This window comes from Stegostoma tigrinum, chromosome 11 (assembly GCF_030684315.1).
Source record: "Stegostoma tigrinum isolate sSteTig4 chromosome 11, sSteTig4.hap1, whole genome shotgun sequence".
NCBI classification, from domain to species: Eukaryota; Metazoa; Chordata; class Chondrichthyes; order Orectolobiformes; family Stegostomatidae; genus Stegostoma; species Stegostoma tigrinum.
Window position 1 is genome coordinate 48,824,497 of NC_081364.1, and position 1,153,433 is coordinate 49,977,929.

The window sequence follows — 1,153,433 nt, forward strand, 5'->3', positions numbered from 1 at the left end:
CAAAAATATTTGTTGATGAAACCTTACATTACAAAAAAAACTGTTGTTGAAGCCTCCCAATCTTCTTCTTCATGTTTCATGCAACAAGTAATGAATGAAGAAAGCAAGCATAGATATGGAGATAAATATGAAGAAACACTAGAGGGCTTACGCACCCCATTGCTGTGTAGACATGCTGCAGTACCTTTGCAGTGGGGTCAATAATTCTAATCCAAGGCATTTGTCACAGTTCTTAAAGCCTCGACGTGGCAATATCAATTAAATGTATACCCTAATATCTGAAAGTCCTAATTTATGATTTTTTTGGTTAGAATAATTATTGGAGGAATATCTGACAGAATGATTGGCTTACGCAACTCAAGTAGGATCACAAATTTTCTAAAGGTTGCATATACCATATTAATTCATGTTACATTCACCGAGGCAATCCTAATTATCATTTTATAATTCAAAATAGAAATATATATTAGTCAGTAGGTACCTTAGCTTACTATTATGCCTATTTCAATAAATTTTCTTCATATTTATAACATGGCACATGAAATTAATGTAGAACACATTTCTCTTCAATTCTAGACTAAACAAGTCTCATACTTTCAAATATGTATTATTCTGAGTGCCCAATTTATTCTTCATTGTGTGAAGAATAAAAGTTCAACATAAAACATAGAAAATAGAGCAGTACAGCACAGTACAGGCCCTTCGGCCCACTATGTGGTGCCGAACTTTTACGCTAATCATAAGGTCTATCTAACCTCCACTCCTACTTTATACTTATCACCATATGCCTATCTAATAACTGCTTAAATGCCCCTAATGAGGCCGACTCCACTACCCTCTCCAGCAATGCATTCCACGCCCCTACCACTCTGAGTAAAGACCTACCTCTGATGTCGCTCCTATATCTACCTCCACTCACTTTAAAACGATGCCCCATTCCTCCACCCTAGGAAAAAGCCTCTGGCTGTCCACTCTATCTATACCTCTGATCATTTTGTACACTTCTGTCAAGTCACGTTTCATCCTTTGTTGTTCTAAAGAGGAAAGCCCTAGCTCTCTCAACCTTTCCTCGTAAGACTTGCCTCCATTCCAGGCAACACCCTGGTAACTCTCCTCTGCACCTTTTCCAACGCTTCCACATCTTTCCTGTAATGAGGCGACCAGAACTGGACACAATACTCCAGATGTAGCCGAACCAGGGTTTTGTATAGCTGGAGCATAACTTCACAGCTCTTGAATCAATTCTTCTATTAGTGAAACCCACCATACGCCTTCTTCACAACTCTATCCACCTGGGTGGCAGCTTTCAGGGAACTATGGACATGAACCCCAATATCCCTCTGCTCTGCCACACTGCTAAGAATCTTTCCATTAACTCTGTATTCTGCTTTCAAGTTTGTCCTTCCAAACTGAATCACCTCACACTTTTCAGGGTTAAACTCCATCTGCCACTTCTCAGCCCAGCTCTGCATCCTATCAATGTCCCTTTGTAACCTAGAACAGTCCTCCATACTATCCACACCTTGATCCACCTTCACATCGTCCGCAAACTTACTAATCCAATCTTCCATTCCTACATCCAATTAATTTGCAAAACCATAAACAGAAGAGGACCCAGAACAGATCCTTGTGGTACACCACTCATAATTGAGCATCATGTTGAATATTTTCCGTCCACTACCACTCTTTGTCTTCTAAGGGTCAGCCAATTCTGTATCCAATCTGCCACATTTCCCCTCATCCCATGCCTCTTTACTTTCTGTACGAGCCTACCATGGGGAAACTTATCAATGCCTTACTTAAATCCACCGATACCACAACCACTGCTCTACCTTCATCCACGTGTTTGGTCACTTCTTCAAAGAATTCAATAAGGCTTGTGAGACGTGACCTACCCCTCACAAATCTATGCTGACTATCACTAATCAAACTGAGCCTGTTGAAGTGGTCATAAATCCTATCTCTCAAAGCCCTTTCCGATAATTTGCCCACCACTGACATATGTCTAACTGGCCTGTAATTTCTGGGGTTATCCCTATTACCTTTTTTGAACAAGGGAATGACATTTGCCTCTCTCCAGTCTTCCGCTACTCAACCCGTGGACAGTAAGGACGAAAAGATCATTGCCAAAGGCCCTGTGACCTCTTCCCTTGCTTCCCATAGAATCCTTGGATAAATCCTATCAGGCCTGGGGGACTTATCTATCTTCAAGTTCCTCAAAATTCCTGATACATCTTCCTTACTAACATGCACCTCCTCCAGCCTACCAATCTGTTTCACACTGTCCTCCTCTATGACTAGGTCTTTCTCAGTTGTGAATACAGAAGAATATTCATTCAGGACCTCTCCTATCTCTTTAGGCTCTGTGTACAAATTCCCTTTACAATCCATTTCAGCCCTACCATTTCTCTGGCCATTCTCTTATTCCTCACATATGTGTAAAAAGCCTTGGAGATTTCCTTGATGCTATCTGCCAAGGTTTTCTTATGCTCCGTTATAGCTCTCCTAAGCTCTTTCTTCAGCTTCTTCCTGGATAACTTGGATCCCTCTAGAGCTTTTTCCAATCCTTGTTTCCTAAGCCTTATATAAGCATCCTTCTTCCTCTTAACCAGTCATTCGACCTCTCTTGAGAACCAAGGCTCCCTTACTCGACCGCATCCTCCCTGCCTGCAAAAGACAAACCTTTTGAGTACACACATTCCTTAAAAAAATCTCCACATTTCAATAATGCTCTTCCCTGACAGCACTGTTCCCATTTTATGTTATCCATTTCTTGCCTAACAGAGTTATAATTACCCTTCCCCAAATGATAAATCTTACACTGCTGTATGTACCTGTCCTTTTCCATGACTATTGTAGAAGTAACAGAGTTATGATCGCTACCGCCAAACTGCTCTCCTACCAACAGTTCTAACACTTAGCCCAGTTCATTGCCAAGCACCAAATCCAAATTGGCCTCTTCTCATGTTGATCTATCCACATACTGTGTCAGGAATCCTTCCTGAGCGCACTGGACAAAATCCGCTCCATTTGAACTATTGCAACTAAAAAGTTTCCAATCAATATTTGGAAAGTTGATGTCTCCCATGATCACAACCTTGTCACTTCTGCACCTTTCCAGTATCTGCCTCCCAACCCACTCCTCCACTTCTCCGCAACTATTAGGGGGTCTGGAAAAAAGCCCAACAAAGTGACTGCTCCTTTCTTGTTCCGGACCTCAACCCAAACTGACCCTGTAGACATATCGTTCTCGAACTGCCTTTCAGTAGCTGCTATACTCGCCCTGACTAGCAATGCCACCACCCACCTCTTTTTCCACCCTCCCTATTTCTTTTAAAGCATCTAAATCCCAGAACTTCCAACAACCATTCTTGTCCCTGAGTTGCCCAAGTTTCTCTAATGGCCACGACATCATAGTTCCAAGTATTGACCTATGCTCCAAGTTCATCCACCTTATTTCTGACCCTTCTAGCATTGAAGTATACACACATCAAACCATCCCTGTGTCCGTAGTTATGCTCCATTAATTGCATTTCTTTATTAACAACCTCACTCCCTGTTGTAAGATAATAAAGTGTGAAGCTGGATGAACACAGCAGGCCAAGCAGCATCTCAGGAGCATAAAAGCTGACGTTTTGGGCCTGGACCCTGGAAGGGTCCAGCCCAGAAACTTCAGCTTTTGTGCTCCTGAGATGCCGCTTGGCCTGCTGTGTTCATCCAGCTTCACACTTTATTATCTTGGATTCTCCAGCATCTGCAGTTCCCATTATCACTCCCTGTTGTGTCTGTTGGAAGGCTGAATACCTCATCCTCTGAATTACAAATCTGTTTCCCCACCCCCTGCCTATCTAGTTTAAACCATCCTGTGTAGCTCGAGCAAACCTCCCTCCCAGGATATTTGTGCCCTTCCGGTTCAGGTGCAACTCGTCCTTACTGTACAGGCCCCACCTTCCCCAGAATGTGCTACAATTATCCATGTAATGGAAGCCCTCCCTCCTACACCAGCCCTGTTGCCACATGTTTAGCTGCACTGTCTCCCTAGTTCTTACCTCGTTATCACAGGGCACTGGTAGTAATCCAGAGATAACTACCCTGTTTGTCCTGGACTTCAGCTTCCAAACTAACTCCGTGTGCTCATTTTTGACATTCTCAGTCCTTTTTCTACCTATGTCATTGATACCGATGTGTACCATGACTGCTGGTTGCTCACCCTCCCCCTAAAGGATCTTGAAGACATGATCCAAGACATCATGGACCCTGGCACCTGGGAGGCAACATACCATCCATGCGTCTCTTTCGCGTCCACAGAACTGCCTGTCTGTGCCTCTTATTGTTGAACCCCCACTACACTTACTCTCCTACTCTCCCCACTTTCCTTCTGTGCCACAGGGCCAGGCTCAGTGCCAGAGACCTGCCCACTATGGCCTTCCCCTGGTAGGTTCCCATGCTCCCCCCCCCACCCATCCCCCTGCCCAACAGTATCCAAAACAAGATGATAAAATGTGAGGCTGGATGAACACAGCAGGCCCAGCAGCATCTCAGGAGCACAAAAGCTGATGTTTCGAGCCTAGACGCTTCATCAGAGTGGGGGATGGGGTGAGGGTTCTGGAATAAATAGGGAGCGAGGGGGAGGCGGACCAAAGATGGAGAGAAAAGGTGGAGAGGAGAGTATAGGTGGGGAGATAGGGAGGGGATGGGTCAGTCCAGGGAAGACGGACAAGTCAAGGAGGTGGGATGAGGTTAGTAGGTAGGAGATGGAGGTACGGCTTGAGTTGGGAGGAAGGGATGGGTGAGAGGAAGAACAGGTTAGGGAGGCAGAGACAGGCTGGACTGGTTTTGGGATGCAGTGGGTGGAGGGGAAGATCTGGGCTGGTTGTGTGGTGCAGTGGGGGGAGGGGATGAACTGGGCTGGTTTTGGGATGCGTTGAGGTAAGGGGAGATTTTGAAGCTGGTGAAGTCCACATTGATACCATTGGGCTGCAGGGTTCCCAAGCGGAATATGAGTTGCTGTTCCTGCAACCTTCGGGTGGCATCATTGTGGCACTGCAGGAGGCCCATGATGGACATGTCATCTAAAGAATGGGAGGGGGAGTGGAAATGGTTTGCGACTGGGAGGTGCAGTTGTTTATTGCGAACCGAGTGGAGGTGTTCTGCAAAGCGGCCCCCAAGCCTCCGCTTGGTTTCCCCAATGTAGAGGAAGCCACACCGGGTACAATGGATACAGTATACCATATTGGCAGATGTGCAGGTGAACCTCTGCTTAATATGGAAAGTCATCTTGGGGCCTGGGATAGGGGTGAGGGAGGAGGTGTGGGGGCAAGTGTAGCATTTCCTGTGGTTGCAGGGGAAGAGCCGGGTGTGGTGGGGTTGGAGGGGAGTGTGGAGTGAACAAGGGAGTCATGGAGAGAGTGGTCTCTCCGGAAAGCAGACAATGGTGGGGATGGAAAAATGTCTTGGGTGGTGGGTTCGGATTGTAGACGGCGGAAGTGTCGGAGGATATCCAAAACAATATACTTATTATTGAGGGGAATAGCCACAGGGGATCCATGCACTGCCTGCCTATTCCCTTTCCCCTTCCTGACAGTCACCCACCTACCTATTTCCTGTAACTTGGGTGTGACCACCTCCTTATAACTCCCCTCTATCACCCCCTCAGCCTTTCGAATGATCCAGAGTTCATCCAGCTCCAGCCCCAGTTCCCTAATGTGGTTTGTGAGGACCTGAAGTAGGATGGTTGGTAGACACTACACGTTTAGCCAGTACCCGAACATATTAGTTCCTTCCTGGCTCGCATCCTCACCACTCCCACCACTGAAAGCAAGAAGGCTGCTGCTGCACGAGCTAAGTTTTTAGAAGGAAAAAGCCATGATTATTTAAAATTTTTCTGCCAATTATTTTAACATCTTTCACAATGGATTTTTTTTCTATTCATTTGTGGAATGTGGGTGTTGCTCGCGGGCCAGTATTTCTTGCTCATCCCTAGTTGCCCTTTAGAAGGTAGTGGTGAGCTGCTTCTTGAATCACTGCAGTCCTCCTACTGTGGGTTGACCCACATTGCTATTAGGGAGGGAATTATAGGATTTTGACCCAGCGGCAGTGAAGGGATGGTGATATATTTGCAAGTCAGGATGGTGAGTGACTTGGAGGGGAACTTGGAGGTGGTGATGTTCCCATTTATCTGATGCCCTTGTCCTTCTAAATGGATGTCATCGTGGGTTTGGAAGATGGTCTCTGACGGTATTTGGCAAAATTCTGCAGCTCATCTTGTAGATAGTACACATTGCTGCTACTGAGCATCAATAGAGGAGGGAGTGAATGTTTGTGGATATGTTTTTTCCTGCATGGTGTCAAGCTTCTTGAGTGTTGTTGGGGTTGCACTCACTCAGGCAAGTGGGGAGTATTCCATCACACTCCTGACTTGTGCCTTGTAGATGATGGACAGGCTTTGAAGGGTCAGGAGGTGAGTTACTCGCAACGGTATTCCCAGCTTCTGGCCTGCTCTTGTAGCCACTCTGTTAATGTGGTCAGCCCAGTTGAGTTTCTGGTCAATGGTAATCCCCAGGTTGTTGTTAGTGGGGAATTCTATTAGATATTAGATTCCCTATAGTGTGGAAACAGGCTCTTCAGCCCGACAAGTCCACACCGCCCCTTGAAGCATCCCACCCAGATCCATCCCCCTGTAACCCACGCACCCCTGAACACTAAGGGAAATTTAGCATGGCCGGTCCACCTAGCCTGCACATCTTTGGTCTATGGGAGGAAACCGGAGCACCCGGAAGAAACCCATGCTAGATTCAGTGATAGTAACACTATTGAATGTTAATGGGCGGTGATTAGATTGTTTCTTATTGCTGATAGTCATAGGCCTGGCATTTGTGTGGAGCGAACGTCACTTGCCACTTGTTAGCCCAAGCCTGGATCTTGTTGCTCGTGAACACGGACTGCTTCAGTATCTGAAGAATCGTGAACGGTGCTGAACATTGTTTGTCGATGATTGCATATCAGCACTTCTGACCTTATGATGGAGGGAAGGTCATTGATGAAGCAGCTGAAATGGCTGGGCCTAGGACACTACTCTAAGGAACTCCTGTAGAGATGTCCTGGAGCTGAAATGATTGACCTTCAACAACGACAAACATGTTCCTATGTGTCAGATATGACTCCAGCCACTGGAGTGTTTGCCCCCTGATACTCATTTATTCCAGGTTTTTCTAGGGCTCCTTGATGCTACACTCAGTCGAATGTAGCCTTGATATCAAGGACTATCACTCTCACCTCATCTCTGGAATTCAGCTCTTTTGTCAATGTTCAAACCAAGGCTGTAATGAGATTAGGAGCTGAGTGGCCCTGGCGGAACCCAAACTAGGCGCCACTGACCAGGTTATTTATGAGCAGGTGCTGCTTGATAGCTTTGTTGATGAGATCTTCCATCACTTTACTGATGATCGAGAGGAGACTGATGGGACAGTAATTGGCTGGGTTGGATTTGTCCTGCTTTGTGTGTACAGGATGTACTTGGCAATTTTCCACATTGTCAGGTAGATACTAGAGTGTTCTAACTGTACTGGAATAGCTTGGCTAGGGGAGCAGCAAGTTCCGGAGCACAAGTCTCCAGGAGTATTGCCGGAATGTTGTCAGGGCATGTAGCATTTGCAGTATCCTGTTTCTCCAAACGTTTCTTGATATCACATGGTATGAATTGAATTGACTGAAGACTGGTATCTGTAGTGCTGGAGACCACTGGAGAAGGCCAAGATGGATCATCCACTTGGCCCTTCTGCTTGAAGATTGCTGCAAAAGCTTTAGCCTTATCATCTTTTGCACTGATGTGCTGGGCTCTTCCATCATTGAGGATGGGAATATTTGTTGAGCTTTCTCCTTCAGTGAGTTGTTTAATAGTCCATCACCATTCACGACTGAATGTGGCAGGACTGCAGAGTTTAGATCTGATCTGTTCATTGTGGGATCGCTTAGCTCTGCCTATCCCTTGCTGCTTTCACCGTTTGGTGTGCAAGTAGTCCTATGTGGTGGCTTCACCAAGTTGATATCTCATCTTAGGTATGCCTAGTGCTGCTCCTGGCATGCCCTCCTGCACTCTTCATTGAACCAGGGATGATCCCCTGGCTTGATGGTAATGATGGGATATATGCCAGGCCATGAGGTTACAGATTGTGCTGAGAGTACAATTCTGCTGCTGTTGATAGCCCATAGCGCCTTGTGGATACCCAGTCTTGAATTGCTAGAACTGTGTGAAGTCTATTCCATTTAGTATGGTGATAGTGCCACACAGCACGATGGAGGTTGTTCTCAATGTGAAGGCGGGATGTCGTCTCCACAAGGACTGTGCGATGGTGACACTTACCAGTACCGTCATGGACAGATGCAACTGCAGCTGGCAGATTAGTATGAATGAGATTAGTAAGAATGAGTAAGAATGAGATGAGTTTTTCCCTCTTGATGGTTCTCTCATCACCTGCCTTAGACTAATCTCCCAATTATGTCCTTTAGGACTTGACCAGCTCGATCAGTAGTGCCACTGGTGGACATTTAAATCCCCCACCCAGAGTACATTTTGTGCCTTTGCCATCCTCAGTGCCTCCTCTAAGTGTTGTTCAATATTGAAGAGTACTGATTCATCAGCTGAGGGAGGACAGTACGTGGTAATCAGCAGAAAATTTCCTTGCCCATGTTTAACCTGAAGCCATGAGACTTCATGGGGCCTGGAGACAATGTTGAGGGTTCCTAGTGCAACACCCTCCCGACTGTATACCACCTGTGCTGCCTCCTCTGTTGAGCTGTCCTGCAGGACGTAACCAGAGATGGTGATGGTGGTGTTAGTGATGTTAGTGAAGAGGACTTTGCACGGTCAACAGGGCTATTTCTGACATTGTCTTTTCTAGTGCCTAGGTCAATGCCAGGTGATCCACCCAGTTTCATTTCTTTGAGTCTTATCTGAAAGGCTTACTAGGCCATTTCAGAGGGCAGTTGAGAGCAAACACATTGCTATGGGTCTGGAGTCACATGCAGGCCCTTCAGGTGAGGCTGGCAGATTTCCTCCCCTGAGGGACAATAGTGAACCAGATGGGTTTTTCCTGACAACTGGCAATGATTTTATGGCAATCAGTAGATTCTTAATTCCAGGCCTTTTTTGTTTGAATTCCAATTCCAACAACTGCCACGGTGGGATTCAAACTTGCGTCACCCACAACATCAGCTGTGTGTCTGGATTAAGAGTCTAGCGATAATACCACTAAGCCATTGCCTACCTCTATTAAGTTAACAGTAGTGGCATTGATATTGCCCCTGGCATGAACCATGTTTTAAATTCATTTATTAAGATTTCTGTTAATTCTGTGAGTCCAAATTTTGTGTTTGAAAAGATACGATGATCATGGATTAAACTTGGTAGAAATTAAGATGAGGTTGTTAGCTGCACTCCCAATGTGTTTGAATATACAGGTTACAAGCTGGAGTTAGAGATGTCTGCTCTGCAGCCATCAGTTTAATTTTAGTAAACCAAGTGTAAATTTCCTGAGATCGATTAGAGGACGTTGTGCAGTGGATTAACAATTCCCCTTTGTTGAACAGTTGGAAGTAATTGCAGTCTTTCTACTCTTTGTAATTTTAGCATGATGTTCAGAGAATGTCATATTGCATGTAGATGCATAAATACGTATGATAACAAACCCTTTAGCATGACTGAAGGGTATGGTTTTCTCAGTTGACTAATGGCTACAGCGTATTATGGAATAACTTCACACAGCATGGGGTTCAATCCTGTTCCAGTGAAGGTAGACTTGGAGTCTGTCTCATCAGGTGAGGTTCTACAAACTTGAAATTCCCAAGGATGGTTTGTGGAGAAGAAGGCGTAACAAACAAAACACTTAACAGTCACTTTTATGATGCTAACAGTCATTTGCTGGACCACAAATAAACTATAAATAGAGCTCCAAAGCAGATGTTGACTGCCCCCGCCCACCCCCGAGAACTAAAACCAAAAAACCAAAGAGGAGTGCCTTGCCCTACATTCTGTTAAAAAGAATTGTGAAAAGTGGTGTAAACTGCCTTTCAGAAACTTGTAGTGGTTAAATAAAACAAATCCCTGACACTCTACAATAAAGAAGTAACAATTTATTTATCTAAATCTAACAGTGAACAGATTAACTAAACTATTAATAAACAGAATAACCCTCTTCTAACTATTAACTATTCCTAAATAAAACAAGATTCTAATTGTGTGCTGCTCCAATAAATATAAGCACCATTCATATAAAATAAGTAAAATAATTTAGTCAGTCAAAATTATAGCCAGATTAGATGTCTTCCAATTTCCTCTGTGCCTTTTCCATCAAATGTTCAGTCAGGAACTCTTTCTCTGTGAATTCTTCTTTCAGGACTGTTAGCTAGGAGTGCTGTGGTACTGTTGAGAATAAATGGTGTTTTCTGTAAAAGCTGGGTGCTGTTATCTCTAGCAGACGGCAGTTGGCTCTCCTGCCTTTGTCCAATCGCACTCTTCTTCTATACCCATGATGACATATCAATATTTCTCACAATAGGATTGATCCTATGTTGTCAAAACCATTGGATTTAAATTTAATTGGTATCTAAATGCCTTGTTCAAATTGATTGCTAAATTCAAAACTTGTTGTCTTTGTATTAAAATAAAACTGCTGCTTGGCCTGCTAGCGGTATGGCTTTTTGATACAAATGTTTAAATTCAGGTGTACTTTGTTCACCTGCAAACCCACAAGCTACTGCCCACATACATCCTTTTTGAATTTCAAAGCATAGGAAATGCTCATCATCATTTAAAGGGACCATGCACTGCTTTCTTCCCTAGCATTTTACAGACATCAATATTTTACAAACACCAAATTCTAACTTTCTGCCTTCCAATCCACAAGTACTCTACCCAACTTCCTAATGCATCAATAGTTCATAATTGTTTTGGATCACGTGCTTATTGGAAATTACTTAAGGTTTCACATCAATCAGTTATGATCTAAAAGCAATTTCTATGCCTTTCATGCTGTTTAGCCTGCTGATATTGAGCTGAAATTAATGATTTATGACTTGATTAATTCTCTTATAAATGTTGACCCAGTGAGATCTCTTACTCATGTAATAAAGAAATGTATCAATGTGCTTTTCTATCTTTCGAGCTCTCATTTCCACTTATGTTTTCTTTACTTATGGTCTGCTTTTCCTCTGTGCTGCCTCTCTCTCAAATTCAATATCCAAATGGAAACTTGGTTCTGTTATGGTACTTATGGCCAGCAAGTTGTGTGACTTTACTTATGTGAAGTGTTCTGTCCTTAATTAGCCCCATCTTGCTGCACCTAACATTTGGAATGCTCTTATAGAGAAGACAAAAGATGTCTTTTTGCAGGATGCAATTTCTTAAAAGAGATGAGATTCAAGAATTGAATGCTCTTTGTTTCTATTGTGCAATGCTCACCTCCATGTTACTGAATAAGAAAGTGAGAAAGGGTAACAGAGAGAACAAGCAGACGTATTAGGCATGGACGACTTCTGAAAAGTCTCGTTGCTTTGAGCCAAATAAACCAAAACATACAATAAACAAAGGAAGAATTTATATTTCTAACTGGTCTCAGGACATCCCAACATATTTTACAGCTATAGAACTAATCACTGTTGTTATGTAGGAAATATATTTTGCAAATAATAACCAAGTAATTGATTTATACAGTAATGTAAGTCGTGAGGTAAACATTGGCCAACTTTGGCCAAAAGCCATTTCTTCAGCAGTAGTCATCTCCTGCATGTTGACATTCATTTTAAATATTTGAGTCCCCTTTTCCTCAAGGTGTACAGAAGGCATTCAGATGGTGAAAAATTATTAGAGCATGCAGCCAGCCAATCCTATGGCACTACCCTATGGCTGGTGAATATATATCTTCTTGTGTGAGTGTAATCCATTGCATCATGCATCATGATAATGGCATAGGCTCAAAGCAGTAATTTCAGCTTTTAAATGTCAGTATGTGAACTAATACTGTGCAAAAAATGAGTACACAGCCTTTCTTCAGTTGTATCAAGAAAGGAATGATTTGTTTGATTGCTTTGCAAGGTACATTTGTGAAGATTCTTTAGTTTTCATTATTAACATGGAGCATTGTTGACAAAGAATGCAATATGTGTGTACACTTAGTTCAGCATTCTTTCTCTTCATTTGAATCTATATTCTATCAGCTACAGAAATCTTAATTTGCTTTGTCTCTTTGGTTTATTCTTCCAGTCAATACTCCTGCTTTAAATGGAGGGTAACGTTTTGATCCAAAGTAGAAATTGTAACCTAATTGAAAGGCCTCTTACCACCTCCACAGGCATTTGCCCAAGTTGGGTGGGTCCATCACCAGAGTCTGTCAAGTAAACCTTGGTAACATTTTAGCAGCCTCCAGTGGGAACTTGTTCTCCTTGGGAGCCACTTCATGGGTCAGAAAGGGGGCCATATGAGTACAGGAATATATTACTTAAGAGCAGGTGTAGGCCATTGGGCCCCTCTAGTCTGTTCCACTATTCAACAGACCTTGGCTTATTGTGGTCTCAACTCTATATGCTATCTACCCCGAATAAACTTTGATTCCTTTGTTAGTCAAGAATCTATCTATTTTGCCACAGAGAGCTGTGAGGCTGAGTACTTGTGTATATTTAAGGCTGAGATAGACAGATAGATTCTTGATTGGTATGGGAATCAAGAGTTACAGGCAAAATGCAGAAAATGGACTCAAGAAATATTAGATCAGCCGTGATCCTATTGATTGGTGCAGCAGGTTCAAAGAGCTGAATGGCCTACTCCTGTTGCTATTTCTTATGGTCTTATGGCCTTACCTGTTCTTTAAAAGTACCCAATGATTTGGTGTCAATCACTCACTGAGGAAGAGAGTTCCAGACTTCTAACCCTCTGTGTACCCATTGGATTTCAGAAGAATGAGAGATAATCTTAGTGAAGTATGTAACAGCCTGAGAGGACTTGACAGGGTGGATGCAGTAAGGACATTTTGTCTCGTTGGAGTGGTTAGATTTTAGATGCACAGTTTAAAAATAAGCGATTTCCATCCCCCTACCCACAGGCAAAATGCTCTAAATATGCAGCTTTTACAAACAAAACAAAAGATTGAGTTTACTGAAAAAGACATTATAAGGAATACGAAATTATTTGCTTGAAATGTTAGAAGAGGCTGCACAGTGACTCAATGGTTAGCACTGCTACCTCACAGTGCCAGCGACCTGGATTCAATACTGCCCTCAGGCAACTGTCTGTCACATCCTCCCCATGGGTTACCACATCTTCAAGTAAATTCATGGAGCCTAAAACTGAGGCCCTGTCAGCAGCACTGCATGAAGTTCCATTATCTCGAATGCGTAGTTAATGTCAGCAAATGTCTCACATTACTTGCTACCACAACACTATCAACTTGCCAATCTGTTCAATGAAACATATCTTCCATTATTTATTCATCAGCACCTCGAAGAGTCAGGACTCAGGAGCAATACTGAGATACTTTTCTTATCTTCCAACAGACTTTCAAAAGTTCCCAATATCACAACCACTTCCTACTCTTTCCACATACATACAGCTTTTCATGTATGGCCAGCACATTAATCAATCACATTCTTTTACAGTCTTCCTTCTCTCCTGCATGATAAAGTGGTTTCTAACAGGAGAAAGCAGAAAGAAACCAAGGGGCATAACTGCATCATATGTATTCTCTGGAGAAGGTAGTCGTTGACCTCGTTGGGACATCTGACACAGAGATGGTTGTATGTAACATCACATCAGATAATTTAGGATGTGTTCTTCTCTTTCACAAAATCCTACCACCTTTACCTTTCTGCAGAAGTGTCTAGGCCTGAGACATCAGCCTTCCTGCTCCTCTGATGCTGCTTGGCCTGCTGTGTTCATCCACCTCTACACCTGTTGATCCTTACCCTGCTTCCTGGCATGAAGTGAAAGCTCCAAATGATCTGACCACAAACAACTCACTTTCCACCCAACAGGCTCCCTTTCTACAGTTATGCTTTTACATAACCAAAACCTGCCACCTGGCTCTCAGTGTTGCTTCTTGAGGAAGGCAAGAATGGTTACAGAACTCTGAGGAAGAGCCACTGTTACTTGATCTGTCAATCATTACCACCAGCTCAATTAATGGCTGTTCTATTTCTTGAAAGTAATATAGGATTGGAATCTCCGCATGATATGCCATAGGGCACAAAAGGACCTTCTCTACAATATATGGTCAAAATTGGGGATGTACATTGAAGATTGCAGAATGTTCAGTTGCATTTACACCTTGCCCCATCAAGGAGCGGAAGAGGAAGAATAAGTGGATAGAAGGCTACAATAATAATGAAAATTAGTGGGTTTCAGATTTCTGGGCCTCGTGTTGGGAAAGTTGGACTGGCACAAAGCAGACATGCTGCATCTGGACAAGACTCGAACCAACGTCCTCATGGGAGTATTTGCTAGTGTGGTTGGGAGGGTTTAAATTAAAATGGCAGGGTAATGAGAACCTATACATAGTGACAGAAGGTAAGAAAACAAGGTTAAAAAAAAAATCAAAAGACAGAATGGGAAATATGAAAAAGGGGATAGACAGAGAATTCAAGGGCAAGAATTAGACAGGGAATCAATGCAAACAGGATTAAGAATGTTAATGAGATAAACCTTAAGACCTTGTGTCTTAATTCGTAATGTATTTGCAATTAAGTGGATAAATGTATATCATATAGTTGAGGTGTAACTGCAGGGTGACTAGGATTGGAAACAGAATATCCAGGTTCATTCAGTTTTTAGGAAGGACAAGGAGAAAAAGGAGGTGGGTAGCATTGCTGACTAAAGCAGACAGTGCAATAATGAGGAAGGATATTACCTCTGGTAAAGTAGAATCTGTATACATTGATCTTAGAAACAGCCAGAGCAGAAACAATGGAGTGGATTATATACAGACCTCAAAATTGTAGTGGTGACATAAGGAAAGGCATTAAACAGGAAAAAAGACACATCAGCAATAAAGGTATAGCTGTAATTATAGGCAACTCCAATCTGCATGTAGATTGGGTAAATCAAATCAGGAATAATACTTTAGAGAAGGAATTCCTGTAGTATGTACAAAATGGTTTTCTGGATCATTACATTGAGCAACCAACTGGAGAACAGGCCATCCTAGACTGGGTATTGTGAAATGAGAAAGCAAAAATGACAATCTAGTTGTGTGAGGTCCCATGCGGAATTATGATCATAATTCTTTCTTAAATGGAGAGTAAGTTAATTGATTCTGAGACTAGGGTCCTGAATATAAATGATGGAAACTATTATAGTATAAGGCAAAAGCTAGCTGTGAAAAATTGGTGAATGTTACTAAACGTTGGGTAGGCAATGACAAACATTTAAAGAGTGCATGGAGGACCAGAAACAAATTTATTCTCATCGAGAACAAAAACACAACAGAAAAAAGGTGGTTCAACCATGACGAGCAAGTGAAATTAGCCATAGTATTAGATCCAAGAAAGGGGCATACAAATTGGCCAGAAAGCAGCAGCCCTGCGGACTCGGAGCAATTTAATGTCAGAAAAGGAAGACAAGGGGATTGAATAAGAGGTTAAAAACAGAATACAAGACTAAGCTTGGAGACAACATACAAACTAATTGCAGAAGCTTCAACAGGGATATGAAGATAAAATGATTAGTAAAGACAAATGTAGATTCCTCACAATCAAAAGCAGGGAAGCTCTAATGGGAAACAGATGGCAAACCAATTAAATACACATTTTGCTTCTATCTTCACAAAAGAAAATGAGTAGCATCCTAAAAATATTTGGGGAACATAGGGTCTAGAGGTAGGATGGGAGGAAGTTATTATTAGTTGTCAAATAGAGTTGTGGAAATTGATGGGATTAAAGAATAAATCCCCAGGGCCTATTAATCCATTTCCAAGGCTATTTAGAAAACTGGCCCTGGAAATAGTGAATACATTGGTGGTCATCGTTGAAAATTCACTAGATTCTGGAACAGTTCCTATGGGTTAGAGGCTCGCTAATGTAACCCTACTAATAAAAAAAAACGAGGTTCATAGACAAGAGGAAGTTATAAACCGGTTATCTTGATATTGGTAGTAGAGAAAATGCTAGAGTCAAAATGCTTGTCTGACACAGGATTTACAAAATGAGCTCTCACTTTAAAATCCATCATAGCAAGAAGTTACCAGGAGGACGTCCTCTCTGAAAAAATGCAACATCCCCACTAACTCATGGGAATCTCCTGCCCAAGATAATCCAACTTGGAAAATAAGCATCCATCAAGGTACCAACCACCTTGAGCATCTTGGATAGATCCAGGTTGAAGGAGTATGTGATCAGAGTATGCCACCCATCTGCCTCTTCAAAAATCACCTGGTCACTTGTGGCAGAGTCTGCAGTGCCAGCATTAGGCTGTTTAGTCGCCACAGAGCCCACAATGCCAGTGTGGAAGAACACCATTCTCAGTGTTGTGGGGCTGCTTCAAAGAAGAGCATAGCAATGTGCAAAGACTGTTGATTATTCAGAATCGATCTTTGACTGAGATATTCTTCCCTTGTTCAGCATGCTCTTCACTATGATATTTACCTTCTGCCTTCCTTCTCGAGTGGTCCCTCACAAGTCTTTCAGGATTTTATATACAGAATAAAGATTTTGAAAACAGTCCTGTACCTTCCTCTTCTGAATGTGGATGTTATTTCAGTGCATGATCAACTGTTGGATTTCAGAATATTTCCAAGTTATCTTCTATTGGTTAATTCATGTAAGAACCTCTTCCTGTCCCTCCGTGATTACCTGTCTGGCTTCAAGATTTGCTGCTATCAACCATTCTAGTTCAACTCATTTCAACGGTAATACTGCAATTGACTAGTATCACCCATCCCCATTTTGTCATCACATAACAAACAATGCTTTGAATGCTTAACCATTCCATTAACTCTTTCCTTACATCTCGACTAATGTGAGTCCCATGCTTGGTGCCGTGCAGGCACAGACTGCTTTCATTGGGGTAGACTTCATTTGGACATAAGAACAGTCAAAAGCATTTGCAAGACATGCTCTAAGCGAAAGTAGAGGGTGAATGGTTCAATTTGTTAGTCTTGTTTCATGTGTTGTTCGATAAATATGTAATTGAAAGCTTTTATTTCAGGATTTTGACCAAGAGGACACTATGATATCATTTAATAAATGAATTGAAAAGTGGGCAATTGTGCTACAATCCTGATTGGGATGCTTTTGGGAATTTCTTTCTCAGTAGCTGCTCATAAACAGTGGAAGTTGACCCTGAAGGGGGTCCCACATACTTTGTTTCTGCTTCCTCTTCCACTTCCTCTTCTTTTCCCATTTCTCCTCTTCCCAATGTAGCTTTTAGATGCCTTCTGGCATGGGCTATGCCCTCTTGATAGCAAGGCTAAGGAGGCTGTCCACACACAGAACATTTACTTTGGTGAATGCTGGAATGCTCCCCTTGAGTGGTTCTGATGGTGGAACATTGTTTCAGGATCTGAGATGATTGGCTTTTGAATGAAGTATATTTTCCTTCAGTGATCAGGCAGTGGAGTGGAGTTATGAACCATGTGAACACAGCCTATCCTTTGTCTCCAGACAGTCAGCTTCTGATTCAATGTCGTGACCTAATAGCCCAATGAATGATTGACTGCCCTCAGATGAAAGCACTGTGGTGCCATCAGGATAGGGGATATTTGCTGACATAATAATCTAGGAATTGTACACCAACCATACCATAAACCAACTGCACATTGATGGACTGATCGCCCTTGTTAACCCTTTCCCCATTTATATGTGCAACCCACAGAGCCAAATGTATGCAACTGATGGCCCCCTGCATAGAAAATTCCACGACCTAACAGAAAAAGCCACATGCTCACTCCCACTATCTCTGGTTCACCTGTCAAAATCTAAAAAGTCATCAACACCCTTCCAAGAACACACCACAATACTTCCACATGCTTTGCGAAAGCAAAATTAAGCCAAAAATACTTACCTTCAAACTGGATGACTGATCTTTTAAAAACCATTCATGGGAGTGCTCCTCTGCAGCTGAATGTATGTTCCACTGGGAGTGTTCAGGGTATGACCTTAACTTGACTTGTGCAGCCCAACTTTGGAGAATGACTATTAAATCTGCCAGAAAGTCTGATGTCACAATGCTCCCACAGTGCAATTTTCTGTCACACATACTGTATACCCATGCTGACATCCTTACTGGCATGGAGCTCCATGTATACTGCACTGGAAGGGACCACAAGCAGTTCACTGGTCATTTTGATAACTCTAATCAATGTCTCGCAGTTTCACAGAACAAAACAGAACAGAACAAATCACAACAGAACCAAATTTTTCAGCTTGAATCTCGAATGTACATTTATTAGGATTATTGAATTATTTTCCTACACAGTTTGAACAAAATGTTATTATCCATTCATTCTCTTCAATACAGAATAACATTGTATTTCCTTTTGTGGTTTGGCTTACACTGTTTACCTATCTTAACCTGATTTTGAAAGGGGATGTATCCTCTTGGCTCCATTCTGCCGCTCAGCTACAATGAGAAAATTATGATGTTGTTTTTATTACATATCCATGCTTCTCAAGGTTCCCAGAGGGCAAACATAAATGCTGTCACAAAAACATATTTTAGCAGTCAAAAATACCTGAACAGTCAACTGTTTGTTGGGAATTATTTCAAATGTTATACAATGTAAATGCTACAACAGTAATTGACTTACCTCCGTTCATTCGAAGCAAATGACTGTTAGCAGACAATAAATAAAGCTTGAATGATTGGCTGATGAATTTCTGACTCCACCAGAGGGAAATACAGGGCATTATTCTTCATATGGAGCCAGGGATACTGCATTCAAAGACAAAAGCCAGAAAGGGTAACTGCTCTTCAGCAGGCAGTGGGACACATCACTATATTTGGCTAACAGGACCCCTTTAAATGGCAGCTACCAGGCCTCTGCTTATTAATGACAGGTGCCTGTCCTAAGCACTACTGGCCAATCAGAGGTCAGCAGAACAACTCTTAGGGGCAGCCGTTGCTATTCAGCCTCAGGATTCTTCGTAGCAATACTTCAAAGAACAACACTGCACAAGGATTGAACTTGGATATCCAGAGATTGATGATGTTAGCTAGAGTTATAGCTAAATTCCACCATTAATTGAGTAATAGCTCAGTTGAGTTATAGAACATAGAACATAGAACATTACAGCACAGTACAGGCCCTTCGGCCCTCGATGTTGTGCCGACCTGTCATACGGATCTCAAGCCCATCTAACCTACACTATTCCATGTACGTCCATATGCTTATCCAATGACGACATAAATGCACCTAAAGTTGGCGAATCTACTACCATTGCAGGCAAAGCGTTCCATTCCCTTACTACTCTCTGAGTAAAGGAACTTCCCTCCATACCAGGCAACATCCAAGTAAATCTCCTCTGCACCCTTTCCAAAGCTTCCACATCCTTCTTGTAATGCGGTGACCAGAACTGTATACAATACTCCAAGTGCGGCCGCACCAGAGTTTTGTACAGCTTCACCATAACCTTTTGGTTCCCGAACTTGATCCCTCTATTAATAAAAGCTAAAACACTGTACGCCTTCTTAACAGCCCTGTCAACCTGGGTGGCAACTTTCAAGGATCTGTGTACATGGACACAGAGATCTCTCTGCTCATCTACACGACCAAGAATCTTACCATTAGCCCAGTAGTTTGCCTTCCAGTTACTCCTACCAAAGTGCATCACCTCACACTTGTCTGCATTAAACTCCATTTGCCACCTCTCAGCCCAGCTCTGCAGCTTATCTATGTCTCTCTGCAACCTACAGCATCCTTCGTCACTGTTCACAACTCCACCAACCTTAGTGTTGTCTGCAAATTTACTAACCTATCCTTCTACGCCCTCATCCAGGTCATTGATAAAAATGACAAACAGCAGTGGACCCAACACCGACCCTTGTGGTACACCACTAGTAACTGGTCTCCAGGATGAACATTTCCCATCAACTACCACCCTCTGTCTTCTTTCAGCAAGCCAATTTCCGATCCAAACTGCTATATCTCCCACATTATTCCATTCCTCCGCATTTTGTACAATAGCCGATTGTGGGGAACCTTATCGAATGCCTTGCTGAAATCCATATACACCACATCAACCGGTTTACTCTCATCTACTTGTTTGGTCACCTTCTCGAAGAACTCAATAAGGTTTGTGAGGCACGACCTTCCCTTCACAAAACCGTGCTGACTATCCCTAATCAATTTATTCTTTTCTAGATGATTATAAATCCTATCCCTTATAACCTTTTCCAACACTTTACCAACAACTGAGGTAGGGCTCACTGGTCTATAATTACCAGGGTTGTCTCTACTCCCCTTCTTGAACAGGGGAACCACATTTGCTATCCTCCAGTCATCTGGCACTATTCCTGTAGACAATGACGAGTTAAAGATCAATGCCAAAGGCTCGGCAATCTCCTCCCTGGCTTCCCAGAGGATCCTAGGATAAATCCCATCCGGCCCAGGGGACTTATCTATCTTCACCCTCTGTAGGATTTCTAATACCTCTTCCTTGTGAACCTCAATCCCACCTAGTCTAGTAGCCTGTATCTCAGTATTCTCCTCGACAACATTGTCGTTTTCTAGAGTGAATACAGTTGAAAAATATTCATTTAGCGCTTCCCCTATTTCATCTGACTCCACACACAACTTCCCACTACTATCCTTAATTGGGCCTAATCTTACTTTCGTCATTCTTTTATTCCTTAAATACATATAGAAAGCCTTAGGGTTTACCCTGATCCTATCCGCCAGTTGTGAGGCTTGCTTACTTAAGGGTTCTTATTTTGGTTGCTACAAGTTTTACTAGCATCTGAATTGTTGCAGTATTTGATTCTTTGTGAGATTTCCTAATAAGTAGTCAAATTAAAGGTAAGTTGCAGTAAATAACATATAACAGTTTAGTAGCTGTCTATGGCAAGATGCGCTCACAAATATTATAAATGCATATTCCACATCCTTGACAGGATTCTCAGAGTCTTAATTTCACTGTCCTCTGTAAGAACCAAGGCAAAATATTTCTTGATATTTCACATGTTCCTAAATGGTTCCAACTTTATTTACCAAATCGGTTTAATTCTTAGGTGATTGCAAGAAGTTTTGTTCTTTCCTTTATATTGACCACATTTTCATATTCCTTGTTCTCTTTCTCAATGCTCTTTTTTGTTTCCTTTCTATACCTTTTATATTTATATAAATATGTTTTTATTTCCCGTGGTTTTCTTCTATTTGATTTTCTGCATGGTTATCATATGTTTCTTTTTAGAATATCAATTTTGCTTTAATTTCTCTTCATGGAACCTCAGCTTTTGAAACATTGTTTTACTACGACCACTATGTTAATGATCCTCTATTTAAATGTCTCCGACAGCTAGTCTACACATTGGAATGCCTCTTTTTCCAGGCAATTAATTTGTGTGGGTCTTCTTTACATTCAGTTTAGCTAATTTCTAGTCCTACACCTTTATATTAAATTTTGCACCTTCGTTATCAATGTAAACCTAAATAAATCATAGTCTCTAATTCTCTTGTTGTCTTCCTTCAGCTGACTTGACATTTCTTACGTCCATATCCAGGACCAATATTTAACACTGCAACAAAAACAAAGTTGATGGAAAATCTCAGCAAGTCTGGCAGCATCTGTGAAGGTAAAAAACAGAACTAACGTTTTGGGCCCAAAGTGGATTCTGAGGAAGGGTCACCAAACCTGAAATGTTAACTCTGTTTTTCCCTTCACAGATACTGCCAGACCTGCTGGACTTTTCCGGCAACTTTCTTTTTGTTCCTGATTTCCAGCATCCTCAGTTCTTTCAGCTGTATCTAACAGTCCTTTGTTGAACTCATAATATTCTGTAAAGGAATATATCAACTACAGCATACAATATCCAGCAATATAAGCACCAACATAAAAAATAATTTGAGTAACCTACAAATAGTTACATATCTATTTTATACTTGGAAATTATTAAACAAAAAGTAAACAGTTTATGGGTTTAGTAGTCCATTAATTTCAATTTACTTAAGTCATCATGAGCCAAATTTATCCAGAGTGGCAAACACAGTCAGATTACCACTCACCTCCTTTTCCTTTAATCTTTATGAGAGTTCCTCAATTCTGTCCCTCAATTTAGTCTCTTAAAAAAAGCAGAATGGGCATATTCATCACATCTACCATGACACCACAGGATCACTGCTGGAGACCAAATATGTCCCCATTTTACTGTAGTAACTGCTATATTCCAGGGTTTAAAGGTCCCATAGGCAATTTAAGAGGGTACATAGGAAAATTGAGTTTGTAAGGGAAGTGAGCGAGCAAGTAGGGTGGCAGGAAAGTGGATGATAGTGTAGGGTGCCAAGTGGGTGAACAATTCGGGTAACATCTGGGTGAGCCTGTAAGGTGAGAGGTTAAGATACCTGGTGGATGAATGAATGGTTGAGTGGTAGCCTGGTGGGTGACAGGTGGAAGGTATTTGAGTGAGATGGTTAGGTGAGTCAGTTATTGGGAATTGGTTGCTGGCGTGGGTGCAGTCAGTTGTTAGGACTGGGGTAAAGTGCCAAGTGAGGTCAGGTAACAGGGTGAGGCAGTCAGAGTCAGTCTTGTTGGAGTAGTAACATAGTTAGAGTTAGCGCAAGTTTTCTTTTAACCCACGTTTGTCTAACATATTTGAATGAGGAAGGCACATTTTATCATTTCTCCCACTTCAGGGGCAGATAAACAAATTTCAAAAGATACAGTTTGCTGGAGTAGTAGTCATCAGTTTCACTTTAAAGATTCTGAGGCGATAATTCAGCCAATCAAATGAGTAATTCATGAAAATGAGAAATTAAGATCTAGCGGGCAGCAGAGATAACCCCTTTATATCTTTTCAGTTAAGTAGAAGAATTGGAAAGAGAAAAAGACTAAACTCCAAGTCTTAATCACTAAGAAAGGGATGGGGACTGGGTCAAGCTAAAGATTTAGGTTTAACTAACACTAACTTTGGTTTGTCTCTGTTGTGGCACACTCCAAGCTGACCTAAGTGGAATGCACAGGAAAATGGGATGAGAAGACGGTTGTCTTTAAGCCTGGGATTTCCTCCTGTTGCCTACATCATGGATTATTTTCTATAGAGGAGGAAGAGAGGGGGGAGGGTTGGTAGTTTTCTGGATTTCTCTGGTGAAGATGGTATTCAGAACATTGCAAATCTCACTCTCACACTTCCTACTTTTTCTCTCTCTCTCCCACTCCATCTCACCAACTCCCCTCTCTAGTTTTCCCACTCTGTCTCTGTCTCTCTCCCTCCTCCTTTCCAACTAAGCATCTTTCCACATTCCAACTCTGACTCCCTCATTCCCCTCTCTCACTTTTCCATTTTATCTCTCATAATCTTGCTCTGCCACTTAATACGCTTTTTTTCCACTCTACATGTCTTCTACTTTCTATGTCCCTCTGAATCATTTCTCCCATGTCTCCCTCGTCCCTTGCTCACTTTTCGCTCCCTTTCTCCACTACTTGGCCTTTCCCAACCCGTTTCTCTTAGTCGTCCCAGTCTAACTCCATGAAAATATCCAACGGCCTTTGTCCTTCAAATGTTTCTGCCAGCACTATTATCCTGGCAGGTAAATTGCACCTTAACTATGACTGACTAACCTGCTGTATTCATAAAAGCACAGGATTCAAACTGAGTGAGTCCCTGGAAACACTGATTAGCCAATTGGAGCATCCTAGCATAATGGTCAATCAGAACAGCTGCCAGGCTAATTATTTGGAATAATGAAAAATTGTTCAATGCCAAAGGTTTTTGGGAATGAAAGAATTGCTGGAGCCTTCCTTGTACCAGGCTCCCATTACCCTCTTGTCTCTTGTAACACAATTCTCATCCCTGCTGACACAATGGCCTGACTCCCACTACTCCCCCCCGCAATCCCGAGAACAAATAACATCTCCTCCCTCCACTGCACAATAACCAACCACACACTACTGCAGTCTGACTCCCATTCCCACTCCCTTCACCGACCTACTCTTCCCCTCTACTCTCATCCCCAACACCAGCTGTGGCCTGACTCAGGTTCCCCTTCTACCCAGGCTGGTGTCTTCCTGAAAACCTGTCAGAACCTATCCTACAGGCTCACCCACCACCGTCTGAGTGAATCATGCTGTGCTGCACACTGTTCCTCCAATCACACACCAACTTTCTCTCCTGCTTTCATTGCTGATCAGTAACGAAGCCATCATATTTAATGTTTTTTGAGAATTTTGGTTTAAAATTTAGTGTGAAAATTGATTCATTTCAAGTTCTATGACAACACCTAGACATTTGTTTTAAAGGAGTCTTTCAAAGAACATTGGAATTTTTTTTTGAAATGGCACTTTGAAAGTTCACTTGACTTCCGATCATACCTTGAGCTCACTTCTCAGAAATAGCTACTTGCGTACTTCTTGTCACGTGTCTTGTTTCAAAAGTGTTTTGCTCAGAGATCATTTGACTTTTAGTTCGGGAATAAGCCTGTGGAAGAAAGACTCCCTGGCTATTTCTCTCCTTTTTCTGAAACACCGTGGCTCAGAATCCAGTGTGAAACTTGATTGTCTTCTTCTCAATATTATGTTTTCTGAACAATCTAGGTCTGCCAAGACCCCAGAAACAATTGTGCATATCTAACAATGTGTCAGTAGATCAGATTGATAACCTCCCGAACATCCCATAACAAAAACTTTTTTTTTCCTTCAATAAGCATTTGGCCAAAAGAATATTTTTCCAAAAAAGGAGGGGGCAGCACGGTGGCTCAGAGGTTAGCACTGCTGCCTCACAGCACCAGCAACCCAGTTTCAATTCCACCCATGGGTGACTGTCTGTGTGGAGGTTGCACATTCTCCCCGTGTCTATGTGAGTTTCCTCTGGGTATTCAAGTTTCCTCCCACAGCCCAAAGATGTGCAGGTTAGGTGGATTGGAATGCTAAATTGTTCATAGTGTAGAGGGATGTGTAGATTAGTTAGAGGGATGGGTCTGGGCGGGATGCTCCGAGGATCAGTGTGGGCTTGTTGGGCCAAAGGACTTGTTTCCACACTGTTGGGATTCCAAACAAAAATCACAACCAAGAGAAATCCATTGTTGTCCCTATACCTCTTTTTTTGTGTTTTGTGTTATTTATGTATTTATATTTTCACATTGCGAACTGTGTTAATCTGTCCTGAATCATTTTTGAATAAGTTTTGTTTTATAATGAATCAATATTTCTGTGTTTATTAATGAAGTCTAGTTGATGTGTCATTTTTATTTTATATCTATTATAGAGAAAAAAAATCAATTGGCCATACCAAGTAATAGGCAAACATTTAAATTTATGTTGTAACTCATGAAGTAGTGTAGAAAGACAGGACTCCTCTTCTCATCTAAATCATAACATCAAAGTGAGGATTTGCGGTGGGATACCCAATGCTGCCAAAGTGTGGTTGATGATGGGGTAATAACAATCGAAAACAGATAAATAGAAAGCTGACAGGTTTGCTGTGCATTATTAAGCCAAAATGGCTTTGGCTGAGTCTTTTCTGAAGATGGAAAATTTGTTCCTTTTTTTTAAGTAACCAAGGATAACTATCAAAATTGGAAGAGAAGTTGAAGTCAGAATGAAGAGCAGGGGTGAGGAAAGCAGAGATAATCAGGCTAATAGCATAGCATTTGAAATTGAAAGAGAGACAAAGCAATTCAGCTGGTGAGTCAATTGAATTAACTAGAATTCAGTTGCAGATGAACCATCTTGAATTAGAAATAGGAGAAGAAATAAAATAGAAGCCTAGAATTTGAAAGAGAAGCACTTCAGTGCGAGAAAAAGGGAGTTTAAAAGATTGGAATGAGAACTATAAAGCGAGCAGAATAAAAAGGAAAAGACACGAGGCACGAGAGAAAGGGAGTCAGAAAGGGAATACCAGCTTCAAAGGCTGAAAATGAAAGAGTGATACATAGTAAAATAATATTTTTGACTATTATTTGTGGGCATTAAAGGTGGAGAACCTATGGGATATACTTTGAGAAATAATTCTTCTAAAGGAATTCTAAAATTCACTCCCACCAGTCATAAGAAAACACAGAAAGAACTAAAAGCTTGCAGAGGAGGTGATACCCCAGTGGGATTATCGTTAGCCTATTAATCTAATCACCCAGCTAATGCTCACATTCTGCCATGACAGATTGAGGAATTTAATACTTTTAATTCAAATTTTGTGGGATGTAGGCCTCGCTGGCTGGGCCCAGCATTTATTGCCTATACCTAGTTGCCCTTGAGAAGATGGTGGTGTGCTGCCTCCTTGAACTGCTGCAGTACACCTGTTATGGGTTGACCACAATGCCATTCGGGAAGGAATTTCAGGATTTTGAATCAACAACAGTGAAGGAATGGTGGTGTATTTCCAAGTCAGGATGGTGAGTAGCTTGGAGGGGAACTTGAAGGTGATGGTGTTCACATGTATCTCCTGCCCTTAACCTTCTAGATGGAAATGGTTGTGGGAAAAGAAGGTGCTGTCTGAGGACCTTTAATGAATTTCTGCAGAACATGCTGCTGCTACTGAGCATTGGTGGTGGAGGGAGTGGATGCTATTGGCTGCCATGCCAATAAAGTGGGCTGCTTGGTGCAATAAAAACCAAGATTTTAAGAGTGAAATAATGACCATGAAACTGTTGTCTGTTGTCGGAAAAATGCATCTAGCTCACTGATATCCTTTAGTGAAGGAAATTGCCGTCCTTACCTGGTCTAGTCTACATGTGACTTCAGACCTAAGGCAATGTGGTTGACACTTACCCTCTGGGAAACTAGAGTTTGGCAATATAATGCTGACCTAGCCAGTGATGCCCACATCCAATAAATAATAATAAAAAACCTGCCAGGCAGCTGAGCTGGCTGACTATAATGTCCAGATCCTGTTCTGTCAACCCCACAAACCTCAGAAGAGAAACAGAGGGCAAGCAGCCATGGATGATAATGGCCATTAGAAATGCTCCAGGATATTTTCTTCAGGCTAGCAAGAAAATTTTTTAAGTCATTGGTAGACACTTCAAGCTGGAAATTGTGGAGTAAGTGCAAGGCACAAAATGGAGTGCAAAGGATTGAAGCAAAGCCAGGATCCCTCACTGAGAGTACAAAGACCAAGTCATAATTGTGAGTGCATGGAAGCTGAACAAGATACCAGAGAGTTATAGGGATTTCCAGTCAAGAAAAAATTATCCGCTTATTCCTGTTTTACTGCAGGTAAACACATACTTCCATTAAGGAATACTGGAGCCACTCAATCTTTTTTGCTGAGAAAAGACACATCAGGCATCTCAGTGAATGTGAATGTTTCAGTTAAAAATATTGGCGGGAAAGATATACCTGTACTTTTGTAGGATGCACTTGAAGTGTGGCCTAATGTCTCAGATAGTTGACTGATTGTTAAACAAAACCTACCAACAGAAGTCAAATATATTTGGTTATCTGGAACTTTCTTGGATATTTGGGTAATCCAAAGGAAATGTTCAGCAACCCTTTGCTGATCAGGGGTCAGAAAGGATGATCCAAAGTTCAGTAAAGCAGCCCAATCAACTCAAGCTGAAGCTAAAGCCGAGACAATACTGGAAAGTTAGAATATGAGAAATTGGATTCTGATGAAGTGTAGAACTCTTCACAAACTTGCAGGTGAAGATTGCACACTCGTTCAGCAGATAGTGATACAGCCCAAGTATCACCAGAAAATATTATAGATAGCCCATAAAATTTTTATACAGGACATGTGGGAATCCAAAAGACCAAAGCATATACAAGTTAACATTTTTGCTGGCTAGGCCTTCAGATGGATGTGGTACAGTTTTGTAAAATGTGCCATATGTATCAGATTATAGTAAAGGCACAACCTAAAATGAAAATGTCATCTCTAATTCCCAGATCAGTTTTGAGAAAACAGTTAGTATGGTGTTCGTAGACTACATGGGGACATTTACTAAAAACAAACAGCAACGCAAATATATCCCTACTATTTTGGATATAGTTACTCAGTTCCTATTCCCTTGAGAACAGTTCTGGTGAGATATTGGTAGAGAAGATAACCCAGTTCATTACTCAATAGGGATTGCTGTTTGAGATCCAATTGGATCAAGATTCCAAATCTATGTCTAAAATTTTTCAGGAATTTATAGGTTGGCTGGTATAACAGACTCACAGTCTTCAGCATGCCACCCCCAGAGACATAGAGCTCCAGAAGAGTAATATTGAAATCTCGAAACAATGACCAGGACATACTGCCATGAATATCCTTACAATGGAGGCAAAAGGCTGGGATTTCTCTTGTCTACCATGTGGCGTTAATCAAATGAGTCTAATGGGTTAATCTTTTTGAATTAATTTACATCATGTGGTAAGGGGGTTTCTGAAACTAATCAAAGACAGATCTTTAGAACAGAAGGATGAATCTTCCATGTTAGATTATATATCTATTACCTGGGAGTAACTCAAGGGAGCCTGTAAAGCAGCTCACAAGCACCTTGAACTTAAAAAATGGCAATGAAAAAATGTGCTGGCAAGCTTACCAATATCCAAACATTTGAGCTGGAGTGTAGAGCACAGTATTACTGCCTTGAGAGATTGAATACTGAAAGCACAGTTCAGTGATCCATAGAAGAGAGTCAAAAGTTTTGGTAAAGCAATTTATTTGAATGAGAACCAATTTCACTGGAAAAAGAATCAGCTATGCACATGTTGAAGTCATACCACTACTGTGGTGCCCACTTGTGGCACAGTGGTAGTGTCCCCACCCCCAGAGGCCTGCATTCAAATTCCATCTGCTTGAGAGGTATGTAAGTAACATCTCTGAACAGGTTGATTCAAAAACTACCACCATGTGGGGCCCTCTTACTGTGCAGTGGTAGTGCCTTGACCCCAGATCAGGAGGCCTGACTTCAAGCCCAACCTGCCCAGACGCTGAACAAGCTGCTTATTAAGTTAAAATAAAGCAGAGCCAGTCCTCCTCACTTAAAAGAGTGGAAAAGATAGACAAGAAGAAGTGTGTTAGATAGCAAGGGCAGTGAAAGATTGAATAAATTGTCAGCCAAAATGAGGCAGAAGGAGGCTAAAACAATTCCCAATTTGAATATCCTTCTATACAGTTAGTGAACACTGATATATTAGGGAAACTACATACCATGTTTTCATAACTAGATTCACAACAATGAACACAACCAACAAGCTACTGAAAAAAAATTAATGAAATCTGTAAGGACAAAGCAAAATTTACAACTTTAGCCATGCATGATGTCATTGTAGGAGAATCTACTCCTTTTTTGCTAAGGGCCAATGAAACCAGGCCAGGTGAACAACAGAAATCAAATACATGCTGGAAAGCTGCCTAGTTAAAGCCAGTAAAAGTAGCTGGAGTTGTCTAGTCATACTATGCCTCAACCTAATGATTCAATCAGATTCTGCAGAAACTACAGAAAGGCTCATTTAGTTACAAAGACAGACCTCCACCCAATTCCTTGATTTGAGGGCTATATTTGTAGAGTTGGAAGTGACACATTTCTAACCAAAATAGGTTTGCTAAAGAGTTACTGGCTGGTTAATGAGCCATGTAAGTGACCAATTAGGTGGTTTTGTTGTTGTGGTGTTCTCAGAGGTTGGAGTGGGTCCCCTCTGCCAAGTTGGGAACCTTTTAGGTAAACCCTAGTGGCCTTACAACAAGAAGAATATCCTTCTGTTCTGGTGCACTGTTTCATGGAGGCGCTCCTGCTGCTAATGCCCACTCTCAAGACAATGGCACTGTCCACCCTCATTAGCACTCTCCTATTCTCCTACCCCCACCCTTAGTGGTATTTGCTGATTGGAAGAAATGCTCCACCCCACCGCCCACCCCTGCACCCTGGTTCAACTCACCCAATTATGAGGGAGGCCATTGCTCATGATGGTGGTTCTGGCAGCCAGATCTGATTGAATAGTTTCCTTTCTGCAGCCAGGAGGATCAGGAGAGCTCCTTTGGGTTTCGCAAGGGAATCTTTGGTCTCCATGGCACTGCAGTAAGCACCCCACTGCCCCAGATGTGGTCTCTCAGTCTTTAGCTTCCTGATCTCCCAATTCTGGCAGCACGCTTGTGGAACTTCCTGGTAGTAAAATGTGAGGCTGGATGAACACAGCAGGCTAAGCAGCATCTCAGGAGCACAAAAGCTGATGTTTCGAGCCTAGACCCTTCATCAGAGAGGGGGATGGGGTGAGGGTTCTGGAATAAATAGGGAGAGAGGGGGAGGCGGACCGAAGATGGAGAGAAAAGAAGATAGGTGGAGAGGAGAGTATATGTGGGGAGGTAGGGAGGGGATAGGTCAGTCCAGGGAAGACGGGCAGGTCAAGGAGGTGGGATGAGGTTAGTAGGTAGATGGGGGTGCGGCAAGGGGTGGGAGGAAGGGATGGGTGAGAGGAAGAACAGGTTAGGGAGGCAGAGACAGGTTGGACTGGTTTTGGGATGAAGTGGGTGGAGGGGAAGAGCTGGGCTGGTTGTGTGGTGCAGCAGGGGGAGGGGACGAACTGGGCTGGTTTAGGGATGCAGTTGGGGAAGGGGAGATTTTGAAACTGGTGAAGTCCACATTGATACCATTAGGCTGCAGGGTTCCCAGGCGGAATATAAGTTGCTGTTCCTGCAACCTTTGGGTGGCATCACTGTGGCACTGCAGGAGGCCCATGATGGACATGTCATCTAAAGAATGGGAGGAGGAGTGGAACTGGTTTGCGACTGGGAGGTGCAGTTGTTTGTTGCGAACTGAGCGGAGGTGTTCTGCAAAGCGGTCTCCAAGCATCCGCTTGGTTTCCCCAATGTAGAGGTAGCCACACCGGGTACAGTGGATTCAGTATACCACATTGGCAGATGTGCAGGTGAACCTCTGCTTAATGTGGAATGTCATCTTGGGGCCTGGGCTGGGGGTGAGGGAGGAGGTGTGGGGGTAAGTGTAGCATTTCCTGTGGTTGCAGGGGAAGGTGCCGGATGTGGTGGGGTTGGAGGGCAGTGTGGAGCGAACAAGGGAGTCACGGAGAGAGTGGTCTCTCCAGAAAGCAGACGGGGTGGGGATGGAAAAATGTCTTGGGTGGTGGGGTCGGATTGTAGATGGCGGAAGTGCCGGAGGATGATGCGTTGTATCCGGAGGTTGGTGGGGTGGTGTGTGAGAACAAGGGGGATCCTCTTTGGGCGGTTGTGGCGGGGACGGGGTGTGAGGGATGTGTTGCGGGAAATACGGGAGACGCGGTCAAGGGCGTTCTCAATCACTGTGGGGGGAAAGTTGCGGTCCTTGAAGAACTTGGACATCTGGGATGTGCGGGAGTGGAATGTCTTATCGTGGGAGCAGATGCGGCGGAGGCGGAGGAATTGGGAATAGGGGATTGAATTTTTGCAGGAGGGTGGGTGGGAGGAGGTGTATTCTAGGTAGCTGTGGGAATCGGTGGGCTTGAAATGGACATCAGTTACAAGCTGGTTACAAACTTCCTGGTAGGAAGCCTTTTCCAATGTAGTTGAGGAGTTAAATATCAAACACCCCTGTTTTCACCCACATGATTACTGCCATAAGTTTAAATCAAACCTAAGATGATCCATTCACCTGTGCTGTTTTGTTGCAGGATTGATTTTGTGTCTAATTGCATTTGTTTGAAAACCTCATCCAGAAGGTGGTGCCACAGGCTTTTCACTGACAAAAGGGGCTGCATCATTCATGGAAGATTGCACAACACTTCCAGGCACTGGACAAAAATAAATCTTTAGCACTAAGCCTACAAAAGAGCATCTATTTTATATTTAAAATGATCTATCAAATGAAAGTTTGATTGTAACTTTAGGTCAAGTGCTTGATATCTGTGTCAGGTAAACAAGAATTTTAAAATGTGTTATTACAACTCAAAGTGCAATTTGATTATGTCCTTTCTTGCCAGTGTCCTGCCAATGTAGAGAGCAACACTGCTCCCGATGGACACAGCTATCATTCTATAATGTGTTTTCAGCTGTGTTGAAAGGATTCTATTTTTCAGGCTAACTATAGCAATCGCTTGAATGATTTTGTTCTTTGAGTTTTGTTGAATTATTACATTTTGGAAGCTCAATTCAAAATACGATTTCATAATTTTATTTTTAAAATACTGAGCACAAGAATGTCATTAATTCAGTTCTGTGATTTCAATGTGGTTTTTCAAAAGACTACACCCAATTTTCTTCCATTCTTGTCCCTTTTCTGCTGATTAACTGAGCAATTTGCCATTAATTAGCCTGATGAAGCACAAAGAAGTGAGCTGTGCTATAAATTTCTCTTCAGGCAAAAGACAAATTTTGCAAATAAGAACAGCTTCCTGTGCCTGCCAAAGTGATGACACTGTGAATGTAAATTAGCATAAGCGATGCTGACAACTGAGCTATTTCTGTCTCTACATTATGGCTGCTAGGCACTCCAGCTTAAAGATGGCTACAGCTATACTGTGAAGATCTGATATTAATCCTGAAGTACAAGGGAAGGTAGTAAGAGCATGCAGGTAATTTTAGCATTTTTAATAATCGAAGAGTAAAATGAAATATTGACATTTACTATCACAATGGTAACATAAATTCCTCAAATTAAAGACATTTCAGATCAACACCCTCAGTATCACCACATACACCATTTTTTATTGTATTAATTGTGCAGCCTTTTCACACAAATAAGAGAACCACCAAATCCTCTGACCTTAGTTCAGTCACACTTTTAATTGTATAAGCTTAATAGTTTGTGAACATTAATATACTGGTATTCATGACATGGCATCTCCTTACCCATATTACGCCAGCCTAGGTGCCTTACACAATTGTCCCCATCTGTTTGCAGTTTTCCCCTGTGATGTAGGCTGAAAGCATCATCTGTCATTCCCTGAGTTTGGTGCCCTCCAACAAGTCATAAAGCAATATGATTGGCAAATGTACCACTCTCATTACCGAAGACTGTGATCTTCTTATTGCCAAGTCGTGCCTTTCACACCATTCTGTAAGTTTTTCTATAAATGATTTCAGTGTTTGAATCACTTTGTCAATCCATCATATATTTTATGAGGCTTTTAAGTTTTAAAAAGTGTTTAACACAAACATTCTCACCTTTGATGATGGTACTTTCTGCAACAGTGATTCACACCAATACAGACATTCAGCATCAAACACTGGCAAGCCTGCTAGAATTACTGAAATCAGTAAGGTTTGCATGTAGATTAATCATCATAATTTCAACAATAGCTTTTCCTTTTTCAATGCTGGATTAAGACATATGCTTGGCATTTTATCAGGCTGCATTACTTGTTTGACTTTCAGAGACAGTCAGATTGGTAGCCATGGGTCTCCTTGCTGCCCTATGAAAGGCCTACAATTATGTATTGAGTTTGCTGTTAATAATTTTCTCATGTCACCACTCAAAACTTATAGAGCTGAGTTGACACACCCTACAAACAGTAACTTAAGCATTCAGTTTCTGAAGAATTTGTGTTGTGTGGCAAACTGCTATATAGTTATTGTTGGTTTACCACTGCATTATTGGCCCAGATATTCTGGCCTCCAGCAGAAGCCAAAAGATGCATGTAGTGACACACCATTCGAAAGTCCCAGTGCACTGATTCCACAGGAATTACCCAGAAAGTTCCTACTGAAAGTTCCTCTGCTGCATGGGATGCTTTGTAAAAGTAACCGACTGAGTTAGAGTCAGACACTTCAGACAACTGGCAAAGGTACCACTCTGAATTACTTCCAATCACTTATCTGCATAGTAACCCAGGAAATGTAGGATAGATTAAATACTTCAGTAACTATAAAAATAATTATTTTGACTCTCTCCTTGACCACAGTGACAACCCCAATTTACCATCTGACTAAATCCCATCATCCAAATTCCCTTTGATCAACTTCCCTCTCATCCTATTTCACCCCACCCAGCTAGACTTGGCCCTGATCCACCAACTCCATCTGACCAAACCAACTCAGAACCCACTTAGCCACCTTTGGCCCTGTCACCCTACCCAGGTGCCACCCTACTCACTTACCTCAACCATACTTCTTAGTTTCTACGTTCATGGGATGAGGGTGTCATAACTAGGGCAGCATGTATTCCCCACCTCTAACTTCCCAGAGGGTACTTAAGAGTTAAGCACATTGTCATGAGTTTGGAGTCACATATAGGTCAAAGGATGTAATGATGACAAATTTCCTTCCCTTAAGGATATTAATTAACCAAATTTTACAACATTCAACAGTCGTTACATGGTTGCCATTAGACCAGCATTTATTCCAGATTTTTATTGAATTCAAATATCTGCTATTGTGAGATCCAAACACATGATCCCAGGATAGCTTGAGTTTCTGAATCATGCTTACATGCCAACAAATCTATCTGACATTGGCTGCAGCAATGTCCCATCAAAGCTGAACTTAAGCCCCTAGACATGACATGTCCTATACACTATTATCTTTGACAGCTTCCTGGCTTAAGATATATGATTCTCCTTATTGTTTGCGATGGTCTCACAGGACATTGTCCACTTCCTGGACTGTAGTCAGACATATCACCAGACAATGCTTGGCTGAGTGGACAACAAATCCCAGAGACTGACTGGAGTGAAGATGAGCTCCCACTCACTTTCCAACATGGCCACTTAGTTGAATAATAGCGCAGTGTATTTGCCATGGAGGCAGCTGACACATGCTGTAGGTATTCCATTGATGTTTCACTGTACTGTACAGCAAGATTTTACCCCATCCCCAGAGAGATTCCTGCTGATATATGTGTCAAGCAGCCTGTCTGTATGCCTACACATAAGAGAAGCTCGATACAGCAGGACCAGTAGCCATTTACTCTGACTGAAGTGCCAACAGACATGGTACATCATGGTAAGGAAAGTAAAAGCATGGCTGTGAACATCCACGTAGGTACTATGGAAGAGTACAAGCAAGCAGCACTGAGATGCAGATTGGTCTAATCGGTGAGGTGGAGGCCTGCCCCAGTGCACAACCTGTCCTTACAGCAGCCTTTCAATGTCACTTGCCGGTGCACCTCACAAAACACGCTGTGCTTCCAAAGATTTCTGCAAGTGCTTCAGAAAAGTGCCATGATGATCATGACGGATTGGCAAATGTCAAATGACAAACTCTACGGACAAGGGGTACATGCGGCTAGTGCTCCTAAATCATGGCCTGAACTGCTTTTTGGTATTGAACTCAATGAAGTTTCCTCACAGCCAGCAGCGAGACGAAGTTGCCAGATCTGCTCTGACTTCCACATCAAGAATTCTCAATGTAAAGCTGATCTGGAGCAATTATTAAGATATGTAGCTGAAAATTAATGGGGAAAGCTGTGTCATTAACAAGGCATTTAACCGATAGTGCCCCTTAATTGGCAACATACTGCTGTCTTGCCTCAGCATTTGGAAAATACACAAAAGCTACGATGAGTTCCTTCTGATGTCATGACAGGCCTTGCAAGACTTCTCATGTAACTCTGCCACAAATCTCACCATATCCTACATCATTCAGATCCCTATAAGACTCCATGCTGTGGCCCATGTCCAGCATAGAAACTTGACAGGCTCACACCTTTTAAAGGCATCACATACCAATCAGTGTAATGCAACCATGCTGCCTGATATGTGGTCAGCTACTGAATCTCAAGGGCATGTTTGTCATAAACATTGGGTTTGGCAAGATACTTGTGTCCATTTCAATTAAAAGTAGAAGAGAATTTGTGAAAATGTCTAACTGGATCTTCTATTGCACTTATCAGTGCAATAAAGTACCTACATGACAACAGGATGTCATAGGGAAGAGCGTTACGAAGTGATAGAAAGTTAAACAGATCCACTGAGGTAATTCAATTGTAGTTTATAGCACCTCTCATAGCAGGTCACAGTCCAAAGTGATTGTTGAAAAGCAAGGAATAGGAATTTAGAACTCTTTCAGTAGCAAGTCTTCTCTCTGTTGTGTAAAATATGACAGGAGCAGAAGTAAAACTCTCTGTGAAAGGCTAACTAAATTATTTAATAGGGTCAGATATAGCAACCTCTGTAAATATGGATCATTGGTACTGTCATAACCTGAAGGAGGTGAGGATTCATTGAGTTGCACCTTGTAGGTTGTAAATTTAGACACTGTAGATCAAAGAGATTGGAAGCTTTTTGGTATTGAACTCAATGAAGCAGGAACAGGTGAAACTTTGCTGGAGAGGGAGAAATAACTTTGAAATAGTCCCTTAAAAATTACATATTTTCCAAAAGCATAGTGTAGATTTCATAAGGCAAATTTTATTTGTGTTAGTTGCGAAGAAATTTAGTTTTTTCTTTATTTGATGTATCTGTTGTCTATTAATTAATATTTGATCTTTATTGATTTTAGTTAAACGAAAATATTTCAGATGCTGGAAATCTGAAAAGAAACAGAATGTGCTGGAAATACTCAGCATGTCCGGCCACATCCATGAGTTAAAGTTTCATGTTCAAAATGACTTTTCTTGAGAACTGATTTTAGTTTGTTTGTTACAATAAGAGTCTTAAATTATTAAATCTTGTCCATCAGTTAGTTAAGGTTAGGCTTTGTTGTGATTACATGATTTTTTTAAAAATCCACCTCTATAAGGATTACATGTATATGTGCTCCTTCTTGTTACAATATGTGAAGAATACTTCTCTGCACAATAAGATGTTACATAATGGAGATGTTAACTAGAGCAAAAATCAGAAATTAAAACATTTGATTTTCCTGAAGGCAGATACAAGGTCCAGGAAAAGGTGAATACATTTGAACCAGCTGTCTTTGATAAGCATGGATATCATTCTACTCTTACATTTCCCTTCTCAGTGACTCCCACAGCTAGAAAAACAAAGGAACTGAGGGCACTGTTCCTAAGTTTGCAGATGAGACAAAGGTAGATGGAGGGACAGATAGTATTGAGGAGGTGGGGAGGCTGCAGAAGGACTTGGACAGGCTAGGAGAGCGAGCAGAGAATTTGTAGATGGGATACATTGTGGGAAAATATGAGGATATGTAACTTGGTAGGAAAAATAGAAATGGAAAAAGCCTTCAGAAATCTGAAGCAAAAAATATACTTAGATGTTCTATTTCAGGATTCTCATAAGGTTAATGTGGAGGTTCAGTTGACAGGAAGGCAAATGCAATGTCAGATTTCATTTCAAGAAGGCTAGAATACAAGAGCCGAAATGTACTGCTAAGGCTGTATGAGGCTCTGGTCAGACTGCACTGGAATATTGTGAGTGGATTTGGTCACTGTATGTAAGGAAGGATATGCTGTCATTGGAAGGGTACAGAGAGGTTTGAAAGAATTATCCTGGGGATTTGGGGCTTGTCACATGTGATGTGGTTGAAGATTCTGAATTTGAATTCAATAGAGTTTAGGAGAATGAGGGGGGATCTGATTGAAATTTACAGAATACTGAGAGGCCTGGATAAAGTGGATGTGGAGAAGATGTTTCCACAAGTAGGAGAGACTAGAACATGAGGGCACAGTCTCTGAGTGAAGGGACAACCCTTTAGAATTGAGATGAGGAGGAATATCTTCTGCTAGAGGGTGAGTAGTCTATGGAACTCATTGAATTAGAATTAAAATCCCTACAGTGTGGAAACAGCCCTTCGGCCCAACAAGTCCGCACCGAACCTCAGAACATCCCACCCAGACGCATCCCCCTAACCTACACCTCCCTGAACACTATGGGCAATTTTGCATGGCCAATCCACTAACACTGCACCTCTTTGGACTGTGGGAGGAAACTGGACCACCCGGAGGAAACCCATGCAGACACGGGGAGAATGTGCAAACTCTGCACAGACAGTCACCCGAGGCTGGAATCTAACCCAGGTCCCTGATGTGGTAACGCAGGACTGGTAACCACTGTGCCACCGCATCCATTGATGCAGAAGGCCGTGGAAGCCAAATTTTTGAGTGTATTTAAGACAGAGAGCAATAGGTTCTTGATTAATAGGGGGATGAAGGGTAATGGGAGATGGCAGGAGAATGGGCTTGAGAAACATACCAGCCATGTTCAAATGACAGAGCAGACTTCATGGGCTGAATAACCTGATTCTGCTCCTATATCTTATGGTCTTATGGTGTAATGTATATTTAGTGTATTGTAGTCCAAGCTCTATTTGTAGATATAATTTGGAGCCAGGATACTAGTATCTGTTCATTTTCTTTCCTTGTAGGCCTAGAGGTGACTAGCAATGCCTGAAGAATACAGCATTCTACATCATCTTTACCAATGTTAACAAACAATAGCAGAGCCACACATTTCACAAAAGTAAAGTTAGTGATTTTTAAAATGCAACAGTGTGGGTGAGACAGAGTGCACACAAATGAACATTAACAAATTATTAGAGGCACACCTAAATTTGGCCTTCATTACCTACATATTCACATATCAACAGTTATGGAACACATCACTGTCTTGTGGACCTGGAGTTCATTTGAAAATTTGGACTGAAAAAAATGTTGTCCTAAATCCTATCTTCTCCATTTCTCCTGCTCTGAAATCCAGTACATGATTCACTTATTTCTAATTTTCTTGTGTACAAATAATATTCTGTTTTTAAAGTGATGAGCACATAAATATTGTTGCTCCAACAAATTTCTAAAATACTTTTTAATGTTATAGAAGCATCCAAAATGTTGGGATAAAATAATCTGTTGCTAAAGGCAAGTCGGAACAAAATAAATTGTGTTAGCCTTTAAGAGTTCTGTTGTGTGTAGAGCATCTAGTGATCCCATTCCAAATTAAATTTGAAAGCAAATGGTCCAAGTCTGTTTAAAAGCCAGAAAATTGTGACAGGTTATGCATTTGAATTGTTTTGAATGAATTGTGAGACCATAATGAACATTTGATATAAAATAAATGTAGTACTTGGCAAACAAATGCAGCTGCCTAAGCTGTTTAGAAAACTGTAGACTAAAGAAATTAGATGCAAAACGTGCCTATGACCCATTTGCCCAAGTTTACAATCCCTGAATGTCTATTTTGAATCTGCATAACTGCATAATAAATCAATGTTCTTGCGTCTAAGCCAGCAGGTTGACCTTTAATTAACATACAACTTTTATTTGAGTGTAATATTTTTCTTAAAGCTATTAAATTAAGAAAGAGAAAGGAAAATATCAGCAATGATATGATTCTATTTTGGCACAGCATTATCAAACCATATCATGGGATGGGGAGAATCATACTAGAAAGAATGCACAGAAAGCATTTGTACCTACACATCTGAGGAGATTTGTGCATGGAAATGATGATTTATCATGGATATTGAGACAGAACTACGCAATTAATATACACAGAACTTGGAACCATATTGAAGGCAGACACAATCAGGGTGACACTGCAATGCATTTAATGCCAAATATTCCTAGCATCAGCAGAAGATACGTGATCAAACTCCAAAGCTGTGGTGTACAACTGCATTATGCAGCTGGCAAATGCATTGTTTAGTCAATCAGTGATTTCATTCGTTGACCATGGATGAGTCCTAGGGAACAAAAGCCATCCACAGAACCCCTGTTTCGTGACTTCTCTGGCAGACCAAGACACAAGAAGAGATACAGAAGGCAATAAAATATGCACAATGATCAGAATCTTTCCACAGCAGACAAATAAATGTTAAAAGTTCAGATGGCTCAATACTGTTAGAGAAATTCTCATGTACAACGTAGCTAGCCCTGATTATTGTATTTGGCCTTGTTTTATAAAATCCTGACATTTACCGGTTCATTTTATGAAGGATCAGTAGAAAGAGAGGCTACCTTAAACTAGTGACAAAAGAGAACCCCCGCCAAGAATGAAAGTAGATCTCAACTGAAACAACTGTTCACGAAGAGCCTTAAAGTAATGTATAACTTACGAGCTAGTACTACCAATGCAGAAAACTCACTTATTCAAATACAAAATATCCTCACACAATAAAGAAAGCCTACCACTGGCTTCAGCTGAACTTCAAGAATCTTAGTTATTTTTTAACTACAGAAAGGAATAAAACTAAAGTCACAAAACTGCACGAACTTAAGCACCAGAAATGAAGTTAATCATGAAAATACGTTCTTAAGAGCATCTGCAGGCTTCTGCCCAAATCAGGACAAAGAAATATGAATATAGACTGCTTCAGTATCTAAGGAGTTGAAAATGCTACTGAATACTGTACAATTAAATATTTCCAGTTCTGACCTTATCATTGGAGGGAAGGACATTGAAGGAGCAGATGAAAATGGATTAGGTCAATGATGCAATAAGAATCTGGATCAGGAGTCATCCATTTGATCCATTGAATTTGATTCACTATCAATAAGATCATGGTTGATCTGATCGTGACCTCAACTCTACTTCATGCCTAACCTCCAAAGACTCATAACTTATGTGTCAAGTGGGAGCCCCCTTATTCTCAAACTGTGTCCCCTGGTTCTTGATTTCCCCACAAGGGGAAATATCTTTCCAGCATCTACTATGTTGAGCCTCCACTAAATTGAATATAATTCAATAAGATCATTTTGCATTCTTCTAAATGCCAAATAAATAAGGCTTAACATGCCCATTATTTCCTCATAGAAATTTTTTCATTCTGGGAATGAGCTTAGTAAACATTTTTTGAGCTGCTTCCAAAGCAAATAAACCCCTCCTTATGTAAGGAGACCAAAAATACATTCTGTAGTAAATATTCCAATGTGGTCTCATCAATAGTCTGTACAATTGTAACATGATTTCCCTCAGAGATAATGGGAAATGCAGATGCTGGAGAATCCAAGATAATAAAGTGTGGAGCTGGATGAACACAGCAGGCCAAGCAGCATCTCAGGAGCACAAAAGCTGACGTTTCGGGCCGAGACCCTTCAGCTCTCTGATGAATGGTCTAGGCCCAAAACGTCAGCTTTTGTGCTCCTGAGATGCTGCTTGGCCTGCTGTGTTCATCCAGCTCCACACTTTGTTATGATGATTTCCCTCCATCTCCCTTGCAAGAAGAGTTCACATTCCATTGGCCTTCCTAATTGCATGCTGCATGTGCATGCTAACTTCTTCATTTCAGGTATAAGAACACATGGATCCTTCTAAATTCGAGCATTTAAGAATATTTCTCTATTGAAATAATGTTCTGTTTTTCTATTCCTCTTGCCAAACTGGACAACCTCACATTTCTACCCTTATAACCTATCTGGCAAATTTTGCCAACTCACTTAACCCATCTGCATCTCTTTACAAGCTCTTTACATCCTCCTCATAACTTGCCTTCCTACCTATTATTGTGTCATTAGCAAATGTGCCTACAATACATTCAATCCTGTTATTCAGGTCATGAATATAGATCGTAAATAGTTGAAGCGTCAGCACTGTTCCTAGTAGCTCTATTATATAACCAATCTGAAAATGAACATTGTCTCAACTCTCAGTTCCCTGTCAGCTAATCCTCTATCCATACTAACTTAAATGTAGTTTTAGATTTATTGTCATGTATAAACAGGTACAGACCTATGGGAGTGCAGCAACATGTGTATAATGTTGCCACACATGAGGCTATCTTAGGTACAAAGATACCTTAGTACAAAAACTTAGGTATAAAGTAGTAAAAGAGAGAAACAAAGTTAGAAAGTTCAGCATTACAGACTTTATAGAATAAGTAGAAAAATAAAGAAATAAAATAACAGTTAAAATTAAAGACCTTCTTAATGTAAACTAGAAAAATAAAGAAATAGAGTTCAACAGTCTTTCTTGAGTGTTTTGCCATGTGGGACCTCAATCTCCTCTGCTTAGCTTGTTCTCTGGAAGACCAGAAGAAACTGGCGACGTCCCACACCGTCCACTTTTCCTGTGCTGAACTGCGATGCCATCATCTCTGCCGTTGCCACTGAAGCTGCCATCTCTTCCTGCTGCCCCTGGAATGTGCCCAGACAGGACCTGCTTACAGCCTCCGATCACTGGGTATGTGCTCTCACTGCCAGCCACTTCAGATGCCAGGCCAAGAGACTGCCACAGGCTGCCATGACATCATCCTGGGGTGCCGGAACACACCCACTCTGGGCCGAGAGGCCGATAGAAGAAAAGAAATGCAAAGAGAAAGAATCGGACAGGGTGGGCAAGCTCTGCCTGAAATGTCCTGCTCCGCTGCCATCTTAGAATCAAGTCTACGCCCCAACACATAAATTATCATGTGCAGTATTCTTTTATGTGGCGTCTTATTGAATACCTTTTGGAAATCCAAATACATAACATTTGTTTGTTCCGCTTTATCCAAACTGATTGTGACATCTTCAAAGAACTATAATAAATATGCTAAAAATGATGCCTGAGTGCTAATGGCCTGATCAAAATGGCATCCAATGTGACTCACGCAAAAATACTCATGCTGGTACAAATGCCATTCCAATATCAAAATGCAAAAGCCATCAAGAAACCAAGCTTTAAGGAACTGAACTTCACAACCATAATCCTTTTATGTGAACATAAAAAGGCAAATATTACTTTGAATTCAGCATAATTTGAAAGGCAGTATATTCAGCAGTTTCTTACTGAAGCACCAGCTTAACTCAAATACAGTAGAGCTATTAATGAAGTATGGCTTACAACATCTCAGTTAAGCTTTCTATTATAATCACACTACACCTAAACCGGGATTTTGCCACTGTTTAGTGGTACATTGTTTATTATCTGTGGTGTATATTTATGCTGGTGTCAGTAAATGTGAGATTTATGTGGACAACAAGCTACTTTGTGAGTATTTGCTTATAAATTTTGATTATGCTTGAATCATTTTTTGTAATGATGCATCCAAATCTTTATAACTTAATTTCCACCTATCATTCATGTCTTCCAGGCCAAACATTCACACTGGCTGTGGGTACACAGGTAATCTTCTTCTAGGCCACTATCAAAGTTTCTTGAAGCCTATTGGAAACTCTGCTCCAGTTACATGGAAATAATTTACTATCTAGTTTCTCCCCTTTAGGGAGTTGACTGACAATTACTTGTATGGCAACAGACTTGTAATTAACAAGTCCTACTGAACGGCAAATCAATGGTACACTATTGTGTCTCATAATTCTGTTGTGCTGCATGTTGGATAAGTACCAGCATGCCAGTCTGTGCATTACAAAACTCGAGACAGTTGATTATTCCTACTGTTGGGAGCTAAACATGAAGTAGCTATTTTGTACATTTTCCAAAGAGCAACTTGTTTTTAGCTATGAGCTGATGAAATGGGATTTGAACTTTGACTAGTTTTCATGAAAATAATGCTTTTCTAAAAGTACAATCTTCATTGTTTAAAATAAAACTGGCAGTTAATTGGCTAACTTATTTAATTTTTATGCATATTCTTAAAGGTAAATATAATACATTACATAATTCAATTAACTGTTTAACTTATTTTGAAAATAAATTAAAATATGTAAAACAATTACGTAAGAACTTTGCTTTTTTACTGAGTTTTGACATGATATAATTAGTCTGTCTCTGTAATATTCACTACTTAATTATCACACATTCATAGAATTTAACGTCTCAATATTTTTCTATATCACTAAAGCTCACATATATTAGGGCTTTTTTAAAATAAAGAATCTGAGGCATGGCCCATTCTTCATTTGTTGAAACTAGAAACTTTGGAAGCAAATTGCATGGCTTGGTTTGCTACAGTTTTTAAATTCATTCAACCAATCAATTTTGTGAGCAGAAACATATAAGTTGAAACACAAAACTTTAATTATTACCCGCCCTTTGAGTCAGATGAATGATTTCCAGAAGCTATATTTTATTATTGAGTGTGGTATGCAAATGACTTAGAGAAAAGTATTATTCTTGATTTGGGAAAATCTAGTTCTGATTCCAAATGAACAAAGAATAAAATATTCATGACTTTTGTCAAGTCAAACTCTCTTAAATATTAATGACTTATTCCTAGAAGACTTAAAACAAAAGTTGGCAAAAAATACAACGTAAAGTATAGAAATTTTTCTTGTTCATCAAGGAAATACTTGTAGCTCAAGTAGGAACAGAAGAATGTTGATTTTACTCATAAACAGTAGGTCTTTGACTCTACTTATGTAAAGAAAGTAATAGAAAGAATTTAACCTGAATATTTCTAAATTGCTCTTCACAACTTCAGGCTATTCTAAAATACTTATTGGCTACAATATTAGCTTAAAGAGTTGTCAATGCAAGCTTTGGTTTGGTTACAGCATTCCCTAGCTCTGAAAGAGAAGCCTGTGTGTTCAAATTCAACTCCAGATGCTTGTTGAGACGCCTATGCAGTGTTGAGGCATAACTTGTTCAAGAACTTTGGAGTTGTCATGAAAGCTCCTGCCATCTTAGGAACCACAGGTCTAAAAACCTATTTCCTGATACCTTTAGAAATCAAAAAAAAAGTTTTACCACATTTTTTTGTTATGGGGTGTTGATTGTTCCAATTTGTCTTCTGATACAATGGAAGTGCAACAAAGTGAACTACCATGAGACTGACTATGAGCTGCAAGAATTTCTCATTATATTGAAATACAATATAAAATAGAATGATTGTAACACAGGAGAACCTGCTACAAAAAATACTGCTCAGTTCAAGAGTCCTTTCTCTAAAACACATTTGTGGTGACTTCAGTGTGAAACTCTACTGCTGTTCTAGAGGAGTGACCAAAAGAACTTCTCAATATAGTACTTCCTGAACAAACTGCATCTGTCAAGACTCCAGAGATAAAAATGTGTGATTAGTAACTTTAACACGTGCTAGAACACCTGACCGACAGACTCCAGAACATTCCATACCTTCCATAATAACCATCATTGGCCAGGAAGTGTATTTACTTTAATTAGAGAGAAACTCTGCAAAGGAAGAAATCTGTTATTTCCCCTTTAGCTGAAGTGCATGTACATTTTGGATTATGTGGGGGGGGTCAACACTTATATTTTTGAGTTACAAATTTTATATGTTGACTAATTCTGCAACTTCATTCAGAGGGGTTCAGTTCTTTAATAAATTTTGTGGTTCTTCAAAGACAATGCTAAATCTATTGGAGAGAAAGCATGCAATTTGCCATTTCAGGACTCAGGCATGTTATTTTTTATTTCACGTCGTGATCTGTGGGACTCAAATGGCCATGCACTCCTCCTTTCTCTGTGATAGCACCCCCACCAATATCCAAAGAAATTGTGAACTAATTATTGGATTATTTGTTCTGGTGGCTGATGCAATTGAAGGGCTTTTGGTGCTTCCCATGCTTGTCTTATGTGTGTATAATTTATACAAAATAGTATGAATATTGAAGTGCTTGGTGAAGTGCTTCTTTAATTACTTAAAATCTTATGCTGAATTAACTGCCTTGAAATATAGCTGGCCCAATTAGCCTTCCTCATGGACCTGGGAGAATGCAAAGAATGCACATACAGCATGACACTAAGCTGGATGAGTGAAGGAGGGCTTTCAGCAGCAAGCTGTATCTAGCAAATGTCTTCAAAGAGAACATCTCTTACTTCAATGTCAGTAAAGCCGAATACATATGATATCTTTGCTTCACAAAACACATTGTGTCAGAAATCAGAAATCTGCCAACTACTGTTGTCACAAGCACAATCTAAATTGTCCCCATTAGTTGAAGGGTTAAGAACAAGAGAACAGCAATGTAAGACGGCTGCAGAACAAACCATCAGTTATATGAAGAAAGACTTGCTTGATGCAGCAGGTTGTTAGGCTCTGAAATAACAAAGTATGGACCTGGATGAACACAGTAGGTCAGGCAGCATCAGAGGAGCAGGAAAGCTGACGTTTTGGATCTGGACGCTACTTCAGAAATGGGTTAGGGCAATGCGGCTCTGAAATAAAAATAGAGATTGTGGGAGGTGGTGATAGAAGGTGGATAAAGGGACAGATAGGTGGAGATGACAGGTCAAGGTGGCAGGGATGAAACCAGTAAAGGTGAGTGTAGGTAGGGAGTTGGGATGGGGGTTGGTCAGTGAGGAGGGAGGGGTGGGTTGGTGGGAGGGAAGACGGACAGGACAAGGAGGCAGGGATGAGGCAAGTAGGTAGGAAGTGGGGGTGGGCCTGGTCAGTGAAGTGGGAGGAGCTGATTGGTGGGAAAGAAGACACACAGGTCAAGTAGGCGGAACGAGAAGGGTCTGGTCTTGGGATGAAATCAGGAGTAGGGAGATCTTGAAGCTCGTAAAGTCCACTGGGTTCGAGAGTTGCAAGGCAGAATATGAGGTGCTGTTCCCCAGTTTTCGGATGGCATCGTTGTGACACTGGAGGATGCCCACCCAGGATGAACGTGTTGTCCAGAGAGCGGGAGAGGAAGGGAGTTGAAGTGGTCCATGACTGGGGGGTGATGTTGTTTGTTGTGAACCGAGCGTAGGTGCTCCACAAAGCTGTCTCTGAGCCTTCGCTTGGTTTCTCAATGTACAGGAGGCCACATCGGTAACAGTGGACTCAATAGGCCACATTAGTGGATGTGCAGGTGAACATCTGTTTAATGTGGAAGCTATATGGAATTTCAGTACCTAAGAATTTGGTGGAGACAAATACAATTATGGAATTCAAAAGGGAACACATAAGCTCTTTAAGATAATATGTTTGCAGGGCTATAAAGAAAAGGGCCAAGGAAATGAGTTTAGCTGAACTACTCCCATAGTGAGCCAGCACTGAGATAATGGATTGAGTGCTCTCCTTCTACGTTTCCGTGTAGGGGAAGAACAGCATTACCTGTAGCCGTCAAGAGACAATGTAATATTGTCTCATGGTTCCCATGCTTGATTTAAGGGTTATCCAGTTTAATCCATGTATTTTTACTAAGTTGTTATGCAAAAAACCAAAGCATCTAAAATTCCTTTTGACATGTTACGCCATTTAAATTTTAAATTGATTGGCTGCACAGCGCTTTCAAAATTCCCTTTGTCAATGACACATATGGGATGAGATATTTTCCATGTTAGGTGTTTCGTCAGTCCAAGCCTCCATTCTGTCCAGCAACCTAAAAGCAGAATTGAATCATCTACTTCTCTAAATAGCAGATTCTCATCAGGCAACCTTAGCTGAGTTCATATAAATAGAATTACCTAAGCAATTAATGGTGTAGATAATTAGAGAGAGCTGAGACAGAATAATGACCCTCCTCTTAATTATCCCAGACTTATGTGGACACAAATTCCATAGCTTTCACTTTATTGACTTGATTACAGAACACTTTAGACCTTACAGTTACAAGAAGATGGGAAGCAGTTGATAAACCTGTAAATTCTGGGCATGTGATGGCTTGGCCAAATTTAAAAGCAGGACCACTTTATAATTATTTCTATTTGTTTTTTTGCCTGGCAGCTGGCCAATGTGATAGGTTGGTTTGGAAAACAATCGGCTCACATCCAGGAATTGTTGAAATGGTTCACTCTGGAAGGGAGATTTGCTTGTGGTGGAGATAGAACAGCCTAAATTCTGGGTGAAGAGCAGACTGCAGATTGGAGTTTAGGGAGGTTGCCCAAAGGGCCGAAAGAAAGGCAGCAGTTGGCATAAGCGAGTATAAAGGCATTCTTGAGGGCCAAATGAAGAACACTCCAGTTCTTTCTGATCAATATTGTTAAAAGCACTTGCCTTCTGTAATTCACAACCCCCATTACCATTTGTTACCAGGGTTTTCAACCTCCGTGAGCCTGTCCTGCACCTGTTGGATTAAAAATCAGGCTCACAAAAGCATAATGGAAATATGGCTGAAATATGTTAATAATCTTGGGCAATCCAGGCTGCCAAATCAGGATTAGAGCCATGATTAGTTTTATTTAGGATGAATCACTACATTAAGATCAACTTCACCACTAGCACAACCCCACCCCCACCCCCAAACCCCAAAACCTTTTCCTATTTGTCAAGTAGACTTGTAGTTAGTGTGAGTCCTGTATCTCTCCCAGTCTTAACAGCTCAACACTGGCATTTTACGAAGTTTCCATTATTTAAATAAACGCAATACCATGAAATTCATTTAAAATCCTTTCCATTGAAATGTGCCCAAAATATTCTTCAATGTTACCTGAACATTGTCATTTTTGGCGATCAAAATAAATCTAGAAATAAACAATAGTTTAATTTATTCTTCACTATTCCACCATTTATATTCCATTCTGTGTTAACTTCCTGCTTCTGCAGATAAGATAGTTTGGCTAGCAGGTGTGGGTCTCTGACATTTCAAGATAGACCAGCCATACAAACAGATTATCTACAATATAACCAGGTTTAGTGTTTTGACATCTGACTGATTAAAAATATGAGTGCTGAAATTCTGATGTATTGCTAGGGCATAAAACTATTGTTTCTTTCTGGGAACTAACTGGTGGAAGTCTTGGAGGAGAGAGAATCTGTCTTTTTCATGCCCCATTTAGTTTCTGCTTCAAATTTGGTCAGAAATGAGGCGAGGGAGGCTAGACATGCTCTCTCCAGCAAGACTGCACTCATGCACATGATGTTTTTAGGCTAGGATGATATAACTTGTCCTATATTCTGTAATTATTGCCCTAAGAACCAGTCATCTGACTACAAAACAGATAGTTTAGAACAGCAACTGATGAAAGCTGTTATTGAAGATGGATTTACTTTTCAGTATGCTGTTAGGTCGGTCTTTTGTCAAACTAATTTTTTCTTGACTTCTGAGGTTCTTAGTTTTATTTATAATTCTCGTGGCAAATTGTTCCCTGTCTGGGGAATTTGTATAACATGAAAGAGAAATTTACAGTATTGTTTCTGATTGATTTTCCACCTTTATGGCATACACACTGAAGAAGCTACAATAGAGGGCCTGAGAGGTCAAGCTCACAGTGCAGTGCAGAAGATCGAGACTAAACATAGCTTGCTCCAGGGGATTCAAACTCAAAAGACCTCCCTTGAACACATCACTGAAGTAAAGCATAAAGAGGCTTTAAATCAGCATAAGAGACCCAGAAGAGCTTTGCTGCATCCTGCAGGGAGAGCTTCAAACTTCATCATGAACCAAGTCAATACTGTCAAAAACGAAAATTAGAATAACTTGAAATGAATTTTAAACACATCTGCAGACATGTTCTTCCATAGTTAGGCCAGCTGGGCCAATTCACCCATCTTTGTGCTAGAATTCCATGTAATATTTCCTTAGTATGGGAGTATAAATCTGTAAATAATTTTACATTTATGTTTTAACAAATAAAGCAATTTAAATGAATCATTTTGTTTACATATTTCATGCAAAGGACAAAGACATAAGCACCAACTAGCAGAGTGTGCTTGGGAGGACTGAAGCATTTTGTGGGTGGGAACCTGGCAGCTTAAGAGATTGTTGCAACTGAATGATTTAACAGAAGGCAGTGGTGAAGCAGATCCAATAGCTACGTCTTTGCACAGCTATTTAAGCTGTTTATTCACCCTATTTTCCTAAAGTGTTGCTGTTTCAGTACCCATACTTGGATTATATATAATTATCACATCTTTTTGGTATTTGTCAATTTTTTTTAAAGAAGGGTTCTGTTTGATGCTTTAGAGGTTCCAGTAAAACTACAAAGTCATATGTTTCGGAGATAATGGGAACTGCAGATGCTGGAGAATCCGAGATAACAAACTGTGGAGCTGGATGAACACAGCAGGCCAAGCAGCATGTTGGGAGCACAAAAGCAGAAAAGTCATATGTTTCTTTGGCACTGATGTAACTCAGTTTATTAAATACCAAACAATTATAATATAAAAGAGAAATAATTGGAAATAAATGTTGATGTGCTTGCAAAAGCACTTATCTGAACTTTTACAGAATTAAAACCAGCAACTTATATTTTTTACAGTGCCTTTAATATATTTTTTTAAAAAATAGTTTGTTTCAAAGAGCTGTAATCAGGGTGAAATAGATAAAAGGGCAGATAAACATAGTGATCAAACTTTCTAGCAGTTAGATACAACAAAGCTTTACTGTGGACATCCAGTCCCTAAAGACCTGCATTCCCCATGCGGATGGCCTAAAGGGCCTTCGCTTCTTCCTGTCCCGCAGGCCTGACCAGTCCCCCTCCACTGACACCCTCATCTGAACTTGTTCTCGCCCTCAACAACTTCTCCTTTAATTCCTCCCACTTCCTACAGACAAATGGGGTGGCCATAGGTACCCGCATGGGCCCAAGGTATGCCTGCCTCTTTGTAGGGTACGTGGAACAATCCCTCTTCCAAAGTTACACTGGCCCTATCTCCCATCTCTTCTTCCATTACGTTGATGACTGTCTCAGTGCCACCTCGTGTTCCACGAGGAGCTCGAAGACTTCATCCACTTCACTAACACCTTCTACCCCAACCTTAAGTTTACCTGGACCATCTCTGACACCTCTCTCTCCTTCCTGGACCTCTCTGTCTCCATCTCTGGCATCCACCTGGAAACTGATATCCATTTTTAAGCCTACTCTCACCCACCTTCCTGTAAAAAGGCTCTCACCTATTCTCCATTCCTTTGCCTCCACCGCATCTGCTCCTGAGATGAGGCATTCCACGCCCGCACATCCCAGATGTCCTCTTTTTTCAAGGACCGCAACTTCCCCTCCACAGTGATCAAAAATGCCCTCAACTGTGTCTCCCGCATTTCCCACAACTCATCCCTCACATCCTCTATCTGCAGTAATAACAAAACAGAATCCCCCTCGACCTCAAGTACCACCCCACCAACCTCCAAATCCAACGCATCATCCTCCAATACTTCCGCCATCTGCAATCTGACCCCACTACCAAAGGCATTTTTCCCTTCCCACCTTTAACTGCTTTCCGGAGGGACCACTCTCTCTGTGACTCCCTTGTCCGCTCCACACTCCCCCCCAGCCCCACCATACCTGGCACTTTTCCCTGCAACTGAAGCAAGTGATACACCTGTCCCTAAACTTCCCCCCTCACCCACATCCCAGGCTCTAAGAAGACCTTCCACTTCAAACAGATGTTCACCTGCACATCTGATAATGTGATATACTGTATCCGCTGTACCCGTTGTGGCCTCCTCTACATCGGGGAAACCAAGCTTGCTGACCGCTTTGCGGGACATCTACGCTCAGTTCGCAACAAACAACTACACCTCCCAGTTACGGACCATTTCAACTACACCCTCACCCCGCCCCACTCCTCGGACGACATGTCCATCCTGGGCCTCCTGCATTACCACGATGATGCCACCCAAAAGATGCAGAAACAGCATCTCATATTTCGCTTGGGAACCCTACAGCCCAAGGGTTTCAATGTGAACTTCACAAGCTTCAAAATCTCCCTGGCCCCGACCACATCCCAAAACCAGCCCAGCTAGTCCCCACCTCCCTAACCATTCCTCCCACCTCAAGCCCCACCTCCATCTCCTACTCACTAACCTCATCCCGCTTCCTTGACCTGTCCGTCCTCCCTGGACTGACCTATCTTCTCCCTAACTCCCCACCTACATTCACCTTCACTGGCTCTAACCCCACTTCTTTGATCTGTCTGTCTCCTCTCACTCTGTCTTCTCCTTTATCCATCTTCTATCTGCCTCCGCCATCTCCCTGTTTATTTCAGTATCCCCTTCCCCTGCCCTATTTCTGAAGAAGGGTCTTGACCCGAAACGTCAAACTTTCCTGCTCCTCTGATGCTGCTTGGCCTGTTGCGTTAATTCAGCTTCACACCGTGTTATCTCGGATTCTCCAGCATGGGCAGTTCCTACTATCTCAGATACAACAATGTGGCTTGCTAGGCTTAGAACTACATAGCCCTTACATCACTGTTGCCAGGTCAAAATTCAGAACTCCTCCACTAATATCATTGTGAGTGTACCTATTCCACATGAACTGGAACTCTCGCTCACCATCACCTTTCAAGGACAACTAGAAATGTGTATTAAATGTAGCTGACCTAAGCAAGGACTCCAGCATCCTGGGAATGAACTTTTTAAAAACTTAAGAAAGTGAATATCAAAAGCTTGCTATCAAGCAGGTTCTTAAAGGAAAAAGTGCCAGAAGGCATAGGAAATGTATTTCAAAGCGGGGGGTGCTGGGCAGTCAAGAGGCATGACCACTGATTTAAATGAGAGGGAATATAGGGTAATGGGAGCTAAGTACAGAGCTCTCAGAATGCTTATTCAATATGCAAGGCATGTCTGGTGCTCTAATTGTGCCTCCAAAAGATTTACTATCAGTAAGTAAGAAGTAGAAATTCAGTTGTGCTGTAGCATTCAAAAGAGGAATATCACTGTGAACAACAGGAAGAACAGCAACAACGTGTGATGAAACAGCATCTTTTGCCAAGAAAGAGTCCACAACTCTCAGAGCTCTCAGGTTCTCAGATGGATTTCCAAATTGCTCTTTGTTGAAGTTAGGACTCTGAATCTTTTTTTTTAGATTACATTTAGATTACCTACACAGTGTGGAAATGGGTCCTTTGGCCCAACAAGTCCACACCGCCCCTTGAAGCATCCCACCAGACCTACCACCCTATAACCCACACACCCCCGAACACAACGGGCAATTTAGCATGGCCGATCCACCTAGCCCGCACATCTTTGGGCTGTGGGAGGGAGCCAGAGCACCCGGAGGAAACCCACGCAGACACGGGGAGAATGTGAAAACTCCACACAGACTGTCGCCCGAGGCTGGAATCAAACCCAGGTTCCTGGTGCTGTGAGGCTGCAGTGCTAACCACTGAGCCACTGTGCCTCCCAGCCAATCTTAATTGTTATGGATGTCAAATTTCTGATCTCTAGAAACAGGAGGACTAATCTGATCCAGCTAGGTTTACAATTGCTAAGAATTTTGAAAGAAGACATCCTTCTGCACAAACAGCGCTAATTAAAAACAATCTAGATGCGAATTAAGTTAAGAATTAGTGACAACTATCACAAGAAAATTTCAAAGCATCCACTTTGTATGACTGTGGCCTTTTGTCCTACATACAGGTGAGGTAGTTCCGCGCCTGCACAACAGTCATACACCATCTCATTGTCCCTTATTTGTCAGGAGGTGTGTCCTGCATCTCACTGAATTTAGTTAGGTGGTGGCTTGGCAAGATCATTCCCATCTACTTTGTAAACAAGATGATTGCTGGTGATGGTAACCTGGTGTCCAGAGGTATAGCTCTGAGGCGTAACATTGTCTTTAACTTCAGAATGTGTGATTTAACAGTGTGAGCCATTCTTCAGTGAGTTTGTTTGATCCGGGCAATGTGACAAGGATGCAGCATGGTTCACGCCCCGTTTGGCATACATGAATGTAATAGGTCTGCCAATATACTATGGCTCATTGCCAGAAATGATTTCTTCAGGTGCCATGAAGAGACTAAATATGCCTGCTCCACTTATAATGATGTCTCCTATACCTGTCTGACAATTAGAAACTTGGAAATATAATCAACAATTTCATAATCAGTGGCTAAAATAGAGTCACTTCCATTCATGACAAACATATTGTTGATCATATTGCACCAAAGGATTGATGTAGAGATTCTCAATGTTGCTATATTTGGTGGCTCTGATGTGCCTCACACATCCTCACTTAACTTATCAGCATTAATGTCACCATTAATCCCTGATCAACAAAGCAAATCACATACTTGTTGTCTCATATGCACTATGGCCATATGTTCTTGGTGTAATTACAAGAAAATATTCTGGTACCAAACTTCAGGAACAAGTATTTGATTTCTTTTGAAGAAAACATATGTTAAGGAACCAAATTCATTTCTGTTTGTGATACTAAATACTGATACAGCAAGTGTTTCATATCCTGGATTGGAATAATTGGATTGTGCTTGTGATGGATTTTTGGATCTGAATGCAACTGGTTTAAATCTTGCATGATATGTGATCCTAGATCTAATATTGACTTCCATAATTTCCTTCTTTCTTGAGTCAAACAACTGCATGGTGCAGTTTTCTGCTGACAACTCTTGTTCAAGTCTCTCAAATGTAAATTGATTATCCTCTTGCCATACACATAGTAATTTTTTCATTGGGAGTACTCTCAATGAAGATGCTTTGTCAAAAGAGTTCGGACTGTATGGTGCCAAGAAGTTGAAGAATCCAACACATCTGTATCAGTCATCTTGGCCTTGTGGGTTAGGCATGTGACTTTTTCTTTACTTTACCTGGTCAGGATGGGTTCCTGAAGATACACAGCCAAAGAATTAATGTAACTTATATTCACTTGGCATTCATCACAGTGAGTTACCACCATTAGTGAGTGAAGGTTCTGACTGTGCTCTCCTTTGGTTTATCCTTTTATCACAGTAGCATCAACAATTTTAATTCTATCCAAATGCTCAAAGGAACAAATCTTGACCAACGATGAACCAAAAGCCTCTGGAGGCAATGTCTTCCAAATCGCTTTGTGAAGGTAGTGACTTCCGAAGATTCTTTGGTTACATGAACTGACCAATATCTATGTCTAGCATCCAAATTGGAGAAGAATCTAGCTCCTGTGAATTAGGAAATCCAATTCCTCTACAGTTAGGATCTTGTGTGGTCCTCTCTTTCAAGAGAAGTTTAAATGTCTCACATTTAGATATGTGCTGTTCTAATTTGGTATGCACGTAATTGATCTGCACCAGTCTCTGTGGTCATCAACATAACAGATTATGCCACTGCATCCCATGCCACCAAGGTTGCACTTAAGGCTGTAAGTAAATATTGCACATTCTAGGAAGGTTAATTAACAGAATTACGTCTTATCTGAGGTGGGATACTACATTACATTTAAAGCTTCCTTTGGTGTTGAACCTGACAAAGTACAATTGTTGTAAATCCTGGCCTGACTCAATGAGAGTATTCTTGATCTTTTCTGCTATTATGGCTAACATGGCGATCTTTTTTATTTAACCAAGCGATGTATGTTTTGCTGGCTGAGCCAGCACTTATTGCCCATCCCTAACTGCCCTAAGTGCAGTTAAGAGTCAGTCATATTGCTATGGATCTAGACCTCATAAAACCATAAGATATAGGAGCATAGTTAGGCCATTCAGCCCATCGATTATGCTCTGCCATTTGACCATGGCTGATATATTTCTCAACCCCATTCTCCTGCCTTCTCACTGTAACCTTTGATCCCCTTACTAACCAAGAACTCAGGGCTTAAATCCACTCAGAACATAAGAACATAAAAACTAGGAGCAGGAGTAGGCTTCTTGGCTCTTCGAACTTGCTCTGCCATTCAATAAGATCATGGCTGATCTTTTCATGGACTCAAATCCACTTAGCCGCGTTCTCACCGTATCTCTTAATTCCTTTATTATTCAAAAAAAAATCTACCCTAGCTTTAAAAATGTTTACTGAAGTGGCATCAACTACTTCACTGGGCAAGGAATTCCATAGATTAGCAACCCTCTGGGTGAAGAAGTTCCTTCTCAATTCAGTCCTAAATCTGCTCCCTCTAATCCTGAGGCTATCCCCTCTTGTCCTAGCTTCACCTGCCAGTGGGAGCATCCTCTCTACTTCTATCTTCTCTATTCCCTTCATAATTTTATATGTTTCTATATGATACCCCCCCCCCCCTCAATCTTCTGAATTCCAATGAATATAATCCCATTCTACTCAGTCTCTCCTCAAAAACCAACCTTCTTCAACTCCGGAATCAACCTAGTGAATCTCCTCTGCACCCCTTCCAGTGACAGTACATCCTTTCTCAAGTAAGGAGACCAAAACTGCACACAGTACTCCAGGTGTGGCCTCAGCAGCACCTTGTACAGCTACAACATAACCTCTCTGCTTTTAAACTCAATCCCTCTAGCAATGAAGGTCAAAATTCCACTTTCCTTACTAATAACTTGTTGAACCTGCAGATCAACCTTCTGTGATTCCTGCACAAGGACACCCAGTCCCTCTGCATAACAGCATGCTGCAACTTTTTACCATTCAAGTAATGATACTTTTTACTATTACTCCTACCAAAATGTAGGACTTCATATTTATTTACATTGTATTCCAACTGCCAAACCTTTGCCCACTCACTCAATGTATCTATGTTCCTCTGCAAAGTTTTACAGTCCTCTGCACACTTTGCACTGACACTCATCTTAGTGTCATCTGCAAACTTTGACACCCTACACGTGGTACCCAACTCCAAATCATCTATATAAATTGTAAATAATTGCGGTCCCAACGCCGATCACTGACTTGGCCTCCACAGTCTTCTGTGGCAATGAGTTCCACAGATTAACCACCCTCTGGCTGAAGAAATTCCTCCTCATCTTCGCCATCCCTTATTTGGTGAGCCCTTCATCCCCTGGATCATTCTTATAATCTTCTACAAGACTCCCTCCAATGCCAACATATCCTTCCTGAGAACAGAGCCTAAAACTGCTCATAATATTCCAAATGCCCTCTGACCAGAGCTTTTAACAGCCTCAGCTGTACATCGCCGCACTTGTATTCTAGTGCTCTTGAAATGAATGTGTTAGCCTTCCTAATTGCCAACTGAACCTGCAGGTTAACCTTAAGAGAATCCTGAGCTAGGACTCTCAAGTCCCTTTGTGCTTCAGATTTCCAAAGCATTTCCCCATTTAGGAAATATTCTGTGGCTTGATTCTTCCTATCAAAGTGCATAAGCTCACAATTTCCTACACAATATTCCTTGCCCAACATTTTTGTCCACTCTCTTAAACTTTTTAAGTCCTTCCACAGGCTCTCCATTTCCTCAACGCCACCTGTATCTCCATTTATCTTTGTGCCATCTCGAAACTTAGGACCATTGCCCTTGGTTCCTTCGCCCAGGTCGCTAATGTATAATATGAATAGTTGTAGACTCAACACGGACCTCTGCATTACTACACTAGTCACTGACTGCCATTCTGAAAAAGACCCCTTTTCCCTACTCTCTGCCTTCTGCCTGTCAACTAATCCTGTATCCATTCCAGTACCTTGTCCCTAACACATGGGCTCTTATCTCGTTTAGTAGTGTCCTGCATGGCACCTTGTCAAAGGTCTTCTGGAAACCCAAGTAGATCATGTCCACTGACTTTCCTTTGTATAACTTGCTTATTACTTTCTCAAAGAATTCTAAGATATTTGTCAGGGGTGACCTCCCCTTGAAGAAGCAGTGCTGACTCAGCGCCATTTTACAATGCACTTCCAAGTATTCCACAATTTCATCATAGACACTAAAATCTTAGCAATGACTGCGGTCAAGCTAACTGGACTAAAACATCCTGTCTTCTGCCTCCCCTCTAAAACAGGGTATTATATTAGCTAATTTACAGTCATCTGGGATTCTCCCTGACTCCAATGATTCCTGAAAGATCAGCATCTACAATTTCCTTAGTTATCTCCTTCAGAACTCTGGAGTGCAGTCCATCTGGTCTGGTGATACATTTTCCTTCAGATCTTTCAGTTTCTCCAACACCTTATCCTTCATGATGGCCACTACATTCACCTTTGTCCCCTGACTCTCTTGAAATTCTGGTATGCTACTGGTGTCTTCCATTGTGAAGACTGATGCAAATTACCTATTCAGTTCCTCTGCCATTTCTTTGTTCGGCAGTACCACTTCTACAGCCTCATTTTCCAGCAGAACAATGTCCATTCCTTTCTTTTATATATCTAAAAATAACTCATGCAATCTTCTTCCTCTTACTTAGCTTGCCCTCATATTTCATCTTCCCCTTTATTGCCGCTATTAGTTGTCCTCTGCTGATTTTTAAAGGCTTCTTAATCCTCTGGCTTCCCACTGATCTTCACTACATTGCATGCTTTCTCTTTTACTTTTATGCTGCCCCTGGCTTCCCGTGTCAGCCATGACTGTCTCATCCTCCCCTAAATTTCTGCTGTGCCTCCCAAATTTCCCCCAGAAACTCCTGCCTTTGTCTCTACTCTGTCTTCCCTGGTAGGATCTCCTTCCAATCAACTCTGACCAGCTCCTCCTTTGTGTCTTTGTAGTAACCTTTATTCAAGTGTAATACCATTACATCTGATGCAAGTAACCCCCTCTCAAACGGCAGAATCCTTTACTTGCTGTGATCTGCCCGTACCACTCATAAACAAAGCTTTTTACTGTATTTCTGTGCACATGACAATAAAATCATCAGTCAATCGAATTCTATCATATTATGGTCACTGCCCCTTGGTATTCCTTCACCTTAAGCTCCCTAATCAAATCTGCCTCATTGCACATCACTCAATCTAGAACTGCGTCTTCTCTAGTGGGGTCAAGCACAAGCTGCTCCAAAAAAAAACCATCTTGTAGATATTCACAAATTCCTTTACTTGGGATCAACTACCAACTTAATTTTCCATGATTTTTACGTGTAAATGAGATTTGGTAAGGACTACATTTTTTTTCCAAAAAGGGGAAAACTAAAACTGAAACCTAAAGGCAAGTGGGGTTTTTTTATGTCAAATGACAGTGGTTACATGGTTACTGTTAGGTTAGCTTTTTATTCCAGTTTTTTTATTTCATCATCCAGCATGGGGGATTTTGAACCCAAAACCCTAGATTATTAAACTGTGATTACTACACCTGTAACATTACCAAAACGCTGCCAACAAGAAGCATAGAAAACTTACATATTACTTAAATGGGGAAAGACTTCCAAAAGCTGCAGCAGAGATGGATTTGGACATCCTTATGAATACTTCACAAAATACTATCATACCAGTCCAGCAGTTAATAAGGACAGCAAATTGAATGTTGGCCTTTATTTCAAAGGGAATGAGGTATAAAAATAGAGAAGTTTTGCTAAAAGCATATAAGGAACTAATCAGGCCATGACCAGAACTGTGAACATTTCTGGTCGCCTTATTCCAATGAAAGATATACTGGTACTGGTGGCACTACAGAGAAAGTTCACTACTTTGATTCTGGAATGGACAGATTTTCTTTTGAAAATAGGTTGAGTAGGTTGGATCTGTGCTCGTTGAAGTTGAAAAGAATGACAGGCGATCTCATCGAAAAATACTAGATTCTTATGGCATTTGACAGGGTCAATCCTGAAAGGTTGCAACCCCTTGTGGGAAAGTCTAGGACCAGAGCACATAATCCCAGAGGAAGGGATTTCCCAAGTAAGGTGGAGATCAGGATGAATTTAATCTCTCAGAGGGTGGTGCATCTTTGGAATTTTTTACTGCAGAGGGCTGTTGATTTTGGATCGTTGAAGATTAAGGTGGACAGACTTTTAATCAGTAAGGGTATCAAGGCTTTTGGGAATGAAATAAGAAAGTGAGTTAAGGATTATCAAATAAGCCATGATCTCATTGAATGGTAGAGCAAACTTGATGGGACAACTGGCCAACTTTCTGCCCTATGTCATAGCATCTTATGAGCTAGCCGAAGGAAAGCTTAGAGTAAAAAGACAAGGAGATAATATGTTGGAGGATGAGCCTGATTCCAATCAGTGGTTTGATTAACTAAGAATCTTTACTTAGAACCTAAATTTATTGAGGATGGAGTTGGAAGAGGTTTTACCTCATTTGAGAAGGTAGTTGGACAAAAGAAGAAGCCAAAACAGATTTAGTCCATTATGTTTACAATGTTTTTTACAGTTATGATTGTGTTTACCAGTTTGTCAGAAGAACAACTGAAGAATACAAAGGCATCAAACAAGAAATATTTAATGTTTATGAGGTTGTGCCTAAAGCTTATTGATTAAAATTTAGAACTATAGTTAAAAAAAACCTGATCAGAGATTAGTAGAACTTGTAAAGGAGAAATAAATGTTGTGGAATCAGTGGCTTAGATCACTCAAGCTACAGAAAAACATGAGAATGAAAAGGAAATTATGATTATGGAAGAATCGACAAACTAGCCATCCAGCAAGTTTAAAAAATCAATCTAGATGAGCATCAAGTGTTAAAATCAGAGAAGCAGAAGTTCTGGCATTTTCACACATGATGTCTCACACAGGCAATTATAAACAGAGAGATGGCCATGTGTAAGTCAATAAGAAAATTAGAGGAACAAAAATTCTGCAGATGGAAGGCGCACTATTTTTAAAGAATGACAGAAAGACACCAGAGTAATAAAGAAGGAATCTTAGAACTAAACAGTGATACAAAAAATAACATATTTTTATTGTATTAACATTGCACATACCAAACTCAACTACTGGAAATTAAAAGGGATGCTGACTGCAGGAGCAATAACATCTAAGGAATGCTCAGAAGGGCATCAGGAAAGGATATAAGCAGAAAAATTGTAATAGTAGTATGAAGAGGACTTCTTTTTTAGAAGGCATGAAAGGGAACAGATGGCTTAGGACTGTCATGAAAGTTCTCAGTATTTTAATTCAATAGGGGAGGTATTTTATGTTTTGAATATTCCAGAACATGACTGGTCCAAGAAGACAAATGATTATGGCCAAGCTCCAGACTACGTGTGAACTGTGCCCGTAATTGAAAACATCAGGACTGTTGGCCAACTGCCCAACCTCCCCTTCCCTCAACCAAAACCCCCCATCTTGACTGGGCTGAGGACTACACCTACCAACTTTTATATGTCCATTCGGTTGAATAAACATGTAGTATGTTTGCCACATGCTGTAGGTGTTAGGTTGATGCCATGGTGTGTTTTACAGCCAAATTTCTCCTTCCCTACCATGGGACCAATCCCAACTGACAAGTGAGATGAGCAGCCGGACAATGTGTCTGCACAAAAGAATGCCTCAATATGGTATTACTGGGAGCTTTTAGATTCTGACTATTATGACAAAGCATTCACTGTATGGCAAGGATGCTGCACATATGCAAGCAGCAACTAAGTGCAAGTGCACGAGGGGCCCTGAATTGTAGCCTGGTCCAATGCGTGAGCTGGGTGCTTGTCCCAGGGTATAAAACGAGCTTCCTTGAAACAGCTCTTCAATGCCAGTTGCAGCTGTGCCCTGCAATGCAGGTTTGTACTTCCTAAGCTTCATGTAAATGGGTCAAAAAGGTGCCATGGTGATCCTGATGGGGTGACAATTATCTAAATGCCAGTGTCGGTGGACAAGGGATACATGAATAGTGGTGCTCATGGATCATGCCCTGAGATGCTATTTTGTGATCAACAACATGGAGACTTAAAAAAGCTAGCAGTGAGCTAAAGTTGCCAGGCTCATACTCAGACTTCCACATCCAGAATTCTCTACATCCATTTTGCTTGGTGCATTTGACAAAATAGGAAGCTGTACATTAATGAGGCAAGTTGTGCAGTTAATAATATCTCTAAAAAGCAATAATCGCCCTAAATTCACAGCTGCTCATTAAGAAACTCCCCTCAAATTCCCAGAATTGCAATAAAAGATGCAATATGTTGCTGCCTGTGTCAACATAGGCCTTACCAAACTTCTCATGTGATTCTGACACAAATCTTGCCATAATTCACATCTTTAAGAACCCTTTTCCCCTCCCACATTTCTGTTGAAGGGTCTAGGCCCGAAACGTCAGCTTTTGTGCTCCTGAGATGCTGCTGGGCCTGCTGTGTTCATCCAGCCTCACATTTTATTATCTTCCTGTTTAGTGTTGTGTTAGCTCCAAGTCATTTTGAAATATACATTACTGACAATGTAGAAGAAACTGTCAATTATATAGGCCACAACTCTTTGATTTTATAGAAGACATTTCAGAGAAGAACTTAAAATTGTCTCAGTGCAGCTTAATACTGCAAATGTATCATTTAAAAATTGTTCAAGTGCTTGGAGGAGAAAATGCCACTGGGGACACTTTACCTAGAGTACATATGAAGGACACCTGTGGCACTCATGGACTTATGTAAAATATGATTGTGTAACCCATTGCATGTTTAATGTTACTACTGGTCATGTGATATAGAAATAGTGTGTTAAGATAATTTTTGATAGGTAATATAAGTGCCTGTTTATGATATTTTCTTAATCTTTGGAGTGAACTGTAATGTAGGTGTGTGATTTATATATAAGTAATTATTTTAGAAATTCCATCTTGAACGATTGCCATGTAGGTTTTGGTCTGTGTGTATGAGATGTGTTTAGCGATTAAGTTGTCAGCATTTCTGGAGCCATGGTTTTCTGAAACCATCATGCCCAGATGTCCGCGGAGGTGGTCCTAGATGTCCTCGTTTTTCAAGGACCACAACTTCCTCTCCACAGTGGTTGAAAATGCCCTTGACCATGTCTCTCACATTTCCCACAACTCATCCTTCACACCACATACCCGCAGTAACAACCAAAACAGAATTCCCCTCGTCCTCATGTACCACCCCACCAACCTCCGAATCCAATGCATCATCTTCCAACACTTCCGCCATCTTCAATCTGACCCCACTACCAAAGACATTTTTCCCTACCCACACTTGTCTGCTTTCCGGAGGGACCACTCTCTCCATGACTCTCTTGTCTGCTCCACACTCCCTTCCTGCCCCACCACCACCGGAACTTTTCCCAGCAACCGGAGCAAGTGCTACACCTGTCCCTACACCTCCCACCTCACCCACATCCCAGGCCCCAAGAAGACTTTCCACATCAAACAGAGGTTCACCTGCACATCTGCTAATGTGGTATATTGTATGAGCTGTACTTGTTGGCCTCCTCTATGTCAGGGAAACCAAGCAGAGGCTTGGGGACCCAAGATAACAAGGTGTGGAGCTGGATGAACACAACAGGCCAAGCAGCATCTGAGGAGCAGGAAAGCTGATGTTTCAGGCCTAGACCCTTCAACAGAAATGTGGGAGGGGAAGAGGGTTCTTAAATAAATAGGGAGAGAGGGGGAGGCGGATCAAAGATGGATAGAGGAGAAGATTTTTGGAGAGGAGACAGAGAAATTAAAGAAGCAGATATGGAGCCACTAAAGGTGAATGTCGTTGGGGAGGTAGGGAGGAGATAGATCAGTCCAGGGAGGGCGGACAGGTCATGGGGGCGCGATGAGGTTAGTAGGTAGGAAATGGAGGTGCGGCTTGAGGTGGGAGGAGGGGATACGTCAGAGCTCAGGCGTTCAACTCCCCCTCCCATTCCTCAGATGTTCGACTCCACCTCCCATTCCTCAGATGACATGTCCATCCTGGGCCTCCGGCAGTGCCACAACAACACCACCGGAAGGTTGCAGGAATAACAACTCATATTCCACTTGGGAACCCTGTAGCCCAATGATATCAATGTGGATTTCAACAAGATTCAAAATCTCCCGTCCCCCAACCGCACCCCACCCACCACCCTGATTACCCATTGATTCCAGTTTTGCTAGGGCTCCTTGATGTCACGCTCCACAAAATGCAGCCTTGATGTTAAGGGCTGGCATTCTCACATCACTTCTAGAATTCAGCTCTTTGTCCATATTTGACCTCAGGCTATAATCAGGTCAGGAATTGAGTGGCTCTAGCGGAACCCAAATTGGGTGTCAATGAGCCAATGCAGCTTGATAGCACTGTTGATGATAACTTTCACCACTTTACTGATGATCGAGAGCAGACTAATGGGGTAGTAATTGCCTGGGCTGGATGATATCAATGATACACAGGAAGGCAATGTCCTCGTGGTATTATTGCTGGACTGCTAATCCAGAAAGCCAGGTGATTTTTGCTGACCCACGTTTGAAACCTGTTGCAGCAGATAATGGAATCTGAATTCAATAAATATCTGGAATTAAGAGTCTAATGATGGCCACGAATCCATTGTTAATTCTCTGAAAAATTTGTATGGTTCACAAATATGTGAACTTTAGGGAAGGAAACTGCCATCCTTACCTACATGAGACTCCTGACCCACTGCAAAGTTGTTGACTCTTAATTTCCCTCTGGGATGGGCAATAAATATGGACTAGCGAGCAACACCTTCATCCTAAGAATGAACAAAAAGATGGGACTATGTATCTAACTCCTGCTGATGGAAGAACACGAGAGGCATGGCACATTGAGCACTATGAAATGCTGGTGAAAATATCACATAAAACTCATTCTCTGATCGTGACTGCTTGTACAAAACCAATGCACTTCTTCCAGCACCACAGCCTGGTTCTCAGAGTAGACTCATAGAATTGTTCTTTCCAGATGGTTGCTCCCCTCCTCTCTCAGGATTTGCCTTGAAGGACTCCTAGATTCCGGAAGAAACATGCCATCTCTCCGCATTTCCTATCTCTGATATTAATGTCTCAAGTGCCACATCAGAAAATCTAGGAGCCTAATTGTTATTCCATTTTGCTATGTATTTGCTTTGATATGAAATTTCCAAGCAAGTATGCAAGAACTTTCAAACAATGAGTGCAACATCCATTTAACATGTACAAGGTAACAAAAACGTATGAGAACATAGAACATTACAGCACAGTACAGGCCCTTCGGCCCTCAATGTTGTGCCAACCTGCCATACCGATCTCAAGCCCATCTACCCTACACTATTCCATGTACGTCCATATGCTTATCCAATGACGACTTAAATGTACCTAAAGTTGGCGAATCTACTACCATTGCAGGCAAAGCGCTCCATTCCCTTACTACTCTCTGAGTAAAGAAACTACCTCTGACATCTGTCCTATTTCTTTCACCCCTCAATTTAAAGCTATGCCCCCTCACCATCCTAGGAAAAAGGCTCTCCATATCCACCCTACCTAACCCTCTGATTTTTTTTCTTGATGTACATCCTGCTGGGATCTCTGTTAAGCTTGCAGTCTCTCAACAGCACATTCTACTCTGTGTTTCACAATGAAAATATTTCAATTAGTAGTAATATAAAGCCTTTGGCTGGCCTGTCTCAGCAGATAGGCAATTGCACATCGATATCCCTACACCCCAAAACAGAGCTTCCACAATATTTTCACCCTAACTTTACTAATTATTTTAGAAGTTAATTAAATTTAGACCCTAATTTCTAGGAAGTGTCTATATAGAAAACGATTCATTGTTGAGAACATTTAAACGTTAGAAAACTATACTACCAAAATGGCATTAAAAACATGTGCCATTTTTAAGATCTTACAGAATATTTTTACTGATGAAATTTTACAATCTGGTTTCTTCTTTTGAATATCAAACTGTAGACTGCTGGTTTTAGCCAACAGTACTTTAAGCAGCTCTTCAAGATGACAGCACGGCTGAGCATTTTGCTCTAATGTAATGAATTGCCTTTTTTAAATAGCTTCCACGAAGCAACTCTACATTTGGCTTGAGATACAACAATTCATCAACCTTCAGCTTTGCATTTGATCATATCTCTTCAAGTATGTATTTTTGGAGAATATTTCCATTCTCTAAAACAGCAACCAGAAGGTCCTAAAGACAAGTAAAATAATCTTGTTACCCAATTGTCAGCACGCAATAGTATTTTCCCGATCATTTCAAACTCATGTTCTAACTTTTAATCCAAATTCTAGGAAATTCCAATTTATACTGTAATGCCAAGTCTACGAAATTCCAATTTGTACTGTAATACAAATTCTAGGAATTTGTACTGTAATGCCAAGTCTACGAAATTCCAATTTGTACTGTAATACAAATTCTAGGAATTTGTACTGTAATGCCAAGTCTACGAAATTCCAATTTGTACTGTAATACAAATTCTAGGAAATTCCAATTTGTACTGTAATGTTGGAATCAGTTCATTCCATTTAGAAGGGAACTTTCTTTATCCAAATCATGTAGTTTGCATGTTATCCTAACAATATTCAAATAGTGCATCTGCAATTCACAGAAATGAAGACTGAGTAGACCTTTTTTGTGCAAGTTTTAAGTATGCCAAAGCTGGGATGTGCATCTTAGCACCAAGCCATCTTATTGGTACAACAGATAATGTTTAGAAGGGGATTTATTGTGAGAACAGGAGTAAGTAATGTGATAAATATATTTCTCCTCCAAGAACCAGAAGTCATCTGCCTGGGGTTAGATATGTTACTTATATTGAACGCCAAGTCGTGAGACTTCTATATTTGGCTGCTGTTCTTAAACTTCCTATATTAGTTTGTTAACATACTATTACATTGTTTCTGTGTACATAAAAGGTGATATAGAGCAAAAATGTTTATCAATTTAGGTGGCACTACCTTTTGAAACTTAGGAAGACCATTCCCTTGGGTGTGTCAATGGCCATATGGAGTACCCCAAACAGAAATTTTTGAAACTCACATAAAGTTAAGCCTTGTGCAGATTGCGATATACCTGACCTTGAGTTTAGTTTTCAAGAATGCTTGATCAGACTTGCAGATTTGAGCCATCCAAGCAGATAATCAGATTCATCTAATATATGCTGCCAAATTTTCCTGTCAAAGTGTCGCAGCTGTTAATCTCAGTTAATGGCATTTAAAGCTTTCCTTTCACTCCATCCTGTTTACCCATTCCCTTCCCCTCAAGTAAAGCCACCTTTTCAACTCAAAGGATGCAAGAATGGAAGTATTAGTTGCTCATACCTTCTCTGGATTCCCATTCCCTTTTTCAATTGTTTTAATTTTTCAATCTAGATTTCTCCTCAGAGTTAGCGGCCCGCTGTGTGAAGGTTTTAATGGATCAATCACTAACTGTTTATAGACATCCAGTTGATGGTAAAACATACAAGCAGTTAAATACTGAAACAAGTACAGGCATTACTGATTGTCACTTCTGCAATGTATTCACTTAATTAGGGCCTCTTGAGTCTATACCTTTGGGCCAAGTGGTCACGGTCCAAGTTCTACCTGCTCCAGAGGTGTCACGAAACATCTCTAATAACTAGAAAATATCTGCATGCACTGAATAAGTGAAAGATTTAAAATCATAACATTTTGTTATTTATTAAAAACAGAAATATTCCCAAAAACAGATGTGATTCATGAAATAACAGTGGATGCTGAGTGAGTACTTAATTGCATGTGCAGATAAAGTTACCAAACTCCTTTTAAAGTGCATCAGGAGAGTTTTTTGTGCCAGTACTTAGATAGTCCACCTAGAGATGAGGCAGTGCTAGATTTAATCATTGAGAACAAAGCCAGTCAAGTGGCTGCGGTTTCAATGGGTGAGCATTTTGGGAATAGTGACCATAACTATATGGGTTTCAAAGTCATTATGAAAAGGATGGTGTAAAGGTTAAGTGTCCAAACTGGGGGAAGGTCAATTTCAATTCCATTGGACAGTATGGTAAATAGATACTGAGAGAATGTTTTTCGTAGGTAAGTCTTCATTTGGAAAGTGGAGTCTTTTAAAAGCAGTGTGTGAGAATTCAGTGCCAGCATGCTCCTCTAAGAGTCAAGGGCAAGGGCAACAAGTCCAGGGAATTTGGGGATGGAAGCATCTGTCAGGTAAAATGCACCAAATACAGGGTAGGCCCTTCAAAAGTATAGAGGGTTTGGGAATTTGCTTAAAAAGGAAATTAGCAGGACAAATAGGAGCCACAAAATATTTGTGGTGGATAGGATCAAGACAAACTCCAGGGATTTTAATAGAGAGTGGGATCTATTAGAGACTGAAGGAACAACCAGAGTGTGGACCCAATGGACATGGGTGAGGTCTGAAACAAATATTTCTCATCTGTATTCACAAAGGCAAAAGATATTATAGCCAGGGATATCAGTTGGAACAGTGAGTTTCTGGAACACATTAAGATTAATAAAGAGGAGATATTAGATATATTAAACAGATATACAGATGGTTAAATCCCCAGAGCCTGATGAGATGTATGTCAGGCTGCAATGGAGGCATAAGTGGAGATTTCTGCTGTCCTGGTATATATATTTAATCCTTTGCTGGCTGTAGTGAAGTGCCAGATGACTAGAGGATAGCTAATGCAGTATGTTTGTTCAAGAAGGGCAGCAGGGATAGGGCAGGTAATTACAAACCAGTTAGATTGACATTAGTGGTAGGAAAATTTTTGGAAAACATTCTAAAGGACTATCAATATTTGGAAAGGCAAAGATCAATCAGGGAAAGTCAGTACAAATTTGTTACAGGGAGATCTTGCCTAACCAATTTAGTTTAGTTATTTGAAAAGGTGATAAGATGTATTGATAAGGGTAGTGCAGCTGATATGGTTTTAGTGGACTTCAGTAAGGTCTTTAACAAGGTCCCACACAGAAGGCTGTCCCAGAAGATAAGAGCCCACAGGATTCAAGACAGGTTGGCAAACTGGATTCAAAAAACTGCCTAACAAGTAGAAAGTTGGGCATTTGTTGCTTATGCCCAGTTTTTGTTGAAAATGTGCTTTTTGCAGCTTCATTCTTGCTTTCCATTTTGAGAAAGACCCTAAAACAAACACTCAGCTAACATTCTAAGGAGGGGTGTGGATTTTTTTTTACACTATTCAGATAGCTATCCGACCCATGGTATTTCTACTCATGAAAGGCAAACATTAAAAGGAAAACTGGAGTTCTTACTTACCAAATATTCAGACACACCAAAACAGGCAATGATAATAGACAACCAGACAATGGGATAACTGACTTTATTAACTGAAGTATAGAGTGTAACAGTAGGAAGATTACATTGGAACTAAATGAAATATTAGTTCATCTGTGGCTGGAGTACTGTTTGCAGCTCTAATCACTGCACTTGCAGAAAGATGTGATTCCATGAGACAGTATAGAGTTTTACAAGGCAGTTGCCTGGACTTGAGAATTATAGTTATGAAGAAAGATTGGAGGGGCTAAGGTTGTTTTCTTTGGAACACATAAGATAGGGGTGACTTAATTTAAGTATATAAAATTATAAAAGATTTTAGAAAAGGTGGTTAGCCTTCTTTCCTTTGGTTGATGGAACCATAACCAGAAGCATAAATTTCAGGAAGGAGATCAGAGGGAATTCGAGGGGAATTTTTTTTCCCACACAAAGTGGTAATAACCTGGTCCTCCAGTTCCTGTACAGGCATAAACCTTTAATGTTTCAAAATGAGGATGGATATTCACTTGAAATTTCACCTGTAGCCTACGGTTGAATTGTGGGATTAAGGTTGATGGCTATTTGTCTAACAGCATGGGTATGATGATTCTGAGCCTATTCAAGTAGAAAGCTCTGGAGTCATTCAAAGCAGTTAAAGTATTTTCACAAACAAGCATATGTAAATATAAAAATAAACCAAAAGATGCAGGTTTTTAATTATCTCTAAATCAGATATGCTGTTTCAAGCATTTAAGGTCAATTTAAAGAACCCACTTTGTGATCGCAATAATTGTTTGCATATTTTGTAGGACAAAATGGGATACCCACTGTTTGGAGATCATATATGAAAGATTGATAAAAAAGGAACATGTCCTGCTTTCAACATCCTTCCCCATTGGAAATGCATAATTAGAATGCATTTGCACACTGCTCACAACTTGCTGACCATAAAATGAATTGGTTGGACAATCAGAAACAAAAGCTTCAATTTCCAGTCTGCACTGCATGACCTCATAAAATGATGCAGAAGTATCTACATATTTCAAAGTACTGATGAATTGGAAACCCTTGGAAACATGGAATTTAGGAGCAGGGGGAGGCCATTTGGCACTTCAAGCCTGCTCATCCATTCATCACGATCATGGCTGATTGTCCAGCTCAATAGCCTAATCCTGTGCTCCCCCCATAACCTTTGACCTCACTCATCCCAAGTGTTATGTCTAGCTGCCTCTTGAATACATTGAATGTTTTGGCATCAACTACTTCCTGTGGTAATGAATTCCACAGGCTCATCACTCTTTGGGTGAAAAAATGCCTCCGCATCTCCATCCTAAATGGCCCACCCGAAATCCTCAGACTGTCACACTTGGTTCTGGACACACCCAACATCGGGAACATCAGGGACAGACAGGAGATTCTGTGACCACAGAAGAGACACCAGGATGGTGGGTGCTCGGGTCAAGGGTTCTCTGAGCAGTTGCTGAACATTCTGAAGGAGGAAAGTGAACAGCCAGAGGTCATTGTGTACATCAGTACAAATGAAATAGGTAGACAAAGGGATGGGGTCCTCCGAAATGAGTATAGGAAGTTAGGTAAAAAGTTAAAAAGCAGGCTGTCAAGGGTAGTGATATCCAAATTACTCCCAATGCCACGTGCCAGTGAGGATAGAAATAGAAAGATAGGCTAGATGAATGTGTGGCTCAAGAGCTGGTGGAGGGGGCAGGGTTTTCAGTTCTTGGATCATTGGGATCTCTTCTGGGGTAGGGGTTACCTGTACCAAAGAGGCGGGTTGCACTTGAACCAGAGGGGTTCCAACATCCTCACGGGGACATTTGCTCGTGTTATGTGGAAAGGTTTAAACTAGTTTGGTGGTGGGGGAATGGTGGTGGGGTGGGTGTGGAGGGTGGGGCTCTGAGCAAGGGAGACACCATCGAGAAGTCAGGGGAAAATACGGAGCAAGTTTAAATCGAGAGCAAGTTTACTATTCAGGATAGCCAGGGACACAGTAAAGGGAGGGAAAAGAATTCTGGTTTAAAGTACATTTATTTAAACGCACGAGGCCTGGCTGGTAAGGCAGATGAGCTCAGAGCATGGATTGGCTCTGGGGACTGGGATACTATAGACATAACAGAAACATGGCTGAGGAGTTGACATGGACTTCAGCAAGGTTTATGACCAGGTCTTGCATAACAAACTGATAGAGAAGCTAAGACTACGGGATCCAGGGATGTTTGGCAAAGTGAATCCAGGATAGGCTTAGTGACAGGAAACAGAGTGTGATGATCAAATCTTGTTTCTGTGACTGGACATCAGTAGCCATACTATTTCATTCAGTGCTGGATCACTTGCCGTTTGTTGTTTACACTATTGATCCAGATGTGAATGTAGGAGGTATTTTCAGGAAGTTTGCAGATGAAATGAAAATTAATGGGGTGATAAATAGCAAGGAAGAAAACCCTAAACTACAGGATAATATAAACAGGTTGGTCGGATATACTGAAAATAGCAAATAGAATTTAATCCTAAAGTATGAGGTGATGCATTTTAGGAGGACTAATAAGACAAGGGAGCACGTGTTGAATGGTAAGACCCAATGAAGTACAGGGGACCTTCTGTACATGACCATAGATTCTTGAAGGCAACAAGGCAAATAGAGAAGTTGGTTAAGAAAGCATATGGAATACTTACCTTTATTGCTCAACAGATTAAAAGCAAGACCACAGAGGTTATAGGGAACTACATATCCCATTAGTTAGATATAGCTGGATTACTCTGTGCAGTTCTGGTCATCTCACTGTAGGAAGGTTATGATTGCACAAGAGAGGGTGCAGAAGAGATTCACCAGGATGTTGCCTGCGCTGAACCAATTCAGCTATGTAGACAGACTAAGATAGTCTGGAGTTGTTCAATTTAGAAAAAGAAGGCTAAGGGGGTGCGTACAAAGTTCTGAGAAGCATAGGTGGGGTTAGCTAGGAATAAATGTTTCCCCTTATTAGAAGGGTCAATAACTGGGGGCACAGTTTTAAGGTAAGGAGCAAGAGGTTTAAAGTGGATTTAAGGAAAGAGTTTTCACCAAGAATTTTGTGGGTATCTGGAGCACACTGCCTAAAAAGGTGACAGAAATGGGTACACATAAAACAATGAAGAACTACTTGGGTGAATTCATGAAATATCATAGCCAGTGGCCATGCTGAAAAATGGGATTAGAAATGGTTGGGTGTTTGATGATTGGCTAAAGGGGCTCTTCCTGTGATGTAGAAACTCTATGAACTTCAGAGCAAAAGCAAACCATGCAATTGATACCCACCGTCTCCATGATGCAGTGGCAGCAGGACATACATCTACAAAATTCACTACAACTACTTGCCAAGGTTCCTTTGAAAACATTTTCAAAACCAGTGACTTCTAGAATTTAGGAAAGCAAGACTAACCAGTACATTCCCCTCCAAGTCAGATGTAATGGTGACTTAGAACTATTTCAATGTTCTTTACTTGCATTAGGTCAAAATCCTGGAACTCCCTTAGAGTTCAGGATGGCTGCTCTTTGAGCCACATTCTGAAAGGTATTTAGGGAAGGGCAATACATGCAGGTCATGTCAGCAATGACCAAAGCTCATAAACAATTACTTATAAAAAACACATTTGGAGGGCTTGCTTAGTGATCGTATGTTCTTCGCATTTCCTTACTCAGAAATCTTGAATAAAGCCTTTGCCTGAACAGACCTAACTATGTCCTTCATCACTCTCTTACTCCTGCATTAAAAGAACAAATAAAATTGGCCTGTATGTTTTAGATGATGGGGCTTCCCACCCTGCTGCATAAGCATTCAGCGGGGAATGACTCCCTGCCTCACAGCCGTATAGGGAATAATAACTTGTCAGGAAACAGGACTTCCACCAACATTTGGGGGAAAGTCTCACCTCAGAGGGCTGGCAGCCAGTCAGAATGGCAAGCAGCTGTGTGTGTTCTGAGAGCTCTGAAATAGGACTGGGCTGGCACTACAAGCAGTTCAAAGCCCCAGAGTCCAGGACCAGGTAAGTGCAAGTGGCCTTGAGGTGGGATGGGAAGGTGAGACCAGAGGAGGTGGGAAGAGAGAGATATGATGATGGAGGGAAATGTGGAAAGGGGGCCAGTGAGGGAGGCACACACAACTTTTCCAGATGTTCCATTTCTCTGCCACCCCTAAACTCTTTCTGAAAACCTCAGAAGCAAAAGAGGGCAGGAAACAGCCCACTAGGGCCTCAACCAGGGCAAGGGCAGATAAGTCAGCCTAGGCTATGTCCATCCTACCATAAAATTGTGAAAAGGTCAGGACTGAGGGAAGGTGTTAGGGGAGGGTTGTGCCTGGTTTCCCTGCCCTGGCCCATAAACCTGCTAGATTTTGCCTATTCATGTGACGTCTATGTAAATAATAGTCTGACATTACAGACACAGGAGGAATTATAAAGAAATACCTTGGCATTTTTTTTCAAATTTCAGGTAAAAGTGTATGGAGCTGGAAGTCAGATGTACCAGGGTAATGTGCCATAATTTGAGACACTCTAGGTTATTTATTGGAGACAGTTTATAAAAATGCCAAATATATTTTAAATTGAATTTTTATAGAGCCAGAAGGAACAAGAAATACCCTTTCTTGGCCAAGAAATGGATTCTGACTGAGAGCTGCTCTACTTAAGAATGGGTCCCTTCTTGAGACCTTGACCCACTCCCCCCCAACATAATGAGGGTAGGAGACAATATCTTACCAGCAAGCAGCACCAGTTTATTCAGAGATAATGGGAACTGCAGATGCTGGAGAATCCAAGATAACAAAGTGTGGAGCTGGGTGAACACAGCAGGCCAAGCAGCATCTTAGGAGTACAAAAGCTGACGTTTCGGGCCTAGACCCTTCATCAGAAAAGCTGTAGCAGCAGTTTATTATCAGTTTTTGCATAAGATCCAAACCCCAAAATGCAAATCTCTTGTGCGCAGCAATGTCCCAGAAAGAGAGTCTACTAAATAAATGACCAGGAAGTATATTTTTGACCAGCAACTGATCCAGGGAAGCCAAATTTGTCAAGGCAACGGGAAAACATGTCAAATTATATGAGGGAACCTCTAATGTGCACCACAGCAACAGAACTAGCACTCAGTTACCATCTTATTAGCCACTTAGCACGACAAATCTGCACTCCCAGAGCGGCACTGTTAAATTATATGCTCAAATCCTTGATGGGGTTGACTCTACAATTTCATCACTCACAAGCAAGTTTACTACCAGCTGAGCCTCATTCAAGATTTGCAATAATTTCAAGAATAAGTGACAATTTACAGCAACTGAATTTTAAGACATCACATACTTTTCAGCAAAATCCTACAGAGATAATTTGTAGAACAACACTTTACAAGGCTAATGTGATCTTGCACTGCAGTATTACATTTAGTGCTATAGCCAGTTACAAATGTTCACTATTTTATGACAATTTGAAACAAATAACAATTATTCTCCAGATGTAAATTCTGACACTAATGCTATAACATACACTTTGAAAAACAAACCTAACCCTAACCCTATCACAGTTATTAATCTATTTATTCAATTGCTAATCTCTTTCTTAGAGAATGAAAACAAAAAGTTTCAATTACTGTTGAAATCTAGCTTCTTGGGAAGAGTCACTGGCATCAGATACAAATAAAACAATGACTTAATGAGGCACATCAACGTATTAATTGCAGTGATCTGTAAAATGCATTAAAATATTACCAGTTACGTCTGCATTTTGTAATCTACACATAGAATCAATTTCACAAAATCATACTTAACTACATTAAAACATTATAAAACTAGTTTCTGAAAACAGTTTATGAATGTATTCTGAAATGGATACAAAAATATGCTCAGGGAATTAAATTGGATTACAAACATTTGGTTACAACTTTCTTTTCCAACAAAGCTTACTGCAGATTCATCACTTCATGTTACAAAGTGTGTAAGTCCCAGTTTCAAATTCTGTTGGACAAACTGCTCAATAACTGTGTTCTGCAGTTGGGATTGAAAATCCAGCCATTTGACAGTTGTAAAACAGTTGAGCCATCAAAAGTTCTGCAACTGCGTCCAAGCTTTGGAAATTGACCAAGTGGGCTGCAAGAGCTGAAGACTGTGAGGAAAGTTAAACTGAAAATCAGAAATCATAGTTACAAACAATTAGAGCCCACATAGAGAGTCAACATCATTAACACAGCTCTTCTAAAGCTTTATTGCAATTAGAATTATGAGTCAATTAGAGTCATAAAGTTGATTTTCAATCTCCACCTGGAGATGGTTTGGCCATTTATATACTCTAACAGGATTGAAACCTTTGTATTTAACCTGTTTGCAAGATATTGTAGAATGTAATCATAAAATAGATACAGCACAGAAGAAGGCCATTACAGCTGTTGTGAATGTGCTGTCTCTGCAAGACTAGATCAGCAATAGCCAGGTTCCAGCCCTTTCCCTCATGACCAGCATTTTCTTTTCCCTTCAGGTCCTTATTCAATTCCCTTTGGAAAGACTGTTTGGATTTGCCTCCATGACTGTCAGATGGTAGATTCCAGATCCTAACCATTCACTGCATAAGAGTTTTCTCCTCAGGTCATGGTTGCTTCTTTTACCAATTGGCCTCTTTTCTCAACCCTTTAACCAATGGAAACAGACTCCATATCCACCCTGTCCATATTCCTCATAGGTATAACACAGTATGAAATGTCTTCTCAGCTTTCTCTTCTGTAAAGAAACAAATCCAAGTTCTCCAATCTGAGCTTGCGTCTGACGTTTATCAATTTCGTTGAGAGCCATTCTCATTAACCTTTCCTGCACCATCTCTAACGTATCCTGCCTAAAGTGCAGTACACAGAATTGGATACACTAGGTGTAATTTCTTGCATTATCAAGAAAGTTGGGAAAAGATGGCAAGAATGGAAAATTCAGATTCCCAAAACAGAGAAAAAAAGTTCTGATTTTCACTGTGAATTTTGAATCTGGCCAATGAGTGATAACTATTTTATTTCCATGCAATTGTTTCTCATTATTAATTAATCTCACCTCACTTCCACACAGCTTCAAACTGGCTGTAGCATACCAGAAAAATTAGATGCTGCCAATTCTCATCATGAAAGTCAGAGCTGTTGCCTAATGACAGCAAATTACCTATTCCCTCTCCAGGCCTTTAGAAACTCACTACCATTTCCCGGTATGCTCCATGGGCACAGCTCCCCTCCATGTTTTGTCCATACAAGTTGGCATTGCCTCACCGCATCTTCATGGCCTTTCACGGGATAACTCACCTATCAGTTCAGTCCTTCACAATTTCATTTTGGACCCCAAGGACACTTATGATTTATATCCTGAGGAAATGCTTATAGTGAAATGGGTAATTCAGGGTAGAAGGGCATAGAGCATCAGAGGGGAAGCAGGAGAAGTTCTCACAATTGACCTTCACCCTGGCATCTACATGGAGAGGGTGTATGCCCAATGAGGGCATGGCAATTCACAAAGTCATGATCACAGGGAGTAATGTGGGGACAAAAGAGCTGTGATTTAAAGGGAAGAATAAAGGCTGAAAGGTCATCTGGAACTCAAGAGCAGCAACTCGAAAGGGAACATGAAAAATGGGGGGATCATCTCAAGTAGAGTCACTCACTGGGCCATAACGCTGAAACCTCACCATCTTTTATTCGAACTCAAATCTGTAATAACAAGACGCTGCCACCATATGTAGAGTGGACAATGTAAATCATTGGTTTTGTCTTCAGGGATGAACTATAATTCTTTGAAATATGAGACCCTGCTAGGGACAGCTATATTAATATATAGCCATTGATTCAGTCATTTCACCTACCTGGCATTAAGTGATCAGTATGTCATCCACCTGTACGAATGAACATAAAAAATTACAACCTCAAGCAATCATGACCATTACATCGTTTGCATTCCTTGTCATGTCAAATACATAAATATAAATTAGATGTTACCAACTGTCCTAATTGTGACCTTAGTACACAGGTGAAGACAGTGTAGAAAGAGAGAGCAACTACAACATCGTCAGCAAGCCCAGAAGGAAGAGCAACCTCTAGCAACTGCTGCATAACCTGAGAGAAAAAGGCAGCAGGTGGAAGCTCCCCCAAGGGGGGCAGAGGCGAATAGACAGACACTCCATATACTGACTTTGCTGTCATTTTCTGAAGTGGGATTTGTGCTCAGAAGGAGTGACTGGTCATCCCATCCTGTGGCCATCAAGGTTGCAGCTTCCTTTTGTTTTTACACTAGCAGCTTGATCAAAAAGAAGTATTTGAGGATCGGCATGGCATTTCCCAAACTTTATATCACAAAAACATCAGGGATGTCACCAATGCCATTTTCTCCAGATTGTGTCAATTTATATACTTCTCCTGTGATGAAGAGAGTCAAGCCATCCTGGCACTGGACTCTCCAACATTGACACAATCCTCTAGGGGTTGGATACTCTCGAGTGCACCCCTGTGGCTTTCAGAACACCCTTTCACTGATCTACAGCATTCAACAGCAGAAAATGGGTCAGGGTAGTTAAAAGGTATTGAAATATTTGATCATTCATTATCACATTGAATGACCCACTACTGTTCTTATGTTCCTAAAATGCTTCCATTATCTCACTGTTCGGCGCACATGTGATCATTAATGTTATTGTGAAACAGACCACTGTCATCCTTAAGGTGAGTTTCAATGCCTGGGCTGCTTTGGTGGGAGCTGACAAAGTGAGGATGTCCTGGTGCAGAGAAAGTGGGGATCTACAGCAATCTTCTGAGGATGAAGAGGATGAGAATCAGGGCAGTGATGGGAGGAACATCAAAGAGACCATTGTAGAGCCATGTATTACCAATCTCGCAGACATAGTCTTTTGCAACCCAGTTACAGAATGAATGTGCGATGTATGGACTTCTTTTTATTGTGTAGTTTTCTGTTGGATACAAACAGCATGTCTATTGTCTATTCAAAGTACATGTGGCCTGGATATTTTTGCAGTCATTGAAATTTTCTATTGCTGAATAAATGCTTTTTACCCATATGATTGCATGATTGTGATCCCACTTTCAAGTATCTACTCTCTACAGGTCTTCTTTACCATTCAGCAATCAGTGAAACATAGCAATAACATCACATGGAGTTAAACTAAGGCATCAGTCAACAAAACATCCAAACGTTGTTCGGTGCAGCCTCTCATAACAGACTGCAGGATGGGAACAGTTCTGAGGCACTTTCTTCTCATTCTTTCATTGTGGGTTAACCTTTCATGTTTTTGAGTTTACTTGCACTGCTGCATTGCCCTGAACTGCTTAAGTATCCTATTGGTAAACATTTAACCTGAGAGAGGCATTGCTTTGTGCTGCTCCTCTTAGCACATCACTGTGCTGTGAAGGAGAGTGGAGATTTGAACTTCCCATTAAATACCTCCTAGCCTTGAATGGCAGTGCTCTCCCTTGAAAAGCTAACAGACAGAATGAATCTTTGCCTGCAAAGATGTGTGAAATCATCAGTGAATCCATACTCTCACTCACAGGCAGGTGGAAGTGTGAATAATTTGTTCTGGACATGTCCTACCACAATTCATGCACATTGCTTTTAGCTTCCATGTAGTTCGAATTAAAGCACAATAGTGGCGAGAGTCAACGTCATCAAGGTTCAAGGATTCCTGATGTATGAGGCTATTTGCAAAGAGTTGGCTCATTATGAGGGGTGAGCAATGACAAGCTCTCTCATCCTCGGCACGTTTGAAGAGGCTAATCATCTCTTACAGGGACAAAACTTCACTAGACCCAACAGTGACAAAGATACCACAGCAGACATTTGAAGAATGTAGGTGAACCTACATCACCCCATTTTACCTTGCTATTGATGCCGAACACCTAAAGCTAGAATAATGCAGTGCAGTGTGAATATGCAGCGTTCCTCCATTTGTGATCTGCACCAGTTGGGGTTCCTCCCTCACTACACCTTTTTGAGCTGGCTGGCTACCACCACCCCTTATTTTTCAATGATGAAGGAGCCTTCTTTCTCACTACTACTCCTATACTGACTGGAGTCTTCTTTTGGTGCCTGTCACTAACTAGGGATTCTATCTCAGTGTATTCCCATGAAACTACTGTTCTGTGGTAACTGGCTAACTTCTGAGTCCTTGGGAATTCATGCAATTTAACTCAGGTGAGCACAGCTGGGGAGAAATCTTGTGGCCCAGGAGAAGAAATCAAAAATTGGCCAATCTGCAGCCCCTTGCTCCCAGTAGCAGCTGCAGGCTCCATACCTATTGCTGCAGCCTATTCCTTGACCAACACAAAGGCAGGTCAATCAATCAGGATAATGTCCTGATCTTGATAAAAGAAATCACAAATCGTTGAGTTTTAATTCCGTATACACAACAAAATCTAAGCACATGGTTTAGCATTCAAAAGTCTGTCTGTTGCTCATCAAATCCATAAAATGGTACTTAACAGAAGAAGCTCCTGGAAAGAGCTTCCAATTTAGTTCCAAATTCCCATTTTCTCCACATAAGCCTACAAGTTGATTCTCTTTAAGAACGTGTCCAATTGCCTTTTGAAAATTAAGATGGAATCATATTTCACTGCATTTTCATTTCATGCGTTCCAGATCTTAACAATCATGTGTATAAAGAAATTCCTCCCAAGTTTTCCACAGTAGAGGAAACAACCTCTCCGTAACAACACTATCAAACTCCCTAATAATCTTATAGGGTTTCAATAAGGTCTGATTGTCATTCTTTTAAACTCCAAAGAGTACAGGCCCAACCTATGCAACATCTCCTTATAAGATAGTCCCTCCATACCCAGCATCAACTGAGTGAAGCCTCCCTAAAATGCCTCCAATGCCAGTATATCCCTCCTTAAATAAAAGGACCATGACGATTCATAATCTTCTATGTATGGTCTGGCTGGTGCCTTGCATTGCTTTGCCTCCCTACTTTTATACTCCATTTCTTTTGAAGTAAAGGCCAAAGTTCCATTTGCCTTTCCTATTACCCATGGAACTTGGCTGCTAGCTTTTTGTGATTCATGCATGATGAACCCCAAATCCCTCTGTACTGCAACTTTCTCTATTTAAATATTATTCAGCTTTTCTATTCTTCCTGCCAAAGTACAAAACCTGACATTTTCCCACATAACATTCCATCTGCTAAGTTTTTGATCTGATCATAGGAAAAATGTTAATCTACACAATTTGCACAACAGCAGTTCATTCAAATGCAAAAAATTTCCCTGCCACCTTCAATGGTTTGTGCACCCCTAGTTCCCTGTTCCTAAACCCTTGGCATTGTGTCTTGCATTTTATATTGTTTCTCCTTGTTCTCCTACCAAAATGTATCACTTTACACTTTTCTGTATTAAATATCATGTGCCATGGGTCCATTTATTCCAACAGTCTAAGTCCTCTAAGTCTACCACTATCTGCCCGCAGTTCACGATAGTCAAGTTTTATATTATGGGTAAAGTTCAAACTCTTATCATGGAACCAACCAAACATCTGCAGTTCCCATTGTCTCTGACCACAATTTTAACCTCACTGCGAAGCCTCTTCCAGGGATGCCTAGCCTGAAGAAGTTACCCTCCTCCCTCTGGAAATTCTCCAGCATCTGCAGTTCCCATTATCTCTGATCACAATTTTAACCTCACTGCGAAGCCTCTTCCAGGTATGCCTAACCTGAAGAAGTTACCCTCCTCCCTCCGGAAGCTCTCTGACGAAGGGTCTAAGCCCGAAATGTCAGCTTTTGTGCTCCTGAGATGCTGCTTGGCCTGCTGTGTTCATCCAGCTTCACACTTAGTTATCTATGGGCTTTAACCTTACTGACCAGACTCTCATGTGACACTGTACCAAACATTATGTTTGGAAGTGAGGTTGTTCATTCAGAAGCAAGGATGTCAAATTTAAATAAGAGAAATTATGAGCACATAGGCACAACTTGGCAGAGGTTGATTGGGAAATTACTTTAACAGAATGACAGTACATAGACAATGGAAAGTCTTTAAGAAACTATTGCAAGACATACAACAACTACACATTATTTCAATGTACAAAAGCTCAAGAAAGGTCAGTCAGCTGTGGCTTACAAACAGAAGTTCAGCATTGCATAAGAATAAAAGAAAAGGTCGATATAGTTGTCGAAAAGCAGTAATATCTGATGATTGGGAGGTTTGTGGAATATAATAAAGACCAAAAAATGATAAAGAAAGGGAAAACAGAATATGAATGCAATCTATAAAAAATATAAAAACAAATTGTAAAACCTTATACAGGTACATAAAGAGTAAACATTTTGCCAAAATGAATAAGGATCTATTAAAGACAGGGTCAAGATAATTTCTAATGGGGCATTTGGAAATGACAGAGAAGCTAAATGATTATGCTGTAACTACTTTGAGGAAGAGTGAGGGGGGGTGTGAAGGAAATTGGCACCATTAAAAGGAAACTGGTGCTGGAAAATTAATGGGGCTGAAAGTTGCTAAATCTCCAGGGCCTGATAGTCTTCATTTAAGAGTATTGAATGATGTTTGGGAAGCACAGTTGCTCATTGATTAGCACTGCTGCCTCACAGCACCAGTGACCCAGGGTTGATTCCATCTTTGGGAGACAATGTGGGGTTTGCACATTCCCTCCGTGCCTATGTGGATTTCCTCCAAGTGTTCGAGGTTCCTCCCACAGTCCAAGGATGTGCAGATTAGCTGGACTGGCCATGCAAAATTGTCCATCATGTCCAGGGATGAGCAGACAGGGTGGGTTAGCCCTCGGAAATGTGGGGTTACGTGGATAGGGTAGGGGGGTGGATCTGGCTGGGATGATTTTCGGACATTCGGTGTGGACTCAATGGGCCGAGTTGCCTGATTCCACACTATCGAGATTCTATGTGGCTAAAGGGATAGTCAACGCATTGGTGATTACTTTGTGATTAGCTTCTCAAATGATTCTTATAGCTTCAAAGGTTGTAAATATCACTCCAATATTTAAGAAGGGAGCAGGAGAGAAAGCAGGGATTTTCAAACCTGTTAGCTCTGTATCAGTAGTCGGAAAAAATGCTAAAATTTATTATAAAAGTTGGGATACATAAACGTTTGGTTGATAATTATCTGATTGGGAATTGTTGGGCATATATGAATGGCTTATCATTTTTGATAAAATTGTTGGAGTTTTTTAAGATGTTACAAACAAAATTCTTATAGGAAGTCCAATGGACATAATATTATTCAACTTGCCTGTTGCTGTTCGATAGATTTAACAAATTTCCAAATTTGTTGGAGTGTTTTTAAGATGTTACTAACAAAACTCAAAAAGGAAATCCAATGAGCATTATTTTATTCAACTTTTCTGTTGCTGCTTGATAAAGTTAACAAATTTCCTTGGACATTTTAAAGGGCACTTAATAGCCGTCCCTGTTGCTATCTGGAGTCGCATATAGGTCAGACTCAGTTAAGATTGCAGATTTCATTCCCTGAAGGGCATTAATGAACAAGATGTGACAATCTGATTATTTCATGATCACTGGTTGTGGGAGTAGTTTTGTATTCTAGATCATGAATTTCCCCTGTCATTAAACTGCCACAGTGGGATCTAAAGTCTTGCCTCCAGGCGATTAGTTCAAACCTTCGGATTACTAGTCCAGTAATTATTATTCCTGTTCTAATACTGGTTACCGTGCTGATTTGAACTTACTTTACCAAGTCTTTTGCCCATTTTAAATAGAGGTGTAAAACTCAGTCATGCTTTAGACATTTTGAGCCAAAGCTTTGACAGAGTTTATCCTATAGCTTCAGTCAACATTGTAGATGCACAATTTTGCTTTTCTTCCCCTTCTTTTACTGCCGAGCATAGCCACCAGCACCTACACATTTTCTTGAGTTATCTTGCTCTGTCAAGGTCTTGGCCATGTATCCCTGTAATTGGATCATGCTGAGTGATATGCAGAACCTTTGTTTGATCAATAGATAGTGATATAACAGAGGGGAGTTGTGGGACCAGTGACCTTTTCATCAATAAGGTGCTAAATGATTTGGCCAGTTTCATTTGCCTTACCCACAGGTAACAAGTTTGCTAACAGTCAGCAGAAATGATATATACCAGGGTAGGTGGCAGTTTCTAATTCTAACTTCAAATTATTGTCAGTTTTATTATTCCTGTAATTGTTTTGGATTACTGTATTCACATATCACTCACTTCAACAACAGTTACACTGGCAATGGATTGTGACTAGAGTTAAACAGTCTGCAATCAACAGACTGATCTTTCTCACAAAACTACTTCATCAGAAGAATTCAGAGTAGAGTATGCAGATCCATGGACTGCAAAATGGCAGATAATGAGATGTAGGTGCATTGCAAATAAGTGATGTCAGATTTAGTCTTTTAAAGTCTGCGACTTAAAGAAAGGAAAAATTGAAAGACCCAAGAATTTCTTCAGCTGTGGTTTCAGGAAGAAAACTGCTTACATGAAACTCGAATATAAAACCAAAAGGAGAAGAATTGGCTGCTAGGCTCACAAAAAATAAAATTTAAAATATCATCAAGCGTGTGATAGATTCTTATTGTATTGTATCCAGTCCAGAAGCAGGACTTCTGAAGTGCATGTGTAGTGATAGTAACAAGGTCAGCCAGGTGAACCTGATGAAAAGTCCTATTCTGTGGAAGGGTCACCAGACCAAAACATAACTCTAATTTCTCTGCACAGATGCTGCCAGACCTGCTGAGCTTTTCTAGCAACTTCTGTTTTTGTTTCTGAAGAAGAGTCATCTAGAATCAAGCTTGCTGTGTCTCCATGGATGCTATCTACCCACTGTAACCTCCAGCATCTCTTGTTCTCAGAGAATATGAGTTTTCTGATTGGGACTATTAATCTGGTACAATCAGGGAGCCTTGGCAGACAGATTAAAAAGAGGAGTGTCAGCGATTCTGGCATGCTGGGTTCTGACTCTGACAAGACTGTGCCAGAGTCAAGGACTTTTCACATGTAAATAAAGGGCGTCTTGGTGATGGAAAACTGGCCTCTGTGGAGTTATTTCAGTAAGAGTTTTTTTTAGATATGAAAGCGGCATTCCTAAGCTGGATGGACTTGGGCATTGAAGAGCAATGCACAGAGATAAAAGGAAAGGCTTGCTTGGCATGAAAGAAAAGAAACTTCTTGGAAGTAACTTCTAACAATGAAGGAGATGGGAGAGTTCAATTTAAGACCAGAAAGTTGAAAAAGATATTTGATCAAGAAAGAAGGAATGCAGGCATCAAGATGATGATGATTGGTCAGATTCAGAACAGTCTTGGCAATAGCTTTTCAACCTTTGCCTGAACTGAAAGTTAATTAATGTTAGGCAAACCAATGGTAATGTTATTTTCTATTCCAAATTTATATTACTAGAATTACTCCATGTGACATTAAATATTTACTTCATGATCTTGGAAAAAGTTAAAAGAAACAAGAATTTCACTCTTCCGTTGTTAAAACATTGTTAGAAATCAAATATGTGGCTTTGATGTGAAATGATGATATCAAATTCGTTGTGAACATGATAGTTGCGAAATATGATGGAAGTTACGATTTTAGGATGGAATAATCTCTATAAGAGCAGGTAAGGTTTGGTAAAGAGTAGTGATGGCCAATGATATTGGAAAGAATAGTTATGGGAGGTGACAGTGGTATGGGGAAATCCTCTTTATTAATTCCCTGGATGTGGGCATCAGTGGCTTGGCCAGTATTCATTGCTCATCACAATCAACCACATTGCTTTGGGTCTGGGTCATATGAAGGCCAGAACAGGTTACGGATGAAAGTTTCCTCCCCTAAATTATGATAGTGGGTTTTCCTAACAATTGACAATAGTTTCACGGTCATCATTAAACTCCTAATTCCAGCTACTGATTGAACTCATATTCTATCATGTTCCATGCAAGATTTGAACCTAGGTCCATGGAAAATTACCAGGGCCTCTGGATTAATAGCCTCGTGTTAATATCACTTGGCCATCACCTAACTAATGAAAATTTAATACAGGAGGAAACATCACCTTTATCACAAATTGCATGGTTAGAGAAAAATTTAATGAATTATGAACATAAATTCCATGAGAGATCACTTGATAAATTGTTTAACAGGGCCTATCATGAAGATACAAGTCATTTTTCCTCTTTTTCTGTGCTCCTCAGCAGGAATTGCATGTAGAGGGAATGATTTAGCAATGAAAACTTGGAGAGATAAACAGCTGTGCTCACTTTCAATGCTTAAATCATTGACTGTGAGATCATTGAACCTCATCTTGCTTAAATAGGGCTGATGCTGCTAACAATGATACTCAGTCACTTCTGATCCAAAACCTGGAGAATACTCAGCCTGAAGATCATTTCTAGAATCTTTTAGGTGGCATTAGAAAACCTAGGGACAATCTTTCAACTGCTACCTTTCTTCCTAAGTCATGTCTTCGCAGTTCCAACACAATGAAGCAATAGGGCATACAACTGAAATGTACATGTCTCCATTTTAGATACTAGTGAATATCATAACAGAAGTAAATATATGATAACAATTGGCTTCCAATGTATCCTTTTACATCGTTTGTTATATAAATGAGAATATTCCTACAAATCTGCTACAAATAGAGCAATTACATTGACAAACCAACTTTAGTGTCTTTTAAAGACATTACATAGTGAGTTAAAGATGTGATAGCATATTGTAATGAAGAATAATTGAGGGTAATTTGCATCGGTACTGAAGAAGTTGCTAAATCTGCCTTTGCAGTTCTGTTGATAATGTTAGCAACAGTTGAACAAAGTTGGAGAGTCCCAAGTATGTTCCTGCTAGAGTTTGTATATAGGAAGGCAATGGACATGAATTTTATTTCTGTAGTATCGCTGGAGACCTTGCGCTATCTTGCTGGTTATGCACTGCCACCTGCTGCTGCCAACACAGGCTCTCCCCAGAACCTCTTCAAAATGTTCTAGGGTATGGAGGAAGTCTGTGGTGCAGCTGTTTCCTGATGACAGGCAGTCAACCTGCTGATACAAAACCGGGATATGTGATCATTTAGACCATGTTGGTTCCAGCAACAAATAGGTAGGTTATTCTGCAGACAACAAATGCAGAAATATAAGATGGGAGCTGTTTTACTGTTCCTTAAAGGGCAAGGCCATTTTGTGAATAAGGAAATTATACATAAGGACTTCTGCTGAGGTTTCTGGAAAAAAATCTGATTGGCTATTGGTGACAAGGTTATTAATTTGCCAGAGAGGCTGCCATAGGTTCAAGTCTTATGCCAGGATTTAAGCACAAAATCTAGGCTGCCAGTCCAACGAAGTACTGAGGGAGTGCTGCACAGTCATTCAAATGGGGTGTTAAACCAAAATCATGTCTGTCCTCTCAAGTGGATGCAAAAGATCCTGTGGCACTATTTCAAAGGAAAAATGAGTTATGCTGCTGTACTGACAAACTAGCTGTTTCTCACCACCCTGGCATTTATGGAAGCTTACTATGTGTACCAGTTCCAGGAGAAATTAATAAACTGTGAGACGAAAGATGACTTTTGGATGGATAGAAGTAGGTTGTTCGTTATTAAAAAATATTGAATTGGCAAACTGTTATTTGCTCATGAGGAAGGCCCAAGAGTTAGTTGCAGGTTGTTTCTTGGTTCAAAAAAAATGTTCTCTAGGTGCTTTGGCTCTGAGGAGGCCTCATGCTGAAGCAGATGGCAGATGTTGAATGTTAACTGGGGCCTCATAAAGAGATGGCCAGGCTGGCAGGGACCGGCCAGAATTCAAATTTGTTTTTAGACTGTGTTTGGGACAGAGGATTGTACCTGAGAAAATTACAGAATGGGGTTTGATTACCCCCTGGCTGTCCTTTCATCAACAATTTACATGCTTTCCTCACATGGTATCAATAACTACACTTCAAAAGTGTTCCATTGACAGTAGAATGCTTTGCAATGGCTGGTGATTAGGAATGGTGCTAAATAAAGGCAAATCTTTCTTTTCCTCTACAGTGGAACTCCACTGTGTTCAAGTGAATGAGCTAACCTTTTATCTCCGGGCTGGCTGGATGCAACCATTTGTGCCTACATGACTTACCACACTGACTTCCAATCTATATCAGCCTTTAAGGCAAGTGCATAATACCTATAAGCTAGTGGCTATGTCAGATCATAAGGAAATAAAAAATAGGAACAGGAATAGTATATTTGTCCCCCTCGATCTTGCCTCACCATTCTATAAAATCACGGCTGATCTGCTCCAGGTCTCAACTCCCCTTTCATGCCAGCTTCTCACTGCCCTCAATTCATTGTTCAAAAATCTACCTATCTCCTCTTTGAATACTTTCAGTGATCTCACTTCCACGACTCTCTGGGATAGAGAATTCCAGACATTCACTACCCTCTGGGAGAAGAAATTCCTTCTCATTTCAGCTTTAAATGAATGTCTCCTGATTTTATAACTGTGCCCCCTAGTTTGAGGTTCCCCATCAATTGAAACATCTGCTCAACAGCTACCCTAACACGACCTCTCAGAATGTATGTTTTAATACGACACTCCCATTCTTCTGAATATTAATGAGTAAAGGCCTAACCTGTTTAGCCAGATAAGGCAACTCTTTCATCCCAGGAATTAGCCAAGTGAATGTCTCTTTTGAACTACCTCTAGCACCAGTATATCCTTAAATATGGCATCAGAAACAGTGCACAACACTTCAATGGCCTTGTCAGCACCCTATCTAGTTGTAACAAGACTTCCCTATTTTTAAACTTCAACCCACGAGCACTAAAAGCAAACTTCTTTTCGCCACCTTAATTACTTGCTGCACCTACATGCTAACTTTTTGTGTTTCATGCAGAAGAATACCCAGATCCCTCCATGTCACACTTCTTAGAATTTCTCTCCACTTAAATCATAATCTGTCTTTTGATTTTTCTAAGTGGATGATGTCATACATTCCTACATTAAACCCCATTTACCAGGTTTTACTTACTCACTCAACCTATTTACATTCCCTTGCAGATTCCTTATGTCCTCATCAAACATGACCGATTATTGCATCGTCACCAAATCTGGATAAATTACACACTTCCCCTTCTCCAAGTCATTAATAAAGGTGTAAATAATTGATGCTCTAGAATTCATAATTGTCGCACTCCATTCAATTCCTCTTTCATGTCAGCTCCTCATCTTGCCAATGATCTGTCCACTGTGAAAGTTAAACCAAATACTGGTACAGAAGTACCCAAAATGTGCTAGAAAAACAAGTGTTAATAAACATTCAAGTTATTTTGCCAGCTTTTTACTGAGATATGATAAAGAGAAAATGTTTTTAAAATGTTGTGCTTTATTAATTTTATGCACATTTCTGATTGTCATATAGGAGCTAACAGTAAATCTCTGAAGGACTGATGAGTCAAACAGGGCCCATTATTGGAAAACAAATCCATAGATAATAGTTTAAAGGAAGATCCTGGATTGCATCCCCTCACTGTCTTGCAAAAATATTCCGCAATTTCCATTGGCTACAAGATGAAATGGAGCCTAACTTCATCTGATGGCTGTTGACCCCACTAGCTGTTATAAATGCCATTCATCCAACAGGAGGCTGCTTAGAAATAAGTTTTCTTTCTTCCTGCAGTACATCCTATGTTTCCAATGGGTATAATGGCAGCGCCACAATCTCAAAAGAGAGGTAAAAGTCATAACAAATCAAAAATATCAAATATAACTCAAGAAGAGCCCGTGAAAATAGCTCAAAAAACGAGTGCTGGAGCCATTCCAAAGGTATGAACTGAGGTCTTTGATATATTGAAAATAGGGATCAGAACACTACAGGAGGAACACAAGGTCACAGGTGAGCCATGATTGGATGAAACATTGTAATATATGCAGCAGCTAGACTAATCCCTCAGTGAAAACCAAAATCCTTAGCGAGTGAAAAGATACCTGAAGAACACTCCCTTTAATTACCCTTCTATCACTGAGTTCACAAACTGATTTGCGTCAAAACTATTGTCCAGACAATATCCAAAGCTTCTACCTACAGAGAGATAGGCGGGTTGAAAGTGCCATAAAACAAGTTTATGTGAGGGTGAGTTGAAAAAAATACAAGGTAAGGATCTGTGAGAGTTCACCAATGTAATTCAGATCGTGTTTTTATAGTCATGTGTTGCATTCTCCTGTAATGAAAGTGATGTTGTACAAATGCTGAAGGTGCAGACAAACTCATCAGGTATGATGGCATCTGTGAGCAGTCAGATAGAGGCTGGAATCTTATAGGGTTCTGGGCTACAGTGGGAAATGTGGGAAAATCATGCAAGAAGTCCAGTGAGCCCTCTCTCAATGTCAGGAGTAAGTTCTTGCAACTTTACACATCTTGCTTGTTGAAGAGGCATGTTTCTCACAAAGCGGCAGTGAATTGTTATTAAAGGGGATGATTGCTTCTAAATGAACTTATTTATTGCGCAAGACATCTCATTAACAGGCAGCTTTCTAGACATAGATGCATTGGATGCATTGGGTCAGCAGGTGAAACAAACATTTCCTATCCCAATCTCATTTCCTGTAATCCAAATTCATTTCGCAAGTTCAGAAGGTTTTCCTAGAGCCATGTGTGCTTCCAGGTCAACTTTCAGATTGCAAACTGCACTTCCTAGCCTTCTACTTTTGTAGCCAGCAGTGACACCCACGGATCTTATCTCCTGTATATTTGGACATCCTGTACATTGCAGATTTGGCCAATGATTGTATTTGCCAGTGACTTTCCCTGCTTTCCCTAGAATTGAGACATTCCTTCATATGTAGGCCCCTCTGGCATAAATGTTATTCAAGTGTCCATATTCAGGTGTTGTCTTCTGGATCAAGTAGTTTTGTTTAGTGTTACTTTGTCTAAATTTGATCTGCTGTAATCTGATCCCCACAAATGATCAGCATATGTGTAGGCAAAGTATGCAATGCTTTATCACTTTCTGTGACTCGTTCAATCTCTGTCAGCGTAAAGTCAGTGCAATTAACTTCGAGCAATGCGTCCTAGCAGTTAAGTTAACATGCTGCAAAGTTACTGTTTTCCATGACTACATAAAACAATACCCAGACATTACAACTCTTTCTGCCCCTCAGTTTGGTGATTTTTTTTTAAACCTTAGACTTAATGAATGCCCTTCACACTGTGTTCAGGCAATTCCAATGCTCAGAAAAATTGGACCTAATTGGAGCCCTTTCCAATGCCAGGGAAGGATCACTGAACTGATATGGACTGCAGTCCCCAAACATTTGTAGTGATTTCCTTACATGGACTACTAACTCTAGGGCATATGTTAATTTACAACTTAACTGCTCCATTAGGATTTTGTGAAGCATCTCATCAATTAATGTGTAATTTCTTTCATCCACTCCATTACTAAAGGAACGCTGTGCTGCTGTATTCATTACCATGTTTTCACACATATCCCTAAATTCATTCTCCCTCATGGTCAGTTAAGAATTTAGACAATGCCCCTAGTCCAGTCCCTATCATATTTCAATTATATTCTTTTACTCTTGCTCTTTTCTTTTTACTATATATTAATGTACACTGCCTACATCTAGCTGCCATATCTACAAAATGAAAAATAATCTTCTTCTCTTTATACCATAACTTTAAGATCATTATTATAACTTTGTTAATGTCCCTTGCAAATGGGACATTCACCATGAGCCCTCATGATGCCCTGCTACAGCAAAGGTATTTCACTTGACATTACATCTGTGTTGATAAAGTAGTTCAGCAAAACGAGTCCTCTTAATGACTGGTGTATGCCATCATCCTCAAACCTGAAGCAGGTTGAATTCAAGTTCCTTAAGCTGCAGTCTGTATTATTTAAAGGATCTAAGTAGTACTTCTCATACTACTGGTGTGTATCCGCTGACCAACACAGTGCAGTTGGATTAGTCTGTGATTAAAACATTCATTACTAGGTTGAAGCTTCCTGTAAATAGTACAGTTCCCCCTGCCTAAACAATATCACTACCTGTCCTACCAAAGCTTCTGTGTCATACATAATTTAAAACAACTCATTGCCTCATGATGTTTTGATTTTTAATACACGTGTTGACCATATCCCAGATATTCCTGGAATTCATCCTTTTGTTATATTTTCCCATTTCTTGTTGTATGTTATAATTACCAAACATTTATCTATCCTCATGTTTCTGTTCATCTCATTGCAACATGAATCTCAGGCCTGTACAATGTGACAGCATCTTATGTGACAAATACACTGAATATCCAAGCAAGTAAATGGTCATGTCCAAACTCTAAGCGGAGTAGTCCACACTGAAGTCCAAGGAGGTACCTGTCAATCAGGGAGTGCTGCCACAGCCTCCAATCTCAGACCAAGGGTTACGCACAGGAAGGCGTCCAGGTGAGGCAGTCATGATCAAGGGTTCCATAGCTCTACAGCCCAGTCAGTGGGTCACAGTCATCCTGTGAGTCCAGAGCAACCAGCCTGGGGAACACGGCCAGGGAGGTATAGAGATGTCAGTCAGGGTCCTGATCACTAACCATTCAGGTTGTCTAACTAAGCTGCTTCAGTGGGAACAGAGTCAATCCAGGGGCTGTGTTCATGAAGTATTGATAAGAGTTGGGAGGGGAGGTCAAGCAGGGATGACTGCGGATTAAGGGAGGCTGGGGAACACAATTGTTGGGATTTGATTTAAAATGCTCGGGTGCAGAGGGGATTACAGTTGTGAAGAGGGTAACTCAGTATAGGGGAGGGGGACTAGAAAGATGGGAAAGAAAGGGTCATGTGAAGGGAGGGGCGGGTAATCAACCAGGGCTTCCAGGGGAACAGTGCACTCCCAGACTTGGCCTATCGACGTGATTTGCCTGGGGCTGGGAAGGAGGAGAAAGTGGCATGTAGACTCATGTAGACTGATTGCATATGGACCTGCAGAGGTGTGCCATCTACAGGAGTAACAGAAAAGGCTACTCAGTAAGGTATATTTATGCTTAGGAATACACCCAAGCTAAGCATGGATCTTACTGTCTAAGGAGAGCCCACTGTTGCCTTCCAGCTTCCTGTAAAATACCAGTGCACAATGGAATTGAAAATGAATTGTGACTACACCTGGAGTGGATGTGGTAAATGCTTCATTCTGTGAGGGAGAAGGCCTCAAACCTGTGCGATGTGGGGTCTTCAAAGGGAAACACCATTCGGTACGTACCCATAGAGTGAAAGTGAAACAGACCTGTATGCATTGCTTTGTAAACGCACATGGCTTGGGGCACTTCTTCCCCACTAACTGCAGAGACATGCTGGTGATGTGCTCAGCAGCAGCTGCTCCCAATTCCAATCTAGATAAAATGCCGCTGAAATGTCAGTATTCGAGCTGGTGTACAGTGCAGGAGGCAGCCTTGCCATTTTTGCCTTGGAGAAAGGTATTTCTCGTGGGCTAGCTCACTAAAACACAGCCACTGCAGACATGATACTCATACCTGACACCTCCACAGAACTGCTCCCGGTGATCTCCGGCAACAGCCAAGATTGTGTCCACATAGGGGATGAGGCTCTGGATGTTGGACATCCCAGCAACTGTCTTGAAACTTTCAGCCCTGTCAATGTCCTTTTTCTCCTGGAATGAGACAAAAATGTGTGACAGAATGAGATGAAAGTGGATGGCACAGCTGGCTATATTGGTTCAGGTGAGGGAAGCATGGTGATGTGTCCTGAGTGAGAGAGTAGAGCACCGAGATACCATATAAGATTTGGAATTTGGGGTGTCCAGGTGGGTAAGAGCAAGATGGTGACTGTGGTACAGCATGGACCTTGATGAGAAATGTGTGCAGCAGAGATTGAAGGAGTGTATGTCGGCAGAGGGAAGATGATTGCACTTACCTGTTGAAGGGGAGAAGATTATTGACCTTTTGTTTGCACTGTTGGGTGTACACAGTTCAGACCACACTGAACAAAGTGGCAAATCTGGTCCAGGCTGGTAGGGTCTGGTGATGCAACCTCCTGTTGCTGTCCTGGGGAAGGGCAATGGCACTGTCTGTGCCATCTCACCCACCAGGATTTCCAGATCCCTGTCCATGAAACAGGTGCCAATTTGCCCTTGTGTGCCATGTCCAGGACTATTGTGTATAATCATGCAGGTTAGCTCCTGAAAACAACTGCTTAACTGGCATGTTAAAAATAGGGATGTTAAAAAGTCAGGGATGCTGGCATATCCTGGAAATCCCAGCAATGATGCATATCTCTGGCAATGGTAAATTGTAGAATCAGGCCAGCATTGAACTAGAGGGGTACCATTCTGGGCCAATAGCATAAGAAAATTCACTAGGCCTCACTAAGAAAAACCCTTCATGAAATTTGATGAAAATGACAGTTAGCCAAAATATCCCTGACAGTTCTTTTTGTAGGGAAGATTGTAATTGGAGTTACAATGGCAAATACTGGCTTAAATCAACGGCAATTATTTTGCTCAGACGGAATAATTAATATGGTCCATGGTAAGTGTTGAGATATAACTTCCAATCAATGTTTTGATCAATGGAAAATTCACAATGAGGACACAGGTTATGTCATTACTGCACATTTCCTTTCTCTTTTCTCATTGATCCAAAGGTTACAACATAACATTAATTGCTTTACACAGTGTCCAACATAGTCAACAAAATGCTTTCTCCATATTGAATACGTGAACCAGGCTTCTTCAGTAAATAATAACGAATAACTTGTTACATACTGGAACTTATCCAATGAAGATGTAGAGTCAGTTAAAATTTTGAGCTTGGTTTCAGCCATTTTTCTGTAAATAGCTTCAATTACAATGTTCAGTCTGAAATTAACTTAGTTTCCAACCTTCAACTTCAGTCAACTCACCCTCGATTACAAATGTCAACGCAGATTCAAGCCAGTTAGTGAGACAGAACCCAAGACACCTTTCATTATGGGTACTGGTTATTAATTACAGTTTTACGCCTCCTTCTATTCACTAGCCCCACCTGTTCCTCTTTACATCTACCCAGTCAATGAGTGAATCAAATAATCCCAATTATTTTCTTAACTACATGCTACATTAACATATCTACATCTGCCTTCAACCGATTCAATGACTCTGCTTCTACCACTGTCTGGAAAACTGAGGTCCAATGACTCACAACCCTCACAGAAAAGAGTTCTTTGCTTCATACAATAGGAGTGGGGAACACGTGATATATGTTGAACAGCTGGGAAAGTGACAGCAGTCTCTTAAGGAAAAACATCACCTTCAGCATGATAGAGTGGTGTGGCATTGGGTGTCACATACTAGAAAAGTTCTAATTGACATCCAGATGTAATAGGTGAGAGCTGGGGGATGCAGTGATTGTTTATTGATTAAGAATTTGCTTTTGTTTGAAAAGCAAACATTTCGTGTTTACTCCCAGAACAAATGTGACTTATTTTGTCTGTTTTCTTCTTTGCTTTTGCTTTTGTTGATTGGAACTTAATGTTTTCAACAGTTTGAAGGCTTTCCAGTAATATAATGTTCTCCTGCTTAACAGTGAGAAGATGTTAGGCTGTGCTGAACGTTAGGAAATGAGCAGAACTTCCTTGGACAGGGTTCTAAGATGGGATGATGTTACAGATGGGAAACCTGAGTCATGTAGCTGCAATTATAATCTCAGCCAAACAGATAGGTAAAATAGCAACACATATATGAATGTGAATTTCTGTGTGCAATGAACTGTCCTGTTTACAACCCGTGAAGTGGAAGCCTTCATAGGCATTTCCTTTTTGTTCCCCTTCCTCTATGTGCACTATAAAGGCCAGCTCCTAGATACCAGCATTTGGCCTGGTGCACAGTTGATATTTAACTGTGGCCCCAGGGCCAACAATCTTGGAGATCCCAACAGTGGCGATTATTCAGGCATTGCCAAATGCACAGTGGCACAAGTAGGGGCCAAAAGGCAAGGTATACACTTAACGAGACACACTGCAGTGAATTACTTGAGATAACTTGCTAAAGTTCAAGGGGAGAAGCCCTCCACAAAACGCTTACTATTTTAAAAAAAATTCTAGCTAGCTTTCTCCTATCCTCCAATTTCTCCTTCCTTCTTAATCCTTTTGTCATTCTTTGCTCTTCTTCACATTCTATCAAATCTTCCGTCTGCCATCTATCATTTGCAGAATTATGTGCTTTATCTTTCAATTGAATACAACATTTAACTTCGTCAGTTAAGCACTATTTGAGTGTCCTTCCTAATTCTTTCCTATTCACTGGAATGTATCCGCTCTAAGTATTCTGCAATATAGTTTCATACTTTTCCCACTGGTTAGTAGTTGATTGAATATATCCTGCAGTGTAATGATAGCATTTAAATGCAGAAAAATTGCAGAAAGCTTCAAGACAAATAGACTTGAGGGTAGTTTTCCATGAAACACAGAAAGCTAGCACATAGGTGCAACAGGTAATCTGGAAGGCTAATAGAACAGTTGCCCTTATTTCAAGGGTATAAAAGTAACTAAGTCTTATAGCAACCATACAAGATGCTGGTGAGACTATATTTGGAGTACTTTGAGCAGTTTTGGTCCTCTTACTTAAGGAAAGAAAGGACATTGGAGGCAGTTCACTAGAATGGTCCCTGGTATGGAGGGATTTTTTTTCCGTGCAAAGATTAAACAAGTTAGGGCTCTACTCACTGGAGTTTAGAAGAATGAGACATAATCTCATTGAAACAGATAGGATTCTTAAAGGACATAGCAGGGTAAATTCTGAGAGGAAGTTTCTCCTCATTGAAAAGTTTAGGACTAGATGGCATTGTCTCAGAATAAAGAACTTGTCAATTTAAGACTGATATGAAGAGGAGTTTCTTCAAGCACAGAGGGCTGTGGAGACACAATCATTGTGTGTACTTAAGGCTGAGACAGATAGATTCTTGATCAACAGTAGAATTCAAGGGTTACAAGAAAAACACAGGAAAGTGGACGCGAGGAATGTTGAATCAGCCACAATCCTTTTGAATGCCAGAACAGGATCAGGAGGCCTAACAGCCTACTCCTGTTCCTATTTCATATGGCCTTATGATATTTCTGTGTTTCTTACGTCTAAGCAAATGGATTCAGACTTTAACTCCTTTACAATAATTATTCTCTCCACTATTAATCTTCCCCTTAATCAATACTATCTCACTTATTCCATCTTCACTGAACACTTTATATCCAGAAATATGTAGTACCATGCCTATTGGAACTAGAACCAGCTATCACTTTAAACTTTAACAGGCACACAGATGCAGCTTTTGCCAACCAGAAAATAATGTTTATTTTGATCAACCACTGTTTGTGCCTTAGCAAAATTCTTCAGATTGGAGGATAAGAGTGAAACACATTTTCTCCAAGGTTGAAACACAGTTCAGAGCTTCTGTTTTGTAATCAAAAATCTTATAAGAGCATTTCCTCTAATATTTTGTCTGGATTAAGCTAATTTATAGATAATCACTTGGTCAAAGATTAGATCTGTAGGAACAGTCCATTAATACAGTCACACAGTCACAGAGTCTTTGGCTTACCAGAGACTCATTGACCTTAAGCAGAAAGTCAACGGCCTCAAAAATTAACATATCTCAACATACAAAAATCAACATAATCAGACATTGAGATGAAATGCTGTATTTTTAATTGACAATTTTAAAAGATACTCTGAGCAAGGAATATGTATTACCATTAAAGGCACGTTTAGGATAATAAGATTTGAAGTTTCAAACTACAGGTGGTTAATGTGCTCATTTTTGCTTGGGTCTATGATGCAAAGAAATGGGCATTCAACCTTATCAAGCATGCATCTAATTGCCAGTGTAACATCCGAGATTTTCACCTTGGATAGGTCATTCTGTCCACAAGATCTGAACTTCTGAGAGTATTCGCACTGGTTGCAATTTCTAATTACTTTTATACTCAGCTGACAAAATTAATTTACTTATGAAAAGCTAAATAAGCTGACAACTACTTCACAAAAAGGAATAGATTTTTTTTCTCTCCATGCTCTAGGACTCGAGCCAGAAGTCATAACAGGAAGAAACAAAACCTAGGAGCTTAAGTCCAGTTCAAATCATTATATTCAGAAGAAAAGCACTTTAACAAATGTTACAACTCAGAGAGAGCAAAAAGAACTTTATCCATGTTAGCCAGAATACATGTAACGTGGAAATACTGAAAATAGGTGCAGGAGTAGACCGCTTGACTCTTGCACTTGCCCTGCCATTCAATATGATAATTGCTGATCATCCAGCTTTGGCCTCAACTGCTTTCTGTGGCAGAGAATTCCACAGGCTTACAACTGTCTGGGTAAAGAAATTTCTTCTCATCTCAGTCCTAAATAGCATACCTCATATCCTCCATCTGTGAGTCTGGTTCTGAACTCCCCAGACATCAAGAAGTCCTTCCAGCCTTTACCCTGTTGGAATTTATAGGTTTCTTTGAGAACTCCACTATTCTTCTAAAATCCAAATAATATAGTCCTAACTGATCCAGTAAATCTTCATTGCACTCCCACCATAGCCAGAACATTTTCAGAAAAGGAAACCAAAACTGCACACCATATTTGAGGTATCATCTCACCAAAGCCCTACACAATCTCAGCAAGACACTGCTTCTCCCTCTTAAGGCCAACATACTATTTGCCTTCCTCACTGACTGATGCACCTTTAGTGAAGGACAACTAAGTCCGATGTTTAAATAGAATGTAAGTGATAGTGCCTTCTGAGAAGAGGCTCCCCTGCGACCAAAGTCATGTAATTTGAACTCCAGACCATTCAGATTCCCTGATGTTTTGTGTAAATACAGAGCTAGAATTTTATTAAATTCCTTGAATATGGTAACAATGGTGATAGGATACCAGGCCTGAACAAGAATAGCCTGTTGAGAGAAAGTATTTACATTTTTTTCTGTTAGATTAATACTGGAGAAAGCCTCAGTCATAACGACGACTAGACCATTCATTTTAATTCACAGAATCACAAAGTTTGAACTTCATTACTGGTTTAAGAGTCAGTGTGTTAAATATTCAGCAAGTTTTCAATGTATCTGGAGTGCACAGAATGTGATAATGGAACACAAATAAAGTCTTCATTGAACCCAATCCCTTAAAGCCTAACATTATGAATGCAAATGGGATAATAGCCATTAAGAGTTTCAACTTATCTCACCATTCATACTTCCAAACTATAATATGTTTATAAGGGGCTGAAATTAGACTCAGAAGTCATTCGGGTCAGTTTAATGGCCTGAGCAGTAAAGAAAAGCAAAATTTGCCACTTTTAAAACTGATTTCCAGTCGTCACTAACATTTCTAACATAGCCTGCTGCCTCTGCCTCTGAGCGGGATGCTACCACCATATTTCCAAAAGATGACCTTCCCTATTGTGGCGCAGAGATGAGGGTGAGTTTAAGAGGAGAAGAGGGGCAGCAGTACCAAACCTTGGGCAAACACACACTACCATTATACTGAATTCTGACAGGATCAGGCGGCAAGTTTGAATAAGAAGCAGCAAAAACAATCCTCAATGTAGTTGGTCAGCCAATAAACATTTTGAATCTGTATTCTCCACTGTTAAAAGAACATTTCCATGATGAATGATGCTTCCTCCAAGAATATCTTTAATACAACCAGGTAAATGTCCAGTGTGTTTCTGAAGTAAAACAGGATTTCAATGTACTTTCAGATAATGTGTTACAATTAAAGAGAATCATTCTGAATTTCATTGAATGTGCCAGCAATGCAAAGTCTACTTCACTTAACAACTAGTGCACAAATGGACAATGAAAATAAAGTTTAAGTCAGATACAGGGAGATCAAGATTTTAAAAAATAAATCAATCTAAATCAATTTTGCACACAGTTCCTCAGATTTTAGTCAATAATTTCGAATGGCAAGAGAATTTGTCTGCATGCAAAGCTCCTACTGCAAAATGTTGGAAGTCAGGGACACTTGCAGTGTCTGTGTGGACTACAATTGCAGGAAGTGTGCTCAGCTGCAGCTCCTGACTGATCGTATGGAGTATCTGGAGCTGCAAATGGACTCCCTGTGGGACATCCAGGTGGCTACGAATGTCATGGACAGCATGTTTAGTGAGCTGGTTATCCCACCAGTAAGGACTACGCAGGCAGAGCAGTGGGTGACCACCATGAAGATAAGTAAGTGTGGGCAGACAGTGCAGGAGTCTCCTGTGGCCATTCTTCTCTCAAACAGGCAGACCATATTGGATGGTGTTGCAGGGGGATGGTCTCTCAGTGGAAAGCTGCCGCAGCTGCCAGATCTGTGATACCATGATTGGCTCTGTTGTGCAGCAGGCAGGGTCAAAGTATAGACAAGCAGTAGTGATAGTGGACTCTGTAGTCAGAGCAGAATTAGGAATTTCTATGGCTGCAAGCAAGACTTCAGAATGCTATCTTGCGTCCCTGGTTCTATGGTTAAGGATGTCTGTGAGCCAGCATAGGATATTTTGAAGGGGGAAAGGGTAAGCAGCCAAAGCCTGGGGTCCATATTGGTACAAATGATGTCGGCAGAAGGAGAGATGAAGTGCTGCAAAGGGAGTTCATGCAGTTAGGTAGGAAGTTGAAAAGAAGGGCTTCTAGAGTTGTAATTTCAGCATTACTTCCTGTGCCATGTTCTAGTGAGGCTAGGAACAGGAAGTTAATACATTTAAATACATGACTAAAGAGCTGGTCTAGGAGGGAGGGCTTCAGATATGTGGATCACTGGAATGTCTTCCAGGGCAGGTGGGACCTGTATAAGAGGGGCACCAGTCTTGTGGCAGGGAGGTTTGCTTGCGCTACTCAGAAAGGTTTAAAGTAATGTGGCAGGGCCTGGGACCCAGGGCTGTAGGTCAGCAAGTAAAATGACTAAGAAGGAGTCAGAGAACAAAGGGAGTAAGGCTAACAGGAGAACAGGCGGGGAGAGGTTATTCAACACATCGGGACTGGCATTCTGAGATGTATTTGTTTTAATGTGAAGTGTATGACAGATAATCCAGATAAATTTAGAGCCTGGATTAAAACATATAAATATGACATCGTAGCTATTACAGAGATTTGGTTGAGAGTGAGACAGACTGGCAGCTTAATGTTCCAGGATTTAGATGTTTCAGGTGAGACAGAGGTGGGGTATTTGCGTTCCTGATAATGTACTGAGGGAGGGCTCACCAAGTGAGGCCATATGGGTAGTTCTCAGGAAAAGGAAGTGTGCAATTATTTTGATGGGATTGTACTACAACCTCCTAATAGCCAGCAGATGATAGAGGGGCAGATATATGGTCAGATTATGGAAAAATGTGAAAATAACAGTGTTGTTGTGGTGGATGACTTTAACTACCCGCATATTGATTGAGGTTTGTTTGTGGTGGGGCATGGATGGAGTGAGGGGTGTCAGGGGGAGGAGTCTGTTAGGTGTGTCTAACTAGGGAGGGGACCATAGTAGATCTGATATTGGGAATGAACAAGCCAGGTGCTCAAAGTTTCAGTTGGGGGTGGGGGTGTGTTTCAGGAGCAGTGACCATAATGAGAAACTTTATTTACTTTGCACTGAGGAGCTATATGGTAGTTGATGTATACAAATATGCTGCCTGGTGTGCAGTAAATTAGCAAGAAGAGCACAGAGCAGAGAAACAGATTGCAAAAACAGCTTCAACAAAAGCTAAATGTCGTTTAATACGTTTGCAGTGGCAGTCATAATCTTATTGGAAGGAGCCACCATCTGGAGCAACACACTTGCAGAAATTGCAGGGCTACATCCGTTCAGCTGAAGTTACTGAGGAAAAGCAGGATATACTGATTCAAGTATAGAGGGACATTAGGAGTGCATATTCTTAGATTTACATTATTGCCTGCCTACATTCTTCACATTTATACGTGACATAGACAGCTAAGATGAATTCCTGCACTGACTGCAGTTGTGGTCACCACACTTCTATAACTTTGTGGAATGTTGATAATATTGAAGGAATAGGGTGATTATGTTAATCAGATTGTAGAGCTAAATGACACAAGAATAGTTGAGACCCCATAATTTTGAGACTCGATGTGAGCAGCGCTTTCAAATAGTGGTTTTTCTGACTCTTTGGATTGGGACATCCGCTTACACTGAAAATAACAGGGAGAGTGTGCTGGCAGGAGTAGGAGGGATTTAGTCCTATTAAACCCAGAACTACACATTTGCATGAAATCCTGCTGAGACAGACAGCAGGGTTCCTTTTGTTTTGTATTGCTCTCCACCAGCTTCTTCCCCCACTCCATTACGGCCAGCCAAACTGAGAAGCTGGACTTGAGATTGCAGATCACAGGCAGCAAATATTAGGAAAAGGGAGAAAGGGTTTGGGGAAGAGATGGGCAGGGCTCATGACAGCAGGATAAAAGCTGATTTCTTGGGTAGAATGGATGGCAAGAGGAAGCACTTCAACTCCTCTCGACCCAAAAGCAGTGCAAGAAAGGTACTTATTTACCCACTTCATCCACCTGACCCCAACCATCAATCCCTCACTACAATCCTCATCCCAACCTCTCAGTTGGTGCGTTCCTAAGGCACAGAAATCCCCAGCATTATGATCAGAGACCACTTCCTACTGACAAAGAGGGTGGCCGTGGGTACCTGCATGGGCCCAAGCTATGCCTTGCCTCTTTGTAGGTTATGTGGAACAGTCCCTCTTTCACACCTACACTGGCCCTAAATCCCAGCTCCTCCTCCGTTACATTGATGACTGTATCGGTGCAGCCTCATGCTCCCAAGAGCAGCACGAACCATTCATCCACTTCACCAACACCTTCCACCCCAACTTTAAGTTCACCTGGACCATCTCCAACACATCCTTCACCTTCCCGGACCTCTCAGTCTCAATTTCAGGCAACCAGCTTGTAACTGATGTCCATTTCAAGCCCACCGACTCCTACAGCTACCTGGAATACAACTCCTCCCACCCACCTTCCTGCAAAAATTCCATCCCCTATTCCAAATTCCTCTGCTTCCGCCACATCTGCTCCCAGGATGAGGCATTCCACTCCTGTACATCCCCGATGTCCTCGTTCTTCAAGGACTGCAAGCTCCCCCCGCCACCGCAGCAGTGGTCGAGAACGCCCTTGACCGTGTCTCCCGCATATCCTGCAACTCATCCCTCACATCCCACCCCCACAATAACCGCCAAAACAGAATCCCCCTCGACCTCACATACCACCCCACCAACCTCCAGATACAACGCATCATCATCCAACACTTCCGCCATCTACAATCCGATCACACCACTACAGACATTTTTCCATCCCCACCCTTGTCTGCCTTCCGGAGAGACCACTCTCTCCACGACTCCCTTGTCCGCTCCACACTGCCCTCCAACCCCACCACACCCAGTGCCTTCCCCTGCAACCGCAGGAAGTGCTACACTTACCCCCACTCCTCCTCCCTCACCCCCATCCCAGGCCCCAAGATCACTTTCCACATCAAGCAGAGGTTCACCTGCACATCCGCTAATGTGGTATACTGTATCCACTGTACCCGGTGTGTCTTCCTCTACATTGGGAAAACCAAACGGAGGCTTGGGAAACACTTTGCAGAAGACCTACGCTCGGTTTGCAATAAACAACTGCACCTCCCAATCGCGAACCATTTCAACTCCCCCTCCCATTCCTTAGACGACATGTCCATCCTGGGCCTCCTGCAGTGCCATAATGATGCCACCAGTAGGTTGCAGGAACAGAAACTCATATTCCGCTTGGCAAACCTGCAGCCCAATGGTATCAATGTGGATTTCACCAGCTTCAAAATCTCCCCTCCCCCCACTGCATCCCTAAACTGGTCTAGCTCATCCCCACCTCCCTAACCTGTTCTTCCTCTCACCTATCCCCTCCTCCCACCTCAACCCGCACATCCATTTCCTCCCTACCAACCTCATCCCGCTCCCTTGACCTGTCCGTCCTCCCCGGACTGACCTAACCCCTCCCTACCTCCCCAGCCATACTCTCCTCTCCACCTATCTTCTCCTCTATCCATCTTCGGTCCGCCTCCCCCTCTCTCCCTATTTATTCCAGAACCCTCTCCCCATCCCCCGCTTTCTGATGAAGGGTCTAGGCCCAAAACATCAGCTTTTGTGCTCCTCAGATGCTGCTTGGCCTGTTGTGATCATCTGGCTCCACATTTTGTAATCCCCAGCATTATGTTTGGAATATAAATAAAAGGTAGAGTGCAATATCGGTACACAGAGGAAAATGTCAGTAAAAAATTAAAACTTTGAAATGATCATGTTTGCACTGGACCTCCAATTTGTAGTGGACAAGACAAGTCTGACCATTATGGCTCATTTACTAATTTTACTGGTTTTTCCCTTTCGTTGGTATAGGTCTTATTTGTCAAATACAGAGCTTATGAGAGGCTCATGTTAGCGATAATGGGAACTGCAGATGCTGGAGAATCCGAGTTAACAAAGTGTGCAGCTGGATGAACACAGCAGGCCAAGCAGCATCTTAGGAGGACAAAAGCTGATATTTCAGGCCTAGACCCTTCGTCAGAAAAGGGTCCTGCTATGGACTTAATTGGGATTGAAGCAGGAAGGAAGTGTGTTCCCCATTCTCCACCCTTCTGCTTGATTAAATAGTTTAGCCCCATTCCCCTCCAATGCCAGACATGACACCCACCATGGGGTGAGCATTAAATTTTACCCAAAGCCTAAGATTTACAGTTTAGTTACCCTAACAACCCACCTGCCTCCAGAGAGCAGATTAATCATGTGCCACCAATTGCCTGTCCAACCCAGGAGCAGCTGCACTGCTGGTGAGTTGGGGTCAGGCTGTAAGATTACATGCCATTATTTTGGTAAAGAGAAGGGAACTTATCCCCAGCATCATGAGCAATATTTAACTCTCAATCAGCATCACAAAAACCAGATTATCTAATCTTAATCACATTGTTTGAGAGAGTTTACTGAGCACAAATTGTCTACGATGTTCCCTATATTACGACTGTGACTACACTTCAGAAAGTATTTTAGTGGTTGTAAAATACTTTGGAACATTTGATGGTTGTGAAAGGAACTATATAATTGGTAGTTCTTCCTTTTCCTTTTCAACTAATAATCCTATAGCCCATTGATCATAATTCTAAAACTGTTACCAGAAACCCCTTCTCTGCATCAATCAACTCCCCAACCAATGTTGCTTTTAAAAGGCACATCTCTCCTCCTGTCTCCTTAAACTATGGTTCACATTTAGGATCTATGGAAGGATCACAATTCTGAATTGAGAACTCCAGGCAAAGCCAATTTGAAATCAAAGCAGGAAGTGCTGGAGAAACGCAGCAGTTCTGACAGCATCTTGATGTCAGAGTCCAAAATGATATTTTTTCAGAATGGAACCTATCTGTACTTGGTCTTTACATGTCACACAGTGACTGGAACCAAACCATAGAATCTCACAAAGGCATAATAGACTCACTTCTTTGATTCCCTAAACTCAACAGTGACATATCTAAACCCTTCCCTGGATTTAGGCTCAATAAAGGAGAGAATGATTGAAATGGGAGGAGGCCCAGTGCCTATACTGGCTCCTATAAAATCACTTGTTCTCCGACAGATTATTACATACTTATGCTATTTCCTTCAAAATAAAGTATCAAGCTTCTGATTGGTTGGCAGCTCCTGGCAGGCAAAACTTGTCTCAATAATTTCCACACTTCCCACTCCTTTGCATATACACTCGCACTGGAACATTACAAAGACAGAGTATAGAGCAAGACAAACATTGAAGGTTTGTTCTACTATCCTGGAAATCAATAATCTTCCATTCTCTCTTCCCCATCCTCCATTGTTCTCCCAATCTTAATCTCTGCCCCACTGTTCCCCAACCTATTCTTATTTGTCCATAAAACCCATAGGTTCCATACATCCTTTTGCTGCGGATCCTCTCTAAGCCCTATTCCTATTTACAACATTCCTGCTGCTCAGGCCTTTGCAGAAAACACAGCTCCCCATGTTAACACTTTTCTTCATTTGCAACCACCGAATCTCACTCCTTACCATCCTTCCGAACACAGCTGTAAATTCCCACTCCCTCCCATCTCTCTGACACGCCATCCCACAATCCACATTCCTATTTCCACTCTATGTGACACTCCCCTCCTTCTTATTATCTTTGCAAGGCCCAAGCTCTCAAGTTAAGATGCATACACCCAGGATTAGTCTGTACCCTACACCTTCCCTCACTAGGTGCCATAACCAGGGAGAAGTAGCACAGTGCTTTTGGAGCACTACTCCAGGTGTGACATCTTGTTGGCCACCTATTCCCACAAGGTACAGTGAAAAGTTGATGTCGCTGCCAATTCCCAGGAGTAGGCTCTGGGCACAGATCTGATGGTCAGGCTGTTTGTTACCTGAGTCCAGGGGTCTGCTACTGAAGGGGATTGACACATTGTCACTTTTGCTACCTGGATACTGGCTGTGACAGCAAGTACATTGCAACAATTGGGAAAATGCTTAAATTTCCACTTATTACAGCTTTACATTTTATGTGTGAGCATTTAAATGTGTTAGATCTAAACATGTACCATGCTAATTCTGGTCATTTTAAAACAATTATTGACTAAATCAACCTTATCAACATAACCCAGGAACCAATTACAGAATCTTATTCACTCATCACCCAACTCAGATCAGTCACTCCCACTTTCTATTCCTAGCAGATTACAACTACAAAAAGTAAATGCCTTATCTTTCTCCATCACTATTGACTCAATCTACAAACTTTGTTCCTGAACAGCATAGCCTAGGTCACTTTTTGAGTTGAGGTGTTGACATTTGTAGCTCTGCCCCTAGAATCAGCTCCACACTCTCTCTGACTGACCCAGCTCCCCAGGTATTTATCCTGCTGCTGCTGCTGCTCTTTACCCCCAGGTTCACTCTCCTTTACTCTGCTGTTGCTGTCGCTGCTTGGACTGACCTCAGGCCATGTCCCACTCCTCAGGTATTTATTGTGCTACCGCCATTCACCCCAGGTTCACTCTCCCTCACTCTGTTGCAGCAGCTGTCACTGTCGGCTGACCTTAGGCGAGCCATTATGCAAATAAAGAATAATTGAACAAAAGCATTAGCTACTTAAGAAATACAAGCCCCAAGCCATTTCCTGACTGGACCTTGGTCTCCTCCTAATCAGATCAGAATCAAATCATTTTAGACAGCTGCCAATAAAGCATTTCTCCCAACTTTAACGGTTTGAATTCTATGATCATTTACAAAGAAGCAGTGCTTGCTGTTCATCATCCTTAAAGCTGCAGTCTTTTTTTCTATAGGCTTTGATGTAGCATTTCACAACAGTGCATTGCCTTCTGCAGGGGGTCTGTGGCCTGTACGTGTAGCCAAAACATGGCCAAAATTTTACACAGCCAGAAGGATTCCGTGCCTCAGCCAATATTTTGGCAGAGGCTGTAATCTGGGAGTCCTGTGCCTTTCACCAGGGTTGCATAAGGCTATATCTGCAGTTCATATGAGCAGAAGCACATACGTAAGTGTAGTCATTGAGTCATAGAGCTGGACAGTGCAGAAACAGACCCTTTGGTCCAACTTATCCATGCTGACCAGATATCCTAAATTAATCTAGTCCCATTTGCCAGCATTTAGCCCATATTCCTCTAAACACTTCCTATTCATATACCCATTTAAATATTGTAATTGTACCAGCCTCCACCACCTCCTCTGGCAGCTCCTTCCACACAACACCTTCTGCATGAAACCGTTGCCCTTTAAGTCCCTTTTAAATCTTTCCCCTCTCACCTTAAATCTATGCCATATAATTCTGGGCTGCACGACCCTGGGGAAAAGACCTTGGCTATTCACCCTATCTATGACCCTCATGATTTTATAAACCTCAACAAAGTCACCCCTCAGCCTTTGACACTCCAGCGAAAATACCCAGCCAATTCAGCCTCTCCCTAGAGTTCAAACCTCCAACCCTGGCAACATCCTTGTAAGTCGTTTCTGAATGTTCTCAAATTTCACAATATCATTACCGTGGCAGAGAGACCAGAAGTGATGCAGTATTCCAAACGTGGCCTAATGAATATCCTTGACGGTCACAACATGACCTCCCAACTCCTTTACGCAATGCACTCAGCAATAAATGCAAACATACCAAATACTTCTTCACTTTCCTATCTATCTGCAGCTCCACTTTCAAGGAGCTATGAGCTGCACTCAAAGACCTTTTTGTTCAGCAACACTCACCAGGACCTTACCATTAAGTGTATAAGTTCTGCCCTGATTTACCTTACCCAAATGCAGTGCCTCAGATTTATCTAAATTAAAGTCCATCTGCCGTTCCTTAGCCCACCAGCCCATCTGATCAAGATCCCATTCTATTTTGAAGTAATCTTCTTGGCTGTCCACAACACCAGCAACTTTGGTGTCATCTGCAAACCTACTAACCATTCCTCCTATATTTACATCCAAATCATTAACATAAAATACAAAAAGCAGTGGATCCAGTACCCATCCTGTGGCACACCACTAGTCACAGGCCTCCAGTCTGAAAAGCAACCCTCCACAACCACCCTTTGTCTCCAACCTTTGAGCTAGTTCTATATCCAACTGGCTAGTTCTCCCTGTATTCCACATGATCCAACCCTGCTAACCAGTCTATAATGAGAAACCTTGTCGAATGCCTTACTGAAATCCATATAGATCACATCCACCGCGCTGTCTTCATCAATTCTCTTCATTACCTCTGAAAAACTCAGTTAAGTTAGTGAGACACGATTTCCCATGCAGAAAGCCATGTTGGCTATCCTGAATCAGTCCTTGCCTTTCCAAATACATGTAAATCCTGTTCCGAAGGATCCCCTCCAATAACTTGCCCACCACTGATCATCTATTGTTCCCTGTCTTTTCCATACCACCCTTCTTAAACAGTGGCACCACATTAGCCATCATCCAGTTCTCTGGCACCTCCACTATGGCTATCAATGAGACAAATATCTCAGCAAGGAACTAGCAATAACTTTCCTAGCTTCCCACAAAGCTCTCGGATACACCCGAAGAGGTGCCGGGGATTTATCCACCTTTATGCGTTTTACAATGTCTAATACCTTCTCCTCTGTAATGTGGACATTTTTCAAGATGTCACTGTTTATTTCACGAAGTTCCCTAGCTTCCATGTCTCTCTTTAGCGTGTCCCCCACGTCCTGTGGTTCTGCACATAGGCAGCCTTGCTGATTTTAAGGAGCCCTGTTCTGTCCCTAGTTACTCTTTTGTTCTTAATGTATTTGTAGAATCCCTTTGAATTCTCATTATTCCTACTTGCCAAAGCTATCTCATGTCCCCTTTTTCCCCCTCCTGATTTCCCTCTTAAGTATACTTCTACTGCCTTTATGGTCTTCTAGGGATTCACTTGATACCTGCTGTCTATACCTGACATATGCTTGCTTCTTTTTCTTGACCAAAACTTCAATTTGTCTAGTCGTCCAGCATTCCCTAAACCTACCAGCCCCAACCTTCACCCTAACACAAGCATACTGTCTCTGGATTTTCATTATCTCATTTTGTAGGCTTCTCATTTTCCAGCAATCCCTTTACCTGTGAATATCCACACCCTCATCAACTTTAGCAAGTTCTGGCCTAATTCCGCCAAAATTGGCCTCCCTCCAATTTAGAACTTTAACTTTTAAATCTGGCCTATCTTTACTCATCATTATTTCAAAACAAATAGAATTATGATTATTGGCCCTGAAGTGCTCCTCCACTGACTCGTCAGTCACGTGCTTTGCCTTAATTCCCAAGAGTAGGTCAAGTTTTGCACCTTCTCTTCTAGGCATATCCACATACAGAATCAGAAAATGCTCTTGTACACTCTTAACAAATTCCTCTCCATCCAAGCCCTTAACACTATGGCAGTCCCAGTCTATGCTTGGAAAGTTAAAATTCCCTACCATTACCAGTCTATTATTCTTCGAGATAACTGAGATCTCGTTACAAATTTGCTTGTCAATTTCCCACTGACAATTGCAGGGTCGATGGTACAATCCCAACAAGGTGATCACACTTTCTTATTTCTCAGTTCCATTCAAATAACTTCTTTGGATGCACTATCAGAATACCCTCCCTAAGTACAGCTATAATGCCATTACAAATCAAAAATGCTACCCCCATTCCTCTCTTGCCCCCCTTTCTGTCCTTCCTATCGTATTTATATCCTGGAACATTAAGCTGTCAGTCCTGTCCATTCCTGAGCCATGTTTCTGTAATAGCTATGGTATCCCAGTCCCATGTTCCCAACCATGCCCTGAGTTCATCTGACTTACCTGTCAAGTCTTTTGCATTGAAATAATTGCATTTTAATTTATCAGTCTTACCTCATTCTCTGCTTTGTTCCTACCTGTCCTGACTGTTTAACTTACTCCATTTCCCAACTGCACCCGTCTCAGGCTAATCTATTTTCTCACTATCTCCCTGGAACCCCAACCCTGCCCCCAACCCCATTTTGGTTTTAATCCTTCCAATCATCTCTGCAGTTGTTTTCAAACAGAAATATTTCTAATCAACCAAGTTTCTGAACCATGATTCATAAACTTTCTGAATGTGTTGGAATGCTCTAAATCTACTGAAGTTACTTGGCAAGGTAAGGTATCATTGTGGGAGATTTCAGGTACCTCTTTAAGGTTGTTACTATTAATGTACGCAAAAAAAAGACCCGTGGAACTGTCAAGTCATTTAAATCTGTCCTTTAAATTTTGAATAAAGTAGCAACAAGTTTGTAGTTGAAAAGACTGCAGCTACTTCTAACATCAATGTATGTTTGTTGATGTAAGCCTGAAGGCTGCCATTATAAAATTATTTCTGCTTGTTTGCTTCCGAAACCTATCACAGTGAACCTTAAATTTACAATTTCATTGATATTCTCTGTGGCTATAAAAAGATTAGCTGTCTTTGGTGAGGTTGTTATAAATATAGATATTTGTTTTAGGTGAGATCAAGCACTTGAACTGATGTATTGAGTGGACTTTTATCAATGAGAATTTTTTTTTAATAAAGTGTATTTGTAATGGGCTTTCAGAATTTTCATCTCAGCATGCCCCCTATGATCTGCTTAATAGCTTGCTTAAGGTTGGTATGAGTGAGTTGGCATTGAGGCTGCAATGGGAAAGGGTGGCGGGTTGTGGCATGTGTTAACATGTGGCTGTGAAGGTTGATGGGTTTGCCAAGGTTTATGCATTGGCATGGAAGGTTTCCAGGCTATGAATAGAGGGAAGAATTTGGCAGGGAAGGTTTGAGAGGCTGCAAAAGTAGTTGGGGAAATGGTGCACGGGGAGTATTTGTTGAAGGATTTGGAGAGTTGGAGGGCTCAGTCTTTTCCAGGATAAAGTGAAAGAGCATTAAAATGAGTTTTTTTTAACAGACAACGTTTGCACTCAACAGCCCCTGTAGCTGCCTCCACACTCCATATTCTTTCCACAGGCAGTAGGCCCAGCTTCAGCTAGTACCCACCCACCGAGGGAAAAACTTCTGATAGGACCATGAATTAGGTTTGTGAAATCAGGAATTTCCTGACTCAGAAGATGAAATTTGGGCTAAGCCTGTTCAAACAATCAGATTGAAGAACTGACATTGTGTCATGGACAATCTCTACCAAGAAGAGTTAATTTAATACAACATCATCAACAGAAAGCAAAATAATGACAGGGAAAATAGATGTGATTAAGAGAGAATTAAAGGAACCATAGGGAAAAAAATCTTACTTTATCTCCAACAATATTGAAAACCCATATGAACAAAACAAAAGCTTCTGCAAATCAATTACCAGTACCACACATTTGATTAAAAGAACTCATTAAATCAAATTACAGAAAATGTTCTTTCTCATGCAGCAATCAATTACTTTTGAACAAATGAGCCCTAACTTTTTCTGGCATTTTTTGTGGGTGCCTGCTAGGTTAAGTAGAGAACTACATGTCTCTCGTTTGTTTTACTGTCCATTTTTTAAAGGGAAAAACATAGTTAGCTAATTTGCTGGAGTTCTTTGAACAGGTAATACAGAAGGTTGATGAAGGTAGTACAGTTGAGCTGGTGTACGTGGACCTCCAAAAGGCATTTGATGCAGTACCACACAACAGACATGTGAGCAAAGTTATAGCTCATTAAATAAAAGGGACAGTAACAACATAGCTACAAAATTGTCTGAATGATAGGAAGCAGAGAGTAATGGCTCATGGATATTTCTCAGTCTGGAGGAAGGTTTGTAGTGGACTTCCCCAGCAGTTGGATAAAAGGAGTGCTAATGGTGGTAAAGAAGCAATTATCATCATTAGCACAACTCATAAATGTAAAGTTCTCCACTTTGGAAGCAAAAACAAGAAGGTAGACTATTACCTGAATGTCGATCAATTGGGAAAGGGGCAAGTGCAAGTGGGTGTCCTTGTATACCATTCACTGAAAGCAAGCAGCAGGTGCAGCAAGCAGTGAAGAAGGAAATGGTATGTTGATCTCTGTAGGGAGAGGACTTGAGAACAGAAACTGCAATTGTGCAGGTCCTTGGGGAGACTACACCGGGAGTACTGTTGTTTTTTTCATCTCTTTATCTGGAGATAGATGTTCTGTCTATGGCTATAATTCCTGAGTTGGAGAGACAGATGTATAAAGAGAGATTGTATCAGTTAGGATTGTTTTCACTGGAGTTTAGAAGAACGAACAGGGGAGTCTCAGAAACCTATAAAATTCTAAAAGGACTAGACAAGATAAATGCTGGAAGGATATTCCCAATGACTGGGGAGTCCAGAACCGGGGTCAAAGTTTAAGAATACAAGTATATTTATGATTGAGAGGAGAAACTTTTTACACTGAGAGTGCCAAACCTGTGGAATCCGCTGCCATAGAAAGCATTGAAGCCACATATATGCTCCAAGGAGAAGTTAAATATGGTTCCTAATGCTAAAGAGATTAAATGGTATGGGAAGAACCAAGGTACTAAGTAGGATGGTCAACCATGATTATATTGAATATGATAGACCAGGCTGAATGCCTACTCCTACTCCTTTTTTATGTTTCTTCTGCATTATAACAATACTGTAATTCTATGTTTCTATGAAATAACAATATAAAAAAGCTTGTGGATGAGACCTGGCAATTAGACAGCAACTTTGTAATTCCTGTATTTCACTGTGCATGTACACTCTCTGGAAATTGCTGACTGACATATGGCATAATAATAATAGTGAAAGTGTTAACCTCCTCACCACAAAGTTCAGACCATGACATCTGGTAGCTTCCCAAACCATGTGGTACATCCATCTGCTCAGCCTGTATAAAAACAATAATGGAAGGAATGGCTGACCTCTTAAATGTTCAATATGCTGCTGCTGCTGTAAAATGAAGAGGGCAAATACATTAGTTATCTTCTAATAATCTTAATTTCGCAATCGGAAGCATTCTCTATTCAGCACAAGCTACGCATCCCTGCAGTCTGTGATATAGGTTTACATCTGGAATTCAAGGTGCATCATCTAATTAGTAATGTAGCCATAAGTCAAAGTGAATGGACAGCAGAGAAAACTGGCCTTTTATAAAGGACAAACCAGTTTGTCATTTGTCAACAACGAAAATGTAACATCACATTTTGCATGTCAAATAGATGAGTCATGGATCAATAAGATGAATGGCTAGATTCCTGTAGTGTCAAGAATGCTTGCATTCAAAACATGAATATAAGTAATTGTTGAATCGTGTGCAATGGAAGGAACTCAACTGGTTCTATTCTTGCCTTTCCATTATAACCAGAGGAGGCCTGTGGCACATGTGAGGGTGCCCAGAACAAAAGACAAAAGGGGCGCTAATGTTGGTAAAGAAGCAATTATCATTGTTCACACACCCTCTTTTTTGCTCTGAGCATACTCACCATGTCTTTCACTCCCTCCTCCTGTTAATACCATAGAAACCAAAATTTCCCGGCCCCTTTTGGTTCTGAACAAGACTCTTTGGACTTGAAACATTAACAATCTTTCGGCCCACAGATGCTGCCAGAGCTATTGTGTTTCTCGGGTACTTTGATTTTCTTTTTTCTCTTTATTTCAACTTATCAGCATCTACACTATTTTTCTTTTAATTAAATGCCAAAATCACCAGTGTGCCTTTCTCCTGCATGATTCAGAATGATATTGCTAAGTTCATATTGCCTCTGCTCATTTTCCCTATTTTATGTGTCTCTGCCTTAAGTAGGCATTCTGTACTACAGAACTTTGTTATTAATGAGAAACAACACATCTCGTTGAAGCTTTCCACCTTATACTCATCAGGACAATTCACAGTACCAATTTAAGCAATAAATCCAAATTTATAATATATAAATTTATAATTTATAATCAATCAGCAATCTCCCCTCGTGTAATCTTCTTGCTCTTGAAGTCCTCCTCATAGTTAACAATATTGCCAAGTTCTTTTCTTTTACCTCCTCTCATTTTCTTCAGCGGGGTGGCCATGGGTACACACATGGGCCCCAGTTATGCCTGTGTCTTTGTAGGGTATTTGGAATATTCTTTGTTCCAGCCCCTACCCACAATTCTTTCTCTAGTATGTAAAACATAGAACATAGAACCGTACAGCACAGTACAGGCTCTTCAGCCCATAATGTTGTTGAATGATATCATCAGTGCTGCCTCCCTCTCTCATTCAGAATTGGAAAAGTTTATCAATTTTGCTTCCAATTTCTACAGAGCTCTCACCTTCACCTGGTCCATCTCAGATTCCTCCCTTTCCTTCCTCGACATCACTGTTTCCATTTCCAGGGGCAGACTGGCCCACAATATCCACTATAAACCCACTGACTCACATAGTCACCTGGCATATACATCCTAACACCCTGCTTCCTGTAAAGATTCTATTTCATTCTCCCACTTCTTCTGGCTCCGTTGCATTTGTTCTGATGATGCCAACTTCAACAAGGGAGCCTCTGAAATGCCTACATTCTTCCTCAACCAAGGATTCCCAGCACTATGGTTGACAGGGCCCTCAACGGGGTCTGACCCATCTCCCACATTTCAGCCCTCACCCCATCTCTTTTATCCTGCAACATTCAAAGGATCCCCCTTGTCCTTACCTATCATCCCACCAGCATCCTCATCCAGAGAATCATTAGCTGCCATTTCCGCCACCTCCAGTGGGATGCTACTACCAGACACATATTCCCCTCCCTTCCCTTGTCAGCCTTCTACAGGGACTGTTCCCTCTAAGACACCCTGGTCCACTCTTCCTTCACTCCCAACGCCCCCTCACAGTTTCATGGCACCTTCCACTGCAACCGTCTAACACCTGTCCATTTACTCCTCTTTCCCCAGTAACCAAGGGACCAAACACCCCTTCCAGGTGAAGTACTTCACACAGTCAACTGCATTTGCTGCTAGCAATGTGGTCTCCTCTACACTGGGGAAATGAAGCATAGGCTGGGTGGCCACTTCGCAGAACACCTACATTCTGTCTGTAAAAAGACCCTGAACTTCCAGTTGCATGCCACTTTTACACACCAGCCTATTCCCTGGCCAACATCTCTGCCTCAGGCTTGATGCAAGTCTCCAGCAAAGCTCAGTGCAAGCTGGAAAAACAGCACCTCATTTTCTGCTTGGGGATGCTGCAGCCTTTTTGACTCAATATGGTGTTCAACAGCTTTAGAACTTAAGCTCTCCCACGTCCTTATTCCAACCCCCACAAACCAGGTCTTGTTGTCACACAGTCCATCATTACACACCACCCATTTTTAGCCATTAACAGTCCCCATGAATAGCTATTCACCCTCCTAGCCTGATCATTATGCACTCCTTTGTCTGTGTAACTGTTCTCTCTCTTTGGTCTCTATCTCCACCTATCATTTACTGCTTATCCCAGTGCCCCACCCTGTCTCCTGCATATAAGCTGACATTTTCCTAGTTACCATCAGTTCTGAGGAAGAATCATTTGACCCAAAATGTTAACGCCAATTTTTCTCCACAGATGCTGCCAGACTTGCCGAGTTTTTCCAGTAATTTCTATTTTTGTCTACTACCAAGTCTTGTGTCACCTGCAAATTGTGTCCTGAGAACCCAAATCTATACCATTAATGTAGAACAAGAGAAACAGTAGTTAAATCGGACCTGGGGAAACCCCGCTGTATTCTCCTTGTGTCCGAAAAGTTTATAGTTGCATTGATAGGAAGTCCAAAAAACAACTCCACTATTACCCTCTGTTCCTTGTCACTCTGTCAAATTCTCATTCCTGCTACTTCTGTCTGCTGTGTGGTACTTTAGTAAATACTTCTGGAAGTCCATAAACGCCATATCAGCCACATTACTCTCACCAACCCTGTCCGTTAGAACTTAGTGTGGTTAATTTAACACAATTTGCCTTGAACAAATCCATACTGGCTTTCTTTAACTAACCCTCACTTGCCCAAGAGATTTTAGTTTTGTTCCAGATTCTCAGAGTGAGTTTGCCAGAAATTGACTAGGTGTCAACTTTGGTGGATTTCATGGCAAGTTGATCCACATGAGTTCCAACAAGATTTCTCAGGCTATTTTCCAAAACTTGACTGATTAGCACAATATGTCTCTGGTACTCTATCCATCCTATCTTTTCTTTTACCACAAGCAGAAGTACTTGCCACTGATGGGGCCTTACAGGATCCCTGATGCCAGCATCATTTTTAAAGCCCTGCAGTTCTCCCAATCAAGCCCTGTCAGTCCGAAACTGCCCTTCACAATGAACATGGTTGGAGTGGAGCCGAAAATGAATGCTTCTCAGGGCATACAGATGGCACTGCTGACACTTCATTGTAAATACAAGTGCACATTCATAAATGTTTTACTATTTAAGAACTTAGCTATACAGGATACCCATTCAGAATATTATTCCATCCTAGAATTCTGTTTAAGTGAGTGCTACCTTTTTCCCAATGTACAGCATAGCCTAACATTTTCTGATTGTTTAATGTGGGACCAGCACATATAGGAAAGCTTTCAATTGGTCAAATACATTCACTTTTATTTAGCCACAGGCAAAGCAAATGTTGTAAAGAAAACAAAGAAAAGCTGCATTTGCCTCTGGGAACATACAATGACTGCTTTTCAATCGATAAGCTTGCAATCAATGAGTGATCACTGGTTGGAACCAGGCATCAATTAAACCTTGTCAGGCTTGTCTCACTTGATGTTGTAGATGCTGCGTGTAGAAGATGATGCTCAATGTCCTCACTTTCCCTCTTAGAAGACAGCTATCATTCCCCCAGCTCTTCAGAGTCCATCACATCCCCGCAGTGCCTGCCTCAGATGTGTGGAACATACCAAGATAGGATTCTGTGGCATATTCACTCATTGTCTGTAAGCTCATTGATTGAAAAGCAAACAGTTGCTTTATGTTCTCAGTCTGGTTTGGACTGCAAGGACAGCCATCCACCCCCACAAACTGATCCAAACTCTGGAAGTATATCTCCAGCATACTTATTGTCTGTGCCACAGTGGCCCTCATCAAAAAGTCAGCAGTATTGTATCCAGGCTTGACCTCAGCCAAGGGGTTAATGGCCGTGATTACAGAGACAGCCATTACCTCTTGGAAACATCTTGGTAAGGCACCTGGCCCTTGAATTAAAGCTGGAATACTGGAGTTCTCTAGGATATAGGAATTGCAGCACCTCTCAGGGGCACCTGGCTCAGATCTCTAAGAAATGGTACTAGTAATCACAGATGTGCACAGATGTAGTGAAATCTTTTTTATTGATGAAGCCAAGTGCATTATGATATTGATGCTTTCAAAGCAATTTGTGTGCAGTCTATAGCACCTTCTACCTGGGGGAAGCCAAAGTTAAGGTCTAGGAAAATGAGATGTAGTGCTGTGATCTGGCAGAAATTTCATCAGTTACAGACTTGGTCGTGAGATCCCGCAGAGTTTGCCAGTGATTCCTTAAAAGCAGCCAGTTGTATAAGTTTAGTGCCAACTTGATGGCACAGGGAAAGAATGGCCACCCACTCCTTCATGTTGTAGTTCCTGCTCTTGCAGTTGGTACAGTTCTGTGACAGTGCCCAAGAACATCCTTAGTCTGCAGCAACACTGTGCCTTGCTCATCATGTGGGAATGGCATCACTGACGATAGACTCTGGGCTTCCTGTACTTCCTGTACATCTTGAGGGGAACTTCAGCAGTAATATCTTTGTGTAGAGGATGCACAGTACCTGCTGGAATGATGGTCCTAGGTTTGTTGCAGCATCTGTTTCTTTTCAATTTCTCTGTGTCTTCATTGCTTCACCCTAATAAGGACAATATCTTTTGCCGCGGCTGGTCCCATTGGTGACAATTCCAATGAACCCACGTGGGGGATCTAATAATCAGGAACAAAAACAAAGTTGCTGGAAAAGCCCAGCAGGTCTGGCAGCATCTGTGAAGGAGAAAACAGAGTTAACGTTTCGGGTCTGGTGACCCTTCCTCCAATAATCAGAACAGGTCCTTAATAATATGAGCACTTCACATTTGCATCACTCACAAACGATAGTTTAGTACAGTCCTTAAAACAGTGGGACAAGGAGAACTCTGACTAAAAGGGCTACGGAATGCCATTACATGGAACTTTGACCTGAAAACCTTATTCCAATGAATGTGGCACAGACCATGTTACACAAATATAGTAAAACCTTGTAAATTCTGTGTGATTACTGGTGCCTTGGTCCCCATTAGCCATGCATTATCCCAGGAAATCAGTATTGCTGAGAACAACATTTTTCTCACATGAAGAGCATTGGTTGATTATTTGGATAGCAATTGTATGTAAGGATGCAGGGGAAAAGCAAGAGATTGGCATGAAGTAATAATGTTAGTTTGAACAGCAAGTGCACGTGCAATGAGTCAAATGGATTCCTTCTTCACTGTGACAATACCTACAGTTCAAAGTGAGAGAAATTCAATTTCATGCCCTTATGTATCCAATGAGATCTTGGACTGTCTTTGTGCTTTGTGGCAAATATTCTGCCTGTGGTTTCTGAAAGCTTTCTAGTTCCTAAGTGAAAGCTTTTTTAAAGATGGTGTAACATTTTCAATTTTTCAGTCCTGTGGCAATGCTCCTGTTTTAAGGAGGGTTGGAAAATTGTTGCCAGTTTTCTGCAATTTCCACTCTTAATTCCTCCAGCAGACTTCGATGCACCTCATCAAGTCCTGGTTGTTCATTTACTTTAAATAGACAGCCTTTCCAGTATGCCCTCTTAAACCACTCGGTGTCTTACCTACCTACCACCTTTTTCACTATGACTTTGCCAGTATCTTCTTCATCATTTAGTACTTTAGCTGTGCCTCCTGACTCCGTATGTAAATCACCTGTTTGGAAAATGATGACGGAATTAATAGTTCTAAGCAAAACTAAATTCTTTCAAGATTTATTGAGGAGCTTTTAAAAATAGCATCACCAAATCACAGAGTTTCACAAGTGTCTGGATGTTTTAGAAATAAAGAGGTGAGTATTAGTTTGAAGCTTGGACTGGCAGCAAATTAGCAAATTAATAAAACTTGCCTTTTGAATCCAGATGAATTCTGTCCTGCTGTGATGCCAAGCCAGTTTCCAGATAGACCTTGAGATGCGTGATGAAGCAAATTTGAATGGTAAGCCCAGATTCACTGCAGCCTGCATTATTGCTTGAAATCAGAAGGAATACTCATATACCTCTCAGTCCACAAAAACCAAGTGGCTTTCAAAATGTCTATTACGGCAATCTCTTTATGCAATACTCCTTAGACCTCTCAATGCATAGATGCAGTGTGGAGCATGTTTGTCCCATGTCCTGTAAAATGACAACCAGGATCCTAACTTCTTAATAAAAATGATAGTACCTGAAAGCATCAACATTAATGGGACAGTATGGTTCATTCTGAATGGTGTTACCATTGTATTAATGCTGATTTTAAAATTAGTCCCTATGCACTGAATAACAGACCGCAACTGTTCAAGAATAGGTTAATCATTATGGCTGACATATGGCCTTGAAGCCCACACTTGCCAGATACTCAGCTAACTGCTTTTAAAAGGAGCTCAGTGAATTAACTCTAATTCTCAGGATTAATTTCAGTAATCATTGTGAAAATAATTCCTATGATTTCAAGTTAGTGGCAATATTTCCACCAATGAGTTATAGGTATGTATGGACTGAGAAAATGAACGCATCATAAGCCTATGTTCCTCATACAATTTCTTGATTGGCTTGATGTCTGATCTACATATATTGTTATTTTGCACTTTTGTGGGAGAAATATGTTTATTGGTGTCCTGTGGCTATTTTCGCTAGAACGTTTGTAATATTTTTTGCAAAAGGAAATGTAGTTTAAAGTTTACAAATTAATTATAGTCAAAGATATCAGGATTAGTTCACTCGAATTAAAGTGTCCAGTAAGTTGATATGCAGTGAGGTTCTTAACAGTTGACTGTGTCCAAATGTCTCAGGAGCTCAGGCATAGCTGAATTGTTGAAGAAGGTACAGTGATTGTAGCCTGTGAATTGGTTCACTTTGTAGATTTCTTTTGACTCAAACATTTGAGAGATATTGAAATCAGAGCAGCAGCTGTTTAGCTAAGCCTGGAGCTGCCTACACTTCTGATGTTACAAGCAAACTGATGAACAAAAGTCAAAGTTGTGTGAATAAACGGTGATTCAGAAAGACTGGCAATGTGAGCCATATCACTGGGTCATTAATTGAGACATTTGGTTAATAAGGTGGATTTAATGTCTCCTCATCGTAAACCATTATGTTTTATTGCTTAAGCTGGGACGAACAGAGTTGTTGTCTCTGGTTTGTTGCCCGTGCCACATGCTAGTGAGGCAAGGAATAGGGAGAGAGAGGAGTTGAACACGTGGCTACAGGAATGGTGCAGGAGGGAGGGTTTTGGATTCTTGGATAATTGGGGCTCTTTCTGGGGTAGGTGGGACCTCTACAAGCAAATGGTCTTCACCTGAACCAGAGAGGTACCGATATCCTGGGGGGGAAATTTGCTAAGGCTATTCAGGTGGGTTTAAACTAATTCAGCAGGGGGATGGGAACCAAAATTGTAGTTCGACTATAGAAAAGGTTGAGAGTAGGGAGGTCTGAAATAAAGTTTCAGGGATGCAAGATGGCACTGGCAAGCAAGAAGTTGGTTTGAAGTGTGTCTACTTCAACGGCAGGAGCATCCGGAATAAGGTGGGTAAACTTGCAGCATGGGTTGGTACCTGGGACTTCGATGTTGTGGCCATTTCGGAGACATGGATAGAGCAGGGACAGGAATGGTTGTTGCAGGTTCTGGGATTTAGATGTTTCAGTAAGAACAGAGAAGATGGTAAAAGGGGGGGAGGTGTGGCTTTGTTGGTCAAGGACAGTATTACAGTTGCAGAAAGGATGTTTGGGGACTCGTCAACTGAGGTAGTATGGGCTGAGGCTGGAAACAGGAAAGGAGAGGTCACTCTGTTGGGAGTTTTCTATAGGCCTCCAAATAATTCCAGATATGTAGAGTAAAGGATAGTAAAGATGATTCTCGATAGGAGTGAGAGAGACAGGGTAGTTGTCATGGTGGACTTCAACTTTACAAATATTGACTGGGAACACTATAGTTCAAGTACTATAAATGGGTCAGTTTTTGTCCAGTGTGTGCAGGAGGGCTTCCTGACACAGTATGTAGATAGGCCAACAAGGAGCGAAGCCACATTAGATTTGGTAATGGGTAATGAGCCCGGCCAGGTGTTAGATTTGGAAGTAGGTGAGCACTTTGGTGATAGCGATCACAATTCTGTTATGTTTACTTTAGTGATGGAAAGGGATAGGTGTATACTACTGGGCAAGAGTTATAGCTGGGGGAAAGGTAATTACAATGAGATTAGGCAAGATTTAGGGAGCATAGGATGGGGAAGGAAACTGCAGGGGATGGAGAAATGTGGAGCTTATTCAAGGAAAAGCTCCTGTGTGTCCTAGGTAAGTATGTACCTGTCAGGCAGGGAGGAAGCTGCAGAGCGCGGGAGCCGTGGTTTCCAAAGGAGGTGGAATCTCTGGTCAAGAAGAAGAAGTCAGCTTATGTTAGGATGAGATGTGAAGGCTCAGTTAGGGCACTTGAGGGCTACGAGGTAGCCAGGAAAGACCTAAAGAGAGAGCTCAGAAGAGCCAGGAGGAGACATGAAAAGTTGTTGGCAGATAGGATCAGGGTAAACCCAAAGCCTTTCTATCGGTATTTAAGGAATAAAAGAATGATGAAAGTAAGATTAGGGCCAATCAAGGATAGTAGTGGGAAGTTGTGTGTGGAGTCAGAGGAGATAGGGGAAGCACTAAATGAATATTTTTCAACAGTATTCACTCTAGAAAATGACAATGTTGTCGAGGAGAATATGGAGATACAGGCTACTAGACTAGGTGGGATTGAGGTTCACAAGGAAGAGGTATTAGAAATCCAACAGAGTGTGAAGATAGGTAAGTCCCCTGGGCCGGACGGGATTTATCCTAGGATCCTCTGGGAAGCCAGAGAGGAGATTGCCGAGCCTTTGGCATTGATCTTTAACTCGTCATTGTCGACTGCAATAGTGCCAGGCGACTGGAGGATAGCAAATGTGGTTCCCCTGTTCAAGAAGGGGAGTAGAGACAACCCTGGTAATTATAGACCAGTGAGCTTTACCTCAGTTGAAAGAAGACAGAGGGTGGTAGTTGATGGAAAATGTTCATCCTGGAGACCAGTTACTAGTGGTGTACCGCAAGGGTCGGTGTTGGGTCCACTGCTGTTTGTCATTTTTATAAATGACCTGGATGAGGGTGTAGAAGGATGAGCTAGTAAATTTGCAGACGACACTAAGGTCGGTGGAGTTGTGGATAGTGACGAAGGATGCTGTAGGTTGCAGAGAGACATAGATAAGCTGCAGAGTTGGGCTGAGAGGTGGCAAATGGAGTTTAATGTAGACAAGTGTGAGGTAATGCACTTTGGTAGGAGTAACCGGAAGGCAAAGTACAGGTCTAATGGTAAGATTCTTGGTCGTGTAGATGAGCAGAGAGATCTCGGTGTACATGTACACAGATCTTTGAAAGTTGCCACCCAGGTTGACAGGGCTGTTTAAAAGGCATTCAGTGTTTTAGCTTTTATTAATAGAGGGATCGAGTTCCAGGACCAAGAGGTTAAGCTGCAGCTGTACAAAACTCTGGTGCAGCCGCACTTGGAGTATTGTGTACAGTTCTGGTCACCGCATTATAAGAAGGATGTGGAAGCTTTGGAAAGGGTGCAGAGGAGATTTACTAGGCTGTTGCCTGGTATGGAGGGAAGGTCTTACGAGGAAAGGCTGAGGGACTTGAGGCTGTTTTCATTAGAGAGAAGAAGGTTGAGAGGTGACTTAATTGAGACATATAAAATAATCAGAGGGTTAGATAGGGTGGATAGGGAGAGCCTTTTTCCTAGGATGGTGATGGCGAGCACGAGGGGGCATAGCTTTAAATTGAGGGGTGAAAGATATAGGACAGATATCAGAGGTAGTTTCTTTACTCAGAGAGTACTAAGGGAATGGAACGCTTTGCCTGCAATGGTAGTAGATTCGCCAACTTTAGGTACATTTAAGTCGTCATTGGATAAGCATATGGATGTACATGGAATAGTGTAGGTTAGATGGGCTTGAGATCGGTATGACAGGTCGGCACAACATTGAGGGCCGAAGGGCCTGTACTGTGCTGTAATGTTCCATGCTCTAGGTTCTAAGTATAAGGGAACACCAAGTTAGCAATAATGGATTTTGATGGTCACTTTTGTTCAGGTATGGCCGAGGTAGTATCCCATCTATTAATTTTTTGTAGCAGAGATAGTAGGAACTGCAGATGCTGGAGAATCTGAGGTAACAAGGTTTCGAGTTGGATGAACACAGCAGGCCAAGCAGCATCAGAGGAGCAAGAAGGCTGATGTTTCAGGCCGAGACCCTTCTTCAGAAATGAAGGATCCAGGCCCGAAACGTCAGCTTTCTTGCTCCTCTGATGCTGCTTGGCCTGCTGTGTTCATCCAGCTCTACACTTTGTTATCATTATCTATTAATCTTTTGTGTTGCCTTGAATGGAATATTCATACAATGCAAGGAGTGCTACTTTCTATGAGGTAATGAAATCATTTTTGGCCTAGCAATTGCTTAAATTTTCTGAATTCATACTGTACTTAAAAGGAACCATTTTAATATCTGGCAATAGTCCATTTTTAATAAAAAATGAAACATGATAATATATTCTTTTAAGAAAAAAGTTTCTGTCTTCTTACTGTCTAAGCATTACATTCTTCCAAATCTCATAGAAACAACTAATTTTTAATTTTTTCTCACATTCACACTGAGTGTTGTAACGTAAGTCATTTGATGCAATGTAATGTCGGCTTCCCTGACAAGATGCATGCCTGGAGTGATAGTAAGGGATTTGCTTTGATGCCAAGATCCTACAAAGCTATGTGGGTCCCTCTGGCTCTTGCAAAATTTTGTTGCAGGGCTGAGTCTGACAGAGGTTGCAAACCATAGCCTCAGGGAGTTCTATGTCTAGTTCAGAAATAGTGACCATTGAACTATGCAAGAGATAGCTGTTAAGGGGGTGAAGCTACAAGAGGATTAACTTTCCCTTTCCTGGAGCCTTGAGGGTTTGTTCAAGACCATTTCTGTTGGACCATTACTACCCTCAGATGGCAGTAACTGCTCTGCTGCAGTGTGACTTTTAAACCAAGTGAGATGACTGTCTCACTACCATCTTGTCGACATTGGTGTAGGTTTTGGTTAGCCTGACTTAACTCTGGTTTGGAAATGTTCTGAGTCCCTAGTTAATTCTGGATAGAATGTCTCCATTTGTCATGTTTTGGCTGTATCTCTCCTAATCTGCAGGGACGCAGTGTCTTGGTAGTAACATCACTGGGTTACTAATCCAGAGCCATCTAGGATGTGGGTTTGGATCCCGCCATGGGTTGTGGCTTAATTTTAATTTGGTCAAAAGCTGGAATTAAAAGCTGGTCTGTTAGTGACCTGTAACCATAGTCAGTTGCCATTAAAAAAAATTCCAGTTCGCTCTTGCCCCTTTAAGAAAGGAAATCTGTCATCCTTACCTGGTCAGGCCAACTTATGATCCCAAACTCACAGGTATGCGGTTCACTCTTAACTGTCATCTGAAATGGCCCTAGCAAGCCATTCAGATAAAGGGACAATTAGGAATGGGGAATAATTGCTAGCTCACCTGGAGGCACCCACATCCCATGAATGAGTTCAGAAAAAAATACTTTGACTGTCTTTTGACTCTATATCTATTTTCAGTCTGAGTTCAGCCCTTTGAATTTCTAAGGATTTAAATCATTATCCGAATCCTTTTGGTTCCCTGCTGGGAACTCTGAACCTGGTCCAACTTTCTGTACCATTGTAAAGCCTTGATGAAGTGGTTCATTCTGAGGCATTCCCCTTCTTTTGATCGATGGTCACTTTTTTGCCCACATATTTCCTCTTCTTGACCCTATTTACTTTGATCTAATCTAGCCTGGCATTCCATGATTTGTGAGCCATCAAGTCATACAGCACAGAACAGATCCTTTGCCCAACTCGTCCATGCTGACTAAGTTTCCCAAACTAAATTAGTGCCATCTGACTATGTTTGGCCCATGTCCCTCTAAACCTTTCCTGTAAACGTACCTGTCTAAATGTCTTTTAAATGTTGTAACTGTACCTGCATCGACCACTTCCACTGGCAGTTGAATCCACATACAAATCACCCTCTGTAAGAAAACGTTGCCCCTCAGATCCCTGTGAAATCTCTCTCCCCTCACCTTAAAAATATGCCCCCTGTTTTTGAACACCCTCCTCCTAGGGAAAAGATTTTTGCTAATCACCTTATCTTTGCCCCTAATGATTCTATTAACCTCCAAAAGGTCACCCCTCAATTGCTGCAGCTGCTTGTTCTCCATTGCAGTGTCTGTCTGGTCTGGGCCAGTTGGGATTACTATAACTTATGTGTGTCCATATCCTTCCTGAATATAAGGTCAATCCCTGCTATTTGATAGCTCAGGGACATTTCCTATCATTATAGGACCTGAAGCTAAAACATAATGTCGGTGAATCTCATGGGGTATCAGACATGCACTCTTCACCCACCTTTCAGAGCAGCTTGGGGATAGAAACTTCCCCAACTTTAGGGATGGACTTGTCCCTGTGTCTCTGGGAGGCATATGGGGACACCCTTCTCTTTAGCTTTCAGAAAGTTTGCTTGGAGGAAACTTACCCAAGTGGCTAAATTCTGCGTGAAATGTCTCTGTGGGTTCTACTGCATGCCCTGCTGGGTTTGTCTCCCAGGACAGGTCTGGGCAACGTATACCATTCGTTCAGCGTCCCATTTAAGCTCTAGCGTTCTGGCTTGGATTGAGATCATAAGAACTGCCCAATGCTGGATTCAGAGATGACACAGTGTGGAGCCGGAGGAATACCGCAGGCCAGGCAGCATCAGAGGAGCAGGAGAGCTGACATTTAGGGCCAGCACCTTTAAGCCCTTCTGAAGAAGGGTCACGTTCCAAAACGTCAGCTCTCCGGCTTTTCTCATGCTGCCTGGCCTACTGTGTTCCTCCAGCTCCAGACTGGATTGGAATGGCCTTTTTTTCATATTGGAGCATGGCAACCTTCTTTTAGGTTTGGGGTGGAGTCATCTCACCCTCAACTGCCCTCCCTTCCCCTGCCCAGTTGTGGGTCCCTTTTTACCCAACTCTCTTCTCCCATCACGTCATTGATTCTGAAAGAGCTGCTAAGCTTATGGATGAAGTAATTACCATCAGCAACTGCAGCCTCCCTGGCTGTAAGACCCTTTGCTCCTCTGAATGGTGGCCAGAAACATCCCATCACTTGTGCAACTTTCAAAAATATTGTGTAGAGAAGGGGAACATCTCTTCATCGTGTGAGTACAACAAATGATTGTATTCAATGCAATGACAAGGTGAATGGTTAATGTTGGTCAAGGATGATCGGAGTGCAGGAGACACTCCCTTTTTGATGTAATGTGTTGGTGACTCAGCCAGTGCAGTACCTTCACCAGGTCACTGCTCAAGCTGCAATAAGGGTCATGGCGGAACAAAGGAAAGGGCTGCTGAAGATAAAGTTCTGCTGCTCAGACTAGACCATGGACTGGGTCCGCCTGTACAGTACAGAAAAAGTGTGCTGCATCATCTTGGCATTCTGTAGTCTGCAATGACTGGAGTAGGTAACAAGGCGATGTGCTGGATGCTGAAGAATTGGCAAACCGACTACACTGAGCCAAAGAATGAGGATAGTGAGGAGAAGAAGGCTAGAAACATAGAGTCATGGAGCTGTATAGCTCAAACACAGAACCTTTGGTCCAACTCATCCATACCAACTAGATATCCTAAATTAATCTAGTCCTATTTGTCATCATTTGGCCCATAGCCCTCTAAACTCTTCCTATTCATGTACCTATCCAGATGCCTTTTAAGTGGTGTAATTGTACCAGCCTCCACCACATCTTCTGGCAGCTCATTCCACACATGCACCACCCTCTATCCACTCCCTTCGTGATTTTATCAACTTCTATAAGGTCACCCCACTACCTCCTGTGCTCCAGAGAAAATAGCCCCAGCCTATTCAGCCTCCCCCATAGCTCAAACTGCCAAATCCTGGCAACATCCTTGAAAGAACGATCTCAGCATCTTTGGCCATCATTTGGATTCTAGTGTGGGTATGAACTGCAGACTATTTATTTTGTTTCTGTTCACTTTTGGTGTGTGTAAATAAAGGTTCATCTTTGGAACTGAGATAGCACGGTGAGAAGCTGGATGAACACTGCAGGCCAAGCAGCATCAGAGGAGCCAGAAAGTTTGACATTTTAGGTCGAGACCCTTCTTCAGAAATCACTGAATTCTGAATATGGGTCTCGACCCGAAACATCAAACTTTCCCGCTCCTCTGATGCTGCTTGGCCTGCTGTGTTCATCCAGCTTCACATCATGTTATTTCAGATTCTCCAGCATCGGCAGTTCCTACTACCTCACCTTTGGAACTGTCTGATTTTTTTCCTGTTTATGATGTTCCCATAATGGACAATGGTGTAGGTCTTCAGTGGACGATGGGGGCAGACTAGCAGTGACTTAGAGAGAGTATTCAGACAGGGTGTAGCTTCATACAGGGTAAACCGTGTGGCCTATTGGGTAAGCAGTGATGCGGGTGAGCGATGGAGTCATATTTGCGAAGGAGTGTCAGCCATCTGCCATGAGGAGTGTGGCATTGTAGTTGCTGAAATGCTAGATTGTCAATACTTTTCTTGGTGTAGAGTGACTTCTCAAACATGATGTAGGCAACAGGAATTCTGGTCTTTTGGTATATGTCTACTGAGTGGTGCATTGTTCCAGGAACGGCATATAGTTAGATTGGGCTAGAATCGGATAAAAAGGATAATAATCGGATAATAAGGGTGGGACAGGTAATTAATGAGACAAGTTTGGTTAAGATATTGTGAGAAACCTCACTAGACCTCATGACAATAAACCCCCCTGCTGACATTTAAACAAAAATGTAATTTTTTAAAAATTAGATTTGTATTTTTTTGTATAACGTCATAGAAGTATACAGAATTTTTGAATGATTAATGGGATGGATAAAGCAAACTGTTTCCAGAAAGGGTCAAGAATGATTACTGACTGCTACCTTTTCATTTGGAGCTTCATCTGTCCTTTATAATGAGTTTATTTATTTAATCCCATTCTTCCATTCTGGACTACACAAGGAAAGCTGATGTGAGAAATGGATTTGTCAGCTGCTGCAGTGAAAGTGCTCCTTTGAGTCTAAGGTTGAAGCAAAGTAAGAAACAATGAAAATATTTTTCTTTGTTCTTCCCCATCCCTCTCCAATCCTGCCATGTGCTGTAACTGCTCTGGAAGAACCATAGTGATGTTGGAGGAAGTGCTTTGTTTCCAACAATGATATGTGCCAAGTTAGTGGGCATAAAGTAAATCAGTCATAGTTCATTGGTTTATTTGTTTTCACTTTCCCTCCATTTTAAGTAATAACATGTAACATTTACTGACATATGTCAAATATACAAAAATGCTTACACATGAAGGACAGCAGTTCACCCAGAGGTAAAATGACCATACAATAGTAGGCTTATGTAAATGATCAATTATTGATATGCCATCTAATGTTTGTATTAGCAGTTTGAATATTACGTTAACTTGAAATTAATTTTTATTAACTAACCAGGGAACAATTTAGTGTGACGCATTGCAAAACAAAATAGAAAGTAACAGAGTTAGAGAGAGAAAGCAGATGAATTCTCACCTGAAAGTAGAGAAATAATTGGTTCTAGTTAAATTTTTAATACAAATAGTGAGTGAGCTAATTGATCTTTGGCACTATATTTTTATGAAGTCAGTGAGACATTTATTTCCATCTGTAATGATGCAAGTAACAATAATGGTTGGATCTTCTGCTATCACAGAATTCTTTTCCTAACCCAAATAGTCCTTTAAGACTCCCCAGTAATTTCTTACCTTCACACATTTTGGAAAGTTAAATTAAGCTTTTAAAATTAGTTGATTAGATTCCCTACAGTGTGGAAACAGGCCCTTTGGCCAACAAGTCCACACTGACCCTTGCAGCATCCCACACAGACCCATCCCCCTATAACCCACACACACCACTGAACACTATGGGCAATTTAGCGTGGCCAATCCATCTAGTTAGCACATCTTTGGACTGTGGGTGGAAACCGGAGCACCCGGAGGAAATCCACGCAGACACGGGGAGAATGTGCAAACTCCACACAGACAGTTACCTGAGGCTGGAATCAAACCCGGGTACCCGATGCTGTGAGGCTGCAGTGCTAACCACTGAGCCACCATGCCGTCCCGAATGTTATATTCCACAAAATTCCCCAAAATTGTGCATATACCGAGAGGAAAGCAAAAGAGAAGAGAACAGATAGAGTCATAGAGTAATACACATTCTGACCTATTTGCTTTGTAAAGCTAAAGTGTTCGGCTGGTTCATATGGAATACTGACATACGGCAGTTGATCTCAAAGGGGTGAATGGACCATTTCATTAAGTATATTCACTCTTGCAGAGCCTTCTTTTCATTATCATACATCAAATAGAATGAAAGCTCTTGGGTCCTTCAACAATAAGTCACTTACCCAAAGATTTCTTTTTTATTCTCAATGTCCTGTGCTATTTTTATTCTATTATTTGTTCAAAACTTTATGCCAATCAGAATGTTATAAGCTAAAGAACTTTAGGTTTTCCTCAGGCATGGTCATCCTACCACTAAATAGAACCCTTTTCAAAAGGTGCAACTCTTGATGTAGCTGCAGTTAAAACAAAACTCCACTATAAACACAACCAAAACAATGATACACACAATCCATTCTTAGAACTCACAGTGTGTTAATCTGATCCCTGAAGCTTTGGAAATTTTTTGCAATGGTGCCATAATTTAAGTATGCATACCTTATCCAATCTGCACCTAATTTTAAAGATTTAAATCAACTTACTTTTCTAATTCTTTTTCAATAAAAAAAATTGTGTCAATAATTTCCCATTTATAGGTTTAAATTTCAGGATCGCTCTAGTTATTTCTTTCAGTATTCTCATCTCTAATGTATCCATGTTTTTTTTAATGAAAATAAATGTGTGAATTACCTGACAGTAGCAGTGTGAATTTCCCTATAGGAAGGATTACTACAGTTGATAGATATGAATGAACACAAACCAGCAAATTTAGTGATCGCGGTCCTGCTCAGCTGCTCTCTGTCATGTGTTACAATATTTGTTGAGAGTCATTCCACTTTTTGAATTTAACCTCATCGTTGAGCACAAACCTCATCCTGGCAGAAGCCAGTATGCTATTGAAGGTCAAAATAAAATTTTAACATTTTACAGTTTTTAGTAAAATTTACCCATAGCAGTTTTTCCAGCTGTTAGAATCTGAAGCTAAAGAAAATCAACTGATTCAACTGTCATTTTAAAGGAGATGGGGGAATGAATTGAGCATCTACCTTCCTCTGGCTTTGTTTTGGAACCCAAATATCATTCTAAGAATCATTCATTGGCACAATACACCAACAATATTTAATTAAGGGAGTTCAAATAAATTTTTGTCACCTAAAACATGAAGTACATTCTAGATCCTGATTTGCACAACTGGTAGCAGTTCTTATTGCATAGACATTTATAAAGATTGTTTAACAATCATACTCAAGTTTTTATCCTTGTCTGCCAGGAATTCAAATTCAATACAAGAGATTTCTGGGAATATTTCTCTCAGTGATTGTGTGAGAGTGACTCCCTTCTATTGTTAATCATTACAGACTGTTTTGTGGTTTAGCCTGGTTGCTATGCAAATTGATTACATTCCGTCGATGGCTAATTTTACCTTTTTGACAAAACAATTATTACCTGTGAACTGAATACGGTATCAATCTTTATAGATAATGATGAAACTAAATCTCATATAGCCCATTATAGTTCAGTCTGAAAAGAAGAATCAGTCTGCACTTCATCTGGAAATGAAAACTCATTAAATAATTATAAAACTTGAAAACAGCATAATGGTCATACAGATTTCTTTTCATTTTACTTTATTCAGGTTAAAAACAATGAAAATAATGTTGTGTGATGCTAAATACTGTAGATTTAACACCAAACATGATGACCAATCAGAATTTTCATGCTAAATACCAGAACTATTATGAAGGTGATTCCATTATTAACTTTATTTGAGGACTCATGCTCTACGATTGTAAAATTTGGTCTGTTTAGAAGACTGTGAAGATGCCTGACTTTTTATTTCCGAAGTAGGCTACCAAAATGTCACTTCAGACTTTTTGTTTTCAAAAATACTTATTCAGAGAAACAATTATATTATATAAACAGCCACAGCCTTACAGGCTATAGAATTGTGCTGACCTGTTTACAGAGAAGTTACATGTCTGGGCTTGTGGCTCTCAGGAGTTTTGAGTGCTTTAGATATTGTTTGGGAAAGCCAGTTGATGTTTAGCTTGCTCAACTCATCCAGAAGCCACGTTAGAATCCAGGGTGACAGCTAAAAATCTTAGGTAGCAATTCTCCTGTGAAGCCACCAGGGCTCTTCCTCTTAACGTCTCTTGGACAAACAGCTTCTGAAAATACGGTAGTAATAAGCGTATGTGCCAGGTGACCTGTCTAAGCACAGACGGATGCAAGTCGTAAAGCCGTTCAGAGCATTTAATGTTTTATAACTTTTCCTTCAAAAATTAATAAATATTTGGTCAAAGTGTATTTCTTTCATTTTAATCTCACCCAGATAGTTTACTTTCTCTTTCTTTCGCCTGTGTGTGACTGCATATGTGATGGATTGTTTAGAAGCAATATCTGTGCTTTCTTATTTCAGACTGTGTGTTAATCGTCTCTGCATGTTGATTGAATAAGTCTTATTTTTACAACAAAACAATAATTTTGTTGCTGGTTAAAGAAAAATACTTGTTTGTTTTTGTATATTGAAACTATTATTGATAACATAGAACATAGAACATTACAGCACAGTACAGGCCTTTCGGCCCTCGATGTTGTGCCGACCTGTCATACCAATCTCAAGCCCATCTAACCTACACTATTCCATGTACATCCATATGCTTATCCAATGACGACTTAAATGTACCTAAAGTTGGCGAATCTATTACCGTTGCAGGCAAAGCGTTCCATTCCCTTACTACTCTCTGAGTAAAGAAACTGTCCTATGTCTTTCACCCCTCAATTTAAAGCTATGCCCCCTCGTGCTCGCTGTCACCATCCTAGGAAAAAGGCTCTCCCTATCCACCCTATCTAACCCTCTGATTATTTTATATGTTTCAATTAATTCACCTCTCAACCTTCTTCTCTCTAATGAAAACAGCCTCAAGTCCCTCAGACTTTCCTCGTAAGACCTTCCCTCCATACCAGGCAACATCCTAGTAAATCTCCTCTGCACCTTTTCCAAAGCTTCCACATCCTTCTTATAATGCGGTGGCCAGAACTGTACACAATACTCCATGTGTGGCCGCACCAGAGTTTTGTACAGCTTCACCATAACCTCTTGGATCCGGAACTCGGTCCCTCTATTAATAAAAGCTAAAACACTATATGCCTTCTTAACAGCCCTGTCAACCTGGGTGGCAACTTTCAAGGATCTGTGTACATGTACACCAAGATCTCCCTGCTCATCTACACTACTAAGAATCTTACCATTAACCCTGTACTTTGCCTTCTGGTTACTCCTACCAAAGTGCATCACCTCACACTTGTAAGATAAAGTATGTGATTGACCAAATCAGTAACAAAGGTAAAACATTTAAACATATGTTGTTTCAGGGGTAGTACGAACTGCAGATGCGGGAAAATCTGAGACAATAAAGTGTCGAGCTGGATGAACACAGCAGGCCAAGCAGCATCAGAGGATGAACTGGAGACTCATCTAGGATAACACAAAGGTGTTAAATATTATTGGAAGTAATAATCACAAAAGGATAAAAGGAAAGATATCAGTTTTTGTGCATTAAAGAAAGCTCATTCTACTGAAATGGCTGCTTTGGACACAAGTGAATTTATGCAACAGCATGCATTAAATTATGCCTCTTTAAAGCAATTGACTTTTGCACCACTGGTGAATATCGCAGACTGCTTGAGTTTAGACACTAGACCAAAGGCTAGGAAGTCTGTTCATCCGAAACCTGTGTCCAAAAGCTAAGATTGAAATGAGTGAAGAACAAGAAAATGGCAGCACATATAATCAAGAGAAAAATGCACTTCAGAGAGAGAGAAAAAAGAACACTTAAGAAGTTGGAACTAGAATTGCAAAGGGAAAAATAAGAGAGGAAGGAGACAAGGAGAAAGAAAACGAAAAGGCATCAGCTTCCACAAGTTTAAAAAAAGGCTTTTGACTGCAGTGAAAATTCAGGTAAGGAAAGATTAGACTCCAAAACTGGGACCCAGTAACGAAGTGTTTCAATTTGTGCAACCCCTTCTAAAGTTTAAAAAAAAATGTTGTGGAGCAAGTCCTTGTTTCCTTTGAAAATATATCTAAACAGGTAAGGTCAGCAAAAGAAACCTCTAGTCATGCAAAGCAGGCTGACTAACAGAACACATGAAGGTTAAGCCATGCTTCCTGAAGAGGCTACAACAGATTACGGGATTGCAAAAAAAAAGTTAGTCTCTGTGTTGATGACTTAGTCCTGAAGCTTACAGACAGAAATTTCAGAATATCCACAAGTAGCCTAAGCAGACTGTATATAGAATCCAAAAGGATAAAGTAAATTAACTTTGATTATATATGTGGGCAATAAAGGTTAAGGCAATGCAAGGGATCCCTAAGAAAATAATTCTCCTGGGAGAATTTAAATACCATTGGTAATAATCCACATAGAAAATTAATTGAGAATCAATGGTCTGAAAAGCAGCTGAGATCACTGATAATTATGAGCTTGCCCAGAAATCCAAACTGCTTTTTCTGTCACTTAATAAACTTAAGAAGGGTAGAAAGGTGATAGGAAGTGACTAGCCAGGATGAGAAGGAGTAACCAGCAATGCTTTGGGATCTCCACCTCCCACCCACAGGAAAGTTGATGAGGATGAGAGCAATATTGGAATGCCAAGGTGTTCCATTGTCACTTGCTAGGGCTTGTTTGTGAAAATATTTCATTGTGAAGCTTACTGCGTTCTTGGGCTTGCAGCTCTCGGAACTTAATTTGACAATTGCTCACAAGCCAAATGAATTGGTGCTCCTTTAAGTGCTGCTGACGTAAAACAACTGCTACTTTGATTTACAAAACATTTATCAATTAATTGATCATGTGTTTACTCCTGTTATGCAGGCAAACAGCAGGCAATCTCTGTTCAGTCAGGTTCTAGAAACAATAAAGAAGGTTGCAGTGATTGGCAGAAGGTTGGCCAGGTGAATTTCATTGACTATGAGATCCTCAATTGGGGCTGTTAAACTGGGCCAATCAGGGAGCCCTGACTGATAGACATTAACAGGAGATTCAGAGTGTCTCCTCATTCTAGGGACTGGCTCTAAGGTAGCTGATCAGAGCCAGTGTACTGTGCACATGTAAATAAAGGGTGATTTGGTGATGGGATACCAGCCTCTGTGCAGTTATTTCAGAGACAATTAACCAAGAAATTTATTCAGAATGATAATCACAGGATAAAGATTTTATGAGGTACTGGGAGAACTGAGTGTCCCTAAAATAGTACCATGACTAACGTTCAATTCACTGGGAGAGGCAGATGAATTTTAATTGAAATTTGACATTTCATTCTGAAGATGATATCTCTGACAATACCGCATTCTCAGTACTGTGCCAACTTATCAGCTTACTTTGTCTGTTTAATTCCCACGTTGGGAGCTTGAATCCAAAATTAGCTGATATAGCAATCAGAGTGTGACCATCTTGTTAAGCTATCTAAATGGGATAAAAAAATCATCAAAAAATGCATGCTTTTTCATCAATAATAACTATTTTGAGCCTTGCAACTATCCAAAACTAAGTGAAGCAAGTACAATATTTCTGATTTTAAATTATTTAAGCATTCTAAATGATAATCATCACAAAATCTGGAGGAGCTTTTGGTGAAGTTTGTCAAAGTTGTTCTTATCCAGCTCTATAACTTTGCAAGGTTTGGCTCAAACTCCATTTACAGATATAAATTTGTTGAAATTAAGAACTCAGAGCAGAATGGTCCTGAGGAATCAATGTCAACACTGTCATCTCCTGAAAAATATTGTCTGCAGCAAAGCTGCACTTAAAAACTGCATGTGGATTAGTTTTTAAATTGAGAAAAAAGTGGGGTCATTGACCCTTTTTATGAGAAAGTATAGAACAGCCCAAAGGACAAAGGAATAACTTAAAAATTGTCAAGTGGTGATATCAGTCTAATATTTTCATTTATTAGTGAAGGGAAAATAACTGATTTCACAAAAAAGAAGCTAAAGACAGGGATAATGGGAACTGCAGATGCTGGAGATTCCAAGATAATAAAATGTGAGGCTGGATGAACACAGCAGGCCAAGCAGCATCTCAGGAGCACAAAAGCTGACGTTTCGGGCCTAGACCCTTCATCAGAGAGGGGGATGGGGGGAGGGAACTGGAATAAATAGGGAGAGAGGGGGAGGCGGACCGAAGATGGAGAGTAAAGAAGATAGGTGGAGAGGGTGTAGGTGGGGAGGTAGGGAGGGGATAGGTCAGTCCAGGGAAGACGGACAGGTCAAGGAGGTGGGATGAGGTTAGTAGGTAGCTGGGGGTGCGGCTTGGGGTGGGAGGAAGGGATGGGTGAGAGGAAGAACCGGTTAGGGAGGCAGAGACAGGTTGGACTGGTTTTGGGATGCAGTGGGTGGGGGGGAAGAGCTGGGCTGGTTGTGTGGTGCAGTGGGGGGAGGGGATGAACTGGGCTGGTTGACGGATGCAGTGGGGGAAGGGGAGATTTTGAAACTGGTGAAGTCCACATTGATACCATATGGCTGCAGGGTTCCCAGGCGGAATATGAGTTGCTGTTCCTGCACCCTTCGGGTGGCATCATTGTGGCAGTGCAGGAGGCCCATGATGGACATGTCATCAAGAGAATGGGAGGGGGAGTGGAAATGGTTGACATACACCTCCTCCCACCCACCCTCCTGCAAAAATTCCATCCCCTATTCCCAATTCCTCCGCCTCCGCCGCATCTGCTCCCACGATAAGACATTCCACTCCCGCACATCCCAGATGTCCAAGTTCTTTAAGGACCGCAACTTCCCCCCCACGGTGATTGAGAACGCCCTTGACCGCGTCTCCCGCATTTCCCGCGACACATCCCTCACACCCCGCCCCCGCCACAACCGCCCCAAGAGGATCCCCCTCGTTCTCACACACCACCCTACCAACCTCCGGATACAACGCATTATCCTCCGACACTTCCGCCATTTACAATCCGACCCCACCACCCAAGACATTTTTCCATCCCCACCCCTGTCTGCTTTCCGGAGAGACCACTCTCTCCGTGACTCCCTTGTTCGCTCCACACTGCCCTCCAACCCCACCACACCCGGCACCTTCCCCTGCAACCGCAGGAAATGCTACACTTGTCCCCACACCTCTTCCCTCACCCCCATCCCAGGCCCCAAGATGACATTCCACATTAAGCAGAGGTTCACCTGCACATCTGCCAATGTGGTATACTGCATCCACTGTACCCGGTGCGGCTTTCTCTACATTGGGGAAACCAAGCGGAGGCTTGGGGACCGCTTTGCAGAACACCTCCGCTCAGTTCGCAACAAACAACTGCACCTCCCAGTCGCAAACCATTTCCACTCCCCCTCCCATTCTCTTGATGACATGTCCATCATGGGCCTCCTGCACTGCCACAATGATGCCACCCGAAGGTTGCAGGAACAGCAACTCATATTCCGCCTGGGAACCCTGCAGCCATATGGTATCAATGTGGACTTCACCAGTTTCAAAATCTCCCCTTCCCCCACTGCATCCCTCAACCAGCCCAGTTCATCCCCTCCCCCCACTGCACCACACAACCAGCCCAGCTCTTCCCCCCCACCCACTGCATCCCAAACCCAGTCCAACCTGTCTCTGCCTCCCTAACCGGTTCTTCCTCTCACCCATCCCTTCCTCCCACCCCAAGCCGCACCCCCAGCTACCTACTAACCTCATCCCACCTCCTTGACCTGTCCGTCTTCCCTGGACTGACCTATCCCCTCCCTACCTCCCCACCTACACCCTCTCCACCTATCTTCTTTACTCTCCATCTTCGGTCCGCCTCCCCCTCTCTCCCTATTTATTCCAGTTCCCTCCCCCCATCCCCCTCTCTGATGAAGGGTCTAGGCCCGAAACGTCAGCTTTTGTGCTCCTGAGATGCTGCTTGGCCTGCTGTGTTCATCCAGCCTCACATTTTATTATCTAGCTAAAGACAGGGGCAGTTTCTTGTCTTTCCGTCAGATAGGAAAATGATGGTGTATAGCCTTCAGTGGTGTTAATAGTCACTGTCATATTGCCAATGATGCAGGTCAGTCATGTTTGTAATTATCCTCTGAATATACATTGTGATCCAACTTACAGATAGGAGACAATCTTCAATCACAAAAAAGTTGAAAGCCACTGACTTTTTAACTTGTGCATAAAAGTGACTGGCCATTTGGTGTAATCTTTGAAAGGACCGTGATATGAGAGTGTTTTTTTATCATTAGATGTTGCTGAAATATCACTAAAGAATAATGTTTTCAAAAACTTCAATACTGCTTCAAGGCTATTGCTGCACAGAATCCCTTGAGGGCAAACTTGAATCCACAATGAGAGGTAGTTTCGTCTGTGCTTGCCTCTCATTGATGATGCTGCACATCAATATCCTCATGTTATTCTGAGATTCCAGGTACTGGTAACTCACAGGATTTTTACCTCCACTTCCTTCAAAGGTGCAGCAGTGACATAACACACAAAGTTAATCAGCATTTCATTCTTGCTTCAGGAAGGTAATAGATGCTATTTTCCAACATGCTAGCTTGTAGTCCACGGTCTTGTTAAACAATAAGAGCCAACTGGGGAAAGTTTTGGACTTCTCAATCATTTTACAATTCAAACAAGTGCAGTGAACTATAGATTGCAAATTCAGTATCATTTGGACCATGAGCTAGTAGTATTCTGTAATGGGAAAAGGAATTATCAGAGGCACACAGCATTTATTACTCAAATAAATTGTTTTGTTTCCACTGTAGGGAATCATTTCACTTCCTAAAGTATAATACATTTGCTTGAAAGTTACATGGGTTGTTGATTAACCTACAGAATGGAGAAGATGGACTATGTTACAACAAGATGAGGAGATACCAGATTTCCTCTTTTGCACTCTTCATTCTACTGGCACAGGTATTTTTAAAAGATGCAGTTTTGCGAAATCAGTATGTACTTGACTGTATGCAAGCTTGTAAGCATGAACACAGACAGGTATTCTTGAGTTGAATTCAATATCAGTCAGTTCTATTATACCAAAACCGGCCTAGGAAGAAAGTACTAAAGAAAAAAATGCACAAGTCTGTTTTACTTCCCAGCAATGTGCACTAATTCTTACTCAGGTCCCAGGCATGCAGAAATATCCAACTTGGTAGTGTTTTGGAGATTAAACTTCACCACATTAAAGAATCTCCTCAACAAAGGGGAAATACAATGAAGATTCACTAATTGTACCCAAAGGCACTAGTTTTTAAACTGAAGCAGTTGGCTTGAGGTTGTGGCGGGTATGTTCTTTTCCTCCTGGAAAACACTGCTGTGGAACTCCAGTCACTTGCAAAGGTTTTGTTTGCTGTAACAATACAAACACATTTTTCTTTAACAAGACAAGGTTCAAATACTAGACGGTATATTGCAGAGAAATGGGGTGAGATGTTCATTCTGGCAGCTTGTCATAAGCTTTCACACAAAAAAGTTGTATCACATGATCCCCAGGTGAGTTGGGTATTCTAAAACACAGTTGATCAGTTTATGCTTGTCATAGCTACCTTGTACTCATTGTAATAACCATTGTTTTAATGTTCCAGCCATTAACTACTGAAAGATTCATCCTTGATTTTGATGAGATCAGAAGGAGTTTGTTCACACTTCCTGGGTGCCATTGAGTCTGTTGGAAGTCCATGGAGTACAGTATGACTTTACAGGTAATCATTAGCATCCACTTTCAAGACGGTGTGAGAGATGATTGGAACTGCAGATGCTGGAGAATCCAAGTTAACAAGGTGTAGAGCTGGATGGACACAGCAGGCCAACCAGCATCTTAGGAGCAGGAACCCTGACGTTTTGGGCCTAGACCCTTCATCAGAAATGGGGGAGGGGAAGGGGATTCTGAAATAAATAGGGAGAGAGGGGGAGGCAGATCGAAGATGGATAGAGGAGAAGATAGGTGGAGAGCAGACAGACAAGTCAAAGATAGTATCAGTGATAATGGGAACTGCAGATGCTGGCGAATCCAAGATAACAAAGTGTGAAGCTGGACCCTGAGATGCTGCTTGGCCTGCTGTGTTCATCCAACTTCACACTTTGTTATCTTAGACAAGTCAAAGAGGCAGGGATAGAGCCAGTAAAGGTGAGTATAGGTGGGGAGATAGGGAGGAGATAGGTCAGTCCAGGGAGGATGGACAGGTCAAGGGGGCGGGATGAGGTTAGTAGGTAGGAAATGGGGGTGTGGCTTGAGGTGAGAGGAAGAACAGGTTAGGGAGGAGGGGACGAGCTGGGGTGGTTTTGGGATGCGGTAGGGGGAGGGGAGATTTTGAAGCTTGTGAACTCCACATTGATACCATTGGGCTGCAGGGTTCCAAAGCCGATTATGAGTTGCTGTTCCTGTAACCTTCGGGTGGCATCGTTGTGGCACTGCAGGAGGCCCAGGATGGACATGTCGTCTGAGGAATGGAGATGGGAGTTGAAATGGTTTGCGACTGGGAGGTACAGTTGTTTGGTGCGAACCATGTGTAGGTGTTCTACAAAGCGATCCTCAAGCCTCCATTTGGTTTCCCCGAAGTAGAGGAGGCCAACGGGAACAGCGGATGCAGTATACCGCATTAGCAAACGTGCAGGCAAACAGCTGCTTGATGTGGAAAGTCTTCTTGGGGCCTGGGATGGGGTGAGGGAGGAGGTGTGGGGGCACTTCCTACAGTTGCAGGGAAAAGAGCTGGGTGTGGTGGGGCTGGAGGGGTGTGTGGAGCGGACAAGGGAGTCATGGAGAGAGTGGTCTCTTCGGAAAGTAGACAAGGGTGGGGAGGGAAAAATGTCTTTGGTGGTGGGGTCAGATTGCAGATGGTGGAAGTGTCGGAGGATGATGCATTGTATCCGGAGGTTGGTGGAGTGGTCCGTGAGGACGAGGGGGATTCTCTTTTGGTTGTTATTGCGGACAGGGGTTTGAGGGATGAGTTGCGGGAAATGCGGGAGACACAGTCGAGGGCATTCTCGACCACTGCCGGGGGGAATGTTGCAGTCCTTGAAAAACAAGGACATCTGAGATGTACGGGAGTGGAATGCCTCATCCTGGGAGCAGATGCGGCGGAGGCGGAGGAATTAGGAATAGGGGATGGCATTTTTGTAGGAAGGTGGGTGGGAGGAGGTGTATTCTGGGTAGCTGTGGGAGTTGATGGGCTTGAAATGGATATCGCTTTCTAGGTCGTTGCCAAAGATGGAGACAGAGAGGTCCAGGAAGGTGAGGGATGTGTTGGAGATGGTCCAGGTGAACTTAAGGTTGGGTGGAAGGTGTTGGTGAAGTGGATGAAATGTTCGAGCTCCTCATGGGAGCATGAGGCGGCGCCGAAACAGTCATCAATGTAATGGAGGAAGATGTGGGGTTTAGTGCCAGTGTAGGTACGGAAAAGGGATTGTTCCACGTAACCTACAAAAGACAGGCATAGCTTGGGCCCATGCGGGTACCCATGACCACCCACTTTGTCTGTAGGAAATGGGAGGAATCGAAAGAGAAGTTGTTGAGGGTGTTTCCTGTTGAGCTAAATGTCTTTGTTTTTAAAGTGACACTTCTCTTCGTTACTCAAAACTTTTCTGAAATTTCAATAGTCTGTCAGGATGTAGTCTCCATGATCCTCCTTTTAATTAAGGCTTTGAGTAGAACAGGATTAGGCCAGTAAATGGTTCAAGATAATAAAATGTGAGGCTGGATGAACATCTCAGGAGATGCTGCTTGGCCTGCTGTGTTCATCCAGCCTCACATTTTATTATCTTGGAATTCTCCAGCATCTGTAGTTCCCATTATCTCTCAGTAAATGGTTCAAGTTTGTTTCACTATTTAGTTTGATAGTGGCTAATCTGATTCCTCAACTCTATTTACCTGCCTTTGTTCTGTATTCCTTAATACCCTCACATTAGAAATGATCTTGGGAGTAAGCTATTTGGCCTCCATTACTTTCCTGCACCATGGACTGACTACGTCAAATGGTCATTTTCCTCATTGCGCAGCTGTTGATGACAACCTAGGTCTCTCCCACTACTGTCTCAGAAAGTGCAGCATTAACATTAATACTTGCATTCAGGCATGGACATTCTGGGGCATGTCTGAATGATTTGCTGTACGTTATTGATTGTTCTGTCCCTTTGCGAACTCATGTAGTACATCTCTGCACCTGTTCTTGAACCATTTCACTCGACTAAAATCTGCACTCAAGTTCACAGGTTTTGTGATTGTTATAACGTGTGTATTGGTGGCAGCAGTAATATTAGTCAGTGCAAAAATCCTAGCTGTTATAAAGGTAAGCAGCTGTCATTCTTTACTGAAATGCCAGTTAAAGAACAGCTGATGAACCCTGTTGAGAAACCTAATTTTTATCAGGATCTCCCACATAGATTCTCCACTAGGAAAAGAAAAGACTTGGATGCCCTCAGTAACAGCAACATTTCCATTTTTCCTGAGGGTTTCCTGTCCAACATTAATCACTTTTTATTTCAAGGTACATTAGAATATTGTGTACAGTTCTGTGTGCCACACTATTGGAAGGACGCAAATGCATTGAAGAGTGTGCAGAACAGATTTGCAAGATTGGTTCTAGGGATCAGATACTTCAGTTATGAGGAAAGTTTGGAGAATTTAGGACACTTTTCTTGGAGAGGAGAAGGCTAACAGGAGGTCTGAATGAACTTTTCAAAATCGTAGTGGGGGCGGTCTGATCAGACTGGATAGAGAGAAATTGTTCTCACTCGTAAATGGACTGAGAAATACTATTCTTCTGTGGTACCTCTGATTTCTAGAGAACTGCACTGATTATCTGGGAAAGTTTCCTCTACAATGGTAGGCACAAACTTGTTCGAATGTATTCCAGCCAGGTTTATTCCAGCAATAGAAAGTACGGTGATCCCATGATAGTTGGAGCATTCTGGCTTTCCTCCTTGTTTTTGTACAGTGTCATGACAGTCTTATGGAATCCTGCCCTGCTCCCAGTCAGCACTGAAAATCTCAAGGAGCTTAGTATCATGGGCAAGGCCAGCATGCCTCATGGCTTTGGGTGCAATTCCATCAACTTCAGCTGGTTCATGGAGGTCACAGTTTCATCCCGAGGTCAAAGGCCAGCAATCCAGACTGATCCTTGATAATGTGCTGTGTCTGGCCATCGGTGCTGCTCATGGGGGTTTGGCTTTGATATGCTGGTCCATTGATAGAATTTAGTGCTTCATAGAAGCATCTTATGTTGCCAGTATCAGTGTAAAATTTAGTATTTTTTTCTGCAAGTATGATTCACCAGTCATTTTGGATATTCCTCAGTTAACCTTGAAGGACACTGCACCTTTTGGCAGTCTAAGATAACAAAGTGTGGAGCTGGACGAACAAAGCAGGCCAAGCAGCATCTTAGGAGCACAAAAGCTGACGTTTCAGGCCTAGACCCTTCATCAGAAAAAGCTTTTGGCATTCTGCTTTTTTTTTTCTCTCCTGGCCAGTCTGGCTGAGCCAGATGAATATAATGATCTGACCCCTTTATTGCCAGCAGATTCTAGATTTCCCCACTATTTTCATCAAACTAGTCCCTATTCTTTTTTGTGTTGGATCTGATTACCTTGGAAACAGCCATTATTGCATCTTTGACTATTTCCAGAAGTCTTCTGGCGCGCAATGTGCCATAAGGTCGGGGTGTTCAGTTGGGTCTGTAAGTTTACTTGATACTTATCTCTACAATATGAGATTAGCAATTTCTTTGCTGACTTGTTTCTTGGTCTGAGATTCGAAATGGAGGTTCAGCTCTGAGTGAATAAGCTAGTGGTCAAAACTAGGTGGGGGGGGAACATTTTTAAGATGAGAGGAGAAAGATTTAAAAAGGACATGGGGCAACCTTTTTACACGGAGATTGATTAGTGTATGGAATGAACTGCCAGAGGAAGTGGGTGATGCAGTGACAGTTGCAATGTTTAAAATACATTTGGATAAGTACGTGAATAGGAAAGGTTTGGAGGGATACGAGCAAATACAGTTCTGATGAAGGGTCATGACCTTAAATGTCGACTTTTCTGCTCCTCCAATGCTGTCTGACTTGCTGTATTCCTCCAGCTCCACACTGTATGGATTCTGACTGCCAGCATCTGCAGTTCTTGCTACCTCCTACAGGCAGGTAGGGCTAATTAAGTTTGGGATTATGATCGGCATGGATTATTTGGACCGATGGATCTGCTTCCATGCTGCATGACTTGGTGACTCCCTGTTCTATATAACAATTAACACTGGTCATCCTGTTGAGCACTGAAATGTAGTCTATGGGCTGCCTGTGTTTCATGTGGTCTCGAAGTGATCTTTTTGCTGAAAGCTATTAGTTATGGACCCTTTCTTCCAGGTTTTCAACAGTGGATGTCTGTTTTTGTTGCAGTGTGTGGACAGCCTTCTTGGTGGTCATCACCTCACCTGAAGATCTGGCCCTTAAATTACTGCCCCATTTAAAGCCCGCTGAACATTTATGAGCCAGCGCCCTGATATGGAGCAATGGTGGAAAACTGGGTCAGAGCCATGTAACTGAGATAACAAAGTGTGGAGCTGGATGAACACAGCAGGCCAAGCAGCATCTCGGGAGCTTTTGTGCCCCTAAGATGCTGCTTGGCCTGCTGTGTTCATCCAGCTGCACATTTTGTTATCTTGGATTCTCCAGCATCGGCAGTTCCCATTATCTCAGAGCCATGTAACTCCTTGCTCCACTTACTCTCTCCTCCTGCCGGCCCGAAAATCATGCCAACAAGTCTAAAACATGCCAAACTTCGAGAACACGTTGCAACGCAAGTTATGACTGCTGCTTCATATCACAACGAGCTATGAAAACCGATTTTAATTTTATGAATGGGTACCTCAAATCCTTTACACTTCCTGTCTTATCATTAGTTTGCAGTAGGGGGCGCAGAGGGTCGAATTCTGCGAGAACAGCTTTTCGAGTGTGTCCACTCAAACGTTGGGCTTTTTTCCAAATGTAAAACCTTTTATCGGCTATGCCGCAAAGTCTGTGGTAACCTACGGAATTTAAATATCATGTTCAAGAAACAGGTGATGATTTGACATGAAGATTCCCGTGGAAAATTCGTCGTTGATGAGATGGATGACTTACAAAGCTAATATCTCAGGTGACATTCCAAGAAAAAAAATCTCCTGTCAGGTCTAACAAATGTTGTAGATTTTGGAGTCTTATGCCGAGCCTGAAACAACTTCATTTCCTTGGGCATTCTATTTTCAAGAATGACCGAATCCAGACAATCCAGTTTCACAATCTACTGCCAAAATTGTGGACTTTTTCTGAAAAGTAAATGAATATCATCTCAGGAACTAGGAAATTATTCTGAAGAAGGGTCCAGACCCCAAACATCAGCTTTCCTGCTCCTCTGATGCTGCTTGGCCTGCTGTGTTCGTCCAGCTCTACACCTTGTTATCTTAGATTCTCCAGCATCGGCAGTTCCTACAATCTCTGAATTATTTTGCCTTTATGTTTTTGTTTCCTTTTGAACCTTATCATGTTTATAAATGTGATTTAAATAAAAGGGGATGCAACTTCCATAATATCAATACATCTTTTGTTTTCTCTTGTGAAACAAGATTTTACCGTTTCAGTTCAACACTTTGAATCCAGTGTTAATGAAAGGCTGGGAATGTGGTCACTCTGCCCCTCCCTCCCGGTACAGTGCGAGTACAAAGCTGTCACAATATTGGGAGTCAAATCAGAACCTCCAGCGATTAATCTTTGCAGATTACAGAGGTCCCCACCGCGGCCGCATATATAAATGTATGTGCCTCTATCTGTGTTGCAGACCTGTAGTAGAAAGCGGTGGTCATCCATCACATTGTACTGACGGAATTGGGCAGGCAGAGAGAGACACGATGCAGCCTCGATCCCAGACCTGTGCACGTCCCTAATACCTTGTGTCGGTGAGAGCAGGGTTAAATCACAAGAACGTAAGCACTCGGCTTCCTGTCTGCTGACAATCCGTGCAAAGCACAGGGCAGCTCGCTTCCTCTCTGCTTCTATTTACTCGCACGGTGCCTGCAGTTTGCAATTTCTCTTGGTTTATTCAGTGCAGGAGAGTGGGAGCGAGCGAGCAGGTGAGGTGCCACAATGTTGGACCCGTCGTCTAGTGAGGAGGAATCGGAGGAGATAGTTGAGGAGGAGAGCAAGGAGGTGCAGGCTCCGGCGCCGGGCAGTCGGTTGTCCCCGAGCAGGACCAGCGAGAGCAGCGGAGGTTTACAACCGAGCAGCCGGAGCAGCAGCATCCGGCCGTCCAGCCCCAGCCCTTCGGTGGTGAGCGAGAAGGAGAAAGAGGAGCTCGAGAGGCTGCAGAAAGAGGAGGAAGAGAGAAAGAGAAAGCTTCAGTTGTATGTCTTTGTGATGAGATGCATCGCCTACCCATTCAATGCCAAGCAGCCTACAGACATGGCGAGGAGGCAGCAAAAGGTAAGCCAGCCAACAAGGACAAAAAAAAAATCCTGCCTAAACACGTTAGCAAGCTTTCTGGTTACAAGGGGGCTCAGTGCATCCTCTGCAACAGCTTTAACCTCGTGTTAATCAGCTGATGGCAAAAAAATTGCAAGCAGTTTTTGACGTTGCTGATGTCTTCGCTCTGCCGAAGGAGGTGCTGGAAATTGGATCGATCTGGGTGCTTTATTTCGCTTCTCACTGCGGTAGCTGTTTTCGTCCAGTTACAGGGCGCCCAGAGGACCCAGTCTGCAGACAGACACTTTGTTGCACTCGCGCCCTTTAAATAGAGCCAATAATTAGCAGTCCAAGGTGACTTGTTAATCATGGCGGGGAAGCTAAAGACAACTTTGCGGTGGCTTTTCTATTTGAGGCTCCCCTTTCGAAATTGCAAACAGGTCAAACTCTGCCCAGCTAATACAAAAAAGAACTTAATTCCAAACGTACCTCTATGAAAACGGTCTGAGAATTGTCCTTTGTTCTCAGATGTGGCTATTTTATCATTGTCCAGCAGCACAGACTAGGGTGTCGAGTAAAACCCTGCCATAAACACACCCAAGATCGATTTGCGATGTGTTTTATTATGCTATTGTGTAGAAACACTATCCTGTTATACAAATAATCCTACAGTACCTGCGCCCCGATTAGAACATGGGGCGTTATCGTTCCCCAATATTGATTGCTGTCACCGCCAAGTGGCGCTGACAAAGACTATCACTCCCACTGTCAGTGGTAATACATTTCAAAATCAGCACTCGTAATAGCTTGTGTTGAGCTCAGAAATATTACTTCGGGCTGCTACACTATCAACTGAAGAACGTCAAGTACTGATAAGAGCACTCCTTAGTTTATGGACTAGCACTAGCCTGTCCCTGCTTGCGCCGTACTAATATAGATCATTTTTACTATGCTGAGGAATGACTACCCTTCTGTATTGGCTGTCCCTCCTGGCACAGTTGTCATCTGGAACCCTTCAATTTGCTTTAGATTTTGTTTTCGCAATTTAGTTTAGACCCTTAACTCTGAAAGTGGAAAAACTGAAAAGGCTGTTCTCTTGGAGGAATCCTCCTGTTCGACACTTCCTTTCAGTCCAAGCATTAACTGTAAGCAGTTATATTAATTGCTGCTTGGGTATGCCACGTTTCGTAGTATATGATTAATTATTATATGACAAAGTATGTTTAAATGTAAAAGTACACAAATGTGAAAGACTTGAGCAATAAATGTGATTTTGAAGGCTGTAAGTTTCAAGTTCTCAAGATGTAATTTACTACTTTTTTGGTCAAGAAGTAACATTGCATGCAATATTTGCATATATCTCTCTAAATATATTTATGGATCTGAGTAACAAGATAATTCAAGACATTGTTATTGCCAATTGTCATGCAGAAAGCGAGAAAATGAATCGTTTATGTTTACTAAAGGTAAAGTCGTCATAGTCCTAATCTTGTCAGATCATAAAGCTGCTGTCTTGTTCGAGAAAGACAGCTGATGGTGGCTGAATGCCTCAGGTGAGGGGAGAGATTGAGACAAAGGGACCTTTGTGTCTCCTCAGGTATGGGAATTGACCCCATGCTGTTGCTGTCGCTCTGCTCTGTAAACCAGCCATTCAGACAACGGAGCTAACCAAAAGGCTACAGAATTTCTCTAATTAAATGATCAGAAACATTTAATTGCTGCAGTTATACATGTTACAATATTTTATCGAAAATTGAAAGACTTGTTGAGGTAATCTATAAATGTAAGGACAGGTGAGCAAAATATTTCATTGCTAAATCATTGTTTCTTTTTCATCTAATTAATTTATGTATTCAGAATTTTAGCTCAGTCTACAGTGGAAACCCTGGTGTTTATGGAATACCTTCAGTACAGAGAAAAAAAATCTCCCAAAGTGGGTAGAAAACAGAGTGCCATCCCATTTGAGGAGATGGTGGGCGAGATGATACAAAGTGTGGTTAAGGAAGTGGTTTTCAAGGGGATTTTTATAAAATAAATTGAGACAATGGTAAGATTTTAGGGCAAAGATTCTGGTGTGGGACCCCAGACTGTAAAGACATGGGCATCACTTACAAAAACACAGTTTTGGTAGGTACAAGAAAGCGCAGACTCGTCAGCGATTTGGAGCAGTTTACAGAAGTAGGGATGGAAAAAGTCATGAAGAACTTCAAGTTCTACAATCAGAATGTTAAACTTGAGCTGTTAGTGGATTGAGAACCTTTGCAGTTTTGTTATGAACTTGGGTCTAAATACATTTGGCAGGAATTTTGGATGGTGATGATGGCTGGCAAGTCAGTATGAGAGTATAGGAATAGTGATAAAGAAATGGTAAGGCTTTTCAAAAAATCTAAACTGATGTGAGCTTGGAGTGTTGCTTTTTGTAATCAAGAGGGTTGGAATCTCAGCTTGGAATAGCACAGATTGCTTAGGCTGCAATCTTGATCAACTAGAAACTGTGGGGGAAGAAAAGGGAAGATATGAACAGAAGTGGGCCATTTAACCCCTTGAGCCTGTCGTGCCATTCAATGAGATCTGTGGCCTAAATCTATATTCCTGCCTTTGGCCCATATCCCTTTACTATCTTTGCTTATCAGATTTCCATCTGCTATCAACTTCAGTTTTTGGAAGAGTTCCAATCTCTTGTACGTAGAAGAGCTTCCACGAAATTACAATAGATTTTCTGGATATAAACTTTGTACTAGGTTGACTTTGGTCGTACAAATATTTTATCGTGTTTGGCCAATGTATCCATCACAGTTACTCCATGAATGCAAAGTAACAATGTACAAAGTTTAGATATTCTGAAACCAGTACATCCTTGTTTATCTGCAATATAGTTTCTTGGTGAAGTGGCTAATGCATCAGTTTTAAAAACAGCCACATTTAGGACTCCAGAGTGCCCGACTTTAAAACTGTGTGGCAGTCGAACTATTTATCATGTAGTTACAATGAAATGTTTTCTCGTCCGTTCACGTTTTAACGCTAAGTAGACCGTTTTGATTATAAAATTGCCAACTTTTCCACTAATAAGAGTAATCTAAATAAACTACCACAATTTTAAACTATGCAGACCATTAAATAATGAATAATCTATATTCTGAAATGCAGAGTAATTTCTTCTACACCCCTATAAGTGTTGTTGTTGTTATGTTTTAACAAAATGCAGTTAAGTAATACAGGTAATTGTTTATATTAGAGATAACAAGGTGTAGAACTGGATGAACACAGCAGGCCAAGCAGCATTGGAGGAGCAGGAAGGCTGACGTTTCGGGCCTAGACCCTTCTTCAGAAATTGTTTATGTTATCTTTTTAAGCAGATAAGTCTTATCTCAGTAGATTCAAGGACCCATTATATTTGCTCGGGTAATTACAGTGGCTGCAGCAGAGATTTTTCACTTTGCAGCTTTAGTGTGGGGGAAGGCACGTAGAGTAGAAACCAGCAGTGGTGAGTCGAAGCTAGTGATCATCAATTAGTGGCCCGTAATTGCTGGTTTGTTGAGAAGGTTGCCCATGTACCTTTATTGCTGGTCAGGTGAGCATTTCTCCAGGGCCAGTTCATCAATTATTTGTCCTTCTTGCTGACTCCTTGCAGGTAAAAGCTTTTTCAACATTTATCTATTGTTTATAAAGATTCAAACCCATCGGAGCTATTTTCCTGGCATTGTGATCACGTGAGCTTGGTATCCAGACAGACTTGCTACTTTGCTATCCCATTGACCTCATCCTTTTTTTCTTGTTTATCTTGCATTTAAATAGATACTAAACTGTTTACAAAATGTGACTTTCCTAAAGCCTCCCATTGAAACTTGCACATGCCATTGTCCACAGGTCTGAACCTCTTGCACTAATTGCTGGCCTTTCTGTCCTCAAAGGCTACCAAGCAAACTGGATTTGGACCGAGTTTTATGACTCCATTCATTACTGCATTTGGCCTTAAATTAAGCAATCCCAAAACATAACTGGCTTATACATTTGTATTTGTTATAAACAAGATATTAAATGAGATGATGCAAAGCTTGGTAAAATATTAAGTAGTAAGTGTTTTAAAAGGAGGAAAGCAAGATAGGGAGATGCCAATGTGTAGGATTAGAATTAGAATCCCTACAGTGTGGAAACAAGCCCTTCGGCCCAACAAGTCCACACTGGACCTCAGAACATCCCAGCCAGGACCATCCCTCTTTACCCCACTAATCCACACCTCCCTAAACACGTTGGGCAATTTTGCATGGCTAGTCCACCTAGCCTGCACATCTTTGGACTGTGGGAGGAAACCGGAGCACCCGGAGGAAACCCATGCAGACATGGGGAGAATGTGCAAACTCCACACAGCCAGTTGCCCGAGGCTGAAATCAAACTGGGTCCCTGGTGCTGTGCGGCAGCAGTGCTAACCACTGAGCCACCGTGCCGGCGAGTTTTGCAGTAAGGCAACTGAAGACCACAACAGCACTGGGGATGCTACAGAGGCCAGGGTTAAATAAATACAGATTACAGAGGAGATCTGGAATATTGAATTAATTTTCTTGTGGCCTACCCTCTTTATGAAGGCATAATGTTATGATCGAGAAGAGGGAGACTGAGTAATTGTTTAGTCAGTTCTAATCTGTTTGTGCTAACTGCAGATTTCAGTGTACTTCATGTCCTTGATGTGTGACTGTAGTCACATAATGACTTTAACTTGTGAAACGCATAAATGAATCAGGGAAAATATGCAGCCCATTGCAACTGAGTATGATCTCAAATTGAATGTACCACACATTTTGTATGGAACATGAAATTGTTTGAAATACGGCAGTTATGTTAAATTTAAAAAATTCAGAAAAGGCACAGACATTTTCTTAATGGGCAGATGAATATTAGAAAAGCCAAAGGAAATTTTGTCAAAATTACAGTCAATCATTATGAACAATGTGCTCACATGAGAGAATCAGTTCGGCTCTGAGAAAAGCAAGAAAAATGCATTTTTTAAATTAAATTTTACCAGAACCTGTGGATCTTGCATTTAGGTTTTTGATTCTTAAGGGTGTTGCTACTTTACATCTCTCAACAGAACTGTGAAAACTGTCCACACTTCACAGATGTTTTCCATGGTAGTCCAAAACAATTTTTAGAACTTTATTTGGTCAGTCAATGAATGGTAGCAGACATTCAAACAAAATATTCCCATCCTCCGTGATGATGGGCCCAGCACATTGATGCAAAAGATAAAGCTGAAACATTCGTATCCATTCGTCAGCCAAAAGTATGAACGATCCACCTTTGCTTCCTCTTGAGGTCCCCAGAGTCACAGATGTCAGTCTTCAGCCATTAAACTAAAATCATGAGCTGTGGATGCTGGAAATCTGAAACAAAAACGGAAATTGCCGGAGGTATGCAGCAGATTTGGCATTACCTGAGGGAAGAAAGCAGAGTTAATGTTTTGAGTCCGGTTACGCTTCATCAGAACTACTAGTGGCTAAGCAAGAGTTGTATTTATGCTGAAGCCAAAGTTGGGGGGAGGGATATGTGGAAAGAGGAGCAGCAAGCAAATAGGTGGGGGCGGGTGGAAGAGAGAGAGAGAGAGAGAGAGAGAGAGAGAGAGATATGAAGAAGGTAGCTAAACAAGGACATTATGGATTGCAGGCCAGGACAGAAGAAAAGCTGAATCAGTGGTAGTAAAAACTAAGAGTAGGAGAAAATGGGTAAGCTGCACTGAATGCAACACATATAATGTAACAATGGGTCTAGTATCTGCGAATGGATAACTGTGCTAAAAGCAATTTATGCCATAACACGAGTGGGTGGAGGATGGATAAAAATTATGGAAGGTTGGAATCAGACGCCAAAGTTATTGAGCTTGATGTTGAGGTTGCAGGATCTCCAAGTGGAAAATGAGATGTTCTCCGAGTTTGTGCTGCGCCTTGCTAGAACACTCCAGCAGGCCTGCAATGGAAATGTTGGTGTGGGAACATGGTGTGTTGAAGGGGCAGGCAGCTGGAAACTCATGATTTTCATGGATAGAATGTAGGCGCTCCACAAAGCGATCATCCAGCCTGTGCTTCGTCTCCCCAGTGTAGGGGATACCAGATTGTGAATAGTAATATGGGATAGGCTGGATACCAATATACAACACAAACCTATAGTCACAGTTACCCCAACCATATATCCTCACACTCTGCTTCCAATAAGGCTTCATCCCATTCTCCCAGATTGTCCATCTCTGCCTGATCTGTTCTGATGTTGCCACCTTTTGCAAGGAGGCCTCCGAAACGTCGACCTTTTTCCTCAGTTGAGGATTCCCCAGCATTGTGTTTGACAGGGCCCTTAGCGGTGCTCGACTCACCTCCTGCACATCTGCCCTCAGCCCTTCCCCTTTCTCCCACAACAATGAATGGGCCCGCAGCGCTGACATACCACCAACAACACCCAAAGGATTGCAAGCCTCCATTTCTGCCACCTCCAACAAGATGTCATGACCACCATTTCCCCCCCAACCGCCTAGTCAGCATTCTGCAGGCACCATTCCTTCCAGGACATCCTAGCCCATTCCTCCTCCACTCTGAGCACCTCCCAGCACTCTCACAGTACCTTCCCATGCAGTCACAGGAGGGATAATAAGTGCCTGTTTATCACTTCCCTCCTCACCATCCTAGGCCCCTGTCACATCTTCCAGGTGAAAGCAACACTTTGCCTGCTCTTCACTCAACCTAGTCTCCTGTATACTGTTCACAATGTGGTCTCTTGTAAACTGGGGAGACAAAACACAGACTGGGTGACCGCTTTGCAGAACACCTATGCTCTGTCTGTAAAAATCACCCCGTGATTCCAGTTGTCTGCCACTAATGCACTGCTGCATTCCCATGCCAACACTTCTTCTCTGGCTTGTTGCAGTGCTCTAGCAAGTCTCAGCACAAGCATTTTCTTCTTGGGGATCCCGCAGCCTCTGGCTCTCTACATTGAGTTCAATAAATTTTAGAGCCCAATCCCCTCCTTCCATGTTTTTATCCACTCGTAGTTTTCTTACGACAGGGGTTGCTTTTAGCACAGTCAGACATTTTCACACACTCTTAGGCTCATTATCACATTATATGTGTTTAACACAGCTCACTCATTTTCTCCCACTCTTGGCTCTAATTAACTTCTGTCCTGGCCTGCTATTCATAATCTCCTTGTTTACTTGCCCCTTTCATATTGTGTGCTCTCACTCTCTGGGCCCAATCTCCACCCATCTGCTCACCTCCCCTTTGCTCCCCCACCTCTCTCGCAACTTCAGCCTCAGCACAAATACTATTCTTTCCTAGCTGCTAACAGTTCTGATGAAAAGTCACCAGACTTGAAACATTAGTTCAGCTTTCTCCCCACAGATACTGCCAGATGTGCTGTGTTTCCCCAGCAGTTCTGGTTGTATTTTCTTCAACCAATTTGATTCATTCCACGTGATGTTTTAAAAAAAACAGCTAAAGACCTCCAATACTGCAAAGGCTATGGGCTCTGACAACATTCCAGCAATAGTACTGAAGACCTGTACTCCAAAACTAGCTACATTCCACTATGGCTACAACATAGGCACCTACCTAACACTGGAAACCTGCCCAGATATGTCTTGTCCATAAAAATCAGGATAAATCCAAGCAGGCCATTTGCTGGATTGACAGTCTTCTGTTGATTATCATAAAATGATTTGAAAGTGCCATCAACTGTACTATCAAATGGCACTTGTCAAGGAATAATCTGTGCACTGGTTCCCCAGTTTGATTTCAGTCAGTTTCACTTAGCTCCTGACGACACTACGACTTTGAGTCAAACATGAACAAAGGACCTGAACTTCAGAGGTGATTTGAATAACAACTGTTCTTGATATCAGGGCAACATTCAACCAAGTATGGCATCACGGAGCCCTAGCAAACCCAAGTCAATGGGAATCGGGCAGAAAACTCTCTGCTGATTGAGATGTACTTGCCACAAAGGAAGATGGTTGGGGTTGTTTATCAGTTGTCTCAGCTCCAGCACATTTTGTACAAGAGTTCCTCAGGGTAGTGTCCTCCGCTCAACCCATCTTTGGTTGCTTCATTAATGATCTGCCCTCCCATTATTAGGTCCAAAGTGGGCATGTTTGGTGATGATTGCACAATGTTCAGCACGATTTCCAACCCTTCAGACAGTGAAGTATTCTGTGCCCACATGCTGTGAGACCTAGCCAACATTTAGGTTTGGCCTTATAAGTGACCAGTAACATTTGTACTGCACAAGTGCCAGGCAATGACTCTCTCTAGCCATCATCCTTTGACATCATTGACATGAAGTGGGGAGTGGTGTTCCATTTATGAAAAATTGAATTTGACCACCAAAAGCAGGTCAAAGGTGAGAAATCCTGCAATGAATAACTTGCCTCCTGTCTTCCCAAATCTTGTCAAACATCTACAAGGCCTGGACAAGTGAAGTACCAACCACACATGAGACGCTGGAACCATTCAGGACAAAGCAACATGCTTGATTTACACTCCATCCATCACCTTCAACATTCATTCTGTCCATGACTGATCCACAATAACAGCAGCTTGTACCATCTGCAGCCTGTGTTACAGTCACTTGCTAAAGCTCCTTTGACAATACTTTCCAAATCCATAACCGTACGATGTAGAGAGACATAAGTAGCAGATGCATGGGTGCACAAACCATTCCTTGCCTGTCATTTGGTCAAAATCCTGGAACTCCTTTCCTTAACAGCACAATGAGTGTCTCTGCTATCCAAAGGTTGCAGTGGTTTAAGAAGACAGCTCACCATCACATCCAGGCAGTTGAGGATGGTCAGTTAATGCAGGTCTAACCAGTGATACCCACAACCCAAGAATGAATATGTTTGCTTATTTGCACCTTCTAAATCTAGCCTCCATCTTCCTGAACCTGTCTGTGCTGCACCATTGGGGTCGTCATCTTGAATTCTGGTGGCTCATTTCCTTTTTGTACGTTTCAACCAGTTGCAATCTCCCAGAGATTTTGATTTCTAAATCTTAATTCCTGCCATAGTTTCCTTCTAAACTGGGAGGGTCAGCTTCCTTCCTTTTTTTTATTTCTTGTGACAGACCCTAAGAAGGGAAGCCAGCTTTGAAGCTAGTGGTTTCCATCATTTTCTTCAAAGAGTTTCAGCATATTTCTATTCTGTCTGTCAATTATGTTTAGTAGTGATTCATTGTGACATAGCCCCATATCAAGAATGGTTAAGTTCATGTCTTAACTATCTTGTATTCCTAACAGTGCTTAAATAACCATGCAGATTGAGTCAGTGCTGCACTGATGAACACATTGTAAACACGGAGTGGGGGAAGCATGATATTTCAGGCTACTTGACTATTATGTGGTGTAGAAGCACTAATTATCAGTCAAGAAACAACTAACCTTAAAATAAATGTGTTAAGTTAGTGCAATGTACAAAACCCATTATTTACCTCTCCCAAAACCCTCAGTTTGAGTGTTGAAGAAGTGACAATTAATTTGTCTCCCTGGTTAACTCAGGTTAAGTTGCTTTTGAAGGATTCTTCTTTTAAGGTTTGCTGTGTGAGCTGTCGGAGGAAGTGGTGGAGGCGAGAACAATTAGAATATTTAAAAGGCATCTGCATGTGTACATAAATAGGAAAGGCTTGGAGAGATATAGGCAAAATGCTGGCAAATGGGACTGGATAAATTTAGGATATCTGGTCTGCATGGACGATTTAGACCAAAGGGTCTGTTTCTGTGCTTTTCATCTCTATGACTCTATCTGCCAAAGTTGCAGCTTATGATATTTTTGTTGAAATATTCAGAATGGTACATTTACCCACTTAAGGATGTGTTGACTTCCTATCTGAACTTTTCTTGCATTTGGCATAGCATTAAGTGAGGTCTGAATTTTGCATTTGGCAGTGAAGCAACTACAATTGCTGCTGACCCCAAGGAAACTTTTCTCAAACAATGTCCTTACTAATGTATTTTTTTGTTTGGAGTGCGTGGGTGAATTATTTAGCTCCTTTAATTTATTTTTACTATGGCTGTGAGCCTGTGGTAATTTAGAGGCTAACTTGCAAGAGCCCTTGTGGAATTGTAGAATGGCAAGCCTTATGGGAGCATTGCCCACAAAAGCTGGTAGATTGACAGACTTCTTAAGAGCAGAGCAAGTTTGGTGCCAAGTCAAAGGGCTGTCCAGAATTGAACAAGTACGGTAAATAAACAGTAATATAGAGGTATTCTTGCAGGCAGCAAACCAGGAAGCAAAATGCACTGAAACCCTTTTTTTTTTATAATTTGAACTTCCGTATTGCAAAATAAGTAATTAATTGGCGCAGATACAAGCCAAAATATTGTAAGCAACATTTTTACAACAAGTTTTTAAAAATGCAAATGCTTAATATTTCACAAATGTAAAATTGTTTTTAAGATACAGTGACTATGTGTGTAGTTACAAAGGTGGTTACTGCTAATACCCACTTACACCTCATTCAATCAGATATTATATTTTCAAAAAATTTTGCTGTGCAAGCAAATTTATTAAAATGGAAGTTTGCAGCAATTTACTTGCATAAGGATTGCCTTCCGGGAGCATTCTCAAGGTGCTTCGTCTGGAGAAGCATAGAATTATTGACAGAAACGTCTGGATTTTCACATCATTCTGCACGTGTGTGGACTCCTGTTGCATTGGGATTCAGTGCCTAAGGAATACTGATAGTTTTGCCCATTTGCTAACGCAAAGACCAGGCCACAGAGTTTATAACATGCAAAGAGGTCACAAAAACAGCATGCTCAACTGTTTGATTTTTACTTTCTTACATTAAATATTGCATTGCTTACATCAATCATATTTTGTACATTCTAAGTTTCAAATACATAACAGTTTTCACTGATTCTGAAAAGAAGGATTAAAACACACTCTCAGCTGTGGCTGTCAACTTTTGTTATTCTGCAATATGCATTGAATATTGATGCAGGAACAATGTTTATCTTATTTTCACTTAATTGATACTTAACATGACTAGCAAGGCCAGTATTTATTGTCCATTGCTAATTGTCCTTACGATAGTCATCCTTTGACTACTACTGAGTGGATTGTTAAGTAATTTCATTAGGTATTGTAACAGGAAACCACATTACTGCAGGACTCGAGTCACATATTGACCACAACTAAAATTTGTCATGGAAAATCATCATGCTGGACTTGAAATGTTAATATTTGTGGATTTTTCCACACTCTTGAATGTGGCATGGGCAATGGTCAGAAAATTGGCAAATCATGCAAACTTGGGGAAACAAAAACAATAAGATCAAAAATGCTTCCAATTTCCCCCTTAAGCTTTAAGTGGAGACTTCAGAATCCCACTATTGAGTGGAATTTGCCTTAGGTTTATGCATTTGCATTTCACTAATACTGTGCCTTGCTTCACGTATGCCATTTCCAATTTTCCCCTTCTTTCCCGAGCAACTACATGATGTAAATTCCTGACGTGAAAGTGGAAATAAGAATCTCTGTCTGTCTGCCTGCCTGCTCAGGTCATCATCTGACTGTTCTCAGTGCAAAGCTTCTGCATGTTCCATGCACATTCTCCCCCTCAATCCTTGGCAATTTTATGCTGGTGAACAACCAGCCTCATCATATCAGCTCTCAGCCCAACTTGCCATCCCACCTAAGCTCTGCGACATTTTACATTGGAGCTCAGGGACATCAATGACTGGTAGGCTTCTTCTAGGTCACTTGGGTGCATGGACACACCTACATTTCATGCATCTAAGAGGATGATCTTATTGCTTGTAGTTTTCTTTCTTAGCATCCACTCATTTCGTGCTTGCTCAGAGGCTGGCATATCCTTCGTATTGCTGTTCAGCACACAGGGTCTGCAGTGCAGAGGAAGAGGCAGGCAGCTTCTCACCTTGGGGCACACTGAACAGTGAAGGGGTGGATATGTTATTTTTCAGCAGTGTACTATATCAGTGTCACACCTACAGCATATTCCAGCAGCTTAAACAGCAAACACACTGCCTGTGCTTCAAGCAAATGACCATGTGTGAAAATCAAAGGGGATGACAGTAAGCAGCTACTGTCTCATTTAACAAGAACACATTTGACTACAGTCGTGGGCGTTGGCCAGGCTCAGTCAGGTGCTTGGTCTTACCAGAGTCTAGAGATCTGTGCCTGTCTGGTTGAGGGACTGGGCAGCAGCCAGTTCTGCAGGTCAAGTATCGTGATTGGCATTTGCAGATGGTACAGTTAGGGTGCTATTGAGATCAGCTCAGAGGACGATCCCATTTTTTCATGCATTGAGTTAAAGGGAGAAAATGACTATGATTAGAAGTGTGTGGAAGAGAAGTAGTGATAGTGAATAAGCAGGAGAGAATGTGATGTTCCCTATTTAGTGATTAAGGAGCAAGACAGTAAGTCGAGTTAGAGGCTTGGGAGGATGAGAACCATTGAATAGACATGATGCATATGATACTGAGAGGTGTAGCTGTAGAGCCTTGGTGAATCACAGTGGCTGAGTTAGTGAGTGGGAGGCTCTGGGTAACAGAGAGAAGGTGGTGGCATTTACCTTTTGTGGAGTACCGAACATCATTGAGCTTCCTGCATTGCTTTGTGCTTCTTTCAGCCCAGGACACAATGCTGACCCAGGCTGTTATCTGGGTTCAGGCTAACTGGATAAAGGACACCTCTCTTCACCAACACCGCACAAAACAGCACCCCCAGATCTCTGTCTTCAAAACAGGGACTGAGCTTTGCTCTCTGGGCCATGTGTTCAGTGAGAATGATGAAACATTGCAATGTGAGGGACAGTTCCTGGCTTCCTGCATCTGGGATAGTGCAGCTGAGCTTTAAATACGCAACAGGTAGCGTGAATGTAGCAAGGTTCTGGCAGTGGTGAGCACTTGGAGGTGGTTTGGTAGAGGATTAGTAGAAGTTTACTGGAGTGATACCTGGAATGAGTGTATTGTGTAATGAGGTTGGCTAGATTGACTGGGTTTGTGTCCACAGGAGGTTGAGGGGTAACTTGTTGAGGGGTACAAAATCCTGAAGGTCTCGACAAGGCAGATATGTTTCATTTTGTGGGTGATTCCAGGACAAGGGGATACTGTTTCAAAATCAGGAGTTGCCCCTTTTAAGACTGAGACAAAGAAGATAGATTTGTGTTGGGCCAGAGAATTAAAGGATACTTGAATAAGAGCATAAGGCACAAGAGCAGAAGTAGGTCATTAAGCCCATTGGATCTGCTTCACCATTCAATGATATCACGGCTGATCTGATCCATCTTTAACTCTACTTTCCTGCCTTTTCCCCATAACTCTTGATTCCCCAACTAATTAAATATCTGCCTCTGGCCTTGCATGTACTTATTGACCCAGGCTTAACAGCACTCTTGTGCTAATGAATTCCACAGATTCCATTTTCTAGCTCCACTACTCCCTGAGAGAAGAAATTCCTCTTCCTTCTCTTAAGTGAGCTACCTCTTATTTCTAAGATTATGATCTCAGGCTCTAACCTCTCCCGCCAAAGCGGTAAAATCCTTCCCGCATCTGTCTTGTCAAATCCCACTAAGAATTGTGTATGTTTCAGTAGGACTGCTTCTCGTTCTTCTGAACTGACTACAGGCCCAACCTACTGAACTTGTCCTCATCAGACAATCCCTCCATGTAGATGTTAGGTATCAGCCTAGTGAACCTTCTTTGGATTGCCTCTAAAGGAGTATATTTTTCCTTCAATAAGGGGCTCAATACTGTTCGCAGCGTCCATCTGTGGTCTGACTAGTGCCCTGTTTAGTTTTAGCAAAACCTTCACTTTTATATTCCATTCCCTTTGAAACAAAGGTCAACATTCCCTTTACCTAGATAGTAAAATGTGAGGCTGGATGAACACAGCAGGCCTAGCAGCATCTTAGGAGCACAAAAGCTGACGTTTCGGGCCTAGACCCTTCATCAGATGAAGGGTCTAGGCCCGAAACATCAGCTTTTGTGCTCCTGAGATGCTGCTTGGCCTGCTGTGTTCATCCAGCCTCACATTTTATTATCTTGGAATTCTCCAGCATCTGCAGTTCCCATTATCTCTCATTCCCTTTACCTTCCCTGTTATACTCACTTGCTTCAACCAAGTCATTAAAATATAATGTAAATAATTGTGGCTCTAGCACTGATCCCCATGATACACCATTAGTTATAGGTTGCTATCCTGAAAATGTCTCCCTTATCCCAACTCTGTCTTCTTAGTTAGCCAGTCCTCTGTCCATGCTAATATGCTAATCCCAACATCATGGGCTCTTAATAAGTAACCTAACACGTGGTACTTTATCGAGCCCCTTCTAAAAATCCAGATTACCTCCTATCCTTCCTTTTTAGCTGTCCTGCTTATTATCACCTTAAAGAAATTCTTCAGGCATGATTTCCTCTTTGTGAAGCTGTGCTGACTCTGCTGTAACATATTAAGGGTAAATTTGCCATAAGTCCCAGAGGACTGTAGTGTGAGTGTGTTATTAGAGAGGTGTTATGTTTAACCTGAGGATCACCACAGGGATAAGACTGAGAAGGTGGGACAATCATGGTGACCTCAGTAGGTATGAGAATTGAACCCATGCTGTTGGGGTCACTGCATCACAGACTAGTCATCCAGCCAAATAAGCTAACTTACCCCTAAAAATTATATTATGAATTTCTAAATGGACTGCTATCACATCCTTTATGATAGACTCTAAGATTTTTCTAAGGTTTGTTATATATTTAAGGCTCTTGTTGCTCACCTTGATATTAATTGCAAGTTTACCTTCAAAGTTTATGTTGCCCCTCTGCATTTTTAATTCTTTTTTTGTTGGTTTTTAAAATTTTCCAACTCCTCAGGCTTACCATCAATCTTTGCCAAATTATATATTTTTTTCTTTTTTTCAATTTGTTGCTACTCTTAGCTTCCCTGGTAAACTAGGGTTGGCTTATCTGCTTCCTTGAATCCTTCATTCTCGGTGTCTTGCTGTCCCTTTTTGTTGTGGGTATTGTTATCCTAATAGCTGCACTATAATGCTGCCACCATATCCTCTTGATTTGTAAGCTTACATTTTGCCTCTTCTAAAATCACGCCCTACTCAATTATTTTAAAGCCCTCTCCAAAGTCCTGGTTATTTGAATTGCAGGAGTCACGGGCCCCAGCACAGTTCAAGTGAAGCCCATTCCACCAGAACAGCCCCCTTTTACCCCAGTACTGGTGCCAGTGCCCCATAAACTGAAAGTCATTCCACCTACACCAATCTCAGCGACACTTTTTAACTTCTTGACTTTATTTACCCTATGCCACTTTGCTCATGGCTCAGGTAGTCATTCAGAGGTTATTATTTTGGAGGTTCTGCTTTAACTTAGCTGCTAACTTCAAAATCTTTCAGCCGAACCTCCTTTGCTAGACCTATGTGGGCATTGCTGGGTTGGTGAGTATTTATTGCCCATCCCTTGTTGCCCTTGAGAAGGTGGTGGTGAGCTGCCTTCCTAAACTGCTGCAGTCCATGTGCTATAGGTTGACCCACAATACTGTTTGGGCAGGAATTCTAGGATTGTGACCCAGCTGCAGTCAAGGAATGGCGATTATATTTCTAATTCAGAATGGTGAGCGGCTTGGAGGGGAACTTGCAGCTGATGGTGTTCCCATGTATCTGCTGCCCTTGTCCTTCTGGATGGCAGGGATCACGGGTTTGGAAGGTGTTTTTCAAGGATCTTTGAATTTCGGTAGTGCATTTTGTAGGTAGTACTAATGTGATGATGACAATTAGCTCCAGCCTCTCCCTGTCCAAGGTGATGCCTCTTAACGCTCGTACTGGGCAGGCAACACAGTGTTTGGGACCCTCGCTCATGGCTGAAAAGTACAGTATACATTCCCATAACTATGCTGTCCCTACAAAGTACCACATTCCTGTTTCCTCCCCCGACTTGAATGGCTTTCTATACCACAAGCATGGTAAGTTTACTCATCCTCCTTGCAGTCCTGACTCTTGTCTGCACAACTTGCGAAAGCCTAGTCACTGTTGGACAGCTGCAGGGTCTCGGGCTCCTCAATTTATTCTCCCTGGGTCCTTATACCTGCCTCACTTGCAATCCCATCCTCCTGTCCCCAATCACAGGCCAGTTTGGAATATCCTAATCTGAAGGGTCTGACCACCCTCTGCAGGAAAGTGTCCAGGTAACTTTCCCCTTCCCTAATGTGGTGTCATGTCTCCAACTCAGATTCCAACTTCTCAACTGATCTGAAGTTCCTCGAGCTTCAAGCACTTACTGCAAACTTGTTTGCTATGGATCACATTGGTATCTATATGTTGTGATAGCCACACAACACCCTGCTGTCTCATCATCACCAATGTATTTGATTTTGATTATAGAATAATTACTTGAGACTCCCTGCTCTTTATGCTTCCCTGTAATGACGTTTTGTCTTCATGAACTGAAAGGGGGAAAAAAAATCCATCAATATCAATTGAATATTTAAGCAGTTTTTTTTTAAAAATGTAGAAAGAAATACTGCTGTCCTAACTACAACTGAAGACCTTTTGATTTGACTGGAAATATTCCCCAGTCATACTCAATCAGCTTGTTTCTCTGCACTCCTATCACACTGTGATTTGTAATGTCACCTCGCCACTGGTCTCCCTGTGGATCAGCTCTTGATCCACAGCTTTCATCCTCTCCCACTCATCACTTAACGCTGGAGAGTTGGCTTCTTGTGATAAGCCTAAGTTAAAGTACCTTGGTCCCCTTTTTGCGCTGAATTGCCAGTTTGAATCAAATTTCCGACCTGCCCTTTGTCTTTGGCTGATGGTGCACTTGTCTAACTGTATGGTGAATGACTGATGAAGTTGGAATTCAAAACACAAGCATATGAACTGTGATTTTATTGAATAATGGAGCAGGTTTGCGGAGCTAAGTGGTCTACCCCAGTTTTGTACAGCCTGTCATCTGATTCCCAAGAGAGACAACAAAGAGCCTGGTTGTATAATTAATGAAGTGAAGAGTGAAAGATTGTGAGAGAAGTCACTCCCAGCCATGGCACATTGGGCACCATGAATCTCGCTCAATAAAACTGTTTACCTGAAAGTAGGAAAACTCTGTGTTTCTCTGTCGCACAGCTGCTGCCAGACCTGAGCTTTTTCCAGCACTTTTGCTTCAGATCGCCAGCATTTTGCTATTTTAATAAAATGTAGCATAGTTTTATGACACTATTGCAGATTTCTTTAGATAAATTGCGAACTGATGTAGAAGGATTTAAAACCAGATCTCCTGATCATTAGACAACAAAATGTGAGGCTGGATAAACACAGCAGGCCAAGCAGCATCTCAGGAGCACAAAAGCTGACGTTTCGGGCCTAGACCCTTCTTCAGAGAGGGGGATGGGGTGAGGGTTCTGGAATAAATAGGGAGAGAGGGGGAGGCGGACCGAAGATGGAGAGAAAAGAAGATAGGTGGGGAGGTAGGGAGGGGATAGGTCAGTCCAGGGAAGACGGACAGGTCAAGGAGGTGGGATGAGGTTAGTAGGTAGATGGGGGTGCGGCTTGGGGTGGGAGGAAGGGATGGGTGAGAGGAATAACAGGTTAGGGAGGCAGAGACAGGCTGGACTGGTTTTGGGATGCAGTGGGTGGAGGGGAAGAGCTGGGCTGGTTGTGTGGTGCAGTGGGGGGGAGGGGACGAACTGGGCTGGTTTAGGGATGCAGTTGGGGAAGGGGAGATTTTGAAACTGGTGAAGTCCACATTAATACCATTAGGCTGCAGGGTTCCCAGGCGGAATATGAGTTGCTGTTCCTGCAACCTTTGGGTGGCATCATTGTGGCACTGCAGGAGGCCCATGATGGACATGTCATCTAAAGAATGGGAGGGGGAGTGGAAATGGTTTGCAACTGGGAGGTGCAGTAGTTTGTTGCGAACTGAGCGGAGGTGTTCTGCAAAGCGGTCTCCAAGCCTCCGCTTGGTTTCCCCAATGTAGAGGTAGCCACACCGGGTACAGTGGATGCAGTATACCACATTGGCAGATGTGCAGGTGAACCTCTGCTTAATGTGGAATGGCATCTTGGGGCCTGGGATGGGGGTGAGGGGGGAGGTGTGGGGGCAAGTTTAGCATTCCCTGCGGTTGCAGGGGAAGGTGCCAGGTGTGGTGGGGTTGGAGGGCAGTGTGGAGCGAACAAGGGAGTCACGGAGAGAGTGGTCTCTCCGGAAAGCCGACAGGGGTGGGGATGGAAAAATGTCTTGGGTGATGGGGTCGGATTGTAGATGGCAGAAGTGTCGGAGGATAATGCGTTGTATCCGGAGGTTGGTGGGGTGGTGTGTGAGAACGAGGGGGATCCTGTTTGGGCGGTTGTGGCGGGGGCGGGGTGTGAGGGACGTGTTGTGGGAAATACGGGAGACGCGGTCGACGGCGTTCTCGTTCACTGTGGGGGGAAAGTTGTGGTCCTTGAAGAACTTGGACATCTGGGATGTGCGGGAGTGGAATGCCTTGTCGTGGGAGCAGATGCGATGGAGGCAGAGGAATTGGGAATAGGGGATGGAATTTTTGCAGGAGGGTGGGTGGGAGGAGGTGTATTCTAGGTAGCTGTGGGAGTCGGTGGGCTTGAAATGGACATCAGTTACAAGCTGGTTGCCTGAGATGGAGACTGAGAGGTCCAGGAAGGTGAGGGATGTGCTGGAGATGGCCCAGGTGAACTGAAGGTTGAGGTGGAAGGTGTTGGTGAAGTGGATGAACTGTTCGAGCTCCTCTGGGGAGCAAGAGGCGGCGCCGATACAGTCATCAGTGTACCGGAGGAAGAGGTGGGGTTTGGGGCCTGTGTAGGTGTGGAAGAGGGACTGTTCCACGTAACCTACAAAGAGGCAGGCATAGCCGGGGCCCATGCGGCATCTTTTCCCATGACAAGACATTCCACTCCCGCACGTCCCAGATGTCCAAGTTCTTCAAGGACCGCAACTTTCCCCCCACAGTGATTGAGAACGCCCTCGACCGCGTCTCCCGTATTTCCCGCGACATGTCCCTCACACCCCGCCCCTGCCACAACCGCCCAAAGAGGATCCCCCTCGTTCTCACACACCACCCCACCAACCTCCGGATACAACGCATTATCCTCCGACACTTCCGCCATCTACAATCCGACCCCACCACCCAAGACATTTTTCCATTCCCCACCCCTGTCGGCTTTCCGGAGAGACCACTCTCTCCGTGACTCCCTTGTTCGCTCCACACTGCCCTCCAACCCCACCACACCCGGCACCTTCCCCTGCAACCGCAGGAAATGCTACACTTGCCCCCACACCTCCTCCCTCACCCTTATCCCAGGCCCCAAGATGACATTCCACATTAAGCAGAGGTTCACCTGCACATCTGCCAATGTGGTATACTGCATCCACTGTACCCGGTGTGGCTTCCGCTACATTGGGGAAACCAAGCGGAGGCTTGGAGACCGCTTTGCAGAACACCTCCGCTCAGTTCGCAACAAACTACTGTACCTCCCAGTCGCAAACCATTTCCACTCCCCCTCCCATTCTTTAGATGACATGTCCATCATGGGCCTCCTGCAGTGCCACAATGATGCCACCCGAAGGTTGCAGGAACAGCAACTCATATTCCGCCTGGGAACCCTGCAGCCTAATGGTATCAATGTGGACTTCACCAGTTTCAAAATCTCCCCTTCCCCAACTGCATCCCTAAACCAGCCCAGTTCGTCCCCTCCCCCCACTGCACCACACAACCAGCCCAGCTCTTCCCCTCCACCCACTTCATCCCAAAACCAGTCCAACCTGTCTCCGCCTCCCTAACCTGTTCTTCCTCTCACCCATCCCTTCCTCCCACCCCAAGCCGCACCCCCATCTACCTACTAACCTCATCCCACCTCCTTGACCTGTCCGTCTTCCCTGGACTGACCTATCCCCTCCCTACCTCCCCACCTATACTCTCCTCTCCACCTATCTTCTTTTCTCTCCGTCTTCGGTCCGCCTCCCCCTCTCTCCCTATTTATTCCAGAACCCTCACCCCATCCCCCTCTCTGAAGAAGGGTCTAGGCCCGAAACGTCAGCTTTTGTGCTCCTGAGATGCTGCTTGGCCTGCTGTGTTCATCCAGCCTCACATTTTGTTGTCTTGGATTCTCCAGCATCTGCAGTTCCCATTATCTCCTGATCATTAGTCCTGGTTTCTGAATTATCATCCATTAGCAAAAGCAGTGTGCTCCCAAAATTCATGTGATTGGATATGGTTTCCTTTGTGCCATGGTCACTGCCTTACGGGAAGTTATTTTACAATGTAACAAGGATACTCCCTCCGACTGCATTTATTAAATAACAGCATTTCCCCTCTTTCTATCATGCAGCCAGCACAGAATGTGTGGCTGAAAGTGTTTTCAAGATTAGTTACAGCTGTTTCCTTTTGTGATCAGACAGTTAATTCAGTCTTGCATAATACATGATTACAAGGTGTTTACACATGATGATAAAAGAAATTGATGTTTAATTTACGTAGCTTCATGCAGGATTTATTGGGCTCCCCATATGTACAGATAGCTATGTTAATTGAAAACTACAACACAACTCTGTGTCACTTTTAAGAAGTTGCTTTCCTTTTCAAGCATCGTATTGAATGTGGGATCTGCAGTGAAGTTTGTTGATTTTTTTTGAGTAGGGTAGCATGAAGCTGCAAAGGATGGTTCAATTACAGCATGTCCACAACTAATAACAGTTTTTCAGAGAGAAAAAAAAGCAAAGTCTACCTTTTGACTCTATTTTTGAATTTGACAGGTACTTTGCCCATTAGAGAATTCACTTTTATTTGCTAATGTAATGTGTGTGTCACAAAAAATTGCAAAGCCACATAGTTTTGGTTCATGATGTGCCAAATTCAGGGAGCTGATTTTAAAAAAAGAACTCTGTTTAGTTAGACACTAAAGTAACAGATGTGTTCTCTGATAACCACAATCAGGTTTGAGAGGCCCAAAGCCATGTCTACGTTGATATCAATTAAACTTCAATATTGGTTAATATATATTCTAAACACTGTTTTGTATAATTGATGGATACAGTGCATAAAGAAACTTGTATTATCAAGCAAAAGTTATTTCTCCTGTGAAGTGCATTGGAGCATTTTACTATGTTAAATGTTCTATATCAATGTAATATATTGTTGACCTGCCAAAGCCTACCATTTTTCAACTTGTGCTCATGTCCCTTTGTTCTCATTTCTATCCAAATAGCCTGACTGATCCTCTATACCCTTCAACTTATTAATTTTAAAACCTTGGATACATCCCTCTGTAATCTTCTTCTTTTCAGCATTTATAAAGAATACTGCTTGATTTGTTGCAACTAATTGTACTTCGCTCATTTTGGAAATTTTAACATGAGAACTGAGTGTACAGCCACTCCTAAAACACTTAGAGTCAAACTTGAGTCACGGAAGATCCTCAAACAGGTCACAAGAAGCCATTTTCTATGCTGAATGAAGGTTAACAATGCGCACACGTCCCTCTTTTCAATAAAAAAATCATTAAAAAGCTGTAATAATGAGTAGATTCAAAGCAAATTCAGACCTTGTCAACTCAGGTAGCATAGAAAGATGATAGTGTATTATGCCAGTGTCTCTTTAGAGCTATCCAGTTAGGTCGTACTTTCTTGCTCTTCACCACAGCCTTAAAAGTTCCCCTTCTCAAGAATTTACCCAGCACCCTTTAGCAAACACATAACTGTGCTGAAGACAATTGCCTGCATAGCTTAAGATAAAGCACATTTAAAACTCTTTGGGAACTGAATCAGTTATTAAGTGCCTATAAATATGTTGAAATCAGTTTAACTGAGCTATACCTAGTCAAACATTGATTAAAATCAGTGCCTTGGGCATAGCTGTGTTCATATTTTAAAGTACAAAGCTGTAAGCTACAGGACTCGAGCAATTTATTGACCAAGCACGTACAGAATTGTCCTGCTGCCTTGTTAAGTGCCTTTCAAACTATTACAGTCTGAGCAACAGCTGAGAGAACTACCTGAGCATCCACTGTATAACAGTAAGAACTTCTTTTGATGTACTAGTTGTTTAGTTTGCTGATGAGATCTCTACCAGTAGTTTTGAATATAACATTCTAATCAGGCACCATATCTATCACAGTTCCAATTTGTATTATTTTTAGTTATCAACCAATTTTGTTTAAACCTCATCATTCCCCTCTCACCACTCCAAACAATTTTTGAATTCCTGCTCGAGTATAGGTTCTGTGCATCTTGACAATGACCAAAGAGTATTTTCTATGCCATATTTCATACAAATGGCCCAATATGTATGGTGCCCTCCAACAAATAGTTAAATATCAATGATGAACACTGACTGGCACAAGTCGTGTAATTTCCTTTTGTGGAAAATAAGGACTGTATTTCAACAAGATAGATGCGGTTATATTCAACAATTTGTACATAACTAGCGTGTTCAATATAATAAACTTAGCTGAGGTGCTTTGCAGTTACCTCTAACACAAAATCTGACCCTGAGCCTTTTGCTGCATTATCATGTTAGATGGCCAAAAGTTTTGTCGAAGAGATCAGAGGCTGAGGGGTGACCTTTATAGATGTTTATAAAATCATGAGGGGTATGGTTAGGGTAAATAGCCAAGGTCTTTGCCTGGAGTGGGGTAAGACAAAATTAGAGGGTGTAGGTGTAAGGTGAGAGAGGGGCAAGATTTAAATGGGATCTAAGGGACAACTTTATTATGCAGAGGATGGTGCCTGTATGGAATGACCTTCCTGAGCAAGTGGTGGAAGCTGGTACAAATACAACATTTAACAGGTATCTGCATGGGTACATGAATAGGAAGGGTTTAGAGGGATATGGGCCAAATGCTGAAAAATGGAACTGGATCTATTTAGGATATTTGGTCAGCATGGACGAGTTGGACCAAAGGTCTGTTTCCATGCTACACATCTCTATGACTCTAGGTAAGATTTAAGGGATATTTTAAATGCCAAAAAAGGCAGTGTGCCTGAGAGGTTTCGGAAATGAATTCCAAATTTAACAAACATTTGCAATGCCAGTTTCGTGGAACCATTATTGAAAAACCAGTGTTATCTTCCAGGTTTATTAATTGAATTTTACTTACAGCAGTTGCCAGGTTGAATTTGAACCCACGTCCCTAGAACTTGGGACTCTGTATCCAGTTACAGAACCGCTACACCTACCTCGATTGTTGCAGACAGGAGCCCAACCCAGGTCATGGGTGACGTCAAGATTGCAAACAAGATTGAATCTATATTAGTTGTTGGGAAAGAGGGATGGAGTTGTTTGCTAGAGAATGGATTTTGAATCCGAGGCCCAAGGCATTGGTCTCAGTCTTCCGATATTTAATTGAAAGACACTTCTTCTTACCTAACACTGGATGCCGGTAAACAATCTGATAATTTGGCAATAATTTAAAGGTCAATAGAAGTAATTTTAAGTTAGAATTAGGTATTGTCAAAGCCGTGCTTTTGGGTAATGTGCATGCTGTCCCTCAGCAAAAATGAGAAATAAAAATGATCCAAGGGTGGATTCTTTGGGGATATCAGAGTCATGGTCTGGGTATAAGGTGTAAGGATCATGTTTACTGGAATATTTGTTTATTTTTACGATTATATTTAGTGTTGACATCCCATGCAGTAATGTTATTTTGTTTGAATTCTGTCAGGGTAATTGTGATTATTTGATGATTGAGTAACCTTAGCTGAATAGACATGTTCGACCAAAGCTTTCAGATCTGAGTAATGAGTAAGTGGAAAACTTCTACAAAAGCATTACCAAATTAAAGTGTGGTGAAAGCTGCTAATGGATGAGGCAATTTGCCAGTATTTTGTAATTTCCAGCCTTTGTCCACCTTTATGGTATACATTAACTTTCTCTAAATGGCCCTATTTCTTCTTGCAGATATACGAGGTTAAGACGGTCCAATAATAACCTATTCTGAAGCATTGATGTTTGATCTGGATGGTATAGAATGAACCTCATTAGTGTGTTGTGATCTTATTTCTAAAAATAGAAATAACTGCGGGCAGTGCATTTAATTATCTCAGCACCAGTAATTACAGTAACTGGATCTGTTTCAATACAATATTAGTTACCTTTTGACAGTCCTCACAGAGATCTAATGGCGCAACATAATGCATAATGATTTGTAACAGTTCCTGTTCATTTTGAGTGTGTCAGCATGAGCCATATCTATTCATAGTCCATTGAATTAACAGTGAATGCTGTATTAATGTTATGGTGTTTAGAAGGTTGCTTTTGGCTGTCTTTAATTTCCAGAGAAAGGAAGGGGTCATTTGACCAGTGCTGAAGTTTGTTTGACTACGAGCTTGAATGGGTTGATTGTTAGAGATCAAAGGATGTCCAGATGGTTTTACTGAGAAGAGCAGATGATGTTCTAATAGTGCATAGACTAAGAGTCTCCAGATATCCCCAAAATGTGTTGAGAATTTTGTGTTTTTACATAGTCAAAGTTTAAACTATAAATTTACTTTCAAGGTGAAAGAAATTTGTATTTTCAAGAATACTTAATCAACATAGCTACTTGGATACAAGGCCCATGTGATTCACATTGTTATGTTGATGACTTGTGAGATTGGGTTATAGGCTTTCCCAAAATCACTGAATGTCTCAAACAGGAAGGCTAATCTGCCAGGATTTGGGAAAGAAAGAGCAGTTAGGGACCAAAGCCTTTACTTACCAGAAAGCAGGTGGAAGCTTGGTAAAAGATGAAGTTCACCAGGAATTAAAAGAAAACTGGATGATTCATTGAGCTTTAGATAAGAGGGAGAAGTTTACCATAATATTGACCAAGAAAGACATTCATAGGATTAGAAGTTACCAGGCTGTAAAAGGAAAAGAACTGAAGTAATCCCTTGGAGTTCAAAATCATTTTTGACCTATTCCAGAAAATTCATTATTAACGTAAAAAATAGTATGACATACTCATATAAAGCATGGTTATCTGTTGTGCTGAAAATGAAAAGAACGATTTTTAGTTCAATGATTCAAAGTATAAGACATCTATAAAGATGACATGTTTCAATTGTGCGTTGTTAAAAGCAAGATATAAAAATGAGTTCAAGGTTTGAAGTTCTTTTAAAGTTATCAGTCTCTATAGAGACTGTAACAACTGTAAGTTTATGTGATGACTCATTCCTGTTTATGTTGGGGGAGGAAAAACAAGCATTCAGACAAGCTGTTCTGGGAGGTGGGCCACCACCTTCATCTGACAGGGTCGGTAACCTCCCAGAAATACTGACCTGAACAGTGGGCTAACAAAGTGTGGAGCTGGATGAACACAGCAGGCCAAGCAGCATCTTAAGAGCACAAAAGCTGACGTAATTTAATTTCTAAAACTCGTTCAAAGCTAAATCCTTTGTTTTATGAACCATATTTTCAAAAATTCACAATTCACAAATTATTATTGCTCATAAAGGTTTTGAGACAAAAAAGTAACAGAGTACTAACTTTTACAAACTAAAGTTGTTCAGCCAGCATTGATTTCACTGCCCTTTTAAGTTTGAGAACTTATGTCTAATTCTTGGAAGTCATCCCAAACGATCAATAATATGATATGTGAGGCATGAAATTAGCTGGAGGGAAAACCTCCAGAGATGGCTTCATTTTTGGTAGGAGTGCCATGGTTGGAGAAGGGGCAGGGGGAAAATTTGACAAAACACACAACAGTGGTGCCTCTTACAGCAGGTTTAATCACAGTGTTAGTCTTGCACCTAAGAGAATCAAATGCAGAAGTTCAGAGGTAAACAAAGTTAGACTGAGTGAGTGGAACAGAGAAATTGAGACATCTTGACGTCATGCCAACAGCTCTCTCTGAAAAATGCTGCAGATTTTAAGAGGCCAGAAGGAGCAGCCCATGTGGAGGATGAATAGCAGGGATGGCTTGAAGAATAGGTGGCTGGGGATTGAAGATAACGGTTGTAGAAGAAAAGCACATCATCATCCCAGGCGTGGGATTCACTGGGGTTAGGATCCCAGTGGATGAACGGGTGATCATTTCCTGCTACTACAAGGTATTGGAAAATTTTGACAACGTTACTAATTTTGTCAAGTTTGCTTGAACGTTCTACCCTCCTTCCATCTCCTCCCAAAAGGTATACTTATCACTGAGGGAACCTCACCAAGGTTCTTCCTTGCCCTGCAGCCAGCCCACTGTTTGGACATAAGTTTTCAAACTTAAAAGGACAGTGAAATCAATGTTGCCTGAACAACTTTAGTTTGTACAAGTTTGTACTCTGTTACTTTCTGTCTCAAAACCTTTATGAGCAATGACAGTTTGTGAATTGTGAATTTTTGAAAATTTGGTTCATAAAACAAAGGATTTAGCTTTGAACTAGTTTTAGAAATTAAATTTTGTCGCTAACCCAGGTACCTGATTGGGAAAGTTACAAGCAACCCTGAAGCAAATGGAATTCAAAAATCTTGAAGTTAGTTCAAGTTAAAAGCTATCCAACAAGGTCTCTTGGGTAGAATTTTGAAAACAATCTTTGTGCCCATATATAATAACTGTAAACAATAGGCTTCTTCTTTCTTAATATAATAGTCAGCAGATATGCCTTACTTCAGTGAAGGATTTGAATTGTGTGTGTAGCTCCCAGCCCAAAAAAAAGTTAACTGCCAGATTGTAAACAGGTGGTGCTTTGAAGGCCCTGCAAATCTAGGAGAGGAGAGTAGAGAAGAAAATGTGAATGAACTTCCTAGATTTCGTCAGAGAAGGGAAATCTTATCAGGAATTACCAAGTAGGACTGAGGCTACAGCATAAGGATTATAGAGCTCTTTTATGGAACTTAATTAGAAATATCATTACTAATATGGGTTATAGCATCAAAGAATAGAATAGAAAGCAGAATGATTACTTTATACTGTCAAATCATCACGGAATCTTAATGTGAGTGGAAATTTCTTCATTGAATTTATCAGTATGTGTTAACAGAAGCAGGCAGTTCCATTCGGTTGAGGCTTTTTGAAGGAAAAATAGCCAGAAGACATGTTCTAGCTTGCTGCTAATCAAAGAAACCTACCTGTGGTTCTCCTACTGCATTGTGGGAGAAAGCAGTCAAATAGTGCAATCAGCTTAGAGAGACTGACCCAGAATCTGTGAGAACTGATTTGGGAAAAACGGTTTGTATATGATCAAACCCAGAACAAGGCGCTGAATAATCCAGCCATGAGACTTTAAAGAAGATCGGAAACTGCTTAGCTAAAAGCTAATGGAAGGATTCCCATGAAATTTTGTACATTAAGGAATAGCTGGAATACGAAGGAGAATTAGACTATTCTGAAGGGTTATGGCATATAAAATGGATTGGTCACAGGAAAAGTGAATGAACCTTCAAAATTTTGCAACATAATGGAACTCTTAGGGAAAAATTTAAAAAGTAGTACTGAATTTGTATCATTGTTCTGTAGTCATAAATTTACTTTACGTCATTTCTCATTCTTTATACCATAAAGTTTGTTTTTATTACAAAGCATGAAACATTGTGTGGTTAATTCTGTTTTGTTCCTGAATGTTTGTTTGAATTCTTCTTTAAATATTGACAGTCCAAAACAGGATTATCCAAACTAAAGATGTGGCATACGAACATTATTTAACAAAAGCTTCAAAGACATTAATCTATCACTTCAGTTGAATGCTTATATATTTCACACAAAAAACTAAAATCCAATGATCTTTCACCCTCTGATCTGTTAGAAAATGGTTTTTCTGCCTTTGGTGAAAATAACCCTTTGATATGGTTTTGTTGAGTACATCATTATTTTAGAGGCTTTTTGCAAGTTGCAAGCCCAAATCAAACATTTTTGCATGACCTGCATGTTTAATCTACAAATTTCAACAATTGTTTAAAAGTTTTGCAAATCACATTCAAATTTGGATACTATTTTAAAAACAAAATAACTGCACAAGTAAAATGGAAGCTGGGATAGTTGTATTTCAGTAAATCTTCCACTTTTGCTTGCAAATATACAATTGTAAAGTCTAGAATATTGTTATAAAACATTGCATTAAATTATTGCTGTAGAAACTAGCCATAGGAGTAAGCCATTCAGCTTCCAAGTCTGCTTTGCCACTCAGTATGATCGTAGCTGATCCACTATCTCAAAGCTGTATGCTGGCTTTCTCCCCATTCCCTTTGATGCCTTTAAAATCTAAAACAAATCTAACTTTTCCTTGAATATATTCAGGGACCTGGCCTCTCCAGCCTTCTGCATGGTAGAAAATTTCATAGGTTCACTACCCTTTGAGTGAAGAAACTTATCCTCATCTTAGTCTCAGGATATGGCATCTAGGACTATGTCTCCTAGTTCTAGACCCTCTAACCAGATGAAGCAGATGATGTTACAACTTCAGTCAAAGCCCCTCTCATCTTCCTAAATGCTTGTGAGTACAGGCCCAGTCAAACTAATCTCTTTTTTATAAATGAAAACAGAAATGGCTGGAAAAACTCAGCAGGTCTGGCGTCATCTGTGTGGGAGAAAAGCAGAGATGTTTCCGATCCAGTGACCTTCTTTAAGAGAAGAAGGGTCACTGGACCAGAAACATTACCTCTGCTTTCTCACCACTGATGCTGCCAGAACTGCTGGGCTTTCTAGCCATTTCTGCTTTTGTTTCTGATTTCCAGCAACCACAGTTGTTTGTATTTCTTTCTTTTGTTAAATCTCTGCCCGAATCAGCTTGGTGAACCTCTGCTATGCTCCTCCTATTGAGGTTCAATATTAAAGAGGATAAGCTTTTTTTATAACAGCTTAGGACATATTTCGCAGTCTCCATTTATTTGATGAAGTGGAAATTTCTGTCAGCATTGCTAAGAAAAGCAGGAGGAGGTTGCCCACGTGGGGTTTAATTAGCATTTCTAAAGAGCATCCGGGGGACAGCTACATCATTTTTAATTGTGTGTGTGTGTGTGTGTGTGTGTGTGTGTGTGTGTGTGTGTGTATATATATGTGCAGGGCTTATTTTGTCATGTGCAAGAAGGAGAGGTGAATTATCTTTTTTATAACTGTCCTATCTGTAACTGAGGTGACACTTAACTTTTTTTATTCTTTTTCTGTTTTAAAAGTCATTTTTTTAAAAAAATTCATAAGATATCGGCATCACTGGGCCAACATTTATTTCTTATCCCTCATTGTACTTGTAGGTGTGGTGAGCTGTCTTCTTGAGCTGTTGCAGCCCACGTGGTGTAGATATATTAATACTTATAGGGAACAAATTTCAGGATTTTGACTAAGCAACTCTGAAGGAATGGCAATATATTTGCAAGTGAGGATGGCGAGTGGCTCGGAGGGGAACTAGCTGGTAGTGGTATCCCAAGTATCGGTTCCCCTTGTCCTGTTAGTATGTTGTGGTTTTGGAAGGTGACGTCTAAGGAACCTTTATGAATTTCTGTTGTGCATTGAGTACATAGTAGCAGAGATAACATGGTGTGATGCCGGATGAACACAGCAGCCAAGCAGCATCAGAGGAGCAGGAAAGCTTGACGTTTCGTTTCGAGACCCTTATTTCTGTAATGCTGAGGACCGCTGGAGGAGGCTGAGGTCATCCACTTAGCACTTCTCGCTGAAGATCGTTACAAACGCTTCGGCCTTCTCTTTTGCGCTGATTGTGTTGGACTTTCCATCATTGAAGAGTGGGGATATTTGTGGAACCACTTCCTCCAGATCATTGTCTAATTGACCACCACCATTCTTGTCTGGATGTGGCAGTAGATCTGATCCATTGGTTGTGGGCTGACTTAGCTGTATCTGTCACTGGCTACTTGTACTGTTTGACATGCATGTATTATGGCTTCCCCAGGTTGGCATCTTATTTTTATGTATACCTGGTACTGCTCAGGCTATACCATCCTACACTCTTTGCCAAATCAGTCTTGATTCCCTGGTTTTTGTGGTAATGGTAGAATGGGGTACATGCCAGGTTAAGAGTTTGATTGTGATCGAATACAATTGCGCTGCTAGTCATAGCTCGTAGCACCTCACCAACTCTGTCTATGAAGTCCAATTTAAGGTTACCCACAGCCAAGTCTTTTGGGCTAAACCAAATTCTGTTTTATTGCTGTGTTGAAAACTTCAAGGAATGGCTCACAACACTCATTCAAGGAAAGGAACAGATAAAGGAAGGTAGAAAAGTTACAATTTACTTCAAATCAAAGATGTCAGAAATTGTTCATGTGAATTAGCATCTAGTAAGTAGATATCCAGTTGAGGTTCTTTTAGTTGGCATGAGCTCAGTCATAGCTGAATTGCTGGTGAAGGTGATGGTGTCGTAAGTTGGAAATTCATTCACTTCACAGATGAAAGACGATTTCATTCCAAAAATCAGACTTTTGAGAGGAATTGAAACTTGAGGCTAGCATTTACCTAAGCTTTTGAGTTGATTTTCTTTAAGTGTTATGAAAAGACTGATGAACAGAAGTCAAAGCTGTCTGATGAAGGGTCTAGGCCTGAAACGTCAGCTTTTGTGCTCCTGAGATGCTGGTTGGCCTGCTGTGTTCATCCAGCTCCACACTTTGTTATCTCGGATTCTGCAGCATCTGCAGCTCCCATTATCATAGATAGCTGTGATATTGTTAATAAAAAGTCTTGATGTGACTGGAGCTTTGGGTTGAGACAGTTGGTTAGCATCTGGATTTGATAGTCCTCCCATCTGAAGCCATTGCATTTTGTAGCAGATAATGTTTGAGATATTTTGTAATAATGATTCACTGATTTCCTTTGTTAGGAACCAGCTAAGATAGGCATCTCAACTGTTTGATGGTTTCGGCACTATTGTTCACACAGTGCAAGGAGTGTCACATTCCACGTAATGCTTAGTTTGCTTTTGCCCTGGTAATTACTGGAACTTTCAGGGAGCAATAAGCTTGCTTATTCTGTGGTTGATAGCAGCCACTTTAAAATGTGGCAGAAGTGCATAAATTTCAATTAGGATTTTTCTCTTCCTGCCCTCTTGGTATTTCAATAAGTAAATACAGTTCTATATAACCTGGAAACAACAAACTGGTATCAACATCATGAAGATATTGATTTATTGTGTTTTTTTTAAAAAGGTAATTATATCCTTAATATTACTTGGTGAAGATCCATTGTTCTTATTCCTGAATGGGCTGTACGCTTTAGTTTCGTAACTACTTCGGCGTATATTAATGGCTCTCTGAAATAATTAAGCAAGTCACTATTTTATCAAACAGTAGTTGAAGCAGACAGCACACCATGACCATCTGAGGGTACCAGAATGAAGGTCATTGCAGTGAGATGGTTACTCTGTTTCTTGCTGTTCATGGTTGCTGCCGGATTGGCTGAGCATTGTTTTTAAAGGTTTTCAAGTTTCGGCAGTATTTTGTTTTTGTAATGAATATTGACTTGAGCAGAGACGCCCACATTCTGAGAAAAGGATTTTTATTTAAAATTCACAAATTATGAAGGAGATAGTAGGGACTCCAACTGATGCTGGAGTCTGAGGTAACAAGGAGTGGAGCTGGATGATCACAGCAGGCCAGACAGCATCAAACGAACAGGAAAGCTGATGTTTTGGGTCTGGACCCTTCAGAAACGGGGGAGGGGAAGAGGCATTGAAATAAATAGAGAGAGGGCGAGGCAATGACGGAAGGCGGATAAAGGAGCAGATAGGTGGAGAGAAGATGGACCGTTCAAGGAGGCGGGAACAAACTGGGCTGGTCCTGGCATGAGGTCGGGTGTGGGAGATACTTGCATTCCCCATGCAGATGGCCTAAAAGCCTTCTGCTTCTTCCTGTCCCACAGGCCCAACCAGTCCCCCTCCACCAACACCCTCATCCACTTAGCTGATAGGACAGATAAATCATGGATAAATGACTTTGCTAAGCGATTAATCGTGTACTTTGTTTACAGAAATTGGGGTATCAGTCAGTGATGAAAGCTTCTTGATCCCATTATTTTCTGGAGAAAAGGGCAACTTGAAATTAAGAGCACTCGCTAAAATAAACAGCTGTAACAATGTTAGGATTTCACTTCATTTTAGAGTAAGGTTGCAATGAAAGACTGAAACGTAAATACAGCTTATGAATAGGGAAAGGAGGAGTGTCTGTTGGTGGGCGTAGTGAAGGTGGGGGAAGAAAAATGCTGTTCGGGTAATTTTTCTTCATTCCCTTGTTGAAATTCCGTGCACTCATTCTTTTAAAAGCCTTTTGACCTGTTAACTTGCGAGAATTATATTAGTGTTGAAAATAATAAGAGGGGCCCCTTTTTAAGTTTCTTTGTTCATTGAGCAAAGATCATTTGGACCAGGAATGAAACATCGCTCATTCAGATTAAGAAGGGAACCTGGAATTTTAATGTATTTACCCTTGTGACGCAAAAAGAAACCTGGAGTCATCTTTTGTAAAGGAAATAAAGTTTAGAGATTATAATGTGCAATATTGGACCATTTTAATGTGAAAGGTGTCTCCAGGCTCCTCATAAATAGAAAATTAGATAGAAGAAAGCAGAGACATTGTCAAGAGTGGGATTTAAAGCAGTGTTTGAAAGTTTGCTAGAAAAGCTTTCTTCCCATTATTCATGGGATGTGGACATCACTTACATAGTCAATGTTTGTTGAGGCCAATTTAAGATCAACCATGTTGCTGTTGGTCTGGAGTCATGTACCCAGATTAAGTAATGGGGGCAGATTTCCTTCTCTGGATGGCATTCGTGAACCAGATGTGTTTTTACAACAGTTAATGTTGTATCATGGTCACCAATACTGAAAACACCTTCAAGTTCTGTTATTAAATGAATTTAAACTTCACCAGCTGCGGTGGCAGGATTTAAACCAAGCATTATCTTAGGCCCCTGGATTACTAGTTCAGAATGCTACTGTCTCCACAGAGTTTAGAGGAGATTTACGATATCAAACAGGGGGACAGGCAATTAAAGGTTCTCCTACAAATAATGTGTCAGGTTTCTTTGAAATTACAAGCTTTTGGAGTGCTCCTCCTTCAGGTGACTTCACTTGACAACAGACCTGAGCTCTGAAAGCTTGTGATTTCAAATAAAACAGTTGGACTATTACCCGATGTCTTGTGACTTCTGATCTTGTCCACCCAGTCCAACACCGGCACCTCTGCAACATGTCTACTAATAATGGAACAACAAAAGGGTAAGATGAGAAAAAGTCCAAAGTTGAATAACCTTTATAGGAAATAGTGACAATTTGTTTCACCATCCACTGCTGGATCAGTCTGGACCGCACAAAACGTTGGCTCCAGTTGTAAATCTGACTATTCCAGGATTCAATTGCTCACAACATTAGATTGCTGTCACAAATAGGACACTGTGTGAGATGACACCCGACTGTGAGCCATTTGAACATTTCATCTGTTACTTGGTCAAGTGTGAAAGCGTGCACACGTGCACACATTCTCACTCCTGCATATTAGGTGAGAGCCAGACTGGGAACAACCTTCCTGCATTTACCATATGCCCAGAAAGCCTAGAAGTAGGACTCCCAGTCTGAGGAAATGGGATGGGCCATTTACGACTGAGATGGGCAGAAATTTCTTCACCAGAGAGTGGTGCACCTAGGGAATGCTCTGCCACAGAAAGTTGTTGAGGCCAAAACATTGACTGGCTTTAGAAGGAGTTAGATATAGTTCTTCAAGCTAAAGGGATCAAAGAGTGTGGGGAGAAAGCAGAAACGGGGCACTGGGTTGGATGATCAGCCACAATCACATTGCATGGAAGAGTAGACTTAAATGGCCTACTCCTTTTCCTGTTCTCTGTTTCCATGTTACACTATCACGTTACAAACTCTGTCAATTAGCTTTGTATCTTTATTGAACAAGCACATTTTATAATAAATCAGTAGTTTTGTTATTTATTAAAGAAAGTTGGTTGGCAAATTTGGATTCTGAAACAGGAAGATAGGCATGTATGTAATTGATAACTGGATAAAACCGTTAAATATACATTGTGGCAAACAAATTAGTTGGCCTAGAAAGAGACAGTGTGCACTCCTTCAATCTTGGTCATAATATTCACCTTTCTGTTCAGCTCACCTTATGTCCAGTTTGGGTTCTGATAGGGCCAGTCCTTTTAAGGACCTCATTACACCCATCGCCTATGTATGGACAAAAGAACTAGAGTCTTGAGATAATGTCAAAGTGACCACCCTTGGCATCAAGGAGTCACAGTGCAACTGACATTTAATGGAAATTGAGAGGAAAACCTTTCATTGGTTTGAGCCACACCTTGCTAAAAGGAAGATGGGTTTTGGAGGCCAGATTTCTTGGCTCCAGGAGTTTCAGATATTTTCTAATCAGAGAAGCTATGCAGCTTCTGGAGCAGGTGGGACTTGAACCCGATCAACTCCAATGAGAGAGACGTTAACCATCCTCTCTTGACATTCAATGGCTTTGCAACCCTTGACTCTCACGCCATCAACTCTCTGGGAGGTTGCCATTGGCCGGAATCGTAACGAGACCAGCTGTATAAATATTGAGCTGCAAGAGAAGGCCAAAGTTTAGCAGCTCCCCCATGACTAATTCATCTTCTGACCACCTGAAGCTAGTCCATTGTCTAGAAGCCACAAGTTGCGAATATGATACAATCATTCTGGCAAGCAGAAAGCATTCTAATTGTAACAACATTGAAGAAGCTTGACACTACTCTAACGCAAAGCAACCTGCTTAAACCTTACTTCGTTCATCACTTTGAACACTCACTCCCTCTGCCATTGCAGATATTAGCAGCAGAGCACATCATCTACAGCACTGCAGCAAGTCATGTAGACCTCTTCAAAATAACCTTCTAATGCCCTGCCTGCTACAGCTTAGAAGGACAAGGACCCTAGATTGGAACACCATAACCTGCAAGTTCCTTTCCAAGCCATACGTCATGTTGACCTGGATTTATATCACTCTTCCTGCACATTCATTGGTTTATAAAGTCTGAAACACTATTCTCAACTGTTTAACATCATCACCTCAAAGGTGACAAATGCTCGCTTCCCAACAATATCCCACAAAAAATCTTTAATAGCTTCAACATTGTCCCCATACCTTATTTCGCCATTTAATGGCTGTGCCTCAGCATCCTAAACTCCACAGTTTAGAATTCACTTCATAAACAATCTGCCTATTCACCTCCCTCTTGTTTCAAAACCCTATACGTTTTTTCAAATTTTTAGCCACCTATTGAATGGCTGCTTTTCCTGAGAATTCCTATTTTGATTCACCTCCCATGAAGCTTCTTGAATCTTTTTCTGTATAATTGTTAATTGCTTTATGCACATGCTCATCACCCAGCTTTATTATCAATGCACTGTTGTATCTGGAGAGCCCATCCTATTGTAGCTGATGTTTTGAAATCATTTATAGGAATTGTGCAACTGCATGTTGTCAGCAGCATTGAATTTTAACAATGGGCAGTTCTCGAAAGAGAAGCTCGTGGATTTCAGATTGAAGTTGACTGACGTGAAGACAGTCATTATTTGTGCATGTTAGCACAAAGGGAAATAGTAATTAAACATAGAAACAGAGAAGATCGGAGTAGGAGGAGGCCATTTGGCCCTTCGAGCCTGCACCATCATTCTTCACGATCATGGCTAACTCAATAGCCTAATCCTGCTTTCTCCCCATAACTTTTGATCCCATTCACCCCAAATGCTATATTTAGTCATCTCTTGAATGCATTCTATCACTTGCAACAACTACTTCCTGTGGTAATGAATTCCACAGGCTCACCACTCTCTGGGGTGAAGAAATGTTTCCTCATCTCTGTCCTAAATGGTCTACCCTGAATTTTCATACTGTAACTCCTGGTTCTGGACACCCCCACCATCAGGAACATTGGGAAATACAATGCATCTGAATTCAAACAAGAGGTTAGTATTTTTTTTGCAGATTTTTCTGTTTCCTCAGGTTTTTTTTCTCCATTCCAAAAAATGTTAGGACCTGGGGTTAGATTCCCTACAGTGTGGAAGCAGGCCCTTTTGGCCCAACAAGTCCACACTGCCCCTTGGAGCATCCCACCCAAACCCATCCCCCTATAACCCACACAACCCCTGAACACTCCGGGCAATTTAGCATGGCCAATCCACCTAGCCTGCACATCTTTGGACTGTGGGAGGAAACCGGAGCACCCGGAGGAAACCCACACAGACATGGGGAGAATGTGCAAACTCCACACAGACAGCTACCCGAGGCTGGAATCGAACCTAGGTCCCTGGCGCTGTGAGGCTGCAGTCCTAACCACTGAGCCACCGTGCCGACCTGATATGGAGTACTTTCCCATTTCAGGCACCCAGCAAAAGCTGCTGCAGTATTGGCTAAAGTAAATTTAGATGCAGTGTAAAATCTCCTCTTGTCATCCTTTAAGATCAATGATGATCAGTGCGATGTTTGCATCTTATTGTCATCCTTGTCGTCTTTCTTTAGTGAAATTTCCAATGAAGGGTAAGTTGTTTGAACTGTGGTAAATCTCATTTTAAAAAATACAGTAGGGGTTGAAATGAGTGTATGTAATGTAAAGCACACAATAACAGACCAGCATGTTTTAAGCCCAGTTCCTTTTGTCTCTGTTTGTGTAATCGCCCAAGACCAATTTTATCCCTGGTGCATAAGTCATGTTGCCCAGACCTTGACATAAATGTTTTCTGTTCATTTCTCATGCCTGAGGGAGAAATTAATGCTTCAATACATTAAAAAAGTTTATGAAAGTAATGCAAACTGAAAAGTACTTCAGTATGAACTGATGGACCTCCAATAAAACCAATGACGTTCAAAGTTGATTCATGTTAGCAAAAGATATAAGGTGAAATGATTGAATTTGAGCCCATTTTGCTTGATATCGATGTGAACATCTGAAGTAAGCACATTTACATTGTTGCCAATGGAGCATTTCATCATCAAATTGCTTATTCTCAACAGAATAAACAGTTTGTGCCTTTGGATTAGACACCATGCTCATGCTAACTCTACTTTGTATAAGTGGAAGCCACAATTACACACCCTAGTGGTAATCACTCAGCTGGATGAATCAAGTCATTGTATTATCAAATCAAGAAAAAAAACTTTCAACGTAAGTTATTACAACCCACTGTTAGTTGCTATTTTATCGCCTAACTATATTTTTCCATTGGTTGGACCTCAGTCAAATGAAGGTCAAATTAAAATGTACAAGTCACGTTCCATTGACATCACCTAACCAACCACATTGCTGAGAGCCTGGAGTCACATGTGTCCCAGACCAGGTAAGAATGGCAGTTCCTTTCCCTAAAGGGCATTAGGGAACCAGATGGGTTTTCCCGACAGTTGGGTGCGCATGTATTGCTGTTAAGCATTGCAACACCAGTCAGGGAAACTAGTGATTGAGAAAATATTTCTCCCCATCAAAATACAACAAGTGCTCTTATGTAGGGACATCATCTCTGAGAGATACCCAAGGAAAAATCTTATGACTACCATGCCTGATATTCAACCCCTGATATGATTCTGACCAAATGGCTGCTGTGTGGCTAAGCTTACTACCTGTCATTGTGGCTGCTGATATCCTTGTGCAGCAAAAGGTGCTCCACTGTTGGCTTGTTTTATTTCCTGTTCAGGTGAAATACTAATCAACCATTTCGGTCACTTCTGACAGATACTTAATTGAGACTCCTTTTGTAATATCCTGATGTTATCTGAAACAGTACTTAATGGAAATGTGCTTGGTCTTTCCTGCTTTTCTGAAAAGTTAATAGAAATATATAGCTTCTGCCTGGAAGTAATATTGTCAGGAGAAACCACAGTAATCTGAACACTTTTTAAAGTACATTTGAAATCGCAAGCTTCAAAGTGCTGCTCCTTTGTCAGGTGAAGTAACATTGTGATTTACTAATGTTTACATTACTATAAGTAGTGGTTATGTGATGTGCATTCTGATGACTTTTGCAGGAGTCCATTAGTTTCATCAAAATGCAGCCATTTTTCAAATCTTGAGAAAATAGAAGCTTTGGTGCTTTGCAGATTAATGGTGTGCTTGGGAAGTATGGGAAATCTGGCAAAGAGTCAAAAGCTGCCACAGCCCAAGAATTTGGCAGAAGGATGGACAGGGCCTATGGGAGTGAACCATCTTGTTGGCTGTTTGCCAATAGGGTACCCTCACTCCAAACTCCAGCCCACACCACTTCGGTTTCCAGTAGCTCTGGTGCAGCCATGCCCCTTTACTTGCCCCTTTTCAAGAGAAAATGGATGCCATTCTTAAGATCTGAAGTTGATGCACATTAGCTGAGGATGTGTATTGGTGAAATGAGCTACTGTCCATTGTGCTATTGATAGGGGACAGTGAAAGAGGTCAGCAACAGAGTGGGAGAGGTGTAGAGAACTACAGGATCATGCTTATGTACTGAAAAATGTCAGCAGTCTTTGGCAACACTGTTAGACAGGAATCTCCAGAAATGGAGATTGAGAAGCCTATGAAGAAATCTATCTTGGGCACTGGATCAGTAACGGCGCAGATCACTTTGACACCTGCCATGACATCCAATATGGATTGGAGTGCAAAGGGAATATGGCACCACGTTGGAGCCAGAAGAAATGGCTTTATTCTTTTTTTTAAAAAAATCGAATCCCTACAGTGTAGAAACAGGCCCTTCAGTCTAACAAGTCCACACCAACCTTCAAGAGCATCCCACCAAGAACCATTCCGCTATTCTAGGCATCCTTGAACACTACAGGCAATTTAGCATGGGCATTGCACCTAGTTTGCACATTTTTGGACTGTTAGAGGAAACTGGAGCACCCAGAGGAAACCCACGCAGACACAGGGAGAATGTGCAAACTCCACACAGACATTCACTCGAGGCTAGAATCAAGCCCAGGTCCCTGGCTCTGTGAGGCAGCCATGCTAACCACTGAGCCACTGTGCTGCCCTGGTTCTACCATATATAATGGATTTATTGAGAATTTGTCCTGTGCGTTAATTTGATTCTTCATCTATTACTTAGAGTACATGTCACAAATATATAAAAAATGGCCTATGCCCGATTAATTACTTTGTTTCATTTACTTTTGTGCCTACTTTTAGTGTTAAATTATACTGTAAGAAGGTTGTGCCAGTGACATAATATAATGTTGTTTAGCTATTAGAAGATTTTCATTACTTAATGGTACTGTGCAAGCAAAAAGAATTGGTGTGTGTGCAAATGTGAAAGACCAAAAGAGTTGACACATGCTGTGTGAGTTGAGCCAAATTGTGTTTCAAATCTAATTTAGAAATTACAATCAATTTGTCATTCTTAAAGCTTGTACACTTTTCAGTCAAAAGACGTTTTATTGGCTTGCTTGCTTCTGCTTTTTTTTGTATCTTGAAGAAATAAAAGTGCTTCCTTAAGCCTGTCATTTGTTCTTGTGTGAAGTATTTGACAAATGATTGAAAAGGATATTAAATGGGGAATAATGGATGATCAGAAGTGATTACAAAACAACAATGCCATTGAAGGACCACTTGATGTTGAAAACCTACAGATGAAATTACAGCTTTGAATTTGTGCCCATATCTCCATTATTTTTCCAATGTTCTGGCGCATTACCTATGACATTGTTGCATCCTCTCACTGCATACAGTGGATTTTCATGACCTGTGACTCAGCTGGCCATCAGTGCTGGTAAACTACTGCCTGGTTTTCTTCAGGTGGGAAATCTGGTAGGTTTCAAGGAGCGGGTCATGTTAAAGTGTTGTCGGTGAGCTCTAAACTGCAAATCTGGCAGTGATGGTGGTGGAACCCAAGTTAGACCATGTTGCCGTCATATAATTTTGTGCAGCGAACCATCAAATTCCTATAAGATCCTACGTATTACAAAGCAATCATTTGCAAAACGCCCAATGCCCAATTGGGTTCTTTGGCTGCCCAGCGCAAGGTAACGTTGGAGTGGCATTTGGGTGATAACTTCACAACTTCCATTTCACTGCATGACTGTCTGTTTGTTACGTAAAGGACACTTTTTTTTGACTCCTTCTTAATATATTGGAAGCGTTGCATGCTTATTTCTTAACAATGTCAGTGTTTAATCAGTGCAAGTCAGTTTATTTGTGGAAGTCATTTACTCCCCAACATGTATCCCCTCTAATTGGAATAGCTCATGGCTGAATCCTGAGTGAGCTTGTTAAGAAGGATGGAAACACTGCAGCTCAGAGTTGCCAGCTCCTACGTTCCCAATACACTCACTGAGTTAGAGTGAGAACTGTTGAGTTAAAATGTTGCCAGTATCAGGCGTGACAGGTGGCATTGAAGAATGTGTGAGCCTGGTAAATGCTAAGTGTTTCAGTGGTGCAGCTGGGACTTTTTGCAATGTTTTTGTTTTGACATCTGCCCAGATGTAACGAACATGCTTCTGAGGAGTATAAAGCCAACAGGGATTTTGACCTTTCAATCACCCATTCTTCTCAGGATCAGGTGTACCATATCTGTGGGCATGCATCTGTGTGTGAATATCATAAAATAGTGGAAGAATAAAGTTGACGCAATTGAAAAATAGTTACACAGGATATGCCCAAGCAGATTATAACAACATCCAGACGATGCAAGTCATATGAGGATTTTAATGAGGGATGCATGCAAGAAGAACACACCATTAAGGATTATGTTGGGGTTTCTGCTGCCTACTAAATGAATACCTGAAGCTGCAGTTGTCTGTCACTGGTCTCTCTGGGTCTGAAGGGATTTCTAGGGACAAAAGGTAGTTATAGGCAGCCCATAATCAGATGACAGACTGCATCACGTGGAGAGCAGCAGAACTTGACAACTTTAGCATTCCAGCAAGGCGACAGTGGAACAAAGTCATCACTGAATTATTGACCTTGCTCCTGTTCAGGATCATATACAGATGGCTACTACATACATTTGAACTCAGGAGGACCTACGCTCATTGAATATGAGGATTATATGGGAATAGGTTGAAGGCCCTGCACATCAAGCAAGTCATTCCGGAAATTATCACAAAGTACTTTTCCTTTAAAATTATGTGACTAGTTAACTTGTGAATAACTAAGTCTTCTCCCTTCTTGCATGGGTAATAACACAGCCAAGAGTGGCCCAAATGAAAGCAGGAGAATGCTAAAGCAAAATTCCTCCACATTAATTACCACTGAGTGAACCATTTGAACGAGTTTAATTTGGGTTCACGTTGGGAGTGCTATAATTGTCACAGTAGGGTGAGAGATAATTTTTAGCTTTTCTGACATCCTTTGTTGCAGCAGCAACTACACATGATATATATGCTGGAACTTTAAGTGGTCTGCATAATATTTACAATAGAAACTACCTTGGATTTAGACGTTTGCTGGCAAGACAGCTTGGGTGATTTTATAGGCAGATGCACATATAGGAGAGTATCAAGATAATTATTCTAGAACTCTGTAAATAGCATCCAAGCACATCTTAAGGTGTTATGGTCAGATTGTGAGGCTTAAAATAAGTCTCCTCCTCTTCTCCTGTTCTGACCACCTGTTTATAATGAGATTGTGAATTAATTTTTCCTCTTTTGTAAACAGTGTTGTATTTATCCACTCCCTATTTGTGGATTCTGACTTTTGCAAGAGCAGTAACAAAATTGTATTGTTGTTGTAAAGTTAAGCCTGAAGTAGAATTTATTTTACACTCTCTTAGACATGGAGGGGTTGGAGGAGCACTTTGCAACAACGGGCACACATGCCAACAGATAAAGGAAGAGGTCAAATTGAAAAGGTTGTTCAACTCTCAAAAACTGAAGTACAAAGCAACTGAGAGATATCAGTTTATCAATGCTTTTGTATTGAGATAGTGTCCAAAATCTCAAAACTGGAGTTAACAGTGTGGAATTTGTCTGTGGGACAATGGTTAATTAGCTAGCTGGCAGATAAGGTGTAAAGACCTCTTTTTTTGTCTTCTGGTGAGATTAAGTGAAAAGTAACTTCTTCATTTTACTGAAAGACATTTGATTACTTGCAGATTATATAAGTACTGGTTGTTTGCTGTAGTTTGCATTCTAGGGGCTTCTTCCCTTTTGTAACCCAAAAGTTAGATATTTTCCATAGATGTTGTATGGAGTAGCACTGACCCTCAACTGACAGCTATTTCAAGATTGCATTACTAAAAGGAAGTTGGATTTCATCTTGTGGGAGTTGTGATCAAATTTCCTTCAAGGGGAGAGGGAATTGGCTACCATTGAGACAAAGGTTTGTATTGTGCATAACTACTGTGATGAGCCATGGCTCATTTAAGTAGAAAATCATTAGCACACTTTAATGTGTAGGCGTAACTTGAAGCTCTGTTGTGCATTTAGCCACTTCCATCTACGTTGAACAATTGTCTGCTGTAGACACCAAAAGAACCAATCCTTCCTGTATTCTGTTACGCCTTGCACAATTTGTAGTTTGGTCATAATTAAATTGTGAAGCCTTAATCCCTTCATTGGTGAGTTGTAGGTTTTGTGTTTTGAAAGTCAGACAATCATGAGAAATTTAGTTAATCTAGCTGACAAGACAACTCCATGTGGAGAATGATCCCTTCTAATTTCTCCAACTCCCACAAGTTGCTGCTGAAAACTTCAGCAAGGATGAGCTATTTAAGGGCAACTCTTTAACTTGTATGCATCCCAACTTATTGCTTCAATTTCACATTTTTAGACCAACTGATATTCTCAAGTCTACTGTGACAATGTAAACTTCACAAATTCAATAACCGTTCTTGGATTCAAAGAATCACCATTAACTTTCTGCAATAAACTGTTTCTTGGGATGAAAGGGGCAAAGAGAAACTGTTTTGGAGGAATTAAAAGCAACATATGAATTAATCATCCCTGGCAAGAAGCAACATAAACAGGTTGATTCTTGGGACAGGAGATAACAACTGATTGATAACCTGTTGCCTCGTGACAATTGGGCAGTTGAAACTGTTTGCAGAAGGAATGATCAGAAGTAAAGGAGTTCATTGCATGAATAACTGTTTCAAAGGGTAACTAACCCCGAATGCAGCAAGCTACAAGCTTGCGGTCTCCAGAATTGGTATCATGTTGGGGATGGAAGAATCTACTGAATCCTCAATGATATCACTTTACAAACTTGAAAGAGAGAAAATTGTTTAAGAATCCAACAGCAGGGCAGTTTAACTGCAGAGCTTCAAAGAACAATATTGCCTAAGGATTGAACCCCGGACGCTTCCAGAGACAGGCCACTATTGGTTAAATCTTGGCCAGATTCCACCATTGATCGGATAATAGCCAAGTTGGGTTGTGAGGCTTAACTTGCTTACTTGCGGGGTCTTATCTTGGTTGCTACATGCCATAAACTTTACATGATTGCTTTAGTTCTTGATCGTCTGTGAGATTTCCTAATAAGTAGCCGACTCGAAGGTGACTTGTGGTGATTTACCAAGGACACTTTCCAAGGATACTTACCTGGTAACTTCATCTCCATATGACTTGTGGCATTCATTTCCTACTGGCAGAGCAGCTCAGGATGGAATTTTGTTGTCAGTCTCTCTCCCTCTCGCTCATATATAGTGTCGTTCACAAACCTAACTTGGGAGTCATTGTGATTTTAAGTTGGATTATTTTGATCCATATTTATCATTGAAAATGTACATGTGAATCCTTTCTGATGATTCAGTTCTTTCCTCCTTCATCGGTTGTTGATGAAAACAATGAAATTACAAAAATATATTTTCAGGAAATAAAAGTTGTTTCATTTTATTTTCCCCAGTTAGCTTAGAGTGAAATGTTTCACAGTAGCTATCAAGATACACTTACAGAATTGCTTTAATAATGTAATAGTTTCATTAAATGCTTACCTGAAGGAATAGGTCTCTCAACAGTTTAGATTTGTCTCCCATTATGTTCCCATAAGGACCATTAATGTTTAAAAGAAAACCCAAACACCAAGTAATTAACTGACAGAACTCCATTATAAAATCTCTCCTTTTTAAACAATGTAAATTTTGTTGTATATAAAATATAAACAGTCCAAGCTCAAATAACAAGACTATAGTTTACAAAGGCGTACGCTATAAACATAATCCAACGTTTTATACACCTCCCCACCACACAAGAATTATCTTGTGTTATGCAATGTTGAAGGTTAATTCACTTTTCCCATTTTCCTGGAGATCTTGCAAAGTTATAAAGTACTCCTCTGGAATTCACTTTAATTCTCCTCAATATTCCAATTCCTGATTTATGGCAACCCTTCCATTTGCTTTTGGCTAAGCCGCACTCCAGCATTTTCTTAAACAACCTCAGGACTGTACCTACCTGCTTTCTCCCAACCTTCCAAACTAAATGTGCTGATTTGCTTTCTGTCACAAGTGTCCAAGAGGACCACTGCAGATTTTTTTTTTGCTTCAATTAGGCAAATCATTCAACTTCTTTATCCCTCACAAATTCTGAACAGTGCTTAAACTTCATGCAGATTGTGTGTAGTGAACAATGATAATACTTTCTCTGCTTAAAGTGTGGACCTGAGTAGTATTTGCCTCCCCTTGACTCACAACTTCACAAGTTGCAGATTTCTGTTAGAACAAAACTGTATTTACCTTCCCTGAGAAAAACACCTACTCATATGACCAAGAAACAGAATAAGCCCATTCAGCTGCATGACCCTACTCCACCATTTAATAAGAACATGGCAAATCTGATTGTAACTTCAAATCTGTAAAATCTTTCATCCCCTTGCTTATCAAGCATCTATCCATCTCTGCCTTAACTAACTTTTCAGAAAAAAATTAAACGAAGGAGCCTTTTAACCACCAGAAACATCTCTGTGATAAAGTCACATGCTTTGCTATAGTTCAATCAGAGCTGCAAATTTTTACCTTCAACATAACTCTTTGCTTCTGTAATTAATCTGAACAATTTATATTTCTAATAGATGTGCTTGCTTCTCTTTAGACTTGAAGAGTCCTGTTTAGGAACCTCCATATTTACAAGCTAGTCCTACCTTCTTTTCTGGGAGAAAACCCCCTATTTATTAATTACTTTCACATATTTACATCTAAAGTTATAAAATAAACAATTGCTCTTAATTATCATTACCTCAACTTAATGTGTCTTGTTTTTTTCCATTAACTTATGTTGAGTGCCAATTTAAGAAGAAAACCAATATTTATATGTATGAGAGGAGATTGATGGTTGGTTGACAAATGGAATCTGGTATATGCTAATATGTCTCCCGGGGTCCATTTGCCAATGAATTCACATTCTCTCTCATGCGGTGTAAATGTTTGTTTTTCCCTGGAATTCGTATTCTTGTAAAATGTCCTGAGGAGTGCAAGATGAAAAGCCTTTTTGAAAATATCTTCCTTCAGCAATACTCAACCTCTGTACTACCAAAAAGCTATTTGCATTTTTATTTCTTTAAATATATGAATCTTGAACTAGATCTTCACAACACCGAATATGGTTACCTTGAACCAGCTGGGAATAATTTTTATTTTGTTCAGCCTTTGATACGCAAAATCTTGTTGAAATGCATATAGTCTAAAATATGAGGCCAGTGACAACGCAAGAATGCTTATTACTCACCTCTGCGAAAGTTGTGGGTAAAGACCTGGTAATACTCGTGACTGAATTTCTCACTTTCCTGATGGGGGTTAAATCTTGCAATGCTGCTTATCTTGGTTTTTGGTAATCAATTTTAAATATTATCACAAATCACAAACTAAGAAGTTAAAATCATTTAATCTTTCTTTTATCATTTTTCTGATTAAAATATACATGGAAGTGTATCAGTATTAAAAAATGAAATAAAGGTGGTGATATTTAAAAGGAAAAATGTTTTTAATTTTGCTAAAACATCATATTTCATAAATATAAAATGACCACTTTTGGGCCAGGGAGAGTGTTTAAAAGTAGTTTGAACTTAATATGTCTTCAACAAGCTGCAGTACTCCCAAGACATTTACTATGAGATTAGCAATGTAGAAGTGAAGGTCTCTTGTCAATTCTTGTTTGCAATTGTGAGTTGATCTGTGGGAATTTAGCAGTGCTTCATGTGGAGGAGTGCAGTCACTCTGGCTTCTACATTTGGATATTCTGTGCATGTCTAGACTCCTAAAGTTGCTGTCAGTTTCAGTGCGCAGTGATAATGGCAAACATTGATAACTATGTCATCATTACAAAAGTAAAAGCTGGGCTGAATAATTTAATTGTGTGAAAAACAAATCTGCAATTCAACAAGTAAACAAATTAAAAAGGCAAACTTTTTATATTTTTAGTGAATTAGACGTTGAGATACTATCTCCATTCTTGCTTTGAGAAATGTTCTAACATTCTGTGCTTTACACCCACCTTCTATTTGATTGTTCACTCATTGTATAACGGAACTGAGCCCACTTCTGTACCAGAATGTAAATCAATTTCACTATTTCCCATGACACAGAGTCACCTAACAGCTCCCTCACATTCCACAATGGGTAGAAACAGTTAATCATTTGTTCCCGTGCTATGAGCCCATAAACAGAAGTTAACCATGTGAGACAGTGTCTTTCTAGATGACTTTATTACGGACTTTTCCCAAGCTGGTGACCAAAACAACTAAAAGCTCTATTCTAAAGAAAAACCTGTCAAAAGTACTCTTTACACACCCAGTTTAGATTGCTTGGATGTGGATGAAAATTCTAAATATATATTTTAACTATATCCTGATTTTTATAATTTGAACGACCAGTCAAAAATAACTATAGTCCAACATGCATTTTTGTGTGGAAGTTAGATCTGACAGGAAAATTAAAATGATCACTGCAACTGATGTCATTATGTTCTACAATAACGTGTTATTGATATAATGAAATTATGTTCTGACACTATTAAATAGGTATCTACCTCCTTCTGTCACACATAAGTGGTTTTAATTTGTATTTCACTCCTTTATTTCAACTCCTAGCTGTGTGGTGTTTTGTTTTATTCCATTCTGTGCTTTCATTGCTGCGGACGAGCCTTGATCTTCCATTTTTTTCTGTAGCTTCTGCACCTACTGTCATGCTCCACATATCTTAGCCTCTCAGCTCAGCTTTCTGTTTTTGTCCAAAAATTCCTCACCTGCTTCTTGCTACATTGTCCTGTCTCTGCAGTGGAGCCTTCTCCACCTCACAATGACTTCAAACAAAACGTCGCAATCAATTTCAGAATCCAGATGACTTGTGATATGAAAAATCTGCTATTTGTATAAGTAAAAATTTAATAAAGGAATTATATTAACTTTAAAAACCAACTTCCATATTTTACCCTTGTGTAAAGAACACTGAGTTTTCTCATCATTTCACTAACATTACATCTACAGGTGCTTTGAATATCATCACGTGACGTAAATGCATGTTTGCAAGGGCACCAAAACATAAAGTAGGGTTCCCAACACTGGAAACAGGCACAAATTGGAATTTTAAAAGACCCCTTCAGGATGAGCCAAAAATCATCTTTTCTCCAAAAGAAAGGAACAAGACATTGAGCCCAGGAAAATTAAAACATCAGTTTTTTAAAAAAAAGAGAGCTAGAACAAGCACCCGCTGTTGATTGCGGCTGAATACAGTCTGCAAAAAAGGCAGAACTGTAAACTCATCGATCAATGTCAATATTGGTAAGAACAGTGCCAGCAAAGATTTCTTTTAAACAGACTCTGCTTCTGCACATTATAAATGTCTGCTTGAAATCCTCATCCGCATGGGAATACTGAAACCCACACTGGCTGGTTTCAGTGAAATAAAAGTCAGGAGAGATGTAAAACATGCTCCTGTTCACTGGCAGCTGTTTTCCTCGAATTCATAAAAAATCAAGATTTGATTCTTTTCTTTTTGGCCACCTTCCACTACTGATGATGCAAAAAATGTCCTTCACTTTGACCCATGTCAAGTCATAGGAGACCATTGACTGTCTTAGTGCAGTAAAATGATGTTTTGCCGTATGACGACTGAATGAAAGACCAGCTCCCGTCCAGGCTCAGTGGTGGGATGGCTAGTGTTGTGTTCAAAATAACACCAATGGTTTTATTTCCCCATTGCAGCTAATGGAGATTTCAGACTTGTCTTTTTCCTTGTCCCGGAGAATGGAGGAGAACTGCAAACCTTCAAAAAGAAAAGTCAGCCAACGACCTGTCTTCAGACAGACTATGCATGAATTAATACACGTAACCCCTCCAATGGTAACAGAATGGGGCTGATCAAACCTGTTCCCTTCCAACTCCATTTTGATTTAGCCCCTCCTCCCTTTTGATGTTTAGCATTGCCCTTAGCAAACTTTGTATGCAAATTAATGAATTGGACAACACTGTTGATTTACTAGTGATGATCAATGTGTTTCTTTATTCATTCATTGGACGAGGTGTCGCTGGCTAGGCAGCATTTATTGCCCAAAGGGCAACTGAAAGTCAACCACATTGCTGCGGTTCCGGAGATACATGTAGGCCGGACCAGGTAAGGATGCCAGTTTCCTCCTCTAAAGGACATTGGTGAACGATATGGGTTTTTCTGACACTCGTCAGTAGATTCATGGTCAGAATTAGACTCTTACTTCAGTTTGCTTTATTGAATTCCAATTCTGCCATCTGCCTTGGTGAAATTCAAACTCAGGTCCACCGAACATTATCTGTGCCTCCAGGATAACAGGTCAGTGATAATACTACAAACAATTTGTGGTAATGCCAAAAAATACTAAAAACACCATGGTTGATGGAGGAAAAAAATTGTTTCAGTTGCATGTTAAAAACGCCTTTAGATATTTGCGGGGACAAAAAAGAAAAATAACTGAACTTCTTCATTTACAGGAATGTTTTTGGTTGTGTGTCTGTGTGTGTGTATGGATCCTTGGCCAGGTAAATGGGAGTGGGCCTCATCAATATGAAAACAGTTATTCAGACTCATTTTAACCTTGTGAAGGAGGTGTATCCCTGCCTGCTTCAGATCCACCATTGCAAACTGCCATTAGATAGAAACCTGACGGGCCAAGGAGAATTGGTTTGACAGTATTGGCAGTGAAGGATCTGTCTATCATTTGGAGTCAAAACACGTGAAAAAAATCTGACAAAAATAGAGATTAATCAGATCTGTGTCATCCCATATTTTTATGTGGATCTAAATACAGCTTGAAACAATACATCAAGAGATTAGCTCAAGAAAACTGCTGGGAATTAGGTAGTGTGACTTTAGCTCCAGCATAAGTATAACAAGAAGACTTGAGGAAAGTGATTTCATCAGTGAATGCATTGCCCAACTCCGAAGGGAATGTTCTTATAAAGCAAACATTGAAGATTGGTGTCTCTTTCTGATATTACTTTTAATCTGCTTGGGGGACAAACAGCGAGGCAGAAGGCATAGGGAAAGACTAGCATGTTTCACAAGTGTCCTTAGCTGCCGGAGTTCTTGGAAAGATGCTCATCTAAAAGCATATCATTTGTAACAATGTTTCCATCCCAATCTATCAATGCTTTGACAATTAGATAGCTGTCCTAAATACAAATTGCTTCCTTTTGGTCTTACCATTGCTTTACTACAAATTCCAAATATTTTTAAAATTTAAGAATGCCCACTTTATCTATATCAAATATCTGATGATAATAACTAAGAATCAGCCTTTTGAAATCTCCTAGCCACATGGGAGATCATATTGACCTCTTCAGGATGAGCTGGGCGACACGCAAAGAGTCGTTTGTCAGGTCATTATTCAGAATGCTTGTGACCTGATGTTCTTCAGCAAACGGCATGACTCACACGTAGGCAGAGATTGGATGAGAAAATTCACCAGAGAGTGAACATATTGGTTTGACATCAGAAAAGTTGAAATTCACATTAAGAAGTGCAAGGCATGTCAAGAGCATCTGCCAAGTCAATACAAAGAGCCATTGATTTCGCATGAGGTCCCTGCCCATCCCATGTCCAATGTAGGCTCAAATCTATTTTATGTCCCTGAAAATGACTTCATCATCATAGTGATCCTCTCATGCATCAACTGCACAGTATCACATGCAATTTAAGCTCCCATTTTAGTTCATTCAGCGTCCCTAGGGCGGCCATTTCAGATAAGGATATTCAGTTTGCTGCTATGTCAATCCAAGGAATGTGTGAGAAATAACATTCACATTGCTTCTCCATACCATTCCAGGTCCAGTGGTGTCTCAACTCATTTGAATTGGAATTAGCTTTATTGCCACAAATGAATATAGTGAAAAATTCTTACGAGTTGCCAATTATGGTGTCATCTCGGGGACAAAATTACCTAGGCAAAATTCTGCGTACAAATCCTTTGAAATAAATTAGAAAAATAAAGAAACAAACATCCAGCATAGACAAAAATCTAATCCTGAGATATAGACAGAACAAGCGTGATCGATACATTTCAATGTTACATTTGAGCACAACACTCCTGAGTGCATTCACTCCATCAGTGGCAGAACTGTGGTTTGACAGGCAAGGGCATACTAATTTATTAACCGGTACCCAAAGTTCTCATTTCTTTTTGAGACTTGAAGCTGCTTGGAAAACTTCAACAGTAGAAATGCTCATGACCAGCAATTGTAATAAGAATGCAAGAATAGAATTGCCAAAGTTACACACGGAACAACGGGTTCACAATTCAGGACCCCACAGAATATACACGGCAATTAGCCAAGGTGGCCAGAATGTGCTCAGAACTGAGATCCAGTGAGTTTCGTACACATGACAGTGCAATGGTGATATGGAATAGAAGACAAATCGAGTCTATCCGACTACTTTCCTGGCTTTGCCCAAATGAACTTCTTGTAGGGATGGCTCGGGCTCCACCTTTCCACCCTGCTGCCTATTGAAACCATTAAACCCCACCTGGGCTGTAGCTATTTCCATTCCAAATGGGATGAGAAAGTGTCGTCCTGTATAATGGTTAACCAGAGTGGGCAGGCTCTCAGTTTGGAGGAGGTGATGTCCTTTGCTCTACGTTAATCTGTGTACAGTCAAGAGACTGAACATGAGCATGGGGTGTAACAGCTGAAAGACACTCCTATGCCCTTGCTTTTAATTCAATGTCCCATCTCCCTGTGACCTCCATCCTTTGATATAGCCCCAACAACGTGATAATTTCCTGTGGGTGATCCTCCGTTCTAGGAGTACAGGGGAGCATCTGCTATGACATCACTGAGGTTTGGAGCTGCTGACTTCTGGCCAGTGGTTTGTCCCAATCAGCTCCCTAATTGCTGGAATATCTTTTAAGCTTTCCCGCCTCGATAGCTTGTGGTTTTCCCTCTTCTGAACTTGCTTGTTTTCAGACTCCATCTGAAAATGGGAAAATCCCGGCCATAGTTGCATGTTGCATATTGAGCACCTCCCATCCAACCAGCACTGTTTCATCCAGCTCCTGTATATGTGAACTCAAGAATGCAGGTTTTGAACAGTCACACTTCCTAATTAATATACAGGTTAAGAGTGAGCTGACATACAACCAGTCAGAGATAGCTCCCTCATAATGGGTGCCAGTGCCATTTTTATAGAGTGGGTCACTCAACTTATGTTGTGACAAATGTTTTCCATGTTCTGTTCAGAACCCCAGCACAGGTTCAAGTTGTACGTCATGTCCCAAACTTGCTGGCTGGCTGCCTAGTGGACCAGTTTATTTCTGGTGTATTCCTGTTGCCCCTCTTCAGTAGAGCGAGCCCTCAAAATCAGTTTCAAAGCCCATAGCAGCTGAGCTAGTTTATGAGCTCCCCCTCCAGTGACTGGCCCCTGTAGAAATCAGTTCCCTGCTGTGGCTCATGCACACTTGTGTTAGGTATTTCGCCTCTGATCTACCTTACCAAGTAGTCATGGTGCCAATTTGTTTGCAAATTCCTGTTGGAAACGCAGCATTTTAAGATTTACAAATTTGTTCAATATTTTTGATTTCGTCAGTGAGGCCTGGAGTCTGTGTAACATTCTTCTTTTTATTAAAGGAAGAAAAACATGCAAGAATTAAGCTTTAAATAACCCTCATGCCACCCACCTGTCTTTTCTGTATATGTTGTGTAAATTTTAGTATAAGCTGGTGTGTGCTTTATAAGCACAATTTAGGATAGAATGATCATATTTATGACACCAGTTTCATTTCTTGGTGTGTTGACATTTTACCACATCCCACAGATTGTGTCCTGAAGCCCATTCTGTTTATAAGTATATTTTCCTCCCACTAGGATGAAATAGAGTAGAAGGATCATGTCAAACCAATGGGACACTGATCTAGGAACAATATGATGCTTTTATAGAAGCTATTTTATGAGGAAAGGCTGAGGGACTTGAGGCTGTTTTCATTAATGAGAAGGAGGTTGAGAGATGACTTAATTGAAACATATAAAATAATCAGAGGGTTAGATAGGGTGGATAGGGAGAGCCTTTTTCCTAGGATGGTGATGGCGAGCACGAGGGGGCATAGCTTTAAATTGAGGGGTGAAAGATATAGGACAGATGTCAGAGGTAGTTTCTTTACTCAGAGTAGTAAGGGAATGGAACGCTTTGCCTGCAACGGTAGTAGATTCGCCAACTTTAGGTACATTTAAGTCGTCATTGGACAAGCATATGGACGTACATGGAATAGTGTAGGTTAGATGGGCTTCAGATCGGTATGACAGGTCGGCACAACATCAAGGGCCGAAGGGCCTGTACTGTGCTGTAATGTTCTATGTTCTATTATGAAATCATATGACCAGGAAATGCTGGAAGTATTCAACAGGTGTAACAGCATCTGTAGGTAAAGTGTGAGTGGGCCAGATTTGCACAGATTTGGGCACTGTTTAAAAATTACAAGTCGGGCCTAAAAACAATTTTTACCCTTATTTCCGGCAGATCTATTTTTGCAGTCGGGGAAGAGGATTGCATGAGAATCATACAGCAGGAATCCCAAACTCGGCGGGGACATTTGAAATTAGTACAGGGTTTGCACAGATTCCATTTTCACTGTTCCGAGGACCAAGTGTGAATCACAGGTTTATGGAAGAGCTGTAAATGCCTTTGAAGGGTGAATAATTTCTATTCAAATGTCACAATTCGAAATTACACTGCCGCTTTGTTGCTTGTGGTGGAGTGCATTGAATGACATGCTGTCTGGTGTAACTTAGAGAAAAGAACTATCTGTTATTGGCCGCAGTGTTTCACAATCTCCAAACCATTTATTTCAGTGATGCATAGTATTCACATGTTGATTTACAGTTTAAACGTGCTATTAAAGGATTAAACACAAATTGCTGGAAACGCTCAGCAGGTCTGTTTTTCTAAGCAATTTCTGTTTGTGTTTCTGATTTACAACAGTTCTTTCAGTTTCTGTTAAAGGATTAGTTGTCTTTGCTGTGGTTACTGAATAAGTGTTTCCTTTTACAATGGATTGACCACTTGGAGAAGTTATAATTTTGAATGGGCCACATGAATGAGAATTTCCTTAGTATCAAGAGTACATTTGAACATTTTGAATTTGGAGCAGGACTAGGCCAGCCTGTCGCCTGAGTCCACTCTCGCTACCTTCAATTACCTTTTTTCATTCAAGATTCTGTTGAATTCAGCCTTAAGAATATTCAATGGCCCAGCCTTCACTGCTTTTGAGGAATGGAATCGAACCGACTAACAACCTTCTACTCAACAACCCTCTAAGAGAAAACATTTCTCCTTATCTGCAGGCTACGTAAGAGACCCCTTACTTTAGATCAGTTCTTTTTGCCTTCTTCACAAGGGTTAATATCTTTTCAGCATCAGCCCCATTAAGTTCCTGCAGATTTCCCTACTTTTGAGATTGTAGACTTGCTAGCTGAGCTGGTGTGTTTGGTTGCAAACATTTTGTCACCCTGCTAGGTAACATTGTCAGTGCGCCTCTGGTGAAGCGTTGATGTTTTATCCCGCTTGTTATTTATAGGCCTCTGCTTGCTGGGGTGGTTGGTATTACTTCGGGTTTTGTTTTTCAGTGGTTTGTGTTTCGGGTCCAGTTCAGTGTGTTTGTTGATGGAGTTCCGGTTGGAGTGCCAGGCCTCCTGGAATTCCCTGGCATGCCTCTGTTTGGCTCATGCTATCATGGATGTGTTATCCCAATCGAATTTGTGCCCTTCTTTGTCCGTGTGTATTGAGACCAGTGAGAATTGGCCGTGTCTCTTGGTGGCTAGTTGGTGTCTGTGTATCCTTACTGTCAGTTTTCTTCCAATTTGGCCTATGGAATGTTTCTCACAGTCCTTGCATGGTATTTTGTACATTATGTTTAGTTGTATTGGTTGTGGGTATGGGATTCTTTAAATTAGTCAGTAGCTTTCGCAGGGTGGTTGTTGGTTTGTGGGTGCCCTGATACCTAGGGGTCTGAGTCATCTTGTGGTCATCTCTGCTATGTCCCTGATGTACAGTAGGGTTACTAGTGTGTCTGGCCATGTTGTGTCTTCTTGTTGTGGCCAGTCACAGAGATAACGGCAAATTGTGCTTGAGTATCCATTCCTTCTAAAAATTCCGTATAAGTGCTCCTGTTCTGCTTTGTGCAATTCTGGATTGCTGCAGTATATTGTTATTCAAACAGGCCACAACACACTGCTGCAAGCTAGAATTGCACAAAGCCGAACAGGAGTACTTACGTGGAGTTTTGAAAAGAAATAGCTACCCAAAAAACAATCTGACGTTACCTCCGCATCAAACCAAAGCCATGTACAATACTCCGGATCTGGTCTCACCAATGCCTTGTACACTGTAATAAACCATTCCTACTTTTACTTTCCGTTAACCTCAGTAAGTAAACAAGAACATTTAATTTTGGTATTGCTGAAGAAAGATACATGTTGAAACTTTTTGTCTTATGCTCATCAGTGCAATGTGGAAGAATTACCAAAGCAAAGCGAAAACAGTGTTTATATTGTGTGAGAGGAAAGTGCTCGTTGACATTTTGTTTGTCTTCCTATTCACTTCATGTGCCTGCATGCTAACTCTCCGATTCTTGTGACTCCTGAATCCTTTTGCATCAGAGTTCTGTGACCTCGCTACATTTAAACAATATTTTCTATTCTTCCAATTAAAATTGACAGATTTTTATGCTCTCATTATATTTCAACTGCCAAGATTTTTAACCACTTACTTGATATATTTATATCCTCTTGCAGACTCCCTATGTTGTCTTCACTACTGACTCTCACACCCGTATCAGTGAGAGTTCTCTTTGATTATCAGTTTAATTCTTATCACTTCCACGTGGATCCCAGGGTCTGTCCGTTATGGGTGCCAGATGATGAGCGGTGAAAGAGATGGTCTGGGAGCTTGGCTCTGGCACGGGGTGAACGACGGGATATGAAGGTAGCATGGGGAGGGGTGAAGGGTAAATGGTAACAGCTTTTAATACATCAGGGACAAAGGCTCACCTTTTAACAGGCCCACTTCAGCAATTGACCATCTCTATTTTCACCTCTTGAGTAACTTGTAGAGGCAGCAGACAGAACTCAGTCATATTCCTATTCTTGAGAATAAAGATTGTGTATGATGTGGTTGAAGGCGGATGTGCCGCAGCTAAATACTTCCTGACCCAAATCGCCTGTCTCAATGGTAACCATGTGACCCAGCATTTCAGATCAAGGGTCTGTTGTCAAACAGCTTAGGCCAATTTATAAATTATCTGCATGTATCCAGAAAAATCAAATCCCTAAAGAGAATGTTTCATTCTAAACTAAGGCTAGGTTTAAGTTCTTATATTTTACTTAAAGAGAAAATGTAAACATCAGTTATGTAATCAAATACTACTTGATGCATTTTGTGGAACCTCAGTAATCTGCAAATGAGTCTAGAACACAGCAACACAATAGAAACATTATCTAAATCCCACACTGCTATTTGTCTAACACTGATCTTTCTTAAAATTATGACAGTTAATCATTATTGGTTACAACCATGCTCATGAAACTAGAATCTATAAAATTAATTGTTTAATGGTAAAATTTGGGAATGCAATGGGATTAAATATTTTGAAACAAAACCCATTGGAATTCCTAACAGAAATTTTCTTCAATGGCAATTTTTTTTGTGTGCATAAAGCTATTTGGTACTTAATTAAAAACCAAAAGAATTGCGGATGCTGTAAATCAGGAGCAAAAACAAAGTTGCTGGAAAAGCTCAGCAGGTCTGACAGCATCTGTGAAGGAAAAAGACAGAGTTAACATTTCGGGTCCGGTGACCCTTCCTCACAAGTTCTGAGGAAGGGGCACTGGACCCGAAACGTTAAACCTGTTACTTAAATAATTAAGTAACAGAAATAATCATTTGTTGGAAACATTCAGATTAGATAGCACAGCAGGAAATGTGATGCAAATGTTGCACCTTGTGCAGATTTGTATGAGTTGCATGACTGGCAGAGTAAGGAGGTAGACTCAGATGGCATGTGATCGGTGACCTGGTATTCACCACAAGTTAACATACTTAAAATGTATGTTTGTTATTATGGTTGCCAAATGCATTCAATGTAAAGGTGTTGAAACATATGTGCCACCAAAGAACGGGAACACTAGTCTGAATCTATGTCAAACTTATCTGTACAATAGGAAGTTCAGATGTGCAGTGATCATAATTGTTACGTTGTTATCCAAAGTGAAGATCTGATTGACAATCTCTATTCCATCACATACACATAGTGGCCAGAGCAATAACCCATCCCTCCCCTTACCCCTCCCACTGATTGTAGATGATCAGCCATGATCATCATGAATGGTGGTGCTGGCTCGAAGGGCCGAATGCCCTACTCCTGCACCTATTGTCCATTGTCTTATTATGTTTTCTTGTGGAATGGCAATGGACCCCTAGATCTCACCCCTCACCCTCTCCATGTCATTTCCCATACTACCTCCATAGCTGCTCATCCAGTGTGGGCCGTTCCCAGGAACCATGTGGGGATGAAAGAATTGATTTTCTAACAATCTAAGATTGCGTTAACTTAATATACACTTGATGTCAAAAAAAACCTATTTGTGAAGCCCTTCATTAAAATTTAAATTCCCTCAAATAGTCAATTTGTTTTTAATCTTTTAATGGCCACCTTAGGCTGTCAACCAAAATATTAACTCAGCAGCCTTGCTGAGAACAGTGCGTTTAGTGCTTTTGAAACTCAGCCAAACAGCAACAAATGAGAGAGAAACCCAGCAGTCGTAATATAGTTATCTAACTAAACAGGAAATGTATTCCTGGAAGAAGGCAGTGTTCTTGTAATGATGGAATGTCTCATAATCAGCAGTGCAGTGAGACACATTTTAATATAATTTCAGTGGTCTGTGAAAATCAAACTGTGGTGCGTCTTATTCTGTTTAATCAGATTTCTCAACAACTTCCATATCAATTTTATTCTGGGAGGAAGAGAAGGTTAAACACTTGTTTGTACAGTATTATTACATTTTTCTTTTGCATTACTTGACACTTGATAACTGAAGTACAGTTCTCAGCAGCAGTGATGTCCTGTGGGCTGTCATGAAACTAAATTTATAATGCAAGCATTAACTTGCTGTGCCATGTACCAAAGTTCCAAGAAGATGGATATTTATGCATATGTTGTGCTATTGTCAATGCAAAAAAAAAGTACTTTTATTTTATACTGTAGGCAAATGGAAACAAACCTATTCTTGTTTTGGAGATTCAAAGGATAACAGGTCATAATTATGTCCTTTCACCCTTAGAACTGTGGTTTGAATCTACCTGGGGCTGTTGGGATGAAAATGTTCTTTCCTTTTCAAGTAGAGCAGGCCTGATGTAATTATTTGTTGACATTCAACTAGTTCCTAATGAGCACACACACAGCCTAACTAATAACAGGAACAGCCAGGAACTCATTTGGCTGCAGGTATAATTCCAGGATGGTCTGCTATATCATTAGTACCAAAATCGAGGATGCCGCTTGAGTGACTGCAGAACATCCGAAGAGTAAGGCAAGGCAAGTTGTGACCCATCTTGTATCAATAAGTTGGACAAAAACGACAATGACATCTTGCGGGCCGGTTTTCGAGAGCTAAGGAAGAAAGAAATAAGCAGGACCACAAAGGCAGTCAAAATCTGGCCAATAACTGGTGCCACATATTTTTATTTATTTACTGTCTCAAGTATTTTGCTACAAAACGGAGTGAAAACTGTTGTATAGTGTCAGCATTTTCAGTGCCATTGTAAAACACTGAAAAATAAACAAAAAATAGATTACCAAGGCAGAAGAGTAAAGAAATAAAGTTCAACTTTAGAGCCCTTCTTAAGTGCTCAGCCATGGGCATGAAGTGGATACTTGAGTCTAGACGAGTCACCATTCTTCAGAGATAATGGGAAATGCAGATGCTGGAGAATCCAAGATAACAAAGTGTGGAGCTGGATGAACACAGCAGGCCAAGCAGCATCTCAGGAGCACAAAAGCTGACGTTTCGGGCCTAGACCCTTCATCGGAGACCATTCTTCAGTGCCGCCTCACCTCCTGCAATGCCCTTGCTGGACTTTGCAAATGCAGCCACCACTGATGATCCCAGGTCCCACACCAGGCCAGGCTCCACACCGCCACTGCCGAGATTCCGCCCGGGGCCCACCTCGCCGATGCAGCCGCTGCCAATGCTCTTGGGTCATGCACTGAGCCCGAACTCACCTCCACCATTGCCTCCATGAATCTACACCGGATGCCGCTGCTGTAGGGAACTCAAACCCGCCTCCGACACAGAAGCTGTGACTCAGTGCTGGGCCCACCTTGTTGATGCAGAAGCTGCCAGGAGTGCAAACTCACCCCCGATGTCTCCTTCGCAAGTCCGTGCTGTCACACCTCGGCGACATCATGGTCATCGAGCTCTTTACAGGAGGTAATAAAAAGAACCAGGAAAGAGGTTTAAAAAAAAATGTTAAGGTAAATTAAGTACAGGAACAGATTGCATGTGTAGAATGGTGGGAGCGCTTTAGATGGTACATTGGAACTAGAGGTGTACGAACTGAATGTTTCATAACTCAATGTGATCTACGTCCCAAAATTACCATCGGGATGTTTATTAGATCTTGTAAAATGGAGCCATGCCATCTTCACAGGGGGATCAGAACCTGAGTGTTGTCTTGAACCCAGTAACTTGAAGAAGACTCATAATTTCTCTGTGTACAAGAGTTCATTTGAGATGGCTGCACACAGACTAAACATGTGCAACAGTTTCTCTTTCTGCCGTCTAAGGATCTATGTACTCTAGGTTGGCATCTGAATTAAACTTACAGAAGTGTAACTATGTGTATGTTATTTTGTAGTGTCCAAATATTCAAAGTTGAAGTATCCAAAAAGTCTGTTTCTTTCTAAAGTACAAAATGGAAGTATAATCACAGTCTTGAGATTGATATTTCTGGGAGCTGGGCTTTTGTAGGTTAGGAATTCTGCCAGGAGCCAGGTCTTTCAGGGCTGTTTTGTGGAGCTGAGCTAAGGCCACGAGTGATGTCTTGGATAGACCAGGGATCTGTCTGCCAAGAGTGGGGAAAGGAAACTGTTTGGCTGGTAGAATGGAGGGGCTTCAAGAAGAATGATAAGGAGATGGCTGCAGCAGTGTTTAGGGGTGGTGGAGAATCTTTAACTGGATCATTGAAGTGGGAGAAAATGAAGTTGCAAGAGGGAGAGGAGGCTGCAACACAAGTTGAGGAGAGTGCACACAAGAGGAGTGGTGGAAGGAAGAGGGACATGCAGAAGGGAGAGAGTGAGGCTTCAAAGGGGTGATGTGCAGAGGGATGCTGCAAGAGGGATGGGGCCGAAAAGACTGGAAAGAACAGTTTTAAACTGTTAATGAATAAATATTTAGTTCATTGGGAGCCGGGGCAAACTAGCTGTCAGTCATTAAAACTTTCCAGCTTTGTACATATGTAATGACAAAGCAAGTAGCTGTTACCTCATCAGTTTGTGGAAAGTATGTTTAGAGTGATGGCTTCTTGCGAATAGAAATTTCATTTATTTTGGGGGAAAAAACTCTTAGCTTATGCCTGTTGCTTTGTGCCAGTTTAAGTACTGTGATGCCTAAGAAATTAGAACTTTCTTTGGGGCTTTAATGGAGGGTTGGTAATTATTGAGGATACTTAATGTATATGCCAATATATTTACAGAAGGTAATGTTAATGCATGGCTTCATCACTTAACGAAGGAGTTAGTGAGAAGGAAAATAAATGACCCTTGAAAATCAAAATGTAGCTCCTGAGAAAACTTCAAAGAGAGCCCTGGATAAATGCATATTTTGACTTGGTCTAGGTGCTGCAGTCAGTTCACCAAAAATACATATATGGTATCATTGCAAAGATTTTTGTTAGCCATGAGGTTGGTTGGAAGTTGTTGAACATAGATTAGTATACCTCACTGCACGTGTACAAACTACGCACTTCCTAATGAACTCCTTGTTGCAGCGATCTGTTGCTGGTCACCAGATTGCTTCACGGGCTCATGGTTTCATCTTGACAACACCAAGGTGTGCTTCACTGACAGGATGCAATGCATATTACAGAGGCTGTTTCAGCTCTGCAAAAACCTGGGGATGCTGGAACTCCGAAAACGAAACAGCTGGAGGAACTCAGCAAGCCTGGCAGCATCTGTGAACAGAAAGCAGAATTAACATTTCAGGGGTCCAATCTTCAGATTTGTTGAGATTTTCCAGCAATTTCTATGTTCAGCTCTATTTTCACTTTCAGTAAAGTTGTCATCAAAGAATGCAAGCTCATTGAGTACTCTTATCATATGGGACCAGTTCTCCTTTGACTTAAAGCATATTCAGCAGATTTTAATTTTAGTTTTAGCAAGTTTCTGATAAGTTGGACAGGAAATCAACAGTTCAGAACTTAATTTTAGGGAATGGAGTTGGGCAGGTTGAAGAGTATTGGAAGAAAAGCATTTTGATGATGGTGATCATAATTCAGTTAGATTTTGTGAAATTATGAAAATGAGCAAAGTTCTTAATTGGAGAAAAACTAAGTTTGCTAAGCTAGAATTTGATTTGGGTAAACATGGACTGGAAAATATACTACTTGCAGGCAAATCAATGACATGTGAGTGGGAGGAACTGAAGAAGGAGCTAGTGAGGGATCCGGATATATATGTTTCAGTATATAGAGTGAGAAGGTAGCAGTCCCAACATCCCCCACCCCCACCCCAACCATCATCAGTCAGAGATCTAGGAAATGGAGACTCAGATCTTGGTAACAGAATCATGGGATGACTACAGTGCAGGACGCCATTTGGTCGATTGTGTCAGCACCAATTCTCCAAAAGAGCATTTGACTTAAGGCTGTTCTGCACCTTTCTTCTGGTAATCTTGTATATTCCCTTTACAGATTATCGTGTCAGTACTTTCAGATCCTGATGAGTTGAGGACAACAGAAAGCCATGAATAAGGAAAGTGCAGAGGTTAAATCACGGTGGAAGTTAGGAAGGTGAAGTGAGCGCATGAAAAGATATTGGCAAATAAAATCAATGAAAATCTAAAGCTGTTTTACAAAACACAAAGAGCAAAGGATGACTATGGAAAGACTTATGCTCATTAGAGCCTAAAAGTGTAACTTGCATGTTAAGGTGGAAAATATGCATGGATTGTTCGTGAATACTTTAGTTCTGCCTAATAAAAGAAACATGATATGTAAATAAATGAACAAATAAATAGAAACATTATAATGAAGGAGAACTGAGAAATATGGGCAATGATGAGCCTAGTAAAAGTACAGTGTAAGTGTTCTGGCAGCTTTGAAAGTAGATAAATTACCAAGCCTGGATAAAATGATTCCCAAAGCTGTTATGAGAGGTAAGGGAGGATCACAGAAGACTGTAATCATCATTTTCCAATCCAACAAAACGCCAGAGGATTGGAAGACTTTGAATGTTGTAACACTGTTTTTAGAAAGGAGAAAGAAACAGCTGACTGGCCTGTAATTACTTCATTTGACATCAGAGATGGCTAAATTAATGGAAATGGAGAAGTGGTATTAATTGTCACTTAAAAAAGGCACAGATTAGGGACAGTGATAATGGGAACTGCAGATGCTGGAGAATCCAAGATAATAAAATGTGAGGCTGGATGAACACAGCAGGCCCAGCAACATCTCAAGAACACAAAAGCTGATGTTTCGGGCCTGGACCCTTCTTCAGAGAAGGGGATGGGGTGAGGGTTCTGGAATAAATAAGGAGAGAGGGGGAGGCGGACCAAAGATGAAGAGAAAAGAAGATAGGTGGAGAGGAGAGTATAGGTGGGGAGGTAGGGAGGGGATAGGTCAGTCCAGGAAAGACGGACAGGTCAAGGAGGTGGGATGAGGTTAGTAGGTAGGAGATGGAGGTGCGGCTTGGGGTGGGAGGAAGGGATGGGTGAGAGGAAGAACAGGTTAGGGAGGCAGAGACAGGTTGGACTGGTTTTGGGATGCACTGGGTGGAGGGGAAGATCTGGGCTGGTTGTGTGGTGCAGTGGGGGGAGGGGACGAACTGGGCTGGTTTTGGGATGCGGTGGGGGAAGGGGAGATTTTGAAGCTGGTGAAGTCCACATTAGGTTATTAAAGGAAAACAATTTCTAACTAATGTAATTGAGCTTTTTTCTAAAGTTTTAACAAGAAAGTCACTGAGGGTAGAATGTTTGGATGCTACAGGTATTTTAGTGATGCTATTTTCAAGGTTCAGTAGAAGAGATTGGTCAGGAAGGCATAATACCATTGGGTTCAAGGGATAGTGCCAGGTTGATCCAAATTTGGGCTCAGCAGCTATAAGCAAAAGAACGATCGTAGATATTTTTGATATTGGAAAGCTTTTGCCATTGGCCTTCTACATCATTCACTATTGGGTACCTTACTTTGATTGTGCATGTCATTGATTTAGTTGAGATATAGAAAGGCATGATTAAGTTTGTAGATGATACAAAAATATGAAAGAAGAAGAAAGCTGTACCCTGCAGCAAAATAACATACAATGCAGAAAAATGGCAAATGTAATTCAGTGAAGAGATCTGTCTAGTAATACATTTGAGAAGAACAAACAAGATAAGGGAATAAACAAAAGTTATAGACGAATGAAGAATATACGGGAACAGAAGGGCTTTATTTCCATAGACTTCGGCCAGTAATGTGGGGAATGTGTATGTCTATGGACTTGAGAACTGAAGAATGAACATATGGACATTAGTGTGTTGTACAGAATTTATTATGGGATTGATTTGAACTGGAAAATTGGAAATATAAAGGAGACAATGGTCTATTTACCTTAAAAAAGTGACTTTGCAAAGCCGTGCCCAGAAAATTTGCAGAGAGACATAAGGGTGGTGTCTTGCTATCATCATTGTTGAGCAATCGGAGCTGAAAAACACTAATGATGCTATGCTTCCATCAGCTAACAATGGCCTTTCGACTGAAGTAATGGGCGTTCTTTCAGTACAGACCTTGGAAGCATGTGCAGTTGTTGGAATTGTTCGCATGGGTGCAGCTACTGACACTCAGTCTGTAAGACTCGGAGCTTGAAGCTGAATGCACATTACCTACAGCTCTCTCGATGAAACATTTTGAATAAATCTGATTAAGTTTCAAAAATCAGGACTCCTTGTCTGTACCTGAATATTTCCCATCATCTGTGACCAACAGCAACATGAATGCAAGGAAAAGTAACTGAAAAAACTGTGAGAAAGTCACTTCAATCCAACCTTTTAACTTGGTCTCTTGATCCACCAAGTCGTCATTAGATAAGCATATGGACATACATGGAATAGTGTAGGTTAGATGGGCTTCAGATCGGTATGACAGGTCGGTACAACATCGAGGGCCGAAGGGCCTGTGCTGTGCTGTAATGTTCTATGTTCTAATCTGATTGTTGCCTCGACTCCACTTTCTTGTCTCCTTCAATAAGCCCCAATCCATTGTTGACCAAAAATCTGTCAGACTTGAACATATTCAACCAACCAGCTTCCAGTGCTGCCTGCAGAAGAAAATCCTGTAAATTAGTGACCCTGAGAGAAGAATAGTTACATAATACATTTCTTAAGAAAATTAAAACCAGAGTTATTCAGCAAATACACTAGACAACAGAAAAGGTTGTCCAAACCCCCGGCTTCCTAACATGGCTTATGTCACACTCTGCACTCTGCAGAATTGTTGCCTTCGCAGGAACCGGTATAAACTTACTCACACCTTCAAACAAACTCACTTCTCCCCATTTTTCTGTTTGCTAATGTCTAGTGTCCAACTAAATGTCATTTCCGTCAGTCTTCTGAGAATCTCTCATTCAGGTAATGCAGCAAGGTCCCCCCGCAGAGTCCTCCTTCCGTCCTGTGACCCTAAATGCTCGTAGGTCACATCTCCTCTTCAATCAGAAATCCAGCTACCGCCTGTGTTGTGCTTCATGGCCAACAGCACTGTCTAAAGCAGCAGCATTTAATCTCTATGGGCTCTTTCTCCCTTTCTGTGTCCAAAGTTTCTGGAGTCTGTGAGACTGCCCGGAACCATCTGTTCCTTTCCTTTTGTGCTGAGACATATGAGCTAGAACCCAGCCTTCACTAAGCCAGACCCTTCCCCTCCAAGGCTACTGGTCTCCATGGCAACCAGGTCATATTTGCTTATCACTGGATAGGATGAATATTCTATCTCCTCTAATTTATTTTGAATTAAGAGGTAATTTAAAACATAATGTCTTTAGAAAACATCACACTTGTAACATGATAGAATTGGAAAGTATCGAACTTGAGCCCGAACTCTCATTATACCAGGGAATTGTCATAGTAGGAATTTAAGGAAAAGCTAGACAAAAATATGAGGAAAGGGAAATGGAAGGTTATAGTGGTAGATTTAGATGAAAAATGATGGAGGGTCAAATTGTGCATAACCACTGATGGAGTGTCATGTTTCTGTATCGTATATCCAATGCACCTGGCAGGATTATCAATTTGTGGTTGTAATCCTGTGGTAAAAACTGAAACCTGATCTATCCTAGAGTTAACATCAATTTTCTGATGCAAGGAAAACAAAATACCTTTTCACTCGGCAGCTTCAAATACCCGTGCTATCTAGTAAGTTAGCCATTAACCGCATATGGCTACTTAGGAATCCTGATGTTTAAATTGCATTTCTGATTCACACAAGAGTTATGGACACCAGGTTCGGGCAAGTGAACTCCACTGATTCACACAATTTACACAGTCAAATGAAAATACCAGAGGGACAGGAAACCCAAATAAAGTTAGGCAAGGAACGTAATGGACTTATTGTAAGCCTATGAAAATGCTAGTTGAGAATGTGACTGAATATTGACAAATCTCGAGGGGTTCCACAACTAGATATGCAAAGAAATAGGTGAGGAAATAACAAGTGCATTAGTCATAATTTTCCAAAGCTCCTTAGATTCAAGAACAGTTCCCTCTGGATTGATAAATGATAGAGTGCTATTTCCATTTTAAGAAGAGGAGGGGGAAGCTTAATAACTTTCACCTGTCAGTTTATCACCAATCATGAGTGGGCTACTATAATATTTCACCACAGAAAGAATGGAAAAGTATCAGCGGATCAGAGAGAGTAGCATAAATTTTTGAGGATGTTGTGTTGGACAAATTCAATTGAATTTTTTTTGAGGAGATTACCAACCTGTTGATTGTAAAATGTTTATGGATGCTGTGTTAGCGAACTTCCAGAAAGCATTTGATAAGGTTTCATGAGAGCTGAAGTTCCAATGCATTTACAGCAGGAGTATTGGCATTTAAAAAAATTAGCTCAATAAAAACAATGGACAGTAAATTCAGTAAGCGTTGAATAATAACAAAATCAGTAACCTGATTCATTTCCAGCTAAAACCTTGTTCACACAGGAGTCATCAACATCCGAAAGAATCACAATGAAAGCTCATCGGTTCAGTTCTAGGTGACATATGCATGTGAGCTCAACAGTAAATAGCTGTTTGATTGTATTCCTGATAGAATAGACGCATTGCAGTGTTGATGCATTCAACTCTTTAGGTCAATAGTTAATGGTACAAACTTAAAAGATACTTCACGAACAGTTTGATTTGTCTGAAATCTGTGAAGCTTTTAAAATGATTAGCTAGAGTTGATTAAGAAATTAAGGTATTTGCATTTAATGAGCTGCAAAAAGCTTACTAAATTGCTCAAAATAGTTGTTGCACTTAATATGCAATATCTTTGTAATTGACTTCATTAAAAAAAGGGACTTGAGGCTGTCTGTTATAATTGTAAGTCTGGGAACTATATTGGCAGAAATGAGAAATCATGGACTTGGAGGTGTGACATTCGTTGATCATTGGATGAGGATTGGGTGATATGGGAATAGATATTTGTCTAGATGCACAAATGGCCAGAATTAGTTTTAACTTTGGATGAACTTGATTTTCCTCCAGTTTCTCAGCCTTGCACCATTTTTTCTGGTGTTTTTGCAGGCTGGACATGCAAACCTACCCTGACTGAGGTAATGTTTCCTGTTTTAAGTTGCAGACGAAAAACTGATTTCATCCCAGACATCATTTTCATTGGGTGGTGCAGATTCCTGAAAAGCATGTCAGGGTTGAAAGCTTTTGGAAATCCTGCTGGGATATTCGGAAAGGTCATTGGAATGTATTTACGAGCCTTGAAATGTCACGTTAGTTTCTGTCAATGTATTTTTATGCAGTAATTCATCATAGGGATCTGGCCTTCAAAGATCACTTGATCTTTATATTGACCACCCTTGTATTTGTTCACCTGTATTTCACTGCTTTTGCAATGGAAAAAACGCCATAATGCAGTGAAAAATGTTACAAAATGCTGTGTCACTTGGCACTGTTGACTTTTCTATTGTGATTTAATTGGCTGTTCATTTTAGAAAAAGCTTCATGTTTGATAACTATAAAAAGGCTACATTTGAAAAAAAATCAAACCGCCTGCCATCTTGACAAGCACTCAATTTTAAAATTGAAATGCTGTTGTTGTTTTTCTTTTGCAGGTAGTGGTCTATCATTTGGACAGCTGTGACCATTAGGAATGTTTATCTAAGTTTCGGATTTTACCAGAGTAGGTGTTCCATTCACCTGTGAATGGGCGAAAGTTTTAAGAAATTGCAATAAAGACTATCACTTTGATCTGGCTTCTAGTTCATTGACATACTTTAAAAGCATTACTTTTTTTTCACCAGGCAGGACGCACTTTCTTTCTCAGAATCTGTGACATGAAGACTTTTTTTCTTGCAAGGAGTATGTTCTATACGTAGTCCATGCTGTTAGTAGCTATGGAGAATTTCTGGATGCATAGAGGTGACCTGTACTGGCATTAGTGATCAAAGGGTATACAAGGTGGTGTAGAGTTGGAATGTTTGATATAAGGATGCATGGAGGACATGTGTCAATGTATAGAATTAGCAAGGGTGACCTGAGAGGTTGTGGGCTGTGAAATGGTTTGCATAGGAGATGAGATATTTTGAAAACTTGGGTCTAATACTTGTGGATAGGAAGGCAGAACATTAGAATTTGTTTGTAAAATGATAGCTGGGATTAGTGTGTGGTCCCTTTAAAAGATGATGTGCTTTTCTAGGCTTATATTTAAAAAAAAAGTCTGCAGATGCACAGAGAATTCTTAAAATTGAGACATTTGCATCTTAGGCTGTATGGTTAGGGAAAAAAAGCTGCAATTTGTTTTGTTAGCAAGGCAACCAGTTTGAGTATCAGCCAATTAATTTAAACCAGGCACTTGGAGAGTAAAAACCAATTAAATTTAAATGTTATGGCTTTAATGACTTAGGATCATTGGTTTAGAAGGGGTGGACGCTAGGAAGTTGTTTCCATTAGGCGGGGAGACTAGGACCCGTGGGCACAGCCTTAAAATTAGAGGGGGTAAATTTAAAACTGAAATGAGGCGACATTTTTTCAGCCAGAGTGTGGTGGGCTTGTGGAATTCATTGCCGCAGAGCGCAGTGGAGGCCAGGACGTTGGATGCCTTCAAGGCAGAGATCGATAAATTCTTGATCTCAAAAGGAATCAAGGGCTACGGGGAGAGTGCAGGGAAGTGGTGTTGAAATGCCCATCAGCCATGATTTAAATGGCGGAGTGGACTTGATGGGCTGAATGGACTTACTTCCACTCCTATGTCTTATGGTCTTATGGATCAATCCTATTATAAGAAATTGATAGATCATCCATGGTCTAAAAGAAGAGTTATTTGAAAATCAGGGTGAGAGCAAACTGCACGTCTGAAAAGAAATTCACTGGCTCTTACTGAAATCTCTAAGCTATTAGAGTAAGCACTATCTAAATAAAGGTATTACAGCACTCTTAGCTAATATTCCTGACACATGAATTCGACGGAGAAAGGTGTTGCTGAATGGAAAGTAGTGGAGAAGACAAAGAACATTCCAGAACACTTATCTTGGCTATAATTTTGAGAGACAAAGTAATAAGAAAAAAAAACTTTGGTTTAAATAAGTGGGACTTAACAATTATTAGAACAGCATACCATTACAATTCTGTTTTGTTTAGGAATAGTTAGAAGTTAAAGGGGGAATTATTTGATTTTGTTAGTAGTTCTGTTATTTTGTTCACTGTTAGAGTTAGATAAATAAATTGTTACTAGTTGCTTATGAAGTTTCAGGGATTTCTTTCATTTAACTGCTCCTTTTATGACAGATTGGGAGTGAGAGGCTGGCTATACGACTTTTCACACTTCATTTAACAGATTATGAGGCGAGGCGAGCTCCTAGATTTTAATTTTGGTTTTAATTAACATAGTGGGGTTGACGAGCCCTCTGTTACAAATGTTTAGGAAGTCTTTAAATACTGTTTAAACACTGGGATAACTTGTGGAGAACCAAGGCAGACCTTATAATCGATTCAACTCTGCATCCACATTTCTCCTGCATTCTGGCATGAATTTGTATATTGTTCTGCAAGCAAGGTGAAATGACAAAAATGGCATGTGATGTAACAAGTGGGTAGGGTGTGAGCTGTGAAAGTATGCAGATCAGATTTTCCTGAGCCCTGAAGAAAACTGATGTAGGGAGAAAGAATATGTTCTCTGATTGATAGTACACGAGAAGTGGCATCATCTTGGGGATCTGTCATGGTACATGTGTAGATATCGATGAGATAGTAGGAACTGCAGCTGCTGGAGAATCCTGAGATAACAAGGTCTAGTGCTGGATAAACACAGCAGGCCAAGCAGCATCAGAGGAGCAGGAAGACTGACTTTTCAGACCTAGACCCTTCCTCAGAAATGGGGGAGGGAAGGGGTTCTGAAATAAATAGGGAGAGGCGGATAGAAGATGGACAGAGGAGAAGATAGGTGGAGAGGTGGGGATGGAACCAGTAAAGGTGTGTGTAGGTGGGGAGACAGGGAGGAGATAGGTCAGTCTACGGAGGGCGGACAGGTCAAGGTCGGGGGGAGTTGAATGAGGTTAGTAGTCGGAGATGGGGGTGGGGCTTGAGATGGAGGAGGAGGAGGAGGAGGAGGAGGTAGGTGGGAGGAAGGACCGGTTAGGGAGGCGGGGACGAGCTGGGCTGGTTTTGGGATGCGATAAGGGGAGGGCATATTTTGAAGCTTGTGAAGTCCACATTGATTCCATTGGGCTGCAGAGTTCCCAAGCAGAATATGAGTTGCTGTTCCTGCAAACTTCGGGTGTCATCATTGTGGCACTGCAGGAGGCCCAGGATGGACATGGCGTCTAAGGAATGGGAGGGGGAGTTAAAATGGTTCGCGACTGGGAGGTGCAGTTGTTTAGTGCAAACCGAGCGTAGGTGTTCTGCAAAGCGGTCCCCAAACCTCCGCTTGGTTTCCCCGACGTAGAGGAGGCCACAATGGGTACAGCGGATGCAGCATTTAGCAGATGTGCAGGTGAACATCTGCTTGATGTGGAAAGTCTTCTTGGGGCCTGGGATAGGAGTGAGGGAGGAGATGTAGGGTCAAATGTTGCACTTCCTGTGGCTTCAGGGAGAAGTGCCGGGTGTGGTGGGGCTGGAAGGGAGTGTGGAGCGGGGAAGGGAGTCACGGAGAGAGTGGTTCCTCCGGAAAGCAAATAAGGGTGGGGAGGGAAAATTGTCTTTGGTGGTGGGGTCGGATGGCAGATGGCAGAAGTGTTGGAGGATGATGCCCATCCTGCTCCCTTGACCTGTCCGTCCTCTCCTCCCTACCTCCCCACCTACACTCACCTTTACTGGCTCCATCCCCGCCTCTTTGACCTGTCTGTCTCCTCTCCGCCTATCTTCTCCTCTATCCTTCTTGTATTCGCCTCCCACCCCCCCATGTATTTCAGAACCCCCTTCCCCCTCCCCCATTTCTGAAGAAGGGCGTAGGCCCGTAACATCAGCCTTCCTGCTCCTCTGTTGCTGCTTGGCCTGCTGTGTTCATTCAGCTTTCCACCTTGTTATCTTAGATATGGATGATCCAGGTTTATAGATAACTCTAAGCTGGGAGGTACAGTACATTTTGTGGATGGGAGAATTAAGTTATGAAGGGCTAATTGATGGGTTAGGTGAATTAGCAAACCTAAAATAATTGGTGTGCTGTGTAGGGAAGTGTCAGGTTATCCGCCTTGAATGTGAAAAAGATATCAAAATGTTCAAATTGTGAGACTGGGAGCTATGGAAGATCTAAGAAATTTAAGTATTATTACATAAATCACAAAATAAATCATGCGCAGAACACACTGTTTTGATTATACAATGTGAATAAATTATTGGTCTTTATCTCAAGGGAGTTGGAATTCAAAAAGTGAGGAAATCGTGCTTCTGTTTACAAATGCTTACACATACGACAGATGGAGTGTTGTCTTCAATTTTTGACACTGAATTTCAGAGTTAATAAATTTGTTTTAGAAGTTGTGTGCACATAGATTCATTAATATCCCGCCATAAGCACAGCTAAATGATGGAATTACAATAGTTCACATGCATTATACTTGAATTAATCTGCAATTTAAAAAAATGTGAATCAGTGATGGAGACAAGAAAAGTACATTCTGACATAATATGTCAGCTGCACAATGCTAACTTTTTTGGAGTTTTAAAATATTTGTTTTGAAATTCTGTGTTCTTCAGTAGTCAAATATGCAGGATTCATAATGTCATGATTAACACGGTAACTTTTTTTTGAAAGATGAATCGTCATCGCTGCTTACCATGTTGTATCACCTACTTGGTCAATGTGCTTCCACCATCCTCTTTCCTCATAAGAAATCTAAGATGGCATTGCCGGCACATTCAATAATGTGCAGACTCCTGAGCCTGTCCGCTCCAGGCCAGCTGCATCCTTTTCTCCCCCTGCCTCTCCCCCTCCCTCTGTCTCTCCCTCTCCCCCTCTCCCCCTCTCTCCCTGTTCTGTCTTTCTCTTTTTTTTTGCTTTTCTTCATCTTCTGACCTCGTGAGGAAGCTGGAACAGTGTTAGTGGGTCGTCTGCTGCAGCGATGACAGTTCCTGGAGTGGGGACTCCTGGCTGCGGTAGGCCGGGAATGGGAACTCGGGAACTCAGCGGTCATCACCGGTGGTGACAGTGCCAGAAGTGTGGACTGTTGGCAAGGTGGTCATTGCTGTACCCACAGTCATAACTCCTTGAGGCCCAGGATACCTTGCAAAGGCCCTGGAGCTGTATTTGAAGGCCCCTTGAACAGAAGTCGAACTATTTATGTAATTTCTTTTTATCCTTTTTGTACATCAAAATTGCGCTGTATTGCGGCAACGTAGCACTTTTCACTGTATCTTTCCGTATATTTGTGATAATTAATAACTCATTCAATAACTCGCTTGTCATCTAACTGGAGGTTCATGTCTTAAAAAATATATAGTTAATGCAAGATAGCAATTGTATACAAGTTATTTTAACACCTAGCACACAGAGTACATAGAGTCCCTACAGTGTGGAAACAGCCCATTTGGCTCAACAAGTCCACACCACCCCTCCAAAGAGCATCCCACCCAGACCCATTCCCCTGCCCCTGCATTTTCCATGTCTAACCCACTTATAATATTAACATTCCTAGACACTATGGGGCAATTTAGCATGGCCAATCCACCTGACCTGTATGCCTTTGGAATATGGGAGGAAACCCACACAGGCACGTGGAGAATGTGCAAACTCCACACAGACAGTCACCTGAGGGAGGAATTGAATCCAGCTCCCCAGCATTGTGAAGCAGCAGTGCTAACCTGTGAGCCACCATGTTTTAAGATGACATTGTTACAGAGGCCTTGAGGAAGGCCTGGAAGTTAAATCACACTCTTCTGAAATCTTAGGCTGTTCTGCACCAAGTCTATATAATATCATCATAGTGGATGTTGCTTAAGACAGCCCTTAACACTTTCAGATCCTCCAGTAGCTTATTTATCTGACATGGCCTCAATAAGAAAATGCTGCAGTCTGGAGGTATTCTAGCTAACTGAATACTGCAGATACCACATCTTTGATTCCTAGAGTATGGTACTGGCAAGAAACCGAGTGCAAGAGAAATGCTTGTTGCAGAAAGCGAGAGAGACAGGGCTGTTTTTTGAGCTCAGTTTACTGGAGTTAGCAGCATCAAATTTATGACCAGTTTTCTCTTGTACAAAGGTGCATTGCTTGAGGTAGTTTGGACAGGCAAAAATAGGGTTCTGAGCTATGATATAACTGTTGACATATCTCCAATTGCTATGGGAATGATTGTTATTGCTGTACAGTGTTACTCAAGCGTGAAAACATTGCTCTATATTTACCATGATAAGTTCGTGGGGATATTAACATTCCAGCTTTTTAAAAAAGCGTTTAGTTCCAATTATTTAGCTGAGAGTAACAAACACCCTACCTTGGGGAAACACTGGGAAAGTCTGGGATTTGAGCTCTGATTTAATGCTTTAGGCAGGAATGATGTCAGAAATAACAAGAATTTGCACTTGTATTTTATATTTGCTTTTAATGTCACACATGATTTTGATTCCGTCGTTATAGATAAAGAATCACCCACTGATTCCACTGGAGAGAAGTCTGGTAATCTCTGAGAAGTTTTCTTCTGATGATCAGTTCGGGCTCACTTTTCACGTGCAGTTTCATTCAATGTACAGTGTTAAATTTGAAAAAAAAACAGAAGAATAAGTAGCCAGTTGAGATTGCAGTTTTTGACACAATATATCAGCCCTTGAAGAAAATCTAACAGTGATTCATGAGATCTGAGGCATTGAAGGTTTGAATGAAAAGGCCCAGTGGACGAGTAACACGATTTGCTTTGAGAAGATGTCCCCTAAAGTGGATTTGAAACTACACTTTTTATATAGTAGTCTTGAAGATACCTCAAACTGATTAGCTTTTGAAGGTTTCATTGTTTATGTGGGTTTATTTATTGTTGCCTTTGTCTTTTCTAGATAAATAAGCAGCAATTGCAGACAGTGAAGGATCGTTTTCAGGCTTTCCTGAATGGAGAAACACAGATTGTGGCAGATGAGGCCTTTATCAATGCTGTGCAAAGTTATTTTGAGGTAAGATCATTTTGCATGTAATATTTTACTTCTTTCAGTTAAGGTTTTACTCACTTATTTTAGAAAATGGTAAATTTACATTGCAGAATGCTGTGATTGGACTTTTTTCCTGCAAATATAACTTTCCCCCTCCAGGTTTGAGTGCACTGGACAGGATTGCTCGTTTATTGGTGTTGTCCTTCTGTCATTGCAATGTTTAGTATTGTGTTGTTTGCTGACAGGCCACCTAGAGGAGAATCTATGTGAATTAGACAATAGACAATAGACAGTAGGTGCTGGAGTAGGCCATTTGGCCCTTTCGAGCCAGCACCACCATTCATTATGATCATGGCTGATCATCCACAATCAGTATCCTGATTGATGGAATCGCCTCAAACTTTTTTGAATTCGGAGGGGACAAAGATTCTAAACACAATATATAAATAATTAGTTACCGCGTGCAAGTAAGCGCTTTCATCATGTATTTTTGGCTCAGCCTTTAACTAAGGAAAGGGATTTTTTTTCTTTCCAAAATAGATGGATGGTCTAACAGGGATAAATGCACAGCCTCTGAACCCCAAGGAAAAACTCATCCAAGTTTTCAACAATCCCAAAGAACAACTTTTCCTCGGCTTCACTCACTCGTTGTTCTAGACGCTTCAATTCACAAGAAAAATCTGAACAGCAAAGTGTGGATGCTAGAGATCAGAAGCAAACATGAACAGGAAGTGGTGGAGCAATTCAGCAAGTCCGACCAATGCCTGTAGAGGAGATAATACAGTTAATGTTTCAAATCCAATGACCCTTCATCAGAACTGAAAGCAGCTGGGAAATGGTGATATTTATGCTGACGATGGGGTGGAAAGAATAGGGAATGAGACAGATAGATGGAGACGGTGCGCAGAGAGAGAGAAAAGGGAAGTAGACAAAGGGATTAACGTTTCAGGTCCGGTGACCCTTCCTCAGAAGGGCCTTTGGTAATTTTGTTGGTGATAATCAATTAGAGCTTCCTCTACTTTTCATATGCTATTTCGTTCCATATACAATCTTCACAGATTTTTGCCAGACCTGCTGAGCTTTTCCAGCAACTTCCTAATTTACAGCATCTGTAGTTCTTTTAGTTTTTATTGAGACAAAGGGGCAGTTGATTAGTAATCTAGGGAAGAAGTGATAATGGGGACGATGAACACTTGAAAGTGAGTTGGCTGTGCTAGAGCTGCCTATGCGGGACATGACCTGGGGGTGGATAACAGAGGTGAATGGGAGGTGTTCATGCTCTGAGATTATTAAATTTAGTGTTGTTGGTGTAGAAGGCTGTAAGGTGCCCAGGTGGAAGATAAGGTTCAATTCCTTTAGTTTGCATTTGAGCTTCACTGAAGCATTGCAGCAAATGTATCCTCATGAGCTGTTTGGCTCGTTGCTTTGATCTATCTGCTCTTAATGTTCCTTCCATCTCTTTCACAGTCTCTTTCTCTCTCTTTTCTACAATACTCAATTCCTGTAGTCTCTTTCTCAAGGATTCTTTCCCATCCAATGTATCATAACATTCTGGATCTGCTTACTGTTTACCAGCCCCGTGTTTAATGATTTTAATCTCTCTGCCAATTTGTTCAACTTCTGTGAAGAGTTTAATTTTTTTGACATTTGGAAATTAATTTTAGTTTAAAAGTTATTTCTTTTGAGAATATAATGTATTTTTCTTTAACAAGAAATGTTCACAAGTACCCAATTCCAGAATATATCTTAGTTTTTATAGAAAAATCAAATTTTCTTGACTTTGCATTTTCTAGGACCACTACTGTGACATAATGTGAGGAATAATTGGGTAATGTGGCAGTAACAAATCTGTGACATTACACTTAGTGAATTCTGATTACCCGCTGTTTAAAATGTGCAGTTTTAAGGTACATACCTACATTGGCATTTTTGTTGTCAGGAATTTCTCATGTAACTCTTGGTGTCATTCTCTATTTTTCATTTTCTGTCTGTTACATAATTCCTTTCACTGACATTTCTATTAGTCTGCTTGGTGCTTGGTAACAGAACACCCTGAATAGAGAGACATGTTGCTGACACTTTTTAATCACCCACTCTTCAGTACGAACACAACAATGCCAAATTTCAAACAAGCACAACGTGCACACTACAGGACAAAAAGATGCTGATTAGTCAAGGTGAGTTGATTTTGATTGGCTGGTGTGTTGCCATGGGGAAAGAAATGGGGGACTATAGCCTGTCCAAATTCCTAAGTAATTCAAAGAAAGTGCAAACCTTGAACATTTTCCGTTTGTTTCCAGAGAACAAGTTCTTTTAAATGAAAGTATGTCACTTGTAGCAAGTGTATATGAGCCACATGATGAGCACGACTGATTTAAGTTGGTTGTTCGTTTAGCTATTAGAACACTGAAGGATCGTTCAGCAGATGCTGCCCAATTGTGGAACACATACAATGGCATCTTTTGTTTTTGGTTTGGCTTCATGGACTGGCTGTACACACTACTTCGCACTCTGCTAATGATATTGAAAAGAACATTTTCTTTGCAATGATCCATTCACTGGAACTACGTACCCAACAGCACATCGGCACTGAAAGATACAGACAAAGTCTCTCAGAAAATGAAACTATAGAGTAAGCAAGCTGTTATATGCCATTACTGTGCAGTAGCTATGCAGGTGGGTATTGTAAATGGGCATTTCCCATTTACAGAATGCTACAAACAATTCAAAAGTACAATCTGCGTGTCATACAATTGAATAACAATGTTTATGAATTTCTGCAAGTTTAATTTTTACTTGCTGGAAGCAATAGTCAATTAGACGCAGCAGCTACTGTATGCCAAACGGAAGGGGTATATAAAAGCCTGGCACATATTTGAATTACACGGAAACTTGTGAAGCCTACAGTTCCTTGTGACGTTTTCTATGGCAACACATTGTACCATCAAAGTCGACTTGCCAACTAGTCAGTGCTCTTTTCTCATGCGTGTAATTAGTTGTGATCATTTAAATTTTATCATTCTTGCGATTGCCATGATAAGTGTAAGATAAGAAGTTTTGAAAACTTTTATTTCTTTTCAGAAAACTGGTTGTCCCCTCTTTCTGAGTCTTTGCAAAATTATCTTTTGTGCTTTATTGCACAAACTGTGTTTACTTACTTTTTACCCACTTACACTCCATATGCTTCTTTATTTCTTTTTCTCATCCGATTCTCCCTTGCAGATCTCTGGAATTTAAGAATTCGATCCAATGATAGTTGTAGAAATTACTTTTTTCTGATACTATGGACTAGTCATACTTGTATTGTTGAGCATGCTTATACACTCCTGCCTCAGACCTCACACCTTTTAATTCCACCGTCCAGAATTCTGGGTTTAAACCATTCTTTCTTCCAGTTAGGAGGGAATGAAAAGTAAGAGCAACACTAGGATTAGCAGTTGAGGTGGCTGTGCTTACTTTTGCAGGTCAATGAAGGTCTCGTAGTAATAGTTTTCTTTTGATATTTGTAATGGCTCTCAATCTATATTCATGGTAAAGACCTCACTTTGCCTCCATTTCTGAGCCCTTTGTGTTTCCAGTGGTTGCAGGGAAATGCAACATTCAGATTTTGCTGTGATGAAATTTGTGACAGTGAAGTCCAGAGTTAATTCAAGACTGAGAATATGTTTCCTACATCACAACAGTGACTGCACTGCATAATATTTAATTGTATTTCAAGCAAACATACATCCATAACTAAAGGAAAACAGCATTGCATAAAGATGAGTGTTTTTGACCATGTAGCTTAAAACAGCAGATTTACCATCAAGGGGAATGTATACAGATTTGCCTGGTGCACACGCTTGACCATGGTCCTGAGGGAGAGGAGAGAATGTTCTGGGAAGACACTTCTGGTTCAGTTGCAAGAAAAAGAAATCGACGTTTGGTCTGAGAGACAACATAAATAAATGATGCAATAAATAATAGGTCACAATGTCACTAAATATTACAGAGTAATCACTCAAAATTTCTTGTAGTTTCTATTGATAACTATAGATAATAATCAGAGATAATTTAGTTGCATTTAATCTTTGTTCATCAATGTTATGCCTTTTTCATGTATTATGTTTGAATAATAGATTAGTTTTGCGCAGGATGAGAGAACATTCAGCCTGTTAATCACACTGCCATACTCTCTTCCCTATATGCCTGCGTTTCATGCCCGTCAAATATTTACCCTATTAAGTTTTGAAGATTACTGTTGATCTGTATCAACACCCTATCAGACAGAACACTTCAAACTCTAGCCAGTCATTGTATATGGGTTATTTGTTGTGTTGTGCCTGGTTCTTTTGCCAGCTATTTTATATCTGTGTCTTCTGGATAGCTGTTATGCAAGAAAATTTAACTTTGTTTACTTTACCTAAACCCTCAGTTTTTAAAACCCTCTATTAAATCTCGTTCTAGTCCTCCCTGTTCATAGGAGAACAATCCCAACTTTTCCAGGTCATCCATGTAATTATAATGCCTCATTTTTTTTGAACAATTTCAGTAATTTCTTCTATATCTGCTCCAGACTCTTTACATCATTCCTGTGGTGAGGGATGATATGCCCAGAAATTATAGTTTTCAACTTCTTCTGTTATTCAAAGATCAGTCATCACTTTGTTGTGAAATGTTGAGAATTTAGTTTGAAATTTTTGTAGAATTTATTTTGGTACTATCTGAAATGATTTAGGATCGTAACTTTTTGTTTCAATTGCTTCATACATTCTAGGTGTTTCTGAAGAGTGACCGTGTGTCCAGAATGGTGCAAAGTGGTGGATGTTCTGCCAATGATTCTCGAGAAGTATTTAAGAAACATATTGAAAAGCGAGTTCGAAGTTTGCCAGAAATTGATGGCCTCAGCAAGGAGACAGTCCTGAGTTCCTGGATGGCAAAGTTTGACGCGATATACCGTGGTGAAGATGATCCACGCAAGCAACAGGCCAAAATGACAGCTAGTGCAGCTTCGGAGCTGATCCTCAGCAAGGAGCAGCTGTATGAAATGTTCCAGCAAATCCTCGGGATCAAAAAATTTGAGCACCAACTACTGTATAATGCTTGTCAGGTGAAGGCATTTTTTTCTCATGTTTTCTGTTACGGCCTATGCTTTTAACTCAGTGCACTCTAGGAAAGCAGCTTGCTGTCATTAATCACTAATAATCAGTGGTTTGCAGAGGCAATGGGCTGCAGAGATAATGATCAAGAGATCACATCTGATTACAAACTGGTTATAAAAAAAACAAAAGCATTTTGATGTCTAAGAGAGCTGCCAACTGTTATTTTTAGAGGATGTTGCAAGGTTGTTCGTGTCCTTAGGATAGGTAAAAAATATTTCCAAAGCCCCTTGTGCCGACTGTATTGTCTGACATATTACTCCTTGCTTTATTTGGTAGCTAAAGCAAAAATTTTCAGTAACTGAAAATTATCATTTCACTTGAAGTATAAATCTAAACTTGTACTGATGGGCGAATATTTCAGAAATTGATGAGGCTGTGTTGGGTGGAAGCGCAAAGGAATGATAATGAAGTGACAACTGTTTGCTTTTGTCATTTGTGGTGGTTAGTTTTAGAGTTGCTATAGAAGAATCTGCCTGAGCGTCTGGAACTGAGGAATAAGATGGTTATGGAATGCATGTGCTCTGTCCTGTCTAGAATAGAGGCTGACAGTTTGTTTGCTCAGGAACCTGGAACGCACAGACACATTGATCAAACCTTTTCTAGTCTACATATACATACCCTTTTCTTTTACAGATTAATAGCCATCTAAATATCTGTCAAACACCAGTACAAATCCTTGTCAAAATACAATGTTTTTCTTACTGACAGTTGTTCTGTTTAGACTGCCTCCACAGTGCACTGTCCCAGATTTAACTTAATTTTGATAATTGAGAATTGCTTTAAGTCTGGAAACTTCAGTTGTAAATAATCCATGTTTATTACCTGTTAATTGAAAGAAATTTCCTATAAACTGGGGGAAAAAAATTGCATTGTCCAGAAGCCTGAAATGGAGCAGAAACGTTGGGAATATAAAGCAGATCAGGCAGTATCTCTAACAAGGAGCCACAGATTAATGTCTCGCTTTGTATCCTTGTCAAGTCCGATAAAGGACACTGCAAAATTATAACCTGTTGTTTTCTTTTTGCTGACTAACCTGCTGTATATCGCCAGCATTTCTCGTTTTTATTTGAAATTTCCAGTCAACCATTCTCAATATTATAAGTTACGACCAGTTTCAGTCTCAATAAGCCTTTGAGTCCAAAGATTTATGCCCATGGTGAAACAGCGACTTGTGGATTGCATGTTAAGTTTTCCAGAGTATTTTTTTATCTTTGGCTTACGTTGATGGATTGATGTGAATTAATGGCCTTTTGAATAATGCTTTGGAATCATGATCTAGCATTTCATCCAAAAGTAGGATAGTTTAAATGTTTGTAATTTCAATTCATGGGTCTGTCACTGCAGACCAGAAATTACGATTTGTTGAGTAGATATTGAGGCATTGAAGTTTGCAGATGCAGATATGAACAACTCCTTCTCTACTTCTTATTCACTTGCAAGTTTGACTAGATGGATACTAAGGTCCTAAGATGGCATTGTAGGTAATCAAATAACGCGGTGGCTCAGTGGTTAGCACTGCTGCCTCACTGCGCCAGGGACCTGGGTGTGATTCCACCCTCAGGCAACTGTCTGTGTGGAGTTTGCACATTCTCCCCATGTCTGAGTGGATTTCCTCTGGGTGCTCCGGATTCCTCCCACAGTCCAAAGATGCGCAAGCTAGGTGGATTGGCCATGCTAAATTGCCCATATTGCTCAGGGATGTGCAGAATGGAATGGTCTGGGTGGGATGCTCTGAACGCTGATGTGGACTTGTTGGGGCAGAGGGCCTGTTTCCACACTGTGTAGATTCTATAGAAAATAAATGTACATGTACTTAAAACAAATGGATTAATGCTGTACTGGAATAAAACACCAAATGTTCATAACATACAAGCATATAAGATAATTTCTAGTTCTCGTGGTTTTAGACAAGGTGGTTATGGTGTAATGTTAACCCAGATCAAGCCTGAGGAAGCAACATGGTAGGAGTTTAAAAGGAACCAGAAACAAAAACTGGGCGTTTACCTGTAGACTTTTAGAATCCACATCTACCTTTTGTCTTGCCATTGCCAATTCATATCAGTTAGCAGATTGGCATTTCATCCAAAAGGCCATCAGTATTGCTGTTTTGAAGTGCTCTTGTGTGCAGACACATAACCAACAGTTTGTCAGTGTGAGTCTGTCTGCTGTTGGTTTGGAACATTTTTGCTGTATGGCACATCAAAACATCAGTCTAATACCTAAACAGTCCCGGTCAGCAAAAAGAGCATCTCAGCAAATCATGTGGACAGGGACCACTGAACAGCTTTTCTAGTCTTTCCCTCTGCCCAGAATACCGGTGTGGTTTTTTTGGGTCTGGCTATGTCTGTCTGTGTGTGGGGAGAGTAGCATTTATTCATTGGACGGCATGGTGGCCTCACAGCACCAGGGACCCAGGCCCGATTCCAGCCTCGGACGACTGTCTGTGTGGAGTTTGCATATTCTCCCTGTGTCTGCATGGGTTTCCTCCGGGTGCTCCAGTTTCCTCCCACAGTCCAAAGATGTGCAGGCTAGGTGGATTGGCCATGCTAAATTGCCCGTAGTGTTCAGGGGTGTGTGGGTTTTAGGGGGATGGATCTGGGTGGGATGCTTCAAGGGGCAGTGTGGACTTGTTGGGCCGAAGGGCCTGTTTCCACATTGTAGGGAATCTATATAAGAAGGTTAGAGTTTTAACGAGCCAAGTTACATGTTGATGGTTTAGAATTGTTTACTGTTACTAAAATCTATTTATTTGGAATAAATAGACATTTTTGTTAATGAAGACTGGAGGGTGTCTAATGTTGTGCCTTAATTTAAGAAAAGCTGCAAGGAAAAGTTTGGGAACTATAGGCCGGCGAGCCTGATGTCATTGGTCGGTAAGTTGTTGGAGGGAATTCTGAGATTCAGGATTTATAAGCATTTGGAGAGGCAAATATTAAGGATAGTCAGCATCGCATTATGCATGGGAAATTGTGTCTCATCAACTTGATTAAATTTTTTGAGGATGTAACCAAGGAAATAGATGAGGGCAGAGTGGTAGATGGTGTCCATATGGACTTCAGCAAGGCCTTTGACAAAATTCGCATGTTAGATTGGCCAGTAATGTTAGATCACACGGGCTGAAGGGTGGGCTTGATAATTGGGTGCAACATTAGCTTGATGATAGAAGAAGGTGGTGGTGGAGGGTTGTGTTTTGGACTGGAGGCCTGTGACCGGTAGTATTCTGCAGGGATCAGTGCTGGATCCACTGTTGTTTGTTATTTATACAGACAATCTGGATGAGAATATGGGAAGCAACTTTGCAGACAACGCTAAAATTGATGGTATAGTAGATATTGAAGAAGCTTATCTAAGAGTACAACAGGATCTTGATTGAGATTGTTGACTTGCTCGCCGAGCTGTCTTGTTTCTGTTCAGACATTTCATCACTATACCCTGTAACATTAAATAGTGTTATATATAAATAGTATATTGTAGATAAACACTTCGATAGTGAGGCCTCCAATGAAGCGATGTTGTTCTGCTCTGTTTGGAATTTATATTGTCCGGTCTGTTATGGTGAGTTGTAATTTCCGATTTTGTTGTGTATAGTTTTGTATATGGGGTCCAATTCTGTATATTTTTTGATTGCATTATGGGTTGAGAACCATGCCTCTCGGAATTCTCGTGCATGTCTCTGTTTGGCTTGGTCTACTATGGTTACATTGTCCCAGTTAAACTGATGGCCTTCATTGTCCGAGTGTACAGATATGAGGGAAAGTTTGTGGTGTCACTTTACTGCTAGCCGATGTTTGTATAGTCTGATGGCTAGTTTCCTTCCCCTCTGTTTGATGTAATGTTTGCGGCAGTCCTTGCAAGGTACTTTGTAAACTACATTGGTTCTGCATGTTGTGGATATGGTGTCTAATCATTGTGAGTGTTTGTCATAGCGTGGCTGTGGGCTTGTGTGCTACCATGATTCTTAGTGATTGTATGACTCATTGTCAGTTCTGATATGTTCTTGATGTAAGGCAGTGTGGCCAGTGTGTTAGGGTGTACTGTGTCCTGTTGGTGTTACCTGTTTAGTAGGCACCTGTAGATGAAGTTGTGGGGAAATCTGTTCACAGCGAAGATTTTGTATGGGCCCTCTTCCTCTACCTTGCATAGTTCTGGCGTGTTGCAGTGAGTGGTGGCCCACTTAAATAGTGTACCAACACAGCTTTGTTTGTGCATGTTAGGGTGGTTGCTGTGGAAGTTGAGGATTTGGTCTGTGTGGGTTGCTTTCCTGTATACTGAGGTTTGGGACTGTCCGTTGGTTATATGTTCACCTCCTGACATCCAGAAATGGAAGATGATTATTGTTTTCTTCTTCTCTCATGAATTTAATCCCGGCCAATACATTGCTGATGAGGTGGTGGGTCTCTTCCAGTTTGGTGCATTTAATGATGATGAATGTGTTGTCCACATATTGGATCCACAGTTTAGGTTCACCGAGGGGGAGGGGTGGGTAGTGTGTTCTAGTCTTTGCATGCCTGCTTCTGCGGTGAACCCTGAGCTGGGTGACCACATTGGTGTACCGTTGATCTGTTTATATATGAAAATATATTCGGCCATGAAAGTCGAAGCATGTAGTAATTTCGAGTATGTTATCATTGCTGATGGAGCTGCTGGTCTGCGTTCCTACTTCCTCTAATAATGTGGAGTCAATTGACGTGAATAATGCTGTGACCTCAAAGGATGCCATAATCTCATGATCGCTGATATTTATGTTCTTGAGGGTATCGAGGAAATCTTGGGATGAATGGATAGAATGGGGTGATCCGTCGACCAGGTGTTTCAGTCTGTGTTGTGGGTCCTTGGCCAGTTTGTGTGAAGGTGTGCCTGGTAGGGAGACAGTGGGTCTGAGGGGGTTGTCTGGTTTGTGTATTTTAAGAAGTCTGTAGAATCGGGATGTGTTCATGCCTTCTGGTTTCATTTTTTTGCAAAGAAATCCTTGGGCCAGTGGACTGAACAGTGGCAGATAGAGATTAATTTTAGATAAATGAGGTGTCGCATTTTGGTAAGGCAGGGGATTGCTGTCACATAGAGAGACTTAAAGGTTCAGGTTCATAATTTGTTGAAAGTGGTGTCACGGTTAGGCAGGGTGGTGAAGAAGAAGTTTAGCAGGTTTGCCTTCATTGCTCATAACGTTGAGTGTAAGAGTTGTGATGTCATATTGTGGCTGTACAGGATGTTGATGAGGCCGCTTTTGGAGTAATGTATCCAGGTCTGTTTGTTCTGCTAACGGAAAGATATTATTAAATTGAGGGTGCAGAAAAGATTTACAAGGATGTTACCGGGACTGGAGGGTTTGTGTTATAAGAAGAGGCTGCTGGATGGGCTGGGATTTTTTTCACTGGAGCATTGTTGGTCAAGAGGTTACCTTGTTGAGGTTTACGAAATCAAGAAGGGCATGGATAAGGTGAGTGGCAAAGGTCTTTTCTGTATTGTGGGGGTGTTCAAAACTGGAGGAGCATATTTTTAAGGTGAGAGGAGAAAGACTAAAAAAGGGACCTGAGGGACAACTTTTTCACACAGAATAGTTTGTATGTGGAACAAACTACCAGAGGAAATAGATACAAATGAGTTCATCATTTAAAAAATATTTAGTCAGGTATATAAATGGGAAAGGTTTAGAGGGATATAGGCAAAATGTAAGCAAATGGCTCAAAGTAAACTAGGTCTACCTGGTCAGCATTGAATGAATTGGACTGTGGGGTCTGTTCCATGACTCTCTAACTCTTTAAGTACAGAAACCTGGCGTATACTTTTAGTCAACATGAGTCTAAAAGAGATAAACTGGGGAATTCAGCATAATTTTAAAATTCTTTAACTTTGTGATTACTCTGGAATAACAGGGCTTGATGTCTAATACAACTCCCCATGGAGGCGTAAATGAACTCTGGGGCAAATATAGTGTGTATATTAATCATTGAGTGGGGTGCAAGAGGGGGTGCAAACAGTGGCAGAGGGTGAGGTCATCATCAAAAGGGTGAGGTAGTCAAGACTGGAGGGGAAGAACAGATGTATGTATAAAAGTGGGATTCATGATGATGAAGGATATGCACAACAGCATTGGAGGGTAAGGAAGGATATGAGAGCCAGGCTTGTCAACAGTGACCACAATATAGTTGGCTCTGCTATAATGCGTGCTCCAGCAACATGAATTGGCTATAATGCGACTGACGAATAGGGTAATGCTATTCTAAAATGTGAACTTGTGTTGGGTATAACGCAATTCCATTGGTGCATGGAGGAGTACACGTCATTTATAGTGGCCACCAAAGAGGCAGTGTAGACCACCAAGGTGGGCATCATTAAAATGTAACATCAGGGGTCAAAGGACAGTTGGAGGCAAAGTTCAATATGGTGGGTCTTCACAAGGGGAATGGTAAAATTGCAAGATCAAGATTCTGTTTCTTTTCATAGTTCAAATAAAATATTTCTGGATCTTCTTTTTGTTGGTATGCAACACTTTTTAAGTACTGAAGACCTAACTGAAAGATACTGCACATTGGCTTCATTGTTTAGACCCCAATTACATATGGTTAACCTCCATAATTTCCCTTCCACTTTTCTAACATCTTTTGAAGCTTTAAGAGTACTTCAGTTTGAAAATGATGCCCTTGCAATGTTGCTTTGGCATTAATTGATATACATGCGCATGTGCATATGACTGAAAGTTTTAGGAGAATCCTTAAGTTCACTTACCCTGCTATTGGAGAATTTACTCACCTGTTGGTTGCCCAGATGTGACCCATATTCCTGAGCTACAAGTCTGTGTGAACAATGACAACTCACTGGGGTAATGCACTGGAATTCGAGCTCCATTTATTCTTGGAATCTTCGCAAAAATTAAGGATTTTATAAAGTACACAAAATTCCCCAATTTACCTGACTTTCAGATCAAGGTTCAGACAAGGTGTCCAATTTACTTCTTAAAAAGTTTCTGATGTACTGGTTAAATATCACAGCTTCCAAGAACTGTTGCAAGGAAGATAAAACTGGTTCTCTTCACGCATAAAGTTCGTTTTGATTACAGAGAACAGAGACAATGCTCCCAAACCGGGGGGAGATCTAAACACCTCTCTAACTTGCTCCCAGCTCCAAGCTGTTCACTTACCTGAGAATTAATCTCTCAGTTGTTGGCAGGCAAAAGATCTCTCTCATCAATAACTGGTCACTAGTCCATAGACCAATCTTGTTACCAACAAGAGCCACATTTGTACACACCCTCAGCTTCAAATCATCTTCAACTCAGACTTCAACTAGCGCAAATTCAAACAGTTGTTGACACAATGCCTGCAATGGGTGCCAGGTTATTTGTTTTAAAAACATGTAGCCACACTTTCAAATGTTGGTTTTTAAAAGCAGCTCATTCTCATTTCAGTCGCACAGTTTTTTTTTAAAGATTACAAATAAAAAGACATGTCCTTACAACTTTTGTGAAGTGCTCGGTGGCATCTTACATTTCCACCATTAGTTCAGGCTTCGTCATTTTGTAATCAGTGCCAATAGGCCTGTGGAATGTGCTCTGAACAGTTTGGTCACCGTGTTGTAAAATGATTGTTTTGCCAACATTGTTTTTTCCTGGGCCTTTTATTTTTTCCCATCTCTTTAAGTATGCCACATCTCCCGGATTAAAATTCCTTTCTGATAACAATATACCTCAAAGCTCTCCTAATCATTTTGAGTTTGTGACTTAAATGTTTTTCTGCCTGCATGCATGGCATTTAAAATAGGTTTCCAAAATTGAACTAAATTGAACTGAAGTGTAAGGATCCAGTACAGAAAGTCACACGATGCTACTCTGAGGTAATGGATGAGCTTCTAAGTTACTACTTGGAATTTGTGGACTGGTCCATATTCAAGAATTCTTTTTGGCCAACTTAAGTAAGTATGCCACCATCATCACAGACTTCAGTAAATGTGTAGAAGACTGCGTGCCAAAGAAATTACTCCAACCAGAAACCATGGATGAGCCAGAGATCCACTCTCTACTGAAGTCTAGGTTTGAGACATTCAAGTCGGGTGACCCTGACATAGACATGAAATGTAGGAATGAGCTTCATAAGCTATCGGAGACACCAAGAGACAATACCAGACTAAACTAGTGTTTCAGACTGAACCAGTGTCTCAGACTAACAACCAAAGTACCCGTTGACTGTGGTAAGGTTTACACAATATATGAAGACCATTACCATCCTGGTACCAAGACAAAATCATGCAATTTGCCTTAATGATTATCGACTGGCAGCTCTGACATCCATCATTGTGAAGTGCTTTGAAAAGTTAGTAATGGCAAATATAACTCCAGCATCAGATTGCTTTGATCCACTACAATTCACCTCCCATCACAGTAGGTTGACAGCAAACACCATCCCCCTGGCCTTACACTGATCCCTGGAACATCTGGATAACAAGGGCACTTGCGGCTGTAACACTACATTCTGTTCTATCGTCCTAACGTATTGTGTAAGGCATGAGCTACCTGGTTGGCATGTAAAACAATACTTTTCATGGTGACAATGTGATGATAATAAAACAAATCAAATAATTGTAGTCCCTTTCAACGTTGTGGGATGATCCCAAGTTATAGAGGTATTTTTGTAATTATACCATAGACTAATTGATGGGTGATGTGGTCCCCAATAAACTGAAGTTTTTTTTTTTGCATGTACTACCCAGGCTAAAGCAGTTGTCAATTTACAGTTTGGTTGATCAGCTAAAATTTTTTTGTGAATTTCATCAGTTACAGCATGATTTCTGTCTCAAATCCTATTATTTAAAGGACTTTCTATAGCCATGTATATTGCTAAAATATACATTACAGCGCAGTACAGGCCCTTTGGCCCTTGATGATATACAGATTCATGTAATTATGAATTTCCCATAGGTGTATCCTCTATGCTTTGTATTTTCTTTATCCAGTGCTCCCACATCCTTTAACAAAAGTTTAGATTTGTGACAAACTGGATGTGAAAACTATTAATGTACCTTAGAAATGATTTGCCTTTTTTTTAAATCTTTGTCCCTGGATAGCAATATTATCTCCTGAACATTCTGCTTCAGGCTAGTGAAGAGAAGGCAGTAATATTCTAACTTTGAAAAACTGCAAATCTACACATCTCGTAAAGATAATCATTTTGTCATATCTAACTTAATTTGGGCCTTTTTCATTGAAGGCTTACTTCACGTTAAATGCATTCACTGGGTACTACATCAGTACTTCTTGAGTGATTTAGCCCAGCTATCTTGCATGGAATTACTAATGTTTTCAGTGATTTTCAATGTGCCTTCAATGAAGCTGAAATGTATCACCTTTGATGACCTTGCTTCAGTTTTCTTCACTATAAGAATCCACGTAGCTGTTTAACCAGTCCACTACACATACCATGAATGTGTACCCATTTTCTAGAACAATGTGACTGAATGAATTGAATGCTTATTATCAGACTAAAGCTTCTGGTGACCAATATAATTCCCTTTGGTCGCTGAATTCACCCTCTCCTTGTGTGCCTGCCATGTCAAGTATCATCTCAAAACCCTGTATTCCTTTCTGGACAATTCAGCACATGATAACATTTGAGTCACAGTGAAAGTGTCTGCTGACTAACTCTTGATTATTCCCAGGATTCAATTTTCTTCCACAATTGCCCTATCCCTGATGCCTGTTACAGCTGTGAAGAGGGTTTCTATTCTCATTTTACATATGTGATTCTTCTTTCATGCAGCTGTTTAAGACCCATATTCTAAGGGCCCCAGAGTGCATTATAGCCTCCGTTTTTTGCTGATGATCCTCTTTTTAATCATAGAAACAGCTGAAAATCAATGCTGTCCAAAAAGATTCCTGTAGAGCTTCAGACGTCTGGTCTGTCATTGTGTCTCTCTCTTTGAATCTAACTCTGCTTAGCACTAAGAGCTAATAACATAACTGACTTCTTCAATTTGAAAGTAAGTCCGCATGTAAGAATTTCTGAGTGGAATTTCTGTAATCTTTCATTTAATCAGTTGAACCCTATGATGTTTTTTTCAAAAAAATACACTATCCAGTTTTCTGAATTTGTCAAAGTCCAGCCAAGCCTCATAGGCATTCTAGAAATCATCTTATAAATAAATTGTTCTGTAAAGTTGAAGATGATATCTGTACCTTTGCTATGCAGCTGCTAGATTTCTAGCTTCAAGGACACTTTGCAGCTGTCCTTACCTCTAGCAGGAAGCAGAAGAGTCAGGCCCACTCCTTGCTTTCTGTTCGATCGAGGAGCATCCCATTTCCATGCATTGACCTTATTTTTCCATTCACCTTTTGGTCTTGCTTCTCAAAATAATGGTGGAAAATTGTATTCAGCCACCTTCAACCTAGTTTCAATCATCTGTCTTCCAGGACTCACTCGCAGCTATCTCAGAAACAAACTTCAATTCAAATGCTTCTCACTGAAAGTATGTCTTATTCTTCCAATTTTGCTTTTAGGAAACCATCCTCTCCTATCAATGGTAACAAGATTCCCAAACTATTAATGAAGCATAAATTCTGACCAACATATTTTGGAAGGTCCTTTTTATTTTCTTCACACAAAAGTTTGCTTCGCCATTCAGATACACCCTCTCTTCCTTCAGGATGGCTCTTCTTCTGATACATTTCAGAGATATTTTATAAATTAGCCCATTCAGGCATGCCATGACACACCTACGGAGTGGGTGTGTCTTGAACCTAGGACAGTACCATCGCACCACAGACCCCCTAATAGGTACGTTTAACAGATATTTTCTAACCAACTTAATCAAACTGTCATTACACACCCCATTGGAGCAGGTAGCAAAGTCTCAAGATAACAAAGTGTGGAGCTGGATGAACACAGCAGGCCAAGCAGCATCTCAGGACCGTCAGCAAAGTCTCAACCCTTTTTTACCTTATTACATTTGACTGAGATATTAAGCATTCTATTCATATAAATACAGACTGACAGGAATGAATTTAATGTTTGTTTTTGGGTTGTGAGGATCACAAGCAAATCCAGTATTTTTTGGCCATTCCTAGTAATCATTGAGGTGGTGGTGAGGTACCCTCTTGAACCATTGCAGTCTATGTGATGTAGGCACATCACAATGCTGTTACATAGGGGGTTCCATGATATTGACCAAGCGCCAGTGCGGAAACATTACTGTCATTCCAAGCCAGGATTGTAGTTTGGAGAAAAGCCTGCAGGTAGTGGTGTTTCCATTCATTTGTTGCCCTTGTCTTTCTAGGTGGTAGAAGTTATTGTTGAAGGAGCTTGAATGAGTTTTTGCAAGCATCCTACAGATGGTACACGCTGCTGCAACTGTTGAAGATAGAGGGAATTAATATTTAAATTGGTGGAATGGATGCTCATCAACTGGATTGCTTTGCTTTGGATGATGTCAATGTTCTTGAGTGTTGCATGACCTGTACTCGTACAGGCAAGTGGCCCATCACATTACTCAACATTTAAAAGGTGTGCGTTAAGAGTCTTTGGAGAGTCAGAGGTCAAACCAAACTCACCATAGAATTTGCAGCCTCTGATGTGTTCTTGTAGCCACAGTGTTTATATGGCTGGACCACTCTGCTTCAAGTCAAAGAGTTGATGGTGAGGATTCAGTAATGATAATGTGGTTGAATATCAGAAGAAGATGGGTAGATTCTATCTTGTTGAAGATAGATAGATAATCATTGCCTGGCATTTGAGTAATATGAATGTCACTTGCCCTTTGGTTGCCCAAGTCTGAAATTTGTCCAGATCCTGGTGTTTGTGAGCAAAGATTGATTCAGTATCTGAGAAATGCTGAATGGTGCTGAGCATGTACATTCAGCTGCAAGCATTCCCGTTTCACTTTAATTTGAAGGGAGAGTCATTGATGGAACAACTAAAGATGGTTGGGGGAATAGGACAGTACCACTATGAACTTGGGTTTCTTGGTCCATACCTCGGTGTTAGAACAAAGAAAATTACAGCATAGGAACAGGCCCTTCAGCCCTCCAAGCCTGTGCTGATCCAGATCCTCTATCTAAACCTGTTGCCTATTTTCCAAGGAACTGTATCCCTCTGCTCCCTGCCCATTCATGTATCTGTCTAGATACATCTTAAATGACATTATCATGCCCGCCTCTACCACCTCCGCTGACAATGCGTTCCAGGCACCCACCACTCTCTGCATAAAGAACTCTCCACGCATATCTCCCTTAAATTTTCCCCTCTCACCTTGAAATCATGACGCCTAGTAATTGAGTCCCCCATTCTGGGTAAAAAGCTTTTTCATGCTATCCACCCTGTCTATACCTGTCATGATTTTGTAGACCTCAATCAGGTTCCCCCTCAACCTCCACCTTTCTAATGTAAATAATTCTGATCTACTCAACCTGTACTCAACTCCATAGCTAGTGCCCTCCATACCAGGCAACATCCTGGTGAACTTCCTCTGCACCCTTTCCAAAGCATCCACATCCTTTTGGTAATGGGGAGACCAGAACTGTACGCAGTATTTCAAATTTGGTCGAACCAAAGTCCTATACAACTGTAACATGACCTGACAACTCTTGTACTCAATACCCCATCCGATGACCTGAAGGCCTGAGTTCAAGTCGCACATGTTCCACAGGTATGCCGTAACATCTCTAAACTGGTTGTTTAAAGGTATCTACCCTGAGGAACCTAGGTCTAATGACATGAGAGCCTTCAGGCCCACCTGCCTAAGACATGTCTGAACAGGTTGAAAAAAAAATACACCCTGGGGATCTCCTGCAGTGATGATTAATATAAGTGATATCTGACTAATTGAGTAATACTTCTGGAAGAGGTTGCCGCATTTCATAGTCAGTTGTTTGTCTATTTTATTATCTGTATGGACTTGCAGTAGGGTTTGATAACGTGCCACATGAGAGGTCATTGGTAATAAGAAAGCACATAGAAAGGACGGAGGTAGGCAACCGTCTTTTGACTTTAGTTGTGGAATAATTGGTCATGGGAAACAGAGTGGGTGGAGAATATGGCTGATGTTAATAAGACTCTTAGAGCGGCGTTTCCCCAGGATCTATTTCCCCAGGGCCTTAGCTTGTCACCATAATTAAAATTATTGTGTTGAGGAATAGAGAATTGACAATTTTGCAGATGATCCCAAAGTAGAAGGGAAACAGGCAGAGCAGATGGGAGCAAGATGAAGTAAGTGGGGGGGGGGAAAAAAACTCACGATAGACAGAGGTCAATGCAAGTAAGTATGAGATTTTTTATTCTGAGGCTGGAAGTTAAACTTAGACTACTTCCTAAATATTGAAAAATTAGGAAGTGTAGAGGAGCTGAGATTTGTCAGCCCAAGCATAAAAATTGTGTAATGTGAGTAGGCAAATGGTAAAAGTCTAAAATTACACTGTTTATTTCCTAATTCTCAAATTGAGTGCAAAGACAGAAAATTGAGTTTTAGTTATGTATATAACCATGATCCATAACAGAGTTCTGTTTTGAGCACCACAAACAGGGAGATGTATTAGCCTTGCAAGATGATTCATAAGAAAATCAAACTATAACATGATTAGTGGAGTAAATTATATTGCATTAATTTAGCTCCTTCTTCTTAAGACTATTGAAGATGTCAGGTTGTTCTGATTGAGGTCAAAAAAGCTTGGTAGTTACATACAAAGAACCTTTTGCATTGGTGGAGCATTCAAGAACTATGGGAAGTTGGGTGCCTATAATCTTAAACTTAAAGCTAATTGATTTAGGAATCATTTTTCCCATGAAGTTGTAGTAGAAACCTGGACTTCTGTCCCTGAAGAGCAAGGACATTTGAGATGTTGAAGACTGAACTTAATAGATTTTTATAATAAAACAAAGAACAATTGATGCTGGAAATCTGAAACAAAAGCAAAAATTGCCAGAGAGACTGGCAGGCCTGGCAGTATTTGTGGAGAGAAAGCAGAGTTAACATTCAGAGTCCAGTGACCCTTCCTTAGAACTCTGATAGATTTTTGTTAGGTGATGATATCTCAAGATACGAAGCTGTGGTGAGTAAAAGCAGTTGATATTGTGATAAGTCGAGATCTAATTGAATGATGAAGCATGCTTAGAACAAATTAGCCTACTCCTGGTATGAGCTCCCAGCAAAACATGGATTCCTAATACAGAGGAGAGCAAGCCATGTTGCAGGGGCCTGTCTGTGAAATACAGATTCCTAATGTACTTCTCTTCAGATCGAGCCGACAAAGTGGCTCCTCAGTGCTGCAAATACACTTATGAGCGGACTCTTACTTTCTGCCTTTCAATAGGTTCTGCTGCTGCTCGTGCCAGTCACTGAGTTTGCTGCTGATGCTGCTACTCGCACCAATTTGTGTTCCCTTCAAATGAAGCTGGTGGTAAATGTCAGTAAAACATGCTGATTGTAGTTATGATCCAAGTGCCAGAAAGCAGTAATTTGCACGTTGAAAAATTTTCCTGGCAATCCAAACAGTAGAGCAGTGTACAGATTTTGAGATCCAGTTACATACAGGTGAAAATCTTGCCTCAGTGGACTTGGAAAAAAAATCTTGCCGTATTTCATTCAAAATTTCCTACTAAACTACCTCGAGGGCTCTTAATTCAAGAAAGAACTCTGACTCACCTGCACTCTGTCTGGCCAAAATGGCAGCTAATGGGAATTTGTGACTTGATTAAGTCCATAACAGTAAAAACCCAGATAATAGATGTTTATGTACAGTTGTAAATCAGGCATGACTGTTGTGCATTTATCATTATTAGCATTTTGCTATAAATATGTTTTGTTCAAACATGGAAAATAGTCACATAAGGCATCTGTATCCATATGGAGTATGACACAAATAAATGATAGTATTTTATTGTTAAAATGTTTCTCAAGATATGCAACTGCTATTCTTGAAATTTATTTAATCTCAGTTTGAAAGAGATTGGGAAATTACTGAAATTCTCTTCCAGTTGTCACTTCCCTTCATTCTCACTCAAGGTTAATGAAACTTTCTAAATTGGTTGCTGAGAATAGTTGTCGGTCGTAGTCTGACAAAGGTATCACCAAAATATTTCATAAGCTTAAGAGATTTGAAAAGTAGAAGCATACTGGATGGCATTCAACTAATTTCACAAATTGATATTGTCTGTCGGTTGTCTTATTCTGACCCTTGTATATGCCACTAACACTGACCCTCTGATAAAGTTTACTTTGTGGTTTGGTTCCTTAGCAACATGAAGCTCATTAAAATTGATTGTCAAAGTGAATGGCTATGAGTGATGTATGTCTTTTTTGTTTGCAAAGAAGGGACTTCTGTCAAGAAGAAAGCTCCTTTAGAATATATCAGTGATAATGGGAACTGCAGATGCTGGAGAATCCAAGATAACAAAGTGTGAAGCTGGATGAACACAGCAGGCCAAGCAGCGTCTCAGGAGCACAAAAGCTGACGTTTCGGGCCTAGACCCTTCTTCAGAGAGACCCTACAGCTTGGCCTGCTGTGTTCATCCAGCTCCACACTTTGTCATCTCCTTTGGAATATAAATAACGTAAGTGAGTTGCATCCTTAGTGAGGTTATCCTCTGAGTGCACAATTTATCATATTTGTTCAAAGTATGGATTAATTCAAACTACATTTGTTTCTTCTGATCTGACATTTTCTCTCATTTAGATTGCATTCATTTATTTCAAATCATTACAGTTTAATGTAACTCGGAAAAAAAGTATCAATACTCTTAGGAAAGCAAATCTACAATGGCTTGACTCCATGGTGGAACTGAACTGCACAGGGAGGAATAAATATGGCAGATTCAAGGACTAAAGAAAAGCCACAATGACCCACATAGATATAACGGTGAATACCACTGTTATTTATAGCAAATCCAACAACTTTCAGTGACCATTCAAGCACAAGTAAACACGGAAACAGGAATTTGTTATTGAAGATACACCTCTGCTCTATACCATAGGTTGTTATAATCCATGCTAATCAATTTTCCATGGAAATAAATGCAATGGCTTCAACTTGGATGTTTTTCCGATAACTATGCCATAAATAAAGTTAGGACCAGTAAATTCTGAAATAAACTTACCCACCTGAAAATTTAAATTATAAATGTAGAGTCTCATTCCTTCAGTCATTAATTAGTTTCACGTTTTTACAAATATTAACATTTTGTTCTGCTTTTTCCACTTGTCATCTTTGTTTTTGCTGCCCTAATTGCATTTTCCCCACATCTTAAATTTATTTTCTGTATGTGATTTGCATCTAATTTAGGCTTGGAGTTTTTACTTCCTTGTTTACATCTGTATTGACAATGATGGGTTTCACAAACAAGTGGGAAGGAGCAGTTACAGTTGAGAAAATGGTGCCAGAGAGTCCTAATCTGAAAATGGCTTGGTTGCCTTCAGTCACCCACTCCACCCCTGTAAACAAATCTGATCTCTGCTAACCTGGATGTGAGCAGTTTTGAAGGAAGCTGGGATCTGGATATGATTGATAAAACTCTTGTGTCTTATTCAATACCAGCCTGTCATGACGAAGATTTTTAAGTCTGGTTAAAGAGCTTGCCTATTTCTCAACTCTCCTATAGATGGTGCCAAGCTAGATGAGACTGATGCAAGCAAACGTCTGCTCTCAAGTTTATGAATACTTTGTGTACAGCCGTCCATGAAGTAAACACAAACTTCAGGCCAGAATTAGTACTAACCTAGTGGCAGGGGAGGTTAGAGTTACTTTTTAAGAGTTTGGACAGTTTAAGATTTGAGAACAACCTTGATCCAAGTACCCTGTCAGGACTAATAACAGTGTGGTGATTGTACAACTGATCCACCCCTACAAGCTGTTAATTTTTTGCAAAATAGAAAAGAAACCAAAATAACTGTGGACACTGGAAATCAGAAACAAAAACAGGAATTGCAGGAAAACCTCAGCAGGTCTGGCCCCATCTGTGCAGAGAAATCAAACTTAACGTTTCAGGTTCAGTGACCCTTCTTCAGAACTTAATTTTTGTAGGTGATTGATGCATAAAGGAGAATTACACATGTCTTACAGCAGAAGCTTTCATTATGATTTCTACACACACATTCCATGGTGCTTCAGAAAGGAGGCTATGGCATTAACTTGGCTTAACAGACATAAAATTCAATCATCACCCTGTACTGAAAGTACACAGTATTACAGTACATCTGTAATTGCACTGCCTACTATTGGCTTATTGCTTAATTGTTATTATCTAGCTGTTAGTTTCAAGGATTTATATGAGCACTCTGCTCTGGATATTACCTATGATGCAATTAAATTTCTCCTATTATCCCCGCAATCTTGGCCACCAGCTCATGAAATTATTGTTATCTGCTCCTGGTCCCCAATGAATAACTTAATATATTACTTTTAAAGACCTAGTTTTCAATCTAAAATTGATATCAAATCTAAATTTTATTAGAAATTCTTGCATTGGTGCATTGGTCGAAAAAGATTGTTTCATGACCTTTGTCACTGAACTAAAATACTTTCATCAGCTCCTTTTCATTCCTTGGGAGCAACTTATTACTAGACTTGGAGGAGTTTGATATATATTATTAGGGCTAATGGGAAGAAAGTGGGAATAGGATTTTGAGGTGGATGATTAACCATGATCATGTTGAATGGTGGAGCAAGCTCAAAAGGCCAAATAGCCTACTTCTGTTTCTGTTTTTTGCGTTTCTATGGATAATATGCATGACACAATCCATCTGAAGATTTCATGTTGAACTCAATAATTACTAGAGATATTAGAAACTATAACAGTAAATGCCGAATAAAAGCATTGGTAGAAGCATGAGTCAGCCTTTTTGGCCCCTCAGGTTTGCTCTACCCTTCAGTAAGATTATGGATAATCTTCTCCTTCAATTGTACTTTCCTGCCCTCTTCCCAAGTTTGTCCACTGTTGATAATGTAAGAGATATAATTGCATCATAAATGCAATATAGTAACGAGTACTCCTATGCTTGCAACCAACAGCCAGATAAGAATCTTCAAGTTATGACTCAGTGGTAAGCAATGCAATTACAGATGTACTGCAGTACTGTTTATTTAAGTACTGGGTGGCAATTGAAATCTAAGACAAATTCATGCTGTAGCAATAATTATGATGGCTCTGAAAAGTATTTAAGCGAATTGGCTTGCTTTAAGCAGCAAGTTTGGAACATTTAAGTAAATGTGGTCAAAAACATGATAACCACAACATTTGAAGAAGTGTGCTCTGTTGGGGTAATCTCGACAGCATTATTTAATTTGGGGGTGGTGTGATACTGAGGGCCCTGCATTGCTGGAAGTGCCATTGTTCAATTGAGACATCAAGTCGTGGCCTTGCAAAAGAGTAGTAAAAATCACAAGGCAAATGTTATGCATCAGAATAATATTATACAGGGAGTGTGCCTGATATTCTGGTCAACACATTGTTCATTGGGCTCTTATCCCTGAGTCAAAAGTTTGTGAATTCAAGTGTCATTGCAGGAACTGTAACAGATAGTCTAGGCTTACATTTGAGTACAGAGGGGATGCTGCCATCTTTTTGGATGAAACGTTAAAACTAAACACTGCTTTCAGGCAGTGATGTCCTGTCGTACTGCTTTGAAAAGGAATGTAGAAGTTTTACACGTAGATATTTTCAATTAACCAGTTCAGACATGTAATGATGTGCCTCTGGAGCAAATGGTCTTGATCCCAGACCTTCTGACTCAATGATAGAGACACTATACAAGAGCCCTTAAGTTTTCCATGAACTCCTGGCTGACATATAACATCATTAAAGAAGGTTATCTGATAGGTGATTATCACATGCTGCTTGTGGACGGTTTCTGGACACAAATTGGCAGCTCCATTTCTTATAATTAAAATGTATTTAACTGGGACACCTTGAGCATATGATAGACATTGTCTACAAATGCTAATTCTTCTCTATCTCTTTTCAATCAATGTTACTAAAACAGAATATCATCAGATTGCTTCTCCTTTTAACTGCAAATTTACTTCAAAGTTTTGTGTGAGAATGCCAGCATGGGCAATGGAGCTGCTTCAGTTTCAACATTCAATCATGTCAAAAACAACTGACATTTCTGTAGTCCTGTTCCAGAATGGTACAATTCATTTTTTTGAGTCATAATCATTGATCCGCTGTAAATTATGACTTATTATGATGTTCAAAACTCACAGCTGAATGCCCTTTTCTTAAATTTCCATCCGTCTTAAATACCAGAGTAGTGGATAATTACCCAAAGTTCTGGCCATTAGAGTGATTTCAGTGAATTTATCCATCGTGACTGCAATGCACCTCGAGCAGAGCATGGCATTGCTGACAGCAGCATCTGGATTTCACGCTTAACTCCACAGATAGATATGCCAAACGTTCCTCTCAGACTTGCTGTGTAATAAGGGCAAGTACTGATAGCTTCCATTTTATTAATCTAGCAAAATATGGGTCATAGGAACTAAATTTTAGACGTTGGGGCACTGGAAACATGAGAGGTGATTGGTGAACTGGAGATTATGTGGAACAGGCTATGGGCGAGAGTGTTTTAAATGAGTTAAAGTTTAGGTATGGAGAAGAATGAAAGGGTCACAAAGAGAAATATTTGAGTATGGAGGTTGCAAAGACGTTGCTAAGGATTTTGGTGACAGTAGAGTTGGTTGTTGGCAGCATTTTGTAACAGGTGCAGGCTCACCACAGGGTTGAATCATATTTGTGAAAAGTCTCATTGAGCCTGAAACTGTGGCATTGGAAGTTAGGATGAAGGGTGAAGTCAATGATAAAGCTTTACAGTTTATAACAGGCAAAATATGATGATTTCAGCATTCCCAATGTGTTACTGTGGAAAGTTACTGGTCATTCAAGCTTACATATATTAAATGACTACTGAGGTTGTTGAGAAATTGGCACTGCTAAAGCTGGTGTCATCTACTTATAGCCATCTAAAGAAAAACACTTCCATCCCATTGTCTTGGACTTGGTTTCTTCTGCAAATAGCTGAGCTGAAATGATAAGCATTCAGGCTCACATCATCAGCAAATCTCAGAATATTTTAATTTATATACAATTACAGGTATTGTTTGCTTAAGTTTATTCTCTTGTAGCATTGCAGTTTAGTGATGTGTCCCCATGAATCTGTCAGTTTCAGCAGGGACTAAAAAGCTTCCTGGGCCAAATGCATTAGCAGATGATACACTGAGTTATCATTTGCCCAAGTGTTAAGACTGAAAGCATGCAGGTTATGTTGGCGTGGTGTCAAACTAAGATGCAGTTATACATGAGTAGGAATTTTCTTTTTTAAGTGGGGAAAGTAAGCTTTCAAAATAAAATGGCAAATATTATGGTGCTCGCACAACTATTATGATGCACTGCATACAAACCGATTATGACACCCTGTGGAAATCTATTAATGGGAATGTTCATTTAGTATGACAGTTTATATTTCTGCTTGCATTCTAATAGAACACGAATAATTGATAGCTAGATTGACAACACTGCTTGTTTTGGCAATTATTAATTACAGTACAATTTGAAGACACTATTATCATTATATCTGTAGTAGCTGCATGCACTAAAACAGGAATGAAATTTTGAGTGCCAGGCAATACCACAACTGCATTGCGTTGGTTGCTTTTATATGTCATGGTTTAAGACATTGCTGAAAAATGATCCACTTTATTCAAAGCAGAAAAGGTCAACTTATGTGTGGAAAATGAAGACGACTTTGATCGGGCTGGATTAGATCAGTTTTTTCTAGCACAGAAAAGTTGGTAGAGGCAAGAAAACCTCAGACATTTTAGAACTGAGGGCAGCTCAGTGGTTAACGCTGCTGCCTCACAGCGCCAGGGACCCAGGTTCAGTTCCACCCTCAGTCGACTGTGTGTGGAGTCTACACATTCTCCCCGTATCTGCTTGGGTTTCGTGTGGGTGCTCCAGATTCATCCCATAGTCCGAAGATATGCAGGTAACGTGGACTGGCTATGCTAAATTGCCCACAGTGCCCAGGAATGTGCATTCTAGGTGGATTAGCCATGGAAATGCAGAAAAATAGTAGGGGCATGGGCCTGGGTGGGATGCTGTTCAGTGAGCCATTGTGAACTCGATGGGCCGAATAGTTTGCTTCCACACTGTAGGGATTCTATGAACTATTTAGATGAACACTTGCAACGCCATAGGATATGAAGGTGCTGTCCACGTGCCGGAAATGGGGTTAAAAAAGCGTCCTTGGTCATCAAACATCCAGCTGTTCTTATACCCATAGGCAGAGGGCCAGATACTGATTAAAAATGTATTCCTTTGTGGAAAACCAATTTTAAGCAATAGTAACAGAAATGCGTCAGATTGTCACTCTTAAAACATGAATGTTTTTTAATGCAAGGAAATCAAAATAAACAATTACATTATGCTAGGCTGACTGATTATTTTTTTCCAGCTGATAGAACATTTTACTTTTATGAGTATGAAAATGAGTTGGAGCAGAAACCTGAACCATGCATGACTTCACTTCAGAAACCCAAAATATTTTCAAGTGTTAGCTGTGCCCCGATTGTTGATGGTTCTCGAAGCAGAAACTTTACCCTCACGTTTAATAATAAAAGTTTTCTTTTTCCAATGGTAATTGGATGTTTTGCACTGAAATAGTACTTGGCGATAAACTGTGAAGTATTACATTTTGCATGATATTACTGAACACATGGTTGGATGCGGAGGAGTGTAGCGGAGCAGCAGGGCCTTGATCACAGATGTCTAAAGGCAGCTGTGGGGGTGGCGGGGGGGGGTAAAGTGGTTAGGAGGCAAATGTGATGCTATCCTTTATTAACTGGGGCACAGAACATGGAACAAGGGAATTATGTTAAAATTTTCAGCAGTAGCCAAATTAATGGTGTTTTATCAAGCAGCACAGACAGTTCTGGTCGCTACTTTGCAGGAAGAATATGATCACATTAGATTGGCTGCAGAGAAAATTTACGAGGAAGTCAGTAGGACTAGATAGACTATCATTGTTTCCTTTGGAACAGAGGAGGTGGAAAAGAGATTTAGTAAGAGTTACAGAATAATTTATGGCAAAAGAGATTACCATTTAACACATCAATTAAATGAATCCAGTCAGCCTACCTCCCTTGCTCAATCCCTGGTGCCCTGCAGGTTTATTTCCTTAACGTGACCATCCAACTTCCTTTTGAAATAGTTGATTATTTTCTACTTTGCCCACCCTCATGGACAGTGAAATCAAGGTCATTCTGACTTGCTGCATAAAATAAATTCTTCTTTGTATTCCCTCTTTGTGTCTTGCCCAAAACCTAAAATCTGGGCCCCATAGTCCTCAATTTAACCTAATGGTGAGAGTTTTGTTTCCTTGTCATCCAAAGTTATTGTCATCTTTTTCAGCTTCTATCAAACATCCTGTCAATCTCCTTCGCGCAAAGATAAAGCCCCCAGCTGAATCCTGTGGTTAAAATCCCTATTCCAGTATATCTCCTCTGCACACTCTCAAGAACTCTTCTATCCTTCCTGATGTGTTGTGACCAGCATTGACTTCAAGACACTTGGTGAGGGCTAACAATACAGTCATAAAAGGTCATCATAAATAATTGAGGGGTGTAAAATTATTAGAAGTTTAGAGTGAATTTGAAAGTTCTGTGACTATAACTGCGGGTGAGGTGCTGTATGACTGGAGAGTGGCTAATGCTTTAGCTTTGTTTAAGTAGGGGTGTAAGAAGAAGCCTGGAAACTGTATACCTGTGATTCTGAGTTTTGCGGTAGTTAAGTTGTTGGAAGTGATTCTGAAAGATAGCATTTAAACGCATTTGGAGAGGCAAGGAATGATCAGAGATAGTCAGGATGGTTAAGTGTGAGGGAAATCACGTCACAAACTTGATGGATTTTTTTTTGAGGCAGTGACCAAGACAATTGGTGACGCAGAGCAATAGACATTGTTTACTTGGACTTAAGTAAAGCTTTCGTCAAGGTTCCACGTGATAGACTAATTAGTAAAGTTAGACCAGATGGGATTCAGAGTGAGCTTTCCAATTGGACACATAATTAGCTGACTGGCTGGAGACAGAGTGATAATGGAGGATTGCTTTTCGGACTGGAGGCCTACGACCAGTGGTCTACCACGGGGATCGGTGCTGAGTCCACTTTTTTGTTTGTTATTTACGTGAATGGTTTAGATGAGAATATAGAAGACATGGTTAGTAAGTTTGCAGATGGTACCAAACTTGGTGGCGTAGAGAACAGTAAAGAAGCCATTTAAGATTACAAAGAGATCTTGATCTATTGGATCAACGGCCTAAAGAGTGGCACATGGAACTTAATTTGGATAAATATGAGGTATTGCATTTTAGTAAAACAAACACAGACTTATACAGTTAAAAGTGGGGCCTTGAGTAGTGTTGTAGAACAGAACTAGGGGTTCAGGTACATAATTCTTAGAAATTTGTGTCACGTATAGATAGAGTTGTTAAGAAGGCATTTAGCATGTTTACCTTCATTGCTCAGACTTTTGAGTATAGGAGTTGGATGCTATGTTGAGATTGTACAGGATATTCATGAGGTCTCTTCTGGAGTACTTTGCCCAGTTCTGGTCTCCTTGTGATAGGAGGGATATTGCTAAACTGGAAAGGATTCAGAAAAGGTTTACCAGGATGTTGGAAATGGAGGATTTGAGTTATTTGGAGAGGCTGGACAGGCTGGGACATATTTTTCACTGGGAGATTGAGGGGTGACCTTTTATTGAGGTTTATAAAATGTTGAGGGGTATAGATAAAGTGAATGGCGGATGTTTTTTCCATCGGGTAGGGGATTTCAAAATGAGGGGACATATCTTTAAGGTGAGAGGAGTAAGATTAAAAAAAACATGGATTTTTTTATACAGGGAGTGGTTAGATGTGTGGCATGAACTTGCAGAGGAAGTAGTGGATGCAGGTACAGTTACAATGCTTAAAAGACATTTGGTTAAGTACATGAATAATAAATGTTTGGAGGAATATGGGTCAGGTGCAGGCAGGTGGGTCAAGTTTAGTTTGGCATTATGGTTGGCATGGACTGGTTAGGTGGGAAGGCCTGTTTCTGTGTGGTATGTCTCTATCTAGATCTTTCATTAAAAGCGTCAATAACCAATGGGCATAAAATGAAAGCAGGTATTAGAAGAGTGAGAAGTTTTTTCGCCCAAAGCCTGATGGGGATCTGGAAATCTTCAGCTTGATAGGTTGCTATGAGTGAAAACCTCATTGGATATACTCCTGAATGCCCTAAACTACAGAGCAAGAGGTAGAATGTTGCATTGTGTGGAATAAACTGGGCATTAATATCCATTTGGAGAACTAGTAATTGTTGAATATGTTCATGTTATTTTGGTAAGAGTATCATAGCATTTTTGCAAATTTATGTAGTGAGAGACAGATTCGACCACAAATAAAAGGAACATACAATTCTGTTACTGAACTAAGCAAAACAAAAACAACTGTCAGTGCAAATCAAATCAGGAGTTGAATTTAAAGTCTTTAGAATGAAAATAAAGATTCTATTTAAGTTGGTGAAACCATCTGCAAATTAAATAAATTAGTTAATCTGATCTAATCATTGAATATTGTGATTATGGCACAAAACACAGACTTTGTCACACCTACAATGTTTGTTTATGCATTTTAGTTAAATAAAAATTAAGACAGGAGACTAGAGTGTAATTTCATATTTGCTTTTAAAAATCCATGCATGAATTATTTGATTGGTGCTAAAATATCCCATTGTGTAAGAGCTAGAAAATGTGAATTGAGGTACAGCCCTCTGCACAGAGGATGCAGATGTTGCAATTTGATTTTTCTTAATTAAATTTAAGGCATACATGCTGTTCCATTGAACAAAGTAAATTAAGTTTATCATTATAATGTATTCTCTAGTGAGAGCTGATAAATATCTTCTCAAAGAGTTTCAGATTGATTTTTGATGGATTATATTTGAGAAATAATCAATTAAATTCAAGACCAGTGTTAATATTTGATTAGTGCTGGATCTACACCACTTCTTAACTTTAAAGACTGAGCACCATATTCGGTTTATATTAATATTCAGTGATGGCGTTGTTAACGTTTTTTTCTTAGTTTGGGGGTAGACTGTAGGAAGTGTGAAATGATAAATTATTAAAGGTGGAACTTTCCCCACTGTGGATTGGTGTGGACAATGGTATGAATGATAGCATTTTTCCTGCACTGGGCAAGGAGAGAGATTGAGAATAGGAGATGGTGCATTGGGTGGAAGAGCAGTGAGTGGTGATTGAGGAGCAACAGTGGTGGTGAGGTATCTTGAGCAATTAAATAGGAATTGCAGAGGGCAGGACGAGTTAGTAGTTTGCAAGGATGGTGTGAATGAGAGCCATTAAATAGATGGCAAGCATGCACAACTGAGGGTTGTGTCGTGATGAAAAGTGTGTGCAGTGACAGAGTTAGAATGAGTTGCTCAGTGAGTGTTGATTAGCAAACAGAAGATTATGGCATTTAGTTTTGAGTGGGGCTTTTTCATTAACCTTCATCCTGCAATGCTGAGCATTTCTTTTGACTGTGACCCATCACTGACCTGAGCTGCTAACACAGCCCAGGATGTTTGGGTCTGGTGATGTGGTCTCCTTTGGCACTTGGCAAGAGAAAGGAACCATGCTGCTGTCCACCATCCACCATTATCTCCAGGTTCCTAACTGCGAAGTGGGCACTGAGCATTGTTTTCTGGACCATGTTCTCTGTGACAGTCAAGCACTACAGCATGAGCATCTGTTACTGGTTTGCAATGTCTGAAGTGGTGTACAGCTGGGATTTTAATTATGGCACTAATGGAGTGAACAGTGCAAAATACCAACCTGCAGAAGTACTTCTGCCTCACCGACCAAATGCTTCCCTATGAAAGGAGCCCAACGGCCCAGCTGCATAATTAATGAGGTGAAGAGTGGAAGATTGCAATAGAAAAGTCATGGACTGGTGCCAAAAATTTCATTCAACAAAATATTTTTGCAAGAAATGAGAATTTCCAGCCCTAAGTATACAGTGATCAAGTGTATTGTCCCCACCAACCTATTTGTTACCAAGGGAAAGCCTTGAATGAATATCCTAAGGGAATCAAATAAAACATGAAGATGTTGTCACTGTTTGAATGTGACCTCTAACTTTAAATTTATCAACTACTCCCTGAACCGATTCCCAATTCTGTCAACCTGCTACTTCACACTGGGCTTATGCAGAATCAGAGAAAAACACTGAATTTATTCACTTTTTTTCTGAAGAAGGGTCCAGACCTGAAATGTCAGCTTTCCTGCTCCTCTGCTGCTGCCTGGCCTGCTGTGTTCATCCAGCTTTACACCTTGTTATCTCGGATTCTCCAGCATCGGCAGTTCCTACTTTCTCTGAATTTATTCACATTTTGTTTGATCTTGAGAAGCTTTTATAAATTTTGTCAGGTTCCCTGAGATTATAGATTACGGTGATTTTGACTTGATCGTGCTAGTTGCAATTACCTGAAAAACAGGTATTTATGCCATTTACAATAATTGATTTGCATAAAAATTGAAATTGTGACCTCAATACATTGGATTGCATGGTAAAGGAAAGCTACACGCCGCAGAACTGTCATGTTTTAGTATTTATACATTTGAATATTTATAACAAACATTAGAGATGTACAATTGTATTGGAATTCTTTTAATTTGTTTGATTCAGATATTAGCAAATTTATGTGCTCAAAAAGTTTTACTTTGATCCCTTGTATTGTTCTGCCAATTTGGATTATGGAATAAATAACAATGTTACGTAATGGATCAAATGAATTCAATATTGACCCATCCAGCACGTTTCTGTGTTTTTATTTCAATCCAAAAGCTCAAGTAGGATCAGTATTATCTCCTGGCAAAAATTGAATTTCCTCCTTGGAAGAGGACTGTTAGGAGGTTAGGGTTAGTCTGTGTCTGAGCTGATTCATGCTTCTGGACTTTATTTCTACAGAGGTGATACGGGAAAAGAGCTACTTTTAATGTTTAAAATTGAGAACAGTTAGAGATGATTTTGTCTGATTGCCTAGACAAATTTATCACACAGTGCATTTTCATTTCATGTAAAATAGGACCTAGACTAAAAGTGGTTGATATGCTAAACAGAAATTGTTTACCCCACAGCTGAAATACTGAGTAATTCATCAACATATTAGAATATTGAAAAAGACTCTGTGAACAGTGTTGGGCAGCCCTTTAATCTTTGTCTGCCTATGAGAATAGAGATAAGAGACAGACAGAAATGATGCTTTCGAAACCTGAAGCTTGTGAGTGCAATGAGGCCTGGTTTACAGACTGTTGACAAGGCCTTAGAAAGTGGTTAGAAACTGTAAAAGATAGGAGACTATGCAAGAGCAGAAGAAAGAAGAGCAGGAGTTGGCTATTCCACAAGATCATGTCTGTCCCAGACCTCAGCCCCTCTTCTGTGCCAATTCCTCATAACCCTCAACTCCGCAACATTTAAAAGAGCGATCTACCCTCTCTTTGAATACTTTGTCATCTAGCTTCAACAACTCACTCCAGTAGAGAATTCCAGATGTTCACTATGCTGTGGGAGAAGAAATTCCATCATATCACAGTTTTAAATAAGTGACTCCTTATTCTGTAACTGGCCACTAGTTTGTAATTCCCCCAGTAGTGGAAAAATTCTTCTCAACACCGACGTTGTAAACCACCCCCCAATAATCTGATTTAATAAGATCACCCCTCATTCTCCTGAACTCTAACAAATAAAGACCAAACCTGTTTAGTAATCCTAATAAGTCAACCCCTTCACCCCAGGAACCAACCTAATGAGTATCTCTTTTGGACTGCCTCAAATGTCAGAGTATACTTCCTTAAATATGGGCACTGAAACTGTACACAATACTTCAGGTGCAGTCTCACAAATGCTCTGTACTGTTGAAATAAGACTTCCCTATTTTTAAACTCCAATGTTCCATTATTAAAGCACTAAATTTCGTTTAATTTCTCAATTGCTACACCTGCATTCTGACCTTTTGTTTTTGATGCTCAAAAACACCCAGTTACCTCCATCTCTCTTCATTTAAACAATAGTCTGCCTTTTAATTCTCCCTACCAAATTGCAGACCTCAATGTCCTTCACTCAACTCGATCTGCAAAGTTTTGCCCACTCACTCAACATATCTATAATCATCTTGCAGATTCCATATGCCCTTATCGTAACATGCCGTCCTACTTACATTTGTATCATCAGCAAATCTGGGTGGATTGTATGCTGCCCACTCCTTCAAGTAATTAACATAGATGTTAAGTAGTGGCTCCAGTACTGATTCTCGTGGCATTCCACCAGTAGCATCTCTCCAAAGTGAGACAAGCATATTAATCCCAACTTCTGTCTTATGTGTCAGGAACCCTCGTTTGATTCCAGCCTTGGGTGAGGGTGCATGTGAATGTTGCACGTTCTCACCCTCACAGTGTGGGCTACCGCTGGTGCTCCGTTTTCTTGCCCCATAGTCAAAAGATGTGTAGTTTAGGTGGATTGGCCATGTTAAAATTGTCCGTAGCGTTCAGGGTTGTCTAGGCTAAGTGGATCAGCCATGGTAAATGCAGGTTGCAAGGGACGGGATAAGGTAGGTTCTCTTTGGAGGCTTGGTGATGACTTGATGGGCCAAATGTCCTCCTTACACACTGTAGGGATGCAATGGTTTTGTAATCCTATGAAGTAATTTCAACTGCATCCTGTCACCCTTTGATTATTATTCACCCTATTCACAACGTTGTGTCTCTGCTCTTACATTTCTTTTTGATTATTCAGTCTTCTGTGCAGGTGAACCCCTCCTCACCACACTAATTAGTTTAAAACTCTGTGTACAGCCCGAGCTATATGATTCACCAGGATGCTATTATCACAGAGAAAAGATTATAATTATCATTCAAATGAAACCCATCTCAATGGAACAGCTCTGTTCTTATTACTGGTGCCAATGCCACGTGGGCCCCATTTCTCCCACACCAATCTGTGAGCGACGTATTTATCTCTCTAATCCAAGACACCGTTTACCAATTTACGTGTGGTTTGGGTAGTAGAAGCCATGAAAACAAATATTGTAAAAAGTCAAATGCTTACCAATTATCATTGTTTTAAATCATTCCCCCCTTCGTTTTTTTTTGTAACTGCCTAGTGTTATTTCTTTCTTTTCACACTTAAAGCCTGTTTATCTCATTCATCTTTTCTCAGTGATATGCTCTTCTAACATCTGTTTTCAAATCATTATTCCAATGGATCTAACTGAATTCTTTTAGAAATGACAGGCTCCAAAAAATGGGTTTAACTTGGCCTTAAAATAAGTTTGGAACCAATTTCATTGAACCAAAAAGCTCACAGGTCACAGACATTGAGATGTTTGACATATCTTGATGAATCAAAGGAGCGAGGGAGTACCAATAAATAAATAATGATGTGTTGAGATTGGTGACATTTAGGCTTTAAATAAGCAATAGATGCAAGCAAAGCATATAATGATCAAAGCTTTTATGTAATGTGGCTAACCTATAGTAAAGAATCACTGACTGACTAGAATTAAATTATTGTGTAAACCCTGCCCCCACCCACTTCTTGCAGTATCCATTCTTCAAAAAGGTGACTGATTTAAAAAAAAATGACCTAAATTACATAACGAAACTCAACAACTGTGAGAATACAGAGTAACAGCATGATCTCCATTTCCCAATAAGACTTCCCAGGAAACTCATTGATCTGATATCAGTGTTGACTAGTGTGTTAGGTCACTTTTGGAATTGGTGACGCCATCAATAAGTTTTTTTTTTTCTTTTATTTTTCAAAAATCTATTCATGGGATGTGTGCAATCCTGGCTTGGCAGTATGTATTGCCATTCCTTAGTGTCCTGGAGAAGGGGCTGATGATCTACCTTCTTGAACCGCTGCAGTTCTTGGCATGAAGGGAAACCCACTGTGTGGTTAGGAAGGGAATTCCAGGCTTTTGTTCCAGCAACACTGAAGGAACGGTGATGCTATTTGAAGTCAGAGAGGTGTGTGACTTGGAGGTGAACTTGCAGATGAGTGTGTTCTCGGGTATCAGCTGCCTTTGTTCTTCTAGGATGTTGAAGTCATGGGTTTGGCAGGTGCTTTGTGCAGAGCACCTTGCAGATGGTACGTGTTGCTGCAACTTTGCCTCGATGATGAAGCAGGTGAACGTTGAAGGTGGTCAATGGGATGCCAGTCATGAGTAGGCTGCTTCGGCCTGATTGATCACAGAGTCATTCAGATAAACAGCACGAAAACAGAACCTTCAGTCCAACTTGTCCACGCTGACCAGATATCTTAAATAAATCTCATCTCATTTACTAATATTTAGCCCATATCCCTTCGAACCTTTCCCATTTATACAGCCATCCAGTTGCAATTTTACCACTTCCTTCACCGCTTCCTCTGGCAGCTCATTCCATACATGCACCACCTTCCGCATGAAAATGTTGCCCCTTAGATCCCTTTTAAATCTTTCCCCTCTCACTTTAAACCTATTCCCTCTAGTTTTGGACTCCACTATCCTGAGGAAAAGACGTTGACTATTCACCCTATCCATGCCCCTCATGATTTTACAAACTGCTATAAGGCCACCCCTCAGGCTCCGATGCACCAGGGAAAATAGCAATCTATTCAACCTCTTCTTATAGCTCAAACTCTTCAACCCTGGCAACATCCTTGTAAATCTTTTCCGAACCCTTTCAAGTTTTACAACATCTTTCATTATAGCAGGGACATCAGAATTGCATGCAGTATTCCAGTAGTGGCCTAACCAATGTTCTGTACAGCAGCAAGATGACCTCCCAACTCCTTTGCTCAATGCAGTGACCATTAAAGGCAAGCACACCCAACACCACCTTCACTATCCTATCAACCTGCGACTCCATTTTCACGGAACTATGAACCCACTCCAAGGTCTCTTTGTTCAGCAACACTCCCCAGGACCTTACTGTTGAGTGTCTAAGTCCTGCCCTGATTTACCTTTCCAAATGCAGCATCTCACATTTACCTGAACAACAGTCAGTTGGCCCATTGGCCCATCTGATCAAGATCCAGTTGTACTCTGAAGTAACCTTCTTCGCTGTCTACTGCACCTCCGATTTTGGTGTTGTCTGCAAACTTACTAACCATACCTCCTAGTAAATGAATAAATTTGAAAACGTTTAATGTGAAGAATATTTCAAGTTGAACTGAGACCTAAGGACAAGGGGGCTTAGATAGCAATTGGCGAAAGTTAAGTTCAGAACTGAAACATCTGTCCAGACAAAGAGTAATTAACGGTCTTCAAGGAGAATAGAACTGTAAAAGCTCCATCATTGAAGAGGCAGTTTGATGCAGGGCACATTTTTGGTTACTTTGGAAAGATTGTACATACTGTCGTGATGCAGTTGCGTTTATTTAGTTTTAATGCAGTGTTATGGATGGGACTAACTATTCCTCTATCCCCTCACCTCTCAGTTCTCTGCAACAAAATGTATTTTACAGGAATTGTTTTAAACCTATTGAGTTTTGAGATGTTGAGCTTCTTAAGTGTTTTCGGAGCTGTACAAATTCAGGCAAATGAAGAATTTTCCATTACAGTCCTAACTTGTGCCTTGTAGAAGATGGACTGGGATTAGGGAGATGGAGGTGAATCACTCACCACAGAATTCTTAGTGTCTGACCCACTCCTATTGTCACCTATTTACATGATCGGTTCAGTTCAGTGCTAATGAGTAAATGAGGAGGAATGCTGCATAGTTATCCCTATTTGATTTTTTCATGTGTAGTTGTGAGGTGAGCACAGGTTCCTGCTTATCTTCAATATCCTGTTTGGCCCTGCAAGACTCCGACATAAATAGCGGCCATATATAAGTTACTGGCTCATGGAACCATATCTAAGTGTGCCTTTGGGAGAAGAGGAGACATTAAAATGCAACAGTCTGTTTCTGCATTTAACATCTACTATGGCTGTGACAAAAGCACATTGTTGATACTTCTCTACAGCAATGTGCAAACTAGCCTCTAATATTAATACTTCCCTTTCCCTGCCACAACAAATGTTACACCACTCATACTATAAGACTCTTCAGTAAGCGCTATCGTTCTAGGAAAGCCAAGAGGCTTATGTGTTATTAGTGTGTTTCTAGCATCAATCTGTTTGTTTTTTAACTGTATTTGTTTTTAAATGTTATTTAAATATGTAAGAATTAAGTTTTAATGAGGTTCCTGCTGCTCTGATGCATAACAGTAACTAATCTCGATTATTGTACCACACAGGCAGAGCAGTTAAGTCCATAGGTTCAATGCCCTCGGGTATTTTGAAGGATTTTGAGAGGAAATTCAGCCCGTGATGTGATCATCATTATCAGCGTGGTTTCTTCAAATTATAAGGAAATTACACAATCTAACAGTATTCTCACTTGACCGTCATACACTGTGTGCTGCCTTTGGAAATGGTGGTAGCTATAGTAATACAAAATGAAAATTGGCCCATGCCACAATTTATATTCAAAGTGATTGCAAATGCTAGAAAGCAAAGAAAAAAATCATTTTTTCATATATTCCTAACAATATAGCCATATATTTGTGCTGCATTAGATGGAACATATGCAGTTTAGATGTCAGAAGAACCTGTAGTAGAACGAGAATGGATCTCAAAGGGTAAGGTCAGCAGATTCATCGGAACACTACTACATGCAAGTTTCCTTCCAAACCCATACACCATCCTATAATCACGTTCCTTCAGGGACACCGGGTTGAAATGCAGGAACTCCCTTCCTCCAGCACTGTTAGTATCTCTACATCAGGGGTTATTGCTGTTTAAGAAAGCAGCTCAGCGTCATCATCTCCAAGTAAATTGTGGATGGGTAATAAATGACAGCTAAGTCACTGATACCCATACCCCAGAATGAATAACAGAGAAGAAAAATGGACCCTGATGATTACAGGGAGGTGGAGACAGAGTGGCTGAGGCCAAAGTATTTGAAGGACCTGGTGAGTTTGGGTATGTGATGCCACTAGTAGGACCTAATCAGAAGCGTGGAAAGATAGAGCGTAGGAGCAGGAGTAATCCTTCAGACCTTCGAGTCTCCTTCGCTGTTTAGTGTGCCCATGGCTGATTGTCCAACTCAATGTCCTGTTTCCGCTTTGTTCCCATACCCTTTGATCTCTTTGGCCATCTAAAGAACAGCAATCATCAAAGCAGATAGACAATTGCTTGAAATAGTCAAAATGTGACAAATAGGTCAGAAGGAGGAATGGCCAAATTGTACTCTGCTTTAATTAGGATGCCTCAAGTTCTGTACCTAGCTGTGGTCACTGATAATTAAAGAGGAATCTGAGCACAGAATGAGATCTTGAAAGACGAAATATGAAGAATCTTAGATTTTTAAACTTGAAAAGGGGGTGTGACAGAGTTGATCTTCAGAAACAGAAGATAGTAGAAAGTGGAAAGTTTACAACATTAATTCAAAAATAAAGAGAACACACATTCAAACCAGGTAAAATTAATGACTCGTAAAGTGAGATCTATCGCACAAGGTGTAACACACTTAAGGGGAAGCTCGATAAGCTGAAGGAGAAAAGAATAAATTGTCTCAGTAAAGTTGGTTGAAGTGGAGTGAGCAAAGACTGATACACAGCATAAATACTGGCACAGACTCTTCAGCGTAAATGATCGGTTTCTCTGCTATAAAATCTCCACATACGTTCCATGCTGCTTTTTGGATATTTACAGTTGATCCTAATTATGCCAGACTTTAATATTGTTCGAAGTGTGTGCATGTTTTACTATTATTGCGACTGCATGGAGTGAGCTTTCAAATGAAAAATTTGTAACATAATGAAGAAAAATGCTACCTGAAAAGTTGCAATTTTGGTAAAAAATGAAACATTTATGTAGTCTGAAGAGAAAGTGAAAGGTGTGAGTACAGGCGGCAGCTGGTTACTTCTGGAAAGAAGCTGAACGCTTGTTGAAAAGTTTTCTGAAGCACCTCTGCTCCTTCTATCCCATAATAAGTGCTTGAAAAGCAAACATATTGGAGAGCTGGTAGTTCCCTTCACCCTTATCATTATGTGGTTTCCAAATCTCTGGGGAAGCTGTGCAGCAGTGATAAATTTGATATTGGGCTCTCAATTGCTTTGTTGGAGCCCAATTTAACTATTTTAATGTGGCCCAATAACTCTTTCCTTACCAATCATATGCCAAATTAAAAATGACAGGAAAAAGTATGTTGAATATATTCAGTCAACCCTGACCCACCTGAGGGGTGGACTACCTAAAGTTGAGGCCACAGTGTCAGACAGTGGAGCAAGTGTTGTTTCCAGTACAGTGAGGATAAGGCAACAGGATTTAGGATATTATACTTGGGTTTTAACAAGCATGCAATGGAAATTTCAATGTAACAATGGTAATGGATTTAATAAAATAGAGATAGGATAATTTGGAATTAAAAGCGTAACAAAGTTGGGAGAAAATTTACCCATGCTCTGAGAAGTTGAATGTTTTAGCTATGTAGTGAAATAAAAATTATTGAAAGGAACAGTAAACATGATTTTAAAAAAAGAAAAATATAACTATTTTGAAAAATTACAACTTGTATGGCATTTGATCTTAATTTTCATGACATCAGAAACACAAACGGTGATGAAATTTTTCATTTATAAGGTTGAAATTATCATGGTTGGATCTTCAGTTGAACTCTTCCTGATAATGACTCTAGGTAGAAAACATACTTCACGCATAAACATAATTTCTCTCCAATTAATTGTGTGGAAAATTTGATTGCAACTATAACATAGGAACTTAGAAGAATTAGAGAATTTCTGGCAAAATATGCACACACTTTGAACAATATTAAAGTCATAATTAATAATAAAGGCATAGTTAGGATCAACTGTAAATATACAAAAAGCAGCATGGAATGTATGTGGAGATTTTATAGCAGAGAAACCGATCATTTGCCCTAAAGAGTCTGTGCCAGTATTTATGCTGTGTATCAGCCTTTGTTCACTCCACTTATCGAACTTTACTGAGGCAATTTGTTCTTTTCTCCTTCAGCTTATCGAGCTTCCCCTTAAGTGTGTTACACCTTGTGTAATAGATCTCACTTATTGTGGTAGTAGCAATGTAACCACAGTGTTTGAGAGTGTACTATACTCATGGTTAACCTGCAAAGCAGAATTTCACCAATGAATAACTTTTGTAGTAATTACGTAGTAACTGAGATGTGTGACATGACTGCTCTCAAGGTTTCGAAATGTGTCTCATTCTGATTCAAGGAAGCAGAAGGGCAATGGCAGTTTATCACTGCTTGAGTTCTTTGATATTTATGAACCTTGTCAGAACTCAGTCAGATTTGGGATTTCTAGTCTTGTTCATTTGCTCTTCCTGCCTGAAAAGGGAGTTTGAGTGCTTGGCATTCTAATCTCCTGCCCTCATGGGTGTTTTCTGATATCTCACAGCTGCTTTGTGCTTTTCATTTCATCTCACTGATGATTTTTGATAACACTTCTACAGGGAAACAAGTACACACCTGCAATCAGTTTGTTACCATTGTAAAGGATTAACGTATAATTAATTCATTTCAAGCAATCCCTTTGGGCTCGTGATTCAGTAGTAAAGCTCGCCAGTGTTCTACATTCAAAACGTCGATGGATACATTTAATTCAAGTCCAGCAAAAATGAATTTTGAGGCGACTAATGTGCAGACCAACAGCATCATGGGTGTGTCATGTTAATCTTCTAAACTTGGAAAAAGTAACATTTCCCCAACTGCAGCTCAACATTAAAGAATGTTGATGACAAAGAAATGGACTCACAATGGGCACATCAGCAGTAGCAACAGTGCCACCTCTGCAGTGTGAAAATCACATTTGGTGCACCAGTTGTCTGGGTGCTATTTGGAAACCAAAATTGCATCTGCACTGCACAGGAAACCTTGCAGAAAATCAGCATGTTAGAGGATGTTATTTGAGGATGTTAGCATGTGTGCAATAAACAGGTACTGGCGTAGACAAGGTAGGGCAGTCATGACATGTCAATCAGTTTGCAACATTGATCTGAAGCCAGTGATTCCATTCTCGGGTGCAAATGCCAGGTAACATACTGTCTCAACCTCATGCAAATTGACCATAAGAACAGATAGTAAAATGTGAGGCTGGATGAACACAGCAGGCCAAGCAGCATCTCAGGAGCACAAAAGCTGACGTTTCGGGCCTAGACCCTTCATCAGAGAGGGGGATGGGGAGAGGTAACTGGAATAAATAGGGAGAGAGGGGGAGGCGGACCGAAGATGGAGAGTAAAGAAGATAGGTGGAGAGAGTATAGGTGGGGAGGTAGGGAGGGGATAGGTCAGTCCAGGGAAGACGGACAGGTCAAGGAGGTGGGATGAGGTTAGTAGGTAGCTGGGGGTGCGGCTTGGGGTGGGAGTAAGGGATGGGTGAGAGGGAGAACCGGTTAGGGAGGCAGAGACAGGTTAGACTGGTTTTGGGATGCAGTGGGTGAGGGGCAAGAGCTGGGCTGGTTGTGTGGTGCAGTGGGGGGAGGGGACGAACTGGGCTGGTTTAGGGATGCAGTAGGGGAAGGGGAGATTTTGAAACTGGTGAAGTCCACATTGATACCATATGGCTGCAGGGTTCCCAGGCGGAATATGAGTTGCTGTTCCTGCAACCTTCGGGTGGCATCATTGTGGCACCAGTTTCAAAATCTCCCCTTCCCCTACTGCATCCCTAAACCAGCCCAGTTCGTCCCCTCCCCCCACTGCACCACACAACCAGCCCAGCTCTTGCCCCTCACCCACTGCATCCCAAAACCAGTCTAACCTGTCTCTGCCTCCCTAACCGGTTCTCCCTCTCACCCATCCCTTACTCCCACCCCAAGCCGCACCCCCAGCTACCTACTAACCTCATCCCACCTCCTTGACCTGTCCGTCTTCCCTGGACTGACCTATCCCCTCCCTACCTCCCCACCTATACTCTCTCCACCTATCTTCTTTACTCTCCATCTTCGGTCCGCCTCCCCCTCTCTCCCTATTTATTCCAGTTCCCTCTCCCCATCCCCCTCTCTGATGAAGGGTCTAGGCCCGAAACGTCAGCTTTTGTGCTCCTGAGATGCTGCTTGGCCTGCTGTGTTCATCCAGCCTCACATTTCATTATCTTGGAATTCTCCAGCATCTGCAGTTCCCATTATCTCTGATAAGAACAGATAGCATGGGATCAAAAATAAGCCATTGAGCCCATCAAATTTTCTCCACAATTCATTGAGATCTTGGCTGATCTGCTAATCCTCAACTTTACTTTGCTGCTTTTATCCCATAACACTTGATTCCCTTACTGATTAAGGCTGAGATATATTTTTAGTGACACGTACTCAAAAGCACTCTGCTTTAGTTTCAGTACACTCAGCGATAATTCATCATCTAAGTTTTAAATTGGTGAGAAGAAATGGAGAACTCGGAGATGTGACATAATGTGGTGAGGCCAAGTGTGTGTCTGATACCAACCTCGGTGGACAGGCAACAGTAAAGACACTAATGGAGTGTGAGGACAAAAGCCCTCTTCTTGAGAGAGGAATGCAATGGAGTCGTTCCCACTCTGGTGGAGTATCTTAGTAAGTCGCCAAAGGATTGGTTGTTGGATTGCTAAGATGTCCTGCAAATGTACTGCCATCCACGTTTTGTGCTGGTGCACTAACGGGCTGATCAAGCATGACTTCAATCTGAAAGTCAACCACAGCATTCAGACCTCTGGCAACTGCTTCAGCTGCAGTGGTAGCTGAGATATCTGGTATCAGCCACTGAATCACGGTTGTGATCACCACCTTTCTCTGCTACATGACGTGTGCATGTAGCTCTATAAAAGGTCCTTTGCCAAATTGATGCTAAATTTCTCACGGTACGCAGTAGATGCAGGTTTCCTGGCAAGCTTCTCAATGTTCTAAACGTTTCATTATGCATACCATACCCATCAACATTCTCCTGTACACTGGCCCACCCTGGTATTCATCTGAGTTATGTGTAGAAAACGTGTGTGATTATGCATTCAGGAGAGCTGGCATTTTGCCTCACTTTGTTCCCTGCACTGGGTACAGACCATGTGGGTTTGAAGACTGACCGTATGCAGATCCCACCCGTATGTTGTCCTCTAAGATACATTCAGTGTCAGTTCCTGAGCTGGTGTGGGAAATTGAATGACTTATTTCTTCACAACACTGTCAGCCTTCTGTTTCCCTGTTGTCTGATCAGGTTGCATAATTTGGGAATTTGAAAGAAGGAAGGAATAGGATTAAGATTGTGGAGCATGGAGGAATAAAGGGGTTGTGTGGACTGGGGTGGGCTTAGGAGGGGTAGTGGAGTGAAAGAGATGTATGCTTGCCCCAGCTGCAGCTTGTAAATCAGGAGGGACCCTGGCATGAGGGAAGAGTTTGATATCATTACCATTGATGTCTTTAGTCACTCCACTGACTGTAGCCTCAGCACTGGTTGTCCAAATAAACATTAATGCTGTCTTGTCAATGAAGTTCAGGACGTACAAGTATACCTGTTTTTCCCAGTTAGTTCCTGCTGTCTCTGGTTTGTGTTATGTTGGCTTGTAGGAGTTGAGGTGGTCGTGCCAATGTGTCAAATCACTTTGGGTCCATTAGCCTCACATTGCTGTTCAATAGCAGTATTTTGAAATAATCTACCTTGAGTGAAACAGTACCCTTGCTGCATTAGCAATGGTAGTTTCATTTCTAGCTGTCAGCACACACAGTCCTCATTACTGGGACACAACCATTGGGAAAATACTAAAACTACTGTCACTTTGGCCCTAAGGTTTCTAAAGTGGAACCAGGTGATCATGACTGCACACAGTCACCAGCTGTTACACTGTGCAATTTGCAGAAATACCGCCTGAAGAAAAATAGGCTGGAAATGACAAAAGAAATAAAGTGTGTGGAACTTGAAACCTTAAACTTTAAAGGTAAATTACCAATAAATTGGTTAAGACGAAAGAGAAACCATCCAAGGAAGCTGAGCTTTTTCGCTCCATTTCCCTAGTGTGAAATGACGGTATACTATCCCACAACATAGTCGATATGCTGTGATGTCTTTTTATGTTTAAAAAAAAGTGAGCATAAGGCTGATATCTCATATTTGTAAAATGTAATGATTTGTTAGCAGATCTATCTAGAGTTATACTTCTAATGAGACTGGAAATTTGCCAAAGGATAGCTGCAGCATTAGGGAAATTATAGATTTTGTTTACTGCAGAAGCAGATGTTTAAGTAGTACCAGGAGGCAAAGAATTAACAATGAGTTCTTGCTGTCAGTAATTTACCATAGTCTAGACATATAATCAGAAGAACCAATGAATTAAATATGACCAATAAATATAGAAATTGCTACTAACCTGAGAACAATTATTATTTTTGATATGTGCTATATGTATATAACAACAAGTAGTGTAAGCATCCCCCTCACTTAATTTTACTCTATTATATAGCTTATTGTTTTTCCACTAGGAACTGTACGCCTTTGATTTAATTTCACCTGTTTTCAGTTGCTTTCTGGGGCAGAACCCTACAGTGTAAACTTTCGAGTTCCGTTCGAACTTAACTGAGTTTACAATCTACAACCTTGACATCTCAGTGCAAGTTGATTTCACTGGATTCTTGAGCAAAATCCTACGTCGGCTGCAACACATTTGATTCTTCAATTTCTGTAACATAAACCCATTCAGCCCATCAGGTTTCTTCCTTCATACAATGAGATCATGGTTAATCTGATAATCCCCAAATTCACTTTTTCCTGTTTTTCCCTAGAAACTTCAATTTCCTTACTGATTTAAAAACCTACTCCTCTCAGCCTTAAATATGGCTCATCACACAGTCTCAACAGCCATCTGAGTGAAGAAATCCAGATTCACTACTGTCTAAGGAAAGAAATTCTTCTTCATAACTGTCTTGAAAGGGCCACTTCTTATTCTGAGATTATGCTCTTTAGTCTTGGACACTCCTACAAGGGGAACCAGCCTTTCCACATCTACCCAATCAAGTCCCCTGAGATTCTTACAATTTTATTGTACACTGAACCCGTCCCATCTGTTCCCTCTGTTGTGCTGATTTTCAATTGATCTCATTTGCAAATGTGCTAATTTCAAATTTTCTTAAACAGTTTTATCTGCAAATCTTCAAGTCCTAGCTGTTCTTCTGACAGTTTGCATTCAATCCCTCCATCCTCTCCTTCATTCTTAATTACAGAACCAGCTACCATTACATCCTCTGCATTGTGAATTCTCTTGCCTAAGCTTTTCACCTCTTGCATATTATTCTACAAATGAAAACCTGCCTGAAAGCAATCTATTCAGTCAGGCCTTTTTTTGCTTCTCTTAGTTCTGAATAGCTGCTTGGTATCTATTTTTTCCACACCTATCTCCTAGGATGTGTTATTTGTGACATTTACTATTGCACTTCTTGTAATTCATTAGTGAGAGCCACAATACGAATAAAGCCTGTTGTGAGAAAACAACTTATACGATGCCTTTAACACAAAATATTCCAGGACATTTCACAGGAGTGTCATGAAGTATTGTTCTGCATTAAGTTATATTAGAGCAAAAGTTTGTTCAAAAACACGTGTTCTAAGGTGCACTTTAAAGGGGGACAGAGAAGAAGAGAGTCAGAGTTGTTTAAGAATGAAATTCAAAGTAGCTGAAGGCATGGTTATTAATGATGGTGATATTTTAATCATTGACACTCAGTGGACAAAATTCAATAACCATGGACATCTCAGGCTTTTGGGATTTGAGATTATAGGGCTAGGGAAGGAGATGGGCATGGAGAGATTCGAAAGTAAGGATGTGAATTTTAAAGTAAAGGTGTTGCTTGACTGGGACCCAGTCTAGATTCGTGAATTCCGAGAAGATGTGGGACTTGTATGCCAGCACTCGGGTCCCACACTTCTGAACTACCTTCATAATGTGAATGGTCAGCCAGCGTGAGTTGGAAGTAGTCATGTAAGATAAAGAAGCTAACAAATTTTTAGATATTAATGACAAATATAAACTTCTAAACAACAAGAAGTTTAGATGGGGCAACCACCTAATGGACATTTAGAGTTGCATTTGTTCTTAGATTACATTCTGCTAATTCATTATCACTGCTATAAGTGTGGAAGATTAAAAACCTGAAAAGCTAGAATGGAATCTCCTCTATGTTTTGCACCCTCTGTCTTAATTAGGAATATCTCTTTGGTCCTTTGGATGAAGATGTGACCTAAGCTGCAAAGTAGCCTCTGAACTTCTAAAACTGTAACATTGGAAAATCACTGATTTCTTTTAAAAGGACTGAGACAACATTTCAGAGACTTTAAAAGAAAAGAATAGGCTGGAGCCTTGAGTGGTGTACACCCCTCCAACCAAACTACAAATCTGAAACTGCTATGTTGTTGAACCATTCGCTTGCCGTAGGCAGAGTTTTAAGAAACAGCCCAGCATCTCCCTAAGAATACATATAAATCACCTGTCAACGTGCTTAAATCATCCTGACACAGAACCCTGAGGGAACATTGAGCTCAGCCTGAAACCATCCAAGTCATCAGTCCACAGGTCACAGATTGCTTTAGCTATTTTTGGACTCTAAAACTCGTGTGTAACCTGTCCTCCCTCTCCACTGTATGTTGTGAATTAAGTGCATGTGTGTGTGAAAGTCAAAGCATTTTTATTATCATTAGACCAAATTAAATATCATAAGTATTGTTAAAAGAAAAGCACAATAATGTTTTTTTTTCTGTATCTCTTCTGGTCACAGCATGTGTATGCATTTAAAACACTTATTTTATTGGCAAGTGTGTCCTTTTTTTAAGAAAAACCCTTTTAGGTCCAAGAAGGGTCAGAAACAGAGGGGCCTGCTTGCCCCTCCTCACCGATCATATAGGAGACCCAACCTGCTCCAGAGGTGTGTGCTGCCGTCTCTGAACAGGTTCATCAGAAAATGTGTAGAATGTTAATGTGGAATTTTGCAAATTACAATAGATTTGCTAAAATGCTAAGAATCAAAGGGACAGAACAGTTACCTAATGTATATCAGAATAGAATTTAATATTGCCCAAACCAAAGATGAAAACAGTAGCACAGAACAAAACAAAAGGTTCTAAATAAAAACCGAAAGAACTGCAGATGCTGTAAATCAGGGACAAAATCCAAGTTTCTGGAAAAGCTCAGCAGGTTTGGCAACATCTGTGAAGGAGAAAACAGAGTTAACATTTCAGGTACGGTGACTCTTCCTCAGAACTGACAATGGCTGGGAAAATGTCAGTTTATATTGAGAAAATAGGGAGGTGGGTGGGGTAGGGAGTAAACAATAGGATAGAGCCCAAAGAGAGAGAAAAAGACAGTTGGACAGACAAAGGAGTTGCTAACGATCAGGCTGGGAGATACAGGATCTATATTATGCTGCTTGGATTATCAGAAATATTTTTAGCATATAGACCACCTCTTGCTTTTTTAATGCTTTATTACAATTAGTCTGCTTTTACTTATGTCTTGACAGTTTCATTTGTTTGGAGAAATATTTTGTATACCTCAACAAGATCCACCTCCTCAGTGTTCTATGCTCCAAGGAAAGCAGACCCAGCCTGTGCAGTCTCTTCTCATAACTGAGCCTTTCCCCGCTGGTGAATGTCCTCTGCACCCTCTCCAGTCCTTCCAATTGTGGGGTGATCAGTACTGCATGTAGTATTTCATTTGTGGCCCAATCTATGTCTTATAATTTTGCAACAAAACTTCGCTGTTTCTATATTCTCTGCTCCGGTTAAATGAAAGCAAGCATCCCATATGCTGCGTTCACCTGCTGTCAATGTGTGTTGGCAACTTCAGGTGTCAATGGACTTGTACACCAAGGCTCCTTTGTTCATCAGTACTTCCAAGGGACCTACCATTCATTGTATATGCCCTGTCCTTATTGGACCTCACAAAATGCATCGCCTCATAGTTAATGGATTAACTTCCATCTGCCATACTCTACCCAATTTAACAGGTGATCAATACCGGACTTCAGCCTGAGACTATCCTCCTCACTACCAGAAACACTACCAATTTTTATGTAATCTTCACGCTTAATAATTATACCTTCTAAGTTCATGTTCAAGTTAGTAATGTACATATCAAACAGCAAGGGTCCCAGAATTAATCCCCGTCATACACCAGTGGTTATGGGCTTCCAATTAGAAAAATAACCCTCCACCATCACCCTTTGCCTCCTGTTTGCTGGCTGATTTTGGATACAGTTTGCAAGTTGGCTTGTGTCCCAAGGGCCCTTATCTTTTTTAACTATCCTTTCATGTGGGACATTGTCAAAGACTGAACTAAACCACATTAATTGCACTACCCTCATCAAAATTCAATTAAATTAGTAGGATAGGGTCTCCCTCTAACAAATCCATGCTGACAATCCCTGATCAATCCCTACCCTTCCAAAAATTGATTAATGCCTGTCCTTCAGAATTTTTCCATAAACTTTGCAATTATTGATGCCAGTCTAACTGGTATCATAATTACTTGGCCTATTCCTGCTGACCTTGAACAAAGAAGCTACGCTAGCTATCTACCTGTCATCTGGCACTTCACTCTTGGCCAGTAAAGTATTAAATATCTCCTTCTGTGCCTCCCAGAGCAGTCTGGGCTACGTCTACACAGGCAGTGAGGATTTATGCACCTGTATGCCTATTTAATGCATGTAATACCTCCTCCTTATTAATCTTAACTTGTTCTAGAGCCTCGCTATTCCGACTGATATACCCAGCTACAATGTTTTTCTCCTTTGTGAATGCAGATGAGAAATATTCATTGAAGATCTGACATCCCAAGCTCTTGGGCTACATGCTTGGGTTTCCTATTTGGTTTCTAATAGGTCCTACTCTTCACCATTAATCCTCTTGCTATTCGTGTAAAATAATCCTTAATCCTACCTCACGTAGATATTTTGTGACCTCTCTTTGCTCTCCTAACATCTTTTTTAAATACACCCACCTCCTGCATTGTTTATATTTCTAAAGGATCTCCCCCGTTTTTAATGCTGTGTGCCTAATATATGCTTCCTTACTTTTCTTTATCAAACTCACAGTATCCCTTGATTTCCGTGTTTCCCAGACTTGCCCTGAATTCTCATGATACTACTTTTAAAAGACTCCCAGTTTCCAAATCTAGAGTTACCTGCACATAACTGCCCTCAGCCTGTGTTCGCCAGATCCTGTCTTATGATATTGAAGTTGACCTTCCCTGAAGTTAAGACACAACTTCTTCACTACCCATATGCCTTTCTATAATGACTTTGAACTTAGTGATGTTGTCATTATCCTCAAAAGCTCACCTGCTGAAATTTCAACCACTTGACTGACATTATTCCCATTGATGGGATCTGGCACTGCTGCATTTCTAGTGGAACCATTTACATACTGGTTCAAAAACTCCTTTGGATGCACTTTACAATCCCCTTTCACACTAAGGTGATCCCAGTCAATGTTGACAAAGTTGAAATCTCCTATTATTATAATCCTGTTCCTCTTACACTCTCTCTGATTTGCCTGTACATCTGCTCCATTATGTTCCTCTGACTGTTGGGAGATCTATAGTGTAATCCCAGCAAAGAGATCACCTCTTTTATTTCTGGGATCCACCTAGATGGCCTCATGTAAAGAGCCTTCTAAGATATCCTCCTTCATTACAAGTGTGATGCGCCGCCCTACTGTTGCAATAGCCTGGAGTCATTTTTTTTCTGAATCAATCCTGAAAGGTGTGCATTAGGATTTTCTGCCTGTCAAGATAAGTGGCCACTTATTTCTGCAGCCTCCTGTGGTATGACTTGCTGCCTGCTTTCCCAGCTAACAGGTCAAGCTATTCCGCAGATTGTCAAAGTGACTGTAAGCCCATAAATGCTTTGTTACTAAGACCTTCCAATCTGCTGTGCTCAGCGTGAGCATTCACCGCAGGAAAACTAGAACAGTTGGAAGTACCTCACAAAGTGACGCCATGACAGTGTGCTGCGACCAGCATCCCCTCATATTGTAGAGACCTGCAAATGGAGTAGGCTCAGTAGCAGTGATTTAATGAGAGGAACCTGGAGCAGGAGGAGGAGGGCCAAATCTGTACCTTGGGCCAGAGATCCAAGGGATAAGCTATTTCCGACTGATTGCAGTAATCCAGTGACCTCAAAAGGTACCTACATCATATCTGCATTACTCATCCTTGTTATATCTTTGACTATTCCCTTAATCCTGTGCTGAAGAACCATTCGGCCAATTTATCAATAACATAGCACACAATGCTAAATCAGAAGTTGCTCGTCAACCACACCGTAGACAATAATGCCAAACATGAAATAATAAATTAATGTAATTACTGTGTGTTATTAATATATTATTACAGCAACTAACAATGTCCAAGTCTCATGAATGACTGAAAAATAGTTTATTTGAGAAGTGTGCAATCTTAAAGAATGCAAAACATCCATCAAGGAAGAAGTGAAAATTACATTTTCCTGGGTTTTTCCATGATTTAAAAATTATTGTATAGATAAGACTACATTTTATCTATGCTTTAACATATCTAGTGGTCCTGTTTAAGAACTTCCAGAATACCATGGTGCAACTGAGCTACATTTGGAGGACGTTGCTGAATTCTGTTTCTCTCCTGTATGTAGACTTTTCTTCTCAAACAGATATTATTAATATACTTTTTGTTAGTTGCATCTATACTAAGTAAGTAATCAGTTTCCTGACCAACGTACCAGCTTGTAACAAATGCATGGGTACATTTTGCTGTTCTTCGTGCGAGAGAACATTGAAAGAGGTGACATCGCTCAGCAGGCTTGGCAGCATTCGTGGAGACAAAGCAGAGTCAACATTTCAGATCCAGTGACCCCTCTTCAGACTTACGGAGTTTTTTCAGCTATTTTGTTTTTTTTTCTGGTTAAACTGTACTTGGAGTACTGTGAGCAGATCTGTGCACTACACCTTGGGAAGGATATATTGGCCTTGGAGGGAGTACAATGTAGATTTACAAGGGTAAAACCGGACTTCAGGGGTTAAGTAATGAGGAGAGATTGCACAAATTAGGCTGTTTTCTCCAGAATTTTGAAGATTAAGTTATGATCTGATCAAAGTCTTTAAGACATTAACAGGAAAAGACAGAGTAGACTATAAACTATTTCCACTGGTTGGGGGTTCCCGTATAATGGGCCAGACCATTCAGGAGAGATGTTAAGAAGTACTTCGACACACAGAGTGGTAGATGTTTGGAAGTCTTTTCCACAAATGGCAGTGGATGCTGGGTTGGATGTTAATTTTAAATCTGAGAGAGATCATTTTTTATAAAACAGAGGTATTAAGGGATATGTGCCAAAGGCAGGTCTTTGGGGTTAGGCTGTAAATCAGCCATGATTTTATTGACCGGCAGAACAGGCTCAAGATGCTGAATGGCCTACTTGTATTCCTAAACATAAGATAGATTAGAAAGATCTTAATGTAATATGGTTAAAGAAAGCTTTAGCTTTCCTCCCAGCAGTATCCTTTACAAATAGTGAATCTCAGTGAAGTTATCTTATCTTAATTCTTTAATTTCCTATTAACTGACTCTTTCCAGTTTTGATTGCCTAGAGTCTTCTTTCCAGTTCAGAGGGCCTGGATTCCTTTTCCATTCTGACAGCTAGGAGATTTTTACAAACTTTCACAACCTGGTAATTCGACAGACTAACAAACTGCTCTTCTGCTGATGGGTTTCAGTTCAGAAGAGCAGTTTCATGATTCTTCTGAACTGAGCTCAAAATATTAGTGGCCCCTGTCCATTTGTTTTTCCTGTGTAACTTCCAACATTTCACCTCCTCCCACTCACCTTCCTGCAAAAATTCCATCCCCTATTCCAAATTCCTTCACCTCTGCCGGAACAGTTCCCAGGATGAGGCATTCCACTCCCGTAAATCCCAGATGTCCTCGCTCTTCAAGGGATGTAACTTCCCCCCCAGCAGTGGTCGAGAACGCCCTCAAACGTGTCTTCCGCAACTCATCCCTCACACCCCGTCCCCGCAATAACCGCCAAAAGAGAATCCCCCTCATCCTCACATACCACCCCACCAACCTCCGGATCCAATGCATCATCCTCCGACAGTTCTGCCATCTACAATCCGACCCCACCACCAAAGACATTTTTCCATCCCCACCCTTGTCTGCCTTCCAGAAAAACCACTCTCTCTGGGACTCCCTTGTCTGCTCCACACTGCCCTCCAACCCCACCACACCCGGCTCTTCCCCTGCAACTGCAGAAAGTGCTGCACCTGCCCCACACCTCCTCCCTCACCCACATCCCTAGCCCCAAGATGACTTTCCACATCAAGCAGATGTTCACCTGCACATCTGCCAATGTGGTATACTGCATCTGCTGTACCCGGTGTGGCATCCTGTACATTGGGGAAACCAAGCAGAGGCTTGGGGACTGCTTTGTAGAACACCCACGCTCAGTTCACAACAAACAACTGTACCTCCCATTCGCGAACCATTTCAACTCCTCCTCTCATTCCTTAGACGACATGGCCATCCTGGGCCTCTGCAGTGCCACAACGATGCCACCCGAAGGTTGCAGGACCAACAACTCCTATTCCGCTTAGGAACCCTGCAGCCCAATGGCCTCAATGTGGATTTCACAAACTTCAATATCTCCCCTCCTCCCACTGCATCCCAAAACCAGCCCAGCTCGTCCCCGCCTCCCTAACCTGTTCTTCCTCTCAGCTATCCCCTCCTTGCACCTCAAGCCACACCTCCATTTCCTATCTCCTAACCTCCTCTCACCCCCACGACCTGTCTGTCCTCCCCGGACTGACCTATCCCTTCCCTACCTCCCTACCTATACTCACCTCTACCGACTCCATCCCTGCCCCTTTAACTTGTCTGTCTCCTCTCCACCTATCTTCTCCTTTATCCATCTTCGATCCACCTCCCCCTCTCTCCACCTCCCTTTTCTGATGAAGGGTCTAGGCCTGAAACGTCAGCTTTTGTGCTCCTAAGATGCTGTTTGGCCTGCTGTGTTCATCCAGCTCCACACTTTGTTATCTCAGATTCTCCAGCATCTGCAGTTCCCATTATCTCTCACCTCAAAAGTATTTGTTTAAATGAATATTTGTGATATTTAATTCTCATCACATACTTTTTTGGGTATGATCTATTTGGCTGATTGTTCCAAATGATTTTTGACCTATTTTTGTAGACAAAAGCAGTTACAATCAGAACTGAAACCAAAAACCATTTACCACAACTTTAAAAGCAAAATTCCCAAATGATGTTAATATAGTTTACATATTTCTGACACTTAAGTACTAACTTACAATGAATAGAATAGCCCTTTCAACGGATTTTATTATCACTGAAAAACATTAATCATAAATATGACTTACTAATAAAGTTTAACATTTTTTTCAGAAATATGACATAAAAACTAAAATATAATACGTAAGTGTAGACCTGTTCTTTCAACACCTGAAAAGAGAAAAAAAAAGTTAATATTTAATTTGGAAATGGTATTTCAGAACAGACCAGATGAAAGAATCAACACTAGAAATGTTAATTTTTCTTTCTGCAATTTAGATGCTGTTGGATTTGCAGCATTTTATTTTCTTTTAGTTGTTTGGAATAAGTTTTAACAAGAACCAAGATTATCGCAAATACTGACACTTGTTTGTATTGAACCTAAAATGAGCTGGTTAACATTGATAGATACGTCTTAATTGCAAATTTACATTTTCCTTCTCTGGAACTTTTAGACATTAAAAACATTACTATGTTGAAGATGTACTGATTTTGGATTGTAGAGAAAACAATTCAGCGGCATGAGGAGAATACTGAGACTATCCTAAGAAAAATCTTCTAGCAGATAATCAGATGAAGTACCATTTGTGGAATTAATAAATGATTTGGGCCCTTTGTAAAGTAATTGTGAATATGTAGCGTCATCTCTATATACCTTTTTATGGTCAATTCAATTAACTTCTCCTTTTGTTTGTGGCTCTCTGTTAATATTCTATTTCTCTTTCTAAAATATAATGCACAAAATTAGAATTTACATTGGTAACATAATAAATTTGTGATTTGTGTCCTAAATATTCGTAGCTCAGTCTCTAACATTTTAACCCTTTTGAGTGTTTTATTATCATAGTCATACAGTATGGAAACAGACCCAGAAACTAGTCCATGCTGACCATGTTCCCAACCTAAACTAGACCCATCTGCCTACATCTGGCCCATGCTCCCTCCCCCCAAACCTTTTCTATTCATATACTTATCCAAATGTTTATTAAACATTGTAATTGTACCTGCATCCACCACGTCTTGTGGCAGTTCTTTCCACATACTAACCACTTGATGTGTCAACAAAGTTGCCCCTTGGGTCCCTTTTAAATCTTTCTCCTCTCACTTTAAAATGTGTCCCATAGTTCTGAACTCCCCTGCCTTAGGGAAAAGGTCTTTTGCTATTCACCTTGTCTGATGCTGCTATAAGCCTCCATATGAGTTCAGCTCGCAACCTTCTATGTTCCAATGAAAAAAATCCAGCCCATGCAGCCTATTTTTAAAACTCAAATCCTCCGTTCCCAGCAATGTCCTGATAAATCTTTTCTGAACCCTCTCTAGTTTAATAATATCCTTCCTTTAACAGGGCGACCAGAACTGCACAAGTATTCCGGAAGATGCCACACCAACGGCCTGTACAACTTTAACATGACATCCCAACTCCTGTACTCAAAGGTCGGAGCAATGAAGGCAAGCATCCTAATGCCACCTTAACCTCCCATTCTACCAATGATACAAATTTCAAAGAATTATATACCTGAACTTCCAGGTCTCTATGATCTACAACTCTACCCATGGCCCTACCATTAATTGTATAAGTCCTACCCTTGTTTGTCTTGCTAAATGCAATATCTCACATTTATTCAAATTAAACTCCACCTGCCATTCCTCAGCCCATTGATTCTGCACATCAAGATCTCTTTGTAATCCTAGATAACCTTATTCACTGTCCGGTACACCACCAATTTGTCATCCACAAACTTACTAACCATACCTCCAATATTCTTATCCATATCATTTATATAAATGGCAAACAGAAGTAGACCCAGTACCGATCCGTGTGGAACCCCACTGGTCACAGGTCTCCAGTCTGAGAAACAACCCTCCACCACCACCCTCTGTCTCCTACCATGAATCTAATTTTATATACAATTGGCAAACTCCCCCGAATCACGTGTGTTCTAACTTTACTAATTAGTCTATTATACAGAACCTTATCAAAGACTTCATTAAAGTTTAGGTAAACAACATATGCCGCTGTGCCCTCATCATATTTTTGGCTTCTTCCTCAAAAAATCTGAATTAAGTTTGTGAGACTTGCTTTCCCTTGCACAAAGGGACTATCCCTAATCATTCCTTGCCTCTCCAAATGCAAATAAATCCTATCTTTCACAATCACCTCCGACAATGCATCCACCACCAATGTAAGACTCTGACTGCTCCTGACAGACTTTCAAATAATAAAGACACCAACACTTGCCACCCTGTAGTGCTCCAGCACCTCACTCGTGGTAAATGATACAAATATTTCTGCCAGGGGTCCCTCAATTTCCTCCCTAACTTCCCACACCATCCTCGGATAATCTTTGTCAGGTCCCAGAGATTTATCCACCTCTGTGTTTTCTAAACCCTTCAGCATTTCATCTTCTGCCTTCAAAACATCAATACTTACTTTCCTGAGTTCTGTAGCCTCCATTACTTTTGACATGAAATATTCATTTAATACCTCTCCAATCTCTCTAGTTGCTCTTCTGTTCTTAATGTACTTGTAGAGTCTCTTTAGACTACCTTTAACCCTGTTTGCCCTCCTGATTTCCCTCTTAAGAATGCCTCTACACTCTTTATAGTCTTTGAGATTCATTTGATTCCAGTTGTCTGTATCAAATTGATTCTTATTTTAGTTTTGACTAGAACCTCAATATCTTTATTAATCCATTGTCCCCTAATGTTACCAGTCTTACCTTTCACACTAACAGGTATAAAATGCCACTTCACGCTCTTTATCAGACTTCTGAAAACCTCCCACTTGTCAGTCATCCCTTTACCCGCAAACACTCTACTCCAGTCAACTTCTGAAAGTTCTTGTCTCATGCCTTTAAAATTTGCTTTATTCCAATTAAAAACTTTAACCTTTATGGAAGGCTTACCCTTTTCCATAACACTTTTAATACTTATACTTACAGAATTATGATCACTAGTTCTAAAATGTTCACCTACTAACACTTTACTCACTTGCCCTGCCTTATTTCCCAAGAGAAAACCGAGTTTTGCTTCTTCTGTTGTAGGAATGTTTGCACATTGATAAAGAAAATTTCCTTGAACACACTTTACAAATTCCTTACAGTCCAAACTTTTAACACAATAGCAGTCCCTGTCAATGTTTGGAAAATTAAAATCCCGTACTATTACAACCTTATTATTTTTGTATATATCTGAGATCTCACTGCGTCATTGCTCCCCAATTTCCCTCTGACTATTGGGGGGCCGGGTGGCTTTAGTATAATCTCATCAAGATGATCATCCTTTTCTTATTTCTAATTTCAACCAACATATTTTCACTGAACATTCCCTTCGTAGTATCCTCTCTAATCAAAGTAATAATGTTTTTGTTACTCAAAAACGCCACTTCCCCATCTCTCGTGCCTGCCTTTCATTTCTTGACACAGCATCTAAACCTGGAACATTGAGCTGCCAGTCCTTCCATTCACCCAAATTTCTGTAATAGCTATGACATCCTAGTCCCAAGTTCCCATATGTGCCCAGAGTTTGTTAGTCTTAATTGTAAGACGCTTGCCTTGAAATGAATACAATTTAATACTTCAGAGTCACCTCATTCTCTGATTTGATCTTGTCTGTCTTTTCTAATTAACTGGCTCTTTTCTGATTCAGAACAATTCCTATTGTCTCATCAGGAGGAGTGGATCATAAAACCAATCCATACATTTACTTCCAATCACTGATTAACATCAAGTTCCTGTTCTAATGCTGAAAAAAAATCCTGCAACAATTAATTATTCCTTTGGCTCCCTTCATGATTTTTTTTTCTATTGCATAAAAGTTTTTTGGAGATTACCAGCAATAACCTTCATTACTCCAAGGAAAACCACCCTAACCTTGCCATTCTTTCTTCATAGCTCATCTCAGGTAACAGCTTGGTGAATCTCCTCTATACCCTCTCCAGTGCAATAACATCCTTCCTATGATGTGGCGACTGGAACTATACGTGGATGTGACCTAACCAGCATTACACACAGTTCTAATGTAATCTCCCTGTTCTTGTATTTAGCGTCAAGGATGATAAAGGCAAGAATCCCATTTGACTCCTTAACCACCTTATTCACCTAGCGAGTTTTGAGAAGATTTGTAGCTCAGGTTGAGGTTCTGGATGTGAGTTTGCTCACTGAGCTGCAAGGTTAGTTTTCAGACGTTTCGTCACCATTCTAGGTAACATCATCAATGAGCCTCCGACGAAGCGCTGATGTTATGTCCCGCTTTCTATTTATCTGGTTAGGTTTCCTTGGGTTGGTGATGTCATTTCCTGCATTGGTGATATCATTTCCTGTTCTTTTTCTCAGGGGATGGTAGATTGGCTCCAAATCAATGTGTTTGTTGATGGAGTTCCGGTTGGAATGCCATGCTTCCCAACGCAGGAAATGACATCACCAACCCAAGGAAACCTAACCAGATAAATAGAAAGCGGGACATAACATCAGCGCTTCGTCGGAGGCTCACTGATGATGTTACCTAGAATGGTGACAAAATGTCTGAAAACTAACCTTCCAGCTCAGTGAGCAAACTCACATCCAGAACCTTATTCACCTGCTGTGCTACCACTTGGGGGGCCTGTGTTTTTGCACATCAAGGTGCCTGTGATCCTCTATACTTTTCAGGGTCCTAGTAATCACAGTGTTATCCTTTGCCTTTTGAGTCCTCCCTCAGTGCATTACCTCATACTTTTCTGGGTTGAATTCCATTTGCTAATGCTCTGCCCATCTGATGAGTCCTTGAGATGTCAAGGTGTAAAGCTGCATGAATGCAGCAGGCCAAGCAGCATCAGAGGACTGGGAAAGCTGACGTTTTGGGCCTCGACCCTTCTTCAGAAAAATTTTTCTGAAGAAGGGCCTAGGCCCGAAATATCAGCCTTCCCGCTCCTCTGATGCTGCTTGGCCTGCTATGTTCATCCAACTCCACACCTTGTAATCTCAGATTCTCCGGCGTCTGAAGTTCCTTCAATCTTTGAGTCCTTGATATTATCCTGCAATTTATGGCTTTCCTCATTATTTACTACCTTAGAAATTTTTGTGTCGTCCACAAGCTTCCCAATCATATCCCCTACATTTCAGCCCAAATCATTCATGATTGTAGTCATTGCAGGCAAACAGCAAGTGTCTTAGACCTAGGCCCTGCAGAACGCCACAGGATATGGACTTCCACTCACAGAAACGTCCCTCTACCATCACCCTCTGTTTTCTGCCTCTCAGTCAGTTTTGCTCCAATGTGGCATTTAGTCTTGGCTCCTATGGTTCTTGTTTTATTGACTGAACTTTAGGAGATCTGACCTAATATTCCCTCACATAACTCAGTCCTGTATTTTTTTTTAATATAATGTTCTGGGGAAGTTCCTTTTCGTGATAATTTGCTTAACACTGTTCTGGCCTCTTGCAATGTTCTTTGCCTTTCCAGAGGCTTGCCTTTTAGAATGAAGAAGCATGCTCAAAAATAAAATCAAAAAGTAGCCAAAAGAGCATTGTCTGAAAGTATAATGTGCATTTGATCATTTTAAAATACATTTGAAACAATTCATTGCTTTCAGTAGAAGACTATTATAGGATTTAATGCTAAGCCACAAAGTAATGCTTCAGTTTGAAAATAGCAGCTGGAATCAGGAAGGCAGCAAGTATCTGGGAATTTATTCAAAAACTCATTTTTATCCTCCAAATAATTTTGAATCCCAAGAATAAATCCATTATAAGGATTGAACCTGGAGTTCTATTTCACATTACCCCTTGGCATTGCAAAGTAGTTTAATTCCCCTATTATCATTTGGACAGCACAGTGGCTCCGTGGTTAGCACTGCTGCCTCACAGTGCCAGGGACCTGGGTTCAATTCCAACCTCAGGCAATTGCCTGTATGGAGTTTGTACTTTGTATCTGTGTAGGTTTCCTCTGGGTGCTCCAGTTTCCTCCCACAGATCAAAGATGTGCAGACTAGGTGGATTGGCCGTGCTAAATTGCCCGTAGCATTCAGGGACGTGTGGATTAGGTGGGGTTATAGAGGGATTGGTCTGGGGGGATGCTGTGATGGTCGGTGTGGACTTGTTGAGCTGAATGGTCTGTTCCCACACTTTATGATTCAACTGATTTTGCATTTTAATTCATTTTGTGTTGTCCTCATTCAAAAGGTAAGTAAATGGGCAAATAACATGATTAAGAAATTTGGTGGAAGTAGGTTTTAGAGCACAGTCATCTACAAAGGCATCAGAGTTGAAGGTGACTATTTTGAGAAGTAGTCGATGGCAGTATTGAAAGGAGGGATGGTAATACTGGTGCATAAGAAAATACTTTACAATGGTAGGTAGTATAGTGACCAGAAACGCAGTTCTGAAGAAGGATCACTGGACCCGAAACATTAACTCTGATTTCTATCCAGGGATGCTACCAAACCTGAGCAAATTATATTTTTGTGACCACAAAGGCAAGTTAGATAGCCAGCAGTTTAATGGAAATAGGGAAGAAGAGTTGGGTTTTACAGATGAGCATGGAGAGGTCATATAGGGAAACAGAAAAGAAACTGTAGAGAGACTTGGGTTTCTGGGTGGGACTATTGGAGTAAGATTTGTCTAGTAGGAAAGCAAAGAGGAAACAGCAGAAACAGCTAAGTGGGTGATCACAATCAGAAAAAAATCTTTGTTTGAGATGTGGGGCAGTGGGTAGTGTAGGAGTATTTAACAAGGTGATTTGTACAGAAAAATAAATTAAGGTTATTATTCTTCTCCAAGCTGGATAAGTGCCTGATTTTAGGAGATGTCAGGTCCCTGCTCTTCAAGTGTGAGTCCAACCAGATCTTGTGGCTAATCCAGTTATGCATCAGATTGTGGCCTCGGATTTAAGCTCATTTTGTCAATTCATCTTTTAATAGCTATTCTAGATTCTGTTTTCATCTCTGTTCCTGGGACTACATCAATTCCCTTAACAATCCTTCAAACCAAATATTTTCTCTTGGCAGTGTTTTTTGTTAGTGGTTTTAAAACTTAATACTCTGATTATCAAGTCCCTAATGACTGGAAATTTTCCAATATTTACCTCTTCGAATTTCTTAATTTTAAAATTCAGTACTTTTTTTATCTTTTGCTGTTCTAATGAAAAAGAGTAGTCTCATTTGCTCAGAGTCTTTAAGTCCTACTATCAAATTGCTTCATCTTTTCTACAAGCTCTGTCTAAATTCATAACTCTTTTTGAAAAGGGTACCCAAAACTAACCTAACTGCAGCTTAATGAATGATTTTGTAATTGTCTCATCATCCCTTTGCGTTTGTGCCCAATTTTAGAAAATGCAGGATTCCATTTTCTTCCTTTTGCAAGTCTTCAACATATTTTCCTGCCTTTTAAAGTTCTGCGAATCAGATCGTGATTGTTTCTGCTGTTGTATTCCTTTTAGAATTTCTCTATTTGTTTCGATGAACACCCCTGTTAGTCCTCTGAAAAAAAGCATCATCCAATATTTCCTTGTATTAAATTTTGCATAACTATCTGTATTCTCAATCTTTACTTATATCCTCTTATACTTGTGCATAGTCCTCTTCCCAGTTAATCATACTCACAGGAGGTTAACATATGTTATAATAACTAGTTGGATTTTATAACTGTAAGGACATGGCCGCCACAGCAGCTACCTGTTGTTTAATTTTTGCACTGTGCTTTAAAGAACAGTATGATTAACTGCCCAGCAATTTGTAAGGTTGTGAGCCTCTTCAGTAATTTAGTCAAGTGTTTCATTCCTGATGATAATCTGTAAATTTGGTAAATAAGGCAGGGAGAAAGCATCAGTTTGACTTTAACTGATTAAACTAAAGAAGTGAACTGACAAGTCAATAGGCATTAACAAAATTAAATTACAGACCTTTTGTTTGTCTGTTATAATGATGCATGGTACCTTTTTTCCAGACAATGCATTTGTGTTTATGCCTGTGCTGCCTCTACCTCTAATTTACTAATAAAAAATAACAAGCTACGATAATCAGTATTTAATCTACATTTTTACCAACTTTTATTAAAAATACTTCAAAGAATAGTTGAGAAAAAATTTTAAACTTCGAAAATAAAAGTACAATAAAAATAATTACTTAATTATAGCAGTCACCAATGTTGAATGCATAATAGCACCAACTGAATTTATGATTTGGATTATTTGATGATGTTGCCTTTATCAATAGTAATTACTATTGCTTAATCTAATACTTACATGTACCATAGATTATTCTAATTCAATAACTCCTCCTGGAAAACTGATGTATTTCATGTTCTTAATTCACTCTTTAATTTAGTGTGATCACTGAGTGAATATAATTTCCAAAGTTTGGTGCCTTCGCAGGAGTCATAATTATTCATGCATAAGCTCAGAAAATGATTACAGACAAAAGTTCAATCACGTAAGACATTGCAAGATACTCTCCCCTTATGCGTTATTTTCATTTCGAGAGGCATCATGAAAGGAAAATAATCAACTCCTTTTTGCCTTAGTTCCGGATACTAATATCAATTATGTAGCATCTTCTCAAATATCCCAGCCCTTGTGGACTACTTTGCAGCAAAGTAATGATCAAGCTCAAAGTGACCTTTGTCTGCATGGCATGACAATAATAGATGCATTTACCCAGTTAGTCATTGGAGAACCACAGTATTCACAAATTTAGCAACCAAGTGCACTTTCCCTTTCAGTTACTGTACATTCTTATGTAAATTGCAACTGTAAAGGTTGCTGTCTTTACAAAATAGCGTAGAAAACACTACTTTTTCATAGCGGTTAAGTGGTCCATGAATCAAAAAGTGTGAAAGTGTGTGTGTGTCTTGTGTACATTTTCCAATTGTTTGCTCTTGACCTGGACGTTGGCTTTGTAAAAATGGTGGTTGGATTTGGTGGTGCTTCTTCCCACTGAATCACTTGTCATACATTTTTATAAAGGTGGCCCTTCATTTCAGCTAATTTTTGAAATGCATCACTCACCCTTCTTTTCTGTTGACAGAAACTTCACTGCCAACTTAGTATGATAGACCCTCGATAAGTTGTCGCCCAAGTTTCAGAATGACTGTAATGCCTCCTTTTATGGGTCTTGCCACTGACTTCCATTTGTTCCTTTATTTTTCATGGGATTCACTCATTGTGATCCCTGTTTAATATAAGTGAGGTACAGATCGACGTGTCTATGCACCATAACATGGTACACCCACACTGCGGTACTCAAATAGGCATTCCATTCTGTAGAATGCTATTTCGAATTCCAGCACTCAAAATCAAGAAAATTTAATCCATGTACCATGCAGCAAGAAGAACGGGGATATTAATAAAACAAAATACATACTCCATGCTATAGAAACCAATATTTTCTCTCCATAAACCAAATTAATTCTTATATAAACCACCCACTGCCTGCAAACCAAACACTTCAGTCTCTACAGTTTGATTTAATAACACTTTCTAACACAGTGAAAAGCAGCAGCTCTTGGAAATTTCCAACTGTTTAAAACCTGAGGCTGGATGAACACAGCAGGCCAAGCAGCATCTCAGGAGCACAAAAGCTGACGTTTCGGGCCTAGACCCTTCATCAGAGAGGGGGATGGGGGGAGGGAACTGGAATAAATAGGGAGAGAGGGGGAGGCGGACCGAAGATGGAGAGTAAAGAAGATAGGTGGAGAGGGTGTAGGTGGGGAGGTAGGGAGGGGATAGGTCAGTCCAGGGAAGACGGACAGGTCAAGGAGGTGGGATGAGGTTAGTAGGTAGCTGGGGGTGCGGCTTGGGGTGGGAGGAAGGGATGGGTGAGAGGAAGAACCGGTTAGGGAGGCAGAGACAGGTTGGACTGGTTTTGGGATGCAGTGGGTGGGGGGGAAGAGCTGGGCTGGTTGTGTGGTGCAGTGGGGGGAGGGGATGAACTGGGCTGGTTGAGGGATGCAGTGGGGGAAGGGGAGATTTTGAAACTGGTGAAGTCCACATTGATACCATATGGCTGCAGGGTTCCCAGGCGGAATATGAGTTGCTGTTCCTGCAACCTTCGGGTGGCATCATTGTGGCAGTGCAGGAGGCCCATGATGGACATGTCATCAAGAGAATGGGAGGGGGAGTGGAAATGGTTTGCGACTGGGAGGTGCAGTTGTTTGTTGCGAACTGAGCGGAGGTGTTCTGCAAAGCGGTCCCCAAGCCTCCGCTTGGTTTCCCCAATGTAGAGAAAGCCGCACCGGGTACAGTGGATGCAGTATACCACATTGGCAGATGTGCAGGTGAACCTCTGCTTAATGTGGAATGTCATCTTGGGGCCTGGGATGGGGGTGAGGGAGGAGGTGTGGGGACAAGTTTCTCTACATTGGGGAAACCAAGCGGAGGCTTGGGGACCGCTTTGCAGAACACCTCCGCTCAGTTCGCAACAAACAACTGCACCTCCCAGTCGCAAACCATTTCCACTCCCCCTCCCATTCTCTTGATGACATGTCCATCATGGGCCTCCTGCACTGCCACAATGATGCCACCCGAAGGTTGCAGGAACAGCAACTCATATTCCGCCTGGGAACCCTGCAGCCATATGGTATCAATGTGGACTTCACCAGTTTCAAAATCTCCCCTTCCCCCACTGCATCCCTCAACCAGCCCAGTTCATCCCCTCCCCCCACTGCACCACACAACCAGCCCAGCTCTTCCCCCCCACCCACTGCATCCCAAAACCAGTCCAACCTGTCTCTGCCTCCCTAACCGGTTCTTCCTCTCACCCATCCCTTCCTCCCACCCCAAGCCGCACCCCCAGCTACCTACTAACCTCATCCCACCTCCTTGACCTGTCCGTCTTCCCTGGACTGACCTATCCCCTCCCTACCTCCCCACCTACACCCTCTCCACCTATCTTCTTTACTCTCCATCTTCGGTCCGCCTCCCCCTCTCTCCCTATTTATTCCAGTTCCCTCCCCCCATCCCCCTCTCTGATGAAGGGTCTAGGCCCGAAACGTCAGCTTTTGTGCTCCTGAGATGCTGCTTGGCCTGCTGTGTTCATCCAGCCTCACATTTTATTATCTTGGAATCTCCAGCATCTGCAGTTCCCATTATCTCTGTTTAAAACCTGTCTGCTCATTAAAATTGATTAAAAATCATTTTATCGATCTTTTAGTGAGTGGTATTATCTGGCCATATTTGGTACGAACATCTTCCAAACAGACTTTTTTTCTCTACATTAAAATTTTGTCACAACCTGTATACATTTATTTTGTGAGTATTATTAAGGAAGCAGTTTTTCCTGCCTCCAACCAAAAAAATGAACTTTGAATTTGCTACATCCTTGTTTGAATCCTTCGGTGGAAGTCTATTACATGGTAGATGTGCACATTAGACTGAAAAGCTGCCATCTCTATAACCTTATCTATTCAAATTGGGACATCATGTTGAGGTTTTGCAGGATGTTAGTGGGTCACTCCTGATGCACAGTGTCCAGTTCTGGTTAGCTTACAGGGACGGTATTACTAAGCTAGACATGGTTCAGAAAAGATATTCCAGAATGATGCTGGGCATAGAGGGTTTGAGTTATAAGAAGAGGCTGGATTGGCTGGAACTCTTTTCTCTGGAGTATAGGAGGTTGAGGGGTGACCTTACAGAGTTTTATAAAATCATGAGGGACATAGATAAGGTGAATGGCAGGTCTCTTTTCCCTGAGGGGTGGGGAGTGGATTTTGAGACGAGTGGACATAACTTCAAGGTGAGAGGAGAAAGATTTAAAAAAGGCATGAGGGGCAACATTTTAACACCAAAAGTTGTTCATGTGTGCAGTGAGCTTCCAGAGGAAGTGGTGGATGTGGGTACAGTTACATTGTTTAAAAAACAATTTGGATAAGTACGTGAATAAGAAGGGTTTGGAGAGATATGGGCCATGTGCAGGCAGGTGGGACAAGTTTAGTTTGGAAATATGGTTGGCATGGACAGCGTGTCTGTTTCCATGCTGTATGACTCGATGATTCTATAAATTCAACCTCAAGACCCCAGTGATTCTGAGCAAAACCTTTGCTGAGAAAATGGCAGAAAATTGTTGTAGAGGTTTGTGTATTTTTTTTTTAGAAAGCATAGAGAAGACTAGCAGTGGAAAGACATGCAACATGGTTATGAATATTCAGTAATCTTTTCACATACTGTCCTAATGCTCTTTTATCATTGGGAAGCATGAATACTTATTAAGAAAGTGTAGTACTTTGATTTATTTGGGATGAGTGTTCACCAGCCAATCCATTGCTGATGTTATCCAAAGAGAACTCGCCTATTTAAGACAACCATCTTTCTTTTCTTCAGCTCCTATCACTTCAGTTTTAGAAAAAAATCCCACAAATCCCGTAGGTTTTAGCTGGTGGACCTCTGAATTAGACATCCTCATGTTGAATTACAGAACTTTATTATCTGCATTTAGCGATGTATTTTCCCCAAAAGGAAGAAACTCAACAGACTTTCTTGTGAGGAATTGACTAAGGAGGCAATCCAATGAGTGTATGTTTCTTACTTCAAATGTGCTTCATTGGAGACTTATTTTATGGAATTTTGCTGACAGATACTCCATCTGCTCATGTGGCAGAATATGATTTAAGTTTAGTGACTGTTCTCAATAGAAGTGTATAAGTAAAGTGCATAATTGTGAGTATGCTGAAAACTTAGCATGTTGTCCTAGTGTTGCATGGTTATTCAAAAACTGGAGGCCCTAAGCGGAAATCATCTTGTTTTATTGCCATCAAAGGTTTGTAATTAATGCTACTGAACTTGAACAGAGTTTCAGTTTGGTGCAGATCCTAAATTAAATGAGAAAATTAAGTCACATCGTCATTACTGTGTGAAAAGTGACAAAATAGTTGACAAACTTCCTGAATGGTCGTCTAAATTTTAAATTAGTTGCAGTATAAATTGTGTGAGATGGTGCCTTGTGATGCAAGAACTAAGTAGACCACCTTTAGCTTGGGAAAATAAAATTCTAAATATAGCTGAAGCACAACAGAGGTGCAGATTCAAAAAAAACCTAAAGGAACAACACAGGTTAATATAGCTGTGGATCAAACAGGGTCTTATCGAATACTGAAGCAGGCTTGAAATGCTGAATTGCCAACTACTTTTGTGCCTAATTTATATATTTGTAGAAAAGACAAACAATTCAATGGAGTTCATTTACAAATAAATATATTTAATTTTGTCTAAAACTCCATCGAAGTTTAGTTTGACCACCCATGGAATATGCACAGTTGTAGTCTCAATATTACAAGCAAGTTGCAGAGCACTGAGGAAGGTGCATTAAACTTACCAGGGTGATGATGGGACTGAGAAGATATAGCTAGTAAAATTGACTGAACAGATTGGAATGCCCTTCGGAGGGTTAGTGCAGATTTGATGGGCCAAATGGGTCTTTGTTGCATTGAAGGAATTCTGTGTTTCTAAATACATGTATTTGTATCAATGGAGAATTCAAGAGAAAATTTTTAGACCAGAATTATGAGAATGTGCAACTGGACAATGTGCTAAAGAGTCGGCTTAATTTTAAGGGATCTCGATCCATTTAAGGAGAAGCATGCTGAGTACTTGACAGAAAAAAAGAATAGAAGGAAGGGGATGAGCTGTGGTAATGCTGGACTACTGCTGATGTGTTGGGCCGCATGCTGTTTCCGTGCCGTAATTCAATGTAAAATGAGCAAATAGATGTATTCTGGTCCATTAAATCGGTAACGACTACCCGTCACCTAAAGGATGCATCGAGCATTGCTAATGTATATGCAGTAAGAAATCTTTGTAACTGGTATCTAGCTGCAAATTTAAAATCTGTGAATTGTGAAATAAGAATTAAATAATTCATGAAAATGCTAAACACCTTAAATTGCTCAGATTATCCTTTTTTTCGTAGTTTTCTGTACATTGTGGAACGTGTTTGATTCAAAGACTCGCTGCAAGGAACATCAAAGTATACGTACAAAACTGCTAAATAGGAGAATCTATTAGCTACCACAATAATGGACAAGGCTAATGGTGTAAATTAATCTGCCTGATTACAATGCCATGTTGATTCACATCTTGGTAATAAAATAGTAAATGATCTTGTTTGTTGGGAGTTGATCATACTTATGCTGTGCTGCAAAACAGGTTGGAATTTTTCCACTTTCTCTTAGTATTTTGTCAAGTAAGGTTCGTGATGGCCAGTCTGCAATGATTTGGAGAAAATGTTCTCATGTAATCTTCAATTAACCTTGACCTCATTAATTGCACAACCAGGCTGTTTGGCAGCTTTCTCGAGGAATTGCGTTGCTGGTGAGGCAGAAGTGGTCTCCATTGCTGGGACCATCTAGTGCTCATGCCACTGGTGCCATGTTTGAAGGTCAGCTGCACACCAGGAACCAACCCTCACGTGCTATGGTGCCTAACTGTTATCATTGAGACCAATGACCGGGGGAAATGAAAGCTCACTTCTGCCTTTCTGCGAAAGGATCTGGAAGCCTTGGATTGGGGATTAGGGAGGAAGGCAGCCCTTTTCCAGGTGATTGCTACAGGAGGCCGTACCAACAAATTGCAGCCCACTTCAGTGCAGTAACCTGGCTGAAGTGGGATGTCCAGCAGTGCAAGAAGAAGGTCAATGATCTGTGCTCTGCAAGAGTAAGTCTCACCATCTTCTCAGTGCTGCCACAGACTCACAGGGTCACCACTCACTCTAACTCTGCCACTGCATGAACCTCTCATCAAGGCTAGTGGACTGTACCTCTCATTATTACATGCATTGTGTCCACTCAATAGCTCACACCCACATCATCCTCCCGAAGTGTTAACCCTTCCTGTTTACTTCCCTCCACTTTAATCATACTCAGTACTTTGTGACATTCCAAGAAGAATTGACCCATGTCTCAGACTGATATCTCCATAGCACTGCAATGAACCTACCTGTAATTCTCAGAGGGACTGTAATCCACGGTACTAAATGCCTGTCAGGCCATGACCAACTCCCTAGTCTGAAATTGGAAATGCCCCTTGATTGACTGTGTGTCAATGCCACTTACTGACTGTGGTCTCCCTTCGTCTGGCTAAGGACCTTTCCCATTTCAGTTTCACCTAAGGCTGAAGCGAATGCAGTGGTTTTCTGCAGAGACTAATGGCACGTGTTGTAGGTGTGAGGTTGACATAGTAAAATGTCAAACAGTGACATGTCCACCTACTTGATTATTCAGTGCACCCCACCATGACCAGCTGTCTGCTTCACCCTCTGCAACAAAAAGCAATGCGAGCCTCAGAGACTGATGGCCTATAACTGAGCACTGAACACTCCAACTGCTTTGAAAGCATTATGACCTACATGGAACTGGCAGCCTATGATGAATCAATGCTGAGAAAGTAGTGTTAAGTTAACACAGCCTAGCGGCCTCCAAGTAAGCACAAATTGAGTGAGTTCTAAGAATACCAGCTGAGAGACACGGGTCCTGGATGAACCTGTCTTGGGCTAAATGCTGGAAAGTGAGATTACAGTAGTTAAGTGATTGAGTCAATGGGCAGATGGGCCTTTTTCTGTGTTAGATATCTCTGTAACCCTATGACACTAAGTTCTAAAGTTAAATGTTGAAGGAATGAAGTTGTGTGCCAGTTAGACCAAGGGAAGCCATGATGATGTGGTGAGGCTAACAGTTTACTGGTGTTTTCTTGTGTGGATGAAGAGTCAAAGAGGATAGTGGCTATGGAACATTGAGGGATGTTGTTGTGAAAACACAGTTTAATGATGGCTGGTGCAAGCATTTGATAAATTGCTGTTGCCAAGTATGCAGGGTTACATGTTGAGAATTTGCACTGTCTAGTTCTTGAGGAAACAAAGAATTGGAAGTGGCATCTAAATAAGGTAAGTTGGAGTTTTAATGAAATGTAATTGCATGAAATAAGCAGTCACTGCTCAATCATGAGGGTCTGAGGTTGCCGTTTATGGCAGGAGAGGAAAATCACAAAAATCTTTCTGATGTTGAGATTCTGCTATTTGAATTCTGTGTTTTCCCACCTTTTGCCCATGTTACACCAGGAAGGGGGAATTCTGCCCATAAAATGCAAGGAGTGCATGGCTTACTGCACTGCACCTTAAAGGTATTTCAACATATTGCCTTGGTGTGCCATTAGGGAATGCCCTGTAGAGCTCCCCTGAAGTTGGTTGCTGGTCAATGATTGCCACCTCACATTTTCTGTCATTTGAACTGAATGTGGTGCAGGGTACCAATTCAATAATACATATATACCTCTGCCTGATATTTTGAACTTCCCCTGGAATTTTGATAGGGTACACGTCCATGATCCTCCACTACCCTATCACTGATTAGCTGCTATTCATCTTAAACTCAAATGAGTACAATTTCAGTGGAAATTCCATGTATGAGTGATTGTTCATCTATTGACACCATAACAATCAATCCAGATCTGCTCTTCAGTTTTGCTACTTGGTTCACTGGACAGTGGGCACAATTGGCACAAATTTCCCTATCTCTTGGCATGTCTGTGCCATAATCACATCATCATGGATGTTACAGTTGACTTTGACCGAGGTTCCTATTCCTGATCTCAGTTTTTTTTGGAAAGTTCATGTCTATTAGGATTAGATCAGGCTGGGCTCTGAGGCCCTGAGGACTCCAGTAATTGTGCAGAGTTACAGAAAGTTCCTATGTACATGGTGTTTCTAAATATTTATAGGAAATTCCGATGAAAAAGAGGCCGGGCCCATAATCATGTATATATGAATAGAAGTTCAGTTCCCAAGATCTGCACCAACACTTAAGAGTCACTTAGACTAGGAAACATGCTTTCACCTTACCAATTATTGATGAGAAGTTCCATGAAGCATTTAGGGATAACATCTTACTTATAACATAACAGTCTTTAATGTTGTATTTAGTCCTGTAGTTGAAAATATTCTTCCTGTGTCTTTATTTGATATAGGAATCTCAGTTATTGTTTTTGCAGAGGCACAGAAGCAAACTAGCCATGAAATTTTCAGATCAACATTTTGCTTGCTCAGAATAGTGAATGTCCAGAATATTGTTTATGTCTATACACATAAGGGAAGCAAACCACTGTGTACATGTAGATATTTTCATGTTGCTGGCTAGTATCAAATTGCAAAAGAAAACCGAATGTGTAAGTTTCCCTGAAGGAACTTAGATCCTCCACTGCCAAAAGGGAAATATTCAGAGGAACTCGGAGGAGGTTTGGCCCTTAGACATGTAATGTAGCACAAAATTATTTTCTAGAATTTGTCCAAAGATGTGAAAGTAGAAAATCAATTTCTTTAAAATATATTTGTTCATGGGATTTGGGTGAGCATTCACCAGACTCTTCAGGACATCAATTTTCTCTGGCTCTTCAGTTGAGGAAAGTAGTACAACTGCGACTGCCTCCTCTGCCAGCTCCATTGTGTGGCATAAGTTTCAATAGTTGTCTCTGCTTGAATTTCAAAGTTGACCTCCTGCAGGTAAGTGAAAGCCTTTCAGGCTACTTGGCCTCTTTCTGCTCCTCCTCATTCTCAGCATCTTTTTAAAAAGTTGTTCATGAGATGTGGGCATCACTGGCTAGGCCAACATTTATTGTTCATTGCCAATTTCCCAGAGGACATTTTAGAGTCAACCACATTGCTGTGGATCTGAAGTTGCATATAAACCAGACAGGGGAAAGACAGCATATTTCCTTCCCTGTGGGACATTAGTAAACAAGATGGGTGTTTACAACAAGCTATGGTGATTATGTGTCCACCATTAAGTCAAATTTTTATTGCAGATATTTTTCAGATGAATTCCGATTTCATCATCCCATGTGAACCCGTATCCCCGGAACATTAACCTGAGAATGGGATTATCACACTACCACTGCAACACTACTACCTATGCAATTGTGGTCTGCATGACCCCAGTGTGGTAGAAGCTGTTGATGGTTGCAGTTTCCAATACCATTTCCCATGTCGTCTTCATTATGAATGTGGCCTCTAGGGTTTTACTCCTCCTCAGCAGTTGCCTCAATGCCCTGAGAGATTAGCTTTCATGGATACCAGATTTTTAGGTTCCTAATCGCCCTGTGTTAGATTGGCTGAAGTCTGTTCATGGTGTTGGGAGACAAGAACATCATTTTGAAACTCTTGATTGCAGGATGCTTGGGAAAGTTGATGATCATCAACATCCTGATGCATTTTATGCAGTTTCCTGATCCAAACCTCAGAAGTGCTGGAGTTGTGTCCTGATATTTAGAAAGCAGTGCTGGCTTCTTGGACATTGCTAACACAAGCAGCTTTTCAGTGCCATCCACATTTTGCAGACCAAGGCAATGACAAAGTCCTGGTTTAACATTCCAGCATTACTATTTCACTTTTTGACCTTTTGACTAAGATCAAGTAGAGTACCTGTTCTCACCATTTTAAAGCAATGGTGATTAGCTCAGTTAGCTTGATACCAATAGTGTGTATTCTGTTTCTGTACCGGCTGAGATTACCATGAAGGACTCTCCTCCTCAACTTCTCACCTCACCTGGGGTATAGTGACCCTCAGTTAAACTCACCACCAGTCATCTTTAAACATTAAGTCTTGATCTGGTAAAAGACAATAATGAAGTCTGATGTTGTCTGTGCTAGAAATGTTTCTTGGTGCGTACTAGTTCAGAATATGAGCAAGACCATTTTGTGGCCAATCATGTCTCATTACCAGAGATTGATAAATTCTTGATCTCAGAAGGAATCACGGGCTACGGGGAGAGTGCAGGGAAGTGGAGTTGAAATGCCCACCAGCCATGATTGAATGATGGAGTGGACTCGATGGGCCAAATGGCCTTACTTCCACTCCTATGTCTTATGGTCTCATTACTCCTGTAACTGCCATTCCCTCGCTGCTTATTGTGCAGTCACTGATTCTATGCCATGTATCCAATTGGTCCAGTCAGCTATCACTGCAGGTGAACTTCCTGTAACTCCACCTCTCAGACTGGAGATGGGAACATTCTCTATTCGAGCTGATGTGAACCACATTAGAAATGCTTTGTAGACATTGAGATAGGTAGTGGTTCCCACTGTCTTCCTTGCTGAACTGTAACTGTTCCAAGACAATGACCTTGTGCTTCAGAACTTTTGACAAACCCGATGGTGAAATCTTCTGCTCCTTACTGATGTCCACATTTTGCTTTGTCACACAGTTTTCCACTTGCTGCGTCAAGTTCACCTTCATCTTCAATGGACAGTGCCTCTAACTTTCTTAGCAGTATAACCACACTGCACTAGTATGACCCAACACCTCTCTGACTGGTCAGCACTGTTAGATAGCACGTGCCATAAATTCAGCTACTCTACAGTTGCCAGTTTAGAACTTCGGCTTATCTCGGGCATCTTTCTATTGGATTATCAAATAGTGAGCCATGGTTAAGCAAACCCTGTCTGCAGAAGAGACTACACAGTCCAGGAGGCAGCGCAGTAATGATTAAAATCATTTTAAAAGCAACTCTCTAACATGGGGATACCAAATAGTGGAAAGTCTATACTTTACAATTAAGAATTCTCACTGTCGAGTAGGTTGGCATCTCTGGTTCTCTACCTTCTTCAAATGGAAGAAGGAGTTAAACTGTAGCGAAATCAAAATAAGACAAATTCAGATTATTGGAAACTCTAGTTGTGGTGAAGTTGTCAGCCATTTCTCCTTACAGAATAGGAATTATATACAGATACTCGTGTCAGTGTTTCACTAGATTTTCGTGACCTGACCATAGATGTAAGTATCACCTTGTCAGAAAGTAAGGCCTGGACCAACTACTTCTCCTTGAATATGCTTTTAGGTTTTCTTCTTTTGTAGACAGTTCAGCATCATTAACCTGTTTGTATGAGTTGTCTTTTGATTTCTTGCTTTTCTGAAACTATCTCACTTCTGCAGATTTTCTGAAAGTGACCAACCATTTTTACAAATAGATCATTCACTTTTAACAGTTCGTGCCCATGAGATTTATTTACTCCACAGCATTGCCAAAGATCTTTGGTGCCCAGTACCTGTCCTACTCATTGTATTGGTTTTCTATGTGTGCTATTTGCAATTTTGTACCTTAAGAATTGAATGGTCTTTTCTGATCTCTTATACAAAGATTGATCTTCTCCTCTTAGGATTAACCTGTGTTTCTTCTAGACTTCCATTTGAGTCGCCATCTGAATAGCTTTATCTAGAGTCAGGTTGTCTTAGGACTACAGTAAACCTGAGAAAGACTCAGCAACAAATCTGACAACAGTTCTGCCTCTAATGAAGTGGAAGTCACATTAGTTGCATTTCTCCACTAATCTGTTGAGCGTTAATGAAATCATGTATGGATTCCCTTGGATACTGAACGTTATTAAACCTTGCTCCTTCATAAGTTTTATTGGTTTTGAGGTTGAAATAATTATTGACAGTTTTCAGTACTGCTCCAAAAGTACGTGTTGCTTTCTTCCCCTTGGCATGCTGTAATATCATTAGCTATACTCCCAATTGTGCATACAAATGAATTGTTCAGATTCTGATTTAATATCTAAGTTAGAAGATATTCTGAACCGCGGAAATTGTTTTCTGAAAGGTGCTAGTTCTATATTTGTTTGGTCCATCTTCATGGCAATATCATTTCTGATGCTAAGACTTCTTAATGTGATTATATGTTTTGAATGCTTAAAAATACTTTTGTTGTAGTTAAGGCTGTTTTGCTGCTCTGCATTGTTGTATTGAAGGGTTAACTTATGTATTGTGACTCAAGTGAAGGATTTTTCCCTTCTTGCAGCTAAAATGGAGGTTTCTGCCCGTCACAGGTAAAACTAAAGATTCTGTCTTTATCACAGCTTCATGATAGGAATCCCACTGTTCTTGGTTTTAATAGATGGTTTCTGCATTAATCACTGTTTGACTGAATAATTCACATTCCTTGTGGCTTAAATAAATTGTTCTGGCCTTTACTAGAACGCTTATGAAGGATCACCTGCCTTTCCATTGGCCTAAATACGGTCTCCCAAAATTTCTGCCCCTTCAAACCAGATTTGCTTGTGCTGTTAATTTGCCTGAAGTTATTGCTTTCTTTACTGGCTTTGCGATTTCCTCATCTGCAATTGTGGATTAATTTTTCTTTTGATGCCCTCGTGTTTCCAATGTCAGCAACAATCTGTCTAAACTCTAACCTCTTGACTTCTCACTTTCCCAGCTGGAATTACTGCAATAATCTAAAGGTAACCAAGATCGACAAGGCATGTTGAGCTTTATTCATAGAGGGTCTGATGTCCTTCTCCAGACATTTGCTAACTGTCCTGTTACAGTGCATCACTTATAAAATCCAAAATGCTCTTACCATTCACTGGAGTATTCTTCCTTATTGAAGATTGTCACTATGGTAGCTTCTCTAATTCTTCAGCTGTTTCCCGGCTGCATAAGCAGGCCAGCTTCAAGCTGAGTCTGAAGATCTCTCACCGCTGCTCACTGTTGTAGGAGCAGTCAAACCATATCTGAACTGCTGCCTACCATGATGTGTGGACATGCCAGCTCTCTACATTGTATGAGCTGATGCTCATTATGAAGGTTGCTGCCATTTTAAGCCTAGGAAACTACAGGGATCAGACAATCTGACCAGCCATAATCTTACTGAATGGTGGAGCAGGCTTAGCGGGCTGAATGGTTTATTCCTGATTTTGATCCCCATGTTCGTGTGCTTCTAGCATACCCTCCTGTATCTCATGCTTGATAGATTGGAGGATGCAAAAATATTCATGAGCTTACAGATCGTGGTTGAATACATTTCTACTTCTGATATCTCACGACACCCAGTGGATACCTCACGTTGAGTTGCTTGATTGGTTCAACATCTATCCTATTTGGCACAGTAGTAGTGCCACACAATACGATTTCAGTGTATCCTCCCTGCAAAGTTGGAGGACTGCATTGACTGGGACTACACACTGGTTACTCTGTGTTCGGGATGTATAGGCTAGGTAGATTAACCATAGTAAATGTGGAGTTATGGGATAGAGTGAGGTTGCGGATCTGGGCAGGATGCTTTTTCAAGTGTTGATGGCCTCTAAGTGGAACTGTTAAGGTTTTGTGATGATTCTACGGTGACCAGTACTGTGATGGGCAGATGCATCTGTGACAGAGAGACTGGTGCAAATAAGCAGGCGGATCCCTATTATTGGTTTCTTTATCACTTGCTGAGATGCAATTTAGCAGCAAGTCCTTTAGGCCTTGACCAGCTTGGTTGGCACTAGTTTTGTGTGCCCTTGGCACCCTCATTAATCAAGCCTCTGGATATTTATTGCTTTGACAGAACTGGATATACAATCCTGACTTATTTTTGAAAATTTTATTCCTATTAATCTGTTTGCTACTGCAAAAGGACATATGTACATGTTCATCTGTAGCTTTGTGTATCTCAACTGTCATACAATTGTTTCACAAGATGTGGGCATCATTGGCAAGGCCAGCATTTATAGCTCATATTTTGTTGTCCTGAGAAAGTATAAGTGGGCCTACTATTTAAACCTCTGTTCTGAGGGTCAGTGTGGACTTGGTGAGCTGAAGAGCCTGTTTCCACACTGTAGGGAGTCTATGAAATGCTATAAAAACATTGTGGCTTTTATGCTACTTCAGAAGCATAAGAGTCAACCACCATGATGTGGATCTGGAAATATATATTTTTCTTCATTCATTCACAAGATGTGGATGTTCATAACTGGGCTAGTATTTGTTGTCCATCTCTAGTTGTCCTCAAGGAGGTGGGTGGTCAACTGCCTCCTTCAGCCACCCCAGCTATTTGGAGAAAGTACATCACAGTTGTGCTAGGGAAGGAATTCTAGGATTTTGACCTGGTGGTACTAACAAACAAACATAATATACTTCCAAGTCAAAATGGTGAGTGGCTTGGAAGGGAACTTGCAGGTCATGGTGTTCCTATGTATCTCTTTCCCTCATCCTTTAAGATGGAAGTAGTCATGGGTTTGGAAGGTGCTCTCTGAGGAGCCTTGGAGAACATTTGCAGTGTACCTTGTAGGTCGTAAACACTGCTAACACTGAGAGTCAGCGGTGGGGAAACAAAGTTTGTGGATGTGATTCCAAATAAATGGACTGTTTTTTATCCTATATATTGTCAAGCTTCTTGAGTGTTGTTGGTGTTGCACTCTTCGAAGCAAATGGGGAATATTCCTTCAGACGTCTGAGTCCCACCTTGTAGATGGTGGGCAGATTTGGGAATCAGGAAGTAAATTGCCTGTTACTGCCTAGTCTCTGTCCTGTTCTTATAGCCCTCAATATATATTACTAGTCCAATTCAGTTACCAGTTGATGTCAACTGTTTGTGGATAGGGGTTCTGTCATGGTGGCATCATTAATTGTCAACAAAGGGTGGTTAACTTCTCTTTCCATGGAGATGGTCATTGCCTGTCCTTTGTATAGAGTAAATGTTACTTCTCAGCCCAGGCTGGATATTGCCCAGATCTTGTTGCATTTGAACATGAACTACTTCAGTATTTGAGGAGTTGTAATTAGTGCTGAACATTGCGCACTTATCAGCAAACACCCCCATTTTGACCTTATGATCGAGGGAACATAATTAATGAACAACTGAAGATGGTTTTGCTTAGGACACAATCTTGAGGATGTTCTAGACCTGAGATGACTGACCTCCAACGATCACAGTCATTTTCTTATCTGCCAGGTGTAACTCCAAACAGCAGAGTTTTACCATCAACTTTGATTCTAGTTTTGCAAAGCTCCTTGATGCCATACTTGGTCAAGTGCAGCTTTGAGTCGTGGCAACCATTCACACCTCAACTCTAAAGTTAAGGTTTTTGTCCATATTTGAACATTAATGAAGTTTGGAGCTGTGTGGCCCTGATGGAACCCAAACTGGACGCCACTGAGCAGGTGCTGCTTGATCGCACTGCTCATGAGACCTCCTGTCACTTTACTGATGATGAAGAGAAGACTGATGGGGTGGTAATTGGCTGGGTTGGATTTTGTCCTGCTTTTTGTGTACAGGGCATACCTGGGCAATTTTCTGCTTTGTTGGGTGTTGTAGCTGGAAACTGGAATAGTTTGGTGAGGGGTGTGACAAGTTCTGGAATCCAAGTGTACATTGCTATTGTCAGAATATTGCCAGGGCCCATAACCTTTGCAGTATGCTGTGCCTCCTGCCATTTCTCTTTTGGAGGTCATTACAGTGTCTTTGGCAGGGCGAGAGTGGGCCTCCTGAACATGTGCGTCAGTGGCAGCAGGAGTTAGCTCCTCAGGGAGAATGAGCTCAGAACAGCAGTGAGTGTGGGCCCCAGTGGTGAGAGATGGGCTGGACCGTGGCAACTTTGACATTAGTGCTCCCAGCGCAGGACTCAAGGTGGTGATGGCGGAACTGCTTGTCAAGATGACACACATGGCATGGCGACATCTGTAGTTGGCAGAGAAGACAGCCAGTTTTGGTCAGCTGCTGCAGTGCAGTAGGCCCTAGTCAGTACTCCTGGTGGATCGATGGATGAGATGATTACCTTGGCGGCAATGTGGTCGGCCCAATGTGGTGCTCCTGGTGGGGGAACAGTGGTGACCCCACAGTGGGACTTGAGGAATGGCCTGTGATACAGGGATGTTGGTAAACATGGAGCCCATTGTAGAGATATCCTACCCAGATATTGAGTGGAGCACAAGAAGGGAGGAAGAACACTTTTCAGTTGTATGTTAATATCTTCTGTAACTCAAAATGGTGCCGGAGTGTGGCAATATATTACAGTTTTCACTGTTTGATAAATACAAATGACAATAAATCATTCCTTTCCATTCAATTCGATTTCCTGATATTATTCTAAATGTATAAAATTGGCTCATGATTGGGAACCCTCTGGAGGATGCTGAAGCAAAGCATACAGGGCAAGTTATAGCAAATGGTACAATTGGTGGGAACAAAGCATTGAAGGAACTTATTCAGTAGCATGGAATTTAGAAATTAGTGTTGAGTGGGAGTAGGGATTAATGCAAGGGAATAAATACTTGGTGCATTTATTGCAGAGCAGGATGCATACACACTAGAGATTTGCCGTGATCGAGTTTATTTATGGTGGCAAGGACAGCATTGAAGAAACTGTATCTGGAGATAGTAAGAAAAAGAGTATCAGTTTCGATGGCAATGAGGATGCAAGGTTATGGCAGAGGTGGTTAATGGAAAGATGGAAGTAAGCAAGACTGATGATAAACAGGAACAAACACAAAGTTTGGGGAAACCAAGCGGAGGCTTGGGGACCGCTTTGCAGAACACCTCCGCTCGGTTCACAACAAACAACTGCACCTCCCAGTCGCGAACCATTTTAACTCCCCCTCCCATTCCTCAAATGACATGTCCATCATGAGCCTCCTGCAGTGCCACAATGATGCCACCCGAAGGTTGCAGGAACAGCAACTCATATTCCGCTTGGGAACCCTGCAGCCCAATGGAATCAATGTGGACTTCACCAGCTCCAAAATCTCCCCTCCCCCCACTGCATCACAAAACCAGCCCAGCCTGTCTCTGCTTCCCTAACCTGTTCTTCCTCTCACCCATCCCTTCCTCCCACCTCAAGCCGCACCTCCATTTCCTACCTACCACCTCATCCCGCCTCCTTGACCTGCCCGTCTTCCCTGGACTGACCTATTCCGCCCCCCCCCCCCCCCCACCTCCTCACCTATACTCTCCTCTCTACCTATCTTCTTTCCACCTTCGTTCCGCCTCCCCCGCTCTCCCTATTTATTCCAGTTCCGTCTCCCCATCCCCCTCTCTGATGAAGAGTCTCGGCCGAAATGTCAGCTTTTGTGCTCCTGAAATGCTGCTTGGCCTTCTGTGTTCATCCAGCTCCACACTTTGTTATCACAAAAACAAAGTTGCTGGGAAAAGCTCAGCAGATCTGGCAGCATCTGTGAAGGAAAAAGGAGTTAATATTTTGAGCCCATTGACCCTTCCTCAGAACTGATGGTGGCTGGGAAAACATCAGTTTATATGCAGAAAACAGAGAGGTGGGTGGGGGAAGGAGTAAGCGATAGGACAGAGCCCAAAGAGAGAGAGAGAGAGACAGTTTGACAGACAAAGGAGTTGCTAACGATCAGGCTGGGAGGGTGAATAGTTGTTAATGGGGCCTGTCAGTGACTAACAGTGACTCGGGGGTGTGTAGTGGCAGGCTATGTGGTAACAAGACCTGGTGTGTGGGGTAGGGGCTGGGACACGGGAGAGTTTAGTCCCTAAGATTATTGAACTTGATATTGAGTCCAGAGAGCTGCAGGGTCCCCAAGCGGAAAGTGAGGTGTTGTCCTTCCAGCTTGCATTGAGCTTCGCTGGAACACTGCAGCAAGCCAAAGACACAGATGTTGGCCAGGGAACAGGGTGGTACGATAAAGTGGCAGGCAACAGGTAGTTCAGGGTCTTTTTTGCGAGTAGAATGTGGATGTTCTGCAAAGTGATCACCTTGCCTACACTTCATTTCTCCAGTGTAGAGGAGACCACATGGTGAGCAGCGAATACAGTACATTAGATTCTGGAACGTGCAGATGAGGTGTTGCTTCACCTGGAAGGCATATTTGGGCCCTTGGATACTGGTGAGGGAGGAGGTAAATGGGCAGGTGTTGCACCTTCGCTGGTTACAGGGGAAGATACCGTAGGGCTGTGGGGGATGTTGGGGGTGAAGGAAGTGTGAACCAGGGTGTCCCTGAGGGAACGGTCCCTGTGGAAGGCAAACAAGGGAGGGGAGGGAAATATGTGTCTGGTGGTGGCATATCGCTGGAGGTGGTGAAATTGATGTCTGATGATTTTCTGGATATGGATGCTAGTGGGATGGTAGGTAAGGACAAGGGGAACCCTATCGCTCTTGCGGGAGGGAAGGGAAAGGGTGAGGGCAGAAGTACGGAAGATGGGTCGAACATGGCTGAGGGCCCTGTCAACAATGGTGCTGGGGAATCCTCGGTTGAGGAAGAAGGTAGACATTTCAGAGGCTCCCTTGTCAAAGTTGGTCTCATCTGAACTATTATGATGTGGATGGAGGAACTAAGAGAATGGGATGGAGTCGTTACAGGAGGCAGGGTGTGAGGATGTACAGTGTGGGAGCCAGTGGGTTTATAGTGGATATTAGTAGCCAGTCTATCCCCTGTAATGGAAACAGAATGTCGAGGAAGGGAAGGGAGGAGTCAGGAAGGGATAGACCAGGTGAAAATGAGGGCAGGGTAGAAATTGGAGGCGAAATTGATGAAGATTTCCAATTTCAGACGAGAGAGGGAAGCAGCACCGATGATATCATCAATGTATCGGAGAAAGAGTTGCAAGTGGGAGCCAGAATAGGACTGGAGCAAGGAATGTTCCACGTACCTCATGAAGAGACTGGCATAACTACGACTCATGCATGTACCTATGGCCACCCGTCTTACCTGAAGAAAATGAGAGGAGTTGAAAGAGAAGTTGTTGAGGGTGAGGATGAGCTTGGCCAAGTGGAGGACGGTGGTGGTGGGTGGGGAGGGTTCATGTCTCTGCTCCAGAAGAAGCGGAGAGCCCTGAGACCCTTCACAGATGCTGTCAGACCTGCTGAGCTTTTCCAGCAACTTTGTTTGTGTTCCTGATTTACAGCATTCACAGTTTTTTCACTTTTTATTGATGATAAACAAGATATGGATTTGATTCTCAACTCAGAGTAACCAAGATTGAGATTGCTTAGCATCTAGTTATCCTGTATAGACAGCAAGAGAGAGAAATTATGTCGAGGACAAGAGTTATGAAAACGTCATGGTCAAATAGGCGGCTTTGCATTTCGTTACCATGCTTGGTAACATCCTCAGTGCAGCCTATGATGAAGCATCAGTGTGTTTTCCCATCTGGTTTTTAAACTCTGAGGTCAATTGTGATGGGTTGCCTCACTTCTGGTTTTCCTCCATAGTGGAGTGTACATGGGGTTGAGTTCAATGTGTTTATTAATAGCATGCTTCATGGAGTGCCATGCTTCCAGAAATTCTCATGCTTGTCGCTGCCTAGCCTGCCCCAGGATCTTGGTGTTGTCCCAGTCAAAGTCGTGGTTCTCCGTGTCCATGTGGATTGAGATGAGTGAGCATTGGTAGTGTCTTTTTGTAGCCAGTTGGCGTTCATGTACTCTTGTTGTTAGTTTCCTTCCTGTACAGGAATGTATTGTGTTACAACTTGTGCACAAATCGACTTGCAAACAGACTCATTCATAACATGGGATTGCTTGTACATTAACATACTATTGCCACATATGTCACATGCAATACAATGTTTGTACTATGAGGATTTACATTCATAAAACAATTTTGGTCAATGAGATGAAATATTCAAAGTGTTATAACAAATGGCTGCCCACCCAATAACAGAAGATACTCTCAACTCTGGACTGTTTAAAACTTCAAAAATTAAATGGACTTTCGCACTTCTTGTCTCGTGTCTTTTTCTGTTGGGGTTAGTGGTAGTTAATGTTTCTATAACACATTCATAATTAACTAATATATTCACAAAGTATTTCTTGAAACAAAGATTAAGTATGAGTCATTATTTTATTTATGCAAAGGTTACTCTTTTGCACTCATGTATTTTTTCGAATGCATGCTATCCAAGATGAATTATTATTAATGTAGCACTTAATGGGCATCGCTGCTGAATCCCCAAATTATAGTTCTTCCAATATTTTTAATAAGAAAAATTCCATATCTATCACTTCAACAAGTACAAGAATTTCTGCCACCAAGGTTCTACCTACTACTGTTCTGAATTTAGGGCAACATTTACCTCCCTTTTCCAAAAGAAAAATTAGAAACTCACCTGCATTTGAGAATCCGTCACTGAGATTTGTATAAGAAGCATAATGAAAAGTGAAAAATTTCATGTTCTTTGCATCCGCCAATCATGGAAATTTCAAAACACAGTGCTCCATTTTGAAGTTTTATCGGCATTTTGTTTGCACAAATAATATCTTCCAGCTTGGAACTTGTCATAGCTGTACTCAACCCTAAGACTTGAAAACTGGCATCTGGCTTCATTCAGGTGCCCTGCCAATATAGCTATTCAATTAGACCTTTAAGTTCCTCCATGTCAGTTTTCAAAGTTGCCACATCTTTTTGAGAGACCATACTTGGACTAACAGCAATGAGTAACATTTTCCAAATAGAGTTGCTGATGCAGAGTCACATTCCATTCATTCTGCCTGCTTTCCAACCCAATGTATATAAAAGCCTTTAGCAGCCTGACTCACAATCTTAAGTTCTGCCTTAACCCCATTCATGACAATATTATCAAATATCCTGCACCCACCCCACAAAAAAACTAACCACGTCATAAGGATGCCTGAAAGCTACCCCTCACCCATTTTAGATATCCTGATTTTATTGGATATATAAATGATGGACCTTACTAAGAAGTATGAAACTCTATAAACGTTATTTAGTCCATATATGCATATATTTAACTTCCAGAGTGTTCTCATTCTGCTTGGTGTCTTGTTGGTGGCAAAGAACCATCCTCCAACCTTGTTTTCTTCTTGTCTTCCATTTTGGTGCTTCATATTCTCAATCAATGGACATAAGCACCTACCCTCTATCCTGAACATTCAGCAGTTGTTATATTTTCCAGTTGTCCTTCCCTGTCCTACGTATAATAGATACAGAGAAATTGCACTCATTGAGGGAGAGTCTAAGACTGGAGGACATAATTTTGGAATAAGCAGTCAGCCATATTTAACATATTTCTTCTCTGGTAGGATAGTGAATCTGTGAAGGTCTTTACTACAGAGGCCTGTCAAGGCCTAGTTGTCAAGTACATTAAGGCTGGGATAGACAGACCTTTAGCAGTAAATGAATCAAGGAACATGGAGAAAAGGCAGGAAAATGGTGTTGAATGTTTACCGATCAATTGTGATCTCATTGAATGGTGGAGCAGACTCAATGAGCTCAATGATCATTTTTGCTCTTGCATCTTTTGTTCTTATTACTCAAATGACTAACCTCTTCTGGTAAATGTTTGAGTCACTATCAACTTTTGGCAGCTGTCCTTTGGGGCAGATGGGCTCATGTTGATCATCAGGACTTTGTCCATCATAAGACCAAGTCAGTTGCAGTAGTTTGACTTACATAGCTGTGTAATGGATGGTTATGAGAAGTACCTCATCCCTCATTACTTTCTATAACTCCATTAGAATCGGCAAATTTGCAATCCGTACCAAGCAACCCTGAATAATGTACCTAAATGTTTTTATTCCCTGAATGCTGTACATTTATTTTTCTCTCTTTACCAATAACGTTTTCTGAGCATCTTGACTCTTTGAGGGCTTTTTTTAATATGATAAATCATGTCTCCCTGACTGAAACTGGTTTCTAATGTGCTTATATTTTATTTAAGGCTTTAATAAAAACCTTTCTGTTTGCGTTCGCTGGTCACTAATTACGATGAAACTTTAGAATTTTACTGAAAAACCATCTGACATGAACTATATCCTCGTGCAGACTTGGTTTTGTTGATCTCCAAGATGTTATAAACCATTTTGTCTAATAATGCATGGTTCCATTCATACACTGCATTGCTAAAAGGGCTTTCTGCTGCCATGTTCAAACATTTACGTTCATATGTGCACATAGATTTCTAAATTCATCGTGAACAAACTCTCCCCATGATCGCTGAGAAATTTTGCCACGTTCACTTCTCAATTAACTTACCTACAGCTATTTTGTATATTTGCTATGTATTGTCATCAGCTGACTAAATCTGGATGACAACTCTACAAAAAGCAAAGTAAAATTTTGTTTTGTCTTTGTCAAAGCCATTATTTTCTTAGCCACCTCATTGTGAAAACTTCTTGTTATGGGCAGACTTACTATAGGCAATGGTATCCTTAAAAAGGCAAATGGAGTCTAATCCGGCCAAATGTGACATGATGCATTTTGGAAGGACAAGTATGGGTGGAAATTATACAGTGAATGGCAGAATACTTAGGAGTATTGATATGCAGAGGGATCTGGGTGAGCAGGTCCACAGATCATGAAAGGTGGTAGTGCAAGTAGATAAGGTAGTAAAAAAGGCTAATGGCATGCTTGCCATCATTGGAAGGGGCATTGAGTCTAAGGATAAGCAAATTATAGTATAGCTTTGTAACACATTAGTTAGGCCACACTTGGAATATTGCATACAATTCTGGTCACCACACTGCCGGAATGATGTAGATGCTTTGGAGATGGTATACAGAAGGTTTACCAAGATGTTGCCTGTTATGGGGGATTTTAGCTATGAAGAAAGTTTGGATAGATTGGAAGACAACAAAATGTGAGGCAGGATGAACACAGCAGGCCAAGCAGCATCTCAGTAGCACAAAAGCTGACGTTTCGGGCCTAGACCCTTCATCAGAGAGGGGGATGGGGTGAGGGTTCTGGAATAAATAGGGAGAGAGGGGGAGGCGGACCGAGGATGGAGAGAAAAGAAGATAGGTGGAGAGAGTATAGGTGGGGGGGTAGGGAGGGGATAGGTCAGTCCAGGGAAGACGGACAGGTCAAGGAGGTGAGATGAGGTTAGTAGGTAGATGGGGGTGCGGCTTGGGGTGGGAGGAAGGGATGGGTGAGAGGAAGAACAGGTTAGGGAGGTGGAGACAGGTTGGACTGATTTTGGGATGCGATGGGTGGAGTGGAAGAGCTGGGCTGGTTGTGTGGTGCAGTGGGGGGAGGAGACGAACTGGGCTGGTTTAGGGATGCAGTTGGGGAAGGGGAGATTTTGAAACTGGTGAAGTCCACATTGATACCATTGGGCTGCAGGGTTCCCAGGTGGAATATGAGTTGCTGTACCTGCAACCTTCGGGTGGCATCATTGTGGCACTGCAGGAGGCCCATAATGGACATGTCATCTAAAGAATGGGGGGGGGGGAGTGGAAATGGTTTGCAACTGGGAGGTGCAGTTGTTTGTTGCGAACTGAGCGGAGGTGTTCTGCAAAGCGGTCTCCAAGCCTCCGCTTGGTTTCCCCAATGTAGAGGTAGCCACACCGGGTACAGTGGATGCAGTATACCACATTGGCAGATGTGCAGGTGAACCTCTGCTTAATGTGGAATGGCATCTTGGGGCCTGGGATAGGAGTGAGGGGGGAGGTGTGGGGGCAAGTGTAGCATTTCCTGTGGTTGCAGGGGAAGGTGCCGGGTGTGGTGGGGTTGGAGGGCAGCGTGGAGCGAACAAGGGAGTCACGGAGAGAGTGGTCTCTCCGGAAAGCAGACAGGGGTGGGGATGGAAAAATGTCTTGGGTGGTGGGGTCGGATTGTAGATGGCGGAAGTGTCGGAGGATGATGCGTTGTATCCGGAGTTTGGTGGGGTGGTGTGTGAGAACGAGGGGGATCCTGTTTGGGCGGTTGTGGCGGGGGCGGGGTGTGAGGGACGTGTTGCGGGAAATACGGGAGACGCAGTCGAGGCAGTTCCCGATCACTGTGGGGGGAAAGTTGCGGTCCTTGAAGAATTTGGACATCTGGGATGTGCGGGAGTGGAATGTCTTATCGTGGGAGCAGATGCGGCGGAGGAATTGGGAATAGGGGATGGAATTTTTGCAGGAGGGTGGGTGGGAGGAGGTGTATTCTAGGTAGCTGTGGGAGTCGGTGGGCTTGAAATGGACATCAGTTACAAGCTGGTTGCCTGAGATGGAGACTGAGAGGTCACTTGTACACTTGCCCCCACACCTCCCCCCTCACCCCTATCCCAGGCCCCAAGATGACATTCCACATTAAGCAGAAGTTCACCTGCACATCTTCCAATGTGGTATACTGCATCCACTGTACCCGGTGTGGCTACCTCTACATTGGGGAAACCAAGCGGAGGCTTGGAGACCGCTTTGCAGAACACCTCCGCTCAGTTCGCAACAAACTACTGCACCTCCCAGTCGCAAACCATTTCCACTCCCCCTCCCATTCTTTAGATGACATGTCCATTATGGGCCTCCTGCAGTGCCACAATGATGCCACCCGAAGGTTGCAGGAACAGCAACTCATATTCCGCCTGGGAACTCTGCAGCCTAATGGTATCAATGTGGACTTCACCAGTTTCAAAATCTCCCCTTCCCCAACTGCATCCCTAAACCAGCCCAGTTCGTCCCCTCCCCCCACTGCACCACACAACCAGCCCAGCTCTTCCACTCCACCCACTGCATCCCAAAACCAGTCCAACCTGTCTCCACCTCCCTAACCTGTTCTTCCTCTCACCCATCCCTTCCTCCCACCCCAAGCCGCACCCCCATCCACCTACTAACCTCATCCCACCTCCTTGACCTGTCCGTCTTCCCTGGACTCACCTATCCCCTCCCTACCTCCCCACCTATACTCTCTCCACCTATCTTCTTTACTCTCCATCTTCGGTCCGCCTCCCCCTCTCTCCCTATTTATTCCAGTTCCCTCTCCCCATCCCCCTCTCTGATGAAGGGTCTAGGCCCGAAACGTCAGCTTTTGTGCTCCTGAGATGCTGCTTGGCCTGCTGTGTTCATCCAGCCTCACGTTTTGTTGGCTCGGATTCTCCAGCATCTGCAGTTCCCATTATCTTTGGATAGATTGGGTTTGTTTTCGCTGGATCGCAGGAGGTTGAGGGGGTGACCAGATAGACATTTATACAATTGTAAATGGCATGGATAGAGTGAGAAGTTTGGGGCTTAGTCTCAGGGTAGAGGGGTCACTTTCTAGGGGGCACAGGTCCAAGGTCCAAGGTGCGAGGGCAGAAGTTTAAGAGATGTGCAAGACATATGTTTCACACAAAGAATGGTGAGTGCCTGAAACATGCTGCCCAAAGGGTTGTGAAAGCAAACACAAAGCAGCATTCAAGAAACACCTGCTCAGAAAAATGAATAAGAATGGAATAGACTGATTCAGATCCTGGAAGTGAAGACAGTTTTAGAACGGAAGGGCAAAATGTGTCAGTGTAGGCTTGGAGGGCCGGAGGGCCAAAGAATCTGTTCCTGTGCTGTATTGCTCTTTGTTCTTGTTCCTTGTTCTTTGTTCAGTATTTCTTGCAAATATTGTATCAGTCAATCTGTTGTGTAAGCTTCTTGTGTAAGTGCAGCGTGCAAATTGGGCCATTTGGTCACTGTCATCACTAACCTTGCATTGATAGAACCTTCCACACGTACCTGGACAAAGCATTTTCAATAGTTATCATACTGGAGGCAACTGTTCAGCATAGTGCAACTGAAATGGCTCTTTACTGGAGAAGCCCTATATGACTTTGCTGTCCCCATTAGCCTCTCCAGGTAGTTCTCCTATAACGTTGCTTTCTTGCATGGCCTCCCGCTGTAGAAAATCACCATAAGAAATTACGTTAATGAAACACGCATTGTAGCAGAACTGCTAGTGTTATCTTTTGCTTTAGATATTTATCCAATTTTCTCTTTTAAAAATACAATGACTTTTGGCTCCATAAAATGTTGTCCATTCCCCTCACAATGTCAGTGAAAGTTTTAAATTTATCATCAAGTTCTTATGAAGTGAAATGATCATTTTTTACCTGCCCTATTATGACTTTGATAGTTGTAACATCCTCAGTTAAAGCTGTTCCAGTCATACTAGCCCCGATATTTCACACCATTCACAGTTTATTTTTGTATATTTTACCTTCCCTGCAGTTGAGACTTAATCATATACAGCTTCTTTGGCAATAATGTAGAACCTTATTCTGTATGTAGCATTGTAAGTGTGACCTAACCAATGTTTTGAGCAAATTTGTCATTACTTTTTATAAATCTCAATTTATATGCGCAGAATGCTGTTACCTTTTCTTTCAATGCTATATCTGTCTGTGCTTAAACTTTCAAGGAATCATTTAATTATTGTGTGCACAGCCATAGTGATTGAGTACAGTGCTTAATTTCCTAATTTGGGTTTGTGCTGTGATTGATAGACCGTACAAGTATTACCTGTAGAAGACCACATTTATCTTCATGTTCATCTAATATTGAAAAATCATAGATTGGTTTTATGCATTTGTCCATGCCAGCTCTCCACAAAAGCAGTCTTCTTTGTTTCCAGTCACGAAGCTCGTCCCACACCTTCGTCCATTCCCTGCTACCTGCTGTACCTTTCTAACTGGTCACTTATGCAATCTCCTTTTGAAAGCCACATTTGAATCTGCCTGTAGCACGTTCTGAGGTACTGCCTTCCCCCAGATTCTAATCAATCATTATGTAGAATTGACTTTCCTTCCTTTTGCCATTCGCCTTCTGCTTCTTGATCAGAATGTCAGTAAGAACAGTTTGTCTCCATCTACTTAGTATAAACCCCTCATGATATCAAGAACCTCTTTTAAATTTCCTTTCAGTGTCTCATCTTTAAAAAGTAGAGTCTCTGCTTCAACAAGCTTTGCACAAAACTAAAATCCATCAATATTGGAACCCTCCTTGATTTATTTAGGCCCTCTCTAAAGGGGTCACATCCTTCTTTATTTTGAATTCTTTCAGGACATACCTTACTGGACACTTGATAGAAAGGATCATCAAAGGAGGTGATTGATGTCTGGCTGAGGAGACCCTTTGAACTGCGGGATTAATGGAAGGAGGGGATGAGGAGGCAATGGCTGAGTGGTATTATTGCTAAACTGGCAGAAAGTGGAATTTGAATTCAACAAAAAATAATTTGAATTGAAAAATCTACTGATGACCATGGAATCATCGCCAATTGCCAGAAAAGCCCACCTAGCTCACTAATGCCCTTCAGAGAAGGAAATCTGCCGTCCTCACCTGGTCTGGCCTTACATGTGACTCCAGGCCCACAGCCATCTGCTTGACTCTCTGCTTCTGAAATGGCCTAGCAAGCCACTCAGTTGTACCAATCACCATGAAGTTTTAGTGATAAAACAAAACTGAACGGACCATCTAACATTAACCTAGGCAGCAGGAAAGACAAAGGCAAAAACAGCCCTGTTAACTCTGCCAAGTATTCCTCACCAACATCTGGAGGCTAGTGTCAAAATTGGGAGAGCTGTCTCACAGCTGAATCTGTACTCTTCCAAGCTTAATGACTCTTAGAGAAAGCACTGAGTATGGCAAGAATGCTAAGTGTACTCTGGGTGAGGGATTTTAATGTCCATAATTCGGAGTGGCTCAGTAGCAGCATTACTGATTTGAGCTGGTTGAGTCCTAAAGGACGTAGCTGCTAGCCTGAATCTGCCAACAAGAGGGAAAAACATACTTAAACTCATCCTTACCAATCTGTTGGCTGCAGATGCATCTGCCCATGACAATATCAGTACGTGTGACTACCGCACTGTCCTTGTTGAGATGAAGTCCCACCTTCACGTTGAGAATACCCTCCATCATGTGTGGCACTATCACCATGCTATATCGGACAGACTTTGAACAGATCAAGCAACTGTGGGCATAGTGGAACATCAGCAGCAGAATTATACTCCAGCACAATCTGTAACCTCATGGCCTGGCATATCACCCACTCAACAATTACCATCAAGCCAGGGAATCAACCATGGCTGAATGGAGAGTGCAGAGGTGCATGTCAGGAGCAAGACCAGGCATGGCTGAAGATGAGGTGTCAGTCTGGTGAAGCTACCAGGACCACTTGCATGCCAAACAGCATAAGGAGCAAGACAGAACTGATGCCACAACCAACAGATCAGATCTAAGCTCTGCAGCCCTGCCACATCCATGAATGGTCGTGCACAATTAAGCACTGGAGGAGGAGGCTCCACACATACCTCCATCCTCAGTGATGGGAGGGCCCAGCACATAAGTGAAAAATATAAAGCTGAAACATTCATAGCAATCTTCAACCGGAAATGCCAAATGGATGGCCCATCTTGGCCTCCTCCCATGGTCCCCAGCAATACTGATATTGGTCTTCAGCCAATATGATTCATTCCATGTGATATCAAGAAACTGGTGGAGACACTGAATGCTGCAAAGGCCGTGGGCCCTGACAACATTCTGGCAATAGTACTGAAGGCCTGTGCTCCAGAATTTGCTGCTGTCCCAGCCAAGGTCTTCCATCTCAAACAGATGTGTCACATTAATACAACACTAATTCAATGCTTGTTTTCACCTTTTGCCAAAAATAGCTCCAAAAACCTCACAGATTGGAACTGTGAAATTCCTGGATGTTTTGGTAAAACAGTGTTCAGGAGATGTTGTAAGATCTCATTGAAAAACATTAGTCTAAACTGGAGAGAGTCATTGTCCTAAAATTTAATAACTGGTAGTGGACTCATGTTGTCCAGTGCTAATGTACCAATCTCTGTGCTAGCACCTTAGTTTGCTCCAGAGATGTGTAATAATTTTGCAGATTAGCATTGTGCTTTTTTAGGGGAGATAACGGTTAGGAGGTGTAGATTGTAAATGGCCTAGTAATCCAGGAAAATAAAAGCAGATTACCTTTTGATATTGGAAATCTTTAAATAAAAACACAAAGCATAGCAGAAATGGAGTGGACATTGACTCTGATGCAACTCTTCTGCAGAACTGTGATATTGGAAATGCAGATGCTGGAGAATCCAAGATAACAAAGTGTGGAGCTGGATGAACACAGCAAGCCAAGCAGCATCTCAGGAGTACAAAAGCTACTTGTGCTCCTGAGATGCTGCTTGGCCTGCTGTGTTCATCCAGCTCCACACTTTGTTATCTTCTGCAGAACTGTTCTGTTTCTGTTTTGAGTATTCCAGAAACTCAGGTAGTGTTCTGTGGACCCATGTTTCAACCTCAACATGGCAAATGGTGGAACTTGAATTCAATAAAAGTTAAAAATGGGGGCCTGTGGCACAGTGGTAGTGTTCATACTTCTGAGCTAGAAAGTCATTGTTGTGGAGGTCCTGTCATAAGTTGATTGAACGTGGGAAAAAATTGCAATTACGCTGAGGTACTTCATGTTGGACTTAGAAATTTTCTCATTACACTGCTGAAAATTTAGTGCAATTATATTACGGTAAGACATTTGTGAAAAGGCAAGTAAATGTGTGACAATAAATATTTAGCAAATTGTCTGTGACATGCACAATAATTAGATTAGTAGCTATGAACTTGAAAGTATTAGTTCATTTTATCAGCATAAATCATCACACTAAAAGCTCTTGCGAAATGGTGGTTGGGCTTTGTGACTGAATGGAATTAGAAGGCAAAGATGATACTCGGTCTCAGTGGTGCTTTTATCTGGTTCATTAGTTTCTTTTTACCGTCTGTTTGTTTCAAATTTAAATTTGATTTACTATAATAAAATATATCTTTAATTAGATATACTTTAAGGAGAAACTAATACCTGGGATTTTCAAAGGGTTGCTGGTTCATTTCTCATATGACATTCTAGATATATTTGCCCTACATCTTAACTCTTTCTCACAGCATCCACACAGCAATTGGAAAAGCCCCATATGTGCACTGTACTGGCTGGAAATGGTCACTAACTCTAGCAGTATTTTTCCGTAGAACAAAATATGCACAACACAAAAAGGGAGTTAAGAATGAGAATGACCAGCCACTGTCATCCACCTCTTTCAGTTGAAATTCAGAAGCCTTTCTAAAGCAGTGAGGATAGGAGATTCTGAAGCCATGGTTATCTGAATAGTTTGTCTGCACTCCCCTGCATGACTCTAAGAAGAAACAAAAATCAGGCCATTCAATCGAACAGTAGTGTGATGCTAAATATCTGCTACAGTCCAACTTCTTCGTACAATGCCAAATTTTGTCCCTTTTTTCTATTCTCCAGGCCATTCTCAGAAAATTTTAGCTGTGGAAGAAACGTGTCAGGGAAGGAAAATTGTTCTGAGGATGCACCATCGTGCACTTCTTCATACTGGAACAACAACACAGACTAGTATCCTGACAGAGTTAGAGAGTGAGTTAAGAATGTCTTGGAAAGCCAGAACTCCCGGACTTCAAGGGCCTCACCAAGAGAGGAAAAATAAGCTGCTTTCTTTGCAGAAGCTGAGATATCAGATGTTAGAAGGCCTGAAGAGGAATTTCAGAACAGTGGTTGAAACTACAGGCATCTACAGGGTCCCCAGATGAACTTCAGTAGCCTATCCATGCAGCATATGGTACCAGTGAACAACCACCCATTGTCTTCAGTAATTTGCACCATTCATTCCTTGACAAAAGTTAGAGGGAAACAAACTATTGTACTGCCCCTGCCTCTGTCATTCTGTACTTGTGTGTATGAATGGTATCCTTCTGTGCAGAACAACACTAAACTTCTTCTCAGTAGTTGCCTTGGCAATGTGAATGACACATGATTATCATACTGAATTTCTGGATGCTTTAAAAACAATGTGCTTTGTTATTTGTTGTGACTTTTCCCCCATTCTACTATCCTTCATCCTCTGCATTCTTCTGATTTCTTCCTCCTTAGCTGATGTCTGATGAGAAGTTGGAGAAAAGACCTAAATGTGCTGTACATCAATGTTTGTGAGTGGCGTTCCCGGCGAATGAGAAAACTGTATTGGAAGTGGTTTTCAAATTTTCAGCTCATCTACTTCCTGGCTAAACACTGGTCCTGTCATTGAACATGATGTTGTGAAAACAGCAAAAGCTATTTTTTTCTATATGTGTTAGTTCAAAGAAAAACGTTTGCATTGCGTTGACTTCTATTGAATGGCAAGTCTGAAAGTTTGCATGACACTGAAACATTTGGATCCTACTGCCTAACATAATAACTCATTTTTAATCAAACCTGTATCACTAAGCTTCAAGCTATATATAGAGATTTGACACTACTTCCTAGAAATGAAGTCCAAAACTAGAGGGCATAGGTTTGCACTGAGACGAGAAAGAGTTTAAAATTTGGGTGGTGCATATACTGAATGTGCTGGCAGAGGAAATGGTGGAGGTGGGCACCGTTACAACATTTAAAAGGCATCTGGAGATTAGAAAGGGTTTAGGGGGATATGGGCCAAATGCTGGAAAATGAGACTCGATGAGATTGGGATGCCTGGTTGGTTGGACCGAAGGGTCTCTTTCCATGCTGTATGAGTCTGTGATTCTATGACATGGGGAAAAAATACTGGCTTTAACACACAAGTTTAATATGCAGTCGAGTATTGTAAGTTGAAATACCAAAGAATACGTGAAATGATCAAAAAATAAATGAGCAACAAATTAGCTATTTGTCAATATGTACAAGATTTCTACCGAGATTATGTTTCTTAATGTGGTCATCTGTCAAAATTTGAGCCAAGGTGACAAGCTGCAGTTACATAAACAACTAAAAATGCATCTGTATTAAAACCTGTCAAATATTGGATTTATATTTCACAGACTGGGAACAAAACAGTTACCTCACTATAGTGTACATCATAGTACAAGACCAGGTAATTGACTAACAGTTGGGACACTACATGTTTAGCAATGTAACTGATGAGTGCATTAACTACTGCAGCTTGGTGGCTCAGTTTGGAAAGTCAATAGATTGAAACCCTGAAGGGGCTCTTGTTGTGCAGTTGTAATGTCCCACCTTCTGAGCAAGGAGGCCGGTGTTCAAGTCCTACCTGCTCCAGCGGTGTGTGCTAAATTGCTGAACAGTTGATTAGGAAAGAATCCCTTTTGCACCCAAGCTTGTCTGATTTCAGGAGTTTCATACAATTGATCAGGCCCCAATTCCACAATGAGGGAAGGTGATACTCATGGGTGGATACCCGAGACTGCCCGATGAGTTGATGACCTCAGCTGCTTTCATAATTACCTGCCAGTGAACATTTGCAGAGTCCTGTTAGCCACTCATCTAGCTTCTTGGACAATAGTGAGTTATCACTTGTGCCAAATCAAAAAAAAGGGAAAATCAGCTTTAAAGTGAGTGTGGATTTTTTCCTTTATAATTAAACAAAATACTAAGTATTTTACAAACAATTTCAAGGAAGTGATTTGAAGTATACAATTAGCACAAGCTTACAACATATTTAAGCATTACAATTCATGTTGTTTTTGTTAATGTTGTATTAAAAGGTATATAAAATATTTAATTATTAAAGAGAACAAGACACCAAATGGTCATTTTATTGGCCGCTTAAAGCTCCAATTTAAAATCAAATCCTGATATTTGAATTTCTCATGGGCATGCTCCATACCTGTCGGTAATTTCCTCCTGCCCTACAAATGCTACATGATTCTACATTTCACAGACCTCAGACTCTTGTATCACCTTTTCTTTGCCCTACTTTTGGAAGCTTTGGAATCCCCCTTCACTCTACATTCCTTCCCTTCTTTGAAGCCCTTCTTTAAAACTAACTTCTTTAGATCAAGATTTTGGTCAGACCTTCGAATATATCTCTATAAAGTGCTTTGAGATACTAGACAAATTATATGTGCAAATTATTAACAATAACTGAATGTCATTGTTACACTAATTAACCTTGTAGCTAAAGAAGCATACTTGGGTACGTTTGTGCCTAAGATAGCACATTAAATGGCAACTTATAAACGTTTGCGCGTACATGTGACAATAACGCTAATTCAATCAAATCAATTCATTTAAAAGAATATTTTAAACTGAAGAGCTATTTAGGTCTAATTATTCTGGGCAAATTAAAAATCAAGTTTATGAGCACTTGAAGAGTTTCCTTGTCTCCTAGGAAATATTTTAGAACTGGTTTTTCAATTTTCTCTCCCTCTCAGAATATGGAAATGGTAATTTTAAAGTGGGGGGTGGGGGTTAAGGCCCAAAAGAGAGGGGATTTAGAAAGTTAAAAAGGAAGGACAAGGTAATAGTTCAGGGTAGCGATTCAAGTAATAATAACCAGCGTGTGACAGGAATGGACAGAGCATACAAACATAGGACTTCACCAGTTGCCAGAAGACAGATTTAAAGACTCCTTACAAATACTATGTGCATTCAGCTAAAGAGATGCATATGATAACAGAAAAAATGGAAATAAGTAAGCATGATGATGGCCATTATAGAGATGTAGTTTTGATGTAACAACAGATGGAACCTGAATATTCAAGAGTAATTGGCATTTTGGAAGAACAAGAAGAAAAGGTGGAATATAGATAATAAAATGTGAGGCTGGATGAACACAGCAGGCCAAGCAGCATCTCAGGAGCACAAAAGCTGACGTTTCGGGCCTAGACCCTTCATCTAGGCCCGAAACGTCAGCTTTTGTGCTCCTGAGATGCTGCTTGGCCTGCTGTGTTCATCCAGCCTCACATTTTATTATCTTGGAATCTCCAGCATCTGCAGTTCCCATTACCTCAGAAAAGGTGGAATAGCCCTGTTAACAAAGGATTGGGGCACTATGGAGAAGTATTCTTGTTTTGGCAGACCAAGCTGTGGTATCTGTTTGGGTATGATAATAGATAACAAATGAAAGTAGTCGCTGGAGCAGTTTATAGGGCCGTAGACAGTAGTGACATTAGACAGTACCAATGAGTGGATTGGGGGGATTATAAGCTAATTTTAGTTAAATATTAAGTCAGTGAGAGAATTGTATTTGAGATGTGAACATACACAAGGTTTTAAGGGCAGATTGTGGGCACGTGCATACCAGTGAGTTGTTTGAAGTGCTTCCTCGTTGTGAAACACCAGCTTGTTTCCCTCTTTCTGTATGTTGGCCACAGATGCACCAGTGCTAACTTATTATAAATTAGTGAGCTGTAGGCTAGGGTATGAGCTGCAAAGTAATAAGGGTTTGTCAGAAACAATTTTAATCACCTTTATAGATTGGACAAATCAAATTTTTAAAATTAGCCAGAAAGTGAGTTCATAAGTGTGTGTTGGGAACAACTTCTTAGAACAAAACATTCTGGAAGCAACCAGCAAACAAGATATTTTATATCATAGAATCATTGAATCCCTACAGTGTGGAAGCAGGCCATTCAATCCATCAAGCCCACACTGACTCTCCAAAGAGTATCAAGCCCTCCTAACCTATCCCTTAAACCCTGCATTTCCCATGGCTAACTCACCTAGCCTGTATATTATGGGCATTTTAGCATGGCCAATCTGCCTAACCTGCACATCTTTGGACTGTTATTGTATAAATATCCATTACTATATAAAGAGATAGGAATAATTGAGTTCGAAATAAGGGATGTTCTCCGTAAGAGTGATTATAATCTGATACAATTTCAGAAGCAGTTTGAGTGAGAGAAATTTGAATCAGAAATTAGTGCCTTAAACTTAAACTAAGAGAATTATAGCGAATGAAAACAGATCTGGCTAAAATGAGCTGAATTAATAACTTTAAACATAAGATGACAGAGAAGCAGTTAAGCAGATATTTAGTCATTTTCCTAAAATATACATTCAGTTGAGAAAGAAAGATACTCCAAGAAAGATGCACCATCATTGGATAACTAAAAAAAAGTTAAGGATATCAAATTATTTAGAAAAATATACAATGCTGCAAAGATTGGTTGGAGGCTAGAACATTGGGGAAAAAAAATTAAACCAGTAAAGATAAAGTTAAAAAAAACTAGCAGATAGTCAGAACTAAATAGAAAAGAGTAGCAAAGGTGAATATTCCCACTCTAAAGTGAGAATCTGGAATTAAGAACTGGAAACAAGGAAATTATATAGAATCCCTACAGTGTGAAAACAGGCCATTCAGTCCAACAAGTCCATGTTGACTCTCTGAAGAGCATCCCACTTGGACTTACCATTCCTTCCACCCTATCACCTTGCATTTCCCATGGCTAACCTAATCTAACCTTCACATCCCTGGACACTACAGGCAATTTAGCATGGCCAATCCACCTAACCTGGACTACGGGAAGAAACAGGAGCACCTGGTGGAAACCCATGCAGACACAGGGAGAATGTGCAAACACCTGAGGCTGAATTGAACCCGGGCCTCTGGTGCTATGAGGCAGCAGTGCTGATCACTGAGCCACAGTGTAGGCAACTATGAAAATATATTTTGTATCCCTTCACAGGATGAGTATATTTGCATTTGAGGCTATTCATGGAAGGTACATTTGACATTTCCAGGGTCTTAGAGGAAAGGTTGAGCAAGTTAGGCCTTCATTCAGTCTAGAAGAGGTAGTCTTATTTAAACAAATAGGATTCTGAGGGAGCTTAACAGACTAAATGCTGAGAGAGTATTTCCTGTCATGGAATGATCTGGAGTTAGGAGACAGTTTAAAAATAAGTTGTCTCCAATTTAAGAAGGTGAAGTTTTTATTCTCACAGAAGGTCATCAGTCTTTGGAATTATCTCCCTAGAATAGTGAAGGCTGGATCCTTTAAGATACTCAAAGCAAAATTAGGCTGAGTTTTGATCAACAATGGAGTCAAAGGTTATGGAAAATAGAAGAATGGAAATATGGCTACAATCAGAACAGGCATAATGTTGTTGAATGGCGAGAATGTTCAAGGGGGCACAATGTCTAATTTCTCCTTATTCAATCTTATTATGATCTTCTGAGTTCTAGATTAAAAAGATCAAATAACTTTCTTTTTGAAGAGGAACATAATCAATAATCGGAGGGTGTTGAGAGAAGGACAAGCTGATTTTTAAAATGAAATAGATGTGCTCGGTGGTAAATATTGGTTGTTCTGGGAAGCTGCTATGGCCCAGGACCAGTGGGTGTATTAGTAAAGCTGCAAGCTGCTCTTATTTAAATATTCAAGTCAATAAAGGGCATTGTACTTAAGATGAAAACACACACAGGGTTGGAAGGTCAGAATGTGGGCTGTTTGATGTGCTTGAGTTCTTTGTAGTGCAATACACTTCAATCTTATGATACACCAGCTTGCTTCTGTCTTAAAATATTTTGCTCATCAATGTTCTGAATCTAATTTATTGGAATTTGTAAGCTTGCTATCATTGCTACTTGGTGTACTTAGAAAAGAAAACAAAAGCAATTACTCATTATGGAAGTACCATGAATGCATAGCTTATTTAATGAATTCCTAATGTTATGTGAAGCTTATTGTGTGGGTTGGCTGCTCTGTGTAGTTTGTTTGAGTCATGTTTGCATAAATTAATGGTTCCAGATTTAGTCCATTATCAGCTTTTTTTTTCTGATTCATAAGCTTTTATCCCCCCCTACCTCCTATTATTCCCTGTGAAGATGAGATTGAGTTGAATATGATCCAGACATTTATACTTGTTCATGAGCATCAGATGTATTGCACTGACGGTTTTTAATATTAAATCAAAAAATGTGATTTATTCGTAACATTAGAGAATGAATGGTGAAATGGTGTCACTGAGCACTGTGCAGCTGCATACAAAGCAAAGGACAGATTTTCCTCTCCCTCAGATATGGCCTGCTACCCAAAGTTGCCTTTGAATGATATGTCCAGGATTTCCTGTCCCAAGCCATAAGCATAGGTCAGGAACGAAACCACCACCATCACCATCCAGCATTGCTTGAACAACAATTAACAATTAGGTGGGAACTGACTTGTGTAAATCTTCTGGTGGAATGCAGGACCCGGGGCAAGTGGGAGAACATCAGTGCCTAGGAACCAGGGTTCCAGTGGGCCTACTGTTAAACCCGGGCCAACATTCCTGTGCTCAGGTTTAGGGATGGGGCTACGGGATGCTCACTATACTTGAGTCAGTGGTGGGACTGGGATCAGTTAGGATGCTGAGTACCTGGGCCCAGAGAAGCAGTCAGGTCTGCCATTCCTATCATAAAACCAGAAAGTGCTGGATAAACTCTGCAGGTCTGGCAGCATCTGTGGAGAGAGAACAATTTGAGTCTGTTGTGGCACATTTTCAGAACGTTTAGTTTCTGTCCTTTGCCCTGGAGGTGGAAAGGGTATGTGGAGAGAAATAAGGCTGCTGAATGTTGTAGATTTAATCAAACCAGTTGCCCACAATTGGCTAGCACATCAGCAAATGTGGCTGCAAATGTTTCCTCCATTTTCAAGAAGAGATCACTGTTAGCATCCATAAAATTCAAAAGGTTGCTCTTTGACGTTTTTGAGAAATATTATTGTGGAAAACAAGCACACATAATTTCAGTATGAGGACAAAAACAAAAATGGGCATATTTGATGGATGTACATGTGAGATATTGGTGCTTTTTCATTAAGCCTTCAGCAGAAACTGGTGACAATAATGTTCTGTGAAGGGTGGGTGAGAATCGTTCTTAAACCACCTGTAGCCCATAATGAATGGTGATTGACCAATGTAATATGCATTCTTGAGTGAAAAACATTAAATTTTAGAATTTGAAAACTCCAGGTATGGAGTTTCTATTTAGTTCTGTTATTTTCTTCACGAATTGAGATGACTGGCAAAAGATCAGGGTATGTTATGCACATTTTCATTCAGTGCAACTTGTGTTTTTGTGATATTTTGCACTTGTTTTAAATGTGTCATGCTGGGTGAAAGACCCACCCACAAGTTTGTTTCTCTGACACATGTTCAAATGTCATTCTGTGGGCAATGCAGTGTGATTGAGACCAACTAACTCCATTGCGGTTTTACGCATGTAGTTCAGCCCCACTGCCTTGGCCAGTTTTGTTGGCAGGACCTTCATCCAGAATGATTGACACAAAGTATTTTTTAATTAGTATCATATATACGTTTAAATCCAACTTCACCAAGTTATCACTCAAATAAGTGTAAGAATGCTTTTCAAAGTTAAAATTGAAATACACGAGTCAGTTGCATTCATTTAAATTAGATACTGCATTCTATGATAATTAAGTAATTTTGAGTAGAAGTTAAGGAAGGCTAGGATTTCTCAAAACTGATGCAGTTTGCTCTGTAATAACTAATTGCACACCCAAAATAGCAAGTCTAGCCCATAAAATTTCATTCAATTCTTCTCTATGCTTGATCTCACAGGGAGAGACAGCACTCTACACTAAATCTCAATGCCTCAGACTTGAAATAAGCTGGAGCCAAGTGTGTGCTCCATTTTCTTTCCTCCTTCTGCATTAGCTGAGTCATACTGATTCCTCTACAAGGGAAAAGTAAGCCCTTTGAATTGGAAATAGCTTAATGTCTGGCTCTGAAGCCTGAGGCTAATACAACACAGCTATTTCAAGATTACATTTTTATCTTTGGAGAAAACAGTGCCCAGCTTTTTAATATGTCAGGAAATAACTGGAAACAGTCTTTCCATGCAGAAAACATAAATAGTAATGAAAAATATAAGAGAACATATCGCTGCATTATGAATTCATATTTAAAGTAAAATATTGCAATAGATTTTACGACTCAAGCATTGAGTCATGAGCAAAATGATTGAGCCTTGAAATGTTCCATAAAATTCCTGTTTAACATTTTTTGTCTACTTATGTACTGTTGATGTTAGGGCAGCCAGGGTCAGGCTAGTCATAGCAGGCAGAATTGCATGGCATACAAAATGGGATTCAGCAGTAACCATTGAGTCATAGAGAGCTAACCTTGATTAGTCTCCAAAAACAGATGTAGCAGTGTTTGATTAACCCACGCTTGGTGTGTATAATGCAGAGAGCCAATCAACATTGTGCTACCTGATTATTTATTTTATATCCTGCTAGCACCAGCCACTGTTGATTGGCTGGACATGTCAGCAAGTAGGCAAAATAAGTGGCTAGCTCCACTTAAAGTTAGTTTACATCCCTTAAAGAGGAGCTGGATTTAGGCTGATATTGTATTTGAAGAGCATCTGACCTGAGAAGAGTGTGACGAATGGCGCAACAAGGGAAATCAGGCTTCAAAATTTTCAGACGCTGCATTGGAGGTTTTGCTGAAGAAGATGGAAAGGAGGGAGTGCCTATATTCATAGTTGGAAAGGAAGTCCAAGAACCCAGGCCTACAAGTGGAGAGTGCCATGAAGAGGTTAATGAGGAATACAGCACACCACGTGATTTCTCACACTTGGTTACCAGCTCCAATGTCTACCCTGAGCGTATCATAGAGGATTGATTAGAGGAGGGTTGTACACTTGGTGAGACACTTTTTTCCTGCCCCCGTCCTGTTTGCAACCTGCTTGTGCCCAAAAGTGCTAGCTCACCTGTGTTTTCTGCTGCAGAGTATTTATGTAAAGATTTTCAGTGCTGATGGTTTTGTGCTACAAAATGATTAGTGCAATGGAAAGCTTATCATACAACATTTTTGGAGGCTTTCAACAAGGTCCCACCAAGAGATTAGGTTGCAGAAGTAAAGTGCATGGGATTGACTTGTCGCTCTGACGTGGATAAAGAACTGGTTGGCAGATAGGAAACAATGACACCTATCGACTCTGGCTTTCAGTATGTGTAGTCATCATTGCCTCCAACTTACAGTCAGGTTATATGTCTTACAGAATGTTCCGTTCCCTCTTCATCAAATGTTTTTCAGGAACACCTTCTCTGTCAATTTTTTTGTCAGGAATATTAACTAGTTGTGCCATAGGTGTTTGTTTTTTAGATGGTGTTTTCTCTGAGACTTAGATAAGACTGTGAGACCCAGCGATTCTCTTTTGAGAGCTGTTAACTCTGGCAGCTGGGAACCCTGCAGCCCAATAGTATCAATGTGGACTTCACCAGTTTCAAAATCTCCCCTTCCCCCACTGCATCCCTAAACCAGCCCAGTTCGTCCCCTCCCCCCACTGCACCACACAACCAGCCCAGCTCTTCCTCCCCACCCGCTGCATCCCAAAACCAGTCCAACCTGTCTCCACCCCCCTAACCTGTTCTTCCTCTCACCCATCCCTTCCTCCCACCCCAAGCCGCACCCCCATCTACCTACTAACCTCATCCCACCTCCTTGACCTGTCCGTCTTCCCTGGACTGACCTATCCCCTCCCTATCTCCCCACCTATACTCTCCTCTCCATCTATCTTCTTTACTCTCCATTTTCGGTCCGCCTCCCCCTCTCTCCCTATTTATTCCAGTTCCCTCACCCCATCCCCCTCTCTGATGAAGGGTCTAGGCCCGAAACGTCAGCTTTTGTGCTCCTGAGATGCTGCTTGGCCTGCTGTGTTCATCCAGCCTCACATTTTATTATCTTGGTAGTTAGCTCTTCTGTCTTTGTCCGACTGCCCTCTTCTTTTGTATCCCTGATGACATCAATTTCTTACATTAGGACTGGTCCTTTATTATCAAAACCATCAGATTTAAATTTAACTATTTTTTGGTATTTAAGTGCCTGGTTCAAATTCATTGGCTAAATTTAAAACTTGTCTTGATAACAAAACAAAACTGCTGCTTGGCCTGCTAATTATGTGGCATTTTGATACAAATGTTTTGATTCCGGTGCTCTCTGTGTATTTGCAAACTTTCAAGCTGCTGCCACAGGGAATTTCTTTCATCTCTAAACATAGAATAAGCACGTCATCTTTTAAAGGAACCATGCAATGCTTTCCCTCTTAGCACTTACAAACACAAAATTCTAACTTCCTGTCTCCTGATCCACAAGTACTCTACTCAACTTCGCAACAATAGGATTTCTGAGCGTCACCTTTGAGGAGTGAGAGTGGCTCCATGGAGACATTTGTCCTTTCACTCCGCCAGTGTGCCTGTTGATGCATATTACCCATTCTGTCTGGATGATTGTCACCCATGGTGCTATGGTGAAAAAAATAAGCAAGATTTTGCTTTTAACCTTTGGTTTGAAATATGTATTTGGTTATGACATTTACTTTGTGCATTGTGGCCAAGCTGATGCTATGACGTTTAATTGCAGAGTCAAGGTATGTGGAGAATTGATGATGATTGTGGAATTAGAGATTTTCCAGATTTTCTTCAGATTCCTTCTGTTGCTCACCAGCTACTTAGATAGTGGCTACAGGTGCTGTATCCTGGTGTAGAGGTTGCATAGCCTGCAGCAGACTAATTCAAACTTGATCCTCTCTGCCAAGCTCTCTAGGGCCCCTCCATATCAGTACATCTACTGGAGTTGTACTTGCAGCATGCCAATAACTGGCTCTATCAGCTTGTGTATGTCAGGATTGTACTCATTGTATACTTGCTGTGTCTGCTTGTCAGAGGGTACACACTAGGGTGTCCCCTGCTGCTGAATGCTTGCGGAGCTGTGCCAGTTTCACAGAAAGTGTTGGCTGGTACGTTGAACTCAAATGACCTGCTAGAGTTAGAGCAGTGTTACATGCTGCTTGGTGTCAGAGTCTACCTGCGCTGCATACTTCTGGTGGATGTTCATTCCATGGATGTTAATGTATCTGTCAATGTGCCATTTGATGCGTTTCACCCCACAGTTGTGCATATACAACATGGATGCCATTTTTGCCTAAAAATCACTTTTTAAAATGTGAAAAAAAAGCCACTTGGTCACTCTTAATTTGCTTTTCTTTCACAGCAATGACAGTGAATCAATAGCAAATTTAACATTGTCCCATTGTATTCGCAGCTTGATAACCCAGATGAGCAGGCAGCTCAAATCCGAAGGGAGCTGGATGGGCGTCTTCAGATGGCAGATCAAATAGCTAGGGTGAGTAAGAAGACACTGTTTTCTTCCATTTGTTCTTTTTATGTTTTCTTTTAAGAAAAAGTAAGCTATTTCATTCTTTTTTACCGAGTTGAACTTTTGTGAAACATTGTAGATTCAGAAAATCTTGATCTATTTAAATAAATGGAATTTGTCTCTGCTGGTTTCTGCAAAGCTCAAAAGTTAAAAGCTATAACTTTGCTACTGATAATTATCCTGAGCAAATAATCGCTCGTACTTCAAGTTATACTACTTAGCAGACCTTACTAACTACACTGGCAACAATTATTTCTTGAGTGATTTTCCGTCATGGCACTGCAAGTGTAATGATGCTTTAGAGATATCCAGGAGAAATAAATACATGCATTACGTAATCCAACTGATAAAATGTAACCTAGAACTTTGAAACTCTTTCTCCTTTTTTCTGCTTCAGCACAACTTGAAACCCAAGTAAAAATGGTTTGTGCCTAACTTGGGGGGAGAAAACAAATATTTCCCCTCAAAATTGACATTAAAATTCTGTTTTAACACGGCAGTCTGGTGTTTCTATCCTTTAGAGATAAGGATAATAGTTAGTTGTTGTAGTGATGTTCTAATTTGGTACAATGGTATGTGATATACTGTTTGCTCAAAGCATGAATTTAAAAAAACCGAGTATTGCTTCAGATCAATGTAAGTGATTCAATCCAGGAAACTTGCCAGCTATCCTGTACACCACAGCATTTTCCACTATCAGAAATATTTTCAGCAGAAAAAACATCACTTGAGTGTGAATATAGAGTGGAAAGTTAGCAGTTTTGATCCCCTTATTTAAGGGAAGATGTCATTTCATTAGAGGCAGTTCAGTGAAGGATCACATGATATGTAGTCTGGAGAGATTCTCTTAGGAGCAAAGAGTCAACACATTTGGACCCTACTCGTTGGAGTTTACAAGAGTAACAGGTGATCTCATTGAAACGTATAGAATTCTTGAGGGGTTTGACAGGGTAAATGCTGAGAGAATCTAGGAGGATTTAGGACCAGAGGATAGTTTCAGAACAAAGAGGCACTAATTTAAGACTCAGATGAGGAGGAATTTCTTCTCTCAGAGAGTTGAGAGTCTTTGGAACTGCTTGTCAAAGAGAGCTTTGGGAGCCGAATCCTTAAGTATATTTCAGGCTGAGGTAGATTTTTGATCAATGGGGAAATTAAGGAGAACAGGGAAAGGACATGACAGTGGATGTAAGCCATGTCAGCCAGTCATGATCCTTCTGAATGATGGACCAGGTTTAAGGGACTAAACGGCTTACTTCTGTTCCCATTTCTTAAGGTTTTAAAGGGTTTTTGCATGAGATAATATTGATAAAGTGCTGTAATGTCATCTTAAGCCTTTATCATATCATTAAATTGTAACATAGCCGACCTATACTTTATTCTCCTTTGTTATTCTCCAGTGTATATGATCTTACTGAAGAAGCTATCAATGATTGAAGTTGTGATGAAATTATACTGCACGTTAATTATACATTGCACTTGGTCAGGTAGTTCAGCATCACAGCCAAGCCATCGCTGACAAGGCATTCACTCAAACACTCTTTTTGGTCATTGCATTAACTACACAGACATAATGTAGTTTCCAAGTACATCCTTGCCAGATTTGCACTCATTTCATCGATATCACATGACTGCGTACGCTCTGTGTACTTATCCACATGGAAGTCCTGCTAAAAGTTAGGATTGAAAAGTACAAATCTTGAGGAAATCCTAGTCTTTGTTCCTCCATATCATCATTTTTTGTTTGTTCTAATTTTAATATTTGTAAGGGTAATGTGCTAATTGAGCAAACATTGAATGCTATAGGAGTGTAAAATTCACGCCTTTTGTGTCTTTAAAATGATGACGTGTACATCGTGTTTTGACCTTATGGGTGGTACTTAATACTATCTGTTTATCGGATGGGGAGGGCATTTGAGGGCAGTCGAGGGAGATGGAAGGAACCCCACCACCATCCTGTGTCCATCCCACTGGATTCATGGCAGGAAGCCCTTTGAATAGCCTTCCCACCCAGCACCAGTTGAGATGTTTAAGTGAATGATTTTTAATCCCTCTTTAAGGGCCCCTGCTTGCTGCTGCTGGCATTAATTCAGGGGCAGACATAGACAGCATGACATGTAAACTCTGCAGATTGCTTATTATCTCTCAGGCATGTCCCTTCTTCAAACACACAGCGCCTGATTTGGGGACCTAGCATTAGAAAGGGAGGGAAATGCTAAAAGCTGCCAGTCTGTGTTTGCCACCACTCCCTATACGGTCCCACTCCATCTCCCATAAAACCCCACCCTGCAATTCTCCTGTTATCACTTATTGGCCTCAGTCACTCTGTAGTCTCAGGCCTTTGGTGTATGTATTTCGTACAGCAGTCACCACTTTTCTGGAGGCGGGACTGCGTAAAAGCTTTGCTGGTCTCTGTCTGATGTTGGGTCTTCCCAGCTTGTGTGCCTGATCCTGTTAAGGGCACATCATCAACTGCTCAACTGCCTGATTGGCACGTAATACTTCATGACTTCATGGGAGGAGGTAATGCAGTTCTCACAGTATCTCGGGCTGGACTCAATGACCTCCAAAAAAATTCCCCTTTAAACATAATATGGAAGAATTTGAATACACATACACACATCTGTTAAACCATTTGGTAAATCATTACAGACTGTATTCAACCAGCCCAAGCTTGCAAAATTCAAACTAAAATGCCTGTTGTTAAATGTGATTCTGCAATTGGGCCGTATTTGCTGAATAAACCCAAATGCAATAATACCTGCACTAACAACCAATTTTAGATTATCAATTGAATAACCTAGTTTATTTATGCTTCCAGAAGCAACATGTAGTCACATGTAAGGACATATTCTCTGCATATGAAAAGAATAAGTTTAAGCCTTGCATCTTTATTGAATTATTTGGGAGCTGGGGATCCTATTGTTTCCCGTTGTTATCTACATTCAGGTGTTTCTCTTACCCAATAATTGCAAGCTGGATTGTACCTATGGTGCTGTTAGAGCCCAACATAATGCCAAATACATTACATGCATAACACCAAGCAACTCATACCTACAGAAACTCTATCTATATACATAAGTGGGTTGTGCAAGTAAATTGCAGAGCCCACAAAAATTTGGGTGACGATCAATCTGAGGTTGAAAATTCATTTCCATTGTTCCCACTCCATCTTGCTACCAGAAAAATTATTTTATCAGGTAGTCTGGCCTGAGATAATGCTGAAAATTATGTGAGATTTCTAGGAATGCCTTTTCTTTAAAACCACTATTCTAAATATGGGTAATGTACGTTTACAAAGATTGCTATATTTTCTTTATTTGACGTATATTTTGGAAAGCCAATGTAATAATGATTCATGTTTCTTTACAGTCTACTTAATAAATGTCAAAAGAACACTTACCTTTTTCTCATTTATAAGTTCAGCCTTTCTCCCCATTGCCACATGTAGGCATTCTTCTATAATTGGCTTAAACACTTTCACAATGTACCTCTCTCATCACCAGACTGAGTGATTTTGAGTGAGTGATGGAAAGGGCACCAGTCAAATAGCCTACTTTGTGTTGGGTAGTGTCATGGTTCTTCAGTGCTTTTGGACCTCCACCAGCCAGACAAGTGGGAGTATTCCATCATAATTATGACTTATCCCTTGTTGGTAGTAGACAGGCTGTGGGAACTCAAGAAATGTGTTAATATGTGCAGAATTCCCAGTCATTGACTTGCCCCTGTAGTTACAGTATATATATGGCTAATCCCATTTAGTTTCTTCACCCTCAAGGATGTGGATAATGGGCATTTCAGTGATGGGCCATTGAATGTCAAGGGGTGATGATTAAATTTTCTTTTGTTGGAGGTGGTTATTCCCTGCCACTTGAGTGGCACAGAGGTTACTTACCACTTCTCAGCCTAATCCTGAGTGTTGTCCACATCTTTCTCTGTATTGGCATGAATTGCTTCTGTAAATATGGAGTTGTTTTGCAAGCTCTATTTTCTGCACATCTGACATGCTAATTTTAGACAAGAGGTCATGCAATGGTTTTATGAATGTGCTAGCTATGCTGAGACACTTTTAATTTTAACTAGTGTTTTAAGTTAGGTTTAGAAGGGGTGGACGCTAGAAGTTGTTTCCGTTAGGCGGGGAGACTAGGACCCATGGGCACAGCCTTAAAATTAGAGGGGGTAAATTTAAAACTGAAATGAGACGAGAGTGATGGGCTTGTGGAATTCATTGCCACAGAGGGTAGTGGAGGCCGGGACGTTGGATGCCTTCAAGGCAGAGATCGACAAATTCTTGATCTCAGAAGGAATCGAGAGCTATGGGGAGAGTCTGGGAAGTGGAGTTGAAATGCCCATCAGCCATGATTTAAATGGCGGAGTGGACCTGATGGGCCGAATGGCCTTACTTCCACTCCTATGTCTTATGGTCTTATGGTCTTCATGTTAATTACTCAAAAACCTTCATTTAATCATGCACCTTCAATTTTCAACTTAAAGATTTGCAAAGGCTAATCTGCAGTGAAAATGGGCAATGATATAAATGTCGAACATGGAGCTGAGTTGCCTCTTCTGGGAAATGATTTGTAAATGTCATATGATGTAGGAAGATACCACAGACAGTAGAGATTCCTTTTAAAATGACAAAATTGGGATATCTTTACAGTTTAGAAATTTTAATCCATGGTATGTAGGGGTAATTTTTGTGACAATTATGCCTTGTATGTTCAATAGTATCTGCTTTATTGCAGTTATATCACACAACATTTTTGTTATTATTTCACAGGAACGCAAATTTCTAAAATTTGTTTCAAAAGAAATGGAGAACATGTTTATTGAGGAACTTAAGTCATCTGTAAATCTATTGATGGCTAATCTGGAGAGCATGCCTGTTTCAAAAGGAGGCTCAGAATTCAAGCTTCAGAAGCTGAAACGCAGTCATAATACCTCCATCATTGACATGGGAGAGGAAAATGAAAACCAGCTGTCTAAATCTGACGTTGTACTGTCTTTTACACTTGAGGTGAGAAGGTAGAAAGTATTAGCTTTGTATTGTAAGCTGTAAAACTATAATAATGTAATTCACCAAATATGTTTTCCTTGCTTTTCCCATTTAATGATATTGCTTGCAGCCTAATTAGATGTGCCGTAGAATAGCTGATTAGCCTGTGGCCAAGAAATTAAAATTGTTAATTTTTTTCCATTCTTTCATGAGGTGTGGATATTGCTGTCAAGGCCAGATTTTGTTATCTTTCATTTAATAGCCATTGAACTGAGCGGCCTGTGAAGGTATTTCCAAAAGTAATTAAGAGCCAATAATGTTGTGCTGAGTATAAACCAGACTAACTAAGCACAGCAGATTTCTTTCTCTAATAGTTTCAAGGTCCCTATTACTAAGCCTGATTCCAGATCTTATAAATTGAATGTAGATTCCACCAGTTGCTGTGTTATGATTTGAACCTGTGCCTCCAGAGTTTATTCTGGGGTTCTGGATTCATTGTTCAGTGGTATGACCACAATGCCACCATCTCCTTTCCTAGTATCCTTTTGTACACAGAAACTACTGTTCCATATCCAACCTCGCTTTCCTCTCAAATTTTCAAATGCATCGCCACCTCTCAAAGCTGTGCCTACATTTCCACTACGTTTTTCAGCTACTAGTTATGGCTGAGGTTGGGGGATGAACGGTTTCCTTTTCAAGTCCCACTCCTCCAATTGTCACAACCAGGTTGAGGATATAGCCAATTATACCGTTGAACTAATGAATAAAAGCAAAAGTCACTCATTTTTGCACGTCAAGTTTTTGACTCTGAAGTTGTTCTGCTCATGCACTGGGGTGTCTTTCTGGAGCAGATGTGTTGGCTGAATTGCTTTTGCTTCAGGCAGTGGAGTAGATTCCAAAAAAGCTGTTCTTCAGAAGCTCTTGGAGTGGCAAAGACGACTTTGTGTTTTTGACGCTTGAGCTTTACCAACTGATATTATAAGGAAATTGGATGTTGTTCTGCAGTGAAGTAGTGGAATGTCTCCATGAAGTCTCCCTGTTCTTTGGACATCCCACATTGCTAACGAAATGCACTGGATACGTTAGCAACAAAGTGCCCTTTGATTAAAGGCTCAAGATATACTTACATGAGCCTACATCGATCGTTTAAAATGTGATACCTTTATCACATTTCTTCGTCGCATACTTGGACAAACTTTCAAACACTGAAACAATCCTCGTTAAAGTCAGGTGATGGTGACCATAATAGAATCCCTTCTTATCCTTCTAAATTTGTCTTCAACCTTGGACAATGTTGACCATGACCTCCTCCAATGCCTCTCTTCAATCATCCAAATAGATAGGACTGCATTTGCCTGCTAGCTCCGTTGCCATCTACACCCTGCCCTTTGACGACAACATTAATGAGAACAACATCAGTGTTCACCCATATATTGATAACATAGAGCTCTAGCTCACCTCTCTTGATTCCTCCGTTCTCTGACTTGTCACACTGCTTACCTGGCACTTACTACCTAGATGGGCAGAAATTTCCTATGGTTAGCTTTTGGGAAGACTGAAGCAATTATCTTTGGCCCTGGATTGAAAGAAATTGAATTAAAATAAATGACGACAAACAGGAAAAGAAACCAGTTGAAGATTTACATAATGAAAATATTACTGCGTTTGTTTAGTAAGTGCAATGTTGAAGTTTGGTGCTGAATAATGCAGTGTGTTGATTTTGTTTACACAGGAATGAAAGAATTTCCATCCTGACTCTCATAGGTTTTGATTAAAATACCCTTTTACTATTTTGAATGAGTTCTAATGGGCATGAGTCTATGAAGCTGCTCAAAAACTGGCTTTACTGGCAGTCTTGAGAGGCTGCAAATCTGGTAGCTTAGGAAATAAAAGTCATACTTGGACAGTGGCTGATGTCTTTATAAGGTTGTGGGTGGTACATGTTGTTAATTTACTCTACTAGAATGGTGAGTGCACAGTGCTCAGTCCAGAGATTGCACCTATCTCTTCACCTTTGGAATATCTTGCTTGGATGCCTGTAGATTATTTTAGAAAATGATTTGAAAAATTGAAGTTGCAATATTAAATTGTTTTGTTTTGTAGGTCGTAATCATGGAAGTGCAAGGGTTAAAGTCTTTAGCACCAAACCGCATTGTATATTGTACAATGGAAGTGGAAGGAGGAGAGAAACTACAAACTGATCAGGCCGAAGCTTCTAAACCAACGTGAGTGGCTTTGTAATGTTGGTTCACATATGCTGTGTTGCCTGCTTTTTTTCCAGTTATGTTCTGTATGCCTTCTCCAGACTGAGATTTGATTCTTCATATTTGGGCAATCCATAGACATATAAGGATATTCTGTGAAAGATTAATGATTTCCATTGACCTTGTGGCTCTGTAATATAAATTAGCTGTTTCTGTTTCTTTTGCTTTTGAAGAGATGACTAACATAGACTGGGGTGTATCATTGGATGTTACTTATATGGTTTTCCACAAAGCATTTGATAAAGTCCCATATAATAGTCAATTAGCAAAAATTGAAACTTGTGAAATTGAAATGATTATTGGCCTAGTTAAGAAATTGTCCAAGCAGTAAGATACAATGAATCAGGATAATGACAAGTCCTGCGATTAATGGGAGTGAATATTAATATGATGTGAGAGGCCAGGATCTGTATTCGGCCTTCAGTTATTCATTTCTTTTAATGTCAGGTCTTGGATTAGAAAGTTACATTTCCAACTTTGATGACACTGAGATAGGCAGCATTGTAAGCAGTGCGCATGAGAAAATAATATTGCAGACATATTAATAGGTTAAATGAATAGGCGAATCTGGCAAATAGATTTCAATATAAGCAAATGTAATATCACCATTTTAAGGCTAAGAAGTGTAGAACAGGATCATTTCTAAATGTGGAAGTGCTAGACACAGAGGAATTCTGTGTACTTCATTATAATGTTGTGAACAGATAGAAAATAACCAAAAAAAAGCAATAGAATTCTGACTGTTGTATGTTCTTGGTACTATATGCCATTCAAAAAATCATGCTTCAGGCATATAAAACCCTAGTTTGACCCATACCTGAAATACTGTGAACCATTCTGGGAGCCACTCCTCAGGAAAGATTCACAGGGGCTCCCAGATTTACAAATGTCTGACTTACAAAACGCTCAAACTTATGAATGCAGTCACATATAGGAGTCTGTTAAGATTGATCAAACATACGAACACTTCCTGTACTTAAGGCTACCTTTTATTGCCCAGTGTTATGTCCTGACTTGCAAATAGACTCAAGAACTGAACCAGCTTACAACCCGGGGACTGTGTAATGTCTTTGGAAGGAACTCAGTATTTAGTAACACTAGTTCTAAAGGTTACATTATGAGGAGAGATTAGACAAACCACAGTTTGTATTCACTGGAATCCAGAAGATTAAGTGGTGATTTGGTCAAAATTTTCAAAATCAGTCAATTAACTACCCACCTCGTACCTATGGTGTCCTTCTCTTCAATTCTAGCCCCATCGTACCAAGTGCTGTTCTGGGAACAGCTTGCCTCTCAGCAGAAATCTGTAGAAAGATTAGCGTACTTGGCACCTGTACCATTTTTAAAAAACGTCTGTGCACCCAGACAAGCATTGGCATTTGGCATTGCCCCATACTGGCAACATAATGGTTCAGCTGGCTCAAAGCCATGCCACTTATTGCATAAAGCTGACATGGCTGACACTCATTCACATCTGTAACCCTATTCTCTCACCTAGTCATTGTTTAACTAGCAGGCTACGCGGTTCACTTGTCCTTAGCTACTTTCCATCTAAACACCCTCTGTGAGTCACTTCTACCCAGTCTCCAACCTCCACCCAAATCTTAGCATTGTCTAGTAGGGGAACATCACATGTCAGCAAATAGTTCGACAATTCCAAATATGAGTTTTTATTTATAGCCAGAGAAAGCAGACAGAAATGAAATAAATGCAGGCTGCAGATCACTCCTGCAATGGAAATCAAATGCGGGTGTGATGACTAATGACGATTTAATATCCTATTATGATCTGCTGCACCCATCTACAAGCAGGTATCGATGAGGTTCTGACTGGCTTATAGCACCCAATGCCAGCTGAGCCATGACATTTACAAGGAGAGCCTCCCAGTGTCATCTTCATCCTCCTCAGAAGATTACACCCTTTCCCCCCTGTTCTTCAGCATCCAGCCTGTTGCCTTCTCCAATTGTGCAGAGCACAGCATGCCAAGATAATGCAGCACACACTATCCAGGCTACGTTGCTCCTGCCTTGCCGTCCTCCACCGTCTCCCTCCTTCATCCCCTCCCTCCATCACCTACAAGACCAGTCCAACATTGGAACTTCACCGTTAGCAGCCTGTTGTCGGCTCCAGGTCTAGATCAGATCCATGGTCATAGTGAATGCACCCACTTGTGAAGGTGCCGTACAGGCTGACTGCCCAATTCATTACATCAAAAAAGGAGTGCCTGCTGTACTCTGACCTCCTTCCCCTCATTCCTATATCAATCATCCAGACTCTGCCAGGATTTCACACACCATAGCACTGACGGCGTAGTGCAAATGCCTTCAACAAGCATGTTCATTCACCACACTTTGAAAATGATCAAAGATGCCAATAGGGTTTAAATGTGGCTGCACTTTGCAAACCTGTTTAATTATCTAATTCCCTTCGATGTACTGGCTTACATTACACCTGGATCTCTGCTTTTGTCAGTCAAACTGACAGACTCCACTCTTTCTTGAGATTAGTCTGAAGAAGGGTCCTGACCCAAAATATCAACTTTCCTGTTCCTCTGATGCTGCCTGACCTGCTGTGTTTCTCCAGCTCCATGCTTTGTTATCTCCACTCACCCTTGGTGTTTTTCCAGCTATTTTTTTCCATTGCACTTGGTATCAATAGATACTAGGCGTTTTATAATACTTCCATTACTTAAACTCCCAATACCAACATCCTGTGCATTACCGTTGACCAAAAAATGAACAGGACTGGCTATATAAATACCGTGGCCTCAAGAACAGGTTAAAGCAGAGGTTTTCGACCAGTGTGCCTCAGCAAGGTGAGAAGTGTGCTGCAAAATTCTCAGGAAACAGCACCACTCCATGTAGTCTTAGACCATGCATGAACAAAGATTTGGCACTGAGCATGCATGGACATTTGTCCACTGATTGTGCAGCCTGCATGCACATGCCCAAACGTTTGGTCTGAACATGTGCAATGATTGATGATCACATATCTGGGATAACAAGAAACTGTGTATGTGTGGTACAGGGACACACAATTCTTGAACGATAGTTGAACTGGCCAGCCTGTCTGGACATATATCTGCATTAGCAATGAGTTTAAGGTATTTTAAGATATTGAGATTTTTATTTGGTCAAGCTGCTGATCTAAGTCATAGAATAGATTCTAAGGGGAAAATAAGTTGTTGTATGTTTGTTTTATGCACTATGTTGCAGCCTCTCTAGTAGGTCAGTAACCATGGTAAATACAAGTCACTGTGACATTTATGAGCAGTCATTTCAGCTGTAAAAAGTGTCATGAAATTGTTCATCTCATTGCAATGTTTCATGATGCTGAAAATATTGGGAACCACTACATTAAAGACTAGAAGTTGTACAGTGAATAACTCAGCCTGTATTCCTCAGTGCCTGCCACCATCAATGAGACGTGAATCAAGAATGTGATTGAACACTCTCCACTTGCCTGGATGAGTGCAACACGAATCATACCCGAGAAGTGTAACCCTCCCAGGACAAAGTCATTTGCTTGAATGGTACACCACCTTCAACATTCACGACCTATGCCACTAATGCACAATGGCAGCAATGTATAGCATCTTTAAGGTACAACACTAAATTCACCCAGGCTCCTTTGACAGCATCTTCCAAAGTCACGACCTCTACCACTTAGAATTGTAAGAGGAATAGAAGTTAGAAGTTCCTCCTAACCCCGCTCCATTTTGACTTGGAACCACATCACTGTTCCTTCACTGTCACTGTGTATTACTCCTGGAGCTTCCTTCCTAAAATCACTGTTGGTTTCTCTGTACCACATGGACTGCAGTGGCTCATGCCTCATAGATGGTGGCACAGGGCCCTCAATCTGCCCTTTTCTAATCATTTTGTCACATATATCTGCTTCCTTTCACCTACAGATCTTTGATAGTGTTAGTGAGGATGTCAGACTCAGACCTGTGATTTTCAGAGCTCAAGAGATCTGGAGTTCTAAGAAGTGGATGCAAATGTGCCCCCTCCCTGGAGAAACAGAAGAGAAATCGTCCCACAGTTTCTGAACTGGGGGACCCAAAATGTTGAGATAGAAGTCTCTGCAAGGAGCTTAGTATCTGCCTGCAAGCTCTGGAGTCAGTGTCTGAGTGTATGGAGGAAATGAAAGTTGTGACCATTGAATTTTCTGGCCCTCATTTATAATAGCATCAAAGAAGCTTTTACTGTGTAGGAATCAGTGGCACATTGGAGCCTGTGCCAAAGTGGCCAGGTACCATTCAATGCTTCCTCCTTCTGTACAGAATTACACTTGTTATATGAGGTGCAACAGCAACCTGTTTAGATTAAGAGGACTGGATCGATCTGATTATGTTGTACTCTGCACATTGACTTTTAGCTCCTGGGTTGAGGACGTAGACAGCTGCTTCTCATCACTGCCAAAGAAACCACATGATGAGATTGGACAGGGACCCAGTGCCTAGTGAAATGGGCAGTGGTTGGAGATAACTTGAGTGAGGTTGTTCAGTATCATTTCTCAGTATAGCAACACATGCCAGATCTTTTGTTTTTTTTCCCCCTTTGGAACAGCATATTAGTTTCAGCACATGTGAAATGGGCAGTAGTACCAGAAATCCAATGAAAATGACTGCCTGTCAGGGCACAGTTTGATACTCAAGGAAAAACAAGTTTATTTTAATTTCACTCAGGACCTTGTTGTACTCTAGAACAGCATACCTCGATGCACTATATCCTTGCAATTCGGGGAGGTTGATTATTTTTATGAATTTGGGTCTGCTGCTCTTCAAGGTTCACTGGCATTTGGGATTCCCATCAGCTGTCTGAGACTGTAATTTTATGGTAATTGTCTCATTTAGCCCTTATCTCCTTATATTCGCATAACATGGAGTTAAAAGTGGCATTTACCCTCAATCTGAACAGGATTACATCTCTTTTGTAAATAGAGCATTCTCATCTATTTTGAGAAGAAAAATAAATTAAATATACAATGCGAAATATGTTTCAAGTTACTTTAATACACAGGTAGATGAAATATATGGAGCAAAAGGTTAAGAACTGAATTGCTTCATTACACAGTACACCTTACACTAGAGTATTACTGCTTTCATTGATTGTAAATGGCTTCCTGTAGCCACATCATACATTGTTAAACAGCGTAATGTAGCAGACAGCTAATGTCTGAATTCATTGGGAAGGAAGGAATGTCATCTACTCATTGAGATGAACTGTGCTACCTTTTCATCATCATAGTACATTGTCTGTTCCCACTTTGTTATTTCCTGTTTGGTAACCATGTTTGTTCCAACAGAATATGTACTGTGACCTTGATGGCTGAAGACACTTACAAAAGTATATTTATGCCTGCAGCATTATTACAATGCATTGCCTGATGATGTTTGATTTTGGTAGATGAGAAATGGGGAATACTGTGTAAATATGTACCAGGGCTGATTTCATAGTTATTGAATTATCACAACATTCAAGTGTAAAGTGGGTGGATTAAGGTGTATTAACAGTATGTGCTTTCAGCCGCAATCTGAATTGCTTATTAGAAATTTCCCAGAGGTTAATGTGATCACATTTTCATCTTTGTGGCAAATACTTCCTGTGTTTTTGTTAAAGACAGTATGCCACTAATTACTGCATCACTTTTCCAGACAAAAAGATGAGCACATTCTCAGTGTTCAGAAAGTATTAACAAAGGTTGTTACTTTGCCAGCATGCTGGAAGGCAGGGCCAGTCACTTCTACTGTTAACAGAACAACCGTATTATTAATAGTTCCACTTTTACATTTGTGCTATGTGCCAAAAGAACAGTTATCAGCTCTCAGGGCCATAGTCTTGGATACAACCCATTACTGCCCTTGCTGTTTTCCGTTTAATGTTATGCCAGAAGGTTTTGCTGGAGATGAAAGACCAAACTATCAGCATATAAAATATTGTATACTTCTAATAAGCTGTATTGTGGGAGTTTTATTTCAGAAGGTTATTAATAAAGAAATGTGGTACCATTGAGACTTTTGGATAGATATTTTTGCCATAGAGGGAAGGTGCAACGACCACCTTCTCGGGATGTTGGAACTGTCCGATGAAGAGATATTGGGAAAACTAGGCCTGTATTCTCTGGAGTTTTAATGAATGAGGGGTTATCTCATTGAAGCTCGCAGAATACTTAATGATAGACAGAGTATATGCAGGTAAGGTGCTTCCCCTGAATGGGGAGTCTAGAACCTGGAGACACTATTGAAAACAAGAGGGATGCATTTGAGCCTGAGATGAGGTGAAATTACTCAGAAGGTTGTGAACCTTTGGAATTCTTTACCACAGAGAAATGTGGATATTCATTCTTTTGAGTGTGTTTAAGATAGAGTTTGGAAGATTTCTGATTGCCAAGGGTGTGCAGAGATATGGGTATGGGGTAGGTAAAGACATTGATGTGTTCAATTAACCTTAATCATCTCGAATGGCAGGATAGGCTCGATGAGCTGAATGGCCTACTCCCTGTTTCTTTGTTCCAAGGAATAAAATAATATGTAGATGTTAGATATTTGACATTCATAATTGTAAGTTTTTTTTCAGTCGTTTGTGTGGATTTTCCTCAGTTATTCCATTCCAAGTATGACTCACCCCAAGAACCACACCAAACAAAGTTGCCAGATTACCACCATCCATGCCCTATCATTGAATGGTCCTGTGAAGTCTGGCAGGATACTATCTTAAATATCAGAAATAATTGCCCCAACCCCAATTTTTCTCTTTCCTTTTCAGACCATTGCTACCAGCCTTGTAAACATGTAAATATCATCTGTTTTTGGGGCAATGAGTGATATTTTAGTCAACTTTCATCCCATCCACACCAGCAAATGGCAATTTCTCACAAATTTCTTGTAAACTCAGAATATTAGTGAAAAATTGACATAAGCTTTGAAAATGCTGAGGTCAAAGAGGATTCCTCATCTCTGTCCAGTTGTCTTGTTGGCTTACCTTGGCTAAACTTTGCAGTAAAATAATTATTGCTGTCTTTGCATTCATGTGTCCCCTTAAAGTTTCTATGTATTTCTTCTGGGGCAGCTGCAGTACCAACCTGAACTTGCAGGCCAATGTCACTGGGAGAATCTTATAGGCTGGCCAGAGTCATGACAGAATTAAGAGACCCTCCCCTGATCCAATCACGTTGATAAAATTGAATCATTAATTGTTTGGCCCTCAATTGACAATGCTGGGACCATTCCAGAAGTCAGATGCTTGACGCTGATTGGAATTTGGACCTTGTGCCTTACAGCATAATTCCAATTATCTGTGGCCTCTCACTTCTCACCGAAGAGGCAGTGACATAGTGATAATGTTACTGGGCTAGTAGTTCAGAACCCCAGGCTAATGTTCAGAGGACATGGTTTTGAATCCCACCTGGTGGCACGGTGGCTCAGTGGTGAGCACCGCTACCTCACAGCACCAGAGAGCTGGCTCTGATTCCACCCTCGGGCGATTGTCTGTGTGGAGTTTGTACATTCTCCCTGTGTCTGCGTGGGTTTCTTCCCACTGTCCAAAGATGTGCCGGCTAGGTGGATTGGCCATGGGAAATTGCCTGTAGTGTTCAGGGATCTATAAACTAGGTGGATTACACATGGGAAACGTAGGATTACAGGGATGGGGTGGTTATGGGTGGGATGTTTTTCGGCAGGTTGGTGAGGACTTGAAAGGCTGAATGGCCTGCTTCTGCACTGTAGGGACTCTATGACAGGTGGTGAAATATGAATTCAGTGAAAAAAATCTGGAACAAACAGCTAATCTAACCAACCATGTCGATTGTTGTTAAAATCCAACTAGTTCTGCCTACAGAATTGATCTGGACTACATGTGACTCTGAACCTACGACAATGTGGTTGACTCTCAACTGCCCTCTGGTCACCTGATCACTGATGAAATGGAAGTCCAAGGAATTGTGCCTGGGAATAGAGATGGCAGTGGTTTTCATCAATAACTTCTGACACTGTGAGGAAGAACTGCAAACAACTGAACTGCTGTGCCCTTCATATCCCTGCTGCTTTGCTGTGAGCAAAGTAATAGACTCATTGCCCTGGCGAACAGAGCATTGGAGACATGTTTGGCTGAACTTTGCATTGAATATTGACTGATGTTTAAACACACCTCTGGTATCTTGGAAAGAGCTAGACTCACACAAGTTCAAAAGGGGTGGTGATCTTGATTGGCACCAACAATGTTGACCCTGTGGCTGGAATTGTGTGTAGTTCAAGTCACACCATTGTATTCAAACAGGATGTACAGTATATGCAATTGACTTCCATTTCATAGAGTCAGATATTCACCTGAGCTAATTTCCAAGAAATGTGCAGTCATTTTCTGATGCATTCAGAATATGATGCTTGCAAAATAGATCAACCAATGTAAATTGAGCAGAACTGCAGCAAATCTCCATTTGATTTTTCAGTCTCCATGTATCCTATCATGGCATAGAGTAACAGAGCTGAACAGCAGGGAAATAGCTCCTTCAGTCAATCTTGTCCATGCCGACCATAATCCTAAATTTAGTCCCATTTGCCAGCATTTAACCCATATCCCTCTAAGCCCTTCCTATTCATATACTCATCCAGATGCCTCTTAAATGTTGTAATTATGCCAGTCTCCCCCACTTCCTCTGACAGCTTATTCCAGACATGCATCAAGGGAAAAGGAACTGTGTGTCTGAGTATTACTGGATGACTTTCAATGTGCATAACCCTTTCCAAATTCCCTTTCTCAAAATCGGCTTCAAAGGCACCCCTTGATGGGGCTCCTTTCCTCTGGATGTGAGTTTGCTTGCTGAGCTGGAAGGTTAGTTTTCAGACGTTTCGTCACCTTTTTTTTATTTGAAAAAATATACTTTATTCATAAAATAAAACATTTATACACCTACCCAGTCATGCAAGCCACTCCGGTTACCCGGGGGTACGTACACCAACTAAAGGAAAAAAACAAAACAGAGAAAAAAAAACAAAGCAAAGAAACCGCCCCGGCAGTCGTCACCCCGCACAGTCCCAGTTGGCCCCCTGACCAGTTGGGGAAGGCGCCAGCTGGGCCCAGTTACCAGATAGGATTCTTTTCCCTTTTCTGGACGAGGGGGCTCATATGGTGGTCTTTCCCCACCGCGCCTTGGCGGCAGCTGCCCCAAGCTTTAGCGCATCCCTCAGCACGTAGCCCTGGACCTTGGAGTGCGCCAGTCTGCAACACTCGGTCAGGGTCAGTTCTTTCAGCTGGCAGACCAGCAAGTTGCGGGCAGACCAAAGAGCGTCTTTCACCGCATTGATGGTCCTCCAGGCGCAGTTGATGTTGGTCTCGGTGTGCGTCCCCGGAAACAGCCCGTAGAGCACGGAGTCCCGCATCACGGAGCTGCTTGGGACGAACCTCGACAAATACCACTGCATCCCCCTCCAGACCTCCTGCGCATAGGCACACTCCAGAAGGAGGTGATCGACAGTCTCGTCCCCCCCGCAGCCACCTCGAGGGCAGCGTGCAGTGGTGCAGAGATTCCGGGCATGCATAAAGGATCTCACTGGCAGAGCCCCTCTCACCGCCAGCCAAGTAATGTCCTTGTGCTTGTTTGAAAGTTCTGGCGATGAGGCATTCTGCCAAACGACTTTGGCAGTCTGCGTGGGGAACCACACGACGGGATCCACCCTCTCCTTTTCCCGAAGGGTCCTGAGGATACTACGTGCTGACCACTGCCTGACGGCCTTGTGGTCAAAGGTGTTTCCTTTCAAAAATTTCTCCACGAAGGACAGGTGGTACGGAACAGTCCAACTACTCGGAGCGTTCCGCGGCAACGAGGCCAGGCCCATCCTTCGCAATACCGGGGACAGGTAGAACCTCAGTAAGTAGTGACACTTGGTGTTTGCGTACTGAGGATCTACACACAGCTTGAAGCAGCCACACACAAAGGTAGCCGTCAGGGCGAGGGTGGCGTTCGGTACGCCCTTTCCCACATTTCCCAGGTCTTTGTACATGGTGTCTCTGCGGACCCGGCCCATCCTCGACCCCCTAAATGAAGTGGAAGATGGCCCGGGTGACCGCAGCGGCGCAGGCCCAGGTAATAGGCGAGGCCTGCGCCACATACAACAGTACCGAAAGCCCCTCGCACCTGACAACCAGGTTCTTAACCGCGATGGAGAGGGATCGGAGCATCCACCTGCCCAGCTTCTGCTTAAATTTGGCGATACGCTCCTCCCAAGTCTTAGTGCATGCCCCAGCTCCACCAAACCAAACACCCAGCACCTTCAGGTAGTCTGTCCTGATGGTGAAGGGGATGAAGGAGCGGTCGTCCCAGTTCCCGAAGAACATGACCTCGCTCTTACCCCTGTTGACTTTGGCACCCGAGGCCAGTTCAAACTGGCCGCAGATGTCCAACAGCCTACTCACCGAGCGACGATCGGTGCAGAAGACGGCAACATCGTCCATGTACAGGGAGGTCTTGACCTGAAGGCCTCCGCTGCCTGGGATAGTCACGCCCTTCAGGCTCACGTCCTTCCTGATGGAGGCGGCGAAGGGCTCCACACAGCACACGAACAAGGCAGGAGAGAGCGGGCAGCCCTGCCTGACTCCAGATCTAACAGGAAAACTGTCTGATTCCCACCCGTTGATCGAGACTGCGCTAACGATGTTGGCGTAGAGCAGCCGGATCCAATTGCGGATGCCCTCCCCGAACCCCAATTTGAAGAGGACGTCCCTCATGTAAGCATGAGAGACCCTGTCGAAGGCCTTCTCCTGGTCCAGGCTGACGAGGCAGGTGTCCACCCGCCTGTCCTGCACGTAGGCAATCGTATCCCTGATGAGTGCGAGGCTCTCAGCGATCTTCCTGCCCGGCACAGCACAGGTTTGGTCAGGGTGAATCACTGACTCCAGGACAGACCTGATCCGGTTGGCAATGACCTTGGCCAGGATTTTGTAGTCCACGTTCAAAAGTGAAATGGGACGCCAATTTTTAATTTCTTCCTTCTCCCCCTTCCTCTTGTAAATGAGGGTGATGATGCCCTTCCTCATGGACTTGCACATTTCCCCTGCCCGAAGCGCACTATCGTACACCTCCAGCAGGTCTTGGCCGACCAGGCCCCACAGAGCGGAATACAGCTCGACCGGTAAGCCGTCGCTTCCGGGAGTCCTATTCCTCTGCAAGGACTTGAGGGCTCTGGCCAGCTCGTCCAGGGATATTGGCCGGTCCAGCCACTCCCTCGTGCTGTTGTCTAAGACCTCCGTGATAGACGACAGGAACGACTCGGAGGCCGTGCTGTCCGTGGGCTTCGAGTCGTACAGTCCGGCATAGAAGGATCTGCTGATCCTCAAAACGTCGGGCCGAGACGACGTCACCGAGCCGTTTTCCTCCTTCAGCCGGCTAAGCACAGAGCTCTCTTTGTGCACCTTCTGAAAGAAGAAACGCGAGCACGTCTCGTCCTGCTCCACGGACCGGACCATGGACCAGAAGATTATCCTGGAGGCCTCCGCGGCGAAGAGCGAGGCTTGCTGGCCCCTCACCTCGCGGAGGGTCCTCCGTGACATCGACCCCCATCAACTGCAGAAGGAGCAGGTTCTGCACCCTTTTCTGGAGTCGCGACAGCTTTCCCGCCTCTCTCTTGCCTTCTGAACACCCTTGAGGACAAAGAACCTCTTGATGTTCTCCTTCACCGTCTCCCACCAGTCGCCTGGAGACTCAAAGAGGGGTTTCACGGTTCTCCAACTGGCGTACTCCCTCTTAAACTCCTCGACGTTCTCTGGGGTCAACAGAGTCGTGTTGAGCTTCCACGTCCCCTTGCCGGCCGGCTGGTCGTCCTGTAAGTGACAGTCGGCCAACAGGAGGCAGTGGTCAGAGAAGAACACCGGCTCGACGCCGGTGGACCTGACTGAGAACGTCCGTGACACAAACAGGAAGTCTATCCTTGAGCGGATAGACCCGTCTGGCCGTGACCAGGTGTACCTCTGCTGCGCTTCGTCTGCAGGGGTGCTGAAGACGTCGTGCAGCTTGGCGTCCTTCACCGTGCCCATCAGGAATCTGGACGTGACGTCCAGTTGAATCCCCCCACCCGCTGTCCCCACGCCGGATCTTCCATCTGCATCAATGATGCAGTTGAAGTCTCCGCCTAGGATGACTGGCCTGGACGTAGCCAGCAGGGGTGGAAGCCGCTGCAGGACGGCCAACCGCTCACTCCGTACCGCTGGGGCATACACGTTGATCAGCCTCAGGGGAGCGTTCCTGTAGGTGATGTCAGCCACTAAGAGGCGCCCCCCCACCACCTCCTGAACTTGAGAGATGGTGAAGTTGCGCCCCCGCAGCAGAATAGCCAGGCCCGAGGAGCGACAGTCGTTACCCCCCGACCAGATCGAAGGCCCACAGGTCCAGGCGCCGGACCATTTCCCGTACCTGCCGAGGTGCGGTATCCCGCACTCCTGCAGAAACAGGAGGTCCGCCTTGATGGTGGTCAGGTAGGCCAATGTGGACACACATCTCGCGGTTGACTTGACGCTGCGCACATTAATGCTCGCAATTCGTACCCCCATTGTGGGCAGTGACCGCAGTACCCTCCCCAAGTCCAAGGTCCAGCCCCTCCATCTGTCCCTTCATGCCCATTGCCTGGGCTAACTGCTGGACGCTCTCCGGGCTCAGGAAACCGTCCGTGCTGCCTTCTGGGTGGCATCCCCCCGTCAGGGGTGCGGAGGCAGGAGGGTCCGGCTCCGGGTCAGGCTGGGGACGCGCTGTTTCCTCCTTCCCGCCTGGAAGTTCCGGGGGGCCCTCCAGTGCTCCAGCGGCACTTGACTGGGTGTCAGAGTGAGCCTCAGGACGCCTCCCGTCACCTGGAAGTGGGGTGCTGCTTTCCTTCCCCCTCGAGACCTTTAACTTCTGCTTCGGGTGGGCCCTCTCCGAATCCTTCTCGTCAGAGGAGCTCTTATAGCCCCCCTGTAGCTGCCTCTCCCCGCCTGATGGTTGCAGTTCCTGGGCCCGTCGACGCACCTTCCTCCTCGCTTTCCGGACTGTTGTCCACTCCCCTGGGTCGCCTGTCGCCGCCTCCATTGGCTCCGGGTTGTCGGGGGGGATCGGAGCCTGCAGGGGTGCTTTGCTGGCCTCGGGCCCATCCTGCAGGGCTGGGCCCTCCTGCACGGCCTGGCCCTCCTGCACATTAGTGGGGTCCTTGCTGGGTCCTGGTGCCTTCCTCTCCTCCGGGGGGGCTGGCCCCGCATTTCACCTGCCGGCGACCTGAGCATAGGTGGTACCCCGCTGTGGGCATGCCCTATAGAGGTGGCCCGCTTCCCCGCAAAGGTTGCAGCTTCTCTCTCGTGGGCAATCCTTTGCAAGGTGTCCCTCCTCCCTGCAGTTCCTGCAGATGGTGGCTTTGCAGTCGGCCGCCATGTGACCTGACCTAACACAGGCATGGCAAACTTTAGGTTGCCCTGCATAGGTCAGGTAGCCCCTGCTCCTGCCGATTGCGAAGCTGGACGGTGGGTGTGCGACATTCCCGTCTGTGCCCATCCTCAGCGTCACCTTGACCTGCCTCTTACTCGTCCAGATGCCAAAGGGGTCCACGATGTCAGTTAGGTCCCCTTCCACCTTCACGTACCTTCCGAGGAAGGTCAGGACATCAACTGCTGGCACATGCGGGTTGTACATGTGTACAGTCACCATACGGCTCCTCTGCGCTGGCATCACAAACAGTGGGACAGCGGTCAATACAGAGAGGGGGCCCTCACCTCCTTTCTCCTTGAAAACCTCCAGGAAGCGCTCGCAAAGCTTGGCACTCCGGAAGGTCACGTCGTAAAAACCCCCTCCGGGGAAATCCTGCAGGCAGTAAATGTCCACAGCAGCGAACCCACAACAGTCCAACAGGACCCTCTTCACGAAGGTGCGGTCCACAGGTGCACCTTCATCCACCTTCTTTACGGAAACACGGATGGTGTTCTGGACCCCCTGACCTGGGGCACGAGCACTTGCCGCAGCCATCGTTGCAGGTTGGCTGCTCCCCTGAACGAACGTTAGGCCGAAGCCAGCATTAAGATCCACTGGTCGCAAGGGTGCACAGCCAACCCGACGTCCTCCTTTCACCTCCAAGATAGCACTCTCGTCCTCTCAGTCCACAAGAGAGTGGGTCTTTATTGTGTTCGAGATGTAAGCTAGTTCACTGAGCTTGCCGGTTTGTTCCCAGATGTTTCGTCACCATTCTAGGTAAGATCAACAGTGAGCCTCCGACGAAGCGCTGGTGTTATGTCCCGCTTTCTATTTATCTGTTTAGGTTTCCTTGGGCTGGTGATGTCATTTCCTGCGTTGGTGATGTCATTTCCTGTTCTTTTTCTCAGCGGATGGTAGATTGGCTCCAAATCAGTGTGTTTGTTGATGGAGTTCTGGTTGGAATGCCATGCTTCAAGGAATTCTCCTGCGTGTCTCTGTTTGGCTTGTCCTAGGATGGATGTGTTGTCCCAATCAAAGAGGTATCCTTCCTCATCTGTATGTAAGGATACGAGTGATAGTGGGTCATGTCGTTTTGTGGCTAGTTGATGAACTAGATTTATTTAGGATTTAGGATAGGACGTATTTCCATCTGTACATCTCCGTATATTACTTTGAGTTTACAGTCACATGTAGGCCAGATCAGGGAAGGATGACAGACTTCCTTCCCTGAAGAGCATAGGTGTTTTTTTTTCTGAATGACATTACGGATCACTATCAGCTAGGTTACTTCCCCAGAACTTATTGTGTTCAAATTTCACATCTGCGATTATGAGATTTGAGCCCGTTCCCCAGAACATTAGCCTGTGCCTCTAGATTACCTATCCAATGTCATTGCCAGCATCTCCTCCATTATGCCAGAGGTTAATCAGTCACATCCTTCATGACTTGCTACTTCAAACATCTGGAACATCTTCCAGACTAATAATTCTCGGAGAACTCTGTGAACCTCATCATTGTCCTCTAATGTGAAACCCTTGATACCACCAACTTCCTTTACCCCACTACTGGAGGTTGAATTCTTCGGGAATGCAAGTCCCAAACTCTGGAATTCGTTTAGCAAGAACGTTGAGTGGAATTTTGTGCCCTCTCTTTGATTAGTTTGATGGTGCAAGTTCATTTAATCAAATAGGAGAGGGTTAAGAAGGATGTCCCACTTCCTTCCCACCTCTACCCCAATTACAGCAGTAACAGGCAGGCCTACAGACAGTCTTCTCAAGCTTCTACCAATTAAGGCCATTAGAATGGTCAAATAATGTCCAAATCTGGTGTAACCCATGATGGGTCAGGGGCTTGAGTAGGCTTCCTTGTAGGCTCCTGTGTGACAGGCATTTCCCTTATCGAAACAAGGGACCCAATATCAGGAAGAGGATGACCAGTCAATGAGAGCTGCATTCCCTCTAATTTTCTTGATGCTGCACACGTCTTGAGGCCCATGTTGTACAACAATGCAGAATGTCATGTGTCGGCATGACATTCCGGTTGTGTGGGAGCTCTGAGCAGCTGTGTAGTCATGCAGCGTCAAAGGAATGTTGCCTGAGAGGCAAGACCTGATGTTGCCTGACGTCCACCATAAGCCACACCTCTCTGTACCACACCCTTCCTGCCTTTCCAACACCCTCCATCACAACCCAAACCCACTCACCAACAATTACTCATATATGGCCTGGGCCCACTGTTGGTCCTGGTCCAGGGCTGGGGGTTGCTATAGAGGCAGGAACTGCCTTGGCAGTGCTGCTGGTTGGTTGACAGTGTTTTATTAAAAATATGGGATCCTTCCTGGCTGCAGCAGACAACTTTGTAAACATTTCCCAGTTTGTCATTCAATGCTCCATAAGGGAATGGACTGGACCAGGATGGCTGATGTTCTTTGTGCCAGAAGAAGTGACACAATGGCATAAAATTGAAAGGGAGTTTCTTGCACGAGAGGGTCACATTTTCTCACTCAATGGCTCTTAACGTCTACTCACACAAATAAATGCAAAATTTTGTGGGTAGGTTACAATGAAGTCCCTGGGACATACCATTCTCAATATCCAGGCACCATATTTAAAAGGGCAGTACTTCACTCTCTGCAACCAAGAAGCATAACTGAAACTCTGCTGATCAACCCCATATACCATTGGACATGCCATGTATGAACTGAAGCAAAAAGTGGCACCATATTTTAGCAACTCTTCTCTCAAGGTTCTTCTGAAGCGACTCCAGCAAAGAAGCTCTTTTTCCTACAGATGCAACAAGTGGCCATCCTGAATAAGGAAGGCCCTGACCTGGCCATAGCCTTCAGTGCCCATGTTTGGCTCAAAGTGACCCTGCTCCACTGCTGCAGGTGGATGAGTGATCTGCTGCACTCTGCAATGGTATGTAGCAGTGTAGGCAGTGCCTAGTCAATGCTTCATGTCTGGGCCTCTCCATCAGTTGCCTCATTGGCAGTCAGTGACTGTCGCTTCATTGCACCTACACTGGGGTGAGAGACAATTAGCTCATTTGGCTGGATAGTTGCTTTGTAATGCAAAATGATGCAAACAGCGTGGGTTCAGTTCCTGCATCAGTTGAGGTTACCACCAATCTCTTCCTTCACCTGAGACATGATGACCCCTTAATTAAGCTATGACCAGGCATCTTTCTCTCTCTCTCTCTCTCTCTCTCTCTCTCTCTCTCTCTCTCTCTCTCTCTCTGTCTCTCTGAGGAGAGAGCAGGCCTATGGTCTGGTAGGACTACGGTAACTTTGTCTTTATTGGCACAATAGTGACTTTTCATATGCCTGCGAGGGTTCACAATTCAAACCTAAAAGGATCAATAATATTCAGTGACTCATACATCATCAGGTCACTGACCTTTCATCACAACCATAAGGATGTGCAGATGTAATAGCTTTATGTTAAACCCTTCCATCGGACAAGGATGCAACCACAAAATGTCAGTCTATTCAGTTGAGCCCCCTTTTGAGTTCAGCACTATTTGCCTGGTGTCAGCCAATATAGCTGCCTGTTATGGGCAGGCTTTTTGGCCTGGTCAGGCTTCAGCCTTATCACTGCAAGTGTTCAACAACAAGTCGAGCGTAGGTGTTCTGCAAAGCTGTCCCCAAGCCTCCATTTGGTTTCCTCGATTGTAGGGGAGGCCACAACGGGTACAGCGGATGCAGTATACCACATTGGCAGATGTGCAGGTGAATATCAGAACACCTGTGCTCAGTTCACAATAAACAACTGCACCTCCCAGTTGTGAACCATTTCAACTCCACCTCCCATTCCTTGGATGACATGTCCATTCTGGGCATCCTCCAGTGCCACAACGATGCCACCTGAAGGTTACTCATATTCCGCTTGGGAACCCTGCAGCTCAATGGTATCAATATGGATTTCACAAGCTTCAAAATCTCACCTCCCCCCCACTGCATCACAAAACCAGCCCAGATCGTCCCCACCTCCCTAACCTGTTCTTCCTGTCACCTATCCCCTCTTCCCACCTCAAGCCGCACCCCCATTTCCTACCTACTAACCTCATCCCGCCCCCTTAACCTGTCCGTCCTCCCCAGACTGACCTATCTCCTCCCTACCTCCCCACCTACACTCACCTGTACAGTCTCCATCCCCACCCCTTTAACTTGTCTATCTCCTCTCCACCTATCTTCTCCTCTATCAATCTTCGATCCTCCTCCCCCTCTCTACCTATTTATTTCAGAACCCTCTCCCCATCCCCCTTTTCTGATGAAGCGTCTAAGCCCGCAACACCAGCTTTTGTGCTCCTAAGATGCTGCTTGGCCTGCTGTGTTCATCCAGCTCCACACTTTGTTAGCTATAACCAGCGGTCTCCTCAAAATCTCCAAAAACAATGTTAACAACTGGTGTAACTTGTACCTAATTATTAGTATGCAATAAGCTACATCTTGTTTCAAACAAGGCTTTTCTTCATTAATACTGATGATTTTCCTCTATCACTGTAAACCAAATTGGTTTTTCAACCCCATCAAGGAAAGAAGATGGTGGCTGCAAACTACATCAACCACAAGCTGGTATAAGTTGACATTGCAACACTACGATAGTTGACAGGAGGGCAGTTGGAACCCTGTTGAGAGACCGGTGGTTTATTTCTAATGTATTGACTGACCTTGATTACACTTTAGGACAGACTTCCATCCAGATGCTCAGGACCACACTGGTTGCAGTAACAGCTATGGTTCACTGCTCCCACAGTCTTCTCAGTGTATGTTGGAAGGCCTCCTGGCTGCCTGTGGGACAGGGCCTCTCTCTATCTCTTGCACCTTTTGTTTTGTTTCACTGAGTATGAACCCCCCTGGCTCTTTAAGCAGGCACAGGCTGGCGCTGTAATTGGTGCTGGCCTTGCACAGCCATTCAGCAGACCACTTAGTCCCAAGCTATATGGTTACTACTGTTCAAATCAGTGGACGGTACAAAATTTGCCTGCTGCCTACATAGCACTGAATGGATCATGCTAGTCAGAAATCGGATCGCTGTGACTGTTCTTGGACCTAGTCAATACTTTCCTTCTCTGTGTTGGCACTGGTTAAGTAGTTTCTCAACTTGGTATTTTAAATGGTTGGTATTTACTCGGAGTGATTAGAAAATGAAACTTGCTATGAAACTTAGTTGAGGTATATAATGCAGATGTATCAGTGGGATAACTAGAATAATACATGACAAAAAAGAATAGAAAAATCTATTGACAAGGCAATGGAAAGTAAAGTGGGATGATACAAGGATGAAGCTAAATCACTGGCACACAACTACATGGGGCAATTGTGCTGTGCATACTGAAAGTACTATGATAAACTGCAAATTCTTTATTATCATCTATTTAAAGCTCAATCTTGAGCAATAATCTTGTGTCTGTAAAGAAATATTTTAAAAGTTAGCAGTTACTGTGAAAGTGGCCTGATAGATCACAAAAACCATGATTTTGTCACTCAGGAACTAGGTTCTTTATCAGTGTGAACTGGAAATGAAAGGTTTAGAACTCCAGAAAGCCTGAAATTGCAATGAAATTCTTTAGAACTTGTCAAGCCAGTAAAATACCATGTTAATCAATGATTTCCTTAACTAATTTCTCGTTTGTTACAAATCAGAAATGACATTTTGTTGTTCATGATAAGCAAGGCAACAACTTGATCTTCAGGTAATATTACATTTCTGAGTGGAAGAACATCATGGCATGAGTCATTAAAGAAAACTGACAATAATAGAAAGAGGTTTTGATGCTGCAAGGATCTTGAGATTCAGTTCATTCCCTTCTTGCAACATGCTGTTTAGGACCGAACAGGTTAGCCAAACTTTGTCATTGATAAGGTAATTGTTTCTTATGGTTTGAGTATACTGTAAAATGTCACCTTGCACATGGTTCAGTTATTTTAAACTTCAATATTTTATGGTAGTGCCCAGCATGAATCAGTTAAGTTATATCCCTTAATGTTTTCAGTGCTTGTAATTTTGGTATTAGGTTGAATTTTACTCAGCAGTCACTACTTCCCCAGTGCTTGCACATGCAACACTAACCTGTCTTTAAAACAGTGCCTTCTATCAGTTAAAAAAAAAATTTTAAATAATGTCTCAAGGGCAAATCAGATAATTGTTGAACTGACCCATTGAATCAGATGTTAAGATATGTCACTAATTATCTTATTAAAGTAGTAAGTTTTAAGAGGGGATGTAAAGAGGAGAGGAAGTTTTGAGAGAGAGGTTTTCAGATTGGGTGATTGTTCCAAGACAGCAGTTTCATCCATTCTTCATTCAAAAATTTATTGCTGCTGGATTGACCATTAGTCTCTCCACTCCATTGACTGGAATCAGACCTGCAGGAAGCAGGAAAATTTGTAAATATCGTTTCACTTTTTTCATTCCAAAGTCCCAAATAATTGAAGCCGGGTGAGAGAGCTACTTTAGAGTCCAAGGCTCCAATAACAGCTGTCTAAACATTCACAAGAGCCACACTGACTGGATTCAGAAGCTCAGGAATAATTACAGATGTCACAGGAGATAAAGAAAACTGTGGTCCTGATGCAGGTAGCAGATTCTTCAATGATCAATACTGGATCTGCATGGTACTGCATACAATATTAAAGTACTGGAGATCATCCTTTTTAGACTTTAATATTCTCCTGTTGTGAGATTTAATGGAAACACCTGCATAAAAATATTGTGTGCATGGCAATACTGTAATGTTGTCTTTAAGAATGTGTCTGAGTATGAATGAGTTATGAGAAAGAAAACCACAGAAATTACTGATGATGACACTTCACCTATGCCTATTGATTACCAATGCCATGTACAGTTGTTTCCTGAAAGGGATGCGAAGCTATAAAATTGAGAGACCTCTCTCCGTATATATCTGCCAGTAGCAAAGTAGCATGAATTTTGGAAGGCCCAAGAACATATTGTAACTTTGAATTCTGTGTACATTTTAGTGTATCCATTAGAAAATGGACTTGAATCATGCATTTGTTTTGAAAATGTTTCTGCAGGAAACATTTAGTTGTCAAGATTTCCAAATGTGTTTTGCTTTTGAAAATATTTCCTTTATTACAGTATTGGAATTTTCTTGAAGGGAAAAGAAGAGTAAACTGAGATAATGGGAACTGCAGATGCTGGAGATTCCAAGATAATAAAATGTGAGGCTGGATGAACACAGCAGGCCAAGCAGCATCTCAGGAGCACAAAAGCTGACGTTTCGGGCCTAGACCCTTCATCAGAGAGGGGGATGGGGGGAGGGAACTGGAATAAATAGGGAGAGAGGGGGAGGCGGACCGAAGATGGAGAGTAAAGAAGATAGGTGGAGAGGGTGTAGGTGGGGAGGTAGGGAGGGGATAGGTCAGTCCAGGGAAGACGGACAGGTCAAGGAGGTGGGATGAGGTTAGTAGGTAGCTGGGGGTGCGGCTTGGGGTGGGAGGAAGGGATGGGTGAGAGGAAGAACCGGTTAGGGAGGCAGAGACAGGTTGGACTGGTTTTGGGATGCAGTGGGTGGGGGGGAAGAGCTGGGCTGGTTGTGTGGTGCAGTGGGGGGAGGGGATGCCAGTTCATCTGGCAGCATCTTAGGAGCAGGGAAACTGATGTTTCGAGCCTAGATTCTTCATCAGAAAACTTTCTGATGAAGGGTCTGGGCCTGAAATGTCAGCTTTCCTGCTCCTAAGATGCTCCTTGGCCTGCTGTGTTCATCTAGCTCCACACCTTGTTACCTCTGCTTCCCTATCGCCTCATCCACTGGCCAGCCTGATCAGTCACCCACTTAACTCACATTTTCCACAGTAGGCGTCCAAATGGCTTTGGCATCTTTATGCTAGTATGCAGTTGGATCAGGGAAACATACAAAACATAATTCAGACTAATAGATTGAATTAGGATTTCTTTCGCCCATGGCTGGGAGATTCAGAAAAATCAACAAACCTGTTTAGCATGGTCAAGCTTTGCAGATTTCTATCGTATAGGTGTCTGTACCTGTGGAATGTGCAACGTGTGCTCAGTCAAATTTGACCACTTCATTTCAGCTGTAACTTCCTAGCTTTGTGCATTATGTATGGGTGACTGGCCAGTGGATGAGGAGACAGGGTAGCAGTTGGCTCAGGTTTAAGATACAGTATCAGGTGGTTGGGGATGGCGTGGGTGGCATGGTGTAGAGTGACAGGTAGTAGATGAGGAGGTAGAGCACTAGGTAAGTAAGTGAGGTAATGGGATGGCAAATGGATGAGGGAATTTATGCTTTGCAACTGTCACACCTCATCCATCTGTTTAGAAATATTGTATAGGCTAAACATAGCAGATGTTTTCTTGTTGCCTGAAAGCTCTTTCTTCAAGGGCTGGCGAATAGTGGATTGACAACTGTCATCTTTCCCCCTCACTGTCAGTGTGGATGAAATACTGAATATTGAAGAAAGCAGCTCTTTCTTTAGGCAGATGTTTGGCAGCAGTTGCTCCAGGTTGAAATCTATAAATTATGTAGCTCTTCCTCAATGCAGTCTGCTAACCTCATCAATTTTAAGTGTTGGCCTATACCTTTTTCACTCTGCAGCAAGTGAACTTGCCTTTAAATACTTGATGCAGGCTGTTAAACTGCTGTACCTATGCATGGTCTCCCCCTTCCTAACTATATGAATGACTGACACCAGGATCAAATTGCACCAGGAACTTTGTGTGTATACATAATGCACAAAGCTTAGGAGTTACAGCTGAAATGAAGCTGCCAAATTTGACTGTACACAAGTTGCACATTCTACAGGTGCACACACCTATACACTCAACATACAATAGAAATTTGCAAAGCTTAACCATGCTTAACAGGTTTATTGGTTTTTCTGTACCTCCCAGCCATTGGAGAACGAAAGCCTAATTCAATCGATTAGTCTTCATTATGTTTCGTAGATTCCACTGACCTGGAAACTATCATTAAAATTTGGTTGCTCATCTGTTTCACATAAGAAACACAGCTATGGGTATTTGTAAAGGTCCAAGATATACTTGCATTTTGGATGGATACTTGGAATATTCTTTCTTCCATTTTACTTCAGACTCGATCCCTTGTTTACTGGTATGTTGATTTGTGTATCCCTGCCAATCCTGTCCTCACCCTGATCTGGAAGATTTGCTTCTAATTTTTCACCTTTCCTTCATCGTTGAATGGTCCATCTCCAACTGTTCTCTTTCTTAACATCTCAGACTTCATTTCTGGCAATAGACCATCAACCAATATTGACCATAAGCTCACTGACTCCCACATCCATCTTGACTGTATTTTGTCATGCCTTGCTTCCTGTACAGGCCCCATTTCATTTCTCCAATTTCTCCATCTCCATTGCATCCCTTTGATGATACAACTATGCTGCTGCATTGATCCTGCTATACTGTTTCGGTGAAGCTCCAGGAACTTGGACTACACATTTCACCTGTCAACTGGGTTGAGTTTAATAATTTTATATGCCAATCTCTGATTCCATTTTGTTCCCTTTTTCTTTGCTGATTTTTGCTTTTTCTTCTTTTTTGTCTCTTTGTTTACTTTTCATCTGTTTTCAAATGGCAGTGTTCATCTTTCTGCTATACATACCCTTCTTACACACATCGTTTTCTTGTATCATTGCCATTCTCTTTGGCATTGCCCCTTGGCTTCTTTCTCTCTCTCTCTCTCTCTCTCTCACTCTCTCTCTCTCACACTCTCTCTCACTCTCTCTCTCTCACACACACACACACACACACACACACACACAGTTAAATCTGCCTTCCGTCTTAAGTGCTGCTATGCCTCCTGACTATTTCCAGTATTTTCTGCCTTTTCTTAATTTAACCATAACTTCCATTTTTACTTCTATATAGCTATAATTGAACTCCAGCGTTTTGTTTACATTTTTTCGGTATGTCACCTTGTGTTTCTAGTTTTAATCATTTGTGTACTTGTATTGCTAAGCCCCTGTGCACTTTTGAGTTATTTGGGCTGTTAATTCCAAGCAGTTTTTTCCTTATTACCCCTGCCAAAATGATCTATCACACACTTATCAGCATTGAAATGAATTTTCCATTTATATGCTTGTTCTGTACTTGCATACGTATGATGTTCAGGGTCTACCAATTTCCAACGATTTGTTCTCGAAATGTTCTGATTATAATGGGTAAAATTGCAGTCTGAATGGTATTTGGCCCTGCCTAACAGAAACCAGGGGTGCAGGGCAGTGAAAATCAGAAACACGACTTGCATCTTTCAGTTCCACTCCTTTCCAGACGTGTGTGAATATTAACCTGTCCATTTGAGCAGGCACATAGGACACAAGTTTGCAGGGTACTTTTTCACATTTGATTTGTATGGGACCCAATCTGTTTTTTTTTAATCCAGGAAATGGGCGGGGAAGCAATCACAACTTTCCAGCTGTCCAAAGGGGGACCCATGAGCCAGAAGAGACTTGGACAGGTTTAGATTTCTGTTTTGGCCAAGAGCATCAGGAGTGGAATAAATTTGGAATATGTCTCTGTTTTTTTAAAGAAAAAGCTAAGTTGGCACTAAAATGAGTAAAGAATAGCCATGACAAACTGTGTTCCTTCGCTGCAAGATTTGCTTTTTGTGATATTGGAAACCCTTCCATAATTTGAGTACCTGCAGAATGACTAAACCATTGTACTTGGAGACTAATGCCATCTAGAGGTACGGAGCATAATGACATACCCAATTATTTGCCAACACTTCAAAACATACAACAGGACTTCTCAGTAGTTCTACATCCACTTTAAAGTAACTTAAAATTTGGTTGGTGTGGTTCACGCAGTATGATTAATTACACTTAGAGATACCACCTAATAGGCTACAATACATTCAATTAAGGGCTGCACAACGTTGATTCCACAGATGCAAGGTGTGAAATAGATGCCAGAAGCTGTTGATTGTGTTACGTATTACAGGTACAGCTCTCCTAATCTGTTTAAAACAACATTCCAAAGCTTGGCTAAATTGGCTGTTTCCAGTCAGGTTTTCCTTCATGACTCCAAGCTGAACTTGGAACCCACTTACCTTTCGGCACAAAATCATGCTAGTTCTAACCATGTGATGTTGTCATTCTGTGACTGCAATCCTTAACCTTTGCCTTTTCACTTTTTTTTATTAGTGGTGCAGACTTGATGGGTCAAAGCGCCTCTCTGATCTGTATGATTTTATGATTCTGTCTCCAGATTCAACTCCTGAAGTGTTCTTCTGGTCAGCCAGTCTTCCACTCTACCTAAACCTCAGTACAAGTAGAACCCTGCTACCTGTACGCTTGCTAATTTATATTACCTCTCAGTCTCCTACAGTTTAAAACGCTTATCTTTGTATTTAAACTTCTTTATGGTCTCATCCATAATCTCAATATCTGTTTCCAGCGCTTCAACTCCAATCTCCTCCAACTTAGACCATAAGACATAGGTGTGGAAGTAAGGCCATTGGGCCCATCAAGTCCACTCCACCATTTAAATCATGGCTGATGGACATTTCAACTCCACCTCCCTGCACTCTCCCCGCAGCCCTTGATTCCTTCTGAGATCAAGAATTTGTCGATCTCTGCCTTAAAGGCATCCAACATCCTGGGCTCAACTGCACTCCGTGGCAATGAATTCCACAGGCCCACCACTCTCTGGCTGAAGAACTGTCGTCTCATTTCCATTTTAAATTTACCCCCTCTAATTTTAAGGCTGTGCCCACGGGTCCTAGTCTCCCCGCTTAACGGAAACAACTTCCTAGTGTCCACCCCTTCTAAACCACACATTATCTTGTAAGTTTCTATTAGCTCTCCCCTCAACCTTCTAAACTCTAATGAGTACAATCCCAGGATCCTTAGCCGTTCATCGTATGTTAAACTTACCAATCCAGGGATCATCCATGTGAATCTCCGCTGGACACGCTCCAGGGCTGGTATGTCCTTCTTGAGGTGTGGGGCCCAAAATTGGACACAGTATTCTAAATGGGGCCTAACTAGAGCTTTGTAAAGCCTCAGAAGCACATCGCTGCTTTTATATTCCAACCCTCTTGAGATAAACAACAACATTACATTCGCTTTCTTAATTACGGACTCTGCCTGCAAGTTAACCTTTAGAGAATCCTGGTCCAACACTCCCAGATCTCTTTGCACTTCTGATTTGCGAATTTTCTCACTATTTAGAAAACAGTCCATGCCTGTATTCTTTTTTCCATAGTGCAAAACCTCACATTTACTCACATTGAATTTCATCAGCCATTTCCTGGACCACTCTCCTCAACTGTCTAAATCTTTCTGCAGCTTCCCCACCTCCTCAGTACTACCAGCCTGTCCACCTAACTTTGTATCGTCGACACATTTCGCCAGAATGCCCCCAGTCCCTTCATCCAGATATCCAACTTGTCATTTCTCAGATTCAGTTTCTCCCTTCATTTGGTGCTGTCATTTATGTTCAGGTCATCAGCAAACTAGGCCTTGGATTCAAGAATTCCCTCTGTAAGTTCCTCTGTTTCTTCATATCCCTCCCTTTAAAAGAGAAATATTCGAGGAGGGTTGTGACTCTTTTTTATTCAATCATGGGACATGGGCATTGCTGGCTGAGTCAGCATTTATTGCTAGTTGCTGTTGAGAAGGTGTTGGTGAGCCGTCACCTTAAACCACTGTAATTCATGTGTTATAGGTTGACCCACACTTCCCTGAAAGAGGGTATTCCTTGTAATATATACTCAAATAGTAAGCAATCTTGAATAAAATCTGACCCCCATCTTTTGTCCACAAAACCCTTTGTTTTTCATAAACCTTGCTCTCGCTTTGGGAGTGGAATTGGTGGAAACATTCTAGGACGTCTTTTTCACAATTCCTCTTTTTCACATTAAAACCTCTGAAATTCCAGATGAGACCGTGGGACAGCCAATCCCTGCTGAATTCAGGACCTTGGCCAGCAACCAGAGACCATGTCATTTTTCAACATTTCAGCAATTTACCCGGTCCGAAAGCCCAACTTGAATTTCAACTTCTTGAAACTACTACTCATTTAAAAGTTGATCCCCTACAATTTGCCTCAAAATTTTGTCTCAAAAGCTTGAGTTTTATGAGTGTGTAAGGTGGATATACTTAATGAATTATTAAAGCTGAATGTTGGCAGCTATGTATAGAAAATTGGTTCCTTTTGACTTTATTTTAAACTCAGAAAGGTGAAATATTTATTAAATATCATTTAATTTAATATTAAATGCCATATCAAACCAATGATTTTTTTTGCAGAATACTTTGTCGCATCTTATTTATTTACAATATTTTCGTTCCAATATGTATTCAAATTTCATTTTCAACACGCTGTACTTTCTGTAAGATTCTCCTAACTGGATTAGCTCTGGATGTGGGCAATTTCAGCTCCCCCACCCGTACCTACCTCAAGGAAGTGCACTGACACTAATCGTGAAACTCCTGCTGGCATCAAACTGACATCAGCTCAATCAACACCGAAGTGGGAACTGATATTTTGAACATCTTCGACCAAAAGTTCAGCTAACCGATGTTTGCTAAACCATCAGAGAAGCGCATTGTTTGACCTTAGTAAGAAAGCAAACAAAGCAGATGCTGGAAATTTGAAAGGGGTTAATGCTGTACTTAGTCACTGGATCACGCAGCATCTGTAGAGAAAGATAAACAGAGTTAATGTTTCAAGAATATAACCTTTCATCAGGACCTTTTAATATTAATCAAAATCTGACATGACTCTTTACCTTCTACCATGCACCAACTTTGTTGTAGCAGAGTTAAAGCTGTTCGAGTTAGTTACATTGAGGTAGTTTTGTCTATGGCTATCAGATCAGTTTACAACGCCAGGTTTCTTGGTGTCCTGATAATATCACAGAACACTGTCTTTTGCATATTTATGTGGGCCTCGTCCATCTGCAGTGAGCACCAAAACCCTTTCGTACTGCCCAAACCCACAATTTCAAAACCTATTCCTGGAGATTAACATAAGAACCTAACAAATAGGAGCAGGCATTGTCCACATATCTTCTCCGTAATTCAAAAAAGACCTGCTGATTTTTGACCTCAATTCTATTTTCTGACCCAAATTCCACACCCCTCAATTCCCTCGGTGCCAAAACAGCAATAAAAGCTGTCATTTGTGCTCCACAAATGAGCATACACAATTCTCCAAGAGAGAGGATTCTGAAGATTTGCAACCCTTTGCATGAAATTGTTGCTCATCTCTTTACCCCTAAATGGATGACCCCTATACAGAGACTATGACCTTTGATTCTAGACTGTCCTGCTAAGGAAAACAGCCTGCCAGCATCTTCACTGTTAAAACCTCTTGCTGGGTCAAAATCCTGGAACGCCATCCCGAGTGACATTGCAAATCTATGAATAGAAAACGGATTGTAGTGGCTGAAAAAAGCAGCTCACTTCTGCTTTCTCAAGGGAAGGTAGAAATGAGCAATAAGAGCTGGCCCAGCAGCAACATCAACATTCCACAAATGAGTTTTAATAAAATAATTTTAAACATTTCACCTCTTCTTCTAAGCTTGAGGGTCTATTGTCTCATTCTACTCAATCTGTCTCCATGTCATTTGTCCTTCAAGGTGGCAATGATACTATATAGCATCAAAGATGTTTACTAAGGTTCCAGTGAGTGGTGAGGTGACTGTTAAGGCTAATCTGTTCCTGGAAGGTTCTGGTCCAAACAGCACAGGATAATTTAAGATCATTCAGTTTTGGAGGAGCTGCTGGCTCAGAATTCCCTCTCCTTGTGCTTTCTATCTGCCTCCGAGGTGTGCTTGCTTTCAGAGCAAGTTGCACTTTTATTTTGCTGGTTGCATCAGGTGCAATGACTCTGAGCTTCTCTTGAGACGATGGGTCAATTTCAAAACTAAGGAAAGTGTGTCCTTACAGCACATCCTTTGACCTCCATAAGACCAAGCTGTGATATGGTCTTATGGAGGTCAAAGGATGTGCTGTCCATGTAAGATTTGTTTCAGTGAGTGAATGTCGGGCATTGTGGTATGGGGCCATGCTAACTCAGCTGCCATGGTCTCAGTATGGTGTGGAGGTCTGGATTGCCAGCTAGCATCAACGCCATCTGGGGGTGGCACGGTGATTAGCACTGCTGCCACCAGGCACCCAGCTTCGATACTAGCCTCAGGTGACTGCCTGTGTGGAGTTTGCACATTCTCCCCGTGACTGCGTGGGTTTCCTCCGGGTGCTTCGGTTTCCTCCCACGGCCCACAGATGTGCAGGTTAGGTGGATTGGCCATGCTAAATTGCCTGTAGTACTCAGGGATGTGTAGCTGAGGTGGGTTATGGTGGGATGGGCCTGGGTGGGATGCACTGAGATGCAGTGTGGATTTGTTGGGCTGAGGGGCCTGTTTCGACACTGTAGGGATTCTAAATTTCTTAGTGGTCGGTAGTCTGTTCAGCCATCTGTGTTTTAGAAGCTACTGAAGACAGCTCTGGTGAAAGTAGTTGAGCTTCTTGCCATGGAATAGAGTGAGTAAGGATATTGCTCAATAGACTTTGAGAAGGAGATTATTTCTGAACATTCCCATACTGATGTCTGAAATCATGGGGGCTACCTCTACTTTGGCAATTCCTAAATGAGTCTCTGCATCAACACAGGAAATTGAGAGAGAATGTGCTGCTGAGATAAGTGAACTAATCCACTGCTCGCAGCTTTTGGCCATGGACTGAAACCTTGGGCTTGAAATGGGATCTTTTGTATAGTTGTCTTCTTTGAGAAAGTGCCATTATACATATAGCTCTGATCTGAACAACTGTTACACAGTCTTTGGCAAACAGGATGTCATAAAGTATGACCTTGAAAATGTTGGTCTTTCCCTGGAGTCATCTTCAGTTGAGCTATTTCCTGCCCATGTGATATCTGATTTCAGTGTATCACAATCATGGAAGACATTGGAGAGCATGACAGAGAAAAAGAGGATCGGTGTTAGTACACAGTCCTGCTTAATTCCCCTAGTAACTGGCAATGACTCAGAAGAGTCTGTGTCAAGTCAGGATGCTGTTGTGGAATAGTTGAATCATTGCAGTGAATTTCACAGGGCAACCAAATTTCTGCATGACTATTTGAAGCCATTGTGGTTGACTGTACTGAAGTCTTTGGCCAGATCACGAAATGGGGTGCAGGGATCAATGTCGTGTTCCTGACAATTCTCCTGGAGCTGTCTAAGTGGACATTCAATTTTTATGGTTGCTCATCGTTTACTGAGGCTGCGTGATTCTCCAGTAGATCCTGGTTGAGATGTTGCCCTAAGCAGTTCAGAAGGATTCTGGCAAAGATTTTGCCAGTGTTGGAGGAGGAGTGAGATTTTTTATAACTGTTATTGGTTTGGAGATTTTTTTTCTGCTTATACAGGTAGATTTTGGAGTTACTTGCAACCTTGCAGACTGGCTGCATGTTCCCACATAAATTGAAAGAGTTCAATGAGCTTCTTGTTCAGGTGTTGGCCTCCTACCCGTAGACCTCAGCCCCTGATTGCTGCACTTAACAGGAATATGCTAGCTTTAGTTTATGTATCTGAAGGAATGATAACGTTCTTCACCAACTAGTCACTTTAATAAAGCTCCATTGCAACCTCCTCTAAGGCAAATCCTAGGTATATAGACCAAAACAGTTGATGGTGCTCTGGGTGTAGTTTCACCAAAACAATATACACTTGCTGCAAGATTTCCTCAGTCTAGTATTTCACTCCATTTAAAACAAGAGGGCAACATACCTAATGCCATCTTAATTGTGAGCTGTTTCTCCACACTAACCGTTTGTGCATTGTGTCAAGGATGCCCACATTTGTATGAATTTGACTTATTTTTAATAATTTAAAATCTATTCCACTTCTTTCTTCTGCGGAAGTGATTTTATTTTTAATTCATTCATTTGTGGGACGTGGGCGTTGCTGCCTGGCCAGCATTTATTGCTTGTCCCTAGTTGCCCTTGGGAAAGTGGAGTTGAGCTGCCTCCTTGAATCTCTGCAGTCCACCTGTTGTATGTAGTAGTGTTCCGATGAATCTGCTGACCTTACCCTTTGAGATCCATTCTTGTCCTACTACAGGTTCTTGTGACATCTAAACTGCATATGTTCCATCTAATGCAGCACAAATATATGGCTATATTGTTAGGAATATATGAAAAAATAATTTTTTTTCTTGCTTTCTAGCATTTGCAATCACTTCAAATATAAATTGTGGAATGGACCAATTTTCATTTTGTATAACCCACAATGCCACAAGGGAGGGAATTCCAGGATTTTGACCCAGCAACAGTGAAGAAAGGGTGATATATTTCGAAGATAGTAGGAACTGCAAATGCTGGAGAATCTGAGATAACCAGGTGTAGAGCTGGATGAACACAGCAGGCCAAGCAGCGCCAGAGGAGCAGGAAGGCTGACGGTTCGGGCCTAGACGCTTCTTCAGACAAATTTCCTGAAGAAGGGTCTAGGCCCAAAGCGTCAGCCTTCCTGCTCCTCTGACGCTGCTTGGCCTGCTGTGATCATCCAGCTCTACACCACCGACATATTGCTAAGTCACGATGGTGAGTGCCTTGGAAGGGACCTTGTGGGTGGTGGTGTTCCCATGTATCTGCTACCCTGCTTGTTCTGGATAGAATTAGTCATGGGTTTGGAAGGCACTGTCTGAGGATCTTTGGTGAATTTCTGCAGTGCATCTTGTAGATAGTACACACTGCTGCTAGTGAGCGTTGGTGGTGGAGGGAGTGGATACTTGTGGATGTCGTGCCAGGCAAACAGGCTGCTTTGTCCTGGATGGTGTTGAGCTTCTTGAGTGTTGCTGGGGCAAGTGGGAAGTATTCCATCGCTCTCCTGACTTGTGCCTTGTAGTTGGTGGGCAGGCTTTGAGGAATCAGGAGGGGAGTTACGACAGTATTCCTAGCTTCTGATTTGTTTTCATAGTCACTGTGTTTATGTGGTGAGTCCAGTTGAATTTCTCTCATTTCCCCAAATCTGCCACCTCCCTGATTTAACCTGCCTATAGCCCTTTGTAACTTTTTGGAGGAGATATTTGTTCTCTAAAGCAAAGTTACACAAACTAACATCCATTCCATAAGGACAAGCAGTGCAATGGCTGCCACTTGTACTGGCTCGGCACTGTTTTTCTTTGAATCCTACTTGAAGTCCACTTTGTTATTATAGTTGACAATACTAGTTATGATCTGCTAACCAAAAACTGATCTGTTTATTCATGCTGATTTCTGTCACTTATCCAGACCTCGAGCCATGATAATTTATTATCCTCAACCCCTTCTGTCATTCAACAACCTTTTTGTCATTGAAAATAGAATGTCATAGAATCATAAAATCCTAGAATCCCTACAGTATGGAAACAGGCCCTTCGGCTCTACAAGTCTACACTGACCCTCGGGTATGCCACCCAGACTCATCCCCAGGCACTATGGGCAATTAGCGTGGCCAATCCACCTAGCCTGCATATCTATGGACCATGGGAGGAAACCGGGGCACCTGGAGGAAACCCATGCACACAGAGGGAGAATGTACATACTCCACACAGACAGTCGCCCGAGAGTGGAATTAAACCTGGCTCCCTGGCTCTGTGAAGCAGCAGTGCTAACTACTGAGTTGCCCATGTTTCTCACACTCATTACTATTTATGCTATGGTACAATGTTTGAATTTTCTACTGTGAGGCCAGATACAAAATCTTTTTTTCAAGTCTTGGCCATTTTCTTATCCTCTATCATAATTTCTCCCGTCTCCCCCTCTGAGGGATTCCTGTTTACTTTTGATTTTTTGTTTTACATATTTATGGAAACATTTACAGCCCTTTGTTTTATATTTTTTGCTGGCTTACTGTTATTTTTTATTTTGTTTCCTTTTTTTTTCCTCATCCCTTCTGGTTTTTAAAACTCTCCCAGTCCTCAGGTTTATCACTCTTCTTGACAAAATTAGAAACTTCCTCTTTTAATCTCTTAATCTGTTCTTTCATGACAATAATACTTTGCATGGAGTTTTTATTTCTCTTCGTTGAGAATGATGAAGCATTTTTTATCCAAATATTTTCCATTTCTTAACTTTCCATCACACCCCTTTCATCTAATTTTTCAAACTGCCTCAACCAACTCACCCTTCATCTGTATGTAATTGAATTAATTTAAGACTCTAATCTTAGATATATGTAGTCGAACACAATGCGAGATTAATCATACTGTGATCAGTTTTCTCCAGAGATCCCTTTTGAGATTACTAATTAACCTTGTCTCATTATAAGAAGCAAGATGTAAAATAGCCTCTTCCCTTATTGATTTCATCATGTACTGTTCTCAAACCATCTTGAATGCATTCCATGAATTTATCTTCCAAAATTTTTTTTACATGTTTTATTATTCTAGTCCATATGTGGATTAAAGTTCTCACAATTATTGCATTAATTTTGTTACAGGCTGTGCTAATTGTGTGATTTATATTCTCTACAGAAGTATACCTACTATTAGGCAGCCTATCAACTACATAGAACATTACAGCACAGTACAGGCCCTTCAGCCCTCTGTTGTGCCGACCTGTCATACCGATCTGAAGCCCGTCTGACCTACACTATTCCATGTACGTCCATATGCTTGTCCAATGATGACTTAAATGTACTTAAAGTTGGCGAATCTACTACCGTTGCAGGCAAAGCGTTCCATTCCCTTACTGCTCTCTGAGTAAAGAAACTACCTCTGACATCTGTCCTATATCTTTCACCCCTCAATTTAAAGCTATGCCCCCTCGTGCCCGCCATCACTGTCCTAGGAAAAAGGCTCTCCCTATCCACCCTATCTAACCCTCTGATTATATGTTTCAATTAATTCACCTCTCAATCTTCTTCTCTCTAATGAAAACAGCCTCAAGTCCCTCAGACTTTCCTCGTAAGACCTACCCTCCATACCACGCAACATCTTAGTAAATCTCCTCTGCACCCTTTCCAAAGCTTCCACATCCTTCTTATAATGCGGTGACCAGAACCGTACGCAATACTCCAAGTGCGGCCGCACCAGAGTTTTGTACAGCTGCAGCATAACCTCTTGGTTCTGGAACTCGATCCCTCTATTAATAAAAGCTAAAACACTGTATGCCTTCTTAACAGCCCTGTCAACCTGGGTGGCAACATTCAAGGATCTGTGTACATGGACACCGTGATCTCTCTGCTCATCTACACTACCAAGAATCTTACCATTAGCCCAGTACTTTGCCTTCCGGTTACTCATACCAAAGCGCATCACCTCACACTTGTCCGCATTAAACTCCATTTGCCACCTCTCAGCCCAGCTCTGCAGCTTATCTATGTCTCTTTGCAACCTACAGCATCCTTCGTCACTATCCATAGCTCCACTGACCTTGGTGTTGGCTACAAATTTACTAACCCATCCTTCTACCCCCTCATCCAGGTCATTTATAAAAATGACAAACAGCAGTGGACCTAACACCGACCCTTGTGGTACACCACTAGTAACTGGTCTCCAGGATGAACATTTCCCATCAACTACTACCCTTTGTCTTCTTTCAGCAAGCCAATTTCCAATCCAAACTGCTATATCTCCCACAATCCCATTCCTCCGCATTTTGTAAAATAGCCTACTGTGGGGAACCTTATCGAATGCCTTGCTGAAATCCATTTACACCACATCAACAGGTTTACTCTCATCTACCTGTTTGGTCACCTTCTCAAAGAACTCAATAAGGTTTGTGAGGCACGACCTACCCTTCACAAAACCGTGCTGACTATCCCTAATCAATTTATTCTTTTCTAGATGATTATAAATCCTATCCCTTATAACCTTTTCCAATACTTTGCCAACAACTGAGGTAAGGCTCACTGGTCTATAATTACCAGGGTTGTCTCTACTCCCCTTCTTGAACAGGGGAACCACATTTGCTATCTTCCAGTCGTCTGGCACTATTCCTGTAGACAATGACGAGTTAAAGATCAATGCCAAAGGCTCGGCAATCTCCTCCCTGGCTTCCCAGAGGATCCTAGGATAAATCCTGTCCAGCCCAGGGGATTTATCTATCTTCACACTCTGTAGGATTTCTACTACCTCTTCCTTGTGAACCTCAATCCCACCTAGTCTAGTCACCTGTATCTCCGTATTCTCATCGACAACATTGTCGTTTTCTAGAGTGAATACTGTTGAAAAATATTCATTTAGCGCTTCCCCTATCTCCTCTGACTCCCCACACAACTTCCCACTACTATCCTTGATTGGGCCTAATCTTACTTTCATCATTCTTTTATTCCTTAAATACCGATAGAAAGCCTTTGGGTTTACCCTGATCCTATCTGCCAACAACTTCTCATGTCTCCTCCTGGCTCTTCTGAGATCTCTCTTTAGGTCTTTCCTGGCTACCTCGTAGCCCTCAAGCGCCCTAACTGAGCCTTCACATCTTATCCTAACATAAGCCGCCTCTTGACCTGAGATTCCACCTCCTTTGGAAACCACGGCTCCCACGCTCTACCGCTTCCTCCCTGCCTGACAGGTACATACTTATCTAGGGCGCACAGGAGCTTTACCTTGAATAGGCTGCACATTTCTAATGTGCCCATCCCCTGCAGTTTCCTTCCCCATCCTATGCTCCCTAACTCTTGTCTAATCTCATTGTAATTGCCTTTCCCACAGCTATAACTCTTGCCCAGTGGTATACACCTACCCCTTTCCATCACTAAAGTAAACATAACAGAATTGTGATCGCTCTCACCAAAGTGCTCACCTACTTCCAAATCTAACACCTGGCCGGGCTCATTACCCATTACCAAATCTAATGTGGCTTCGCTCCTTGTTGGCCTATCTACATACTGTGTCAGGAAGCCCTCCTGCACACACTGGACAAAAACTGACCCATTTATAGTACTCGAACTATAGTGTTCCCAGTCAATATTTGGAAACTTGAAGTCCCCCATGATAACTACCCTGTCTCTCTCACTCCTATCGAGAAGCGTCTTTACTATCCTTTCCTCTACATATCTGGAACTATTCTGAGGCCTATAGAAAACTCCCAAGAGGATGACCTCTCCTTTCCTGTTTCTAACCTCAGCCCATACTACCTCAGCTGACGAGTCCCCAAACATGCTTTCTGCAACTGTAATACTGTCCTTGACCAACAATGCCACACCTCCCCCCCCACCTTTTACCATCTTCTCTGTTCTTATTGAAACATCTAAATCCCGGAACCTGCAACAACCATTCCTGTCCCTGCTCTATCCGAGTCTCCGAAATGGCCACAACATCGAAGTCCCAGGTACTAAACCATGCTGCAAGTTCACCCACCTTATTCCAGATGCTCCTGCCATTGAAGTAGACACACTTCAAACCAACTTCTTGCTTGCCGGTGCCATCTTGCATCCCTGAAACCTGATTTCGGACCTCCCTACTCTCAACCTTTTCTATACTCAACCTTTTCTGTACTATTTACATCAATGATTTCTGGACCTTACTATCTAATTATTCATGCTGATTCTACTTCCCAATCTTCTGAGCCAAAATCATTCCTCCCAGCTTTCTTTATGTATCTTCAGAGATACTGACTTTCCTTTTCCATGTTGTTACTACTTTCAAAACATCAATCTGAAATAGTCAGTTCCCAAGCCTTGATCACCATGCAGTCAGATCTCTGTAATGGTTCATAGAGTAAACCCATTTATCTCTGTTTCTGCAATCAGTTTGTCAAGCATATTTTAAATTAGCACCATCAATTTTAAGTTTTTACTACTTTCCCCCGATCTGACTTTATTTATTGATGTACTTTAATGTTAAAGTCTTGATTTCTTCCTGTCACACTCTCCTTAAGTTTATCTATATCACTGGCTTGCTGCAAGACCTTTGCTTCTCTCTTTAGGGTCATGATTTTCCTTTTTCTGAATTCCTTCCCCATCCAACCGGTGTCTCAAAAAAAAGTCCCTGTTTTTCACACCTTCCTTTGAACCATATATTGAACTCTCTGTTCCGATTCCATGTAAAATTTTGCATGGCCCACTGGTCTTACAAAACTTATTTCCTTTACAGATTGGCTTATTAATTTTCAACCAACTCCTCAAGCTCTCTCAGCAGAACCTCACTTCTGGCTTTGCCCATGTCAGCGGTCCTTGTTTGGATCAGCACAACTGGCCCCTCTCCTTCATGCTCCATGCTCCTTTCCAGCTGAGGAGATACATTTAACCCTGCCACTGGGCAAGCAATACCACCAGTGATTTAGGAATTGTGACTAAACAGTACCTATAACCCTGATTCTATTAGCCTCTTCAACTTCTATTTTCTCTTCACTCCCCACACTTGAATGATCTGCTTGATTGTGATGCTAAGGCCCAATTGCCATTTGTCCTGCAATATTTCTGCACAGGTAACAAGCACTGTGTACCTTTTAGACAAGGCCAGAGGTTGAGACTACAGCATGACTGCATCCTAGTAGCTGCCTGACTTGCACATATCCTCCTGCCCTCAGTCATGTAAAAAAATTTAAAGTACTAGCTAATTTGAGGGATGACACTAACTGTGGATCAAAATATCCCGATAGGTTTTTCCCAGATCCCGGATGCATCAAGGTGTCTATAGCTGTGATCCCAATTCAACAACTCTTAGGCAAAGTTCTTTTAGTACTGAAACTTACTGCAGATGTGATCACTTAGCATCTCACAGGTCTCCACAAATTCCACACCTATGATGCATCATCTAACCTATCATATATACCATTGTATAATTAATTGGTTAAGTTTTTATTGATCTGATATTTGTTCTATTAACTAATTAGTTTATATGATTTATTGTTGTTGTTCCCAGCTCCAGGTTTAAACCCCTGACTCAATATAAAAACAACACTCACTAGTCAATACACAAATGCTCCCCAATAGACTTCAGCCAGAGCAATATGTCAGAAAAGTGCATTTCACCAAGAACTGTGATAGAAACTACTTGATGATTAGCAGCTACCAGGCTGGGTTCTCCTTGTATAGCTGTGAGGTGAACTAACCATGCCAAAATACTCTCCTACTTACATAATATTCCTCCGACCCGATGCAGCATAATTTAGCAATCTTAGATTTTAAATGCTACTCCCAATTGTAGAAGGTCATAGTTTTGAAAGGGTTAATACTGGAGATTGTCCTTGGCCCTGCAGGTTGTATATGTTTGGCTTTATTCTTTTCTTTTTAGAATGTTGACAAAGTGTTTAAAATGATAAAAGAACTTGAAGGGATAGATTAAAAGACCCACATTCAAAAGGAGTTCCTTCTTATTGTTATGCAAAATGTAATTTATATGTGTAGAGAGTGAATTTTAAATTAGCGGAATCCAGAACAAAGGGATTATGGCTCAGTTGGAATTTTTAAGACTGAGATCAATGAGGAGTTTTGTTCAGTAAGGGTAGTTTTGAGTAATAGGGACCAAAATGGGTGATTAAGGAGAAATACTGAAGAACGATGATCTAATTGTGATACAAGTTCACAGAATGAATGACCTTATCCTGCTCCTATATTCCTATAATATCTGTTATCATGCCAAATAACTTGTCAATAACCAGTATTCAGTACAGATTGAAATTCTTCATTGCTATCTGTGTTAATATTCATAATATTAATGGATATATGATATGACGAATGAGCAGATAATGGTTGGAATATATGTTATCATTTCTGCATTGGAATTGTATCGTATATTTATTTGCATTTAATTCCAGTCAACAATAGAATATTCATTGGAATCATTGCAACCTTACAGCAACCAATGATTGGAACTGATGTAAAGGACAAAAGTAATCTATTTTCATTAGGGAAAGATTGCCAAGAATTGTGGCAAGCACTTTTGCAAGAAAATGCCAAATTTATTTACGAGGAGGTTGCATTTTAGCATGTTTTGAACAGATTAAAGTAAATCGTTTAGCAAATCAATAAGTATTATGTTGAATATGTTTAGATGTGATCAAATGCCTATATACTAACTGACATTCTATATGACTGATCTGATTAATTGAATGTAAAAGATTCCCACTTGGATGCTGACTTGATTTAAGACAAGTTACATTTGACAAATTTGATTGAGTTATTTCATGAAATAACAGAGAGAGAGGTAATAAAGGTTTGGGTTGATTTTTGAAAATGGATTTTCAAAAGGTCTTTTTTAAAGATCCATGTCAGTTGAATATCCCCGAACACAATCAATACAAAACAGCTAGATGCACACTTCCTCCATTACCTAAGCTTCCAACCCATTCTTCAACATATCGTGGCTATTCTATGTAACTTCCAGATCTGTAGCACCTCCACCTAAACTGCCAACGGCAACAAATATATCAAAATGTATCACTTTCAAGTTTCCATCTAAGTCTTAACATTGTGATTTATCGCTATTTCTGGTTCAATATCCTGGAACTTCATACACTAGCATTGCAGAAAAGTCTTCAACACATTGACTCAGATGCTTCAAGAAATCAAATCATCACCACTACCTTCCCCAAGACAAATTTGAGATTAGCAATAAATAATAATCTCACGAGTGATCCCTACATTCCAAGATAATCACTTTTTTAAAAAATGACACAGAAGACTAGATGATTAAAGAATGTGAAATTAGGGGGTCATAGATAATTGGGTTTAAAACTTATTAGGAGGGAAGATGTAGAGAGTAGAAAGTAGGTTCAATTCCTCCGAGGTGTTGTAAATGGGTAGCAATGTGCCACTGGGCTTTGAGCTACATCCAGTGTTTTTCATTGTGTACATCACCTGGATATAACCTGGAGAGAATTGTGTTTCGGGTTCAGATCATAGTAAAATAGGAAGTAGAATAAATTGTTTTGAGGATAAGAGGACATTACAAGGAAGTGTTAACAAGATGGTGGAATGAATAGAGAAAGTAGCAACTTGAAATTGATTTCCGCAAATTTGAGGTGGCATGTTTTGTTTGAAAAGAATTGTGTATGTTGGAATAGATTGGCTGATGTGAAAAAGCAGAAGGAACTGGAGTTTTACAGGGCTTTTATAGCAATACTTCAAATGAGTAAGGTTATTCAAAATTTAGTAAAGTACTGGATTTTTTGGTTAGAAGAATAAAATATTAAAATATAGTTGTGATAGTGATAAGTTCATAATATTGCAAAACAAAATTGGCATGAATAGGCTGATATAACACCTGCAGTTCCAACTATCTCCAGCGTGAATAGGCAGTTCATTCCATTAAGCCTACTCCATCTACGTATAAGATCCTGGTTTCCCTGACTGTGATCTTAACTCCAATTTTTTGTCTTACTCCCAGAATGCTCAACTCACTTTTTCAAAAATTAGTCAAAATAAGCCTTGAATATAATCAATAGTGCAGCCTCCACTGCGGTCTTTAGAGGAGAATCTCAAAAACTGACAACCATGTGAAAGAGGAAGTTCCTCCTTATTGTGATACAAGAGAATTTATGTATAGAGAGGCTTAGGTTTTGGACTATATCAGTTTTGGCCGGTACATATTGAGGAGGTTTAATCATTGACTTTTCAGTCTTTCCAGAGCAATGTTATTTTTAAACCAGTACGAGAGAGGGAATTCCTACAGGTGACAATGGGGTTTTGTTTGCATTTTTACAAGTTTTACAAGCAGATAAAGTAGATATTGAGGAACACTAGTTTGCTTTCTGTTTAGAAGAATCAGGGTTTTTTTGCTTGGTTTTAGGGAAGAGCATATTGCTTGGAAAGCTTTTGTTTTTCACAGATGACCTGGTTGAAGTTAGGTGTACGAAGCAGTTTCTCTGAGAGAAAGGAGTTAGTTTAGAACTGTTAGGAAACTGGTGAATTGAATGCAAGGGTTTTAGTCCAAAAGTTCCAGATTAATTTCATTTTCTGTTTCTATTGCATTAAATATTGCTGTCAAAATGACATGAGGCTAATGCTGCTTACTATTATTTCTGCATAAACATTCTAATAACTTCAGGCAATGGCAAATACCCTATGGAATGGAAACATTCCAAAAATTTCTGACTGATTTGCACAATTCTATGTTTAGCTTCACAAAAAGGTTTAACTTTCCGTCTCACTTGATTTGCATGGAATGCTGTGGCTTGCTGTATCAGCACAGTAGATTATTATGGCTAGTGATTACTAGCGAATGGGTGCCTTTATAAACTTGATTGCTAAATATGCCAATAAACTCTTGGGAACAAAACTGTATTATTACACATGTTACATCTCATTTCTCCAAGGTTTGAACTTTTCAGGAAGGTTTTAAGGATCGTGTTTTAAATTGGTTTTGTATATTTTTTGGCTTTTATAAACTATCACCCTTAATCTCTGGATTGAATGAGTCTCTGGATTAACAGGCCAGCAGTATTATCTTTCATCTTCATAACCAATGTCATTTAGAGACTGGTGGAAAAGCAGAAGGACTGACCAGGAAAAAGATACATTCAGTGCCATATCAGGAATGTGAAATGAAATAAATAGAGAAAAAAAGATTAACCTGATCAGCAATCTTTGAAAGTCATAGGTAGAAGACACAGTGTGGAGATGTTCTCAGTATATTTAGTTGCATGTTAAATCTGTTAAGTTTAGTTGCTGCTACAGTGATAGTGCACAATAGTTGAACCCATTCAATTATTAGCACATTTATGCGATCAAAATAGTTATAAATTAGATGGTAAGGCACAATCAATCAATAAGGCGATCCCTTATTTTGCATTGTCAGTATTGACAATTAGTTATGTTAACTAAATAAATAAATTGCGTTTCTATTTGATCTTCACCATGTAGTTTCCTTTTGGCTGTGTAGGTACCTTTTTTTGAAGATGTTTTACACAGCTCCTACCAGTAGCCTAGATGTGATTCTTGCTAAATTTAGGAACTACATGGATTTTAAATCCTGTGCACATATGCTGTGTATTCTTCATGAATACAAATGAGATTTTTTTTCCACGGATTCATGGTCCTGCGCTGACTGTTGCCATGGCAACTAATGACATCATTCCACATTCCATTCAGTTTCAAATCCAGTGTTAAAAAGATCTAAGTGCTTCACTAACAGAAATTTAATTTTGAACATGATTTTCTTCATTTTTGGATTAATTTATATATTCTTTTGCTGTGTTTAAAAAGTTGCAATGCAATTCTTATGATGATTTTCTAAGCTTTGTAACCTTGAGACTGAATAATTTTGTTCAGATGAAGTGCTATGAAATGACAGTGGTTTTAATGCGTTCCTGGACTTGTAGTAATGGCATATGGTCTGGTGAGCCTCATCCAATAAAAGATGTGTCACTTTTATATGCAAAACGAACAGCAGCCAGATAAATAGTGCTTGGGGCAGATAAATTCATTATTTCAGCTGATTCATGTGTGATTCTTTTACCAATTCAAATACTTCCTGGTGCACTTCACAATGCAAGGCTTTTCTTGCAATTAAGATGAAGGCCACACTGATTTTGTTTTTATTTTAATGAGTAGCATCTCCATGTAAACACAGTTAAAGGCATAGATTGGACTCATTCCCACTCAATACTCAGGTCTTAAAAAAAACTGCCAGATGGTCTCATCAATGCAGCTGAGCAAACCTGATCAGACTGCAGTCAGTGACATCACATGCCAGTATCCTTAGTTACTTGAAGTCATGATTAACCTGATTTGTTCTTTAACCATTAATTCATTTGATCATGGACTTTAAGAGCATTGTCTTTATTATTGTTTGGTTGTCAAAGTTTGTGAGTTATGCCCAAAATTTGAAAATGATTTGTTTTTAAAACCAGAGGCAAGAAAACCCTGTTTCTCTGCACACTGTTGACAGATAATGGCCATGAGCTGTGTATCTAGTCATGACAAATATTAGTAATGTTGATGTAAAAACATGCTTTAGGTAAAGTATGATCACAAGACTAGAGGACGAGATCACAAAATTGACAAGAATGATGTCATTCTGGAATATTATTATTTTTTCATGAAACAAGGATATATGGAATAGCCCCACAGTCAAACCTATTTAATATTATATTGGCTGACACTGATAAAAAGGAGAAGAAAAAATATTTGGCTAATACAGGACCAGAGGTTATAGGAGGAGGTACAAATAGAAATGATGAAATATCTAATGTTTACTGCGTTACTAAGACCACAGAAATAGAGTTTGAATGCAACCAGTCAGGACTACGACATCGAACAATTTGAAATATTTGTTCCATTATTTTCAGAATTAAGAAAACGTGTATACCATATTGAATCTCGTAGCACAGTGGTAGTGCCCCTACCTCTGAGCTAGGGTGTTCAAATCTCATCTGTTTCAGAAGCATGTTATAACACACCTGCAAAAAGTTGAGTAAAAATGCCAATATTGCTTTATATGTTGTTAAGGTTCCATGTTTCATTTCTGTCCCATATTTAATTAATTCATGGCATTTGGATGTGGCTGTCTGGGCCAGCATTTATTGCTCATCCCTTGTTTCCCTTCAGAAGATGGTTGTGAGCTGGCTTCTTAAACCACTGCAGTCCATGCACTGTAGGTTGACACACAACGCTGTTAGCACATGGGCTGCAGCAGTTTAAGAAGCCAGGTCACTGCTACCATCTCAAGTCCAGCTGAGAACGTTCAGTAAATGCTGACTCAGCCCTAAATCTGGGTTAGGGCAGCTTAAAAAAGAAGGGAGTGAATTGAAGCTCCAAATGCTTACCTATCCAAACCCAGAGCTGTTCATTCAGTTCTGAGCTGACCTCAATCTTCATAGTCATCAGGATAGGGCATCTGTTCACCTTTAAAAGACTGAACAACTTTCTTCTGTCTCACGCCTATATCCTGTGATCCCTTGAAACTTCTTTGACACATTCTGGCCTAATTTTTTGATCTGTCTGTCTTCTAAAGCTGGAATGCACTGTGGCTCAGTGGTTAACACTGCTGCCTCACAGTGTCAGGGATCTAAGTTCAATTCCAGCCTCAGGGGACTGTCTGTGTGGAGTTGACACATTCTCCCCGTGCCTGCTTGGGTTTTTTCTAGGTTCACCAGTTTCCTCCCACAGTCCAAGAATGTGCAGGCTAGGCAGATTGACCATGCTAAATTGCCGATAGTGTCTAGGGCGGGAAATACTGAGACCGTGTAGGGGGTGGGTCTGGGTGGGATGCTCGGAGGGTCAATGTGGACTCGATGGGCAGAATGGCCTGCTTCCATACTGTAGGGATTCAACGATTCTGTGATGATGATAACACTGAATATAAGTTGATGGCTTTTCTCCTACATTAAAATTTAAATTACCTAGGGACAGACTATGAAAAGACAAATCATACATGCCCTGCTGTAAGGAATAGTCTTAGTGAGCTATACCAAAGTACTTTAAGATATTAAAATGTGAGGCTGGATGAACACAGCAGGCCAAGCAGCATCTCAGGAGCACAAAAGCTGACGTTTCGGGCCTAGACCCTTCATCAGAGAGCTATTATCTATTATTTATTATCTTGGAATCTCCAGCATCTGCAGTTCCCATTATCTCTACTTTAAGATATTTTTATGTTTGACAGAGCAGTTTGAATTTACATATTTCCTGTGTCAACGTTAGGGCATCTCAAAATTTTTATGGGCACTGAAATGCTTTTGAAGTGCACTTACTGTTGTAATATAGGGCAGAGGACCATGTGAATGCTGTCTGGTACTGTAATTTGAGCATCCAGCTTTGCTAAACTGTTCTGGGTGAGCTGAAACTATATTACTATAAGTAACTCCTCTGTCTCAGACACCACCTGTTAGGGAAGACAGAAGCTAGCTTCTTGCCGTTTCCATTAATGAAAAGTTCTGTAAATACCATGATTGTAACAAAACCTACCTGTATAACTCATGGTCACTAACAACACAAAATGGTTGTATAACAGCCGCTCGGCTACCTTCAGCATCCTCTACTTTGAAAATCCAACAACCTGTTGATTTCCGGTAGCTATGTCATGCTTCTGATACTATTCAGTGGAGAAGAAAATAAAAGTTTTGGCCACATTAACTGACACATCAGCCATCTGTTGGATACACACTTGGGCAACAAATTAGCACTCATCTGCAGTATAAGCCAATCCAGCCTGGGAAATGGCAAAGGCAAAGAATTCAGGGAAAGCTGCTTTAATTCCCACCGAAAATACAGGTCAACTGCAGGCATTCTTCCAACACAAAGAAATGACGTCCAACTTGTACCTGAGCTTGTAAAGACAGATCCCCATGGTCACTATCAGAAGGTATACCAGCATCAGATGCAGTTAGTTGCATTATAGCAGAGGGTCACAGAATATTCTGACTTGCCTGACATCTGTTATCTCACCTCATTCCAATTCAGACCGTGTCCATGCTTCAAAACGAAGTGCCATCATTCACAGCAACTGCAATGCTGATTGCAATGGAGCAGGTCAAAAGCCGTGACCCTGAAACTTTGTATTGTAATAGCTCGTCTTTTAAATACCTTTTTGTTTTTTGATTATTTTGTCTTTCTGGAAATATAAATGCTTCAGTGACAGTCGGCATTCTAACGAAATAACAGAATTTTTGATTTCAGTTTCCACATACATTTTTATGCGCAGTTGGGAGAAAGAGATAAAAGATCTAATATTTTTATTAACTAAATACGTATAGCTCCCCAGCACTTGTTCTGTTCCAATGCGCTGACCTTGGTGACTATAAAATCTACACCATTACTGTTATGGTACTGCTTTACGAGTCACTTTATCTGTATACATAATGATTCAGCTCTGAGGGTGTGGTGCTAAAAGTTCAGAAGCCTGGGAGGGCATGGCATTGCAGTGTATTTAAAATGTTGAATTTTGTTTTAATTCATAACCAAAATCCTCATCACATGTGACTGTGTTTAACAGTAACCTGGCAAACTGTTCTTTTTTGTTTCCTTATTGTCTCAGCTCATGTTACTAAATGAGCCATTTGCGCTTTGAAGAGATTGTTGTGTGTTATTTAATTTCCTCGTTAATGTAATTGTTTGCATTGGTGGTGTCGAGTCTTTTGGTGGTTTCATACTGTCAATGCTGTATTCCAGCTTCACTATAACTAATTCAAAGCCAAAGACTAGCTTTGTAGACCCATGGCACACATTTCCAGTGAAGGTGGGGAGACAGGAGGGATGGAGCCAGGTGGATTAGTCATTGTGGTTGAAGACTCAGAAATACTGTCATCAGGCTTTCTTGCGGTACAGTGGTAGTATTCTACCTCTGATCTAGAAGGCCTATCTTCACATCCTACCTTCTCCAGAGGGGTAACATCTCTAAATAGATTGATTACAAATATCTCTAGCTCACTTCCATTATTTTCTGACCAACAGCCAACCAGATTGTGAGGCTTTCAAGCTTCCAACTAGAACGGTGTGCTGCTGGGCCAAAGTTGAGAAACAGAGAAAAGTGAAGGTGGGAGTGATTGTGAAGGCCAGTGAGGGTTCAAAAAGGCTTTTGGGAAGGTGGGGGTAATGAGGAGGTAGCTACGTCTTTGATTTTTTATCAAACCCTTTGACACTTTTGGTCTCTAGAATCTATTTCTTTCTTGAATATTGACAGTGACATAGCCTCAACCAAATAAAAACCGAAAGAACTGCAAATGCTGTAAATCAGGAACAAAAACAAAGTTGCTGGAAAAGCTCAGCAGGTCTGGCAGCATCTGCGAGGGTAAAAGCAGAGTTGACATTTCAGGTCCGGTGACCCTTCTGCAGAACTGGGGAAGTTCTGAGGAAGGGTCACTGAACCCAAAACATTAACTCCGTTTTTTCCTTCACAGATGCTGTTAGACCTGCTGAGCTTTTCCAGCAACTTTGTTTTTGTTAGTGACTTAGCCACTACAGCCCTCAATAATAGAGAATTCCATAGGAGAATCATATGCTGAGGGAAGAAATTCCTCTTAGTCTCTGGATATGAGGTAAGCCATTTTGGACTGAAACAATGGCCCATTGTTCCGGACCCCCAGCAATGGGAAACCTCATCATTGTGCTCAGTTCGTCCAGCTCTGACGAATTTTATGTTTTGATGAGATCTCCTCTCATTCTTATAAACTCCAGTGAATACTGGCCGAGTTAATCCAATCTCTCCTCATATGACATCCTAGGATTCAGACTGATAAACTTCTACTGCATTCCTTCTGTGGCCAGTATATCTTTCCTCAGGTAAGAAGATAAAAACTGTACACAGTTCTCCCAAGTGTGGTCTCACCAAAGCCCTGAACAGCTGCAGTTTCCTTGTTCAGGACTCAAACCCTTTAGTGATTAAACCTGACATACCATTTTCCTTCTTAAAAGCTTGCTGCATTTGTATCCATGCTTTCTGTGACTAATGTGCAAGGACATCCAGGCCCCACTGAACATCAGTATTTACCAATCTGTCACCCTTTAAGTAATACTGTGCCATTCTGATTTGCCAACCAAAGTAGATAGCATTCCACTAATGCCATTTATACTGCATCTGCTAAGCGATTATCTGTTCACTCAACTCATCAAAATCATCTTGAAGTTTATTTACATTGTCCTCACCACTCAATCCCACATGGTTTTGTGTTGTCAACAAACTTAGAAATATTACGTTTGATTCCTACATCCAGACCATTCATATATATTGGGAATAGCTGGAGCCCTAGCATTCATCCCTGCAATATTGCACTTGTCCATTCAGAATATAGCTCATTTGTTTGCACTGTGTTTCCTGTTTGCAAATCAATTCTCAATCCACGCCAATAAATTGTCATCAATCCAATGTGCTTTGATTTTGTACACTATCCTTTCATGTGAGACTTTATCAGAAGCTTTTTTAAAAATCCAAATACGATGTATACTCTGGCTCTCCCTTGTCTATTCCACTATGTTGTGCTATGTCTGTTTGTGAAACATGATTTCCTTTTTTTAATTCATGTTGACCTTGTGAAATCCCATTTTCTAATTTACATTATTGCATCCTTTGTAACAGATTTGAGCAATTTCCTATGACTGATGTTAGGCTAACCAGTCTATACTCCTAGTTTTCTCCTCATCTCTGCCCCTAAATAGTGGGGTTATATTAGGAACTTTCCAATCTGCTTGGACTTTTGCGGAATCTGCAGAATTTTGGAAGATAATATCCCGTGTTTCCATAGTCACCTCCTTTAGTGCCCCGTGATGTAAATTATCATTCAAGATTTTTGAATTTATCAGCTTTCAATCCTATTACTTTCTGTAGCTGTTCTTTTTACTAGTAGTAATGTTTTACAATTCTGGCTTCCCAACAAATGCTTGTTTCCCATGCACTTCGAAAAGTTATTTTTGTTGTCTGCTGTGAAGACAGAACGAAAGGAGACTTTTCTTTAAATTGCTGTGCCATTTTTTGTTTTCCATTACCAATTCTCCCATTGCAGACTGTAAAGATGCATGTGTCTTCCATTAATTGATTTATTTTTGCATACTTACAGAAGTTCTTGCAAGGAACATAAAAGTGTACTGTAAGTTTACCCTCACCCTACTTTCCCCTCTTAACCAACCTCTTTGTCCTTCTTTGTCAAATTCTAAACGGCTCCCGGCTAGTTACTTTTTATAGCAGCTTGTTATATCTCCAAGCTTTAAGAAAAGTTGTTTCATGGGATATGGTGTCACTGGCTCAGCTAGTATTTATTGCCCATCCCCACGTACCCTTGAGAAGGTAGTGATGAGCTACCTCCACTTGAACTGAAATACATTTTGTATAGGTAGATCTACAGTATTATTAGGGAGGAAATTCCTGGACTTTGACACTGTGACACTGAAGGAGCAGTGATATAGTTTCAAGCCAGGACAGTGAGTGGCATGGAGGGAAACTTGCAGGTGGTGGTATTCCTCTGTATGAGCTGATGTTGTCCTTCTAGCTGGATTAATGGTAATAAACTGGATGTATTACTATCTTTATTTTCTTATGTTAGCCATATTAGCACAAGCATCTGAAGAAGGAGAGACTACAAAAGCTTGTGTTTTCAAGTAAACTGTTGGAGTATAACCTGTTGTCATGTGGCTTTTGACCTTGTCCACCCCAGTCCAACTCCAGCACCTCCGTATTTTGGAGATGGTCACTGTGAACAAACTGTTTCCTCTGCTGTGTAGTGTCGTGCCCCAATTTTGGGACTCTGATCCAAAACGTAAAATCCTGCCCCATGGTTTCAGCATTTCGCTGGATATGACTGGTGTTCAGCAGTTACTGAAAAAGGATACACTGAATTTGAAGTGATAACGGGAACTGCAGATGCTGGAGAATCCAAGATAATGAACTGTGAGGCTGGATGAACACAGCAGGCCCAGCAGCATCTCAGGAGCACAAAAGCTGATGTTTCGGGCCTAGACCTTTCATCAGAGAGGGGGATGGGGTGAGGGTTCTGGAATAAATAGGGAGAGAGGGGGAGGCGGACTGAAGATGGAGAGAAAAGAAGATAGGTGGAGAGGAGAGTATAGGTGGGGAGGTAGGGAGGGGATAGGTCAGTCCAGGGAAGACAGACAGGTCAAGGAGGTGGGATGAGGTTAGTCGGTAGGAGATGGAGGTGCGGCTTGGGGTGGGAGGAAGGGATGGGTGAGAGGGAGAACAGGTTAGGGAGGCAGAGACAGGTTGGACTGGTTTTGGGATGCAGTGGGTGGAGGGGAAGAGCTGGGCTTGTTGTGTGGTGCAGTGGGGGGAGGGGAAAAACTGGTCTGGTTTTGGGATGCGGTGGGGGAAGGAGAGATTTTGATGCTGGTGAAGTCCACATTGATACCATTGGGCTGCAGGGTTCCCAAGCGGAATACGAGTTGCTGTTCCTGCAACCTTCAGGTGGCATCGTTGTGGCACTGCAGGAGGCCCATGATGGACATGTCATCTAAAGAATGGGAGGGGGAATGGAAATGGTTTGCGACTGGGAGGTGCAGTTGTTTATTGCGAACCGAGCAGAGGTGTTCTGCAAAGTGGTCCCCAAGCCTCCGCTTGGTTTCCCCAAAGTAGAGGCAGCCACACCGGGTACAGTGGATGCAGTATACAACATTGGCAGATGTGCAGGTGAACCTCTGCTTAATGTGGAATATCATCTTGGGGCCTGGGATAGGGGTGAGGGAGGAAGTGTGGGGGCAAGTGTAGCATTTCCTGCGGTTGCAGGGGAAGGTGCCGGGTGTGGTGGGGTTGGAGGGCAGTGTGGAACGAACAAGGGAGTCACGGAGAGAGTGGTCTCTCCAGAAAGCAGACAAGGGCGGGGATAGAAAAATGTCTTGTGTGGTGGGGTCGGATTGTAGATGGCGGAAGTGTCGGAGGATGAGGGCCTCCTGCAGTGCCACAATGATGCCACCCGAAGGTTGCAGGAACAGCAACTCATATTCCGCTTGGGAACCCTGCAGCCCAATGGTATCAATGTGGACTTCACCAGCTTCAAAACCTCCCCTTCCCCCACCGCATCCCAAAACCAGCCCAGTTTTTCCCCCTCCCCCCACTGCACCACACAACCAGCCCAGCTCTTCCCCTCCACCCACTGCATCCCAAAACCAGTCCAACCTGTCTCTGCCTCCCTAAACCTGTTCTTCCTCTCACCCATCCCTTCCTCCCACCCCAAGCCGCACCTCCATCTCCTACCTACTAACCTCATCCCACCTCCTTGACCTGTCCGTCTTCCCTGGACTGACCTATCCCCTCCCTACCTCCCCACCTATACTCTCCTCTCCACCTATCTTCTTTTCTCTCCATCTTCGGTCTGCCTCCCCCTTCTCCCTATTTATTCCAGAACCCTCACCCCATCCCCCTCTCTGATGAAGGGTCTAGGCCCGAAACGTCAGCTTTTGTGCTCCTGAGATGCTGCTTGGCCTGCTGTGTTCATCCAGCCTCACGTTTCATTACACTGAATTTGAAGTCTGGATTAAACTCTAGCCCACTATTTTTCCATCGACACCAAAGTAAAGTCCTGTAGAATACCAGAAGTGTAAAACAAAAAATGCTGGAAATATCGCACAAGCCAGGCAGAGAGAAACAGTTCAGTGTTTCACACCGTGACCATTCATCAGAATTCCCACTATTTTTCTCTCCGCTGATGCCTGTTGGGGTGTAAAAAGAATTGCGAATTCATCATTGCCTGTTTGTAAACCTCTAGCAAAGACCAGTTACTTAAACCAAGTGCCAGATTGTTGTGAAATCATGGAGGCAAATTAAAACAAGTTATGGATGAGAAGTTCCTTTGGGGAGCCACTATTCTTTGAGTTCTAGTTGAATTGATAAGGAGTGAGTAATGCTAGCTAATGGCAGCCTTTGTTTACAGTTTGATTACAGTAATCCATTTTTTGAGAACAGCTCCCTTTCTGTAAGAGAACAACTCCCTTTAAATTTTGTCTTGCATCCAAGAAAATCTCCCTGTGGCAGTTGTTAACCTATTTTTGTCATATTTTTATTTCCCTTTCTTCAATATCTTGGTAAGATATCTCCTAGTGCTTTCAATAGATTTCATTTATCTTTAGGAAGCCCATTCTTAGTCAAGAAGTGAAGCTTATGCGTCATCCATTCCTTTAGAAAGATGACAGTATTCAGTATGACAGTTTGACAGCTATGCCTTGAAATGCCGAAATCATGTTTACGAGCAAAGATTATAACATGATACATTTTCTTATGGAGAGTCTGATTTTAAAAACAGCATCAAAGTGTTATCCAGCAAGAGCTTTCTCGCATTTTTCTGAATGACAGCATTGACCCTCCAGGAATCAAAACCAAATTATCAGCTTTTAGCATCTGGATTTGCATCTCTGGCTTGCCACTTCACAGAAAGAGCCAAGCATATGTGCCTTAACCACGCATGCCACTTCTTAATTATGATATTTCTTGCTCTGTTTTCTGAACTACAGTCTGGATCCATGGACATTCACGATCACTTGAGTCACTGTTGACCTATCATTTCCCCGTTTCCTTTCAAGATCTCCTGCTGCTGCATCAGCAGATATTCAACACAAACTGTGTAAGCTGCCATTTCACACCTTTCCTTCAATGTTCCTCCAATCAGAGATAATTGATCATGAAGTGTTGTGAACACAGATTCACTTTGCAGCAAGTGTTAAAATGTGAAAACTAAGCGTGGGAACCCAAACTCAAATCTTCATCTCCCTCAGACTGGACCTGATTGTGCCACGTCCACACTCCTCTACCCCATCCCCACCCTGTCACACCCTGATAGAAGGTGGTATACCAGGCCCAATTTTGGGATTGAGTTTGAGCCTGGACTTCTGAGAGTGGAGCTTCACTGGCCATAAGTGAGAGTTTGATCTCGGTATCTGAACAACTAGGCTCAAGGTTACTGACATCAACGTTGCAAGTATTTAGAGTCAAGAGTAGGGACTTGTTGAAACCAAAATTTTGAATTGCATTTGGTTCAAAACCTCAAAGGCAGCACAAATCAAATATTTTTACGCGCAAATTTGATTTGAATTTCATGCCAAATTTCAAGTTAATGCCCAATAGAACCAAAATCTTTGTATATAGAGGCTGTGGAATTATTAGTACCTCTCATGCTTGTGGTAATATTTGTACTGCTCACTTGTTGTGGCCTCTCCTACTCAGTAGTAATGGCTTTCCTACTTACAAAATAATGGTAGGTTTGACTTCGAAACTGTGAACACATCACGGATGTGGGATCTGTTTTTATCCACTCTTGAATTCAGCTAATGGAGAGCTTATTTGCCCTCTGTCCAGGCCCTGTACCTGAAGAAGGACAATAAAACTATGTACCAAGTGTGCCCACTTACTTCCTGTGTTTGTTCCATATAGTGGTTAAAAGTTGAATGGAATAATATGTTTGGGTGGCTGTAATACCCGTGAGAATAGAAGTGGATGGGCAAGATAGCAGCTAACTGTTATACATACAAAAGGCTATTATATTGATGCTCAAGAAAGCAAATTCTGCCAAACTCAGTATCCTTTTCCAATATTGAGCTTGATATGATGGAGGTTGTTGTAGCTAGATAATGTGCTCTGTTTCGTTTTGTTTGGTTTTCATTTCAACACCTTCTGGCTTAGTAGCAATGAGCACTCACCCATTAACTCTATTAGGATTATAGCAACGTTGTGGTTATATTAATGGAATAATCATCCTGAAGTCTGGACTGATAACACAGAGCTCCCACTTTGTTTGCAGTTTAAGAAGGGTAGCTAGATAAGTTCAGTTTGGTAGTGCATGCTTAATTAAAATGTCCTGAAATAACCTCTTCAAACCATTTAATTCAGGTACGTCAATTCGATAGATCTAACCATCAGGAAGACATTGAGTTAATGAATGTTTATGATCGTGAATAATGAAAGTTTATTAATTAGAAACAAAGTTAAAAGCATACGTAACAACTAAGGACGACGTAACTGACCAACAAAAGATGTAAAAGGTTATTCTCGTCAGAAACACAGGAAATTATATCACAGCCAAGATAGAAGACTCCCAGTTTGCTTATTGACATGAAACCAGTTTGTGGACAGAGAGAGCTTTTTTTTTACGTGGGCATCGCTGGCTGGGCCGGCAGTTATCGCTCATCCCTAATTGCCCTTGAGAGGATGGTGGTGCCTTATTAAACCTTGGCAGTCTGTGTCCACTCATTGTGCTGTTAAGAAGAGAATTTCAGGATTTATATGCAGCAACAGTGATGGAGTGGCAATATAGTTCAAAGTCAGGATAATATGGGATTGTGAGAGAAGTTGCAGATGGTGTCCTTGTGAACCTGCTGTCCTTGTCTTTCTAGCGGCTAGAGACGTGTGTTCACAAGATAACGTTGAAGAGACATGGTGAGTTGCTGCAGTGTATTTTTTTTAGATAGTACACGCTGCTGGTGTTCAGCATCAGTGGTGATGGATGAGATGCCAGTCAAGCAAGCTGCTTGCCCAGATGATGTTGAACTTCTTAAGTATTGTTGGAATGCAAACATACAGGCAAGTGGGAAGTATTTCATCACACTCCTGACATGGTCAGCTTTGGGATATCAGGAGGTGAGCTATTGGCCAAGAATCTCCCAGGCTCTGACCTGCGTCACAGCTACAGTATTTATATAGCTGGTTTCCAGCAATCCTAATGATGTTGATAGTGGTTGATTCATTGTTAGTTGAGGAGAGATAGTTAAATTCGCTGTAGTAACTCATGCTCATTATCTGGTTTTTGAATGACAAAATGCATTATGAGCATTGTGCAGCCATCAGCATTACCCTCACCCCTGACTTTATGATGGAGAGAAAGTCAGTCATGCAGCTGAAGATGGTGAGGCCTTGGACACCACCCTGAGAAATCCTGCAATGCCCCGAGGGTGAGATGATTGATCTTCAACAACCAAAACCATCTTTCAAGATAATAAAATGTGAGGCTGGATGAACACAGCAGGCCAAGCAGCATCTCAGGAGCACAAAAGCTGACGTTTCGGGCCTAGACCCTCTCTGAAGAAGGGTCTAGGCCCGAAACGTCAGCTTTTGTGCTCCTGAGATGCTGCTTGGCCTGCTGTGTTCATCCAGCCTCACATTTTATTATCTTGGAATTCTCCAGCATCTGCAGTTCCCATTATCTCCAAAACCATCTTTCGTTTGCTAGGTCTGACTGTAGCCAGTGGATAAAACTAAAAGTCCTGAGACCCAAGTTACTTATACCACCTTAGGGTGACCAGGCTTAGCCAATAATTGCTAGGCCTCAAAAAAGTTACTTCCAGCCCAAGATTAACAGCCATTATTTCCCCCAATGACAACAAATAACAGTGAGAATATGAATTAGGTGTTAATCTGAACTTGCTATTGCACATATTGATTATTTTAAAACTCTTACATGGAGGCCATCACTTCATGCTGCCTGAATTTACTAAAGATACTGTTTTTGTATTTTCTTCATAATTTTACCTTTTGCCCTTTGTATCTGACTAATTTTTGCATGCAGAGAAAAGGTCATTTTGTTTTCACTGTGAGTGTTAATAGAACCACGCTTTTGGACAATGGTAAACTTACAGTCTTGTGAATCTCAAACAGCAGTAGCTGCCACCTGCATACATTCCCACTGAATACCCGTGGGCTTAATGAACCAGTAGGCGTTTTACATAAATGTAACCCTGTACTTACATCCAACAGTAATTAAAGCCAGCACAAAGTTCTGTGTATTTAAGCTGCTCACCCATCAGCTTATGCCAAAGTAGCTATAAACTCATTGAAGTGAGGGCATGAGGTCTGAGTCTCATTGCTGCTGAACCCCCTGTATACTGCTTAGCTGTTGTGGAAGGGGAGATATTGAGTTGGCACCAAGCAGAACAGGACTTGTAGGAAAGGAGTGGGACTGATTGTGACCAGATCAGCCAGCTGGACCTCATAGAATGTGATTTCCCTGATTGGGCTTTGTAATCTGTTCCAGACAGAGAGATCTGGCTGACAGAAATAAAGAGGAGTGACAGCTATACTGGCACGTTAGGAGCTGACTCAGACTAAGGCATTACCAAAGTCAAGGTCTGCTCATGTTAAAATAAAGGGTAACTTGGTGATGGGATGCCGAACTCTGTGGAGTTACTTCAGTGGTGATGAGAGTAAAGCATGCTCCTGGCGAACCTCATTCACAAAAGCAGTCTTTGAGTCGGGGTAAGCATTTCTTACATCATGCCTTTGTTTGGGAAGCTTGGCTTGTTTGACCCTGCCCTCAAGGACTGGGCCCAGTACGTGGAAAGAATGCTTTTTTTTTCCAGGCAAATGATATTATGACAGATGAAAAGCAGCGAGTAATTCTCCTGATAGCCTGTGGAGCCACAGCTTTTTTTTCTGTTATTAGCAGCTGAACTTTCTTTGAGACACCAGATACTAAAACCTTTCAACAATGGAGGACACAGTTAAGGAATATTGTGACTCCAAGCTTCCTCTGATTCTGAGATGCGATCATTTACCAGCAGGGAATTGGGGTATTTCCTGAAGTGAATGGGATTTGACATATAAGGATAGCTCCATACCACCTATCATCCAATGACCTGGCAGAAAGAGCAGACCAAACTTTGAAGGCTCGTTTGAAGAAACAGCCTACAACCTTGCGAGATGCAAAGCTGTCATGGTTCTTACTTGATTATAGGACCACCCCATCTGCAATGACAGGAATAACTCTGGCAGAGTTTCTTAAGGACAGAAGAATCCACACAGGTTAAGTTGTCAGACTGGGGTGGGCTAGCTGAAATGGCATCAGGAACGCCATCAAGACTCCACCAAGCGAGAGAGACAGTTTGATACAGGGGACAAGGTTTGGTGGAAGAATTGCTGAAACGACTTAACCTGGGTAAGAGTCATGGTCGACACAAGGTCAGGACCAGGGATGTATAAAGCTCAGGTAGGCGCGATGGTGCTGAACAAGCATGGAACCATATGAAAGCTGCAAATTTGTAAACAGTCCAGGAGCAAAATGTTCCCTGCCTCTCAGAGCAGTAGAGAAGTCTGCCACAACCCCTGGACTCACCCTCTCCATCAAGCGTTGACGAGTCCTGAGGATCAGAGACAGACGTGATGGATATAGCCAGCTTGATATCTTTGCTGCTAGGAGAAGAGAGTAAACTTGACAGAGGTGCTCCTGGCTGCAAGAGGTAAGCTCCCATGTGTTATATACTGCCCGTATTAGACGCTGAGTTTAAACAGTGGCCCGAACTTTTCTTAAGAGCATCAGGAAATAGGCAGACTCTAATACCCATGGATAGACTGCTCTGCATACAGCATAAACTTGACCTATTTTATCAGAAGATTACAAATGATATAGAAAACCAGTTTTCATTTTTATGCAGCCTCCTGCTGCTGGCCTTTTAAATGCGTATGAAAAATACCCCTAGCAGTGGACAGGCCTTCGGAGTTGGGGAACCTTTTAGTGCTGTGTCCCTAAGAATGACTCACCCCCTCACTCCCCCACAATCTGCAAAAAAAAGCCCTTGGCTCCCTTGTCATTCCTTTACAGGCCATATGTCTTCTCGTTGAGAATTGGATAACTGGCAGCTGAAAGCCACTCCCACAAAGCTCCATTTCAGAAATAAAACCAGGCAAAGCTGCGGTCTTGACCCAGCTTAAGCAGGATTTATGATTTGCTGTGGAAAGAATCCTTCATCTCTCCTAGCAATGGATTTCAAATTGTGCGTCAAACAGCTGCACGGAAATATGTATCCATACCAACCTAGAATATGAGCTAACCCCCCAGTTTCCAAAAGGCCAGCACAACCTTGAAAAAAGCTGATGGTTTTGTACATAAATCTTGATAACACATGAAATGCCTGCTTGAATTAGATGAAAAATAGTGAAAACACAGGTCTTCTGGAAATAAACTGCAGGTCTACACAGCATATGATCACTTATATTGCAGAAGTTAAAGTTAGTTTTAACTTCTGCAATATAAGTGATCATATGCTGTGTAGACCTGCAGTTTATTTTGAGAAGATCTGTGTTTTCACTATTTTTCATCTAATTCAGGCAGGCATTTCATGTGTTATCAAAATTTATGTTCAAAACTATCAGCTTTTTTCAAGGTGGCCTTTTGGAAACTGGGGTTTAGCTCATATTCTGCTAATTTGAATGAGAATATGCAAGGCATGGATAGGAAGTTTGTGAATGACACTAAAATTGGTGACAAAGTAGACATTGAAGAAAGTTTTCTAAGATTGCAGAGGGATCTTGATCAAATGGGTCAATGGGTTGAAAAATGGCAGATGGAGTTCAATCTTGATAAATGTGAGGTATTGCATTTGGGTACAACAATCAGGGGTAGTGCCTATACAGTTAATGCTAAGGCCTTGGGTAGTGTTGTAGAACAGAGGGATCTATAGTGCACATATTGACACACGTTTGCGTCACGTGTAGACAGGATGGTTGAAAAAGGCATTTGGCAAACTTGCCTTCATTGTCTTTATTGCTCGGTCCTTTGAGTAGAGCAGTTGGGATGTTATGTTGAGCTTGTACAGGACACGGGAGAAATACTGTGTCCAGTTCTTGTCACCCAGTTATAGGAAGAATAATATTAAGCTGGAGAGGATTTAGAAGAGATTTACCAGAATGTTGCTTGGTATGGAAGGTTTGAGTTATGAAGAAAGGCTGGATAAGCTGTGACTTTGCTCACTGCAGCAGAGGAGGTTGAGAGGTGACCTGAAAGAAGTTTATAAAATGATGAGAGGTAAAGATAGAGTTAATGGTAATTATCTTTCCCCTAAGATGGGGAATTTCAAGACTAGGGGGTTGCATTTTTAAGGTGTGAGGAGAGAGATTTAGAAAAGATATGAGGCAAACTTTTTACACAGAGGGTGGTTCACATGTGGAATGAACTTCCTCATGAAGTGCTGGATGTGCTTACAATTACAACTTTTAAAGTTATTTGGATATATGAATAGGAAAAGTTTGGAGGATATGGGCCGGGGCAGGCAGGTGGGACTAGTTTGGTTTGAGATGATGTTCAGCATGGACTGGTTGGACCAAAAGGTCTGTTTCCATGCTCTATAACACTGGTGGGCCTTAATGGATGTTGGTGCACAACATTTTCTCCTTTTTAAGTATTTATCCAACTCCCTTTTTAAAATCAACTGTTTAATCCATTTTTGCATAAGATACTCATTCTGAAAGTGTTAATGCCCATTACATTGCTTTCATGCCTTCTACTGATATCTTACACAGTTAGTGGGAAGAAATAAGGAGATCTACTTTACATTGTCTAGGCCTCTGAACCAGCTCCCTAAGACCCTAGTATTTATGCTTGAAGAAATACAGTTTGTTGCTGTCATGCAATAAAACTAACTTATTAGCTAAGAAAACTGCCGGCTCTGTAGATTCTCTGCAAAGGTATATCGCCCACCACTAGATAGGCCCAAAACAAAGAAGGATTGGCAGCATTGAGCTACTCAAAGCAACCCCTTGTCAGTATGAAGTACTAGTCAAGGTGGCACATATCACAAGGTACCAGGAGTGGTCCTCTGGGAAAATACCACGTGGCTGCAATACCGTGTTTCTGACACCCAATACAAGGAGAAGGAATCCAAAAGACCCAGAAGAAAACAAAATTCAAGCAAATAAGTTCACTATTTTAAGAACGTTATTACTTGAAGAAGACTGAGTGAGGGAGCAGGTGAAGCACGGTTACCAACCCAGAGAGAGGGAGGCAGCTGTGGCAGCAGCAAAAAGGCAAGTTCAGCACTTCAAAGTCAAACACAGTGCAGAAGCTAGTAAAAACTATTGGAGCAGAAGTGTGATTGAATAAAAGAGAACAAAGCCAACCACACTTAGAAAATACAGGGGCCTTAGAGAAGGAGACTCTGGAAGGAACAACTCAAGGCTTCAGATAGAAATTTCTACAGATCCCTAAGGTAAAATGAAATAACTCTACAAAAAGTGATAGAGTGATCAAGGAGTGTAAAAGAGAATTCTGGATAACAAAGTGTGGAGCTGGATGAACACAGCAGGCCAAGCAGCATCTTAGGAGCACAAAAGCTGACGTTTCGGGCCTAGACCCTTCATCAGAAAAGGGGGATTGGGAGAACTTCTCAGCTCTCACAACTACCATCAACATTAGGTTTCATGGGGAATATTTGCAAGGAACAATGAAAGAGCCAGAAAGGAAATTTAGACCAGGCTGCAACATCACAAAGGCCAGGGGATATATTTACGCTGAAAACAGAAACATTTAAATAAATTGAATGAGGGTATCCTGCATAAAAATTCTGGAAGAATCAAAGATTTGAAGATTTAAGACTACGATTTTGGCAGGAAGATTGAAAAATGTCCATAGTCAGGGATACTTGCTTTTAAAAATTATGCAGAAGGAAATGCCTGATGTTTTTGACTGTGAAAGGCAGGAAAATAATTTTTTAATTGTCAAGAAGTAGGAAAAGGCCATCTTGAATACATGAGTGGGGAAACCATATATGGAATGTATAATCATCATTAAAATTGGTGGGGAACCCAGCAAGCAGTCAGAGATACACTATCGCAAAGAGATTTAGAAAGTGTTGAAAGCAGTAGATCATGAAAAGTAGCTGGTAGGACAATTTTGAGCGTTATTCAAGATTGTATTCAAACATAATCTAAAAGCTTGTGGCCTGGCTTATCCCCTGCTCCACAATTACCAACAAGCTAGGAGATTAATCCTGGTACAAATAAAAGCTCAGAAAGGCAACCCAAGAGTAGTACCAGGTAGACCTAAAATGGGTGCCAATCTGCTGAAGTTGCAAAACAGGACCATGTACATGTCAAGCAATGGAAATAATGTCCAATAGACATGGCTAAGTGATCCCATAACCAAAGATCAGCTCTAATGGGTGGTAAGGGAGAATCAAAGAACTCACTGGAAACTCCACAAATATTCCCATTCACAAAGTTGGGGAAGTCTAACACATTAGTTCAAAAGATACAGTTGAACCTGATGCATCAGTCTTCATCCAGAAGTGCCAAGATGCTGATCTATCTTAGCCTCCTACAGAATTGCACACCATCACAGATTACTGGCTTTGCCCAATTTGATTCACCCTACATGAAATGAAAAAATGACTGAGGGCACTGGATACTGCCAATGCTTTTAGCTGTGAAACATTTTGGCAAAAGTACTGAAGACTTGTCCTTTAAAACTAGCTGCATCTCTGGCCAAGCTGTTCCAATACGGTTATAAACTGGCATCTACCTGGCAATGTGGAGAACTGTCCTATGCACAACAAACAGGACAAATCCAACCAGCCAGTTAGCCTCCATCAGTCCCCTCTTGACCATCAGCCAAGTGAAGGATTGTTAACGGTGCTATCAAGCAGGCTTTACAAAGGAATAACCTGCTCTTGACACTTAGTTTGGCTTCTGCCAGGCACAGTCAGTTCCTGACCTCATGGCAGCCTTGGGTCAAACATAGACCAAAAGAGTTGAATTGAAGGGGATACATCAGAGTGACCGTCACGGCATCAAGACGGCATTTGACTAAGTATGGTGTCAAGGAACCCCAGAAAAACTAGAGTCAGTTGAAAATATCCCAATGATTGAAGGACAAATAATGATGGTAAAGGTGTTTGGAGGTCAATCATCTCAGCTCCAGGACATCTCCACAGGAGATCCTCAGGTCGTGTCCTGGGTTAAACCATCTTCAGCCGCTTTATCAATGAGTTTCTCGCCATCGTAAGGTCAGTCATGGGGATGGTTGCTAATGATTACACAATGTTCAGCACCACTTGCAGCTCCTAAGATACTAAAACAAAATACAGCAAGACCTGGACAATTTTCAGACTTGTGTTGATTAGCAGCAGGTAACACTGTCTTTATTCCTTATCTTTGCAATTATTCTAATAAATCCCGTCATTTTTCTCTCAAGTCTTCTTGTCCTTTTTAAAGTGTGATGACTGTATGGACCAAGTTGGTCCTTCAGATTTTTAATCACTTGGCTCAAGAGTTTGAACTGATTTCTTTTGGTTTTCAATATTTTTTGTCAGAATTATCTCACCTTTTCTAATGATGATCCTGGTTCATCTTTTTAGATACAAACTGGCTGGTACAAGTAAAGTCACCTTTTGTAATCAATGTCCGAAGTGTGGTTCCTTACAGAGAATGAACTTCGTTAGAAACACGCCATTCTCTTTCACCCCAGCCTGTGCTGTTCCACTTGAGACTCCTAACATTTTTACTCATCTCAATTTTCCGTTAGAATTATCTTTCCCTTCTCTCTAAAATGCTTGCCTAGCATCCTCTGAAATGCATCTGAACTGTTTGTATCAGCAGTTCCCTGTGTAATGAAGTTCCATGTTCTCACCACTCTTTTTAGGTTCTTCTGAGTTCCCTTCTGGATTTCTTGGTGACTGCCTTATAGTGATAGCCTCAGCAGTGGACACGTTGTCTGTGTATCCACTTTATCAAAATCTTTTAGAGTTTTAAAGGCCTCTGTCAGGCCACTCCTTACATTCGTTTCCTGAGGAGGAGAAGGAAACAAGGGCGCGAAGACATGCAATCTGCACCATCAAGCAGAGGAAGAGCGGCCGGACAGAAGAAATCAAACCACTTTGTGTGGGACTTGGGAGTGGAGGCAGTGGTGTTAAAGAGAACAGCAATTGTGGAGAGGTCCCAGCAGCAAATAGAGTGGCAGTGGAACTGTGTAGGACTCAGGAGCGACAAGTGGGAGGTTAAAGGGAGCAATGGTTGTGGAAGGGTCCAGGAGGCAGAAAAACTGGCAGTGGAGTCATAAGGGTCTTGGGAGAAATGGCAGTGAGGTTTGAAGAAGCAACAAATGAGTATTCAGTGAAATTCTTTGATAGTTCTCCATTTATATTGAACCCAACAACAGAAATAGTTATCACAATACAATCTATCTGTTAGGCCATCAGAAAATACTGCTTGAGAAGAACACCTATAACTAAAATAATATGTCTATACGTTTTAACCCTTATATTAAAATAATGACACTGTGAAAAGATTGCCACATGACCTCTACTAAATGGATGCCCTGAACCACTCAATGACCAGAGAAAGGGTAGGGCCGATCAAGGATTGGCAAGAGAATTTGTGCACGGAGCCCAAGGAGATAGGAAAGGTCCTTAAAGAATACTTTTCTTCAGCATTCACAACTGAGAGGGACCTAGTTGTAGAGGAGGACAGTGTGAAACAGCCTGGTAGGTTAGAGGCAGTCAGTGTTGGTAAGGAAGATGTGCTAGAAATCTTGAGTAAGTTGAAGATAGGTAAGTCCCCTGGCCTGATGGGATTTATCCAAGGATTCTATGGGAAATGAGGGAAGAGATCACAGGGCCTTTGGCGATGATCTTTTCGTCCTCACTGTCCACAGGTACGGTGCCGGAAGATTGGAAAGAGGCAAACGCCATTCCCTTGTTCAAAAAAGGGAATAGGAATAACCCTGGAAATTCTAGGCCAGTTAGTTTTACGTCAGTAGTGAGCAAATTATTGGAAAGGGCTCTGAGAGATAGGATTTATGATCACTTGGAAAGGCATAGTTTGATTCGTGTCAGTCAGCATGGATTTGTGAGGGGTAGATCATGCCTCACTTTGAATTCTTTGAAGAGGTGACCAAACACGTGGATGAAGATAGAGTAGTGAGTATGGTGTACATGGATTGAAGTAAGGCATTTGAGAAGGTTCCCCAATGTAGGCTTCTGTGGAAGGTAAGGAGGCATGGGATGAGGGGAAATGTGGCAAATTGGATTCAGAATTGGCTGAAGACAAAGGGTGGTAGTGGACGGAAAATATCCAACATGGTGCTCAATTACGAGTGGTGTACCACAAGGACCTGTCCTGGGTCCTCTGCTATTTGTGATTTTTGTAAATGATTTGGATGGAGGATTGGAAGATTGGATTAGTAAGTTTGCCAACGATATGAAGGTGGATCGCGTTGTGGATAGTGCGGAGGGCTGTTCTAGGTTACAAAGGGACATTGATAAGATACAGAGCTGGGCTTAGAAGTGGCAGATGTAGTTTAAACCTGAAAAGTGAGAGGTGATTCATTTTGGAAGGACAAACTTGAAAGCAGAATACAGGGTTAACAGAAAGATTCTTGGCAGTGCAGAGGAACAGAGGGATCTTGGGGGTTCATGTTCACAGTTCCCTGAAAGCTGCCACCCAGGTGGATAGAGTTGTTAAGAAGGCGTATGGTTTGTTAGCTTTCATTAATAGAGGGATTAAGTTCAAGAGCTGTGAAGTTATGCTCCAGCTGTACAAAAGCCTGGTTCGGCCACCTCTGGAGTGTTGTGTCCAGTTCTGGTCACCTCATTGCAGGAAAGATGTGGAAGCATTGGAAAAGATACAGAGGAGATTTACCAGGATGTTGCCTGGAATGGAGGCAAGGTCTTTCGAGGAAAGGTTGAGAGACATAGGGCTTTTCTCTTTAGAACGACGAAGAAGTGTAAAAATGATCAGAGGTATAGATAGAGTAGACAGCCAGAGACTTTTTTCCTAGGAGGGAGGTAGCTATTATGAGGGGGCATTGTTTTAAAGTGAATGGAGGTAGATATAGGGGAGACGTCAGAGGTAGGTTCTTTACTCAGAGAGTGGTTGGTACTTGAATGCATTGTTGGAGCAGGTAGTGGAGTTGGCCTCATTAGGGGCATTTAAGTGGCTGTTAGGCATTTGGATAATAGTATAAGGTAGGTGTGGAGATTAGATAGACTTTAGGATTAGGGTAGAAGTTCAGCGCAACATCGTGGGCCGAAGGGCCTGTATTGTGCAATACTGTTCTATGTTCTAAGTCCACATAGGCACAATAAAAATTAGAGGGAACTTGCCAATCAGTTAGGCAGAGAAGTGGCTTATAAAATTAAACTCAGAAAAGTGTGGGGTTGTGCACTTTAGGAGGTCTAACAAGGCACAGGATTACACAACGATTGGTAGGACACTAGATAGCACTGAAGATCACAGGGACCTGGTTTTGCATATCTACAGATCTCTGAAGGGAGTAGAGCATGTAGATAAGGTGGATTAAGAAGGCATATGGGATATTTGCCTTTATTAGCTGAAGCATAGAATACAAGAGCAGGGAGATTATGCTGGAACTCTATAAAACATTGGTTAGGCCACAGCTGGAGTATTGTGTGCAGTTCCCTATAGGACAATTGTGCACCACACTATAGGAAGGATGTGATTTCACCAGAGATGGTACCAAAGTGATTCACCAGGCTGCAGCCAGGTTTGAAGGGTCTGACCGATGAGGCACAATTGGATAGCCTGGGGTTATTTTCCTTACATGCAACAAAGGTTGAGGGGGCATCTGATAGATGTGTACGGGAGTCTTGGGGACATTAATAGAATGAATAGAGAGGCACTTTTTCCATTAGTAGAGGGGTCAACACCCAGAGGGTGTGGGCATAAAATAAAAGATAGAGCGCTAAGGGGACAGTTGAGGAGAAGTGTTTTCACCCAGGTGGTGAATTCTATGCCCAAAAGGATGGTTGACTCAGAAACACTTGAAGCATTTAAGCATCATTTAGATGTTCAGTTGCATTGCGATAGCCTCCAGGGTTATGACCAAGACTTGGGAAATAGGATTAGTCTGTCAGCTCCTCATTGATTGGCACAGATACAGTAGGCCAAATGGCCTCCTTTAATAGTGTTATAAAAATCCAAGTCTGTGAGGCAGCAGGACCAGCATTTCGATCCTTTCCTGATATGTGTACACCTGCATTTCTGTTGTGATCTTCTCTCCACCCTCTCCAGAAGATCTAAATCCGTTTTATAGTATATTGGTTAGAACTGCATATAGCCTCTTACTACAGTCTAATGAAAGTTCAATACAGCTTTAACGTAAATGACTTACTTTTCAATTCTATTCCTCTCAGAATAAATGTAATACTCAGTTAGGTTTTATCTCTTTGTTAATCTGTTACATTAACTTTCAGTCATAGATTTATTTGTACTGTGTTCCTCAACCCCACCTAAACCTTTACCTTCCAAGTCTTCAGTGAGCTTCCTATTTTTCCTTCCTAAAAGTTAACCAGTTGATTGAAAACATTCCCTTACACTCGTGTCGTTGCAATTGTACATTAAATTCCTTTTACAGTTTTGAACTCTCACATTAGGCATCTGAAGTGGAACAGCTTTGGACTCATGTATTTCCCAGCTGCTCAAGTGGAGTATGTTTTAATAGGATATTTATATCTGGTGGATTCACATCTGTTATTTTGTGAACATGCATTTCACAAATAATTACAGTGCAACTGAAATTTGCGAAGCGAAGAATGGAAAAAGAGATGACCATGAAAGCTAATAAGTTACAAAAGTGTGGTTGCCCATTTCTTGGCAATATTATGTACAGAATGCACGGCTCCTGTTACATTTACCTAGATTGACACTGTCTTATCTCCCCACTAACCCGTCCACCTCCGTGCTCTCACTATTATTCTTTTGCAAGTTTGTTCATGTATCTTACCCAGCAAACATAGAGATTACATTGCAGTAATTAGTTCTGTCAGAATGAAGCCAGCATGTTTTAAGGGAGCTGTGTAGTTCATCTCACTACTTTGCTGTGACTCTGCACAGTCTTGTTTCACGGTTGAATGTTGTGACAGTTACATGCTGTGCTCAGAGCTTTCTTCTTTTCACTTTATTCCACATGACCTTTCCTGATTTAACTCTGTTTCATTCTCCAACTGTGCACTAAACCCTAGCTTTCAGTTCTGAACAATCTAAACATTTTTCGATAAGTAGTTTGTGTCAGGGTGTCTTTTCTAATGAAAATGAAATTTGTTAGCAGTTGAATTAGCATTTTAAATTATTTCAAAGCCGAGTTCTGTGTTTACCGGATAGATTTAAATTTCATGGTGTCAGTGGCTGATTAGGTGTTTAATCGGAAATTATGGAATTTAGAAGAGATTAAATTGACCGTTTCTAAATGGTTTCTTTCTGCAGCTGGGGTACCCAAGGTGACTTCACCAGCACACACCCACTTCCTGCAGTAAAGGTGAAACTCTTCACAGAGAGCACTGGCGTGTTGGCTCTGGAGGACAAAGAACTTGGGCGGGTAAGTGCTTCTTACTTCCTGCAATTAATGATTTATGCCAGTGAGACAGTGCCAAGTAAGTACTGATTGCATTTAGAGTCTGCCGACAAGGAAGTGCTTTGCAATTCCTGTAGCACATTCATGATATATCACTCCAAATCCCTCTCAGAAAATCACAAGTAGATAAAGCTACCTTTAATTCCTAATCTATTAAAGAAACATCTTGATTGAAAAACGATGGATGTGCCTTGTATAAGGGTCAGATCTCCTGTTAGGAGAATAGTATAATACTGAACATTGCATCTGGCAGCCAGTAAATCTTCCACTGTAATGCTTGTCTGTTCATCCTCTAATGCAAGCACATTTTACTCTATCTAAAGGCCTTTAACTCATCACTTGAGTAACTGGAAGATCTGTCTTTCAAATCCCCGAGCTTTACACACTGAAATAGAACTATTTTCGATTTGCCTCAGCTCCTATCTGCCGGATTGCTGATCTGAGTTAAATTCAGTCATTTGACCTCTGCAATGCTAAAGTGCATTGAAAAATAATGCAAGGATTTAAAATGTTGGCTTGCTTTTCAAACATTGTATACGGTGCTACTGAAATAACTACAGGTCAGGCATCCTTTATCTGCACGCTCAAAAACTGAAATGATCTAAAAATCAAAGGTCTTTTCAAAAGCCAACCAGAATGGGCTTGCAGGCACACTGAGTTCGGGCTCTTTGGAAACCAAACACTTTGCCTGAACAGATCTAAAATAAAGATTTTTTTGTTCCCAAGATGCCCAAACCCAGTGTGTCAACACTGTATGTTCAGGCCAAGCAAAGTTTTTTTTTAACAGGGGCCAAACAGACATAAGTGGGAAGTGTAGCAACAAATGGAAATGAATAATAAGTGCAGACGTAATGGATAAAAGGAAGGTTTATAAGAGATTATTCTACTTTCAAAAAGATAACATGAATCTATTCCACAACAGACCAGGGTACAATGAATTCAAGAGTTAAATGAATATTCTTCTTTTGGTTGTGAAATAATTAATAAAGATCTTAGAGAATAAGGTGCTTTCAAAAACTGAAAATATCCTTTATCTAAAAATGCAGTTGTTCCCAAGGTTTTCAAATAAAGGATTCCTGACCTGTATTATGAATTGCATATAACTTAATTGTAGAACACAAGTAGCAGCATTTAGAACTTCCAAGGCTGGTGAAGCAAATATCTCTCAAATAGAAACATGAGATACATCAGATACATTACAGACATTTCAACCACTCTTGGATAGGTACATTGATAGTATAATACAAGGTATGCAGGGTAGATTAATCTTAGTAGGATAATAAATCAGCAAAATGTCATGCGCTGAAGGCCATGTACTGTGCTGTACTGTACTATGTTCTTAAAAGCTTAATTTCAACTCAGAGGCAAGGATAGAGCTGGACTGAAATGAAGCTGGAATCGGTTTAAACCCAGAAATCTTGTCTGGAGCGATGTTGAATCTTCTGCCCATTCTCAAACATAATCTTTCCCTGGTTGATGGGCAGGAGTCCGAGTGAGTGTAACCGGATGGTTTCACTGAAGATTCACAGGAACAGATATAGTATTACAATTACTCAGGGGAAATTACAGAGATGATGGCACGGAGTAGAGGAGAAAACCCAAGCCAGTGAAGTCCCAAGGATATCTTTTTGGGGGTTAGATAAGCTCTCAAAGATACATAATTTTTTTTAACAAAATTAGCGTCTTAGCCTCCATCTGGACAATTCCCTGATTGGTGATAATAAGGTGTGGAGCTGGATGAACACAGCAGGCCAAGCAGCATCTTAGGAGCAGGAAAGCTGATGTTTCGTGCCTAGACCCTTCATCAGTCTAGGCCTGAAACGTCAGCTTTCCTGCTCCTAAGCTGCTGCTTGGCCTGCTGTGTTCATCCAGCTCCACACCTTGTTATCTTGGATTCTCCAGCATCTGCAGTTCCCATTATCTCTGATACAATTACCCCTGATTGGTGCCAGTTTTCCCTGGTGAGTTTAACAAGAACCAACAAACATACAACTGTGCGAGAAAATCAAGGGAGCCCCTATTTATGCTACATAGCCTCAAAATTAGGCATTAATGAGATCCTTCTCTGAATGTGAGGGCTTACAACATTGCCAAAAGCAGAACTGTTAAATTCCAATTGTATGTGAATGCACTGCACACAGGTTAGAAGGTAGGTTGTTTCAGTGACAAATCTTGCCCCCATTTCCTTTACTTATTCATTGGGAACTGTGGGGGTGATGTAAAAAATATTTCCTAATCTTAATATGCTCTGCTTATTCTAGTTGGAAAGTAGCAATTATTTAGAATATTACAATCATGTATTAAAAATTCATAACATTACTAAAACAGGAAGAAACGGAAATGATAGTGGAATGCTTTCATAAATATTGAGAATGTGTGCTTGTGATTTCCAGTGTACCTTGAAAATGCTACCTATTACAGATAAAAACAAAAGACGTGTGAGATCAACAAAGGAATGATAGTATAGAAAAATAAACAAAGTAGAAGAGAAACAGAAGAATAGAGAAAAATCAGGAGGAATTTGTACAGACTGGATAGACTAGATAATGAGAAGCTGGTCCCACTTTTGAAAGAAACATGAGGGCATAGATTTAAAGTGATCTGCAAAAAAAAAGCAAAGTGAGGAAACCTTTTTAATGCTGCGAGTAGTTAGGGTGTGGAACATACTGCCTGGAAGTGGCGAAAACAGGTTCATATGGGGAATTAAAGAGGGCATTGGATGATTATTTTTATCTTGAGTAATGTGCAGTAGTATGGGGAAATAGGAGGTTCGCAGCAGTGAATGATACTCACTTAATGAGCTTGTGTAGGCCTAAATCAGTGCTGTAGCACTGCTATGATACTGTGAATTAGCAGCTATAAACAATAATCTGGAAAATCAGTAAGTATTGTTTAGAAAGAAATGCTCATGCACATCAAGTTAATCAGTCATTTACATCAAACAATGGAAATCTGAAACAGGACAGTTTTAAATCAGCATCGCAGAATTCTGCAACTCAGAAGGAGACTTCCTGCAAAGTTCTGGTATACCTCTGACTCAGTCCTGGGACCTTATACATCTTTAACCACTTCGAGATGTCCAGCAAACCACCTCTAAATATGGATGCTTTTCAAGATATCACTGTTGATTTCCTCAAGTTTGAGAAGCTGGGGAAGAGATTGCTGGGCCCCTTGCTGATATATTTGTATCAGTAGCCACAGGTGAGATGCTAGAAGAGTGTAGGTTGGCTAGTGTGGTGCCATTATTTAAGAAAGGTGGTAAGGAAAATTCATGGACCTATAGACCATTGGGCCTGACATCAGTGGTGGGTCAGTTGTTGGATGGGGTTCTGAAGGATAGGATTTACATGCATTTGGGAAGCAAGGACTAATTGGGAGAGTCAACACGGCTTTGTGTGTGGGAAATCATATCTCATTAACTTGATTTGAGTTTCCTGAAGAAGTGACAAAGAAGAATGATGAACGCACAGCAATAGTCGTTGCCTATATGGACTTCAGCAAGGTGTTTGACAAGGTGCCACATGGTAAACTAGTTAGCAAGTTTAGATCACATGGAATCTAGGGGAACCAGACTTGAAGGTGGTGGAGGAAATTTGCTTTTGGTACTGGAGGCCTGTGGAGTGCCACAAGGATCAGTGCTGGGTCCACTGCTTTTTGTCGTTTATATAAATGATTTGGATATAAATACTGGAGGTATGGTTAGTAAGTTCGCAGATGACACCAAAAGACTAAAACGGGACCTTGATCAGATGGGCCAGTGGGCTAGGGAGTGGCAGATGGATTTTAATTTCGATAAATGTGAGGTGTTGCATCTTGGGAAAGCAAATCAGGGCAGGACTTATATACTTCATGGTAGGGCCCTGGTGAGTGTTGCCCACAAAGGGACCGAGGGGTGCCGGTGCATAGTTCCTTGAACGTGGAGTTGCATGTAAACAGGATGGTGATGAAGGCGTTTAGCATGCTTGCCTTCATTGGTTAGTGCATTGAAGTATAGGGGTTGGGAAGTCATGTAGCAGCTGCACAGGACATTGTTAGGCCACTTCTAGAATACTGCATTCAATTCTGGTCTCCCTACTACAGGAAGGATGCTGTGAAACTTGAAAGGGCTCAGGAAAGATATACAAGGATGTTGCCAGGGTTGGAGTGTTTGAGCTATAGGGAGAGGCAGAATGGCTGAAGCTATTTTCTCTAGAGTGTAGGAGGCTGAGGGGTGACATTTTAGGGCTTATAAAATCACAAGAGGCATAGATAGGGTGAAACAAAATAGGGTAGGCCAATCCAAAACTAGAGGGTTGTAGATTTAAGATGAGAGGGGAAAGACATAAAAGGAACCTAAGGGGCAACTTTTTCACGCAGAGGATGTATCAAACAAGCTGCCGGAGGAAGTGGTGGAGGCTGACACAGTTATACCATATAAAAGGCATCTGGATGGGTAGATGAATGGGAAGAGTTTAGAGGCATATGGGCCAAATGCTGGAAAATGGGACTAGATCAGTTTAGGATATCTGGTCGGCACGGACGGGTTGGACCAAAGGGTCTGTTTCTGTGCTGTGTAATTCTATGATCTTTCAACCTGTTGTTATTGAGCCAGCACTCTGACAGAGCTGTCCAAAAAGGCTCACTCTCCTGCTCTTTTTTTCATAACTGTGCATCTTTTATCTCTCTCTTTATAATTAGACATCCAATTCCCTTTTGAAAATTGCTTATTGAGTCAAATTTTATCTTGCTTTCAAGCAACAAATTCCAGATAATTACAGCACGCCAAGTAAAATAAATTCTACTCATCACCTCCAGCTTTGTTTCCAGTTATTGAAGTGTGTCTTTTAATTATGGGCCCTTCTTCTGGTGAAAACAGAACCTTTCTGACTCTTCTATCAAAAACCCTCGAACCATTGAGCACCTCTTTTAAAGTTTGTCTGTTTTCTGCAAACCAGTCTCAGCTTCTCTGGTCTTATCCTTATGAAGTTGCACCGCACTTATTTGAGCCCTCCTAATGTGTTCTGCCCAGAAATGGGCACAATACACTGCTTTAAATCTAACCTAACAAGGTGTAGAGCTGGATGAACACAGCAGGCCAAACAGCATCAGAGGGGCAGGAAGACTGATGTTTCGGGCCTAGGCCCTTCTTCAGAAATCGGCCCGAAACATCAGCCTTCCTGCTCCTCTGATGCTGCTTGGCCTACTGTGTTCATCCAGCTCCACACCTTGTTATGCCAGATTCTCCAGCATCTGCAGTTCCTACTATCTCTTTAAATCTAACCAGTGACTTGCATTTGAAAGCCTAGATGTGTAACAAGTACAGATGTGATTTAAAGATTAACAATTGCTCCATCCGATGAGAATGTTGTTGTTCAACTTGATAAACTACCAGGAGACTCAGCCAAAGGTTAGGATTGTTTATTCAAGTGAACACCAGAAGGGTCAGCCTAATCAGTTAAGAATAAGTTCTGCAAAAATCCACTTTTTCAGCTTTTATATATTCCAGGACAGATGCCAAATTCTTAATCTGGGTAATTTACAACCGTATGTTGACCAGATGTCGCATGTTAGTTTACTCATACTCATTCCTCATAGTACATACATCAGGCATTGTTTGTACCTACCTAAGACCTTCCTTACTTGTACTAACGGTGCACCATAGCTGTCTCCATCTTCCTGTCAATTACTTTCTGCACTGACTGTTTACCATCTACTTGCATTATTTTACTACAAACACTTCTAACCCTTTCACCTTTAACTCTTCCAATGAGTAATGTTTAGACGATGTATCTTTCTTGTGAGCATATTTACACCATTTAAACAGACCAGTCTTGCATACATAATAATGATTTGCAATCAGAATGGAGTTGTATTGTGGTGATTCTGTGATCACTGATGAATAATCACAGATGTTTTGTTGTTTCAGAATGAGTAACTAATTAGCCTCAAGCAGGATGGAAAGATAATAGACTCAGCCACCCAAACAGTAGAAGAACCACCCAGTAACATGAGGCGCCTTTAACCTTAGGCACAAGCTCCCAATTGAACAGAGTGAAAGCTGCAGAGATATAGTAATACCCACCAGTCACTGATAGAGCAAACAATATACAAATGACAGAGACCGTCGCAACGGGCAGAGACCCTGGTAGATCTAGAATACAGATGTCCAATAAATAATTCATTTCTGAAGAAGGGTCCTGACCCAAAACATCAAGCTTTCCTGCTCCTCCGATGCTGCTTGGCCTGCTGTGTTCATCCAGTTTCACACCGTGTTATCTCGGATTCTCCAGCATCGGCAGTTCCTACTATCTCTGAAAGAATTCATTGATGCTGTTTTAAGTGATGTGTTGATAAAATGCAAAGATGCCTTTAACAAAGACAAAGTGCAGTTGTAAGAGAGAAGCCAGTATCAAACATAGGCACAGCTATAATTGCAGCAGAAACATAAGCCACGGAGGCCGAATTAGATTCAGTCAGATGGATTCTTGAACGATGAGGGATTCAAAGAGGTTTGCCACAACTGGAACAAACATGATCTGATAAAATACCAGAGCAGTTTCAATGGGCCAAATTTCCCCCTGTTCCCACATAATAGAATACCATAAGGTGCTTCAAAGGGTTTCTGGAATAAAATCTATTACTAAACACCTGAGATATTAAGTCAGAGGTAGGTTTTAAAGTGTGTATTAACAGAAAAAAATGAGTTAGAAGTACAGAAGTGTAGGAGGAAATTGCAGTGGTCAAGGCCTAGACAGCTGAAGACAAAGCCACCTGTGGTGGAGGGATTAAAGTTAGAGATGCTCAAGAGTTCGGGATAGAGGAACACAGATATTTTGGATTTATATAGGGCTAGGGGAGCTTAACAGTAAAGAGAAAGGCAGTGCCATAGAGGGATTTGAAAGTGAGGAAGAAAATGGTACAATCCACATGGAGTTCATCCAGGAACAGCATAACTCAGTGAAAACAAGCCTGCTTGGTGAATCCCTTAATCTGCGAGCTAGGACACATTAAGTCAGAAATGTAGAAAGAACAAATCTTAAATTTTTGGGGCACTTTTCATGATGTTAAGTTACTCCTTAGTGCTTTATAACTAAATGTATATTTTTTCAAGTGTAGTTGCTGTTGTAAAGTCGGATACCAATAGAGCTGTAGGAAAAAAATCCCTGTATCCAATAGAGATGCCAATAATTGGAAAAATCTTAAGAATTACCTATTTAGTCCCCACTAACCAGCAGGGAATAAAACTGTACAAATGTTAATTATTTATAACAGTTAATTTATAGAACATAGAACATTACAGCACAGTACAGGCCCTTCGGCCCTCGATGTTGTGCTGACCTGTCATACCGATCTCAAGCCCATCTAACCTACACTATTCCATGTACGTCCATATGCTTATCCAATGACAACTTAAATGTACCTAAAGTTGGCGAATCTACTACCGTTGCAGGCAAAGCGTTCCATTCCCTTACTATATGCCCCCTCGTGCTCGCTGTCACCGTCCTAGGAAAAAGCTCTCCCTATCCACCCTATCTAACCCTCTGATTATATGTTTCAATTAAGTCACCTCTCAACCTTCTTCTCATTAATGAAAACAGCCTCAAGTCCCTCAGCCTTTCCTCATAAGACCTTCCCTCCATACCAGGCAACATCCTAGTAAATCTCCTCTGCACCCTTTCCAAAGCTTCCACATCCTTCTTATAATGCGGTGACCAGAACTGTACACAATAATCCAAGTGTGACCGCACCAGAGTTTTGTACAGCTTCACCATAACCTCTTGGTTCCGGAACTCGATCCCTCTATTAATAAAAGCTAAAACACTGTATGCCTTCTTAACAGCTCTGTCAACCTGGGTGGTGACTTTCAAGTATCTGTGTACATGGACACCGTGATCTCTCTGTTCAAATACACTGCTAAGAATCTTACCATTAGCCCTGTACAGTACGGTTTCAGAAGCTGGGGCAGTAATAAGATAAATGCACAAATGTAACAATGATAAACACAAGTATGCAGGATCCAGAATTCCAGAATATCCTGCTTACCACTGGAAGCACAATTGAATGCACCTTTTGGACACCTGCCTGGGAGAATATGGCCTTTATCCCATCGACAACCAACGTAGCATCTTTATAAGTAGATGTTCTTTGTGTATCAAGACTACCATCTATATCAGAACAATTAAGTCAGTTATTTACATTATATTTGAAAAGCTAAGACATTAATAACAAGTGCTGCATGGGCAGTGGCATGGTGGTAATGATGCTGGGCTAGCAACCCAGAGGACCAGGGTAATACTCTCGTGACATCGGTTCAATATAGCAACTGGTGGAATTTAAATTCAATATTAAAACCCGGAAATAATAGTTTGTCTTAATCATGGTGGTGATAAAACTATTAAGGATTGTCATTAATGCCCTGTTGGGAAGAAAATCCAGCCATCCTTACCTGGACTGGCCTGCATTTGTCTCCAGACCCGCAGCAAAGGGATTGACGCTTAAATTTCCTTTGAAATACCTGGAGTGAACCATTCAGTTCACGAGCATATAGAGATGGACAATGAACGCTAGCCTTTGCTATGATGCCCACATCCCATAAAGGAATCAAGAAAAAAGAAAGTAAAATTGAAAGAGAAAATAGGTTAATTTTGATTAATGTGTGGAGAATATATAATGATGACTTGGATTTATAAAATGCTTTTAAGTAATAAAACATCGAGAGTACATAACAGGAGCATTGTCAAATATTATATGACACCAAGCCTCACAAGATGAGACTAGGGCAGCTAATTGAAAGCTTGGTCAAAGAAGTAGGCAATAAAGTGCATGTGAATGAGAAGTGAGGACGTTTAGGATTGGAATTCCAGGTTTTAGAGTCTTGGGAGCTGAAGATATGATCTTCAATGTGCATCTACAATTAGGGATCCCTCAAGAGATTACAACCAAAGAATGTAGTTATTTCAGAGTTTTGGGGTCGCAGACATAGACAGGTCAAAGAGAGATTTGAAAACTTACATGTGGATTTTACAATCAAGTGTTGCTTTTACTATGAGCTAATTGTGAACATGGCTTTTCTTATTGCCTTTGGAACATGGGCAATGTTGGCTAGGCCAGCTTTTATTCCCCATCTCTAGTTGCTCTGGAGAAGATGGCGGTGAATTGCCTTCTTCAGTGGCTGCAGTCTTTGGGGTACAGGGACATTACGATGCTGTTAGGAAGGGAGTACCATCATTTTGTCTAAGTAATAGTGAAGGAATGGTGAGTCAATTTGATATGTAACTTAGAACATAGAACAGTACAGCACAGAACAGGCCGTTCAGCCCACAATGTTGTGCCGACCATTGATCCTCATGTATGCACCCTCAAATTTCTGTGACCATATGCATGTCCAGCAGTCTCTTAAATGACCCCAATGACCTTGCTTCCACAACTGCTGCTGGCAGCGCATTCCATGCTCTCACAACTCTCTGTGTAAAGAACCCGCCTCTGACATCCCCTCTATACTTTTCCTCCAACCAGCTTAAAAATATGACCCCTCGTGTTAGCCATTTCTGCCCTGGGAAATAGCCTCTGGCTATCAACTCTAACTATGCCTCTCATTATCTTGTATACCTCAATTAGGTCCCCTCTCCTCCTCCTTTTCTCCAATGAAAAAAGTCCGAGCTCAGTCAACCTCTCTTCATAAGATAAGCCCTCCAGTCCAGGCAGCATCCTGGTAAACCTCCTCTGAACCCTCTCCAAAGCATCCACATCTTTCCTATAATACGGCGACCAGAACTGGACACAGTATTCCAAGCGCGGTCTAACCACAGTTTTATAGAGCTGCAACAAGATCTCACTACTCTTAAACTCAATCCCCCTGTTAATGAAAGCCAAAACACCATATGCTTTCTTAACAACCCTGTCCACTTGGGTGGCCAGTTTAAGGGATCTATGTATCTGCACACCAAGATCCCTCTGTTCCTCCACACTGCCAAGAATCCTATCCTTAATCCTGTACTCAGCTTTCAAATTCAACCTTCCAAAATGCATCACCTCGCATTTATCCAGGTTGAACTCCATCTGCCACCTCTCAGCCCATCTCTGCATCCTGTCAATGTCCCGCTGCAGCCTACAACAGCCCTCTATACTGTCAACGACACCTCCGACCTTTGTGTCGTCTGCAAACTTGCTGACCCATCCTTCAATCCCCTCATCCAAGTCATTAATAAAAATTACAAACAGTAGAGGCCCAAGGACAGAGCCCTGTGGAACACCACTCACCACTGACTTCCAGGCAGAATATTTTCCTTCTACTACCACTCGCTGCCTTCTGTTGGCCAGCCAATTCTGTATCCAGACAGCTAGGTTCCCCTGTATCCCATTCCTCCTGACCTTCTGAATGAGCCTACCATGGGGAACCTTATCAAATGCCTTACTGAAGTCCATATACACCACATCCACAGCTCGACATCAACTTTTCTAGTTACATCCTCAAAGAACTCGATAAGGTTTGTGAGGCATGACCTGCCCCTCACAAAGCTGTGTTGACTGCATTTGATCAAGCCATGCCCTTCCAGATGGTCATAAGTCCTATCCCTCAGAATCCTTTCTAACACGTTGCAGACGACAGACGTGAGACTTACTGGTCTGTCATTGCCGGGGATTTCCCTATTTCCTTTCTTGAAGAGAGGAATTACATTTGCCTCTGTCCAGTCCTCAGGGACGACTCCAGTGGAGAGCGAGGATGCAAAGATCTTCGCAAGTGGCAAAGCAATTGCATTTCTCGCTTCCCAAAGCAGCCGAGGACAAATCTGGTCCGGGCCTGGCGACTTGTCAATCTTAATGTTTGACAAAATTTTCAGCACATCAGCTTCCTCTATCTCTATCCATTCCAGCATGCACACCTGCTCTTCAAAGGTTTCATTCACTACAAAGTTCGTTTCTTTCGTAAAGACAGAAGCAAAAAACTCATTTAGGGCTTCCCATACCTCCTCACACTCCACACACAAGTTCCCTATGCTATCCCTGATCGGCCCTACTCTTTCTTTGACCATTCTCTTATTCCTCACATAAGTGTAAAATGCCTTTGTGTTTTCCGTAATTCGTTCTGCCAAGCCTTTCTCGTGCCCCCTCCTAGCTCTCCTCAGACCATTTTTGAGCTCCTTCCTTGCCTGCGTGTAATCCTCTCTAGCTGAACTTGACCCTAGCTTCCTCCACCTTATGTAAGTTACCTTCTTCCTTTTCACAAGAAGCTCCACCGCTCTCGTCATCCAAGGTTCCTTTATCTAACCCCTTCTTGCCTGTCTCAGAGGGACATATTTACTCATCACTCGCAACAACTGTTCCTTAAACAGTCTCCACATGTCTATAGTGCCCTTACCATGGAACAATTGCTCCCAGTCCATGCTTCCTAACTCATGTCTAATCGCGTCATGGTTTCCTCTTCCCCAATTAAATATCCTCCCATTTTGCCTAATTCTCTCCTTCTCCGTAGCTATATAGAACGTGAGGCAGTTATGGTCACTATCACCAAAATGCTCTCCCACCACAAGATCTGATACCTGCCCCGGCTCGTTTCCGAGCACCAAGTCTAGAATGGCCTCTCCCCTCGTCGGCCTGACAACGTACTGAGTTAGGAAACCCTCCTGACCACACCTTACAAAAACAGCTCCATTCAAATCTTCTGCTCAAAGGAGGTTCCAATCAATATTAGGAAAGTTAAAGTCACCCATTACAACAACCCTACTCTGTCCACACTTTTCCAAAATATGTCAACCTATGCTTTCTTCAATCTCCCTGCTGCTATTGGGGGGGCCTGTAGTAAACCCCTAACGAGGTGACTACTCCCTTGCTGTTCCTAATTTTCACCCACACTGACTCGGTAGGCAGATCTTCCTCGACAATGGAAGCTTCTGTAGCTGTGATACCCTCTCTGATTAGTAGTGCTACACCCCCTCCTCTTTTTCCCCCCTCCCTATTCTTTTTAAATGCTCTAAACCCTGGAACATCCAGCAACCATTCCTGCCCCTGAGAAACCCATGTCTCTGTTATGGCCACAACATCATAGCACCAGGTACTGATCCATGCTCTAAGTTCATTACTTTTATTCCTGAAAACTTGGAAGGGGACTTGCAGTTGCTAGTGTTGCCGTAAATCTACATTGTCAATCAAGGTTGTGGCATTCATGAGTTTAGAAGTTGCTGTTGAAAGAGCATTGGTGAATTGTTGTGTTGGTGGGTGAATGGGAAATGGGACTTGATGCAAACAGACCATGGTCAGCAGAGTTTGGGATGATGACACCTTTACAGAGTATAGAACATGGGAGGTTGGTGAGCAGTGTGTTGAAACAATGTTGTACATGTTGACAATGCCCATTAGCTGAACCAGCTACCATTTAAAGATATCCAATTAGAAAAGAGAAAGGGAGAAACAGACAACCTTCTTAGGCAAAGTAACCCAGAAAATTTTGAAAGTTTGCCTGATTAAAATCAGAACCTTCTCTTTGAATTTGAAAATCTAATTGATTTTCTGCTGTTGTAAAATACTTCTGGGTCTGGTGTAGAAGTACACCTATTGTCAGCAGCATAACTCCTGCTGGCCAAAGGAACAGAAAGTAGACAGACTTCTCAGCATAGCCCAAGGGAAAATTGAAGCTCAACCCCAAAATCTCTAATAGAGTTCAGGACAGAACAGGCAGAGATTCACTGTCGCCTCTCTGCCATCCATCGTCCTCCTTCCCTTGCTAGGATTTGAAATAGCCTTCATTGGGACAGAAATTTCATTCAGTTCTGCTTTTAACTCTGGGCATGCCTGGATAGATATTTGTTCCACTTCACGTCTGGAATTTTGGTTCCAAAAGTATTAGCAATAGCATTCAGACAACATCAATAGTAATGGACATTTGTAACAGGCAAATACTCTAAAAATGGATAGACAGACAAACCAGTAACAGGCAAAGCGATATTCTGATGAAGGGCCAAACGGACATAGCAATGATGAGCAGAGAGACAGAGGTTCCAGCAACACACAGATGGTCACATCAGCAGTAGACAAATGACCAACTGCGTCTGTCACAGACTGTTACAACTGTGATAGACAAGCATGTGAAATTAGAAAGGTTTTTTAAAACTTTGTTCTTTCATGGGATATGCCCAGCATTCAGTGCCCATTTCTCAATGCTCTTTGAACTTGAGTAACTATTGACCACTTCAGAGGGCTCTTAAGAGTCAAATACATGACTGTAGTGTCATATGTACCAGATAAGGATGGCAGAGTTACTTTTATGAAAGATATTACTGAACCAGATGGGTTTTAATGACAATTGACTATGATTTACAGGTTACTATTACTGAGACTAACCTTCAACTCCAAAAGTTGAACTTAATCAGAAATAATGGGAACTGCAGATGCTGGAGAATCCAAGATTTGGTGAATCCCTCTCTTGGAGGGTCTAGGCCCGAAACATCAGCCTTTGCGCTCCTGAGATGCTGCTTGGCCTCCTTTGTTCATCCACCTTCACACTTTGTTATCTTTAATTGAATTTAAGTTTGTTTATGGAGCATATGCATGGAGTAGTGAACATGATTGCAAGTATAGTGATATCACCAATACGTCTCACCCTCGGGTAGGAATGTCAGTTCTAGATAATTGTACAAGTGAAGTTGCAGCATAAGGTATGCTAGTGAAGGTAACTGCACATGTAAGATGAGGTTTTCTGTAACAGCTACAACAGTTCAGCTAGAACATATGGTGCCCAGTAAAAAAACCGCACCTAAATGTTTATTAATGACTGGTTTGCTGGAAATGGCGGCAGAATTAACTGATATTTTATTTACAAACGGAAGCACAAGAGCAACGTAGAGAGATACTGGTATGTGGTGGAAACCTAATTTACAGACTTGAGCATGCGGCTGAAAGAGTCATGATGGAGGAACAATTGAACATAAATGAGCCCAAATCTTGAAAATAAAATTGAACAGAATTACTCTGGTTACCACAATTCCTTTCACATGCATTCTAATAATTGATTGTCACTACATGTTTTTGAAATGCTTCCATCTCTTAATTTTTATTGATGAGTGCCCCAGCTTGGCTACTATTCTGATTTCTTAACTACACTAACCACATCACACAGCTTCAGTACAGCTCTAAGAAACCAAGGAAGAGTGACATACTATTTGTCAGTGTGACACCTTTAGTGTTGCAAAATTGGATAGAGTACTTGTGGATTGGAACACAAGCCATTAGAATTTTGTGTTTGTAAAATATTGGTGTTTGTAAAATGCTAGGGGGAAGGCATTGTGTGGTCATTTTAAAAGGTTGTGTTTTTTCCATGCTTAAAGATTTAAAACAAATGTCTGTGGGCAGCAGTTTCTGGGTTTGCAGGTACACAAAAAGCACTCAGATTGAAACATTTATATCAAAAAGCTGTCCCGTTAGCAGGCCAAGCAGCTTTTTTGTTTTGTTATCAAGACAACAAGTTTTGAATTTAGCCAGTGAATTTGAATCAAGCTCTTAGATACCAAGAAGTAATTAAGTTTCAGTCTGAATGTTTTGACAACATCGGACCAATCCTCTTGTAAGAAATTGATATGTCATCAAGGGTAGAAAAGGAAAGGGCAGTCGGAAAAATCAGGAGAATTAACTGCTATCTGCTAGAGTTAACATATCTCAGCTCAAAATTATCTCTAAGTTTTAGAGAAAGCACCATCTAAATCAAAGGTACCTGTAGCACAGCTAGTTAATATTCCTGACAGAACAGTTGATGGAAAAGGCACAGAACATTTTGGAAGGCACGTAACTGGGTTGTAATTTCGAGAGACTAAAGTCTATTTTGTTCTACTTTATATAAGTGGAACTTGTATTTATTGGAACAGCATACCATTAGAATCTTGTTTTCTTCGGGAATAGTTAGTAGTTAGAAGGGGTTTATTCGGTTTGCTAATAGCTTAGTTAACTTGTTTGCTGTTAGAGTTAGATAAATAAATGGTTACTTGTCGATTGTAAAATGAGTGTCAGGGACTTATTTGAGCACTAGAAGTTGCTGGAAAGCAAGTTACACCACTTTTCACATTCTGTTCATAGATTATAGGGCGAGGCGCTCCTCTTTGGGTGTTTCATTTTCAGTTCTTGGGGGTGGGGGTCAAACTCTGCCTTTTTACGTTTAGCCAAACTTGAATATTACTAATTTTACACCTCCAGTGTCTTTTTCAATATTTAGGCTGCACTAGCCAGTGAAATACCATTGATAATGTGTTCTTTTCCAGGTTGTCTTACATCCTACACCCAATAGTCCAAAATCAGCTGAATTGCATAAAATGATTGTTTCAAAAAACAGCATTGATCAGGATCTGAAAATTAAATTGGCAGTTCGAATGGACAAACCACAGAATATGAAGCACTGTGGGTGAGTATGCTGTCCTTAAATTACATCATTTAAAATAAATTAAATGGAATACTACCACGTAGGGCACATGACATTTGGTTGTCTATCATATCTGATCTCTTAAGTCTTTTCTAAATACTACAATCAATTCATTTATTTTAAATATTTAGAGTTTTGGTATTGCTCTGCATCACATTATTAGTTTTAGATATTGTGCTATATATCAGCATGTAGAAATAATGTTTCAGTATTTAAAATTCTAGGATTTCATGGCCAACATTTCATGTGGCTGTGGAGTCGTCCTATGTTAACTCGTTATCAATTAACAACTAGCTCATTCTAACCAAACGAAGGACAAATCAGAAAGCAGAATTTGATCTGTTACTGCAAATTATTTCATTTCACTGCAACCATGTAGCAATGGATAATGCAATTGTCAAAATGTCATTATAAACCAGAGTAATTTCTTGCTTTTGGAGTCATTGTAACAAACTGTTTGATATTTAACCTAATCACAGCATAAGTTACTATAGAAAGGTAATGTTAAATATATTTGACTTATCTGGACTGAAAGTAAAATTTCAGTGGATAGGTGGCAATGTCAATGGTCTGTAATGTAGCACAAAGCACTTGTGCATGCTCTGTTTCGTCTTGGGTGATGTTAATGTAAAATCATGCAAGACAGGATTCTCCTCCACAAATGGTGCTAACATCTCTGAGTGCCCTGTGATTTAACTTGCACTTATGTACTTTGTTGAATCTGATCTCTTCCAGTACAAACAAACCACTAATTTGGTAAATCTTAAGATTATTTTGGTCCCTTTTAAGAAGCTGATCTTTGGGCGTTCTAATGATGGAAGCACTTTATCAACTGCAAGACTTTGCAGCTAATAGCAAGTAGCCCTGTGAAAGTTACCAAAATGTAAAATCTGCTTGAACCTTTAAGGACAGAACTTTGAGACTTTTGAAAATGTTATTGGGTCTGTTTAGGCCTTGATACTGGGAGATCTGATGGATCCCAATAAGGAGACTGACAATGTTTATCCACCATTTGTTTCAAAGAACCTGATTAAAGGTTTTTGTCCGATGATACTGGGCATTTTAACTGAAACAAGATGATTAGCAATCTAGTTCCTATGATGAGAAAAGGAAAGAATTTGCAAAGAAGCATTCATTCAATTAAATGATAGACACCGTGAGCAGAACGTGAGCAGAATTTGAATGGGTATATAAATAACTGGGTCATGGCAGACTTATTTCACAGACTGTGATATGTGTACAAATGGGAAGCCAGTTGAGGAATGGCTAGGGACCATGTAAAGAGTGACCATTAAGTGCTGGGATTTGGCTGAGTGTAATTGAATGGATTTAATAAGAAGAGTTTGGCTTGGCAAATTGAGCAAATATATGAAACAGGAATTATAATTACTAAGAAATGGTAAAAGCAATTGTGTCTAGAAGACTGCACCACTATACATATTTCACTCTTGAGTATTTCACTGAATTTAGTAAATACATGATTTTGCCATAAAGACACCATCAAATGCATATATTTCAGTTTAGTTATGTGAAAAAAAACTAACTTAAGTCACATCAATCCCAAGGGAATTTCTATTTATCGGACCACTGCTGAATCTATTTAAGTTAATTTAATTTAAAGTAAACCATCCCATTATACTTTTGTATCATACACTCGTTTTACAGGAAAAACAGTGCTACATTGTATTTTGCAAACTTTCAAACAAGTTGCACTCTACTTAAAGTTGTGTTTACTTATCTCCAGGCTGGTCAAATCCTATGTAGTATAACATAAAGCAGAAAATGCTGGAAGGACTTACAGCTGGCAATATCTGTGGAGAGATGAGCAGAGTTAACATTTCAGATTCAAGGCTAATTTACAAGATGTTTTCAGCTTTGTACTTTGGCTTTTCAGCCCCACCTCCTTATTTCCCATGGCGTTATAACACCTTTACCTTAGGCTCCCCTTCTCCCCTTCTCCCCTGTTTCAACATGAAGCCTGTTATATTATGTTTTCTGTTCCTCAAGTATTCGCTACCTTCAGGTCACTTGCTTATTATGCATCTAGAAATACTTCTAAAAGAAGAACAAGGGAACAGTCCAGCATGTGTGCAGGGAACTCTTACACACTTTGACCACAAATGGGTATTTAGTCTGAGTCTATTTTAAGTTAGTTGAGGAGCCCAGGAACATAAGTGAAGGATTATTGCTTTCTAATTTGCCAACAAATCTCATCCTTGGTTTGTCTCCCACTTTATGTTGGTCTAAACCACTTCTGCAATATAGTAACACAACTCTTGGTATTTGCCAAATGAGCTCTGACAGACTTCTCATTGCATTTTGCCATTCACAAAATGTCACTTAGAGTGACAAGTTTTGTATTTAAGTAAGGATAATAAGATTCTGGCAGAATGTTGCTTGCACCATTGCTCAGCAAGTGTTAGCTGCATCAGCAGAGCTGTAAATTGGTGGAGATGGCATTCTCAGTGTCTAACGTATGGCGTACTAGGGAAGCATTGAGGTTGGCAGTTGGTTTAGCAAACACTAGCAGCTATTACAGGATTACTGGTTTCTGGTAAAATTGTATTTTTTCCTTTGCTTAAAAAAAAAATTTTGTGGCAGAATGCCAAATTGCCAGATTGGTTATTCAACATTTTGTTCAAGGAGTCACTGCTACAAAGGATGGCCATCTGCAGGGGTAGAGACGCGCAGCAATAAATAGAAGGCTTTTGGACGCTTCCCTTGAAGTGCCTGTTCCAAAATTGTTGTGGTTCTGTTCAGGCGTTTTGCACCTTTATTGCTACAAGGTTGTGCAATTTTCATGTCTGTGCACGCATATATCATGGAGCAAGCCCGTGGTAAATGACACAGTGGGCTGAATCTTGACAGTTTTTAGCCAAGTACGCGTCATGTTGCATTTATTCTTAGTTTCAGGTCGAGTCAGCTTTCTCACCAAATCTTACCAAACTCTCTGCGTTAATTTTGTTATCATTCCTATCCCTTATAATGTGTATCATGTCTGATTGCTACCCCACTTTACCATGCACCGTACCTGGAATCCCACTGGTAATGCAAGAATTGATCAGCATCCTTGGCACTGGCCCATTTTGCACCAGCACAAGCTCTGTAAGTCTGGAACAACCCTGCACAGTTCTTGACATTTACCTCATAACCTATATGGGGGATAGCAGGTGCCATGCTTTGTGCTCCTGCTGCACAGGATGATGCACAGACAGGACTTACTCTTACTCCAGGTCTGGCAGTGGAATCCATGTCTGAACATGCCAACCTGGTCCAAAGTTATCAACTGAGTTAAAGCAATCTCAATCTGGAAGAATGCCCAGAACAGTAGGAAGATGATCTTCAATCTGCCCGCATAAGTGCCACTACCTTCTCTCTGAAACCTCACATTCACTCTCTGTCTGCTACTCTAATCAGCACCCACCCAGGCACTCTCTGTCACTCTCACTATTGCCTGCAACATGTTCCCTACTTACCCTCACCCTCTCCAAACCCTGACACCACTAACCATGTGGACCATCTGCGCTGCCCGCTCCGTCACTTAGGACACCTTCACCTGCACTAGCAGCTATACCACCCATGTTCAATTTTAGTAACAGCTGCCTCTCTCTCATTGCAGACTGCTTCACTCCTGGAAAAAGGTAAAAAGAGTCAATGCAGTATATGCCCCTTATTTGGCTCTTCATCCCTTATGATGAGAGGATCCTGTACATGCTGCCCCGTGTTGAAGGCTGTCCCTGAGTTACTGCACCAGGATCCCTTGTTTGAATGCTATCCCCCTCGACTTGAATGAAATCTGCTGACAACTGTGACAAACTTCCAGGCTTTATATCTTCGCATAATGGCACAACAAGGCTATGTTGCTGTTATCTCTGGGTAATGATGCAAAATATAAAAAGGCAGGCAGTGCAAGACAGTGAGTAAAGAGCCCAGAGACACAGCCTGGTCCAATCCATCAGCTACACATGCTGTGAGTATACAATGTCCTTGCTGCAGCATTGCGATGATAACTGCTGGGCCAGCACTGAAGTGCAGAAGATTGCCATAAATGGATCAGAAGTGGGCCATCAGATTTCATAGAAGCTTGTGCGTTGGATGCCTGTGCCCACGGACATTCCGTAAGATGGTGACACCCTGCCCCCAATGTGATAATCATTTCAAGCAAGTAGTGAGCTAAGTTTTCCTGATGCCTACTTCTTTGGTTGTGTTTGGTAATGTCACAACCAAAATTTTAACGTGGGGAATTGGAGTGCAGGAGAGACTTTAACAAGGATTAATCATCGTGAAATAGCAATTTGCCAGTGCCCAGTGAGAATCCTGCTGTGCTATTTGTGAAAAGTACTAAAGATGGTGCGAGATAATCTTCTTGTCAAGATGCACCTTGCTGAATAACTCACTCATTTCTGCCATACATCTTGTCATAGCCCACATTGGTCATGCCCTGCAAGATTTGGCCCATAGTTTTAGCACATGGGCTTTCCATTGCACTACTAGCCCCTTTAGTTTTTTTTTAGTTCATTGACAGCATGAGGGCTGGCTAAGCAAATTTGTTGCCCATTCCTAATTGTCCAGAGGGCAGTTCAGAGTCAACCACATTGCTGTGGAATGTGTAGGAATCACGTGTAGGCCAGACCAGGTAAGGATGGCAGTTTCCTTCCCTAAAGGACATTAGTGAATCAGATGGGTTTTTTCCGACAATTGATAACAGATTCACAGTCATCATTAGATTCTTAATTCCAGACATTTTATTGAATTCAAATTCCAACATCTGCCATGGCAGGATTCAGACCTGTTATCTGAGTCTCTGGATGAACAGTCCAGCCATAATTCCACTAGGCCATCACCTCCCCTCTAAGTGTTTAGTGTTTAACAAAATGGTACCACACGCGTATACATTGGACATGTCATTGAAATTGATTAATAAACAAAGGAATGGGAGTAGAAGACAAATCAGAAACTGACTGCCCTGGCAAAGATGTTATTTATGGCCTTTTGATAGTTTCAGTAATAAGACACTTGAGCCTCAATGACAGATTTCTGGACAGTCAGTAAATTTGCAGTGCAAAATGTGCTATGTATAATACATCGGAATTCAGATGTTAAAATAGAGATAGATGGGGTCTTTGTGAAGTCTTTTTTTGAAAAGATCAATTTAAAACAGTGACATAAATGTTTCAGTTCTACAAAAGACATATGACTTCAGTCAAGAACCTAGCAGATCGCTGTGATGCCAACAGATAACATGTTTTTCTTCTGGGTTCATGGTAGGCAGGGCAAACATTAAGGTAGTTAGTAAGAATTACAGAAATTGCTGGAAAAGCTCAGCGGGTCTTGCAGCACCTGTGGAAAGAAATCAGAATTAGTGTTTCAGGTTGAGTGGTCCTTCACTGGAACTGATGGTAGCTAGGAGAATACCAGTATTTATACAGAAGGTCGGGTTGGAAAACAGGGTAAGGAGTAAATGATTGGTGGGAATAGAGTCCAAAGAGAGAGAAGAACACTTGGACAGACAAAGGAGTGGATAACTATCACACTAGGAGGGTGAATAACTATTAACGGGGACTGTTGGAAGCTAACAATGGGTTGTATGATAGCAGACTATGGGATAACAGGGCCTGATTAGTGGAGGTTTGGGTAAGGTCATGGGAGCTGTCCATTAATTGCACAGTCCCCAGTCCATTAGTCACTTGACCCAAAAAGTTAACTCTGATTTCTCTCCACAGATGCTGCCGGACCTGCTGAGCTTTTCCAGAAATTTCTCTTTTTGTTTCTGATTTACAGCATTTGCACTCCTTTTGGTTTTTATTAAAGTAGTTAGCTTGTTTTGACTTCCTTGCAGGAAAGTCACGTTTTTCAGTTCAGTTCAGATGAATCAATGGTTTATTTCAAGAGATAGAAAAGTTTTTCCTAACAAGGAACCAATGCTTTTTGAATTCAAATCAAAGATACTCGTCACCTCAGAAGCATTTTCTAGTCCATGGGACTTCTTAGACAAGAGAGCTAATATAGAAGTCTTTAACTTGCTGGAATTTGAAGTGAGAAAATGGTGGACTTGAGAATTGTGGAAGGTTTGTGCCTGCAGACTCAGAACAGAACCATAAACATTTTGACTTGATAGAGGTGTACAAAGTAATCAGAGGTATAGATAGAGTGGAGATATCTCAAGAGGGTTGGAATATAAAAGCAGTGATGTGCTTCTTTATAAAGCTCTAGCTAGGCCCCATTTAGAATACTGGGTCCAATTTTGGACCCCGCACCTCAGGAAGGACATACCGGCGCTGGAGCGTGTCCAGCGGAGATTCACTTGGATGATCCCTGGAATGGTAGGTTTAGCGTACGATGAACCAAGGATCCTGGGATTGTATTCATTAGAGCTTAGAAGGTTGAGGGGAGATTTAATAGAAACTTTCAAGATAATGCATGGCTTAGAAAGGGTGGACGCTGGGAAGTTGTTTCCGTTAGGCAGGGAGACTAGAACTCGTGGGCACAGCCTTAGAATTAGAGGGGCTAAATTTAAAATGGAAATGAGGAGACATTTCTTCAGCCAGAGAGTGGTGGGCTTGTGGAATTCATTGCCACGGAGCCCAGTGGAGGCCGGGACGTTAAATGTGTTCAAGGCGGAGATGGATAAATTCTTGATCTCACAATGAATCAAGGAGCTACGGGGAGAGTGTGGGGAAGTGGATTTGAAATGCCCATCAGCCATGATTAAATGGCGGAGTGGATTTGATGGGCTGAATGGCCTTACTTCCACTACTATGTCGTATGGTTTTATGGACAGCAAGAGACGTTTTCCTAGGGCGGAGATAGCTATTACTAGGTGGCATTAGTTTTAAAGTAAGTGGAGGTAGATACAAGGGAGACGTCAGAGGTAGGTTCTTTACTGAGAGAGTGGTCAGGGCGTGGAATGTATTACTGAAGAGGGTAGTGGAGTTGGCCTCATTAGAGACATTTAAGCGGCCGTTAGGTTGGCAAATGGATGATAGTATAAGGTAGGTGTGAAGGGTAGATAGACCTTAGGTTTAGGGTAAAGGTTTGGCAGAAGATCATGGGCTGAAGGGCCTGTATTGTGCTGTACTGTTCTATATTCTATGCTCTATAAAATTGACTGCACAGTACAGAGTATAAAGACTGGAAGGAGTAGAAACTTCAACGTTTTCACTGAGAGTCACCAGCTGGGCCAGTAATTATCGCCCATGTTGATTTCCTCTGACAAGGTGGTGGGGAGTTGCTGCTACTAGACGCTAGTGATAAATGGAGTGGATGTTTGAAGACTTGGTGCCAATAAATCGGGCTGCTTTGTCCTAGATAGTGTTAGCTACTTGACTTATGTTGGAGCTGTATCATCCAGGCCAGTGAGGAATCCATTGCATTCCTGACTTGTGCCATGTGGATAGTCAGGAGGCAAGTTTCTCATTGCAGGGTTCCTCACCTCTGACCTGCTCTCTCAGCCACTGTATCTGTATGGCAAGTCCTGTTCAGTTTCTGGTAATTAATAACCACCAAGGTTTCGATAAGGGAGACAATGTCATAATGATATTGCTGCGGATTACCAATCTACAGACACAGGTAATGTTCTGGAAACTGGGTTCAAAACTGGATATGGCAGATGGTAGAATTTGAATTTATATAAAATATGAAATTAAAAGAAAGCCCAATAATGACCATTGTCAATGGTTGTTCAAAATCTGTCTGGTTTACCTATGTTCTTCAGAGAGGGCTAACTGCCTTCTTTACCTGGTTTGGTCTACATGTGACTCCAGACATGCAGTAGTGCCTCATAACTGCCCTCTGAAATGACGTAGCAAGCCATTCTGGTGTATCAAACAGCTAAAATATCTCAGCAAAGGTATGAAACTGGACAGAATAGTGGGCATCAATTTAGGCACTAGAAACAGCAATGGAAAACACAGCCCTGTTGTCTCTGTAAAGCCCTCCTTCCTAACATCAGGGAGCTAAAGCCAAAATTCAGGAAACCGACCCAACAGGCAAAAGCCTCACCTAGTCATACTCACGGAATCATAGCTTACAACGTCACAGACAACGCAGTTGCTATCCTGGATATGCCCTGTCCCACCAGCCAAACAGACTGAGTAGAGTCGTGGCACAGTGGTGTACAGTCAGGAAGGAGCTGTGTTGAAATCCTCAATATTGACTCTAGACACAGTGAAGTCTCATTGCATCAGGTCACTTATGACCAAGGAATCCTCCTGCAACTTATCACATACTGCCGTATCCCTATGCTGATAAATCAATACTCTTGAATGTTGAATACAGCTGGATGGAAGCGGTGATAGTGTGCAGAATGTACTCTTGGTGGGGGGCTTCATTGCCCAGCACCAAGAGTATCTCGGTAGCACTACTACTGACAAAGCTGTTTGAGTCCTCAAGGGCATAGCTGCTGGACAGGGTCTGGAGCTGGTGGTGAGGGAACCAACAAGAGGGGGAAAAAATACTTGATCTCGATCTCATCCTTAACAGTCTGCTGACTGCAGTGCATCTGTCCATGACAGTATTGATCAGAGTGCTCACTGCTAGAATTGCACCTGACACAAAGGAAAATGGTTGTGGCTATCGGAAGTCAGTCATCTCAGCTGCAGCAGCATATTTCTGCAGGAGAGCCTCGGCATAGTGTCCGAGGCCCAGCCATCTTCAACTGATCCATCAATGATTTTCCCTCCATCTTAAGGTCAGAAGTGGGGAGGTTTACTGATGATTGTGCAATGTTCAGCACCATTGCAACTCCTCAGGTAAAGTGTCCATGACCAAAGGTAGCAACATCCAGACAATATCCAGCCTTGGGCTGACAAGAGACAAGTAACATTCATGCCACACAAGTGCCAGGCAATGATAACCTCCAACACAAGAAAATCTTGAGACTGGAGGATATTTCTCAACTTGAGTGTCTATAAAGAATACAGTTAGGAAGTAAGTTAAAACCTGGCTTTGCCATAAGGTCATTCTTAACTGACTTCTCAATTGCTTTTTGCTTTTTTCTACTATTTGCATTATAAATATACGCTTTGTTTTTAAAGAACATTTGGAGCCTTGTGTGAAAATGTTTGTGATAATCTACCATGTTAATTAACTAAAAATAATTAAAGTTATGATGTCTCAGGCCAGCTTTCCTTCTGGGATCAGATTGTCCAGTAGTACCAACAGATGGAAGCAAAACAGTTTTTTTTACTTATTAGAAAATATTTCATAAAACCGGAAGAACTGTAGATGCTGTGAATCAGGAACAAAATCAAAGTTGCTGGAAAAGCTCAGCAGATCTGGCAGCATCTGTGAAGGAAAAAGACAGTTAACGTTTTGGGTCCGGAGGCCCTTCCTCAGAACTGATGACGGTTGGGAAAACGTCAGTTTATACTCAGAAAAAAGGAGGGGGATGTGTTAGGGAGTAAACGATAGGATAGATCCCAAAGAGAGAGAAGAGCAGTTGGATAGACAAAGAGTTGATAACCACTTGGCTTGGAGGATGAATAGTTGTTAATGGGGATTATTAGCGATTAACGACACGAGGTGTATAATGGCAGGCTGTGTGATAACAAGGCCTGGTGTATGGGGTAGGGGGCCGGGACATGAGAGAGGTTAGGCCCTAAAATTATTGACCTTTGTAATGAGTCTGGAGGGCTGCAGGGCTCCCAAGCGGAAATTGAGCTGTTCTTCCAGCTTGTATTGAGCTGGAACACTGCAGCAAGCCAGAGACCGAGATATTTGCCAGGAAACAAGGTAGTGCAATAAAGTGGCAAGCAACAGGTAGCTCAGGGTCTTTTTTGCGAGCAGAACGTAGATGTTCTGCAAAGTGATCACCTTGTCTACACTTTGTTTCCCGAGTGTAGAGGAGACCACGTTGTGAGCAGCAAATACAGTAGACTAGATTCTGGGAAGTGCAGGTGAGGTGTTGCTTTACCTGGAAAGTATATTTGGGCCCTTGGATACTGGGGAGGGAGTAGGTAAATAGACAGGTGTTGCACCTTCGCCAGTTACAGGGGATGGTGCTGTGGGGCTGTGTTGGTGATGAAGAAAGTGTGGACCAGGGTCCCTGAGGGAACGGTCCCTGTGGAAGGCTAACAAGGGAGGGGAGGGGAATATGTGTCTGATGTTGGCATCTTGCTGGAGGTGGCAGAAATGGCATCTGATGATCTTCTGGATGTGAATCTAGTGGGATGGTAGGTGAGGATAAGGGGAACCCTATCGCTGTTGTGGGAGGGAAGAAAAGGGGTGAGGGCAGAAGTATGGGAGATGGGTCGAACCTGGTTGAGGGCCCTGTTGACAACGGAGTTGCAGAGTCCTTGGTTGGGGAAGAAGGTGGACATGTCGGAGGCTCCCTTGTCGAATTTGGCCTCATGAACATATATGATGGAGACGGAGGAAGTGAGAGAATAGGATGGAGTCTTTACAGGAAGTGGAGTGTGAGAATGTATAGTCCAGGTAGCTGTGGGAGTCAGTGGGTTTAATAGTGGATATAGTGGCCAGTCTATCCCCAGAAATGTAAAGGAAGCGAAAGGAGGGGTCAGAGACAGACCAGGTGAAGGTGAGGGCAGGGTGGAAATTGGGGCAAAATTGATGAAGTTTTCCAATTCTAGACATGAGAGGGAAGCAGCACCAATGATATCATCGATGTCTCGGAGAAAGAGTTGTGGGTGGGAGCTGGAATAGAACTGGAACAAGGAATGTGCCACATACCCAATGAAGAGACGGGCGTAACTGGCGCCCATGCAGGTACCTATGGCCACCCCAGGACTTAAAAAAGAGGTTGTTGAGGGGGAGGACGAGCTTGGCCAAGCAAAGGAAGGTGGTGGTGAGAGTGGATGGTTCAGGAACAACTGGAGAGCCCCAAGACCCTCCTGGTGGGGAATGGATGTGTAAAGGGATTGCACATCCATGGTAAAGCGGAGGTGGCTGAAACTGGCAGACTGGAAGTTTTGTGTCAGATGTCAGAGGAATCATGGGTGTACATGGACAGGGATTGGACCCGGAGAGAGAAAAGTGTGTCAAGGTAGGAAGAGATGAGTTCTGTGGGGCAGGAGCAGGCTGAAACAATGGGTCTGCCTGGACAGCCCTGTTTGTGGATTTTTGGCAGGAGGTAGAAGCGAGCTGTGTGCGTCTGGGGGACTATCAGCTTGGATGCAGCAGTGGGAGATCGTCTGATGAGATGAGATCAGTTACCGTGGTAGATACAATGGCTTGATGTGTCACGGTGGGGTCGTGGTCTGGGGAAGATAGGAGGAGGGATCTGAGAACTGGCACTCAGCTTTGCAATGTAGAGGTCAGTATGCCAGACTACAACAGCACCACCCTTATCGGCAGGCTTAATAACAAAGTCATGATTAAATCTGCATGCATGGAGTGTGGTCAGTTCGGAGGGAGATAGGTTGGATTTTGTGAGGGGGTTAGAGAAATTGAGGCGACTGATATCACATCAACAGTTCCCAATAAACCAATTGAGTGCAGGTAAAAGGCCAGAGGGAGGGGTCCAGGTGGAGGGGAGTGTGTTGGAACTGGGCAAAGGGATTGTGGGCCAGGGAGAGGACTCGTGTCCAAAGAAAATGAGCACGGAGGCGATGATGGCAGAAGAGGAGTTCGACGTCATGTCGTGCCTGAAATTCGTTAAGGTAGGGACGCAGAGGAATAAAGCTGAGGCCTTTGCTGAATCCAGAACGTTCAACATCAGAAAGCAGAAGATTAGGAGGGATGGTGAATACCTGACAGGCGGTGGGGTTGGGGGAGGGGATGTAGTCAGCAGAAAGGTGAAGAAGGTTCCAGAGAGCCATGTGTATTTCTGAGTTGTTGCATCTAGTGGGCTTCGATGCCTGAAAGGAAACAAGAAAGTTTCTTGTTAGCACAACGAATGAGCCAGAGGATGAAGTGGAGCTGCGGAGTGGTGCAGCCCTGACCCAGTGTGTTGCGATGCTGTTGGAGAGAAAGTTCGAGTGTGCGCATGTGACACCACATGGCACAGAGCGTGGGTCTCAGGATGTGGTGAGAGCAGCTGTCTGCGGAACATTGAGCATCACGGAGATATCTGTGATCCTGGGAAGATTTGAAACACGAGGGATGAAACTTCAGTTGGAATCCATGTGGAGTGATTCTGAGCCGGAGGCAGTCACTGAGGACTGTGATTTGGCTGTGGAAACGAGTTTTAGCAAAGAGCTGGTCAAACACCAGGAGTGACAGTGAAATTCAAGTCAGTGGGCAAGAAGAGAGATTGGAACGGAAATCCCGTCGGAGAGAGGAGCACAACTTCTTCAAGGTGGGCATGCCAAGAAGAGATGTGACAGTGAGTTAAATACTAAATAAAAACCAAAAGAACTGCAGCTGCTGTGAATCAGGAACAAAAACAAAGTTGCTGGAAAAGCTCAGCAGGTCTGGCAGCATCTGTGAAGGAAAAAAGAGTTAACATTTCAGATCTTGTCACTCTTCCTCAGAACTGCTGGTGGCTGGGAAAAAAGAAACATCTGTTTAAACGCAGTGAAAGGGGAGGAGGATGGGGTAAGGAGTAAATGATAGGTTAGAGTCTAAAGAGACAGAAGAGCAGTTGGACAGACAGTTGATAACGATCAGGCCGGGAGGGTGAATAGTTGTTAATTGGGACTATTAGTAACTAATTTCTGGTTGCTTGGTTGATTAGAGTTATAAAGAGGTCACCAATCTACAACATCCAATAAACTAAAATCATGAGTGATAAACAGACTACAGGGAAAAGTGAGAGAAAATGAGTTGGAAACTATTCAGAAGATTAAAAAATATAAATTTGTAATCTTGAAACTTAACTTGTTCTGGCAGGTTATGAGTTTATGTGTAGGAACCAAATGATGTTGTCCACTGTTTTGCTAAATGTCTAACTGTAGCACTTATATTTCTGTTGGCAAAGATTACTAGCTCCTAAAATTGCAAATGCAAATTGTCACAAATGCACATTACTCCTGCTCCAGATCCTAATTCAACTGGTGCCAGTAATGTTATACTATAGGCACAAGCAAGGTCATTTCAGTGGGCCAAGCAGTCACATCTTCCCAAACATGGCAAATGATTATCCACAAAATACAGTAGCCTTTAACATTTCTCGTGGACTACTTGACATGTAACAGGATAAACACGTGTTCTATTTATCACTGGCTATATACTAACAAGATCATTTTTTAATGGCACCATTAGAAGCACATTTTACCACAGTGTCCACTAATTCTCTACACGAGAGATGTGATGTGGAGGAGACCCAGCGTCTAGACAGGAGCTGGTGATTTATTTGCCTTGCATTTGCTATTCATTTCCGAGATTTATTTCATATCTATTATCGGCAAAGTGACCTAAAAAGAAGAGATTAATATCCCTTGGAAGGGAGACTTACTGGCTGTGTGCAGACATGATTTCAAATGGCTGGCAATTAGTAAAGTTTGATGCATCACCATGAGAAAATGCAGAGAGATTAGGGCCAGTATTTTGTTTTGAAAATGCAGATTATTATCTTTGGAGATTTGTGCTGTTAATCGCGAAATAGGAATCAACAATGATTCTTTGAACAAAATGTTATGAATGCAAGAACGAGTGTCAGTTAAGGTTCATGGAATATGTCACTTTAACTCGTGAGAAGTTGTTAAAGCAGCTCTGATTCACTGTATTGGGAAACAATTTATAACCAAAAGATATATTAAATTGTCAATGATTCCTATCATCAGTATGTTCATGTTTATGTAGTAAAATTAGTTAGTCCCATTTTAACAGTTCAAAAGTACTTGGAGTGTGTTAGTACGTAACAGAATTAAATACAGCAGCGAGTGACGAAGCAGCAACATCCAGGATCAGGGCCCAGCAGCAAGTGGATGTATTGAGGTCCAGGATTAGGGGACTAACAACAAGAGAGGAGGTAGAAAATATACTGTAGCCTCGATATACAGATGGTGATAGTAGATGCTCCACTTTCCTCCCATCTCATGGATGACCAAGAATGTCTCACAGTCTCACTGCTGGTGAGGCAGCTTCCTGGGTCATTGTGGAGATGGGACTTGGGACTCTGGGATCTGGACTTTTTTTTTTCTTGCTTACCTTTTGGCCCTATTAAAATCTTTTAATTCTAGTTTTTGTCACCAAGTGGCTTGGTCACTTTGTGCACTTTTCATTGTACTCATGTATTCCTATTCTTAGTATGTGACAAATAAATCAATCTAAATCTGCTAAAATTGCCCTCTTGTGGAAATGTTATTTACTACTATGCCCTACTTTTCTGGTCACAACATCGAATGTGAAAATTTGGTGCAGTAAACTAGTACAGTATGTGTTTAATGGATGCTGTGGGGAGCTTCCTTCATTGAGGCTTTAATCTAATATGGCATAAATGGTGTCATGATCCTAGTGAGGCAGTAAGGATTATGTTCAAACCCAATTGAAATTCTCCCTTTATAATGAAATAGCAAGGTAATTATTTTTCCTGGTGATCAAGTGTTAACAAAAGAAGCCATCGACATCTCGTGTGCATTTTCAGGAAGGTGGTTTGAAACCAGGACTTTGAACGCACTTAAGAAATAACAGGCTGCAGTAACGAGAAAGTGGTGGATTATGTATTGTGCAAGGATGCGATCAATAGTTTTTGTCTGCGTTTTAATTGAATTAAACATTTTGAAATAGGCTTGCTGTTCATAGGCTATAATATTGTAGCATTCTATGGGAATAGATGGAATTGATTTTCATGGGAGTCCAAATGTCAAAATTTACAGCACAGTTTTGTCTGAACATATGAAGTAGGCCGTCAGCCATGCCCCGCTGTTCATAAGGTTATGGTTGATCTGGTTGTGATTTCAACATGAATTCACTGCCTGCCACTGCTACCCTTTGAGTTCCTTGTCAGTCTTGAATCTATAGCCTATATCTTAAAAATATGTAATGGCCCTGCCTCCATTACTGACTGGAGAAAAGAATTCCATGGATGCATGACTTTGTGAGAGGAAAAAAAATTATTCTCATCACCATCTTAAATGGGAAACTTCTTCTTCAAAAACTGTGATTCCCATTTCGAGTCTTCCTCACAAGGGGTTGCATCCTTTCAGCATCTACTCTATTAAGTCCACTAAGATCTTACATGCTTAAATAACTCATTCTTCTAAACTTCAATGGAAACAGGGTTAGCCTATCTAATTTTTCAAGTAATCAGTTGAGTGACCATTCTCTGAACAATTTCTGATGCAATTTTATCCTTCCTTAAATAAGGAGACCAAAACAATACTACATACTTTAGTCAATACAGTGGGCAGCTGGAGGAACACAGCGGGTCAGGCAACATTGGAGGAGCAGGAAAGTCGATGTTTTGGATCAGTACCCTTCATCAGGCTTTCCTGCTCCTCTATTGCTGCCTGACCTGTGTACCTCCAGCTACACACTGCATTGACTCTGACTTTAGCATCTGCAGTTCTTGCTACCACTATACTTTAGTCACAGTCTCAACAACAATAATTGCAACTGTAGCAAAATATGCTGATTTGAATATTCCAAGCCTGTTGCTGTAATCAGCAACCTTCAATCTGGTTTCCCTATTACTTGCTGTACTTGCATCCTAACATTTTGTAATTCATGTACCAGAGCACACAGACCTTCTGTACTCAGAGTTCTGTCCATTTTTCCTGCCAAAGTGGACGTTCACATTTCGCACATGATACTCCATCTGCCAACTTCTTGCTCACTGACTTAACCTATCCATATCTCTTTGAAGACTTCTTTGGTCATTTATGCAACTAACCTTTAGACCTATCTTGTGTCATCTGCAATTCAGCAACCACACATTTGGTCCCTTCATGAATGGTGATCCTGTGGTGCTTCACTCATCATATTTAACAATCTTAAAATCAGTCATTAATGCTGATACTCTTACTCCTTTAATTAACCAACCCTCTATCCGTGCTCATGTTTTACATCCTATAGCTCTTGCTTTGTTAACTAACCTTTGATGTGGCACCTTGTCAAATACAATGTGGAAATCCAAATGCCCCACATCTGCAGATTCTCCTTTATCTCTGTTGCTTGTTCTTCCTCAAAGAACACTAATAAATTACTCAGTTGGGCAGTGTCATTCATATTTTACAAACTGATGAGACCTTTGCAGGATCGAGGGAATTTTGGCAAAATTACATCTACCATCTCAGTAGCCACTTAATTTAGGTCCCATGGATGAGGTCCATCAAGACCATCGTATTCTTTTAGTTCTAATAATTCCTTTAGTACAGTTTGCTAAAGATTATGTTTGTTTACATTCCTCCTTCCCTATCTACCCTTTATATACATGTATTCCTGGGAAGTTGATTGTATCCCAAGAAGTAAAGACCAGACATTATTTCCCCATACTTGCTCTTCAGAGAACCAGTGCCTACTTCAGTATACTTTTCACTTTTTATTACCTTTAGAAACTGTTAATCTTTTTTCATTCACTTGTGGGATGTGGACATTGCTGTCTGGCCAGCACTTATTGTTCATCACTAGTTGCCCTTGAGAAGGTGGTAGCAGCTGCCTTCTTGAACCACTGCAGTCCACCTGCTGCGGGTTGACCCAAAGTACCCTTAGGAGAAATTCCAGGATTTTTACTCAGTCACGGTGAAGGAATGATGATATATATTTCCAAGTCAGTATGTTGAGGGACTTGGAGAAAACTTGCGAGTGGTGATGTCTCCTTGTATCAGCTGCCATTATTCTTCTAGATGGAAGTGGTTGTGGGTTTGGGAGGTGCTGTCTAATTGTCTTTTCTGCAGTACATCTTGTGGATAGTACACACTACTGCTACTGAGTGTCAGTGGTGGAGAGAGTGGATGCATGTGGATGTGGTGCCCATCAAGTGTGCTGCTTTTTCCATAGAATCATAAAACAGAATTGCAGAATCCCCATTGTGCGGAAAATAGCCATTCAGCCCACAGTCTGCACCGACACTCCTAAAAGCATCACACTGAGACCCACGCACTCCCCACCCCCCCCCCATCTACACCCCCATCTCCAAATCCCACATTAACCAATCCACCATAAGCCAATCCACCTAACCTGTGGATTTTGGATTGTGGGAGGAGGCTGGAGCGCCTAGAGGAAACCCATGCAGACACAGGGAAAATATCTGCAGATTTTGCACAGTCAGCCAAGCTGAAATCCATTCCAGGTCTCTGGCACTGTGAGACAGCAGTGTTAACCACTGAGCCACTGTGTCATGCTTCTTGAGTGTTGTTAGAGCTGCCCCTATGTAGGAAAGTGGGTATATTCCATCATACTCTTAATTCATGCCTTGTAGAGCATAGACAGATTTGGGGAGTCAGAAGGTGAGTTACTTGCCTCAGAATTCTTAGTCTCTGACCTCTTCTTGTAATCACTGTGCTTATATGGCAAGTCCAGTTGAATTTCTGGTCAGTGGTAACCCCAAGGATGTTGACAGTGGGGGACATGATGGTACCAAGCTCGCTGCTACTTGAGCACTTCTGGTGGTGGACAGTGAAACGTACCCCCTACCGAGGGTACATTTTGAGCTGTAGCCACCCTCAATGTTTCTGTCAAGTGTTGGTCAACATCGAGGAATACTGATTCACCAGCTGAGGGAAGACAATGTGAATCAGTAGGAAGTTTCCTAGCCCATGTTTAATGTGAAGCCAAGAGACTTCTTCAGGTCTGGAGTCAATGTCGAGGAATCCCAGGGAAACTCCCTTGTGACTCTGTCCCAGTGTGCTGCCACCTCTGGTGGGTCTGTCCTGCCAGTGGGAAAGGACACATCCAAAGGTGACATTGTTTGTTTGGGACATTCTGTCAGATATGATTCCATAAGTATGACTGTGTCAGGCTGTTGCTTGACCAGTCTGTGAGATAGCTCTCTCAATTTTGGCATAGTCCCCAGATGTTAGTGAGGAGGATTTTGTAGGGTCAACAGGACTGCTTCTGCCATTTTATGATGCCTAGGTCAATGCCAGGTGATCCAACCGGTTTAATTTCTTTGAGACTTTGTAGCAGTTGACACAACTGACTTGATACATTTCAGAGAGCAGGTGATTCTCAACCACATTACTGTGGGTCTGGAGTCACATGTAGATTAGACCAGGTGAGGATGGCAGATTTCCTTCCCTGACCCAGATGGGTTTTTTCCAACAATTGACAAAGGCTTCGTGGTCATCAGTTGATTGTTAATTCCAGATACTTTTATTTGAATTCAAATTCCATCATGTGCCATGATGGGATTCAAACCTGGCTCCTCAGAACATTAGCTGAGCCTCAGGATTGATAGTATCTAGCAATACTGCTACCTTCCCCTTGATTCTTGCATTCATATTTCGAGCTAGCTTTCCATCATATTCAAATTTCTCCTTTTTTTTGCTTTATTTCTAATTTAGTCCAATCTTCAGACCTGCCATTAATCTTGATGAAATTGCTTGTCTTATCTTTCACTTTATAACTCTGCTTATTTTCCAGAGTTAGCCACAGATGTTGCATCTTTCCTTTGAACCTTTCCGCCCCTCTGGAATAACTCAGTTGAATCTTACGAAATGTTTCCTGGAATATCTGCCACTGCATCTTTACACTCACTTCCGTTAACTTAGTCCCCCAATGGGCATTAATTGCTCACATAAGAGCATCAATTGGCAATGGGCGAGGAAGGCTGGACACACCCGTCACTGAGTTCGCAAAGTTGATGACAGAATGGTGACATGATTTCCATCTGCCACACTCCCACATGCTTAAATTGCACCCTCCTGCCGTCAAAGCTGCAGCAGCGGAGTGCACGAGATTCTGCCTCATATTTGCAGGGATGTCAGAATTCTGTTTGACTGGGAAATTTCCCAGAGGAATCCATAATTTTGAAGAGTACCTCTCGAGGAGAGTTCTGTCAGAGCTGGAATAATTAGCTCAGCGATCAAATTGTTCAGGTATTTTGCAAGCATTTTTTGGCTCATTTGTCTGTCTCTTAAAATTAAAAGTGAGACAGTTTCCCTGTTTCAGTTAACCCACTAACCTTGTGATCAGCATGGGTCTAGTCTTAAAGGTAAAGAAGGCTAAAATCATTAACCTAAAGCTGTTGTGTGTGCGCGTGGTTACTGTATGGGGAAATTTTATGGAACCTCCAGAGTGAGAAATGTGTCGGCTGGGTGACTTAACTAAGCAGGAGGTCAAATGTTCCTTTCCCATGACAGTTTCAAATTGAAATTGACCATAAAATCATAAAACATAGGAGCAGAAGTAGGTTGCTCTGCCCATCAAATCTGCACCACTAATCAATGAGGTCACGACTGATCTGATAATCTAGAACTGTATTTTCCTTATAAACTTTGATTCTATTTCTGATTAAAAATCTGCCTGTCTCAGCCTTGAATGTACTTATTGACCCAGCACCAACAGTCCACAGCAGTAAAAAATAACACTGATTTAGTCCCCTGTGAGTGAGGAAATTCCATGTCATCTTTGCCTTCAACGAGTGACTCCTTACAATGACATGATGCCTCTTGTTTTAGACTCCAAGGAGGACAGAACCTCTCAGCATCTACCCCGTGAGGCTCCCCAAGAATCATTTATGTTTCAATAAGTTCACCTCTCGTTCTTCTACACTCTAATGAATATACACCAAACCTACTCTACCTCAGAGAAAGTATCTCCACACCCTGGATCAACCTAGTGAACCATCTCTGGATTGTTTCCAATGCCAGTATATCTTCTATTAGTTAAGAGGACCCAAACAGTTCATAGTATTCTAGGTGTGGTCTGACTAATGTATAATTTTAGCAAAATTTCCCTATTTTTATTCTCCATTTCTTTTTTAGTATTCAGTTTCTCTGTTCTTTCTGCCAGAGTGCATTACCTCACATTTTCCCATGTTAAATTTCATCCACAAAGTTTTGCCCACTCACTTGTCCTGTCTATATTCCACTGTGTCCTCACTACCTGCCATGCCATCTATTCTTGTGGCACCACAAACTTGGTTACAGTACATTCCCTTCTCTTGCCCAAGGCAATTGTATATATTGTAAATAGTTGAGGCCCCAGCGCTAACCTCTGTGCTACTTGCCATCCTGAAAATGCCCCTTGTCTCAAATCTCTGCCTCTACTACTCACTCAGTCCTCTACCCATGTTAATATACTGTACCGCCAGCTATTTTCTTTAAAATCCTACGATCAGGTCCGGGGAAATTATTAGCCTTTAGCCCCATTAATCTTTGCACAGCATTTTCTCTGGTAGGTATTGTATTTACTTCCTGTTACTTCTTTTAATCCTTGATTATATAGTACTTTTGGAATGCTGTTTGTGTCTTCTACCATGAAAACTGGAGATTCTTTTGTGATGCACTTGCACCTAGATATTGGCTTGCAACAAGCAGCATGAAGTAAGGACAATTCCTCCAGTTTGGGAAGATGAGATAGTTGGTGTGACTTGCTTATACCATGGATTTTGGCATTGTACGGCCAGAAGGGATGTTCAGTAATGTGTAGATTGTCTCATTCAACTGTCTATGAAGATCCACCATAAGACCATAAGACATAGGAGTGCAAGTAAGGCCATTCAGCCCATCAAGTCCACTCCACCATTTAAATCATGGCTGATGGGCATTTCAACTCCACTTCCCTGCACTCTCCCGGCAGCCCTTGATTCCTTCTGAGATCAAGAATTTGTCGATCTCTGCCTTGAAGGCATCCAACGTCCCGGCGTCCACTGCACTCTGTGGCAATGAATTCCACAAGCCCACCAATCTCTGGCTGAAGAAATGTCGCCTCATTTCAGTTTTAAATTTACCCCGTCTAATATTAAGGCTGTGCCCACAGGTCCTAGTCTCCCCGCCTAATGGAAACAACTTCCTAACGTCCGCCCCTTCTAAACCATACATTATCTTGTAAGTTTCTATTAGATCTCCCCTCAACCTTCTAAACTCTAATGAGTACAATCCCAGGATCCTTAGCCGTTCATCATACGTTAAACCTACCATACCAGGGATCATCCATGTGAATCTCCGCTGGACACGCTCCAGTGCCAGTATGTCCTTCCTGAGGTTTGGGGCCCAAAATTGGACACAGTGTTCTAAATGGGGCCTAACTAGAGCTTTATAAAGCCTCAGAAGCACCAGTTACTACTTGATGACACCTGACAATAGATCTCCTTGGAGATGCACATTTTTAAAAATGTTGATGTTACGAATATTACAGAGGCCAATTAATGGAAGTCAAGATTTGCTTAAGGAGCCTGCTTGATGGGAGTGTGATTTCAACACCATTGTTGCCTTTTTGTCCTTCATTTACAATGCACTTGACTGAATTCCATTGCCATCGTTGAATCCACCTTAAATTGTGCTACTGATTCTGTAATTTCTGAAAAATCTCCCCTGGTCTGAAATTCACTGAAAATTCAACCACTTTTGCCCAAAAGTATATTTGATTTCTGTATCCAAACAATTTGTAGTAAATTGGAAACAGTATTGATCTCAACACCGATTCCTAAGACACCTTTGTTCTTAACATTCCTCTAAATACTAATCGAACCTTGTTGCAAACCTTGGAACAATTTTTAATACATTTCTAAAGTGCTCTGAAACCCTACAGTTTCGGGTTTAACATACCGCATCCCCACCTCTTCTTCTTGCATCCTTGCAATTTAGGGCTTGTAATTTCCTTGAAATTAGTTACACTATTGCACAATTAAGGTGAAACTGACGCCCAATGTTGCCTCCAGGACGGAGTTCCCTATAAGTTTCCTGGATCGGCATTCCATTCTTAACTCCAGAAATTAATATAAAATCAATGCAAAATGAACTTAAGGAGGCTTTCATTCAACCTTTAAAGATATTTCAGTTTGCATTCTTCTGGTTTTGTTTCAGGCACAAATGGGAAAGAGAAGTAGATTATTCACCTCTTTCACTTCATCTCTTAAAGCTTCACTCAATGTCTGAGCAATATATTTCTATTAAAATAATATTACACTTGTACCGAGGGAGGGAGAACTTAGTGTGTGAGAGGAAAAATAACTAGAGGTATAACAATGGATTGCAAATGTTTGTAAAAATGAAAATAGTCAGTAAAGCATCTCTCTGGAGGGTGGAGCTGAAGAATTAATAATGGAAAATAAGAAAATGGTAGATGAATTGAAATGGTGTCTTCACTCTGGAAGATAGAAGTGTTACCCCAGAAATATCTATAAAACAGGAAATGAAAGGGAGGGAGGAGCATAAGAAAATGTCACGAGGGAAGTAATGCCAATTAAAACGACCCCAACTGGAGTTATGAGCTGAAATTTTGGAATTGCGAGCTCCCAGGTAGCAATGACTTATTCTCCGCTCCTTTAGACCATAAGACAGAAGTAGATCATTCAGCCCAATGAGTCTGCTCTGCCACTCAGAAGAATCATGGCTGGTTGTATCATCCTCGATTCCACTTTCCCAATTTTTCCGCATGTCCTTTTATTCCCTTATGATTAAAAAAAAAATCTGATATCTCAGGCTTGAATGTATTTAATGACCCAGCCTAAACCGCCCTCTGCAGTAAGGAATCCCACAAATTCACAACCCACTGAGAAAAATTCCTCCTCATCTCTATTTTAAATGTACAGCCCCTCAGGTCCTGCAATCTCCCCCCAAGGGAAAATAACCTTTCTGCATCTACCCTGCCAAGCCGTCCAAGAATCCAGTATGTTTCAATAAGGTCTCCTCTCATTCTTCTATACTCTAATGAGTGCAGGGTGAATCTACATGACCAATCGTCATAAGATAATCTGTCCATACCCAGGATCAAACTAGCGAGCCTTCTCTGGCTGCCTCCAATGCCACCATATCTTTCCTTTGTTAAGGTCCCAAAACTGTTCACAGTATTCCAGCGGTGGTCTAACTAGTACCTTATATAGTTTTAGTAAATTTCTCCCTCCTTTTGCGCTCTCTTCTCTTTGAAATAAAGGCTATTTGCCTTCCCCATTACCGCTGAACTTGGATGCTAGCTTTTTGTGATTCATGGATGAGGACTCCCAAATCCTTCATTTCCATAGATTTCTGTGATATTTCACCATTTAAATAATATTCAGCTCCTCTGTTCTTCTTGCCAAAGTGTGTACTGTCAGATTTTCCACATTATCTTTCATGCTTTGTCAAATTTTGCTGTTTTGTTCATCTGTATCCTTCTCCAAACTCACTGTGCCATCTTCATTACTTGCCTTCCCACCTACTTTTGTGACATCTGTTCCCTGCTCTTATTGGTCCTCTCCTGTACCTTCTAATCACTCCAAGGGATTGCAACAATTTTCAAGCTCAAAGTGAAGGCACAGGTGGGAAAAGTTTGGGAAGCACTCTGCTATGCTTTTAAAAGAAGTGGTGATTGATGCATTGGTTTGAATTTTCTCTGTATTCAGAGAAGGTTCAATTTGATTGGAAAAATAAGAAATGTAACTCCTTTATTCAAAAAGGAAGGACGGCAAAAAGCAGGAAATGCCAGGTAAGTTAACTCAATGAGAGTCATTGAGAAAATGGTAGAAGCGGAACACCCAGGTATTCTGGTGGTCACAGAGTCTGGGTCAGTGTAGACAGGAGCTACACATCAGTATCATATGGTAAGCACGTATAACTGAGTCCAAGTAAATTTGCCCAGGAAATTGAAACTTCTGTGGGAAATGCCCCTGCCTCTGAAGCTCTTCAGGATAACTCCCTAAAATAGGGGAGTTCGTTGGGTTTTGTGTCACTTAAACTTAATGGTTACCCAAGAGATATTAAAGGGTTAAAAGCCATCCAAATTCTCACTAACTATTAAATTGAATTCCTGATTGACAACTAACTGACCAGTAAGTTGTGACCTGAAAAAAAACTGCGCCACCTGGTGTGAAATTATACCCCTGCCCCTTCAGACCTAACACCTTGCCCCTGTTGTTCGACCTTCCCTACTGCCCCCTCTACTGTCTTGCCCTTGGCCCGTCCCAACTTCAGTATACTCATTTCAACTCTCTACCCCCATCCTCCCCTGTGGAGCCAATACCCACTTGGCTTGACAACACCCCTCCCCTCAGTTAATCCCACTGTCACTTGACCTGGTGTCCCACTGGACACAATACTCTCGCTAACTTATGATTCAGTACACCTCCTGGTTGCACACCCCTTACCTTGTTGATAACACCGACCCAATCATTTCACACCTCGTCGGACCTCTCATTCTTCCCCCTCTCTCAAGTTGACACCTGTCCCTTCCTGTCTGCCACTGTTGTTAACCACAACCCACCGTGACCCACCTGACTCAGCAAGCTAACCCCTCACCAATACGTTGTAAGCACTCATCAACACACCTGACATTCTACCCACCTGGTACCCTAAACACACTCCCCCCCGCCGCGCCCCCCCCCCCCCCCCCACACACACACACACACACACACACACACACACATACACACACCTGACATAATGACTCATCCAGATCTGTATTCCGTCCTTTACCCTTTCACACTGGACATTTCAACTTAAGAACATGACACTCAATTCTATAAAAGGTGACATAGTTTTGATGATGATCCCCTCTTCCAGTAGACCAGAGGATTCCTGGACAGTTTTATAGCAGGAGGCATGTATCCAGGAATCTCCTGTGCAGAAGACTTCTGTAGTTCCCTGGTTACTCTTTCACCTAAGCAAAGTCAGAAATAGGGTTTTCGACCCAGCTCAGAATTTCTGAGCCATTATTAAAGATGTTTTAGCAAATTAAGGAAATCAAACAGAGTTCCCGGGGTACTTAAAAAGGAAGAGAGTAAGTGAAGTGAATAATGCTATTCCAAAGATGAATCTGGGGAGTTATTAATTGAAAAATGAGAAATGGCAGTTGAATTAACCAAATATTTCACATCTGTCTTCACGAAAGGATACAAGTCGCATCTCAGAAATAGTTCTGAATCAGAATGTGGAACAGAGCAAGAAATGTGAAATAATAAATAAAAAACTGCAGATGCTGGAAACCTGAAACAAAAACAGAAGTAGCTAGAGAATCTCAACAGGCAGTATCTGTGCAGAGAAAGCAGAGAGACCGCTTTGCCTCCAGTGACCCTTCCTCAAAATCAGGAAACAATAACAATCACCAGGGAAAGGATGCAATAATAGTTAATGGAACAAAAATCTGACACATTCACTGACCTTGATGGACTTTATCCGCGATTGTTTAAGGAAATTGCTGCTGAGAAAAGAGATGCATTGATTTTGATTATCTAAAATTCCCTAGATTATGAAAAGGATTGGAATCTGATTGGAAAACAGTGACTCCAGCTCCTGTATTCAAGGAAGTGGGGAGAACCCCCATGTGGCTCAGTGGTATTTTCTGTTTTCCCAGCAACAGTGACACCAAGCCCCCTATGCCCCTGTGAGCAGTTGGGAAAATGTTGCACTTTCTACTTTTTAACGGGACAAAATTGGCAAGAACAAGTTACACACAAAAGTCTTTGAAAAATAATTGCCTTTGCCTTTCTGCACGACCCATACACGAGAAAAGGTGAGAACAATTTCCTCTAAATCGAGTTTAGCATGCATCACGTTGGAAGCGACTGAAAGCCAGAGGCTGGCTGGCAGAGAAGGTGGCCGGTGAAAGGTTGCCTAGACTGGGACTTCGGAGCAGTACAGTGCCACGGCCTGGCACGGGGTTCAGGGGAAGAAAAGGTTCTCAGTCTCCTGTAGAAACACCAGCTCCTTAAAGGAGTACAGGAGTCTAGACAATGGATTCAGATGCCCAGATCCCCAAGGTCATTAGTGAGTGAATGAGTAGGAGTTGTGTATCTGACTGCATGTGTGAGCAATTGAGTGTGGGCGAGTGCATGTGAGTACCTGAAAGAGTGAATTTGAGTTGAGAGTATTTGATTACATAAGAGAAAACGTGTGAATTGCGTGCATGAGAGGGCATGTGTGCGAGAAACCTTTATGCGTGCACACTCTATGTGTGAGTGCATGAGAGAAAGTTGTGTGTGAGGGTATGTGAATGAGTGTTAGGATGTATGTGAACAACAGTGAATGTGAGTGTGTGTGTGAGACTGAGAGAGTGGATGTGTGAGAGTTTGTGTGCATGTGTGTGGGTGATTGTTAGAGAGAGTGTGTGTGGATGCATGAATGAGTGAGTGTGGGTGTGAGCCTGGCACATACATGCACCCAGACTCCACTCCTCCTCCTTTCCTGAAATGCCTAACCATGCAGCTGAAGAGGAGAAAAACCCAGGCTGACATTTTCATCCCCATTTTCATATGGATTCCGCCAAGGCCTGCTCAGATTTGTGCTCAACCAAAGTTGTTGCAAGGTTGGTGTTAGTTAAAGCCAGCTTTTTATCTTGGCCGTGGTCCCTCTCCATCCCTGGTAACCAGTATCTTGGTCAAGTCTGTCTCTCTCGCAGTGCTTCGTATACAAAAAGGCAATCAACTTTTAGTAATTAGCTCTTTGGAACAGTCTTCTTTATTAATTAGCCATTAAAAGGGTACAGTGTTTTATTCATTTTTCTTCTACTCTGCAAGTTGTTAATGGTTTCTTAAGACCTTAACTTCATTTTTTTGAAATTCATATTTAATGTTGTGCCAAATCATATCCTTCCAAATTATTTTCCTCTGACATTTGAGTGAGATAAAAGTTGAAATGTTGCCCTCATGCAAAAAGGATCAGGCAGTCCAGCTCCAAATCTTCACAGCTGGAGCCTAACCACATGTTATAGTGTGTGATTCCACTACTAAATATTTTATCCAACTGAAAATTGAGAGCCCAGTTACCACTTCTGTTAGAATGAAGTCTGAATCTACGTGATGTTGGGACAAGATTAGTCTTTGGATGATAAGCACAATGTGATATAATCAATTTCCTTGCTATGGAACACTTTTTATCATCAACTACTCCAAAGATTTTCAAAACGGGAATCTTTGAGCCCCTGTGGGTTAGTTTCTGTTTATTCTTTATCAGATTTCTCTACCTTTCTGTTTTTATGTTTTACTTGTATATTCAAGCCAATTTATGATCTATTGCTGGGAGAAGGCACAAGAACAGAGACCAGATAGTTCCTGCAAAGTCCATTATCTGCCATCTCGTCATGTTAAGCCTCTTAGAGAAATGTAGCCCTTTTCTCATATGCTCTGAAGGAAGTTAAGAGTCCCTGTCACTGAGAAATTAGGATCTTGCAGTGAGATGGAGCTATTTTGTCTTGAGTTTTGTGATACAAGTGGAAAAATGGAGGAATCTTCAAAATGCATGGTGGAAGACGAAACCCAGAAGTCACATGGATAAATGTAATAAAGGCACTGTGTATGCAAGAAAATATATTCTCAAGAAAGAACTGTGTTATGTGTAATCAGGATTGTAATCTTCAATTTTGTTTGCTGAGAGGCAACATTCATGAATCAGATTAATATATAATCATAGAGTCATATGCTCATCCTAAAAATATACTAGGAAGTGTGGAATTGTTCACTAAATAAGATGCAATTCTTTTGTGGTTTTTGAATAGTTGCATACACATAATGCATCTCCGTAAATCAGCTGATGTAATGCTCTGCTCATTTCAGATCTGTTGTTTTTCTTACCCCTATTTTTCAATCCAGCAGAGGGCAGTCTTGATTCACTTAGAAGTTGAGCAAGACTTGCTACAAATCCATCCTTTAAATCAAATTCACTGAAGCTTTTTGGCTTTTCAATCAGACATGTTCTACCTCCTATCAAAGTCTGTTATCTGCTTCCACAGTGCATCATGTGTGAAGAATGATGTGTGAAATGTCAGTATGATTAGTTTTGCTAAACAGATCAACAATTTTCTGTTTTTTTAAATCCAGTAATCATTGATGCATGTTATAAATTCTTCTGAGCTTTATTTATCATGATGATCCAGAATGTTCAGATGCCATTCCACGGCTGTAGTGTGCCCATAGTTCCCAACCTCACTGTAACGAGTTTTGTTGGTTCAGTTGTTATAATCGTACTACACAACACAACTGATCTTCCTTGAGATGACTGAAATAGAAAAGTACAGCACAGTACAGGCCCTTCGGCCCACAATGTTGTGCCGTGAAATGTCACAGAATTAGTTGTAAAACACAATCTGAATTCCAAGGTGCAATTGCTGAGGTATATAGCACCAGAAGTTTCAACAGAACTTCAGACTGTTGATTTTGATCTTGTCTTTTAAACATCTGCCATCAGAAAATGTAGGAGAAAGATGGATGCCTAAAAGCTCACAACCATCCTAGTGTCTACCCTCATCTTTAAATCCACGTGATTTAGATGTCCACGTGACTTGGTGAGAACCTGACATATGTTTAGTACCCATTTGATCAGATATTCAACCGTTTCGACTTCATTGAATAATCTCTGCAAGTAAGTGTTGTCACAATCTGCCTGTGGCTGAGTTGGTGGCACCCTGTCTCGGAACCAGAAAGTAGTGCATTTAAATCCCACACTTGTGCACAGAAAGCTAGGCTGGTGCTCCGGTGCACTGTTAGTGAAGCATTGCCCTATCGGAAGTGTTGTCTTTTGCATTAAGTCCCTAGCTTCTCTCTCAGGTAAATGTAAACATCCCAAGCACTACATTGAAGAAGAGCACTAGAGCTATTCCTGGTTTACACATCACATTTATTTGTGAGTCAACATCACAAAAACAATATCTGGTCATTATCACATTTCTCTGTGGGGGAGCTTGCCGTGTGCAAATTGGTTTTCTGCACAATTGTACTGACTATGCTTTGCAATTACCTGAAATCAAGAAAAGGGTCATGTAAATGTAAGTCTTTCTTTGTTTATTTAACCACTCCTCACTCCAAAGTTGTTGCACTTCAATCCCTGTAAACCATGTTGCCGTAGTTCACTGGAAGGCAGGGACACTAATGGTGGAGAATTATAATTGGGGAGATCAGAATTAGAGGTATATGAATATCTTGGAGGTTTGTGGGCTGGGCTAGATTGTAGACTTTGGGAGGGATGAGGCCATGGTAAGATTTGAAAACAAGGATACAGGTCATAAACCAGAGGTTACTTGACCAGCAATGCATTATAGACTGGTGAGCGCCGGGGGTGACATGGAGACAGGTTTGTGAGTTATTTTATTGCATTCATGAGATGTTTCAACCTGGCTAGGCCAGCATTTCTTACCCATTCCTTATTGGTCCTGTGAAGGAGATGGTGAGCTACTTTCCTGAAAGCTGCAGTTTTTGTGGTACAAAATCACCCACTATTGCTGGTATGGTAGCTGGACCAGAATTTTAATTCAGTGGCAAGGAAGGAACAGCAATTTAATTACAAGTGAGGATGGTGTGTGACTTGGAGGAGAGGCTGCAGTTGCGGTCCTCCAATGTATTTGCTGCCTGTGTCCTCCTAGATGTTGAAACACACAGTAGAGTTTTGGCTGACATGAAATTTGCAGACAGTAAGACAGTCCAGCCATGAGTGAATTGGAAAGGTCAATCTAGAGGGAATGAAAATAAGAATGAGGTCTTCAGCAGACAAGCAGTACAAGGAAAGTCGTGTGACGTTATGGATGTGGAAATAGGTGGTCTTCATGATAGCATGAATCTGAGGTTGAAAACTCATCTCAGATTCAAGACTGTCCACCTGTGGGTTTAACTTCAGACTTTTCACAGCTATAGGGTTGGAGTCATAAGATAAGTAATGGAGTTTGAAGTGGGAGCTACAAGCAATGACTTGAATCATTGTATTCTTTACTTATAGAAGATTGGTTCGCACTATTGAGGTGTGCTGTGTATTTTATGAATGGACAGAATAAACATTGAAGAGCACCAGCCTGCGTTCAGCTAGAAGGATCAGATAATTCTTTTTGCTTAAGGGAAACATTGATAGGTTTTATTTCAGACAAATCGACATCCTGGTCGAAGTTGGATATATGAAATATCAGTTTTTCCTGGCTATATCAGTTCTGAAAAAGGATCGCTGGATTTGGAACGTTAGTTCTGTTTTTCTCTCCACAGATGCTGCCAGGCCTACTTTCTTCAGCAATTTCTGCTTCTGTGTGTAAATGATCTTCATTGTTCATCTCACTCAGTTCATCTCACTCAGTTCAGTGTAGCTAACAATCCCTTTTTTTTCTATTCATTCGTGAGACATGGGCATCACTGGCTGGCCAGCATTTCTTGCCCATCCCCAGTTCCCCTTGAGAAGGTGGTGGTGAGCTGCCTTCTTGAACCACTGCAATCCTCCTGCTGTGGGTTGACCCACAACACTATTAGGGACGGAATTCCAGGCTTTTCACCCAGTGAAGGAACGGCAATATATTTCCAATTCAGGATGGCAAGTGACTTGGGGGGGAGCATTGGAAGTGGAGGTGTTCCCATATGTCTGATGCCCTGTCCTTCTAGGTGGAAGTGCGCATGGGTTTGGAAGGTGCTGTCTGAGGATCTTCGGTGAATTTCCGCAGTGTATCTTGTAGATAGTACACACTGCTGCTACTGACTGTCAGTGGTGGGGGGAGTGAATACTTGTGGATGTAGTGCCAATCAAGCGGGCTGCTTTGTCCCGAATGGTGTCAAACTTCTTTAGTGTTGTTGGGGCTGCACTCAGGCAAGTGGAGAGTATTCCGTCACACTCCTGATTTGTGCCAAATAGCATAATAGATAGGCTTTGAGGAGTCAGGAGGTGAGCTACTCAACACAATATTCCTAGCCTCTGACCTGCTCTTGTAGCCACTATATTTATGTGGTGAATCCAGTTGAGTTTCTGGTCAATGGTAGCCCCCCCAGGATGTTGTTAGTGGGGGATTCGGTGATGGTAACACCACTGAATGTCAAAGACTGGTGGTTAGATTGTTATCTTGGATTCTCCAGTGTCTGCAGTTCCCATTATCTCTGATACCAATAAGAAACAAAGTGTAGAGCTGGATAAACACAGCAGGACAAGCAGCAGCTTAGGAGCACAAAAGCTGACGTTTAGGGCCTAGACCCTTAATCTCAAAAAAGCTTGGCCTGCTGTGTTCATCCAGCTCCACACTTTATCTCTTATTGGTGATGGTCATAGCCTGGCATTTGTATGGTGTGAATGTTACTTGTACTTGTCAGCCCAAGCCTGGATATTGCCTAGATCTTGTTGCATTTGAACATGGACTGCTTCAGTGTCTGAGGAGTCAGGAATGGTGCTGAACATTGTGCAAACATCAGCGAACATGCCCACTTCTGACCTTATGATGGGGGGGAGGTCATTGATGATGCTGTTGATCGTTGAGCCTAGGACACTACCCTGAGGAACTTCAGTGAAGTCAATAACCTCCTTTCTTATATATATTCTAAAAATGTTAACATTCAATTTGCAATGCTTTCACCAAGTTTTATAATGAGTAGTATCTGCTCTCCAAATACTGGTAGGTTTGTGTATTAAAAGTATATCTTGTTAATCATCATAGAATACAATCTCTACAGGTGGAAATGGGCCCTTTGGCCCAACAAGCCCACACCGACCCTTGGAGCATCCCACCCAGACCCATTCCCTATAACCAACCTAATCTACACACCCCCTGAATACTACAGGCAATTTGGCGTGGCCAATCCACCTAACCTGCACATCTTTGGACTGTGGGAGGAAACCGGAGCATCCGGAGGAAACCCGCACATACATGGGGAGAATGTGTAAACTCTACGCAGTCGCCTGAGGGTGGAATTGAAGCTGGGTTCCTGCCACTGTGAGGTAGCAGTGCTAACCATTGAATCACCATGCCACCCATATGTATATGGATTGTAAATTGAAATACGAGGTTAAGTCTGAATGCTGTCCATAAGAATTTTGCAGAATAGCTGATCAGGATACGCCACAGCTGTAACTTTACTCGATTCAATCACCAATGTTTATCTGTGCTTCTCCACACTCGCATTTCCACAGAAAATTTCCTGTTGGACGAGATTCAGCCTTGGTCGATATCAAGGGACAGTCATCTCATAGATGAGGGTAGCAGGGAGAGTTCATCTCACTCACTTGCAGTGAAACTGACAATCTATTTTAATGATGTAACAGAATGAGTAGAAGAGGTGAAACAGCTACGAAGAAGTGAATCAGTGTCGCTGAACTCAGCCTCAGCTTCTCCTGCAGTATAGTTTAGTGTTTTGAAACCTGTCAAATCTGCTCCAGTTAAAACTCATTTCCTTTGCACAATAAGTAAAGGGAACTGAATAGATGGAGTGGGAGACCTCATCGCAGAGAGCCACCATTGGATGTTGACTGTTTGATTCTTTAAATATTGGGAGTTTGAGGTGCTGAATCGAAGGAAATGGTTGAGATTGAAAATCCAAAATATGATGCAGAGCTTCCTGTACCAATGGCCCACCATGCCAACAACAAATATTTGATATCTGGCACTGCCCTGCACTGTCTCATATTGGAATGATGTGAAGTACATAACTTTGATTTCAAGATGACGTTCCTGTTGCAAGTTATTTTGAGCCACAGAGTCATTACTGACATATGCTTATATGCTGGTACCAAGGTGTGAGCTCAAAAGAGCACAACCTGCATCCAGGTTCATTAATTTGACGCTTTTTAAAAAATGCCTAGCATTAAGCTATGGTAATTTAACATGTAATAACACTGCGAATGATGATCACGTGTACACATGGAGAACTTGTGCAGTCAATTCCTACTAATAGTGAATTCCTACCAATCTTCAAGTCTTTCTTATGCCTCATCCTGCAGTCGCTTCCTGCTGAGTCTGAATCACACAGAGCCAGCAGGCCATAAACTTTGCAATTGACATTCAGTGTGTCCTCATCACGTGCTCTCACCACAGAAATATTCAGATTTGCAGTAACAGGAATTCCTCATTTAAAATTGTGGTTCTGCTCCTGAAAACTTTAAGTGAAAGAACTTTCAACAAAACAAATGTTCCCGTTAAAACTAATATAGAAACTCAAGATAGGTTATTGGTTGAAATACTTTACGTTGCTAAATTTCTAAATTGTTAGATTCAATAATTTTCAAAGTAAAATAATTTTAAGATTATGAAAAAGAAAATGCTATCGACCTCTGTCTCGCCAATCATGTTTGTCAGCAATGCTGCTTCCCAAGCTTGTTATTCACAAGGGCGTTGTTCAATCATCCTTTATTTAGTCATTCATAGGATGTCGGTATTGCTTGCTGGGCCAGCATTTTGTGTCCATTTGGAGACACCCTTGACAAGGGGATGGTGAACCACCTTCTTCAAGTGCTACTGTCCAATTGGTGAAGTTAGATTCACAATTTCATTAGGGAGGAATTTCTTCTCTGTGTGCTATTATTGTTTGGAATTCCACACTGAGCACCGGAGGTTAGGTCAATGAAAATATTCAAGGCTGAATTAGATAGTTAGATGGCTGAGTTACTTAGAAGACAGATCTGAAGAATTGACTCAGCAGCGCACTCAAAATATATGCTATCAGTTTCAAACACACCATCTTTCAGATGTCTTTCTGTCTCGCAAATAAATTATGCTCCACCGCTGCTGGGAATCAGTTTGATCCTCATGCAGGGGCAGCACACAACCCATATGAGTGCAGGTCTATATCAGAAATGGCCTATGTTTGCAGAATGTCTCCATCTCTGCTTATGACGGTCAGGACAGCATGAATCTACCGATATGACATTCAATTAGCAGAAACAACTCTAGCAGCTATATTTCTATTTATTCTTAGCTTCCAGATCCAATATCTATCTTCTTAAGTCTGCTTGTATTGCACTACTGGATTCATCATCTACTGGACTCTGATGATTCTGTCTCCTTTTATGCAGTTTCAGTCAAAAGTTTTGCTGCTCAATCTTAGTGTCAATCTGTTACTTTGGTATCTGGGAGTGTCAGTTACTTTTCTCCATTTCAGCTAGGTTCCATGGCAAAAGAATACTCAAATCAAAGAGCTTTGCCTACAAATTATTAAATACATACTCAGCATTAAAAATTAAATGTTCTGATCTTTTCAAAACTTGTTTTTTTTTTCAAAAACCTGTATCTGAATGTTCTTTCTGTGACTTTTTTTCCAGGTATTTATGGACCATTGGTAAAAATGTTTGGAAAAGATGGAAAAAAAGATTCTTTGTTCTCGTGCAGGTAAATGAAAGTGAATATCCCAACTGTCTTTGACTTTCTTGTCCTCCAGAATTATAAATTAGAAATTAAATTTGCAAATAAAACCTGCCAAAAATGTATTTTTTAATTAATCCATAATCTAATTGTTAAGTATCTCCTTTCACATTCTCATTGCCATAAGTGTCATCTGACTAGCCACTGTAATAGTACTTAGCAAATAAATGGGGACTTAACTGCGTTTGAATGAACTTCAAGAATTGACAACAAGGTGGGCTGTCAGAAACATTGTAAGGGCTTGTCAGTACCTTTCTATTGTTAAGATAGGATAATGAGGACACGAGTCACATTAGAAACTTGAAAAAATAGTTGTAAACAAGACAAAGTTAACAGTAGAATAATGCACGCTATAATGTACTTAAAAATGATAGAGTGGTAGAGTGGTAATCCAAAACAATACAATTGCAGCAACATAAAGCATATAACTAACAGAGATGTAATTAAAATTCATTTGGACTAAGATATTAGTCATGCTGTTGATGATATGCAACACACCAGCAAGAACATCAAGGAGATAGAGAAATATGTATATAACTGTATGAAATAATTAGAAAGAAATAGATACAATCATGATTATGGAGGATTTCAAATACTCTAATCTAAACTTGCAGTGAAAGGGGTTGAACAGTGAGAACAGGATGGAACTTATTCTATTATGCAAAAAAATCTTCTTGAACCAATCTGTAAGTAACCCAACAAGATTGCAAGCATGGTCATACCAAATAGTGGAAAATAGACCAGAGTAACTGTGAGCAGCTATGCACGAGTAATGAGAGCATAATAAGGTTTAAGATAACCGTTGAGAGTGACAAAGTAATTGAATGGATAAAAATTAACTCTGCAGATGTAGACAGAAAAGGTAAACTGAAAGAAATACTGATAAAAGGAAAGAAGAACAGTAGGCATTATTTAAAAGTGAAATCTGCAGAGTTGATGAGAAATATGTTGCAATAAAATATGAATAAACCAGACAAAATAAGAATTATTAAATCAATAGAAAGAACAAATATAAAATACATAAACAGTAAAAAGAAAAAGATGAGTTACAAAAATTCTTTTCAAAAGACAGTTTAGAAGCCAAAGAGGAAATAGGAAACTGAAACATCAAATGAATATTAAGCAGAATAGTAAGTGTTCTGTATATGTAACGAAAGAAGAATTAAAATAGTTATAGAGCCATTAAGAGTTGAACAAAATACACTGAGAACGTAAGAAATAGACCAAATACCCCCATGACCCTGCTTTGTCATTCAGTACAAACATTGGTGACCATCTGTTTCAACTCCACCTTCCCACCCATTCCACATACCTCTTGACCCCCTGAGAGCCCAAATACATATTTATCTCAGTCATAAATACATTCAACAAACATCCAAAATTCCATGGGTTAGAGAATTCCAAATGTCCACAAAAATTTGCAAGAAGAAATTTCTCCTTCTCTGAGTTCTAAATGATTAGACCTTTATCCTCAGGTCTGACCAACATCCTGTAGAGCCACCATATGATCTCCCACCTCATTTACTCAATGCACTGACCAATAAAGGCAAACATACCAAACTCCACCTTCATTGTCCTGCCTGCCTGGGATGTCACTTTCAAGGAACTAAGAGCTTCAAGGTCTCTTTGTTCAGCAACACACCCCAGGACTTTACCATTAAGTGTACAAGTCCTGCCCTGATGTGCCTTTCCAAAATGCAGCATCTCACATTTATCTTAATTTGCTCTATCTGCTACTGCTCAGCCCAGTGGCCCATCTGATCAAGATCCCATTATACTCTGAGGTAACCTTCTTTGGTGTCCACTACACCTCCAATTTTCGTGTCATCTGCATACTTGCTATGTTCACATTCAAGTCATTTATATAAATGACAAAAAACAATGGACCCAGCACTGATCCTTATGGCATGTTTCTGGCCACAGGCCTCCAGATTGAAAAGCAACCTTCCACCACCACCCTCTGTCTCCTACTTTCAAGCCAAGTCTGTATCCAAATGGCTAGTTCTCCCATTATTCCACATCATCTACCCTTGCTAACCAGTCGACCGTGAGGAACCTTGACGAGCACTTTCCTGAAGTCCATGTCGACCACGTCCACCTCCCTGCCCTCATCAGTCCTCTTCATTACTTCTTCAAAACACTCAATCAATTTAGTGAGACATGATTTCCTAAGCACAAAGCTTGCCTATTGATTCCAGTTTTGCTGGGAAAATTATCCAGTGCCTTCTCGAATGCCTCAATTTAACAAGCCTGCGCCATATTTACAGGCAGTGTACTCTATTTCGTAACTACTCGCTAAGAGTTTTTCCTCACTTCACCCTTGCTTCTGTTGCACATCTCTTTAAATCTACCTCTTTACATTTTTGTTCCTTTTATGAATGGTAACAGCTACTTAATTAAGGTCAATTAATGCAGAGAACACGAACTTTCAAAATGTATTAGGCAAAGTATTGATGATCGATGTTCAGGAATATGATGTGAGGAGTCAAGTCACAGATTGGATTGAATGACAAGAATGGAATGTAGAAGGTAGTAGTTAAGATAAATTTGTCAGACTGATAGAAAGTGCGAAGAGGTATCCTGCAGTGATCCATTTTGTGATCACTGTTGCTCACCATGTACATAAATGAATTTTACTTACATAACAGAAATATGCTGTGGTTGACATTTAAGTGCATATTTCAGAATTTATACATTCCAACAAAAAAGAAAATTTCCAAGGAGAGTACCGCCATCCATAGTTAACTAAAAAGTAAATACCAAACTTGAAGAAAACCATGCAGTTTTTCAAAGTTGGGAGCCTCGGGAATAGATCAAGCCTTTCTTAATTAGACTGAATTTTTTTAAAAAAAAGCAAATACTAAAATTATTTAAAAAGAGGGGAAAAATTAGAATATGGGAGAATCCAGAAGGGCGATGTTTAAAATTAGGGGATCGCCTGTTTAAAACAGAGATTGGGAAAAAAATTTTCTCAAGTGTCGTGAGTGTTTAGAAGCCTCTTCCTCAAATGGTGGAAGCTGAATTTTTGAATATTTTTAAGGTGGGGCATATAATTTTTTGAAAAGTGACGGGACGAAAGATTAATAATGTTAGGCAGGAATGTGGAGTAATCATACCAAGCAAGATCATGTTTAATGCGGAGCAAGATAATGCTGCTCTTATAATATTGGAATGCTATTTTCCTACAACAATCCAATTCTTTTTTGAAAGCGTTGATTGAACCTCCCACCACCACACTTCTATGCAGTGTTTCCCATAAATTAATTACGATGAATTGATTAATATTAATTAACAGTATTAATCACTGCTAGCGGACTAACTTTGTTTTCTATGTTTGCCAATTTCCAGAGGTAAACTGTAGTTTCTTTAATATATACAGTGTGCTGGAATTAATATCTGTTATGCAGAATCATAAATAATAACAGAATTACTCAGAATATTCCTTTTATGACCTACACCTTGATTCTGAATCTCAAACACTCTTGTCAGGTCAGATAATTTGAGGTAAAAGCCGAAAGAACTGTGGATATTGTAAATCAGGAATAGAAACAGAAGTTGCTGGAAAAGCTCAGCAGGTCTGGCAGCATTTGTGAAGAAAAATCAAAGTTAACATTTCAGGTCCGGTGACCCTTCCTCAGAACAGATAGTTTGAGGTAAAAGCTAAACTCCACAATACAATTGCAATAAATAAAAAAAATACAGAAAAAAAACTGTCTCCAAACCACCAAGTTGATCTGTAATTCCCAAATAGCTGTGAAAAGGAAAGTATTACATTATACAGCATATTAAAATGATAGGGGTTTTTTTTGAGAGAGAATTATTTCCTGTGAAACCTAGGTTCCTGAACAAACTGATCTCAAAAATGACACAACCATCAATCTGAGTTACAGCAATGTTTATTTCGAATTTTGTTGCAATGTTTAATTTCAGAATGACAGTGAATAAAATGGTATTTTAAAAATAATAGACCACGTGAGCTATTCCATTTCTCCGAGTTTGCATTTCAGGAATTGAAAAGGTCAACCTTTTTCTCCAATTCAGGGCGATTGTAATTTCTCTGGTAGGTTCAGCAACTCAGATGTCCACATTTCAGACCGTCCCACCACAGCAAAGGGGATAGCATAAAATGCGAGACATTTTTAATGATCCTTCTTAAGTTGGAGAAAACATTTCTAATTGCACTGTCTTAAGAGTCATGAATGTTTCTGCAAAACAATGCAACCACCTCATATTTACTCCTGGTGCACACAGCATGTAAACTACAGTAATCTAAAGTTCAGAAGTGGGTAACAATCCACTGACGTTAAAACATCAGGTGCTAAAACAGCACCCGTCTCTTTTCCCTACCTCAGGCCATTTGCTTCTTAAACTCTTCTTAATTTTATTGACACCAGACTGAATTACCTGAACACTTTGCTGATCGGCCTCTCAGCCTCTGAAAATTTCAACTGATCCAAAGCTCCCTTTCAAGTCAGGGCCCTTTCATACATCACACTCATACTTATTAACATACATTGATTCCCGATTGCCAGCCAAAAAAATGAAATTTTCATCCCTCTGTTTAAATCCTTCCATAAGTGATGCCTATCCCTGTCTGTCTTCACCAACTCTCAATCCCACCCCACCACCTCTTCATTCTTGTATTCTAGGCTTCTTCTGAATCCCAACACCTTTTGCTTCTCTGTTAGCCTCTGTCCCTTCAGCCTGGATATCACCTTGTAATCTCTTCCATCTCTCTGCCTTTTTCTATACTTACGAACAACCTGTTAGAATCCATCCTCTCCTTGATCAGCCTTTTTTGTCACTCCATATAATTTTTAGTACAATGTCCATCTTGCTTACATCTCCGCACAGCACCTTTAGAGTGATTTTCTCTGTTCGAACTGCAATATAAATACCTATTGTTATTATTATTACCTTGGAATCTGATTATTCCATTTCCAAATAACTTTCACTATGTAACAAAACAAACAATTCAATGATCCTCCTCCTCCCTTTCTACCATTCTGGTACAACACAATGTAAATGTTCTGGGTTCAAACAAATGCTTCAGTTGTGCAAACGGCAGAAGACTATGAGCAGAGTAAGTACCCAATGAGTAAGCTGTTACTTGTAACAGTATATAATGAACAGTAGGTGGTAGCACTGAATTAATATGATCTAAACATACTGGCAACCTCTCTTTATAGTCTACACGGATCACAGTATACTTTGCATACCCATAAAAGATGCTAACGTTAAAGGTGTTTGTCTCATCAGTAATCTAATAAAACAAACAGTTAACCTTCTTGTTCAGAATTCTTTGCACAACAACTTAAATTCCAATATTTATAAAATATTTTTGTGTGGGTACCAGCATAAGCAAACATGTTTAGTGTGTGTCATTGGTCAAGTATAGTTAGCTTTAGCTATGCAAAATAATACATTTCCCACTTGAAAAATAAATCTATGCCAAGAAACGCACTTTCAGTCCTTTGTTGGGAAAGTGTGTAAGCTTGTTCTTCATAACCTGGCATACTTTGTAACGTCCTTGATTCAATTGTAGTGTAGTAGTTGCAACATTCTACCTTGTACAATCATCTTCATTGGTAGACAGAAGGAAAACATTTTATAACAGTTGATCTGTTTAAGAGATTTTCCATTGATTTGGGATTTTTGTTATTTCCTTTAGTTATTGAGAAACAGTTATTGAGAAAACCATTCAAGATACTGGTGTTTTATTCCTTTGTTAAAAACTAATTATTCTGTTGCAGTTGTTTTCAGTAAATTATGGTACTATACCTGATGCATTGAAATACATTTCCTACATACAATTTAGACAATATTTACACAGCAGTGTTTCTAGGATCTGTCCATGGCATCATCAACTGGTTAACTGAGGGAATGTTTACAGATACAGGGGACAAGTGAATATAGTGGAGTGGGATCTGATAGGAAAGGGAAGAAATAGGGTGCTTTCAATGTGGAGGGAGTGCTGGGAGGGGTTCAAGTAAAGTCATGGTTATTTGAAATGTGGAGTGTGGTTGGACTAGCAAGGGCATTGTGACCTTGATAGTCAGGGCTCTGGGGTAAAATGGGAACATTGATGGTACTATATAGAGGCCTAACAAAACCAGGAGATGGTGAAGAGCCCTTGGGGAAACAGGGATCACAGTACAGCAGGGGTGAAGAATGTGGGTAATATTTAGGGTCTCAGAGGGAGCCGGCAAATCACTGCAGTAACCTCAAATTTTAAACCTTTCATATAGATGCAAAAATCATGTGCACATTAAGGTTTAATATCAGCAAAGCAGCACCTGAAGTGGGAGGAGTGAGTAACTTTTTTTTAAAGGGGGCTGGAGTTAATGGTTGGAATATCGTACCCTGTAATGAGCTGCTGCATTAACCAGGAGCCCAGTGATTACACAATGCCTTCAATCACCTTCACTCACAACCAAACAGCATGTCAGCATCACTTATACCACCCAATAGCACTGTCTGGTGTGATAGGTTCATGTGCTCAACTCGTGTTATTGTCACTAGATTAGTAAACCCGATATAATACTGTGGGCATATGACTTCAGGTGCCACCATGGCAGATGGTGAAATTTAAGTTCACAGGTGGCCTTGTGAGTAGGATTTGGTGACTCCAACGGAGTGGCCCAGGTTAGCTTCCTAGTCAGAGAATAAGGACTTAGTGAGTCTGGTGACACACTGTTAATGGCCCCACACCTGGGCCAGAAAGTGAGGGCTCAATTCTGATTTAGCCCAGAAGTGTGAAATAACAGGTTGATTAAACATTGTTTAAATGTTAAGCCAGGTATGTTGACTCTGGTTGGTCAGGGCATTGCCCTAAGAAATTGTCCACTGAATGGATGTTATCTATATTGTTGAGTTGATACAGGTGCAGTGTGCCTATATGCTCTTTCTGTCTGCAAAAATATAGGATTCTGTATGTTATTATATATGGCTTTTAGTACATGCAGTGTCGATGTAATTCCTATCATGTTTTAGATTATCTAGCAAATGTCCAATTGCAGAATCATACCTAACGCTAAGCACTGTGTGGCACATTTTACAAACATGGGCTGGACAGGTACAGTCAGTACTTGTTGCGAACATGTTCCTTGACACAACCTGCCAATCTTTGGGACATACAGCTTACTTACCTGGCATCTCACACACAGTAAAATTCATACAGCACATTACTCATTTGAACAGTGAAAAGTGATCTGATTAGGGTAATGACCACCCCACAGGATGACTTTGATGCACCTTATTTTATCATTAAGTTTTTATAGTGAACAATTGTCTCGGGCCCTGTAGGGACTCGATTGCCTGTAAGGCCAATCTTTTAGTGCATGGAACTGTAGGCGTGCCAATGCATATTCTGACCTGTGAAGGTAGGCTAAGAGAACCTTCAGCTGATTTTCTCAATGAGGGCATCAAGGAAAGGGACTTAATTTGTTTTTTTTTTGCATTTCAAATGTAAAATTGACTCAAATGGAATTGAATGGACACACTGGAGCTCATTGAGGCATATAGCAAACATATTGTAAATATATCATCTTCATATAAAAAATTGTGTAAGGGGTGAGAAGTTAATTGTCATTCTACTAAATACGCATTTCTTATGAAATCCTGTGCTGGACCTAGTGGGGATCCCATGTCAATCCAATCTATTTGGGCAGACATGGTATTGTTGAAATGGAATATAACTGCAAGACCTGCTGAGTTTGTAAATTCCACAATTAATGACTGACAAAATGATGGTGGGTTTCAATTACCGTGATGTAATGCTGCAGTGCATAGGTCTATGGCTTCTTTGTGTGATACGTTGTTGACTAGACTAGCAATGTCACCTGAGCACAGAGAACAGCATTGCTTTCACTACACAGGTCCTATACGGGCTTTACAAATTAAAAAGAATCTTTTGCCATGCAAAACTTGGAAAATTTGCACAAAACTAGTTTGAAGCAATTCACCCAATCATTTGGCCAGCTTTTATTGTGCAAAACCACTCAAAGGTAAGTTGGAGCATAGAGAGGCACCATTTTTCTGTATCTTAGGCAGGTGTAAATTCAGTGAAGCATTGAGCATTGTTGACAAGCCAAATCATGAATGTCACCTGGAAACTCATTGCCCTTATACAAGTCCACGAGGTGTTTTTTAGCTTGCTTTCGAGAAAGGCTGCTCAGTCACGCTGATTGCAGGACCAATGGATCTGCTGTTAAGAATGGCATGCACTTGGTCACTCACATTAAAGATGACTATTCCAGTCCCTTTGTTGGGTTTAATGTTATGTTAACATAGAGGAAATAACCTTAAACACCTACCCTGTATAGCACCTCCTAAGAATTTTGTATGTTTGTATAAGATAGCCTCTCACTTTTCTAAACAAATGAGGACTGGCAAACCTACTGAAACTCTCTTCGTGAGCGAATCCCTCCACACCTGAAATGAACCTAGTGAACCTTCTCTGGACTGCCTCCCAAGCCAGTATATCTTTCCTTGGAGAAGGGGACCAAAACTATACTCAGTACTCCAAGTATGGTCTAACAATTACCTTATATAGTTTCAGCAAAACTTCCCTTTGTTTACACTCCATCCCCTTTGAAATATAGACCAATGTTCCATTTTCCTTTCCTATTACCTGTGGAACCTGTATGCAAACATTTTGTGATTTGTGCACTAGGCCTCCAACATCCTTCTTTGTGTAGCTTTTTGCAGTCTTTTTCCATCTAAATAATATTCAGCTCCTCTATTCTTCCTGCCAAAGTGCATAATCTCTCATTTTCCCGCATTTTGTTTTATCTGCCAAGTTTTGCCCACTTGTGTACGTCCTTCTGCAGACTCTTGTATCATCCTCATTAGCTCCTGTTTTCCATAGCGGTCTCAACTACTTTTTGTGTCATTGTCCAATTCCCATGATCCTGATGACTTCCTTGCCACCACCCCTGAGATTAGTAACTCATCATGTACAAGGGACTAAATATGGAGCATTCCTAATCGATACCACTTCATAATGCTAATCTGTTTTTTTTAATGAACCATTTAGAGAATCAAAATCGTTTTAATATTTATAGAATTGCAATTCAAACATTGTCAATCCATAAAACAAAAAACGCTGATGTGATATTTAGTTCCTGGTGTCAGCCTTGACTTAATGCAAGTACCGTCAATGCTTAACAAATTTGAGCACATAACCTAGACTGACAGTTCTGTGCAGGACTGACAGAGGTGACAGACACTTTTTAAATAATAATAAATGAAGCCCATTGTCCCTATTGGGTAGAAGATACTGTAATATTACTTGAAGAAAAGTCAGATAATGCACTTAGTGTTTTGGCTAACATTTATCCTTCAATCTACATCATTAAAACTAAATTAGCTGGTGGAATATCCCGTTCCAATTTGAGCCTTGCTGTGTAAAACTAGCTGCAGTGTTTGCCTGTATGACAAGAATAGCTGCGCTTTAAAGGTACTTCATTGATAAGGAACCACTTCAGGGAAATACTAAGATCATGAAAGGCATAAATAGTTACATGTTCATTCTTTCTTCTAGATTTCATACAATGTCAGAGTTAGTCACTTATCCTGTCAATCATTCTGACATAAGAAATATATTAAAGTCACATTTTTGGAATGTTCTCTTATTGAAAGATGAAAAGGAAGTGACTGATAGGAGGAATTGCTCCAATGGAAAAACTTGGGAATCTTGGGAATCCTTCTGATCATAGTGATTGATGACAATTAAGAGGAGATGCAAAAGAGATGTTCAGAAGTGTCAAGGGTTTTCAATCTGGTAAACAGAGAAAATATATCCAAGTAGTCATGAGAGGGCATGTTTTAAAGTGGTTACAGAAGTATGAAAGAAATGCCTGACTCAATACTACCTGAACAGAAGCTGCAATCAGAACTCTGACATGGGGGCCCGTGCATGCAGGAACCAAAGGGAACGTTTCAAAGACAATCTGAAGTTTTCCACGAATCTTTAACTATTTACAAAATGATGAAATGTCATCAAAAATGGTGTCAAGAATCTCCAGCCAACAGGAGAAACCACTGAGAGAAAGCAGTGAGAGAGAAAGTCAGAGAGCAGCTGCATGTGCCAGCAAAGCATTGCCACCACCATCAGTTGACAACCGATGTCCTCATTGTTTGTGGGAGAGCCTGTACGGTTATGATAGGGCTCATAAACTGTCTGCTAACTTGCAACCAACATGTCATCTTGCTTAAACCCAGCCATCTGCAAGAAAGGGTTGTCCTGAAATTGAGAAAATACCAATGAGATGCATTACCATCTATTTTTCCAGCCCAGTAAATCAGTACAGATGCTCAGCCAATTTCATAGAATTCACAATTGCAATGGTCATTTGTTAGACATGTGACATGTACAGGATAATTGCTGCTAGCACCAGTAGACCCTGTTTAGATGTCCTTTTAAAACATGAGGAGAAAGTCCCCAAAATTCTGATATAGGGCTGTTGTTAGAAATTGTTTGTACCTTTTTGCTAAAATGCCTAAATAAGAGCTTCAGCTCTTCACAGATTATTCAGAAGCAGTGATGTAGATTGGGAAGCAGTTAGAGTATTGAAACATTACTAACTGAGTTAGTTGTAGCCATCAAGGCTGTAGAGCTTAACGTGGCACTCATACAGAATGGGGTAGGTCAAAGCAGCTAATTTGGGCTTGTAGTTAGTGTCCATATCTTTGAAAGCTTCAAATTGTCGACACTGTGCAAGCACCTAGCCTGAAGCCTGGAGAATCCTTTGCTTTACAACAGCTTTTCCTTTCAAACAATTCAGAACTTCATTGCCAAATGCTGTCTGGGGTCTGATGCAATCTGATGGTGTCCCGAAGGCGTATTGAAGTTCACAGAGCCTGAAAGAGACCCTGTGGCTCAGTGAGTTGCATCAAGAACATGACATTGAATTCAGCATGTTATCCAGAAGCAATCTAAGAGGAGTGAGAGCTGCCATTTACAGCAGTTCTGACAACAATTGCTCTGATGACTGAGATTTAAGAATTGTTAAACATGACTGGCACCAAGACAGTCAACTCACATTGCTTATGACAGGATGTCAGTCCTAACATCTTGTGATTTGAATGATAGGGTACATGAACATTAGTGCAACTATGGGCTAGTACAATAGCATAGGTTGGTTCAGGGTCCTAAGGAGTGTGTTCCTGAAATGAATTCACAAGGTGAGCAGCTCTGCATTGTTTCCAAAATATGGACAAATCTATACAGTATTTCAGAATAAGACAGGAAATGTAGTATTTATTCAATGTTGTTTTTATTTTGATGTGCAGCACCCCACCCTATTTATTTTGTGTGAATTACATTTATACAGTCCCTGCTCGTGGTTAGTATTTGGGTGAATTTATATCATGGCTGTTAGGGCTTTGTTTTTCAAATCTTGTTCTCTAGGAATAATATTAACTAACTTTCTGATTTGAGACCATTTGTTTGTTTATATTCATGCCTTTCATAAGGTATTTCTCCCACCTCCTCCTTTTGCCTGTTACACTTCCATTTTTCTTAAAATGAGGTTTACTTTTGAAAAGGCTTCACAAATTAAATAAGTTCTTCAACAAGGTCAGGTCATGCTCCCAAACAAACCAGGTAAAATTGGCAGCAACTATCATTTATCTAGCAGAGCCACAGCCAGCAAGGCACAAATCTTTTGAAATAGCAATACAGTATTATCATTGTTATGAAATATTGCAATGATCCCTCCCTTTCAAAACTTGATTTTCAAAGGAATTTTCTTTGTTGTGGATTAGTTTAAAACCCGAGAAAGGCTACAGCACAGGAGGAAGTCATTTAGCACATTGTGTCTGAATAAACTAGCTGCCCATTCTAATCCAACTCAGCAGTTAGGATACCATCCTGAGGTTGACAGACATCCTGTATTTTGGTGGATGTGGTGCCAATCAAACAAGCTGCTTTGTCGTGGATGGTATCAAGCTTCTTCAGTGTTGTTGATACTGAACCCGTCCAGGCAAATAGGGAATATTCATCACACTCCTGTGATTTTTGATGGTGCGTCGACTTTGGGGTATCAGGAGGTGCGTTGTTTGCATGAGTTCCTCACGATAGTACCCTCTGTCCAAGCAGCTGCTTCATCAGTGATCTTCCCTCCATCATGAGGTTAGAAGTGGGGGATTTCACCAATGATTTCGCAATGTTCACCACCATTTACAACTTCTCAGATACTGATTCAGTCCAAGTTCAAACGTGACAAGATCTGGACAATGTCCAGGCTTGGGCTGACAAGTGGCAAGCAACATTAATGCTACACAAATGCCAGGCAATGACCATCTCCAACTGGAGAATATCTAACCACTGCCCCTTGAAATGCAATTTTGTTACTATCACTGAATCCTCCAGTGTCAACATCCTGGGCATTACTATTCACTGTATACATACGGTGGGTACAAGAGCAGGTCAGAGCCTAGGAATACCGTGGCAAGGAGCCTGCCTCCTATACCCCAAAGTCTGCCCACCATCAAAAGGCACAAGTCATGATTGTGATGAATACTCCCTATTTGCCTGAATGGGTTCAGCTCCAACAACACTCAAGAAGCTTGATACCATCCATGACAAAGCAGCTTGTTTGATTGGCACAATATCCACTAACATCTACTCCCTCAACTACCAACACTCAGTAGCTGCTGTGTGTACTATGTACAAGATGCACTGCAGAAATTCACCAAAGATCCTTAAGCAGCACCTTGCAAACCCGTGACCACTTCCATCTCGCAGGTCAAGGGTAGCAGATATTGGGCATCCACATTGAAGTTCCCCTCCAAACCACTCACCATACCGACTTGGAAATATATCATCGTTCCTTCATTGTCACTGGGTCAAAATCCTGGAATTCCCTCCCTAAGGACATTGTGGGTCTGTCTACTTCACATGCAGCAGTTTAAGAAGGCTGCTCACAACCATCTTCTCAAAGGCAACGAAGGATGGGTAATACATGCCTGCCCAGACTGCAGTGCCCACGTTCCTCGAGTGAATTTTGAAAAATGTTTGTGGACATCAAATTCTTTTGTCCCATGCCTAAATCTAGCAAGCTTTGGAAATTGATCCTCCGAGCAGTCAGTATTTCCCTACCAGCCTTCCTGTCACAGTTCATCTTGGCTGAATGATGTGTCCTCCTTTAAGGAGGTCCATGACTTAGTACATCTCTCCCAATATTCTGATTTTATCTAATGTTACACACTCCTGTTTAACAAGGATGTCTGCATCAACCCTCTCTGTGAAAACAGAGACAAAATTATCACCAAGAACCTTGCGCACAACTTTTATATCCATGCATAGGATATCATGTTCATCTCTGATAAGCCCTATCTGCATTACTGTCCTCAATTAAGATGTATCTTTTAGCCAGCTTTATGGAAGTAACTGATTAATTAGTGACAAATTTTCAAGTACACACTGCTGCAAAGTTGGTATTATACCTGTGAATGGAAGGCAGGACATTAGAATTTGTTTGTAAAATGGTAGAGGGGGAAGAGTGCATGGTCCCTTTAAAAGGTGTGTTTTATAGACTTGAAGTTTAGAAAGAAAGGTCCATAGGCAGCTGCAGCTGCACAGAGTTCTTGAATTAAAACATTTGTATTGAAGGGTGTACTGATAGCAGACAAAGCAGCATTTTTACCAAGATAATAGGTTTTGAGTTTAAACTAGGCCTTAGATACCAAAAACCAATTGAATTTGGATCTGATGGTTTTGACAACCTAAGGCCAATCCTATTTGTAAGAAATTAATAGATTATCGAGGGTATAAAAAAAGAGGATGTTTGAAAATTGGTGTGAGAGCAACTACCATCTAAGAGAGGTAAAAAAACCTATTAGCTCTAAAGAGAAACACTGGCTCTTACAGAATTCTATAAGCTCTCAGAAAAGAAACCATCATCTTATTAAAGGTACAGTGGCATTCTTAGCTAATATTCCTGACGTCAGAATTCAATAGATAGAGGCATTTTGGACGCTAGAATTTGACAGAGGAAGGTATTCCTGGCGGAGGATCAGCGGAGAGGGTGCAGAGCATTCTGGAAGATGCATCCTGGTTGTAATTTCAAGAGATTAAGATTTGATTTTTTTTATCAATAATTTGGTTTATTTAAGCAGTACTTGTAGCTATTGGAACAGCATACCATTTAAATTTTGTTTTATTCAGGAATAGTTAGTAGTTAAGGGGAGGAATTGTTCATTTTGTTAGTAGTTCTGTTAATTTGTTCATAGTTAAAGTTCGATGAATAAATTGTTATTTGTTGATTATAGAGTGACTATCAGGAGTTTATTTCATTTAACCTCTCCTATGTAACAGGTTAGAAGGGGGAATGAGAGGTAGATTATACCACTTTTGACACTTCCTTTAACAGATTATAAGGTGAGTTTCTCTGGGTGGTTCAGATTCAGCTATCAAAGGTGGGGAGTCGACCTCCCCTCCGTAACAGCACCATTAATGGCAAATTTCCCCAATCTCTGTTCTTTTGAAGATCACAACCAGTTCAATTTGTATTTCCCAACGTGTGCTGGCAGTAGACTAATGGCTTGCACAACAAAGCTTTCAGCTAATGTTTAGATTTTGTGATGAAGTTTCTCAAGTTTAAAGTTAATCCAGAATTACATTCAACTGTTTCTCTTTATTCAGGTCAGCCAGTATACATTTGCAATGTGCAGTTATCGGGAGAAAAAAGCTGAGCCTCAGGAACTGCTGCAACTGGACGGATACACAGTGGATTACACTGACCCACAGCCAGGTGAAAGGCTTCAATTCAATACTGACATCTAGAAAAAGCACAGTAACACAAAACATGAAGTAGTCGGATGGCAAGTGGCTTTTCTTTAGCATGGCCTGACTATTTTGTCATGTCACAATCATAATTTAAAAAGGGTTTATCAATAATTGTAAAAGCAGTCATCCAGCAGCCACTCACTGTGATTTAGGTTTTCTCTGCCCTGGCAATAACCTGCCAAGATGGACTATAGCTCTTTGTAGAACGCACTTAATAGAAGTCCACACTATCATGCCTGCTTTTGGAAACATCCCTCCCTCTGTGTTTCCATCATTCAGCAAGTTGAATTAAAATTTACAGTTAACAGTGAAGTCCCACTTTGCATTTGTACTTTCTCCAGCAATGTACATTATTTTATATTCTTCACTTTGAGCTCTGTTTCTTTGCCTTCCCCTTCCTCTCCAAATTAAGTGGCAGAGATATCAGAATTCATCATCCATCTCTTCAGAATTCTTTTATTTTCTAACTACCTTTCAGCCTTACTATCTTGATTATTATATATAAAATCCTCCTTACGACCAATCTCTTGACTGCATCTGATTTTTTGCAAGAAGCTATAATCAACCATTTGTTGGAGTTCAGTTATAATTTGGAGCATTTTTGAATGTAATTCATGCTGCTTGCAAGCTGTAATTGTCACAGTATAATGTAAATCTAATTCAATTCATCAATCATTAAAAAATGACATTTTAAACCAGGTGCTTTGATCCCATCAGCATTTAAAACATTGCTGACAAAAGGTCGTAAATTCTCATAGGATTACATTTCTCACCTCATAATTCCTTCATTGGTAATATATGCAATTCTTACATGTGCGCACACTTTCTTGTCTCCTGCTTCTCTCGCCATCATATATTTATCATATTTTGATGTCAACGTTTTCTATTACAAATGTCCATGCCCATGTTTATAATGAAAATTGTGTAAAATTGTGAACTATGTAATTACATCAACCCTCCCTCCAGTTGTTGTCCTTTAGTCCTTCAATTTTGCCTCTCAGCCTGTAGTAAATTTCAGGACTCTGCTTTTTAAATCACGAACAGTTCCAACATTTAACAATAAATTATGTGAAACCAAAGCATATTGTACTATTAAGAAGCAAATATATGTCTTTAAATTATGGATTGAATGATATCTGCACATCCTGTTGACATTATCTTATGCCCTTTAAAGATTCTTTCAAAATTATATTCAATGTTCACTCACTATATACAACACTATAGGAAATAAACTGACAGTGTCATAAAGGTCCTATGCACATCACACTTGGTAATACCAACGTTACATTTTGTCATGCTTTAGCCGTTGCACTTCAGCTGTCACCTTTTTACTCACCATGCAAAAATTTCTCAGAAAATCATTATTTTCCACTTAGATTATAGTTTCAAGAATTAAATTGATGTCTTTCTGGAGTCGAGGTAATGAGTGGTACCGGAAGAAGGTCAGTGATTGACCTGTGAGAAAGTACAAAACTGTTGAGTCACCTACTGATCTTGGAAGATTATTCTAATTCAGTTGCAGCTGTGTGTGTATTTGCATTGCAGCACCTTAGACCAGTAGTGCTCGGGGCAGGATCAGCGGCTTTAACTTGCAGTCTAAGCCATGCTACTAACAAAAGATGAAACTATATGTCAGAAACCAAACTATAAGTAGGAGGAATAAAAGCTAGTTAGGGAGTCTTTACTTGTGCGTGCTAATATCTAAGAAGCATTCGCGGTACCATGGTATAAGTAAGTTGACATGGAATTGATATGATGGCAAGAGAAATGGGAAGTAAGAAAGTGTGCATGTGCATGCGGTATCTTAGAATCATAAAATCATGCAGTACAGAAGAGGGCCTTTAGCCCACTGAGTCTGTATACCCTACTACCTATACTAGTCCCACATTCCCACACTGGACCCATCGCTTTGAATGTTATGACACTTCATGTGCTCATCCGAAGGGTCTGATGCAGGACACAGCAAAAAGCAGAAAGTCATGGTAACAAAAAGGTAATAAATCAAAAGGAGAGGAAACCCTACGAATTGAAACTGGATAACAAAAGCTACATTTGTAGAACATACCGAGCTCTGTTTTCATTCTTTATCATCTATCATTTAACTAATTAGTTCACTCACGTATACCTTTCAATGCTGAGTGGTTAGGCTCACTGCTACTCATACCTGGTTAATTTCAGTTCTAACATTGTATGTTGCACAACTGCAGCAAAATGAACTAACTGCAGGTCACCTGTAGTTTTGTTTTGGGCAAAAAAGACCTATAGAGCCATAGAGATACTGCACTGAATATAGCACTGAAGCAGACCTTTTGGTCCAACTTGTCCATGCCAACTAGATCTTCTAAATCAATCTCGCCCCATTTGCCAGCATTTTGACCATGTCCCTCTAAACCCTTCATCTTCATATAACCATCCAGATGTCTTTTGAAAGTAGTAATTGTACCAGCTCCATCACTTCCACTGGCAGTTCATTCCATACATGCACCACCCTCTGTGTGGAAAAAGTTGCCCCTTGGGATCCTTTTACATCTTTCCCCTCTCACCTTAAACCTATGGCCCTCTAGTTTTGGACACCACCACCTTGGGGAAAAGACCTTGGCTATTCACACTGTCCACACCCCTCATGGATTTTATAAACCTCTATGATGTCACAACTCAGCCTCTGACACTCCAGGGAAAATAGCCGAGGCTGTTCAGCTTCTCCCCGTAGCTCAAACCCTTGTAAATCTTTTCAGAACCTTTTACAACCATCAGATATCTTAAAATATCTTACAGCCACTAAAGCTCCTTTTTGTACTCCTTTATGGGATGTGAATTTCACTGGCTGGTCAGTGTTTTTTTGAAGTGTTATTGCTATTGTGATGCCGGAAACATGCGACCAATTTGCACAAAAAGCTCTCGCTACAGCATTGTAATAGTGACCCAATAACCTGTTTCAGTACTATTGATTGAGGGATTCACATGGATTTGGTATCAGGGTTAATTCCTCTTCTTTAGTTATAAAAATGCCATGAGATCTTTTATGCCCACCTGAGAGGGCAAATGGGCATCAGTTTAAAGATAGCACTTTAGACAGTGCAGCACTGCTTCCATACTGCATTACTGTGTCAATTCAGATTGTGGGACAGACCCACAACCTTCTGACTCAGAGCTGAGGATGCTACCAACTGAGCCATGGTTGACTGATTTGGGCAAAATTTAAGATTTATTTTTAAATCCTAGAAATACAGTAATTGTAAATTGACAAGTAAATGGATAATGGGCAAAGACTTTTCATAAAACTCGTTAATAAAAATCTAATGAAAATGGTGTCCCCTATTTTTTCCCTATACTTTTAGGCAGCCCTGTAGATGGGTGTTTTGCACTCCTGCCCAAAGTAGGTAGAAAGGTGCTAATTAATATGCCAGTACTGTGCTATTTGCTATTTCCCTTTCTGCCGTATTGCCCCTGTATATTTGCACCCGCACCTGCCCTCAAAACAACTCTGCTGAGTTTTCTTTTCCGTATTCCTATTCCAAATTCTCCCTGTTTCCTGGCCTCTGACTTCACCATCACATTCTTATTGATTTCTTGTTTCATTTCAAAGATCTGCAGTCTTACGCAAATTATTAAAATGTATACAGTTTACTGTTAAGTAGCATCCTAATGCAGACTCCAGGATAAGAATGGAAAGGAGTGGCCTGCTGGGTATGGTGTCACATTTCATGTGGTAGAAACCACTTGACAATGATTGTGAGAGCAAGATTCTGCAAGCTCCAATGGTAAAACTAGATGGAATTCCCTTTTAAACATCCATTGATGCCATTCTGTTCAGCCCATGCTAACTTTAAAGGCCAGAGATTTAATTTCAAACACGTTATTCAGAATCTGAGGAAGAAGGAAATATTTATTGTGGTTAGCAATCAGATATTAGTATAAAAATTAAATGATTGCAATGATTGCATAGACTTCTTGGTATTTAATATCTTAAACAAGATGTTTCAAGCTTAAATTTCTGTTAAAAGTGCAATAATATCTATTGCATGCGTCACACAAACTATTATAATCTGCAGCATGGAGAATTATCTATATATTTCAGTGCATTTTACACATTTGGATTTTGAGATGTGGCATTTCTAGATTTTAAATAGTATCTCAAAGTTTAGAAAAGGAGTGTTGTCATAAATATTTAACTTTTGTGTATGTCCAAATGTCAGTTTGGGGCAGGAGTCTCAAATGATAACAGCCATGTAAACTTCAGCCATGTAAACCCAGTTCCTGCACCTTTTCAATTATGCATCTGTTGTATGGTGTCAATGTAGAAATGCCATTGTGTATTTTTCTCATAGTTGTTAAATAATCTACCATCCAGGTTTGGAGGGAGGCAGGGCATTCTTTAATGCAGTTAAAGAAGGAGACACTGTGATCTTTGCCAGCGATGACGAACAGGATCGTATCCTTTGGGTTCAGGCAATGTACCGTGCGACTGGTCAATCTCATAAACCCATTCCTCCGACTCAAGTCCAAAAACTTAATGCCAAAGGAGGAAATGTGCCCCAGTTGGATGCTCCCATCTCACAGTTTTGTAAGTTATTAGCCATATTTACTGTGAAATTGCATGTTGCATGACAGTTAGTTGTACTTATTTTAGTAATAAAACTTTAATGGGCACAAAGCAATGGCATTTGTCTAACTGCTACTGTGGTACAGAATGGGCTTCCCATGTCCCTCAGGTATTTTTAGAATGTATGTCTCTACAAATATTTAAACTGAAAGTTTTGGGCAAGAAAATTACTTGAATGATGTTGTTGGTGCTTAAGGAGGAATTTTGAGGAAATGCCCCATAATCATAAATGTTCTGGAGGAGGTTAACTGAAGCTTTTATTGGTGTCACTCAGTTACCACTTGTTGCTCCATTTCATGCTTTTCAAATGTGAATATCCGCAGATACTTTGGATGGGACTTCACCTTCTTGTAATCAAAACAACTTCTGTTGAGCTTTTTAGAATAAATCCATTCTAGCAATTTTTCTTATGTTCTTAAGTTTGTTTTTAAGCATAAATTTCACTATCTTGCCTTGCACTGGCTTGTCTGTTTTTCCTTAATTTAGTTTTACCTACTTTTTTGAAGCTAGTGTTACATTTTGCTGTCTGCAGTCCTCTAGGATGTTGTGTTCTACTGAATTTTGTATATCAATACTCATGTCTCCACTATTTTCTCCCTAGTTTATTTGGACAACTGTAGGTGCAGTCTACCTGGATTTGGAATTCTGTCCTGCTTAAATTCTGGCTTTTGTTACCTGGGCATGCTAACTCATAATGTGCAGTATGCATTGCTGCTCATGTTACTGCCACCATCCTCTTTACGTGTGGGAAGCTACAGAATCTGTTTGATCTAGTGTGATAGAAGAAAACCACTTCCTGGCCTACGTAGAAGAGTGTCTGCTCGGCAATAGATTTTTAAAATGTCAGGGAATTGAAAACTATGATGAGCTAACCCGAAAGAGGAGTTGAAGCCAGTGGAAGATCAGCCATGATTTTGTTGAATGGGGGTGCAGGCTCAAGGGCTAAATGGCCCCTGCTACTCCTATTTATGTTCTTCACACGATATAGTTTGTTGCATGTTAGTATCTAGTTAAAGGTTACATTAAAATGACAGATACAGTTTGTTGTAGAATCCCTGAAGAAGGTCACTCACTCACTTTCAACATTTCAAGTCATTCTACCCACAAGTCCATATGTGGACATCATAGTGGCTGGTGTTTTTGGCGGTTCACAGCAGTAGCCCTTTCAGACAAATAAACAAATCTTCAGACTACGAAAAGACATAGACGCATAGCAGCAAAGATTCACAAGGATGTTGCCTGTAGATTGTGACCAGGATTGCATCATTTGAAGACTACACCTTTGATTAAGGTATGATATGAGAGACCCAGTTATTAGGAAAGACAGAATAGATTGGGTTATTTTCTTTGGAATGATAGGCTAAAAGGAGATCTGATATCTTTAGCATTTGGAAACAGTTCAAGAGCATGGATTTGGAGAAATTGTTTCCATTGTGGGTGAATCAATAATTGGAAGCATGTACACAAGATAGGCTCAAGCAGATCAATGAAAGAATGTAGGAGGATTTTCTTTCCACAGAAAATGGTTATAGATTGTCGAACTTGCTGCCATATGGAGTGATTGAAGCAGATGGTATTGATGTGTATAGGGATTGTTTGATGCATACATGAGGAAGAAGGGAATCAAGGATTTGGGAGCAGAGACTATGTAATTAAAACTGAGAAGATTTATGTGTTTGATAAGCTTCAGTACAAACCAGATACTATATTATAACATAGTAAGGGAGATGCAGATATTATAGTGTAGGAAGCTGGAATTGTGATTTAAAGAATCATCTCTGATAAATGGTTGAGCCATCTTGAAAAGCTGAAAGACATGTTCCTTATTTTTATTTACGTTTTTTTGTGAGCCTCTTCAGTGAAAACTGAGGCAAAGTATCTATTAAAAGCCTCACTGATTTCAGTTTTGGATCCTGTTATTATTCATTAAACTGGAATTTCATGATGTGAGAAGAGATACATTTGATGCAAAACCTCAGACCTGTTAAGTTGTAAAGCAGAAAATGGAGCAATAAAGGATACTGATATTTAGATATGTATCCCCTTGTATGCATTTGTGCATTGAAAAAGCCCTTAGAGTATAGTCTCCCAATTCACATTTATTACAGTAAGTGTAACGTATTCTTTGTAAGCTCCTTCAGTCATTAAGCAGCTCCTTAATGAAGAAGAGCTGATGGCCTAGAAATTGGATCACGCTGCCCTCATTCAATAAGTGTAACATTGGCACCAAAGTTTCCATATGGCAGGTGGCATGGCTGTGCTCATTCTGTATTGAGTTTGGGCTCACTCTAATAGTTAGATAAACAGTCTATGCTGCAGTCACAGCTGGAACCTCAAACAAGGACATGTATGACACTGTCTTTAGCTATTACTGTCACTCCCTAGCCCATATCTTAAATGAAAATCTCCCAGTTTCCTGTCAATCATTCTATCACCACATTCCCTCGGGCAGTGATGTGAAATCCATTGAGATTATTATCTGTAAGCAGAAGCTGGTGGATGGCACTGTCACCTTTCTGCAGCGAACCATTTCTACATGTTGGACACAATGGTCTCCATTCACCATACAAAGCCACATATTCTGAGCTGTTGAGATGGTTACTGGCAGATGGTCCACAGTACACCTTCCATTTCCTTGTGTACGCCCATCATCCTCCTTTGGTAGACAACGTCCTTAAAATCAGTCTCGAACCCTCTAAAGAGAGTTAGTGTGTGGTCTCACACTCTGTCACCACAGGCATCTGCAGCCTCCTATCCTCTTTCTGTGGGTCCTGTAGATTGTGACCAGGATTGCGTCATTTGAAGATTACACCTTTGATTAAGGTATGCATGGTGCCTGTCTCTCAGCTGGCACTTGAGAGGGTAAGATGTTGCACCTTTGAGAGCACTGGCACTTTGCTTCTGAATGACACACCACTCTCAACACTTAAGAAAGAGGGATGAGTGGCTGCTGGAAGCAGCTGAAGTGTTCATTGGAGAATATGCAGGGTGAAATAGAATTAAGGGAAAAAAGCAAAAACTGGTGAGTTTTGAAGAAACCTTATGCAACATTTCCTGTCTTATCACTGTCTAAAGTAAGAAACCACTACAAGATATGACTTTCAGGCATGTTCAGCCTTCTCTGGCCACGATAGTCTTCCTCGTGTGTGACCTCCTGTTAGAAGTAAGTACGTGTCATAGCCTTATGAGCTATTTTCAGGATCTCCCCCTCATGGTCAAATTGTTTGTACTTCTGCACAAAAAACTACAGTTTTGAGGAGGAAGTAATTGTTGTGAAAGATAAAGTGATTACCTGAACAGTTCTGGTGAGATCATTAAATTTTAACCATTTTTACAGTTGTATTCTGGAAGCTTCTGACATTGAGTTCCACACTGGCCTCTTCTGACAGGCAGTAGGAGTGCTAACTTAAGGGTTTTCTGTCCTGTGGAAGAGGAGTCCCCTTTTCCCTGTCCACTGCTATGACCAGATTCTCCAAGTGCTTCTTGCAGCCTTTACCCCCATTTAGAGCTTCTCAGCCTTGTGTTCGCATAGTACATTTTCCTTTAGGGGCAGTTAGCTGCCTTTAAATAGCATTAAATGCACAATTTCACCCTGCCACCGCCTGCACAAAGTTGACAATGTCCTCGTGTCACCTGGACTGGCATAATAGACCCCAATGCAGCAGTTTATGGGTGTGATCGAATTTCTAGGCTGATGAGCCAACAATTTAAATGAATGATTTGAAAACCACAGGTAGACAATATCTAACAATGCTAAAACAAAATGAGAGAACTCATGTTATTATTTAAACTATGTTCAACTGCATCCATAGGCAACATTATTGGGTTGATATATGATATGACCTTCATTTCATAAAACATTAAATTGTCCTAGATTTAAATAATAGATCCTGCTATTCATACAAATTAATGTTACAAGTTGAACTGTCCATTTTTGCGAATAAAGCTCAACTGTTCTTGTTACATAACAGTTGGAAGGTCAACAGAATACTTAATTATTTAACAGAAATTTAGGTACCTGCTGTTTTGGAGGAAAATTGTGCAATGCAGCAGGCATTATGGATTTGAAATCAGTGATGATTTTTCTTTGAACCATTAATACATCAATATAAGTACAATTATCTGAGAGATATTTTATATGAAAGCTGTTAAATTTAATACTTATTTCAACATTTTGCCACCATTTAAAATCTTAGATTTTTGATTATTTGCTTTATTAGCAGGTAAACTGTTTGGGTTAATTTACAATTTAATAGTTACTCATAAAGATTGGGAATATTATAACATCTTGACTATTAACCCTTTGACTCCCATGAATGATGTAAATCATGCACAAAATTGGGTGTTTATTTTCAGAGACTTCTCTGCCAACTTTTATGTTCAGAACATTTATGCAGTGAACCCCTCTGGCATGAAAGTTTGCAATGATTTCTTTTATTTTTACAATGCCTTTCTGATAGAATACCTAAGGGACATGCTTACACAAAAATAGACTGAAATAAGTGTATGCAGCTAACCATACCCCAGTCAAAGGGTTAAAAAGGAGGCAATTCAACACATAAGCATTTGATAATCTGTGTAGACCAGGAAAGAATTTGCGGTAACGTAGTTTGGAATCTGTACTTGAACTGAGGTTGTACTGTAATATGTACTGGTCATGGAATTTCTTGATAATGCACTGTCAGAAGTTATAAATGACCTTAACGTAATTATCTTGTCACAATCTTCCAGTGTGAATATTACATGCGGTGAGGACGCAGTGGTCTGGCGCTTGATGCCAGTGTAAAATAAATCCTAAAATGAAATAAATTCACTACAATGAAATCAGCATTATATATTGCAGGAAGTAGAACCGATTGCTCTGATTAATTGTGAAGCAGTATTTTGTTCAAGGCTCTTTGCTGACCCGGTTTTTAATTTGAATACTTGAGCTCTTTGCTTAGGTAATTATCTTGTAATCATTTTGGTTTTTCATTATTCTCAAATGAAATCCACACCTCTACACCATTTATTCTTCCATGCCCCTATATGCAATAACATTGGCATTGGACCCTGCCGCAAGCTTTTATTTTATGAAGCTGCTGTGGATGCCAGTTAGATATTTAGTTTGAATCCACAGTATAATTTAAGTAATTAGAATAACTGTTGTCTTTTGATGGGGAGTGAAATGTTAGGAAAAGGTAAATTGAGCAAATTATGTGGAAAATATATATTATTTATTTAATCATGTATGTTAAATGAACACAGAAACATAAAATGTTGAAACAATCTATATTGATCAATCAGTATCTGTGGAGAGAATAAACAAGTTTACATTTTGTGTGTAAACTATTCTTCAGAACTGAAAATTAGTAATTGGATACTTGTATTGATACAGTCTGAAGAAACAAAATGGATGAAAAATGTGTACATACTTATGAACAACACAGAGGAATCTGGACAGAAGTGTTAAGACATTAAATAGAATCATTTATTGACATGTGTATTCAATGTAAAAATACAATAAAAAGTGTGTATCTACGTCATACACACGTGGCACCATTCATATTGACATAGAGTAAGATAAGGAAATAAAGATAACTTAAGAGAGTCCAACTTTCCTTTCTGCTGACATAGTCTGGGCTTTCCAGCCCTCGCCATGCCTCTGCCAGAGTAGAAACAAAAGATGTGTAAATACCTGATTAATATTGCAACAAGAAATTCAGTTTCTCTTCCTGCACTGCTTTCGGGGATAGTTCTCTTCATAGCATCCTATTCACCCTTCCACAGCCCCTATTTTTAGTTCACTCCTCAAGACACTATCCGTTACATTTGATGGAGTTGCATCACCTGTCCATTCACTTCTTCCCATATTGTTATCCAGAGTCCTGAACACCTTGTGAAAACACAACTCTATTAACAGGATCTAATCTAGCATCTTCTATTTACTGTTGGTCTCCTCTGCATTGAGGGAACCGAATGGAAATTAGACTGCTTTACCAAACATGTGTGTTTATGAAACTAAAACAGAAATTACTGGTAAAGTTCAGCAGGTCAGGCAGCATCTGTGGAGAGAAGTCAGAATTAACGTTTTGGGTCCGATGAACCTTGGGTGCTGAGGCAGGTCGCCAGACCTGAAATATTAACTCTGATTTCTTCCCACAGATGCTTCCAGACTGGCTGAGCTTTTCCAGCAATTTCTGTTTTTGTTTCTGACATACAGCATCCGCAGTTCTTCCGGTTTTTATTGATGTGAGTTTGTGAGCTTTCTACACCTTGTCAGTATAACTGCCCTTCTCATTCCCACTCCGACCCGTATGATTGATTTTATACACCATTCCCAAAAAGCTCACGACAAGTTAAGAACAATATTGGGTCTCTTCCAAGAAACCTCCAACTGTCTGAGCTATTTGCAGCCAATTTTATTTGAAGAACAATGGCCATTTCCACCTCTATAACAAATTCCGACTCCACCCCTGCTCAGCTCAGTGCTGCTGAAAACCGCACAATGCCTTTGTCACCTTGAGATTTGACAATTACAATGCACTTCTGGCTAACTGTTCACTTTCCATCTTCCGTAAACTTGATAGCATACAAAACTCTTCTGGTGTCTTAAATTGCACCAAATCCTATTCACTCATCACCCCTTATGATGACTTAAGATGACTATATTGGTTCTCAGGTAAGAAGTGCCTCAACTATAAAATTCCCATTTCTACTTTCAAACTTTCCATTACCTTTTTCTCCACAATATCCTTGCCTCTCCAATTCTGGGGTCTTGAGCATCCCTGATTTTAGTTCCTCCATCAATGGTCACTATGTTTCCAGCCAAGATGTGAGTCTCCAGAAATTCCTTCTTAACCTTTCCATCCCTTTATCTTGCTCCTCCTATAAGGCACTCCTTACGAACCTATGACTGTGACAAAACTGCTTTAATATGTCCTTATTTGACTCACTGTCAAATTTTGGTTGATAACTCTCCTGGAAAGCATTTTGGAGCATATTATTATATAAAAGGCAGTATTATAAATACCATTTGTGTTGTTGATATCTGACCATAGGTTTTCATGTTCTTACTTTTACCAGGCAATCCACTTCCTTAGCTACAGACTTTCATTTAGAAAATGTCTTAATGCTTCTGCCTCTTTCTTGACTGTGATAACTATTCAGTCATTCCTCTGTATACATAAGTGTATATACACGCCATTTTTGATTGTATTGCCCTACCTACTTGTCTGCTTTCCAGCTCCGAAGAAGCATCCACATCCAAAAAGCAAACACATCCATTCGGTCCACAGATATTAAGAATCTTGCAGTGCTTCCAGTGTTTTCTTTATTTTGTTAGCAGTAGTGTATGGTGGATTCAAGTACTTTGTATACATTATTATTTACAGCATGTAGGTTCTCGAATTCTTTGCACAGTTTCTGTATTGCACATTGTAACTCTGGTAATACCTGCCCTGTTGGTTCAAATGGCCCATGCCATGTGCTCACGTGTGCCTCAATAGCAATGCAATATTTTGATCTTAACAGTGGATTTTCATAAAGTGTCTAAGTGCCCTTTCAGTGAAGCACTGAATACATACTTTTTCTCATTATTTTATGCATAAATAAAAGATTTGAAACTGTGACCTGAGTATTCAAAAATCACAGTAAAAGTGCATCTTCAAAGATCAAGCAATTACTGTACATAACCCTCATAAAACTGATCATTATGTTTTGTGTTAGACTCTGTGTGACCTTTTTAATACATATTCAGCCAGCTGTCTACTTTTCCTGTTTATTTAATGATAATTAAATTCCTGCATGTAGGCATATTTCACCTTAAAGAAATCTGTTTCAAATGACATCTGTTGTGTTACTAACATACAGATATATAGTGCAGTTGAAGGGTTTCAGGCTGCCAATTAGTTATATCCAATGAAACGAGCAAAAGTTGCTTCATTTCTAAAATATTTTACATTTGAGTTTTGTTTCCTACTCTTCATAGTTTATCAAAAGTTTCCGTGTTGACGTGTGGCCTCCTTTACAACTTACTGTCTGGATGTGATAGACAGTCCGTACTCTGATAGACATGCAGTGATTTTAATTTTAAAATCTTGCATTTTGTATAATTGTTGAGTTTGATTTTGGTCATTCCAATAACAGATCCAGAACAGCAGAAATAATGTTGAGCAATTAGTAGCTATACAAACTGGACGTCTTCTATGTTTCTGTATTGTGTATGCGAATTTAATTTGTATAATATGAAATATTTCGGTGATTTTAGCCATAAGAGAAGTGTTTTGCTAGATGTTCTGTTGTCTTTTCATTTTGTTTTCTTTTTCTTTGCTTGAACCCTAGTACTTTGAATGACAGTACCTACTGCTAGGTTAGGGCTCCTATCTGCTTTCCTAAGCCTTGTTGCTAGTCTTTATGTTGTTCTGGTTTGTTCCTTCTTACCCTGCTAACTTCTAGCTGGACTAAAGGGTAAGTGCTTTCCCTGTAGCTGGCACAGGCAGATAATCAGTATTGATTATCTGACAAATGCAATGTGATTTTTTTTCTCAAATCTATCATGTTTAGAATTCTGTAGTTTAATAATCATATTTCCTGAATTTAGGTTTGACATGAAAGCTTCCATACTGCAAATCCAGATGCATGCGGTATTTGCATAATTGCCCTCTCTCTGGCTTTTATATTGTAGTTGAAGGCTCCTCTTAGTATGACTTAGATATTTCTTAACATTTTCTAACCTCCATGCAATGTAAACATGAATTAACATGACAAAAAGATGTCAGTAATATATTTGTTCAATTATCTCTACAGCTAATTGACTGTGTAATGCTTGAAAACAGATTGCCTTGCACAATGATATCATAATGCCTGTTTCTTCACAGCAATGATTAGCACCACTGTGGTAATTATAGTCTACTGCCAGGATAAGCACAACAAATAAACTCCACATTTATAAACCAGCTCTGGTTTACTGCATCCTTTTCATACTTATTGAACGACATGTGTTGTATCACATGAATGTTAGTATGTAAAGTGTCACAATGCATGTAGAAACAGAGGTATTATGACATTGCTACCAGCTATTACTAAGCGTTATATTGTATAAAATGTATTTAAATATATGAATAATACTAAGTTTTTAATTTAGCAGATGTCATTTAAAAATGAGTTCACTTCCTCTTGGATCATTAATTATAGCCAAGAAAAGATTTGAAATATGATTTCCCTTCACAATTTACATTAAAAATGAATTGGAGCTTCCAAAAAGATTGCTGTTGAAAAGGACAATATTTTATTAAAATCTGCTTCATTGGACTCTATTTATTTTGCTGATGTCTCTTACAGCTGTTTTTGAAAGCTATAACATCAAATCTCATGGGATTTTAGTTTTCCAAGTTATTGCATGGAGTTTAGTTAATGCAGGTTATATTCATAGGAGACAATAGCAAAGGTTGTGGGAGTTGGCAAATATGTATTTGGAGTATTCCGAATGCAAAACCGAGGAATAGGTGATGCCATCCCTCCTTATCATGAAAAATACTCCAGTTTACTCGTAGACTTTGATTACAGGCAGAAAATTCCAGCATTTAAGACAGATCTTATTTGTTTCTGTTTGATGCTTGACAAATATTGTGTATTTTGTTTTATTTTGCTGTAGTGCATTTTTGGTGGAAATGCATGGTAATTGTGAAACTCTAAACTCCCTTATAATACAAAACATTACTCCATGTATTTGCACCAAACTTTGTTGCTATCCTATTAGAATGGTTTGGTAGTTTTGTATGCTTTAAATGCTACATATTTTATCATCAGTACACTGCTATAATATTTTTAGTATATTCAAAATGCAATTGCTACATTTGAGGAATGCAGTACCACAATCTAGTGAATTTAATCAATTCACTTAATTGCATGCTTTGTCTTAACTGCAGTACACTATAAACCACTTACCAATCAAACGTATGAGTAACTAATGTAGAATTTTACAAATTCATATAATTCAATTTTAATGATATTTGCAAATCCAGGAGGGATCTAAAATTGATTCTATTGAAATATAGATCAATATTAAATAACCAGTCAGTGCCCTGTCTATTTAATTTTGAAAACTGCTGGCTTTCTGATCTGCATTACATTTTTAAAAATATTTTTCATTCTTTACTTAAAGTGTTTGCAGATCCTTAAAGGATCCGATAAAAAGATATAATTAGCATTTTCTGGGCCACTAGGAAATGATGGTGTCCTGCAGTATGCCCGTCATGTTCTTGTTATGTGCCTTTATCAGAATGCTGAGATGTGACAAGGAGAATGTCATCCAGACCAACAAAATAGATACTGTATTTTAATTAGAAAAATCAGAAATATGCCATAGCATTTGAATTTAATATTTTTTATTTGTTTGATGAATTAATAAGTCCCAAACTATGATGGTGAAAGTTAAAAGGTATGTATCTTTGATACTTACATTTTAAAAGCTTAAAATAATGTAGATCAGTTTCTTATTAGAGCTTGAGAACCCACAAAACATTCTCGCAGCTAGTATCTGAAAATGGATAGCTGCCATCAATCATTGTCATTTCTTCTTTTCACTTCTCCAGCTGAAGTTGACTAGTGTCATTGTTTGTTATTGTCCAAAACAGATCTTCATTCTTTTAATGTCAAAGAGATATGACATGTGCGCATTTACCGGAGGACTGAGATAGAAAGTCACCTTTTTCATGTCCGACATCTCATTGTGAACTTTCTGCTAGAAATGTTACAAAAAATTTGTTTGACAATATTAATTGTCTCTGTGCTGACAGTTATGAAGCATTGTAGTTAAGAATTCATGCACACAATTATCTAACTTCAGGAAGATAAATCTCAATTCAAATAATTTATTACTTAACACCTTCAAATATTGCCACATCCTCATTGATAGCCAGTGGCTTCTAGGTTGACTTTTTTTTAAAAAAAGCAATTTAGCATCGACATGTTGTTTCATACATTTACGAGCTTTTAATTGAAAGATGTTTTTGGGATGGATAATTGTCAGTGTGACACATTTAAATAGAAAGTGGAAAAGTGCTGTTGACATAGGAGCACAATTTAAATTAATGCAAACAAAAAGGTTCTAATTATGTTTTTAATCCCTTAAAGTTCACTGTTTATGAAATAAGGCAATATGTATATATATATATGCTGTTTCAAGTATTTGGGGAATTCGAGTACAGCTTTTTACGTCCTGGTAATTGATTGCTTTTAGCAATTGATTTACAAATAGCATCGTTTGTTATCCTTATACATTACACAAATATATATATATTTATATTTTATATGTGTATATATGCACATATGAATACTATGTTTCTATAATTATAAGCAGATTATGTGTTTATGTTATAACAATTTACAGCACTGTAAAAATGAATAGTCTTAACATTTGAGCAGAGCCATCACACACATACAGGCTTGTTAGGTTTGGCCATTACTCCCAACATGATTAAATTAATGGAATGCAGGTAAATGTCATGAATACATTTATTGCAGTTCCTCACATTTATAGTTATCTCTTAGTTCCGTTAAAGTTCCACAAAATATGTTATGAATAGATTTCTAACATTTAATATGCTAAGCATTGTAATAAAAAGCAGCAATTTTCTGTACGTAAATGCATACCATAAACTTGTTCCTCTTTTTTATAATTATCGAGAGTCAGAACTCATTCCTCTGTCTGAAGTAATATCGCGGCAACAAAATATAAATGAATATGAATAATATATTTAGAACTTATAAATTAATAATGTCTCTACTGTTTTGTACATCATTCTAATCCTGCTCAAAATAATGTTAGCTCTAAATTATTTAGCAGAACTAATCTCCACAAATATTGTAGATACATCTTCAGATTTTGAAAGCTGCAAAGGGAACATAGGATAAATTATTTCAATGCTTTCAGATATACTAATGGTACCCATGGCCCAGGCAGGTCACACTGTATAACTTGTCAATAGATAGTATTCTAAGCCGATAGTTCTTTCCGAATCCAATCACTTCACTCACATGATTCTGTATCTGAATCGGTAATGCATATGATATTGTACCATTCTGGCTTCTGCTTTGACTGGCACGGAACGGCTGTGAATATACCAACATAGCAGAGTGTATGAAAAACCCTGAATTCAAAAATAGGAGGACTTTTATAAAAATAATCCAGTTCTCTTGCAATATTTAATTTGTTTGGAATATTAAAAGATCTGGATCTTCAACAATAATGTTGTAGTAAAAATCCATATTATTGCAATCCACATTGAGTTCTAAAATACACCAGCAAAGGATTTTGTATTCAGTAAAACAGCAGATTAGAATCAATTTTCAAATTTATGTGTTCATTGAACATGTAGGTATTTAAACTGCTGGATTACCTTTATGAAATGGTTCTATCATAAAGCCTCTATTATAACTATGGAGAAAATATCTTTAACTACTTCTCAAAAACAATTTTTGTTTAGGTACTGGGTTTTAAAATACCCATAGCGGTTCTTTTAAGTCATCATTTATTGATAAAATAAATTATTGCTTGTAAATGTCTATATTATTGAAAAACATCTATATGTGAAATAATTAAGTCATCCTATATAAGAGATGAGCTTCATGGCATTGGAAAATAATTTCATTTAAATTAATGCACATTTCTGATGGCTGCTGTTCATAGAATATTTGAACTTCAATAGAATAACAATTAAAAACTTCTTTGTTGAGATTTCTAGAAACTTTCACTGTCTAACATACAAATACAAAATGTGTCCAATATTAGCAGTAACTAGTCTTGTTTTACTTTCTTAAAAAGTTTAAGTTTAGCACATTTCAAACCAGTATTGTTTTAGTTATTTTAGTTATGAAGAAACATTGCTTTATTTTGTATTGATTTTCCCTTGATCATTAATAAAAAACATCTTGACCGTTAATAAAAAGAAATGGCAAAAGCACACTTGTATTACCTCTAGTACGAAAGTGTGATTGCTTTTGAAATACAAATGAATAGTCTCGGGGATCATGTGTAAACCAAAAGCTGGAGATGTACACAGCGGTAAGAAGGAGAAAGATTTTTTTTAATTTATTTGCCTAGGACTTGGAGAAATGCCCAATGTAATGGGAAACTGACTGTATATAAAAGACAGTGAAATCTGTGTTTAATTTAATGACAGATACAAGAACATACTAGCAACTAGGGTGCATCTGACCACACCCAGAATGGCTTCTGTTTTTGTTTCTTTGGCTGATTAGAGTATTTTAGCTATGCATGTTGAGATTAATTAGTTAATCCCTAGGTGGTTGTGTCTACAGGCTTCAGTTTGAAAAGAAAGGATGAATGCTCCTACTTCATTAAATCATAGCACATAGCAGAATGTAACCTTGCTGTGCCAGTCCTTTCATTTTGTTTAGCAGTACAGATATAGTCTCAGTCTGTTTTTCTTCATGAATCCATTTTAATCTGCAGTGAAGTATTCAGAATAATTTCATTGCTTATATTAACCATCTCTGATTTTTCAGTCATATCTAGTTCATTTGAATTGTAAAAATTATAATAACCTCTTGCTTTATTGATGCTATTAAAACAATTTAAACAATAAATTTTGTATTTAAAATATAATCTGTATGTATTTAAAATGCTTTGAGTTGATGTAACTGCTTCCTCCTTTTGATTATTATCTCGTGTCTGTTTTGTCCCTCCTTCACACAAGTTGGTCCCCATAATGGTACTAACAAATTTGATCAAGTATATGGAATAGACGAGCACAGATGTAATCAGTGCAGCTTCTCGATCAATCCATCAGGAGGTGCACTTGAGCAAACAAAAAAAAATCAATATTCAGGTATTTCAGCCTGGACTGACATCTACCCCACCCATCCAGAGTGCTCAATATGAATGTTATTGAAATGCCCATGCCTTGCTGTTTTAACTGACAATTTTTATCTATTTCTAAATAATTAATTTTGAAAGTTCAAATGAAAAAGAAATAGTATATCCAGTATAAATATTTTCTAACTTTGCTTGGAAACTGGTTTGAAAACCACAGTTTCCAGACAGGGCTGCTCCATATTACAGCTCTAATCTTAGTTTGGCACCCGCGTATCATTTTTAAGACTGACCCTATTGTAAAACAATTGTGTTCCCATATTTGTGGCATACAGTATGTATTCTTTCAAATAAAATATTCTCACTTATTTTCTCAATTAAAGTCTGACGCAAAACTGGTGTAACTAAAGTGGACCGACATTGGGAACGGTATCAGTTCCATTAACTTCCTGGTACCTAGCGGCAAAACAATCCTTAAATAAAATCTGAATTTGAATTGCATTCTGTGGAATGGCAGAATCTATTGAGAAAAATATTATGCAGTAAAGATGTTAATTAAATATCAGCACACATTGTGTGATAAATGAGTGAATGCAGTTATTTGTGCAATATCTTTTATGATTATGCTGCACTGGAATTGAAGATAACATTCCAGATGGATAAAATCTGTTGCATGAAAAGTTTTCAGAAAGCAAAAATATAAAAGATAATCAAGCCCAGGTAGTGATGGTGTTAAAACATTCTAAAGAGCATGGCTGCTCAATTTGTCTACGCAAGCTTCATGTTTGAAGTCTTTCCCTAAGTATACTCTTTTCTGTATATGTGCCTGGAAAACAGATGCAGACAGAGCGCAGAAGCATGGGATGGATGAATTCATCTCTGCAAATCCTTGTATGTTTGATCATGCTACACTGTTTGAAATGCTACAAAGGCTGACTCTGGACCACAGACTAAATGATTCCTATTCTTGTTTGGCAAGTATATTGCTCGTTTATAAAGTTATAATGTTTTAGAATACAGTGTCACAATTAATTGAGCTGACAAATTTTCATTGTATTTTAAGTTGATGTAAAAGATTGTGAAGTATACACTGAAGTGGAACAACTGAAACAATGTACATATTAGCTTAATTTATTATATACATTATTTATTGCTAACACAAGCAGGTTTTATTTCTGTTCCATGAAACTGTGGGCATTCATCTTTCTGCAAGTAATTATGAAGATTTCAGATTTGCTTTTTATTCCCACTTCAGGTTGAGAGACAGATGGGTGAAAAGTCAAGCGCATTAACCATCTCTGTTACCTCATCAAAAACAAAAACAGTTTTCATGATTCTCCCTTATCTATTCTGTGTGCTAGCTTTTCTTAATTAATCCATATTTGCACAAGTGGCTGTGAATATTATCTGGGTAATTCTTGCAATTCTCAACTTAATTGGAACTATCACTCTCCCACCTGTAAATGAAGAGGATTGGAGAGTTATGGCCAGCAGCTTCAAAATTTTCACCATTCCTTCCTTCAGTATCATTGATTGTGTCTGATGCAGTCCAGGTGACTTATCAACATTAAATACAACCAGATTATCTAATACCTTTTTATACATTTTTAGCTCATCCAATATCTCATTTTCATTTTTTCACTTTGACTTTGACAGCACTTTCTGCCTTGGTAATGACTGATGCTATGTGGCTGTGCTCACTGTATCGATGCTTAAATCTATTTTTCTCATTCCTAATCGGCCCTACTTCACCTTTTTCTAGTTATCTGCCAAAAGAAGTCAAGGAGGGCATTTTAGGATCTTGTAAAAGTGAGAAACATAGCGTGCCAAGTGATTGAATTGGGCAGGATATGCAAGTTCAGTCTCCTGACTGTATTTTGAGATGCAGAGATTGACAGCAGCTTTTGCAGTATCTCACTCTCTCCTATGGCAGGTTTGTTTCCACAATATAGTTACATGATATGAACACCCATTAGAGTAACACATTTTTTTGTAATAAAGTCCTACCTTTTACCATAGAGTCAGTAGCACATGAGAATCTCAGCACCCAGTTCATGATTGTTTAAAGGTGGTGATGTGCAGCTGACTTTATGTAGTTATATCTGAGGTCAACGGTCTGTCTTGTTTATCTCTACAGCAAAAGGTAAAGAAGCCAGACACTGACAGGTTGCATGAAAGTTCAGGATCAGGAATGTGGTGGTAGTGAAGGGGTGTGGCATAGGGTTAAGTGCATGGAGGAACAGAAGGGGGATCTGGAGGAAAACAGAGGGCAATGATGTTGAAGAGACCTAGCACCTGGGGCTGTCAGGAGCTGCGTGTTTTGAGACAGTCAGTCAGGGTGAGAAGATGTCGGGCCTAAAGAATTGGTTCATTGTTGTCCACAGGTGGATCCATCCATCTCAGAGTGTTGGCTGGACAAGCCCTTATGGGGATATGAATTCACCCACCAAAATAATCTCAGATAGTCTCCTTTACAATGCATAGAAGGAAGACCCGTGTAAGCCTGGACACCAAGATGAACATTCAGGAAACAATGAACATTAAAGCACAAGGGATAGTAGGAACTGCAGATGCTGGAGAATCTGAGATAACACAGTGTAGACCTGGAGGAACACAGCAGGCCCAGCAGCATCAGAGGAGCAGGGAAGCTGACGTTTCGGGTCAAGACCCTTCTTCACCTTTTCTGAAGAAGGGTCTAGACCCGAAATGTCAGTTTTCATGCTCCTCTGATGCTGCTGGACCTGCTGTGTTCCTCCAGGTCTACACTGTGTTATATCACATAAAAGCACAATATTGTTTTTGCACAATGAAGGCAGTGACCCAACTCCTCTGTAATGTCACCGTATGTCAACCATTACTTTTGTATGTGAAGCTCCAACAAATGAGATTCACACACAAATGAATAAAGTCAAACGAATATAATATAAACTATTTTCAAATGAAATTTGAACTTGGAAAAATACTTGTGCCACCTTTGTGCTCTTGTGTTAATAACCATTTATTTGGGCAGGAACATTTTGGTCAATTGGAACTGCCTCCCCTGTTTGACCAGGAGTCTTTTATATAACTTGTCCGTAACTGCTTCACTGTCAGCTGGTGGCAGCTTCCACCAATGACCAGCATCTGCCATTGTGTGATTGTATGTGTGTCCTGTGCACACCACTGGGCTTTTTAACATTTTAATTAGAACCATATGGGAACCATCAACAAGAATGCAAAAAGGACTCCTACTTCGAGATCTGCCATCAGAAACAGTGTGCCACTTTCACAGTCCCTTTGTAGGGTTCCCTTTTGCATTGGCTGAAGGTCTTTTCTCACTTTCTGTCTTTATCACTCATTTCTTTTTCTCAGTTTCCCTCTGAAATTTCTACCCTTTTAAACAAACTTGATTCAGTTATCTCTGAATTTTCTATATTCAGCTTGGTTCTCAGTTGTAGTATCAACATAGCATCTTTTCTGTGAAGCAAGAAGCTCTGGTATTCTGAATCCTACCTTTCCCTCCTGTGAAAATGTTTCCTCACTTTGCCCAAAGTATCTGCTGAAAGAAGGGAGAAAATTGCCCTAATACTGGTTTGACTGCCAACCTATGGTGTAAATTCATGGGGGCCAGATCTATTCTCACAACATTTGTATTGACCTCTTCCAATTAATTATTTTTACTCTGTGTTTCTCCTTGTTATTTTCCATAGCCAACCTAAACTGTACCATGTTTTAGTCACTGTCCATAAATGTTCCCCTTTTGAATTAATTCACTTGTACCGTCCATTTCCCAGAATCAGATCCAGCAACACTTCCTTCCTGATTTGGACCAGAAACTTACCGATGTGAGAAATTCTCCTGAACACACTCAAGAAATTCTTCCTCCTTTCAGGCCCTTTGTGTTTGAAAAATTAATAGTCAAACTGACATTTTAAATGGCTCTCCTCAGGCACTGCCCCAATCCCTTTCAGAATGGATGCCATTGAACTCTCCCTCCTCTTCTTTAAAAAAATCTAAACTTGAACCATATGTTCCTTGCAATCTACTGCACAATCCCAATTTCCCTTTGCTCACTAATATTCTGAAACACCATATTGCCTCCTAGACCTGCTGTAGTTCTGCTGCAGTTCCTCGCTCTATGATGACAGCAAAAAGTTGCGACTGTGACCATGATGCTTATTCCTCCTTGACTTTTTTATTCATTCACTAGACGAGCATGTTGCTAGCTTAGCCAGCACTTATTACCCAGGCCAGGAAGAAGATGCCCATTAGGAGGCAGTGGTGAGCCACCATATCAGGTGGTGTGTGGTTTGAAGGCAGACTTGCATTTGACAGCCCTCCCAAGCATCTGCTGCCCTTATTCAGTCTTAAGGGGTGAAGTTGCAGGTTTGGAGGTTGCCGTCAGAGGATTCATGGTTAGTTTCTGCAATGCATCTTTAGATGGGACATGTTGCTGCCGCTTGAGTCTAGCGCGAGGAGTGAATGTTTGAAGGGTGTGAATGGATATCAGTGAAGCAGGCTACTATGTCCTGGATGATGCAAAGCTTCTTGAGTGTTGTTAGAGCAGCACTGATCCAGTCAATGGGGAGTATTCCATCGCACTCCTGATTACTGTCATACAGATGGCAGACAGTGTGTGCAGAGTCAGGAGTGGGAGCTACTCACCACACATCCCCAGCTCCTGACCTGCTGTTTTAGGTGTACCATACATATGTCATGTTCAGTACAGTTTTTTGGTCAATGGTAACCCTTAATGTTGATGCTGGAGGATTCAATGAGGCTAGTACCATTGAATGTTAAGGGACAACGGTTAGATCTCGCCTGCTAAGAGGCTGATTGCCTAGCACTACTCTGGCGCAAATGTTACTTGTCACATATCAGCCCAAGCCTAAATGTTGGCCAGTTCTTGCTGCATATGAGCATGGACTACTTCAGTATCTGATGAGTCACAAATGATACTGAACATTGTATGATCATTGATGAATACCCCACCATCTGACATTATGATGGAGGGAAGGACTTTCAAGCAATTAATGATGGTTTGGACATGAACACTACTCTGAGGAATTTCTGCAGAGATGTCCTGGGAATGAGATGATTGACCTCTGACAACCACATCCTATTTTCCAGGTATAACTTCAAACATTGGAGAGTATTTCCCCTGATTCCTGTTGACTCCCGTTTTGCAAAAGTGCCATAGTCATTCAAATGTTGCCTTAATGTCGAGGGAAGTCCCTTTTGACCACTTCTTTGTCCATGTTTGGGGCAAGGCTGTAACTAGGCCAGCAGCTTGATGAGCCTGCTGGAACACAAAGTAAGCAGGTTATTGTGGAGCAATTACTGCTTGAATGGTATCTTCAAAGATGCCTTCTGTTTCTCTACTGATGATTGAGAGCAGATTAATTGAGGGCTGTAAATAGCCAGATTAGATTTTCCTGCTTTTCATGGATAGGACATATCTGGACAATTTTCCACACTACTCACTAGATGCCAGCATTGCAGCTGTGTCGGAAAAGCTAGGAAAAGGACATGACTGATTCTGAAGCACAGATCTTCAGTACTCTTGGTGGAATGTTGAGAGGATCCATAGGCTTGCAGCATCTAGTGCCTCCAGCCTTTACCTGATGATGTGTGGAATGAATAACATTGGCTAAAAGCTGTCATATATGATGCTAGGGACTTCTGGAAGAGGCCTCAGTTAGCCATGCACCAAACACTTCTCGCTGAAACTGGATGCAAATACTTCAACGTATCTTTTGTACTGCTATGCCAAGCTCCCCCATTATTGAGGATGAGGGTATTTGTGGAGACTGTTCTCTAGTAAGTTGTTTAATTGTCCAGCACCGTACATAACAGGATGTGGCAGGACTGCGGGGCAGTGAGACCTGATTGAAGAGGGCCAGCATGGAAAGAAGTTTAAATTCTGCCATTCCCCCCTTGCCTTAACTGTAATTCCCCGGCTAAGGTCCACAACTTAAATTACCTGGGCCATTTGCCCAGACCTTCAACAGTGACATCCAACACAATGTCTTGTTGATTTGCGGAATAGGCTAAACTTTCATGCTGTTGTTCCTGAATGAACACACAATTCACATTATTGCATTTCCACCTGATTCAAGTCAATGTTCAAAACTCTTCTGTAAACATGCTAATGATGAAACACTCTAATTCATGCACCACTTCTTTCGATCCCTCCACTGCCTTGGCATTGCCAAACTGCTCATCTTATATCCTATTTGGTTAGGTCAAAATTTCTTGCAGTTAAATGTGGGAGAGTCTGAACCCATTGTGCTTGATCCTGCTACCTCTTTATTTGCTCACCTTAGTGTCTCAGACCAGATTGTTCCCACCTTCAGCTGGCTCTGATCCTGTATCCAGTCCTTCACTGATTACTTCCAGTTCCATAAAATTAGCTTTCTCCAATGTTTCTTCGGCCCATTTGTGACTGCAATTCTCGTCTTTGCCTTTGTCACCCCGCGCACCTCGAGCTCAGTCATTCTTTCCTACTAACCCATACAAACTCCTGCTCCTACATGGTGTGAATCATCAAATTATGTTTTGTTTTTAAATTTTCTATGACGCCACAACCACTTACCTCTCTGGCACAACATTGCTGTCCCAACTCTCCATTCCACTTTATCAGCTCCTTCTTCATCCTGCCTTCCTTTTATCCTACTTTGGATGGATATGCCTTGAGCTTTGGAGGCTCTGTGACCTGGTGTATTCTTTGTAGGCCATTTCGTTCCCTTGCTTGAAGAAAAATCCACTACTTAAATTAAACTTTTCTTCACCTGTCTGAATTTTTTTCTCAATGTTGGTACACGTTTTTCCCTTCATCGCACTATAACGAATCTTGGAATTATATTTTGCTTGAGTTGACTATATTACCAAGCCGTTGATCTTGGTGGCACTCTCACCACTTAGGCAGAATGTTGTGGGTCCAAGAGACATTCCTAAGACTGTGCACATAGTCTAGGCTGTTCCTCCAATTCACTGCTAAGGGATTGCTGATTTTTAAACATGCTGTCCCACATTTAAAAGTTAAAACAAAGCTCTGCCTGCCCTCCCAGCAGGGTGTGAAGCACCTGAGCTGAAGAACAGAAAGTTTGTCAAATTTGCCGCAGCCTTTGGTAATTTCTGAGGATGCAAAGAAGGTGTTGTCAAAGGAGTTCTGGTGACTTGCTGCAGTGTATTTTTAGACAATACTATGTGATTTGCATTTAGATGTACATTGATACACAGCGCATCAGTGGTGTAGGGAGTGAATGTTAAAGATGGTGGATGGATACCAGTGAAGTGGGCTACATTATCTTGAATTGCGTCAAGTTTTTTTCAGTCTTGTTGAAGCTGCACTCACCCAGACGAATGGAGGGTATTCAATCTTCAGGCCCCATGTGAACATACCTATCAAGAAATGAACAACATATGAGCACTTGTTGTTGCTTATCCTTTTTGAGACGTAGCACATTCCTTCATTGAGCTAGCAGATTGGGCCAGGGGGAATAGGGAAATCTGATCCCAACATGGGAGAACATGAGTGTCCCCTTTACACAATTATCTACTCTACAAAGCCTTTGTTGGTGTAATCTTCTGTTTGGAATAGATTTGGATAGTCTTAGTCTAGGATCTAGTAAGCATGGTCCTCGAGAATAAAATTGCTCAGTGATTAATAAGTTTACACTTACAATCTCCAAATAGAAGAGGAAAACAACTTTTATCTTTCAAATGGCTTTGCCAAAGCAAAGCTTACAGTGCTTGATGCTCAAAGCGATAAGTCATTCATAACTAGCATCAAATACCTCATGTTGATGAGCACAAAGTTCCCCTCAGAAACTGTTTCATTTTGCTTGCAGCACGGTGACTTAATTTTACCATAAACGTTCATAACAGTTTCTTTTTCAAGTGTAGATTTATGAAAGATATTTCAACTAGTATATTACTAATAGTTGATTTACATGTATTTAAATGTCCCATTCAATTGGTAATAACATCAAATCTGGTTTCAAACATTTTCCGAAAATTTTTGATTTTCTATTTCACAGGGCTGGTTTAGCCCTGGCCAGGTATTCGTGCTGGATGAATATTGTGCACGCTATGGAACTAGAGGCTGTCACCGACATCTCTGCTACCTCAATGATTTGCTTGAAAGGGCAGAAAATGGAGCAATGATTGATCCAACCCTGCTTCACTACAGCTTTGCCTTCTGTGCTTCACATGTTCATGGCAACAGGTAGCGTTCAACAGCAGTTAACTTAAGGGACAAAGTCATGAAGACAAATTAAACAATGATGTTTGTTTTAGTCTTATGTAAAAGAATAAGTATTTATAATCTAAAATTCATAATGGTTGGAAATGAAGGAAATGAATTGTTGACAACATAAGGTGATCATTTCCATGCACTGGTTTCACCCATGTTTTCAATTCGATGCTGGCATATCACAAAGCACTCGTGCACTCATACCCTTCGTTTTAACTTTGTATTACTTTGAAAAAATAATTTTATCAAACATATCACCTGTATGAATTATCCGTGTTGTTTAAAGTGTTATGTGTTGGTGATGGTACCCAAACCAAATGATAGACTCATCAGTTTAAAATATGAAATAACCATAGGGTAGGAGCGAATCTCATAAATGCCTTCACGCACATCATCAATAAAGCAGGTGAGCGCGTGTGTGTATGTATGTGTATGGACAGCCACAAGGGTCATTGCAGCAACTGGTAGTGTCCATACCTCTAAGCAAGAGTCCTGGGTTCAAGTCCCACTTGTTCCCAAGGTTGTCATGATATCACTGAACAGATTGATCAGAAATATCTGCAGGTATCTCTGTTGATTTGAGTTATACCAATATATGTTGAAGTTGGCTGCACTGTTCAGCAGAAAATATTTCTAAATAGAATGACAATTACAAGAAATTGAAGCAGTCAATCTTTGTGTTGCAATTTGTAAGAATCAGTACATCCACTGATATGATCAATAGTACTGCTTTATGGACTATGCTAAGAGGCCACCATTTTTATTTAGGCATGGGTAAGTTCTACTTAAATTTACCGAACACTTTGCATAAACTAATGCTTTGTGATACGCTGGATAATCTGCAGAAGATATACATTTCATTTTAATTGACTTGAAAAGAAGTGTGACTTATTGCTTTAGAATTGATTTTGTTGACTTCTATTTTCCACACATTTTTTCGTTATTTCTTGCCATGTTTTCTTTAATTTGTCGTACTTTGATCTTTCTTTCACGCTTCCTTGGTTCTGTTTCTCACTTTCTACAAACCACCTATCCTTTAAAGTGTGCAAGTTGCAGGATCACTTGTGTCACAGCCAATTGTTAATGGTGAGGGGGATAAGTCAATCAACCCCTCAGTAAATGAGCCAGAGTGTGACCTAAAAAAAGACAGAAAGGAGTCTAGAAAAGGTTCTAGAAAGGATCCCAAGTTACAGCCTAAACCAGAGTCAAAAAGGTAAGTGCCATTTTTTGCAGTTAAATGATAGGAAAAAACTTAGATTTCGCGTTGCAATGATACTCACTAATTTGAGTAGAAGTAGAGTGTGTGTGAACATTTCTTTTCCTCTCCATATTGATTTCTTTCATTATTGCCATTCTTTGATTTCCTCCTCCTTGTTTCTGTTATACGTTTAATTTCCTGATCAAACATATTAATTTTACTTCATAGCTGGCCTAAAGAAGGTGTGTGATAATTTGCAGACTCACTTGTCCTCCAATTCTCTTGATTCTCCTTGCGGGTACTTACATACTTTTCCTATTGCGCCTGGTGTTGACAGTTGACATCCCAGAATTGCTATGTAAGGTATTACAAATGCAAAGCACTCCCAGCAGAACAAGGTAGTAAGCTAAATCCTGGGTCTCAAAATTACCTACACAGGTAATTTGACATCCTCATTATTTAGTTTTGCATATGTTTGACATCACTTAAAGTTTTATACATTTAAGTTATATAAAGCATGCCTTTGAAAGATGCCTGCCGAGGATGATGAAAATGTTTTGCAACTAGGTCTCTCACCCTCCGAGGCAGATCCACATATCACTGTTTCACAAGACACTCTCAAATGCATCATTAGAAGTTAGAAACCCACATTAGCAAAAGCATGGACTTAAAACAGAGCCAGTGACATTAATTTTGAAGAAAGATTTGTAGGCACGAGAAACAAAACAAGTTTTCACCTTTAACTAGAATTATTTAATCATCATACTTGTTTACCTGAATATCCGTAGTCACAAGCATCTTTGCACACAGGGAATCAGAAAAGTTAAAGACGGGTAGCATTCAGTAGGCATACTTAAACATAAAATCAAAATAAATGCTGATTTTAATATTGGAGTTTATTTAAATCGCCTGTGATCATTAGATCAGAACTAAGAATGCAAAAAGTTATGCTTCATGCATTGAATGGCTTCGGAAGAAATAAACATGTAGCCATTTATTTTGAAATAAACAGGGTCAAATGTAGTCTAACTGCATGTAGATTTTCGTATGTGCGAGGGATAAACATTTTTTTCATGTGATGGAGTTGCAGTAAGTTGTCTGTTTGTATTGTGTTATTATTGGGTCAGACAGTGAGACAACAGTAGCTTGCAGTCAGTCAGAGAATACAGAGCGAATGTGATTCAGATGTTACAGGACAGCCTGAAGGTCAAGACTGACAGAATGACAAGCTGTCACTGAGAAGAAACTAACTAGCTGGTATCCTAGGTTCCAGTACAGTGAAATGGTCTTGTTATCTGATCAATGTCAATCCAGAAAGTAACAAAGGTTTCTGCACAAAATATGCATGTTAATGTTTGCAAGCCTTAGATGATATATAAAAATTGTTTGGCCTATGCAATGCATAAAATTTCCACGTAAGTGTTTTTGGGAAGATATTTTGGAAAATTATAAAGGACTAGATGATGGTAAAATCTTTAAACATGGTAACTGTTGTGAAAAAACTGTCAAATTAATAAATTGATATTGTTTTAGAAAGTAGTATTTTGAGATTCAAATTAAACCAACTATGGCAAACGTTTTGTTATAAATTCTGCCATTAGAAATCTGTTTTTCTCCTTCCTTTGTATAAATAAACATTGACTGTGGCTCAAACAGTCGATAGTTAATTGTTTAGTTATTGGCTGCATTAGTTTTTAAAATTCAGATTTTATTCTTATCAAGTAAGTTTCTCATATAATCAAACCAATTGTAACTTTGCACTCACAAATACATTTAAATTGCCTTTCATATTTGCCCATCAGTTTGCAACAAAAATCCATGAAGGCTGAGAAGTAGTATAGCAGTTGTACGATTGTAATTTTTGACAAAAAATGTTGGAAATTTTATCATTTGTGACATGGCCCGAGATAGGAGACTGTGAGGAGAGTGAAGCTGACAGAACTGGTGCTAACCACTGTGACAAAGACTTGAAAAGCAACCAACATGACATCTTTCCTATCACGCTGCCGAAAATGTCATCTTTGTGAACGACAGTGAGAAAATGGTTTGCCGAAGTTTTGAAAGGTAGAGTCGAAAGACACTCATCATGTCAGAAATGATATAGTCCGCAGCTGTTTGAGAAAGGAAATCCTAGTGGCCATGACGAGCTTCAGTTGGCAGGCCCTCCGAGACATCGAGACCACTCCGAAAATGGCTACAGTTGACCTGTAGATTGTACCACACTTGTGGTCAAATCTCAGTTTCGATCACTAGTTCTGCACATCACAGCTAGTTGTTCACAGTTGCTTTGAATAAGGGCTAGAATTTTTATAATTATCAGAAACAAATAGAATTTTTAAAAGGAGTTTAGGTTAATTCTTCAATATGTTTATATTTTACTTTTTGTATTAGCACATGCTGGTCCTTTTCAATACGCTATGGAGCTATAACCTTAAACCGTTTAGGAAAGAAAATCCAGTAAGGTCTTTGCATTTTGTTAATAATACTATAAATGTCATTTTGTCGTCTTGGTTCATCAGAGCTTTGAGCTCAAGTACCCAAATGTTTTGCATCTGAATACGCTGGGAGGAATTTCTATTTTACCGTAATGTTAAAATAGAAATATTAGGAACTGTTTATCTTTTAAATGCTCAAATAGTGATTCCTTTTGCTAGCACAATTTCATTAATATCTCAGTAATGCTTTAACAATTAACACATTATAAACAGGTGAGAATGTCAAATCTTAAACCAAAGGCCTAGTTCAGTGATTTAAAGATCTTGTCATTCTCCATTTCAATAAAACAAATATATTACAGCACTTTTAGAAGTAGATGAAATATTAGAGTTGCAAACCCTTTATCCAGCGTTTTTTCATTATTTGTTCTTAGATATAAATCTACACATTATTTGTATAGGGCAAAGCATATTTATAATGTTCTGAGATTTTTTTAACTGTAAATTAAGAGAAAGGGGACACTTGTAACAATAACCTTCACCAATATAAGTGTAAAAAGAATGTGCTTTCCAAGCTCAAGAGTAGGATTTCATGTGAGATGATTTGCCATATTAACAGCTTCTATCTTATTGGTCACTGCAGTGTAGATTGTAATTTCTGAGCCTAGGGTCACAATAATGCTTGCAAATAAAGAGAAGTAAAGCTGACCAATTAACCCCTGACAGGAGGTTTATTAAAGGTTCTGTAATCCTTTATCATGCTTTTGTGTTGCCAAACAGGCTGGTGCTGGGGATTTGCGCAGCTTAAAGTGTACACTGAAGGAGGCCAATGGAAAAGGACTGTTTATTCTATTCACAGTCTACTCACTACAGAAAGGGAGACTGAGCTAGTGTGGACTGGATAGCAAAGTACAAATCCCTCTACTTTGCTGTTGACTGAAGAACCTAGTAATGTTGTTTGTCTGGACCGTTGCTTCCTTTCGTGAAAGGATTAGGTCGGCCTCATTCTCTCTCATTATGGATTATTGGCTGGTGTAAATATTCAGGAACTATCCATATTGTTTAACCTGAAGTTGTGAAATAATAAGGAAACACTTTTTTGTGCCGAACTGAATTTGTTCTCTCCTTTAAAACACACTTCATCTAAAACTTAAGCCATAATGGAAATAGCCTGGGAAAAACAACCTTGTTGTTTTGTTGTTTTAATGATATGTTCCCTGCTTACTAATTAGACAAGGTCAAAAAATGGCACTGAGTATTTAACACAGAGATATTAAAATTGTGTGGTGTCTTTTTTTGAATAAATTACAATTTGTCATCTTTAAAATCCACAAGATGACAAACATTTTTAGCTCGTTTTAGTTAAATGAAGACAAAAAAACACACTTTAATACAATTAGGGCTTTATTTACATTTATAATTTGTAAGTATACTTAAATTACTTAAGTGCTATAATATTAGTCTGAAAATGTTCCAGGGCTGTACCTATAGATTAACCTCAGAAGCAAGATTAATGATTAAAACTGGGAAAGATTGTCACCATCAATTTTCTTTTTTAAAAAATGCCAATTTCATGTCAGCACAGTTTTCTCATCAGAAAACGGATTAATTGTACAGATCTTCCATACTGTGGAGCAAGAGTATTAGCGACCTAAAAGGGGACCATTGTAACCTATAACCCTGTTAGTGTGACCCGAGTGACTATTGCTATTTTGTTGGGTCACTTGAGTGGGTGGCAGGAACAACTACTTTATGAAGGTACCAAGTAAACTGAAATATTTTAATTGGGATCACTTGATGTCACTTGGATTCTGACACCAGTTCTGGACTGTACTGGACAGAGCAGACACCCTTGCAGCTCCGGCCTATATCAGCTGGAGCCTGGTCTGAAGAGGAAATAATAGATAAGTTACTGTATATCCTTGGGGGTCAAGAAAGAAGAGTTTCTCCTGGTGCCAGAATGACAGTTTGGTCCCAGTTGCTGATCCAGCATTTCTTGACAATCTGGAAGCAGTCCATTGCCCCAGTGCTAACGAGGCCCACATCTCCAAATGGACCAGGCCTCGAGTTAGCATTACTGGTGGTTTGCTGCTAGACAGGATTTAGGGGCAAAAGTAGGCCGTTTCTACCTTTTTAAATCTGCATTGCCATCCAATTAGAAAATAGTTGATCTGGCTGTGCCTCAGCTGTGCTCTTCTGTCTGTCGGCTCCTCTTTTTACCTCTCCATAAACTTTTTCTCTCTTGTCAATGAAAAATCTATCTAACTTAACCGTGAATCAATTCAATGACCCGGTCTTCACTGCTTTTGGAGAAGGAAATTCCTCTGACTAACAACTGTCTGAAAGGAAAAGAATTGTCACCTCTGTCTTAAAAGGTGGACCTCTCATTAAAATGTTTTCCCTGGTTCGAGTCTCTCCTTCAATGGAAAATATCCTCTCATAATCTACCCTGTTAAGCGCCTCCCCCTTAGGATTCTCTATGTTTCGATAAAACCACATCTTTTATTCTTCTAAACCCCAGTTAGCAAAGGCCAACTTGCTTCATGAAATAAGCTGTTCATCCTAAAAATGAATCAAGTGAATTTTCTCTGAATGACTTCTAATGCAATTATATCTGTTTCCAAATAAGGAGACAAACATTATGCACGGAACCCCAGATGCAGTCTGTGTACAGCTACAGGAAATTTTTCCCTATTTTTCTATTCCAGTCCCTTTCAATGAGCACAAATATTCTGTTTACCTCCTGATTACTTGCTATACCCACACCTTACCTTCTTGGAATCCCCCAACACCAGGAGATCTGCAATCTTTTTCTATTTAAAAAGCAATCAATGTTTCTCTTTCTCCTGGGAAATGTGCACAACTTTGCATTTTTCCACATAACATTCCAATTGTCAAATTATTGCCCACTCACTTAACCTATCTTTATCCCTTTGCAGATTGTCTACCTCCTCTTGTCAACTTATCTTCCTTACTTATTTTCATGCCGTGAGCAAATATAGCGATTATACATTTGATTACCACAGCCAGGTCATTAAAATCCATTATGAACCAATCCCTGTGACATTCAACTTCTTAAGCTTTCAAGAAGAAAAAGAGTCATTTATATTTACCTCTGCTTCCTATTAATTAACCAATCTGTTATCCATGCATTACATTCACTGTCATATCCTGAGTTCTTATTTTGTGTAGCAATCTTTGATGTGGCACCTATGCAAATGCCTTTTGCAAATTCAAATACGCCACATCCATAGGTTCACTTTTATACATATTGCTTGTTGCTTGCTCAAAAACTCTTGATAAATTAGTTAAACACAATTTCCCATTCAACACCATGTTGTCCTTGCCTGAGCATGTTTTGATTTTCCAAATACCTGCTCTCACCTCCTTAGTAATTAATTCTAGCATTCTCCCTGTGGCAGATGTCGTGCTTGCTCAATGCCCAAAGACCACTTTCCTTGGGCGGGTAAAGGGGAGGGGGACGTTTGCACTAACCATTCCTGAGTTAAGATTATGTTAAATCACTTTCTGTTCTAAAACTTTGTTTAATAGCCTGCAAAGAACATGTGTACCAAACCTTAGTGCAACCATAATAAAAACTAAAATAATTACAATGTCTTTTAACAAGTAATGTGCTGCACTGCATTTCTGCTTCATAATACAATATTCATAAAAACATTTGATCTTGAAAACAAAATTGATATTATTTAGTTATAGTTCATTGATCATTTGTAAAATAATTCAGTATGTAGTTCAAGCCAAGCTTCCAGCTGAAATTTTGATGGACTGCTGAAGAACTTCAGTACAAAAGCATATTTTGTGTATGCCACATTCACACCTTAAGAAGTGGATATACTTTTATGTACTGAACTGAGTACAGCAAAGGGAAAAATTATCGAAATTATCTCTCAGATATCTGGTGGTTAATGCTATCATGAACGAAGAGTTCTAAGTGTTATTTTGTGTTTTTCCAGGCCTGATGGAATAGGAACTGTAACAGTAGAAGAAAAAGAACGTTTTGAGGAGATCAAGGAGAGACTGCGCATACTACTCGAGAATCAGATCACTCACTTTAGGTGAATACAAGCAGATAGAATGCCAAGCTAGTTCCACTTACTAAAGCAATATAAGGCTGGTTGATTTGAGTGGTGAGTACAGCGAAACACAACTTAATTACCAAAATCTTCTGATGGCACTAGACTTTTGCTGCTTTTGTTCTTCAGGACCCAGAGAAGTTTCCAACTTGTGCTCATGTGCAGTGCTTAAGCAGCAGTAGACAGCGATCGTGCTGTTGTAAAGTGAAACTGAATACCTTAAAAATTCTCAGAAATTTACAACAGGATACTCATGTTTATTTGTCAAGGGGATAACACTTGGTTGTAAGTGATCAGAGCAGATCTCTGCAGCCTTGCCATATCCAGTCATGAACTGTGGTGTTCAGTAAAAACAATAAAACATGGGAGGCTCCAGAAACACCCCCATCTTCAATAATGAAAGAGACCACCGCATTAGTCAAAAGATCAAGCTGAAATTGTTTGCAAATACTTCACCCTAAAGTGCTGAATTGATAATGTGTTTTGGCTTATCCTGAGATCCTCAACACATCAACTTTTGGTCATCAGCCAATTCAGTTCACTCTTTGTAAAGCTACTGGGTATAACAAGGCTATTTGGCCTGACAACATTCTGTATGTATTACTCAAAAAGTGTACTCAAGAAGTATCTAAATCTATAGCCAAGTTGTTCCAGTAGGCTCCAATGATCCACTGGCATATATGAGACAATATGGAAAACCGTGCAAGTATCACCTGTCTACGTGAAGGCAAAGCAGATCTCAGCCAGTCAGTTATACCCCTAACACTCCACCTTCCATCGCCAAAATGAAAGGAGGTTTTGTTGACAGCATTAGCAAGCCTCACTTATTCAGCCACAACCTTCTGGGTTTTTTGTGAGTTTGTCCGGTCACTGGGACAGGACATACTCAGGAATGGTGGTGTTTGGGATGCTGGCTACAATTTATAATTCCGCATGTGTTACTATGTCATACTGTTTCTTCGCAAGTCCATAGGACAGCCTTCCTAATTTTGGCACAAGGTTCAGACTTGAGCTGATAATATGGCAAGTAACATTTGCACCACACAATTGTAAAGCGATGACCATTTCAAACAGTAGAGAATCCAACCAACATCCTTTTGGTATTCAGTGAAGTTAACATCACTGAATTTCCTAATATTAATATCTTGAGCATTACCATCATCATCAATACAAACTACCACCACCGATATAAACACTGTGACTGTGGGCAGGTCAGAGGCTGAAAATTCTCTGCTGAGTAACTCACCTCCTGACTTCTCAAAGCCTGACCACTGTGTAGCAGGACCATCAGGAGTTTCATGGAATGCTCTCCACTTCCCTAGATGAGGGCGGATCCAACAACACTCAAGAAGCTCAACATCATCCAGGACCAAGGAGCCTGCTTGATTGAAACACCATCTAACACTTTCAACATTCACACCCCTTAATATAGAAGCAACTTATTAAGGGCTTTTTAATTGTACTGTGGATGTACCTACACCACAATTGTAGTGATTCGACAACACGGCTGGAATATAACCTTCTTGTAGGCAATTAGGGATGTGCAACGAATGCTGGCTTTGCCAACAAAATTTAGATTCCTTCGGTGAGTTCTTAAAATTCAATGGATGTAAAACATGGAGCTAGATTATTCAGCTACCTATCTTCATCAGTTCCACTTGCTTGCCTCAGTGCCATGTGGACAGGTGAGTGCTGGATGATATTGTAATGCAGATTAAGATATTGCTCTTCAAATCTACATTAATAAGAACATTGCGGATATCCAGTGAATTGTGATTTTTCTGTCAAATGTGCTGGAGAACATTCGTCCTCACTCTGTTGGAAAGAAATTGATAACATCTGTCTTGCTAACAGGTATTGCTTTCCTTTTGGGCGGCCTGAGGGTGCATTAAAGGCTACATTGTCTCTCCTGGAGAGGGTGAGTAGCTCCTGTTTTATTATATGTAGTATCTATTTAATTTGGCATTGTTATCCAGTATCTTTAAGAATTCTTCCTCGACACTGTAGTCAGATACTGTCTTCAGTGGAGACATTAATTCCCAAAAAGTCCAACTTCTTCAGGTGTTAGGAAAAGTCATAAAGGCTATGAGGATTTAAATATAATGCACTGTCATTTCTGTCATTGCAAAGGTGCTCATGAAGGATATAGTAACACCTGTTCCTCAAGAGGAAGTTAAAGTTGTCATTCGGAAGTGTCTGGAGAAAGCTGCTCTAGTGAACTACACACGACTTTCTGAGTATGCAAAAATTGAAGGTAAGTAACGGAACAGTTTCATATGAATGCAATTCACTGGATGAAGCCCTTGGAGACTGAGTATTAAGAAAAATCTGGATGTTAATAAGTGTTGATTCAGAAGTGTTACATTTTCAAATTAGAATATTTAGATGTTACCAAACAATTAAACACTCTCTTGTGACTTCAGTTACGAAAAATGGTTAAACTATTTAATTACAATTGTTTACTCATTTCAAAACCAAAGCTTCAGGTTATTTAGTATCTGAACTGTTGACCTGTTTTAACTGTGAGTAGGTAAATATACATTAACAATGAAAGATTTATGAGCTGTGGATTGCTGACTTAATCCAGCTATTATTAATAGTATCAGGTACTCAGTGCAACCAAATCAGAAACCAGTTTTTTTGTTTGTTTAAAAACTGGAAAATCAGTGATAAATTCTATACTGCAGTGTTTCATCAAATGCATCTACAAACTCAAACCGACATGAGCTTGTGAATTATAATTTACTCAGTCATCTAAATTATCATGATCAATACTTTAAATATGGGAATCTCTCTGGAAAGTGACCTACAATACTAGATACACGATGTAATAAAAATGGAATTCTCAGCTACAGTTAAAACATTTTATTATCACCAACAGTTATGAAGAAAAGGTAAGCTGTTTCTTTACTATCACAATTAGAAAGGTTTCCAGAGAGCCATATATAATGTTGTGCTGTAAGGTGAAATAAGACAGCATGGTAACTTCAGATCCACTGTCACTTATATCTATGTCCAAGACCATCTGAAATATGGAAAATCTTACTACGGTGTGACGCTACGTATGAAAGACAAACCTTTGTTTCTTTTAACACTTGCTGAGTTGTCCATTTCCATTATGCATGTGTCATGTGAAGAGATAGGCGCAACCTCCTAAGGGGTATAAGAGTAGGACAGGAAGGCATCCACAGGTCACAACTACACATCCTATTTGGGCCTTGTCAGTGATGATGGGAGCCTAGGATAAAATTACTTAACTTCCCATCCATAGACATTTCAGTGCCTGGAGAGAGTAAAAGGAGTGAGAAATAAACAGAATTAAATACAAGAGAAGTGAATTTTCATGTGGTTTTTCTTACTTTTCTGCCATTGGTTTGGTGTAGGAACTGTGGAGGGTTCAGAACATTACTGTTTACTCTTGTTTTTCTATCATTTTTAAAGTTCTTTCACAAAGTTCAGTCAAATGTGTTGGAGAACCAAATGAACATTCATCCTCAAACATTTAAACTAGAAAGTCACCTTCAAATAACATGAATGGGCATCATCTGAAAACCTAATAAGAACAACATGTGCAGTGATAACAAAATTTATTGAGGTCAAATTCATATTTGATTTGTTTATGTTTGTGGCACTCACAGATTTTAATGTTCTATTCAACATGATATTATAAATTCTTATTTTGTTAATACAAAAATGGGAGGCTTTGTTTAAACTTTGAAAACAAGATATGATGTTTTAATCTTATTAACTATAGTCCTCCTGTACTAATGCATTTTGGTTTTGGTTTTCAAATGTTTATTTGATAATTGACATGTTTCAGATTGCTTTTAATGTTTGACCAGTCTGTCCTCACTCCCTTGCTTACACAGTTACAGGTCTGCAGTACGTACAGGTGAATCCTTAGTTTCTTGGGCCAATATGAGTAAGACATTTCTGTTAGTTAAACAGACTGACACATAGATTAGCATTATAGAATCTCTGTGGTAAGAGCGGTGGAATGATTCCTCAAATGATAATCAGCCACAGTTACGACTGTATGGAATCTTCTCATTTTTGAAGAGTAGAAGTATGTGAACAGCTGCTTGAAGGTGTTAAGATGGTAGTCACTTGTATATTTTGTAAGATAATAGTATTCTTTCATCTGGCTGTTGTCACAGAAATAAATTGCGTATAAAAGGGAGGGCTTTCATTTAGTGGGAGTAGCTAGGTGGCAAGTAATGTCCATATTTGCATTAAGAATTGGGCACTCAGAAAATTTTGTAACATGAATCTGACAAATAGATGGAGAATTAGAAGTTTAATTTATTTTAGTATGTTAAGGCTCAAGATTCTATTTCTTTTTCTTTGTCAGTAACGTAATATTGTGGAATAATGTAAAAACTAACTTTTTTATTGTTTGAAACTGTTAGATTCTTAATTAGCTGGTGAGATCTGCAGTTGACTGCAAGTTTAGACAGCTGAGTGCATTTCTAGTAAGCTTGAGCACAAGATCGGTATGTGTAAGTAAAAATGCATTCAATTCCAGTGTAGATCCCACAGTGTTTGATTATTTCCCTTTGTGCCTCAATTCTTTCTGGTTCCGTTAATGTACCCTCTTTTGCACTGTGACTTTTAGGTCTGGGAATACTATGAAGCAACCAAACACTTTTTTTTCCAGCTCTTTGTTCAGAGAAGTAATTCATTCTGCACTACCTGTTCTTTCCTGCTTCTCTCCTTTCTTGTTTATTGACTTAGTCACTTTTTTATATTCCTAAAAAAGTGGCTGTAGAAGTACTTAATGGCCAGCATGCAGGGATTGTGATCTCAGCAACCCAGCATTCACCAACTGCATGTACCAGGTTTCCTTACATGGGCATAGTCCATTCTGTATTTTATTGAAAATAGCTCAAATATACTGTCTGAAATATTCAGACATATCAATAGCTTCCCTGTCTAATTGTTTCATTAATAACATGCAGAAAAGATTTCAAAGCTGAATCGGCTATACTTAGTATCTATTTGACAACATATCATGTAATCAATCTGTCAAAATAAAAAAATCCTAACTGTACAGTGTTAATGGCTTGACTCAAAGTATCAATCAGCTGGGGAAGTACTTATGACTGTGCCTATGAAGAAATACCTGAGAGTGGTGTAGATACTAAAAGCATCTGCATTTAGTATCTTGTAGCCTAAATCAACAAAATCTTGTTTTCCTTTATTCATTATGTTTTATCATTAACAGATTACAAAATCTGAAGAGATTTGTCAGAATCATGGTCACAGCTTCTTTTGTGACTCATGAGCATGCTGAATGGTTAAACCTGAATTAACTACAAATTCAAATAACTTTTTCCTGCTGTCCTATGAATATCCCAAACAACACCAAAGTTTTTTTTATTCCTTCTGACCTAATATAATTTTCCTCTGATCTATGATCTCTTTACTTCTGACTTAAGCTTCTTGCATGCCCAAATCCTCTTTTATAGGGAAAAACAGAGAAATGTATGAGCATCCTGTCTACTGCTTGGCCTCTCAAGTGATGGATTTAACCATTCGTGAGTACTTACCACATCCTTTCCACACTGTCTTTCGCTCTTTCTGTTGACATGATTCTAATACCAGTCAAAGTCAGTCCCTGACCAATCCCACTCTTGCATTTTTCCTCCCTCAGCCTCCTTGTCTGTTGCTTCTGTTTGTGATCTCAAATGTTTGAAGTCCAGCTTTTGATCTACACCAGGTTTTTACACATGGCCCATTGTTTGTGATGAACTCAAAATATCTGTAAAATTTTAAGTTATTGTTATTGTCTGTGACTTGAATGCATTTTTACTTTGCTTCTGTGTATTCCTGAGTTGTAAGCACTTGTCATTGGTACACTATACAAAGCCAGGACTCTCATATCTAGCCAGTGTCATGGAACTGGTCATGAGAAATGAACTGTTTATTTACTGTGGATGAAAGCATCCTGCTAGATGTATGTGGAAATAATTTAATCTTAGTCTGTCTTGTCTGTGACTAATTAAACAAATGTAATCATACATATACATGTTCTTTTTACATACTTTAATCCTTTCTCAATTTCAAGCTGCTGATGGATCATCTGACTTTTTGACATTTTAGGATTCAATGATTCACTTCTACCTTAAGCCATTGCTTGCCTTCATCTCAGAATATTAATTGCTGACTCTCCATCTATGTGGTGCACCAGTATTATCCTTTGCGCGGAAGGCTTTTATAGTGGCATCCATTGTGTTGAGAGTAGTTGAAGGCATTGGGCAGACACTTTGCAAGTCATTGGTACCACACATCTAGGGTGTAGTTTTTGATTCACTTGCTCATTAATTGTGCATATTTGTCTTGTTTTTTCTCTTTCTCTCCTTGTTGCTCTCTCTCTCATATAGACAATCAAAAGGATCCAGGTGAACTATTGTATTCTACATCTTCATGTAGTAGGACAATATCATTAGATTATTTCTATCATTTCAAAGTAATTTTCAGCAGCGTAGCTTCTGAGGTGCTCTTCAGCAGGCTCAATTAATACTTAATGAGTCTCTGGGGTAGAAACACTTAAGGAGTTAATTTGTGCTGTCTGTAGAAAGTATGAAATAGTATTAGTGAAAACAATTTTATAGCTTTAGAACTAAAAAAAAAATAGGAATTTCAATTAGTTTGCAAGTTACATCATCTTCAGAGTTTTTATGTAAAAATTATGCACATCAAATTATGATTCAATGATCAAAATAGCAGGAGCAACTATACAGCTGTGCTTAATGTAGAATATGACCTTTTACCAATAGCATTAATCATGTAGTAATTTTTGTTCCTAGATCTTCTAAAGCCTACATGATAAAACAATTAGTTTTATTATTGAGAGCTATTCAAATATAAATTGTGTAAACAATATATTGCACATGTAAGTAATTAATGGGATAATTCTTACAACAAAGAAGAAGACATTTTTGCTTTTTGCAAGTAAATTACTTTCAATGTCTTTAGTTCCATTTTAACTATTTAGTTTCATGACCACTGTGAACTTAAAAACCCTAAACATAGCTCTGGAGAGAGTGCAACTTGCAGTTTCATTTTAACCCACCACTTAATGCATTTATGTGCACAAATTGCAGCATAGTTTTCTGTACACTGCATTGTCTGACCTGTATAAGAAGAGTAGTTATAATTAAGTTTTGTTTTAGTTGTGTTTATTTCACTGATATTAGTTTATAAGGATCTTTGCCTCTTCTCTGAATCATAGTACAGTGTGTATCTATCATCTGAGCCAAGGAAATTCTTCACCCTATTTGATTAAAATGTAAAACGTACTGTTTAAACCAAAATAATGTGAATAGAAACTACATCAGTGTACTACAGCTTCATAAAGTAGGATGCACCAATAGTATACTTATCAGTTAGACTAAAATGTTCTGCTAATATTCACTGTTAAGATAAGAATTAAGAAATTCCTTACATAAGGGCACTCATTGAAAAACCTTCAAAAGCATTGCAGTATTAAACTATATAAGTAGCTGGAGAGCAGCATGCCTGTTTTCTTCTGGGGTTAGTGCAAATTGTATCACTTGTAAATATTAACCAAGCCAGAGGTTACGATGTACACTTGTGGAGCTTCAGTTGTAAGTTTTTAATATTGTTTGATCTTATTTCTGAGAGATAGACACCCGAACACCATGGTCCCATTTTCAGCATTACAATGAGGTGTTCGGGAGGAGTAGTGGACTCGGGACCCAAATGTTTTGAGTCCCAGTCCAGGTCACTACATTGGGATGAATCTTTGGGATAGGCAACAAATGCTGGTCTTCCCAGTGTGCCGACATCACAATAAATAATAAAGAAAGAAAAGTTGAGATCTATTTAGTGCAGACCCTCAGACTTGGAGTCAATGTGTAAGTTAGTTCAGTGGAATAAGGAAAGCTGCAGTGGTATAAGTGGGGCTGACTGTGTGGTCCAAATCCTGGTGTCAGTAGTAGTAATCTACTCAATCCCCTTCTAAGTGGGATCTGTGAGGACAGTCAAATCGTCAGACCGAGGGACATTAAACAGCAACTGCCAAGCACCACTTGTTACCTTCTCTGGCCCCTTATTTTGCGTGTCAAAATGTGCCCATATTAATCAATATACAGTGACACAACTTCTTCCCAATCTCAAATCCTTTGGTTAGATAATGGTTGGAGGCACACTTTAGCTGCCAGAACATGTTTATGTATTTTCTTTACCATAATAACAGAAACAGTACAAATATGGCTGAGATCACACCTTGTAAATACAGAATAGTATAAAATGGTGGAGGAAAGTGGAGTGGAAGAGTCCTTTAATTTTAGATTGTGCTTTTGTGTGACATACTGTCATATTTTAATTGGCCTCACTGTACCCCAGTAATATGCATATGTCTCACCATTGTGATAAAGATAGAAAGAAAATTAGCAGATCCAATGGAGACAAGCTCAAGCCACTGTCAAAGGTCCATTGACCATTTCTGTAAAGTTCAGACAGCATAGAGATACTCTGGAATATTGATAGCCAGAAGTATTACAATTCAAAACAACAACAGCTGGCATTTATATAGTACTTTTAATGGCATAAACGGTCTCAAAATTCCACATAGCAGTATCATTGCAAACTGCAGGCAAACTACTTTTGTGCTCGTATCAAAAATCCAGTAGTTATATTCATACCTGGTTCATTGTAATAATATCTCAAAATTTAAAAACCCAACATATTGCAATGAGGATTGGTAACATATGGGCTTTCAATTAAGTCAAATTAGTGACAGATTAATGTGATGTCCTGATCTGAATTGGTAAATTTATCAGAATTTACTATTGAAGTCTCAGTGAAGCTACAGTTAATCTCTAATTAACCAACTTCAAACTTTAAAACATATTAGTAGAAATTAGAAGAATGATATAATTAGTGGTTTTGTAAATGTAGTACCTGCTATAAGAAACCATTGTAACCATTATTGGTATTTTTCTTTCCTCAGAGGCTCAGATGTTATGTTACAATGATAGAGAATAAGGCGAGGGGCTTAACCTTGGTCTTCTTTGACAGTGCATGTGAACAATTCAGTTTATCTCTAACCGATGTTAAATCAGGTATTTTGATGAATCTATACGTTCAAGTATGGAAGGAATTGTTGTAAAAGGACACTTCATAAACAGCTCTTCTATTGGGATTATTTTATTTGCTGTAGTTGCTTGTAAAATTGCTCATTTTTCAGAAGCACTTGTGTCTTTGAGAAAGCTCCTAAAACTTTGAAAGTTAAGCCTAAAAATGATTTAAAGATACTGTGTAATTTTTCTTTGGGTAGTGTTTATAGAGTCGCAGTCATAGAGGCTTGCAGCAAGAACACAGGTCCTTTGGTTCAACCAGTCCATGCTGACAATGTTCCCATGTAAAACAGTCTCACTTGCCTGCACTTGGCCGACATCCCGCCAAATCTTTCCTATTTGTGTGCTTATCCAAATGCCTTTTAAATGTTGTAACTATACCTGCATCCACCACTTTCTCTGGCTGTTCATTCCACACATGAACCAGTCTCTGTAAAAAGGTTGCCCCTTATGTCCTTTTCCTTTCTCTTCTCATCTTAAAAAGATGCCACCTAGCTTTGAAATCTCCCATCCTAGGGAAAAGACCTTTGTCATTCACCTTATCTGTGCCCTTGGTGATTTTATAAACCTGAATAAAGTCACCTCTCAACCTCCTACACTCCAGTGAAAAAAGGCCCAGTCTTTCCAGTCTATGTTCATATCTCAAAAACTTCTTTTCTGAACTCTGCCCAGTTTAATAATATCCTTCCTATAATAGGCAACTGGAGCGACACACAGTACTCCAGAAGACGCTTTACCAAGTGCCTGTACAACCTCAACATGACATCCCAACTCTGATACTCAAAGGTCTGAGCGATGAAGGCAAGCGTGCTAAACGCCTTCCTAACCACCATACCTAGTTGTGATACAAATTTCAAAGAATTATGGACCTGAATCCCTAAGGCTGTCTGTTGTACAATATTATCCAAAGCCCTGTCCTTGATGGTCTTACCAAAATGCAATACCTCTCATTTATCCAAATTAAACTCCGTCTGCCCATTCCTCAGCCGATTGATCCAATTGATCAAGATTCCTTTTTAGTCTTGGATAACTTGTTTCACTCACCTATACAACCAATTTGGGTGCCATCCACAAATTTACTAACCAAGCCTCCTATGTTCAAAACCAAATCATATATATAAACAATAAACAGAAGTGGACCCGGTACCAATGTCTGTCATACACTGCTGGTGACAGGCCTCCAATCCAAAAACCAATCCTCCGTCAGATACAATCCCTACCAGCTATATTGGCTCTGCTTAGCATGAGTTGTTACCCTTTTGTATTAGCAGCTGTGCACTGCCTAAATTCTCAAATGCCCTTCCTAAACCCCTCTCTTTTTCTACTTCTGTCTCCTCCTTTAAGACAATCCTTAAAGCCTTTCTGACTAAGCTTTGCTTCTTATTAACTAATGTCTTCTACTTCAGCTCAGTTTTTGTTACAATACTAAAGTGATGATGCTTCATCTAATTATGTACTAATTAAAATAACAATTAAGACTACATTTCTTCTTAAGTAAAGCCTTTGGTTCTTCCTTTACGGATCTAATGTTCTGAGGCCCGAGAAGGTAATAACTTTATCTAGCAACATGTGACACCCAAGAGAGAAACTGTAGGGCTTGACATTCCCCAGTGGAGAGATGAGACATTAAATATGTTGTCCAAAGCTGTGGTAGAGTGAAATTCACAGAGAATCCCGTTACTTAGAGGAGAGTATAAGAAATACAAATTTGCAAATGCAGTGAAAAAGTAGAAACCTAAAATCACCGATTTGTGGTCAAAACTTTTACGTTTTGGAAGCAATTTTTTGACTCACTTAAGCACCAGAAATTTTGAAGTGTCATAGAATATACATGTGGATTGCAGAAGAACAATGGAAAAAAACTTCATCGCTAACTGCTTTAAACCTCATACCAATGAGGAACTCGGCCACTTGTAGAAATAAAACAGAATTATATTACATATCTTCACAGCCTCAGATATTCTTTGGTTTCCACGAGTTATATTCATTATGTACCCAACTATAACAAGGCATATATTTCATCCACCACCAGCCTTTTTTGAAAACTCTTCTATGGATTGACTGTGATTTTCCAATATACAGGTGACAGAAGGTTACACGTCTAGTTGCATACAAGGACATAAAACTTTAATATTAATATGTTTCCTGGCTCCGTTTGTAAACATTAGGATAGTGCCAGCAATGCCAGTAAAGTCCCGATTGGGCATGTATTTCATTTCTAATAGCACCAATTGCTATCCACGGAAGCACCAAATATATTCAACCACCAGAAGCGGGCAAACATGTAATCTGAACACCAACCTGAGTAAACAAGTATAGACAACGTCTCTATTAAATTCTTTTCCTTCGCGATTGTTTTATTGTTATACATTTGTTTGTATACATTTATTAACACCTGCCACCAATCCCTCCACCCTCCTTCACCATTGTCATTGACTTTACAAATTCATATGATCTTGAAGGTTTGACTATTCTCCTTCAAGGTGTTATCTTAAAAATTAAAAGAATGGTGGTTTGTTGAGTGAAAGGTGGTTGACTTGAACTGTCTTCCTAATGGCCTGAGATTTGTATTTCTGTATTGTACTGGAGGATCATTAACCTAATTTTTCTTTTTTGGAGGGCTTCAGTGATGTATGTCTCTCTGTTTATAGATGTTGGAGTGATTGATCCCGTGCAAGTACATTTTCCTTTGCAGTAATTCGGATTTTTGCAAGTTGTATGTATCTTCTCAATGGTGACTTCCATGGAGATGTGCAATGTCTTTAATTTGTGACAACAGTTTTTTATTTCTTACTCCTCATTTGGCTTAGTGTAAGAGTAGGCAAAATCAGTACTTCAGTTTCTTGAATATTTTGGATTTTCTGCTTCCTTCTTGGTGAAGTCAGATTTCTCAATTGTTTTACCTAGAGATTTATTCTTGCTTAACGTGATACTCTTTATTATCAGGGATTTTTCCTTGAAAACTGGTCAGACATTTTATTTGACCATCTCCCTTCTTAATCGCTTCAGCACCCAATATCAGATTTAAATGTATCATAATTAACTTTTCACTATGCTGTGTTGTAACCTCACTCAGTTTAGCTGCCCATACTTCTATTGTCTCTCTATCACTGTGCATTCTTCTGAGCAATGTGGACAGTTCAGTTTCTGCCTGCTTGCTTGTACTTCATCTCAAACTTTGTTGCCACATGGAATATGAACTCACTTAAATTTTGACATAAGTGGAAAACATTTCAGCCAAACCACTGTAGTCTATGCTTTTCATCTCATTTGCAGTAAGAAACATTTATTTTTTATTTCAGTTTAACTAGCTTCTGGAGATTCAGCTTTTTATAGGTTCCACCATGAGTTTACAGAATCCAGAAAAAATGTCTTCTGGTTCTTCCCTAATCTTTTGTTGCTCAACCTCTTCCACCTCTTGAATGCCACTGTGATCAGCATCCTCCTTTCTGCTCAAGAGAAAGAAGTTTTCGTTCTGCAGTACGTAAAGGTTTCCTAGAATTTGATGTCCCATAAGTACAATGTCCATTGGATGGTGTAATTGAACATTGTCAACCGCAGAGAGTACTTAGTCAACCAGTGCTGTCTATCTGACAACATTGTCGCATTTACTCCCATGTCTGACTTGAAATTTATGAGATGCCCATTGACACAAATGCCTGCGTGCCAAACCTTTGACCTGGGTTACCAATTTAACCTAGTAAACTTTGAGTTTCTAAAAACTAAGAAACTTCTGGAGTGGTGATGGTCCTACTTCATTATCTCGATGTAGGCTGTTCTTCAGCTTTCTTCTTTTGTGTGGCCGTGTCCTGCTTTCGTGCATTTCCTGAAAATGACCTACATGTTCTGAATAAAAGCATTCAATGTTAAAAGCTGGGCACTGTTCATGCTTGTGAGTATCTCTCTTCTGTAGTGTTGGTAAAGACTTTGTGTCTGGTGTCTCTCCTAACCACTCTATTGTCATATCTGGTGTGTCTTTTGTGGGTTTTGCCTCAAGCAATTAATAGGTTGTGTAAACTTCCAATGCCAGGCTACTCTTCTTCTCTTTGGATTCCTCTAAATTGCTGTTGGATCTCTGCTTCAGTTTGCATCTGAATGGCTTTCTCTGATCTTTAGACTGTAATAAATCTGACAAAAGCTATGATTTGTTTTCGAATGAATTCTGTCTCATTACGGGCACCATAGTTTCATTTCCCCACTGTAAAGATCATTAGTAATATCCGCTTTTTTGTTAAATCTCACTCTTTTCAAAATATAATTAGGTCAAAGTAATACCTCATTGAAATTGTGTGATGTTTCCTTTATCCCTGTACAAATAATTACATTTCCGACCATATTCCGTACAATTTACAGAAGTATACTTAGTTTGCACCTGTTTTATTATTCAGTTTAGAAGCAATTATTTCATGCCTGAAGAATTGTTTACTCCAAGATGTTCAACTTTGTGTTTTAGTTGGCATATCTCTGAAATTAAATATTTCTGACAATACCATTTTAAAGCCATATGATTAAGTATTTTAGCTTCAAAGATTTTCACTCTGCAGTAATGGCAATCTTCCCACACTTGTTGCTGTATTAAAAGGTTTTTCTGGGCTTTGGAGTTGTAGCAAGCATTTTCCAGCACTCTATGATTGTGTGGAAGAATTTTCAATTTCTTTGCAGTGACCATGGAAGGTTTCTCATTCTTCACAGTCTCACGAAAACTCATGCAGCATTTTCCTTGTGTCTGAAAATTATTTCTGTGTTAGTTGACTATTGCATATTTCTTCATTGCTTATCTGCTTTAAGTAGCTTGGTTCACAATGTCCCTGGCTGCATTTTGTCAGAATATGGGTCTTCTCTCATGACCCTCTTAGTTCAATTTTTCCAGCCCTACTTCGTAGTATCTACGCACAATGATAGCAACATCCAATTGGAGCTGCAAATGTTTAAGATAATTACTGGCTTTACAGCTTGCTGTTTAACATTTCCCTTTTGTACAAGTGTTTTTGGTTTGTACACACATAATCCTCGATGTCTGACTGGCTCACCCAGGAATTCTGTCTCCTTTCACAGGCCTCCTCATGATATAGCCTGTACCTCTGCCTTGCAGCTGCAGATTTACTCTGTTCCTGTGTACCTCTTGTCAGGCCTGAAATGCATTCTGTATCAATTCTTTGTTTGTTTTCTGTGTCATTTTCGGTTTTACTGTGTTGAGTGCTGCCACAAATTGTGGGATTTGATGTCATCAGCCCTCAATGGCATTTGTTTTTCTTAAAGTCCTCTGGATCAGTGGCATTTTTTTTCTGATTTTTCTTGAAGCTCTAAATTCTAATTTTTGTCAGTTGACCCCATTTAGAAAAAATGCTTGTCACCTCAACTCACTATATTATAGCAGGGGCCCAGAACTGCCATCGTGTTATGTCCAGATTCCTTCAAAGCCGAAATGATTCAGTATGGATTAGGATGTCTGCCTTTCTGGTCTCATTAGAAGAGCCTTGTTAAGTAAACAACAGAAGGTTTATTCTATTACTGCAGCTCTTTATTGGAACTACATTTCTACAGAAACTGTTAAGAATACACTAGCCCCAGATCTATTTCCTACACGCACCTTATTTTTGTCCAGCCAGGTCCCTGTGACATTAATAGTAACCATTTTACATCCATATGCAGCAATGGACATTGTGATAGAGATCAAAAGGCAAATTAGTAAGTAGAAGCTAACATAGTCAGCATTAGTGACGAATGAAAAATCATAGTAGTGATACATTTGACTTTAGTAATGGAGGAGGTAGCTCAGTAGTAATAGAGAAGAGAACCCCATAAATCCAGACTCTATTTGCTGATAAGCAGTGAAATGCATCTTAATTTTCAGGTACAGATCTTGGGATGAAGTATGATCCCCTTGGGTCTTTGTTTTACATCCACTTCAGTCCGGATGATAAGCTATTTCTGTCATCCAGCCCTTCAATAAGATACACATGATGGAACAATAAGATAGAAATATTGGGGTATTGGAACACATCATTGTCTCTATGCTATGCATGCTATTCTGCCTCCAAAATTGGATCTCCTGTCCACTCACATACTTTGCCATTTTGGTGAGGAAATTACTGCACAGGGAACATCTGCAAAAGGAAAACAGAGAAACCAGGGGATCAGTCTCTTAAAAGTAAGGGGCTAAATTTGTGTAGTGTTCTTCCCCTTGCCCACTACAATTTCAGTGTTTACAATATTTGTCTGGATTTTCAGAGCTCTAGAACTTCATCCTGAGACCAGCTGTTCCTGCGGTCCTCCAATTTGTGCACTTATCTCCTATTCCCTGTGCGTTTTAATTTTTTTTGCTTTGGCAAGAAAGTTGAATAGCTTTGGATTTACTCTTTTTACCTGTGATTTCTAACTGGTAGTAAACTGTAATTTAGAGAACTGTAGGTTTTCCAAGGCTTTCTTTCTGCATGCCACTTTGGTCTAGGATGAGGAGGAGAATAGGAACAAATGAGAATGAGGCAGGCTTAATAAGGAGTAAAGCCAACCAGTTTTACAAAGTCTCTAGACCTCGAGAATCTAACTGAAAGAATGAGAGAGGGTATATCTTTCCAGACTTTGGTTTACGAAACCCTAGATGAATTGTTCGAGTTTGACATGATGACCTAGAGCCCAGATGCACAATGCAAGCAGCTGTCAAAGTCAACACAACTGTTAACTTTTACGCCACTGGGTCTGTCCAGTCTACAAGCCAAAACCTCAGCAACCATGCATTGAACAGGTCGCTGATACCATATTCTGTAAACCTGGAGAATTCATCAATTTTGGGATGGGTTCTCAGCAATAGCATACTGGGTCTCGGAATTCTATGCTTCTGCGTGACATGGGCTGGTGAAGCTCAGAGCAGCAGTCCAACGGCACAGCATAGGCTGGTGAAGCCTGGAGTGGGACACTGGTAGCTGTGTGGTTTGTGCTGGTGAAACCCAAATTGGGACCGTAATAGCAGTGAAGGAAAAGTTGGACTCCCTTTAACTCATCTTTCTTTAACTTAGAATAAGATAAAAATAATGAGAATGGCACTAATGCATAGCAACCATACATAGCTTTCACTGTATTTTGTATTGAATACAAGTGACAATAAATTATTCAATAGTTTGTGCAAAGTTCAAAGGGTATTGGATGGTAGCCACATCATGCTATTGGGTTCTAATGTGAAAACATTAAGGTAATTTTTGTAAAGGAAGTACGAGGCTTGAATTGGGTAACTTCTCAACTTGACAAGCCTGCGTTTTTAGAATAGGCTCCCACCCACAATACTTCTGTTGTGGGGAGGTGTGGACAGGAATAAACTGGGCCCAAAACCTCCAAAGTCAGGCCTGAGGCAGCAATGGAAGTGGGAAAATGGCCAGATTGGCAGGTTCGCTTCCATTTACTGGGGCATTGCCGAGATTTAATGATGAACTTCAGCCTCTCACACTCTTGGCTTTGACCTTGCAGATTGTGGAAGGCTTTAGAGAATCAAGAAGATGAGTTACTCTCCATAGAATTCCCTGCCTCTGACCTGCTTTTGAAGCCACGGTGTGGCTGGACCAGTGAGGTTAACAGAAGCGTGTGAAAGAATTCCAAACACAGTTTGCCGATGGAAGAGATAGAAAACCATTGAAACATTCAACTGAAGTGAACTGGGGTTCCCTTTGAGCCGAAGAGCAGGAAGCACTGTTAGTTTTCTTACTTTGCCTGCATTCTTGGGTCATTAACTTGTTTTGTCATTGAGTCAGCCGTGTGAATTCCAATGGGGATATTGGCACCTGGCATTAACAGGTGGATAACCTTGTAGGCTTTACAGCCAAGAATATTTCTCCTAAATATGTCATTTAGCAGGAATATTAAAGTTTCTAGTCCACTCCAAACTTAAGTCCTGCTATAGCTACTGTATCTTATCTCTCATAGTTGCAAATGCATCTACTTCTCATATTTTGGGATATTGTCCCTTGTGTAATTCTGATTTTTAATTTCCTTTTGGATATCCTTTCCTCTTTCCACAACAGCTTCCAAATGGATTTTGTTTTTCGCTGTTAGTATCTAAATCTTAGGCTTCTATTGCAAATAATATGTCTTGACTCTCAAACTCAAACTTTCCAGTACTCTAGTTAATTAAATTTTAAGGGATAGGGATGCTGAAAGCATTGATTGTTGTTTTCTATGTTTATTGCATAAAGCTATGCCTGTTTACTACAAATCAACGCTCCATAAGTAGGAATATCAGCTAATTTTCAACGTCACATCCTGAGTGTTTACCTGATGAAGCAAGATTGTACCATTAATTTGGAAGCTGCCTGATTAACATCTCATTATTCTCAGTGGGGAGTATACTAGACAGTGCTGCAATGTGTGAGGAATCCATTCTGCTATATTCTTGTCTGTTTGACAAAGTTGAAAAGAGTCCCCATTGATCTTAACTGCAGCCATTGAGAAAATAATGACAACAAGAATAAAATGACAAACAAAATACCTGATTTAACAAGAGATTTAAAGCTATTTCCTAGGGTAGAATTATTTTTAGAATTTTAATTTCTTGTGCCATTTCATTACTAAATTCAAATTACCCTGTAAAGAAAACCGTATAGTTGGGTATGTCAGCGAATGTCACTATTTAACCTAACTGGATTAAATGATACAAGCAAAACGAAAGAATTTGACAGTTTGTAACAGATCCTAAGACTGTGATATTCAGACAAATGCGGCTTCTATTGTGCTTAAAATATCTACTATACGGTGCATTGTTGAGATCTTTGGAAACACCTAGTTATAACTGTAATTAGTGGTTACAAGACTACCTCTTGAATTGTCATAGGTATAAATTTATTTCTTTCACTTTATGATTTTTCCATTACTTGTACCATTGCTCATTCAGTCGCCTGCTTGCTTACTTTTCCTGTCTCTTTCACTCATGCATGACAGCACGACGATCTTGGCCTAAACCGCCGCCCGCACCTCCGCCCATAAAATCGTCGCAAAACATTCTTAGTCAGAGAATAAGAGGCATGCCTAAACAAATACCAAGTACTGTTACAGCTTTTTTATTTTGTTTGGTTTTATTTTAGTGTTTTGTTGCATTTAAACAATTTTTTGTTTTCCTTGCCTTGGTTATACTAAGTTTGTTACAGAAATATATGGTCTGCTGAAAATAAATTTAAAAATTGCTGTTTATTATGATTTTTAAAATTTCAACATAGATCCTAGAAAGTAACACTCTTGCCTTCTTTGAGCATTTGGTGTATACAACATTCATAAACGTAAATGTCAGCACAAACTAACAGTGTTGCTGCATAACATATTGCATGATGACTTTAAGTTTCTTGAGTAAACAGTGTTGTACAATGATATCTTTCGGGCAGCTGACAGTGTTCCAATTGGATCTTTCCTTTGGTGTTCTCAGTCTTTGTTTTAAATGGCACCTTTTTTAGCCAAGGTTAATTTGAAACTATTGCCAATATTTTGTGAAGCTCACTATTCAAATTCCCCAAAAATATCACTGGATCCCAAAAACAAACCTTAAGAATTTACAGGAATGTGAGACCTTACAGAAATTGGATTCCTTTGTCCACACTGATGTCCTGAATTATATCTACGTATTTTGTACATCTATTGGACGTTACAAAATCAGAACATGAACTTATATCTGGTTAGAATCCTAGCTGGAACATTGTACTGGAATAAATGATATAGTATATATTATCATTTTTTAAAAAAACAGTTTTGTTAAGTATGTATTAGGTTAACTTCTTGAATGATAAACCTATAAAAATGAAAAATTGCTTCCAAAGTGAAGGGGAGCTTATCTTAGTTTATAAAAAAGGTTGTTTATATATTGTTACTCATTTTTATTACTATCCACCACAGAAAATGTAGGACAGTTAGTTACTCCTGCCAAAAAACTGGAAGACACAATCCGGCTTGCTGAACTGGTTATTGAGGTGCTGCAGCAAAATGAAGAGCACCATGCAGAGGTGAGTGTTGGCTTTGCAAAATTGCAAACTATTTTGTATGGTTTAAAGATGTTGGCTGCTAATGAGGAAGTTTGGTCTAATAATCCCTAGATGTTTCTCACCGCAATCATTTTGAATTTCTTTGATCTCCCAGGTAAATAATTTCCTGTAGTTGTTGTGGTAGCAACATGATAAGTCAGGCAGGAGCATGCCCTCTTGAGGGGCATTTCCCATGATATTATTTGGCTATTATTTTAGAATGTTTTTGCAATCCTTCGGGTGGTACAGTGGCTCAGCTTCAGGCGACGGTCTGTATGGAGTTTGCACATTCTCCCCATGTCTCCATGGGTTTCCTCTTGGTGCCCTGGTTTCCTTCCACACTCAAAAATTGTGCAGGTTAGGTCGATTGGCCATGCTAAATTGCCCATGACGCCCTGGGATATACAGGCTAGGTGGATCAGTCATAGGAAATGCAGTGTTGCAGGGATAGGGTAAGGGGTTGTCTTCATTGGATGCTCTTAGGAGGTTCAGAGTAGACTTGATGGCCAAATCGCCTGCTTTCAAACTGTAGAAACTCTATGATTCTCAAAATAGCAAACATCTTTCTGCTTTACTTATGTTGCTCAAGTATAATGACTAGGTGAAATCTTACATCAATGGTTTGATAAGTGATTATATAAATTCCATTCCTTCCAACAGATCTTGTACAATTTACATATCATCCAACTTGTTTAATTTCCCCAGATGAATCACCATGGTACAAAGACTGAGAAGATAAAGCTATATGAAATGTTTTGCAATCTGTTCTTTATGTGGTCTTCTCAGCATGGGTAGCTTTTAACTGCTGGAATAATGACGAAGAAGCTCCTGTTGAAAAGTACATTACTTAAGTTCTTTAAAAACAATAGGGTTGAGAAGGCTACAACAGATATAGATTCAAATGCTGGCTGCAGTGTCCACATCACTATTGGCCCTCGATTTAACTATTTAAATCTGTTGCCATGCCACATACTCTCAGTCCTCTTCCAGTATCCATTTATAGTTTGAAATTTCTCAGAGTTTTATTGTTTTTAACAATTTTTTTTCAAAGTTGAATAGTGATATAATTAATGCTTTGGACACAGTTGGATGCCAATCACCTTGGTAGCCTAATACAGTTGAGGGGCAATTTTGAAATCAGATACCTGCAACATTTATTGGGATTCAGTGTTGGAAAATCAGGTCTGCGATGCTGTAGCTGTGTTGCCAGTGTGTGTTCCCTTCAAGCTTAGCTTCACTATTAGAAGCTCACAACCAATCCTTAGATAATTTTCCTCTGTGCACAATGAAAGCAATAACCTTAACTGCTAAGCAATTTAGTAATGGGCACCGTTCAAAATAGAAAAACATATGTATCAATAGAATGTCCCTCTTTAACAAACTGATTTACGTGGCAGTGAAATGTACTGTCTTTTAATCAAATTGTCTGAGAGTACCTGCGAATTCGTAGCTTCTGTATGCACCACTTAAATTGATTTCTGTGGAAGTAAGCAGATTTAATTATACCAGACTGAAAATTGTAGAAGGTATATTAGCCCTCAAGAATATCTATTATGTCTGAACATCTTCCATTAATTGAAGTTGTTTTTTATTTCATCTGTGAAACTTGTTTTGATATAATTTTCAAAAGAACTGCAGTCAACAACAAATTGCATTAAAATTGCCTCCTTCCACATTCAGCCTCCAGACATGCTTACTCCAGACATCAAACTTTGGTTATATCATGGTTAATAGTGTCTTTTGATTTTAGATATTTCTGGATGTTATTTAATTTTCCAGCATTAGTGTATTTAGCTATTTATTTCTACATTTTTGGATTATATTTAATTTTATATGAGAGGGTATACATGTTAAATTAAAGAAAAAGTGTGAAACTGGAGTATTGAATCCAAAGTGCCTTTATTATATGGTATAGAGATAATACAGCAGTCCCAACTAATGCTTGATTTGCATATTCAAATTTCCTCCCTACTGTTCAATCAATATTGGATTACTACAGGGAAAAGAGGTATGTGACTAGTCTGAATGAAATGAGTCACCTCCCCATGTGTCTCGTGCATGTCCTAAAGATATCATCTTTCCTAATGGGAGTTTACCTGGGTCTTCCTTGCTCCTAATCTTTTTTTCGAAATAATCTCCTAACAACTGCTCAGACAGTGCTTGTAAAATTGTTATTTGCAATGAGTAGCAGATATAGATTATTTGGGCTGGCTAAACAGCCACTGCATGTACCTAATGGATGCTATGCCAAGCACTGAAGTTGTATCCTACCACCATTCTTCACCCCTTAGAAACTTCCCTGAACCTATTCTATTTGCCTGCATAGATTTAATGCCTTTGAGTTTTATCATAATGAAATTGCATCAGTTCATGTACGACTGATTATGCTAAGTATCGGTTCTCAAGTATAGAGGCATTATGATGAGTCAGTTGTTTAAAAAATGTTTTTGCTATTTCTGTAAATGTGATATGGACAATGAGTCATGCATTCCATCATGTTGTTGCAAGATTATGTAGTTTACTGAAAAAAGTGTGACAAAGCGATACATGAAGTAAACTAATAAATTGTAAAAATTAGTGGATAAAATTGGCTTGAATACAAGCAGTTTTGTTAGTAGTATTTGAATAGGTTATTTTTATGCTTAAAATACTATGCATAGGATCTTTATGCAAATTCTACTCCCAAAGAAAACTAGCCTGCTAATATCCAATGTGTAGAATTACCACTGAACAATGAGCATTTAGTAATGAAAGTTGTCTCTTGGGTGAAGTACTAAAAACTGCCAGTAGATGTAGAACTGAACCTCAGAAACAATTAGCACCATCAGAGAGCAGTAAAGGCAAGGAAAGAGAAGATGTGGCAAGATTTCCAATAAACGGGCCAATGGTAATTGTTGCATATATTTTGTCATAATATTCATTTACTTTTGTCTTAGTTTTAATGCAACAGTTACCAAATACAAATTGTATAACTTTATCATAATATTTTACTTTTGTCATGTTTTAAATGCAGTTTGTATATTTAAAATTAGTACAACACCACATGTGATATCAATACATATATGCAGTTGGAAAATTACACTGTAGATGGATGATGCTCCCCACCTGTCGTACAAATAAGAACTTACTGTAGTGACCATTGCGCTGATAATCCAAAACATCTGATTTTTCAGACTAAAGTCAGTCCATGATTGTTTTGATTTTTAATTTAGGTCAATAAAAGACGAACCGAAACAAAGCATACAGTGGTGGGTCCTGGACTCACTGTAGAGAAAGAGGTGACAGAAGGCCTTGTTAATAACCATGCTGTGATGTGCTAGGAAACCCAGTGGGATCAAAGGTTGACAAGTGTTGTGGACCTGAAAGCCTGCATCCTAGTGTTTTAAAGGAAGTAGCTGCTGAGATAGTGGATGCATTGGTATAATCATCCAGAATTCTCAAGGTTCTAGTTGGTTGATTTTCCATTATCTTGAGACAGTAGTATAGATTCAGTATTTACCTTCGAGAATCTTCTCCTTAAGGTGATGATATTTTTCTTCAACGTGAAACCTTGATAAGAAGGTATTCAGAGAGAAAAAAAGTACAGAGGGCAAAAGGTCTTTGTTTCAAAACAATACTTTGCAGCCACAAACAGAGTCATGTGGCCTCTCTGAAAGTTTTGTAAAGTTAGCAAGTCCAGTCAAGCAGCTGTTGTTTGAACATGCAACATTGCAGTTGCAACCAGTGTCCTTTTTTTGCAAAATGTTCTTCTTAACACATTCAACATATGTATACTTTGAATAACTCCTCTTCGTAGCAGAAATATAATCAAATGAGAAGCAAACAGTGATATTGTTTTTACAGTAGAAATCCTTCCAAGCAATCTTTCATAAAGTGCGATATACTGTAATTTAATGCTAAACTATTATTTTATCAGAATACTTTCTACATACACAGTGTTTCTTGTGTTCTTGTAGGAGATCATACTGGCTTAGACTGTCCTCTTAATAATTATAAACCAGCTCTAATATTCAAATAGCTCCTACAATTTCCTCCAAAGTAGTTTCTAAAATTTCCTGGATTTGAATGGCTACTAACTAATCAAAATAATTCCATGGAGTCAATTGAATAGCCTTTACATTTCTTATTCAGATTAGTTCCTTCATTCCATTTTGCAGAAAACTGAATGAAACCTGAAGAATTCAAAGACAGGTCCTGTTACAGGCCCAGACCGCACATGCACGTTCCAGATTCACCCAGACAATTATTACTGGCCTGCCATCTAAATAAGGACTGTGGGCTGACTCATGAGGCTAATTGACCTATAACAGGCCTCCAGCAATGACAAAGCAACAACTCCACCATCCAACATAGGAGTCACAGATTCATAATTGAATGAGAGGGGAAATTCAAAATGGGAGTGTCCTCTGAGCAAAAATCAGCATTTTTCATGTTTAAAAATATCATAAGCATCACCTTGGAGGAGGACCCTTCTAATGGAGGGTCAGAAAGAGGTAGTGACCAGCAGCTATCGGTGTTGTGTTGCAGCCTACAAGGGACCCCCAGGTGTAAGACCCTCATTTCTTCATGTGAGCCTGCCAGTCATTGCCAGGCCATGGTCCAGGCTAATATCACTTACCCATGTTACCTACTGGAAATCCCTGTCAGCCAGGACGTGGTCCTTTAATTAGCTTCAATTTCTCTCATTTGGCTACCCATCTCTGAAAGGCAGAAACCGGTTATAACCCTGAGATAATTTGGGATTGCAATCCTGACCCTAAGCTCGTAAAACTTGTGTGCTCACCCTCCAGTGACCCCAAGCCTGATCTGCTTTTTTTAACATCCAGCCCAGTCCCTAAGCTTTGATACAAGACTCTGGTGCATCAGTCTGATAGGGCGTGGTTAGATTTAATGGGACTACCTCCGGGTCAAAATTAAGCAACAACCTATGGCAATCCTGGGATGGTGGTTGTATATTGGAAATGTCACTAGAAAAGTAATCCAGAGACCCATGCTAATGTTCTGGCACATGGATTCAAATACCCCATGGAAACTCATAGAATTTCAACTCAAACAATAAAGTCGGGAATTGAAAGCTAGCCTTAGTAGTGGTGTCTTTAAACTTTCATTGATTATTGTAAAACTGATCTGGCTCACTTATGTTCTTTAGGGAAAGCTATCTGCGTCCTAATTGCTCTGATCTACATTGTGACTCCAGATCTACAGCAATATGTTGCATTCGTAAAAGCCCCATTCCCACCCCACTGAAAATTTATCTGCAGTAAAACCATAAAACCCCTTTACTCTTTCTCTCTATCCACAGATGCTCCTGACCTGCTGAGCATTTCCAATATTTCCTTTTCTCATTTCAGATTTCCAGTATCTGAGGTGATTTTTGTTGTTTCAAATGACTTGCCTCTCACTATGCTCAGCAGAGTCATAAATAACAAATAATTGACCTAGAACAGTATGCTTATCTGCTGCAATGGTTATTTCTTTCGGATTTTGTTCACAGTTTAACCACTTGAAATGGTCACCCAGCTTTAGTAAATTCATTCTATATTTTAGTTTTATGGGATAGTATAGTGTATAGTTAGTATAGCTTTATGGGCTAGAACTTTAAAAAAAAACATACAAGCTGTTGTCAATAACCCAAATGTTCACTAATTTCATTCATGGAAAGTAATCTGCTATCCCTATTATTCTGCTCTACATGCATCTCCAATACCATTCTAGATGGTTAGCTTAATACTGTTAGGGTAACAAGAGATGAGTAATAATTACCTGCCTTGCCTATTTTAACAACATCCTGATAGAGAGAAAATGTATATAAATTTTAACATTGCATTCACAACTTGTAACCAAGAGCCTGATGCACAGTAGAAATAGTGTACTCATGTTTAAACAACATGAGATTTGACCTTTTCCTTCTCCTGAGATACCCATTATATCAGAGAGTCAGCAACTTCAAGTTCTGTATCTCAAAGATCCTATTGTAAATTGCTATCATGAGGATTCCTAGGAGCATAAAGGTCTTGTAGATGATACACAGAGCTACTGTTTGGACATACTGTCACAAGGTAGTAGGATGCAGGTTTGTGACTTCATATGCCTGCCTGCTGAGTTTTTGGTATTGGCTGAGCTGTCAGAGGAAGGCACCAAGCAGTGTTCTGGAGCTCTCCCACAGGGAATGAGAGAGGGAACTAAGATCAGAGGATAAGTCACTAAATATTAAACAAAGTGCATTGGCAAAGGGCAAGGAATATACCACCTGTCCACCCTTGCTACATAACCTTGGGGGGTCTGAAGAACAGAGGAGAGAGAAGAATATATAAAAAGAAAATAAGCATATGCTTGTATTCTGGTCTGTGTACCCCTATTTAGCTAGAACATTTTAATTTCCAAGAATCAGATCTAATTCTATTCCAACTTCTACATTATTTCACTTTTAAAATTTTGACTATTAAAATATCATGAGCATCAACATTCATGAAACAAAAGCTGAAACTTCCTGATTTAACAAGTGCACTGAAGGGTGCAAATCATATCAAAAATTCCTTATTGAAACAGAATAAGCAAATTTATTATCACTATGCAATATTAGATTTCACAGCACCTTAGCTTATTCCTATCAGAAGAAGGCATCAGTATTTTCATGAGTAAAGTTTACTCTTCTTGAGGCATGTACAAGCTCATCCTTTACTTCCTTGGCCAAACAAACCTTTCTTCCTGGTCCTCATGTTAGCTGACATCCTCAATGTTTCTCTCCCCACCAATACGCTTGCCTGCCCTTTCAAGTCTGCTGACATCATCTCTCTCCTCAATGAACTCACCCTTGACTGTCCATCTTTGCAAATTACCCGCGTATTTCAATTTTCATATTCCTCTCTGAAGTCCTCAAATGTATTGTCAATAGCCAGATTTACGTCCATCTTTCTTGCAGTTCCATGTTTAAACCCTTTCCACAATACGGGAATGACTTTTTCTGCAATCACACGTGATATCCTTCGTAACAAAGTAAATCTATCCCACCGCGTCCTTCTTGACTTTTTGCAGCCTTTGACACAGTTGAGAACACAATCCACGTGCAAAGTCTTCCTCAGTCATCCAAATAGATTAGTCTGCCCTTGCCCAGCTCCATTCAATAGCACAGAAATGTTTTTAAGACCCACAGTCATGGAGATGACGATGTGTGATCATCCTATCCCCCATTGCTTTTGATACAGGCTGTGCAAAAGCTACATGCTGTCTGCTCATTTAAATGATCGCAGAATGCAGCCAACACTGAGCACATTGCTGAGTGGCTGCATGCCTCCTAAGCAGGCTAAACAAAATCATCAAGACTAGTATAAGTTCAAGCAAGCCATCGCAAACTAAACCAGCCAGCATTTCGTAAAGGAGAGGTACATGTTAATGGGACCAGGTGTTGAAAGTGATATTAGAAGTCAGTTTGGGAAAGATACAGGAAAAGCACAACATGACTTAAAGCATCTTCCAACATTTACACGGCTGCCCTAGAGGCCAAACTCCAGGAGATTAATTGAAGGAGAGGGCTGCTGTATCAACAGAGTACTAGGAGGCCTTACAGCCAAACTCTGAGAAGGCTATGGGAACAGATAGGTGTGCAGGTGAATGCCAGCAGCATAGCCATAAGGACTCGGGTGCTGTGCTGTAAAAAAGGTCAGCGTACTCGCATGTGTGGCCAAGGCCAGTGAGTACACCTTCAAAGTCATCTCCAACCAACTGCAGCACCAATCTCTCACAGCACTCTATGCACCACACCTCCATCACATCCGTTATGACTCATGCTTCACCCTCACACATTGAGCACTACTGCAAGGTTATCTGCACCCTTTCCCATTATAATCCGGCAATCCTGTGTGTTATGCTGCAGCTACTTGTTCAGCAATGCACAGGGAGCGCTAGGTCAGGCAAAGTTGTGTGGAAGACAGACATGAAGGAAAAGTGCAAGGTTGATTGGTTGACTTGTGGACTGAATACTGGATGGCTTGTTTGGTAATATTGGTGTGGAAAGGTTGTTATGTTGATTTTTATTTCAATGTTGTAAACAAGGGGATGCTGTGCTACTATGGATGTGTTGTCGGATAGGAATTGATATGCTCATCACTGGTACTACAACCATTTGAGCTAAACAGGGACAGCCTGGACAGAAACTAATGTATTAGTTGCCTCCTCCTTCCCATCTTCCTCCTTCCTCTGAATTCCTCATCGTTCTCAATGATTCATCATATATTTGGTTTCAAGGGTTGAGTCCCCAGGATGTAACAGACTACAGCAGACCATGCCATGCACTCTGGCAATGACCTAGCAATATTATCGCTGGACTGTTAATTCAGAGACCCAGCTAATGTTCTGGGAATATGGTTTTGAATCCCGCCATGGGAGATGGTGGAATTTCAGTTCAATAAATATCTGGAATTAAGGGTCTAATGATGACCGTGAATCTATTGCCATTGTCAGAAAAACGCATCTGGTTCACTAATCTCCTTTAGGGAAGGAAACTGCCATCCTTACGTGATCTGGCCTACATGTGACTCCAGATCCACAGCAATGTGGTTGACTCTGAACTGCCCTCTTGGCAATTAGGGATCGGCAATAAATGCTGCCTAGCCAGCAACACCCTCATCCCGTGAATGAATGAGGCTTAACGTTTATTCAGAGAAGCACAGGCAACAAAAGCGTGGCTTAAACACTCCAGTAGTCTGGTGACATTTATCATGGCAACTTGACTCATTATTTGCATGATGTTCCCATATGTATTGGGTTGAAAGCAGATTCATGGCCAGGCAGTCAGTGGTTAGCCCTTATCGTCAGATACTCATCCTCTCTTTTAGTGACTGAAATGCTGATGGTACAGTCAATTACTGCAGAATAAAGGCATCATAACTGCTGCCAGAATGACCTGCATGTTTTCCTGTTTCGGTGAACACCAGCTACTCAGTGAGGGAGTTGAATGAACGCTAAGTGGTTTTGATAGGTTTGTGAATTGAGATGTGATGTTCACAAATATAGTTGCAGTGTCCTCATTGGCAACATGTATCATGTGCAAGCCTGTAATCCTGACAAAGCAGCACACATTTTATAGCATTCATTATTGAGAGTCATTGGTCGGAGTAGAATCCTTGAAGTCAGAACCACAGCCCCCACCACGTGCCCTGCTGTTCACCAACTTTTAATGTCAGTGCAAACACCAAATACTGGCAATGAGTCAGTAGCTTCCAACATCAGTTAACATAAGAATATTTGGTGATCATTTTAAAAATCCAGGCCCAATTAGCATTTTTGAGTCTGCACTGAATTTTGAATCAACTTGCACTGTGGTGTCAAACTGAAGTAAGCTGAGCCTATTTCCTCGATAAGTTCTGCTTCTTTGCAAGTCAGTCTGAGCCCTGACTCCAAAGTAACATCATTGTGAGATGGGAATTGCATCATACCACCATAAAGCTTGCAATTTAATTACACCCTTATATGCAAATAATAAAATACTCTCAGTTCAAATAAAGACAACTATTTTCTCCTAACTTTCAGCAGGGACAGACAGACTTTAAGCTCAATTGAACAAAATAAATTGGCCCATCTCTGAGCACAGTTGACCTCTCCTGAGTGTCTAGAGCAAACACAAAATTGCAGATAATCAAACTTGAAAATATAAGGATTAGCAACACCACTACTAACTGTATAAGAGAAAAAGGCTGGGTTTGCGAACCATTTCTGTGAAAAATATTTAACGACAGCAGCATTGGTCTATGGATTTGACAATTATTTAGAACAAAATAGACACATATCTGAAATTGACAACAAAATGTGAGGCTGGATGAACACAGCAGGCCAAGCAGCATCTCAGGAGCACAAAAGCTGACGTTTCGGGCCTAGACCCTTCATCAGAGATGATGAAGGGTCTAGGCCCGAAACGTCAGCTTTTGTGCTCCTGAGATGCTGCTTGGCCTGCTGTGTTCATCCAGCCTCACATTTTGTTGTCTTGGAGTCTCCAGCATCTGCAGTTCCCATTGTCTCACATATCTGAAATTGGACTTCTTTATAAAGCAACATTGGGCACATTTAAAATCACAGTACATTTGATCATTTCAAGAAATTTTGAGCCATTTAGTTTATTCCAACTAAGTGGTGGCTCATGCTGTCAACCATCAGTTCTTTATTTGTAAATCAAACCAAGGATTGATTTTAGATTTAGATTTGACTCTCAGCCTTGGTTGGAATGCCAATTTGCGTTCTACTAAAACTCAAATCAGCAATCGTAGGTAGGTGTTGGTCAACCACAGTGTTTAGGGTTGAGTGTCAAACTGACAGGATGGAGAGAGTGTTAACATTTCAGGTCAATGAGTTTTCATCGTGGTTCTGATGAAACACCAATGACATGAAATGATAATTCTGTTTCCTTCGATAGGTGTTGCCCGATCTGTTGAATTTTCTGAGTACGTTTTTTGTTTTTATTTTAGATACCCACATTTTTTAGTCATGTGTGGGGCTAGAAGAGATATTTGTTCTAGGTTCTATTTCAGACTGTGAATCAGTGCACTGCACTTCCTGACCTTAGATGAGCATCACCAGAAACCATGGAAATGTGTACAGCACTCAATTATCATCCCTGATGGAGTCTAGAAAGAGACTACAAAACATGAGCTTAAAAATAATTCTGAGAATTTTATTAAATTTGACCAGAATTTCAAATATAATCCCACATATATGATAAATTATTAAACAAGAATGCTGTTAGTGTCATATAAGGGCTTAAGAACGTGTACAGAGGAATATCTATTAAATGAGACTGACATTATGTTGTCTCAGCATTATTGTATAAAGTTCCATTGTCGGCACTACCATATGTTGCATGTTACTAGCCAGCAACAGATACACGACAAACATGCATGCATTTTTCAACACATTCACATCTCAGTCACCCAGAATGTGAATGTAACTTCCCTAAAGTCATTGGAAGCCTGCCTCAAAGGCCGGAAAGCATGCACAAGTCCTAGTTGCATGAATATCTAGAGTGCAAACTAAAATTAGCCAAAATACCTAAAGAAGCATTGTCTTGTAGTAAGCTGGTAAATGGCATGACTTCAGTGAGTTATTGTTAAGAGAACAACAAAAAGTAAAACAATATTTGTTATATTTGGACCATTCTAGCTGTGTAGGTCACTCAGACTACAAACGATTATAATTTCCTAGACTGTACAAAGTTCAGAAATACAGATCCTGCTTCTCCATTGAAATGAATTGGACTGGAATAGAATACTACTGTTCTTGAAGCCTCACTTCAGGTTGCTTGTTTCTTTACAATAACTCCTTTGACTCCACCTACCCTATAAATTAGACTCGATCCAGATTACTGCAGAGCTTTATGAAATGATGAAGAAATGTTATTTGTATTCATTTTCTTTCTCTCTGGCTTTGTTCTTCTAAGGCCTTTGCTTGGTGGTCAGATTTGATGGTTGAGCATGCAGAGACCTTCTTGTCACTGTTTGCAGTCGACATGGATGCTGCTTTAGAAACACAGGCCCCGGACACCTGGGACAGCTTTCCATTATTTCAGCTGCTCAACGATTTCTTGAGGAGTGATTGTATGTATCATTTTCAAACAGGTTGTTTTTCATACACTGTTTTCATATTATTTTCTTGATGTGTTCTTAACTTAATTAATTTCTTCTATATTACAATGAATCTTGATCAGTTTATATTTAGCCATAGAAGACCACGTGTATTGAGATTTGAGAATGTGTGGGAGAATCAATAAAGAACATGCTGGAGTTCTAGATGAGGAATTGGACCTTTGGCTGCATAAAAGAAGTACAGCAAAGACTAACTTTGGAGGCTATTGTTGCTGATATTGGGTGGGACATTCTTCCATCACCCAAAAATCAGGATTAGGATGTTTACATTTGCTTACAAATAGACTGAAACATATTGTTATGACCCCTTTAAGAACTGGACCGTGCTGAGCAAGGAAGCACTGAACTTCTCCACTAGCTCTTACACTTGTAGAAGTCTAGCAATTGATCACCAGAGAATGGTAAGTCCTTAACATCATTCACTTTGCCTGGAGCTGCTCAACACTCACCAGTGTTGTTGACTGCAATTGGATCTCTATAATGTCCCGTCAACTTTCATCCATTTTTGTAGCCAATGGAGATTGCTGCTGGAATTTTTTCCAAAAAAATGAGTAAGCTGTCTTTTAGTGAATACAACACAGTTTGTGCTTTTCATTTCGGCCAGGCTTAAGGTCCAATTTCAGGCTGGTCTTCAGATTCTCAGCTCAGGTACATGTTGAAGATGCACAGCCATCATTCCTGAAATCACGTGCTGACAAATTTTTATTCCATAATGATTGCATTAAGCAAATGGTAAACTGTTTTTAAAATATATCCTGTCATTCTGATTCTTCAGAGAGTATTACCCAATAATGTTATCAAACTGTGTGAATCACAGATTAACCAGAATGATACCAGGGCTTAAGAGGTCTAAATAATCAGAAGCTTGTACAAAGTCTAGAAATCCTTTGAGTATAAAAGATGAGGCACTTAAATTTTTTTTTAAAAATGCTGTAGGTAAGACTATTTCCTCTGCTACAGGCATCAAGAATCAGGGTATATGATCATAAAATTAGAGCAATATCATCCAGGAGCAAAATCAGAAGGCATAGTTTCACATGTTCACGGTAGAACATTAGAGTAGTCAGCCCCAAAGTATTCTGGATCCTGGACACTGGAACTTTGAACTGAAATAGATTTTTATGAAGGGTTTCAGGGCTATGAAGCAAAGATGGGTTGAGCTCAGTCATGATCTAATTAAAAGGTAGAATAGGCACGAGGAATTAAATGACCCATTCTAATCTTCTGTATTAGACAATAGACGATAGACACTGATTCCCAATAACATAAATTAATGCACCTGTTCCTTAATTCTCAATTTTAGATAATCTGTTAAATGGAAAATTCCACAAACACCTTCAAGATGTCTTCGCTCCTCTTGTGGTTAGATATGTCGACTTGATGGAGTCATCAATCGCACAGTCGATTCATAGGGGCTTTGACCGGGAATCATGGGAACCTGTAAAGTAAGGGCACATCCTTTAATATATTTTGGGTTTGGATGCTGATGGATAAAGATTGATGCATTGTGACCAAATTTCCAGTACCAAGATATTAATTTATGTGAAGAGTCATAGCATCTTGATGCAAAATAAGATTAACAGTCAGCATTCAACTTAAAGGAAAACTCTAGGTTGTAGAACTAGAAATGCTTTTAGTTTGCTGTAAGTATCTTATTGATTGTGTTTTAATTGTTTCCACATTATCCAGAATGTTTTCTTTGCGCTTATTAACTCCTATTCAATGAATTGCTTTACCTAACACTTAGTGAATGGGGAAAATAGTGACATAGTGATTATGTTGCTGGAATAGTAATCCAGAGTGCCAGGCTAAGACACGGTTCAAATCCTACCACACAGCTAGCGGAATTAAAGTTAAATACAGATTTGAAAGCAAGCTGATGGTGACCACAGAGTCAGTGTTGTAAAAGGCTACCTAATGCACTAATATCTTTTAGGGGAGGGAATCCATCTCCTTTACCTGGTCTGGCCTACATATGACTCAAGATCCACAGCATTGTGGCTGATTCTTTAACTGCACTATGAAATGGCCCTTCAAGCCACTTGTATCAAAGCCACAAAAAAAAGCCTAAAGAAAGGAATGAAACAAGAAAGGATCATTGACCTAGGCACTGGAAACGACAATAGCACAAGCAGCCTATTGACCCTACAAAGCCTTTGTTAAGAACATCTGGGGGCTAGTGCCAAAATTCAGAGAGCTACCCCGGAGACTAGTCAATTAACATTTTGACATAGTCATTCTCACTCTCACAAAATCTTACTTTATCATCACTATCCCTGCACGTGTCTTTTCCCACCAGCAGGATAGATCCATGAGAGGTGGGAGAGAGTTGTCCTGGGGTCCTCATATTGTCTGCAGACTCCGTGAAGTCTCGTGGGATCACATCAAACTTGACCACTTTTGCCGCCTCTTCCCCCCCCCCCCCCCCCAGCTGATGTGTCAGTACTCCCATGTTGACTAAAACTGCATGTGGCAAGTGCAACCATCCTTGATAGTATTGATAGAAATGACCACAGCCCAGCCCTTTTGGAGACAAAGTCCCATCTTCATGTTCAGAATACCCTCCAAGTTGTTGTGTGACACTATCAATGTCCTAAATGGGACATATTTTGTTAGATCCAGCAACTCAAAGCTGAGCACCTCTGAGACACTATGGACCATCGGCAGCAGTCACTCACTCACTTCATGGCTCAGCATAACCACCAAATTATCATTACAGCCAGGCCAGGAGATCAGCTCTGGTTCAATGAAGAGTGCAAGAGGTCATGCTAGGAGCAGCATCACAAGTGCCTAAAGCTGAAGTAGCAACCTGGTGAAGCTACAATGCAGGACAATTTACACGCAAAACCGCCAAAGCAATATCCAGTCAACAGTGTTAAGGAGCAGACTGAAGCTCTACGTTCCTGTCATGGATGATAGTGGACAACTAAACAATGAGCAGAGATTCAGGAAGACAGAATCTAACCATTTCCTGATGACAGTAATGGTATTACCGTTGCTGAATTTATTGTTAACATAGTAGGGTCACCATTGACCAGACATTGAACTGGACTACCCCCATATATGATATGTCTACAAAAACAGGTCAGAGATGAAGAATTCTGCAGTGAGTAACTTAACTTCTAACTTCCCAAATTATGTTCACCCATCTGCAAAGCACAAATCACGAGTCTGATGGGATACTATCTACTTGCCTGGATGAATGCAACACTGAAGAAGCATGAAATCATTTAGGACAAAGCAACCAGCTTCACTGGCACCCAACCACCACCTTCAACATTTACTTCCTCCTCCACTGATGCCAGTGGCAATTGTGTGTACAATCTCAAGATGCACTGCCACAATTTGCAGCAGCTCCTTTACAGCACCTTCCAAACCTATGACCACCACCACCTAGAAGGACAAGAGCAGCAGATGCGTGAGAACACAGGCATTGGCCAGATCCTTTTCAAGCCATCTGCCATCTTGTTTTGAATGATATTGTGTTCCTCCATTGTTACTGGGACACTGTCTTAGAACACCCTTTCAAAACACCACATGTACCAACCTCAAATGGACCGCAGCCGTTGAAGAAACTCCAGTGCCTACTCTAAAAACAGTGTGCAAAAACTAGAATGGTCAAAACCTATATTTGCATGACTCAACAATTACGTATTTAAGAAGTGATTCACTTTTTTAGTTCATGTAACCGGCAAGTGGACTCATGAGTGCTGAAGTCTGGGTGCTACCGTGCCAATCAAAATTCACTTTGTTATTTCTGCAAGGTCCAGTATGGAACTAATTTGATAGAAAAGGAGAGCCTGAGGTGAATTTAAATTAAAAAGTAAAAGGGAAGGGGGTGAGTTTTGGAAGTAAAATACTGAAGTTCTCTCTGATCAGAAGCATGAAAGTGAAAACATAGGGCTCTTGTGGTTTTTTGATAGTGTTCCTACTTTTGACCCAGAGCGCCTGAGTTCAAACATTCACGGGCTGCTGTGGCGTGTCACTATACATCAGGACAGAGTGATTAAAATTATATAGGAGTGAAAAGATCCTTTACAGCCTGGAATGTTTATTTAATGTTTCAGATCTAGATTATCTAAGTTTTAAAACTGCAAATTTAATTAAGTATACACATGTTGAATTACATAAAATAGGAATGGAAAAATGTTCATGAATTAGAAACCGTGGGGGTCATCTTTGTTTTGAATTCAAGTGGAAAATTTCTGATTATGAATGAGGTTATAACTCCTATCCCAACTTCCCATTCCATTGAAGTTAACAAAAATTAAAGTTGGGCAGGGTGTGCAGGACCAAAAGACAACAGTTTTCCACTGACACCCTCAGTGAAAATTACTCTCATATCCTTTATGCTCAGTAATTTACAGGATGTGAGCATCATTTGACTAGGCCAGCATTTATTGCCCATCCATAATTATCCATGGACAGTTCAGAATCAACCACATTCCTGTGGGTCTGGAGTCACATGTAGGTCAGACCAAGTAAGGACAACAAAGCTCTTTCCATCAAGGGCTTTAGTGAACCAGGTAGCTTTTACAGAAATGGACAATGGTTACATGTTCTTATTCCAAATTTGGTTATTAAATTCACATTGCACTGCGTGCATGGGATTCAGACCCATGTCCTCAGAACATTTGCCTGGGATTGTAGCTTACCAGTCCAGTGACATCACTACTACAGCACCACCTTCCTATGCTTACAGTTATTTAGTGCCCAGTTGAGAATATTCTGTCCTTCATAACGTTTAGCAACTAAATTGATGGGCCAATGTATCTTCATCCGAATAAAAGTATGAAAGGGAATAAAGGAAGCACCAGCTTACAGTAGCATTTTTCTCATTGTCCTCTAATTACTCAGTTTTAAACTCTTCACTCTGAAACCACGCTACTATGACCAGAAAAGTTGTACTTAATATAGGCACAGTAGCTTAGTTGTTAGGTTCTGAGTTCAATCTTTTGAAAATTGGGAAACTGATTTCATTAAACATGATCATTTCTGTCAGGCAGAGGCAATAGTTAAAGTATTAAAACAGTATTTTGTATTTGTCCTTACTAAAACAATGGATGGTATGAAATTTGTACTTAAGCAAGGAGAGTGAAGCTATAGATACAACAGTAATAGATGAGATGTATTAAAATTGTCTATGTTACCAAACATTGGTAAATAACATGATCCATATGGAATGTAAATTCCAGAAGAACTGGTTGCAATCTTAAGCCTCACTCGAGGAGGCAAGGATCAGAGGTTTGCTAATGCTATACCATTATTCAAGAAAGGAGAGAGGGATACACTTGAGTTGCTTGGCACTATCAACTCTCAACTGGGCATCCATGAGACACACTTGACTGTCAGTAGCTTCAGAACCATGTTCAACTACAATCAATAACCTCATAACCAGGACAATCTCTGTTTCTACCATTACCAACAAGCCAAGGGTCAAACAACTTCAATAAAAAATGCAGGAGCAGCACCAGCAATGCCTGACACAAAAAGGTGTCCATCCAATGAAGTTATATCACATGACTACTTCCTTACAAGGTAGCATAAGCAGTCATGAATAGTGGTGGACAATTAAACACCTCACTGGAAATGAATGTTCCATAAATATCCCCAGTATCAATCTTGGAAGAGCCCAGCTCATCCATGCAAAAGACAAGGTTGAAACATTTTGCATCTATCTTAAACCAGGTGGCAAGTGGACGATCTATTTCGGCCTACGCCTGAGGTCTCTAATGTCAATTTGATTCATTCCATATAACAAGAAATGTCTGGAAATACAAAATACAGTAAAGGCTATGGGGCTATGACCACATTCTGGCAATAGTACTGAAAACTTGTGCTCCAGAACTAGCCAATCCCTTGCCTAGCTGTTTCAGTAAAGCTACAACATTGGTATCTATCCAGAGGATAGATGGGGAAAATTGCCCAGATATGTCCTATTCACAAAAAGCAGGGAAAATCCAATATGACCAATTACTGACCCTTTTTCCACTCTCAATCATCAGCAAAGTTACAGAGGATATAATTGACAGTGCTATCAAGTGACACTGACTAGACAGTAACCTGCTCAGAATCTAAGTTTGACTTTCTCCATGCTATCAGCCCCTGACCTCGTGACAGCCTTGGTCCAAACATGGATAAAAGAGCCGAACTCAAGGGGTAAAATGAGGGTGATTGTCCTTGACATCGAGGTGACATATGACTGTGGACCAAGGAGACTAACAAAACGTGAGTCACTTGGAATTAGAGAAGGCTTTCCATTTGTCTGACAGACTTATAATCATCTTCCTTTGCGCTGACCCCAACCAATCAACTCAGGCATGGGACATCTCTGCAGGATGTTCCTCAGAGTAGTGTCCTAGGCCCAACCATTTTCAGCTGCTTACTTAAATACCTCCCCTCCATTATAAGGACAAAGGTCAGATATTTGATGATTCCACAATGTTCAGCACCTTTCAAATACTGAAGCAGTCCATGTTCAAATGCACCAGGAGCTCGACAACATTCTGGCTTGGGCTTTTGAGGGGTAAGTAAAATCTGCGCCACATGTGTCACTGCATTCCACACATATGCCACACAATGACTGTCTCCAATAAGAGAGAATCTAAATATTTCCCCATGGCATTGAATGGTGTGACTACCGCTGGATTGCCCACTATCAGCATGCATTGACCAAAAACTGAACTGGACCAGTCATATAAATGCTGCACTTACAAGAGCAAGTGATAGCCTGTGAACTCTATGGCAAATAACTTATCTACTGACTCCCCAAAACATACTGTCCATCCGCAAGACACAAGTCAGGAGTGTGAGGAAATACTGTCCACCCGCGTGGATGAATGCAGCTCCATTATCACTCAAAAAGCACGTGCCATGCAAGACAAAGCACCTTGTTTGACTGGTACCCTACCTAACAGCTTCAACATTCATTCATTCCACCAGTGACACCCAGTAGCGGCAGTGCATGCCATCTACAGGATGCATTGCAATAGCTCACCCAGGCCCCATAGATTGTGCCTTTGAAACCCATAACTTTTACCAATCAGATGAATAAGGGGAACAAAAACATAAATGCACTACTGCCTGTTAGAGTCCCTCTTCAAAACACACAGAATCCTGACTTGGAAATATATTGCTGTTCTTTCATTGTTGCTGGGTCAAAATCCCAGGACATCCTCCCTAACAGTACAACGGGTACCTGCACGACATGGGCTGCAGCTCAGCACCATGTTCCTTATGGCAGTTGGAGACAGGCGTTAAATACCGGCAGCAACAGCCAGAATTTGAGTATTATCAATTTAAACAAACAGAAAATGACAGATTGTCAGCCTAAGAACAAGGTTTTAAAGGTTTAGGAAACTGTTATCAATGACAAAATAAACTTTTACTTGGAAAGGTATGTGTTAATTGAGGAGAATCAACATGAATTTGTTAAAGACAAATTGTGCCTAACAAACTTGATCGAATTATTTCGTGAAGTCATGCTTCTGAAGTAGACATGCGTATGGGCTGATGTTTCCCAGGGTTCATTACATGTCAGTTTTTACAATTTACTTTCAAGAGCAACATTAGAAGTTTGCAGATAATTTAAAACTTCGAAAAGGTAATAGTGTTGAGGGTGGCTATGGGTTTCAGAATCACATGGACGGGTGGAATATGTGGGAGCATGGCAGACAGAATTCAAAATTAGCAGGAATGACTGATGAGCTTTGGAAGGCTGACTTGGAAAGATAGAATTTTTTCAATGGCATAATCCTGTAAAGTGCAGCTGAGCAGAGAGACAGCTATATTCACAATTTCTTAAAGCTTGCATGGCAAGTCAATAAGATGGTTCAAAAATCATGTAGGTTACTTGGATTTCTACGAAATAGCAATGAATATAAAAACAAAGATGGCTTGCTGGAACCTTGTCAGTTACTGGTTATCTTTCTGTTGGAATATCACACACAATTCTAGCACCGCATTCCGAGAAAGATGTAAACACTTTAGAGAGGATGATGAAGCAGAGAGGCAGGGCTGGGGCACTGATGGGGTAACAGGATTGAGTAGATTCAGTTTTGTGGAAAGGTTAGAATATTTAAGACAGGTCCCTTGAGACAAAGAAGGTTGGGAGGTACCCTGTTGTGAATATATTGCAAGATAATGAGAGATTTTGATTAAGTAGGTGGAGAAAAGTTATCCCTCTGGTGAATGGATCAGTAACCAAGTCCCATTGATTTAAAATCATTGGCAAAAGATCTAAAGGGGAGTTGAGGTTTTTTTTCGCTATTGCAGAGTTACCAAGAGCTAAATGCTGTCCCTGAATAAGTGGTGAAAGCTGATTTCATAAAACTCTTTAGAAGTGAGTCAGATAGTTACTTGAGGATGAGGGGCTTGCCAGGCAATGAGCAAAAAACTAAAGTGTGGGAGTAAATATCACTGTTCTTTCAATGAGCAACCACAGCCATTATGTGCCATGGCTTCCAGTTTTCCTAAGTTTCTGATTCTGTCATTTGCAAATTCAACATATTTCATGTAAACCTCTAACTGATGCATTAATATTTATTGCAGAAGGGAACTTGTCACTGTTAGACGCTGTGGCTTTCATATGATTTAAAGCTCATACTTTCTAGTTGACTCTAAATGCCAACTAGACAACTAGAGATGGGGAATACAGTCTAACAATTAAAGTTAATAATGCCTTGTCTGCTGTGGGGTTGAGAATTTTTTATTGGAAGGAGAAAGATCACCAAAAGATCCTGTTCGTAATCACTTTTGAGTGACTCTACTTAAAGTCTGCCTCAATGAAAACCAAGTATAGAAAGAACTGGGAATTGGCTAAAATTCTTCAATGGACAATTAACCTGCCAGCACCCAGTAGTCGGACTCTCACATGAAGAGTATTCATTCAATTATAAGTCAGAGGGCACATGTGGAATAATGACCCAACAATTTGAGGAAAATAAAAGAAAAATACATAATAAAAATATTAATAACAGCAGTCCAATCAAGTATATTTTTCATGGTTCAAGATTCCACAGTGAAGCTGAATTACAGTTCTATCCCTTTTCAGACTTTTTGCTAATTAAACAATGGTTCTGCAACAATTTGCCCATTCTATAAATAGTGAGCTTTATAAAACTTGTTGCAAGCTTGCAAGACAAAAATATAACAACTTGCCTTAAATCTGAAAATAAAGGCCCAAAATTTCTAATCTCCAGAATGACAGAGATAGAACATTGAACACAAGTTGTGTATTGGAATCCTGTGGAGGCTCCAATGACTGAGGTCTGTGATACTTGCCTAGAAAGTTTCAATTGTTCCCTGACACCCTTTCCATCTGAGATTTTGTATTGTTCTGGCATATTTGCCTGAAAAGTTACCCAGTAAATTTTAAACCGATTAAACTTAATCCAACTCTTAGGTTACCACAGAAATAACACCGCAATCACTCACACTGACACTACCCACTCCAACCTCTCTTCAGTTACCCCTGCTGACCCCCCCGATGGGGCTATACAAAAGTTTGAGCAGCAATCCAACGACAATTACCGCTCTGCACAGATGCGGATCAAAATACTCAGCTGCCATTTCACAAGGAAGTGGGTTTTAACTCGCAGCTGGTTTGCAAATTAAAAACATGTTGGTGATTTAATTTCCTGCTTTCCTCTGGCAGAGTTTTAATCAGAAAAGCCTTTTTTCTATTCTACTGACCACCACCTCTGGGCAAATCATGCAGCTCTTGCCAAATAATTGGCCTGAAAGTAGGAATGGAGCAAAGGGTTTGGTGAGAGTCACTTCAAAGATGGGAGCTGAGGGAATTCAGAGAAGGGAAATCCACAGCTTCTCTTGTAAAACCCATAAGAGCATTCCGGGTGCTTCTAATGCCATGAAGGAAATTTTTAAAAACTGTCAGTCTGTGCTTCTTCATCATCTTGGTAGATCTTCAGTAGGAAGTCAGCCATCATTTAATTGGCAGCACTCATGCTCTTTGAATCAGAGGTTATGGGCTCAAGTCTCACTTTTTGACTTGAGCACAAAAGCCTAGACTCTCCAGCACTAATCTCTGCAGTACCTGACTTGTCACTGCCTTCCATTCTTAAAAATGACACATTTATTCCTAATCTCTGATTCCTGTCTGCCTGATTCCTGTATTCTCCATCCATGCCTATATGTTATCATCAATGCCATATGCTTTGAATTTGCATAATAACCTCTAATGTGGGACTTTTACAAAACATTTCTGAAAATAAACCACATCTACTGGTTTCCCCTCCTCTACTAATATTGTCCTGAAATGTTTCCAGTGGGTTTCTCAGAAACAATTTCCTTTTCATAAACGTATGTTGATTTTTTTGCATACCTGTTGGCATTTTCTCAATGTCTTGTTATCACATCTCTTGTAAAAGCACTTTCTCTACTACTGACGTTAGATGACCTTAGCCTATGAGGTTTACTCCCTCTCTCCTCTTTTAAAATAATGGTGATTACATTGCCACTCTCCAATCTGCTGTAAAATGTAAACAATCTTGGTACATATCAACCAATACATTTGCAATTTTCATGGCTACCTCCATATAGTACACCAGGATTTAGCTTGTCACGCCCTTGGGATTTATTAGCTTTCAATCATGTTAATTTCTCCTAAACTATTTTGCTTCTCATTTCCTTAAAATTTCCTTTCCCAAAAGACCCTAGCATTTCTGGGAAGGTTTTTATTTCTTCTGTGGAAACAGAACAAAAATACTTGTTTAATTGCTCTGCCATTATCTTATTCTCTAACACTAGACTGTAAGAGAATTACATTTGTCTTTGTGAATCTCATTTTTACATATTTATAGAAAAGCTACAGTCAGATTTTATGTTCCTTGCAATTTTATTCTCATTCTCTGTTTTCCATCTTCGTCTCCTCTTTGCTGAATTTTAAACTGCTCCCAGACCTCAGGCTTACTACTTTTTTGAGCAATTTTATAGCAGTCCTCTTTATTTTCAATTTCTTTTGTTAGCTATATTTGGACCATTTTTTTCTGTTGTGTTCTTTCACCCAGGAGGAGTACATAATTGCTGCAAAGCTTGTATTTGTTATTAAATATTAGCCATTGTCTATTTTAATCGTTACCCAATCTATCATAGCACACAAACGCCCTATACCTTTCTAGTTTTTCATTTAGACTTTAGAATAGAATCCCTACAGTATGGAAACAGGCCTTTCGACCGAACAAGTCCAGACAGACCTACAGAGCATCCCACCCAAACCCATCCCCCTATAAACCCACACATCCCTGAATACTTTGGGCAACTTAGCATGGCCAATCCACCTAGCCTGCACATTTTTGGACTGTGGGAGGAAACCAGAGCACCCAGGCAGACACAGGGAGAATGTGCAAACTCCAGACAGACAGTCACCCGAGGATGGAATCAAACCTGGGTCCCTGGCACTGCGAGGCAGCGGTACTAACCACAGAGCCACCATGCCATTTCACTTTCTATCCCAGTGAAGAATTCTGTTCTGACGTAGTCATTTTGTCCTAAGGACCTCTCACAATGAACGTATTCATTATCACCTTTTCATTCCCTTTTATGAAACCAAGTCTAGCATAGCATAGCATACCCCTGAGTTGGCTCTTCAAAATTCTGGTCTGAAAATCCATCTTGTGCAAACTCTAACAATACATCTTCCACAGTATTATTTCTAATGGTTTAGCCAGTCTATATGTGGCATGAAATCACCCATAATTACTGTAGCACACCTGTCGCAGGCATTTCTAATTTCTGTTTAATGCCACCTCTGCCTCACTACAACTCTTTGGAGATCAGTAGACAACCCCTAGCAATGTTTTCTGGCCCTAGTTCCTTCTTAGCTCACCCAGACTGATTCTGCATTGGGATTACTTACATGAATATCATTCCTTACTGTTGCACTGATTTCATCTTTCATTAACAATATCAACCTACCTCCTTTTCTGTTCTGTCTGTCCATCCTATAGATTGAATTCCCAGCCTTGGTCACTGTGTCTCCGTAATCACAATCATTCTGTACCCATATACAACACATAACTTGTTAACCTTATTGTGAATGTTTCCATGCATTCAGTTACCGTAAGATCTCAGTTGGGATCAGTACATTTACATGAGCCTGCTGTCAGCTTGGCCAACCTCTAAAAAGAATGAAGCAAAACACATGGTCAAACTGATGTGGACGGCTGTTTATCAAAAAGTTAATTTTGGGCAAATTAACTGTTTAATCAGCAAATTTTTCATTAGGTGGGTAGAGTTAATATCACACCATTTGTTTCTTGTACTGTCAGTATAACAGGAAATATCATTCCCATGCTGTAGTCACCCGCCAATTTATAGCTTAAATTGCTATGAGAAGAAGATTAGTACCAAGAGTTCTTGATAGTTTTGCCCTCGACTTAATTTGTTTATATATATTATGGCTTGGTTTTATTTGATAGTTTATTCTTCAACATACTTGCTTTATCTTCTAAATGGATGGAAACTAAAGGTTTCAATTAATTGAGTCTTGCCGGTGAAATCCGTTCAGACTGATGGGTTGCAGAAATATTTCCGGCATCTATACAAATAAAAGTTGCTGTAATTTGCTATAAAGTATATTTTCTCATTACTTTGCTGAATATTAGATATCCTAGCTGTGCATTGTTATTTGACTTTCCAACCTGATATTCCTGTTCAGTTGAAAGACACTTTGACACTTGTTTTTGATTTTATTGCTGAAGTTGTGCAAAATCTATCCCACATTCAACAGTAGTCATCAGTATTAATCAATAGTTTGAACCTGTTTTCATCTGATCTGCTTCCTTTACTGCCACAAATTGTAGTAATTAAGAGAAAAGTCTGATTCATTCCCCATTTTGCCTCTAAATGGTACACTGGCTTCCTCTGATGCCTGTCCCCAACAATGCCTGAAGGGGGCACAGTGATGTAAATCTAGTGCAAATAAATGTCAGGGTTTTGCAGCCAAAAAATACCCTGATAATCTTTGACAGGTATATTTCACAGGCAGACTGTCCCATTACAAAATTGAGGCTATTGTTTGCTGAGCTGCTGTTCAGACGTTATTCTTCTTAAGAAAGAAACTGACTTTAACTTTTTTAGCTTTTTGAATAAATGCCAACTACACACATTTAGGATAATGTAAGAAGTCTAGAGCCCCCTAGATTGATCAGCTTGATCTTTGTTATTGCCAATTGAATTCCTTATCATTGTAATTAGTATGAGTCTAAGGCATCGGTTTGCATATATACAGTGCTAAACGTTAAGATCTTTTAAATTCAAATAGTTTTAGTACCTAGCAGTATAATTTGTATTTCACTCCAGTGCAGGGAATCTGTCACCAAACTGAGAGTAGGCATTGTTTCAGAGATAGTAGAAACTGCAGATGCTGGAGAATCTGAGATAACAAGGTGTAGAGCTGGATGAACACAGGCCAAGCAGCATCAGAGGAGCAGGAAGGCGGACGTTTTGGGCCTAGATTTCTGAAGAAAGGTCATCCAGCTCTACACCTTATTATCTGAGAGTAGCCATTGCCTAAGACATGTAAAGGAAGGCTAACCTCATTGTCAGAGGATGCACTTTCTGAACTCATGTTGATATTACTAGTAAAATAATATGGATAAAAACGCACACAGACTGAATTTCTAATAGTATAGATTTTCACAGGCATAGAGGCTCGGGTTCACGTCCAAGCTGCCTCCAGAGGTGTGTGATAACATTTCTGAACAGGTTGATTACAAGATATCTGTACTAGAAGTAGTCGTTTTATTGACTGTCAGGTGAAACAGTTAGTTAGCTCTTTTGGTTCCAATCTATTTCCCTTGTGAAATGTACTTCTTGTGGTTTTAAATGCCCAGAAACATAAAACTAAGTATTGTTCATACCAGAGTCATAGAGCCATATAGCAGGGAAACAGACCCTTCAGTCCAACCAGTCCATACCAAACATAATCCCAAACTAAACTAATTCCAGATAACAAAGTGTAGAGCTGGATGAACACAGCAGGCCATGCAGCATCTTAGGAGCACAAAAGCTGACAAATGGAGTTCCATGCGGATAAATGTGAGATGATTCACTTTGGGAAGAATAATAGGAAGGCAGAATACCGGGTCAATGGAAAGATTCTTGGTAGTGTGGATGTGCAGAGGGATGTTGGTGTCCATGTGCATAGCACCCTGAAAGTTGCCACCCAGGTTGATAGTGCTGTTAAAAAGGCTCACGGCGTGTTAGGTTTTATTGGTAGAGGGATTGAGTTCCGGGGCCGTGATGTCATGCTGCAACTGTACAAAACGCTAGTGTGGCCTCATCTGGAATATTGCAGGCAGTTCTGGTCACCCCATTACAGGAAGGACGTGGAAGCATTGGAAAAGGTGCAGAGGAGATTTACCAGGCTGTTGCTTGGTCTGGAGCACAGGCCCTATGAAGAAAGGCTGAGGGACTTGGGTCTGTTCTCATTGGAGGGAAGGAGGCTAAGAGGGGATTTAATAGAGACATACAAGATGATCAGAGGATTAGATAGGGTGGACAGTGAGAGTCTTTTTCCGAGGATGATGACTTCAGCTTGTACAAGGGGGCATAGCTACAAATTGAAGGGTGATACATTTAAGACAGATGTCAGAGGCAGGTTCTTTACTCAGAGAGTGGTAAGGGCGTGGAACGCCCTGCCTGCCAATGTAGTTAACTCAGCCACACTAGGGGCATTTAAACAGTCCTTGGATAAGCAGATGGATGATGACGGGATAGTGTAGGGGGAGATGCTTAGATTAGTTCACAGATCGGCACAACATCAAGAGCCGAAGGGCCTGTTCTGCGCTGTGTTGTTCTATGTTCTATGTTTCGGGCCTAGACCCTTCATCAGAAAAAGGGTCTTTTTCTGATGAAGGGTCTAGGCCTGAAACGTCAGCTTTTGTGCTCCTGAGATGCTGCTTGGCCTGCTGTGTTCATCCAGCTCCACACTTTGTTATCTCGGATTCTCTGCATCTGCAGTTCCCATTATCTCTAAACTAATCCCACCTGCCTGCTTCTGGCCCATGTCCCTCCAAACCTTTCCTCTTCATATATCCATTGAAATGTTTTTAATGTGTTGTAATTATATCCGCATCCACCACTCCATTAGGAAGTTCATTCCACATGCAAACCACCCTGTGCAAATGCCTCCTTTGTCTTTTTTAAAATTTCTCTCCTCTCGCCTTCAAAGTGTACCCCCAGTCTTGAAATTCCCTGTTTTAGGGAAAAGACGATTACCATCTTCTCTATCTATAGTTGTCATTATTTTATAAACTTCTATCAGGTCACCTCTGAACATCTTATCCTCCAGTGAATAAAGTCACAACCTATCCAGCCTTGCCTTGTAACTCAAACCTTCCATACCCAGCAACATCCTCGTAAAATCTCTTCTGAACCGACTCCAGCTTGATAATATCCTTCCTATAATTGGGCGACTAGAACTGGACACAGAATTCCAGAAGAGGCCTCATCAATGTCCTGTATAACGTCTGCATAACGTCCCAACTCCTGTACTCAAAGGACTGAGCAATGAAGGCAAGCGAGACAAACGCTGTTTTAACCATCCTGTCTATATGTTGCACAGGTTTTAAAGAATTATGCACATGAATATTTGTATTTCACTCCATTAGTCATTTATTTCTGGCTTCACTGACATAGGAATGATTTTGACTTTGAGTTATTTCATATATTGCGTAAGTTTAACATTTTAAAACATGAATTATATTAATTCTGAAGTGTTGTCTTTAACTTGCATTTCCATGAATGATACATTGTGTGCATATAAACCAATTAAAATTGATGACAAATTAATACACAAAATATCCTCATTAACCTATTTTTGTGATTATTGTATCTCTAACAAAATTTATTAATTTACTACATAGTTCTAGAATGAGAGATTTCCTAAACACATTTGTGACACACTGGTAATGATTTTTTTCTACACTTCTGTAGATTGGCCTAATGGCTTTAGTGTTGGAATATTCCTGGGAATAGAAAAAGGTGTTTGCTATTCAAGGGGACTGAAATAACATAAAGGTTAATTATTCTGGTTAGGGGTTGTTTGTAAAGACAGAAACTGTGTTTACAAAATAAGAAATACGCCACATTGAGGGAGTATGAGAATGAATAAAGATGGTTTTCATTTAGCGATTATTTAAATGTAATAACATTTTTCATGCCTTAAGCTATGATTTTTGTTTTTGTCAATAATATTCCTATTCGTTTCTAAGCTTCTTGATGTGTGGTACCCTTATTTTCTCTAACTTTGCTCGCTTCTTGCTACTGCAGGACTCGATAAATCCACAGCAAATCCTGCATCTCACATGCTTAAGTAACATGAGTTTTTGTTTGTAATGAGTTTTAATTGCTGTGAAGTTCTTGGTAGTTTTGCGGATTTATTTAGGGGTGTCATACATGCTTCCACATCTGCATCTACATTGTCACTGTTATGGTATTTTCTTTCTTTCTGTCTGTTTCTTCCACAGGAGTTTAACAAGTAATCTTCCCAATGTGAATCTACCAAATGTGAATCTCCCCAAAGTACCAAATCTACCAGTTAACCTCCCACAAATGCCTAGTTTTTCTGCTTCGTCATGGATCGCCAATATATATGATGCTGAGTGTGTATTCAATACACGTTAGGTCTGATTTCTCACTTATAGTAACCTGGCATGAATCTGTCCTTTATTTCCTTGTTTGCAATCAAGTAGCTGGGTAAGAATAAATTAAAGCAGAAATGTTATTAACCCTTCAGTGGTGATGTCCTTATTATATTTCTCAGTGTGTAAAAGTAATGAAGAATCCATTTCCATACTTAGATCAATATTACTGTTTCATCATTTACAAATATCTTCGTTAATTTCAAATTGGAACAAACATTCTGCCGTAAGATATTAGGAAAAATATAATTTTGGAAACCTGTACCTAATAAAAACCTAATTCAAAGATGTTTGCATGTATTGAGAGTGGAAAATTCTTTCAGCAGTGTTTTTCATTCTCATGTATAGCCAATATACAACCCAGCAGGTCTCACACAACACTGATGAATTTATAAAACTATGCAGTTCTAGCACAGCTCCTGTATGGTTGTAAACCACATTTTTGCCATACCAAGCATGTAAACATCTCATTACACTACTCAGTGTCTCACAGATTATCAAACATACCTGCAGAAGCTTTAATATCGGTTATGCTAAGGCAGAATTCAGTCCTCCTAAATTTTGGGAGTTAGAAATGATATCCAGTGGATTAGAGACGCCAGTGTTTAGCTTCTAATAGCACTACTGTATAAAAGGAATTAAGGAATAACAGGAACAAGAAACAAGAACAAAAGGTTTTAGTTTTCATTTGCAACGATGGTTGATGCCTTGTAATTTTTGCAATTTTGTAAATACCCCGATTTGAATTATTTAAAAGGAAACATTTTAACAAAGTGATGTGTAAAGTTGTTAACATGAATGCACATTTAACAGTTTAAATGTGTTTAAATTGCTCAAAGCACAGGATACAGCACTGTAAAGTGGAACCATTCCAAAAACAATAAAAAGCATTTTCATGCCGGGTTGACTATATGGAAGACTAGATTAGGAAACGCGCGAAAATGGAAAACATAAGTACGTTTCCATTTTCCTCTGTTTGCATGCTGTGTGATAGTTTGGAAAGATATGGATCAATCATTACAGGAAAGCTAAGTTAACAACCACAATGATATCTAATTATAGCGTACGCCATTCTCATTACAAGGCTTTCAGTTTTAGCACTATCTCTGATTTTAGAATACTCAATGCTGACTCTCAATTTACTTGTGATATTTTATATTATATTATGAGACCTTTATGGAAGTCATTATAACATGCACTTGGCTCTTGAGATTTGTTCTATTAAGGATGGAGTGTACCTTTTATAGTGCTTGAAAGAAATTAGACTGATAGCACATACAGCTTGTAATCCTGGATTGTGTGGTTGTATTCTTGGTTCTCCAGAAGTACTGACTTTAAACATCAGTATGCTCGCAGAAAGTGCTTTGTTGTGACATGGATATGTTATGTCAAAATTAAGTAGATTGTAAAATGTTTGATGCTATATCTTTCCAATGGAACTGAACTATTTCCAATCTTTTCAATGAAATATTTCCAAAGTCTTTCACGCGGTGAATAAATGACTGCATCATAATTTTGGTAAACTACTGATAAAAATATCCCCAAAACAAAAATCTCTTAGGAATATGTTCCTGTCACCACAGAGTTCCCACAAGGTGAGGGTTACCTTGGCATGCTGGGATACGGTCTCAACCCACAGTAGCTTTCTCCTCGCTCTGAAGCATTCATTACTTCAGTGCAGCTGGCATCCATCACATTGGAAATGCACGCTGCCATATGTTGTTTCTGAAGATGATGCCAGCAGTAATGGTAATGCATGGTGTGTACAACATCTAAAAAAAAGTACAGTGTTGGCATTAGTGGTTTGCGAGGATGCATTTTATGAGACAAGAAAATGTGTTTCAAATCTCACAGTGAAGCCAAGCTGCTAGAAATCTGAATTACTTGGGTACATATCACCAAGTGGTATTGGTCATTATTAGTCTACATATTCTGATGCTGTTCAGGATTTTCTAAGGAGATGCATATTTGAGTATTTCAAAACTATTCATCCAGTATGGCCCAAAATATGACAGCTATTGGCTGAGGGGCCTGAATTGTTACAGGTCAAGGGAATAGCAAACCCTCGCCCACCACTAGTTACCACCAAGCCACCTAATCCCCAGCAGCTAGTTGTTTTTGTTTTTGAGAGACATGTCAAGTATGCATGAAATCACAACACAAAATAACCACACATGCCTTTGTGGTTATAAACCCAAGTTACTTTTTACCATACACTTTTAATTAATCGACTTGTTCTCCAGCAATTTCTAAAACTTTTCCTTTGCAGTTGGATGAATTCTTAAGTGTTTACATAGCATGAGACAACAAACCAGATAAGGTGTATGATAAAAAAAAAGTACAATCTCTGACTGTGGAAGCCTTATGCCCAATATCTTTCCTTTGCTTAAGACTGCTGTGCACCCAGGCATTGAAATTCAATCTCCATAAATGGTGCCAGTGGCCTGACACTGTTTCTGATGACTATTTTCCTTTACTTTTTAGCAATGGCTCAGGAACATCAGAAGATTTGTTCTGGAAGCTGGATGCTCTGCAGACCTTCATTAGAGATCTGCATTGGCCAGAGGAGGAGTTTGCAAAACACCTGGAGCAAAGACTAAAACTCATGTCCAGTGATATGATTGAGTCATGTGTTAAAAGGTTAGCCTTTCTACAAAGGAATGGAACGCGAATCTAACAAGTATTTATCTGAGACCATAATCCCTATTTAGTGGATTATCTGTAAGATTTAATTATAGTTAACGATTGCCAATTTAGAATGAAAGGCGCCTTTGCTGTACTTTAACAGCATGCTTGACATAGCCTGTCAATCACTAACTCTGTATTATGTTTTCTCTAACGAATGTAATCTGATTTGCATATTATATAGGAATGTTCCCTAATAACACAGGGCAGAGATGATAAACTTAGAGACAGAAGAGTGTATAATTAGATGGGCTGATAGTACTATACTCGAAATTTGCCACCTTGCCATATTCCACAGAATTAAGTTCTGGCAGGAAAGTGCATGTTCAACCTTCCAAGCCCAAATACTGACTGAAACCCTTAGGCCTATTAAGGATTGATGACGGGCCTCACTGGTTGCTGCTGAGATTATCACATTGCCTGATTGGTGTGTGATTCTGCTGACCTTTGCTGTTCCTTCACGGGCTCTGCAGCTGGGGGAAGGTGGGTCCTCAAGTCCTCTTCAGGATGCCACCACTAGTTGGAGAGGTAGCTGGAGTACAAAGTTAGAATCTCACTTGTGGCTATTACGAGTTTCATTACAGGTAAAAGTAAATAGCGATTAAAAATTAGCATATTCTAAACTGAAATATGCAAAAGAAAAGGAAGATATGATTCAAAGTCATTTACAGTTAATACTTTTTATATAAAGTGCTGTTGAATACATAATACAAATAATTAACATTTTTGAATTAAAAAATACTATTTGTATGCCTATAAATATGCTCCTGACAGATGGCCCCTGACACTACTTCAAATTTCAAAACAATTTCTGCTTTGATAGGACTAGGATTGCATTTGAAGCCAAGCTACAGAAGACAAGCAGGTCAACAGATTTCCGTGTCCCACAGTCAATATGCACCATGTTTAATGTGATGGTGGATGCCAAGACACAGTCCACAAAGCTTTGCAGCATGGAGGTGGGCCAGGAAGTAAGTTAACACTTTTCCATGAAAATAATTACTTTCGATTAGGTATTTACAGTATAATTCAGAATCAATTGTAACACATTATTCCTGAATTAAAACTTTTAAAATAAATTATTCATACATCATGTAAAGATGCATATTATTCTGTACAGTTCTTTAAACTTTAGAGTATGTTCTAGTATAGCTATTTTAATCCATTGAATATTAAAGCTGTACTACAATTCACAAACATTATTTATTTATTCAGGAGTATCTATATCAAACAGTCTCTCTAATTTCAATCTGGAGTAATATGACATTGAATTGGAGAAACATCTACGATGATTTATTTTTCCTGAATTGTCAGGATTAATAGAACAATGTGTTTCATATAAAAGCAAATTCAGTTCTTTCCTGCAGCAGTGTTCTATGGATATTTAGTTAACTTATGTTTCTTTGAATGCATCATTCATTTTTTTTAGCTATTTATTGCAAGATTAAGCTGCTATCTCCTTGTTAACCTTGGGGTTCATACACGGAGTTAATGGCACATACTTGAAGCAGAATTCTGCAAATGTCCAAAGTTGGATATTTTCATTCGACATGCAAGCACTTGGAGGGTCAAAATCAAGGATGAAATGAGTATCCCTGAACTATTCTCATTTTAGTCAGGTTTTAAATCAACAACCATACAGCACAGAAACTGGCCATGCAACATGTGTATTGTTCTTGCTCTTTGAAAGCTCAATCCAACTTTTCCCTCTTGCTGTGAAAAACCATCACCTTCAAGTGTACTTCGTTTTAAAAGTTACCATGACTTTCTGTTTTTATCGACCTTTCAAATAATGCATTTCAGATCTTAACGACCCTCTATGTGAAAAAGAATCATTAAAATAATTTACAAAATAATTAAAGTGAATTTTTTTATGTCACCAGGTCACCAAACAATTTCCCACCACTTATACTCTCAATGCTCTCAGAATTTTTAAATACATCTATTAAGTCCCCCTAAATCCTTTTCTGCTTTATACGGAACAATCCCAGCTTCTCTATCCCTTCGCGTAACTGAAATGCCTTTCTGATACTACCCTGATAATCTTCATCTGCGCCCTCGCCAAGGCCTTGGTACTCTTCCTAAAATACAATGCTGGATTTGTGCACAGTGCTCCAGCTGAAGCCTAACTGGCAGTTTGTCAATGTCTATCATAACTTACTTGTCTTGTATTCTATGCCCCTATTTTTAAAGGCACACTTATGAAGCAAACTATAAAAGAAAGAATTGAAATTCTGATGGGTTTCTTATAACCTCCCAGCAATGACAATTAAAGGTTGCTTTCACTTTTCGTTTGGTATGTCTGCTAGTGTCCCATCACATTTCCTGTGGGAGACTGAGAAATGCCCTGGGAACTACAGCACCAAGAGTTTGTGAGGATGATAGTTTCCTTGCAATACATGATAGTAAACCCTCACTGAATGACGATCGATAGTCAGATCTGCTCATCAAACCTTTCATTATTCCAAACTAATTGAAACTAATTAATACTCGTAATAAAAAATCATCTGTACATAATTCATGTTACATTAAATATGGCGTAATTTCAAAGCAGAGATATAATTGTGCCATTGTTCAAATGTTAAATTATAGATTAGGTACTTAGTTGTAAAATATGTATTTGGGAAATTGAACCGTTGTTGGCAGTGCTAGTTGCCTATCAGAAACATGTTATATCCTGGAGGAAGCAATTCTCACATTGAAAGACCTTTCTGGAAATTAATAGGTAACTCTGCACATGTCACACTGTGCCATTGTCTTCTCGATTAAACATTGATTTGTGAATTATTTAAGCAGACGTCGATTGAAATTTATTTGAAATTATTGACACCAAATTGTTGGGGTAGTTTGTATAGAAATACAAAATAATTTAAATAATGTAAGAACTATATTTTAAAACTTATTTTTAATGATTTCTGCTGATTTAATATTTATTTGACTATTGTTTTTGCAGGCTATATGCAGATAACAATACGCAACATTTAAGGCACGTTTATCAGAAATGCCAACATTATTTTGCCAGAAACGTGCAGTATTATTAAAGAAGCTGAAAGAAGCGAGGAGGCTAATTATTTGATGTCAACATCACACTTTGTAACTTTAGGGTCAGATATTTCAAGCTTGCTCGTGGAAAATAAGTGGCATTATTCGGTCTTAGGTCTTTGCCAGTAGTTTCCTGTAAGTCTTTTGGAGATACATAAGTGTTGCCATAAGATAATTCAACCCTGCTTCTTGCTTACTGTCAGTTACATGCCTGGTCTGAAAATTCCTCATTATGGTTGAAAATGATAAAGAGGAGAAGAAAGCTACGTGTATTTTATTATGGATTGACAAGACTTGACATGTTTAGGCCAGCATGTTATTTTAAGAGTAAATGCCCCATTTTGCCCATGTGATTTTCTGGTTTTTTTTCAGCGGCAATATCATTCTAAAATTGATGAATTAATTGAAGAAACTGTCAAAGAAATGATAACTCTCATGGTTGCAAAGGTACAGTGCAAAATGGCTTTTAGGACTGTTTATGAAAGCTGAAATCTTAATTAGACTCACTGAAAGGTTAAATTCTGCACAAAATTTACTGCAGACAATATTCAGCATTGGCCAAGTTATTGAGTATAGGGCTAACTTGTAATTATCACTAAATGCTACTTAGCTGATGTTAGACACGTCACCATTGCAATGAAGTGTTAATGCACCTTATGAAATAATGAATTAAAAAATCATATTGTGTCTGTTCCTATAAGTTACTTTGATTCAGTTAGAGGAAATGAGTAGATAAAGAGTGTAGTCAGTAAGAAAACTGAACAATGGTCGTAATATATTTGGCCAAAATTTTATTCATATTTGCGCTTAATGATATAAGTTGCAACAATAGTACAATGTTTAGCAGCTTATTGAACAGTGCAGGTGACAAATCACAAAAGCTCAATATTTACTGTAGATTAAATCTTAAATTCTTCAATCTTTCAAACAATGATTATTCATTTTATGTTTTGAAGTAACAGTGCTGTTAATCCCAAATTGGTTAATGTGCTTCTAATATGTTCCTCTATTTAGTTTGTCACTATTTTGGAAGGAGTACTGTCTAAACTATCCAGATACGATGAAGGGACTCTCTTCTCATCCTTTCTGTCATTCACTGTAAGAAAAATATCTTTCTCTTAATTTATTTTTCTCAAGAGTATTTACAAACTATAAAAATCATCACTTATTCTTGTTCATGAAAAAATATGTTTGGAAGTATTCTCAATTTTAAGTCACTGCAGCTGTATTTGTGTAATAGGGTCTACAGTAGAACTTCTAGTATATAAACTCTCAATGACCCAATTTTCTGTTTGTCTGACAGAATTGGTGGAACAAATCCATCTGTAAGATTTCATCTTATCTACAGCTTGCTAGCCTACCCTCACAAGAAAGACTAAATTTAACATGTTCTTTTTATTGAGGTTCTCTGTCCCTGTCTAATGTACAGCCTAGTGTGTAATATCGTACATGTAAATCTACGATTATCTGGAAATCTCTGTAGTTCACTTTGATTATAATTGTTCATAAAGGTTCCACTCTAGTCATTTTTTGAATTGCAATAAAATTATGGCTCAGACATTCTGAGGAATGACATGCGCAGTCAGATTACAAACCCACTCCTGTTTTGTTGCATTAGCATTGAGCACTGCATTTTTTTGCCAGCAATTCCTAATCCTGGCTCCTTCAGAAATCCAACATTTCTAACAGTTCCCTCGATGTGCTGGTTAGACGGGAGAGTCAAGCCATGGCCACTTTTTAATAGCAGTAGATGACGTGTTCTGTGATTTAAATTCTCAGTGGTACATCCAGCCACTTTGACAGCTCCTGTGAAAGGCTATGTGTGTAGGTTGGTGGGATTAGTGTGGCAGCTGGTTCAGCGGTTGGGATGCCTGGTCGGTAGCATGCCAGGTGGTAGGGTGGCAGGTAAACACTGGAGCATTTGGGTAGGTTGAAGCTGCTGAGTGTGGAGGAACGATACGTCAGATCCAGCTTGGAGAAAGGGGAGGGTGTCAGGTCTTCAGTGAAATGGGGATATTTGCCCTGGTGATAATGGTGGTGTCATCCATAGTGATTTCAGGCCAATGGGTCTGTGGTGTCATAGAGAGCCATAGAGTCATATAGCATCAAAATAGCCCCTTTGTCCCACTATGTATATGCTGACCAACAAGCACCAAACTTCACTATTTCCATTTATCTGCACTTGGCCTGTAGCCTACTGTACCCTGGCATTTTAAATGCTGATCCAGATGCTGCTTAAATACTGTGAGAATGTCTGTCTCCACCACCTACCCAGGCAGCATATTCCATATTTCTCCAACCATGTGGGTGAAAAAGTTTTTTTTCCCCCGATATCACCTCTAAAATATTTGCTCCTCACCTTAAGCTGATGCCGTCTGGTCTCAGAAATGTCTGTCACGGGGAACAGTTTCTCACAATCTACTCTGTCTGTGCCTCTCATGATTTTGTATTCCTCAATCAAATGTGCCCCTCAGCCTCCTCTGCTCCAAGGAAAACAAACCCAGCCTATCCAGCCTCTCCCGTAACTGAGATTTTTCATTCCAAACAAATCCTGGTGATCCCCTCTGCACTGTCTCCAGTGCAGTCACATCCTCTAGTAGTGTGGCGATTCTATCTGAGTGCAGTACTCCATCTGTGGCTTGACCATTGTTTTATAAAGTTGGAAAAGGTGTGTTGTATCTGGCAGGGTGTGGGGGAGGTGTTGGATCCAGCAAGAGGGGGTTATGGGGAGTGTCAGGTCTGGTGCCGTGGGGGCTGGAGAAAGGTTGTCGAACCCCAGTTGGGTTGAGGGGTGGTGTGGAATCTTACTATTTTGGTGGATTGAGGAGGGGTTGGCTGGTCAGGTGGGTTGGGATTGGTTGTCAGGCACCTAGGGGCTGCGAGGAGTGAAGGGGAAGTGTGTTTGGGGTCAATGAGCACTGAGTTTGGGTGTCAGTTGAATAGTTACCCAGGAGTTAGACCAGGATTTTAATTTAATTCCATTACTGGAACACTGATTAATTGAAGCAGGACTCTCCGAAATCTTTGACCTTAATAAATTCTTTAGGTGGGTTCCAGACGCTGAGGAACCTCAGTTTCCCAAGCAGCAGCGATGAAGTTAGATGTGTTTGTGATTCCAATTGTTCCCGATGTGCAACTCTGGACCTCGCTGCTCCACTTATTGTTTTATCAGTGGAATATCTAGACTACTATGCTTTAGAGATAGTAAGAACTGCCGATGCTAGAGTCAGAGATAACAGTGTGGAGCTGGAGGAACACAGCAGGCCAGGCAGCATCAGAGGAGCAGGAAAGCTGATGTTTTGGGTCAGGACCCTTCTTCAGAAATTCCGTTCTCATTTGGACATCGAACACTTTTCCCTCTGCCTCCGCACCTATTTCTATAACTGCGATTCTAACCCACCTTCTACAGATCCCTCCTCCTGCCTTCAGCACACCCCATCCTCCTTGACACCACCCCAAGGCCTCCTACCCTCCCTCGATCTCTCCATTTCCAACTACCATCCCCCACCATTTCTGAAGAAGGGTCCCGACCCAAAAAATCAACTTTCCTGCTCCTCTGATGCTGCCTGACCTGCCTGAGCTGTTCCAGCTCCACACTGTGTTAACTAGGTTTCAGGGAATCTTTTCTTAATATCACTAAAATTACTTAGTGATTTAATATATTTTTGTGTGTATTTAGTTTAAAGATTTTTTTTCATCTTCCTTCTTTCTATTTCCTTTTAAAGGTGAAAGCAGCTTCCAAGTATGTGGATGTTCCTGTAAGTCTGAATATAATTCTAACAGCTTCTGAGTTGATTGCCGTTAATCCCTGAATTCTGAAGCATACAGATGATTGATGTTGAAATGCTTAATTCAAGTTTGTCAACCTCGGGCATCAGTATTTAAAGTGATAATTATAGAAACTAGCGGAGACTTATTCGGTCCTTAAAATTAGTTCAGTTATTGATTTTGCAGGCTGACTGACTGGATTTTAGCTTTTAAGAAGGGGCACAATAATTCCTCTAAAATGCATAGGTATTCAAGACCAGTTAAGTTTCTCCCAAAATTCTTACCTTTGCCCTAATTGCATTAGGTGTATGTTTCTGTGGGGATTCTCTTGATTACCCTTAACTTTGCTCGAAGAGGCACCAAAACACCAGACACACCATCTGCTATTTCCTAAGCCAGGCCATCAAGGTAATTTAAAGCACTAATTGCCCACTTTTGAACACTGTAAGAAATGTCCTCAGTCCACAGTGTAGCCTCCTGGATCAATAGTATACTTGTCCATTTGGAGTGTGGGTGTGAGCATCTGTGCTAATAGCATAAATTTAACAGGGATTATGGTTTAAGCATGGAGGTGGGCACAGCACTTTGCAATTATTTTGTAGTCATTATGAATTCTTTAATCATTATTCAGCAGCCTATTTTTCCCAGTAACAGCTCATACTTACTAAATTGTAGAAAAATGTGTAGCAGCTAAGGTGATTTTCTTGTGAACAAAAACTGCTGCCAGTGTTTCCAGGGCTCAGTTGAACACTGTCCACAGTCTAAGAATCAACGTAAGTGTCTCTGAGTTCTGACTTTTCTGAGTTCTGATTCTAAATGAATTTCACTACACATCTATTACCTGTGGGGAAAAAAGAAAACCTTTCTTAAGTTTCCATGAAAACAGCATTAAAAGATTGCATGATTATTATTCTGTGGAAAATGGTTTAAAAATTCCATTTGAAGCAACAAATCAATTTTATTTTAAATGTTTGTTTTTCTGAATATAGGATGTGTGTTTGTGACTGAAGTTATTTCTGATGAAAAAATAATAGAAAAAGCTGGCTGCATCCCAAAGTTTCTTCTTAAGAATATATTTCAATTCTTCAGGAAACCCATTAAATGAAAGCTTGAGAAATATTCCTCTCTCCCGAAAGCTCCTGCTATTTTAGTGTGAATTCTGCAAAATAAATCTATTGACCGTTTAATAAGAACTTGTTCGCTGAGAAAAACAACAGGATGTTCTGGCCATTTAATTGGCAGTAAATGGCTTTGAGAGGTAGATTGTACTAATAACACATTTCCAGCTGATGTATTGTAGAATACATTTTCCATTAGTGAAGCAGCAGGTGTTAATAATGCTGCCATGGTCCCCAGATCCAAATATTATTCCCTTGCTTTGTAATTGTTTGTTTTATGCAAAAATCTTACAATCTTGCCCCTTCCTATTTACACCCTGGAAATTAGACTGAAGTTTGCTGACCAACTGCAACTTATGGTGACTGACAATCAAATATTCTGCATAATGGGTACCCTGTGGTCTTAACTAATTCTCATTAGCAAAACCAATTCACAGCAACAGCTTACCAGCACGTACTTTGAGTGGAAATGGTAGATGCCTAAATGTTTGGATTCTAAAACAGTCGGCATCACAGCCTGCTAATGGGTTCTATAAGGAAGCTTTAAATCTACATGTGGGTTTGAAGATTACATTTTTTTGCAAAGGGGAAAAAAAAGGTGATAGGTGATTATCTTTTACTGACAAAGTTGTGCGAATGAACTGCCTTGGCTTAAAAAAAACACAGGAAAACTTACAGTTTCTAAATTTATCAGAGCTAAGTGCAAAACATCTTATTAACCTTCACAGTCATACAGAATTCTGCTTGATTTAACAAGGTATGAGTTAGAGCTTAGCATACATCTGTGTCCTCGGCTTTCTGTTCATGTAGTTGACATAGTCCCATTCATTTTAATTGGGTTTCGAAAGGTATTATTACAATCAAAAAAACATGATCCAGTAACTCATTGTTTCATTGCCATGCTGAATACTGGCAATGCCAACAGTTTAAGAGGACTGCTAATGGGCATCTAGGTTTTATTTTGTATTCAGTTATGGAATATGGGCTGGCATTGTAGCATTTATTGCACCTGCTAAATGCCTTTGAGAAGTTAATGGTGAAAAGACTTCTTGAACTGCAGTCTGTGTGGTGAAAGAACACCCATAGTGCTATTAGAGATAGAGGTAGCAGGTCTTCAGCTCAGTATTAAAGTAGAATTATAATGTTTCCAAGTCAAGACGGCGAATGACTTGGGATGGAATTTTGCATACACTAGTGTTTCCATGGATTTTCTGCTCCTGTTCTGCCATGTGGAATCTTCACAGGCTTGGAAGGTGTTGATGAAATCTTAATAATTTTCTGAAATGCATCTTGTAGTTGCTACATTGTATTGTGTAGGGTTTTCAATCCAGTGGCTGCTTTGTCCTGAACAGTATTAATCTTCTCAAGTGTTGTTGGAGCATGCTCTCAGATAGGCAATTGGAGAGTAATGCATCACATCTCTAACTTGTGTCTTGTGGAGAGGCTTTGTCAAGAGTCAGAAGGTGAGCCTCTGACCTTCTGTTATAACCATGCCATTTGTAGGCTGGCCCAGATCAGGTTCTGGTCAATAGTAACCTCCAGGATATTGCATTTCGTCAATGGTTGAATGTCAAAGGGAATGCATTTCTTTTATCTCTCTTGTTGGAGATGTTAATTGTTGGGCACTTGACTGGCGTGAACACTATTTTCCATGGATAGCCCATCTGAATTGTCCAAGCCTGCTTTGGTTTTTAAGTAATTCAGCATGGAACTGAATAAAGCACAAGCATCAATGAATATTTCCAGTTCTGGCTTTACAATAGACTGAAGGTCATTGATAAAGCAATTGCAAATAGTTGGGCCTAGGACACTGCCCCAAAGAACTCCTGTAGTAATATACTGTTGAGAGGATTGATCCTCTTTAATCACAACCACCTTCCTTTATACTTGGTACAAGTTAAAACAGTTGAATGTTTTTCCTTCATTCCCATTTGCTACAATTTTATGAGGGCTCTTTGATGCTGCTTTCTATCCGATGATACTTTGATGTCAACATCGATCACTTTCACCTCTGGTATTAAGCTCTTTGCCATTGTCTAGATTAAGCTCTGGTTGTGGAACCATTTGGCCCACTCTACCTAATGCTGAAAATAGTTTGGATCTTGAAATGTGGAATAAAATTTGCTAATATTACCAAACTTGGAAGATTGACACACAGTTAAAATACTACAAATAATCTGCAACAGAACACAAATAGGCTAGTTGATATACAGAATTTAATAGAAAGAAATATGAGGTGATGCATTTTGGCAGAAAGTGTAGGGAGGGGTAATATGGACTTTTGACCTAGTTCTAAGCAGCATGTAGAACAATAGGGCATCAATCAGGACATATCGAGAGAGTAGTTAGCAGACATAGGATCTTGGGCACCGTAGCTAGGGATATTGGACAGAATCTTGTATGGATCTAAGTAACATGGCCTATGGCAAGATTAGTGGCAGAATCAGGAAACAATCGTGGCAAGGGCCATCTCGACATTGAGATCATCTTGCTCCATATTTCATGCTTTTCAGAAGCAGCATGATGAGATTCTCACTCAGCAGCAGTAAAATGCAAATTGATACATATTATTGATGGTTAAACAGGACAACACCTCCAAAATTCACCACATTGATATACAGATTCCCCTCATACCAAACTCTGAAACAAGCTAAACAGACACAAGACACAACAAGGAAACCAGAGTAAGCACTGCCAAATTCAGCTCAGCAATTGCTCTGAAGGACCTCCATGTTGAACCAACACCTCACAACACTCCACTGGCACTGGCCACATGCAGCCCACATCTACAGGCACTGCCATCCAACACATTGCAAGCCTGTAATATCTCATGGCACATCTCCAACCAACTTGCATGTTGCTTCTACACTTCAGTGCTGCACCCCGGGCTGCACCAGCAACTCTCGTTGTACTGCTGCTGCAAGGATACTTTGGACTCGGGGACACTCACCCAGCTTAAGAACTGGAACAGGCTGCATTTCTGGGCTCTTTGCTAGCTGTCATTGCACTAACCCGCTCTGCCCTCAACAATGCATTACTTTTTGTGGTTTGCCACCTCAGCCAGAGATACCAGGTTCACATTTTCTGCTATCCTGCCATGCTGCTTAGCACAGACACAAAGGCACAAATTGTCAGCAGGCCTCAGTCAAGTCAAGGGGAATAACCTTCGTGAGGGAGTATGAACAATGTTAGTCAAGGGCAGCGTCTGATACTCGTCCCTGTTATATGCTGTTCTCCTGTTGGAATGAGGCACGTATTGCAGGAGCAAAAAATGGGTGGCTATCTGTTAGCTTTAATGCAGATGGGAAGATGTTGTGAGCAATTGAGTAGCAAATGGTGTTGGGATTTGGGGTGAGTGATAAGGAATGGGGAAGATGCTTCAGCCAGTAGTTTTAATATTGACATGCCCTAAAATATCAACATCTCCTCTCCTAATCTTAACATCATCCATGCCTTACTATTTGATGTATACCAATGCAAAGTACTCATTAAGCCCTGTTAGAATTTTAAAAGTTTCAGAGACTCACCTGATTCTTCTAAATCCCAGTGAAAACAGTGCTAAACAATCCAGTCTCCCTTCATACTTCAGTCCTGCCATCCCAGGGATCAGTCTGGTAAATATTTGTTGCATTCCCTCCATAGCTAGAGTGTCCTTCCTTAGATAAGGGGACCAAAACTGCACACACTGCTCCAGGAGTGATCTCACCAAGGCCTTGTACAGTAGCAGCGAGAGATCTTTGCCCCTGTGCTTGAATCCTCCCTCTATGAAGACCAATATACTTTAAGCTTTCTTCACTGGCTGCATGTTTACTTCCAGTGACTGGTCTAAACAGACACTCAGGTCTTCTTACACCTCCAGAAGTTCCTCATCTTTTGCCATTCAGATAACTCACCTTTCTGATATTGTTGCCAATGTGGATAGCCTCACATTTGTCCACATTGTACTTCATCTGCCATGAATTTGCCCACTTACTCAACTTGTCCAAAGCTCACTGAAGCATCTCTGCATTCTCCTCATACCCCATCCTCCCACCCAGCTGAGTACAGCCCCTTTTTTTCCATGTTTGGACTAAGGTTCTATTGATGCCAGGAACTATGACTGGTAGAAATCAAACTGAGCATTGTTGAATAGGAGATTGCTGAGTAAGTGCTATTTGGTAGAACTGACAATAAAGCTTCTATCACTTTGCTGATGATCAAGCATAGACTGATTGACCAGTGGTTGCCTGGGTTAGATTTGTGCGGCTTTTTGTCACAAGGACATAACTGGGCAATTTTCCACATTGTTGGGTACATGCCAGTATTGTGAAACAGTTTGAATTAGGGCGCAGCTAGTTGTGAAACACACGTCTTCAGTACCATTGCTGGAATGTTGTCTTGCTGTCATGTGGACTAAATCGATTTAGCTGTAAACTGGAATTTGTGATGCTGGAGACCTCAGGAGGAGGCTGAGATGGATCATCCATTTGACTTTTCTTACCAGAGATGGTAGCAAATGTTTCAGCCTTATCTTTTGCAATGATGTGCGGGGATTCTCTATCATAGATGAAAATATTTGTGGAGTTTTTTCCTTTGCTGTTCAATTAGCCACCAACATTTAGGACCTAATGTGGTAAAACTGTAGAGATTAGATCTGATTGTAGGATTGCTTAGGCTGTCTATCACTCATTGCTTCTGCCATTTGGAATGCAAATAATCCTGGTGTTATAGCTTCACCAGGTTGATACCTCATGTTTAGGTATGTCTGGTGCTGCTCCTGGCATGCCCTCCTGCACTCTTCATTGAACCAGGGTTGATCCCCTGATTTGGTGTTAGTGATAGAGTGAGTGGTGTGTTGGGCCTTGAGGTTGCAGATCAGCTGCTGATGGCACGCACTATTTCATCAGTGTCCAGTCCTGCCTTGCCAAATCTGTTCAAAATGTAACTCATGATGTAACTCAATGTAACTCAGCACAACACAACACAACTCAACTCATAGAAGATTTGACTCCATGAGAACTGTTCTGTGGTCACTTCTGCCAGTACTGTCATGGACTGATGCATCTGTAACAGGTAGATTGATGAGGATTAGGTCAAGTAGATTTGTCCCTTGTTGATTCTCTCACTATCTATCAGTTATGTCCTTTCGAGCTTTACTAGTTTGATCAGTGGTGGTGCCACTGCACTCTTGGCATAGAGACAGAAACTGGAAAAAGGGAGGTAGAAATCAGCCTTCAGAACAAGGATAACAAAACAAGAACCTACAAGTTTTGATAAATAGGGAACAATTTTCCTTTTTTGATAAAAAGTTGATACGTACCTGTTTGTTTCTGCCTAAACTATCCTGCACAATTTCTTAAAAGTTCCCCATTTTCAAGGACCTGCCAAGTTCTTTCAAGAAAGTCTGCAATTCCTTCACAATTAGTTAATTCCCAAAGTTGCAAGCACACAGATTAACAAACCAGGACTCCAAGCAATCAAGCTATCTTTATTTTAAATAATTAAATTTAGCAGGAAGTGTTAAGAAGTATATTCTCCTGTTGTGCTGTTGCTTAGCATTGAGGCTTCCCTTTGTGACTATACTGTACAATTTCTAAGTGGCTTGAGTTTGAGCAGTACCTGGCAGGAGTAGTGTCCCTGAAATATAAGAAACTTGAGGTATGTAACATTTCAGGGTATAAAAACTTATTGAGCCTGGCAGCATCTGTGGATAGAAAAGTAGAGTAAGCATTTTCGGGTAAGTAAATTATTATTGCAGATCTGATCATTCTAATAAGGCTGTGAGAAGATATTCTGTTGAAAACATCAGTTAAAGCATTGCCGTCTGAAAGTTTTAACTCTTTCAAAGGAGTTACATCTGATGTGACAATACTTATCTTCCAATACATAGGACACCGAGCATGGATATCATGATATTGAAGAATCCAACAATTTTTACTAAAACTATTGTCTATAAACATATTCATCAGGCACTTAAGTGTCTGGGTTAATATTAAGCTGGTAGTTTACAAATGCTGCAGAGCATTTTTCCACTAGAGTGTCATGCTTCAAGTGTTCCAAGATAAGGTGGAATATGAAACCATTATACCCTCAGGTTACAAGTTATGATACAACAACATTCTGAATATGAGACGTAACACTACAATAATATGGCAGAAACCACTTGGAGGTGTGACTGGGATATTCTAAGGATTGTGCAGAACCTCTTGTCCTAACTGTTTCTTTTATGGATAGTGGACTCCCCCAATTTATTAACCACTCTTTGGAAGATGTGAAAGCCATCTTCACAGTCTTCAAGTGAGATGAATACTCCTGAATAATTCCTTTTTTAATTAAAGGTTTTTCTCCTGAAATCTAGATCATTAAGTTCCTCATCTGAGGCACTTACTTATCTCCTTCTATGGTAGAATCACATTCTTTGACTCTTCTACACCCCTGTCCTCATTCTGACAAGTGGCCAGTGACTCACTTCGTAACTATTTATAATTGTTTAATTCATTTCTTAGAAGTGGGTAACATTGTATCGACACAATGCAGATAAAATGACAGGACGGAGTTCGTGCCAACTTGATTGAAAAGCGTCTAAGAGGCATTAGAATGAAGTATTCATTTCCTAGTTTGGACCATTGATATCTCTGCAGGCACCCAACTCCGAATCACGGGGAGAAGAGCTGGTGTCAGTGGCTGCCCCAAAGTGATGTTTATGTATCATTATGGACGCTGATGACTAATGCTTTTAGCAGCTACACAAATAGTAAGGATTTTTATAGGAGAATTGAAATTAAGATCATCAAGGTTTGAAGATGTTTAGAAGTGGGCACTGCATATGGAACCAAAGGTAAATAGGAAGAGATTTTCAAATACGTCTTCCTGAAGATAACAAATTATCACCAAACTGAAATGTTTTTAAAGACAGTGGCCACTTCTAAATATCTTCAAACCTTGATGATCTTAATTTCAATTCTGGTATAAGAATCCTTGCTCTTTGTGTAACTGCTAAAAGCATTAGCCGCCAGGGTCCATAATGATACATAAACATCCCTGTGGGACAACCACTAGCACCAGCTCTTCTCCCTGTTAAAAAATTAACTTTTGCAAATTGTTCAATAATGAATTTGCATTCTTGACCATTCAAATCACCTGGCTGTTAGTTTTTAGGTTGTAACCCATTTCATAATTTTTGTTGAATCTTGCAAATTATTTGAGCTATCAGCTAATGACTCATTGTCAAGCAACCACTGTTTATTTAAAACTCAAAACGTTAACTCTGTTTCTGTCTTCACAGATGCTGCCATCTGCTGAGTTCTCCAGCATTCTGTTTGCTTGTTTCAGATTTCTAACATCCGTGGTTTTTGCCTTTATTCAACTGTTTATTTAAGACTGTCCTGTAAAATATATTTAGTCAAAGCAATTATTTGCAGGACTGTGTTAAATTTCAAGCCACCTACTATTAATTCTACTGGCTTCCTCATGTGAATTTTACTCTTTTCCTGTCACTTTCCAGCTTCTTCACTGTTTAGTGGATAAGCAGACAGATTAATTGAAAGACCACGCACATTAGACTTAGGCTTTGATTTTGGAAAACTGGATCAGGTTAGGATGGCCTCTGTCACTCATTGCCTATTTTTGTGTAGTTTTAAATTGTTTGCTCCTTGACTTTTGCGGCTGAAATTGGAGCCAACTATTTGAAAATTCGGAGGCACTTATCAAAAGGGTATGATGAAAACCTATAACACCATGCTATTATGTGGCCCACCTGTTGATGTCAACACCTGTGTTATTACAGTGAGTTAGATCATTGAATGGGAACTGGAACTATATAAGCCGTAAGCAGAAAAGACTGTGTAATTTACAAAATTGTTCACTTTATAGTGAAAGTAGACGCAACAATACAAAAAGATATGGGTATATACAGAAGGAATGAGATTTGTTGGAGTTAGACTATCTGAAAACTTTGGACTGTGTAATAGCTTTCTATTTATTCCTTGAAGATTAAATAGCTGAATGTACCGTCTGTGGTCAAGTCAGGTAATTATGGTGTCGAATAGGTTTTGTTTTTGCTACATGTCAATCACTGTCAGAGACGTCATTCGCATATCATTAATCTACTGTTCGACTGGTGCAGGAAATCTCTTATTATTTATTGAAGAGAATGAGTTAGAGCTTTAAAATAATACAAGCAATCTAATGTAATTTTGCATTTCTTTTTTTTACCAGAAACCTGGAATGGATTTGGCAGATGCCTACGTGACCTTTGTGCGCCAAAGTCAGGATATCCTGCGTGACAAGGTCAATGAGGAGATGTATATAGAAAGGTTATTTGATGTAAGTAAATGCCTTCTCCTCCTTGCTAATCAGGGAGGAGACCATCCAAAATGTGACATTACTAAAGAAAGAGGGATAAGTCACATTTTGAGAAAAATTCGGTGGCTGTTTAGATCTTTTCTGTCCGTCTAACTCAGGCTCTTCTCTATCTTTCTCTGTTCTACTCTGCAATGTAATCTACCATGTATGTTGTGTCAGTGCCTAGTCTGTCTGCATGTGACTTCTGTCACAGTGCTTTCTTATGAGAAAGTTTTATTAGCTCAAGTACATGAGCAATCTTTGGAAGAGATGGAACAGTACATTCCCTAGTGCACACGAAATGTGTATAATAAAGTAATATTAAAAAAGAGATAGCGGTAATATATCTCTATTAATTATTAGACACCCACAAAGAAATAAACTTCTGTGCTCTTGAGTGTCATAATCATATAGAATAACAAGTCATGAATTCACAAAGCTCCAAGCTCATGTCAACATTTAATGTACAGTAAGTGTACAAAAGTGCACCTTTCACATTTGAAATAGACAAATTGTGGCTAAGTTATGATTTGCTGCGAAAGATTTGAGATAATTTTGACAGAATGATTTGTGAAATTTACTGCATTAGTACATTTAATTGGAATACCTGTAGAGCGTTTACTACTTATTTGTCCATCATACCATTTGGTGTATCACTGCTTTCCGTTGTTTTGTGATTTGCAATGTGCACGTGGGTTTCATTTTTCTAAACAACCATTGTTGTTGCTACTGTCTTTTAGAGTTTGTCTATTTAGTAAGATTGTCAGCAATATTTTATAGTGATTAGAGGAATTGGACTGGTAGTACCCTTTCTGTCAAAGTATTATGTAACAGTTTAAAGTTGTTTACTGTAATGTTTTCTACTGGCACTATTCTGGATGAGGGCTTTGTGTAGTGAGGCAGTTTCATATTATGTTTTCTTACACATATGCTTTTATAATGGCTGTGTCAAATGTCCAGCTTCTGTGCACAAAATTCCTTCCTATCCTTTAGTCCTTTCTAATTGCTTTCCATCTCTACCCTTTCTTTCATCCGTTTTTCAACAATTAAAATGAAACTTATCTCTCATATCCAGTGTTTTGTCACATTGTATCAAGTGGCACGATTTTCAGTCAAATAATCTTCCTGTGTACATCTACTATCATGACCCACATCTTACAAGAATGTTTCATACATGCATAAAGCATATTACAAGTCTCTCAAAGCTCTATGCATGGATGCCTAACAGGGATTTTGAAGGTTGTAAGAAATGGGAAAAATATCACCCATCCAGTAGACATTGGAGACAAGGTCAATCCAACTAAATGACGAACTTCCAAATGCCATTGTACCATGAATTATATCACCCAGTTTATTATTGAGTAAATACTGACAACCAAGAATTTCAGTGGTGTCGGTTGTCACGTTGGTTGATTCTGTCTAATGTCTAATTAGCAAGGCATTTTCTCTAATTGAGTTGCAGTAAAGTGCTGAAATGCATTTTTTTTATTTTTACTTTACTCCTCTATTCCCCAAACCTATTATGTCCCTAACATTGCTGGTTGCCAGGCAACTGGATGGCCTTTAGTTGCGTCTTTCCTCATCACCTCATCTGTAGAGCAAAATATCTGGCTGGCAAAAGATAAGCATTTTTGGATGGGAATTGTCTTTCTCGGCTTTTGATCCTCCCTAATAATGTGTGTGAGAGCTTGTGAAAGTCAACAAAGAAAGGAATTGCACCTCTGAGATTCGAATTCGTAGTCTCCAGTTAAAAGATCTTCTGCAGACATTTCCAAACCATTACTATTGTATTTTTTAGTTACTGAATTCCTATGGAATAATTTTGAACTACAAAATACTCTGACCAGCATTGCAATCTGCTGTCTTTATGATCTGCATTTTGTGTGTAATGAGAACAATGAAATCTATCAGTTGGTCTTTAAATAGCAAACAATGCTCAATAATTGTATGATTCTAAGTGGCTATGTAAGGTTTTTAAGGTAACATACATTTAGACATCTTTCCGTCATCTATTTTGTCATAGCTTGCCTGCTAAAACTCAATCATTCAAAATCTCTAGATGAGTTTTGATTGTTGTGTTTTAATGCACTGCATTTGCATGCAACTGTTTTAATAAAAAAACCTCCAATTTCTGAAAATCAATATAACTAAGAGGAAGATATCTATTTTGAACAACTTGTAGAAGCATTTAGAGACGTGCAATCATACTGTCAGCCATACTTTTGAGTACTTTCTCTTTAAATTTGAACAATTCTGGAAAATAAAATTATGATTGACAAAAATTAATTAAAAGATGCTCACTGAGCACTATCTTTTCTACAGTGAGCACAACTAAGGGAGACTGCTTTAATATTTTCTTCCTGTACTGTAATTACAATCAAGCTTAGTTAAATTCCGTTTAATCTGTCATTTGTGCAAAAGATATTACTACACAATGCTTCTGAGAGTATAAACTTTTGCACTGAATACTGATTGAAGCATTGCACCTTGTTTGATGTTTCTAGTTTATAAACACTATAACAAAATAATATTCCTGTTATACATATATTTATTACAATTTCAAGTCAATGTTAGCCAATCAGTTTCAGTTTGGTTTAAAATGGTCGTGTGTAAAAACGTTATTTATTTTCCCTCGTTAATTTACAAAAAAACTGGTCATATGTCAAAAAACGATGTTATATGTGAAAATGTGAACAAATTCATACAATATTTTTAATATCAAGAAGTGCAATTTATTTAGGATTAATTACTTAAGTTCATAGTTTGTGAATGGACAGAACTGATTTTCTGTGAAATCTGTAACAGTTAATGGAGAAGAACTGAACTATCTCATATTATTGTTGCTATAAAATTAAACCAGTTAGGATTTGTAGGTATTAATGCAACTGAATTCTGAAAACTGTGTGTGTGTAATTACAGTACAGTGTCTTTCTCTTTCATTTTTCATCCACTGCCATTTTCAATGTTTGTCTTTTATGACTTACCAACTTTGTTTTCTACATTTTGAAAAAGGATGGATGATGTTGGTTCAGTCATGTACCTAAGAATATTTGAGGTAATCCTTCAGGAGCTTGAATTTTAATTCACTATTCATAAATTCTTTCAAATCATTCCATTTTATTAATCAAAGTATATGTTTAAAAGGGTCTCTAAGCAAGTAGTGCGACATGACCGTATACAAATTTGTTGCATAGTGCTGTTCAGATATCTGTGCTTTCAGGAGATTATGTAGTTTCTAATATTACTTTCCATGTTCTTTCATTTAATCTTCCTTTGGGAAGGAAATTAGGTGACCAAGTCAACTTTGGAATTCTGATGCACATCATAATTTAATTTCATCACTATATATAGGATAACTAAAAATTGCTTGAATACACTGTGCTTTGCTTCGGATGTGGGGACGTTATTTAATTGCTTAAGAAAATAGGAGTTAATGGCACCTGGTAGAATTGCACCGAATATATTTCCTTTTTACACATCAAATTTGTTACTTGTTTGAAAGATGTAGATATTAACAGAATATAATTCAGTAAACAGTTATTCCTCCGGTTTCTATACGTTTCAGCATAAGTCAGTATGAAGCTGGAGGTATGGAGGTGATGGAGGCCTTTATGGTAGTTTTACAAGGTGAGTACACCAGAGGCCGAGGCTACTGCTCTAGGAACGGGGTTCAAATCCCTTTATGGTAGCTGGTGGAATTAAATTTGGTAGATCTGCAATTTAAAGCTAATCATCAGGCATGGTGGCCATGACAATTGTCATCAAATGTTATCAAGACCTGTCTGTTCACTTAAGTATTTTAAAGAAGGAAATCTGCCATCCTTACTAAGTCTGGCCTACGCATGACTCTGGACTCCCTAACTGTTCTCAGTTCAAGGGCAATTAAGTTAATAGGAAATGCGGGCATTTGTGCATGTACATTACCCACATCCCAAGAAGGAAAGAAAAAGTTAAAGTTTTGGAAAAATAATGCCCACATAAATTTTATTAATAAAATATCTATATCCATGTGTTAAATAAAGATAACACTGATGCTGTAGAGTGTGATTTGTGAAGAATTTTCAATCATAAAAAGATAGAGGGATAATTTCAACTTACCAAGTTAGCAAGAGAGAGGTGGGTTTAGGTCCCTCTAATGTGGTACCTGATTTTAGACTCCATTGGCTTCCACATTTGAATACTTAACATAGCAGAAACGGTCCAGATGCAACCTTTGATCTGCTGATGAGAGTGTATTTTGTATTTAAAACCAATTGCCAGGAGGAGGTCCTTAACAAAATATCAATGACAGTAATTATGACCAGCATGCACTACTTACATCAAAGGCTATTAAGACACAACTGATGGCAAAATCAGTTGGTTAAAGATCACAGCATATTTCTAAAATTAATTGTCTTATCTTGGTGTGAGTTTTACTGCAAATCACTGTAGCTATAGCACCCATGAGGTTTAGTGTTAGCAAGTTGTGATCAAACATAAAGTTTTTGATTTGTTTATTAATACCTCATCAGAGATTGCCATTCTGTCTGAGATCAGTACTTTATACTTGTCAAATTATTCCATACATGAGTGTCCTTAAACAGTCTATAAATTACTCCTTGAAAGAACTTTATTTGTTGTACTATTTAGAATGCAATATTTGGAAAATATGACTTGTTCCACTGTTTGATAACAGTTTTATGCAGTATTTCAGTATGTTAGGTGCAGTTTATTGGATGAAAATAACATAAGTAGGAAGAGACTTGATTGAGTGGCATATTACCAACTGTAAAGACTGTAAGTATTACAATTTTGTTAAACATTATTATTACTTAATGGTCCCTGTGTTAAGATATTTAAGCAGTTCTAAATTTCCACTTGCTGATTTATACCCTAATTACAATGAAATAAACACATTAAATATTATGTAATGATTTTTATTCTTGTTGCCAGTGGATAATAAATTCACTGTTTAAATGGCACAAAAAGTAATCATAGTAGAAAATTTATTTTGCTTCAAAAAAACCTTTGTGGTCCTCTTTTCATGACATATGCAAACTCTGAAATCTATTGATCTGAAGTATTAGCAACGGACATGCAGGTTCAGTTATTTGGTTTTGAAGAAGACTATATAAGTGCAACTGTTTTCAAATCAAGTAGCAATGCTTGGCATAAAAAACCAAGCCTCTCTCAGGTCAAAAATATAATCTTCCTTAGCTATCATATGTATATCTGATATGTATGTTCCTTCAAAAAGGTCTGTTGTGTAGAAGTAACTTAACCTGTATCTTTCTGTTACGACCTACCTCATAAGCAAAGCTAACTAATTACTTTGCAAACTAATGAGGTTGCTGCAATTTATATTGTGGCACACTTTAAAATATGTTACCGAGAGGCTGGTACCAGAACTGTTCCTTGTATTTATGTATATATTTTGCATGTATGTTGCGCCATTATGAAATGGTTTCTGAAATTTTATCATGTGAATAACCTGGTAGTTGCACTGTCCTACACATCAAAAGTTATTATATCTTGGAAGTGAAATTCATCATGGACAATGGTGCAAAATAGACATCGCTGCACCAACAGTCATTTTAAATGCTGCAGTATTTTCATTTCCAGTGCAATGTAAGTCCAAGTAACATCAAAGTACATAATTTGCATGCGTTATTGACGCTCCTACATGAGTCAAGCAGACACCTTGGACTAATTAAAGTGCTATAAATGAAAACATAAAGTGCTAGAGAAACTCAGCAGGTCTGGGAACATCGGAAAATAGAGATTTTGGACGGACTCTCACCAGAAATAAGCTTAGTATCAGTTTTGTGATTTTCATGAAGCGTTTCTCTCCATGAGGCCTCATGTGTTTTCTGTACAATCTTCTCAGACTTACCTCATTAACTATGTACTCTTTATGTGCTCCTCTAATCTGGTGCTCACCAGTTTCTCCCAGTTGTCATAGGCAGATATTTTTGCCACTGCCAGGATCCCTGGTGCCAGTGCCAACTTTAAGAAGCAGTTGCACACCAGATTAAACGCTGACAGTTCAGAGCTGCCCTGCACATTCACATTTGAGACATTCACTTTGAACATGGCAATCAAGGAAAAATTAGCATCCCGCTTGGCAGACAGGGTACCTGGAAGTAAGGTAGAAGACAGAGGGTGGTAGTGGATTGTTGCTTTTCAGACTGGAGGCCTGTGAACAGTGGTGTGCCACAAGGATCAGTGCCGTGTCCATTGTTTTTTGGCCATTTATATTAAATGATTTGGATGTGAACATGGAAGGTGCAGTTAGTAAATTTGCAGATGACACCAAATTTGTAGGTGTAGTGGACAGTGAAGAACGTTACCTCAGAGTACAACGGGATCTTGATCATATGGGCCAATGGGCCAGTGGGCCGAGGAGTGGCAGACAGAGTTTAATTTAGATATTTGTGAGGTGCTGCATTTTGGAAAGGCAAATCAGGGCAGGACTGAAACAGTTAATTGTGAGGTCCTGGAGAATGTCGCTGAACAAGGAGACCTTTAAGCCCTGCTTCATAGATCCTTGAAAGTAGAGTCGCAGGTATACAGGATAGCGAAGAATGCATTTGGTGTGCTTGCCTTTATTGGACAATGCATTGAATATAGCAGTTGTGAGGTCATGTTGTGGCTGTACAGGGCATTGGATAGGCCACTTTTGGAATTCTATGTATCATTATTGTCACCCTGCTATAGGAAGGACATTGTGAAACTTGAAAGGGCTCAGAAAAGATTTACAAGGGTGTTGGACAGTTTGAGCTATAGGGAGAGGCTGAATAGACCTGGGCTATTTTCACTGGAGCATTGGAGTTTGATGGGTGACCTTATAGAGGTTTTTAAAATCATGAGGGACATGGTTAAGGTAAACAGACAAGGTCTTTTCCCCAGGGTGGCGGTGTCCAAAATTAGAAGTCATAGGTTTAAGGTGAGAGAGGAAGGATTAAAAAGGGACCAAAGGGGCAGCTTTTTCACACAGAGGGTAGTGCTTGTATGGAATGGTCTGCCAGAGGAAGTGGTGGAGGCTGGAACAATTACAACATTTAAAAGGCATCTGGGTGGCAATGTGAATAGGAAGGCTTTAGAGGGATGTGGGCCAAATGCTAGCAGATGGGGCTAGATTTACCTATGATATCTGGTCAGCATTGACAAGTTGGACCGAAGGATCTGTTTCTGTGCTGTGCATCTCTGACTGTAAGTACCAGCAAGACTGCCTTCTGCACTCTCCACCAGCTCCAATATTGCCACCTCGGTGGGCCTTTTATCAAGGTTAGAGTGATCACATCACTGCCAGATCTTTGCAGGTGTAGAGGGAGAACTGCCCAGGTTGCTGGAACTGTGAGGACTGCTGAATCCGAGGTACCCACTTAGCCCCAGGCAGGAATGGAGCCTGAGCTGTCGGCAACTCATGACTTCATTGAAATGCACAAGCAGACACGAGGAGCAGGCAGGTTTGTCAGGGCACAGGGCAAACTGACCTAAAGGTTTCAGGGATGCAGCAACGCATTTGGGGTTCATCTGGTAGGCTCGATGGATAGCATGTTGGCTGCCATGGAGAACCAGGTCCAGCACTCTCTCAGTCTGCTGGATATACATAATGACCTGCACTCCATTGATCTAGCCACTGGTGCTCAGCACCAATAGCAAGATGACAGGCCTTGATCTTATTCCAGGTACCCCTTCCCTTACAAGAAGATAAGGCAGTACAGCAGGCACTCGAAGATAAACGAAAACAAACTGAATGCTGGAAATCTAAAACAAAAAGAGAGGGTGCTGGAGAAACACCACAGGTCTGGCACCATCTGTTGAGTGAAAAGCAAGAGTTAACATTTCAGTGGCCTTTTGTGAGAACTGACATTATCTGAGAAAGGGTGGTATCTATGCTGATGGCAAGATGAGGGAGGAGTGAATAGAGTACATGGAGATGGAACCCAGAGAGAGGGAGGGAGAAAAAAGAGGGTAAGCAGAGACAGCTGCTGATGAGCTGAGAGAGAGAGAGATAAATGCAAGATAGGGTGCTAAAAAGAAGTGAGTTGGCTGTGCAGGGAGCAACCCACACAATGCACATTCACCTCCCCCAACCCCCCGCCTCCATCCCCACAATACCCTGGGTTCTGCCTTGTCCCTTAACAACGTCAAGCCAAAACACAGCATTACATTCACACGTACAGTGACGACACCCAGCTCCACTTCACCACTACATTTTATATCTTTTCCACTGTTGCTAAATTATCAGACTGTGTGTCCGGTTTGGTATGAGCAGAAATCTTCTTCAACTAAGTATTGAGCTAACCAAATCTGTTGTCTTCAGACAATAATACAGACTCAGCTCCCTTGTCCAAGACAGAATGAAACAGCCCACAACAGTGAGCTTCCAACCACGTATCCACATCACCAAAACTATTTTGTTCCAGCACCCAAATCCCTTTCTGCCTCCACTCATCGGCCATTGAAACCTTCATCTTTGCTTTCATTACCTCCGGCCCTGATTGCCTTAACACATATACAAAAGAATACTAATACAGATCCTGGAATTCTAAAATAGAATCATAAATTTCTGGAAATACACAGCAGGCCAGGGAGTATCTGCGGAGACAAGTCAAATTAATATAACCTTTGGATTGTTTCCAGTACTTTTGCTTTTGATTCTGTTTGAACACAATCCTGGCTAATTTCCCACATTCTACACAGAGTAAAGTCTGTTGTCCATGTCCTTACACCTAATCCTATTCAGCTATCCAGCCTGTGTTATCTGACCTGCATTGGTCCCCATGCACCTCATATGGCCCAGAGTCAAATTTTGCTTAATAAAGCAACAGTGAGGCACCTTGAGACATATTACAGTGAAGGTGATATATAAAGTACAAGTTGCTATTGCAACTGACTCATGTTTTTCATATTTAACTGGAAACTAGAGCAGCACTTCCAGAAAAATGTAGCTTGGTTGTCAGCAGGTAGATGCCATGGTGCAGTGATAGTGACCCTACCTCTGAGCCTGGAGCTGCACATACAAGTCCCTCGCTAAGACTTGTTGACCAAGGAAGGTGCATTTGTAATCATTTCTATGCAGTTGATTGTCAACTTGTAACTCTATCCAGTACACATGATGGCAGGCCGTAACAGCAGAGAAGTCCCCCGGTCCTCCATTCTGCAGAAGACAATTGTAAACCACTGCAATTCTTTGCCCATAAGCACAGAACAATCCAGTAATAATTCATATAATAACCAACAGTTTTGTGGAGGGTAATCAAATGTTAAAATAGTGCCCTCTCCCTGACTGTCACCAGATTATTAAAGTCCATAGCCACACCTTCAAAAAGTTTAGGAGTGAACACCATCAGTGTTATTAAGGATTCAGAAAAGAGACATTGCCTTTAACTTGTTAGCATCTTTTGATATTGTGCACTATTTTGCTAGCTAGAAATCTTTTGGTATAGTTCCCTATTGATGTTTAACACTAAGGCTAAGATTCGTTGAATAAAAGCCATAGTATGACCCTTCATAGTTGAATCACTTAGAAACATGAAGCACAGTATGATCATAGGACAGAAAATTTAAAATTGAAATAAAAACAAAGTGCTGGGGAAATTCAGCAGACCTGGCAGTGTGTAGAGAGATGCAGAGTTAACATTTTGAATCCACTTTCTGGAGGACGGATGTGGTTAAACTTGAGAAGGTGCAGAAAAATTTCACAAGGATATTACCAGGACCTGAGGGCTTGAGCTATAGGAAGAGGCTAAATAGGCTGGGGCTATTTTCCCTATTGGAGGCTGAGGGATGACCTTAGAGAGATTTATAAAGTCATGAGGGGCATGGATAGGATGGATAGCCAAGGTCCTTTTTCTAGCGTGGTACAGTCCAAAACTAGAGCGCATAGGTTTAAGGCAAGAGGGGAAAAATTTAAAAAGACCTGAGGATGATGCATGTATGAAATGAGCTGCTGGAGGAAGGGGTGGAGGCTGGTACAATTACAGCATTTAAAAGGCATCTGGATGGGTAAATAAGGGTTTAGAAGGACATTGTCCAAATGGTGGCAAATGGGACTGGGTCAGATTCTGAGGAAAGTTCACCAGACCCGAAACATTAACACTGATTTTTTTCTTCATAGATACTGCCAGACCTGCTGAGCTTTTCTTGCAACTTCTGTTTTTGTTCCTGGGTCGGATTGGGATGTCTGGTCGACACGAATGGGTTGGACTGAAGGGTCTGTTTCCGTGCTGTATGACTCAATGATCTCACTGTAATGAGAGAGTTTCCCGTGGCCCCTCTGTTTAGTTCAGTTTCATTTGTAAACTTAATTGTGCTGTACATTTTGTATTTCTAAACAGCTGGCTGTCCTCCACAGCACAGCCTCTGTTATTTTGATCCCATGTTCTCAGCATTCATCTGTGGTTGCCTTTCTAAAGGTTCCTTTTCACATTGACTCCACTATCTGCTCGTTTCCCTACCCTTCATGCCTCCTTCCATCCACTTCAGCTTCACTCCCCTTCTACGTCACTTGACTCTACTTTTTTCTCTGATTCTTTCTATAGCTCAGTTCACTTTTTTTTCTCTCTCTTTCCAACAGTTCTTGGGCCAGGAGCCTACTTAAGCTATAGTCTTCATGGTTGCTTGTGTCTGTTTACACATCATTCTCTGTCCAGTCTTTGATCTTGCGTTGTCTACGCTCATCAACGGCTTTCTTTTCTCTTCAGTTTGCAGATGACACAAAGCTGGTTGGGAGAGTGAATTGTGAGGAGGATCCAGAGAAATTTGTGTGATTTGGTCGAATTGAGTGAGTGGGCGTTTAATAATGTGCAGGTGATTTGTGATCATCACTACCATTTCCTAGAGGTGTATGCCCACTACCACAACTCCGCTGTCTTGGAGCACGCTCATGTGCCTGGTATATTAGAGGGTCCAGATGTCTTACAAAGCTAATTGCTGAGGGCACAGACCACCCCCTATAACCATGACTTATGGCACCATTGTGCAACCCCTTGACAGATGCAGAGCAGGGGTTTAATGCCAGCGTGCCTTAACCAGGGTCCTGGTGGAGCAGAGTGTAAGACTGCTGTAGATGTGGTTCCAATTACTTGGACCTGTCTGGAAAAGCCCTTCAATATAATCCTTACTGAGTGTTAATGGCTCATCCTGGTGAGCTGTGCTCTGCACAATTGGAGCAGACAATGAGGCAACAGGTGGTTGCTGAGCAACTGGGGAATGAAAGCATGTTTCAAAGGAGAAGGACCAGGAAATTAAGGAGGACGAAGCTGCCGTTGTCCATGACAATGCTCAACTGTGTTGGCGCTACAATCCACCCAAACCATCTGACCCCTAAGCACCCTTATTTTGAATGTATTACAAATTGACAAAATGTTTGCAAATTAAATGCAGCATGTGTCATGTAGTTGTTTGCTACAATGTTGTGATATCCAGCAAACCTGGATCCTGCACTTTTGTTCAACAAATTGGCACTTACTCCACCCACCCTGGGTATTATTCCAACCATTTTCTGGTAGCACTTTGCATCAGTTGATGGAAAAACAATGGCTGGGGGCCACACTTTGTGGTGGACAGCATCTTTACTGGCCTCATGTAGTCACCAGCTGTACTACCCAGTCTCCATTTGCCTTGCGCTATCCCAACAATCCATTTCCACTTATCATTGACACCTACTTCCAATAGAAGTGAGTTGAGTGCAGAAGACGGGTCATTGTAAAAATAATCTTTGATCATAGTGCTGGAACTTTGTTTGATTTGTGGTGGTGATGTTCGGCCTCAGTTGGTATCAGTTGTGTTCCCTTTTGCTTTCTGTAAATAAAAGCTCTGATTTGTAGTTGTCTGATTGGCTGCTGTATGTAACCTCCCTCCACTGGACAATGACAAGCTGCAGGAGTCCAGTGGCATAGAGGACAAGTGAGGTGACTTAGTGACGGTGGTTAAGATATGACATAGCTAGCTATTTGTAAAAGAGCGACTAGGGTGAAAGTATGGGTTTTATGTGTGAGGAAGTGACAGCACCATTGGCTGTGTGCCATGGGCAGTGTGCTGTGACATTACCAGTGAGGCGCAACACAAAATTGCCAACACCGACCAGGTGCACAGCAGACTTTGAAAGATGGCAAGGGATGCCAGTCTTTTGGTGGTTTTCTGCTGAGTAACAAGTTGTTCTGGGAATGGCGCATTAAAATGAGGCAGCAATCAGATACGAGAAACACTATAGAGGCAAGGTCGATAATTAATGAGGCAAGTTTGATAAGATATAGCGAAAGAGCACACTAGGCCTCACTGCCTCACAAAAAACCCAAAAAAAACTTTAACACAACTTGGAATTAGCCAAAAAAACATCAGATTCAGCCCCTTTATTAAAAAGATTTGGAGCTGCAAACCAACTTGGTTTTGATATTAAAAAAACTCATTTATTATGATGTGTTGATAACACTAAAATGTAAGGGAGAGCGCTGGGTTAGTCCACTGAAGTTCGTACCCGTAATTTGCTTGCTGATCTCAATCCTGTAGACTTGAGAGGAGCAAAGTAAATGTTGTGCAGAGTTTCTAGTCTCAGTAACAAAGGCACACTATGCCTCCTCACTTCTGGGTTATTCTAATATCCCATACAATATTAGATTACTTTCACCTACTTAGAATCTAGTTTTCAGTTCAACTTTAGTGCACACATTTATAATATTTGTCATGTGAAAGCAGCTTTAAAAAGTGCTGAGCCAAAGTTGAGGATGGAACGAGTCAGCTGTGAGAATTAAGTGACATCTTTATTCAGGACAGAGTGGTTATGACACTCAGCAGGATATTTATGCTGTGTGGAAAAGGTCATGTACAATGTTGCTGGAATAACCACTAAACTCATTGGCACTTTTTGAACAGGTGCACGGTTGGTCTTATTTGAGGTGCTGACTTTAACTCTGTGCTGTCTAAAAAAGGAATAAAAAGTACCTGCTTTTCAGACACTGGGATCCCCATGTATGAATATGTACAAAGTCAGAAATTGCTGGAAAAGCTCAGCAGATCTGGCAGCATCTGTGGAGAGAAAGCGGAGTTAACATTTCAGATCCAGTGACCCTTCTTCAGCACCAGACTTCAGTTAAGCATTAATCCTGCTTCCTCTCCATAGATGCTGCCCGACCTGCTAAGGCTTTCCAGCAACTTCTGATTTCCAGCGTATGCAGTTCTTTGTTTTGTTTTTGTGATTATGTACACCCAATCCCGCTGAGGCAGACAGCATGTGCTGTCATATGAACTTTCACTACACAAATGCAGCCTGCCTCACACACATAAGAAACGCACCTATGATGCAGCAGCTGCTAGAACAGTCTTGAGAAACCTTAGACAGAAGGAAGGACTCCCAGCTTCTCAGAAATAACTCTTAAAGCCTTAAAAATGGAAATGGAAAAGAAGGCAGAGACAATATTTCTGAAGGGATTAAGATGCCCACAAGGCATATCCTCTGAAAGGAATGAAAGTCAGTGACAATGCATCGGCATCCCCAGAGTCTGACCCTGAGGACTTGGTTAAAGTGTGACCAAGGTCAGCAAATTTATCTTTAGGTAGCATCTCCTAGAGACTGCACATACCCTCTTGTGCTGTTCAATGGACCACAGCCACATCACTCCCCCTCAGCATTCAGAACTCCATGTCTAACGTGCAGATGCTCCAACTCACTCCCAAATAGATATCAATGGTGACAGCTTCTCATTGAGTTGGCAGTGGAAAGCATTTTATTGAGCATGGCATCAAAAGAATCCTGGTAAAAGTGAAATTGGTGGGAATTGAGAAACGTCACCTCTGGTTCGAGTTACACCTGACATCACAAAAGTATTTATGGTCATTGAAAGCCATTTCACCCCAAAGGCATCACTTTGGGAGTTCGTAAGGATAATGTCCTAGATCCAACCATCATCAGCTGCTTCATCATTCATCTTGATCCCACTGTCAGAGTTAGGATGTTCACCGATGTACGCACCCTGTTCAGTACCATTTACAACTCCTCAGATATTGAAACAGACTATGTTTGCCTGCAGCAAGGCCTGGACAGCATTCAGTCTAGAACTGATCAGTGGCAAGTAACATTCACACCACACACAGGAACTAGGCATTGATCAGCTTCAAGGAGAGAAAATCCAACCATCTCCCTTTAACATTCAGTAGCATTCATGTTGAGCTCAAAGCCCATCCTTTATGGCTGCATTACAGCACTTACAGATACATCCATGATGTAATGTCCAGTGATCAATGTGCCAGCTTCAGCACAAACAGAAGCCAAAAACATTTAAATACTTTGGTGAAATTGTCGTCTGAAGTCATATGACATAATCATGTTGCCATGGATACTCAGACTGCAGCTGTCCTAGCTTTGGATACCTCTGTCCAAAGGGGCTTTAAGGGTTTTACAACACATCAGTCATTTGTGTTCCAGTAGATAACTAGGATTTCTAAGACACTGCCTTGTGGAGTGATGATAATGACTCCTTAGAGCACAAACCAATTGTCCTTTCTTAAAACTGACAACGTTCGTTCTCCCACCTCTAAAACTTCGCCAGTGTGTCCTTTTTGTTGCCCCTTAACCAGCTAGTGTAGTCAGTGCTGACAAAGCTGAGGTAGTGCAGCCCAAAGCTTAGACTATTTTAGGACTTTCACAAGGTACACTGCATTAGACCTAATATAATGCACAAGTTCAGTTGAATTTTGTATATTATTGAGTGTTGCTATGGAATGTTGTATTTTGGGGTTCTTTCGGTTCATGATTTTGGCCGAATGACCATTATGATGGTCTACATTAGGAGGATAGGAAGCTGGACAATTGTAGAAAAAATCTGAGGCAGAGTGGTAAGAAGCTGATCATTGAAAGCCGATCTATAGTGATGGGGTACTGGATGCATTTCCCATTCATCATCACATACAACCCTTCCCATACAGCTGTTTGGGTTCTGTTTTAAGGCATGCTGTAACCCAAGGGAAACTGCAACTTTTACCTCAGATTGTAAAAGTAGGCTTTTGGATCACAGGCCTTCCAACTCTGACCTACTTATTGAAGTCCAGCATTGCTCCCTTGCAAATGTAAAAATCTTTCCCATAACACACAGCACAGTGTTCCACTCAGTATGCAACAGCATAGGAAGCTAAAAGTACCTTAACTGAAGTCACATGGCAATGCCTTTAAATAGCAAGTGGAGAGTTCCTTGTGTAGCTCAATGTATGTTCAGCTGAGAATGTTTAGGAGAGGCAGTATCAGAAATACAAGGAATGAAATAGCACAGCATGCAACAAATCTGTATAAGGGACTGTTTAATATTGCTACCTGGCACAGGTCTGCTAGTCCCCTGACAGTGCAACATGATTTGGCATGTTTTTCATCTCATCTCCAAAAGTGGAGCAACAAAATCTTTCAAAATGAAGTTCATCTATTGTGCTTGATTAAACAAAGAGAAAGAATAGTTATGAAAATATAAAGGAAACAAATGTTCAAGTGTATATGGATATAACCTTAAAATAAAATGTATCTCTGCTTCTAAAAACTTGTTTTTAAAAGTATTTTTTAAAGTAATGACTTCCTCTGATATACATGAAATTATGCAAAACTAAGATGGTTATAATTCCGAGAAAATACTAAAAAAAAACAGCCATATTCAGCTTCTGTTAAAATCTAAAACTGCAAACTGCACAGAGAGGCAGCCAGATGGGCCATATTTATCAGCTATAGTTCTGTTCAAATTTATGTTCATACTCGTTTAAAAATGTAGCATTATGAAAGATATTTAAATTATGAGAAACCTCTGCAGCTTGTTGAGTCAAACTATGCTTGATTATAGAATATGATCATAAACCCCAAAACCAGCAATAAAATTCAGATTTACTTCATTATTATCTCCCTTGCTTCACATTATTTACTTAATAATATTACACCCTGATGGAATTGATTTTGGAACTCTCACATAAGTGTTAAAGGGTACATTAAGGAGGCAGTGCTTTCTGTAGATTTCTTACTACATTGTTATTGTGCATAATATGGGCAAAAGGGGACATTAGAATGCATTATGGTGAGTCACGAGCAACAGTAATTTGAATGGGTCAGATCAAAGAATAAAGCCTTTAAGTTTATCGAGGTAGCGCAAAAATTAATTTCTTTTTTGCTTTGTCTAATCATAGAAGAACAGCCTGTGTCGAGATAAGGATCTAAACAGCTGTGCTAAGCTGTAGCTCATCTGCTTAAATCTAGCAGCCTCCTTGATTACAGATCAAAAGCCATCTCTTTAGCTTTCATTAGATACACTGCTATGATATGTAGGGTAGTTTTCTTACAGGCAAGGATCCAGTTTGAAACAGACAGATTGGAAAATTTGACAAGAGATGATATAGGGATTAGATTGGTCAATTATATACTTAATCTGTCTTTGGAGGATTAGATTGTCATTGATTTGGTTTCTGCATATGTCTTGACCTTAAGAGATACTAGAAATGGTAGGTTTGCCTGGTCCTTGTAAGCCCTCAATCATTCAGTGATTGGGCTTAATGCCAATGTGGCAGGAGTTGAAGTATTGTGGATATGAATCCAAAAATGAAATACAATTTTGGATAAAATCCATGATTTCATCTGAAGCCCTTTTTTGTAGCTTTTATTTTTGCACCCCTCCCTTTTTTTTTCCTCTTAATATCTTAATTTTTGCTGGAGTACATTTCAAAGACTACACCACACAGAACAGACAAGTAGCCATTGTTTATGCATATGCCTATACAATGAATGCTAATGGGCCGTTTGACTACAGTGTGCTTCACAGTTGAGCCAAGCTTTGCCCATTTTGAAACTTATTTTTTAAAATTATTTTTAATTCCTGAGAAGGAAACAAAGAGTAAATTTCAGTCCAAGGTTTGGAATGTTGACACACCCCAACCTTAAAAGTAGATCTCCCAGTTGGATTGCTGCTGAGCTGTGCCAGGATGCAGAAGCTGTCCACTGAGCATAATCGTCAAAGGTAGACAGCAGCCCCGACAGAGTCTGCAGCTGCATTGCAGCAGAGAAGAGCCAGAGAGAATTGAGCACACGGCCAACTAAAATGTACTGTGCCTGATCACCCACACAAACCCTGAACAGCAGAATATTTCCTTTGTTAATATATTTTACTTCATTAAACCCTGTTAGCTTTGTGCTAACATGTGCTAGACTATTTGGATTTAGTGATTTTCAAATTGAGAATTGCCTTATGGCCCTCCTCGGCCCATTAACAAGCTTTTCAAGATGTTTCAAAGGTCATTAAGAGCAACAAGATTCCCAGCTCCACAAACCCCATTCCCAACCTCCTGAAACCACTATGAAAAATACCTGTTTGCCTGGGAAGTGCTGGGATACTGACATGCCATCTGGGAGTGTGAGTTTCAAAATGCACCTCCTTCCTTTCACAACCCCATGGCAAATAAAAGACCTGGCCAAAAAGTAACTTTTCATGATTTCTCACCCCATTATCACATTTTTTTAAAAAATCAGGCCTGAAACATCAGCTTTTGTGCTCCTGAGATGCTGCTTGGCCTGCTGTGTTCATCCAGCTTCACACTTTGTTATCTTGGATTCTCCAGCATCTGCAGTTCCCATTATCACTAAAATGGAATGTAACTATTATTACCCTATGTAAAATAACTAGAAGTCAAAAAGGTATTTTGAAATGTGTTATATAAATGCAAGTATTATCTCTTTAGAATAAAGGAATTATTAAGGGCAGAATGGAAATTGAACAATTTGTGAAATCCAAAAGGAAAAGTCAATTTATTGCAGTTAAGCATGAAAGTTCACATTATATTTAGGCTCCCGTAGTATTTAGTTTTGAAACATGATATTGTGATTCCCCAAACTAATTTTATGAGATATCTTTGTTTCCCTACATTAAAACACACTATCAACAGAACCTCTGTAGCTCCAAACACGAAGGTATATATTCATGCTACATAAATATAAAGCAATTAGTTTTCCCAATCATCTGTTGCATCAAAGGTAGAAAAACCATGAAATCTTCAAAAAACAGCAGAGATTCCCTATGATTTGCTGCTTTCCAAACAAAGTTATGATGCATGAGTGGCAGAACATAAATGGACTTTCACCATCAGTTTAAACCTTGTGGATTCTTCTGATAGTTTAATTTCATTTTATTTTCAAGATTGCTCTTCTAATATATTTTCTGACCAGCCTGTTCAGAAATGTCATGAGTCACCTCTGGAGCAGATGAGACTAAAACCCAGGGCACCTGGCTCAGAAGTAGGGACACTATTACTGTTCCACAAGAGCCGTCAAATACTTTCCATTAGTACTGGTTGAGCCCTACTCTGAAATCTATTTTTTTCTTCACATTGCTGCTTTTCTATCTGTTTCTTTCTCTGTTTATCATTCTTGCTTCTCCGTAATCCCCCTATTCATTCCTCTTTTGTCTTTAATTTTTTGGGTAGAAAGATGATGCAAGTTTTGCCTGCTGCCACTATGTATTTGCATATTATTACTGTGTCATTTTGCACTCAATTGTTTGCCTCCTGTCCTATGTTTCATCTCTCATCTATTCTTAATAACCTCTATCACTTAACTCAATGTTTCCACTACCTTTTGATTTATTCTTACAGCCTTTGTATTTCCACTCTTCTCACCTCAACTGGTGTACCGCAAGGGCTTGAGATCGTTATGACACGTCGGCACAACATCGAGGGCCGAAGGGCCTGTACTGTGCTGTAATGTTCTATGTTCTAAACTGCAGCCTTCTAAGCAGCCTTTTTCCCTTCAACTCTGGTCATATAGGAAAAATAATGTGTACCTTGCCTGAACGTTTTGCCTGATGAATGGAGTTTGAACAGTTTAGGTCTATAATTGTGAGAGTTTAGGAGATTGAGAGATCAAATTAAGGTATATAAGATACTAAAGAGGATTGACAAAGTATATGTGCAGCGGATGTTTCCATTGTGGGTCAATCTAAAATGAGATGCTTTAGAATAAGGGGTGGCAGATTTAAAACAGAAGAGAGGAGGAATTACTTTTCTCAAAGGGTCATGAATTTATGAAATTCAGAATCCCAAAGTCCAGTGGAATAATTTTGAAGAGGCAGAGATTTTTTTTAAATTAGTAAATGTTTAAAAGGTTAAAGGTTTATGGGGAGTGGCAGGAAAGTGGAGTTGAGGCCGATCATCACATGATTGTATTAAACGGTACAGCAGGCTTGAGAGGTTGAATTGCCTTATCCCGCTCTTAGTTCTTATGGTTTTATTTTCTTGTGTTTTTCACAGCTGCCAAAGCCAGTCAGAAAGCAATAGGGCCACACTCAAACAACAGGAGAGGATATTTTTGTGTTTTTGCTTCAATTTACTGTTTTGCCAAAGATCTCTGGATTTACTTAAGCCATTTTAAGCTGGTGTCAGTAAAATTAATTAATGACATACACCCAGAATAACTTTTAACATTGTCCGCATAAAAAATTAAACATTTATCTTCTAAAGGGTCATTAATAATTGCAGTCATTTTTATAATGGATTGGGGCCAATGTTTCATATGTATATTTAAAGAAATTCCAATTTTTAATATTGTTTTCAGTCGATACCTGACTGTATCCTATATAAAAGGTAAAAATTTTTCTAATAAGTCGAGGATTTTATTTGATCAGTTTCCATCTCCTAAACCACCTCTCCCTCAAGAAGAGACATGCTAGGATACAGGTCTGTGAATGTTGTTCAAGTTAGTACATGTGTTAGATATTTTCTCTGAACTCTCACTGACCAATCTTACAAGCATTATGTTGACTGATCACCTGGTGTATCAAGATTTTCAAAATGAATTTCGAACATGAACATGTTAAGTCAGATATTTTATAACAGACATCTCTATTTTGATCTAGAAAGCCTGTATTAACTATTGCCCATTTTCCACGGCAGGGATTCTGTTGGGTTGATGGGTCTCTTACCCAGTGGTCAGAGAATTGCCAGGAAAGACCCCCATGAGTTCCCTTTAGGAAGGCCCAATGAATTGAGTGGAAACTATCAGGCTTTTATTGTCCTCAAAGGCATACGCCCTGCCCACCAAGAGCTACTGGTCAATCATAGGCTGGCATCTCCTCATACTGCCAGCATACTGCAAATGGCATCAATGCATCCATCCTGAAACACCAGACCAAAGGTGAGTGAAGGCAGATGGGGGTGGGGATCACATTGAAAAGGAAGACCAGGCAGGGTGAGTTATGAGCAAGGGCAGGAGTTGGCTTTTATCCCCATAGCTGATGATGTGTCCCTTGGTCAAGCATAGGGTGCCCTATAGCAAGGGATGACCTTCAGGAGATCACTGGTAAACCAGACAGAGTTTTCTGTGCAGCTTTCCGAGGATACAGTAAATCATGGGCCTATCCCTGCCACAACGGGCTGTGTTAAATCTAGCCCCATAACTTGGGCTTGGAAATAAGTAGATGCAGTGCACTTTTGTTTTGCATAGACTGAGCATTAGCTTGTTAAGTGCTTGTTAAGCAGCAATTAAAGGGAAACTTACACATTTGCTCAGCAACAGCTTCATTCACGCAGTATGTTAAGTACCCACATTTGAAGCAGATGTTATAGCAGCAGAGGGAGCCGAAGAGTTGGTGAGCATAATTTGATTGAGCTCAACTAATTTTATAACAGGAAACTATTCTAAACACGATGATATGACTTTCATGTATATCTTTGTTCAGTACTTCGGAGGGCAGACATAACCTAGAAGATTCTATTCTGTATTCACATGCAGCATTGTAGTGTGAGGATCTCAGGTTGTTGCAGATACTGATGCTGTCAGAGAATGGCATGCAGAGATCATGCCAATCTAGGGGCAAAATATATCAGCTGGATAAGCCTGAACTTTCTCCAGTTTTGACAAAAAACTTCGAATTTTAGGTGTTCACTCTCAGTTAAACTTCCAGCACCTCATTCAGTTTATCACCTATCACCCAAGATAGCATACTTTGTAATACTGGCTTCACATTGAAAGAGCTCATGCGCAAACCCTGGGCTTTCACAGAGCACATACACTGCATGGGGACTCTGATTGTTTTCTCATGGTTCCACATCACCTCAGGGATCTCCAACATTCAGGGACTCATTCTCTGATTCTCATGAAAGAACCTCACTTGAGGTCCAGCATCTCTGTCCAGTAGACCATGGTTGTGTTTGTCCTCAAAGGAAGTGCACCTCAGCTCCTCCTTCTGGTCTCTGCTTCTGTGCTGATGGTCCAGTCCTGCCCATCCTAATCTTAATTCAGGATTCACACAAATCAGGTGAGCGTGCGTCTATGCTGGTAGAAGTTCCGGAGGAATAATTTGAAGTTGTTGTGCCAGTAATGTTGCAGACTATTGAAAAGGTTGGTGCTGACAAGGTTCTAACATTCTGCTCCCCCTCTGTAGAAACACTGGAAGTGGCAATGAGAACTTAAGTTATTTAGCAAGTGCCTCAGAGAGTCTAAACCAATAGCTGACAGCAGTTGTATAGCCGCAGTTTATAAGGGTACAGTATACACAATATACACCTAACTCACATCCTACTGTTTAATGACCTCTGTCGCTACTGCCATCCAGGTTCTCTTTGTGTCTCTGGCTGCAATTTTTCTGCCAGAAGTTGGCTCCTGTCTGCCTCTGCATTGGTTAAAGATTAAAAGAGGCATACAGTAACCTTGATGATGCCAGTGAATGCTTCCCATGCCAGTACTGACCCTTAAGGTTCCAATTTTTCCATCACATCAGGGAACAACAAGCCTAATCATGGTGTTTGTCTTTTGAAGGAACCCTCAGGATTAAGGAGCTCCCTCCAAGCCACCCTCAACATCATAAATAGAGCACAGACTTTGCATCTGGCCCCATTAGACCCATTTGTGCATTTGAAAATTGTGTTGTTTCATTGGTGACTTGTGGGTTCAGGACCTATAAATGACTCGAGCATTGGGTTCCCACCACTGGATTGATGTGAACACTCATACACCATATTTTAAGTTGAAAATTGGCATTAGGTTCCAATGGAAGAAGCAGATGCCATTGTGTATATTTTCTTGAGTTCAAAATACCTTTAGATTGCAAATATTGTCATTCGTGCAGTTTTACTGTCAATATAGATATAAATACCCAACAGGCATGCATTCATGTATCAGAAAATACAGCACTTAAATGCACATTTTAAAGTAATCCTTACAATGGACAGATTCCTCATGGAATCAAGAATATCACCAAAGTCAGCAGATTGCCAGATTGGTTGCTGTAAATTAAGAACTGCTCCATCCAAATATGGCAAATAAAATCTGTATGACAGTTCATACTCTACTCAAAGGGGCTTTCACCTCGCCATTCACAAGCAATTGTACTTTTAACCTTTTAAACCTTTATGTTGTTAGGCCCTGTAGTAAGAATGTGTGAATAGTCTACTCAGCAACAAGCAAGCCGCCTTCAGCCTCTCTCTGTTATTCTGTCAATGATCTGTGATTCACCCCATCTTCCCTCTGCCAAGTAACTAAAGCCCTCTTGAATGCCTGTGCCTGAGCTTTTGTATGCTACAAATGTTTTAAATGATGCTGACTTGGATGTTACTGTGCCAAATAACAGGTTTCTTCATCCTCCTCCTCAGTTTGGGGCTTTTCACTAGAAAAAGAAAATCCCACAATATGAGCATAAGGTGTAAGCATATTTCAGTAGCAAAGTAGCTCTGAAATTAAGCAGTCATTTTGGGGCAAAAAGTGTTGCTGTTCCAAAACAGACAGCTGGAAATTTGAGGCATGTATTAGATATGCCAGAGTACCAACGATTCTAAAATAGGTTGTCAATTCTGCTGACAAAGGCACATCTATTATTGAGATTTTTTTTAGCCAGTCTTTCCATCTCCTTCTCCTTATAAGCAACATGCTTTTCTATGTGAAAATATAATGAGAAGTTCTGGTTTTTGATGGACAGTACCTCTGGAGCTATTTAAGGTAACCAATCAAATTTCATGCTGATGTGCTTCTTCTTCCAAACAAAGTGAATCAACATACCGCAGATGGTCCAGAACAAAACCTCCTGGTGCCACTTTCTATCCCAAAAAAACTGGTGTCATGAAATCTTTCCAGCTACATCCTCACTAATGTTTAGAAATCTGTTGTCAGTGGGAGGAAATGATCATCACCCATGCTTGAGATTGCAGCTGACTTTGACCTAGCTTCTCCTGTGAAGAGAAAGGAAAGGAAATTCCAAAGACCCAGGGGTCAATAATGTGACACTTACAGTCACAGCCACATGCTTGGCAAAGCTCCTCTTCTTCAGCCCAAGTAATCTAACTGCTCTACTCCACCTCTGAAAAGGACACTTAGGTCATAAAAGGTAAAGTCACCAGAATCATACCAGACTTTACAGCTGTAGATTGTAGAGAGAGACAATTGATGGTGGTGTAACCTAACAGTCACCACACCTCAAGTGAAGGGAGTGGTTGAGAAGAAGAGTCCTTCATTGTAACCTCAGCTGGCATGGGAGCTAAACCCACTTTCTTGGCATTGCTCATCATCCATCCAGCCAACTGAGCTAATGCCGGTGTTATTTCATAAACCAGTATCATTGTTTTCTCAACCAACATTACTATCCTACAAGTTGGTGATTTCCATGTTGCTATCAGTAGTAGTGGTTAATGGAATTCACTAAATCCAGCCTCCTCCTTGCAACTCACCTTGAATATAGATGGTTTATAGAAAGAAAAGAACTACATACATTCAGTCAGAGTTGGTTTGCAGGATTATAGTGATATCAACAGCATGATTGTATGGATTCTGAAAATCTAAATGATCTTGCTGGCTGGTTAGAAAAGGGAAATGAATAAATTTGTTCAGTCAGCCCATAAAGTAGTAGGACGCAATTTTTCCTGTCCTGTTTGTACTGACTCTTTGGTAGAGCAATCCAACTAATTCCACTGCTTACTTTTTCCCCAGAAGCGTACCTTTTTCCCCCCTTTAAGTATTTATCCAATTTCCTCTGAGAATCCGTATTGAATTGGCACCCACAACTCTTTCTGCCAATACAGTCCAAATGTAATTTTTTAAAATAAGCCCTCTCAACTGGTCCTTCAAAGATGTGTGTACATACACATTTGGGTTCTTCAAATCTCTTATCTTTTCCACTGGGCTCAGATTCATAAAAAGGTTACACCACAGAAGGAGGCCACCTGACCCATCAGATTTGTGCTGGCCTTCTGGAGGAGAAATTAACCAATGCTATCCCCATGTGTTTCCCATGTATTTTTTTTTTCTTTTAGCATCAGTTTCTCTTCTGAAAGCCTCAAATGGTGCTGCCTCACCTTAATCTCAAACAATGTATTACAGATCCTAACCATGGACCCCTATGAAGAGGTTTATCCTCATGCAACCATTTACGACTTTAGCCAATTATCTTAAATCTGTGCCATCTCTGGCTCTTCATCTTTCACCAATAGTCATAATTTCTTCATATCTGCTGTGTCCAAATTCCTCGTGGTTTTGAACGCCTCCATCAAATCTCTTCTCCAAAGACAACAGCCCCAGTTTCAAACTATCCATGTTATTGAAGTTGCTCATACCTGGAACCAATCTCAAGAATCTTTTCTACATCCACTTAATGCCTTTACATCCTGATTAATGTATGGTGTTCAGAATTTCTTCAGTAAAAACAAATGCAAAATATTCATTAATGCCTCAACCATACCGCTACCTCCATGCAAAAATTCCCTTTTTGGTCCCTAATCTTCCTCATCCTTATCAACCTTTTTATTATTTTTTATGCCTAAAAAAGACTCTGGAATTCCCTCTTTGATAATTGTTTGTCTCTGCTCCTGCTATTGCTTCTCTATTTATTTTAACAATTCCACTTCAAACGTTCTTTAATCAGTCTAGTTCTCAATTCTATTATCCACTTAACATTTTCATAAGCATATTTTCTCTGCTTCATCTTGCTCTTTATCTCTTTTATTATTCAAGGAGCTCGAGATTTGTTTTCCTTCATGAGTATATGTGTCTAAAAAGTTTTGAACAGTATCTTCTGTAAAGGCACTCCATTATTCAGTTGTCGTTCTACCTATTAATCTTCAATTTCAATGCATCTAAACCAGATTCATTCTTATCCTACTCAACTTAGATTTCCCCCAGTTAATTACTTCTACTCTGGATTGGATTGTTCTTTGTTCTTTTCCTTAGCCAACCTAAACCTTAAGATCCAGTGATCGCTGGTCCCCTAGTGATATTTGATCTATTTGGCCTGTCTTATTCCCAAGAACCAGTCTAGCAATTTCTCTTTTCTTGGTGGATTAAAAACATCTTGCTGGTATAAAAAACATTTTTGTGAACACTTTGTAAGAATTCTTGCCCCTCTCTGCCACTTGCAATACTGTATTTGGATCATTTAAAGGTCCCTATTACAACTGCTGTATAAATCTTGTGCTTCTCAGTAATTTCCTTGCAAATTTATTTCTCTGCATGTTTCTACGGGCCTGTAGGCCAGACCAAGCAATGTAATCGCACCTTCTTTGTTCCTTTGCTCAAACCAAATTGATTCTAGATTTGGGTCAATACAGTGTATTGGAACGCAGAAGGTCAGGCAGCGTCAGTGGAGGAGGAAAGTCGATGTTCTGGGCTGGGACCCTTCAGGGGAAGGGTGAATACATCTGGGTAAACACATATATTCACGCACATATTGTAACCCTAATGTAGACTTTATTATTTTCCCTTTCAATGTCAAATCCACTGAAAACCTTACTGTATCCTACTTGAGTACTACCTATCCCTCTCAATATTCTTTGCACCAAGTTATCTTCTCTAGTGTTACCTCCCAGACATTGCCAAGTTAATTTAAACCCTCCCAGGAAAACGAGCCTATCATCCTGCAAAGACATTACTTCCAGCTTTGCTTAGCTCCACTCATCCAGCCTGTCAATGGGTCCCAGAACCCATCCGATATTCTAAGTATCTAAAGCCTGTACCATCTCTTTATCCCATGCATCTGTTGTAGTGTCCTATTTCTGTACCAACTAGAATGTGGTACCAGCAGTATTCCAGAGATCACTGAACCTTGAGAAACTGCTTGCTAATTTCTTACCCAGCTCTCTCATTTCTGACAGCAGGATCACATCCTTATGTGTTCTTTTCACGAGCCACTTTGGAAAATACATCACTACATGAGCCCCACTGCTCCCAGAATGGTCACAAAGATTAAATATTTAATCACATTACTCAAAGTCTCTAGTTTTCCTTATGATGAACTTAGGGCAATAGATTACACTCACCAGGTTTCTGTACTTAACAAGAAACTACATACTTGTTACAAATAAATTAGTTCAAACCACAAGCAAACACAATATGAATTATCAACCGACTACTATCTACTTAGACTCCACCCCATCTCGCAATGGAAACAAAACACCAGTTCAGTAGCTCCATTCCATAGGATTCATATTGCTTTATCCAAGTCCTTCTGAACTCCTCTTCTTTTCTAGTCTTTTCAGTGCTTTACTGTTGGCACAGGGTAATTGACACACTAACTTTCCTGTCTATAGTCACTGGTCAGAGTCAGCAGCTTCAAGGTAAATGGTGAGTGAGAATAGCTGGCTGTCTTCAATTCTTTGTTACTTCTCTGCAAGGAGTGGGAGAATGTTCTTTTTTTAAGTCTGATAGTTTTTCTGCTGCTGTGCTGTTCGTACACAGGCTGCCCAGAAGGTGGTCAGAGAGTTGTTTGCTTGCTGAGCATTCCTGCCCTGCACAAGTGGTCCTAATTGAAATGCCAACCAACAGACCATCTCTGGGCAAGGATGGTCCAGACATATACATGCACACACGCATGCACGCACACAGAAACGCACACACATGCACACAGAAACACACGCGCACACAGAAACACGCACGCACACAGAAACACGCGCACACAGAGAAACACACACACACAAACACACACACACACACACACACACACACACACACACACAAACACATACTCATTCACACCCACACACGCCAGTTCAACTCATGGCAAGTTCCAATAACCTGTTGTAACAATGCAACAACCTCTATCATGGTTTGCTTTGTGTAAAGGAATATCCTTCTCCCATGTTGGTCTACAATAAAATTTACACTATATCAATAGTACAGATGTGGATGACAACCACTTGCTATTCACTTTCCATCTTCAGAGAATCTGCATCTCTTCATTGATGTCATTATCCCCGGCACCAGAGAGGTAACATTATATTGGCATTTATATCTGCAGCTACAGAAATGCTTGTTGTCCTCCTAACTATTGAATCTCCTACCACTATTGTTTTTTGAGTCTTCTTTATGCCCTCCTGTATAGCTGAGCTAGTTGTGGTGACATGGAATTGGATCCAATTGTACACTTCCCAGTTGCACCATCATTTACGTAAGTATTTAGAAGTGAATACTGGTTGGAAAGTGATATACATTCCAGTAACTCCTATACTACCTACCTGCCCAATTTTTCTTGACTATCTGGTGGTTACCCACACCCTCTATCCTTGCTTTAAGTTGCAAGGTGACCGTATTTGTAAATTGCTATCCATGAAACTCTCAAACTGGCAGATATGCCACAATGACAGAGCTGCTTCCCAAGCTTTGAACCCAAGAGGTGGAGCTGCTGATGCCACTTCCTTAACATAACACTATCTAGGATGCAGGAAATGTCCAGGAATTCCTGATTTAAACAGGCTGTGTACTCCAGGGGCTGTCCTGCCATTTCTCTACCAATTAGAGAAGAAATATTTATTCTTGTAAATGGACTGACAACTATTCATCTTCTGTTGTCACTTAAATATGGGGAGGTTAATTGAAATACTTTACTTAACTCTTGAAGTAACTGAATAAATTAGACTAAAAATGTTCATTTGTGTATATGCTGACACAAGCATGGCTCCCAGCTGTATACTTCTCAAATAGTGAACCCTAACATTATAAGTAATTCCCCAGTGGAATTGTACATAGAAAGCAGTAATTGGCATTCATTTTTTCTGACCAAATTGCAATCATCTCAAACACATTCCATTCTGTGTGAAAAAGAATAAACATATAATTGATAATCTGGGCAATTATGTATTTTACCTGGCGATTTTTTTTTTTCCTGTATGTGGTGTACCTTTCAGATCCATAGAGACAATTCCAACATTCCCTTTTCATAATTACTCAGATGGCGTAAAAAGGTTACAGACTGATATAGATGGGTTAAGTGAATGGAATAAGATCTGACAGATGGAATATAATGTGTAAAAGTATGAATTTGTTCAATTTGGCAAGAAGAATTAAGAAGCAGAATATTATTTAAACAGGGAGAAACTGCATAATTGTGAGGTGCAGAGCAATTTAGGTGTTCTAGTGCATAAATAACAAAATATTAATATGCAGGTGCAGCAAGTGATTACGCAGGCTATTGGAATCTTATCCTTTACAAAAGGAATTCAACAAAAAACTAAGGATGATATGCTTCAGTTATGCAGGGTATTAGTAGGCCTCATCTCAAATATTGTGTAGGTTGGCCTCCTTATCTGAGGAAGGATGTGAGTGAGTTGGAGGTGATTCAGGAGAGGTTTACTAGATTGTTATCTAGAACGAGGTTGTTTTATGAGGAAGGATTGAACAAGTTGGGCTTACACTGATGGTTATAGGAGCAAGGATACTTTGATTGCAATTTATAAGATCCTGAATCATCTTGAGAAGGTAGACGTGGAAAAAATGTTTACACTTATGAGTAAGGGGCACTCTTTTAAAATTAGGGGCCACCCTTCAGTTTAGTGATGAGGATATTTTCCTCTCTGAAGGTTGGCATACTCTACCTGAGAAGGTGGTAAATGCCAGATCATTGAATATTCTTAAGAGATAGCTTCTTGTTGGCAACGGAACAAAAGGTTATCAGGGGTATATGAGAATGTCGATTTGGGACACAAACGGGTGATCTTATTGAATCATGGAGCAGGGCTTACTTTTGCTCCCTATTTGATTCTTCTTAATCTACATTTGGATTGTTTTTGTGAAGCAATATTTTCTAATTTGTTTTGCTGCTTTCATTAGAACACACAGCCACACAATGTAGTGTTGCATCACCTGTTAGTTCTGATGCATACTTCATTGGTGAATAAGTAATTCAGGATTCTTGGAACTGAATGCTCCATTTCCTACTGCTAGCAGTACAATTTCCTTGATGAGCAGACAATGTAGAGTCAAGAATATGTGTGTAAGCCAAAGGAGAGTTAAAATTAATTCCCAAAAAATACCCATTCAATGTGCAATGAAGAAATTAGAACCCCGGATGTCGACTTACACAAATCCTTCAGCACATCTCACTGCCAAGCAATCAGGAGAAAGAACCTGGTTGTTTCTTCTCTCCTCTCGCTGTGGCCAACTGAGGCAGCTGTACACCTGCTCTTTCTAAAGCAGTACAAACCAGGAAATGAACTTGGAACCAGGCTGATGTTTGTAGCATTTACTTACTTTAATTTTTGGGGAGCTGTATTGTTATCAGAACGCATAATTTTGAAAGGTCTACTAATGTATCCAAATTGTAACCTATAGTTGAAGCACGTTTCCTGGATTGTTGCTAAGGATTTTTGAGATCCACGGTGAAGAATTTGCAACTTTGTTTAAAGAACATTTTTAACTTAAAAATATAGACTATGATATATTCCACTAGTGGTTCTTTAAAAAAAAAGATTACTGTGTCTGTGTTCACAAAATTGCATTCAATTAATCATTAGGAAGATAAATTGTTTTTGGCATTGTTTCAGTGAAAATTTTAGTACCAATTTCACATCTCTTATGCAGTGTTGGCTGCTAAATTGATGTGGGGATATCCAGGGTATATGCCTGTGAAAGGTGTTAGGCACCTTAAATACAGTTCAGGTTGCCTCTTTTATTCATTTTGATACATTCTGAATTTGGAGGACCATGGCCTATGCTTGTTACCAGTCCAGGTTTATAGGGAAAACTGGAGGCTACCCTCAACAACTTAAAGCTTTTTATACTTTAATTGTTGAAAAATGTTTTCTTGCATTTCTCTCAGAAGTCCCTTTCTCCCCTTCCAAGGTTAGTTTCACTAATTCACACTTCCTTCACTCGCCCTCCACTGGTCACAATACAGACTTCTGTTGTTGACTTTTCAGCAATGCTACTACTTCTGTTTTGATGATACATCTCCACTCACTCAGTCAGATTCCCATGCTGCTATTTCACTGTATGATTCTTAGCTCTGATCTTTCATTCCTGAGGGTCACAGATATATAACTGACTAGGTTGTACACCACCAAATGTCTCAGCGAGACCATCTGGGCAATAGTGGACCTCCTCTGCAGCTGTATTCTCCTGCTGCCAGAGGTTCATTTCAGAGGATAATGACATGACCAGACTCCTCTTCATTTCCAAAGTCAATTATGAGTAGCTTAGGGATTTTTATTAGCTTAGATTGTGAAAATCAATATAGTTGCCTTGTAATTCACCAACTCCACGCTTGTCACTAAGGCTACAGTCCCTTTCTTCACCCTATTCCAAATGCTTTTATTTCTGTAGCTTTTTCCTCCAGTCCTTGTCAGATTTGTTTCTGAGATCTTCTTCAAATCCCCTATATGCAACAACTGCTCTTCCCCCTCCCCCAACAGAAACATTACTCTCCAAGTTAAAACGGTGACCAAAACCCTTTCCCAAAAGCCTGCTTTCGCCCCTCAGATTCAGTGTGCTCCCTAATATATTTCCATCGCCAGAACAAATTTTCAATCCTGCACCAGCATTGTTGTTTTACATGCATGCCCTATGAATTCAGAGATCTTCAACCCTCTGTGACCAGCAAAATCTAATGCACATCTGGCACCACCAGTTGCCCTTTCATTATGTACTCTGTGGCTCACTAGATGCGATCCTCTCTGGCTAATTCTTGAACTCTACAGAGTGGATATCTCTGAGCTGTGCTTGAAGTACGTAGGGAATCACATTCTGTGCTGCAAAGCATTGAAGGCCACTTGTCCTACAGCAACAGCACATGTAGATGAAGAAAAATAGACAAAGTTTGTGTAATTTCCTTAGGAGTAAGGGTGTTGAATAAGTGATCTGAAGTTTACGGTGTAGTTTGCAAACGATGCAGGGCACAATAAGAAGAAAAGTAGGATAGCACAATGAGCCTTCAGTTAGCACATGCGTCACTGCTTCCCAAACAAAACTTCCTCCCTCCCCAGATTTTTTAAAGCTCCACTTTGATAATACAGTAGAGGGTTAAGATTTGGCTAATAGGGGAAAAGCTGCAGTTGTCTCATTGGAGCTCAAAAACAAACTGTTATGGGGTGGGTTTCTTCTTGAAATTGAATGAAAAACAGAATTGCTCCTTGGTCCACAACACATGATAAAGATGTCAGCTTTCAGTTCACAATGGATTAAATGATAAGTTTGCGTTGCATGCAGCAATAGTGTTGATTTTCTACTATAAGCACGATTGACCTGTTTTGTGCTATTACAGCGATTCCTTCTTTACCCTTTGTTTACGTACCATTATTTTGCTTTAACGTCTTGCAGTTGGGGCCTTAATCTCATTGTGTATGGTGAGATTCATTTTAATTTTGTTGCCAGTTTAACCTGTGTGTCACTTGCTTTCTGACTATGATTTGCAGCTCTTCCTATGTCTGCTGTGCAACTTGCAGTCTCTCCCCTCCCCCACTACTCCACCCATCTCCCCCATCCCCAAATCCTGGTTTGATATGAAGGCAGGAGCAGCTTTGTCAGTCTTTTTTTTAAAAAGCACTAATTCTTATAGTCTCAGAAATTCCACAGTAACCTCAGAGCTTTTTTAAAGATTTGGAGGTCCTGAGATGGTGTTTCACCAAATGACAGCATGCTGACTTAAGGATTAGTCACTGCATAGCAGAAGAGGAAATGTTAAAGTAAGATGGTATAGGAGAAGAAAGTGGCCAGACATCTTAAAAATTCTGTGTAAATAGAAAGTCTCATTTATATTTTGTTTTAAAATTTATTTTAAAAGTTCTTAATCAAGCAGTGACAAGTGTCAACTTACATAGTGCGATGTTTTAATGTTGCCTTTCTATAAAGGAAGGTCCTGCAGACCCGAACTCCATATATTATATTGATTCCTATAAGAACCTGTGTTTAACTTTAAAGTCATAATTTATAGAAATGTAACCAAAACTTAGTGTGAGAACTTTCAGATCTGGGCTGCAGGTAGCCAACTGAACTCAAATTTATTCTTTTTTTCTTTATTCAAATAATTATTCGTAACTGCCCAGGAATGTTGTCACAGGCCATGGAGAAAACCCCCAGAAAAGGTTTCTATCATTTTTGTCACACACTGTGTAAAGTTTACAGCACACAAACACAGGCCATTCAACCCATCAGGACATGCTAGTTTTTAGGCTCTATGTGATGCTTCTTCTATTCATTTATCCAATCAGCAGAGCCTTCCAATCCAATCATTTGCCTCACTGATTTGGTGATTACACACATGGACACAGCTCTTCCTTTTTGCCAATTTGTGCATGCATAACACAAACTGAATCCTGTTACGTCTGAAAAGCACTTTTCTAGGGGTCAAAAAGTCAGAGGAAGATAGAATAGGTGTGTGGGTACTGTGGAAAACAAACCAAAAGGCATGCTGTTATCAACTGTAAGCCTGAGGCTAAGGAAGAATGAGTCACACTGATTGCAATAGAGAAAAAGAAACATTGCATTTTTAAAATAAGCTAAAAGGATGGGAAACATAGAAAAGAAGAGCAGCAGGAAATATTTTAAAGAAAGAGGTGAGAAGTGGCCAGAGAAGTAAGTGTGAGGTGAAGAAATGGGGAAAGGGGAGGGATCAAAATGGGGAAACAGCTGGAGAAACAGAAGGTAGTTTTGGGTTTTTTCTGGTTTGGTGTGGAAAAGGTCCTTCAACAGCATTGAAGAGGATGGTATGGATGAGCGAGTGTTGCCCTGGGTGAACAAAGAAGTTATACGACACCAGGTTACAGTCCACTAGGTTTTTTTGAAATCACAAGCTTTCTAAGCACTGCTCCTTAGTGAGGTGAAATAGAGGGAAGCACACAGGCACAAAATTTATAGGCAAAGAGATCATTATAAGATAATTCCATGTAATTAAGAGTGTCAAAAGATAGTACAAATGGTGTGAGGTGAGTGTTTCCAGGCTGAATAACAAATCTTTGCAGATGATTAAAAATGTCAAACAGTGTGAGTGAAGTGTCAACAGCTGAATAGCAAGTGAAGGGATGACCTATGATCTGATTAATTGAGCTGGAGAGAAAATGACAAAAACATCAAAAATAAAATGGTGCTAGAGACAAACAAAATGGCTGGAATAACATGATAGGTGTAAGGATCATATGATGAAGATCTAACCAAAGTACCAAGTAATCCAAAACTGTATAAACTAATTAAGGTAGAGAGATCATAACAAGTTATCAAGTTGATGGTGTTGAAACAGAACAGTAAGGAAGATCTTACAAGCACGAAACAGCACAGTGGAGTTACATGTAGCACAACATGAACCCAAGATCACAGTTGGGGCGGCCTTCATGGGTACAAAATTTGGCTATCAGTTTCTGCTCAGCAAATTTGCATTGTTGTATATCTTGAAGGCTGCCTTGGAGAATGCTCACTCGAGAGCAGAGACTGACTATCCTTGACCGCTGAAATGTTCCCCGACTGGGAGGGTACACAGTTGTGTGTTGTCCAGTCATCCATTGCCATAGCATCTGCATGGTCTTGCAGATATACCATGCCTTGGAGCACCCCTTCCTGCAGCGTATGAGGTAGACAGTGTTGGGGGTGGTGTTTCCACATGTGATGGTAGTATCAATGTTGATGATTTGATGTGTCTTGCAGAGGTTACTGTGGCAGGGTTATGTAGTGTTGTGGTTGCTGTTCTCCTGAAGGCTGGGCAGTTTGCTCTGAACAATGGCCCGTTTGAGGTTTGGCAGTGGTTTGAAGGCAAGAAGTGGAGGCGTGAGAAAGATCTTGGCAAGATGTTTGTCATCATCAATGACATGTTGAAGGCTGTGAAGAACACGGTGCAGTTTTTCTGCTCCAGGGCAGTACTGGACGATGAAGGGTACTCTATCAGTTGTGTCCCACATCTGTCTTCTCAGGAGATCATTGTGGCTTCTGCTGTGCCACATTGGAACTGGTGATTAATGAGTTTGAGCATCGTATTCCATTCTTATGTGGGCATCTTTCAGCGTCAAAGGGAATGTCAGTAGGCACCAGTAAAAAGTCACACACATTCAAGTTGTGAGGCCCTTTTGGGGGAGTTGCATGTCTGCTGCAGTACATCTCAGGCATCCTGTAACAACTCAGCTGTGTACCAGTGAGTGCATAGAGAAATGTGCCATGCTTTTTTGAGGTAAATACCTTCACAAGAAATGCAGGGAACCAGCCCCTATCCCTGGTTATTTGTGATCAATGCATTGTGCCACATTCTTGTATCAGAAATACCCACTATCAGAGCTTACTATCAATGTCAAACTATTGAGGAAGACACAGGGCCTCAAAGGCCTATGACCTGTCGAATGCACATTTTTGGACAAGCGTAGAAGTCACGAGAAATACTAACGATACTGACTATTCTTTTTAATTCCACTGCATGGCAAGTTAGGTAACAAATATTGTCCCTCCATAAAGCTACATTCATTCAACATTCAACAGCACTGAAGAATCTTGACACCTTTCTGGACAAAGCAGTCATTTGATCAGCTCCTCATCCAATACTATAAATATTCGCTATCTTCTCTTTAACAGTTCAAGATACACTGCAACAACTCCCAAAGTCACAAACTTTGTCATTCCAAAAGACATGAGAACCACTATTTCAGAGTTCCCCTCCAACACTCATACCATTGTGCCCTGGACAAAATCAGCATTCTTTCATTATCACTGGCTCAAAGTTCTGGAATTCCCTACTTATTAGCACTATAGGAATATCTTCGCTACGTGGACTGCAGCAGTTTGAGAACCACCATCTCTCAAGGGTAATTAAGGATGGACAGTGATTGTTGGCCCTGTCAGCGGTGCCCACGTTTTGTGAAACAACAAACGCAATTCTTAAAATTGCATGATTCAAACTCTTCCACAATGTACAAAATAAGTGAAAAGAAATAACTTAACTACTAAGTGGTCACCAATCGATCTTTCCATCTCATTCTTCAATAGTTTCTGTCTAACTTCTCTTCTTACTGATCTATATTTCTTACTACTGCTCTCATTTTAAATTGTTTCTCTAATTCTTGCCACTTCTGTTGTTCCAGATTTTAATTCCTCACATCACTGGAGCTTTTCTCTTTCTGTTTTGTATTTTTAAAAGCTGACCTTTCAAATTCTTGCTGTTAGTTTGACTCCTGAAAAACCAACAAAAGCCTGCAAATCAACATAGCACCAAACAGCGCTTTACAGCGATTATAAGTTTTTGTTTGTTCAACTACAAATTTTCTTCCATCAATAAGATATCCAGTACATTTTAAGTATATATTATTTTCAATATCTGATAAATTCTACACTGTAATTTACTGCAAACTTGATAAGTTATAATAATGTTCATGGGCTGTCCGATGTGTTTTAACAATCACAAAAGTTCACTTCGTATTTCATCTTAATTTTAAACATGTTTAAGAGAGAATGTTTTACAGTTTTATTGCATATAACTTGTTCCCCTGCTGATTTCTTAAGTTCCAAATTAGTAACGTAAACTTAAGGTCACAAAAACCTGGACAGTTAATGACAATCCCTGCACATTTTATTTTAATAAATTAATTCATTCAATTGACACAAAAAGTACAAGTCAGTTTTCTATAGATCTTAATGCAGTCAGACTATGGTATGATAACTTTCAGTTTGCCAAACACAATTGATCCCAAACAAAAATTGATCCAAGTCCAATGATATAAATAGACTGGGCGCTTTCATAATGTGGATGAGACACTAACAAAGCACATTCTGCCATGAGCAGTTGTGAGATACCCATTTAATAAAGGATTTTGTTTGAAGGAAATTAAGTTTTTTTTTAATTAGCAAATCATGTGCCAGTTAACCTCCAAACCTCAATTTGTGGTGTGGAATTAGAATAACTTGAAGTTCGTGTTCAATGAGCCCTATTGTTTCTTTCTCAAACAAATCAGCTAATGTCAGTAAGCACAGTTATCTTCATCACTAAACAGTCTTGCGTGGTTAACTGTGTCCAAGGAGACGCAGTGTTTAAAATTCAATAATTATATAGAATCTATTTGTTTTGTAATACCTGCTGGAAGGAAGAAAAGATTCTTGTGACAACGACTTATTTTAAGAAACAAGGGTTTCGTTCAGAAATGAAGTGTTCTGTGTACAGTGTGTATCCCTATAGTGTGGTTCTTGCTTGTACAAAGCAGGATATGGTGGCATTTGTTTGATTAACTTGCTCGACAAAAGTGACAGCTGCTGCGGGTGCATGTAGATGAGCTGCACAGTGCGGTTCCGCCTTTGTACATCTGTCAGTATAAAGGGAAAAATAAAGAGTGAAAAGAGACAAATTGGTCCCAAAAGGCAAGCTATTCAACTTAGGAGGTTTCTTCTATTAAGATGCACAGTGTGAATCTCGAGTACTTGGTCGCTTATTTAATTTCATTTGGTTTAGAGGCTGACACTGCACATGTTTCATTGAAGTTCTGCTCCTGAACTGAGTTGAGGAAACTTTTTATTTTACCTCAAATCTTACCAGGAAAAGATCCGATATGGCGTTGTCTTACTATTTCTTTTAAGCTGGTATATTATTGACTTGTTTTCAAGCTTCAGTTCCATTTCTGTTTCCTTCACCAAGTTCTTCTTAATTTTAATACACTTCAATTTTTAGAATTTATTTTTGTGGTGAAATGAGTGGGTGTGCCACAGCAGGAAATATATTTTCAATCATAAATTATGCAACAATTACAGAGAAGAGGCAGTCGACGTAATGCAGATTAAGAATGTGTTAGATTTTACTCGAATAGTTGGAAGGCTGGTGTTTTTATTACTTATCAGTTGTATTTTTAAGGCTGTATACATGCCATATTTATGCACTGTAACAAAATGAATATCGTTTGGAAAGAATTTGAAATGTTTCTAAAAGGCTTTGCTACTGCACAATATCAGTACAGGAACCAATTACTTCAGATGTAATATGCACTAAAAATAAATCCAAGTAGCTAAAACAATTAAAATATTCAAACTTTGAGCAACAAGACCAGTTTTTAAATAAATTTTGGTGAAATAAAATGAATTTTTTGTCCTTTCTCAGTTATCTGATGTTTGCACATTCTATGCCTGTAGAAACTATAAAAAAACTGAATTAACCTCCATGTGCAGCAAATTACTCTTCACAATGGCACTTACACAGGGAGCCTGATTGGCATCATATAGCTGTGTGTGAAAACACTGAAAATAGCAGCATTTTCACAAAAATTGCAAAGTGCAACTGCAAAAACCAGTTTTGCAAGATAGCTCTTGAAAGAAGCATCTTTACCTTTGATAAACTGTAGCAATGAAACTAATCACAAAAAATCCTCACAGATCCAATTCCATTAACGTTTATTGCTGATCTTTGTTCCCTAGAAACACAAAACTGTAATATACAAAGTGCACTTATGAAGATCTCTCCTTTTTATACAGAAGATTAGAGCCCTGTGCAAGGATGTAAAATATATATTATTCATTTTAGACGCAGTATTTGTGTACACAGTAGCTGCCTTTTAGAAATAATTCAGCAAAAGCTGTACTTTGATATTGTTGAAGAGTTGGCTTTAGTAGGAACCGATCATCAAACGATTCCCATTTTAGAAGTTTTCATTATGCTGTCTTTCTAACAAATTTTATTTGTAACCCCTTTTTCAAGATGTGTAGTCTCCCCTGCTGATCACATTGTGTCAATGAGGCAATTACAGCAGTTTGAATCCTTTAACATTTCTCTGACACCTTGGATGTAGAGATTATCTCAAGATGCCCATTCAGCTTTCCCATGCAAATCTATGGCCTGGGTGAGAAGAAACCAGACTGGCCCTGGATTTCCCTAGTGCATTATTTATCACAATTCTAAGTAGATTTGAACTGCTTGGATTGCCTTCAGTTGGATAGAAGGTTCTGAAATGAGGGGTCACTGGTGTGGGTTTCTATGGTAATTGAGTAGTATTGCCAATAGTTTTCCTCTCATGAGCAATAAAGCACATAATAATAGACAAACAACAGTGGTTAAAGCAAGCAGGTAGGATTACTATGTCCTTTTGTCGGAAGTATATAATGTGATGTAGTCAGATTTAAAGACTTCTCAACCCCCCAAATCCACCCTACAGGCACCTGCTGTGTCATTTTCTAAGCCTAATCTCCATCCGCTAACTACAGGCCTCTTGCTAATTTGAGGCAAACGGCCAGATTTGCTGCTGAATAGTGTAGTGAAAAGCCTTAACTCATGAAAATCCTCCAAGAAAGAATGAGCCAAAATAGCACTTGCATGACAAATCCATGAGATCTTCTAACACAGGATACCACTGACTAACTGCATTTCTTTACCCCAACATTAATAGTTTACAAAAAAATTGTAGAACTTCCACACTGCAGCAGCCGCCCCCACAAAACTTGTCACTTCACGTTGCTGTCAGTCACCACAATAACAATCATTTCATGCCTCCTGCTAATTGCAAGCACAGCTGGGGCCCAGCAGGGTGCTCTTGCACAGTCCCAGGCCTTTATACCAGTCCCAATCTGTTCTGTAGCACGCACACACACACATACACACAAAATTACTAGCAAAGGCAGAAAGAGGCAGAGTCACAGGTTGCTCGTAATCCCTCCACTTCCCCACTAAGAATTGAAGCTTACCAGAATTCTTGTTTTGTTTTAGACTATACAAAAGCTGCAGTGACCTTAAGTCACCAGAATTTATGTTCTGAACATGAAACGCAACTCCTTCAGGTGCATTAAGCTGTGGCACTGCATCTGGCTTGGTGCATTCTATATGCGGCACCCCTGGAGAGAGTTTCAGCTTCCTGTAACATGTAAAATATGAGTGTGAACTCAAGGTTCATGGCAGGGAGCAGGGAGGCTGAAGCAGGAGGTCAGACAGCCTTTCAAATCTGGCTGTAGAACAAGGTTGCAGATGTTCCTGTGTAAGTGTAATGACACCAACTCCCTGAGAACACAGGAACCCAGTGCTTCCTTCTCCTCATTTTCACGAATGAATGCCATAATCAGTATGCTGCTTGCAGATTTATTCAAATCAAGTTTTATTTTACATATTCAGAGATCAGTATGGCATCAGTGTAAATTATGACATTCAGTTTAATAGGGTTCACCCTCTATCGAGGTTAAGGTCTTGTACATTAAAGGGACACACTTGTTAGATTTTTTTTACCACTTTATTTATACCTATGTCAGCAACTAAGACTAGACTTGGGAAGCTATTACCACACTAGACTATTTCCAATTCGGATGTTCCATTCTTTATGTTGATTTTGTGAGATGTGATCAGCATTTCCCTTAAAAGATATCAGGATTGGCAGACTTTAGAGAAACTAAAATTCGGCAGATTAAATATATTTTCTTTTCAAGACGTGTCAGATGATGAAAGAACTGGCTCAGTAACATGAGAAACACTACCATAGAAACAATTTTAACCTTGTGGTTACAGAGTTGGCAGATATTTAAAATCACAATTACATATTTATCACTCCATTCCTGCTGGTCACCATTTTAACTGAGTAGTATTTTTGAACAGCTCAAGTGCCCATCAGAGATAGAGAGGAGTTTCATCAGTGCGTGCAATTCAGTGTACTGTAATAAAATTTGCACCCTGACACAAAATCAACACGAAATCATTTAAGTCCTGCCCAGTATCCAACCTGCCAGCAAAACCTATTTGAATTGATCTGTCAGAAACACTGACAATGTATTTAAAGGGGCACTCAGCTGCAGGTAATTGGATCATGGGAACTCTCTGCCATTGTACTGTTTAGATTGCTAGTTGAATTTCCAGCTTGCAGATCACTGCATCTGATCATTTTGTGCCCTAGTTACCCAGTAACCTCTCTGAATCTTTCAAATAGTATAACCTTTTTGATTTGGATTGGAGATGGAGCAAGGGATAGAAGAAAACTGTATCCTTAACATATGAATGGATAAAGGTGAACATACTGGAGATCACAACAATTACTAGTACTTACAAAATGTACAGCGTAGAAACCATCTGTTTAACCGAACAGCTCAGTGCATATTCTTGTGATTTTTGTTTTAAATATCACTACTGGGATGTGGACATCATTGACCTGCCTAACATTTATTCTCCAACTGTAATAGCCCTGGAAAAGCTAATGGTGATTCACTTTATTGAAGCTATATACTTGATGTGTATAGGATACACCCACTATATTGTTCAATAGGAAGTTCCAGGATTTTGGTTGTTGATGAGGAACAGTAATGTATTTCTGAGTCTGGATAGCAGTGTAACTTATTTTCCTGCGCGTGCTGTTCTGCTTTTTCTAGGCAACAGAGATTATGAGTTTGGAAAGTATTGCCGAAGAAGCCTTTAGAAGGTAGAATAGAATATAGGAGCAGGAGTAGGCCATTCAGCCCTTCAAGCCTGCTCCACCATTCAGTATGGTCACAGCTGATTGTTCAACTCAGTACCATATTCCTGCTTCCTTCCTGTCTCCTTTGAATCTGCTACGAACTATATCAATATCTTTTATTAAAGCCTTCAACGTTTTGGCCTCCCAACGATTTCTCCACAGGCTCACCTGTCTCTGGGTGAAGAAATTTCTCCTGATCTCAGTCCTGAAAGGCCTACCCATTATTGTTCTGTGACCTCTGGTTACGGACTCTGCAGTCATTGAGAACATCTTTCCTGTGTTTATCCTGTTTAATCCTGTTAGAATTTTATAGATTTCTAAAAGATCACCCCTCATTCTTATAAAATCTAGTGAATATAATTCTAGCCAACCCAGTCTGCTGGAGAATCTGAAATAACAAGGTCTAGAGCTGGATGAACACAGCAGGCCAAGCAGCATCAGAGGACCAGGAAGCTGATGTTTCGGGCCTAGGCCCTTCTTCAGAAATGAAGGGCCTAGACCTGAAATGTCAGCTTTCCTGCTCCTCTGATGCTGCTTGACCTGCTGTGTTCATCCAGCTCTACACCTTGTTATCCCCCTCTACATCCATCTAATAAAACTTCTTTGTATTCTATCATTAGCTAGAATGTCTGTCTTCAAATAAGGAGACCAGAATTACACACAGTACTCCAGGTATGGTCTTACCAATGGCCTACACAATTGCAGGGCGATTTCCCTGCTCCCATTCTCGTATCCTTTCACTATGAAGGCTAGTGTACCATTTGCCTTCTTCAACACCTGCTGCACCTGCATGTTTAAAAGATGTCTCATCTGGGAATTGAACCCACAACCTCTAGCATACTATTCCACAAAACACCCCAAAGCATGAATTACACTGCTTGACCAGCAAGCCAAATGCAAGTTGCTGTATTAAATTTTACAGATAATACACATTGGTGCAATGGTGCACTGGAGTGAAGGAAGTGAATCCATCAGGATGAAAGTTTTGGAGGATACAGTGGGCATGGTTGCTGCCTGGAGAGTCGGTGAGAACCTATGCGGCCTGCTCTGGCACATGATGCCGGGGGCAGCCTTTCTGATTAGGCATTTGAGAGGTCACCTAAGCAAACAAGAACTTAGGAGCGAATGTCCAATAGATGTGAGCATCATTCTCTGGGCCAGCATTTATTACCCATTCCTAAATATGCTCGAGAGGATGGTGGTGAGCTGTCCTCTTGAACTGCTACAGTTCTTGAAGCGTAGGTTCTTGCACAGTCCTGTTAGTGAGGCAGTTTCAGATTTTTAACTCATTGACAATGAAGGAACAGCGATATATTTCCAAGCCAGAGGATCTGCCCTTTGAGGGAAACTTGTATTGACTGCTCTTGTCCTTTTGGGTGGTAGTGGTTGCAGGTTTGAAGGGTGTTGTCGAAGGACCCTGGGTGAATTGATGCTGAACATATTATAAGTGGCACACACTGCTGCTTCTATGCCTCAGTGTTGAAGGGACTAAATGTTGAAGGTGGATGATAGGCCATAAACAAAATGGGCTGCTTTGACTGAATGGTGGCATGCTCTTGACTGCTGTTGAAGCTGCACTTATCCAGGAAAGTCAGGACGATTCAATCACATTCATGATTTGTGCCTCATAGTTGGTGGGCAGATATTAAAGAGACAAGTGATGACTTACTTGCTGCTCTATTCCTGGCCTCTGAACTGCTCTTATAGCCATTGTCTTTGCATGGCCGGTCTTGTTCATTTTCTGGTCAATGCTAATCTCCAGCATGTTGATAGTGAGGATTCAGCAATGGTAATACCATTGAACATCAGGGAGAGATGGTTAGCTACTTTCTTGTTTGTGATGGCGATTCTCTGACACTTTTGTAATATGAATGTTACTTGCAAACTGTCAGCCCCTGCCTGAATGTTGTCTAGGTCTTTCTGCAAATGGACACGGGCTACTTCAGTATCTGTAATGAATGATGCTGCAATCATCAGCAAACATTCCCACTGCTGACTTTATGATGGAGTTGAGGTCACTCATAAAGCAGTTGAAGGTGTTTGGGCCTAGGACACTACCATGAGGAACTCCTGCAAAGATAACCTCGAGCAGCAATGACTGACTTCCTTCAAGCACAACTATCTTTATATGTGCCAGAAATGATTCCAACCAGTGGAGAGTTTTCACCCAAATTCCAAATGACTCTAGTGTTTCTCGGGCTCCTTGATGTTAAAGACAGCCATTCTCACCTCACCTCTGGAATTCGCCTCTTTTGACCATATTTGAACTAAGCTTCTAATGATGTCAGGAGCTGATGGCTGAGGCAGAGTCTAAACTGGGTGTCAGTGAGAGAGAGTTTGTTGCTGTACACGTGTTGCTGGATTGCATTTGACCTCTTCCATCACTTTTATGATTATTGAGAGCACATTAATAGAGCTGGAACTGTCCAGGTTTAATTTGTTTTTCTTTCTTTGGACAGGTCATACCACTGCATAGATGCCAGTTTTGTAATTACAATGGAATATCTTAGAGAAGCTAAAGTTGCTGTATTTTGACACAGAAGCGTGCTCTTCAATTAACCGAGTGCCCTTCGCACATTCTGATTTCTCCGGTTTTCTTTAGCACTTCCATTCTTATGGTTCCAAACCATGGCTGGAACAACTGAAATGTTGTTACAAATGTATCAATGCATGTTTGAATATTATTTTCTATTTTTACTTAGAGATAGTAAGAACTGCCAGTGATGGAGTCAGAGATAACACAGTGTGGAGCTGAAGGAACACGACGGGCCAGGCAGCATCAGAGGAGCAGAGAAGTTGATGTTTCGAGTCCCTGCAACATCAACTTCCCTACTCCTCTGATGCCGCCTAGCTTGCTGTGTTCCTCCAGCTCCACACTGTGTTATCTCTTCCATTTTTACTTCATCCTTTTGGTTATGCTACACTGTATCCGATTCTTTCAGCATATCTCTTCAGCTGGTGACACAATAATGCACCAAAGCAAGTGAAGGCCATGCTAGTTTCCTTTCATTACCACTAAGAAGCTGCTTACTTATCTCTGTGCTTCCCGTGATCATTCAGACTGAACTGAGAAGTCACCATATTGAAAATTGTGATGGCTGTTTACAGAATGTTCTCTACAGTGGTGGGTTTGGTGGCATGGAAATAATTATTGGACCATTAAGGTGGAGAGTCAGCACCTTTCCACCTGTGTACATGTTAAGTCAAGGGCAACAATGGCCTTCCTGTGACAGAAATTACTAGAGAAACTCAACAGTTCTGGCAGCATCTGAGGAGAGAAAGCAGAGTCAATTTTTTTTTTGGATCCTCCACAGAATTTCTGTTTTGGATTCAGATTTCCAGCATAGAACATAGAACATAGAACATAGAAAAGTACAGCACAGTACAGGCCCTTCGGCCCACGATGTTGTGCCGTGGAATAATCCTAATCCAAAAATAAAATAACCTAACCTACATTCCCCTCAATTCACTGCTGTCCCTGTGCATGTCCAGCAGTCACTTAAATGTCACTAATGACTCTGCTTCCACGACTACCACTGGCAAACTATTCCATGCACTCACAACTCTCTGGGTGAAGAACTTCCCTCTGACGTCTCCTTTATACCTTCCTCCTAACACCTTAAAACTATGACCCCTCGTGGCAGTCAATCCTGCCATGGGGAAAAGTCTCTAGCTATCGACTCTATCCATGCCTCTCATTACCTTGTACACCTCGATCAGGTCACCTCTCTTCCTCCTTCTCTCCAGAGAGAAAAGGCCGAGCTCAGTCAACCTCTCCTCGTAAGACAAGTCCTCCAGTCCAGGCAGCATCCTGGTAAACCTCCTCTGACCTTCTCCAAAGCCTCCACATCTTTCCTATAATAGGGCGACCAGAACTGGACACAATATTCCAAGTGTGGTCTCACCAGGGTTTTGTAGAGCTGCAGCATAACCTCGCGGCTCTTAAACTCGATCCCCCTGTTAATGAAAGCCAAAGCACCATATGCTTTCTTAACAACCTTATCCACCTGGGTGGCAACTTTGAGGGAGCTATGCACTTGAACACCAAGATCCCGCTGTTCCTCCACACTGCCGAGAATCCTGCCTTTAATCCTATATTCAGCACTTACGTTTGACCTTCCAAAATGCATCACTTCGCATTTATCCAGGTTGAACTCCATCTTTCATTTCTCAGCCCAGCTCTGCATACTGTCAATGTCTCGCTGAAGCCTACAATAGCCCTCGATACTATCAACGGCACCTCCAACCTTTGTGTCATCAGCAAACATATTAACCCACCCCTCAACCTGCTCATCCAAGTCATTTATAAAAACTACAAAGAGCAGAGTCCCAAGAACAGAGCCCCATGGGACACCACTCAGCACTGACCTCCAGGCAGAATACTTAGCATCTACAACCACTCTGCCTCCTGTCAGCCAACCAATTCTGAATCCAGACAGCCATATCACCCTGTATCCCATACCTCCTGACTTTATGGATGAGCCTGCCGTGGGGAACCTTATCAAATGCCTTGCTGAAGTCCATGTACACCACATCCACTGCTCGACCCTCGTTAACCTGTCTCGTGACTTCCTCAAAGAACTCAATAAGATTTGTAAGGCATGACCTGCCCCTCACAAAGCATCTGCAGTTGTTTTGTTTCTTGTATGGTCTTTCTGTGAATGCCTTGTCAAATGGCTTTTCTACCCATCGCCAACTGAGGTCATTATGCAGGGAGGCAATGACCTAGTGGCATTATGGATGGACTATTAATCCAGAGAAGCAGAAAACGTTGTGGGAACCTGGGCTCGAATCCTGCCACAGCAGATGGTGGAATTTGAATTGAATAAAAATATCTGGAATTAAGAATCTAACGACAACTAAGAATCCTTTGTCAACTGTAGTGAAACATCCATCTGGTTCACTTTAGGGAAGGGAACTGCCTTCCTTACCTGATCTGGCCTAAATGTGACTCCAGACCCACAGCATTGTGGTTAAATCTGAACTGCCCTCTGTGCAGTTATGGATGGGCAGTAAGTGCTACCTAGCCAGTGACACCCCCATCCCATTAATGAATTTTTAAAAAAGTAGCCAAATAATGACCACTCAGAAGCCTAATCCCACAGTTGCAAATCCCAAATAGCAAATCCTATTGTGCTTGCCTGCAGGCTTCCAGGGGAAGGCTCTCCCTTGAAGGCCTTCAGTACATGAGCGAGTGACTTGTTATCAGGAAGGAGGGGCCTGCTGACAGCCATTCGCCTTGCCCTTGCTGCTGAACACACTCCACTATGGTCCCATTCTATTAACACTCACTTGTAGCCCAGACCATAGAACATGGATAATGAGAAGAGGCCTGAGGAGGAAAAGCAGCCCATTTGTCACTCTGATAAGATCGTGGCTGATATAATTACAGTCTCAACCCCACCATGACCCCTGTGCCACCTACACTCACCAATGGCTTGGACTGTGTCACAAAATTAATAGGAATATAAGGCTTCGGATCGGTCATCAGCTATTTGTACTTTCATGCCTGCTGGAGAATTTGGTAGTATCAACCGTGATCTGAATGTGGCTTCAACCCCACTTTCTTGCCTATCTCCCATTAAGTCTTGATTCCCTTCTCTGTCAAAAATCTATCTAACTCAACCTTGAATAAATTGTGACTTTTTTTTAGCTAAAAACTAGTTAATTGTTTATCTTTCTTTCCTGCAATGATCGCTATTTATGGTTTTAACAGTTGAATGTAATAATACATTTAACAAAGGTGACCATTTTGAGGTATAAAAGATGCTCATTGAATAATAACTCCAGCCATTTTGAATTTCATTGTAATGAGAACATTTTTACAGTTTCCAATCACACATTGCTCCATCAGACTAAGTCCACTGTACAGTGTTTATTATGGACTGGTGTTTTTTAAAGGTGTGTGGAGTATCATGTGGGAAGTGTGCTAAATAGAAATATATGTTATAGAGATAATAGGAACTGCAGATGCTGGAGAATCCAAGATAATAAAATGTGAGGCTGGATGAACACAGCAGGCCAAGCAGCATCTCAGGAGCACAAAAGCTGACGTTTCGGGCCTAGACCCTTCATCAGAGAGGGGGATGGGGTGAGGGTTCTGGAATAAATAGGGAGAGAGGGGGAGGCGGACCGAAGATGGAGAGAAAAGAAGATAGGTGGAGAGAGTATAGGTGGGGAGAGTATAGGTGGGGAGGTAGGGAGGGGATAGGTCAGTCCAGGGAAGACGGACAGGTCAAGGAGGTGGGATGAGGTTAGTAGGTAGATGGGGGTGCGGCTTGGGGTGGGAGGAAGGGATGGGTGAGAGGAAGAACAGGTTAGGGAGGCAGAGACAGGTTGGATTGGTTTTGGGATGCAGTGGGTGGGGGGGAAGAGCTGGGCTGGTTGTGTGGTGCAGTGGGGGGAGGGGACGAACTGGGCTGGTTTAGGGATGCAGTTGGGGAAGGGAAGGGGAGCAGCCCAGTTCGTCCCCTCCCCCCCACCGCACCACACAACCAGCCCAGCTCTTCCCCTCCACCCACTGAATCCCAAAACCAGTCCAACCTGTCTCTGCCTCCCTAACCTGTTCTTCCTCTCACCCATCCCTTCCTCCCACCCCAAGCCGCACCCCCATCTACCTACTAACCTCATCCCACCTCCTTGACCTGTCCGTCTTCCCTGGACTGACCTTTCCCCCCCCACCTATACTCTCCTCTCCACCTATCATCTTTTCTCTCCATCTTCGTTCCGCCTCCCCCTCTCTCCCTATTTATTCCAGAACCCTCACCCCATCCCCCTCTCTGATGAAGGGTCTAGGCCCGAAACGTCAGCTTTTGTGCTCCTGAGATGCTGCTTGGCCTGCTGTGTTCATCCAGCCTCACAATTTATTATATATGTTATAGACTCTGGATTCAACTTTTTGAACCTGGCACCAAGTTTTTAGGCCCATGTTATTAAATTGAAATCAATAAAATGGGACTGGAGTCAAGATAAGGTCAATGCTTAGAATGTTACTTAGGATAAGACCCGACATGCAAGATATGACTGAAATATTACACGTTGGATGGGATGGAGATAGAACATAAAAGAAAAAGGGAATATGAGTGGGTTGCTGAAGAGATGTACAGCATGTTTTGTTTCATTCATTCATGGGATGAGGATGTCAGTGGCCAGGCAGCATTTATTGCCCATCCCTAATTGCCCAGAAGGCCGTTAAAAGCCACCCACATTGCTGTTGCACTGGAGTCACGTGTAGGTCAGACTGATAAGGATAGCAGTTTCTTTCCCTAAAGGACATTAATGAACCAGTTGGGGTTTTTGTTCCCACAATTACTAGACTCTTGATTCCAGATTTTCTTTTGATGTTGAATTCACATCCCACCATCTACCATGGCGAGATTGGAACCTGGGTCCTCAGAACATTAGCTGGGGTCTCTGGTTAGTGATAATACCACTAGGCCAACCTCTCCCGATAGCAAAATGAAGGAAAATTAGACATGTGTGAGGATTGAACTGGGACATCTAGGAAAGGCAGGACATGTCATATTGGTATAAAATATTAGATCGCAGTTGGGTAACGAAGACAGAAGCAAGACTAAGAATAGTTTTGAGTGGCACCTCTCCTTGAAAATCTACAGCCTAGAGTGGATGCATTATTGGCAGCAGCCGCTGCTCCTGCAGGTGCTGTTGACTGATGCTTGTCTCAGGCTGAGATGTCTATCACAGGGTCTTTGGTCCCGGGGAAAGCCTGCAGCTGCTCAATTAAGTGCTCAACTGGCACTTAATTTGGTCAGCTTTCCCAAAAGGTAGTGATGCAGTCTCCTGCTGCCACTTCAGAGCCCCATTCCATTCATTAAATACAGCGTTCTGCAGAGGGATCACTGGACCCAAAGCATGAACTGATTTCTCTCCATCAATGCTGCCAGAGCTCCTGAGCTTTCCTGCAATTTCTGTTTTTGTTTCTGATTTCCAGCATCCGCAGTTCTTTCAGTTTTCATCCACCATTAAATGTCTATCTCCAAGGATCACTTCTTGCAGTTTGTTTTCTACACCAAACACCTCCTAAGTTAAAATGGGCCAAATTTAGTGATTTGTGAATCATTCTTATAGTTATACTTGTACCATTTATTGTTCCTTAGTTATAAATAACTCAGTAACAATAGAATATCAGGAGGCTACCTACTGGGTGCAAAGTTAGATAATGATACAATGAAATGATATCCTCTTTTGATACAAACTAGGTGCAAGTATTGATCCAAAAGCCAAACACCGGATGCTAAAAGTATGGCAACACTGGTAGAGAAAGAAATAGAATTAACTTCTTAGATCAATGACTTTTCATCAATACTGGGAAAAGTTAGTTACACAATACAATTTAAACAAGTGAAAAGGAGGAGAAAAGAAAACAAAAGGAAAGATCTGTGATAGGCTGGATGTCAGAATGGATGAAATGACATTATTGGTGGGACAAGGCCAAACAGAGTGGTAATGGGACAAGGAAAGAAACAGAAGGATTGTCTAGACGAGGTGTGAATGGCAGTATGATGAGCAGCTGCTGTCTAAAAATACAAATAAAATCAAACCAAAAGCTGCAAAAGAAGCAAATTGAAGCAGAGATTACAGTCTGAAATTATTGAACTCGATGTTAAATCTCGAAAACTAGAAGGTTCCTCATGGAAAGATGAGGTGCTGTCCTATAAATTTCATTAGACACTGCAAAGCCCGAAATATCAGTGTAAAAGAAAGGTGAAAAATCAAATAACAAACACCTGGACACTCACTTGTGGGTTAAATGTCGGTGGCACATAAAACATTCACATAAAATTTGTTCGGTCTCATCAGTGCAGATCATGGTGCCCAGTTAGTTCACTGTGTTAAAATAAAGTGTTTAATGCCAGAGTGCACGTGGCTGCTGTAGTTCTTGGGATCTGTCTTCCCATTGTGGTATAATTGCATAAAGATGTGTGGAGATCCATGATTAGTAACTATCTGACATCAAGGATGCTATGTGAAAAGGGAGAATGTAAATTGCCCATTCCTAGTTGCCCTTGTGAACTACTACAGTCTGTTTGGTGTTTATACGTCCACAGTTCTGTTAGAGATTAAGTTCCAGGATTTGACCATCTGCAATAACAATCAGCAATACTGAAGGAACAGCAAAATTTCCCAAGTAAGGATCGTGAGTGGCTCGGAAGGGAACTTGCAGGTGATGATATTTCTGTGTGTCTGCTGCCCTTGTCCTTCCATTGGTAGTGGTCATGGGTTTGGAAGATGACGTTGAAGGAGTCTTGGTGAGTCATCACAATGCATTTTGTAGATGGAACACACCACTGCCACTGTGTGTCAGCAGAGGAGGGTGTGAGGTTTGGGATGTGGTGCCAATCAAGCAGGTTGTTTTTTTTCTGAATTATGTCAAACTTCTTGTGTGTTATTGAAGCTGCACTCATCCAGGCAAGTGATGAATGTTCTTGACTTGTGCCTTGTACATGGTGGCCAGGCTTTGGTGAGTCAAGATATGAGTAACTTGTCTCATGATTCCTAGCTCTGATCTGCTCTTATATCCACACTATTTATGTAGCTAGTCTAGTTTAGTTTCTCGTCAATGGTAATGCCCAGGTTGTTGACAGTGGGGGATTCAGTGTTGGAATGTCATTGATTACAAAGTGGGAATAGTTAAATTGTTCTTATTGTAGATAGTCATTGCCTGGCACTTAAGTGCCACAGATTTTATTTGATACATGTCAGCCAAAGCCTGGAAACTGTCCAGTCCTTGTTACATTTGGACGTGGGCTACTTCAGTAAATGAGAAGTTGCAAGCCATGCTGCACTTTGTGCAGTCATCAGTGAACAACCCCACTTCTGGCCTTGTGATGGACAGGAGGTCACGCATGAAGCAGCTAAAAATGGTTGGGACTAGGACATGACCCTGAGGAACTTGCGTAGAGATTTCTTGAAACCAAGGTGACTGACCTGTAACAATCACAAATATTTTCCTTTTTGCCAGGTGTGACTCCAACCAATGGAGAGTTTTCCCTTTATTCCCATTGACTCTTTTTTTAGGACCGCCTAATGCCACACTCAGCCAAATGCATCCTTGCTGTCAAATGCAGTTACTCTTCCCTCAGCTCTGCAGTTCTCCATGTTTGAATCAAGGCATTTTTTTAATCAAAAAACTGACTGGTCGTGACTCAACCGAATAAATATTAGTGAGTAGATTATTGCAAAGCACATGCTGTTCGACAACACTGTTGATCGCACTTTCCAATTCAGGGCAAAAATGGCATCAATATACAGTCATCAATGTGTGTACCCTTACAGCATCTTTTTTTTAGTTCTGAGTAAGTAGTTGAAGGGGATGTTTTTCAGTGTGAGAACATTTTTAGCCAGGCAGAGGTTACTGATTCTTGAATCGATATTGGTGGTCGTCCATTCATGGAAGAAGTAGAGAACTTGCAATCCTTCCTGTTGCAGATCAAGATGCAGAGAGATTGGCCGTCCAGAGTGAAGATAAGATGATTAGGGCTAGGAAATTTAAAATTATTAAAGCAACAGAGGACATTGGAAAGTGTCACAGATGTAGATTGGAAGATATTGAGTGAAATTCACACCAGGTAATAACAGGCTGAAACTATTGGTCTACCAGAATAGTAGATAACAAAGTGTGAAGCTGGATGAACACAGCAGGCCAAGCAGCATCTCAGGAGCACAAAAGCTGATGTTTCGGCCCTAGACTCTTCATCAGAGAGGGGGATGGGGAGAGGGTTCTGGAATAAATAGGGACAGAGGGGGAGGCGGACCGAAGATGGAGAGAAAAGAAGATAGAGAGAAAATATAGTGTTTATGATCTTTGGAAAGAGACGGAAAAACCAGATTGCTCAATGTTAAAAAGAAATGACACTCGTCATTGGATAAACAGTCGGAGCCAAAAAAAATCAATTTTTTTTTGGTCAGACTCCTGCAGCACAACCTAACATCAGAACATCTGAGTTGTTCCATGAATAAGTGCCAAAACCCCATCTTCATATTAATGGAGTCTTTAGGTTTAAAGGTTACAGGCCATGTGAGGAAGACCTTCAGAGGTTAGTGACAAATGTGATGACAATGTCTTGATGCTCAGTGGTGGGGTCATGATCCAATTTAAATCAGGAAGAGAGTTAGCATTTGGCCTTGTGAGGAAAGAGGTTCATTCTCCAGGCGATAACAGCACCGCATTGTCCGTTGAGCGCATGGCAATGTTAGAGTTAGATTGAAGGGAATGGAGTGCAGAAAAGTCAAAAGGAGACAGATTAGAGTGAGTAGGGGAGGCAAAGAAATTTTGACAGCTGAGCTACAGCCAGCGGTTCTAAATGAACAGATCCAGACAAGGTGAGAAGCCAGAGGAGGGTTTCAGGTGGAGCGTGAATGCTGAAGATCACAAAGGTCTTCCTCACCAAAGAACAGGATGAGAAGGCAAAGGCCTGGAAGAAAAGCTTAATGGTGTTTCAGAAAATAATCCTTGTGTGGAATAGCTGAACCTGAGTCCAATTAAAGTTGAAATCCAGATTTCATCTTAGTTAGGCTGGTGAGCTGCTAACACCATATCCCATCAGGCATCTTGCCACTAAAGTTGACATCAATTCAAGGTAATTGTCGCAGTGGCAGTGGCACATTTGCTAAGACCTGTAGAGGAGGGAGGTGATCAAGCAGTGGCCTGCAATAGTATTGAAGTTTGTTGTGGAGTCAGTAGGAGCAGGAGCGTCCCTTACTGTTCCACATTACGTAGATTTTCTTCGCAAAACAGACCTTTTTGATTGCAGGCTTTATGAGCTGTCGATTCAGCCATATGTAGGCTTGAAAATAGTTCAGTGCTGATATTCCCCCTTTTTAGGCCAACCTAAATTGCAATAGGAATCGTAAAGTAGGCAATAGGCTATATTGTTGTATAAACAAAATGCCTGTTTCAGGAATGAGTACTGGCCTCATCTTTTACAAATATGCAAGGTAGCATTCTTATGTTGAGAATGTTTACACACAAGTCACCCACCATATCGGATCTTTCTAGTGCCATTTCTACTCCTATATTGCTTAAAATTGTGGAAGAACTTGCAAAAATGTTTATGTAGAAACATACAGCAGTTGAATTCTGTAAAAGACCATACAGCATACAGCAGCTGAATTCTGTAAAAGAACATAACAATTTGTGCAGTTCTGTAAAGCCTCAGAAATGTAAAGGTGTAAGATTGAATGAGTTATGCTCACATCAACCAAAACAAATTTTGGTTGTTCTCTGTCACAGTCCCTGCCTGTGAGTCAGAACCTCTGGGCTGAATTTTTTTTTTTAGTAAGTCTGAGTTACATTGAGATTTTTGGAGAGTTGCTTGCCACGAAGCCAAACAGTTTTCTCACTGTAACTTATCAAACTCTCTTCATTAAATACCTACACATTCCCCGTGGCATCTCTCATATATACAGTCTCCACCACCACCTTACCACATGTCATTCCCACAACATCTTGCCACTCAGCATATATCTGGGAATTCATCAGCATTCCTAGTGCCCTAACCATCTTTGAAAGCCCATCGTGCACCTGAACAAACACTGTCAGTCTGGACCTGCCCAGTGCAATTCTGACATTTGCCCTGGCTAGAGCAGACAGAAGGAAATTGACGCGCTATTCTGCAGACAGCGTCCTGGCGGTCCTGCTGAATGGGATGATGCATAACCTTGTCATAGAGGCCATGACACTAGGCCTTACCTGTCTGGTCTGAGGTTGCCACCAGATTACAGCAGTCTCAGTCATCCAGAGGAATGCTCAGCATTGTAGGAAGAAGGTTAATGTCATTCTCCATTCTGCCAGCATAAGTGCAGCCGTGCTTTTTCCAGTACCATGCACTAAATCTCCTGCACCCCCCATTCACCAAGCCACATGCTCTACTACTCTCGGTATTGCCTGCAACTTCTTCCCCACTCACTCTCACCCGAACCCCCGATACTACTAACCCTTCAAGCCCTCTATGCTGTCTGCTTGTTCAGAACAACTTCCCAGCTGCACCAACAGCAATAGATGTGCCACCCACTTTCATCTTTTGTAATAATTAGCCTCCTTGCATTCCATGAGAAAAACGCCAACAAGTGACAGTCCTGACTTAGGCAACACTCTGTTTGGGTGGTCAGCTATTAGATACTGCCCATGATGTAATGCATCAGGACCCTCTGAGTGAAGGCTATCCCTCTTGATTGAGGCCTGCTTAAAGGTATAATAAGCTTTCTGGTTTTGTGTCCATGGTAAATGGCAAGACACAACCACAGTATGAGCTTGGGTATCTCTGGCTGAAAGGGCAAAGTGTGAAAAGGCAAGGCAATGATGTATTCATTTAGGTGGCTTCACAGTCAGTGAGCACTTTGACAGTGAGGGAAAAGCCAGGAGATGCAGCCTAGTCCAATTCGTGAACTGGGTATATGTCCATATTGCACAATGACCTTGCTGCAGCATTACAATGATAGTTGGAAGGACAGAAGAGTACTAATTGCGGGTCGAAAATGTGTCATTCAGGTTCTTATAAGCTGGCAAGTGTCAGACACCAGTATCTGTGGATGTGGGATGCGTATGACCAATGTCAGTGGAGCATGCTTTGAAATGTTGGTGCCCTGATTCAATCTCAGAGGTCATTTGGAGCAACCAGCAAATTAAAGCCATCAGGTACTCACTCTGGTTTCTTTCCTGTGTTTTCCCAATGTCTAGTTTATTTGGAGAGTTTGGTAAGCTGGGAAGCTGAATATTATGAGGTGAGTTGTGGTGTTAACAGGGTGTTTAACAGCCAATAATGAGTGTTATTTACACCTCCGCTTGTGAAAAGCATGGAAGATGACGCAAATTGCTACCATCGTCGAGATGGGTTTCACCAGACTTCTCATCCGATCGTGCCACAAATGTCACCATAGTCCACATCACTCAGACCCCTATAAGATTCCACCCTCTGGATTTGAGTCCTGCGTCAGGATTTATTGGCCAAGAACGATACCTTCATTATCATATCCAAAATGAATACGAGCCTGCAAATGCTACCAACATACACTATGAACAGGCCTTAGAGTGGGAGAGAGCCCTGGTCATATAATCAGTCATCACTATCCATAGCTACAGGCTACAGCACGCATGTAAAAGTATATGTTACAACAGCAGTTTGGACTCACTGAATGATCTGTAACTCACCACCACTTTAGAAAGTAACTACATTGTGAAAGTATATCAGCAAGCATAATTTACTGCATTCAGTGTATTTCAGCAGAAATACTACATAAGTAATACTGCAGTACTCCTAATCAAGCAGCATTTAAATGTTACATAATTGCTAATGCAGTTCTATTAACCAACTTTGGAGCTAGATAATATATCATGAATCACAGTATGATGATCACAGAATTCACAATAGTTTCATTGCAATCAGTTACAAGTTTGGTCTGATTCTCCCTAATCTGAAACTAGCTGCATTGATGCAAAGTCTCTGCAATGATGTAACGTTGCCATATTCTCAAATATGTTGACATTTTATTGTCACAGGATTTATTAGTCATCATTAAGCATGCATCAAATAAATGCTGTAGTATAAAAGTGGAACATTTCAGTTCTATTAATCTTACAATTGTGCCTGATTAGAATTCGTTGCGGGAAGCTCACTATTGTAGAGAAACATTTCCCTGCATCCAGCTTATCCACAGACCACTAATGCAGACATAAGGAAAAAACAATTATCTTTGTTTTGTGGACAAACCAAGATGTCACAACTGGAATTTCACTTGGAAATATTCAAGCTTTGGAATGATTATGTTAACAAATGACAGGGTTAATTATTCAAATGAACAGGAGGAAAGTATAAGCAGATCAACTGAAACTGTTCTTCATCTGATAACACTGTGTTGCAGTTCCATTGAAGCAGTTTTTTTACCTCACTGAGGTGCCCGTTCTTCATGTGTGAAGCCATAATTTAAATGCCAGCAGCATTTGAATTTGGAAGGCGATAACAAACCTGATCCTGTCCTTGCCTCATACCCACAGATTTCCAACGTTGATACTGGGCAGAAGCCAGGATCTGAGACTCTAGCAGACTGTTTTCCCTGGCCTCTCAAAGGATGATTAGGCCAATTGGTATCACTCCCACCGTCATACCCAGATAAGAGCCTCTAATTCTGCACAAGAAAGGATATTAAATGTGCAATGTTATTGGTTTATATTACTCTAAGTGCATTGATCCTTAGTGAGGACAATATCACAGTACTTGAAAATACAGCAAGTGTAAATCTGCGATACTGAGATCTTGCTAGACTATCATTTGTCCCAAGTTACAGTACAATACAACTAGAATAATTGGTATAATCTGATTCTGTAATTGTGTCCTTCAGGCAACTAATATCACCCTCTTTTAAAGAAAGAGATGATTTGATCATTATCTCCTTGTGTTTTGTGGGACTTTTGAGTTTGCTGCCATGATTTACATCATAATAGTGGTTATACTTCAAAACTGTAAAGGAGTTCAGGATGTCTTGAGGTTGTGAAAGGTGTTATTATTAACACATGTACTTCCCCCTTTCAAAATAACAACAGAGCTGGAGTCGTTTATGTGATTGTAACATACGAATACAATTTTTGCCACAACAGTTAAAATTGCTGCAGAAATTACAATGAGGTTTGTGCCAGTACTTATTACAACCTAAATTACTTTGTTCAAAATGTATTGTGCCTGCAATGGCATCCCTAACCATTGTATTCATTCATCCATTTCAAGCATTTAATACTGAGACTCCTTAAACATGTATTTCAACACTAAGAAACTTTAGTTCTTATGCTGGAGAATGTCACCTTTTCTTTTTCAGCAATGGTACACAAGCTCCATGAATGTGATCTGCACCTGGTTAACAGATCGTATGGATCTACAACTTCACATCTACCAGCTAAAAATCCTCATCAGACTTGTCAAGGTGAGAAAACCCTTTTGATAAAATTAGCCAATTTTAAGTCTCGGATTTTTATGATACTAAATATATATGTAGCGAGCCATGCCTCTGGGAAACTTGCCCATTTTTGGTTAAGTATGGGACGAGTTTGTTAGGTGGCAACTAACACCAAAGAAAACCTCATCACCCATGAGTTGTTTCATTAAGAGTTAATGGGCATGTGGGGGCAGGTTTCTTGGCAAATCACTGGCTCAACACTGGTGTCCCAGGTCACCAGAAGCTGCTTACCAATCAGAAGCTGGCAGCTTCTGCTTCCTTAAGTTCACCACTAAACCAGTCTTCCTCCTCCTCAGGGGAACTCAACAATGAGAAGGAAAGACTACTTTATCTTATTGACGCTGTGTGGTAGCCACTGGAAGGGAAGGGGTAGTCGTAAACAAAGGCAGGTGGATGACTTTCAGAAGCCACACGCTTGCCCTCCATCCATCCCTGTAATTGTCTCCAGGTTGGAATGAGTAGAGGCCACCGCAAGTCATGGTTTCCATCGTTGTTGCTCACAAGGGAGGCAGGTGTTCGGGGATCTAGTGGGATAGGCCCTTAAGTGGCCATTAATTGACCTTACTTAACAGCAGGCTGAAAAGATCAATCATGACCTTGTTACCTAGAATTTTATTTTGGAGTTTAGAAGAAGGGGGTAGATTTCTGTCCAGGATAAATTCACCCAAGCGCATACCCCCTCTCAATATCGCCAAGGAGGTAGATAGTTTCATTCAATTCCCAAAGGACTGGAGGGCTAGGGCTGCTCTCGGAGAGGGAGAGGGGGAGTGAGAGAGACAGACACAGACAGAGACAGCTTGTGATGGTTTAACCTGAGTGTCGTCATGCCTAAAGCGAGTGACAAGTTTGAGAAGACAGGACCTTCATGGTGACTTCAGCCAGTACAGAAATTGAACTCATGCTGTTAGTCTCAGTCTGTATCTTAACCGCTCAACTGAGCTAACCAACCACACCCCCAATCGCTACAATTATACTTCAAAACTGTAAAGGAGTTCAGGATGTCTTGAGGTTGTGAAAGGTATTATTAACACATGTACTTCCCCCTTTCAAAATAACAACAGAGCTGGAGTCACTACAATTATAGCACAATTCACCCATAAACTAATAAAGCCGTTCTAATTTTTAAATTAAAGCTAAATAGGAAAATGGTGGCATCACTTTATATTTGAGATTGCAGTAACCATGGGTTCATTTTTGCATTTTGTGACAATTTTTGTCACTTGATATTTTTGTACTTACTGAATCTGTTTGTCCTGTAACATTCCTTCGGAGGCATACTATGACTGAATGTCAATATTTATGAAACACAAGTTGGATTCTTATTACTGACTATGGGCTAGCAACCTTGGTGCTTCCAAATAAAATGAAAGGAATAACATCCAGTTCCCCTAGTTATTCATGAGACATGTAACTGAGTAATACAAACCAGAAGGGCCCAGATTTGATTTGCAATCTGCACTGACAGAGTTCTCTGAACTCAGTTGGAATGACAGTAGGGGTGCTACAGTTAACTTCAGTATCCCCACGCAAAGATTCACATGATGATACAGAATTGAAGCAGATTATTCAGCCCATCAGATTTGTACCGACATTTTGAAAGAGTTATGCAATTAGTTCTACTCCCCAGGTCTATCTTCCTAATGCTACATTTATTTTGAAATGCAAATATATATGTAGTACTTTTCTCTCAAAATTTCTTTAGAACCTTCTTCAACCATCCTTTCAGACAATCTCAATCATGATGACTGGCAACATTAAACTAATTTCTTATTGGATTCTTTTTCCAAATTTCCAAACGGGCCAAATCTTTACTGAGCAAGAATGACACCATATATCTTTAAAAGTGCAATGGAAACCAGATGTGGAGGCCCTGTCCTATTTCCAGCAGATGCAAATGTTGCTGATGGAGCAACGTTAAGGTCATAATTTATTTAGATAGGAAATCCAAATCTAGCAGGATCATTTCAATTGATCCGAGCTGAGTTCAAATGGACCCCATTTTGGCTGGTCCAAACCCTTTAATCCACAGTGGAAGGGTCACAAACTGATGGAATAGATATAAATGCTCCTGTAGGACAGGTAATGTCGCAATCTGAATACTTTATTAAGAGTCCCACTGTCTAAGTTTAAAAAAAAACACAAGTTGCTGCCCTCAGCAATTGTCTTTTAAAGTAAAATCCTCTAATTGACTGCTTTGGCAGGTGTCCATTAATACAGGTCTTTGGTGATACTCATTCAAGTCAATTATTGTGTCATTATGAATGTTTGGCTGACTTTCAAGCAGTACTGCTTCTCCAAGGGGTTCAATGGCTGAGGAGGAGGAGGGGTGGGGGGGTGGGGATCAGATCAGGCAGTCGGTGAGGGAGGAGGTTCAGGTCTGGTGGCAAGGGGCCAGGATGGTTGGGTCTACAATGGGAGGTATCATTTCCTGGGGAGGGAAGGGAAGGTGGGCCAGGGTTTGGCGAGTATGTAGGGTCTGCAGAGGTGAGATGTAGTTGAATGTGCTTGAGATAAGTTGTGAGGTCAGTTTAATAGTTACTCAAGAGTAACTAATTGAACAATTGCAGTGGAACCATCTGAGCTGCCCGATTTAAATCTAGAGGGACCCAGAGAGGAGTGTGCAGCAGATTAGCATTATCAGTGAAGCAGACCAGTCGGGTGGACCTGTGTGAGAAGGGCAGAAGCAGTGGGAGATCAAACCAGGAGCAGAGAGACCCTTCAGTCTGTTTCTACCTGTCAGAGCCAAAGTGTAGTGTTACAGAAAAGCATATAGGTGATTGGTGCATTTTTCTGCCATGCCCTCTCTGAGTTGTCAAACGGCTTAAATCAGAAGACATTATTACAGCTGAGGAATAATGTTACCAAATTCACTTTTAAACAATTTAACATCCAAAGTAACTAAATAAATAGAATAGAGATGGCTATGCAGGTGTGTTATGATCCACAGTGACCACATCTACATCGAGCTTTGGCTGCTCGAGGAACTTTGGCACAGAGTTGATGACCTGGACTCCAAGCTGTAAACATTGAGACATGTTGCGGAGGGGAAGAGATACCAGGACATCCTGTTCAGGAGACCATCAGAGCCCTGACATTAATTAGATCAAATTGGGTCCATGGTCAGGAACAGAAGAGTGTGAATACTGGTCAGCTATGGGGATCCAGAATTCAGCTTTAGGGCCTCAGCCAGTCCCCTTATCCACCTAATTGGCATGAGATTATAGCCCCCAGCTGTGTTGGTTACCAGTACAAGGTTCAGGACATCTCTTCTCTGCTGGAGAGTAACTTGAAATGGCAAGGGAAGGGTCCAATTGACATGGTCCATTAGGTACCAACGATGTAGATTCTGCTGAGGAATTCAGTAAAAAAGCAACATCTCAAAAGTAATAATGTCCAGCTTACTACCTGGGCCATGTCTACTTTGGGATAGGCTAAATAAGAGTTGAGAAGTAGATGTGTGGCTCAAAGATTGGTGTGGGTGGAATGCATTCCAGTTCATGGAGCACTGACACCAGTACTGACAAAAAGGGCGGCTTGTTTGGAACAGGCTTCCATTGAACCATGCTGGAACCAATGTATTGTTGATTTATCTAAAAAGGGTTGTAGATAGGGGTTTAAATTAATTACTGGGTGGGAAGGGTTCAATTGAAGGGAAATTTAAAAAATCAAAATGAAGCAAGACAGCAGAAGCGTGTGTAGTCATGAGGTGAGCAAGAGCCCAAGTGTGACAAGAGATGGCAAAAAAGTATATGCAACAGTGTGCAGCAGAAGTTAGAACCAGAGTAAGTAATAATGGTACATTATAATGGTATTTGCAACAAAATAGGTGATTTAACAGCACACGAGAAAATAAATAATTATGACTTGATAACCACTACAGAGATGTGGTTGCAAAGTGACCAAGTCTGGAAGCTCAATATTCAATGGTATTTATCATTCCAGGAGAACAGGCAAAAAAAAACAGAAGGATCAGTAGCAATGTTATTAAAGGAAGGTAATCAGTGCAGTGGTGAGTAGTGATACAGGTGTAATTGACCAAAATGTGGAATCAGTTTTGGTGGAATAAAGAATAGCAATGGAAAGAAGTCACAGGTGGAAGTTGCTCATAAACTCCCAAACAATTTCCTGACTGTATGACAAATTGTGAATCAGTGAATAATGGAGGTGTGTAAAAAGGGCACTACAATTATTATTGGTGATTGTAACCAGCAGTTTGACTGGGCAAATCAGACGGACGCTGGTAACGTGGAATATGGATTTTTAGAGCAGAGCAGAGAGAGGGAGACACCAAGAGGATATATTGAGGCCCAGGGTCAGGGACCAGGCACTTTAACACGGCAGCAAGAAGATCTGTTTAGAGGGGAGTCCTAGTTTAGCAGCTGCAGCTTCAGCTTCAGGGGGGTGCTGACTGAGAAGACAGTGCCACCGCAGGGCAGTGGTAGGTTGATTGGATTGTGATCTTAAAATGTGTATTTTTTAGAAGAAGGGATTATCTGAGAAACTACAGGAATAAGTGTAAGTCAGGACCAAGACAATAAAAATAACATAAGTAAGCAAAGTATGGTAAGGAAGGTAAAGTTAGCATAAGGGAGTAAGCTTCTAGTGTTGTAGCGTTTTTTTTAGAAAAAGGCAGTGACTAAAAGGTTTAAGAGAAGTGATAGCAGCAGAGTTTGTACCTGTGATATGCTCCTCCTCTCCTACATGGAAAATCATGGAAGCTTCAGTGCCCTGATGGCCACATGTTCAGGAAGTACGTCCAGCTGTAGTTACTGCATTTCGGAGCTGGAGCTGTGGAGTATCCGCAATGCTGAGTATGCCATGGATAACATGTTCACACTGCAGATGAAGACTGAAAAGGCGGGAAGACCAAGCGGAGTAGAAAAAAGCAGGTAGTGCAGGAGTACCCTGTGGCCACCCCCGTTTCTAAATAGATAAACCACTTTGGATATTGTTAGGTGAGAAGATTGTGCAGAGGAAAGCAGTGAAAACCAACGACATGGTGGGTCTGCTGCACAAGAAGGCAGGAAGAAGCACAGCAGAGTTATTATGGTGGTAGGATATTCAACTGTAAGGGGAACAGACAAGATTTTCTGCAGTTATAAAAAAGATTCCAGGTTGAAATGTTGCTTTCCTGGTGCCAGGGTCAAGATGTCACTGAGCAGCAGCAGGACATTACAAAGGGGAGGGCAAACGGACAGAGAACATTGTCTATGTTGGTACCAACAACGCAGGTAGATAAAGGAATTAGGTCTTGCGAGCGAATTTTAGGGAGCTAGGACGTAGACTAAAGAACTGGACCAAAGGGCAATGATCTCTGGATTATTTCTGGTGATAGTGAGTACAGAAATGGGAGGTTAATGCAGATAAATGTGTGGCTGGAGAGATGGTACAGGAGGGAGAGCTTTAGACCGCTAGACCTTGGTCCTATTTTTGGGGACAATGGGACCTGTATAAGGTCAATAGGTTACGTGTGACCCAGAATGGGTCCAACATCTTGGCAGGAACATTTGCTAGTGCTGTTGGGGAGAGTTTAAACTGACTTGATGGGCAGGGGGACGCAGTTCAGAGAGAAGGTTCAGCAGGGGGAGGTGTATGGCCAAAATTAGAAGAAACGGCAATTGAGACTGGAGGGCGCAGAAATTATCGACCTGTTAAAGCACAGGGAGTTTGGCAAGGTTTGATGGTATTTATTTTAATGCAAGGAGTCAGACAAGCAAGGCAGATGAGTTGACGGCACAAATTAAAACATAAAGATATGGAGTAGTTGCTATCACTGAAACATGGTTAAAAGAGAGGCAGGATTGGCAGCTCAAAATTCTAGGATATAGAGTCTTCAGACAAGACAGGGAAGGAGATCAAAGAGGAGGGGGTGCCATAATATTGATCAGGGAATCAAGTACACCAGTAGGGAGTGATGACATCTTAGAAGACTCATCAAATAAAGCCATATGGATAGAACTTTAAAACCAAAAAAGAGCAGCCATATTGTTGGGAGTGTACTAACAGGCCCATAATAGTCTGAAAGAAATAGAAGAGCATATTATGCAGACAAATTCCAGAGAAGTGTAAAAGTAATGGGGTAGTGACAGTAGATGTTTTGAATGTCCCTGGTGTTAACTGGGGCTGTCATAGTGTGAAAGGTTTAGGTGAAGTGGAATTCTGAAAATACATCTAGGAGAGCTTTTTTAAGCCCGTATGTAGAATGGCCTACAAGGGAGGGAATGGTCCTGGACTTCATTTTAGACAATGAAGCCAGGCAAATCTTTGAAATATCAGAGGGGGCGCATTTTTCAGAAGCAATCGTAATTCCATTAGATTCAAGATTGTTCTGGAAAAAGACAAGGATTTGCCTAAATCGAAGTTCAAAACTGGGGGAAGGCCAGTCTTAATAAAATCAGGTGTGATTTGGTCAGAATGGATGGAAGGAGATACATTTGAGTAAATTTATGTCAGAGCAGTAGAACACATTCAAGAAGGAAATGGGGAATGGGCAGGGTCAGAATATTCCAATAAATACAAAGCATGGAACCAATGAACCCAACAAACCCTGGATATCCGAGGATATACAGGGTTGGATAAAGAGAAAAAGAGAAGCTTGTGGCTGGTACCAAGAGCTTAAAACAGCAGCCCCCTTGGAGGAGCACTGAATGTGTAAGGACAGACTAAAAAAGGAAATTAGGAAAGCAAAAAAGAAGGAAAATCCTAAGTTATTGTATAAGTACATTAAAAGTGAAAGGATAACTAGGGAAACAGTAGGGCATATTAAGATTATAGTGGTCATTTTCGCATTGAGTCAGTGTTCGCTAGTTAAAGGACAATGTTGGTATTGAAACCAGGGAGAAGGACTGTGATATAATTAAAGAAATGAGCATAGACAGGGAGGAGGTTCTAAATGGTCTGGCAGGCTTAAAAGTAAATAAGTTTGCAGAGCCAGTTGAAATGTATCACAGGCTGTTGAGTAAGGCTGGGGAGGAAATGTCAGGAGCATTGGCAATAATTTCAAATCCTGTCTGGCCACAGGAGAGGTGCCGGAGGGCTGGAGGTCAGCCAGTGTGTACCATTATTCAAGGAAGGAAAAAGGGACAAACCAAGTAACTACAAGCCAGTCAGTCTAACTTCAGTGGTGGAGAAACTATTGGAAGCAATTCTGAGCGACACAATTAATCTGCACTTGGAGAGGCAGGCATTGATCAAGAACAGGCAACATGGCTTTGTTAAGGACAAGTTAAGTCTAAACAACTTGTCTTGAATTTTTGAAAATATCTGTAGATGGGACAATGAATTTGACATAGTCAACTTGGACTTCAGCAAGGCATTTGAAAAAGTCCCACATGGGAGACTGATAATGAAGGTAAGAGCCCGTGGGAAATTTAGCTAATATGGATCCAGAATTGTCTGACTGCCAGGAAGCAAAGGGTAATGGTTGAGGGGTGTTTTTGTGACCAGAAGCCTGTGTCCCTTGGAGGTCAAAGGGATCAGTGTTGGAGCTCTTGCTGGTTGATATAAATGATTGAGACTTGAATGAAAGAGGGTTGATCAGTAAGTTTGCAGATGACATGAAAATTGGTGGGTTATAAGTAATGAGGTGGATAGCCTTCGATTACAGGAAATATAGATGGGCTGGTCAGATGGGCCGATAAATACAAATGGAATTCAACCCAGAAAAGTGTGAGGCAATGCATTCAGACTGTACAAAAATGGCAAGGAAACCAGATGAATGGTAGGACCTTAGGAACCACCAAGGATTGCTGGGACCTAGGTGTGTATATCCACTAGTCAGGTCGGTAAAGTGATTAAGAAGGCAATAGAGATGCCTGCCTTCAAGTGATGTGTATTGAGGTGGGATTAATCAGGAATCTCATAGTTAAGAATCTACTTACAAGTTGAAACCACAACACGGTTGAATTTCAGATTCTGTTTGAAGAGAGCAATTCCAGTCTCAAATCAGTATTCTCAATTCAAGGAATGGCAGGTAGACAGATATAAAAAAAAATTGTCTGAAGCAAGCTGTGAAAATAGATTAAGAAGAACATCAGTTGACAATCAATGGCAAACATTTCATAATGTTCACCAAAGATTTATTCTGGTTAAAAAGAAGAATGAGAAGAATGTTAATCCTACTGTTATCAAAAGCAGCCAAGGAGAGTATCTAATCAAAAACTACGGCACACGAAGAGGCAAAAAGCAGTGCTAAGATTGGGATTTTTTGAGCTTGCAATGGATGACTGAAAAGCTAATAAAAAGAGAGAGAATTTATCATGAAAGTAAACTGGTGAAAAATATAAAATCAAACAGCAAGAGTTTCTATGGGCACGTAAAAAAGAAAGAGAGCAGCTAAAGTGTATGTACAAGTCCTAGAGTATGCAAGTACAAAGTTGACTATAGGGAACAAGGAAATGGCAGATAAATTAAACCAGTGTTTTGCATCAGTCTTCGTGATGGTCTATACTGTAAGCATCCCAAATATATCAAATAAGGAAGGTGCTGATGGGAGGAAAGATATTGTGACAGGCCCTATCACGAAGGGCAAAGTACTTGACGAGCTAATGGAATATAAGACCTAGACATCAGGACAAGATAGCCTCCATCCCAGGGTTTTAAAGGATGTGTCTGCAGAGACAGTGGCGACATTGGCTGAAATATTCCAGAACTCAGCTACATTACAGGAGGGTTCCAGTGGATTAGAATACTGCTAATGTGGTGCCCTTGTTTAGGAAAGGAAGTAGAAAGCACAAAATTATAGGGCAGTTAGCCAAAATCCATCATTGAGAAAATACTCGTTGATTAATGAACAAAGAGCAGGACATTTAGAAAAACTGAGTCAACATCGTAAATGGGAAATCATGTTTGCTAAATTTGCTAGGACTCTTTGAGGATGTAACAACGAGAGTCAATTAACTGTAGCTGTCGTGTATTCAGATATTCAGAAAGCGTTTGATAAGATGCTACTTTAAAGGTTAATACACAAGATAGGAGCCCACAGTAATAGGATGATGTATTAGTATAGATTTAAGATTGGTTATCACAGAAGACAACATTAGTGGGTATTTTTCAGGTTGAAAAGATGTAATTAGTGAAGTTTTCATGAGTCAATCCTAGGGCCACAATTATTTATGATCTATGTTAAGGAGGAGGGGGTAGAGTGTAATTTATCCATATCTGCTGCTGATACAAGGTAGGTGGGTATGTTATGGTGAAGGTATAGGGAATCTGCAAAGTGATATAGATAAATTGAGTGAGCTGGCAAAACTTGGCGGGTAGAGTTTAACACAAGAATCATGAGATCATGCGTTTTGGGAATCAAAGGCAGACGATTATTTAAATGAAGAGAGACTCCAAAAAAACATGCAGCACAAGGGAGCTAGGTGTTAGCATGCATCAAACACAAAAAGTTTAACATGCATTCATACTAAGAAATTTAGAAGGCAAGTGGAGTTTGGCCTTTATTGCTCTGGGATTTGAGTTTAAAAATAGGAAAGTCTTGTTACAACTGTACAGGGGATCAGTGAAGTTACACCTGCTGCACTGTATACAGTTTTGGTCCCTGTATTTAAGAAAGAATATGTAGGCATTGGATGCAGTTCAAAAGAGATTCTCAAGGCTGATTCCTGAATGAGGCCCTGACTTATCTAGGACAGCAAAACAGGTTATGCCTTTATTCTTTACAGTTGAGAAGAATAAGGGATATCTTATTGAAAAATATAAGGTTCTAAGGGAAGTTGACAGGGTAGATGTTGAGAAGATGTTTCCACTGGTAGGAGAATCTCCTTGGGGACATGGTTACAACATAAGGACACAGATTTAAAACTGCAGTATGAAGAAATTTCTTCTCCTAGAGGTTTGGAATTCTCTCGTCCAGGGTATTGTGGAGATTGGATCACCAAAAGTATGTAAGGAGGAGGTAAATCATTTTTTTTAGAACATCGAGGAGTTAAGGGCTCTGATGAGCTGGCATGAAAGAGGAGTTGAGGCCCGGTGCAGGGCAACTATCTGTGATTTTGTACAATGGTGGGACAGACTTGTGGGAACAACAGGGAACAACTCCTGCTTCTGTTTCCTATGTTCTTAAAAAGATACATTTGAGTTCCAGCCATAGGAGAATTGCCCAGAAGAATTTTAAATTTCCTCAGCAACTCTCTCAGAGACGGCTACAATAAGGATTCCACAGGGTCCCAATGCACAACTCCCATCTGCATTTCAGAAACAATTATTTTGCCATGGAAAAATCTGGGCTATTGACAACCGTGTCAGCTTGACTTGCCACTTTTGTAGAATATAGAAAGCTAGGGTTTCTGTTTCTGTTTATATCGACTGATCATTCTTCTTTCTTTCCTGCCTTTCTGAAAGCTTGCTCAAGCCAAGTGTCTACACACAAAGAACTGATCATTTGTGTGAGATGTTGCAGGTGACCTTTTTTAAAGAGACATAAGATAGCATCATTTTTTTTCCAAGTTTTACTGGTCTTCCAAACTATTACATTTGAGATAAATGTAGAGTACTGTACACCTTTTTTGATGAATGATGTTCTAAAGCTAAAGGACACATATTCAGTTAAATGTTCCCTTTGGTGAATGTAAATGTGATTACGTTGGATCAGCCACCTGTTATGCAGTGTGTCCCATTGTTCTTTCCATTAAAAAGGAATATTGGGAAGGTGTATAGCCGGTAACCAGTCATATATCATCCTTGAATAGTGTAAGATGCTCAAACAGTTAATCTTTGGATAGACAAACTAAGTTGTGTCAAAATGCTTTCTTAATTATTCTGTGATCTTCTGCAAATGAATGAGCATGCCAAGAAACCAAATGGCTTACTCCTGTTCCTTTTCTAAGATTTAAGTACAAGCTTACTGTTTATGGTGCTCGGGTAAAAATTTCAGCACTATTTTGCATACGTTGATTTGACCTGGTAGATCCAAATGTTCCTGAACTAGTGAGAGGAAAATTATTACAATACTTTGTATAGTTAAAGGAAATACTGAAGTGCATGAAAAAGAGTATGCATTATAAATAATAACATTGACATATATAATTATGCATGAAAATAATGATGTCTGTAAAAGAATTGACTGAAACATGCAAAATAAATAATGATCAGCTACGCAACTCTTGTACTCCTGCATATATTAATGGTACCATGTTAAATTTGTGTGTATCATGTAAACTGTTAAAAATGTGTTTGACCCAATGATAACATTTCTGTCTCTCTTTCATTGTACATTAACCACTGCAAGGATTATTGCTGTTGTAAATGAGATCTTATTTTCTATGTGTTTCCAAAAAAAAACAAGCTCCAAGCTGAATTGCAGCTTCATTCTATGAATATCAAAAGAAATGTAGGAATTGCAATGTGGATTGTTAATGCCTGCTGCTAGTTGGGTTAAAAGATTACTGTTTAATCATTGGGAAGTTTACTTCCAAAGATTTCAGAAAATAAACAGAAGATTTGGTAAAATAAAGCTTGAAGAGGCTGATAGGGGGTTTTCATAAGTTCTGATGATCAGTTAAAATGAGAAAAAAGGAAAATAGTCAATTGAACATAGCTGAATTTTAATGTAATAAAGCTCTCACCTATATCATATGCTTTTAGTAACAACTGTGGCTCAGTAGCAGTACTTTTGGCCAAGAGATCATGGATTCAAGTCCTTCTGCAATGACTTGAGCACTAATTTAGTTTGACCTTCCAGTGCACTGCTACAGAAGCCACTTATATTCACAGATAACAAAGTGTGGAGCTGGATGAACACAGCAGGCCAAGCAGCATCTTAGCTTTTGTGCTCCTTAGATGCTGCTTGGCCTGCTGTGTTCATCCAGCTCCACACTTTGTTATCTCGGATTCTCCAGCATCTGCAGTTCTCATTATCTCTATGTTCACAGATGAGCTCTTCACAGTAATCCAACAAAGATTGCCGGCCCAAGTGTGAGGGTCTGGCAATGGTTGACATATTTTGAATGAGATGTTAAACCAATATCCAGTGTCAATTGAATGTTTAAAAAAAAATCATATGGCAATATTTTAAAGTAGGAATTCTTTCCGCTATCTTGAGAGTATTTCTTCATCAGCTAGAACCTAAACACAGACTATCTGGTCTTTATCACATTTCTGTCTTTTACATATTGCTTGCCACGTTTCAGAGCTTACAATTGCATTGACAATAGAAATATTTCATTGGATGAAAAACACCTAAGGATGTCCCAAGGTAATGGAAAGCACTATATAAGTGCAAATACCTAATTAATTTCTTCCTAGCTGTAACACAAGTACACTTTATGAAGACTAAACAGCCTTTCTCGTTTACTTTTTCTCCACTATTTCCATTACTGTATTTTCTTCATGTTAAACACATGCCTAACTTGCATTTTCTAATTCTGTTTCTTAAATTAAGTTGTAGGGAGCCACCAGCCCAAGATCTGTCAAGACTCTCACTGACCCATGTTATGGCTGCCTCTTGCGTGTTAAAATTTCTGTAAAGATCTCTAATATTTTTAAAAACAGATTTTAATTTCCAGTTGACACTTGAAGAATAACACAACAAATTTTAAATCTTCTACTGTGCAATTTTTATGGGAAACATACTTTTAACTGCAGGAAGGAACATTTCCCTCATACAATTATCTCAAAATCACACTCTCTGTGGAGTTCCAGTTCATATAACGAACAGCCAGTTTCTAATGAGTGTGCATTTTGCCAAGTAATAACTTCAAGTAATCACCTCCAGGCACTTTCCTCATTTTTGTTTTAGTGTTTCCTAAGTTCACTACCTCCAGGAAATCCTGTCCAGTGATTCTTCCCCTCTGGCCACATCAAGATGAATCTGCTAGAACCTTTAGAAGGCTGATCAAAGTGATGACTTTGACAAAAGGCAATCTCAATCCCATAACTGGCTACGCACAAAACCAAGCAGTCCAGTTTCCATCCCAGTTTAATACATCGCACAAACTTCTGCTAAATCAGAAGAACCCCTTTATTTTTAAACATCACAATGCCTCGGTCCTGAAATTTCAAGCCAAAATCTTTCTAAATTTCAGCAACCTTACCTAATCCTCCCAACCTAAGGATACCCCTCAGGCCAGTACCCCTGATTTTGTCAGAGTAAATTAATACAGATTTCTAAAGCCCACATTTGCTGGAAGCTCATTCGCAAATCAATCTCGTCAGTAAGTGTCACCTAAATTTAGTTCATCTTCTTTTTCTTTGCAAATACCTGCATGAAAAGTACAATCGTGCCCATAACTAAGAATGTTCCTGCATCACTTCTGTTTCTGTTTCCTTGCATTCCACACCTCATCGTCTTACTACTGATTTTGTTACTCTGCTTCTTTCCTTCTGCTTTTCTCACCTTCTGAGACTCTTCATTTCATTCTTTATCACCATCCCTTCTCATTTTCTTTCCCCCAATCTCCTCTATCTATTCCTGCTGCTACCACTGTTTTACTTTAATTTTATTCCCTTCATCCATTTAGTTTTTCACTCCCTTTGTGTCTGAGTCCTTCCCACTGTACATATTAGCTTTGTTCATCTACAACTGTTCCTTTTTCCTTTACGTTTAATCTTTCCCTTTAATTATCTCACAAAGCTCATTCCCTTTTCTCCAAATCTCTCTCTTCCCTTTGGCATCTGTTCTGTCTTCCCTTCCTGAATATGATTGTTCTCTTTCTTGTCTTTTATTCTCTCATTTCTTTCTTTTCTGTCATTCTTGTTTGTTTCATTCTCTCCTTTTCTGCTTGACTCATCCTTAAGGTTTTTTTTCATTTTCTTCTGGTATGCTACTCTCTTATCCTCTCATTATCTTGTGTTTCTCTCATCTCTTTTGATTCTGCTTTTCCATGTTGTGTCATCTCTCTTTCCTGATGTATTGTTCTGTGTTTTTCTTGACTGTTCCTTAGTCTCACCTTTCCTATCCTCCACTTTCCTGTATGCTGTTTCCATAATTTCCTGTTAAGCATAAAAACTGAGTTGGGGGAGCAGGGTAACAAATGGAAGCAGGCAGAAAGATATTTATTCAGGTCTGTAGCAAATAAAATAGTTGTTAAGGGTGTGCTTTGAAAGAGCATGCAGAATTTACATAAGCGAATAACAACACTACAGCATCAATCAGAGTGGAGCAGTCAGCCTGGAGTCGGTGAATCCCAACCAGCACATATATTGAATGACTTTCTGACAAGGCTGGAAACCACACTTTATAAATAGAGCTATTTCTGAGTTGCTTTGCATTGTGGTCCTTAGCACTATCAATGTCCCTCTTCCTGGTGAGATTGCAGTTTCACAAATTTGCAAAAGGCGATGACAGGATGTGTATCTCTACCAGCCCATTTTGTATTCAGAAGTGTTGCAGTATGTGTAATGCTTACCTAAAACTGACTGTACCCACTTGTTTATCTCTGGCTTTCAAAAAGTAAAAATTGAATACGTAGGTATAATATTCAAAATAAATGATTTATATTGTTTACAGAATATTGGATGGAATTACTGAATTTGATTGTCAAAACATCCATTAAAATTCTAGTCTGCTATTTAATAAAAATTTGATCATAAATAAGTTGTCCTTCAAATAATGCACTGACTGTTTTAGGGCACATCATCCTTTTTCTTAAAGCTGTGAACCACAGTCTCTGATTAACCACAATGTCATAACAAATCTACCCCTGTATTATTTGCTCATTTTTAACAACTTAGATTAGATTAGGTTCCCTATAATGTAGAAACAGGCCTTTCGGCCCAACAAGTCCACACCGCCCGTTGGAGCGTCCCACCCAGACCCGTCCCCCATAACCCACGCACCCTTGAACACCACGGGCAATTTAGCATGGCCGATCCACCTAGCCTGCACATCTTTGGACTGTGGGAGGAAACCAGAGCACCTGGAGGAAACCCACGCAGACGCGCAAACTCCGCACAGACAGTTACCCAAGGCAGGGAATCGAACCTGGGCCCCTGGTGCTGTGAGGCAGCAGTGCTAACCACTGAGCCACCGTGCCGCCCTTAACAACGTTTCAGAATGTTTCAAGGTTAGTACAGGTTCTGCCTTCATAACCTGGCAGCCTCAGAACTGGTCCTTGGCTGGAACAGAGATTTGTTAGACCGTAAAAACCCATGAGTCCAGCACTGTCCTTCGGTTCCTGGCCTGTGCCATTCCCCAACACTGAAATCAAAGCCCAGCACGGGGCCTATCCACCTGCTTTCTCTGGCTGCTTTAGCCTTGGCTGCAGAGGAGAATGATGTGTTGGTGCTGCAAGAAGACAACATCAATACGGCACTTCAGAACTTCTAGAGGAGTTCCGTGAGTGGCAGGAAGGAGCGTTCCTAACCAGGACATTGATGAGAAACCTGGTCTGTAGCCAACTGTAAACCACATTGGTAGCTCGGTACAATATGCAGTTTTATTCAGCTATGTTAATATAGTTCATAGCTCAATTCAAATAAATGTGCAATGTCTTCAAAGAATTTCATAAGAACTCATTATTGGATACAGTATTAATATCACATTTGCAATGGCAAAATAAAAGGTGTTGCAAAGTGTAAGGCTGAAGACTCTAACTCAAATTCTTAATCTCAAACCAGGTTCAAATTCAGCTTTAACTGATACCTAAGTATTGCTTTACTCATGTTTCTTGGTCAGGCTGCCAAATGAATGCTACATTGAAACAACTGGGCCAACACATCATTGCAGTTATTGTTGGGTATATGGTGAAACTGACTGAAACTTCAAACTGAAAGCAGAAAATACCAAATAAATAAGTTACTAATTGCAAGGTTGCTGGACATGTCAAGCCTGTTTAAATTCAAATGTCATCTGCGTTCAGTACTGAACTCCTTAAAGTAAGGACCAGTGGTGCGTCAGTTTTAAAATATAGGCCATAAGCCTATCATGGCAGCAGTACATTTAATCAGCCTGTAGATTATGTCAAAGTCTTTTCTTCCTGATCTCCAGTAACACATTTCTTTCTGCTTTTGCTTCTTATAAGTTTCCCAGATCATGTACAGTTACTTAGGTGTAGAGAGGTTGACAGTTAGTTGTAAATGTCTCAATTGATTCACTTTAATTTAGGTATCCTAACAGTAAACAAAAGCAACTGTGAAAAGTAGGTATTAATTGAAAGTTACTAAAAGCATCTGTAGCAATTGTTGGATTGTATCAATGCCCAGGGATCTGATGGATGCCAACTAGATAGACTAATGTTGATCCTCTGAGAAAGGCTAAGGAAGAATTAGAATTTCTTATCTTTCTTCAACGACACTAACTTCCAAATGCTGGATATGTTTTACATATTTAAGATATATCTAAATGGTCTGGCTTTATGGATCAAATTTTTTTTAGCATATGATGGAAAAAATTTCTTTCAGCCTATGTATGAGATTTACAAGCAAATTGTATCTTATAAAAATGAGGAAACTGTGACATGCTGGTAGGCTGCATATCTCGAAAGAGAAAATCATAACTATTTCCAATGTCTTTCTATGAAGACCCAAACTAAACAGGTTACGTTGAGTGGACCTGGCGTGTGGTATGTCACTTGGATTTCTAAGCTGCTCAAGATGCTGATATGTCACAAACAGCACACTGGGTTTTTCTATAGCACTGAAGGCACATGTCCATCATTCAGTTGATGAGGCTAAAAGAATTGGATGTGATGAGGAGGCACCAGTGTATGGTAATGTCACTGGACTAGTAATCCTGAACTCCAGGCTAATGTTCTGGAGGCATGGATTCAAATCCCACAATTGAATTTCAATTCAGTAAAAATTTGGAATAAAAAGCCAGCCTAAAGGCAACCATGTTGATTGTCATAAAAACTTATCTGATTCACTTAACGCTGTCTAAGGAGGAAACACTGCCATCCACATCTGGTCTAGTCTACATGTGACTCCAGTCCCACAGCAATGTACTTGACTCTTAACTGCCTTTTAGGCAATTAGGAATGGCCAAAAATCCTAGCTCTGCCACCCAGATTCTGTGACCATTGTAAAAACAAGCCACTCAAAGGATGAATATGGGAATAAGTGTTTGCATATCCAACACCTGTTGTTACATTAATTGAGTTAAATAATGAATGACAAGTAACTACTACAGAAGTTGCTAAAGTCAGCTGATGGAACCACCATTCAATTGCTTATGATGTGTCCACTGTAGCTGAAAAGAACAGACACAAACATCTTATGATGCTTTTTGTTTTTTTACTTGTCCCTATGAGGAATTTGCCATGATACACCAAGGATGGTCTCTATGCTTGTTGGTTATCTAATAACTGTTCTCTTTGGGGATGATCTACAGTCAAGGTGACTCCAAGAGAAAATCCCCGGCAATGAAATTGCAGTCAAATGCAGCAAGCTTGACTCAGTAGATAAACCGGATAGGTCTGCCATATTCTAGTGAAATGTCGATGATGAACAGCCATCCACCTCAAAGAAGCATAAGGAGGTAGATCTGATATTAGGAGCTGGGATTCAGAAACTAAAGCAGAAGGCATGAGAGCATGTTGTCCATTTGTCATCATTGAAGAATACTGGAGAAAATACTCTGATGTACCTAACATGAGAGGCAGTAGTATGTCACACCTTTATACAATTTTCCTACAGTTAAATGCATGATGGTGCAAATATTTCCTTTTTCTGATTCTATCTCTTCTATCTCATAGATAGATTAGAAATCTCTGCAAATTAGATTGTGAAACTCTTTCCAATACCCTTAGTACCATAAGCACAATGTTTGTACTTGTGTAAACAATAGAAAGGGGATATTCTTCTTAATGATAATAAAGCAGAGGAAAAGTCAACACATAAGAAACTTATATTTAATATTAACCCCGATATTTGCAACTAAGAAGTTTAATCCAATGAGAAATTTCTTTAAGAAGCACTTTATATAAATATCAGTGACGTTGCTCACTCTTCATAAGTTCTGTGATGGTGAAGTGCTTAAGAATGCTTTAGTGTGACTTTAAAATTATAGGATATTACTCAGCGTAATAGTAGGAAAAAGTTATTTGTAAGATACAATGAAGCTTCTGCCAGTGAATAAATGTCAAGTCCTATACATTTGTATTCTTGTAGAAAGCTTATCGAGACTTTCGGCTGCAGGGAGTACTGGATTCAACCTTGAACAGTAAGACCTATGAGACAATTCGTAACAGACTGACTGTAGAAGAAGCAACAGCATCGGTTTCTGAAGGTGGTGGTCTTCAAGGGATTACAATGAAAGACAGTGATGAAGAAGATGAGGAGGAAGACTAGATCACAGTTAGAGTTAAGGCTGAATTTTGACATAGCCTGGTAATAAATGCATGTACCACTCTGTTGTTCAGTTAGCCACAATAGGACCTTGTTTTTCAACTCCATGTAATTGAAATGAGGGAACTGTTATCAGTCAGATTGAAACTTCAGCTGTGTGAAAATTTAGCATTTATTTAAACCATTTATTTCTAAATTAATTTCAATATGTTCATAAGCAATATGGAGTAACCATTGTTTGATAATGTTAAGTGAGATATGTAGGAATATTGCTAGGTGTGTCCCTGTTAAATGCGGAACCTATTTGGCGCTTCATCAATGTAATGTATATATATACACTTGACAGTAAAATATTGTGGAGATGAGTGAGTTAGATAATTTATTTATTTATATTTCTTTACTGGCTGCCAACTGCTTAAAAAGAAAATGTCCTTGTATTAGTGTGATATATAAGTTCTATTAATAATCCTAATTTATCTTTTTTGACAATCTTTTCATTCTTGTGTATTTCCTTGTTAAATTCCTCCTTGAATGCAATTCTATGTATGCAAACGAGGCATGCAGAAGAAGTTGTTGCAAGTTTTATTTTGTTAAGATAATTTCTGAATTGGATCTTTCCTTTTGAGATGTTATGGAAATGGTACATTTCTGCCCAAATTAAAAACACCTATGTTTATTTATAAGAGGGAATATTACATGAAGTATATTGGCTAATGCTAATGAATTATGTCCAAAAATCAAAAATGTACTCAATAAAAAAGACAGCTGAACAAATTTTAAGCCACAGTGCAAGTTAAATTTAAATGCTCTCTACTGAGCAACTTTATTTTCAAATGCTTCATTTAAGTACTGTGAGATATCTTCGTGTTGTTTGTCCGTTACTTTCAGCAATCTTTGTTTCATAGTTGGTTTCTTGTATATATGATGCTGAATAATGCATGACAAAGGGATTTCCTTTTTCTCCAAAAGCTATTAGTTTCTGTGTGGAGTAGCTGGTGGTGGAACAAACCATCTCGCTTTGGCCTTATAAAAGCCCACAGCTGTAACATGGAAAACTATGGATTCTTAGTAAATTAATTGTACAAACATCTATCACTTGTGTTTTATTAAATTGTTATAAATAAGCTACACTATACTATCACAATGTCCTTATGCAATATTTTTGCAGTATGTACAAAATTGACTTTGAAACGAAGTACCAGGGCAAAGCTGTATTCAAGCTGACTTACCATCACCATGTTTCTGTGACTAGATCATCTCCAGATGAAAGTTCTGTGAAAACAGAGAAGAATCTACTGAAGCATCTTACTTAAGAGCAATACTGTACATTAGTGCCTGAGATCTGGTTAGCAAAAATAACACTTGCCTTTAAATCCTCGTTCACGTAATATTAAACATCCAAGAAGTTCACTGCAAAATGATTAATGGGCCAATGTCTTACAAATACTTCTTAACAATTACCTGTAAGTACGTTCAACATCTGAGACAAATTTTCATTCCCTGACAATGCCAATTCATTACAGTTGGAGTAGTAATCCAAAATATCAATTTACCACTGACAACAAGGCTCACAAAGTTATGCTTCTTGCCCTTAATTCTATTGTGTAATAATTCTATGACTGAATATCTCAGTTATTCAGGAATAATACTAGATATAACCTGTTAAATGTAAAGTCTCATACTTTCTCAATGTGCTGTAGTAATAACACAGGTTGCTGTAGTGACATTTCTGAGGGATTTGTCCCATTCATCCACTTCAACATTGGTTGAGATACTTCAGGAGCCTTGAAAAGATGGAATAAGTATGCGTGTTTTTGACAGTTTTCATGCCTCCCACTGAAATTGCAAAGGGCAAATGGAAAAGCTGTTGTGGAGATTTATCTTCAATATCCATATTATATTTAAAAGCCTCGAGTATAAGCATGCACTACCTGTTACATTTCATTCCATTATTCACATCCGTAATGGTTCTCGATCACTTAATTATAATCATACTTAGTACAGTTAGTCCTAAATGTGATTTGCCAATCATCTTTTACTCTATTCTATTATGATTTTATCCTCTCAACATTTCCAATTTATTATCAAGAAGAACTTTCCATCTATGTTAAGGGTGTGTTTCTTCCACTTATTCTGTTTTTTTTTCAAAAGTTAAACTATTTAGAAATTATTTGCTCCTGTACTTGTATGATGTTTCTCTCCGACTCACGAGGGTGCTTTTGAAAGACCAGCTGGAGAAATTCACGAGCAGCCAGTGTTTGCCAGCAAATGGACATACAGTGCCTGTACACACTGTTGCAGCAGTTTTTGTCCTAGGTATCGACTTTACTGGTTCCAGCCCAGCCCTACAAGCACTATCTCTGTCAAAAGGCCTGTCCACCTAACAAAGCATGAGATCTAGGCTAACAATCGCAAGTTGATTCAACAATGTGCCTCTGGAATGAATCACGGAATTTTCTCATGATGATTGGCCAGTAATTAATGACTGCAAGAGTTCATCAGGACATGGATGCTTTGGCTATGATTCACTTTTACATGTCACTTCACAGTACTCCTTTGAGTGAGACTGAGGGGGTCCTATCCTGCAACAACATCAAAGTGAACAAGAAATCACATATGTAACATAAATGAAAAGGCAAATACCTATTTTCCTAATCTAGCAAATATTCGTGTTAAAACCTTAGTCCTATTGCTAAAACTTTACAGTTTTATTTCCTGAAATATGTTCCCCGTTATTATTCATTACAAATATATTAGTACTTCATCTGTCATCAGATCTTTTTTCGCATATATTAAGTCTATTAATGCACAACTAACCTTTCTGTCAGTGCCTATAAGTTACTCATCAAAAAGGTCTCCAGATAATTTTAAATCTACATCTTCAAATGTTTACCAGTCAAATTTTCATTATATGTGGAGTTTTAAGTTTGCCCCAATGCACCCTTAGCATTTGGAGGTACCATGGCAGGGTAGGATGGATGGGGCAGAAGGGAGATTATGCTCGGGACAACCCACCTCTACTGTAGTTTTGCCAGTTATAGAGAGACTTCAGGCAGCTTGACTCCCGACCCTTTGGCCATTGAAAATCTTAAAGAGGCTAATTAATTGTCATTTAAGGGTTTCTTCCTCACCAGCTGCTCTCAGAGCTAAGTCTTCCTTCCAGCTGAAGGGTGGAGGTTTAACGCTGAGTCGGTTAACAACCTGAAAGCCAAAACATCAGCTGGACATTCCCTGGCTATGTGAACATAGGCTAGTTCTCCACTTTAAAGCTGAGGTCGGGGTTACCACATGCACATAAAATTCCCCGCTTTTTTTTAACATTGTGCTTCACACCAATGGGACTGAATTTTAACTCCCCACCACTACCGGAATAAGTGTGGGACTGTGGCCAGGGTTGGGTTAAAATGGCATAAAAATGGGAAATATGATTTCAACCAAATGCAGATGTTGCTATTTCCTGTTTCACCATTGAGGTCTGGAGGTTAGCTGTGTTACATAGTCTTGAGAGGCAGGTTGATATTTGTACTATGTCAATAAGGCTGCCTGCTTCATGTTTTAGCAGCAATTTCAATACGAACTGTCCAGGCCGGGTTTCCCATGTCTTGGAAATCCAGCAGTTAAAGGGAGATGATAACTTCTGGATCTAACAGAAAAATTACCTTGCATCATTGCTAGTGGGCCAAGGAGAACAGGAATGTTTCACCCTGGCCATTCCAAAACATTGTACTACTCTCCTCATGATCTCCAGACTGAGTACCATGATCAGCTCACACAGTCCTATCTGTCTCTAGAAACTATCCATAGTCCCACAGCCTGATCTCCAGTAATCCTCCAGCAATCCAGTCTCCAAACAAATTTTCAATCACTTGCTCCAATCTTCTCACTCTCCTTTACAATCTTTCCTTTCCTCTCCATTCCTTAGCTATAGCCTTGTACTTATTGGCAGCAAACAGCATTTTAACTTCGCCAAATACCAGCTTAAAACAAAAGTACAAATGGGATCCTGCCAGTGAATTCATTAGTACTCTGCTGTTTTCTGTATTTACTGTATTTCTGGTTGTCCTACCTCCCCATCTCCCTGTTTATATTAGAACTATACTGACACTGACTGAGCTACCCACATGTACAGACAACTACCAGTGATCAGATCAATATGCTCTGTGAATACTGCTCTTAAACCCCAGGCAGAATGCAACAAAGAAATGGGTTTACTTACATGTCAGTCAATGATTATACATCATGATTCACTACTGCCCCACATTTCCCAATAAAAATTCCAAAACTTTATTCTAATGTGTTCATAAACAAAAATGTTTGTTCATAAACTTTTGGCTGTGGGAAGTCAATACATCTTACAGGAAAATGTTATTGCTACGACTGCAGTTAAGTTACAAAGAAGTGGAAAAAATTAACCATATACACCAAGATTTGGAGCCACTGATCCCACCCCCGCTTTTAATGTATGCATGCCAAACCAAGATAATTATCTTTACTTAGGTCAGAATATACGATTGTAATTAAATTTGCTATGTCGTGATCTCTTTGTCCCATGCAGCAAGGTATACATGACTATATCGATATTCTACTCCTGAGGGAACTGTTTCATCAGTCATTGTGACTGCCCCAAGGATTAAGAATTTGGAATCAGTCAATTCAACTGGATGAAAACACTGCAGCAATGAGGCTGTCACAAAAAGAATGATCAGATAGACAATTAAACGATACATATTTGAATTAATGCATCAGTGATTCAGCTAGCACCTGAGAAATATATTTCATGCCAAAGTTCTACTCAAAAACTGTGTGACGAATGCAATCATATGAACTCAGGCTGAAAGACAGGCAGATAAGCAGGAAACAGTCAAGTGGGGAGACACCAGCTAATGAGAATCAAATAGGCAGGCAGGCTGGGAAACATATTCACAGCATTAGGAGGTTGGTGACACGTGAGTGGTAAGGTTTGCAATCAGGAGGACAGGAGAGGATTGAAAATTGGTTGGACAGGTGAAGTCAGGGAACATTGGAAATTGGCACAGAGAGACAAGCACAGTATCATTAAACTAATAGAGTTAATAAGGCAAGGTGTAATGGTAAAGTCACTGGGCTAGTAATCCAGAGCCTCAAAGCCAAAGTTCTAGGGCACAGGTTCAATTTCTATCATGGCAAATAATGAATTTCAATTCAGTAAAAATCTGGAACAAAATATATTAGCCTAAAGGCAACCGCGTGACTGCTGGTTAGTGTTGTGCAAATCCATCTGATTCACCATGAAAGCCCTAGTCCAGCCTGCTTGTGACACCAGACATACAGAAATGTGTTTAAATCTAAACTGCTCTCTGGGCAATTAGGGGATGGGCATTAAATGTTGGCCCAGCCAGTTACACACACATCCTGTGAATGAATAAAAAATGTGCAGAGGCAATGCTTCATCCTCAGCTCTGCTTCCCAGTGTTTCACAGAAGTTGATAACAATCTATTAATAATTCAGTGGGATTATGCATTCTTAAATATCAATGTTTTACATATATTGAATGTCTCTGAAACCAGAAACTGTTTTTGACCCTTGAAATTGGGCAATGCATCATATCCAACAAACCTAAATATACCCAGGGTTTAAGTACATCTGTCTTATATCAACCTTCTCACATTTAATAGCCTTTTTGATGTATTCAATTATTTTATGTTCTTCTGTGTGTAAGAGAGATAGAGCCCAGAACAATTTCCAAGTTGGACACTTAAGATGGTATTGGTTGAGATAGAGTATATCTTTGCATTGGACTTGAACAAATTTGAAACTAAACTGGGGGTGTCCAAATTTGTTTCATGCAAATGTGTATAAACAAAAGGTAATAATACACTCTTATCTTCAGGCTGAGCTAGATTTGAATGCGAATCCTAAAGCTAAAATGTCATTATTCAGCCAAATTCTATGTATTTTTAATTCTTTATCTAGGAGCCACAGGCTTTTGTGAGTTCTGAGTTCAGGAAAAAGTAAAAACTTTAAGAAGCTACATATGCCTGAAGCAAGGCACAGCCATGCCACCTCCAGCATGATACCACAACCAAACACATCTTGTCTTCTCCACCCACCCTTCAATATTTCCCAAAGTGAAGTGTTCCTTCTGCAACACCCTGGCCCCCTCTCTTACTCCTAAAACCTCTTCACTCTCTAAGGCACCTTCAATTCAATTGCAAAAGATGTAATTCTTGATCTTTGTTTCCTGTCTCATTACTGTTCAACGCCCTAAAAATACCTTCTGGGTGAAGCACAGATTTACTTATATTTTTTTCAATCTAAACGACTCACTCCATTCTTCCAAACATAAGCTAATCATCAACTTTGTGGAACATTCTGTCTTTTAGCATGACATTGATCATCCATTTGCTTGCCTTTTCAAGACTCCACCTTGCTATCATCCTACCATATACGCTGGTATTGCAATGTTTCCAGCCAAGGCCAATGCAAACTGAAGGAACAACACTTCAGTTCCACTCAGGCATTTTACAGCCTTTGGGGCTCACATTGAGTTTAACAACTTCAGACCATGAACTGCGAACTCTACTTTCATTAACCCTCTCCCCACTCTCCCAGAGGAACATAGGAACAGGAGTAGGCCACTCAGCCCCTCGAGTCAATTCCACCATTCAATTAGAACATTGCTGATCAAAAAAGGGCCAAAAAGGGATGAATAAGATTACTTTCTAGATAGATTGGAGTTCAATACAGTGGATGTCTAAAGAGTCTTGAAGGTTCGAATGCATAAATCTTTAAAATTTCACAAACGGGTTAAGTTATTGTGGGGAGTTTATACAAATTAGGCAGTTTTCTCTAGAATTTAGAAAGTTAAGAAGTGTTCTGATCGAAATCTTCAAGATATTAACAGGAAAAGACAAGGTTAGTAGAGATAAATTATTTCCACTTGTTGAGCTTTCAAGAACTAGGGGATATAGCCAGATAATTAGGGCTAAACCATTCAGGAGAGATATTAGGAACAATTTTTACACACAGAGTGGTAGATGTTTGGAACACTCTTCCACAAACAGCAGTAGATGCTAAATCAGTTGTCAATTTTAAATCTGAGGTAAATAATTTTTTTGTTGAGCAAAGCTATGAAGGGATATGGGCCAAAGGCAGGTTCATGGAGTTAAGCCGCAGATCATCCATGATCTCATTGAATGGTAGAACAGGCTCAAGGGGCTGAAGAGCCTACCCCTCTCTCTATGTCCCCTTGTTCCTATCTGTGGCTTAACTCCATATACTGCCTTTGGCCTATATCCCTTCATACCTTTGCTTAACAAAAAAAATCTATCTCAGATCTAAGACTAAAAATTGATCCAGCATCAACCGCCCTTGTTTGAATGGGTTTGCTCCTAGTTCACTCCTGGTCTATTTTCTGCTGTTTACTATGACCATTAACAGTTATTCTCCAGAAATATATCACCCACTGCCATTAGCACACCCTTTGCCTTTTGCTTTGGTCATCCTTGTCATTTTTTCCACTTGCTCCATCTCTCAACCAACAACCCAGTTTTTAAACAGCATAGAAATCTTCAGTTTCCCAGCATCCTTCAGTTCCAAAGAAGAGTTAAATTGTAATCAAATATTAATTCTGTTTCTCTTTCCACAAATACTGTCAGACCTGTTGAGTTTCTCCAACACTTCCTGCTTTAAGATATTGTTGACTTTAATTGTCTTTAATCAAAACTGACCTGGGATAAAAGCCCAATTGAGCAGCGGAATTCAGATAGGAAGGAACTGAGAGTGTGAAGGTGTAGGATGCAAACCTACAACTACCTAAAAACACAGTAGCCATGACTGAAAATCCCGACTTGCTTTAAGCTCAAGCTTGTCTACTAACTGATCACTGGGTCCTAGACCTGTTTTAGCTTGTTATAATAGGAGAACAAGAACATTTTGACCTGTAGTTTTCTGTGGACCTGGCCTGTGCATACCTCTGCACTGAATTCATCAACACAAAACTATACCACATTACAGTAATTCTGTCAGAAAGCATTGCCTCCTGCCATGCATAACTCTCTACTATACAAAATTGCTTTTTTCTTTGTCTTAGAACAAAATGGTTGAACTCATAAATTCAAGATAGGCAATGATTACCCAGCGATGCCTACATTTGTTTAAAAACATAAAATGAATAAATATAGTTAACTAATATATGGGGGGGGGATAATTTAAAAGAGATTGGTTGGCAAAATTAACTTGGAAAACCAGTCCTTGGACACAAAACAAGGTATGCCACCGAAGAGAATAATTTTCAAAAAATTGAGCCACTCGTAAGACAGAACTCCGTCACTCACTTTATTATTTTCCAAGCATCATATTTCATTTATCCAAATCATTGATTACTGCCATGTCCTCTTTAAAATGTAAATGAAAAGAGAGCACAGTTGGACAAGAGGCACAACAATGAGTTAATCAAATTGATTGAAAGATTATTGTCACTTTTATTTAACAAATGAATACAATGAAAAGTGGGATATGCCACTGTGCTCCGGCACCACTTTGAACTTCAGAAAATATTAAGATACAACTAATATATAGCTAAAAACAGAATTCATTTCCTCCTTTCTTGTGCTCCACTCAACATTCGGTGAGGGGGCAGGGTATCTCAACATCGGTCTCCAGAGTCTGTATAATGGCCTCAGGTCTTTTGCAGTAATATTCAAAAACTGCTTCATATAGCTTAAACCTTGTCACTTGATCTGTATATTATTTGTAAAATGTTTCCAGCACATTCTATTTTATTACGGAACCCTAACTTACACATTATTTTGCTTTTACTATGATTTTGTGCTGCCTAAGCTCAGACAAAACAGAGTATTCACTGTAATGTTCATATTGTTCATGTTGTGTGAAGAATGGGCCTCAGAAGAGAAATCATGCCGTTCGTTTGGATGGAATGTTCCTTGGTTGAGTCAGGCTAAATTTGGGAATGCTGAAATCCATGTTAAGCCTGCCGTACTTGACAAAGTTAGGATCTTGTTCTCAACCAACACAGAGTTTCCATCTGTTCTAGGGGATAGATATGGGGGCCAGTGCCCTGACATAGTGCCCTGTTCTCCATTATGAATTCTCATTCCAAATTTTAAAACAAAAATCATGCCCTTTCACTTGGACTTTCATTCACATACCATTATCCTAATCACATTAATCTAATCCCCTTCCCCGTTGCACAGTATTTAGCCTCCTATATGCTGCACCATAGTCTAATTTATTTCTTTTTTCTAAATATCTCACCTTCAGAGGATTATCACTCAATGCCTTTTAAAATAAAAGTCATTAATTGCTTTCTTGGTCATGTTTCATTCACAAATGGAAAGGGGTCTTTCATAGTTCATGAATCATTGGAGAGATGTCAAGTCTGTAATTTGTTGCAGTAAATCCATTTTAAAAACTGATCTCTATGTCTGCTGCCTGAAACTCCCAAACATGCAATATACATAGCATGGATATTTACTGACTTTGTTTTTTTGTCCTACATGCTTGCCGGAAGAAACAAGAGCGGTGTATTAATGAGATGACAGTGTCAGCTTCCCATCTGGGTGACATTTTATCCCATAGGGTTCCCAGAATGCCAGCTAAGACCAAAGGAGAAACTCTTTCTCAACCAAGAGTTGTTGCTCCACAAGTTGACTTCCAAGAAGGAAAGTAAAGACAGTGACTCTACTGTGAAATGTCAAGCTTTGGTCTTCTCATCCAAAAATGACACAGACACTTGTGCCTCACAAACAGTTATCCAGAATAATTTGCATCCGTTGGGCCCTACAGCTCTTTGAAACTCAGTTCCTTCAGCATGAACTGAAACTCAGCCATCACACAAAGCACCATCGTTGCCAAGAATATTGTGTGGCATTCTAGCTAGAACAGAAAGCCTGCTAGTACTGTGTGGTTGTTAGTTATATGATTTCAGCAGGTTAAACTCCTGCAGTACAGTGTTATATACTTGGCGAAGGCTTGGTTCTTAACAGCCTGCGCCCAGATTCTCTAAGGTTATGTAAGTTGGATGTGAAAAGCAACACCTTCTATCAGGTAAATAGAAACAGTTTATGAATTTCTCAAAAGTTACATTTCAAATTTCAAGCATAATGAGCAGGGACGAGTTTGCACTTAGATCATCAAGCTTTTTCTGCCATTCAATTAGATCTGTGCCTGAATTATATTTGAACCATGCTGCTTGGTACACTTAAGTAATAAAAACTGTTGATCAAAGTTTTGAAAATTTCGGTTCAACAAACAGGCTCAATTATTTTAGGCAGAGTAGTTCAGCTATATACAGTCCTTTTATGCTTTGGATTTCCCAACTGGGTAACCTAACTCTCCTTTTAAGATTGTTCTGGGATCTTCCACCTGAGAAAGTAGCTTCTCTGTATTTAATCTATAAAATCATGTTCTGTCACTTTAAACATGTCAATTTCATTATCTTTCATCCTTCTAAATCCAAAGGAATTCAAGAGATGATTTATATAATTTTTTCTTATAGCATAACCCTTTAAGCCCCACATTATTCTAGTGAATCTGCACTGTACTCCTTCCAATATGCTCTTTACTTGACCAGATTTTAAACTGAATAAGCCACTCCAGATAGGCTCTGTAAACCAACAGCATCATTTCCTTTGTTTTGTATTGTAACTCCCATCCTTTTGAGAAACATGCAAACATCTCATTTCCCCTTCATTTAGTTTTTCTACCTGCACACATTTTTGTAAAATCAGCTGTGTAGTGCATAATGCAAATCCTTCCCACATCCATTGGTCTTAACCTCTCATAATAAGAAAATATTCTGATTTCTTTATCTTAGATCCAAATGAATTACTTCATATGTGTCCATCTTGAACTCCATGACCTACAGCTTTTCTACTCCTTTAATCTGTCTATGTCCATTTGTAATTTTCTGTTCTCATCCACATGATTTACTGTCACTTCTAACTTACTGTAAACAAGTGAATAAGAACAGTCTGCATGCCGTAGAAATAGCTGATGAAAAAGGTTATCATCAAAGCAGGAGGTTTGAATTCTATTATTGAATTCATTATCATTGAACACCATTTTTTAAATACAGGATGCATCATGAACAATAGAACATACTGTCGTTAGTGCAGAGTGAAGCTTCTGAATCTCCCTCCCATTAGCATAAGGTATTTTGAAACTCTATCCTTTTTGAGCCTCTTGTTAAATGTATAAATTTCAACTGATTCTTTCCAATGATGTACTTTGCAAAAGCCAATATGTAAAATGCACCATGGATTGGTCCTCTGCAACAGTAATACAGCATGCCAGCATTTTATAAACACATTACGAAAATTCTTACCTGCTTAAATGAATTATTGCATTTATGATGCATGCATCTCAGATACAAACATGCTTTAATTGATTGTTAGGAAATGACAATTCCTTGTAAATCAGGAAGTGAGCAGAAGCAGAAAAGTGAACAATTATGATTTTGTTGCAGATGTTGGGCATATGGTGTTGGGCTATTCTTCAGATTGGGCTGTCAACAAGATTCAATAATTTTAGAGAAGTTAAAGTACTGGATAAATAAAATGGAAAGGCATGATTTTTGATAAGCCGTAAGCAATTATTAAATCAAGTTTAAAAATCACAGATGCTGATAATCATAGCCAAGGCCAGAATAGAATATTTTACTAATTTAAGAATTACCCACAGGCTGTAATGAGAAGCTGGTAAGGTTTCTATTCTGCAGAAATAAAATGAAATGTTTTCGAGTGTCTTCTTCAATGAAACTAATATGTGATCTTTATCACAAAATATGATCTAAAACATCATTATTGGACATTGTGGAAAATGTTCATACATAAAGGACCAGAGGAAACAATCATTTTCAGGCATTATGTTAGACAAAAATAAAAGACTTATCAGGGTATGAATTGCCAATGTTAGTCGATAACTCCAACAAGCATGAGCTTTCCAATACTAGGATGGTGATTTCCTTCCACTCCACATCTATTTGAAGTTACATTTAATGTTCTTGGTGGACCAGCGATTAAGGTGCCACTCAATCAAATTTAAGGCCACATTTCAAGTTTAGTTCCATGTCTTTGCCGAATTAGGGCAACAATGGAGTTTTCCATATTCTCCCAGCCAGTGAAGGAATTCCATTCCAGATTGATACAAGTTGACTGTAGTGATGCGCTCTTTCTCAGTATATTCTGTTACACATTGTTTTAGATTACTTCCCTACAGTGCGGAAACAGGCCCTTCGGCCCAACAAGTCCACACTGTCCATTGCAGCATCCCACCCAGACCCATCCCCCTCAGCCCAGCCAAGGCCCAGAACCATTGCTATTGCTGCTAAAACAAAAAGCAAATCCCCACTCTTCCCCACCAAATTCAATAAATGGCTGAAAATCTACAGTTGTCCAGTGCTCTTTTAACATTTGATGCTCAGCTACTTAATGGTGAATGTGGGTCCCACCTACGATCTAGTTCTAAATCATTCCCTAGGCCACAAACAAACAAAGTAAAACTAAAATAAAGCTTTAAAAAAAGCATCTAGAAGTGGTTTTGTCTAAAGGTGGAGAGGGGAGTGAGTGATTGATTGGGGGTTTCCATTTTCTTTCTATTGGGAAATTCTGACCCTATACCAGGAAAAAAATCGTCAATTTTCAAAGGTTTGGGTGGAGTTGTGAACCCTAAATAAGCTCCACTATTGGAGGTGCCAATATTTTCAGGTAATTTCGGAAATCTACCCTTTAATTCTGGAATGGAAAGAGCCACAGCAACCATTCAGGCAGATCCCCAGATCCCAATGCTTACATTAGGATATGCAGAATTTTTGGATGCAAAACCCGCAGATATCTAGTTTTGGTGATGATGAAAAAAATGATATACCCAGGTCAAGGTATTTTTGACTAAAAGAGAAACATGAAGATGCTAGTATTGCCATGCGTTTACTGCCCTAATCCTGCCAAATGGTGGAGATACTACTTTTCAAGGTACTGTTGGTAAAAGCACGAAGAGTACATGCTTTAATTCTATAGATTACGCAGCAGTAGCCACAGTGTACTGGTTTTAGCTTTAAAACTTGAAAAAACCATTTATTTTTAGTACTCAGCAAAAAGCGGACAGTTTAATGAAATTCAATTCACTAAACATCATTAAATTCCCAGAATGCTGTCTTTAAAAAAGACACACTTATATAGTTATTCAGATAAATAAATGGGTAGTAAGTGGAGGATAGAAGTCTATTCAGAGCAAAAAAAAATTATATATGTTCAGAATCTCAGCGAAAAGGAAGAATACTTAATATTGAATGCTTGATTTTGGTGTTTACTAAGGAAGTGAACACCAACAAAATATCTGTGGAAGCAGAAACCGTAGAGGCATTGATTGATCTGAAAATTGATAGTCAAGTATTTACTGAAAAAACTGGTTATTTTTAAAGTAGATAAGTCACCTGGCTTAAGTCTCAGGTTGTAAAGGAGGAATGTGGTTGGAGATAGTGGAAGTGCTTGTCATAATCTTCCAATATTCTCCAGAAATAAAGGAGATACTAGATCATTGGGAAGTAACAGATATAACTCTTTTAATCAAGAAAGAGTTTAAGGATATTCCAGGTAACATGTTAGTCAGTTTAACGTCAATGGTCAGTTAGGTTTCAGAAAAAAATAGGTAATCTTGGAGAGGTGTGCTTGAATTAAGGGCGGCTAGTATAATTTTTAAAAATCAGACTAATCAAATTGATTTTTTCGATGAAGTTTGACAAAGAAAATTCTGTGAATAGCATCTAAATAGATTTTAAGGAAATGTTTGAGCAAGTGCCAAATAAAAGGCTGGCAAACAAATTTGAGTCTCATGAAATAAGAGGATCAGGGTTAGCATAGATGAAAATTGGCTTTAGGGCAAAAAGCAGTGCATTGTGTTAAATGGCTGTTTTTCAGATTGTTGGATGGTTAATGTTAGCGTTTCCCAAGGATCAAGGTTAGAATCGAAACTTTTTATACCATGTTCAAATCACATTTATAATGGACCTACACTGTAAACTTTCAAAATTTGCTAATAATACCAAACATAGAGATATGGCAAACAGTGAGGAAGATTCTGATTGACTGTAATAGGACATAGATAGACTGGGAGCGACAAGTAGAATTTAATACAGGGAAGTAGGAAGGACGCATTTTGGAAGAAAAGGCAGGGAGAGGCAATTTGTAATTAATTGCTGTTTTACCAGGATAAAGCAGAGAATGTAATTAACTGGTCTGCCCCAGTCTGCTGCAATATTTCTAGCATCTGACCTGCTCTTGTTGCCATGATGTTTATGTGGTGAGTCTCACTGAGTTTCTTGTCAATGGAACCCCATGGATGTTTATCATGGGAGATTCAGTAATGGGAACATCATTGAAAGTCAAGTAGTGGTTAGATTGTCTCTAATTGGAGATGGTCATTGTCTGACATTTGTGAGGCATGGATATTATTTGCCACTTGTCAGCCTAAGCCTGGAGATTTTGTTCAGATTTTGTTACATTTGAACATGGACTGCTTCAGTATTTGAGGAGTCACAAATGTGTCACATTGTGCAATCACTGGTGAACATCATGACTTCTGACCTTATGATGGAGGGGAGGTCATTGATGAAACAGCTGACCATGTTTGGACCTAGGACAGTACCTTTAAGATCTCCTGCAGAGATGCCCTAGAGTTGAGATGACTGACCTCCAACAACCACAACTGTGCCAGGTTTTACTCCAACCAGCAGAGTATTTCTCCCCTGATACCCATTGACTACAGTTTTGTTAGGGGTCATTGGTGCTGCTGTTGGTCAAATGTGGCCTTGATGTCACGAGCTGTCATTCTCATTTCACCTCTGGAATTCAGCTGTTTTGTCCATGTTTGAACTATAAAATGAGCTCAGAAGCTAAGTGGCCCTAGCAGAACCCAAACTGGACTTGACTGAGCAATTATTGCTGAGCAGGAGCTGCTTGAGAGCCCTGTTGATGACACCTTCCATTTGTTTACTGATAATCAATAGTAGACTGATGGAGTGGGAACTGGGCAGGTTGGATTGGCACTGCTTTTTGTGTGGAGGGCATATCTGGGTAATTTTCCACATTATCAGGACATAGCCAGAGCTGGAGTAATGGTTCCTGGGAATTGTCTGTACCATATGATTCTGTGAATATTACTATGTCAGGTTGCTGCTTGATTAGTTTGTGAGGCAGCTCTCCTAATTTTGGTATTTGCTCCAGATGTTAGTAAGGAAGGCCTTGTAAGGTTGACAGGCTGTTTCTTCCATAGTCTTTTCCAGGTTTAAGGCCGTCCTTTCGTTTTCATTTCCTTGTTGAGAGTTTGTTGCAATTGATGAAACTGACTGGCTTGCTAGGCCATTTCAGAGGCTAGTTGAGAATCAACCACATTGCTGTGGGTCGGCAGTCACAAGTACGGTAGACCAAGTGAGGATGGCAGATTTCCTTCCCTGAAGGACACTAGTGAACCATTAATTGGCTGGATTTTAAGCACCCACTTCCTGGAGCAACAGCCTCAGCAATAGCCACTGTGAACATGCACTGCCTAAAATACTGATCTGCCAGCCCTTGAATTTAGAATACACTTTCCCAGATCAAGCCACAAGCTGATACAGGGTCACCTCCCAGTTTGGGCTCTGATGATAGACGTCTGTTCCTTCCAATAATTCAGATAAATTTTATTCTCTTAACATGGCTCAATGACTCAATGACAGACTGTAAATTTGATATCACCTCGTTTATACATTATACAAAGCCAATGTAACCCCAATAACAAAATAATGTTACCTTGTGACAAATTAAAATAATGATGGAACACCTCAAATTTATCTCAGCAAATAAGTTATCAGAAATGTGTTCACAAATCCTACTGTGAAAGAAATTAACAGTTCAATTAGTATTAATGTTAAACTTCACTTGACAGGACAGCGAGAATTTGTTATTGATCTTTGTAATATGCATATGGTTTGTTAAATTTGGAAAACTGTCAAATTGCTGTGGTTCACTTGAGTCAGTATCATTAATTAGTGTGTTTCACTGCTCACTGTTGAAAATAACCAAACATGACCTGAGTCTGATTGAAGATCGTATTTTAAGTGTGTCTTGATTAACCACTTTATTTCAAATTGATGTCTTGTCAACAATTGGCTGTATCCATTTGCACATAATTTACCATTTCTTACTATGTAAAATGACCTTATGTTGCTGAAAGACCCAGAAACGAAAGTGTCATACATTGCACTTTGATTGAGAAGAGCTGAATTGGCCGCCTGAGAATGTGTTGCAATGGGTCATTGCCAGACTCTTCGGCTTTGGACAGAATTCTATTGACAGGAAACAAAATAATATGTAAAATATTTGGAATGATCTTTTTGATATCAGTGTTGAAAATATGTGTAATTTTCCATTTTTGCAACAAAAGCAGATGATATTCAGATAAATGGCCCTCAATTTATGCAGGATATGATACTGTACTCTCATGGATCTCTCAAGTTTATGTCATGGAAGGGAATCACCATCTCTTGTTAGCTGACATGGCCAAGAGGAAAAAGTCATGACCTCTTCTTTGTAGCATCCTATAATGGCCTGACCATTGTTGGGAGATTACAAGGCAGGAACTCACAGTTGCTTACCTGTTGCCTCACCACAGAAGCACAGCAACACATCTTCAATTACTTCATCAACAATCTTCCCTCCATCACAACATCATTAACAATTTTCCAATGTTCAGCATCATTCAAACTTCTCAGATGTTGACGCTGTCTGTGTCAATTTCCAGCAAGGCCTGGCCAACATTCAGCCTAGGCTGTTTCTTTGATGGCAAGTAACATTTGTACAACACAAATTCTAGGCAGTAACAAACTCCAACAAGAGAGCTTCTAACCATCTCCCACTGAATTGCACAACATCATAATTTCTAAGCACCAAGTATTTACATCCAAGCGAAAACCTTTGACCAGGATCTGAAATGGACAAGTCAAATGATTACTGTGGCTAAAGAGCAGGTCAGAGGCTAGGAATTCTGTGGAGAGTAACTCACTCCTGACTCTCCAATGCCTGTCCACAGTCTACAAGGCTCATGTCAAAAGTTAGATGGAAAACTCTCCAATTCCCAGGATGAATGTAGTTCCAGCAACACTGAAGAAGATTAATGCAATCCAAGACAAACAATTCTGCCAACCAGAGATCAATCCACCAACTTAAACATTTACTCCCTGGGCCACCAAAACACAATGACAGCTTTGCATACTATATACAAGATACGCTGAAATGATTCCATGAGGCTGCTTCAACAGTACTTTCCAAATTTGTGACGTCTGCCATCTAGAAGGATGAGGGCAGTAAGTGCAGCCATGTCATGACCCACAAGTTCCCACCAAGTCACAAAATATCTTGATTTGTTACTATATTTGTTCTCTCATTGTCACAAGATCAAACTCCTATAATTATTTTCCTAATAGTGCAATGGGTTTAGCTACACCACATCGACCAGAGCAAATCGAGAAAGTTACTCACCACCATCTTCCCATAAGCAATTAGACAATAAACACTGGCCTAACCAGCAACATCTGCATCACAATGAAAGAATAAATTTTCAAATGTACTGCCTTCAGTTTTTTGAACAGGCATTGTTTGCCAAAAGTACGTGCAATACAAGGAACCAACATGGAGCCATGTTAATGTCAACAGAGTATCCCCATATTCAGAGGTTTCTTTGGAACAGCTGTAGCAAAAGTTGACCTGTTTGAAACATCAAGGTCAGGAAAGCACATAGCCTGGCATATACATATTGTTGCACATATATAGCTACATCCAATAGCCAATGTACAGATGAGAATTAAAATTACTAGCCTTGAGATAATAAGACAATTGACACCAGTATCTCATTATATCAAGTAGATCATACTTACTATTATACAAAGCCAAAATCATCCCAATAAGAGACAAGTTACCCTGTGAAGAATAAATGCCATACCGGTGTTGGGTTAGAATGTCTTACATTTGGTCTTGGCAAGTAAATAATCAAAAATACTCTCACAGAGCCAAATGTGAAAAAGAATCAGTAGATCATTTACTACTAATGTTAAGCTTCACGTGACAGGACAGTGAGAATTTTGCTGTTGATCTTTGTGTTACGCAAATGGTTTGCCAAATTTGGAAAACTGACAGTTGTGATTCATTTACAGTGTCCGACATGACTCATTTGGTAGCACACTCATTTCTGAATCACAAAGTTCCAGTTTTGAAGTTGCAGGGCAACACTTCAGCACAATAATTAAGGTAGCACTCTGGTGCAGTATAAAGACTGTATTTTACTGTTGTTGGTGCTGGTTTTAGATGAGCCATTAATGTAAGGACCCATCTGCCTGATTGGGTGTATTTATGTGATTCCATGGAACTATTTCAAACACGTATTATTTCTAGAGTCCTGACCACTATTTATCCCTCAAGCAACATCAGAAATAAAGTTAATTATATGGCATGATCACATTTCTGTCAGTAAGAGTTTGCTGATCACAAGCTAGTCGCTACATTTCCTACATTTCAAAAGTGACTATCGTTTAAAAAGTACTTAATTGTCTGAAAAGCAATTTGAGATATCCCATGGTCATAAAAAGATCTATATAAATGCAAGTATTTGTTTTCTTTTGAACATTTGTGGACTTTCAGCTTTTCAATCCATAACAATAGTTACCTGTCATCCCCTCACTAAAACTGATGTTTTCAACCTTCCCTTGTATGCCCATTCTTCAAAAGCTTATTCTTGCCCCTTCAAGCTTGAATTAGTGTTGCATCATTGTTTGAGATGAAAAGCCCACAATCCAACCTTACAATATAAACAAATCTACAATATTTGCACATTTACTTACACAGAAATCAGGGTGCAATGTTTTATTCTTAGAGATACAAGCATTGACTGGGATGACCCTGAAAGTTCTAACTAACATTTTGCACAAGCTAAGCACCAGCTCACTGCCCAGCATTGTCTAAAGTCTAAATCCCTGACTGGGTGATTAATATATCTCTGTAATCTTCCTACATGTCAACTCAAATACTCTGAGAAATAAAGGCAAAAAAGTTGTAAATCGAAAAATGTGATGAAACTAAAAACAAAGGAGAAAAAAAAATGAAAAATAAACATGAAAAGTAAAACAAGTGAAAGAGGGATGTAAAAATGAGGGAAAAGAGAAGAATGTCAAGTAGTTTTAGTCTAACATGCCTGTCCAAAAATCCATGGAATCAAACTGGTTTTATATCTGGTCTATTTTACTCTTCAACTGATAGTAATATTGGGTGGGGTGTGAAATCAGCAGTCCACCAAATCCTCTCAGTGAGTTAAATTGAATTTACTCCTATACATTGCTGAACATTTCATCAGAAATACTGTCAAGGCAAAGCACAAACTCTTTAGTTAAGCACTTCTCTCCACCCGGTCTAAGTAATATATCTATCCTCTTTACATACTATTAATTCTAATCCTGCAAGTAGAAACGGCTCTGACATCTCTTGAAAAGGCACAGTGCCCTTCACAATATTGCTTCTACATGCATTTCAAGGAAGTCTTGCAAGAAATTCATAGCGTTTTACTTGTGACGTGTATTGTAATGCTTTCCTGTCAGTCCAAGAACTTGAAAATTATTGCAGTCATCATTTTTCAAAACACCTAGTTACATCAGTAAACATGGCTCAATTTTGCCAAAAGTAGACTAAGCATCAATTTTGGGGAGGTTTGTGAAGGGTTTCTCTGTAAGCGCCACACTTGTATGTTGTTACACTCACAGTATTGTCTGCTCACCAGTAGCGGAAATACCACCGTTGGTGCCTTCTGGAGTTTCGGCTGCTGGTGCCATATTTAAAGCCCAGCTATGCTAACCACAAATAGCTCTTCAGAGGACACATAATGAAAGGGTAACAAAAAGGAAAAACATCTGTGTGCACATAGATAGCATAGATGAGACTTCATTTGAGGTAGAATCTCACAGTTGTAACTGTATTGCTTCTTTACATCACCCCCTGTTTGGAAAAATGTCATTGTAACTGCAGCTGCAAGATTGAAATTACACAGGCTACCCATCCTCAGTGATATACCATGTTAGAACACTGTCTAATGGAGTGCGATTCTCTCCCAAACACCCAATATATTTTGTCATTGTTCAGTGTTGCAGCTGTAGATTCTGGGAAGTCTTCATACGGTTGAAAACATTCACCTTTGTTCAAAACAGCAAGAGTTGTAAAAATAAACATATTTGGCTACATTTCTGAGATGGGACAGTTTGTTTTTTGGACTGCAACAAACTTGCAGTCAATGAATGATGACTGAACCCAGCTCACATAAATTGGAACCAAGTGACAATCACATCCTGGCTGGCTTGCTGTGCCCAGTACTGCTGCACTCTATCCTGCTGAAGGTGATATTCCTCCTGCGCAATGTCCTCATCTTCCATCTTGGAAGTTTGCTGCTTCTCTCCCATCGCTTCAGCATCCATCAAATCTCTTCATCCCCTTCTGCTTGCTACAGTTGTGCGTCCTAAGATTATGCGGCACAGTCTGCAAGTGTTTCCCCCCACAACTAACCAATCTAAGCATCAGAAACTCGTCTTCAAGAGGACTTTTATCAGCTCTATGATGGCTCTGGTCAAAGAGTGACCAGTACTGCACATGCACAAGGCCTCAGTCAGGGGTTGTGTAATGGAGTCATCAGCCATGGCTAGAGGGTAGCCCTTGTCTCTCAGTAACCATCATCTTAAGGCATCTGGACAATTTTGTTTGTTGTGTAAGCTGATGGCACATGATGTAGGTGTGCAACTGCTAGAGCACATTGCCAAACAGCAACACGTCAACCCCCTTGACTGGTCACTATTGACAATCATGACAAGCTGGCTAGCTTTGCATCTGCATTAAACATCAAGACAAGCCATGAGTACTGTGAGCTTTTAACTTCTGCATAAGGTGGCAAAACTCAAAAAGTTAAGGAAAGGCAAAGATGCTGTGAACATGGGAATGATTGAGCTCTCAGAGACCAAGTGAAGAGCCCTGAGATGCACCCTGGTCTAAGCCATGAGCTAGTGGCTATTCCTGTATGCAATGTCTTGGAAGCACCATTAAACTGAAAGGGGACAGTGAGCTCCAAATTGCAACACTGAAGTTCAGAACTATATTCCAAGCAAGTCAGAGGTGTGTCATTTTGAATTGGTAAGTATCATGTATGTTTGGTGCCAACCTCCATAGATTGGGAATGGAGGTCGCTGCTGCCCAAGAAGCATGCCATGAGATGTAGGATTCTCCTGTTTAAACTGGAGGCTGAGAGGAGCAAGCAGTGACCAGCTAGCTTCTTGAACATTCATGTCAGGAATTGACACTGTTCAGTTTCTATCCAGTATGTAGTAGAATACGAAACTGTGTATTGATGAAGGAAGTTTAGGCTTGAGCAGGATGTAAATGATTACAAACAGGTGTCTCGCCACTCACTAACAATATTCTTGTCTCACCATTCAAAACTTGCTTGCAGAATCAGACACATACGGACCAAATACTGAACTACAGGAGCAACCATCCCAACACCCACAAACGAACCTACATTAGAACATTATTCCAACAAGCCACCACACACTGCAGCACAAAGGAACTACGCAGAGCAGAGGAAAATCACCTATACAGCGTATTCAAAAAGAATGGGTACCCTATGAACACAGTCCGCCGATTCCTCAGCAACAAACCCAAACAAACAGACAAAACGGGCTCAGAAACCATAACCACTCTCCACTACATCATAGACATTTCCGAAATGACTGCCAGACTACTCGGACCCCTTGGCATCAGGGTAGCCCACAAACCCACCAACACACTAAAACAGCAGCTAATGAACTTAAAAGACCCTATACAGACAACAAATAAAACAAACGTCATCTACAAAATACCTTGCAAGAACTGTGACAAACACTACATTGGACAAACTGGCAGGAAGCTCGCCACCAGGATACATGAACATCAACTAGCCTCAAAATGACATGACCCACTATCACTCGTATCCTTACACACAGATGAGGAAGGACACCACTTTGATTGGGACAACACATCCATCCTAGGACAAGCCAAACAGAGACACGCACAAGAATTCCTAGAAGCATGGCATTCCAACCGGAATTCCATCAACAAACACATTGACTTGGAGCCAATCTATCATCCCCTGAGAAAAAGAACAGGAAATGACATCACCAGCCCAAGGAGACCTAACCAGATAAACAGAAAGCGGGACATAACGCCAGCGCTTCGTCGGAGGCTCACTGATGATGTTACCTAGAATGGTGACGAAACGTCTGAAAACTAACCTTCCAGCTCAGCGAGCAAACTCACATCCAGACCTTTATTCTCAATGGTGAGAACCTCATTTTCCAAACTTGCCACAACTTCCCAACTGATTCAGCAAACCCACATTATTCAGCGGCCTGGAAATGAAGCTTTATTTGTTTGTTTGTAGCAAGAACTCTGATGACCTTAAGTTCTGTGATGCATTTGTTGTGGTGATCTCTTCTCAGAAATGCTTTTGATTCAGTTGTGTTAATAGCATTTTAAGATACTTACATCAGTATTTACTGGACTAACAATAGCTGTAACATTACTTAAGATACAAACATCCAAAAGAAAGTTTCAATATGAGCAAGAAGATAACCCTTGCTATCTTGGATTCTCTAGCATCTGCAGTTCCCATTACTTCTGAACACTGATTGGAAATGACACATGTAATGTTACATGTTATATATTGACCCTAAAGATATATATTTCTTAAGGCCACTTTTTCTTGGTAAATCTTAGTAATTCTCTTATTCCAATTATGCTTTCAAAAATTATGTCTATCACTCAGAATAAAGCAACACATTGAGAAATTTCAGGGAATTTAACTTGTTAACATTGTTAATTTAGTCAGACTTCACTCAAAACATTGCCATGTAATGCTGTGCCTTAAGTAATAATAATAATGAATAATTGAAGAATGCGACAGTAACTTAGGAACAGAATTCTGTACTGTATTAGTCTGGGTAGCTGTCCTGATAGACCTGAAACAAGAGTGGGGAAGGTGCTGAGAGACGGATTTTCTTTCATTTTCCATCAAGAAATAGTCAAAGTAGGCAAAATTGATTATGAAATATTTGTATCCAATATAGCATTATTGTTCTCGGAGTATTATAATAAGAGTTGGAATAGGAGTGCAAAGCATGATACCAACAAAGTCATAACTGTACTACAAACAATTTTAGAATGTCTGCCTGCCAGTGAAGAGCTGTGTATTTCTGACTTCCATACATTCACAAAGCTCTGTTTCTTCATCTAATTTTGCAGCATCTGTTTTTTTTTCATAATATTAAGGAGACTGAATGCCATTTTTGTAAAGAGCTCCCATAGGGCATCTGAGCATTTTTAAAATCTGGCTTGACACCACAGCAGAATATATACCACTCAGTATGAAATTCAAATTTAATGAGACAGCCATGTGGAAGAGGTCTAATGCCCTTTGGCTTTGGTGCATTCAATAGTTAGATCAAGATCTGAATTTCAGTTATCCCAACATTGGAACAACCATTGTATTGCAGAGCAGATTCTTGTAACATAATCATTTTAAGACATTTCTGGGAAATGTGACAAGGAACTAAACTTTCTCATCTGTGCAAAAATGGAAATATGACTGCAGCTTGAATGAGTGTGATAAAAGTAAGTAAATGTCCTACTTTCCCATTTTGATTGAACTATATATAGTTGAGTAAGATTCCAATCTGCATACTTCATGCAATGTTGCAGGTATACTTTGTTGTAAAAGTTACATCAATTTGGTTAACTATCGTAATAAGTATATATTTATTCTCTTTTAAATGGTGAAACCCACAGAGGTTATAATCTCAGACCAGTTCTATTATTTCTTCCTAGCTTTGATAGATCTGAAAAGTAACCAGGGAATGTTTTTGGTCATTTCTTTTATTGCTTTATCATTGGATGTAAATGTGGATTTTGATTGTGCATGACTTTGAGATTTTTATTAAAACAATGGCATTTATTAAATAAAAACATAACTACAAAAAGGGCATTGTAGAGAATTTCCAGGAAATTCAAGTTCAATGTACATTATTTAGAATGTGTTGGGGTGCTTCAGAGTTGTAATAAGGCTGCAGTGCTGCTTGGTATTTGATGGTGGCTGCTAATTATCCAAAATGGAAAATGCTCAAATGTGTGAATGTCTTCCTTTTTAGATATTCATTTAATATTCAACTTTTAATGTTGTAAGTATCTTCTCCTTTTCTTGTTCTATGCCCTGTTCTGATGAAGAATAGATTTGGATTAAATTAATTCCATGGATTAAAGATATTGCAATTTGGTGTTTTGACCAGACAGAGGTTGCAAAAATGATTTCAAAGATGAAATACAATCTGGTGGTGGATTTCCTTGTTCTGATTAAAATAATTTGAGGTCAAATGAAGAAACATCTTGAACAGAAGTTAGTCCAAGATTAAAATATAAAGTGTATAGATCAAAAGATTAAGTGTGCCTCAACAGAGCTGAATCAAATGCATAGATAAAAGCAAAAAGCTACATGGCAAAATGATTCCTCGTGATGTTTGTATTAGTCCTTATCACTATAGACCAGAAATAGAGTAATGTACTTTCATGGAAATGACATAGGAACCACTATATATCTTTCAAGTGTAAATAAACCAAACTTTCATTCATTGAGCAAAATGAAAATCAGTAGTGATGAAAATAACATTAGAATTTTGCATACAACTGTTTTTGTATACTCTGAAAATATATATTGATTCTTATGGTTTAGTAATATAGTAAATGCAACGTAAGACTTTTTAAAGTGCTTCTTTTCGGATGCAATAGCTATTATGGAGTTAGTGTCATGAATGGGCCAACAAGCCAGCATTGGATGCATAAAAATATGGAAGTATAGGCTGAGCAGCTGATATTGCCCATCGTGGGTGAAATAAATGACAACGTGATTTCAGTAGCAATACAGCTGGCGTTATTTGAAGATGTAAAGAGCAAACTGTAATTATTACTAGTGCGTCAAGCACATTTTTAAAATGCTAACTTGATGTAGTTTACAATGCCTTTATTACAAATGATTTATCGTTAATGAAGAATCATGACATGTCCTTCTCTGAAACTCGAGCTGAAGTAGAAATGTTATATCTTTAATTTCCCACATCATGCACGCCTGAGTGAAATAGTGCCCGAGGAGCACGTATCACGTCAGATTAATGGGAGAGAAGATTAGATGATCACGATCTGAGCTAGTTCATCTCCTAAATCGCTTTCTCCCGACCTTTGAATGGGGGCTGTGCTCATATTGAATATTGGGTTCAGACACTGAAATAAGCGTCATTTAAAATGTGCAAAATTTGCGATTGTATGTCTAAAAACGAAAGCTGGTATCTAATACAATTCCATATTGTTGTCCCCTCATGAATACCGGGCTGTAAATACAGTACTTTTCGCATGCTGGTGAGCACGCTATCTGAACCTCTCCAGGTATGCTTAATCGTTCTATGAATATAAACGTGATTTTTTTTTACTTTGTTTTTAGCACTGCCATCTATAATCTGGAAATCATTTTCCTATGTTATTTCTGCCTAGAATACAAAAAGAAAGTGGCAAAGGGAAGGAATTATAAATAAATCTTCTTCAAACATTATTTATTCGCAATTCCCCATTATACTTTCTTTGCTGTTAAAATACAAACTGGTAACTGTTCAGTGACTTTTATTAAATCAAGCAAGCAGTTAACAACGAGCACCTCAAGAAACTGTTCGATGTTATGGTAAACAGAAACTTCACAAAACGCCATCTGTAGCGCCTCTCTTGTAATGGTAATTGATTGTAAGTAATTAATTCATACATACAGGAAAACGTGTCCCATTAAAACAAGCTTCGAACACACTTTTTACTCGATTGCATTAAAACAAATGGTTCATTATTCAATTTACACAAATCACCACTTAATTGCAGATGTTATTAAACACATGAACACATCCACTTCTTCACACAGAATCCAATTCCAAATAGGCACACTAGATGTTCCCTCCTATCAGCGCTGCTTCTGCATTGAGAATACAAGTAAATGATGCAGTAGACTTAGAGATGGCTATCCTACAAGCTGGTAGTGTACAAATCCGCTAGTGAAATGTGCCAGTTAGTAGTCTTAGCTTCACTAAGTGATTTCAAAGCCTTCCAAGTAAAGTTATATGATTGGAAACTGTCATTTCTATGGTTAGATTATGGATACTTTCATTTACACTATTTATACAGCACTATACAGTTATTTTAACTTTATCAGAAAGTAAATATTTTTAATTTGTTGAAAATCGTTTACACCCATGAAGAATTAGAAAACTTAGTTTTTAAAATGTGCTCAGAAAGAAGTCTACTTATCCTACTCTTGCCAATTAATGTACTTGGTTCGCTTGGTACTTTAGCATGTACGGGTGATACTACATCGCCTCAGTATATTTTAGTAGTCTCCTTTTACTTTCCAAGATGTCTAATCTATGATATAGTTCGGCGATAGTTAAGGATAGAAATCGGGTCTTTGTTAATCATGGTAGACAATGAGAAATATTCACACGATTAGAAATCGTACCACGACTTAATCTCTGCTTTAAATTGCTGGTTTTGTCGGATTGGTTTGAACGTTCAATTTAAATAGTTTACAATAAAATCAGTATAACGACATGGAACTTTCAGGTGTTTCAGTGGTATTTTCCAAACAGGAATACTACATTGTACGTGACTTACACTCAGGTTTGATCTTTTACTAATTCGGTTAAAGTTCATCTGAGTAAAAAAAAATCAATATCGAATTCCGATGTTCTTCCTATTGCCAGTAACTTTACGGCACCTTGCAAATTTGAAAGTGATTTTATTCCACTCAACAGATATAGACTTGCTCAAAAAGAACAGTAAATTGCGTTATTCAGCTTTGATACTTTGATACTTCGCACTGAGCCCCAGTATTTCCTGGAGTTATCTCGAGAAGCCAGATCTCCGAACACTCTCGATTGCATTTGAGATAGTGATTTTGAATCGAAAGGATTCATCCATGTACAAGCAACAGAGCTCATGCTTTTTGCCTGGGCAGAGATGGATTCCAGGTCTGGGCTTTGTCAGCAATTACTTTATTTCATGACGTATTTAAAGAGAAAAGTACATAATTCGATATATTGCTCAAAACGTTTACATGAACAATTCTGTTTTGCAAAGAATCCAGCATTTATTTGACAAGCATCGAGAAGTCTCGAAGCAAAGAGCCCTCACCCTTGCAATGAAAGAACTGTTGCAGCATATTTGCACAGCAAAGGTCTACAAACGTCAATAGGATAATGAGCAAATAATATCTTTCAGTAATGTTGAACACTGCGGTTAAATTTCCTGGGCTTCTTCTAAATAGTGTCATGGGATCTTTCACATCCCCTGGAGCAGGCAGGTCTGTCTGGCTTAAGTTTCCATCTGAAGGATTGCGCCTACATCAGGACGGCAATGGAGTGTCAATTTCATATTTGAGCACAAGTGCTGGAAAGGGATTTGAACCCCGAACTTGGTGAATGAGTGGCAGGGACTTGCCATTTCAATTGGATAAATTCAAGAACGTTTCAGTTTATAAACGGAAGCATTAATTGTAATTTTGGGACTCTGCGAGTTTTCCCGGGGATAGCTCTTGTACATTTCTCAGCAGCGGGGCGGCCCACGAGCATTAATGGAAGCCTTGGTGCAAGTTTATAACACCCACAATCTCAACAAAGTAGAATGGATTGAGCCGACAGTTAGACCAGAAGAAACAAGACACATGGAATCTATCCTCTTTGGGTTTTGAGTTTAAAGTGTTAAATATTCTGCAATTCAGAACCAGAGTTATGTAAAAGAAATGTTGAAAGGTAATAAATGTTTGCTCATTCATTAAAATTGTGGCACGAGTGAGTTGAGAACCAATTTGCACTTAAGTATGTTTATCGAGCAATTACTGTTAAGGTAATTTACAAGACTGTTTAAATGTGTGAGATACCAAAACCATTTGGGCATGATGTCCCCTGTTTGGTGCTGACCAGTCCTCTTTTAAGACTCCTTATTGATAGGCAATAAAGCCATCAAGTCAGCTCCCTCATATGACATACATCATGCTCAAAGATCTAAAATCGTGTTCCTATATATTCAACATTGAATGTGCAATTTATGACAGCTATTATCCAAATGTACCATTGAAACACGTATTCCCACAAATTAAAGTGCAAGTGTTGTTTTGCTATAAGTACCACGTTACTTTGTGATGGCGATTTCCTGAACATTTAGGACCGCACTATGCGTGCAAACTTGCTTTTTTGCAGCAGGTAAAAATGGTAGTTAATGAACCATCCCAGAAGATAATAATTAGGAACAGGAGTAAGCCATTCAGCCCCTCAAACCTCCTCCGTCATTCAATAAGATCATGGCTGATCGGACATTGTTCACATCCATTCTCCTGCCTTTCCCCCAGAACTCTCGATTACTCCTTTTGATCAAAAATCTCTCAGCCTTAAGTAGACACAATGACTCTATCCCCACAGCTCTCTGCAGCACGGAGTTTCTCAGGCTCACAGCCCTCTGGGAGAAGAATTTCCTCCTCATCTCAATGAATGAAACCAATTTAAGACTGAGATGAGGAGGAATTTCTTCTCCCAGAGGGTTGTGAGTCTTAGAAACTCCTTGTTGCAGACAGCTATGGGGACAGAGACTTTATGTATACTTAAGGCTAAGATAGATGCATTAAAGACTGAAATATACTGTTTTATGGAATTATCATTTGTGGATTTTCTTTACTTTGCCTCTACAACATACAATGCAGCAACAATGGTTGTTTGCAAAGGAAACAATTTGTCCCTAATCAAACCAATTTCAAACCCTAACTAGTAAATATGAATTTACTTTGAAATTGTGCGTAGTCCCTGGATGCATCGTGTCAGGAATTACATAAACTGGATCAATGGAAGATTTATATTTTTGACAGGATTTTTGTCCATTAAGCAAGTTTAGGGTAAGAAGCCTTTCTTTACAAGGCTGCGTGTTCACATCTTATACGACAACTTAGATGGGATCGTGCACACCACGAGATTTCTTAAATTTTATCAGGGGATGAACCTGTCCACAATCACACTTCTATCTCACTAAAATCCCAGGCTACCTCTCGCTGACTGTATGCTAATCATTAAATGTCTTCAGCTGGTAAGCAATGGCATAACACTCATGATATGTTGTGATATGTTAGACAAGCTCATTTTAGAAAAGGTTGTTCTGACTGTTGCTTCGGTGAGGTAGTATCGTTTTCTATTGTTGCGTACAATACAGCATCACGTCTGGTTTCAGAGAGAGCCCGGCTATTCCCAACACCAAAAAAGACCCGCAGTCAACATGAAATATATAAATTGATTCATTATCGGAAATAAATTTCGAATTAATGCTGTAAGAATTAAATACAATTCATTGACTTGGAACTAGAAGTTGCGTGCGTTGAAATATTACTCTCGATCAACCCTGAGTCATCTTTCACATCAAAAATCTCAAGCCTCTGCTTTTAGATAATTTGACCACAGGATATAATTTGCAACATTTGCTATCGTAACTTCTGATGAGATGTAACTTTAGCTTGACACGCTTTCCTGCTTTGTTGCGAAATTTTAAATAGTCAGCAGAATTTCCAAGTCCTCGAAATTTCCATGTCGCCAAAACATATCTGACTTCCCGTCCAGAACGAACTCGTGGGTTTAAGCACCTATTGGAATTGAGTTTGTGGAGGAGTTCGCTGGCTGGAACGTTCCATACTGGAGACCAAGCATGGGATTTGTTTCAGCACGGATCAAATGCAGTGCTGTCATTACTTTGTTTCTCTAATCTCTCTGCTGCTTGCCGTCACTTTACAGAACAACTTCCGGACGAGCAGCCTAGAGTTTGATCTCAGCCCTGCTGTTAGAGCTCAATTAACTCGGGTAGCGGATTCTCCAAACCCAAGGATTGAGAGCGAAATGTGCATCAGGCCAGCGCCGCAGAGTTCACACCCAAACAGGCTGCTCCTTACACGTGCCTGTTAACAGGTTCCTCGGAGTGAGGTTAGGTTGCCCATTTCTAAGTAATGACAAAATACGGAATCTGGAAATATCTACCTCTAACACGAGTAAAGCTTGCTAACTAGATCCTGTACAGTTCTTGCAAAACGAACTTGTTTTTCAATGCAACTTTTGAGGTGAAATACTTATTTGCGAGCTTAAACATTCCTGTAATAAAGTGGTTGGTATAATTTAAAAAGCGGGAAAATAGTTCATGTGCACAGTCTTAAATCTAAAACATCAAGTGCCCATTTTCATGTCGATATGAACTATTTAAGTTCGAGTTTGTTAACTTTTTTGGTGCACCGAAAGGCAAATTAAAATATTTCATTGTTTTTCAAAATTCTGCATTGTAGAAAGAGAGCTGATCTATTACTATCATTCTGGAGGTAAATGGAGAGAGTGCTCTCGATCACCAACGTATCAATTCAACTTGTGAAGACTACAATTATTCAGTTGTCAATTAAAATGTTTTAATCTGCATCCGTAGAGAGTTAACGGGCTGCAGGATTCAGTGACAGTTCTTCATTGAAAGCACGGCAACATCTTTTTCAACAGATCACAAAGAAGCCATTGAACATCAGAACAGATAACTCAATGAAGAGGACACTTTCTTCTCCTCACTTTGAATGTCAAGGAAACGTTCTATAGCCATTGACTATCCAATCTGATAACAACAGATAAAAGTATCCTCATGTTAGAGACTGGGGTCGGTGATAACTAATTTTACAGCTTTTGAATAGCCCAAGAGGAAGGTAGATATAGATATATTAAAACCTTATTTGAAATTCTAAATAGTGCTTGAAATAGTTACGACTGCTCTTTATATCTACAGAACAGAAGCGCCGTTTTCTACTTTACACCCATCAGAAGATGCATTGCCTTGGTAGTCTTACAGCATGATTGAAGTAATATAATTGCATCAGTTGATATTCAAATCATTGTATTCAGGTGCCACTGTATAAAAAAGCAAATATTGAATTATCGATCAAAATCAATAAACTCCACCCCGTGTAATGAAGGACGGTCTGTACTACGAAATTTGTCAGAGCCCCCGACATCTGTATTGGAGTTGTTTCTGCTCTTTGTATTATCTGCCAGATCCAGTGACAGAACCCTAACCATTAGGCCGCAAGTATTGAATGGAGGAGCGATTGAACACACATTGCTGTGTAATGTAAAATTATACATTTTGAATTTCTCAAGTCATGGATATGTGTCAATACTTTCAACAGCTTACCACGCGCCAGCACGTAATGAAGTTTTGTTTCTTAAAAAAAGCATTTGTTTGCACTTGGATTCGTTTACTTCATCCTTGGAGAATTTGTCAGGTTTCATTTGGAATGCTCGTGGGAATTGAACAATTGATTATTGGACAAGTACAGCGACCGTGTTCAACAACAACACTAAAACAGTGGAGCATTGTACACCGACAAGGAGTTGCTGCGTAATCGAGAGCTGGTATCAGCAAAATGTTGCGGGAAGGGTCCATGAACCGCACCTGCTGCTCCCTGGTGCTAACAGTCTGCACTCAATGAGCTCACCTCTGTGCAATAGGATCAGAGAGAAACTCGCACACCTAGACCTAGAAGAAAAAGGGGGAAGAAACGCTTCCATATGGCACAAATAAACCGCATTTCGAGCCTAAAAGGACACCCGGGAAACCTTATTAAAAAGACACACTGATCAGATCACGCTATTAACTTGACTTCAATTATGTAACTAACATTGGAGGCAATATAGGACGACAGTGTTACATGGAGCTCGCGGGAGGCTGGGGGGGGGGGGGGGGGGGGAGAGATGTAAGACCATACTGGGGTCATGTGTAACATCCCACGACCTTAAGAAATTTGAAACAATGGAAATGAAAAGGGTAGCCCAAAGAGCGTGAAGTTTTCAAATACCTTTGATGGATTAAGTATAATAATCGTTTGACTTTCCTACTGTTCTGAATCACACAGAATCGATTTCGTGCCACAGCATTGTATTATATAAGCTCCGCCTTCCAACTATAGCCAACGCAAGAGACAGAAAATATTGACAAATAATAGCTAAGCTATTGAATGAAAAGGTCGCGAATTCCCACTGTTCCATCCAACCTAGCGTCGTCAACATTGATTGAATATTTAATAATAATAGACGAGATGAACTAAGTTAGCTGTGGACGTCCTATTCCTTAAAGAAGTAAATACTGTAGAGACAAAAAAAATGCTTACAATGCGTTCAAGATATTAACATATACCTCGCATCTCGGGTCGTCAAAAATTCGCGATTATCCTAACTTGAATTTTGTCATTGTCCGCATGAAGCAGCTTTGCGAGGGGGAGCTCGCTTATTGACAGTCCTGAAGTTGATTAATGAATTGACGATGTAAAACCATCGGCCCATGTAGCCTAACACGGTTCTTGGACAAACTGTAATTGGGATAGAGAGATTAATTAACATAATCTGACATAGGGGTGGGAGGTGGAGAGTGGTTGATTTCTGTTCAGAAACCGTGAGAGAATGCAATGCAGGTGTGAGTTTTGTAAAACATGAACATTTTTAATATTGTTTCTCCAGCCGTACAGTTTCTGGGAGACACGCTCTGGGACCTAAAGTTTTCAAATACTGATATGTTTCCAATCGTTCCCCTCGCCAACTCCCACACCACCACCCCTCAGCCCCACCAACGCCCCTCAAGCTCCACCCTTACCCCATGTACAGCCTTCAGAATGACGGTGTCACCCTCTCCAGTAAAAAGACTCCCGCTGCTGAGACATAAGGCCCTGTTTTCAAGACCCACTCGGAGCACATGGTCTTGGTTGACACCTCAAAGCAGCATCGAGGCGTCATTCCATTGAAGAGCAGTTACAGCGAGGGCCTATCTGCCATCACAAGTAAGGATAACATATTCTACTGTATTCACTAACAACTATTTCTCAGCTAACACTTAAAATATGCGATCTGATCATTTATCCCATTGCTTTTGTGACATTACAACGGCGGACATGTCTCATTGGCAGGAACCACTTTGAGATATCCTGAATGGCACTAGGAAGATTTTCTAATTAACTTGTTCAGAGATGTCATTACACTCCTTTGGCGCAAGTAAGACTTGAACTCAGGCTTCTCGGCTCAAAGATTGAGATACTGCCATTAGGTCACAAGAGCCCACCATAGCAACCTATCTGAGATTGATTTTAATAAAAAAAACCTTTGATTTTTTTATCAAAGTCAGCTGAAAATTCCATCAGCTGGGCACAGTACCAATATCTTCAGAGCATTAGACTGTATCTCTGATTACAATGCCAGTGACAATGCCACGTCTCTCCCTGAACGGCGCTCGATAAATTCAAGGGTTTTTTTTAAAAATAACTGAATAACCCAACCCATTAAGGAACACAGCCATTACAGCCATTGTGCGGTACAATAGAAGATTTGGACTTGTCAATAGGCCCACCTTCCAGTTTTCCCAATTTGTTCCAAATACCCCCTAGCCAAACGGCATGATCTTATCAGAATGATACACCGTTTGCAATTACTCTTTGCTTAAATTAGTTATGTTTTTCTCCTCAAATCTAGAGTGTCCATTTGGATATTCACTCCAAAATTACCTAGTAACGAGGCTGCGGAATTTGATCCCATGAGAGAGGGACAGTCCTTAAACACCTTTTTAATGGAGGCGCTGAAAAAGTGACAAAGTTTAAAAGGACACCATGCAAGTAACTGGATGAAATAACTTGTACCTCTATTCATTCTTACAACTTAAATGTAATTATACAAAACATAAATCGTGAAACGGGTTTCATTGAGTACAACGTTGCCCGTGTTGTGTTCTAAGATTCCTGTGGTCTTTTTCTGGCCCTTTTGCTGCTCTTTACCGGGACTGGTCTTATTCTCTGCAGGAATTTACAATTCTAATACAGAACAAACAACCCGCCCCTTAAATTAGTACAACAGAAAGAGTAAAGGGTCAGACAGCATCGCTGATTAAACATTAACCCTTCGAGTGCTACTGCAACATTCCACAAGTCCTGTCTTTTTTTATTTTTGCCTGAATATGGGAATACATTCACTCCATTCCTTTTTCTTTACGATTCGTTTTAATTGGGGTCTTTAAGAAATAATGATCTCCAAAACTGAGACCTGAAAACCTTGTATAATACAGAGACAGCGCCGTACCGCACACTATAATAAACCGCATTTAACGAAGCATTAATTTGAATGAGTTCTGTCAAAGCACAGAATCTGCAATACACACAGTTACAGCAAAAGTTAGCAGGAAGCGCACCACATCACAAATATAGGCATTACAATATTTACAGAGCACGTAGTCTTAGTTTGCTTTATGTTCTCGGAAGAATGTTTAAAATCTAAGAAATGCCTCCACCCTGCAGTTCCTTTGCGGAGCCCGCTTAGCTTCTAATTATTTCAGTGGAGTACTTGCCCTGGCAATTACTGTAGGAAGCAAAATATACCCAATGCACTTTAAATCCCCAAATCGCTCTATTCACAATCGGCCACAGCCAGCAATATGAAATAAAGCACATCATAGGGCAGACGGAATGGAAGAAGAACAAACATCCTCGTTTTAGAGTTCAAAACACGAAAATATTCAAACGACCAAGAGGGAGTACAAGGCGGGCGATGGTCCGAAGATCATTTGTTAAGCTCTTTTCACGATCACTTTTGATGGTGTCCAGTCGTTTAGCCCTTTTTGGTGCAGCCTCAATCAATTCTGCGATAATAATTTGTTGTGCTTCTCAGGTGAAATCGTCTGCAAACAGGAGAATTAAAACGGCCCCAAATGAACAGGCACTTGGCCATTGTAGAGAGAACACAGAACTTTTGGGAGTGAATTCCAGAAACTTTCTAAAAAGGCTTGTTAAAAAGGAGTCTTTTCATTGCTCGCTTTTACCTCTGGCCAGGCGCAGTCTTTTTTCTTCGGCTCCTAATCCGCATCGTAACGCATTTTTCTCTAATAGGAAAAAAAACACAAAACCGGGTTCCACGCGGTGCTTTAGTGGCTAAAATTGAAAGAGCCGCTTCACAAGGGCACAACAGTATGAATCGCTTTGGAAAATTGGCTGCTCTGAATAGGTGAAGGAGGAAAACGTTTAATCAGGTCCTGGGGAGATTCTGAGATTTCAATCTGCTATTGCCACAGGTGGAATCTGGACTTTCGCCCCTTGAGTCCATAAATAGAGAGAGGACTGAATCAGAAAGAAATGTGTCCATTTTTTAAACTTTCGTAAAATATGTACAGGTTTTAGATGTATGCCGTATGACCACGTAGAGAGAAGTACTCCTCAGGAAACCGACTTCAAAATGTACTCAGTGCAGTACAGTATCTATACTTAAATCCGTGAGAATAATGAATACTTATATCTTAGCGCAGTTATTTTTGTAACTTGCTCCAGGAATGTGTGTGTGTGTGTGTGTGTGTGTGTGTTGGGGGAAGGGGGTAAATTCCAAATTAATAAAAGACAATTGTTTTAGGATTGCTTTAGGCTTAAGTTGTCCGTTGCATACATTATTGCGGTCGGGCCTCATTTCTTATTCATTCAAGATGTGATTTCTCCAGTCCGAGCCGGAGCTTGGCCGACGAAATGGAGTTCAAATGAATGTTTCATTATGTAAAAAAAATCTGGAACATTAGCCCTTCTATGAAGTGATGATAATGATTAATAGTGAGACTGCGGCAAACAGGGCTTTTTCTAACCATTTAAAAAGCAGCCCATAAGCGATGTAAACAGACTTAGCGATAGATTAAAGCATATTAAATGCACAATTATTTTTTCATACCCCCACAGCCACTTCGCCCACGAGCATTGTGGGTGTTGGTGGGAGATTGGAATGGGCTGATGCTATTTGGATGTCACCTTGCTAAGTGACTTCATGTGATGTCAGCTAAATGCAACAGACAGTGATCTCACACTGATGAGGATGTGTGCTATCAAAATGTGACAGTATAGCCACACGCAGTCCTTGGATAATCTGCTCCGCTCTCTAGTAAATGTAGAACCCGTTAAGAATAGACGGTGGCGTCTGGCACATCACTCCTCAGTAAGTTAGTAATCGGAATTTCCAATATCAAACTGGTGACTTGTGCATACAGTAAAGCTTTTAAAATCTAGCAGCAAGATTTTCGCTGTCCTTGTAATTCGTTCTTTTGTGCTGCTTAATGAGCATTAATCTGGTGCCCCTCGGTGCCATTGTTCATGGAGATGTTGATTTGAATGTAAATGGGTGACATGCCAAACGCAAGGTGCTTATTAAATTGATGTGTGTCTTGGCTTTCCTGGAATGCAGGGGAGATCAGAGCGGCTCTAGTCAGCGGCTGCTCACACCAAGTCCTGGGATGGCAAGCTCTGGTCACTTGGAGACAGTTGTGTCCTGTCCCAGGCAGACGGCAAGGAATGGAACCTCCGCCACGACCTGCAATGGAGCTACCCCGAAGGCACTGGCCTTTTCCATCGAAAGGATCATGGCCAAAACCTCAGAACCAAGGAACCAGACTGAACAAAGACAAAGCTTGGAGAAAGCCGAAGGCAAAAAGGTCGGGAAATTGTGTTCTCCTGTCCCGTGTATGCTTCCTATCCAACCTTTCCCTTACGACTTGCAAACTAAAGCGCTCTTGAACTATTCGGAGGTATGGAAGACTAATCTCAGGGGGTCACTTTGTACTTCTGCGGCAATGTGTAAATCAAACTGTGGGATGTGCTGTAAAACTGACTTAACTTTAGGCCCTTCTATGATGACAGCGAACAGACTGATAAAACCCCAAGTCATAAACCAAACAGTCGCTATGCCTGCCAACGGTTCCCTTTATTATTTCAACTATCTGGACACTACCTACCATCCTTCAGAGTTGCTTCGTGGACATCACATCTTCCCATCTCAAATTCTCGGTTCTCAGCCCCCAGCCTCGCTATCTGCTCACCAGAAACTTCTTTTGTTGGAGAATGCTAAATTTGCTAGCTTGGCCGCGGAGAAATATCCAACGCCGCAATTTCCTCACAAAGAACGGATCCCAGGGCAGCTGGACCAAGTGATCAAAGAAAACAACAGCTTTCCAGTCGAAAAGAATGTAATTAAAAATCATCAAAAACTGAGCAACACCTCAAACGATGGCAAACCCAAAAACTTTACCTGTGAAGTGTGTGGAAAGGTAACGTGAAGATTAAAGCGCAAATCGACCACAACGTTTTGATTTTCGCTGATAATGGATTCTGTTCTCATGAGAGAAAAAGACAAGACCAACATCAACTGTTTTGTTCCAAGACAAATTACATGTTCATTGTTTTTATTTTTCTTCCTTTTCCAGGTTTTTAACGCACATTATAACTTAACACGTCACATGCCAGTTCACACTGGTGCCAGGCCGTTTGTGTGCAAGGTCTGTGGGAAGGGTTTTCGACAGGCCAGTACCCTCTGCAGACATAAAATAATCCATACACAGGTACGTGCTCACGTCTTCCCTTATTATCCAGGATGTTTAACACTAAACAATATCTTAATTAGCTTATTAACCGTTTCATTTTCTGATGTATGGTTTTAGTAATACATGAGAAATGACATACACTATCCAGATATTGTATGCGATCGTATTGAAATAACATCGGCTCATGTTTCAGTTTGGAATTTTTTCCCAAATCCCCGTTTAATTGTTCACATAATAATACTGTTTTTGGACTAAACTTTGCGCATGCCTTGTGCCTTTGCTGCATGTTTGTCCCAGTTCGTTTCATTTCTGCTTAACTGTGCTTATCCGAACGTCGGTCGCCAATGACTTCTGCGATTCGTTCTCAGGAGAAACCACATAAATGCAATCAGTGCGGAAAAGCTTTTAACCGAAGCTCCACTCTAAACACTCACATTCGGATCCACGCTGGTTACAAGCCCTTTGTTTGCGAGTTCTGTGGGAAAGGATTTCACCAAAAAGGTACGGTACTTTTCAAGTAGCGTCTACTTAATTGGAATTAGTCTTCACGCGAGTAGCTATTTGGCTCCGTGCATCCATCATATTTAACCACCAGGTTGATCTATAGTATTGCTAGTGCCTGCTGTAAATGGGTGTCCCTTTCCGGGAAAATGTTAATATGTATCTAAATTAATATAACAGGCATGGTTCAATTTTGCCTCTACTTTCTAGTTTCATTTACTTTATTTAAAATTTAATAACATTTATTCGGTTAGCCCGACTAATTCCATTGAGAGACACCGTCACATTATACATACCACAGAGCTATAGAAGAAATTAGAACGATAGAACAGGGGACTATATGCATTGTTAAATACTCGTGCACTCGTTATAAAAGCCTAGTTAGTATTCATTATTTACAATGAAAATCATCGGAAAGAACCGTGCCATCAAAAAACATTTTTCTGCAGCATGGCTTTGGTAAAGCTGCCAGGCTGAATCCAACCTATTTCAAATCAGTCGTGCCATTTTGAACTAACCCTCTTCTAATACGGCTCCTTAATTTGGGTTGTGGGTCAGAAGCTTGACCTCTATCTAATTCCTAATCTGACAGTTTTATGCAGTCCTCTGTTGATTGAGACAAAGTTTGACAACTTCTTGACTCCCATACGGGCAGACTAACACAAGACTGCCTAATGAAGCTTTGCTTCTTCTTAACATAGAAATTCCCTCATCTGAAATTAACTTAATTGTGAACTCTTGACCCTGGTGGAGGAAAAGACTTTCACTAACTTCGAGCTTCTTTATCTTTTCCGCTAGGAAACTACAAGAATCACAAACTGACTCACAGCGGAGAAAAACAGTTTAAATGTAATATCTGCAACAAAGCATTCCATCAGGTGTATAATTTAACGTTTCATATGCATACTCACAACGACAAAAAGCCTTTCACTTGCGGAGCTTGTGGGAAAGGATTTTGCAGGAACTTTGATTTGAAGAAGCATATAAGGAAATTACACGACGGTAATTCCGCCACAGCCCCAGCGAACGAGCGTTCAAGGGTGGGGCAAAGTTAGTTTTATAGACTTCGATTTAGGGTTTTTGAGCGGACAATCAATTCTGTACATTGCATTTTGAAACAAGATCTATTTGAGATTGTTCGATGCACTGCAATGCTCTTTACTTCGCACAGTTATGCAACAGTGGACAATTCATAAGATAACTTTCCACACTTGAATTTGTATGTTTAAATGGATCGAAGTCTGTGCAGAAAAAAAACTACAGAGAAGCGACAGCATGTCTTAGTCCTACAATATTCCAAAAGTGTTGTGAATCGATAGTAATGTAAATATTCATGTTAATTAAATGTCATATCATTATTTTTCCTGTATTGTAGTATTTTATAAATGAAACTTACCGTGGATTGATAAATCTTACATTTTAAAGTATCTGTTAGGACGTTGATTCGTTTGCATTTCTGTACAATTTAATCCGTTGTAAAAATTGAACGTGTCTACCTGCAAAATAAAAAATAAAGTTTTCAATTCTGCATTTGTTTGAATAGCACGGATACGCAAATACGGAGCGATAGCTGCCTTGCTTATTCACAACACAAGAACAAATCTTTGGGCAACGATACAAACTGATAGGAAGATAGATTATTTGTTGACTTTTAACAATAAGATATTGCACCTATTTCTACTGAAGTGTTATCTTTATTTTGAATGCTTTTTTTATACAACGTAATAGAGATTAGGAAACACACGGATCGTTTGCACGAAATGCGGCTCCGAACAGTTTCAAGTAACAAATACCTAGCATTTTGTTACTTTTGCTGGCAACTCAGAAGTGACTCGGAGACATGTTGTGCCAAGGGAGGGAAGGAAAGCTGTTAACATGTCTCCACGCAGAGCAGATGGGCGAGCTCGATGGTTTTAAAGTGAAGATTGGTCAGTGGACTTCTTCCCAGTGTCTCGTCTTTCCTCAGCATTCCACTTGTTCAAATAAAAGCCGCAAGTTGCTTGTTTCGCGTCACTTAAGTCGCATAAATTTCACTTGTTGTAAAAGAAGGCAAATAAAAGTGTGAAACGTCATGCAGATTGATTGATTTCTAAGCAGATATTCATGATCTTCTAAACAAAATAAACGGCAAGATTTAACGCAAATACAGACATTGACCACAATAACTAACTTCGCAATTTGTTTCAAACTGTGCGTCAGGGCGAAGGAGACATTTTTTTAAAAATAATATGCTGTTTACTGAGGCGATTTCGCACTTTTCATAAAGTTATCATGGGATTAGTATCCTTGATGGCACTTTCAAAAACTTTTAGGACAAACCAGGCGAGCGAGTTTGTTAATCGGTGCGGGCAATTGGAAAATAGAATGCCGTTTTCAAAATTTGAAATAAATCCAATGGTGAGGGAATCCGATTTCATTAAGGTGGATACGCCTTTCAGTTTCGTGGTGTTTCCTTGGGAATAACCTCGTGCGATTGAAGGCTATTAGTGCGGCTGGATATTTTCTTTACGATTGATTACGAAATTGTCCAGTCTGTGTAATTGAGTTTTTCACCGAGGCAGATTAAGTGTCTCTTCTCGACCTGCTGTCCGCAACAAATTACTGTTTTATTTTTAGAATACAGTGATGAAATGATAGCACACTTGATCCTGAGAAGAAGCTCGAATCAAAAACAAGTCAGAGACAGCCCGCTTTCCACCAGCCCTCGCAGTAATCAGCCAAGCTCTCTCAGGAGAATGCATTTCCATATTAGCCAATTTGATGTAACAGTGGATAATAAAGTACGAAGGGTTTTTAAAAAAAACCTCCCTTTCCCATGTTTCGCTCCTTTTAATACGGGATAATTTATTCTCCCCACGTCTACACGAACAATATTATTCCAGTGTACCAACAACATTCTGATTTCATCTCAGCTGCGTGCTGCTCACTCCCTGTTTCTCAATGAAATTTAAATTAACCGTTAACAGTAAACGGTGAGACTGTCCAGGGACTGATTAAAAGGCCAATAATTTGAAGAGAATTGCATGTACACCTTTTTACAGTTAATTGAGTGGGTTAATCTTGGTGGCTGCTAGGCTGGGCTGTAAAGATACCGTCATGTGCTTTTGAGTGAAACGTGTTATTTTAATTAAAATCGAAACAAAAGCGGTTTGTTAATTATATTTAAGAACCCTGTTAGGCACAAAACTCTCTGCTACATATCGATCTATTACTGCTTGCTGCACGATGATGATGATGGAAATTGCAATTATATATGGTTTACCACATTGCACACGCGGCAAATCTTTACTGGTTTTTTGAGGGTTTTTTTTTCTGGTTCCTGCGCCTCAATGTCCCTCATGTCATATACTGTAGAAACAAAAAGTTACTGTCTCTCTTTCTTAGACCTTTTTTTCAGTAGCCACCGACAGGCGCTTGCTTCCACACAAGATCGAAAAGTGAAAGTCTAAATGATGCTAGCTCCTTGCGTCCCAGTGGCAAAAAACACTGACTTCTTCAAACAAGCGAGTGTTCTGCGCTACTCCATCGCAACGATCATCCTGCAATAGACGTGCTAGCTTGCAAAGATCAAACTGAACCGGTACAACTGCTGGCTTGCACACACGTTCAAACTTTGTGTTCTACTTTTGTCATTGGCGGTGAACGCGTTACAACTATTGACAATAATGGCCCTGGAAGCTCGTGTAACACCGACCTACTACTCGATGCTCCCTCCAAAGAATCGCATTTATCCCTGAATATCTAGGAAGATGTCTTATTTTAATGCTTGGACCTTGAAGACGCGGCAGCCTCCCCTTCTGTTAGCTGCAAACTGGCTTTCTCTTCCAGAATACGGTTCCCCTTTCAACCAATTCCGAGTGAAAATAACGTCTTTCAAAAAGTTACATATTCAACATAGGTTCATAGATACATACATTTCCAAGTTATATGTGTACCGAGGTGGCGTTCTATGGATTATTACATGCACAATTCACAGATCTTGCACTTCAGTGTGTGGAGTGAAAAACAATGTTTAACCTGAATGACGCTCTAACACTTTCAGCTGACCAAAAACGAAGCTCAAATTATTCCTCACAAATTGCAGCGTTATGTGTTGTCATTGGTTACAATGCCATGAAGTGTTTTAGAAGTGACTTCCAAGAAGTCTGGGCCCATTGCAAAATCCGTAAAACTTAATAGCCTTCAGTTGCACGGCTAAGTTTCAAAATGTCAACGTAACCACTGGTGTGAGTTGAAATCCCCCACATCCCAAGCATACTTACTTCATAAGGCTTGTTAAAGATGCAAGCGCAAATTGGGAAACTAGTCGCAGCAGGTCAGGGTGGATTAAAGGAATAAACATGCCCAGATTTATTTACAGGTCTGGTTACACCATATTCATAAATACAGCTGACTGACACCTCAGGTTTTAATTGGCAACTGGGAGATATTTTTGCTTCCTGGGGAGATACAATCAAGAGCAAACCTGGAGAGACAACAATCTGAAAAAGTCAAAAAGCAATGCTGAATCCATCCCCATTCCAAACACCAGCCTGTGTACATGCGCATGCACACTGCGCATAAATGTTGGAGTATGCCTCCGTACCTGCTTTGTACATTTATTCATCACGTATACAATCCAATCCATAGGTGCAAGTAGATTTCTGACCGCCTTTGTAATAAATACTGTGACACTTCTGCCAGGTTATAATGTCAACAGCAATCATGCCTTTTGCAGATAACTGCTATTTGTCAACTTGTTTCTTCACGATAACCAAAAACAGTTGTCTAGCATATTCCGGTCAATTTGAGAGACAGTCCTTGTAAGTTTCTTCAAATCGTGATTTGTCGCTAGTGACCAGAATTCATGTAATGCTGATTTGTCGACTGAAAATGTATCATCGTTATAATGGGATTGTTTCGACGTTCTCCAAAGCGAAGACGAAATTATACGTTGGAGGAGCTAAATCAACACTTTCATATTATTTTGTTTCATTTTTGGTGGTAACTAGGAAAGCACCAAACTTCACATTACCCACTACATGTCAGGGTATTATAACGTTTTATAATTTACACAATACCAGGGTCATTTCACTGGAAGGATTCTAATGGTTCCGCAGTGCAAAACAATGAATTAAGACAATGTTATATCAAAAGAAAAGCCTGATACAATATATCGTGTTCATTGCATTCAGTGGAATATTTGGTATTGATTCTTCAGAATGATTATCCCCTTAACGATTGTTGATAATAGGTTTCTCTGCACTTATAACCCCGCACTCGAACAATGTTAACCGTGTTTGATTTTGTATCGATATTTTAGTTTATTTAAGAAAATCCCATTTATGGTTTTGCTGCGGTTTATCCACAATCCCAGGTACATTTAAAGCAAAGGGTTTTATTTTTAAATATACTTGCAATATGAGTAGACACCAACATTTTATATACCTCTTCTCAGATTTATACATTTACTTAAGGTCTGAGAAACTCCAAACTAGTGCTATTTTCACACAAATCAAACATTTATTTATGAATACAGAGGACTCAACGTGATCATATTTAAGGTTTGAACAGTTGATATCAGCATAGTTAATAACTGTAAAACGATTTATGTAATTGGCGAGCACTTAAAATGGCAAAACTTTTTTTCATATCAACTGAATAATATCAATGAGCAGTATAAAATACTATTAAAATGTCTTTAGAGGGATCAGGCGTGTGACAATGTCCCACCTGAGTGCGCCAACTCCAGCTTGAAACTCTTCAAATATCTTTGACGGAGAGAAACAGTTACGATAGCTCCTTCACACAATAAAGTTACTCCGCAATCGTAGTGCAGGATGTCTGGACTTTACTGATAGGCTCTGTGGCCTCTGTTAATAATTCCTGTCGTGTATAATTACAGAAGCAGTTATGATACTGCTGGCCCTCGCAGAGATCTAATTTTAGCAAACTTTCAGCATGTTTGGATTTGAAAACAAAAGCACAATCGATAGCCACAGATAACCTTTCAGTATCAGTAATCATAAGCAAAAAAAGTCGAGATTTTTAAAAACCATGTTACTGTTGCAACAATAATAGGCTTAGATCCTTCTTATTCTCAGGATTGCACCATTGTACTGTGTCCGCGCACTTGTTAAAAATCAGCAATATGTGCTCGATTAGCTGGGCAATTCTCACCTAATGGCGTTTGCAGGTGACGAGTTTCTGAGCACAGGAAGTTTCCGGCGAAGATACAAAGTGCATTTTTGCACTGGAGTCCAGTTGCAGGTTCTCTCCCTACCCCATTTGAGAACAAACTTTATGTGATTAGGAAGATTATCTTGATCGCCCAGCTACCGCCCATCCCTGCAACATCGGGAGGAAGCGGTGTAACTACGGCTATCAGTGCCCAATGTCATTTACAGAAAAATGCAATGGAATCTAGTTCTCTTATTGTTTATTACAACCAGGATGTCTACCAAATTCGTTATGGACTTTTCAGCGTCACAAGTTATAATTCAGAGTTCGGTGTATCCTAAAGAGCTGGTAAAATGGAGACAGAAACAATAATACAGGAACAATAATAATTTCATAAGAACCATTCAAGGGAATTTGCTTGCGCCGCAATTCTAACAGGAGTGGAAGAGGCTTTCTCAGGTCCCGAAACACTATTGACATCGTTAGACCCGCATGGATAAAGCACAGCAAGCGCAGAACAGTCATTCAAACTTTATAAACAGTGCGTTTAAAATTGAATGGGGCTGACAGGACCAGCGAATCTAAAGATTTGCTGAGATTCCGATATGAAACTGAAGCCAAAGTACAATCAACAACCCTTTCAAGCAGAATTTTAAGTTGTCTCTTGTATTAAACTATTTGCCCCGGCTCCTCGTTGTGGAGACTCATGATGCACTAGGACCGCGCGGAAGACCCGGGTCAGTGTCAGGACTGGCAGTAACCTGGTGCATTGAGAAAGTGCTGGGAAGTAAACAACCTCAAGACAGCGCGTTGCCCTTTTCTCTGCGCTTCTTGTTAAAACATCTGAGCAACCAGTTTTGCTCCTAGAAACATGTTAATTGACAACGGAGCTCATTATTGTATGCACATGCAAAACACAGAGAGAATGATTAAATGGACAAAAGCGCAATAATGAACTGTCAACAATCGAGTACATCTATACTACCAGGATCACTTCATAATAGGGCAGTTAAACTCAACAAAGGATTGTCTGGAACAGGAAGAAAGAACGACCTATACTTTTGTTTAGTCAACACAATTGATTACAAATGAGGGATTAGTAGAGTAGCTTCAAATTTTAAAGGGGAAAAAGAAAAGTCCAATTAAGTCCACCAAATGTTAACTACAGGGCCTTCCAGCTCGGTACAAATGAAATTCTCATCAAAACATCCCTCGCGATCTTTTGGAAAGTAATTTGTTTCCCCGAACGAGCAGAAAAAGCGTCGCATTAGTGAAGAGAAAGCGCCAGAGCTTGGCACAATGAGCACAGCAGACACATTGCGAGCGCCAAGGGGAAGTTAATGAGTTTCAGCATCTGACAAATCGCTTGGATGTATTCCTAAAAAATGCTAGATAAAGGATATATTGCCCAACCATTCTCTATGAAATGCAAAACCCCGGGGATTCTCAGCACCGTTGAACATTAAATATTTTGCTAAGCAAAATGATACAAGCCGCTGTCGAACTTTTTCGAGACGCAGTTTCAATTTCCAACGATTTGCTGCTAATTTCAGATCCGTGTCAGCAGCGAACTCGTGGTCCCCTTCTGAAAGGTTGCGAAATAATAGCAGTAATCACACAAAAACAACGCAGTAAAGAAAACCAACTGGTTAAACAGTTAAAAATCCAAACTGCAAAGCTATTTCAAGATCAATTTAATACAAGGTGGACCAGCAGGAACCGAAAAAGAGACCCAGCATATTTAAACATAACTTTACAATCTAATTACAAACTATCGCTTGCAAAACACTGAATTGCATTGAGCCCAGCACTAAATGCGTAACTTCACGTGAGTCACGCTTTATTCTTGCTAAATTTGCTTTCCTTTTTGACATTGTTGGAAGGCGACTGTTCATACAGTAAGTTTAAACAATTATGTTTTAAAAAAGTAAGGAACAAAGAACAATTATAATTGTAAGCAATTCTCATAACGCCTTTCAGTTCGAGGATCATGCGACTCTTCAACCTGTCAGTTAGAAATAATGAGAAAAGGAATATATAGGGATGGAATAAACTGTCAGACCCTCAAACCCATCATCCAATTAGATCATGACTGAACTGAGTGTCTTTTCTGCCGCCTTGCTCTTTCCCTCCGTATCCCTTAATACCCTTTTCTCAGGAACATTTATTTCAGTTTTGACTCGCTACCATCGGCTTTTTCAGCACCCGAGTTTTACATTTGCACTGCCTTTGTGGGAAGTGGTCCTCCTGCAGTCAGGTCCTAATTTTAAGGTAGCACGGTGTGAAGCTGGATGAACACAAGCTGGCCAAGCAGGATGTCCCTCTGATGCTGCTTGGCCCCCTGTGTTCATCCAGCTTCACACTGTGTTATCTCAGATTCTCCAGCATCGGCAGTTCCTACTATCTCTGATTTTAAGGTCGTGCCTTTTTGAAGGTTTGGTTTCAGTCCCTCTCAAACACCAGTAACTGTGTGGACTGAGAATTGCACTTTGGACAGCTTTATAGTCGCAGAACTCCCCCCCTTTTTGAACACTTGTTTTAAATATTAGAAACAAGTTACATTTGCCCTTCAGCTTTCCCATGCGGGAAGTTAAATGTTGCCGTGACTGACCATGAGGTCCAGTCTAATGCTCAGGGGCAAGGTCAAATCCCAACGTTGCCGGTCTCATGAATAAGTCTTAGTCTCAGTAATAATATGTTTACGGTATCGCCTGGACAGGAACGTCTGTGACATCAGACGCACGGCAATGTGGTTGACTTTGTTCTTGAAATGGTTTTATAAACGACTGATTTATTTATTTTTAAAAATTATTTATTCATTCTGTGGGATGTAGACATCGCTGGCTGGCCAACATTTATTGCCGGTGCCTAGCTGTCCTTGAGAAGTTGGTCATGAGCTGCCGTCTTGAACCGTTAGGGTCCACCTGCTGGGGGTTGACGCACAATGCCATTAGGAAGGCAATTCCAGCATTTTGACCTAGTGACAGCAAAGGGATGGTGATATATTTCCACGCCAGGATGGCGAGTGGCTTGGAGCAGAACTTGAGGGTGGTGGTGTTCCTGTATATCTGCTGTCCTTGACCTTCTAGATGGGTTTTAAAAGCTGAGGATCTTTGGTGACTTTCTGAAGTGCATCTTTTAGATAGTACACACTGCTGTTACTGAGCAACTGAAGTGGAGGGATTGGTGCATGTGGATTTAGTGTCAATCAAGCCAGCTGCTTTGGCTTGCAAGGTGTCAACTTTCTTGAGTGTTGTTGCGGCTGCACTCATTTGGGCAAGTGTGAAGTATTCCATCACACTCCTGAGTTGTGCCTTGTAGATGGTGGACAGGCTTTGGGGAGCCTGGTGATGAGTTACTTGCTACAGTACTCCTAGTTTCTGACCTGCTCTTGTAGCCACTATGTTTATGTGGTGAGTTCAATAGAGTTTCTGGTCAATGATAACTCCCAGGACGTTGACAGTGGGGTATTCAGTAATGGTAACACCATTGAATGTCACAGGACGGTGGTTAGATTGTCTCTTATTGGTACTGGTCATAGCTTGACATTTGTGGGACACAAATGTCACTTGTCAATTGTCAGACCAAGCCTGGATATTTTACAGATCTTGTTGCATTTGAACATGGACTACTTCAATATCTGAGGAGTTGCAAATGGTGCTGAACTTTGTGCAATCATCAGTGAACATCCCCTTTATGACTTTATGATTGAGGGAAAGCTCGTTGATGAAGCAGATAAAGAACCTCGGACACTACCCTGAGGAACTCCTGCCGAGATGTCCTGGAGCAGAGATGACCGATCTCCAATACCCACGCCCATCTTCCAATGTGTCAGGAATGATTCTAACAACCAGAGAGTTTGCCCCCAGATTCCCATCGATTCCAGTGTTACTAGGGCTCCTTGATGCCACATTTGGTCAAAAGCAGCCTGGATATCAAGGGCTATCACTCTCACCCTACCTCTGGAATTCAGCTTTTTTGTCTTTGTTTGCACAAAACTTTGATGAGGTTCAGAGGTGAGGGGTCCTGGCGGAACCCAAACTAGGTGCCAGTGAGCAGGTATGATGGTGACAAATGCTGGTTTTGTCCATGATGCTGACATCCCCATGGAAGAATGAAGGAAAAGTAGACATTTAGAACCTTCAGTAAGTATGTAAATTGGTCTAAGGAAACTTTACATTGCTTTGGAATTAAATGCCATATTTGAGGTTCATGTGATGTGAGCTTCCGTGGGTCAAGTTGGGACTATAGTGTGAAATGATGCTGTTAATTCTCCTTGCATACATACTGGAAAGCATTTAGCATGAAAATCGTGCTGTCAAATCTCCATGGTTGACTCAGTATGATCTTTAAATAAAAGTAAGATAATTATCATGTCACATCTTATTGGAGAAATTAATAATTAAGATGGAAGATACTGGGGAGAAACATGAACCGCAGCTACCCAAAGAGGAACAGGAATAGTTCATTCAATTCCTCAACAGAGTTTTGCTATTCAATCAGATCAAAGCTGATCTGGATTTCAACTCTACACATCTGGCTGTCATGCATGTCTCTTGACACTCTTATCCATCATAAATCTGTTGATCTTATTCTTGCAAATTTCAATCGATCTCACACCCATAGGTATTTGGATAAATTTCCACGACCCTTTATGGGGTGAAATGGATGCTGATTTCACTCCTAAATAACCTAGCTCAGATGCTGAGTATGGTTGCTTGTTATATATACTGTCACGAACATTTCCTTTGTGTACTTCACCAAACCCCTTTATCATTTTTAAACAACCTCCCACCCTTAATTATCTCATCCATTAAATTCTGCAGTTATTTATGGCATGTCGTACCTATGGTTAAGTTGTGAAGCATTCCTTCCAATCCCAGAAGTTCATGCCCAATAATGAATCACAGGTCACAGGTGAAGAAAAATTAAGATATGTTTTTGGACAGCATATTAGGCAATAGAGGAATAGTTCTGGGGAGATTATCTTGTTGTGCAATGCTCTTCAAAATCTGCATTGAGATTCATCCCTCAAGAAATTGTTTATTTGTTTGTCGCTAGTTTTATCATATTTGGGAACCAGGAAGTGGGAATGTTGAGCCTGACTAATGCTTTGTACGTCTTAAATATCACTTCCTCTCTTTTACATCCACATCCATCTGATGTGAATGCCGACATCCCATTTACCTTTCTGTTCACTTTTTGTTTACTTTTGTACCTGTGCATTAACATTTGCCAAGGCAAAGCCTCTGAATAAATTTTGTAAAGGAGTGCTCAAAGATTCAGACTACAAACTATATCTGAATTAAATAACGTTCTTTCAAAATATGCAGTTTTTAATAATTTATGTCACACATTTTTTGAAATTAGACATTCCAAATAGTAAGGGCTCATGGTCAATGTGAGGTAGATTTCAAGTGAGTGAGACAACGGCCAGGTGAGTACACCTGGGAATTTGTTTCAATGTGGTTTTCAACTGTAGAAAGCATTCTATCTGGGTGCATCACGGCTTGGCATGGCAACGGCTCTGCTCAGCAATGTAAGAAACTAAACAACATTGTGAACATAGTCCAGACCATCACACAAGCCAATTTCCCATCTACGGACTCCATCTAAATTTTTTGTTGCTGTGGAAAGGCAGACAATATCACCAAAGACAACTCCCAATGCAATAATACTCTCTTCCAACCATGTCTGTCAGGTAGAAGTTACAGAAGCTTAAACACATATACCCAACAGGTTCAAGAGTAGCTTCTTCCCTGCTGTTATTAGACTGTTGAATGGACCTCTCAAATTTCAAATCTAGTGTTGATCTTATTTTTGTGCACCTCTTTTGCAGCTGTAACCTTGAATGTCTCACTTTGTCTAAACACACTATGATCTGTATGTCCTTACATGTTATGATTTGCTTGTATTGCATGCGAAACAAAGCTTTTCACTGTACTCAGGTACATGTGAAAACAATTTATCAAACCAAGTGTTGGAGTAAGAGTCAGATTCTGAACTGGAACTAACTCATTTTAGGTAAGTTAAGATCATCTCGTTAAACAGGCTTCTGCCTGATTGTAGCAGCTGGCTATCAATCTCTTGTCTGAATAAGTGATGATTCTGATAGCTGGAAGCTATGCAAGAGAGTAAATCAGCACATGTCTATATAAGTAAAAGGAGTTTGAAGCTCACAGTCAGAAAGGGCATATAGTCAGTTCGAGGGAAACTGAGAAAGGATACACAGTGCGAGAGAAACTTCATCTGAGTGAGACATAGGCTAAGAGGATACATTTTGAAATGTGATTCGAAGTGGGAAATCAGCTGGTAAATTTTTTGCAAGTTTGGTTTTTAGAGTAAGAGTTTGCTTCTGACCTAGAACTTACAGATTTTAAATAAGTTAGAATAGCCAAGTTAAAGAGGCAGCAGGAAGATGAAAAGTTATCAGGAGTCAGCAGCCATGTGGATTTGAAGTTACAACCAGATCAACTACAAACTTATTAATTGGTGGTATGGGCTGAAGGGTCTGAATGGCCTACTCCGGAATGGCTTCTAATTCATATCGTCATACATAATTAACAGCTTTTAAGTTAGTGCAACAGCCTGATAGTGGCAGTTATCTATCCATCATCTGAAACCATTTGCCTGAATAAGTGGTGATTACTGCCAAGAAATTAAGATCTAAATAAGAAAAAAGATTTTAAGGCATATAGTTAGTAAGCTCACAATAGTCAGTGTGAGAGAGACTTCACCTGAGAGAGACAGAGGCTGAGCATGAATACCCAGGAATTTGGTTTGATGGGAAATTTGTAGTATAGGGAGATAAAAATGCTTTAAGTAAGGCTTACTGCAAAAAGTTAAAGTGTGCAGATTGGGGAGCACAACGAAGGATGAGAGGAGGTACTTTTTTCTTCAACTCAGTTGGAGCCGTCAGCATTTGATTTCCAAAGCAGGACCAAACAGGTGGATGCGGGTAAAGCAGTTGATGTGGTGTATATGGATTTCAGTAAAGCATTTGATAAAGTTCCCCACGGTAGGCTATTGCAGAAAATACGGAGGCATGGGACTGAGGGTGATGTGGCGGTTTGGATCAGAAAATGGCTGGCTGGAAGAAGACAGAGGGTGTTGGTTGAGTGATAATGGGAACTGCAGATGCTGGAGAATCCAAGATAACAAAGTGTGAAGCTGGATGAACACAGCAGGCCAAGCAACATCTCAGGAGCACAAAAGCTGATGTTTCGGGCCTAGACCCTTCATCAGAGAACTCTCTGATGAAGGGTCTAGGCCCGAAATGTCAGCTTTTGTGCTCCTGAGATGCTGCTTGGCCTGCAGTGTTCATCCAGCTCCACACTTTGTTATCAGAGGGTGGTGGCTGATGGGAAATGTTCATCCTGGAGTTCAGTTATTAGTGGTGTACCACAAGGATCTGTGGGGCCACTGCTGTTTGTTATTTTTATAAATGACCTGGGTGAGAGAGTAGAAGGATGGGTTAGTAAATTTGCGGATGACACTGAAGTTGGTGGGGTTGTGGATCGTGTGGAAGGATGTTGCAGGTTACAGAGGGACATAGATAAGCTGCAGAGATGGGCTGAGAGGTGGCAAATGGAGTTTATTGTGGAAAAGTGTGATTTGATTCATTTTGGAAGGAGTAACAAAAATACAGAGTACTGGGCTAATGGTAAGATTCTTGGTAGTGTGGATGAGCAGTGGGATCTCGGCGTCCATGTGCATAGATCCCTGAAAGTTGCCATTGATAGGGTTGTTAAGAAGGCGTACGGTGTGTTAGGCTTTATTGGTAGAGGGATTGAGTTTCGGAGCCATGAAGTCATGTTGCAGCTGTACAAAACTCTGGTGCGGCCACACTTGGAGTATTGCGTACAGTTCCGGTCGCCACATTATAGGAAGGATGTGGAAGCATTGGAAAGGGTGCAGAGGAGATTTACCAGGATGTTGCCTGGTATGGAGGGAAGGTCTTATGAGGAAGGGCTGAGGGACTTGAGGCTGTTTTCATTAGAGAGAATAAGGTTAAGAGTTGACTTAATAGAGGCATACAAGATGATCACATGATTAGATAGGGCGGACAGTGAGAGCCTTTTTCCTTGGATGGAGACGGCTAGCTCGAGGGGACATAGCTTTAAATTGAGGGGTGATAGATATAGGACAGATGTCAGAGGTAAGTTCTTTACTCAGAGAGTAGTAAGGGTGTGGAATGCCCTGCCTGCAAAGGTAGTAGACTCGCCAAGTTTAAGAGCATTTAAATGACCATTGGATAAACATATGGATGATAATGGAATAGCATAGGTTAGACGGGCTTCAGATTGGTTTCACAGGTTGGCACAACATCGAGGGACGAAGGGCCTGTACTGCACTGTAATGTTCTATGTTCTATGTTCAGTGCACTAGAAGGAGCAGTTAAATCAAAAACTAGTGTTATTAGAATCAGCATTGTAAGTAGGTATTGTTTTATCAATACTGTTAAGTTTACCAGCAGTGATAAAACTTCTTAGGAAGTGTAGGCTGCGTTTATTGTAAATTCCATAAGAATTATTAATAAACTATATATGACATTATAATTGTGTTATCTGCTCAGTGCCCAGGCTACAGAATATCTGCTATGGGCTGGAGAAGAACTGGCAGTGGGAAAGGAAGAATTCAGTGGTTGTAATCTACATTGCTACCAATGAGACACGTAGAACTAGGAAAGAGATTTTGTGGAAGAATTATGAAAAGTTATGTGCTGAATTAAAAAGTAGAACTTCATCATAATCTCTGGATCACAACCTAAGCCACATGCAAATTGGCGTAGGATGCAAAAGATTAGAGAAGTGAATGTGTGTCTCAGAAACTGTGGGAGAAATGGGTTCTGGTTCATTAGGCACTGGCACCAGTACTGGAGAAAGTGGGATCTGTCGGCAACCTACACATCAACTGTGCCAGGATTGTTGATCTTGTGGTGATCTTTCTGGGGATATAAAGAGAGACTTAAACTGAGCATCGAGAGCAAGGGATCAAGGTTTTGCAAATGTAACAAAACAAGGAATAGAGTCAAGGCAGGAGAGGAATATATTAATATGGAAATGTACATCAAAAAATGTCAGTAAAGAACAGAGGGAACTAAAACTAAGAATTTTTTTAGCACTCAAGGCTAGATGCTGCAATGATTACAAAGAAAAGCCTATAGGCTCTGTACGTGAATGTGTGAAACATTCATAACAAAATAAATTAATTCAAAGTGAGTAAATATGATCTGATAGCTATTATGGAGATGTGGCTGTAGGAAGATTCTGAATATTGAGGGGTATAAGACTTTCAAGAAGGATAGGAAGCTAGATAAATGCAGAGATACAATGAATCCAAGATGGTGTTAGTGCAAGAGTTAGACTTGACCTTGGCTTAGGGTATCAGAACGTAGAATTGGTTTGGTTGGTGATGAAGAACTGTTGTCACTGTGGGGAAAATGTCACTGTGGGAGTGATCTGCAGGCCCTGAGCAAGAACCATGAAGTAGGAAGAAGTATTCCAGAAGGAATGTTGGATGCTTGTGATAAAGGGATGGCAATAATGTTGTGTGATTTTATAACATCAAAGTAAACAAATGAGCAGAAGTGGGCCATTCAGCCTATTAATTATGTTCTGTCATTCAACTAAATCATTCCTGATTTGATCATTCTCTTTCCTGCCTTTTCCCTATTACCCTTGACTCCCTTCCTGAATAAAAATCTGTCTATCTCAGCCTTGAATGTAGTTACCCAGCCTCAATAGCCCACTTTAGTAAAGAATTCCACAGATTCACAACCCTCTGAGAGAAGAAATTCCTACTTGTCTCTGTCTTAAATGTACCATCCCTTCTTCTGAGATTATGCCCTCTAGTCATTGACTCTCCCACGAGGGAAAACAATCCCAATTCTTAGAATTCAGAATCCTGCCAAGTCCTTTAATAATATTTTATATTTCAATCAGGTTGCCTCTCATTCTTCTGTACTGTAATGAGTACATGCTCAATCTACCCAATCTCCCCTCATAAGATACTCCCCTCCAAACTTCGTGTCAGCATTGTGAACCTTTCCTTGGTTGCTTCCAATTAATTTGCATATAAACTGAAAAAGATCAGTTTGATAATAATAACTTTGATGAAGAACTCAGAGAATATTTTGCAGATAGTTGGTTCAGGCAGCACATTATGAAACTGACCAAAGAACTGTGCTACACTTGGTCTTGTATAATATGATGAGATTAATGAATGATCTCAGAAAAAAATATACCTCTTGGTACCTAGCAATCATGATTTGATTGAACATTGCACAGATTTTGAAAGGGAGAATTTAAACTAAAAATAAACTATGTGGACATAAAAAAACTCAGGTAACTGAAGCAAACTATTAGACTAAGAAACAGATTAGTAGGGAAACAGTGGCGGATATTTAAAGGGATATTTCAGAACATTCAGAGTGAGTACATTACCTAATAAAGAAAAGTTTCAAGATGAGCATCCAACATCCATGGTTAATTAAAGATTGCATCAAACTTGATGAAAAGACATAAAATTGCACAAAACTGAGTGGCAGGTCAGATGACTAGTCAGAAGGGAAAGAGCAGCAGCATCTAAAAGCTTAGTCAGGACCAAATAAATTACAGCATGAGAGGAATCTACTAGAAAGCAACAGTTAACAAGAATAACAGAGATGTAGGTATTTTATAGTGCTTAAATAAGAAAGAAAATCTAAATAAATTGACTGTTGGGTCTCTACAGTAGGAGAGAGATTGGAGAGTTAGTAGTAGATAATAAAAAATATGATGGATGTAACAAATAAATATTTTGCTTCCACCTTCACACTGAAGGATAGAAAATAATCCCAGAAATACCTATAATTCAGGAGGTACAAGGGAGAGAGGAACTTGGTGAAATATTAATCACTTGTGAAGTGGTACTGAGCAAACTGATGGACCAGTGGGTTGTTCAATCTTCAGGTTCTGGTGGCCTTCATTCTTCATTAAAATAGATAGCTAACAAGATAGGAGATGAGATAACAAGGTGTAGAGCTGGATGAGAGATAATGAAGTGTGGAGCTGGATGAACACAGCAGGCAAGCAGCATCTTAGGAGCACAAAAGCTGACGTTTCGGGCCTAGATCCTTCATCAGAAAAGGGGGAGAGGGAAAGGGTTCTGAAATAAATAGGGTGAGAGGGGGAGGCGGATCGAAGATGGATAGAGGAGACAAGACAGTTGCAGTAAGAGAGAGAGATCCCCTGAGGTTTGTCCGGAGGGAGGAGGGTAACTTCTTCAGGTTAGGCATGAACACAGCAGGCCAAGCAGCATCAGAGAAGCAGGAAGGCTGACGTTTCGGGCCTAGGCCCTTCTTCAGAATTGGCGTTAATCTTCCAAAGTTCAAGGTTCTGTCAGACTAGAAAATAGCAAATATAGCCAAGAAGTAGGAGGGCAGAAAACAAGAAATTATAGATCTGTTAGATTGGTGTCTATTGTGGGACAGATGTTAGAATTCATCATTAAATGGGTTATAACTTGGCGCTTGGAGAAACCCAAGGTAATTGGGAAGTGTCAGCCCAGTTTTGTGAAAGTGAAACATATATATATAAATAAATATATATGAAGTATATATTTCAGAATGCTTTGAAGGAGCAGCATGTGATAAAAAGATAGCCCATTGATGGATCATATTTGGATTTCCAGAAACTTTGAGAAAGGTCCACATAAAAAGTTATTGTGCAAAATAGGAGCTCACAGTATAGGGGTAGGTTACCATTATGTGTAGAAGGATGGCTGACTGGTAGAAAACAGAGCATATGCATAAATCAATCTTTTTCAGAGTGGCAGGATATGTCAAATGGATCCCAAAGGCGCCTGTACTAGTCATGTAACTTTTTAGAGTTCATGTTAATGACTTATATAAGGGGATCAAAGGCATGGTGGCTATATTTGCAGCTGACACAAAAATAGGTAGGAAAGTATGTTTTGAAGTTGCAGTAATGAGGATGCAGACTGATATAGATAACATTGAGGAGCTGGAGGAACACAGCAGACCAGGCAGCATCAGAAGAGCGGGAAAGTTGACATTTTGGGTCAGGAGATCGTAGGAACTGCCAATGCTGGAGAATCTGAGATAATTAGGTATAGAGCTGGATGAACACAGCAGGCCAAGCAGCATCAGAGGAGCAGGAAAGCTGAAGAGTCTAGACCCTTCTTTAGAAATGGGGGAGGTAAACGAGATTCTGAAATAAATAGGGAGAAAGGGGAGGTGGATAGAAGATAGATAAAGGAGAAGATAGGTGGAGAGGAGACAGACAAGTCAAAGGGAGCGGGATTGGAGTCAGTAAAGGTGAGTGCGGGTAGTTCCCAAGCGAAATAAAGTATTGGGAACCCTGTAGCCCAATGGTAACAATGTGGACTTCAAGCTTCAAAATCTCCTCTCCCCCAACCGCATCCCAAAACCAGCCCAGCTTGTCCCCGCCTCACTAACCTGTCTTCCCACCTATCCACTCCTCCCACCTCAAGCCCCACCCCCATCTCCTACTTACTAGCCTCATCCCGTCTCCTTGACCTGTCTGTCCTCCCTGGATCAACCTATCGTCTCCTTAATTCCCCACCTACACTCACCTTTACTGGCTCCAACCCCACGTCCTAAACCTGCCTGTCTTCTCTCCACCTATCTTCTCCTGTATTCATTTTTTATCTGCGCTCCCCCTACCTTTCTCCCCATTTATTTCAGAATTCCCCTTCCCCTCCCCCATTTCTGAAAAAGGGTCTAGATCCGAAACATCAGCTTTCCTGCTCCTCTGATGCTGCTTGGCCTGCTGTGTTCATCCAGCTCTACACTTTGTTATTTCGGGTCAGGGCCCTTCTTCAGAAATGGGGAGGGAGAAAAGAGATCACAAATAGATGGAGGGAAGAGGGGTATGGCTGGGCAAGGTAGGTGGGATGGTAATAGGTAAGTGCAGGTAGGCAGTGGTGGGGATTTGTTAGTGAGGTGGGAAGGGCGGATAGGTGGGAGAGATGATGGACAGGTTGTGTCAGGTCAAGGAGGCAGGGATGACAGGGTGGTTTGGACATGGGATGAGGCCAGGCTTAGAGAGATTTTAAAACTGGTGAATTTGATGTTTAGGCCACCAGGCTGTCAGCTCCAGAGGTGGAATATGAGGTGTTGCTACTCCAGTTTACAGGTGGTATCATTGTGTCACTTGAGGAGGCCCAGGATGGACATGTCATCCAGGAAGTGGGAGGAGGAGTTAAAATGGTTGGCGACTGGAAGGCGTTATTGTTGTTGTATACAGAGTGCAGATGCTCTACAAAACATTCTCCAAGTCTCTGCTTGGCCTCACCGGTGTAGAGGAGGCCACATTGGGAGCAGCGGGTACAGCAGGCCAAGTCGACGGATGTGTAGGTGAACCGCTGTCTAATGTGGAAAGTTTGATTTGTTCCTTGAATGGAGGTGAGGGGGGAGGTGTAGCATTTCCTGTGGTTGCAGGGAAAGGTGCCGGGGTAGCGCAGTTAATGGGGAGTGTGGAGTGGATGAGGGAGATGCAGAGAGAGTGGCGGATAGGGGTGGGGAGGGAAATTTTTTTTGGTTGTGGGGTCAGATTGTACGTGGTGGAAGTGGCGGAGAATGATAAATTGGATGTGGAGGTTGGTTGGGTGATACATGAGGACAAGGGGGATTCCATCTTTATTTTTGTTGGAGGAAGGGGACGTGAGAGCAGAAGTACGGGAAACACAAGAGATGTGGTTGAGGTCATTTTTGATCACTGGAGCGGGGATGTTATGGCCCTTGACACAGGAGGGACATCTGGGATGTGCGGGAGTACAATGCACCATCATGGGAGAAGGCGCCGTGAAGGTGGAGGAATTGGGAATAGGGGATCACATTCTTTCAGGAAGGTAGGGGAGAGGTGTTGCAATCCAGGTAGCTGTGGGGGTCGGTGGGCTTGAAACAGATGTCAGTTTTGAGGCAGTCACCAGAGATGGAGACAGCGAGGTCCAGGTAGGAGAGGGACATATCTGAGATGGTTCAGGTGAATTTGAAGTTGGGGTGAAAGGTTAATAAAGTTGATGAACTGTCCAGGCTCCTCGTGGGAGCACGAGGCAGCACCAATACCGTCATCAATGTAGTGGAGGAAGAGGTGGAGCATAGTGCCAGAAGAGGGGCTGCTCCATGTATGTTATGAAGAGGCAGGCATAGCTTGGGTTTCCATGGCCAACCCCTTAGACTGTAAGAAGTGGGATGAGTTAAAGGAGCAGTTGTTAAGAGTAAGGATAAGTTCAGTTAAGCAGATGAGGGCATCTGTGGAAGCCAATTGGTTGGGCCTTCAGGACAGGAAGAAGTGGAAGGCTTTTAGGCCATCTGCATGGGGAATGCAAGTGTACAGGGGATTGGATGTCCAAGATAAGGTGTGGAGAAGATGTCAAAGGAGTGGTGCCTGGCCTCAGCAATGCATAGGTCAGTGTGCCATACCACTACTGCGTTCCCCTCCTCCCCCTTATTTGCTGGTTTGGTGGTAAGGTTAGGATTGGAGCGGAGGGAGCAGAGATCTGCACATTCTGTGGGGGAGAGGTTGGAGTGAGTGAGAGGGGTGAAGAGGCTGAGGCTGATGTCACGACTGTAGTTGGAAATAAAGAGATCGGAGGAAGGTAGGAGGCTGTGGGGTGGTGCCCAGGACAATGTGGTGTGTGAGAGGTGGGAGAAGGGGTCCACAGAGAGTGGGTTAGACTGCTGGTTAAAGAACTAAACATGGAGGCGGAGGCTGCGAAAAAGTGTTTGACATCCAAATGTGAACGGAATTGATTGATGTGTGTGCGGAGGGGAATGAACGTGAGTCCTTTGTTGCTATCTCTGCAGGATGATGTAGATAAATGAGTGCAAAAAAAATTCTGGCAGATGGATTATAATATACATCATGTCAAGTTGTTCACTTTGAAAGAAGAATAAGAAAACTCAGCATTAATTAAATGGATAACAACTGCAGAATTTGGAGGTGCAGACAGATCTAGGTGTTCTATTGCATGCACCACTAAACATGTGTATGAAGACACTGTAAGTGATTAGGAAAGCTAAAGGGATACTATCTTTCATTACATGGGAAAGTGAACATAAAAGTAGGGACCTTATGCTTCAGTTATACAGGGCATTAGTGAGCTCATATCTCAAATATTGTGCACAGTTTTAGTCTCCTTATTTAAAGAAAAATGCAAATACATGTTATTCTAGAGAAAAAAAAATATACATGATTGAAACCTAGAATGAGCAAGTTGTCTTACAAGGACAGATTGGACAGGTTTGGCTAGTTTTTACTGGAGTTTAGAAGAGAGATAGATTATTTAATTGAATTTTATGAGATCATGAATGGTCTTGGCAAGGTGGACATTTTACTGTTTACTGTTGTGGGTCTGTTTCGAACTAGGGGATCCTGTTTTAAAGTGAGAGGTCACTCTTTTAGAGAGAGAGGAGAGGATCTTCTTTCTTAGAGAGTTGTACAATGTTAGTACACTCTGTCTGAAAAGACAGTGAAGGCAAGGCCATAGAATACCTTTAAGGCAGAAATAGATTGATTCGCTTGCCCAGTAGAATCTAAGACTGGGAGTTGATGGAAATGTAGAATTGCAAATACAACCAGATCAGTCAGAATCTTATTGAGTTGTTGAAGAGGCTTGTGGCCTACTTTTCTCCTAGATCATATATATATATATATAATCATTGTGTAAATTAATTGCTGGAAAAATTTCAGCCATTTATTTGAATGAATTAAATGGTTCAGCTTTTGTTCTCTTTGTTATTAGATTTTTCAAAGTAAATAAATAAACAGTTCCTTTGCTCAACTCTGTATAAATCATCTCAGTTCCAGGACATAACTGCAGGAGTTCTTTAGGATAGTGCCCTCGGCCCAGTTATTTCAGATGTTTCATCAATGACCTTCCCTTTGAAATAACAGCACAGAGGCCTGTATCCTGTCACCAAGCCATATTTATTTACATATGCAAAGTCCTTGACACTAATCCATCTTCCTCAGAGTCAGCTCTCAGACTGAACAGAATCTCTGACACAAGATAATAAAATATGAGGCTGGATGAACACAGCAGGCCAAGCAGCATCTCAGGAGCACAAAAGCTGACGTTTCGGGCCTAGACCCTTCATCAGAGAGGGGGATGGGGAGAGGGAACTGGAATAAATAGGGAGAGAGGGGGAGGCGGACCGAAGATGGAGAGTAAAGAAGATAGGTGGAGAGAGTATAGGTGGGGAGGTAGGGAGGGGATAGGTCAGTCCAGGGAAGACGGACAGGTCAAGGAGGTGGGATGAGGTTAGTAGGTAGCTGGGGGTGCGGCTTGGGGTGGGAGTAAGGGATGGGTGAGAGGAAGAACCGGTTAGGGAGGCAGAGACAGGTTGGACTGGTTTTGGGATGCAGTGGGTGGGGGGGAAGAGCTGGGCTGGTTGTGTGGTGCAGTGGGGGGAGGGGACGAACTGGGCTGGTTTAGGGATGCAGTAGGGAAAGGGGAGATTTTGAAACTGGTGAAGTCCACTTTGAAACCATATGGCTGCAGGGTTCCCAGGTGGAATATGAGTTGCTGTTCCTGCAACCTTCGGGTGGCATCATCAGTTCGCAACAAACAACTGCACCTCCCAGTTGCAAACCATTTCCACTCCCCCTCCCATTCTCTAGATGACATGTCCATCATGGGCCTCCTGCACTGCCACAATGATGCCACTCGAAGGTTGCAGGAACAGCAACTCATATTCCACCTGGGAACCCTGCAGTCATATGGTATCAATGTGGACTTCACCAGTTTCAAAATCTCCCCTTCCCCTACTGCATCCCTAAACCAGCCCAGTTCGTCCCCTCCCCCCACTGCACCACACAACCAGCCCAGCTCTTCCCCCCCCACCCACTGCATCCCAAAACCAGTCCAACCTGTCTCTGCCTCCCTAACCGGTTCTTCCTCTCACCCATCCCTTCCTCCCACCCCAAGCCGCACCCCCAGCTACCTACTAACCTCATCCCACCTCCTTGACCTGTCCGTCTTCCCTGGACTGACCTATCCCCTCCCTACCTCCCCACCTATACTCTCTCCACCTATCTTCTTTACTCTCCATCTTCGGTCCGCCTCCCCCTCTCTCCCTATTTATTCCAGTTCCCTCTCCCCATCCCCCTCTCTAATGAAGGGTCTAGGCCCGAAACGTCAGCTTTTGTGCTCCTGAGATGCTGCTTGGCCTGCTGTGTTCATCCAGCTTCACATTTTATTATCTTGGAATTCTCCAGCATCTGCAGTTCCCATTATCTCAGAATCTCTGACACTCCTGTTTCTAATCTGTCAGCTAGGGTTCCCTGATTGGACCAGATTAACAGCCACCATCAGGGAGGTCATACTCTACGAGGTCTACCTGACTGACTCATTATAATTGCTACACCTTTCATAAGATCAGAAGTGGGCTTATTTGTTGATGATTACACAATGTTGAGCACCATTAGAGCTATAGAGTCATAGAGTTGTACTGCATGGAAACAGGTCCTTCAGTCCAACCAGTCCATGCTGGCCAGATATCCTAAATTAATCCAGTCCCATTTGCCAGCATTTAGGCCATATCCCTCTAAACGCTTTCTGTTCATGTACCCATAAAGATGCCTTTTAAGTGTTGTAGTTGTACCAGACTTCGCTGCTACTTATGACAGTTCATTCCATACATGCACCACCTTCTGCGTGAAAACGTTGCTCTTTAAGTCTCTTTTAAATCTTACCCCTCTCACCTTAAATCCACGCCCTCTAATTTTGGACTCCCCTACATTGGGAAAAGGACCTTGGCTATACACTCTATCCATGCCCCCCATGTTTCATAAACCTCTTTACAGTCACCCTTCGATGTCTAACACTCCAGGGAAAATCGCCCCATCCTATTCTCTCTCTACAGCTCAAACCCTCCAACTCTGGCAACATCCTTGTAATGCTTTTCTGCAACCTTTCAAGTTTAAAAGCATTTTCACAAAGCGGGAAGACCAGAATTGAAAGCAGTATTCCAAATGTGGCCTGATCAATGTCTTGTACAGCCGTAACGTGACACATCAACTCCGATACTCAGTGCACTGACTAATGAAGGTAAGTGTACCAAACACCTTCTTCACTACCCTGTCTACTTGTAACTTCACCTCCAAAGAACTATGAATGTGCACCTCAAAGTCTCTTCGTTTGGCAACACTCTCCATAGCCCTACTATTAGCTCGATAAGACCTGTCCTGGTTTACCTTACCAAAATGCAACACCGCACACTTATCTAAATTAAACTCTATTTGCCTCTCTACAGTCCATTGGCCTGATCAAGGTCCTGTTGTATTCTGAGATAACTTTTTTTCACTGTAAATGACACCACCAATTTTTGAGTTATCTGCAAACTTACTAACCATAGCTTCTATACTCAAATCTAAAACATTTATACAAATGACAAAAAGGAGACCTCTCTTTGATACTGAACCATCTGAGTCCATATACAGCAACACATGAACAACATGCAAGCTCAAGTTGATCAATGACAAGTAACACAATTGTTAGACAATGGTTACCTCAAACAAGAGAAAAATTAATCCCATTTCTCCTTAACATTCCATGGCATTACCATCATCAATAAAGAGCTCACCTCTACCTTCTCTAGGGCAATTGGGGTGGGCAAAAAGTGCTGGCCTAGCTAAAGACACCCACATCCCTTGAACAAATAAAAAAATCTAATACTAACACCATTCACCCCCTCCCCCCCATCCAAGAAAACAGACTGTTATCATGTTTCTTGATAAAGAAAAAGCTTGAAATTGTTCACTCCTTGTCATGTTACTGAAGGATCCAAGACAGCAAAGATGGTTACTGCACCTACATACATGGGGCTGGGTTTTCATGAAAAAGGTCAGAAGATTGAGGCAGAAACTTCCCAAGGCTGGCAGGGTGCAATGCCCATCTCCAGTTACTTGGATATTGGACCAGTTGCTGAATGTCTGACTTTCAAACTCTCACCCACCCACCACACATGCCCATGACGTCTTCGCATATTGTTCCAAATACCCTCAATACCTCCTCCTACTCAGCATTCTTACTCAATGCCCCCTCATATCTTTCCATGTTCCCCAAACCCCTCCATGTTCCTTATAAACATGCCCCCTCCAGGGCCAATGATACTCCTCATTCACCTTCCATGCTCCCTCAGATTCTAATACACTATTCATGTCCCTTCATACTCCACATGTCATCATTTATCCACACAGATATTCATTCAGTTTCCATTTTGGACAATTGTTATTAAATCTTTGAACAGATCACTGAAAAAGCAAATTTCACATTATCTTAGAGTGTTGTCACTTTAAGCACGAGGGAAGTTTATGAAAAAAGGCCATCCAGAAAATAATCCTTCAAGTTGTCAATCAGTCCTAAACACAAAGATTTATTCTCTGACCTCTCACAATAGATAATTCTTCAATAATCTCATAACATTGTCAAAATGTGAACATGACCCACTGAGGTAAGTGATTTCATAGTTTTTGAAACTCAGCCAAGCATTCACAATAGGCTCAGATGCCAAAGGAAACTTTGGGAAATCAAACAATAGAGTCAACTGGTTTTGCAGTTTCAAATGACATTTTCTTCTAAGCTATACCAAGTATCCTGTCAATCCAACCAGTCCAGGAATAGGTGATGATTTATTTTCTCCATGTCAAAGATATTGAGTGGATTTGTTTCTAATGTAAAAGGTCTCTGAACATTTAGATCAGATTATTACCACAGAGATCCCAAATAATGTTCTTTTTGTTTCTGAGTGCATAAGAACACTTTTCCCATGGGGAAAAGAATGACTTCCAATGCATCTCAAATCAAAAATATTTTGACAATGTAATGGCCAAGGCTCCTATGATGCTGCTTGGCCTGTTGTATTCATCCAGCTCTACACCTTGTTATCTCAGATTCTCCAGCATCTGCAGTTCCTACTATCTCTCATGTAATGGTCAACTTACCTTTTCAGGACAGCACCTTATTATCAATCACTGTGGCCAAAACACATGCAACCTACAGTATAACACTGAACTACTGAAACTAAACAACTTTATTTCACTCAAAGACCGTCATTAAGAGAGTTCTCGGGTCATATAGCTATTTCCTTTTTGGGTCCTCAGTCAGAACTGAGGGTCCCCATATTTCCTGACTGCACTGAGAAGTATAGAACCAAATCTACTTACAGAAGGAGTCCAACATTACAACAATTGTGGGAGGGTGTTGGTGGGTTTGAACTATCCATTTCATTTTCCCTTTTCCACTTTTTTCAAAACAATTCCAAGCAGACTCAACCTGACAAAAATATGAGTTATTTCGTTTATAGAAAATTGTTCAGAGGATGTCGGCTCTGGTAGTTAGGCCAATATTTTTTGCTCAACCAGAAATGCCCAGAGAAATTGCATGCAGGCTAGACCACATGGGGCTGGCAGATTTCCCTCTTCTAAAGGATGTTAGTGAACTTGTTGTGCCTTTATGACAGTGACAATGGTAACTATTAAGCTGTCATTCATATTCAATATCGCTTTTCATCATATGCCATGTGGGATTCAAATGATGTCCCCAGAATATTAGCCTCGGGTTCTTTGATTTGATCTGTTATTGTCATATGTACCTAGGTACAGTGAAAAGTTTTGTGTGCAGTACCGACAGATGAAATCATACAAAGATCATAGGGTAATAGAACAGAGTGAGGAATATAAAGTTATAGCTACAAAGAAGCTGCACAAAAAGCAAGATCAACATTAGATTTGAAATTTTAGTGGTCCATTCAGAAGTCTAACTACAGTAGGGTGAAAGTTGTTTTTGAACCTATGGTACATGTGTTTTAAGTTTTGTATTTTCAGTGAGTATAGGTGGCATTACCCCTAGACCATACCCTCTCAAAGTATTAAATACAATACATCAACACAAAGCCATACTGCTCCATATTTATTTCGATGACTTCAGACAACAGTAACAATCATATGTATTTGTACAGGAGAGTAGAGAGTCCAGTGATTTTATAGTTGGACTGTTAATCCAGGTAATGTTCTGAGGACTGAGGTTTGAATCTTGCCAGGTGGAACTCGAATTCAATAAAAATCTGGAATTAAGCATCTAATGATGATGATCATGAAACCATTGACAATGATCAGAAAGAACACAACTGGTTCACTAATGTCCTTTAGGGGAGAAAACTGCCATCCTTACCTGGCCTGGCCTACCCTACATGTGACTGCAGAGCTGCAGCAATGCGGTTGAATGTTAACTGCCCTCTGCTGATTAAGCCAAAATTTATTGCCCAATGCCCAAATGTTCCACATACTTTACACACTGGGGAAAAACACCATGCACATCAATGCCTATTATCCAGGGAGCAGTCATACCACTTTGATTGCTGCAGCATTTAATAGTTTAGAAGGAATTTTAAAAAAATACCTGTTAGGAGCAGCCATGGCTCAGGATGCTAATTAGAATCTTTCACATAGCAACAGAGTGTGGATACAATGAGGCCTATGCCACCACACAGCTTTACGTCAAGCACACCATGGGAATACTAAAGCTACAATTCCAGTATTTGGACACCTGAGTCATGGTGTGGCTCCAAAACCACCACCATCTGTTGCATGTCTCATCATGCTTGCGTCTAACAAGGTGTGAGCAAGTAGTAGAAAGACGAGCAGGCCCATAGAAAAACACAAGAAAGTACAGGTTCACAATACAGAAAGATAATATGCAATTGGACTACTTCCATGAATGTCTTTAAATAATCTTCTACCTTAAACAGCCCCTATATTTCATCGTTAACCCAGGAATGTTCAATACCAGTCATAGCATTCACGATACAGCACTGATCAAGACATTCTCCCTTACTAATTGTTGTTGTTGTAAATATAAATCATGCCTCTGTTGTCCTTGATTTTTCTCTTTCCCCAACAGGTGCATAGAATACACTAATTTTGTGGTTCTCTGCATGTCTGTAAAGTTGTATCACAAAACAAATACCAGTGATAAACAGAGATAATGGGAACTGCAGATGCTGGAGAATCCGAGATAACAAGGTGTAGAGCTGGATGAACACAACAGGCCAAGCAGCAGCATAGGAGCAGGAAGGCTGGCGTTTCGGGCCTAGACCCTTCATCAGAAATGGGGGAGGGGAAGGGCGTTCTGAAATAAGTAGGGAGAGATGGGGAGGCGGATCGAAGATGCATAGAGGAGAAGATAGGTGGAGAGGAGACAGACAAGTCAAAGAGGCAGGGATGGAGCCAGTAAAGGTGAGTGTAGGTGGGGAGGTAGGGAGGGGATAGGTCAGTTCAGGGAGGACGGACAGGTCAAGGGAGTGGGATGAGGTTAGTAGATAGGATATGGGGGTGCGGCTTGAGGTGGGAGGAGGGGATATGTGAGAGAAGGACAGGTTAGGGAGGTAGGGACGAGCTGGGCTGGTTTTGGGATGCAGTAGGGGGAGGGGAGATTTTGAAGCTTGTGAAATCCACGTTGATACCATTGGGCTGCAGGGTTCCCAAGCGGAACATGAGTTGCTGTTCCTGCAACCTTCGGGTGGCATTGTTGTGCATGGCAGGAGGCCCAGGATGGACATGTCATCTAAGGAATGGGAGGGGGAGTTGAAATGGTTCACGACTGGGAGTTACAGTTGTTTAGTGCGACCAAAGCTTAGGTGTTTGGCAAAGCGGTCCCCAAGCCTCTGCTTGGTTTCTCTGATGTAGAGGAGGCCACAACAGGAACAGCGGATGCAGTATACCACATTAGCAGATGAACATCTGCTTAATGTGGAAAGTCTTCTTGGGGCCTGGGATGGGTGTGAGGGAGGAGGTGAGGAGGCAGGTATAGCACTTCCTGTAGTTGCAGGGAAAAGTGTTGGGTATGGTGGGGCTGGAGGGGAGTGTTGAGCGGACATGGGAGTCATGGAGAGAGTGGTCCCTCTGGAAAGCAGACAAGGGTGGGGAGGGAAAAATGTCTTTGGTGGTGAGGTTGGATTGCAGATGGTGGAAGTGTCAGAGGATAATGCGTTGCGTTGGATCCGGCGGGGGGGGGGGGGGGGGGGGGTCAGTGGGGTGGTACGTGAGGATGAGGGGGATTCTTTTTTGGTTGTTATTGCGGGGAGGGGGTGTGAGGGATGAGTTGCAGGAAATTGGGAGACACGACTGAGGGCGTTCTCGACCACTGTGGGGGGGATCGTTGCACTCTTTGAAAAACGAGAACATCTGGAGATGTACAGGAGTGGAATGCCTCATCCTGGGAGCAGATGCAGCGGAGGCAAAGGAATTTGAAATAGGGGATGGCATTTTTGCAGAAAGGTGGGTGGGAGGTGGTGCATTCTCAGTAGCTGTGGGAGTCGGTCGGCTTGAAATGGATATCGGCTTCTTGGTGGTTGCCATATACGGAGACAGAGAGGTCTAGGTTTGGGGTGGAAGGTGTGGGCGAAGTGGATGAAGTGCTCCAGCTCCTCGTGGAAGCACATGGTGGTGCTGAGACAGTTATCAATGTAACGGAGGAAGAAGTGGGTTTTAGGGCCAGTGTAGGTATGGAAGAGTGATTGTTCCATGTAACCTACAAAGAGGCTGGCATAGCTTGGGCCCATGCAGGTACCCCAGCCACCCCCTTTGTCTGTAGGAAGTGGGAGGAATCAAAAGAGAAGTTGTTGAGGGCGACGACGAGTTCGGCTAAGCGGATGAGGGTGTCAGTGGAGGGGGCAGGTCAGGCATGCGGGACAGGAAGAAGCGGAGGGCCTTTAGGCCATCTGCATGGGGAATGCAGGTGTATAGGGACTGGACTGGGGAACTGGAAGTTCTGGAGGAGGTGGAGGGTATGAGTGGTGTCACAGACATGGGTAGGGAGTTCCTGGACCAAGGGGGAGAAAATGGAATTGAGATCGGTGGAGATAAGTTCAGTGGGGCAGGAGCAGGTGGAGACAATGCATCGACCAGGGCAGTTGTGCAACCTGTTTCTGCAGCTTTTTAAAAAGTGATTTCAATGGATATAGCAAGCTTTACTCCTTTATCATTTCATGTCTAAAGTCAGACCATTTCATATGATATACGACAACAGCGGAGCATAGCGAACAGATCAAATTCTTTACATTTTAAGTGTCCTTGCAGTAGTACTGAAGACCAAGTTGCTTCTGTCCTGCCCCAACATGATGCACCTACCAGGCAATGTGGCAAATTGGCCAATATATCCTGAGATCATATCCATTGGTCAATGAGACAGTAAGAGGAAACATAAATTTAAGATAATTATAAAAAGAATTTTTTTTTAAAGTCTTTCAGGAAATGTGGGTTTTACTTGCTGGGCTAGCATTAATTGTCCTGGAGAAGGAGTTTGTGATCTGCCTTCTTAAACTATTGTAGTACATTTTGTGTAGGTACACAGCATGATACAGTGGGTGATTAAAATGAAATATATACATTTCCTTATCGAAGGGTGGGTAGAATCTGGAATTTTCTGCCACAAACTGTTGAAGTTGAGTTGATAAATCAATCATAAAGAGTACAGTAAGTGAACAAGCCAGTGGGATTGGATCAGTTAACTTGGAGAAAAACACTAGTGCAAACTCTGAGGATCAAATTTTGTTTGCTTATTGAAACATTCTACAGCATTTGTTCTTAAAGCTGCTCTGTTCAACATTTAACCTTATATTATTTTTGTTTCTACGAATAACTTTAAAGTGTAAGTAAATCTGTATCCGAACATGTACATTGTGTTCTTCCATTCTAAAATTTTCACAAAATGCAGTAAGCATTCAATGTGTTCTCAATTATCAAATTTATCAGAGATAGTAGGAACTGCAGATGCTGGAAAATCTGAGATAACAAGGTGTAGAGCTGGGTGAACACAGCAGGCCAAGCAGCATCAGAGGAGGAAAGCTGATATTTCGGGCCTAGACGCTTCTTCAGAAAAATTTATCATGTTGGGGATTTATGGTTAAATTTGGGTAGAACCAATAAGGTTCACTTCAGAGTAAAATACACAGTTTCAATTAATGAGACCTATTAACGAAGCATTTACACAAGAAAGAGATATTGAGAAAATAAAGGTTGAATGAAAACACACTGAGCAGTCAACTCCCAGGCAGCACTTACATCTCTATGCATATACTTTTCAGATAATTCAGAGCGCTGTCATGTAAGCACAGCCCTTATGTCATTCTAAAATAGTAGAGGGCATGGAGGGTGGGATTTAAGTATTTGAATAGCAGCTGTAGAAAGAGACAGAGAGAAAGACACAACGTTTCAGAAATGGTAACTTTTGTTTCTCTCTCCGCAGATGTTGCTTGACCTGAAAATTCTCTCATTTTCAGATTTCCAGCTTCTATTGTTTTCTATCGTTTTTGATGTCTTTATTTATAGGGAGTCAAGTAAATCATCTGTTAACATCTACCACCCCCTGCAAGTAACACATTACATCACTTGATAGCATTATGTTCAATCATCAGAATAATTCCTAGTGTCTTATTACATCCCTAGTTGCTGTCTTCTGATTGGAAATCAGATCCAAAGATTCTTTCACTCATTTTTCATAATTTGTTGTATCTTAAATGCAATTTATCAGGCCATCCCATTGTTCTGTTGAAACCTGAGTGTTAATTCTGAAGTCTCAATTCTAGGACTTTCTACCCTCAGTGCTCCCTGCATTAAAACTGAACCACACTTCAAGCATGTTTCAAATATCAGTCTATCTTCACAAGATGATCAATTGACTTTACTTGACTTCACCGAATGCAATAAAAAATGTTTTAATTACCTAGTGTTAATTTGTATTCTGTTAACACTACATATATATTGGTCCAGAATCTATTATTAATTCTGTTGATTTTGACTTATGCACAAAGCAGAAGCATTCTGGATCTGTTAAACAGTTTTAATTCTGTCACAAGCATATATCCAAAACTTCTCCTATCTAACATTAAACAAGATATTACAAGTGGGGCTTAGAATTGCTCTTTATCCAATGCCAGTTCATTTGTACACATTTCATTGCAACTGTAGTTAACTAATCATGTACAGTCAATCATATAATTAGGCAGTTGTTACCCTAAATTAAGATTCAAATAAAGCAGATTAAATTCAGCTGACAGTCCCATGACAAGGCTGACTACGAACAAGCAGATTTTGTCATCTCATAGTGACCTCTAGTGAGTAAAAGAAATAGAAACATAAACATTACAAAGATTCTGAATTCCATGTAATAAAGTTGCAGTTATAAAGGAATTAAGAATTTACCAATGAGTACTATTTAAACGATGTATAAGAAACTCTTCAATGCTCTTAAAAAATGTAGTTATAAGTATAATGATTAGCGTAATGTTTATAAGGTAAATTTTGCCACAAGTTCCATTCTGTCTCAATCAAGAAATATTTTGTATATTTTTTGTCACTGATAATTCCTGTAAACAGAAAAATGAGTTTTGGAAATTAGTTACATTGAGTTTTGTTTCTGCTGTTGGAAGAAAAATGACTGGCAAGATTGTTAAAGATTTTGGCTGTTAATTTGCTGCAAAAGTAGCAATACTGCTGATGGAACTTATCAATAATTTGCAATCTAATAATTATGCAAAGATCCTGTGAGACAAAGGGATAATACAACTGAATTCTACACTAAGTTAGGGAATAAACATACCACAGTCGCAGATAAAGATCTTGCACATATATTAAATCAATTAAATCAGTAAAAAAAAGAGTTGGGTAAAGTTGGTTGGGTAAAGTGTTAAGTAAACAATGGGAAACATTAAAATTAATTATTCAAAATGTTCAAGCAAAACACACCCCAGTGAAAACAAAAACTTGGTAAGAAATATCCATCCAAGGTTTACCAGGAAAGCTAAGAATAATTTGAGAAGGAAAATAGAGACTTACGATATTGCAAAGAATAAAAGTAAACCTGAGAATTGAGAGATCTAGAAACCAGCAAAATATGCTCTAAAAGTTAGTAAAAAATGAATAAATAGAACATGAATGTAAACTAACCAGGAGTATAAAAACAGGTTGCAAGAGCTTTGACAAGTATATTGCAGCAAATGTTGATTACTTAAGAGGCAGGGACAGGAATATTCATCATAGGGAATGAGAAAATTGCAGAAATATTTTGTATTTGGTTTCATAATAGAAGACACAGATTACCTACCTAAATGCAAGTAATCAAAAGGCTAATAAAAGAACAATGTTAGAATTATTAATGTTAGTAGTGAACAAGTGTTAGAGAAACTGAAGGCACTAAAAACTGACAAATCATCTGGACCTGTTGGCTGCAGAGATGTTGGATGCTTTGATTGAAATTTTCCAAAATTCCCTAGCTTCCCTACAATTATCACATAGACTCAACATTTCTTTTTATAAAAATCTAATCATGCTGATAAGCTGATTAAGAGGTTTCTATAAAAAGGATATAACTAGTAGAGTAGATACAGAAGCCATTTGATGTAAGATACCAAAAGCAGATATCTGAATTTAATAAATTAAACTAATTAATACCTCAGTTATAAACTACAAATACATTTGATATTTAAAAATGATCAGACAAACAAAATACAATTAAAATTGGCTGGGCTGGTAAGGTGTTGCAGTTGTAAATAATGGGAGCTAGTGACACCATGATGATCCACACTAGCCATTTTTTCAGCAAAAGTGTCTGCTCCTTGAGAAACTTCAGGTCAGACATAATGAGCTAGTGTTGACACTTCAGGCACTGCAATAAAATCAAAAAGTGCTGGAGAAATTAATAGACCCAAAACGTTAACACTGCTTCTCTTTCCACAGATGGTGCCAGATCTGCTGAGTATCTGCAGTGCTGTTTTTATTTTACATTTCCAGCATCCACAGTCTTTTGATTTTATCCTGACACTACACTGTTACCTGAACATGCTTTTTTTTCTGGGAGACGATGGTATCCTTAGATTACGTAATTCAGACAAGAGTTCTGACTACAAATGAGGCAATTATAAGGATCCAGAAAGTCGCACTAAAAAAACCTCAGCCATTGCAATCATCTAACAGGTACATTATGTCTGCAAGATGCACGAATAAAAACAGGAACCACAGGAGAATCAGCAAATTGACCACACCACCATGAAAAAATTACAGAAATTTTATAGGAAAATATGATTTGAGAGGTAGATGTCACTCCCTGCAGCTGACAAAATGAGACCTGATCCCTTGCCATTTGGCTACTGTCACAACAGGTCTATGGTAGATGTCATCTCCCTGGCTACTATTATTCCTGGAACATCTGGATAATGAGGATTCTCACATCAGGCTCCTACTTATTGACTACACCTCTGCCTTCAACAACATAATTCCAACTAATCTCCAAGGTCCAACCTCCGCAACTGGATCCTCGACGTTCTGACCGACAGACCACAGTGAAAATAGGCAACAACACTTGCTCCACAATCATCCTCAATACTGAGTCTTGCAAGGATGTGAACTCAGCCCCTTACTATACTCCCTATACATTCATGCCAGTGGCCAAACTCCACCCTAACTCCATCTACAAGTTTGCTGATGACACCAGTTGTAGACCAGATCCCAACAATGATGAGACAGAATACAGGAAAGAGGTAGCGTGCTTGGTGGAATGTTGTAAAGATAACAATCCCTTAACATCAGAAAATGAAAGCGCTAGTTATGGACATCAGGAAGCAAAGTTGACGGCACACCTTTGTCTACATCAATAGTGCTGAGGTGGAGATGGTCAAGAGCGTCAAGCTCCTAGGAGTGTCAATCACCAACAATGAGTTCTGGTCCATCTATGTTGATGCTACAGTCAAGAAAACACGATGCCTCTACAGCTTCAGGGGGGCTAAGGAAATTCAGCATGTGCACAAAGCTTCTTACCAATTTTTAATAGATACATCATAGAAAGCATTCTATCCGGATGCATCACAGCTTGGTATGGCAACTGCTCTGCTGAGGATCATAAGAAACTAGAGAATTGTGAATGCAGCCCAGTCCATCACACCAATCAACCTTCCATCCATTGACTCCATCTATTTTTCTTGCTGCCTTGGGAAGGCTGCCAACATAATCAAAGACCTCTCCCACTTTGGTTATAATCTCTTCCAACCCTTTTCATCAGGCAGAAGGTACAAAAGATTAAACAGATATACCAACAGATTCAAAAACGATTTCTTCTCTGCTGTTACTAGACTTCTGAATGAACTTCAAAAATTTTAAATTTAATGCTGATCTCACTCTGTGCATTTTCTCTGAAGCCAGAACATTGCATTCTTCAATAAAGCTTGTATGGTATTATCTGCCTGTGCTGCATGTAAAGCAAAATCTTTCACTGTACCTAGGTGCGTGTGACAATAACAAAGCAATTCAAAAAATTTCTGATGCCAAATATATCCTGTTAAATCTGTGTGGTTCAAAATATAAAGTAGTTGTTCTTAGAAAGCATGGTAAACTGAATCTCAGGTGAAGATGGACAAGGGAACAACAATCATTTGACATTATGAGTACCTATCCCATGGTACTGGTCAAACATTTAGATCGGTGCTTCACACAGCATTAATGGCCAGCACCCAAAGTAAGGTATATAAACAGGGACAGGAAGGGAGGAAGGGGCAAAAAGACAAACTATATCACTTCTTTGAGGGGAAGTTAAGGAGTTCTCCCACATCAGCCTGAGGGAAGAGCACCAGTTGTTGGTACCAAGACCACAAAAGTTGACCAGAGACCATCACAAAAGGGTGCAGGATGTGGCAATGCACTGCCTCTACCCCTCCATTCTACAGAACAGCTCCAGGATGGATGAAGATTTCTTATTTCAATTTGTCTAATTAACTAATGTACCACATCTAAATTGCTGCTTCTCATTAAACTACCAGAAAATTACTTGAAATCATTGATTACCTATATTAAGTAACTGTGATTACAAATGCCTAAGATCAATAGCATCAACCTACAAATTCTTCTAACATATGCCAAAGGCAGATGGCAAGAGTAGAAGAGATTCTTGATCAGCTAAATGATGGTACAGGAATGTAGCCTATACTGTTGGCATTACACTACATTGCAAACCAGCTGTCCAGCTAAGTGAGCTGACCAACTCTATACTATTCCAATAATTTGAATGTGAAAAGCAAGCATCGGTTTCCTTCTGTTCAGAACTACAACCTAAAGCTTATGAGAGTTAATGGGAACTGCTGATGCTGGAGAATCCGAGATAAAGTGTAGAGCTGGATGAACACAGCAGGCCCAGCAGCATCTTCGGCCTAGGCCCGAAATGTCAACTTTTGTGCTCCTAAGATGCTGCTTGGCCTGCTGTGTTCATCCAGCTCTACACTTTGTTATCCCTTGACCTAAAGTTTAAACCTCAACATTCTACAATCTAGATAGCGAACAATTGCATACTAAAAATTCTGAAACCAATCCCAACAAATATTTTTAGACAAACAACTGTAGACACTATATTGGAAAAGTTGCTGCTTAATAGTTAAATAATCTATTATTCTATTAAGTTTCCCAACAGAGTGAAGTCATTCCAATCATTCTTTTGTTTGTATTTTAATTACGTGTTACAGCACACCTTTGGAGTAGGCATGTTTGAACCTGGGTCTCCTGGCTCAGTGGCAGGGACAACACTACCACTGCACAAGACACCACCTTCACACGAACATGGACAGAGGTTGGGTTATAGAAACATGCAAGCATAAATGGATCTTTTCATGATTGACATGAGGTGATGAGTGGGGACCCAGAGGAGTCTGTGCTGGTGACTCAACTTTTATAATTTACTTCATTGACAGAGGAGGGAAAGGAAGGCACAGTAGCTAAATTTTAAATTTACAGATGACAAAAGGTAGATGAATTGTGAAGAGGATGATGTGCACACAGTTACAGAGATTGACTCAGCAGACAAAGCTGGCATAAATGTGAAATTATTCATTTTGGCATGAAGAGCAAAAGCATTACTTAAATGAAGTACAACTATGGAATTCTTAGATGCAGAGTCATCTAGGTGTTTTAGCACATCAATCTCAAAAAGTTAGTATGCACGTACACTAAGTTATTATGAAGTGTAATTGAATGCTATCCTTGATAAGAGAAATTGAACATTGAAATGAGACGATTATCCTCTTATATAGGGCGATGACGAGACCATATCTTGAACAGTGTGTGTAATTTTGAGAAAGTCTAGCACAGCAAGCAGCAATCTGGTGCCACAAGGTACCACTCAGACTTTAATGAGGAATTCTCACTGCTTAGTTTTGCTTACCTCACTAGAAAAAATAACAAGCCACATACAAATGAGGCAAGAAGAAGCATTAGTGAAGTGTTAATACAATAGTGAAATGTTAATGCAATAATGAAAATAGCCCCCTTGCCACCCATTACTGAGATTTTCACCTAACCATTAACACCTTGGGTGGAAAATGAAACATTTTTCCTCAGCAATTAATCCTAGTTTTTCCAGATCTATTAGTTTCCCCAACTGACTCACCAATATACAGTTTGAGCTGGGGCTGAGAAAATACTGTAATTAGAATTAAAGACTTAAAGCATTGAATTTGTACATATCACTCTTATTGTTCTCCTCCTGATCAATTTTAATTCATCCACAATTAGCGGTTGCACCTTCAGCTGCCTTGGAGTCAGGCTCACGAGTTCCCTCCCTACCTCAATTTCCTCCCTTAAGGTTCTAAAATCTTACCTCTTTGTTCAATACTTTGCTCATCTAGCTTAAATTTTCCTTTGATATGGTTCAACATTATTTTATTTTATGACCATCCTGTGAAGAACTTTGGAATGTTTTACGTTAAAAATGTGATAATAATCACAATTTTATTACTTGAAATCATGATTCATCCTGGAACATGGCTTTGGTGCTGTCAGCAGGTGTCCATCTTACCCAACTGCTAATTCTTCAACAATGACCACACTTCAAACTAACAGACAATAAACAGCATCAACCTCAAGACTGCGCAAACCAAAAATTCACATTCTTCCCAGCATACAATCACTCAACTGAAAAGTCAAAGCTTTTGCTGACTTTCCTTGTAAAGCGTAAACTACACAGATTAGCAAAATTAACAAAACATGATTAACTAAGCAAACATAATCTGATGACTCATTCATCTACCCGCCATTTCAGTTCTCAACTATTTCAGTGATAATGCACTGGTTCATTGAATCAAGAATACTGTCCTTTTCCCCTAAACATATTATCATAGAATCCCAATAGTGTGGAAACAGGCCCTTTGGCCCAACAAGTCAACACAGAATCTCAGGCCATCACACCCTGGCCAATTCCCCTGTAACCTAGCTAATCGATGCATGTCCGAATACTATGGGCAATTTGGCATGGACAATTTACCTAACCTGCATATTTTCGGACTGTAGGAGGAAACCCAGACAGACACTGGGAGAACGTGTAAACTCCACACAGCCCGAGAGTGGAATCAAACCCAGGTTGCTGGTGCTGACAAGCAGCGGTGCTAACCACTGAGCCAAGTGTTGACCAAAAGTGCATTGACCTTGCACGTTGTCCTAAGTTGCAAAGGATCATCATAGAATCCTTACATTGTGGAAACACAAGTTTCCCAACAAGTCCACACCTCTCATTTCCCTACCCCTACATTTCCCTTGTCTAACCCACCTAACCTAAATATCACTGGGCACTATGAGAAATTTAACATAGCCAATCCACTTACCGGTCTTCAAAAATGGAACATATTCTAGATTTGCAACTTAAAAATGATTCCTTCCACAATCAAAATCTAAATATATTTTACAAGACAAAACATTTTAAAAATGCTTTGAGAATTTAACTTTCACTTGCTTATCTAAGTAACCTAGCATCTGATCAATTCAAAGCATGCACAATGGCACTCAAGTGTTCTCAAAGCTGTATTTTTACTGCCTTTGGAAATTTTGGTGCAACTCAAGTTTTGGAAAACAATATAGATCATGCACAAGCAGTTTAGATATTCACAGAATATTTTGCTGGATATCACATCATACTAAGTCAAGTGGCCTGGCTCAGCACTTATTTAGATAAATCAAGCAGAGGCATAAAATTTTCACATTGAGTGCAACTGGAAAACTGGTGAAAAATGTGCTTGAAATTGTATTGCTTTTCCAAAATTGTGATTGTAAGTTTACATCCAAAGCATTTGAACAATTACAAATTTTAAACCATCTGTAAAAGGACACCATAGAATACAATTGGTTATTTTCTTTTCACCTTTAAAACAAACATGAATTTGTAACTTGGTACAATTTTATCCACCTTGCTTTTAGCAATGTTGCCTTCGCAGCCTGTGAACAATCTGATTTTAATTCTCTGAAAATGATATGAAAAGAACTATGTTGAACCATTTAATATCTTCACTATTGCACTGAGTCAGTTTTAACCCAATTAGTCAGCATGTAAAAACTTTTTGAACCTAGTGTCCATGTGCCTTAAAAACTTACAAAGTGCTTTCTCCTCCAATGTAAACTTGCAGTACTCATTGTTTTGATCTGGAGGTTGTGGCCGATGTTGTGTGTAGGTTGGTTTTCAAGAAATTTTAAAAATCAAGATTTGAGAAACATATTTTGCTCAGTGTAAACAGACTTAAAATTCCCCAATCTTTTGCGCTTATTTGGTCAATTGCACTTATTTTGCATTGATAGATTTCTCTGAATTTACTTTGCTTCATTCCATTCTGAAATTACAAGATCAATAAAACATTCTGAAGTAAAAAGAATCAATTTGTCATGCAAAATTCCCACGATCTGTTCAATTAACATTAATGTCTAACAAATCTTAAAATTTAATTCTTAACAGAAGTACTTTTCAGGCTATCCATCCTTTTTCTGTAGATCTATGTCCTTTCTTGTTTTTCTGATGTGCAGACTGAGGGGTCTTGAAAATAGATGGTAACAGCAGCAAACTATTGCTTTCAAAGGTAACTTTATCTTGAGGTTTTTTCCATCCGTGATTTCTTGTGCTTTGGGTTTGTCACTTCAACAGGGCTCTCTGCTTGGCCCAATAAAAACTGTTCCCATTTAGGTAGATGTTCTTCAACGAAAGTCCAGTATTTGGTCTGGTAGAACAAACAGATGTTTCACAAGTATAATTAACCAAGATATAAATATAATTGTATGCTTCCAAATTTTACAAACTCCCTGTGTTGAAGACAATTTTCAGAACAATAAAAAAAAAACTTTGTGCTTTTATTTCTGCATTGTGGGGTTCTTTTCATTACTCATTTCTTTTTATGCTTCTCTATCTAATTTACTATTTACAAGTAAAAGTGGATTTTGTCAAACTGCTACTAGAACTCTACTAATGCTAACATGTAAAAAGATATACTAGATTAAAAACAACTTCTCTAAATGTGGACCATGTTTACAACGCTCAATTTATCCCAATTAAAGAGTTCTGTGAAGCTGTTGATAGCATTCTTTGTGACCCATTGCAATCTTTAGTGATGCTGCTCCCACATGTGGTAGATAGGGAATTCCAGGATGCTTCAACTCCCGTTTCTTTTTCATTGTCTGGTGACCAAAGTTTTGCTTAGCCAGTACATTCTAAAGTCATAGTAGTATTCTTCCTGACTTAATTTTATAAATTGAATTAATAAATACAGCAATAGAATAGTCTTAAACTAGGCATGGAAACAAGTGATTTTGTAATATTCAAAGTATGTATTTTCTTTTGTAACACATGGGAAGAAATTATATATAATGATTTGAGTATCTAAAAACAACGAGAAGCACTTTTTGGGAAGTGCGTTGGGTTGTTATCTTTATCCTTCCTGTCTTCACATTTGCACTCAAAGGCAAGAAGCCAATCTGCTCCGTTATGTCTGTTTTACAGAGAGTTGTAAGGTAGTAAAAGAAGTTCTGATTTACAGAACAAACCTGCAAAGCAGCTGCTGATTCCACTTGAATCAGAATGCAGTGCCTTTACTCTCTCACAACACAAGTTATAGGGTAGACACACCAAGCTGGATTGTTATTTGGAATTATGGCATCAAAACTTTAGAATGCGCCTCTGACATCTATTTATAAACCAAACATTTTACATTGCTATTTTGCCCTTCCGTTACCACAAAAAGTTACATTTGAAAATGGATTTCTCCTGTAAACTTTGATCATTCTCACATACACTAGGGGGCACTCAACTATAACTGAAGAAAACCACTCTACAATCTGCAATGTTCTGATTATGCACATATACAAAATTAGCAACTCCAGTAAGATGCAATAACAATTTTCAACAGCATAGAATTGGGCATGTACCTGAAGAGTGATAAAAAGAGGATGCAAATGTGTACATGCTCTGGCTTTTAAATTTTCCTCAGCTACTCCCAAATCCTAAAAAGATTCAAAACAAAATCTTGTTTATCAAATCTTTTTGTTTATTAAACTTTAATCATTATTCCTTATCACATTGTAAGGAAACTTTTCCATAATGCTGAGACTAAATTTATCATTTAGAAGATTGACTAAAAATTAAGCCTAAAAACATACATATTGATTACTACAGCAAATGCTAGTCCTTGAACTATGATTCCTCAAATTACACTTAACAATAATGAAGCATGAGGTCTGCAAGAGTTGATAGGGTCACACTCAATCAGGAGAAAATGCTTTATACCAAGACAGTTTGATCATATAGCATGAGTGCATCAAGACAGGTAAATATCCATTTGTATTAATTACATTAAATATCAAAAACAAAAAAGCTGGAATAGATTCCTTCGAATGTTCACTAGATTTATCAATATCCCTTACGTTAGACTTTGGAAGGGTGGATTATGAAGCATGCTGGTGCTCATCTATGGCATCAGGTAAGATATTTCAGATATTTGCTCCCGAAAATGAAGAAAGCAAGTTTCCATCAGGCAGATTGTGGCAATAATTTCACTCTTAAGTTACTCAGCTGCACATACTTGCAAGAACTTGCATTATAAAGCAACTTGAAAACAGTAAATTGTTCCAAGGCACTTCGTGAATGCACCATAAAACATTTGGCACAAAATCATAAAAGGCAACTAGTAAAGCAGATGGCTAAAATCTTAGTCAGAGGTAATTTTAAGAGGAAGAGGGGTCACACAGTCTGCAGCAAGAAAGTGGAGTCACAACGTAAAATGTTTAGGAAACACTGTTCTAGGCTGAACAGCTCTGCAATAATCTGGCAAGTGCTGTGCACAAGTCATGCTCTTTAAAGATACTGTACATGAGAGCCAGGAACAAAAACAAAGTTGCTGGAAAAGTTCAGCAGGTCTGGCAACATCTGTGGAGGAGAATACAGAGTTAATGTTTCGGGTCCGGTGACCCAGTTCTGAGGAAGGGTCACCGGACCCGAAACGTTAACTCTGTTTTCTCCTCCACAGATGCTGCCAGACCTGCTGAGCTTTTCCAGCAACTTTGTTTTTGATCCTGATTTACAGCATCCGCAGTTCTTTTGGTTTTTATTAATGTACATGAGAGGTTGGGTTTAAAAAAAGTGTCATGTACTTAAATGAATAACCTGCCAACAGGAAAAAAACAAGGTGGTGAGGTAGATATAGATGCCAGCAGGGCACTTGGTGATACCAAAGGCTATGTCTTTAGATGATATTGCCAAACCCCATATGGGTCACCAGAAGTAACTGTAGGACAGCAAGAAAGTAGTAACTGCAAGTGATTCAAGACTGCTTCTAGATACACAAGGATAGAAAGTGAATGTAGACCCAAGCATGTGGATGTGAGTGAAGAGGCATTGGGAGGAGGAACAGACAAATCTAATTTAGTACTTGATCAATATCGTTAGCCGATCTTTAATACATTGGAAGCAGCAACATAACTGGTAACAGCTGGGAGTACGCAAGTATGTGTGTCAGCCAATCAAATTCAGCTGTAATGCTACTAGCTTTCAGAAATCATTAAGGGTTTCCCGTGAATACCTGTAGAAGTAAACTTATTTAGTCAACTGCAGACAAGAGAAAAAAATGACATGACAAAAAAAATTCCTAATATCCTCAGGTGCTCTCAGTAGGGATGGGCATTAGACCTAGAACAAGCTGCAGCATACTTTATAGTAGATTTTACAGCTCTATGTACAAGTGCAAGGACGCAAGTTACACCAGATTCCCATGACCTTAACAGAGAGTGTCCGAGTCATCACCTCTTCTTCAAAACGTAGACTCCCTCAAGCTTGTTCTCCAGTAATGTGGATAGATAGGTTTGACAAAAAGATGGACAGGATTAGCCTCAGGGGCATAATAGGTGCAAAAGTTGATGAGCAAGTGCAACAGGGCAATTGGGGTTGCTGTTCACAAGGAGCGGATATAGTAAGACAGCATGAGAAGAGGAAGGTTAAAGTAGTACTGAAGGTTTGGGAGGGCAAAATATCCTTTGGAAGAGAGGGGGAAAGGCAGCATGATGACAGAAGAAACTTTAAGGGTAAAGAAAAACATTAAAAGAAAATAGTAAAAATTAAAATAGACAACTGGACTGAGCCTTGGAAGGGCAAAATGCACACGTAAATTGACACATTACAAGTTACTGAGGTATACGTACATAGAAATTAGGATACATAAAAACATAATAAACAGGCAATAGGAAATAGATGGTGATAATAGGAAGGGGCCGAGATTTAGAGTCAGAGGTGGAATAACTGCAACTTATGAGGGATGGAATTAGCAAGAAATATTATTTAAAAATGTTGTCCAAAATTGAGACTCTTCTTTGCTGGTGCCTTTGAATTGGAGATGACTTGCTTCCACTCAGACTTGATGGGTTCAGAAATTAGATTTTCATACTTTACCACATATAGGACAGGTAGTACTTCAAAGTGACAGAGATTGCTTGCTTCCTTTGTGATCTCAGTATCATCTCTGCGTGTTCTCAAATGGTACATTTGCTGACTCACCTGAATGAGTTCTCTCAATTTTGATCAGTCACAAGTCATGGCCTCCCAAGTGTCAAGAGCATATGTTTCTCTTCGGGGATGCTTTCACAATATATCTGAAGTCCTCCTGGAAATCTCCTGCCACAACCAGTTCCTAGATGGAGCAATTGCTTCGGGAGTTGAGTGTCAGGCATACAAATGAAATGTCCCACCCAGTGCAGACTGTTTTGAGTAGGTTGTTTTGGTGGACGATACTGCTGTTGTTGTTGGGCCATGTTTATTGCTCAATTTGGACCATCCAAGGCGGCACTTTGGGGCAGTCAGGTTCTCTGTCATATACAGGAGCACAAAAATTACTGCTTCAAACCTTTGTTTCAGGTTTGAGATCTTTGACCGAGTTTTTGAGGTTCGTTGGCCAAAGGCTGAGCTGGTACGCTGGATGCACTGACTATTGTGGACAAGAACAGATTGACTTTTAGTTTTTCAGGTTCAAACACAGGCTCAGCAGGATTCTGAGGCATCACAATTTAGCACTGAAGAAGAATGGCAGCAAACCATGATGCTACAAATATTTCCAGAGAAGGATTAAAGGAATCTAAAATCTCAAGGGAACTTTCACCACTAATTCAATTGTTGCTCATGTAAGATGAAAGAAATGACATGATAGGTCATTGGGGACATTTAAGAGACTGCTGGACATGCATATGGTCACAGAAATTTGAGGGTGCATACATGAGGATCAATGGTCAGCACAACATCGTGGGCTGAAGGGCCTGTTCTGTGCTGTACTGTTCTATGTTCTATGTTCTAAATCAATGGTGTGTTGATTAGAAATAAGTTGTTATGAGAAGTGTTAGATTGCAGGATCTAGAGTAGCTGAACAAGTTTGAGGTTATGGTCACTATGTTAAGATTCTTGATTTCATCACTGTAATGATGCGATGCATTGTAGAATATTAATAGCTCAGAAACTACTTTAATGTAACTTTAGCTCAAGTGGATCGTTACAACTGCTGACACTGAAACTACAAACAAGTGAACTTGTCATCCACACTCCTTTTGTATTCTAATCACCAACTCATCAATTTGTGGAAAATATTTTCCTGGTTTAATCAAAACTTCTAAATTTTCAACATCTCAATTAGACGGCTCTTAACCACATTTATTCTAAAGAAAAAGTTTCAATTTCTCTTGTCTTTCCTCATCTCATTTCTACTATCACCTTCAGGGATTGCGTTTGCACCTATTACATAGTCTCAAACCTTAAGCAACCTGTTATAATTTCATGACAAAACAAATAAGTGAGCGAAGTTCCAGAGAGCTGTGGAAAACAGATTAAAGTTTCTGCTACAGAATTGGTTCCAATACTACAAATACTACAAGTGTTTATTCATTTTCAATAGTGATTCCCTCATCTCATGGGAGAAAGGATATTTCAATCATTTTATTAAATAGTTTAACAGTAACTGTAATTCAATGAACTGTGCAAAAAGAATGAAAAATAATATAATGTTATGTAAAAAGGTCAACAGACATGTAAAATATGCAATTAACTAGCTAAAGACTGTAACATGCATTTTCTTCTTCAATTTTGGCATGCAAGAGTTAAATTAACATTTTTGGAAATTCAGTTGGTTTATGTAAACTCCTTAACAAAAATAAATGCGATAGAACAAACCATATTTTGAAAACAGGTAAAAGTAAACAAAGATTTTGCCGAAGATGACTTACAGTTAAAAGCAACCTATTTCTTTCATTAGCTGATTCAAATTCAATAGCTTGCAGTTTTTTCTTATTTGCCTGACTTTCAAGCTGTTCTTCCATTTGCTGAAGAAGTGTAGTTCTCAAGCCTAATCTAGAAGGCAAAATCAGAAAAAAATTGCATTGTTCCCAATTCCTGTATAACTTCAAATTAAAATACTAAAAAAGCACAATACGACAATGGCAAAAACTTCACTCAATTCATGGATCAACTTGCTAGTGCCCAAGTTATCATGGAATGCTATCAAATAACTAATTTATACTTCTCAATGATTGATGTTTTTGTTCCTTTAAAAAATTTGTACAATCTAGGTTAACAATAGTAGCAGGTTAAAAAGGAAGAGGTTTATAATGTTGCCAAATGTTTAAATTCAGCAACAAGTAATCAAGAAATTGATTTTAAAAATGGAAATAAGAGGTAAGAATAAGATAGCTCGGCTATAAAATGATTTTGAAAGTTTCTGGACATATGCAAAAAAGGAAGAGATAAGCAAGAAACAGGAGAATTTAAGTTGGCAAATGAAGAAATGGCAAAGACATTAAACAAATACTGAGCAAATAGCTTCACAGTAGAAGGCAAACTCAATTGTGTAAAATCTGAGGAATCAAGGTTCTAGTAAAAATGAGGAATATAATACTTGTACTAGTAAAGACAGGGGACTTCCCACAATTTCCTGTGCTTAATGCCCTACACCTTAAGGTTTTAAAAGTGTCTAAAAATAATGGTTGATGTCGAACTTCCTGAACTTCTCATTCAGCAACAGCCCTTGAAATGGAAGGGAGAAAATAAAAACCAGTTATTCAAGAAAGTTTCCAGTTTTCATTCTTCCCGAACCATTGGTCAGTTTATAAAAAGAACTGCGGATACTGGAAATTTGACACAAAAGTCAGGAATTGCTAGAAAAACTCAGCAAGTGGGACAGCATCTGTGGAGAAAACTTAACATTCTGGGTCCAGTGACTCCTCCTCAGAATTGACTGTAGCTAGTGAAAAGGTTAGAACGTGTGCTTTTAGTCAGGGAAAACAGTGAGGAGAGAGAGAAATGAGATAGAAGGAGGAGTAAAATGACACGTTGAAGATGAAGCCCCGAGTCAGGGCAAGGGTGACCGATTGAGAACTGTTGGGCAGACAAAGGAACAGGTAAAAGGATGGTCTGGAAGAATCAACAGCTAATGTTGAGTCTTAGTGACTCACAATGGGTTTTTTCAGATTACAGCCCATGTGATGACAAGACCTGGTGTATGTAGGTTAGGGCAAGGTCATGGGAGAAGGTGCTTAGACCCTAAAAATTATTGAACTTGATAATGAGTCCAAGTTGCAGGTTTCTCAAGTGGTAAATGAGGTAATGTTCTTCCAGCTTGCACTGAGCTTTGCTGGAGCACTGTACTCAGGCTCCATTCCATCACCAAAAATGAGATTACCGACCACATACAGTAAGAACTACTGATGCTGGAATCAGAGATAACAGTGTGGAGCTGGAGGAACACAGCAGGTCAGGCAGCATCAGTGGAATAGGAAAGCTGACAATTCAGGTTGGGACCCTTCTTGAGAAATGGGGGAGGAGTAGGGGGCTCTGAAATAAATAGAAGGGTGGGGCTGGGGAGGTAGGTTGGGTGGCTAGGGAGTGCGGGTAGGTAATGGTGGGGGTTGGTCAGTGAAGTGGGGGGAGCAGATGGGTAGGAGAGAAGACGAATAGGTCAAGGAGATGGGGATGAGAGAGAGGGTCAATCGTGAGATGAGGTCGGGGTGGAGAGATTTTGAAGGGAGTAAAGTTCACATTAAGACCATTGGGTTGGAAGCTCCTGAGGAGGAATATGAGGTGCTGCTCCTCCGGTAACCGGGTGGTGTCATTGTGACACTGGAGGCAGCCCAAGATGGACGTTTCTGCGGATGAAGTGGCTCACGACTGGAAGATGTTGTCGTTTGTCACGAACCAGGCGCAGGTGCTCTACAAAGCGGCCTCTGAGCTGCTGCTTGGTCTCACCAACATAGAGGCGGCCACATTGGGAGCAGTGGATGCAATAGACCACATTAGTGGATGTAGAGGTGAACCTCTGTCTGATGTTAAAGGTGTTTTTTTTGGGCCTGGGATGGGGGTGAGGCGGGAGGTTTTGGGCAGGTGTAGCACTTCCTGCAGTTGCAGGGAAAGGCACTGGGGGTGGTGGGGGCTAGGGAACGTGGAGTGGATGAGGAAGTCCTGGAGAGCGCAGTCCCTCTGGAAGGCAGATAGGGGTGGGGAGGGAAATACATCCTTGGTTGAGGGATCAGATTACAGGTGGCAGAAGTGGCAGAGAATGATGCGCTGAATCTTGAGGTTAGTGGGGGTGATACATGAGGACAGAGGGGATTCTGTCTTTGTTTTTGTTGTGGGGAGGGGATGTAAGGGCTGGGGTATGGGAAACGCAAGAGTTGCAATTGAGAGTTTTCAACCACTGGAGGTGAGTTTGGGTTGGGGGGGGGGGGGGGGGCGGGGGGGGGGGGGGGCGGGGCGGGGCGGGGGGGGGGGGGGGGCGGGGCGGGGAGGAGGAAGGTTGCAGTCCTGGAAATATGAAGACATCTGGGATGTTTGGGAGAGGAATGCCTCATCTTGGGAGGTGGGGCAGAGGTGAATGAACTGGGAGCAGGGGATCGCATTCTTACAGGAAGGTGGGTGAGAGGAGGTACAGTCTAGTTAGCTGTGGGAGTCAGTGGGCTTAAAATGGATATCGGTTTCAAGGTGGTCCCCAGTAAAAGAGAGAGAGGTAACAGAGATGGTCAGGTGAACTTGGGTTGGGGTGGAAGATGTTAGTAAAGTTGATGAATTGTTCAAGCTCCTCATGAGAGCACAAGACAGCGCCGATACAGACATGATGTAGTGGGGGGGAAGAGGTGGGGAACAGCACCAGTGTAGCTGCAGAAGTGGGACTGTTCCACATATCCTTTGAAGAGGGAGGCATAGCTTGGGCCCATGCGGGTTCCCTTGGCCACCCCCTTAGTCTGGCAGGAGTGGGAGAATTGAAGTGAAGATGAGACATTGGGGGCCAGGGAATTGGAAGTCTTGGAGGTGGTGGAAGGTATGGGTGGTGTCCCGGACGTAGGTGGGGAGTTCTTGGGCCGGGGGGAAGAAAATAGAGCTGAAATAAGCAAAGATACATTCAGTGGGGCAGTAGCAGGCGACAATGGGTTGGCCAGAGCAGTCGGGTTTGTGGATTTTGGGAAGGAGATAGAAATGGGCGGCATGGGGCTGGAGGCTGTGGGTGGGAGGTCACTTGAGGTGATGAGGTTATGGATGGTCTGAGAGATGATGCTTTGGTCAGGGGTGGGGTCACGATCAAGGGGGCGGTTGGAGGAGATGTCAGAGAGTTGGCACCTGGCCTCGATGATGTAAAGGTCAGTGTGTCATACCACAACTGTGTCTCCCTTATCTGGGGGTTTAATGGTGAGGTTAGGGTTGGAGCAGACGGAGCACAGGGCTGCACATTCTGTGGGGGAAAGAGGTTGGAGTGAGTCAGAAAGGTGGAGAGGTTGAGGTGAACGATGTTGTGACAGCAGTTGGAAATGAAATGGTCAAGAGAGGGTAGGACGCCTTGGGGTGGTGTCTGGGAGGATGGGGTGTGTTGGAGGTGGTGGGGGGGGCGTGTTAGACTTGCAGTTAAAGAAATAAGCGCCGAGGCAGAAGAAAAACTGTTCGATGTCCAAACGTGAACGGTATTCATTGATGTGTGAGCAGAGGGTGATGAAGGTGAGTCCTTTACTGAGGTCTGATCGTTCATCCTCAGTGAGGGAGGAGGTCTAGGGGATGAAGATTCGGCAGGGTTTGGGGCTGGTGTTGGCTGAAGAGCTGCTGGCTGTGGGCTGAGTGGCATCGGCAGTGGGGAGTGAGGCGCAGACACAAGTGATGTTGTCCTTGCTGGCGGCACAGCAGTGGTGGTGACAGGGGCGTCCTCGATAATAGGCGGCGCTCTCTGTCTCTGTGGCAGAAGTGACAGCATCTGAGGTGTGCGTGGTGGTAGCAGTGGCATGGCTTGCAGTACTGGAAGTAATGTGGTCCGCATCGGCGGATGTGACGCGATCAGTGGCACAGTGAGTGATGCGATGGTGCCTGCATGGAAAATAGTGCCAGGCATATTGTGGGGGAGGTCCTGGTTAGAGTTGAGGAAGTCTGTGTTTGGTGGCAGGCATCAGTAAGTTTAGTATACTTATGGTTTTTAAATGCCCAATAGGGCAGAGTAAAATCTTAAGCTGAGCATGAAGATCCTGCGAAGAATGAAAAACAAGAGGTCCATTGCAAGTCTGGGAGAGGGAGGCTCTGAGCTGGGGTTGGCTTGATGTAGGTGGCAACAGGAATGTCCAACCCAATGGTCTCAAGTGGACTTTACTAACTTCAAACATCCCCACCTCTGACCTCATCCCATGACTAACCTTCCCTCTCATTTCCACCTCCTTGACCCAACCGACTTCTCTCCCATCTATCCACTCCTCCTACCTCACTGACCAACCCCCACCGTTGCCTACCTGCACTCACTATTACCACCCCACCTACCCTCTGCCGCCCCACCCCTCCTCTCCATTTATTTGAGCCCCCTAACCCTCCCCCATTTCTGAAGAAGGATCCTGACCCAGAATGTCAGCTTTCCTGTTCCTCTGATGCTGTCTGGCCTGCTGTGTTGCTCCAGCTTCAGACTGTATTATATCTGAGATTACTGACTATTGTGAACACATGGAGGAGTCATGGTCCGACAGTTAAGATAACTGGTGCCAGTCAAGAAAAATTCCAGAATCCATTAGTAGGGATGTGATGAACAGGACACTTAAATCATAACATGGTTGGCCTGAACCAACTCAAATTTTATAAAAGGGAATCCGTTGAATAAATGTATTTACATTGTAATTATTTGGTACGGTTAAGGGAGAAAACAGTTGATGAAGCACATTTGGCTCTTCAAAAAGCATTCGGTAAGAGGTATCTCAGGACTTGGAGGGCTCAGAAATCATGAAGTAGAAATAAACGGGCCATTTTGGGGGCTGCCGGACTGTAACTAAAGAGGTACTGCAAGCAGTGTTATGGGCTCTGGTATTTACAACCAAAAGTAATGACCAAGTGCAAAGATTCCAAGTTTTCTAACAACACGAAGTTACATAGGAAAGTAAATACTTATGGTTGCATAGAGGCTGCAAGAGGATATATGTAGGCTAAATAAGGGGGAATCTGTGTATAGTTGTAATGTCCCTACGTCTAAGCCAGGAAATCCAGGTTCAAGTCTCTCATGTTCCAGAGAGGTCTCATAACATATCCATAATGGGAACTGCAGATGCTGGAGAATCCAAGATAATAAAATGTGAGGCTGGATGAACACAGCAGGCCAAGCAGCATCTCAGGAGCACAAAAGCTGACGTTTCGGGCCTAGACCCTTCATCAGAGAGGGGGATGGGGAGTGGGTTCTGGAATAAATAGGGAGAAAGGGGGAGGCGGACCGAAGATGGAGAGAAAAGAAGATAGTGGAGAGGAGAGTATATGTGGGGGGGCGGGGGGGGGGGAGAATAGGTCAGTCCAGGGAAGACGGACAGATCAAGGAGGTGGGATGAGGTTAGTAGGTAGGAGATGGAGGTGCGGCTTGGGGTGGGAGGAAGGGATGGGTGAGAGGAAGAACAGGTTAGGGAGGCAGAGACCGGTTGGACTGGTTTTGGGATGCAGTGGGTGGAGGGGAAGAGCTGGGCTGGTTGTGTGGTGCAGTGGGGGGAAGGGGACGAACCTGGGCTGGTTTTGGGATGCGGTGGGGGAAGGGGAGATTTTGAAACTGGTGAAGTCCACATTGATGCCATTGGGCTGCAGGGTTCTCAAGCGGAATATGAGTTGCTGTTCCTGCAACCTTCGGGTGGCATCGTTGTGGCACTGCAGGAGGCCCATGATGGACATGTCATCTAAAGAATGGGAGGGGGAGTGGAAATGGTTTGCGACTGGGAGGTGCAGTTGCTTATTGCGAACCGAGCGGAGGTGTTCTGCAAAGCGGTCCCCAAGCCTCCGCTTGGTTTCCCCAATGTAGAGGTAGCCACACCGGGTACAATGGATGCAGTATACCACATTGGCAGATGTGCAGGTGAACCTCTGCTTAATATGGAAAGTCATCTTAGGGCCTGGGATAGGGGCGAGGGAGGAGGTGTGGGGGCAAGTGTAGCATTTCCTGTGGTTGCAGGGGAAGGTGCCGGGTGTGGTGGGGTTGGAGGGCAGTGTGGAGCGAACAAGGGAGTCACAGAGAGAGTGGTCTCTCCGGAAGGCAGACAAGGGTGGGGATGGAAAAATAGCTTGGGTGGTGGGGTCGGATTGTAGATGGCGTAAGTGTCGGAGGATGATGCGTTGTATCCGGAGGTTGGTGGGGTGGTGTGAGAACGAGGGGGATCCTCTTTGGGCGGTTGTGGCGGGAGCGGGGAGTGAGGGACGTGTTGCGGGAGACGCGGTCAAGGGCGTTCTCGACCACTGTGGGGGGGGAAAGTTGCGGTCCTTGAAGCACTTGGACATCTGGGATGTGCAGGAGTGGAATGCCTCATCGTGGGGGCAGAGGAATTGGGAATAGGGGATAGAATTTTTGCAGGACGGTGGGTGGGAGGAGGTGTATTCTAGGTAGCTGTGGGAGTTGGTGGGCTTGAAATGGACATCAGTTACAAGGTGGTTGCCTGAGATGGAGACTGAGAGATCCAGGAAGGCGAGGGACGTGCTGGAGATGGCCCAGGTGAACTGAAGGTTGGGGTGGAAGGTGTTGGTGAAGTGGATGAACTGTTCGAGCTCCTCTGGGGAGCAAGAGGCGGCGCTGATACCGTCATCAATGTAACAGAGGAAGAGGTGGGGTTTGGGGCCTGTGTAGGTGCGGAAGAGGGACTGTTCCACGTATAGGGACTGGACGTCCATGGTGAAAATGAGGAGTTGGGGGCCAGGTTGGGCCCGGAGTGATCAAGAACGCCCTTGACCTCATCTCCCGCATTTCCCGCAACACATCCCACACACCCCGCCCCCACCACAACCGCCCAAAGAGGATCCCCCTCGTTCTCACACACCACCCCACCAACCTCCGGATACAACGCATCATCCTCCGACACTTCCGCCATCTACAATCCGACCCCACCACCCAAGACATTTTTCCATCCCCACCCTTGTCTGCTTTCCGGGGAGACCACTCTCTCCATGACTCCCTTGTTCGCTCCACACTGCCCTCCAACTCCACCACACCCAGCACCTTCCCCTGCAACCGCGGGAAACGCTACACTTGCCCCCACACCTCCTCCCTCGCCCCTATCCCAGGCCCTAAGATGACTTTCCATATTAAGCAGAGGTTCACCTGCACATCTGCCAATGTGGTATACTGCATCCATTGTACCCGGTGTGGCTTCCTCTACATTGGGGAAACCAAGCGGAGGCTTGGGGACCGCTTTGCAGAACACCTCCGCTTGGTTCGCAATAAGCAACTGCACCTCCCAGTCGCAAACCATTTCCACTCCCCCTCCCATTCCTTAGATGACATGTCCATCCTGGGCCTCCTGCAGTGCCACAATGATGCCACCCGAAGGTTGCAGGAACAGCAACTCATATTCCGCTTGAGAACCCTGCAGCCCAATGGTATCGATGTGGGCTTCACCAGCTTCAAAATCTCCCCTTCCCCCACCACATCCCAAAACCAGCCCAGCTCTTCCCCTCCACCCACTGCATCCCAAAACCAGTTCAACCTATCTTTGCCTCCCTAACCTGTTCTTCCTCTCACCCATCCCTTCCTCCCACCCCAAGCCGCACCTCCATTTCCTACCTACTAACCTCATCCCACCTCCTTGACCTGTCCGTCTTCCCTGGACTGACCTATCCCCCCCCCACCTATACTCTCCTCTCCACCTATCATCTTTTCTCTCCATCTTCGTTCCGCCTCCCCCTTTCTCCCTATTTATTCCAGAACCCTCACCCCATCCCCCTCTCTGAAGAAGGGTTAGGCCCGAAACGTCAGCTTTTGTGCTCCTGAGATGCTGCTGGGCCTGCTGTGTTCATCCAGCCTCACATTTCATTATCATAACATATCCAAACAGGTTACGTAAGAATTACGACAGGCTGAGTGTATTTAATTAACTATATCACTATCTCAATGTGGAGAAATGTGGTTATCAATTTTGACAGGAAAATAGAAACGCAAAATATTTCTTAAATGTAAGATTTGGAAATGGTGGTTAAGAGGGACTTTGTTTCCTTGGTCATGAATCATAGAACTTTAATATGCAGTTATTGCAACTAATTAGGAAAGCAAAAGATTTGAGTTTAAATGGAAGGAAGTATTTTTGCAATTGCATAGAATCTGAGCGTACATCATGTGGCACTGAGTAGAGTTTGGTCTTCTTATCCAAGGATGCCTTTGAGAAAACACATTCATCAAATTGATTTCCAGGATGAGTGGTCCATCCCACAAGGAGAAATGGAGTGCACTAAATCTCTAAACCAGTTTAAAAGAAGGAAAGGTGATCTAATTGACACAGACAATATTCTTAAGTGGATCCACAAAGTAGGTGCTGGGAGGACATTGCTACGGTCCGAGATGCATGAAGTAAAAGATCTGTCATTTAGGACTGAGATGAGGGTAAGTTATTCAAATGTTCTGAAATGAAGGAATTAGAACGTAGAACGGTAGAGCACAGTACAGGTCCTTCGGCCCACGATGACGTGCCAGACTTTTACCCTAATCCTAAGGTCTATCTAACCTCCACCCCTACGTTATACTATCATCCATATGCCTATCTAATAGACTTTTAAATGCCCTTAATGAAGCTGACTCCACTACACACTCTGGCAATGCATTCCACGCCCCACCCACACTCTGAGTAAAGAACCCAACGCTGACATCTCCCCTATATCTATCTCCACTCACTTTAAAACTATGCTGCCTCGTAATAACTACCTCCACCCTCGGAAAAAGTCTCTGGTTGTCTACTCTATCCATACCTCTGATCATTTTGTACACTATTTCTCTCTCATATCTCTGGCTGCTCACATTCTTCAGCATATTCAAGTTAGATACTGTTAAGATTTTTGAATATGGGATATGAGGATGATCCACAAAGATGCAGCCGAGATAGAAATTCAGCCATGATTATAGTGGGTGGCAGAACAGATTCAAGAGGCCAAAAGATCTACTCCTATTTTTTTAAATAAATACTTCACAAATATATATTTTTTAGACATTTGAACACATGTAGGCAAAAATCTCCACATTCGCACCAAAAGCAGAGCTTAAGCTTAAACCATTTTAAAGTTATTGTACCTTTATCCTTAAATAAGTGTATCATAAGCATTACTGCTATCTTGACAGCACATTCTAACTATTTTCTGTCACTGTTATTAAGTGGAGATCGATAAAGTGTCTGGGAATGGATTTACAGTTTTAACTTCATATTTTACATCTGGGATCACATTCATCAACAAATATATCACAACCATTATGCCGTTACTTCTAGTTACACATAACTATGACTCGATTAGTCAGTAGTCTAGCATCTATTCAACTGTGTATTATAATTAAACCTTTTAAATTCACGGGTACAAGTCCCTTTTTGTATTCCCAACAAGTCCAGAGAGTTATACATCAGATCAAGAATGCTGGGTGAATGCAATTTCCTCTAGGAAGGGCTAATATTACAAATTTTACTCTTGTTCTTCAGAAGTTTATCTGGTTTATTCCACAGCAACAGCAATGACACTGAATTTGTAAGCACTTGGGATGAAAAAACATTGAGATTCATTGGAATGCCACGTGATAAAAGTTCTAGAGAGAAATATATGGACTAATTGGCAGCAAATTCCCATAATACATGTCCATGATCATAATGAATGGTGGTGCTGGCTCGAAGGGCCGAATGGCCTACTCCAGCACCTATTGTCTACGTTCACAATGAAGGCAAGACAAACAACCCCAAAGGACTGAAAGAGAGTCTGATGAAGGTACAAAATGCTGGCAGAAATCAACAGATCTGGCACCATCTGTGGTGAGATAAGAGTTAACATCAAGTCCCATGATTTTTCAGAACGGGAGAAAATCTGACAAACTAGTTTGCTCAACGACACCAATACAAAAGTGAAAATATAGCTGCCGAAAACCAGAACTAAAACAAAAATAACGCTTTAAGTGATCACCAGCTCAGGCAGCATTTGTGGGGTTAGAAATGATTAGCCCTTCAGATTGATGACCTTTGATACACTGACAAATAAATACAACTGAAATTACGGCTACTTATTCTTTAGGTTAAGTCTAACTTGACTTGACTTTGTGAACAACACTCAAGACACAGGATAATCTAGTTTACCTCAATTCAGTTTTAATTTCGTTAACATTCACTTACATTTCCTCATGACGCTTGCTCAGCTCAACTTCATGGGCAAAGTAAGACGTTTCCATTTAATGAAATTGGTGCTTCTCGAGTTGAAACTGACACGGTTTTTTTCGTTGACACACCTCGACGCATGAAACACAAAAAACTGGTGTAAGCAGAAACAAATTGTTAATGTCAGAGTTTTTGACAAAGACGAAAGTGGCATCGATCTGCAAGCAAACCTCTGAAACTCGACCATGTCCGCAGAGACCTAGACCAGTTCCTGTTCCAGCAACACACAGTCGCGGACAGTCTGAGGAGCCGTTTATGCCGTTCCATGTGTCCCCTAACATGTACCCGTCCTCTGGGTGTAGGCATCATGCTCTGGGCGAGCAGCCGAAGCGGAGTCCGGTGGCGGTACTCCCAGGCCCAGGCCACTTACTCACACCGGCAGTATCAGCCAAAGTGGGATCCGGAGGCGGTGCCGCCAGGCCGGGCCGGGCCCAGGCCACTTGCTCACACCGGCAGTATCGGCCAAAGTGGGATCCGAAGGCGGTGCCGCCAGGCCGGGCCGGGCCCAGGCCACTTGCTCACACCGGCAGTATCGGCCAAAGTGGGATCCGAAGGCGGTGCCGCCAGGCCGGGCCGGGCCCAGGCCACTTGCTCACACCGGCAGTATCGGCCAAAGTGGGATCCGAAGGCGGTGCCGCCAGGCCGGGCCGGGCCCAGGCCACTTGCTCACACCGGCAGTATCGGCCAAAGTGGGATCCGAAGGCGGTGCCGCCAGGCCGGGCCCAGGCCACTTGCTCACACCGGCAGTATCGGCCAAAGTGGGATCCGAAGGCGGTGCCGCCAGGCCACTTGCTCACACCGGCAGTATCGGCCGAAGGCGGTGCCGCCAGGCCACTTGCTCGTACCGGCCAAAGTGAAATCTGGTGGCGGTACTCCCAGGCCACCTGATCGTACCGGCCGACTCTACCTGTTGTCCGGGAAACGGCAACGGCCACAGACTGGATTCTGGAGCAGCGGTGCATCATGGGCGTTGATCACCATGGCAACCAGATCAGGGATGGGAGCTTTAAGGGCTGTTGAAGTTGAATTAATCTCATCCTTTGTCTTAAACTTTAATTCTGCTGTAGTTCTTTGTTGTATCGAATGCTGCAACTGAATCCCACTCAGACTGTGCAGATATGAGACAAGAAAAGGTAGACAGACAGGAGGCTGGAAGAACACGGCAAGCCAGGCAGCATCTGGAGGAAAGGAGCTGTCAACGTTTCGGGTATTACCCTTCTCCAGGACTGTTGTGGTCGAAGAGCTGAAGGATTGAAGAGGCCACAGCAGTGTGGCAGTGAGAAAGGTACTCATTGAGTTCACGTCTGAGGGAGGCAGAGAACTTCTTCAAAGTGGGCAACCTTTGAAGAGACTTCGCAGTGGTAAAACTTAGAGACAAAGAAAAACTAGATGCTGGAATCCAAGGTACACAAACAGGAGGCTGGAAAAACACGGCAAGCCAGGCAGCATCTCGAAGAAAGGAGCTGTCAACATTTCAGGTATTACCCTTATTCCTTTGTTTTTGTTTGTACAGATATGAGCTGTTTGACTGTGGTAAGAAGTTTCTGCTTTATTTCCTATGTTGGAAGCACTTCTGTACTTTTAAAAAATGTCCACATACAACTGCCTATGAGTCAGAGGACAGTTATGAGTCAACGACAATGCTGTGGGTGTTGAGTCACAAACCAAGTGAGAATGGCAGTTTCCCTCTTCTAAAGGACATTTGTGAATCAGTTGAGGTTTATGACAATTGACAATGGCTTCATTGTTACCATTAGACTAGCTTTTAATTCCAGACTTAATAATTGAAGTGGAATTTCACTATCTACCTTGGAGGAATTGAAACCCTTCTCAGCACTGCATTAGCGAGGGGCTCTGGATTTCTAGTTTGGTAACAATATGGCTACATGATCACCTCCCCATAATCATACACTATTTAGTGATCTGTTGGTTGTTTTACAATGAATGTCAGTGCATGTTGAAGCTCATTTTGTAGTGGCTGTATGCCAGACAAAAACACTGTTTTGTGAAGGATGGGGTGCAATTAGGATCATTGAATTCCTACAATGAAGAAAGAGACCATTTGGCCCAATGAGTCTGTACTAACCCTCCAAAGAGCATCCCACCCAGACCCCCCTGTCCTATCTTATCCTCGTAACCCTACATTTGCCATGACTAACTCAGCCAGCCTGCACAGCCCTGGGCATGATAGACAATTTAACATGGCCAGTCCATCGAATCTGAATATCTTTTGTTTCTGGAGGAGACCAGAGGACTCGGAGAAAGCCCAAGCAGACATGGGGACGATGTGCAAGCTCCACACTGACAGTCGCCCATGGCTGGAATCAAATGTGGTCCTTGGCACTGTGAGGCAGCAGTGCTAACCACTGACCCACCTTGCTCCCCCAGTTGTATTTGGAAAAATGAGTTTAAGGATTTTATTTTCCTGTGTGAGTCGCTGGTTGAGCCTTTGAGTATCCTTGGTATCAATGTACATGGCTGGGCAAATGATAAGAGCCACAACTTCATATTGTCTCTTGACCTCATTTTCCTGTTTCACAGCCCTGAGTAATTCAAGCTCTCAGGGGTTACTTCAAATATTGGTTTTAGAATCTCAATAAGTTCCACCTTGTCAATTTAAATTAATTTAAATGATACGGTATTTAATAACTTGTAATTTCTTTGGTCCTGGCAAGCTAATTTTACAGTAGCTTAATTATTTCAATTAATTTAAAATGTCTAGTTGCTTAATATAATAAATTACTCTTGAAGTTTGTTCATAAAATCTCAGCCTTTAATGTGTATAGTACTATCACTTATTTCACACTCTTATGTGTTTTTGTTTATTCGCTAATGGGATGTGTGCACTGTTAGCTAGGCCAATATTTATTGTCAATTTATTGACAAGGAATGGGTGAGCTGTCATCATGAATTGCTGCATTCTGTGATACAGAGATGTAATTACATTGTTTGCTAGGAAGGGAAATTTAGGGTTTTGACCCAACAGCAATAAAGGAAAAGGAATGTTGTTTCAAGTCAGGATGCTGTATGACGTGAAGAGGAGCTTGTAGTTGATTGAATTCCCATGAATCTGCTGCTTTTTTCTTTTCAGGTGGCACAGATTGTAGGTTTGGATGGATGAAAGAGGCTTGGTGAGTTGTGGCTTCAACAGAGGTATAAGCAAGTTTCTCAAGTTTCTCAGAGATAAAAGGAACTGCCGATGCTGGAGGATCTGAGATAACAAGGTGTAGAGCTGGATGAACACAGCAGGCCAGGCCACATCAGAGGAGCATGAAAGCTGATGTTTCGGATCTGGACCCTTCTTCAGGAATGGGGGAGGGGAAGGGGACTCTGAAATAGATGGCGGGGGGGAGGCGATGATGGAAGGTGGATAAAGGAACACATAGGTAGAGAGAAGACAGACAGAGATGGAGCCTGTAAAGGGAGTTGGGATGGGGATTGGTCAGTCTTCCTCAACTGACCAACCGCCATCCCAACTCCTTACTTACACTCACCTTTACTGGCTCCATTCCTGCCTCCTTAATTTGTCCATCTTCTCTCCACCTATCTGTTCTTTTATCCACCTTCTACCATCGTCCCACCCCCTCCATCTATTTCAGAGACCGTTTCCCCTCCCCCATTCCTGAAGAAGTGTCCAGACCTGAAATGGCATTCTTCCTGCTCCTCTGATGCTGCCTGGCCTGCTGTGTTCATCCATCTCTACATCTTGTTTGCTCAAGTTTCTGCCTTGATTGCAGGCTTTTATAATCCCTGAGGACCCTGCCAAAATCTGCTCCATCTGCATTTTTACAGGGATAGACTCAGCCACTTAAGGACAATTTATTTTAGATGGATCACATTGCTAGTATTGTTTTGATAGTGGAAGGAGTGAGAATCGAAGGTGTTGAAGGGAGTGCCATTCAAGAGAGCTGCTTTGTCCTGGATAATAGAGTGCTGAGTATTCCATCACACTTCCACTTATAGCATGTGCTTTGTAAATGCGGACAAGCTTTGGAGAGTCAGGATGCATGTTACATGTTCACCCTCTAACCTACTGCCATATACACCATATTTATATAGTTGGCCTTATGTTTCTGATCAATGGTGACCCCCTCCCTCCCACCAAGATATTGATTGTGGGAGTTTCAGCAATTGTAAGACTGTTCAACTGAAAGGGAGATGGTTAAGTTCTCTCTTATTGAAGATTGCAATTGCCTGATACTTGTGTATTATTTATCATTCTTTAGTCCAAGCCTGATTAGTATCTAGTTATTTCTACCTGCAAGAACGGACTGCTTCAGTGTATGAGGGTCTGAAGTGCGACTCAACATTGTTCAATTATTGGTAGACATCCTCACTTCTGACCATATGGTGGAAGGAAGATCGTTGATGAAGCAGCTGAAGATGTTTGTGAAAAAGACGCGCCCTGAAGAACTCTTGCAGTGATTTTCTGGAGCTGAGGTGTTTAGCCTCCACCAGCAGGAGCCATCTTTCTTCGTTATAACTCCAACCAGTTGAGAATGTTTCCTTGATTCTTATTGAATTTAACACAGGTAAAGAATCATCAATACACTTTACTTTTTGGTTTGATGTCTTTGAGTACATTTCATCGTGATTGGGTGTTTAGTCTACTTGATTATATCATGCGGCTGGATACCTGGAGATTTTTCTAACCTGACACGGGATTCAAGCTAATGCTGGGAAATGGGAAGTTCATGCCAGATGAATCACTAGATCTTTGTGGGAAGCTTTCTCTGAGGTCAAGACCACATTCTCTGAGCTTGTAATTGTTTCATTGTCACAAAGATGCCAATGGAATGCACTGTAGGAATACTTGTACAAACAACAGGCCAATAAGATTGGACATGAGGTTTATTAACAAAGGACTAAGCCTGTGTTTTCAATAATAAACTTGCTCATTTATAGATTAAAAATACTAAACAAGTTTTAGTTGATATTATACACATCACATCGAGCAAGGCAAATTATAAATGATGGAGAGAAATTAAATAAGTCCAGCCAAATGATGAAAAAATGTTTCCATTCTTTCATGGCCTGTATGATTTCTCATGAGTTTATACCTATAAGGAGAATTTGCAAACAAAATTCAGTCGCTAATATTGACAACAATAATTTCTAGGGTGGAATTTAAATATTGTAAAGTTTATCCTAAGACAATAACCACCAAAGACAAAAATATTAAAGGTTCATCTGCTAATATTATCCCAGTCAATGGTAAAGGGCAAGCCGATGGAGTCCTGGGGAAAGTGGGAAGCTCAGGTTTGGTGTTAGGGTTCATTGGACTGGGTCACGAAGGGAATGATTATTGTGAAAGAGGGCGGTTCAAGAGAGAAGGCTGGGATCTCACAATGTAGGAGAGAATGGAAAACTGCTGGGGTGGTGGTGAAGTTTCAAAAATGACAAGTACTCTGGGTTCTGCATGGGGAGAGTGCATGATCTGTAAGAGCATGGCACTTTTTAAAGCCATGAGTTCACGAATTAAATTGAAGGTATTAAAACAGTTGTATAAAGGGGATGAATGGAAATATGGGACTTGAAATGTTATCAGGGTCACCAACACAAAAATGAAGCAAACATGGATCAAATTTGTTTTCAGGTAGAGTCTGCAACTCAATCACGAGACCATGAAGCTCAAAGTTGGCCACCTTCGATCCAAAGTCAACTGTTCAGTAATGAGACAAAATAGTTGCCACTGCCTGTAGTATGGTGGATAAGTTACCATTGTTATTTTCAGACGTGGAGTATAGTTCTTTGAATTTGAGGCCTTGATAGGTGGAATTGCATTCATCATGCATTCATTGATTCAGTAATGTCATGAATGTGGAGGCATATTGCAATTCATTGGCGGCTAATTCTTTTTGTAATGTTATGACAACTATGAAATGTACTGATAATTATGCCTCCTCAGAGGTGGGAAAAAAGGGTCTATTGTGCTGCCTGTTCATGGTGGAGGTTTATTTACTGCTGCTAATACAAAAATAAGAGGTGATAGAGAATTTATTGTATCCAAGAGATAAAAGCTTGTGCAGATTAAGAATGAGATAGCACTGACCTTATGGGAAAACAGCACAGTGCAGCACAATGAAATTTGCTGGGTTCATTGCTGACTGAGGTTTTCACATCCTTACATTCATGGCTACAAACTTCTCTGGCCAAATAAAGCATCTTTATCCTACCTTATAATACGATGTTTTTGCCCTCTTGGCCACGTTGTGAGACACATTTTCCTGCAATGAGACAAAAGGAGTGTTGGGCATGGTGGAAGTGGATTGAAGAGCCATTAATGGTGATTCAGGGACAGAAGAGGTGGTGAAGTGTCCCTGTTAAGTGACTAGGTAAAACAAGATAGGGAGGGTTAGTAGTTTGGGAAGAGAGGTAGTTGAAAGATGTTGAATGGACATGCTGCAAGCAGTAGTGAGTGTAAGTGAGAGATGTTGCACTGGCAGGGCCAGAGTGAGCAATGGTCCTGCGAGTATGAGAAAGTAGAGGAAATGTGATGACAGTTACCCTTGTGAAGCACAGAAGAAGCTTCTTCTTGCACTACTGGGTATCGTGCTTCATCCAGGGCACTGTATTGATCTGAGTTGCTATCTCAGACTAGGCTGGCTGTGTTAGATTGTTTAGCTTCCTTTAGTGGTCAACAGATTAAGAGAATGGTATTCATCCTGTCTGCTAGCCTTTGAGGACGCTGTTAATGAACTGCGCTATGAGGTTCCCTTTCTGGGCCATGACCCTGGTAACAAAAGTGGAGCACAAGGGTCTGAAGTACAGTGGTTTGTGGTTTACAACGCTTGATGTACTGTGGAGCTGGGGTTTAAAATGGTGCCATTTAGTGTTAATTGTAAAATCCTGGCAGTGGTGAGTACTTCCACCTCTCTTGTTGCTCGATTCCATGAGGTAGGCACCCAGTTGGCCAATTGCATAACTGATGAGATCAGTGGTGAAAGATTATGTCAGAAAATTCACTCTGAATCATGGCAGTGCCATGAATTTCGTAATATCAGTACTACATAACTCAACAGTATGTGCATTCTGAAAGAGGGTTTTCTTTAAAAATGATTGCATGACATCACAATGTGACATTCCATTTCAAGCTAACCACCTTGTCAGCTTGTCTCCGGTCATTCTTATGCATGTGCGTGTGCATATGTAAGATGCAGTAACATCACTCAGCACAGACTCAATGCATTTAAATACGATATCATTGCCTTGTAAATAATTAGTGTTACAAATAAACTTCTGATAGCTTACTCAAGAAGAATCTGATTATTTGAGGTACATGTTATGCCAACCAACATATAAAGACAACCTAAAATGGTGTAACTGACCTTGACCCTTCAGTTCACAGAAGTCAATCTCTCTAAATTTACAGAGGAATTTTATGTGTGCCTGATTATGCTTGCTGGTGTGAAGAACTTACTGAACTATTTTCCTCACTACTCATAGCAGTTTTAAATAAAGAAAACATTCATTTAGCTGAAAAAAATAAAAGTTATCTCTTTCAGATTTTCTATCAATTCAAAAGCAAGCCTGCCTAACTCCTCCAAATTTGGGCTTGCTCATATTATCTTGATATTGATCCACTTACCAAAATTCATTCTGCACATGTAGAATGACAGTGTTAATTATCTGCAGTATATGTGCATTGGATCCTGGTAGTTGGAAACCTCATGATAATCCCACTAAACTTAGAATAAAACAACACTTGGAAACAATGTAAATTGTTAAGGGAACGGTATCAAACTTTGAAATGAAATTGACACGTTGGTGAAGTGGAATTCTGTACCCCAGAGAGCCTTGGAAGCTGGGTCATTGAATTTTTTCAATATAAAGTGGACAGCTGTTGATCTATGAAGAAGCCAAAGGTTTTGGTTTACAAACAGGAAAATTGAGTTAATGCCATGTTCAGATCAGTCATGATCATATTGAATGATTCCAGGAACAGATTGCCCTACTCCTGCTCAGTTTTTATATATTCTAATGTTTCTTTTGGCAAGAAAAATTTGCACAGGATGGAAGCCTTCAAAACTTTAGCTTGACAGTGGAACAGCATAGCTTTAGAGAAACCTTATTTTTAAACTCGGTGAACCTAGAACATTCCTTTAACGTGTATATATATATATATATTATATATATATATTATGATCAATGATGATTCCGGTGAATGTAAGCAAATTAGCCACTGCTTTTGTTTTCCTCTAAGGTACCACATATCAGGCATCAGGTGAAATATTTGAATGCCAAGAACATCTGGGTGCTTGCTTTTATGGGTCAAATAAAGTTTGAACATTGGATTTCCTTAAAATGAAGGTGTTGTGACTGTGTCTTGAAAATGAAAATTCACGTAAATGATCTGATACTGTCGACACAGACAAGCAGTGCACGAAGCAAGTGGAATCCTTTCCTGTTAATTGATTCAGTAGCGTTATGTGACAGAACATGCAGGATCATCTCAGAATGTGGTACTTTACACCTTGAACTGCTCCAGGTCCTATCAATCTATAACATTTGTTGCCCATAAGGAATGACTGAACTCTTGCTCAAGCAAGTAAATAATTGGCTACTTGGGCTATTTATTCAGGAGCAGCTGACTGGCTTACGTAGTTGACATCTCGAAGGGAAGTCTGAAATGAATGGTAAGCATAAAAATTAAAGACAGTTGTGACTTTACCAGCAACTAACAGAGCTTTGTTTCAGTAGTCTTTCACTGCAGCTCTGCTTAAATGCAAAACAGAACTCAATGATGGGCAGTGTAATGAAATGTGAGGCTGGATGAACACAGCAGGCCCAGCAGCATCTCAGGAGCACAAAAGCTGACGTTTCGGGCCTAGACCCTTCATCAGAGAGGGGGATGGGGTGAAGGTTCTGGAATAAATAGGGAGAGAGGGGGAGGCGGACCGAAGATGGAGAGAAAAGAAGATAGGTGGAGAGGAGAGTATAGGTGGGGAGGTAGGGAGGGGATAGGTCGGTCCAGGGAAGAGCATCCTTGTAAACTACAGTTGCTGCAGGCAGTGCTGCTCTGACAATTGGGAAGTATCTGCATTATTGTCTGAAGATTCCTCAGGTATATGTGCCTGGCAGTAGTTCATGATATTATGATTCCAGCTATAGTAAAGTCGGATCTTATAGTGAGCTTTAGGTTGATAGGCCATTCATTTTTGCGGTTGGTTACCATTGTGATGCCTAGTATCTGAACATATCCACATGAGACTGCTAATATTCAGTAGCACAAGAAAATAGGTTTATTGCAATAAAGAAAACATGTGACAGTTTAGAAAGTTCTTAATATTGATTACAAAGCGAAGTTTCATCCTGTTAACCAGCAATAATCTTTTACAGATGTTCAATCCCAGAGAAATATCACTCCTGTCTCAACTATTTTACCTTTTACTTAATGACTTGTTACAATTCTCCTTCTTGGATTCCTGAGGCAGTTGTAAAACTTTCCAGTCGTGCCATCTTGAGCATCCATTCAGTTGTGATGGCTACCTTTCAGTTCTTGCTGCCAGGTTGACTGTTCTCATAAACTGAAAATTTTGTTCTTCCATTAAATTCCCAATTGTTCTGAACTGAAGTCAGAACTTAATTAGTGACCCCAGTCTGTTTACTCTATCCTTCATAAACTCAGCAGTGTTAAAATCCCATCAATTAATAGTGCTGGTCTCCTGCTAGGTCCTTCACTTGGACATGATATCTGTAAGCCACCATTCCAAATTACTTTCTGATCTTCCATAAAAAAAGAAGATAACCTTCACCGAACTAAAATAAAAATTCATTTGCCTCTAATTTAAAAATCCAAATTCCAATTGTGATAACAATGTGCACAACACTGTAATATGCATCTTTTTCATAGTATTCGACATCTACTAAAAATTAACTTGCCTGGCATATATTCATTGGTTTTGCCCATTTTTCTTCAATAAGCAGTAAAGAGGATTCCCATAGGAATTATATTATGGCTTATTGCATTAAAAAAAGCACAACTGCGTCATATCAATTGTTACAAATGTTGTTTTACGGCAAGAAATTAATATTGATTGAAATTATAATGAAAGAACGTGCCCAACCTTTACTTACTCCAAAGGGTTTCAGTTTAAGATTTTTTAAGATATTTGCTATTAATCAAACACAATCAAAGTGCTACAGACAGTTAAGCTATAATGTTTTTGCCATCTGAGAAGGAGCCTACTGTATTAAAATATTCCTTTTTCTTAAAATGTAAGTCAGCTCTGGATGTAAGTTTGCTCGCTGAGCTGGAAGGTTCGTTTTCAGACGTTGCGTCACTTTTTTTTATTTGAAAAAATATACTTTATTCATAGAATGTACAAAAAAAAACATTTATACACCTACCCAGTCATGCAAGCTGCTTCGGGTCACCCAGGGGGTACGTACACCAATTAAAGGAAAAAACAAAACAAGGAAGAAAAAAAAAACAAAGCAAAGAAAATACCCCAGCAGTCGTCTCCCGCACAGTCCCCGTTGGCTCCCTGACCAGTTGGGGAAGGTGCCAGCTGGGCCCAGTTACCAGATAGGGCCCTTTTTTCTATTCTGGACGAGGGGTTTCATACGGTAGTCTTTCCCCACCGCGCCTTGGCAGTGGCTGCCCCAAGCTTTAGCACATCCCTCAACACGTAGTCCTGGACCTTGGAGTGCGCCAGTCTGCAACACTCGGTCGGGGTCAGTAGTTGCAGGCAGACCAAAGACGATCTTTCACTGCATTGATGGTCCTCCAGGTGCAGTTGATGTTCGTTTCGGTGTGCGTCCCGGGGAACAGCCCGTAGACCACGGAGTCCCGCGTCACGGAGCTGCTCGGGACGAACCTCGACAAATACCACTGCATCCCCCTCCAGACCTCCTGCGCATAGGCACACTCCAGAAGGAGGTAATAGACAGTCTCGTTCCCCACCCCGACCCCGCAGCTGCCTTGAGGGCAGCGTGCGGTGGCGCAGAGTTTCCGGGCATGCATAAAGGATCTCACTGGCAGAGCCCCTCTCACTGCCAGCCAAGCAATGTCCTTGTGCTTGTTTGAAAGTTCTGGCGATGAGGCATTCTGCCAAACGACTTTGGCAGTCTGTGTGGGGAACCACACGACGGGGTCCACCCTCTTCATTTCCCGAAGGGTCTCGAGGATACTACGTGCTGACCACTGCCTGACGGCCTTGTGGTCAAAGGTGTTTCCTTTCAAAAATTTCTCCACGAAGGACAGGTGGTATGGGACGGTCCAACTACTCGGAGCGTTTCGCGGCAATGAGGCCAGGCCCATCCTTCGCAACACCGGGGACAGGTAGAACCTCAGTAAGTAGTGACACTTGGTGTTTGCGTACTGAGGATCTGCGCACAGCTTGATGCAGCCACACACAAAGGGCGAGGGTGGCGTTCGGTACATCCTTTCCCCCGTTTTCCAGGTCTTTGTACATGGTGTCCCTGTGGACCCGGCCCATCCTCGACCCCCAAATGAAGTGGAAGATGGCCCGAGTGACCGCAGCGGCGCAGGTCCAGGGAATAGGCCAGGCCTGCGCCACATACAACAGTACCGAAAGCCCCTCGCACCTGACAACCAGGTTCTTACTCGCGATGGAGAGGGACCGGAGCGTCTACCTGCCCAGCTTCTGCTTCAGTTTGGTGATATGCTCCTCCCAAGTCTTAGTGCACGCCCCAGCTCCACCGAACAAAACACCCAGCACCTTCAGGTAGTCTGTCCTGACAGTGAAGGGGACGAAGGAGCGGTCGTCCCAGTTCCCGAAGAACATGGCCTCGCTCTTACGCCTATTGACTTTGGCACCCGAGGCCAGTTCAAACTGGCCGCAGATGTCCAACAGCCTACTCACCGACTGACGATTGGTGCAGAAGACGGCGACGTCGTCCATGTACAGGGAGGTCTTGACCTGAAGGCCTCCGCTGCCTAGGATAGTCACACCCTTCAGGCTTACGTCCTTCCTGATGGATGCGGTGAAGGGCTCCATACAGCACACAGAAAAGGCAGGAGAGAGCGGGCAGCCCTGCCTGACTCCAGATCTGACGGGAAAACTGTCCGATTCCCACCCGTTGATCAAGACTGCGCTAACGACGTTGGTGTAGAGCACCCGGATCCAATTGCGGATGCCATCCCCGAAACCCAGTTTGGAGAGGACGTCCCTCGTGTAAGCATGAGAGACCCTGTCGAAGGCCTTCTCCTGGCCTAGGCTGACGAGGCAGCTGTCCACCCTCCTGTACTGCACGTAGGCGATCGTACCTCTGATGAGCGCGAGGCTCTCAGTGATCTTCCTGCCTGGCACAGCACAGGTTTGGTCAGGGTGAATCACCGACTCCAGGACAGACCTGACCCAGTTGGCTATGACCTTGGCCAGGATTTTGTAGTCCACGTTCAATAATGAAATGGGATGCCAATTCTTAATTTCTTCCCTCTTCCCCTTCCTCTTGTAAATGAGGGTGATGATGCCCTTCTTCATGGACTTGTACATTTCCCCTGCCCGAAGCGCACTATTGTACACCTCCAGCAGGTCCTGACTGACCAGGTCCCACAGAGCGGAATACAGCTCGACCGGTAAGCTGTCGCTCCCGGGAGTCTTATTCCTCTCAAAGGACTTGAGGGCTCTGGTCAGCTCGTCCAGGGATATCAGCCGGTCCAGCCACTCCCTCATGCCGTCATCTAAGACCTCTGTGATAGATGACAGGAACGACTCGGAGGCCGTGCTGTCCGTGGGCTTCGCATTGTACAGTCCGGCATAGAAAGATCTGCTGATCCTCAAAATGTCGGGCCGAGACGACATCACCGAGCCATCGTCCTCCTTCAGCCGGCTAAGCACAGAGCTCTCTATGTGCACCTTCTGAAAAAAGAAATGCGAGCACGTCTCGTCTTGCTCCACGGAGCGGACCCTGGACTGGACGATTATCCTGGAGGCCTCCGCGGCAAAGAGCAAGGCTTGCTGGCCCCTCACCTTGCGGAGGTCCTCCGTGACGTCGACCCCCATCGATAGCAGAAGGAGCAGGTTCTGCATCCTTTTCTGGAGTCGCGACAGCTTTCCCCACCTCTCTCTCTTCCAGACACCCTTGAGGACAAAGAACCTCTTGATGTTCTCCTTCACCGTCTTCCACCAGTCTCCTGGAGACTCAAAGAGGGGTTTCATGGTTCTCCAACCGGCGTATTCCCCCTTAAGCTCCTCGACGTTCTCTGGGGTCAACAGAGTCGTGTTGAGCTTCCACGTCCCCATGCCGGCCTGCTGGTCGTCCTGTAAGTGACAATCGGCCAGCAGGAGGCAGTGGTCAGAGAAGAACACCGGCTCGACGCCGGTGGACCTGACTGAGAACGTCCGTGACACAAACAGGAAGTCTATCCTTGAGCGGATAGACCCGTCTGGCCGCGACCAGGTGTATCTCCGCTGTGCTCCGTCTGCAGGGGTGCTGAAGACGTCAAGCAGCTTGGCGTCCTTCACCGTGCCCATCTGGAATCTGGACATGACGTCCAGGTGACTCCCCCCACCGCTGTCCCCATGCCGGATCTTCCATCTGCATCGATGATGCAGCTGAAGTCTCCGCCTAGGATGACCGGCCTGGACGTAGCCAGCAGGGGTGGAAGCCGCTGCAGGATGGCCAACCGCTCACTCCGTACCGCTGGGGCGTACACGTTGATCAGCCGCAGGGGAGCGTTCCTGTAGGTGACATCAGCCACAAGGAGGCACCCCCCACCACCTCCTGAACTTGAGAGATGGTGAAGTTGCGCCCCCGCAGCAGAATAGCCAGGCCCGAGGACCGACAGTCGTTACCCCCCAACCAGATTGAAGGCCCACAGGTCCATGTGCCAGACCATTTCCCGTACCTGCTGAGGTGCGGTGTCCCGCACTCCTGCAGAAACAGGAGGTCTGCCTTGATGGTGGTCAGGAAGGCCAACGTGGACACACATCTTGCAGTGGACTTGATGCTGCGCACATTAACACTCGCAACTCGTACCCCCATTGTGGGCAGTGACCGCAGTACCCTCCCCGAGTCCAAGGTCCACCCCTCCCTTTGTCCCTTCATGCCCATTGCCTCGGCGAACTGCTGGACGCTCTCTGGGCTCAAGAAACCGTCCGTGCTGCCTTCCGGGTGGCATCCCCCCCGCCAGGGCTACAGAGGCAGGAGAGTCCGGCTCTGGCTTGGGCCACCTCCGAATCCCCCTCGTCAGAGGAGCTCTTATAGCCCCCCTGTAGCTGCCTCTTCCCACCTGATGGTCGCGGAGCCGGGGCCCTCCGGCGCGGCTTCCTTCACAGCTTCCGGACCATCATCCACTCCCCTGGGTCACATGTCGCCTGCTCCATCAACTCCAGGTTGTCGGGAGGCGGGGAGCGGAGCCTGCAGGGGTGCTTTGCTGGCCTCGGGTCCATTTTGCGGTGCTGGCCCCTCCTGCACTACCTGGCCCTCCTGCACACTAGGGGGGTCCTTGCAGGGGCCTGGCGCCTTCCTCTCCTCTGGGAGGGCTTGCCCCGCATTGCCCCTGCCGGCGATCTGGGCGTAGGTGGTCCCCCGCCACGGGCATGCCCTGTAGATGTGGCCCACTTCCCCGCAAAAGTTGCAGCTTTTTTCCTTTGGGCAATCCTTTGCAAGGTGTCCCTCCTCCCTGCAGATAGTGACTTTGCAGTCGGCCGCCATGTGACCTGACCTACCACAGGCATGGCAGATTTTGGGTTGCCCTGCGTAGGTCAGGTAGCCCTTGCTCCTGCCGATCGCGAAGCTGGATGGTGGGTGTATGATGTTCCCGTCTGTGCCCGTCCTCAGCGTCACCCTGACCTGCCTCTTACTTGTCCAGATCCCGAAGGGGTCCATTATGTTGGCTAGGTCCCCTTCCACCTTCACGTACCTTCCCAGGAAGGTCAGGTCATCAGCTGCTGGCACATGCGGGTTGTACATGTGGACGGTCACCATATGGCTCCTCTGCGCTGGCATCACAAACAGCGGGACGGCGGTCAGTACAGAGAGGGGGCCCTCGCCTCCTTTTTCCTTGAAAACCTCCAGGAAGCGCTCGCAAAGCTTGGCGCTCCTGAAGGTTACATCATAGAAACCTCCTCCAGGGAAATCCTGCAGGCAGTAAATGTCCGCAGCAGCGAATCCACAACAGTACAATAGGACCCTCTTCATGAAGAAGGTGCGGTCCACAGGTGCACCTTCATCCACCTTCTTCATGGAAGCTCGGATGGTGTTCCGGACCCCCTGACCCGGGGCACGAGTACTCGCTGCAGCCATCGTTGCAGGTTGGCTGCTCCCCTGCACCAGCGTTAGGCCGAAGCCAGCATTAAGATCCACCAGTTGCAAGGATACACAGCCAACCCGACATCTTCCTTCCAACTCCAACACAGTTGCGCTCTCCTCTTCTCGGTCCACAAAAGTGTGGGTCTTTATTTTGTTCCGGATGTAAGCTGGTTCACTGAGCTTGAAGGTTCATTCCCAGACAATCCGTCACCATTCTAGGTAACATCATCAGTGAGCCTCCAGTGAAGCGCTGGTGTTATGTTCTGCTTTCTATTTATGTGTTTAGGTTTCCTTGGGTTAGTGATGTCATTTCCTGTGTTGATGTCATTTCCTGTGTTGGTGATGCCATTTCCAGTTCTTTTTCTCAGAGGGTGGTAGATGGACTCCAAATCAATGTGTTTGTTGATGGAGTCCCGGTTGGAATGCCATGCTTCTAGGAATTCTAGTGTGTGTCTCTGTTTCACCGGAGGCTCACTGATGATGTTACCTAGAATGGTGACGAAACGTCTGAAAACGAACCTTTCAGCTCAGCGAGCAAACTCACATCCAGAACCTCAACCTGAGCTACAAGTCTTCTCAAAACTGGCTATGTAAGTTAGCATCAAAATGTACAGTAAAAACATAGTAATTAAGTTATTTGAAACTTTACGAAGATTCTTGTTCAGTGTTAAATAATGTGCTTCAAAAAAAAAACCCCTAGTCCCTAGCAAACCTGAAAGCCCATTTTGTATGGATGGAAATATTATTTGTTTGAATGTATACTTGGAAAGGATGTAATATATGAAAGTTTCAGGTGCTGTATTTCTGAAGCTCAATAATCCTGCTTCCCTAGAAATGTGTTTAATCCATATCAATAAACCCAGGTTTCCTTTGTTTATTCCCAAAGAAACCACCCATTACCAGCTGTACATTTTATGCAAAAGAATCAAATTCTCCAAGCGACTGAAACATTACTTTTAAGAAAATCTAATGATATCCATTGTGATATCTTGTCATGCGCATTATTTAAATAAACATACTGCTTAGCAGGGTTTGATAATCTGACCCTCTCCCCTGTTCATTTGGTTGTTCTCATATAAAACGTCTGAAAGACTCTCACAGATTTCATGTATATATTACAAAAAAATGGTATTGATGTTCAGCATGCAAGAAAATATATATGTACAAACTCATGAAAGAAGCCTTTTAGCTCTACTTCATCTTTCAGTGACACTATGCAAACTGAACATTGGAAGATGCTTTCAACTTAAGCAGATACAGTTGTAAATTACAAATAGAGCCTACAGTTAATGTTGTGACTTCATATAGAATTTAGCTGCCTGTCACCTTCACAAGAAACTGATACAGAGTGAAATTGTCAATAAGAAGCTGGCATCATCCTTTATCTACCTAAAAAGGCTTTCAGCTTGGTGTTTATGATATTTGCTTTTAATCAAAGTAGATCAAAGCATTTTATGACATTTTGAGCATTCTGTGACAGAGTTTCCAGCTGAGAAATTACCTGCTGATATACAGAAATTCACTATGAAAGGAGTTTTTTTTCTATCCTTAATGCTGTAATATGGACATGAAAGGTTAGTTTCAATGACTTGTTTTGCCTGCCTGTATAACTGACAAGTGAAAAGTGCACTGATGGGATGCAAATTGCTGCCACTGACTGTTACTTTTAAGGTTGCAATGCAACATCGCCAATTGATCTATCAACAGCTCTTTCATCAATTTACAAAAATATTTAGCAACAATTGTAGTTGTCCGCCTGCAATTGTTTGTCCTGCTTAGGAATACACCCAATCTTGACAATTTGTTAATCAGTTACTTGATTTATTCTTTAATTTATACTTCAGTGATTCACTGCCATTTAAAAAAAATCATTTGTTTTGTTTCCAGGCTTCTGGCCATGTTTCTTCCACGTAGAGAATGGGTATTCAACTTGTTGTAAAATAGGTGTTCTGACTATTTGCCATTATTAAAAGAAAACCCAGCTGTTCTATAAATAACAAATGATTAATCCTAATTTTATGTTTGAATGGCAAATTGAAAATAAGCCCATGAGTGTCTTTAATTGGACATTTCTGTTTTAATTCTAATTTTATTTTTACGTAAAAAGATGATTGTGAATTCTTCAAAAACAACATTGTTGTATCATGACTGCAGAGTTCAACAGCACAGTCAAGGACCAAGTTAGAAGCAGCAGAAATTTTCCCCTCAGCATTGTATTTTGTTCTCAGTGCTAACATTGGAAAGAGAAATTGCAAAGCGTCCGTGAATATGCTGACCATTGTTTTGGAAACACCAAGACCATCTATGGACTAAGGCCAAATGAACAAAATCCCCTTAGCTAAAAGAAAAAGGGTGTTTCTCTTTTCAGAGAAGACAATGCTATCCTTCAAAGTTAGAAAGAAAATTTTACGTCAGCCCTTCAATGCAAATCTACAGTACCAGCCAGTATTCTCCAAACCATATCCCTTTATCCCCTGTAGAATTCATGGATGAGCCATCATCGATGAAAGAGTTGCTATAAGCAATCAAACAGATCAAAAATAACAAAACTTGTCCCACAAGTGGTATTTCAGCTGAGGTCCTCAATGTTGGTGGCTTTTGTTTACATCAAGAATCCATGCACTCATGGAAGGGAAAAGAACTGGCCCCTGATGTCAAGAATGGGAACAACTGCAACAGTTTTTAAGATAGGTGATAAATCATGCCAAGGAAACTATTGGAACTTGATTCACTATTGTCTGAAGCAGAGAACATACTGACAGTCATTCTCCTGAATTGTTTGCTTTCAGTGAATGTGAAAATTCTCCCAGAGACACAATGTGGCTTTGGACCTGTCAGAGGAATCACCATCTGAGGGTAGAAACATCCTGACCCCCTAGGAGGGTGGGACAACTTAATTAGGTGAAAGGCAAAAAATCTGTTCCCTGATGGTGGTTTAAATTTTTTCGGTGTGTTAATTTCCTGACCTTCCTGGTTGATAACTGCTTTTATTTTCGATAGTATGCTATTAATAATCATTAATACCTGAATTTGAGGGAATTACATCCCAGAGTAGCAAAAAAAAACAAGAGAAGTGTGTTCACAAACTTTACTCAATATAGAAAGAGGTACATACCTGGTGGGAAAGACTTTATCATCAAAGCTCTTCTGTTACTTGTCTCCTTCATAACCAAGCGGTTTATTTATACAATTGCTTGCAGTCCAAGGGTGAAGACTAATCAGATCAGCCAGCTGATGAGAATCTTAGTCATATATAATCTTGTTTGTAGTTATTAAATTTTTAAAATCATCCTTGTCATGAAGCCAGGAAACAATAATCAGAGGTTTGAAATTCCAGAACTGTCACTAAGTCTGCACTTCCCTGAAGAGACCAGTTTAATCTGTTTGCTATTGGTTTAACATTCCGAGAGTGGTATAGAGAGAAAATTGCCTCCAGATGCATTGTACCCCTCTGCCCACTGTGCCTGACCTGGGCAAACAACATAAAAGATAGAAGAAACCTACTGTAGCTCATTAATGATGCATAAGTGGTGGAATGGGTAGATTTGAAATTTCTCAATTTTTATTACAATTATAGCATCATAACAGTGTATGTACTAAAGGTAATGAAGAAATCAGGGTATTGCAATTTTATAAAAGAAATCAAATAGCATTACGTTATGAAAGATTACTAAAGATAATGAGAAAGGAAAACATTTTTGTCTCCTTACATGTATTTTGGCATTTTGAAAATGTTCTTGTGAGCAGGAGCAGGGCAGCTTGTAGAGCTGGATGAACACAGCAGGCCAAGCAGCATTATAGGAGCAGGAAAACTGACTTTTCGGAAGAAGGATATAGGGCCAAAATGTCAGCTTTCCTGCTCCTCTGCTGCTTGGCGTCCTGTGTTCATCCAGCTCTATACCTTGTTATCTCCGGATTCTCCAGTGTCTGCAGTTCCTACTATCTCTGAAACAACTGTGTTATGGTGAGTTTTTTTTCACTGCTGAGATTATACACTAACCAGGTGAATATAGTTAGTTGGAATAGACACTGTTGACAAACCCTGATTGAGGAAAGACAGAGATTTTCTGTAAATAAAAAGATGATAAAAGAAGAGAATGTCACAAAGACATCAGCCATATTTAAATGGGGGAGAAAGATACAAGAAACAGGCCTGAAGCACAGGAAGCCAACTTTTGCAGTTAGTTAGCTGAAAAGAAGGGAATGTCAAAGACAAAATAAAGGTCTGCATGATTTATATTTTTCTCTTATTTCAGCTGAAAAAAATTGGAGAAGTACCTGTGGAATGTGTAATAACCAGTTTGAAACACAAGGGTGTCCTATTGCCCCACTTTTGGTTTGTGCTATTATTACTGTATTTGGCCAGAAGTGAGATATTTAGCATGCTCTTGGAAATGGCCATTGCTGCTGCTTTGAAAGTGTATGTATAAAGTGAATGTGAAATTTGTATAATTAGCTCTCCAAAACATGAAACACTTGGGTGCAGGGAGAGGTGAATGAGTAGTGGTAACATTGCTAGACCAGAAATCCAGACATTTATTTGAATCCTGCCTCAGCAGATGGTAAAATTTGAATGCAATAAAATTCTGGAGTTAAAAGATGACCATTGTCAATTGCTCTGCGTATCTGGTCTGGCTTCAGGACCACAGCAATGTGGCTAAATCTTAACTGCCCTCAGAAATAGCATAGGAAGTTACTCAGTTACAATAACTGCTTAAAAAAAACATAATAAGGAATATCCTTGACCTGTCCGTCTTCCCTGGACTGACCTATCCCCTCCCTACCTCCCCACCTACACCCTCTCCACCTATCTTCTTTGCTCTCCATCTTCGGTCCGCCTCCCCCTCTCTCCCTATTTATTCCAGTTCCCTCCCCCCATCCCCCTCTCTGATGAAGGGTCTAGGCCCGAAACGTCAGCTTTTGTGCTCCTGAGATGCTGCTTGGCCTGCTGTGTTCATCCAGCCTCACATTTTATTATCTTGGAATCTCCAGCGTCTGCAGTTCCCATTATCTCTGATAATAAGGAATAAAACTGGATTAAGGCACCGACAATGACAGTGGTAAACACAGCTCTGTTTGTAGTGCAAAGTACTCCTTACCAAGATTTGGCAGCTTAGAAGATCTGACCCACAGATTAGTCAAGCAACATCCTGACATAGTCATGTTTATAGGAAATGTTTTATTCATCACCACCATGTACATGTTCAATTCCACTGCAAAACAAACTGAGCAGAGATGGCAGCACACTGGTATACAGTTGGGAGGGAGTTACTCCAGGAATCTGCGACCTTTCATGGCATTAGTCAAAGATGGGAAGGGAAACCTCCTGCTGATTACCTCACATTTTCCACCTCTCCCCACATTCAACTCCCACACCTACCCCTTCTCTATGTTTAAAGCAATATGGAGGAAGCAGGAAGTGTGCAAAATGCCTCCTGAATGGGGGGACTTCAGTGATCATCATCACTACTAGTTGAGTGCTAAAGGACCTAAACTGGCCCTGGGTAGATGTTGAAAGAGCCAACAAGAGTGAAGATCGTACTTGATCTCATCCACGTTACTCTGCCTGCTGCACATCCAATGCAAGATGGAATTGGTAAGAGTATCACCAAAGATCTTTGCAGAGATGAAGTCCCATCTTCATGTTGAGAGTACCATGCATCATGTTGCATGACAGTTTCACTGTGCTGAATGAGATAGCCTTTGAAAAACTTTTCCAGTCAGGACTGGGACTCTATGAAGCACTGTGGGCCATCAGCAACAGTCAAACTATACTCCAAGGCAATCTTCAACCTCATGGCCTGATGTATCACTACAATACCATTATCCAAACCAGGGGATCAACTGTGGTTTTGTGAAGAGTTCAGAAGGGCATGCCAAAAACAGTACCAGGCACATAACAGTTAAATAACCATTCAGAGATTTTGTTGCTTAATTATTGTAATGTTGCTGGTACATTTTCAATTCAAACAGTATAATTATGCATTGATAAAGTCCGTCCAGTGCCACAAAAGCTAATATTTCTTTGGCTCAGTCCATCAATAGAACTTGTGATTCATCATCAAAATCAAATTATTACGTGTGTCCAGTTTGTTCAATACAGTCCTTCAATCTTGGAGCAAGATAGTGTGACAATACTATGACTTTAAAAGATGCATTTTTCCTTTTGTTTTAATGAAGAAAGGTTGAGACAGAGGTGTCAAGCGGTATGCTCAAAGATAATAATGTGAACCGCTTGTGAGGCCTCAGGTTTTTTTTAAAGTTGGAACAGTAGCAGCAGATTGAATGGGTAGGGCCAAGTTCCCACAAAATCATGATTTTTAGGCTTAGCTTTCTGCAATTGCTGAGGTCTTGAAGTTGGATGTGGAAGCTCTTATTTCTCTCTCTGTTATAGCTAAAAGCTGTGGTTCTCTTCATGCTGCTAGAATTGCATTTGAGACAGTCTATTTTACTGAATTTGCCTTTGCCAAGGCTGTGTTTATGGGATGTCACTGCACTGGAACAGTAAATTTGTAGTAGTTAATATACATTATTTTGTTAAGCATTTTGATAGTTACAGTTAAACCAATTTTTTTTTTATTTTGTCTGTATTTTAATTATAGTGTAAAAATAAATTGTATTTTGCTTAAAATTGAGCAGTTTGACCAATTGAATTACATCCCGAATGCAAAGTCTTACATGTAAATCTAAAATGAGAAAAAGATAGTGTCTAAGCTATCTTCATAATATATTTTGAGGGGGTTGCTCAGCTTGGAGGGTTTGAACTAAGGGAGAGGCTGAATAGGCTTGAGCTATTTTCCGTGGAGTTTCAGAAGATGAGAGGCCACCTTTATAGAGGTGACCTATGGGTGACCTTATAAAATCATAAGGGGCATGGATAAGATGAATAACCCAGGTCTTTTCCCCATGTTAGGGAAGTCCAAAATTTGAGGGCATAGGTTTAACTTGAGAGGGAAAATATTTTAAAAGGGATCTAAGGGGCGATGTTTTCATGTAAAGTGATGTTGTATGGAATGAACTCCAGAGGAAGTACATGAGGCCGGTCAATTGCAACATGTAAAAGGGATCAGGATGGGGACATTAACCAGAAGGGTGTAGAGGGATATGGGCCAAATGCCAGCAAATGGGACTAGATTAAGTAGGATATCTGGTTAGCATGGACAATTTGGACCAAAAAATCTTTGTGTTGTACATCTCTATGACATTATGACTAAATTGGGGTTTCTTGTTGGGATCAAAATCTCTTAGGTTGTGTTCAGGATTATTGGAGTCAATGGCAGAGAGTGGTGAGTGTTGTTGCTGTATTTTCGGGTGTTGAATTCAGTTGGTTTAAATACGGTGTGCCTTCTTAGTAAGGGCTCTTTCAGTCGATAAGAGTCTCCTGGGTTGGAAGAGGTCACTTGGAATTTTACAGAAAGTGAGCAAGGCAAAGTTTTTGGAAGTGGTTGAGAAGCTGGAGTTATAGTTGCCTTTGTCCATGCGAAAAGGGGAAGTAATTGCAGAGATACTTGACATTTACAATTGCCAGAAATACCATTGGAATCTAAGGAAATGACAAAAATTCAATTGCAAATGAAGCAGCTTGAAGCAGGTAGAACTAGTGAGATATTTGCATCAATATCAGAGAAGGTATCAGCGGGGGGTGGGGGGGGGGGGGGTAGGTGGTATATCGAGGTGAAAAATGCCATTTTACGTGCACATGAACTAATGCCAGAAGCCTACAAACAAGGTTTTAGAAATGTCAGGAGGGAACCTCGTCAGACATACATAGCGTTTGAAAGGGTCAAAAAATAACTTTGGGTGGATAAAAACATTGAAAATAGATCAAATATATGATGATCTTAGACGATTATTTTGGCAGTGGTCAAAAATTCATCTCCTGAAGTAATGAGGACCACATATAGGAGAACAGAAAGCTAAGACTGCAAGATTAGCAATGGAAATGGATGAATTTTTCAAACATTGATTGGGGCTACCATTGTGTTAATGGTATGGATGGTGAAAAGGATCAATAAAAAATGTTCAACAAAATTTTATTTATCAATATTTGGATGCTCCTATTAAAGAAGGAACAAAATTTGACCTTCTTTTGGGCAATAAGACAGGGCAGGTGACTGAAGTAAAAGTAGGGGAACACTTTGGGTGTAGCAATCATAATTTTATTAGTTTCAAAGTGATTATGGAAAAGGATGAGCCTTTGATAAAAATTAAAGCTTTTAATTGGAGTAAGGCAAATTTTAATGGTGTGAGACAAGAACTTTCAAAAGTTGATTGGTGTAGACTGTTTGCAGGTATAAAGATATCCGACAAGTGGGAAGCTTTCAAGAGTGTGATAACGAGAATTCAGAGGCATTATGCTCCTGTTGGAGTGAAGGATGAGGCTGGTAAGATTAAGTAACAATGGATGAATAAAGATATTGAGGTTATAGTCAAGAATAAAAGAGAAGCTTATTTTAGATATTGAAACTTGGTTCAATTGAATCTTTTAATCAATGTTAGGGGGTATTCTTAAGAAAGAAATCAGGAAGGCAGAGAGGGGTATGAGATACCTCTGGCAGATAAGGTTAAGGATAATCCAAAAAAAATCCTACAAGTACATTAGGAGTAACAGGGTAACTAGAGAGAGGGTAGGGTCCCTTAAAGATCAAGGATGTCATTTTTTACGTTGAACTTCAGGACTTGGGAGTGATACTAAATGGACATTTTGCATCAGTTTTTACTGTGGAGAAAGAAATAGAGACTAGAGAATGCAAGGAAACAAATTTCGATATTTTATAAACAGTTCACATTACAGAAAAGGACATTCTGGAGGCCTTAGAGAATAAAAAGGTGTATAAATCTCTTGGATCTAATCTAATGTATCCCAGAACATTGTGGGAAGTAAGGGAGGAAATTGTGAAATTACAGAAATATTTGCATCCTTTATAACTACAGGTGAGGTGCCTGTTGACTGGGGGGTGGCTAATGTTGTGCCTTTATTCTAGAAGGATTGTAAGGAGAAACTGGGGAACTGTAGACCTGTGAGCCTGATTTAAGTTGTGAATAATTTGTTGCAGTTGATTTTAATATTTAGACATTTAGGGAGAAAAAAATCGATTAGGGATAGTCAGCATGGTTTTGTGCAAGGTAAATCGTGTCTCACAAACTTGATTGAGTTTTTTGAGAAATTTACTGAAAAGATTGAGGGCAGAGCCGTATACATTGTTTACTTGGATTTTGGTAAAACCTTTAAAACGGTTCTGCATGGCGAACTAATTAATAAAGTTAGATCACATGGAATTCAGGGTGAGCTTACCAATAAGATATACAGTTGACTTGATGGCAGGAGACAGAGTAATGATGGAGAGTTGTTTTTTGGAGTGGAGGCTTGTCAACAGTAGTGTTCCACAGGGATAAGTTCTGGGTCCTCTATTTTTTGTCATTTATATAAATGCTTTGGATGAGAATAAACAAGTCATGGTTGATAAATTTGCAGATGACACCAAAAATAGTGGCATAGTAGACATTGAAGAAGGCTTCCTAAGTTTGCAAAGGGATCTTGATCAAATGGGTCACTGGAATGAAAAATGGCAGATGAAGTTCAGTCTGGATAAATGCGAGGTATTGCACTTTTGTACAACAAACATGGAGTAAGCATAGACAATTAATGGTAGGGCTTTATGTAGTGTTGCAGAACAGGGGGACCTCGGGGTTAAGGTATATAAGAACATAAGAACTAGGAGCAGGAGTAGGCCATCTGGCTCCTTGAGCCTGCCCCACCATTTAATAAGATCATGGCTGACCTTTGAGACTCAGCTCCACTTACCCGCCCACTCACCATAACCCTTAATTCCTTTACTGTTCAAAATTCATCTAGCCTTCCCTTAAAAACATTCAGTGAGGTAGCTTCAACCACTTCACTGGGCAGGGAATTCCACAGATAAGGTACATAATGTTTGAAGCTTTCGTCACACACAGACAGGATGGTTAAAAAGGCATTTAGCACACTTAACTTCAACGCTCAATCCTTTGTGTATCGGTGTTGGCAGGTCACGTTGAGGTTATGTAGAACACTGGTGTGGAATACTGAATCCAGTTCTGGCTGTCCAGTTATAGGAAGGATATTAATAAGCTGGAGAGGGTTCAGAAGAGATTTACTAGGATGTTGCTAGGTATGGAAGGTTTGAGTTATATGGAATGGCTGGGACTTTCTACACTGGAATGTGGGTGGTTGAGAGGCGACCTTATAGAAGTTTATAAAACTATGAGGGGTATTGATAGGGTTAATGCTAGGTGTATTTTCCCTAGGATGGAGGATTTCAAGACTAGGGGACACATTTTTAATGAGACATGAAAGAGATTTCAAAAAGACATGAGGGGCAAACTTTTTACATAGAAGATGGTTCACATGTGGAATGAACTTCTGAGGAAGTGGAGGATATGGGCACAATTACAACATTTAAAAGACATTTGGATAAGTACTTGAATAGGAAAAGTTTGGAGGGATATGGGCCAGGAGCAGGCAGGTGGACTTGTTTAGTTTGGGATTATGTTTGGCATGGACTCGTTGGACTGAAGAGTCTGTTTCCATGCTGTGTGTATCTCTGATAATGAGTTGATTCATAAATCAAAATTTGGCTTCCGACATCAATTTCAAGCTGTGAGGGATAGAAATTGGGGAAGAGATAAATCTCCAGGTGATCAGGGAAAAGGAGATCTCATTGATGAAAGTAAATATGGTTTACCATAGGCGTGGGTGGGTGGTTGGATAAGCAAGTTTGTGAATGACATGAAGATTGGTGGAGTTGCTGATAGTGCCAACGGTTATGAAAGTGTACAACAGGATATAGATAGATTGGCAACTTGAGCACAGAAATGGCAGATGAAGTTCAATCCAGACAAATGCAAGGTGATGCATTTTGGAGGATCAAATTTAGATGTGAATTATATTGTAAATGGCAGAACCCTTAGGAACACTAACATTCAGATGGATCTGGGCTTGCAGGTCCACAGTTCCCTGAAAGTGGCAACACAGGTAGCCAAGGTGATTAAGAGGGCATATGGTATACTTGCCTTCATCACCCCAGCATGGAGTACAAGAGTTGGCAAACATGTTGCAGCTATATAAAACCCTTGTCAGGCCGCATTTGGAGTATTATATGCAGTTTTAGTCACAACACTACCAGAGGGATGTGGAAACTTTGGAGAGAATGCAGAGAAGGTTACCAGGATGTTGCCTGGTCTCCAGGACGTTGACTATGAGGAAAGGTTAAAAAATCAAGAGTTGCTTTCACTGGAAAGACTATGGCTAAGAGGAGAGCTGATAGAGGTCTACAAATTTATGACAGACATAGATAGGGTGGATAGTCAGAGCCTTTTTTCCAGGGTTGAAGTTTCAATTACAAGGGGGAACAGGTTCAAGGTCGGAGGAGGAAGGTTTAAGGGAGATGTGCGTGGGAAGCTTTTCACACAGAGAGTCTTAGCAGCCTGGAAGGCACTACAAGAAGAGGTGGTGGAAGTGGGCACATTAACGAGATTTAAGAGGCACCTAGATGGGTACATGAATAGGGCAGGAACGGAGGGATACAGATCAAAAAATGGCAGGGATAACAAGGTGTAGAGCTGGACGAACACAGCAGGCCAAGCAGCATCAGAGGGGCAGGAAAGCTGATGTTTTGGGCCTAGACCCTTCATCAGCTCTACACCTTGTTATCTCAGATTCTTCAGAATCTGCAGTTCCTATTATCTCTAAAAGATGGCAGGGTTTGTTTTTTGATTAATTAGGGCATGATGGTTGGCACAGGGTTGGGAGATCGAAGGGCCTGTTCCTATGCTGTACTCTTCTCAGTTGTTCATTTGTTCATTCATTTGTTCAAAAAGAAAATCCCTGGGGAGAAAGAGAAGTAAAAAGGCTCAGTTGTTTTCACCAACATAAAGTAGGTTGTGTGAAATCACAGTGCTGGTTGTTTAGATAAAGCATTGGGAAGACAGATGTGGAAAAAATAGTGAGTTTTGTTGAAATGATAAAGGAAGGCACAGTGGAAGCTAAAAAGCCGCAAAAGAATATACTACCTGATCAAAGGTTAGTTGAGAAGAAAGTGTCAGAAAGTGTCTCTTAAAATAACTACCTTGCATGGGTAAGATTTATTCAAGTATGCCAAGAGGAGTAGGTGAAGAAACTAAGACTCTAAGAGATTTGGGAGTAAGTCAATCTTTGGTGAGAGATGAGGAGATATGTAATTCAGAAAGAGCATTGCCAGAAAAAAAGTAGTAATATGTGGAATTCATGGTGAGAAGAGCAGTGTTCCATTATATAAACTAAATTTAAAGTGCCTGGTGAAGAGTGGTGAAGTGGTTGTGGAGTATGAGAGACATTCTAAGTTCTAGAAACACAGTTTGTACTTGGTAATGATATAGCTGGATCACAGGTGGGAGTGATGCCTACTGTGGTTGAAAAGCCAGTGGAAAATCAGGCAACTAAAGTGTTACACGAAGCGTATCCTAAGATTTTTTCTGACTGTGTGGTAACAAGGTCACAAAGCTAGTGTGGAAACAGGAGGAGAAAATAAATAATAAAGATAAGGAAGTTGAAGTTCAATTATCAGAGACATGTTTGATCAAATGGTTGAGAAAAAACAAGAATAGGTTGAAGACAATGTAAATATTTTTAGTTCAGAGAAATTAATTTATTAAACATTATACACAGAAGAATCTGAGTGTATCTCAGAATGTTACTGTCTTAAAGTGAAGTCTTGATGAAGAAATGGAGACCATCACATACTCAAGTGGATGAGAAATGGGCAGATGTTCAAGTTGCACTACCAATGCGTTATAGAATGAAGGTGTTTCGGGTATCACATAAATTACTATTAGGAGGTCATTTGGGAGTAAGGAAAACTCAAGCCAAAATACACAAAAAAATTATTGACCTGGACAGCATAAGGATGTGGTTGATATTTCTGGACATGCCAAATGTGTCTGGTAATTGGAAAACCTCAGGCAGTGATAAAACCAGTACCCTTAATGCCCATTTCCACATTTGAGGAACATTTTGCATGAGTTTTAATTGATTGCATAGGACCCATACCTAAAACAAAAAGTGAGAATCAGTATTTGTTGACTGTAATGGATGTGTCTACTAGGCATCCAGAGGTCATTCCATTTTGCAGTATCACGGCTAAGCGGATTATACAAAAGCTATTCAAATTTATTCAACATACGGACTACCTACAGACATAAAATGATTTGAGAAGCAAATTTTATATCAAAATTATTTCAGGAAGTCATGGATATCTTCAGAATAAAACAATTCAAATCCACTGCATACTATCCAGAATTTTAGTGAATGTTAGAACGGTGGTATCAAACTTTAAAGATCATGTTGAGGGCTTATAGTCAGGACTATCCAGAGGATTGGGATAAAGGAATTCCATTTGTACTTTTTGCATTAAGGATGCACCTAATGAATTAACTAAATTCAGCCCATTTGAATTAGTTTTTGGGCATGAGGTGAGAGGACCACTGAAATTAATTATGGAGAAATTGAGTCAGAGCTCGGAGACCACACATTTGGACTATGTGTCAAATTTTAGGGAAGGAATAAATAGAGTGGGTGAATTGGCTAGTGAAAGGTGAACATCTAAAAGCAAGGTTTAGTGGGCCTTATCAAATCAAAAGGATAATGAATGAGGTGAATTATTTGATAAGAATGGCAGGTAGAAGGAAATCTCTCAGTTTGTCAAGTGAATATGCTCAAAAGGCATTTTGATAGATTTTACAAGATGATCAGAGGATTAGATAGGGTTGACAGTGAGAGCCTTTTTCCTCGGATCATGATGTGTAGCATGAGGGGACATAGCTTTAAATTGAGGGGTGGTAGATATAGGACAGAAGTCAGAGGTCTCTTTACTCAGGGAGTAATAAGGGCATGGAATGCCCTGCCTACAGCAGTAGTAGACTCAAAAACTTTAAGAGAATTTAAATGGTCATTGGATAAACATATGGATGATAATGGAATAGTGTAGATGGGCTTCAAATTGGTTTCACAGATCGTTGCAACATTGAGGGCCCAAGGGCCAGTGCTGCATTGGAATGTTCTATGTTCTATGTCCTATGATAGGGAAGGGAAGCAAAAAGAGAATATGTTACTGGTTACAACACAGCGAAGAACCAAGTTCAGATGACTCTGAATTAGACATTCCTCAGATTGGATAATGAGGAACTTCTCAAAAATTGGTACAAATTATTGGGTGACCTTCTAGAGGAAAATCAAAATGTCCTGAAAGTTGTTTCAATCAGACAGGGAGAAATGTGGGAATAAGTTGGGAAGTAGTAATCTTATTATGTATGATGTAACATAGGAAATGCTGTTCAAATTAAATGACGTCTTTGTACACTTAACCATCTAAAGTTGGCACTGGTTCAAAAAGAGATTGAATGCATTCTAAAAGACAACATAATTGAAGTGACTTGCAGCGAATGGAATTCACTATAGTAATGGTGCCAAAACCAAATGGTACGCAACGATTATGTGTGGGCTATCACAAAATCAATGCAATTACAAAATCTAGCTCATAGCATATTCCATGCTTGGAAGTTTCTATTGAGAAGTTGGGACAAGGAACTTTCTAAGTTGGACTTATTTAGGGGATGCTCACAGGTACCTTTATCTGAAAGAGTGGAGGAAATTTTGGCTTTTGTGACGCCAAATGGACTATACCAGTTTAAAGTTATGCCATTTGGAATGAAAATGTGCCAGTCCCATTTCAAAGACAAACCAATAATGTCATTTCAGGATTACCCAATTGTGTTGTATATATCAATAATCTGGTGATTTTTAGTCACACATGGAAGGAACATTCGGAGCCTCTTTTGGAGTTGTTCTGTTGACTTTGGGAGGTGGGATTGGTGATAAACCTGGCTAAGAGTGAATTTACAATAGCCCAAGTGATGTTCCTGGGCCATATCAAAAAAATTACACAACACTAGGTTATAGTCCAGCAGGTTTACTTGAAATCACAAGCTTTTGGAGTGTAGCCCTTTCATCAGGTGCAGTGAGAAGAGAGCATACAGACACAGAGTTTATAGGCAGAGAGATGAAGAGCAGAGAGATCAAAGGATCGTACGACTGGTGTGAGTTGGGTGAACAAATCTAAAATGGCTACCTCCTGTTAAATCTTGAATTAATAATACATTCCTGTATTCTAGAGTTGTAAAAGCAGTATATGGAGAACTCTGTTAGAAAGTAGTCACAAGTTTCAAATGATTAAGGTGCAAATTCCAATATCCGTTTCAAATCACTGCCCTGAGATAATTAGAGATTTCCACAGCGTCTGCCAAAACTTCCAAACTTCCAACCACCTCCATACCCTGGGCCATGTCATTGGGCATGGACAAATGGTCCCACGGAATGTGAAAACAAATGCTATTGGTGAGTTTCCTGTACTGTTGAAGAGGGTAGTGCTAGAATTCCTGGTACTAAGTAGTTTTTATTGGAAGTTCGTGCCGAATTTTAGCAGTGTGATTGCTCCATTGGCTGACTTGTTGAAGAAATGTAGAAAATTTCAATGGCTGGAGGAATGGCAGAAGACATTTGACAGGCTGAAAGCTGTGTTAGCCACTGCCCCAGTGTTACGCAAAGCCATTCAAGGTGTTTATTGATGCGAGTGATGTCAGTGTCAGTGTTGTCCTTGTGCAAGACAACAATGAGAAGAAAGAAAGATCTATTCAGTAGTTTTTGAGAAAATTGAATAATCATCAATGATTGAGAGGTAAACGTTGAGTTTGATATTGGCATTTCAACTTTTATATTGCCAGTAATGTGTCTGAGACAATTTTATGTATGGTCATAACTTCTTAAAGTTTTTGGAAAAAATTAAGGATAAAAATTCCAGACTGTTTAGATGGAGCTCATTATTGTAGCCATTCAATTTTAAAGTTATACACTTGGTAGAATGAGAGACCATAATTGCCAACGCAGTGTCCAGTGGAAGAAGATGAAGGCGTTCAATGGCAAGATTAAAGAATGGACTGAAGTGGACTGTAGTAGTGAATGTTTCCATAATTAATGTGTGTGGTGTACTAATAATGTAAGACAAAAGGTTTTTAAGAATGAAGCCATTGTTGTATATCAACTTTTTTTAATGGGGAAAATGTGATGATACTATTACTTTAAAGGGTATATTTTGTCCTGTTTTATTTGATACAGAAGGTTGAGACACAAGTGATTCAAGCCAATAAAGTAAACAGCTTTTGAGATCTTAGTTTTGTTTTTAAAAAATAAACAATAGAAGCAGCCTGAAAGGGTGGGGTCAAACTCTCACAACACTAGGATTTTTAATTTTTTTGTTTTTTGCATTCACTGGGGTCTTGAAGCTGGATGTGGAAGCTCTTATTACTCCCTCTGTTGTAGCTATAAGCTGGGGTTCTCTTCCTGCTGCTAGAATTATATATGATTTCTCATTGTAATTGATTTCTCATTGTTCATGCCCACTTGTTCAGGCCCCAATAAGATTGTTCCCAGTATTTCTTTGAATATTTCAGACATAAACTTTGAACAGATTTCTTATGGGTAAACATTAGCTTGTAAAAACTTTAACTGTCTTTTCCACTATCATTGTTGTGGTAATTTTCTCTATAGAGGCTATTTCAGGAAGTCTTATGGGTAAAATCCATCGTCATTAAAAGATACTGATTCCCATTTGTCGATTTAGTTAGGCGTCCTATATAGTCTTTTAGGACACTGCTGTGTTGTTCTTCGATTTCAACTGGTGTTGAAATTAAAGACGGAGGTTTATTAGATGGCTGGAGTTTCCCATTACTTAACATGTGTAGCACGTCTGGCAAAATTTGGCCACATCTTCCTGTAATCCTAGCCAGTAAAATGTTTTAATCGTTTAGCCTGTGTTTTCCCAATACATAAGCTAACTCCTTCTGGAATTTTATCAGCTACTTGTAAAACTTTGGAATACTGAGATGGGACTACCACTTGATGGACCACTGTCCATTTCTCATCAGCTCGTGGAGTCAATAGATGTGAAGCTGGAAAAGCACAACAGGTCAGACAGCATCTGAGGAGCAGGAAAGTCAACATTTCCGGCTGAAACCCTTCACCAGGACTCATCAGTGCTCATCTGAAGTGATCTTCATTTCCTCAATCGTGGTGTGTATTTCAAGTAATATACCTTAGGGTATTGGTTCTGATTCAATTTCTGAGTAGGCCATTTTGGATACCCCTTTCAAATTGTTGAAAGGAGGCTGGAAGTTGAAACTTATCATCCTGCAATTGTCAGCACTAGGACACAAAAAATGGACTTGAACCAAAGACACCCACTTTGTATGATATGAGAGAAGGGTGCTCATTGTTTACCCATTTGTGTGGCAGGCAAATTTTTTTTTGGCTTGATGGCACCATTATGCTAGTGGAGAAAAGCATCAATGGTTTATTGCATAATAGCAGCTTGAAACACCTTAGTTTAATCTGTTGTTCATTTTTTAAGACAACCCCTCCACCTTTCAGGGTCATCCGAGATAGACTGGCCAATGTTCTGGGCCAAAAGTGATGGATGTAGCCCCTCTCATGGGTTTTCACAATATGCAGTGACTGATGATTCGACCAGGGTATCCATTATTACATAGAATAGTTTTGATAGGCCTTTACTCAGCATTATATTTACCTGGTGAGTAGATGACTAAATGGATTCATGAGGTTGGAAATAGGTAGGTGTTGTGGAAGTGTAGGAATCCCAACATGTATATTTCCCAGTGAGCATAATTTTTGCTAAATATTAATGAAGAACCCATTTGCAAAATCTGAACTTATGCCTCAAAGAAGAGGAGCTAATTTGATTGTTCCATTACAATGGTAAATTCGAGTGCTAGATGAATTTTACTAAGCTGCTCAAAGAAATTACTTAATACTAATTGAAACATTGAAACATACCACCCCCTCATCCCCATATCAGATGTAAGCGAGGAAGGAAGTTAGCAGTCTTTTTATATTATTTATATTATTTTTATTTTTTATCTCATGGTAACCAACAAAGGTCCTAGCAAGAGCTGGGTTTCGAGGGGATCCCATGGCAACACCATCTGTTTGGGTAATCGTAGTATCTTTGAAATTGATCTCAGATGTATGAGTTATTAAATTCAAAACTTTGATGAACACAGATTCAAACACAGGTGTTGGATCTAGTTGTCTACATAAATGACAAAAAATGGAAACAGCAAAAAGAAATGTAAAATCTCAGTGAGCATCATATCAACTACAGCTAGGATATTTCCTTTTGTGATGTGGATTTAGTTAGGCTTGCGATGCTTTACACACACTGGGGAAAAAGGTTCAGGAATTCTGATCATTGTAGCAGTCACAGCATCTAACATTTAATGATCTGAGTCTCAATGTATGAAAGGCACAGCTGGCTAGGGTATTTAAGTAATTTTTGTTTGTTAAGTGTGTGTCTGTTCAACATGCAAATCAATTCCTTCTCTACATTGAGATGATGTTCCAGACTCAGGTGCAAGCCATTGTGCTTATGAATAGGAAAGTGCTACTCTAATGAGTACTACTTGAAATGAATTAGTGCTGAAGGCAATTTGCCAATTGATTTTATTCATCCATGAAAGCTTTCACCAGTATCAAATTTTAAGGACACATTGACATATGGTAAATCTACACAAAATATCTCAGTTAGAGAAGTCACAAAGATCCAAGTATTGTGTGTAAAATATTTGCATATACACACATAAACCCATGGTAATGGACCTCTGCTTTTTCAATTTTTATGGCCAAAGTCTTATTTTCATGACAAAATGGGTTTAAAACAATTACTTCACAAGTAGGGATATAAAAGCACTAACCAAAGAAATTAATGGAATTCATTTTTTGAGATCAGATATAAATACACAAATTAATTTATCACCTTCCATTATCCTTATGTATTAATTGTCCAAGAACAGGGCAACAGTCCAGAATTTTGATAGATTATTGACAGAAATTATGGTATAATAGTGTTCTGTAATTCTGTAAATGATATTGAAGTTCACTTCATTGCACCTATTTCCACTGAGCTGAAATCACTTTCCATTGACACTCTTTTAAGAGTGGTGGAAACACCACCCGAAGGTAAAGAAAGTTTCCACTGCACATTTTCTGAAGCCAGGGTGGCAGACTAAAGTAGCTTTGAAGAAATTCCTGATAAAAATTATTATTGTTGAAGAAGTTTATTGAGCCAGACAGACCTCCAATGAGATTACGGCACATCACCCTGCCTCACTGCACCCCGTAATACCCAATTGTTTCTTAAATTAGTTCAAGATAACATTTGATTTAAGTTAATCTATACCCTTAACAGTTCTAAATACTTTTATAAGCTTACCTTTTCAATTGAATCACCTAAGACTTTTCCGTCATTTTCATAATTGACACCTGTTTTTTGGAGATTAACCAGAAGCAGCTACTTAGATCAAAACAACTGGAGGTGAGAAAGCAAAACTTGAGAAGTAGTTTGTGGAAATTTGTTAAATTACACTTATGGTTTATATTTTTGCTGTGTGTTGATTCTGGACTTGCTGAAACTCTTGTGTTCCCGGGTGAAGGCCCCATAACCCCTTATAGTTTGTAGCAGCATCTAACCTACAAAATCAATCTGAAATGCTGGAGACGTTTTAAATTCATCTCTGTTTTAGAGGTGTTGTGTTTACAAGTTAATTTGCCAATATTTTCTCTTTAAAATTACAATTGCGAGAAACCAGATGCAGACCATCCAGCTTTCTCACATTTCACGTAATAGCATATGTATTTTTTTCTATTGTGCTATTCTGCCTAATGGTGTGTCTCTTGTGATTACCTAACTCCCACACAGTCTTTTATCCTGCGATGGGAGATTGTGAGGTGAATGTTTAACAGTTTTCTTCTGTGATCATTGTTCACTAGTTATGTCTATATGGTTTTCAAAAGGAGTGCAAAACAATCGGAAAACCAAGGATGACAACCAGTATTTATTATTCTATACACTTTTATTTCATGTAATGTAGATTTGTTTGATTTCTAAGCTTCTGCAAATACATGATTTGATTTGCAGCATTTCTGCTTTCTACTGAAATCAAATTTGCACATGTATTGTTTCCATTTTGCTTCACAGTCTATATTAAGTATTGTGAAATGCATCTGTTCATTTCATTCCAGGCAAGATCATTTAGCATGCAGCTGCTGCAAAATCACTGCAAATGAATCACACATTCAACATTTAAACCAGATTCTGTGCAAACTGGCCACCGTGGTGTCTAACTGGATTGTACCAGCCATATGAGAGTGGCAATCAGGTGCAGCACAATAACACACAGTGCTATGTATTAAACCTTCATCTAAGAAGTGACACTGGTGTGTGAAATGATATACATATATAGAGACTACAATTTCCAGTTCCTCATGAGAGACATTCAATTGTCTTTATCTCTGCTGTTCTACCATCTGTTTACTGGCATTCGTTTATGCACTTGTGAAAAATGAATGAAAATACTTTTAATTGTGTCTGTGTAATTCAAGTCATCTGAGACATACCCAATTATGCAGCCACAAAGTTCACTGCTAAACATTGAAAATATCCAAGAATGATACTGTGCAAACAAGGTACAGAGAAAACAATCTCAACCATATCAGCATGAATACAACGTCGCCTGAAAATCAGGAGTCACATAAAGTAGGCAAGTATTGACAGAAAATTAAATTAAACATAGAATGACAAAACAGGTCAGATGTTCTTTGTAGAAGAGGAGTCTGATGCAAAATTTAATTGATGTGCTCAAAATTATGAGGGCAGACACAGATCATAAAAGAAGGACTCATTTTCCCCAGGAGAGAAGCTAGCAACCAGGAGGCATTGATTTAAAGTAACTGGCAGAGAACAAGAGGTGGTTCAAGGATAAATCTTTCCACCCAGAAGGTGGTATGTGGAACCCATTACTTGAAAGTTTTGTGGAGTTTTGAGAAGATTTGTGGCTCAGGTTGAGGTTCTGGATGTGAGTTTGCTCGCTGAGCTGGGAGGTTAGTTTTCAGACGTTTCGTCACCATTCTAGGTAACATCATCAGTGAGCCTCCGACGAAGCGCTGGTGTTATGTCCCGCTTTCTGTTTATCTGGTTAGGTTCCTTGGGTTGGTGATGTCATTTCCTGCGTTGGTGATGAAAGCTAGCCACCAGAATGCATGAACATCAACTAGCCACAAAACGACATGACCCACTATCACTCGTATCCTTACATACAGATGAGGAAGGACACCACTTTGATTGGGACAACACATCCATCCTAGGACAAGCCAAACAGAGACACGCACGAGAATTCCTAGAAGCATGGCATTCCAACCGGAACTCCATCAACAAGCACACTGATTTGGAGCCAATGGGCCTGTTTCCACACCGTAGGGAATCTAATCCAAACTGGTGATGACTAAAATGTTGTTTGAAGTAGTATCTTGAAGGAAGATGATTAAATAAAGTGACTGAGAGTTTTAGAGAGTGAATTCCAGAGCTTAAGATCTAGGCAGTTAACGTTGTGGCCACCAATTGAGATTAAGGCTGGCCCAGAATTAGAACTGCAGAAATGTTATAGAAGATTGTACAACTTGAGGCGTTTACAAAGATAGGGAGGTCTAGGCAATAGAAGGATTGGTAAACAAGGATCAGAGTTATTAAATTGACAAATTGGTTATCCAGAAAACATTACATGTTAGCAAGCACAGACCTGATGGGACAATGGTATTTGGTGCATGTTAAGAAAAGCACCACAAGATCCTACATGTATAGAGTTATAAACTTGATTATTAGCGTTTAGTACGGATCTTCAGCAAACGATTTTTAAAAATATTCGCAACACACAATGTTTTAGGTTTTGCCATGATTAACCTGTATTGTCAGTTTGCACAAAAAAGAAAGCAAGAAGGTCAGGCAGGATTTTAGCATTGACCACAGTTTATTAGGCAGTTTTGCAAAATACAATTATTCCTCTTAGTAAATTGTGCTATTTCACAAGCTGTTCAAGTAAGATTAGTGAATATGCATTTGCCTTTGTTTGTTTTTGTGACTCATTGAGATACGCTTGTCAGCTCTCTGTATACTCCAGTGCACCACAGCTTTTGCATTCCAATTTTTAGTACTACAGGATTCCATTCCTTACTGATTTTTCAATGCTCGAGATTGCAAGTCCTCTCCAAGACACATGCCATTCTGATTTGAAATTATATCTCCATTTCTCCTCTGTCACTGGATCAAAATCCTGGAATTCCATCCCTAACAACACTGACTGACCTACATCCTATGGTAAGGTAGCTCCTGACCATCTTCACCAGACCAATTAGGGAAGACCATTTGGTCTAGCCAATGGTTCCCATGTTTCAATTTGGGGAAAAAAAAGTTCCAAGATAAACTCAGTTTAATTCTGACAATTTATTTTGGCCAGCATCTCCTTTTGATTGAATTTGTGACTATTACCATGGTGAGTGTGAATCATCATGATATAACATATAATACTTCTACAAAATTTTCACAAGGGAAATAATCAGTTAGAATAATTAGCACAATTAATGACCATTTCCAATTTTTTTTCTCTGACTCTCCTTTTTTGCTCTTGTCATACTAAAATCATCAGTCATTGTCATATTTTTCCTTTGCAATGATCTTGTTTTTGAAAGACTCTTAAGACATTTGATTAATGTTTTGACATGTTTCCAGTGAGCCCCTTTGTTCCCATTTTTCCCAGTGAATACGTTTGTTCCCGTTTGTCCCAGTGAATCCCATTGTTGCCAGCTGTCCCAGTGAACCCTTTTGTTTTACTTCATCCAGCTCTTGCATCCAGCTGCAGGAATCTATATTGAGGCTTCCATTAGTCACAATATTTATTATTGACTTGGATAATGGCATAAAATGTTAAATATCCAAATTTGCTGATGACACAAAATTGGGCAGCATTGTAAACAGTGGGGTTGACTACAGCATGAAATTACAACATGATGTTGAAGGGTTAGGTAAATAGGCAAAACTGTGGCAGATGGATTTTAATATAAGCAAGAGTGAGGTTATCCGTTTTGGACTGAAAAAGGATAGATCAAGTTTTTTTTAAGGAGGTACAAAGTTGAATATAGTGGATGTCCAATGATATTTGGGGGTAAGGTGCATATCTCTTTAAAATGTCACAAACAAGGGCAAAAAAAAGTAAAGAAGGCAAATGGAATGATGGCCTACATATTTAAAGGACTGGAGTGTAAAGGGGCAGACATTATACTGCAGTTGTGAAAAACACTAGTTAGACCCCCACTTACAGTACTGTGAGCAGTTCTGGGCACCACATCTTCAGCCAGAGAGTGGTGGGCTTGTGGAATTCATTGCCACAGAGTGCAGTGGAGGCCAGGATGTTAGATGCCTTCAAGGCAGAGATCGATAAATTCTTGATCTCACAAGGAATCAACTGCTGCGGGGAGAGTGCAGAGAAGTGGAGTTGAAATGCCTATCAGCCATGATTTAAATGGCGGAGTTGACTCGATGGGCCGAATGGCCTTACTTCCACTCCTTTGTCTTGTGGTCTTATCTTAGGAAGGATGTTTTGACCCTGGAGCGATTTCAATGCAGGTTTAGAAAGATGATCCTGAACTTTAGTAGTTAAGTTATGAGGAGAGATTAGACAAATTAGGCCTTTAGTGTCTAGAATTTAGACGGTTAGGGGATGGTAGAATTGAGGCTTTCAGAATATTAACAGGGAAAGACAAGGTAGATAAAGCTAACCTTCTTCCATTGGTTGAAAATTCTAGAATCAGGGCATATAGTCTGAGAATTAGGGCCACGCCATTCAGGAGTTATATTAGAAATCACTTCTACATGAAACAAGTAGTGGAAGTTTGAAACTCTCTTTCCCAAATGGTGCTAATACAAATTCAATTATTAAATTTAAAGTTTGGGATCAATAATTTTTTATTAACCGATGGTATCAAGGGAAATGGGTTCAAGACATGCAAACAGATTTGAGCCACAGAACAGTTGTGATCTTCTTTAATGATGGACAGGCTTGAGGGGCTGAATGGCCTACTCCTGTTCCTATGAATTGTGCAGTTGGTCTATCAGACTTATCTTGCACTCATAATAGTTGGTGCACTTTTTAGAGACACTTCTGACAACCATGCTGCCAGCCTACTATTAAAACCACCCTCCCCACTGCTCAACAATGTGATCTCTTGGGAGAGGCAAAGCAAAAGAAAAGGACAGGATTAGTTAGAGAAAAATTAATCCGGTTAATTTCTCTCCAAACTTCCTAGGTAAATATAGCCAGTCCAGATCGTTGTGATATTGATGAAAATGGACTGTTGATTTTCAAATTCTATCATCTGATTTTCATACCTGGGACCATCATGGCTTTTGAAGAGGAAATAAAAATGACTTAAAATGGCCACAGCAATCAACCAACCCCACTGGTCAGTCAAACTTTGTGAAATCAGTGTGAAATAAACAAAATCATCTAAACTTAATTTAACATTTTTGTTGAAAGACACTGAAAATACATCCACTCAGTCAGATTTGAAGAAACCCTCATCTCCTGTTTTGATTTTCACTTATATAATAAAGCAACATTGTTGATTAAAGACAACAAAATGTGAGGCTGGATGAACACAGCAGGCCAAGCAGCATCTCAGGAGCACAAAAGCTGACGTTTCGGGCCTAGACCCTTCATCAGAGAGGGTGATTGTTGATTAAAGACCTTGACTGTAGTTATCAAGCTTGGAAGCAAGGAACTTAGAATTATGATACACAAATCAACAGTATTTCAGGGAGCATTCTTTATCAGTGCAGAGGAGGTAGATTTGTGACTGGAAATAGCTGGAAAAAGTTTCTCTCTCAGCCACTTGAAGGACAAAACACACCCATTGACAGTGCAAACTGGAGAGAAATGTTTAGGTTTTGAGAACTAAGAGATCTTCAATATTCATGACTGCTGAGGATACAAATAATCAATTAAACAACTGTGGTTGCAGGATAAAACTTTCGCACCTTGAGAACACCCTAAGGCTTTTAAATTGTATGCTTCTTTCATCTTCCTTTTGTACTGGACAATTTCCCTCTTTAACCCATGTTTCTGTATGTTTGATGTTGTGACTATTATTTTCCTCGGTGTTAGCAGATCACAAAATAGCTCTTCCTTTCTCTTAAGAAAACCTTTTTAATTGATGCTTGAGACATTGGTTATTATGTCTTTTTTATATAAAGGAAAGGTTTAGCTTTGTTGAAAAGAATGTAAATCTTTGCAGTCATCTGAGCAGGTTGAAAAGATGGGGGCCCATTTAATCCTTTCTCACCTGGTTCTAACAAGATTATCATGTGGATCAAGTGATCTGTGATACTATTTCCCTTTTCTTGTGATACGATATCTGCTGCAGTCAAGAGTCAGTTTAACTCATTCTTGAAGGCTTTTGGAGTGTTAGCGTCCACTACATCAGCTAGCAATGCTTTAAAGAGATTCATAATTCTGACAAAAGAAAAATGCCTGACATCCAGTCTTATGCACTTTAAAAACATGTCCTTGAATCCCATCCTGTTAAACTGGAATACTCTCTCAACAGGCATGCAATCAAGTCCTTTCATCATTTTAATTGACCTATATAATGTTGCTTTCGAGTTGACATTTTGCCAAAGGAATAGACCCCAATTCCTTCAGTTTATTGAAATAATTGAAGTTATTTGAGCTAGGAATCAATCCTGTTGCTCTCTTCTTAACCTTTTGCAAAGCCACTATAGTATTCACTGTATAAGGGAAACAGAAGTGTGTCATAGACTTAACAAAAAACGAGAGGAGAAAACAACAATCAGTTGTTTCAGGATGTCAGGGTTGAATGTATGACTAATAGAGAGTCCCAAACCTCAATATACAGGAAAGTAACCTACACTGACCAAATCCTCAACTTCCACAGCAACCACCCTAATGACCACAAACAAAGCTGTGTTGGTACACTATTTAAGTGGACGCCAGAACTATGCAAGAAAGAGGAAGAGGGCCCATACAAAATCTTCGCTATGAACGGATTTCCCCTCAACTCCATCTGCAGGTACCTACTGAACAGACAACACCAACAGGACACAGTACACCCTAACACACTGGCCACACTGCCTTACATCAAGAACATATCAGAACTGACAATGAGTCATACAATCACTAAGAATCATGGTAGCACACAAGCCCACAGCCACGATATGACAAACACTCACAATGATTAGACACCATATCCACAACATGCAGAACCAATGTAGTTTACAAAGTACCTTGCAGGGACTGCCGCAAACATTACATCAAACAGAGGGGAAGGAAACTAGCCATCAGACTATACAAACATCGGCTAGCAGTATAGTGACACCACAAACTTTCCCTCATATCTGTACACTCGGACAATGAAGGCCATCAGTTTAACTGGGACAATGTAACCATAGTAGACCAAGCCAAACAGAGACATGCACGAGAATTCCGAGAGGCATGGTTCTCAACCCATAATGCAATCAAAAAATATACAGAATTGGACCCCATATACAAACTTTACAGAACAGAACTGGAAATGGCACAACTCACTATAACAGACCAGACAATATAAATTCCAAACAGAATAGAACAATGTCGCTTCAATGGAGGCCTCACTGATGATGAAACCTAGCATGGTGATGAAAAGTTTGACCAAAACAAGCCAGCTCGGCAAGCAAGTCAACAACATCCCCCACAATCTGAGCTGCAGATCTTTGCAGAAATCTTAAACTGTAATGAGATGCAAATCCATGGAAACAAGGCAATCACCACTCAATGGTGAGATTCTGAAGTCACGAAAGAAACCCTTGAGGGGAAAATCACAAATGGTTTTCACAACTTCAGGGAAGGAATCTAATTGGGGCTTGAACAATACGGGCAATAGCAAGAAATATGGCAGAATTGTGAGAGAAGCCCAGTGAAGTCTTTTTTGATGTCAGGAACAACTCTGTATATCTTTTAACTAAATCTTGGGTAAGATTCCCTCTAGACCATGACAAGTTGTTATTAAGCAAGATTATTGCTAGTTAACAACATTTTTACATACAAATGTCACCTCATTAAGATGGGTTCCCATTCTTCCACCCAGTGCGAGCAAATAGATACTGAGTTATTCTTGGTACTGTACCCAGCAACTTCAGCTCACCACTTACTTCAAAGGACCTCCTACGAGGTAACATAATCTCATGGCACACCTTCTCAGGGAAGTATTTGGGCACTGACTGCTTGCAGCCCCTACCCATAGACATTTGCATTTGACTTGTGCAAGACTGTAGGTACCCTTATGACAGCTTCAACTACTTACAGGACACTCTGCACTTTAATGTCTTGCCGTTCCTTTTCACGTTTTGTTCTTCAGCCAATGACATGAGGCTCAGAGCACTGCTATATTGCCTTACCATTTAGCTCAAATACAAAACTAGCGAGCTTGTTATGGTTGTCAGCAGCCCTCATCAAGTCAAGGGAGATGACCTTTGGTCATAACAGTAAGTCAAAGGCAACATCTGATACCAGTGCCAGAGCTTGGACATGGCCAGGCATATTGTCAGGTCAGTCAGAGTCAGGATCCTCTCTACATAAAGGGTGAGGGGTCAAATGCCAGGCTGTCAATTACCCATCTTAATTTGCTTCCCTTTTGTGGGCTTTATCCCTCTTGGAATGAGAGAGAGGCAGGTAATCAGGAAGATGAAAGTGGGTGGCACAGTTATCTTTTGTGCAGGTGGGGAATGTGTGCCAAGCAAGTGAGTGGGCAATGTCGAGGGCATACAGAGTAAAGATGTTGTTGCTGTTGTGTTTGATGGGGTTGGGTTAGTGAACAGTGAGTAGGGGTGAATGTTGTAGGCAACAGTGAGTGTGGTAGAGTAAGAACCTTTGCAGGAGGTGGGTACAGTAGCGAAGATAAAGTGTAAGGAAGTGGCATGTAAGTTGATGGATTGGAAGAGATCACTGACTTTCTTCTTACATTACTGTACATTCATCCAGATACTGCCCTTATCTAGATGTCAATGTCAGATCTGGCTGGCATAGTCTGGTCTTGTAGCCTCCACTGCTGTTCCTGGAGGAAAAGAACATCCTGCACCTGCACTTCCCATCCAACAGGACTTCCAAATCCATGCCCACAAAATTTCCACTGTCCGCAACGTCCAGGGCAAATGTCAGGAACTGTTCAGGGCAGCTCCAGACTGAGGTTGCTTATCTAGGTGTACAGCTGTCTTTTAACAAGTCACTTAGCCAAGAGAACATGAAACATGAGGGAAAAGTAAACATGTGTATATATTTCCTAATAGTCTCTGCTTTGTAGGATCTACTTGCAGTGCAACAACAAATTGCATTATTGCTGCAAGTTACACAGGAATTGTACTGATATAAAATATTGAATTTCCAATGACAGCTGTAATTCAGTGACAAACAGTCATGTATCTCCAACTGAGAAAGTTAGAAAAGGACATCTAACCTGGAAGTCTAATATTTCAACAATTATCCCAAAAACAATGTCAATACTCAATAATTTCTGTTGTTTTTGAGATAAGATGTCAAGATAAATAAGGTACAAGAAGCACAAAAATAATTCAGCATAGTTATGACCTTGGTGTTTTGGATCTGGGACCAATCATAAAATAACCACATTAAAAAAATACCATAGCAACTTGCAACTATATTGTATTTTTAATACAGAAAACTCCCTTAGGTGATGTACAGAGGCAAAAAATAAACCCCAAGCCAAAAATAAAACCTCAAAAGGAATAACTAAAGATTTCATGAAAGACCTTTATCCAGATATATTCTAAAAGAAAGAGTAAAGAGGTGAAATAATGGATTGAGGAGATAAATCCAGAGTTTTTCTGTGAGGACTATGCCAATTGTTGAAATTTAAGAAATACATAGTGCAATGGATCTAGGCAGCAAAGTTTTGAATCCAAACTAATCCATAAGCATAAACCAAAAGAACTGTGGATGCTGTAAATAAGAAACAAAAGCAAAGCTGCTGGAAAAGCTCAGCAGGTCTGGCAGCATCTGTGATGGAAAAAACACAGGTAACATTTCGGTTCTGGTGATCCTTCCTCAGAACGTAAGTATTATTATTTAAAAGACAAAGTATTAATGGGGAAAAATAGACCATGTGAAATACTAGCAGTTGGGACCATACCAGTATAAATTAAGAAATAATGAGGATTTATAAGAAAGGTACTTTGGCATTTGTAACAACTTTGATTTTTTAAATTTAGATTTGGACAAATTGTATTGGCAAAAGTAGCCTTGAGGACATGAATGAAATTTAGCTGCATGACAGAAACAAGGCTTTAGTCACATATTACAATCATCTGTGAATTTCCAGTTCAGCCAGGTGCTCTTAACTCTCCCCTGAATAACTCTATATTCTGCTCCCCTCTGTGCTCGCAACTGAGGTGGATGCAGGCTGCTATCTGTAGCTCAACAGAGCTGGAGGCTGGCTGCCAAGGCTAACTTAAATCTGGAGACCCCAAGTGTTGCAAGGCTCCTGTACAGGTACAGAACTTCCTTCTATCATTGCTAACTTCGCTGGCTGGCTCTTTGTCTCTTGATCTCTAGGTCCTTCCGTTTCATCACAACCTGCATGAAAGAACATACACATGAAAAGGTTAACGATTTCCTATTTTTAAACTAAAACTATCACGATTATGGCACTCCATGTGTTCAGTGGTGGGCACATGGTTATTATGCCTTGTGTGTGCTAGATGCATCCTCATGTTCTTGCATTCATCTTTCACCCTCTTCAGTTGGTACTCCTGTCTCATCATAAGCATTCCTGCAGCCATCCTAAAACTCAATCATTTTCAAGGCCTCCTCCATCTGGAGACACAAAACTCACTGCCAGTTTTGGCCCTCTCTGTGTTGTTTTGTGCCTAAATCTTCTGTTGTTACAAGAAGTAAGAACACTAGATGGATGTACTCATCACTGTGTGGGTATCCTGGACCCAGCATGCCTGGCATCTATTCCATCCTTTAAAGGTCCATTGTGTACACAGAAAGCCACTGGCATTCTGAAGCTCTGCACGGCAACACAATGCTAAAGACCATGGCTGACAATGGGAAACTGGTGCCATGATTTACCCATAGAGACCTCAAGGTCCTGGTGGATTGGTGGTATAGAGGAGGTCAATCCTCCTCCCCCAGGACTGATAAAGGAGGTGTTGCCATCAGATCCTGCCAGCCTGGTCAGAAGTTGCCACTCAGGTTAGTGCCAAATCCACTGTCTGGCAAAATGCTCAACAGTGCAGGAATGTCAGTGACCTTCTCCACTTCTCTAATTTAAGTCCCACCATCTTCTCTCAATTACCTTCCACTAACTACCTCTGCTAGTGTGCTGCACATCACATCACAGCTCATGCTGTAACATTCTCACTCCTCTCCCATCCTCTCCCCCTCAGTCTTGACAACCCAATTGCCCAAAATACAACCAACCCTGAATGGTGTCCATGCTGCCTACTCCGTTCATTTGGGACAATTAGAACATAGAATACTACAGTGCAGTACAAGCCCTTCAGCCCTTATGTTGCGCCGACCTGTGAAACTGAAGCCCATCTAACATAGCTATTCCACTATTATCCAGATGTTTATCCAGTGACCATTTAAATGCCCTTAAACTTGGCGAGTCTATTACTGTTGCAGGCAGGGAATTGCACACCCTTACTACTCTCTGAGTAAAGAACCTACCTCTGACATCTGTCCTATATCTGTCACCCCTCAATTTAAAGCTATGTTGCCTTGTGCTAGCCATTTCCATCTAAGGAATAAGTCTCTCACTGTCCACCCTATCTAATCCTCTTGTATGTCTCTATTAAGTCACCTCTTAACCTTCTTCTCTCTGACAAAAACGGCCTCAAGTCTCTCAGCCTTTCCTCATAAGACCTTCCCTCCATACCAGGCAACATCCTGGTAAATCTCTTCTGCACCCTTTCCAATGCTTTCACATCCTTCGTATAATGTGGCGACCAGAACTGTACACAATACTCCAAGTGTGGCTGCACCAGAATTTTATACAGCTGCAACATGACCTCATGGCTCTGAAACGCAATGCCTCTTCTAATAAAACCCAATACACCGTATGCCTTCTTAACAATCCTATCAACCTGGGTGGCAACCTTCAGGGATTTATGTACATGGACACCAAGATCTCTCGGCTCATTCACACTACCAAGAATCTTACTATTAGCCCAGTACTCTGTGTTCCTCTTATTCCTTCCAAAGTGAATCACCTCACACTTTTCTGCAATAAACTCCATTTGCCACCTCTCAGCCCATCTCTGCAGCTTATCTATGTTCCTCTGTAACCTGCAACATCCTTCCACACTATCTAAAGCTCCACCGACTTTAGTGTCATCTGCAAATTTACTAACCCATCCTTCTGCGCCCTCATCCAGGTCATTTATAAAAATGACAAACAGCAGTGGCCCCAAAATAGGTCCTTGCAGTACACCACTAGTAACTGAATTCCAGGATGAACATTTTTTCACCACCTTATCTCGCAATTTGCCCAGCACTAACAGCTGTGCCACCCTCTTTCATCGCATTCAATCCCTCCCTTTCTCTCATTCAAGGGGAAGCAGTCCAGAACAGGGAAGAGAGGTGCTCAACATGATCTCCTTAAATCCTATGAGGAAAGAATTATGGTACTGTCTGGAAAGAACCAGGACAGGTCCAGAAGAGATGTCTGGATATCCATATCCAACCAACAATAAAAGCAGTGTTCATTATAATGTAATTCCCACATTAAACACACTGTCAGTGTTGATTTCACCCAACACAATTCCTAACACTTTGTTGTATTACCTTCTGCCTTTTGTGTCTTGCAGTTAACAGCAGAATTGAACCACACACAGGCCCTATAAAACTCCTCTTAGGATACTTCAGACTAGGCCTTACACTTCCACCTTGCCTGCCACCTTGAGTGTTAGAGGAGTCCAGACCAATGTGGGATCAGGACAAATTGAAGATGTCTGAGCCCTCTGGACCTAAGGTGGCCTGCCCAGAACTTCAAGGCGAATGGGCTGTGCTGTAGGGCAGACTTCCTCCACCCCAGATATAGAAACTTGTATTGCACTGAGATGTAGTAGGAGGGAAAGGAAGAGGAAAATATTTTGAGGGCACATTGGTGGCATCGGTAACCCTTCATTGTTCACAATTGCTCAGCTTTGTAAATATGTTTGTACTGTTCAACATAATCGATTCTTCAAGTCTCTGCATAGCCCCAATTTCAGCTGTCAAACAAACACACCCACCCATCCTTATCCCTACATGATGTTTTATGGACCAAGGTGTGAAGTGAGCAGTTGCTGCACCATGTCTATGCAATGCGCACATTACAGGTGCAGTCATTCCAGCAAATAGATACAATCCATCCAGGTGCACAGACAGTGAAATTGCATCACGGGCCTTAGTGGGGTTTCGTGTTGATTTGCAGCATAATGATCTGAATTGATTGGGGCAAAGAGGTGCGTTTGCACTGAGACTCTCGTACTGAAGAAGCCAGTTTGGGGGAATCAGTTGGTTTTCTCAATTCTCTTAAATGTGATGAGATAAAGGTTTTCTGGAGTCTACAATATGGAAGTGGTAGCAAGCTGGCCTTACTTTGAAACCTCTTGTAGCTCAGCTTCACCACCTTCCACGTGCTGGAGGTTTCTCAGTGCAGTTACATCTACATGGCCTAGGCAAGGGGAACATAAATTTTCCATTCATGATATTATGCTCATAACAATCTGAAACTAATGAGCTGACACCAAGTAATTTCTCTCATTTAATTCTTTTACTTCAAATTACATTGACTAAATTAATTATCTAAAACGCTATTAGCGACAAATGACATCTCTCTATATTTTAATAAATCTTACTTGGAAACACAAAAAAAGGTCGATTGCACAACTTAGTCCAATGCATAAAGGGTTGCCAGGGCATCTGTGCCCTCAGGTGTGTTTCTTTTACATGGGTCTGTGCGCAATGGTGTTGCCCATTGAAGAGGCTGATTTCAATAGACCTTGAAGTGCCCTCCCTCACACAACAAATTAGGGTTTACTCATTAAAACTAGGAAGAGAAAACAATTATCCTGCTAGAAAGCTTGAAAGTTCAAAATTATCTAATCCAGGAGAGCTGTGGAAACTGTGTCAGTGAATATACAGCAAACCTTTTTATTATCTGGCCCCTATGGGACCAGGAGTGTGTTAGTTGATATAATATTCCAGTTGATCAAGGTGTCTATATAAACAATAAAAAGACGTACACAAAGTCATTGGAATGCAATGCGGCGGGGTATACACATCGATGTTATACTTCATTTGCAGAATAAATCACTTAATTAATAGTGCAATTTTGCCCTAAATAAAACTTACTGGCAGAGAGCCTTCTCACTCGCGTCCCCACTCACTTCTCCGGATAGTGTAGAGTTTGTGATAATACAATGAGCTTCTGATATTTCAGGTATATAATTTTTGCTGGTTTATCAAGAGTACTGGTTCATAAGGTGCTGATTAAAACAAAATTTACTGTACATAAGACTGAACTAGATAGGCTTTTTAACTATAGGTGAGTTAAAGATTATGGGGAAGAGCCAGCAATGTGAAATTGAGGCCAAGATCAGATCAGCCATGATATTGAATGGAGGAACAGATTTAAAGGGTATATGGCTTTCCTCATTCTTACCTTTTATGGTGCTATGAGTGAGTGAAACAGCCTTTGATATCAAGATAACATTTGGTTGCATATGAAATCAAAGTGGCCTAACAATATTGAAATAATTGAGAATTGGAGAAAACTCTTGACAGTCACATCTATAGCAAAGGAAAACTGTTGTACTAATTTGAAATCTATCACCTCAGTGGTAGGACATTGCTACAGGAGCTTCTCAGGAAAATGGCCTGGGTGCAAAAATCCTCCACCAAAAGGTCAGAGCAGGGACCTTCATTGATGATTGCAAGGTGTTCAGTATGATTTACAACTCCACTGGCGCTGAACTAATTTGTGCCTGCATGCAGCAAGATCAGGACAACCTGTCTGATATTCACAATACATATTAATGATTTGGATGCGGAAACTAAATTTAATACCTCCAAATTTACAGCTGACTCAAAGCTGATGTGACGTTGAACTGTGAGGAGAATGCAGAGATGCTTCAGTCTGATTTTGACAAATTGTACGAGTGGGCAAGTACATGGCAAAAGAAATGTAATGTGGATAAATGTAAGGTTATCCACTTTGGTAGCAACAACAGAATGATAGGCTATTAATGATAATAGATGGGGTAAAGGGGAGGTACAATGAGACCTGAGTGTCTGTTTACACCAGTCGCTGAAAGTAAGCATGCCCAAATGGTGATGAAGGCAAATGGTTTGGAATACCTAGTGTGGCAGCAGGCCATTTGGCCCACGTCCACATTGACCCTCTAAAGAGCACCTATCCCTGTAATCCTGCATTCCTCACAGCTAATTCACCCAACATACATATCTCTGGACATTCTGGGCAATTTAGCATGGCTAATTCACCTAACCTGCACATCTTTGTACTGTGGGAGGAAACCGGAGCACCCAGTAGAAACCCACACAGTTGCCCAAGGGTGGAATCAAACCCAGATTTCTGGTGTTGTGGCAGCATTGTTAACCACTGAGCCACCATGCTGGTATATTGGCCTTCATAGCAAGAATTTTTGCATATAGGAACAGAGATATCTTGCTGCAGTTATGCAGGTCCTTGGTGAGACCATACTGGGAGTAGTGTGTACAGTTGTTGTCCCCTTCTCTGAGGAGATGTTCTGGCTATACAGTGAGATTTACCATACCACAGGATGGCTGGACTGACGAATGAAGAGATACTGGAGCAGTTAGGACTATATTCTCTGGAGCTCAAAAGGACAATGGAGAGTCACATATAAACTTATAAAACACTAATAGGAGTAGATAAGGAGTAATATTCTGATGACAGGGGAGTCCAGAAACAAGGATACAAGGTAGGCCGTTTAGGGCTGAGATGAAGAAAAATATCTTCACCCAGAGAGTGGTGAGCTTGTAGAATTCCCTGCCCCAGAAAGTGCTTTTCAAGAAGGAGTTAAATGTAGTTTGTTGGGTTAAAGGGATCAGAAGGTATGGGGAGAAGTTAGCCATGATCAGGCATGATCATACTCAATGGCAGCAAAAGTTTGAAGGGCTGAATGGTCTATTCCTGCTCCTTGTTTCTGTTTCTGATGCTAAATTATTGACCTGATGCTGCTGAGAGCTTCCAGCATCTTCTGTTTTTCTTTAATGATTGAGTTTTTTGTTTGCAGACATTTTTGATAAAGTCACTGGCAGGAGGAATTTCAAATCTAGACATGCTGGCTGACTTCAGCTAATCTAAACTATATTGTAGACAAAGTATATTGGCTTTAAACACCAAAATGAATACTTCTAGCAAAATCACAGCATCGTCAATAGGTCCGTCAAAATTCATACTTTATTTCATGTGTAGCAATACAATTTACATATTAAATAACACTATAATAGAACAATTTAATATAGTTTCCAACAGAACAAAGAGGATTTTTTTCAAGTTACAGAACACCACATTTTCAAATGGATCATGAGACAAACTTATTCAGCAACTGCCTAGATCTATTCCTATTGCATACATCGACAATATAGTTGAAAATACCTGCAACTTCGACAACCACTGCCCCCAAGAAGTAATATAGATTCAATGCCTTTGAAATGTGATGACACAGTATTCATGGTACTATCTCAATGCAAATACAACTTTCCACATAGCCACCACAAAACTATGAAGGAGTTGAAACTAGAAAAAAATTAGCTTTATATGAAAATATAAAATTCTGTGATTATATATTGTAGATACAAAGTCCCCCTAGAATGCCTGTTTAAGCAACAAAATATTTACAGTTTGTTTGCATCTGCTACCCTAAAGAATGAATAAAAGTTATGGTTTTCAAGACATGATATTTTAACTATCTTTATTTTTGTCTAAAATGTTGAAACAAAATTCTTTTGAACATGACGACCCCAAATGTTGGAGAAACATGAGGTTTTTAAAAAATTCAAATATCTCCCCTTTGTTGAGAAAAGGTTTTTTTTTCTTTTTTAAACTATTTTTTTTCCTGAAAACAGCTCAAGCTTTTTAATTTCCTAAAAGTTTGTTTCATGTTTGCCTCATCAAATGTTTATCTAGTATAGAAAATGTCTCCCACTTTGTGAAAATATTTTTTTTTTTAACAAAAATTTTGAAACTTCTGTTTTCACTTCCAGGTAGCAGTATATTTTTTAAAGATGTTACAGCAGAGAGAAGTCTGACAGCATTTTCAGTCAATCACTACTATGCTCTTCCCACTGAGAACATAACCTCATCTGCAGATAATTAACTGAATATCACACGTGATTTTTAGATACAAATATGGTAAACCCTTTAAAAAGAGAAAGCATACAATTTTAAATTATAATTAAGGTATAACGTCTATATGAATGGTTTATTCAATATGTGGAATCATCCTTTCATGAAATGAAATATGAACTGGCACCTTGATAACATTAACATTCACCTTATTGAGTCACTTCTTGAATTTCTAAATTAAAAGTCTGACCCTGGTCCAAAGAGGCAGTTTAGAAATAATAAGACAATTAAAACAGTGTTGTTTTAAAAGAAACATTCCTACTTTCTGCTGAGAACTACTTTATATCTTTGGTAAGTTAATAAATTTTTCTCAACTGTTATTTTAAAAAATGTTTCAAATCATGTAATCTTTCCAAAAGACTAATCATTGATATGGCAAAAATGCAACATTATTGGTGTACCTCACACAATATTTATCCATAGTGTAACATTGCTATCAAATGCACCCTCATTTTATACTTACACATTTTTGCACAGTTGGTTGTGTATCATTCTTCTTTTCTCTACACCTCCTGCAAAAAGAAAATTGAATCCGAGGAGTGGACTTGATGGGGTCACCAGCAATGGAAATCATGGCAGGAGGAATGGCTCAAGCAGGCTGGAGTCAAAATCTTGTATTTGCAATAACGGGTTGAGTTTAAGAAATTAAGTTGACAGTGTTTCAGTGGTGGATAGGAACTCATGGTGTCTAGTGGCAGGTACCCTTTTACTTATATTTGCATGCCATTAAATCAACATTTGCCCAAATTAAGTCAGACCTCCAAGATTTAGTCAGTAGTGAATGGAAAACTTGTTCCATCTGCACTGGTTAAAGGTGGTGTGCATCAGACGAGGTTGTACATTCAGATTAAAGATGGACAGCAGTTTTTAAATGGTAAGGAAATGATGAGAGAGAAAGGATTATGTTCATGGCCCTGAAGTGCCAACAACAGCAAGGGAAAAGTGGAGGAGCACTGTGAGGGGGCATCCAGGAGGAGGTTCCTCTGTGGGAGGGAGGTATGAGAAGCGGGGGCGGGTAGTGAAGACAACAAGTGATGGGTGTCCCCAAAAGATGGTTTAGAATAATGAGGGTATAAATAGTTGGGATATAAGATGGGGATAGAAGAGAGAAGCAAAGTGGAATGAAGAGCTTGGCTTCAGACAACGTCCTTCCAAATTTGTAACTTTATTCCCCGCTGAGCTGCATGCCCTGCCTGCAAATCCTGAAGCCAGGCAGAGCTGCATTTCAGAGATAGTAGTAGGAACTGCAGATGCTGGAGAATCTGAGACCTGACCCTGTCTAAGCCCGAAACGTCAGCTTTCCTGCTCCTCTGATGTTGCTTGTCCTGCTGTGTTCATCCAGCTCTACACCTTGTTATATCAGAGCTGCATTTCAATCGCCTGACAGTGAGTCAGGTCATTTCAAGCAATTGCTTGCACCCCAAATAGCTGTCACCTGTTCTTTATAATGAATATTACATTCTGTGTCCGCTGGCTGGCTACGTGCAAGAAAAACTGGTGCACATATCCCTTTCCACTATTTGGACCTGTGTCTCCTGTATGTTCATTTCAATCCTGCAAAAACAGTTACTCATGTTCCACATTCTTGCAGGCATGATGACTCTTGCCCTTACTGAGATATTTATATCTTTTCGACCACATGAAAAATGAACATTTTCTCCACACATTTCAGTTACAGCCTGGATCAGCACAAATATATAAAGCGTCAAGGAAATGATAAATTATTAGCTCTAACCATACACCTGACCAGTACTAAAATATTTTGTGGTAAGAATTTTCTTTTTTGAATGTTTGTAGTCTGATCACTAGAATGTAAGAGGTTACATCTGATATTTTACAGGACTTGCCAGGTTCAAATTATGTATTACTTAAAAGTGAATTCAATAATATATTTCAGTTTGTACAAAAACAATTTGTGCTGAAAAATGATGAAAATGTAGAATGCTTTTCTTTGCACGTTACCTTAAAACTGTCTCCAGACACAGGCTGTGTCTTCCTATGAAGTTCAAGTTGTAGAGGACTACAGACAGAATTTTTTCATGGATTTCTGGGAAATTACAGATTTTGTACTAGATTTTAAATCGGCAGTAACACTGATTAGATAGTGCAAACTAAAACAAATTGTGTTTTCATCTTGGGAAAATAAGAGATGCAAATACTCAGCAGGATAACAAGAATATTCAGAATGGTTCAAATTAACATCAAAAACTCTCATCACTGTAAAATGTTTAGCCAGGTTGTCTTAAAAGTTGCAACCTGACAAAAAAAGGCCTCAGAAGTTCATTCAGTCCTTAGAAGTTTGTTTTTCAAATGAAGTTCCAATTGTGAAAATATTCAAATTACACAAGAGATTCCATGCTTTCTGCTGGATCTGATTCTTCAGTGATAATAATGGTGCCATTTTTGTCAAATGACGAGGGTCCATTTCCATTCTCTTTTGTGCTGATTAAGCTGAGCATTGCTTTATATAGAAACTGATACTGCTCCTGTGCAAAGACAGAAACAAAGCATTAGATTAGGAAACCCTCGTGTTACTTATTTATGTATCTCACTACTTCAACATTGCTTGTAATTGTGTCAAATCTTCAGAACTATAACCATTGCAACATTGTGCAATTTAAAATAGAGATAGTCAACTCGCAAGATTGATGTCATTTATAACATATTGGAAGAAAAAGATCAATGCAAGAGAACTATGGCACATTCTTACCTATGGCACATTCATATTACAAAACTCTCTCAGATATAATGTGGTACGTTAGAAGGCTGTACCACATCAGATTTTGCCTTTTTCCATGCTCAAGTTTTGGTATCATTATTGCAGTATCCGAGGACTAATTAAAGGTTATAATGTCATTGTCATATAATAGACTTTTAATTTTCAGAATCGAGTACTTACGATATCTGTGAAAACACCTGGCCGCATCAGGTTTATCATTTTTGCAACCTGATAGACATCCACAGCAGATTCACACTCCAATTGCTGTGACAGAGTCGTAAGGCCGCAGAACAGCCCAGCAGAGACCCCTCCAAACCTACAGAACACAGAATGGGGGAGAAGTGTTCAGCTAAGGTTCTCTTCACCTGACTGAATGCAATTTCTTTTTCATGCATTCTCTCTCAAATATTTGCTAAGATGTAACGTCTGTACACCCTGGATCAGCTTTAATGATTGCCTGCAACATGAATAGATAGAAAAGAATTGAACGTTTACAAAATAGTAAGTTGTTAATCTTATATAAACTAGAAACTAATTAAACACACAAGCTAATCTTGCACTTAGACTTTATTAATGTTCCTTTTATCCAAAGGCAATTTCTTTGTCATTGGTTACTAATAAATCTTCCTTTTACAAGTGCAGTTTCAGACAGAATTAAATGAAGGCAGCACATGTCACTGGATAACTAATAACACTTGCTATGGAGCAATAGAGAAACACGAACATTCATTACAATGACAAGTTGCTCTAGGTAAACATGTATTTCATTTTTCAAATTCCACTGAACAGTGTGCACAGGAAATGAATGAGACATGACAATTTGTTTTATTGTTCCAGATGCCTTTACTTTAAATATTTCTAAGTGTAGTGATTGTAACAAGGTCAGCCAGATGGACCGCAGAATGAGTTCCCTGATTGGGGCAACTAATCTGGCCCAATTAGGGAGTCCCGTTTGACAGTTAAGAATAGGAGTGTTGGACATCTTTTGACATTTGGCTCTGAGGGAGCTGGACCAGTGTCAAGGACTTCCCACATTTAATAAGGGGTGACGTGGTGATGGGAGACTGGCCTGGGAGTTATTTCACTAAGGAATTCCAAAAGATTGAAAGCAAGATGTTTGTTCCAGTTGACATTTGACTTAATTACACTAAATACTTTCAAACTAACATTTGGCTCTGTAAATCCTAACCAGAAAAGTAACACTTATCACAGCTATGAGCTTAATTGCTTATAATAAGTTCAAAATGTTCAAAACTTTTATTCATTCTTTTACAGAAAATTAGTCAGATGGTTGTGTTGTGCACTCATTCTCTAGTAGTACAGGGGAGAAATAGATCTATCAGTACATACCCTGTCAGTAAACACCAATAAGTGACTACAAGAACAGAATGTGAAGAAAACTAAATTAGCCCACCAGTCTCCAACCCTTTAGCAAACCGAGTATGACTGTCATGCTATGAGAGGTTCATGCCACTTGCCTGCTGACTGAAACAGGTTTGAGAGTGGAAGTCATTAAAATCAAATGCTGGGGGAGTGAGAAAAGGGAAGTTTTTTTTAAATGAAGAAGTACTGTGCATCATTGACACCTCTCCAAGTACTTCACTCAATTAAGTACTTTTGAAATGTTTGTACACGAACATGTGAGCCTTTGTGTGACAGCAAAAAATTCAGCAAAAGAGATTGAAGACCAATTAGTCAGTCGGTTGATGAGAGAAAAATGTTGAGCAAGGCATGTCAGAGCACTATTATGTCTGACTGTTCAAAAATAGTATATGTGACAATGCAGTACTTCCTTAGAGTTACATTCAAGAGTTAGTGTAATTTAAGTGCTCACGACCCACTGTGGAATATTGTTCACAACTATCTGACGACCATCAATGAAGCCAAAATCAAACAACTGCTTAATGGTTTCTTCCTCACAGGGGAGGAAAATAAAGTCAACCTAAATCTGGTTACAACCATTTATGCCTGGAGGTTTTGTGGAGATTGTTGTTGTCTCTCAATGTAACTAGCAATGTAACTTTGAGTGTTAACAGAGAATTCAGCTATTCCTCTGGTGTGCCAAATGCTTTCATTCTCAAGTTACTATAAGAGATCAGGAGCTCTGTCATGAAGTTTCAGGAGAAGAGTTAGGTACAGGATAGATTCAACATACAGTCCAGTGATGGAAAACCATCATTTCTATAGTCAACAGCAATCTTTGGAATTATTCTTTATTTTCTTTCTGGCCAATAGCTGCTTTCTTTTCAATTAGAAACCCTTTAACTTGCTTTTGAGGATAATATTTGGTTGTTGATTGGAAACAAACATGTATATTACTGGTAGGCAGCTAGTAATAATTTGTACATAAAACTACAATTATTAAGTAAACTGCTCTGGGTCACTGAGTAAAGACATTTCCTTTTATCCTGGAAGGGAGTTAAAACATGAGCACAGTCCAGCTTGGATCATTTTCACATACTTCCATGTCCCATTCATACTATTAATCCAGATCAAAATAGCATATTTTCAACAGAAACCAGGTTGTCAATGACAAGATAACATCTCTGATATTCCCTTTCAAATGAAGTAATGATTCTATGAAACTAATTGTTAATAATCAATAAAATGGTTTGGACTACAAGTAGATCAGGATAGCACAATGACATAAATAAAGTGAAACAGGAAGCCACAAGTGCATACTCATCATGAACGATGGTTGGTCCGTCTCTGGTCGAGGCCTCTTCTTTTAGTACATTTATAAGTTCAAAGGTGCTGCTGAGGGGAGCATCTGGATTTGGCCATTTTGGACACTGAAAGTGACGTACCTCTAGAACATAATCATCCTGAAAGAAAATCATTATACTTTTACAATGGTTGCAAACTATTCTTCTGTATTTTTCATTCCATTCATCTCCACATGAATATCAACAAAATTGCTAGACAAAAATGATTTAGTTCTCATAGTCCTAAAAGATTTTTTCGAGCATATTGTTTGACTCAACTTTGTTACAGAATTCCATATCACTGAGGCCTTCCTCCATTTTTGCGACAGTAGAGTAAAGGATTTCAACAAACTGTACTGAGTAGCAAGTACTTCACAGCCACGTTTCAAGCTTTGTGAACAAACACTTGACATGTGACATCACTCACTCTATTGTTGAGTGAGGCTGCTGTGCTAAAATAGTGCACATCTGCGCTGTATTGTTCTGTGTTCTATCTCTTCTACTCAAATGAGTGGCTTATATGTATTAATCAATGCAATACTTCTACAAACACACAGACTTGGGCATTGTACTCATCACGGAGTTGCATATTTGTATTGTATTTGGCTTTACCTGTAGCAGTGCTCAATATGGTCCAGAGACAATGCCAAATTTTGGCTTTTTTTTTGCATTAAAAAATTCTTCTTGATGTAAATACTGGAAATGTGAAACTAAAACAAAATTGATGGAAACTCTTGACATACTAACAAAGGTAATAATTTCGTCAGTTCTGTGGCATTGAGGACCTAACTCCATAGTGACAAGAACAGCTGTGAGTGGGTAAAAAGCTTCACTTGTGCTGGCTGCACCACCCAACAGAAGAAAAATGATCAGAAAGCAGGTTGATAATACTCTTCCCCCAATTGCCAGTTTAGCAGCTGTGGCAGGTCTTTATTTGGAAATATTTTTGATATTTGACTAGAAATCAAAATAAGATTATCACTAGCAGCAAATTGTGTGTCTTGTAATCAAGTATAAACTGTAGCCTCCTTCCAACACTGATCATGGATTGTAAACACGAAGTCACAATAATAAAGAGATTTAGGTCTCTTGTAAATTTTGTGAGTGCCATCTGATTATCTGTTAAAGAATGTAAGGCTGAATTTTATAGGGGTTGAAAGCAGTGGGAATGTTACATCCAATTGCTGGCTTTCCAACTACCATCCTGCCTGCTCTCAGACTGTTTCTACTTTTACAGGAGATGTTGAGCATTCAGTTTGCTTTTGTGCCTAATATGGGTTTTAAGTGGCTAGTTATTAGCCTTTAATGGTCTTATCCTGTTGTTATTGGCTTTTTATCTACCGCAAGGTAGGCTCCTGCCACGCAGTAATACACAGCAGCATAGATTTCATGGGCTACTTTGCAGGATATCGGAGCTGATAGGAGGCCATTTTCTCCTTGGCTATTTGAACCTGGCTTCTCACCTGACTGAGAAGCCTGACCCATTTTAACACTGTGAGCTATCTGCAGATCCAGCTGTGGCCATAGCCTCAGTGGTGCTGCTGGACCAAGCTGCTTGTCATCCAAGGTGCCAAGAGAGCCAAGGTCTCAGTCAAAGCAATCACTGTTACCTGCAGCATTGAACTGCTGCACCACTGCCATTGAGATCAAGGCTGGCTCCCTCCCAGATTTTTTGTTCTATTGTGAGGGTACAGGGACCACAGTGCCCTGTAAAATCCAGCACATAATATCCAAAAGCCAAATTACTTTAAATGTTAAGACAATAAGATTATTTTTTCCTTTAATTCTGAAAAGGCAGACATTTTAAAAAGCACATATATCAGATTTTTTAAATTTTCTGCTAACTAAAAGTAGGGGTTAAAAATAAATTTAAGAAAATATTATTAGCATTCAAATAATAATAGTTTTAGTTGGCTCACTATATACAAATGCAGATTTTTAAATTGATGTGTGCTTTAAGTAATTAACTCAAAGTTTGCTGAGAAGCATTTATTAAACCAGGTCACAGCACTGAGTATGTGTAGTTGCTCGGTAAGAAAGTCTAAACTTGTACTTTGTAAAAGGATAATTTAATTTATAATAATAATTTAATAGTTAATAACTTAAATCTTTGGTTTAAATTTGTAGGTGCTCAACTTGAGCTGGGGTGGGAAATGTTTCCAGTGAAACAGCAGCTTAATTAAGGATCAACTAAAATGGGATCCTCATTAGTTGACTCAGATCGACCTTTTGTCTAAAATGCTAAGTCACGTGAGTATTATGTGCACCTGGATGTGATCTACATTAGAGTTCAAGAACTGTGTGATTAAGAGAGGTCAGGAAGGAAGGGAAATAGGTGTTCTGTTATTTTTGCTCTTCCTAAATGTTTTCACCCTCTGGAATTGATTTTTTTTCTATTACAGGAAACAAAACTAATTATTTTATGAGTATCTGGCACTGAAGTGAAAATGTAGTTTGCAATGATCTTTACAATAGAGGATACAAGTAACATCTTGGAAGCACAGACAAATCAAGAAATGGAAGGGAGAGAGGATCTCAGGAAACTTACAATCATCAGAGAAGTGATACTGAGTAAATTGTTGAAGCTGCAGACTGAGAAATGTCTAGGTCCCAACAGACCTCATCCCACAGTCATAAAATAAGCGGCTAGTGAGATAGTCAATGGTTTTGTTTTGATTATCTAAAAGTTCCTTGATTTGGGATGGTCTGATTAGACCAGGAAATAGTGAATGTAAACCCTATATTCAAAAAGACAGACAGACAGCAGGAAACTATAGTTTATATATATGTCATAAAGAAAATGTTAGAAGCTATTAGTGAAGACGTTATACAAGGGTTCTTGGGTAAATTTAAGGTAATCAGGCAGAGTCAGCATGTTTTTGCAAAAGAGAAAGCATTTTTGACCAATTTATTGCAGTTCTTTGAGGAGGTACATATTGTGGATAAAGAGGAATTTTATTGTATTGCTCTTAGATTTCAAAAGGGATTTGATAAGGTACCACATCAAATGTTACTGCTGAAAGTAAAAGCTCATGGTGTAGTAGGTGGCTTATTGGTGCATACGTATGACTAACAGAAGCAGAGAATAGGCATAAATGGGTTTTTTCCAGGTTGGCAAGGCGTAGTAAGGGGTGTGCTGCAGTGATCAGTGCTGGGACCTCAATTGTTCACAATTTATAGAAATGATTTTGATGAAATTTGTTGATGATGTGGAGAAAAATAGAAGAGGAACATGAAAACGACATGTGATGGCTACAAAGATATATACATAGGTTAAATTAATTGTGAAATGTGGCAGATGGAGTCTAATGTTGGAAAATGCCAAATTGTCCATTTTGAAAAGAAGGGAAGAAACATGTACTAAGTGGTGAGAGACTACAGATCTCTGAGATGGAGTAGAATCTGGCTGTCCTTCTACATGAATCAGAAAAGGTTATTATGAAGGTCCAGCAAGTAATTATGAAAACTAAAATAATTTATCGGCGGGGAATTGATTACATTAGTAGGGAGATTTAGCTTCAATTATTCGAGGCACAGTTGAGGCTGGAGTACTGTGTACAGTACTAGTTATCTTTATATATGTAAATGTATTTCACACTGTTCAGAGAAGGTTTACCAAACTAATATGTGGAATGCGGAAGGTCATCTAATAGGGAAAGGCTGCTCAGGCTTTGCTGAAATCCTCTGGAATTTAAAGGCAACTTGTTTGATACATGTGTGATCATGAGCTGTCTTGATAGGGTAGATATGGAGAGGCGGTTTCCTCATATGGGGGAATCAATAACTAGGAGTCACTGCTTAAAAACCAGACTTTCCCATTTAGAACAGAGATGAGGTGAATCTTTCTCAGAAGATTGGATTGGAATCTCTTCCTGAAACGATCATAGAAGCAGAGTCCCTGAATATTTATAGGTTAGAAGTAGATTCTTGTTAAGCAAAGTAGTGAAAGGTTATCAGGAATGTGGATTTGAGGTTGCAATCATTTAGCCATAATCTTATTGAATGGCAGAGCAGCTCTGAGATTGAAAGGTTTACTCCTGTTCTTAATTTGTATGTTTGCAATTATTTAAATAAATTCTATTCCAGACAGGTACCCTGTTTTAGGGCAGCTTTCACCTCTCTATAATCAGCTACAAAATCCAGTCAGGCTTACTTTTGGATACTCAGTCAGAATCTGAGATGTAATTGATTTACCTTTTTAATTTATTCTGTAATCAAATTACTAGGCAAGATATGTATCCACAGTGCAGACAGAGAATATTAATGGAGATTCTCCAGTTGCAAAAGAGAAAGCATTTTTGACCAATTTATTGCAGTTCTTTCAGGTACATGCTGTGGATAAAGACAAACAGGTGGAGGTGTTGCTCTTAGACTTCAGAAGGCATTGATAAGGTGCCACATCAAAGTAAAAGCTCATGGTGTAGTAGGTGGCTTATTGGTGGCTCAGTGGTTAGCAATGCTGCCTCACAGTGCCAGGGACCCAGGTTTGATTCCAGGCAACTGTCTGTGTGGAGTTTGCATATTCTCCCCGTGTCTGTGTGGGTTTTCTCCCACAGTCCAAAGATGTGCAGGTTAGGTGGATTGGTCATGCTAAAATGCCCATAGCGTTCAGGGACGTGCAGGTTACATGCACTAGCCACAGGAAAGCAGGGTTGGAGTGATAGTATTGGGGGATGGGTCTGGGTGGAATGCTGTTTGGAGGGTTGCTATGGACTTGTTGGGCCAAACGGCTTGTACCCACACTTGTGGGGATTCTATGAGAGACATACAAAAGTTTTTTTTAATCATGTACGCCAAAATTATATGAACTTGGAACATTTTGCTATACCTGCGTCGCTTCCAGGATGAAATCATGGATGATAACTTGCTCTTCATTAGAGAGGCACAGTATGTCTTTGCTAATAAGAGTTACTGTAAAGGCTTCACAATTCATGGATTCTTCACGGCTTGGCCAGTACACAGATTCATCTTCTGCCTGTTGGTAAAGGACCATAGATATTAGCCATTTTACAAATATTTCTGTCTCGAGTTCATTTCAGTTGACTCGAATCATCACATAGAACTGTCTAATCTATACACCAATATGCTACCATAATTGTCATGTTACATTGGAAGGTACAATTAACAACTCAGTCAGTAAATTATGTTAGATTGCTCATGAAAAACAGAATGGTTTCACCAAGATCATGGCTCAAGGTGTTGGCCAAAGCTTGATGGTCGCGTTCTCTGAATCAGTTGAATGTGAGGAGTACAAAATCTAGGTTAATGCTGCAGGGCGGTACTGAAGAAATTGCTGAAGGTGAGATGTTAAACCAAGGACAACAACCTTGCAATTGCCTTCACTAAGAGTTGTAAAAGTACATTTGCAGTATTTTGGAGAAGACCAATGGAGTTGTCCCCATTGTCCAGGCTGCATCAGATTATCTGGCCCTGATCAAATTTTGTTTGTGATCTCTACTGTGTGCAAATTATTTACCATATTTCCTATCTGGCAACCTAAGACCACAAATGGAGATAAATAAATGAAATTGTTATGGTTGCATTGCATTTATATTGAATTAGCATTACATTCTGGAAGTTTTACAATTATCCTGCATCAAAGCCCCTCAGTGGCTCAATTATTGTATCCAATGAATAACTAGCAATAATGTCATGGAAAATGTCCAGTCTGTCCTGTGTAAGGTGATCTCAGCCAGAACTTTGATGGAATGTAGCAATTAGCCCCAGTGTTCTAGATTAAATATTTTTAACAAACCTTATCAGGCACATTATGACAAATGTCTGGGAAGATGGGTTTTAAACCCAGGCCTCTGGCTCAGAGGTAGGGACACGACCACTGTTCTACAGCGGCCTCAACCATGACGTACATCAAGCAAAGGAAGATTGGTCAATGATTCTGTAATTGATTGCCATGTAGCAATCAAAAGTTGAAAGTTCGGAACAACAGCTCTGACAGGCAATATTTTTCACTCAGAGGGTGGTTCGTATGCGGATGAAGTGCTGGAGGAAGTGATAGATGCTGGTGCAACCTTTAAAAGACATTTGGACAGGTACATGAATAGTAAATGTTTAGAGGGAAAGGGACCAAACACAGACAGATGGTTTAGTTTGGGAAACCTGGTCAGGCATGGACAGGTTTGACAGAAAGGACTGTTTCTGTGCATTACGACTCTATGACTCCATATCAGGCAAGAACAGGGTCAAACCTAATTGTGAGGCTGCTCCACAGCCAAAGTAAGAATGAATAATAAATGCAATAATAAAAAAAATGCAGCTGATGAAGGATGTAGGAAGTTAACGGAAGAGATTAGACAGAAATTTAAAATCTGTAACAAGTATCACGAATGCCATCACATCCTCTTGTAAGTCTTCCACTGGCATTAATTAGGTACTTGCAAAGACTTTGAAGAAATGGGACAAAATATATTCAGTCTGCATTTTGTACTATCTGCTGATCAGACTTTGTCTTTGTACAGGAATACAGTCATTACAACATGATATGTTATAAATATGATCATGGAAAAATTAATAAGGATCTTATTTGTGGCAAGAGCAAAGTTTCTGACTGATAATGGAGCAAAACTGGTCAATGCCAATCTCAGAAATATATATGAAACTATAAATATTATGGTAATGAATACCTCAACTGAAACTCCTTTCAAATTGTGAAAGGAATCATACATTAATTGTTGAAATACTGATTGCAACTTGACAAACATCCTGGTTTGGCTGGTTCATGTAACTAATCCAGATGATTATAACATACATTCCCTATCAATTAGTGTATGGACAAAATCTGAAATTGCTCTCTGTGATGTGTGATAGTCCTACTGTGCTGTAAAGTACTGCAATTAGTTCCATTTTTTTTCTGCACATTTGATTGCTTTACGTGCAGACATATGGGCTTTCATCATGCTGAGATTGTGGAGAGAATTCAACAAACATCGAGGCATTGAATCAAGACCACATGAAATGGAATATGTCAGGAGATTTGATTTATTATAAAAAAGGTCACAGGTAATGGAAAGGTCCTGGAAAGGGTCTCGGGTTGTGAAGTTCTTATCAAACAGAGCAACCAAACTGTTAAGGCTCATTCCTCCTAATTAATATGAGCGAGTTGCAAAACCTTGGAATCAGAATAGACGATGAAAGTAAATGAGATACCTTCTCCTGCAAATGCTTACTGTTTTCTGATAATAGTCCTAAAAATACAGAAAAACAATTTCGTGTACTACTGACATACTCTGGTAATTTAATGTTATTACAATTATCCAGCTTTCTTGAAGCTTTACCCTACCTGACTGACAGCAATTTTTTTCATATTTGTAGTTAGACTATCAGATTCTATGTTACTGAGGAGACATCAGGTGAATCCACTTTCGAAAACCTGCTCAGATTTTGATACCTACAACAAATTAAATCACAGCAGCCACAACAATCCATAACATTCTAAAACAATCAAAATCATTCTAAATAAAACAACTTACAATATTCAAAACTAAAACATCAATTTGCCCTAACTCCTTATATTAACAGATTTTTTTAAGAAGTTCTGGAATCTGGATCTGAACATTCCTCAAAACAAAGATAACAAGAACTGCAGATGCTGGAGAATTCAAGATAACAAGGTGTAGAGCTGGATGAATACAGCAGGTCAAGCAGCATCAGAGGAGCAGGAAGGCTGACGTTTTGGGCCTGAAGGGTCTAGGCCCGAAATGTCAGCCTTCCTGCTCCTATGATGCTGCTTGGCCTGTTGTGTTCATCCAGCTCTACACCTTGTTATCTTGTTTCCTCAAAACAAATTAGTTTTTCCCTGGGCCGTACCTCCTATGTATACCAACATTTTTTGGAATTCATCCACTAGTTTCTGAGATAGATTGTTGACAGATAAACAGGATGAAACATTATCTCCAACCATCTTCTCTGATGGAAGTAATTAGCAAAGGGAAATATAAGCCCAAACTCATTTGTATTTATAACAAAATGCAATTTTACTACAACTGTCTACACTGTTTACACTGTTTACATAACTGTGTGATTATTGAGGCCTATTAGTCTTGAACTTGAAATTCATGTTATTGATTTATGGAACACTACAGGAGAATTGGGGTGTAGCGCCTGACCCATTTAATTCATAGTAATTCAGTAGGATAGATACATATTTACGGGTTTCTACAGCCTCAGTCAGTAGACTGGGCCAGCAGCTTGCTCCCCAGTTTTCACCAATGCCATTTTAAAATTCTCAGCTGGGAATCCTTTGGAAACGTATCTTGGTGACCACCTGCCTGAGTCCTTTCTCTTCTGACTGTACAAAATGCCTGGCACTTACATGGAATCTTCCCACAACAATATATTGTAGTAATATTACTTTAGTACATTTTATATTGCAATGTTTTAAAGTGCATCATGTAATACATTTTCTAATCTAATTATTGCTATTAAAATAGAAAAAACATAGCAACCACTCTGGCACACATGTGCCCCATAAATAATCAAATAAGTTGTTTGTTTCTTTGGGGAAGGAACATTGGCTTGGACACACAAAAATGTTCTACTTTTAGACAGTGGAAATAAACATCTGCTATAGAAAATTGGGTTATTGTCTCATTCTGGACCACTGTAACAAACAGAGGGAACTTTGTTCCAATGAGAACATTGTAGTGCAGTTTGCATTACTGGATCCACAGTCTTTTGGCTTCAAGGTGAGATTATTTCCAACTGATCCAGTTTTGACAAGCCAATATTAGGGCCAATATGGATAATCTTGGGTATGAATACAGAATACAGAAACTGTAACACTGCGAGACTTGTCAGCGTGGATGGTAGAATCTAAATATGACAAAAATATGGCTTCTTGTTATGGTCTGTAAATCAATCAACAGTGTGTGCATGTAATATTACTGGGATTTAGTAACAACATCCTGTAATTGGATGTTGCAATTGCTGCAATCTGCAATTCATCTTTACCTAACCAGTACATAGAAAGTGAGTACCCTAAGGATCAACCAGAGAGCCCTTAGATGGTATTTCAGCTTACTGGAAGTTGCCACTAACTGCCCTTTACCTCCTTTTTTAGAACAGTAACCAAATCATATACTCTATTGGGTTGGCTCAATAATTTTAGGGACAGGACTTCTTTTACAGAGTGTTCAAAATCAGTTACATAGCACTCTCCAAATCCATAGTGTACATTCACCCAGTACCATTTCAGACTGCCTATGAAACCTTCAGACAACATAGCTGAGGGTCTGATTGAGGTTCACCACTTGGGGCCCCAATACTGTTTTAATAATGCCAAGAAAGCCTGCCTTGTTTCTCGACAGCTGCTTGTTTTCTGTTTCCTCTGTTTTTAGATTTTCAGCACTTTTTGTTTTACTTATTTGAATAAAGGCACCTGGGGCTTTTCAATTGGAAAGAAATTCTCAAATAAATACCCACAGAAATATAATGCTGAATGTTTTGAAACCCTGTAGATCATCTGAAATGTTAGTTCACGCTACCATCCATTGGCAACAATCTAAATGAACATGATTTAGAGTCATACAGCATGGAAACAGACCGTTCAGTCCAACTTAACTATGTTGAACAGACGTCCTGATCTGACCTAGTCCCATTTGCCAGCATTTGGCCCATATCCCTCTAAACCCTTTCTATTCATATACCCAACCAGGTGGCTTTTAAATATTGTAATTGTATCCATCACCACAACTTCCTCTGACAGCTCAATCCATACATGCACCACCCTCTTGTGAAAAGGTTACCCCTCAGGTCCTTTTCAAATATTTCCCTTCTCACCTTTAAACCTACGTCTTCCAGTTTGGGCTCCCCACTCTAGGAAAAACACGCTGGCTTTTCACCCTATCCATGCACGTCGTGATTTTATGAACGCAAGTAAGGTCACCCCTCAGCCTCTGACACTCCAGGGATAGTAGCCCCAGTCTATTCAGCCTCTCCTTGTAGGTTAAACCTTTCAGCCCAGGTAACATTGTTATAAATCTTTTCTGCACTCTTAAGTTTAATGACATCCTTCCTATAGAAGGGAGACCAGAATTGTACACAGTAATCCAAAAGTGGCCCCACTAATCTACTGTGCAGCTGCAATATGATATTATGTTATAACAAATAAGGCAAGCACATCAAATGCCTTCTTCTAGCTCTGACCTTTGAAACATTTCGTACCTTAAACCTCCAGGAACGAGCCTTTGAATTATCCATTTGCATTGTATGGGTTCGGAAACTTATACAAACCACCCTTTTCTGAGTTGATGGAATTGAAATTAACTTTTAGGACCAAATCATTGCAGCTGCTGGAATATGTACTGAAAACAACAAATGCTGGAGCTCACAGCAGGTCCTACAGCATCTATGGAGACATAGAGCAAGCTAACATTTCCAATCTAGATGACTTCAACAAAAAAAATTCAGGCAAAGAAAGAGAAAGTTTTGCAAGATTGCTGTGTCCCATGTTGCTGTGTTGTTTTCTTTGAAGCATGCTCTATCATCTGTCATTTTAAGTATTTAATCTCCCTCCTGCTGTTTAATGAATTACAGAGTGAAAAACCATATGACATGGAAGTAAGTATGGCTGTTGACTCACCACATTGAAAGTCCTGTTTAAGTATATTCAACTTTTGGTGGTGATTTCGTCTCAGAGATTGGATGGGCTTGGAATGAGCCCTGTTCAGTAAGTTGGAGACAGGGGGCTGGGATTAGTAATGTTGCCTGAGCTATAGCCACCTAGGAGTGGAGAACAGTGATGTCTCATCAGTGAGAAAGAGTGTAGTCAATTTTCTTTTTGTTGGGCTGTGAAATTCAGAAATAGTGGTGAGTGGATAGGAATGATAGTTAGCCAAAGAGAAATGGTGTTTTGCTGTGAATCCTAGTAAGAGATCTTGAGGGCATGTGGCTCAGTGGTTAGCATGGCTACCTCACAGTGCTAGGGCTCAGAGTTCAATTTCAGCCTTGGGTGACTCTGTGGAGTGTGCATAGAGCATAGAACATGCCAGTGCACTACAGGCCCTTCAGCCCTCGATGTTGCACCAACCTCTGAAATCAATCTGAAGCCCATCTAACCTACAGTATTCCATTATCATCCATACGTTTATCCAATGACCATTTAAATGCCCTTAAACTTGGCGAGTCTATTACTGTTGCAGGCAGGGCATTCCACACCCTTACTACTCCTGAGTAAAGAACTTACCTCTGACATCTGTCCTTTATCTATCACCCCTCAGTTTAAAGCTATGCCCCCTCATGCTAGCCATCTCCATCCAAGGAAAAAGTCTCTCACTGTCCACCCTATCTAATCCTCTCGTATGTTTCTATTAAGTCACCTCTTAACCTTCTTCTCTCGAACGAAAACAGCCTCAAATCCCTCAGCCTTTCCTCATAAGACCTTCCCTCCATACCAGGCAACATCCTGGTAAATCTCCTCTGCACCCTTTCCAATGCTTCCACATCCTTCCTATACTGTGGCAACCAGAACTGTACACAATTCTCCAAGTGCGGCCAAACCAGAGTTTTGTACAGCTGCAACATGACCTCATGGCTCCGAAACTCAATCCCTCTACCAATAAAACCGAACACACCAATTGCCTTCTTAATAACCCTATCGACCTGCGTTGCAACTTTCAGCGATCTATGCACCTGGAAAACGAGATCTCTCTGTTCGTCCACACTACCAACAATCTTCAGCGTTGCAGCTTATTTATCACCCTCTGTGACCTGTAACATCCTTCCGCACTATCCACAACTCCACTGGCTTTAGAGTCATCCGCAAATTTACTAATCCATCCGTCTACGTCCTCTTCCAGGTCATTTATAAAAATGACAAACAGCAGTGGCCGAACTCCAAGATGAACATTTCCCATCAACCACCACCCTCTGTCTTCTTACGGCGAGCCAATTTCTGATCCAAACCGCTAAATCAACCTCAACCCCATGCTTCTGTGCATGTTCTCCCTTGTTTGAATCTGTTTCCTCTCACAGTCCAAAGATGTGCAGGTTAGGTGGATTTGCCATGCTTAATTGCCCTGTAGCCTACAGCCTAGGTGGGTCAGCCAAGGTAAATATGAGGATAGTGTGGAATGCTGTTTTGGAGGGTTGGTGTAGACTTAATAGGCCAAATGGCCTCTTTCTGCACTGTAGCAATTCGATGATCTTCCAGTTCAATTGAAGGGTGTAGACTGGGGCTGTATCATGCGTGACTTGAGTGGAATGAAAATATATTATTCTATGTACACTTAAATGGTTGCTTCTGTGATTCTTACAAAAGATATTTCACTAACTTTTTTTGTAACTGACATTTTCCTTCAGCACCTATGTTTTACCTCATGGGTTTTGTACTGCTTTTTTTGCTTTATGTTTTGACGTTATATTTTGATTAGTCTATAACTTAGGTGATTTTGACTTTACTGTATGTCAGACCACTACCACCTACAGGTACAATACCTTTTTCACCATGCTCCATTTTTAATATGCAATAACTAATAAATGCCACATCACTGTGGCTGGCTTGGCCCACCACACTTGCAGCTGACAAAGGGAAATGTCAAAGATTCAATATGATAAGGTCATTAATGGTCAAATCTATGGGACTGACTTCCGCCCGGGGTTATGCAGATACCTGATCTTCAATACTGCTCTCTGAATGTCAGAGATCTGGAGTGTTTCTTCCCTTTGGTTTCTTCAGCTGCAGAGCCATGACAGCAATTTGTTCACCACATTGTGCCCTCAAATCAAGTCTAGAAACAGTACCACTGAGACAAAGTCTCTGAACTAATGGAAGGTGCAGGGGAAGGCATTGCCAGTGCCTCTTCTGAAGAATAAGTAGCTACCTCCTCAGGGACAAAGATGGAGCTGAGTGTCTCCAGCACTGATCTCTTCTTAGTGGAGGTTCCACTATGCTATTAGTGCCTGCTTAACAGACAAAATTAGCTGTGTATGAACGGTAAAATCTTGTGCAGATTAAGAATAAGATAGAACTGAAGGAAATGGGTCAGCAGTGCAGCACAGACAATGAAGCTTAGTGGGCTGGGTTCCCATGGAGGTCTCTCCATTCCCACATGAGCAGACATGCTCTTTTCTGGCCAAGTTTGGGAATTTTCCTCATGAGGCATGAGGAGGAGCCTTATGTCTGCTGCCAATTTGCCAGTGTTGGCAGACAAGAGCCTGTGAATCTCACTCAAGAAAAACAGTTTGCTTGAAAATGGGAAGCTTCTGTTCCAAAACTTTTTCAAACATACCACTTGTAAACATCAGGTTTTAATGCTTTAAGATACCTTCAGCATTACTTCATGACAAAATCCTTATTAAATTCTCTGGTTCATTTCTTTAGCCCAAGCACATCACAAAGCTATTGCGAAATAAGACACTGCAGAAAATTTGAATAAGCAGTTTCCACGCCAGCAGCATTGACCGTTACTGTTAAATTTGACATCTTTTTGGCTGCTATTCTGAGAATCAGCTAGTGAATAATTGCCTTGTTTAAGATTGAGATGGTCATTAACTTCATGCATAATATTAAGTAAGAAGTTTGTCTCTAAACAAGTGAAAATTTGACAGTTGTTTAGTCAAGCACAGCAAGTAAAAAGCATGAAATGGCAAGTCGGATTTACAAAAGAAAAGAAGACAGTCCATGTTAAGAAAAGGTCAAGTTCAATTTGTGGTCTTAATTATACAAGTAAAGCATCACAATTGAAGTAGTTCTTAATGCAATAAAGTCTCTGCTCTTCATGTTTAAAGGAAAAAGTTTATATCAAATCTCTACATTTCACAACTACAACTGATTCCATTCCTATATGTGTTGTCTTCTTAGATTACTTCTTATGCTATTCCTAGTAACCATTTATAGACACTGGGCTGGAAATTGATTAAAACATGAGTAGTCCCTAGAGTCCCATCAATTGTGGCCCAAATTGGAAATGTGTCTTAAAATTGGGGTTAGGCCCTTATTTGGCAAGGGTCCTAATGCTCTTTTAAAGCTGATGGAAGATATGCCTCTATAACACTGAGGAAACATTTCTGATGCTGGTTTGGACAAGAGTCACCCTATATAACAGGATTAAATATTTTTATTCAGCATGTAGTTTTACTTGATAATCTCCTGGTGGTGACCTTACTTCAGAGCAAAAATATTGTGATCTGGCCATAATATTTTTCAAAGTAATGAGCCTCATCATAGGACACTATTAAAGGTAAGCATAATAACTGACATGGCAAATCAGTCAATTACAGGTGCACTGAGAATTAGATCAGACAGCGGCAGAAGTCCACTGTTTAGCTCTTAACTTAAAGTGGGGAAGTGCTAATCAGAGTAACAAGGACCACAGAAGATGGAAATATAAGAGCGGAGAATCAGTGATGCCACACAAAGCAATAGTGATTTTGGGTTCCTAAAATATTTGTTGACCATTAAATTTACACTTTTTTCCCCTTAAAGTTGTTTTTCTTATTGCAATTGCTTTTAAGCTTATGTAATTAAGTTCCTAGATTCTTCCTTATATCAAAATCTATTTCAGATAGCATTTTCAAAATAAATCGGGTATACCCAATTATTATTTTAAAATAAAACTTTCAAAAAAAACTTAATGTAATTAAAACAGCTGAAAAAATTAGATTATAACAAAATTTGAATACTCACTAGTCCATGGTTGTCTGGTAACATGACAATAATCTGTGCATTATGGTCCCAAATCATTCGCCAAAAGTCCTTTGTGGTGTGAGGCAAGGGATGCTGGGTAATAATAAATTCATTACTTCTGTAATAGCCCTGTAAAAATTGAGAAAACACTTTAATCAGTGTTGTCTATATGATGATTAGTGGCATAGTGAAAAATGAGATAACTAAACATGCCATTCTTTCATCATGATTACATTAAAATCCTGGAACTCCCTACTTACCAGTATGTGGGAATACCTTCACCACATTGACTACAATGGTTCAAGAAGGCAGCTGGTCATCATCTTCTCAAGGACAATTAAAGATGGACAATAAATTCTGGTCTTGCTGTGACAACCACATCCCAAGAACTAATAATTTTTTGGGAAAGGTTAGCAAGGAATTAGGAAACCACCTCTGAGACAGTTGGAACTGCCAATGCTGGAGTCTTAGATAACAAGGTGTGGAGCTGGATGAACACAGCAGGCCAAGCAGCATCAGAGGAGCAGGAAAGCTGATCTTTCGATTCTGGATCTTTCTTCAGAAAAAAGGGTCCAGACCCTAAACGTCAGCTTTCCTGTTCCTCTGATGCTGCCTGGCCTGCTTCATTCACCCAGCTTCACACCTTGTTATCTGTAGGAAACCACCTCTGCATTTTACTCAATTATGTGATTTTGTTTTACATCTATCTGACACTACAGTTGGTTTACTTCATATTTGGAAGACAGCATCACCAACAGTGCGGTATCACTCAGAACTGGACTGAAATATCGGTCTAGATTATTAGCTCAAATCTTTGGAGTTGAACTTGAACCAATAAGCTCTTGACTTGGAGTGACAGCTGCCACATTCTTAGATGGAACGAAGCCAAAGTGGACAAAGACATGATAATTTCTCATTTACAACAAAGGTTCTCCAATTCAACTTGATACCTAAATGTAAGGTGGCAGGATTATTCTTTGATCAATCTGTGAACATATAGAATCACAGTCGTAAAATTCATACAGTGCAGATAGTGGCCATTCGGCCTATCCAGTCTACACTGACCCTCCAAAGAACATCCTGCTCAGACCTAATTCCCAACCCTATCCTAGTAACCCTATATTTATCATGGCTAAATCCGCCTGCCTTGCACATCTCTGGACACTGCAGGGGAATTCAGCATAACCAATCCACCCAACCTGAACATATAAAAACTGCTATTATGCTTTCATACGACTTCAATGCACCTCTGCGTGTAGGGTATCTACATGTACACTCTCAGAAATTGCACGCTTTACTATTCTTTTTGATCTCTACCATCCATAGTTTGTCCTAGTTTTAAAGCAAGGCCCTCTCACTTTCTCCAGTAGTGTTGTTTGTCTACATTTATGGGCATTTTAGTCAACCTGATTGATAATGATATCACAGAACCTTGCAGCAGGTGGAACTTTAACCTAGGGCTTCTAGGTCAGAGGCAGGGATACTACCACAGTGCCAGAAGTGCCCCAAAAATTGACTAAGACTCAGATGTTTTGGAAGACTAGGCTATTACATGTGAATACTGCAGTGTGCATACAGTGCGTAGATTGTTTAAAAGGGTTATTTACGTTTCTATAATTATAAGTTACTAAATACAGCTCTCTCATATAATGTCAATGTCTTCTTTTACATTTATCTCTCCTCTGCTCTGTTCTCTTTTGTTGATGTCAAAGTTAAATAATCAGTTACATCATTATTATTTCCATATTCCATTGTACTACAATTAACGAACAGGCTGTGCTTGTGATAGAAAAATAAGCCACGTGAGGTGTTAGTACATTTGATACTTTTAAAATTATATTTAGATTATAGCTTTCAATATTTAAAAAAACTACTTCGGCAGTACTTACCATGATGTAGGAGGCATTAATATAATCAGTTCCTTTTGTTCCAGGCAATGGGGCAAGGCCTACCCGAGCTCGTTCAGCTGAAAGACAGAATATGATCACAACGTTTGTGATGGAAGAAGATTGTGAAAAATAAATACATTCCACTCATGCGTATATGATTCCCTCCTAAGAAAATAAAGCAATGCGTAACAAAGACATAATTGTACAGGCTCCAGAAAGCATGCTGGAAGGTGTGTGCAAGGGGGGGAAGAAAAAATCTGAGGTGGTGGGGGTGGCATTTGACAAGCGGTGGTGAAGGTGGTGAACAGGCCTCTTGCATCTATGCCAAGTCAGGATTCTAAGTAGCCAATTAAGGTATTTTACCCATGTTGGGTGGACAATTCTCCATGGGGGGAGACCATAGCTGTACCCTGGCTGCCTCCTTGTAGGTTCAGGATTAGGGCATCCTCTAGCCCATACAGGGATTTATCTGATTGGCTGGCAGGCTTTGCAAGGTGACTTCATTCCTTAAACATGCTGTTCATTGCCTGCAGTATGTAAAACTGGCTGGGGCTCCCATAAGTGGCCAATGTGGGGTAACATTTCCCCACCCGACATTCCAGCTGGTGGCCAGGACCCCTGTCATTCTATGAAATTCTGACCAAGGTATTGTACAATAAAATTAGACTTTTAGTCACCAATTTTTCCAAATCTAAAATAGACTTTTTCAACATGGTTATAAACCAATATTTGGCCAAAGCAATATGAGTTCATAGTCTTAATTAGCTACTTTAAGTACTGAAACCAAGCTTGTATGCTTCGCATGATAGAACAGGGTTAAAGAGGGATACTTAAAGAATAGATAGCTAAAATAATCTTTTTCACTTTCCAATTAGTAATTGTGAAGTCTCACTGCAAAGATACTTAAGGTTCTTCCAATGAATCTTCAAAAATGTGCAAAATGGTTGTATATACAAATATATCAGCTTTCACTGAAGTAGAAGTTATCTTACATGGCACAACTGAGGAGTTTCTGTTCTTCTCTTTATTGCATTCTTTTTGGGCACTGAAGCACTCTATAAATTTTGCATTACACTGAGTTACCAACTGTAAAAAGAGAGTTCATTGAAACATCAGTAGGGAGAATCAATATTTACGAATCTCAATAGTAGATTTTCAAAAATGAAAAATTGTTAAAAATTACAACTTTCTAAGAATATTTGTATATCACAATATAACATAAATGAGAAATAAACACTGAAGTTAACATGAAGATGATTTAGGCCGTGTCTGGTACAGATGCCACCTCTCATTAGTGCAATTGTGCATATGTACATTGACACCACCCGACGTCATGGAAGTGAGAAATGTTATTAATGGAATGCAGAACGTTTAGGCCTCAATGACTCCAATGGCACATTGACTGACAAGGGTCAGTGGGAGGTGTGGTGGGGACAGGCACAGCAGCAGCCTTGATCTCTAGGCACAGCATGCAGTCCTAGGACAGGTGGCAGGGCACCATTGGCAGTCGGAGAGGGCAGACGTGGTAGCCATCTTGGTTCCCACATGCATTTGCTCTCATGTTGCTAAACAGGAGTGAAGTTGCATCAGCAGTACACATGCAGACCCTTCCGGTGGCCTGTCACAGCCTGCTGACACTATCACCCACCCCTTCCTCTGTTACATCGATGACTGTGTCGGCGCCGCCTTGTGCTCCCACGAGGTGCTCGAACAGTTCGTCCACTTTACGAACACCTTCCACCCCAACCTTAAGTTCACCTGGACCATCTCTGATACCTCTCTCTTCTTGCTAGATCTCTGTCACCATCTTCGGGAGCCACCTGAAAACTGATATCTATTTCAAGCCTACCAACTCCGACAGCTACCTTGACTACACCTCCTCTCACCCACCTTCCTGCAAGGATGCAATCCCCTATTCCCAATTCCTCTGCTGCCGCCACCACCACATCTGCTCTCAAGATCAGGCATTCCACTCCTGGACATCCCAGATGTCCTCGTTTTTCAAGGACTGCAATTTCCCCCCACAGTGGTCGAAAACACCCTCGACCGCAGCTCTTTCCCTCACACCTCCTCCCCACAATAAAAACAGACAGAACTCCCCTTGTCCTCATGTATTACCCCATTAACCTCCGGATCGAACACAATCGTTCTCCGCCACTTCTGCCACCTGCAATCTGACCCCACTACGAAGGATATACTTCACATCCCACCCTGCCTTCTGGAGGAAGCACACTCTCCGCAACTTCCTCATCCGCTCCACACTCCCCACTAGCCCCACCATACCCGGCACCTCTGTCTGCACCCACAGGAAGTACTACACCTGCCCCTACACCTCCCCACTCACCTTCATCCCAGGCCCCAAGAAAACCTTCCACATTAAACAGATGTTCATCTGCACATCTGCTAATGTAGTCTACTGTGTCCGAAGTGACCTCCTCTACATCGGGAAGACCAAGCGGAGGCTCAGAGACTGCTTTGTGCAGCACCTATGCGCAGCTTGCGACAAACAACACCTCCCATTTCAACTCCCCCTCCCACTCCCTGGATGACACGTCCATCCTGGGCCTCTTCCAGAGTCACAATGATGCCACCCAAAAACTGGAGGAACAGCACCTCATACTCTGTCTTTGAACCCTACAACCTAATGGTCTCAATGTAGACTTTACGAGCTTCAAAATCTCCCCACTCCTGATCTCATCCCAAAACCAGCCCTCCCTCTTGTCCTTGACCTGCCCATCTTCTCACCCACCCATCTGCTGCTCCTACCTCACTGACCCAACCCCACCTCCACTTCCTGCCTACCCTCTCCCCTACTAGCTTCATCTCTGCCTCCTCAACCTGTCTGTCTTCCCTCCCACCTACCCACCCCTCCCTCCTCACTGACCAACCCCTATCCTAATTCTCTACCTACACTCACCTGTACTAGCTTCATCCCACCTCCTTGACCTGTCCGTCTTCTTTCCATTTATCTGCTCCATATCCACCTTCTATCACCGCCTCCTGCGCTCTCTATTTATTTCAGAGCCTCCTTTTCCTCCCCCATTTCTGAAGAAGGGTCCAGACAGAAATGTCAGCTTTCCTGCTCCTCTGCTGCTACCTGGCCTGCTGTGTTCATCCAGCTCCACACTGTGCTATCTCAGACCCCAGCATTGGCAGTTCCTACTAGCCCTTATGTATGAGACTATGTGCCTGCATTCCTAAGATCCAGTTTAGCATTTGGGAGAGCATGTATGGAATATTAATTCTGTTCTGCAATGGGAAATATTTAATGTTAGAAGAAATTTTACACCTCTACATATAGTAGACTTAGAAGTAATCTTTACACCAGAATTTTTAAAATGCTGCAGTAGTCAATTGTTCAATATTCCAAATAATGAAACTGGATTTGCAATGAAATTGTCAAGCCTAGTCCTGTTTCTGAAGAGAGATCAACAGAAATCCAACGTAAATGAAGAATAAATTCATTTGACGAATTTTAATCCTTAGGATAAGAAACTGGGCTAGCCACATTTTAAGAGGAATGCTAGGTGAGCAGTTTATTTACATGGCATCACTAGCAGACTTAGTGATTCCATGGATGCAGTCAGCTCCACAGGGGCCACTCCTGTGTGACCCAGGCCAGATTCTTCATTAATGTCATTAAAGAATGCTATGTAGGCAGTAGACTGCATTGGTGACTGCCATTGGAAAGTCCATGTAGTCTGTGTAGCACTGCTGGAAGCACTAGTACACAAACATTCATCTCTTCCTGACAGACAAATGACCTTTCTTTTGAAGAAGGAAAACAACTACAAGTAATTGAAATGAAATTTTTTAACATAATTGACACAATGCAACTGTCTAAATTAACATAGAAAGCTTGCAAAATACTTGTGTAAACAGCACTTATTTAGTTAATAGTGATCAGAGACAAAAAATTAGAAACTGGATCGCACAAAGCCTCCATTGAAAGCAACAACATTGGTGATAACAATAGCAGCAGTGTGCCAAGAATTCTAAATAGCTTTGAGGTAATAAAGTTGCCCTGATGTGTAAGCACAAAGGTAATAGGAAGTGGTAGGAACTCTGTAGGCCAGATTAAAGAGGTTTGTGGATCACGCCTTATATATCAGTACCTTTAAAACAGCATTAACTAATGTTTCATTTTGATGATTTGTTGGTACAAAAAGCTTCAATACATCTGGTTCAGGCTAGCATTAAAAATGAATACTATGTTAACAAAATTAACAACATGTCCAGTACAATTGGAACAAAGCGTTGCTTACTTAGCCTGACTTCCCATCTATTATTCAGGACCGGGGCAGAGGTTTTCCATTTGCAAATCTACCAAGAGACTTGTGGAGGCTGGATCAAAAAGTATTTAAAGAAGATTTGATAGATTTTTGATGACTGTGTGCGTTAACAGCCATGCTGAGGTGGCTTGAAAGAGGAGTTAAGGCCTGGGGCAGATTGACCATGATCTTGTTGAGTGGCACAGCAGGCTTGGGGGAACTGGATAGCCTACTGATGCTTCCAATGTTCTCGTAACATTAGCACAATTGATGGGCATTCAGTTAGTCCAACTGAATAATGCACATTGGAGGATATTGTTGAGATATTCTTATTCTAATTGAACTGAACATCAAGAACCTTTCTCTATGCACTATTAGTAAAAACAGAATTCAGGCACTATCATTGATTAGCATTTGTATATTCTGAGACATAATTGTAGTTACCAAATGTGCAAACAGTGAAACTCTCGAAACCTCTTCATAAAATAATGGGGTTGTGGTGCGAAAAGCATTCACAACTTTAAACTTGCTGACTAGAAGAGATTGGCATCCTGAAGATTATCTGTGTTTGCTGTTCTTCAAGTGGCTACAAAATCTCTGGTAACCAGATAATGTGCAGAGGGGCCTGCAGCAAGCCTCAGTATCGGGTTTTTCTAAGCAACTGTCCATTTTCCACTTAGCATCAAGCTCTCAATCTTCTATTTTGTAACTTAAGAAACTAACACGATTATGCCTGTTCTCCATTTTTTTCGAACATTCTCTCACCACTTCCCCCACCTCCAACCCTAAAACCTTCTCTTTTTCATTTTGTTCTTTGTAGAGAGGACCTATTCTCTCCCTTTCACATGTTCATTTAAACCTTTTTAAGTTTTTTTTTGCATCACTAACAATCCCACTGTCTTTTGCACTGTCCTCTGCCTCTGTCAAAAGTATATCTTAGAATCCCTACAGTGTGGAAACAGGCCCTTTGGCCCAACAAGTCCACACTGACCCTTGGAGCATCCCATCCAGACCCTTCCGCCTATAACCCATACAGCCCTGGGCACTTTGGGCAATTTAGCTTGGCCAATCCACCTAGCCTGCACATCTTTGGACTGTGGGAGGAAGTCGGAGCACCCAGAGGAAAACCAAACAGATACAGGGAGAATGTGCAAACTCCACACAGACAGTCCCCTGAGGCTGGAATCAAACCCGGGTCCCTGGCGCTGTGAGACTGCAGTGCTAACTTTCCAAAACGTTTCAGTTCTGAAGAAGAACCCTATTAGACACAGAATGTTCACGATTTCTCTCTCTACAGATGATATTAGACCTTGCTGAATTTCTCCAGCTTTCTCATTGCTTATTTCAGATTTCCAGTTTTGTAGTGTTTTTCCTTTATAACTTGCCATTCAATTGCATCCCAAGAAACTGGATAGGAAACTGAGGTGGGAGGCTGGGAATGTCACATCCCACAATTTGCAGCCGACACTTGATCTACATTTACTGTAGCTGTAGGCTTAATCCTTCTGGATAGACTCAAAGGGTCTATCATCTCTGTTTCTATCTCATTATCATGAATGCAGTAGTACTGTAACATTGAACTGCAAGTTGTTTGGACATACTGTAGAACATAATCCAGTAAAGATGGACTATGTTAGCTTAGTTATGGAACAACGTAATGAGGTACTGAAGATTCTTATTAGCTTTATGAATGATGAGCATAAAATATCATGGCTGAAAAGTCTAGATTGACACAGATTGCTTCTAAAGAGGGCAATAAGTGGAAGAAATACAGATTCTTCACTATTGATCAAGCAACTCAAGACTGAATGATTTACAATGTGGCGTTATTGCCCCCTTGGGTTAAGAGCAATACTGGGTTTTTATATTTTATTTTCTAAATACATGATGTAAGCACAGCTGTGTTTTTATTGTGGAATAAAGCTGTAAATAATGCATCTTAAGAAAGATCTGAACCACTGTCAATGTTGAATCTGTTTTTACTGTTCGCACTATTCAGAAAGCAGAATGAGTTTCAGATTGATCCCAACATAACAACCATTGGAAGAAATTAAATTTACTATGAAATGCAAAAACTTTGCATTGTGAACGCGTAATTTGGAAATTCTACCACTGAACCATAGATTTTGTTTTCCGTACAGGTAGCAAGCAATTTGGTTTTAAAACAGAGGGACTTAAAACCAACAATGTATTGTAGTTATTGTTCACTTCAAAACAGAAATAGCGTGAATGCTGCCACCACTAACCTATGCAGAGGAATTCCAAATAATCATATACTTCTTTTTTTGGGTTCACTGTAAGCATTTATGGTCTAATGAAGCAGCAACAGGTGCAAAGGGTGGTGATGCCGCACCAAAGCGGTAGCAGAGTATTTAAAATTAAGTAATCAAAATTAGTCATGAAACTGTGTAAGCTGTCATTGAAATTCAGGCACTTCCAGATTCAAGATATTCTACATACGCCAACGGTAAAAGCAAGTCTAGAAACTTTCTGATAAGAAAATCTTTCAAGTGGCTTTGCTAAATTATTTTCAACAACATCAAACTTTATTTTTCCACTCTAAACTATGCAAAATTTTTAATAAAATGCCTGTACTGAAAAATAGTGCTAGCTGATAAGTAGATCCGCTAGCATACTATCACAAAGCACAGAATGGAACAAAGATTCTAGTTCCAGTAACCAACCTTAAACTGTTTCTCCAGCCTCATCTTCCCAGATATTCCTGGAATTAAAATGTTGTTGACATAACTATGTAACTGAGCGGCCGGTACTTCTGTCTCCTTCCCATGTATTGCTTCCCGCAAGGCTTCATGGATGAAAATGTACTGTTCCTTAAAGACAAAGGATAGAACAAAAAAAAGACTGTTTGTTTATTTATGCTCCTATTGTCATGCATGCACAGTCCTACTTAATACGTAAGAGGATCAAATGTCATTATTTATCTTTTGGAATTTTGATAAAATGTTGTTGACATTATTCTGTTTCTCTCTCCACAAATGTTGCCTGGCCTGCTGAATATTCCTAGTGTTTTCTAGTTTCATTTTAGAGTTTCAACATCTGCCACACTTTACTTTCTCATTATTATTTACCTGCAGTGGGAAAAGATTAAAATGATGGAGCAGAAATTAATCTAGATCCATTTTTCCTCATTTAATTTGATCCCTGGCTCCCATTGGCAGAGCTGGCACATGCTGCCAGTGTTGTTCATATTACTTACAGACATGTTTCCCGAGTGTAGACTTCAATTTGGTTCAAGACTGATTTAGTTGTCAGCAACTTTCAAGTAAGCCCCCCCAAGGGAGTCTTGAAGCTGGCTATAGGGGAGGGGAGTGCAATTGTGACTCCAGTATGTTTCAAAATATCTTCCCACACTTTCATTTGGTTGTTAGTTTCTATAGATTCTGAGTGGGATAAATTCCACTGTCTGCATTACTCATTGCAGACACATTTCTAAAAGTAGTCCTCAGTAGCCATGAGGCACCTCATTTATATATTCAAGAACCCTCAGGCTTGTTTTACACAGCTTTCTTGAAATTTAGTAGTGAGATCAGTGCTTTTGCAGATGAGGGCAGGCTATCCTGCAGCTTAACTGGTTTGTTTTGTGTCTATTATTTGGATCCTAAAACATGCACAACGCATACAAATTTCTAATTCCATTTAGTTTCCAGTAATGAATGGAAAATATTTCTTTCAATTTCTCAAAGTTCTTTCCATTAACGAGCTTTCCACACCACACTCCAGCAGTACAACTGTCAACTCACCTTGAGCAACACCATGGGAGGTATTATATTCACGCAGGGCTTTGGTGCAGGCAGATGTTACTGTTAATGTCAGACTTGGTTACAGATGCATATATTTCTTGCTTATTGCCTAGGTATTTTTAACCTCCACGCTGGAACTTACAGGCATGTTCCAGTCTCCAAACCTCCTGGCCGATGCAGCAATTAAACTCTGAACAGACTTGGCCTAAGATTTACTTAAAATAATTAAAATTGTTGCCTTGAAGGGACATATCACCACCACAGAAAAATAATGCATTAAGCTTAATATCATCCAGCACCCTGGTCATTACAGAACAGACTATCCAATGAATAAATAATCTAGCAATCTCAACGAAGGTCTAGCAGTATATGGGAAGAATATGTTGCATTTATTAGATTTTCTTACAGATTCAGACAACTTAAGTAAAATCATCAAGGATTTTGTCCTAGATTCTGCCCTGGAGACTGAAATGCATGAGCAATTTATTTACCTCTAAATCCATCTTGACAATTTAGAAAATTATAATGTGTGAAGGTAAAGTCACTATAGTCCTGCCAGACCATAGGCCTGCCGTCTCATTAGAGACACCATGCCTCAGATAAGGGGGGAGGGTGACTCTCCTTGAGACCTCCATGTAATCTCCACTGATGAGGGAACTGAACCCAAGCTGTTGGTATCCCTTTGCATTGCAAACCAGCCATCCAGCCAATTGAACTAACCAACCATGTAAATTGGAGAAGATATAAAATCTGAACCTGCATGTGATACTTAGTCTGCAGAGTCACTTGGATAACTTCAGATAGACAGGTGAACTGAAACTTGATGAACTGAGAAATTAAGGACAATTGAAGTTTAATTTATTTCTTAAAGTCAAAAGAGATGGCAAACAAATTTGCTAACAAATTCCTCAAGGTGCTTGTACTCAAGGTTAATGGCTTGGCCTCCTCCTAGGATACTTCATATAGCTAGCACAATAATGCCTTTCTCACAGAAAAATATTTCAGGATAACTCACAGAAGCATGAACTGGATTATATCTATATTTTGGCTCAAATGTATGGTTGTCCCACTTTCTCCAGCTCATCATAGCTTTTAATCCCACATGTACTGTGACAGAAACACAGGAGACAGGAGTATAGGAGGATGATTTATTTTTATCACTACCATTACAGTATATATAACTAATGTATTCCACCTATTCTGAGTTCTCAAATTAGGTTTGTGGAACTAGTAAAGCACCAGTATTCTTTTCAATATGCTTCATAAGTCAAATATAAATAATTTCTCTCACAACCCACACAAGAAGAAAATTTAGAATTCTGCTAAAAATATCAATCAAATGTCAAGCTTTGAATCTAAACATGAGATCCATTTTCTGAACATTCCCTGGAGGTGCAAACCACTTCTGTAAACTGTGTCAAATGTTACCTTGGTAACTCTGCTCAATGTTAGCTTGGTATTGTCATAAATTCCATGCTATGTATAATTGGTATTTACCTCTGTTTGGACTAGGTAGTTCCTCTGAGTCCTGATGTGTTTGAGAAAGCCAAGGACATTAACTGTGTTTTTATCTTTTATTTGTTTCAACATGCTATCAAGCACAATGTATGTTCCAGTTCTGCCAACACCAGCACTAAATAGGGAATAAAGAGAACAAGGATATGATACAGAGTGCAGCAAAAGCCATTTAAAAATTAAATCTATCTGCAAGATCAAATGATACTTTATGTTGATTAAATTACTATGCATGCTTGAAGAGTTTTTTTGTTAATTCCATGGAAACATTTGATTAAAAATGACTGTTCTCTCTATTATAAATAATTGGCTCAATGCAAAATATTTAATTGGCCATGCAAGTGTAATTATTGACAAAAGCTATCTTCGCTTTGGAAGTATCACGTTTGGTCAGAATTGATTAACACTCACACAGCTTTGTGACCAAACAACTTAATGGTTATTTCTTTTCGGATATGTGTGCTTCATTTTTCCCTCTATTCTTCCACTTTCTGTATGCCATTCCAATGTTGTGAATAGATATCAATGCCATTCTTGAGCTGGTCTTGCATAACAAAGGACAACCCGTAAATGATAACTGAGCTTCCAATACTCCTGGGCCTTACCTGCCCCACAACCCCATTTATGTGAAACTCTCACTTCCACAAAATTGGGTAGACAAAATCAGCAACTCACAAAAAGGAGGGCCTGAACCAATGTCGCATCATTCATTGACGCAGTATGTTCAGCAACCATTTGCAGTGCCCCTCTTTCAATTTCTTTTGCTTTGCCTTTATTATACGCAATGGAATGGAGATCCTGCTAATAGTGCAGTTGGGAAAATAAACCTGAAATACACTAGACACTGAACTGATTTAGCCAAGACAAAATCCTGCCAAAATGTCCACTCAATGTCATTTGTGTAAGGCTGGACATAAATTCTCCCATGAAGTTGCGCACTCAGGTGACATTTTTGACTGTAATTGATTATTGACTCGAACATTGAGGTATCAAAATTACAGAATTAAATTAATTTCATCCTGAAACTTTATTCAAAAAATTGCTGCAACTGAAGAAACAGGCAATAGAGTGGTTTCAACTACTTGTAGATCGTAAGTCTTATCGAACAAGGGAAGACCAACTGAGTGAATTTTAACAAAGTTAAAGTGAAGTTTAAGTGCTATAAATTATTTGTAGCATCAGTTTGACAAAATGATCCAATTGAGGTTTTAAATGATTGCTGATCTCTGCAGCTATATGTTATCATTGGTGGATTAACGTAACCATGGGTTGGGAGGTGGGGAGGCAGAGGGGGTGGGGCCCTCTTGTGATGCAGTGATAGTGACTGTACATCAGAAGCAGGAGACCCAAGGTCAAGTCCTAATTGTTCTAGAGGTGTGTCATAACTGTTTTGACCAAGTTGTTAGAAAATATCTATAACCATGGATTTAGGAATCTTGCAATGTAAAGGCAGTGTCCCTGCCTCTGAACCAGGATACCTAGATCAAAGTATGTCATAGCACATCTGAGCAGACTGATTTTAAAAAAAAATGAGCAGGTTGTTGTTTTTAGTTGTTTGGAGATTCAAGGGTCTTTTGTGATGCAGTGGTAACATACCTACCTCTGGACCAGGAGGCCCAGGTTGAAGCCCCACATGCTTCAGAAGTGTTTTGGATCAAGACGTTGAAAAATAGCTCAAATTCAGTTACTTTTGAGCACATTTGTGCTGCTATGGCTGTATCTGTGTATGCCTAGGTTCAAGTCCTACCTTCTCCAGGAGGTGTGTATTAATATCTCTGAACAGATTGATTAGAAAACATCACAACCATGGGTGCCAGTGATCTTCCACATTTCTGGACACAATATGATGAACACTTTGATCAGGTACAATTGGTAGGAATGCACCATGCCAACCAGTGGGCATGGCCACTTTTGTGAGAAGCATTGCTTCAACTGAACTGATGTTTGAACTCAACCTAAAACGTCGTGGAAACTCAAGGGTAAATCGTTACAGGCATAATTCACTCAGATTTTAAATTCTACAATCCCTTGTATCATTCATTCAATTCTGCCTGGGTTGCCTGATAAGTGTGCAGAAACCATGCAGAAATTCCTGCACATCATTGTCGCAACCTCGCTAAGATGATCCTGTGACATGAAAATTAATTTAATGCAATGAACTGAATTAAATGTGTCATCATATATACATAGGCATCCTTCAAATCTTTGAGGAGAAATTAATATTTATAATTACCTGCAATGAACCACTACCGGTCCCATGTCTGGTATCTGAGCTGCAGATGACTTTCTCACGAAGGTGAGTACAGGAAGGGCATATTCTGGTACCCCCATGTCAGGCCACTGTGTATAGTGGTACTGGATAACCATTCGCTCATTCTGACGTCCCTTCGGGTTTCCTTTTTGTCCCTGTAACCGCAGTTAATTTGCATCAGTGAATGTGTGAAATTTTATTTGATGAGTGATTGGCAAACCTTAAGCTGTGTCAATGATTCATACAGTCATACATCACTACTAAGCCCAACACCCACGTGTAATATTTCTGCAACTGCAAAATGCATTGACAGCACCAACAGTGAATGACAGAAGTATGGAACAACCTCATAAAAGTATAATAAATCCAATAAGATCAGAACAGAATTAATTAATAATGCTTACTTCAACTTTAAATGGCTAGGAATTTCATATCAGAAAGAAGGGGTCACGCAGAAAATTCATTTATTTCTCAGATGACAATTCAAAATTGATTAGTAATGAAATCAATGACATCTCTAATTTTTGCTCTTGTTGGAATTCTTTTAGCAGACAAAATTTAATATTGTTTGACTGAATTTTGTAATCTCCCTTATGTAGATCTGCCCAGATCATACAATATTGTCTTTGTGAGTTTGGAAGAGGCCTGCAGAGGAGACAAGCGACTAATCTGTGATTAATCCTCTGAAAACATTCCAAGACTACTGATATGCATTCTTCTAGGAAGACATTAAACTAAGTACTTAGCTACATGTTGAGGTGGTAGATCTGAGAAGAACAGTGAGTTCTGCAGATGTCCTTGCAAACATTTATTTCTTTATCAATGTCAGTAAGAATATTGGGCAAGATTATCCATGGACCTTCAATCTTACATATATCGCCATTCCAATCCTTTCTTGCGAAAGGAGGGAGCTCCGCATGTCTGAGGAGATTCCCACCAAGATTCCCAAAGAAGTATACAGCCACACTTCCATTCTGATAGTTCAATGTGCAGAACTCCCAGGGGAAGGCAAACCATGCCCTTTACCACAGCAGTCAGCTGCCTTATTCAGTAATTTAAAAGTCCTGACAGTCGCTTTGACAGCTGCTGTCAACCCATAAGGTCATAAGGTAAGTTTGATGTTGGGGTGCTAGTTGGGTAAGGGTGTAGGGTGCCAGGTGGGTAAGGTGCCAAGTGGGTCAGGATAGTCTGCTAGGTAGTCCCACTTAAGTAAGACACCAGGCTGCCAGGTACATAGGGAACTAGGTGGGTAAAGTGCCAGATGGGTAGGGAGTAGGCTGCTGGGATAGAATGCCAACTTGTAAGGAAGTGAGGTGCCAGGTACCAGGTAAAAGTGATGCAGTCTTATATTGGGGAGGAGAAAGGAGGCATAAGGTGGGTCAAAAAGGGGGGTTGGGTCCAGTCCAGGTGGTGTGTGGGTGGAGGGAATATTTGCTGTGGACTCCGGAGAAGAGAAGAGCATGTCCGACTTTGGGGGAAAGGGGTACTGTGTCCAGTCATAAGAGGTGACGGGGAAAAGTGTTTGGGGAAGGATTCAGGTCAGGTAAAGAGCAGGAGAAGGTGGGGGGGGGGGGGGGGGGGGGTGGAGAGCGCAAAATGTGTGTGTGTCCTGTGGCAGGGAACAGGGTGAGATCAGATGGTGAGGGATAGGAGTCAGGTTCGATGGTGAAAGAGTTGGGTGGGAGGTCAGGCCAGGGGCAAGGCAGGGGTGGTGGCCATGTGCAGAACAAGGGAATGGTGAGGGGTTGTGTCCAGAGGCAGGGGAAATGGTTCTCAGATCAGGATCTGGATGGTGTAAGTGGTCTGGGGTGCTCTAGTTGGGGCTGTTTAAAGTCAGTATGGGATCAGTTGAATAGTTACTCAGGAATTCAACTGTATATTTAATGATCTCATGTTTTTTGAGTGATTATTAACTTAATTCATCCAAACCCTCCACAGTCTCCGATTTAAATGGAGACTCTTGGAGGATTCCAGTCATAGAGGAATTGCCCAGCAGGAAATTCAATTTTGCGGGCAATTCCTTCAGAGACTGCAGTGATGTGGATACTGTATTTGTAACTCCCATCGATGATGCGATAATGACAGTCAAGCCATAGGAAAACCTGGGACCATTGTTCTCTCATTACTGTTTGTGGGATTTTGATACATACAAATTCATTACTGCATTTTCCTTTGTTATAACTGAGACCAAATTTCAAACAGAGATTAAATTAAAAAGCCAAAAAAAAATCAGAAACGAAAACAGTAATTGCTGGAAAAACTCAGCAGGTCTTGGCAATTCTGCTTTTGCTCCACAGTGATGCCAGATCTGCTGAGTTTTTCCAGCAATTTCTGTTTATGTTTCAAACAGAGACTGTTGACATGCTAAGAATGTGAAAAACACTTTGTAAATAAAATTTAGCTTTTCCTTCATTTTGTTTTCAAATTGTGCCAAGCCTTGGATTTCTACCTTTTTAACTTTTGTGTTCCTAATGATGAAGCGGCGTACAGTGCAACATGCCCGTACTTTTGTGCTCTTCAAAGTGACAATAATGTTACCATACTCTTCATTGTTCTCACTTGGCCAGTATTGATCACATTTTCGCTGAAACACACAAAACAAGGAAATTTAATTCCATTCTGAAAATGCCACAACAGAATGTCAAAATGACAATGTAACCTATGTCAGCCCTGGCTCAGTTGTTGGCACAATGGCCTCTGAGTGAGAACGTAGTGGGTCTAAGTCCCACTCTAGAGTTTCAACACACAAATCAACAGTGACAGTGCAGTATTGACGGAGTGAAGCACTAACAGAAGTACTATCTTCACATGAAGTGTAAAGCAGTGGGTAGTGATTGGAGCCTGGTGGATCCCATATACTATGAGTTCCCTGATTGGGGTTGTTAACCCGGACCAATCAGGAAGCCTTGGCTGACAAATCTTAACAAGAATAGGCCCTCTTGGGGTGAAATGGTGCAAGTACCACCTGCTCCAGAGGTGTGAAATAACATCTCTGAACAGGTTGATTAGAAAAATAAATTAATTTAAAAATATATGTATGAACAGAGGTTTTAGAATATGCTTAGTCCAGGGGACTAACTCTGAGCTGGCTGGCCAAGCCAGTGTACTGTGCACATTTAAGTAAAGGATGACTTCATGATGAGATCACAGCCTCTGTGCAGTTATCTCACTGTGTGACTGCTTTTCCTCTCGGTTGGATGTAAACGATCCCACAGCACTATTTTGATGTTGATTCTTGGTGTCCTAGCTTATTTTTCAATCACAAAAAACTTATTGGGACATTATCACAGTGTTGTTTGTGGGACATTCACTATGTGCTAGTCAGCTAGTGTTTCCCACATTGCACTAGTGGCTACGCTTTAAAAGTACTTCATTATGTATTATGTTCTTTGAGATCTCCTGCAATTATGAAAGGTAAGAATCTTGCAACATCCATTACTGAAGTGGTTTGACACTTTCCTCCTCAAAGCTAGAATTGTTCTGATAATGTTCATACAATTAGATAAATAAATAATGATAAATCAACATTTATTTTATTCAACAGTTTGAAAATCTACAAATTGAAAAGCTTACTTACTCGCCCTTTCTCCACTAAATTTGTAATCATAACAATGATTCCTGTGTTCTGTTCCCAGATCATTCTCCAAAAATCTTCAAATGTAGGCTTAAGAGGTCCCTGTGTAGCTATGTAGGCTTTTGACTTGTTGTAACCCTGTTTATGGAAGGAAACAACATTAAAAAATGTTGACGTTCACCCCAAAAATTAAAATCTGAAACTAAAGTTCGTGGCAGTCTCCTTCAGGGTATGAAGGCTTTGAAATGCTGGTGGTTTTAAACTCGCTCTTATTCCGTCAGTAAATTCTGAGCCATCATTTAACTAGTTACGCTATTTCCCTGTACCATTTGAAGATTAAATGATTCCAATGTACATAGTCCACATCCAAATAAATGCCAGAATTTTTTTAACTTCAAATTCATTATCTGTAGGATTCTGTTTTTATAAATTATATAATTTTATCTTATGTTTGTGTGTAAGGTCATGTAACTTGTAACCCACCGTTAATTTCAAACAATCTAAAGCCAATGACAACAATCAGATCAAAACTTTTCCTGATTCAATGTGCCTTTGACTCCAATTAAAAGGTGTTCACAGAAGGGTGTTGACATTTCTTTTTAATTTCAGAAAAGCAGCTGCCATTATGACTCCCATGAATAAGGTTATGAGATTAGTGAAAATATGAGAGCATTTTTGTGCAGTTTGTGCAACCACTAGAAACTGGTTGGAAGACGTACTTGCTAGTTTTACTTAGGCCTATTACATGAAATAAAGGATAAGAGAATGAATGAGAGAAAGAGGAAAATAAATAATAGGTTGAATTTTACCAAAAATTGACTAAGTGTCATTATTGTGAAGCTTCATGGAGGATTTTTTTCTCTGTGAAAGGGGTCATTGAGCTCTTTTGGCTGGAGAGCTGGTTTGCAATGCAGAGTGATACCAACAGTGAGGGTTCAATTCCTGCAATAACTGAGGTTACTATGAAGTACTCTCCTTCTCAACTTTTCCCCTTGTCTGAGATTTGATGATTCTCAGGTTGAAACACCACCATTTGTCTCTCTAATGAGAGAGCAGTTGGATGGTCTGGTAAGACTAAGGCCAATTCACTTTTACTTTATGTTATCTCTCTGTGAACTCTGGCGAGTTATCTCACACAATGTCCACTGCTCACCTCATTATGAATGCATTACATCTCTTTGGTACTGTGCCCTTGTTGAGTGCTCATCAATGGTAGAAGTACTCAACACTGCATGAACCTTCTTGGAATTCTGTCACTGGCACTCCATTTAAAGTCCAGCTTCGCCAATCTCTGCCAGCCATAAAAACTCTTTACATTCATGTAGCAGGAGGGCACGTAGATGGCACAGGTGACACTTCACTGGAAATAGAATCTTGACTCGTAATTGTATTGCTAATTTACATAATCACTTGTTTGATTAACCTCAATGGAACTGAATCTGCAAGAACAAAGCTACATAAACTACCTGTTCTTAGTGCCATACCATCTTCAGATTCTGTCTAAGGGTGTGCCACTACCTCCTAACATTCAGTGTAGTGAAATATCTTGTCATTTTTCATGTGAGAGCATCACCTACTGGTAAGCCTTCAAACAGCTAAATATATTAACTTTTATTGATAAACAAGATATGTAAAGAAAAATTCTGAAACAAAAACAGGAAAAGATGGAGAAACTCAGCAGGTCTTGCAGCATCAATACAGATGAAAAGAAAAGCTGCATTCCTTTCAGGGGTGGCTTATCTTTTCAGCAACAATGAATTTGCAGTTCATGATTGATCACTGCACCAACGTTACATCTATTGGAACTGGGTTCTGTCAAGTCCTGTCTGGCTTGTTGAATCTGACATTGCTAACTCTGAGATACTGAACGTGATGCATCTCGTGCTTAATGCCTTCATCTTCCTCCTCAGAAGGCTACAGCCACTATACAAGCTCTTCAGCATCCATCCATACCATCATTGCCTGTGCCAGTTGTATAGAGCACAGCGTACAACAATTATCAAAGAAACATACAATCCCTGGAGTACAGTACTCAACTCGGATTGTTCTGCAAGGACCCCTGCTGATACTGATCCAACCATCAGAACTTGATCTTCAGGAAACCTACTGTCTACTCCATGATTATCCAAGTGGAAGAATGGGCATGGAATGAAAGAACATATTATGTCTGGCATCAGTTAGGGATTGCATAATGGTCATCAGCTTTGGTTGTAGAAGGTAACTGTTATCTTCCAGTAACCATCTTTATAAGGCCAACCATCCTTGAAATAGAGCAGTCACATTAGAAATCTCATAACTTCCACAGTACCTGGTGCAATCTTTTAAGATGTGGTAGTGATGATCTTGGACAACTTGTACATTTATGGGACAGAACCATACTGATGAAGTCAACCACATTATGATGTGTGTTATGGACAAGATCAAGCCGCCTCAAAACATGTCAAACAGGCAGCCTAGACCCCAACTTTTTCTTATTTTAAAAGCAGGTGCCAGGTGTTGCATTCCAGATGCAATTTGATTTATCAAACTACCAGGCTTGAAGCAAACCACAATTTATTCATATACTATAGTTAAAATACAAACAAAAGAAAAGATTGGAATAATGTAACTCTTTTTGAATACTTTACAGAATGATAGTTTGTTTAATTACTAAACAGCAACTGTTCCAATATAGTAACATCCCATAAACATACCCATGACAAAGGCAATACAGTAAAATAGATTGTCTCACATGCAATTCTAGCAGCAGGAAGAAAATCTCAGCTTCTATCTGTAACAGAGAGAGGTATGGTGCTTCCACATTCAGCATCAAGACCCAGTGATTACTGAAAGCTAAACTAAAAATCCTGGTTCTGTGGAGTTTGACCCTCTCATTCTGGCTGCTTCTATTGTTTCTACTTTAAAACAAAAACCCAAAGCCTCATAAGCTGTTTACTGGCTTGAAGCACGCTACTTGGTACCTCTGTCTCAATCTGTCTTCATAAAAAAATCCCAGGGCAAAATATACCTCGTAAAGCCACTGTGTCATCACACATGGCACTCTCCTGCAGAGTCTATAGTGCCCTCCACTTGGGGAAGCCAGCTGTGTTGCCAAAGCCTAGTGCTGGGTAATAGCACTGACTTTGTCAATGGGGCACAAGGTGAAGTGATATGACCTTCACAAATTGCTTCAACAACAACCTCAATACATTAGTAAGAGCAAATTACTGAAGATGCTGGGATCTGCACTGAAAACAAAAACTGCTAGAGATGACAGTGGGTCAGGCAGCAACCTTGATACATTTATGGGTTGACCTTTGTGAGATCCCACATATGTCCCAGTACATCCTTAGAAGCAGCCAGTCACAGAAAAAAAATTGGTGCGGCTACTGGAATAGAAATAGTCACTGACGCCTTCAGGTCACAAGTCCTGCCTCAAAGATGCCACCGTTCTGAGATGTTGTCCCAGGACCATGGTGAAAATGTGTCTCATTCATCTGGAGGAAATGGCATTGAGCAAAATAGACTCTCTGCCTCCTATACCTCCGCTGCATCGGGAAGGGTACTTCACTTGTGGCTTCTTCATGTGGGGGCTGTTCAGCCGCTGCTAGAGATTGCTGCTGGCCCTGGACTTTTTGATACACCTGTTCCTCCTCCACTTCTCTGTTCGTTTGCAGCATTGCAGCAACAGCGATGATCGGAGACGATGAGAAACTGAACAGGAGCTTAGTAATTTGAGCAATCAGCATTCACATCATTCACAGATAATGGTGTAGCACAGTCCTCCATACAGTAGTACATGAAGGACTCCGACAAAGAAAGCCATGGGGAAGCCTGTACGTGGACCATTGACAGAATTGACATTCTTCCGATGTATGCAGTGCAATCCATTTTAGGCAAACACATGAGGAGATTGTCACTTTGGTACAATTGTTGAAACCTTGTTCCTCTCAAATGCCCCCATCACCCAAGAAAGGCAGCGCTGTGTATAAGATGAAGCTGTCAAAAACATTCAGTAGGAAATCAGCTTCTAGCTCCTGTATAGTATATAAGATAGTGGATTGACTTTGATGATTAAAGCCTGCAGGTAATACTTTGAAGGTTGTCTACGATTTCCTCTACTTTGCAGAGATGACTATGATCAACTTATGATGGTGAATGACACGGTCACACCTCATGGTCAGAATGCATATTCCATGTAAGTGAGTTCCGGGCTTATCCTGTCAATCTAGGTAACCCCAAAACCTTTCACTCTCTGTTGACCAGATTAGTTCTACACATTCTCAAACAATCTCTTTCATTCAAGTCTTCATTTCCAAACATTATCTCTGAGCCTTGAGCCTACAGCTCAGGTCATGCCGACCACTGTGACATATTGGCCTGTTCACAACCAGGGTGGTGACGGCCATTGATGATCCCCTCATCCTGCAGTAGCCCATGTTGTCTAATGCACCATCATCTCCTATAATGACATGTTAAGTTTCTGTTCAGTCTATTACACTAATGGTTCCCTCCAAACCCCACATTTGACTTCTCCAAATTGCTCAAGACAGCAGGGCCACTGACAATCCCGAGGACTGAATTTGGTGGACCCCCAACCAACTTGGAGGACAGCCTTACTGATGAGTGTCCAGGTCTCTGTGCAATTCACTGACTGATTTACCGTTCAGCGCAGACTGACTGCACTGGACCACTGAATAATGACCAAAGCCCACTCCCTGGAGTGCAATGATACGATCCCGTAACCCAGCCACCCCAAGCAGCCAAATGGCCATGTCTAAGCCCTAGACTGAGACTAAACACTGCCTTTGTCTAACTGTGGTGGGTCATCCTGACTTAAGAAGTCCCCCTTGACTTGCCTGAGCAGTCCTCCCCTTGGATTTGAGACATGGCTCTTTGGTTGAAGCATATACAGTATGTTTGCTATTAAATCTGCTGGTATATGCAGTAGATGTGACATTGATATTGCATGATGTAAACATGTCCATCCCCGAGACTGATTACTGCTGGCAAACATGACTAACTACCTGGTATTATATCTGCACTTAAAGGCATGGCAAGACACAGGTACCGTGAGCCTGTAAGTTCTGAATGAGGCACAAAATGCAAAAAGGCAAAGCAGAAATGCTGTGAGCATCCAAGTAGGCGAGAAGTGTGTGTGCGTGCACTAAGGAAGCAGCAAAGACCCTGAGGTGCACCCTGCTCTGATGGATGAGACAAGTTCCATGAGGCAGCTTTCATGCAAAGCAGCCTGGCAACAGCATTAAAACGAAAGGTGTTGGTGCACTCCAGATTGCAGTATTGAATAGAACTTTACTTTAAAATTCAGAGGCATGCTACAGTGATGTGGTGAGGTTGTTGTCTGACTAATGCTGGATGCTGGAGGGGTCAGATGATTGCTGCCCACGGTGTATGCCAGAGATGTTAGAGACTGCTGGCCAAGATAGAGGCCGGGGGAAGCAAGCTGCCAGTGGAGCTATGACAAACCTGGCCACACAGGAGAATAGGAAATAGCATAGAAATGAGGCAAGAATAGATAATAATGAGATGTTAACACATGCAAAAGACCTCTTGCTGCTCACTATTGAGATTCATGTCTTGCTGTTAAAACCTTGGGTGGAAAATTCAACATTTTCTTTCTCCATGTTGGGAACCTAATTTTCCCAATCTCACCGTATTTTCCCAACTGACTTGCCATTGCTCAAGTTGTTCAGGGGCTAGGAAATTTCAGCTCATTGGTTTAATTGTCTTTGCCTTAGCTGGACTTAAACCTAGAACTTAGCTTGCAAATGTTGTTTCATTTCTATGTTCAAATCTATGATTGATTCAGGTTCTATTTTAACACTGGAATTCTTTGAATTGAATGATCATGACAAATGAGAGAAATGTAACATAAAATATAAAAGAATGACTTACATCAACATAATTGGCATTGATGTAGTCACTATGCTTTGAATCTTTTCCTGGTATTGGTCTTAATTTAACTCTGCTGTGATCATCTGGAGAAGGAGAAATATTAATCCACAAGAATAAGTCACATTGATCTTCATAGATATTTCAAACATTACTTTCCACATTTTAAGCTATCATGAATATTCAACAAATAAACGAGTACTGTAAAAAGAGAGGCGATGGTTAGCTCAGTTGGCTAGTATGTGGTTTACACTGATGCCAAAAGTGTCGGTTTAATGACCATTCCAGCTGAAGTGGAATTGAGACCTATCTATTTGTCCTAGTTCTGAGAGTGGAAGGCAACAGCAAACCACTGACATAAAAAAATGCAAGAAAGTGGTTCAAGAGGAAGCACTGGCAAACAATCAGTCAAGAAGACCTGACTTTGGGCAGAACTCTCATGAATGAATGAACAAACACTAACCAAGGACTAATATTAACCTATCTTGTAACAGTTGTGATTTAGTACTCAATAAACATTTTCAGAAATATTTTTAATTAACATAGAATCTTAACTGAACACCCTATACTTTCTATAGATATTGTATTTCAAACCACCCAATGTGAGGAAATTTCTGGATAATATTTTTTGAAAGATTAATTTAAGCATGAATATTTTGGAATCCAGCATAGTCTTACATGCTACAATGTTGATGTATCGGTTCTTGTACTTGTTATCTGGATGGTTGGAATGTTCTGATGTGATGTTCATATCAGCTGTACAGCGTTGCACTTCCTATAAATAGAAAAGGCAAAAGGAAAATTTTATTTCAAAACATATTATTGCATTCAATAGTACATGTATGGTACAAAGATTATTGTATACAATACTTGATTTTGAAAAATACATAATTCAGGCTTTTTAAAGGCATATTATCACAAAAATTCACTGGTCATTTAATTACGGTTCGATTTAGAAATTAAATCCCTGCAAAGACTCAAAAATTTACGCAGTCACTAGTTCGACCATACAGACTAGAAAATTGCTGCTTGGATATCAGACTTGCACTGTCTGCTCCTCACATATTAGACAGCAATTGAAATATTGCAATTAGCCTCAGTATCCTTGGATTTGGGAAACAGAAATAGCTTAGCTTCTACTCATGATCGTTATCCAAATCTGTTGGAAGTCTCTTTTGTTGCAGTCACAAAACCCCTTTGAAAAGCATATTCCTTTGGTGGGGCACTGCATGATATTGTACATGAGCAAGAGGTAGCTCTTCTACAAGTGGCAGGGTTTGAAAGAAATGGGACAAAATGAAATGTGCATTTCTTTCTCTGCAATGATAAAAATGATCAAAAAGATTATAGATAGTAGTTGCATTTATATAAATGTAAACGGTTGTGTGTTCCAATTCTAAAGAATTTAGTAGTTACTTACAAAAGTAATGGGGTAGATTTTCATCTGTACTGCTAGGTATTAAACACATTAGGAGCACAGAACAGAAAATTTAAAGGGAAATATCACATGAAGATCACATACCCCAAAACTTATTATTCTTCCAATCATATGACTGAAGGAACATTTAATAGGGTTGCTTTTCCATCCAGACTTTTCTTTCTATGCTCTGCTTAGTTTATGTGAATATATCTGTTTACTTGCGTGCTTAAATGCCATTTTTTAATCCTTTTTGTGTGATTCAGTTCAAAATATTATTTAGGAAATGATGTGTGCAATCTTGAATGGTCAAACTTAAATTCGGTTTGGCTTTGTTTTTGCAATATAACTAAACCTTTAACTTCATGGAAAAGTTTATGGGAGGAATTTGTGGGAACAATCCAATGAGAAAAGTAGACTTGAGATAAAAAAATCTGCCATGATTTTGTTGAACAGTACAGGCTGTTAGACCAAACGGCTTACTCCTGCCCTTGTTCTTACGTTCATCAAGAATTGACTAGTGACAAGAGGCTAAAGAAGTTCCTTTGCTCAGGTTCATTAAAATGTCAATAAAACATTTTCAGGTTAATTAGATATAGTGTGAAAGGATAAATCATTTGTAAATACATGGCCAATGTCTGCACAGTTCCCACAGTAGCAATTTACATTAAAAAAATTCCTAGGGAATCGGGATAACTATTTACTCATTCATTCATCGTGGTTTACAGCTGATTGGACAATGTGCTCACTACAAAATGCTCATTTTTCAAAGAAGACCAGGATCTGATGATGGGAAAGACAGAAAATTTTTACAAAACCAAAATATTATTTAGTCAACAGTTAGTACTAATATTTCAGGAAACAGCATAATAAATTACTCTACACACAATGGATTGAAATGATCAATACCAAACAATGTAAAAGGTATGCAATCACTTTATATTTAGTTCTGATAATAGATTAGTGAAATTCAAGACATGCAAAACTCATTTGTCAAGTTTTTCTTTGCTTGAATAAAAGCTTCCTGACAACTGGAACAGATGGGAGTAATCTGTTGAATTGTATGCTTTGGGTAGTATTAATCTCAGAATGGGTAGGTGTTTCTCCAGATTCTTTCCTCAGTTCCCCTTCTTTCATTAAAGGTGCTGTTTCACACTGGTGTGCAGTTCCAGTAGCCTTCTGGTATTTCAGACAGATGACAATATGAGAGTCTCAACACTGCTATCTTATCAGCTTGTTCAACTGCAGCAAGCATCACAGTGGAGCCCACTCCTCACCTGACTTCAACATACAGAGACTTTCCAGCAGGATTCACAGGCCAACCTGTGGGAAAGCCAGTTTTAAAAAAAATTTTTTGGGTACTAGATGCTATTGTCAATTGTGGATTCTGATCGTGAGAGACATACTGTCATTTCTGCTTTGGGTATCATGAGTATTGGACCCAATCCTCTCTCAAAAGCCACTGATTCATTACTATCAACGGTTACGAGACAGTTATTAGAAAAAGGAAGAAATTCTCCCTAATTCAGAGCATTGAGTTCAACTGTGGCATCTCTACCATTAAGTTAGTACAGGTTAGTAATCCCAATGGGATTCTTGATCTTGATCTGTACTGTTCAGCTGATCAATTATTTAACCAACTGACCCATTAAAGAAATTCAGTTTACCTATCTATTTTAACAGAGTCGCTACTTTATACAGTTATAAATCTGATTTGCTGCAAAAATAAAATACTACATTTAAAATTCAGCAGTTTGCATCTTTTATTGCTTTAGCTCATCAGTATTATTTTACATTATATTTAAGATTTACATATAATTACCTAGTTATTAACCAGAACTATTGCCTGGCCATAGGGTTCTTAAACTGTGTCCTGTGTACAGGATATATTCTTTTTGATATTGGTAATAGTGAAAAATGTAATATCCATTTAAACTTTTAATGGTTTTGTGAAAAAAATACCACCATTGCATACTACAACACTTTCTGAGAATAATGGACAGGGGAGTAGAAGAAGGAGTAGTGCAGCAATTAAAATGAATAACTATGAAAGGAGCGATAGTGCAAAACCTGGTAGAATTTGAAGTACAACAGGCAGTGCATCCTGCATCATCCATCCTAGAATGCTGAGAGCAGACAGCACAAAAAAAATCAGAAAATTCTGGCCACAATCTTTTAATTTGAAAGTAGTGCCAGAGAACTGGAAGCTTGTCACTTTAGCATCTCTGATCAACATAGAAGTACAAATAAACAGATAAACATAGACCAGACAGTCGAATATCAGAAATGGGTAAGCATTGCAAGTACATGATTCAGATAAAAATAATGCTCACCTAGAAAGACATGTGATCAGATTTCTTTGAAACAATTTTGAGTAAAAATGAGACCAAGTGAACCTTACAACATGGATTGATAAGCTTGACACACTGGGGAAAAAGGCTTTATATCTGTTTTGTGTAATATTATAAGTGCTATGCTTGCTCCAAGGATCTTTGCTGTAACTTCAGTTCTTTACAAACATATCAACAACTTTAAGGGGACTAAAGAGTTGGTTACATAAGTTTGAAGATGACACAAATTTAGGCAGCACAATAAAATGTGTATATATAAACAGAAAATCAAAAATAGTCCAATTTAGTGAAGGTGGGTAAAAATTAATTTTGTGGAGTTTGAGATTATCCACATAGGATCAAATCAGAGAAATTTCTTATTGCTGAAGGAGGTGTAATGGAGCAAAGGAATTTGAATGTTTATGTGTATCGATCACCAAAAGCTAGTGCACAACCAAAACAAGTTATCAAAAAAGTCAATGAAATGTTAGTAATTATCTCAAGTTGTTTGGAACTCTGAATTGAGGATAATATATTTCCATTGTACAGAGCCTTGACAGATTCACATTTGGAGTATTTGGGCACTAAACTTCAGGAAAGACTTATTGGCCTGGGGTCCTCACAACACATTATTTAGAATTGTAGAATCCCTACAGTGTGGAAACAGGCCCCTTGGCCCAACATGTCCACACCGACTCTCAGAGCATCCCAACCCCCAACCACCTGTAACCCACCTAATCTACACATCCCTGAACACTGCAGGCAATTTAGCATGGCCAATCCACCTAGCCTGCACATCTTTGGACTACGGGAGGAAACCTGGAGGAAACACACGCAAACATGGGGAGAATGTGCAAACTCCACACAGTCGCCAAGAGTGATACTAGACTGTAAAAAAAGTCAAGTTGCATAAATGGTTCTAATATCTTTGAGTTTAGAGGAGGTGTTTAATATGATAGAAGAATTTGATTGGATAGATGAAAAGAAACTATTTAATCCTGGTATGAAAATTGAGAACATGACATTACCTTAAGAATTACAGTAGACCATCTTATCATAAAAAAACACTGAAAGCACTTTTACTCAGTGAAATCTGCAAGTCTCTCCTCCAAAAGAATGCTGATGATAATTGGTCAATTTAAATTTTTAAGACTGATTTAAGAGGGTAGAAAGAGAATCTCAGGATACAATGAGCTCGCAGGGACCATTAGTGTGATAGGAACAAAACTGAGAGGAAAAAGGAAAAATTAATGGTTATTGGCATGGAGGAATATTGGACTGGTGGCGGTTTGGTGGAAGAGATGAGGAGCAGAGATATCTGAATGGGTGGCCAGCATCTTAACATATTAAAGAAGTCCATGAATTCCGCACATTTCTTATTGCAACAAGAGTGGATGAACAGAGGACAAGGATTCAAGAAGATGGTTCATAGTGAAGAAGAAAAGCCAGAGGTCACCAGACCCGAAATTTTTTTTTCACAGATGCTGCCAGACCCGCTGAGCTTTTCCAGTGACTTTCGTTTCTGTTCAGGGATTATCTTGATATGATTGCACGTTTCAATGAACCATCAAATTTTCATTCTCATATTTTAGATAATGATGAGGAATTTGAAAATGGCTCCTCAGACAAAAGCAGACATTGCAGAATCAAATGTAAACAGGGTTAGAGGTGGATGTGTCAAATGACAGAATACTAAGTGTTGCTAAGAGTCTTAATAAATTTGTTATGCTTGATATGTTATGTTCACATCACTATCATTATAAGAGCTGCATAAGAATCCAAGCATAGACCTGGCAGTAAAGTCTTGTTCTTCATGGTCTCAGGAAAAGCAAGTCCTCTATAATCTGACCATAATATGTTGATTGATGTTCTGTCAGCTCTAATTGAATAGGAAATGCCACTGTGTGCTTCAGAAGTGGATCCCTACATGAATTGCTTCCTTTCTCAGTTAAGGAGCATCACATTGCATTGTTTAAAGGAAGAAGTAGGCACAGTAAGATGCAATATTTTTAAATGGCTTACAAGGACAAATCAAGAGAATGCTTCTGGTTATAAGTCATTACTTGTGTCATTAGTATTGTAAAAGCAATCCACTTAACTCTCATATTATGCAATCCGTAAAAGTCACACATCATGTTAAACATAACTAACTGATTAGTGATCCTTTCCTGGAATGGAGCATTTCATTACATTTGGCATTCAAATTTCTTCTGTGGAGTTGCTTAGTGACTGTGTGTTACTATATTGACATAAACAAACATAATATGACAAGCATAGAAAGAAGCAATTTAACAGACAGTTAGATAATCTAACAACAGTTCAATTGCATGTAAATCTATACTCAGTTAATGCCATGCTGAAAAGGTTCCCTTTAAACATGCCCCAATTTCAATGGCCCAATTCTGTTGTAAAAATAAGTGCCGCCCACAATTATTAAAGAGTAAATCATACAGCAACTCCCGGCGATTGCACATATGCACTTGTATTTGGAAATTAAGAAGTTGCTATCCAAGTTTTCCTTTTCCTCCATAAGCTCCACTCTACTAGTATTTTGTCAAGAGATTCAGCAATGAAACACATGGAGCAGCATAACGTTGGTGTACTTACATGATATATGCCCACTAGACTTACCAAGGAAAGTTAGGGCTTGTCCATTCGGTATAGATAAACTTTTAATAGTGCAACAAATCTTAATTATTGAGACACTTAAAATGAACACCTTCAAGTAAGAAGCCTCGATTATTGTTGGACATTTAAAAAAACCAAAAACATGGAAATAATTTGATTTTGACCTTAGCTTGTCTTAGCTTTCTACTTCATACACCTTATTTCAGGGGAGGAAACACATTCTACAAGATGTCACCTTCAAAGTTATTTAGTGGCAGAAATCTGCAGAAGCACCTTACAATAAGTAATTTAGGGCTAACCCCTCCGTATATTTATGAGAATACATAATGTAAAGAATGCATGTTATAAACTGATGAATTGATCAATAAAAAACTTAATTGCATTTTGAGTTGATGATTTTTGAGATGATCATTGAGATTAATTATCTCACATAAAACATCCACTTGAGCTGATTCTGTTTTTGGAAGTAAAAAAAATATTGTACACTATTACAAAAAATATAACCCTGAGTAGCAGCAACTAAACTACTTGCAGGTGAAAATGCGTTATTTTAAATTGATCATGGGGTACACCAAAGGGTAACATAGTAATAATATGGCCTGTACTGCTTTCCTTGGATATGTCAACTGGAACTGCTCAACTGGTTCCCCACTCTCCATATCCAGCAGTTCACTCAGTGAACTATAGAGACTGTTCTCATCAAATTATATAAAAAGACAGGTTATTTTGAGAACAGTATATTAATCTTTATTTTTCTAACACAAATTTCAGATGTTGAATAACATGGTACATGACTGTTGTAAACATATATATATATATCTATATATACTTCAAATTATTCTGCAGTTTACGCGGATTCTGCATAGAAAATCACAGTTTCACCAGAGATTAGAACTGCAGTCAGGAACCATAAAACAGCCCAGACTTCAGTGAACAAGAAGGTTAATAACATTGTATTCCCATATTAATGTTAAAATAGTTTGCAAAAAGAATGTTTTAAGCGTCAGACATAACTTAATTGGATCAGTGACCCTTCCTAAAAACTCTAACTACTTGTACAAATATTTGATAAAACAATTGACTCCAAATCTTGAGTTCTGAGGATCTTTAGATTTAATTTTTACTTTAGTTTGTCCATTTTAGGAAGGTCTATTTTCTCACTACAAAGTTAGATTAAAAACTCAGAATAAAGCACTTGTTTGTTAACAACAGAGCTGACCTTTAGACTGCACCAATTAAATACCTGTTTGTAAAGCAGCCCGAAGAAAATAGTTTTCTGAAGAATTAGGTCAAGAAAAGCACTTAACAGCCCAGTGACACACCGTTGTTGTGCAAACACTCAACACACTCGGGGAAAATAAGGTATGTTTGCAATCATAATTCTCCAGCATGACAAGTTCCCAATTTCAAATGATTCCTTGAGAGTGGTAGCCAGGCAAAGGGGAAGCAAAAAAAAATTAGTAAGTGTTTCCCTTTGGGTCACTGTTAACAGGAGACAATGACCCAGCTACCTACCAGCTCAATAAATGTTTGTAGTGGATCTAAAATGGGCATGATGTGCAAAGGTGGGTAGGTTTAAGAAAAAGAAATATATTTTCAAATAAATAAAGCCTTAAGCAATTTTGATTCAACTGACTTAATTGGCTTGGCTACAAATCTCGTTGTAAATGCTACTCCATGGTACACAAACAGTACATTATTCTACAGTAAGTGCACCACTTTGACAATTATTTGGCTATTTGCATGAAAAGCAGAAGTGTGCAGTTAGAAAGTTATTGGCATTGACTAACCATCAGCTAAATGATTGAGCAGAGATAACAGCCTTTAACAATGTTGACACTATGCAGGACAAACATTTGCCCCAAGAGAATTGCTTTTGATCAAGACAATCTAATTCAAATCAGCCAAAATCTATTATTCATGATCTGGCAGGCCACTGCTATTAATCACATCTGTTTGTTACACCATTAAACATACTGTGGAATAATTTCATCTAATAAACAAATCAAGATGTGTGATGAAAAATGAATTCATTAATTCAAATGACTGTTGTGCTCCACCACCTTTTAATCTTTTGCTCTCTAATTCAGCCATATTCAATTTTATAACTTTGTGAATTGGTATAGAGTTTGAAACACATTTTAACTTCTCATTAAGGACTGTGTTTATGATTGTATTTCACATTGACAGATCTTTTTCTGAAGAGATTTCTCAATTTAATTGCGTTACAGAACACAACAAACCAATAATTAGTTAGTACTTTTCAAGAAGTGCCCATTTACAGGACCTTCTAAATTTTGAATTTCAACCTTCTAATACTATTAGCAAAGGAGAACTGATGTTGCAATTTCATACTTACTCAAATGCATTTAATGGTATAAGCTAAATGACAAAGCATAAAAAACATATTTGAATTGTACATCAACAATAATGGTACTCAGCAGGGATGGAGAAATTCCTGACAGCACTGTCAGTATAGTGTACCAGAAAATGGGCATATGCTAAGTAAATGCAGAAAGAAAAATCAGAAAGTGTCTGATCACTGTTTAAAAGTGATGGCAACTAACAGGGACCTTGGCCTGGCTCAGCTAATTCAGTTGAGTGATGGACGGAAGATAAAATAATCTAACCTATGGGACGGGATCAATTTTTTGAAGTATGTGACTTAACCAAGAGCAGTCACTGTTGGGAGCTCATGGGCCAACCCAGGTCTGAAATTATCCTTCTTTTCTGAAGGCAAGATTTGTACCATCTTGGGAGTTTAAAATCGAGACTGAAGAGGGTTAAAAAAGATTAAAATATGGGTTTTTTTCAACAAGATACACAAACAGTCAATGAAGCACAGCAGCTGGAAGAGATCACATCGAAGAATGCAGGAAGTGGATATCATGAGGCTCTCTGAATCTTGAAAGGGATGACATGCAGGAGAACAAGCAGCACTCCAATCCGAATTTCAGCAACAGTTCTTCATGAGAGTGCTCGAAGATGCAGACATATGCTGTGCTTAAACCAGTGTAGTATTTTCCAGCCCTAAAGCAGGAAATGCAAAAACTGTGCAGTCATAGACAGTTGACAGCAAGGAACACTAAAGTGCCTTTTGAACCAATCTGAAATATAGTTCCCCATTTTAAAAAAAATCTAAAACTTCCTAGTATTGTACTCCATCCAGTATACTTTGTCTTCATACATGGAATGATCCAGGATTGTTTCCAGTAATCTCCACATATTTTTAAGTGTTCAAAATGAAACTATGGAAATTCAAAGAAATAAACACTTTTATTTTTCCCATAAATTACTGTGGGAAAGTAACACATTATAAGTTAAGAGGTGAAATAGAAAGTTATAAATTATTACAACTGTGAAATAGATAAAAAAGGAACTCTTTTTGTTGTTTCAGCCATTTGTTTCCATTATACAATTTTGTTTAAATAATATTACACCATAAAATAGAACTCTGTAGTGAACAATCTCTAATTTACCCAAAATAAAAATCACTCCAAAAGCAAAACGGGCACCTATTCTTAAAAATTTTAGGAACTAATGAAAAACCAACTTACCTCAAATTCCTCAGAGAATCCATGTTGGTTATTGGTATATAGTTCATTTATGTGCTTTACAAACTGCTTGACTGGAATGGCCTCCATATCATCTGCAAGGAAGAACAAATAAAGATGTTGCTAGGTTCCCAACACAATTACAGAAGAGGTTCACGAGTTTGGTCCAATTAACATCTTTTTGTGCAAAATGCTGAACTGGTGTTACTTGTCTGTAAATCTCAAAAATGCTTCAGACTCAACTAATATACATAAATCAGCTTTGATGAAAACTAATCAAAATGCAACACATTTGGCGAACTAGAACTGCTTTGGGATTACATTTCAATAAATGTGTTTATTTGTGTTTATTTATTTATTTCATGCTTTGAGATGAAAAACACACCTGAGCTCAATAGGAGGTAAAAGACCCAATATAATCTTTGTGTCCTTGGCATCAAAACAAACTTTTTTCTTTCATATTCCAAATAATTCAGCAAGACGGTCTTATTTTAAAAGCAGGAAACTGAATTTATATCAATACGAATCAACGTGAAGAAAGTACAACAACAGATGACTCTTAAGTCGCTGGATCTGGAAAGATACTGCACAAATAATTAAAAAAGATTGTGCAGTTTAATATAATTTTCTGCTTCAATTCTCTTCCATGCAAAAAAAATACATCTGTTCTATTATATCAACTATAAATGCAAGCCAAGGAAAGGTTACAAGAGGGAAAATAAAGCAATGCCTTTGTTGAATGTTTAAAAAAAATCAATTGCGTGTTTGTAGAAAATGCACGCTGAGATACTGTAAAGTGGAATTTGAGATAAAGCTTGCAATTTGACATTCTGCGACGGGTAAAGTAATTTTCCCAGCTGATACCTGAAACATCAAAGTCTTGTGAGTATTTGTGTGGTAGAATGAGCTCAGACAATTAGAAACAAGAAAAACTAACGATACAAATTAAACTGAGAAGCAGCTATCATTGACGATTTGAATATGCTGTTCTGTACTCAAGTCTCACTCAAAGTTAATTACCTCAAATTACTGCATCAAATTATTTTTATTGGCATTTGAGCAGTTAAATACATGTGAAAAAATAGATTATTATGTATTTTCTCTGACTGATCAGTATTATTACACAGGCTCCACTTAAAAAGATTCTGGAATTGAAAATTAAAATAGAAATTTCTGGAATGCATGCACCAATTTAAGATAGAGAATAAAGTTTAGGTGAGAAAACAAAGAACTGAGAATGCTGGAAATCTGAAACAAAAACAGGAAGCGCTGGAGGAAATCCGTCTAGCACTTTCTCTTTTTGTTAAAGTTTTAGGTAGGATCTTTTTGTTCAAGATGTCACCAAGCAAATCCTAGCCTGACCCTTCTGAGTTGTTCATTGTTCTATTTTGAAATATCACCATTTCTCCTTTTATACCAGGCTGGCTTACTTTGATTACCCTCAATATTACACTCTCTGTGAAAGATTACATGCTTGTACAAAAGGCAAAATAAAAAAACGTTAAAATTTATCCGATATTAAACTAGTCTTACTTGAGGAAATTGGATTTCTTGGGAGCAATTCATTTGAAATACAAGGAGAATAGAATAGATAATTTTGATTCTAAATGTAGTACTTTTAATGCAAAAAAAAATGGAATTGTAGTCATCTCCACTGTAGCTTATCTTCTTTCAATTCATTCATTTGATGTGGGCATCGCTAGGAAGGTCAGCATTTCATACCCACTCCTTACAAATCTTATGTCAGTTTCATTTAACTATATGCAAGAAAAAAGCATGAAATGGAATTTCGCTCAGCACAAATAAACAAAACTCAAACTTTTATATGGTTAAATTGGGAGGTGTTACTTGTAATGGTTCATTCTAAAAAAAAGAAGACTGAATAAAGATTGGATTCTGTCCTTTATCAACTAGTTTTCTGCAATAAAACAGAGCTCATTGCACTTCAAAAGATGGTGGTGAGCCACCTTCTTGCACCGCTGTAATCCATCTGGCAAAGGTACTTCTCCACTGTTCTTTAGGTAGAAAATTGCAAAATTTTGACCCAGCAATAATACAGGAATAGCAATGTAGGAGCAAATTACCACAGATGCTGGATTCTGTACTGTACAGTAATTCTGTACTGAAAACAAATATGCAGGAGATCACAGCAGATCAGGCAGCATCCAAGGAGAGAATGCAAGCTAACATTGGAGAAAATGCAACCTAATGTTTTGAGTCCAGAAGACTTTTCAACTAGACTCAAAACATTAGGTTGCTTTTTCACTGTGGATGCTACCTGACCTGCTGTGATCTCCAGCATTTTTAGTTTTCAGTACAGGAACAGCAATGCAGTCCCAAGTCAAATAGTACGTGATTTGAGGGGGAGCTTGTGGTGTTCCCAAGTCCCGTTACAACTTGTTTTTCTCAGAAGCAGAGGTTGCAGGATTAGGTGATGCTGTCAAGGAAGTGCTGGCTGGCTGCTGCAATGCATTTTGTAGACAGTAAGCACTGCAGCTACATTGTACCAGCGGTGGAAATAGTGAGTGTTTCAGGTGTTGGATGGGATGCCAATCATGTGGGCTGCTTTGCCTTAAATCATGGCGTTGAAATTATTTGTATAATGGGGAAATATAATCAAAAATCCCAACATTTTTATTTTTTATGCATGGTGTAAGAAAATGCAGAGAACAAATAAACACAATAAGATCCATTAAAGGTTGATTCCTGTGTAAGTTCATACTTGTACTTATCTACCCTGTATGAAGCTGATTAGAATCTACACAACCAATTCAAATGTAAGTGCTGAAATTCGCTAATACATAAATAAATAAGCAGATGGAATATTAAGCTTATTGGCAAATAACTTTCATCCATTAAACCCAATACAATAAGAACTCAGCTGCTGTAGAATTTCATGTCAGTTATATCATGTGAACTACGACTTGAATTTTGAATTCATGATGGAAGGGGAACAAAATCATTAAACTTAAGCTACAGGAGAGGAACGAAAGAGTTTTCTTCTCAACATACTGAGCACAATAGCATTGAATTTATATATAATATATAAGACATCTTCTGCTTTCAGGAAGATCACCATAAATCAACAAAACTAACCAGGTATCTGGCACACCTTTGGTCCACATTGGGCATGGCAGATCACAATATGAAGCTTTGAAAACTAATGTCCATTTTGTCTTGTAAAATAGAGAATCTTGCACTGAATTCTTCCTCCCCCATGCGTGTATTTAAATCCTTTTCTGGGCAGCTCTGCTCCTGATGATAGTTGATGCAATGTATTGTTAAATGCATCCAGCATCCCTATTATGAATTCTCAACAAACTAATCAATGTTGCTGCATCTGGCACCTGGAGCTCAGAATTCTATTGAAGACTCATTTGAATTAAACACCTCTCAAATGGGGGTAATAATTATGGTAGCACAGTGAATCAATTAACAATACAATGTTAGAATTACCCACGGAATACACTGAGAATGGATCTATAATACACATACTGAAGCATTCCAACTGAAGTCAAAAATTTGATGGATATCATAAAATTTTACAGCACAGATGTGGGCCATTTAGCCCATGCTTTCTGTGCCAATTCTTTGAAACAGTTGCCATTTAGTCCCTTTCCCTGTGCACTTTTAATTTTTTTCTTTTTCCAAATATTCATCATAATAAAAGCCATCATGCCTCTTTCTGGCAGGGTGATTTTTTTTAACCATTGTCTAAACATAAAAGCTCCCTTGACCACTCCTTTCATCCCCTAATTTTCTTTTATTTCTATTCCTACTTGTCAACTTTATCATACCCAGATTCTAACTGTCAACAACATCATTGAAATAATTGTTTTAATAAATTTCTAAAGTCATTATTTAAGCATAATTTAAGATTGAAGAATGTGTGTACATATACTTCCTACTTTCAGAAATTGCTAGTTGCTGAGTTTCACACAAATTCACTGTAGCAGTTGAATAGGTACCTTTAAAATCACACAGAACCCATACAATATGGAAAGAGGCTATCAAGTACACACCACCCCTCTAAAGAACACTCCTTCCAGACCCAGCCCTCACCCTATCTCCGTAACCCCAAACTTACCAGGTCCATTCCACCTAACATTGTGGGAGGAAACTGGAGCAGCTGGTGGAAACCCATGCAGCCAAGGGGAGAACATGCAAACTCCCCACAAAAGCTGCAATTGAACCCAGGTTCCTGGCAGCAGGAGGCAGTAGCGCAAACCACTGAGCCACTGTACCACCCCATCCTTAATTTTGTTTTATATTAAGCATCATGGTATAAGTTCCTGCACCACTGTGTTTTATCTTCTGAATAAACATATCTTGATGCAGAAATATATTCCATCCTAATCCCCTATATTTCCAAAAACCTGCCCTCCCCCTTACCTAAGTGCTTGGGACAATTCCTTCAGGACCCCAGCAGCATTTTCCAGAGGATGTATTAAACAAACCTTTGATTTCTTACTTACAAACTCTGTGTCTGATATTACCTCTCTCACTGACACCTGAAGAAGGAACAAGACTCCAAAAGCTTTTGTTTTCAAATAAACCTGTTGCACTATAACCTGGTGGGTCATGTGATTTCTGACCTTATTCATCAGTTTTGGGCAGGAGACTGATAACGGCTATGCAAATGAGGCCAGGGTGTTAAAATCTCCTACATGTAAGGCTACAGAAAATCAGATAGTGGGCTGTTTTGAGTCCTCGTCAAATACACACTCTTCGATTCAGGGTATACTACCAACCAAAATGTGGCTTTGCCAGTGTTGGACTGAGGTGGACAAAGTCATAAATCACATGACACCAGGTTATCGTCCAACAGGTTTATTTGAAGGGGCTATGTCCTCAAAGCTTGCGATTTCAAATAAATCTGTTGGATGATAACCTGCTGTCATGTGACTTCTGACTACTGACCAAGACTGAGATGCAGTTTCTTTTCATTTTCTTTTGTATCGTAACTATTTTGAAAGAATCCATCTGCTAAATCAAACTTTTTTTGAAAAAGACCTCATCTTTGTCACATGCCCATCTCTCAGAAACTTCTCAAAGTACTTTACAAGTATCAAATTACTTTAAAGTCCAGTGTCTGCTGTTGTAGACAAACAAATCGTTTACTCTATTGTGTTAACACATCGGATGATAAAGATCACAAAGCTATTACAGGCTGGAAATCAGTCAAAACAGGACAATTCCCTGTTGTAAGGGTCTTTGGCTATAAGGCGTTTGCTGTTTTCTCTGCAAACAGTAATTTAAATGACTCACTTGCAAAGAATTTACTGGCTAGCTCCTTATAGCCTTATTAGTCACACCAAAGGGTGCATTGGTAAATTGAAAGTATCTTTGACTAATGTGTAATGTTGAAATTTGTTACAATTCCTTCCAAGAGCAAGTTGTTAAGTTTTTGCATTAATAAGAGCTCTAAATTTCAGAAAAACTCAGAAGTGCTCAGGGGCAGCAATGAGCCAGCATACAACCCCAAAGCTGATCCAAAGAAATTGAATAATATGGGGCTAATAAAACAACATGATCAGAAATTCTGATAAGTTTATGAAATTTGGTTCATGAATGTTCAAGATCCCTTTGATTAGATTTGATTTATTGCAGTCACATGTGCCTAAGCACAGTGTAAAGTTCACAAATATTTTTCTGTATACAAATTGATGTTAGTGTCCACTGGTTGAATTACACTGTTCTGGTAACCATGATGTGGAGGTCCCAGTATTGGGCTGGGGTGGACAAAGTCAGAAGTCACACGACACCAGGTTATAATCCAACAAGTTTATTTGAAAGCACAATCAGATGACAAAGGGATTACACTCTGAAAGCTTGTGATTTCAAATAAACCTGTTGGACTATAACCTGAGATAGTAGGATATCCATTTCAAGCCCACCAACTCCCACAGATACCGAGAATACAACTCCTCCCACCCTCCTTCCTGCAAAAATGCCATCCCCTATTCCCAATTCCTTTGCCTCTGCCACATCTGCTCCCAGGATGAGGCATTCCACTCCCGAACATCTCAGATGTCCTTGTTTTTCAAGGACTGCAACATCCCCCCCTCAGTGGTTGAGAATGCCCTTGACCGTGTCTCCTGCATTTACCACAACTCATCCCTCACACCCCTCCCCTCAAAACCAACCAAAACAGAATGGCCCTCGTCCTCACGTACCAGAACCACGAACCTCCAGATCGAACGCTTCATCCTCCAACACTTCCGCCATCTGCAATCCGAACTCACCACCAAAATCATTTTTCCCTCCCCACTCTTATCTGCTTTCCAGAGGGACCACTCTCTCCGTGACTCCCTTGTCTGCTCCACACTCTTCTCCAGCTCCACCATGCCTGGCAACTGCAGGAAGTGCTACACTTGCCCATACACCTCCCCCCCTCACCCCCATCCCAGGCCCCCAAGCACATGTTCACCTGCACATCTGCTAGTATGGTATACTATATCCGCTGTTCCCGGTGTGGCCTCCTCTACATCGGTGAAACCAAGCAGAGGCTTGTGGGCCGCTTTGCGGAACATCTACATCCGGTTCGCAATAAACAGCTGTACCTCCCAGTCGCTAACCATTTCAACTCACCCTCCCACTCCTTAGACAACATGTCCATCCTGGGCATCCTGCAGTACCACAACGATGCCACCCAAAGGTTGCAGGAACAGCACCTCATATTTCACTTGGGAACCCTGCAGCCCAATGGTATCAATGTGGACTTCACAAGCTTCAAAATCTCCCCTCCCCCAACCACATCCCAAAACCAGCCCAGCTCGTCCCCGCCTCCCCAACCTGTCCTTCCTCCCACCTCAAGCCCCAACCCCATCTCCTACGTACTAGCCTCATCCTGCCCCCTTGATCTGTCTGTCCTCCCTGGACTGACCTGTCTCTTCCCTAACTCCCCACCTACATTCACCTTTACCGGCTCCATCCCCACGTCTTTGACCTGTCTGTCTCCTCTCCACCTATCTTCTCCTTTATCCATCTTCTATCTGTCTCCCCCTCTCTCCCTATTTATTTCAGAACCCCCTTCCCCTCCCTCATTTCTGAAGAAGTGTCTGGGCCTGAAACTTCGGCTTTCCTGCTCATCTGATGCTGCTTGGTTTGCTGAGTTCATTCAGCTTGGCGCCTTGTTGTCTCGGACTATAACCTGATGTTGTTTGAATTCTGACTTACTGTCTTCTGTGTAATCAGAGGGGGCTAACTAGTGACGTTGTAGTGACAGATCCTTTGGAGATGAATGACCATAATATGGTAGAATTCATCATTAAGGTGGAAAGTGACATCATTAAATCTAAGACTGTGGTCCTGAACTTAAAGAAAGCTAACTTTGATGGTAGGAGGCATGAATTGGCTTGGATAAGTTGGCCAAGGATACTTTGGGGGTTGTCAGTGGATAGGCAATGGCAGACATTTAAAGATCACACGGATGAACTTCAACAGTTGTATATCCCTAACAGGTAAGAGTAAAACAGGGAAGATGGTTCAACCATGGCTATCAAGAGAAATCAGGGACAGTATTAAAGCCAAAGAGGAAGTATATAAATTGTCTCAAAAAAGCAGCAAATTTGAGGACTGGGAGAAAGAGAATATGAAAATAAACTTTTGGAAAACGTAACAACTGACCGCAAAAACTTCTATTGATATGTGAAGAGAAAAAAAACGAGTGAAGGCAAATGTAGGTCCATTGCAGTTAGAATCAGGTGATTTCATAATGGACAAAAAAAGAAACAGCAGACCAGTTGAACAAATACTTTGGATCTATCTTCACTGAGAAGATAACATAAAGCCTTCCAGAAATGCAGGAGGACAGAGGGTCAAGAATAAAGGAGGGAGTGAAGGAAATCTTATTAGTGAGGAAATGATATTGGGGAAAGTGATGGGATTAAAACCTGATAAATCCACAGGGCCTGGTGCTCTTCATCTCAGATTGCTCAAGGAAGTGGCTGTAGAAATAGCAGATGCATTGGTGATCATTTTCCAGCATTCTGTAGATTCTGGAAGAGTTCCAATGAATTGGATAGTAGCTAATGTAACACCATATTTTGGAAAAGCGGGAGAGAGAAAACAGGGAATTATAGTCTGGTTTGCTTGACATCAGTGGTGGAGAAAATGCTGGAATCAATTATTAAGGATGTAATAACTGAGCATTTGGAAAGTAGCAACAGAATTAGTCCAAGTCAGCATGGATTCACGAAAGGGAAATGATGCTTGACAAATCTTCTGGAAGATTTTGAGAAGGGGCCAGTAGTGTGGACAAGGGTGAATCAGTTGTGTATCTGGACTTTTAAGAGACTTTTGACAAGGTCTCACACAAGAGATTAGTACGGAAAATTAAAGCTTATGGTATTGAAAGTGACATATTGATATGGATACAGAACTGGTTGTCAGACAGGAAGCAAAGATTTGGAATAAACAGGTCCTTTTCGGAGTGGCAGACAGTGACAGGTGGGGTGCTGCAGGGTTCAGTGCTTGAACCACGCTGTTCACAATTGACGTTAGTGAATTGGACGAAGGAACTGAATACCATATCTAAAATCTGCAAATGATACTAAGCTGGGCGGCAGTGTCTGCTGTGAGGAGGATGCTAAGAAGTTGAAGGGTGACTTGGACAGAGTGGCTGAGTGAACAAATACTTGGCAAATGCAATGTAATGCAGATAAATGTGAGGTTATCCACTTTCGTTGTAAAAACAGGAAGACAAATTATTATCTTAACAGTGCCAGTTTAGGAAAAGGAGAGCTTCAATGAGACTGGGGTGTCATGGTGGAGCAATCACTGAAGGGCAGCATGCAGGTCCAACAGGCAGTGAGGAAAGCTAAAGGCGTGCTGACCTTCATGGTGAGAGAATCTGACTATAGGAGTAGGGGTGTCTTGCTGGAGTTATACAGGGCGTTGGTGACGCCACACCTTCAGTATTTTGTGCAGTTTTGGTCTCCTCTGGAAGGATATCCTTGCTATTGATGGAGCCCAGCAAAGGTTCACTATTATACTGTTTCCGGGATGGCAGGACTGACATATGAAGAAAGAATAGATTGACTTGGCTTGTACTCGCTGGAAGTTAGAAGAATGAGGGGGTTTCTCATAGAAACATATAAAATCTTGATGGGACTGGACAGGCTAGATATAGGATGAATGTCCCCGATGATGGGGAAGTCCAGATCTAGGGGTCACAGTCTAAGAATCAGGAGTAGGCCGTTCAGGACTGAGATGAGGAAGAATTTCTTCACTTAGAGAGTTGTGAACCTGTGGAATTCTCTACCAACGAAAGCTGTTGGGACCAGTTTGTTAGATATATTCAAGAGAGAGCTGGACATGACCCATGTGGCTAAAGGAATCAAGGGATATGGGGAGGGGGCAAGAATGGGATACCGAGATTGAATGATTAGCCATGATCATATTGAATGGTGATGCAGGACTGAAAGGCCGTATGACCTATTCCTGCACCTATTTTCTATGCTTCTAAACAGTCCTGGAGCTGAGCTGGTGAGATAGCATTGCACATCATCGTAGGTGGTAGATAATAAAATAATTTACTAATTATAAAAGATGTAGGTAATATTTCAAACACATCTACTTATTGGTTAACAAATACTGAATGCTCTTTTCTGAATAGGTGCTATTGTCTCTGGTTGCTAGGTAACTAAGCATGCTGCAGCTTTATAAAAATGTCTGTATTGCTGCCAGAGGCCTTAAGTCTCCCACTGGGTTGAGACAGGTTGATAGGTTGTTTCATTGTTGGGAATGCTGAACACAATTTCATTGTACGTTGCCTCATTTTGAAAAACTGTTTAAATGAAGAAATCAGGAGAACACTAGACCTTTTCCTTGCCAATAGACTGGCAAGGAAACAGAATTGCTTCTACAATTCACCACATGACTGATTTTAATGCTGTCCCCATTGCCAGTTTGGTGATAGTGGGGAATTTAATGAGACAGATGGAGAGCTTCATTGTCCTCCTGCCTTAACTCTGATTAAGTCTATACCATGAAGGCTATGGTTAGCTTTCCCATATCACCACTGATTAAGGCCTTTAATATGGCAATTTTATTCAGCAGCCACTAATTTCCACCCAACAGTGAGTGAGGGACCTATCATGCTGGAATCCTGAAAAGTATACTTTTTAAGGGATGCTCGCAAGCCTTGAAGAAATCCCAGTTCAAAGATACTCAGCCCTTGGTCAAGAAACCAAGCATCAGAAAGGGACACAGGCCTGCTGTAAGTCATTCCCTAAATTGCCGCTGACCCTCCTTGTGCACAACCCACACCCTGAAAACTCCATCCCACCATTACTCACCTTTGGTCTAGAATCGAGTGACAACAGCACAGCTCAAAAAGATATTGTCCTGGTATCACTCCTGATACCATACTCCTCAGCAGCATTGTTAATCAAGAGATCTGCTGACCCTTGATTGGCCAGCAGCTTTTGGTTAGCAGGACCTCTAACCCTGGGGTCCTGAGTGGAACTGAATCTTCCCTCAAAGAGAAGATGCAGGATTTTCATTGGCTCTCCAGCTGGCTCCTTAGCCTTCTGTTGGCTCCCCTAACTAATGCTCAACATCTTTCCAATCTCAAAGAAACAGTTGTGTAGAAGAATCATCAGAATCCAGGGACTGTTGTGCAGAAAATAACTGCAAAGTTAGACAGGCAACCTCTTTGTGTTTCTTTCAAGAAGCCAAGGAGCAGTCTACAACTTATGTACCTACCAAACCAACAGCAACTGGACAATCTCCTCAAACAAAAAAAAATCAAGAAAATCCTTTACTGAAGCCATCTTTCTTTTAAAGAAAAGGATTAGCAGTAAAGTCTATTAGTTGGAACATGCAACCAGAGCTGTTCAAGGTTTAGTCTTACATTCTAAAATGCAGTTTAGCCACAGTCCTCAATGTTCCACATCTTTATTACTGCTAGTTTAATGCTCAAACAAAATCAGGAAAACGTAATGATTTGTAAACAAGGTTTGGTAAATCAACAGTATTACGTGATCTCATAAGTAACTGATCAGGTCGAAGCTCTGCAATCCTGCCACATCTAAATGTGAATGATGGTGGTCACTTAAAGCACCAGCAGGAGGATGAGGATCCACAAATATCTTGATCCTCAACAAGGGAGGTTAGCTCATCACTGCAAAAGACAAAGCTATAGTTTTTGTAACCGTTTTCAACTAGATGATCTATTTTAGCCACCTTCTGCAGGCCCCAACAACAGAGGTGCTAGTTTTCAGCCAATTTGACTCACTACATGTGATATCAAGAAATTTGAAAACTCTAGGTCCTGGAAAGGCTATGAAAGCAATTGTCCTGAACATTTGTGTTCCAGAACTAGCCACATCCTAGTCAAGCTATTACAGAACTGCTACAACACTCAGGTGCTGACCTCAGTTCAGCTTTGTTTCAATCATGGACTAAACAGCTAAAGTCAAGAGGTGAGGCAAAAGTTACTCCCCTTGATATCAACACAGCATTTGACAGAATATGGTATCATGGAGCCCTAGCAAAACAGGGGACAATGGGAATCAAAGGAAAAACTCTCCACTGGTTAGAGTTATACTTAGCACAAAGGAAGATAGTTGTGGCTGTTGGAGATTTACCAGCTCTTCCAGGACATTGCTGCAGGAGTTTCTCATGTAGTGTCCTACGGCCAACAAACTTCAACTGCTTCAACAAATACATTCTTTCCCGAAAGCCAGAAGTGGGGATTTTCACTGATGATTAGAGTTTTCAACACCATTCACTGTTTCTGAGGTACTGAAACATTCCGTCTGTATAGTTAGCAGGATTTTGACCAGAAACTCAAACGGATCAACCATATCCATATTGTGGCAAAAAGAGCAGGTCAGAATCTAGTGATCTATCTCACTTCTTGCATCCCCAGCACCTGTGTATCATCTAGATGACATAAATCAGGAATCTGATGGATGCTGGTCTAGCCAGTGACATGTGCTTCCCATGAAAGGATAAAACAAATTGGAGCAGAGTATGTCTAAACTTCAGACAGAAAATTTGCTTGAATTCTGAATAGGCTAGCAAACACTTCTGACCATGTTGCAAGAAAAGTTACTTAAGAAGAAAGAAGTCCAAAGGTTGCCTGTTTTGGTAAGCATAGCTGGATTTCAAGGCGTTATAGAATGTCAAAAGGTCAAAATGAAAATAATAATCAATGCAGGAACCTTGACTGTCTTACCTAACATGAAAAAAACATTGTCAAAGTTGAATCGGACTGAACATAATGATTGCTATTTTTTCAAACAGTGAGATACAAAAAATTAGAACCAGGGTGAAATACAGTACGAAGAGGTTGTTTGATACACAAGTCAGTGTCCTCGTTTTCTTTAAAAGTGATTGAATCTAATCCTCCCACATGCTCTTTGTATCTGCTAGCTCAAGCTACTCATTTACTTTTTTTAAAAAAAGGGTTCTGTCTCAATGATTGCTTACGGCAAAGATCTCCACATCTAATCACCAACTGAGTAAAGAAGCACCTCCGGTTTAATTATTTTTTGCAATTGTTTTCCGTTTATGTCCACTTTGTACTGACTTGTCAAGTGGTTTAAAAAAAACTATAACTGTTTACCTGTTTAAAATTTTTATGGGCTCAAAAACCCATCTGTTTATCACCCTTAACCTACTCAACTGTTGTGAAGAATGTCCAATTTCTTCAACCATTTACTGTATCAGAAACATGTCATTCGAGTTGGTAAAATAGTTCAAAATTGACTGAAATCTGAAGGTACTGGCTCTGCTTAGATAATGAGGTCTAGGTCAAATATTAGATATGTCTTGCACCTATACTTCAGATGCAAAACTCATTCCTGCATAATTGATTTTTGCCGCACAGAACATCACACAACTGCTAGACAGAGTATTAAAATACAATACCAAGAATTAAAATTTCTATTGAAATTCATATGCTTCCATTATGCATGTTGCCAACAACAAGATCAGATTCTCAGGTCGCTGCTAATGCTGTCATACAGATGGACTGGGAGAAACTGACTGCTTCTCTTTGTCCAAGTGGAAACTATTTGATCTTTGTTTAGTGCTTTATTACAGCACATGGTAAAGATGAGAACTTGCACATGTACATAAACTGCATGGCCAGATGACTTCAAAGTAGGGAATAGTTGCCTCAGTAACATTGAGGTATTTTAACTGTCAGCTTTTTAATAGCTGTATGTTTACTATGAAGTGAAGCAACATTGTGAATTATGATGCTAAGGCATCATGGCAGTGTGGTGCAGGCTTAGTCAACCAGCTGATCTTTTCCTGCTATTTTCTTTGTATGCTTTTATATTTATAAGCCTTTGGTTTATTCTATTTAAACTCTTGAGGATAAATTATCAGAAAGCTCAAATTTTACTGCCTTGTGACATATATGCATGAAGTAGAAGGAAAATTCTGGAGCTCTCTCATGATCAGGATAACAGTACACTGTGTGGAAACTAAAACCAAAACTGTAAAAAATCACATCATTAATAGTCCAGCGGGGTTCTGCTGTCAGAGTGAACAGTGTGTTCATCTCAATCTGCTTCTCTAGGCCTGATGTGTACACTTGTCAATAGACAGACAGGGACAATTATTCAAAGTGAATGAACAGAAGACAGTGATCAACAGCACCCAGTGAAAACCTGTGACAGGCAGTCGATGAATATAATTCATCCAGGCAGACCAGTTTAACTACTGCACAGAGGAATAAAACATTAAGCATTCACCTTTGCTTCATAGTGGCACTGCAAGTAAAATCATGAAAAGCGAATTCTTTATATTTAGCTACCCAATATTATTCTAGCAGACCTTAATGTGCGCAACTACCAACTGGGGAAATATCTGATCCTTTATCTAAGGATTAATATTTATGCATCTTTAAACTTAATGCTTCTGCCATCATGGCGAGAAGGCACTGATGAAAGTAAAGTGTACTGTGAAAAATATATAGTTGCATTCTTACAGTCAATAATCAAATCAATGTTTTGTGGCATGCTCTTATCATTCTATTGACAGATTTTTGATGGACAAGAAAAACAGCATCATACAAGTTCTCAGCATTCAAAAGTCGGCCAATAAGAACCACGAAGAAACTCAAATGCATGAAATATAATTTAGTGACCTTTGATGAGAACTTTAAATGTGAAATTTAAAGAGAACTTTTAATATTATGCACCAATGGTACTTCAGACCAAAAATAGCAGCATTTCAAATTGCTCAATAGAAAACACCAACAATCTACCTAGTGTTTTCTGAAACAATCCTCTTGTCTATATTATACTCACAAATAAATACTTTCTGAGACAAACACAGGCAAATCTGCCACCTATCTCTGGAATCAGCTACCCTTCCCCCTCCTTTCCAGCTCTCTGCGCCAACCAGGTTAAATTACGCTATTATAAATCATTGTTAACCTTCATTGGGATTTCAGATTGCAACTTTGAATGAAATCAATGGTCTTATGTTTTTGTAATCTCTCAATTCACACACATCTACAAAACCAGCATTGTAGTTAAATGTTTTATCAAAATAATATTTTTAGTTTAAGATAACAACATTCTATCTAATCAATGTTTTGAGTAATAAATTCATCAGTTCATGATTACCTTGAAAATATAAATGTACCATAGATCTATTCAATAGAGTTCTTTGTATAATCATAGCTAAATTAGAGACTAACTTGGAAGGATATTTGTTTTACACAGATCGCCTAAGTTGTGTTGGTTTGAACCTGAACTAAATGGTATTTGCAGATTGTGTTTAACATACACAAAAAGTAATCCAAGGAATAAAGAATAACTGACTTACCTGGAATTGGGATAATGGGAATGCTTTCATTAGGAACCACTCGTGGTGAACTGCTGTCCTCCACATAGAAGTGTGCTGTCTGAAAACATTTTCTGAAGAGAAAATAAACAATGTGCTTATTCTTTGGAAAACTGTATGCAAGGACCAAGTCTTCGAAATTGTGGATGCTTGTAAATAAATCACTGGCATACTGCCATCATTTAAATTTGTTCTTTATTGTTAGTCATTTAAGAATTTCTGATGGATCTTTGAAAAATGTGCACAAACAATTAAAATAACTGTTAACCTAAATCCTTCCTCTTCCCCTGGAAATACATCAAAGGCAACATACATCAGTTTTTAAACCAAACAAAGTTGCACCTGTATCTTTTTCAGTTAAAGTTTAAAAATAACATGATATTTCTCTGTCTATAATTTTGAGGCAATATGAAAGAATAATACAAAACTGAATTACAGCTGCTGAGAAAAAGAAATCAATACATATGCTCCTAAATGGCCTGAGGAGCAGCCTGGGGCCCAACAAGGATGGAAACATCACATTACAAAGGGGGATTCAAGCAAAACAATTTCTGTTAGTAAAGGATATGTGGAATCACAACCTTTCAATATTTTACCTGTACTTGATGCAAAGTAACGAGCACAAATTGGTCATCATTGAGAAGGCACGGACAAGAAAATCACACAGAGCTGTGAACAGTCTTTGCATGGTGATGTTGACTGAAGCTGGACTCTAAAACTCCAGCGTCATTGCTCATCTGATTTAATGACTTTCCTTGGGCTGGAACTGAATATCAAATGAGCCTCCTGGTGCTCTTGTGACAGGAGGAGGGACTACTATGTTCATCAGGGGCTTTTAACAAAAGGATTATTCTGTTACAATGGTGCCCTTAATAAACTGTTTTGGGAGCTCCAGCATGTAACCTAATGTTGTCAATTCTTGATTTATGTAAATTTATTTGTATAACCCAGAAAACAAGAAATGTCTTTACTGTTTTTTCCAAAGCAATGTTCTGCTATATACGTGGTGATCTCACACAGTATAATTACTGAGCAGTAATTACTGTCTGCTAATTAAGGCACTCACCAGAACACAACTACAGCTAAAAGCTTTGATTATTTGTTGGTATCTTATCACACAAAATATTAAAATACTTGATTCTCGACTTATACAGGAATAAATGATAGCAATTTCAAAGATAATTAATGAGGCTGCAGTATTTTGAATGATAGCACAAAACTATTACAACATTCACAGATAACAAGATGTAGAGCTGGATGAACACAGTAGGCCAAGCAGCATCAGAGGAGTGGGAAAACTGATGTTTCGGGTCTGGAGACTTCTCCAGATTTTCAGAAAGTCTGAAGAAGGGTCCAGACCTGAAATGTCAGCTTTCCTGCTCCTCTGATGCTGCTTTGCCTGCTGTGTTCATCCAGCTCTACACCTTGTTATCTCAGATTCTCCAGCATCTGCAGTTCCTACTATCTCTATAACAGATTCAATTGCTTAATCTTCTCCCTTACTGGTCATGTCAGCATTTATTGTCCATCCTTAAATGCTCTTCAGTCAGTAGTGGTGAGCCACTATCTTGATCCATTGTAGTCTGCATGGTGGAACTATGCCGCAGTTCCATTCAGTAGAGAGTTCCATGACTTTCAACCAGCAATGAAGAAGAGATGGTGATATTTCCAAGTACAAATGCTGCAATTACTTCCCCTTTTCATGTGGACAAAAGCAACCACAACTCCAGTTTGTCTGCCACTTCCAAAAGATTTGCCTTGCTCACTTTCTGTAAAGTTCCCAAAGTGACTTCTTCCAACCCAGGAAACTCTTAGTGACTGAAAGAGCCATTACTAAGAAGGCCCACTGTATTTAAACCAACCAAATTCAACACCCAAAAAGAGAGCAACAACACTCACTATCTTTGAGTGCAATAATCCTAAACACAATCCGGAATTCAAGATTTTGATCCCAACAAAAGTCCCCAATTTAGTTATAAAGGCACAGAAATTGACAGTATGGAAACAGATTCTTTGGTCCAACTCGTCCATGCCAACCGGATGTCCTAAATTAATCTAGTCCCATTTGCCAGCATTTGAATCCATATCCCTCTAAATCTTCTCTGTTCATGTCCCCATCCAGATGCCTTTTAAATGTTGCAATTGCACCACCCTCAACTACCTCCTCTGGAGCTCATTCCATACACGCACCACCCTCTGCATGACAAAGTTGCCCCTTCGGTCCCTTTTAAATCTTTCCCCTCTCACCTTAAATCCATGTCGTCAAGTTTTGGACTCCCCTACCATGGGAAAAAGACCTTGAGTATTCACCCTATCCATGTCCCTCATGATTTTATAAACCTCTATAAGGTCACCTCTCAACCTCTGACACTCCAGGGAAAATAGCCCCAGCCCTTTCAGCCTCTCCGCCTCTCCCTATAGCTCAAACCTAGCAACATCCTGATAAATCGTTTCTGAACCCTTTCAAGTTTAACAACATCTTTCTTATCGCAGGGAGACCGGAATTGAACACAGTACTCCAAAAGTGGCCTAACCAACATCCTGTAGAGCCATAACATGACCTCCCAATTCCTATACACAATGCACTGACCCATAATGGCAAGCACACCAAAAAGCTTCTTCACTATTCTGTTTACCTGCAACTCTCCCTTCAAGGAACTATGAACATGTACCCTAAAGTCTGTTCGTTTGGCAAATCCACAGAATCATACTATTAAGTGTATAGTGCATTGATTCACCTTACCAAAATGCAATACCTCACATTTATCTAATTAAACCCCTTGGCCAATTGGCCCATCTGATAAAGGTCCCATTGTACTCCGCGTTAACATTCTTCACTGTCTACTACGCTACCAATTTTGGTGTCATCTGCAAACTTTCTAACCATACCTCATATATACACATAATTTACCTAAATGACAAAAAGCAGTGACCCCAGCACCAATCCTTGTGGCACGCCACTGATCACAGGCCTCCAGTCCGAAAAGCAACGCTCCGCCACCACCCTCGGTTTCCTACCTTCAAGCCAATTTTGTATACAAAAAGCTAGCTCTCCATGGATTCCATGTGATCCAGTCTTGCTAACTGATCTACCATGCCAGACCTTGCTGAAATCCGTATAGACAATGTCCACAGCTCTGCCTCCAACAATCTTGTCACTTCTTCAAAAAACTCAATCAAGTTAACGAGACATGATTTCCCACTCAAAAAGCCATGTTGACCATCTTTAACCAGACCTTGCCTTTCCAAATACATGTAAATCCAATCTCTTAGAACCCACTCTAACAACTTATGCGCCACTGACTATAGGCTCACCAATATATAGTTCCCTGGCTTTTCCTTACCACTTTTCTTAAATAATGGCACCACATTAGCCAACCTCCAGTCTTCTGGGACCTCATCCTGTGGCTATCAGTGAGACATTTATCTCAGCAAGGAGCCTAGCAATCACTTCCCTAGCTTTCCACAAAGTTTTGGGATACAGCAAATGAAGTCACAGGGTTTTATCCACCCTGATACATTTTAAGATGTCCAGCGTCTCTTCCTCTGTAATATGGACACTTTTCAAGATACCACTATTTATTTCTCCCAGTTCTGTGGCTTCTACATTCTTCTCCACAGTAAACACTGATGTAAAATACTCATTTAGTATCTAGCCCATCTGCTGCAGTTCCACACATAGGTGGCCTTGCCGATCATAGATCACAGAATCCCTATAGTGTAGAAACAGGTCCTTTGGGCCAACAAGTCCATACCGAGCCTCAGAGCATCCCACCTAGAGCCATCCCCTTGTAACCCACCTAATCCATACATCCCTGAGCAATATTGGCAATTTAGCATAGCCAATCCACCTAAGCTGCCAATGTTTGAAATGTGGGAGGAAACCGGAGCACCCAGAGGAAACCCATGCAGACATGGGGGGAATGTGCAAACTCCACACAGACAGTTGCCCAAGGTTGGAATCGAACCCGGGTCTCTGGCACTCTCCCGAGTTACTCTTTTGTCCTTAATGTATTTGTAGACTCTCCTTGGATTCTCCTTAACTCTATTTGCTAAAGCTACCTCATGTTCCTTTGTTGGCCTCCATATATATATTTTCGAGTACACACCAATTGCCCTTATACTCTTGGGGATTCATTCAATCTCAGCTGTCTTTCCCTGACATATGCTTCCTTCTTTATCTTGACCAGACCTTCAAATTTTCTAGTCATCCAACCTACACCTAGCAGCCTTGCCCTTCACACTACACCACCAATTTTGGGTTCACCTGCAAACCTTCTCAGCATACTTCCTATATTCACATCCAAATCATTTGCATGAATGATAAAAAGCATTGGTCCCAGCACTGATCCTTGCAGCACACCGCTAACAGGAACATATGGTCTCTGAGCTCTTGTTATCTCATATTTAAAGGCCTCCTACTTTCCAACCATCCCTTTACCTGCAAGTAGCCTCTCTCAATCAACTTTTGACCTTACTTTAAATTAGAACTTTAACTTTTCGATTAGGTCTGCCCTTTTCCATCACTATTTTAAAATTAATAGAATTATGGTTACTGGCCCCAAGTGCTCTTCCACTGAGTCCTCAGTCACTAGACCTGCCTTATTTCCCAACAGAAGGTCAAGTTTTGCTCCTTCTTTAGTTGGTGTATTCACATACTGAATAACAAAATCTTCTTGTACACAAATTCCTCTCCACCCACTAAACACTATGGCAGTGTACTGGGAGGTCTATAGTACAGTCCCAGTAAGTGATCATCCCTTTCTTATTTATCGGTTCCACTAATATAACTTCACTGGACATACTCCTGGGAATATCCTCCCTAAGTGTACAGCCGTAATGTTATCCTTAACCAAAAACACCATTCGCCTCCTCTCTTGCCCCCTTTTCTATCCTTCTTGTAGCACCTATAGCCTGGAACATTAAGCTGCAAGTCCTGCCCTTCCCTGAGCCATATATCTATTATAGCTAAGATATCCCAGTCCCATGCTTCCAACCATTCCCTAAGTTCATCTGCCTTAGCTGTCAGGCTTCTTACATTAAAATAAATGTGGTTTAATTTATCAGTCTTACCTCATTGTCTGCTTGCTCTTGCCTGCCCTTACGACTTGACTTGCTGTTGTTCCTAACTGTACCTGCCTCAGACTTATCTCTATTCTCATGGGGATAGCCACAGGAGACTACTCCATACCCCTCCTACCTTTTCAAGAGGTAACCCATCTACCTGACTGTGTCTGCAGTTTTCTCTTTCCTGAAATTGCGATCCACCACACCCCGGTTTTTGTAAATTCCTCATTGCCTCTAATTGCCACTCCAACCGATCCAAGCAGTCTGACAGGTTCACAACAAAACACACTTCCTGTAGGCAGAATCATCAGGAACTTTGAAATTCTCCCTAAATTCCCACAATGGACAGAAAGAGCATATCACTCTACTAATGGCCATTTCTGCATGTTAAAACAATCTTCAGACTCAGAAAACAGCACAGTCTGATTGCTCTAAAAACCCGTTCCAGGATAAATTAACACCGATGTTATATTTTCAAAAAATTCAATCAAGAGACAGATCTCAGTAAAATGTATATTTTAAAAAAAAACCTCTTATCCTCCTCACTATTGTAGATTTAGAAAAGAAAATTAAGATTTCTAAGTTTTCCAATTCTTACAAACAAACACTTAGGTGATCAGGCTCAGAGGTCACCAGTTTGAGAGCTGCTATTGAAGCAGTCTTGGTGAATTGCTGCAGTTAATCTTAGGTGGTACATATTGCAGCAATGCTGCATGTGAGGGTGAATAAATATGTGTTTGGTAGATGGTATGCCAATCAAGTGGGTGACTTTATCCTGCATGTCGTTGAACATCTTGAGTTGTTGGAACTGCATTTAGCCTGACAAGTGCAAATCTTTTATGATGCCTTGTAGATGCTGGAAAGGTTTAAAGTAGTTCAGAGGTGCGTTACACGCTACAGGATTCCCAGCCACGGACTCGCTAAAGCAGCCCAATATTTCTGGTCAGCTGAGATAGCAGATGATTCAGTGAAAATAATGCTGTTGAATGTCAAAGGGACATGGTTAAAATCTATCCAGGCACCTGGCAACTATGAGGGTGTACGTTATTTGTCAATTATGAGCCAATATCTGAACTTGTCCAAATCTTGCCTCTCTGAAGGGAAACGGCTGCTCTATTTATCTGCATAACCATGGATGGTGTTGAACGGTATTTAATCATCACCTAGAATCTCCACATCTGAACAAATCTTGATTGGAAGGAAATTGTCTAAGCAGCTGATAATGGTAGCATCCAAGATACTACCCTGAGGAACACCTGCAGCAATAATTGCTGGTCATTCAGCATAGGCTGATGACACAGTAATCGGCCATATTGGATTTTTCTTGCAACATTTAATTTTATTCTGATTTTCAGAGTTGGAAAAGAGCAAAACCATATTTTGTTTGATTTAAAGAAAGTTTTTGAATGATCAATTTTTATGGGGAAACATCTGATTACAGTATTTGCAGTTATGAGCCTGGAAGTCTATTAGGAACTGGTCGTGGCCATTAATGTAAAAAATATCAATAATAAAACTAAATTAGCAACTATTTGCAAGAGTACATTCAAATTAGATTTATTGAAGAAGTCAGTTAAATTACAAACACAGAAACAGCTGGAATTGGTTCATCTTAGTTTTCAGCAAGTAAAGTGATCCCAAACAACTTGGAGGCTCACAGCAGGGTCTGTTAAAAATAATCAGCAAAACAAATTCCTCAGAATGTAAGGTTTCAATTCTAACTCAACATGCGTAGCATGAATTGGACAGCACAGAGAGAACCAGTCTGTGACTGGTAGAGCAGACCTTCATCATTTCTTCCATTCTATTTATGGAGGTGATTTCCAAGGCAACTGGGGGACTTGAGGTGAATTTACCCAAATCTACTGTGCATTTTGAGTACCAGATTCAATAACACTGAAGACCCCACTGTCAACATTCTGGGGATTATTACTGATGAGAAGCTATTTTAAAAATTGTTATAACAGGGCACTGGAGTTATTAGTAAAGATGTTTAATAGGGCATCTGGACAGGTTTAAGGTAATCAGGCAAAGCCAATCTGGTTTTGACAAGTGAAATGTTCTTTAACTAATTTAATGGAGTTCTCTGAAGAAGTAACTTGTGACATGGATAAAGGGGAACTATGCAGTTGATAAGGTGCCACATAAAAGGTTATGGTGGAAAATAAAAATTCAGTGTAAGGGGTAATGTATTGGCATAGATAGAAGGTTGGTTTCCTGACAGCACAGAGTGGGAATAATTGTGGTCTTCCTCAGGCTGACAGGATGTCATGTATGGGGTGTCACAGGTGTCTGTGCTGGGCCCTTGACTCCTTACAATTTATACTAATGATTTCAATGAAGGGCTCAAAGGTATGGTGTCTTAATTTGCTGATGTCACAAGGGTAGGAGGAGAGTGAGTATTGAAGAGGGCATAAGGAGCCTGCAAACGGATACAGGTTAAGTGAGTAGGCAAAAATTTAGCAAATGGAATACCATGTAAAATGATATGTGGTGTCTATTTTAACAGAAAATTTTTTAAAAAGTACATTATCTAAATGGTGAGACGTTGCACAACACTGAGATGCAAGCAGATCTGGGTGTCCCAATGCATGAATCACAGAAGGTTGGTAGGAAGCTTGAAAGTAGGAATCAGAAAATCTAATTGAATATTATGATTTATTGTGAGTGGAACTGAACATAAAATTAGGGAGGTGATGCTTCATTGATATAGAATCCTTACAGTGTGGAAACAGACCCTTCAGCCCAACAAACCCACACCAACTTTCAGAGCATCCCACCCAGACCCATTCCCCTGTAACACCCCTAGTCTACACATCCCTGATCACTATGGGCAATTTAGTACAACCAATTCACCCAACCTGCACATCTTTGGAATGTGGGAAGAAACCACAGCACCTGGAGGAAACTCAAGCAGACACAGAGAGAAAGTCACTCGAGGGTGGAGTTGAACCTGGTTCCGGGTTCTGTGAAGCAGCATTGCTAACCACTGAGCCATGATACTAATGGAAGGATTAGTTAATACATTGGACGCAATTCAGAAAAGGTTTACTAGACTAATATCTGGAATGTGTGGACTGCCTTATGAGGAGAGGTTAAACAGGATAGGCCTGTGTCCTCTGGACTTTAGAAGAGTCAGAGGTGAATTATGTGAAACATATAAGATGCTGAGGGGATTTGACTAGGTGGATGTGAAAAGGATGTTTCATCTTGTCGAAGAATCTAGGGCTAGAGATCATAGTTTGAAAATAAGGGGACTTCCATGTAAGGGAGAAATGAAAGGGTTGACAGTTTTTGAAATTCCCTTCTTCAAAAGGCAATAGATGTAGAATCTTTAAATATTTCTAAGGCAAGAGGTAAAGAGACTCTTCATTACTAAGGGAATGAAAGATTACTGGGGATATGCAGGAATGTAGAGTTGAGGTTGAAGGCAGATCAGCCATGATCTTAATGAATAGTGGAAAAGGCATTAGGGCTGAGTGGCCTACTCCCGTTCCATGTTTGTATGTTTATTACCCAAACTGGCTCAATCATATAAATACTGTGGCTACATAAGCAGGTCAGAGTCAAGGAATTCCACTGCGAGTAACCACCTGCTGTCCTCCAAATATCTATCTACCATATACAATGCACAAGTCAGAGTGTGTTGGACACGTACCTGGATCAGTGCAGTTCCAACAACACTCAACATCTTGACACCATCCAGAATAATGTCATCTACTTGATTGGTACCCTGTTTATCACCATCATCATAATTCCCCATGCCACAAATGCACAGTGGTAGCAGTGTGTAACATAAAAGAGGCACTTTAGCACATCAACGAGGTTTGTCAGAGCTCCTGGAAGTGTCAAAACCTGCAAATTGTACCTCTTAGAAGGACAAGGATAGCAGATGCATGGGAACACCACCACGTCCCCCTTCAAGCCACACACCATCCTGACTTGGAACAATTTAGCTTTTCCTTCACTGCTGCTAATTAAAAATCTTGGTACTTCCTTAAGAACACAGTGTGTGCACCTAAACCTCAAAGACTCCAACAATTAAAATTGGTCTCTCACCACCATCATACTGTAGGCAGTAAGGATGTGCAATAAATGCTGGCAGAGATACTCAGGACCATACCCCATGAATGAATAAAAAATGCACACTGTTTAAAGAAAAGTACAGACGAATGGAATAGTCATTGAAGGCCTTACTGAGCTAATGAGACAAGATGTTTCCTACAATAAATGGCTACATTTCACCAGCCAAGCCATTGATGAATTATATTGCTTCCTGCAAAGGGCCTGCTACTTGAAAGACGACGGCATCTTGTTTTACCAGAGGATGCCAAAGTTACCCATGACCCTGAACTGTTTTGCTTCAGGCTCCAACTAGGACAGCTTATGGGACACTATTCAGCCACATCAAAAAATTCATCAAAGGTCTACTTGATATGGTAAACCGTATCATCTTCTCAAGACACCAACTGCTAGAAAGCAAGAGTTCTAGGATTTGCAACAGTGGCTGGCTTTCCTCATGCCTAATGTACAATATGCTGCATTCATATAAATTCCAGGATACCAGAGCTTTGAGTATTTTTTGACAGCACTATGCACAACTAATCACCAGAGAAGGATAATACATCTCAGGTAACCAGCTAGAAACTGATGTCCATTTCAAGCCCACTGACTCCCATAGCTACCTAGAATACACCTCCTCCCACCCACCCTCCTGCAAAAATTCCATCCCCTATTCCCAATTCCTCTGCCTCTGCCGCATCTGCTCCCAGGATGAGGCATTCCACTCCCGCACATCCCAGATGTCCACATTCTTCAAGGACCACAACTTTCCCCCCGCAGTGGTCTAGAATGCCCTTGACCGTGTCTCCTGCATTTCCCGCAACACATCCCTCACACCCGCCCCCGCCACAACCGCCCCCAGAGGATTCCCCTCGTTCTCACATACCACCCCACCATCCTCCGGATACAACATATCATCCTCCGACACTTCCGCCATCTACAATCCGACCCCACCACCCAAGCTATGTTTCCATCCCCACCCTTGTCTGCCTTCTGGAGAGACCACTCTCTCCGCGACTCCCTTGTCCGCTCAACACTCCCCTCCAACCCCACCACACCCGGCACCTTCCCCACAACCGCAGTAAGTGCTACACTTGCCCCCACACCTCCTCCCTCACCCCTATCCCAGGCCCCAAGATGAGCTTCCATATCAAGCAGATGTTCACCTGCATATCTGCCAATGTTGTATATTGTATCCATTGCACCCGGTGTGGCTTCCTCTACATTGGGGAAACCAAGCGGAGGCTTGGGGACAGCTTTGCAGAACACATCCGCTCGGTTCGCAACAAACAACTGCACCTCCCAGTCGTGAACCATTTCCACTCCCCTTCCCATTCCTCAGACGACATGTCCATCATGGGCTTCCTGCAGTGCCACAATGATGCCACCCGAAGGTTGCAGGAGCAGCAACTCATATTCCGCTTGGGAACCCTGCAGCCTAATAGTATCAATGTGGACTTCACAAGCTTCAAAATCTCCCCTTCCCCCACTGCATCCCAAAACCAGCCCAGCTCGTCCCCTCCCTCCACTGCATCCCAAAACCAGCCCAGGCTGTCTCCACTTCCCTAACCTGTTCTTCCCTTCTTCCCACCTCAAGCCGCACCTCCATTTCCTACCTACCACCTCATCCCGCCTCCTTGACCTGTCCATCTTCCCTGGGCTGACCTATCCCCTCCCTACCTCCTCACCTATACTCTCCTCTCCACCTATCTTCTTTTCTCTCCATCTTTGGTCCGCCTCCCCCTCTCTCCCTATTTATTCCAGTACACTCTCCCCATCCCCCTCTCTGATGAACGGTTTACGCCCAAAACATCAGCTTTTGTGCTCCTGAGATGCTGCTTGGCCTGCTGTGTTCATCCAGCTCCACACTTTGTTATAATACAAGTGGCTGTCAGTTTCTGAGTTTGCTGTCACCACTACTTCATCCTACATTGCTTAACAATCCCCTGCAACCTTATTTCAAAGAACAGCAGCTTGAGACAATACATCCCCCCACACCTTCAAAACAACGGCATGACACAGCAGTAAGAGTAATCTGATCAACAGAAAAATCATAGATCAATTGATCTCTAGCCACCCGAAGGTTACAGGAACAGCAACTCATATTCTGCTTGGGGACCCTGCAGCCCAATGGTATCAATGTGGACTTCACCAGCTTCAAAATCTGCCCTCCCCCTACTGCATCGCAAAACCAGTCCAGCTCGTCCCCGCCTCCCTAACCTGTTCTTCCTCTCACCTATCCCCTCCTCCAACCTCAAGCCGCACCTCCATTTCCTACCCTCTAACCTCATCCCGCCCCCTTGACCTGACTGTTCTCCCCGAACTGACCTATCCTCTCCCTACCTCCCCACCTGCACTCACCTCCCCCCCCACCTACACTCACCTCCCCAGGCTCCATCCCCGCCCCTTTAACTTGCCTGTCTCCTCTCCACCTATCTTCTCCTCTATCCATCTTTGATCCGCCTCCCCCTCTCTCCCTATTTATTCCAGAACCCTCTCCCCATCCCTCTTTTCTAATGAAGGGTCTAGGCCTGAAACGTCAGCTTTTGTGCTCCTAAGATGTCGCTTGGCCTGTTGTGTTCATCCAGCTCCACACTTTGTTATCTCTAATTATTTTGTTGTGTGAGGCCTGTTTATTTTAATATTCAATACCTTTCAATTTTCTTCCTTACTATGTACATGTGTTACTTTAAAAGAAGACAACTTCTAAGCAACCTGCGTAATATCTTATATGTTGCTACACATGCATGCATACTTTATTGGGAACACTGATGGAATATACCATTGGCTTACCGAAACAAAGGTTTGGCTGCTTAAATTAATCTGAGGGCATCTTATAATAAGGTCTAGATGAAGAAGGCCAACAGCAAATTGGCTGTTATTATGAAGAGAACGAGACAAAGGTCAGTGTGTGTTTGGAATGACAATTAGAGATTGTACAGAACACCCTGAGATGGGTGGTGAGCAACATGATGGAATGCATGGAATAGACTGGAGTACAGTGGGGCTTGGGAGTGTTTGCAAATGGAACTGACAGAAATAGAGAAACTGAAGAAGGGTCCCGACATGAAACATCAAGCTTTCCTGCTCCTCTGATGCTGCTTGGCCTGCTGTGTTCATCCAGCCTCACACCGTGTTATCTCGAAATAGAGAATCACCCTTGTTACTCTTGTGAACTCATTGAACCTCTTCCAACATCAAATCCTGTTCCTAAGTCTGACTCACCTAGATCTGACCATCTTTTTCCTGACCTGGAGTACCTTATGTTTAGGCTCCCTATTCCAACACCGGCCGAATAGACTTTGCTTCTCTCCCTAGGAGCCCAGGAAAGCCTCAAATCAAATGGATGCTCATTTTCTCAACCTTTTTTTATGTTCCCTTTCTCTCCTCATCTAATTTCTCTCCTCATCCAATTTAACCCAGAACCCAGATGGCAATGCATTTTTCATTATGAGGCTTGTTGTCATTTTTAATAGGCCTCCAGGTGAACTCGAAGAGATGGTGTTAACAAAGTGGTTCGCAATCATGATGTGTCAGCAAATCGAATGGGAAACTGAAATATAAGTTTATAATTAACCTTGAAGTCATATTTGGTGATGAGTAGCTCAACTCATGACTCTCTAAGCCTTATTCGCATGTTGGGAATGTAATGGAATATTTACGCTTGCCAGGATATGTGCAACTCCAAAAAATTCTAGAATTCCACTAAGTTCACTTGAATGGCTATCTGCCACTATTTTGAAGAGAAAAATCATTCAATGTTTTCTGTTTATCACATACATGTGTTACTTTAAAACAACAGCACTTCAATGCCCTTAGTGTCCCGGTCAATGTTTATCCCCGTTTAACATTAGTAAAGCAGATAATTTTTTGCCATCATTAGGCTTTTTGTGGGACCTTATTCTGTGAAAATTAGCTGTTAGGCCTTCTCATTACTAGAGATACTAGGTCACAAAAATCATACATGGACTATAAAGTATTTTGAGATTGATGCACAGAGTGGCAGCAGTGTGCACTATGTACAGATACAATGCAGTAAGTCACCAAGGTTCCTTTATCAGTATTTTCCAGGCCCACATCCTCCGTTATTTAGAAGGATGAGGGCAGCATATGCAAGGGTACACCACTGATATTCTCTCTGAGCTGCATAGCCAATTTTGAGCAAATATGGAGCATATTTACTATCTATCCATTTAACCATGAAGACACACAAACAAGCCAACAATTTAAATTTGCCAATGTGTAAGATGCCATGCTTTTCAAGAACTTTAGGGATTCCTACTAGGAGGACCCTAAATTTACATGAAACCTTTGAATATCAGCAAGCACTGCAGAGTTCATAGACTTTTGACTCCGCTGTTCTGTAAAAAAAGCTCCCAGTGGCAGTGCTATCAATCACAAGGGAGACAAGTAACAATGGACAAATAAAGCTTAACCAGAAAAGCATACCAGTGCAATGCAACACTGACAATTTGTACAGAAGTTTAATGAGTGCCATAATAACCTATGTTTAAATTGTAAGCTGACTATTTATTATTTTAATAAATTATTTGCTTTCTTTTTCAACATTAAAAAAATGGTTCATTTAAGTATTTGATGCAGCCCCTGTGTCCTATGCCCATTATTGAACTATTGTAATCAAAAATTCTTTTGTGAAAAGAAGAGACTTGGCTGAATAGTGAAGATACTGATGCATAGTAGTGTTGCTTAACTATCCTAAGTAATTTAGAAAAGTTTTCGCTCAGAAACTTAAACAAACAAGAGGTTTCCAAAATAATACAGGCTGTACCAAAGTTATAGGTGAAGTGGAATTTAGCTGAGACCAAGAAAAGGGGAATTTCAGGAGATTGTTCATGTCCTAGCAATCTAGGCACAGTTTATTCAAGGAGCAAATATTGCAGTTCTAAAATAAATACATGTCAGCAAATAAATATTCGCTATTTTAATTCAATGGTCTTTTGGTGCCACAAAATGGCAAGCCATCTAACTCCTTTCATCATACAAATATATTTTCTGTATTATTCATCCTTAATTCAAATTTACCAGAAATACGCAAGACATTAAGTCCAATATTCACAAATTATTAATACTATACAAAATAATGCATAGATAAAATTAACAGAATACAGAAAACCCACAGAGAGTAGCCCTGCAGCTTTCCTAAAGCAGAATGCCTAGTTCAATAAGCCTTTAACCCGAGTATTTATCCAGATGGGACTAATATTGTCTTGGGTCTCATCACAAAATAGACATTGCAACTGCCACATATGGGTAAAGGAAATTACTGATGCAAATCGCCAATAAAGAAAAATACATCTAGATATTTCAACTAGAGAAAGTAAATTCCAAACCATCTGCTAATCCCTTGAGTGCTGCGTGTGTGAAATGGGAAATGCAACAACGAAGTAAGCAAAAGAAAATACCTCAAAAATTAGATGAGAATTTTGATATGAATAGGTAATAAAATATTAGTCAACAGTATTAATCTTTCAATTTTTATGACTTAGATAGACAGCAGCAATAATATGCAACTGCTTTCCTTCTGGCACACTTTGTTACATGTTTTTTGGAAATTGATATATTTTGTTTCTTTATTTTGTGTGTTAAAAGATCTTGAGGAAAGTGAACATTCCAGCTGAGCTCAACAGCACATTATCAGGCTTTATTTCAGACACACACTTTTCAGGAATTTGCCAAAACATTTTTTTCTTTGTACTGGGAGATTTCAGTCAGATCCTGATGTGGCCAGAAGCTAACTGATTTAGTAATTCAATTTGAATGCTCCTATGCTGTAAACCAACGAAATTTGCTCAGCAGTATATATGTCTATTTATTTAGTAACTCCATTTGAATGTTCCTATGCTATAAACCATTGAAGTTTGCTTAGCGGTATTATATATGTTTATTTTCTATTTTTAGTGAGCCATTAAAGAAAATTGTATGGTTGCATTATGTTAAATGTGACTTGTAAACAATCAAATGTAAACAAATTGAAAAAAAAGAGTGCATTTCACTACAATGTCTCAGCACGTACCTGATTGTGAATACAGTTATTATGATAAGAACAGAAATGGCTGATTTTTGTAATTATCTGAAGTGCATTTACAATATAGTTGATGTCTACAATTTAATGTATTTTGGGGTGTCTGAGGTTGTGAAAGTTGCTACAGATGAAAGCTTCTTTTTTCTCGAACCCTCCTGTTACATTCTGGAAGCTTTAAATAGCAAAACCTATTTCTTAAAGATACAACACTAAGCACAAGTAAAACTAGAAGCAACAAAAACCAGCAAAGTAATGTCTTTTAAACAACTTGTGTGTAGCCTGAATCAGAAGCTAAATGATTTATGTAGTTGTATGAAAATGCTAGAGGCCATATACGAACAATGAATGGGAGTATCAAGTGTTCTTTCACTCCAATGAAATGATTGTAGGACAAATCTAATGTAACCAACTTAAAAATGTCCATGTTCCCTTCATTCCCTTCTAAAACTGCTCTCAGATAAAAATGGAAATGTTGAAACATTTCTGTCAAACTACAACACCCAAGAGTATCTGGAGACTGGTTATTCATTATGTGACCTTTGTGATGGATAGTTAAAAGTTTATACTTTTGTACTTTCAATCAATTTGAAGAACATATGTTTGCTGCACATAATAACTTGTCACAGGGATAACTATGATGGTATTCATACTTTTACTATGGATAATTACAAAGGAATCACTGTGGCATGATAACAAGTGGTTTGAAACAGAATTAGTGCTGTACAACCAAAAACTTCAAAATATCGAGAAAAATTTTGAACCACTTAAACCAAGTCACACAAAGGCTAGACAAAGGGCTAGCATATTTGAGAACTGCTAGTTTTTGAAAAGTCAGGCTAAAATTTTTTGAGCATTCTGATATGATTTGGAAGACAGACAGGAAATTTGTCACTTAAATTTGTGGTTATACACAACCATTGAAGTGATGCCAGTTTTGAAATTTATGGATTCCCTAATAAACTGGCCTTTTTCTTTAAATCGAACTGTTCAAACATCTTTAGCATATTTTGGTAATGTAAGCTAATTCTCAACAAACACTTAAGGATTGTGAAGTACACCTCTTGTTTGACTTCAAATGAGCTGTTAAAAGCTTTTAAAATCCATTCTTAGATACAGTAAGGACGTGTTTCTGCAGAAAAATAAATAACGCTTCTCAGGATTCTTTTAATCAGCCTTTGCTCATGGCAATGAAATCTTCAATATAACGTATTAGTAAAACTGTTTGGAAGAACTTAAGTTAGTAAAAAGGTTTTTTTGTGTCTTTTTAATGAGCATCAGTCCCCTTGTTCTGAAGACCGAACAGACTCTGCAAGACAAATACAGCAGCAGGGAGCCTGTCACTATGGCAACTTCAATGAATCCTGAAATGCTCAAACTGCCATTTGGGAAATAGTTGCTTTAAAAGTTGTAGAGGAATAATGTCATTGCTGGAATTGACATTTCCAGTGCTTACAGTTGAATGCTGTTGTACCAATCATTCAAGCAAAGTAAAAAAAACACATCACAAGCCTGACGGAACTTATGAAGATGAGGCAGAGGAAAATGTTGGTGGCTAAACTGCCTGTTCCTAAACAGACGCTGCTATCACGATGTGCATTTAAACCATGCTTGTGATTCAAATGCAGGCAGTATGCCAACTTTACACTGCCTGCACATCTGAATGATTGCTGTGTGCAACCAGTGCTAAGCATTCTGTTCATTAGATGTACACATCAACAGGGGATTCAAAATCAGAACTTTCTCGCACTTCTCAAAGTTAGCCTGCACGTCCCAAAACTAGCCTGCATTTCTTAAAGGGGTGGTACGCTATGCTGGAGCAGAAGTTGTCATTGTGTAGGGAATGAATCTAAGCTGACAAGCTGCAAAAAGCGCAGTAATAATCTAGAATTTGCAACAACAGGGAGCTGTTGAAGTGAACAGTCTGGATGAATTTAAGGGGAGGCCAGTCAAGCATATAAGGGAGAAATAGAATGGAATTACAGCAGACTTAAGCAAAACAGTCATGAAAAGTTTTCCCCATTAGCCAATTTCACAAGGATTATGAGAGACACATTTAAGATTTTGGGCAAGAGGTGCACAGAGAGTGTAAGGAAGAACATTTTATGAGTGAGTGGTGATAACCTAAAGCTTCCTTCCCTGAGAGTGTGAAATCAGAAAGAATGAAAAGATGTCAAAAGGAAATTGGATGGGCAGTTGAAAGGAATGAATTTGCTAAAGACTGCAGGAACTGATCAGGGGTATGGAACTGACTGGATTGCTCCATGACGAGTCAGCATAGACTTGAAAGGCCAAACTGCCTCCCCAATGCACATAATTTTACGGGTAGAATCTTATCAAAGCCTGAAAGACGTGGGCTACGGCAAAAAAATAGTAGATTGCACAAGATGTCGAGTGAGGCCTATCACAATGTTGGGAGTGCCCCGCTACATGTTTTAACTTAATTCTGGGTATTCCCGTGAGATTCCCATGAGGCAGTTGGCTGATGGGGAGATTTTTGCTTGTTAGTGACTTTATTAACTTCTTCCGATCTCAATAATGTTTAGATGTCTCGTACCAAATATGCTGCACAAGCTAGATACCAAGGATTATTGACAGGGGAAATCAGCACAGATACCTGGTGACTTTAGCTTGCTTTCTGCTCCTAAAGAATCTCCATGTTGGACACCATATCCAACATCCCAAGACATGTTACATGGCATTGGCTGTATGCATTCCAAGTGCACAGATATTGACATCCAACTTGTGCCAGCCTCGAAGCACACTCATGGTAAATCTCTGACCCAGTTACAGTATGCTTCTGCACTTCAGTGATGCACCTTGGGCTGCACCAGCAACTACTATCATTAAGCTACAAAATCAACACTGTGCTCAGGGTCACACACCCAACTCATGGACTGGACTGGGCTATTTGCTTGTTTTATTGGTTCCCATGCACAGTACCTTTCTTTTTGATGCCTTTCCTTTGTGCACATTGTCATTCAGCTAGAAATGCCAGGTTCATAGTACCACCATATTTAACACTGATACAAAAAGAACATAGAACAGTACAGCGCAGTACAGGCCCCTCATCCCACAATGTTGTGCCGACCTATTCTTCTACTCTGAAATGAAACTACCCTGTGTACCCTACATTTTACTAACATCCATGTGCCTATCCAAGAGTCGCTTCAAGACCCTAATGTATCTGACTCCACTACCACCATGCCCCATCGTTCTCTGTGTAAAGAACCTACCTCTAACATCTCCCCTATACCTTCCTCCAGTCACCTTAAAATTATGCCCTCTCCTAATAGTCATTTCTACCCTGGGAAAAAGTCTCTGGCGATCCACTCTATCTATGCCTCTCATCATCTTGTAAGCCTTTATCAAGTCACCCCTCAATCCTTCTTTGTTCCAATGAGAAAAGCTATAGCTCCCTCAACTTTTCCTCTTAAGACCTGCCCTCCAGTCCAGACAGCATCCTGGTAAATCTCCTCTGCACCCTCTCTAAAGCTTCCACATCCTTCCTATAATGAGGCGACCAGAACTGAACACAATATTCCAAGTATGGTCTAACCAGGGTTTTATACAGCTCGTGGCTCTTAAACTTAATCCCCCTGTCAATGAAAGCCAACACATCATATGCCTTCTTAACAATCCTATCAACTTCAGTGGCAACTTTGAGGGATCTATGGACATGGACCCCAAGATCCCTCTGCTCCTTCACACTGTCAAGAATCCTGCCATTAATGCTGCATTCTGCATTCAAACTCAACCATCCAACATGAATCAATACACACGTTGCTGGGTTGAATTTCATCTGCCACTTCTTTGCTTAGGTCTGCATCCTGTCAATGTCCTGTTGCAACCTACAACAGCCCTCCACACTATTCATAACTTCATCAACCTTCATGTCATCAGCAAACTTACCAACCCAACCTCCCACTTCCTCATCCAGGTCATTTATAAAGATCATAAACAGCAGAGGTCCCAGAACAGATCCCTGCACAATACCACTGGCCAGCGAGTTCCAGGCTGAATACTTCCCATCTACTACCACCCTCGGTCTTCTATTGGACAGCCAATGCTGTATGCGTACAGCCAAATTTCCCTGAATCCCATGCCTCCTTACTTTTTGAATGAGCCTGCCATGGGGAACCTTATCAAATGAATTACTAAAATCCATATACACCACATCCACTGCTCTGCCTTCATCATTGTGTTTTGTCACATCCTCAAAGAATTCAATAAGGCTTGTGAGGCATGGCGTGCCCCACACAAAGCCATACTGACTATTTCTAATCAAACTTTGCTTTTCCAAATAATCATAAATATTGTTGCTCAGAATGCTGTCCAATAATTTGCCCACCACAGAAGTAAGACTGACTGGTCTGTAATTCCCAGGATTACCCCTATTTCCTTCCTTGAACAAGGGAATGACATTTACCACCCTCCAATCATCTGGTACTACTCCAGTAGACAGTGAGGGCACAAAGGTCATCGCCAAAGGGGCAGCAATCTCTTCCCTCGTTTCCTGTAAACCTTGGGTATCTCCCATCTGGCCCAGGTGACCTATCCTCATGTTTTTCAAGATTTCTAGCACATCCTCCTTCCTAACATCAAACTGTTCGAGCATATCTGCCTGTTTCATGCTGTCCTCACAAATGTCAAGGTTCCTCTCACTGGTGAATACTGAAGCAAAATATTCATTAAGGATCTCCCCTACCTCCTCCAACTCAGTGCACATGTTCCCTCCGCTATCCCTGATTGTCCCTACCCTCACTCTGGCCATCCTCTTGTTCCTCACATAAGTATAGAACACCTTGGGGTTTTCCTTAATCCAAGGCTTTTTCATACGGCTTTCTAGCTCTCCTAAGTCCATTCTTCAGTTCCTTCCTGGCTACCCTGTAGTCCTCCAGAGCCCTGTCTGATTCTTGCTTCGTCAACTTTAAGTGAGCTTCCTTCTTCCTCTTGAATAGATGTTCCAAGGTGTCTTGTCATCCAAGGTTCCTTCACCTTATCATCCCTTCCTTGCCTCAGTGGGACAAACCTATCAGGTACTCATAGCAACTGCTTCATAAACAACCTCCACATTTCTGTTGTGCATTTCCCTGAGAACATCTGATCCCAATTTATGCTCCACAGTTCTTGCCTAATAACATTATAATTCTCCCTCCCCCAATTAAATACTTTCACATACCATCTGCTCCTATTCCTCTCCATGATTCTAGTCAAGGTCAGGGAGTTGTGAACACTATCACCGAAAAGCTCTCCCTCTGAGAGATCTGACACGTGGCCTGGTGCGTTGCCAAGCACCAAATCCAATATGGCCTCCCGTCTAGTCGGCCTATCTACATATTGAGTCAGAAATCCTTCCTGGACACACTTGACAAAATCTGCTCCAACCCAAAGCCAGGGAACTTCTCATGACTGTTAGCAGTCCTCAGTCAAGTCAAGGGAGATAGCATTCAATTAGAGGTTACAGGCACCATCAGTCAAGGGCAGTCTCTAATATCAGACTAGGGTCTTGGACAAGTCAGTCAAATATTCAGGGTGGTCACAGTTAGGATTCTCCCCAAAAAAGGGTGAGGACGTGAATTTTGGGCAGCTAAACACCTGACTTGAATCCCTCTGCATTATTAGTGACTATTTTCCTCTTGGAGTGACAGAAAGGCAGTAATCATGGGAGATGAAAGTGGGTGGCACAGCAGTTATTTTGGTGCAGGCGGGAAGGTATACCAACTCATTAAATAGGCAGTGCAGAGGGCATGCAGGGTTAGTGGTGTTGCGAGTTGGAGTGGGTAACAGTGAATGGCAAAGATTTGCAGACAACAAGTAAGAGTGGTACAGCATGATCACTGGTGGAAGGTGGGTAAAGAAGCAGAGATGGAGTGGGAGGAATCAGTGGGAGAATGGTGACATTTCAAGTGACAGAGTGCAGTAGATCATTGACTTTCTTCCTCCATTGCTGAGCATTCCTTGAGGTAATTACAATTGCACAGACTCAGGTGGGAACATTGGGTCAAGCTGGCATGGTCTTATGTTGTGGCCTTCACATCTGACCTTGGGTGTGGTAGATAGCTAGACTCTGCACCACTCGATCCACCAGGATCTCCATGTGCTTGCTAACAAAGTGAGGTGCCAATTTTCCCTTCTGTGCTATGTTCATGGCGAATACCAGGAACCATGCAGAGGAACTTCAGACTAAAAGTGCTTGATGTGAAACATTTTAAATATGGCTCGGGTGCCAATGATGCCAGTCCATTCCTTGAAATTCCAGAAGTAGCACGTTTCCTGGTGCAGCAGTGGTAGAATGGGGCTAGAATTAGGTGAGAGGGGTGCCACCGGGAGGGTGGTAGTTAATGAGGCAAATTTGATAAGATATGTTGAGAGATCTTGCTGGGCTTGGGAGGCAAACCTGTCCTCGACAAAGCTGACAATTGGCCTAAAACAGGTAAGTTGCAGCCTTATGACTCTAAAGGAATAGAGGGTTACAATGATAAATTTAGATGAGTGGAGTTGGGAGGATACTTATGTGACTGGATTGGACTGATTAGGTTGACTTGTTTCTTTGTTTTATATTTTATGTAAAATTATGTAACATTTGAAAGAAAAAGGACAAATAATTGGTTCATGTGCATTCATTTTTGTCAGAAATAGGTATCATAACTCTGTGTAAAAAATCAAAGTGAATATTCTCCTTTTATGCACTTGGGCTTTGCTTTCTCCACTCCATGAACTGCTCATTAATGCCTTTAATAGTATCGCTGTACAGCTCGAATGAAATGTTTGAATCCAATTCAACTAGATGAACTAGAAGTTACTTTGACACTTGAGAGAATATAAGCCATAAAAACAGCAATTGGCCCCTTTCAGCTACACTAAACCTTTAGCCAAAAAGAGAAGAGAAAATAATTAGCAGGCAACATAGGCTCAGTGTCTACTGAAAGGATTTATTACTTAATGACGTGCAATCATGGAATCTTGGCAAAACCACTTTAATTGTGGAAAAGAAAATCAGATAAAGTCAGGCTGCATCCTCCATTAAAATATTTGCAGGCAAAGGCAGGTAGATTCTTGATTACCAAGAGGATGAAAGATTATCAGTGTGCAAATGTTGAGGTTAAAATCAGATCACCATGATTTTATTGAAAGGCAGAGCAGGCTCAAACAGCAGAGTGGCCTACTCCTGTTCCTGGCTCATTTGTTTTTTTTTCTTTATTCATTCACAGGATGAGGGTGTCGCTAGCTAGGCAGCATTTATTGCCCATCCCTAATTGCCCAGAGGGCAGTTAAGAATCCACCACATTGTTGTGCATGTAGGCCGGACCAGGTAAGGATGGCAGTTTCCTTCCCTAAAGGACATTAGTGAACCAGATGGATTTTTCTGACAATTGGCAATGGATTCACAGTCATCATTAGATTGTTAATTCCAGATATTTATTGAATTTAAATTCCACCATCCTGTCATGGGGGGAGTAGAACCCCGGTCCCCAGAACATTATCTGGGTCTCAGGTTTAACAGTCCAGTGATAATTCCACTATGCCATTGCCTCCCCTTAAGTTGAAGGCTGTTGGCATTCTGAACAGCTGTATGAATGATATTATGTCCAGGACATGCCATTTCCTCCAGTTACATCAATGTTTAACATCATGTGCTGCTGACTCCAAATGTTGACACAGATCACGCACAGGGTTGTTGCATAGTGGACCACCTGCCGATTTGCTAGGAACACAGGAGCAGTAATAGGCCATTCTGCACAAAAGCCTATTTCTTCATTCAACTGAATGATATACATCTCAACAACATTTATTCATCTTGGTTCCATAACGTCTACTCATCCTCCACAGCTAATCAGATCAAATCACTGCCTTTTCCTACGGTCAAACGTTGTCCATCTCTGCCATTACATGCTCTTACTTTTCTACCTTAAATTTTGATTAGCTCTTTATCACCTCCAGATTCAATTTCTCTATATGCCCCTTTACTACACTGCCTTCCATGATCCAAAGTACATCTCTTCCAAAATATTGTATTCTGCTTTTTCAACTGTATCAATACTTGCACCCCATCATCGGCAAATTGCACTGACTTTCTGTACCACAGGGAAGCAATGTTAAAATTATCATTCTTCAAGTTCCTTCAAGTCAATTCATCATTGAATTCCATTCATCTGTGCATAGCAGCATATACTAATTTTCCACCTACTCTGTTTTATTATTGTTAGCAGCTCTTTTCCCCTAATGTATGTCCTCACTCTATGGAATTATTTTACACAGCATCCTCACCTTCTCTCCAGTCTGCTTCCAAATGTCATCTAAAAGAATAATTTCTTCAATGCACTTTAAATAGCTCCACCAGGTCCCTAGTTCAGAGAACACCATTTTTGACTGTTGTCTTGAAAAGCACCGCGCATCATTCTATATGTTTTATTTGAATTCCTTCAAACGTGCTCCCTGAATGCGTATCAGCAACTTCTCAGTAGTTTTCTTCATTTGCATATGTATTTCATAATTTGGAAATTGCATTTTGAGTTTACAGTATATTCAGACTGAATGAAAAGATCTGAATCTTAGTTGTATGTATCTAAGAAGTAATTCCATATTCAGGACAAGGTCAAGGTCAATACATGTCCAACTGTAAATTAGTACTTTTATATCTCTGTGACATTAAATTGCTTTAGGCTAAATGTCAAAATGTCAAAAAAATTATTTTAAAAAACTGTTTTCAAGTAGATATTAGAAATTATTATATAAATTCAGATTTAAGACGACCCATAGCCTATTCAAGCTCCTTGATAAAATGGACAGTCTGATCACAGCAGATAGCATGGTTTCTTGGTCTTGACACAACCTAATTAGCAATCTTCAAATAAACCACAAGAAACTGAAATCAAACAGCTAAGTAAAGAGTTTGCATATTTCTGAATGAGAAATCAGTAGAATCAGGATTGATTCTCTATACTCTCCAAATTATAACTACTTTTAAAATTATAATATTCTAAGTTTTGCAAAGTTAACATTTTGCATACATTAAGATCTACATTCTGTTGTATTTACTTATCACTTATGTAGTTTCAATGTAGATTTTGAAAAAAAAAGTGGCATATGAAATTGACTAGAACTAATTGGAACAGGCAGCTACTTAAAAAAAAATCAAACAGCTGGATGTCAGTGCCTATGAGGAAGTATTTGCTGTAAACATCACAATTCCTTCATCATGATGTTTTTCATGCATGCTGGAACGTCAACAGCACAAGAAGTAGCTCAATAGCTCATAAAAGCATAAAATAGCTGAAGTTAAATTTACATAAATCATTTCCTAAGCAAATATATCTGTGACAATGCTCCTAAAGCATTGTGTATGCTTTTGCTTATTACTGTGATGATACCAAACTGTATCAAAAACTTATTCATAACAGTTTTCCTAATATTTCAACTTGCCTTCACAACATCTGAAGACATATAATCCAGTAATTACACATTTAATGCCTCAGCAATTTTTTCTATGATAGGGGTACTTCATGGATGCAAATCTATTATTAAGATGAGTTTTTTCTGCGCATGATGGAAACCTATGTTTCATACATTTACACTTTCAGAAGACACTTGAAAAAGGCCCACTTTAAATGGAGTTTATGAAAATCATTCAAAATCTTAGTGTTAACGGAATTATTTATATGTTTACTAGTTTAGCTTAAAAATGTTTATACAATAATTATTAGAAGATGATGATGATGCATGGAAAAGGCTGTGTTACTTGGGAAAGGAAAAGGCCATTAACAAGTCTATGTTATTTTTGTACATCTATTTTGGAACCTTTGCTGTAAACAGTATTCCTAAGTACTACAGAAAAGCTTAAGTGTTCACAGTAACCCAAAAGTTACTGTGGTGGTGAGGAATTACATTACCACAGCTAGTTGTTAAATCTGGATCCAAAGGTATTCGTGAAGTCATCCTGTTGAAACTTATTTACTGATATCACTTCTATTTCTTCAAGTAAGTGGAACGCCTCCAGTTAGGGATAGAAAACTTTGCAAATGAGGAGTGACGTCACAACTGCCCCTAACAATCCACTTAAAATACACTGATACTTGAACATGCCATGCTCAATAGAATACTCATTCAAGCTCCTGTTTAGTTTAAGTAATGTAGGAAAAGTATGGGCAGTTCTGGTCTGCATACACTAAGTTTTCTAATCAACCTCTTCATGGATGGTATTACGTTTGGAGCAGGTGGAGTTGAGTCCAGGGCTCCTGGGTCCAACTGTCAAGAGGACAGTGCCACTGCTCCATATGAACCCACTAAAAACATTTTATTACCTTAATTAAAAAGTAGCTAACCTTTGCATTCAAACATCAAACACAAAGAAAGGAATGTTATGCCCTAGTTTCTTTAAACAGATTTCTGGAGAATCCTCTTTCTAGGATGAGCTAGACTCAAATCAATGGACTAATTAATGGATTATTATTGACTGGTGATTTCTGGAGATTCTTAATATTAAGAACACAATTTAAACTCTGGAAACAAGAAAGGAGTGAAACTTTGATTTTAAAGTCTTTTGTTAATCTAACTAATCCAAATTGAACAATTAATTCCTCCGGCACACTCGTGTGATTGAATGACATTTTGAAAAATAACCCTATTATTGTGTTAATTGTCTTGACTCGTGGCCACTCCTCCAATGGAGATTTCCTTGGTGAAATTGGAGTGAAATAAGCTCATATTTTGCCCACCTAAATCAAGTATGGAGTGAGGTTCTCAGCAAACTAAAAGAGGTTGTACAGAATTTCTGACTGATATCTTCAAATGTTGATAGAGAGTCTGTGTGAAGGTACAGAAAAATTAAAATTTGACTCAAACAATTATTTGATTAATGGCTAAGTCTCAGTCAAACAACATTATATTAAATACATCACACAGCACAAATAGCAAGATTAGCTCAAGCCAAGAATAGAAATTTATGTCCAAATCAAAAATCACTATGGATGACAATTTGCCTCAGGTATTGTCAATGGTGAAGCCTTAACTCCCAAAAGGAAGTAGCTGTCAAGTTACTACAAAAAGTGGTTTAGTTAAATTATGCTCATGCTGCATTACAGGTATTGGAAACCCATAGTTATATTTTAACATGGGCTGTACACTTTGACTTGATAGAGGTGTACAAAATGATCAGAGGTATAGTCGGAGTAGATAGTCAGAGAATTTTTCCTAGGGTGGAGTGAACTTTTACGAGGGGACATAGTTTTAAAGTGAAAGGAGGTAGATATCGAGGAGATGCCAGAGGTAGGTTGTTTACTCAGAGTGGTAGGGGCATGGAATGCATTGCCAGAGAGGGTAGTGGAGTCGGCCTCATTAGGGGCATTTAAGTGGCTATTAGATAGGCATATGGATGATAGTATAAGGTAGTAGTGGAGGTTAGAAAGATCTTAGGTTTAGGGTAAAATTTCAGCTCAACATTGTGAGCCAAAGGGCCCGTACTATGCTGGATTGCTCAATGTTCATGTTCTATATAAGCCCAATCCAACATTGCAAGCGATTGCTTTATATGAAGCAAGATCCAGGTTATGCTGAAATAGAGATACATTTTAATTGATATTGTACTATGAATACCCAGATGCTGTTGATTGATGTTAAAAATCCAATTTGTGTAATGTTAAGTGGATTTTCAATATTGAATGTTAAATATGGTATTAATTACGGCATCTTTGTGTCCAACTTCATCTTTAATGGATCTAACAAGCAGAGGTTAATTTTGCCCTTGCTCTTTTTTATACTCTGGTTTGGGAAATACCAGAAAATTCAAAAAGTAAATTAACTTCAGCATCTTTTGAATCTATGACATGAACTACACATCTGAATCAAATTTTCTGTTATGTACCATAGAAGTGGGAAAATTAATCTGAAGCTCTCTGATATCTGTTGCATATTGGCATTTCTGATACACGATTTCTGACATATGTGAAAGTACAAAGAAGGAGCAGGACCAGGTAATTCAGCTCCTCAAGCATGCTTCACCATTTAATAAGATCATGGCTATGAGATTATTACCTTAGGTCCACATTTCCCTGATAACACTTCATCCCTTCGCACCACGATTCCATCCACCTTTGCCTTAAAATATTCAAAGTCTCCACTTCCATAATCTTTGGATGAAAAAAGTTCTGAAGATACACGAACCTCTCAGAAAATATTTCACCTAATCTCTTTTTGAAATAGTGACCCCTTATTTTTAAGCAGTTAGCCCAGCTCTAAATTCTCTTATAAAAGAAGACGTCTTTTCCAAATCAACTTTGTCAAGATCCCTCAAGATTTTATATGTTTCTATCAAGTTGCCTCTTACATTTTAAACTCCAGAGGATACAAGCCTAGTCTACTCAAGCTTTCTTCATAATATAACCCACCCCATTTCAGGTATTAATCAGGAAGCCTTCTTTTCACAGTTAACAATGCATTATATCTTTCCTTAAATAAGCTGGTTAATATTGTATATACATTGTTAAGGATTCAGTTTTAATCAGTCCTGAAGTAAACCAAACTATTTGTTTCATCCATCTATGAAGGGAAAACATCTGAAAAATTGCAAACACTTCAGCTCAGAAATAATACTGCCACAGTCTCCTACTAGATCTCTGGGTAAATACTCCATATCCAACATACACAAAGAATTTCCTCTAGGTCGACTGGTAATTTACAATAATTTTTCTTTGTCATAGCAAATGATGGCCATGACTTGTTACCGTAGCACCACACCCAACCGAACAGTAGGTCCAAAGGTTTGATATATAATACTTATAAATGGATTGAAGATAAATAATCAAGGTGTGCACTGAATCTAACCTGCAGGTAATAGAGTTTTCTCATCATCATGAACCGCATGTTGAACATCTTGCTTCAACAACTGACTGAATATTGGTCATTGCACAAAACATGCTGTTCGACTTCATATATACTATTATAAGATTTTTTACATCCATCTGAAATATCAGATACTGGTTGAGTTTAACTTCCCATTGGAAAGAGAATACCTCCTTAAGCATTGGGCTGAAATGCTAGCCGACATTATGTCTCAAGTCCTGCTTGAGCTTGAACTCACAACCTTATGACTCACAGCCATAATTACTATTATTTAATCCACTTAGTAAACATAAATTCTCAGACAGTTGATACTAATTGCAAGGAATAACCTAGAAATTTAAAAAATAATGTTGCCAAAAAACTGATGAATTCTCAGTGCAAAATAATACCCATGCCAATGTAATTCCGAGATGTTTAAAGATTAAGTTTCCTCCTGAAACAACCCATATGATTTCAAATGAGCTTGCATTTTCTGTTGAACATTACTATTCTTAATTATGAAACATTAAATTGTCAGTGGTTACAGATGGTTCAGCCTAGTAAAACAAACTCATGGACTCTAGAACAGACAAACAAGTAGCTACTCCTTCCACTAGGTTTTACGGAAATAGGATTGCAGAAGTGAAAAGCTGACATAGCTTAAACATCAGGTCAGTTAGGTCTTGGCAACTGCAAACAAAAAGCTCAGAGTCTTACCTCCAGTAAACAAGCACGCCTATGAGAAGAATCAAACAGACAAAAGTCAAAGCTGAGACAACCACCAATGGAATAATCCATTCCATCTTGCCGGAGGGTGAGTATGATTGTGTGGCCATACTTGAAGATGATCTGTCTTCTGCATAAATCCAGGAACAGACAAAATATAGAAACATAAAAATTAAATATTAGAATAAAATCTTATGGCACACGTACAGTTGATAATATAATGTAGAACAACATGGTCTTGCTCATGGCAAACAGCAGAAACTACCTTATTTCTTGTTCTTACGTGTTGAGTTATGCAACATCATTCCGGTGATCAGACAGATTTAAGTGCAATAAAAATGGCATTCAGATGATATTCATAGTTATTTATAAACAGTACTCTAAGTTTCAATAATAACCAAGTGCTACACAATCTTGAATGCTATTTTCTATGTAAATAAAGTTTATATCCCTTTGCTGTAAATGACAGCCCTTCATCACATTCATACATTTAACACCCTATAGCAAATGTCATTATGAACCTGCGAATGAGCTAAGGTCGGTAATAAGTATCCACAATGTACAAATACACAGATAGACTGACAATTTGGTGCCTGGCATCCAACTGTAGGACTGATGTAAAACATGATATAAATGAACTTGAGCAGTAAAACATTTTCTCTTAAATATTCCCTTTAATTTTATAATAAAATTCACAAACACCTAACTTCTAAAATTTTAAGTTTCTCTTGTTTGCCCCTTTGTTCTTTTACCAGAACTCTGCAACAAAACTGGAAACACAATATCTGTTAATCAATACTTATTTAGATACTGTAATGGCCCTGTCAGGTACGAGAATTTCAAGCTGAGATAACACAGCGTGGAGCTGGAGAAACACAGCAGGCCAGGCAGCATCAAAGGAGCAGGAAAGCTGACCCCATTTCAGAAGGGTCCTGACCTGAAACATCAACTTTCCTGCTCCTCTGATGTTGCCTGGCCTGCTGTGCTCTTCCAGCTCCACCCTGTGTTATATCTGACTCCAGCATTGGCAGTTCTTACTATCTCTGAAAGAATTTCAAGCTGACCTATTTTAATTGAAAGATATATTGTTGAAAAAGAACTTTGAGATTTTTTTTCCAATTTTGGTTAATACAGTGGCAAGGTAATACTTATTTGGACAACATGTGACTCCAGATCCACAGTAATGTGGTTCACTCTTAAAATACCCTCTGAAATGGCCCAGCAAACCACTCAATTTTAAACAAAAACTGCTACAACTATTAAACAAAGAAACAGAACTAGATACAGCAAGGAAGAGCATCAGGCATTCTTAAAAATTAGTCACCAACCTCTAAATTGGGCATCAAATGGTAGAATTACAATACAGGACAATTTGCATTCCAAACACATGCAATGGACAGAGCTAAGCGATCTCATAATCAATGGATTAGACCCAAGTTCTGCAGTCATTATATCCATTTGTAAACAGTGCTAGATAATCAGGCAAGTAACAGGACATCAAATACCCCATTGTCAATGATGGAAGAGGCCAGCACACCAGTACAAGACACCATTGCTGGTAGACTTTAACCAATTTGATTTACTCCACCTGATATCAAAAAATGGCTGAATACTTCGAAAGATACAGATCTCGCCAACATTTCAGTACTAGTACTAAAGATATCTGCTCTTGAACAAGCCACACCCTACTCAAGCAATTCCAGTTCAACTGCAACACCAGCATCTACATCTAAAATGTGGAAAATTGCCTAAGTACGTCCTGAACACAAAATGCTAGATAATTCCAACCTGGCCAATTGCTGCTGAATTGCTGACTATTTACACCCTGAGAATTACCATTATTCAGAAACTGAATTAAGGGCCTTTTAAATACTGTGGTTACAAAACCTGGACAAAAGCTATGCAATCTGCAGTGGACTGCTCTTCTCCTTTATTCTCAAAACCTGTCCACCAACTACAAGGCACAAATTAGGTATATGATGATATACTCTCCATTTGCTTGATTGGGTACAACTCCATCAACACGTATAAGCATGACACAATTCACAACAGTGTAGTCCAATGATTGCCAACTTGATTGATACCCCAACCACCATCTGCAACATTCACTCACATCACCATAAATGCAGAGTGACAGTAGTGTGTAATAGCTAGAAGATGCAGTTTAGAAACTAAGCAATGACATTCAACAGCATCTTTGAAACTCACAGCTTTTACTGCTGTCATGACAATGGGTCATAAAACTGAAGTTCTATGGACATTTTTTAACTTTTAATTCTAGATGTGTTTTTTTTTAAAAGAGGGCTGCTGCAGATAAAAAGAGACTGTAGATGTAAGTTAATTAGTGCCTGGCAAATTCCTGGGATGAACCCATTGAATGTTGCTGGTAGAATGTCAAGGAAACTTTAAACAGAGAGAGAGATACCTAACCGGAAGAGATAACAATAGGACTGAATATTTCTCCCCATCTGCGCTGAAAGCCACTTTTTGCAGACACTTTTTTGTTCTGTCCTTAAAGGTTAAAACCAACTGTAACCTTGTGTACTAGTGGAAGAAGGTGTGCTAGTGAACTGAGGCCCAGGTGTACTAGTCTGAACTCACGTGCTGTTGTGCTGTGAAAGACATAGAAAAAACTATGTTTTGCAGGTACAAGGAACCTTTCACTCTGAATGCAAGAAGCAAATGCAAAAACAAGCAAGCCTGTCAGAGGATATAGGACATGATAGGCCCTCTCGCTCTGGGAGCTGCTAGCTAACAAACATTAAAAAAAACAGAACAAAGGATTTCAACTAATTGCAAAGCCAAATGTCCAAAAATCAACCATTCATCTATCAAATTACTACCATCTCACCTTAACAAACCACTCAAAGAAACAACAAGGTGTGGAGCTGGATGAACACAGCAGGCCAAGCAGCATCAGAGGTGCAGGAAAGCTGACGTTTCGGGTCTGGACCCTCCTTTAGAAAAGAGACTGATGTGTTTATCACTGAACCTTATCTTGGACTCACTTTTTATTCCTCTGTATTCCTGCGTTATTGTGTGTTGTCTTATGAATTCTTTTAACGTTTAGTAAATATTAAATTCACTTTTTTGCTAACTCAAAACAGCATGCTTAAATTAGCTCCTTTTTAAAGATAAATTCATTTGATCTGAGAGAATGGCATTCACAAGGAAGGGATCCTTTTCAAATCGTAAGTGTGAATGAACAAGGAAGATGAATAAAGAAACTCGTCACGCAGGAGCTAAACAATCTTGGGTATCCCTTTTGGACCAGAGTAACTTGCCCTTTCTATCCCATAGAGCTATCGTCTATCCTCATTGAGAGATGAGGGAGGTGGAGGTGAAATGATGGATTTGTTTTGACAAGCACTGAATTCTTCAAGTATTTCATTTTGTCTGTGCATATAGTCCAAAAGGTAATCAATCTGGTATTGAGGACAGGAAAGCTGAAAGATTTGCAGGTGTAACAAATGATTTTTTTCCTCATACAACACTCTAGTGAGTTCATTAAGGGCAATTGAGTACGAGGCTTTTTTTTAAGTCATGACACTGATGCAATATCAGACCTCCATGGACAATATTGATCACAAAATTAATCGATTCAATTTGTTCAGTTGACCCACCAAAGTTGCTGAAAGTTCAAGCTAGTTTCATTTTGTGCAACTTCCAGACTAGGAGTGGTTGGTTAGAAATCTGCAGGTTATTAAAAAGGGTGAGGAAGGTTAAGTTGTCAGCGAACATTTGTGTAGAATACTTCACAGTTTACAGGAAAAAAACTGGGGGCAATCAGTGACATGAAACTTAAAACAAACAAAAACAGAAATTGTTAGAAAAACTTTACCGGTCCGACAGCACCTGTGAAGTAAAAAAGCATGTTAACACTTTGATAACAAAGTGTGAAGCTGGATGAACACAGCAGGCCAAGCAGTATCTCAGGAGCACAAAAGCTGACCTTTCGGGCCTAGACCCTTCATCAGAGAGGGGGATGGGGAGAGGGAACTGGAATAAATAGGGAGAAAGGGGGAGGCGGACCGAAGATGGAGAGAAAAGAAGATAGGTAGAGAGGAGAGTTTAGGTGGGGAGGTAGGGAGGGGATAGGTCAGTCCAGGGAAGATGGACAGGTCAAGGAGGCGGGTTGAGGTGGTAGGTTGGAAATGGAGGTGCGGCTTGAGGTGGGAGGAAGGGATGGGTGAGAGGAAGAACAGGTTAGGGAAGTGGAGACAGGCTGGGCTGGTTTGGGGATGCAGTGGGGGGAGGGGACGAGCTGGGCTGGTTTTGTGATGCAGTGGGGGGAGGGGAAGAACTGGGCTGGTTTTGGGATGCAGCCGGGGAAGGGGAGATTTTGAAGCTTGTGAAGTCCACATTGATACCATTGGGCTGCAGGGTTCCCAAGCGTAATATAAGTTGCTGTTCTGGCAACCTTCATGTGGCATCATTGTGGCACTGCAGAAGGCCCATGATGAACATGTTGTCTGAGGAATGGGAGGGGGAGTTAAAATGGTTCGTGACTGGGAGGTGCAGTTGTTTGTTGTGAACCGAGCGGAGGTGTTCTGCAAAGCGGTCCCCAAACCTCCGCTTGGTTTCCCCAATGTAGACGAAGCCACACCAGGTACAATGGATACGATATACCACATTGGCAGATGTGCAGGTGAACATCTGCTTGATATGGAAGGTCATCTTGGGGCCTGGGATAGGGGTGAGGGAGGAGGTGTGGGGGCAAGTGTAGCACTTCCTGCGGGGAGGTTGCTGGGTGTGGTGGGGTTGGAGGGGAGTGTGGAGCAGACAAGGGAGTCGCGGAGAGAGAGGTCTCTCCGGAAGGCAGACAAGGGTGGGGATGGAAAAATGTCTTGGGTGGTGGGGTCGGATTGCAGAACACCTCTGCTCGGTTCGCAACAAACAACTGCACCTCCCAGTCACGAACCATTTTAACTCCCCCTCCCATTCTTTAGATGACATGTCCATCATGGGCCTCCTGCAGTGCCACAATGATGCCATCCAAAGGTTGCAAGAACAGCAACTCATATTCTGCTTGGGAACCCTGCAGCGCAATGGTATCAATGTGGACTTCACAAGCTTCAAAATCTCCCCTTCCCCCACTGCATCCCAAAACCAGCCCAGTTCTTCCCCTCCCCCTACTGCATCCCAAAACCAGCCCAGCCTGTCTCCGCTACCCTAACCTGTTCTTCTTCTCACCCATCCCTTCCTCCCACCTCAAGCCGCACCTCCATTTCCTACCTACCACCTCACCCCACCTTCTTGACCTGTCCATCTTCCCTGGACTGACCTATCCCCTCCCTACCTCCTCACCTACACTCTCCTCTCTACCTATCTTCTTTTCTCTCCATCTTCGGTCCGCCTCCCCCTTTATCCCTGTTTATTCCAGTTCCCTCTCCCCATCCCCCTCTCTGATGAAGGGTCTAGGCCCAAAACGTCAGCTTGTGTGCTCCTGAGATGCTGCTTGGCCTGCTGTGGTCATCCAGCTGCACACTTTGTTATCTTGGATTCTCCAGCATCTGCAGTTCCCATTATCACTGTTAACACTTTGAGTTCAGTTACCCTTCTTCAGTTTGCTTGTCTCAGATCTTCAGCATCTGCAGTTGTTTGCTCTATTACATCAAATTCGACAAATTCATAAAGAAGGGTAAGTTTTCAAATTTGAATTGCTGCAAAGTGATAGTGTTGGGAACAGAATGAGGTTTTGTTTTGCTGTGTATTTTAAGATCTTTAAAATTGTCTTCTATATCGAGATAACATATTTTCGTTTCGTCTTTTGTGCAATAAACTTGCAGTCATGGAATCATGCAGCACAGAAACAGACTCTTTGGTCCAAACAGTCCAAGCCGACCATAATCCCAAATTAACCTGTCCCACCTGCATGTGCTTGGCCCATATCCTTCCAAACATTTCTTATTCATGTACTTCATGTAACTGTAGACGCATACACCACTTCCTCTGGAAGCTCAATCCATAAATCAACCACACTCTGTGTAAAAAAATTGTCCCTCATATCTTTTGTAAGTCTTTCTCCTCTCACCTTTAAAATTGCCCCCAGTCTTGAAATCTCCACCCGAGAGAACAGACACCTGCCACTCATCTTATTTACACCGCTCGTTATTTTATAAACCTTGATAAAGTCACCTCTCAATTTCCTATGTTCCAGTGAAAAAAAGTCCCAGCCTATCCAGCCTCTCCTTATAAATTAAACCTTCCATTCTGGGAAAACTTTCTGAACCCTCTCCAGCATAATAATATTGTCCCTGTAACAGGGAGACCAGAACTGGACACAGTACTCCAGAACCAGCCCTCACCAACATCCTCTCTGATGAAGGGTCTAGGCCCGAAACGTCAGCTTTTGTGCTCCTGAGATGCTGCCGGGCCTGCTGTGTTCATCCAGCCTCACATTTTATTATCCTGTACAACTTAACTTCTGTTTTGTTGTTGAAGATGTGCTGCAGCCTTTTGCAACTATGCTTCAATGAATTTTTAAAAAATTCATTCACAGGATGCATACATTGCAGGCAAGGCCAGCAGTTATTTCCCATCACTAATTACACAGAAAGCCGTTAAGAGTCAACTGCATTGCTATGGGTCTTGAATCACATGTAGGCCAGACGAGGTAAGAATGGCATTTTTCCTCCTGAAAGTACATAAGTGAACCAGGTGGGTCTTTCCTGATAATTGGCAATGGTTTCATGGTCATCAGTAGATTCTAAATTCCTGATTTTTAGTGAATTCAAATTCTACCATCTGTATTCTCTGGATTAACAGTCAGGAGGTAATAGCACTAGGCCATCACCTCACCTGTCACCACATTAAAACAAACCATGGTCTATCAGCACTGATTTCATTCTGGGATTTGATTTGTCCGGTCATGCCATTAGCTGGGGTCATATCAGAAGAACTCAATGAGAATTGGGAATTGTAAACAACATCAGACTGCAATGCCTTACTGCAAATATTCCATTGGCAAATGGCTTCAGCAAAATAATTGTCATGGATTTAAAAGTATGAAGATAGAAGTACTTTCATTCTACATTTCAGACCTGGCATCAAGACTTAGTCTTTCTACAATAATACACAAGGGGTACGAAGAGATTTTTGTAGATGTAATCATGGAGAAATGCACAGAGGCTGGAGACTGGAGCTTTAAATTACAGGGAGAAGTTTGTCATTGCCAAGTTCATAAAAGTGTGAAATTATGCATTACAGTCATGAACACAAGAACTTAAAGTCTCTTTGGCAAGGGATTCTCTGAAAGAATTTTGTGGCGTTTAACAAAATGTTGCATAAATCTTTGGGCGCGACTTGACCACACGTCAACAACTACACTGGTATGAGAATATCATGAAAAAAAAACTGCTTCATAGTTGGAGTGTATAGTCCCTATCAATTTATTTACTGATCAAATCCCATTGTCCCTCTGTGCTGTGTAACAGATCTCTTGCTTTAGAAGATAGAACAATTAATTTGTATTTTTTCTGTATATTTGAAAGCACGAACAGCAGGGAGATAGGCTTTCATTACATCTGAGTCCTAGAGAAAATTCAGAGAGCTCCAAGATATTGTATAGGGCCATTTCAGACAGACATCAATTTGGGAGATTTAGTTTCCTTTAAAATAGAGAATCGAAGAGAACAGAAAGGCAAAGCAATAAGTTATGTTCCTAAGACAGCATTGACCAAATATATCAATCAAGCCATTACGGTTCACTTGTCTCAATGGGGAGAGATTAATTACAAAGCTGAACAGTTGAAAGAAGTTGAAAATGAGGCACTTTTCTTTTGCCAGATGCTCATAGCCCAAATCATCTTGACTACGGAATCATTGGAGACCAGAGTTACATACAACCAGAGATGCCATTGGGACCATGCAGTGGTCCTAATGTGCTGAATTTTGTGGGACTTGCTCAGGAAGCTTCGACTTTCAATTATCAATTCCAGTGCTTCCCAGGACCTTCAACTGTGAGCTAGAATCAGAGATTGTAGACAGCTCCTCAGTGCTTGTTTGAATAGTTACCCAGAGTTAGACTGGGTAACTAAAGAATGGACATTCCAAGCACATACCCCTCTGACCAGCCTCTTGATTCCAGCTACCCAACATGCCCCAACCCAACCATTCCTCCCTACCAGGCTATTCGAACAAAAATCTTTTCCACTAGAACTGACCACCTGATGAGTCATTGATTTGACCTGACCAGCTCCTGACCAATTTACCCCAACTCATAACCCACTCATTCCCCCCTCACACTATGCTCCTGCCACCTCCCTCCTCACCCCAAGTCCCCTATCTATCTGCCAGTGCTCTTATCGTACCCACCTACTGCCTCACAAACTGCCACATCACCTCTCTACCTGCTTCCCTCTCCCACCTAGCCACTATAGTATCCTATTCATTAATTCTTGAGCATTTATCCATTTACCTATTCACTGACAATATAACAGACATTTGAAATTATCATGTGACTGCTGGCAACCTACAAGACTGGGGTGTCCTGTCATTTCCTAATCCCTGATTCCATGACAATTGAACTTCCTCATGACGTTGCATTTTGAATTTCTGTGACAGCTGTGCTCAGAGGATCCAGCAGGAAATGAGGAACAGCACTGAGTCAGATGAATGTTCAAGCAAAGCCACAATCTGATGATGACTGCTGCTCCTGAAAAGGTCTGGATCCATGCGTTCTTACAATAAATGTCCTGAGGATCATAGTACAGGAAATCAAGGCTGGATCAGAGTAACATGAGTGATCATGATGTTACGACAGAGCTATTTCATCCAAAGATCTTTTCCCTAGATGGGCATTCAGGTAATTTTTATTACCGATAGTCAAGTGAGAGAAAGGAATGCAACAAGTGAGAAATATTCAGGGTAAATTACAGGCGTGTTAAATATTGGTGGAGTGTTCAGGATCATGACCGAGAAGCAAGTCGATGTTGGAATGGATTGAAAGTGCAATGAAAGTACCGATAACGGATCCAGAATTAACCCTTGCACAAGACAGAAGTTGTTAAAACTGAAAGCAAATCCCACAATGTTATATGAGGACCATAAAGGAAATAGTTCAGGTGTCTTCATGATGAATGTTGATCATTTTATACAGGATGCTGTTGCAGGATTTGAGAAATATGTTATTAATAAGATTACAGCAGGATTTGAAATTGGGAACCTGGCTTGTGGGGATGCTAAATATGTTGTTTAGATACTAAATACAGTAGGTTATGAAACCCTGTAAATCAATAATCCTGTTGAGGGAGTGTTAATTTTATCCCAGTGAGGTGCACTGGGTAATCACACAAAGATGAAGTCATATTGTGACAAGAGACCAAGCAGTTGAGCAGTTTTATTGGCCAAGTGAACTCGTCACTCAACTTATACAAGATGCTAGCTTTACTGCTGTCCACTATTTCAATGCAACACCTTCAAAGAGAAAATGTGTTAAGACCTAATAGGTCATAAGATGGATAAATGCTTCCTTAAGGTTCAGTTTTAGTTACCCTGAAGAACATAAATTTGTCATTTTTAGCAATGATTAAAATGCTCACCTTCCTGATGAATCTTCTATGTGCAGCTGGTTTCATAATATTTGTATGAGTGAAGATGGAAGCTGTCCTTTAGTTTGACAAACTAAGTCAGAAGTCATATGATTAGAGATAATGGGAACTGCAGATGCTGGAGAATCCAAGATAACAAAGTATGGAGCTGGATGAACACAGCAGGCCAAGCAGCATCTCCTGAGATGCTGCTTAGCCTGCTGTGTTCATCCACTTCCACACTTTGTTATCTCAGAAGTCACATGATGCCAGGTTATAGTCCAACAGGTTTACTTGAAATCACTTGTTGAAGGAGCAGCACTCCAAAAGCTTATGATTTCAAATTAATCTGTTGGACCATAACCTGGTGTCATTTGACTTCTGATATGGTCCATTCCAGTCCAGCATTGGTACCTCCACATCTTGCGAAACTAAGAAAATAAAAGGGCTTGTTTAAGTCACTTTATCTGCTGAAACACTAGCTGTTATTGAGGAAGTGGATACTGGATTCTACTTGTCAAATATTTCAACTGGGGTTAGATTGTAATTGATTAATTGTAAGGTAATATTCATTTTACAAAAATGTGTAAGGGAAAGAAACTGTAACCGATTCATTCTGCAGGCTTGAAATAGATCTGGAGTGAAAGGAAGTTATCAATTGTTTCATAATTTTATAAAAGTAAAATATTTGTACAGAAATTGTAAAGAAATATTACAGGTCCAAGAGGAAGAGCATCTTGCAATTTAATACTTTGTAAAGAATATAAAGGTTTTTGATTCACTTGTTTTGAAATTTTGGTTTTGCAAATTAACTTTATTTTATTTAAAGAAAAAGAAGGAAATATATGTTAACTGCACATTACCTATGCATAATCGCCCTGATAAATGAAGGTACGTCCTTGACTAGTCACAATCCATCTGTCTGGCTTAAATTTAAACAAAATGTGACAGCTAACTGTCAGTCATCATCTAGTAGGTGCATTCTCCACAGCAACACCTCTATCAACTGATGTCCACTTGTTAACCGATCAACACACACTTCTCCTATACTATGTTGTTTTCCTGATAAATAGTATTTCTTGAAAATTGATCTGATGAATGCGAGATGAAAAGCTTTGACAACAAGTCTTTTTAAGTAATACTGAAATTCCCTACTATTAAACAATAGTTTGTATGTATATCATAGATTATTTTACTGTTCTAACTTCACATTGTAAGGAGCTTTTCGCTTGTTCAAAAGCATGGAATTTTGAGCTTTAATCTCATTCTAAGCACCTGAGATCCCAAGCTTTATCTACTTAATGCAAAACAAAACCAGTCTTTAGCCAGACCAAAGCATAAATTTGGTGGCACGGGCAGGGATCATTACAATATAGTTTTTATTAAGAAGGAAACATTCAGAAATAATGAGACAGATGAATATAACATTTTAAAAAGTTGTATTACTTTGGTGATGATCTAAGTGAACTATTCAACTTGACAGAGAACACAGGTCATCCAGTTTTTAGGCTTTTGTACCTTCACGTTGTGCTTTCTAAGCCATTTGCTCTTTTACTCTTTTCTCATAGGTTGGGCTTCTGTTTTGATTTGTTGTGAAAAAAAGAATGCTACCTTATTTTTGCATTTATAGAGTTTGAGTGTTGATTTTTTTCTTGTAAGCTGCATTTTCTAAAGTGATTAATTAAAGTAATTTCAAATAAATTACAGCCATTATGTGCTATTCAAAATATTACAGTTATGATGTGATTGTTAAGTGACAAATGTCCCACAATTATAGTGCTCCCTAATTTTTGGGTTACAAAATGCACTTTTATTAATATGCATGCTAATAATGCATTCACATCTGGTTAGGAATGTTTCATTCCCCAATGGAATGCACACATGGAAGGAGTTTGATGAAGGCTCACTGACAGCAACATGAAACATGTAAAAATTAGACTTGCTTGAAACAGTACTCACCAAGGCATGCTCATCCCTGTCTACTTCAATTTTCATAGGAGTAAATAACAAAATGGTTGCTAAGCATCTGTTCAACATCAGGGATAATTTCAACCAAACTTATTCAGCAGGATATTGACAGGATTAAATCAGCCAACTGTTTTACATTCAGCTTGATTTTACTTTGTGCATTTGAATGGAAAGAAGAATCAGGTGGACAGGAAAACATACAACCAAACTGCTCCTATAGTTTCCTGGTAGGTGGCTTTAGATTAAAATTATTCCCATAACGTAATGTAAACTAGTAAGCTGCTATTGGTGCTGGGTCATTGCTTACATTCAAATATAAATGTTAATACAGCCAGTTTCCAACATTGATGCGAAAGTATGATCAGAAAATGAAACAGCAGGAAGCATACAAACACACTAGCTACATATTTCAAAATTTAGCATCCAACACAAAATGGTTCTAAGTTAAAGCCGCATGTGAAACGACTAAAACCAATTCTATCTGCTTGGAGGTGGATAAAAACATTTTGTTTTGGGTGATAACTTGAAAACATGTATAATTCAATGTGTGACATTAAGGTACCATAATTACAACATTGCTATCATTGTTATTTACCTTCAGTTCCTAAGTTCAGATTTCTTATAACAATCAAAAAATGTTTAGTAAAGGCACGAATTCTAAGTATGAAGGACACATTTCTAAAATAGCTCTGTTGAATCTTGAAGGGCTGAAGGCCAACTTGTAATTCAGCTGACAAATTTACAGAACATGCACAATTTGAATTTATTTAACTAACAGAAGAATAGACAAATGAAAGCTTACATCTGTTCATTCATAATATTTCAACAGTGGCATGCTCAGTCCCCATGGCAAGTTACTTTTTCATACAACTTAGCAACCAGATAATTCCTGTTGGAATCAGCTGAACAGAGATAACCACAACTTTACATTGAATCATATTTTTCAAAGTGCCTACATTTTTTGCTGAAAATGAGAAACATTTACTTTAACAAGACTACCTACTACCACTTCTATAACTTTGCCCCAGTCTACCTACCTCAGCTAGTTGCTCTTGAAAACTAGATTATGCCTTTGTTATGTCTGGACGTGTTCATTTCAATGGATTTCCTGGCCATCCTCCCACATTCTACCCTCCTTAAACATGAGATCATCTAAAATTCTGCTGCCCATGTGCTAACTCACAACAATGCCAAATCACCCATCACCCCTGTGCCAGCTGACCTACACTGGCTTCAGATAAAGAAACACCTCAATTTTAATATTCACATTCTTATAACCAGAAAATATCTACATCCCTGTATTCTTCTCCAGCCCAACATCTTCCAAGTGTTCCAAATTTGTTTCTTGAGCAACCTCACATTTAATCATTCTACTGTAAGCAAGGATGCCTTCAGCTGCCTTGGACCTAAACTCTAGAATTGGCTCCCCAACTTCACATGCCTCTTGACCTTACTTTCTTCCCTTGACTCCTTAATACCCATTTCTTTGACAAAGGTTTTGTTACCTGTTGTATTACCTCCTTGTGTAGTATGGTGTTAAATTTTGGTGCTTGCAGTAAGATTAGAGTAGATGGTGAAATCTTTGTCAGATCTCATTCATTCTGTATTACATATTTAAAGTATTGGGATCCAGGAAAGCTTGAATAAAGCTGACAGAATCTCCACGTACATTTCACCTACATTTGAGTGGGTTCAATTATATTTTATTTCAATTTCAAATTCCACCCATTGAAAAAAAATGTGTCAAGTATATTCTATACAAATAAAACCAACAATAAGTGCTGGCTTCGAAACATTTTCCATTTTTGAGCACCCAATATCAGGCATATTAATATATCATGAAGAAATATAAAATTTCTTCTACAATAACCCAAACAATATGCTGAAAACCTTTAGAGGAATTCTCCAAACTTCAATTGTATATTATTTATATTTCCCAAAGGCAGCTAGCTATTGTGCTGGTACCAGATGACATTGGTGACTTAGTGAGAAAGTAACAAGTGAGTGACATAAGGTTGTAAATTCATTCAATGCTGATGGGTGAAATTTTGGCTGAGCAATAGCTACCCTATTTATGATTTAAAAGATATAGTGTACAAAAATTTCATGAAGAAGAAATCATGGCTGGCACCTTTATCAGGACTACTATTTTTGGATTTCTAAAAATTGTTTGGTAAGGTTTGTTTGATAGGGTCGAGGTGGGTGTACACTCAATTTCAGATATTTGATGCCCGTCATCAAAGAATCTGACACTGTGAATTGAGGGAGATTCTCTCCTATCACCCTTATTCCACTTACTCTCATATTTAGTCTAAGGTCCTACATAGATTCTGGACCTTTGGGTATACTACTAGAAGAAGTACAACTCCCAGTGGCACTGACAGCAATGAAAAGTTATTGGTCTCCATTCAGAAGGAGCAAGATGTCTCACATTGTAAACACATTACTAGAAACATGGGACAGCAGGGTGGCTGAACGGTTAGCACAGCTGCCTCACAGTCCCAGGGACCTGAGTTTGATTGCAGCCTTGAGTGACTATCTGCGTGGAGTTTCCACATTCTACCCACATCTGCGTAGGTTTCTGCAAGGTGGTCCAGTTTGCCCCACAGTCCAAAAATATGCAGGTTAGGTGCATTGGCCATGTTAAATTACCCAGTGTCCAGGGATGGGCAGGCTAGGTGGATTAGTTGTGGGAAATGCTGGATTATGGGTGGGCAGGGAGAGAGGGTTGGTCTGGGTGGGATTCTCTTCAGAGAGTCAGTGTGGGTTCCGTGGGCTGAATGGCCTGCTTCCACACTGTAGAGATTCTATGGAAAAGGATTTATTTCTGACGCAGTTTTCTGTGTTTAAATTTGGTGCATGATAAGCATCCGACATAATGGTTTGGATTTTCTATTGGACAGATAGTTGTTTTGCAGCAAAGATACTGTGCCTTGAGACCCTACAGAAATACCTATTTAGGAATGGAATTGCCTGGGAAATTGAAGATTCAACAAGGCAATTCCCCAATGCCTGGAACCCCCCAAAAATATCTATATGAATCAAATAATTCCAGACAGTTAAGCTAAGAGAAGCAGAAAAAGAAAGAAAATTAAATTACATTAAAAAAAATTAAAATCTGACTCCTGCCTGGGTGTCTATTAAACTGATCCCTCAACGTACTACATTCCGCCATGTACACATCTCCCAGATCCATCACACCAAATCTGATATCAGCCAATGACATTCTCCTCTCCTCCTGTGATCTGCCACCCTCTGCCATCGCAGCTGAGACCTCTCTTCCTCTAAAATAGACAGCTCCACTATCTGTGTGGGACCTGACTGTCCCTCCTCACCTAAACCAGTCTTCCTTCCCCACCTAAACTATGCACCATCCCTCTTCCACCTAAACTACACACCTTCCCCTCCCCTGACTTCTGAGACCTGACACACATTTTTCATAGGACCCAACATGGGATCCTGCCTTTGGACCCAAAACTCTACCTACTTTGTCGTCGGACTTGACAAAATTAATTGGTCACAACAATAAAAGTAGCATTCAGAAGCTCAGCAGAACTAAAAAAAAATGACATTCCAAAGACATAATTAGTTTTAAAAAACAACAGGATATAAAGATGCAATACCATGACCAAAACAACTTGATGTAAACTAACCTGGATCTACCATAACAAATGTGTTCTCAGCAGACGCGCCTGCTACATCATTCCATCTCTTTGGAGGAAGTGTTGGCTTGAATGGAATTTTAAGTAGAAGGTTCTCTGTGGTTGCAATATCAGAGGATGTTTGTAAAAATTCAACTGTTGTCTGATGGAAAGTCACATTTGTTTGACTCATAGTTGTGTTTGGATGGTCTTGTCCACTGGTTGAGTTCATAGTTTCTTCACCTGGACTACTTGGATCTCTCAATGATATCTCTGATTCAGTTTTATTTTGTGTCTTAGTAGTAGTTGTGGTCATAGCATTCTCTTGCTTCTCTTCAACATCTTTCCTTAAACTGCTTCCCTCTTCATTTTCCTCTTCATCTCCTTCTTCTCCTTCTCCTTTTTCATCTTCATTTTCCTTCTTTTCATCTTCACCTTCTGCATCACCAGTTTTATTAACAGCAGAACCACCATCTGAGCCTGGGGATGACAATGCTTCAGTTGTTGAAATAACAGGTTTGACTTGATGTTTAGTAGTTGAAACCAAAGAGGGAAGGCGTGTAGGCCACACAGTACTTGGAAAGGAAGGAACTCCACCACCACCAAACCCAAGGCTTGCGAGCAAAGTGCTTGTTACTACAGATGCCACAGTAGTCTGGCTTCCACTGGATGAAGGACCAATGCCAGTTGCTATGGAAACAAAGGGCAAACCAAGACCAGAAGAAGTCCAAGTAGATGACCCGGAACTGATTGGTGCCATATCAGCTGAAGAAGCAGGAGAGGCTGTCGGCTTCGGTGAAGTAACAGAAGAACATGAAAAGGATAAAAAATTAAGACCGTTTAAATAGAAATAAAGAACATACTACTTTGATTTTCATAATTGCAGGAGCTTTTAAAACAAGCTTTAACTTCTGGAGCTCTTTCACCATCTCTAAAACCTTTTTTTATGCACACTTTAGTACTTTATCCCTTATCTATCATGAACTCCACGTCTCTTAATATTCTGTTTAAACAAGGCAGGCTTAATTAATCAAGCATCATATTACATCTATCCTTCCCTTCAGATCCAACATTTTTGAGTTCATTTACTTTTTGAAGTCTATATTAATATCAAAGCAGTTTCTCCAATGTTTTATTTAACTTTTTCATAAATCCATTTGATTGAAATTCAAGTTGTTTTCATAAAGGGAGATTGAAGACAATATTAAAAACAGTGCAGTTTTAATTGATGTGAATGCTTTACACTCTTCCTCCCATTGATTCATCATAAAATTCAAACCAACAGAATCATCACAGAGAAGGTACAGAACAATTTTCAATTTCTTTCCATTAAATTGCCTTTTTGGAAGTAAACACTTTAAAAATTAAAGTAAGCAGCCGCTATATTAAGAGCATACTAAGATAATAAACTATAATACTGGCATTTGCATTACTTTTTGGAAAACAAATAACATTCTAATTGGTTTGCAAGATGCAGACACTGAGTCAGTACTGTTCTTATAAATGAGAAGATAATAGATGTGAATTATGTCAATTATCGTAGGTTCCTTTCTCCTCACATTTAGAATAGTCAAACTGAATGACATAGCATTATGTACTCTTATTCTTTAAGCATTGTACAGGATAGTGGCTGTGTTTCCACATATGCAAATTGGGACTGCTGCCATTCCAACATATGCTAAATCTAGCATGACAACACTGGATCATGAACCTGATGTCAGATGCTAGCTTTCCATACTACAGTACGTAGGTGATTGCCAAAATCCCATTCATGAATTTAAAAAAAAAATCATTAAAGGACAACTGAACTCGTTAACAAGCCAAGTGATCCAATATTATGTCATCCACACCGTGATGCAGTTGGCATAGGCAGGTTTGTAAGAGTGGGGTATCTGCTTTTCATCCTATCAGGTGACAGGATAGTAAGGAAGATGTCTATCCTTTAGGGGGTTCCCCGTGCATGTCAAAAACAGCCTTTCTCTGTCAAGGTGGTATCTCATTTTATGCCTGCTAAGCTGGCCTCCAAATTCCATTCTCTCCATCCTTCCTGGGTTTCTCCTTCCTTAAGATGCCCAATCCCTCCAAGCCCAAACAGCTCAGAACTTAGTTGGGCCCAGGCACTATCAATGTTCTTCACTGGACTGCTTGCATCCACTATCAAAACTGGGACTGACAGACTGGTCAACCAATCAAATTAAAGGCAGGACCTCATGATGAGTAGTGTGCTGTTCTCTGCTTGTTTAGAGAACAGCCAATGCATTACCATTGCATAGTGACCTTCCTTTTTGTGAAGTAAGCTTGCAGGTGTCTTCATACCTTCTCATAATATGACAATGGCAGTGGAATATCAGTGCAGACTCTGGATCCCTTAAGATAATCATCCCTCGCCTGTCAACCCCTATCTCTGGCAATATGTTACCCACAGAAAGGCCAGGAGCTGAATTAAGGCAATTTTTGAAACAGTCAATCCAAATTGCTAATGTACAGAATGACTGGTTCGGAATGGAACTGAGGGTTGCTTTTAAATAAATTAATTGATGATTCCTGAGTTCTACCCATATTGCCTCGCTGCACAAGTCTGGTGTATCCTCCCTTAGTACAGCTGTGAGATACTCATTTACAAGTAATGCAACTCCCCCATCCCTTTTACATCTCTTTCTATCACACCTATAACATCAAAATCCTGGGACATTCCACTGCCAGTCCTGTCCTTCTTTCAGCCAAGTCTCTATAATCACAATAATGTCACAGATCCAAGTACTAACCAAAGCACTAAGTTCATCTACCTTGCCTATTATACTTCTTGTATTGAAACACACACATTTCAGGTCACTTCCCTTCCTCTTTTCAGTAGCGTTTCCCTGTCTGTTCTTGTTCTTAGTAATGCTTGCTTTGGCTTCTACCTTTCCCTCAACTTCTGCATCAAGGATAAACCCTCCCTAACCACTCTAACAACTATCCCTCCGAGGACATCAGACCCGGTCCTGCCGAGGAGAAACCCATCCATTTTGTACAGGTCCCACCTCCCCAAGAACTGTTCTCAGTGTCCCACAAATCTGAAACCCTCCCCCACGTGCCATCTTTTCAGCCACGTGCTCACCCTATATATTGTGTTGTTTCTACTCTGACTAGTCCGTGGCAGTGGTAGTAATCTTCAGATAACTGCCTTTGAAATCCTACTTTTCAACTCTCTTCCTCATTCTCTATAACTGCTTTTAGGACCTTATCCTTTTTTTTAACCTATGTCATTAGTACCAATGTGTACCACGACGACTGGCTGTTCACCCTCTCCTCCAGGATGTCCTGCACCTGCTCTGAGACATTCAGGACTCTAGCATCATGAAGGCAGCGCACCATCCTGGATTCTCATTTATGGCCACAGAACAGAAACACTCATCTATTCCCTTCCTGCCTTTGGAGTCTGATCCTACAGCATGACCACCTTTCTATATGAGCTGTCCATGATACTCTCCACCTTGCGAATGCTGCAGTGTCCCCAGGTGCTACTCCAACTCCGAAACTCGGGCTTCCACAAGCTGCAGCTAGAGACATTTCGTGCACACATGAAGGTCCCAGGCACTGGAAAAGTGCCCAGCTTCCCACATCGAGCAAGAGGAGCAGACTACGATTTGGAGCTCTTCTGCCATGTCTTACCCTTTTAAGATAATTAGTCCTTACAATGTTAAATACTTTTAATACTAAATTGAAGCTTCTGATGCTCTCTGCTCCGTTAACAATTTCTCAAAACTTACCTGTTATTCAGAAATTCAGAACTCAGGAAGAGGAAAGGTGAAATCAAAATGTTGGGGTTATGCTACAGGCCTCCCAACAGCTAGTGAGTGATTGAGGAGAGATGATGTAGTCGGATTTTGGAAAGATGTAAAAACAGCGAGGTTGTTGTGGTGGGTGATTTTAACTTGCTCTGTATTGACTGGGACCTACTACGTGCTGGAGGCTTGGATGGGGCAGAATTTGTAAGGACAATTCAGGAGCGTTTGTTTTGACACAATATGTAAACAGTCCAACTCGGGAAGGGATGGACCTGGTTTTCAGAAATGAGCCAGGCCAGGTGAGTGAAGTTTCAGTGTGGAAGCATTTCGGGAGTAGTGACCACAATACCATGAGTTTTAACATAGTCATGGATAGGGATAACAGCAGGCATCAGGTGAAGGCGTTAAATTGGGAGAAGGTGTACTACAACAATATTAGGCAGGAGCTAGAGAATTTTGATTGGAGGTGACTATAAGAGGATTGTAGGAAAGACCTTTAACAAGAAATTAGAAGGGCTAAAAGGGGTCATGAAAAGTCATTAGTAAACAGGATTAAGGAGAATTCCAAGGTTTGTTACACATATATAAAAAGCAAGAGGGAAGCCAGGGAAGGGGTTGTCCCACTCAAGGACAAAGGGTGGAATCTATGGGTGCAGTCAGAAGAGGTAGATGAGGTCCTAAATGAATACTTTGTGTCAGTATTCACCAAAGAAAAGGAATTGGTGGAGGATGATCTCAGGGAAGGGAGGTTCAAGTTTCTAAGCCAAGTTGCTGTTAAAAAGGAAAATGTGTGTCTAAAAAGTACTAAGGTAGATAAGTCCCTGGGTCCTAATGGGATCTATCCCAGAATATTGAAGGAAGCAAGAGAACAAATTTCTGGAACATTGACCACAGGTGAGATCGAAGAGGAATGAAGACTAGCTGATGTTGTTTCATTGCTAAAAAAAAGATAACAGGGATAATATGGGAAATTACAGACCTGTGAGTCTCAAGTTCATGGCATGGAAATTTTTGGAAAAGATTCTCAAGGATAAGATCTACAAGCATTCAGAAGCAAATGGACTTATTAACGGTAGACATTGTGTTTTTTTGTGGGGGATGTCGTGCCTCACTAACTTGATTGATTTTTTTGAGGAGGTGGCAAAGACAGTTGATGAGGGAAAAGCAATTGATGTTGTCTACACAGACGTCAGTCAAGTCTTTGACAAGGTCCCTCATGGCAGACTGGTACAAAAGGCGAAATCACACGGTGCGAGGGGTGAGCTGGCTAGATGGATAAAGAACTAAGTTAGTCATAGGAGTCAAAGGGTAGTGGTGGAAGGATGCTTTTTGTAATGCAGGGCTGCGACTAGAGTTCAGATCTGACACCTCTGCTGTTTGTGAACAACATCAATAATTTGGAGAAAAATGCAGCCAGTCTAATTCGTAAATTTGTGGATAATACAAAGATTGGTAGAGTTGCAAATAGTGAGGAAGATTGTCAGAGGATACAGCAAGATATAAATCAGTTGGAGGCATGGGCAGAAAAATGGCAGATGGAATTTAATCCAAACAAATGTGAGGTGAAGCATTTTGGCAGGCCAAGTACAAGTGAAAATTATACAGTGAATGGCAGAACCCCTAGGAGTATTGATATGCAGAGGGATCTGGGTGTGCAGATATACAGATCACTGAAAGTGGCAGTGCAGTTAGATAAGGTTCCAAAAAAGGCATTTGGCATGCTTGCCTTCATTAGAAGTGGCACTAAGTTTCAGGATGGACAAGTTATGCAGCAGCTTTATAGAACTTTAGTTAGACCACACGTGGAATTTGCATACAGTTCTGATTTCTGTAGTTCTAATTAGTGTGTAATTGTACACACTACCAAAAGGATGTGGATGCTTTGGAGAGGGTGCAGAATAGGTTCACCAGGATGTTGCCTGGTATAGGGGATTTAAGTATGAAGCAAGGTTGGCTAGACTGGGTTTGTTTTCACTGGAAAGCAGGAGGTCGAGAGGTCAGCTGATAGAAGTTTATAAGACTGTGAATGGCAATGGATAGAGTACAAAGCATGAAGCTTTTTCTGAGGGTGGAGAGGTCAATTACTATGATACACATGGTGCGAGGGAAGAAGTTTAAAGAGATGTGTGAGGCAAGTTTGTTCACACAAAGGGTGGTGAGTGCCTGGCAGGCATTGCCAGAACACGTGGTGGAAGCAGACACAATAGCAGCATTCATAAAGGACCTGGACAAATAAATGAATAGGAAAGGAATACAGGGATGTGGATCCTGTGAGTGTAGACAGTTGTAGCACAGAAGAGCAAAATGTGGCAGCACAGGCTTGAAGGTCTAGAAGGGCCTGTTCTTGTGCTGTATTGTTCTTTGTTGTCTGTAATTAATTAATTAACTGTTGTAAGAACAACTCCACAACTTTGAAAAAGAGGGTGTCAAGAACACATCCACATATTTTTATATATATCTTTTATATTTTTCTCCATTTTTAATTGTAGTCTGAAATAGGAAAAGAACTTGTTTAAACTACGGTCTGTGGAAGTAATTGCTATATTTTATTTTATAAAAGTCACTGGAATTCAGTGTGAAGTACATTTACACTGTTGATTATTTCAAGCAGCCGGGTGAAATAACAACACAGAGGCCTGTATCCTATCACCAAGTCCCCTTTATTAGTTGTGCACAGTACACTGGCTATGGCCAGCCAGCTCAACAGTCAGTCCCAGAAGTGAAGAGACTCTGAAACCCCTGTTTATATCCATCACCCAGAGCCCCTGATTGGCCTAGGTTAACAACTCCAGTCAACAACCTCATGTCAATGAGAACAAGTTGGTTCCAACACTACATCAGGGAAGAAATCTAAGCTGCCAAGGCAACAAGAGTGAGTGTTCAGCGTGAGCTTTGCCCAGCGCCAGACTGCTGAATAGTTTGTGCAACTGGAACCAGTTATGGATGTTTAAAGTCATCAGTATGACACCTCTGATTAATTCTTGGGCAAGTGAACAAGTGTGTTTACAATAAAGGAAAACAAGCCTTCAGACTGCAGAAAAGGCAGTGTCTCACTCTCGCTTTCTTTCTTTGTGGAGAAGTAACCAAAACTGGAAAACAACTAAATATTTTCACCTAACAGTAAGCTACAGCCTCTAACCGATTGAAAGGCTTCTGCAAAAAATTGAAAGAATCTAGAGCCTACGCATAACATTCATGTTTGTTTGTTTGTCTGAGTCAGTCTGTATATTTGTGCAGTGGTTTAAGAAGGGGCTGGACTTCCAACTAATAGAATTAAATGTTGATCATTTATATTTTCGTTTACCTGTGGTTGATCATTTATATTTTCGTTTACCTATGGTTTTGAACGGATTAACTTCTAACAGATAGTCGTTCCTGTTCAGTCCAGAAACCTGGTCAGTGGTTTCTGTTAATCTGAGCTCACTGAACCCTGTGAGCATTGTGATTAAATTGTTAGATTTTGTGGCAACCCAGAAGTATGGAATCCTTACAATGTGGAAAGAGGCCATTCAGCCCATCAAGTCTATAGTAACCCTCCAAAGATCCCAGCCTGATGCAGCCCCCACAAACAATCCCCATCGCCTAACATTCCCCATGGCTAATCCATCCAGCCTGGACATCCCTGGATACCATGCGGCAATTTAGCATAGCCAATCCACCTTACCTGCACATCTTTGAACTGTGGAAGGAAACTGGTGTGCCCAGCGGAAACCCACACAGACACAGGGAAAACAAACAGTCACCCAAGGCTGAAATAGAACCTGGTCACCCAGCACTGTGAGGCAGCAGTGCGAACCACTGAGTCACCACGCAGCCTGTAGTCAGGCTCCAGTGTCAGTACACTTTTAAAAGTGGGTTGTGACAATAGCTAAATGTTATTGCTTGTAACTTTCCTTACATCTCACAGCTGGAGAAGCCTATAAGTGGGAGGGCAATCAGACAGTAACCACTGGTTGTCTATTTCAAGCCACCTGGTGGTGGGTTGAAAATGGCAGTTACAGATTGCAACAAGTAGGTCACTGATGACAGTGGGTACAAAGCCTAACAAGAATCATACAGGGAAATTGTGGAGGTTGGGTGAAAATAAAATAATGGGCTTAATTTGCTCAAAGAATGTGAAGAGAATACAAAAATATCACATAAAGGTTTTGGAAAAAACAGTTAAAGCAATTATAACTAAATAGTTTAAAACATTCCTCAGTTAAGATGCATGAAGAAATAAACATGGTACATGTAGTTTTGTTACTGTTTCATATTCAGTTCCAATCTTATTCCTTTATTTTTGAAAACTCATTTCAATATACCAATCTTAGTTAAGATCTGTTAATACTGATATTTTTAGAAGCACAGTATCCATAGGATTTACATTCTAGCTAGCATCTCTGGTTTTCCAAATAGTATGCAGCAGCATTTTCCAACATCCTTTAATTATAGCGTTATCTAATAACAAATTGAAAAACATGCATTAAATATTTGCAATCCAACAAAAAGCTGGTTGATGCAATAATCCATGCATTATACAAAACTGCCTTGTTTATATAAATATATTCTGCTGAATTATTACAGCTTGGCTGGGATTAAAAAGATGAGAAAAAGCATGAAGTGCTTTGGCTGAAACTTGCATGTAACAACAACATATGAAGTCAGTTTGACATTAAAATTAGTGGGCTAGGCACAGAATTCCATTTCAAAATTCACTTCATTCCCTGTCAACTACTCCATATGATATTTTCATTTTCCAAGTGTCTGCCTTTTTTTACAATATATTATCAATCATTAGGCAATGCTTTAATAAGGGTTTTCAACACAAGTGGAAGAGTTTTCTACTCCCTTGAGTGGTATAGGTAATAGTGAGATATTTAGGGAAAATTCAGGTAAATGCATCTTATAGCTCTTAGCCTCATTTCTTTGCATTCACTCAAGTTGTGCTTACCTGGAGGCCTCTGCAGCTTTTTAGCCCAAAGGGAGAGATGGGCAGCTTGTCATAGTGGGGATCACTAAATAGGCAAGAGGGGGGCCGATTGGGTGCACAGCACCAAGTTACGTTAATGTTACACCTACAGCATGTGTCAGCAGTTTACAGGACAAATATAGCACACGTACCTCAACTAAAGAGCCATGTTGGAAGGAAAGGTTTATTCATTCTATCAGCTTTTCAAGGAAATGCACTGCTGAGAGTTGAAGGTTTGATGTCTGGATTGCTGCAGCAGAGTCTTGCAATATAACCCTGAAGTGGTATTCCTCATCACCCTAGCATGCTGTGCCCCTCATGAATGGAACTGGAAAAGAGGTATTGTTCTGAATCCTAAATAAGGGATCAAATGCAATCTTCTGAGGATAAAGGTGAGCATCAGAACATTGGCCAAGAGGAATATCCAAGAGACCAGCAAACAGCAATGTATTATTGAGTGCGAAATGCCAGAAACTGCCTGATTGAAACCTGTCTCTAGGATGAATGATCTGGGTTTGGGCTTCCTTCCATTGTTAACATTCTATTACTTTTAAGGTAAACAGTGCATGGTTAGTGCAAAGTACATGTGGATCTGGCTATTTTTGCAGTCCTTGATTTTTTCTGTTGCTAAATAATGTTTTTTTTGACTCCGTATTATTGTATGGTTGTAAATTTTGAATGATCCAAATTTCAAATACCTATACTTCACGGATCCTAATCACCATGAGGAAGAATCACATCATATGCCATGAATACTGGGTCATTTTTAAGGCTTCAGTCAGATATAGTATCAGAGTTGTATGCAGTGAAGACACTTATGATAGGTAACAGGTGGTAAAGAATATCATGGCACCACATCCTCTCAACCTTGCCTTCAATATTTCAGAGCTTGTGTTGTCTGCAAAAAGGCTATGAAATGCTTCAGCATCCTGTGGAACAGCATCTAACCAGAGTTGCTTTGTGTAGGTTTTCTTAGAACCCCACTGCATTAAGAGGAACAGTGGACATGTGAACAGCACATTTTACACCTCTCAGCAGTGCATTTCCTTGAAAAACTGATAGATTGAATAAACCTGTCCTTCCAAAGATAGGGGAGGCAATGGTCTGGTGGTATTATTGCTGGACTGTTAATCCAGAGACCCGACAACATTCTGGGGATCTGGTTTGAACTGCACCATGACAGATGGTGGAATTTGAATCCAATAAATATCTGGAATTAAAAATCTAATGATGACCATGAATTCATTGTTGATTGTCAGAAAAAAACTATCTGGTTCACCAATGTCCTTTACCTGGTCTGCTCTGCATGTGACTCCAGACCCACAACAATGTGGTTGACATGTGCCCTCTGGGCAATTATGAACGGGCAATAAATGCTGTCTACCCAGCAATGCACTTTTCCCCTGAATGAATAAAGAAGTTTGGAGTTCTCCCACAGTTAGGCCTATTGGCCACAAAGACATGGTTTGTTGTCTTGGGGTTCTTTGGGTCTAGAGGATCCAGGCCTGTTAAGGGCATCCTCCCAAATTGCAGTCTCACCCTTCTCAGCTTGGACTGCTTCAGGTTTTAGCAACATAGATGTGTCCCAAGAGTAAGCTTCGAGAGGCCCCTTGTGTTGCCACTACTCCCTATGAATGGTACCGCCTGTCTGCAAGGAAGAAGTACTTGGAATAAGACTTTAGTCCTTCGTGTCCCTCTGTTCCTTGTCATTGATACTGATCACTAGTGGTTACAATGATGATGTGCAAGTCCATGGGCATACCCAGCAGATATCAAATGTACTGAGTCTGGGTCACCATGGTAGTAGGCATCTGTCCACTGATGTAATTTGAAAGATATATGTCTGAGCCAGCATGGTAATGATAATGTTGGTGGATTCTCCTATCCTTCAATTCAGTTACTGTCTGCCTTTGACAAATCTGCCTGCTGCTCAAACGCCTGTCTATGCTTTTTGTTGAAGTCATGAATAGCTGAGATCACGGGATTGCCAAGCAAGTGCTTGGTCTCTGGCATTCCTCTGAGTGTCAAAGTCTTGGGGTGTTTCTTCCTCAGTTATGGAGATGTATGAGCAATGTGCTCACTAATGTGCTTTTGAGTCTAGTCTAGCTAGAGAATCCACTGGACTGGAAGACTCTAAGCTAGTGGTGGGTGCATGTGAATGCCTTGCTAGCGTATTCCTCCGAGGGGTGGGTAGCTTCTTGCCTGGAGGTAAAGGTGGAGCTGAGGGTCTCCACTGCTAACCTCTTCAGGATAAGGTTCATGGGGAATCTGCTTAAAGGAAAAGGGAATTAGGTAAAATCTTGCACAGGTTAAGAATTGGTTAATGTAAGTGGTAATGGGATAGCAGCTCTGGGGTAGTTGGTCAGGGAAATGTCCACATTCCCACATGAGCAATTGTGCTTTCCTCCAAACAAATCCAAGATATTTTCATCACATGATGAAGAGCCTTAAGTCCTACCCCACCCATCCACCCAATCTTCACCCTTAAACCCCAATTATGAGAATCTTTCTTCTGCAATAAAACAAAAGGAAGGGTTCAGTATGGAGATGGAAGTGAGTGCTGCAATTGTGATGCACAGGCAAGAGAAGTATCCATAGTGACAGTGTAGAAAGTGCAGAGGTCAGGAAGACGAATAGCTTTGGAGAATGAAGTAACTAGGAGGCTGTTGAAGGGACGTGATGCAGATATTAGTGAGGTTATGGTCCATGAATCTCGATGAAAACTGTGTGCAGTGGCAGAATTAGAGTGAGCAGTGACCCCATGATTGTAAGATAGTAGAAAGCTGATGCTGGGACTTACCCTTACAGAGCACAGAAGATCATTAAACATTTTTCTACACTACTCTGTATTGTGTTTACCTAGGACACTGCATTGACTCAGGCTCAATGTGGTGGTGTAGTTTCCTTTTCTGGTCAGCAGGAAAAAGCACTGCCTGTCTTTCTGTCACACCTTTAGCTCCCCGTTGACATTGAGCTGCTAGCACCCCTTTCTGCATCATCTTTCTCACCATTTCCTGTTGGATAATGATGCAGGATCACAATGTGAAGGGCAGTTCCTGGCTTGCAGCAGCTGAACTATTGTGCAGCTGAGACTAAAATGTAGTCCCAATCGTGTGAACATTGCAAGTCCCGGCAGTGATGAGCAATTCTACCTCCCTTGTTACATGAGTCCACACACCTAATTATTTCCTTGTCCTTCTTCTGTGGCCCCTGTGGTACTTTTCTTAAGCTATTCCCTCCTTAGTGCTTCCCCATAAGACCATAAGATATAGGGACAGAATTAAGCAATTTGGCCTGGTGAGTCTGCTCTGCCATTTGGCCCATCAAGTCTGCTCTGCCTTTTGATCACGGCTAATATGTTTCTCAATTCCATTCTCCTGCCTTCTCCCTGTAACCCTTGATCCTCTTACTAATCAAGAACCTCTCTGTCTCTGTCCTAAAGACATTTAATGACTTGGCCACCACAGCTATCTGTGGCAATGAGTTCCACAGGTTCACCACTTCTGGCTGAAGAAATTCTCCCTCATTTCAGATCTAAAGGCTCATCCCTTCACTTTAAGGTAGTGCCTCCGGATCCTAGTCTCTCCCTTCCTTGCCCACTGCTATTTACTGCCTTCCTCTAGCTCATCTCCCACCACCCTCATGTACATCCTTCTCATACTTAAACTGCACACCATGAGAGGAACAGAGTCTCCATGCAAACCAAAATTGACAATGTTCATTTTGTTTTCAAATTTCTGGAACAGATGTCAAAAACAATTTCCATCCTTTGTTTTAAGACACTAATGATTCAAAAATCATTTGAAATGTAAAGGATAAAAGTTGAATAAATTAAGAGTTTCATTCTTTAACAACTTTATATAAACTTTCAGTCCATTCTCAAGATTGCCTTCCTATCTTTCACAATTAAACATTCTTCAACATAATTTGCTGCCATCTGCTGGTGAACCTTGAAGGAAGCAAAACACAGAAAACTCTAAAATGCGTCATCAGTTAAGGGCGAACCTCTGAACAGTCATTAATGCTCTGCATGTTTTACATGCTTCTGGTTCACTTAAAAGGGTATAAATTTTAACATCATTATTTCACTTAAATTCATCTCGGAATTTCCTACTGAAATGTAAATTGTGAAACAACTAAACAATGCTCATAAAATTATTTTCTGGATTTCTTCGAAGATGCATATTCTGTTTCTATGAGAATTACAATCTGTATTTTTAATTCATTGGATAAATTTCAAGATTCTTTTCATAAAAATATTGAGCACTGAACAAATCTAAAATATGTCATGCCTAAATATTTGTTGAGTAGTCAAGAATGCAAATATTCGAATAAAAATCCTTACTGGTTATCTGTTTAGTTTGCAAGTATCTAGTCACAGAGGTATAAACTATGGAAACAAAGCCTTCAGCCCAAATTGTCTATGCCAACCAGGTTTCCTAAAATGAACTAGTCCCATATCGACTCAGAAGGGTATACAGCATGGATACAAGTATTGCAGAATTAATGTGTGTATCAAAAAGAGAGTCCCCTGTAACCACAAAGATTGATACATTGAAATGAGTTTTCAAAAAAAGAAATATGGTCGGTTTTCTGAAGGGTCTAAATTGGTGATCAGATCGTTCACACCGCCTAGAATTAGAATGAAATAGATAGTGCAATAAAAGCCCAACTTTCTTTGTGCACAGATATTCAAACTTTGCTCAGGTGCATTTTCTCCAGTTCCCTCTATATGTTTTGCCAACTCCACAACAACTTGACCTGTTCCTAAATTAACCTAGCAGAGATAACCTCAGGATCAATAAGAATAAAACTAATCACCAAGTATTTTCAAAATGTGGATGCCACAATTTAGGACGTAGATTTAATGATAATTTAAGCAGAATCCAGGACTAAGGACTACGGTTTGGAGATGTAGCTCTGTATACATAACCATTCTAGTATAATAAGATCATAGATATAGGAACAGAGTTAGACCATTCGGCCTATTGAGCATGCCCTGCCATTCAATTATGGCTGATGTTTTTCAACCCAATTCTACTGCCTTCTCCATGTAACTCTATATCCCCTTACTAATCAAGAAACTATCTATGTTTTAAATAAACTCAAATGACTTGGCCTCCACAGCCCACTGTGGCAACGAGTTCCATGGATCCACCACCCTCTGGCTGAAGAAATTCCTCATCATCCCAGTTCTAAAGGGTGCCCCCTTCAGTCTGAGGCAGTGCCCTCAGATTCTAGTCTCTCCTGCTAGTGGAAACATCTTCTCCATGACCACTACATCAAGACCTCTCAGTATTCTGTCAGTTCCAATCAGATCCCTCCTCATTCTTCGAAATGCCATCAAGTCCAGACCCAGAATCCTCAACCTCTCCTCATGTAACAAGACCTTCATTCATGTGATATTCTTGCTAACCTTCTCTGGACTCCTCCAATGCCAGCTCATCTATCCTTAGACGTAGAACCCAGAAGTGCTCACGATATTCTAAATCTGGTCTGGCCAGGGCTTTATACAGCCTCAGCAGTACATCTCTGCTCTTGTATTCTAGCCCTCTTGAAGTGAATGTCAACATTGAATGTGCCTTCCTAACTGCCAAATTGAACCTGCATGTTTACCTTAAGAGAATCTTGAACTAGGATTCCCAAGTCTCTTTGTGGTTCAGATTTTCACAGTCATTCCCCATTTAGAAAATAGTCAATGCTTCTATTCTTCCTACCAAAATGCATAGCCGCATGCTTTCCCATATTGTATTCTATTTGTCACTTCTTTGCCTACTCTCCTACCCTGTCCAAGTCCTTCTGCAACCTCTGCATTTCTTCAACTCTCCCTGTCCCTCTATCTATCTTTGTGTCATTTGCAAACTTAGCACCAACACCCTCAGTTCCTTCGTTTAGATTGTTAATGTATGATGTGAATAGTTGCCAACTTTATTTTGAATATTTCCAGGATGCAGGTTGGTCTCAATGTCTTAATTTGTACAACTGACACTGTCTCATAAAAATTAGAATTACGCTATTCCTTTTCCCTTTTCCCACAGCTTTAGAAAACTACAATCTGAGTGTCTCCAGTGACAGCCATATTTTTCTTATTTATGTTGCAGCATTGTTACCAAAACAAAAACAGTTTCCACTTCAGAGGTTAGTACTTAGAATCAAAAAGAGAATGTCTCTATGCGGTGTGTTCACAGATGGACAAAGTCATAAATTCCCCTCATTTTTCCTGCATGCACCCTTGAAGGTAACACAGAAAAGTAATGTATTTCAAACAGAAAAGATTAATTTCCACACTTACCATTCTTGTTTTTATAATCCTAGTTCCTTCAAATATTCTAGTTGTGTTAGCTAAAAAAAAAACAAAGATCTTAATTAAAAGCAAATTAATTTATAAATAAAAACATTATAAATTAGGTGCTGTGAAATGTAACATAAAATTAATATCTATGTCCTGGTCATAACTTGTTGAAGGTGGAAATGTATTTAGGAACACATTTTTTGATCTAGGTTTTAAAAGACAAGTTACAAGACTCGGTGTATAACTAATATGCCATGTATTCCCAATAATCTATTTGGTCATGTTTGACTAAAAATGTGCAACCAGAATTTAGTATGGCATGCTCTGAAAGAACTACATGCTGAGTACACAAAGGATTCAGAATTTTGCAGTGAGGCAATGCCAAACACAGTCTCTGATATTGTGAATCAACCTGTCCAGAGGCTTTAATGGCATTTATGCACATAGGTGGGACTTGAACCAAGGCATCTTGGCTCAGAGGTATGGGCACTACTACTGGGTTACACAGTCCATCAGTTTTTTTTAAGTAACTTATCTTTCTAATCAGCCTGATCAAACAGATGTTATTACACATCTTTGGAGCAGGTAGAACTTGAACCCAGGCCTCCTGATCATTGGCTAGAGACACTACTATCGCACCATAAGAAGACCACCATTAACAAGTTCCATTCACTTCTATCGGCAAGTGGAAACAGCGTGTTTTGTCCGGATAATGAAGGAATACTGATATTTTTGCCCAGTTTCAAAATGAGGACTTTTCACATGCTAGGCAAACATGATAACCACTACACTTTGGAAACGTGATAAAATTCCATCTGTAATTGGTCTGAAACTACAACGTTCTCAATTCAAGAGTGACAGCATTCCCTATAGAGTTACAGCAGATAAAAAAAACAATTTTTTAATGTCAAGTTAATTGCATTATTACATTTTTTAAAAATTTAACCCACTTTTCTAATCAACCTGCTCAGAGATATTGTTACACACTTTGGTACAGGTGGGACATGAACCTGGATCTCTCAGGTCAGTGGTAGGGACACTACCACTATAATGCAAGCAGGCCTTAGATACAGTCTATGATGCCTACATTGTTAAGGCATAGCACCTGCAGCCATTTGATTTTGACTTGCAAAAAAAGTCACCACTTACAACTGTACCCAACTGAAGCTCAAACTCACCACACAATGGTACATACACAAACTCTTCTTTTGTAGAAATTTAACATCTGAGATTTAGATAAGGCCAATTTCACTGCTCATGGAAATTAGCGAAAATAGAAACTAGGGAAATTAGTTAATTGGTAAAATAACAACAAAAGTGGGAAGGGATGTTGAGGACTCAACAGCATTGCTTGCTAATAAAATAATCATGAACAACTAAAGAGGTAAGAGACAACATAAAACAGAATATCCATAAATGGAATGAATCTTAATTACAGCATAAGACGACAAAACATATTGTAACAGCTACAAAAGGGCAATGTGAAAATAAACTTACAAAGAAAATAATAATCAATAAAAGAATGTATAGAGCCGGTTCTGATATAAAGACATAACCCAATTCTCATGCAATTTTGTGTTATAAGAAAATCATGCACTAGCCTTGCTACTTAAATTAATGGGGCCGGAATCACATTATAGCCAATACAGGTAAGGAAAGTTCGCGTTCTACAAATAGTGGTCTAAATTCTTCAATTGCATTAAAGCTGATTCGCGTTGAAGAAACATGTGTTATCTCAGAACCGACTTCAATTGAAAAAAAGAAGGTGGTTAAAGACAAAGTGGCCTCATAAAAACAGACAATGTCAATATTACAAATAAAGTTAACAAACTGTATTTTCATGAATATTCTTAGGTAAGGGGGGGACACCCCAAAAAATATAATCTTGAAGCATGGATGGGCCCTCATTAAAATTAGCAAATTAACAGTTAAACAGAAAAATAATGGCAAAATGTCAACTTAAATATGGCGGACAGAGCCCCTTTTAAAGGGGTCTGCCCACACTCATGCCTCATTAATAGGGCAGATACTTGGAGGATATTTCCTTTTGCATGGCAGACGAATGCTAAGGACATAGTTTAAGAATAAAAGATCCTCCCCTCCTCTTAATTATCTCAAAGAGTTGTCTGAGTATGGTATTCACTTCCACAGAAGGTAAGGGAGGCTGAGTCCTTAAATTTATTCAAAGTTGAATTAGATGCATTTTTGATAGAGTAGACAGTCAAGAGTTCTGGCCAAAATGGCCCACTCTGCTCCTATGCTCCTAAATAAACATTTTAAAATTACAATTTATGAAAGACTTGGAATAAAAGCAGCGATCGTCGAATGTTGCTTTCTATCGATCATTTATTAACTGCAAGTTGAAATTTTAAAAAAACTCTAAAATCCTCATATCGCCTCTGCATAAAAATACTTCATTGTGTTTTTAGCCCAATATATCCTTAGTGAGTTACAGATCTCACACATTTGTGAGTGCTATTGAACATGCTGGTGAACTACTCAACACTAGATGCAGAAAAATTGAACCCATTTCAAGACTTATTCTATGTTTATTCTAAATACTAAACGCATATGCTTTTTGCAGATGTTACAATCTCTGAATGCAAAATACTTATAAAAAGACACATTTTTACACATGCATCATTTTAGTCTGAACAATTACTTCCACTTAACTGAAATCACCTTTTGAATTTTATGCTTTGTGTTTCAGTTTATAAAAGCAGTTTGCTATGTATCAATTTGAATCTAATTTCGATTTACTTCATTTGTCCATCATCCTTTGTATGGATAGCCACCTTGTCACACATCCATCTAGTTATAGAAGCTATGTCATTTATATGCTATTTACAAAGCCCAATATGTTTCAAAGCACAGTTTTATCATAGTGGAGAATACATCTGCAAGGAACAGATAACTATGTTTTTGTCACTCCGTAATACAACTATTCCATTATTGAACTTGTATTTGACAAGAATAAAAACTGTCAGTATGAGTTATGGGCAAGAAAAGCAAGAGAGAAATGCAGTTGGGTGGGGAATGTGGTTGGGTTGTGGATGGACGATGAAACAGAGCCACTTATACTCCAGTAAACTACGGCAGAGGAATATAGAAGGAGACTTAACCACACACCTAAGGTTATGAAACTGCTGTTTCATCAACCAACAATTTCACTGATTTGCCTGAAAATTTTTGAAAATGGCGATTCAAATTTGTATAATACAATTATTTCAGAAATATTAGGAGATGATTCTTATTTTTCAGCAAGACTATCTTTTCCCATCAGGTAGCCCCACTGTGACCACAATCCAGTGACAAACACAGGTCCAGGCAGCAAGAAGTCAGTTAACCATTCTCATGGAATTCTAATGAGTGGAGGAGGAGATGAGTGAAGATAGGCTATGCCTCTTTTATTAAAATTAGCTACTGCATTCTGGTAAACTTTTACAGCTTTCAAGTGTTTCAGCATATGAGTAGTTGATCAGGTGAGGGAGATTGTCAGGTGAAGGAGGCAATTGGTTCGTGTTGGGTCAGGGATTGTCTAGCATGAGGTGGGTAATAGATGGAGGGACTTAGGTTGGGGTCTTGGGACACAGAGGATGTCGTAGTTAGGTCAGCTATCGGGATGTTTGGTGCAGGTTGGTAGTGTCACATGGAGTTCAGTTATACAGGCTAATCTTGGATTTAGACTTGGTTATTGAGCAGTGTGATAATTTCTAGGGCAAATATCCAGGAAAGTCCTCTATATCCTGCATTTTGTTTTTTTTAAAAATCTGGTCCATGTTTCTGACACTGAGCTCAGGATTCCAAGTAACAGAAATCTGTCCATCAAGAGTTTAAACCTTCTGGGAAATTTCAGGACAAGTGTATCTTCAAGACTTCCACATAGTCCTGACATGCTTCTCTCAACTCAAGCCCAGATTTTGACACTTTGGATACCAGGTGCTTTGGGTCACAGTGCTTTACAGCATTCTCAGTGACAACATACGGAACAGCCATAGAGACACAAACACTAACAGTTCTAAAATGGATTAAATACACAGTGCTAAATAGCATGCATTATAAAAAGCAAACAACATCTGGGTGCTGCTTGAAGGTCAAAATAATATACTTGGAGTTCAGAACACACTGTAAATCTCCTGAGCTTTGCTCTTGGTTTATGCCAATATACAAACACCACATTGCATCACTGTAGATATTCACACTTGTTATATTTACCAACACGTGCAATCAAAAATATAAATATTGCAAATACTTATCAAAATAAAAAAAAATTAGATGAAACTTAGATTCCCTCCAAACAGTATTCCATTTTTAAGGCTGATGGCCCAGTTAGGTATTTCTAGTTTTATTTCAGGTTCCTGTCTCTCCTTCCTGTTTTAATACTGCATTACCACTGGTTTAATTTCCTTTCAAAAGCACTGCTTTGATATTGTTTCCATACATTTGTGGATTGTCAGGTTTTTATACTTTTATTGTAAACTGCAGATTGTTTTTCCATTTTGATTTGACTTTACAATTATATCATCAAAATGTAATTAAGTTTGGTGTGTTATTTACAGTAGGTAATAATAAGTTGTTTATGAATGTCTAATTTTTCAAGTATTTCTTCACAGCTTTGCAAATAGTCCTTGAATCTTAAATCCACACATTGTTATCCATGGAATTAAAAATGTTTATACACTTACAATTTTGTTCTATCTTACTGACATATGGGAAATAAATCTTACAACAGGGCATCAATGATCGGTAATGGTCAGGGAGAGGCAGAAGCACAGTAAAGAACTTGTAGTTATACTTACATTATGTTTTTAATTAGAAATAAGACCATTTATTCATGTTAGAACATAAATGAATGTTTCAAATTAGAATTATTTTTCTCATGTTGACTCACCTTGGAACAGCATTGTCTGGCTAAAATCACTTCGCAGATCATTCTGACACACAGCTTGAACACGAAACAGGTAGAGTTTATCCAGAGAGACATGATTGATAACTGCTTCCTGTGTTAAGAATATAAAGAAGCAAATTGCATATTGCATATTCAGTTAATAAATTGTAGGAGCAGTTAGAATTCAATGGTCTTAAAAATACTAAACTCTCCATACAATACCATGAACTTTTCTAGTTATTTTTAGTATGACCTATGGTCAGCTCCGTACACCAGCTTAATTAGCTGGAGTGAAAATCAAACAATGTTTTAACATACTAACAAAAATAATTAAAAGAATCAACAAACACCTATTTATTCAAAAGAGAGAGAATATTCTTGCCCCAGTAGGTTTGAACTATTTCGAATTCACAGAGTTCGGAAGATATTTAAAGATCCAATATTAATACTGTATGGTACAAAATCATTATCCCTCAGGCACTAGGACTAGATTTAGATTTATGAACAGATAAATCAATATCTTCTGTGTATTAGTGTGATTAAGCTGCAACAAAATAAATAAGCGCAAAAGAATTACAGTGTAATTTGTTTTACAGCTAAGTCTGCTTTTAGGCAAAATATATAGGTCTTTTGTATTGTTATATTAGTAGCAATTCTGACTCAATGTAGTCACACAACCATATTTGTTGCATGCAATGGCCAATGGCTTCTGTTTAAAGGCAGTTATGGTTCTCTACCAAATGAACAGTATTCCAGCATGTCTGGGTTTATACAACATGCTGTATCTGATTGGCTTCTGGGGAGGTTCCAACAAAAATCCATGTTCTTTTCAAGGACCACCTGTGCCCTCCCATTCTGGAAAAAAACATTCTTTCTTAATCTCATTACCCCACAGGATCTCTGCAGCTTCTAAACGGGAGTGTGGCATCTGTTTGGCAAACCAGCTGATGACAGCCCCTCTGTTCATCTGTTAGCAGCAGAGACTACATGCTCAAACATGTGAAACAGCTGAAACATTATCAGCATCAGATCCAGAGTTGTTATATCACATCAATAAAATGACACAAAAAATACTTCACAAAAGTGCAATAATACTGTTGCGGCAAGTTCACAAATTCAATCTTGTTCTTGAACATATATGTACATCAAACATTGCACAAGTCCCAATGTTAATCATTGATACTGAATTCTCAAACACCAACTTAACTGGGCATGTCAGTAACTTTGGACTTTAATGTTGTCAAAAGTAGAAAACTTTTGCAGGGATATTGCCAGGACTGGAGGGTTTGAGTTGTAGAGGCTGGGGCTTTTCTCCCGCAGCATCAGAGGCTGAGGGGTGACCTTATAGAGGTTTATAAAATCGTAAGTGGCATTGATAGGGTAAATAGCCAAGTCTTTTTCCTGTGGTGGGGGAGTCAAGAGGGTATAGATTTAAGGTGTGAGGGAAAAGATTTAAAAAGGACCTGTGGGGTAACATTTTCATGCAGAGAGTGTTGAGTGTATGGAATGAGCTGCCAGGGGAAGTGGTGGAGGTAAGTACAATTTAAAAGGCATCTAGATGGGTATATGAATAGGAAGGCTTTAGTGGGTTGTGGGCCAAATGCTGGCAAATGGGATTAGGTCAGATTGGGATGTCTGAACAGCACAGACAAGCTAGACCAAATACGTGGTTTCTATGACTTTATAACTAGTGTGATGGTAGGACCCATGAAGGGCAACAGTGGCAATTTGTACGTGGAGCCAGAGGATGTTGGTAGGGTACTAAATGAATACTTTGTGTTGGTGTTCACTCGTGAGAGGAATGATGTAGGTACAGAAATCAAGAAGAACCGCTGTGAAATTCTTAAAGAAATGAGCACAGAGAGGAGTGGGTCAGCAGGCTTTGAAGTAGATACATCTCCAGGGTGAGATGAAATATATTCAGGCTGTTGTATGATGCAAGGGAGGAACTATCGGGGTGCTGGCAACAAATTTCAATTCCTCCCTGGCCATAGGAGAGGTTCCAGAGAACTGGAGGACAGCCAATGTGATACCATGATTCATGAAGGGAGCAAGTGATAGAAAAAAATCTACAGGCCAGTCAGTGTAACATCAGTGGTGGGGAAACTACTGGAATCAATTCTAAGAGACACAATTAATCTGCAGTTTGAGAGCCAGTGATTAATCAAGGACAGTCAGCATGATTTTGTTATGGGGAGGTCACATCCGACCAAGTTGATTGAATTCTTTGAAGAGGTAAGCAGGTGTGTAGATGAAGGCAATGCATTCAACATAGTCTACTTGGATTTCAGCAAGGCTTTTCATCAGGTCCTGCATGGGAGACTGATAGTAAAGGTTAGAGCCCAGGGGATCAAGGAGCGTTGGCAAAGTGGATACAGAATTGATTGAGTGGCAAGAAGCAAACAGTGATGGTCAAAAGTATTTTTGTGGCCAGAAGCTTGTGACCAGTTGGTTTCCACATGGACCAATGCTGTTTGTGGTATACATAAACAGTTTGGTCTTGAATGTATGACGATTGATTAGTAAGTTTGAGGATGGGACAAATATTGGTGGGTGGATAAATAGAGGAGAATAGCCTAAAATTACAGGACGGTATAGATAGGCTGGCCAGAGGGGGTGATCAGTGGCAAATGGAATTCAATCCAGTCAAGTGTGAGGTCTTGCACTTGGGCAGGACAAACAAGGCAAGGGAATACATGATGAAAGGAAGGAACCTGGTAAGCACCAAGAATCAGAGGGACCTAGATGTACATGTCCGCCAGTCTCTTAATGTAGAATGTGAGAAAACATTTTTTCACCCAGAGGATAGGGAGAATCTAGAACTCACTGCCTGTAAGGGTGGTAGAGACAAAAACCCTCAGAATATTTATGACGAATTTAGATGTGCACTTGCAGTGCCAAGGCATGCAAGACTATAGGCCAAGTGCTCAAAAATGGGATTAGAACAGTTGGCTGCTTATTTTTGACTGGCGCAGACTCGATAGGCTGACAGGCCTTTTTCTGTGTAATGGACCTCTGTAACTCTGTGACTAATCTACTGTAATCACAATATGGTATCCTCAACACTGGCAAGACCAAAAGCAGACTGGGTGGCTGTTTTGCAAAACACTTCCAATCTGTCCATAATAATCACCCTGCCCTTCCAGTCACTTACTATTTCAATGCATTTCCCTGCTATCATGTTAACAATTCTGTCATTGGCATGCTGCAGTTTTCCAAGCTGATTTTCCATTTTTCCACTTAGACATTACAGCCTTCAGGACTCAAGTTTGAATTCCATAACTTCAAAGCATGAACAATTTTCTCCAATTCAATTACATCCCCTTCTCCGTCCCCTCACTATCTTGTTTCTGTGGGTTTGCTCTCAGCAAAGCCAACCTATTTTACACTGTTCACACCTTTGTCTCTCTTTTACTATCGTTAGCACTCCCTTTGTCTCCACTCTGGTCCTTTGGATACTTTCACCATCTGCTTCATTTACTCCTCTTCCTCTTTGCAGGGACTGGTTAACTCAGTTGGCTGGATGGTTATTTATTATGAAAAATGACACCCAACAGTGCAGGCTCAATTCCCGCACTGGCTGAGGTTACAATGAAGGAATCTCCTTCTCAACCTCTCCTCTCACCTGAGGCATGGTGACCCTCAGGTTTAGCCACCACCAGTCATCTCCCTCCTGAAAGAGTGGTTCTACGGTCTGGTAGGACTGTGGCAAATTTACCTTTACCTCCCACTTTGTCAATAACATAAAAACTATAATTTTCAAGCCCTGTCAGTTTTGATGAAAGTAATATTCACCTTCCACAAATGCTGTCAGACCAACTTGGATTCTGTTTTGAATTTAATCACTACGAACCTTTATTTCCTGTCACTCAGCTAACGACATGCAAATACACATGGTTACCCATTCCATGAACTCTAACTTCATTAACAGGTATGTTATTTAGAACTCCTAACAAATACGAGTTGAACAATGCACATCAACTGCAACACCCTCATAAATTCTATGTATTACTCCATCAAAAAATATTCAAGTGGAAAAGTTAAACACCATTTGCCCTTAATAACTCCATGCTGACATTTTCTTAAAAAAAAATCTACATTTGTCCAAATGACTGTTAATTTTATCCTGAATTATCATTTCAAAAACATTTCCATCATTGAGATTAAGCTATTGGCTGGTCTTATCCGTGCATCTTTTTTTTAAACAAGTATGTAGCATTTACAGTTCATCGGTCCTTGAGCACAACACATGTACCTAAGGAGGATTGTAAGATTATGATGAGAGGTGCAGTTTCTACCTTTACTCTCCTCAGTTTTCACAGATTTACTACCTGAACATCTTACTACACTCCAGAGACAGAAAAAAAAACTTTGTTTCATTTCTCTTTGTTAAATTGCTTGCTTATGCTATAATGGCTAAATCTTACTCAATTCTCAAATGTCTGGAAGATTTACTCCTGTAAGAGTGAAATATACGATAAGTCTGAATTAAATCATCTTTTCACATGGATTCAGAATATTTCAATATTAGTGGTTACTCCATGTACATCAATTCATCAACTTTCTTCCAGGTTAAATAATCAAAGTTACAGGATAGGGTTCTTTCTGCCACCATCTTCTCATGTGAGAAGTTAATTTAAAGTTTTCAAGTTAATTTAGATAAGTATCTGCTGAAGAATAGCTAGTTATGACAATGGACAACTTGGTACTGCATGATGGCCTTGACTACATTTTGATTGATTTTTGCAAGATTTCATAAAATGCATCATCTATGAATGCGACACAGATAACAATATTTTTGAAGAAATTGAAAACAGAAATAGAAATGAACAAAAGAAGCCTTCAACTATAACGAATAGATGAAATCAGATTCTGTTATACAGTGCGACAGGCTACATGATAGCGCCTGAGGAAAAGGACAATGAAACTTTGCATTATTGAAGCTCTTTAAAAATATGGACAATATTTCAATTAAAACTAAAAATGAATCTAAGCATTCAACTAAAATGAGTTATTAACATTAATAAATACTCATATACAAGACGAAGAAATAAAGCTGCAGGAAGAACTGAGACTGTTTCCTGAATTTATTAAGATAAATGAAGAAAATGTTGCTTCCTCCTGTTTGAAAAATGCAGTTTTGTTACATTGAAATGTAACAGATTTTGATAGTTGGGTATCTAATTTTTTTAAAGTTCTGAATCTTGTGCAATCCACATGGAAGCAGTTTATGGTTTACACTTCAACTGCTTACAATTCTCCTAGATTTCCTTATTTAATGTTATCTTTATTCCCAAGCACTTTGTATCTAAAAGATTGTTTGATTATAGCATCCATCAACCTCTGAAACTTGATGTTTTCCATTGACAGCAATGGGAATTTGAGTCTTAGGCAGTCATTGCCTTACCATCTCCATTTCCTTCATGTAAGATAGCATCTTTAATGCTTTGATCGGTGAACATGTCTTGATAGCCACTTTGTATTTTTCCTGTCTAACTTTATTTGATTATTCTAGGAAATTTCAGAAAGAATTAAATAAAATTTATGTTCATGTGGATTTTGAATAATTCTAATTTCTCTAATTTTAAAGATTTCAAGATATATTGTTATTTTATGCTTTCATTCTCATTTAATTGGGCTATTTTTCAGTACTGAAGTTGATTTCACTTGCATGCGCAGAGACTTGAGCAACATTCAGGCTTAGGCCAAGAATGGCAAGGAACATTTGTACCACATAATTGCCGGACAGTAATCTTCTTCATGAAGACAGAGTCTAACTATCTCCCATTGGCATTCAACACTTACATTTGCATCACTTTACCTGCTATCATTAACATCCTATGGGATTACCAAGAACTTAGCTGGACCAGTCATATAACCTCTGAAGCTACAATGTAGAATAGCAAATGGGAATTCTACTGTGAGCAACATGGCTCCTGAATCTCTTAAAACTGTCCACAATCTAAAAGGCGTAAATCAGAATTGCGACATAATACTCTTCACTTGCTTGGATGATCCAACTGTTGCCACACTCAAAAGTTACAACACTATCCAAGAAAGGAGTCTGCATGATTCACTCCCTCTATTACTAGTACATTGTGGTAGCAGTATGTATTATCAAAGAGATGCACTTCAACAACACCTTCCAAAACCACAATCTCTTTCATCTTCAGCAATACTCACATTACACGTGCGATTTTTTTTTACAAACCATCAAGAAAAAATTATAGCCCTGCAGAATCAATCTAAATTTCTGATAACCTGCCTCTCCATTTCTTTTAGATTACCTGCCTTCAAGGTGTGAAATACATTTTAAAATGAAGAATAAAAAGGTGGAATGTATTGACTGACTATGTATCTTGACCACATTTCATGAACTCCCACTGATATTTTTGCAGACATGTGGAATCTGTATTCAACATATACATGGCTTGCATCAGACTGCAGCTTGCTTTTCATTATCTAAAGGAGGCTGCTTCTCAATCTTTGGTTGCACTTCAGTCCTCCACTCCAAACCTTTGGGAACCTGACACAGAGTGGGATGCTGGCAAGTTAGGTCTGCTCCTGGTCTTGGTCAAGATGGCCATTCATAAATACAGGCAGCAGGCTGTAGAGGAAATGATCAGACCTGCCCAGTGTCAATGACAATCATGAGGTCTTCTCTTGAAGTTAGGTACTGTGGACACTGGAGTGCATCAACTCTCCCACAACTCAACCTTTAATTTAAATGTATTAGATTTTCTTTAATGATTGGATTTTGGTCACTGTGCCCCTTTAAGGGGCTCCCATTTGCTAATTTGTTTAATTTGTTAATTTATAATGCTTACTCAAAATAAAAATATAAATAAGGAAGCTAACCTTAGAAGCTAACAACTGCTTATTTGATAAAATGAATTATAAAACAGGACAGGAGGCTTGTTGTGGCACTGTGGTAGTGTCCTGACATCTGAGCCAGTAGGCCTGGGTTCAAATCCCAACTGCTTCAGAGGTGTTAAATAATATCTCTGAACAGGTTGATTTGGAAAATGTCTACAAAAAGGGACAGCAGGGACACTCCACTGGTAATTGGAAAATAGGCAAACATTTGTAATGCTGCATTCTGAAAATAAACAAACTATTAAGGAAAGGATCTGTTCCATCTTTCACCACAAGCATGTGGTGTAGACATTTTTATTATGGGACAGTGCAGATCTTCAAGCTTAAATATCTTCATGCCTCAACCCTCAGTTATCAACATAATTAACCTATTTCAGTCTGTGAATTTCTCCTCAGTCTGGATCAGGTGTCCCCTTCTTAGGCTACACTTTCTGTATTCTTTATTATAAAAATGGCAGGACGTTCAAATCTTAAATGTCATTCAAGTACAGCTTTAGTTCAAAGAACCTCCAAGCAAGCTCAACAGAGGGATATTTCTGCCTGTTACTCTAGGTTTGTGCTTAACAAGATGCAATTTATTTATTGGCAAGCAGCAATTTTATCACATTCAAACTAATTACTTTTGAAACGCTGTCGAAACCGTTTTATTTAAAAGTACAAACTCAACATCATCACAACAGAACAGACCCAGGCCTAGCAAATAGATTATCTGCTGTTTATTCAACTAAGTTTCACTTGATTTCCCTTTTCAGCTGGGGTTTGTCTCAAAAGATATACAGTTTGAAACCTCTGTTTCTTTCACTCAGAATTCCGAGGTCTGCAGTACAATTTTGAGTTTTCAGCAGGTTGGTGGGGATGGAGGAGAGAACAGGCAACTAGTTCGCCACCCATTCCTGGATCCTTAACCTCCTGTAAGGGGCTTATGTCATCAGGAACATGATTTTCAATCTTTGGTTTAGAAAACCCGAACAGTCAGGTGGATAATAGTACACAGCTGTCAAATTCATTGCAGGGACATTTGTCATGTTATTTTTATTCTTTAAAGATGAAAGTAGGATAAGCCAATCTGTACTGGGTCTAGCACAAACTTTAAATTTGTTTCAATTGCCACTTACCTCCATTTCCTAACTCTAGGCTTGCTAATTATCTTTGTGTTCTAATTGACAAGGCGATAACAGCCGCAAGCTGTCTTTTCCACTTGCACCAGGAAAGCAGCTCATTTTGCCCCAAGGCACTCAGCATTCATAACTGACCACCAAGATCACTTCCTGACCAATTATGACATTTGACTTTAAAAATCGCATCCCAGTAGTGAGATAACAAGGTGTAGAGCTGGACAAACACAGCAGGCCAAGAAACATCAGAGGAGCAGGAAAGCTGACGTTTCAGGTTTCCAGCTCCTCCGATGCTGGTTGGTCTGCTGTGTTCATCCAGCTCTACACCTTGTTATTTCAGATTCTCCAGCATTGGCAGTTCCTACTATCTCATCACAATAGTGATGCAACTTGGCCACAGTGTGGGGACCCGGATTTATCTGGGTGTCAGATTCTGCCCCTGTGCTGAAAATCTAGTCCCACATCTCTGCAGGAGGCGTGAACTCAAAACTGGCCTATTCAGAGAAAAACTAAGTAGCAGCAGTGACCACATTTAGCACACTGGGAGGAATGCTTCCCCCCTCCCCCCGGGTTTTATTAATGTTTAGATATAATTATTTTCACTTGCAATTTCTATTTTTACTGCAAGATCTGCATCAAGGGTGATAAAAATTTATGAAAATCAACATTGTGATTGAGAAGGCTTGACATCAGGGAACTACACAATTTATTGATTGACTGACCATTTTGCCAACCATTATGTGCGGAAGAATAAATACGACTAAGAAGTCATTAAGGATCATGGTCTCATACTAAATGCTCTGTCAACTATCACCCCGATTCAGCTTTTTCTCCAGCTAATTCAATACTTCAACTAAGTATGTATGTTCCTCATTTTTCTTCTTCCAATGTGTAACATCTTGCACTTACCTATAAAACCTTACATTTATCTATATTATCCCTTTGGGCCAATTGGAATCATTGTGAATGATAGAAGGGCAGATTAACTTATACTTATGTCTCCTTCATGCAAGTAATTACTTAGAAATTCTCACTTCTTCAACTGACATCAAGAACTTATTAAGAGAAATCTTCCAACAGAAACCATGTCCTAAAACTCCTTTACTAAATTAGTTTACTGGTGTGCTAAACTGCAGAACCAGCGAAAAGAATTTCAGCTGTTCAAAGCATAAGGAATTGTTCTCAAGCCAATCACACCAAAATATGAAATGTTCGTTCCTCTTTTACCTCATGACATATATACCTCTTCAATACCAAATAACAAAATTGGTTTCCTTTGTGCAACTCATTTTGCATTTAATTTCTTAAAAGCAACTTTATGAATTATTCTGTAAATTTAGCTGATCTTTAAATTCTTTGATGAGCTTTCCCAAACATTTGTGCTCATTAAAAAAATACTCTACTTGGCAACCGCTTTACAGAACACCTACGCTCAGTTTGCAACAAACAACTGCACCTCCCAGTCGCGAAAAATTTCAACTCCTCCTCCCACTCCTTAGACGACATGTCCATCCTTGGCCTCCTGCAGTCCCACAACGATGCCACCTGAAGGTTGCAGGAACAGCAACTCATATTTCGCTTGGCAACCCTGCAGCCTAACGGCATCAATGTGGATTTCACAAGCTTCAAAATCTCCCCTCCCCCCACCAAATCCCAAAACCAGCCCAGCTCGTCCCTGCCTCCCTAACCTGTCCTTCCTCCCACCTATACCCTCCTCCGACCTCAAGCCCCACCTCCCATCTCCTACCTACTAACCTCATCCCGCCCCCTTGACCTCTCTCTCCTCCCTGGACTGACCTATCTCCTTCCTAACTCCCCACCTACACTCACCTTTACTGGCTCCATCACTTCCTCTTTGACCTGTCTGTCTCCTCTCCACTTATCTTCTCCTTTATCCATCTTCTATCCGCCTCCTCCTCTCTCCCTATTTATTTCAGAATCCCCTTCTCCTCCCCCATTCCTGAAGAAAGGTCTAGGCCTGAAACATCAGCTTTCCTGCTCGTCTGATGCTGCTTGGCCTGCTGTGTTCATCCAGCTCTCCACCTTGTTATCTCAGATTCTCCAGCACCTGCAGTTCCTACTGTCTCTATTCAAGGGAATTTTGATTTAACTAATGTTTTCACTTGGGGAAAAGATCACATACAAAATCAAAACGGAGAACGTGGGACTGTGAATAGAAGACTGTCAGTGGAAGACAGTTGTAAAAACTGGCAGAAGATGATGGCAAGTATTCCAGGACAATGGCAAGTCTGTGCATGATTGCTAAATTGACTACTAGCTCATATTTCGAACCACAAGTTAGAATAATTCTGTAACACTATTATTCATGCACCCTTGAGAGTCTGCGCAAGCTCTTAATAAGCCTAAGTAAATTTAATCGCTAATTTCCTACTTATTTCATTATTTCTACGAAAATGTTTGGAAAATATAATACTTTGCAATTAGATGAGGAAAAATCTATCTTCCCTTCCTGATTATGTTTTGATCCTGAAAAAAATGATATTTCTGCAGCAACTATTACCCTAATCTATCAAATCAATATAGATATTCAGCAAAATTAAAAATAAAGGACTTTATGCTATATGATACAAAAGAAAGGAGTTAACACATTGCAACAATGCACTTCAAAAGAAGCTTGTTCATAGCAATGCAGCTTGGGACACTGTGAGGCACATTAAATGGACTGCTTTTAGCGCAGCCTACCCATTCTCTCCTATTCCTAGCTCTCATTATCGCTTACTCAGTTTCTTTTCTGTCCTAGTTTACCATCAATAGTCACCTTGCATACCTATTCCTTTCATATCTCCCTCTCACTGGACTCGGTTTCCAAGTATCTGGTCACCTCTTCACCTGGCCCCTCCCTACCACCACCCACAACAGCACAGCCCGCAACCCTGTCTTCACCAATATATGCCACATTTTCCCAGCTGCTATCAGTTCTGATGAAGTGTCACTAGACTTGAAACGTTAATGCTGCTTTCTCCTCACAGATGCTGACAGGCCTACTGAGTTTCTACAGCAATTTTTGTTTTTGTTTCAGATTTTCAGGATCCACACTTGTTTGTTTTATTTCAGAAAGATAAGCACTGCCGCAACACTTAAACATGAACACTGAGGGGGCGGCTCAGTGGCTCAGTGGTTAGCACTGCAGCATCACAGCAACAGGGACCCAGGTTCCATTCTAGCTTTGGGCGACTGTCTGTGTGGAGTTTGCACATTCTCCCTGTGTCTGTGTGGGTTTCCTCTGGGTGCTTCCTCCCACAGTCCAAAGATGTGCAGGCTAGGTGGATTGGCCATGCTAAATTGTCCATAGTGTTCAGAGGTGTGTGGGTTATTGGGGGATGGGTCTGGGTGGGATGCTTCAAGGCGCAGTGTGGACTTGTTGGGCCTAAGGGACTGTTTCCACACTGTAAGGAATCTAATCTAAACAATTCAAAAGAAATATATTGATAATTTGAATGAATAGAAATGACCATTAAAAATGCCAAGCACCATAGCTTAATAAGAAAGCCAATTTTTGCCTCTTTGGATAAGAAACAGAACTCAGGAGAATAAAATAATAAGCCTAATCATGATCACCAGGAAAGGGGGTGGTGACGAGAGCTGAGATTAATTTAACACTGGCCTTGGGTCACTTCTGGTAAGCCAAACTTTGAGCTAACCTTGGCAAAATTTGCATGAAAGTTAGGGTTGCGAGCGGGTGGATGCTCTGAATGGGGCATCCTCCTCTCATGGCCTGTTTTCTGACTTGCCCTCTCCCACATTCCTGTCCTTTTTTACCTCCTCTCTCTACTCTCCACCACACCACCATCCTCTCTCCCTATACTGATCATCCTATTATGCCCCATTTAACCTGAAGAGGAGAATCCATGGGCTTTATGCTCCAAAAATTTCTACTCACACTATTACACCACCAGCTAACATTTCACAATAAAATGAAGGGTTTTTTTGCTGTTTATTTGTGGACAGACTTAAATGCAATTTGATATAAGTTGATTTGTTTTGTAAAAACGAATGAAAAATTAGTGGGAAGTGATTCAGCAGTTGGATTAGCGTTTTGCCTCCTTCAAGACCTCTTTCACCATCATTGCCTGACTTTACACTGAGGGGAAACACAGATAATGCCTACATTCATGCCTAAAACATCAGCAAAAATATTAAGTGGACAAAACTAAGGGAACTTTTGCACGACTGCAATCTGATCAACCACAAATGTAATTAAAAGGACATGTGAAATTAAAATGAGGCAGAAAATTTGATCAGGCAAGAATCTAGTGCAAGAGCAATGGCAAGTTGTGAAGCATGAAGTTACACAATGTTACTTTAACAGATTTAGAGAAAGTTAATGGAATTATTATCATTCTCAGATTAAAATTTGCTCAAACAGGGCATTTGGCAACACCTTCTAGCAGTTAGACTTTGTCCTAGACCATTCAACTTAGGCATGGGTTGCTGAAAATAAAAGCTAATAAAAGACACAACAAAGGAAACAGGGCAGGAGCAAATTACTGCAGATGATGGAATTTGTACTGAAAAAGAAATGCTGGAGATCACAGAGGGGTCAGGCAGCATCCATGGAGAGAAAGCAAGCTAATGTTTTGTGTCTAGATGACTCTTTATCAGACCTGATGTGAGATGTGGAGAGGGCAGTATTTATGCAATAGTTGGAGATGGGTGGGGTGGGGTGGGAATGGTGACGTGTCAGGGGAGAAAGGATGTTGATAGTTCAGATTAAATGATCAGATTGGGAGAATGGCAGAACAATAGTGTGTCTAACTGCCAGACTGGAAAGAACACAGCGTCCCACTGGAGTCGGGGGATGGCAGAGAGGACACAGTAACAGAGAATGTAACAAGTAAAAGAATGGGAGTGGGTTCAAAATTTGAAGGTGTCGAACTCAATATTAATTGCAGAAGGTTGTAAAGTGCCTACTCTGAAGACGAGATATTGTTCCTCCGGTTTATATTGTAACTCACTGGAGCACTGCTTCATGCAGAGGACAGACAAGTGGACATGCGAGCAGGGATGCTGTAATAAAGTGACTGGCTATGCGCATGGAACTGAAGTGTTCTGCAAAGCGGTCACCCAGTTTGGTTTCTCCAATGTAGAGTAGACCACATTGGGTGCCCACTGCCTTCAAGGAGCAATTCTTCTACCTTAACGTCAACAATGACCGATTTATGACACATCTACACTTCGGTAAGGTCCTGCTACAGTTATGGCCGCCAGTCATTGAATAAAAGACTTCAGGAGCCTCCTTTACTGAACAGTGTAAACAGGTGCAATTATCTCCATTTCCAGCCTGATGGGTAAAAATTCACTACCACAGTCACCTTTACAGATACGGGCAATGTGGTCCTTGTCCTGCTCTACAGTCACACAAATGAATACAAAAGTGAAAAGGTTATCCTATAATTATAAGATGCATTAGTGAAATCACATCTTGAATAAATACAGCGTACAACAATGGTCTCCTTATTTACAGAAGGACGCAAATATGTTAGAAACAGTTCAAAGAAGGCTTACAAGACTCAGATCTGAAATGTGATAATGGGAACTGCAGATGCTGGAGAATCCAAGATAACAAAGTGTGAAGCTGGATGAACACAGCAGGCCCAGCAGCATCTCAGGAGCACAAAAGCTGACGTTTCGGGCCTAGATCCTTCATCAGAGAGGGGGATGGGGTGAGGGTTCTGGAATAAATAGGGAGAGAGGGGGAGGTGGACTGAAGATGGAGAGAAAAGAAGATAGGTGGAGAGGAGAGTATAGGTGGGGAGGTCAGGAGGGGATAGGTCAGTCCAGGGAAGATGGACAGGTCAAGGAGGCGGGGTGAGGTTAGTAGGTAGGAGATGGAGGTGCGGCTTGGGGTGGGAGGAAGGGATGGGTGAGAGGAAGAACAGGCTAGGGAGGCAGAGACAGGCTGGGCTGGTTTTGTGATGCAGTGGGGGGAGGGGACGAACTTGGAGAATTAGCTGAAGGAGTAGCTATTTGCAGCAGAATAAAGAAGCTGAAGTGACCTACATTCTGAAAGTGATCATGTTTGCTCTTACTAGGTTAGGTATATGAGCTTTTCTTACTGACACGACAGCTCAAAACCTCATGTCATCAGGTTCCCTTGACATTGTTTTCAGAAACACACAAATGGAGCTGGGGTTTTCATTGTGGAGAGTTTCTTTGAAGATCAAGTCCGTTAGCTCTGCTGCAATCAGGCAGCAGATTGGCTGTCACTGTCCAGCTTTCTACTAGAAATAGGAAATTGGAATAGGAAGACACACTGCCTGAAGCTGCCAGCCACTCAGAATCCTGACGGCTCCAGATCTCAGATAACAAAGTGTGGAGCTGGATGAACACAGCAGGCCAAGCAGCATCTGAGGAGCACAAAAGCTGACGTTTCAGGCCTAGGCCCTTCATCAGAGAGGGGGATGGGGAAAGGGTTCTGGAATAAATAGGGAGAGAGGGGTAGGCGGACTGCACCTTCGGTCTGCTTCCCCCTCTCTCCCTATTTATTCCAGAACCCTCACCCCATCCCCCTCTCTGATGAAGGGTCTAGGCCCGAAACATCAGCTTTTGTGGTCCTGAGATGCTGCTTGGCCTGCTGTGTTCATCCAGCTTCACCCTTTGTTATCTCAGATCTGAAATGGGTAGCTTGTATTCTGAGGAAAGGCCAGGCTTTCATCTGCTGGAGTTTAGGATGATAAGACACAATTTGATTGAGACACATAAGATCCGGAGGGTGGATATGGAAAGAATATTTCCTCTTGTGGAAGAATCCAGAAAATAATAGGTCACCCATTCAATACAGAGATAAGGAGACTTTTTTTTCTCTCAGCAGGTTGTGTGACTTTGTAACCTCTCTTCCTTAAAACACAAATGGAAGCAGAGTGTTTGAATAAGTTTAAGGCAGAAACAGATGGATCTGTGAAAAGCAAGGAGGTGAAAGATTACCAGGAATGTGAAGCAATCAGATCAGAACAAACATGATCCTATTTGTTGTTATAGAAGGCTCAAGGGGCCAAGTGGTCTATATCTGCTTCTTTCTTTTTTATTCATTTGTGGAATGCAGGCATCGCTCGCTGGCCAGCATTTATTGCATGTCCCTAGTTGCTGAAGATTCTAGTTGGCCTTTCAGTTTGCAAGTTCAAATGCTAACATGGCTGGAGGCTTGTTCTACAATCCTCACACATGCACAGCATGCATGTTTTGACAGCCATGGTCCCACACAAAATGTAACAGAGTAGACCTAGAAGGTCCAGTTGTGGACTACTTTCCTTTAACTTGGGAGAAGCTAGGAAGAAATGCTTTTTTCCTGTCTGAGGATTGAAGCTTAGTGCCCTGAGCACTCTCTGCCGTTTTCCCAATGTCATCTGTTAAGAAGACATTTCTGGAAAACTGTGACTCGCTGCAGCCATACTAGCAATGGTCTGAGGCCACATATCAACAAGCTGACAGTGGTTACCGACAGTATGAGCTTTCACTATAGTATTCAAACACTGGGTGGCTGCTGCTCATCCTGTAATGAGAGCTGCAAAATTAGCCATGAGAAATTACATCATCATTGCTCTGCAAATGTATGAATGGAGTTTTCCTGTGTTTTCATCTTGTAAAAGTTGGAGCACACCTCCGTGCCCTGTTGATATTGGACTAATACGTAGTCCTTGACATTGAATGCAAGCTTTCCCGATGTACTAGCCATTTTTTTGTGCATATCCATCAGGGTTTTTCACCTGGTTTCTCCAGTGGTGTGCTCATCTGAGTCCTTTACAGTGCATCTATGTGTGACCTTGTCATGTGTTGAGCTAGAACCTGCACTATACAGTACCTCATCCCTGCCATCAGCTCTCATGTTCTTTTGCCATATGCAAATCCTGCATCTAACTTATCCTCTAAGATATGCTTTGTGGCAGTATCTGATCTGCTGTCTTCAACATAACTTTTCTCGTCGATATCTCACCGTTGCCCAGGCTGATTGGACCTCTTGTGTGGCTGAAAGGAAAAAAGCACAAGGATGTGTTGGGATGGGGAGAAAGAAAGGGCGGGGAACAGTGGTGCTGGCAGATTTTTAAGAAAATAGACCATGACGCACAGCAACAACATATTCCAGTAAGGACGAAGGATTCCAGGAAGAGGATAATCCAACAATGGTTAACCAGGGAAGTTAGGGATAGAGCCACATTGAAAGAAAAAATATACAATGTGGCAAAGATTAGTGGTAAGTCAGAGGTTGGGGAAGTTTTAAGCACTGACAAAAGACAATGAAGAAAATAATAAAGAGGGAGAAAATAAACTTTGTGAGTAATATTAAGAGGGAAGCAAGTGTTTCTGTAAATGTACTAAAAGCAAGAGAGAAGCCAAAGTAAACATAAGGCTGTTTGAAAATGAGGCTAGAGAAATAATAACAGGGAACCAGGAAAAGGGAATAAGGGTTGAATAAGTACTTAAATATGGTTCTTTAAATAACTAGACCAAAAATTACAAAATATAATAACCATCACTAGACAAAAAGTGCTAGGGAAACGGATGAGGCTAAAGATGACTAACCGCCTGGGATCTGATGGGATGCACCCTGGGATATTAAAGAAAATAGCTACAACAATAATGGAGTTATTTTCCAGGGATCCTTAGATTCTGAAATATTCCAGAAGATTGGAAAACTGCCAGTACAAAACCTTTATATAAGGAAAGGAGGTTAAAAAGAAACATGTAACTATAGGCCAATTAGCTTAACATCTTTTATTGGGAAAGCATTCGTGTCCTTTATAAGGGATGTAATAGCAGAGCATTTAGAGATACACAACAGAATTAAGCAGTCAGCATGGCTTCATGAAGTGGAAATCATGCCTTACTAATTTACTAGAATTCTTTGAGGAGGTACCAAGTAGGATAAAGGGAAGCAATGAATGCAAGATAATAAAGTGTGAAGCTGGATGAACAAAGCAGACCAAGCAGCATCTCAGGAGCACAAAAGCTGACGTTTCGGGCCTAGACCCTTCATCAGAGAGGGGGATGGGGTGAGGGTTCTGGAATAAATAGGGAGAGAGGGGGAGGCGGACCGAAGATGGAGAGAAAAGAAGATAGGTGGAGAGGAGAGTATAGGTGGGGAGGTAGGGAAGGGATAGGTCAGTCCAGGGAAGACGACAGGTCAAGGAGGTGGGATGAGGTTAGTAGGTAGGAAATGGAGGTGCGGCTTGGGGTGGGAGGAAGGGATGGGTGAGAGGAAGAACAAGTTAGGGAGGCAGAGACAGGCTGGGCTGGTTTTGGGATGCGGTGGGGGAAGGGGAGATTTTGAAGCTGGTGAAGTCCACATTGATACCATTGGGCTGCAGGGTTCCCAAGCGGAATATGAGTTTCTGTTCCTGCAACCTTCGAGTGGCATCATTGTGGCACTGCAAGAGGCCCATGATGGACATGTCATCTAAAGAATGGGAGGGGGAGTGGAAATGGTTCGTGACTGGGAGGTGCAGTTGTTTATTGCGAACTGAGCGGAGGTGTTCAGCAAAGCGGTCCCCAAGCCTCTGCTTGGTTTCCCCAATGTAGAGGAAGCCACACCGGGTACAATGGATACAATATACCACATTGGCAGATGTGCAGGTGAACCTCTGCTTAATATGGAAAGTCATCTTGGGCCCTGGGATAGGGGTGAGGGAGGAGGTGTGGGGGCAAGTGTAGCACTTCCTGTGGTTGCAGGGGAAGGTGCCGGGTGTGGTGGGGTTGGAGGGCAGTGTGGAGCGAACAAGGGAGTCACGGAGAGAGTGGTCTCTCTGGAAAGCAGACAAGGGTGGGGATGGAAAAATGTCTTGGGTGGTGGGGTCGGATTGTAGATGGCGGAAGTGTCGGAGGATGATGCATTGTATCCGGAGGTTGGAGGGGTGGTGTGTGAGAACGAGGCGGATCCTCTTTGGGCGGTTGTGGCAGGGCGGGGTGTGAGGGATGTGTTGCGGAAATGTGGGAAACGCGGACAAGGGCGTTCTTGACCACTGTGGGTGGAAAGTTGCGGTCCTTAAAAAACTTGGACATCTGGGATGTGCGGGAGCGGAATGCCTCATTGTGGGAGCAGATGCGGTGGAGGCGGAGGAATTGGGAATAGGGGATGGAATTTTTGCAGGAGGGCGGGTGGGAGGAGGTGTATTCTAGGTAGCTGTGTGAGTCGGTGGGCTTGAAATGGACATCAGTTACAAGCTGGTTGCCTGAAATGGAGACTGAGAGGTCCAGGAAGGTGAGGGATGTGCTGGAGATGGCCCAGGTGAACTGAAGGTTGGGGTGGAAGGTGTTGGTGAAGTGGATGAACTGTTCAAGCTCCTCCGGGGAGCAAGAGGCGGCGCCGATACAGTCATCAATGTAACGGAGGAAGAGGTGGGGTTTGGGGCCTGTGTAGGTGCGGAAGAGGGACTGTTCCACATAACCTACAAGGAGGCAGGCATAGCTGGGGCCCACGCGGGTGCCCATGGCCACCCCCTTCGTCTGTAGGAAGTGGGAGGAATCGAAAGAGAAGTTGTTGAGGGTGAGGACGCGTTCGGCTAGGCGGATGAAGGTGTTGGTGGAGGGCTACTGGTCGGGCCTGCAGGACAGAAAGAAGCGGAGGGCCTTGAGGCCATCTGCACGCAGAATACAGGTGTATAGGGACTGGACATCCATGGTGAAAATGAGGTGTTGGGGGCCAGGGAATTGGAAGTTCTGGAGGAGGTGGAGGGCGTGGGTGGTGCCACGGACGTAGGTAGGGAGTTCCTGGACCAAAGGGGAGAAAATGGAGTCCAGATAGGTGGAGACGAGTTCAATGGGGCAGGAACAGGCTGAGACAATGGGTCCACCAGGGCAGGCAGATTTGTGGATTTTGGGAAGGAGATAGAAACGGACGGTGCGGGGTTGGGGAACAATGAGGTTGGAGGCTGTGGGTGGGAGGTCCCCTGAGGTGATGAGGTCATGAATGGTGTTGGAGATGATGGTTTGGTGCTCGGGGGTGGTGTCATGATCAAGGGGGCGGTAGGAGGAGGTGTCAGAAAGTTGGCGTTTGGCCTCGGTGATGAAGAGGAATTTTTAGAAGGTGTTGATGAGATCCCGCAAATTAGGCTACTTAATAACAAAACAGTCCATGATGTGACAGCAATACATTTGCATTAATAGAGAATTGGATAACTAACAGAAGAGAGTTGGAATAAGTAGGGGGGAACAGAGGTGCATTTTCAGGATGGCAAGCTGTAACTAGCAGTGTGCCACAGAGATCACTACAGAAGCCACAATTACTGACAATATGACTGATGAGGAAAGTGAACATACTATAGCCAAGTCGGCAGATGACACAAAAGTAGCAGGGAAGGCGAGTGGTGAGGATGACACAAAGAGTCTGTAGTTGGACACAGATAGCTTAAGCGAGTGGGCAAAAACTTAGCAGATGGAATATAATGTGAGAAAATGAGGTTATACACTTTATCAGGAAGAACAGAGAAACTGGATATTATTTAAATGGAAAAAGATTTCATACAATTATGGAATAAAGGATTTGGGAGTCCTTGCGTATAAATCACAAAATGCTAGCAAACAAGTTCAACTGGGATAACCAAAAGAACTGTGTTCACTGTAACTCAGGAACAAAAACGAAGTTGCTGGAAAATCTCAGCAGGTCTGGCAGCATCTGTGAAGTAAAAAACAGAGTTAACGTTTCGAGTCCGGTTGCCCTTCCTTAGAACTTCTGAGAAACTTGAAATAACTTTAAAGGGAATGAAATATAAAAGGAGGAAAGTTTTGCTAAAAAAGTACAAGGCACTTATCAGATTCTAGCTGGAAGACTGTGAACAACTTTGGGCCCCTTACTGAAGGAAAGATATGCAAGCACTAAGGCAATCCATAGAGAGTTCATTAGGCTGAAACCACATATGAAACATTCTGAAGAAGGGTTGCTGGACCTGAACCATTAACTGTTTTTTCTCTAGAGATGTTGCTAGACCTGCTGAGTTTTTCTAGCAAATTTTGTTTTTGTATTTCGTATGGAGGGACTGCCTCAAGGGGACAGGTTGAAAAGGTTGGATCTGTACTCATTGGAATATAGAAGAGTGAGAAGCAATCTTATAGAAACAAACAAGGTTCTTGAGGACTTGACAAGATAGATGTGGAAAGGTTGTTTCACCATATGGGGAAGTTTTGAACAAGAGGGCATAATCTCAGAATAAGAAGTTGCACAGTTAAGACAGAGATGAAGAAGAATTTCTTCTCTTAATGGGCAGTTAAGGTTGTTAAGTATATTCAAGGCTGAGATAGATTTTTAATCAGTAATGGAATCAATGGTTATGGGGAAAAGGCAGGAAAGTGGAGCTGTGGATTATCAGATCAACCATGACCTACTGAATGGCAGAGGAGAACCAATGGATTGTATCACTTATTTATGCTCCTGTGTCTTACTGGCAGGAATAACCATGATTAAGAATTCATAGAATGCTTCTGAAATGGTTTCTTAGAGCAGTAGATTCTGGAACTGACCAGAGAGCAGGCTATGGTAAACTTGGTATTGTGCAGTGTGATTACTGATCTTAGAATAAAAGCATTCTAGGAAGCAATGTTCATAATATGAATGATTTTTAAATCTTGTTGAAAGGGAGAAAAATTGCTGAAAGACAAGCATTTTAAACTTAAATAAGGGCAAATGCGAGGGCATCAAAGCTGAGAAAGCTGAAGTGAACTAGGATATTCTGGAGATACAACTGCAGATAGATTAGAAGAGAAGTAGTGACAGAATGTTAAAAGGATATTTCAGAATATTCAAAGTACTTTGTTGTTTTACAGAAAATAATTGAAAAGAATATCTATCATCTGTGTTTAATTTAAGATATTAAGGAAAGCATCAAACTTAATGAGAAAGCATATAACTGTGTAAAGGTGAGTGGCATGCCTAGTCAGAAGTAGCACAGCAGAAAATGATCAAAAGGTAAACCAGGACAAACAAATTAGTGCAAGAGCAGATTAAAAATCTGACAGAGATTATGATGTGAAAAACTGTGAAATCCTTCACTTTGACAGGAAGAATAAAAAAACAATTATTTAAATGGAGAATTCTGTGTTATAAGTATTCCAGTACAAGTCGCAAGAAGTTAGGATGCAGGTAAAGCAAGTGTTAAAGAAGGCTTATGGAATGTTATCCATTACTGTGAGGTGAATTGAACGTAAAAGTAATAAGGTTATCCTTCAGTTATACAGTGTATTGGTAAGACCATATCTCAAATACTCTGTGCAATTTAGGTCTCTTTATGTAAGGAAGAATTGAGTTGTCAAGTCACAGAGCACAGAAACAGATCCTTCTGTCCAACCAGTTCATGTTGACCATAATTCCTAACTAGTCCCACCCGCCTGCTCTTGGCCCATAACCCTCCAAACATTTCTTATTCATGTACTTTTCCAAATGTCTTTTTAATATTGTAACTGTAAACGCATCAACCCCAGAAGATCATTCCAGACAGGAACAACTCTCTGTAAAAAGTTTGCCCTTTTTAAAATTTTTTTCCTCTTACCTTAACAATATATGTATGCCTAAATGTAAATGTATTGCAGGTGGTTCAGTGGAGGTTTACAAGATTGGTACCTCAACTGAGCTGGTTGTCTTAAGATTTGATTGGTTTGGCTTGTGTTCTTGTCAAGAGTTTACAAGAGTTGGGCTCATTTGATTTAAGTTTATAAGATGCTGAATGGTCTTCACAAGGCAGATATGCAAAGGGCATTTTCACCTCTGGATTACTCCAGAACTAGGGGATACTGTTTTGAATTTAGGTTTTCCTGTTATTGGGACAGGAACAAAAGGTGAAATATTTCCTTTGAGAGGGTGTGCACCTGGCGAAGTTTCAACAAGTGTTATTTCAAAATTTTTATTGATCTTTTGTAACAAATCTCTGTGGCTATCACATTCTGAAATGGTACTTTTACCCTGACATTCTGGCCCAAATTTAGGGATACTACCCATTGTGCCACAAGATCCTTGCTTATCTGGAATACTTCACAAATTTGCCTGTTATCTTTGCACGGGGGCCATGTTAATTTTAACTGAATCATTTCAATTTTAGTTATTGCACTGCTGAGGCAAATATGAAGTGTCACTTCAGAAATTTTTTCTCATCAATCAGTTCAGATATGGACATACATCTGTGAAATCACTGCCTATCAATAAATTTTAATTGGAGACAAATATAAACAAACCGCGACTAAGGAGACGCTTACCAAGTTTTGATCATTCTTTTTGGTGAAAGCTTGCTCTTTCTCCCCCTCGTCTTTTGTCCAACTATAGGAGATCAAATAGTTCATTATGGGAGGGTGGTAGATGGTTTCTGGCCTGTTCCATGTGACAAGTAAAGCGGTCCTGTTCACTGGCTGCACAGTCATATTTACTGGTGGACTGCTGCATACTGAAAGACAGAAATAAAATTTTAATCCTGTTGGTTACTGCAAAATACTTAAGTCTCAGAGCCCAAACCTTCCTTGCTTTCAGGAAGAAACTACACACAGTTCATAACGCTGACATGCTGACACACATCCCTGGCATGCTGCTTCCAGAATTAACATTAAGCTTATTAAACCCTACTGCTAAATATTTTTCATCGCTTATCATTAAAATCAGCAATCAACTTTATTTAATTCTTGGCAAGAAGAAAGGAAACAATGTTAAAACATCCATGTTTCAATAGAATGTGAATTACATTATCTGGATCAGAATATAAACATTTGAAGTCTACAATTTCATACATCAGAACGACGATGGGGTGTAATGTCTGTACTTGCTGCAAAGTACCTTATTTTTACAGTATATCCTAAGTCATGCAGATACAGTATAATTCTCTAAGGGTCAAATGCAAATTTTTGTAATGAATTATTAAGTCACTTTGGGAGATAGAAGTTAATTGGAAGAGAATTTCATATTATAAAATAACTGGCCTAGACTGTCTAATTTAACAGCCATGTGACTATTTTGCTTTGAGTAAAATGGTAAAATTAAACAATCATTAAACATTTGGTGTAGTAACTATGGCAATTAGCACCTTTCATACACTGTCATGTATTTTGCTCTCAGATTTTGCAAAAAAATATGCTTAGGAAGAAAGGAGAAAGCTTATTAAAATTCATTGGTACAAGTGGAACTCATGACTTAAATGACAAGTATTTGAATTATTGCATCAAATACAATTTAGTAACATTTTATATGTGTAGCAATATCGTATGTCAGTCAGATGAAAGGTCTACACTATGAATCTAACTTTAAATAGGTCAATACAAATTTGTCAATCTACTTATGCTGAAGAACCATTAGTTATGACTATTGTGCCATATTAAAGAACAAGATTTTTCTTTCCTCCTCTTGTCAGTTCATTACACTTATTATTCCAAGTTCCAGGCTGACAACTACTGCCTCAGACTTTGGCTAAATTAATGTATCACTTGGGCCTGACTAGTTTACTTTCTTTTTTCTCTGCCTGATTAGCAATTAAATGACAACTTGCTATGAAATCGGTACCTGCTTTTCAGGAATTGCAAGGTATGAATTTGACTACTGTTGTTTTATGTTCTACAAAGTCGGGAGATTTCATTCAATAACTGGCTTAAATAAAATCACCTTCTCGTTTCCTTTAACCAACAAGCAAACCAGCCTCAAACAACAAAACACAACAAAAACAGAAATTGCTGGAAAAGCTCAGCAGGTCTGGCAGCATCTGTGCAGAGAAATCAGAGTTAACATTTCGGGCCAGCTGGCTCTTCCTCAGAACAAAGCAAACTAGCCTACTTCCTTCAAAGTGAGATCAGCCTCAGCTCCATTTATCTGCCTTCTTGCTGCACAATAGATTTTTCAACATGTCAAAGGCTAAAATAAGAAGTGCAAAGTTCTTTTTCCCTCATGAGCACACTGACATATCGAACCAAAGGCCACCTAACATGAAATGTTTTTGTTAAAATGAAAATACGTAATAGCAAAACCATAATGTAGTGGAAAATGGAAAATACAACTAGTTCATCACATTTATTAAAAATATCACATCAGAAGAGCAACAGATCTTGCAACCACAAATTAAAAATTGATTAACTGTTTGCAAACAGCTTATTAGTATGATAGAAACTTGTTATATCAAATAATCACAGATCAGGCTTAGTAAATGAGTACATGATATGCATTTTCTTAATGGAGGGAGAGGACAACATACCAACTTTATGAGAACAGGAATAAGCTACAAGCTATGGCAAGGCATTGCAGAAAATAATGGTACTTAAATAGAAACTTTTCTAGGAACTGATGGTTTCCATCCTTATGTATCAGGAAACTATTGGTACCTTAGTCATAACTTTCCAAAGATCACTAAATTCTGGTGTGCTTTTAGACTGTCAATTTACAAATGTCATTCCAGTATTTATGAAGGAATGGAGACAGAAATCTGAAAATGACAAAGTAATCAGTTTAACATGCGTTATAGGAAAGTTGTTGGAAAGTATCATCAAGACAAAGTGCCTATGCACTTGGTCTAGTAGTAACTCATAAAAGAGATTTTGCAGGGATCTATAAAGGGCAGGATGTGTGTGACTAATTGGATGTTTTGAGACAACCATCACCATAGTGTAGGGGATAGTCTATGAACATTGCCCAAGAGATTCCATACAAGAGCTTATTCAAAGTCAAACAGTTATATAACTTGAGATAACCTCGTGGTACGGATCAGTAATTGTCGGGTATTTGGACCCAGATTAAAACCAAAAACATACTCTATTTGGTTGACTGGTTCCCCAAGAACTTATGCTGCTCCATCAGTTTTTCACCACATTAATAACAAATGAAAGAATACAGTTGCTATTAAAGTTTGCCTATAAGTAATTAAATGAATAAAATGATGAAATAATTTGATAGAATATGTAAAAATAACCATTTCCTCTAGTGGTAGAATTCTCAACATGAGGGGTGGAGGTGTTAGATCAATAGTTCAGTTATTTAGAAAGGAAATTGGAAACTCATTCACACAAAAGATTGTAAATATTGGGTGAATTGAAATTTTCAAAACTGAAATCAATGGATATTTGTTAGGTAATGTCAAGAAGGGCTATAGAACAAAGGCAAGGAAATAACATCAAGGCACAAATCTGCCATGATCAAATTGAATGGTGGAACATGCTCAACACGTTCAACGGCTGAATGGTTTTCACACCCTTCTATCTCAGGGACATAATAAAAAAGACATTAAAAGAACCAGAAAATGGCAATCATAATAAAAAGGCAAGAGAGAGGCCAAGAAAAAAAATGAGAATCCAAAAATTGAAAATAGTAAACCTTACAGGGTACAGGAGATTTTAAATGGCTTGAAAGCAGGAAACAGAATGAAGTCTATTCATTGCCAGAGACAAAAAAGCTGACCATGGATCATATCCTGCTCTCCCCCACTACCAAAACCATATTAAAAAACCCACAGTTTTGATGTAGCTCAATTAAAACTAAGCAATACTTCCTTGTGCGATGTAATTATAGTAAAACTTTGCTTCCAGCTTTCAGACATAATCAGTTACATTCTGGACAGTAGATGGCAGTGTAAACCCAAAGATTATTAAATAGCATCCAAATTTCTCATTGTCCACATCAGTGAACATTTAACTTTTTCATTTCCTTCTTCTAATCCTTACACGATTTTTAAAAATTAAACATTTGATTTGATTAATCTAGACTCCTGCACCCATGTGGCAGGATCAGTGCAGCCACACAATTGTGAGTTTTCTCACAAACTATTTTGAATACACTTGAAGCAAAAGATTTTCACACAAAACTCTGGCCTTTCCCCATATAAGCAGAACCATTTTGAGTATTTGTGCTTTCACCATGGAAGCCCTTCATTTCATCAAGGGTAAGACACAATTCTGAGAAGGTGCAACTCAAACTAGATCTGCTCATTTAGATTTTAAAATCATTCGCTACACCAGCATACAACTTCATTAAGTATAATGATGCAGGCTATTAATTTATGTCCAGCAGTTTATTCATTGAATACCTGGAGCAACAGAACATCCATTGACCAATAACCCAAGAGCACTTACATGCTGTAGGTCAATTTTATTTTCTGTAAATTAGATTTTCTCATGTGGCATTTAAGTTTAATGGTGGAAGTGATCACAACTCATTAACTAAGATTGTTGGAATTCAAGTACTCTTTCGACAAGGCAGTTGCTGCTGTTTTCATAGCTGTAGCAAAATTAACAGGAATAATAGTGTACCTCTTTTTTTTCCAAAGCAATATCATGTTTGAAAATATTCATGTGCTCACCGTAGTTTATGCACTGAAGTCATTGCCAATGGTTCTTGGCCATGTTTCTGGCTTTAAAGTTGGCAGAAATTCAGGGGTAGAGAGCAGAGATTTCAAGCATGAATACATAACTGTGTATTCATGAAAATTACCTCCTCAAAAATAATTTTGACAGATGGTGGAGGTGGATTTCTATTTATCTGTAAAATCATGCCTTACTACACAGAACTACTAATTTTCAAAGAAACAGAACTCTTCCCTCTGTACAACATTAAATGGGGGGTTGGGGCAATTGGGACATGGTAAATCTTGACTTGCTCAAAAGCTTAGCTTAATTTGATAATTAATTTCAGGAATATGTACACTATTATTCTTACATATGGCATTCTGAATCAGCACGTGACACAGTCTCTTTCTATGGAAACTGGAAGTGTTCATTTAACTGATCTTAATGCCAACAGTATCAGCTACTGTAATACTGACATAAAAGGAGGATGACCTAACAGAAATGGTACAGAGCCAGTGGGTCAACTATCATTATTTCCTATACTTTCAGTAGTTTAAATGCACTGAGTTTCTGCATTTTCAATTTAATTAATTGATTGCAGTTAGTAGATGTTATATTAATTATGCACAATTTGCTAGATGTGATGGCTGAGTAAAAAAAATTGAAACAGTGACACAAGTTGGAAACTCATTATGATGCTACAGTGAATATCCAAGGTATTCTTACATAGATCATAAGCAGCACATAAATGCTTAGATTATGTTCACGATAATTAATAGAATGAAATATCCATGTGCAGAATGGCCAAATACATTTAACATGAAGAGACAATTTCACCAAAAGCTTTCTTTGTAAAATACAGTGTGTGCTTTGTGCATGAAATGTTGAGGCAGGTGCCTTTAGTGGCAATGAACTGAATGAACGAGCTCACCTGGATCAAGCACCAATTGGGTACTCAACCACCATATGGCCAGATTCTAATCCAACGCTATTGAGGTCCTGTCCTTTCTCAAGGTGCTGACAAATCAGGGGCCAGCAGACTCAATGAGTTGACAAACAGCAGGCAGATAACCCTGGTTTCTCTGTTGAGAAAACTAACACGCTCCTCACCTGCCAGAAAGGTTTGATGAGTTGATGCTTCTGTAGCCATTGTTGGCTGTTGAGGGGCCTTAAATGGTGAAGCATCAAGAAGGTCTCACCCAAACCTTAATTGCCACTGTGAAAGCAAGAGGCTGACAGGGCCAAACTGCATAATAATATGCTCTTGCTCATCATCACCAAGAAAGGAAAATCTGTGCGTGTGTATGTATGTGTGTTTGTGTGTGTGAGAGAGAGAAGTTTCAGAAAATGCAGCATACATCTTAACCACATTGTTGAACAGATTACGATGGGTCGGTTGAATGTCTTGCAAATTATTTGCAATCATAATGTGAGAAATAATATGTAATTAACATGTAAGCCAATGTACGAGATTGTAGGTTACTTATTCTCAAATTGACTGAGCTCGGACTTTTTTCATTGGAGAAAAGGAGGAGGAGAGGAGACCTAATTGAGGTATACAAGATAATGAGAGGCATAGATAGAGTTGATAGCCAGAGACTATTTCCCAGGGCAGAAATGGCTAACACGAGGGGTCATAGTTTTAAGCTGGTTGGAGGAAAGTATAGAGGGGATGTCAGAGGCGGGTTCTTTACACAGATAGTTGTGAGAGCATGGAATGCGTTGCCAGCAGCAGTTGTGGAAGCAAGGTCACTGGGGACATTTAAGAGACTACTGGACATGCAGATGGTCACAGAAATTTGAGGGTGCATACATGAGGATCAATGGTCGGCACAACATCGTGGGCTGAAGGGCCTGTTCTGTGCTGTACTGTTCTATGTTCTATGTTCTATATTAAAGATTTAAGAGTCAAAAGTACTTAGGATTTAAAATATGCAAATTTTTGAAAAATGTATGTACTCAACAAAAACATTGTACCTTAGACCTGTATTTGATTGCTGATGAATAAGATTATTCCAAGAAAGTGTTTTTGAAGTGTTGCTATTTTCTTATTATGTGTGGTTTGAAGTGGCAGATTATCAGACAGTATCATTCATCAATCATATGAGCATCCAATTCCATAATTTTGTGACTGGCTAATTCTTCAAGTGGAACAGATTTTGCTGCAAAATGCTTTCTCACGTAGTAAAATTTCAGTCTTTGTGATTTAAGTAGTATCCATGTTTTTTTACAGTCGTTTCAAAGGCATTGGAGAAGGATATCCAGCAATATGGATATTGCTTTACAGCAAAATTAATTCCCTCCCACTTACAAATTAAAAGCATGTTTCTTACGTACTACAGGAATAATGTTGTACAATGTAACATAGCAACCATGAGAAATTACTGGTGGTAACAAGGTAGTTATTCATGGTTGTTAGCACTGAAATTCTGCGCAGAATATACAATGAAAGAAGAATTACAATTTCTAGCCGAAGAATATTTTTTGTAGACTGAGAAGAAGTGACTGGCAAACACCAACTGACCATCTGGAATGAAAGAGAACAATGACTTTGCAAATACAAGTGACAATAAATTGCTATGCTATACTATATTCACTTGTAAATTTCAAAACATTTAACTATACTAATAATTAAGAGGCTGTTTTAGTTCAGTTTCAGACATCCTTTTGGATGGGTTTTGTCAGCAGAACTTGATAGACTATCACTGATAGTTTTGCAATCAATAGTCACCTGCTCCACGTTCATCCACAATTTTACAGAGAAAGGGTGAAGCAGAAAGCAGTTGGCCCATCCTTGCCCCATGTCACGTCACTAAGTGGCAAATGAAAGACCACATGAGGGTCATTTCTTGCCTGGCCACCCTTTTGAGTTGGGCAGGAGATCATGAGCAAAGAGCAAAGTTAGCAAGTCACCGTTCTCATGACTAGGCAAGAGGAAGGCTGTGCCTTATCTGTGGCATCTATTTCTCATTGATACCCTTACCTCCCTACTAGGTCTGTCAATTGTCGGTCTCCTTCACTGCATTTACCTGGCCCTGCACTCTAGTTCTTAAAATCTAGTTCTATTTCCAGAAGGCATTTGACAAGATATAATGAATAGTGTGCCACAGGGATTGATGCTGCAACCTCAACTTAGAACATAGAAAAGTGTAGCACAGTACAGGCCCTTCAGCCCACGGTCTTGTGCTGACCTATTATCCTACTAAGATCAAACTACCCTGCTTACCCTACATTTTACTGTCACCCATGTGCCTATCCAAGACTCGCTTATATGTCTCTAAAGTATCTGATTCCACTGCCAGCAGTGCATTCTACACACGCCCACCATCCTCTGTGTGAGGAACCTACCTCTGACACTTCCCCTATAACTTTTTTCCAATCACCTTAAAATTATGCCCCCTTGTAATCGTCATTTCTACCTTGGGAAAAAAGTCTCCACTCTATCTATGCCTCTCATCATCTTGTAAACCTCTATCAAGTCATTTCTCATTTTTCTTCGCTCCAATGAGAAAAGCACTTGCTCACTCAACTTTTCCTTATAAAACCTGTCTTCAGTCCAGGCAGCATCTGGTAAATCTCCTCTGCACCCTCTCTAAAACTTTCACATCCTTCCCATAATGAGGCGACCAGAACTGAACACAATATTCCAGGTGTGGTCTAACCAAGGTTTTATGGACATTCAGCATAACGCTGCGTTAAACAGTATAACTGTCTATAATTTCTATATATGACTTGGATGAAGATATGCTTGCCACGTTTGCAGATGACATGATGATATTTAGGAAAGTAAGTTGTGAACTGGATATAACAGGGTTCACAGAGATGTCAGAGATTCGAGGGCAGAGCATCATCTCAGAATAAGGGCTGCACATTTAAAACACAGATGAGGAGGAATTTCTTCTTTCAGAGGATAGTGAATATGTGGAATTCTGTAACCTTGATGTCTGTCAAGCTAACAAAGTGTGGAGCTGGATGAACACAGCAGGCCAAGCAGCTCCTGAGATGCTGCTTGGCCTGCTGTGTTCATCCAGCTCCACACTTTGTTATCTCGGGTTCTCCAGCATCTGCATTTCCCTATGTCTGTCAAGGCTGGTTTGTTAAATGTATTGAAGATTGAGATAGACCGATTTGTTATCAATAATTAATCAAGAATTATAGGGAAAAGACAGGAAGGTGGTATTGAGCATTATCGGATAAGCCATTGAGTCGATAAGCCACAGGCTCAATGGGATAAATAATCTACTTCTGCTCCTACCTGTTATGGTCTTCAAGATATAGTTAGGGTCGAGTAAGTAAGCAAGCATCTGGAAAATGGAGTATAATATGGGAAAATGAAAATTGTCTATTTTGACAGGAAGAATAAAACAATGAGAGGTCTGGTGACATACTGCACAAATCACGAAAAATTATTATGCAGCCACAGCAAGCACTTAAGAAAGCTAATGGAATATTATTATTTATTGTGAAGAAATTGAACATAAATGTCGTGAGGATATGCTCCAGTAATACATGACACTGATGAGATCACAGAATCCCTTCAGTATGGGGGCAAGCCACTCAATTCCACACCAATGCTCCTAACAGCATCCCACTCAGACCCACACTCACTACTTTATTCCTGTAACCCTGCATTTAACCCTGCACACCTAGCCTGAACATCCCTTGACACTTGGGCAATTTAGCATGGTAAATCCACCGAACCTGCACATCTTTGGACTGTGGGGGGAAACCATAGCACCCAGAGGAAACCCACACAGATATAAGATTAGATTCCCTGCAGTGTGGAAACAGGCCCTTTGGCCCAACAAGTCCACATCGCCCCTTGAAGCATCCCACCCAGACCCATTCCCCTATAACCTACACACCCCTGAACACTATGGGCAATTTAGCATGGCCGATCGACCTAGCCTGCACATCTTTGAACTGTGGGAGGAAACTGCAGCACCCGAAGGAAATCCATGCAGACATGGAGAGAATGTGCAAACTCCACACAGACAGTTGCTAAGAGTGGAACTGAACCCAGTTCCCTACTGCAGTGAGGCAGCAGTACTAACCAGTGAGCCACTGTGCCACCCCACAGGAGTACTGTGTACAGTCTGGTCTCCTTATTTAAGCAAGAACATATATGCATTGGAAACAACTGGGACACAATTTACCAACTTACCAATTCCCAGACTAATACGGGAATTAGTTGTCTTGGAACAACTGCCAGACAGGCTATGTTTGTATCGGCTTAAGTTTAAAAGAGGAAGAAGTAACTTGATTGAAATATATAAGAACCTGAAGATCATAGGTTGGATGTGGAAAGGATGTTTTCTTTCATTGGAGAATCTAGCACTGGAGATCACTGTTGAAAACTTCAAGGCTCATAATTTAAACAAAAATGAGGTGAAAAACGTTGTCTCTGAGGTCATGAATCTCTGGAATTCTCTACCTAAAAAGACAGTGGAAGCAGAATCCTTGAGTATTTTGAAAGCAGAGGATGATGGATTCTTGTTAACCAAGAGTGTGAAATGTTATTAGGATAGGTGGCAATGTGTGTTTGATATTGCAATTAGATCAGTCTTGATCTTAGTCAATAGCGAAGCAGGAACAAGCGGCTGAACAGCTGACTCCTACTCCTTGTTCTTATATTCAAATGCGTGCAGTCCCAACACTGGCCACGGATGCCATTGGTACTACAAGAATTAAGGAGTTATTCATCAAGCTGCTCACCAAATAACACAGTGTGGAGCTGGATGAACACAGCAGGCCAAGCAGCATCTTAGGAGCACAAAAGCTGACATTTCGGGCCTAGACCCTTCATCAGAAAAGGGAGATGGGGAGAGGGTTCTGAAATAAATAGGGAGAAAGGGGGAGGCGGACCGAAAATAGATAGAGGAGAAAATAGGTGGAGAGGAGGGAATAGGTGCAGAGATAGAGAGGGGAATAGGTCAGTCCAGGGAGGACGGTCAGGTCAAGGGGGCAAGATGAGGTTAGTAGTTAGGAAGTGGAGGTGCAGCCTGAGGTGGGAGGAGGGGATAGGTGAGAGGAATAACAGGTTAGGGAGGCGTAGACGAGCTGGGCTGGTTTTGGGATGCGGTGGAGGAAGGGGAGATTTTGAAGCTGGTGAAATCCACATTGATACCATTGGGCTGCAGGGCTTCCGAACAGAGTATGAGCTGCTGTTCCTGCAACCTACGGGTGGCATCATTATGGCACTGCAGGAGGCCCACGATGGACATGTCATCTAAAGAATGGGAGGGGGAGCTAAAATGGTTCACGACTGGGTGGTGCAGATGTTTATTGTGAACCGAGTGTAGGTGTTCTGCAAAGCGGTCCCCAAGCCTCTACTTGGTTTCCCCAATGTAGAGGGAGCCACACCGGGTACAGTGGATGCAGTATACCACATTGGCGAATGTGCAGGAGAACGTCTGCTTGATGTGGAAAGTCATCTTGGGGCCTGGGATGGGGGTGAGGGAGGAGGTGTGTTCCGCCATCTACAATCTGACCCCACCACTAAAGGCATTTTTCCATCCCCACCCTTGTCTGCCTTCAGGAAAGACCACTCTCTCCGCGACTCGCTTGTCCGCTCCACACTCCCCTCCAACCCCACCACGCCCGCCATTTTCCCCTGCAACCGCAGGAAGTGCTACACTTGCCCCCACACCTCCTCCCTCAGCCCCAGCCCAGGCCCCAAGATGACTTTCCACATCAAGCAGATGTTCACCTGCACATCCGCCAATGTGGTATACTGCATCCGCTGTACCCGGTGTAGCTTCCTCTACATTGGGGAAGCCAAGCGGAGGCTTGGGGACCACTTTGCGGAACACCTACGCTCGGTTCGCAATAAACAACTGCACCTCCCAGTCGCAAACCATTTTAACTCCCCCTCCCATTCCTTAGACGACATGTCCATCCTGGGCCTCCTGCAGTGCCACAACGATGCCACCCGTAGGTTGCAGGAACAGCAGCTCATATTCTGCTTGGGAGCCCTGCAGCCCAATGGTATCAATGTGGATTTCACCAGCTTCAAAATCTCCCCTCCCCACACTGCATCCCAAAACCAGCCCAGCTCGTCCCTGCCTCCCTAACCTGTTATTCCTCTCACCTATCCCCTCCTCCCACCTCAAGCCGCACCTCCATTTCCAACCTACTAACTTCATCTCACCCCCTTGACCTGTCCGTCCACCCTGGACTGACCTATCCCCTCCCTACCTCCCCACCTACACTCTCCTCTCCACCTATCTTGTCCTCTATCCATCTTTGGTCTGCCTCCCCCTCTCTCCCTATTTATTTCAGAATCCTCTCCCCATCCCCCTGTTCCGATGAAGGGTATAGGCAGGAAACGTCAGCTTTTGTGCTCCTAAGATGCTGTTTGGCCTGCTGTGTTCATTCAGCTCCACACTTTGTTATCTCAGATTCTCCAGCATCTGCAGTTCCCATTATCTCTGCTCACCAAATAAGTTGGCTAGAAACTCTCTGAAGCAGGCTTTCCTCCTGACTGATTAGTTGAAGTCCCATGTCCAGCTAATTAATTATCATGGAGTGTTGAATGGTTGTGGAGTGGCCAGTATCATCACAAATGTTCCTTGTTCAACTTAGTGGGTAACAGATAACAAATCCTGTCACCCAAAAAGTTCTGCCCTATGTAATATTAAATGTTATTAAACAGGCAATTATGATATTGTTGAGAACAGTGAACTCTATAAACCTTTCCCCTGATTAATTAAGCTTCACTCATTGCTGTGATATCAAGGAAGGATTTTGAAAACTATGAATATGATGAATTTTCAAAAGATCCATATGTAAAGTATGGTAAATTGTATTTCCTCTTTCCCTCCCCATTCTGCCTCAATTCTGACCAAAATTTGATCACGTGCTGGGGTCCCAAGCCCACAGGGAAAATCCTGTGCAATGTTTGTAATTATCGGGAGAATCTGGTTGAATTTCAATTTTTGGTGTACTCATCCATTCTGTCCACTCATTTAGCTCTGATGAAAAGTCATTACTAAACTGAAGCATTATTTCTGTTTCTTGCTTCAAAGATGTTTCATGACTGCTGAGCATGTCCAGCACTTTTGCTCTCATTTCAGATTTCCTGCAACCAGAACATTTTGCTTTCATACCAGGTCATATATCAGCCTGACCTGGAAATATTTCTTTATCAATCTGGTCAAAACCTGAAATTCCCGAACAATCAGCATAGTGGAAGAATTTTCATCAAAATTGAACTACAGCAGATCAAAAACACGGCTTGAAACACCCACCTTTTCAAGAACAGCTAAGAATAGATGATAAATGTTTGCCTTGCCAGCCCTGCCCATGTTCTGAGAATGAAGTTTTTAGGAGATACCTGAGCAGCAACAGTGGAATTGTAAAGAGATCCACCTTCCACCACAGTAAGGCAAAGCATGCAGAGATAATCTGTCATAGTTTAACTTCAACATGAACAAACCTTCAATCTCCTGTGGTCCCTTACCATTCACATCAAAGTACTTCAATCCGTCTCCTCCTGCTTGCATTCTGCCTCAATACCTGTGACCATCCCATTGGCCCCATCACCCTCTCTCACTGTGTCTGCTGTGATTAAGATGTCTCACAGATCTTCAAACAGGAAACATATTAACCAATGCTAGTCTTCCTGCAGCAGAAACTGGTATACTGTCAGAGGAGATCTTCACTAACAAGAGAATGTTTGCTGCATTGCAAGCTTTGATACTGTGAAACACACAAATGTCAATATCACTACCAAAAAGAGTCAAAGAGCACATAGCATTGGAAATAGCAAGGCTGAAGGCCAGACACAGCAGGATGTCAAGGGATTTTTCTTCCTTATTTCTTTCTATTTTAAGTCTTATGTACAGACATCTAAGCAAACACATACATATACACACAGACAACCTGGCTACGCACTTCACTGCACTGCCATTGCTACCATTTGAAATTACTCACTATACACCCTTGCTTCTTGCATTCTCTTGTCAATTTGTTCAGTCGAAAGAGCCTGCAGTTGTACAGATTTGGACCTCCTAACTGTTTCCCACCTCCGTATGATGTGTCATTGCTCTTCCATTACCATGAACTGCATCGAAATAAGCGCTGTGTGCTGGAACTGGTACTGAGTTAAAGGGATATTCACTGCGTGAGACAAAGCTGAACAGGAGTAGGTGCTTGCAGAAAGGACAGCCTATGAAATGACTCACTGTGGGTTAAGCTTGCACCTTGATTACCTCAACTCTGCTGCAGACAACTGAAATGCAGATTTCAGAATGCCTGCCTTTAAAAAGAAACTGCTTTTCACCCACCAGCATCCTTTAAATATATTCAATTATCTGTCAAGGATCTTCATGTTGCAGATGGTGGACCACTCTGCTATTGAATTTCTCCGTTTCTGATACATTTGCTGACATTCTGCAATCATCCACAGGATGTTTAGTCACCCAGAGATATAATAATAATCAGTGCAGCAGAATAAGCATCTCTATGAAATCTTTATACAGGAGCATCGGAAATTTGGATTTAATCGTCTCTTCTGGCCTCAACAAGCTGTGTGAACAAATGGACAGGAATTTCATCAATCCCGAAACTTTTCCATTCCTCTCTTTTGCTGATAAGTGGGTCTAATGAGCCACAGTACTTCAGATGGACATAACTCTGTCATAGAAATGGACTATGTTGCCTTTTTCAGGATGACAAGAGGGTCTGCACCCAACCTGTCACTTCAATCCATGTTTTCCTTGGTGTTTGAAAGCCTATTTCATATGTCAGACTTCCAAGGCAGATGCAGAACTCTAGCATTCTGTAATCTAGGCCATCTTACACCCTGAGGTCCTACAGGTTTCCAATCACAAGGATCTAATGAATTACAATTCACTGACAATGCCCCTTTCCCCTTCACTGCCCACCCTGCTCACATTCAGTTAAACAGCCATGTCAATAGAAAGTCACTAAATATGGGTTTTTCATATCGGGGTGAAAAAGAAGTAAGCATTTGTGTGAGCTAGAAAAAATTTAGCTCTTTTGAAGTCTTTATTTGAAGAGAGTTCCTGTCATAGCTCTTGACCCTACAACGTCAGATGACATTATGATTAATGCTGAACACTGGTGGACATAGTGTAGCAAAGGATGAAAGGACCGTAGAAGATGATGGGGATGGCTGTTAATACAGGGAATAAAGGTGAATTGGTTTGTAATGAGTTCTGGATGCAGGCAGATGTTGAAGTGTTCTCATATTCTGTCACCTTTTTTGCAATCAGGGCTATTTCCTAAAACATGCTGAAGGTCCTTAATCAAGAGCTTCTCTGTGTGTTATGGCCCTCACAAAGAACATTATGCAGCAGACAGCAAACCACTGTCATGCTGAATAGCCCTGTGGGGCTGGAGTGAAGAAAGATACTAGTTCTGTCCAGGTAACCAAGTTGCTGCTTGAGAACTCAATGCTTTATTAACAGAGAACTCGAGCTGAACTATGAGTCTGAATGTATCACTGAACACAGGTTTCTGAGTGGACTTCTGAATCAAAATTGCGGGGGATAGCTTTGGTCACCTAGCAACAAATCAGACACTTGCTGTGTAATATCAAAGACTGGGGGGCTGAAAGACTGGCTGAGCTGTCTGGCATGTTGCTGGTAATCACACAATTGCTGTGGATTAATGGAAGCCATTGCAATTCAGGAAGGCAGTAAATCCTGCATTGGACAACTTGCTATTTCCAGATTTCCATGTCGAAGATGTTGAAATTGAGAGTCACTGTTCAATGCAAATATTAACTTCAGATTGACTATTGTTGTTAATTTCTATTGTGGAGTCTGCAGGAAAGATTTGAGGTTCTGAAGTGACCCTGATAACAACAAGAAATTCAGTGGTAAAATTAGAGGTTTTGCAGCAGATAGTATGTCTGTTTCATGATATTTTGTCTTGAAGGACGGGCCCTGATGTTTCAGTGATAGAGTGACTAGCTTAGCTAAAATTGCGGCGTAGCTCCAATTCTCAAATTCCCACCCCTGAATCTGGTACCCATCAGTTTTGACAGGAGTGGATTGTAATTTTGCACATGTATGGGTCATGTAAAAGCGCAGCTTCCTCCAATTAGATCCTATTTTCATGCCTGTGGATTTTACACTTTTCAGGAAAGGATCTTGCAGATAAGGGTGTCCTTTTGGTTAGATCCAGGGCACCTTTCAGAGAGGTCAGGACTTTTGTGATTGTCAAAAGTACATATAAATACATGGATAAAAGCATTAGAAATGTTAAAGTGTACAAACATTTAAATCTGCTGGTCTGTAAATTTTTTAACAAGGCTACAATTTATTAAAGTTCAGGATTTGCTATTTCATTTTGTGAGATCTGACATCATGGAATTTGTGCAGCATAACAGATTTTATAACCCATCATTATCAGAATGGTGTGTTTGTCAATTCACAAATGATGAGGCCCTTAAGTGGGTATTAAAGGCCTCAATTAGCAGCAGGCAGGAAGGCTCTTTATAGGCTTTCCTACCCTGGACTTAATCATGTTGGAAGTGGGAAAGCAATGGAGTCCAAAACAATAACCAGCTGCCGATCTAAACACTTGCATCACCAAACCTGGCATAGGGCAGGCATCAAGTTCTGCCACAGATTCCAGGATGTCTGTTTTTAAATGAAATTAAGAACCTTGTAACTTCGGTGGAAAATAAATGACAAAATATTTTTAATGGCAGAGTCTCAATATCATTGCCTTCAAGAAAAGAAATCCGAATGATAATTAATAACATATTTACAAAGACAGAGGGCAAGATCTTTATCTTTTGAGAAGTGATAACACAAGTGGTGGGAGGAGCATATAATGATGCAGGTTAGTATTGTGAGGATATTGTCCCCTTCTTGCCACCATTGACATTAAGTTCTGGACGGGAAGATCCAAAGTCGATCATCCTGCCCTGCCTCCATTTGAGGTTGGTAGATGGTCAATTAAACAGCATTCATGTCTTCATCCTGCCGTGGCTTCAAATACATCAGTTTGAAGTGACAACAGTCAGCCTACCCAACTGGTAAAACACGATTTTGGGGTGGGCTGCTCTCTCAATGTGCACTAATTAATGTAAGATCAAGGGACTGGATGTCACAACCCCAGAAACTCACCAAAAAAGCACCTTATCATTGGCAGTGATCCTCCATCTGAGGATCCAGGGCTGCTAACTCCACGGCACTGCTGAGATCTGGAGCCGAGATAATGGGAACTGCAGATGTTGGAGAATCCAAGATAACAAAGTATGGAGCTGGATGAACACAGCAGGCCAAGCAGCATCTCAGGAGCACAAAAGCTGACGTTTCGGGCCTTGACCCTTCATCAGAGAGGGGGATGGGGAGAGGGTTCTGGAATAAATAGGGAGAGAGGGGGAAGCAGACCGAAGATACAGTCCGCCTACCCCTCTCTCCCTATTTATTCCAGAACCCTTTCCCCATCCCCCTCTCTGATGAAGGGTCTAGGCCCGAAACGTCAGCTTTTGTGCTCCTCAGATGCTGCTTGGCCTGCTGTGTTCATCCAGCTCCACACTTTGTTATCTGAGATCTGGAGCCATCAGGATTCTGAGTGGCTGGCAGCTTCAGGCAGTGTGTCTTCCTATTCCAATTTCCTATTTCTAGTAGAAAGCTGGACAGTGACAGCCAATCTGCTGCCTGATTGCAGCAGAGCTAACGGACTTGGTCTTCAAAGAAACTCTCCACAATGAAAACCCCAGCTCCATTTGTGTGTTTCTGAAAACAATGTCAAGGGAACCTGATGACATGAGGTTTTGAGCTGTCGTGTCAGTAAGAAAAGCTCATATACCTAACCTAGTAAGAGCAAACATGATCACTTTCAGAATGTAGGTCACTTCAGCTTCTTTATTCTGCTGCATATAGCTACTCCTTCAGCTAATTCTCCAATAAAAAGGTTAATACTCAACAATCAACGGTTGCTTACATTAAATCATATTCTGAGTAAGAACTGATTATTCATCTTGAATAAAAGATTAAAATTCTATTGACTATTTCTGGTGTTGGTTTTAGATTGTTGTGAGCAATTAGCACAATCATTGCCATTCTCCACATATAAACTAAACTAATCAGATATGACCGAATACCTCTGGCATCTGCTTTGTTGCTAATTCATACTATAACAAAAGTCTCAGCAAGACATTTCTCCCCCCTCTTGGGTTAAGTGGTTTAATCTTCACTATTGCTATGCAGTGAAAACTATTGATGCTATGTACTTGTCACTTCCCACTTAGAAATCTTCCTGGCTGGAAAATTACAAAGAACAATGGAAGTTCTCCACTGTATCAGCAATTACGATAACATTTCAAATTATCTAGATTTAAAGATGGAGTTCTCAATGCAGTAGCTTTTCTCTAAAACTAAAATTACAAGATTAAGAACTGAGTAACAGAAGCAAAACAATGGCTGGAACCTTACAGAAGTTTGACTGAAGTGGGCTATGGTGAAATATGTGGTAGAATTGGCCGAGAAGTCCACCAAGGCCAATCCTAATGTTGGGAGCATCTTTCTTCAACTTTTGTGTTTTAGATAAGCAGCACCATGAGTTTCTTGTGAGGAAGTGGAGAATAGGCACTTGCTTGTTAAGCACCTGGTTGATGTATGGTGGGGGATTTGGGAAACAAGGGAGCTGCTGCAACAGCAAGAAGATTCAGCAAGTTATTCTTTAAGACTCAAGTCTGCAGGCAGGGAGGAAGTAGGAATGACATTGTGAAGTGATGGCAACAGTATGTGGTGGGACATTATGGTAAAACATGGGTGAAAACAGTCTCATCCACACTCAGAAGCATTTTGGTTTCAAGGGGGAACAGTATAACTCACACCTGTCATGGACACAACTTGTGCCAGAGACTGGAAGTGTCACGGGGCAGGTGCAGGTGCATTGCTTAGGGATCTGGGGAGGTGTGAAGACCATGGGGTTTATGAGCCACCAGGAAGGGGATTTTGATATTTGGGAGCTTACTGACACGTGCAAGTGGAGGTTCCAAGCCACTGGCCTTGAAGATTTAACGTCACCTTCTATCATGCTGAACATCGAAAGTTTGCAAGGGGGTACAGCTGCAGTGGGTGGGGTGTCTTAACTTCTGTAGGAGGAGACTGTGAGTCTCAATTATGTTACAATTTTAAAAGAGAATAAAAATTATACACAGGCATTGTATAGGGCACAGATCTGTGGGATCCCTATCCTCTCGCCATCCGAATGCACTGCGTCTCTGTTTCCACCTTCCTGCTCCACACACAGGGACCAACTCATTCACATCAATACATTTGAACATAAAGGCTGGGGAAGATTGAGGTTTTGTACCAGGGTAGCCAAAATGGTCAGCAGCACCTACTGTACTCCAAACGCATTGTCCATCTTACTACCACATGATGCAGCAGGGTCTGAGATAAACATTCATCATGATGCATCCTGTGTGGCCATGAAGTTGTGCATCATGCTGGAACAATGAAATTCAGGCCTACACAGAGACAAACGCCCAGATGGAAGGTGAAAGGATTTAGAGAAAAAGTGCAAAATTCTGTACAACGCACTGTCAATGGAGCCATCAAAATGCCCTCTATAAGTTTTGTTCACCCGTTCTCTCCTATTATGTCTTGGTGTGGTCCCAGTTTCCACAACTGGGATAGAGGGAGCATGCTTGGCAGTGGTACTGGTTGGCCCTGGATGTTTGATTGGATGAATCAGGAGCATTTGAGTCTAAACGAGCAAGACTTGTTGAGGGTCTTCTTGTCAGATACAAGTTGACCCTCCTTGATGTGAAGGAGGGTGGAGGTGGAGGGGTCGGCCACCTTTACAGTATTCTAAGTTGAGTTAACTGAGGGACTTTTGTTTAGTCTGTCATCTGGCTGGGTGACTCCTTGTGGAGACATGAGAAAGTGCAACTAAACTGCTTGCTGACCCCCTGTCTCCATGCCTTTGGTCATGAGGACTAATGAGTGAGATGATGGAATGCAGATGCATGTGTCTCTCTAGAAGAACCTGAGGAGGCTGTAGCTGGCTCTTCATGGCAGTCACAATCTGCCCATGGATACAGCCAGATGATCACATGGCTCACTGGAGTCCTGCAGTCTCTGGGAATTGCAGACCTTTGCCTAACACATTCCTGTCTGTCACTCCTGTACCTTCCTGTACATCCTGATGAAGTTGCTCCTTGCTGTAGCAACTGAAGTGTTCTCTGCCTGGTGCTGAGCAGGTAGTCTTCATTAGTCCTCTGAATGCCAATGGCCTGGAGCATTTCTTCCTCAGTCAGCTTCAGAGCTGTTACAGTGAGGTTCTGACCAGATTGCACTCCCAAACTTTCTGAGGCTGACATTCATTCTGAAAAGTCAGTATCTGGTGGATGGTGCAGAAGGCAGCCATGCTGGTGTTTCCTCTGATGCATGAGTAATCTCATTCATGTGAAATAAGGGGTGACTCCTTTGGGAGACTACCATTTCACCATTTCTACATAAGATAGACATGCTGGCTACATCTGCAAGCACGAGAGAGAAGGCATTGCTGCTAGTGGTTAGAAGTGGTACACAATGAATAAGCCTAACAGTGGGGTCAATGCAAAAGTTGCAATGGATTGAACAGTGATATTTTCTTAATGGCAAAATATGGATGTCTTGGCAACTGCGCAGGATTGGACCGGTTTTCTCCCGCAAAGGTCGCATTGAGTGAGGAGTCAGATGTCAGGTTCTCATCCACCAGCACGGCCTGCCCAGTTATTGCCTGTCTACTCTTGTCATGAGAGAAAGGGTGGAACTAAGTGAAATAAAAATATTAGTGTTGGTGCAGGTGAGCAATAGGTGGTGACGTGTTCCAAGGATTTGAGAAAATGGCACAGAGAGCATGTCTGGCTAGTAGTGTGGGAGGCTGGGGATTGAGAGTAGGTGAGGGAAGATGTTGCAGGCAGTAGTGACAGTGGCAGAGCATGAATCTTGGTGACAGGTGGGAGTAACAGCAGAGATAGAGTGAAAGGTAGCTGAGAGAAGAGTACGGCATTTATTCTGGTGGAACGCATTGCAGAAGTTGTCAGAGATGGAAAAGAAAACAACATGAATCCCTGATAGGCACCCCTTGGTCATGGGGTTAGTATAAAGCAGAGGCGTTCTCTACCTAGAGGACTTGTAGAGGAGGCCGGGCCACCAGACTCTGGCAGCTTAGTCTGAGGTCGCAGCCTGCAGCAGGTGGAAGAACAGAAAACAGTGCCATAAGGCGGTCTTCTGCAATGTTCTTGACTGATCAAGGCAGCTTCAGTATGCTAGTGCTCATCCAGTGTCTCGTGACCTGTTAAAGGTGGCACAGTTGCAAGAGATGCCAGACTTTTGGTAGATATCTGCTGAGTGGCAAATTGTTCTGGGAAGAAAAGACAGGGTCTCAGTTGGACATAGTGGACACCATGGGGGCAGGGTAGGTAGTTAATAAAGTGCAGTGAGAAAATCTGTTAACCCTCAAAGTAAAAATTCCTTCAAAAACTCTGCACAACTTAGTTAAAAAAAATAAGATTCAGCCAATGGTCGACAGACACAACTGAAGTGTAATGCAAGATGCTCTTTATAAATCAATTCATGCAGCTCAAATAATTTTACTCTGAGTTTGATTTGGTCTGAATGTTAATGAGGATTGCACATGAACACACTAGAAAATAGCGCTGAGTTCGGTATATATCAAAAGAAATGCTAGACAAGTGTTAATGTGCAAAATATTAATGAAATATGATAAGGAAAATGTACTACAGAAAAAGCAAAGGTAACGATTTATTTTCTGATTCATGTTACAAAACTTAGGAGATGAAATTCCTGAATGCAGCATTTTTAACAATAAGATACAGACTGAATTTATCCTAGAAGTAAACATGCATAACACCTATGAAATCTAAATAAGTCAGAAATCCACTTATTTAATATGCTTGACTTTGCAATAGACTGAATATGCTGTATTTGGGGATTTTTGTTCATTTGGTAAGGACAGATCATTGATGGAATGTGTTGACTGTGGAATTGGAGTGACACCTGACAATAAACAGGACATGTATCTTGCAGGTGTGCGCTGTGTGAACCTTGCTCATTCATGCATGTGCAAGTGATGTTTTGGAAAGACATTTGTTTAGGACGATGAGCATATGCAAGTGTAATTCCAATTCGATGTGGTGACTGGTAATGTATCTTAATTTCACACATTTGTAAACCCTTCATGTTAGACTGCAAAACAGAGAAAACAGCTCTCGACAAGGAACCCAACTGTAAATTGTTTTGGATGTAAGCACTTAACACATAATGCAATCAGAATTTATGATACCTTTTGTGAGAGGTTACATGGCTCTTGGGCTGGTGCACTGCTTTGTTATGGCAGAGGGAGGTCATTCAGTCCATCAATATCATGTTGTCTATGTTCTGCAAATCAGCCAATCCAATTTATCTGGTCTATCCCATTAACCCTCCAAATTTATTACTTGTATCAAGAATTTTGAACTCCTAATTTATAGATTTTAGGAATATGTTTTAATGTTAAAGACTTTAAAATTGTTTGGAAATACAGAACATAAACATTGCTGAAGACAGAAATGAAACCGAAGCATTTTGTCATGCATACGTCAGGACTGAAAAGCAGTACAATTGAATTTAGAAAGGAAATAAGAATTCTTACAGCATGATCATGCTGTTTGGTGGGTCTTTGGTCAATATAGAGTTCCAGCAGGAACTGTTAACTGTCATAGCTAACTGAGTAAATTCAAACCATTTCGATTCCGATGAGTCAGGTCTCTGCCAAAAGGATGTAGCAAGAATTGGCTGCCTTGATGATCCTTTCCTTGGTGAAAAATGCAATTTGTGGACAGATTCTCTTTAATTATAAAGAACAAAGCCCTATGTTTGAATGCTTATAGCTTCGAACACAAGCAAGTGAATTGCACTTCAAGTCCACTTGATGATTTTAAATTAGGTATAATTCTTAACACATTCAGGATTATTTAGTAAAGTTGTCTCATAGCAAAGTCATATCTATTGCTCTGAGGTTGGAAGTATGGGCTTTTTGGGTAAACTGTCTGATGCAGACAGTCAAAGGAACATGTCTGACCTTGTCCTTGAGTCACAGGGACATACACACTACATCCCTGTGATCAAACTAATAGTGAAACTCATATACAACACTTCTCATCTTTGTGGTGGACAGAACCTCTTTGTGGTGTAAGGTGTTAGTAGAAAATATCACTCATGTTTACCGCAAAGCAATAGGAAAAGGTTAGAACATTGAATGCAGATAGGTTAGGGCATGTGGCTAAGGAACTGATAAGCAGCCTTGAAACAAATTTGAAGTTAATGACACTTAGAAACTACCTGATTTATCTTGCAAGTTCTAAGAGGATGAAACACTTTAACAAGGATGTTTAACATGATATTCTTCAACCTTAGTTGTAATCAAACCTCTCTACTTAAAAACAAAACTTGCCTTATGGATGCACGGAATTTTAAAATGAAAGAAAGCTGGAAGAAGCTTTACAAACATGATTACTTTGTGGTCAGAGTCTGAAGAAAGTGCAATTACACTCATTAATAAAGAAGTGAATCTTTGAGGATTATAATAAATAAAGCTAAATGTGTAACATATACAGTTATAAACCATGGTAATTGCCCTTGTTTTCCTTAATATTTTGCTTTGTTTAGAAACATGAAATCATCTGGCATTAATCCGTTGGTTAAAAGAGATGTTATGTTATACTACCCTTTAAGTATTAGCAATCCCTAACAGAACCTAAACCTCTCAAGAACCTTCCAACGTTCTTTTGAAATCATTGAGTATCTCTTATGGCATTAGCACACATTGTGTAAAGAAATTCCTTTGCCCATCTCTCTTGCCCAAGATTTCAAACCTCTGTTGCCTTGTATTTTCTAATTCATTTCTTGATCTTTTGTTCCCAGCCTCCTCTCTTCCACCATTGACATTTCTCTGCCTCTAATAATTGATGTATTTTAACCTCATTATAAGTTCAAGTTTATTATTATTTGTCCATTCCCTAAACATGTTTACATCTGATTTTTGCCACTGACCATCTTATAGGTAAGTTTAAATCTGTATTCAAAATTGAAACATAACACATGCTTGCAAGTTTGAAAGAAAAACTAAAAATGCAACAAGTACTGAGCAGATCTGGAGAGAGAAACAGAGTTGACTTTCCGGGTAGATTACCTTTCAAAATTTAACTTAAATCTTTATTTTCTGCTGCAAAGTCTGTGCATCACTATATCACTGGTTTATCAGTTTTTGTTTCCTGGAAATTGATTTTCGTGCATTTCCACAAAAATCCCTTTATTTAAGATTTCTGGATAATATAGGCACTTCCAAAATATTTTGTCTTTGGGTCAGTGTGATGAGGGCTTTGTTTTTCTGTCTCTCTCATTTCTGTCAAATTAGTCTGCAGAAGTCTGGGCACATTTTAACCTAATCCTTATTTATGTACAATGATTTATCTGTATGTGTGTCACCTCCATATGATCTATTTCCAGTTCTTTCTTTTCGTCATGTGATGTTACATCATTATTAGATCATCATACTCTAGCCTCACACTGTTAAACCAATGTTCCATATTACGCCTCATGTCATCGCGCTCATTATCTACAATATATAACTAAATCTATACCCCAAGGTCACAAATGTCACAGGGACAATCTTTGGTGGTGGTTTATCAACTGTCTTTAATCTCACTTGGATTTGCTTCTGAGGTTAATGATCTGGTGCATCCTCCCTTTGTTTTGTTCATGTTTGGTGGGTCTGTGTAGAGTTTCAGTAGTTTTTCTGTGATCATATTAGCATGGCCATGCTTGTAAATGTAAAGCATGGCAATAGGAAAAGGCGTAAGCCATTCAGCCCCTTCAGCCTGCTCTGGCATTCATTATGACAATAGCGTGACATCCACCTCAATAGCCTGTTCCCGCTTTTCACCGTTGTCTTTTGATCCTAAACTGCTACATCCAGCACCTTTTCTGTGAAGGCATTAAAACCCATGCAGTAGTGGTTCTCTGGTTAAATATATTAAGGTCATTCAATTTCTCTTCATAATACCTCAACATGTTTATTACCAAACAATAACAACTGAGCGTAATGGTAGCTCAGTGGTTAGCACTGCAGCCTCCCAGCACCTCCAGGGACCTGGATTCAATTCCAGCCTCAGGTGACTATCTATATGGAGTTTGCACGTTCTCTCCATGTCTGCACGCGTTTCCTCTGGTTTCTTCCCAGACTCCAAAGGTGTGCAGATTAGGTGGACTGGCCATGGGAAATGCAGGGTAGGGTAGGGGCAGGTGGGTCTGCGTGGGATGCTCTTCAGAACGTAGTGTAGACTTGATGGGCAAATGGCCTGCTTCCATACTGTAGGAATTCTATGATTCTACTCTATGAATCCCTACTTGCTGCTTCTCTCTGATCCATACTCCTCCTTTTGGTTGAAAAATTGACAATTCTCTCGGTTAATGACAATGATTAAAGCTCCTGAATTGTTTCTTTGTCCAGAATTTTTCAAGTTTTGTCATGGTTTTCCATGATAATTCCTTTGAAAGTAATGGAAGCTGATCTCCTCCACGTTAATAGGTCTTTTGGCGATGTCTATTCTGCAATGGTAATGATCAATAATAGTGCCAAATAATTATCATGATTCTTCTTGAGGATCTAAGTTATCATTCTGATTCCTAACTCTGCTTCACTGTTAGCTTACACATAATATGATGAGCTTGTTATGTGAATGAAACCATCTTCCCTGGCAAATTCTGAAAATTGCATGTTTGCAAACTGCAGTCCATTATTAGAAACAACAGTGTCAGGTAAACTGGGAGTCAAATAGATTGCTTCAATGATTTTATCATCATCTCTTCTGCAAGACTGCACGAAAGATTTATCATCCACCTTGAGTAAATAGTGGATTTTATGTCTGTATACTTCCCATTCCTAGCCTTTTCCTGTTTTGATGAAAATATTTATGCCACTAAGGGCTCTTCCTGTTCCTAGGTGTTGACTGGATAAGCTCTGTAATATTTTGAAACACCTCTTCAATTGATTAATTCCTGGCCACTAAGCCCAAGAAAGTAGGACTCTTGCTCTACATTTTGATGTATCTAGATTTCTATGATGTATCTTTGAAGAACAGCACTTTTGGAGTTTTATATTTCCAAACTCTCATTAAATACAAAACAAATCATCTAAAATCTCAAAATGTTTCAATTGTTTAAAGTATAATTTCATGTTGGCTTACTGAGAATGTATCCTGGTCATCCATCCCTGTAATATTTGCAAAACAGCAAACATTTCACAATCACTTGCCTAAGGTTCTCTGATTTGTTGGAATGTCTTCAGCAATGCTGGTAAGTTTCCTGCTACTGAGGAAAAAGATTTCTCATTCTGCTATCAACTCCTTGTTTATGAGCCTTTTCCAATGGAATTCTGGACAACGAATCAGCAGTTATTTGACATTTCCTTGTCGATATTTGAAGTGGTTGAATAATATCTTAACAAGCACAACCTGAAGCACTGAATATAGGAGACAACTTCACAACATCTTTCATATTGAAGGAGAAACTAGAGGACTGTGATGTATTTCAATCTCAAAACCCAATCCAGGAAATAATCCAAGCAATTTTTGTACACGAACATTGCTGTTTGGGTGTATTTTCCAGTTGTGGGATACTTTTTCTCAGTTTCTTTTAAAGACTGAAGTTCATCTTCCTGGAACTGTAGCAACACTGCACCTGATCCTGTGAATGATGCATTGTTGATTACTACAGGTTGTAATACGCAAGTGCCTCTGAGAAAGTTAATCAATTTTTCTCAAACTAATTTATTTGATCAATATTCCAGCATCAATGCTGGCCTTGGCTCAACACCTTCTTGATTAATATCAGGTTCAGAATGAATTTCCTACTTGATTGAGCTTTCCTAAAAATTTTGTTCTGTATTCTTCGCTGGAGGAAGTCCTCTGACTGCCATTGTTTTTGTGGATCAATCTTTAGACTCATACTATGTGATAAAACAAAGAACTGTGGGTCCTGGAAATCTGAAACAAAAACAGAAATTGCAGGAGAAACTCAACAGGTCGGACAACATCTCTGAAGAGAAAGCAGAGTGAACGCTTAGTCCAGCAACCCTTCTTCCATCGACTTCTTTGTTCTGAACTCTGTTTCCTCTCCACAGATGTTGCTGAGTTTCTCCAACATTTTCTGGTTTTGCTTGAAATATGTGACCTATTGTAGATTTTCAAAATTCACAATTTGTCATTTAATGTTAGTTCTATCCCCTGCGATGCTTTCAGAACATCCCCAAATCTACAAGTATGTTTCCACTTTGTTGATCCTTAAACAAAGTTCCTTTCTTTCCTCAGAGTATTAGGCATGGTCCCCTGGAATATTTCAGGTGCTAATGCTACTCCAAGTGACAGTCAAGTAAAACAGACTTAGCCAAAGGTGTGATAAAAGTAGTTAACAATCCCAATTTCTGGCCAAAAGGTACTTAATAGAATTCACTGTTTGAATCTAATCTAATGAACAGTGCTCTTTGCCAACTTTACAATGCTATCATCAAAGGATGTTAAGTAACGATAATCAAATTGGCACAGGGCCTTGAGTGCGCCTTGGAGCATATCGTATTCAGTGTGAAAAGTGCTGGCCAATTCCATGAACACAAGCAGATGCAGCCTTGCTGCAGTATCCTGCTGCTGTGTCAGCCACTCAGCCTTTCCTGCTGCAAGATAGCATGAAAAAGTTCTGTGTGAACGATGACAGGACATCAGTTATGAAATTCCCAAAATTAACAAAGCCTAATAATGGGAAAACCCAGCCTCTAACTGAGCTCCTTGTACTTTGGTTAATTTGATTTAACTACTTTACTAATTAATGTGATTGTTGAATTGAGTTTTCTCGTTATCCATTGGTCCCACAGCCACAGAATTAAGACCATAAGACCATTAGACATAGGAGTGGAAGTAAGACCATTCGGCCCATCAAGTCCACTCCACCATTTAAATCATGGCTGATGGGCATTTGAACTCCACTTCCCTGCACTCTCCCCGTAACCCTTGATTCCTTGTGAGATCAAGGATTTATCGATCTCTGCCTTGAAGGCATTTAACGTCCTGGTCTCCACCGTGCTCCGTGGCAATGAATTCTACTGGCCCACCACTCTCTGGCTGAAGAAATATCTCATTTCCGTTTTAAATTTACCCCCTCTAATTCTAAGGCTGTGCCCACGGGTCCTAGTCTCCCCACTTGACCGAAACAACTTCCCAGCGTCCACCCCTTCTAAGCCATACATTATCTTGTAAGTTTCTATTAGATCTCCCCTCAACCTTCTAAACTCTAATGAGTACAATCCCAGGATCTTTAGCTGTTCATCGTACGTTAAACCTACCATTCCAGGGATCATCCGTGTGAATCTCCGCTGGACATGCTCCAGCGCCAGTATGTCCTTCCTGAGGTGTGGGGCCCAAAATTGGACACAGTATTCTAAATGGGGCCTAACTAGAGCTTTATAAAGTCTCACAAGCGCATCACTGCTTTTATATTCCAACCCTCTTGAGATAAACGACAACATTACATTCGCTTTCTTAATCATGGACACTACCTGCAAGTTAACTTTTAGAGAATCCTGGACCAACACTCCCAGATCCCTTTGTACTTCTGCTTTACGAATTTTCTCACTGTTTAGAAAATAGTCCGTGCCTGTATTCTTTTTTCCATAGCGCAAAACCTTGCATTTGCTCACATTGAATTTCATCAGTGATTTCCTGGACCACTCTCCTAAACTGTCTAAATCTTTCTGCAGCCTCCTCACCTCCTCAGTACTACCTGCCTGTCCAACTATCTTTGTATCATCGGCACCTTCGCCAGAATGCCCCCAAGTCCCTTCATCCAGATCATTAATAACATAAAGTGAACAGCTGCGGCCCCAACACTGAACCCTGCGGTGCACCACTTGTCACCGGTTGCCATTCTGAAAAAGAGACTTTTACCCTAACTCTCTGCCTTCTGTCAGACAGCCAATCCTCTATCCAAGCCAGTAGCTCACCTCGAACACCATGGACCCTCACCTTACACAGCAGCCTCCCATGAGGCACCTCATCAAAGGCCTTTTGTAAGTCTAGATAGATTACATCCACTTAAAAAAAATGTAAATTACCTTTTGAGTTTCATGTCTTGTGCTACTAGTGTGATTGGTTATAGGATGCATGGAGTATTTTTCATTCAGGTCTGTCTTAAAATGAAAATAATGGACCCAAATTACACATAAAAAGGACATGCTAAGTGAAACAGAGCCTGAGGGCAAATTTTATCAAAAATCAGCTAGGTGTCATTTTTGGCATGCAAATACTGTCCCCATGTGTTCTCGTGACTGTTCTTACGCTATCTTCCCCAACTTGCCTCATTATGTATGCACCACATCCCCGTGCACCTTTGTATTCTCCCATTGTATTCTCCCACTGCAACAGACAGAACTACTGATTGCTAGTGAGACCTCCAAGAAGTCCTGGTGCCATCTTTAAAGCCTAACAGTGCACCCAGCTAAGTGCTGGCAAAATGCAATAGTCCTGAAGGGTTAGTTATATTTTCACCAGACAGCTTGGACCCCACTTCGCTGATGGGCACTTGGAGTTCTTGCTGAACAGTGAATATGCACCTATAAAGTGTATCCTGAGATACTGGTGACTAATGGAGGTTCAGAGGACCAAGCGGCGAGCTAAAGGTAGCAGGTAACCACTTTGACTTTCATGTCAGGAATTGTTGATGTCTCATTTCTGCCCAGCAGGTGACAGAAAGGGAAACTGCGTGTCAAGAGATTAGATTATGTAATAACAATACATGCTAATGCACGCAAAGAGGCCTGTCAAAATTTGCTACCGAGAATCTCACCTCACTAGTAGACATTGGAAAATGGGACTTGTATTCTCAACATCAGAAAGCTCCTCATTGAAGCTGCCAACTTCATTGGATTCTCTTAACCTTCCTGCCAATTACCAATTCGTCCAGGGGCTGAGAAGGTTCTGCCCTAGGTTTATGTAAAGCACATTTCAGATCCTCTGGACATTACAAAGCATCACATGCCCAAATGAGTACCAGAATGGTCACGACTGTGACGTATGACTGAATCTTTTGGTCTCACAGGCAGTAAACCTGGAGGTAGAAAGGCAACTCAATTAGACAGGATCAGGGTTGTGGCATCTCAGTACCTCACCATCTTCCTGTCTTGAAAAGAATTAGGCTTTGAGGCCCAAATTCAACCTTCTTACCATGCTGCCAATTAAGGCCGTTAACTGAGGCTAGTTAATGATCACTTCAGGACCAATGAAGGGCATGCTCCCATCTGGCCTGCAGTCATTGCAGTTCCAGGTCAGGCACAAAAGGATCAGCTAAACAGCCTGCTAAACGAGAGGAGACAGGTTGTCTTTGGGGGTTGGGTCCATCGATCTGCATTGATGACCAAACGATTAGACATAGGATAGGAGGGTGCCTATTATGCCAATGCTTCTGACCCCCCACGGCATCTTGTTTCCATTACCCAACCCCCTTAAGATCTCACCCACAATATTCACCTGGATTGCTCTTCCATACTGTGAGTCTGGGCAAATGTTGTATAGCAGCCACCACAGCCTGCTTTGTATTGCTGCCAAGAGCTAAAGTTGTCATTTTTTCTTTGGGTGGCAGCTCTTGATGGGCAGGAATTCCAAAATTCTGGTTCCTGATGCTGCTCAACAGCTGACTGGTGACTAACTAAATGCACCATTACTATACGATCTGGTGGGTTTCCAGAGCCTAACAGGATGTGGGTTTGTCCCTGCTAATCTCTCCTACTTTCGAACTTAGCCTGAAAAGGTGAAGACTCCACTAATAAGCTATTTATAAGTATGTTATCACTTGTGTAATGTAGAGAATGAATCTATGTTTTGGATTGTTGGAATCAGATGAAAATCTGCCACAACATACTTAGACTGTTTTGCCTCCATGATGAAGTGGAAATGCAATATCTTTGTTCTATCAAAACTAAATAGACATGCTATCACTAGGATTATCTTACCGAGCATTTCCTATGTTTAACTGGAGTAATATTGTCATGCTTGATGCTACCTATTTGTATTTTCAAATCGTAAAATACAGCAAAAAAAAATTAGGCTCACAACTGGTTTGCTTTTTCCTTGTGATCCTCAATTTCTTTCTAGTGCTTTTCTGGATCACTTTTAATTTGGCAGTGCCGGAATTGTGGCTAAATCTACGGAGTATTTTCTATAGATTCTATTTCTAGTTCATCAGCAGGAAGTAGTCTAAAATAATTAGTCCATTCGTATTCCTTGTTGGGTATGGACATGTGATTAAATATATTTCAGAAAGAGTACTACCTGTTTAATTATGATTTTAAAAAATTGTCTGAACAAAATAAGCTTCGGCTGTCCAACACTTGCTGTTAACATCACATGAACAGCTAGATGGCCATGCTCCAGATAGGTATCAGATATAACGAGCTGCCAGACAAAATCACAGCTTGCTGTATAGGAACAGCAAGTATTTGTGCTTTTCATTCCATTGAACAATCTCTTCCTATGTGTACATCATAACTGTATTTTGCTGCATTTAAAGGGTTTGGTTCAAAACGTTATTCCCCTCCAAACAGTTAATAAGATGCTGACAGATCTGTGAAAACTGCTATACTTACACCAGGCTTAATGAGGTTCTAGAACTTTAACACATGGGCCTAAGCCCTGTAATTTCAGTTAAATAGTATTTAAAGTTTAAAGTGGCAAAAAATAACTCACAATAAATGGTAAAAATGCATAAATACTCACTTCAAGATTCAGAGCTAGGGTCATGGTATGCTTTCTGTTCACTGGATTCTCATAGCGCAGCAGCTAATGTAGAACATTTAAAAAGTGTGCTGGCTGAAGACACGTATGCATGTTTGATCATGGTTATCAATGAGATAAAAGTACGAATATGTGCATTTTGGAAATGTGAATTACAGGAAATGTGGAATCTTAAACACAAATGGAGGAGTCATGATTTTACTGAGCAGCAAAATAGGCTTGAAATGCCAAATGGCCTACTCCTGCTTCTAATTTGTACATTTGTGTGTCTGACACTATCGCCATGCACAGCTGGAACTGCACATGTGTACAAAATGTGAATAATTTGTGTCTGTGCAAAGTCAGACTGCTGGGATCTGTAGGCTGATGTGCAACTGAAAATTGCCTTTCTAATTGGTTGGGATAAGTTGCTTTGACACTTCAACAGTAGTGGGTGTTATTCAAGGATTTTGCTTAAATATTTGAGACTCCAAGGTTTTGGAGTAGACTTGTAGCTCGGGTTGTGGGTGTTGAGGTTGGTTGGTTCACCGAGCTGGTTCGTTGTTCTGCAGACATTTCATTACCCAGCTGGGTAACATCATCAGTGTAGCCTCTGATGAAGCGTTGGTGTGTTTATCCGCCTGGCTTTTAAACTCTGGGATCTGTTGAGTTGGATTGCCTCACTTCCAGTTTTCCTTCGTAGTGGAGTATATATGGGTTTGAGTTCTATGTGTTTATTGACGGCTTTCTTCTTGGAGTATCAAGCTTCTAGGAATTCCTGTCTCTGCTTAGCTTGTCTCGGGATTTTGGTGTCTCAATCAAATTGGTGGTTCTCCTTATCCATTTAAGACTCCCCGTGATTCTGAATAATAATGTAGTACTTCCCAGAACTTGCCACTCTGTATATTTTTCTTTATAGATAAACATGTATAATTACTTTGAAATTCTGAGATAAAACTGAGATAAAACCGTTGCCATTTCGAGTGCATTACAAAAATCTCACTGATGCTGTTTGGTTTCTGAGAGTTCGACTTGATTCCAGACATTATGGCCTTGATCTAAATGTGGGTATAGATTGAATTCCACAACTCAAATGAGCCCATTAGGTTATGATATTAACAAGTCTTTTGACTAACACTGTGGAAAGGAGTGCGTTAAAACTGCGCTCAGAGCTAATGAGGGGGGGAGATGCTGAAATGATGTGAAGGATAGAACCGTCTCAGCTGCAGGGCATCTCTCAGGAGTTTCTCAGGCTGAATCTTGGGCCCAGCTACCATCAGCTACCTTCTCAATAACATTGACCATAGGATCAGAAGTGTGGCTGCTGCTAATGACCGGGTTGTTGCTGATCTTAAGCTTGTAGATACCCAGAACACATGCCAGCAACAGACAGATTTGTCAAGATCCACCAAGCAGAATCAATGCTGGACTATTTTGTATTGCCTCTGTTCCTCATGGCGAATCTTCGGTACCTCAGATCATCAAGACCATGTTTTGCGGAAAGCAGGCCTGGATTACTCCGGGCAGCTCTGCACATGCAAATACCTCAAACCCCAGAGGGTGCCCTCTCCAAACAAACTGACCATTTCTCTCAGAAAATCCTACCCAATGCAACACACTGTGCAGTCATCAGGCTGCACACCTCTGTAGTTCATCAGTTGATTGATTCTGGAGCTGTTTGGGTTGGGGTGAATTGATGTCCCTTGCAGAATAATTGCAATCTGGTTTTGGCTTCTACTTGTACCTGGGTAACTGTACCATAGTCAACTTTATTGCAGGAAATTTAGAAGCTGCTGATGATTTTGCAGCCACTGAATATGATGCGATACAAGAAAACAGGCATTAAACTTAATCAAGAAGTTCATGCCCTGCAACTACACGGTTAGAAGACATAAACTTATAATATACGGTGTATTGTACAACAAATTTTTATATTAATGGACTATGGAAGTAACTTACTTTACTGGGATTTTCAGAAATCTTCTTCTAATGAATCGACCACTCAGACTTGGTGAAATTTGCTTTCTAAAATAATGGTTACTTTGGAGAAATATAACTTACCCCCTAACCAGCCTTTAATTTTTGAAATGGCTTTTAATTTTCAGGAATTTGAAAACTGAGGGGTTAAGTGGTCTCATGATCACTATCATCAATCAATTTTAGCTTGGCAATTATTCACAATGAACCTGGAGAAAATCAACAAGAAGGATGAGTTTCACTTGTCACTACAAGGGAGGCAATGCATTGTCTATCAGATAGAAATGGTGCTCAGCATAGGGAGGCCATGATGGAATTAAAATGCCATTAAAAGGCACTCTTTTCCTTCTTGTAGAAAAAAATCAGAGTTGTTTCAAAAATTGTTTTCCTCGCGAGCAAGTATTTACGCAGAAGTAAATGGACCATGGCTGGGTAGTGGAACAGCTGATCTTGAACAAACATTGAGAGACTGTAACTAACTTTCTGTTATTTATGCTGTAAAATTTAATACATTTTTGCTTCATTTCTACTTATCTTTATTGTCCCATTTGCTATCATCAGCCAGCGGTATTAAATATTCCATGAACGATACTTGTTTACAACATTATTTAGACCTGTCTTTATTATACACTTCATGCAAGACTCCCACCAAGGACTCCTCATTAATGGGGTGATGCTCTTCAGCATGTTGCCTAGACAAAATACTCTCCAGAAACCTGCTTAGCTCAATCGTTATAACCGGAAGCGATTTCAATTTAGTGACCTGTTATGTAGCTGTCTAATACTGTCAATGTACTGCAACTGGCTGATAAAAAGGCTACAGCACATGCATTTATAAGAATCTACAATACATACCAACTGTAGTTACAATAATTGATAATTCTGCTTTATGTGAGTTTTCTATATGCCATATTAATATACTACTGAAGTCGATGACACTGTACATTGCAACCATCAAAAGCTACATATAAATCATGTATTTGAGCATCCTACTTTGTAAGCTGAATTTGACTATAAATCTCTCAGCTTTTTGAAATCTTCAGGAAAGCAGTTTATTTCCAGCTGATAGATTCTTTGTAGCCATATCCCAACCTCTCTTGACAGCCTGATAAATACTTGCAGCAGAGTAGGAATATTCTGCGACTAAATGCCAAATAATATTTTCCTTAGGGAATGGAGGGAGTTTACTTTGATGAGTTGTCTAAATGATATGTGTATTATGCTGAGTTTTAAAGAAGAAAACTTATAGTACTTAGGCTTTTCAAAGCTTATTACATTCTGTTTGGATCAAAGACAATTGAACTAACAGAACAGTGAACACATTGCATGATGTGATGAAACAGAACTATTAACAGAGGTTATTTTGTAAATCGAAGTAACCAGGTAATGTGAGGAATGTGTGGTTGGCAAACAGGTATATCTACACTCCAATAGAAGATTTCGAACCAGCGCCAGTGAATGAATACTGACATTGTTCCAATTCAGGATGTTGTGAAGGTTGGAGGAAAACTTGCAGTTGGTGGTATTCCCCTATGTCTGCTGCACTTGGTTGCAGATGGTAAATATTGTGGGCTCAGAAGGTACTGCTGGAGAATCCTGTGTGAATGTTCCTGCAAAAGTGCACCTTGTTGGTGGTACATGCTACTGCCATTATGAGCCAGTCTAGGAGGAAGTGAAGATTGAAGATGTTAGCTAGGACACCAATGAAATGCACGGTTTTGTCCCAGATACTGCCAAACTTCATGAGTGTCATTGGAGCTGCATCCACCCAGGCAAATGGAAAATAGTCAATCACACTCCTGACCTGTACCACCTTGCTCATGGTGGACAGTCTCTGGGGAGTTGGTGAGTCAGTGGCTGCAGGATTTCTAGCCCTTGACCTGCTCTTGTACCACAGTACTTCTACAGTTGGTCAAGTTTAGTTTCTGATCAATGACAATGCTCAGGATGTTGAAACTGAGGCATTCAGCCATTTTCTTTTTTTTGGCAATGATGCTGATATCATGGAATGCTCAGGGAGATGGTTCGATTCTTTCTTGCACAGATGACCATGGTCTGTCAGTTATAGCCCAAGCCTGAATGCTGACTAGATCTTGCTACATATGGACAATAGCTACTTCAGTATCTGACGACTCGTGAGTAATGCTGAATGTTGTGCAATCATGAGCAAGGACATCCATTTTTGAGTTTATGATGAAGGGAAAGACATTGTGAAGCACTTTAAGATAGTTGAGCCGAGGACATAACCTGAGAAATTCCTGCAGTTATGGTCTGGGAATGAGATTTTTTGTCTTCAACAACCACAGTCATAGCCATATGACAGCCCAGAACTTGAATATTACTGAAATAGACATCTTTTGCTGAAGCTTTTCATTGTGTACTCATCAGGACAAATGCAAACCAGCTGTAGGTTTCTTTGCCTAATTTTGACCTGATGCCTTCAGGCTCATGAGGTCCAGAAACAATGTTGAAGACTCCCAGGCATCTCCCTCTTGACTGCATACCACTGTGTCACCACTTTTGGTGGGTCTGTGTTGACAGTAGAAGAGGATATACCGAGGTAGTGATGGTGGTGCCTGGAACATTGTCTCCAAGATATGATTGCTTGAGTATAACCACTGTGGGAATAGCTCTCCCAACATTGTTTGTTAACAGTGCTGGGTTTGTTATTGTCATTTCTGGTGCCTTGATCAATGCTGGGTAAGTCATTTTTGTTTCAGTCCTTAACAATATTTTTTTGGTAATAGGTTGTCATAATGGCCTCGCCTGACCATTTCAAAGGATGTTTAGGATTTAAAAGATATAGGCCATGTCAGATAAAGACAGCAGATTTCCTTCCCAAAGGACATTAGGAAAGCACATTTACAATGATCAACAATGGTTTCATGGTCACCATTCGTAAGATAAGCTTTCAATTGAATTCAAAATCCACCAGTTGTTTATGTGGCTTCAAACCCAGATTCCCTGAGCAGGAGCCAGGGTCTCTGGATTTCTCATCCAGTGACAGAACCACTTGCCACCACCTTCTCTGATTCTTTTGGTGTTCCTGAAAATCAGTAATGCAACCAGTTTTGATGGAGGGTATTGGGCCCTTTACTTCCTTCACTAAATTCCACCCTAATTCTACACATATATAGATGGCATGATGGCTCAGTGGTTAGTACTGCTGCCTCACAGTGGCAAGGGCCTGGTTTGATTCCAGCTTCAAGTGACTGTCTGTGTGGGTTTCTTCTGGATGCTCTAGTTTCGTCCCACAGTCCAAAAACATGCAGGTTAGATGGACTGGCCATGGTAATTTGCCCATGATGTCCTGGGATTTATGGGCTAGGTGGATTAGTCAAAGGAAATGCCAGGTTACAGGGTCTGGGTGGGATATTCTTCAGAAGTTTGGTATGGACTCAATAGGCTGAATGGCCTATTCCCACGCAATAGGGACTCTGTGATTAAATCTAATAGTCTTGGCAACTTAACAAATGTATGACAAAACTACAAAGTTTAATCCTGAACTGTTTGTGATTAATTGAAGATTTTAGATTTCTATTCAAATTATGCCAAATTTTCCCATTTGCAGCTTAAAGACCAATTTAGTCAAGTGGAAAACTTATTAATAACATTTTTACTGTGAAATTGTGATTAATAAGGCAGTCTGAGGTTCTGAACAATTATCATTTTCTAATCTGATTTCAATTGCATGCATCATTCCCCCTCAGAAGGGAAAGCACAGTGAATGGCTACTGCACATTTGCAGATTGACATATTTTCAAATCAATTTGTCAGACCTAAATTGAAAGAAAACTACAAAAAGTTTGTGAATTAAACCCTGAAAGTATAAAGCTTTTTAAATATACTGGAAAATATTTTTAAAAGTTTACAGGTGAAAATGATGATGTGATTCATATTGATATATGATTTTCCAAAGACACAGTATATATTATGGGTAAAGCTAATGAAGAATCATGATTCACATTTGAAAAATATGTTGCATGAGGGTTATTTTCAAATGAAGATTGAGCAAGATAATTCTTTGAACTCTGATGTGTTGTGCTCTCACCCAAAAGAAAAAGGCAATTTGGAGAGTAGGGAAACTTTATAAAACAAATCAGACTTGCCCAATATGTGGTAAAAAACTAACAAATTAAATCAAATCTCATTTTGTTTGAACTGATTCTGCATTTGGAGAGATTGAAGGAGAACACATGCATAAGGCAGAGATATCTGATTTAGTTGCCCTTATCAAAGAGACTGAGATCGTTGAACTTTAGCAGATTTTTGCAACCAATCCAAATTTGTAATGGGGATCTTTGGCCCCCTGTCAGCCATCCTGGTGGGATGGTGATGAAAATGGTGAGGAGACACATAACACAGCACCAGGGAAGGGAGTTCGATGAGAAAAATATAGCGAGTAGGGGACTGGGAGAAATATAATGGGCTGAATCTTCCAACGAGTAGCAATCTCACACAGATTGCTACATTAACCCTTTCTTTTTGTGAAAGGATGGAGTTCCATATTTCTGAGAAGAGATGCTACTCAAGGCTCCCTCAGGTTAGAGCCATACTTCCATTCTGACAGTTTTTTTTTGTAATGTACAACTGTCCGAGGAAGGCAAACAACACCCTCTTTTCACAGCAGTCAGCCACCGTGGTCTGAAATTTAACAGTCCTGACAGCCGTTTTGATAACTACTATCAAGTAGTAAATACATGAAGTAAATGTGGGCAGCACAGTGGCTCAGTGGTTAGCACTGCTGCCTTACAGCACCAGGGACCTGGGTTCGATTCCACCCTCAGAAGACTGTCTGTGTGGTGTTTGCACAGTCCAAAGATGCGCAGGGTAGGTGGGCTGGCCGTGTATTCAGGATGTGTAGATTAGGGGGATGGGTTTGGGTGGGATGCTCTGAGGGTTGGTGTGGACTTCTTGGGCTGAAGGGCCTGTTTCCACGCGGTCGGGATTCTATGATTCCATGAAACATGATCTGTTGGAGTGCTGGGAGTTGGTTGCCAGATGGATAGGGGAGTAGATTGCCAGGTAAATAGTTTGCCAGCTGGTAGAGTACCTTGGTGCCAGGGAGGATTATAGAACCATATAGTACAGAAGAGGCCCTTTGGCCCATTGAGTCTGAAAGCATGGTGCTCACTGGGTTGGGTGCCAGCAGGTAGATGTAAGGACCAAGGATATGATGCTAAATGAATGGGGGTAAGGTGCCAGAAGGATTGGGTGCTGGGATTAAGATATCAGAACTGTAGTGAGTAGGGCTAGAATTCCAGGGTGCAAGGGGACCTGGTTAATGATATAATGTTGAGGGTAGGATGGATAAATGAAAGAAATTAGACATGGCAGGTGTTAAAGAGTCTGGATGCTGGGTTTGGGATGTTTAGATCTAGAGATGGGGGGCAGTGGTTGGGTCAAATCCAGTTCCAGCAAGAATGGGGTCATATCCAAGTCCAAGGAGCAGTGTTTGGGTCAGGCAGGTCAAAGGAGGAAGCTCAGCGACAGGGGAGGAGGAGTTTAGTTCCTGGATGGGTGAGGGGTGATCAGGTCCTATAATGTTAAAAAGAGGGCTGAATTGCCGGGGTGGGGTGTCAGTACAGGGCCTTGGGGTTAAAAGCTGCCAAGGAGAGATGAAGTTGAGGTGTGTAAGGTAGGTATGAGTTCAGTTGTATTTAAGAATCTAACTTATCCTGAGAAACACTACTTAATTTCATCTTAACAGTCTGATTCTCCTACTTTAAATGGAGAATTTTGCATAGTTCCTTTCATGAAGAAATCAATTTACGAAGCAATTGCTTTGGAGACTACTACAACACCCCAGTTTTTTTTTTGCGGAAACCCCTTGCGCAACTCTCATTTAAACTACTAGTTGTTTGATCAAACTGGAATTCTAGCTAATAAGAGATCAGGAAAGTGAAGGATTAAAGGACATCACAGCAATGACAGAAGGAGGCATAAATTATTACAGGAACTGGTAGGAGGTCAATGAGGGCCACATTTGCTGTACAATCCACTTTCAAATGCAGCTTCCATTGCTTTTGTCCATTTTTAACATATTATGCCATAAAAAAGCAAGAGAGGAACAAAGCAAAGTTAAAAGAGGAAGCAGAATAACAGAGGATGAGAAAGACATGAAGAGGAGGAGAGCCAAAGACATACATGAACACAAAGCCATCTACTACCACTAAGATGATGAATTCTGCAACTCCAGTTTGACAATTGTCCAATGCAGGTGACTGGTCAGCAGTTATCACTCAAAATGCCCGTTCATGCTAGTTCAAGGCCAATACTATATTTCTGTATTTGACCCATGAACTTTAAGTGCCAAGAGGCTATTTGGAAGTAACACATTAGCACACAGAACAGTAATCTGGATTATCAGCAGCCTTGAGGTAGGACTGGCAGAGGAAATGGGCATGGTGCAGTGTGTGTCCAGCTGACAGCAGCTAGCACATGGTTAGTACAAGCAATTCTATCACTCAAGGCTTTACAAATTGTAAATATTTACAATGTTTTTGTGTCTTTTTTTGCAACTCTTTAAATATCATACTAGTTACAATAAAATTTCACATCAGAATCTACTGCTAAGTATTGGGCTGATTTATATAACCAGTGTGCATTTGTAAATCAGCACACTGACTGATTTAGATGGGTGCCCTGGGCTTTTAAAGATCATCTGATTTAACATCATATGAGATGCACTTCTGGAATCAATAGGGCATTGGAGATTTTGATTTTGTTTTGCCCATTCCACACCTGGCATCAATGTCCAATTTCTGTCCTGCTGATTATAAATCATAATCGTATGCATCTGTACAAAGAAGCAAAGACCAAGTCTTTGCAGCGTATTCTAAGAGTATAATTAAATTAAATTACTTAATTTGCAAATGAAAACTAATCGACACTGAAGAATGTTTACTTCAACTTCTGATATGTGGTAGGGTTTTAAAAAGAAAGATTTTAAATACCTGTGAATAGTCACAACTTGCAAGAAATTGTTGGCATATTTTAACATTTTTCCGACTTGTGTTAATTTAAAATTTGTCTTTAAAGTGATGACTATTGTAAGATGTAAATTTAAAAATTATGAAGCAGTAAAACAAACATCAAATATTAATGACATCTGATGAATTAATTGGAAGAGTCAATAAACATTAAAATTATAAGATAGCTGAATCATTCTGAATTAGCGACTTCACAGTATTCCATCAGCTTATTTCCTCATCTTGTTTGGCTATTCTTCATTTCCAAGTTTCCCCTCATTATTCACTTTCAGTATTTAAATGAAATTATACAACTTGAAATCATCTTTGCTGAGAACAATATGTACAAAGCAATACTGAATGTAAGTGCACTTTATAGAACACTTATGTTTTTCAAAATGACATATTGAGTGATTCAATTTTTAAATCACCACCAATACGAGCCTTCTCATAATTCTTGAGCAGCCCATGTCAGTAAAGTGAAATTATTCTGTTGACCAATTCAATTTACTAGCCAAGAAGAATGACAAGGGAGAAATGACAACAAAATGGCATCAACAGAAGAGTTTTTCTTCAGAGAAAACAAAAAATAATGAACCACTTTGCGGTGAAATCACCAGGGAGAAAAATAACAACTTCTTACTGTGGCTGCTGTAGTACTTCTGTATATGTTTTGTTTACACTGTCCTCCATTCAAAGGCAACTGTGAACAAATATCTGATGGGTTCAGGGAAACAGTCATTTTTAATCTAACTTGGATTCTGGGGAGATATCAATTAGTATAATGACTCAGAACAGTTTAAATTTTCACCATACTTTTTGTTGAGTTGGAGGTGAGACTGTGATTTTTTTTCACCAAAATAACTTTAATATTTAACCACATAATTCAGTGAAAAGTCTGGATTAAATTTCCAACTGATCTTTGACTGTGATCGAGGATCAACAACACTTTTTAAAATTTACTGTTGTTTATTTCTGTACTCAGATCCAGGGCACTATTCACATACAGTGGATCCGGTTGGATCTTCCACATCAGCAAACTATTTTACACCTTAAATAAATAGAAATTAAGACTGGTAGAAATATTGATTTGTTATTACCTATATCAGCCCATTTTACATAATCACACCAAGTTACAATTTGTTCGTTGGAGTTGTCGGGAACCATAAAACTTCTCCTGTTTCAGGCTGCTGTGTTACTATTATTGTTCCAGCAGAAGATATACCTATAAGGGAGACGCTCACGATATCATCACCATATCATGGCAAATAACGTAACAGTATGAACCTCTCAGTCTCCATCTTACAGGCTCTGTCCTCTTGAGTCATGACACACTAAGAGAAGTGTGCTATCCTACATCCAAGTTGTTTAACTTGAGCCCAGATGTACATTGCAGTGATTGCAGTGGATGTAAATACCAAGAGCTGTAATAAAAATTCACTGAAATCAGCAGTACTATTTGATTCACAGTGAGATAGGTCATCATTACATCACACCACAACACATCACAGACTAACCATCCTATCAGCTAATCAAAGATACATCTGACCATGGAAGGAATAGTCATATTGCTGCTTGTCAGATTGTTAATTAATGTGAAAATTTTTCTATCACTTTGCATGCCAACTGGAGAGCATAAAGGTACAAAGACAATTCAAGAGTAGGAAAGCCATTTAAGCCAATGAATTACAATGAAATTTCTGAAACAACAATAAGATAAATGACCAACTAAACTCTTTTAGGATACTTATAGTGCGATAAATGGTAATGCCCATAATGAACAAATATCATTTTCTGAAGAAGGGTCTAGGCCTGAAACGTCAGCTTTCCTGCTCCACTGATGCTGCTTGGCCTGCAGTGTTCATCCAACTCTAAACTTTGTTATCTCAGATTCTCCAGCATCTGCAGTTCCTACTATCTCTCTCATTAACTTAAAACATGGGTTTTGTACTCAGGAGATCAATGATCTCATACTAAAGCTACTGTGCTAACCTTATTGACGAGTTGTTTAAAAATAAAAATTCTGTTTCAGTTAAGTGATGAAACAAAATTTGCATTGATCAAACAAGTGAAATCCTTCAGGAGTTTAATCAATCTATTATCACAGCAAACTGTGAAGAAGGCTCTGAGTTCATGGTGATGAACTGTCAATAGGTCTTCTGAATTATTTTGTTTATTTGAATTGTGTTTCATGAATTGTTAATATCTTATAAACGCAGCCATTAATGATGTTCGACAGATTCAAAATGATTTGCTATTATTCAAAATAAATCCTATTTGCAATAAACAAAAATTTTCAAGAATCAAGATATAAACTATATGCATTACTGTGCTTTTTTAAAACTAAATAAAATAACACTGCCATTAGTTCTGCTAAAGACAGCCAAAAATGGTGAAAATTTCAGTAAGAAGAGACTCAAACAGAAATTGAACACAGAAAGTTGCACACTTGTAGCAGTCTTTCTATATCTGAGAAGCTAAAGGCTTTGGACGTTAACGTTCCTTCAGAACCGGAATCTGGAAGAAAATTGAGCATTTGAATAGGGACGTGCGAACATATTAATTTCCAGCTGATTTGTTAAATAACTTCCTTTTTCAGCTGCTTTATGTTTTGAAAAGTAAGTGTTTTTACTTCAGATTTCTGACATTTGCCTAATTAATTATTTTTGTAAATTCGAGCTGAGTTTTGGAAATATTTAATATTTCCGTTAACTGATGAGTTCACGTAGCAGAGATAAAGTCAGGTAGCTTGGATTATAACAAGACTGGTTTAGCTCTAAGCTCTTCATTTTAAATCAATTCTTGTTTATATGGATACCGCATGCCTCAGTTCCAATTTAATTTCACTCCAGTAAGTTTTCTTGAGACTGCTTAATTTGACTCAAATTGATTCAGCCAGTGATTTCTAGTGAGACACAGTAATGTCACAGGCATAAATACTTCACAAATCTGATTCAACTGAACTTGCCTGTTCAGGATTGAATTTTTCATTCTTCACTAATTCAAGTTATAGGAAAGATAAAATAGAAAGTATTAGCCTACATGTGCTGCTAAATTCTTTAAACATGTCTAAACACAGAAAAACATGTTGATTTTAAAAATTCTTAAGCTTGTTTATAAATCCTTCAATAGCCTTGCTCCTTTCTGTTTCTTAATCTCCTCCAGTCCTATAGTCCTCCAAGATGTTTACTCTCTTCTATTCTTGACTCTTGTGTATTCCACTGCTTTTCATTGTTCCACTATTGATGACCTTCTGCTACCTGGGCCTCAAGTCTGGTTAACCCTCCTGCTCCTGAGATGCTGCTTGGCCTGCTGTGTTCATCCAGCCTCACATTTTATTATCTTGGAATTCTCCAGCATCTGCAGTTCCCATTATCCCTCACCTCACTGTTTGTTTTCAAATCACTTCTTAAAACCTACCTATTTGCTAAGCCATCGGTCAACCAAATACAATGTCCTTAAAATTCTCATAGTACATCATGCAATGCTTACAAGTACCTTTAGAGGTTTCATTACATTAAAGGAATTTACAAATGTCAGCTTCAATGTGTTATTATTATAAAAACATTATAAAACAATTATGGAACATTAATTTTTCAGCAACAATAATACTAAAGTAATACGTTTTATCACAATTATCTTGTGTCAATTACCATGTTGAAAATTTTGTAGTTAAATTTATGTTTAATCTAAGATTACATGAAGAACACCTTCTGCAATCGCCTGTGAACAATGATTGTCATATCAATTGCTTCAGGTTGCAGAGGTGCCTACTTTTGAATGAGATATTAAACTGAGGCCCCATCTATTATCTAGTAGAAGATCCCTATTGTGAAAAAAAAAACAAGATGTTCTGCTTACTATATATCCTTCAATCAACATAATGTAAAACAGATAATTTGGTCATTGTCACAATGCCATTTTTGGGAGTTTGCTGCTACATTTCCTACAAGTCACTACAATTCAGAATTACTTTAGCAGCTGTAAAATGCCTTTATGATTATGCAAGGCACCATATAAATGCTATCAGGGACAATGGGAACTGCAGATGCTGAAGAATCCAAGATAACAAAGTGTGGAGCTGGATGAACACAGCAGGCCAAGCAGCATCTCAGGAGCTTTTGTGCTCCTGAGATGCTGCTTGGCCTGCTGTGTTCATCCAGCTCCACACCTTGTTACCATATAAATGCCAAACTTCTTTCTGTTTAAGAAATATTCTACCTTTTGAATTAGCTGAACTTAATGCTGCCTTATTTATTATTACTAGTACTTGTCAGAGCACGATCCAGTCCAAACCAGTCAGATTAATTTTTAGTGATAATGGGAACTGCAGATGCTGGAGAATCTAAGATAACAAAGTGTGGAGCTGGATGAACACAGCAGGCCAAGCAGCATCTCAGGAGCACAAAAGCTGACATTTCGGGCCTAGACCCTTCATCAGAGAGGGGAATGGGGTGAGGGTTCTGGAATAAATAGGGAGAGAGTGGGAGGTGGACCAAAGATGGAGAGAAAAGAAGATAGGTGGAGAGGAGAGTATAGGTGGGGAGGTAGGGAAGGGATAGGTCAGTCCAGGGAAGACGGACAGGTCAAGGAGGTGGGATGAGGTTAGTAGGTAGGAAATGGAGGTGCGGCTTGAGGTGGGAGGAAGGGATGGGTGAGAGGAAGAACAGGTTAGGGAGGCAGAGACAGGCTGGGCTGGTTTTGGGATGCAGTGGGGGGAGGGGGTGAGATCAATTTTTATTACATTTAAAATCCATTTTGCAGTTTTTGTTTAAGAACCTGAGTAATCGTGCATATTGAAATATATTGTAATTAGCTGCAAAAAGAAACACTTTAATATTACATAGAAATACATAAGATATACATCACAGAACAGGCCACTCTGCCCAACCAGGCTATCCCACTGTTTATCAGAGATAATGGGAACTACAGATGCTGGAGACTCCAAGATAACAAAGTATGGAGCTAGATAAACACAGCAGGCCAAGCAGCATCTTAGGAGCACAAAACCTGGCGTTTTGGGCCTAGACCCTTCATCAGAAAAGCCAGCTTCAGAAATGTCAGCTTTTGTGCTCCTAAGATGCTGCTTGGCCTGCTGTGTTCATCCAGCTCTACACTTTGTTATCCCACTATTTATGCTCTACTTCATATAACATTGTTAGCATAACTTTTTATTCCCTTCTCATTCATCTGTTGATTTATTTTTCCATTAAATGTATTGGTTCTGTTTGCCTCAACAACTCTCTGTGATATCAGGGTTCATATTCTCACCACTTTCAGGGGAAAGTTTCTTTGTAATTCCCTCTTTGATTTCTGTGTAGCTATTCATCAAGCCCAATATTTTGGAACCATTATAAACAATGAACTGCCATTACACATTTATGGAATTGTGTGTTTGAATCTGTAGCTCCTTCTGTTTCTCCACATCTTCAGTATACTTTCATTAAATGTACCCTACCCTTCATTTATTTTTTCTGTGAAAGGCAGTGTATTACACTTATTCATAATAAATTAGATTTGCTATTTCACTAACCTACAGCTTTCTGAAGTTTATATAGTTCTCCTAAATATTTGCCTAATCTTCTACTTTTGTCTAAACAGCACATTTTGAAACTGTGAACCCTATAACCAGATTATCCACTGATACAAACAATGGAAGTGAGCCAACACTGATTGATGGTGAACATTTCCTAGCATTCTTCCCATACTCATTTACCACATCTTTGGCTATCAATCAACTTTCTATCTGTATTTCCTCCAAGCTACCTTCATGGAAATTCCATGTCTGTTCCTAACAACGTGTTAAATTAGCTGGTCTCTTGGAAGACAATGATGAACTAATTTCAGTGACCTTATCATATTGCAATTGCATAAACCATTTTGTTTGAGGTCATGAAAATCTTTTCCCTCCAAAAGGGTTTCACTTGTAACATGTATGGAGATAAATGGAAGAACCAATTCCTATGCTAAGTAAAACTTGTAATGTAGGGTCTGAATTAATCTATTACTTTACAGTATTAAACATTATCTGACAGCAAAACAAAAATGCCTGAATCAACCATGAAAAAATTACTGTAGTAGTTAATAGTTTCTAAAATACTTTGCTAGTTTAACAGCTAAATAACTGTTTCAAATAGTGCTATCTTGAAAAATGTGTTGGCTTATGGTTAAGAGTTGTATTGTGCACCCCTTTTGTAACAATTACTTCATGTAAAAATGTTATTTGAGCTTTTAATTATGATTGATGCCATGGCGTGTCATTTTAAACAAACTGTAAAAAATTGCCACACAAACTTTCTAAAATGAAAGCAGTGCCCTTTTTCGGTTTGACACAAAACTTAGCACTTCAATGCACTCAGTTTATTTCAGCACAAAGCACACCGGTACTTTCAATTCATTGTCTGTAATCAATAAAATTTTCTGCAGCACACATAAAAGAATATGAAATTTAATATCAAGACAATGAAAAATGAAAACAGCGAACAAAGAACTTACTTTTAGGAAAAAGCTCTTCCACTGCATATGATAGCTTTGGAAGAATGCTCAAAAGTGTTTGAAGTAATTTTAAACTGTTTCAAAACAGGCATAAATGCAACCCATTTTATCTTGAAGAACAATTTTTCGAAGATCTTACTCGATTCTGAACAGTCATATTCAACTTGAAGCACTAGATTAATCTGAAACTGGTTCGGTAAGGTAACACGCTGCTCTGTCATACTGATTTTGAATAGAGAATTCTATATTTTGGCCTGCTGTGTTCATCCAGCTCCACACTTTGTTATTTCTATATTCTGTATATTATTTTAAATAACATAGCAACTTGGTGAAAAAACTCAGCATAAGAAAATTACCTTCTGTATTGTGTAGAACCCCTGGGTAGTCAGTTGCCTGACTCCATGACTCTTTGACCGCAGACTTGTAAACCACCCTGTCATTCAGTTTCTGTTGTGGTCGGAAGTTGTTCCTCAAGTACTCCACTGATTTGACATGGTCTTGCTGTTCAGTGGTAAATATGGAGTAAAAAGCATCCAGCTGCACAAAGCAATCAAATGAGAAGAAATTAATGCTGATTAGTGAACAAGTAATTCATAATGGAATATCTAGGGTATAAAATGCTATGAAACCAAAACTGATATGGTGTAAAGGAGGCAAAACAAACCATAAAATCCATGCTTGTGACCCTGTCTGGCCTTAGTTCCTATTCTGCCATGCTATGATGAACATTAAAGTTGAAGTTTCAACAGTACATTTTGCCAATCTCATTATTAATCCATTGTGATAATGGTCCAATTTTACATTTCCTTACAAATTGCCCATGACATTGGCCATAATCAGTTAATGAATCCAAACTGCTTTCATATATAAGCCAACAATAAAATTGGGAGAGAAACTTATGAAATCTTTTCATCTTTATATCTTGTTGTTAAAGCCAGCTGAAAAAGAAAATGCTGAATGGAAATGCTGACATAGTAACTTACAATATGAAGTTAAAACTAAAATTTGCAATCTTCCAGGTGCATTCATCAAATTTAGTTTATTGGCTACTCCTGTCATTCTTGTACTTCTATGTAGTATCACCAAAGGATCTATACTTGAGAAAATACTCAAACTTATTCTGAAAGAGATATGACAGGACATTTGGAAAATCACAATACAATCAACAGAATTAACATGGTTTTGTGAAGAAAAGTTCTGTTTGATGAATTTACTAGCGTTCTTTGAAGATGAAGGTGAATAAAAAGAAATAAGTAAATGTAACGGATGAAGGCGATATCAGTAAATGTAGTGTATTTGGATTCCCAAAATGCACTTCATAGGTGCCACAGGGTAAACCAGCACAGGTAGAGGATTGATAAGCCAACAAGGAACAGAAGACTGGATTTTAACAGAAGTTGGTTCAATGTCAGTGCTGATAAATTTCATGGAGGGATGCTCTCAGCCCTCATGAAATTTCTTACGTTAATCTCCAAAATTCACGTTATTAGTTACACATGTGGCGATGCTGTCACTTTAAAAGGCTATTTTGTCCTGGGTTTTTTTTTGAGGAGAGTTTGAGGCAATAAAATGTCTACTGGACCCAGCCTAAATCAATAAGTTCAGAGGCCTTTAGGTTTTTTTTAACAATATTGGTAACAATGGAAGGGGAGTGACCAGTTCTCCCAGATCAGGCTTTCTAGTTTTTCTTTAGCTGTATCACTTGGAAGCTGTTGGGGGTCCCAGAAAGGTTACAAGCTTCGGTCAATGATTCCTAATTGTGACTTTCTCTGGAATCTCCCCTGATGTTGTCCCCCCACGCTCCCCCACCCCCGCCACCCCCAGGACTGAGAAGCTGACTGTGAGAATCTGTGTCTGAATTTACCTTTTTGCCAAGGGGTGTGTTTATGGGATGTTACTATATCGGAACAATTGATCAGTAATAGGGACTCTACCTATTTTTCAGTTAAGTAAATTATTTCTAAATTCCTGTTTCTTTTGCTTCTATTTTAACTATTGTATTTAAATAAATTGTGTTCTGCTTAATGTCGAGTGGTTTGACCAGGTGCACCGCATCTGGAACAAGCATTTCGCATCTACCTTTTGATAAGAAAAAGTTATGGTCTAGGCTGCCTATTGTGAGGGGCGGGGGGGGGGGGGGGGGGCGGGGGGGTGGGGGGGTTCTGGTCTGGTCCATGACAATGCACGACACTTCTGTGTCATACATTCGTCCTGCATTCCCTTTTGCCAAAAGGGAGGTACTTGCCACTGCTCGTGCTATTTTTAAAGCCCAGCCATGCACCAGGTTAAGCACTGTCAGCCAGGTGTTGCCTTTCATTGTGCACACACTGGCATGAGAACCAAAAAGAAATGTTTATGGGGCCACAGAGGTGGCACAGTTGACACTCCAGTGAAAATACAAGTTTACATTCATAAATGTCTTGTTATTTCAGAGCCTTGTCATACTAGTTACCATCTTTAGTGTTATCCTATCTTAAAACTTGATCAAAGGAGTATTAGTTATTCCTTAATATCCAGCGTGGTTGAATATCTTCTCAATATGGCCGAATATGTTCAAGGTGGGGCCATCACATACTGGAAAATCTTCAAACATTTGAAAATGTTCATGTTTATTTTCAAAGGCAAACAAACAAGAGCAGCATTTGCATTTTCATTTGAAGCAATTACAAGAATGTGGAAAAACGTAAAAACATCAGCTTTGGTAGAAAGAACAGAAAAGGAGCATTTTATTTAAATGGAGAAACACTGTAGCATACTATGGTAAAAAGGACATCCTTGCTCATGAAAAATGAAAAAGTTAATGCACAGGTGCAGAAAATAATTAGGAAAGTAAGTGTAATATTGCTTTTTATTGCAAGGGGGTTAGAGTTTAAAAATAGGGAATACTTCCTTTATCTGTACAAGATATTGATGAGATCGTACTCTGGAGCACTGTGTAAAATTTTGGTCTTCTTACTTAAGAAGGGATAAAGTTGTATTGGATGAAGATCAAAGAACATTCACTATGCTGATTCCTGGGATTAAGGGATTCCCTTATGAAAAAAGATTAAGCAGGTTGGATCAAAACTCATTGGTCAGATGAATGAGAGTTGATCTTCTTGAAACAAGCAGGATTGTAAGAGAACATGGCAGGTTAGATATTGAGAGGGGAGTTTAGACCTAGATTCTAGAAATAAGAGACCTCCTGCTGAAAACACAGACAAGGAGGCTTTTTAACCTCAAGATTCATTACCTTTGGAATTCTCTTTAACATGGATCTGCAACATTTGACTACAAATATATTCAACATTGAGTTGTACAAGTTTTTAATTGACAGGGAAGTCAAAGGTTCTGGCTGATCAGGCAGAAAAATGGAGTCATGGTCACAATTGGAGCTGCAATGATCTCAATGAATAGTGCAGCATGTTCGATATGTTGAACGGCCTACTCCAATTTCATCTGATCTCTGAGTCCATACCGATTTCTCATCTACTGCTGTCCCTCAGCAACATCTTGCGAGAAAACATTTGTTTCCACAGATAAATCCATCTTTACTTCACCACCAAATCTCTTGATCCTTTCGCTGTTCTTAAATGGTCAGACATCCAAATGGTCTTCCATCCAGCACAGAATGACCAGAAATTTCCACCAATTAAATATTTAGCAAATCTGAAACCACCACATACTCTGTTCCCTCATCACCAACTCTATCCCCTAAGTTGCCTGAGCTATTTGTTTCAGATTGAACCAGATGGTTTGCAAGCACTGGCAGCTATCACTTTAATGCTGTGGCAGGGACACTGTGCACTCAAAGCACACACCACCTTATGCACTGGACCAAACTGTATCGCTGGTCTCTTCATTCGTTACTAATGGTGCTCACTCACATTGACCCTACTCATTCCTGCCCATGCATTGCCTTGCCTTAGCTTTTCTGCTTGGCCCCCTCAACCAGAGATACTTTGCTCATGTTGCTGCTGTCTTGCTGTTACATTTGGCACAGACATAAATTCAGGAAACCTGTCATAATTGTCAGCAAGCTTATGCTCGAGGTCAACCTCTGATATCAGTCTATGTCTTGCTTGGCGCGGTCAGAGTCAGCACCTTCTCCTCATAAGGAGTAAGAAGTTGAAAACTGGGTAGAACCCTGTCTGTCTTGACTCTTTCTGTGGGCTCATATTATGGGCTGTTTTCTTCATTGGAATAAGTGAGATACAGAAATTATGGAAGGCAAGAATGGGTGGCACAGCTGTTAATGTTGGTGTAGGTGGGGAGGTATCCTGAATGGATGAACAGACAGCACAGACGGCATGCAAGGTTAGTGGTTCCGGGGGCTGGAGTGGGTGAAGACAGTTTGGGAAGATGTTACAGGCAATAGTGAGAGTGATAGAGCATGAACCTTGTAAGAGGTGGATACAATAGCAGATAAAGAGTGAGTGTGAAGTATTGGCGATAACATAGTGGCACTCATGCAGGCAGAGGCAAGCAAGTTATTGATCTTTCTTCTGCAGTGTTGGGCATTGTTCCAGATGGCTGAGACTGCTTTAACCCTGGTGAAAACCATGGATCAGGCTGGCAAGGTCTGGTCTCAGGGCCTCCACTGCTGCTTGTGGGGCAAGAGGAAGCCCTGCCTGTGCAACACCACTCCATTGATCAGGACCCCCAGGACCCTGCCTGAAAAGCATTGTGCCATTTTACCTTGTCTTCTATGTCCAGAGCAAATACCAGCACCTGTGAAAAGCAGCTCTGGACAGCTAATGCTTGCCCAGTTGCACAGTGGGCTTTTAAAGATAGAGGACAGTGCAACAGTTGTCAATGAATTCTGGGGTATCAATGGGGTAGTGTGTTATTCTGGAAATGGCAAAAATTGGGGTGGAAATTAGACATGTGAGATGCCACAGGATTAGGGTTGGTAATTAATAAGGTGAGTTTGGTATGATTTGATGAGAAAAACCCACTTGGTCTTGTGGAAAGCAACCCTCCAATAAAAAAAACTTGACAACATAGAGTCAAAAAAACACAAGATTCATTAGAAGGTTGGTTAGCTGTGGTGGCTAGACAGCTGGTTTGCAATGCAGAGCAATGCCAATAGCATAGTTTCAACACTTGCACTGGCGAAGGTCACCATGAAGGTTCTGCCTTCATAATCTCGCTGTTTGCCTGAGGCATGATAACCCTCAGGTTAAACTCAGAGGGCAGCCCTGTTGCCTCTGGGATAACAACAACTTTATCCTAATGGTAATGATATATAAAGAAGTGAGCTTTTAAGAATAGAGATACTCATCAATAATAATTTGTCATTGTGACAGCACTGATTGCTAAATCTCACTTTGAAAATATATGCATGACTCAACATGACAGTGCTAATTAGTTAATATATTCTAGGCACTGAGATGGAATGAAAATTATTTTGTGAAGGCTCTTAGGATTAGACATATACTCACAGAAAAGCTATGCTACACAACAATGGAAATAAAAAAATCAAGACAGTAAATATATTGTTTGCTAAAGAATATATGCTGCCACCTTGTCAATACATCTCGATATCAAATACTTTGTAAAAAGTGTTGAATTTTAAATGTGCACAATCATCATGTAACAATTGCACATTGCACTGTCTGGCAAAGATGGACAAGACATATTTCTAAGAAAGCAACTTAATTTATTGTGTGAGAAAATATGATGCAATCAAATGCCTGACCTTCTCAAGGACAAAACTATACTGCAGATGAATTGAAGTGCTAAACGTAAAAGTGCCAACATGCACCAGCCTTGTTATCACTTTAACTTTGTTCACTCACACATCTCTGTTTGAATTACAACAGCTATTCAGTAGTGAGATCTTTTGCAAAGGAGTCAATGGTCTTTTTGTAAAAACAACACGTTTTTTCTTTAAAATGAATGAGACTTTGGAAAACTGTAGGTAAAGGCAGGTTCATGCATTTCCATGTTAACATAAATACATACCTGCTCAAGGGAGATGGAGATAGGCCTGCTGAAGACTATCCATTCTACTGTTTCACTGCATGGTGGTGTTGTTAGGGAGCCGGAGTATCTGTAATAGCTTCCAAGTGAGGCAGGAAGTAAATTTCCCAATACAAAGGGATCTAGAAAAGTTTCTTTCTCTGTAAGAGTAAATATCAATGAAGAATCAATATTCATGATGACACATCGTGAATTGTTTTGTTGCAACAAATGAAAAGCATGTGTGGAAATAATAATGCCGTAAATTTATACCTTATTTTTGAAAATTATGTTTATTTTGTCACCCTTTTATCTTGAGGAAAACATTGGTGCAACTTTACATCATTACATCTGTTTAAGTCCAAAGCCAAAAGCTGAAAGGTGGAAGTGGGGGGACAGTGATTGAATAAATATGTCATTATACTACTGCTGTCAATGACATTTTAAGGTGAGGTTTTATTTTATGATTTGGAAATAAGCATTATTTAATTTCCAATGTGCTCCAATTTCAAATTAACAGGCCATACAACACAGACTACCCTGAAGGCAGCATTTCCTGGATCTGTGAAGACTGAGATGAATAAACTTTGATTTATTTGTCTCCGGGAACTACTATAAATCAACTCTTGCATGATCATCTGCAACAACATTGGCACTGGCCTACAGGCATTATGTGTCCTGTAGGCCAGTGCAAGTTAGTATCTTGATTTAGGGCAATGTACTGAGACGCAGCAAAACTTTAAAGTCAAATGGAATAAAGTGACCATTGATTTCTCCTGCAAAATTTTAACATTTGTGAGGCCCTGCACAGGAATCCGATCAAACAAAAACTGCATTGGGTCAATGGAGGAGAATTTGGAAAGGTGAGTAAGTGTTGTTCAAGGAGGTAGGTTTTAAGCAGCATCATAATGGAGCAAAGTATAGAGGTGAAAAGTAGAGGGGGGAGCAGTTTCAAATTTGGGCCTAGATAAGTGTTAAATAGGTGAGCCTTGAGCAAGAGGCCAAATTTAGAGGAATGCAATAATCCTACAGGATTAATGGGTTGGAGGAAGTTATCAAAATAGCATCAGGTGAGGCCATGAAAAGTGGGGTTTAGGCGTGGTGTGTGGTCCTTTCAGAAAAGGTTGAACAGGCTAGTCTTCTATGTGTGGAGATTTGAAGATTAAGAGGTGACTTAATTGAAACATACAAGATCCTGAAGGTTTTTGACTGGAAAAAATTTAGAATTGTTAAAAATTAGCTGTTGTGCATTTGAAACAGTGATGTGGTGAGTTTTTTTTCTCTTAGACAGTACTTAGTCTTTGGAACTCTTTTTCTGAAAAGATGGCAGAAGCAGTGTCCTTGGATATTTTTTATGGGAGCGATAGATGATTCTTCTTCAGCAAAGGGGTGAAGGGTTATCCAGGGTAAGTGGAAATGCAGATTTGTTTCACTTGAGTAGCAAATCAGGCTTGAGGGGATGAATGGCCTACCACTCCTCCGAATTCACAAGAACATCAAACCTATTTTTGCATGCTGTACAACAGATGTTTGGCTCACCCGCAATTTTCCTTTCTTCTAAGTTCAAAACTTAAATGAGCAAGGATTGAACATAGTGAAAAAATACCCTCCAGTTTAAAGTAGTACATCTCAAATTTCATTTGTTTGAAGTGAGGCTAGCACATTTCATTTAAAATGTAATCCATGTGTTTAAATTGATTTTTGATCTGTATTAATCCTTCTGATCCCACTCATTTCTCTGATATTAAGGGTTCCCTGTAAATAAATCAACAAGCTACATCCTCAGCAGAGCATTCTTCAACCTCAACTAGACTGTTGATCCTCATGCAGCTTTATACAATAGGATTTTTGTATTCTACACGAGTTTTCCATCCACAGAGTGAGTGCCCTTAGCTGAAATCGCAGTGTTTCCTGCTGCATGATAAAAAGGCTTCAAAGTACCAGATTCACTATAGACACGTATATGAGAACTAAAAGATGGGAGTGAGGAAGCAATTGCAAAGTCAACATTTTTCCTTTTGGATAATACTGGCAAGAATATCTCAAATTTAAGCAGCAATTTTCAGTTTTATTAAAAGCCTACCTGTAATATGAATGAAAAATTGGGTAGGAGGGGTGCAAACTGAATGTCAAATGCTCCTTACCTTGACAACATGCAACCTAGACAATTCTGGCTTCCAGGTTTAATCTGAACTGACAGACTATGCAGAACATTAAATGTTGGTAAACTCAAATGGATACAGCAGTTTACCTTTTTTAAAAAACATGCATGTGGCCATTTCTCTCAAAGTTATCTAAGTCATCGAAATGAAATTTAAGTCAATGATTTAAAAAGGGCACAATTTAACTTTACCAAATCAACTGAGATTAGTAAAGTTATGAGTCCGTGATAACAATTACTGAACCTCTGTATCGTTTTAAAAGAGTTCTCTGACTGTAGATTTAAAGGTGGAACCTTCCGAGCCTATGAATGATGTGGGTATTGGCAAGAAAATTTGGACAACTGCAGGAAAGAGCTAATTGCTGTCAAGACCAAAATGTTCAATTTTCCAACCAGCGTTGAGTAGTGAGATGAGACTCACACTCGTGAGCAACAAGAGGGCAATTTTCCTGTGTGCACTTCCTCTTCATGACATTATCTCTGTTCACTGATGTACAGTTTCCCATTCTCTCTCTCACTGGATAGAAACTAGGAGATGATAATTCCCGACCTGACAGTTAGCATGGTAACTTGGCATTTCCAGAGATAATGGGAACTGCAGATGCTGGAGATTCCAAGATAATAAAATGTGAGGCTGGATGAACACAGCAGGCCAAGCAGCATCTCAGGAGCACAAAAGCTGACGTTTCGGGCCTAGACCCTTCATCAGAGAGGGGGATGGGGGAAGGGAACTGGAATAAATAGGGAGAGAGGGGGAGGCGGACCGAAGATGGAGAGTAAAGAAGATAGGTGGAGAGGGTGTAGGTGGGGAGGTAGGGAGGGGATAGGTCAGTCCAGGGAAGACGGACAGGTCAAGGAGGTGGGATGAGGTTAGTAGGTAGCTGGGGGTGCGGCTTGGGGTGGGAGGAAGGGATGGGTGAGAGGAAGAACCGGTTAGGGAGGCAGAGACAGGTTGGACTGGTTTTGGGATGCAGTGGGTGGGGGGGAAGAGCTGGGCTGGTTGTGTGGTGCAGTGGGGGGAGGGGATGCACTGGGCTGGTTTAGGGATGCAGTAGGGGAAGGGGAGATTTTGAAACTGGTGAAGTCCACATTGATACCATATGGCTGCAGGGTTCCCAGGCGGAATATGAGTTGCTGTTCCTGCAACCTTCGGGTGGCATCATTGTGGCAGTGCAGGAGGCCCATGATGGACATGTCATCAAGAGAATGGGAGGGGGAGTGGAAATGGTTTGCGACTGGGAGGTGCAGTTGTTTGTTGCGAACTGAGCGGAGGTGTTCTGCAAAGCGGTCCCCAAGCCTCCGCTTGGTTTCCCCAATGTAGAGGAAGCCGCACCGGGTACAGTGGATGCAGTATACCACATTGGCAGATGTGCAGGTGAACCTCTGCTTAATGTGGAATGTCATCTTGGGGCCTGGGATGGGGGAGAGGGAGGAGGTGTGGGGACAAGTGCAGGAAATGCTACACTTGTCCCCACACCTCCTCCCTCTCCCCCATCCCAGGCCCCAAGATGACATTCCACATTAAGCAGAGGTTCACCTGCACATCTGCCAATGTGGTATACTGCATCCACTGTACCCGGTGCGGCTTCCTCTACATTGGGGAAACCAAGCGGAGGCTTGGGGACCGCTTTGCAGAACACCTCCGCTCAGTTCGCAACAAACAACTGCACCTCCCAGTCGCAAACCATTTCCACTCCCCCTCCCATTCTCTTGATGACATGTCCATCATGGGCCTCCTGCACTGCCACAATGATGCCACCCGAAGGTTGCAGGAACAGCAACTCATATTCCGCCTGGGAACCCTGCAGCCAAATGGTATCAATGTGGACTTCACCAGTTTCAAAATCTCCCCTTCCCCTATTGCATCCCTAAACCAGCCCAGTGCATCCCCTCCCCCCACTGCACCACACAACCAGCCCAGCTCTTCCCCCCCACCCACTGCATCCCAAAACCAGTCCAACCTGTCTCTGCCTCCCTAACCGGTTCTTCCTCTCACCCATCCCTTCCTCCCACCCCAAGCCGCACCCCCAGCTACCTACTAACCTCATCCCACCTCCTTGACCTGTCCGTCTTCCCTGGACTGACCTATCCCCTCCCTACCTCCCCACCTACACCCTCTCCACCTATCTTCTTTACTCTCCATCTTCGGTCCGCCTCCCCCTCTCTCCCTATTTATTCCAGTTCCCTCCCCCCATCCCCCTCTCTGATGAAGGGTCTAGGCCCGAAACGTCAGCTTTTGTGCTCCTGAGATGCTGCTTGGCCTGCTGTGTTCATCCAGCCTCACATTTTATTAACTTGGCATTTCCAAGTTGTGAGTTGCTCCTGCAGACTTCCACCAGTCATCAGCATCTCAGGTCACACACCACCGGCACTCACACCACAATAGATAATAGACAACAGACAATAGACTTTAGGTGCAGGAGTAGGCCATTCGGCCCTTCGAGCCAGCACCACCATTCATTATGATCATGGCTGATCATCCACAATTAGTATCCTGTTCCTGCTTTATCCCCATAACCCTTGATTCCACTATCTTTAAGAGCTCTATCCACCTTCCCTTCAGTAGGATCTCCAAGCCTCTGTCAGCAAAGCGGGGTCAAATACAGTCTGTCCAACATGTCTGGTGCACGACAGTTCAGGCCAACTGCAAGCAGTCAGCACTTGACCTAGTGCACAGCTCAGCTTTAAAGATGGTACCAGTGCCGGGAATCAGAGAGGTCAAGGCAAGTGGGAGAATGTGACAAGCAGGGCACCAATGGGTAATGACTCAAATTTGGGAAGATAGTGTTAGAAAAGTCGCTAGTGTTCAAGAAAGGAGGCCCTCTTTGAAACTTGCCAAAATTGACACTGAGATGATTTTTAAAATCAAATTTAGCCCTAACTTTCAGGAGTTCCTGACACTGCTGGCACCTTCTGGTTTATAATTCCCTGTCAGCGTATTTAAATCACAGCTGCACAGCATTTTACATGCTGCAAGCCAGGAGCTACTTTGCTATGTTGTTATCTTAGGAAACAGAAATGCCTCAGAATAGGAAGCTGGTATCTTGCTTACTAGGCAGAGGCCTTGAGGTGGGGTGGCTGAGAGGAGGGCCATCCTCTACCTGATGGACCAAGAGTGGGGTTCAAGACACTAAGCGTAGCCAACCTGGACACTAATACCAGTCTGGGTCAGTATGGTCTCCAGTCAGACAAACAGCGCAACAGTCCAGGATTATGATCTTCTGCACTCCAGAGGGCTAAGTTCCATCATATTCTCTCTGCTAACACACACTCATTCTAACTCTGCCACTGAACACAAACCTTACCAATAATCGTGGGGTATGAAACTCACTACTGCATGAAACCTCTTCACTCTCACCTATCTCATTCTCCAAAACTATTAACCCATCCTGCCATTCGGCTAAAATGTTTTGCTATCCACAGAGGTTGGCAGCCACCAAATAAGTGAGTTAGCACTGGCAAATTCAGACAAGAGCCATAAAATGGATCCTGTGTGCATGCATGAGAGTGGCACAGTGGCTCAGTGGCTCAATGGTCAGCACTGCTGCCTCACAGCGCCCAGGTTCAATTCCAGCCTTGGGCAACTGTCTGTGTCAACTTTGCATGTTCTTCCCTGTGTCTGCACAGGTTTTTGCTGGGTGCTGTCGTTTCCACCCACAGTCCAAAGATTGCAGGTGAGGTTGGTCAGCCATGCTAAATTGCCCCATAGTGTCTAGAGATGTGTAGGTTAGAAACAAAAACAAAGTTGCTGGAAAAGCCCAGTAGGTCTAGCAGCATTTGTGAAGGAGAAAACAGAGTTAACGTTTCGGGTCTGGTGATCCTTCCTCTTTTGGTTTTTATTTATGTGTAGGTTAGGAATGGGGTAGGAAGTGAGACTGGGTGGAATATTCTTTGGAGCGTCAGTGTAGACTTGTTGTGCTAAATGGCCTGTTTCGACGCTTTAGGGATTCTGTGAAAGACTATGTATCCCTGTATACAACACAATCGGGTAGAAGTATGTAAGTCAAAGGTATCTGTGAACTCCAAAGTGAAGTCCCCAGAGCTGAAGTGGATTTTGAATTGTCCAAGATCAGCCATGGTAACTAACTTCAATGCCAACTCTGGGGGATGAATGTGGATCATTCAAGAACATGGTAAAATTATAATAGAGTCATGGAGAAGCAGGTGGCGAGCTGCATTGCCAAGTAACCGTTCTGACCTTGAAGTTGGGAATTATCACCTTTTGGTTTCTCAGGAGTGAGGGCCAAACTGTAAGCTGCATAGAAATAAGCTACCATTAGCTTCTAATTAGATACGGATGCCTGGAAATAAGGTAGTCACCACACTTATTTGTGACGTTCACAATTAACTCTTGAAACCTGATGGAAAGAAATTGGATATTTTTTCTCAACACTGGGAATCAGATCTGTCCTCTTCATACATGTTTCATATTTTTTATCAATGCCTGTACCATTCAAGAGCTGGGAATGCACTGCCCATCCTCTTACAGGTTTGGGCTGCCAGCTTTGCTGGTTCTATGCAAGGCTTAGGCTTTGCACTTCAGGCATACCATGTGGACTGTTGGCTCTTCAAAAGTTAAAATCTGCCACTAGTTTTTGTCATAACTATTTACCAAGACAAAATCAGAGTATAAATAAAATAGAACTTCAATCATCTTTACTCTTGCTCACATGCTACTTCCACCTATTCAAAAGGTAAAATGAACTTAGTAAGGAACCTCTGCCCAGTTAGCAATCCAAAAATGTTGTTCTCTTAACATGAAATGATTGCCTGCTGTAGGGCAGTGCACACTGCAGCTATGAATTACCACAGAAGCCCAATTTAGTTCAATTGGAAGTGACAGGTAGAAATCAGTCTTAATTTGCATTTGGAACTTAAGTGTGGGGTGGGGGGTGTGCGTGCTGAGGAATAGAAAAAGAATGTGTTTTAAACGTTGCAAGTCCAATGCTGCATTGACCGAGGTAAAAGAAACTATTCTTTGCCATAGGCAAAACCTGTCCAAATTCAAACTAAATTCCCATTTTCTGGAAAGCTGAATGGAAACTGGAAATACATTTTGATTATGGACATGCATGATTGGATGGACTTGGATACAGTAACAATCAGTCCCTAAAATAATTAAAAATCCATCGCATAGTGGATTGGAGGAACAAAAATTTATCTAACCTGTCTTCACTACTAAAAAAATCAATAGTACCTAATGCTAATCTTCATGCTGGTCCACATAACTAATTATATATACATTAGCTGATGAAGTAAACACCATCAACCATTCATCAATATGTATTGTGCTTTCAACTTACAAAGAAGTTTGCAACTTAAAATAAAGATATAAAATGAAAGAGAGAACTCATTTCACTGAAATAAAACGAGGAAGTTATTTATGCTGTTGTTTGGGGGCATGGGATAACAGGTTTGAAAGCCTGGGAAAAGTGATGGTTTTCACTGACCACTCCTCTTTCTTGGATCCAGTCCCTCAAACAAGCAGATTGATGGATCCCCTGCCAAATGACAGTCTGCACACCCTGTCTAACCTGCCATATAGGCTGAATCCCATCCCGCCTGGAGCTATAATACAGACGGTGCTGGTGGATGAAGCTCTTATGTGGTCATTAAAGACCTCAACTGGCAAGGCAGGAAGATGGATGTGAGCCTTCCCACCCGAAGTGTAATTCAGGCAAAGGCAGGAAGATGGTGGGTTCTGGTCATCACATATTGCCTAATTAATTCCCCTTCCTCCTCCAGGTCTGACATGTCCAGCCTCGAGAGATTCTGATCCTAGTCCTAGTTCCATCACAGATTGTTAATGTAAATTTACTGAAATGACAGGTTAGTTAAATCATTATTTGCACAGCATACAACATTTTCTCTTACTAGACATTGTAAGTGCATTGCATATGGTAACAAGTTAGGAGTGTGTGTGGCAAAGAATAATGACCCTAACTCTGGGACAAAAAGTCTGGATTTTAGTCCCAACTATTCTGAAGATGTATCATTACATGTTCAGAAATGTTGATTAAAATAGGCCCTGTCTGTTAACACAACCAAAAGATTTCTTTTGTGCATACATGACTGGCGTGACTCAAATACACAAATGTATTAAATATGCTGGTGAACCTACCACACATACTAATTAAATTTCCAGAGGTGGTGTTTTAGATTAGTTTAGATTCCCTACAGTGTGGGAACAGGCCCTTCGGCCCAACAAGTCCACACCGCCTCTTGGAGCATCGCACCCAGATCCATCCCCCGACAACCCACACAACCCTGAACACTACGGGCAATTTATCATGGCCAGTCCCCGATAGCCTGCACATTTTTGGACTGTGGGAGGAAACTAGAGCACCTGGAGAAAACCCACACAGACACGGGGAGAATGCGCAAACTCCACAGATGGTTGCCTGAGGCTGGAATCGAACCTGGGTCCCTGGCGCTGTGAGGCTGCAGTGCTAACCGCTGAGCCACCGTGTTGCCCCATTATACCATTTGAATGTCACAATGTCACAACCACACTTGCGCCCTCAGGCTTCATTGTGATTATGTTTTAATACCATGATGTCACCAGAACCACACATGCTCACCATCAGGGAACGATATCATTGCATTTTGTGGCATGATTTAATCACAATGCACATGCATGGTGTGTGTGGAAAATATAATTAATTTATAGTAGCAGATTATGTATTCTCTAGAGGCATCAGAGTTGAGCTGAATTCTGTACATGTGTGTAAACACGCAGAAACACATACACACCCTCTAACAGGAGCCTTTGAACACTGATCAGAAACAAAAGCACTAGTCAATTCTTTGCTCATTGGAGTTTTCTAATTCCACTCTTCCAGGTTAACACAATGGACTTTATATTGACCATGTCATTTGTATGAGTTCAGTGGTATAAAATAATAGCAAATTAAAAGAGTGTTCAACCATGAAAGGGTTAAAGCATCATCCAAATCAGACAAGCCCTTTTAGGGAATCTTCAGTGATATGTGAAAGCTGCAGAGATGATGGAACAAACTACCAGTGGCATCAAGCAAAAACAAATGTGCATAGAAAATACATGATGCTAATTAATGATAAAGCACCTACTCAAGCATCTCAACAATCCTTAGAGACCAACACAGCAGAAGTTATCTGTAAAGACATAACATCTGGTGTGTATTATCTTGAACATTCTTCTCTAACAGTAACAATGTCACATGCACAAAACAGAAGGTTTTGAACTGTATGTACAGGCAGCTGGAGCTGAGGGAGATTGCAAATACATTTTGACGCACAATTTTCCATCTGTCCAGAACTTTGTTGTGCCAAAATCAATTTGCCACATTTTCTGTATTCTTTTCTATGTACAAAAATCTTTGTATATCTTGAATAGATGAAAATATGCATTTTTGTGTTCATGTCATATGAATATATTTATTTATTAAATACAAAATTTTTGTATTGAGGGATATCAATTTCAAAATATTTAGGGTTTTCATTTATCATAAAAATGAAGTATAAATTGTGGAGAAAAGACTTTAAAATAAATAAAATTAAACTCTCCAACATGGCTCCACGGACAGTCTAAAAACACCGGAAATATAGTCATTGAATACAACTATCAGAGTTGTGAGGCAAATAATATAATCAAATACTTAAGATGCAAACATCATCAAGTGGCTCCTACTAACTAATACAATTCTCAGTCAACAACTCCAACAAGTTAACTGGCTTTATATCCCATTTCTGTGTGATCGATCGATGTTCTCCTTTACTGACATTTCTGCATATGAAACAATATTGACTGTATTTGAAAGTAACGGATTGGCTACAAAACGCTTTGGAATGTGCTGAAGACTTGAAATGTCCCATTTAAGATATTACCTACTTTAAAGAGGATCTGTACGTGCATTTCCAGTTTATTACAGTTTGTAAATTAGTGAATTTACCCAAAAAATACTGTGAGCCTTGACCTCCATTTTCATTATGGCATGAGCATAGTATGTAAACCAAAAACCACACTGTAATGGCACCTGATATTTTGTATATTGCCTCTCCTGACACCCTCACTCTTTTCTGATCCCTTGTTTTCTCCTGCATTCCTCTTCGCTCTCTGAACTTCTTTGCTCTCCCACCCTCGTTGCTTTACTCTTCTGAACTCCTTGCTCCCCATTGCTCACTGTCCCATCCATTAACGTTTTCCACAACAAGGATCTAAGGACAAAAAGGAAGCAGCAAAGGGGGCCCGAAAGAAGTGTTGTGAATGTGAGGGAGGGTCAGCAAGTGGGAAGGAGTGATGTGGTCAGGAGGGGTAAGTGGGAGGCAGAAGAGACAGGGGAATGAGCAGCAGGAGCAAGTGAGTGGGTTAGAAGAGATATGTGGTACGTTAAGGAGGAATGGGGGAGCCAGCAAGCAGATGACAGGAAGTGAAAAGCAGGAAGTAAAGAAGAAAGGGGAATAAGTGCTTCGAGCCGGAAACAGAAAATTAATGTTTAGGTTCAAGGTAATAAATAGGTTTTTAATGAAAATTTACAAATCAGAATTATAATCAATTATATACTTACTAACACGAAAGTGGTCTTGTTTTGCATGTTGAGATTTCAGGAACACATTGGTCCGAATCTTCCAACTCGGATCCGAAATCATATTCCAATCCAGGCTAGCCTAATACTTGCACACTTATCTTTGGTGAGATTTGTTGGATAAAATTCAGGGACAATGCTTTCCCAGTCAAAGCAGTGTAGTCCAGCCCCACAATTCATGCAAACAGCAGCAGAGAGGATTTGCACTGAAGCCAAACATTCACTTGCACCAGTAGGCACCGCATTTTGCAGTTTAGAGGTCCAATTCACTTCGATAGTTCCTGAGAGAAGATACGTGTGTGAAGTAACTGAGAGGGCATAGAGTCAGCTCGATGTGAGGGGGGAGTAGGGTACCAGGTGGGTGGGGGATAGGATGCCAGTTGGAAGACAGCATTGTCTAACAGAAAGGTCTGGGATAAGGAAATACATCAGGGCCCAATAACCAAGGGGACGCTGCTTTAGAGACAGTTAGTTGTGCTTGAGTTTGGCATCAGTGCCACTGTGTTCAGGTCAGGGAAAGGAGTTTCTGTGCTTGGATTAGGGGACAAAACAACTGTGTCATATTGGGGGGTGTGGGCCTGCTGAGCAGGAGGTGAGGGTGAGGACATGGAACAGCAACAGAGCCAGTGTTTTCTGTTCCTGATCCTGGCTGGCTTGGGTCAGGTACGGTCTCAGGAAAGTGAGTCAGGGCTTAAGTCCAGGATCTGGATGGATTTGGACAGAACAAGTCTGGGATCTAGTCAGTTCGTGTTCGGGATCTCAACAGGTTTGGACAGTTTTAAATAGACTTGGGGATTAGTTACCTAGATCTTCAAATAAAAATTAAGCGAGAAAAATCTGTTCAATTTCAGTTACTTGTCATTGGTTAAGTTAAAAGTGAGGGAAACGGCTCTTAATATTGCTAAAGAGGTTCTGGGGTTTGAAGGTGCCTCTCAAATTTGCCAAGAAAGTTTAGAAAGACAGAGGAAGGATATACTGTTAGAATTAGCAAACAGGTTAGAATTGCATTTAACTAGGGATAAGAAGAAAGCTGAAATTGTAATGGGGTTGTTCAAGCACTTAGGTATATCAGAGAAGCAGGCAAGTACAATGGAGTTAAAAAACATTAAATTGAAAATTAGGCAACTGGGGTTCGAAGAAAAAGAAAAGGAAAGAAAAATCAGGGCAGAAGAGCAGGAAACTGAAAGAAGAGCAAAGTTAGAAGATAAAGAAAAGGAAAGAAGGTTCTTAGATGAGCAAAAAGAAAACAAGAGAGAGTTTGAACTTCAGAAGTCGCAAATTAAACAGGAAAGCCAATTTACACGGATGGAGATGAAGGTAGAAGGTAGGCTTAGTGAGGAGGGGAGTGATAATTAGCTAAACCACTGTAGCCAAAGACATGGTAGAGATATATATGAATATGTCAAAACATTACCAAAATTGAAAAAGACATAGAAACCATTTTATTTCCTTCCAGAAACTGGCTAGGCAGATAAATTAGATGGCGACCAAGTCGGTAGGTGGGGCTAATGAAGTGTTTGCAGTGCTGTCAGATGAGATGTTAAGAGATTATGAAGATATCAAACAGGCCAATTTGAGTGCTTATGAACTGGTACCAGAAGCACATACACAATGGCTCAGAAATATAAAGAAGGAACGAGGTCAGATGTATGTCGAATTTGAAAGAATTAAACAGAGCAACTTTGATAGATGGGTGACAGCATTAAAGATTGAAAAGACAATATGAGGATCTTAGAGAGATCATTCTGCTGGAGGAGTTTAAAAACTCACTTCCAGAGATGATAAGAACACATGTTAATGAATAGAAAGTTTAAACAGCGAAACGAGCCACAGAGATGGCGGATGAATGTGCATTGGAGCATAGATCAAAATTTAGCTTCCAACAGTAATTTCATTTCGTGAATGATAGAAATTGAGAAAAAGGGAGATCCTTCATTGAAAAACAAAAAGTAGATCACACTGGGAATAGAGATAATGGGAACTGCAGATGTTGGAAAACAAAGTGATAACAAAGTGTAGAGCTGGATGAGCACAGCAGGCCAAGCAGCATCTTAGGAGCACAAAAGCTGACTCAAAGAGTCTAGGCCCGAAATGTCAGCTTTTGTGCTCCTAAAATGCTGCTTGGCCTGCTGTGTTCATCCATCTCCACACTTTGTTATCTCACACTGGGAATAGATGACCACAAGTCAAAAATGAAGCCCAAAAGGGTGAAAAGGAGGTGAAAGGCCTCAGGTGTTTTTAAAGTAACAAGGTGGGACGGACAAAGTTAAAGTGCTGATGGTTTAAGCACTGAGAAAAAGTATGTGGTAAAAGATGCTAAACCAGTGTGATCAGTTGAGGTAGTGAAGGAAATCCCAACGGAAGTCAAGGAGCTGCAGGAAAGTGCGCCGCTTAGTTACGGCTGGATCATGAGATCTCACCCGATCTCTACAAAGACTTCACCTCTGTGGGTAAGGAATACTCAGGAAGAACTGAGGGAGAAGGTAAAGAAATTAAAATATTGAGGGATATGGGATCTGGTCAGTCTCTAATAGTGAGAGATGAAAGTATTTGCACTCCTTCTGAAATGTTACTCAAGCGATGGTAACTTGGGGAATAAATATAAAAAGATTTAGCATTCCCCTGTGTAAGATCAGGTTGGAAAGTCCAAACAAGGCTTGGGAACTGAGAGTGGGAGTGACTGAAAGAGTGTCAATTACAGGAATATACTTTGTTCTTGGATACGAAGGATCAAAAGTGGAAGTCATACCCCTTGTACTGGAGAAGCTGAAGGAAAGCCAAGGAACTGAAGAGTTAAGAGGAAAATACGCAGAAATCTTTGTGGACTGTCTGGTAACAAGATCCCACAATAAGTTACAGCAAGAAGAAAAATCTAAGGAGAGAGATGAAGGAGTTGTAAAAGAATAACCTGAATAGGTAGAGGATCAGGCAGAGGTGTGTAGTTCTGAAGAATTAATGGACTCATGACAAAAAGATAAGACAATAGAAGATCTATATCATAAAGCCTACTCGGAAAAGGAGTCAGAATGTATTCCTGAATGTTATTATCTTAAGTATAGAATCCTAAGACGAACATGGACACCTTGGCAGGTTAGTGCAGAGGAGAAATGGGCAGAAGTTCACCAGATTGTGTTGCCAGTTGTATAGATCCAGGAAGTATTACAGGTAGCACACAAATTACCGGTAGATCATCATTTAGGAGTAAAGAAGCCTCAGCCTATAATACAAAAGCACTTCTATTAGCCTGGAATGGGTAAAGATCTGGTTGAATTTTGTTAAATGGTAGGAAAACCACAGACAGTAATAAAACCAGCATCTTTGATACCTACTCCAGCATTTGAAGTGCCTTTCACGCAGGTTATGGTTGATTGTGTAGGACGCCTCCCTACAACCAAAAGTGGAAACCAGTATTTGCTAACCGTAGTAGATATGTCTACCAGATTTCTGGAGTCAATTCCATTACAGAATGTCAAGGCATAAAAGGTTGTGGAAGAGTTGTTCGCTTTCTTTACCCATTATGGCCTACCCAGGGAGATTCAGTCAAACCAATGGTCTAATTTTACTGCCAAACTATTTAAGGAGGTCATGGATAATTTAGGCATCAAACACTTTATATTGAGTGCATACTATTCCAAATCCCAAGGAGCATCGGAAAGGTGGCATCAGACCCAAAAGATCAATATGACACAGTTGGTTTGTCCCCTAATCCAAGCACAGAACTTTAGCATTGTGGTGATACTGCTGACAGATTTGCTAAAGAAGAACACAAAATTTCAGTGGTCAGAACAATGCCAGGAGGCATTTGAGAATTTCAAAGGCATGTTAACCACCGCACCAGTTTCAGCCACACCAAATTTCTTGAAATCCTTTAAAGTTGCTATCGATGTCAGTGATGTAGGGAGTTGGAGCTGTGTTGATGTAGGAGGATGATGGCAGGAATTGAAAAGCCAATTGGTTACTTTTCAAAGAAACTCCATATTCATCAGAGAAAATGCTCCACCATTGAGAAAGAGTTATTGAGTTTAGAGCGCTTACAGTGTAGAAACAGACTATTCAGCCCAACAAATCCACACCGCCTCTCCAAAGAACATCCACCCAGACTCATTCCCCATGTCTAAGCCATCTAACCTAAATATTCCTGGACACTATGAACAATTTAGCATGGCCAATCCACTTACCCTGCACATCTTTGGACTGTGGGAGAAAACCAGAGTACCCAGAGGAAACCCACGCAGACACAGGGAGAATGTGCAAACTCCACACAGACAGTCGCCCAAGGGTGGACTCAAACATGGGCCCCTGGCACTGTAAGGCAGCAGTGCTAACCACTGAGCCACTGTGGTATAGGCCTCACAACACTTCAATGTTTATGTTACAAACAACGTTTTGGAGACAGCTGTGTATACAGACCCTGTTACCTTTTTGGAAAGATTTAAGGACAAGAATATGTGACAATTTCTTTAGAGTCTTAAGTTACAGGTTTTTAATTCACAGATTGTATACATTGCGCGTTGCAAAAATGTTATTGTGGATGCGTTATTGCAGTTTTTAAAGAAAATGTGTAGACAAGATAGAACTGATACAGTCCAATGTTTTATATATATGCAGAATTAATATGAAAGGTCTAATTTAGATTAATGACCTATGTATTTATTGCTAATGGGTGTTATGATTTAGGGAAAAAAATGAAGCCATCTTTTCATAATGATGGTTCATTTTTTCTTAAGGGGGGAGGTGTTATAAAGTTGTGTAGAATACTCAAGAATTGGAAGGCAGGAATTAGAATTTGCTTGTAAAAATGATAGTTGGGAAAAGCAGTGCGTGGTCTGTGCTTTGTCCGAGCTTGGAAGTTTGCAAGTACTGTACAGAGAGCTGCAAACTGAAACAAGTGTATCAAAAGGCCTTACAGTTGGCGGGCAAGACACCAGTCTTGTTTTGATGTTTTGGAAACAGATTGGACTCACCCAATTAACTTAAAGTAAGCACTCAGTGATTGAAAGCCAACTGAATTTAAAACTAATGGTTTGACACCTGAAACCAATCATATTATAAAAAATTGATGTGCCATTGTGGGTACGTAAGAAGGGAGTTTTGAAAATTGGGATGAGAGCCAACTGCTGTATGAATCAAAAGCAAATCCACCATCTGAGAAATAAATCTGGCACTCACACAAAATCATTAGGCTCTCTGAAAAAAATGCCCCATCAAAGGTACCATGGTTCTTCTATCTAAGAGTCCTCACGGAAGAAATTACAGACAAAACATCCCTGACAGCAGGATCAGCAAAAGAAAAATTGGAGAAACAGTAGAGAAGGCAAAGCTTTCCAGAATACACATTTTGTGAACTTTGAGAGACGAAGTTTTAGTTTTTTTTCACTTACTACTCGGGTTATATAAGCGGGACTGATGTTTATTGGAATAGCATACCAGTAGAATTTTGTTCAGTTAGAAATAGTTAGGAGTTGCCAAGGGAGACTGTTCAGTTTGCTTGTAGTTCTATTAATTTGTTTACTTTTAGGGTTAAATTAATAAATTGCTACTTGTTGCTTATAAAATGAGTAAGGAGATTTCTTTCATTTAACTACTCTTTTAATAGATTACAAATGGCAAGGTAGAGACATGGCATTCCAACTGGAACTCCATCAACAAACACATTGATTTGGAGCCAATCTACCATCCCCTGTGAAAAAGAACAGGAAATGACATCACCAACACAGGAAATGACATCACCAACCCAAGGAAACCTAACCAGATAAATAGAATGCGGGACATAACACCAGTGCTTTGTTGGAGGCTCACTGATGATGAAATGTTGGAAAACTAACCTTCCAGCTCAGTGAGCAAACTCACATCCAGAACCTCAACCTGAGCTACAAATCTTCTCAAAACTTGCTAATGGCAAGGTGAGTTTCTCTGGGTGTTTCAGGTTTAATGATTAGAAGGGAACCTTTACTCCTGCCATAACAGATTGGGGCTGGTGCAGCAGAGAGGTTTGACCACCTCACTCCCCCCTGCCAAATAACAGTTCCTGAGAGAAGACACATGTGAATGAGGGGGTACAGAGTCAGGTTGGTGTGAGGGAGAGTGACATATGACTTAGAGTACAGTACTGGATGGGTGGAAGATAGGATGTTAGTTGGAAGAGAGCATTGTCTAACAGAAAGGTCTGGGACAAGGGTATACATCAGGACCCAATAACCAGGGGATGCTGCTCTAGAAAGAACCTGCTGTGCTTGGATTTGAGGTTAATGTTGTTGCGTTCAGGTCAGGGGAAGGAGTTTCTATGCTAAGATTAGGAGACAGACCCACTGTCTTCATTTTCGGGAGGATGGGCCTGCTGAGCAGAAGGTGGGGGTGAGAACCTGGAGCAGCAGCAGGGTCGGTGTTTTTTTGTTCCTTACCCTGGCTAGCTGGGGTCAGGCAGTGTGTCAGGCAAGTGAGTTAGGGCTTAGTGTAAATCAGAAAATTGGGTCTTGTCTGGGGACAGGCAGTGAATGGTGAGAATCAGTGGAGGGTTGAGTTAGGCCAGGGAGGATTGGGGATGGGTGTTGGTCAGGGTTAGATTGGGGAGTTGGAGTTTAGTCACAGAGGTTAATTGTTGGGATGCTGGGACTCGTGAGTATTGTCAATTGGAGGTGGTCAGTTCTAAGGAGGGTTTAGGTGGTCAGGTTGGGTCTGGTGTCTGGGGTGGGAGTGATTTAGTTAGAAAGGATTTCAAGCAGATTTTAATCCTTCTAATTGCTCCTGGGTAATTATGAATTCTCTGAAGCCTCAAACTTGGAGTTTGAGACTTTTTCAGGGGCTTCCAGAAATTGCAAAATTATATATCGGAAGCTTCAATTTCCAAGGCAATTCCCACGGAGACAGCTGCTTTGGGACTTGTATCAGAGATAATAGGAACTGCAGATGCTGGAGAATCTGAGATAACAAGGTGTGGAGCTGGATGAACACAGCAGGCCAAGCAGCATCTTAGGAGCAGGAAAGCTGACGTTTTGGGCCTAAACCCTTTAGCCTAGACCCATCCAGCTCCACACCTTGTTATCTATGCTTTGGGACACTGTCTGGTCTCAATGTGCAATCTCAATCCACACTGTTTCAATGGTCATCTTCCTGTTAGAAGATGTAGACCATAAATAACGATAAATGACGGATAATTGTATAAACACATGGGCCTTTTTTTCCAAACTCTCGACATTATGCTGTGGCTGATAACATTCAAAGTACCCTTTTTGCCTGTCATAACAATGTTTTGGGAACATGTAAATTGCATTACAATAACACAATGTTATAAATCATGTCACAAATTTAAAAAAAACTTAAATAATTTCAGCTGTATCAGAGTTAATAGTATTCTAAACTATTTCAGTGTTGTTTTCCTACCATGCTGGTGCCAAGAGCTATGACTCACAGTCAAAGTAAACCTGCCTGATTTGCTCAGCTGGAACTTCTTGTTGAGGGGAAAATGGCAAATGACAATAAGCCAAACAAGCAGTTTCAAACAATGTTATTAACTACAGAAGTTACAATATGCACTGTTACTTACCCATGGAAGCATTACTTGTGCTCAGTACTGTCTCTAACACTTTTGCCTAAAATTAACATACAATATGCTTCACCAGTACTAAGTGATGAAAACATAGAAAATGGAAGTACTATGGATGATGGACATATGATTTAAAAAACAGAAAGTTGGTAGAACTGCTAAATGATTCTAGCAATTCCTATGAAGAGAGAAACATTTAAGATCAGTGACCATTTGGCAGAACTGGATAATTAGAAATGTTTGGAATGTTCCACTTCCGATCTCCACTTTTTTACTTGCTGAAAAACTGATGACAGTTCCAACTTTGTATCAGAGATAATGGGAACTGCAGATGCTGGAGAATCTGAGATAACAAGGTGCAGAGCTGGATGAACACAGCAGGCCAAGCAGCATCAGAGGAGCACAAAAGCTGACGTTTCCTGCCTAGACCCTTCATCAGAAAAGTGGGATGGGGAGAGGGTTTTGAAATAAATAGGGAGAGAGGGGGAGGTGGATCGAAGGTGGATAGAGGAGAAGACAGGTGGAGAGGAGACAGACAAGTAAGGGGTGGGGATGGAGCATGTAGAAGTGATTACAAGAGAGTTGCAGTGGGAGACAGATCCCCTGAGGTTGGTCCCGAGGGAGGAGGGTAACTTCTTCAGGTTCGGCATCCCTGGAAGAGGCTTCACAGTGAGGTTAAAATTGTATCAGAGATAATAGGAACTGCAGATGCTGGAGAATCTGAGATAACAAAGTGTGGAGCTGGATGAACACAGCAGGCCAAACAGCATCTTAGGAGCACAAACGCTGACGTTTTGGGCCTAAACCCTTCATCGGAAAAGGGGGATGGGGAGAGGGTTCTGAAATAAATAGGGAGAGAGGGGGAGACGGATCGAAGGTGGATAGAGGAGAAGTTCCCATTATCTCTGATACAATTTTAACCTCACTATCGGAGATAATGGGAACTTCTCTATCAGAGAAGTCAGCGGAGAATTAAGCCACTGAACACATGGCAGGAAAACTGGTGTCGGAAGACGAGAATCAGATTTCTGGATTATTGGAACCGGTTCTAGGGAAGGTGCAGGCTGCTTGGCCTGATGTGTTCATCCAGCTCCACACTTGGTTATCACAGTTCCAACTTTACCCGGTTCTAATCAAAGGTCCCGATCTGGAAAGGCTGGATTTTCATGGAGTTTGGAAGACTCTGTGGAAATGTAAGGTTTGACTCTCTGTATCTTTCAGGATACTGAACATAGGGAGTGGGGTGGGGATATATCCTGGCACCAAAGTTATAAAGGCTTATGGAAGTGAGTCAGGGGCACCGTGCAGCATGAACAGGCTTAGAGCATGTATGATGGGTAAGTCGGTGATAGACAAAGGTTAGAGGGTCTTATTTTTATCATTTTATTGGGGGGAAAGTTGCACAGATCTGAGTTGGGGATGATTAATCAGCCCACATCAGTACCCTGTGACTGCCTCCACCTTCTTTCCCAGGACAGGTAGCCCAACTGCACTGAATATTTCACCTTTCTTAGCCACTACTCTTGAGCTGGGCAAGTTGAACGAGGAATTTACTCAACTGTTATTACCCCATCAAGGGCCAAAACTCTGTTTCCCTCTTCACAAAGTATTGACAGATCTCCTAGGAATTTCCAACACTTTTCTTAAAATTAAAAGTTAGAAGGCATGTATGAATGCTATATCAAGAAGTCACTGTTACTCCTAAATACAGCTCCTAAATACTGAACAACTTTAACCTTTAGCAGGTTTCTTCACAGCCAAAAAATCATGCCATTGGAGGTGTTTTGTGACGAAAAGAATGTTGTGTGACCTGAAATTTAAAGCTGAGAAGTTAGCAAAGAGAGTGAATTTAACTTTAAGTTGAGGAGAAAATGAGATGAGGACTCCAAGACAGGCAGTCAGCATCACCTTAAGAGGGAAATAGTCCAAGAGCTTGAACAAGAACAAGAGGGGAGTCTGCCTGAATAGTTACCTCCTGTAGTTGGCTCCTACAATCATACAGGGGAAGAAGCTGATTGGTGAGTGCTGCTAAGTTTTTCAAGTCCTACAGTTGTAATAAATAGTTTTAAAATATATGGGGTGACACATCAAAATGTGTATCTTCTAGTTTGTATGAAATAATGGGCACACCATGTGCTCCAGATGAATATATATGTAGGGCATAGCGCCAATTACACAAGCTTGAGCCTTGGGCTTTAGAAGTTCTTCATCTATGGGAAGAGGATCACATGGATTACATGTTTAGAGAAATGGTCACACCACAGGTAATAAGTATACTGGCAGCAAGGTTACAGGTAGATGCCAGGCAGTCTAAGATTATCATGCAGTGCAGCGGTCCCAAGTCTATCATGCCTTTTAATCGGTATTCCAATTTGGATACTGGTAAGGGTGGTGGTTCTTCAAGTTTAAACAATCAGAGCCAAGTCAGCGGAGAATTAAGCCACTGAACACATGGCAGGAAAACTGGTGTCAGAAGACGAGAATCAGATTTCTGGATTATTGGGGCCAGTTCTAGGGAAGGTGCAGTCTGTGTGCAAGCCAGACTGTGTCTACATATGAGCAAGTCCAAGATAAATGTCCTTGCAGTGAGATTTGCTGGCACTCTTGAAGAAAGTTTAAATAGATTAGCAGAGATTTGGAGTTCCAGAGGGCAAATTCAGAGTAGGGAATGGAAGACAAAAACTTAATGAGATTAACAAAGTGTAGAGCTGGATGGACGCAACAGGTCAAGCAGCAGCAGAGGAGTAGGAAAGCTGACATTTTGGGTCTGGACCCTTCTTCAGAGGTTGTTCGTTCGAGTTCAACTCCAAAGATTTGAGCCAGTAATCTAGACTGCTACTTCAGTACAGTTCTGAGTGACACTACACTGTTGGAGATGCTGTCTTCTGAATATGAAGTAAACCAACTATGGTGTCAGATGTAAAACAAAATCACACAACTGATGAAAGAGCAGAGGTGGTTTCCTACAGATAACAAGGTGTGGAGCTGGATGAACACAGCAGACCAGGTAGCATCAGGGGAACAAGAAAGCTGACATTTAGGGTCTGGACCTTTCCTGCTCCTCTGATGCTGCTTGACCTGTTGTGTTCCTCCGGTTCTACACCGTGTTATCTCAGATTCTCCAGCATCGGTAGTTGCTACTGTCTCAAAAACTTAACGACTTGTTCTAAAAGGCGGTGCAAGCAGAAGTTAAAAAACAAAATGTATAGCACTGAAAATTGGCAGTATTAAAAGGTATAGCTGTAAACACATGGAATATGGTGAATAAAACTGATGATAGACACATCATAGTATGAAATCATTGCTATAATGGAACCATGGCTTAAGGACAGGCAAACAGTGAATGTTTTAAATTGAGGAAGGCAAACTTTACGCGGCTGAGAGATGATATGGCAAAAGTAGACTGATTATAGCTACTTGAATGAAAACTGGTGACAAATCAAACAGACCCATTCAAAAGCAAGATTCTACACAGTGTAGACCTTAGAAAGATGAAGAGTGGTATTGCCAAATCTATAGAGTGCCCTGGCTATCCAGAAACATACCGAAAAATAGAGATCATGACAGTCTCAAAAAATAATACTTTAGTAAGCTGAGTGAAATACAGAAAGAAAACGGTTGAAGTGAAAAAGGAAATTAGGTAAGTAAAGAAAGGATACAAAAAACATTGACAGGTGTAATTAATGAGAATCCATATATGTTTTAACAGCATGTCAAAAGCAAGAGGATAACTGAGAAAAGGGTAGGGTCCATCAGAAATATACATGATAGCTTGTGTGTGGGTCCAGAAGATGTGGGCAGGGTTCTCCGTGAGTATTTAGACTTTGTCTTTGCAAAGCAGAGGAATGATGCAGACATTCTAATTAAAGATGAAGAGTGTGAAAGATTACGTATTATAAGCACAATGAGAAGGGAAGTACTGAGGGGACTGATCTCCATGAGGGTGGATAAAACACTAGGGCAAAATGAGTCATATCCAAGACTGTTCAAGAAAACCAAGGGAAGGGAAGGTCCTGTTTTACTAACTTTTTTGACTATTTGGGGAAGTAACAAGGAGGATTAATGAGGGTAGTGCATTGGATGTTGTCTACATTTTAGTAACATATTAACCAAGTCCCATGTGGTTGTCCTTTAAGAAAAGATAAAGGCCATGTAACACAGGAATGTACTGAGTTGGACCTATAATTCGCTCAATGACAAGAAACAAAAGACAACATTCGATGGATATCTTGACAAATAGAAAGATGTTTCTAATGGCATTCCACAGGACTCATTTTTGGTTTTTTTGCTATTTATGGTAATGCTTTTGATGTAAATGTGGGAGGCATGATTGGGAAATTTGCAGATGACACAAAAATTGGCCAGGCCATTGATATTGAAGGCAATGCTTGTCAACTGTGGGAACATCAATGGTTTGGTTGAATGTTCAGAAAAGTGGCAAATTAAAAGTGCCAAATCTGGAGAATTGTGAGGTTGTGCACTTGACGAACAAAGCAAAGGAATCCACAACTGGGAGGTTATCTGGAGAAGTAGATGAAGTGACAGACTTTGGAGCGCATGTTCATAAGTCCCTAAAGGTGACAGAACAAGTAAATAAAGTAGTTAAAAAGGCATATGGAATGCTTTACTTCATTGGATAAGGGCAGAAATCACATGGCTCCAGGCTATAGTTCAACAGGTTTATTTGAAAACACAGGCTTTCAGTGTTCAGGTGTGATGAAGAAGCAACACTCTGAGAGCTTGTGTTTTCAAATAAACCTGTTGGATTATAACCTGGTGTCGTGTGATTTTTGACTTTGTCCAATGAAGCAAAGCATTCCATATGCCATTTTCAAATGCATAATTTCACACTTCTCTAGATTTAACACTTTTAATTTGCCACTTTTCCAACCACTCAACCAAGCCATAGCTGGAATTTTGTATACACTTCAGGTCACTATATTACAGGAGGGCCAAGTCTGCTCGAGAAAGAACACAGAGGAGATTTACAAGAATATTGCCAGGGCTTTACAACGGCAGGTATGTGAAAAGTCTACATGAATATGGTTGTTTTCCTTAGAACAGAGGAGGCCAAGTGGTGACTCAATTGAGGCTTCAAAATAATGGGGTGCGTGGTTGAGTGGACAGGAAAAACATGTTTCCTCAGGCAGAGATCGCAAATACGAGAGGGCACAGATTTAAGGAGATTGGTAGAAGGATTAGAGGAATTATAAGGAAAAATCATTTCACCCAGAAGGTGGTGGATGTCTAAACTTTACTGCTTGAATGTCTGGAATTGAGGCAGAAACCCTCATCTCATTTAAAAAGGAACCTGGATGTAGACCTGAAACACCGTAACATGCAAGGCTATGGACCAGGTCTGTTGAGTGGGTTTAGAGTAGGCAACAAGTTTATTTAAGGCTGAATGGCTTTTCTGTGTTGTAAACTTTCTATGATTTGATGTTCTAAGCAATTGCTTCTAAGGACCTAAATTTTGATATACAGTGTGAAATGCCTTGTGTTATCCCTAACTTTCAGTGGACTTACTTACACTCCTAAAAAGCATAATGGATAGGATTATTCTTTGGAAACTTCCTTTTTCTGACATTTAAATCTATTTTTAAAATGGCATTAGTCTGTCATAATGATTAACAATTAAGGATACAATTATGTATCTTGTTAATATGATGCTGGCTCAGCTTTGAAATCAAATCCATCATTAAAGCTACAAAGAAATATAAATTACCCTATTACAGAACAGTACGAACGTTAAAAAATCATTTTTCAGTCATAAGGGACCCTTTACAAAATAATTACTGATATCAATTTTAACATCAGAGCAGTACTAAGGGGGAAATATATCGTACAACTGCTTTGACATTAAACAAAACACAAAGAATGGCAGGTGTTGGAAATCTGAAACAAAAGAACAAGTCAGGTTCAATAATTTTATTTATTATACGTAGACTTTGAATTTAAAATGGAAGAAACTGTAAATAAGCAGCGTATTAAAAATGAATGGAGTTTTGTTATTCTTCTTCTTGAATGCTGCTAATCTAAGAATTTTTGAGAAAGAATATTGGAAATAACGGCAATTGAGGATATCATGGTCAGTGGGACAAGACATTAGCAACATGGCATTGATGAGGAAGGAAGCAAAAAAAATGCTGGAGCAGCTTGGAGAAAGAGGTGGCAGGGAATAGGGGTGGTATGCATATAAAGCAATGGATAAGAGAAGATGGGATGGGAACAAGGGGGAATATAACAAGGGAGAAGGAAGGACAGCAGCAGGCTGACAGAGCAGAGAAAGAATAGATAGTGGGAGAGAAAGAGCAGGGTAGGGAAACTGAAATGTAAGTGAGGTGGAGGCCTGGGTTTTCTTAAAGTACTGAGGAACCTGACACCTACAAAATGTCGACCCCTGGATCCAAATTCCTGACCCCATAACTCAGATCTGGATGAAATCTGAGTTCAGACAAGCTCCAGTTTCACCTGAATGAAGGCCATACACTGCAGAATGAGAGTTACAAATTTTTGGAATAATTAGTAATGCTAGTGAAGGGCAGAAAAGGTGTGTGGAAATTTCAACTTTTTAATTGCCAACTCCTTAAGAATTGAAAATAAAACAGCCTTCCTGTGTCTGTGTGAAAAAACAGGAAGTTCAAACAGTTTCAATAGCTTTCAGTGCTATCATCATAGCAATATTAATGCTTTACTGCTTTCCACAACTTATGATTATCACAGGAGTTGTAAATTCTCAGCTTAATTGACAGTTCAAAAAAGGTTATTAGATGATTACTTGGCTTTGTGAGAATTATGAGTACAGATGTTTGTTTTATTTAGGAATTACATATTTGTGGGAATTTAAATGCTTGGGATGAGCTTTCACGAAGGGGAACTTCTCTTAAATTCAGTAAACTATGTAATGGATATTTAGATGTTTAAGATGTCTTACCTCAACATGACTCTTGGGTGTTTTCGGCATGGACAGTGTTAGGGTTAAAGGGTGATGGTTGGGAAAACATGAGTAAGCATGAAATTGGCATTGGAGTGTCAGGGGTTTTTGGGGTGGGTACAGGGCATGGATTGTCTCTAACTATATTGTGTAGGGGCTATAAAAGGGCTATGAGATGATTGGGAGCATGACTTGGCATGCAGGTATGCAAATATACTAATTAGGAAGTAGTTTCGGCTCCTTGGCCTGTCAAGTAAATGCCATCATTCAGTAGGATTATGATTGATCTGATTTAAACCTGAACTTCATATTCTTGGTATCCTGACAACCTTTTACCTCTTTGCTGATCAAGAATCTGTTTACTTCTGCCTTAAAAATATTTAATCATTCTACCTCTTTTTTGCCTTTCAATGAAGAACAGTCCAAAGACTCATCTCCGAGAGAAAAAAAAACTCCTTACCTTTGCCTTCAATGGCAGGAAAGAAAGAGCTAAAATTATTCCAAAGCAGATTGAAAGAGGTTCTGCAGATATGTAAAAAGTTAACAAATTGAACGCTGACCTTTTTTAAGTAATGATCTCACAGCTATCCTGTTAAATCTCCTCAGGATCTAATGTGTTCTAATCGAGTCAGTCTAGCCTAGTAAACCTCTGAACTGCTTCCAACACAATTACATCTTTCCTAAAATGGGGAAACAAATACTGTAAGAGTACTCCAGATATGGTGTTAACAATGCCCTGTATAACTGAAATACAACCTTTCTACATCTGTAATCACTTCCCCTTATGATAAATAATAGCATTGTATTAGCTCTCCTAATTACTTGCTGTACCTGCATGCTAATCTTTTGCAATTCATGCACTATGACACACAGGTCCTGATGCATCTCAGATATCTGTAATTTCTCACCATGTGAATAATTGGGTTCCTTTCACTCTTTCTGCCATAATGGACAGTTTCACATTTTTCCATATTATAGACTATTTGCCAGATCGTTATTCTCACTTTACTGATCTATATCCTTTTATAGCCTCCTGCTTTCTGTCTCCTGCTCTTTTTGAATAAAGGAGTCACATTAGCTGCTGGGAATCTATGGAATTTTCTATAGGACCAATGTTCAATTTGTTAACTTTCTAAATATCTGTAGAACCTCTTTCAATCTGCTTATAATAATTTTAGCTATCTATCTTTCCTGCTCCAATTTCTTCATGGTAACATTGTTCCAAACAAGGTATTTTAGTTTGTATGCACTGTTCAATAAGATAATGGTTTAAAGTATTTGCGTACACAACTCAGTTAGTTGGATGTGGCTGTATTGGGTGGTCAGGACAGGTAGGAGGCATGGATTGGCAAGAATGGGAAGGGGGAGTGTGAGAGGAAGTAGAGCACATAGGTTGAGGACTAGTGTGGTTAATTTTTAAAACAGATGAAGTCCCAGAAAAGTGAGATGGCCTTTTAACCAGCTCACCTCATTCCACTTCCAAAACATTTTCAGAGGTGGCTGGCTCAATTCTTTTCCACAAACTGCATTTCCAAACCCATGGAATGAGGTCCACTACTTAGGACACCTTCCCATTTGCAGATGCAATAAACATGAGATTTCCAGATTCTAAGCACCTCTTCTGGAGCGTAAATCCGGGCGAGGATGAGGGAGAAGTGGGAGACGACAGAGGGGTAAGGAATTTAGGAAGACAGTGTAGGAGCACAGAAGAAAGCTTGAAATTGGCATTAAGATGTCTTACCTCAACATGACTCTTGGGTGTTTTCGGCATGGACAGTGTTAGGGTTAAAGGGTGATGGTTGGGAAAACATGAGTAAGCATGAAATTGGCATTGGAGTGTCAGGGGTTTTTGGGGTGGGTACAGGGCATGGATTGTCTCTAACTATATTGTGTAGGGGCTATAAAAGGGCTATGAGATGATTGGGAGCATGACTTGGCATGCAGGTATGCAAATATACTAATTAGGAAGTAGTTTCGGCTCCTTGGCCTGTCAAGTAAATGCCATCATTCAGTAGGATTATGATTGATAAGAAAGCAGGGAAAAGTCTAGAAGACAGCAAACAGTGGGGGTAGCAGGGATTGGGTAGGGAGCAGGGGATGAAAAGATGGAAGTGTAAGATAGCAGAATGTGAGAAAGATTGACAAGGAAAAGGGAGAAAATATATTGCAGCAGGTTTAGTTTGAGTCAGTGGTGGGAAGTACCACTGGCCTTCCTGGCTTCAAGTATTTATGTGCTGGTCCGGCAGTTCATGTGTCGTTTCACAGTTGTTTTCTTTCAGTTAATGGCTGCAAAACTCTAAGAATCTAAATATTAAAGTCACTGACATGCCTGTCTAGAGTATGCAACTCTGATCCCCTGAAAACCTGAAGTCGGTACATTCATGGTGGGGCAAAGTTGGATTTCACATTTTTAAGATGTTATTCTCCACCCAATTCTCTCCTGTCCATTATGGGCATGGAAAGGATGGACTAACGTTCCCTGATTACCGGTCCTCAATCTGCTTTTATAACAGAGGCTGAAGGCCCTGCCAAGTGTCTATTTATATCAGTTGACTTTTGAGTTGTATCCACTTTTATATACCTGCACATTTGTCTACTTCTGAAATATTGATGGAAATATTTAGGGATGGCGGTTTCATTTTCTCTTCATTTAACATTCACTAACCATTGTGGGTCGTTTGAGTTGGTCTGACCACCCAATACAGCCACATCCAACTAACTGAGTTGTGTATGCAAATACTTTAAACCATTATCTTATTGAGCAGTGCATACCAAACTACAATACCTTGTTTGGAACAATGTTACCATGGCAAAATGAAATCTCTTTCATTGATTTATGCATTTACCTGTTTGTGTTTTAGTTTGGTGTTGTTGTGTACTCCTGAGCAAATTCTAATTTGTTAAATACCATGCACACCGATGGCATTATGACAGTATTATTTCATATTTATGCTATTGGTCTTTATATATGTACACATGACATTGTGGCATCAATGTGAAGTTATTCAACATGCTTCAATCCTTATTGCCTTTCAGAATTTCAACAATTGTGTATCACTAATAATTTTACTGAAAATATTTTTATTTAAGGTTGTATATTTTTCTCAACTACTGTACTTGAAAGTAAAAATGTATTATGACACTAGAAGGACTTTGAAAAGTTACAGCAAACTTATAACTAAATATTTATTAATACAAAACGTATGTACTGTGATTAATTGAATTCATGTTTCATGAAAAATATTCATTGCTAATAACAGTAATTACAAGTATGGATTTAATGTATGCACACATATTTCAGTTTTAATAATACTTATACAAGAATGAACTCTGAGTTCAGAATTTCTTGCAAATAACTCAACAGATAAAGGATCTAATTCCAGTCTCTCTTTTTTTTCTGTCGAAGGAAATCTTACTCACCATGATGCACGACTCCCTTTAGCCCACTGATAATAGGAACCAGTGCGAGGTTGTCCTGGATGGTAGCCTATGTGTAAAAGATATGCATTCTGTTAGGTCCTTCTTGGCAATTGATAAAATGATCTTCAATTTTAATTTTTAAAGAAAGGATCTTATCTGTCAACCAGTTTTCATTTCAAAGTTATCCACTAAGATAATTCCTAAATACTGAAGACTGAACATAGAACAGACTGACACTAATCAAACCTTGCAAAATCTAATTAGGTTCTGGAGATCCAACTGCTTTCCTCGGAGTTGTTTCTATCCCCTACCTTCATCCAATCGATGTTCATATTCATTTCAGTCATCACCACAATTATTCTAATGAACTCCTATTTGACTTCCTATCATGTACCATGGACATTTCTAGAATTTTTCTGCAGGTTCCACTGACCTTCTGCTCATATTGAGACGGCAGATCAGGAGAATTCTCACATTTCAGACTGTGTTCTGAAGAAGGAAGCAGGTAATCTGAATAAAGCTCAAGTGATGATGCAATTTCTCAAGACGAGTCGTTCATCCAGGCTTTTTTGAAAGTTTGCAAAATAAGAATGGAATGGAAGGTTTCAAACTCCCACATGAAGGAAAGTGTAAATAAATAAAAAAAACAATTTTTGTTTTATTTGCCACAGTTAAAAAAAAACTTAGATGAAAGGCAAAACGGACTGTAGTATCGCAGTTTACTTCATATTGTAGATGAGGAAACAATATACAACTCAAATTGTGAGGTAGAAGAGATATGGAACTTCAAGATACGAATAAACAAAACTGTAGAATAGGTAACACGGCAGAGACATTATGAATTAAAGACTTGTGTTTAATAGCACCAGACACAAACATTTCTAAGTTTCAAGATCAGGAAACATGGATCCATATCTGACAGATTTACACAGATGGGTCAATTCCTCAGAATACAGAGCCCTTGTGTACAGCCTCTTTAGTGACAGCGTTCTAGTCAATGTCATTGAAAACGAGGTCAGCTAGACTGCTAAGAGGAAAGAAATTCAATGTGCAGAAAGCAGTTAATTTTCATGAAGCAGCTGAAGCCAGCATGATAAAGTTAAATCTAGGAATGCCATAAGCACTGTGAGTGGAAATATCAATGAGAGGAAAAAAAATCAGATCTTGCTGGTCAACAAAGGTCATGAATTTTAAATACGGTGGTAAATTGCGTTAGAAGAAATACGACCAGCAACGAGCCAAATCTTATGGATTGTGAAAAACCAAAATCTCTTTGATTAAGACTGCAAAGTCAAGCAAAAATCATCTCTGTCAAAGGAATAAATAAAGTTAGAAAAATATTTTTTATGATCAGTTCAGAAAGGTGACACTAAATGTGCACTCAACTTGAAGGTGAACAACACACTGTTTTAAATGAGATAAATTAACTGACTTTATATCATGCCACAGTCAATTTACAAGAAGAAAAGTGTAAAATTGGCAACATCTAGTTCAAAATAGAAGGATATTAAGACAAATATCAAAGCTATTAAACACTTAGTCCTGCCAGTGTTTAGGGCTTTGATCATGTAAATCACGGGGTTACGGCAAATAATTCACACAATCAACAAAAAGACATAAATAGCAAGAACATGTTGTCATATTTGAAAACTCAGAATAAATGGCAAGGAAAAACAGCAAGGTGGAGGTAGATATATAAATACTCATAAAGATCACTGAGCTAAATGAAATGGAGAAATTTAGGAAATGAATTTCATCTTGGCTCCTCCCACTTCACCACCATACATTATGTCAAATTTACGTCACTAAAAATAGTTGCATTTAATCAGTGCTTTTCACCCAACCTGGAACATCTCAAGGTGCTTCACTGAGACAATTAAGTACTTCGAAGTGACACTGTTGTAATGTAGAGTCACTTCCATTTTGTAAGAACAGAAGTCCCACATAACAAGCACAGTCAACAAGCCAGACCGATGGCTCATTTATCTACTTCATCCATTGACTGTTTTGGGGCATCACTAGTTAGGCCAGCATTTGATGCATTTCCCTAAATGCCCTTCAGAAGTAGTAGCGAACCATCTTCTTGCATCACTGCAGTCCATCTGGTGTTGACCCGCAGTGCTGTAGGAGTTCCAGGTTTTTGATCTAACAAATGAACAAAGGTTAATATTTCCAGTTCAAGATGGTGTGTCAAGATGGAATTTGCAGGTGCAGGTGTTTTCAGGCATCTACTGTGCTTGTGCTTCTAAGTAGCAAAAGTCATAGGCTTGGATTAATACATATAACGAGGATGTTGTGATTATTACAGAGGCTTGGTTGAGAGATGGACAAGGCTGGCAGTGGAATTTTGATGTTTCAGTCAAGATAGAGAGGGAGAATATCACAGTAGTACAGAAAGTGGGCAGTTTAACAGATATATGAATAGACAGGGAATAGAGAGATATAGACAGCATAAAGGCAAAAGGTTTTTGGTTTAGAATGGCATCATATGTTGGTGCAGTCTTTGAGGGCTGGAGGCCCTGTTCCTGTGCTGCACTGTTCTCTGCTTGGATGTTGTTGTTAAGGTAAGTCTCAAGGGTCGATAAAGTACATATTGTGTAAGATATACAAGAATAACACTGTGCACTTGCAGTTTAGGGAGTGAACATATAAGGTGCCAGGTAGAGCATGAATGAAGTAGACTGCTTTGTAGTTTGTTGTGCTTCTTGAGTGAGCTGTACTTATCCAAGCAAGTGCAGAATATTCCATCTTGCTAATGGGAATATTCGCCAGGGATATCTGCACCAACTCATCTATACTTCAGCCAGAATCAGATACTGAAAAATTGCAAAAGGATCAGGTCACAGATACCTTTGCAGGCAGGACCAATGCACGTATATTGGCACTGATGGAAGATCCTGACCGATGTCACTTGTATCCCTATTCGTAAAGACCCCGAATTTAACAACTCAACTTAACCTTATTTCTCCTGATTTAAGCCTTGTCTAAAATTTTAAGAAACATTGATATCCAAATAACTTATTTCAATAAGGAACAAGAATTGTCTTCATATGATTAAACCTGCATACTTAATATCTGTCTCACTCTGCCATGACATTCTCATGTGGGCATTCAGCAATATTTAATTAAATTTCTTACTCGAAGACTGAATTTTTATGGACTGTAGTTTAAATAGTAATCTTTCATAAAGGTCCCAAATTCAATCCCTCCTGAGCTAGCCGATCTCAACAGTGGTGGATGATGTATATATTTGGCCTTACTATAGGGAAAGTTGAACAAGTTCCCCATTTCTGATCAGTGCCTTGCAGCCTTTGCTTTCTTTACTTGAAGTGCATGTGTGACAACTGTGCACTGAAGTCCAATTGGCCATATATTGAATATTTTGCAAAAAATCAATGTCTGTGTTTATGGATAAATATGGGCCGGTCAGGACAAGTATGAAAAAGTAACCAGAAACCTGAGAATTCAGCAATGGAATTATAATATTTCAAAGAATAAGAAAACAACACTGAGCAGTGTTAATACTATCCAGTGATATAATAATTGCCCATGGATTATGAAATTAAAATCATGCAATGGCGTGTTCCCACCAGTTCAAAAATTCTTTAGGTGTAAATTATTTTTTGAAAAACCTAGAAAACTATTCTCTTGACATCTGTAAGAGATCTCAGCAAGGTCTAAGAAGACACACAATGGTAAGCAGTAGCACATTATCCGAAAGTATGGAAGATAAATAAAACACTTTAGAAAATCGGACAGCTGCTCACACACCTTGAAATTACGTGCAATCTTGTGACCAAACCTGTAAATATGAATAGAAAACTATGCTTTCCTTTTCTTCAAAACACATCATAATGGCAGGAAACCTGCCTGTGGCAAGGTCCACCTCTGAGAAACTAAAAGATTTCCCTATTGATAATAAAAATGCTGACTTCAAAGGCCCATATTCACAATGTGACAAAACAACCAAAACTGTCAGTACATTTCCTCAGTTTCTGGGGAGATTTTACAAATTATATGCATAAATGCACCCCCACTTGGGTTTTTTGTCATTGTCCAATGCAAAATAGTAAGTCACATGTTCATGAAAAATTTAACCACTTACATCTAATGGAGTTTCAAGGAAATGACCAATTCTAGTATATACAAGATATGTAAAGGTAAATGTAACCATAAATAGACATGATTGTTTTTGAATGCCACTACAGCTTGGTTTAGAAAATATATTCGCCACAGAGCAAAACCAACTTAAACCAATTTGTTCAGATGAACCATGTAACCGTTGCTATACTTTGTGACAACACGCAAGACAAAGCAGCCTGCTTGACTGGCACGCTAATCACCATGTTAAGCATTCACTTCTTTCAACCCAGGCCCATAATAGTAGCTGCTGGTGCCATATCCAAGATAAAATGCAGCAACTTGAAAGTATCGTCTGATTGTATCTTACAAAACCACAACCTTTACCACCAAGAAGGTTGACAGCAGCAGATGCATGAGAATATCACCACCTTTAATTCCCATGCCAATTATATATCACCCTGACTTAGAACTACAATCTACAGTTCTGCGATCACCAAGTCAAAAACCTGAATTTCCTTCAAGCAGCATTGTGGAAGTATTTTTAATCATCCTATTTAGATATGTTATGAGACATCTCTGAAGCAGGTGGAACTTGAACCGAGGCCTCCTGGCACAGAGACGGGGACACTATCAACGCGCCACAAGGGCTCCTCAAATATTTATAAATCACCCTGTTCAGAGATGTTATGACTCACCTCTGGGGCAGGTGGGACTTGAAGCTGGGCTCCATGGGTCAGAGTATGACTTCAACGCAAGAGCGCTTCTAACAGCAGTGTGGAATTGAGGGCCTCTTGCAAATTGAACGAAGAGCTCCTGAAACTCCCTTTGGAGAGGCAACTATTTTTCCACCCAAGGAAGTGAACCCTGGATGCTAAAAGTAAAAGTTGAATGATCTACTGATCGAGCCACCTAAGGTCCAAAACAGCAGAGTGAACATTTATTTTCCACAGTCACCAAATTACCCAGGGTATTTTTTCCATCTTTTACCCACCACTAGTAGAAAACTGCATCCTGGATGTTTCTACTCCAGAGGGATTGCAGCTGTTCAAAAAGGTGCCTCATCATCACTTTATCAAAGGCAATTAATTAGGATCTGGCAACAAATTCTGGCCTTGCTAACATCCCTCATATTCCGTGAACAAATTTAAATAACTTCTTTAGCATCCTGCAGTAAACTACAATAAAGAAGCTATATACCTGTATAAGATGGGTAGAAATGCCCAACAAAAAAACCAGTGGATAGCTTTTTCAAAACTAATTAACAGCGTGATGCAGTTTAATGAAAACCTATACTGAACTACTCACAGCTACATCTATAATTCACTTCAGGCTGCTATTATTTGCTTGTAAAAATATTACATTTAAAAAAAAACCATCATTGTATGTCAAGTGGAACAATGGTAACTTGTCAACTGAATGTGTCACATGATTAATAAATTATTTAACAGATTGAGCCTTCCATGCAGAAAGAATGGTTCAATCAGCAACAAAAGTGTCTTCCTTTTATGGCTTCTTTCAGTTAAAAGCCATGGCCTTGGCAGCATGTCACACACAAGATTATCTTTCATCATGTGCGTCCCTGAACAGCACGTTCCCAATCTGACATTTTTTTAAACTTTGTATTGAACAATAATGAGAAAATGCAGATTTTTTTTGAATATCAACAGAAAACGGCCATTCACTTTTACAACATTTATATTTCCACTTCAGAGAGCGTTAGAAATTTGTGTCTTCTGTAGGTGCCTTCCCAGGTTTAGTGACATCAGGTGCTCCTGAAAGCAACCTGAGCAATTTTCCTTTCATGGGAATTGAATTAAACAGCCTTTAATCTATTTGAGCAGACTGACACATAGGTGAAACAATAGTACCTTCTTGCAGCTTGAATGTGATATTTGTCTTTTGTATATACATATCTTGAATCATTTTGAAGACGGTCTAAGTACTTTACGAGGTAATGTTCAAGAAAAATAAACCAATTACCAATTCAACAGTAATCAATACAACGGTTATGAGGTGTTTCTTGTTTCAGAAACAGGCTAACAAATTCCTTATCACTTACTATCTATTAGGAAATCATATCAAAATAAGCTTCTTCCAAATAAAACTCTGATAAAAATAAAGAAAAAATGTACTGTGCCTGCTGTTCATAATGTTCTTTTCTCTATATTAGTAAGATCATATGGGGATTGACTGATCGCTTATGAGAACATTGCTGTTTAGTCAGTAATTGTAATATTGAGCTTCTAGTTGCCTGTCATTTTGGTAATGTATCTTTGTCCTATTCTGACTGCTCTAGCCTTTTCAAGTGAACAGCAGTGAGGACAAGGTGTTGAGTGGGTTTGCGGAAGTTGGGGGGGAGGGTGTGGGGAGGTGATGAAGGTATGAAGATGATGGGGTGAGGGTATGGGATGAAGGAGGATTTCACAGAAGTTTGAAGGTTGAATTGCACATCAGAAGTAGACGGCCAATTTTTTTTTGTCAATGGAAACAGGCCTTTCGCCTGCATGCTCTGCACATACTGCATCACAGTTTCTCCTTGGGACAGCCAATTAGGACTTGGATCACCATAAAATTTCATAAATGGAGATAGGACTGTGCTAACAGGAATAGTCACTCAATTCCTGTACTGACATGTGAATACAACTGATAAAGTCCAAATGCAAATCAGCTCCAATTGAAGGGATTACAATAGACGCAGGCGGTGTGGGGTTGGGGAACGATGAGGTTGGAGGCTTCCCAAAATGTCCTTCCCGAAATCCACAAACCTGACTGCCCTCGTCGACCCATTGTCTCCGCCTGCTCGTGCCCCACCGAAATTATCTCCACCTATCTCGACTCCATTTTCTCCCCCTTGGTCCAGGAACTCACCACCTACGTCTGTGACACCACCCACACCCTCCAACTCCTCCAAAACTTCCATTTCCCTGTACCCATCTCCTCATCTTTACCATGGATGTCCAGTCCCGATATACCTGCATTCACCGTGCAGACGGCCTAAAGGTCCTCTGCTTCTTCTTGTCCAGCAGGCCCGACTAGCCCCCTCCACTGACACCCTCATCCGCTTAGCCGAACCTGTCCTCACATTCGACAACTTCTCTTTCAATTCCTTCCACTTCCTACAGATAATGGGGGTGGCCATGGGTACCCGCATGGGCCCAAGCTGTGCCTGCCTCTTTGTAGGTTACGTGGAATAATCCCCTTTTTGTAGCTGGCCCTAAACCCCACCTCTTCCTCCGTTACATTGATGACTGTATCGTCACTGCCTCGTGCTCCCATGAGGGGCTCCAACAGTTCATCCACTTCACCAACACCTTCCACCCCAACCTTAAGTTCACCTGGACTATCTCTGATACCTCTCTCTCCTTCCTGCACCTCTCTGTTTCCATCTCTGGCAACCACCTGGAAACCAATATCCATTTCAAGTCCACCGACTCCCAAATGTACCTAGAATACACCTGCTCCCACCTACTTTTGTGCAAAAATGCCATACCCTATTCCCAATTCCTTCGCCTCTGCCCCATCTGCTCCCGGGATGAGGCATGTCACTCCTCAGCATCTCAGATGACCTTGTTTTTCAAGGACAGCAACATTGCCACCTCATTGGATGAGAAAGCCCTCGAACATGTCTCCTGCATTTCCTGCAACTCATCCCTCACACCCCCCTCCCCGCAATAACAATCAAAACAGGATCCACGTCATCCTCATGTACCACCCCACCAAGCTCTGGATCCAACGCATCATCCTCCGACACTTCTGCCATCTGCAAACTGACCGCACCACCAAAGACGTTTTTCCCTCCTCACCCTTATCTGCTTTCCAGAGGGACCACTGTCTCTTTGACTTCCTTGTCTGCTCCACACTCCCCTCCAGCCCCACCACACCCGGCACTTTTCCCTGAAACCGCAAGAAGTGCTACACCTGTCCCCACACCTCCTCCCTCAGCCGCATCCAAGGCACGAAGAAGACTTTCCATATCAAGCAGATGTTCACTTCCACATCTGCTAACATGGTATACTGTATCCGCTGTTCCTGTTGTGGCCTTTTCTACACTGGGAAAACCAAGAGGAGGCTTGGGAACCACTTTGCCGAACACCTGCGCTCAGTTCGCACTAAACAACTGCACCTCCCAGTCGTGAACCATTTCAACTCCCCCTCCCATTCCTTAGATGACATGTCCATCCTAGGCCTCCTGCAGTGCCACAATGATGCCACCCAAAGGTTGCAGGAACAACAGCTCATATTCCGCTTGGGAAACCTGCAGCCCAATTGTATCAATGTTTACTTCACAAGCTTCAAAATCTCCCCTCCCGCTACTGCATCCCAAAACTAGTCCAGCTTGTCCTCGCCTTCCTAGCCTGTCCTTCCTCCAACCGACCCCTCCTCCCACGTCAAGCCCCACCCCCATCTCCTGGCAATTATGGAGCTGTTTGTCCCAATACACTCAGTTTACCTATACATGTTTGTGTTTAAATGAATATTCTTCACAGCAATGCACTCAAAATTAGACTACAATAAGAGCTTTATTTCATGAAGTGTCATTATTTGTACAGTAAGTCAGGATAAATAAAATCCCTATTTGCAGGTTGAGCCTGTAAGTCGGGAATGACTGTTCTGTGCCAGTACTATGCTTGCTCATGTTTTGCCTCAGGTAAGAAGCCAACTACATTGTGTTCGAATTATCTTAAAAGTGTCTTTGTCTTAGCCTCATCCTACCCTGTTGACCTGTCCATCCTCCCTGGACTGACCTATCCCCACCCTAACTCCCCACCTACACTCACCTTTACTGGCTCCATCTTTGACATGTCTGTCTCCCCTCCACCTATCTTCTCCTCTATCCATCTTCTATCCACCTCCCCCCTCTCCTTATTTATTTCAGAACCCCCTTCCCCTCCCGCATTTCTGAAGAAGGGCCAAGGCCCGAAACATTGGGTTTCCTGCTCCTCTGATGCTGCTTGGCCTACTGTGTTCATCCAGCTCTACACCCTGTTATCTCAGCTCCGATTGAAGCTCCTAATTCAGAATTATCACCATTGGAGTTCAAACCAGAAACCAAGAGAAATCGAAAAAGATAGTTGGGGTTGGGGGTGGGGGGTGGGGGTGGTGTGCGGTTGTCGCAGTAGGAGGCAACAACATGCTGGTAAGAGATAGGTCACATACTGACAAAGTCTGATTGGTTCCATGTGCCACCTGTTTGGTGTTCCACTCTTTGGCTGTGATGAGTCTGATGCCTTTCTGAGATTTGTACATGCAAAAACTTCAGAGGCTGTTACTGAGCCAACTTTTTTGCTTCTGGTGGCTTGGATGAAAACAAAATTAAGTACTTATGGCTACTTAAATGAGTTTTGGAAATAATTATAATTAGCATCATGGTTCCCAGAAACCAGAAAACTATAGCCTCGGGTGACTATCTGTGTGGAGTTTGCACATTCTCCCCTTGTCTGCGTGGGTTTCTTCTAGGTGTTCCAGTTTCCTCCCACAATCCAAAGATGTGCAGGTGAGGTGGATTGGCCATACTAAATTGCCCATAATGTTCAGGGATGTGTTAATTAGGTGGGTTACAGAGAGATGGATCTGCATGGGATGCTCCAAGGGTTGGTGTGGACTTGTTGGGCCAAAGGGCCTGTTTCCACACTGCAGGAGAGCTATGATCTCTATCCATGATCTACTATTTGTTCTGCTTTCGGATTAGTTACCTTGTTACCCACATCTTCCATCTTTTCCTGTCTCTGGATTACAAAGTCTTGAATTTTTAACTAATGCTAAGTGTTGACTTAGGATGGTTGTCCACACTTGTCTGAATAGTAATTCCACATACAACAACACTATGATGTTTGCAAGTTCAGAATGGGTATACATATTCCATTCTAATTGTGCCACGTAGCCTGTCAGTGGATGATCTACACTGCAGTGTCTGGGGAGCTTTTTCCAGTGTAAGCACAGGATTTCCAATGCTGCTCCTTGTACTTGTGGTCCTCATCCTTGTTTTGGTGACACCATGCATGGTGAACATGGAAAAGGCCCTGTATTTTCATTAGCCAGCTATCGTTGGTGCTATTGTCCACCTTACAAAAAGCATAGGGTTACCAGGGATGTTGAAACAAGTGAAATTGATCCCAGAGATGGAATCTCCCAGCCACTGTGAAAAATGAGTTAAAAGGGGATCAGTTGAACAATCACTTGCCACGTCTGTGGCTATGTATGATGAAAAGCATGTAAGATGAAAAGATATTTGCAACGCCACTGGTATCCAGTTTTGCAGATATGTTATCTTGTCCCTGCATATGTAGACGTCTCATTTGGATGGTGGTAAAGTCTTCTAGTGGTGCCACTTTGCTAATATATTCTTTTGATACTGATCTTGCTGAAAATCTACTCACTCCATGTGTCAAAGATATGGTTATCCTCTTTATCTTGGCAAGCTGTTTCATAGACCGCATTCGCTCTTGCTTGACTGGAATGCTGTACTAGTTTGGCCTCTGGTAGTGGCTTCTTGTGACAATGAACAACTTATTCAAGCCTTTGCTTCCTGCAGTGATTCTTCTAATACCCTCTGGTGCTACATGTCCACATTGTTTACTAGGTTTTCTTTTATTGGCTACCACGTCAATGGTGGGCAAATTACACATAGTCTATAAACTCTGCCAGCTGAGAAGGATGGCTTCATTCTTGAATCTGTTTTGCAGTAGTGCTTCCACGCCATAAACTTGAAGCCGGTACAAGATGTCTTTTGGGATGCTTCCAATGGGATAGACACTGTCATGAACTCAATGAACCTGTCAGCCAGCTCAGATGCCATAAAGTTACAATCATGTCCTTTGTCTCTACATCTGCTGTGTAGGGAGTGCTGCCTGGTTTATTGTTCACAAGCTCTATGGTTCTGACACTGGGCTTATGGAGTGAAATGATGTGTGGTGGAAAACAACAGGCAGATGCTTCAGAGGCAAAGAAAACTCTTATTTTGTTAAACAAACAAACAAAAATTTAATATATCCATTATTTCACTGGCTACTTCTTTGGACACCCTTGGATGAAATCCATCAGGACATGTGGACTCGCCAGCTTGCAGTTCCAACAATTTAATCAATACCATTTGCTTAGTAATTGTAATTTTCTTGAGTTACTCCCTCCTTTTCAATTTCTGATTTACAGCTATTTCCTGGATGCGACTTATATCCTTTCTAGTGAAGACTGAGGCAAAATACCTGTTCGATTTTCTGTTTATCCTACATTACTAATTTCCCAGACTTATTCTCAATAGGGCCAACACATTCTTGGTTAACTCTTCTGTAGAAAGATTTTTTAACAATCTGTTTTTATGTTTTTGGTCAATTTTTTCCCACAATCTAATTTTTCTTCCTTATTAATCTTTAAGTAATTCTTTGTTTATTTAAAAAATATTTTGTCCAATCCTCTGACACGCCACCATTCTTTGCAGAAGTATATCTTTTCTTTGAGTTTGATACTACCTTTGACTTTTTTAGTTAACCAAGGATGGTAGTTCCATCCATTAGAATTTTTCTTATTAACTGGAATGTATTCTGCAATAACTGGAAGAGCCCCTTCAATGCTTGCCATTGCATCTCTATTGAGTTATCCTTAAACTTAAATTGCCTGATCCTTTTTGCTGACTCTGCTTTCATGCTCTTGTAATGCCCTTGTTTAAATTCAAAACAGTAGTCTTGGACCCACAGTTCTCTCCCTTAAGCTATCAGTAAAATTCAATCATCTTATGGTGACTGCTACCCAGGGGCACTTTGTGAGATCAGTAATCAATCCTATATCATTGGTCAAAACCAGATCTAGTACAGCCTGCCTTAACACGCTGGTTTAAGAACCTGTCCCAAAGACATTAAATGAATTTCACATCTTGACTACTCTTTACCATTAATCAAGCTGCACAGACATATGATAATGCACGACTGGAGAAGGTGGGGCTTGAACCTAGACCTGTTGCACCACAGAGCCTTGACGCATATACAAAGCATTTTACAAGCATCAATAACATTGATATTTTAGATACACTGCTGAGAGAAGGACATCTGTGAAGAACACAAAGCTTATGTTGCTGGATCCTATAATTTTCCAAAGTCACTTAACTGCCAAATAAGTAGGTTTGTTATTATTTTTAAACTTGTTGAAAAACAACTGTTGCTTTGTCAGCAAAATATAATGCATTTAATAATGTAAAACTGTTGCCACTAACCACGTTAGGCATTAATCACTCCCACATTATGAGATCTTTGTTGCTGTTTTTGAAGTGTAAGTTTCATGCAGCTGGCTGTGAGTTAAATGTGAAACTGTGAAGAGTGGTTGAAAGTGGTCATCATGACAATTTGTATTTGGAAAACACGCACACCAGAAATACTGAAAAATAGGTATAGATACAGCATTTGCACTGTGTGACTGGACAAGTTAATCTTTTTTAAACATTCTCACTCAGAAGTCATAGAAGACCCTAAAGATGGGCAGCCTTCACTGTTAGTGCACAATAGTCAGTGGTTTGATCCATCTGTTTCAGAGATAGTAGGAACTGCAGATGCCGGAGACGGGTCTGAAGAAGGGTCTAGGCCTGAAATGTCAGCCTTCCTGCTCCTCTGATGCTGCTTAGCTTACTGCACTCATCCAGCTCTACACCTTGTTATCTTAGTTTGATACATCTGGTTGCTAGTCTACTTTAGACACCAGCTAAGACTGTGTTGGTAAGAATGGAGAAGGATGGCTGGTTTCATTTCCTAAAAGGCATTAATGAAAGTAAAAAACATCCTACAACTTTTGCTGATATCATTCAAAGTAGCATGCACATTTTTCTCATGGTTTGATCAATATTTTGCTCTTAAGCAACCTCACATGACAAGTGCGAGAACTGTTGCTGGCATACATATTTTGAAGATAGACAGTGATCTTCAGACTTTTTTTATTGAAGCAGACACCTCCCTCGCATTTAAGCTTCCTCCACTTTCCACATATTGACTCAAAGCTCAAGTATTGGATACCCTTGTTTCATCTCTGGAAGATCAGTACAAATCTAGTTTGCAACAGTGTTACAAGAAGAGAGAAGCTCTTTCAACTGTAATAATCTTATGTAAAAGAAGTTTGAAAAGTCTTCAAGCAGCTTCTAGTTGATCCACAGGGAAAAATTACACAGCTCAAATCATTTCTAATTTGGAAAATTCACACAGTGAAAGCACAAGATTGACCAGTAAAAGATTTATATCAAAAAGAAAATGTTGCAGCAGATGCACATCATTAGGCCACAATAAAATTGGTTCTCACCTTGGGAGCAGTTAATGCTACCACTAGATGTAAAAAAAGGATTCTTCTTTTCACTGTTTGTCAATGAGAAATAAAATGAACCCTGCAATTTCATTTTTCAGGAGTGCAAAAGGGGTCTATGTATGCAGCAGTATGCATTGTCACACAGTCACAGTGAAGAATTTATGTCATTTTGCTATTCAATCAGATTAGTCAATTGACACTAATGTCCTGAATTTCAGCAAAGAAAGCAAAAATTATTCTTCTGATAATGTAAATTAATAACTCAATTACATGTAAGATTCAACTCTTTCCTGAACAAAATATACATTACAGTGACTCTTCTGTTAGCTGAAGTGTGAGAATCTTTTTTAGCAAGATCTTCCCATCAGTCATCACCCGTAAGTTCTTAAAGTTTTATGTATAATGTTTTTAACCCTTACCCTAAAAAATATAGTGGCCATCACTCAGTTCCTGCTATTTTAACTTTAAATTCATTTGTGGCAGATGTTGGCAGGCTCCTAGACACATGTGAACTGGATCTGTGAAGATTCAGTCAACACTGAACTAAATTAACACCAAAAGCAGACTCCCATGATTCTTAATGAAAAACAAATTATTTTAAAGCAGCTGAAATGAACTTATTTCACTGCTGTTCTTGTACTATAGACATATAAATACAAATCAAACAAAGTGCTGGAAATCCAAAATAAGAATTAGAAACAATGAACAAACTACAGTATCTTGTCAGTAATCTTTACTTCTGCTTTACATTTTCAGGATTCATTTATGTCTCCTTTTTCCTTTCCTGAATTATCTGCAAACTGGCCTTGATAATCTATGCTCTTCTAATTCTGGCCTTGTGCACATTCTCAATTTTAATGGCTTCACCATTGATGCTGTGGCTTCAGTTGTCGAGAATCCAGGTTTTGTAATACAATACCACAGCTGTTTACCTTGCTCTCCTCCTTCCAAACACTCATTAAGAGCTCCATCTTTAACATTTTGGTCACCTGATCCAATATCTACTCATATGGCTCAATGTCACATTTTGCATAAAAAATGTCCTTGTTATGCTCTTTGAAACATTTCTAGACAACTCTCTCTGAAGAACAAGCATCTCCATTTACTAACGATGGCTTCATTGAAATGTGCCAATAATTACAGTCACAACTGGAACTCGAGTGCAGGGCAAGGATCATTTTACCAGTGGCTGTGAAAATAACCTTTGGTGAATTCCTACAAGTGTAGTTCCTTCTGGGCTGCAGCTGGAAATACTTCCACTACATCATTACTTTTTACCGACTATTGCAAAAGAGAGTTCACTGAGGTTTTCTACTTGAAGAGTTAACACAACAGTTTGCTAGTATTACAGGCTTCCCAGAGTGTAGGGTGTCACCGACAGCATATTGACAGCTTTGTCAAAACTACATGTTAATTCTGCCATAAATATCGATGTTCAAAAGGATTCCACTCCCTCAACGTTCAGCTGTGTACTGCCGTAAGCTGTGAATCATTTAGGAAAGGTATTCTGTCAACCTTGCTTGGTATTTTCTATATGCAGACTCAGTAATTAACTGACTCTTAGTCTGCCTTGACATGACCTAGCAAACCATTCAACAGAATAGGAACAGATGATAAATGCTGGCTTTGCCAGCAAAACCCATATCCTATGAAGTAATTCAAAAAAAATGGGAAGATATCATATTTGAAGATGGTTCATTAAACTGGATCACTCCGAGAGGTCAGTAAATCTCTTGCAGCAATGTCCTTTGCTGGTTGAGAAAAGGTTGAGCCCAGAAATGAAGCACTAGAAAAGTGCAAAATTGAATCAAAAATGTTGAGGCTAAGTACAGAGCACTCAACATGGCTAGTTTAAGAATCTGTGAACATCATAGGAGTTGGATCATAAAATTACATCACAGCTCAGGTGGGTACAATGATGGTAAAGCACAAGCAAATATTAAACTTAATCTGCCAGAACTCAATCTATATAAAGTCGTCATTTAAAAAAAGTCAAAAACTATTTCAGCTGTATCCAACCACTTACCAGGCAGGGAGAAAATATTGGAATTAAAGTTCTTTTGAGAATAGACAGTTTCAGACTTAGATGCCCAAGAGCTAAATGTTACTTACAAACTCCAATGCACTGCACTTGCAGTACATCTTCAGCCCTGCTATTCTCCATCTAACCTTGGTTTATTCTCTTAAAATTTCACAGAGGTTCTGTCATATCAACCCAGAAGGAAGTCAACCAGCACATCAATCCATGTTAGCTCACCAGACAGCAATCCAGTAAGTCCCAACTCCCCCTGCCTTATCTCCACAGCTCTGCAAGTTTACTTCCTTTTGTGCAGATTCAAATTGCCTTTTTGAAACCATTGATAATCTGTTTCCATCATCAATGGAAGCAGTAAATTCTTCATCATTTCTATTTGCTACATATGGAAGCTTTTCCTTACATTTAGTAAGAATCTCTTGCCCAAGTCCTCAATCTTAAATCCCTCAGTCTCCGTACCATGTTTTTTGGAGTATGGGAACATTCTTTGTTTTTGTCTATTTTATAAATCCTGCCATTATCAAATCTCCCTTCAACCTCCTTCACTCCAATGCAAACATCCCCAGTTTCTCCAGCCCAATCTTGTCAATAAAATTTTTCATCGCTAGAATAATTCTGGTAAATCTTTTCTACACCCTCCCAAGGAGCCCTCATTTTTCCAGAAGATTGATATCATTGTCAACATTTTAAAATTTTACTCTGTGTTTAATTGAAGTGATCCTCACACTAACTCTTAGGGACACCATTATCTACCATACTTCAGTCTGCAAAACAAATCATTTGCAAGGACTCATTGTTTCATGTCCTTGAGCCAATTTTTTAAGCACTGACCTCCCTCAATTTGATCAACCAGCTTTTCATTTGTTACTTTGTCAAACATGATCTTAAAATCTATTTGGTCAACTCCCACTGCTTTTCCCTTGTTAACCTTTTGTTACTCCGTCAAAAACATTCAAGTGGATTAACCAAACACAATCTGCTTTGGATGAGTTTTCACTAGCTCACCTCAACTAACTTAAATCTCCCAAACAGCTTGTAATTACTTTCTTGATTATAGTATCTAAATTTTAACCAACTACTGGGGGTTCTGCTGTAACACTGCTGTGCTGGCAACGCAAATTAGCTATAATGGAACTGATTAATCGGGAACATTACTTCTAAAATGTGAAATCGTGTCGGCTATAATGTGATTCTACCAATTTCAACCTCTCTCCTTCAACCCATTGACCAGACTGCAATAGCAACTTTTAAAGTTTATCGTGGAGGTTGGCGTGATGTCAGTAAGCACTGCTTGCATGCAGTTTGCTGGAAGCTTCTCCCAGATTTTTTCAAGATTTTAAAACCTTTGATCTGTCAGAGGAGCTCCCAAGAATCAAAGAAAATCTTGCAAACCAGGTTGGATTTAAAGATTTGGACAGTGAGGATGTTGAAGAGCTGCTTGAGTCCGACTGTGAAGACCTCTTTACATCTACAACAACTTGTTGTTAAGGGAGAAATGGAAACTGGAGATGAAGATTAAGTCCATGTGAGCTTTCCACTTCTGTTTTGTCCTCTCTTTTGAGGGAAATTGAGAAGCAAGTGCAGCTCTGAGAGAACAATGATTACAATGCAGAATGCAGTAAGGTAGCAGTTCATGGAATAAGATCTTACTTGGCACACTATGAACAGCTTCTTCATGAAAGAAGAAAAAGGGCAAATCAGCAAAAACTCGATGTCGTTTTTAAGCCAACCCCCAAGAAACAGTCAGAAGATAATGAACCACAGCCATCCACTTCTGGATTAATTATTTTTGCCCAATCCCTGCAATCACAACTGCGCCTGAAGGTGATGATGATCTTGATGATGATGATGATGATGACCCTCAGTCCCTGCATTAACAACTGAGCAACCTCAAACCCTTCTGCCCATTATGACATCTTGAGAATATTTTCAAGATAAAGTTGTCAAATTTACTTTCATTTCATTATTAGATATGAATTAAACATTTGTTCAAACTGTGCTATCCTTTGTGTTATGCTTTTGAGAGATTTTTGAATGATTTTGAGTGATTTTTTTGGTGGCCTGCCTCTAACCCTTCTTTCCCCATTGGCCCCATTACTTCTATAGCATGATTTTCTATAACACAATGTTGCGCAAGAATGCAACTATCGCATTACAGCAAAACCCGCTGTACTGAGGTAAACTGTCTGACATGTAGTTGGCTGGTACTAATCGTGTCTTTATACAACTGGGTCACATTTATCAATTCCTAACCTTCCAGTGTGACCAACAGTTTTGATCAGTAGCAGTATGCTCACTATGCTCTGCTACCAGTGGTCAGCTGTCACTAGCCTACCAATAAACTATCTCTCTCCACCACTCCCACAGGATTACAAGCCCCTCTGCCACTTCAGAGGTTTGCCAGTAGCCCCTGCTATGACCGCACCTCCCTCACCACCCCCCAAGTATTGTAGTTCCCTCATGCCAATGTGTCCCAAGGAGAATTTAAAAGATTCAGCAAGTCTGTTCCACATTTCCCTTAGCATACTGGGATGCAAGCTATTGAACCAGACAATTTATTCAGTCTAAGCATAGGCAATTTTTTCGGTGCATCCTGTTTCAATGCTTCTGCCATTGATTATATCTGTCAACTCTGCTTCTTGCAAGATTCATCAGCATCCTTTTCCAGCACAAAACAGTTAAATATCCTACCATCCCCTGTTTCTCTAAGTATGTTTTGCCATTCATAATAGCCTCAACCCACCTTGCACCACCAATACATTGTTCCTATTCGTCTACAAGAGTGCAATCAGTGAATGTTGTACTATTCCTACTTTTCTGTGTGATTTGATTACTCCATATTGTTGACCAAGAATGGTAGGCATGTGAATGCAGAGCAAACAGTCCCACAAAAGTTCAATCACGGTGAAGTAACAGTGGGGGAAGACAAGCCAAACTCAAATTTTACAGCACAAGCTGCTGTAAGATAAGTTATTATGTCCATTGTGAATATTAATGGATGGACAGGGTAGTAAGTTGACCAAATGGGTGAAGTGGTAGTTGTGCAGGGTGGAAGGTGGGTAGCGTTCTGGAGGTACTCAGCAGGTTAGCAGAATGGTAGTCTGGGAAGATGGTTGATGGGCAGGGTAGCTATGGGAATGGCAGCAAATTGGCGCAAGTGCTGGCTGGCAGGTAGGAAAGTTAGCAATGTGGCTGTACCAGGCACAAGTGATATGTAGGTGGGTTGGACGATGATCAGGGCCAGTGAGATTTGCTTCTAGGTAGTCATGGACTGGGCTAGCCAAGTTGCTTTGGTCGGTTGTGGGGAGTATGGTGACAGACAGATCAGAGCAGAATGGGAATGTGGGGTTAGTGGTCAGCTAACTGTGAGGGTCTGAGGTGACAGTTGCGTTGTTGTCCAATTAGATGAGCATTTTTCTATGCAACATTTCTTGGATAACTATTCAGGTAAGGAGACCAGAACTGTCCCAAGTCTTCTCCATTAATAATTTAAATACGATCATATGATGATCATTTCTGCCCAAATGTTCCTCGTACAAATTGCTCTAATTAACCCCTGCAAGCTCCTATCAAATTCCATCAGAATTTGCCTTTCCCCAATTTAGAATTTGAACCTGAGGACCAGTATCGCCCCCTCTGTAACTATTTTAAAATTAACAGAACTGGTCTCAAAGTGCTCCACCATAGACACCTCAGTCACCTATCCTACCTACTGCCCAAGGGTAGATTGAGTTCTGCCCCTTCTTGAGTAGGACTGCTTGAGGAAACTTTCCTGAACACATTTCACAAATTCCACCTCATCCAAGCCTTTTACACTATGGCAGTCCCAGTCTATGTGAGGAAAATTAAAATCTCCCACGATGACAACCCTATTGTTCCTGCAAATCTCTTCAGTCTCCCTGTACATTTGTTCCTCTAAGTCCCGTTGACTATTTAGGGGTTATATTACAACTCCAATAACTTTACCTTCCCCTTCTTACTTCTTAGCTCCACTCACAAAGCCTCATTGGATGATCCCTCAGGTTATTTCACCCATGTCTACTGCTGTAATACTCCCCCTATTCAAAAATGCAACTCCCCCTCACTTCTCTCCTCCACCTCTGTACCGCCTGAAGCGCCTGTATCCTGGCATATTAATCTGACAGTACTTTCCCTCTCTTAGCCATGTTTCTGCAATGGATATAATATCCCGTTTGTGGCCACAAAATCTGTCTGTCCTTCTAACTATCGAGCTTCCTATCACTAAGGTCCTGCTTACCTTTATCCTTTCCTGCTGTGCCCCACATCCAGTCATAGTACCAACAACCTGGTTACTGCTGCTTTCCCCTGAACGGTCATTCCCCACCGCCTCCACCCCACAAAAGTATCCAAAACAATGTACTTGTTTTCGAGAGGAATGGCCACAGGGGATTCCTGCATTTTCTGATTATGCCTTTTGCTTCCTCCCTGGTGGTCACCTTATTCTCTGCCTGCACCTTAGGTGTGACCACCTCACCAAAACTCTTATCTATGATGGACTCAGCATTTTGGATGATCCTGAGTGCATCCAGCTCCAGCTCTAGCTTCATCTCCCTAACACAGTTTCCCAGGAGCTGCAGCTGGGTGTAGTCATCATTGAATGTGTGGATATTGGTGACATCTTTACTGAAGAAAAAGGCATGGTTATTTCCTCCTCGAAGATCAAATGTAAAGTATTCTCAACAATTGGACACCGAGAAGGATTTAGAAATTCCACTGATGTGTATTGGCAAAATTTGTAACAATGTTGACCTGTTAAATGAATGAGCTTCATTGGATTTCGGTAAAGTTAGAAATTAGAATGGATATTCTACAGAAGAACGTAATGGAATTTAAAAGTATAAGTATGCAAGAGTGTGAAAGTTCTACTTTGTGATACCTAATCCTGTGCTTGCTTAAAATAGTGATCATTTACAAGAAGCTTCAGCCTAGCAGCAAATATTTGAATTGGAGATTCATTTAATTGCCGTGTGTTGTACAGTGGAAGCAAGACCACAGTATGTAGGTTGGATTGTTAAAACGTTAGAGATTCATTAAATTATGACAGCCAAAGTAAGTTTGAGGAATTTGAGTTCGACCTGCTTCAGATCTAGAGATGACAACGCATGAAAATCACCAAAATAACTGGGGTAAACTACTTTATTAGCACAGGTTTATTAGCAGAACACCTCCGCTCAGTTCGCAAAAAACAACTGCACCTCCCAGTCGCAAACCATTTCCACTCCCCCTCCCATTCTCTTGATGACATGTCCATCATGGGCCTCCTGCACTGCCACAATGATGCCACCCGAAGGTTGCAGGAACAGCAACTCATATTCCGCCTGGGAACCCTGCAGCCATATGGTATCAATGTGGACTTCACCAGTTTCAAAATCTCCCCTTCCCCTACTGCATCCCTCAACCAGCCCAGTTCGTCCCCTCCCCCCACTGCACCACACAACCAGCCCAGCTCTTCCCCCCCACCCACTGCATCCCAAAACCAGTCCAACCTGTCTCTGCCTCCCTAACCGGTTCTTCCTCTCACCCATCCCTTCCTCCCACCCCAAGCCGCACCCCCCGCCACCTACTAACCTCATCCCACCTCCTTGACCTGTCCGTCTTCCCTGGACTGACCTATCCCCTCCCTACCTCCCCACCTACACTCTCTCCACCTATCTTCTTTACTCTCCATCTTCGGTCCGCCTCCCCCTCTCTCCCTATTTATTCCAGTTCCCTCCCCCCATCCCCCTCTCTGATGAAGGGTCTAGGCCCGAAACGTCAGCTTTTGTGCTCCTGAGATGCTGCTTGGCCTGCTGTGTTCGTCCAGCCTCACATTTTATTATATTATTAGCACAGGTGTAATGCAAAAGAAAATAAGCTTACGACTCAGCAGGCCATCAACGAAAAAAGCTCGAACAAAACTGCTTTTGGAACATGACAAAAGAATTGTCTCTGGTCACCAGTTGTTGTAATCCTTTGACAAGATCTAACTACTCTAATCAAAATATTAAGTCAGCGCTACTGGAATCAGGAGATCAAAATTTTCAGAAGAAAGAAGGCTTATTATCTGAATATTGGCAATTTGCTCATTCATCTTCTTGCAAGTTAAAATTAATACTAAAAGATGCAGGAGTAAACTGCAACATATACTAACCTTTGAGAGGAAATCAGTAATAAACATATATGTGCAAAATATAGAGGGTGCTACCATGGCCCATAGTGAATGTTCCATTTCCAAGAGGCTTTAACAAAGTTATAATAATGGACTTTCAGGCATGAGATAAAGGAACAAAAATCATCTTGCATTTTGTAGGCATATCAACTATATTTAGTTAGTCTATAATAATATTTAGTAAGGAGAAAAAATATAGTGAATCAGGTGGTGGGAAAATTGATATGGGGACAGGACAGGGAGCTCTAGCTAACATCCTGATTGACAATGGAGATTAAAATTTCATGATTAATTTTGGGTAAAGTGTGAAGATATGAACATTGTGATAATGAACACAGCAGCACAAAATCCCTTTAATAATGGAGTATGTAAAAGAAATGACACTGTCATTGACAAAATGCTTCATAAAATCCTAATGGACCAACTAAGGTGCAAATTAACATCTGCTCTGGCATGGGCCGTCCATGTGAAGAACCCGTTGCAAATTGTTGAGGCTACAATCCACCTCGGTTTTTGGGAGAAATCCAAAAATTCCAAAAGTAAGAAGTAATCATCCATAAGCTTGGAAGAGGGCTGTAATTAACTTTACTTTTGCAGAGCACTGGAATGTCCTGCATTCAGCAAAAAGGGCATTCATTAAGGCAGTGGTTTCAGAAAATAAATAAAAACTGCAATTTTATAGCATGTGATTGACAACCAAACTGTTATGATGTGTTCCTCAAAGTCAAGTGGCACTTACTACACGTGTTCAGAATCTGAACAAGTCATGAAAAATGTTGAGGCATCATGCACTTCACATAAGCATATTCTGGACATGAATGAGGACTAAATTCTGGCAGATCAAAGGCTGACTGAATACAGATGAATTGATCCAGAGAAGCAGGACATGGTTATTTATCCCAGAGGGCAACAACAGAAAGTAGGTACCAAAGTAATATATTCTAGAAGGGGACATTAAATGGAGGAATACCATCATTATCAGGAAAGCAAAAAGAGGTACTGGAAAATACAAACGTTTGCAAAATGCACAAGCTGAGGGGCAGAAGATAAGATCCAAGGATTGGCAAATTGTAGTAATGATTCAGAAGGCCACAAAATGCAGTGTGAGTTCTGAAAGTGAACCTGGAAGTGAACATTGTCATTGGAAAAGGAACTCTGATCACAGGGAGATCTAGTAGGGAGCGTGTCCAGCAGAGATTCACACGGATGATCCCTGGAATGGTAGGTTTAACGTATGATGAATGGCTAAGGATCCTGGGATTGTACTCATTAGAGTTTAGAAGGTTGAGGGGAGATCTAATAGAAACTTACAAGATAATGTATTGTTTAGAAGGGGTGGATGCTAGGAAATTGTTTCCGTGAGGTGAGGAGACTAGGACCCATGGGCACAGCCTTAAAATTAGAGGGGGTAAATTTAAAACTGAAATGAAACGACATTTCTTCAGCCAGAGGGTGGTGGGCTTGTGGAATTCATTGCCGCAGAGTGCAGTGGAGGCCGGGACGTTGGGTGCCTTCAAGGCAGAGATTGACAAATTCTTGATCTCAAAAGGAATCAAGGGCTACGGGGAGAGTGCAGGGAAGTGGTGTTGAAATGCCCATCAGCCATGATTTAAATGGCGCAGTGGACTTGATGGGCCGAATGGCCTTACTTCCACTCCTATGTCTTATGGTCTTATAGTAGAGGTACTTAAGAATGAGATAAGAAATTGAATGAAGGCCATTGTTAAAAGAGCAAGGTCTATTGACTGGCTGGGAATACCATGAGAAGTGGAAAGTCTTATGACTGAGAAGTTTTAGAGGTCACAGACGAATTAGAATACGAGTAGTTTAAAGTTTCCAAATGCAAAGCACTGGAAAGAATTTGGTGTATACATTGAGGTACCAGATAGCAGACAGCCAGCCATCTCATACAAATAGATATGCATATAAATGTGTTCTCTGATGGGGCATATAAACGTAAAATTAGACCTCTTTTTGGGGTTTAAAAGTGAAACTTGGTGATCAAGATACTAGTGCAGATGTTGACATTGCCCTATGCCAATCGAAAATTATACATGTCTGGTTAAGTGATGGGGTATAGTGTTTCTAAATTGGGTCCATCATGCTGCAAGTAGGTTGCATTCAGGTGAGAATAGCTTCTGTAATGTTCTACTGGTATCTCACAAAGAAACTGGCAGGGATCTTTATAATTCATGTTGATGATTTTCGGTGGGAAGGTTCGACAGAGTTCTGATGAATAAAACTAGAAGAGGATTTCAAACTGGAAGTCAGCTTTGGGGCATTTCAACAATAAGGTTCAAAATTGAGAAGAATAAATTAGGGCTGACTTTGCATCAATAGTCTTACTTTGAAAGTATTACTTACATTCTAATAAATTGATAGGCTTTCATAGAAAGATAACTTTTCATCCAAGGAAGGAAAAGACCAGTTAAGACCATAAAACAGGAGCGGACATCGGCCATTCATATCTGTTCTACCATCAATGAGGTAAGATCCAAGGACTGGTAGGCCAAAAAATGCAGTTTGAGTTCTGAAAATTAACATGGCAGTGAACAAGAGATGCAGATATCTGTTCCACCAATCAAACAGGTTGTTGTTGATCTGATACTCATCAATTCCACTTATCCCCATAACCTTTAATTCACTTACTCAGCCTTGAATATTCTTATGGACCCAGCCTCAGCACCTTTCTTTGGTAAAGAATTTCACAGATTCACTATCTTCCGAGAGGAAAAAAAATTGGCCTCATCTCTACCCTAACTGGGCAACACCTTTTTCTGAGATTTATGCCCTCTGGTTGTAGATTCTCCCACACGGAGAAACAACCTCTCTGCATCCACGCTGTCAAGATCTGTTAAGAATCTTATATATTTCAACAAGGATGCTTCTCATTCTTCTTAATTCCAACGAGTACAAGTTTAGTCTGCTCAATCTTTCTGATTAACAAAACAGATAGTGGAAATAAACAGGTAATTTTCAGTTCTCTGAGTAAGCAAGTGATATCCGACTTGGGTCAGTGCTTCATCTTTGACTGTTTACAATGCATGTCAATGACTTAGATGAGAGAACTGATTCCAATTCTTCTGATGATATAAATTGGATGGGTAAACAGGCTATGCAAAGGATGCAAAGAAGCTGCAGAGGTATTTGCATAGGTTGAGCAAATAGACAACATGGCAACTGGAATCAAAAGGTTGTGTAAGCAGAGGTTTTAAATATTTTTATCACAGAGGCAGATAAAATTTTCAGAAGCAAGGGGGTGGAAGGTTATCATGGATAAGGCAGTTACATGGACTAACTAGGTTAGCAATGAGCTTACCGCATGGTGGGACAGGCTAGAGGAGCAAAGGAGCCTATTCCAGCTGTTAATTCATATATTTATATACATGTTCATATCAGCATAATGTGAAGAAATGCAAAATAATCCATTTGTATACAAAATATGGAAGAGTATTATGATTTTTAAAGAATGACAGCCTGGAAAACATTAATTGCAGAAAGTTAACATACAGGTATACAAAGTACTATTTCCATCTCCAGCTATGGGGAAAATCCAGGAAAGTGGACAAAAGGAATATCAGATCAACTGTGATCCTATTAATTGAGGGAGCAGGTTTGAGGGTCTGAACAGCTGACTCCTATTTCTTATTGTCTTATGTTCCTGGGTGATAAGAGTTTGTCCTCTGCTGTCCCATTTTCTGTGCTTCGATCTTCAACAGTCTCATTTTCAGAAGTGTGACCATGTAATCCTTGTCATTTCTTGCCATCCTATGGCTTCCACATCAGAAAACACATTGCCATTTCTGTAAATTCCAAGATGTTCACTCTAACATATAAATTTGCCCTCATCGCATTTCTGAAAAGATCAATCCCTTTCAGATTCCCTGGTTAATGCATTCCCAATTCCACTTCTTATCTTTCTCTCACACTTAACACGTAGTATAGGATGGGTATGCTTGTGTTTCCCGGGTTGGAGGAGGGGAGACAGTTGATGCTGGGACTACAGCATTTTCTTCCCCTCATTCCTTTCATCAGAACATGCTGCTGTCAGGATGCTGAACATCTGTATCTATTTCACTGTGAAAGCTCGCCAGTTGAAAAGGAGGCTTCAAGTCCCAGTTAAAAATACTGACGTAAATCATCAAAAGACCAGTTGTAAACAGAGTGCAGGACTATTTGAACATGTTCCTGAGGAGTAACTAGAAGGTTTGCTTCAATGCAAGGTGTGCTGTAAGAAGCTGAGGTTAAACTATCAACATATTGCTGGGGATTCATACGACAGAGACTCTGGAGACTACATGCTATACCAGCAATCAAAAACAACACAGGGTGACAATTTTACATTTGTGTCTGGTACATGCTTTCCTAAGAACCAACCAATTCAGCAAATCTCTCAACAGAAATTTGCTGTGCACAAAAAAAGTCTCTAGGTAAATAAGAACTTTTTAGCGGTTCTCTAAATGGCATTTCAACAAAGATTAGCTTTCATAATGTCTGAACAGCAACAATACTTTGAATAAAGTCACTAAAATTTATTAACAATTAAAATTTGCAGTCTTAAAGGTGTATATTTCCTCTTTAGCAACAGATATCATATAATATCATTTATTTTATAAAACAATATCATCATCAGACACATTGTAAGCATACCATGGAAATATGCTCATACTATGCTCAGAATGGCACAGAGAGTGCACAGCACTCTGTCAACATTAGAAGAAGAGATGCAAAATGTGAGTGCTTCTACCTGTAGCTGAAAATTAACAAGCATATTTCCACTTCAAATGAACTTCAGTTTATATCAGATCCAGTCAAATTTATCATGCATTATACAATCATTAAAAAGTTGTCAGTCAGCTTGCATAGAGAAACTCCATGAGAAATCCACTAATAAAATTGTTTGATAAATATTGTGAAATGCTATGAAAGGAAAACAATGCACAACATAATTCAGAATGTATCGGTCTGTATTTTACAGTTGCAATGACTATTTAACTATCAGCATTTGGTGTCATTACTGCTGTGAAACTGACAGTAAATTCTGATCACAGATCCCAGAGGTGGTACAGAGCAGAAGGGAGTAATTTGACCCATCGTGTCAACATTGGCTGGCTCAGCAGATTAATTTAGGGGCAATCTCCTGCCATTTTTGCATGTTATATCTACGAGGTGCTTACTCCACTGATGCGCCAATGCCCCTTTTAACTTCTACACCCTCCTCTACATGGTTTAGAATGTCCCCCAGGTTTGTGTTTTCTGCAAACCTTAAAGCTATTGCACCAAGATCAGGATATTAATATATATTAGGACGAGCAATGGTTCCAATGCCAACCACTAGGGAGTTTCACTTCTCTACAAAGTTTCTTGCAGCCTGAAAAATACTCATTAAACATGTTTCTTATTACTCAGCTAATTCTATATCCAGATTGCTGCTGTCCCTTTTATTTCATGACCTAGAACTTTCCTCACAAGTCTCTCAGGTGACACTGTATTGAATGCCTTTTGAACTCTATGTCCACCACATCAACATTCTTCTCCTCATCACACTGCTAAATTTTTAAATCAGAAAGTGGATCAGCTACCAGGTCACCTAGGAAGTGAAATGTAACACTGTATTCTGTACTCTGTTCTGCTACTTTGATGTACCTTTGATGTATCTTGATGTACCTGTATAGCATGCTAAACAACTTTTCACAGTACCTTGGTACATGTGACAACAATAAATCAAACTCAATTCAGGAAAATAACTTTTGGTTGAATGTTCACCACATAGTGCAAGACTGTGGCCTTTATTCAACTTGACATTGGGGTCCTGACTCAAAACCCTAGCCAATGTTGTGGTGTGGAGTTCAGGTTTGCAGTTGCAAAGCCTCAGGATTGCAATTAAATTGCTTTTATTTGAAATTAAATTGACTGAAGTTTGAACTGAAGTTTTAGGCATGGCAGGGCGGAGATTTGTGGTCAAGAATGCTTTTCACATTAATACCATAAAAGAACACAACTTATCTTACCTGAAGGAATATAGCCATTGCTCCTCTAATACCATTTCTTCTTGATGCCAAGTCAATATTATCAGTGCCAGGACTTGAAAGATAAATCTGCATCTGTTTTCAACAAGCATAAAAATGCAAAATAATAGTATAAAGATTTTGTTAGGATTTGTTTTCCATACTTTTCGATCATTCTGTAAATCTGAACTAGAATAGTTAAAATCAACATGAAGCAATTAAAAACCATGTAACCCTTCATTTAGGCTTTAATTAATCAGTGAAAATTGCATTAGCCAACTCACACATAATCAGCAACAATGTCCTAGCACAACATCCAAAGTCCCAGCAGAATAGCTTGTATATGTGAACGAAGAACACTGTATAAAATGACCTTTTGTAAGCTGATACAATTAAGAAGATAATTCTATTACCATAATTAGAGCTGTTCAGTAAATTACTCCATATAAAAACATCTTTTGATTGTACTAATGCAAATTAGTTAAAGAGCATATAACAGCAGAATTTGCTATCTAGCAACACTACGAAGACTGGCAGGACAGACATTTCGCCTCCCGGACACAAACACTGCCAGAGTTGCCACTGAATGGACACCACCAAGTGGTAGAAGTTGGGGGTGAGGCTTCATCCAAAAAAAACCTAGTGAAATACATTTCAGGAGCTACTTTCAAAAACGGGACACCGTCTGGGCTGCAGTGATACCATCCGGGCTGCATTGAAAGTGGCTATGTCAGACCAGAGCCGATGGCAGACTTTTGCTGTCCATTGTTCCACATGAGAAGCTAAATTTAAGTAAGTACTGAAAAACCCAATTTCATGCATTTTTATTGCCAATTAGAATGCTTTACATCATTCAAACACACACAGAAAAATAGTATACACCTTTTAATCTTCAAACTTTGATGACAATCACAATGGGTGAAAAACATACAACTGATTTACTGGTGCAGGTAAGGCATGTTACTGAAAACAAAATAATCTTCCTATTCTTGTTTGAAAATGCCTTTCCATTTTTCTTGAGTGCCATTGTGGTGTTGCACTATAATCACAGTCAACCGTGTAGTTGTACAATTATGTTTCAAGAAATCATCCATGGCATTATGCAATTTTTATGTTTTTAATATAAATTATTATTGTTAACTTGGTTGAAAGAATTAAAATGAAGCAACAGACATACAGAGTTTGAGGGGGCACAGTGGTTAGCTCTGCTGCCTTACAGTGCTACTGTCTGTGTGGAGTTTGCACACTGTCCCTGCGTCTGCATGGATTTCCTCCCACAGTTCAAAGTTTTGCAAGTTAGGTGGATTGGCCATGCTAAATTGCCTCTAGTGTTCAGGAGGGATGGTGGTGTAAGTTGGATGGGTTAGCCATGGGAAATGCAGGGATTGGGTTGAGGTATAGGTCAGGGTGGGATGCTATTCAGAGAGTCAGAGTGGACTTGTTGAGCCAAATGGCCTGCTTCCCCACTGCTGTGATTCTATTCTATGACATTTCTGCCCAGAAATAGCACATCATGTTGAATAATGTTTTCTTCTTCAGGGTACTTGTCCAATTTGTTTACAATAACAGAATAAGTATTTGCATGAGATTTCCTACATTTCAACAAAATCTATGTTCCTGGTTATAAAGGCAAAACACATTTTGGGCAGTTGGGCGCAGGGTGAGATTGAAATATACTTCCCATCCTAAGAAACAAAATTTGGCTTCATAGGGTTGGCTATTTCAAAGTGATAAATGTCATTTTACTTCTAAAATGGCATCCCTGACATGTGTACACATGTCTGATGAGGGAACCCAGTTTTTTGAGGGTATTAGTATGCACAAAGGGATTGCCTACTGGAAATATGCAGGGTAAGCAGATCATGTGATTAATCACTGTGTAATGCAGATTCTATGCACTAGCATTTTGAAGATCAGTTGCTAACAACCTCTCTTAACCTTGATCAGCTGTACAGGTTTTCAGCAGCAGAGGAGATGTTCAAGAAATGCTACTTAAAGTAATCATCAATACTTTTAAGTTGAAAAGACTTGGTTCATTGATTTCTACTGGTTTTGTTGGAACTGTCCAAGTAGTTGATGGTTTTCCTGTGTTTATAAAGTTCTATAAAGACAACATGTGCTGAAAGGCTTTGTGATGACTTCAAGGATTCTGCAGAAACTATTACTCTCAGATATCAGTGCATTCCCCTGTATTCCATCATGAAAAGGAAAGAGCAGAGCTAATACCAAGCAGGACAAGTTTTACAAGAATCTCAGTGAGAAACAATGTTTTGGATGCTTATTCTTCACTAAAGATGTCCTCACTGAAATCTATTGAAGCTACAATAACGTCACAGCAAGACAAGAATGCAATGACATTGATGCATGACCTTGATAATATGTCTGACTCTTTTGAGCTAAAACTAGTGATATTTGTCAATCTCGTATCACCTTTTCGTAATAGAGGCCTTAGCTGTGTCCACACATGAGTCAATTTTGCCATCTTGCTTTTCAGAAATGGTGTAACAACAAAAAAAAAGACACGGGTATTACTACTGCTATTGAGTAGATGAGTACTGCTAGAGAGATGAGTACCGTGTAAATACACATCTTACGAGCAATGTATTCTGGAAACTGGCACAATGAGCTGCAGACCACAGGTGATAAGTTATCTATTTACAATGGGTCTGACATCTCCTGCATTTGCATTATCCATCTTCAATGTCACTGCAGATCCTTGGGATGAACAGCTGAAATCTTGTATATCACTGGTGTCACAGACCTATTTATTATAAGTCTATCAGCATACACAAATTTACATATTATTATGATCTACAAGGTAGCAAACCCATCAATTGCATCACTAAAGATTCCAGACTGAAACATCAATTTCATATACTTTGGTCACAGTTACATCAGATGATGACCAGTTGCTGGATGGCCTGAATGCATCTAACAGGCCGCAGAACAAACACAACCTGTTTGGCTATTCACAGACAAACTAGGACTATCCAAGAGTGTAACCTTCAAAAAAAAATAAAGCAAATTCTGCAAGTTCTACATCAAGGCGCATTAAACCATATACACATAGGTCACATGTCTGCAGAAAGGAAACAAGAGATTGGCATATTAATCTAATTTTTGGCCTGGTATAAATAAGGACATTAAACAACTCTCCATCCACATCAGATTCTTTCCGAGCTGAGGTTGCCACTGATACTTTCATAGCCATGGACAAGAAGATTACATACTGGCAAGTACGTCAATAAATTATGAGACCCATCAAAGATACCACTCGCGCAATGACTGTTGACACATTGGCTGCCATATTCAGTGTGCTCGGTGTACCTCGAAAAATTGTCTACCAATGGTCCGTAGTATGGTAGTGCCACTTTCTAAGACCCAGGCAGAAAATGGGGTGTTCAATGCATTAACTGTTTTAAGAGTTAGAAATGTGGATTCCGTTAAGGCTAAACCAGGACAGCACCAGAGCAGGTCATTTAGCTTTCAAGGACCTTTGACACACTGTGGTAGCATTCCTACTGCTTCGTAACAGGTCTGGGGTCAAGTCCCACCTGCTTCATAACTGTATAATTACATCTCTGAACAGATTGATTTAAACAAAACAGCCGGGTTCTTTTTCCGACTCCATTTTACTTTAGTTCCCTCCTTCTTTCTCTACTTTCCCCCATATTTGTTACAGTTACAGACATTTTCTAATCAACCAGTTCAGAGATGTTTTTAAAGTGTTCCAGTCTTTTTAAGGACACCACCAAATCAATGTGTTATTAAGAAAAAGAACAGTTAACAAGCACTCCCTTCCAGGTGCAGTGCAGTGGTAGCGTCCCTACTCTGAAGCAGGAGGGCCGGGTTCAAGTCCCACCCTACTGCAGAGATGTGTAATAACATCACTGAACAGGTTGATTTGAAAATGTTTAAAAAAACACAAAAAAAGCTGAATTCTTCCTCTGAAAGTGTTATTATTTGCAAAAGGTGTGAGGAATAAAACAACATAGGTTTTACTCGATATAAGTATTTCTCAAGACAGGGAAATATTCCAGAGTCAACGAAGTGCAGAGCTGGACAAACACAGCAGGCCAAGCAGCATCAGAGGAGCAGGAAGGCTGACAACTCGGGCCAAGACTGTTCTTCAGAAATGGGGGAGGCGAAGGGGGTTCTGATATAAATAGGGAGAGAGGGGGAGGTGGATAACTTGCCAAAGGCCCTGCAATCTCTTCCCTCGCTTCCCATAGAATCCTTGGATAAATCCCATCAGGCCTGGAGTACTAATCTATCTGCGAGTTCCTCAAAATTCCTAGTTCATTTTCCTTACTAACATTGACCTCCTCTAGCCTACCGACTTGTTTCACACTGTCCTCCTCGACAACGAGGTCCCTCTCAGCTGTGAATACCGAAGAAAAATATTAATTAAGGACCTCTTCTATCTCTTTAGGCTCCGTGCACAAATTCCCTTTCCAATCCTTGACTGGCCCTACCCTTTCTCTGGTCATTCTCTTATTTCTCACATGCATGTAAAAAGCCTTGAAGTTTTCCTTGATCCTATCTGTCCCCATAGAGCTCTCCTAAGCCCTTCCCTCAGCTTCTTCCTATATAACTTGTATCCCTCTAGAGCCTTTTCTGTTCCTTGTTTCTTCAACCGTACATAAGCATCCTTCTTCCTCTTAACCAGCCGTTCGACCTCTCTTGAGAAGCAAGAATCCTTCACTCAACCGCATCTTCCCTGCCTGCAAGGGACAAACCTTTCGAGCACACACAGTATGCATTCTTTAACCAGTCTCCACATTTCAATAGTGCTCTTCCCTGATAGCATCTATTCCCATTTTATGTTACACAGTTCTTGCCTAACAGAATTATAATTACCCTTCCCCCAATTATAAACCTTACCCTGCTGTATGCACCTATCCTTTTCCTTGACTATTGTAAAAGTAACAGAGTTATTATCACTACCACCAAAATGCTGTCCTACCAACAGGTCTAACATTTGGCCTGGTTCACTGCCAAGCACCAAATCCAAAGTGGTCTCTCCTTGTATGCTGCTTGGCCTGCTGTGTTCATCCAGCCTCACATTTTATTATCTTGGTCTCTCCTTGTGTTAGTCTATCTACATACTGTGTCAGGAATCCTTCCTGAATGCACTGGACAAAATTCTCTCCATCTAAACTATGACAAATAAAATGTTTCCAATCAATATTTGGAAGGTTGAAGTCATCCATGACTATAACGCTGTGACTTCTGCATCTTTCCAGTATCTGCCTCCCAATCCGCTCCTCCACTTCTCTGCAACTATTAGGGGGTCTGGAAAAAAACCCAACAAAGTGACTGCTCCTTTCTTGTTCTGGACCTCAACCCAAGCTGACTTTGTAGATATATCATTCTTGAACTGCCTTTCAGTAGCTGCTATACTAGCCCTGACTAGCAATGCCATACCCCCGTCTCTTTTTCCACCTTCCCTATTTCTTTTAATGTACCTAAATCCCGGAACTTTCAACAACCATTCCTGTCTTTGAGTTACCCAAGTTTCTGTAATGGCCACAACTTCGTAGTTCCAAGTACTGACCCGTGCTCCAAGCTCGTCCTCCTTATTTCTGATACATCTAGCATTGAAGTATACACACCTCAAACCATCTCTGTGACCACAATCATGCTCCATTGATCGCATTTCCTTATTAACAACCTCACTCCCTGTTGTGTCTGTTGCAAGGCTGAATACCTCATCCTCTAAATTACAAATCTGGTTCTTCACGCCCTGCCAATCTAGTTCAAACCATCCCGTGTAGTTCAAGCAAACCTCCCTCCCAGGATATTTGTGCCCTTCTGGTTCAGGTGCAACCCATCCTTACTGTACAGGTCCCACCTTCCCCAGAATGTGCTACAATTATCCACATAATGGAAGGCCTTCCTCCTATACCAGCCAGTAGCCACGTGTTTAGCTGCACGCTCTCCCTATTTCTTACCTTGTTATCATGTGGCACTGGTAGTAATCCAGAGATAACTACCCTGTTTATCTTGGACTTCAGCTTCCAACCTAACTCCCTGTACTCGTTTTTCATATTGTCTGTTCTTTTTCTACCTATGTCATTGGTACCGATGTGTACCACGACTGCTGGTTGCTCACCCTCCCCCTTTAGGATCATGAAGACACCATCCAGGACATCATGGACCCTGGCACCTAGGAGGCAACATGCCATGCGTTCGTCTCTTTTACATCCACAGAACCGCCTGTATGTGGTTCTTACTGTTGAAATCCCACTACAATTGCTCTCCTATTCTTCCTCCTTCCCTTCTGTGCCACAGGGCCAGGCTCAGCGCCAGAGACCTGTCCACTATGGCCTTCCCCTGGTAGGTTCCACCCCGCAACAATATATTTATTATTGAGTGGAACAGCCACAGGGGATCCCTGCACTGTCTGCCTCTTACCTTTCCCCTTCCTGACAGTCACCCAGCTGCCTTTTTCCTGTACCTTTGGGTGTGACCACCTCCTCATAACTCCTGTCTATCCCCTCAGCTTCCCGAATGATCCGGAGTTCATCCAGCTCCAGCTCCAGTTTCCTAATGCACTTTTTGAGGAACTGGGGTTGGGTGCACTTCTCGCAGGTGAAGTCAGAGGGGACACCAGCAGAGACCCTTAGCTCCCTCATCCTGCAAGAGGAGCATGCAAGTGCCCTAGCTTCCATTCCCTCTACCCTAGATTTCCAGAAGAAAAAAAGCCTTACCTTACTGACCTACCACACAGTCTCTTCTTTTGGTTAGAGGAGGAGGATGGGTGGGAGACACTATCTGTGTAGTGTTTTGGGTTTAGCCAATGCTCGAATATATCAGTTCCTTCCTGTTCGTGTTCTCTCCACACACCCGCCGCTGAAAACTAGACGGCCGCTGCTACCCAAGGTAAGTTCATATACAGGGAAAAAAAACAATCTTACCTTCCCATCAGCACTCTGGCTTGTACTGCTGCCACAGAAAACAAGGATTTATATTAATTTTCTTCATGAAGCAACATGTTATCTTTGATTCTTAAGGCTGGCAAGAATTGGGTGGAAAGGGAGGCTGATAAACTATATTAACCTCAACAGCAATGTGCAAGTAAATTTAAGGCCTAGGCTACAAGTGTATTTCTCTTGTTAATTTCTTACCTGTATTTACTTGGAAGCAGATGGTCAGGAGCTAAATCCTGTTACATTATGGTGATGGAGTTTTAGAGACCCTCAACTACATTGAGGACCATATAAACATTGCTTGGGTTTGGATCAGACTTATCTCTTTGCCAGCTTTAACACATGGGAAGGCTACAAAAATAAAGTTGCTGGAAAAGCTCAGCAGGTCTGGCAGCATCTGTGAAGGAGAAAACAGAGTTTACTTTTTGGGTCCAGTGACCCTTCCACAGAACTATGGGAAAGCTAAACAGGCTTGTACATTTAGCCACTCGTTAAAACAATGTTGAACATGGTGTAAATTATCAGTGCTTAATCTGCTTTTTTAAAGAGGACCAACATTTACTGGTAAATACTCTGTCTGCATACTAAGAAGAACATAATAAAATGGAAGTCTGCATCAAGCAAGTAATACAGTGGGAATATGCCTCATGGGTAATTTTACTGACCTCATAGTTTCCATTATGTTGGCAGAGTTATAATTGCTGTTTTTCATAATGAGCCTTGGATAATTTGTTTAATGAGTGTTCGAGTAGAGCAGGAACTGAACTGGTGCTGAAACTGGTGTAGTAAACCCAACTCAAATGTTTGTAGGAGCTCAGATGGATAATCACATCATATTTGCAAGAATAAATCTGAACAGTGCCTCCTGTTTCCAAAAAAAAGAACATTTTGATCTTTGACTATGATATGTAGTGTCAACAGTTGTGATTCTGAAGCATTTAAATTGAAATCAGTGATTTGATGTTTAGTGAAAACGGCAGAGAAAAGTTATTTGCTCCTGGTCACAATTAAGGGATAAAAACAGAAGTTGCTGGAAAAGCTCAGCAGGTCTGGCAGCATCCGTGAAGAAAAATCAGAGTTAACATTTCAAGTCAAATAACCCTTCTTCGAGTCACCGGACCCGAAACGTTAACTCTGTTTTCTCCTTCACAGATGCTGCCAAAGCAGCAGTCAATTTCAGTTGGTCATCTCTTAACAAATGTTAGCTCAGTTTGCTTTCAGAACAGTGAAGAAACAGATAAGCAAAACACAGATACCTGGTTCAGATCGTATGGAAATTATGTTGTTAATCTCGGTGCTACAAGGATGCACAGGCCACTGCATTCAATTCAAACTAGATGGCATAGGTTTAAGGTGAGAAGAGAAAGGGACTTGAGCTTTTTTGGCAACTTCTGATTTTGTTACTGATTCACAGCATCTGCAGTTCTTTCGATCACTATTAAGAGATGCCTCTTATAAAATTGCATTTGTATGAATATGAGGTGAAAACAAATTGGCCTCTGCTGTGATGCTTTTCATGGTTAAATCATAACATTTAATTGTATATCACTCAGTCTGGGCTCAAGCAACTGAACAAGTGGACAAGCGGATGCTAGTATTTGACAATCAGTACATGAACATAAATTGTTGTCATGTGAAATAAAGGGAAAAAATAAGGGGATTAAAATATTCATTATTCATTAATGCGCATGGGTGAATACAATTCTCATAATTGATTTGCAAATAAAATTGATGTTGTAGCTTTGTATATAAAAGCTGAATATTTAATATTTGATTCATACTGGGTTTGAAATTCAGGATTGGAATGTCATATTTCTCAATTATTTCCATTAGAATTAGTTAGGGAAACACTTATTTTACATTTCAAGCTTTTACAAGCAAATTGCAAGTGAAAAGCTTAAAAATAGATACAAATGGTTACTAAATACTAACAGGAAGTAAATGCTAACTAAATGTTAATTTTAGAACTTTTAACTTTAATTTCTAGTTTCTCATAAGATTCTGAAAGGCAGTCTATATTATTATGACAAAGCTTTCAATCAGTCTGAAAAAGGGCCAGATTGTCTTTGACAAAGATGGAGAATTATAGAACATAGAACATTACAGCACAGTACAGGCCCTTCGGCCCTCGATGTTGTGCCGACCTGTCACACCGATCTGAAGCCCATCTAACCTACACTATTCCATGTATGTCCATTTGCTTGTCCAATGATGACTTAAATGTACTTAAAGTTGGCGAATCTACTACCGTTGCAGGCAAAGTGTTCCATTCCCTTACTACTCTCTGAGTAAAGAAACTGCCTCTGACATCTGTTAAATGAAAGAATCACATATACAAAAAGAGGCAACTGATATTCCTTGAAGGATGATGCCGTTCAAGCAGGCACGCAGGAAATAGATGTAAAAGACAGAAGATTGCAGGTGAGTAGTTGTGCTGTGGGTTTTATAACTGAATGCAGAGAGTTTATTGAGTTTATATAACATGGCTGTGATGATGGGATGTATCACTATGTGTTCTTTGTCTCATTAGACAAATAGAAGTTGTGTTAGTTCAAATAAGTGACTGGTCGTGACTATCACTCTGCATGTTTTACACTACTGTGATATAAAGCAGCAGCCAATTTCACTTGGTCATCTCTTAACCAATGTTAGCTCAGTTTGCCTTCAGAACAACGGAAGAAATAGATAAGCAAAACACAGATACCTGGCTCAGATCGTATAGAAATTATGTTGTTAATCTCCTGGGGTGCCACAAGGATGCACAAGCCACTTTTGGAATACTGCGTTCAATTTAAACTAGATGGCATAGGTTTAAGGTGAGAAGAGAAAGGTATTTGAGGGGCAAATTTTTCACACAGACGGTGGTGCATGTATGGAATGAGCTGCCAGAGGAAGTGGTGGAGGCTGGTACGATTACAACATTTTAAAGCCATCTAGATGAGTGTATGAATAGGAAGGATTGAGAGAGATATGGGCCAAATGCTGGCAAATGAGACTGGATTTATTTAGGCTATCTGGTCGGCTTGAACAAGTTGGACTAAAGGTTATGTTTCCATGTTGTACAGCTCTATGGCTCTATGACTGTGACTGAAACTGATTTGTGCAGTTGTGGCAAAGTAAAGACATTCACAGATCACCTCACTGAAAACTGTTCCTGATGATTTTGCTCTTTTAGAGTGGGATTTACTTTAAGCCACCACCTGATCTTAGTGCTATATCCTTCAAAAGGCAAGTCTATAAACAGGGAAATAAACTGCAAGGCTCTTCAACCAATCAGATTCAAATAATTACACAGACAATGCACAGGAGAAGTACATTCATGTAGCATTGTTTCCATTAAATCAAAAAAAAGCACATCAACTGCACAAATAACCATGAACAACATTGTCTGTCCCCAGCGAATCAACATAAATCAGCAACACTAGAAGCACTGGTGTGAGAACAATTTTATTCCCCATTTACACTAAACTAGTAAGTATAAAGTAGGAAGTGTAAATTTGTTGTAAATATTGTACAAAAGGCAAAGTAAAGATGGGGAAAGGCAACTGAGATTAATTTAGAGAAATAATAAACACAAAAAAGTGAACAATTAGGTTTTTAAAGTAGAAACTCAGCAACTGTAATTATTACAAACATCGTTATTTCAAATCACATTTCACCATTAACTGCAGCTGTGAAAGCTCCAGTACATAACTTTCTGGAAACTTTCAGAAATTCCATCCAGTGCCTTGCTACCTCTTCAGCTAAGTTTTCTTTTTCACTTTCATCCTCAAATTGATATGCCTTTTGTGCTAGTCTTATTTTCTGTCTCCTGGCTCTCAACACCCCTGAAAATTTTAAAGCAATCCTTAAGCAAAATGCATTATGTACTAAAATTAAAAATACCAAGTACAGGAATCGATCAGTGAATCAAGTACAATCCGGGTGACAGGAAGACAGGGTTAATACTGAAGTTCCTTTAGAATGCATGTTCTATTTCTGTATAGCTCTATTGATGTATGATATCTCATGAAATGCCATTGACTTGCAGCATTTGTTCTACCTTCCTCCATCCATTGGTGCTGCAATACATGCTGAATATTTCATGAAGTTTCTTATTTAAAATTGTTGCATCTGTTCTCCATTTGCCTTTCCCCCTGCTGTCTCAAAGCATCATCCCTCCCCAGTTAATAACCATTATAAATCAACTTATTTAAAGACACACTTTACTATTGCATCACCAGTTCCCCGCAATCTCAGAGTTACTTTGATCGCAATGACAACAATTCTTCCTCCAAAGCGGCTTCCTCAAGATTTTTTTTGTCTTTTTAATTCTAACTCTCAATAATGCAGTCATTTCATTAATGAACATATCGCCTGAACTTTCCTCCAATGCCACTGAAACTAACCTTCCATCTTCATCCTACTCAGAAAACCCCTACTCTCCCTGGGGTTACATTCGGCATGAACTGGTGGGACCAAAGGGTGTTTTTCAGTGTTGTATGACTCTATAACTCTGATCTCTTGTGCAATGTCAAAGAAGGCTGATGAGTTTAATTAGCAAACATTTGATTACTTTAATTGTTGAGTTATTTAGAGTGATAACTGCATCATTATAGATTAGACAAGTCACAGATTTGATTTTGTGATGAGTCATCTAATCTGAGCTAAAGCAACTCTGAGACATTATAAAATGCTTAAACGGCCTAGATGAGAGATCACAAAATTGGTCAGGCTTCCAATGTACGATTCTATCCATGCTACTTGCAGGAAATGCACGTGTTCATGTCAGGTTAAGAAACAATCGTTTGGAGCTATGAAGCTCCTGTAGAGCATGATGGAAAGTGTTGTGAAGCAATTGGTTGCATCTCCGCCTCTAGACCACAGGCTACACAATCAATTCCCACTCCCAGACTTGGTAGCCTCTACAGGTTTGTTCATAACATGGCTATACAAGTTTAATAATGAACTACTAAGTCCATCAAATACACCTTCAGCAAGTAATAAGACCAGGGCAGTCTCTTGGTCAGTCACACTGATGTGGAATGGTGTTCCTTAAATTGCAGTCTCTGGCAGGAGACTAGTGTTCTGTTCAGGAAAAACTTGCTGCAGTTTCAGGCTTGAGTATATTCTTTAATTCTCAACTTGCAGGAAGCTTCCAAGTCTAAGTGAATATGTGTTGATCGTCACTGTTTGGATGAGCTGAAAAATGGCCTCACTAATGAGGTGGCCAGAAGAAGAACTTCTAGGAGGCTAAAAATATAACACTGATTGTCTGATTAAAAGCCTTGATATGAAATGATCAGAATGCCATTTTCAATATGACTTTTCTATAAATATTACAAAAAGTCCTCGTACAAAAAGGGAATGTTTCAATGGAACATTCACGTGTATCTTTCCTAATGCAAACACTCAAACAATCTAGTCAACCATCAAAAAACTGCAACATTTTTAATTGTACTGGACCTGTACTGATGGTTGTTATTTTCCAGCTTAGCAAACCCATTAAATAGACCAGGCACCACCAGTAAATGGCTTTTACTCTCACTGAATTTTGTTTGAAATTAGGTGCTTCAGATTGTTTTGATAAGGAATGAAAGCTTTAAGACAGACAAGTGCATCTGTGTGAAAATGTTCCACAATTTTGCACAACGTTTCCTTGACAACATCTCTGATTTAATTTCCTATCATTCACCAAAAGCTCAAGTATAAAAACCACAATGCAACATTGTTATTCAGAACAATTCTCTGGCAGATTTATTTTTCCCAAAGTTCCCTCTTTTTGTGATCATGAAAATATTAGGTTCAAGTTTAATTCCGTTTCTTACCATGGAAATTGTTGATAAATTAATGGAATTCTTAATATGTACCATGCCATTCACAGACTACAATGGATTTAATATTTTAATTAGTGTAATGCATTTCAATGCAGCTAACTGAAATATATTATTCTTGCTGATCATCAGATAGTGGACATACAAACTAATATGTTTGGCAGGACCACGCGCAAGTGTCAACTTCCATGAGAATTAATCTGAAACTCTGATGGGCAATTCTCCTTTTCCTGGGATTCTGCATAAAAGAGTATAGGTCTGAGTTGGAGACTTTGGATATTTCTACTGAATTGTTATGCAGAAAATGTTAGAAATATTAAAACCTAGTTGAATTTTTGAATAACCAAACAGCTGACCCCTCCACATATTCACACTTATCACTGCAACTCATTTCATGACACCATCCCTTGACACACTGACTACCTCCCTGATTTCTGACTGCAGTCCTACCCTACCTGACACGACTGGCCTAACAACCCCAAACTACATTCCTAACAAACTCTCCTCTCAAACTAACTCTCAAACTCCCAAATACTCCCAACAAGACAGTCCACTTCATGATTATCCCTAGCCCAAACTGTCAAGCCGTGGACCTGACTACCCTTCTTGACTCCTATTTACTACTTATTAGAAACTTGTTACTTTAGTTCTCCATCCGCCATATCTCAGTTGTAGACATGTTTCTAACACAGGTGTCTCTAAAGTGCAGTCACCTCAAAACAGATATATCTAAAGCTCTCTATTGCTCTCTTAATAAATTGGCTACCTTAGAAGTCCAGATGACTCTGAGTGAGACCTTTGGTTAATACAAGTTTTAAGCCAAGAAAAAGCACCCCAAATTTTAGGTGAATTCTGATGGAAAGAGTTGTTCTCTGTTTGCCTTGAAAGTAGAGTTAGAGGTAGACAGGATATTGAAGAAGGCGTTTGATGAGGTTCCCCATGGTAGGCTGATGGAGAAAGTGAAGTCGCATGGGGTCCACGGTGTACTAGCTGAATGGATAGAGCACTGGCTGGGCAACAGGAGACAGAGAGTTGTAATGGAAGGGAGTTTCTCAAAATGGAGAACTATGACCAGTGGTGCTCCAGAGGGATCCATGTTGGGACCACTGTTGTTTATGATATCCATAAATGATCTGGAGGATGGTATAGATGGTCTGTTTAACAAGCTTGCAAATGACACTAAGATTAGTGGAGTAGCTGATATTGAAGGGGACTGTTGGAGAATGCAGCAGAATACGGATAGATGGGAGAGTTGGGTGGAGAAATGGCAGATGGAATTCAATCCAGGCAAATGCGAGGTGATGCATTTTGGAAGAACCAATTCAAGAGTGAACTATATGGTAAATGGAAAAGCCTTGGGGAAAACTGATGCACAGAGACCTGTTCAGGTCCATTGTACCTTGAAGGTGGCAACGCAGGTCGATAGAGTGGTCCAGAAGGCACACGGCATGCTTTCGTCCATCGGACGGGGTATTGAGTACAACAGTTGGCAGGTCATGTTACACTTGTATAGGACTTTGGTTTGACCACATTTGGAATATTATGTACAGTTCTGGTCACCACATTACCAAAAGGATGTAGATGCTTTGGAGAGGGTGCAGAGGAGGTTCACCAGGACGTTGTCTGGTATGGGGGGCGCTAGCCATGAAGAGAGGTTGAGTAGATTAGGGTTATTTACATTAGAAAGATGGAACTTGAGGGGGAACTTGATTGAGGTCTACAAAATCGTGAGAGGTATAGACAGGATGGATAGCGAGAAGCTTTTTTCCAGAGTGGGGGACTCAATTACTAGGGATCACGATTTCGAGGTGAGAGGGAAAAGTTTAAGGGAGATATGCATGGAAAGTTCTTTACGCAGAGGGTGGTGGGTCTCTGGAACGTGTTGCCAGCAGAGGCGGTAGAGGCGGGCACGATAGAGTCATTTAAGACGTACCTAGACAGATACATGAATGGGCAGGGAGCAGAGGGATACAGATCCTTGGAAGATAGGGGACAGGTTTAGATAGAGGATCTGGATCGGCACGGGCTTGGAGGGCTGAAGGGCCTGTTCCTGTGCTGTAATTTTCTTTGTTCTTTGTATGCTTGCCTTTGTTGATCAGAGCATTGAGTATAGGAGTGGGAGGTCGTGTTGCAGCTGGACAGGACATTGGTTGGGCCACTTTTGTAATACTGAAATCAACTCTATCTCCTTGGTATAGGAAAGATGTTGTGAAATTTGAAAGGGTTCAGAAAAGATTTACAAGGATGTTGTAAGGGTTGGAGGGTTTGAGCTGTACAGAGAGGCTGAATAGGCTGGGGCTATTTTCCCTGGAGCATCTGAGGCTGAGGAGCAACCTTACAGAGGTTTATAAAATCATGATGAGCGTAGATAGGGTACATAGACAAGGTCTTTTCCCTGGGGTGGGGGAGTCCAAAACCAGAGGGAATAAGTTTAAGGTGAGAGGGGAAAGATTTAAAAGGGATCTAAGAGGCAACTTTTTCATGCAGAGAGTGGTGCATGTAAGAATGAGCTGCCAGCGGAAGTGGTGGAGGCTGGTACAATGAGGACATTTAAATGGTATTTGGATGGGTACGTGAATAGAAAAGGTTTAGAGGGATATGGGCCAAATGCTGGAAAATGGGACTAGATTAATTTAGGACATCTGGTCAGCATGAATCAGTTGGACTAAAGGATCTGCTTCGGTGCTGTATATCTCTGTGAATCTATGACTATACAGGCTGTGGTTCCTGACTGTTATTAAGGCTCAGGTGAAAGGAAAGCTCACTCTTCTCTTTGGAGACAAGGACCTGAAGATGTTAGTGGATGACCTGATGTGAGGAGGACAGTTCTTCTTTTGGTGCACCACCCACAATGGCTCTCATCCCACTCATCCTAACGACTTCTAATTCTTCCTACCTCATTGACTGAGGACATCTCACCATGTTTCCTGTTCATGCATTGCCACTAACTGCTCCTCCATGCATTGTTATCACACATAATCCCAATTTCTGTCTCAGAAAAACTGGCTGATCTGTGACTAGATGTCTCCACAACACTCTGGCTGACTTATCCGTAATTCATGACCTGGTTGCATTTGATTTGCAAGACTTATTATGGCACTATTCCAGGACTCCAAGGACACAGGTTTCTGGACTCTGGTAGGAGCATGCATTTGTCTGGCCAACTCTCTGTACTGGAATAGGATAATCCTCTTGACTGAGAATGGTATTGCCCCCGATTAACTACTCCCTGGCCTTATGAAGGATTCTCTGTGTTTTCCTGCCCCTGCTGTGAATACCGTGTTGGAATCAAGCCACAAGATGAGAAATAAGTAGGTTCATTGAATGTTCAACACTGTTCGTGACTCCTCAGATACTGAGGCGGTCCATATCCAAATGCACAAGATCTGGACAATACCCTGGCTTGGGCTGATAAATAGCAAGTAACATTCATGCTTTACAAATGCCAGGTAATGACCATCTCCAGTAGTTGGCAATCTAACCAGAACCCTTTGACAGTCACTGCTATAACTGTCACTGAATCCCCCACTGTCAACGATTTTGGGGTTACCTTGACCAGAAACTCAACTGGGCTCACCACATAAACACTGTGGCTACAACAGCAGATGAGAGCCTCGGAATTCTGTGGAGAATAACACACCTCCTCACGCCTCAAAGCCTGTCCATACCTCCTCCCACCCACCTTCCTGCAAAAATTCCATCCCCTATTCCCAATTCCTTCGCCTCCACCACAGCTGCTCCCAGGATGAGGCATTCCACTCCCGCACATCCCAGATGTCCACGTTCTTCAAGGACCACAACATCCCCTCCCCCCCCCCCCCCCCCCCCCCCAGTAGTGGTCAAGAACGCCCTCGACCATGTCTCCCGCAACACATCCCTCACATCCCGCCCCCGCAATACCCACCCGAAGAGAATCCCCCTAATCCTCACATTCCACCCCACCACCCTCCGGATACAACGCATCATCCTCCGACACTTCTGCCATCCATGATCCGACCCCACCACCCAAGACATTTTTTCATCCCCACCCTTGTCTGCCTTCCGGAGAGACCACTCTCCATGACTCCCTTGTCTGCTCCACACTGCCCTCCAACTCCACCACACCCGGCACCTTCCCCTACAACTGCAGGAAGTGCTACACCTGCCCCCACATCTCTTCCCTCACCCCCATCCCAGGCCCCAGGATGACTTTCCATATCAAGCAGATGATCACCTGCGCATCTGCCAATGTGGTATACTGCATCCACTGTACCCGTTGTGGCTTCCTCTACATTGGGGAAAGCAAGTGAAGGCTTGGGGACTGCTTTGCAGAACATCTACACTCGGTTCGCAATAAACAACTGCACCTCCCAATCGTGAACCATTTTAACTTCCCCTCCCATTCCTCAGATGACATGTCCATCATGGGCCTCCTGCAGTGCCATAATGATGCCACCTAAAGGTTGCAGGAACAGCAACTCATATTGCGCTTGGGGACCCTGTAGTCCAACGGTATCAATGTGGACTTCACAAGCTTCAAAATCTCCCTTTCCCCCACTGTATCCCAAAACCGGCCCAGTTCGTCCCCTCCCCCCACTGTATCCCAAAACCAGCCCAGCTCATCCCCGCCTCCCTAACCTGTTCTACCTCTCTATCCCCTCCTCGCACCTCAAGCCGCACCTTCATTTCCTAGCTACTAACCTCATCCCGCCCCCTTGACCTGTCCGTCCTCGCCGGACTGACCTATACTCTCCTCTTCACCTATCTTCTCCTCTATCCATCGTCGGTCCGCCTCTCCCTCTCTCCCTATTTATTTCAGAACCCTCTCCCCATCCCCCTCTCTGAAGAAGGGTCTAGGCCTGAAACATCAGCTTTTGTGCTCCTAAGATGCTGCTTGGCCTGCTGCGTTCATCCAGCTTCATACTTTGTTATCTATAAGAAAGAAGTCAGGAATGTGATGGAATACTCCCACTTGCCTGAATGGATGCTGCTCCAACAACACTTGAAGCTTGACACCATCTTGGACAAAGCAACTCAGTTGTTTGGCACCACATCCACAAACATCCACCGCCTTGACCACTAGAAAGGACAAGACGTTACCGTCCATAGCCTGGTTTCCAGCATAGCCATAATGTCAATGCAATTAACCACAACAAGATTGCAGCTGGTACGGGCCCAATTCTAAAATGTGAGAGTTGAATGAACAGACATTATGAAAGGTTGTGATTATTCACTGACTGATAGGGCCCAAAGTGCAGCAGTACATGGGATGAGGAGGAGGTTAATAAATTATGAACCCGCTCCTCACATCTATGATCTACTGATCTCACTGTGAATCCTTTGAAGGGGAAGGTAGGAAGAAGTAGAAAATTATCAACTGAAGTTGCTGCTTCTAAGTAGGCAATCACTGTTGACTTTAGAGAATGAGAAGATGTGAACTGCAAGTTTAAGATATATGCCAAGGAACATTTCTTTGTTTAGAGTTAAATCAAGCGTAGAACAGTTTGCCAATAAATGTCATCGAGGACAGGGTTATTGAGGGCAGGATAATGTGCTCACTGAAGAAGTATCCAGATGCTGTAATGTGAAGATTACAGGGTTGACATTCTGGAAAGAAGTGATCAAGTGGATCTTCTTCATGACATTGTCAGAACTGTCAAGTATAATTGGGTGAAAATCACCAGCCTGTAATTCTGAAGTGTAGAGAATTTGGCTGGTTGAGGCTATTATTTACTTGTTTATCTGTAACACTTTTAGGAGGACAAAAGCAATGAGAATTGATGGAGGGAAAATTTTAAAAAACTAATGGAAAACAAATCAAGGTAACGCAAACTGTGAAGTTATTAAGCTACATCGATCTATGTTATGTAATTTCAAAGTTCCACACAAACAATTCTTATTAACAGTATTGGTAGTTTGAGGTCACTATTGAGTAATTTATCCCATACACCACAGTTGTACACACATCTAAAGGTAACTGATATACTACATGAAGTTGAATCATTAGCAAGTTTGAGGAACAAAAGCATTTAAGAAATAAAATCACAGCAGTAAGTGGTAGGCTGGAGGTACTTCAGTTAACTCAAATGAGAGTTATAAATTAAACACAATAATACATGTGGAGAGGGGAAACAGAGGACCGCTGGGACTTTTATTTCCCATAATTAACAGATCTATGTTCCATGTTAGCTTACTCCAATACTCAGCAGCCCACGTAGAAGGAGAGAACAATTTTGCAGGGTAGCTTTCAACCTTTGCGGCAAGACAGTGTTAACAGAAGAAAAGTTCACAAAATGAAAATTTGTGCTCATTTCACAAGGAATGGTTGCCTCAACACAGACATATTACCTGTATTAACCGTGTTGTTAACTATCACTTTTTAGCCACACTTTCCATTGCAGCCACCTAGTTATGTGCATCATCAGCGCAGCTATTAGTATTTATCAATATCACCTACAAACACTGTAATTCATTGGTGGAGGAAAGGCATTAGATTTCACCTGATCAATACAAATTACTTAAAAATTCATTCATTATTTTGCTTCAAACAATAGAATGTTGGTATTCCTAGTGCGCTTTTGAAACTGCTAACCATTGCCCTGTTTCAGAGAAAAATGTCCTTCAAGACTTATCCTACATAATAGACTGCTTTACTTTCAAACTGGCTGTGCTAGTGATGGGGCTAGCAATCTCCAACATCCTAAACAACAACAATACGAAACCCTAATGTGTTATCTTTTTAAATGAAGAGCTTAGGGTGATGGTCCAAGGCTGCTTCTTGTAGATGAGACCAAAGTTCAATAATCAGAAGAAATTTTGTTTGTCAAGAAGCAATAGTATATGCATGCATGGTTCTCTTGGGTTACAGCATGGCTACATCTTTGAAGTTTTATTGAAGTATAAACCTTCACAATGAAACCACAAGAACAATGTGATGAGTTTTGATCCCAAAAATTGGTAGACGGGGGTCAGTGAGATGTTAACATTTTAGGATTCTCAAACCTCATCTGAGGTTAAGTCCAATTTATCCACTTCCGAGTTTAAATGGAAGTGAGATAGAGAGAAGCCCAGGAGATAGGCTCCCAAATGTTTACGTTGTTTTCCACATATTTTATGTCAGAATTTGCATTTCAGCGTGTGCTGATGAGATCCTCAGGAAAATCTGACTTATACTGAATTGAGAAAATACTGGGATAGTAGGATCTGCAGATGGTGGAGAATCTGAGATAACAATGTGTAGAGCTGGATGAACACAGCAGGCCAAGAAGCATCAGAGGAGCAGGAAAAAATAGGGAGGGGGGAAGACGGATGGAAGATGGGTAGAGGATAAGATAGGTGGAGAGGAAACAGACAAGTCAAAGAGGTGGGGATGGAGCCAGGAAAGGTGAGTGTAGGTGGGGAGTTAGGGAGGAGATAGGTCAGTCCAGGGAGGACGGACAGGTTAAGCGAGCGGGATGAGGTTAGTAGATGGGAGATGGGGGTGGGGTTTGAGGTCAGAGGAGGGAATAGGTAGGCGGAAGGACAGGTTAGGGAGTCAGGGACGATCTGGGCTGGTTTAGGGATGGGGTGGGGGAAGGGGAGATTTTGAAGCTTGTGAAGCCAACATTGAGACCATTGGGCAGCAGGGTTCCCAAGCGAAATATGAGTTGCTGTTACTGCAACCTTTGGGTGGCATCGTTGTGGCACTGCAGGAGGCCCAGGATGGACATGTCGTCTGAGGAATGGGAGGGTGAGTTGAAATGGTTTGCGACTGGGAGGTGAGGTTGTTCAGTGCAAACCAAGCAAGTAGGTGTTCCGCAAAGCGGTCCCCAAGCCTCCGCTTGGTTTCCCTGATGTAGAGGAGGCCACAACAGGAGAAACGGATACAGTATGCCCACATCAGCAGATGTGCAGATGTGCAGCATCAGCATCTGCTTGATGTGGAAAGTCTTCTTGGGGCCTGGGATGGGGGTGAGGGGGAAGGTGTAGGGGCAGGTGTAGCACTTGCTGCGGTTGCAGGGAGAAGTGCCGGGTGTGGTGGAGCTGGAGGGGAGTGTGGAGCGGACAAGGGAGTTCCGGAGAATGTGGTCCCTCCGAAAAGCAGATAAGGGTGAGGAGGGTAAAATGCCTTTGGTGGTGGGGCCGGGTTGCAGATGGCGGAAGTGTGGGAGGATAATGCATTAGATCCGGAGGTTGGTGGGGTGATACGTGAAGACGAGGGGGATTCTGTTTTGGCTGTTATTGTGGGGAGGGAGTGTGAAGGATGAGTTGTGGGAAATGCGGGAGACATGGTCGAGGGTGTTCTTGACCACTGAGGAGGGGACGTTGCGGTCCTTGAAAAATGAGGACATCTGAGATGTTCGGGAATGGAATGCCTCATCCTGGGAGCAGATGCAGCGGAAGCGAAGGAATTGGGAATAGGGGATGGCATTTTTGCAGGAAGGTGGGTCAGAGGAGGTGTATTATAGGTAACTGTGGGAATAGGTGGACTTGAAATAGATATTGGTTTCCAGGTGGTTGCCAGAGATGGAAACAGAGAGGCGCAGGAAGGAGAGAAAGGTATCAGAGATGGCCCAGGTGATCTTCAGGTTGGGGTGGAAGGTGTTGGTGAAGTGGATGAACTATTCGAGCTCCTCGTGGGAGGACAAGGCGGTGCTGATACAGTCATCAATGTAAAGGAGGAAAGGGGTTTAGCGCCAGTGTAGCTACGGAAGAGGGATTGTTCCACGTAACCTACAAATAAGCAGGCATAGCTTGGGCTGATGCAGATGCCCATGGCCACCCCTTTTTTCTGTAGGAAGTGGGAGGAATTGAAAGAGAAGTTGTTGAGGGTGAGGACGAGTTTGGCTAAGCGGATGAAGGTGTCAGTGGAGGGGGACTGGTCAGGCCTGTGGGACAAGAAGAAGCGGAGGGCCTTTAGGCCATCTGCATGGGGAGTGCAGGTGTTTCCATGGTAAAGATGAGATGTTGGAAACCAGGGAATTGGAAGTTTTGGAGGAGGTGGAGGGCGTGGGTGATGTCGTGGACACAGGTAGGGAGTTCCTGGACCAAAGGGAAGAAAATGGAGTTAAGATAGGTGGGGCAGGAGCATGCAGAGACAATGGGTTGACTAGGGCAGTCAGGTTTGTGGATTTTGGGAAGGAGATAGAAGCGGGCAGTGCAGGGTTTGGGAACGATGAGGTTGGAGGCTGTGGTTGGGAGGTCACCTGAGGTGATGAGGCTGTGGATGGTTTGGGAGATGATGGTTTGGTGGTCGGGGGTGGGGTCATGATCAAGGAGGTGGTAGGAGGAGATGTCGGAGAGTTGGCATCTGGTCTCTGCAATTTCGAGGTCAGTGCACCATACTACAACTGCACCTCCCTTTTCCGAGGGTTTTATGGTGAAGTTGGGATTGGAGCAAAGGGCTGCACATTCTGTGGGGGAGAGGTCAGAGTGGGTGAGAGGGGTGGAGAGGTTGAGGCAATTGATGTCAAGATGGTTGTTGGAGATGAAGAGGTCGGGGGAGAGTAGGAGGCCTTGGGGTGGTGTCCAGTAGGAGGGGGTGTGTTTTAGGTGGGAGAAGGGGTCTGTAGAGGAAGGGTTAGGCTCACTATTAAAGAAATAAGTGAGGCATTCCACTCCCAAACAACTCAGATGTCCTTGTTTTTCAAGGACTGCAACCTCCCCCCCCGCAGTGATCGAGAACGCCCTCAACCATGTCTCCTGCATTTCCCGCAACTCATCCCTCACACACCCTTTCCACAATAACAACTAAAACAGAAACCCCTCATCCTCAAGTACCACCCCACCAACCTCCGGATCCAACGCATCATCCTCCAACACTTCAGCCATCTGCAATCTGATACCACCATGAAAGACATTTTTCTCTCCCCACCCTTATCTGCTTTCCAGAGGGACCACTCTCCCCGGGACTCTTTTGTCCGCTCCACACTCCCCTCGAGCCCCAGCACACCTGGCACTTTTCCCTGCAACCACAGTAAGTGCTACACCTGCCCCACAACCTCCCCCTCACCCCCATCCCAGGCCCCAAGAAGACTTTCCACATCAAGCAGATGTTCACCTGCACATCTGCCAATGTGGTATACTGCATCCGCTGTTCCTGTTGTGGCCTCCTTTACATCAGGGAAACCAAGCGGAGGTTTGGGGATCGCTTTGCAGAACACCTACACCCTTGGTTCACACTAAATGACTGCACCTCCCAGTCGTGAACTATTTCAACTCCCCCTCCCATTCCATAGACGACATGTCGATCCTGGGCCTCCTGCAGTGCCACAATGATGCCACCCAAAGGTTGCAGGAACAGCAACTCATATTCCGCTTGGGAACCCTGCAGCCCAATGGTATAAATGTAGACTTCACCAGATTCAAAATCTCCCCTCCCTCCATCGCATCCCTGAACCAGCCCAGCCTGTCACCGCCTCCCTAACCCATCCTTCCTCCCACCTATCCCCTCCTCCCACCTCAAACCCCACCCCCATCTCCTACCTACTAGCCTCATCCTGTCCCCTTGACCTGTCCGTCCTCCCTGGACTCTCTTCCCTAACTCCCTACCTCCAAGCACCTTTCCTGGCTCCATCCCTGCCTCTTTGACCTGTCTGTCTCCCCTCCACCTGTCTTGTCCTCTAACCATCTTCTATCTGCCTCTCCCTCTCTCCCTATTTATTTCAGAACCCCTTTCCTTTCTACACCTTGTTATCTTAGAAAATTGTGGTCTGGTTTGTCTTTTTCAAAACTAGGTTGGTACTCCTTGAATTTGAATACCTATAGATCTTCAGGTAGATTTGATACAACCATTGGTCTGAAATTCTCAAGCATTATTGATTTTAACACTGGACTTAACATTCAACCATCAATCCTAACAAGATAAAGAAAACTACTGTCACTGCACCAACACAGTGAATTGCTTCTGATCTGCAACAAAATAATGGGGCAAAATTTCCCAGTCACTGAGAAACATGGACAATAGTGAGTCAGTTGGGATAACGGGGCAAGAATGGAAAAATTAGATTCTCAATGCTGAGATAAACAGTCTGATTTTCCACCCAAAGTTTTAATGGCTGCATGACAATCTTACATGGGAGCCTATTTACATGTATTAACATCTCATTTTTACACAATCTCACCTCATTTAAATGCAAGGTCCTTTTTTCACAAGCAGAGGGGAGAAACTAGATGGTGACAGAAAGTCTGAGGGATTACCTAGCGATGGAAACTCATTCATATATCTTCTTCGAGCCTCCAGCTTGGCCAGCATTGCCCAAATTTCTCCAGCATTTTCTCTTTTAATGTCAATTACAAATCATGACCATGAGTAATCCTGACCATATTACTGGTCATTACAAATTAAGCACAGACATCTTTGTGAAACAAATGTAATCAGTGGCAGCATTTACAATGTCACCGCTGGGCCATAATTCATCAAAACAATCCAAGATTGCACAGGATTTACGATGTTGTGCAGCTGCTATCCTCTCAAACTGATGTGTAAGAATTTAACAACATACATGGAGTGCTGCCTTTTTTGGGTGATGTGGGAGTTGAGGGTATGCTTTCAGTAATGCTCCTGCACCTACAACCTCTTAATGTATTGGTGCAACATACCTTATGCTCCATGCGTTGTAATAAGGTCCACCATGTCAAAAGCCTATTCACAGGCATCCCAATGTTCTTCACGTTTTACTGTATCAGAACAGTGGCAATCTGATGTGTGTGAAGTAACTGCTGATGGCTCATATTATTAAGGAGCTGTTTTGTTTCTGATACTCCACACTTAGGTTCACTGGATCCATTCACAGTAGGGTTTATTGGTGCTGTGTCATTACAGAGAAATTGAGGAGGAACGTGTACAGTAAAGACTATTCCTGGTTGGCAGAGTTTGACCCGGCGGACAGCTGAGCTTAAAATATGGCACTGGTGGCAAGAAACTCAGAGTCTTGGCAGTGGTGAACACTTCATTGTTAGTGAATGCGAGTTATAGCAACAGCAGCGCTATAGAGATGTAAGGCATATTTAATGAGATTAGCAGTAGAAGATTGTGAGAAAATTCACAGAATCTTACGGAGGGAAAACCCCCACTATGAAACTCCCCAAAATTCAGACTTTGCCAATTTTTGTGAAAATCCGGCCCATTGAGACCATTCGTCATAGACATCCACAAACATTGTGGATCCATCCCATTGTCCCACTTAGCTAACGCATGAAAACAACAACCAAACAATGAATAGTGGCTATTCTATTTTTTAAAGCATTTTAATCAATATCTAACTTCAAGTTTTGCATTAAATGCTGATGGCAGCATGGGTTTGTAATATTAGACCAAAATAACCAAAGATCAATCATAAAATGTATAGATTTACATAAAAACATTGGGAGTGAATAAGAAAATGAGATTTGACTATTGAGCTCATTTCTCACACTGACATAGTATGTTTACCTTTGATTTTGCACGCCGAGAGATACATCACAGGACATATCCTCAATGAATTGACTGGACTCCAAAGGGGAGAAAATTATGCTTACACGCTGAATTAAAACAGGGCCCAAAGATTGTCACTGATACAATTGTTAGTATGGACATCTATTATGCTTTAGTTCAATTTTTATTTGTTTCTTCATTTTGCCTTAGATTTGTCTTGAATGATAGTCAAATGCAGGTTTTCACAAGCAGAGTAACAACAAATTGCACTCGTAGTTACAGTGGTTTCTATTTGCTGAACAATTCAGGGACTATATCGATTTCAATATGTATATGTCACAACTAATTCATGGAAGGTAGTTACAGGAATATTACTCCATTAACATTATAACATTAACACCATGGAGATTCAACCCATCTTGGTTCTCAAATGAAACAGGAGGCTTCTTTGGACTGATTACTGCATGTCAAACATTGGTTACAAGGAGAGTTAGTGCCCTCTTGTAGAGTCATAGACATGTACAGCATGGAAACATGCACTTCGGTTCAATCAGATATCCTAAATTAATCTTGTTGCATTTGCCAGCATTTAGCCCATATCCCTTTAAACTCTTCCCATTCATGTACCCATCCAGATGCCTTTTAAATGTTACAATTGTACTACCCTCCACCACTTTCTCTGGCAGTTCAATCCTCAGAGCACCAGGAACCTGGATTTGATTCCAGCTTTGGGTGACAGTCTGTGTGGTGCTTGTGCTTTTTCCCCATGACTGCATGGGTTTCTGCTGGGTGCTCTGGTTTCAGCCCACAGTCTGGACTGGCCATGGTAAAATGTGCTCTTTGGACAGTCAGTACAGATTTGATGGGGCAAATGGCCTGTCCTTATCTAAGAGGAAATAGAAATTGAGTGGTATACTTTCTCCTACCTAAACTGTTTCAGCTTGTGTAATCAAGCAGCGGATGGAGAATTACTGTCTGGTGGGAAGAAGATTCAATAAAGGTGCAAAGTGGGGACCTACACCTAACTGGTACTGGAGGCAGAGATATCATCTGGCAGAGAAGTAATGCCACAATGAATAAGTCAGGACTAGGGTAGATTTATTTATTTATTTGTCACAAGTCACAAGTAAGCAAAAACTACACAAAGTCGCCATTCACACGTACCCTCTTGGTTACAAAAGCCATAATTAAAAGACTTCAACAGGGCCAAAAGGTAAGCAAGAAAAATAGAAAAGTCCAGACCGCAGACTCCCAAGTCCCATCGTCACAATGATGCAAGTGCCATTCTAATCTCTAGGATACCCAGGAGGCCTCTGCCGTACAAAAGGCCCGGTCTCCTGCTGCCGACTGTTGCTGCCTCACCAGCTTGCTCTCATTGCCCAATCAGCCCACTCTTGATCTACTGCCATCGCTCCAGCACACATTTGATCTACCATCGCTGTAGGACATGGCCCATTGTCAAGCTCCCACAACGAGGTTCTCGGTCGCGACCCAACTCCTTTGGTAGGTAGTTAGAAGGGCAGGGAGTTGGGGGGGATAGAATTACTGCAGAGAGGAGAGAGAAGGAGAACTAAAAAAGGAAAAGGAAAAGGAACAGGCGAGTAGAGTGGAGCTCCAAATGGAGCGAATAACCCTGCTGCCATCTTGTCAGTCATGACTACAGTCTTAAACTTTTCTGGGTAACTCTTTAATTTTTATTAAAGGCTCAAAATATGCTCAAAATGCTTTTATAAATATGCAGATGCTGCCACCTTCACAACAGATTCTGCTGCTCCAATCAACTATGGTCCCAGTGGCAGCTATCTTTTCTTCCGTCTTTGTGCCATCTTTCTACAGCTACTATCAGGCACTCTAAGATTTTTCACAGCTAGCTTCCAAAAAGATGCAGCAGAAACAAAATTTCAGATAATTTGATTCTTAATGAGCTCCACAGCTTGTTAGTTCATAATTTTAAATCAGCAGGCAGCCTACTGATTTTCACTCCCATTCACCTTCTATAAGTTTGTTGGCTGGCATGATGATAATACATTGCCAACCCAAAAACATCCGGCATTCTTTTACATTCATACTGTGGCATGTTCAATTTGTGAACACAAAATCCAGATGACTGTTACAAATTCTGGACTTTTTAAGGCTGTTCTGTTTAAAAATGTCGCCTTAAGTTCAACATTAAACTCAGAATTCTGGAAGCTCCCCAACTTAGGAACTTGCCTGTTGGGTCTCATTGACATGGGTGTGAGACTCAAACAGAAACTAAGTCACATGAAGTGACAAGATAATAAAATGTGAGGCTGGATGAACACAGCAGGCCAAGCAGCATCTCAGGAGCACAAAAGCTGACGTTTCGGGCCTAGACCCTTCATCAGACATGAAGTGACAGTTGTTATACCTATAAACAGCTAACCATTAAGGGAGCCACAAAGGCTTTCTACATCAAGCTGATGTTCACCTGTACATCTGCTAATGTGGTATACGGCATCCGCTGTTCCCGTTGTGGCCTCCTCTACATCGGGGAAACCAAGCGGAGGTTTGGGGATCGCTTTGCAGAACACCTACACCCTTGGTTCACACTAAATGACTGCACCTCCCAGTCGTGAACCATTTCAACTCCCCCTCCCATTTCATAGACGACATGTCGATCCTGGGCCTCCTGCAGTGCCACAATGATGCCACCCAAAGGTTGCAGGAACAGCAACTCATATTCCACTTGGGAACCCTGCAGCCCAATGGTATCAATGTAAACTTCACCAGCTTCAAAATCTCCCCTTCCCCCACTGCATTCCAAAACCAGCCCAGCTCGTCCCCGCTTCCCTAACCTGTACTTCCTCCCATCTATCCCCTCCTCCCATCTCAGACCTCACCCCCATCTTCTACCTACTAACCTCATGCTGCTCCCATGACCTGTCTTCCTCCCTGGACTGACCTACCCCCTCCCTACCCCACCACGTACACTCACCTTTACTGGTTCCATCCCCACCTCTTTGACTGGTCTGTCTCCTCACCACCTATCTTCTCTTTTATTCATCTTCTATCAACCTCCCCCTCTCTTCTTATTTATTTCAGAACACCCTTCCCCTCCCCTATTTCGGAAAAAGGGTCTAGGCCCGAAATGTCAGCTCTCCTGCTCCTATGATCTCTATGAGAGAAAAAAAACAACTACTGTTATGTGCAAGAATTTAGCAGTTACTGCTGTGGAGAAGCAGGATGTTTGTTAGAGATAACAAGGTGTAGAGCCGGATGAACACAGCAAGCCAAGCAGCATCAGAGGAGTGAGAAAACTGACGTTTCGGGTCTGGACCCTTCTTCAGAAAAATAGAAGGAATCAGAGCAGAAAGGACTTTGCAGAGATGTAAGGAACAAATTTTCTGTGGTGGGTCTTGCCGGTAGAAGTCAGATCTATAAAACTCAGTCTGAATTGAATGCCTTTCGGAAGACACAGGAAGTTACAACCTATCAATCAGAGAGGGCACCAGCGTAACTATCAGACTTGTTCTTGTAAAAACATACATGCAACAGAAGTGCAATTCACAGCAAAGAAAGTTATAAAACATACCTCAGTTGCATTAGATAATTACTGAAAATTTTTGTTTAGTTCCATATGCAGGTAATGTTGCCACAGTCCTGGAGGTTCACTCTCTCATTAGAGAGACGACTGGTGGTGAGTGGGTCACCACACTTCAAACAAAGGGTGATGTTTGAGAATGTGGTACCTTCATGATAACCTCTGCTGAGGTGAGAATTGAACCCACATTGTTGCTCTGCATTGCAAACCACCCATCTGCTCAGTTGAGTTAACAGATGAAGTAAAGGCATCTGGAGGTTGTGAATATGTTTTTCTTAAATTTGCTCAGAGGATGTAGGCACCACTGGCAAAGCTAAGACTTGCTGCTCACCCAGAAATCACTAAGTGATGTGCTGGGTAATTTCAAAAGTCAACAGATCTTAAATCAGTATAATAAAGTGTGAAGCTGGATGAACACAGCAGGCCAAGCAGCATCTCAGGAGCACAAAAGCTGACGTTTCGGGCCTAGACCCTTCATCAGAGATGATGAAGGGTCTAGGCCCGAAACGTCAGCTTTTGTGCTCCTGAGATGCTGCCTGGCCTGCTGTGTTCAACCAGCTTCACACTTTATTATCTTGGATTCTCCAGCATATGCAGTTCCCATTATCTCAGATCTTAAATCAGTCATAGGCCAGGTTGCACAGGAGAAAATATATCCTTCTCTGAAGATCATCAGTGTTACCAGTGTCTTTTATGATATGCTTATGGTCACCATTGCTGACCTTTCATCTCAGATTTTTAAAAATTTCTTTAAACTGCTGTGGTGGAATTAGAATTTCTCTCTTCAGATCATTTGTCCAAGTTCTGAGTTAGTTGTCCAGTAACATAACCATAGCTTTGCACAGCTATGACATTTCTTAGTGCACCTGATGTAAGAACACTATTCTTAACAAAATACTTTTTGTAAAAGCCATGAGGCCAAGCAAAGTATTGCCAAAAACACACAAAATCCCAACAGCATGGGAGCAGGCCATTCAGCCCCTTGAGCCCACAATGACCCTCTAAACAGCACCCATCCAGGCCCACCATGCTATCCTCTCCTGTATTTCTCATGGCTAATCCACCCACCCTGCACATTTTTGTATTACAGGAAGAAGCCACAGCAAACACAGGGAGAATGTAAAACTCCACATAAAGTTACTCGATGTTGGAACTGAACCCAGGTTTCTGATGCTGTGAGGCAGCAATGCTAACTACTGAGCCATTGTGTCACCCATAAAAGAATGAGCTTTGTGACTAGAAAGTGTTTATTGTACTAGAATCTCAGGAATTCCTGCCCATTTATCCCAACATGCCTACTGGATACTAGATCTATATTAAAGTCATCCACTCTAACCACACTTCCCTGGTCTTTCCCTATGGTCAAATAAGAAAATATTGAAACATGTTTAAAAGTTTGATCGATCAATTTTGACAGCCAGCAGGAGTAATAGCTACTTGTAGTAAAACCTACTCTGCTCTTACCTCTCCAACACCGTCCTAAGTCCTTCACATCTATGCCATCAGGCAGCTCTGTTCAACATCCAACCTTGCAGGAGACACAGCTTCCTCCAGGAAATCACAAGTCTGAATGCTTCATCTTCAAAGCCTGCCGCAAACTCCAGCCATTATTTGTGCACAACTTGCAGGCATGACTGTTGAAGGCATAAACTTGGCAAATTTGTAGGCTGAATTATGACCAGTATATTCCACTGTCTCTGTGGTTACATACTTTAAAATCCTAGGATACAACATAAAACGTCCAGGTGACTTATCAGAAGTCATTACTTTCCCTCGTACTTCTTCTCTATTGAATGTAACCGTATTTATTTCCACCATCCCTTGAATATTTATGAGTTTAGGAATGCTATTAGTGCCCCATACTGTGAAGACTGGTGCAAAGTCTACATTCAATTTGGCACCATTTCCTTCTTCTTCATTATCATTTTCCCAGTCTTATTCTCTTAGGGACATATGTTCACTTTGGTCTTCCTCATTCTTACATTTAAGGAAGAACTTACGATCCATATTATATTCCTTACTAATTTGGCCTCATGATTAATTTTCTCCCACTTTATTACATTTTGGTCATTGTTTGTTTGTTTGTTTTTAAAACTTTCCCAATTCTCCTGGTTTACTGCAATTTTTGTCATATTACATCGTTTAACTTGATACTACTTTTAATTTCCTTGATTAACTATAGTCAGCTTACCCCTTCCCAAATCCTTTCATGTTAAAAAGTGTGAAGTCATGCACTTTGGTAGAAGAATAAAAGACTGTTATTTAAATGGAGAGACATTCCAAAGAAAGTACAGCGTAGATAGATTTGGTGTTCTTGTGCCTGAAACACTTACAGAGTTGGAGTTAAAAAATTAGGGAAGTCTTGTTACAACTGTACAGGAATCTGGTGAGGTTGCATCTGGAGATTTGGTCCCCATTTAGAAAAAGAGATAGGATATTTGGATGCAGTTCCAAATAGATTGACAAGGCAGATTTCTGGGACAAATGGGTTGATAAAAAACAATAGAACAGGTTAGGTCTTCATTCATTCAGATTTAGTAGAATGAAGGGTTATTTTATTGAAACAAAAATAATCTAAAGGCGTTCTACACAGTTGATGTTTAAAAGATTTTTTTCTCTACCAGAGGGGAATTGCACACTAGGGGATGTGATTATGGAATTAGGGGAGACTCAAAGGAATTTCTTCTCCCAGAGGGAGTGAATGTTTGGAATTCTCTACTCCAGACAGCTGTGGAGATCACTGGAAGTATGTAAGGAGTAGATAGCTAAATTTTTGAAATATTTGGGAGTTTATGGCTATGAGGAGCTGGCATGAAAGAGGAGTTGAGACACGAGGCAGATCAACCAAGATCTTGTAAAATGGCAGGACCAGATAACTTACTCCTGCCCCTGTTTGTTTTGCTATCTATTCTATCACCATTACCTCAGAATAAACTAGATTATTCACAACCTCTGCATACTATTTGAATCCCAGCTAAATCAACAGTTTCATATCTTCTGTATCATAAAGAACACATATTTCCATATCTATAATACTGATTCACTTTGTCCTGCCTCAGCCCTAAAATTTAGTGAGCTAGTGATCTTTGTCTTTTTCACTTACCAATCCCTGCCTTTATCATAACCCACTTGTACTCTCTGTTAACTACTTTGACTACAGCCCAAAACACCTTAAATTTAAATTATTGTCCTCATTACAGTTATCTTTTAAATGCCTTTGTGGCCTTGCCTCCCTTATCATCGCAATCCTTTCTAGCTATAATTTTGTAAGGTAACACAAGAGAAAGCCATATATCCAAGCTTTTGGTGACACAAGAATTGGAGGGATAATAAATAGTGTGGACAGGAACATTCAATTAAAAAGAGGCATGACAGATTATGTGACTGGACGAAATTATGTCAGACAGGTTCTAACACAATTAAGTTTGACATTATTTAGTTTGCATGCCTCCCCACCAAAAAAAAGCTGGCTGTATTACTTAATAGTAAAAAGCAAAGAAAATTAGACGTTCAAAGACATCAGGGGTCAATATGCATAAATCACTAACATGTAGCAGACAGGTAGAAAAAAAACCTAATGGAATATTAGCATGCTATAATAATAGGGCTCAAATATAAAAGGGAGGAAGTTCTGATACAACAAACAAAGCCCTGAATAGACGACACATCAACTGAAATTTATAGTTCAGGGCACAAGACCATGGAAAGGAGAGACGGAAAAATAATAGGAAGGCTTTTCTGTTAGTGTGGGTGTGCAGAACAAGAAGATATAACCTTAAATTCATTGCGGAGAGCAGTCAGGAAACACATTTTCATGCAAAGAAATGTAGAACTTTCACCCTGAAAAATCAATCAGTAATCTTAAATTCAAAATTGATAGACTTTCACCAGTGAACTATATCAAAGGATATGGATGGATGATAGATGGAATTAACATGCAGAACAGCCGTAACCTCACTGAATGGTAGAACAATTTCAAGGGTGATTGGTCTATTGTTGTTCCTGAATGTGCCAACTTGTTAGTGGATGAATATAACATCGATGAACCTCAAATTATCTTCTGACCTTATGTTCAAAGAATAATTTAAATAGGTAGATTGTACATAATTTAAAGGTAGCTTCATCCCATAGAACCCTTACAGCATGGAAGCAGGCCATTCAGGCCAACAAGTCCACGCCAACCCTCAGCGGAGCATTCCACCCAGATTCACTCCCTGATCTTATCTCTGTAACACCCATGGCAAACCCACCTAACTACACACCCCCGGACACTATGGGCAATTTAGCATGACCAATCTACCTAACCTGCACATCTTTGGATTGTGAGAAGAAATCCACACATACACAGGGAGAATGTGCAAACTCCACACAGACGTCACCCGAGGTGGGAATTGAATCCAGCTCCCAAGCATTGTGCAGCAGCAGTACTAACCACTGAGCCATCATGCAACCCTCATTCTTCAACTTCAATATATACAAAAGATCCCATAGCAGAAAACAAAAGTATCAAGTGAAGGCTTTGTGCCTAATAGTGGCTGTACTTAAAATACTGTTTCAATATGTTGAGGTAAATAAGTACGTTGTTCAAAACTGCAGTGTAGATTCCACTATCATCCGCAGAATTTCCTACTGTGGATTCCGCCCTCTGCTATTTAAGAAATTCAGTACAAATTTTGATTTGATCATTATTTTCTCGTCATGTCAGCCAGATAGATTATTCATACCTTTGTGAATGTAGCACTATAATCAGATTCTTTATACCACTGCAACTGCACAAAATGACAATTCACTTCAAAGCAATTTTACAATCAGATGGTTATGTTGACAAATTGCATTAAGAATATTAAGTAATATAAATGGTGAAATTGGAATCTGGTTGCTACACACAAACAACAAGCAAACGTTTATGATACTTTATGTATATTTTGAACGTGTTCACCTTGGTTTATACAATTTAAGCTGTAGATTGTAGAACAGACTCATCTGGGAAACAATGCTTTCAATGATCACTATTGTTATAGAGTCACAGAGTTCTATGCTTGGATCATTTTATCCCAATGAGATGACATGTAACGATGAAGTGAAAGATGTAACATTGCAAAGGATGCAAAAATATTCAGTATAAAGTCACCAGAAAAAGGCAGATCTATCAAATTTAGTAGGGTGTCGAATTTAATGCCTACACTGAGGGGAGTTTGGTGGCAGAAGGAGAACTAATCAGGTAGGAGGCAGACACACACAGATCTGAGCTACCTTCCCACCTCTAATTTGATCAGCTCTGAGGTGGAAAAGCTCTGGGAAGGGCTTCCTGTCCCATCAACATTAGATGCCCACTTCAGGGTCTCATCCCACTCTTGTTTTGTCTTTATATACTGGTGGGCAGGTGATTAAATATGCTGGAAGCCAGGAAAGAGTTGAAGTCAGGCTTGCTTGCAGACCTCTGGAGGTTGTCCCTTGTTTAAAAGACAATCAATGTCTGATTGAGAGACATGACTTTAGGAAATGGAACTAGCCTCACTGCAACTGCTGCTTAACTCACCCACCTCCCCTTCACCACCCAACCCTAAGATCCTCAACATGCCTACACTCACTTGTAGCCTGGATCATTTGGTGATCCTAGACCTCATGTGGCTACTGCCAGCATCCACCACCACTCTCCAAATGGTACAGCCAAGTAATGCACAGCTGACCACTGATTAGTGCCAACTCCTGGGAGGGTGTCATGATTTATATTCCAAGGATTCTTGGTCCAAAAAATGTGTGCCATTTCCCAGTTAACTGTGCAATAGGTTCTTATTCAGGAGTACTTCCTGAAAGTGGGTGAAACACAGGTGTTACCAGTTCTCCAGCTGGCAGATATGACCCCTATTATCTCTATTAAAAACCAGACATCAAATCAGTTTTGCAGTCCAGTGGCAAAACAAAATATTGCTGTTATTATTGTGTCCTGCGCTCATGGTACGTAGCTGCACATCACTAAATAAGTAAGCACAGTGGGCAGTTTCAGAAAACTCTCGAGCAGTGGTCGCCAACATGAGGATTGTGATTGACTGGTTGATTGCACAGTTTCTGACAGATGCTCTCACCCATGTTTCCTCTCTGCATGCACCTTGATTATCATGCCATTATATGACTTCTGCTTCCTGAAGCCGTATGGCTAAAAAAAAGTGCATGCTCTTTTCAGGCTTTCCCACCTTGTTGTGTTCTGTTTCAGTTTGGTCCCGATGAACAATTATTGCAGGATACACAATGTTTAGTGGTGGCAATGCAGATAAATGAAGAAGAAATATTCTAGGAATTGATGTGTGAGCTAGTATATTATGGTAATAGTAACTTGGGAGCCTGCTCATCAGGTCTATGCAGACTCTGCAAGAGCAGTTCAGCCTAGTCTTGTTCTTCTGCCTGTCCTCTGTAGATTTGCAGTTTGTTTTCTTCACCAACTTATCTACTAGATTCATGTAGGGTGAGGAAAATTTTGGGATGCTACCACACTACACATCAAATACCCGAGCAATGCAAACTGACCAGTGGCCCCAGAAACAAATCGCAACCTCTGCAGTGACCTTCATTGCCTCTAACTTGAAAACCACAAGCAAGCATCTAGAGGCACTGATCTAAAGGCCTAACAGCAGGGTGACCAGAATCAGAATGACATCATGAGCTTGAAGATAAAGTAATAATGCTGACTGATGAACTTGGACCATCTAAAAAGAAAGCACAAGAATGAAAAAATGATTTACTGCTCTCAAATGTAAAAGATAAAAGACTTTGCCTTATACGTTACTAAAATATATCAATAAGTAATAATGGGAATTCAGAATATTAGCAAACATGTTAAATTCAAGGACAATTCTCCCTTGAAATGCGTACTGTGGACAAAGAATGTTGATGAGCTGAAACTTATTTTGTAAGACTGTTGACTCTTTATTCAAAGACTTTAAAGTCAAAGAACAAATAAAATTGATCATCCAGATCATGTCACCTGAAGCTTCCACTGTAGCAAGACAAGTGGAATCTCTTTCCGAAGATGACGTTCAGCAACTACAGCAGGACATGAAGAACTGTGAATGCTTCTTACTGCAGTTCAATAAATATACAGACATAACTTATATCATCCTGCTGATTGCTTGGTGTATGTAACAACAAACAAAGAAGTTCTCAGCCTTCTGCCCCTTAAAGACAGAATTAGGGCTGAGGATATCTATAATGGATTCAGAAGGTCTATGCTTGAGAAAAACATTCCAAAAAGAAACCAGTTTCTATCACAACGGATTGTGCACCAGCCATGTTTGATATAAATGTGGACTTTGTTGCATTTTGTACAAATTATCCTCAATTCCCCTCTTTTCACAGTTACCGTAGCATAACTTACCAGCTCGCTTTAGCAACTATAGAATTTTCTCACGCAGTTAAAGTTACCGATTCAAACAAGAGTCCTTCAGAATTGCTTATTTAATTCTTTACTTGATGAACTTGATGCTGCATATAGCGAACTAATTCATTATGCTGATGTGAGCTGGCTAAGTCAAAGGAAGTTTCTGCGAAGGATGTTAGATTTGAAGCCTGAAATCGTCACTATTCTTAAAGCAAGGAATTAAGTATGCAGTCAAACAATGCGTAATTGATCAAGAGATAATGGGAACTGCAGATGCTGGAGAATCCGAGATAACAAAGTGTGGAGCTGGATGAACACAGCAGGCCAAGCAGCATCTTAGGAGCACAAAAGCTAATGTTTCAGGCCTAGACTCTTCATCTGAAATCTAGGCCCAAAACGTCAGCTTTTGTGCTCCTAAGATGCTGCTTGGCTTGCTGTGTTCATCCAGCTCCACACTTTGTTATCTCGAAATTGATCAACTTTGGGTTCCTTATGGACATAATGTTAAAACTGAACAAACTGAACCCTGGACAGAGCCTCAGCACATATGATCAGTGCTGTGAATGCATTTAAATGGAAACTGGATCTGAAGTCCTCACAACTAAACTTCAAAATGCGGCAACACTTCCCATGTTTGGAGAAAATATGAGAAAAAAAATCAAACATAAAGAAAAATGGTTCCACCAGAAAACTTCTGTGCACACTTGGGGAGGTTTGCAGAGAGATTCATCAAACAATTTCAGGAATTAGCTAGGATGGAAAAAATTGCTATGGTTGCCTCAAATCCATTCATTTGAGTTTACATTGGTGGGTTGGCTCCCAAATTCCATCGGGTTTATAAAACAGTAATGTTGATATAAAACCCTAGAAATGACGCAAAAGGGGGAAGTTTGGTCCATCTTGTCCATGCCAACCTAAAAACACCCAGATGTCGTTTTTAATTTCATCTTCCAGTACACAGCCCATATCCCTGCAGCTTACAGCACTTAAGATGCAGATCCAGGTACTTTTTTAAAAAGAGTTTAGGGACTCTGCCTCCACCACTAACTCATGCAGCAAACACAAGACACCCATCACCCTCTAAATAAAAAAGCTTTTCCTCACGTCCCCTCTAATCCTTCTGCCACTTAGCCTGGACATACAACCCCTGGTTACTGAGTTTTTTTGCCAAGGAGAGATATTGGAGAGACATTATTGAGATAATAACTGTGCAACATGATATTAAGCTGAGGGAGATCTTGGGACAGCAATTTTAAGTGACCTAGACCATTAGGATCATTTTGTGCTCCTAAAGTGAAAACTTGCTTAGACCGCATGTACCTACATGAGGCAATGTCTCCTAAGTTAAGACAATTGAGTCCAAGTATCTCACCTGCCAAATGTATTCTCTTTTGAAGGCTAAGTACAACTAATAGCCTGAAGCTACAAGTCAGACTTCAAGACACTGGTAAATAATATTCAGTCATAGGTGTTACACTGATACCTGATAAGTAAAGGATACATTGAGTGATTACTTGCAACTTGTTTTCGATTTATACAGCATTTTAAAATAAACTGCCCATTCTGTATTTTGTTCAGGGCAGATCCGAGGTTGTACTTACATTCAAAAAGTGATCTTGTGATTAAAAAGGTTTCCTGATTTAGAGGAATGGAGAATATTACTACTATTAACTAGAACTTGAGAGAGTCTTAACAACATGGAGAAATGAATATACAAAGAAAGATTAATAATGCAGTTATAAGAGCAGATCCTGGCAAATGGTATCATGGACAGCAGTATCTAATATTAATTTATAAGAAAGTATTATTTTGAAGCCTAAGTCTGAAGACAGTTCATAATTTTGCATTCTCCTCAACCAGTCCAACTCAATTCGGTGTGGCATCAAAACACACAATAAATGAATTACTAGAAGTTTGAGTAAGGACAGTGATTGTGGCTGATGTCATGTGAAGCTCATGCAGCACAAGTAAGATTTAAAGTTAAAAAAAAGTGCTAAACTCATGGAATATTTTGAGACTGATAACCATTGTGTTCAAAATTTTAATTTGTAACAAGAGCAATAAGATAAAGGTGTACAGAAAAAACAAAGGCACTCTGTATCATCAAATATTTTGCTGCCACATAACTGCTAACTGGCAATGAAAGCTTTGTATCAAATAAAACTAACTTGAGGTCTCTGAGACAATGAAACATTGACATTTGTTTTATTACTGCACAGTGAATTGCAGTTATAATATACTCAGCCGCAAAACAGAAAGCTTAAGAAGCTGCATGTCTGACTTTTGACGCAAATTCTATGGCTGGAGAACATGATCCTTACACAAACCTGTTTAACACAAATAAAACAAATGAAAATTCCTATCTTGTTTGCATCATACAGAGATCGGCTGGCTGTGACCATTTGCTTAAGACTGAATTCATTGCAAAGGATGTGCATGTACAGGTAGATTATTGGACTTATGCTAACAACGTGATTCAAATGTCAGATCATCACCACAAAGGGTTCAGAGGCAGAATTACAATCTAAAAGTGAATTGCAGGGACTGCATATCAGCATTTGTCCTATCTTGTACCATACAAGTGTGTCCTTAACATGATATATATGTTGCAATAAAGGCCTGAGCAAAGTCAGTGAGAGTTAACAAAGTGTGTTAACACACAAGATGCTGCTTGGCCTGCTGTGTTCATCCAGCTCCACACCTTGTTATCTCGGATTCTCCAGCATCTGCAGTTCTCATTATCTCTGATCAGGCATGATAAGATCAGCTTCCCAAAACAGGCAAAGTTAATTTCCAAACCTGTTTTGAATGATGCCTTTGACATCCGTCCTTTCTTATGGAACAGTACTGTTTCCAACAGGATCAATAAACAAGAGCACTCCACCACATGAAATACCCCTAGCTCATAGATCAAGTGGCTGCTAGCAGCCATGAGGTGGAAAATAGGCAGAAACAGGTGGAGGGAATAAATTTAATAAATTTAAAATAAGCTGAAAAGATACTTCAAATTAGGTACTGAAGACAAACAATAGAATAAATCAGAAGTTTCTACAGCCAGAATTTACTACCAACATAAATTAACTTCTCTTTACATTCTGGTATAACCCTTATTGCAACCAAAAGAAAATATTTCAATGTATACACATGCAGATCACACCAAAGCCCATCAAAGTTATCTCTGTTTTAAACCAATCCTGCAATGACTTGCACATCAATCTGAAGCAAGGGAAGATGAATTACTTGTCTGTTGTCCACCAGCAATTTGTTATTTAATTTGTGAAACTTCCGATTTCTCAAACCTGCTAAAGGAACAGAACTCTGTCCAGCGCCACATCATCATCTCAAGGTCAATGATGAAAGAGCAAAAACAATATTATTGCAATAAATACAAATAAAACCACAAATTCTCCGTAAAAATCTTCAACCAAGTCTTCTTTTGCCTTCCTCAAACAAAGAGAAATCTGCAGAAAAGAAATCAGTATGTTTTAGAGGTTTTCTAATAAATCTGTCAGAAATGCTTTGACACACCACTGGAACAGGTGGGGCTCACCTTCCGGCTCAAATGTAAGGACACTACCACTGTGCCACAAAAGCCTACAAATTTGTCAGTTCCATACATTTTAAGCAAAGGAACACAAGCTTTTTCAACGTGTGAAACGAGATGCTTAAGAAAAGCGACTTCAAGTGACTTGTCCACAAGAACATCTTAGATATTTTCTAATCAACATGCTCAGACACACCTTGCAACAGGCAGAAACCCAGGCCTCCTGGCTCAGACATAGGAACACAATCACTTTATTAGTACATAGAACATAGAACATGGAAAAGTACAGCACAGCCCTTTGGCCCACGATGTTGTGCCGTGGAATAACCCTAATCCGAAAATAAAATAACCTAACCTACATTCCCCTCAACTCACTGCTGTCCATGTACTTGTCCAGCAGTAGCTTAAATGTCACTAATGACTCCGCTTCCACGACTACCACTGGTAAACTATTCCATGCGCTCACAACTCTCTGGGTGAAGAACCCCCCTCTGACATCTCCTCTATACCTTCCTCCTAACACCTTAAAACTATGAACCCTCGTGCCAGTCAATCCTGCCCTGGGGAAAAGTCTCTGGCTATCGACTCTATCCATGCCTCTCATTACCTTGTACACCTCGATCAGGTCACCTCTCTTCCTCCTTCTCTCCAAAGAGAAAAGTCCAAGCTCAGTCAACCTCTCCTTGTAAGACAAGCCCTCCAGTCCAGGCAGCATCCTGGTAAACCTCCTTTGCACCCTCTCCAAAGTCTCCACATCTTTCCTATAATAGGGCGACCAGAACTGGACACAATATTCCAAGTGTGGTTTCACCAGGGCTTTGTAGAGTCATAAAAGCCTACAAAAACACAGCCTTATTTACATACAGTCAATCACACAGAGATCAGCCATCACCATCAGGGAAGTGAAACCCAGGCTCTGGCATGACAGGTTATTTACTGCTATACTAGTGAGAAACATCTTAAGATCAGACTTAAATTTATTACTGTCAACTTTGAGATAGTTCCATATGCTAAAAATAATTTAGGCTTCAAATGAATGAGTAGCAAAGCCCCTCTTGTGGTGCAATGGTAGTGCCCCTATCTTTGAGCCAGGAGGTGAGAGTTCAAGTCCCACCTGCTCCAGTGATATATCAAAGCATATCTGAAAGATTGATTAGAACATCTCTAAAAGATGCTGATTTCTTTTCTTTTGCAGATTGCTTTGAGGAGTTATTTATGAGACTATTTATTAAGAATGAAACTTGGTTTCCATCACACCCAACTTTCACATAAAAGCAGACCATATCCAAGTTAAAGTACAAATTAAATAATTTATGAAAACATGTAGAAAAATGCTAATCACAATGCACACGTGTATAGGTACAGAATATTTTAAATGAAATAAACCGATCCAGTTTATAAAATGTTGCTATCACCTTATCCCTTTCCCCAGGTTTGCGCACAACCTGCTCTCTTTTTAAAGACATAATTTATGACTTAGACAGTGAGTACTAGCAAGTTAATGGACCACATGTCTCAGCAGAACGAAATGTGATTCTGTCCTCACCCAAAAGCCACACAATGTACTCTCCATCAGAGATCACTGGATAGGTTTCAGCAGATGCTTAAAGGAATAAATGTAGGCTATTTAGCCCCTTTAGCCTGTTCATCCATTCAGTGAGGCCATAGCTAACCATATGACTGAACTCCATATATCTGCTGTTGTCCAATATCCCAAACTAAAGTCTATCAATCATAATTCTAAAATTTATAATTGGTCCAACCTCAATTGTCATTTGCAGGAGAATCTTCCAAACTTCTAACACTGTCTACTTCATGTAACATTTCTTAATTTAACTCCTGAAAGGTTTAATTTTTTTTACTGATTTGTAACATGATGAGTTTGAATACATGAATATACAAGCCCCTTGGAGTAAGATTCCTGTTTATTCTTAGAGTATTCTCTATAAATTTGAGCTTCCCTGCAGCAGCAATATGTTTCCTTGTCCCCTTACTTTCGAACTCCTCACTGCTGACAGCAGTATATGAAGACAGACGTAATTAAAGCAGCACATAGATTTTGATTGCCCTGATAACATCATGAGTCTGTGCCTGGCAAAGTTATCAACTTCACACTGGGCCTTAAACACTTTTCACAGGAATATCGTGTGGTGCTTTCAAATTTTCACTTCCACAAATTAAATGCTAAATACATAAGTAAGAAGAAGTAAACTCCATTGGGAAAAAACACTGACAGGTCATCTGAATTAAATCCAATGACGCACACATTACAGATCTTCCCACTCCAAATACAACTGAACACAAGATAATAAAATGTGAGGCTGGATGAACACAGCAGGCCAAGCAGCATCTCAGGAGCACAAAGGCTGACGTTTCGGGCCTAGACCCTTCATCAGAGAGGGGGATGGGGGGAGGGAACTGGAATAAATAGGGAGAGAGGGGGAGGCGGACCGAAGACATCTCCCTATTTATTCCAGTTCCCTCCCCCCATCCCCCTCTCTGATGAAGGGTCTAGGCCCGAAACGTCAGCCTTTGTGCTCCTGAGATGCTGCTTGGCCTGCTGTGTTCATCCAGCCTCACATTTTATTATCTTGGAATCTCCAGCATCTGCAGTCCCCATTATCTCTGATACAACTGAACACAAGATCCTTTTCAAATCCAAGTTGATAATTAGAGAATAAAGACAAATGAAATCCTTCCAGAATGCAAAGATTTAAAATGAAGATGTAAACAAATATTACTATAAAACTATCATTATTGACAAGATTTGCTTTTTCCAAAAAAACAGCATCAATTGAAGTACCAATTTTCCAGCTTATCAATGAGTCATTATATTGAGCAATCATATTTTTATCCGCAAAGGATCTACAGCTACTCTGGAAATACTCAAATAAATAAAATAATTATGGTTCATGTTCTGCATTTGGCTCCTTTACGTTCCAAGAAGTTCCATGATTATTTTGAGGAATAAGATGTTCAGATTTGATAAGGATAGCAACAACAAAGGAAAGCAACTCAATCGTTTTGTACCAGAGATAATGGGAACTGCAGATGCTGGAGAATCCGAGATAACAAAGTGTGGAGCTGGATGAACACAGCAGACCAAGCAGCATCTCAGGAGCACAAAAGCTGACATTTCGGGCCTAGACCCTTCATCAGAAATCTAGGCCCGAAATGTCAGCTTTTATGCTCCTAAGATGCTGCTTGGCCAGCTGTGTTCATCCTGCCCCACACTTTGTTTTCTTAACTCAATCATTTTGTCAGTTTTGCTGTGGAGTGACACAAAATTAAATCCCTTATAAAAGTTTTGCCATACACAAAAAGAAAATCTTTGATAAATAATTCTGTATCCTGTAATTTCAAAACAAAAATTGGCTACCTATTTTCTGTTTTGGAGTCCACACAACTTGATTTCTGAGTGGACTTTAAAATGGACTTTAAAATGACAAGGTTGTGGAGTCCTTTTAAAAGATACAAAGCATGTCTTTGGTTTTTAAAATGATCGTGGGGCTTGGTTGCAAAAATTGCCTTCATGCTTGCTGACAGTCAACATCCTCACCTCACTTTACCATCAACATTTTGTTCTCTACCCAGAGTGACTATAAGACTTCTGAACATTCCCTCTGCATTGACTGGAACAAGATTGGTCACTGAATATGAGTTTCCTTACTGGGGCTGTTAACCTAGGCCAATCAGGGAGGCCTTGCTGACAGATATGAACAGGAATCTCAGGGATTTTCCTCACTCGAGGGACCAGCTCTGAGCTAGCTGGTCAGAGTCCATTTACTGCACACATAAATAAAGAGTGACTTGGTGATGGAATACCGGCATCCATGACGTTATTTCACCCTCTTACAACTGGCAAACTGCCACTATGATTGGCCCAGCTCACAGGCATTATGTCCAGGTCCAACCATGAAATTGGCTCAGCCATGCTCCAAATTTAATTATCCTTTGCCCAATCTACTCTCCACATAAGAATTATGCCAAGTTTCCATTCCTAATTTCAAAGAATAACTTCACTGATAAATAATTATGACGCGATTATAAGGTAGTTTACCCTTCTTCGAAACTGGTAATCCCTTTAAAGAGTTTATGAGTGAAAAGGAAGAACTAACACTGAAAAATTCAACTTCTAACATAGAAAAGGCCATGACTGAATGGATAGAAATCAGTGTTGTCTCAGGATTGGCATTTTTACCTCAGAGTTCAAGCCCCATCCCTGCAAGTGAGCATGTAAGCCTTTTTGATACTTCAGGGCAAAACCAACTGTGAGGTCATCCTTTTGATGAGATTTTAAACTTAACCTGCCTTCTCAATGGACATCAACGATTATACAGCAATATCTGAAGAAAAGCAAGTGATTTGTCTAATGGGTTGGCCAACACTTAATGCCTCAGCAATGTTACTACAGACATAAGGTTATCTAATCATGTATCCCATTACTGCTTTTCGGGTCTTGATGTGAACAAATTGGCTGCCAAGTTTCCTTACATAACAAGAGTGGTTATAGTTTGAAAAGTAGTCCATTGGGTGTGAAGAGCTCTTGATGTGCTTTAATTGTGGAAAGTGGCATATTGTCCCTGCTGCTGACCTCATGGGCCATCTCCAGAGAAACCTTCTCTTCATCAGCAATTGGTTTCTTCCTTTTGTTACTTAAGAAGATTATCTCACTCAACTCCTCAGTGATGACAGCAGTACATGAAGAAAGGTTTTGGTTAAAATAGGGTATAATCCTGCCTAATAGCACACTGATTTTTCTCCTACTGCAACTTGCAACTCCAAGCTCTTGCAAATTATCAACTTTACATTGAACCCTAATTACTTCTTTAGATAATATCATGCAGGTCCTCCTTCATGCCAACTTCCAGAAATTCAATGTCAAACATAGTAGAATGAAAATGAGCTAACTGCATTAAAAAAAAGACAGACATTCTGACATAAACCACATATTATCAATGCAATATCGGACCTTCTTACTGCAAATGACCAATATTTCTGAGCTTTGACTGTTAGTTACAAGTTCATACTACAGCAGGTCTTCTTTCACTTTGAGCAGCAATGCAAAACCAACTCATACCAAGATTTTCTTTTACATTGAACTACTTCTGGATCAAGAATAAAATTGACATGGGTACAGATCAATTATAAAGGTTCTTGGCTCAGTTAAATTAATTAGTGGCCGGTGGAATACAAAGACTGAAATTCCGTGAGATTTTGTTTTAAAATGAGCCACCATCAATAAATGGAAGTAAGGAAATTCAGTTCTGTTGAACTGATAGTAGAGAAATTATCATACTGAGGTATCCTAGCTTGTGGATTGACAGTCAGATTTTGGAAGAACATAAGAAACAAAAAAATTCTCTATCACAAGGACAGCAGGGTGGCTCAATGGTTTGCACTGCTGCCTTACAGTGCCAAGGAACAGTGTTCGATTCCAGCCTTGGGTGACTGTCTGTGTGGAGGTTGCACATTCACATTCTCCCGGTGACTGCATGTGTTTCCTCTGGGTGCTCTGGTTTCTACCCACAGTCCAAACATGTGCAGGCTAGGTGGATTGGCCATGCTAAATTGACCATAGTGTCCAGGGATATGCTGGCAAGATGGATTAGCCATAGGAAGTGCAAAGTTACAGGGGATAAGGTCTGGGTCAATGCTTTTCAGAGGGTTGGTGCTGGGTCAAATGGCCTGTTTCGACACTGTAGGGATTCTATGTCACTAAAGCTCAACAGTATAAACAAATACTAAAAAATAACGTTCTGTGATTCAGAACACTATTGTAAATATAAAATATAAACACAGATTTGAAAACTTACAAATTACAGGCACATTTAGGTCATTAATTTTGTCATACATACCTACATTTCATTTCAAAATAACAAATTACATCATTAATCCAAATTAGAATGTCAGGAAGTCCAATTATCCATCATCTCTAATTCTACCACAATGGTTTTTCACTTTCACAAAGTCAAATCTATTTCAGGATGTTGTTAATCTCTTTAAAATTTAGTTTGATACTTTCAAATAACCCAATAAATTAGTGATTTGAATAATCTGTTATACGATTGCATTTTATGCTAACATTGTATCCATTCACAACTCACCTCAAAGTGCAGAATATTTAGATAGCTTCTTTGGATCAAAGTATAAAACATGATTTTCTTTCTAAATAGTTAATGCAAGCCTAACATACTGTTGGTTTAATTAGGAACGGAATCTAAATCTAACAATCACAATTATCCTCATCATCAATAACCTCACTACTACAGACTGAAGGATATATAGCCTCATTAATAAACCTGCCATGCTGCTGGAAAGTGAAATGGCAATATAAATGGAAGCTCAGCTGGAAGGAAAAACATTAGGAGATGAGAGAGAAAGCTTGTTGGAAGTGCTTTTTTTGAGGTGGAGGTGGAAAAACAGATGCAGTTTCAGGCACAGAACTGAAAGCTTTTAAAGAATCTATCAGCAACAGTGGAAGAAACAAAATGCATGTGAGCATACAATAAAGGTGGGGGTTTGCAATGCTGTTAAACTGGAAATAAATGATCTCCCAAATACGTAAGGCAGTGCTTCCCAAACTATTTCCGATCTGACCCATATTTTAGCCGTGACAATACATGACCTCAGAATGAACAAAAAATTATGAAGCAGCAACCACATTCACTACATAATTAATCAAACCTCATGTTTTTAGATCAACATATAATACATCATATGAATAAAAAAAACTGTGCTTAAAGAAGTTTGAACACATTTTAGAATTTGATGTCTTTATGTAGGATTCACCGCTGTTCTCTCAGCTCTCCATTACAGAAGACTCAGCACGCCCATTTGCTCTTGCTTTCTTACCCTGAATGGCTACACCTGTGCATTCTGCTGAACTTTGCCCCCGTAAAGGTGGTCATATACATGTCTGCCTGGCACATTTCTCCCTCATTAGGATGGCAGCTGCTAATCCAATGTTGACATCATTTTAAGACATGCAACTACATCCCTAACACTCAGCGCAAAAATGTCTCCATTACCTTATTTGCGGTTTGTTGCCTACCTAAGAAATGTAGACTTTATGAAGTCTCCTCATCCATCCTTCAGGTTCATTGCTCTCTTCCACCTCACATCAGAAATAGTCAGAGAGACAAGTTGCAGGGGATGGGCAAGGCCAGCCACAAGATGGGCTTTTGTCCACGTATTGGGGGCAGTCTGGGAGGAGGATGCTTGCAACCATACCGACTTGCTTTCCCCAGGTGCAGGGCATGATAGACTGTAAATATTTTCCATTAAGAGAGCAATATCACAATGTAGCTGAGTTTGTCAATGTCAAACAATTCTATTTCATCAATGTAAAAATCATCTGTGTGTGAGAAATTTAATTTCAACCTGCCCTTTGTCCAGCACGAAGCAAGGAGATGGAGTCTGAAAATTCTATAGACCTTTTATGTTGGTCTATCTTTAAACAAAGAGATGCATACATTTCTCAGATGGCTGTGAATGTCCATATTTAATTAATATTTGTTAAACATTTGGCACAACCTGTAGCTTAACTGCCAATGGACACATTGCAACAGCTTTTTTAATAGTTTCTTAGCCTCCAGATTTTAAAAGTAGTGACTGAAAATTCACAAATGACATGTCAGGATTTCATGAAACAGGGAGGAGAGATGTAAATTTAAAGGATAGGCTGGGGATCCCCCATGTGGGTAGCATATCCTACTGGCTTTTTCTAACTTTTATTTGAAACTTTAATACAGTATCTTTTCAGATTGTTACTCCTTATTGTAACCTACAGGGTTACTAAAGTTGAAAGGTCACCTTTCACCCTCTGGCATCAAGAGTCTACTGCTCTCCTTAATTTGATAGGTGTACTATTTCCAGGTCAATTAAGGAGCTGTCCCTCCCAAAATCCCAATGGTTGTTTGCCTGGGGTGGCATTCAAGAACTAGAAAAAGTACCAGTTCCTGTTTCCAGCCCAAAATCCACGAGTCCAAAATTACTGAACAATTTCAATGCCCCTGAAAGACTTATTTTATCTTTGTGGAAGGTCAAATTTCCCTTTTCTAAATGAAACAAGCCATAGATTTTCAATGTAATTTTTACAAATTTCATTTAATTTTTATTATCATGCTTCAGCTTCTAATTCATTTCCATGTATAAATGATGCAAAATGTCTAAATGCAGACGTTCAGAGAAATTTGAATGCATTCACACAAGGAACACAAATTTAGCATGTAGGAACAGTAAGCAATTAGGAAGTCAAATAACGTATTGACCTTTATTATAAAGTGTTTTGAGTACAGGAATGAGGAAATCTTGCTTCAGGTGCATACATCTTTGGTGAAACAACATCTAGAATTCTGAGATAATGGGAACTGCAGATGCTGGAGATTCCAAGATAATAAAATGTGAGGCTGGATGAACACAGCAGACCTCTCTGATGAAGGGTCTAGGCCCGAAACGTCAGCTTTTGTGCTCCTGAGATGCTGCTTGGCCTGCTGTGTTCATCCAGCCTCACATTTTATTATCTAGAATTCTGAGCTAAGTTTTAGTCTTCATAATTAAGAAATGATATGTTTGCTTTGTGCTGATACAGTCAGCACAAGAACGGTGTGTAGGCCATTCGGCCTGTCATTCTGTACAATTATGGCTGATTGAATATTTCAATGTCTTTTACTCACGTATCTCCATAATTCTCTATGGAACTGGTAATGAGAAACTTACCAATCACTACCTCAAACATACTTAAAGATTGATCTTCCTTTATGGTAGAGAATTCCAAAAGTTCACAAACCTATGAATGAAATAAATTCTCCTCAGCTCATATCTTTGTGATATCCCCTTTACTTTTAAATTATGCCCTCCTAGTTCTAGATTCCCAAACCAGGGGAAATATCTTATCTGCATCTATTCTGTGTAACTCTTGAGCTACTTTGTAAGTTCTGATAACATCACCTTTCATTCTTCAAAATCGTATTTATGTAAGATCAGATTTAAGAACAGCCTGGGGATAGATTCAAGGACAGGGATAGGGTGGGTCTGGGTGATCAGGACAGCACGGTGGCTCAGTGGTTAGCACTGCTGCCTCACAGCACCAAGGACCTGGGTTTGATTCCACCCTCAGGCAACTGTCTCTGTGGTGGTTGCATGCTCTCTCTGCATTTGCATAGGTTTCCTCCGGGTGCTCCAATTTCCTTCCACAGTCCATAGATTTGCAGGTTAGGGAGATTGGCCATGATAAATTGCCCATAGTGTCCAGGGATATGTAGGTTAGGAGAATAAGCCAATGGAAATGCAGGGTTATAGGTTATCAGGTGTGGGTGGGATGCTGTTCAGGGGATCGATGTGGATTCAAAGGGCCAAATGGCCTGCTTCCACACTGTAGGTGTTCTATGATTCTACCTCAATCCTACTTGTAATTATATTGCTCTCTGTAAAATATTAAAACAGAAATAAAATTAGCACATTTTTACTTCATAGTTTGTTGTCTGTGAGTGTACTACACTATGATTGGATGCTTAACTGCTTGATGACAGGGTAGGATTGCAGCCCTGTTGCCTTGGCAACAGATACAAACAATAACCAAGAAAGAAGAAATCCACACCATAGGCGTGAGTAGATCTTTGTTGGCAATTTCTTTCAAAGTGAGCACTGCTATCTTGTTGCCAATTGCAAAGTCTCGGCCAATGGGAAGACACTAGATAGTTAAATCTGGAGCTGAAAGTTAAACACGCTTAAATATTGATGAAGTGTGTCCATGTGCTCATTTGGATCTTTACACTGTGCTGGTAAAAGCAGTGCCATAATTCCAAAATTATCATTTATTATTAATTGCAGCTATTAAATTGCTGTTAATAAGGCTCTGTTATGTTATTATTAATATTGTAAATGGGCTGTCACTCGCTATCCATTTATAATGTTGGCATATAACAGAAGGTGTTTCAGACTTTTTAAGTAGCTACCTGGGACTCAAAATATCTGTAAATTTTCAGTGGATTCAACTGAAATTTGTAACAAGGACCAAAAACTGGAATTGTTGGAAAAGTTTAGCAGATCTGGCAGCATCAATGGAGAGAAATCAGAGTTAACATTTCGGATCGACCCACAGATGTTGCCAGATCTGCTGAGCTCTTCCAGCAATTTCTGTTTATATTTATTTCATACTTACAGCATCCACAGCTCTTTCGGTTTTTATTTAAGTATGACAAGGATATTTCAAATTTAGGGTTTGTGAGTCATGGTTTAATCTCATGAAATTTGAATGGTTACTGATTGCGTTCGTTTGATCTGACCAAGTTGACCCTTAAATGGTATTAATTATCCAGATCTAAGCGTGTGACAAATTGAAACTGACATAAAATAATGTTGATAACAAAGTGTGAAGCTGGATGAACACAGCAGGCCAAGCAGCATCTTAGGAGCACAAAAGCTGACGTTTCGGTCTGATGAAGGGTCTAGGCCCGAAACATCAGCTTTTGTGCTCCTGAGATGCTGCTTGGCCTGCTGTGTTCATCCAGCCCCACACTTTGTTATCTTGGATTCTCCAGCATCTGCAGTTCCCATTATCTCTGATAAAATAAGGTTGATTTACTTTTCTTTTACTAATTAAAATTTATATTTTGGTTAAACAGGAAACTGCTGCAATATTTTCTAAGACATTCTGCATTTGAAGTTGACTGTAATGTATTCAAGTTAGTACATTCAAATTAAATTGAATTCAGAAGTATTGCAGCATGGAGGAAATGCTGTTACAAATCCAGTGATGCATAAAAAACAGATTACACCACCATACTGGGACAAAATTGATGTATATAGTGAAGTTTTTGACACCCTCAGCTTTGATCACCGTTCAGGGGTTATCCTGCTTTTGATGGTTTTGAGATTGTCAAAGCTCATAATGTACAGTGCACATAATGTTTCAGAGCAATGCAGTGATCTCTCAGCAGTTTGTCTTTTCTTGATTAGTTCAGCTTTTTTTATTTATGAATCCAAAAGCAAATCATACATAGCTCACACAAATGGCTTAGAATTATTTAAGGAAGCAGCTGATCTACACCGACCAGGAGCATTTTATGGTCAATTCCTTGACTGTGCTGAGTCAGCTGATTTGGGACCTCAATGTCTCAGGTTAATAGGACAATATTCCCAAGATTTTCCAATCCCAACTGCTATCAAACAACAGGCACTCGAGTATCTTTGTCCGACTGTCACATGGGGGCAACATAAGGCTCAACGCTAATGCCCTCATGTACATTATAAGCTGCAGACAATTTCTGTAAAGGGCTCAGAGTTTAATGAAGTCGTATTGGCAAGGTACCAGAAAGCAACCAATGCTGTGAAACCATACCAGCGACTCACCAGCATCTTCAGGTGGGAATGGAAGGTAATTGGTGAATAAAAACACTCCAAGGTACAATTCTCCTGTTTAACTGCCAGCTATTAACAGATTCATAAAACTGCTTTATCAAGGCCCACAAAATCACCAAGTAATTTAAACAAATTTATTCTTAATGCCAAATTATTGCTTAGGTTATCACTTCCAATGTAAATTATGGTGCAGTTCCATTACTATAATGCCTGAATCAATGTTATGTTTTTGATGACAGATTACAAGTGTTATCCTTACATTCACTGCATTTAACATGCCACTAGACATTCAATGTGTATACATAATTAGCTTCACTATATGGAAGCACAAGTAATAAGCACAACAAAGAAAGTATTGTTCTATCAAATCATTTAACCCACTCAGTTGAGAAAATATGATACCATATCGTTTTGTACATTAACAAAATTCACTATGATCATCTTCACTTGCAAGACTTTTAAGCCATTTAGATAGTAGAGCAATACGTTTCACATAATTTGGTTGTCATCTAATCAGTACATTTACTAATCTAGCTGCACTGCTTTTCAAACTGGGTTGAAGACTGTCTAAATGAGAAGCACAAGCTGAAAAACCATTGGAATTAAAGCCCCCAAACCAGTTGTTAGACTTTTAGTAATTTCTGTAACTGAAATGGCAATAAATCATTGCTTGTAGTTTAAAAAATGCAATAATGAAAGGCATTAATCAAGATTTTCCACTCTGCGATTTTGACAAATTAAACCACTGACATTTGTTCATTTTTAAGATTTGTATACGGTATATGTTTTGAGCATTCTGACTAGTGAAAAGCATTGAAAGGAAAGAAAAAAATGCTTGCAATAGAAGGCATGAACAGCAATAGTTATTGGGATTCATGTGATATGTTGGCCTGTTTTATTAACCAATGTAAATTAGCTGACGAAGCATTTATGATTATAGCACTCCAGAGTTCATCACAATGTGTCTTTCTGGAGAATGGTTGGTAAATTTAACAATCTGCTGCCTGATTTTTATTTAACATACATGATTTATAATAAGGATGGTTATTGACAGGAACTAATGTGTCTCTTATTTGTGCCAATGTATATTGTATGAAGGCTTTCATTATTAGTATTTCTTTGCAAAGTATTGTATGAAGGATGCAAAAGTTAGTCCATCAGAGATATTGAGGAGATACTCTGCAATTGTTTTTTCTTAAAAGGTCACTGAAGCACTGTAGGACTTTTTTAAAAACAAAAATCACTTACTGGAAGTCAGATAATAATTTGGACTTACTTGAACTCACAACTCTGAGTTTACGGTGGGCCATTTGATTGCTTTGGAGCTCAGTCAAGGTGTAGCCTATGAAGAAATAAGACTCCCAGCTCAGCTTTTGTAACTGTCTTTGAGAAACCTCATTGATATCCTGTGCGAAACAGCCATTCTGTCTGACAGTTTGCTTGCTTTCACCTGAAAGCTCACAATGGTACTGCTTCTCTTGAGGATCCCAGAGACAATCACATGTTTATTGACAACAGTCTGATCTTGTGACCCACCAATATATATAAGAACACCACACTCAAAGAAATCTGGAACATTTCAAATCTTATTCTTCTTTTCTGAGAAGTAGCAACTATTTTGGCTACGGGACCTTTTTCCAAAATTAATCTCTGCAGGTAAAATTTCCTTTTTTTTCCTTTAATGCATATGCATTTATGTATGTACATGTGTGTATTGGAGTTATGTAGAGATTTAAATATTCTGGATGTGAGTTTGCTCGCTGAGCTGGAAGGTTCGTTTTTAGACGTTTCGTCACCATACTAGGTAACATCATCAGTGAGCCTCCGACGAAGCGCTGGTGTTATGTCCCGCTTTCTATTTATCTGGTTAGGTTTCCTTGGGTTGGTGATGTCATTTCCTGTGTTGGTGATGTCATTTCCTGTTCTTTTTCTCAGGGATGGCAGATTGGCTCCAAATCAATGTGTTTGTTGATGGAGTTCCAGTTGGAATGCCATGTTTCTAGGAATTCTCGTGCATGTCTCTGTTTGGCTTGTCCTAGGATGGATGTGTTGTCCCAATCAAAGTGGTGTCCTTCCTCATCTATATGTCAAGGACTTTTCAGGTTTAATAAAGAATGATTTGCTGATGGGATACCAGTCTTTTTGGAGTTATTTCAACGACAATGAGACGAAAGCAGCTCCTGAAGAAATTCACTTGCAACAGTCATCTTTGACTTAGTGTAAGACTTTCTGGCACCATGCTGTTATTTGGGAAGCTTGCCTTGTTTGATCCTGTCATCGAAGAGTGAGCCCATTATGTGGAAAGAATGCATTTTTTTTCCAGGCAAATGACATTGGGGAAAATGAATGGCAACAACTAATTCTCTTGACAGCTTATGGACTCACGGTTTTTTTTCGGTTAACTTTCTCTGAGGCATCAGATAACAAAACCTTTCAAGAGTTGATGGATTTAGTGAAGGAGTATTGTGGGCCCAAGCTGCTTTTAATTCTATCATTCTTAGTCAGCAATTTGAGAACCAGGGGAATCCGTATCAGGATAACAGTAAACCACTTCTCACGGCTGGATAAATACCCAATCCGTCACAAAGAAGACTTAGGTTGGCAGGGGAGATGGCCTTCACAAAGCTGGACATGAGCCATGCATACTTGCAATTGCAGTTAGATGAGGATTTCTAGATGTTTGCTACAATTAGTATCCATAAGGGCTTGTACGAATATATGAGACTACCATTTGGAGCATTGTCAACCTGTGTAATTTTTTTGGTGGATCTTGAAGAACATTTTATAAGATTTACTTCAGGTCACCATTTATCTAGATGATGTGCTAATAACAGGGAAGACCAATAAGGACCGCTCAGAGAATGTCGATTTCGTCCTTAAGACTTTATTCCCAGTCCGGTGTACACCTTAAAAGGATAAACTTTGTGTTCCAGTCATCTCAAGTGACCTACTGAACTACAAAGTCAACAAGACCAGGTTACGCCCATTGAAAGATAAAGGGAAGTCGAACAAAGGTGTCCTGGTTCCCACATCTGTACTGGAGTTTAGGTCTTTCCTTGGGCTGATGAATTATTATTCGTACACAACCTGGCCTCCATCCTGGCACCTCCGCATCAACTCCTAAAAACGGGTCAGCCTTGGAAATAGTCATGTAGCCAAGCCAAGTGGTGGCATTCAGGGAAGTGAAGAAACAGCTATCAACCTTGAGGATGTTGGCAGGCTATGATCCCAAGCAAGATCTGATATTGACATGAGGTGTCTCCCCAGAGGGCACTGGGATAGTATTAGTCCAATGGAGAGGAACACCCTAAAGCGCATGCATCCAGTACTTCGGCTAACACAGCGTAAAAATGCCCAGATACAGAAGGAAGGTTGGGTGATCATATTTGGAGTCGGGAAGTTCCACCAATGCTTTTATTAACATAAATTTGTAATTAACATGGACCACAAAACCCTGCTGGATTCCTTAAAGAGACACTGCCACCTAAAGCTCCAAGCTGAATTCAGTGGTGGGCTCTAATACTAAATGCGTATAATTACAAGTTGGAACACAGTCCTGGAGGATAAGTTGCAAACTTGAATGCATTGAGCCACCTCCTACTAGCAGATACACCACCAGTGGTGCCACAACAGGAAGAGTCTGTAATGGTTTTAAATTTTCTGGACATATTTCCAGTCACAGCTGATAATATCAGACTTTCGATACATAAAGATTTGGTCTGGCAAAATTGAAACAGTTGGTGGTGATGGGGTAAGCCAAATGACTGTCAGAATTGAAACCTTTTTGGACCCGAAGAGACCGGATCACAGCACAGAATGGAATATTATTATGGGGAGCAAGTGTAATTGCCCCGAGCAAAGATCACCACCAGATACAGACTGAACTCCACCAGAGTCATCCATGGGTGTCCAAAATGAAAATGTTGGCAAGAAGTTGAGAAGTTGAATGGCGTTCTACATATAAGGACAGCTCCACACCATCCATCATCCAATAGCCCGGCAGAAACAGCAGTCTAAATTCTGAAGGCTGGCTTAAAGAAACAGTCTAGAGCTTCACTAGATGCCAAACTGCCCTTGTCCTATGTGATTATAGGACAAAACCACATACAACTGCAGGGGTATCTTCAGCAGAGTTGCTAATGGGGAGAAGACTGCAGACCAGGTTACATCTGATCTTCCTGGACGACATCACGAAACACCAATGCTGGATGCAAAGCTCTCTAAAGCGATACAGGCAAGTTACTTCAGGAGGTGAGGTTTGGTGTTGGAAGCAAGGGAATGGCCCTGGATTGGTAAAAGTCATGGTCAGGTCCAATGATATATAAATTCTGGGTAGATGTGATGATCCTGAGCAAGCACATGGACCCTAGGAAAACTGCAAACTGCAAACTCACAAACGGGGTGAGAGCAAAATGTGCCTGAACTCACGGATTCTTCCTCTCCATTGAAGATACCTCAGAATCTGAGATGGACACAGCAGATGCCACTGTCTCAACGCATTTGCCACTTGAAGAAGAGAATGAATTTGTGGCGAAATGCTCTGGGTGCATGATGTGAGATATTGTACATTCACACTGTCTGTATCAGAGGCACATTAGGAAGATTTTGACCTGGTGCTAAAATGACCCAGGAGGAGCTACAAAAAGAAGTAATGGTCATATATTCTTGGCCTTAGAGAGGGAGGGATGTAGTGTTTGACACTAGGTCAGCCAGGTGACAATTAGGATATGAGTTCCCTGACTGGGGCTGTTAATCTCGTCCAATCAGGGAGTCCTGGGTGAAAGAGAAGAACAGGAGAATCATCCTGTACACTCTGACAGCTGGTTCTGAGGGAGCTGATCAGCTTCAAGGACTCTCCATGTGCAAACTGAGCGTCACTTGGTGATGGGATACCAGCTTCTAAGGAGCTATTTTATGCAACTGAACTGGAGGCAGGTTGGGTAGTCAACTCGCAACAACTACAACTGCAGGGTGGACGTAGAACTACACAAGTGCAGATTCAATCCTATCATGATGTTAACTCCTGTGCTGGACACCCTAAAGGGTTACTCCCATAGATACCCAAGACAGATAGTGTAATTGCCCCATGGTTGAGATTATGCCATGGATTCGCTTTATGTCCATATTTCCAGCTGTACTATTAGTTTAAGGCAAGTTGATCTTATCCAGGGCAGTGGCAAATTCTCCCAACAAGATTTGGGAAGTGTTTCAGGTGTAGGAGTCACCCATTTCAACAATCTGAATATTCCTGTGGTAAAGCTACATCCTGGGTTGGACAGAATGTGGCACCCTGCTGGGATAATGTTACCTGGATTAGCTTGTTTCTGCTGCTCTTTCCTGATAGGAAAATCTGAACACTAGAATAATTCTATCACAAATCCATTCATGTGGTTTCCTCGTAAATTTTTCATTCCTCCTTTCAGCAACTACATGCTTTAATTGATGTGTACAGTGAGTTCTTCCCATACTCATGTGTTTATCAGTAGAATGATCACTGCTGTTGCTGTCCTCCAGACTACCATTGTTTTGAAGGCTTATCTGAAGCTAAAAGATCAAGAAAGCAACAGTTTGCCTTCCTGTTGACACAAACAGATGAGAATTCTGGGGTTTCATCTGTGACAAACGATGAAACCACCTTCCTATTTTTGTCATATGTAGTTACATACAGCCTTCACTGCTCTTTATTATTCATATAGTCACTATCAGCTTGAGGCAAACCCAGATCTCTCAGGGAACTTCTTCTCCATAACTTTCTCTCTTACCTTCAGCGTGACCATTGACTCTATGTTCTCCCTGCTCCTTACCAGGTTCACTATCTCTCACTGCTCTCTTATATAGACCTGACTCCGTTAAATTTTTTAAAAGTTTTATAAAGATGGCAGCAGCAGGAGTCGGCACTGTTTTGTTCTGAGCCCGGCGCTCCACCCCATCCATTTTTCTTTTTTTCTTCTTTTCTCATTTTTTCATTCATTTTAGTTTTTTAGTTTCTTATTTTTTTAATTACCTTCTGGAGAGAGCTCAGCATGGAGTGGATGGCATCAGGGTTCATAATGTGGCAGTGGCTGAGGCCTGGGACAAGATTTTGGTGCAGAGTGACGAGGCATCCAGTGAGCTGAGCGGAACTCAAGCAGACTACGACATTGTTGCATTCAATGGCGAGGCAGCTAATAAACCTGAATGGTAGTTGATGGCGAGGCGGTTGGTGAGCCTGGCAGCACTCTGGCGGTGGAAGGTGAGCCCCATGCAGAGGAGAACATGCCCAGCAAAGGGAGAGAGTGAGACCTCGTGGGGAGTTCAAGCCCTTATAGGACTCCCAGCAGGGAGCATCTGCATGCCCATGGCTAAAGAAAGACTTGTGGTGCTGAACTTTCAAACTTTATTTCTTTATTTTTCTGTTTTCTACTAAGAATTGCAATGTTGAATTTTTCTTTATGTTTCTACTTTATATCTAAGATTTTGTTCTAGGTACCTTTGTGCCTAGGATGGCACCTGGAATGGTGACCTTGTACACTTCTCACCACATTGCTGAATCCCTGTAACTGAGTACAGGTGACAATAAAACCTAATTCAAATCTAAAATTTTCACACTATGCCACCTTCGACTCGCTCTGTCCATGGTTTACATTTTCACTTTCTACTGCAGTTCCTTAAAGATAACTGCATTGTCTTTCCAGTCTTCAGTTCATACCCGGTTTGGGTTAGCCTTTAATTGCATCACCATCACAGGAAGAACACACTCTCCCCAACCCCTTGCTTGTTCCATGGCCTTTGTTATGCAGTCGGCTCTGCTATAATGGGTGTTCCGCCAATATGAATTAGCTGTAATGCGATTGATCAATAGAGGAACACTATTTCTAAAATGCGAACTGGCATTGGCTATAACACAATTCAATCCATGCGCAGAGGAGTATGCGTTAACATCACATGATTATTTCATGTGCTTTGTGGTCAATAAGTACAATGTTGGCACCGAAAGAGTCTCCATGCTAGCATCACTTGATCATTTTATGGTCTTTGCTGTGAAGTGCTTTCTGTGAGAGATACAGCACAAACTCCTACCCCATCAAGTCTTCATGACATTTTTAAAAGGTAAATTGTTGAATTTACTTTAATTTCATTATTAGATCTAAATTAAACAATTATTGAAATTGTGCTATCCTTTGTGTTAGGCTTTTGAATGATTTTTGAGTGATTTTGAGTGACTTTTTTTGGTGATCAGCTCACAACCCCACTTTTCCCATAGGCCCTGTTACTTCTTTAGCACGATTTTCTATAACGCAATGTTGCACAGGAATGCAACTATGGCATTATAGCAGTACCAACTGTATTAGATATTAATGTTCAGTTCATTCTTTCTTTCTATTATGCCTGCCCTTTGGTGCTGGCATGACATATGAAACTTCTGCTTCATTCCAAATAACTAACAAACTTTATAGAGCTAAAGAGTCACAGATTCACTTCATTACATTCCCTGTGAAATGGATTTCTAAATCAAAACCTACCTAGTGGTGTATTCCCTACCTGGTATCACTTCTTCTGATAGCATTCTTGCTACAGTCTGAGCTGGGCAGTTCTATGCTGGCAGTACCTCCTCCCATTGCATTAACAGTCCATGATAACTAGTCAATATACTTTCCCTGTGCAACGAAGCAGGGTACTGTGAAGTTCATCTGTAGCATACTTTGACCTGGGCTGGTTGGCTAATTTGACTTTAATGGTGTTTTTCCCATTATGTTTTGCATAGATAGACACCTGTGGCAATTTCTGGCCATGTCCAAATCCATGCCAGGTCTCCACCAATGGCATTCCTCCCGTGGTGCACAGTACCGCACTATATTTCCAACAAGATCTCCTGAACACACTGTGGGGCTGCCTTTGATCCTCCTTTTGCTAAATGTTGTTCCCTTCTTTAATGGCCCAGTTTCTTTCCTACTCTTCCTGGGCTGCTTTTTCATTAAAACTTTGAACATTGTGCCACCAGCTTGCAGCAGGTCAAACAGCTTGATCGGATATGGATGAGGGTCTCGTGACCTAATCAGCCTGCTTACTCCTTTTCTGGTGGCTTCATCTGTTCTTATTGGGTTTTATGATTATCACATTACATGGGAGGCTTGCTACCTCCCCAAGTGATCAAACTATCCCTTCATGTTTGAAATGATGGGTTTATTATATAATCCCCACCTTGTATGTGCTATGGTATGTTGGCCTTCATTGCGAGAGGTTTCATGTACAGAAGCAGGGTGTGTCGTTGCAATTGCGTGGTGAGACCACATCGAGAATATTATTTGCAGTTTTGGTCTCCTTTTCTGCTCTCAAGGGAATGCAGTGAAGGGTTACCAGGCTGATTCCAGGATTGGAAGGACTGAAGTATGAGGAGAGATTTACTAGGTTCGGATTGTTTTCACTGGAGTTCAGATGAATGAAGGGGCATCTCATAGAGACTTATAAAACAGGACTGGACAGGGTAGATGCAGGGAGGATGTTCCCGATGGTGGATGTGTCCTGGACCAGGGATTAAAGTCTGAGGATTTGGGGTAAACCATTTAGGCCAGAAATGAGGACACATTTCGTCACCCAAAGAGTGGTGAGCTTGTAGAATTCAGTACCACAGGAAGAAGTTGATGCCAAAACATTGAATGTATTCAAGAGGCGGCTTAATACAACACATGGGGCAAATGGGATCAAAGGTTATGGGACAAAGCAGGAATAGGCTATTGAGTTGGATGATCAGCCACGATCATGATGAATGGCAGAGCAGACTCAAAGGGCCGAATGGCTTCCTCCTGCTCTTATCTTCTATGTGTCCATTTTTCTATGCACAATCTGGAAGGAGAACTGACTAGCCATTCAAATATCAGCTTATTCACTGTCGTACCACTTTAATGCCTCTGTAAGCATCATGATTTTCCTAACTAACTACTCCAATACCACTTCTGTTCATGGTCTTGCTTTGCACAATTATTGCACATAGCTTCTCTTTTATTCTGTCTGCAATCCCATGCAGTGCACCCAATCTTGACATGGATGAAACAGTGGCCGGCCTCAGTTGACATCATCATAATTTCCACTGCTCTTTCATGACAGAAGCTTAATTTAGTTCGATGTCTCTCTCTTTTGGTAAACAGGCATTTCTCATTTTACAAAATAAAAACCGAAAGAACTGCAGGTGCTGTAAATCAGGAATGTAAACGGAAGTTGCTGGACAAGCTTAGAAGGTCTGGCAGTATCGATGAAGAAAATATCAGAGTTAACATTTCGAATTTTGAGGAAGGGTTACCACTACACAGCATTACACAAGGTTATGCGGGCCCCTATGATCTCAACCTTAATCTTTGATCTGCTCATTTCGATGGTAACTGAACTGTCTCATTTGGATATTCAATTAAATTTAACACATTACTCTGTGTAGCAATGAACAACATGTGTACACATGCTGTATTTTTACGACATTAGAGGAAATTAAGCATAACTGTAGCATTATCTCAAGACTATGATGCGCTTTAACACTGTACAAGGATTGAACTCTGACTATTTCCCCAGAGACATACACTATTGGTGGAATCATAGATTAATTCCACCATCAATCAGGCAATAGGTAACAAAGTGTGGAGCTGGATGAATACAGCAGGCCAAGCAGCATCTTAGGAGCACAAAAGCTGATGTTTCAGGCCTAGACTCTTCATCAGAAAAGGGGGATGGGGAGAGGATTCTGAAATAAATAGGGAGAGAGGGCGAGGCGGACCGAAGATGGATAGTGGAGAAGATAGGTGGAGAAGAGAGTATGGGTGGGGAGGTAGGGAGGGGATAGGCCAGTCCGGGGAGGATGGACAGGTCAAGGGGGCGGGATGAGGTGACCACCCCACCAACCTCCGGATACAATGCATCATCCTCTGAACTTCCACCGTCAACAATCTGACCCCACCACTAAAGACATTTTTCCAACCCCACCCTTGTCTGCCTTCCAGAGAGACCACTCTGTCTGGCACTCCCTTGTCTGCTCCACACTCCCCTCCAACCCCACCTCACCAGGCACTTCCCCCTGCAACCGCAGGAAGTGCTACACCTGTCCCCACACTTACTCCCTCACCCCCATCTCAGGCCCCAAGATGACTTTCCACAAAAAGCAGATGTTCACCTGCACATCCGCCATTGTGGTATACTGCATGCGCTGTAGCCAACGTGGCTTCCTCTACGTTGGGGAAACCAAGCGGAGGCTTGGGGACTGCTTTGCAGAACACCTACGCTCAGTTCGCAATGAACAACTGCACCTCCCAGACGTGAACCATTTTGACTCCCCCTCCCATTCCTTAGACGACATTTCTATGCTGGGCCTCCTGCAGTGCCATAATGATGCCAACTGTAGGTTGCAGGAACAGCAACTCATATGTCGCTTGGGAACCCTGCAGCCCAATGGTATCAATGTGGATTTCACAAGCTTCAAAATCACCCGTTCCCTCCATTGCATCCCAAAACCAGCCCAGCTCGTCCCCGCCTCCCTAACTTGTTCTTCTTCTCACATATCCCCTGCTTCTACCTCAAGCCGCGCCTCCATTTCCTACCTACTAACCTCATCCCGCCCCTTGACCTGTCCGTCCTCCCCGGAATGGCCTATCCCCTCTGTACCTCCCCACTCATACTCTCCTCTCCGCCTATCTTCTCCTCTATCTATCTTTGGTCTGCCTCCCCCTCTCTCCCTATTTATTTCTGAACCCTCTCCCCATACCCCTTTTCTAATGAAAAGTCTAGGCCCAAAATGTCAGCTTTTGTGCTCCTAAGATGCTGCTTGGTCTGCTGTGTTCATCCAGCTCCACACTTTGTTATCTCAGATTCTCCAGCATCTGTAGTTCCCATTATCTCTGATCATTAATCAGGTAATAGCCAAGTTGAGTTTTGAGGCTCAAGTTGCTTCCTTGAGGAGTCTTTATTTTAGTTGCCATATGCAATAAAGTTTAAATCATTGTTTCAGATCTTGACTATCTGTGAGATTTCTTAATAAGTAGCCAAATTAAAGGTAACTTCTGGTGATTTATCCAAAATATCCAACTCTTGGGGGAATGCTGTTGCATACAAAGGTGCTGAAATCAAGGCAGATAATGAGATTCTGGAGATGACGGTTGTCAGTTGTTCAGTAAGAACTGTGAAAAAATCTTGGTGGAAGATCTATAGTGTACGTATGTTCTAGCAAGGACAAGGGACAAGACCTTCCAGGTCTTGAGTACTGTGATGACCCAATTCTCTGACAAGAGGCTTTCTGCACTGAGTCTAGTGATTTCATGGTTCCAGCAGGATCTTTAGATATATCTGCAAACCCACGCAGTGTCAATGATCTCAGTAGTTCAATACAAGAGGTAGTAAAGGTAACGGGAAGGTCTATGAGGTCTATGTTCATCTCAGATAAGCAGGAAGAGCCAAATGGCACAGGAGAGCAGCTGCTTTTATCAGGGGGCTGTTCTCATGTTCTCAAGATATGCCTGGTCATAAAAGCATTTCTTCTGCCCCTTTTGCTAGTTACACAAGTTTCTCAAAATGCCATGACAACAGTACAATAGATTGTCTCACAGTACAGGAGGAAAAAAACATCAAGAGAAAACTCTGGGAGCGAGAGAACTCAAGCGTTTTGCTCTAGCAGGCAGAGATGTATAGCAGTTTCCACCCTGACAGATACTGAAATTTAAACTAAAATCCTGATTCTATGGAAGCTTGACCCCTCCCATTCATGCTGCTTCTATTGTTTCAACTTTAAAAAAATGCCTCACAAGCTGTTTATTATATTGGCTTGGAACAGATCACTAGGTACCCCCGTCTTAACTTCTCTTCTTAACAAAAAAGGACAAAATACACCTCTTAAAGCCATTGTATCATCACAAAACAATCTGTCCCCATTGCAGAGATGGTTTTCGGGTTGAGTCTGGCACAAAGGAGGGACTGGGTCTGTCAGCAGAGAGCTCAGGTAGGGTTGAGCGCTTTGCGGTGTGAAGGTTGATGAGAGTTTTGGGTCAGGGTCTGGGGGAGATGTTGCTGGTGGTGTGGGAGATAAGTATGGGATCAGTTTAACACAGAGACTGCCTGTTTTACGAATGTCTGACTTATTAATGCTCATACTAATGAAAGTTCATACTAACAAACAAGATTCCATACATATAGAACACAGATAGAACAGTACTGACCAATTATCCTATTAAGATCAAACTACCCTGCGAGGCTACATTATAATATCATCCATGTGCCTATCCAAGAGTTGCTTAAAAGTCCGTAAAGTATCTGACCCCGTATTTTAAAAATCAGCTCATCACACAAAAAAAATGACTGTTTTGCGTGGCCTTGCATTGCACTCCAACTTGCGTACAAATTGACTTGTGAATGGACTCAACAGTGGAACCTGTTTGCCACCCAGGGACTGCCTGTGGTTACTCAGGAGTTAAGCTATATATTTAATAGTCAAACATTTCCATAGTAACGTTTTTAACTTAATTTCCTCTAAACTTGATGAAGTCTTCAATTTAAATGGAGATTTGCAGAAGGTTCCAGTATGAGAGAAATTGCCCAGGGGAAAATTCAATTTTCCAGGCAATTTCTTGCAAGTGTGGTCTGATGGGGGCTCTGCAGTGCCCTCATGCAAACTCCCACCTATGTTGGAACAATGATTGTCTAACAATTGGAAAATCAGATCAATGTCTTTTTGCTGAGCAGCCCCGACAACACTCCTCTCTGAGGCCTTCTGATCCTGATCCTTCAACAACACCAAGACATACAAATGTCTGGCAAGCAGGTTTGTGTTGTCCTTGGTCAGCTGTCCTCCACTCTATGCATCTCCTTCCCTCCTCAGTAGGGACCAAATACCTGCGCCTTCTTTCCATTAGGCCGTCCTATGTTCCCTCCTTGACTGATGTCATTCTTTCCAATCTGATCTTTAAAGCTTAAGGCTTGACTAGTTCAACCTCAGCTATTTGTTCAGGGTGCTCTCAGCTTAGCTCACCTCATCTCTCCGGCAATATCAGACACAGGTTCTAACTTTTCACTTTACAATTCTGCTGATGAACCAGATGTGCTTTTAACAACACCATCATATTCTTGCCCTCGCTTGTCCCCTACCAAGGCCACTGTTAAATGGCATGGTTTCCGAACAGTAGCGCCAAACTGACAATTTGACAGCAACAACAATCTGAAAATTGGCCTGCTTTGGAAGGCAGGTGGACTTCCGACTTTCTGCCCTGCTTACCTTCCATTAATTTGTATTCAGGCATAATAACATCAGGATCTCACTGAATGGCATCACACATAACGTTATGACAGTTTGGGAAGGACAACTACCCATTTTCCAACAGTAAAATTCTGAGCCATGAGGTTTTTTGAGAATATTGGTTTAACATATCTTAATTTATGAATACTTGTACTAAATATGCTGCAAAAATGGTTTAACAAGCTCAGCTAAGCAGAATAAACCTTACTACAAATTAAACCACTGACTTTATGACAATTGTTGCCTTTTTTTAGTACCGGAAGGAAAAGCAGTCCAAAATTCTACCAGCTTTAATGACATTATACTGTTGGAAAGCAAGAACATTTTTCATTCGAAATGAAATACTTAGCACCCACACTTTCACCATGAGGACAGATATTGGAATTAATTGTTTTCTGGTGTATTGCTGTTCCTGTGTATGTCAGGAAGAAGCATTTATGCAATCACAGGTGGTTAAAGAATATTGAATAATCTAAAGCATGTGGCTTAATTAAAGGTATTTGAGGATTTAATAGTCAAAGAACCTCAAACTACATATTAAAAACTGAAATATCAATTTTTTGTGCAAGGTCAAGCTTCTCATTAAACGATATATAGATCTCCAGTTAACCATTCAGTGTCTGCATGACAGAATTCGTAAGGTACTTACAATTTCAAGCCTGAATGCTTAGGAAAGCACTGTTAAGATGTCAAGGTAACTTAAAGGTTTAGTATGAACCAATAGTCCAGGATGTATAGACAATGTATTAGTGTTTCACTAAAGCTGCTTTTATTAGCGTCTCCAGCTCCTGATACATGGGTTGCTCACAGTCTTTGCCGAATCTTCCTGGCATTCATTTATCCAAATTCTCATGATTTGAAAACCTGGAATATAGCCAGATTTAAGGTTGGGGTTGCAGCCAGCTGACTGACACAAAAAGTTTGTGAGCTAGTAGTGTTAGCAGGGATCCTACATTTAGAAAACAGCACTTAAATTCCCTGAGTGAATCAGAAAAGTGAGGTGGTAAACAGTCTTAATTCGTCCAGAAAAGATGTGTTTACAGTGGGGTACCAGTCTGGTTGTCAAATCAGGCATCTTGCTGTGAATCTAAACCGTCAGTGTTAAGCAGGGTTACAAGTGACTTCTCCAAGGAGGTTTGACACATCACATATATATTGAACAGGCTTCTCAAATCAAAGCATCCTGCCAGCACTGATCTTCTGGTCCATCTTTCATTACTTAATCTACCCGTATTGAAGAAACTCTGTGAGCAACTTCCACTAACCTAGATTCACTAATTAGTACCCTTTGGAGGCAACAGAAAGCAGAGCTTCCAATCAATGTGTCAATCATGTTAAGTGTTTAACCATGACTTGGGAGGATAAATAGAGCTACTAAAAAAATGCCAAGTGCGTCCATATCATTGTGGTCAATGTTTATTGGCAATGTGAATCTCTGGCCTTTGCAAACAATGTTTCAAGGACAGAACATGTCTTCTTGCTCCGATTATCTGAAAGCAACAGCACTGCTGGTTCTGAGTACTGAGTGAAATATCATTGATCCCAATCCACAGATATCTTTTGTTTACATGCAAACGGAGGTCTTTGGAATCTGACCATCAGATGAACAAAAGAATGTCATCAAAATAAACAAAACAATTTAACTGACTCACAGTTCCCTGCATGCAGAACAGGAAACAAACATTACTACTGAAGTCAATGTCAGCTTATGAGAATTGGGGAATGAAAAGTCTATATTAAAGAAACCTGTTTTAGATGTACTCCTCTCAATTAATTATATTCACATGATTGCATAAATGCTTCTTCCTGAAGTTTGAATGATATTTTTTGCAATGCTTTACAGAATTTAAACAAACAATGTTATTAAATTGATGTGACTTACTCAGTGCTTGAAATAAACTATGATTTATTGAACATTAAACCATATTGTTTTTAAAACTATTAATAAGCATGCTGAGATGGCAGACAGGTACAGCTAATCTATCAAACTTGTTCTGCTCAGTTATGATGCCTGAAGATAACCTTCATCAGGCTAGATTAAGTTGAATAAACTGGATCAGTATTTGAATATTTATCTCTGCCTTTTCAAAAGGCTTAGCTGTTATTAAAACAAGAAACAGTGTCAGCGACAAAGTAAAATAGTATCCTGATGTTTTGCTTATTTCTGATTAGGCTTCTTTGAAGTGTCTTGTGCATGTGTATACAACAGGCAGAAGATCAGTGCAAGTTGTTGGTGGTGATGTCTTCATGCTACATGCTTTACCCAATAAGGTACAGTTATTTGCATTGAATTTAAAATGAATTGTTTGCTATTTATCCAATTTAGTTATCTCTAATTCTACACACAAAATAAGCAATGTTACTGCTGTTTTTCCTGAAGTGCAGCTTTGAGCCTCTCGTTAATGATCTAGTGTGGATTATGTTAACCCTCTGATTTCTCATCAGAGCTGTTAAGTTGCTCACTGCTGTCCTTACAAATGTCATCATTTTTTATGTCCTGAAGGTATTACTACTGTTTCAGAATCATTGGCACACTTTAGTATCTCTTCCAAGTAGTCATTCTTCATGTGCAGTGAGGACATTAGAGTAGTACTCAAATAATCACTCACTTAGGGGGCTCACTTAGAAACTTAAGAAGATGTCAATGGATAATGATCAGGACAAATGATGATGCATATAACAATCGCAAATTGTTAATACAAAGCTAGATGGTTTACTATTGGGAGTGTCACATTTTTAGCATTACATATATTTTCTACTGCTTTTTTAGTCTTCAGTAAAATGTTTCCAAATGCCTTAAAACAAAAGCACATGTAGCTCTTGCTATGCGAACGTCAGTATCTATCATATACAACAGCAGCATAAGAGAAACAGAATATTGTTGAGGAAATTTAGTATTGAGCATCTTTGTTGTAGAAAATGGACTACTCCATTAGAAATACTTTTAAACTTGTACTGACATCAGTTTACAAAACTGGAGTGTAACAAACTAAATAGCAGAGATTAAATGATCTTGGGCCATCAACTGGGTTTAGCAGTGCTTGGATTTTGGGTGCTCTGCTTGGAGTTGGACAATGTTTCCTTCGCATGCAGATACAATTGAGGAGTGAAAAACGTTGGATTTCAGGTTGTTTCGGTGTTAGCTTGCATGCAGATCATGGTTGAATCTGAGATCAACCTTAACTGATGCCATCAAGCCAGCTATAACTCAATACAGAAAAAAAAACTGGAGAAACTCAGCAGGTTTGGTAGCATTGTGGGGAGAAAGAGGGGTCACATTTTGGGTCCAGTGACCCTTCTTCATAACTAACTGTAGCCATTTTTGTTTTTGTTTCAGGTTTCCAGCACCCACAGTTCTTAGTGTTTTGTTTACAAACTCAACAATTCAGCTAATTCTCAATCAGACAGAACTGAACACATATTCAGCAACAGATAGGTTATTTTACCAGTTCTATTTAAAGAGCTCACTAACTACATACATGTTAGTTCAGGCTGACTGTGTTTGATTGTTCCTACAATTTTATGATTGTTTGTTACTTTTAATAGTTGTGAAAGTCTATCTGAAATGCTGACAGAAGTTTTAGTGGACTTCAACTTTCCTGCACAAAGCAGCTGCTCCCATACATGGTAACAAAGTGTGGAGCTGGATGAACACAGCAGGCCAAGCAGCATCTTAGGAGCACAAAAGTTGATGTTTTGGGACTAGACTCTTCATCAGCTTTTTCTGATGAAGGGTCTAGGCCTGAAACGTCAGCTTTTCTGCTCCTGAGATGCTGCTTGGCCTGCTGTGCTCATCCAGCTCCACACTTTGTTATCTTGGATTCTCCAGCATCTGCAGTTCCCATTATCTCTGCTCCCATACATGGTATATTTTGTGCCTTTTAATTAAAATAAAGCAAAACTTGAAGAATAAACAGAAGGTGCAGTCAGCAAATCAAGCTAATGGAAGGAGGATGCATATGGGATGAAGGGCCCTCGCTAGGAACCTCTAACTACCTGGAGTAAAAAGATAATAATGGACAAGATGGCAGCAAATACAAAAAGGGTGATCTCACCGAAACCTTACACATGTTGCAACAAGAAGTGCAGTGAGATATCCTATTTCTATGGTTGTAAAGGTGATTGTGGTCATGAAATTTTGAGCATTTGGAATTAAAGATATTTGCAAGATCTTGTAGTTTGTTGCTGACTATTGAATCTGAAGTTCTCAATTCAAAGAGCGCTAACTACACTTCATTTATTCTCACCAGAGTCAAGCAGTCAGAGCAATCACACAGCTTTGCCGATATTTTTCAGGCTTCCCCGAGCTGCAAGATGTTTTTGGTTGGCCGTACATCAATTCTACCCCTTATAGGAACTGAAAGAATGCATATGGTGCATGTTCATCAGCAGAGAGACACATCGTGAACAATGCTCAGTATCCTGGCAGAACTGATGATGCCTCCATTCTGCAGCAGTTCACTGTATCAGTTACATATGAGCTACAAAAAAACTCTAAAGAGGGCTACTGACTGACAAGAACAATCCATTGACAAGATGGTTAATGACTCTGATGTATCACCCATGCACATTGCGCTGTAGGGGAAGCATGGATAAAATGAAAGCCACTTTGCTATGGCAGCTGATTGGTGTGCTGAAAATGTGCTTCTGCTGTCTGTACTCAACAGAATGGGTATCGATCCTGCGCTGGTCTGTGTAAGTTATGCAGCCTTGCCACATAAGGGCAGTTTTTGTCACCGATCATACAAACAGCAGCTAAGGAGAAAAGAGAAGAGCATGAAGAAAAGGTAGAATTGGAAGAAGAGAAGGAAGTGGAAGGGCAGAGGTTACCTGGACATGATCTTTTTTCTGTTCTAGGCCTAATATGTTCTGGGTCAACTGTGTATTTAGAACTTAAGATAATTACTATCATCAGAAAATAAGTTCAGGAAAAACATAAGAGACTAAAGCAAATCCACAGGACTAGATGGCCCATATACTGGGGTTCCAAAAGCCAGCTGTGGAGATAGTGAATGCACCAGTTCTCCAACATCCCCTGGCTGCTAGAATGTGCAAGGCAAATTGGAAGTCTGCTTCAGTATTCAAGTAATTAGGGAGACTGCAAAGAGCAATCTGTGGGCCAGTTCGTCTGACATCAGGCCCTGGGAATAAGCTGTAATCTATTATTAAGAAATTCTTACAAATACACTTACGAAATTATAGCATAATGAAACAAAGGCTACACAATCTTAAGAAAGGAATATCTTATTTGACAAATCAGTTAGAGTTTTGGGATGTACTTAATAGAGTAGATAAAGAGAAACCAGAAGATGCAGCATATTGGATTTCCAAAGGGGAAGGAGAAATGAACACAAATGGAGCAGTTTCAAGTTGGCAGGCTTATCACAAGGATCAGAGAAATGTTAATGACTTAGATGAATAAACAAGCTGTAAAAACATTGATAGATTGAGTGAGTGAGCAACTGATGGCAAATGGAATCTATCATGTAGAGGTGCCGGTATTGGACTGGGTGGGCAAACTCAGAAGTCACTTCATCTGATGAAGAAGCAGCAGTGGTCCAAAAGCTTATGATTTCAAATAAACCTGTTGGACTATAACCTGGTGTTGTGTGACTTCTGAATAAGAATGTAATGTTGAAAAATCTACGTAAGTCAATCTGGAAGTGAAAATAGAAAAGTAGATTTTTTCTGGAGTGTGAAGCTTTTAAATTTTCATATTTTGAGAGACTTGGATGCAGGATCCCAGAAGAGTCGCAAATACCGTAAGCAATTAGGAAGTCAAATCACAAATTTAAATACTGTACCAGTTCTTCAGCAAGCATGCATTCAACATAAAAGAATGCCAATGGTTAAAAGCCATTGTAATGGACAATTTCCAGAAACTGGCAAAAGTCTGCCTCTCAGCATTTCATAGGACTTTGAATATCTGACACAAGCCAAATCAGGTGCCTTTTACAAGCAAATAGTTATGCGACAGTTAGCTAGCCAGCAAATCTCAACAGGGATGCATCCTCAAACTGTAGAACTGTAAACAATATTTAAAAACCTAGAGTATCTGTAATTGAATTTTCCCACCTGTTCTTTGAAAACATTAATCCCAAATAACTTTTTTGATTGGAGCGTATGTGGTGTCCAGGATTCTCCCTATTGCAACCAAATACGTAAGTTGCAGGAAATTAGATTGTTGTAATATATGAGAAGATAAATTTAGGGAGGGACTTGATGGTAATCTTTCTCACAGATGTGATCTTTCCAAAGCACCAGCAGCTGACACACATGGCAGCATTACATAGTACAGAGCTCTCAGAAAGTAAATTTAATGACGGAATTGGATGAAGTAAAACAATAAGGGAACGAGAACAGGAGCATCAGTGCAAGGGTTAACAGTGGAGAGAAATCAGAAGTGATGTAACAATGTTTGTATGTATAGTACTGATTTAAAAGGGGAGCAGAACACTGACATATGTAAGTTTATCATTACGAAAAGAAGAATTATGAGCTTTGATAATTTTGTCCGCCAAGAACGCTTCAGGCAAATCGTTAAATTAGCAGTATTAGAGGGGAGATGTGGGATCACCTATTTATACATTACTGCATGGGAATTATCAAATCATGGAATCCCTACAGTGTGGAAGCAGGCCATTCAGCCAATCAGGTCCATACCGACCCTCCAAAAAGCATCTCATCCAGACCCACCCCTACCCTATCCCCGTAACTCTGCATTAACCATGACTAATTGGCCTAGCCTGCACATACCCTGGATGCCAAGTGGCAATTCAGTTTGGCTGGTCCACCTAAACTGCACATCTTTGGACTTGGATCTTTGAATTGGAGGATGAGGATAAGAAATTCTTGCTACAGTTTTAGACTTTGGTAAAAATATACCTGGAGTACTGTGTTGTTTTTGTCCCAATATTTAAGGAATCATGAACCTATCCTGGAGGCAGTGCAGCAAAGACTAGTTCCTGGAATGAGATGGTTCTTCTTTGACATGGGGCTGAATAAATTGGTCCTATAATCTCTGCAGTTTAGGAGAGTGAGAGGTGATCGATTTGATACATACAATTCTGAAGGACCTTGGCAGAGTTAATATGGGGACATGTTATTTCCACAGTTTGGGGAATCTTAAACATTGCGACTTAGTTTCAGGATAAAAGATCGATCATTCAGAGCTGAAATAAGAAAACATTGTTTTATTCAGCTGCTGGTCAAAGTGTTGGAATTGTCTGCACTAGAAGGTTGTGGATATTCCTTCATTCAGGAAATTTGAGCCTGAGATTAATAACATTTTAATCTCTTGGGATATCAAGTGCAGGCAAAAAAATAGACGTAGAACATCATCCACAGTCATATTGAATAGTGGTGCAGGTGTACAGGTCGTCAACTCCTGTTCCCATTTCCTAAGATCTTTCTTATGACATCAAAAATAACAACTGACTATTGCTCAAATCAAAGGCAATGGTGCTTCTATGATTGGCTAGGAGATGCTATCTCACCTGGAGTCAATTTGGACCAATCACAAAACCAATCAAAATCCTTTGGACCAACATATGGAAGTGCACAAGTTCTTAGTTAATCCCAAGTTCAATTTGGTACAAGGGTTTGTGAAGAAGGGGACAAAGCCTAAAGAATTTTTAAGCCTAAGCAACAACCTTTACACTAAAGGCAAAATTGCCAGGAGAACCAACTAGCAAGCAAAATGTAAGCATTATTAAGGAAATCGATCAAGGCAACTCAAAAATCAAATGTTGTTGTTTAAAATCATGTACTATTCTTCAGTCATTCTGAAGTAAACATAAAGTTGCCAAACAAAAGAGTTTAATAGTTTTCTCAAGAGTTGTATCGATTGGTTTAAGAATTACATTATGTTTTTATTTGAAGTCACACACAGAAGCAGATCTTCAAAGCCTATTTGTAAATAAGTAAAGATAGATGAGAAAGTGAAAGTCAGAGACAGAGCGAGTTGAAGTAGTTTAGAAATGTCGCAAGAATGCTTGCAGACAAAAAAAATCAATTGCTGACATATGTAAGAGCAGATTAAAGGAAGATAGACGTTGTTGCTGAAATCCTAGAAAGCAGAACTTAATGATGAATGGGCATTAGCTACTGATCTTACTAGCAACACCCATGTCACAGGTGGGAATTTTAACATTTTCAGCTTGCTACTGAAAGCAGATTTACCAAGTGCTCATTGCATGTTTCTTCTAAATAGTGCAACAGTCATAAGCATCATCTGATCTGTGTAATCAAATTAAAGGCAAAATTTTTACATAACGTGAACTGAACCTTGTTCAAATCAAGGAGAAAAAAGATTTATATTGATGAAGCATCTGATCCATGTCTCAAAACATTTTCGAGCCTATAAAGTACTTGTGAATTGTAGTCAGTGCTGTGATATTAAAAAAGCAGCAGACAACTTGTGCCCAGCAGGCTCCCACAAACAGCAACATCCAAATGACCAGACATCTGGTTTTGTGAAAAAAAAACAAAATACTGCAGACAGTGGAAATCAGAAACACAAACAGAAATTGCTCTTGGAAAACTCAATAGCTCTGACAGCATTTATGGAGAGAAAGCAGAGTTAATATTTTGAGACCAATGATGCTTCTTCAGACCTGACGAGCTTTTCCAACAATTTCTGTTTGTGCATCTATTTTTGTAATACTGACTGAGGGGAAAGACATTGACAGGGAATGGAGAATAACTCCTCTGATCTTCATCAAAATGGCATTATGGAGTCTTTTATGTCTACTGGAAAGGCCAAGCCAGCCTCTATTAATACCACTTCTTGTAGCACCACCACAGTATTAGTTGAGCAGCATTGCACTGGAGTTAATTTTTACTTGAGATAATAATATCAATTTTTGGTTTGGGAAAGTTAGGAAATTTTTCAATTTTATTGCCAAGAAAAAAAGCTCTCTAAAACTTAAAAAGCCAAAAACAATTGAACGATAAAAAACTAGATCCTCAAAGGCAATATTCAATAAAGTGAAGGAATAGCTGCCTTCTTGTATTGATACACATCTTCAAAAGGTGCTTTTGCAGGTAGAAGAGGCTACTGAACTAGAATGGAATTTTCGGTATTATCACTAAGGACAGTGAATATCAAAATAAGAATTTCTTGAATTTAAAAGGATGCTATAATGGTAGAAAAATTCCAAAGATTGATTTAAATTTACTGGAATTATGAACAAGAAATCATAGGGGGAGATTTGCACACTGGACACTCAATGGGTGGATAGTTAATTTACCTGAGTTGCCTCGCTGTCTTCTAGCGACTAGGATAAGACAACTGTAACCTGCTTTACAGAGGATGCAGCAAGAACACTCACACAAAGACAGGCAAGTTTCTTTTTCACATATGTATGTCAAATCCTAACTGTCTCATTGATTTTTAACACAATAGCTTGAGTGGGAGATTGGGGTCATTTTCCCGACAAGTGAAGGCCGTGGGGGTTTTTACTTTCTTTTTACTATTTTCCTTGTTGACTCATCGACTCCCTGTGCAGAACAGTAGGGCAGTGAGGTGATGGATTTAAATTAGGCCTAGGGGAGGTAAAATACCCTCAGCCTCATTATTGGTTCAACAGGGAAAGTTTTAACACTGCTGTCCAAATCTGACTAGGCTTAAAATTGGACAAAGGCGATAATTTGCCTTGAACAGCGTTAAATATTGGAATCTAATAGGAGTTTTCAGAATTCACAAAAGCTTCTGAGACAGTAAGAATAAAACAAAATGATAGATATGCAAGAAGATATATTATGACTGCAGGCTAGAAGAACAGGAAGGAAAGTCAGAATTTCTTGTACACAGAGGGCTATTAAACATGGAATGCTTACATGTGCCTACTCTAGAATGTATCACATATTTAGGTGAGAACTGGATAAATGACTGTAAAAGGTGCCTCTTAAAAAGATTTAGAAAGGATATCTCTATGACAAGAACTATAATGGCAACTGAAAAATAGTCCAAAATAGTCCACTGTACTCCATGTTCTATGACTCAATGATAAAAGCATTTTTCTGATGAAGGGTCTAGGCCCGAAATGTCAGCTTTTGCACTCCTAAGACGCTGCTTGGCCTGCTGTGTTCATCCAGCTCCACAGTTTGTTATCTCTTATAAAAGCGTTAGTGTTTGTTTTAAAAAGACGCAAATTAGGATACCTCATTTCTTTAGTGTACAGAACTGAACAAATTCTTCATACATACCCTGCAATAAGTAATGAATTTGCAGCAATTCAAAAATAAGACTACCTGGTTCAGAAAAACAGAAATGTTACCGTTTTCTTGTGGCTGATCATCTTTCACGTTGGCATTTGTGTTAGAAGGAGAGGCTAATCAAACTTTCAAATCTGCATATGAACCAAAGAACCTCAGACCCACTTACATTAGTTGACCAGAGAACAAAAGTCCAATAGCACAGGAACAGGGCCTTTGGCCCTCCAAGCCTGCATGGATACATTTTGCCCTTCCAACTTTGAATTCTTGAATATGATAATACAAAGAACCTAACAATGTCTGAAGTAAGCAGTGGAGTCATCCATTATTCTGATCTATAAAAACTAAACTTGAAGACAGCACAAAACACAGACATAGTCCACCAAATTGAAGACTCAGAACCACATCAGTGCTATGGTGCAGAAGGAGGTTACTTAGACTCTTGTAACTGCACAGGTTCATTAAATGAGCATCATTACCGACGGCCTATTTCTTGCTTATTCTCCAGGGTTTTATACATTGTTCTCTTCAAACTAATCATCCAATGCAAGGACTCACAGTGGCAAAGATGTCAGTGGAGGCGAAATGGCACCGAAGAGTGTCAACTTCCATTTTAGCAGCGCATCCAAGGGGGATCGTGCCTAGCCATTAGGCCCATTGCCTATGACGAAGCAATTAATAACAGGACTGTAAAGTTGGACACTTTATTTCTTCATTTTTCTGCCGTTATGTCGTGTGATTTTCTTTATATTTCCGTGTTTTGAGATGGTGCCGGAGCGTGGTGACACCACACAACTTTTTTCACTGTATTTCTAACAATATACATGTGATAATAAATAAATTTTAAAAATCAAACCAATACTCTCCTGAACACCCCAGTTGAACCTGCTTCCACCACACTTCCAGGCAGTGAATTCCACACCCTAACTAAGTGAAAAAGTTTCCCTAATTGGAACATTATTTATTTAGAAAAATTGCTTTAAAAGTATGCACTTTCATTCTTGTTCCTTTTTTTGAGCGGAAATAAAGTCCGATCCACTATATCCAGCCCAACTAGGATTTTGTAAACGTCTATGAGATATTCTCTGAGCCTTCTTCTCTCCAACGAGTACAGTCTTCACTGTATCCTCATAAATTCCTAATCCCTGAAACCATTCTTATAAAACAAACTTCAAACCAAATGAGGGATTTTTTTAAAAATAGAATTTGGTGTGATTTAAATCCATGCCCCCAGAGTATTACCCAAGATTCTCTGGATTACTCACTCAGTGGCATTGCCAGTACACCAATATTTCCCAGAAAGAGTCTAAACAGCTTTGGATTCAGAGCTATAACATGGGAACAAAATCTGCCTGTTTGGAAAATTCTAACCATCATTTATCTGATATCATGTGGTAGTAGTTTTCTCACTTTTACATGTCTTTTATTGGTGTATGTCCTATTATAACTCTTTTGCTTTCCCCACCTTCCCTTGTCATTTAATTTCTTAAAACTTTCCTTTAATCAAAGGTCTTCCCTTTGTTTTTACCTAGCCCCCACTCACCACCTTTCTCTTTCCTGCCTTTGTGCTTGCACCTTACATCTCTATCATCATCCACTTCTTACATGATCAACCACAAATATTTGGTGAAATCTCAACGAAACAGACCTGCATGCGCAGAATGTCTGGCAACAGTTTTGAAACCAATTCGCCAATGAAATGTAGTTTGCTGTGGCTCTTTAACTCACTAAGTATGTGCACCCTTCTTCCAAGTTTCTCTGGATGGCATGAAAACTGTCGGATGCCTGTAACAGTTCTGTCTGAAGATGGGTTGCTGAACTCAAAATGTTAACTCTGCTTTCTCTCCACAGATGCTGCCAGACCTGCTGAGTTTCTCCAATACTTTATTTTTGTTTCAGCTTTCCAGTATCTGCAACATTTTGTTGATATTGTTTTACTCCAACAAAGGAAGTAGATGAGGAAGTCAGCAGTAGGAATGAACCTGAACACAATGCCCAAGAGATTTGTGGACCTCTTGAGAGCAGTAAGATGAGTGGCATAGCTCTTTCATCAGGTACCAAGACTTTTGATTTTTTCAACATTCTACTGAATGACACTCCTCAGATCAACACATCTTACAGATCTACTTACACACAGTCATATCATTTCCCATCTGAATAACCGACACTCATTACCACTTTCAAGGCTGCATCACCTCTCACTCATGTCTCACAGTTCCACTTTACAAATGTTGTCCTTCCCTACTCTTCACACAATTAATTTCTTACATTCTCGCAACTTTCTGCATTCTCTCCTCAAATAAGAGCGCCTGAATTCCAGGAAGACACAGAAAAGCAAAGGCAGATGGAGGCATGGGGGCATCAATGATAGCCACCTTGAGTGACCACGTGGTGATGGTAGTGGTTTTGGAGGTGGTGTTGGGGGGGTGCTTGTTCCTGGGGGTGTAGATGCCTGTAACAATTGCAACGAAAGCCTAAGCTTCCTGAGACACATGCTCACAAATGAAGAGAAAGCTAATCCTTTACATGCAGGATTGCATACTGAGAGTCCCGTCTACTTCAAGCTGAATCTCTATGTCTAGCCATTCTACCCTCTGGAATGACATGTGCCTGACGTGGAATCAATGGATGTTTTACCTAATGTTATTAGGGGTACTGATGGTTTACCTCAGTGTCTCATCAGAGGTCCAAGGTAAACAAAGAAATAAAGAAATGAACCATTCATTATACTAATGGATGATCATCTATCTCAATGCCATATTCCAGTTTCTCCCTCTTCTCCTTGATGTTGTTATAATATAAAAGTTAAGTTATCTCTTTTGTGAATACATTTAATGACTTGGGCTCCACAGCTATCTGCTGCAAAAAAGTCCACATGTTCACCACCCTTCACCAGGAGATCTGATTGAAACATACAGAATTCTAACAAGCCTGGACAGACTATATGAAGGGTGAATGCTTTCCCATGTTGAGGAATCTACAACCATAGGACCCAGTCTCAGGATAACACCTAGACCATTGGGGATGGCAAGATTGTCGTATGAGGAGAGACCGGTGAGACTGGGCCTGTATTTGCTTAGAGCTTAGAAGGATGGGAGGAGATCTGATTGAAACATACAGAATTCTAACAAGCCTGGACAGACTATATGTCAATATTCCAGGTGTGGTCTCACAAAAGCCCGGCAAAGCTGCAGTAAGACATCCCTACTACTGAACTCAAATCGTCTTGCAATGAGTGAGTTGCGAGGAGAATGTAAGGAAGTTTCAAGGAAATTTAGACAAGTTGAGTGACAACTGTGAATAGCTGGGGCCCAAAGGACGGTTTCTGGCAGTGGTCACCGCCTACCAGAAGGGTGCACATACTTAGTGAGTTAAAGAGCCACAGCAAACTACATTTCATTGGCGAATTGGTTTTAAAACTGTTGCCAGACATTCAGCGCATGCAGGTCTGTTTCGTTGAGATTTCACCAAAGATTTCCTCATTTCAGTCCTAAATGGTCTAGGTGTTATCCTGAGACTGGGTTCTATGGTTGTAGATTCCTCAACATGGGAAAGCATTCACCCTTCATATAGTCTGTCCCGGCTTGTTAGAATTCTGTATGTTTCAATCAGATCTCCTCCCATCCTTCTAAGCTCTAAGCAAATACAGGCCCAGTCTCACCGGTCTCTCCTCATACGACAATCTTGCCATCCCCAGTATCAGACTACTGAATCTCTGTTACACTCCCTCAATGGCTAGTACATCCTTTCTTAGGTAAGGAAACAAAAATTGCACGCAATATTCCAGGTGTGGTCTCACAAAAGCCCGGCAAAGCTGCAGTAAGACATCCCTACTACTGAACTCAAATTGTCTTGCAATGAAAGCCAACATATCATTTGTTTTCCTAACTAGTTGCTGCACTTGACTATCTACTTTCATTGAATGCTGTTGACAAATCCCTGCAATCACATTTTTCAATATATAACCGTTTAATAATACTCTTCTTTTCTATTTTTCATACCAAAGTGTTGGACTGCACTTGCTACGTGTTTGTGAACTCACTCAACTTGTCTAAATTTCCTTGAAACTTCCTTAAATTCTCCTCGCAACTCACAATCCCACCCAACCTTGTGTTGAAAATGTTGCAATTGGTTCCCTCAATCAGGTCTTTTTCAAAAACTGTGAATAGCTGGGGCCCAAAGGACGGTTTCTGGCAGTGGTCACCGCCTACCATTTGGAGAAAGATCTATTTATTCCCACCCTCTATTTCCTATCTGTCAACTAATTCTTGATCCATGCCAATATATTATTCCCCTATCCCATGTGCTTTACAATAACATCTTCTGAGAGACCTTACCAAGAGCCTTCTGAAAATCCAAATCCACCACAGTCACTGTTTTTTCCCCTTATCTATTCTACGAGTTAATCCTTAAAAAGAAAATTCTCATATATTTGTTATGTATGATTGCCCTTTCTGAAGAACATGCTGGTTTTGTCTAATCCCATTTATTCCTTCCAAATATTTTGTTATCATATCTTTTATATTACAGTCTAACATCTTTCCCATTGTCAACTGTTCTGCAATTCCGTTTTTTTCTTGTCTCCAGTTGCCTTTTAAATTTGGGTTTACATTTGTCACTCTCCAGTCTGTAGGAACTGCTCCAGAATCTATAGAATTTTGGAAGATGTTCATAAATGCATCTGATTTTTCCAAGACAAGTTCCATTAGTCCTTCGAGCATGTCAATTATCAGGCCCCAGTGATTTGTCAGCCTTTAACTCTATCAATTTCCCCAGCACCATTTTCAGAGTAATGTGGATTTCTTTCAATTCCACCCTCTCGCCATTGCTTCCCTTACATTTCTGGGAGGTGATTTGTGTCCTCTTTTATGAAAACAGAAAGAAACAGTATGTTCAACTTTTTTTTTGCTATCTTTGCTCCCCATTATAATTTCCCTGATGTCTGTGTGTAAGATATAGACATTTGTCTTTACAAATCTTTTCCTCCTCACATATTCATAGAAGCTTTTACTGTTCAGTTTTTATGTTCTATACCAATCATGCTCTATTTTCCTTCATTCCTCCTCCATAATACTATTATTAGTTTAGTTTGTCCAATCCAGATGTAAACTAAAGGATTACAGTTGAACCCTCACTGGATGGGCCTCTGAGTTCGTGTTTAATGCCTTCCCATATATCTCCAATGCTGTTTGGGGCATACCTTTTCTGCCCCTCAGTGTTCAATATTTCTGCACACATAGATTCTACATTATGGTTTTCTGAGCAAATGTCCTTTGTCACTATTCTTTGATTTCATTCCTTTACTAATAATGATACCTAATCTTCCTTCCCTTCTCTCTAGCCTTCCTAAATAATGAATCTCCCTGGATGTTCAATTACCATTCTTGGTCATCCTGCAGCCACATGTCTGTAATCACAACTATATCATATCGTTTATATGTATTTACCTTACTACGAATGCTCTGGGCATTAAGACATAAAGCCTTTGTCTTGACTTTTTAACCTTGTTAGTCATCTTAGCTTTAGTTTACACTATACCCAATTTGGTTTTTGCCCTTTGTCTTTCTTCCACTTTAGCTTATCTTTCTGTCTTTTGTTTCTATCCTAGCTTCTCACTCTTCTGAGTTCTTTATCGGGGTCCCATTCCTATTCCATTCTAGTTAAACCCTCCACAACAGGTAGACTCTGCAGAAGGTGTTGTCATATTGTGGAGATGGCTGACAGGCCAGCAGTACAGATCAAGGTAATGAAGTACAAGAGAGGTGAACTGACTTCCAAAAAATTGGCATTCTGTGTTGAACAGTGAAAGCACACTCTCAGAAAAAGTATAATGACCTACAGCCTCTCACATAAATATGGTTGCAGCTATTCAGTTTTATTGTTTGAAGGCTTCTTGGACTGTCAGTTTCACTGTTGTGTACTAGCCTGATTGACACAGGCAAGTTACAAGTTCAGCAAACCTGTATGTTGTTAATAAAATCAAAAAGTGCTGAAGAAAAAGAGTCAAATTGGACTCAAAACATTAACTATTTCTTTCTCCATTGATGCTGCCAGACTTGAGTGTTTCGTGTTTTTAATTCGGATTTCCAACACCCACAATCGTTTGTTTTTACCTGAATAATGTTAAAGCTAGAATGGTTGGAGTTTATTTAATTTGATTTATTATTGTCAGTATATATACAGTACGGTAAGTACAGTATGGTAAGTATTGTTTTCTGCGTTATCCAGGCAAATCATATTTTATGTAAGTACATCAGGGTTATAGAACAGAATGCAGCATACAGTATTAGAGTGACAGAGAATGTGCAGAAAAAGACCAACTCTAATATATGAGAAGGTCCATTCATAATAGCAGGCAAGAAGTTCTTGAATCTGTTGGTACATGTTTTCAAACTACTGTATCTTCTGTCCGATGGAAGATAGTAAACCAGGGTGGGAGGGGTCTTTGATTACATTGGCTGCTTTCCTGAGCCAGTGAGAAGTATGGATGGAGTCAATAGAAAGAAGGCTGGTTTCCACGATGGACCTGCCTGTATGCACAACTCTCTGTCATTTCTTGTGGTTTTGGGCAGGGATGTTGCCATATGAGTTGTGATACAATTGGAAAAGAAGCTTTATATGGTGCATCTATTAAAACTGATGAGAGTGATTGTGAACATGTTGAATTTCCTTAGCTTTTTGAAGAAGTAAAGGTGCTGGGGTGCTTTCTCGACTGTAGTGTTAACATGGATGGACCAGGACAGATTGTTGGTGATATTTACTCCTAGGAACTTGAAGGTCTCAACCATCTCCACCTCAGCACCATTTTTACAGACTGGAGTGTGTCCTCTACTCTGCTTCCTCAAGTCAATGACTAGCTCCTTCATTTTGCTGACATTGGAGGAGAGATTGTTGTCTTTACACAGGGCCACTAAGTCTCCATCTCATTCCCATACTCGGTCTCATCATTGGTTTGAGATCCAACCTACTACAGTAGTGTCATTGGAAAATTTGTAAATGGAGTTACAGCTGAATTTCACCATACAGTTGTGAATGTATCAGGAGTACAGTACAGGGCTGGAAACACAGCTTTGCAGGATACCGGTGTTGAAGATTATCGTGGAGGAGGTGTTGTTGCCTATCCTGACTGATTAATGTCTGTGGGTCAGGAAGTCAAGGATCCAGTTGCAGAGAGGGGAGCAAAGTCCTAGGTCTTGTAGTATTGAGATCAGTTTTGTTGCAATTATGGTGTTGAAGGCACAGCTAAAGTTAATAAATAGGAGTCTGATGTAGGTGCCTTTGTTATCCACATGTTCCAGGGATGAATGATGGATCAGGGAGATGGTAGGCAAATTATAGCAGATCAAGGCAATCTGGGGGGCGATGTGTCATTACTATTCTCTTGAGGCACTTCATAACGATGGATGTCAGAGCCACATGGCAGTAGTCATTTATCCATGTTGTCTGATTTTTCTTTGGCACCAAGATGATCACATTCTTGAAGAGGTGAGAACCTCGCATCAGTGTAAGGAAAGGTTAAAGATGTCTGCGAATACTCCACCAGCTGGACCGCGCATGGCTGAAGACTCCATCCATACCTGTTACTTTCTGTGGGTTCACCCTCAAGAAGACCAATCTAACATCTGCGGCAGTGATTGTAGGTACAAGTGGAGCCAAGGCTGTCAGGGCAGGTGACATCATTTCACTGACATTCGATTCAAACAAGAATAGAACGCACTAAGCTTATCAGGGAGGTAAGCATTGTTGCCAGTGTTTCTATTCAACTTCGCTTTGCAGTTTTTGTAACTTTGTTGGAATATTTTCGAAGTATTATTTTGCATATTGCAATAACTTACCCAACATCAGCACTCCCATAAAATCCTGTGAAGTCGATGAGATTATGTCCACTTGTTCAACTGGCAGCACTTTTTCGGTCTCTGCTCCTGAGCCCAGCTCCCCATGTCGTTCTCGTTCAACCTGTCAATTCTACTTCCCTCTGCTTGAATGGCCTGAACTACTGAAAAATGGTCCAGCATTGTTCATTAGTTCAGATCTCCAACATTTGCAATACTTTTTTGTTTTTGTGCTGCCCATTGTTTTGCTTGGTTATATATCCTCTTTACGTTTTAATTGCGACCCTTCATTTGGTACTTTTTGAAAGTTTGCAGCCCATCATTCTGACTTTAAATCTCAGTAATTTTTTTAAATGTCTCAGCGTAGTAATTTTTTTAAACCCACTCCCTACCTTGTTTCAAATCTGTGCAATTCTACAAATGCAATGGTATGAGTTGTCAAAGAAGCATATAGCTTGGAGGAAAGGACTGGAATCAATTGCTCCTGACAAGCTCCACTTCCACCTTCTGAAAAACTGGTTGATACTGATCACCTCGAATGCTAATAAAAACAAGATGATTTTTTTGTCAAACACTGGTTTGAAATGTTATCTATCTATTAATAAAGCTGGCAGTTGACATACATGCTAATTCTTTGTGTTCACCTTCTTCATAAGATTCTATAGCAGGATCCTATAGCATGAGGTCAGGAAGTTTCCAATTCTGCCTATTTGAAAGTCTCCTGTGTTTCAAAAGGTGAGAATAGAGGAGCTTATTAAGAATCACAATGTACTTGGTAGGAAGTCAACACACCAGATTCCCAGGCAGGGAAACAAATGTTAATAGCAGGAGCTGAGTTTGTTTATGAGGAACAAAATTTCCAATTTTCTCATCCAAAGATGTCTTAGAACTTTGTGGAAACTCAGGAAAATAGTTTATGAAATCATTTGAGGATGGGGTGGGGAAGATTATTATTGTACTGGCTGCAGCAAAATCATAAACATTCATTAGGAACAGATATATAATTTTGGTACAATTAGCATCACTGAAAACTCTCATGGTCTGTAACTTTTTACAAGAACAGTTAAAAAAAATTATGAAGCACATTTATAAATTCAGGGTATCTATAACAGCATATGTGCAAAAACAAATCTTCATCCCAGTTTAGGATCAACTCGTGAAGGTGTTACTTGAGTTTTGATCATGTCATCCCTTCTGCGTTTGTATCACAACACCAACAGTTAATTGGATGTTTGCATAGGAACCATATCTAAAATCAAACAAGTTGGTGTTTGCAGCTAATGAATATGGAGGCCCTTATCCACTGAATGATTTGTAAACAAATAGCAGAGACTGTGGGGAATACCTATTAAAGGAAAGCTTTGCATCTTGTTTGGTAACTATGCACATTTTACTACAATGTGGCACCAGATGAGCTTTCAGTTTCTGCAAAAACGGATTAATGTAAAAATGTAAACAAAGCCCATGTATTCATCTAAATGGATCCAAACTGGTTTCTGATACATCACAGGGTTTTGTCAATCTAAAATCAACTATAACATACATATGTTCTCTCAAATTGCATTACACCATCAATGGTCTGCATCACCGAGGAGGTGAACACGTTAACATATTTACATGTACACAGACTTGAGTTTCCAGTGTCATAATGGAAAATGCCAACTGTTCTTTCATATCCACAGGGGCTGGGAGTTGAAAATTAAGTGACTAGTCACTGCAGGCCACTTTGATCATCATCTATTATTGGTTGGTTACACAGTTAGATTGTTGAATGTCTCACAGAAGATTATCTGCTCAGTCGTTTAGAAAATGACATAACAGTGCAGGATAGCCAGCAGAGAGGGGCTGAAGGAAAGGATGTCTGTTCTCATAAATTAAAACTAAATCGCTGGAAACTAGCAGAAGACATTCTTCTATTCTGACCACTGCAGCAGGCCAATCTCAGCAGAACAAAACCAATGAGTTATATCATAAACTGCTCACTATAACAGCTGAGAAAGTGCCTTAGCACCAAAACCACAGGTGTAAGCACATCAATATTTATATTAGGATGTCTTGTTTTTGGATAACTAGATATATAAATCTGTATCAAATAGACCAGTTGTAACAATTGGTTCAATGAGTGAAATAACCATTGGTTCATTCTTGAAGTATTAGTTGCAGCTCAGTTAATGGCACTATCAGGTCTGAGTCTAACGGTTCCAAGTTCATGGGTTTGAGCAAAAATATTAAGGCTGACACTGCTGTAGTACTGACAGAGTGCTTCACTGTAGGAAGTACCAAGCTTTGGATGAGAGGCTACGCTAAGACCCATCAGGCTTGGGTATATGTATAAGATTGCAAGACATGATTTTATAGAAGATCAGAGGAGATATTTCATGTGGCCTGCTCGATATTCAGCCCTCAATCGAACTTGGAATGAACAGAATATCTGGTCATTACCACATTGCAGTTTGTGGCACCTTGTTGTGAGCAAACTGGCTGCTATGTTTTCTATATTGCAACAATGGTTGCTCTGCAAAAGTAAATTATTACTGGTAAAGTACTTTCAGACATCCAAAGGTTGTGAAAATTGCTCTTTAATGCAAGCCTTTCTTTATTTGGGACCAAGATGTAATAGCTCTCTTTTACGAAAATCAATTGGCCTGAGCGAATCCAGTTCCCAATGGATGCCACGCTACAGTACAATAGTTAACTTTAGAATATTAATTGCAATCTCGGTGAAAGGAGATAGAAGAATGGCAGACATGAAAATAAAGAAGATTCACCTTGCTACTAATCTTAGGTGGTCTGCTGAAGCTGGAATTAAGAAACATTGTGGTGGGGCCATCTTGTGGCACAGTGATAGTGTACCTAATCTGGACTGGGAGGCCCAGGTTTAAGTCCCACCTGCTCCAAAGGTGGAGAATAACAATCTGAACAAATTGATTAGAAAAGAATTGGTATGGAAGAAAAACAACATCCTTTTTCAAAGTAATTGTACTCAACTTTGGCACGTAGGAACAACAACAGGCAAATAGTACCTGCTTCTGAACAGCAATATGTTTTAAGAATGTAATCCTTCAACTAGGTCATTTAGCACAATATTAAAAGAATAGTTTGATACCTAAAAATAGCATTTCCTTCACAACTTTTTCAGTAAAATCTAAACCAAGCAAGGACGTAGCAATCTCCTTTTTCATTTTATGTATTGCAAGCAATGTTACGAATTTGCCTTCGAAATGAGGATTTGTGTTGCTTCCACATCAATGGCCACCTGGGAAAAAAAAGCTTACGCTGGAGATTTGGGGGAAAAAAACAGGCTTCACTGCTATTACTACAACAAACAAAATAAAGAAAATAAAGAATAACAAAATGGAAGATAAATGTAAATACTGACCTGTGAAATAAATCATGTGCCAATTAATTCATGAGTAAACCAAACCAACATACAGCAGTAGTAAAACAGGCATTTTTTATGCTAGGCAAAATAACATTTTACCAACTTGGTGCCTTTCTCACCTCAACAGGATATCTTTTTCCATCAAGACTGTGCTCCGAACCTGGAAAACCTCTATTCTGACCCCAGTGAAATTCTAGTTTTTCTGCTTTAAGCCTGCCTGGAAGATCAGCTCCGCTGACAAAATAATCATCCTTCAGCAGAACAGCAACTGTAAGACAATAAGTTAGAAAAAAGTTTGTTAGCAGGTCACCAACATAAAATGGTTTGAACACATATTTATAATTTGGTAAAATTCTGAGCGCACATACACAGACTGACTCTTTTTACACTATTCATTTGCTGTGGTCACATGTTATAACCAACTTTTTATATTTCTATGTTCACATCAATTGTGGGGTTTGGCGTTAGCCTATCAAACAATTGAGGCTCTAGACTCCCAAAAATCGTTGTGTAAATATGTTTTCCCTTGTATTTCTTTTTCCTCAGAAACTGAAATTGCAATTCAGACAATCCTCCCCACCTACACCCTCTCCACCTATCTTCTTTGCTCTCCATCTTCGGTCCGCCTCCCCCTCTCTCCCTATTTATTCCAGTTCCCTCCCCCCATCCCCCTCTCTGATGAAGGGTCTAGGCCCGAAACATCAGCTTTTGTGCTCCTGAGATGCTGCTTGGCCTGCTGTGTTCATCCAGCCTCACATTTTATTATCTTGCAATTCAGACAATTCTGTTTTGAAAAAAATGTCTATCTCAATTTACAGATTCAGGTAGCTCTAACGTACTTTAATGCCTTTATTCAAAACTTTACTCAAAAGGTACATTCTTTGACAATGCTAGATTTGGATAGTTCACTCTGAGTGATGACCCTGAGCTAAATTTAAATTATGGAGTCTGAGCATGTACAGGGTACCTAATTGCCCAGGATATAGGAGTTCCTTTCCATAAGATGAATTAATTAGATATTTCTCTTCAGTTTCCATTGCTGTGATCAAGACCTATTTTTTCAAACAATTCAAAAAAGACGAAGAGCAGATTTCAAAAGCTCTAATGAAATCAAAATTATTTTGAGTGATTCAAACTAACCTGGGTACTGGTGAATAAATGCAAGAAGGTAGGGAAAGTTTTCTTATCCTATACTCTTTGTTTAATCAATTTTAATTTTGAAAGGAAAGAAAACATCTTTGAGGGTGAAAGAAGAGGAGGCGGAACACACTGGGAAAGAGAGGAACAAAGAAGGTTGCAGCCTTTCATGATCTGAGATAACAAAGTGTGGAGCTGGATGAACACAGCAGGCCAAGCAGCATCTTAGGAGCACAAAAGCTGAAATTTCGGGCCTAGGCCCTTCATCCAGCTCCACACTTTGTTATCTCGGATTCTCCAGCATCTGTAATTCCCATTATCTCTCTCAGCCTTTCATGATCTGTTTGGTGGGGATGGTGAAAGAGTGTCGGTGTGGGTATGAAGCGGGTGATTAAAGGAGAGCTATATGACAGTGAAGCAAATTTAAACACAGGAGATAGGGGCAGTAAAGGGAATGAGGAGCTGGAAGAAAACGAAGGTGTAGGTGGAAAGTGAATGAACATGGAATGAGAATACAGCCACTGAGAGCAAAATGTTGACTACATCATACACCCCAAGTTCATCCTACAGAATTACTGGTGATTCTGACCGCCGAATTCAACCTTTCAGTTATTATCTCCATTTTATATCTGTAAAAAGCAAAAGACATAACAAGAAAAACAAATAAGTAAAGTTGAAAGGAACTCAGGCAGAAAACAAGAAAATACATGAAGAAAGCAGAAAATGAAAAGGACAAGAGCAACCATACCATATGAGAAGATCCTCCAAATGCAGGAGCTCTCCCTGACTGTTCTTGTAGGGACATTGAGATCTCCACATCAAAGCAAACAATGTTAGGAGTACTGAGCTGTCTCCAACATGCTTACTCCTAAATGCCTCCACAGACAGGGTGGTGGCTGCCTTGGAAAGCCAAGACCAGCAGAATGCTCGGTGCTGTTGGAAATGCATTCTACCACTTTAGCCACAGTCTCTCAGCATCAATAGAAAGGCGACACTTTCCTGATGGCTGATAGTTTGCTTGTCATGGATTGTGAAGACCTTTCACCAAGACCTGCTGAATTGAGAGCCTAAACTTTCTCAGTTCCACTGACCTGTAGAGTTCTATGCAAACTCTCCTCATTTACAAATTTTACAAGCTAAACCTTCTACTCAAATGACTTATTGCCTGAACTAGGTGAGAAACTAAACCAGCTTCGAAACTCAACACTGGTCTTCTGAACTGAATTTTTAAAAAGTAAATCTTGCTGACTTTGGATCTTCTGAACTTGGGGAGAGTAAACACAGCTCTGTACTATTACAAACACATAGTATAAACATCTTTCAAATAACACGACAGGGGTTCACTGTCACCTGCTCTCTAACAAAATGCCAGATTCAATCACCATCTTAAAAGAACACTTTGAACATTTTGTGCAAGAAAAAAAGCTTCCATCAACATCCACTTGCAAATATTTTGAAGTCCCAACTCCAAAACTGATATTATTATATATGTATAAAAGTGATATAACTTTCTTCACACAAGAAACACAATTACTTCCTATACGTTCACTGGATCTAAATGGGCACTTCAACCAACATGCTGCCAACAGTGCAGATATCAGCACATGTCCTACCTTACTGCTCAGCAGAATAAGGCAAAGTCACCATAGTCCCAGAGGTCCAAAGTGCTGCCCTCTCACTACTGAAACACGACTGGTGGTGAGTTTACCTGAGGGTTACCACGCCTCAGCCAAAAAGTAAGGTTAAGAAGGCAGGACGTTCATGGTAACTTCAAGTAGCACAGAAATTGAACATATGTTGTTGGTATCATTTTGCGTCACAAACCAAGTAGCAAGCCAACTGAGCTAACCGAACCCCACAGCTGGGCACTTGGTTGGCAAAGATTTATCATACATGCACATCTTGCTGTCAGTCAATTGAGTGTAACTCCACACATCATAACTGGAATCTGCTGCTCAACATCCCGAGCCTCAGCTTCTGAGCACACATCACACATCTGCCGACTGAGAAAAACCCACAAGCTGCTTGAAACCACTTGAATTCACTTCATTTACCATGTCATAATGACATGCTCAGTCGACCTACTGCTCATCTTCGATTTTAGAGACCTAAATGGAGCAACCTTCTTGAGCAAGTTCTACCAGCAGACATCCTTTGGATCACGGAATGGGAAACACAAGAAGTCATTAACATGTTCCTTCGTACAAACACCATCTATCAAGTGGCAGGCTTTGAACTACTATGGTGAAAGTGATCCCTACCGAACAGGTTCAGGGTAAACCAAGGGCCCTGCACATTGAATCTCAACCATTTGGGCCTCAATACAAACTCCTTATGTACTTCTGGAGATACACATACAATGCTGTTCATTACTGACTGTCTCATCTGGACTAAATGTGAAAAAATAATCTTAGTCTCAGCAAATAAGTAGTTTGTTGCTTGCCTTAGCAATTTCCAACTTCTCGCTATTAGCAAGGCAGCTGAGATTTGTTCAAAACAGCTTCTTGGTCAACACAGACAAAGTAGATCCATTCCTGTTCTGTTCTGTTTGCACTAAATTTATTTTGGTCATCATACTTTGGCAAAGGCACAGAACAACTGCCAGCTTCAATCAAGTGTATACAATTTTTAATGATTTCACATTTTTCAATTTCGGTCAGTCACAAGTTTATTGCAGGAAAATTTAATTTTATCTGTGATTTTTATCCAGCATTTAAAATTACGCAGGTCACAAACTTATGTTTAACCTGATGGAGATGAAATGTTTTAACCTTGTCCACCAAGCAGACAACAAGGATGAATGTTAATTCAGTCTATTTCATTACGTGCTTGTTGGTTCCTAATTGCAGTCTTTACTCAAACAGCACAGCAAGAAATGTGCTGAGTTTCCTGACAGACTCAGTGAAATAACAGGTCCACAAAAAATAGTAAACCTCAAAGAGTGATCTTACATCCAAATAGGCCTCAGAACTGAAAGGGTATTATTTTAGGCTGCAGTTGGATTTTTAGGTCATCCATTGCGCAATCTCACAAATACCTTCCAAAGAGGCCTTACACAGCTCAGCCTGATGGTTGATCCCACCATCTTTCAGGTCTTAGCACAGAATATGTTAGAGGCTGGACCTGAAAAGTCAGCCAGCAACATACAAAATGATTACCAGAAGATAAAAATTCTCAGGCCGTTTTTTTTTCTGCTGGAGGTAAATTTTGCAACAAAGTGAAAGCCAAGATACTTCTTTTCCTATACATGAAGAGAGATGATCAACTCACCCTATTAATTCTCCTTCTGACCCTGTCACCAATTAAGGCCCTTCAATAGTTAAATAATATCCACTTTATGGTCCTAACTCACCACTTTTCTGACTGGTAAATCAAGGCAATCTGGCTGCCAGGACGGGGAGGGGCTGTCAATACTGCTTCTTCACAACCATATCCCATGATAAGAGAAGCAAAAGTATTTATCTTCTCATCACTGGATCTATGCTCTGCCTATCAGTCTTAAACCGGTGATTGGCAGGTGGGTGATGTATGTCACCATTTAACACACACCCTCAAACCATTAAAAAATGGGAATTTGCCCCAAATCTCACACACTGAAAACTGGTCCACAGTTGAATCAGAGCCATTGCATTTATTTTAAAACTCTTATCATTGCTTGAGTGTCTGTTGCGAAAGTGTACATTAGCTAAGGTTCCAACTGCAATTAAATGCACTTTTGGAGATTTCATTACGTTAACTGGTCCTGCCATGAGTTAGCCAGTGCACCCATCCTTGTGATACACTGCCGTTCTATAGGAGTTGGCGAGCAAAAAGACTCATTTACCCAACAGGATGATGCTCGATTCTCAGATTTACAGCTTCCCCATTACAAATTTCCAACGATTTTATTTGTGATAAAGAGAAATGTTGAAAGAAAATTGTAAGAAAATGTCTGTGAACACCCTTGCTCTCTAGCATTTCATAAAGAACGTCCTGGAAATTTATCTACATCTCCTGAAGACTCCAGGCTTTTCATACAAAATTGACAGCCTTAACATTAGACAAATCTTGCAGTTTACTACACTTTATGTAACCTACATAGGTCAAAACGATAACATAGCTAATCTTAATTCCAATGCTATCATCCTTATTTTAGCCATAATTAGCATGATAAATTCCACAAAATCTGGCTAGAAGAAGATTCCTGCTCACCTCAGACTTGGCTGAGTTCTCAGTCAGACATGGCATTTAAAGATACCATCCAAAGCAGGTGGAACTTTCATAACTCTATACTAAACAGGGCAGGAGAGAGCTACATTCCTTAGCTGCCAGGTATGGTGCTTATTAAATGTACAGTTGCCATGCCAAGGCATACAAGGTTATGGGCCAAGTGCTGGAGAATTAGATTAGAATATTTAGATGGTAGCTGACGATGTGCGCAGACTTGATGGGCTGAAGGGCATTTTTCCTTTGCTGTAGACCTCAACAGCACCATGTTAAACCATTAGTAAGGAGACCGAGTTCAAGTCCCTTGTGCTTCAGAGCTGTGCAAAAACATCTGTGAACAGGTTGATTAGAAAATATCTAAAACCTAAAAGAGCCTTGGGCAGAACAAATGATTGGAGGAACTTGAAAGCCCTTGGATTTTTCAGGTGAGTGTTTTCAGCCTCTTTGTGATTTTTTTTCTAAATTAACTAGTTAAAACATCAATGAGCTCCTGTGTCAGTTAATTGTTTTGGTCATATCCTTAAAGCCTCCGATGAGAGCTTCTGAGTTGGCATTAGAGAAAGAAGAGTGGTTTCAGATAAATACCACTTTCTCAAGCTGCCTTCAGGCTGCATTTTGCTCTCCCTATGGCATGTGCAAATACATATCTTCGGAGGTCACCTTTTGGCACATGTATCAATGCAGGGTCCTCTTAATAAAGGAGACGATGACATTCCCCCAGTGACATTTCTACAAGATGTGAATGCTTGACTAATACTTACATTAGAAACCTCTTCGGAAGCACTTCAGACTAAATAGTTTGTGTTTTGCAAGATAATGCTTCCACACACATACCTAGTGTTACTTCTCCAGATTTAAGGACGACATACTATATTTTAGGTGCCATTTTTATGACACAACCTAATGAGTGGTAACATCCTCATCCTTGCAGCAACCGTGGCCACATGGTCATCTGAATGAAACTTTAGTCTCAGAAAATGAAATGATTAAGTCACAGGCAACCCCAAAGATGTGCCAAAATCTGAATCAATTTTCTTTTTCTAATTTTCTCCTCTGAAGGTTACGGTTAGCTCTTGAGAAGCAAGGCATTCATGTGGTCAATCCCTGACCACAGTTCTAGAGAAACTGGAATGCCAGTTCTCTGGAGGGTGAGGCTACATACTGCACAGGATTCAGTTTCTAAAGTTAAGGCTATCTATCAACAGCAGCTGACAGACATGCAGCCGGAACTGTTAGATGTAGAAAAAACAGCCTGCCAATGAGCTTGTGTACAAAAGAGCTATGCATAAAGGGGAATTCACCTCCAATTTATTTTAGGGATTTATGCAAATCATACAGACCATTGTGTCCAATCTGCAGTTAGCTCCAAGAACATATTGATTCTTACAGTCCACATCCACTGCTTAAAATTCTACTCTGGGTATCCATCACTCCATTTGCTCCACTGTTCGTGATGCTTGCAGTTCCCACAGCTTCCTCATGCCAGCTCAAAATTATCACTGCAAAACTGCTATTTGACTTATTCAACCATAGTAAAAGGGCAATTCGGCCAAATGCAGGCCTTATCAGTGATGCTCATATCCTATGAAAGAAAAGAAAATAAATCAGTGACCCTAATACAGTGTTCTAAGTTGGACAGTGTAAAAGTGCACACTTTCGCCTTACATTGGAAGTGCACACAATGCTGATGGAAGATATCTCGCTGGTCTTCCAAGAAACAATGGGCTGAATGTTCCTGGAGATGGTTTGGGGCCTGGGATGGCAGGGAAAATAATGAGAAGCTGCACTGGGATGTCCACTTCTGAGGAATCTTTTAGGGATTGGTGGGGCGGGAGGGGCGCAGGGGGAAAGAAAGTCAGCACCCAGTTCCAATAGGACAATTAGCCAAATTAGGATCCATTGTCCAATGGAGATTGAAGTGTTCCTGTGATCAGACCAGCTCCATTCTCCATTTCAGCACCAGTCCACCAGCTTTCTGAGAGGTAGCCTTGTGGCAACAGGCTGATGAGGTCATCAATGCCACTTTTAAATGCCCCTGCCAGAGCTGAGGAGGTCAGTAGGCCAAATCCTTGCCACTAACAATCCGAGGAAGATATCCCCCCCATCCTTGCTGACCATCAGACAGTTTTCTCATGTTCTCCCACCTACATTAAGCAGTGCCCATTTATCCTAGCACTCTAACTGACCCTCCTGACTACACAGCCCAAGTTTCTTTCCTAAGTGGACAGGATGCCTAGAGGTGATCTGTTGATTGACAAGATTTGAGATGATCACTTAAGTGGACAGGAGACAAATGTCATCAGATCAGGACTCACGTGTGGCTCCAACAACTGTGGAAAATTCAGCATTTTGTGTCAGTCACACATCACTTCAAATTTCTGGATCATGCTCCAAAAAACATTTGAAAGAAAAGTGCACCCATTTGATGCAGCTGAGGAAAAGCTGTGATCTTATTAATCAGACTCATTTTAAAAAAATAAATAAGAAAGTAAGTCAACTGTGGACACTGACCAGCAATTAGCATTTTCAGCTAAGTTTACAGCAACACTGTTATCTTAGCAACAGAAAAATACCACTGAATGTTTTAGTAAAGCACTTATAAGAAAGCACTTATTGAAAGTAAGAAGTACCATAGAAAATATCCATGAAACATTAAAGGATCGCATTCTAAACCACCATGAAAATAAACAATGCAATCAGGCACACACAGAAATAAACACATTTATATCCCGTTTATAAAAGGCCATTGAGAAATGAATAACGAAAGCTAGCAGAATGATTGACTGATAAAGAGACCTTCCATCTACCCTTTCAAACAAAGGCCAGACTAAGAAATTATCCAGGACTACAATGAATACTAAGAAAATAATAAGATTCAAAATATTATGTTTCACACAGGTATTAAGATTATGAACAACTGTGAAACATATATACAACGAAGATGCCACCTACAAATTTAGACCCAGATGTCCAAAAAAATGCCAGAAAAGGACTGGAGGCAAGTTGCCAAGTTGCACTGAAAATGTATACTCGGCAAACCTATAGTTTTAACACATCCCATTCATAAATGAGATTTACTTTCAGATCATCCATTTTTAAATCTAAAATCAATAATTGATTAGACCACTTGCCATAATTTTTCTGATCTAGATGAATCATTAAAAGGATAATTTTGAGGCAACAGAACCAATGTTCTCAGAATTATTAAATTACAATATATTATTCTGTATAATCAACTGCAACATAACCATTTTCAGTACAATTTAACAACAGGATCTGGTTTCGCGTCTCATTTCTAGCTTTGTACTTTGTTGATGATTGAGACTACCTTTTTGTTTTAGGATTTATTGCCCATCCCTAATGGTCCTGGAGAAGGTGATGGTTAGCTACCTTTTTCAACTACTGCAATCTCTGGGGTATAGGCACATCCAAAGTACTGTTAGAAAGGATTTGGACCCAGTGACAGTGAAGAAATAGTAATCTATTTCAAAATTAAATGGCTTGTGGCATGGAGGGGAACTTGCATGTGGTTTCATTCCCAGGTGTCTGCTTCGCTTGTTCATCGAATTGGCAGAGGTTGTGCATTTAGAAGAAGCTGTAGAAGAGCTTTGGTCATTAATTACAGTGTATCTTACAAGTTGAAAAGTCTGCTATCAGTGGTTGGGGTAGAAATCAAGCACACTGCTTTGTCCTGGATGGTGTTAAGCTTTATGAGCATTTTGAGATAACACATTTAGGCAGTTGGAGAGTATTCTACCATACTCCTGACTGTAACTTTGTAGATGGTGAACATATTCAATAGACAGGAAGTTAGTTATTCACTGCAGAAATCTTACCTGCTTTTGTAACAACAGTATTTGTGCTGGTTGGTTCAGTTCAGTTTCTAGCCAATGCTAACCCTCAGGGTGTTGATAGTGGAGGATTTAGAGATCAAGGAATGACATTTAGATATCTCTTATTGGAGATGGTCATTGTTAGGCACTTGGGTTATTCTCCAGATCTTACAGTATTTGGACATGGACTGCTTGAACATCTGGGGAGTCGCAAATTATGCTGAACATGTTGCAATTATCAGCGGACATCCCCACTATTAACTTAAAGATGGACAGAAGGTCTTAATGAATCAGCTGATGATGGTTGGGCCTCGCATATTACTCTTAAGAGCACTTAGCATGATGATGTCCTGGGCCAAGATGATTGACCTAAACACAAACATCTACATTTGTGCTAAATATTACCACAGGCAGCTGAAAATTTTCCTCCTGATTCCCATCAACTCCAATTTTACTAGGCCGTACTCTGTTGAATGGTTCATTGACGTCAAGGGCAGCACCTCTTCCCCCTGTGTCTGGAGTTTAGTCAGGAACACAAACTGAATGAACAGGATACAGGTTGTCCCTGGTTTGTGAATGGGTTCTGTTCTAGACATCATTTGCAAGTCAGATCTTGAACAATGCAAAATGGCTATTTTTAAGTACAGGAAATGTTTGTATGTTGGGTCTTCAAAGTTACAACCATGCATGGGATCATGTTCATAAACATGAGCATATGTAAGTCAATGCTCATAGACCAGTGACCCTCTGTATTCCTTTACAAGTGCTGTCTTCGACATTGTGAATGACCCCCTTCATCACATTGCTGATGACTGGAATTAGACTGACGAGGCAATAACTTGCATAATTTGTTCTGCTATTTGTACACAGGACATACTTAGGTAATTTTCCACATTATCAGGTAGATGAGTGTTGCAGCTGTACTGAAACAGCTTAGGTAGGGTTGTGGCAAGTTCTGGTACCCAGGTCTTCTGGATGATTGCCACAATATCCTCACAGTCTAAGCTTTTGCAGTATCCAGTGTCTTAGGCTGTTACTTGATATTGCACGGAGTAAGTTAAATTGTTGAAGATCGTCATCCATGATGCTCAAGATCTTGGAAGGAGACTAAGATGGATCATTCAGTTGGTACTTCTGGCAAAGTTCGGTGCAAATACTTCAACCTCGTCTTTTACACTGATATATTGGCTCCTGTGGATGGGCATATTTGTAGAGACTCTACCTCAAAGTTAACTTTTTAATTGTCCACAGCCTTTCACAATTGGATGTGGCAAGATTGCAGAGTCTAAATCTGATCAGTTGCTTTTTGGATTGCTTTAGATCTGTCTATTGCCCGCTGCTTCCATTATTGGAACCAGAGTTGAACCTGAGTTGGTATCCAGGCTTGATGACAGTGGGAGAGGGATGATCACTACACTGTAATTTTGGAACTCTATAAAACAAAATATGGAATATATTGGGTGATTGAGTGCTGTACAGGAACTGTGCATTTTCAGGATGTGATGACTAATGAATAGGGATACAAAAATTAATGCATGTAGCTTTGTTGCCATTAAAAAAAACACCTTCAGACATCTTGAAGTGGCAAGACAATTCTTTAGATGACATGTCCATCATGGGCCTCCTGCAGTGCCACAATGATGCCACCCGAAGGTTGCAGGAACAGCAACTCATATTCCGCTTGGGAACCCTGCAGCCCAATGGTATCAATGTGGACTTCACCAGCTTCAAAATCTCCCCTTCCCCCACCGCATCCCAAAACCAGCCCAGTTCGTCCCCTCCCCCAACTGCACCACACAACCAGCCTAGCTCTTCCCCTCCACCCACTGCATCCCAAAACCAGTCCAACCTGTCTCTGCCTCCCTAACCTGTTCTTCCTCTCAACCATCCCTTCCTCCCACCCCAAGCCGCACCTCCATCTCCTACCTACTAACCTCATCCCACCTCCTTGACCTGTCCGTCTTCCCTGGACTGACCTATCCCCTCCCTACCTCCCCACCTATACTCTCCTCTCCACCTATGTTCTTTTCTCTCCATCTTCGGTCCGCCTCCCCCCCTCTTCCTATTTATTCCAGAACCCTCACCCCATCCCCCTCTCTGATGAAGGGTCTAGGCCTGAAACGTCAGCTTTTGTGCTCCTGAGATGCTGCTGGGCCTGCTGTGTTCATCCAGCCTCACATTTTATTATCTCTCTCTGCTGAAGTGTTTTCAGAAAATTTCCAGAAAATATGGTTACATTATTCAATTAGGGAGCAAGGGATAAATTAGGAAACTGCAGGCAAGTCAATCCAACCTCTCTGGTGGGGAAACTATTGTAAGCTATTCTGAGGAACAGAATTAATCTGCACTTGAAGAGGCAGTAATTAATCAAGAACAGTCAGTATGGCTTTGTTAATGGGAAGTCATGTCTGACCAACATGACTATTTGTTGAAGAGATAACCACATGTATAGATGAGGGCATGCATTCAACGTAAACTGCTTGGGCTTCAGCAAGGCTTTTGACAAGGTTGCACATGGGTGAATGACAGCAAAGGTTAGAGTCCTTTGGAGATTTGGCTAACTGGATCTAAGATTGGTGGATTGGCAGGAAGTAGAGGTTGATGGCCAAGGAGTGCTTTTGTGACAGGAAGCCTATATCCAATAGTGTTTTGCAGGGCTGTGTGTGATTATAAATGATTAAGTCTTGAATGAAGGAGGGTTGATCAGTGAGTTCACAGATGTTAAGAAAATTGGTGGGTGGTTAATAGTGAAGAGGATCACCTTAGATTGCAGGAGGATATAGATGGGCTGGTAAGTTAGGCTGATCAGTGGTAAGTGGAATTCAATCTGGATAAGTGTGAGGTGATGCACTTGGGCAGGACAAACAAAGCAAGGGAATACATGATGACTTACAGGACTCTAGAAAACACAGAAGATCACAGGAACCTTGGTGCACATGTCCACATTATCAGGTAGAATATAAAATGTTAATGATAATTCATTGCTCTGCTGTGGCATTTTTAAGAATCATTCTGGCACATTTACAGTACGTCACAAAAGTAGTTCTGCTACGGCAACAGTAGCTCTTGATACTATTGACAGTGTTCTTTTTATCTCATAGATCTAGTTTCAAAAGTACCAAGTAAATAATTGCCCACAGGCAGAGGGCTTGACTTTCTTTACAAGTTAATGAAAGCATGATCATATCACTGGCATGAACAAAGCAGGAGTGAGGGGTTTGAATTGCAGCATGCCAAAATCCAAATATGTCAAATTCTACCAACAGGTATTTGTGTTATTTTGGGGATAAAGCTACAGCTAGAGTTTCAGCACCATTTATTTAGATAGTGTGTCCATCTTAGAACAATATTCGTGTTGTCTTGTTTATTTTAACAAGGATCATCAAGCTACAAAGTAAATAGGGTAACACAGCCAAACATAGCCACATATTTCCTTTCACTAAGCCACAAAAAATTACAGTTCTGACCAAGTGTGAAATCTTAAAGCCGGTTTCAGCAATTACACTTCCTGACTAATTTCAAATACAAAATAATATTAACTTTCAGTGGCAATTGCATCTGCACTGTACATTTTGTCTTATTTCAAAGGACACTACTTCAAGACCGCAAAAGATTTGCATCAATATTTGCTGAAAATTGCTATAAATACTTGAGGAATATTCCTATTAATGTCTCAAAAATTCAAACATTTCGGCCTCAGTTGAACTTAGTTTCTTGTCATGTCATGCCACTTCCTCAAAACAAGCACAAAAGAATGGAACAAATGTTACTAATAATGTAAAGATTAGTAAGGAATCTGAAAAGTTGCATTTCCAATTGATTAATTACTCAGTTCATAACTCCATTCGGTGAGGTTATGTTTCATCCAAATTGTACAAATTTTCAGAGCTAATCGAAAATACAACATTCTGATAAATAATGTTGCATATATAATGTTGGCTTTATTACTTTGAATTCACCTCCAGCAGGGTATTTTATCTGGTACAGCAATGCTTATGCTACCCCATAGAACATACAAAATTAAATGTGAATACAGTGTTATTCAAGAATCCATAGAACCCATATTATAGCTGACAAATATATATTATATAAGTACCAAATATTATGTTTACAAGCACTTTAGTGTCTGGACGAAAATCAAGCCATTAAGTTACAGAGAGCAGCCTGCTTCTTGGAGCATGCCATGTTTCAACTGATCCTAGTCAAGATGAAGTCTAAGATCTTCTTATCAGCAGGTCACATGCCATGATGCAGTGATGATATTATTAGCATATCTCTTAAAGGGTTACTGACACTTGGTCTGAGTCAAAACACATTAATTTCTCCCATTTACCTAAGCAACAAAGTAGTCAAGGCAGAGCGACAAAGTTAGAGGCAATGTAGAACTCTGAACAGTGTTGCGTATCAGCCTCACCTACAAAAATATTGTCACCTTGCATGGGCAACAATGATATCTGACTGCAGTACATCAGAGAATGTGATTTAAAAATAAATTACCCAGTGATTGAAATAAAGGGGTCATTTTCATCCTCATCATTTAGGTAATGAACAACTCATTGTGAAATTGCCTGAATTTCACTTAATTCATATCCAACTGGGAAAACAAAATCTAAGCTAGACTAACATTGTGCCTGAAAGGTGAGGATGAAAGTTATGTTGATTGGGTTGAAAACAGATCATCATCAGCATAGAATTGCTACAGTGTGAAAACAGACCCTTTGGCCCAACGAGTTCACATTGCCCCTCAGAGCATCCCACCTACAGTCATCCCTCATAACCCACCTAATTGATACATCCCTAAAGACTATGGGCAACTTAGCATGGTCAATCCACCCTAACCTGCACATCTTTGGACTGTAGGAGGAAACCCACACAGACAGGGGGAGAACGTGCAAACTCCATACAGTTGCCTGAGGGTGGAATTGAACATGGGTCCCTAGCACAGTAAGGCAGCAGTGCTAACAACTGAGCCACTGTGCTCCGTCCCCACCGCTGAACTGCAGAGAGATTAAATAAAAATCCAGAGAAAAAGCTATGTTTTTGATTGGAATGAGGTATCTGTCCCAGCCAGTCTTCTACATTTGCATTGTTAACTTTCTGAAACCTAACAATCAGATATCACATCATTTAATTTTTTTTAATGTAGTTAAGCCTATAGATTAAGAGAAGAGATAAAACTAGTCAAATCCCAACTGCTGAACCATCAATGAAGCATAATTCCAGCAAAAATTCAAGCGTGTTTCATCTTTGCACTTGGTGACTAATTTGGTGACTCAAGCTGTTCATTAATGTATGCTACTAGTTTTCCATAATGCTTCTGGATACTTAACGTGATCTTTAACATCTGAGAATATTTTTCTTAAGGAGTTGTTACCTGTTGTTCCCTACCCATGTTCATAAGAGGTAACTTCCCATGGGGCAAGTTTATCATGTATTCATCATGATTCATCATGATGGGCAAAGTCCCAGAGTAATGAAACAGGTCTTTTAAACTTAACAATTGGCTGCCCCTTTGGGTTGCCTCCACAATGTTTGTGTGAGAGAATAGGATCTGACTCCTGTTAACCCCTACGCTGGAGTAAAAATAGAACACATCTCAATGAATTATTTTGTCAAGTCGGATTGGCGAGAGAAGAATTTTCCTGACTCTGCACACCAGCCTCGGGAGTGAAAATTCAACCCCTAGTTTTAATCTGAACAATCCATTCTTGCAGCGAAATAATCACCACTTGTGGACAGTACAACAGGTTGAACAGTCCAGACAGTTACCCTTGCAGAGAGAAAAGAAATTCTCTGGCATGCTATCCCATTCATGTTCTGAAAAATGCTTCAAGTTTCAGTTCATACGAGACTAAAGCTTTGCTTGTGGGAAACAGCCTTTTTGCTGTGCACTTGAGCTCAGAGTATTAGGAGGAAACCTGAATTGTAACAACGAACATGCCTGCCGGAAGCATTGCTCCCAATTGTCTGCAGACTGGTTTCCTGAGTCACTAGGGTGAGCAGTGGTCGCTGGCAAAAAATCAAATTGATATTTAAACTGCTGCTGAAGGCTCACTTACATAAATTATACTTAAACAAAGCTATTTATAATTGCACCTTCAGAGTTCAGGATATCACCCACCCTACGAACGGGTGGATTCTATGGCAAATGAAGTTGCAATTATTTTATGAAACACATTGAAGTGATTCAGCAATGCAAATTTAGGACCACATAACATATAACACAGTACCCGTAGAGGATATCACTATCATGACATAGTTTGAAGAATGCAATATTTTGTGACGTTTTAGCTTCCTACCATACTGCCTTTTTCATGCTTAGTTTCATTTAAATGTCCCCAAATATTTGATGGTAGTTTAAATGACCAGAAAAGCATTGGCCATCCATACTAACAAACTTACTTGTCTTTCCAGTGTTTTTCATACAAGTCCTATTCGAGGACTCAATCTCAAATCCCTCAAGATTGATTTGCTGCAAGATATCCTTTTCATGACTCTTCAGATCTACAATATCAATTGGGGACTGCTTGATGCCAGAACAGTTCATGTAAGATGCGACCCAATTTTCTGGTCCATAGATTCCTAAAGGGAAAAAAAAAGTATATTTAGTGCCAAATGTCATGAAATTCAGACCCCATTTCAGTCCTTGTAATCTAAAGCATATGTGTACTGATACACAATGAGAAAAATCACAGTTCATGAATTTAGTTAAGTGTATTTGGTTGTTGTTAATGCTGTTAAAAAACATTATTTACAAGCTGAAAATTATCCATGTTCATGTTCACAATACATTCCAAACATCATTGTCTCACGAGAAAACAAAAATACTTGTTTCTGTCACATTTGGATGAAATTAAAAGGTGAATCTTCCTAGTTCTGCGAAGCAGATTTAAAGGGGCACCTCAAAGCAAAATTTCAGATTAGAGTATCAATGTATTCCCAATCCAGGTGATTCTGGAAGAGACGCATGAACAACAGAATCAACTAACTATGCAGTATTGACAGGCAGCTTTTAAAGATCAATTAAGGGTCTGAGGAGGATGAGATCTTCTCAGACATGGAGCAGACTCTCACAAGTACCAAGCCCAGAGGCCTATTTTATTGACCTTCTCCTCCCACCGGCCAGCAGTGGATGCCAGAGGGCCACAGCTACAGACCTGTGGAACAGCTGCCCCTCTGTACTGACAGTTGTGTCCCTGTAACTTTTTAACAACATAGCACATAATCAGAGGGTAGCTCATCCTTGAGGTATCTTTGCTGTCTTTGTGCTTGCCACCTTATTGCTCACCTCAACCCATGTGGCTGCAAGCCAGTATTTTCTGTGGGTTTTCTGAATGGGAAATTGCCAACTCAGCCTCAGAAATTGGCCCATCATTCTTAGCAGAGGCACAGACACCAAGCTGGTCAATTAGGAGGCTATCTTCCAAAATATCATGCCTCAGGGCACACCGCAGACCCATGCAAGTTGGAACTTGAAAATGATCATACGCTCCTAAATAAAATAATAGTGCACAATTCTGTTCAATCAGTCTTCTTAAGAAGTCAGAAGGAAGTCACTTTAAATCTACCATAAACGCTACATACTTGTCAGTGCACAAACTAGCCTACAAACACTATGGGTGGAATTTGGTGTTAGCAGAAGATGTCTCACCCACTGGCAAGAGAACCAATGTAGGCTCTACATTGCCTCCATTGGAGACGGCCCACCAGACTTAAGCTCCAATCAAGCATTTAACTGGCTAGTTAATAAAATGTGAGGCTGGATGAACACAGCAGGCCAAGCAGCATCTCAGGAGCACAAAAGCTGACGTTTCGGGCCTAGACCCTGAAGGGTCTAGGCCCGAAACGTCAGCTTTTGTGCTCCTGAGATGCTGCTTGGCCTGCTGTGTTCATCCAGCCTCACATTTTATTATCTTGGAATTCTCCAGCATCTGCAGTTCCCATTATCTCTTTAACTGGCTAGTGTCAGGTCTTCCCTGAGATTCAGGGCCCCAGTAGTAGAAACCCCACCCTCTGCAAAGCTGGCAGCTCTCCAATGCCAATAGATTCAGAGTCATGTCTGCTGTTGGTAAAGCTTGCAAGGAGATGCACAGGATAAATGGGGACTCAAACCGCAGTTGAACAAGGATGGATGGAGGTCAGAAGAAAAAGCAGAGTACTCCTCTCATTGAGTTGTCCCATTCCTGATGCCAGGTCACTCAATTGGACAATAAGTGCCCTTGAACAAGGGATCATACCCTGGAAGCCGGTTTCTTGGGTATGCAAGTGGCAACTCCCTATTTATCACAGGGTGAATACCAGCAGCAATGTGATGGGGCTAGAATGTTGTCAATTAGCATCTGGGCAGAAAGGCCGTTCATGCAGCTTTCTGCATAGGCTTTGATCGGTTGGCAATTAGAAGACAGCAGTGTCTCCTTTTCATACCCTAACACCTGATTAAACACCCACTGACAAACTTGTCATTGATAAGCTAAGCAAAGTGAAATACAAAAAGCTAAAATTGTATAAGTACACCAGTAAAATGGATTTCACCATCAAAATTCATTAACGGCAACAAGCTTTTACATCCAGCAGAAGAAATCAACCTCAAAGTTGTTAACAATTGTTTCTGGTTAAGTGCAACCAAAATACGGTGAACAATTATTCAACATCTGAGCTAGCTCCTATCTTTGGCTCTGGGGATCCATTGGAAAAGGTGAAAGTCACCAGTATCAGTACAAAACCAAATAGAACTGATTGTCATTCTTTGAGTTAATAAAAGTGCCCCAGAGACTGAATAACCTACAAGTTAATTTAGCTTGGATCTATCAAGCAATTTCGAAAACAAATTAACATGTGGGGCAATTAAAAGAAGAATGTTTTTTTAAATACTGAGAAAGCAAGAATAATTTATTCGACACAGGTCAGAAAGTGGTTGCTGATATTCAAGATGATGGAGTTTCCCATGTCAACTTGCATGATAATTTACTTTCAGGTGCACACCACACAAGTGGTTCAGCTTTTGATGAGTGCTCAATATTTCCATGGAAACAATTAAAGCAAGAAGAGTGGTTTAGAAATTTCAGATCTGGAAAAGGGCACCTAAGTAAACATGGATTTCACATTTCTTGCAAATCTAGTATTTAAAATAAATGTACACACCAAATTATTATATTTTGCTGCTGCTTTAATTCATTTCCAAACAAAGCTGAAACAATAATATTGCAATTGCTGTTTATATATTTCCACACTATTGACTCTGAGAAGGTCACAAAGGTCTGGTGTTGACTGAAGATGTTTTTGAACATTGCTATGTTTTCCTGTACATGTTGGCCACGATGGACAACGGTTGGAAATAAATGTCAACATGCCATGAGAAATTTCAATGTTTCAATGTTCTAAATGGAACAATCAATCTTAATTCCAAAACTTACCAAACTTACATTTTAAAATGGAGAAAGGAGAAAATACATGAAAAAAAGATCAGTAGCTTCCCTGTAATTTCAAGATTCTTTAGAATTATGGATATTTCTTAAACTTATTCACTGCCTATTGAAGAATAAATGGATTTCTTTGCTTTTGGTCAATAATGTTGTAAATGTCGCAACTTTCACCAGATACTGAGAAAGGTTGTTTCCGTTTAGTACATTTAAAAATAGGTTGAAGAATTCACTTTGGTCAATTGCAAAGATTAAAGACAAGTTAGTTCACTTTTTATTCAATTTATATCGACTGGTATTGATGCTAAAGAGGTCAGATGAATGACAATCAAAAACAGTCAAGAGTGTTTTTGTTTTAAATCTTAAGTTGCAAGTAGAGCTGCAGCAAAGGGCGAAAATGAAAAATGAAGGATGGTCACAAAATAAGTAACAACGTGCTAACAGAACAATAGAAATGGGAGCAGAATTATTTCGTTTGACCCCTTAAGTGCATTCTGCCAGATAAAATCTGATTATGGCCTTAACTCTACTTTCCTGTCTGACCCTCGTAGCCCATGACTTTGTTGGTTAAGAATCCATCCAGCTTGGCCTTCAACATATTTAATGATCCATCCTCCAATGCTCTCTACATCAGAGAATTCCAAATACTAATTACTTTGAGAGAAGAAACTCCTTCTCAACTCTTTCATAAATGGAGGCCTCTTATTTTGTTTTTTTCCACAAGGGAACACATCTACTTAGCTTTTACGCTGTTAAGACCCTTCAGAATCTTATTTGTTTTCATAGTATTATCTCTCATTCGTCTAAACTCCAATAAAGCTAGGACAGGCTTGCTCAATGTTTCCTCAGTCCACAAACTTCTGCCACAGAAATCAGCCCCTTGAACCTTCTCTGGTATTACCAACAGTGCAAATATGTCCCTCCTAAAGTAAGGCAACCAGAACTGTATACAGTATATTTAGGTGTAGTGTCAGCAATGCCCTGGATCTTTTTACCAAGATGTCCCTTCTTTTTATACTACCCCACCTCTCTGCCTGAAATAAAGGTCAGAAATCCAATTGTCTTCCTATTAACTTGCTGAAGCTGCATGTTGACATTTGTGATTCATGTACCCAGCTCCATTTGTAAGACTGCATTTCGCAGTCTCTCTTCATTTAGAATTTTCTTATTGCTGTTTCGTTAGAGAGAAGAAGCTTAAGAAGCGACTTAATAGAGACATACAAGATGATCAGAGGATTAGATAGGGTGGACACAGAGACCCTTTTTCCTCAGATGGTGATGGTTAGCATGAGAGGACATAGCATTAAATTGAGGGGTGATAGATGTAGGACAGATGTCAGAGGTAGGTTCTTTACTCAGAGAGTAGTAAGGGCGTGGAATGCCCTGCCTGCAACAGTAGTAGACTCGCCAAGTTTAAGAGCATTTAAATGGTCATTGGATAAACGTATGGATGATAATGGAATAGTGTGGGTTAGATGGGCTTCAGCTTGGTTTCACAGGTTGGCGCAACATCGAGGGCCGAAGGGCCTGTACTGTGCTGTTAATGTTCTATGTTCTTATGGGATGTAGATGCCACTGGTATGTTCAGCATTTGTTGCCAATCCCTAAATATCATTAATCTAAATGACCTGCTAGGACATTTCAAAGGACTGTTACAAGTCAAGCATACTGCTGTGAGTCTGATGTCACATGGAGACCAGACAGTGTAAGAATGGCAGAATTTCTTCCCCAAAAGACACAAGTAAAACAAAATTTTTCAAACAATCGGTGAACGTTTCATGGACAGCATTACTGTGCCCAGTATTGAATTCAAGATTGCATTAACTCAGTTTAAATTCATCTAACTGTCATGCTGGGATTTGTATCCATGTTCCCAAAGTATTTTTGTCACCTTGAAAATGATTCACTTATTCTGTTTTCTGTTAGTTAACTAGTCCTCCATACATAAATGTTTATCATCCCCAAAGTCATAAGTTCATATATGTGGCACCACATCAAATGTATTTTCAAAATCAAAAATACTACATTTTGCTGGTTTTCCTTAATCTACTGGACTTGCGTCAAGCCTCAATTTTCCTGCTACTTTCTACGTAATAAAATAGATTTCAACATTTTCCAAAAATGCGAGTTATTCAATAGGTTAAGAGACATGTCAACTAACAATTAAAAATTAAGCCATGTCTAAAATATATGTTCACAAAACATTCACTTTCTTCATGCCAAGAGTTTAATCTTTCAACATTTAATATATTAAGTGGGCTGTATAGGGCATCTCGAGGATTAAAGACAATGCTTTTGGCATTTTGTAATCATACATTTAGTGATTATTGATGGCGAAAATTTCTGCATTTAAAATTTGCACTCTCTGTGAACTTTGGCATATGCATTTTACTGCTCAGGTGGAAGATTTTAGGGACACAATCTCACTATCCCATCAAACCAGCCCTTTAAAGCAAAAATATAAGAACAAAAAAAAAGCAAGTGGGAAAACAGTTATTTCATCAGGAATCCCTGTATAATTAATGTGTCTTAGATCCTGCTAACATTTCATTAATAAATGTAGCAGTTAATGAGGCCTTATAATCTGTGGGAAGATGTTAGACATATTATTCAGATTATTGTCCAGTAAATTGGTGCATGTCAGACGAAAAGAAAGGCTTGTCACGAATCATCTGGTGAAAATGAAGTTGTCATAGTCCCACTTCTTAACAGAGAGAGGTGACTGGTGTTGAGTTTAATTTGAGGGTCAACATACTTAAGACCGTGTATGAGGCTGCTCAGGCAGGATCTTCAGGAACTGAACCTGAGCTATTGGCATCACTCTGCGTTATGAATCAGCTGTTCAACCAACTAAACTAACTAACCCACTATCTAATGGAAATATACAGCACAAAGCAAACTTATGTTAATTGATTGGAAGTTTCATTCCTCATATATTTACACTAAAACTTAAATTAACTAGAGGCAGAAAGATGTACTATGCTCAAGTTAATCTAAACAGCTTTATTTTAATCATTTTGTAACTTCTCATCTCATATTGTTTCACTGCCCACAGGTTTTTTGATCCCAAGAGTATTTAAGATTTTATTGAATATTTAGAAAGTCTACCTGTCGAGGACAACATTTCTGCTCCTGATTCTCCATTAAGGGCAAACAGTTGAAAATAGCAAGTGTTTCATACTGTGAAAATGCAATCATAACAACACCCTGTGGGATTCATCCAGCTACAATTTGCTATCAGCAAATTTAATGCATCAAACCCACATTTTCTTTTTTCACGTCTACTCTGGCTCACATTTATTTTGATTGAAGCTGATCTTCCACTGCAGATTTAAACTCAATTTGCCTCCTGAAGCGCATGACGTTCAGGTAACTTGGTGATGCAAACCCCTCATAATTAATAAGGAACAGAATACATCCATCCATATTTTTACAAGGGTCACTAAAGCGTAAAACTACAGAATGAAGCTTGTAAACGTTTACACTTTTTAAAACATGGTACATTACATCATCAATATGTTGAAATTTATGCTATACACTAGTAATATATCCTGCAGGCTCTAATGCCAAAGAAACTTCTGGAAGTCAAATTAAGTCACATGGTATATTTCTGTCCTTCCCTAAGATAAAAAAATACAAAACACATGATTCTAAGATATGTTAAAAACTTAGGCTCACACAGTTTCTTCTTCACAACAAGAGGGATAAAGCCAAAATTAGATTCATGGAAGAGAATCATAGTTTGCTTCTTTTTAAAATATATGCAGAATTTTAAAATAGTCAGAAAGGTGTATGGCATGCTTGCCTTCATCGGTTGGGGCATAGAATATAAAAATTGACAAGATGTGTTGCAGTTGTATGGAACTTTAGTTAGTCCAAATTTGGAATAGTGCATACAGTTCTGGTCACCACACTATCAAAAAGGTGTTGTGGTTTTGGAGAGGGTACAGAAAAGGTTTTCTGAAGAAGGGTCCCGACCGAAACATCAGCTCTCCTGCTCTTCTGATGCGGCCTGGTCTGCTGTGTTCCTTCAGCTCCACACTGTGTTACCAGGATGTTGCTTGGCTTGGAGGGTGTTAGCTGTGAGGAGCGATTGGATCAGTTCAGTTTGTTTCCTACTGAATGTCAGAGGCTGAAGGGTGACCTAGATTCATACAGTCATAGAGCTGGACAGCAAAGAAACAGATCCTTCAGTCCAACTCATTCATGCTGACCAGATATCCTAAATAAATCTAGTCCCATTTGCCTATATCCCTCTAAATTCTTCCTATTCATGAACCCAACCAGATATCTTTTAAATGTTGCAATTGTACCAGCCTCCACCACTTCCACTGGCAGATCATTGTGTACCAGGTACAACCCCCGGGTGAAAATGTTGCCCCTTAGGTCCCTTTTAAATCTTTCCCCTCTCACCTTAAACCTATGCTCTCTAGTTTTGGACTCCCCAACATGGGGAAAAGGCCTTGTCTATTCACTCCAGCCATCCTCTCATGATTTTAAAAGGTTTGTAAGGTCACCTCTCGGCTTCTGACACTCCAGGGAAAATAACCCCAGCCTATGCAGCCTCTTCCAATACCTCAAACCCTCCAACCCTGTCAACATCATTGTAAATCTTTTTGTAACCCCTTCAAGTTTTGCACCATCTTCCTTATAGATAGCAGACCAGAAACTGATTGCAGTATTCTAAAAGTAGCCTCACCAATGTTCCGTACAGCCACAGCATAACCTCCCAACTCTAATACTCAATGCACTGACCAGTAAAGAAAGCATACCAAATGCTTTCTTCACCTTCTTGTCTGACTGAAGTTTACAAATTATGAGAGACATATTTAATCGTAATCTTTTTTCCAGGCAAGAAATATTAATTACTATAGAAAATAGGTTTAAGGCAAAAGGGGGATGTTTAAAGAAAATGTGAGATGCAAGTATTTTTGCACACAGTACGTGCCTGGAATGCGCCGCTAGAAAAGGTGGTAAAAGCAACGTTTACAGCATCTTGACAGATACATGAATAGGCAGGGGATAGAGATTTACGGACAGAGTAGAGGCAAAAAGATTTTAGTTTAGAGAAATGTCATGTCAGCACAGGCTTGGCGGATTGAAGGGCCTGTGCTCTACCGCAATGATCTTTAAAAGCCAGTAGGAATTTGAGTGCATGCATAAATTTATTCCCAGACTGCTGTAGAACCCAATTAGACATTTGATTTATGACTGAAGAATGGCTGGCCAAGTAGAACAGCACAAAGCAAAATTACGATCATGATAATTAAATGAGGTATCACAGTGGTGAGATTGGTAAGTTACAAAGGAAATCATACTCAGAATGAGTTCAAAACCTAAGGGAGAGGAAATTGGGAATAGCAAATGTTGTTCAATTGTTTAAGAAGGACAGCAGGGATAAACCAGGAAATTACAGGCCTGCGAGCCTCACATCAGTAGTAGAGATATTATTGGAAAGGATTCTCAGGGACAAATTCTACACACATTTAGATATTAGCGATAGCATGGTTTGGTCCAGGGCAGGTCACGCCTCACTAACTTGATTGAGTTTTTTGAGGAAGTGACAAAGGTGATTGATGAGGGAAAAGCGGTTGATGTCCACATGGGCTTCAGTAAAGCCTTTGACAGGGTCCCTCATGGCAGACTGGTGCATAGGTGAAGTCACATGGTATCGGGGTGAGCTGGCAAGATGGATACAGAACTGGCCCAGTTATAGGAGGCAGGGAGTAGCAGTGGAAGTATGCTTTTTGGAATGGAGGCTTGAGACTAGTGGCTTTCTACGGGGATCAGTGCTGAGACCTCTGCTGTTCATGGTCTACATAAATGATTTGGAGGAAAACGTAGCTGGTCTAATTAGTAAGTCTACAGACAAACAAAGATTAGTGGAGTTGCAAATAGTGAGGAGGATTGTCATAGATCATTTGGAGACATGAACACAAAATAGCATAGAGGAGAAGATAGGTGGAGAGGAGACAGACAGGTCAAAGAGGCTGGGATGGAGCCAGTAAAGGAGATTGCAGACGGGGAGTTAGGGAGGAGATAGGTCAGTCCAGGGAGGATGGACAGGACAAGGGTGTGGGATAAGGCTAGTAGGTAGGAGATGGGGGTGGGGCTTGAGGTTGGAGGAGGGGATAGGTGGGAGGAAGGGCAGGTTCGGGAGGTGGGGACAAGCTGGGCTGGTTTTGGGATACGGTTGGAGGACGGGAGATTTTGAAGCTTGTGAAGTCCACATTGATACCATTGGGCTGCAGGGTTCCCAAGCGAAATATGAGGTGCTGTTCTTGCAAACTTTGAATGGCATCATTGTGGTACTGCAGGAGGCCCAGGATGGACATGTCGTCTGAGGAATGGGAGAGGGAGTTGAAATGGTTTGCGACTGGGAGATGCAGTTGTTTAGTGCAAACCGAGCATAGGTGTTCTGCAAAGTGGTCCCCAAGCCTCCGCTTGGTTTCTCCGAGGTAGAGGAGGCCACATCTGGAACAGCGGATACAGTATACCACATTAGCAGATGTGCAGGTGAACATCTGCTTCATGTGGAGAGTCTTCTTGGGGCCTGGGATGGGGGTGAGGGGGGAGGTGTGGGGGCAGGTGTGGCACTTCCAGTGGTTGCAGGGAAAAGTTCCAGGTGTGGTGAGGCTGTAGAGGAGTGTGCTGTGGACAAGGGAGTCA

At 40.5% G+C, this 1,153,433-nt stretch overlaps 5 protein-coding genes and 2 long non-coding RNA genes across 20 annotated transcripts in view; 3 read left to right on the forward strand and 4 right to left on the reverse strand.

The window, feature by feature from the left end:
- Positions 1 to 65,046: 65,046 nt before the first annotated feature.
- Positions 65,047 to 115,859, reverse strand: nampt2 (nicotinamide phosphoribosyltransferase 2). Its single transcript, XM_059649616.1, is given in 9 exon segments — positions 65,047 to 65,241; positions 66,372 to 66,527; positions 68,311 to 68,381; positions 74,322 to 74,445; positions 97,039 to 97,199; positions 97,843 to 97,873; positions 97,875 to 97,970; positions 104,687 to 104,751; positions 115,601 to 115,859. Coding segments are annotated over 9 exon segments (1,158 nt in total).
- Positions 115,860 to 143,862: 28,003 nt separating this feature from the next.
- On the forward strand, positions 143,863 to 635,465 carry cadpsa (Ca2+-dependent activator protein for secretion a). 10 transcript variants are annotated; one of them, XM_059649938.1, is made up of 32 exons: positions 143,863 to 144,668; positions 217,831 to 217,944; positions 222,677 to 223,009; positions 321,572 to 321,652; positions 326,463 to 326,699; positions 328,782 to 328,903; positions 394,599 to 394,710; positions 409,971 to 410,110; positions 444,028 to 444,094; positions 458,778 to 458,886; positions 463,273 to 463,485; positions 478,178 to 478,314; positions 485,362 to 485,549; positions 486,619 to 486,789; positions 493,184 to 493,285; positions 495,158 to 495,221; positions 495,434 to 495,557; positions 498,772 to 498,840; positions 499,687 to 499,704; positions 511,333 to 511,434; positions 512,275 to 512,381; positions 523,825 to 523,981; positions 525,333 to 525,474; positions 540,520 to 540,654; positions 543,178 to 543,333; positions 544,202 to 544,349; positions 546,793 to 546,867; positions 547,435 to 547,518; positions 550,146 to 550,178; positions 559,503 to 559,610; positions 616,008 to 616,112; positions 634,197 to 635,465. In XM_059649938.1, the coding sequence occupies exons 1-32, from the start codon at positions 144,333 to 144,335 to the stop codon at positions 634,374 to 634,376; spliced, it is 4,269 nt and encodes a 1,422-aa protein (XP_059505921.1). In that variant the 5' UTR covers positions 143,863 to 144,332; the 3' UTR covers positions 634,377 to 635,465. The 10 variants fall into 10 exon arrangements, with proteins under 10 accessions (XP_059505921.1, XP_059505922.1, XP_059505925.1 ...); XM_059649939.1 differs by lacking the exon at positions 498,772 to 498,840 and having other exon boundaries at positions 143,865 to 144,668; XM_059649940.1 differs by lacking the exons at positions 498,772 to 498,840; positions 511,333 to 511,434 and having other exon boundaries at positions 143,870 to 144,668.
- On the reverse strand, positions 541,188 to 675,197 carry LOC125460482 (uncharacterized). 2 transcript variants are annotated; one of them, XR_009446499.1, is made up of 7 exons: positions 674,216 to 675,197; positions 673,819 to 673,918; positions 635,603 to 635,645; positions 550,854 to 551,029; positions 543,824 to 543,910; positions 542,300 to 542,465; positions 541,188 to 541,317 (listed from the first exon to the last, which is right to left on the reverse strand). It is a non-coding gene; the product is annotated as an uncharacterized LOC125460482 (long non-coding RNA). The 2 variants fall into 2 exon arrangements; XR_007249267.2 differs by lacking the exons at positions 541,188 to 541,317; positions 542,300 to 542,465; positions 543,824 to 543,910; positions 550,854 to 551,029 and adding an exon at positions 634,107 to 635,413.
- Positions 667,358 to 674,408, forward strand: fezf2 (FEZ family zinc finger 2). Of its 3 annotated transcripts, none has more exons than XM_059649944.1 (5): positions 667,358 to 667,374; positions 670,790 to 671,648; positions 671,805 to 671,939; positions 672,290 to 672,422; positions 673,221 to 674,408. In XM_059649944.1, exons 2-5 carry the CDS (start codon positions 670,839 to 670,841, stop codon positions 673,475 to 673,477), a joined length of 1,335 nt encoding a protein of 444 aa, XP_059505927.1. In that variant the 5' UTR covers positions 667,358 to 667,374; positions 670,790 to 670,838; the 3' UTR covers positions 673,478 to 674,408. The 3 variants fall into 3 exon arrangements, with proteins under 3 accessions (XP_059505927.1, XP_048403974.1, XP_048403975.1); XM_048548017.2 differs by lacking the exon at positions 667,358 to 667,374 and adding an exon at positions 668,889 to 669,807; XM_048548018.2 differs by lacking the exon at positions 667,358 to 667,374 and adding an exon at positions 668,890 to 670,543.
- A 29,238-nt stretch (positions 675,198 to 704,435) lies between the features above and the next one.
- On the reverse strand, positions 704,436 to 728,631 carry cep15 (centrosomal protein 15). Its single transcript, XM_048547345.2, is given in 5 exon segments — positions 704,436 to 712,505; positions 712,507 to 712,620; positions 713,822 to 713,896; positions 718,148 to 718,271; positions 728,519 to 728,631. Coding segments are annotated over 5 exon segments (504 nt in total). The 5' UTR covers positions 728,575 to 728,631; the 3' UTR covers positions 704,436 to 712,370.
- An 8,516-nt stretch (positions 728,632 to 737,147) lies between these two features.
- On the forward strand, positions 737,148 to 802,428 carry LOC132210259 (uncharacterized). The gene is made up of 3 exons (XR_009446500.1): positions 737,148 to 737,196; positions 760,778 to 760,922; positions 802,208 to 802,428. It is a non-coding gene; the product is annotated as an uncharacterized LOC132210259 (long non-coding RNA).
- LOC125460192 (receptor-type tyrosine-protein phosphatase gamma-like) overlaps positions 779,244 to 1,153,433 on the reverse strand; it is a 693,348-nt gene continuing 319,158 nt past the window's right edge. The window contains exons 3-30 of one of the 2 annotated variants that reach the window (XM_059649945.1): positions 1,143,748 to 1,143,927; positions 1,128,289 to 1,128,437; positions 1,042,538 to 1,042,630; positions 1,014,964 to 1,015,030; positions 986,345 to 986,502; positions 980,755 to 980,935; positions 934,109 to 934,293; positions 911,928 to 912,036; positions 907,037 to 907,086; positions 892,036 to 892,813; positions 876,876 to 877,014; positions 848,767 to 848,805; positions 848,153 to 848,244; positions 833,360 to 833,451; positions 824,106 to 824,202; positions 823,431 to 823,513; positions 817,539 to 817,673; positions 816,411 to 816,545; positions 813,944 to 814,116; positions 811,693 to 811,828; positions 809,119 to 809,265; positions 803,156 to 803,249; positions 802,164 to 802,240; positions 800,275 to 800,403; positions 790,462 to 790,608; positions 785,611 to 785,753; positions 783,109 to 783,244; positions 779,244 to 782,695 (exon numbers count right to left, since the gene is read on the reverse strand). In XM_059649945.1, the coding sequence (XP_059505928.1) occupies positions 782,549 to 782,695; positions 783,109 to 783,244; positions 785,611 to 785,753; positions 790,462 to 790,608; positions 800,275 to 800,403; positions 802,164 to 802,240; positions 803,156 to 803,249; positions 809,119 to 809,265; positions 811,693 to 811,828; positions 813,944 to 814,116; positions 816,411 to 816,545; positions 817,539 to 817,673; positions 823,431 to 823,513; positions 824,106 to 824,202; positions 833,360 to 833,451; positions 848,153 to 848,244; positions 848,767 to 848,805; positions 876,876 to 877,014; positions 892,036 to 892,813; positions 907,037 to 907,086; positions 911,928 to 912,036; positions 934,109 to 934,293; positions 980,755 to 980,935; positions 986,345 to 986,502; positions 1,014,964 to 1,015,030; positions 1,042,538 to 1,042,630; positions 1,128,289 to 1,128,437; positions 1,143,748 to 1,143,927 (4,091 nt within the window). In that variant the 3' untranslated portion in view covers positions 779,244 to 782,548. The remainder of the gene's footprint in view (positions 782,696 to 783,108; positions 783,245 to 785,610; positions 785,754 to 790,461; positions 790,609 to 800,274; positions 800,404 to 802,163; positions 802,241 to 803,155; positions 803,250 to 809,118; positions 809,266 to 811,692; positions 811,829 to 813,943; positions 814,117 to 816,410; positions 816,546 to 817,538; positions 817,674 to 823,430; positions 823,514 to 824,105; positions 824,203 to 833,359; positions 833,452 to 848,152; positions 848,245 to 848,766; positions 848,806 to 876,875; positions 877,015 to 892,035; positions 892,814 to 907,036; positions 907,087 to 911,927; positions 912,037 to 934,108; positions 934,294 to 980,754; positions 980,936 to 986,344; positions 986,503 to 1,014,963; positions 1,015,031 to 1,042,537; positions 1,042,631 to 1,128,288; positions 1,128,438 to 1,143,747; positions 1,143,928 to 1,153,433) is intronic. The other variant, XM_048547332.2, reaches the window with a different exon arrangement.

Excerpts from the sequence above, each read along its gene's own strand:
- cadpsa (XM_059649938.1), top strand. The coding sequence starts at position 144,333 with ATGTTGGACCCGTCGTCTAGTGAGGAGGAATCGGAGGAGATAGTTGAG. Across the intron at positions 525,475-540,519 it reads GAATCATGGGAACCTGTAAA|GAGTTTAACAAGTAATCTTC; the intron begins GTAAGGGCACAT and ends TTTCTTCCACAG. Across the intron at positions 616,113-634,196 it reads TCCTCATCAGACTTGTCAAG|AAAGCTTATCGAGACTTTCG; the intron begins GTGAGAAAACCC and ends GTATTCTTGTAG.
- fezf2 (XM_048548017.2), top strand. The coding sequence starts at position 669,755 with ATGCCGTATGACCACGTAGAGAGAAGTACTCCTCAGGAAACCGACTTC. Across the intron at positions 669,808-670,789 it reads CAGGAAACCGACTTCAAAAT|GGGAGATCAGAGCGGCTCTA; the intron begins GTACTCAGTGCA and ends CCTGGAATGCAG. Across the intron at positions 671,649-671,804 it reads CCTGTGAAGTGTGTGGAAAG|GTTTTTAACGCACATTATAA; the intron begins GTAACGTGAAGA and ends TTCCTTTTCCAG.